Source organism: Marmota monax, unplaced genomic scaffold (assembly GCF_021218885.2).
Source record: "Marmota monax isolate L192 unplaced genomic scaffold, Marmota_monax_Labrador192_F-V1.1 WCK01_AAM20220418_F8-fsc00130, whole genome shotgun sequence".
Taxonomy (NCBI): domain Eukaryota; kingdom Metazoa; phylum Chordata; class Mammalia; order Rodentia; family Sciuridae; genus Marmota; species Marmota monax.
Genome location: NW_026693244.1, coordinates 1,260,491 through 2,413,923, shown reverse-complemented (window position 1 = coordinate 2,413,923; position 1,153,433 = coordinate 1,260,491). Strand labels below are relative to the sequence as shown.

Sequence of the window (1,153,433 nt, the reverse complement as noted above, 5' to 3'; positions counted from 1 at the left end):
TGGGAGAAGATCTTTTGTTTTGCAGGGCTGTTTCTGCTACTAACTTTGACAATCTAATTTATCTTCAATTTTTCCAATGACCCAAGCCAGAACCAAAAATAATACAATCATATGCAACTAACATTTTCTAGATATGAATAATTTGGAACACAGCCTGCCTCCGGAATGACTTACAAATTGTTCTATGTGAAGGGCATCATGTGAGACTTCAAATATCTGCCCAGGTGTTGACAAGTCAGGCTGACATATGCAACTAGAAAGTCCACATTCCAGAAACTTGGCACCCTGAAAGGTCCACGTGGTTCAGCAAGTTGTAAACTTGTGTGAACATAATATACTACACTGGTAAAATCACTCCATGGTGCTCATCCCTGAAATTCTTCTGAGTCCTATTGCCAAGGTGATATGGTTTGGAAAAGTGTCCCCAGTAAGTAGGTCCTTTGGTTAAAAACTTGGTCCCCATGGTGGTACTATTGGGAGATAGTGGAATCTTTAAGAGATGAGAACTACGGCAGGGGGAGGGGGGAGTCCTAGGTCACTGGGAATGTACCTCTGAAGGATGTGCCCCTGTGGGTTCATGGTCTCTTCCTTTTCATTTTTTTTTTCCTGGCTGATGAGGTGAGTGGTTTTGCTCCACCCTGCCATTTGTTCCACCAGTCGTTGCCACAGAGATCCAAAGCAATGGGGCCACTGGATCATGGACAGGAACCTCCAAAACTATAAGCCAAAATAAAATTTTACTTTTATTACTTAATTTTCTCAAGTATTCCATTAACATGAAACTGACTAACACACAGGGGTAACCAAGGGAAATATTAAGATCTGATTGGCTAAGACACCCTTAGCTTATGTCAATTATATAGTAAAGCAGCCATTCTAATTTTTTTCACTAATTGTCTTCCAAACTTCAACTGCTTACAAAGCATAAATGAGACAAAGCCAAAAAAAAAAAAAAGGAAATATCAGGATAGGAAGGAAATTCAGAGTTCACTAAGCCAGTCTCCTACTTCAATTCATAGAGAAGTAGACCAAGTCCCTGCCTTAGGTCATGTTCCCTAAAAACAAAGTCTGAGGCAGGATTTGGGTACATAGTTGTCTGAGGGAGTGATTCTCAGAGAAAACTGAGGGAGTTAGTGGAGTAGTGTAGGAAAGAGGATGTGCCAAGCTAGGATATGACCTCAGGAAAATCTCGTCTTGTCCTAAATGGCTCTGGCTGTAGTGACCCTGTGGTGAGGGAGCTGCTGTCCTATGGACAGTGGGTAGTTCAGAGAAAGGAGTAGTGAGCCCTTAGCAGCCAGGATGGGTCACTGGCCAGTGACGGGGATCAGGGTCACCTATGTGACCTGTATGTGCTGTAGCCCCAGGGAAACCTATGTTCTCTGAGAGTTATTCAATCCTCTGTCCTCTGTACAAAGAAACTATACCACGGCTTTTTATTTGTTTGTTCTTTGGAGTTTTTTCCAGGATTTCAGAAGCTAATTTCATTAACTTATTTCCCTAAGGATCAGATAACTTAGTGAAGTGTTTCAACATAGAAGGATCTGAGGGCACTTTCAAATCCATATGGAATAGCTAGATCCCTTTGATTATCCGTCTGTGTGAATTTCTGGTCATATATAAAGTATGATAACTATGAAGCATGTCGTGGTACCTGCTTCACCCTAAGTCCTTAACCAGGAGACTGTCACACCCACAGCCTCTTTATGGATGGACGACTGTTAGCCAGGCTGATTGGCTCTGGAGAAGACAACTGACCCAAGAATAAGCAATTCATACCATCGCTATCTCCCTTTTTTGTTTTGTTTATTTGTTTGGGGCCTCGTGAGAAAAAAAAATAAACAAATGAGACAAATAAAATTTCTCAGAAATACCATACAGTAAGGCAGTTATTAAGGGAAGCTAAAAAAGTAAACATGCACACATACACATATGAGTGTACATATACATATAGAGAGAGGGAGAATATGCTAACAGGAAGCTAGGAAGAGTCACTTCAAAGCTAAAGTGAGCAGTGGAGACTCTTGGTGGAGAAAAAATATTGGGTAGAGGGTGAGGAATCTAAGCACAGCAGAGAGTGGAACAGAAACTAAGCAAAGGGATCACTGAGTATATTAATGGTAGAGCTAAAAAAAATTACTCATGAATTCTTCCTACTAAGGTAGACTTATAAGCCAGACAATATATTTAGACACTTGGGGAGGATGTTTGTCTGTCTGATTGGGACAGATAATGAGATATTAACACTGCCTCAGGCAGGAGGAGGAGCTCCATCCAGAAGCAGCTGGGCCTGACACTCAGTGGTGAGCCCAGGAATTCCCACCCAGGATAGTGAGTGGAGATCCAGCCATGTGAAGAGCTCTCCCCAGGGACAAGGCAAAAGACCGCATGGTGTCTTGGGATAGCATGACCAAAATCACGGGGCACAATGCCAGTACCAGGAAGCCTTGAAAGGTGCATAGTGCTAACCTGATGGAAGGGGAATGAAGGGACGGGGTTGATAATGAGAGAAGGAAAGAGGAACCTAGGTCCCAGGAAGACTCACAGCAAGATGGCTTTCATGAGGGTCTCTTCTTAGTAAGGACTTCTTGTATCCCTTCTCACTGACTGGTCTCAGAATGAGAAGCAGCTTGAATCTATAGTGGCCAGGTGACGTAGTGTAGGATTTGAAGGGTAGAGAGGGGGGCTGGGGTGATCAATGGATCCTGAGGTCAGAGGCCAGGTCCACGCAGTGATCAGGGATAAGAGGTCTATTTAGGGATCTAAGTTTTGCAGGCTTTGGAAGATGCTGAATGGAAGTTTATGCCTGATTCTCCAGAGGGCCCAGGCAGATCCTTTTGTTATCCAAGCCTATGTTTGCTGAATATGCAAATATTCAGCAAGTGTGGATCTTAAAAATTTATTTAAAAGAGCAGAGCTCCTATGGGGAAAATGCACTATTAATCTTGAAAGTTCTCTTCCACAGTACTTTTATGGCCACTCCCCTCCAAAAAAAACATGGCACTATGGTTTTGTTTATTTTAGCATATTACAGTTTTGATAAAACCCCAAATCCTTATATCAAATATATTCTTCAATGTCAAAAAGGCATGCAAAGAAATGTTTCCTAATGAAAGATTTATCTTTTATCTGACAGTGATGATTTAGCCGGTGCTGATCTCTTCATCCTCTTTTCCATTTAAAAAAAATAATAATAATAAAAAGTTGAACAAAATTACCTTTCTTGGAATAACAGCCCCTTTAAAAACCTGACTGCTTTGTCATTACCTCTGTAATCTCCCTTGGAGATCATGGGCTATTCATTTTCTCCCTGACTCCAATTTGCCTTTTGATATTTTTCTTTGGTCTGTTCAAACAGTTTCCCGATTGCCCGGCTCATCAGAGCAAGGCCTTCGCAAGAACTGGAGCCCACTGACACGGCACGTCACCCTGCTCTCTGCCAGCTCTGCAGCCCCTCTGCGCACTGCGGACGAGCTTTGAAACGGTCTAAGCTCTTCTCGTTAAAGCTTTCTCTAGCTCTTATCCCCGTGACATCTTTTATCTACATATCATGTCAGAGGCTCATGGTCCTCAAAAAAGAGGGTAGCTAACTGAGCTTTTAGAAAAAAAAAAAAAGAAAGAAAGAAAAATCTGAGAAAAGAAATGGCTGGAAATATGAGTGAATTCCATGTGGCCACTCGAGGCACCATGAAGAGCCGGGAAAGGGGGTCCCTGCATAAAGCCTGGCTGAAGGGGAAGGGAGCCCAGAATTCAGCCCACATGGGACCGTATGTGCCTGGAGAGGGTCCTTTTTTTCCCAGTTGGCACCAAAGTGCCATCTGGATTGGCAGCAGTCCTGGGTTCTCAGCAGGCAGTTTCTTCAGGACTTTGAGTTAAGCCAATGATAAATATTTTCTTGCTGCTTTTTCTGATATATCCAGTTGTTGCCATCGTCTTCGCTGGCTATTTCCCTTTCATTCCATCTGGGTGGTTTCATCTCTGTGGCCCCTGTGGCAAGCGTGCCAGCCCATTGCATAGCCAAGCTCCAAAGGAAGCAAGGCACAGACAGACAGCCTGCACACCTCCCTCTTGTCTCTCACTTACACAGCTCCTCCAACAGAAATTTCTCTCTGTGTTTAATCAGTAGTGTGGCTCCAAGCACACTTAGTCCTGACTGGATTTTGAATGCACAACAACATCCCAACTCATTAGGGACAAGAAAGCTGAGCCATCAAGCGTGGCCCACACTCCAGGAGAGGGGTGTGTACTGCAGCGTCGTCCAGGAGCCACACACCAGCTGAGTTGGCTTTTTCTTTTCTTTTGAGCTTTATTGATCACAGGAAGAACTGAAAGTCTGTTGAAAATGTGTGAGAATCAGCTCTACATTCTAATTTATGTATTATTTATGGACTTAAACCTAGACCCCAGCAATAAAAAAAAAAATGAATGAGAGCCATAGGATTGTCACTATATTCGATCCCAGCATTCAGAGCGCCTCACACAGGGACTATGAAGTCTCCCAAGGGGACTGGGATGCAGGAAGCAAGGTGGGATTTGAAGTCCAGCTGCCTGGGTTTGGACCCCTCCCCCACCATGAGACTATAAGACAAGGTCAAGTTGCTATCCTGGTCTAGGCTGCAATTTCCTCACCTCTAAAATGGACAGGACCCTCTATTCTCAGGGTCACCATGAGAATTAAATAGGGAAAGGTTACAAATGCCTGTTGCAGGAATCTTTTGTGAGAAGGGGCACATGTCCACCTTTGAGATTTCTTGTCACAGAAAGGTTACCTTTTCTAAACAAAGGCCCAGCAGGAAAAGGCAATGCTACAACACTAAACTCTGCTGTCTTTAGTCCAGTAAGACACAGAGCCTGGCTGGGGTCGTGGCTTAGTGGTAGAGCACTTGCCTGGCATGTGTGAGGCACTGGGTTCGGTTCTCAGCACCACATATAAATAAATAAAATAAAGATCCAACAACAACTAAAAATATATATATTAAAAAAAAAAGACACAGAGCCAAGGCCTGCTGCTCCAAGTCCCTGCACAGAGGTGTGCTAGCTTCTGCATACACACTCTCTTCTAAACAATAATTTTAAAAACTGGCTCAATCCCCACCTTCCATAACATAGTAAGTCCACTATTTTTCTAGCCCCACAGGAATGGCCAGCCTGCCTACCACACTCAGCAAGTAGAGAGTCCTCTTCTCTAAACAGTGCACTCCCATCCTAGCTTTTTGGGCTACCCAAGTAGCTATTGAAATCTGATTGTCCACAGCTGAAATGGTCCATCCATCCCATGCTGGTCCTGTACCCCGGGTCCTCTGAGGGAGGATGGTGGACTTCAATGTCCAGCTCAAGGATGTCCCTTCCCTAGCTGGCCTTCGAGGACAGCAGTCTTTAGCTGATATTCTCTCTCCCTCTCCAGTCACTCCCTACCCTGGATGTCAGCATTCTGAGGAACTCTCTAGAAGTACTTCAGGTAGCAGGAAACCTCAGACCTTTTCACTTCCTCATAATCTACCCCCACCCTGGAAAACAAGCAGATTTTTCTTTTAAGCCTTTGTAATTCAAGAGATCTCATAACAGTAAAATTATTTCCCAAATGATGGCTACTTTGATTATTACCAGGGAGCCCCATTGCTCACCTACTCTACCAGCTCCCCTGTCCCCCTTCCCACCTCCCTCCCTCACCTGTTCCCCTCCTTGTCCGCTCTCCCCATCCCTTCCCATGCCTACCTCATCTTCTATTCTTCCCACCCTCACCCCAAAAGGACAAAGCTTCCTTCTTGGTTTCACCACTGATTTCATCTCTAATGCAAAACACAAGTTGTCTTCAGTGAGACCTTTTCTACAAATATAACACTTACTGAAATCACAACATGTGTGGCAAACACTGTGCTCCATACTTGACATGCATTATCTCATTTAATGATCACAAATACTCAGTACTGGTATTATAATCTCCATTTTACAAATGAGAAACTGAGACTCTAAGAGGCTAAACAACTCACCCAAAGCCACCTGGCTCATAGGTAGCAGAGTATGAATCTAAGCCCTGATCAATAAGATACTCCCTAAAGCCCCATTCCCTTGTCAATCATTCCACACTACTGTTCTATATGTTTGACCAGCACTTATTATGCCAGGAATTCATATTAATTCTTAATACTTATCATAAGATAACTAATTTCCTCTTCAGATTACCTATGAGGTAGGTACTGTTATCTCCAATTCATAGATGCAAAAACTGAGGCTTATGAGTTTCAGTAACTATCCAAGGTCCCATAACTGGTGAGTGGTTGGGGTACACACTCAGGTAGTCTGAAGCCCTTTAAGCTATATAGAGCCAAGCTCCCTCCAGAAGAGATTTCCTTCCTCCCAGAATCCCACTCTGAGCAGAGGGCTGGTGTCATCCATGGGGTTAGATAGGACTATTGCACCTATGTCATCTGAAAATAGGGTTTCCTAGCATGCTGTGTTAGTCAGCTTTTCATCACTGTGACAAATAGCTGAGAAAAACAACAGGAAGAAAAGCTTATGTTGGCTCATGGTTTCAAAAGTTATAGTCCATGGCTGGCTGGCTCCAAGACAGAAATGACATGGTGGAAAGGCAGGATAGAGAAAAATTTCTCAACTCATGGTAATCGCAAAGCAGAGAGAGCCAGGAAGGGGTGGGGGCACCATATACCATTCTAGGACATACCCAGCAACCTACTTCTTCCAGCCAGTCCCTCTTCCTACAGTTTCCACCACCTCCCAATAGTACTATCAAATTAGGAAACAATAAATGAATCCATTCATAAGGCCAGAACACTCACAATCCAGTCACTTCCTCAAATCTCTACTTCTGAACATTTCTGCATGGGAACCAAGCCTTCAACACCAGTCTTTGGGGGATGCATCACATCCAAACCATAACATGTGCCCTGTTCAAGAAGATGGAGGCTATAAGACCCAGAGCACCTGCTGTATGTATTGTTCTTAAATGGGGATAACAATACCTTCTCCATAAATGCCTCCTACCACATGGACTACCAAAGTATCCAAATCACAGCTCAAAGATTCACCTTTTGAATTCTATAGACATTTTTGGACAGAGAATCACCTATTAAAATACAGATGATGCCACTTCAGCACATCTGCATCATACAGCCTTTCTTCCACTGTTCTTTCAGATACATCAGGTTCCTGAGATCGGGGTAATTAGCCTGACCCCAGGAGCAGAGGGCAGCATAAGGGCTGGCTTCTGACCCACACTGATGTGCTAAGGTCAGTAATTGTTTCCCAGCAGGTGGAATGTGGGCTGGGACCACATTCCCTCCCAGACTTCAGAGGAGCATTTTCTCTCAAGGCAGGACATGCACAGAGCCTGCCCATCCTTCTCAGCTTCACTTCCATGTGACAAGGTAAACACTGCCTACTTGGAACCAAGTGATAGAAAAAGCCTTCTTTTTTGATCTTGGAAACACATTCAGTTGACACATAGGGGAAAGCTGGAAGAGCCACAAGAAGAATCTTGACCCCAGGATGAATAGAGGGAGCATTAGTGAATCACAGTTATCTATACCTTAGAATAACTGTGGAAAGTCCTGCGCTGTCTTCCCACATTATCCTGCAAGCCTGAGCTCTAGTTGCCTTTAGTGGTATCTGGTCCTCACTCACCTTCTTCTGACTCCCTCCCATCTTCCCATCCTCTCCCATCTCCCAACCACCAGGTAGTTCCTGGTGATCTGCTGGATAAACTAGTGGACTCAAACCTTTATTTTGAGGTCTGCCTTGCAGAGCATGACTTTAAATATTGAATTTTCTCTCTGTGTTGTATTTGCTATCTTAACTGGTTTGGAACTGATTGGCCAAATTCCATTCTTAAATGTCATCCCCAGCTTTGTACTTAGTGTGGATGCCTAACAAACCCGTGAGACACAGAAGAACACATAAAAGTCGATTGTGGAGACATAGGAGTAAAGAAACAAAAATAAAACAGAGCTCTTGTCCAAGACATACTGACTATCATCTTTAAAATAAGCTTAACCTGGGATGGAGGAAAGTTGTTCATTGGTAGAACAATTGCCTAGTGTGCACAAGGCCATGGGTTCAATTCCCAGCATCACACTCACGCAGAAAGAAAGAATCCTTTAAAATGAGCTTACCCTGAATGATTTCTATCAGGTTTTATGCTGGCCTCTAGCAATGATGCAACAAATGGTCATTGAGCTCCAACCCACATGTATCTAGCAGAATTCTCTCTGCTAGATACTGTGGGTGATACAAAGCATGGCACAGTTCCTCCCCCTAATGATAATAAGTGAATTGAGGAATTAAAACCTGTTTGCCTAATAATAATTCTTAAAGTAAGGCCATGTATAATAAATACCAAATGGACACTGTGAACTTAAATTCCAAACAACTGTGAAATAAGTTTAATTTCCAGATATGCCATCGAAGAGCTCAGAAAGGATTTCACTTCTTCTGAAACTGCAAAGTGAACAGCTTTCCCTAACACAAGTCCCTGGTCAGTTCTGGACTGCTTGGAGAAGCACCAGTATTAGACCCTTAGACTCAGATATTCATGATTGTCTAGAATGGACTTTTCTCAGAGGCATCCAAAAGGTCTCCACCAACCTGACAAGATATCTGACCTCAGAATCCCCAGCTATGATGTCAGTTCTTTGCATGAAGCATTTATTAGTTGCTCAGAGGCCCCCGATACAAACATGTTTTCTGGTGTTTGACCTGGTTCCAGAGGTTAGCACCAACAGTCCAGAACCTTCGAGTCTCAGCACTAGGACGATCCTAGGCCTTCCTGCCTAATCACAACTCATTGGTTGCCATCCAGACCGACCACTTCCTGAACCTGAAAGTCACTTCTTTAGGCATCCCATTTGGGGGGAGTATCTCTAAGTGGCAGAATATTTTTCTCTCCAATAGTGAAGGTTCTCTTGGAGTCATGGACAAAGGATGAATACACTTTTACAAAGAAAAAAATGAAGGCTGACATAACCCCCAGGAAGGCAAGGAACTCAGCCCAGGTAGATGAAGGTGAAATATGTACCCTCCTCCCAGGCTCAGGGCAGCCATGGCAAGGAGCTGTGTGAATGGGGTGTTCCTCAGTGTTCCCTGGAATTCATGAGATGTTCTTCAGTAAGGCTTGTAAACCCAAAGGACCTCAAAACACGTGAAGTTCAGACATTCTGAGTTGAGCAAAAGAGTTATAATCATGTCAGGGTGCACTGGACAGGAATCTCAGGAGGAGCAGATCAAGAAAGGGAACAGCAGGGAGTCTCAAAAGTGGTCTTGGACTTTCAGAGAAAGATAGTTGTTCATGTGGGTTGGAATTCCCAGGAGAAAGCCATTGAGTGTTCAAACATGAACTTACAACCATTTATCGAGAACCTACTATGAGCTTAACGCAACAGTTAAAATATGTGGTACTTGTTCTCAAGGTGCTCAGTCTATGTGCCTTTCATCCAAGTCTTTGATTATCTCCAGGCTATTGCCCTGAGATTGATCTAAAGTTTCAACCTGTGTTTTTCTTGTTTTAGGAATTTTTTTGAAAATAATGCAAACAATAATATTTATAAGCTCCACACTCCCGCCATGCAGAATGATTTTGTCTGTTGTCTGTGAGCCTCATCCACCTCTTCACTCTCACCCCTCAACCTTCACTCTCAATCGTTACCATGATTTTAGTGCATTATCTTTCAAGAATTTTTTTTCTATAGTTTTATACTCTTGGTCCTCTCTCCTACTCCTGGAATAAATTTTTTACTTTCTATTATTTCAGAAGCTGCTCTTTGGATTTTAAAGTAGATTCTTAACTTTGTGTTCTTGGGAACAAGTATAAAGCTATTTGGAATCTCTATCTACCTCCCAAGCCTTAGCAAGCAGTAACTTCCCTCCCCGACTAACCAGCTCCAAGCCTTTGTTATCTCATGACCAGAAGTTTATTTATACTTTCCTGTAAACATAGACATTATTGTTTGCTTCTTGCGTCCCATACTTTTCTTCCAGGTTTGTTTTATTTCTGCTTTAGCACATTTTACTATTTCTGAGTAGTAAACTCTCCAAGTTCTTTCAGTCTGAAAATATCCTTATTTTTTCCTTTTAAAATATCATTCGGGGCTGGCACTGTGGCTCAGTGGCAGAACACTTGCCTGGCATGTGTGAGGCACTGAGTTTAATCCTTAGCACCACATAAAAAAATAAACAAATAAAATAAAGACATGCTGTCCATCTACAACTATAAATTTTTTTAAATATCATTTGACTGGTGTTATATGGTCTATGAATGGCTTTACAGTATTTGAGCAAATACAGCATGACATTTATCTACTAACATAAGCTAGGTATAATCTATTGTCTGGTTGGTTAAGATTAGAAGTACCCTAGTCAATAATAAACCCTTGAAGGATGGTTAATTAGAATTTGAAAGACTTCATTCAAGTCTCCACCCTCTAGAGGCAACTTCAGCAGACCCTACAAATACTGCTAAAATTACAAAAAGAATTGTCATTAACATAATGATATAGAAATATCTTTTCATTGTTGAAATAATTGGTGGTCAAGCTATGTGGAGTGGTGGAAAATGTCACAGAGACATCTGCATTGTTCCTGCATAAACAGAGTATCTAAAGAGGCCAACCCCAAGGCTTCTATCCCTGCACAGCGATGGGTTCCCTTTGACCTAAGTACTACCACGGACTAGGAGACTCTAGGAGACTCTGTCGCACTAGCTCCAACAGAAAGGTCAAACTGATCCTGCTTCTGGAATATCATCACATCTGCCTCTAGAGAGTATTTTATACAGGTCATCGGTAGAAATTGCTAAAGGATGGAGAATTAGAATTTCATTGACTTTATAAAATCAAATATGACCATTATTTGTGCTTACTTACCAAAAAAAAAAAAAAAAAAAAAAAGATGTGAGGAGGAATTTAGTTTGTGACTTGGTTTCATTATCACATCCTGCCTGGTAGCAAGACTGCGTTGAAGGAAATTTCACATTAATCACTGGAGGCCACTAAAACTTACCAAAAGAATAAAGCAATGTTTAGATGGTCATAGGTTACTTTTTATCAGCTGGAGATGAAATTCTGCTTTCAGAATAGTATCCATTGCCTTCTGGCACCTACTAATGAGAGAAGTCTGCTGTCAGTGTGATTGCTTGTGCCTTATAGTTTTCCTAGAGGATTTTAGGATTTCGTATTCTGCCATTTCACCACAATAGGACCCACTAAAAGATTTTTTTTTCCTTTTTCAGTTCTTGGAATTCTGATGTTCTATTTTTAGAACTTGATGTCTCCATATTTTATAAAATACTCAGTCATCATTTCTTTAAATCTTGGCTTTCCATTATTATCTCTATCCTTTGCTTATAGAATTCCTGTTAGATATAAAAGTTGGAATTTCTCATCCTATTCTCCACACCTCCAAATTTCCATTATAGTTCTACTTCTTTATCTCTCTGTACAACATATAGAACACTCTGCAGTTCTATCTTTCAAATCACTAATTTTCTTCCTATCCATGTCTAAATTATATTATAGACTCTCTGTAGAACTTTGATTCCCATGACTATACTTGGTTCTTTTTAATTTGACTTTTTTTTTTTACTTTTCTGGTATTTATATGGGACTTAGGTATGAATAGAATCTCTTGAAATGACCTTAGAAGTCATCACCTTAATTCTTCAGTCTGAGAACTAGAACTAGAATCAAGACAGCTTTCTTTTAAGAAGATATGATAGTAGAAGCATGAGGAAGCTACCCAGAATCTATTTGTTGTTAGAAAGGCCAGAACCAGGAGAGGGACAATAGCAGAGCAAGAACCTGAGAAATTTCATATGCATAGATAACCCACTTCACAGCTAATCTATAATGCTCTCTAATCATAGGTTTTCAATATCATGGGTTGAGCTTGGCCTTATAACTCCAAACTCCTCAGGAAAAAAAAAAAACTATACCAAAAAGCAGAGGTGTTTGATCCTGTGCAAGACAGTTATTAAGGGACCATTTGATGCAAACAAATCAGCAAACACTAAGCAGCTGGAAACCTGAAAGCAAGACAAGCTTGGAGAGACTCAGAGACCAGCTGTCAGGGAAACTGCTAATTGGAAGTAGACAATCCTGCGGTTCTTAAGAAGACCTGTGACATCATGCTGCTACTTCTTTTTTCTTTCTTTGCTGCTTTGAGATGGAAGTGAGGCAAGAATAAGGGACCTTTTAGTTGGTCAGAAATGCCAGCGAGGTTAAATGGGGCTGACCTGCTCAGCAGCCAATAGCCTATAAAGAAAAAAGTCTATGGTCTGATGGAGACATTGATGGAGAGCTACAAAGCAAGAAGCTTTGCAACTGCAAGAACAAAAGAACAAAAACAAAACTGACCATAAGCTCTAAGATTCACTAATGTCCTCAGGAGGAACAGGTTAATACTAATTGAAAACAGTTAACCTCAGTGCTTACTCTCACCAAAATGCCCTGGAGCAATTGCTGTAATGCATATTTCTGGGCTTCCACCCAAGAGCATTCATGCAGAAGGTCTAGAATGAGGTTCAGGAATCTGCATGCTAACAAACATCTAGGTCATTCTGATATGAATGGTGAAAAGAATGCACCTAGAGAAATGCTGGATTAAATTGTGGTGCAAACTATATCTAGGTGATGGTAGGTGTTCCATTTTAGCCCTAAACTGTGCTTTTTTGTTTAAAAAAAAAAAGAAGAAGTATTGGGGCTGGGGTGGCTCAGTGGTAGAGCACTTGCCTAGCACATGCAAGGCACTGGGTTCAATCCTCAGCACCACATAAAAATAAGTAAGTAAAATAAAGGTATTGTGTCCATCTACAACTAAAACTATATATATAAATAATAATAATTACTGACTAGTGGAAGTTGGCCCTTAAGATATTTGGATCAAATTTCTTTCATTGAAGCCAAATAATAGAATAGAAAACTAGGCTAACTGGAATTCTTGGGTACCCATACCTGTGAGACAGGCATCCTATAATCAGCTCACCAGTGCTTCCCAACACTACACATTTGGTCATCTGGGGCAGTGATTAAAAATACCAGTTCTGGGCTCCACCCCAAACCAATTAAATTGGAACATCCGGAGGTAGAGCCCTGGTATCAGCAATTTTTTAAAGCTCACCAAGCAATTCTCCTGTGCAGCCAAGGTCAAGAACCAGTGGCTCTAATGAGAACTGAGGGGCTAGTCTTGCAAAACCAACCCTGGAAATCGAAGGCAAACATTGCTGCCTCTTTCTCAAATGGCACTCAGGCTAAACCTGAGAAATAATTAGGCATCTGGTGAAAAGACCAGAATTTCAGAAAGTACCTGAAAAATCAAGCTTCTTTGGAATTCACAAATATGAACTTTGCAGGTAAGACCTCTTTCAGAAATAACCCCTGACAGGTGCCTTTAGTTCCAGCAGCCGTGGCTGATAAGTAGCTAATTCACAGTCAAGTATTGGTTGTGGTTGAAAATTAGCCTACTCGTCAACATTGATTAAGCAGTATTTTTTAAAGTCTCTATTCATCAGGAAAGGGGTCCCACTCAACAGACTAACAGATTATTTTAGTGATTAGCTAGTAGTTTTCATAAGGTGGGCAAAATGCTTTATAGATGCAGTTCAGTCAAGCGTAGCTCCTGATATTGACAGAAGATGTCTCCTAGTACCTCCACACCCGCCATGCCTGACCCTCAGAGTCCCAAGAAGACAGTAACCTTATCCTGCCCTGGTATTGTCCCCACTGCCCCAGTCTACCTTCCCACCTCTTTTGACACCCCAAGGAGAGGACACATTCTGTGTTGGACTTGACAACAATATTCAAGTGTTCTTTCTCGTGTTTTCTAAATGAAACAAACACCGTATCTTGAACCCTTTTTCTTCTCAAAGGACCCTGAAATTGTTGAAGTATTTTTATAGGCTTCCTCTGCACTCCCCATGTTTTTTCCACATCTCTTAAATAACAATTTCCTCAAGCCATGCTAACCACCCAGATGATGGTGTGCCTTGGGCGGATGCCTTGGGAAGGTGGGTAGTGGGCAGAAGAGGGACCAGGGATGCCTCTGCTCTTCCCCTGAATATTTTAGCACCAGTTCTTTGCTTCCTTTCCAGCTTAGAAGCAGCAGCCTGGATAGAAGGTCCACTTCTTGTAACCCTTAACAATTGCACGGCAGGAAGCAGCCTGGTGTCACGGGAAAGGGAAGTGCTAAGAGTCCAGCAACCTGAAGATGCAAGTGTCATGACACCTCCATTTATAGCTGGGAGACCTTGGGCAAGCCACTTAACCTCTCTGAGCTTCTATTTCCTCTTCTGCAGAATGGAAACAAAAACATCCATCCTGCCTTCTCTTAATAGATGGTTGTGAGAACAAAATAAAGTGATGAATGTGAAAGGGCTTTGTAAGTGTAAATCCTGATAAAACTCCCAAGTTTGATCATTGGACTGTGTGATCCATATACCCCTCAGTTCCATTCTTCATGACAGAGAAAGCTGTCGACATCAAATGCACAATTGAAGGGTCTCCCTGGAGACACACGACAAGTTCTCCTTCCTACTGTCTGAATTACTGATGGGGATAGATATTCCCAAGGCGTAGAAAATTCTGCTGGCCTTAGTCCCCTGAGAGCTGTCATAGAAAATATGACAAGGAAGCCTGGAGAAAGATAAAGGGATTAAGGAGCTCCAAAGAAAGGGGTTTTGTTCTAGCAACGACCTTCCCCACAGAGGTCTCTCAACGAGTGGGCTTCTATACCCCCCAAAAGGGTTTATATAGTAGCCCTGTCTGAAGGCCCTAGATGGCCAAAGTGACCTCTATGAAAGGGTCAGACATTTAGAGGAGACTAAAATATAAGCAAGGAGATCAAGCTTCCATTGCTAATACATTGGGTCAGCATAAAAAAATTTAAAAAAAAAAAAAAACGGAGTCACGCACCTCTTTGCCAGGATGTTACTAGCAAATGAAATCTGAATTCACTTGCCATGTAAGGAGGAGCCAGGGGAGCCATCCCTACCAAAGAAGAGCTAGCTTAAGTCAAACAGGATGAAGCTGTGTTCCTAGGAATGAATGTCATATGAAATACAAGAGATTCAATGTGGAAAATGTACACAGTACAAATACAGTTTAAAATATTAATAGATGGAGGGGCAGCGGGTAGCCAGTCCTCCAACTAAGAAGCTTGATATTTAGTGACATCTAGTGGATCAGAGATGAAAGCCTTTGTGGGTGTATTTAGGATAGCAAAACAATGGATTCACCAAACTTGCCTATTGGTCCGAGTACAGGTTTTTGCCTGTACTGGTCTTCACTGGTCTATTCCTGATGGGCCAAAACTTGAGAAATTATATCCAGTGGCAGAAAACGGTAACAGCAGAAACAGAAGAAAAGAGACCAACCATCCTCAGGTCTGTTGTATTTTTTCATTTTTGTTTAAATTGGTGCTTACCATAAGCCTGCTTCTTAAAGACACAGTAGATGACTGCAGCTGCAAGAATATCTCGTTTGTGGGCCAATAATCTAAGACATATTGCCTGGTACGGGCCTACCAGAGTAGGCAGTATATGGCACTAGAGAACAACTTCCTTCAAGAAATGAACAGCAAATTTCCTTTTGAAATTAATAAGACTTTTAAAAGTGCTTTTTATCCAAGAAGAGTAGCTGTTCTTTCTTTACCCAGTGAACTCACTAGTTTTTGACATTTCATCATGTCAACCTGGCTAGCATAAACTCCACCTTACTAGGTCAACATACTCACTGACAGCGAGGCTTCATCTTAGCAAGGGTTATTTTTCCAACATATCCTACAAAGCTCAGAGTGCAGGTTACAAGCTTCTGTTCTGAGACACCCTCTCCAATTGTGCCCTTTTTTTAATGAAACAATTAAATAAAATACATTTATTATATTTTTAAATAGGAGGGGAAATAGAATGACCTTCATTTTCTTTTGTTGTTGTTGACCATAGTAATACTTTATGGGGTTTTCTTCTTTTGTAATTGGTGCATCATAATTATGCATGACAGTGAGATTTTTTTATTCTATATTTATACAGGCACTAACATAATTTGACCAGATATATTCCCCAGTTTCTTCCCTCTCCCTCTCTTTATCCCTCCCCCTGGTCTACTCCTCGACTCTACTGGTCTCCTATGAGGCCTTTATTATCAGGAAGCTAGATAACAGCAGTGGCAGGAAAATGCTCAGGTGGAACTTACCTGAGTATTGAAAAACAGCAATGGCTTTACTTATCCGTTTTTTCAAGAATTCTCCTGGGATTTTTCAAAAGTACTTGTTCATTCATTGGTTCAACATAAAGAAAAGAAATGAATTGCCTATGAGATTTCTTATCTTAGCCATTGCGTTTACCAGATGAGGAGGCTTTGGAGCCCAAACTAGAAGTATGATTTGAACTTCAATAAGCTTCAAACCCTGTATCAATTCCTACAAGAAACCACCCTCAGAGGACACCTTTCCCTCCACCTCACCCATCCAGGCTGATTTGGGTTCTCAGGAGAACCCCCTAGTGTTCAGAAGTAATTACTGCACCAAGTGGCGCTCAGGGCTGTAGATCTGGGCTAAGCCATACCTCATGCAGACCTGGAATGCTCTGGTGCCCTATTAATAGGGAATTGGGGGTTGGAGCAGGGAGAAGGAGACATACCTAACTGGATGTTGGGGGATCCTGTAGTCAAAGCACACCTCAACATCAGGGCCAGTAACTTCCCAGGAGTTCACAGGTGGGAGCCTTCAGCATCACAGACCCCAAGAAAGACAGAAGAGGTCTTGCCTTCATGGTCAGTGAACATTTTCCTCTCAATGCTTGACTCCATAGCTCTACAACGTTAGAAACAGTGCCCAGGGGAACCCGCCAGGTGCTGTGTGAAACATTTTCACACCTTGCTCTGTGCTTTCATTCAAGCATCTCTGAATGCTTCCTCCTAGAATGACCTTTCCTGACCTTCTATTTCAAGCATCCCTCCTGCCCTGCTCACCACAAGAACCCCTTCCTCATCTCCAGACTGGTGGCCCTGGTGGCCACTGGAAGGACCACTGAGATGTGCTGCAAGCCTCTCATCCTCATCAGACCAAAACTGAACTTGTCTTCCCCCAAACCTGCTCCTCCTCCTGCTGGACTCCCTGTGTCAATTAATGACATTGTCACCACCCAGACACTCAAGCAGCTACTCTATGCTCATTTCATCTCCAGCCCCTCCTCTATCTCACCTCCCTGCTTCTAGGCAGTTGCCACACCCTGCTGGTTCCTTCTGAGTCTCTGCCTGTTCCAGTCCCTCCATCCCCGCCTCAGTCCAGAGTCTCATTCCTTTATTTCTCACCTGGTTGTGGAAATGACCTCCCTGCCTCCTCCAGTTCATTCTGAGCACAAAGCCACGACATGCTTTTCACACCTGCCCCGTGTCCTCATGTGCAGGATGAAGTCTGGGTCTCCCCATAACCTGGATCCTGGGGCTCACCTCTCACCATCTCCCAGGTGCTCACCACCATGCATCATGCACACCCAGGACTCAGACCTCTTGGAACTTTCCACCCTCTTTCTGTGCCTCTGTGTCCTTGCACATGCTCTTCCCCATGGCTGTGTCCTCCCACATCTCCTCAGGTGTCTACTTGCCCCCTCAGTCTCCTTCCCCATAGATTTTGTTGCTTCTTCCTCTGGGTTTTTATAAAGCTTTGCTTTATCTCTGTTCAACGAATTTGTCATGTATTTCTCTTTGTAATTTTATTTACCTATACATCTCCTCCACTGGACTGTAAAATCCTCAAGGGACAGGACAATATTTTTATTACTGCTTTTCTCTCTAACATTTAGCATCGTATCGAGCACAAGCGTGATGGTTCAATACATGTTTGTTGAATGAGTAAAACTGGCAAGCAATCAGCTACACCTGCATGAAGGTGACATGAAGGGTCCTTCAGAGTCAAGAGCAGTAGAGGGACCTATGATATCCACCCTGCCAGTCCACAACAGTCTAATCACTCGAGTATCCCTTTCCCTCTTCTTTCTCCCCAAATGAACCCTGATCTCCTTCAGGGAAGCACCCACCTTCATGAAGTCCATATGGAAAAGCTGACCTCATTCCCACTTCTAGAATGTTCTAAAGGTAATGCCATTTCTATCCCTTCCCAGTGATTGGTTCCTGAACAGCAAGTGACTGAATTTAGACCTATGAGACATGAGAAAAAGTTTTTATAAGATCTTCTCATTCTCACAGAAGCAACCCTTACTCTCTTGTTCTGGACATTGTCAGATGCAGACTAGAACCAACTCTAATCCCAGAAGCCAGAGACCAGCAGGGCCAAGAGCAGCTAAGGAAAATGGAGCAGGAGCCCCTGGTTTAAGCCAGCACTGACGTCCTAGTCTTCTAGTCACATGAACCCAGTGTGCTCTTTTTGTTTTTTTTCCTTTTGAGGTTTATATGCTGTTATTTACTCATAATCAAAATCATCTCATCTGTACCATATAATCCAAAATAATATACATATATGTGTTTTTAATTTAAATGTGCATTTAATTTAAGTATCATTTAATTACTCGGATTCTGACTCTCTAAAGTAAACCATCTGCCCATCAACCATCCCCCTTTGTCTGTAAGACATAGCATGGATTAAGGAATATCGGTAAAGCAAATAGTGTCAGTTCAAGTTCCTTACACCTCGACTCACAGATTCAGTCACATTTTGACAAAGCTTATCTACTCGATAGCACCTTGATGACTATGAGGATAGGCCAGTCAGAACCGAGTTCAGATACAAATTCCTGTTTCGGTTCCCTGGCCCACACTTCCCTCCCTGGCTTCAATTACTACAGTTTATCGAAACATCCCTGGTTTCTTGATCATTTGTCTTTTAAAACCCCAGCCCTGAAACAATAATGTTAATGGTTCTTAACCATGAAAGTAAGGCTCCACAGAGCTGTAGTGGGGGGATGCACTGGCACAGGGAAACAAAGCCTCTGGGGATGTTATGAAGAGGCAGGATCAAAGCAGGGAATTGGCTTTAGCATTGAGAGGAGAGCTGAAAGAATACAAGTGATGAGGTGTGTGTGCCATTTCTATACCTTCCCAGTGATTGGTTCCTAAACAACAGGTGACTGAATTTAGACCTATGAGAAAGAGTACAAGGAAGAAGGGGTTGTGATCAAAGATCAGAAAGTAGCTCCTCCCACGGATCCTTCTCTAATATAGACCATGTTATGTAAGCTATCACATATGTTGGCATGCAATTGTAATATTACCTTAATATGTTTTTAGCATCTGTAGTGTTATTTTGATAGCTCCCTTTCCATTATTATTAATTTTTGTGTTCTTGCTTTTTATTTTTTTTATCAAATTTTAGCTGTATTATTTTTCTTCTATTTCATATATTTCTGCTCCTACTCTTGTATTTTTCCTTCTGACTACATAATTTGAAAATAATTTGCTTGTTATTCTAAATTCTTTCTGATACAAGTATTTTAAGTTATAAATGTTCATCTCAATACCTGTTTCATCCCATAGATCCTGATATTTTAAGCCTTTATTATCACTTAGTTCAAAGCACTTTTTATTTCCTTTTCTTGTGCTTTCTTCCTTGACATCTGAGATACTTATGTGTGCAGTTTAATTTTGAAGTCATTGACATGTGGGAGTGGGGATCTCTATGTCTTACGGCGATTGATTTCAAATGTAATAAACCATAAAGGAAACACAGTCTGCATGATTTCAAATTTAAAAAAAAATAATGGAAATGCTTTTTGTGTTGATTGTATTGGTTACATACATGTCAAAACTGATCAAATTGCATACTTCAAATACGTGCATTTTATTGTACTTCCATTTTACCTCAATAAAGCTATGAAAAAAGAAAAAGAAAGTAGCTGCTACCTGTGGGCAGAACCTGCACCCCGGCTCTGTTGGTGGCTGAGCTACCTATGCTGCCCATTGGAGCTCATGGGCCTGCTGGTACTGCTGATGCAATCATAACATGGAAGGACACAGCCCCCACAGTCACATGTCCCCACTGACTGCTGCCAGAGACGCCACCGAAACAGACACTGTAGATCCCCACCTGTAGATCCCAAGACACCTGTAGATCCCAAGGGTCAGATTATAAAGAGACTGACTTCAGTCTCTTTCCTATGAGAGTGTTGGCAGACATAACAGGAAGGGAGTGTGGTTTATAAATTTCAATCCCCCATGAAAGAGAAGAGAGCTAGGAAGGGTAAGTGTGGAGCTTTCCTGCCCATACTTCTAAAGTCAAGTAACATTGGAATTGTCTTAGTCCATTTTCTTTTACCATAACGAAATATTTGAGGCTTGGTAATTGACAAAGACAAAAGATTTATTTGGCTAACAATTTTGAATATTTAAGATCATGGTGCCAACTTCAGCTCAGCTCTACTGAGGGCTTCATGTTGGACTACATCCTGGTAGGAGCACATGTGGAAGAGATCCAGGGTGAGACAGGAAGCCAGAGAGAGAGAGATTCAGGTGTCAGGCTGGTTCTTTTATAACAACTCTCAGTAGGAAATAACCAGGGTCCCACAAGAACTACATAAATCCATTCCAAGGACAGTGCCCCCAGTTATCTAACCACCACCCACTCAGCCCCACCTCTTAAGGTTCCAACACCACTTAACATCACCCCACTCAGGGAAGAAGAGTCCAACACATGATCTTTGGGGGGATAAACCACAACTGAACTATAATAAGGGCCATGTGAGGTGTTTGAGAGCCACAGAGGCATCGGATGTTCCAGATGACTTCATGTGTTTGTGCAAAGGGCCTGTAAAATCTAAGTGGGGGACTCAGTGAAGCATAAGGGAGGCAAGGGTCAGATTATAAAGACAAGCCCTGGCTGGAGAAAGCCCCAGTCCATGAGAGTCACATATGCACATGGGACTCAAGGAAGCGCTCACTGGGGCTTGCCACTCCTCCCTTTGCAGGGCCTGGCAGGGAATGTTCTCCTTCCATTTTCTTTGGCCTGCCTTGCACTGTTTCCAGGTTACACCATCCCCATCCTTCTATTCCATCCTGTGATGCCTCCATAGTCTAAATCCTTGAAGCTAGAAGGGCAGGATTGGGTCTTCTCAGCCTCCCCAGTAAACAAGTCAAACAAACCTTCCTCTGGCTGCCATTGCCCATCCTTACAGCAATAGTGTAAGTGTTACTAAGCTCACAGAGCTTCTGTCTTTTCTCCTCATCTTCTTGACACCGCCTTCTAAGGAGCAGAGGAGAAGCCTCCCAGAATTCACCAGACGTGGTTTAGAAGATGTCGAGAGCTAGCTACATCATGCTTCTGAGAGCAGGGCCTTGAGGCTTCCCAAACCTGCCTCCATGGAAGAATCCCACTAATGCCAGGTCCCTGGTAAACAGCCAGTCCCAACCAAAGAATGCCCTCTCTTGCTGATTTCTGTATAAAAGCCTAAGCCATGCTATTGAAGGATTGCCTCTGGGTGTGGATACGAAAAGCCAAAGTGTGGGTAACTGAATTTTCCACTCAACCCCTAAATCTCTCCCAGAGGCCAGCTGTGAGTAAAGACCACAGAAGGCAAGCATGGAATCTTGCCTGTTTACTCCACGTCTGAGAAAAGCCCTGCTAAGCCAGCCTCCCCAGCCCCCAGCCCCAGTGTCCATGCCCAGACCCAATCCATCAGAAAGGAGGGCACAGAGGCCATGAAGCAGGAGACACAGGCATGTGGCCACCCAAGGAGGCGCAGCAGGAATCATGGGCTCAACCTGTCTGCAGATGGGCTTCTGGCACATCCGAACACCTGCTGACCTCCCACATAATGCCTCTTTTAAAGGATTGGGAGAGAGAGAACTGTATACACGGGGGTGGCGTGTTTACCTGGATGGAAGCAGAATAGTCCAGTACCTGTATGACAGCTTTTTAGAAATATTGAAAAGGCCACTTGATGTGATCATCTCTTGCAATAGCCTAGCAGGTTACTGAAATTCCCTCGATTTATGGCCTCACTTGAGGGCCCCAGAATGTTATCACTGGTCTAAAGCATCAAATCCCCAGGAAAAACACTCATGGACACAGTATTTCCACTAAGTCAACCTCAGTGGTCATGGATGAATGGCCATAAACAGGGGTTTCTATTTGGCTCTACTCATCCCCGCCCCCCCGCATCAGGAGAACAGTCTTCCCAAGAGTCCCATGGGTCTCTAGAGCAAAGTCTTAGCAATGGCAAGATGCTATCTAAAAGAACGGCTAAAAGCATGAGTTCTGGAGGCAGAGAGCTTTACTGTCCCACTTACTGTTGTGTGACTTTGAGCTTAACTTTTCTGGTCTGTTTCTTCACTTATAAACTGGAGATGTTAACAATTGATTTGAGGTAGGTAAAATTCTAAGATGTCTCCAAGATCTGTACACACTCTGCATAACCTCCAGGACTGTGAATATGATGAGTGCTACTCCCATGATTAGGTTATATGGTACTGATAACTCTAAGAAGGGGACATTACCCAAAGGAAGCTATCAGAGTGATGCACACCTACCAGCTTCCAAGAAGCAGCACAACTGTGCTGTGAACCACCAATAGGGTCCAAGTGGCAAGGAAAATAGGAGCTCTCAAGGACCAGATGACAGCTGACAACAAAGGGAGACTGTCACCCTGTAACTTCAAGGAACTGAATTCAGCTAATGGCCCAAGTGAGCTTGGAAATGGATTATTCCCCACAGCCTCCAGAAGAAGATGCAGTTCAGTTAACACCTCGATTTTGACCTTGTAAGACCCTGAGCAGAGGACTCAACCAGGCCATACCCATATTTCCAAAATAGAGAACTGTAAGATAATACACAGGGATTGTTTTAAGCCATGTGATTTGTGGGGCTCTGTTATACAGCAAGAGGAAACTGATACAAGTATCAGCTTTGTAAGGTGTTTGGAGAAACAAACATATATATGAATATATATATATAAACATATTCATATATATGTAAACAAATATATACGTTGTTACGGAGTCTCATTGTCAAGGGGTCAACAATAGGTACTGAGAAGACAAAGCTTTGCAGTCTTAAGTTCCTCCTTTGGAAAAATTACTTAACTTCTGAATCTTAGCTTCCTCATTAGTAAAAGAAACAATAGAGCTCAATAAAAGTGTGACCACAAAGCTTTCACAAATAGATGCTTATTCAATGGCTCCCCCAATAATCCAGGAGAGGTAACATGATTTTTACCATCAATTCAGACATGAGGGCACAGATTCAGAGGGTCAAGAGGTCCACCTACAATCACAGGTAAGTATGGCAGACTGAGGCCTCAACCGCTGGCTTCCTGACTCTCTTAACGTTCCTTCCAGCTAGACTTTACGTCTCAAAGAATCTTTGTGTCTCTGCAATGTGTGATTGAACAGTGTTTGCCACCAGTGGTCACTCCCAGTAGCTGAACTTATCAAACTGACTGCGTCTATTCTCGTGATCCAACATCTTCTTGACCATGGTCACTGCCCACTGCATTACAAGTCCCCCTCGGCCTTTGCTTATCTCTCCAGCTAAACCATGGGGTCTCTATCTCACAGTGTGTGAATCCCAACACTCAGGAAGCAGAAATAAGTCTCAGGTTGGAAACCTTGAAGGAGGCAGAACTTGGTCATGGACAAAGACCATTCACATAGGCATGTGGGGCACAGACTCCCAGAGCTCTACATTAACTGGACTTCAGAGGTCACTTTCTAAAAACCCACAAAGTAATCATTAAAATATCTGTCTGGCTGGAAAACTTGGAATCTGCATGTATATTTTAGTTCTTTGTCATTTTCCATTCTGTATTAGTCAGGGTTCTCTAGAGGAACAGTATCAACAGCGAGTATAATTATAAAAAGGGGACTTATTAGGTTGGCTTATATAACCAGAAGATGGATAGTCCACAATAGCCATCTGCAGGCTGGAGAACTGGAAGAATCAGTAGCTGCACAGTCCAAGAAGCCGAAACCCCAGAACAAGAAGGATCATAGGTGCTACCCTAGTCCAAGACTGAAGGCTTCTAGAGAATCCTGGCAGAGTCTGCTTTGGAAGAGTGATGAAGCAAGAGTTGGATATCCTCAGACGATCACAACAATCAAGAACCTTTTCAAGAAGAATCAAGCTTGCATCTGCTGCTGCTTCCTTGTTCTTCCAACTTTTATTCCATTCAAGCCATCATCCTATTAGACAGTGCTGCCCATGCTTAGGGAGGGTCTCCATTTGGCTATCCCACATGCCAATTATTTCTAGACACACCCTCACTGGCACACCCATAAGCCTCGTAATCATCGGTATCTCTTAATCCAATCAAGTTGACAATTCAAATTAACCATTACACATTTCTTCCAAAGTGAAGAAGAAATCAAAGAATAGAAGGAAGTAGGGTGAATAAGGGTAGACTAAAATCATATGGTTAATACTGATTCATTTAGAAACACTATTATCTCTTAAAAATCTTTACATTTCTCATTTAATACAAAATTAACTAATATAATGAACTTCTTCAAGCAGGAACACTTTAATTTAAATGATCACTCAGTAATATGATAGCCACCTGCCATCACACCCATCCCTTCTCCCCATGATGGATCTGAATGAGGTGACTGGCAAGTTCCTTCCATCCAGCTGCCTCTCCACCAACACACACCATGCCCCACTTAGGATCTGGCAAAGTTCTAGGGCTGCCAGGACTAGATCAAGAAAAGATCAGAACAAGGTTCCTGCTCTCAAAAAGCCTCTAATTTAATTTCAAGACACCATCAACATACGTGTGATGGTTGATTTATACGATTTGACTCAGCCACTGTGCCCAGATATTTGATCAGCATCATTCTGGATATTTCTGTGAGGGTGTTTGGGGGACAAAATTAACATTTAAATCAGTAGAATGAGTAAAGCAGATTGTCCTCCATAATGTGGATGGGCCACTTCCAACCAGATAAAAGTCAAAAGAGAACAAAACACCAAACTCCCTGGCAAGTATTTCTCTGATGAACCCACCAAATACAATCCTCAAGATGATTGTTGAATAAACCGTAAAATGTCTAAACAAGTGACAAGGAATTCGGGAGAAGAGGCTGACAGAAAAAAGGGGAAAGTTTTTAGCAATTAAGGACCAAGAACTGGGCCTCAAATAAAAGACATATATTAGCTACTTTTCCATTGCTGAGATAGCTGAATTAATATTATGAAAATTACCATAGCACCAAAAGCACTATATAGATGTAATGCAATTCTGATCAAAATCCCAATGACATTCCTCATAGAAATAGAAAAAGCAGTCATGAAATTCATCTGGAAAAACAAGAGACCCAGAATAGTTAAAACAATCCTTAGCAGGAAGAGTGAAGCATGTGGCATCACTAGACCAGACCTTAAACTATACTACAGAGCAAAAGTAACAAAAACAGCAATGGTATTGGCACCAAAATAGACTGATAGATCAATGGTACAGAGTAGAGGACACGGAGACTAACCCACATAATTAACAGTTATCTTATATCAGACAAAGGTGTCAAAAACATACATTGGAGAAAAGATGGCCTCTTCAACAAATGGTGCTGGGAAAACTGGAAATCTATATGCAACAAAATGAAATTAAACCCCTATCTCTCACCATGCACAAAACTTAACTCGAAGGATCAAGGACCTAGGAATTTAACCAGAGACCCTGCATCTAATAGAAGAAAAAGTAGGCCCTAACCTGTACCATATCAGATTAGGCCCCGACTTCCTTAGAAGACTCCTGTGGTGCAAGAATTAAAATCAAGAATCAATGAATGGGATGGATTCAAACTAAAAAGCTTCTTCTCAGCAAAAGAAACAATCTGTGAGGTGAATAGAGAGCCTATATTTTGGGAGCAAATTTTTACCACATGCACATCAGATAGAGCACTAATCCCCAGGGTATATGAAGAACTCAAAAATCTAAACACCAAAATAAATAAATAAATAAATAACCCAGGGCTGGGGTTTGGCTCAGTGGCAGAACACTCACCTCACACATGTGAGGCCCTGGGTTCGATCCTCAGCACCACATAAAAATAAATAAATAAAATAAAGGTACTGTATCCAACTACAACTAAAAAAATAAATATTAAAAGAAATAATAAACAATAAAAAATTTAAAAAAAAACAATAAAAAATTTTTAAAAAAAAAGAAATAATAAATAACCCAATCAATAAGTGGGCCAAGGAACTGAACAGACACTTCTCAGAAGATGATATACAATCAATAAACAAATATATAAAAAAAGTTCAACATCTCTAGCAATTAGAGAAATGCAAATCAAAGCTACTCAAAAGATTTCATCTCACTCCAGTCAGAATGGCAGCTATCAAGAATACAAATAACAATAAGTGTTGGCAAGAATGTGGGGGAAAAGGCACACTCATACATTGCTGGTGGGACTGCAAATTGGTGCAGCCAATATGGAAAGCAGTATGGAGAATCCTTGGAAAACTGGGAATGGTGGGGCTGGAGTTGTGGCTCAGCGGTAGAGCGCTTGCCTAACACATGTGAGGCACTGGGTTCGATCCTCAGCACCATATAAAAATAAATAAATTAAATAAAGGTATTGTATCCAACTATAACTAAAAACTATTTAAAAAAAAAAACTGGGAATGGAACCACCATTTGACCTGCTATCCCACTCCTGGGTCTATACCCAAAGGACTTAAAAACAGCATACTGTAGGGACATAGCCACATCAATGTTTATAGCAGCAAATTCACAATAATAAACTGTGGAACCAACCTAGATGCCCTTCAGTAGATGAATGGATAAAGAAAATGTGGTGTATATACACAAGGGAATGTTATTCAGCATTAAAACAGAATAAAATTATGTCATGTACAGGTAAATGGATGGAGCTCCATGTGTGGTCAAGAGGATGTAGTTGGGCAGCATTGTTGAGAAGCTCCCCACCAGCTCTGTGAATGTACCCAAAGAGAGAGAGTTTCCCTGCTGTGCGGCACTGGGAGGCTGTAGGTGTCTCTTATCAAGGTCAGGATCTCTTTCCACCTCCCCCTAACTCCAGGTCCTAACCACTGAGAGGGCACTGCTCTGCCTCAGCACCACAAGTCCAGGACTTGAGTGTGAGCCATGGAAGACTTTGTGTGGGGAAACATCTCAGGCTGCTGGGGCTAAAGGCTCTGGACACCTGGAGCAGAGTTTGCTGATTGCTAGGTGCCTGTAAGCCCCACTGGAAGCTTGTTAGGAGATAGGGTCTGTTTTAAGAGTCTGGGAGAAAGCCCAGACTGCATTTATAACACATACTGCTGGTTCTGGGACCACAGGTGCAGTAGGAAGGTCTTAAGGTGGGGTCCACCCGTCAGCAGTAGCAGGAGCCCCTGGGAACTTGCTGAGAATGCAAATTCCTCTGGGTCTAATCCCAGATGTAATTACCAGGAGTTGCAGAGGTGCCCCCCCCCACACCCTCTCAATCTTTCTAAACAAGCTCCCAGGTGATTGTGATGTGTGTGAGCACTGGAGAAAGCTCTGCTGGAGGAGGCAGCAAACCTCAGCCGTTCTCCACCTGATGTGGGTTTCTGAGAGTGGTTGGTTGGGGGCATTTATTTGTTCCTTTTGAGTCTCCACAGTCCCATGCCAGCAGAAGTCCAAATAACTGAGAGAAGTCAAAGTGAGAAGGAAAAAAGAAAAGAAATGAGCCTCCAGGCTCCTGCCCGCTGCTGGCCTCTTTTCGCTGCCATCCACCACACCCTGCCTGGTTTTTGGAGACCCTCTGATGAGAGAATAGAAGGACCTTGGGTTCCTGATGGACCATGCCATGCTTGCTCCCTCCTTTCCGGACCTCGCCAGGGACCTTCCTCAGTCCACCTACCGGGTCCTGAGCTATAACCATGTACGTGCCTCTGCTACAACCTAGAGCCACATGGGACAGGCAGCAGGGCCAGCCTTGCCCACAGGTTTGACATAGTGCCCAGCCCCACATACATGTTTCTTGAAAGAATAGTCAGAAAACAGCCAAGGGAGGAAGTAGCCATGAACCAGGAGAGGAAGGTCGTTGAGTTCGAACTGGACCGTCCAAACCAGACACTTAGCAAATGAGAACATTTACAGAAGGCAGCACTGTCATTGTCATCCCCCATCACCCTACTACAGCTGCCTCCCAGGAGGCCAGGGGCTACAAAAACTGATAAATAGGCTCCAGTTCTTTGGCAAAATCAGGCCAACACCCAGAGCTTCTTGCTGTTAACTTATGCCCAAACTGAAATATGCAGTATGTTGCCTTCCCCCCAGGCATGGAGGCCCTCAGACAATACCCAGGCACCCAAGCCTGAGGACCAACTGCTGCTTCATCCATAGGGGACACTGAGCAGCCACCATGCTCCTCCAAAGAGCTGCTCACACACCTGCTATTTCTAATGCTGTCAATCCCTTCCATACCTGCAAATGTGGGCATCTTCATCCACCACTGACTGCGATAACTCATGCTCCACCTTTCCAAAGCAGAGAATGGTTTATATGATTCTGAAATACTAAATACAAGAAATTAGAAAGCACTTACCAAGGAGATACCTATGAGATCCCACAGATCATGGGGAACATAAAACATGAGGCACGATCCAGCGACCATCATCTTGAGGCCTGGACTCACTTCAGAAGACTTTTCTTGCCTTGACTTCCACATGATTCATCTGTCACCTAATTCTGATGTCCATCCAGGCATTAAATGGATTTCAGGCCTTTTAACCTAAAACCCTTTGCCACCTCATTTGTTATACCTAGCAACCAAACACATAGGGAGCTTCATAAATACTTGTCGTGGGTGATGAGGACTTCAGTCTGGAGACCTGTAGGATGACTGGCATAATCACACACTGTCGGCTCTCGGCAGCCCGTGCCCTTGGTCCTTTCTCTGCTGGGTTTCCCTGCCCCGACCGCACTCTGAACTCTGATATAATGAGAAAAGCTGAAAGGGGTTGGGGGGCAGGCGGCAGCCTGTGCCTGTTAGCAATTATTGTTTGCTGCCCTTCACATCGGGAAATGGTGTGCCTGCCACGGGAGGGAATCAAGAGATCAGGTGTGGCGAGCCTGATCACCACTGGCTCTCTGACAGCCAGCCTTGGGTGGCATCAGGCAAATTTTGCAAATGGTGAGTACTCAGTGTTGGGATATTCTGACGCAACTGTCAAAATAATGGTACTTTCATTTCATCTATTATTAAAACAGAAAATTTTCACTTAAAAAAATCAGAAAGCATAACTTAGAAGCATGAAGCATGTTTGTAACCAAGAGTTTAAAGGAGAATTACCATTTATTGAGTAATCACTATTAGCAGCAGGAGCTATTACAGATGCTTTGTGCATTTTATCTCCTTTAACCTTCACAGTGACCTTATGAGGAAAAAAAATAAGTGCAAAGTAGAAACTGGCCTTCTATAAGTTGGACTACCTCATTCAGGAGCCCAGGAAGCAAGAGACTAAGATAGGACCAGTTGTCTGACTCCCATACCTCAGGCCAGCCCAGCAAGGTCCAGAGTAGTGAGGTCTTGAAATATCAGATTCTTCTAAAAAATAATATATACATATGTATAAATACATGCACATATGTGTTTATATAAACTCTTTAAAATGTAAGCAGAATTATGGTTTATCTATATTAACATATCATTTTTTTTTTGGGGGGGGGGGTACCAGGATGGAACTCAGGGGCCACATCCCCAGCCCTATTTTGTATCTTATTTAGAGACAGGGTCTCACTGAGTTGCTTAGTGCCTTGCTTTTGCTGAGGCTGGCTTTGAACTCAAAATCCTCCTGTCTTTGGGATTACAGGCATGGGCCACCTCACCTGACAACATGTCATTTTAGTACACTGATATGTTGGTGCTGCTAAGGGTTACATCACATACACACACACACACACACACACACACACACACACACAGAGTCCCTCAGTACCCTTGGGGAATTGGTTCCAGTACCTTTCAAGGATATCAAAATCTCTGGAAACTCAAGTTCTTCATGTAAAATGGTACAGTATTTGCATATAACTCCAGTATACTTCAAATCATCTCCAGTATACTTCAAATCATCTCTAGATCACTTATAATACCTAATATAGTATAAATGCCATGTAAATGTAGTTATTGCATTGTTTAGGGAATAATGATAACAAAACCAGGTCTGTACATGTCCACTACAGATGCAATTTCTTTTTCTGATTTTGTTTTGGTTTGTTTTTGTTTTGCTGCACTGGGGGTCAAACCCAGGTCATCACATATTCTAAGCAAATGGTCTACCAGCAAGCTACACTCTTGAATCTAAGTATTTTTAATTAAAGTCTAGTTGAATCCTTTGGTGTGGAACTCATGGATGCAGAGGGTCACGTGTGTGTGTGTGTGTCTGTGTGTGTGTGTATACACTCACACTTGTGTGTCTAAGCAAAGGTCTCAAAAAATATACACCAATGTTATGAGTAATTATCTCTGAGGTGAGAGATAATAAGCAATCTTTGTTTTATTCTTTATGCTTTTCTGAAACTTAAATAATTGATACAATGAGCATAAACTACTTTTTCAATTAAAATAACTAAGTTCAAAAAATGCAAGGTAAAAAAGGCAAATGAGAAAAATAGGACCTAAAGATTTTCCCTTGGTAAATTTATTTCTGTTAATTTTCTTTAAAGGACTGAACATGCAATCTAATCTGTTTTGTAATATTCACTGGTTCACTCATTTATCTATTCATTCTTTCGACAAGTATTTGTTGAACACTTGCTATAAACAAAGTATTGAAATGTCCACCTGCTTGGGGACTCCGCCCTTCTAGATTTCAGAGGGTAATGAAAGAGCTACAGTTACCACACATCATAAATGGAGGGATCAGAACCATGGACCTAGGTGTGGGAGGTGGTAGGCAGCAAGATCAGACAGTGAAAGAAGAACACACCTGCAACAGCTTCGAGCATGGAAAAGCCATTGGATAGTGCGATATCATCACCTCTACATGACAGAATGGGGCTAAAAGCTTTGTGCAGAGCCTCAGCCTGCAGCTCCGCGAGGCAGAAGATAACAGGGCTGGAGAAAAGAGGCAGTCTTGGAAAGAGGCCAACTTGAGGACAGATGCCTAGAACAGAACAGGGCCAGAAATTATCCCAGTAACCCTACCTTCCTTCCCTACCACCTATGCCCAGACCATGCTGCAGAAGCTAGTCTCAGCCTCTATCTACCACGGTTCCCTGGGCAACCAAAAGGTTCTTACTGTTCTAGTCAAGCAGGACACCATGCACCAGTTGTCAATCCCAGAGGAGCAGAATGCCATGCAGCAGTTACCCACCCCAAGAGAGGACTCCCACTACACGGAGGATTGCAAAGATCATCATTATGCCAACCACCAGAAAGAGAAGTCTGAACACTTGTGCCCATCACAGTGTGATACTGGAGTCACCAGAAAATCACAAACACTAAATGAAGCCATGCTTTACTTACCTGCAGAAGAAATAAGCAAGAGCAGTGTCAGTAGTATGCATCTGTCCTCCATGGCCAGCGGGTCTCCCCAGGCAGCCAGCACGTGGCAATTGGCTACACACACCCCTGCACACTAGAATGAGCCAGGTTGCTCCCTGTGAAAGACAGACATAGCAGTGGGGTTGCCCAGTGCCATGTGATGCTCATGCTTAAGCAGAACAAACGAGCATACACCGGGGTTTTGCAACAAGAAAAGATATCCCCAAATAAGGCTGTAAGCCCAGACTGGAAGATAGAAAGGGGCCAGGGTCCCACAATTCCCTTTGACAGTATGTTCACACTAACCTAAGAACCACCAGTGTACACTCCTAAATATTCCACCACCTCCCAATAGCGCCACCTCAGGATCAGGCTTTTAACACAGGAGCTTATGGGAGACCCTTCCCCAACCCATAACAGATACCATTTGCTGCCTTAAAGCTCTGCCAGAAGGAAAGCACACTGAAACCAAGTCCAAAGCACAGATGTAAGGAAGCCTTCCAGGCCCAATCTTCATTCTTATCTGGCCAAGACTGCCTTTCCCTGTGCCCCCTTCCCTGCCCTGTAAGCCACTGAATGGGGCAGGTACAATTACAGGCTATGGGCTTCCAAGGTCATTGCTGATGGCTTTCCAAATAAAACTAAATGTGTCCACTGCAACCTTTTCTAAAAGATTTCTTGAGAAATATTACATGTTTTAAATATGCCTACAATTTTGAAGTTTTTCTTTGAAACTGCTTTGAGTTGGTCCCACATAGTCATGAAGGGTGGTATCACTCACATATATTTTCTCTAACTTTTTTCACATTACCCACACAGAAAATGATAATATTTGTACAAAACACTGAAGTAATATGTAAGGGATGTGGGTATATCTCTTTGGAACATAGTATAAAAAAAACTCATGGCTTTTTTGTTATTGCTGTTTTATATAAAATCATGATTTAAAAAAATAAAAATTAATACTGGGGAATGAGCTTGTCCAAAGTATATTTACATTGTGCACATGCACAAATATGTAACAACAAATCCCACCATTATGTACAAATATAATGTATCAATTAAAAAACGGGAAAATTAAAATTGAAAATATTAGGGAAGATATTAAATAACAAGTTTGAGTAAAACATTTTTATGAGACTCTTGAGCTTGCTTCCATGATAACAAACATAACTATGTTCTATCAGATTTCAACATTGAAATGTCTACATGTAATTCCTGATCAAGAGTTTTTGATCATGGCTCATCAAAACCTGTGAGAGTCACATCAATGAGAGTTTTGCTTATATAATTAGATAACAAATTTTAAAACCATTTTTAAAGCCTTTGAAAATTCACAACAGTTAAAATTAAGTTTTGATACTATCAAACCACTCTTCCTTTCTTTTAATTGACCAATATACTATCAAAATGTCTTTAATAATGGAAACAGATTTCACAGAAAAGATAATGTACTGTCTTGGAGGGTATGGGTGTCCTCCTTCAGAGCCAGTCAGCTGCAAAATAGACAGAGGTAGCCGTCATACATGTGCTAGGATGAAAATGGCCCACCAAACATGTCTACAGTCCCTGAAGCCCGTGAGTATGTTTCTTCATGTGGCAAAAGGGATCCTACAATGTAATTAAATTAAGGATCTTGAAATGGGGAGATGATCTTGATCAATGGTGTGAACCCAACATAATCACAAGGGTTCTTTAAGGGAAAGTAGTAGGCAGGAGAGTAAGAGTCAGAGAAGAAGGTGTGAGAACAGAAATAGCGCAGAGTAAGTGAGAAATTTGAAGATGCTATGCTGTTGGCTCTGCTATGGGGAAAACGGGTCATGAGCTAACAAATGCAAATATTCTCTAGAAGCTAAAAAAGGAATGAGAATAGATTCTTCCCTAGAGCCTCCAGAAGGGATGAACCCAGGACCTAAACCTACATTTTGGTCCATGAAACCCATTTCAGAGTACTCACCTCTAGAACTATAAGATAATAAGTCAGTGTTCTTTTCAGACACTAAATTTGTGGTAGCTTGTTACAGCAGCAATAAAAAAAAGGCACATATGTAATATGTATAAGATATATGCGTGTGTGTGTTCATGTATGAGTGTGTTAAGACTATTTGGACAGGATCTGGAACTAGGCCCATGACGGACCATATACAACCTTAGCTCCTGTTCTATCTTCAACCATCAACTGCTTAGATACTAAAACCACATTCTCCACCAGCTCCAAGGGCCCCTTGTTCACAACAGGCAGCAGTAATGTACTCTGCAGGTGGCTGCCACAGCAGGTCCATAGATAGTGAAGCATCCTGACCTCACATCAATCTAGAGCCACGAGTACTGATGTTGCTTATTGTACTTGCCACCCAAAGGGACAACCGGATAGCCATGAGACCCTGCTACATGCAGAGGTCCTCCAAGGAGCCCTATTTGAGGCTTCTCAGGAGCTCCACCTCTGCAGGCCGTGCCCAACCACCTTAAAGGTACTGTCTTACAACACACATGTGCCCATCTGTGACACTCCATGTATCAGTGACACACAATGGGGATTCTCTGATTTCTATGGCCATCATTACCAAGTCTGGTAGAGAGTAACACACTGTGGTTTGCTCACTGCTACTTTCTCAGACGATCAGCTGGCAGTGTCAGTGCTGCAATCAGCATTGGCACTGTGCATCTTGGCCCATAACAAAATATGAATGACCCTTAATCTGGTTCTCATAGATCTTCCTTCTTTCCTTTGAGATACAGAGAGAGAGAGAGAGAAGACATTCATGTTTCTGGTGGGATGGAGTAATTGGTAAAGACATTCTAAAGTTTCCAAGGTCAGCCCAGGTCTTGTTATCTTCAGGACTGATGCCCGGCCAGCATGTACCCATACAGCTGTGCCAGTTGTGTGCATCTGTATTGGTTCACTGGGACTTTATCTGACTGGTTGGTGCTTGAACTTCCAGTTGTTAAATAGTTTTCACATAACCCCTACTGTACCATTTGCTTGAATATTTGGCTGTGTGCTAACTAACACTGAAGAGCCAATTTTTCAAGGGCTTTGGACATTAGCGTTAAGAAAAAGAAATAACCAAAGAAAATCTGTTGTAGATTTGATTATATCTGCAAGAATATATTGGCTTTAACAAATCATATTCATAATTATCCCCTAAGGCAATGTTCAAAAGCCTTTAGACTCTTTGTCCTTCTGACAATTGGCAATTTCTATACCCCTTGACAGTCCTTTCTGGTCCTTCTACAACTTGTCAAAGTTAATCTTCTGCCAGGTAGAAAATGACTGCTTTCTAAGCCTTCTTTTCCTTTCAAAAGATAAGGAAGGAAACAGTCTGTAAATAGAAAATTGTGGCCTTGTCTATCTCCTTTCTTGGTGGGTTGTTCTCACAGCACTTCTGTTTGAAGATTTCAAAGCCTATTTGAACAATTTGTACAGGTTACACATTTTCAACTGCGCTCAGGTGTCAAATCCCTTACCTAAGGCAAGCATAATAAACCCTGCAGGCAACATTGGCAGGGATAAGCCTGGGCAGTCACCCACTCCCTGCCTTTCTTTGGTGCTGGATTGAGTCTGAGCCACCCTCGTCCATATGGTCTGAGTCTGGGCAACAACAAACAATGTCACTCCTGCTTGCAACACTCTCTTGAATTGTACCACACAAAAGATCCTTGAGTGTTCCAACTTGGTTTCTGATTTATCCTGGGTCCATTTCATCATGAGTTACTGGTTACAGACCAACACAGAGAAGGCTATTGAATTGATAATAAGAAATAGACCTCTCTCTCTCCAGCTTTTCCAGCTACTGGGGAGGCACATCAACCCAATCCTAAAACTCTCACTCTGGTCCTTATGGCAAGAACCCCTTCCCACTGCCCCATCTTAGTTACACGTACCAGTGCCAAAAGGAGTAAAGAGGCACCCCCACCTAGACAGAGGGGGTCATTTTGTTTCTAAAACTGAGTAATGAACTGAAACTTTTCTTGAGAAGATATCACTGAGGCAAATAACTCAAAATGAGGCTAATATGCAGAATATGTTGCATTTTGTAAAAATGCATTTTGTTTATCTTAATTTTCCTAATGAACAGTCAAGAGCTTAACATCTGAAGAAAGCCCATAGACAGTTTACTAATTCATTGACCCTGGAGCAATAAAGTGGGTAGGAACACTGACCCCTGCAGTTTGAAAAATCCATGTAGAATTTTTGATTCCCCCAAAATTAATAGCCTGCTGTTGATTGGAAGTCTTACCAAGAACATAAAGTCAATTAACACATATTTTGTATATTATACATATATCATATACATGAGAAATAAGCAAGAACCATGAGAGATCACTTTACCGGAAATGCAATTTGCTAGAAAGAAATACTTATTTGGAAATGATTAGCATCACTCAGTATTTTAAGCAGATACTTGCAACACTTGAGATTGTGACAAAATTATTAATACAGTATCATGATAGTTACTTTTATGCAGTTATAATTTTTTTTAGTAAAAGGAAAAATCAGGTTTATTGCTTTGCTAGAAAAAGGGAAACACAGGGGATTCCTGTCCCAGATGCTGTGATTTTGCCCATCAGCAGGAACAGGGGGCTTTTAAAGAGGTGATTCAAAGGCTACGTTCCACATGTTCTCTGTTGGATGCAGTTATGATTTAATACTGCATCTTTGTTTGTTCATATTGCTCTTGACTGCAAATAGCATTGGTCCAAACCATGTTGTTCAAGGGCCAACTCTACTTCCATAAAAGGGGCTGTGTTAATCTGCCTTCGAGGAGCTTGCTTTGTAAGCTTCAAAGAAAGTAAGACACCACTGGGTGAACAAGTTTTCAGTTTTCAGACTTCTTCCTGTCTTGAAAGGAGAGAGCACAAAGGAGACAGTGAAGAAATACTGTATCAAAGAGAAAGATAAACATCCCAATCTGATGAAGAAGAACCAGTAAGAAGATACGTGGAATTGGCTGGAAGTCTAATTTAAAGTGGACTAATGCACCCAGACATAAGTCATAGGTCTGCACCATTTTAGGAAAAGATCCATCCAACAAATAGTTACAAAGAGACTAAATGTGGCCCAATGTCAGTTCTGCTAATCACTAGATATAAATGACAGTTTTTCCATAAAACAAATAAGGGTCATATTTACTGCCATTTTTGAAATGTGGGCTTGCAACACTAGCACATGCCAAAATTTTTATTTTTTTCCTAAATCCTCCACCTTAAACTGAGTAACTGAGACTAGGCTAATAAAGGTGATGGCTGATCAATGGTCTGAAGAGAAAGGCAGCTTACCCATGCCATTTATCTAAGCAAGTCACTGGCTGAGCCCCATAGAAATCCAACTCATTATTTTTTAGGCGTATCATATATTTTTCACTGAAAATAAATTTTTATTACAAATGAAGGCTTGCCACTAAATATATTCCAATTTATATGAAATGATACACAATTTTGAAGCATGACTTTAAATAAATCCAAACACCTATTTTAAATACACAAATACTATTTGTATTTAAAATAAATGGTGGAGTGGTCTATCTTAGCAGAAAGGAATATTTTGTCACTGACATTCTTTAGAATTTCCAAGGCTAGTGATAATAAAAAGCAGACTGACTTTTAGTCAGTTTTATTATTGATCTTAAACTCCTTTGCTTGTCCCCAGGGAGAACTGCTCCCCTGCATTGGTATGCCACAGCCTCCTATCTGCCTCAAATCCTTTTTAGAATGAGACAAGTATGAATTAATGAATGCAAATATACCTAAGGACTAAATATATGTAGAAAATACATTTAGAAATCTCAGAATACCATGCCTGTAGGAAATCATATTTAAGCCATTCTAGTAAGTCTACAACTGCTACCAATCATTGCTTAATCTTCTTTCCATCTCTTTATTTTGTTTGGGGGAGAAATGGTGAATTCCTTCTCAATCAAGATAGAACAATGATCCTTCATGAGAGTGTTGTCAGAGCCCTACTTTAGCCATTCCAATAGGGTCTTCATCTGAACTTACTTTACACAGAGAGAGAGAGTGCCCTGCCCTGCCCCCAGCCCACCCAGTGAGTGCAAACTCCTGTGTAAGAACTTGTAACTCAAAAAGAGATAATAAAAATCTTTCTAAGTGCTTAACCCATTTTGTCCATCATCCCAGATGTGGAACACCTCTAAAAATTTAAACTGTGCAAAAAATATGCCATTTATAGTAACTCTGAAATATGTGAATATTTATCATGTTTGCAGAATTGAAAATGTGGGGCTTAGTGGGATTTATTAAACTCAGCCTTTATCCAGGAATGCAAACTCAGATGCAAAAACCCAGGCAGGTCATGTAAATGAGTAAAACAGTCAAGGAGTGGCGGGACCTTGGCACACTGAAACCGTAAAGAGGTTGTGTATTCCAGAACATCTGTGCCCCCTGCCCAGAGCCAGGTCATAAGAATCCTGGAGAAGGAGCTGGTGCTAGTGGTAGTGTCTTTTTTGGGTTATGGTGTTTGTTTAGAGGGTTGGTTAAGTAAATGTTTTGGTGATTTGCTTTTGTTTGGGGGATTACTTTTTATTTTAGTTTGTTTTCACACTGAAAGAGGTAATTTCTTTTCATTAATTGGGGAAGGAGCAAGTTTGCATGCTCATAAAGTTAGCAGATATCCAGAAACCTCAGAACACCCTTTCTTTTCACATAAGATGTCATGAGAGAAAAAAATGTCATAATTTCCTAAATTGAACATTCTAATTAAGGATATAATGAGGCTGGGATGATGCTTATTTACTCCATCTATACTTGTTTTTATTTCTACTTGAACTTAAAATCTCTTTTGGGGGAGGGGGTTTATAATTCTCTAATTGATGGGGTTTTCTGTTTTAGTAATCTGTAGTTTTGAGAAATTTTATTTTGACAAACCTAATTTGTGAAATTGTCAATTCACAAATTAATCACAGAATTGTTAATTCTATAATTGTCTTGATACAACTTTCAAAATAACCCTTATTATTGATGGTTGTTCGGATTCTCTATTTCCAACAGGAATTGCTTAGTATATTTTGAAGCAATATTATTTAGTTTATAAAAGTTAGTGACAGTTATATATTTTTTACAATATTCTTATTTTTATCAACATAAAATGTCCCTTACAGTATCTCATTTTTTTTTAGAGAGAGAGAATTTTTTAATTTTTTTTTTTTTTAGTTTTCGGTGGACACAACATCTTTATTTTATTTTTATGTGGTGCTGAGGATCCAACCCAGCGCCCTGCGCATGCCAGGCGAGCACACTACGGCTTGAGCCACATCCCCAGCCCAACAATATCTCATTTAATTGGTGTTCCTTAAATTCTACTTAATCCTATTTACATTACTCCCTCCTTTTTTCCCCATTCTCATTGCATACTTCAACTTTTAAACATTCACTTCAATTTGCTTTTAGTTGTACTATTTCTCAGCAGCATAAGGCTAGATTCTGGTTTTGACCTAATATAAGAATCAATGTCGTTCTGAATGCTAATCTAGTTACATGTCTTACTTATTTGGAGTCCTTTTTAAAAGTCCTGTGTTTATTTGGTTGGTGTTGACTTATATAGTAGTCCTCCCTTATCTATGGGGGGTATGGTCCAAAACGCCCAATAAATGCCTGAAACCACAGTTAGTACCAAACACTATATATATTATGTTTTTTCCTATCCATACAGGCCCATGATAAACTTTAACCTTTTCACTTAAGTATTTTATGGCTTTCACTTAAGTATTTTATTGCCAGCATCACCACATTTCCATTTGGGACCATTATTAAGTAACATAAAGATTACTTGAACACAAGCACTGTGTTATGGTGACAGTCAATCTAATAACCAGGCATGGATTCCATGTTAACGTTTACTCTTCCCTGAATGAAGCATCTATCTAGAATCAGTGTATGTCAATGGATAGTAAAACACACATCTCTCAGGCTACTTCTCAGTTTTCTGTAGATTTTCATCTAATGACCCTTTGATTTACTGCAGAGATGTCTATTCTATTCTATTCATTCCTTGTTCCATTACTTGAACCAATGGGATATCAGAGAGACTCCCAGCATGCACTGCAGTCAAGGTCTTCATGTCTCTGCTCCTAACCTGGAACTTTATTCATGGGGACCACATCTCCCAAACTAACATAGTGCTATTGTGCCCTCTCCACACAGAAATACTTCATGCTCAGATGAGTTTTGAGATGTTTAGTCTCTGCCTAGATGTAGATAGATTACCAGAGAAGCACCTGGAAAAATAAATATACTTTATTTATATGTACAAAGATGGAGACCTAAGAGATATAACTGATCATTTTCAAGTTACATAGTACCTAACTTCTCTTAGTGAGAGGACAGATAAGGGAGATATCCAATATCTCTTGACTTTTGCTTTTCAGGCAATCTTTTTTAGAAATAAACCTAAAGCTTGAGTAGATTTTCCCTAGTCCAATTCCATCTGCCTTGTAATTATAGTCATTCCTCAGATTCTGTCATTGGGTTGTACAATGGACTAAATATTTATGTTCCCCCAAAATTCGTATGCTGAAATCCTAACCCCTGAGATGATGGTATTATGAGATGGGGCCTTTGTGGGGGGGAAGGGTTAAGTCATGAGGGCAGAGCTTTCATTAGTAGGATTAGTTCCCTGTTAAAACTAGCCCAAGAGAGGAACCCCTGTGCCTTTTACCATGTGGAGACCTAGGGAGAAGTCACCCTCTGGGAAGCAGAAAACAGGCTCTAAGCAGATTCTGAGTCTGCCAGCATTTGATCTTAGAGTTCCCGGCCTCCAGAGCTGTAAAAAATAAATTCCTATTGTTTATAAGCCAACAGAAATTCATATTTTGTTACAGCAGCCTAAATAGCCTAAGACAGATTGTCTAGTTTGGGGAGATAACATAATGTTCATAATATACTGGGTCTTTGCAGATCTTTTAGTAAGAAACAAGCCATAAATCACATCATTTGTAAACTTTTTTTTCCCACCCACTGTTTCCGAAAGGCTGTTGGGTGGGGGAGAGGGGTTCCTTCACTATCAAGATTCAAGGTTCTCATCCCTGACACCCCCACACTCACACACACTATTGCTGACAGGTGTTTTAAGATTCCTTTCCATATACTTTTGACATCAATAATACAAACAAAAATCTTTGGAAATTAAAGAAGCTTCTGCAAAAAAAAAAATTGTTTTTAAAGAAATCAAAGACAGGGGCTGGGGATGTGGCTCAAGTGGTAGCGCACTCACCTGGCATGCGTGCGGCCCAGGTTCGATCCTCAGCACCACATACAAACAAAGATGTTGTGTCTGCCAAAAACTAAAAAATAAATATTAAAAATTCTCTCTCTCTCTCTCTCTCTCTCTCTCTCTCTCTCTCTCTTTAAAAAAAATCAAAGACATCTCTGCCATCAGCATGTTAGATTTATTCATATGTCATAGTGGCCACTCGTGTGTTGGGAAGTTGAGAGGATATTACAGTTTGGATGTGAGGTGTCCCCCAAAAGCTCATGAGTGAGACAATGCAAGAAGATTCAGAGAAGAAATGATTGGGTTACAAGAGCCTTAATCAGTGAATTAATCACCTGATGGGATTAACTGAGTGGTAACTAAAGTGGTAGTGTATGTCTAGAGGAGGTGGAGATTGGGGGCATGGCTTTGGGGTATATATTTTGGATCTGGAGGAGTTTCTCTCTCTCTCTCTCTCTCTCTCTCTCTCTCTCTCTCTCTCTCTCTCTCCCTCTCTCTCTCTCTCTGCTTGCTGATTATCATGTGATCCCCTTCCCTCTGCCACACTCTTCCGTCATGATGTCCTGCCTCATCTGGAGCCCTGAGGAATGGTGCCTGCTGTCTGTGGATTGAGACCTCTGAAACTGTGAGCACCCAAATAAACTTTTCCTCCTTTAAAATTGTTCTGGTCAGGTCTTTTAGTCACAGCATTGAAAAAGCTGACTAAAACAGGGTGATTAAAGGCAGACTCTAAGTCTGCAGGACAAGGAAACACCTGCTAAGCCAGCCTGCTAGGTGCCATGGGGCTCCCTCCCTCCACCTAAGAAATGGGTCCTGGCAGGTGATCTTTCCCACAGACCAAATAATGGTCTGAATATATTAACAACTCATCCCAACCCCTCCCCACCTTGAGAATGGTAGGCTGTCACCAAATGCTGTGTGTTCCAGACCATGGTGCCACATGGTTGCCACCATAGCCGGAGGCTTAGTAAATGCTACTGAAACCCTGACAGTTGAAAAAGATATCTCTGTACTGCCAAGGTCTTAATCTTGGGGAAAAAAAATCATATCTTCCCCTGAAAGACCAGAGAAGGATGGCAAATCCAGTGGGGAGGGGGCACACCAGCAATGTCACCGAACCTCTGACTGCCCAGAGAAAGGGCAGGTCCAAGGAGCCCCTCAGAGTCAAGACCCACCCAAGACATCAATCATGAAGGTCCTATAATCCTGAGGTCTATGTGGGCTGAGGGGGAAATCAAAGCAGGATAAACAAATCTGAACTCAATGTCACCCTTGGGACCTACCTAAGGGTGTCAGGACCCTAGCCAGTGGCTGACTTCCAGGGACAATGTCCCTTCTGCCACTTTCCTCTGGACTCCTCAACTCCTCCCTTCCCAGCACAGCTTCATCCGATGCCTCAAACAGTTTTTGCCACAGACTTAATTAGCCTTTTCTTTCTTCCCACCTTCCCTCCTTTCTTTCTTTCTTTTTTTTTAAAGAAATGTCAAGCTGTTTGGCCAACTGAGCAATCTAGGTTGCTGTAGATCTTTAAATACTGTTAATAAAACAGAATCCAAAAAATTATGGCCTCCATTATGACAGGTATGATTAAACTGCCTGGGTATGATTCATGTCTATCCCATTAGAGCATGAAAAAAAGGGGGAAAAAATTCAACCATTATCCTTATCACCATGGGAAGAAGAAAAACCCTCCCTGTGTGTTGAAGACTGCACCTCAGCTCAGAGATTTAAAATCCACTCACAATTACTGCCAATCGATGAGCTGGCCATGATCAGAGCATTTGGAAGGAGTTGATATTTGTGTCTGAAAAGAAAAGACAATTTACATTAATGTGAACAATGAAGCTAGAAATCTCTACTACCTGAGGAAACTGCTAAGGTGAAGCATGGAGACCAGAATAAAAGATTCTTCCTGGTCACACAGCCCACAGGGACTCAGAGAGGTTAGGAATACATTACAGAGTATTAGAGATGGTGTTAACAGAAGTATTGTAGAAAATGCAAAACATACTCCTGGTCATATTTAAACCAGTGGATTGGTGCATGTGGCAGGGCTGTCCTTGAATTTACAAGAGCAAATTCCATGGCATGTGGCTCATTGTATTGGTATCCAGGATCCTTATGGCTTCAGTCAGTTGCTAGGGGGTGTTGCAATTGTTAATGACATCAATCTCCCCTACGTCCTGACACATTTTTGTGCATGGAAGAGATCAAAATAGCAGAACTGACACTGTGAGAATCTCAATAAATCCTAGGTACTCCCAACAGAGGGTACCCCATGAGTTAGGGAGAAGAAAAGTACTATTAACTTGGAAGTTATTGCTACTCTTTCCCTCCTTTAACATTATCTCAACACATGTGATATATAACCAATCTCTCTCTTATGCACATTCATGATTTGTATTGAAGTATATAATATCAGAGATACTCAGGGCATGTGAAATTTTATATGAGAGGAATTAGAGCACCAAGAAAATGTTTTGGTTTGTGTTGGTTAAGCTGTTTTAATCTGATTTTATTAGTAATTCTTTCTAATTCCTTGGAATATGGATTTAAGAAAACATAATGATTAGTGCTGGGGTTTGGCTCAGCGGTAAAGCACTCACCTAGCACGTGCGAGGCCCTGGGTTCGATCCTCAGCACCACATAAAATAAATGAAATAAAGGTAGTGTGTCCAATTACAACTAAAAAAATAAATAAACATTTTTTAAAAAAAGAAAACATCATGATTAAAATTGGAAACCAAGTGTGTTTCCTTGACATAGCAGAACAAACCTTTTATTGGAAGCCAAAAGACCTAGTTTCTGTTCCTGGTTCTCCCACTAAATCTGTATGTGATCCTGAGTGAGTTACTGTGACTTCTGCAGGCACTGGTTTCTCATCAGTGACTTTTACTTAATTTTTGGTGTCAAGGGCTCCTCCGAGAGTCTGATGAAGACTATAGGCTTTCTTGCCAGACTTACGCACGTAAACACAGAATTGTGCATATAATTTCAAGATTCATGGGCTCCCTACCAGAGTTCACCTAGGACTTGACATGTGAGGGTGAACCACAGGTCAGAGCCCCTAAACAACTACAGCTTCTTCCAGCTCTGATATGCCATTAGCTTTGCAAACCTGGAACAGGATAGAATGTTGAAGATTTATTTTAGAACAAAAAGAAGTAAGAAAAAAGAGGAGAAAAAACAAAGGAAGAGAGAATAAGGAAGAAAGAGAAGTTCTAGTAACTTGAAAAAAATGCTTAAAAATACAGTCTTTAAATGAGCACTTAATTAAATGCACTATAACTGAATTTCATGTTATCAAAGAAAATGAGATGTAATATTTTAACTCATTTTAAAGCAATAACCTCTTGGGAACAATGAAACAATCTATACTCAATAAAATAAAGACAGGAAAATGGAAACAAAAAGCATTTACCATAACTACATGATTATCTCAAAATGTGATTAAATACTTAGAATTCTGTGATAATTGAATTAATCTTTACATCTTTTTAATCATCTGATTTCTGTGGCTCAACTCTTAAATCTTTGAGGGAAATAACCTCAGTCTACAGATTTTTAGTTCTACAACACATCATTATCCTTTTTTTTTTAATGTAGTTTTAGCAACTCAGTGTAGATATTCAAACTAAAAGATTTAATTAGCTTTAGATGAAGTTCTTGAGCCAAGTCTAAGCTGAATGTAACCTCTTAGGAGTGGCTGAGCCATAGAAGCCACGACCTTGCTCAACAGAGGGAGTCTGAGCTCTAGTTGTGGAGGGGTACAGTAAATAAGCCATTTGCCCTGTCTGAGGCTCAGATGTCCCTCTGCAAAATAAAGGTGTTGAGCCTGATTATCACAGGGATCCCCATGAGGCTGTTCTACTTTTTTTTTTTAATAGTTGTAGAGGGATAGCATGCCTTTATTTTATTTATTTTTTTATGTGGTGCTGAGGATCAAACCCAGTGCCTCACACATAGTAGGCAAGTGTTTTGCCACTGAGCCACAGCCGCAACCCAAGGCTGCTCTACTTTTATATCTTGTCTCCCTTCCTCACATTCCCCATGGCACTCTCAGAAATTAACCAAGGGGGTCAATCTGTTTTCCTGCCAAACACAGTTACTTGTGGCTCTAATTATATGAAAGGTCCAAATGGGAATAGGGAAGTACAGGTAAAATAAAATCTTAGCCAGGTACAGTGGCAAATACCTGGAATTCCAGTGGCTCAGGAGTTTAAAGCAAGAAAATCAAAAGTTCAAAGCTAGCCTCAGCAACTTAGCAAGACCCTAAGCAACTTAGCAAAACCCTGTCTCAAAATAAAAAATAAAAAAATGCTGAGGATGTGACAAAGTGGTAAGCACCCCTGGATTCAATCTCTGGTACCAAATAAATAAATAAATAAATAAAATCTGACTTTATAATAATTCCCCAAACATGCTTCCTGTGTTTGTTAGCTTTCCATTACTGTAACAAAATACCTGAGATAATTGACTTTTAAAGAGGAAAGATTTGTTTTGGCTCAGTTTTGGAGGTTCCAGTCCATGATCATCCGACTCCTCCTGGTTTAGGCCTGCAGTAAGGCAGTACATCATGATGGGAGCACATGGTCAAGAAAAACCAGGCCCTCGTGTTAAGAAATAAAGAGAAGAAGGGACTGGGGTCCCCTAATTCCTTCCAAGGGCATGCCCTCAATGACCTAAGAATTTCTCACAAGGCCTACATCCTACGTTTCTGCCAACTCCCAATAGCGCCACCCTGGGTAACAAATCTTTAATACATAGATGGTTGGAGGACATTCAAAGTAAACCTGTAGTACTTTCTACCCAGTGTAAGTTTTCCCAGAGGTTAAAAATAAATGAGTGGATAGAAGAGGGTGTGTGTTAGTACACTTGATTATTTGACTGTATCAACTAGTAATTGTTAATTACTAATTTTCCCTTAATATTCTGCTAAAAGACAATAAATAGCTTCCAAAAATCTAAGAACTTGTAATCTGAAGTGGGCAACAGCAAAGTAGGCAAACTAAATATACTTATTTTAACAAGATTTATACCAGGGATCGCACCCTTTAAGGAGCCAGGCTGGTGATATAAAAGTATGAAGCTAAATCTGAAGCAATAAAGGGTGATGGAGATTGTGGAAAATTAAAATATTTTTAGTCAAAATAAACACATCTACCGGTGAAAGCTAATGCAGAGACGTGATCCATGTTGTGACAGTGACTCAGGGGATCAGAGCAGTGCTTCTTAAAGAAATCCAGATATTTAAGGGCAGGACAAAAATTCAAACTAAGACCTTTTTATTCCCAAGAAATGTTTTCTCTGTTTTATTGCATCCTCATTTGATCAAAAGTCGTAGCAAATTCTCTTCATAATAGATGTTGGTGTCACCCTGCCCCTCAGACATTGCACCACACCACCCTCAGACTCTTTATTTTTTTTTTTTTAATTTTTTATTGTTGGTTGTTCAAAACATTACAAATTTCTTGACATATCATATTCCACACTTTGATTCAAGTGGGTTAGACTCTTTAAAATGACATTTTCATAGCGGCCCTCCCTGCTCAAGAGGTGTGGTCTCTTCCCCCTGATTTTTCATGCCATTGAGGACCTTTCCAACCAGGTCTCACCTTACCCAAATCAAACTGTATTGGGCCAGAGTGGGTAGACTCCTGATCCTCACTCGAATTCATCACTCATACTTTATCCTTTATTTGCCACATTCCTCCCTTCTGGAAAGTTCTCCCCATTCACCATCCATATCTTTTACAAATGAGGAATGAACCCCCTAACAGTCTCAGTTCTCCTCTCTACCATGAGAAACCTGCTTTTGCTGATGAGCATGCTTAGACCCATCCCACCTTCCCTTCTTGGCCTGGAATGATCCTTACCTTCAAGATGGACTGCCTCTCAGGAGCCAGGGGTTCTTACATTTCTAAAGGTGACAGAATAATCAGGGAACCCGAGAGGGCTCAGGCTCTGCTGCAGAGGACCTTTGCTCATAAACAGGGGGAAAGTGGCTCATGCACACACACTACACTTTCCCTTGAGGGGCTGGTATGAACCCATTTCTCCAACTCATGAATCAATGTCCCCTGAAGGACAGTGATATTAGCCACATGTCACCCCCAGAAAGCAAGTAATTTTATTGCTGGTAGAATCATCTTCCCTTCATCCAAATTGGGGCCTTTTTGGTAGGTACAGAGAGCTAGGGGCCAGAAAGAATCCTGGGGTACTGAAAGAGAAGTGACATCCAGTGTCATCTTTAAAAAGCCACTGAGCATGCTTGACATGCTTCGTGCTTTAACATCCACAATGCTACATGGCTGTTAGCGCTCAAGGTTTATTTTCCTTTTTATTGCTTATGTTTTATGGCATTTAATTTCTCCAATTTTCACACTGGCTCAGGTACCATAATGCAATTCTGGGTCAAAGGTGATTTTTACACATGAAGAGAGCCTTTTCAGAAAAGAACTATTCACCTGAAGTAATTAGCCAGCGGTTCTTGTCTCTATTCTCATGACAGCATATCTCCTCCTGCCAAAATGGGACTCTCTCTGGAATGTGGGCCTCCACATGGGCACAGCTCCCATTTGCAGGTCTGGGTGCAAGCAGACGGGCCACCACCTTGTATTTACCATGAATGAGACTCCGAGGATTGTCCCAGGCTTTCAGCAGCAAACCCCACTGGAAACCTTTCAGTGCGGCCAGAGCCTGCCAGACATTCATATCAAAAATCCACAGGCTTTACTTAACTCTCCCTGGAAGGAAGGATAAAGGTTACAAAATAATGAGGAAGAGCTCTGCTGAGCAGGAACCCAAGAGTCACAACCTCTTTGTTAAAACTGACAAAAGAGTTGGAAGATAAACTCTATGAGGAGCAGAATCGGGGCTATTTAACCTGCCGAAGGGGAAGCTGGAAGGGAACAGAATCACAGGATTCATGCATATGAAGGGGTATTATAATAGGGGATGCTGAGCAGCTGCTCCCCAATTCCTCTGAGGACAGGTAAGAAATGGGCTTCAATAGCAGCAGAAGGATTTGCAGGCATTTGAGTACCTTGGAAACGATGAGCATTACGACTTAGAAAAAGCGAGTCCTAATCTCTGCCCCTCCCTTGGCCAGCTGACTAGATTCCTCTGTTTTCTCAGAAATTAGAATGGGATAGCAGTCTCCCACCTGGTGCCATAGGATTGCAGTGAGAATAAAAGCAGTAATAGGCACAAAATCGCATTTTAAAAAGTGAAGGGAGCTGGGGGTGTAGCTCTGTGGTAGAACCCGTGCCTTGCATGTGCTTGAGGTCCTGGGCTCAATCCCCAGTACTGGGGGAAGAAAAAAGCAAAGAGTGTTAGAAAAATTTAAGTAATTATTATTCCAATTTTGGCAAATAATAGATGAGGGGTTGATAATAAGTTTCAGAAATACTGCATAACTTACCCTCTGACCTCATTGTGTAAAATACATTCAGTACATAGGTACATCTATTTCTCAAAAGCCAAACAGATTAAGACAGTCATGAAAATGTCACATTCTCAATTTTTTTTTTTAAGCAAGGATTAAACCCAGGGGAGCTTAACCACTGAGCCACATCCCCAGCTCTTTTTAATTTTCTTATTTTTCAGACTGGAGCTCACTAAGTTATGTAGGGCCTCACTAAGTTTCTGAAGCTGATTTTGAACTTGCAATTTTCTGGCCTCAGCCTACAGAGGAAGGCACCACCATGCTCAGCCTCAATTCAACCATTATGGAAAGCAGTATGGAGATTCCTCAGAAAACTTGGAATGGAACCACATTTGACCCAGCTATCCCACTCCTCAGTTTATATCAAAGGACTTAAATAAGCATACTACAATGTTACAGCCACATCAATGCTTATAGCAGTTCAACTTACACTAGCTAAGCTATGAAACCAACTTAGATGTCCTTCAGCAGATGAATGGATAAAATAAATGTCACACACACACACACACACACACACACAATGGATTATTACTCAGCCTTAAAGAAGAATGAAATTATTGCATTTGCTGGTAAATGGATAGACCTGAAGAATAACATGCTAAGCAAAATAAACCAATCCCAGAAAAACCAAAGACAATGTTTTCTCTGATATACAGATGCCATTTCACAATGTGGTGTGGGATGCGGGGTAGGGAAGAATAGAGGTACTTTATATTAATACAGGGGGTATGGGAGTAGGAAAAATAGTAGAATGAATCAGACATTATTACCCTATGTACATATATGACCACACAACCAGTGTGATTCTTTATCATATACAACCAGAAGAATGAGAAGTTACACTCCATTTATGTATGATGTGTCAAAATGCATTCTACTGTCATATAAAACTAATTAGAACAAATTTAAAAAAATTTTGAAAAAAAATTTTTTTAAACAGGCTGATTTGGGCCTAAAATCTAAGTAACTTGCTAGGAAATGCTGAAGTATGTGTGAGTGTGAACACATGTACCTGAAGACACAGTGTTGATGCTGTGTCCTAAACGTCTGTGTCCCCCAAATTCCATACATTCAACCCCATCACCAGTGTGATGATATTAAGAGGTAGAACCTTTGAGAAGTGACCGATCATGCTGGTAGAGCCCTTGTGAATGGAATTAGTGACAGAATAAAAGAGCCCCTGAGAGCTGCCTTGTCCCTTCCGCTATGTGAGGACACAGCTGGAAAGCACCATGTATAAATCAGAAAGAAGGTCCTCAACAGATGCCTTTGTGTTGGATTTCACAGCCTCCAGAATGGTGAATGATAATGTCTGTCATTCATGGTGTTTTGTTATGGCCGCCCAAACAGAGTCAGATAGTTAGGATAATGTCACGTTTTTCAATTCTCTTTTGAAAAGTCAGCTAGGCCTAAAATCAAAGTCACTTCATAGGAAATGCTGAAGTATATGAGAGAATAACTTAGTTAATGGATCTTACTACTGAATACTAATGTCCAGAATTTAATTACCTTGGGGCTTTCACAGACTTTACCAAAGCACCAAAATATAACATCTAAGCAGCTGACATCAGTTTATATCTAGAAAAAACAAAAGAATCAATGGGAAAACTACCAAAAATATAGCAAAATAGTAAATTAACATGTTTGATGTATACAAATAAGTACTTACAATAGAAGAAAATGCTGCTTTTGTGACATCAAAATGTGAAATAAAATATCAAGGAGCAAACATAATAAGAAAATACCCAAATCCTATGTGAGGAAAACTACAAAGCACTCCCTAAAATCCCAAAAGCACCCTTGAAGAAATACAAAGACTGTTTTAGTCAGCTTTTTCGCTGTTGTGACTAAAGGATCTGACCAGAAAAACTAGAGAAGAGGAAAAGTTTATTTGAGGACTCACAGTCTCAGAAGTCTTAGTCCATAGAAGCCTGGCTCCATTTCCCGGGGCTTGAGGTGAGGCTGAACATCATGGCAGAGTGTGTGGCAGAAGGAAGCAGCTCACATCATGGTGATCAAGATATCATGTACAACCAGAAGAATGAGAAGTCATACTCCATTTATGTATGATGTGTCAAAATGCATTCCACTGTCATATAAAACTAATTAGAACAAATTTTAAAATCTTTAAAAAAAAATTTTTTTAAACAGGCTGATTTGGGCCTAAAATCTAAGTAACTTGCTAGGAAATGCTGAGCGAGACTCCACTCTCTAGATACAAATATATACACCAAAGCCACACCCTAATTTCACCTCCTCCAGACACACCCTACCACTTCAGTTGCCAGTTAATCCTATTGGGGGATTAAATACCTGATTGGGTTAAGAATCTTAAATCCAATCATTCCTCTGAAACTTCTTGCATCTTCTCACACTCGAGCTTTTCCGAGACACCTAACATCCAAACCATAACAAAGACATACCATATGTTGGCATTTCAGTTCTTAGGAAGTAATTTATATTAAAAAAAAAAAAAAACACCTCATGCCTATGTAATTTTTTCTGGCAAAAATCAAGCTTATTACAAGGGACATATAAAAGAACAAAGCAAGAATAACCATTAAAAAAAACTTAAAAAAAAAGAAATATGGGGAGTACAGGAAGCTAGCTGATATATAATAAATCCTCTATAATTAAAAACAGTGTGGTATTGGCACATGAAGAAGGAAACCAAAGGACAAAATAGAAAATTGAGACATAGACCAAATTGCACATGGAAATTTAGTTCATGATAAAGGAGGCTTCACAAGTCATTAAAAAGAGTTGATAAGTGCTGAGAAGATAACTGAAAAGTCAAGTTAAAAGGATAAAATTGGATGCATTCCCCATACTATATGTTCCTAGAATCCAAGTGGATTAGAGATTTAAACATAATTCATAAAGCTATGAAAATATAAGTGGATTATTTTAAAATTAGAGAAGTCATTGTTCCCAGTATGATTCAAAAATCCAGAAACAAGTAAGAGAAAATAGTAATAAAGCAACATCAAATATAAATTTAATAACATGTTTATAGATAAGTCAAACACCATGAGCAAAATAAAACTACAAAACATTATTAATATACTAAAAAAAAATCACTGCAATCTACATTCTTAAGTGATGCAGTGGTAAATCTTAAGTGAATTTTATCTCAATTTTTTTCAAAAAAATTGGCTAACAATATAAACAATTCATCAAAAAAGGAAAGCAAAATAGCTGTAAATATATAGAAAAATGTTCAACTTATAAGAGGAAAGAAAATATGTAGTGAAAGAATTCTAGAAATATTGCAGTAATAGTAGGATTTTTAAAAATTTTTTCCTTAATTGCCCCATGAAAACTTTCCAAGCAACAAGGATAACAATACCAAAAACCTGGGGCTGATAACCAAACCTGGAAAGAGGTTCTGCAAGATATGATTTGCAAGTATGTCTAAGGAGTGCAATATGATATGTAAGGTTTGATGAAATTTAAACAGTCTGGGCTCTGTAAATTCTCAACAAAACAGAATTTCCTTCCAAGATGAAGCCTCACTCTGAGGAGAAACTTATGGAGTAGAATCAAACAAAACAATGGTGAAGAAGCAAAGAGAAAACTTAAAGCAGAGGCAGAACTCAAGCAAGGTTTGTTGTTTTCTTGTTGTTGTTGTATTTCTTGTTTTGTTTGGGGTTGGGGTGTTGGGTTATTTTGTTGTTTGGTTAGTTGGTTTTTTGTTTTTGTTTTTGTTTTTGTTTTCTGTTGGTACCAGGGGCACTTAACCTCTGAGCCACACCCTCAGCCCTTTTTAAATTTTATTTTTAGACAGGATCTTTCTAAATTGCTTAGGACAATTTAGTTGCTAAGGCTGGCTTCAAATTCAAAATCCTCCTGTGTTAGCCTCCTGAGCTACTGGGATTACAGGCATGTGCTACCATGCCCAGTTATTTTGTTGTTTTGTTTTATCATTTCACAGAAACAACACAGGGGACACTCCAAAGCCAAGATTTTAAAAATAATATGCTGGCCAATTCTTCCCTTACAAAAGACGAGAAAAATTATTTCTCTTTTTAAAAATGAACAAAACTACAACCTACTATTTTAAAAGCCAAAATAAATGTAATAGAATATATAAAATAACAACTTAAGTCAGAATTATAAATTAGGTGATTTGAGAAAGAATTTGTGTGTGTGTGTGTGTGTGTTGCTGGGGATTGAACCCAGGGCCTTGTGCATGCAAGGCAAACACTCTACCAACTGAGCTATACCCCAGCTCAAGAAAGATTTTTAAAGGAAGTGATAGTGCTTAGAAACAAAAGAATATTTTACATCAGAAAATAAGTCTAAACTTTAAAAAATAAAAAAGCATCCCTTTAGAAAAAATAGAAAATGAAAACCTGAAAAAAATTTCAAAAAGAAATGAAGAAAGTGCTAAAAGAAGTTTGAGAAAATTTCCAAATCAAAAAACAGATAAAAGCAATCCAAGATTTGTATAAATTTTGAATAAAACCTTAACAATGGAACAAAAACTATAATTCAATAAAAGCTAAAATTAAACACACTCACATATACACATTCTGAAGAATTAGCTCAATGGTAGCTTGTGTGAGATGCTCAATTTGATCCCCAGCATCATAAAAAAAGAGAAAGAAAGAAAGAGAGGAAGGAAGGAAGAAAGGTAGGAAGGAAAGGAGGGAAGGAAGGCGGGAGGGAGGAAGGGAGGGAGGGAGGAAGACAGGCTTGATTCCCTGAAACTGCAACATATTAAGATACATATTGAGACACCACACCACACTACCTTCCTAGGAATATTGGCCCAGAATGACCAAAATCAAAACATAGTCTAGTGAAATTGGAATTTTAAAAAGAAAAATATCTTTAGCATCTAGGCAAAAGAACCAGGTCACTTATAAGGGAAAGAAAAATCAAAATATCACCTGAGTTTTTGACAATAATGCTGTTCATAATGTTTCATTATCAGAAAGTAATTAGGCAACGTTTTTAGGCAACTCAAGAAGAGAAAGGTAATGATTTTATATCCAATCATGGATTTTATTCAGTTAAACTGACATTTAAGTACAAAGGCAACACAAATAAAATTCTAAACATGCAAGAATTCAGGGACTATTGTACCATTAAACCCTTTCTAAAGTATCTGCTAAATATAGGGAGATACGCTGACATAAGAACTGGACAAAAACTAAATGGAGGCTAAAGAAAAAGAAAGCACAGCACATAGGCTCTGACAACATAATAATGTGTATTTCTCAACTGTGGAGGGAAAACAGAGATTATGTACGAAATGTAGAATAAACTCACTTATTATAGGTATGCCCTCGTAGTAAAAGGATTTTACTTTAGAAGTTGGGAGTACATAGGAATGAACAAGGCACTATCTGATTTTAACACCACTTTGAATGGGAAATCAATAGAAAATAGGGTATATAAAAAACTCAAAAAGCTAAGCACCAAAAAAACAAATAACCCAATCAATAAATGGGCCAAGGACCTGAACAGACACTTTTCAGAAGATGATATACAATCAATCAACAAATATATGAAAAAATGTTCATCATCGCTAGCAATTAGAGAAATGCAAATCTCACTCCAGTCAGAATGGCAGCTATTATGAAGACAAACAACAATAAGTGTTGGCAAGGATGTGGGGGAAAAGGTACACTCATACACTGCTGGTGGGACTGCAAATTGGTACAGCCAATATGGAAAGCAGTATGGAGATTTCTTGGAAAATTGGGAATTGAACCACCATTTGACCCAGCTATCCCTCTCCTTGGTCTATACCCAAAGGACTTAAAAACAGCATACTACAGGGACACAGCCACATCAATGTTTATAGCAGCACGATTCACAATAGCTAAATTATGGAATCAACCTAGATGTCCTTCAATAGGTGAATGAATAAAAAAAATGTGGCATATATACACAATAGAATATTACTCAGCAATAAAAGAAAATAAAATCATGGCATTTGCAGGTAAATGGATGGAGTTAGAGAAGATAAAGAATGCTAAGTGAAGTTAGCCAATCATAAAAAACCAAATGCTGAATGTTTTCTCTGATATAAGGAGGATGATTCATAGTGGGATAGGGACAGGGAGCATGGGAGGAATAGACTAACTCTAGATAGGGCAGAGGGATTGGAGGGGAAGGGAAGGGGCATGGGGTTAGAAATGATGGTGGCATATGATGAACATTATTATTCAAAGTACATGTATGAAGACACGAATTGGTGTGGAAATATTTTGTATTCAACCAGAGATGTGAAAAATTATGCTCTATATGTGTAATAAGAATTGTAATGCATTCCCCTGTCATATATAAATTAAAAAAGAAAGGAATGGGGGAAAAAAACCTACATACATATAAAAAGACTTATTGTTTATCAAAAAAAGGAGAATGATAATTTATATTAACTTGCTCATATTATTTAAAAGATATATAAGCCATTAAAAAAAGAAAGGAAAAAAATGTTTCCTACAGAAAAGAGGATAGGATAAGGATAGAGAAAACAAAGACAAAAATTTTACTTCATTGAATGTTTCTTTTTTTTTTTTGAAGATTTCATTTTTAAACCAAATAAATATTTCATATAATTATAAAACAAAATAAAAATTTACTAAATCTGAAAGTAAAAAAAAAATTAAATGAACCTAGATGTGTATCTAGTTGGTGGGAAAATAACAGAGAAGATACCTTCAAAATTTACTTTTAAGCACAGCAATTTGGCTGTTTGTTTCTAACAAGACATATCCTAATGACAAAGCAACTGTAAAAATATCTTAAACTCTTTTTTTCAATCAAATTATTGATTGCTGTGGTGTTGGTAAAGATTTTCTGAGGCTACTGTGTACATATTATGGGAGAAAAAACAGTTGAGCAATTTCGTTGTTGTCATGGAGAAGACAGATTTTTGGCTTAGAAGAAAGGAAATACTGATGTAAAATTGGTTTATAAAGGTCTGTTGTTCTAAATTTTAATTTGAAGTTATCAGTATAATCTATTTTATCTTAAATAAAAATTCCTAGCTGTAGCGTGGATGGTGCATGCCTATAATCCCAGTGATTCAGGAGGCTAAGGCATGAGGATTCCAAGTTACAGGGCAGTCTAAACAACTGAGCAAGACCCTGTCTCAAAATAAAAGAGCTAGAATGCAGCTCCATGGTAGAGCATGCCAGAGTCCAATCCCCAATACAAAAAAAAAAAGACATCCTGACCTCTGTCTATTGACAAGGACTGAAAGCAGTGACTTACCCAGTATACTGAGCACACCTACTGCCTAGATTATGGTTCCTAAATATCTTCTCACTAAAAGAAACCAGAGTTTCTTAAAGATATGGCAGAGTCCAGATTTGGGGCAGGAAATGTATAAGATAAGCCTAAACATTTTGTTACGCCAGAAATCAAGGAAGATACAAAAGATTTATTGGAACTGTGTCAGAAACAAACAAAAACAACAATGAAACCCCTCAGGATTCAACTTGAGGACCCAATTGGCTAAAGACAGGACTATTTGAGTATTAACAGGCTGATATTCCAAATGGATTGAAGCACAACAAATATTATTAAATCCATGAGTTCATATGATTTTTTTAAATCCCATTGATCACCTGGAGAGGACATCACTTAAAATCAAGCAGCAAAATTCAAATTGGAAACTGTAAGATGAAAAATCTAGTTCATTCAGTTTTTTTTAATATTTATTTTTTAGTTGTAGATGGATACAATATCTTTAAAAATATGGAACATTTCACGAATTTGCGTGTCATCCTTGTGCAGGGGCCATGCTAATCTTCTCCGTATCGTTCCAATTTTAGTATGTGTGCTGCCGAAGCGAGCGCGTTTATTCAGTTTTTAAAAATTGCAAGAAAAGAAACAAAACTCAACGTGATATAGATTAAAAGATCTTTAGGACATATATCAAATAATGTGGACAGAAAAGTTTTCAGGAAAACTTGGAAAAAATCTGACAAGATGTCTGACGATATCAAAGACTTATTATTCATATTTTATAGAGATGTTAACATTGTATTGTTTTTTATTTTAATAGTCTTTATCTTTTAGAGGAACATAGAGACATATTTCCAGCTCTGAAAGGGATCTCCCTAAAATTCACATTCTTTTGAATCCTTAGAATGTGTTTTTATTTAAGGTCATTACAGATGCAATTAGTTAAGATGAGGTCATACTAAAGTAGGATGGTTTTTAATCCAATACCATTGCTGTCCTAAAAGAAGAGAAGACACAACACAGAGACACGGGGAAGACACATGAATACGAAAGTTGTACTGCTCTAAAGGGAAGGAAAACCAGCACACAAAGGTCAGAGTGAGCTTTGGAAGACTTTTCCTTAGTGCTGCAAAAAGCAGTCAGAATTTTTCAAGTTTAATTTTTAGAATTAGGAAGATTGGGGGGGGGGGGTGCTCAGTATCAAACCCAGGTTCTCACACGTGCTCAGGGGAGAATAAATTTCTGTGGTGGTAAGCAAACCAATCTGTGGTAGTTTGTTAGGGCAGCTGTAGGACATAAATGTAGATGTGTCTCAGATTTGCTTCCAAGTAACAAGGGGTGACTGGGAATGGATAGGGGTAAAGTAAAATAGGTTGACCCCTGACAATCTTTGTTGAAGCTAGGTGACAAGTATGGATGGCTCATTATACTATCACCCCCACTTCTGAATATGTTTTAAATTTGCTGGAGTGAAAAAAAATGTTGCTGGGCCTGGAGCCACATACCTGTAATCCCAGCAATTTGGGAGGCTGAGGCAGGAGGATCACAAGTTCAAGACCAGGCTGAGCATCTTAGTGAGACCTTGTATCAAATTTCTAACAATTTAAAAAGGGCTGGAAATAATAGCTCAGTGTTGGAGCACCTCTGGGTTCAACTCCCAGTACCACACACACACACACACACACACACACACACACACACAGTGTTAACAAATGATACTTCTTATGTGCTTATGGAGTTTCCACTTCTTAGAATTATTTATTTAATATATTGTGTGTTTATTAAACATTGTATTGTCTCAATGGTCTTTCATTATTGTCCGTAGAGTGTTGGTAGTCACAGGCACAGAGAGGGTGAGCAACTTGCCTTTTGTCACAGAATCGGTTTGTGATGTCATCAAGGCTAAACCTCAGCCTCTGGACTCAGGGTCTAGTTCCATTCTCCACACCATAGGTGTCACTGCTTTGTCATTCCTACATGGGACATGATTCCTACTCCCAGAGAGTATTAAATCTTGTTGAAGAGGTCACATGTACATAAGGAAATCTTCAGAGAAGAAAAAAACATCCTAAGCAGTAAAACAAATCCAATTCTATAGTATAATAAAAGCTGAAATGTATGATACAAAAAACATGTTTGTGTATCTATACATGCTACACAGAAAAAAATGAATTCCAGTTCTAGTTTTCACAATTAAGAGGCTAAAATAAAACACCTAGCCTTTGAGCATCAGGTCTTATCTTAAAACCCAGAAACATAAGCACCTCACTAAGTTGTTTCCAAAATAAAACAGCATAATATATGTGAACAGGCCTCATGATCTGGAAGAGGCTATAAAAGCACTTTGAGAGTCCAAACTGGATGATGGTTCATACCTGAGTTGGAACAGATTGACAAAGCCCCTTCACCCCAAAATCTCTTAGCATCAAACAAGATATTTTTTATTAAATGCTTTTTATCATTGAAGGAGATTAACTGTAACTATTTCTTCATGGGTAGGAAAACTATGGTTAGGAAGACATCAACAAAGAATCACTGCTTTGCAAAAACACAGTGGTGTCTGAGCTTTTCCTTGTAGAGAATAAGTGTAGAATCACTGTCAGTAGCTCGTTAGGCCGCTTCCTTTTGGCATCGTCCTCTGTTCTTGCTAATAGGAAAACTTCTGTCATGCCCCAAACTGCTGTGGAGACAGAGAGGGTTCAGCTCTCTCCACAGCAGTATTCTTAGCTGATCACCAAAGCAGAGTTCAACAGAAGGCAGCCAATCCAGGGCGGCCTCTACAGGACAACAAAACTAATAGCTAAACATGTCAGTCTCGGGACTTCTTTTAATCCCATGAAACCTGGAGCAGGGGTGCACCGTACTGATTTTCTTCTTCTTCTTCTCTAAATTGATAGAGCTGATGGGAGATTTGGTATCGTGTGGCTATAGCCTGACTGTGTATTCATTAATCGTCTCAAACTGTAGGTCATATGATTGAGGTTCCAATGCCCTTTCAGTTCTCAAAAGATCAAAAAGAAACCTGGTGTGGCTTCCCATTCATAAGGCCACCAGAGCGAGCTCAGTGGAGGGGGAGTTCAGCAGACACCACAGGGCCAGAGCAGCTTTGCTGTGTCAAGATCCTCCCTTCTGTGCTTCACACCTTTTTCCAGGGGGAGGAAATTGACTCTGTGTGTCTCTTCTCTATTTTGAAGAGATTCCCTGAGAATTCCTAAGCAATCACAGATCTTCCTGGCCCTGACCATTTCTCCAGGAATGCAGCTGAGGTTTTGCCAGAAGCACTAGAAGACACGTGTAAATTAAGGGCTAACCCTAAAACTGAACATTTTTTCCATTTGAAACGAATGCTTTGTTTGTATTGGTCCTGCCTTTCAATAGTGAGTATCTCTCTAAAGCAAGTAGTCATTCTTTTTAAAATTAAATTATCCCTGGAAAATCCTGGAATTAGGGATCAGGATGTGAAGGATTAGGCAGGTTAGATTTGAATCAGGTTTGAATCACACTGCTCTTGAGTTCCTTCTTTGCACAAGCAATTTCCCTGCATCCTGGGGCAACTACATGAAACAGTAATCGTTCATTCACATGTTTGGACATGAGAACTTGACCTCTCTGTGCCTTGGTTTTCTCATCTGTAAAATGGGGAGGAGAGTAATAGTTTTACCTCATGCTATTGAGAAATGGCACATACTAAACATTCCATAGTAATTGCCATTATTGTTATTACTACTTGACAATGAGCACCTTGCACAGCAGTTCTGGATCCAATTCCTGATGCCATGGTGCCAGGTACATAGTCAGTGCTCAGTGAACATAAGGTGAGTGGCTGAATGAATGTTTCAACCACAGCAAGCAGGTGTGAGAACAAGAATGCAACCCACAGTCTCACTGAAGGTAGGTTAAGAACTTGCTAGATTGCTAGATTTTTCTGAGTTGGGATATTCATTGATGCTTTTCTATCCTGTGCAAAAGAAGTATGTGTGAATAGAAATAGGCACACAGGAGAACTCCATGCTTTATTTGTCGATGTAATTGTTCTCTGTTGGTTTTTTTGTGGTTTTGTTTGATTTCTTGGCCGTTTTGAAGATTGAACCCAGGGCTTCACACTTGCCAGGTTAAGTACTCTACCAATGAGCTACACACCCAGCCCTGTTGATTTGGTTATTTTAAGAACGTACGCATTTATATATTTCAAGCTGAAAGAGTGTTGATGGTTGCCCAGCTACAGAGAGACCCAGCACCTGTTGAAGGAGATGAGAGACACAGAAAGATCCTGGGGGCCCCAAAGAGGGTTTTTAGAAACACAAGCCAGTCAGAGCTGCAGATGCTATGAGTGAGGTTACTGCTGCTGATCGTGTTGCCACAGGAGGACTTTGCTCAGTAAGACATCCAAAGACACTGGTGCAAAGGAAAAAATTGCACTGGGGCTTGCTGTTACTGGAAGAGAATTACCTAGGGCCTCTGTGGGAGCCATGTGCCAGAACACTTGGGGACAGGTAGGGAGAGACAATGTTTCAGGCTCCGGGCCCCTCTGTCTTGCAACCCTTGACTTTCTAATGGAGAGTAGAGATTGGGGCATTTCAGTGTCTTCCTTTCAAGGAAGGAGAATGGGGGACAGTGGAGTCTGGGCCAACCAAGTCAGAGAACTCCAGATTCTGGGCCCTGTCCTCACTTTTGTCCTCCATTGTAAATGAGGAAAATTTCCTTATAGCCAATTGCTATTTAATCACATTCTTGTTCATTTTTTTCCCATTTAGGCATTGAAAGGATGGTCCTATTTTAAAACACAAATCATGAATGTTTTTCATAAGATATTTATCCCATTTTTGCTAGAAGCTCAGTCAGTAAGCATGAGCAAGTTATTGAACTTGGCCTTCTTCTCACTCAGTTTTCCCGTCTATGAACTCCGACTCCCTTTCCATTAAATATGGATAGTGTTGATCTCCACCTGCTGACTCTCCCCTTTGTGCTGGTATTTTATATTCATGGAAGCTCAGCAAGGAACAAAATATAGAATTCAGGGCAGAGCTTCTGTCCATTGGGTTTTCATTCAAAATTCAACAGGTAGACAGAGCTCCCGCATAAGGAAAGGACGAGGTGACTCAGGGGAGGCAAGCAATGCTGAACATTAATGATGCTTGGATGTGGGCTGCCAGGGCTCTGAGAGCCAAAGATGGTCTTTTCAAAGAGAGAGAGCCTGGAGATGTGAACAGCCTATACCAAGGTCATGCTGAGCAAGTTTTGCAGCCCCCAAGTCAGTGGAGTCTGAGCTATGCAAACATAATAAACTTCCTTCTCCTAGAAACAGATTGGTGTCTCTGTGCTCAACTTTATGAGCTGGAGACAAATGAAATTTTACAACTACAGATGAGAAATTTATCCAAAAAACAAATAGATCAACAGCATGATGTTAAGTACCTAACGTGTGAAGATGAGGTCAGAAGGCACAAAGGCAGACAGGCCTGGTTGGGCACAACTGGAGTCCCAGCTACTCAGGAGGCTGAGGTGGGAGGATTCCTGAAGCTCAGGAGTTGAAGACCAACCTGTGCAACAGGAGATGAAAAGAAATTGTGAATGAACAAAGGTTACGAGGCAATTGCTATGTCCCCCAAAGTTCACGTTAGAAGTTTGATTCCCAAATTCATGTGTTGATGGGATTTGGAGGTGTAGTCAATGGGAAGTAATTACAATCAAACAGATCATGGGAGTGGATCCCAAACTGCATCAGTGGCTTTGTAAGTAGAGAAAGGGAAACCTGAGCTACCATTTGCTCTTTCTGACCATGTGATATCCTTCATCATAAGCAGCAAAACACTCTCACCAGATGCCAGCACTATGCTCTCAGATTTCCCAGCCTCCAGAACCATGAGCTAAATAATCTTCTATTCTTTATAAATTACCTGGTCTCAGGTATTTTTATTATCAGCAGCAAAACACTGACTAAGATGCAGACTGACTAAACCAAAAGACCATATTGAGTGAAAATGTAGGTACTAAGGACTGATCGAAGCTAAAAGGGTTGAAGGATTTATGGAAAGCCAGACCTGATGGTGTACTGGGTACATATTCTATCTAGTTGCAGTTATAGCTAGACCCTGAAGATTGGGTAGAATCGGGGTCAGTAGAGAGGAAGCACAATATAGCAGTGTGCCAGAGCCAATTTGTGCTCCAGAGAGCTGGTTGCTCCATCTTCAGGAATGTTGTAAGCCATTTGTTAAAGATGGTGACTATTAAAAATTAATTTGTAAAAACTCAAAGAGAAATAAATTATATTTTAAAAGGTAATAAATACTCAGATCTCATCACTTCCTAATTCTTCTACCATAGTTTACTGTTATCTATTCTTAACATTATTTTTAACTATTGAATCTCTATGGTGAAATACTATATAAGAGTGTGTTATTGCCCATCTCTCCTTGACTTCATGATAGGACTATTTATACAACAAAATTCTGCTGACACTACAAGGCAGAGACTGATTAAATGTTCAATTGACTGAGGACTATTAAGACTTAAGAAAGTAATGTAAAAATAGTAATAATACAGCCTAAACTTAAAAATACATGGGTCAGGGCTGGGGATATAGCTCAGTGATGAGCATTTGCCTGGCATGTGTAGGACCCCAAGTTGAATCCCTAGCACCAGAACAGCAAGGGGAGATAGATAGATAGATAGATAGACAAATGGATAGATACATACATACATACAAATATACATTGTGAATTATACCAAAGCACTGAGGAAATTTTCTTCTACAACTTGAAAATTATTATCTGATTCAGCAAAAAGTCCCTCACATCACTGATAAACAGTGAAGTTTGACATGCTCATTGATGTAAATAAAAATGTCAACCAATATTCATGTTAGAACTACAATGAGAAAGCCAGTTATTAAACATTTATCAGCACACCCCTGGGGGAGAGCCATATCATAAATAAATGACAATATATGCAAATTGGCAAAGCTGAAAGGCATAGTATCATATGGTGAAAGTGACATGGGCTATAGTCAAGGGTTCAAATTCCATCTCTAAATTCTGCAGTTTACTAGCTGTGAAAACTGAAGCAAAGTATATTACATGACTGAGCCTAAACTTTTGCATATTTAGACAGTGAAGGCAACCACACTGTATGATTGTGAGCACTAGAAAGACCATAGCATTAAATGCCTAGAACAGCATCAGGTGCATATTACACACCCAATATTGATACTAATTATTACAGTGAAATGTTCTAAAACCCACAGAAAATTGATTGAGCAGTGGGTTTATTTAGGGGATGGGTAGAAACATTAAGTCCAGAACTCCAGGCAAGAAATATGGAAATTATTATGTAAATAGCGGTGGTTCATTAAAGGTTTCTGATGGGGACATTATTGTAGGTTAAAATGATATCATAGAAAGTAGGGGATGGCATTAGCTTGGTACATAAACTACTGTCTTCTACACATGGACATCTAGGAAAATGTTTAATAACAAACCTCATTGTGGCAGATCCCAAAAATGTCTTCTGAATCAAAGAAAGATTTAGTTTTATTTAATATAATTTTGTTGTTAGTGTACCTCAGCATATTCTAATTCTTTAGAAATTTAAAAATATATACTGAGTAGCTACAGTAATGCCCCATGAAGCAATACACCAGACTCAAGGCTTTTCTTTTTCTACCCAACTCTTTCATCAAATAAATCTCCAAGACCTGTGGTTCTGCCTCCTTAATATCTCTTGACCCTATCTGCCACTGACCTTCCCGTTGCCTTATTTGAAATCAGTGAATCACAACCTTGGTCCCACACAGGAGTCACCTAGAGAACCTTTAATTTAAAATGTGCCAGGGTCTGGCTCCTGCCTCCATAGACCTAATTGATCTAATTGGTATGAGGTAGGGCTTGAACATTGAGGTATTTTTTTTAAGCTCCCAAGGGTTCTACCTTGCAGACAAGCCTCAGACACCCTCTCAGGTTGCTTCCCTGTATAAATGCCATGAGTCATCTGCCTGGTCCCAGCCTCTAGGTTTGATTTCTTTAATTCTCTTCTTTACCCTGATTTCAGAATAATCTTTGAAAAAAAAACACTAATTTATCAGGTTACTTTTGCTTTTAAACCCTTTAGTAAGTAGCTCTCCTGTACCTAATATGACCCAATCTTATTAATACTAGTGCCTTCTTAACCACACACACACATCCTCTCTCTCTCTCTCTCTCTCTCTCTCTCTCTCTCTCTCTCCCCCCCCCCCCCCAAAAAAAAATTCCAATAATAAAGAGGCTAATGGCAAATTCAAGGAAAAAAATTGAATCAGAGTGATCTGGCCTTGGAAATTGTGGTAAACTCAAATATTTAACAAAAGTTTCTAAAAACTCTGGTCAAAAAAAATATTCCCAAGGTACCTGCTCTGCCACATTGAAGGCGCAGGGGAGCTTCGCTAGAGAAATGAGCCCAGGTGTAAGAAACAGCACTCCTTAGAAAAGGGGGAAATGTGAAAACAGACACACACCCCAGGAGAAGGCCATGTGAAATCAAAGGCCTTGGTGACCTGCCACAGCCAAGGAAGGCCGAAGGTGGACAGAACTGCCAGAAACTGGGGAGAGGTGGGAACAGATGTCCCTGGCAGCTCTCAGAAGGAGCAGCCCTGCCCACACTCTGATCTTGGACTTGTATCCTTCAGACCGTGAGACAATACATTTCTGTGGTTCAAGCCACCCATCGCGTGGTACCTTGTTTGAGCAGTCCTGGATACCTAATCCACCTCCAAGATGGCTTCTTGGTCTAAGAGCTGCTTATCTCTCCACCCATCCACCCCCAAATCCCTCCTGAGCTTTAATCTTCAGCCGGCAAGTCCCCTCATGTGCTCCCTCTACCTGCAGTGCCCATTCCCAGCCCCTCTACCAGAGGGAGCCAAGGAGTCCTTAAAGCCCAGCCCTGGTGGCCATCCTTTCCCTTGTCACTACGCCCTACTCCCTCCCAGCCAAATGTCCACAGAATTCACCATTCCTCCTTAGACACACCACGGCTGTCATTTATACCCAACATCGCTCCATATCCTCCCAGCCCATCCCTGACTCCAGTTTTCTGCAGCCACAACCAGTGTCAGGCCCCCTGCCTCCAGCTTCATGCAGCTGTCATCTGGCTGCTCCTGAGTCCGGCCGCTCTGTTTACCTCTCACTTCCTGCGCCTGGGCTTCTCTGATGCCCAGACTGGAACACCCATAGAAACCCACTGGATACATACCTGGGCCACCCAGAAGAACTGCAGGGGAGGTAACACCTCTGGGGCCACTCGTGTCCCCCCTTCCCCCTGTGCAACATGTTCTCAGTCACACTTCATAAAGCTCCTCAGCAGCACCAGAGATTGGATGCCAATGGCTGAGCAGTGGCCAGCTCCAAAAACATCCCCTTGTATTGGTTTTCCCACCTTCGATTCTCACCCTCAGCGCCTCCCTGACAACTGCTCTGCACAATCATCTCCAAATAAACTACCCACGTGTGTGTGTTTTCTACAGCTCCCTATTTAGAAAAAGACAGCCTAAGGCTGTGTTTAAACCACGTGAAGTTGCCAATATTTAACTATTCCTGACCTTTGTAGGTGACAATTTCATGTGATCTAAACTAACTGATGATTATTTGTTTGTACTTATGTCTTTTTCTTTCTTTTTTTTTTTTTTTGCCATGCTGGGGATTGAACCCAGGGGTGCTCAACCACCAAGCTACATCTCCAGCCCTTTTTATTTTTTATTTTGAGACAGTATGTTACTAAGTTCCCTGGGCTGGCCTTGAACTTGTGATCCTCCTGTCTCAACCTGCCAAGTCACTGTGATTAAATTTGTGCAACACAGCATCCAGCTTACTGATGTCTTTTCAAACAGAATTTAGGCTTCTTTGAAATGAGGAATGAGGGCTAGGGTTGTGGCTCAGTGGTAGAGTGCTTGCCTCGCACACGTAAGGCCTTGGGTTTGAACCTCAGGGCCACATACAAATAAACAAATAAAAATGAAGATATTGTGTACATCTACAACTAAAAAAATATTTTTTAAAAAAATGAGGAATGATGTCTTTTTCATTTCTGCATCTCCAGGATCATCAAGCCACGCAGTGCCTCAATACACATTGAATGAGTGTGTTGTGATCTTGTCAGTGCAGCTAACGAAAAGTTTAAGGTAGGGATCCTTCTGTAGATAATGTCAGGATAATAAAGTTAAATCCCTACCTCACACTTTACATCAAATAAAGATGAATTAAGTGTTAAATGCCAAATAGAAGCAATTTTTAAAAGGATGATGAAAACAGTGTATAGCCTGGTAGGAGAGGTAAGTACAAACCAAAGCTCCACTATGGACTGAGCTCCTCTAAGCAAAAGCACCAAAGTCAGGCTGAGCTCAGAGAGTGCCCAAGGGAGGTGAGCTCTAGGCTAAGTTCTGGAAGACACAGAGAAAGGAGCCAGAGGGCTGGGAGGAAGTCATTCCAGGCAGAGGGAGGAGCCTGGACAAGGCATGGAGGTGAGAGGGTCTGATTGGAACAAACAAAAACAGTTGTCTTGAAGCTCTCTGTAGAGATACTAAGGAATCCATGGGGGTTATGATATTCTGACTCTGGGGGAAAGAATGTCAAATATCACACAAATAAGAGCGATTGCTCTGAGGTACACTTGGAGTCCTTGTTTTCTTCTTCTGAGCTATGTGATTGCTGCTTCCCTGGGTTACTACAGCCCTAGTCCGCACATGCACCAGGTTTTACAAGGACATCAAAACTAGCCTGGCCCACTCCTGAAGGGCATCCAGATTCTAGGATTGGAGGCTGCACCAAATGTGCAAGTAGAAACATTGTCCCTTCTCTTTGATGGCTTGTGAGAAAGCTATTTCATAGGTCCTGGGAGCTCTTTGAATCGCCAGGAACCAGCATAGATGACCGATCAGGTCAGAGAAATAGGACCCAATGAAGAGCCAGAGAATAGGGAATAAACTAGACTTGCCCATTGATTTTCAATGTAGGTTAATTGTAGACTATGGCACTTCACTTTATAGTTTGTGACAATTGAAATATTTTCCCTACACAAAGTTCAATGCTTATGTCCCCTTTACCCTAATGAATTGCTCTACATAATAATACTCAATGGAATATTACTCAGCTTTAAAGAAGAGTGAAATTATGACATTTGCCAGTAAATGACTGGAGTTGGAGAATATCTACTAGCGAAATAAGCCAACCCCACAAAACCAAAGGCCAAATGTTTTCTCTAATATGCGATGCTAATTCCCAATAAGGTGGGGGATGCAAGGGAGGGATGCAGGGGGGGCGTGGGGGGCTGCACTAGGGAAGAATAGCATTACCTTAGATTAGGTAAAGAGAAGTGATGACAGGAGAGGGAAGGGGATGTGGGGAGAGGAAAGATAGTAGAATGAAACAGACATTATTACTGTATGTGTACATGTGATTGCATGACCAATATGATTTTGCAATATGTACACTCAGAAAAATGAGAAATTATATCCCATCTATGTATAAAATATCAAAGTGCATGAATGCATTCTACTGTCATGTATAACTAATTAAAACAAATATTTTTTTTAAAAAAATTACAGCAGAGTTAAAAACAAATAAAAAAAATGTAACACTGTTCTTTTCAATTCAAACTGATAACTTAAGATAACTTTTTGTAATGTCCTGGTCCAAGAATCAGGCAAATTGAATCAAAATACTTCATAACAACCATGCAATATTTTAGTGTGCATCTTTAAAATACACTTAATGTAATAAAGTATATATTGTGCCATGAAATCCTTTAAAACCAGAGGGAATGAAGTAAAAGAACACCATGATAGTCTAAGAGGACCAACTAATATATTCCATGCTCTCTTCAACAGCAATAGCAATTGAACAAGAGTGCTGATAAGACATAATTGTAGGCTTGTCATTTATCACAAAAATGAGGAAAACTCACTTAGCTTCAGGAACTTCTATCACTAAAAGGTAAATATAAAAATATCAACTTTTTAAAATCATCTATTATAACACACCTGTCCTCAGTCACCTGTCTATTGTCTGATAGGATAAATGGGAGGATGCTGACTACATCACGTCATCACTAACACACTCAAAGAATTGTGACTGTCACATATTTTCTGACTTACGACTGTGTTTTATTTATGATTCATGTCAAAAAAATGCCTTGGGGTTTTTGCTGTTCAATTCTCTAGCAGTTTATTTCTTCCAAATTGTATCCATGTTTTACAGCAAGATCCACAGCAATAAAGCAAGAAATCAGAAAAAAAAAAAATCAGCATTGGATATCAACAGTTTAACATTCTCTGCTCCCTAGGACAATCCAGAGACAATCAAAGAAAGGGTCTCCATGACCTTGCAGTAGCTGCAAATCACTGTGATCTGAATTAGAATAGTCTCCTCTTCAATAATACATTACAGACTCGGTACTTTTAGGCATCCTTAGGGTTTCTCAGTGGGAACTAAGATTATTCCAGCACAAACCTCATTTTTCTTATCACACAGCTTCCATCAATACATTTATGATCTCTTTAAAGCACACAATAGAGGCTACACCTATGTATCAGGCCCACATTTATCCACAAGCCCTCAGATAGATACATAAGCCAATAAATTCTAAGTAACTAAATGAAAGTGCGAACTAAAATTCTTGTCCAGAGGGTGAATGCATCGCTGCTCACATCCAAGATCTGTCCTGTTAGAGATTAAGCAAGAAATCAGACAAAAGTCAGCTAGCCAAGGTCAACTGTAAAGGCCAGGGAGGCAGAAGGGTTGCCACAGCAGATGATGCCCAAAGGCCAACCAAGACCCTTGGCATTAGCTGAGAATGAGTCACAAACCATCAGGGGTCCCCATATTCAAGAAAGTTTCTATAGGAGAATTGTCCCAATAAAAGCAATAAAAAAACAAATAGAAATGCAAGGTGGCCCCTTCAGAGCCAAGTACAGAACTTCAAAGCCACATTGAAATGTCAGCATTCATTGCTCAGAGTCCTGCTGGGGACCTTGCCAGAACCCAGTGCCCTCATCCTGCCCAGCATGCACACACATGCACACACGCACACGGGCACACACATACACACACACACACACACACACACCCTGTCTCCAGTTTCCTTCTGAGCTGAATGATTCACACAAATCTATCGCTCCATAAGACGACAAAGTATCAGATCTCATGATTATAAAAATAAGGGCTAACACGTATGCAAGTGACAACTGGATACCAGCCACTATACTCAAAGTGGTCTGAATGTTACCTCATGTCATTGTCACCTCAACTGAATGAGATGAGTATATCATTAACCCCCATTTTATTGAATAGAAGCTCAAGTTTAATGAATTAGACGCTATGGCGAGCGTCCACGCAATTCACAATTATTCTCCCATCTCTTTGAAATCCCCCACCTTTGCCCCACGATCCAGATTGATGATTCCTCAGGAAACACGTGTGTACCACCAACTCTGTCAGCCAGTCCATTCAAAAGCCCATATCTGAACTGAGAGCAAGAGAGATGGAAAGTTGATTGGTGCAACTTAGCAACAGAAACTGAAAAGAGAAGCCATAAACTTCTACTGCTACTCCAGCAGCTCCGGCAGCCCACAAGAGATCTTCCAGAAAGCTTTGCTCTTCCAAAGCTATGTTTCTGTGCCTTTCTGTGGTCCCTGTGCTTCTGTTGGCAGAAGTCAAGAGGAATCATCGTCCACTCCAAGAGCTGAGATGGAGCTCTATATACCACAAGAAAGACCTTGCACCCTCTACCCTTGGCACGTTTGTTAGCAGGAGCCGGGGTGGGCAGAATTCGGCATGCTCCAACAAGACCACCTCACCCTCCCTTCTCCCATAACTCTGGCTACCACCCTTTACCTTGCGATCACCAGATCCTTTATCCCTGCTACCTCAGCTGCCACACAAGCCAAGACTTCCAAGCATCCTTATATTCCCTTTTCTGACCCCTGTCTTCTACCATCACTCATTGCAAGCTTCTAAAATCCTTCCACGGTGCCTGCTCAGTCACACAACCCATCCTTAGCAAATTGCCTCTATTCACTGTCTCCTCTGGGCCCATTTCCTTCACCTCTTCCTCCAATGAAAACCTAAGGGCACTGCTTCTCCTGCAATCCATTTAAGATGAACTTTAATTTTCAGGATATATAAAGAACCAAAAAACTTAACACCAAAAAAGACAAATGACCCAATCAATAAATGGACAGCAAAACTGAACATACACTTCTCAGAAGAAGAAATATGAATGGTCAACAAATATATTTTAAAATGTCCAACATCTCTAACAATTAGAGAAATGCAAAAATCAACATACTACAGTGACACAGCCACATCAGGTTTATAGCAACTCAATTTACAATAGCTAAGCTATGGAACCAACCTAGATGCCCTTTAACAGATAAATGGATAAAGATATATATATTATATCATTATATATATAAAATATCATTATATATAATGGAATATTACTCAGCCTTAAAGAAGAGTGAAATTAGGACATTTGCCAGTAAATGGATGGAGCTGGAGAATATCATGCTAAGCTGAATAAGCCAATCCCAAAGAAACAAAGGCCAAATGTTTTTCTGATATGTGGATGCTAATTCACAATGGTGGGGGACTAGGGAAGAATACAGGTACTTGTATTAGACAATGGAGAATGAGGGGAAGGGAGGATGGATAGGAAAAGGAAAGACAGTGGAATTAATCCAAAATAATTTTCCCATGTACATATATGAATACACAAAAGTGAATCTCACCATCATGTACATCCACAAGAATGGGGTCCTAATTAGAATAAGATCTATTCCATGCTTGTTTAATTATATCAAAATGAATTCTATTGTCATGTATAACTAAAAAGAACAAATAAAAAAATAAGATGAAGGGCTGGGGATATAGCTCCATTGGTAGAGAGCTTGCCTCGAATGCACCAGGCCCTGGGTTCAATCCCCAACACCACAAAAATAATAATAATTATAAGATGGACATTTTCTTCCTCATATCTCTTAAGCCACTGGACTGGAGATGGGTTAGCTGTCTTCTGCTCCTCACTGCCATTTCTAGACATTTCCTCTTCCCTAAACTTCCTCTCCCCAGCTTGGTATCTTGTCATCAAGTTGCTCTCACCCAGTAGCCTTCTTTGTGACAGCAACTACTGAGCCCCCTACCCAACATCTCTTCCCTCTTTTCTCTAAGAATTTTCCTCCTGATTCATTGCCCATTTCTCCAACAGGATTCTCATCAAAATGCTTGGTGATTTTAATATCCACATGGGTGATCTTTCTCCCGTCCTCAGGCTCCCATCCTCCACCCTACTTCAGCCACTCACTCCCTTCCTTGGTCACAGCCAGACTGAGCCATCCATTGCCAGAACTAGCATCCCTCCATAGCCTCAATAGCAAGCATTCCAACTGACACATCCAGCTACCTGTTCCACATCCTCACTCACCCAACAGTCATCTCAAACTTAGCACATCTAAAATCAAAGTCTTCATCTTTCCCCAAAATCTGTTCCAACTGCTATCTTCCCATCTCAGGCAAGGACAACCTCATTCTTCCAGATGCATCCACAAAAATCTTGTATTTTCCTCATACCCCACATGCAGTCATCAAGAAATCCTGTTGAGTATACCTTCAAAATATGTGCAGTCTCAGGCGGGGGTTGTGGCTCAGTGGCAGAGCGCTCGCCTAGTATGCATGAGGCACTGGGTTCTATCCTCAGTACCACATAAGTATAAAATAAAGATATTGTGTCCACCTAAAACTATAAAATAAATATTTAAAAAAAAATATGTGCAGTCTCCAACCATATCTTACCAACTTACCACAACCACCTGCTGTAAACCACCAAAGGCCAAGGCTCTTTTCAACACAGTACCAAGTGGACCATTGAATATATAAGTCCAGGTCTGGGGCTGTGGCTCAGTGGCAGAGCACATGCCCATCATGTGTGAGGCACTGGGTTCGGTCCTCAGCACCACATAAAAATAAATAAATAAATAAATATTAAAATATCATACATCATGTGCATCTATAACTAAAAATATTTTTAAAAAAGAAAAGAAAAGACAAGTCCAGTTATGTCCTTCTTTCTTCAAAAGCTCTCCCTTAGCTTTATAATAACTCATAGAACCTCATATTTGCTGGCCTCCCAGCACTCCTTGGACCTGCCTCCCATTAGATCTTCTGTGCTTCTTCTGCCCCAAATCCCTCTGGCCTCCTTGCTGCTCCCCACCATGCCAGACATATATTTTGCCTCAGGGTCTTGTTCTTTCTTACATCTCAACTGGAAAGTTCTTCCTTCCAAATTTCCACTTCCTCTTTTTTCTTCCTTTCAGTCTTTACTCAAATATCACCTTTTCCTTGAGGCTTCTGTAAGCACCTTAGTTAAAATTGAAGAACCCCTCACACACCATCTCCCCCTGCCTGGAAATGTCCTGTGCCTCTTTCTTGTTTTCTATCTCATCATGACACTTACTGTCATCTTCATTTTATAAACTTTTACTCTGTGTCTACCTCCATCTGGTGAAAGGTCTCACTGAGTTCTTAGCACCTCACTTTTGTTGAGACTGGCTTTGAACTTGGGATCCTCCTGCCTCAGCCTCCTGAGCCACTGGGATTACAGGCATACACCATGGCACTCGGCTCGATAAATAGTTTTAATTAGCTGGGTGCGATAGCGCTCACCTGTAATCCCAGGCAGGAGGATTACAAATTAAGGGCAGCCTGGGCAACTTATCCAGACCCTGTGTCAAAATAAACATAAAAATAAAAAGGGCTGGGAGCTGGGCATGATGGCACACACCTGTAATCCTAGAAATTTTGGAGGCTGAGGCAAGAGAATCACAAGTTCAAAGCCAGCCTTAGCAATTTAGCAAGGTCCTAAGCAACTTAGTGAGACCCTGTCCCAAAATTTTTTAAAAAGGTGGGCAGGGGCTGGAGATGTGGCTCAGTGGTTAAACTCCCCTGGGTTAAATCCCCAGAACCAAATAAATAAATAAACAAACAAAGGGTGGAGGTTATAGCTCAATGTTAGAGCACCCTGGGTTTGATCCCCAGTACCAGAAAGGAAAAAAAAAGTTTTAATTAATGACTGAATAAATAAGAACAAATAGAAATAGGCAGATGAAGCAATTTCTCCAAGGTCACAGAGCTTGTCCTTAGCACACATTTACCAGAGATGCTCTTTGCACTGAAGACTTCCCTGCTTCATATAATCACATGCTTGGGATAACTTACAAACACACAATGAAATGGTAAATCCTCTAATGATGAGTTTGTTATGCCTTTACTGGAAAGATGAAGAGATGAAGAGAAGCCCATTTGAAATTGCTTATATCAGAGCAAACTCTGTAAAAAGCCAGCTGGTGAGTCTGTCATGGTTTGCAGGCCATTTGGTCTCAACGACTCAGCCTTGTCTATGGAGCACAAAAGCAGCCATAGACATAGACACATAGAAAAGCAGGCACAGCTATCTGCATTCCATGCAACTTCAAAAACACAGATGACAGACTGGATTTGACCCACATTCCATAATTTGCCAATCTCTGATTTAAATCTGTAAAAATGTAGTTAGGCTGATGGGTAATTGTGTCTTAAATCTTAGGCAATTACAGAAAACAACGAAATAAAAAGAATCAACATTGAATTTGTCCAATTCCAGGTTCAAATTCTAGCCCTGCCATGTGCTATTTGTGACAATGGGCAAGTTACCAACTCTTTAAAATTCAGATTGCTAAATGGTGCAGTGGTGCATGCCTATAATCCCAGTGGCTCAGGAGGCTGAGGCAGGAGGATAGAAGGTTCAAACCCAGGCTCAGCAACTTAGTGAGGCCCTAAGCAACTAAGGGAGACTCTGTCTCTAAATAAAATACAAAAAAAAAAAAGGTTAGGGATGTGGCTCAGTGGTTAAGTGCCCTGGGGTTCAATCCCCAGTACCAAAAACATAATGATAAAAAAAAAATAAAATTCAGATTGCTCACCTGTGAAAAGGATAAATAATCCTTATTTGGCAAAATTGTTTTGAGGCACAAATGAGATGATACATACAGAGTTGTCACTAAATTGTACATAACAGTTGCTCAGTAGTGATGGTTACTATTATCCGGCAGCTCCTGTGAATCCCAAGTAGACTGTAGGTCACTTAGAGTGGAAGGCTATTTTTTTATTTTCAAGGTTGAAGTTTGAACATTAGAGAAGCATGCCGTGGCAAGCATATGAAGCAGGGCTTATTTTAAAAGGGGTAACACAGACTTTTCCCGCAAGGGAGAAGGGGGCATAGCTGGTATCCTGGTATCCCAAGAAGCCAGGTATTCTGCCCTTTTTATATGTCCTAGGCTTTCTTTGCTCTCCTGCTTTCCTCCTTATCTTTCTCCTTCCTGTGGACATGACTAGGCCCAGGAATGCTTGGTGGGATGGCCAAAAGGTGAGAAACAGGTGGGCTGAAGGGCAGGGTGGAGTAGACCAGGACACATTAACAACCTTATAGCTCCTTGTAGGAAGGGGAAATTCCTGGGACTGGTTATTTTGGCAACAGGTTGGAGCAGGGGCAGGTTCTTGATAAGATCCCTTAGGGGATAGTCTCCAGCTTCCCAGACTCACTCAAAATGGGCCTCCTAGATCCGACCTGACTCGATTTACCTATCTACACTGACTGCCTGTCTCATCTGGCTTCAGTGTCTAGTTCTGGCCAGGAGATGTCCCTACTGAGCTTTTTGTGAAGGACAAACAAAAGGACACGTCCCTTTACACAAAGCCTGGTAAACTTCTGAACTCAAGAAGTAACACAGATGTGTTTAAACACCAAGTTTTAGAAGCATTTAAATACAACAGGCCTAAGAAGACTGTGGCTGTGGAATTATGATAAAACTATTGAGGACTATTTAGCCAATATAGTTTCATCCCTGTTTTCTCTGTTGCTCTGGGGTAGACAGAGCCGACCCCCTGGAAACCATGCTGCACCCTCTGGAGGATGTTGGCAGGACAACATCTCCCTGACCCCCTTAGAATTCAGACTCTGCCTATGACCTGGATTCACCAGACACAATACACAACTCTGCAAGTCCAGGAGAGGTGGCTTTCCTGTGGGCACGTGTTGCTGGCTTGACTGTTGCAGGTGGCCCTACAGCTGATGTGTCCTTTAGTTTGTCCTTCACAAAAGGCTCAGTAGGAACATCTTCTGGCCAGAACTAGATACCAAAGTGACCTTGAAATTAAAAAATAGCCTTCCACCCTAAGGGACCTTCCACCCTGGGCTTTCCTGTGCCCCCAATAGGGCGGCAGCCCCTGATGGTCTAATTCTGCAGTGTGGTTCTGGGTGGGGCTGGAAACTTCTTCTCTGGCCTGCCCAACAAAGTGTATTCAAGCCTGTATGTTCAAGTTAGAGCAATCTCTGCGATCTGGACCTGAACCTGGACTGTCATGGCTCCTTGATTAGGTGCCTCACTGGCCAACTCACATCATCAGTTTCATGACCTGGAAAAGATAAGAAATGACCACTGACTGGTTCCCTCACACAGAAAAAGGAGGAAACAGCTTGCCTTTTCCCAAATGGAATGCAGGGACAAGCTAGAGGTTGAAACAGGTTTGAACAGAAGCAGGGGGAGACACCCATGCTTCGCAAGAGTCACCCTTCTGCCCGAGAGGCTTGGTGGAGGGATTGAGCCCCACTAATACAGCAGGGCGGGCTTGGTTCCGTCCCTGCTGGGAGCACACTGTGGAGAATGGCCCTGCCAGGTACGCCACACGAACACAGGGAGAACACAGAGCTAGGTCCCCAAGGAGGGTTTCAAAAATGTCCACATACCCGTGGAGGAGGGTAAAGCCCAATTGTCAGATGGGAGGATGGTATTGAAAAGGAAGACCTCGCTTTTCTTTACTCTCACTTTACTTCTGATTCCAAGAGTTTTCCCCACACTAACCCATTCTCCTACTCTCTACATGCCAACCAGGCAGCCATCATTCAATCATAATACCAACTACTTGGAGTTAGTGCAGATCCCGCAAGCTCAGTCCTGTAAGATTCCTCCACTCCAGGCCACGATCAAGAGCAGTGGGTCCCGAGGTTACCCATACGTCTGTCTAACTTGGCTACAAATTGGGAGTCCCCCTGACTCCTCCTCATGATCAGTATTTTGCCATGATAATTCACAGAAGCCAGGAAAACACATTTATTGGTTTATCATAAAGGATATGATTCAGCATACAGCCGCACAGTCAGAAGAAGAGGTGCATGGGGAGAAGTCAGAAGAAGAGGTGCATGGGGAGAAGTCAGGAGCTTCCCAGAAGCTCCTGCCCCTAGGGAGCTGGGTGCACCACCCTCTAGCTTGTGGATGTACTCACCAACATGGAAGCTTTCTGAACCCTGTACTTTAGGGATTGTGCCAGAGGCCCCTTCACATAGACATGATCAATTATTAACTCAGTCTCCAGCTCTCTTCCCTTCCCAGAGGCTGGAGGATAAGTCTGAAATATTCAGGCTTCAAACCATGGCTTGATCTTTCTGCGGACCAACCCCCATTAAGGAACCCACCAAGAATCACCTCAATAAAACAAAAGATGCTTCTGTGACCCAGAAAATTCTCAGGGATTGGGGGCTTCCGTTTCAGGAGGGGGACAAAGACCCAATATTAGAATATAAGATGTTCATAACATGCAGGAGATTGTAAAGGTTCTATGAGTTCTGTTAGGGCAGATGGATGGGATGTCGATGGATGGATGGATATCTTAGTATATTACAAATAATGTAAGGCAATATGATTTTTATTTTTTAAAATGGATTCCATACAGTATACTTATCTAAACTCTTAATTGTTCAAAGAAAATCTCTGATATTACATGTCAAATCATAAGCAATGGTTACTTCCCACAGGAAATGGGGAGAGAAGGAGGGAGGGGGAAACTTCACTGTTTCTTACTTCAGGATATTCAGTCTTGTGTGAATTTTTAAACATGAACTTCTTTTGTAATTTAAAAAAAAATTTTTTTTGTGGCCTCTTCTTTTATCACAGCTGTTCACCAAGTGAAAACAGCCAGGTGTGAACAGCTGATGTCAAAATGTGCTACACTGTGATTTGCTCCAGGAACCTTCTATTCAAATACAAATACATGAATATTCTACAGATTTCCCTCTGTCATTTCTGAGAAAGAGTACGTGGGTGACATCTGGATGGTAAATTAGGCCTGTTCCTCAGACCAGCTGTTCTTAAACCTGAATAAACATCAGAATCATGGGGTGGGAAAAACTTGTTGAAATACAGATTTGCTGGGCCCACCTCTGCAGCTCCTGTCAAATTACATCTGGTATTAGACCCAAGAATTTGCATTCCGAGCCAGTTCCCAGGAGCTGATGGTGATGATGATGGGTGGACTACGCCTTGGGACCCTCTGCCCTAGACTCTCCTATTGCACCTGTGGCCTGGGACCAGCAACATGGAACCATCCAGGAGCTTGGATCCTGAAGCAGACCCTGCCTCCTAACAAGCTTCCCAGGAGGCTCACAGCCACATGGCAATCAGCAAACACTGCTCTAGAAGACCAGAGCCTTCAGCCCCAGCAGCCTGAGATGTTTCCCCACACACAAAGCCTTCCATGGCTCCCACTCAAGTCCTGGGTCTGCAGTGCTGAGACAGAGCACAGCCCTGTCAGTGGTTAGGACCTGGAGTTATGGGGAGGAGGAAGGAGAACCTGACCTTGACAAGAGAGACAAGCAGGGAAATACCTTCTTCCTTTATGCACATTCTCGTAGCCCATGTGGAGCCATGTTTTCATCATAGCTGCTGATCTATGTCCTTCTGACCACACACAGAAGTAGAAGGCTGGACTCCATACTGGATGGAGCCCCTTACCGACACCAGGCTAGATACCCCATGTGTGTGTGCACGCACACACACTCAGGTCTTGCACCTCTGTTAGGTCCTCTCAGAGTTGAGCAGTCTATAAAGACAAGCAGAATAAAAGCCAGCCAATCTGAAGACTCTCTGAACACTTCAGAGACAAAAGCATGATTTCCACCAAGTAATTTCATCCCAGAGCCCAAACACTGAGGTCTATTGTGCAGGCCACAGGCCATCCCAGTTTCACTGCATCATAATGATCAGTGTGGCTTGTGACAAGATCCACACCACCATTTGATTAGGTCACCCAGCAGACTCAGAGAAGACTAAGTACTTTCCTCCCACCCACCAACCAGACCTGCCCCGAAGCTCTCTCCTTCCATAAATTGCTTTTATTGGGGTTTAGAAAAAAAATTCTTAACCCTTCTCAATATATCACTTGTATTTATACAAGTATTTGAGTATTAATAAAAATTGTACAGGACCACCACATTCACTTCACAGCCACCCTCTGTGGTGCTATGGTTCACTTTTTTTTAACATTGATAGGAAAAAAACTGAAGCTCAGAGATGTTAGCTCACACAAGGCCCTACAGCTAGTCACCTCCGTAGGCTGATTTCAGCCAGTAGGCTTAATCTGTAGTCTACACCACCTTCCAGTCCTCTAGCCTAATGGACATTTCACTTGAGGAAGAAACAGAAAGCACAGGGAGGGGAAGAAGAAAGATCCCAGTGCCTCTGGAAATATTGGAGGGACAGGCTGCCTTTGTGTAAAGGTAAGAATCACTGTGTCTTCCTCCTGTGCGCCATGTTGGGGGGAGGGGTTAAGGAGCTCCAGATGGCTCATGTATGGTTTTGGTACATGGAGAGGAGTCGCTCCCTGTGAAAGCAAAAACAGAGTCATGCCTCAACTCCAGACCAGCTCATCGTTGCTGCCGGCTGCAGAAACACTTCACTGGGTCATGACCCCAGTGTCAGCGCTGACTGTTTTGACGTGTGAGGGAGCCCCAGGTCATCAGCCCAGAATGACAGCACAAGGAGACTTTCTGCTTCTCAATCTTGCTGTCTATGAGACTCATTCTTCATTGCCAGGATGACAGATTGCCTTGTGTCACGCTTGGGAAAAACACGCGCATGCGCATACACACAAACAGGTAATGTCTCAAAACTCAGCTTTGCTTGAAAAGCATGAGGTGATGTGAACTAAAGAACTCTGCTCACGTATATAATTCCACATGGGAAAGGGAGGCTGGTTTTATTGTTAAAACAATGATGACTTAAAACATGGTGGAGAGACGGCCACCTCTCCATGGGCAGAATCGTCCACCTGTAAATACCAACCCTGAAAACTTGAAGTCAGACACAGCTCACTGGGAGAGTCAATGTCACTCACATATGAAGTGCAGCAGCACCCAAATCCATAAGAGAAATAGAAATAGTGGGCTGAGGAAAGACAAGCCCAAGTGTGATTGAAAAAATTAGCTCAGTGCTCAAAACTGGCTTCAAAGCAAATAATATAAACATAATAATCACAAATTGACCCAAATGTAGGGAAATATAAAGCTAAGGAAATTGGAATTATCCACTGATTTATCTATTATTATTCTAATGAGAAATAAGTGTTAATTTATTGAAGATCTACTAGGTACCAAGTAAGATGTTATTCCCATTTTATGTATGAGGAAACTGAAATTTGAAGAGTTAAAAAACCTGAAACAAATGCACAGATGATGAATAGCATGGTCTGGAATCCAAAGCCCATCAATGATTTTGACTGGGAAATGGCTATAATTTCTTAATATCACAAATTGGAAAATGGCATCCAATGCAAGGTATACATAGAAGGGCCCAGAGCAAACACTGGTGGTGATCTGTCCAATATCCATTCCCCCTATTCTCTTTCCCCTTTCCGAACCTCAATTATGTTAGATATTTAGTTATCCAGTTTCTGATTCCCAGATGGAGTTCTGATTGATCTAAGGTAACCTTCAACTGGTATTCTCTCAGCCACTGTTTCCCGTGTAAGGGTGAGCACATGACCTTACATGACTGACTCATACTGAAGGGAGGAGCATAGGTACAATGCTTGGGAACAGCTCTTTTCTTTCTGGTACACAGAACAAGGATTTATCTCTGGCCACTAGCAGCCCCATACTGTGACCATGAAGAGACCCACCTGAAGACAAAACCAGCACCCCAAGGATGGCATTGTGGTAAGATGGAAAAAAGCTGGGTCTGTGGGGAAAAGCCCTTTGAGCCAATGGCTTAACCAATTTTGGAAACTGTGGCATTTGTGAATTTCTTGTTATGTGAAATAAAATGTGTCTTTATTTTTAACTAATTTGTTTCTGTCACTGACATATAAAAGTATCCTATTTGATTTTGGCTCCATATCCAAATTATTTTCTAATAACCTACTAAGTTCCATATTTCACAATTAGAGACTTATGCCTTTGAATATTTATGTTTCCCAATAGGTAATAGGTTTTTTAAGAAGTATATAATCTTGAGATAATTTTTTCCTTAATATTGCATCAAAGAAAATGATTAATTAAAGAAAATACTAACATATTTAATTGCATAAAATGCTAAAACTTTTGGATCTATAAATTCCATAAAATCTACAGGGAAGTAATAAACTGGAGAAAAATTTTTCCACATATAATGCTATATGAAAAAGCTCTGCAAATAGATGGAGTCTCCAAGAGAAAACTATACAAAGGTTATGAACAAGCAATGGAATACTAAACAGATTTTGAAATGCTCAATTTTACTAGGAATCAAAGGAACACAAGTTAAAATATGTTCATTTACTAAGCTTGCACTTTTTTCCTTATTAAGGACATGTTGGCTATCAGCCAGGCATTTCCACTCCCCTCATTCTTCATCAGGTGAACCTCAGCTAGTAGCCATGGCAGAGGCGTAGAAAGGAGGCCTGGCTCAGAACTGGCATACTGTCACCTCCACTGCAGCGCACGGGCAGAACAAGTCAAAGGCCAGCAAAGCTTGGTGGGAAATCAGTTCTGCCTCCTGGTGAGAGGATTTGCAAAGTCAAATTGCAAAGACTGTGGTTACAGGAAAGGTGTTGTGCAAGCATGTACAACTGAATCCCAATTACATTTTAAAAATTTTTATTCAGTGAGACCCTGTCACTAAATAAAATACAAAATGAGGCTAGGGATGTGGCTCTGTGGTTGAGTGCCCCTGAGTTCAATCCCTGGTACCTCCCAATTTTTTTTTGTTGTTTATCTATCTATATGATAGATATATAGACAGAACTACACAGTCTCACACACAGAGATACATAGATGTAGTGTGTGTGTGTGTGTGTTGTGTGTGTAGGTACATAGACCATCCACTGAAATCTATTCCCAGTTGAACAAGTATTATGCAAAAGAGCTCCGGCTCCGTCCAGGACGAGAGCTTCAACAGTCAGGATTCGGTGACGACCAATCTCTGCAGCTTGAACCTGCCACTAAAGCACTCCTGATTTTTGGCTCTAGCGGAGACGCCCCTTTTGCCAATAAATCAGTTTCCTCCTCCTCTCTTATACTATCTTTGTGTCTCCTTCCTTCTCCCCTATACTATGTTTGTGTCCTCTTCCCTCCTCCTTATACTATGTTTGCGACATGGGTAATGTGTCCTCTCTGCCAGTTGACTCTCCCCTACAATGCCTCTTGGATAACCTCAAAACCCTCTCCTTGACACCAGACATCAAACCCCAAAAATTGATCAAATATAGCACCCAGGCCTGGCCCACTTATCCCTTAGACAACCAAAGCAGATGGCCTGCTTTTGGGTCCCTGGATCCCTCCATTCTAAGGGATCTCTACAATTACTTTGAGCTTTCGAAAAAAATGGGTAAAGATCACTTTCTTCTTGCTCTGATCCAATCCTGCTCTCTGCACCTCTTGCAAACCTCTACAAATTCTTCTATCTTGCAAACAACCCCCACAACCACTGATCCTCAATCTTTTCCTCCTTTGGACTCATCCACTACTTTTGACCCTGCTGATGAACCTCCACCCTATAACCTGGCTCCAATAGATCCTCACCCTCAGCCTTCTTCCCCAGCCCCTCCACTGTCTCCCCTACCTGAACAACCTGCTTTCTCCCCTCCAATTACTAGATCAAAAACATACACCACCACCCTTCCTCAAACTGTGGCCCCCTTGCTGAGGTAGCAGGTACTGAGGTATCCCTCTACTCACTCACTCCTCTCTTCTCCTGTCAGTGCCCACACCTCTTCTCACCGTGTCCTCTTACCAGTTAACCCAAAGCTCAAACTAGCTGAGGAGAATCCTCAGACCCCTATCCAAGATCTGGTGAAAATGGCCTTTAAAGTTGCTTTGTCATCACTGAAAACAGGTTACTAGGGATTAAAGTCCCTTATAGGCTTTTGGGGATATTCACTCAGTCTTCCCCTCTGCTCTACCTGTTCTGCTGCTCAAGTTTTCCTTGCTAGGGAAAATCCTATTCTTTTACATCTCCTTCCTCATTCTCAGATCCACCGGAGCTGCTCTCAGCCCCACCTTCCTGTCTTCCCCCTCCCTACCCAGGCCCACAGAAAAGTCTTAATTGACCTTCTGCAGAAATCTTCACCATGGCTGATTTTAGGACTTTCAGCAAAAGAATCCCTACAAAAAATTCTATCATTCATCACCTTCCTAAGTGACTTCTTGATTCTGCTTTTCTAGGATGTCCGATAAACTCTTTTCAGTATTTCCTGGGTATTTCCTTATGGTTTTCATTTTGTTTACCTAGTTTTTAAGTGAGAAACAACTAATTAAAGAATACAAGAGATTAAAACAATTAGATTCTCTTCAGTTTCCTCACAAAATTGGTTGACTAAACTTTTACCTTTCATTGAAGCAATTAAGTTGCCTAATAAGAATGCATTTAGCAACAAATTTAACAGCTCATAAACAAATGAAAAAAATCAACAAATTGCTGGGTCTAAAAATAACATAATTTAGCTGTATTCCTAGTCTTTTTAAATGACAGAGCAAAGACTGCAATGTCCAATTCTAGTGAGTCACTGGAAGCATGTCATGAGAAATGACAGCGAGTTTAAAGGGACTCAGATGAACCCAGCTGAAAGAGCTGGTTCTCATAGCTCTCTCTGTCTTTCCTCTCCTCTTTTCTCCTGCTTCCTCTGCCCAATCCCTCATGTCAGTCCACTTAGGATCTTCTCATTGATAAAAATAAGATCCATGCTCCCTTGGCTTGGCATTGCCTACTTGATATTTGGGACAAGCTGCTACAAGGAAGGACATAAATAAAAAGATGGAACTCATTCTGGGGCACTCTGCCATCAAGCAGATTGTTAATATAAATCACTGCATTTCCATAACACAGGGGAAATTAATCATTTCATTCATGCAGACTTTGACCAAGAATTTTTTAAATGTGCGACTGTCACAATGGCAAAAAGTGCAACTCATGCAGTCGAGGGGGAGAAATAAAGTATGTCCACACACTTCTGTCTTTGTCAATGCTTTTTACACTCAAATCACTCAATACAATTTCACTCTATAGGTTCTTAATCAAGAAAATGACAATCCTTAATGTTAGGCACTGCAATAGACATAATCAATTCACAGCAAACAATTCTAGATTAATTTTAAGCACTGCAAACACACTTAATCATGACAGGCTCATGACAGACATTCCCTCTGTGTGCTAAACTCAAGTGTCAGATCAAAAGTCTCAAGTCTTAGGCTTTGAGTCCAGCAGATGCACATTCCTCAGACTATGGTGATCAGATCAAGAAACCAAGGCAGGATTCTACTGGGGTGGAGCTGATGGCCAGTTGAGGAGAGGGTCATATGGAGAAGTTGTGGCTCTCACCAGGGTCGAGATGTGGCTGTAGAGAGCAGTGAGGAAGATTCAGAGGATCAGGCAAATAATGAGAAGAGTTGGGATGTCAGTCCAGGTCCTCATCAGGCTCTCCAGCAGGAGGGCATCAGTTTGGGCTGGCTGAATATCTGTTCATTTGCTTCCTCATTTATACTAAAATCTGAGGCTTTTGACCACCATTTCAATTCCTATCAGCTGCCACCGGGTCTCACAGTAACGTCATTTACCCTGGGGTTAAAGCATCTGGTCTGGTGGTCCCCACCCTGATTTTCTCACCTTTCCCCTTATTGGGGCAAGGACAACATGCCAGAGACTTTGGCATGTTGGCAAAGTGAGTAGCACTCACTCTGAGTTTGTCAGGGGTGGGAAAAAGTGACTTATTTGTGCTTGAGCCCTCCACACTGGAGGGCTCGTTTAGGCATGCCTGGTGAGACTGCAGGTTTCAAACTGGAGTTTTAAAATGGAGATGCTTAGGTTCAGGTCTAAGGCCATCCTTACAGCCACAATTTGTCTAAGAAGAGTTTCAAGACACATATGATTTTAACCAGCATAATGTTCAAGTGTGTATGGACCCTAACAAGGTTGATAATAAATTTAATTTGCTAAAATATAGCAAAGTAGCTCACTGAGGCCTGAAAACATAGCTCACCATAATCAAAGGAATAGCTAAAAATGATGGGAAAGTAACTTTTGAGATGAAAAAAATCAGGTAGTGTAAGCTTTTCTGGAGAGAGAAAACCCACCTACAACATTGGTTTGCTTTACAGTCCCAGGACCTCTTCTTGCAGCCCTGTATGACTAAATCCTGGGGCAAGGAGACTCTTGGGAGATGTGTCCCATGCCATGTAAACCAACCAACCACCCAGTTAAAACCTAACCCAAACAGATAGAGGATTACACGTGGGGTTTTTGTTTTGTTTTGTTAATTGACCAAAGTCAGAGGAACTTCCAAGTACCTCCCTGGCTGCTGGCTGTCCTTCCCACAATGTCATGACTACCCACATAAAAAAAGGAAGGATGATTCCCAGCTACTTTCCCCTATAATCCTGAGATATCTGGCTCAAAACAAACAGCACCCGCTACCTTCTTAGCACCTCAAAGCTAACCTCAAAGACACTAAATTTTAGGTTTTACAGACCACATAAGGGAAAATCTATGTTCTTCCTCTATCCAATCATAGCTGTGTTTTGTTGATGAGGGTGTTCTAATGCAACAACAAGACATGGAAAGAATCAAAAGGCAGATGCTGAGGAACCCAGTCCTGTTTTCATTTTCATGATAGTATGAAGTCCCAATAGCCCATGGCAGTTAGAAAGTCTGCTTCCTAAATTTTCATTCATTCACCCCATGGGTGTGTCCTGACAATTAGCATAAGCTGGAAACTATGTTGGGTGGGGAAAACATGTATCATTAATAAGATATGATTCCTGGTTGTGAGAAGCTTGAGAATTGGGAAGCCCTGTATTTGTACGCATGCTCAAAAATAGGTCATTACAACAAGGTATCCAAGTGTTATGGCAGGGGAGGGGGGGAGGGGTTGTGAGGGTCTCTAACAAGGCTAGTAGTGAGACAGGGCAAAGGACTGGTAGCTGATGGTCAAAGAAAAGGAAATGAGTTGCTAACCTGCCCCTAGCACTTCCCTGCTCAACCAGTTGTTAACTCCCCTCAGGGGAGGGGAAGGATCACACTTTCCAACCCAAGAGATTACCCTCTTTCCTGACTTTTAGGCATGTAGGCAGGAAAGAAAGAGAGGGTGAGGGGTCTACTATACACCCCCACTCCCATGGGTCCCAGCTCTGGGCTGCTCTCCAGAGAACTCTATCTCTGTCTCTCTGTTCTGGCTCTTAAATAAAACTTGCTTTCTATGCTTGCCTCAGCATTTCTGGGGTTTCTGAAGATCTAATCTGGATTTACAAGATTGGTATCAGAAGACAGACTTACATCCACCCACAGATAGCAGGTCCAGCCCTGGGGCTGCTAAGTGTTAGCTTATGAAGAAGAAGAGTCTTTTTGACGGATGTGATTAAATTAGGGATCTTGACTTGGGGAGATTATTTTGGATTATCTTGGATTATCCTGCTGAGCCCTAAATCCAATCACAATTGTCCTTATAGAGAAAGAGGCTGGGAGTGGAATGACACAGTCCAGGTGAAAGAATGCCAGCAGCCACCAGGAGCTGGCAGTCAGAGACGCATTTTCCCCCAGAAACTTCAGAGGAAATGAGGCCCTGCCTCTGCCTTGATTTCAGACACTGTCCTATGGAACCGCAACAGAATAAAGTTCTGTTCTTCCAAACTACCAAGCTTGTGGTCATCTGTAACAGCACCCACAAGAAACTAATATATCATAAATTGGGAGAGACTGTCAGGAAAATAATGCCTGGGCTGAGTCGCGGTGGGAGTGGAGTAACAGGTGAGAAGTCTGCGGTTGATTGTGGCTGGTGTGTAAAATTCAAGAGGGTGAGAGACAAGACTAGTTGTGGGCTAGCCGACCAGAAGCCCAGTGTTTTTGTTAGTTCTGTTTTGTTCGATGTTTATTCATGGTGAGTGAGGGGCAGCCACTGCAAGGTGTTAAGCCATTTCCTGTCTAAAGTTAACATTCTAGAAAGGTCTCTCTCTGAGCACCAAGACTTTACACCACCACACCCACATTCAGTCTATGAGGATATGCTCTGAGTGCTCTATTCCAAATACACCCAAATTCCCACTTCTTTCCCTAGAGCCACAGCTACTATTCAGATCCAAGACACATTCATTGCTTCTAGATTTTGAAAGAGGTCCCCATGTGATCCTATGATTTTCTTCTTATCGGTCCACAGGTCTCCCCCAACACAGCAGTTATCGTGCTCCTTACAACACAAGTCACATTGTGTCCTTCCCATTTCACTCACAGTGAGATCCCAACCCCAAAGAATGCTCCCTTGTGTTCTTTTCTACACCCTTAGCCTGGCCTCCCTTGCCCACCTGCTGCAGCCCAGTGTCTCCTTGCTGCCTGGGGGCTTTTTACAGACTCTTCCCTTTGTCAGGAAAGATTTATCCCACAGCTCTCCATTACCTCCTCTGAAATCTTTGCCTAAATGCCACCATCTCTATGAGGCCTACCCTAATATACTGTTTTTGTTTTTGTTGTTGTTGTTTTCTTTTTCGTGTTGTTTTGGTTTTGGGTTTGGGGTACTGAAAATTGAGCCCAGGAGCATTCTATCCCTGAACTACATCCCCATACCTTTTTACTTTTTGAGACAGGATCTAGCAAAGTAGTCCAGGCTGACCTCAAACTTGTGATCCTTCTGCCTCAGCCTCTGGAGTTGCTGGGATTACAAGCACGGAGCCACTGAAACCAGCACACCCTGTATTTTAAATTGCAACCCCCCTCCAAGACACTTCCTAGTCCCCTTACTCTGCTTTTCTTCTCTCTTTTGCTTATCTTCTGACTTATCTATAATTCATTAATGTCTATTCTCTAAAACGTAATAAGCTCCTTGGGGAAACTTTTTCATGTTCACTGTCATAACCCAAATACCCAGCACATAGTAGGTGCTGACACATAGTAGATGCTGAATAAATATTTGATGAGTGACTAAGTAAACAGAAGAATGGGACTGGGTAGGGGAGAGGGTTAGGAAGCCAGACGAACTCAGAGAGCTAGAGAGGTCTGACTGCAAAACTATGTGATCAATGTCCAAGATAACTTGAAAGGGTGGGGAATAGAGTCTAGTCCTGAACATGAACAAACCAGCCCAGGAAGAATTTTTGGGCCTAGACTGTGTCCATGTTCAAATGAATTTTAGTAAATATTCTGAACATTGGGCTATTTGTTATCCAACAAATATTTATTAGGCTTTTTTGGTGTTCAAGGATATTGAAACATCAAATCTCAAAAACTTTAGTTTGATAAATGAGATAAAAGAGTCACATGTCCCAGAGGAATATTTTGTTTCGTTTCCAGAGGAATTTTTTTAAGTATATATTTATTTTAGTTGAAAATGGACCTTTACTTTATTGATTCATATGTGGTGCTGAGAATCAAACCCAGTGCCTCACACAGGCTAGGCAAGTGCTCTATCATTGAGCCACAGCCCCAGCCCCGAGCAGAGGAATTTTTTAAGTGGGCATTCATAAGAATATAGCAACTATAAATGAACAATGCTGAGAAATCCACTATCATATATTGCTTGCTGAAGTATAAACTATAGCAACATTTCTGAAAATCATTTTGGTAATACATGCCAACATCCTTGAAAAATAAAGTATTGATAGGCATGGTGGTGCATACCTGTAATCCTAGTCACTCAGGAGGCTGAGGCAGGAGGATAAGTTTGAAACTAGTCTGGGCAATTTAGCAAGACCCAGTAAATAAAAATAAAAATTCAAAGGTCTGAGGAAGCAGCTCAAAGATAGAGTGCCACTGGGTTCAATCCTAGTACAAAGTTAATCATAATTTTTTTGAGAAAATTGTGACTAAAAACTTCCCAAAATTAGTGAAAGATGCAAAGCTACTGATTAAAGAAGCTTAGCAACCTCTGCAGGATAAGACCAAAGAAATCCACACCCAAACACGTTATAATCAAACTATTGAAAACTAAAGACAGAAAAAAGTCTTGAAAGTGGTAAGAGAAAAATCATGCACTAGTTATAGGTAACAATTTGAACAATTGCGAATTTCCCCTTAGAAATACTGAAGTTTAGAAAGAAAAGGAGTAAAATTACTTAAATGCCAAAATTTAAAACTATCAGAATTCCTGTATCCAGGATAATTTTCCCATAGGACTGAAGATAAATCCATTCCCAGATGGAGGCAAACTAAGATATTTCACCAACAGACACTCTGAAAGAACTGTTAAAAGAGGTTTTTCAGACAGTAGGGAAATGGTACTGGAAAGAAATTTGGATGTTTAAGAATAAGGAAGAGAAATGAAAAATGATAAATATATGGTAAATATAATAGATCATGGTTCTCTTGAGTTCTTTAAAATCTGCATGACAATTGAAAACAAAAGTGATCACATTGTCTAGGGGGGTGTCATATGTAGATGTAATCTATGAGACAACTAAAGTGTGAAGGAGGGTAAAGGACCTGCCTTGGTGATGCTGGAATAATAACTTAATTAATGGGAAAGACATTCATGCTCTGGATATGAGTTGGGAGCAGGCAGACCAGAGCAAGTCCTGGTGACCAAAAGATCTCACCCCATCCTCACCTCCCAAACCCAACTTTTTCCATCCTTCCTTCCAAATAGAAAGCCTTTTCCACCCTTTATTCATGGTATACCCTCAATCATTGGTTTACAGCTATCTGGTGGTCTTCAAAAAAAATAATAACTGATTCTATTAATAACAACATCAACCATTTATTAATGGTTGATGTTGTTATTAATTTAGATTCTGCTTTCTGTCAGATACTAAACCAAGTACTTTACAAGTGCTATCTCTAATTCTTACAAAACAGTGAAGTATGTAATATTGTTCCCACTTGGCAAAAGAGGATATGTGTTAGTCATTTTTATACTTGTTTTGTCTACAATAACTAGACTTACTAGGCTCTGCTAAGGTGAACCTTCCCTGGAACATTTTGTAGGTTCATAAAACCCAAGTAGGAATGACCTTACTAATGTGCTTCAACTTTAACTCTTGATTTCTACAGCTGACAAAATCGGGCTGGTTGGGTTTATTTTAAAATCAAGTTAGCACAGGGGCTGGGGATATAGCTCAGTTGGTAGAGTGCTTGCCTCGAATGCACAAGGCCCTGGGTGCAATCCTCAGCAACACACACACACACACACACACACACACACACACATATCAAGTTAGCACATAGACCTAAAAGAAATACAGGGCAATAAAATGTTTGGAAGCTGGTAGGTCTTGGCTCTAGCTCCTAAGGCACCTCTTGGATCCTAGATAGCATGTAAGAAAAGGCTGAGATAGTTGGGAAGTATTTTGTGCAAACCACAGAGACTTTCTTGATTCCCAATGAGATCAGAATGAAACAATTTATGTTTCCAAGCATGGATACCTTGGCTTGACTTTGCTGCTGAATACTTATGTGATTTCTTGTGCTGCAGCACATCCCAAGTTCAAAGTCAGATGGATATATCTTAGCCATACATGTTGGAGAAAATCAATTTCTATGACAAATGGTGTGATTCTTGTCTTGGGGCAGTGCTGGCAGCCGCGTCTGAGCACAGCCAGTCTGTTCTTGAAAGGCAATGCTCTCTGTGTACTGTAAGTGCTAGTTACCACGGAATGTTTTAGACTGAGCTGCTATGTGCAGGGAAAGAACCCATATTTAATCATTTCATTAAAATATCTGAAGAAGGGCTGGGGTTGTGGCTCAGCGATAGAGCGCTCGCCTCACACATGTGAGACCATGGGTTCGATCTTCAGCACCACATAAAAATAAATAAACAAAATAAAGATTTTTTTAAAAAAAGCATATGGGCATAAAAAAATAAATAAATTTTAAAAAACTGAGGGAACTTTCCATGGAGGAGGCCCACGGCATTGGGCCTTTTAGGAGAAGTAGAATTTGGACATGTACAACTAGGACTGGGTGAGATGGATGGTGTTCCAAGTTGGGAAGGCAAGAACTGGAAAGGGGCCACAAGGTGGGAACCAAGTTTGGAGCTCACAGTACATAATTAAAGGAGGGAAAAGGAATGTGGTTGGGAAGATTGATGGAGACTGCATAAGGCAGGACTCTTTCAATGGAAGTAACTAAAACCCAGTTTAAATTAGGTGAATTTAAGAAGGTTGAGAACTCAATGTCTGTCATAAGCGGGATATCCAGGGATGCAGAAGGCCTCAGGCATTTTAGAACCAAGTGCTAAAAATGTCCCCAATTTCGCTCTCTTCCCTTTCTTCTGCTGTGCTCACCAACAGAGGTTGGCCTCACTGCCTCTGACTCTGTCCCTCTGCAGACCAACTTTCTCCAGGTAACCTTGTAGGTCTGGAGGCCTGAGAGGCAGGGAATACACTCAATCATCCCCCTGGGCATGCCACATCCCAGGGAGGGGCTTTGCTTAGAGGATGATGAAAAGCTACTGAAAGATCTTATTCAGGGCTGTGGTGTGAGCAGCCTTGAGCTTAGCAAGACCACGGTGCATAGTGGTGAGACATAGGAGGAGGCCGGTGGGAGGGCCGTGGAATAATCAGAATGAGAAGTAATGAGGACATGAAGCCAGGCAGTAGCAGGGAGGGTGGAGAAAACCTCTCCCATGTTAGGAATGCTCACAACAGCAGGACCTGGTGGAAGAAGAGCACAAACCAGGCTACTGGCCACAGTTTTCCCATCTGAGCCGCCACTGCATGGTGAGATTGTTCACAGAGAGGTGGGCTATGGGGAAGGAGAGCTTTCTCAGGGTCAGGTCTAAAGTTCTAGGTCTTTTTTGCCATAAAGCAGCATTGACTTTCCCCCTTCCATGTTAAGCTAATCATGTCCACTTTGTGTCTGCCATTCAGTGATATATATATATATATATATATATATATATATATATATATATATTATATATATATATATATATTATATATAATATATATATATATATATATATATATATATATATATAATATTTAGTTGTAGATGGACACAATACCTTTATTTTATTTATTTATGTGGTGCTGAGGATCGAACCCAGTGCCTCACACATGCTAGGCAAATGCTCTACCACTGAGCTACAGCCTCAGCCCTCAGAGATTCTCCTTTGATAGGAGGGAAAATAAGGACCCATGGAGAGTCCTACTGAGAACATATCGCGGCAGAAGTTGGGCTTGTGGAGCCAGAGAGCACATTCAGTCATTTTAAAAGCTTGTTATTTTTGAGGCCCCAAGCTCCAGAAATGAATTCAGAAAGAAAATGAAAAAAAAAAAAAAAAAAAAACACTAAGAAGACAGATAGCAGGAGCACAGGCTCCACTAACAAAGGCTGTCAGCTGAAACCAATTTGGACAGCTCAGCTCAGTCTCGGCTCATGAACTTCACTTTACCTCAGAAGAGCCCTTCAGCTCAGCCTTGGCATGCACTCAGGAACACACGCACTTGCGTGCACGTACACACACACATGCACAGAAGGCAGCACTGGGTTTCACAGCTACTCAGCACCAAAGAGGAGGAAACTTGCTTCATTTTTTTAAGTGATAATCTCTGTGTTTCTGACCTCACTAATTGTGATTTATAATGAGAAATATATCAGTAAGGTCTTTGTCCAGTTTTATGGCACAAAGCTCCTAAAACCTTGGAAATATCTTGAACCATCAATGTCTCTGGGGACGTTAATGAGAAAACTGTGGCTGGGGGCTCCTGGATAGCCTCAGGATGCCAGGGGAACCAACCATGTAATCAGAGAGTCCCCCATCCTCCACCCTTCTTCAGAGAAAGGAGAGGTGCTGAGGGTTGAGTTGATCACTGTGTTCATCAGCTTCCTACCACTGTGACAAAATTTCTGAGATAAACAACTTATAAGGAGAAAAGCTTTATTTTGGCTTTTAGTTTCAGAAGTTTAAATCCATGGTCAACTGACTGTTGCTTTTGGGCCTGTGGCAAGACAGAACATCATGAAGGCATGGTAGAGCACACTGCTCACCTCAAGGCAGTAAGGAAGCAAAGGTGAGAGTAAAAGGCCAGGGTCCCCATATCCCCTTCAAGGCCACGCCCCCAGTGACCCAACTTCCTCCCAATAGGGCCTCCTTCTGAAAAGTTGCACCACCTCCCAACAGTGCCACAGGCTAGAGAGCAACCTGCACTTTGGGGGAACACCTGTACAAACCATAGCCATCACCAGTGACCTATGATTTCATCAGTCATGGCTGTGTAATGAACCCCCATACAAACTCAAAAGGATTCAGAGAGCTGCTGGGTTGCTGAACACGTGGAATGCATATGAACACCCAGAGAGTGCACAAAAGCTCCAAGACTTTCTCACACATCTTGCCCTGCATGTTTCCAAATCAGCTGTTCATCTGTAGCTTGTATAACATCCTTTATAATAAACCAGTAAATGTAAGTAAAGCACTTTCATGAGTTCTGTGAAATGTTCCAGGAGAGGACTGAACCTGAGGAGGGGGTTGTAGGAACCCCCAATTTACACTTGGTTGATCAGAAGCATAGGTCATAACCTGGAATTGGGGATTGGCATCTGAAATGTAGAGCAGCCTTGTGGGACGGAGCCCTTATTTACCTGTGCTTGAGGCTATCTGACTCAATTTCAGGTAGATAATGTCAGAATTGAATTGAATTAGATACCCAGGCGGTTTCTGATGGAGAATTGGCTGTTGGGGGAAATCCCCTGACATATTTTGGCAACCAAAGCTGAAGTATTCTATGTTGAGTGTTAGAATATAGTAGAAGAAAACAGTCATTTGTTTTTCTGCTACAGTACTATAGAGATGTTTTTCAACTTAATGTCAAATGAGGAATTATTATTAACAGCCTCTCCCTCCCTAACAAAACCTTTCTCTTGCCTCAGGCTTTGCCATTTCACTTAATGACACCACCCTTGACCCAATTGCTCAAGCCCAAATGCTAAACATCATCCTGAATTCTTTCACCCTCCCACCCGTGATCCATCAATATTAGCATCCTGACATGCTACCTCAAAAGGGAACTAAAAATCTACTCACTATCCTCCCTTTTATTATCCAGTCATATATATTGGCATCTATGTATCAGGGGGTTATACAAGGTATTTTGTAGCTGTACTTATGTCAAAAATGTTTGAAAGTCACTCATTGCCCATTAGGTTATAGCTCCTGACTACTTCTTCATCGGGTCTTCTACCATCTCCCCATCTTTCTTCCTTCAGTCCCTGGAAAATGTTGTGCTCTTTTACACCTTGGACCTCAGTTCTTGCTGTTAACTCCAACTGGAACATTCTTCTCCCTATCTTTCCCATGGCTAGTTCATTATCATCCTTTAATTCTCAGTTTAAATAGCATTATCTCAGAGAGACCTCCCCTGCAAACCCCTGTAAACCTTGTTTTCTAAAGTTTTCTATCACAGTATGCTATGGTCTGAATGTTTGTACTGCCCCCAAATATTCATGTTTAAAACTAATTCCCAATGCAATAGGACTAAGAAGTAGAGTCTTTAGGAGGTTACCAGGTCTTGAGGACAGAGTCCTTACAAATGGGATTAATTCCATTATAAAAGAGGCCCGAGGGAGCTTGTTGGCCCCTTCCACCATGTGAGGACTCATGGAAGGCACAATGAATGAGGAAGTGGACCTTTAGCAAACTCTGAAACTGCTGAGGACTTCCTCACATGATCTTGGACTTCCCGGTCTCAGATCTCCTAGTCTGAGGTATTTTGTTATAGCAGCTCAAACAGACTAAGATACTAAACACAAGGCCCTGGGTTCAATCCCCAGCACACACACATAAAGGAGCCCCACAGAAAATGATAATATATGGGTGCTTGCAGCATTTTTTCATAGTAGCAATATATTTATTTATAAAATATATAGTTTCACAGAAACAGCTCTCTTTATACACATAAACTTTATAATTACACAGAACCATGTAAATGATATTAAGTGTTTGGCCTAGCCAAAGCCCATGAGGGGCCTATTTTGGAGGTAACATCTTTCCCTCTCCTCACTTCATTAGTGATCACCCAGAAGTCCCTAGATGGGTCATGCCTAATTTACAAAAAGAAGCTGGTAGCAGCTGCCTAGCTCAATCTATCCCCAAAACTAAGGTGTGTTCCTCTCATCTCAGACAGCTCCCACAGGAATAGATCTGTTAAAAGAACATAAACAAAATCAAGGAAATAGAAATTGAAATGAGTACCAAACATGTTCCAGAAGCATCAAATCTTCTAACACACATGAACCATCACCAATATAAAACCACACATATTCTTAATTGCACTTTAAAAAAACCTTGTGGAGCTTTTTTTAAAAAAAGAAACACACTTTGGAACTTTGGTTATTCTCATGGTGAAGACAGTGGACAGGCATCATTATGGGGCAGATCTCTGGCAAATTCCTCCCCAACTTGTCCTGGATGTTTGCCCCCGAGCCTGCAGACAGGCTGTTTCTCAACAAGCTCTTTCTCTGCAGCAGAACTCTCCCTTGGGATCTCCACAGTAAACTGAGTTTCAGAAGCTATTTCTCTCTACTTTCATACTTCGATATAAGCAACAGGACTTTTAAAAACTAAGACAATTGACTAGACAAGTGTGAAGGATATTAGTATAAAAAAATAATGGGCTCTGGCTAGCAAAATTACACTTCAGCCCCTTGGTGCTTCAGTAAGAGGACACCAGAAATGGCTGGTGGCCTGGGTACAAAAGTGCTACAGGTAGACTGCAGGGCCCGTTCTGCTTCAAATAATATGCAAATAAATATGACTAACATTCTTCCCCTTTCATGCCTTACAAGAAACAATGCTTATGAGACCATACCTACCACTTTACAAAACATTCTTGAGAACATGTACTTGACCTGAAGAATAAGGTAAATTTCAGAGAAACCTGAGGCCTCCTCTCCCCTTGAGCGCCAGAACCACCAATGTACTGAGTACACTGCCTTTGAGCGGAATCTACCTGCAGCATTTCTATATTCACAGAGATAGTAAGGCTGCATGCTACAGGATAGAATTGTGTCCTCCAGAAGAAGATGTGTAAGCCCTAACCCAATTATGTGTCCATGTGGAAACAGGGTCTTCGCATGTAACTAGTTAAGATGAGGTCATACTGGAATAGGATGGGTCTGGTGTCCTTAAAAGGGGGAGAGATCTAGGGACACAAACACTGGGAGAATGTCATGTGATAACAAAGGCAGAGATTGGAGTGCTACGTTTATAGGCCAAAGAATGCCAAGGACTGCTGGCAACATCAGAAGCTGAGGCATGGACCAGAACCCCTCTCCTGGGGGGTCTTCAGAGAGAGCGCAGCCCTGCTGACATCTTGGTTCCAGCCTTCAGCCAGAACCGCAGGAGAATAAATTTCTGTTGCTTTAAGCCCCATTTGTGGTGCTTATACAGACAGCCTTGAGTCAAATGATGCAGAGAAAACAAAATATTTCTAAAATGAAAGCTAGCCCCATGGCTTGTGGATTTTAAGAATAGCAATTAGTAAGAGACTTGGAGGACCTGAAACACCTCAAGCAGGTCCTATTCCTTGCAGGGAAATATTCTGACAAAACTCTATTTCTTCTGAACCAATGTCAATCCAACTCTCAGAACAAAAAATAAAACCTATCTTATTTGAGCAATTAAATTGTTTATTAAATTTGCCACCTGATCTGGAGAACAGAAAAATCACATTAGAGTGATGTTAGAAGATGTTCTCATTTTGTATTTTTGTACCTGTATTTTCAAAAGTCATGTACTGATAATGAAGTTACATCAGCCTTTTAGGACATCTTCGAACATAAATTACATTAACTTGGATATCTCAGTTGGTTCGCCAGGAGTAATGAAATTATCACAGCCAGAAGCCACGACTTCCTTGGAAATGAAGATTGTATTTTTCCAAATGCCATAAAATAATGATGTTTAGAAGCTCTGTAATCATTGAATTAGAGAGCTTCAATTTTCATCTGTATTTTTGAGATGGCTTATAGTAGGAACAACATTTTGAAAAAAAATCTATCCATAATTTAATTTATAAAGATGATAGTTAAATATTGGAAAGGAAATTGCTGATGGTTCAGTACTGGGTCACGGATGGAACACAGCCTAGAATCACCACATCCAGGTCCTACCAAGACTCCATGACTTAACTGGTGGTGAGAACTTGGTCCCCTCACTTCCCCCATGAGCTTTAGAATTGCTCACCTTTAAAGTTAAGAGTAGAAAGAGAAGAACTAGGATCCTTTCAAACTCCTCAATAATGTTGTCTGTGGACAATGTATTCTTATTCATCTGCAGCATACAGACTCAGGATTTCATAGATTTTCACATTTTAAACCCAATACAGATATGCTGACTTCCGTGCTTCTACTTGCCAAACAAGCCATCCAGAGGCTGGGACTGAAGGAAGGAGACTTATTGAAAGAGCTTCCTGCCTCTGGTGCCTCAAATGATTTGTGAAGTCTGTTTTTGCACAATGATGCCCAGTGCAGCATTCCACACTGGGCTGCACTCACCAAGCCCTGTGCCATGAGGTGGCATCAACAAGAGGCAACAGCATTTCCTAGCTGCACAAGGCACCCAGAGAGGCTAGCAGAAGCCTTGCTGCCTCTACACTCAATTTCATTTTCTTTGAGAAGCTGCCAGATTCCTCTGTTTCGGAGAAGATAATTTAAATAATATACTTATTGTTAATTATTGCTATTAATTTATTACTGTTTTTACTATCACTGTTCTTAAGAACTGATGGAAAGCTGCATGCACATGAAACTAGCAAACTCTCGGGCCAAAAAGATTAGTTATAGAATCTCAAAATTCTAGCTGTGGCCACTGCAGTACGTTGACCTCTATAAATACAGCATGGGGACAAGTGAGAGCCAGACAGGCACTAGGTGACTATCCCTTACTGAGGAAAACAACTAAATCTAAGCAACCAGAGCTTCTAAGAGGCCAAGAGTAGCACATCATCATATGCATTTTTTTTGTGCAGACCTGACAGGAGGAACACAAGAAGCACCCAGATGCTTCAGGCAACTTTGCATTTTCTAAGGATTCTGCTAAAGGAAATTTATCAAAGAGAAATAAAAACCCATATCCCTCCTAAAACAGGGGTAAAAAGTTCAAGGATTCCAATGCACCCAAGAGACCTCCATCAGTCTTTCTGTTCTGTTCTGAGCATCATCCCCAAATTAAAGAACAAGTGGCCTATCATTAAGTGATGTTGTCAAGAAGTAAGGAGAGATGTGGAACAACACTGCTGCATATGACAAGCAGCCTCATGAAAATAAAAATGCTAATATTGATAAAATTCTCAAATGAATGACTCCAGCTCACACTTAAACTAGAATTAAAGAATTAAACCAAAACTAAGCAGAAAATAAATACTAAAGGGCAAAAATCAGTGAAATAATAGTATGGCAATATGTAAATCAATGGATGTGTAACTGATGTGATTCTGCAATCTGTATATGGGGTAAAAATGGAAGCTCATAACCCACTTGAATCAAATTGTGAAATATGATATATCAAGAACTATGTAATGTTTTGAACAGCCAACAATAAAAATTTTTTAAAAAATAAATAAATAAATAAATATTAAAAAAATAGATATAAGCAAAAATCTGAGAAAATCTCTTGCTAAACTAATCTAGATAAAAAGAATAATATGTTAACAGTGTTAAGAATGAGAGACATCCTACAGATCTTACATGTTACAAGGGGATATTATTAACTTCACACCAATGCAGCAATTTAGACAAAACAAATCCTTTAAAAACATGCAACACCAAAGCTCATTTAAGAATAATACAACCATGTATCTATTCTTAATATTGAATTTGTAATATTAAAAGCAAAAGCATATTCTAGGTTAAAGTTGGCTTTAGATTGGTTCAGGTTGAGGAATTCTACATAATGACAAATTCATTCAGAAAATTTAAGATTAGGTAACACTTTCCCACTAAAGCTGCTATGTATGACTCTCATATAAAAGTAAGAAAAACTGCAAACCAATTTAAAAAGTTTAAGTGAATATGAAAAAGGCCTGAGGTTGGAAGACCAATTAGTAGACTACATATATAGATGAAAAAGACTGAATTTAATACTATAAACAGTGATTCTGTCCCATGTAACCAATCACAATTGAGACAAGGGCACATTTATTGCAGAGGAAATACAGAATTTGTGGTTGAGGGTAGGGTCAAATCAGAAATTAATGGTGGTAATGAGGAAGTAGGAAGAGTGGTGCATTCACTTAGCATTGTAAACTGAATGTTTTGTTTGGAGCAGGAGTTTTTGGTTCTGACACGTCTCCAGTATTATGAGTTCTTTGTCAGAAAATTGGAAATGTTAAGACTTTAGCTTCAGCTCAGGAAAGGGTAATGCACTACCAGAGGTCATGCCTCTATAACTGATCCATTTTCCACCTCAGTCATATGGTGGCTAATGCATTACAAGAGTATGATTTTTTAAAAAAACATTACTACTCTTTCCATGAGCCTTTTCATAATGTAAGAAAATGATAATTATAAAAAACTAAATGTAATATAATTATACAACTTAATTATAACCCAGTGACCTTTCAAAACTAATGCAGTGACTGGTCATGGTGGCACACACCTGTGTGCAAGGGGATTGCCAAGTTCAAAGCCAGCCTCAGCAATTTAGTCAGGCCCTACGCAACTTAAGAACTGGGCATGTCACTCAGTGGTTAAGCAACCTGGGTTCAATCCCTGGTACCAAAGAGTGCAATGTAAAATTTCAGAAGTCTACTGTAGAAGTCTACCGTCAAAAGCAGCTGCTACAACCTGTAATCCCTAGAACTCCTGTGGAGAAGGTCACACACAAAAAAGTGCAAACCCACTACTGGCAAGTACAGTTTAAAGGTCTCTTCTTTCCACCCTTGCACAAACAGTTTAACATATTTGGAAACTAAAACAGTTCATGTCCTTTAACCATAATTAAGATAGCTCATCATCTCTGGGCCAACTAAGCCATGAAGTCTTCTTACAGAATTCTAAATCTACACATTCAACAGGTAGCTTGTTTTTAAACTTTCAACTAATACGCTGTTTTAAATGACCATCCTGAGGTCTTACAGCACATTTACCAGAGAGCTATACTTCTGATAAAGGGGAGAAAGCATTCCGCTTGCTGTTAAACCCAAAAACGTCAATTAGGGTGGTAATTTTTAACCCTGGAAAAGCCTATAACCATCTCTCAGTTATTAAAAACAAGTTGCGACTCTGGAAATAAATGTCCCAGAAATAGGCGAAATTACTACTCAACAATGGCAAGATTTTAAGATTTTCATTTTATTAAAAATATAGTGACATAATAGCAGCAGCAGCAGCATCTGATAAATCTTTACTAGTACCTTTTAAAAGTAATCCTACGCACATAAATATACACCACCTATGCAGAATCTTAATGTAACATTTTAAACTCTTCCCTTGAAAATCTATAGCACTGTTCTATTAAACTAATCAAGGTTAGGAGGATAATTATTTAACTATTAAATTGATTTATATAGCTACACAGTATATTCAAATTTAACCTTTTGTGGAAATCACGAATTCTCTAGGTTATTCCCTGACAATGTGTTACCTATACCAATACCCCTAAACTGGTGGAAATCACTCTCTTCTTTCAGTATGATTTTCATGAATCTGAATTTACAGTTATGAAGTTACCTGACTAGTAAATAAAAATTAATCAAGATTAGAAGAAACTAAACATTCATGCTAATCCTGGGAAAATAAAATTTAGAGGCAAAATATGTGACATGCTAATCCTGGGAAAATAAAATTTAGAGGCAAAATATGTGAAGTCTTCTCAAAATTGACAATTTTCCAAATTAAAATGTTAACTAGACATAAATTTAAAAATCAGGCAACATATTAAAACCTACTTAAAAATACTAAGACATGTTAACATTTGGGGCTGGAAGGGAAGCCCAGTGGTAGAACACTTGCTTAAATCTGATCCCCAGTAACCCCCAAAAGGAAATGTTGTATTACATATAAACAGAAAATTTTGACAAATTATAATTATAAAGGTACCTTAACACATTAATTCCCCAATTTTTAATTTTCTATTAATGAAATTGACATAGGTGCATTAAAATAGTTTGGAAATCATAGTCTAGAGCTTATATGTCCTTTACATATTTTCAAACATTCTAATTAATCACCTTTTTTCTCAAAAGAATAGACCTCTGAAAACAATTATTTCAAAGTTACTATAAGTGATATACTTGTTGCTTCATTTATGGTTTTATAGTTAGTCATTCCACATCACAGATGATTGGAAAAAATGGGTTAAACTGGAATGAAAAGATCCACATTAGGTACTGTAGCTAACCTGATCAAATATGGACCAAATACCATAAACAGCTTTAGCTTTTATTTCTAAAATATCACTCTCTTCATGCAAAAATCACCAATAAAAGTATCCTAAAAAACAACAAAAATTTCACCCATAAACCCAAGATGAAGTAGGAAAGTCAGTTTTATTTTTAAAAGATTATTTTATTATATTTATACTAGACTCCTGCTTCCAGAAATAAGTTAGCCCTTAAAAGCACTAACTTTTGAATTATGAAAATAATTCAAAGTGACTATGACATCAGTAAATGAACATGAGAATACTAAACATGTAGGAAGTAAAAATAAAAAAAAAATATTTAAACACAAAGAGCACATGATCACTGTACTTTTACTTTGTAGGAACGGTTCAACTTCAATAACCCACTCAATTAAAATCAAATACTACCTTTTACCATGAAAATATAAGAAATGACATTACTGAAATGTTGTTATTCAATTCAATGCATCCCTCCAAAAAGACTTGATTTTAATTGCTAATTCAACTAAAGTTAAATGAAAATAATCTGCACTTATAATACAGTACAGATCAAAAAAATTTGTTTTAAAAGCCTATTACTATACTTAAAATCCTTAAAATTTGAACAATCTCTTCAGTTGTGAGATTTGAATCAGTTTTTTGTTTTCTCAACTTTTAAAATAAAGATAGTAACATACACACACATAGAAATGACTGAGGATCCTGAAAATGATTTATATCAAATTATTTTCTTGACAAAATAATCTTTTGGTTATAAATACCAGCTTTATTGTTAAGTGAGCATGTCAAAATTTAAGCTTCTAACAGTGAAGATCAAGGTAGGTATTTCTTCAAAAGAAGAATTCTAAACGTGGGCAAAGTCACAAGATGACTTGATTATAAGCTAATTAGATTAGATGGAAAATAGAAGCTAAGAAGACAACTGTGTAAGTTAAGGATTTACAAGTTTTTGCACGTGAAACTGTCTGGCTAGTCAGTTATGAAGGACCATCTTTTGTTACAGTTCAACAAGCACTGCTGAAAAACAAGTATGATTTAAGAAAAACAGAGTGCCTTCTCTGTAATCAAGCTTAAAAAGAATCACAGAAGATATGAAGTGTAAAAGGGCTGCCTTCTTGGCCTTACCTCAAGTTTTCCTGACATCTACCGAGGAGATGAAAAAAATAATTTTAAAGGAAAAAACACAGTACCCTTAAAGAAAATAATAAACAAATGGAAACATGTCAACTCTTAAGTGAACAAAAAGAAAACTCATCTGTCTGTCTCACACACACATATACATACTCACACACACACACATCTAGACCCTAGTAGGCTTTGCTTCCATGTAAAAAAATGTCAAATCTTACATTCCTAGATTCTCAGCTTTTTAAAAGAATTTTTTTTGTAGTTGTAGATGGACAACATGCCTTTCTTTTATTTGTTTATTGTTATGTGGTGCTGAGGATCGAACCCAGTGACTCACACACGTACTCTGCCACTGAGCTACAACCCCAGCCTGATTCTCAGTTTTTGAAAAAAAATCACTCAAAATTAATATTACTTTACAGCTGAATAAATATCCTCAGCAATAAAATTAGTGGTAGGAATAAAATTAAATATTAATTTCCAATATGAAAAAAACACTTAAAGAGTCCAGAGTACAAGAAAATATTTAAACTTGAAATGACTAATTTGTAGACAGATACCACACAAACATACACTCGCCAAGTCAAAACAATCTCTGTGCTAACTAAATCAAGAACAGGATGAAAACTAAGATCTTATTTTGAAATGTATAAACAACTACTTTCCTCTAAAATACTTAGCTTTATTAGAGAAATGGTACTAAAAATAACAGATTCAAACAACATTTGCTCTATTCTACTTACATATCATAAATAAGACAGCTGTTGATGCAAGACACACACTCCTTCACAATCTTTCCATATGCACCCAAGCATTCTTGTATCAGAATAAGCTGTTTACCAGCCAACCTTACGTGGTTGAATGATTACAATGACCACCTATACTTTACATAGTAAAGCATTTTCCAAAATTTTAATGTACACAGTGACAAAAAAGGAGAAAAAAAAAAAAAAAAAACACCACAGTAATTCTGAACACATGAAGATGATTAAGCAGCTTCAAAATCAAACCAGGCTTCATAACTTGCAAAAAGAACAACTCTTTCCATTCTCCATCAAATACTTAAGTTTCAACAGTATTAACATTTAAAAAGAAGACTCAAGTTGAAACCAAGTAACTAACATGCTACTCAGCTTTTTAAATCTATAAAAAGTAACTTGTCCCATGAGGTAAGGCAACTGAGTAATTTGATTGTATTAGATTGCATTAAAATAATTATACTTGATTTTTAATAAAATGCTAATTAAAAGTACTTTTGGAAATATAACAATAATGAAAAGAGTTCAGAAACTACAAGTTATAGTTTTGGGGGAAAATATTAGATATGTTGTCATTTTACTACTTGTATACTTTCTGTAAAAAGTGAATGATGGATGACCTGTATCTTAAACTCAAGTAAACATAGTCTTAAACAAAACAAATAACCTCCCATATATTCCTTGTCCTCCCTTTATGTATAATTTCTGCACATTGTTTATGGGAAAATGATTGAGAGGTAAAAATTAAGGCCATCCAATGTAGTCAACTAAATGGTTTCCTTTGATTTGAGGAAAATAGAGCATGTTTCATTTTCAGTTATCACAGTTATATATAAAACTGATGGTCCCAAAACTGCACTGTTGTTTTAAACTCTAAAGTCGGTCTTGAAAACAGGATTTCCTTTCATATGAAGTGAACTAAGTTAAGCTCTTCTGACATATCACTTGCATACTTCTCTATGGGGTGAATAGATTCCATATGAATTGAGAATGACTAGCACATATAAAATTCTAGAAAACAGTATACCACATTGTAGAAGGCACTAAAGCTTCAGCTTGTGCTCCCGTAGCCCATTTTGAAAACCAGTTTCCTTTTTATGAGGGCATTCTTACCACCTACAGCTGACAAGACACACTGCAATATTATTCATAATAAAACTTGGAAATGTCAAGAAAGTTCAAAAAGAAATGCTTACTTTGTTTGTGGGTAGACCCAATGATTCTAAACACTGAATACTAATACATTAGTATTAGTATTCAACACAGTTGCTCTTCCTTTTGAAAGAGAACAGTAGCATGCATTGTCAGTTGTTTTTTAATCCACTTATTTAAGCAATTTTAATTGTAAAACTATTTTAAAGAAAAACTGCTGTCCTAAACAGTGAGCAAAAGAAAACACAATAGTGAGAATTTAACACAATCACTGTAAATCATGTGAAATAAATGTTAAAACTTCTTACATACTTTGCACTTACAACGGTGTGTATATATTTGCACCAATTTCAAGCACATCATCAAACTGTATATATCGAAATTTTTTTTAAAAAAAGTAAAACAATACAAAATTCAGTAACTAGCATTTTTTTTTTTTTAAGAGCCTCCAATGTTTACCTCCAGTCTCTAGGGAAAGTATAAATTTGGATCAATGATGTTCAATTTATTTGCAATGGTTCTTGGCAAACACTAACAATCACATGACAAGTGTGTCAGCCACCATGGAAACACAGTTTTTAGAAGATGAGGGGTTTGGGTAACATCTGGTATTTTCATGATGTCCATGCTTTATTTTCTTACTCAGTAACAAGATGTCCATAACATCACTTAACAATTAGAAAAGCTGTTAGCTTCTAACTTCATATTCGGCTAGATTTCTTCCCTGTTTACATCTTGTTGAGAGAATTAAAAGCTTTGGATTTTATTCCACCTTTGAGTGCAGAGGTGCATAAGTCTGTCCTATACTGCTTCTGTTTTGGTAGAGAGGTTTTCTTCATTTGGTTGACAATTCCCATTTTGCTGTACTTTGTTTTCCTCAGTCCTTGGTACATCCTTATCATCTACTTCTTTGCCGACAGTTGAATCTGGTTCTTTATTGTGCTCCTTCTCCTACAATAAATACAAAGGTAAACATTTACTATTCCCCTCAAGAGTTACCACTACTATGGTTAAATGACATCTTAGTGAATTAATAAAACTGGATTATTTACTTTCATTATTTTTTCATTAAAAAGAACATGCAAAATGTATCAATTTGACCACTGCATTTCTCATAAAACATGGGAACTAAGTTAGAACAGGTGAACAGAAATTCTAAAGAAGCACAAATACTGTGGATACGACTTGAAAAAGTGAGATCAACCTGCTGAAAGCATGAAATAACTTCCAAAAATGCCATCAGAAGCAAAAATAAAGGAAGTAAATATTCCTCTTAGAAAAGACTGTTAAAACAATTCAAAGGCTGAGACAGGAGGACTGCGAGTTCAAAGCTAGCCTTAGCAAAAGCAAGGTGCTAAGCAACTCAGTGAGACCCTGTCTCTAAATAAAATGCAATAGGGTTGGAGGATGTGGCTCAGTGGTCAAGTGCCCTTGAGTTCAATCCCTGGTACCAAAACACACACACATACACACACACACACACACACACGGTCAAATTTTATCCTTAGCTTAAAGGAAAATTAAATGAGATCCAAGAGTGGCACACAGTAAATGATCAATAATTACTATCAACGACAATCCTAACCCTCTACCACTAGGAAATTACATAATGAAAGTCCCAGAACTCAATTTCTAATACAAACATATTTTACGAGGATGGACAAGGGAATTGACATAATTCACAAACACTTAAAATATTTGTTCAAGAAAAAGCTTATTTGGTGGAATTCGGTTTTCCATTACATAATTCAACAAACCTAATTTGTAATATATTATTAAAAAGCCAATGACTAAAGACATTCTTGTCAAATTTGCTAAAACAGAGGAAAATGGCACCAGGCAGAAATTTTAACAGTATAAATGTGTCAAATACATTTGATGCCCACAGATTTTCTAATTATATGCCATTTTCTGATTCTCTAAAATAAGGAACATAATATTTTAAATCTTAATTGTCTCTCATGTTTTCAAAATTTAATGTAAAAATTTACCAATTTAATAACTATTTTAAAATGCCAACAATGTAAAAACTGTTGCCCTCAAGAAGCATTCAATTGATAAAGAACAATCTCAATTAATTATTCAATGCCAAATACTGTTATCTACTGCTTACTTTAACTGAAGTACTATTCTTCTCCAACTTCTCCTTTCCATCTCTGTCATTAGAACTCTTTCTTGTAGAAGTTGAACGCTCTCTCTCTCTCCTTTCACTGATGTGATCCCTTTCTTTTTCTCTCTTTTTATCTTTCTTATTTCTGCTGTAAGAATATTCATAAAATGTCAACTTTTAAGAAATCAGAAACATACCATATTCTTTATCCTTATCTAACACAGGGTATCGAAAATAATATATTTTAAATAAACTTGTAGTAAGTTGGGATGATAAAGTAACAAAAATAGGTTCTATAACCTGACCAATTCCACCCCTTGCCCTAATGAGTTTTTTAAAAAGACACTAATCATTTATGCAGCAGCCATCCAGTGTTTACATAAAACATAATTTGGTACTACAAATATATTACTTTAATAATATTCAGGATTTATTTATCTACTGGAATAAGAAAAAATAAAACCAAATACAGTCAGCTCATTTGAACCAATAAGTTCCTTATCCATGAATTCAACCCATCACAGATTTAAAATATGTGGGGCAGCAACTCAGGATGCTCAATCAGAAGGATTACAAGATCAAGTCCAGCCTGGGCAACTTAGCAAAACCCAATCTCAAAATTATTTACAAAAAAAATTTTCTAAAAAGGGAGAAAAAACTGCATCTGTACTAACATTTAGACTTTTTTTGGGGGGGGGGGTGCTGGGGACATGTGTTCTACCACTAATCTACACACAGGCCCCTACAGAATTTTCTTGTCATTGTTACCTAAAAAATACAGTATAACAACTATTTACATATTATATTCTATATTATATATACACACGTATACATTCTATAAGTAATTTAGAGATAGTTTACAAGAGGATGTGCAGATTATGTGCAAACGCTATACTGTTAGGGTTCAGCATTCATGCATTTTGGGATCTACAAGGGGTCCTGGATGCAATACCCCAAGAATACTAAGAGACAGTGTTTGTTTATGAATCTTTTCAAAGCAATACCTGAATACGCAGGAAATAAAAAACAAGAGATAAAGATGTTGGGGCTGGGGTTGTGGCTCAGCAGCATAGCATGCTCAAGGCCCTGGGCTTGATCCTCAGCACCACATAAAAATAAATAAAATAGAGGTATTGTATCCAACTGCAACTAATTAGATGTGGCTCCCAGGCAGGGCTAAGTAACCATTAGCATTAGTATCACCTTGGAAAGTGATAAAACTGGATCCACGGCTCATTTCACATAATAGAAATAAGTTTAACTGGATTAAATACTTTTTTTTTGGTAGTTGTAGATGGACAGAATGCCTTTATTTTATTTATTTTTATGTGTGCTAAGGACTGAATACATGACAGGCAAGCACTCTGCCACTGAGCTAGAACCCCAACCCTAAAGACTTATTTTTTAAAAACAAAAATAAACATGGGTGAATTCCTTTACAATCTGAGGGAAATATTTTCTAAGTATTTCTCCTAAAAATTTCTTTTAAAACTCCAGGTATAAACTGGGTGCAGTGGTGCATGCCTATAATTCTAGTGGCTCAGGAGGCTGAGGCAAAAAAAGGGCTTGGGGGTGTTGCTCAGTAGTTAAGCACACCTAGGTTCAAACTCCAATATGAAAAAAAAAAAAAAAAAACCCTTCAGCTATATTCAAAAGAAAAAGTAAAAAAAAAAAAAAGATTATTAGCAACATATATGTATTTATTTTTAAACCTAATTCTTAAAAATCAAGGGAACAATAACTTCAAGAATAAAATACTTAGGATTATAAATTTATTCATAAATTTACAGCAACAAACTTAACTATATATCACATATCCCATAACCCATCCGATACCATTTCTGGAAATTCTTCCTACACAACAGAACCCTTTAAACAACATTAAAGTCCAAAGTTGTTCATTATAACATTACATAGTATGAAACAAGAAAATTTCAGAAAAACCATTCTACTGTAGGCTGGTAAAATAAAACAAGGAACTAGAATATAAATCTAAGTTCATGCAATTATAAAAAGGAATGAATTCTCTCTGACCAATTTATGGAAAAACTTCCTAATAGTTAAGTGAAGTAAAATCAAGTGTACAACAATGTATATTTGTTACTTAATATGAGAAAAATAAAATATATATTTTCATATCCTTGGAAGGGCATAGAGAAAAACTATTTCATTATTTATGGTGACAGGTGAGCACATGGAAGAAAGTAAGTTTTCTCATCACATAAATTTTTACATTTATTTCTGAAGGATACAAATGTATTACTCATTCAAAATATAAAATTTTAAAAACATTAAAAAGAGAGAAACATAAATCTTTTTAAAAATTTTCCCACTTCCTTTTCTTTAGTTTTGGTACTTGTTTTCAACCTACCTCCTAGGGGATGGAGACCTAGAAGACTTCCTTTTTATGTTTTTTGATGTTCTTGGTGATCTGGAAGAACTCCTGCTCCTTCTCCTCCGCCTTTCCCTAAAAGCCAAAAATGTCATTTTAAAACACAATTGAAATAAAGAGAAATTAAAAAATACAAAAGCAAAAGGGTCCTTGGTTGAACTCTCAATTGAGTAGTAGTCCTCATAAGCCATTTTGTTTATTACAGTTTACTACTCTTCAGCCCCTTTAAAGGCCAGTTTAAACTCACATACTTTATAAACATGTTCTACCACATAATTTTAGGGTAAGTCAAATTATGAGCCATAAATTTTATAGAGGACAAAAACTTTACCCCTAAGATTTAATATCAGAAACGATGGAGAGCCTCCATAACCATGTGGTATATCTGAACAATAATTTCTTGAGTAGAAAAAATATTGATGGTTCAGTCTCTCAAATGTCTTTCTCGGAATCTAAAACACATTTTGCCTACTAGATTCTTTATCATGCATCTAGCTCCTTGCTGCCCCACTGTGGATTATTTTGTAACAAAATAACAGGTTCTTCAAGAACTGAAGGATAAATTAGTCTGCAAAATGTAAACAAATTAGTCTCAAGCATTAGAATGTCTCCAAAAAAGTATTTAAATCACTATAAAGAAATTGCTTTTCCTCTCCAACCTCCATTTATTATTGCTGTTTTATTAATTTAAAACTGAGTACACAGGTTGCTTAAATATAGGAAAAATAGTTAAAATCTGGGATTTAAATATGGTCAACTAAGAAATACACATATTAAGTATTTATTATTAAAATTATTTTGCTTAACATATTAGTAAATGATGTATACATAAAATTACTTTTTATGAGTGATCCACTTAGAAACAAAGAACTTCACCATGTCCATGATCCAAGGGAAAAAAAAATGTATTTATTAAATGTCAATGAATCTAATGATACCCTTTCTTAAGGAGCATTGATAATCAGAAACCACAGAGATGAAATAAATCAATCCTCTGGATTTCAATTTCTCTTTACCATCTTATATTTTTCATTTGTAAAATTAATGCTTACATTATTAGTGGTACATACGGCAGATATTTTAGACAACCAAAAAAGCTCAAGAGCTTTGAGAACATTAAGTATCATTCAACCCAAGTCTGGTTTGATTGGTTTTGTTGTTTTGGTACTGGGACTGAACCAAGAGGTGCTCTACCACTGAGCTACATCCTCAGCCTTTTATTTTTTTATTTTAAGACAGGGTCTCAATAAAAGCTGCTGAGGCTGACCTCGAACTTGCAATCCTCCTGCCTCAGCTTTTCAAGTCGCTTAAGGAATTATAGGCATTAGCCACCATTCCCAGTCCAAGTCTGGTTTTATTCAACTAGAAATAAAAACAAATAACTCACACCTTACACAGTTGCTATGAGGATATAGAATAATACCTATAAAGTTCATAGATTCTGACACATAGTAGGTACTCAATAAATATCTTCTTCCTTTTTAAAAAATGTCTTTAGGTGCTAGGGATTAAGCCCAGGGTCTCACACATGCTAGGCAAGCTCTCTAACACTGAATTACACCCTCAGCCCTCTTCTTTCTTTTCTTGGTTTCATCTTTATTGACAATAACTTTAAAGCATTAAAAGTTTTAAAAGTCAAATTTTTCTGGAAAAAAAATATATACAGATTAGGAGACATTCGAAAGTCTTTTAACAATTGGTTCAATGTGCTGGAAATGTAACAATATTTCTTTTCATTTTGATCCCCATTTTAATACATATACAATTGCTTTCAACTTTATGGTTCTGAGGTACATTTTAAAAGCAGGTAATAAATTACAGAATTCTCAAATTTGCCAAGCACAATAGAGTAATTCCAACTACTCATGAATGTGAGGCAGGAGGATCACAAATTCAAGGCCAGCCTAGGCAATTTAGGTGCTGTTTAAAAAAATAAAAACTAAAAAAGGAGTGGTAAAGCACTCCTGGATACCACCCCAGTACCACCCCCCCCCCGCCCACACACACACACAATAAAATGCTACAACAATCTCTACAAAGGAGGAAAAGAGTTAAAAGATACTAAAAAACACAGAAGACGGCTAATTTCCTATAGTTTCCCAGTTCCTCATATTTTACAACAATGATAATAGTTTTCTCATGAGCCTACTCTAAGGACTAAGTAAAGAAAGACAAAAAAGTGAGACATAATACATAGCATACCCAATAAATGCCTACAATTATCTCTAAATATTAGTCAAAGGCTAATATTAAGACAAAACTACAAAAACATTTTAAAAATAGGAAATAATATTCTTTAATCTCTAATTGTTTTCTATGAAAACCATCTTTAAAATTTGCTAAAAAAAAAAATATATATATATATATATATATATATATATATATATATATGTATTTAAGAGACAGGTTAACACAAATCAGAAACTTCCAGTTATTCACAATTACGGTATTATTTAAAATAATGGATGTGGGTTTAAATAACCTTGAGGAAGGTTCTCATTTTGCAGCTGTTTCTATGGCAACCTGCTGCCGCCTGGTGGCAGTGTACTTATTTATAAATTGAGAACTTTTTTTTTGGACAGTGCTAAGGGGAAAAAAACTAACCCTTAAAATTAACAAATAAAGAATTCAAATTTAAATGTCATGCACTCAACATGAGAGGTAAAACTTAACTCACATGATGGAAAGAACTAACAATCATTTTGCATATTAAAATTTCCCATGACATTCTTAAGAAAGGCACCTAAGAGGTCAATCTTCTATTTCTTTTTTCTTTTCTTTTTTTTTTTAATATTTTTTAAATTGTAGATGGACATGATATCTTTATTTTGATTTATTTTTATGTGGTGCTGAGGATCGAATCCAGTGCCTCATGTGTGTTAGGCAAGTGCTCTACCACTGAGGCACAACTCCAACTCCTCTATTTCTTAATACCTTCCCTGATATTCTACCTTCTAAGAAAATAACAACACTGATAATAATTAGCTGGGCTAAAAATAGTATACTTCAAAGTTTAGCTAAAACTAAATAATCTTGCAGAATATCATCTCTTCCTCCTCACAGGCTCAACACTGTGGCAATTCACAGAGAAAACATTTACTTTCCAATTACAAGAAAACGTTCTGCCCTTACTGTACTGGTTCTACTTGTATACAATAACCTTTCCCCCTCAGTTAAACACTTATGTTTTAATTTGTTATCAGTAAACCCTTGACCAAAAAATTTAGACATTATCAAACCTGCTGGAACTACGAGATCTTCTTGATGCATTATAACTTCTGGGTGGTGTTCGGGATTTTTTATCCTTCTTTCTTTTTTCATCTATTTCTTTGGATCTGTCCTTTTCTCGTTCTTTCTCTTTGTCCTGGTCCTTTTCTTTCTCTTTGTCTCGCTCCTTCTCATGCTCTTTTTCTCTGTCTCTCTCTTTTTCCTTTTCTTTGTCCTTTTCCCGGTCCTTTTCTCGGTCTTTGTCCCGGTCTTTGTTTTTCCCCCGTTCCTTTTCTTTTTCACGCTCTTTTTCCCTTTCTCTCTCTTTTTCCCTTTCCTTTTCTCTATCCTTCTCTTTCACTCTTTCCTTTTCCTTGATCTTTTCTCGAGTATCTTTTCTCTTGTCCCTTGAAAAATAAGCAAAAATAAATAAATGTATAACTAAAAAAATTCTACCCCCCCCAAAAAAGACATCCCTCCCTCTTTCCTCAACAATTACCAACATAAAACAATTTACAATGGCTCAAGACATTATATATGCATTTCTATATAATCCAGTGTACATGAAGCTGCAAAATGAAGTGATTACCAGGCTGAGTTGAGTAGTTTGGAAACCTCATGAGTCATACTGACCATCAGATTCAAATCAGTGGCAATCAATATTAATCCTAGATTACTAAAACAATCAGAAAAAGAGTTTTATTTCTCATCAAAGCCTAAACCACAGCAGAAAAGCCAATAATAAAACCAATGAAAAGATTATCCCTAATTTTCTAAAACTCACCGAGAACGCGAACGACTCCTTGACTTCCGTCTTTCCCTTGATTTAGAGCGTTTTTTATGTGGGCTCTTAGATCTACGTCTATCTTTCTGTCTTGAACGGGATCTGTTATGGGATCTACTCCTGAAGAAATAAATTATTAAAAATCAAAACTTATTCTTAGAATTTCATTTTTTTAAAAAAGTCTTTGAAAATAAGAGAATTTAAAAATCCATCTTAACTGTATTTATCAACTTTTAAAAATTCTTTCTTATATAATGCTTTCGTTACATTACCAGAAAGAGTTTACTTATTTGAAACTTTACCAGATATTTCACTGTCTAGAACACAAGTTGATATTTTCCGGTATGGCTTTCTTTTGCAACAAATTATTACATGCCATGCCACAAATTAACAAAGAAGATTTTTCCCATCGTCCAAGTTTTCACACCAAAAACTGTCTTTCACTTGACTGTTACCTGGTTATGACACCTTGATGGGGAGTAGTGGTTATATGGTTCACTTCTAGAAACTGTTGTGTACTGTTTATCATAATAAACATTAAGAAAATATGTATAAGGAAACAAACTGGAGAGTGGATGTGACAGGAAAACAAAAATCATTTTGCATGAGGTAAAACTACATAAAATCAAAATATTAGATTTGTGTTGCCTCTGTGTTAAAGCTGTAAACTATGACCACAGCTATTAAAAGAACCATTTATTAATGGAATTCTTCCAAGGAAAAATACCTGTTACTTCAATTTTGATTAGTCCCTCTTTCCCCACTGAAATAACTGTATTTTCAAATACTTTTTTTCCCACAATGAGCTAATTCAGGCACTATTTATTAAAATACAACAAAATAGATGCACACAACTTAAAATAACAAAGTGATAAGACTCACCAGCTTTGGAGTCTGACAATCTGGCTCTAAAGCACAACTCTGCCACACACTAGCTGGCCGAGCACTAGCAAGTCACTAACCTCTCTAACTCTGCATTTCTTCTTCTATAAAGTGGAATCAGAATCACATCTATTTATCTATCATGAGGATTAATTAGATGATGTATGTAAAACTGGCTTGCAGTCTCTGGCACAGAGTAAACACTTATCTCAATTCTTGGTATTATTATAGCCATCATAAAAAATAACACAGTTTAACATAAATGTAAACTTTAAATCTTTATTTATTCCAAGGAGGTCAAATGAACTTCCACAAGTACACTGTACATAATATACACAAATATCTATAAGAGAAATATATAGTTAAATGGTCATGCTTGGGGCATGCTATAAAACCAGAAACACCTCCAGTTCCGTTACTAATATATTTTTCAGTTAGTCCAATTGTTTTGGATTTTTTTCCCCTCAGCACTGGGGATTGAGCCCAGTGGTACTCTACTACCAAGCTACCTCCACAGCCCATTTTGTGTTTGAGATGTGGTCTTGCCAAAAAATGTTGAGTCAGCCTCAAGCTCACAATCCTCCTGCCTCAGCCTCCTAGGTAGCTGGGATTATAGGTATGCACCACCCTCACCATGCTCTTACAGCTAATTTTCATCTATTATACAGCTGTAAAGATAATGCACTTGAGGAAAGAAAATAATTTTTAAAAATGCATCTGTCTTTGTAACATTTTTTTAATACAATAAGATAATTCTGAGTTTGCTGAAGTATTTACCACTAAAAACCTAAGAGACATGAAGGTCAAGTAGCAGGTATTAAGGCAGATTTAAAAGTTAGAGCATTCTTAGTCCATTTACAGATGTTCACATTGTTTCTATGTACTCAATAAAAAAGCTTAAGACTATTCTAGTTAACCTTGCTAAAAATATAAATAATTCTTTTGTTTCCTCAAAGCAGTGTTTTTCAACAATAATTAAGCAAGGAAACTTCTTTTAAAAAATTAAGGGTAGCCCTAATAAATTTAGTTAATAATAAAGAACTGATCACTTGGTTTCTTATCCTGTAGGTTCTGAGAGTTCACGTCACTGCTGAGGAGTAATTATTATACTTTAATTTTGACATTAAATCTTTTCAGGTCTATCCCACCCTCTAGTATGTTTTTTAATTAAGAACACTAAAACATTCACGAGCAGGTCTAATCCAACCAAAGACAAATACTTATTAGCAGTTTAATTTTTAAAATAATTTACAAAATTATATTTTAAAATTAAATTGTAAATAAATAGCAACTTACCCTCACGCTGTATCAAAGTTCCTTTGTAAATCAGTTGTTTTCCATTAAAACATTACAAAATGTCTTATAGTTCCTATGCTGGTCTGTAAAGGTTACTTAACTTAAAAACATAACAATTCTTGGGCTGGGTTGTGACTCAACAGTTGAGTACTTGCCTCGTATGTGTGAGGCACTGGGTTCAATCCTCAACACCACATAAAAATAAATAAACAAAATAAAGGTATTTGTTCATCTACAACTAAAAAAAACAATTCTAGTACTACCTATGTTTTCTAATGTTATCTATATAAATAAAAAATGTAAAAAGGTATACTCATACGTTTGCTGGTGGGACTGCAAACTGGTGCAACCACTATGGAAAGCAGTATGGAGATTCCTCAGAAAACTTGGTTGGAACCCGCGTTTCACACATCTATCCCACTCCTCGGTTTATACCCAAAGCAGCATAATGCAGTGACACAGCAACATCAATGTTTATAACAGCTCAATTCACAATAGCAAAACTATGGAACCAACCCAGGTGCCCTTTAATAGATGAATGGATAAAGAAAATGTGGTATATATACACAATGGACTATGACTCAGCCTTAAAGAAGAATGAAATTAAGGCATTTGCCTGTAAATGGATGGATCTGGAGAATATCATGTTAAGCAAAATAAGCCAATCCCAAAGAACCAAAGGCGGAATGCTTTCTCTAATATACAAATGCCAATTCACAATAAGAGGGGTAGGGTGGGGGGGTTAGGGAAGAATAGAGGCACTTTGGATTAGACAGAGGGGAGTGAGGGGAGGGGAAGGGATATGAAAGATAATAGAATGAATCAGACATTATTACCCTACGTACATATGTAACTACACAACCAGTATGATTCTACATGATATACAACCAGAAAAATAAGAAATCATACTCTATTTATGTATGATGTGTCAAAATGCATTCTATTGTCATGTATAACTAATTAGAATTTTTTTTAAAGTATCAAAACTTGGACAAAGTAGAAACACTTTTCCCAAGTCCTAGCTTAGGGATACAATGACAAGAAACCCATTCCTCCTGTTTACAATAATACAGGGAAGGAACAGAGAAAGGAGAGATATTGGGGGTTAAGCACAACTCCCACTTAAGTTGATACATCATACTTGTACATATCTGTGGGGTACTGTGTGACAATTCAATACATGTATAAAATGTGCAGTGATCAAATCAGCTTAATTTAGCATTTCCATCTCCTTAAACATTAATCATTTATTTATGCTAGGAATGTATAAACTCCTCTCTTCTAGTTCTTTGTAAAATATGTACTGAACTGTTAGGAACTACAATCATTCTACCATGTTACAGAACATGAGCAGTATTTTGGCACCTATTATCCAACTTCCTCCCATATCCCTCCACCATTTAATAACCAGATGTCTGCTTTTATGAAAGCAAATTTAAGCTCTTTAATGTGAGTAGTATTTGTCTTTCTATGCCTCGGAAAGCATGGTTCTAGAAGCATCTGAAGATGGTGGAAAAGAACAGGTGGGCCCATAAGCAAAACCTGAGGATACCAGCTCCCACTGGCAGAGGAGGGAAAGCCAAAAAAACCCCTCTCTTGACTCCTGGGGATTAAGGGGACTTCTTCCAACTTCCAAGTCAACATCCTAAAGTCATATGTTTTTCAGTAAGATGTTTTCCATTCCTTTAAAAAGAATAGAGAATTTGTCCTCTTTTGTATGTTTATGAGCTTTGTCAAAGCTGTGCGTGTGTCTACATGAACATGTGAAAGTAGGATATGCTGACCACACACACAAAACACACACACACACACACATTTCCACTGCTACACAGACAGATCTACAAGAAAATAACTCTCATGAATATCAAGAATTCACAAACTTTATAGACTGGATGATACCCTTGGAGGGGGCACTAATTAAATACATAGTACTTAAAATTAAAACCTTACAGTGAACAATGGATAAAGTGGATTGCTCAATTATTTGCCCAATTTCAAAAAGCACATATAGCTTCACATAGATTATCAAGGAAGCCACACGATGTTAATCATGGAGGTTAGCTTGCTCTCATATCAACCTCTCAAAATAAGATTCTCTTTTTCCTCAGTATAGTTATTAATTTTCACACAATTTTATATTTCCTTGCTATTCTTTATCCTCACCCGATCCTGTCAACACACAGGAATGTCCACTCTAGCACCACTGCTACTCCAACTCCACCTTCTGCTGCACTGCCTTATTTCTTACACATGAAAACAACTCTATTTACTTGATTCTGAATTTGCCTAACTACATCATCTCGTTGACACTAAAACAATATTTCAAAGAGATTTTGCAAACTGATTTAATAGAGACCTACATAACACTAAAAGGGCTAGCAGTATGAGTACTAGAAACAAAAAAAGAATAGTCTACTTTCCTTTATCATTCACTGAATCTCTGTGATCATCATAGAAAAATTCAACTGGGCATGCTGGTGAGACTCAACACACTGGTTTCTTTCCTTTCTTCCCCTCAATCTCTCTGCCTTCTCTAATACTGCCACATCATACACACACACTTTCCCTCCTTCCTGAAGACATAAACATCATGACATGCAATTAGGATCGAATATATATATATTTTGAAATGTTTTTAAGGTGTGGAGGGGACTTTTTGACACTTTCCCATTTCAAAAAGTTCCCTCCATATGTATATATAATATATATATATATATATATATATATATATATTCAGAAACATATATACATATGTGTGTGTATATGTGTATATATATATACACTTTCCCATTTCAAAAAGTCCCCTCCACACCTTAAAAACAATAAAATGTATCACTTTAGAGATGATTGTTAAGGTACTTGCAGTCAAGATGGTATTCCAAGTTTATATTTTGAGATCTCCTTTCCAAACACAAAGCAATAACAGACAAGGGAAAACAAAATGCCAAAAGTATAATCAAAAACAGGGAAAAAACAAACAGTGCTTCAGGACAAGACAACTTCCAAAATGAGACTGCAAGTTACTCTGGGGTTTCAGCTCCAAAAGTGGTCAGAGGAGGGCTCTTATCACCACGAGTACCAAAAACTTAAGGTGCTCCATTTGAAACATGGTACTTGGGGACAGGAAATTGCTTGAAACCAAGATCTGGGGTGTTGTTCCCCAGACCTGGAGTGGACTGGGAAAAGAAAACAAAAAGCCGCAACTTGAACAATATTTTCAGCATAACTACTAAATATGTTCCCTTTTTTCAAAAGAACGAAAAGTTTCTGCCACTTCTGTGTAAAGAATACGCTTAGCAATCTATCAAATTAGCATCTTTAGATAGAAAACCAACTTCTAAAATGGAAAATTAGCTTAACTATTAAAACTTAACTACAGTCTTATAAGCAGAGCAATATTTATTAATAACCACTAACGAACTTTCTAAATTCTGGCATTTTGATAAAAATCCATAAAATCTTAACTATTTTAAATAAGAAACTGAAAAAAATAAAATATGAAAGTAGAAATTCTCACCTGTGTTTTGACTGTGATCTTTTCCTTCTAGAATGGGATTTTGAGCTAGACCTGGACTTTGAGCGAGTGTGGGAACGAGATCGACCGCCTTTTCTTTCATTGCTCTTTCCAGACTCTGGGAGGAAAAAACCACTTTGCAGTGTAAGCTCAGAACAATTAAAGATCCCAGTTAATAATTAGGCACAAGTGGAATGTACCACATATAGTGCAAAGGGCCTACTCTCTGTACATCCTCCTCCTGTGCAATTATCCTTCAGAAACATCCAAGAAAGTCATTGCATAAACTCGTTGAGTGCAGCCACCCTGCAGCAGTACATATAAACCAGATGATTATAAACAGCTGTTCGTAATATTTTGTTGCTGCCATAACGTACGATTAAAACATGTCTGTAATTCCTATGACAGTGATTTTAAGTCCTTTCTGTTTATTTTGCTAGAATCGAAGTTTAAATTCCAAGTGTTAATTTAGAACATCCACTCAAAGGTTAAACACCTAGACGTTTTTAGACTGGATTTTAAAATCATTTTATTAAGCAACACAAAGTTTGAATAAGTGTTCCTTTACCCTGCTAAAACAGTTTTCTGTATTTTTTCTAAATCATGGGCTCTCTTTTCTAGGTTTTAAATTAGAACTTTATAGCAAACCCTGCTTAACATTTTGAATATATTTACTCTTTTCTTTTTAGCTCCATAATAACACTTATACTTTCCTTCAGGAAATCATTTTGAACACTGGTTTTCCTATTAAAAAAATAAAGAGCTAATAAACTCAGGCTAATGTGCCTTGATTCAGCAATTTTGGAAAAAAGACAAAATTTGTGTTGTTCTTTGAGTAAGCCACTTACTATTTTTTGAGTTTCAGTCTTCTTATTGGTAAAAATGAAGGGACTGAACAATGTAATTATTTCTAAAATTCCTTCAGGTTCTAAGATTCTATGATCTTTAAGCGATGACCTATGTAACAATGCTATGGCCTTACCTGGTTCAATAGCTGCTGAGATAAATGACTGAGCCTCTCGTACCCGCTTCATTACTTCTTCTAACTCCTTAGCTGCAGCCTGAGGTGTCATCTCAGGGGGTTTTACTATTGCATTGTTGGAGTGATTTATTCTAAATTAAAAATATTAGCATATCACAAATACACACCATATTTTATAAAACATTAAACAAATGTTTATATGATACACTTACTGATGAGTCTAAGGACTTCTAAGAAGCACATTAAAATGATATAGCTAAATACAAAATAAACAAAAACAACCTCAAAAGCACGATTCATATCTCATCCCCACCTTCAGTCACCTCTTGCCAAAAAAGCTATAAGCAAGGAAAAACAAAAATACTAAACCCTAGCTGACTTCTTTTAATACAGAATAAATATTTTCCATATGGTTTAGAATTATAAACACTGATACCAATGTTAAATCATTTCTATTCTTACATTAGGAGATTTTGTTGATAAACTGTGCTCCCTGGTAGGATAAAGGGAAAGCTGTATATAATGTGCACCATTTTAGTCAACCCTATTCCTTCCTTGGTTGAGTCACTCTGACACCTTTGAATGTGGGAGGTATCTGATAAAACTTTCCCTATTAGGTGAGAATGGCTTCTCTGATGCACACAATGAATGGGATTTGTCTGCCTCCATTTATCCCTTTTCCACAGAGATAATTAGATCCCACATAAAAACCCTTATTTATCCTTCAACAGTTAAACCCTGATCAAATTGTATAACTAGAACAATCACCTATTAAATCAGACAAAACTATGTTTGACTTAATAATCTAACTGAAACAGAATTTCTGACCTTAAGTGTCTGAAAGGCTACATCAATTTTTTACAAACAAGGATATGAGCAAACCTTAAAAGTCCAATGTCTCATTTAAAACATTTCTGGGTACTTGATATTACTTTCTTCCTGGGATTTAGAATTTACTGAAATTCATATTACCAGAAGTAGAGTAGTACAGCCCACACGTTAAATTGCCCATTAGTCATATTATAAAACCAATAAAATAATTTTAAAACTGATAAAGATTTAGAACTTTTATGTGGGGTATATAAATAATGTTAAGTAAACTAGACCTTAAAAATAGAAAATGAGAAATATGATTCCAAAAACAACTTTAGGATTTTAAAGGCTAAAATGGCATGTATTTCATTTATACTTAACACAGTCTTCCTTTCCACAAATTGCCAATTACTATTAAAAAGAAAAAAAAAAAAACCTTAATTACATCAAATATACTTTAAATTTTTTTAAATCATTAAAATTTCTTGTTTAGGATTTCTTACTTCAGTGGCCTGTCTCCAAACATAACTCCATTAAAAGCAAGGGCCCTTGGTACAGAATTTTGGTCTGCAAATTCCACAAAAGCAAACCGAGTTGGCTGAGTCTCATCACCTGCCATCCGCACAAACTTCACTTCTCCAACTTGTTTAAAAAATTCAAGTAGTTGATCAGCTGTTGTTGTCTGAGGAAACAAAGTGACAGTTTTAACAGAGCTATTATTTTATGATTTTTTATTTATATGTGGTGCTGAGAATCAAACCCAGTGCCTCACACACGCTAGGCAAGTGCTCTACCACTGAGTCACAATCCCAGCCCAAACAATATGATTTTTAAGAGGGGAAAAAAAGAACTATTGCCCTCTGTTTCTTCTTAAATTAGTTACCTGGGAATTCAAATTTCCAACATAGACTGTTCTCCTAATTTCATCAATTTTAGAAGGATCTACATTTCCCATAAGTGGTGGCTGTGGTATCTCTCCAAGTGTTGCAATATTGGGGTCTAGTGCTGCTGCTGGTATAGCTCCCAAACTGCTAAGTGAAACACCAAGCTGTAAGAAGACAAAACAAACAAAAAAAAACAAGAGAACATATTTTGTATTAGTATTCCAAATTACCATTCTCTAATCTTGACAAAAATGGATCAACTCAAAAAGACTAGAAGGAGACTAAAGACTCCGAACTTTCTGAATTATTAAGACATGGAAATCACATTAATTTTGAACCTAACTGAAATATAACCAATTTCTTAACTATCTGGGAATTTTAACTACCTTTAAACTTAATACTAAAAATGAATAGTTGGTTCTCAATAGTCAAAGTAGTTATACCCTATAAAGTTTCTATAAATAATGAATTATTACTGGATTATTGAACCACGTTCCTAAGGAAAATAAAAGATTAAGTTCCTAGAAGCCTCTGACCATAACACACTCATCATCACTAATAAATATATAATTTTGTTTTATGTTTGTTTGAAGGCACCTGAGTTAATGTGTTGATTCATTAAGACTGAACTCATGGGGCTGGGGATGTAGCTCAGTGGTAGAGCGCTTGTCTCACACATATGAGACACTGGATTCGATCCTCAGCACCACAAGTAAATAGATATTGTGTCCGTAAAAATATATATATTTTAAGAGAGAGAGAGAGAGAGAAAGAGAGAGAGACTAAACTCATGATTAGCAACTCAACAAATCAAAAACTTATCTAACACACATTTTCTTCATAAGGTACACCACAATTTACCTAAGCATTTACTATTTAGGACTTGGCTTGGGGACCTATCTAAATAGCAAAATCAACAACAAAAGGCACACAAAATTTTAAAATGTGGCACTAAAAGATTGCAAAAGTATGCTTGTTTATAGCATGAGTGCCAAAACAAAAAGGCAGTGTCACCTTGCTTGACATAATCTGGGAATATGTACATCAGGCAACTCATATTTCTCATCACCTTGTATATCTGAAAATGACCACAAAAGCACTGCAAATATGATTTTGAGGTTTCAAAAAAACTACTTAGTAAGTGAATTCACAAATAATAAGGATTAACTGTATGCTGGTCATTAAAAAACACTGTGTAAGTCCTAATCATCAACAATTATCATAGCATCGCATTTTGCTAAGTTATTAACTTAATTCTCATACCAACCTTGAGAGGTAGGCATTACTATTATGTCAATTTCACAGGTCTTTAAAAAAAAACAAAAACTTGGAAAAATTAATTTGCCAAAAATTTCTAGGCTAACAAGTGGTAAAGGCAGGGTCCCAGTATGGATATCCTCAAATTGAAACAGAAAAATTTACCTAAGCAAAAATCTAAAATAGTAAGTTCTCACTTATCCTATGGTTAAAGCAAAAACAAAAACATTTTGTTCTTGGGGGGGGGGTACGGGGCAGTAGTAATGGGGACTAAAACCAAGGGTGCTCTAGCTCTACCATTGCCCTACCTCGCCAGTCCATTTTGAATTTCATTTTGAAACAGAATTTCACTAATTGCTAAGGCTGGCCTCAAACTTGTGACATACTCCTGGCTTCACACTCCTCAGTGGCTAGGAATACAAATAATTGTCTAATCTCTTTACCCAACAGATTATACAGTTCAATATTCACTCCTTTCATAAGAAGGTACTTACTTATGTATAGTACAATACTTACAGTAGTCAAGGGATTAGGAGTTGGTATGGGAAGCAATCCTGCACCAGGCATCAGACTTGTCATAGTTGGAGCAGGAGCCAATAAAGAGAGTGCTTTCGATTCCTCTGGGATTTTACCTGCAGAGGCAAGTTCCAAACATTACCGAGAGCAGAAACACCACACCAACTTTACACTATGATTTTACAATTACCCTTGCACTTAAAAAATAATAATAATAAATGAATCTATCTATCAGATCCGTATAAAGAAATAAATAAGAACTTAAGTCTTTCCTTTTATCCTGGCTCTACTAGGAAAAATAAAAGTGAGCAAAACTTCAAAGACTAACAATCTCATTAATGGAATATTATTTTAAAAATTGAATAATGTAGACAATTATTTAACACTTTGAGCTATGGGTCACCTGTACTGGAAACTTAATGTTCATGAACCAAACGATATCAAGCATGGACGCTTTCCCAGGACGGTGTTTTCGCGGTGATCGAAAGTTGTGTTACACATGACAACCGTTCGTGTTGGCTGCATCACTAATAGCACACAGAACATCAGATACAGAAAAGAAGAACATTTTTTAAAGTTTAATCCCCAGAAATGGCAAATAACCAAATTAGTCAAAAAAAAGAAAAAGAAAAAACAAATATGTGCGAATTGAAATTTGTTCCTTAATGAGTGCCCCTATTCTGTTACTGAAACTATCTTCTTGTGATGCAAACAATTGTGATAACCCTCCAACAGATTCAAGTTCAAATAAACAGAAGAAAACATAAACCTACTTCATGTAATCAGCTTCAATTTAAAAGGAAGCCTATACCCATTCTGTTAATAAGGCTTCTCATCAACAACGATCAATGATGCCTAAAAAGAATCCAGTTTCAAAGAATATGCCTTGGAAAAAATAATAATAATCACTAAAACTTTGTGGGAATTAATGACAAAAAAATTTTTTTCCCTAGTCTCAGGAAACTTCTTAAAATGTAACTTTTAGAACCAATTTACATATATACTTATCTGAAGAGAAATGATTAATGCTTAAATGTCTTGCTTATAAACATTTTAAATGGTTAATAACAATAGTAACACTAAAATAATCTTAAAAACTAAAAAAATGCCTACAACCTAAAAAAAATGAAAAAAAATTAAAGTACATCATTTGCCATGTAACTGCTGATTTTAATCAAATAATTTTTATTAAGATCGCAACTTTCACACATTTTTATCTTAGCAAAAAAAAAATTCTGTAAAAGTTGACTAAGTGTAGATACATTTAGAACTAGTCATACTGTAGTTGGCTAAGCATTTCCGTTAAGAACTTGTCAAAAATGTTTTAAAATAGTGTACAAAATCATACTAAGCTGAAATATAATATTATGTAGTAAATTTTCCTGGTTGCAGTGGTAAAAATCCTATTTAAAACAACCACGTATAGAGATCAATCTCTGAACGTTATTATCTGAATATATCTCTAAACATGGATGGAATTCAAGATGAAACTTAAAACTTGCTTTAAATATTAATTATGTCTTATCTACAGGAACAGAATAAAAGGTACATTGTAGTAGCTTTAAGAACTCTGCAGCATCTAAATTTATATTACTTTGCCTAATTTCAAAAAGTTACTTTTATTATTTCAATGTAAATTCTGACAGAATAGATTGTTTAACATGCATAAAGATAAACAAAAGGTAGGTCTTACTGAAGACATTAAATAACAACCTATTTTTGTATGTGTTAGTTACTAAATACTTATTAACACATGTATTTTTGTACACCCACATTGATACTATACTATTTACACTGATATCACACTCACTTTATCTGTTACGTAGACTTTTTTAAAAAAAGGTTTATAAAATCTGAATATCCTTAATAAAACTGGGGTCCTGAGGTGAAAACTCTATGCTTCAGTACCCTAAAATTTATACACCTAAAAAAAAAAGATGATTTCCAAGTTTAATATTACTTGTCATAAGCCAAACTATCCATAAAAACAGTGTAGAAAAATTATACAAACAAAAAGGGGATTAAATGGGCCAAAAGTTGATCACTTAGTATTAGAAAGTCTCTTTTGGCTTCAATACCAGTAGTCTGTCAGATTATCATTGCCTTTCATGAGAGTAATCTAGAACTCTAAGCTCAATTAAACCTGTCTTATTCTATTAAAGGTATTTTAAGAAAAAGTTCCATTGCTCAATTTCCAAAATAAAATCCTATCAAATTTATCCTCTAAATAATATCAGAGTATATAAAAGTATTTAAACAATCAGATTTAGCATTTTCCCCAAACTATATTCCTTAGTAATGGAGAGAAAAATAGTATCTCTCATATTACTTGAGTCCTAACCTCGGAAGCTATTTAGAAACTGGTAACCTCTGAAGAATTTTCAACAAAAAATTCAAGCAAACAGAAAAACACGCACACAAATTTATAATCAATATTTTCTCAAATATCCTTTCCCCACATAGGCAACAAAGTCTTCATAAGACAAGGAAATAAAATGTATAATGAACAATCATAAAATGAAAGACCTTCCCCATACCAATGCACTGTAAGAAATTTGCTTATTTTCCTTGATGATTTTGTATGCCTAGAATTCTAGGGGGACGGATGAAAATTAAAAGCCATCCATTAATTTTTATGAGATAAAGTCTTGGAGTGGGGAGGGAAACTACAAAAATGTTACACTAAGATCAGGAAGTGTTCCTAAGATCCTTATAAGTGTTTTAATGTTAAGTATAAAATGTACCTGATCAATCTACAAACACCAATTAAGACTCACACTAGCTTCTCAACACTATATTTTAATTTACTGCATGAAAAATTTATTCTGTCTTAAGGTTGAGCTGTGTTAATTATCTCCCAATATAATTTGCAACACGTTATGAACCTTAATGGAATACCATTTACAAAGAACTGGAAAACCAGCTCACAAGTTAAAGTGAGAGAGATTTAACAAAACAAAAACAAAAACAAAAACAAAAAAAAAGGGACAAAATAAAGAAAAAGAAATGAAATTAAAGTAAAACAATAAAAAAACAGAGACAGGGCGTCCATCTTCTGCGGTTCAGACTCCGATCTCATTTCCCCAATGAAGGTTTCACTTGACGGCAGGTTTAGTGGCATGGCAAACAATGCCTAACTCAGGCAAGTGTAACAGGTCTGCCTTGGCCAGTCTAGTCATCTAATAATGCACAAATATCACATAGAGAAAACATACAAAACCAAATTAATAGTCAAAATCCATCTACCAGAAAATGTGGACATAAAGTTATGACTGATGATTAGGCTGACACCTTTGTTAATGTTTGACCTTATCTTTCGTAAGTGTTAACATTTATAAAAAGAAATCTGAAATGCACGCAACAACAAAAAGAGATCATATTTAGACAAGTATAATGAAAGTATATTTTATTTTGAAATGGCATGTTTTATTAACAATAGTTAATGCTTAGTAAGTATGTACCTGTTACACATCAAACATTACTTTTACAGATTAGGATTTCTCATGTCACTGTCTGAACTAAAAAAACAGCAAATTAAAAAACTTTTAAAAAAAATTTTTCTATGATTCCTCTCATTTACATCATGACTATTTCTAGGACATCAAGGAAAGAATGCACTCGGTGATGTGCAGAGCAGACTGCTCGCCACACCACAGCACATCTATTCTTAATAGAACTTCCTCCACTGTAATGCTTTCCTTGGGTTTATTTCAAACCCACTATGCTATCTTTTTTAGTACAATAATGCATTATTTCTTTCCTGGCAGTGCATGATCAGACTTTTAGCAGCTCAATATGAAATTCTTCAGGTTCCATAAATTCATCTCTGTTGTATTTAATATAACTAATGAAAAATGATATCTAAAGGTTTTTCTAATATGTTCCGAAATATTTACTTACACATAACTAAATTACTATGAAAGTATGCTTAAATTTTCATGTGTGAAATAGCAAAGCTTTGTCTCTAAATGGTAATATTAAAAATACTTAGAAATTATTAAAAAAAAAACTGTGCATTTATTCATCTCTATGAAGTAAAACAAACAGTAAAAGGGATATCTACATGCCCATAACCTTGACCATTTACGACAAGTCAGGGCTTATCTGATACATGAAACATTCTATGGAAATATAGCCAGGTTCCAACAAAGCAACACTGCTAAAAAATTCTATCCAATTCAATGGGATCTGATATAATAAAAGACCCTTTGCTGTTGGTGGTTTAATTTTCAGTTATTATATTCCAGTTTAGTAAACTTTCTACTTGATTTTTCTTTTAATGAGGTTTCTTGGTATGAAATTTCAATATAAACTATATAGTATTAAACCATTAATCAGCTTCATTCCTAATTCATTTTCCAATTTGGGGCTCACTGTACTTCTACAGAACTCCAGATAAAGACATATATAAATAGATAATTAACTTTAATCAATTTTTATTTCCCTTACACCCAAACATGATGAAGACCCTTTCAAATTTATCCGAAAAAAAGCCAGAATGTCCTATTCTGGAACTTCAAAAATACCAGCCTGGTACTCACTGTATTTGACTAAAATGTTTTTGACTTTCCAGAACAGACATTCTGAAATAGGAATAAAATCCTGAAAATGCAGCAAACTGCTTATATACATTAAATTGTTTTAATATTAACCTGGTTACTATAAGAGGTGTTAAAATTACACATGAAAGCCCATTAAATTGTGTCTTGGAAACTTTAATGTTGTAAAATATGTTATCATCATCCACCAGGAATTATCTACTTGTAAGGGCATTTAAATTTATAATAACCCAATTCTAAAATCCATGTACACATGCCATAGTGCTCAAGTTAATTATACACCAAAATTCAACGTAGTCTATTATATATGAATGGTTCTGTAAAAAAGTAAGTTACTTAAAAATATTAGTAATAATTAGCTTTTAAAGCAGTCATAAAAATTTAACAAATACATGTAAGACCCTTGGGTCCTATTCCTATTATTTCCTTGACGGATGCTTTGAAAAATTGCTTACCATGATTTTTTCTTCAATTACCCTCCAAAAAGAACCAATTTAAACAAGTAAATTCCAGTTGCATAGCACACTATACATTGAAGATGAAACAATCATCTCACAGTAAAAATAAAGTTATCTTAAAAGAATACTTGAAGATACTAATTAAGAATATTTTTCCTATAAAGATCACTTAACCTCAATTGTGCAAAATGTATACATTTCTTATTTGTAATATTATTAGTACTGTATACACAGGTAGATGTTTACTTTGTACATTTAAAGTCCAAAAAATTTCCCATACCCATTTCTATTTTTTAAATATAAGAAGCTCTCTTCACAATCTGTAAATTTCCTAAAGAAAACTAAAGCAAACAAGAAGCCAAATACTTTATGCAGTTGTAAAATCTTAAACATACATGTGTAATAAATTAACCGCTTTAATTTACCATTAGGTAAAAATTCTTTTCTTCTCCAAATTTCATTCTTGCTTTCTCACACACACACACATCAGAGTACTGTCTGCTTGCTAATTTGTAGGAAGCCAAAAGGCTACAGAAACAGAACAGAAATTAAAATAATAGAAAAAAATGTGAGATACTAACCTTCTGCACAAGGAACAACTATCAGAGCTCTGTCAATAAAAACCGTGTTAGTTAGATGCTGGGCCACACCAACACTTGATGGGTCACGAAACTTAACATAACATACTTTGGAGGAAAAAGCAAGAGGAGCGTTGCTGCAAGATAAAAACAAAAACAATTGGACTAATAAATATTTGCTTAGTTTTGTCATTTTCACTTAAAATCTTTCTTACATGTTTTCGTACTCTTACCTAATCAAGACTTGGGAAATTTTTGTTGCAAGTGATCATTAAAACACTAAATGGTGGTATGTCTCACCAGAAAGAGGCAATCTAGGCAGATCTATAGCCTTATATATAAAACTTAAAACTCAATCAGTCCTGAATCTCAGTGAAATGTAAAATCAATTGATGCAATCCAAAAATGTTCAACCACTGTGTCATCCTAAATAGGCAAAAATCCCTTTATGAAAGCTCCACTTCTTAAAAATTCAAATTTTCTAACCATCCCAACCCTTTTTAAATGTGATTCCCCAGCATTTACATCACTAAAAACATGGTTGGGGTGTATAGCTCAGTGGTAGAGAACTTGCCAAGTGCAAGTCCCTGGGTTCATCCTCAACACAAAAAGAAAAAGTCATTAAAACTTGATGGTAGTCTTAGAAACAACCAGGTAATATGAAATTAAATTAAGGTTTTTATGTATATACCAGCTAGTTTCAGGATAGATGGCAATGTGATTTTCTAGACCTCCCCCCAAAAAAATTATAAACAAAATTTTACACATTTTGCTGTTATAGTAAATAGCATAGACTCTAATTCACTGATTCAATTCCATCTAGGGCAGACCTATAGTAAAAAGGAACCAGACACAGCACAAATAAAAGGAATTTTTCCATATATGAATCTATCTTGTTAGATTCTAAAAGTTACTACCCTTGTGGACATTTTGTCAACATATCCATAATTATTTTTCATCAAAATCTACAATTGTCTGTAGCAGGAAAAAAGTACCTAAATATATACCTAATCTATAATATAAATACACACTCATTTGAAAGCTTTTTACACTAAAAAGAAAAGATATCATGTGAAAAACATCATTTATAACTGGAATAATAACAGTAATTTACTGTGGGTTACTAAACAGTTCTAATAAGTTAGCCACATCTCTGAACTAGAAAATGGCAAAGTCAAGATTTAAAGTCTAATCATGTAAATCCAAATCTCATGAAATCTTAATCATTCAACCAATCAAGAATTTTAAAATTCTGGGGATCTAAAGGTATAGCTCAGTGGCAGAGTCAGAACATACCCAGCATACACAAGGCCCTGGTTTCAATCCCCAGTATACATCTCCCCACAAAAACACCCCATCATTTTCAGTTACTATTTAGTCATTCCACAAATACTAGTCATTTTAAAATTCAAAAATCTTTCTCTGTAATCCCTCACAAAAAGCAACAAATCCATCTTTAAACAATGTAGAATAACCACATTAATAACGGTTAAATTTACATACATGCTATTAAGCCAAACAGATAAAATGTATTTGCATTTAAAACTATATTTATCATTAACATACTGCTAAGGCTAATTTAGTTTAAAAAAAAAAAACTACCTCTTTTCTAATCAACTCAATTTATTTCCTCTGCCTAAGATCATCCAAATCCAGGATTCATACCAATCCTCACCAAAAATCCCCCTTTACCCACTATCTTAGTCAAAGCATTTCATATATTGCCTTAGAGGTAAATATGTCCATATTCATGCTTACCCACCATGTTACCAAATCTCCAATTTAAGCTTCTTCTGAGCTCTAGACACCCAGATCCAAGGGCTGACAATACATTTTCATCCACCCCTAAGTCATTAAATCCAAATACATTACCCATTCTCTTTTTCTTACAAAGCCTGCCCTGGGTCTGTATTTCATATCTCAATTAAAAATGTCTTCACATTTCTTCCCAAGTCTGTAATTTGGAAGTCACAGTTATTAGTGCTATTTACCAAATATTTCCAAAGCTCCCTCTGAGTATGTGGTAAATTCCATTTCTCTATTCCTTGAACAAAGGTGTGGCCCTGTAACTTGTTTTGATCAATTAAACATGAGCAGAACTAATGTTGTCTAACTTGTAAAAGTTTTAAAAGAGCCAACCACTGGTTGTCTCTTTTTCTCTGACACAGTGACTAGTTATGTTCAAGAGATGGATGGAGGGTGGATTCATCAGCTTCATCCCACAATGCCACCAATGAGTACAATTTCAACCCCACCAATTTAGCATAAGAAATAATCTGAGATTTGGTTTGTTTCTAAAACCCTGCCTATCCTGACTGACAAATTGCCCTTGATCTTCATCTTCTCATCCAATAAATTCTGCTGAGTCTACCTTCCAACTATTGTCACATTAATTCTTTCATAATTCTCATTACCAAGCCTTAATTCAGCACTTATCACCTAAATTACTATAATGGTTCCTAACCAACCACACTGCATCCAATTTCAATCCCTTATTGCTGTTTTTCCACAAAAACAGACCCTTCTATACCCTAAATTGCATTGTGTCACTCCACAGATTACATTTCCTCAAAGGCACCCTTCTGTTCTCACTTCATCATCTAAGTATATCCAAAACTCCAGGCACAGAAATACCTGTGGTTCTAAGAAAACATCCTAAACATCTGGGTCTTTGTACCTGCTGTTCCGTCAACTACAATGTCCCAACTTGGCTCAAGTGTCATGTCTTCTGGTAAGTCATCTTAAAATACCTCCTGTCTGTGCTATCAATGCAGCTTCAGCACAGACACCATCACAATTTCCTTATTTGAAAACCCTTAGAAGAGCCTATTGGCTTATCTAGCCACAACTGATCAAAACCCTCACAAAAGCCCATTTCACTTGCTGACCAACAACCTATAATTTGGGTAGTCAGGCTTGACTAAATGAACTTGAAACACTTAGATCTTTCTGTTAGGCTGAAAAGTGACAGCCAGATGATGAAGGAATACAGAATAGATCTGCAAAGAAACTGAGTAGATATACAGAAACATACCTGTCAATAAAGCCTCTTCAGAGAAAGAGGCAATCACCTTGATTGTTGAACTACCTTTCTGGTTCCCAGGCCCTTTTCCCAAGAGGCCTCTCTGTTTTATAGTCATTATCAACTCTCTTGTCTGTTCTTAAGGTAGATTGTTGGGTAACACTGTTTCTGTCCTTTGCAACCAAAAAATAAAATCTATGATTACAATGACCTACTAAAAATACCCTAGCAATTGCAACAGGAATACTCTTTTAGTTCTGAAATCTTCACAAACCTGACAAACCATCACTTTAATTTCATTACCTAAACTGAAAGACCTTTTGTAAAGAATGAAAACCAAATTACCATCATTGAAAATTAAAAACACACTGCCAACTATCCCTAGTTGAAACCCACTTCATTTTAAATATCCAAAGAAACAGGAAATCTGAGACTGATTTGCACAACTACTACATGTGAAGACATGACACCAAGATCTGAGAAACCTAGGAATTGGTTAAAAATATTTTGTCTATTTTGTTCTAAAAACCATTATTAAGCATGAAAGTGAGGTATGGTTGCGTTGCAGCTTTAAGCATTTTCTTAATCTTCACCTCCAGCTACCTCTTTGAAATACAGTAAAGCCCAACTTACATTGTTTTGTAAAAATGTAAATACCTAAGATTTTCAAGAGAGGCAGTAACACTTTATTTTAAATATAATACTAATATATGATGGTGGCAAGCCTCCACAGAGATGACAAATCTCAGCAAGCAAATGTGTATGTATTTACAAATCAGCATGTTTCCAAACCTTGTATTTAGATCTTTCTCTCTAATGTATCTAAAACCAATAAATTCACTTTTTCTTTTTTCTGTGCTGGGCAATCAAGCCCAGGGCCTCATAACGTGCTAGACAAGCACCCTACCATTGAGCCACATCTCCAGTCCCTAGAAATACTTAAACAGGATTGTCATTTTTAATTTTGACAGTTTTAATTATAAAAGCAGGTTCATAATTCAACTAGTCTAAACATAAGACTCCACGGGAAGTAGCAATACCCAAAATTAGTAGAGCTTGATTTGAACATTAGTTTTCTCTTCTTTCATTCAACATGATGATGGCACATTTTCAAAAGCCAAGATTGTATATATCCTACATTTTACATCAATGTACCCTGGACATTAGTATCATCCTTTAGATAAAATATAAAAAAGAATATAATAAACATGGGCAAAATCGAGTTTTATGTATGGAAATATTAATTGATGCATCATTTTATCATAGGGCTTCTCCACAGGGCTCCAATGATACTTTACACAGCACAATTTCTCCTTATAGAAGGCTTTCTTGTGAACTACTAACACTGCCAGTAAGACCACTAATAATCACTGCTGACAATCAAAAACACCACTAAATGATGCAGCTAAAATATACCAATATATTTCATGATAGAATTTCCAAACACATATCAGTCTTTAAAAATTACTATAAACAAAGTATGGGGATATGAAAAATGCTATTACAGCTGAAGTGAAAAAAGTTTATAGAACTGTATCAATCCTTTGATAATACATTATAATAAACACATATTAAAAAACTGGAGGGTAATATATGCAAATGGAAGGGTTGTAATGGATGGTAGGATCATAGGTATTGTTTCTTTTTCTATATTTTCAACAAAATAATTATACTGATAATATTAATTTTTTAACTAAATAAGCTTAAATAAGTAGTTGATAGATATTACCTTTCATTCTTGGAACTTTTGAAGACCAGAGAAGTGAAGGAAACCAGCAAGCAAAAAAACAACACAGGTAAAATCTCCAGTGTCAGAAATCAGGACAGGATTACCCTTTGGGGGTTAGTCACTTGAAGAAGGGCACAGGGGACCTGCTAGGGGCTTACACTCCTGATTGTATGCTAGTTACCTGGGCATGTTTACTCTGTGACACTTTATCAAGCTGTACAATCACAATCTGTTCATTTTTTCTGTCTGCACATTACAACTCAATAAAAAGTTTGCTGAAAAAACAAAAATGCCTTACGTGTATAAATAGTTTTAATAAGCTATGAGATTCACTTACTGTGCAAAAATTAAAATAGTAACTGGATATTTAACCACCTAACAGCACACAAAAAATGACAAGTTACAAATAAAAGTAATATTTATAATAAACTTATAAAAATTTCATTATTTAAACATTTAAATGAAATTGAATCACTGGCTTATGCCAAAAGAACTAAATTTTAAAATCCAAGTTTTCATTTTAGCAACTAAAATCATATGTTTTATGTGTATGTATGGTGCTGTGGACTGAAACAACAACTATACACATAATACACAAGCAATCTACCACTGAGCTACGTCCCCAGTCCCATGAAATTTTAGTAAAAAAAACATTTTCACATACAACACAAAACCAAATTTATTTCCAATTTCAAAACAAACAAATGTCTACTCAGGTTCCAAAGACAAAATTTTAAAAATACTGTTTTTAGGATGGTACAAAACAATTCTGTATCTTCAATACAACTACTACTGCTGTACTTTTGTCCAGTCCAGGACAAATTTGCAAAAACATCTTTAATATAAAAACTAGGTAATAACTGCATGATGAAACAGAAAACCTGTTAATAAAGCGTGTCTCTAACAAAACAAGAATGAGAAGAATGTGGGATCTTATATTGCACTTACAGAAAAACTAAGAAATCACTTGATTTAGATGTATTTTCTTGGCGTGAGTGGTTTATGTTCCTGGGATTGAACCTGGGGCACTCTACCACTAACTACATCCCCAGTACTTTTTATTTTTATTTGTTTATTAACTTATTTTGAGACAGAGTCTTACTAATTTGCCCAGGCTGGCTGAGAACTTGGGATATTTAACCACCTGACAGCACCAAAAAAAAAAAAAAAAAAAAAAGACAAGTTACAAATAAAAATAATGTTTATATAAACACAAAAATTTCATTATTTAAAAAATTAAAATGAAACTGAATCACTGGCTTATGCCAAAAGAACTAAATTTTAAAACCTGAGTTTTCAATAGGCCTGGCTTATGTGTATTATATTTATGCTACAATTTTACCAATAATTTGTGACATACTAACTCTATTGTAAAGCAACATCTTTGACTTTTAAACTCCAAGTAATGACATTCATTTTTTTTAAATGCCATTACTAGTATCAGATAATAACTGGAGTGTATTACCACTGTAACCCTGGATTCAATCATATAAATTGTATTAGGCTGGCCATGCTCTGTGATATATTTTCTCTACCTATGAGAGATACCACAAGGTTAACTCCCAGGGTTTCATGTTTAGACTATTTTAATGACTGACTCCAATTCTTCCAGGATACAGCCTTTCTCCAAACACTTCTCAATTATGAAACACTGAGTGCTTAAGAGATGGCTCAAAGCATCTGCAAAAGTTAAATCATATATTCAAAGCTATACTGCCATAGCTAATCAAACAAAATTCATGTGTGTGCACATACACATTAGTCTAGTCAAAAATATATTACTTGAATGAAGAAACAACCTCTGTAAAATCAGATTATGGCCTGTTCCACAAGACAGAAAGGAAATATAACAAAGTGTTAATGTCATGAAGGATTTTTTAAAAGGTGAGGGAAGAGCAGCCTGTTCTAGTAACTAAGTGCCATAGCTGGTCTCTGGGGATACACTAGATCAAAAAAGGAAGGGGGAAAAAGCAGTATTAGAACGGAAAAATTTTAATAATCAATTGTAGCAAAAAATTAGTAAGTACACTTGAAAGGAACATGGGACTTGACGGTATTATTTCAACTTTTCTGCATGCACGAAACATTTCAAAACAAAAAACAAAACGTATGCATCATTATGAAATAAGCCAAATTAAATGCAAATTCTTTAAAGGAAAGAAATCTTGGGCAATTACTTCCTCTTTCTTCAAAGGAGTTTGATATAACGAACAAAAACCTGTGGTTCTTAATAAGATCTACCTCTAAAAAGAGAAAAAAAAATGTTCATGCATGCAAGAAGGTAAGGAGCCCGCAAACCCCGTACAACTTCCAAGTTTTCCGATTAGATAATATTGTAGAAGGGAAATTTACCCTTCAAATACACTACTTGGGAAGTGGCTGCGGCCTGTGAATGCGAGTCAAAATCCAGACTTTAAAAGTATATATACAGTAGAGATAATCCTCCACCGATTTACACGTTTTTGAAAAGTCTGGGACAGTGTAACCATCCAGCAGGAAATTTTAATCTATAACCAAAAGATCGAAAAGACACTATCTTTAATAACACGGCTGGGCTGAGTTAGATAAACCAAAAAGATGCTAAGTTTCTGAGTTCGCCTTTGGTAAAAAAAAAAAAAAAAACAACCAGAATTTCGTCTTGTCATCAGCCACAGGCTTCTTAATCTGCACTAACAGCCTGGCACCAAGATCTAAAGAACTGGGCAGCTGCTCGGGCGCAGGCTCCTCGATTTTCATAATGCAAAAACGTTATCAGGCGTTTGCCATGAGGGCTATTCCGGGCCCACCTGCGGCCATCTTAAATAGGGGAGAGAAAAAAAGGATGGGGCATTGAATTCAAAGACCAGGCAGATAACACAAGTTCCGGAGGCATGGGAAAGGAAACTACTGCAAATCCTTTGTAAGGGCTTGATACGGAGGCTAAGCCTCAAAACCTGACTAACACGGACAGCAGCAACGTGGGGCAGCGGGGCCCGGTGCCCTAATCAAATATGGGCACCAAGGTAAGCCCAGGCGATCACATGACGGCGCCGCGCGCCCGCGCTCTCCCCCACGCCTAGGTTCCCGAGGTCTCTATGGCGCCGCGCCCCTCCCCCAGCCGAGCTCCTGCACTTACTCCGGGGGGTAGAGCCGCAGCTCCTCGATTTCTCCTAGGAAGGAAAAAAGCGTCCGCATCTGCTCGCTAGTCACCGCCGACGATAGATTCGTCACCTGAATTACCGCCGTAGGGGTAAGGCCGAAGCCTAAGCCCAAACCGAAGCCTGCGCCGCTGTTCATCCCGATCCCGCTGCCTTCCCGCTCCCCAACGTCTACGACGCGTCAGCGACGGAGCCGGGAAAGCTAAGGACGCGCGGCCGCGAGCGCGCTCCCGCTGGTGAATTCACGACGCCGGGCAGGTCTAGCCGACCATTTCACAACTCCCCTGCTCCCTGGGCTGCGCGCGCCAGCCGGAAGCGTCGCCCCGGCAACCCGGCGGGTCTCCGGAGACTGCGCCCTCCGGCCCCTGGGGTCTCTGGAGCACTAGGTGCTGCTTTTCTCTCCGCCAGGATTTTGATTGGTGTTTGGGGGGCTTTTGTTTGCTTATTTTTTTCCCTAAAACTCGATCCAGTTCTGGTGCTCCTGTGGGCGTGGAAGACCCAGGTCTTTCCAGTCTTTAGGTCGGACTGGGAAATCAAGCGGCCTGGCCTGCTGATGCCAACCGGGTATCATCGACAAATTCAGGCCCAAACTGCACCGCAGCATTCAGTACAGGAGACTACCGCCCCCCGGCGCCCCGCCCGTCAACTGTCTTAAGAAGACAGCCATCTAACTGTGAAAAATCTTGGAAATTTTCACAAAACGTGGAGTTTCCAATTGAATTAAGGAAGGAAGCAGTAAACCAGAGGTTCTGCGATGTTTTCATTCGTTCTGCAGATATTAGTATTTATTGTTATATGTTAGACTCTCTTAGACAAGGACACATAAGGGACACAGACGGTCCACTTAGAACTCGCAGCCTAATGGGAGACAAAAGTATGTGAGTCCAGAGCAGCTTTTCCCAAATTGCCGTTAGCCACAAAATCCTAAGGGTCTTGAGACCCTTGCAGTGGGTCCTCAAGGTCAAGACAATTTTCATACTAATACTGAGGTTTTGTTAACTTTTTTCACTATATTGACATTTGCACTGATGGTCTAAAAGCAATGGTAGACACCTTACCAGGAACCAAGACAGTGTCACCAAAGTGTACTAGTAGTTTATATGTTGTATTCTTCTCCATACACCCAGTCACACTACACGAAATTTAAGATTTTTTTTAAATATTTCTTTTTAGTTGTAGATGGACACAATACCTTTATTTATTTTTTATGTGGTGCTGAGGATAGAACTCACACGTGCTAGGCAAGCACTCTACCAGTATACTACAAACCCTGGCTGGCCCCAAAATTTTTAAATATTTTCTCTTAAAGAATATTCTTGACAAAGGAGTAAAAAATAACTGATTTTATCAAACCTGCATTTTTGAATACAGGTCTTTTAAATAAGTGTGAAGAAATGAAAAGTACTTCTGCTATTTGCCCAGGTAGGAATAATCTCCAATAAAAGCATTTATTTGAATTTTCATACAAAGATACAAGTTTTACTGAACGTGTATCTGCCTCCTTGAGCTTAAAAGGTTGCCAGTACTTTACTGCTAAAATCACCAATGATAAGGGATGCCACTGTGGTGCATGCCTGTGATCCCAGTAATTTGGGAGGCTGAAGCAGGAGGATTATGAGTTCAAACCCAGCCTCAGCAACTTTTCGAGGCCCTGAGCAACTCAACAAGACACTGTGTCTAATAAAATTTAAAAGATAGGGCTGGGGTTGTGGCTCAGTGGTAGAGCGCTTGCTTAGAATGCGTGAGACACTGGGTTCGATGCTTGGCACCACATAAAAATGAAGGTATTGTGTTCACCTATAACTAAAAATGTATAAGAAGGGCTGGGGATGTGGTGTAGCGATTAAGTGGCCCTGGGTTCAATTCCTGGTACAAAAAAAGAAAAACTCACCAATGATATCAAAAAATATATCTTTTTGCATTATGTATACATAATGAAATATGTAAACATTTGGACATTCTGTACAGCTTAATAAACAACTAACCAATGTGTGCCATTACCAAAAAAAGAAAAAAAGATTTTTTGCATGTGCAAAATAAGACAGTGTACCAGAATATATAAAAGTTTGATTTATAAGATTTCAAACATTGCAATTATATTCTAAGAATCTACCACATGTCAAGTTTGGTGTATCAAAGAATAGATTCTGGGCTGGGGATGTGGCTCAAGCGGTAGCGCGCTCGCCTGGCATTTGTGCGGCCCGGGTTCGATCCTCAGCACCACATACAAACAAGGATGTTGTGTCCGCCGAAAACTGAAAAATAAAATATTAAAAAAAAAATAGATTTATCCAAAAAGGGTGTGAACATAGTTTTTGTTTGTTTGTTTGTTTGTTTTTAACTCTTTATCTGTGTGAGGTCAGGTTCTTTTCATTTATTTCAAACAAGACATACCACCACAGATTTAATACACAGATACGCGAATCAAGCTTCTTCTAGTAAGCCAAATATTAAAGAGGTTTGAAAAATAAAGCAATACCACTCTTCTCACAAACTTTCCTTGGAAAATATTTTGTCATAAAGATGCATCATTTAGCCAGTCATGGTGGCGCACACCTGTGATCCTAATGACTCGGGAGACTGACACAGGAAGATCACCAAGTTCTGGGCCAGCCTTAGCAACTTAAGGAGATCTTGTCTCAAATTTTTTTTCCATTTTTTTAAAATTTGTTTTAATTAGTTACACATGACAGTACAATGATCTTGACATATCATACATTTGAATCAGATGGGATATAATTTCTCATTTTTTTGAATGTACAGGTTGTACTGTCTCAAAATTTTAAAAAAGACTGGGGATGTAGTTCAATGGTAAACTGCCCCTGGATTCAATTCCTCATGCCCCTGCCACATAACTTTAATGCAAAGAGTTTTTTAAATATCAAATTTCCTAGGTTTAATTTCTAATGTGGTAAATATGAATAGCTGTCCCATACATCAAAGTTGTTTAGGATTCCTAATAATTTCTTATAGTGTGTTATACTTTGGATGTGAAGTGTCCCCCAAAAGCTCACATTTGAGACAATTCAAGAAAGTTTGGAGAAGAAATGATTGGGTTATAGCTTTAGCCTGATCTGTGAGTTAATTCCTGATGGGATTAACTGAAGTGGAAGGGTGTGGCTGGAGGGGTGGGAACTTAGGTGTGGCTTTGGGTATATATTTGTACCTGAAGAGTAGAGTTTCTCTCTGCTTACTGATGTGAGCTGCTTCCCTCCACCACCCTCTCCCGCCATGATGTTCAGCTTCACCTCGAGCCCTGAGGAATGGAGTTGGCCTTCTAGGGACTAACCTCTGAAACTGTGAACCTTCAAATGAACTCTTCCTCCTTAGAGTTGTCCTGGTCAGATCCTTTAGTCACAACAGTGCAATTACTGACTAAAACAGAGTGTAAAGGGGTCTTAAGACCAAAATGGGATTAGCACAGGGGGAATTGGGAACATAGGAGGGCCACTTAAGCCTAGTCTTGAAGAGCTATTGGGATTCAATGAATCCTGAACAAAGAAGAAAAAAAAATATATATATATATATTTCTTCTTTGTTCAAGATATATATATATATATGGAGGGAGGAACAGTGCCGCAGTCTGGCTGGGCACAAAATCACGAGCCACTCACAGCCTTGTGGATTCAAACAGCAATTCTTTATTCCCGAACTCTCTCCAGCACTCTACATGCACATTCTGGGGAAAAAAATACACCTCCACCGGGCTCTGCGTACCAAATACCCTCTGAATCCCGCGAGAACTCAACGGGAACTCAAGGAGTGGGTGCCTGAGGCAGCAGGATACGCCCTATTCCCAGCAGGATCCACCCTAAACCCGGATCCACCCTAATCCCTGAGCAGGGTCACCTTTCAACCAAAACTCTCAAACATTCATGCAATGTCACTGCAAATGACCTGGGTCCAAGGCAAGCCCATTTCCACAATGGAGAGTCCTCCCTCTAAGCAACATTGGGTAGGCTGACAAGGAAATTGCCATGCATCATTCCTACTTGGCTATGGCTCTCAGCAGAACAGTAAAGGGTAATCTAGACTGAGCATGTGAAATATACAAAGGCATGAAAGTATATGAGAGCCCAAGTGAAGGCCTAGAATATTCAAAGCTTATTATTACTAGACCAAAAACTGAAAATGACTAGAGATACAAGTAAAAGAATAAACCTTATTAAAGGATGTAGTCATGCTAAAAAAGTTACTTGATCATAAACCAATGCAAGCTATTGAAAACCTTGGAGCAAGAGTGGCTGTGACCAGATTCACATCTTAAAAAGAGCACTATCACCGCATTGTGGAGTTAAAGTGGAAAAGGTGGAGACTAGAAACAAAGGGTCTGAATTACTGTCATTGCAATGAAGTCCTGAACCAAAGCAAGTAGTGGTAATAATGGTGAACCACAAATAGTTCCAAATTTGGGGATGATTAAACCCAATTGAAGATTTTAAAAAAAATAGATAAAAAGGATAGAATAAAAATAGATTAAAAAGATACAAAGGATAATAGCTATCCACTCAGAAAAATATATGTACATACACTCAGTTTTATCTACAATTACTATGCTTTTTCATCCTCCAAAGCCATCGATCTATTGGTTTGACAACTAGAACAGCAATTTTCAGACTTTAGTGTGCATAGAAAATCACCTACATGGTGGGACATGTTGGTCCACACCTGTAATCCTGGGAGACTAAGGCAGGTGGATTGCAAGTTTGAGTCCAACCTTTGCAACTTAGCAATACCCTGTCTCAAAACATATAAAGAGGCCTGGGGTTGTTGTTCAGTGGTAGAGCCCCCCTGGGCCTGATACCCAGTATGGTATTGGGGGGTAAAGATCCCCTAGAGGGTATGTCACTGCCTATTACTGGCCTGACTCCCAGAGTGTCTAGTTCAGTAGGTTTGGAGTGGAGCCTGAATTTTTTAATTCTAATTAGTTATACATGACAGTGGAATGCATTTTGACATAGCATATATAAATGGAGTATAACTTCTCATTCTTCTGGTTGTACATGATGTAGAATTATACCAGTCATGTAATCATGTATGTACATAAGGTAATAATGGCTGATTCATTCCACTGCCTTTGCATACCTATACCCCCTCCCCTCCCATCACTCCCCTCTGTCTAATCCGAAGTACCTCTATTCCTCCCTAACCCCTCCCCACTTATTGTAAATTAGAATCCATATATCAGAGAAAACATTTGGCTTTTGGTTCTTTGGGTTTAGCTTATTTTGATTAGGATGATATTCTCCAGTTCCATCCATTTACTGGCAAATTACATCATTTCATTCTTCTTTAAGGCTGAGTAATAGTCCATTGTGTATATATACCACATTTTTTTAACCGTTCACCTGTTGAAAGATACCTAGGTTGGGTTGGTTCCATAGCTTGTGTATTTTGAATTGAGCTGCCACAAACATTGATGTGGCTGGGTCACTGTAGTATGCTGATTTTATGTTCTTTGGGTATAATCCAAGGAGTTGGATAGCTGGGTCAAATGGTGGTTCCATTTCAGGTTTTCTAAGGAATCTACATACCGCTTTCCATAGTGGTTGCATCAATTTGCAGCCCCACCAGCAATATATGAGTGTACCTTTTCCTTCACATCCTCACCAATATTTATTGTTGCTTTTATTCTTGATAATTGCCATTCTGATTGGAGTGTGATGAAATCCATTTTTGTAGTTTTGATTTGCATTTCTCTAATTTCTAGAGATGTTGAAAATTTTTTATATATTTGTTGATCAATTGTATTTCTTCTTCAGTGAAATGTCTGTTCAGATCCTTAGTACATTTATTGGTTGGATTATTTGGGTTTTTTTCATGTTAAGTTTTTTGAGCTTTATATATTCTGGTGATCCATGCTCTGTGGTAAAGATGTTCTCCTATTCTGTAGGCTCTGTCTTCACATTATTGATTGTTTCTTTTGCTTAGAAGAAGCTTTTTAGTTTGATTCCATCCCATTTATTGATTCTTAACTTTACTTCTTGTGCTTTAGGGGTCTTGTCAAGGAAGTCAGTTTCTAATCCACTTTGAGTTGAGTTTTGTGCATGGTGAAAGACAATAGTTTAATTTAATTTTGCTGCATATGAATTTCCAGTTTTCCCAGCACCATTTGTTGAAGAGACCATCTTTTCACCAACGTATGTTTTCAGTGTCTTTGTCTAGTATGAGATAACTGTATTTTTGTGGGTTTATCTATGTGTCTTCTATTATGTACCTTGGTCTACATGTCTATTTTGGTGCCATATCATGCCATTTTTGTTACTATGGCCCTGAAGTATAATTTAATGTCTGGTATTGTGATGACTCCTGCTTTACTTTTCTTGCTAAGGATTGCTTTGGGTATTCTGAGTCTCTTATTTTTCCAAATGAATTTCATGATTGCTTTTTCTACTTCTATAAAGAATGTCATTGGGATTTTAATAGGAATTGCATTAAATCTGTATAACGCACTTGGTAGTATGGCCAAATGTTATGACAACGTTAATTCTGCCTTTTCAAGAGCATAGGAGATCTTTTCCATCTTCTAAGGTCTTCTTCAATTTCTTTCTTTAGCATTCTGTAATTTTTATTGTAGAGGTCTTTCTCCTCTTTAATTAGATATATTCCCCCACCTCAATTTTTTTGAGGCTATTGTAATGGGGTAGTATTCTTATTTCTTTTTCAGAGGATTCATTACGTATTAGTTCTAGAAGTTTTCTGGTGGAATTTTTGGATCTTCTAAATATAGAATCATATCATCAGCAAATAATGACAGTTTAAGTTCTTCTTTTCCTATTCATATCCCCTTAATTTCTTTCTTCTGTTTAATTGCTCTGGCTAGAGTTTCAAGGATGATGTTGAATAAAAGTGGTGAAAAAGGGCATCCTTGTCTTGTTCCAGTTTTTAGAGGGAATGCTTTCAATTTTTCTCCATTTAGTATGATATTGTAGAGCCTGAAATTTTAATAAATTCCCAGGTGATCCACCTGCTGGTGGTCTCAAACCTGGGTTCCAGAACCAAAAGATCACAAAACCATTTTACTTAGTCAACCTGGTACTCTACTGTTGATAGTAAAGCAAAGGGAGAAGTTTGGGTTTCTGATTTGAAGGAACGAGTAAACAATGATATAATATAAGTAGAAAAATACCAAGGAAGAGTAACTTTGTGAGGAAAGAGCAGAAATATTGAGATGTGTTATGAATAAGGTTTTGAAATGAAATTTAGAAAAAATGTCTAGAACTAAGATATAGCTTATGATTTAGGACTTCCAGTAGACACACTTATGCCAGTGACACTTGTAGCAGAAGTGCCGTGGGTGATACTAAAAGGATAAAAACAACAAACAGCCAGGAACAAAACCAAGGCCAGGAAGAGTCAGGAAAGAGGATGGTCACATGAATTAAAGGAGGCAAAAGCTTTCATAAGGAAAAAGTAAGAAACAGGAAAGAATGGTGTAAAATATCAAATTCTGCAAAAATGACAAATCAGAGGACAATATGCCCATCAGTAGATACAGTGTATTGATCAGCTGAAGATATGCCCATCAGTGCATACAGTTTATCAGCAGATACAAAATGACTAAAGAGACCAAAACTCCAGGAACCAGTTTAGAGAAGCAAACAGTCTCACTTCCCCAGTTCCCTTCATGAATCCCTTGATGAAGATTCTCAACCCTGAGCTTGTCCAAGCCCTGTCTCCCTTGCCCATCACAAACTGCTCCCTCTGGACGTCTAAGATACATTTTAGAATTTCAACCTCTATGCCATGTTTTTTAAACTCTGATCCATTCTCGTGGTTCTGATATGCAGGTATTTCTTCATCACCAGGACTCTAGGTTTTAGCTTTCAGCTTCCAGAAAGGTCAGTATACTGATCCAACACCTTCTAAAATAAAATAAGACAGGCAGTGTCAATGTTTCAGGGAAGAGAGGGCATATCATAAGGAGGGCCAGGCCCATGAGAGCCACACAGAAAGCAAAAATGAAAAAGATAAATGGTAAAAAAAATATAGAAATATATACATTAATTGTTTAATGTTTTTGTTAGACTGAGAATCATGAGATGACTTTGGAGACAGCAGTTTCAGGGAGTATAGAGACAGGAAGAGAATGTTTAAATGGGAAAGGTACATGGACTATACCTATAAGAAGAGGCTTAGTGACTTTGTTTAGTGTGCTTGTTTTGCTTCCAAACTATATGTCTTATAAATCTATTCTATGGAGTTTGAAAGGACATTATGACAATCGGTAATAATTTAGAAGAAATTTCAAGTAAAGGAAGGGTCAATATTTTTGAAAGAGGAGTGCCAAATGTAGACATAAGATAGCAAAAGAGAAGGATTCATAGTTTGTACTTGTACTACAAAGAGTTAGAAAAGGAGTGAGAATTGTGCCTACAGAAGTGTGCCTCTGTATGTGTGTGTGTGATGTATGTGTCTAATGTATGTGAACCCACACATTTGTAGTGTGTTTTAGAATGGAACTCTACCAGAAATGAAGCAGAAACTCATGTTCTTCTGTGCTAACCCACTTGGCCTTTTTCTTTCAGGATCCAGAATTCTCAGTTCATGATGTCTTTTGTGGGCTAGTTCTGGAACTTTATCATTGGCATTACTCTGACTAACTAACAGGAAAATGTAGACACCAATGGTGTTTCATGGAGAGGAGGAAATAACTGCACAACCAAATCCTGAGAAGGATGTGACCAGAACATGTTTAGAAATCTTAACAGACTTTGGCCACTCTAAGCAAGACAGAAAATATACAAGATGAGCAAACTACTTCCTACATTTTGAATGTATCTCTCAAAGTTCATATGTTGGAAACTTAACCCCAGGGCAAATGTTGAGAGAGAGGACATTTTTAAAATTTATTTTTTATTTATTTTTTTTTTAAAGAGAGAGAGGGGGGGGAGAGAGAGAGAGAGAGAGAGAGAGAATTTTTTTAATATTTATTTTTTAGTTTTCAGCGGACACAACATCTTTGTTTGTATGTGGTGCTGAGGATCGAACCCGGGCCGCAAGCATGCCAGATGAGCGCGCTACTGCTTGAGCCACATCCCCAGCCCTATTTTTTATTTTTATTCTCATTTGTTATATATGACAGCAGAATGCATTATAATTCATATTACATATATAGAGCACAATTTTTCATATCTCTAGTTGTATAGAAAATATATTCGCACCATTCATATCTTTATAAGTGTACTTAGGGTAATGATGTCCATCTCATTCCACCATCTTTTCTAACCCCATGCCCCCTCCCTTCCTCTCTCACCCTTAGCTCTATCTAGAGTTCGTCTAATCCTCCCATCCCCATATAACAAGTCCCATTGTTCAGTTCTCTCTTGCTCTCTCATGTGTTCATAGGAACACACATAAGTGCTCTTTTGGTTTACTCTTGATCCTCCTGCCTCAGCCTCCTGAGCTGCTGGGATTACAGGTGTGTACCATTTTTTTTTTTAATATTTATTTTTTAGGTGTAAATGGACCTAGCACAGGCGGGGCCATCTTTGTTTTTAAAGACTCTAACAGTGAGGAAATTCCTTTCCAGTACTAGATTGTTGAGAGTTTTTACCATGAATAAATGCTGGATTTTTTTTTTTTTTTGCATCTACTAGGATAAATGCCACACAGTCGTGGTGTACAATCTTTATTATATGTATAAATACGTATAATATAACATTATCATAATGCAACTATGTAGTTTTATAATTTATAATTTGTTGGCAAAAAAAAAGTGTTCAAATTATACCCTCCCCTTCCAATTTCTGTAAGATCAGTAGTAATGTTTGTGAGTAGTAATGCTTGTCAAGGCGGGCAGCAACCAAAGAAGGCAGATTTAAAAGGACCACCAAACAAGGCTTTAATTTGAGATATCATTCCCAGGCGGAACTCGAACAGACCAATAGAGTGGACATGAGAAGGGTCTGAGGAGAAACCGCATGGGAGCTTGACCCGACTGGACTTTTATGGGGCCTAAGCAGAAAGGGAAGAGCTTGGAACAGGAAAAGGTATTTTTAGAGTCCCTTGTCCCTCTGCAGTTGGTCGGGGAAGCTGGCTGAACTCCAGGATTGGCCAGGGAGTCCTGCTGATTGACAGGTGTTTCCGACAGCACTTGATTGATGTTTCTTTTTTTTTTTTAATTTTTTATTGTTGGTTGTTCAATTTCTTGACATATCATATTCCACACTTTGATTCAAGTGGGTTATGAACTCCCACCTTCACCCCATACACAGATTGCAGAATCACTTCAGTTACACATCCATTCATTTACATATTGCCATACTAGTGTCTGTTGTGCTCCGCTGCCTTTCCCATCCTCCACCATCCCCCCTCCCCACCTCTCCCCTCCCCTCCCCTCCTCTCTCTCTACCCCCTCCACTGTATAACCCTGAGGGTCTCCTTCCATTTCCATGCAATTTCCCTTCTCTCTCCCTTTCCCTCCCACCTCTCATCCCTGTTAAATGTTAATCTTCTTCTCATGCTCTTCGACCCTACTCTGTTCTTAGTTACTCTCCTTATATCAAAGAAGACATTTGGCATTTGTTTTTTAGGGATTGGCTAGCTTCACTTAGCATAATCTGCTCTAATGCCATCCATTTCCCTGCAAATTCTATGATTTTGTCATTTTTTAATGCAGAGTAATACTCCATTGTGTATAAATGCCACATTTTTTTTATCCATTCGTCTATTGAAGGGCATCTAGGTTGGTTCCACAGTCTTGCTATTGTGAACTGTGCTGCTATGAACATCGATGTAGCAGTGTCCCTGTAGCATGCTCTTTTTAGGTCTTTAGGGAATAGACCGAGAAGGGGAATAGCTGGGTCAAATGGTGGCTCCATTCCCAGCTTTCCAAGAAATCTCCATACTGCTTTCCAAATTGGCTGCACCAATCTGCAGTCCCACCAGCAATGTATAAGTGTACCCTTTTCCCCACATCCTCGCCAGCACTTGTTGTTGTTTGACTTCCTAATGGCTGCCAATCTTACTGGAGTGAGATGGTATCTTAGGGTGGTTTTGATTTGCATTTCTCTGACAGCTAGAGATGGTGATGTTTCTTTCCCGTGCAGGCTGCTTTGTTTTAAGTCACTGCCACTGATCTGACAATGTTCCCTCTTTCATTTCTGATATTGACAATTGGCCTTCTCTTTTTCTTGGATGGTCTAGCTAGTGGTTTATAAATTCTCTTGATCTTTTCAAATAAGCAACTTTTATATTTTTCTCTATTGTTTTTCTGCTTCCTATTATATTGATTTCCATTCTGTTTTTATTATTTCCTTGCTTCTGCTTGCTTTGTGTTTAATTCGCTCTTCTAGTTTTTTAAGGTAGAAGCTTACATTGTTGGTTTGAGACTTTGTTTTCTAATATTATCACTTAATGCCACATGTTTTCCTTTAAGTAATGGGAAATACTCCCATTAAGGTATTGGGCAAGGCTGGCTATTCAGCAGCAGGTGTCTCACCAGAAACACTACCAAAAAAAAAAAGGTTCCTTTTTTATTGATTTACAATTTGTTTTGATTAGAAAACATACTATGAATAATTTTAAATTTACCAAAATTTGTTTTATGGCCTAGCATATGTTCTATCCTGGAGATTACTCTCTGTGCACTTGAAAAGAATGTGTATTCTGCTGTTGGTGGAGTGTTCCGTAAGTGTCACTTAGGTCATTTTGGTGGATAATGCTGCTCAAGACTTTTGTTTCCCCTGGGTGCAGTAGTGGTAGCACATACTTGTAATTCCAGGGACTCAGAAGGCTGGGTCAGGAAGATATCAATTTTGAGGCAAGTCTTGGCAACTCAGTGAGACCCTGTCTTAAAAGAAACAAAGCTGGGCATGGTGGAGCATGCCTGCAATCCCAGCAACTCAGGAGGCTGAGACAAGAGTATATCGAGTTCAAACCCTGTCTCTAATAAAATTTTAAAAAGGGCTGAGGATGTGGCTCAGTGGTTAAGTGCCCCTGGGTTCAATACCTGGGGCAAAAATAATAACAATAAACAAATAAAGAGGTCTGGGGTATGGATCAGTGGAAAAGCACTCCTGGGTTCAATCTCCAGTATTTCCTTGTATGATATGCCATAGAGGATCCTAACACTGGAGAAGCTGCCCACGCTATAGAAACAGCGTGGTGGACCACCGTGAACACTGCGGGAGCTGGACTCTGGTGAAACCATGCATTTTACAGGAGTTGCCCAGTGAAAGCACACCATAACCAGGAAGAAATTCCTTTCATGCTGCAATGAGGTTTCAGATCCCTCTTTTGAAAAGACAGATTTGATTTTATGCCATCTGGCAAAATATATGAAGGGCCCAGAATTATTTTCACAGAAATGAAAATCAAGTGTATATTTGAAGGTCAGAAACAAGCAAATTTGTCTCCTCTGTCGTGTGTGGTCATTAATGTCCCTGCTTTGATTTTTAAAATTCTTACTTATATGTTTTAGCTTGTTTCCTAGATGTTGTCCCTCTCTACATAGTCTGATAGATTGGTCTGAGAATGTGCTAAAACTCAAACCAGTAAGGTTTCCGTTCCTTCCCTGTGGATGTGGATGTGGGTTTTTGAGTGCATTCAAAATTCAGGCCGTTTTCTAGTCTGTCCCATGTGTTACTTCCTAGCAGGCCTTCTCAGGTGTCCCAACACATGCACATAGACTACCACTTAGCCAGAGATGTGCAGAAAGCCTGTCCAGCCTCCCTCTGGCTCTCTTATTGCCTGCAATATTTCTTACTAGTCAGAAGATCTGCCACTCATCCCAACCAGAACCATGACCTGTGAACATTCCCCTTTCATTTCCTGTCCAGTTTGCTACTTTTACTGCAAGTATGAGGTGGTATTTTCTGCTGTTTGCTCTATATACAGTCAACCTCCTTAGGCAGTGAAGCTGCTAGATTGCACGGCCAGCTGCATATTGGTAGACTTCCATGCCATTAGAGCATGAGGAGGGAGGGGAACAGGAGCAGCCCCAGGCAAGGACCCCACGGACTCCCACTGCCCTTATTCAAGGTTTAGCCATTTACTCAAGGTTAAGCACCTCTCAACTTGTTTGCTTTTAGTCCACTTACTAGAGTCCTTAAACAACTAGTTCTGACAATGTTGCCTAGTTGTTTATGGGGAGATCATCTTGCAACCTCTTTACTTCATCATGGTCAGAAGTTCCTACCAATGGACTTTAAAATGGACATTTATTCACCTCTCGGTAAAGGTTCCTAACACTTGGCATTTATGTGAGGCTCCTAGGAGGCACAGCCATATGACCAAATCTTGAGGAAGCATAAATTGAAGGTTTAAATAATACAAATTTCTCTCCTTACGTGATTTTTAAATGCAGAAACTAAAGCAGAGAGTTACACCCAATGAACACCTGCTGAGACTGACTGTCAGGCACTATCCGAGGTGCTAGGGTCACAGCATGAACTAAGAATCCTCTGCCCTCATAGTAGTGTTCCAGAGAATTCAATTCCAGAGGCTAAGAAATGTCCAAGATCCCATGACCAGTGAGTGAGGGCTCCTGCCTGTTTGACTCCCCAGCCCTTTCTACATTGCCCCTCAACAATAACTTATATGTGAATAATGTTTTTCAATGTACAGTGAATTTCAAACAATTTTACCTTGTTTCATCCTCTTAAGAAATCTGTGAAATAGCTGGAAGTAGTGGCTCATGCCTGTAATCTTAGATACCTGGGAGGCTGAGGCAGGAGAATCACAATTTTGAGGACAACCTGGTCAATTTAGGGAGATCCTCCTGCCTCAGCCTCTTGAGTATCTGGGATTACGGGCCTGCATCACTACAACTAGTTTATTTTTTACATTCAGGGAAAACATTCTTGATTAAGTAACACATGCACAGAATTAAAAATTCAAAAGATACGAAAGGATAGAGTCTCTCTCGCTTATGTTTCCCTTTTTACCAGTTTACCAATTATTAACATCCTTCTTGGCCAGCACTTAACTGGGTACCTATATGTATTAACCAAATATTTAAAAAAAAAAAAAAAATATATATATATATATATATATATATATATATATTTGCTTACACACACAAACACACACACACACACACATCACACATACATACTACGGTGTTAAGGCCAATATATAGATAGTTGGATATTTAAAGTCTTTCTTGATCTTTTTTCCATAGGAAATTGCATTGATCATATGAGCCAAGTTAATCACTTTTCCTCCCCCTTCCTGACTTCCCTGGGTTTTAAATATGGAGAAAGAATTACAAGCAAGAATTACTATAAACTAGGTCTAAAAGAACAAAGTGACTTAGTCCTACAATTAAAATTAAGTGTAATGACAAATTTGTAAAATGGCGAAAAGAATACAGATGTTCATATTACTAGTTTTTCAAATTTCTTGTAAGTTTAAATTTTCCAAAGTAAAGGTTTTGGGTGTATCTCAGTGCTAGAGGACTTGCCTAGCATGAGAGGTCCTGGGTTCAATCCCTAGCACCACTAAATAAATAAATAAATAAATAAATAAATCATAAATAAGGCAATGACAAGAGGATATCTAATCTTAAAACATTTAAATTTAATTCAAGTATGATGTGATGATGTGTTTTCCCCAAAAAGCAAAGGAGCACATTAAAATTATAATTTTAAAACGAGATAAATTTTAAATGATTTGTTTCTTGCTGTGCTGGAGATCAAACCCAGGGCCTGTCAAGTACTATATCACCCCCAACCCCAATACAATTTTTAATTTACAAGAGGGATCTTAAATTTACAATATGATTTCTTTAAAAATCAAGCTTCCAGGGCTGGGGATATAGTTCAGTTGGTAGAGTGCTTGCCTCGCATGCATAAGGCCCAGGGTTCAATCCCCAGCAACACACACATACAAAAAAAAAAAATCAAGCTTCCTTTGTGCACATATATTGATTTATATAGCACACAAACACACATGCTGGCTTTGGTGAGGGATACCTAAAATACAAAGTGAAGTGGGCCTCCCAGGATATATGTGAGTAACTAGGTCTGGAATTAGAAAACTGAATTAAAAATAATTTGCAAAATTTAGTTATATGCATGTCCCAATATGCTGCAATGAACCCCACCATTCTGTATAACTAATATACACCAATAAGTTTTAAAAAATGTTACCAATGGAGGAAACTTATTAAAGGGAAATATATATACTTATATGTATATATGTAAAAAATATATAACCTATATATACAATATATAATAATATAGAATATAGAGTACGGAATAATATATTATCATTATATATTATAACATATTATATATGAATATATATTATATATATTCATATACAACAATGCTATATTTAGTTATTACATTTGCCTTTTTATCTGTAGAATTCTTTTGGATGTTTCATGTACACAATTCTGTATAATCATATGGTAATCATATTTCTTTTCATTTCTTATACCTCTTATTTTATTATATTCATAAAGATATTTTTAAATGTTAATTAGAGGTGCTCATATCATACTTTTGGAGGAATTATTTCATCATTAAATGAAATCAAGTGGGTTTTGCATTTTTTTGTTTTGTTTTTGGCTATTATCATATAATTAAAGATGTCTCTATTTGTTTCACCATAGGTTTATCACTGGCAATAAATTTATTAAATGATTTTATGCATCCAAAACATTTGCTAAATAAATTTCTTCTGTACTTTTCCCTTTATACCATAAAGGGAGATAAACTATTTCACAAATATGACTTAATTTTTCTACCTCTAGAGGCAAGAATGTGTTTCTTCAACACAAAGAAAACCAATTTACTGACAGTGAGATTTTTAGACCTGAGTTTAATTAAGACCCATTTATTTTTAGCATTGAATTAACTAAGAGTTGTTATATAAGGAATTGAGTGGAGAAACAGGAAAATAGCAGGAGTTACATTTCTTCTCTAAAAGTAGCATTTATAAAATCTGATTACAAAATGGAATTTGCATCTTCAATGTTTTGAAAATATACAGAAGTATAAAATAATCCATTTACTACCAGACCATTCTGAAGACTATTAAAACTATGGTGTATATGCATTTAGTATTTTTATATAAATATACACATATTTTTACAAAATGATCCTGTACTAGCCTCCTCGTTTGGGTTCTGTGTTTCCTGAATCCTGTTTTTCTTGGTTTTCTTCTTCAGTGTGCTAGTGTATAGCCCTAAGTGATTTCCTAAAAGGGTGTTACATCACTAAGATTTCTCAGATCTTATGTATCCAAAAATGCTTTCCTCAGTTGACAGTTTGATTATCTGCCTTAGCGGGAATAGATAATTATTCAAAGTGATTTTCAATCATTGCTCATCTTCTAGTATCCAGCATTGCTAACAAAATATTATCAGATATCCATCCACAGAATTTTCAGTGGCCAGTTCTTCCTCTTTATAAACTTCCAGAATTCACTAGAAAAGTCATCTGAAGCATCTTAGAGGGGCAGGGAGAAAAGAAAGTTTTAAAGTACAAATTATTTAATAGTTTAATCATTATGTATGAACTCAGATTTTATGTCTTCTGCAGCCAGTATGCTAAGTTGTGTGTATGTGTATGCATTCATATTTTATAAATTTTAACATTTATTAAGTTTTGAAAATTTGTTGGCATAAAGTCATTTCAAATTTTACTTTATGGTCTTTTTAATGAATGAAAGATCTGTTATGGTGTCCCTGTCTTCATTTCTCTCCTTTTTCTAAGGTCTCACAAAGAATTCTGTTAGTTTTTAAAAATATGTTTTCTATTTCATGACTTTCTTTTCTTTATATCCTTTCTCTTTTGAGGGGTTTAATTTTCTATTCTTTTTCTAATTTCTTTTGATGGAAGCCTAAATAATCAGTTTTGAGTTCTTTTTTTCTTTTCAGTGATGTAAATTCTTGAAACATCCTCCGAGAATTAGATACAAAATATATTTAACACAAAAAAACTATATCATGCCCCTACTAATCAATAATTCCCCAAAAGTAACCTTTATTTTTATCTCAATTACAACAGATCAGTTTTACTTGTTTTTGATTATTCATGTAAATAAGGTCATATTCTTATGTATATCTTCTTATGCTTAATTTTCTGGTTTTGAGATTGATATTTTGTTGTGTGTATTATAAGATATATGTATATATATACATATATATATATGTATATATGTGTATATATATATATATATATATATATATATGTATATATGTATATATATATATATATATATCTTTGGAAGAAACTACCAAAGGGTTTTCCAATTGGTTATATCATGTAAAACCTAGCCAACAATATTTGAGAGCATTCATGGATGAAAGGTCTCATGTGGAAATGTTTTTATTTTTCTTGGGTAAATGCCTAGGAGCAGAATTTCCAGTTCATATAATTAATTATTTAATTTTATGAGAAAGCATAAAAGGTGGACATGAAGATGTGACAATGTTTCTGTATCTTTCCATCGTTTCTATTTACAAGCATGATTGTGGAGGTGTAGGGCTATTCGTTTTTGCAGCTGCATGGAAGATCCCAAGGTCTAAGCTTCAAGTTTGCAAGGGAACAGGACATAGTTCATCCATTTTTATCAGTGCAGATGTAGCAGGTGCAGAATGGTTCCATAAATGTTCTGGCACAAGATTCCTAATCCCTGGATTATAGTAGTTTGTTCCTGGATATAACAGTTTTTGTGGCAGCTCCAATTCTTGGATCACAGATAGTCAGTATATTTATAGAGCCAAGAGCTGCAGGAACAACTTTCAAATCCAAGAGCTTATTACCAATTGTGGCAGAAACAACACCTCCCTAACTAGGCTAGTTTTGTAATGTTGTTCTTAGAGTTGTTTATTTCTGTAGCCTTTATAGAGATCTTATAAGCATCAAGTTTTTCATACTGAATTCGTTTCTGTTGAAAATAGCTATAGTAATGTCTTAGTCTATTTTGTATTGCTACAACAAAATGCTTGAGACTGAATAGTTTATAAAGAAAATAGGTTTATTTAGCTCTCAGTTCTGGAGGTTCTAGATGATACCAGCATCTACTCAGCTCTGGTGAGGCTCTCATGGGAATGGCATCAGGGACCAAGCATGTCTGAGAGGTAGAGAAATCACATGGTGAAACAGGAAGCAAGAGAAGATGCTAAGACAGTCGGCTTGCTTTATTCTCCTGAGAACTAATCCAGCCCTCAAGGCTAGCATTAATCCCTGGGGACACTAGTGCTCTCATGACCTAATTAATTACCTTTTGCACCCCATCTCTTACAGCTTCCACCACTTCAACACCATCACACTAGGGACCAGGCTTCTAGCATCTGAAATTTGGGGACATACTCAAACCACAACCAAATGACACCAAGTAGTTTCAGGTATCTGAAAGATACATTATACACTGAATATAAACTAAAGTGACCCAAAATGTCTAAAAATAAGTCTAGAGATATCTGAGGGATTAAACACTTGCCTAGCATACACAAGGCCCTGGTTCTATCCACAGCACTGCTAAAAGGAAAAAAAAAGTCTAAACTCAATAATGGTTGGCTAAAGAAAAGCAGAGGTTATGATCTTTTTGTAAATTAAGGTTGAATTCAGAGTGAGAATCAGTAACTGTGAAATTAAAATTATTCTGTATCCCAAGTACATAAAATCAGTTTTGCTCAAAGTTATACTTAAAACCACAGACCACAATTTCTTTGGTCCCTAACAAGATTAATTTTTATTTTATTTTATTTATTTTGAGATAGGGTCTCTTTATGTTGCTCCTGGGCGAGTTCCTCATGTGATCCTCATGCCTCAGTTTCCTGAGTAGCTAAGACTATAATCACGTACCACCTCACCCACGGCCATGCCTACTAACGAGATTCTTTTAGTGAAGAAGTTTTTGACCCAAGGATCTTTGAAAACCTCAAACACTGAGTTTGCCTTCAAGTTTTAGGGATTAATGTCGAAAAAATATTTAATTATGTTTACCATACATTTTAAGTTAAACCTTACTTATTCTGTATTTGGCGTTCTAGACTTGTTTATAAACAATTTTACTTAAAATAAGCATGAAGAACTTTTCTGCAACATTCAAAGGTTTGTGCCAGTGATGTTTTCCAGGCACTGACCTGTCCTTGGAATTATGTGGATTTGTTATAGATAAATACATTCACTTGTATAGTGAATTGTTTTGTTGATATACAGCTCTAAATTTATTGGCATAAAGTTGTTCATAACATTTTATGATGTCTTTAATATTTTAATATGTGTAAAGAAGTTTCATTTTCCATTTCCAATGTTATGCTTCTCAAGCCCAAAATGAAAGAAAACAAGACCTGGTCACATCATAGTCAGATTACAGAAGTACAATAAGGGAAAAAAAATAAATGCAGTTAAAGACAAATGACTTCTTACATACAAGAGAATACTCATAAGAATGGTGGCTAATTCCTCATCTGAATTAATGCAAATTAGAAGGGGATGGGAAAAAAATTATAGTATTAAAAGAACAAATGACAACTTGGAATCATATATCCTATGATATATGATTATAAAAAAAGTGAAATAAGGCCTTTTTGTAGAACTGGAAGCTGAATGAAATTGCAGTTAGTTCACCTCATGGTGGCATGTGCCTGGAAGCTGGGTTACTCAGAACAATAGGCAGAAGGATCACGAGTTTGAAGCCAGCCTAAGTGACATAGTAAGACTCCATCTTTAATAATAATAATAATAATAATAATAATAATAATAATAATAATAATAATAATAATTTCCCTGAATATAGAATTCCACTCATTATGCTACTTTTTGGTCTTCCAATTTTGCTGTTGAAAAATAAGCTGCTACTCTATTTATTAATTACTTGTCTTGATGATAATCTGTTGCTGTAGGGTTTTTTTTTTCCTGATTTCTTTTAAGATCATCCCTTTAATTTCTGTTTTCTAAAGTTTTATTATAACATGTTATTTTTCCTGCTTGGACTTCATTTGGCTTCTGAATCTATAGATTTGTGCCCAATTGGTTTATTTCTCTTGAATGCTTATGCTTACTTGGTTTTGGTCTGAGACTTCCATTCCTCCTTACCAATTCATAGATATGTTTTAAGATTTTATTTAAAGGGCTTTATTCAGAATTGTTTTCATTGTGAAAGTTAGCCCAGGATCTAATCTACTGTGTTATTCAAATGAAAGGATGTCTCTTTTGAATATGCCATTTCAGCAACAATATTTGAAATCTTTAAATATGCTTTCTTATTCTCTGTTATTATAGCATCTCATTCTTTATGGATATACAATCTTCAAAAATCTTTGAAGAAAGAACTTTGAGCCAGGAATGGTGGTGCACAACTGGAATCCCAGCTGGTCTGGAGGCAGGTGGATCACAAGTTTGAGGCCAACCTCAGCAACTTAATGAGACCCTGTCTCAAGATAAAATAAAATGAAAAGATTTTTTAAAAGGCTGGGGCTGTAGCTAAGTGGTAAAGTGCCCCTGGTTCAATTCATGGTACTATAAAAAATAGGTAAAATACAATAGAGAGAAAACTTAGAATTTTAAAATTTTATTTATTTTCCTTTTATCGTTCTTTTTTAATTTAATTTACTCTTTTAAGGTTCTAGCACATATGTTGTGATTCTTTGTTGTCAATTTATACATATGAAAAAAGGACTAGGGGCAAGTGTGTAAGTAGTCCTGTTTGTTCGTGGGTCTCTCCCCAACTTAGAAAGTCTTCTTGGAAATCTTGTTTGTGCCAGAAATTGTCGTCCTGCAAGTTTCACTAATATGTAAAAGCAATAATCCAACAATCAGCAAATTCCAGAAAGAAAAAAAACGTTTTGCCTGGAGCAACTTTGGGGCCACTGGCACTTGTAACCCAAGAAGGGAACAGGGTGAGATCAATTATTCATGTATAGACCTTGGGTTAATTGAGACCATGATGAGAAAGTCTGATAGTGTGTTATCGCCATGGCAATCCTGCTCAGTACTGCAGGTTCAAACATTTGGTGTGTGTGCATGGCTGAGGAGCCAATGGAGTGGAGCTGCCATCTGTGAAATTATAACTGAGTGCCTCCGAGTCAGAATCCTGCCCAAGTGGAAAAATAGTTTCTTCACTGACCAGATGAGGCAGGGAATTGAGTAATAAGGGAATCTCACTAAGTGCCTGGTTACAGCAGCTGGGCAGCACCTATTCCACAGAAGGGAATGGGAAAAAATCCATACACATACCGGATGGGGATTTTGACTGGCATGCACACCTATAAAACAGAAATGGAGGGAGAGGAGACAGAAACCTCTCTTGTTTCTATCATGAAAGGGTGTTGCATTTTGTCAAATGATTTTTTCTGGATCAATTGAAAAAATCATGTGGATTTCTCCCTTTTCTCTACTAAAATTATGTATCTCATTGATTGATTTTTGCATCTTGAACCACCCTTGCATTCCTGGGGTAAATCTCACTGAGCAATGGTATAGTATCCTCTTACTATGCTGCTGGATTTAATTTGCTAGTGTTTTGTGAGGATTTTTGCATCAATATTCATAATGATACTGGTCTGTGCTTTTCTTGTGATGTCTTTGTTTGACTGTTATCAAGGTAATACTAGCCTCTAGGACAAGGTCTTAAGTGTTTCCTCCTCCTGGGGTTTTCAGAAAGGTTTGAGAAGGACTACTGTTAATTAATTTTTAATTTTTATATTTTTGGTACTGGAGATTGAACCCAGGGGCACTTAACTATCAACCCATATCCCCAACTCTTTTTTATATTTTATTTAGAGACAGGGTCTCACTAAGTTGCTTTGGGCCTCACTAAATTGTTGAGGCTGGCTTTGAACTTGCAATCTTCCTGCCATAGTCTCCTGAGCTGCTGGGATTATGGGGTGCACCACTGCACACAGCTTCTTCTTTAATCATTTGATATAACTCATTAATGAAGCTATCCGGTCCCAGGCTTTTCTTTTTTGGAAGTTTTTTTGATTATTCATTCAATCTCTTTATTTATTGTAGATATCTTCTGATTTTCTAGTGATTTTTTTTTTGGTATAATAACCTTCTACCTTGCAACCTACAGATATAATCAGTATGAGGATGATTTCTTTCTTAATTCTTAGGGATTTTCTACATGGACAATTATGTTAACTATGAACAAAGAGTTTTATTTTTTCATTTCCAATCTATTTACCTTTTCTTTTTCATTTATTACTGCATTAGTAAAATGTCCTCTATTTCCATTCTGAGGTGGCTCTTTGTTACTCAAGTTGGCCTCAACCCCAGGAATCAAGCAATCCTCCTACTCCAACCTCCAAAGTATCTAGAACTAAGGCTACTAGGAATTCCAGTACAACGTTGTATAGCAATGGTGAGACAGGGCATCCTTTCCTTGTTCTTGATCTTAATAGGAAAAGCACCTAATCTCTCACCATAAGTCTGTTTGCTGTAGCTCTTTTGTAGTTGTTCTTTTAACTGGGTGTGGTGGCACACATCTACAATTACAGCAACTTGGGAAGTTGAGGCAGGAGGAACATAAGTTCAAGGCCAGCCTGGGCAACTTAACAAGCCCCTGTCTCAAAATAAAAAGGGATGGGGATATAGCTCAGTGTTAAAGCACACCTGGTTTAGTCCCCAATACTGTTAAAAAAGGGGGGGTGCAAAAAATCCCATTTTATTTCAGAAAGTTTCAGATATATACAAAGTGAACAATACTCTCATTGCCCTCCATGTCTAATCATCATATCTAACAATTATCCATACACTGATGTTTTTGTTTCAGCTATATCTCCATTCATAAGACTAACTTATAACATAAGTCATAACTCATATGACTTATCAAAAATTATAATTTATTTTTATTATATATATCATGAAAAATTACTTTTTGGGGAATAGAGATTATGAGATTTGATAAATGAAGAAAGTCATGTTACCACACAAAAAATGATGTAAAATAGTTTCATTGCCAAATTTTTTTTCTCATGCTGTCCCTTTGTATTCAAACCCTCCTCCCCTACGCAATCCTTGACATCCACTCACATTCTCCATCTCTGTAGTTTTGCCTTCCATATAAATGAAATCATACATTACACAGAACTTTGAGACTGGCTATTAAAGTTTGGTAGGATGGCTAGGAACAGTGACGCATGTCTATAATTCCATGATGGGGGTTGGGTGGAGGCAGTGAGACAGGAGGATTGCAAGTTCAAGGTCAGCCTCAGCAACTTAGCAAGACCCTCTCTGAAAGCAAATAATAAAAAAGGCTGGGATGTAGCTTATTGGTAGAGTGCCACTGGGCTTAATCCCCAGTACTGAAAATTAAAAAACAAACAAATTTATTTGCTATAATGCATTTTAGATTTACCTATGTTGCTGTGTGTAAGATTAGTTTGTTTCTTTTTATTTCTGAGTAATATTCCACTGTGTGGATGTACAAGTTTGTTCATGGTTCCATCAGCTATCATATGAGTAGTTTCTTGTTCTGATGATTATGAGTAAAGCCATTAAAAACATTTGCATCAGTGTTTTATGTGAATGAAACCTTTTGATGAGGGCCACAACCAAGTTAAGATGGTGCCTGGCAGTATGCTAAGAGGAGTGGTTTGTGAAGTAACGCCAGCAAGCCATTAAGATAATGGAGATTCCTTAATGACTGACTGCTGAATCTAATGATGTTAATTAAGCTGTGTATAATCATTAAGATGATGAGGATTCTTTATTGGTTGACTGCTGTATCTAGTTTATGTTAATTAAGTTAAGCTGTGTGTAATTAGTTGGGTATATATACTTCTCTGTCCTGTAATAAAGCGGCTCCCGCTGTATCAACCTTCACAAGTTGCTTGTCACTCCCCCCGGTTATTTTGCCCAGCCAGTGGGGCTGCAGCAACCTTTCAGATCTCTTACATTGATTTTCAAATGATAGTGTTGCATTTCTGGGATAAGCTTCCCTTGGCCATGATGTATCATCCTTTTTATACATTGCTGGATTTTTTTATTCCTTAAAAATTTGGGGATATTTATTGAGTTCTTTGTTAAATTTATTTCATTTTGTGTGGGTGGTACTAGGGATTGAACCTAGGGGTGTTCTACCGCTGAGCTACATCCCCAGTCCTTTTTATTTTTTATTTTGACGCAGGATCTCACTAAGACACTCAAGCTGGCCTCAAACTTGCAATCCTCCTGCCTCAGTCTCCCCAATTGTTGGGATTGCAGGTATGTGCCACTGCACCTGGCTCAAGTAATTTTGGATTACACGAGGGTACTTGGGATGTCATGTTGTGAGCTTGAGTCTCTGAGTTCTGTGTTAAAATGCTCTGGAGAACGTGTGTATGTTAGGTCTGGACCGCAAGCTCTATCCCACTTCCTGTGAATTCTGGTTCTAATGAGACTTCAGTTTTCAAAGCCTCTGCTCTGCTATTTAGGATATGTCCCATGCTTGTTCTTCTCAGGGAACTTGAGTGGCTGTTTTGTTGCTGTTGCTTGTTTGTCTGTTTTTATCATAGTTTTTATAGCCTTTGCTGTCTCACTTTATCTTGCCTGGGCATAACTTGAGAATGGGACCTTCTGTTTTTTCATTCATAGAGTTATGAAAAGTTCTCTGCTTTTCTTGATTCTCCCCGCCTTCTCCACTCCCCAGGGCCCCACTTTCCTGATCCTCTTATAAAAAATGTAAGCTTTCTCCTGGTGTTTTAGCTGCCTACACTACTATGCAATTCTGCAGGACTGAAGCTACCCTCTGAGAAAAGTGGCAAGAAAAAATTTTAGTAATTCTCATAACACTTTTCGAACATGTGATCCCCTTCCTTCAGTTTCTCTGGCCATAAAGATGGGTTTTCTCTTGATATTTAAAGCATCTGAACCCCCACTGTGACTGGGCCACGCCTGGGAAAAGCTAGGAGGAAAAAAAAAAACAGATTTAGTGAGTTAGTGTTTGTTAACCAGCTTTTCAAATTTTAATTACCCTCTCATTCTGCTGCGATTTTTGACTTTCCACGGCAATCTCATAGCCACTTTTTAAATTTTGTCCAAAGATTTTAGTTGTCATCTGTATGGGGAGATGTTAGAAGAGCTTACTTATCACAACATAATTATTCATGTGATTATTTTTTTATTGCATTCAACACTCAGGATAGAGATACTTTGTCATAGTTTTTCTGGGCTGTGGGGCAGTTTTTCTAGTTCAGAAGATTAGCATTTGGAAGCACCAGGCTCTGTGTCAGGGTGTGGTTCCAACTCCCTCAGCTTCCTGGGCACCACACTTACCTTGTAAAGCTGTTGAGATCCTCCCCCTGACAGACTCAGGACCCTGTAGTTATCACTCTATGGGAAGCCATGATGTCTGGCTACCTGGACCAGCCTCCCCCCCCCCCCCGCTTTTTTTGTTTCTGGAAGATTTCTCTTCTTTCTTTTCTGTTCCTCATTCCTTTCTGCATCTTTGACCATCCATTTGGGATCATTTTCCTTCCACTTGAAAAATAATTTTCAGAATTTCCAGTCCTCTGGTGGTGAGTTTTCTTAATTTTTGTTTGTTTCACATCTTTCTTTAGGCTATTTCCACCAATTACAGGATTGTGTAAGCAGTTTTTTTCTTTTATCTCATTGAAATTATTGTTCCACTGTCTTATTGTTTTGATTAAAAAGCCAGTAGTATATCAAATTATGGCTCCTATGAAGGGAACTTTTTTTTCCCTAGCTGATTTTAGGATTTTCATCTTCATCTTCAGTTTTCTACAGTTTTACTACAATGTTTAGCTCTGAATTTCTTATTACTTATCCTCCCTGGGATTTGTTGATTTTCTGAATCTGGATGTTGGAGTCTTACATAATTTTTGAAACATCTTAGCCTACTCTATTAGCCAAAATTTCTAACTGGTTTTCAGTTCATTCTTCTGTTTCTGAAATCAGTTGATTATTTTGTGTGTGTGTGTGAGTGAAAGATTGTCTATGCATTCATAGTTTTAATTTTTTTTAAATAGAGAATTTCTAAATGCTGTGGCAGGTACTTTTCAACTTTGCCATAGTTTGCAGTACTTCCAGAATTCGTAAACCTATTACATTTGGTCCTCAGCTCCCACTATATCATAAAATAAATTCTCAATTTCCTACTCTAAATAGCTCTTTTCAGATATTTTAAGACAATTTTGCAAGATTTGATGCTGTGATTGCTCCCTTCTTGAATTTTTCTCCTCTCACGGAGTCAAGAGACACTACCCAAACATAATTCTTCTTCTTTCTTTTTTTTTTTTTTTAGTGCTGGAGATCAAATCCAGGGCCTTGTGCTTTCAAGAAAAGCAACTGAGCTATATCCCCAGCCCTAAATAATTATTCTCATATTCGCTTCTCTTCCTCCTCTTAAGTCCTCCTTTCCCTTTCTTTTTTCTTTTTCTTTCTTTCTCTTACCCTTCTCTTTTTCTATCTCCCTGTCTTTGCTTATACAAATTTCTACTTAGGGTAGGGGTCTTGGATGAAGGTCTAATTAGAGTAGGGCTTGATAGGGAGATCAGTATGAATGTCAAATATCAAAGACAAATACGTGCAAGTATCAGGGGCTCTGAATCCAAGAGTTGGCATCGATTTGTTTTTTTCATTTTTTCTGCCCTTATCTATCCTTCATTTTGACATTCATACTGAGATTTCCCGACGGTATCTTCAGCCATGATCTTTACCCTAAGCTAGAGATTTGTATATCTGCCTCCTGTTCATTTCTCTTTGATGTCTTGTAAGTTGTTCAAACTCAAAATGCCCCAAAGCGATCCATTATTATTTCCTGGCCTACATATCAAATTCCTGCTACCCTTTGCCCTTGTCAACCTCCCCAATTATACATACCCCTGCAGATGCTCCCCTGCCATGCATGCTATGCTGTAGCCTTCTTAGACTGCACTATTTCTCTAAGGAGCCATACTGTTTACTATTCATGTTTATTGCAGAATGACTATTGTGCTACATAAGTGAATTAATGACATCCACAGTTCATTGTCCTTAACTTATTCCTGCGAGTCAGCTAATGTCTAGCACTAACTGCTCCATGGACACAAAAAGATGGATGACACCAAATACCCAGCCCCATCCCATTCATCTCATTCCTGAGTCCTGGATAGAGGGCTATTTGGGCTCTGACAATTCTTCATTCTCAAGGGATGTGGCTTTCAGGAGTTATAATGTCCTTGCTGCTTCCTGGACCCTGACTTTGCCCCTCTAGTGCTAATCTCTCCTGTCTCAGCAGTAATTAAAGGAGTGAGGTTGGACCCCAGGGTGCTATCCTACCAGGAGGAATGAACATAGTTCCCAGTGTATGACTCCTACCCCCACTCCTGCTCAGGAACCCTCTCCCACAAAGTTGATACATAAGAATTAGACAATGGACCTCTCATATGTATATTTCATCATATGATTATATAGGAAATGGGAGTCATATTAGTCATTGGTTTAACTACTTTATTATGGGGAGACAAGTTTTTTGGGTTTTTTCTTGCAGTGCTAGGGATTGAAACCAAGGCCTCATTCATGCTAGGCAAGTGTTCTACCATTGAGCTGCATGCCCAGGCGTTTTTTAGTTTTTATCTTGAGATATGGTTTTACTAAGTTCCTGAGACTGGCCTCAAACTTGCAATACTCCTGCTTTAGCCTCCCAAGTGGCTGGGACTACATGTGTGTAACAACACACCTAATAGTAGGTAAATTTAATAAATAAAAATTTTTATCTAATTGGTTTATGATTACCTTTATTTATTTTTGATTCCTGATACATTATATCTAGCAGAAAAGTAATTTTCCCCTTAACATTATTAGGAATTTAGCTTTTATTTTAAGTCTAGAAGTATATATATATAATTTGCTTGCTCAGACTGATGCTTACTTTATATTTTTCTTTTTAAAATTCATGGGTTAGATAATCACAAAACAGATCTTCAAGAAATATCTTCCATGGGTTTTTGCCTTGCTTTCACAACATTTCTTCCTTGACCTGAAATGTAGTTTGCAGGGGTTTCTGTGACAAAGTATCACAAATGAAGCAACTGGAGCCACACATATTTGTTGTCTCACAGTGCTGGGCGCCAGAAGTCTGAGATCAAGGTGTGTTGGCAGGCCCTGCTCTCTAAAGGCACTGAAGAAGCGTTCTGTACGTGTGTGCATGCATGTGTCCAAATTTCTCTCATTTTTTTTTTTTGAGAATTTTAATATTTATTTTTTAGTTTTCGGCGGGCACAACATCTTTGTTTGTATGTGGTGCTGAGGATTGAACCGGGCCGCACACATGCCAGGCGAGCGCGCTACCGCTTGAGCCACATCCCCAGCCCCAATTTCTCTCATTTTAAAAGGACACTAGTCACATTGGATATGAGATCAATCTTACTGTAGTATGATCTCATCTTAACTAATTACATGTAATGACTTTACTTTCAAATAAGTTTCCTTCCTAAGGTAATGAAGGTTAGGACTCCTACATATGAATTTAGGGAGTACATAATTTAATCCATAACAAACAACTTTCCTCATTTTATTCATATAGAAATGTCTGCTCATTTTTCATGGGTCATGGCACCCTCTGAGATCCTCCAGGAATCACCAATGATTTTTTTTCCTTTGTAGCCATCCTGGGCACTGCAATACCTCTGATGCATTTATTTATTTACTAGCTTTTCTTTCCCTATGAGAGCATAATTTGCTGTGGAAGAGAACTGTTGTGCTCATTTCTGCATCCCTAGCCCAGCAGAGCACATAGCAATAATTAATGATAAATAAATATTTGTAGGTTGGATGAATGAATTGAGTGTAGGCCTATTTAAATATAAGCTAAATTCCAAGTATTTGTTAAAAAAAAAAAAAGGAAGAATAGAGAGATCTCATCCAATCAAATTCAGCATTTGAGAGAAACTTGCTGTTCCTCAACACAAATAGAATTTTAAAAAAAAAACTTTTTTTAGTTGTACATGAACACAATACCTTTATTTATTTATTCATTTTTCTGTGGTGATGAGGATTGAGCTCAGTGCTAGGCAAGTTCTCTACCACTGAGCCCCAACCCCAGCCCAACACATATGGAATTCTGTGGATCTACATCTGTACCATCCAATACGGTCACCACTAGACACATGTGACTATTTAGAGTCAACTTAATTAACATTAAATGTATTAATGTTACACTAGCCATATTTCAACGTTCAATAACCACATGTGGATATTAGCTGCAACACTGAACAGCACACAGAGAACACGTCCATCATTTAAGTAAGTCTTATTGGATGGTACCAGTCTAGACAGTAACATACTTTCATGGAGATAATCTTTTCTCAAGAGACATACTTCAACTTAACCATGTTATTTAATCTTTTCATATAAGACAGATATCATGTTTAGTGTTGGTAAGAAATAACATATGAGTAAATTAACTCTAATCACTTAATTAGATTAAGTGATCTTAAGTAACTTACCATTTATTACTTTCGTAAATTTGTTTGAAAATACTTTGCTAAGGAAAATTCTGTTACATTTGAAATATCTCCTATTGAAGCAAATGAAAGTAAGGAAAACTGGGAAAACATCTCAGTGATGACATTCCAGAAAGTAGTAGTCACTGTCTCTATTGGATTATTAAATGGACACAGGAATAGGAGTGGAAATAGGTTCAATTTATCCCATACACCTGCAAATGTCATGCTATTAAGCACACATGCTGATCCCAGTGTCAAAGATGAACAGGGCCACATTTTTACCTTGACACACAAGTTCCTAAACTGAGTCTTAGAATCACACAGTTTAGCATTTAGATGTGTTATAGACTCTTGTGAAACACTTATTAAATTGAACTAAATTACATTTCTCTTAGTTTAGAAACTGCTTTGGTAACATTTTTACTACGAACAATGAGCAGACAGGATGTGGATTTAGTGGAAAGAGAACAACTTTTCAGTGACATATGGCAAAGCTCCCTCAGGCTTATAATTAAACCATAAGGAACCAAAGGTCACCTTATGTGTCACAGAGGGTGTTTGTGCAAATATTCAAGTAAATCAAGTTGAATTACAGAATGGATATATTGATCAACTTACAGACAAATTAAAAATATAAAGAATATTACTGGAGCAACAAAGAGAAGCCGCTCAGTATGGAAAATAACTGTCTTCAATGCATAGTTAAGTTCAAAAGCAAATTTATGGAAATATTTTAATCCTTTTCAAACATATTACTTTAAACATCATATTTGGTTTTGAATTATAAGCAATGAATGCTTTCAAAGTTTTTTTGCTAGTTGATTGTGTCCAAATACTATCATTTTGATAACAACTGATTCAAGATTGCTTATTTTCCTTAAAATTTAGAAAGCCTTCGTAAAGGTTTTAATAATAAGGGAAGAACTTGCTATAAACCTCTCACTCCAGTCTTTACATCACTTTTCTGTGGTGGCAATTACCAGGTAAGTGTGTTTTTATAGATTGCCTTTTCCCTTTAACCTGTGTTTATCATAGCATTTTTCTATATTGCCTTTCTACCTTCCTAGTTATCTTTTTAAAATTTTATACAATAGACCAAGTACCTGGTTTATTTAACTATTCTCATATAATTACCTACTTGTAGTATTACCATTTTTTTTCTTTTATATATAGTACCACCATGGACATCAAAGTAACTGTCAGATGCAGCAACACCAAAAATCATAATTTTATCTGATGACAATTATTTCAAAAGACAATATTATGGATTGGGGATGTAACTCAGTGGTTATCGTTTGCTAGCATGCACAGGCTTGTAGGATTGATTCCGAGCACATGAAAAAAATTTTAAAAGGTCAATATTTAAGGGCTGGGGTTGTGGCTCAGTGGTAGAGCACTTGCCTGGCACATGTGGGGCACTGGGTTCAATCCTCAGCACCACATAAAAATAAATAAATAAAATGAAGATATTGTGTCCATCTACAACTAAAAAATTATTTTTAAAAAGTCAATATTTAACATGTACCCTGTCTTTTTATATCTAGCAGAGTGTAAACAAACTAGACAATAAAGGTCTAAAAAATTATGTCAGATTAAATATATAGATTAATTCTTATTACAGAAGGCATTGTTTTTAAGATTTTTAGAATTATATAAATATTTTGTAGAATTTTTTGTTATGAACAAAAAAATAAGATGACCAGTCACTATGAATTACAAACAAATGAACATTTGAATTTTCCTAATTACTAATCCAGTGGAATCCTTCCCTCTTTTTAAGGTTTCAACACTTGACTTTCACTAATGTATTTTATAATTAATGTTTGATAAAATAAATTCATAGCTTATTAGTAGCATCTCCAAAGCAGTAGCATAAATAACGATGTTGTAAATGGGAAGAATATACATATAGCTATACGCCATTTTCTCAATAGAGTAGCAAGATTTGAAAAAATACTTAGGTAGAAAAGTTGATGTGCTATACCCAGATTGTCAGTAGTTTCCTGATTGGCCAGTAAATAATATTTGAAAAATTTAACCAGTTAAACCAAATTCATTTTGAAATAAAAAATACAATGATTTTATCTTTGTTCCTAAAGATAATGAACATACAATTGAGTCGAGAAGAAGCTGAGGATAGAGAGCAGATGGGATTTTTGGCAAACAGTAGGCACGTCTGAGAGCTGGCAGCAGGAATTGGCTGCTGCTGAAGCATACGGTGCTCATAATACCTCAGTCAATTAAAAAAAGGTGCTGTCCAGAGTTTGCCAGTCAGAAGACATCTTAACTAGTTTTTCTTAAACCCGAGAGCGCTCCTTTCTAACGTCTTGTGGGGCCAAGCAGCCAATTTAGGATTCACTCTGGACAGCTTGCAGATATCAATTTCCCAGTGAATGCATAGAAATATTGTTAATGTAAAGTGTTTCTGTTTTGTATGGTAGTACTATGGTTTTTCATAGATGGGCAGATAAGGCACAGAGGCACCAGAGAACTTACCTAAAGTCACATAATGTGGGTCTCAGAAAAGAGGTCATGGAGAATAATGTTGTCAGCTGGATTTTCCTCTGTGACTAAATCTCCTCTGAATCTACCATCCAAACAGGATCCCCATCACAGAGATTATGAGATTCAATCTACTATTAGACTCTTATTTAAATGGAGGGCCTATGAAGTATTACCCTTTGGAATGAAAGAGGGAAAAAATGAAGTACAAAACTTAACACATTTTCCAGTGACCCAAATGAAAAAGAGAATGTGTGCTTATCATTATTTGTGTTACAAGGTGTTATAAACAACAATAACCTCATCAATCCAATAAGGATTTGGAAAGATCTCAATCAGCAGAAATGATAAATCCTACCTTACTAAGATAAATTTAGTAGTAACAAATAATAAGGCTTTGCCTTTGGATTTGACAATCATTTTTTAAATTATGGTAAATAACATATGATATTAGAGGCTGGGGTTGTGGCTCAGCAGTAGAGCACTCACCTAGCGGTGAAAGTCCCTGGGTTCGATTCTCAGCACCACATAAAAATAAATAAATAAAAACAAAGGTATTGTGTCCAACTACAACTAAAAATATGTATGTATTTCAAAAAATAACATATTAATTTATCTTTTCCATGTTTAAGTATATGATTTCAGTAGAGTACCTTCACATCAATGTACAAGAGATCTCTAGAACATGTTTATCTTGCAACACTCAGTTTCCCTTCCCACTGATGAACCCAGCCTAATTCCATCTTAAGATTGGGAGCCATCTCGTCACAAAGTCATGAAAAGTTAATTTGTGTTTTACTATAAATTACTGCGATTTCTAAACTTGCTTGGAATGCCTTCCCATGCCTGGTTTTCCCTGACGAGATAACAACCCTCTCTGAAACCTCAGCAGCGCCTCATAAATTCTGGTGTTGGGATCTAAATTTACTCCCTAATTTGAAATGTTGAACCATTTAGATCATTAACCTATTATCTGCCTTTGTATTATTCTTGTCAAAATCCTGTTATCTGTAAGTTCTCAAGACCACACCCCTCCCTTTGCAACTTTTTGTGCTTTAAAACTGTGCTCCTTGGGGCTGGGGATGTGGCTCAAGTGGTAGCGCGCTTGCCTGGATCCTCAGCACCACATAAAACAAAACAAAGATGTTGTGTCCACCGAAAGCTGAAAAATAAATATTAAAAAATTCTCTCTCTCTCTCTCCATTAAAAAAAAAAAAGAGCTGGGGACTGTTCTCTAGCCCAGTGTTTTGGGGTGAGACAGTCCTGACCAGAATTACAAGCTTGCTTTAATTTGATTTAAAATTGGAGTTGGTGGTCTTTTCTTTGTGTTGTGGTTTAACACCCACCTCCCCCCAGACCTTGCTAAAAATCTTTCTACATTGTTTATATTATTTTTTATTTCATTAAGTACTTTTTATGAGTGGAATCATACAGTATTTGTCTTCCTGTGAGGGGATTATTTAGCACAGTGTCCATGAAGTTCATCTACATTGTGGCATGTGCCAGCATTTCCTTGTGTTTTAAAGCTGAATAATATTCATGTGTGTGTATCATGTTTTCTTTATTTATTCATCTGTCCATGGACATTTGGGCTGCTTACTCCTCTTAGCTACTGGGAATAGGCTATAATGAAGTTGGATGTGTAACTACTTCCTTGAGATCCTGTTTGAATTATTTTTAATATACATCCTGAAGTAGAAATGCTGGATCAGATGGTAATTCTATTTTTAATTTTTTGAGGAGGAGACTTCATACTGTTTTCTAAAATGGCTGCACCATTTTATATTCCCATCACTGTACACCAGAGCTCTAACATCTCTGAATCCTCTATAACATGTTAGTTTCTGTTCTTTTGATAGAGGCTATCAGGATATGTGTGTGAGGTGGTGGTTTTGATTTGTATTTCCCTAATGATTAATGCTGTTGAGTATCTTTTCATGTGCCCATTGGCCATTTGTATATGAACTTTGGAGAAATGTTTATTTGCCCATTTAAAAAACTGGTTTTTGTTTTGTTATTAAGTTATAAAAGTTTCTTATATATTCTGGATGTTGATTCCTTATATGATTTGCATTTATTTCCTATTTCATAGATTGTATTCACTCTGTTGATATTTTCTTTAACCAACAGAAGTTTTTAAGTTTAACATAATCCCTTTTGTCTGTTTTTATTTTTTATTTTTATTTTGTTGCCTATATTTTGGTGTTATATCCAAGAAATCATTGTCAAATCCAATCTCCTAAAGTTTTTTCCTTTGAGTTAACTTTTGTATATGGTACAAGAAACTTGTTCAACTTCATTCTCTTGTTGGACTTCATTCCAATTTTCGAAGCACCATTTATTGAAGAGAATGTCCTTTCACTTTTGTATAGTCTTAGCACTTTGCCAAAAATCATTTGGCCATTATTTGGTTTAGATATGTGGTGTCCCTGAAAAGCTCATGTGTGAGATAATGCAAGAAGATTTAGAGGTGAAATGATTGGGTTATGAGAGTCTTAACCCAGTGGTAACTGAAAGCAGGTAGGGTGTGGCTGGAGTAGGTGGGTCATTGGGGGAATGTCTTTGGTGTATATATAGTACTCATAGTAAGGTCTTGCTCTCTCTGCTTCCTGGCACCATGTTCCCAGCTGCTCTTGTCCAACATACCCTTCCACCATGATGTCCTGCCTCACTTTGTGCCCAGAGCAAAGTGAATTGGTGAACTGAAGTTGGTGATTTATAGAGTAAGATCTCTGAAACTGTGAGCCCCCAAATAAACTTTTCTTCCTCTAATATTGTTCTTCTTGGGTCTTTTGGTTGCAGTAGTGAAAAATATGTCTAAAACATATATGCAAAGTTTACTTCTGGACTCCCTATACTGTTCCATTGGTCTATATATTTATCTTTATGCCAGGACCACAACATCTTATTTATTCTTTCTTTGTAATGTGTTTTGAAATCCAGAAGTGTGCATTCTGCAACTTTGCTTTTATTTTTTAAGATTGTTTTGGCTATTTTAGTCACTTAAAGATTACCTAATTTAAAAAATTATATATAATATATGTTTATACATATATATGTGTGTGTGTATATATACTATATATATATATATATATATATATATATATATATATATCCCAAGATTACCTAATTCTTTTTAATATTACAGTAAATGGTATTGTTTCTTTAATTTCCTTTTCAGATTGGTCTTTGTTATTGCTCAGAAGCACAACTGATTTTTCAGTTGACTTTATATCCAGCAACTTGGCTGATATTATTAGTTGTAAGAGTCATGTGTGTGTTGGTCTGGAGATACAGCTCAGTTGGTAGAGTGCTTGCCTTGTATGCACAAAGCCCTGAGTTCAATCCCCAGCACCACATACACACACACAAAAAAAAGAGTTGTGTGTGTATACATGTGTACATAATTTTTAGGGATATATATATATATATATATATATATATATATATATATATATATATAATGTTTTCTGCTCACACAATTTCACTTCTTTTCCACTGTGGAAAAGAAGAATTTCTTTTTCTTGTCCAATTGTTCTGGCTTGAAATTCCAGTACTATGTTGAATAGTAGTGGCAAAATTAGTATACTTACTTTGTTTCTGATCTTAAAGGAAAAGCTTTAGTCTTTTTTTTTTTTAACCATTGAATATGATGTTAGCTGTGAGCTTTCCACATATAGTTTTTATTGTGTTGATGTAGTTTTCTTCTATTCTTTGTTGAATGGTTTTATCAGGAAAGGGTCTTGAATTGTTAGTTTTTTCTGTATCAATTTCAATGATCATGCGTTTTTGTTCTTCATTTTATTAATGTACTTTATTGTGTAGATTATTTTTTAAACTTTTTTAGTTGTAGATGGAAAAATACCTTTATTTTATATATTTATTTATTTTTATGTGGTGCTGAGGATGGAACCCAGTGCTTCACACATGTTAGGCAAGTGCTCTACCATTGACCTACAATCCCAGCCCTATAGATTGATTTTTATATTGTGGTACACCATCCATGATGCTACTTGAGTGGTCTTTTGCTTGGTACTGAGCCATTGAGGACTTAGGTCTCTCTTTGGGAATAATCCCGGCATTCCTGTGTGCAGACTGCCCAAGGCGTGAGATCTCTGCCCTTTCTCTACCAATGGGACTGCTTTTGTAGCTCCGGAGTTGAGTGTAACCTATTGGGAACTAACAGTTCACCCCTACCTTATTTGGCGAAGAAAATTCTGTAGAAAACCTTTTGATGTCTCCTCCATATATATATATATATATATATATATATATATATATAAACCAAATATGGGCGCTCTCTTTCCATTGTGGAAGATGGACCCCTAAGGTAGTAGAGCTGTCCCACCCTGGCTTTTCAAGATTACTTCCAGTGTAGTGTGGTTTCTTTGTCACCTTTTCTTTTCTTAGCTTTATTTCAAAGGCAGTCTACATCCCGCAGAGGAAACCCAAATTCCGTCAGCCGCCTGGGATGTGAGCAAGATTATATGTTGAACTATCCTTGAATTCCAGTTATAAATACTCCTTGGTTATTGTGTATAATCCTTTTAATGTGGTATTTAATTTGGTTTGCTACTATTATGTTTAGAATTTTTGCATTAAAGATATATGTTTATACTTTGTGTTTTTGTCTAATTTTGGCATCAGGGTAATATTGACCTCATGACTGGGTGTGGAAATTAACTGTACTCTTAATTAACTTCTTATTCTTTAACTGATTAAAGTTTGAGGGGAGTTTGGTATTAATTATTCTTTAAATGTTGATGGAATTATCCAGTGAAACCATGTGTACCTGGGCTTTCCTGTGATGGGAGGTTTTTGGTTACTGATTCAATCTCCTTACTAATTCTAAGTCTGTTAAGATTTTTTATTTCTTTTTTTTAAAGGTTTATTTATTTCTGCTATCAAACAACAGAATTATGACAGTGTAATTTAACAATCCTAATTGGCTTCATTTTTAACTTTAAAATCAGGTAACACTTCATTCCATAAAACAGAATCAGTTTTCCTATGAGCCAAGCACTCATCAAAAATAATTTGATGAGTTAACATCAGATTATTTATTTTGCTTACACAAAATAAGGACAAGGGAACTTCACTATTTCGCCAGTTGAGAATGGCTCTTCTCCCTCCAATCCAGATTTCTCTTGGAGGACCAGATGTGTCAGCTTGGTTTGATTGACTCCATGTTTTGTTTTGTTTTTACCCTGGAATATTGTTTCTGTTGAAAAACTGCTTCACAAAGAAGGTGGCAGCAGGAAAATTTCAGAATCCAAAGCTTAAAAATAAGTCTTGGGCTTATTTTCTGTCTCTGGAGGGGACCATCTGGTGTCTGAGGCCTGGGGACAGAGGCAAAGTCCCCAGCCACCCATCCAGGAGATGTCACTCTCAGTAGCATCTGGTGTCCTGACCTTTGCTCACCCAGGATACTGTGGGTAAGGAGCAGCAGGTCACAGGGGGCCCCTGACCCTCTGGGAGATAGAGCTCTCCCTGGGCAGACCCCAGGGCTGAGAGTCAGCGGCCAGGGGAGAATCAACGATTGTCCCTGCCTGTGGTCCCTGAGGTCCTGGGGCAGGGATGTAGGAGGCAGCCAGTGTTACAAGATGTCCCCGTCCCCAGCCAGGCCAGGTGCCTGGCTAAGCGAGGAGAGAGATGGTGTCCCTACTCAGGGCCTGGCCCCTGCGCCTGGTCTCACTTCCTCCCCGGCACCACCTGGAAGGGAAGTGACACCCAGGGGAAGGCCGGGAAGTGAGGCCACTGTCACATTCAAGTTCAGGGTGTGACAGCTCAGTCTGCCCCCCAACAGCCCCATATTCGGCTCCCCTTCATGGGCCACATCCCTTCTGAGAGTCATGCCCTGCCCTTTATAGGCACAAGGACCCAGAAGTTCCAGGGACACGTCTATGTTTAGGCCCCCAGATAGGGAAGTTCCTCAGACATCCATGTTTAGGCCCCTGGATCCAGATCCCGAAGTTTCAAAGGTGCACGTCCATGTTTAGGAGCCTGGATCCGGAAGTTCCTCAGGTGTCCATGTTTAGGCCCCCAGATCCAGAAGTTCCTCAGGCGTCCATATTTAGGCCCACAGATCCAGAGGTTCCTTAGGTACACGTTCATGTTTAAGCCCCCAGGTCCGGAAGTTCCTCAGCATCCATGTTTAGGCTCTAGGATCCGGAAGTGCCTCAGGCATCCATGTTTAGGCCCCCGGATCCAGAAGTTCCAGAGGTGCACATCCATATTTAGGCCCCCAGATCCGGAAGTTCCTCAGGTGCATGTCCATGTTTAAGCCCCCGGATCCGGAAGTTCATCAATCCTCCATGTTTAGGCCATAGCAACCGGAAGTTCCTCAGGCACACATCCATGTTTAGGCCCCCAGATACGGAAGTTCCTCAGACATCCATGCTTAGGCCCCCGGATCCAGATCCAGAAGTTTCAAATGTGCACGTCCATGTTTAGGCCCCTGGATCCAGAAGTTCCTCAGGCATCATATTTAGGCCCACGGATCTGGAGATTCCTCAGGTGCACGTCCATGTTTAAGCCCCCAGGTCCAGAAGTGAGATTTTTAATTTCTTGTTCCTGGTTCTCCTATCCTCTTCTGTTCCCTCTCCTCCCCCATTTCCTGGCTGCCATAAGCTGAGCAGTTTTCTTTTGCCATTGCCCTTCCACCATGACATTTCTACATTGCAAGAGCATGGACAGAACCTCTGAAACTGAGCAAAATAAAGCTTTCCTCCTCTCAATTGTTCTTGTAGGTATTTTGGTCACCACAACAAAAGGCTACCACAAATCTGTTTACATTTTGTTAGTTGTAGTTTTTTCGGTTCCTTACTTCTTCCCTTGATATGTTCTTTTGTGTTTCATTGGTGGGTTTGTTTGTTTTTGGTTGTTTGTTTTCAGATTTTAGGACAGTCTGGGAAGTCTTAATTAGAAAACAAAAACAAACAAAAAAAACCCACATTGGATATTCTTTGCTTTAAGATGACTGGTTTGAAATTGTTTTGACAGGGATGCTCTATATATTCTTTCTTATGTACTATCTCACTTATATTCTTCAGTACTTTTTTGAGTAGTTTTTTGAATGTAAATCATTAAAATTTCTATTACATACTTTTGGGTTTTCACTCTGTTCTTCAGTTTGCCTTAGATGTTCCATTAACTCTTCTTTTTTGCCTTCTAGTCTTTCTTTTTTTCTGTTTTCTTATTTTCATTCTTTAATTGTGCCATTTATAACTGTTTTTAATATTTCTCCCCCCTAACCTGAGCCCTCATCTCTTACACTTCGATAGTATCAGCTTTTCTTCACTGCATGTATAGTTCATGGTTTCCCACACATAGGGCCGAAATCTATACACCAATTCTCAGACAAGGAACCTGAAAAACAAAATTGGGTGCCTTTTTGTAGATTGGCTTTATGACTTTTTTCCCCCCATATCTTTGGTGGTCCTGGAACCTCTCTTCTGTAGATATAGAAGAAAAACTATATAGGGAATATATCCAATTTTTAAAAATTTTAATTTGTTCTTTTTAGGTATATGTGACAGAGTATATTTTGAGATATTATACATACATGGCATATAACTTCCCATTCTTGTGGTTGTACATGATGTGGAGTTTCACTGGTTGTGTATTTATATCTGAACAAAGGAAAGTTATGTCCAATTCATTCTACTGTCTTTCCTAATACAATCCCCCCTCTCTTCCCTTCATTCCCTTTGTCTAATCCAATGAACTTCTATTCTTCCCTCACCCCTCCTCATTGTGCATGAGCATCTGCATATCAGAGAGAACATCCAGCCTTTGGTCTTGGGGACTGGCTTATTTCACTTAACAAGATAGTCTCCAGTTCCAGCCATTTACTGGCAAATGCCATAATTTCATACTTCCTTATGGCTGAGTAATATTCCATTATGTATATATACCACATTTTCCTTGTGTATTCATCTGTTGAAGGGCATCTAGTTTGGTTCCATAGCTTGGCTATTGTGAATTGAGCTGCTATAAACAATGATGTGGCTGTGTCTCTGTAGTATGCTGATTTTTAAGTCCTTTGGGTATAAACCAAGGAGTGGGATAGCTATGTCAAATCGTGGTTCCATCCCAAGTTTTCTGAGGAATCTCCATACTGCTTTCCACAATGGTTGTACCAATTTGCAGTCTCACCAGCAATGTATAACTGTACCTTTCCCCCCACATCCTCACCAACATTCATTGTTATTTGTATTCTTTATAATTGCCATTCTGACTGGAGTGAGATGGAATCTCAGTGTAGTTTTAATTTGCAATTCTCTAATTGCTAAAAATGTTGAACTTTTTTTCATGTGTTTGTTGACTGATTGTAAATATAAAATGAATGTAGGTGTTGAGGCTTTGGTTCTGCATATTTATGAGCATGATGACAAGTTAACACCTAAAATTGGCTTTCCCTTGAGTGAAATAAAAAATATTTAATGGCAAAATTCTTTGTCATACAAACCCACATATATACAGTTATCTCTTACTAGACAAAGGTACCATAAACATACATTTGAGAAAAGATAGCCTGTACAACAATTGGTGCTGAGAAAACTGGAAATCCACATGTAGTAGAATGAAATTGAACCCCTATCTCTCAGCTCAAAGTGGATCAAGGACCTAGGCATTAGACCTTGCATCTACTAGAAAAAAATGTAGGCCCAATTCTTCATCATGTTGGCTTAGGAACCAGCTTCCTTAACAGGATAACTAAAGTGCAAAAAGTAAAATCAATACTAAATGGGATGATATCAAACTAAAAAGCTTCACAGCAAAGGAAGTAATCAAGAATGTGAAGAGAGAGCCTACAGAATGGGAAAAAATCTTTGCCACCTGCACCTCAGATAGAGTATTAATCTCCAGGATATACGAAGAACTCAAAAACTTAACACACACACACACACACAAAATAATAATAATAATAATAACCTAATTAATAAATGGGAAAGGAACTGAATAGGCACTTCACACTTCACTTCCTTTGCTGTGAAGCTTTTTAGTTTGGATCTGTTTTTCATTTTAGTCAAATTTGGAAAATATTCATCTATTATTCCTTTTTGTTTTCTCTCGTTTCCTTCAGAAACAGTAATTATATATATTGCTGATATTGTCCCATAGTTTACTGTCATTCTGTAGACTTCTGTAAAGTTATGAACCTCACTTTAGAGTTCCTATTTTCTGTCTCCAAAATCAATAATATTCTTTTCTACATTGTGAGATCTGTTAATTTTATTTGTTACATTGAATATCTCACACATTTCTAGTATAGTCAGCTCTTCATCACTGTAACCAAAATACCTGACAGGAACAACTTTAGAAGAGGATAAGTTTATTTTGGCTCATGGTTTTGGAGTTTCAATCCATGGTTGGTTGACTTCATTGCTCTGGCCCTGAGGCAGAACATCATGACAGTAGGGTATGGCAGAAAGAAGTTTCTCAGCACATAGCAGCCAGGAAGTGGGGTGGAGAGAGCAGGCTGCAAGGATACATTCAAGATATGCCCCAGTGACCGCTACCTTCTCTAGTCACACCACACCTTGCCTACAGTTGCCACCCAGTTAGAGACTATTCAAACTAGGATGGATTGATTAGGTTATGGCTCTCATAACCTACTTATTTTACCTTTGAATATTCCTGCATAGACACGGCAGGTTTTGGGAGACACCTCATATTCAAAGCAAACATAGGTCAGATTGGAACAGCCTTTAACGAAAGGCTAATTATTCTCCACTGAGGCAAGACCCTTCTGTGTACCCTACCCTGTGTCAGTGAACCATGAAGTTTTCCAGTCCTGTTGATGGGAAAAGGCATTATAACCTATTTTGTGTGAGCACAGGGCACTGTTAACTGCAAGTGCAGGTTATTGTTACCATCCTTTCGAATAGTCCTTCCCTAGTCTTGGGGACTTTCCTCACACAAACTGATCAGTACTCAGCTGAATTCACAAAGACGCCCCTATGCAGAGTCCTTTGTTGCAGCTCTCTTTATTATTTTGCCCTGTGAACTGTAACTCCTTTGTTTTTTCTGGACTCCTAGCCTCACTTCCTTATCATGGAGAGTCTACCAGACTGCCTGGATTCCCCTTTCCTGCTTCATGGCTTAGAAATTTTCTCAAGGTAGTAATCTAGGGACAATCACAGGGTTTATCTCTTTCCCCTCCGCTTTCCTTCAGTATCATTGTCCTTCACTCTCAGACTTGAATAAATCCTACTCATACTCACTCATCCTTGTCTATGGATTTAATTCTTTGAATTCATGAGAAGAGAACACAGAAAGAATTTGGTGATGAGCTGCAGGGATCTGCTGAAAAACTAGACAGCATAGCCTGCCATTAAGAAGGACAACACGTTTCTTGACTTCAGAGCCCTGCAACTTATGCAGACCTCACTTGCCAGCATAAGTGGAGAAACTTTGGTTTTACTATGCTAGAAATGTAAACTGCAGAGCCCTAAACTTGACTTGCTGAATTAAAAGCCCTATGGGTGGGGCAGGTGACTGCTGTATGCTAAAGCCTGAGAATCATTGCTATATTAAGATACATAAAAGCTTTAGTTATAAAAGTAATGATACATAAAAGGAAATATAGAAAATAAACATTAGTGGAGGAACCTAGATGGGTGTTCACTATGAAATTTATAACTTTTCTGGGGGAAAAAAGGTACAGATGCAAGAACAGAAAACAGACTGAAAGAACATGAGAGCTCAGAAATGGTCCTGTCTATGCATAGGTTCTTGATTATATCATAAAATTTGCACCACAGATTAATAGGAAAAAGCAGACTTGTGTAGAGAAAACATGGAGCTGGATCCATGCCTTGTACAATATACAATGGTAAACTTGAGATGAACTAATCTAAAAAATCTAGTTTGTAGTTGTCAATGGCTCTTTTATTTATTTACTTATATGTGGTGCTGAGGATGAAACCCAGGGCCTCACATGCCAGGCAAGTGCTACACCACTGAGCCACAACTCCTGCCCGACCAAAGATCTAAATCTTAACAGAAAATCTATGTAGCTAACAGAAGTAAATGTGGTAGAAAACCTTTGTGACTCAGGAATGGAAGACTTCCTTAATTGAAAAATAAGGAAGCATAAATGACAGATTTGTTCATATACACATTAAAAAGAATGGTAAACCTTAAGGGATATCAAGTATAGATACTTGTCACTCTCTTTCTTGTGATCAGAGGAATGATATACAAATACCAAAATGTAATAGGGACTTAGATTCCTCACTTTTGCCTAGAGATGTCTGATGGGTGGCTAAAAGCAAGAATAAAGACTTGGCATCCTGCCTCCATTTTTCATTTATCCTCTTTACTAAATCACCTTGGATTCTAGGAACAAAGTCTGATCTGATAACATAGTTACCCCAAGGCAAAAGCAACTTTTCATTCTGGGACGAGGCCCTACTTGACCAGTCCTAAGATAAAGGTCAGACCATTCTGATCACAGTCACCTCTCTGGCAATCTGAAGAGCCTCCAGCTTTGCAGACTCCCAACCCTTGCCCTCATTCCCCTTTTTATAAAACCTCAAAGTTACTGTCAATCCTTGGAAGATAGGGCTAAGGATGTGGATCCCATCTTCCTGGTGTAACTACACTGATTAAAGTTCCTTTCATGATTTTCACCATTACCTTTCTGTTAGGTTTTGGGACGAGTGCCTAGAACTGATTTCTTGGATCCCCAGAGTATACCTGCAGCCCATTTTATTTGAGACAAGGTCTCACCAAATTGATGAGGCTGGCCTCAAATTTGCCTTAGCCTCCCAAGTCACTGTGATTACAGGTGTGTGTCACCATGCTCATTTAAAAATACAATGTTATATCCATCAAACATACAATAGAGTCACATAATATTAAGTGTTTGCAAATATGTGGGAAAATGAGAATCTTCACTTCTGGCTGATGAGAGTACAAACTGACTCAGATGTTCAGCAAAATGATTTAGCAGATTTGGTGGGATTAAGTACCTGTGATCTAACAATTACACCCTTAAGTAGGTATACTGAGGAACTGAGGAATTTTTACACATGCCCATAACATGACATGAAGGAGGATATTCACCACTGCATTATGTATCGCAGGGGATTGGTAGATGAAGTAGAACATTGTAGGTGTTCAGTTCTAGAAAAATGGATAAGATGCAGTGGAATCAAACTACAAGTATATACATCATTGTGCGGGGGAGGGAGAATCTATAACCCATTGCATTTATTTATCTAAATAAAACCCACACATAATACTACTTATTCTTTCTGTATTATTATTCACCCATAAATTCCAATTTGGATTTTCCTGTAAGCAGTTAAAATTAACCAATATGTGTAGTTTTTTCTTAAAGGAAAAAAACCCCAATTCTCACTTGAAGAGATCATCTGTTTTATATTCATTCATATTTACTATCAATTTTGATTACAATTATTTCTGCTCTACTCTATGTAGTTTTGGTAAATATTGTTCCTTGTATCTTGAATCTCCTTTTGAGATTTATTTTTTTGTCTTGTTTCATAGGTCCCCTGGGTACTTCTTATGGGGAGGTAAACTTTAGAGTCTTTTAATTCCTGAAACAAATGCCTTCCCACTTGTATGACTTTCAAGTTCGGACATACTGCTTTGCCGTCTCCTTACATCCAAAGTTGCCGGTGAAAGTTCTGATATCTGATTCATTTGGAATTTTTTAGAACATTCTTCATATCTGATCTAACATTTGATGAAGATACTGTATATTTACAAGTTTGGTACATGTTTGTGGTTTTCGCTTGTTACCTAATCGGTCCATTCAGTCTGAGGATATATGTTGTGCTTCAACTGCAGGAAATTTTCTCATCCTTTCCCTTCATTCAGTTTCCACTCTCCCTTCTTCCTTTGAAGGAAGATTTGTTGGAATATGAAGACTTCCCTTACACATCTCATTTCACTTAATATTTTTTGTTCCATTTTCATTACATTCCATGAGATCTAAATCTAAAGAATTTGATTTGCTCTTTAGGTGTCTCCTTCACGTTCTTTAGACCAACAATTGAATCTGACAATTCTACATTATACAGTTGAATCTAACAATTCTATTTGACATTATAAAGAAATATGGGGGGTGGGGCTGGGGTTGTGGCTCAGTGGTAAAGCCTACCATGAGTGAGGCACTGTGTTTTATCCACAGCACCACAAAAAAATATAATAAAGGTATTGTATTCACCTGCAACTAAAAAAAAAAGAAAGAAAGAAAAGAAAAAGAAAGTATGTAGGGGCTGGTGATATGGCTCAATGGTAGAGCATTTGCCTAGCATCTGAGGCCTTTGAAACAAAAACACAACCCCACCTCCACACACCTTTACATAACATTTTAACAAACTGATTACCCTAGATCTCAGAAGATACACTTTTTAATACTGATATCTTTAGATATTGATGCTTCTGTTTGGTAACCCTCATTATGATTACTTTTCTCCAATGTTTCATCATTTTGTTGTGGTCACCTTAGTATGAGCCTGAAATATTTGTTACTTGATTACTGCAAACTATATGTACTAAGAGTGGACAAAGGAGAGAACATGCCACTTGGCTGACTATGCTCTTAATAGGGCTGCATTCATTTTTCCTTCTTACTCTAAGCATCTATGCTCATTGTTTCTCCCTTGAACCAGACCATTCTTCTACCCAGTTTGGTGGTTAATGACAAAACTTTCTTGAACCTTTATTCTGTCCACCTTTCAGACAGCCCTGAAGCCAAATCCACCTTTAGTGGTACAACTCTTATCCCATATGCCCCACACCTTCAAAAAGTTATAGCACACTTCCTTCTTGTTTTCTAAAACTACTGAGAGTAAATAATACTTTTACCTATATCAACATTATATAATAAACATTTTGTTCTTTCTAGGTTGTAGACAGAGGGAAGCTTGAAGAATGAAGAATGTTATCTTGAACAATCCATGTTGTAACAGTTAAGACTGCAAATGATTCTTCCTCTTCTTGGGAAACTGAATGTTCCTTTGAGGGATGCTGTAGTAAAGAATGATCCAAATGTGAAAGATGTTTAATATCTTTAATTAAGTTCATTTAATGTTCTGGTAAGGCATTAGTTCTCAAAGGCATTGAAGATGAGCTGGGTACAATGGCACATGCCTATAATCCCAGCAACTGGAGAGGCTGAGGCATGAGGATCTCAAGTTTGAGGCCAGCCTCAGCAACTTATTGAGATCCTGTTTCAAAATAAAAAAGGGCTGTGAATGTACTTTAATGACAAAGCACCCCTGGGGGGAGGATGTCCAATCTTTAGTACTAGTAGTAATATTAGTACTACTACTACTAATAATAATACTGAAGATGATGAAACTTCAAATCATTTATCCTGAAATTTAATGCTTCCTGCTTATGCATATTTCCCCCCAGTTTTTTTTTTTAACTTTTAAAAGTTTCCTGACAAGAAGAAAATAGAATACATGATAAAAAGATCCTTCTAAAGCCATGAATTGGAGTAGTTTGATGGCTTTAAGGAAGTGAAGTTAGGAAATACATAGGCTTATTTTCATTCAAAATAAAAGCTTTGTTGTATTGGGAATGGGGAGAGAATAATATCATGGCTTAGATTTCTCCCTTTACCAAGATATGAGTTTTCTCAAATTTTATCCTAAAATTAAGGACTGACTGATCAGCTAGATGGACCATACACATTAGTTCCATGGGAGATAACCACTGTCCCTAGTTACATTTGAAAAAAGGAAGATCCTTTTTCCAACTTCTTTCCCAACAATCTATAGAAAGGTTCACAGGCTTGTTTTTTTTTTTTTTTTTTTTAAAGAGAGAGAGAGAGAATTTTTTAATATTTATTTTTTATTTTCGGCAGACAAAACATCTTTGTTTGTATGTGGTGCTGAGGATCGAACCCGGGCCGCATGCATGCCAGGCGAGCGCGCTACCACTTGAGCCACATCCCCAGCCCAGGCTTGTTTTTTTGATTTTTTTTTTTTTTTTTTTTGGTACCAGGGTTTGAACTCAGGGACACTATGCCACTGAGTCCCAGCCCTATTTTGTATTTTATTTAGAGACAAGGTTTTCACTGAGCTGTTTAGCACCTCACTTTTGCTGAGGCTGGCTTTGAACTCACCATCCTCCTGCCTCAGCCTCCCAAGCTGCTAGGATTATAGGAATGTGCCACCGCGCCTAGCCACAGATATTTTTGATTGTTGTCTATAATAAAACCTAAGGATCAAACTCAGGATCTTGCACATGCTAGGTAAGTGCTCTGCTAATGAGCTATATCCCCAGCCCAATACTGGACTTAAAAACATTTTTAGGTGTTTTCTCTAAAATAAGTTTCCTCAGCTTAGAATGGGAGCTTCTCTGGTGCATGAATGTTAGAACTTTACATTACTGGCGATGAAAATTCTTGATTTAAAAAATTCCTTTATGAAGAGACTGCAGCATCCTGAAAAGAAGACAGCATTCTCAAGAATTTTCCCAAACTTGAGTGACTATACTTATAAACCCCCTAGGATTACAAATTGTGTGAAGAATTCACTGCTGGAGCTGGGACTGGGGCTGTAGCTCAGTGGTAGAGTACTTGCCTTTGCATGTGTGAGGCACTGGGTGCTCATCCTCAGCACCACATATAAATAAATAAAGCTATTGTGTCCATCTACAACTTAAAAAAAATTAAAAAAAAAAGAATTCGTAGCTGAAGATATAAGATTGTCAACCTTTATGGAAGGCTCTAATTAGAAAGAAGGGAATACCTGGAGGCCTATATTTGGCTGCCTATCTAATACAGATGACCACTGAGCCACATCCCCAGCCCTATTTTGTATTTTATTTAGAGACAGGGTCTCACTCAGTTGCTTAGTGCCTCACTAAGTTACTGAGGCTGGCTTTGAACTTGCAATCCTCCTGCCTCAGCCTCTGGAGACACTGAGATTATAGGCGTGCACCATCGAGCCTGGCTAGATTACTTTTATTTAAGAGGCATCTTGTTCCCTTGTTCATCATCAATTGTGTATTCATGAATGCTCTTGATAAATCAAAAATATTTTTATTTAGTGTCTCTTTCATGGCAAACCTATTTACTAAAGTATATTAACAAAAATGCAACAGAATAAAAAAAAATACCTTTCCAAAAAGATGTTACTTAACATTAGTCCGTAACGGAAACAAATTTCCTATGTTAATGGCTATCTTTAGATATAAAAAAGCAATAATTTGAGATAAACTATATTTTTCCATTCTCAGAAATTGAGCTATAAGGCTCAAAAATAGCTGTATTATCTTTCATGAGAATTCCACTAATTCTGAATTTCATAAAGTAAACCACACAACTTTAAACAGCATTACTTTATTATCTATCCTCTGTTTACCTCAGACAATCTAGATATATACAAAAATTTGGAATGTGGAATAAATGCTGATTGATAAAAATGGAAATTTTTTTAAGTACAGCAAATTAACAATTAATAGTTCTGTTTGTGTTCAAAAGAATTTTGAACATCTTGTATATATACATCTTTAAGACCAGTCTAAATAGGTCGGGAAAATATTTACAAAATAAACATTAGGAATTTTAGAATTTTATTGATTCAGATGAACTGATTTCTAAATGAATAAGCATTCATTAAATTTTTTGTCAATAATTCTATACTGAATATATTACTCTTATCTATATAATTTTTATTGGTATAATTTTTTTTTTTTTTTTTTTTTTTTTTTTTTTTGTGTGTGTGTGGTGCTGGAAATTGAACCCAGGGCCTAGTGCATGCAAGGCAAGCACTCTATCAACTGAGCTATATCCCAAGCCCCTATTGTATAATTAATTGTTTTACTGGCTGGGGTAAGATATTTTAAACACTGTTATTAAAAATAAGGAAGCTTTTTTTTTTTTTTTTTTTTTTTTAATCTGCCATGGTGCTGGGGAGTGAACCTAGGGTCTTATGCATAGGAGGCAAGCATTCTACCACTGAGCCACACCCCTGTCCAAGAATTCTGCTACATAATACTTGTTATGAATACAGGTCTTACCTACAATTTACTCAACAGAATATAAACTCAAAATACCTTCTCCATTTCTGCAAAAGATTTCAATTATTATTGTTCTATTCAAACTGAAACTTTATTACTACTTTAACAAAAATTCTAATGAAGAGCCCTTGTCACTTAAATTTTTTAAATATTATGTAAGAAAATTTTGGCTACTAAGTGCAAAACTTTTTGTTACTTCTTTGAAAAAAGAAGTATCATGTGTTACTCCTATTGGTAACAAACTGCCCAACTCAACTTTATGTGTTGCAAGAATGTTACAAAAATTTTAAATTAACTAAAGTAGTACAAAATGCTAGTACATGTAACATCTGTTGTACTTGGAAATATTTCAATATAACATGCAGATAATAAATTTAAACTTCTCATAAACTGAAAAACCAATTGTCATATGAGGCTTAATTCCTTTTCCAATATTGCAGTTTTATATAATTGGTTCAAGGGAAAGTAGTAGTTTGCAATTTTGCAATTTTACCTATCTTATGCATTCCTGATTTAAAGTGGAAAGTGACTGTGTAAATTTGAAATCAATAAAAGGAGAACATGACTATTTTACAATGCCAAAATTAGTATTTTTAAATCAACTAAGAATAAAGGAACACCGAGACTTGTCTTAAAGAAGCCATTTGTCATTCTTTTTTTAGAGATTACAACACACATACAAGTGAATTTTATCAAAATACAGCACATTTCTTCTACTATATCCATAAAAATCAATTCCTATGTAAAGAGTACTGAAAATCAACTAAAATGAGTTAAAATTTACAAAGAGTTGTTAAAGGGTTTCAATAAAATTATTAAAACTATACAGTACAATAATCAATTGTAACATCTTGAAAGAAGTGCAATATTTGAGTCACATATTTTTAAAAGTGCTGCCTACTTGACTAGAAAGAATGGAAGATGAGTTCAACTCACTTTTGCAAAAATAATGTAGGTTGGTGTTTTAGCTAGTTCTATAAGTCTTCATTAAATCAAGGTTGAAGAAAAAAAGCATAATACATTAAAAATTCCCAAATTACATTTCTTCGACATTAAAAATGACTGCAAGAAACCGAATATTGCTTAATAAAAGGTTTGAGACTAGCCTCAACGAAAAACAGTTATTGGTCTTCTATGGCACTTTTTTCTGGTCCAAATAACCATGCATTAATTCTTACCACTGCATGTTATTCAAATTTTATTTGATTACATAGAACAAAACAAAAAAATAATGGTTTCAATAAACAAAAATTAATAAACCTCTATGATCAAATACGTGTTACAGTAACTAGGAACGAAGGCAGTTGGTGGTAAAACACTATTACACTGATGTACTTAGAAACCCTTTAAAGACTCTGAAGCAATGAGTTCACATTTAATGTTACCTGTAGGAACAGCCCTTTATTTGAACACCTTTACACACTGGTAGGCCTCAAGGACCAATCCCTTTGCTCTACAACTCTCCACAGCAATTCTCTATCACTGTGCCAGTTTCACAAACTTGCTTTGGTTTCCTAGCTCCATGCGTACTCCATGTTTCCTTTTACTTTACCAAGGCAATGCAAGGCCAAACAAAAATCAAGAGGCTTTCCTAAACTGTCTTACATTTTGTAGTGTTACAGGCAACACAATTTTAAAACTGGCCACTTTAGTTTCATTTGCTGCTTAAAATAACAATTATAAATTAGATTAAAATGGAGTACTAATTATAAAACAGACTGCAAGTACCACCATTTGCAAAAAAATAAAATGGGATTTCCATAGCACAGAAAATGCATGGACATGCATCTATAGTAGAGTTAAAAATTTCCTGTGACTAAAAAATTAAAAATTCAATCACCAGTAGCAAATGTATAGTTAATGGCTATGACAAGAACAGATCTTGTAGAGCTCATAAAATGCAATTATTGTCTTTTCACTTCTTTAAAAAGACATTACATATTTTATTGCATTATTCTATTAATAAAAACACATTAACAGAGTTTTTTTTTTTTCATTCTTTGCTTCCAGATTTTTATATGAAATAACTGTTTTAATCTGGCCTCGGAAAGAGAACCCATCAGCACCACCTTCACCTACTCACTCTTCAACTCAATATGCACATAGCAAAAGCCAACACTTCAAATCTCTTGCCCACATCAAAAAAAGTAGTTTCAGCAGAAAAACATTAATACCAGTTGAATAAAAATAAGGGCATAAAAGCTGAGATAGATAGCTCTGCCATCTGTCTCTGGGCTACAATCAAGGCTAACTATTGCCTTGTACACAGTTCAGTCATGGGTATGAAATCCAAAAATAAACCTACAATCTATACAAAAACAACATAAGCTTGTTTCTGTAGCCTGATTGCTATGTTTAAAAACCTAACAACAAATTTTATATGGTATGAATTCAACAGTCTCCTTTATATTCTGTACAGTGGTTCTTTCCCTCTAACCACAAGCTCCATTATTTCATTAATGTACAAATTTGAACATAATTGAGTTCTTCTTTATATATAAAAATAGTCAAAATATTAATCTCCCCTGCAAGTATCTTCCAATAAATCTTGTCATCCTTCCCCCCATTTTGTTTTGTCCACAGTGCTTATGAGGAAACTTCTCGTACAATGATGAGTTCTACTGTATTCTGGAAAGTTTTTAGCAAGGACACTGCTTGTCCATGTTCAATATTGATAAAACTGTAGCCATTAGCCTACAAAGAACAAAGAGAAAAAAATTATTTTAGGAAAAACTTTTCATAGTAATGTATTTGTATTTTTTAACTTGTATTTCTTCCAAGTACTTTGTAAACCTGGCAGAAAAAAAAGAATCACTTTGGCAATTTAAAACAACATATAGACTAATGGGACTGCCCCACAGGTATGGGAAATAAATCTCTGAAGATGGTGCCCAGAAACCTATATTTTTTTCAAGTTTTCAGACAATTCTGATTTAACAACCTAGTATCAGGAACCACTTATCTAATATAGTGTCAGATAAGATGTTGTGTATGTGCTGATATGCACTTGAGGAGACCAAACTCCAAGGGTAGCAAAGAACAAAGTCTACTCTTCCCATTGCCTTAGATCAGACCAAGACCACCACACTTTATAATGAAGTCTAACACTTAACTCTGTACCAGATACTCAGAAGGACTTAATAAGAATGAAATTCTGATTCTCATAATAACACTCAAAGAATCTTATTGAATGAGAACAGAAAATCCAGACATGGATAGAAAAAGTAACTTCTGTAGTCACAAACTAAAACCAAAGGGCTGGGGATGTATATAGATCAGAGAGAGGCAAGGCTCTGGGTTCAATCTCCACTAATGAAGAAATTCTGAAACCACAGATTCCCCAAATGATTTGAAAAAATAAATGTCTCTGTGTGTGTGTGTGTGTGTAGAGAGAAAGAGAGAGAGAGCGAGCGAGGGGGGGGGGCACAGAAACAATGAATAATAAAGATAATGTGGCAATATATTAGCAACTGGTGACCTAATAAAGTATATACAGATGTTTGTTACACCATTTTTGCAGATTTTCTCTAGGCCTGAAATGATGTAAAAATTAATTTAAAAATATTTTTTGATTATTATTATTTTTTTAAGTGTTGGGGTCAGGATTCAAACTCAAGCAGTTTGGCTCCAATCTATACTTTCAGCTACTCAACTCTAATATCTCTATTATCATTTTTTGCTTTGAGAGTTATTTCTCATTGTCACCTGAACTGACAACAGTGAAGGCAGAGATAGGAAGGACAGTTGTACTGTCTCTGAGGTTTGTTTTCCTCCTGGAGTGCACTATACATGTGTTTAGGTAAAATAAGTTGCTGAAGAAACAGAGAAAAGGAGGGACGTGGGAAAATAAAATGGTTTCTCAAATTTTCCTCTTCATTTTGATATGATGAACAGCTTACTTCCAAGAAGTGGTATTTTGGGGGGCTGGGGTTGTGTCTTAGTGGTAGAATTCTTACCTAGCATGTGTGAGGCACGGGTTCGATTCTCAGCACCACATATAAATAAATAAATAAAATAAATGTCTATCAACATCTAAAAAAATATTTTTTTAAAAAAAGAAGTGGTACTCTGATAAACAAAATTAGTAAAAATTAACATCCTGGAACTTAAAATACTATGATATAGCAAACAGATAAGCATGATTTTCAAGGTATAAAGTGGAAATATTTAAAATTATGAAAACATTTGAGTATGTTGTAAAATGAAAGAAATAAGAAAGTTTATCTTTATTACCTGAATTATTTTATCACCTGGTTGCAGTAATTTTGATGCTGGTCCTTCAGGCTGTACCCTTGTTACAAATATACCCTTTAGTAGCAACAACAAAAAAGATAATTATTTTAACTAAAAACTATATGCATAAATAACAAAGTAACAAGAAATAATTCTTTTTCCACACTATGCACATATTTGAATCATGATATAAGTTTTTGCTCTGATTTCTCTGAGTAGTACTATGAAAACCACAAGTTATTATTGCTTCTAGTAATTCTGTTAATGTTATGAAATTACTTCCACAGATTTATGAAAAATTAAAAATCACCTGACAGTATCAAGAATATTCAAAATTTCTGGCTTTTATCTTCAAAAATTAATTTGAATTGAACAAATTACACAACAGCTGAGCATGGTGATACACAGCTATAATCCCAGCTCCTTGGGAGGCTAAGACAAGAGGATCATAGATTCAAGGTCAACCTGGGCAACTCAGTGAGACCCTGTATCCAAATTTTTTAAAAAGTAGCTCAGTGGTACATATTCCTGGCATTCCATCCCCAGTACCACAAAGACAAAAACTAAACATAAAAATCAAAACAGAAAGTTGAACAATCTGAAAAAAGTATAATACAAGAGTTATCTATCTAGATTTACATAAATATCAATTAGATTTACATATAAGAGGTACTGCATTAATAAAAGAAATGCTATGGGTGTTCAAGGCTATATAAAACTTACATCATCATCAGGTCTGAATGGGTTTCCTCTACCCCCAACACCTCCTGATATGCTAAATCCAAGTTCTGGATCCTTTTCAACCCTCACACGCATCTGATTTAATATGAAAATAAAACATTACTAATTCTGAAAAATTCACAACTTAACAACACCACATTTAAATATTGGTAAATTAAGTTGGAGCAAAAAAAATATATAAGAATTCATCAAAAAAAAATATTTTGGCAGATGAAGTGAAACTAAAACATAGACCATTATGTTAATGAGTTAGTGAGTTATTAAAGGCACAGTGGGATTATAAAGCATAGCTCCTAATTTTACTGTTTATGAAAAGTGGAATCAATTAATTTTAATGATACAGTGCATAAAAACAGAACATGTATATTATCAGTTTTCACTTGTGAAATTACACAGTACAGTATCTCCGCCTAATGCATTGTATCATAAGATACCTAAAAGAACCATTGATGATTTTAGGTTATTAACTTTTCATTTCCTGAATTTGTTTGTTTATATGCTCCAAAGGAGTGGCATTTTAAAAGTCTTATCAATTGACAATATCTTTTATAACCTAGCTTTAAAAAAAAAAAAAGCAAAAATTAGCTTTTTGCTATAGAACACTCCCTTTTGCCAGAGATTCAACCAAAATAAAGCATCTGATCTACACCTAAGTTTTTAATATTATTGATCATCTTATCAATAAGCTACCAAGACATGAATATATGGCCCATAACTTTTCTAAGATTAAAAACACTCAAAGTAGTATGGAGATATGGTCAAATGAAGACTGTCACAGAACAACATGCCATTTCAGTTTAATGTTCTACTATTTATATTCCTGGAAAAGGTCTAACTATTGGAGTACCATCAACCAGTTTTGAAAACTCGAATTTTAAGCAAAATGGTAAAAACTGTTATATGAATTTACTGCTAATAATTAAAAAATAATCTCTAAGAATACGTGAAAAGCTTAGTGTCATATTTTAAACAGTCTTGATTATTCTTACCTCTTGTTTTGCCAGTTCATGGCCTTGTCTAGGAGAACAATGGGGTTGTGTATATGGAGGCTGGTGGGCCACTTTCAGCATCAAGTAATCAATTAGTTGTTCTCTAGAGGGATGCCTTGCCACAGATGCCTGAGGGGGGTGATGTATTTGACTATAATTTGCCTGAGGCCTGAGAGGCTGGCCCATCTGTCCATTACTCAAAGGCATCTAAGAAAAACATGAAGTATCTTAAAATGACCGATAATAATGTCTTGAACAAATATTTGGATTTTTTTTTTCATGGAGCATTATAAAAGGACTAGAATTTTAACATTCTAAATCACACAATTCCATTTCATTTACTATTTCCATCAATTTAAAACCTTAAAAGAAAAAAGCTATTAATGTCTTAGTTCTAAATTTGCTTGAGTGCTTTCTGATAGTGAATTACTCTTTTAAGCTTTGAAATTAAAGTATCATACCTATGTATTAAATTATTTGCTTTTTTGTTAGATATAAATATATCTCCTTCCTATAGTAACCCAATGCTAGGTAAATAGTTTACTGAATCTTAAAATTTAAGTAAGTCTATTTGAAAGGTATTCATTTCCCATACTAAAACAGAGCACACATACAAAAGGTGCATTTGCTGATGTTCTTCTTCTGGAAAAAAGGTAACCAATTCTGCGTTATAATTTTTTCCTAATTTATTGTATTTTTCTACCTTTACTCCTTTTCTTCCAGGATTAACTAATTATAGGTATCCACATGGTAGAAAATTGATTTATTCCCTTCACATGTAGAAAACTGACTTATTCCTTTCAAACACAGTGTGTGTATATGTATGAAGGTGGCAATTTTATAACTCTTAATATTAATTCCATAGACTAACCCCAAAATTAAACATTGATATTCAACTTTGATTTTCATACACTAAACAAAAGAGTTGAGATTAGCTGTTTGCTATTAAAGGACTACATTTTTTAGAGGATAAACCTGAATTTTGGACTTAAAATTACCTTTGTGAAAATGTCACTTAAGCTAGCTTATTCTGTTAGTGTGAGGAATCTAGCTGGAAAATAAGCTGTTACATTCTTATGTTTGCATAAAAAAAAATGTGTAGAAAAAGAGTAAATGTTTAAGCTACTCAATCTCTTAAAACTTCCTTGTTGGTTAATAGAAAGGTAACCTTGTCCACAAGGAAATAACCAGAAATTTTTGTGGGAGATAGTCACGCCCCATTTCCCTAAAATTATCCAAAAGCTGAAAAGTTTGGAGAACAATTTAGCACGAGGTTTAAGTACTTCACATTATTCTGATTATGAACTTGTTTTTGATGAAGAAATTATACTTAAAAAGAATACTTTTTTCCACTATTATACTCCATTTTATTTGAGTACTTAATTAATTCTGAAGTCTAGAAAATGCTGGTTTTAATGACAGGGCACAGGATGATGTTACTCTGTGGCAAATCTTACACTGGTGAGGAGTCCAAAAGGAAAAAGAGATGTTATATTATTCCTGGTCTTTTTTTTTTTTTTTTGGTTGTTTATTACTTGATCACTACAGATTTAAAGCAACTAAGCTGACCAGGAGTAATTAACTGGTTGTGCTATGGCTTATTTGCACAATTCTGTAGATAGCCCTTGCTTTTCTCTATATTTATTCATGCCATTTTATTCCTATGTGCTTTTCTTGGGGGGTGGGGTGCGCTATGGTTTGAACCCAGAGTCTCATACATGCTAGGCAAGCACTCTACCAGTGAGCTATAACCGCTACTCCTGACCTACTCTTAAAGACTCCCTGACACCTAGATACTTGGTCTTGTTTACATCAATGTTAAATATACACAAAAAATGTATCATGGCCCAAGAGATTTAAAGATCAGAAAACAAATCAATAACCTAAACCACAAAGTATATATTCAAAAAACAAAACAAAAAACCCTGGAAGATAGCACTCAATTAAAAGAAAATGGGATTTAAAAATATATGAACTTAATATTAGATAGCTGGGTTCCTCTCTCAAAAGTAACATAAAAGTTTTCTATAATAATGCTTCATAATTATATCTTATTATATTAGAGGCAAGTTTAAAAAATGAGAAAGAACAGCTGAGAGAGAAATGGAAAAGAATTATCATTTGGCAAAAAAAAAAAAAAAAAAGAATTATCATTTGGCATTGGCCACAAATAATCTCTCTAAATGAGTGGCACTTTTTTTTTTTTTGCTATAGAAATACTAAGAATACAACCATCATTTCTATATACAAGTCTTTCAAGGTCATTTATAATTACATTTGAAGAATTTTAAAATGTTTTAGTAACAGTTACTAAGATCCTAAAACGAAGAATTTAAGACAAGTTCATGTTCCACTCTCCAAACAGGTTTACTATCAGGAATGCCAAAAATCCTCGATTAAAAAGTTAAAATGCATACTATAAAAATCAAATTGCAACAATAAAGTGATTCTTCAGTGTGGAAAAAATCATAGAATAAACAGAAATAGCAGATAGTCAAGCTCTATCTTGTATTTATAAATTATTTTAAATTAATACTTACTAGTTTAGGTGGGAAAGCCCTTATGAAAGTATTTTCAGTTATATATGTATGAGATTTCTAGTTCAAAAGCTGCAAAACACAGTAAGCTCACAGATTCTACTTCATTTATTTCCTAAGCACCTACTTTCATCAAGCTGTCTGGAAGAACATCTTTGTGACTAAGTGTAGCTGATGAGTAGTTCTGCAGTCCTGAAATGAATGTGTCATCCTGGCAAGGATCTCCTGGATTGGATGTCTGGGGAAGCTTCAAATGAGGGGGAAATAAAAAGTAAACAAATAATAACCTTTGAGATGTAAAACCAAAATGATGATGACACTTGATAACAGGAAAAAATACTGCTAGAGAACAGAAAGATGAAGAGCCAAATCAAATATCACAATCATCACTGCCATCAATTAGTACCTTCAGCTTCTTCCAAAGGCATATGGCAAGATGTTTGTTCTTATTATGTATGAAAATATTGTATGATATACATTGGTAATCTTTCTTTAGAAGACATACATGTGAAAGACAAATTCTATGTGATCTTTTTCCTTTTAGTTTTATTTACAGTAATACCTAGCTTTTAACCATCTGAGCTACCTATCCATCCATCCATCAAGTGATTGATTGGTAGTACTAGGAATGGAACCTAGGGATACACTACCACTAAGTTACATCCCCAGTCCTTTTAATTTTATTTATTTATTAAAAATTTATTTTTTGTAGTTATAAAAAAATTTATATGGGCAGCATGCCTTTATTTGTTTATATTTATGTGGTGCTAAGGATAGAATCCAGTGCCTCACACATGCTAGGCAAGTGCTTTGCCGCTAAGCCACAGCCTCAGCCTCTATATATTTTTTTATTTTTTAAATATTTTTTAGTTATTAATGGACCTTTTTTAAAAAAAATTATTTATATGCAGTGCTGAGAATCAAACCCAGTGCATCCCAGATGCTAGGAAAGCACTCTACCACTGAGCCACATCCCCAGCACCCCTTTTTTATTATTTTGTTATTATTTTATTTTGAGACAGGATCTCACTAAATTGCCCAGGCTAGCCTCAAACTTATAATCCTCCTGCCTCAGACTCCCAGGTCACTGGGATTACAGGCATGCACCACCAAATGCAGTTAAATTTAGTTATTAATGAAAATAGTCTCAATTTTATGAGCAACTGAAATATACTGAGCACTAAAGAAATGATAAAAAAAAAATAACTATTGTTCTTTTAACAGCACAGAACCACAGAGGATTTTTTTCCCTAAATTATCATAATAAGCAGAATCAATAAACAGTCTGATAAAACCTGATTATCTTAATACTGCCACATATTCATGGCAATATTTTAAAAGTACTGATTTAGAGAAATGCTTTAAAAATCAATCAACTAGTTCTTATCTTCATATGCCAAAATAATGTTCATATTATAGTTTACTTGAGATAATTTTTAGAGAAAACTAGACCAAAATGACAATATCCTGAATATTTTTTATTATAAACATGTTGAAAAACAAGACATCTATATTTAAATTAATTCTAAACACAAGATATATTTTAGAAAACAAAAAAGATTGTGATAAACCACACTATTGTTAATTTCAAAATAGTATATTCCTAGCAACATAGAAATGTAAACTAACTATATTATGCTGAAAAATAATCTGAAATTTGCTTCATTATGATTTACTACAGAAAACATAAAATTAAGACTAAAATTTAGTCTTAAAACTATATCTGCCACAAATCTATCACATGCAGTTAGTTGCTAGTTCAAACCATGGCTTAGCATTTTTGGATGTGGTCTGATCTTATTTTGTGTACTTACACAGTACATACTTCATTTTCCTTCTCCATTCTTGTGACATTCTTTTATAATATATAATAACCAACTTAGCTAAAAGCATAAAGTTTAAACTGAAGTCTGAATGTACTATGCTTATCTACTCTTTATAATGACAAGCATATCATGAATGAAAAAGTAAATTCAACAGATTTGAAGGTTCTAAAAATAAGAAAAATAAGCACAAAATGTTATTGTGAAAGAATGTGAAAAGAATAATGTTTCAGATGACTATGAATAGCAAAGTATACCCCTGAGTTAATGAAAGTCACTGGTTTTTACCATCTGGACTCTGTTGGAATAAGATCAACAGTGATCACTCTTCTCTCACCCTTTCAAATTAGGAAATTTCAAAAAGACTGCTACTATCTTGATAGTATTGAAATCAAATGATGGCAGATGACAGAGGACAGGATAAGACTAGGTCAAGTGTAGCTACAGCAAAATGAGTTCAGGAAACTGCTCCTACTCTAGAACACGATAAAGCAAAGTCACAGATAATGTTTAAGTGGGGAGGGTATACATAGGGAACGCTCAAGAAAAAGTGAAAAACACAGAAGTAAGCAGGGTTAACATGAAAACAAAACTATGGGAATAGTCTAAGTAAGTGAAGAAAAACTTTTCTGGATAGAAGGAAACATTTATTCAGAGGCCCCACTTAATACTGAGTCATGAGAGTTGTCTTGTCCTTCTCTTTCTCTTCCATTTTTATGTCTTATACCTAACTTTAATAATAAACTTTCTTTTTCACTACTAAGGACTATAATGGGTGATAAAGGATTTGAATTTTGCCTTTTCAATGGAACTTATATATTCTCCAGCTTCACATTTAATCATTTTATGAGTTAACTTTGTGCACATACTTAGTAGCCAATTCTTAATTACAGGAGTTAAAATTATTCCTTTTATAAAAATAATCAAGAGCAGACTACATCATCAGTACATAACCAAAAATACTGAAGAGATAAAGACCAAAACAACTTTGGAAAGTTTTAGAACCAAGCCATGGAAGAACTCAAAGGATATCAAGACTTCTAACCCACATTAAGCTTTTTACTTTCCTAGAAACATTAAAAAATTTAAAACTTTTTATTTCTCTTCTACGTGCTACAAGTACTGGTCTACTGTAGGTACTCACTCGAAAAATGTGCCCACCAGAACCTCTTCCGTCTGCAATACTCAAGGCAAGACTGCCTTGGCTGCCATGCAGATCCCTAGAGCTGCCATAGTGAGAACTGCTTACAGCAGTAAAATTGGAATTAAAGGACCTTGACAGCATGCTCTGAATAAAGAGGGGATAGATTTAACAGAGATTAGTACAGCATGCAAAATCCACAAGACATGTTATGTACATAGATTTATTTACAAGTATCCCCACTGATACCACAAAGAAATATCATGCAACACTGATTTTTTTCAGAGGCACTAAAAGAAATGGAGACTATTTACCACACATTTACATGACACCATACACACATAAAAGTAAATTACATGTAAATACAACCATTCACATTTTAAGCACTAAGGAAGAAAACAAACATATGGCTGCTTTTATTTAATAAAAGCTATTATTTCCTTTACTCATGACATATTATATATTTCAGAAAATAGAAGCTGATGACATACCCAGATGTATGTGTATCTATATGGTCCTTTCAGAAAATAGAAGCTGATGACATACCCAGATGTATGTGTATTTATACAGTCATTCATTAAATTTCTCTGTATAAGATTAATTTTATCAACATCCAATAATTTTAAGTCAAATACAGTCAATGGACTGCATTTTACAGTCCATTTCATTCTACAGAAATAATATAGGATTCCAGAAAGAAACAGATGTATTAAATTACCACATATATCTTTTTAGTTGTTTTGTGGATTCTAAAATAATGCTAGGAAAAAAACTAAATTTAATAGTCCAGACATGCATTTTCCCAAACCATTTCACCAAGGATAGAGATTTAGGCAGGCATTTTAGAGGTTCTATGAACATGTGATTAGAATGTGAATGCAAACTTCAAAGCACTGATTCAAAGTGTTGGAGGGTGAGAGAGGACCTCTATTCATTTATTTCCTGTGTGTGTGCACACGCGTGTGCGCGCATACACACATACACTTATAAAGGCAGAGTGGGTGATAAAACAAAGAAATAATTCATACATATACACATACATAAATAACACACTCTATTTGTTATGCACAGAGTTTTACTGTGTTCACTTGAGTGTCCTAACTGACCCTTTTAATGATATACAGATCTTGGAACAAAGTTTTTTATGTCATATCTCAACATGGACAACTGTAAATATTTCACATACTAATAAGGCTAACTGTAAATATTTCACATACTAATAAGGCTGGTTTTGAAGTCAGGCTTGTGCCCAACTACATCCTGTCTCAACACATTGTACGGAGCCCAATTAAATGCTAGGCACAAACTTCTGGGCAATGTTGCTCATTATATGCTGATAGTTTTGAATGGAGGTAGGGGTATGGTTCAGTGGCAGCAAAGCCGTGAGTTTAATCCTTAGCCTCCCAAAAAACATAAACAAGTGAACATGGCATTTATCAAGTTGTGTTAACCATATCATGGTCTGGAGTGTATGCTTCATATCTAAAGTTTTTATGTAGGATGAATTATTAGCAAATGCTGACATCTATAATAATTCAACTTTGAAATAAAAAATTTTATTTCTTTTCAAATTAATTCAGTTTTGAGATTTCTACGGTGATATATATTTTATGTTTGGATTCCAGGTAAACAGAAAAAGGGATAACTATTAAAAGGTTTAAAACCCAGTTAAAACTTCAATAAATCACTTATTATTGCTAAACTCCCAACTGTGCAAAATAGTAAACTTTAATTTGGGGATTTACAAGGTACAGCCGGCATTGTGAAATACCCTGGGGAAAAATTTTAAACACTGGCTCTGCCTTTAGAAGTAAGTGTGTGTGTGTGTGTGTGTGTGTGTGTGTGCGCGCGCGCGCGCAGGAAATGAATGAATAGAGGTCCTCTCTCTCCTTCCAACACTTTGAATCAATGCTTTGAAGTTTGCAGTTCACATCCTGCTGCTATACAAGTAGCTAATTAGTAATATATTATGTAGTAGTTCCAATATGCTTATGCTGCCCATACATTACACGTATGATTACATGTATGGTACATTATATGTATGTGTATACATTATATAATGGTAACATTAATGATTTTCACATTTAATGAATGAGAACAGTCATTTCCATTCAAGCCTGAATTCAAAACCAGACATATTTTGAGCGTTAGCCTTATTAGTATGTGAAATATTTACAGTTGTCCATGTTGAGATATGGCATAAAAAACTTTGTTCCAAGATCTGTATATCATTAAAAGGGTCAATTATGTCACTCAATGAGAATAATGAATGAGAACAAGAAAGAGGAAAATTACAGAATAATTTTTTACAATGTTTTTGAACATATGAAAAGAAACCATGTCTAATCTAAAATAATTTTTTTCACTATATGTATTATTTAAATTATGCTTCAGTTTTAAGAATTCTAGATTATTCTTATTGAGTAAAATGATTTTTGAAAGGATGATGGCAGAACAAAAGCAAATAACTCAGATAAATAAAAAGAACATAAGAACATCACAAAGTGGTCAAAATTAATCTGAAATCCTTCATAACTTATAAGATACATGGTTTTATTTATAGAACCCATATATTAAAGTTTGAGAACCACTGATATAAATTAAAGGAGGAACAAAGATAAAAGCTATATATAAATATTTGGCTATATACCACTCTGCCCTTAAAATGATAAAAATTCCTGCCAGCTAACAACAGGGAAAGATGTTGGAGAAGTCTTGTGGGTGTACATATCATAAAATTCAGATGGACTGTTTCCAGAATAATAAAAGTGCCCAGCATCATTAGCAATTTAAACTTACTTAAAATAATATATTTATCTTTTCAGTATCTCTTAGAGAAAAACTCACATGAGAATATGCTTTGTATCTCAAATTTGCATCACTTAACCTAATTTCATACTGTGTTCCAAGCTTAGATACACAACCATCACATCAAATACAAAATATTCAAAAGCAAGAAAATTACTTTTTGCCATATTTTCATACTACACCACACTGCACTAAGAATACCTATCTCCTAATTTCCAGAGTTTTTAAAAAAATAAATATTTTTCAGTTGTAGATGGACATGATACCTTTATTTTATTTAGTTTTTTTTTTTTTTAATGTGGTGCTGGGAATCAAACCCAGTGCCTCACATGTGTTAGGCGAGCACTCTGCGGATAAGCCACAATTCCGGCCTATAATTTCCAGTATTTTAAAAAAATGTTGACAACCAAATATACCAAACCAGAAACTTGGCTACTTCTTGAATCCTATCTCTCATCCAATCCCTAAAACAAAATAACTGTTGTCAAAGTGTTAGATTCATCTCCATTTCAGTCACAATCCTAGCCCAGGTTTTAATCATTTAGCTGCTTTATTATTGAAACTGTTTTCCAAAACAGTTTCAATAATATCCATTCATCCTGAACATTTTTGTCTGAGATATCCTAAAATAACTCTTTTATTATTATCAGTCTTTAGTTTAGAACATTAAGTAGTTCTCCTGGACTTTCAAAATTGTTTTACTTTCCTCCATATAACACATATCATTTTGAAAAAATTACTTAAATATTCTGTGCTTCAATTTCTTTACTACAAAATGTGATAATAAAGATACCTCAGGGCCAGGGTTGTGGCTCAGTGGTGGAGTGCTTGCCTAGCAAGCATGAGGCACTGGGTTCAATCTCTGGCACCACATAAAAATAAACAAATAAAATAAAGGTATTGTGGTGGGGGTGGGGGGAAGATACCTCGTAGGTCTTGTATGAAAATTTAGAAATATTTGTGCAGAAGGATAATTATACAATGGTGCTTCCTGGCATTTTGGAAGTCCTAAATAAATTTAACTGTTATAAGGACCATCTACATCCATAATCTGACCTAAATTTTATTATCAAAATTTCTCAAAATAAATCATTAATTCAACCAGGTTAAAGATCTGTTTTTCCCTGCTATCAGCATTCCTTCCTGATAAATCCTTAGCCCTAACCTATTAATCTTACTCCAAAGTATCAATTTTTTACCTGTGTTTCAAAAAATAGAGTTTTCCTTGAATAGGCCTATATTCTATGATTACTCTGACATGCATCGTTTATATTTATATTTATCCTTAGATTTAGTTTATATTTCTCCTTAGATTTAAAATTAAAACCAAAATTAAAAAAAAAATTTTAGTTGTAGACAGATACAATACCTTTATTTTATTCATTTATTTTTATATGGTATTGAGGATCGAACCCAGTGCCTCACATGTGCCAGACCACTGAGCCACAACCCCAGCCCTAAAATTAAAACAAAACTTAAAATTACTTTTAAAATTTAAAATCTCCACATTGGGCACAGTAGCATACATACATAGTTTCAGCTACTTGGGAGGATAAGGCAGAAGAATTGGCTGAGCCCAGGAGCTCAGGTCCAGCCTGTGCAAGGTAGTGAGACCTCCATCTCAAAACAAAAAAGCTGCTACATTGTGTACAGAGAAATGAAAAGTTGTGCTGTAATTGTGTACAATGAATCAAAATGCATTCTGCTGTCATATATACTTAATTATAATTAATTAATTAAAAAAAAATCCGGATGAGGTGGCACAGTCTGTAATCCCAGTGGCTCAGGAGGCTGAGGAAGGAGGAATCCAAATTCAAGGCCAGCTTTAGCAATTTAGCAAGGCTTACAGTAACTTAGTTAGACTCTGTCTTAAAATATAAAAAGGACTGAGGATGTAGTTCAGTGGCTAAGTGCCCCTGGGTTCAATCCCTAGTACCAAAAAAAAAAAAAAAAAGAGTCCACAAATCTCATCATTGATAATTACCATTAATACATTAGCATTTCACTTTATGAACTATATTTCCTATAAAATATTTTTTTCTGAACAAGATATAACTAATAATAAAGTTAGGAAAAAACATTGAATTTCTTTAAAAAATTCTATTTTTGCTAGAGTCTTATATATGTGTATATGAATAAATATATAGCTTCACAAAGTATCACTATTGATGTTTTATTATTGTTTTCCTGTCATATAAGTATGTGACAGAAATATTTTTCAAGATTGTCATCCTTGACAGATGGGTTAAATTTACAAGCTAAATACATATAGATACCAATTTTTGGAAAAGGCCTTTATCTTTGATATAAGAAATCTATTCATATTAAATTAGGAACTATCTTTAAAAATTTTTTTAAAATAATTGTTTAACACCATAAAATAACTTATTTTACTATAAAGTATTTTGATGTTTAATAAAAATATTAATTTTAAGTTGTCTAATCTTTATATTTTAGATGATTGGTGAGGATGAGGATGACAGTAATAAATACTATCACTTATATATACACTTATTGTTTTTGAGTGGTTTTATGTATTAACTTTTGGTGGGGGCAGTGCAGGGAATTGAACCCAGGGCCTTGTGCATGCTAAGGATGTGCTCTATAACAGTGCTACACTTCTAGCCCTCATTTAATGTTTAAACAATCCTAGCATAGCTCTGTTTGTTGTGCCTATTTTATAGATGAAGCAACTGAGGAAGGAAAATCAAAGTTACTTGTACAATGAACATACTATACATCAGAGATAAGTTTCTGAACAGTTAAGTTATTCTGTCAAAATGCTATATCATATAGTAGTTCTTATTATTTTTTACTTAAAAAGTCAGAGTGGTCACACATTTATTTTCTGGTAAATTCTTTAAAAATATGGTTTATTAAATATAAGAATACTTTTTTATAATATATCTGAAGACAAAACTTTCATACATGTTAAAGTAAAAACAGACTCTCATTTGAATAATTTTTAAAATCAGAAAGAAACAAAGAAAACATTTAAGAAAGACATGGAGGGGCTGAGATTATGGCTCAGCGGTAGAGCGCTCGCCTCACACCTGCAAGGCCCTGGGTTTGACCCTCAGCACCACATATAAATAAATAAAATAAAGTTATTGTGTCCAACTACAACTACAAAAAATAAATATTAAAAAAAAAAGACATGGAGAGGGCTGGGCAAAAACTCGGTGGCAGAGTGCTTGCCTTGCATGCATGAGGCCCTGCGTTTTATCCTTAGCACCGCAAAAAAGAAAAAACAAACAAAACACAAAGACACCTAGAAAGAACACACACCCTAGAAAGAATGCAGCTGAACTACAACAGTACTAGCAGCAACATACTTTTGGTATATGCTGGAAAAGAATCCCAACCCATGAGCTAGAATATACCACTCACTAGTCAACTGGTAGTCTGGAAGGTGGGTGTCCAGGTAAGTATATAAGGGGAAGAATACTCCTCTTATCTTCCAAGTATGATCTATGCATCCTTAGAAGTGGAGTTAGAATGTCAGGTGTGGATTTATATTCAGTCTGCCCTGTTTCTTTTCTCACAAGTCTTATCTTAGTTTCACCGATTTTTATGTCTAAGGACACAACTAGAAAACTACTGTCATTCACTCTCCAAGAAACTGCACAGCAAATTTCTAAATATGTATTTTATGCAATGGAAAAAAAAAAGCTAAGAGGCACAATGAACTTGCTTCCTATTTATTGAAGACCAGACACATCAGTCAGACAGGAAAGTGGGAGAATAAGCCCTCTAGAAGTAAACTACACAGAATATAATAACCAAATTCCTTTCTTCCTCCAAGTCCACTCCTCATCTTTGTCTAATAATAGTGCCATTCCCCCAAAAATAGTTATTTAAGACATATATTTGAAGCTATATCCCTTTTCTTCAATCACTGATTATAGAAACAGTAAATGAGAAGTAAACTTCTTAAAGTCAATTTCAGAGCCATCTCTTGAATTTGTTCCCTTGTCTCAATTCAATTGATAACAGTTCACATTTCATTTCTTAAGTGGATCACCAAATGGCCTTTATAACTGAACCTGGCTATAGCCTTCTTCCTCCTAAAATCTATTTCCACACTGCCACCAGAAGATTATTTATAAAACAGAGTTATATTACTCCTATCCTTTTGTTAAGAAAATTCCAAATTCCAAAAAAGCGCACAAGTTCAAACAGCCTCAATAATATATGTAGACTTACAGCTGAAACAAAACTGGCAGGTGACAATGAAGTCACTACAGCTTATAGTTGTTCAGCTATTCAAAGTTGAGAAAACCTTACTGCAAAGAGTTAAAAATTATATTCTGTGACTTAATATGAACTGATATAAAGTACTAACCATATTCTAGGCATTTATTTCTCAAAACATTTAAGGATTTTAAAAATATAATGGCTGAGACTATATAGTTCAGTTATATTTAAAAACATTATATATTTAATAAACAGAGGAAATATAATTCTTGGATAAAATCCAATGAGATATAGAAACCTAAATCTTTTTTTTTTTTAAAGTAATTTTAGTGTAGATGGCCACAGTACCTTTAATTAATTAATTAATTTATTTTGTGGTGCTGGGGATCAAACCCAGAGCTTCATGCACACTACACAAGCGCTCTACCACACAACCCCAGCCCATAAACCTAAATCTTAAGAAATATGCCTTATGCAGTTGGGCCACATACCATGGCACTTATAATGATTTTATAGAATAATTTTATTTCTTTAATTTTTAACTGTTTTCAAAAGGCAAAGATCTACATATAAAAGTCTAAACTGAACAAGAGCATTATTTTATCAACTATTTCCAAGGCACACTGGAGCCATAGAAAGACTCAAACTAAGTTTAAGAAGGTCAGAAATGCAGTTGAGAAAAGTCAAGACTAAATGCCATGCCATAAGTCATCTGTGTCAATGACAATGTTAGATGAAATATTTATATTTGCAAATGCATCTCCTGTTATTTTGTTAACTATATAGTGAACTGATATTTTTTCAAAACATTTACATAATCAACACTTATTAGTAATGAGCAGGAGGTCAGAAAATGCTAAAGAGAAATACACATGTATTATTTCTAATAAATGTGTACAATCTGAAAGAGATAAACACATATATAAAGTAATATATGGACATTAGAATCACTGGGGAGTAAGAGATAAGAAAAAAGCTTACACTATCATCTCAACTGTCCTAAGTTTAAACTTGAAACTCTGTTCTCAGTATCAGGGAAAAATTCCTAGAATGTAAGTAGATAATCAGTAATTCAGAGTATTTTGTTTCACTTTGACTAAAAGACAAAGAATACCAAGCATTTTTAAGGAAAATAAGTTCATAAAGAGAATAAAAAACCCAAGTTCAATTACCTTTTCTAACTTTTTGGCCTCAATGTGTCGAAGTACTTGTTCTCGCCAATCATGAGGAACTTTACTTTTTCCTGGAGGATCTAATAAAGAATGCTCAGAACTGACCCTTGCATTTGGTCTTTTTGAAGGACTAGTCCGTGAATAATTGAAATCACTGACAGACATAGTTCTTTCTGGTATTTCATTAATAGAGGGTCGAGCACTCTGAGGTCTTGATGCATTTGGACCATCGATGCTGTATGTTCGTGCAGAAAGAGGTCTCTGTGACCCTGACATCATTGGAGGAGTTCTTCCTGCTGAATGTAACTCTCTGTATGATAAATAATCTCCTTCAGGAATTTGGCCACGTCTTGTGGAACCTGGATCACCAAGATTTACAGAGGCTGTTGAAGACACACTACTTTGTCGCTGAATTGTAGTTCGAGTTACTGAAGGAACAAGTCGGTCATTTGATGAGATGGCCCACATTTCTCCATGTCTTGTTGGGCCAAGTCTCTGATGTAAATGGTATGCAGTATTAGCTCTAACATTGTTATGGTTAGAGAAATTCATATTAGCAGAATGTCTAGCATAGCTGTGATTTTCTGTGCTCTCTGATCTTGGAAGGCGCTGAGAAGGAAAACTGACAGTGTCTATTTGGGGACTTTGTTTGGAGTGCCACAAAGTGTCTTTGACTGGAGCATTACTACTGTATTGAATATTATATTGTGGAGGACCATATATCTGAGGTGTAGATTGTGGGTCACTTGTGGGGGCTCTAATTATATCTGGTTCCTCAGGATTATGATTTGAATCAAACTTGAAAAGTGCCTTTGTCCCTGATATTAAATCAGAAGATGAAGAAGAACCAGTAAATACTTGCAATGGTTGATCATACAATAATGTAGCAGACTTGCTTCTGACTATATTTTTTCCATCAATACCAGATGTGATTTTAACTGTTGCACTTGGCTGCTGAGGCCCATTATCACTAAGAATGTCATAAATTTTTAAACCTCCAGTGTCCATATTAGTTATACTGTGAGATTTTACAACAGATCCTATTGAACCTCTTCTCTGAGGGGAGAGATCTTCAGTGCTTTTGGAAACACCAGTGTCTACAGAAGAACTGGTATCTTGTGGTTCAGTCCTACTAGGAGACTGTGGAGTTTCTTCAGAATGTCCATTTACCTTATTTATGGATTCCAGATTAGGATACTTGTTTCCATTTTCTAAATGTTCAGCTTCTCTTTTAGAATTAATGCTTAAAAAGCTTGATCCAAGTACTATATCCTGTGTCTTTGATCTTTCCATAATCTCTGGTTGAAATGTATCATTAGTCACAAGTTTATTAAGATTCATGTTGATATGGTCTAATTTGTGAGATTCATCAGATGTAGCTGTTGAATCAACACTTTTCTCAATTAGAACTAATCGCTCTTCAATATTCAAATCATATTCAGGTAAGTTAAAATCTTTTTTATCATGAACCTTGAATTTTTCCCCTGGTGAATTGTTTAAAAGATCTCCATTTTGCAAAAGGCTGTTAAAGTTTTCATCTTCTTGCCTAAAATATAGTTTTTTGAAAAAAAAAAAAATAATAAAATCAAGTTTTCTTGGTCATGAGGGAACCACTAATAACTATTTTATGTATAGGTAACACAAGTTAAAATAAGTTGATAGAGTCATAAATGAAAAGCATTTATTATTAAGCTTGTAATTTTGAAATATTACCTTAACTATATGATATATACATGTATCAAAACATCACTTAACCCCTTGACTTGGACAATTTTCAGGTTTTTATAAATTAGTTAAAATTAAATTTAAATGAAAAATATTAGCTTAAGTGATATAGATTTATTTTAAATTGGAGACAAGTAAAATATCACTAAAACTCTAATATCAAGATTAATTTTCATCAATATGCTCAAATTTTCCACAAAATAGTTTAATGTACCCAAACTATGAACAAAAGTGGAATTATGTATCCCATTCTGATCCTCATTGTAATATGAAATGCTTGAGGATGGGCAGAATATGGAAAAAGACAATAACCTTAGTAGTGATGTAAAGAATACAGGATATTTTTATGGGTAATTCTGAAGCCTTACATTATTAATCATACTTATTAACTAAGTAGCTATTATTAAATTTAAATATACAAATAAGGAAATTATACAAAGTAAAGAACTAAAGTCACTCAAAGATCTGCATTAAAAATAAGCAAAAAGGATCAAAAGAGAAACTAAATCTAATCACTATTCTAAGTGACTACATTGGGCTGGGGATACAGCTCATTTGGTAGAGTGCTTGCCTCACATGCACAAGGCCCTGGGTTCAATCTCCAGCACCACACACACACACACACACACACACACACACACACACATAAAAACAAAACAAAACAAAACAAAAAAACTGGCAAATCTTACTGTATGTTAATTGTACCTCTAAGTGACTATGTTGTACCTGTCAAATATTTTACAAAAGTGCCATCCAGAATTATGGAAAACATGTTATTTCTACTTGGTGGTACACAAACACATTGGTGTATTCAAGTTATGTTTCTACAAATTTTTCTCCAGTAAACAAAAGATAACATTTAGTATTAGAAATACAGTACAAATAGAAATACAGTACAAATAGTTATCGGTATATTCCTTGCTTAAACCTTACTTCATTACATAAAAAATATGATTAGTAAAATTTTTATTAAAAAATTAATCATTATCTCTTAAAAAAATTTTTTAGTTGTAGGTACACACAATAAATTTATTTTATTTATTTATTTTTATGTGGTGCTGGGGATCAAACCCAGTGCCTCACATGTGCTAGGCAAGTGTTCTACCACTGAGCTACAGCCCCAGCGCCTTCCATCATTACCATCTAAGAGATTATAAAATTGTTTTTTTAAAACATGAGGTCATAACCTAAAATTCAGAGAACACATTCAAATGATAATAATTATAATTACAAAATATCTAAATTCAGAAAATTTGTCTTCTTTTTAAAATAGACATAAATTTTACTTAAATATGCCTAGAATTTAAGAACAATTTAATTCTAAATGATCATTGAAAATATCTGTACAACCAGCTTTTGTTTCACCTACTGCCCAAATCTTTCTCTCAAGCAAACTCCACCTGCAAGACTGACACTGAGATCAAAAGACATGTTTTTATTTTTCTGTTTTTGTTTGTTTTTAAAATTTTTTTAAATTAGAGTTTTATGGTAATACATAGTAGTTGGGTTCATGACAACAAACTCATACATGCATGAAAATCAATTTCAGTTTTTGTTTTGAAGACAAATTTCTTAAGAGCTTAAATAATAAAATTAGTTTTAAACTTGTGTCAAATTCCAGGATACCAGAATTAAATTAATGTTTATATTTCTCAGAGGGTATGCTGTGCAAAAATTAAGTCTAGACCAAATACACAGCACCAATCAAGAGGATCTAAATGAACCCTTCAATAGCATCTCCCTGCATTTCTAAGTACAAAAATAACGCTTTGAGCTTGAATGATTCCAAATAGGCTGTTTAGGCTATAATATCTAAAAATACTGTAGAAATGTTAAAAGAAGAGATAGAGAATCTATCTTGTTTTTGTTCCCCACTTAAAATACTGCTTTCAAATTGAAATGTATAAAAATGATATAGATAATAAGCTATAAAATGGAGGAAGAAAACATACTGCTAGAATCACTTCTATAATATTTGTGAAACTCTTTGTTTTAGTCATGTATTTATTTATTGTATAAATAAATAAATAAACAAATTTGTAAATGTTCACAAACCTGATTTTGGAACTAATATCAATATGAGTTTGTTTCACTGGAGAGCACAGTGAAGTGTCTTGACTACTATCAGTATTAAGAGAAACTGAATCAGACATCCGAGATGGAGAAGAACAATTGCTGTTATTTTGATTGCTATTGTGTGTAACTTCATCTGATAAAGAATCTGTATCCTTCGTATCATCTGAAACAAACAAAAAATTTAAGATCACTGATAAATTCACCAAGATTTTGTGGGAAATGCTTTTCAGTGATGACAAATGGTAATTACATTGTCCTGCTTCCACAGATGAGGTAATATATAATACAGATAAGAAGATAACCAGAGGCACCCCTGAAAATTCAGTCCTAAATACACAGAAAGATTAAAGAATTTCAAGATCATGATACTTTTTTTTTGGTACTGAGGACTGAACCCAGAAGTTCTTTATCACTGAACTATATCCAGCTATCTCCCAGCCCTTTTTAGTTTTTATTTTGAGACAGGGCCTTGCTAAATTGCTGAGGCTGGTCTCCAATTTACAATCCACCTGACTTGGTCTCTCCCAAGTTGCTGGGATTACAGGAGATGCCACCTCGCCTGGCTCATGATACTGTTTTTAATGTAATCAAAGTAAGGGCTTCCCAAAATTTGATTTAGTTTACTGACACAATGTATGGTTTTTAAAGATCTCAATTAATTATAGTGAATACACCTTCTAGCCATTTATAATTCTGAAAATCCAAAACCAAAGATAGTTTTTAGTTTACATTTCTAACCTTAATTGGATAAGAAATTATCTCATAAATATGTGATTTTTTTTCTATATATGGTGATAATAGAAAGGAATAATGTAAGCAAGCCACAAACACACAACAAGCAAATCAAAGAATTTTCAAAGGTCAACTCTCTTATTTCTAATTGTTTTTACAGCATTTCACGGAATTGTTTATGAATGACAATCTGTCAATGTTAGATAATTCTTTACCAATTATATTAAACAGAATGTATCTGTTCATTCTCTTATTATAGACACGTAGTACAAAGTAGAGCTTTTAAAAAGTAATTGAAAAAAGATATTTTAAAACTACCTCAATTTTAGCCAAGTCATGGAAAAAGTGTTTGTAGACATATTCATAGATGATCATTTGAAATTAAGAGTATTTTTGCTGTTCTCAGATCTGAGAAACGTAGCTCAAGTAGTCTTATAATCTCAACCTCAAAGTTTTTGAGTACTGGATTCTTAATTTCTAAAATACTATTAAAGTAGATGGTTTTTAAAGTACTTTCCTAGATATACAGCTATTATTTTTCTTTCTTATGGGGTTATCATGATTCTTAGATAATATTATGTAAAATATTTAGCCTAATACTTAAACAACTAGTAAGTGAAGTGCTCAAGAAATACTAGGAATCACCACCACAATCATTATAAACCCAAGGTATACCTTGATAATAAGTATCACAAAAACAAAATGCTGGACAAACATTTGGTAAATAGCTTAAAGATAATAAGACAGTGGTGGCAATGGATGAGTGAAGAAAGAGAGATATCCATTAAGATCCATTTCATTTCTAAGACTCTGAAATTCAGTTACATAAACAAATCGATGGCAGGATTGGGGGGAGGAATTTAAAAATTTTTCTAGATATATAACATTAATAATGAGCATCTACTATGTATCAAGTACTGTGCTACATATGAATACGTTATATAATCCAGGCATTTGACACAAAATCCTTCATCAGTCCCACTGCATATCAAAACAGATATATACATATGGATAAAATTAAATAACCCAAGGATCATCTAGCAGGTTAAGTAGTAGAGATGGAATTATAACTTAGGTTTCTCTGCCTGTAGAGTCCATGTCCTTGTAAGTATATTTGCATGAAAAGAGAGAAAAAAATCTATTAAGAAAAAACTTGGTAGATTTTTTTCAGGAGGAGAACTTTTTAGAAGGCATGTTTAAAAATGTGTTTCTAAAATATGCTTTAAATAAGAGAACATTAAGGGAAATCTATCTTTAAAAATCCATAAATTTTATTCAGGTCATTTCTAAGTGCTTTCCTTCAGTATCTAACCTTTTTTGTTATTACTAAGTGCTACGACTTTTGGCTGGTTAATAGAGGTTTCAATTAATGGTGGTCGCATCTCTGCCATTTTCATCTCTTCATCAGAAGACAGTTCTTCAGATTCCTAGTTTAAAGAAAAAAAGGGAAATATTTATGAAAGTTATGTTTTGAATTCTTTAAGTGAAATGTTATATCATAAAAACATCAGAAGGAAAACAAAGAATATTAAGAATATGCATGAGAACATTTTTTTTTTTTTTTTGTACTGGGGATTGAATCCAGGGGCACTTAACTACTGAGCCGCATCCCCAGCTCTTTTTTGTATTTTATTAGAGTCAGGGTCTCACTGAGTTGCTTAGTTGTCTCCCTAAGTTGTTGAAGCTGGATTTGAACTCATGATCCTCTAGCCTCAGCCTCCCAAGCCTCCGGGGAAAACTTTTTATTGTAATAGTTAAAATTAGTATACAATTTGACTTTTTCAAGATATGGCCATAAACTATGCTAACTATTAACAACATGCCAAAATACCTATGGGAGAAATTTCTGTGGCAGGCCTTATTCAATTATATTAATGATTACTATGTACCTGGTACTACATCAAAAAGTAAGACAGACAAAAATGAATAAAACACAATCCCTGCCTCTGAAAAACTCAAGTGTAATGACAGTGCCTCAAGAGAATCTCTCCCTCACCATATGATGGCACATACCTATAATCCCAGTGACTCAGGAGGCTGAGACAAGAGGACCAAAAGTTCAAGGCCAGCCTCATAAACTTTAACAAAACCCTATTTTAAAATAAAAATAAAAAGGGGTGGGGATGCAGCTAAGTGGTACAGTACCCATGGGTTCAATTCCTAGTTCTGGGGGAAAAAAATTATTAAAAAACAATCTCTCTCTAGTTCTCAAATTTATTCTTTTATTGATCACTGGATTCAGACAGTCTACTGTCAAAACAAATTTATGGCAATTTTTACCCAATTTGTAGACAGAATTTTTAATATTCTCAGTATTTTCCCCCTGATATTTGGTAACCATCCCAGGTACCTACAACGGAGTGCTATCATATAGCAAAGAAAATGACTTGTTAGAAAACAAATATTAATAGAAAAATTTTAATATTATATATCTTGTAGATGAAATCAGCTTTTCTGCAGGCTAAATACTCTTAGTTAATATGATGAAACAAAGTCCTTAAAAAAGGTACTCTAAGTACTAACACATTTTGGGTGTTGCAGGCCACAGAGTCTCTGTTTCAAATATTCAAAAATATGTAAAAAAAATGAGTGTTTGTTTACAATTAAACTTTATTAATATATACCATAATTTGAATTTGTGAAATTTTCATGTCATAAAATAGTATTATTATACTGAATTTTAAATTAACTTGTAAATAAGATGAACCTATTCTTAGCTTGCAAGCCATACAAAAATAGGCAGAGGGCAAGATTTAGGCCAGAAGTCTTAGTTTGCCAACCCTGGTCCAGACTGTATATAATGAAAGCTAGTATAGTAGGCAGAGGAGGTAAATTCATTTTAGTGTTTAAGGAGAATTACATTTTTAATTTTTTTTTAATTGTAGATGGACACAATACCTTTATTTATTTATTTTTTATGTGGTGCTGAGAATCAAACCCAGTGCTACGTACATGCTAGGCAAGTTCTCTACCACTAAGCTATAGACCCAGACCAAGAATTACATTTTGAGTAGAGAGATGCATGGAAATAAAAGGTATGTCAAGTCATACAGCTAGAATTCAGGATAAACTAAGAATAATTGTTAAGAGACAAAAATGACAGACTGAATTGCCTAGAGAATTGGTGCTTTCTGAGTACACACTCAATTTATGTATGTACTGGTCATTATTAGAAGTTGCCAAACCAGGAAGAAACAAGAATAAAAATTATACTTTAAAACAGTAACTCTGGCTGAGGATGGTGGCACAGCTGCTTGGGGGGAGGCTGAGACAGAAAGATCCTAAGTTTGAGGCCCACTTGGGCAACTTAGGAAAAGCCTGTCTCAAAATAAAAAGTGCTTGGCATATAGTTCTGATAAGAAGAATGTACAGGAAGTAAAAGACAAGTAGAAAGGAATCTACCTGTCATCAGTCCTTAAAAAAAAGAGATTATACCTGTTTTTAGGCAATGGCAATGGTGACTGGTAAAGAGGAAAAGAATTTCAAAGAAATTTTGAAATTATCAGGACTTAATGACAGAGTGAATGTGAATAAGAGAAAAGGACAAGGGCAAATGATTTACTTTAATCTTTGAGGTCTACAGCATCTAGACTGCTGGACACACTTTTCCCTTCATAAAATTAAACTACACATGGGCTTTTTATTTTTCCTAAATCTCTTGCCACCTTTCTGTCTCCCTTGCTCATATCAATCAATCTTTGTTACTTGAACATTCCACCACTATCACTCCATACACATTTCTCCCTGCTTTCTTAGGCTGTCCACAAAGATACTACATTTTCTTCAAAAACTGTTTATTATAAACAATTCTGTAATTTATAATTTAGCTTTGATTTTTCTTCTGGCCTGAAGATCCATACTTCTGTTGGAAATATCTAACTGGTCTTGCCAATTGCTCAGATTCCACATATCCAAAAGCAAACCTGTTCTTCCAAGCCTGTATATTCTCTTTAAAACCCTATTCTGTTAATGGCATTGTCAACTTAATTAGTCATGGTTATGTCACTATTTTCTCTTCTCCTTTCTTTATAGCCAGAGTTTCACATGCTGTATCTCCTATAATATTCTCACAACTAACTTGCAGCCTGTATTTTCTGCTATCCTCATTCAAGATGCCATCAAGCTTAGAGAATTCAATAGCTACTGTAATATAACTATGACACATCATAGCTCTATCACAGTAGCATTCAGGACCCAATGATTTAACTTCATAATAGTAACCCTGACATATTCGATCAGATGGAACAATTCTTTTTCATATCTTCCAAATGCCATTCTTTTGCTCTCATTATCCCCTCCAAACTTCATTCAGTTTTCCTATTTCTTTCAATAAAAATGTTTCAAAAATATAGGTCCAATGCTTCCTTCTCCTTAAAAAGATCCATGGATCTTCATAGCTAGAAAAATATTTTTCTCAATTTTGGTAACACTTAATACTTTTCTTAAACCCTTAGCACAGCATGAGGTTAGTTATTTTTATACTCCAAACATAGTACCTTAAACATAGAGACTCACTAAGTGAGTACTAAGTTTGCTGGGATAAGCATAACTTTTTCTATGTTATATTGGCTTTAATGCATACAATAGTACATTAGAGATGTAATCCTTCTGTAATACGTTCAAAAACTTTCGAGTTTTCTTTTTACCCCCATAGTAAATGCAAGCTCATAGGATAAATGTGAAAATAAATGATGTGCTTTGAATCTTAAGAAATAAAGATGACACTGGATGGGGGCAGTGGTGCACGCTGTAATTGGGAGGCTGAGACAGAAGGATCACAAGTTCAAAGCCAGCCTCACCAACAGCGAGGCACTAAGCAACTCAGTGAGACTCTGTTGCTAAATAAAATACAAAATAGGGCTGGGGATGTAATGCCCCTGAGTTCAATTCCTGGTACCCCACTACCCAAAAGAGAAAGATGTTATTATAACCCAAAACATCACTATTTCTAGATACCAATGCTGTCTAACAGAACTTTCTAAAGTGATGGAAATACTCTATTTCTATGCTAATACAGGTTAGTGATAGCCAGTAACCAGGCAGATATGGTTACTGACCATTAAATATATGACCAGTGTGACTGAGAAGCTCAACTTTTAAGTTTTATCTAATTGAAATAGCCATTTGTAGCTATTACAGAGTGGACAGTGCAGCTATAAATAAAAAATACTTCAAATAGTTTTATTAATAAAATGATACAATGTTACCACCTCACAATACCACTAACACTGTATAAAGGGAATATAAAATGCTACACTATTTGGCAGTTCCTCAAACTGTTGAATAAAGAGTTGTTATATGTTCCTACAATTCTACTCCTATACACAAGAGAAATGAAAATACATATCCATACAAAACCTGTGCACAAATATTCACAGCAGCCTTATTCATTACAGCCAAAAAAGAAATAACCCACGTGTCCATCAATTGAAGAATAAACATGTGGTATACAATGGAATAGCACTGATATATGCTACAATATGAATTTGAAGACAATATACTCAGCCAAAGAAATTAGTTACAAAGGACTACATATTGTATGGTTCTATTTATACAAAATGTCAAGAATAGACAAATCCCCTTCTAGGTCTATTCCCTAAAGACCTAAAAAGAGCATGCTACAGGGACACTGCTACATCGATGTTCATAGCAGCACAATTCACAATAGCAAGACTGTGGAACCAACCTAGATGCCCTTCAATAGACGAATGGATAAAAAAAATGTGGCATTTATACACAATGGAGTATTACTCTGCATTAAAAAATGACAAAATCATAGAATTTGCAGGGAAATGGATGGTATTAGAGCAGATTATGCTAAGTGAAGCTAGCCAATCCCTAAAAAACAAATGCCAATGTCTTCTTTGATATAAGGAGAGTAACTAAGAACAGAGTAGGGACGAAGAGCAGGAGAAGAAGATTAACATTAAACTGGGATGAGAGGTGGGAGGGGAAGGGAGAGAGAAGGGAAATTGCATGGAAATGGAAGGAGACCCTCAGGGTTATACAAAGTTTCATACAAGAGGAAGTGAGGGGAAAGGGGAAAATAATACAAGGGGGAGAAATGAATGACAGTAGAGGGGGTAGAGAGAGAAGAGGGGAGGGGAGGGGAGGGAAGGGGGGATAGTAGAGGATAGGAAAGGCAGCAGAATACAACAGACACTAGTATGGCAATATGTAAATCAATGGATGTGTAACTGATGTGATTCTGCAATCTGTATACGGGGTAAAAATGGGAGTTCATAACCCACTTGAATCAAAGTGTGAAATATGATATATCAAGAACTATGTAATGTTTTGAACAACAATAAAAAAATTAAAAAAAAAAAAGAATAGACAAATCTATAGAGGCAGATAAAGTATATTTGTGGTTGCTGAAGACTGAGGAGGATGGAGAGATTGAGCAGTAATAGGGTATACAGGATTTCTTTCTGGGGTAATAAAAATGTTCACGAAGTGACTGTGGTGATGGCTGCAAAAATATATATATTTATGTATACATACATACACACTAAAAGCCACTGAACTGTACACCTTAAATTAGTGACTATTATAGGATATGAGTTATATCTCAATAAAATTGTTTTTAAGTTAGAGCTTTTGTTGATTCACTAGAAGAAACTCTACATCAAAAAAATAGTCAAGATTTTTTTTTTAACTTTATTTTAATGTAGTGCTGAGGATCAAACCCAGGGCCTTGTACATGCAAGGCAAGCATTCTACCACTGAGCCACAACCCCAGGCCCTTAAGATATTTTTAACCAAAAAAACACTCACATTAAAAAATAAAAGCTTAGTCAAATAATAGACTTATGCCTATATAGCCTTTTCATTTTTGAGTTACAGAAATAAAAGAATTATAATTATGTATTTTATAGTAGAACAAACTATTATGTAATAAAACTGCCTAAATATTGTACTTTAAAGTAGTAAATAAGTGATATTTTAGTAAATGTGAAATTTCCCAATGATGAATTCATTAGCCTATTTTCTGCAATCATAATATTGGTTTTCTATCTTTAGTTAGCAGTAATGAAAAATTAAATTGAAGATTCTTATAATTTTTCCAGAATAATCATAAAGTCATATACCTCAAAAACATCATCATGGTTAATAATATGCTTCACGTTTTCAGGGGCTTTCATATTTGCAGTCACTGGTAAATTTCCAGGACTGATCTCAGCTTCAGGTTCAGTGATCTTCTGTATAGAGTTTCCTATCATATACTTTTCTCTGTCGTCCACTTTGTTTTTTACTGGAGTAGTACTTTCGGAAGTCTAAGTAAAATAAGAAAACAAAAATCTCATATTCTTTAAGTTTTATACTTATTTTTGTATTGAAGTTTGGAAAAAATTTACAAGTAACATATCAACTTCCAATTCTAGATAAAACTTTTTTTAAAATATTTATTTTTTGGTTGTAGTTGGGCACAATATCTTTATTTATTTATTTTTATGTGGTGCTGAGAATTGAACCCAGGGCCTCACACGTGCTAGGCAAGAGCTCTACAGCTGAGCCACAACCCCAGCCCCTCTAGATAAATCTTAAAAGAAATTGCAAGTATGGAAACTGTAGCACCCACAGATAAAATGCCCACTTCAGGAAGAGTGGCCTATATAAATTCATGAGCTAAGTTAAAATTCATAATTTATCACAAATAGTCTTCCTTGTAGAAGTTTTAAGATTGATGTGGCTGAGTGAGTCACTTGGCTCAGCATGCTCAAAAAAGGAGAGTTAAGATGTCTTTCTGCTTATGTGGAATGCAAAGTAACTATGACAAGATAAAACTTTTGTTACCGTGACACAATGTGTACGCAGAAACTCACTAAAAGAATATACAATTTAGAGATTTGTGAAAGTTTCTGCAACATTCCAAGGAAATGTCAAAAGTTCATACAGCAAATACATTTAAAATTAGAACTAAGTAAAGTAGAACAATATCAAAATGAGGAAAATGAATATTTCCATAATAATGAATGATAATAATGACCTTATTTGTATTTACTCAACAATTTTTAAAAGGCAATGCTGACATCACCCTGCCAATGTGGACATTCTATAGCCAGAGAATGGGGAGAAAGAACGATTAAGGAAGCTCATTTCCAAGTTCATGTAATTGAGAACAATTTAGATTACACTTACCATACAAAAAGGATCATTTTGTCAATTATCTTAAACATTTTAAAGAATTTGAAATAGACTTTAGTCAATTATTTTGAATTGAGCTTTCTAACCTTCACACCCATATCTTTATTTACAACTTGCTGATCATCATGTGGTTTCAAATCTCTTCCAGGGTCTTCAGTAGTCTCTTCATCTTTTAATCTATGTACAATGGTTTGAACAGTTTTAACCATGTTCTTAAGTTCATCTGGGTATGGTGTTGGGTATCTCTTTAAATTTCCCTCCTAAAGAAAAAGTGAAATACAAATTATAAATATTTCTAATGTCAGTCACAGAGAATCTATAATCCTTTGAACAATTGGATAATTACCTTATAGGGATGGCTATGATGATACACAATAGGTTTTGAAAGCATTTTACGTTAAATGTAAGTAAGGTTTTATCACAAAATAGTCAAAGATCTCACAGTAAACTTCAGGGTTTTAAAAGCTTTTTTGGTACATTTAAATATTTTCCATTTGTAGATATATGATATGGAAACTGCCAAAACCTGTTGTCAATTGTCTTTGAAACAGATACATGCTTGCCAACACATTTAAAATTCAGACATTCATATATTCATGTTTCATGTGCCAGAAACCAAACTCTTACCAAGATAGACTGTCATTCTTCTGAGATTCAGCTAGTTTATATAAAAAGCAAATCATCACATCCTTAAGTTATGGGAAAACATGCTCTTTGCTACTCATTCCACTGCAACACATATTCTTAATCCCATAAAGAATCAAAGTGTTCATAACAAATACTTCTTTATCTCTACGATTTATATAAACAAATCATTAAAGAAAATGAAAGGGGAAAAAGTAATCACTAAAAATGAGCAAGGGAAGAAAATGATTACCTCTAGTGATATTTAGAAAGTACCAATTCAAAGATAAAAGTTCTGATTAATTTCTCTAGCTATAATAATTTGTTTTTTCTCACATGTACATATACTTGATAATTAGCTTTTAATGATATAGCTTTACAATGCTCTCAAATTCCTTTCTGTGTGAAATATTTTGGATCAATAAATACCTTAGAGACAAGGAATGAATATAACCCTTCTTCCACAAAACAGTAGTAGTATAGACATAGAGTATCCATTTAAATATCAGCAGACCTGTTTCAAACTTGAAAGAAAACCTAACAAACTCACCCTGGGAGGTGCCTCTCTTTCATCTTTGTCTTCATCACATTCAAATGCCACCTGGGCCCGCTGTTTCCTCTGTTCTTCCCACAATGAAGGATTAAAACTTTCATTATCTGATATGAACATAACTAGAAAAAAGTAAAAAAAAAAAAAATGACTACATACTATAATTATAATGCTATAATTATGAAAAATCATTGTGTGTTCACAGTTTTCATTACAACTCATATTTGTTACAATAAGTCTAAGACAGTTAAGGTTGATCAATGCCAGCTTTAAAATCCTAGGATAACAACTAGACTTTAAGATTTCTTTCTTTTTAGTATTGGGTAACAAACCCAGGGGCACTTTAATCACTGTGCAACATCCCCAGTCCTTTTTATTTTTTCTTTTGAGACAGTATCTCGCTAAGTTGCTTAAGGCTTCCCTAAATTGCTGAGGATGGCTTTGAATTTACAATCCTCCTGCCTCAGCCTCTAAGTCTCTGGGATTACAGACATGAACCACCATGTACAGCTGATTTTAAGTTTTCTTTTCAACGTCATGATCACAATTTTTTCTTCCCTGAAGCTGACTTTTTTGTTTTGCAACCAAAAGGATTATTAATGAGAATCCACCAACTAAAACACTATAAATACACTGAACATTTTCACCTAAATTTTGCATTTATGCATCTTTTTAATTTCAAGATTCATTGTGTGCACAGAAAAAGGGGACAAGTTTGATGATAAAGTGAGCATTTTGGCTAAAAAAAAAAGAGAGAGGGAGAGAGAGAAAGATTGCTCTGATGGTATATAATGACATCGATACTAAGTAAATAAAGTACTCCAAATATAATTTTTATTTCAAAATATAAAGAATAATAAAATTTATTGTAAAACCAATACTTATTCTACTTCAGATATAAAGATTTAACAACTCTCATTTTTCTTGCTACCTATTATTAGGCACCTAAGAAAAATCTAAAACTCAAAATAATCAATTCATCTGACTGTTAGACATCACTCTATAAAAATTTTGCATACAAAATAAAATCACAACGTTTGCCCTCTAAAAGAAAATGCCTATACCTACTCAAAATAAAAAGATATTAAAAGCATTCAACATTGGCAAATACAAAAACTGAAATTCCTAGATGTGGTCAACCTGAATATTTAGCAAAAATAAAATAATACCAAGAAAGGGGAAAAGAGGAGGGAAGGAAAAGGTACTCAGGACTGAAATGGAGCAAATTATATTCCCTGCATGTTCAATTTGTCAAAATGATTGCCACTATTACGTATAGCTGTACTGCACTAATAAAAATAATAATACCAAACTCTTGAAGTTATCATTTATATTAAGCCCTTATAAATAATTTGGACTTCTTAAACTTTTCAAGTCTCATGTTCAGAATAAGGATGACATTTAAGAATATGAACAATGGACTCTTATCTTTTTCTTTGTTTTCATTACTCAGCTCAAGATTTTTATTGTAATTGCTTTACTGAACTGCTTAACATTAATTTAATGAATTAGACTATTTTTGTTCAAACCAAATGTGGGCTATGATTCAAATGCCTATTACCTTTGTGATATCATTAAAAGGCAAGCAAAGCTAAGCAGTTGCCAACAGACTTTTTGTAGAATCCATATAATTTCTCCACCTATCTTCAGTGGGGGAATTAATCTCAATTAATCCCTAGTCAGCCCAGAGATGACTGTTAGATTACATCAAAGCAACTTTACACCAGTGTTCATTCAGGGCGGTGTAAGCAATTTTGACCATGCCTCTCATTCTTGTCAATTTCTGGTTACCTACACTTCTTACTCTTTTGTATAAATCTCTTATCTTTGAAGATTAAGGACCTCAAATAGTATTTTCTACCCAATGTATTGGCTAGTTGGCCAAATCCTGATTACCCTGGCATGTTCACTGTGTAGTCTAGTAAATTGGCAATAGGCCCTTTCCCAAAATCTGCCAATATTTTAATGATACCAGTGTGTGACAATCCTCCCAATACTGCATTTTATTGTTTTGTGATGTTTTCAACCCCAGCGTCCACCTGCACATCAGCTAAGTGATTCACAACCACAGTCATTTTCAAAACCTGGGCTTCCCATAACAATTAGAAAACTCGATAAGCTAATTACTTCTTGTTCTTTTTTAAAATATTTTTTTAGTTGTAGTTGAACACAATATCTTTATTATTTTTTTATGTGGTGCTGAGGATGGAACCCAGTGCCTCACACATGGAAGGCGAACGCTCTACCACTGAGCTACAGCCCAAGCCCCTATTTCTTGTTCTTTGTAAGAAATAATAAAAAAGAGTTGTTTTGATAAGTTATTGTTTCATGGGTATGTTTAATGATTGTTGTTAACTTTTAAATTGAATTTAAAGTTAAAATTTGTGAGATGATAACAAATTGCTCCACTAAAAGGTCTATAATTAAATCTTTTATTAGGTTTGCAAATAAGATCTCTTTTCCATGTATTTAAATGCACCTCTAATCTCCATATTTAGCAATACAATGGAATACAGAAATGTGTCATAATAAAATATGCTTAATTTTAAACTGTCAGTATTGATGTATTGTTAGATGAAAGTAATAATTCTACACATTAGAAATCAAGAAGTTAAAACAGATGTGAAAATTCTGCTTATGGCACAAATAGTGCTGTATGGGAAATCATAGCAAATACTTGGATATATCAATAGAAAATTTGTCTTATTCACTGGGACTCAGGTCTCAATTTTCATTTTATCTCTAAAGATTTCTGGATAACAGGAAATAGGAAGAAATAGTGAATGTCTTGTAAATAATATTGTGATCAGCTATACAATATATTCAAATAACCAGTCTTGTATATGGAAGAATAGAATATTAATACTTAAAGTATCTGTGAGAAAAGGAATGGAATAATTTCTTAAAGAAGAGATTTTGATATCCTATTATACAATCTGGCAAACTATTTTAGTAAAGGATCAAATAATAAAATATTTCAGAATTTTGTAGACCATAAGAGTTTCTGTTGCTACTACTCAACTCTGTAGTTTGGAAGAAGCAATACACAATATGTAAATATATAAATGGTGACTGTGTTCAAATGGAACTGCTATTGTCATTTCCTATAAGGAAACTGAAGCTTAAGAATTTACTTTACTTGCTCACAATTTTTTTTATAAATGGAAATAAATGATTAATTTACATTTTCTTCTTTAATGTTATGTATTAAGAGTTAACTTATAAACAACTTCAGAACATAGATGTTTTTACTGGTTACAGAAATACGTACATATAAAAAATCATGTATTTTTAGTATAATTTAATAAGTGTTACACATACACAAAGTAAAATATATTAGAAACAATTTGCTACTTAGTCTTCACAACGTAATTCATAAAAAATGTTTTGGCCAATTACAAAAAGTACATTTTCTCTCGTTGGAAAAAGTGTAGAAAATAATTTAGCAGTAACATTTATAGTCAGCATTCCATAGATCATTCTGTTCTAATGGACCAATTTGTAAGGATATAAATTTGCAACAGTAGATTGTTCAAAACAGAAGTGAATAAAATGTTTCCGTTTAATACTTTTAATCACATAAAACTTAATATGATTTCCTAACACTGAGGTAAATGTGATTTTAAATAGGGAGAATTACAATTGATGAAGTTAGCAATTTAATTTAAAGGCATTTCAAAGAAGCACGATACAACCATACCTCCAAATTCAAGTGTCTGCTACCCTTGAGATGTTACTTTATTTTCTCATTATTTTGACAGAAATTTTTTGATCAACACTCCATCATTCATCCAACCAGTATAAAATCTTTGAGACCTAAAATTCACTTTGCACCTTTACTTTGATTAGTCTGTATTTGTTTTAAAGAGAAAAGAAATTCTTAAATTCCTACCATCCTCAGTTCTTGGCTGCTGAGGGAACATGTAGTTAGTGAGCACCATTTTCTGAGTCTCTGTATCAGTTTCTTTTTGAAGAGGTATCAAGGGTTTAGACTAGGGAAAAAAATAAATGTTCTATTTTCAATAACCTTACAGAAAATACATATCCAGCAATTCTTTTTTGTTTTTAAAGTATCAAGGTATAGGTTACAAAAACAAATTTAAATATATATCATAACACTTTAGGCAATGATTTGAGACAATATAAAAATATTTTCAAAAATTAGGCATCAGTATAAGGTAAATTCAATGTATTTAGATAATCACTGAAATATCACTAGTGAAAAAAGATTGCATACACCAAGTATATTTATAGTTCAATAATTAGTTATTACAAGTAATTTATTTAATCAAGTTAAAAAATAAATCTTTCCATTTAATGTTATTTTGTCCTCTCTAGTATTTACTTTTGCAAAGAAGGTTCAGTCTAGTTACCTAAAAGTTATTCTAATTAACAGTTAAAAAGAGAGTCCTTAAAACAACTATTAAGTTGTAAACTGCCTCTCTCCTGCCCTCCTGTTTCCATTAATGGTCCCAACAAGTTGCTCAGTGATAAAGTTCCCAGGTAAGATTTTTTGCCTAACTGGTTAACAAATATCAAATTACTACTAGTACTTCTTATAAGAAACCTAAATTTTTTCCATATTTTTGTTTCATTATAGTTGTATATAACAGTGGGATTCGTTGTTATACATTCATACAGGGACACAATATAATTTGGCTAATATCATTCCCCCGTATTTTCACTTTCTCTCCCCTCCTGCTCCCTGGGTCCCTTTATTTTATTCTACTGATCTCTCTTCAGTTTTCATGGAATCTCCCCTACCTTTCTTTTCCTTTTTCCTCTCTAGCTTCCAAATACGAGAAAAAACATTCAACCCCCGATTTTCTGAATTTGGCTTATTTTTCTTAACATAATGTTATCAAGTTCCATCCATTTTTCTGCAAATGAAATAATTTCATTTTTTAATGACTGAATAAAACTCCTGTGTGTGTGTTTCTACACACACACACATTTTCTTTATCCCTTTATTAACTGATGGACACTTAAGGCTGGTTCCATAGTTTGGCGATTTTGAATTGAGCTGCTATAAAGATGGGTATGCATGTATCACTACAGTATGCTAACATTAATTCTTTAGGATAAATACCAAGGATCAGTATAGCTGGGTCATGTAGTGGTTCCATTCCTTGTCTTCTCAGGAAACTCTGTTCTGATTTCTACAGTGGTTGTACTACTTTTCAATCCCATCAACAGTGCGAAAGTGTTCCTTTTTCTCCACATCCTCTCCAGCATTAATTATTGGTTGCATTCTTTTTTCTTTTCTTTTCTTTTTTTCTTTTTTTTTTTTTTTTTGGTACTGGGGATTGACCCAAGGCTGCTTTATGCTTTATCACTGAACACATCCCCAGTCCTTTTTATTTTGAGACAGTCTCACTAAGTTGCTGAAGCTGGTCTTCAACTTGAAACCCTCCTGTTTCAAGTCTCCCCAGTCACCAGGATTACAGGCGTGTGTCATTGTGCCTGGCATTATTTGTAGTCTTGATGGCTGCCATTCTTAACTTGAATGAGATGAAATTTCAGAGTAGTTTTTGTTTGCATTTCCCTAATCAACGAACTTCTTAAGGGGTGTGTGTGTGTGTGTAGTGCTGGGTCCTCCTCCATGCTAGGCAAGAGCTCTACCCCTGAGATATACCCCCAATCTTTAATTCACTTCTTAATGTAACTAATTCTTTTTTCCGATGCATTCACCTAACATCCTATCAATAGAAACCCTGGCTGACTCCAGGTAAACAGGCAACTACCCCAATCCTCTCCTCTCATGACCCATCAGTTTATCCTGTGGATTACTCTTTTTATGAAAACATAACATAGAGTTAATTCCATCATATAATCTTATTCCCAAACGTTTCAAAACTTAGCGTTCTATCCTCATTTTGCAATTAAAAAAAAATGGCCTACATCTTGAACTTCTGAAATTTTCCTTGACTTCCTCATAGAACAAAAGTGGTAGTACTACTTGTTTCTGCACAACAGTGCTTTTTCCTGAAGCCTCAAATACAGTGGCCTTATTCCTCCACACCTCATCTATCCTAACTCAGGAGATGGAGGTAGCACTTACAATGCCATGAGATTATTACTTCTCTATCCTCAAATTTAAATTCCTGCTTTTTTGAGGAATATAACCCTTGCCTCTATATTCAAGTCCTTTTCTGTTATCCAGTGACCGCTACAGGTGGAACATTCCTAATACAAAAATTTGAAATGTTTCAAAATCTGAAACACTTCTGAGTGCAAGATGATGCCACAAGTGAAAACTTCACACCCAATCTCATTTGACTGACAGACTATAGTCAAGATATACTGCTGGGCATGGTGGTGCATTCCTGTAACCCCAGAGGCTTGGGAGGCTGAGGCAGGAGAATTACAAGTCCAAAGTCAGCTCCAGCAATTGAGAGATGCCCCAAACAACTTAATGAGAACCACTCTCAAAATAAAACATTACAAAAAAGGCCTGGGGATGTGGCTCAATGGTTAAGCACCCCTGGGTTCAATCCCTGCTACCACAAAAAGAAGAAGAAAAGATGAACAAAATTATATTAAAATACTGTATACAATAACTTTCCAGAGTCTATGTGTATGTGAAACATTAAAGAATTTTGTGTTTAGACTTGGGTCACCAACTTGGGTCACCATTTTGCACTTAAGTATTCTAAAATCCTAAAACAAAAGCTTTAATAAGATCTTAACAAGACTCTTAAACCTCCAGAAATAAAACAAAGAATCAATAAGTGGGACAGTGTCAAAACAGTTTCTGCACAGCAAAGGAAATGATTTAAGAACATGAAGAGAGTGCCTACAGAATGAGAAATATTCAGAATGGCAAATCTTTGCTGGCTGCTCTTCTGACAAGGGAAAATATAAAAAACTTTAAAAATTACCCAATGAATAAATGGACCAAAAAACTAAACAGAAACTTCTCAAAAGACATACAAATGGCCAACAAATATTTGAAATATGTTTAATATCCCTAGCAATCAGAGAAATGGAAATCAAAACAACACTGGGATTTTCTTTCATTCCATTTAGAAAGGCAATAATCAAGAATACAAGTAATAATAAATGCTGGCAAGGATGTAGGGAAAAGGTACACTCATGCATCGCTGGTAGGTCAACAAATTAGTACAACCACTGTGTCAAACAGTATAGAAATTCCTCAAAAAGACAAGTAAAGGAACAACATTATGACCCAACTATCCCACTCCCTGGTGTTTGTCCAAAAGAACTAAAATCAGCACAGTATAGTGATAGATGTGTACCTATGTTTATTGCAACAAAACTCATAATTCCTAAGTTATGGAACCCGCTCATGTGTCCATCAAGTGGAAAAAGAAAATGCATTACATATATACACACAGTGAAGGTTTTACTCAGCCATAAAGAATAATGAAATTATGTCATTTGCTGGTAAATGGATAAAACTAGAGAACATCATACTAAGTGAAATAATCCAGACTCAGAAAGTCAAAGGTCATATGAAGAAACCAGAAACAAATAAGGAATTAAAAAAAGAGTAGATCCCATGAAAATAGAAGGGAGAACAGTGGAGTAAAGGAAGGAAATCAAGGGAGAGAGAAGAGGATGGGATAGGGGATGAACTGCAAAAAAATTTTTTTGATCAAATTATGCTAATGTACATGTATGAATATATCACAAGAGTTCTACTTTTATGTATATCTATAAAGCACTAATTAAAAAGAAAACAATAAATAGAAGGAAAACCAACAGAGTAGAGGTAGGACAGCAGGAAGAGGGGAAGGAAAGCAGAAGTACTGGGGATTGAAAGGGAGCAAATAATATTACGCACATGTATGTATGAATGTGTCAAAATAACCTCCACTATTATGCATAACTATAAGGAACTAATAAAAACAGCAATTTTTTCTAAAATCTGGAAAAAAAAATCCGGAGTCTATTAACATTTCTGGTCCCAAGCATTTTAGATAAGGAATACTCAACCTGAATTCCTGCCATTTTATCCCAAATCTTTCCAGAATACCAGGTAATTCAACAGATGTAAAACATAGATGCCATAGCTAAACTCTTGGCCCAGTGGTTTATTAGTGGATGTTTGTGGGAAGGAGGGGGAAAAGTCCTCTTACATGGGAATATCAGAATTATCCGGAAGGCTTTTTTTTTTTAAATATATTTTTAGTTGCAGATGAATATAATATCTTTATTTATTTTTATATGGTGCTAAGAATCAAATCTGGTGCCTCACATGTACAAGAAAAGCACTCTATCACTAAGCCACAAACTCAGCTCTCTGGTAGGCCTTTACAAACCAATATTACCTTGAAAATGTTTAACTGTCATCACTGCAAGACTCTGAGAACATACTAAGTACTATTTAATTACATATTTTAAAATGGGTGAACTATGTGGTATATGAACTGTACTTCAATACAGCTGTTATGAGAAAACTAATTAACTGTTACTTATGAAGTCCAAGGACAGAAAAATAGGTTAAAAACTATTTATGAAGCTTTGGTTCCCTGAACACTCAACCCTTGATCTTTTATTGGGGTCGGGAGGACAAGGGATTGAACCCAGGGGCACTCAGCCACAGAGCCACATCCCAAGCCCTATTTTGTATTTTATTTAGAGACAGGGTCTCACTGAGTTGCTTAGTGCCTTACTTTTGCTGAGGCTGGTTTTGAACTTGCAATCTTTCTGCACAGCTGGAATTATGCCTGCTCCAACCCTTGGTATTTCATCCTACTTCATTTCAGCTACTTATTCCATTTCATTGCCATAATTAGGATCCTAGAATATTGCCTGTATATATCCTTCTTCTGAAATCTCAAAATCACTCATTTAACAAATACTTATTATAAACTGTTTATATTGAAGCGCTAGATGACAGGCACTGGATTATAGAGATGTAAGCAAAATAACTATACTGACTTTGTAAAATTTACAGTATATGAATAGGAGGAAACAAGTAATAAAATATCAAATTGCAACACAATGTAATTACAGCATGGACAAGGTACAGAGTGCTAACAGAACGGGGGAGCTATGAGTACGACAGCATTTCTGCAAGTCTAAAGTGAGGAAAATAAGAAGGCAGAAAGTGAAAAATTAGAACGAAGATGTAAGGGGTAGAGATGCAGTCACAGGATGTAAAGGATTTTGAAAATGTGTGATATTAAGAAAAAAGGTATCACAAAAAAAGGTTTTAAATAGGTTAGTTATAGGATCAGATTAAAAAAATCACTTGAAGCCAAGTGTTGAGTATACGCCTATAATACCTGCAGCTCGGGAGGCTGAGGCAGGAGAATCATAAGTTCAAAGCCAGCCTCAGCAACTTAGTGAAGCTCTAAGCTATTTAACGAGACCCTGTCTCTAAGTAAAATATTTTAAAAAGGACTGGGAATGTGGCTCAGTGGTTAAGTGCCCCTGGGTTCAATCCCCAGTACCAAAAAAAAAAAAAAAAAAAAAAACCCACTTGAGTTACCATGTGGGTCAGAAAGGACTCAGGGTGATGAGGAGGTGGAAGCAATGGTAATAATGAAGGCAGAGTTCTATTAGGAAACTATCTTAATAGCCTAAGTCAGCAATGTCCAATAGAACTACAATATGAGACAAACATGGGAATCAAATAATTTATCATTCTACTAGCTACACTTTTAAAAAGGCGAAAATAGATTAATTTTAATAATACATTCAATTGAACTTTATATAAAATATAATAATTTAACACATAATCTCAAATAAAAATTATAAATGGAATAATGTATATTTTCTGTTTGTACTAAGGCTATAAAATCCAGTGTGCATTTTATTTATACCACATCTCTAGCAATTAGAAAAATGCAAATTAAAACTACATTGAGATTCCATGTCCAGTCAGAATGGCAATTATCAAGAATATAAGTAACAATTTGGCAAGGATGTGGGGGAAAAGGTACTTATACTGCAAATTGGTGCAATCTTTATAGAAAACAGTATGGAGATTCCTCAGAAAACTTGGAATGGAACCATCATTTTACCCAGTTATCCACTCCTAAGTATATACCCAAAGGACTTAAAATCTTTGCCATCCTTGAACTGTAACACAGGTTCTTTTGCATGGATAAAAGTCTCTCCAAGAACTGGTCTCTGTCTACCTCATTTCCTATGTCTTTCATCTTAAGAGTCATGTGCTAGTCACAATGACCCACTTGTAGAGTTATCAAATATACTAGGATGCTTTGCATCTAAGTCCTCATGGTTCATGATAAACCTTCTAATAAGAACACTATTAATCCTTTCTTTGGTAAAATAAAAATTCTACTCCTCTTTTGAGTGGTAATTCAGGTACTGCAGACATTCCCTCCTCTGGGAAACATGACATTAAATCCCCAAATTATCCTCTCCATTTGTAATCCTAAAGTAGTCCTACTCATACCAGTTTGTATTACAATGATTTTCTAAATATCACTGTTTTCCCTATCTTACACAGCCTGACAAAGCAACTAGTCAATAAATGGTTCATCAGAATCATAAAACAAATGAGGGAATAAATTAATAAATAATTGTTCTTCTCCATGCTTTCAGAGACTCATGAAAAATATTAATCATGTACTATCTATGTAGTAATTTTAATAAATATTAAATAGCAGAGCAATTTGTTTTCAAAATTCACAATCAGACTATTTCCATTATACTTAGTTTTTTTACAACATAATATTTGTTTCATACCACAAGGGAAATTTTCAAGCCAGATCTGATATTATTTTACTAGATATTTTGTCAAACTATGAGGAATAAAGACCCTGCCATACAATTTTTGTTTTTAAACAATAGTGGGTAATGGGGAGAAAATGATAGGACACTGTAAACATGAAGAAATTGTAGTAGTTGATAATTTCATGAAAGGGAAAATCTGGGCTAGGGCTGTAGCTAAGTGGTAAAGCACTTGCCTCGCAGGTGTAAGACCCTGGGTTCGATCCTCAGCACCACATAAAAATAAGTAAGTAAATAAATAAAGATATTTTTAAAAATGGAAAATCTGCCATAATTTGCTGGCATTAATTTATCCACATAAGTGCTTATGTACTAATAAATTTAGTCTGATATCAGGAACTATGCCTTGTCCCTATTTTAGTTAGTATCTGGCATAAGTCAGAGCCCCATAAATGTTTTCTGACTCCAGGTACAAAGCTTCAAATAATCAAGTTCCAATAACCAACTGAGAAGATTTTCACATATATGTAGTATTCAAGCTCTAAAAAAGCAAATGTATTATCATTTTAATTCATTTATTTAATATCATTTCTTTCCAGATCTGTAAAGCAGTTAAATACTACAGTCTAATTAAGACCCATGGATTAACATCAACTTAGGGCATTTTAGAATATTAGTAAGAGGTAGGAAAAGGGTCCATAGTTAAAACGATTAGAGAATCCTGGAATACAAATAAGTGGATTTATTTTTTCCCCCTTGGTAGTTGTAGATGAACATCAGGCCTTTAGTTTATTTGTTTATTTTTATGTGGTGCTAGGATCACACCCAGTGCCTGATGTCTGCTAGGCAAGTACTCTGCCAGAGAGCTACAGTCCCAGCCCCAAATGGCTTTTTTTCCTATAGCAACATCTCAAGGCTGGTAACATAACTCAAAAGAGGGATATAAGTTTTCTCAAGCAAATTTGGCTATGTATGAAACTTATGAGAATAATCTGAGACCAGTGTATACAAACCTGGGGGGGGGGGAAGGTACTGCTCAAAGTTAAATAGTAAGCTTTAATTCTTTTAATTAAAAAGATCAACAAATTATATATTCTATTTTGTAAAAAAAAAAAAAAAAATTTACCAGGAACCCTTGCATACTATTGGTGGGAATGTTAACTAGTCCAGTTATCATGGAAAACAGTCTAGATGGGGTCCTCCAAAAAAGTTAAAAAGAACTATATGATTCATTAATACCACTACTGATTTTATAAATATGTATGTATGTGAGGGTGTGTGTGTGTGTGTGTGTGTGTGTACATACATACATATGCACAGAGAGAGAAAATAAATTCAGTATTTCAAGGAGATATCTGTACTCCCATGTGCACTGCAGCAGTACTCACAATTGCTAAGAAATCAATCTAAATATCTATCAACAGATAAATGCATACAAAAATGTGGTGTATGTATATGTATAAACAATTAAATACTATTCAGCTTTAGAAAAAAAAGGAAATCCTGTCATTTGCAACTACATGGATGAACCTGGAGCACATTATGCTAAGTGAAATAAGCCAAAGGTAAAGACAAATATCACATGATGTCATTTCATGTGGAATCTAAAATAGGAGAACTCACAGAAATAGAATAAAGGCTGAGTGAGAGATATATGAGGATATATTGGTCAAAGGGTACAAAATTTCAATTAGACTGGAGCAATAAATTCAAGAGCTCTGTTGTTCACCATGAGGACTTTAGTTAAAAACAATGCATTGTTTTCTTGAAAACTGCTCAAAGAATAGATTTAAGCATATTCAGAAAAACTGATAAGCATATGGTGCCATTACTGATTAAGATAGGAAGTACTAAATCTGATTTCCTAATCTCTACTCTTACGGGCTTAAAAATTTGGCAAGTTCAATAGGCCTTATTTATTTATTACAACTGTGCTACAAAAATTATGTTTCTAAATATTTTAAATATTTTTATTTATATACAAATACATTTTTATATATGTATCACAGTGTATAAGTGCTCTTAAATGGCCCTATGTAAACTAGAATGCATAACTATATAACAATTGGAATTCCAGTAATTAACAGAATCAGAATACCTACCTGATTATCTGAAAGCCACATAGCAGTCAATTGCTGTAGCTTTGTAAAGCTAAAAGGCAAATTCTTTAATCTGTAGGAAAAAATACAGACAAAAATTAAACTTTAAAATAACAATATTTAAAATGAATGAGAGTTGGGGCTAGAGGTAAATGAATCAAAGCCAAATCTGATGGTCTTCTGAACAATGTAATAAAATGACATATGCAAACAGGACAAAAAAAGAGAGAGAAAAGCCCAATATAGGTCTTCGTATACAAAAAAAAAAAAAAAGATCTAGTTTTAATAATATAATTCTTCAACCAAATCACTCAGTAAGTAAGAAAATGGGTAATCAACAACTTCAAAAAAATGTCTTATATACAAGTCAAAATTGTCCTTGCCTTAGAGGAAAAAAACAAGGAAACATTAAGTACTATCTTATAAAATTGCTTTGGCTTTTTATTTGTATTTAGGAAGTACTCTTAGAGATAGCTAGTTGTAAAAACTGCACTGCTCTCTGTATTTTTTGTGAGCCATTACTTATACAATCAAGAACACTATTTTAAGATGATAATGAGTAAAAACAAAGTAGTATAAGCATTTATTAGAATGTGAAAATAAAATAGTACCCTGTTTAAAACAGAATGTCTACTTCAACCTTGCTATCTTAGGCCTAACTAGTCTTCTGTGCCCCCTTTTAAGGCAATTTGTTAAAAACTAAGTCTTCTAGTTTGGGAAGAGGAAATACAGGCCAAAACAACGAGTTAATAAGAAAGCAGTAGTTCTGTTTAAATAAAATGGAATTGTCAGAATATCATTAACTGGGCTGGGGATGTGGCTCAAGTGGTAGCGTGCTCGCCTGGCATGCGTGCGGCCCGGGTTCGATCCTCAGCACCACATACAAACAAAGATGTTGTGTCCGCCGAAAATTAAAAAATAAATATTAAAATTCTCTCTCTCTCTTAAAAAAAAAAAAGAATATCATTAACTATTCAGAAAACTGAGTTTAAATTAAAGCTCTACCTTACAAGCAATGTAAGTCACCTTAAATATGAGTCTTAAATTTCTCTTAAATAAAATGGGGAAACCTGTTGAACTATTCCACAGAAGATTTCACAAGATATTATGAAAATAAGATGTATACAACACTCTACAAGTGGTGTTCTAATCATCCTCATCAGTATTTTTACTTCAGGAAAAGGTTTGAATACTTTATTTTTAACTTAAATATTGTTCCAATATAGTGATCACAGTGATCAATTTGCTCTGCACTTTGACTTTGTGGTCCAAGCAGTATAAATGAGTGTACCTCTGCCCAGAAAAATATAAACAACAGATTACATTGAAATATTGATTTGTTCAACAATATTATTAAGGAAAAGATCTGACTTTAGGAAGAAAACGTTATTATAAGAATAAAGGTTGTATTCCAAAATGACAACCACAGTATAATTTACATCAGAAATAAATTAGATCAATCTCTTTAAACAAATTTTAAAATATATATGAAAAGAGGAACAAGCATTAGCTATGCTATCATATTTTATAAAACTTTAATTTCATTCATTCAGTCTTCTAAAAACCAATTGATGAATGTAATATTACAAACCTATTGTCACTTAAATTAATGACTTTTAATTTTTGCATATCACCCATTTCCTCTGGAAGTGTCTCAAGTTTATTAGAATGGAGAAACAGCACAGTTATATTTTTCCAGTTTCCAATCTGAAAGAGAAACATTTGGCCTACAGGTTAATGAACATATTAATAACATTGTATTTGAAAATTATGAAAATGATTCTTTGCATTTATAAGGAGTAAATTTATTCCTTTTTTAGTCATTAGTTTTCATGAACAATGGAAAGTATTTAGGTACATATTCTAAATTAACATAGCTAGTTATTATTCAGAACATAACAAATTGTTTTACAAAGAAAATAAATGAAACAATACTGGTAGCTATAATACAGATAATTAGAAAAAAATGAGAAAAAAGCTAAAACAAATTTAAAATATAGTACCTCTGGGGGTAATTGTTGTAAGTAATTGTGATCTGCAGCAAAGGTTCTAATGTTAGTTAGCTGTCCAATAGATGAAGGCAAAGCTTCAACTTCATTGAAACTGCAATCTAGTTCTTCTATTGATATTAACCTTTAATTATAAATGGAAATACACATTATTAAATATATATACACACATATAAAATTCAAAATTTAATAACATGAACAGTTGAACTTGACTATGAACCCAGTGAAACTTCATATAAGTAAACTTAATTAAACAAATTAATAGGTCTGTCAATTTACTCAAACTACATACCAATTATTTAATTAAATATTTGTAGAAATTCTTTTAGTTGTTATTTATGCAATTATCTGAAGATATATATGGCATGCTGAACTAAAAGTAAAAATTTCAAGGATCTACACATTTACCAAAACACATACCCTCCTACAGAGTCTGGTAGATACATTAATTGGTTTTCATCTATTTTTAAAGTTGTGACATTCTTCAATGAACCTATTAAAAGAAGAAATAACAATTTTTCAACACTTACTAGAAGTCCACATTCAATGTGAGACATTACATTTGGCAAGAATTAAGAAGAACTTTGTATCAAGAGATACCACTCCCAATTCCGCTCATTCTGTTCTCTTAACCTATTACAAGTCTAACCCACAACCCGTTTAATACAGTGTATATATCTTTACTAACCCCCAATGAAACGTAAACTTCATAAGAGAAGGGACTTTCTGTCTGCACTATTTACTGCTATAACTCCATTCCTAAAAACAATGTCATGGTTGACAAGAAACCAACATCCCTACCCCCCAAAAAAACCTTTATTGAATTAACAGAAGAAAAGGCAGAGGTCTATAACAAACTATTCTATGTATAAAAATATTAAAAATTAAAAGTGTTGATTAGAGTATAATGCTAGTGAATTTGCAAAAGGTACATTATCTAAAACAACTAATTCAACTGAGAAATATGTAAAATTTATTTTTAAGTTTTTTTATTAACATCTTTGTTTATAGTTATTTTATTAATAATTGCACAAACTTGGAGCAACCAAGATGTTCTCCACTAGATGAATAGATCAATAAACAGCAGCAGATCCACACAGTTAAATACAATTTAGCGCTTAAAAATAAATGAGCTATCAAGCCATGAAAAGACATGGAGAAACCTTAAATGAATATAACAAAGTCAATTTGAAAGGCTACATGTTGTATGACTCTGTAGTAACATCTTAGAAAAGGCAACTAACAGAAACAGTTATGGATCTATAGTTTCCAGGGGTTTCAAGGAAGGAGGGATGAAGATACAGAGCATAAAGGATTTTTAGAGCAGTGAAACTATTCTGTATGAAGTTATAATGACAGATAACAGGTCATTAAACATTTGTCAAGGGCTAAATTTGTGGCTCAGTGGCAGAGTGTTTGCCTAGCATGTGGGAGGCACTGGGTTTGATTCTCAGGACCATATATAAATAAATAAAATAAAGGTCCATCAACGACTTAAAAAAAAAATTGTCAAAACCCACAGAATTTGCAGTACCAAAAATGAACTCCAATGTAAAATGTGGAGTTGGGTTGCTAACACATCTCAAAGATAACAATATTTAGGATTTAGTGCTTCCATTAAAATAATTCAATTCCTTTGAAATTTCATTTTATAAGAAACTGAATAAATACAGATTTTTATTTTTTAATTTATTTTCAGTGCTGGGGATTGAACCTGGGGCCCTGTGCATTCCAGGCAAGCGCTCTATCACTGAGTCATGTCTCCAACTCTTAGAAATACAGATTCAGTAATCGCAGATCTCTCACAAGATTTGTTCAACAAGTCTGTTTTCTTGTATGCTCTATAATGAAGTAGGCCTGGAAAAAAGTTACTAAATAAGGGCTATGATTAAGGGTTAAAAACCAGTTATACAGATTCTATATAAGATTTCTTTAGTGTAAATAAAGCCATAGTACCATTAACAACAAGTAAATTATATAACTGATCTTATCAGGAAAGCTTCAAATAATATTAGTTATGTGGCAATACAGTAAAGCTATGTGGTAACAAATAAAAATTTCATGGAAGCCTTTGGTTTAATAAAAATTACATGTATTTGAAAGCAATACAAACCAATAGTCTCAGGCAGCTGTTGAAGTGAATTGCTTGATAACAGGAGGTCTTGGAGATTTTCACAAGCCGAAATTCCTTCTTCCACCATTTCAATATTATTTTTGGAAACATCTAAATATGTGAGCTGTTTCAAACTACCAATAAACTATAAGTAAAATAAAAATAATAATAATAATAAAATAAATATAATTACTGTATCAAATAATTTATAAGAAATTCAGGTAATAAAAAAATGCCAATTTTAATAAATAATTAAATGTTAACATGAGAAAGATGACTCAAAATAGTAAGCTAAGAATTCCTATTAACTTTAACCCAATGGAGTGACAAAGGATATGTATTTTCTTTAGAAACTTAGCTGTTAATCACCTCCCTAGGGAGATACATATATGGGGATTCTTATGGCTTCTTTAGATTATGGGAGTATATAATTTATCCGTAAGAAATCATCCTAGCTTTACAATTCCACAGGCAAACTAAATTAGGAAAAAAATTCAATTGCTACTACTGGAAAGGATATACTCTATAATGCTAAAAAAAGACTAAGTTATTAGCCTGTTACGAGAATTTCCAGATTTTAATCAAGAATGTCTCAAATATAGTAAGAAAAGCGTGATTTGTTTCTGTTTAATAAAAAAAGTAAAAAATAATCCATTTTTAACTAATTAAAAGTAATTTTAAAATGCACAGTTCAACTACTGCAAAGAAGAGACAGAAATTAGTGAAGCTGTCCAAAATTCCATATACATACCCCTGGAATAAAAGTAAGTCTATTACCATCCATCCAAAATTCTTTCAATCCACTTAGTTGCTCAAGTACTTCAGGCTATTTGGATAGAAAAGGGAAAAAAATCAAATTAATTCACAGAAATGTCTTTATCTGGCAAAAGAAGCCCTGAGAATGTACAATATAACCTTTAGTTTTAAAACATTAAATAAAAGGGGGAAAAAGAAAAAGCTGGGTGCAGGGGAGAAACACAGCCAAGACATGAGCCATTCCACTGCATTATAGTTACTACAATAGCATTATTAAAGGGAAATTCCAATATACACTCCATACAAGTAGATTACATAAAACTCATTTAAGTTTTGGATTATACAACAGAGTCAACTATCTATACAATTAATAAAGAAATAAAAGTAGGGGGCCTGGGAGTACAGCTCAGCAGTAGAGCACTTGCTTAGCGTGTGAGGCTGAGGCCCTGAGATCAAACACAGCACCTAAAAAAAAAGAGGAAAAAAAAAGAGGGGAAGGGGGATCCACTGCCTGGAAGTATATAATAAAAAGAATTTCTCATTCATTATCAATAAAAAGATACAGCCTTTTAGAAAATTTTAGGAAAATCACAAAGATGTTGTTTCTCATGACATTAATAGAGAGAAAAGTCACTATACATACTAAAATTTTCAATAACAGGAAAGATAAATAAGCAAAAGCATAACCATATGACAAAAATAGAAAATTCTGTCATTTAAGCTCCTAATGGAAAATTCTAATGACTTGGTAAAAAAACTGTTTATAATATAGTGTTAAATACCTAAAACTAATTTTAAGTGTTGTTGTGGACCTTTGTATTCAGGTAAAATTTGCTTTTGGGCATTGGAGCTTAAGACTGGAATGTTTCTGTCACCCCACAAAGCCAGGTGCAATAAATGACCAAGTGACAGCAAAGAGTACCATCATATCTAATCAATGAAATAATGTGAGTCTTGCATAAAAAGTCACATCATTCAGATTTATTGACAAAACATAGAAAGAATTCTAGGGGCTGGGATTGTGGCTCAGCGGTGGAGCACTCGCCTACCACGGGCGGGGCCCAGGTTTGATCCTCAGCACCACATAAAAATAAAGGCATTTTGTTGTGTCCATCTACACCTAAAACATAAATATTAAAAAAAAAAAGAATTGTAGATATATTTTGGATTAAACAAAATTTCCTTTTGTGCTTCACTGTTGTAATTCTAAATATGTGAGCTGTTTCAAACTACCAATAAACTATAAGTAAAATAAAAATAATAATAATAATAAAATAAATATAATTACTGTATCAAATAATTTATAAGAAATTCAGGTAATAAAAAAATGCCAATTTTAATAAATAATTAAATGTTAAAAAAATATGTATATATTAAAAAATATGTATATAATGTTGAAAGATCAAAATAGTACAAAAATGAATGACAATTTTGAAAGCTTACTGGATTCATAAAATTAACAATTGAGAATTTTTATGTAGTTAATATGGAAATTAATTAATACACTGAAAACAATAAGAGTACAGTAAATAATTCAGGAAACAGTATATTTTTCCTCCCACAGGGAATAAAAACTCCACATAGTGAAATCCATAAGGAATCACTTCTAGTTAGAACATAATAAAAAATAAAGTAAGTATTTTTTAAAGAAACTGGAAGGTATCTCAAACCAACATGGTCCTTCACTGGACAAAGGTGAAATGCACAACTAGCTATCTAAACTACTCATAGGGCACACAACACAGTCCTGAGAAATTTTTGTTCTTAAAGACTATCATGTGAAAGCCAACACAATTTTGAACAACAAACTCATGAACATAATTTTAAAGTTTTAACAATGATATTGAGTTTGATGAATTCCTTTTTTAAAGAAATCTACTTTATTTTTTGAGTTACTTTTGAACACTAAAGACACACTCCTTTTAGATTCAGCATCACAGTGTACTATAGCATACAAAGGACAAACACAATTGACAGGTCTCAATACAAACTCAAAAATAACAACTATTTCATTCAATGACTTTCCCTTTAAAGCCTTTATGTAAAACTCCAGAGAAGTATCTTATCACTAAACAAACTCATAAGCAACACCCCCAGAGGAATTATTTTTGACTCAAAACTACACTACCAATTGCTGTATTTGAGAATGATGTTTTTTTCCTTATAATCTCTCAAACTTTCTGTTTCCTATGCTAAAAACTTCTGGCTATCTCTTCCATGGACCTCTCATTAATTTCATATTTTAGCCTTACTTTTGTCAGACTTTTCTATGGCTGGTTAATTTTTCCATCTGTCTGGAAAGTTCAGGTTAAGAACTTTCATATCTGTCCTTCCTATCCCCCATCCCTCCCTGTACTGTAGATTTAAACTAGAGTCCTGTGTATGCTAGGTAAGCCCTACCACTGAGCTATATCCCCAGCCCTTTCATTTTTTTGAGACAAGAGTCTTGCTAACTGATCGTCCTGCCTCGGCCTCAAGTCACTGGTATTACAGATCATGCCACATACATACCCAGCAGAACTTTCATATCTTATATCTCAAAAAATGTATACCTTTATTCAATTTTTAAGAGAAATACTTGAATTTTCACATTTTGCCCTTGATCACATGTAAGGCTTATAGAGAATGAGACTAATGGGAACTTACCACTTCTGTGAATTCATTACTTCCCAAATCCAGTCTTTCCAGCTGGGTCAATCTATTCATGGTTCTATTCACAATGGAGTTACAAAGAATTAACTATACGAAAATATCAATTACATGGAAGCTTTCAAATTTCACAGTCAATGTATACTTATGTAACGAAGCATAGGCTTTTCATATGTTGGCCAAAATGTTAATTTTCTAAAACAATAAGCCAATATTTATTTTTCTAGATAGAATGAATTTAATCACTGATTATTCTCTAATTTTGGCTTCTCATCAGTCTTATTTTCTATTCTTAAGAAGAAATTGCAATGAATTTAAAGTCATAGGTCAGAAAATGAATAAAAGTTTTTCATTTTGTAACAGAATAAATTTTCATATAGTATATACACATATATATCAGTGAATTAAGACTATTTGGCAAATACATATTCATTTACTAAGTAATTTCAGCAAGTTTTTTTTTCAAGACTGGTCATATATTTCTAAGATTTTAAAATAACTATAATTCTCATAGTTTTCAAAATGTTAACATGTTCTTTACATGTTCAAGCCAATAAAATATAGGTTTTGAATTTTAAAACTGGTAGATTATTTTAAAGCAATAATATATTATTTTAAACTTCCCACTTAACAACATTTCTCACCAACTAAAGGCTAGAAAAATGTACAAACTGGTTTGTGATGAAATAAACAGTTTATTTTTATATTTCTTTCCACAAAGGTATCTTTTGAAACTAATTACAAATTAATTCAAATGTGTATTTATGGTCTTCAATTGCTATTTTTAGAAAAACTCATTACTTAATATATTGAGATGCCCTAAACTACCCATAAGCAGCTCCACATTAGTGACTTTATAGGGAATGATAAAATAACAACTATATTTCTGCTATCATTAGATTATTCATTCATATGTTAATATTTCAGAAATAAACTTCATTTAAAGCACAAAGGCATCTTAAATTATGACAAAAAATACCTAATATTTCTTTCTTCTCTCAAAACTTAACAAAAATTAATGTTAAAAATTAGTTTAAATATTTTTTCAGGTTTTTAACTAAAAAATATAAGAATCCACATCATAATTTATGTTATGGCCTAAACTGAAGCTAATTTTCTCCAACCTTTAAATTTTAAACATGCCGTTCCATCACTGCCCCTTTAATTCAATTCGTCCCACAATGCCAAATTTTCTCAAAGCTCCTTTAACTTAGATTTATTGAGTGCCTATTCTCAGGCACTATAATCCTATCTCCTTATTCATCTCTCTCTTTTTCCAAAAAAGCTAGAAGCAAGCTATAGCAAAAGGAAAAACATAAAAAAAGCAAAAGGAATTTCCAGGAATTTTTTCCAGATGTATAAAATCACATGCTATGACATTAAGCTTGAATGTTCAAACTACTTTACCAGGTGAAGTTTTGAGAAAAGTAAAAAGGGCTGTGAAGAGGGAGGAATATTGAAAGAAGAAAACAAAATCATCTTGTTTTGACATTATTATAATGACAAGAGAAAATTCATGTGTAGCTATTGAATACATAACAACAACGGAGGCAATTTATGAAAACAAATAGTTTCAGGGGTATAAAAATGAAAAGTTAGTACATTGGAACAACTGAATTACAGAAAACATTTAAGGAAAAAAATAAGTTTCAGAACGTTTAGGAAAATATGAATGAAACAGACATGTAATAATAAAGAGAAATATACTACAACAACACAAAATTATCTATCTCTACCTCAACCCTCTGTAGATAATACTGGTAACCTGCGATCCATTTACACACCTATCCTGAGTGTGTAAATAAACTGGGTGTCATAGCACATGCTTGTAATCCCAGTTACTTGGGAGGCTGAGGCAGGCAATCACAAGTTCAAGGTTGGCCTGAGCAACACAGTGAGAACTTGCTTGACTCAAACAAATAGCAATACCATTACCAGCAATGAAAACAGAGGGTCAGGGGCTGGGGATAAGGCTCAATAGTAAGTAAAGTGCTTGCATACCATGCACGAGGCCCTGGGTTCAATTCCCAGCAACACCAAAAACCAAACAAAAAAATAGAGCGTCAGTTACAGCTCAATGGTATTGTTTGCTTAGTCTGTGCAAGGTCTTGGGCTCAATCCATTCTATGTATGAATGAACATAAGAATGAATGAATAAATGAATCTGTCTATCTATCTCAGAAATAAAATTTTATCTTAGAATAAGGTCCGGCTTACTAATTCAAGGAGAAGAAAGAAATAGTATCCCTCAAATTTCCTGTCATCACCAGGCTCGGTGGCTCACGCCTATGATCCCAGCAGCTCCGGAGGGCGAGACAGGAAAATTGCAAGTTCAAAGCCAGCCTCAACAAAAAGCGAGGAGGCACTAAGAAACTCAGTGAGACCCTATCTCTAAATAAAATGCAAAATAGGGCTGGGGATGTGGCTCAGTGGTTGAGTACTCAGGAGTTCAATCCCCGGTACCAAAAAAAAAAAAAAATTTCTGTCATCTACCTCTAAAAGTCATTGTATTTATCTCATTTTACCTTCTCTCCTGTTTCATAGGAAGGACATAACATTTTTTTGTGTTCCTGACAGAATACTCTGCAAACTCTTTAAGCAGTATTAAGTTGTGCTTAACAACATATGTAAAATTATAGGTCTTCCTTTTGTTAGAATCTCTAATCATAAAAATATCCAGACATATAAATCTGAATGTGACTTTCCTAATATTTAAAACTATGGCTTTCTTTATATTTTTGGAGGTCTCAAAGTTTTTAATCATATCTTAGAAAGGAATAAAGAATGATATTATCAAATTTATTGATAGAGCCTGATCTGAATATCTAAAAGGAGTTAAAAATCAGTGAATTACCTATGGTATCAGACCATAAGCATTTGGATCTAAAATGTCCCCCAAAAGCCCATATGTTGAAGGCTTGGTCCTTAGCCTGCGGCACAACTGGGAGGTAGGTAATGGAATCTTTAGGAGGTGGGGCCTGGTAGAAGGAAGCCAGGTTATGGGTGGCATGCCTGTCGGACATACAGTACATTGAACTCAGGGCTTTGAACATGCTATGCAAGCACTAGCACTTAGCTGTACCTGGCCCTGTTTTTTGTTGTTTGTTTTGAGACAAGCAAGGTCTCGCTAAAATGCCTAGGCTAGACTTGAACTTGTGATCGCATATCTCAGCTTCCCAAGTACCTGGGATTAAGGGCATGTGCCACAAGGGGACATTGGAACCCTGGCCTCTTACAGTTTTCTCTTTGCTTCCCAGACACCCAGAGGTGAGCAGCTTTGTTCCACCATGCACTCTCACCACAATGTGTTACTTCATTACAGGCCCAAAAGCCATAAGGCCAATCATGGATAGAAACCTCTGAAACCTGAGCAAAAATAAACCTTTTCTCTTTGTAAGCTGTTTATCTCAGGTATTTTGTCACAGTGACAGAAAGCTGACTAATGCACCACATTAATTATAGGCTTACTTATTATAATAAACAATTTATATATTGTTATTCAGGTATCTTAGAAACCAGTAAAGTTTTGAGCTACGCCAGTACTAAATTGACGAAATATTTAGACCTTTTAAATTTTTAATATGGTAATTCTTACTTTTAAGTTATACTCACAACCATCATTAGAAACTTCATTCATGCACTGGATAAATACTTGGCTAAAACAAACTATCATTTGAGGGGGAAAAAAACAAACTAGACATGTACTCTGTCCTCAACTTATAATCATGTGGGACAGAGGAAAAGACATACATGTGCATGTATACATGTTGGTCAGGCAAGAAGAAAGTGACATATAAAAACAGATACATTACTTGATGTGGCAAACACAGTAAAAGATATAAATGTGACGCCACTGAAGCTGAGTAAACAAAACAACTAACTCCTGGGGTAACTGAAGATGTTTGCTCCTCAAAAAGTAACAATTAAGTCTTAATGATTCTATTTTAATACTAGTTAAGAATTTTTTTTCTATAAAAGACCAGATAGTAAATATTTTAGGTTCTGTGATCAAAAGGTCTTTGTCACAATTACTGAACTCTACTTTACAGAATAAAATCGGCCAGAAGTAATAAGTAAATTAAGGAATGTGGCTATGTTCCAATGAAACTTTATTCACAATTATAGACAATGGGCAATAATTAATCATAGACTGTAGTTTGTCAAGCCCTACATAATATATAGCAATGTATTCAAGGTATTTTAAGATGTTTTTAAAATAAATCATCAAAGAATACAGTGCATTTTGAGTTTGTAGACCTGTTTTTTTTTTCAATAGTTTTATCTCCTCATTTGCTCTTAAACTACCATCTCTTCTTGATGTTAGATTACAATATGAGAACCAATCACCCAATTTCTAATTTACAACAGATGAGAAAGCCAAGCAGTCAAGTTTTAGTTAGCAGCTTCACATGAAGACTATACAGATCTCTCTAATAAATGATATGTATGGGTTCTAACATTAAGAATTTGAATCTCTATTTAGAACTCAGGTTGGCTTTACAAACTTAATTTTTCTTTTCTCACAAACGTATTGTCTAATTTTTGTATTACACAAAAGATTATGCCTCAGAGAGCTATGAAATCACCAATAGGAAAAAAAAAAAAAAAAGAAATCACCAATAGACACATTTTTAAATTTAACACCAGGAATCATATAATATAAGCACCACAAATTTAAGTCTTTATAAAAATCTAACTCTTTTTAGGGAAATATGGATTAAAAATTCTAAATTGAATTTTTAAAAGGATAACACCTTTACTTACTTAGGCAACATTTTTAACTGGTTTTCTCTAAGTTCTAATATCTGAAGTTTAGTTAATCTGCAAAACAAAGAACAAGTCAAGTGTCTACAACAAAGGATTTAATAATAATGCCATATTTTAAGGTTTTAAAACAACCAATACTAATTACATAATTACTTTATGCAGAGTAATATAAAATATTACAAAGGAATAAAAACCACAAAGGAAGAAAAGACTATTTCTGCTGTTCAGAATTAACAGGAAGGAAAAATGCTTTTAGATATTTTCAAAGGGACAAAGTGATTGTTCCTAAGTAACAATCCTAAAGCATATCCCATGCCTTCCACTACAAATAACCACAAAACTGTTCCTTAAAGAACAATAATGCAACTCTAGAGAATAGCTACAAAAAGAGATAAATAAATCTGCTGACAATTCAGCAATATACATTTCACTATAAAATAGGGGAAATGAACAAATTAAATGATGCAAATGCCAGATACAGAAGATGAATCTAAAAAGTATAATAACTGCTTTAGACAAATGATAACTACAAAATTAAAGTTTAGTTTGCTAACACTTTCTATAATAATTAATTTAAATTCAATAACTTGATACCTATTATTCATTAATTCATCTGTTTAAAAAATTACTCAGAGACTTAATGGGGATGGTGATGAAGAGAGATGAAGTAAACACATACTGGTAAACCAGAAACATACTGTTTTCTCAAGAATTTTGATTCAGTGGGGAAATAGCTAAATAGATTGTTAAAATATTTTAATAAATACTAAGAATATAGCATTTGGTATCTCAAATATACAGATATTATCCCTAGGAAAACCTTCTATTTTTTTGCCACCTTAAAAACTGGTGGTCTTTTTTTAAAAAAAACTCTCACTGAAAATAAATTTGGAATGAAAGTAACTAGATTCAAAGAAACTATAAAAATCACTAACTGCATACTAATTAGTATTAGTATTTGGTACTCATGGTGTTAAAACAAGAGGATTGCCTGTTCTAGACCAGTCTTGACAACTTACTGAGACTCTCTCTCAAATTAGAAATAAAAAGGGCTGGGGATATAGCTCAGTGGTAGACACCCTTGGGTTTAATCCCCAGTACTGCAAAAAGAAGAAAAAAAATCACAATACTTGGAAATAGTTACAAAAGAAGAGCCTATGAAACTATAACATGGTATTACTAAAGTAACTTATAGTTTTGTAAACTACAAAAGCTAACAATAAATGTTTTTAGGAGAAACTATAATTTACCTGCCAAAATTAGCTGGCAAAAATTCAAGGAAAGCATCATTCAGATATAACTGGGTTAGGTTTAACAGCTGAGAAAATCCATCAGGGAGCCTATATAAAATATATCAGAATTTAAATTAATTTCATATATACAATTTCAGCCTCACAAGAATCTGTGTAATCAAGACATTTTCTCAACAGAAAATAGTCACCTCTTTACAAATTAAGGTTAGTATTTTGTAATAATTTGCCTGCTTCAATGTTTGTAACTTCATCTCTTTGGTAAGAGAAAGTCAGGTAATATTTGTCTCTGTAACATTAAATTTGCACAAATAGTTAACCAAGAATGAGCCACAACACACAGAAATACATTTAGGACATAACCATGAAAATGACAGGCACCCTTCAAATTCACCTTATCTAACATCAAGTGAAGGGACTAAAGAGTTTCTAAACCTAGGCAGAGACAATTTGAGAATAATTCTTTGTTGTGAGAAAGCTGCCTTGTCACTGTAGGATGTTTAACTGTGGCCCTGGATTCTACCAACTAGATGCCAATAGTGTGCATGTATGTATACACTCCAACTCCCTGACAGTGAAAATAAAAAAATTATCTCTAAAAATTGCCAAGTGTCCCTGGGGTAAAAACAGGCTCCAGTGGAAAACACTGGTTTAGATTATTTTGATAATCAACATTTAGCCCCTAAATAATTAAGGTTTAGAATTCTTCAAGCAAATAACATAAAAAGCTGAGTATTTTAAATCCAAGTAAGAATCTACATGTATTAGTTTCTATTTCTTCTTGCTTATGAAACAGGTTCTACAGATGTAGAACTTAACGACAGAGTATTATTTTCAAATGAAAAGTATATACATCATTCTTTATGTGTTTGCCATGGATTTTAACAAGCATAAAATCCTTGTGCATTAAGACATAGCAGGCTTAGCATAGTGGCACACGCCTGGATCCCAGAGGCTGAGAAGGGAGGATTGAGAATTCAAAGCCAACCTCAGCAAGCAACTCAGTGAGACCCTCTCTCTAAATAAAACACAAAATAGGGCTGGGAATGTGGCTCAGTGGTCAAATGCCCCTGAGTTCAATCCCTATACCCCCCCCCCCAAATCTATTCCTAGGCCAACCATCCAGGTGCTGACTCCAGTGTTCATTAAACAATTTATTCAAACTAGACTCTCAGTTCCTTGTTCACTTCAACTTGTTTATATCAACCATCTACTTCCAGGAAAATACTCTGGATATTACCATATTGCTGGCAATATCCAGAATATTATGATACATTCAAATATCTCACATTTTGGCACTGTACAAATAGTGAGGAAACCCAGCAGATTCTAGTCTCATTTCTGACATTAACTATCGGTGAGATCTGCATTAAAAATACTTGTATTGTCTTTTTTAGATCTCAAATTTACATCCATAATATGTGAACGTAGGAAGATTAAGATTTCATTTTTTATTCTAAAACCGAACCTTTGTATAGCTTTAAAATTGATAGAAAATTTTCACTAAAATACGTAAAATAATATTCTGTAATATTCTACTAGTGCTTCAAAATTGTTTGTTTTTTAAAAAAAAAACAACTTATAATTCAATTGAGAATAACTTACTTAGAAATTGGGTTTACACTGGCCTCCACAATAGTCAAAACTTTACAATTTTTTATATTTTCTGGAAACTCTTGTATTCCTAAAAAAAAAAATAATAATAATCAAATTAAAAGAATGTCTTATAGAGACCAAAACAATAATAATTAACATGTACCCCGCAGATTCTGAGAATAATTTGCCAACTAAGCAGGAGCTAGACAAACTGACACCACCAATGAGAACCAAATAGAACCACCTCCACAATTTCTCTTTCTGTGCATCTTTCCTTTTTTGCCTCTCTATAACTGTTAATTACTTGAGTTGATTTTCCTTCCTTTCCTTCTCTTAGCTCTACTGAAAATTACAACCTTCTCAATGTGATAAGGACAGAAAATGCACAACATTTAACATTCTGTTTTTCTCACATAAATGATTGCTTTTTAAACACTGGGATCCAGATTGAGCTGGCCCCTTATATACATAAACAAGCAAAGCTGAAACAAAGCTGTAGGTGAAAGGGTTGGAAAATCTATCTCACATATGCCCACAGATATACCTGAAGGTGATAATACTAACATAATAACACATTTTCTCTTTCCTGCATCTATCTTCTCTTTTTCCTTATCTTTTTTTACATTCCTCTTAAGAGTTTTTCCTTCACATAATCCAGTAGCATACTCAATATAAGTGGTTAAGGAATGTATTGATTTCTGCACACCATGATGTGTATATTCAAGAGATCTACTAAACATTTCAACTTTTCAGTGGGCTCCTACTTATGATTTGGGGGAATGAGTGGTAGTAATGGGAATTGGACTCAGAGCCTCATGCATGCTAGAAAACACTCTGCTACTGAGCTACATCCCTAACCCTTGGAGTATCCTTTTAGACCAAGTGTTTCACAAACCTGAGGTAAATAAATTTTTAAAAATTTCCAATCTGTTACAGACCAATACATTTGCAAAATACAATATAAGTACTGTGAAGTTAAATTTTGGTAAAATATTCTAAGCACCTACTCATCTCCTAAAATTATCACAGCAAAAATACAGCAACAAATAACTGGTAAACTAGCACTAGTCCACAGACAACTTTAAATAGCACTCATTGTTCTAATCTTGATCAAAGAAATGCTAATTTAATTTTTTTTCAAAAATGAATTTTATATAGTCTGTTTATTAAAAAAGATCCATCCCTCCATTAACATAATGATTGATTATCCAACAGGGTTGTCAACCTTTTAAGTTGTCACCCTTTGAAGTTTATTCCAACTTTATCATCACTAGATGATGAAGTAAGCTTACCATAATGCCATGTATAGCGTTTCAGGTGATGAAAAATGGTGCAAAATCACCACCTAGCAAATACCACAACAATAACTGCTTCAGTCAAAACTCATCAATAGACTGGGTGTTTAGGTCAGTGACAGTGTGTGTGTGCTTAGCATGCGGTGCAAGGCTCTGGGTTTAACTGACAACAGTAGCACACACAAACTGGGAAAAGGACAAGAAAAAGAACAAATCAAAACCCCTAATAACAATGGATGCCAAAATTACTGCATAAAAAGTAATAATAAATAGGACATTAATTTGGTCTCAAAGATTCTTTCTACAAGATATTTATCAATTACAAAAGGAAAAGTTGACTGAATCTGACAGGCACCATCTTAACAAAATTCTTCAAAGTTAAGCATTACCAGTTAACATCAATAGCACATGGCAACTTGTCTGAGATGCCCTGAGAAACAATGTATACTTGCCAAAAACATAAAAGCTACATTTAAATATAAGCAAGCATCAAACAAACCCAAATTAAGAAAACTTTTATTAAAGGCCAGTAATCTTCAAAAGAAACAAAGGAGGTCTTAAGAGCCACTCAGAAGAGAGAAGGCCTAATAGACCCGACAACTGAATGCAGTTGTGTGAAATTAACAAATACTGATGAAGATATGGAAAAATTGGAAACTACATATATACACTGCTGACTGGAACAGAAAATGGCTGTGGACAATGGTTTGGAGGCTCCTCAAAATGTTAAACACAGAATTACCCTATAACCCAGAAATTCTACTCCTGTGTAGACTTGAGAAAATTAAAAATGTATGTTCCAACAAAAACTTGTACATGAATGCTCATAGAAGAATTATTTACAACAGCCAAATATAGAAATAATCCAATACCTATCAACAAATGGATAAAGAAAATAAATGAAATGTGGTATATCCACATTATGGGAATATCAATATATGGTACAACATGGATGCATCTGGAAAACACTATCTGAAGAGAAAGCAGCCATACATATATTATATATGATAAATTATATAAGATTCTATTAATATGAAATATCCAGAAAGAACAAATCCTGACAGACACCAAAAAGATAAATGGTTGCAAGGTACTGAGAAAAACTAGAATGGGGAGTGACTAGTTAGTGGGTCCAGGGTTTCCTTTTAAGATGACAACAACATTCTAGAACTACACAGTGGTGCCGGTGAAACAAAAGTACACCAAAATGCATAAATTTAAAAATGCTAAAATGGTAAATGTTAAAACATGTGAATGGTCCCACGATAAATATGAAAAAATTTAACCAGAAACAATTGTTATGTTAATATTATTTATTTATTTGAGTTCAATACACAATCACAATTTTATACATAGGATACAAGTTTTTAAGGAAAAAGTCACAAAGTCCTTTTGTTGATTCTCAAAAGGAGCACGACAATCATGCTAATGGTTTTTCTTGTGTTTGGACAAACAAAACATATATAATTTGAGGTAGTATTAAAAATCAAGAATTTCAATCTCTCAAAAACAGAAAGTTGTAAATGCAGTGGTCCCTTTTATCTTGTTCACCTCTGTATCTCCAACATCTAAGACAGAACCTGTCAGAATAAGTATAAGCTGAGCACCCCTTATCTGAAATGGTTGGAACCAAAAATACTTAGGATTTCAGGGTGATTGTTGTTGTTTTTCCCAGATTTTGAAATATTTGCATGTACATAATGAGATGTTTTGGGGAGAGAACCAGAGTCTAAATATGGAATTCATTTATGCTACATATGTATCTTGTACTTACATTACAGCCTGAAGGTAATTCATGTAACATTTTTAATAATTTTGTATGCTTTGGCTGCAATCCATCACAGGAGGTCAGGAGTGGAATTTTACACTTGTGTCATTATGTTGGCACTCAAAAAAAAAGGCCAGATCTTGGAACACTTCAATTTCAAATTTGAGAGTACAGATGCTCAACCTGTATTACAAATAGTATATTTATTTGCTAAAAAATGTATTTATTAGTTTAGTATTATATAATGAAAATTAATGTTTATATCATCTTCCTCATATACAAATGAATACTTCATGTTTTAAAGTACTTCATTCCATAACACGTAGTTTACAAAAAGTAATTAGGGGTTAGGGTTATAGCTAAGTGGTACAGTACTTGCCTAACACATATGAGGCAATGGGTTCAATTCTCAGCACCACATATAAATAAATAAAATAAAGGTATTGTGTCCATTTATAAATTTAAAAAATTATTTTAAAAGTAATCAACTGATGTCTATGAAATTAACTAAATCATCACTAGCTTTTAGATACATAGTATCTGTTTTCTCCTAAATCAATAGCTTTGAGATACTTATGCAAATTGCTAGCTTAATGTTTATTTTGACTTCAATTTCTACCATATACACTTCTAGATTCTAAATCTATCTCAAATTTGCTCCCATTTTTAATTCCACTTAAGAATTTTTAAGTTCCCATTAGATTTTGTTTAGGTACCTCAAACTGAAATTATCTTTCCTCTATTATTCAGAAAATATGTATCAAACATACAAAATATCAGACACTATGATATGAATTATAAGTCCCCTTTATGAAAAATTAAAATACAGTAAGGAAAACAAACATTTTCTTTCTCCTACAGTAGTATTTTTCCTCAATTTTTTTGTTGTACCTTTCTTCTGTTCTTCAGTTCTCTTAATGTTGGAGAAAAACAAAGGTTCACTCTTTGGGCTTTTCTTTCCACATTCATGCCCCTGTTCCCAATCATCAGATTTCCTCAGGTTCAAACAATTATTTTCTGCTTTGCCTAAAAACTTACAATTCACTCTTTTAGACTCAATTAAAAAGAAAGGCCTTGGTTAACCTCTCCAGAATTCCCACATCAGAAAGACAGATCTTGTTTCTCAATCTTACAATTCCTGTCATTTTATTCAGTGTGTTCACAAGAGAATTAACAACTACATAGTCTTAAATTTTGTCTCCCTTTCCCACCAACTTTCTCTATTGATACTTTAACAGTATGTTATAATCATCAGACCTATTAAATTCTCTATAACACAGGCCATTTGGACACAACAAAATATAATTTTTCTAACAATCTGGCAATCGTGACAATATTACAGAATAACAGAGACTTAGATTAATTCCCCAATATTAAAATAGGACCAATAAACAGAAGCAAAGAACAAAGAACATTTTTTTTTATTCCTAGGTGAGTGTTTTAATCATAAACCATACTACCTGGCCAATTGAAAAACACAAGAAGAACTATATAAAAGATCAGAAACCATGATAATCTAAATGCCAAAATTCAAATGCAAGTGTTTAAAATACAGCTTGCTGAAACTTTTTTTTTTTTTTGTACCAGTGATTGAACTCAGGGGCACTAGACCACTGAGCCACATCCCCAGCCCTATTTAGTATTTTATTTAGTGACAGGGTCTCACTGAATTGCTTAGCATTTTGCTTTTGCTGAGGCTGACTTTGAACTCTTGAACCTCCTCAGTTTCCGGAGCCATTGTGATTACAGGTGCGTGCCACCACACCCAGCTGAAACTATTATTAATAAAGTAAACCACCATGCTTCCTGGCTCTTTCCAAACAGGGCATATCAGCTAATGAATCTCAAAACTGTACCTGATATATTAAGACATATTTAAATATTATTAGACTAAAACTGATATAAACACCTAAAAGCGGAAAACAACAAAAATTAGATATAAGATTATATATCCAATTTAAGATTCAATATGATCAAATGTTATAATAGGGAAAAAATGGATAGTATCTTAATGTTCTTACTCAGAATATAAGAAACACTTATTCATCCATATCAATAGTGATCATGTGAATACTAAATAAATTTTAATAACTTCAAACTACGGAGAACACTATGATCACTTAACATAACTAACCTTTCTTTTAAACAATTTATTATCTAACTGAAAATCCAACACCCAGACATAGTGACACACACCTGTAACCTATATATTCCAGAGGCTGAGGCAGGAAGATTCCAAGTTCTGTACCAGGCAGGAGGATTGAAAGTTCCAGACCAGCCTCAGAAAATTAGCAAGAATACCCTGTCTCAAAATAAAATAAAAAGGGCTAGGAATGTGTATTAGTAGTAGAGGGCTTGTCAACTATAAGGGAGGTCCTGGTTCAACTCCCAGTACGGGGGGGGAAAAAAAAACTAAAAAATTCACATTCCTTACAACCAATCACATCAACCTAAAATGCATACTATATCCTTGTTTTTCAATAAAGAAGACTTACAAAGGCATATATACTACAGCTAAATAATATAGGTTGATTAAATTCGTTCTCTAAAAGTAAAATGAGTTAATTCTTGTCTCTTCTCATCTACCTTTGTTCACTAACAATGAAGTGTAGTTTCATTTAGGCCTTAATTAAAGACAAAAAGAAGAAAAATTACAAAGAAAAGGCAAGGCATTATAAGCAATCATACGGAAAGAATAATAAATCCATTTAATTTTTAGTAAAAATGAATTGTAAAATTATTGGCAGCAAATAGTAATGTCATTCTTTAGGCAGAATACTTAAGTATTTTAAATAATTATTTTTTAGTTGTAGGTGAACACAATACCTTTATTTTATTTTTATGTGGTGCTAAGAATTGAACCCAGTGCCTCACGCATGCTAGGCAAGCACTCTTCCTCTGAGCCACAACCCCAGCCCCTTATTCTGAATCTTTTGATCATATAAAAAGTATTCCCAGGGCTGGGGTTGTGGCTCAGTGGTAGAGCACTCACCTAGCATGTGTAAGGCCCTAGGTTCAATCCTCAGCACCACATAAAAATAAATAAATAAAGGTATTGTGTCCAACTACAACTAAAAAATAAATGTTGAAAAAAAAAGTATTTCCAACTACTCAAAAAACACTAATGGGCTGAGCAAATCATTTAAAGTAGGCTTTTAGTTTTAGCAACAAGGACAAGCTAAAACTAGGAAGCTAAGATTTTACACTGTGGCCAAATAAAAGTCACCATAATTGTAAAAATGAAATTCTTTACAAAGTTGTATGGAAGTCTAGGATATTAATTTAATAGTGCTACAAGTCCACTATGTAGCCATAATTCCACTATTCTTGTTTAGAATAATAAACCTGGAGTTTGTACAAGTATTTTTATTATTGAGTCAAGAAATATTTCCATAGTATTAAGACTGGTAACAAAGTTTACTAGGTATGTACACTTACAGATGCATACAATTTAATATCCTGATTATCTAGAGTTTCTTTCCTTATGCTTTAACATCTATTTAAAAAAATGGAAATGCTTAAAGATAATCTTTTGTGATAGAAGAGTAGACTTAATGACTTCTAAAGTCACAATAATTCTTATATTCTCTAATGCTTTAGCTTGAATTACCTACTAATGTATGCAGAGACATAATTTTAATAGATTAAGTTTATTTACTTTGAGATTTATCAAACAAGCAATGCTTGGCATTATATTAAGCACCAGGGATTGAAACAAAAATTTTTCACACTATCCATAAGAAGTTTCAAATGGTAGTTAGCCTAAATAAAATTATGAGGGGGAAATATCACACTCTCACACATACACATAATCCAACTGGCCTGAGTTTTTAAAAAGTATCAATGTCATGAAAAAAATGAACAAATTTTCCTGATTTTAAAGACCAAAAGAACACAACAACTAAATGCTACATGTGATATTTAACTTGAAAGGGAGAAAAAGAGGCAAAAGAGCTAAGGAGGGCAACAAGAAAAACGGGATATCAAATTTCTTGAGAGTGAGAATAATACTAAGGTTATGTATAAGGAATTACTTTTTGTTGGGAGATGCATACTTCTATGGATAAAGTTTGTGGTACCTGCAATTTACATAAGTTTAGTAAAAAAGAAATATTACATTAGCAGCAACATGTGTATCTGTTTCCTGAACATATTTTAAAAACACACAAAAAAGGAGAAATAAAGCAAATGTGGCAAAATACAAACAATTGATAAATTCATGAGTATTTTTCCAATTTTTATAGAGGCATTTTAGTTGAATATGAAATTTTTTAAGTAGAGTAGAAAAAGACAAGTACATCACTATGAATGAATGGAATATAAATAAAATTATAAATTAAAAACACAAAATTTCCCGGCTGGGATTGTAGCTCAGTGGTAGCTAGCATGCGTGAGGCACTGGGTTTGATTCTCAGCACCGTATATAAATAAATGAATAAAATAAAGGTCCATCAACAACAAAAAAATATATATTTTTAAAAAACCACAAAATTTCCATATGAAACAGAAAAAATTTAGTCCTAAAATTAAATGACTCAATAACAAAAGCTGAAATAAAATAATACCGTTAAAGTTAAAAAAAACTATTGGCTATTGAGAACTGAAAACCTGTTGGGTACTAACCACTATAAACTTCACGTAAACCTATGATTAATGAATAAATCATAAACCCGTAAAATGGATTTATTTCTTAAAATGGATGTGCCAATATGATAATTTTTCTATAAGATATACAATTTAATTGCTTCATATGAACTAGGATTTAGCAAATGAATGCATGCAATACTTTATTTTTTTTTACTTTAACTGTGTATGTGTATATGTGTGTGTGTTGACAGACTTCTGGTTAACTGACTTGCCAAAGTTAATTGTTAACTGTAAAACTAGAATGACTTGACTATTTTAATCAGTACAAAATGATTTGCAATAAGTCATGAAATTTAATTAAAATGACACAGGAAGGATTACTTTCAGACATTATTTAGGAGAAAAGGTGACTTGGCAACTAAGGGCTATGGAATACAATTACCACATATTTGCTGGTACTATTGTACTAACTTGAGGAACTTGTTTATAAAGATTTTCTACAAAGGTTAAAAATTATTTGAATATGTCTTAGCATTTAGTATTTATTGCATGTCATATCTTTGGGCACAACATTTAAAATCTACCCTCATGTGATTCTTTCACTTTTTAATTATAAAAGAAATACACGTTTATTTTTTAAATTTTTTTAAGAGCTAACATCTATCTTCCATATATTCTTCAATGTATTATCAAATGACACATGATGGTCTGCTCTTAATAATAATTTCAACATTTGCAAATCTATAAATGTGACATACACCACATTAATGGATGAAGGGGAAAAAAACTTCAATAGATGCAGAAAAAGCAGTTGACAAAATTAAGCATCCTTTCATAATAAAAACTCTCAACAAATTAAGTATAGAAAGAATGTTTGTCAACACAGTAAAAGCCATATAGGTTCAACTCACAGCTAACATATATTCAATTGTGAAAGCTAAAAGAATTTTTTTTAAATTTTGATTTGTTATACATGACAACAGAATGTATTACAATTCATATTACACATATAGAGCGTAATTTTTCATATCTCTGGTTGTACACAAAGAAGAGTCACAACCTTTCTTGTCTTCTTACATGTACTTAGGGTAATGATGACCATCACATTCCACCATCTATCCTATCCTTATTCCCCCTAAGCCTCCCTTCCCTTTTCCCCTTTGCCCTAGAGTTCCTTTGATCCTTTCATTCCCCCCACCCCATAGCATATGTTTTTTCTAAGATCAGCAACTAGACAAAGCTTTCCATTGTTGCCACTACTCCTCAACATATTATAGTCACACATCTCAAAATATTTGGTCAACAATGGACTACAAAAACAACAGTGATTCCAAAAGATTATAAACACTCCATCCTACTTACTGAAAAATAAAGTTCACTGTATTGATATTCAGGCAGCAGCCTCTCCGACATCTCATGTTTGTTACGTCTTTTTTTTTTTTTTTTTTTTTAGTTCTGATTGGACATAATACCTTTATTTTATTTATTTATTTTTATGTGATGCTGAGGATAAAACCCAGCATCTCACAAGTGTTAGGCAAGAGCTGTACCACTAAGCCACAACGCCAGCCTCTACTACGTCTCTTAACCACATCAAGAGACCACATCAAGCTAATGATCTATATATCATTTAAGTCTGTGTTAAGTATACTCTATGATGTTTACACATTGACAAAGTCACCTAATGACTTATTTCTCGACACATATTCCTGTCATCAAGCAACACATGACTACACTGAAAGGTCCATTCAGGGCATGAATGCAAGAAAAGAAAATAAAAGCCATCTAAATTGAAGTGGAAAAAGTTTAGTTGTCCTTTTTTGAAGATGACACACATGGATCTTATACATAGAAAAACCTAACAACTCCACAATAAAACTGTTAGAACTAACAAATTCAGTAAAGTTGCAGGATACAAAGTCAACATACAAAAATCAGTAGTAATTCTATGTATTAACAACATACAAAAATCAATAGTAATTATATGTATTAACAATAATCTATCCAAACAAAAAAAAATTTTAACAATCCCATTTATAATAGCTAGTGTCATGATTTGGATCTTTAATTTTCCCTGAAAAGCTCATGTGTCAGGCAATGCATGAATGTTCAGAGAAGAAATGATTTAATTAAGACAGCTGTAACCTCCTTAGTGGATTAATCCATTTGATGAATTAACAATTTGAATGAATTATACTAGGTGATAACTGTAAACAGGTGGGGCATAGCCAGAGGAAGGAGGTCACCAGATGTGCAGCTGAGGATTATATCCTGTCCCTAGCTCCTAAAACAGTCTCTTGCTCAAACGCCTGTGTGTTCACATGCTCATACACTCCCTTTCTCCCTCTCAGTCCCTCCTTTTCTTCTTCTCTCTGTGCTTCCCAACTTCCATGAGCACCTTTCCTCCACCATGCCCTTCTGCCATAATGTTCTGCCTCACCTTGAGCTCAGAGTAATGAAGTTGGCTAACCATAGATGGAACCACTGAAACCATGAGCCCCAAATAAGCTTTTTCTCCTCTAAGTTGTTTTTGTCAGGTATTTTGATCACAATAAAGAACAAAAAAATTCACTAATACAGCTACCATTAAAAAAAAAAAAAAAAAACCTAAGGAATAATTCCATCAAAGAGATGAACTACCCATACACTGAAAACCATAGAACACTAAGAAAACTGTAAAACACAATGAAAAAAAATTAAGGAAGCAGTAGAAGACATCCCAAGTTGCTAGAAAAATATATTCCCAAGTACAAAATTCAGGGAAAAAAGACCTTACCAATTTTGCTGATATCTAGTTCCCTGAGATTAATAAAATCTGCAATGGATGCTGATAATGTTGTTAAATCATTGACTGGCAAATTCAGTTTGTGTAGAGACTGACAGTTAAATTCAAGCTCAACATTCTTTTGAATTAAGATCATCTATACTATCCACATTGTTCTACAGATTCAATGCAATCACTACTAAACTTCCAACAACATTTTTTTTCACAAAAAAACATGCTAATGCAAAAAAAAAAAAAAAAGTTAATGCAATGTTGAATTAAAAAAAAAAAACAAGGCTTCAGGTATCACATTCCCTAACTTAAATATATACCATAAAACTGCAGGAATTAAAGCAGTAGTACTAGCACAAGAACAGACACAGACTAATGGAACAAAATAAAGAGTTCAGAAATAAATTCATGCTTTTATGTTCAACTCAATTTTTCCAAAGGTGCCAAAAGAAACAATGGGGAAAGGACAATCTCTTCAAAACTGTTAGGACATTAAATATCCCCATGCAGAAGAAGGAAATTAGGTTCTTATTTTACAAAATATGTAAAATTCAACTCAAAATGGATTAGTGGCTTAAATGTTAAACCTCAAACTATAGAATTACAAAAACAGGACCTAAGGGGAAAGCCTCATTATGCTCTGGAGTATGGCAATGGTCTGAACAATGATTTTTTTTCTTTCTTAAGTAAGAGGTTAATATGCAAAATATGTAAAGAGTTCAAACAACTCAATATCAAGAGAACAACCAACTTGATTTTTAAAATGGCAAAGAACTTAAATAGATATTTCTCAAAAGAAGACATAGAATTGGCCAACAGGAATATGAAACAATGTTCAACATTATTAATCATCAAAAAATGCAAATTAAATCCCCAGTGACATATACTTTACACATGTTAGAATGGCTATTATCAAAAAGACAACAGAGAGTTAAAGGTATAACTCAGTGGCAGAGCACTAACCTAGCACTTGCTCAATCCCCAACAATGGAAAGAGAAGACAAAAGGGTTGATGAGGATTTGAAAAAAATTGAAATGGAACCCCCACTGTTGGTGGGACCATAATTTAGTATAGCCATTATAGAAAAGAGTATAGAGTCTCCTCAAAAATAATATTTTTTTTATAAAGGACTACCAATAGCTAGTACTGGGTATATATCCAAAGAAAATTAAATTAGTATGTCCAAGAGGTATTTGAGGGGGCAGCTCAGTGGTAGCACTTGCATAGTATATATGGATGAGTGGAGAGAAAGAGAGAAACATCTGCAGAACATCTATGTTCTATACCTAAGATACAGAATTCACCTAAGTGTCCATCAACAGATGAGTGAATAAAGAAAATGTGGCATATATACACAATAAAGTACTATTCAAACTTGAAAAAGAAGGAAATCCTATTATTTGGGACAACTTGGATAAACCTAAAGGACATTTCATTAAATGAAGTAAGGAAAAAAGTCAAAACTACTTAATCTTATTTTCATATATAATCTTAAAAAGACAAAATCATAGAAGCATAGAGTAAGTAAAATGGTGGTTATCAGTGGCTGGAGAGGGGCAGGGTTTTGAGTATTAGGCTATATAGATAAAAGGATATAAACTTTAGACAGGAGAAACAAGTTCAAGAGGTCTATTACACAACCCGGTTACTACAGTTAATAACAACATTAAAAAAACCCACCATTTTCCACCTGTTTTAAGTTATCATAGTTTTTATACTTATAAAACAAATGCCAAGCCAAGAGTATAACAATAAATTTTACTGATTTATATAAAACAGGTTGCAAAATCTTTAAAATGGAAAAATAAAATTTTTATATTTTATTTGTTAAAACAACAGAAATCTGAATAATGATTTCATTATTCCCAAGTACAAAAATTAAGGGAAAGAAAGACCTTACCATTTTTGCTGACATCTAGTTCCCTGAGATTAATAAGATTTGCAATGGATGCTGGTAACGTTGTTAAATCATTGTCTGGCAAACTCAGTTTGTGTAGAGATTGACAGTTAAAAAGTTGCTAGTGAAAAAAGAGAAAAAAGGATTTTGAATATCTTTTAAATTTCTTTAAATATTTCATCTATTACCTTTTACAAATAATTAGTAGTAGTAGTCATTAAAATAGAGTTTTACCCATACTAATATCAGAAAGATTTCTCATTATTCTGTTCATGTACCTGAATACATCTGTACCACTTAGAATGATTTATATCCTCATACTTCTAATCTAAGTGAAAAGTGAAACACACTTTAGAGTAAGAATAAGGTTATATACTCTACTGAAGTAGTCAAAAAGGTGGGAGGGGCTGTTACATTTAATAAAATGTAGAGATTCTCTTTCAAACGAGTTTATTTCAAAATGAAAACCATAATAAAACTATTACCTATCAGATACACAAAAGACTCAGCTATTCAAACTGCTTCAGCAAGCAACACAACTTGCTGAAAAACACATTATAAGGAAGAATACTGAATTTCAAGGCACAATTCCACAATTTAAGTATTTAATTCTTAAACATGTAACTGAAAATCCTTAATATTTTACCCACAGCCATTAGATTTCTCTTTAAAATTACCAAGGGTACCAATGAGTTTCTAAGTGTTATTACTACTGGTCACCAGGAAAGAAAGTCTTTTGCACACGTTCATTCAGTAGGTTTACACACATATGAAAATCTAATACAAATACTTCATGAAACAACTGCCATATACAACACACTTTATTTTCTAATATATTATAGTTAGGAATGCTAGATTCCAACAGGATGCCCAAATAAATAATGAATAATTTTTAGTACAAATGCATCCCATTGCACAGAATGTACACTTACAAAAATTTCTTCTTCATCTGAAAATCCTTCTTTAAGTGTCTTAGCTTTTTATTCTCTAATTATCATAGTCTATATTACACAGTTCATTTTTCTAAATGCTGACCATGTGTACTAATCAGCTTTGTAAGCCACCAATGGGTCTCTGGTCCACAGTTTCATAAACACTGCTGTTTGGATGGCTAAAGATCTTAACAAAAGTATAAGCTGTTTGCCTTTTTTTAAAATAAAACACAGGAAACTGAGTACAGGATAAGAAGAAAAGAGAAAAATACACTAAAAAATTCTAGCAAACAAACAAGGTGATAATTTGATAGTGTTTCATGACACTAAATTTCTCCTTCCAGTTATTGCTACATTTCAGAATGAGTCCTCCAAAAACTTTCCAACCAAACTGCAAATGAACAAAATACTACCTCTAAAAAGATGTTTTAACAATAAAATCATGATAAAATAACAATCATCCCCAAATGCACATCAATGTTTTATGAAAACTAGAAAAAGACAGCATTACGGCCAGGCGCGGTGATACACGCCTTGTAATCCCAGTGGCTCCAGAGGTGGAGGCAAGAGGATCGCTAGTTCAAAGCCAGCCTCAGCAATTTAGCGAGGCGCTAAATAACTCAGTGAGACCCTGTCTCTAATAAAATACAAAATAGGGCTAGGGATATGGCTCAGTGGTCAAGTATTCCAGAGTTAAATCCCTGGTACCCAAAAACAAAAATTTTTTTAAAAAAAAAAAGAAAGAAAAAGATAGTATTGATTTCAGTTCTTTGTCCAGTTAAATCTATTGGCTCTACCAATTGTATAGTCTCATTATCTACCTCAGCAGTTATAATATGCTACAAAAGTAAATACAAATATTTTATCTTTGCAAAATTTTACATTGGTGCATTACAGTTACACATAATGGTGGAACTTGTTGATACATATTCATATATATGAATATAACAATATAATTTAGCAAATATCACTCCCCAATATTTTCCTTTTTCTTCCCCTGGTCCCTTTCATCTATTCTACTGATGTCCCTTCAATTTTCACATCCCACCCACCTTTATTTTCCTTTTTTCTCTGTAGTTTTTGCATATGAGAGACAGTATTTAATAACCCTTGACCTTCTGAGTTTGGCTTGTTTTGCATTAATAAGGGTCTGATGTTTCACTTATTTTCCTATAAATGACTTAATTTCACTTTTAATGGTTGAATAAAAAATACTTCTATTGTGTAAATGTACCACATTTTCTTTATCCATTCACCACCTGTTGATGGACATCTACACTGGTTCCATAGTTTGGTTACTGTGAATTGTGCTACTATAAACACAGGTATGAATGTAGCGCCATAGTATGCTGACTTTCTTTTTTTGATTTGTATTTCCCTAATTATTAGTGACTGAATGTTTTTTTCTTATAGTTAGCCATTTGTAAATCTTCTTTTGAAAAGTGTGTGTTTAGTTCATTTGCCCATTTACTTATTTTGGTTATTTATCTTTTTGGTGTTTTTTTTTTTTTTTTTTAGTTCTTTGTATATTCTGGATATTAATGATCTGTCAGAAGAGTAGCTAGTGATGATTTTCTCCACTTCTGAAGGTTCTCTCTTCACATTCTTGATTGTTTCCTTTGCTGTGCTGAGGCTTTTTAATTTGATGCCATCCCACTTATTAACTCTTGACATTATTTCCTGAGTTTTAGGGGCCCTACTGAGAAAGTCCTTGCCTGTGCCTTAGATGTAATTCCTGCCTAGGTATTTAATTCATTTTGGGTTGACTTTTGTGCAGCATGAGAGATAAAGTTCTAGTCTCATTATTCTATATATGCACAACCAGTGTTCCTAGCACCATTTGTTTAAAAGGCTGTTTTCTCTCCAGTGTATATTTTTGGCACCTTTGTCAAGGATAAGGTGACTTACCTGAGTGGGTTTGTCTCTGTGTTTCCTATTCCATACCATTGGTCTATGTATATTTTTAATTTTTTAATTTGTTTTAATTAGTAATACATGACAGTAGAATGCATTTACCATCATGTAGTTTTTGTTACTGTATCCCTGTAGTACAATTTGTAGTCAGGGATTGTGATGCTTCCAGCATTGCTTTTTTGGCTTAGAATTGCTTTGAGTATTCTGGGTCTTTAATTCTTTCAAATCAATTTTAGTACTGTTCTATTTTTTTTAGTTCTGTGGAAAATGTCATTGGCATTTTGATGGGAATGGTAGTGATTCTGTACACTGCTTTTGGTAGTATGGTCACTTAAAACCATATTAATTCTGCCTATCCATGAACACAGGAGGTCTTTCCATCTTCTTGCATCTTCTTTAGTTTCTTTCTTCAGTGTTACATGGTTTTTATTGTAGAGGTCTTCTTTTCCTTAGTTAGATTTATTACTAGGTAGTTTTGCTTTCAGGAATGGGATTGTTTTCCTGATTTCTTTCTCAGCAGATACATTTTTGGTGTTTAGGAAAGCTATTGATTTTTATATGTTGAGTTTGTAACCTGTTAATTTGCTGAATTTATTAGTTCTGGCAGTCTTTTTTTAAAATATTTTTTTAGTTGTAGTTGAACACAATACCTTTATTTTATATATTTATTTTTATGTGGTGCTGAGGATCGAACCCAGTGCCTTGCACATGCTAGGCAAGTGCTCTACCACTAAGCCACAACCCCAGCCCTCTGACAGTCTTTTGGTGAATCTTCTAAGTATAAGATTACACCATCTGCAAACAGTGATAATTTTTACTTCTTCCTTTTCTGTTTTTATATCTTTTATTTCCTTCTCTCAAATAAGAGTACTGACAATGAACATCCTAGTCTTGTTCCAGATTTTAAAGGAAATACTTTCAGTTTTTCTCCATTCACTCTGATTTTGGCTTTGGATTTTTCATATATACCCTTTATGATGTTGAGATGAGGTTTCATCCATAGTTTCTTCAGTTCTTTTATCATGAATGGGTGTTGAATTCTGTTGAAAGCTTTCTCTGCATCTATTGAGATGACTAAGTGATTTCTGTTCTTAATTCTATTTATGAATTACATTTATTGATTTGCATGTTAAATCATCCTTGCATTCCTGGGATAAAACCTACTTGATCATAATGTACAATCTTCTTAAAATGTTGTTGAATATGAGTTTATAAGGTTTTATTAAGGATTTCTGCATCTAAGTTCAACAGGAATATTAGTTTGTAGTTTTCTTTCCTTGATATGTCCTTATCTGGTTTGGGTATAAGCATGATACTGGCTTCACAGAATGAATTTGGAAGCCAAATTCTTTCTATTTCATGGAATAACTTGACAAGCATTGTCATTAGTGCTGTAAAGGTCTGGTAGAATTCAGGTGAGAATTCATCTGGTTCTGGGCTTTTCTTTGGTAGAAGGTTTTTTTATTACTGCTTCTGTTTCACTTCCAGTTATTGGTCTCTTTAAGTTTTTTAAGTTTTCTTAATTCAATTTTGGCAGGTCATAAGTATCTAAAAATGTATCCATTTCTTATATGTTTTCCAAATTATTGTAGTATAAAGGTTTTCAAAAAAGTCCCTAATGATCCTCTGGATTTTGGTGGTGTCTGTTATAATTTCTCCTTTTTCATCTCTAATTTTATTCATTTGGGCTTTCTCTTTCTTTTGGTTAGTTTGACTATAGGCTTATCAATATTATTTATCTTTTCAAAGAACCAACTATTTGTTTCATTGATCCTTTGTATTTTTTTATTTTCAATTTAATTGGTCTCAGCTCTGATCTTAATTATTTCCTTCCTTCTACTGGTTTTGGAATTGGTTGTTCTCCTTTTTCAAGGCCTTGAGATGCATCATTAGATTGTTTTGGAGGGATCTTTCTGAATTTCTCATGTAAACATCAGAAACTTTCCTTTTAGAACTGTCTTCAGAAATTTTTATTTTCTCCCTTAATTTCTTTTTTTTTTAATTTTTTTATTGTTGGTTGTTCAAAACATTACATAGTTCTTGATATATCATATTTCACACTTTGATTCTCCCTTAATTTCTTTTATCACGCCTTCATAATTCCAAAATGTACTGTTCAATTTCCATGTGTTTATATAGTTTCTGTAGGGATTTTTGGTGCTGACTTCTAATTTTATTCCAATGAAATCCAATAAGATTCAAAGAGTTGTTTTGTGGCATAAATATGGTGAATGGTTCTGTGAACTGCTAAGAAGAAAGTGTGTTTGGCTGAGGTTGGATGAAATATTCTATAGATGTCTGTCAAGTCCATCTGATTTACAATATTTTTCAATTCCAAAGAGTTTTTACTCGGTTTGTGTCTAATGGATTACCTATCTAATGGTGAGAGAGGTGTGTTGAAATCACCCAGTATTATCATAATTGGGTCTATCTGAGGCTTCAATTCAAGCAGTATTTCTTTTATGTAATTAGGTGCACCAACATTTGGGGCACAAATATTTACTATCATTATATTTTCCTGTTGGACTGTTTCCTTTTCCACTATAAAGTGACCTTGTTTGTCTCTCCTGATTGATTCTGGCTTTAACACTACTTTATCAGATATCAGAGAATCTACTACTCCTGCTTATTTCCCAGCTCCTTTCACATGGTATATCAATTTCCACTGTTTCACCTATCAGTGGATTTTCTTCACACAACATACAGTTGGGTCTTGTTTTTTAATCCATTCTGCTAGTCTGTATCTTTTACTTGGAGAGATGAGATCATTTACATTGTTATTACAGAGATATTTTCATTATTTCCTGCCATTCTGATTTATTTCTAATGTTTAATTTGGTTCTGTTTCTCATTTGCTTAGCTACTCTTCAAAGCAGATTTGTTTATTTGTCAGCTCTGGGGCTTATTTTTTATTTCTTCTGTATGGAGTATTTCTTTAAGTAAGATCTTAAGTGACAGTTTAATAGTCATGAATTCTTTTAGTTTCTGCATACCTTAGAAGGTTTTTTTTTCCCTTCAATTCTAAGGATAGTTTCATGGGATATAGCAATCTTGCTGACAGTTATTTTATTTCAGAGCTCAACACACATAATTCCAAGACTTCCTGGCTTTTAGAGTCTGTACTGAGAAAACAGAATTCCAAATGACTTGCCTCTCTAAATGTGACCTGATGTTTTTCTCTTGAGGCTTTTAAAATTTTTAACTTTATTATGTATTTAATTATAATGTGTCATGGAGAGATTCTTTTTTGATCTTGTCTATTTGGGATTCTGAGTGCCTTCTGCACCTGGATATCCATCTCATTCTCAAGGCTTAGAAAATTTTCTGATACTCTGAATAGATATCTATTCTATTAGCTTGCATCTCAAAATCCTCAATTTCAGTGATTCTTAAACTTGGTCTTTTAATGTTGTCCCAGAGTTTCTGTATATTCTGATCATAATTAATTATTATCTTTTCTTTAATACTGTCTGAATGTTTAAGAATGGCCACTCTGTCTTTGAACTCTGAGATTCTGTCTTCAGCAATGTCTACTCTATTAGGAAGACTTTCAACTGAACATTTTATTTGTTGTGTCTTTCATTTCCAAGATTTCTGTTTCGGTCTTTCTCAATACCTTTGTCCCTTTATTGAATTACTCATTCATATCTTGTACTGACTTCCTTAATTCATTCAGTTTTTTTCTGTGTTTTCTTTAAATTCATTGATCATTTTTATAATCATTCTCTTGAATTTTTTATGTGCTATTTCAGCCACTTTGATATCTTTGGAGTAAGTTGCTAATAAATCACAAACTGTAGGAGGTATCATTTTATCTTGTTTTTTTCCTATTTCTTATATTCCTGTGTTGGGTTTTATGCATCTTCTGGGATGGATTTCTCTTCTACTCTTATATGTTGGCCTTCTGAGGACACAGCTTTCTCTTACCAAAAGTGTTCTAGAGTGATCTAGACTGAGATTCCTCACAGGTGTGGTTATCTACAGTTTTCATGTTAACTGTTTTTGCTGTGGGAGCAGATGTCTATGAGTGAGATTTGAGGGCCCACCGAGGGCCCACCCCATCTGTTCCTACTTGGGGCCTGGTTGGTAGTTTGGGTTTTATCTCTTCTATTCTTTAAGTATAGCAAAAGCTTGAATGTCGTTAACTTGTGTGTGGAGCAAGATGCGCTGTCTTTTGACTGAGTTTAGTTCAGCAGTCGAGTATCTACCCTGTGAACTTGCAGTATCCCAGTAGTAAGTACTGCTGTTTATATCCTGAGCCATAGAGCAAATGGAAATGTAGCCTTTCTCTAATCTGCCATGTTGGCATTAACCATTTCCTGGCTTTCAAGGTGTCCAGTGTATTCTCTATAGATTTTCCAGTATATCTGTACAGCAGAGCAAACTGGGCATATGAAAGGGAGCTACCCAAGAATAGTCAGTGCAAATTTTTAAGTTATTTGGCACTAGTATTTAAGCAATTAATTTGAAGTTTTAAAATCTATTTTGAAAATTTTATTATGCAGCATGACTTAGTGTAAATTAAACTAAAAAAAGGGAAACACATACATATATATGGACAGCATTATGGCAATATTAGGAATATCAAACTTCTAAGACAAAGAAATCTCCAAAGATAATTCTTGAAAAATTGTGTTACCATACCTTTGGAAGCTCTTCAATCTGATTAGCGTCTAAATAGAGCTCCTCCAAAGTTTTTTCAAAAGTAAAAATCTCTTTGGGAACCTGTTCCAAACTGCAATGGGAATAATCCAGAGTAGTGACAGTCTCCTCTTCCCCTCGTAAACAGCGACATGGTACCAACCGCACAAATAAACTTCGTTTTGTAGTCATTTTTAAATACTGTAATATTCAAATAAAAATAAATTTGATTAAAACATACATAACTAACAAGTTTTCTTATTTACTTATTATAATTCTTATGTCACAGATAATTTCCCACTACTACATACTCAGTGGAGTCCATTTGACATTGCTTTGGTATCCACATTTATATCTACTGGATTACAAATTAGACTCAAGTACTTTAGCACTCTCTAAAACAATCCATGAAGCACCAAATTATATGCTTCTACAAAATGCTTTATGAGTGCTTCTTAATTCTCTAAAAGAAATACTCTAATACAACAAGATTTTTCTTTAATTACTGGCTTTAAAAATTCTGTGTTCCATCCTAATATTATAGAATAAGTTATACTCCAGACATGTATAATATGTCAAAACACACTCTGGCATGTGTGTTTTAAAAAGTAAAAAGAACAAATTGAAAAATAAAATAAGAATTCTGTATGTTTCTTAGTTAAGCACTTGATTATGTGTACTTTTGAATAGAAAGCAGAAATGTAAAAACATTTTCAGTTTTCCTAACCATCAGAGATTAATCACCATTTAACTTCCCTATGATTCTCCCATATGAAAATTCCCATTTACCCCAAAAATACGTTGTTCTAATCAAATATTAGCCTTACAGTCTTTCTACAAAGCTTACAGGTCTCAAATGTACTTAAGATCATACACTGAACCATAAATTTGCTTAAATAAAGCACAAACTTCAAATCAAATGAGAGAAAAAGCTACTTTTGAATTAGTGGAAATTCTAGTGAAGGCCAGTTTCGCAAAGTATACAATGTATGTGCATAGGTTATTCCAACTAGGTTAAGATTATATTAGCAAAGAAAGACCTACTCTAATAAATAGGAATGACTGATAATCAGTGTTGTCATTTGTGTTAAATGACAAATTCTTACCCTACTTAGTATTAGATTACTTCTAACCAGGGCCAACCCTAAGACAAAGCCAGTGTGGTCTCAGGCACAAAATGTAAGGAGGTGTCAAAAAACAGTAATCAAGATAAATATTTTTAATACATTTTTAAAAAATATCCATTTATTATCAAAATGAAAAATGTTTAAATAAATACAAGATCAGTATTACTGATTTGCCCTTATGCTTCAGGTTTTAATATGGCTCTATATGGCATGGCACAAAACTCTTCTTCAAATTATGTGTGATAGGGCTGGGGCTATAGCTCAGTGGCACAGAGCTTGTCTGGCACACGTGAGACACTGGATTCGATCCTTAGCACCCCATAAAATAAAATAAAAACATGCTGTTCATCTATAACTACAAAATTTTTTAAAATTATGTATGATACTCGAGTGTTTAATACAGGTAGAATAAGTATTTCTCTTGCAATCTTCTTTAAAATCTGACTTTACTCAGTCACCAAATGCCTGGCATTGTGCTAAAATCTTTAGGTAAACTATAGGCATATTCTCATTTCATCCTCACTACAACTTTCTAAGACATGTATTATTATCTCCATTTTCCCACTGAGGCCTTATTGGAGTCAAGTCCTCAAAACTATTCAAGTATTAATAGGTATTTGCTATACACTTCAGGATTTACAAAAAGAAACTATGATGCCAAACATTAGGTGGTTCCATCTAGGGTTGGGAACACTTGCCTGTTACATGCAAGACCTTGATTCCATCCCCAGAACCATGGGGGGAAAAAAAGAAAGGTTTCCATTAAAACCCTTGTCAGAAAATAAATATCCAGAAAAGTTTACTGAACACTTACTATAAACAATCCATGTTGTACAAAGGCATGTTTTACCAATAGGAATAAACAGTTCATTTTTAAAATTCTGAAAATGAGCATGAAATTTCTAATTCTATACATTTTAAGAATATCACTAATATTGAGTTAGGAGAATACTTAAGAACAATAGGAAGAATTCTATCTGTACTGTCCAATATGTCACTAAACACATGTAACTATTTAAGCTTAATATTACAGTTAATCAAATAAAATTTCTCAATTACCCTAACTACATTTTAAATGCTCAGCAGTTACACATGGCTAGTAGCTACCAGAGTAGACTAACCAAATACAGAACATGTCCATCATTGCAGAAAGTTCTATTGAGTAGAGCTATTTTAATGTTTCAAACTATGACTCTAGCACATCATAACTACTGCATGTGTGTATATTTTTTATATTGTTTATTTTTTTATTTTTGGTACAAGGGATTGAACCCAGAGGCACTTAACCACTGAGCCACATCCCCAGCACCCCCGCCCCTTTTTAATATTTTATTTATTGACAGGGTCTTGCTGTGTTATTTAGGACCTCACTAAATTGCTGAGGCTGGCTTTGAACTTGCAATATTCCTGTCTCCGTCTCCCAAGCTTCGGGGATTACAGGTGTGCTCCACTATACCTGGCTATAATTTGATAGTATCCAGGAACTTGGAAGATAAGGCCTAGAAAATCCTTAATTTCAGAATATAATTCCTAAGAATAAAGGCTATCAAATGTTATTATATGTGATTTAAAAGAATGCATACTTATTTTAGTTGTGATATAGACACTTGAGGTATAAGGCAATTTACAGGGTAAAGCAATTATAACAATAATGAAAAACTTCCAAGATTTTTCTGTAGAGCTAATCATGTTGCAAGTTGTAGAACTTAGAAAGCACAATGAATTCAGAAAGGGAAGATCAGATGAATACTTGGCTCTAGAAAGCTGCATAGAGTTTACAATCTCAAAAGAAAATTTCTGTGGATAAAGGTTATGAAAAGAACACTTTAGACCTCAGATTAAATTCAGTTTTGTTTTCAGACAGGGTCTCACTACACTGGTCCAGGTTGGCCTTGAACTGTTACACTTAGGTGACCTTCCTATCTCAATCTCCTCTATAGCTGGCACTACAAACATGTGCCACCATACTTTGAGACCACAGATTAAATTCAGTAGGTCTAGAGACAATAGAAAAATAGACCCCAATTCTATACACACCTGCAGATGGAAGTGATGCAGGATAAAAATGGATTTAAAAAAAAAAGTACTCTACTTTCATGTATATCTAAAAATAACAAATTTTTTAAAAGGTAAAGAAAACCTTAATTCTTGAGGCCAAAGGGGCAAGTATCATATTTTTAAAGAGTAAATGAGTAAAAATGCCCAGAAATCGTACCTGACACAATAATTCATTGTATTATTCCCTACACAATAATAATACATTGTATTATCCCTTACACAACAATATAAGGAAGTAATCCACAGAGAGACGGCCTAGCCTGAACAGCAACTGATCAACATGGCAACTGCTAATTTGACTTTTAAGAAAAGAAGAGTTCTTTTATAAAGCAGAAGTAACATTGTAGAGGTTAAGAATTGTCTAACAACATGAAGGAAAAAGAAGCAAACCAGAGAAGGGTCATAATATGTGTAAAACTTTCTAACAAAAGAAATTAAAGCTACTTACCACTGGGTTGAATTTATCTCCCTGATGTTTCTTAATTGAACCAACATTCTACGGAAAGCAAAAGAGAATAAAAATTAACAATAAAGAAAAAGAGAATCAAAATTGATAATAAAAATGAATCTTTATAACTGTAAGGAAAATCTCTTCTAATTCCCAAATTACATCAAAAGTAAAATTGATATTTTAAAAACTGACCATTATAAACTGAAAACAGGACCAAGTAATTAAACCAAACTACTAGCTTAAAAAAAAAAAATGGCCACATCTGCTCAAATTTGCTAACTTTTAAATAAATGACTAAATGACTATACGCAGGATGTATGAGGTCCTGGGTTCCAGAGCCACAAAAAATAAATGAAGAACGTCTTAACAAATTGTTTTTCACATATTTGTAATTATTGAAAGCCTTCAAAAAACAAATATCCTTTCACCCATTATTAAAATGCCATTTATTTGAACTTATTGACAAATAATAAAATTTTCCCATGTAAAAAAAAAAACTCTCATCACCAACTATATTTAAATTTAGTAGTTTATGGAGGTTCTGTGTGGCATTCACTGTATAATGCTTATCAGATTTATTCCCTCCCCCTTTTTATGTGATAAAAGATTTATTTTTATGTAAATTTTTTATTTATATATGATAGCACAATGCATAACAATTCTTATTACACACATAGAGCACAATTTTTCATATTTCTGATTGTATATATAGTACATTCAAACCAACTCGTGTCTTCATACCTGTACTTTGGATAATAATGATCATCATATTCCACCATCATTTCTAACCCCATGCCCTCTCCCTTCCCCTCCAACCCCTCTGCCCTATCTAGAGTTCATCTATTCCTCCCATGCTGCAGCTCCCTATCCTACTATGAATCAGCCTCCTTATATCAAATAAAACATTCGGCATTTGGTTTTCTTGGGATTGGCTAACTTCATTTAGCAATATCTTCTCTAACTCCACTATTTACCTGCAAATGCCATGATTTTATTCTCCTTTATTGCTGAGTAATATTCCATTGTGTATGCCACATTTTTTAATCCATTCATATTGAAGGGCATCTAGGTTGGTTCCACAGTTTAGCTATTGTGAATTATGCTTATTCCCCCTTTTTAAGAAGCTTGATTATTCAGAGTAATAATGGGCCTGGGGAAAATACCCACTTTTGAGCTTTCCAGGCCAGGAGGAAGGGAGAGGAAATAGGTAACTAAGATCAAAGATCAAAGATCAAGAGTCTGCTTTGGAGGTGGAAGGTCAGTTGGTTCTAGGAAAACATATACTTTCTTAACATATGGGAACAAAAGTGTCTGAAACCACCAGTCTTCCATTTTTCTAGCCTTGAATCTGGAATATGATGCCTAGATCTATAACAAGCATGAGGATTAAAAACCTGCCAATAAATAAGGCTAAGAGAGTGGAAAGACAAAACTAGCCAATCTCTAACTGCACTGCTGAGTAGCTAAACCAATTATAACTACTGCCTACTTCTGGATTTGTGAGTTATGTGACAAAACTAAATCCCTTATTTGCTTAAAGCATTGTCATACTCTGTTTCTGAAACCAATACATTTCAAAGAGAGACAGCTTGAACCATAAAAGATCTTAATAAAAAGTATACGCAGGGCTGGGCTTCTGGCTCAGTGGTAGAGCGCTTGCCTAGAATGTGTGAATCACTGGGTTCGATTCTCAGCACCACATACAAATAAATAAATAAAATTTAAAAATTTCATCAACAATAAAAATATTTTTAAAAAAGTATACGCAGCTTGCACACACACAGAAATGTGTTTACGCATATATGCGTATGTACATAAAACCAACAATCTGTTTCGTGAAAATTCAGTGATATCCATGAATATTTCAGAGTTTTACAGTCACCCTGAATATAAAAACCTATTAATCGGGCTGGGGATGTGACTCAAGTCGTAGTGCGCTTGCCTAGCATGAGTGAGGCACTAAATGATTTAAGACTACTGAGTTATTTAGCCTTCTCCACAAATTCTTATATACTGCACACCACACAAAATTATTTTTTGTGTATACGAAGCACAGATGGTCACTAAATCTTTTGCCATTCAATATATTCACATATGATGTGATAAGTTTGGTAGAATGGAGCTGAAAATAAACTAAAATGGAATAAGATAATAGGAAAAGGCTGGAAGTAAGAGTTATAAGATGTTTATGTCAGAAACTTTAGTTTGAAATACATGAAAAATACCTTAGTGAATCCTAAGTAGGCAGTTGAACAGGGCATGCAAAAACATAAGGAAAGATCCACACTCTTTCAATTCCCAGTACCGACACGGGGAGTGTCGGTAAATTTGAAAATAAATTTGAAAATCATCTGCTTACAGATTCTATTTTAAGCAATAAAATTAGATGAAATCATCAGGAATATGAGGATAGGAAAAAAAAAAAACAGACCCAATGAATGAGCCCTAAGACATTATGAACTTAGGGGTCAGAAAGAGAGAGGACCAGCAAAAGACACTGAAGAGAAGAGAACCCACCCACACTGCACCCATACACACACACACACAGGTGATTCCTAAAGTCAAATGAAAAAACTGTTTCAAGGAAGAAGGAATTGACAAATTCTGTTAATAAGGACTTATTTATTGCTGCTGTGTGTTAATGTAAGGTCACTGATTATCTTGACAAGACCATTTCTAGTGGACAAGAAAAACACTGGAAGGCATTCAAAGAAGAACAGAAACTGAGGAGCCACCTCTGTAGTGGAGGAACTGCTCAGCATGCACTGAACCTGGGTTCAATCCTTAGTACCACAACAAGAAGGGAGGAAATGAAAGAAGAGGGGAGGGAGGACTGGATACAACAAGGAGATAACTCAGGTAGTTTTGCTACAGATACAACGGTGGGTTTGTAGGCACATAGGGAATAATCTGATAGAAAAATTCACTGATCCCCACCACTCCCCGTGTCGGTACTGGGAATTGAACTCAGGGCCTCACGCAGCTAGGTAAGCAGTATGCTACTGAGTAACATCCCCAACCCTTTTTATTTTGAGACAGGGTCTCACTAAGTGGTCTAGACTAGCCTCAAACTTGTGATCTTCCTGCCTCAGCTTCCCCAGCAGCTAGGATTGCATCACCACACATGGCTGATAATTTTATGAACAGGATTTGGGCAGCCACTTATAGGCCCATATAAAATCTCCCACCACTGGAAAAAAAAAAGTTACTAAAACAAGGAAGAAAACAGCAAAATGAAACTCAGGGATAACTGCGCAATTAGTTGAATAAAATTCACTCAGTATTTTTCAAAAGTACAAAATTACGACATCTTTTTTCTAGAGGTTCTGACCTAATGTTAGGTATAAAACTCAATACTCTTTATCTTAAAATGTTCATGTGGTTCCTTTTTTTGAACACAGTGTCAACAATAACCAATAAAAATGAAACCTCAGAATAATTATGATTTGCATTTCTCTACTAAAGAAATGCAAATCATGATTATTATTATTATTGTGTTAAACATTTTTTCATATATTTGTTGATTAGTTGTATCTGTTCAGCACCTTAGCCCATTTATTGATTGGACTGCTTGTTGTTTTGGTGTTAAGTTTTTTGAGTTCTGTTTATATTCTGGAGATTAGTGCTCTGATGTGCGTGTGGCAAAAATTGGCTCCCAAAATGTAGGTCTCTGTTCACCTCATTGTTTCTTTTGCTGAGAAGAAGCTTTTCAGTTTGAGTCCATCCCATTTGTTTATCCTTAATTTTATTTCTTGCACTTTAGGAGTCTTGTTAAGGAGTCAGGGCCTAATCCAACGTGATGAAGATCTGGACCTACTTTTTCCTCTATAAGCCGCAGGGTCTCTAGTCTAATTCCTAGGTCCTTGATCCACTTTTGAGTTTTGTGCATGGTGAGAGACAGAGGTTTAGTTTCATTTTGATACATATGGATTTCCAGTTTTCCCAGCACCATTTGTTGAAGAGACTATCTTTTCTCCACTGTATATTTTTGGCGCCTTTGCCTAGTATGAGATAACTGTATTTATGTGGATTTGTCTCTGTGTCTTCCATTCTGTACCATTGGTCTACATGTCTATTTTGGTGCCAATAATAGGCCATTTTTGTTACTATAGCTTTGTAGTATAGTTTAACATCTGTTATTGTGATGTGATGTTATTGTGATGCTTCGGGCTTCACTCTTCTTGCTAAGGATTGCTTTGGCTATTCTGGGTCTCTTAGTTTTCCAAATGAATTTCATGATTGCTTTTTTCATTTCTATAAGGAAAGACAATGGGATTTTAATTGGAATCACACTGAATTTGTATAGCACTTTGGGTAGTATGCCATTTTGACAATATTAATTTTGCCTACCCAAGAGCATGGGAGATCTTTCCATCTTCTAAGGTCTTCTTTGATTTCTTTTTCTAGTGTTCTGTAGCTTTCATTGTAGAGATATTTCACCTCTTTTGTTAAGTCGATTCCCGAGTTTTGTTTTGTTTTGGAGGCTATTGTGAATGCGTTAGTTTTCTTGATTTCTCTTTCAGAGGATTCATCACAGACGTATAGAAATGCATTTGATTTATGGGTATTGATTTTTTTTAATTCCTTTTTTTAATTGGTTGTTCAAAACATTACAAAACTCTTGACATATCATATTCCATACATTAGATTCAAGTGGGTTATGAACTCCCATTTTTACCCCAAATACAGATTGCAGAATCACATCGGTTACACATCCACATTTTTACATAATGCCAAATTAGTAACTGTTGTATTCTACTACCTTTCCTATCCTCTACTATCCCCCCTCCCCTCCCCTCCCATCTTCTCTCTCTACCCCACCTATTGTAATTCATTTCTCTCCTTGTTTTTTTTCCCCCATTTCCCTCTTATATGTAATTTTGTATAACAATGAGGGGTCTCCTTCCATTTCCATGCAATTTCCCTTTTCTCTGTCTTTCCCTCCCACCTCATGTCTCTGTTTAATGTTAATCTTTTCCTCCTGCTCTTCCTCCCTGCTTTGTTCTTAGTTGCTCTCATTATATCAAAGAAGACATTTGGCATTTGTTTTTTAGGGATTGGCTAGCTTCACTTAGCATAATCTGCTCTAGTGCCATCCAATTCCCTGCAAATTCCATGATTTTGTCATTTTTTAGTGCTGTGTAATACTACATTGTGTATAAATGCCACGTTTTTTTTTTATCCATTCATCTATTGAAGGGCATCTGGGTTGGTTCCACAGTCTAGCTATTGTGAATTGTGCTGCTATGAACATCGATGTGGCAGTATCCCTGTAGTACGCTCTTTTAAGGTCTTCAGGGAATAGTCCGAGAAGGGCAATAGCTGGGTCAAATGGTGGTTCCATTCCCAGCTTTCCCAGGAATCTCCATACTGCTTTCCAAACTGGCCGCACCAATTTGCAGTCCCACCAGCAATGTACAAGAGTATCCTTTTCCCCACATCCTCGCCAGCACTTGTTGTTTGACTTCATAATGGCTGCCAATCTTACTGGATTGAGATGGTATCTTAGGGTGGTTTTGATTTGCATTTCTCTGACTGCTAGAGATGGTGAGCATTTTTTCATGTACTTGTTGATTGATTGTATGTCCTCCTCTGAGAAGTGTCTGTTCAGGTCCTTGGCCCATTTGTTGATTGGGTTGTTATCTTATTGTTTAATTTTTTGAGTTCTTTGTATACTCTGGATATTAAGGGTCTATCTGAAGTGTGAGGAGTAAAAATTTGTTCCCATGATGTAGGCTCCCTATTTACCTCTCTTATTGTTTCTTTTGCTGAGAAAAAACTTTTTAGTTTAAGTAAGTCCCATTTGTTGATACTTGTTATTAACTCTTGTGCTATGGGTGTCCTATTAAGGAATTTGGAGCCTGACCCCACAATATGTAGATCGGAGCCAACTTTTTCTTCTATCAGACACAGAGTCTCTGATTTGATATCAAGCTCCTTGATCCATTTTGAGTTAACTTTTGTGCATGGCGAGAGGAGGGGAATCAGTTTCATTTTGTTGCATATGGATTTCCAGTTTTCCCAGCACCATTTGTTGAAGATGCTATCCTTCCTCCATTGCATGCTTTTAGCCCCTTTATCAAATATAAGATAGTTGTAGCTTTGTGGATTAGTCTCTGTGTCCTCTATTCTGTACCATTGGTCCACCCGCCTGTTTTGGTACCAGTACCATGCTGTTTTTGTTACTATTGCTCTGTAATATAGTTTGAAATCTGGTATCGCTATACCGCCTGATTCACACTTCCTGCTTCGAGTTGCTTTTGCTATTCTGGGTCTTTTATTTTTCCATATGAATTTCATGATTGCTTTATCTATTTCTACAAGAAATGCCGTTGGGATTTTGATTGGCATTGCATTAAACCTATAGAGAACTTTGGGTAATATCACCATTTTGATGATGTTAGTTCTGCCTATCCATTAACAGGGTATATTTTTCCATCTTCTAAGATCTTCTTCTATTTCTCTCTTTAGGGTTCTGTAGTTTTCATTGTATAAATCTTTCACCTCTTTTGTTAGGTTGATTCCCAAGTATTGTTTTTTTTTTTTTTTTTTTTGAGGATATTGTGAATGGGGTGTTTTTCCTCATTTCCGTTTCAGAAGTTTTGTTGCTGATAAACAGAAATGCCTTTGATTTATGCGTGTTGATTTTATATCCTGCCACTTTGCTGAATTCATTTATTAGTTCTAGTAGTTTTTTTGTAGACCCTTTTGGGTCTTCTAGGTATAGAATCATGTGGTCCGCAAATAGTAATAATTTAAGTTCTTCTTTTCCTTTTTTATGCCTTTAATTTCTTTCGTCTGTCTAATTGCTCTGGCCAATGTTTTGAGAACTATATTGAATAGAAGTGGTGATAGAGGGCATCCCTGTCTTGTTCCAGATTTTAGAGGGAATGCCCTCAATTTTTCTCCATTCAGAATGATGCTAGCCTGAGGCTTAGCATAGATAGCTTTTACAATGTTGAGGTAAGTTCCTGTTATCCCTAGTTTTTCTAATGTTTTGAACATAAAGGGATGCTGTACTTTGTTGAATGCTTTTTCTGCATCTATCAAGATGATCATATGGTTCTTATCTTTAAGTCTATTGATGTGGTGAATAACATTTATTGATTTCCGTATATTGAACCATCCTTGCATCCCAGGGATGAATCCTACTTGATCATGGTGCACAATTTTTTTGATGTGCCTTTGTATCCGATTCGCCAGAATTTTATTGAGGATTTTTGCATCTAGGTTCATTAGAGATATTGGTCTGTAGTTTTCTTTCTTTGAGGTGTCTTTGTCCGGTTTCGGAATCAGGGTGATGTTGGCCTCATAGAATGAATTTGGAAGAGCTCCCTCTTTTTCTATTTCCTGAAATAACTTGAAAAGTATTGGTATTAATTCTTCTTTAAATGTTTTGTAAAACTTGCTGTATACCCATCCAGTCCTGGGCTTTTCTTGGTTGGTAGTCTTTTGATTGCTTCTTCTATTTCATCCATTGATATTGGTCTGTTCAAATTGTGTGTATCCTCCTGACTCAGTCTGGGCAAATCATATGACTTAAGAAATTTATCGATGTCTTCACTATCTTCTACTTTATTGGAATATAGGTTTTCAAAATAATTCCAAATTATCTTCTGTATTTCTGTAGTATCGGTTGTGATGTTGCCTTTTTCATCCCGTATGTTAGTAATTTGAGTTCTCTCTCTTCTTCTCTTCGTTAGCATGGCTAAAGGTCTGTCAATCTTATTTATTTTTTCGAAGAACCAACTTTTAGTTTTGTCAATTTTTTCAATAGTTTGTTTCCATTTCGTTGATTTCTGCTCTGATTTTGATTATTTCTTGCCTTCTGCTACATTTGCTGTTGTTTTGCTCTTCCCTTTCTAGGGCTTTGAGATGAAGTGTGAGCTCATTTATTTGTTGGTTTTTTGTTTTTTTGAGGAATGACCTCCAGGCGATGAATTTCCCTCTTACAACTGCTTTCATTGTGTCCCATAGATTCTGATATGTTGTGTCTGTATTTTCATTTATCTCTAAGAATTTTTTTATTTCCTCCTTTATGTCTTCTGTAACCCATTGATCATTCAGTAACATATTGTTCATTTTCCATGTGATGTAGGATTTTTCCTTCCTTCTTTTATCATTGATTTCCAGTTTCATTCCATTATGATCAGATAAAATGCATGGTATTATCTCCACCCCTTTATATTTACTGAGGGTTGCCCTATGGCATAATATATGGTCTATTTTTGAGAACGATCCATGTGCTGCTGAGAAAAAAGTATATCCACTTGATGATGGTTGATATATTCTATATATGTCAGTTAAGTCTAGGTTATTGATTGTGATATTGAGTTCTATAGTTTGTTTATTCAACTTTTGTTTGGAGGATCTGTCCAATGGTGAGAGAGGTGTGTTGAAGTCACCCATAATTATTGTGTTGTGGTCTATTTGATTCTTGAACTTGAGGAGAATTTGTTTTATTAACGTCGCAGCACCATTATTTGGTGCATAAATATTGATAATTGTTATGTCTTGTTGGTGAATGGTTCCTTTTAACAGTATATAATGTCCTTCCTTATCCCTTTTGATTAACTTAGTCTTGAAGTCGATTTTATTCGATATGAGGATGGCCACCCCTGCTTACTTACGAGGACCGTGTGCGTGGTATATTTTTTCCCAACCTTTCACCTTCAGCCTGTGTATGTCTTTTCCAATCAGTTGGGTCTCCTAGAGGCAGCATATTATTGGATTTGCTTTTTTAATCCATGTTACCAGCCTATGTCGCTTTATTGGAGAGTTTAGGCCATTAACGGTTAGAGTTACTATTGATAGATCGTTTGTACTTCCAGCCATGTTTGATCTTTTTTTTTTTTAAATTTAGTTTGTTTCTCCATGATTAGCTTTCCCCCCGCCCTCTGTCTTTACTGAGGCACTTCCCACTGATGGTTTTGGTTATTGTTTTTCATTTCTTCCTCGTGTAGTGTTTTGCTCAAGATGCTTTGCAATGCTGGTTTTCTGGCTACAAATTCTTTTAACTTTTGTTTATCATGAAAGATTTTTATTTCATTGTCATACCTGAAGCTTAATTTTGCTGGATACAAAATTCTTGGTTGGCATCCATTGTCTTTCAGTGTTTGAAATACGTTGTTCCAGGATCTTCTCGCTTTCAGCGTCTGTGATGAAAAATCCGTTGTTAACCTTATTGGTTTAGCCCTGAATGTAATCTGCCTCCTTTCTCTTGTAGCTTTTAATATTTTCTCTTTGTTCTGTATATTGGATATCTTCATAACAATGTGTCTTGGTGTTGGTCTACTGTGATTTTGTATGCTCGGTGTCCTGTATGCATCGACAATTTGTACATCCGTTTCCTTTTTTATTTCTGGAAAGTTTTCTATAATTATTTCATTCGGCAGATTGCTCATTCCCTTGGTTTGAACCTCTATACCTTCCTCTATCCCGATGACTCTTAAGTTTGGTTTTTTATGTTATCCCATATCTCTTGGATGTTTTTCTCGTGATTTTTTACCAGCCTTTCTGAGTTGTCTAGACTCTTTTCAAGATGATATATTTTGTCTTCATTATCTGACGTTCTGGCTTCTACTTGCTCCACTCTTGTTAGTGATACTCTCATTTGAGTTTTTAATTTGGTTTATAGTTTCCTTCATTTCTAGAATTATTGTTTGATTTTTTTTATAATCTCTATCTCCTGATAAAGATGCTTAATTTCTTCTTTTATGTTTATGTAATTCATTTTTAATGTGTTCTTTCACTGTTTGAATTTGCTGTCTCATATCCTCTTTAAGGTTCCATTCCATCTGTCTAAGGTAATCCTTGAGTTCTTTATTTGACCATTTTTCTGATGCCTCTAGGTCCTCCTGAATATTTAGGCTGTCCTGCATTATTTGTACTCCTTTTCTTCCTTGCTTTTTCATGCTGCTCATGTTACTTCTTGTTCTGTTTGACTGCTGGGTTACTGTTTACTCCTATAAATTTATTTGATGCTTGGGAGGAAAGGTATTAGAAGGGAAGGGAAGTCACTAAAGAGAATGAGAGTAAGCAGGTAGAATTCAAGGAAGGTGGAATAAGAAAATTGAAAAGACAAAAGAAAAAAATAGAAAATGAAAAAAGAAAAAAAATTTAAAAAATTAAAATTAAAAAAATAATTTAAAAAAATTTAAAAAACAACAAAAAAATTAAAATGAAAAAAAACCCAAATTAAAAAAGAAATTAATAAATGCAATCTTAGAGTTTGATTAATTTCTCTTCCAGTAGGTGGAGCTGTTCCCACCAGGCCAAGCTTCTCCTCAATACGCGGGAACCAATCACTGTGCAGCAGCTCCTCCTCCCAGACTGGGCGGGTCTCCAATCCTGAGTGCCTAGGTCCTTCTCTTGTGTCTAGTCACTTCCCCACTTTTCCTCAAGCCAGGCCCTGCTCACCAGTGACGCTCACCACAATACTGGCTACACGGCAGGTCTGCTGCTCTCAGGAGCCCTATTTTCATGAATGACTGGGCACACTCTCCCTGTCTGCCATTCCCTCAGACCCTAAGTTTGTAGAGCTTGGGGCTGAGAACCCTCAGCGAATTTTGCTTGCCCTCCGGTAGCCACGCCCCCGGTAGCTGGTGCAAGAGACCTCAGTTGTCAGCACTGGTGTGAGCGGTAGCCGGGAGTTCCGCACCACGGGTCCCGCGCCACTCCTGATTCCCTCGGTCTGGCTATCGTGCTCATGGGAGAGCTTGGAGGGGCCCTTACGGGAGAGCTGGGAGGAGCCCTTAAGGTTTCCCCGCTGTGTGGAGAGGGAAGGCTAGGGGGTTACACACCTGTCGCTGCTGGTTTCAATGGAGTTATCTCCTCCGCCGCATTCTGGTGACGTCAGTTCTCTGCCATGGCGGCATCCCATGCAAATGGCGACAGTTCGTTCCCTTTGCTAGGTGACCAATGCAACAGGTGGGTCCTGACTGGCTCTTCCAAGCCCCGTTTCAATCCTGTGGCCACTGCCTATGAAGGCTCGGTTGGCATTAACCTCCATAGGGTCAGAAGGGCCTGGGTATTGATTTTATATCCTGTTACTTTGCTGAATTCATTAATTATTCTAGAAGCTTTCTGATAAGAGTTTTTTAGATCCTCTAAGTATAGAATCATGTCATCAGTAAATAATGATAGTTTGAGTTCTTCTTTTCCTTTTGTACACCTTTAATTTCTTTTGTCTAATTGCTCTGGCTAGAGTTTCAAGGACTATGTTGAATAGAAGTGGTGAAAGAGGGCATCCCCGTCTTGCTCCAGTTTTTAGAGGGAATGCTTCCAATTTTTCTCCATTTACAATGATGTTGGCCTTGCGTTTAGCATCAATAGCTTTTAAAATTTTGAGGTATATTCCCACTATCCTTAGTTTTTCTAGTGTTTTGAACATGAAAAGGTGCTGTATTTTGTCAAATGCTTTCTCTGCATCAATTGGTATAAACACATGATTTAAGTCTATTGGTGTGATGAATTATACTTATTGATTTCCATATGTTGAACCAATGGTGCAGCCCTGGAATAAACCCCACTTGATCTTGGTGCACTATTTTTAAAATATGTTTCTGTATGCGATTTGCCAGAATTTTATTGATAATTTTTGCATCAATGTTCATCAGGGATATTGGCCTGAAGTTTCTTTCCTTGATGTGTCTCTGCCTGGTTTTGGGTATCAGGATGATACTTGCTTCGTAGAATGAGTTTGGAAGGGTCCCTTCCTTTTCTATTTCATGGAATAACTTGAAGAGTATTGGTATTAATTCTTCTTTGTAGGTCTTGTAGAATTCAGTGGTAAATCCGTCTGGTCCTGGGCTTTTCTTGGTTGGTAGGCTTTTGATGGCATCTTCTATTTCCTTGTTTGAAATTGATCTGTTTAAATTGTGTATGTCCTCTTGTCTCCGTTTGGGTTGATCATATACCTCTCACACCAGTCAGAATGGCAGTTACCAAGAATACAGACAACAATAAATGTTGGTAAGGATGGGGGGGGGGAGCACACTCATAGATTGCTAGTGAGACTGCAAATTAGTGCAAACAATCTGTAAAGCAGTACAGATTCCTTAGAAAACTTAGAATGGAACCACCATTTGACCCAGCTATCCCACTCCCTGGTCTATACCCAAAGGACTTAAAATCAGCATACTATAGTAACTCAGCCACATCAATGTTTATAGCAGTTCAATTTACAATAGCTAAACTGTGGAACCAACCTACATGCCTTTCAATATATGAATGGATAAAGAAACTGTGGTATATATACACAATGGAATATTACTCAACATTAAAAGATAATAAAATTATGGCATTTGCAGGTAAATGAATGGAGGTAGAGAATATCATGCTATGTGAAGTAAGCCAATCCCCAAAATCCAAAGGCCAAATGTTCTCTCTGACAAGTAAATGCTGATCCATAATGGGGGAGGGGGAGAGATGAGGAAAAATGGAGGAACACTGGGAAAAGAGGAGGGAGAGATGGGGAGGGAGGATGGGGGCAGGAAAGATGGTGGAATGAAGTGGACATCATTACCCTAAATAAATGTATGACTACGCATATGGTGCAATGCTACATTGTGTACAACCAGAGAAATGAAAAGTTGTGCTGCAATTGTGTACAATGAATCAAAATGCATTTTGCTGTGTACCTAAATAAATAAATGAATTTTAAAACTTCTAAGAAAAAAGAAACAATACTCATAGAAAATGAGTTAAGAACTGAATGAATCAATAAATAGTCTACATTTTTTGTCTAATAAGTTGAATGAAAACAGTGCTAATTGTGATGAACATATATCATTTCACTTCAAATTTCTGACTTTGTGTAATCGTTACATTATGGTGTGCCTCATTGTTTTGTTTTGTATTCCTTTTCTGAATATTCTGTTGTTTTTCCTCCAATATAACCCACTGAAAGTAATTAGCAAAAAATAAACAAATAACCAATAAATACATAGACATTTTCTTTTTAAAAATATTTATTTTTTAGTTGTACCAATACCTGTATTTTGTTTATTTATTTTTATGTGGTGCTGAGGATTGAACCCAGGGCCTCACACATGCTAGGTGAACACTCTACCGCTGAGCCACAACCCCAGCCCCTACATAGTCATTCTTATTTGATCTATACCAAAGACACCATCCTTTCTTTAACTCTCTCCATTCTCTACTGAGGATTATTTTGACTAGTCTCAGTTTGAAAATCACTACAAAAATTGAAAAGCAGCTGGGCATGGTGATGCACACCTATAATCCCAGTGACTTGGGAGACTGAGGCAGGAGGACTGCCAAGTTCAAGTTCAGCCTCAGCAACTTATCAAGACTGTCTCAAAAATAAAAACAAAAGTACTTGAGATGTAGCTCAGTAGTAAAGGGCCACTGAGTTCAATTTCCAGTTTGGAAATGAAAAGTAAAATCACTATAAAGTGTTTTTTATTTTGTTGTTTTTAGATATAGATGATAGTAGGATATTTTTGACATATATACAAGGGGTGCAACCCATTCCAATTTAGATCCCATTCTCGTGGGTGAACATATGTGGGGTTACACTGGTCATGTATTCATATATGACCACAGGAAAGTTACTGTAAAGGTTTTTAAAATTTTGTAAATTATATTTTCACATTTACTAAAGGAGACACAACTTACATTTGGCTAGAATTAAGAGAAATTTTGCATAGGGACAATCTTTCTAAACAAGTTCTTAAGTAAAAATGCTGAATAAGGGCTATTGCTATTCACATAGGCCCATGACTATTAGGTGGTATTCAGTAATTGTACAAGATCGATTAGTTGAATCATGGTTATCAGTGTTTACTGATTTGTATCTGGTATATTTGTGCTTAGTTTTCTGTGGCATTTTATGAATGTTATTAACTCATTATTGGTAAGTATATGAATATGACAGTTTCTCTACACTTTTCAACTCCCTGCTATACTGCTGCTTCTTGGCAAAATCCAAGGAGGGAAGATAATGGAATGATTAGGCTTAATTATTTCATTTTGACTTTGGGGCTCTGTTGGGTTCTCATCCCTCCCCTAAAGCCCACAAGGTCATTCAAGCATCAGATAACTTATTTTTGTCCGTTCAATGTCTTCCCATTTATATCATTCCTACTTCTCCATCTACCTGTACTACCAGGTACCTCTCTCCAGGAAGGGAAAATGCTATAGTCACCTATACAGGGCTTATGTATCTCTGGAATTCAGATCACTAACTCTTCCTTACATCCACCCATTTTTGCTAGCCATGTTTTTGTGCGGTTTTTACTCTTTTCAGATTTTTGTTGTTACCAGATACAAAGGTCTCATTTCCTCCTTTATTCTAATCAGAAGTAGGAATTTCAGTAGATTCCCAGTATAGATTAAGCCATTCAATTTACAGAAAAAGTGTAAGATACCCAGTCTCACCCCTTTGTGGAAGAAAGTTGATCAAGATAGAAGAATCACCTATAGAATTCTCCTCCACCTCAGTTTAAGAGGACCAACATAACAGGAGTTCCTCAGATTATTTTTATAGAGAAAGTCTTTCATTCCACAATTAGATAAGACTACAAATATAAATATCGCAAACTAAATTAACTCTTTAAGAGTGGCACTGATTCATTCTATAATCTGAAGGAAGCGTTGGGAGGGAATGAGAAAATAAACAGCTGAAAACAGTTTACTGGAGAAGGTGAAACAATGCAAAAAAGAAAAATCTGTGAGCAAATTTCATCCTAGAATGGAATTGTGTCTGGGTTTAATTTCAGTAAGTCAACTAAAAGTGTATATAGAGGCAAATATGTGGCAATGTGTAACACAAACATGTATATTCACAATATTGCTTAATGTAGGAGAGATATTAAATCATGACATTAATTCAAATCTACAGCTTTCTCAGTCTTGAGTGGATTCTAAACTCTTCCCCACTACAAACAATACTATGGCAGGAGTAACTTCCTTACATGCATTCCCTCACTTCTTTACTTAGTAGTGTTTTTATCTATGCTAGAATAATTCCCAATCTCCTGTATTTTGTTAGGAGCTTGTAAAAACTTCCTTTTCATCACAAAATCATTAAGTACAATCTAGGAAACCTTGATAGGAACATGATGATTGAATTAATATCTTATCAAGGGAAAGGTTAAGTCTATCTCTATAAAGAAAGTCTTAGGTGGGGCTAGGTATATAGTTTAGCAGTAAAGCATGTGCTTTAGCATTTGGAAGACCGTGTTTTAATCTTTAGCACCATGAAAAAAAAAAAAAAAAAAAACTCTAAGTAACAACTGATTTTCACCATAAGCTATACCAAGCATGTAAGTATTACTCTTCTATCTTAAAAAGAACTTCTCCAGAAAACACCTGTTTTTCCAGCTACCAACCTTAACTCTATTCTTTGTGACAAAATTTCTCAAAAAGTTGTCCACATTACTGTCTTCAATTATTCCACTAATTATTCTTAAATCCACTCCAATCACATTTTTGTTACATTGTTTCAATGGAAACTATGCCTCAAAGGTCACCAATGGCTTGTATATTACTAAATCCAATAGATGATCTAAGCTCACATCTCATTTTATAAAATTTTCTCAAAAAATAAAAATCATGGCCAGGTACAATCCCATGTGTGGGATTGCATGTCTATAATTCCAGCTACTCTAGAGGTGGAAGCAACCTGGGCAAACTTAGTGAGACCATGCCTCAAATTTTTAAAAAATAATAATAAAGAGGGTGGAATATAGCTCATTGGTTGAGCCCCCAGGTTCAATTCCCAGTATCACAAAAATAAAATAAATTTAAAAGGGCTAGGAATGTAGCTCAGTGATAGTGCACCCCTGGGTTCAATCCCCAGTATGGGAAGGGGAGAAAAAAAAAAAAAAAAGAAAGGCAAGCAGGCAGTCATTCAGTCATGAATGAAGTACATCAAAAATCCTTCTCTAAAAGACAATATGCACCTAAGTGTTTGCAAAATTCCAAGTATTGTAATTTGATCACAAGGTTTAAGACTCACAAGAAACAAAACTTTCCAATTCACATTATAAATTCAATATAATTCTGATATCAACATCTTTCAAAATAAAGGAATCATGTAACCTTTGGACTCAAGAAAACACCCTAAATTAGAGTTAGGCCTGGTTGTGCACTCTGTAGTCCCAGGTACCTGGGGAGCAGAGATGGGAGAATCACTTGAGCCAGAAGTTTGAGGCCAGCCTGGACAACACAGCAAAACTTGTCTCAGAAAAAAAGGAAAAAAATCCTAAATGATAAAGCAACTTACTATATGCAGCAGTATTAAACATAATAGCAGAACTGATTCTAAATGCCATGATAAATAAAAATGAGGAAAATCCAATAACAATGTATCACATAAAAAGATGCAAAAGGAGACAAAATGGATCCTCTCAACAAATACCCAAAGATCATCTAAATAATTATCCACATCCATTCTTGATTAAAAATCCTTGATAAAAATCCTAGTTAGGGTTGTGGCTCAACGGTAGAGCGCTCGCCTAGCACGAGCGAGGCCCTGGGTTCCATCCTCAACACCACGTAAAAATAAATAAATAAAAGGTATTGTGTCCAACTACAATTGAAAAATATTTTTTAAAAACCTAGTTAACTAGAAACAAAATATTTCTTCAATTAAGAAGCTGTTTCATGTTCAAGAATAAAACAAATATACAAACATTCTCTCTCACTAAAATTAAAAAGAACAGCAACATAAGAAAAAGTAAAGACAACCCATAGAATGGGAGAAAATATTTTAAACCATATAGTTGATAATGGGCTTGTATCCTTAAGATGTAAAGAACTCTCATAACTCAAATATAAGAAAGCAAAACAAAAACTCAAAAATGGGCAAAGGAGTCAGGCATGGTGACACATGTCTATAATCCCAGCAACTCAGGAGGCTGGGGCAGGAGGATCATAAGTTCAAACCTAGCCTCAGCAACTTAGCGAGGCCCTGAGCAATTCAGCGAGACCCTGTCTCTAATAAAATATGAAAGGGGGCTGGGGAAGTGCTCGGCGTTTAAGCACTCGGGTTTAATCGCTGGTACCAAAAGATAGTCAACAATTTCAATCCTAGATATATAAATAAGCAGACTGAAAATGCATATTTTCAGAAAAACTTGCAACTAACATTCCCAGCAGCATTATTCACAGTGAACAAAATGTATAAATAACCCAAAGGTTCATGGATTAACAAACAGATAAACAAAATGTCATGCAAAATATGTGAAATATCATTTAGCTATATAAAAGGATAAAATAGGGCTGGGGTTGTGGCTCAGTGGTAGATTGCTCGCCTAGCACGTGTGAGATGCTAGGTTCAATCTTCAGCACCACATAAAAATAAATAAAGGTATTGTGTCCAACTACAACTAAATATGTGTGTGTGTATATTTTTTTAAATAGATATAAAATACCAAGAAAGCAGACACAAAGGCTACATGTTATATTAATTCATTTTTATGAAATACCTTGAATAGGCAAATTCATAAGATAGAAAGTAGACTAGTTGTTGGCAAGATCTGACTGAGGTCAGGGAAGAAGGAGGAATTACTTCTAATGAATATATAGGTTTTTTTGAGGGACTGATAAAACTGCTTTGGAATTAGTGATGATGGTTGCATAACTTCATAAATACTTGAAAAACAAAAACTACTAAACTGTAAACTTTACAAGAGAGAATTGTATGATGCATGAATTATGCCTGAATTAAGAAAAAATCTTTCAATGAAAAATATTAGGATGCCAGTTAATGCCACTTTTATGAATTAACACAAGAGATTCCAATCCAATTTTGAATCCAATGCAGTCAGCACCTGATCACTGGCACCTGATCTTTTCTTTAAAATTCCTTTCCCCCATTACAATTTTAAAATTGCTCACTCCCCAAAACCTTTACAATTTCTTCCCAATTTACCCTTACCTTTACTACTCAAATAAATTCTGCCTACTTCAACATACTAATTACTTCTTTGGTTCTTTTAAGTGGCATTTTAAATAAAGTTGATTATAAATGAAATGTTTTTATGCAGTGTGTCCATCATCCTGGAAACTGAGCTAGACCTTCTGAAAATCATGTTCTGATTTCAGCATCCTGGATGTGGGTGCCATAAACGCATGAAATCCCACTACTAGTTATTTCTTCTGGGCCCTCTTCAAACAAACTCCATTAAAACACAAATTCACCTGGAAAAGACAAGGCCCTAATTTTTTAAGGTGAATTTCTTTATAAGTCTATTTTCCCTTCAATTCGAAAGAACAGGATAGGGGAAAAAATCAGGAACCAAGAGGAAACAACTGAAAAAAGGTAAGAATTAGCAGAACAGTTAGAAATACTCATTTTTCTGTAATCTGTTGTTTGTTTAGGGGTTAAATTACACTGGGAATTATTATAAACATTACAAACTTTCCAAAGAAACGTAGATCACTCTCCATACCATGTTCTTAAAGAAAGGCTTTTTTTTGGGGGTGGGGGGGTGGGAATAAAGATCAAACCCAGGGCCCCATGCTTACAATTTATAACTGAGCTACATGGCCAGCCCCTCAAGAATTTCTAAAGGTTAACTATTAACACTTTTTGGTAAAGCTTAAAAAATATTACCAACTGTGGCTGGAGTTGTGGCTCAGTGATACAGTGCTTGCCTGACATGTGTGAGGCCTGGGTTTGATCCTCAGCACTGCATGCTTATAAAGGAAGGAAGGAAGGAAAAGATCCATTGACAACTTAGGAAAAAAAAAAAAAATCACCAACTTGCTTAGCTTTTTTTTTTTTTTTTTTTTTTTTGGTACCAGGGATTGAACCCAGGCCACTGAGCTACATCCCTATATTTTTTACTTACAGACAAGATCTTGATGAGTTGCTCAGGGTCTCGCTAAATTTGCTAAGGCTGGCTCTGAACTTTCAATCCTCTTGCCTCAGCCTGTGAGCCTCGGGATTACAGGCATATGCATGGTGCACAGCAATTAAAGTCTTATTTTTAAAAAACCTTCACCTTTAGGAGGATTCAGATCTACATTAGGCATAACAGCCATAATTCTATTAAACCATCCAAAACATTTCTTAGGGCCAAATATTCATTTATTTTGTAGTAAACTAGTGTCACAGATGTAGACAGGAAGGAAAAAAAATTCTCAGCTTCTTCCACTAATCAAACATGATTTTGATCCGGGAAGGAGTCATGGCACAAGCCTGTTATCCCATTTACACAGGAGGCTAAGGCAGGAAATTCACTAGAGCCCAGGAGTTCAAGGCCAGCCTGGAGAACACAACAAAATCCCATCTCAAAAAAAGAAAAAGAAAAGTTTTAAAAAAGAAAAGGCAGCATTATATTTAGAGTACTTTTAAGTAACAAATATTCTTTAATAAGAGTCTTTGTGCTTACTGTCAAGTTCATTCACATGCATTAAACTCTGATGCAGGCTGAAACACAAAAAGGTCACAGAATAAGAGAGAGATCTTTGATACCAAGTCTTTTAAGATTTGATGTATAACAGCCTTTCCATAACATTAATGGTTCTCAAACTAGTGTAAGGTCATCTTCAAAATGTCCAAAAATTTCAAGGACCACATAGTAATTCCTTTTTCAATATTCCTGGTGAGAAAACACTGATATGCATATGGATTTTTGTTTTTCTTCAATAAAACTCCAAGGCCCAAATTTAGAACCATTCTAAATTTTCAAAACTGAGATAGATTTTGGCTATGCCAAGAGAGAAAAAAGGACATATCAGACACTATTAAAACAGACTCTTTTTTTTTTTTTTTAAGAGAGAGCGAGATTTTTTTTTTAATATTTATTTTTTAGTTTTCGGCGGACACAACATCTTTGTTTGTATATGGTGCTGGGGATCGAACCCGGGCCACACGCATGCCAGGCAAGCGCACTACCGCTTGAGCCACATCCCCAGCCCTAAAACAGACTCTTAAGTCACTATGATTCCTTTCTCTGAAAAAAAGGTCACCACAAACCCATAAAATACTGTTGTACAATTTTAAAACTACAGCCCTATGAGTATACAGCTTGGCAAGCAGACACATGCAAATAAATAACCTGCCCAATACAGCAGCCCTGCTCCAAAGACTCTTCTTCCATTTGAAAGGAGTGACCACCTAACATCTATTTTAGTGCCAGGTTAACAGTGTCCACCTGGTTCTGGCAGATTGGAAAAGAGACAGGTACCTGACTCAAGATAGTCAATCATTTTTTCTCTCCTCAGGATGTGTGAGACTGAAAAATAGCAGGTCTGTTTCTGCAGTTAGTGAACTGTGATATCTGAAGCCAGAATCTGTAGAGGTGGTGCCTTCTACCATATGGACATAGAAACAGAATGTTCATCTGAAGAGAGAAAAATATAAAAGATGAATGGTACTGTGTTTCTGATGACTTTATATATAGTTATTTGTTCTAACTTCTTTCTGAGGTCAACTGCATTCTAGTCTTTCAGTGTCACTAAGACACCACCACACCCTTCATATTACCCTATTTTTATTGATTCCTATTACTTTTATCCAAGGAGTCCTACTGATACATTTTACTTCTACCAACACTTCTGAATTGAAAATCTGGAAAACAATTTTTTTCAAATAAATAAAAAATGCAATATAAATATTATCACCCATTACTTTGCAAATCACTCTATCTCCGATTTTTCACCCATCCCAAAAAGCTCAAAATCTATTCTAAAAAGGGAATTTTGCATTTCTAAGTTAAGAGAGCTACACCTGAAGACTTGACCCAATATAAACTTAAACACTGAAAAAAGTCACATAAACATAATATCTATAATTGTCATAGCCACTGCTATACACCTGTTCTACCTTTTTTGTTGCTGTTGTTACACCTCAACCACTTTAGAACTACTGCCAAACTACTAGACTGTGCATAAAAAGGACAAAACCAAACAAATAGAATATCTCTGTAAGGAAGTATAAAATGTACAAATGATAATTCTAATGAAAAATGATAAATACTAAAATCAGCCTCACATTATAGTTCAGTGTAGGTCAGATTTTACCCAAAAAGTGATTTAGGAAAAAGAAGTTCAGTATTTAGAACTTTCTGAATCCAAAATTACACAAGGGATTGTGCAGCTGAAGTTCAGATGTTTCATTAGATGTTTAAAATTTCCCGTTTTAGCATAAAATTAAACACAATCCAGATAGCAATGTGCAAAGAAGTCAGTCCAATAGTGACTTTCAAAAGGGTCATTATTGAAATACATGGAGAAATTTTCAGTTGTCACAGTAAATGGATCTGCCACAGATCAGGGAAGGTTAATGTAATGGAGAGAGTTAGTCTTATACAACTTTAAAACATCCTTCATTCATGAAGCTAGAAAAAGCCCAAAGGTGTGTTTTTGTTGTTGTTTTGTTATTTACATACTGTTTTTAGAGACTATAAATATTCAGTAAATGAAGGGAAGATTCAACTTTGTTTTGTTTGAAATTTTACCAAGAGTTGTTTCTCCGTCTCATAAAATCTTATATAACAAATGGCAAAGCCTCTCTTAATTACAATTTAGTTGCCAATATTGTATACCTGTATCAGTCTGCATATGTAGCAAATGCATTCATGATGGGTCTACATCCAAGGGCAAGAATCTAAGAATTCTGGCTACACATAAGAAGCCAACACCGTAAAACAATAAAATCAGAATCTCTGGAATGTACAACCTGGACAGCAGTATTTTTGCTTTGGTTCCTGTTTCTTGAGGCAAAATTTAAGTATAGTGAAATTCACAGTCTTAAATATACAAATTATACTGAAGTAAAGCATAACCCAATCAAGGGCTGGGGTTGTGGCTCAGCGGTAGAGTGCTCACCTAGCAAGTGCAAGGCGCTGGGTTCGATCCTCAGCACCACATAAAAATAAACAAATAAAATAAAGGTATTGTGTCCAACTATAACTAAATGAATATATATATATATATATATATATATATATATATATAGAGAGAGAGAGAGAGAGAGAGAGAGAGAGAGAGAGAGATACCCCAATCAAAATACAGGACACTTTCATTATACATACATATCCTCCATCCATTTAATACCTCTATTCTCCAGATCCTATTTCTAATGTGATGTTTTCATTTGGGGTCTATAAAGTTGTCACAAATCTCCCAATTCATTTTGTAGACATGGTTTCATGTCTATTGGCTATACACTTAGGGGAGGAAATTATGTACATACATGTTTAATTTTAAAATAGGCATCAAATTTTTTATATATTTATGTTTTAGGTGTAGATGGAATAACACAATGCCTTTATTTTTATGTGGTGCTGAGGATCAAACCTGGACCCCGCCCTTGCTAGGCAAGCTGTCTACCGCTGAGCCACAATCCCAGCTTGGCATCAAATTTTTTTAAGTTCTTCAGATAATACCAACATGCAGCCTGAAACTACTTAGCACCATTTTCTAATGAGATTATGACAAAAATATTCTATTACAATAATTTTCTGTTTTATATTCTTTGTTCCTATTAGTAAGAAATTACATTGCTTTTTTCTCTTTTCAATTCCTATATGGGAATTGGAAGATCACACTACCTACGAATGTCAAATGATGAAGAAGGGCATTAAAAATATATGTGATGTTTATTAGTACATTTTCCATTGCTATAATAAAAATATCTGGCACTGAGTACTTTGTAAAGAAAAAAGATTTATTTAGCTCACAGTTTTGGAGGCTGAACGTCTAAATCCAGGTATCCCCAACTATTCAGCCCCTGGTAAGGGTCAGCTGCAGATGAGTTACAGAAAGGAAAAGCCAGAGAGACCAGGGAGGGGCCAGATTGCTTTTATAACAACTCTCTTATGAGGACTAACTAGAGCCCCATAAGTACTATGTTGATTTTCTCTTAGGGTAGAGCCCTTCAATGACCCAACAACCTCCCTCTAGGCCCGACTACCTCTTAAAGTTTGCCAATGAAGACCGAGCCTCCAACACAAAAACCCTTGGGGGATACACTTCAATTATATTCAAATCATTAGCACTGACTGTATAATCCAAGGGGGCATACAGACATGAGTCACATGAACCTCTTTGAGAACCAGATGAACTTGATTGAACCTATTACTAAAAAAAATAAAACCATACACATAATTTCCAATTTTGTTGTTAATCTGTATTTATGGACAATAAATCCATCCTCAGAATATTTACAAGCCTATAGAGCCCAAGTTAAAAACTGCTACTCTTACATTATAATTAATTAATACATTTGTATTGAGTCTTAACTTTATTTTTTGTAAAAACAACTAAACTTAGAAATCATGAAAGACTGGCATATTAAACCACATAAAATATATGACAAAGGATATCATCAACAATGTTTTTAGAAGTTAAGACTTCTTCCAAATATTACTCAGCAATAAAAGAGAATAAAATCATGGCATTTACAGGTAAACGGATGGAGTTAGAGAAGATAATGCTAAGTGAAGTTAGCTAATCCCATAAAACCAAATGCTGAATGTTTTCTTGGATATAAGGAGGCTGATTCATAGTGGTATAGAGAGCGGGAGTATGGGAAGAATAGACTAACTCTAGATAGGGCAGAGAGGTTGGAGGGGAAGGGGGTAGGGCATGGGGTTATTAATGATGGTGGAATATGATGACCATTATTATCCAAAGTACAGGTATGAAGACATGAATTGGTGTGAATATACTATGTATACAACCAGAGATATGAAAAATTGTGCTCTATGTGTGTAATATGAATTGTAATGCATTCTGCTGTCATATACAAATAAAACTAACTAAATAAATAAATAAATAAGACTTCTTCCAAATCAAGATGGCCTCTACAGAAAACAAAATAAAGCACAATAAACATATAACTCCTAAAATGAAATAAAACAGAATTTAAAATGGTCACCTCATTAAATCAAATATAAAGAACTTAAAAGATCAAATTGTTATTATTTATAACAGATTGGCAAACATTTTTAAAACTGATAATATAAGCATTAGCAAGCATATGTAGATAAACCCACTATCCTATGTAATTATATAACCTTCCTAGATGACAATTTTGACGACATATATAAATAATGTTAACTGTATACCCAACATATTACTTTTAAAAATGTATTCTTAGGAAATAAGAAAAAGTACACCTACACATATTACAAGAGTTTCATTAAAAGGTTAAATTATACTAGTAAAAAATGATGGGGGGATTAATATACCTTAATAGTGCTTGTTAAATATTCTCTGATTAATCCAAACAACTGAATGTTATTAAGCAGCCAAAAGAGGCAAGAAATACATGTAAAAAATACATTTAAATGATATATGCCTTCAATAAATATTGAGTAAAAAAAGGATAACTTTAAATAGTACATAGAATACTGAAAACATTTTTGTAAATCATATTCATGCACAGAAGAATCTGGAAGGACATTCTGAAAGTTTTAAACATTAACTTTTGGAGAGTAGAAGTAAATTAAGAAAAAATTTTACATCTACAATTCAATACTGTGTACAAATTATTTTAAACTTTGGGCACTTCACACTTTGTTAAATATTCAAAAAACAGCAAAGTATTTCTATTTTGACAAAGAACCATCATAGAATCAATATAATTTCTTTATAGATCTCTTTGGGGTGTTTTTTTTTTTTTTTTTTTTTTACCTATAAGATGCAAAAATCAGGGCTGAGAGGTGTAGCTCAATATTAGAGCATTTGTCTAGTAGGCACGAGACCCTGGATTATATCACCAGCACTACAAGCAAAAAAAAGGTGGGGGGAGGGTGGAAGGAGGAAGAAAGAAAGAGAAAAACCTCAGGGTTTTTTTTTTTTCTTTCTCTAAGGTACAAATGAATAGTTCATTTAAGTTTACTTTGCATCTAAGCTATTTAAATATTTTTTTGAAATCACATCTTTTTGATCATTCAACCACAATAATGGGATCCTAATTAGAATAAGTTTTACTTATATATATGTATAATATGTCAAAATACATTCTACTGTCATGTATATCTAAAAAGAACAAAGAAAAAAATCTTGTTGATCTATGATCAATCAGAGATTAAGCTTCCAAATAATAAACTAATACAAATATACTTTTTATTAATATGGCAATGTCTATTGCCCCTAATGACCCAGATTATAGTTTAGTACTGTACTGTTTAAAATTAATGTAACAATTAAAATCAACGTGGTGTTCAAAGACTGGAAAATATTTCTTCAAGCCCTAAAAGAAAATAACCATAGAATCTCTATAGATTTACTGGGCAGGTACTAAAATTGATAACTATTCAAAGCCACTGAGGACTACACCTAAGTTGCTTGTACTACACCACCATACATAAAGAGCAGCATGGTTAAATACTTAACAACAGCCATATTCCAAATATAAATATACAACACATGAAACATACATGAACTCTTCTATTTACTCTTTCATAGTTGTCTCCGGAATTTTTTTTCTATTCTACATTTTTTTTTAAATTTTCTTTATTTTGTTTTTGTTGCTGGTACTGGTGTGGGACGCCACCCCTGAATTATTTGAGCTTATTTGAGCATCTTCACTGGGCCTTGAGCCAGGGAGATTCAGGTTTGGCATTACAAACTATTTTGTGGCTCCTCCCACTCAATGGATTATGCAATGCTTATGTCCTCTGTCTTTGCTGGACTAGGGAGAGGGCTCTGGTAGCTCTGGAGTTGGGAGTGATCCTTTGAAAACTGGACAGCCCACCACCTCCTACCTTATTTGGCAAAGAACAGTTCATGGAAAACCTCTGACACTTTTCCCATATAAATAAAGCAAGCACAGGCTCTCTGGCTCTCTTTCCAGTGTGGAAGCTTGATCTTTAAGATCAGAGAGCCATGGTCCCCCCACTTTCTAAAATTACTTTCTGTGTCCTGTGGGTTCTTGGCCATTTTCTCTTTCTTAACTTTATTTCACAGCCAGCCCCTAACCCGCAAAGGAAACCCAAATTCCTACCCCTGCACACGACGTGGGTGACAGGTACTGGGAATTCCACTCCAGGCCTCAAGCAAGCCTGGTAAGTGCTCTACCACTGAGTTCTACCCCTTTCCCTTTTAAAATTTTATTTAGACACAGGGTCTAAGTTGTACAGCCTGGCTTTGAGTTTGGGATTCTCCTGTCTCACCTTCCCAAGTACCTGAAATTATAGGTGCACGTCACCACCCCCAACTAGCTGTCACTGAATTATAACAATTGACCAAAAACTATTTCCTGTTCTATAGCCTAAATTACTTGGGACAAGAGAAATTTTTCCTCAAAACATTTTACATTTAGCCCATATTTTGAATCACTATACATTTTTCAGAATTTTCTTTCTCAGAAATGCAAAAACTGAAAATTTAAGATGTTTTTAATTCAGCATATACTTTATAGACAAAAATTCCTAAATATTTCTAAAAATATAGAGCTATAGTTCTTTTCACTTCTGAAAAACCTCATTCTCTAAGCAAGGATTCACGTTGAATTTTTAAACTTTTATCTTCTACAAGTGCCAATGTCAATAAATAATTACTTCTGCAGTATCTTTACCAATATGAGTGTCCTGTTTGTCTATAAATCCGAATTTACACAAAAAACAAACACAATATGAAACAGTATAGCAGGACTATGAAAATATTATGAAACTAAACTTTAATAATGTTTATTATTTCCATTAAAGAATCCTTAAATTTGTTGTACCCAGATTCATGTGTAATCACAGCTGAGCCAATAAGATTTAAAGGCTGAAATCTAACAAAGGAATGCCTCATTAACACAGTATTCTCATCTGCTATAGAACCAGACTTTGCCAGAGTCAATGCACAAACTAAAAAAAGACTAATTTTCACCAATTTCTTCATGTTATCCAAGCACTGGACATACCTCCATGACAGAAGCTGTAGGCTGGCTCCCTTTTATTTTCCTTTCCCTCCTCCCCCGCTGATTATTTTCAAAATTTACTTCTCTCCAAACTAATATGAATTAAAAGGGGAAATTATCTATGCCTTCACTATATTGTCTTAATTCAAGAAAAGCTTTCCTTCCCTCAGGCCCATTACTAGCAAACTGCCAGTCAGATGATGGGGGTAGGTAAGCCAACATTCTGAAAACGATAAATTTCACATTTTTAAAAAACAATGCAGAGATTAATGCTTTAACAGAGGTGTATGTAGTAAAGATTTCTCCCAGTCTGTAGGCTCTCTCCTCACATTACTGATTGTTTCCTTTGTTGAGAAGAAGCTTTTTAATTTGAATCCATCCTATTTATTGATTCTTGATTTTCCTCAAAAAACTTACCAAAAAAAAAAAAAAAACTAAATAACCCAATCAACAAATGGGCTAAAGAACTGAACAGACACTACATAGAAGAAGAAATACAATCAATCAATCAATCAACAAATATATGAAAAAGTGTTCAACATCTCTAGTAATTAGAGAAATGCAAATCAAAACTACACTAAGATTTCATCTCACTCCAGTCAGAATGGCAATAATCAAGAATCAGGCAACAATAAATGTTGGCAAGGATGTGGAGGAAAAGGTACACTCATACATTGCTAGTGGGACTGCAATTTGGTACAACCACTATGGAAGGCAAAACAGAGATTCCTCAGAAAACTTAGAATGGAAACACCATTTGACCCAGCTATCCCCCTCCTTAGTTTATACCCAAAGGACTTAAAATCAGAATCAGTGATGCAGCCACGTCAATGTTTATAGCAGCTCAATTCACAATAGCTCAACTATAGAAACAACCTAGGTGTCCTTCAATAGATGATTGGATAAAGAGAGTGTGGTGGGGCTGAGATTGTAGCTCAGTGGTAGAGTGCTTGCCTTGCACTCATGAGGTCCTGGGTTCAATCCTCAGCACCACATAAAAATAAATAAATAAAAATAAAGATATGATATCCACCTACAACTAAAAAGAATTAAAAAAAAAAAAGAGAGGGTGTGGTGTATGTGTGTGTGTATGTGTATGTGTGTGTGTGTGTGTATGTGTGTATGTGTGTATATATATATAATTTTCAATGGAATATTACTCAGCTTTAAAGAAGAATGAAATTATGGTATTTGCCAGTAAGTGGGTGGAGTTGGAGAATATCATGCTAAGCAAAATAAGCCAATCCCAAAAAACCAAAGGGTGAATGCTTTCTCTAATAGGCAGATTCTCATTCATAATAAGAGGTGGGGTGCTAGAGAAGAAAAGAGTTACCTTAGATTAGGTAGAAGGAAATGAAAAGAGAGAAGGGAAGGAAATGTGGAGATAGAAAGGATAGTAGAATGAAACAGACATTATTACTTTATGTATATAAATGACTGAATAACCAATGTGATTCTTTAACATGTACATTCAGAAAAGGAATTATATCCCATCTATGTATGATACAAAGTACATGAATGCATTCTACCATCTTGTATTACTAATTAAAACAAAACAAAAAAAGCAATGCAAGGCTTCAGTACAACCAGAAGTGAACAATTGTGCTCCATTTGTGTACAATGAATTGAAGAACATTCTGCTGTCATATATAACTGATTAGAACAAATTTTAAATAAGGAAAAGAAAAAAAAATGCAGGGGCTGAGTTGTGGCTCAGTGGTAGAGCACTCGCTTAGCACATGTGAGGCACTGGGTTCAATCCTTAGCACCACATAAAAATAAAATAAAGGTATTGTGTCCACCCACAATTAAAAAAAATATGTGTGTGTGTGTGTGTATGTATATATATATATATATATATATATATATATATATGCATGCATATATATGTATTTAATGTATATATGCACACATATGTGTGTATATATGTGTATGTACACACACAAAAAAAAAAACCACATATATATATATTTATATATATATATATATATTTTTTTTTTTTAAACACAGATCTCTAACTTCTAGAGGGATTGGGGGTTGGATCTAATTTTCAGTACAGCCACAAAAGAATGGCAAATAAGTACTCTACAATCTCTGCTTTTATAATGGAATGACAACCAAACACTATTCCGATCTAACCAATGCCTTAACATATGTACATGTCATCCTTACTACTTCTAGTTTAAAAACAACTGAAAAAGATCACTTGGTCAAATTACATAAAGTAGCACCGCCAAAAACAACTTAGAAAATTGTTGTATGACTTGGATGACTGTAGTAAAGTTACAGGGAAAAGAAACTATACCAACATTCATCCCTTGGACCTAAACAACAGTGACTCTATCTTGCACTCTTTGCTTTGGAGGGTCCCATGATGGCAGTACAGCCCTCCCATAAAGCAAGGAGTCCCTAGGACAAAGGAAACTTGTCCTTCTAAAGCACTTGCTTCCTACTCCCCTAATTCTAGACTTAGTACTGTGGGCATAAAGGACCCTAGAATTTCCTGCCCAAACAGCCCAGAGCCAAATTCCAAAACTTCTTTAACTAGACCAGTCTTGTAGTTAAAGGATGACACTATTAGAATCTGTACCCTTAGGCCTAAAAGCTGAGCAAAAGTCAACTTTATGTAGAAGATGTAAAAACAACTTGATATATTGATATAGGTGTGCCTACATCCCCTCAATTATGGTAAAGAGCTATGAAAAAAAGGGTCTCTGTGCCACCATAATCTTACACAAGATATTCGGGAATCTGAGAATACCAAATTCTAGCCCGGCTTCTTGGGTCATTATTAAGGTATACTTTTGAAGGTAGCAGGATAAAACATTTCATTAGGCAGGTTCAAGCTTGACTTATAATTCTAAAATTAGATAAACGGTATGTGAAGCTCCATTTACATTTCAGTCCCTTGACCCACAAAAATAAAAGGCAAGCAAGCATTCCTAGAAGGCTTATTTCTCCAAAAGTTTTCAATCTAAGATCCTTTAAGTCAGTATTCAAATTGTAAACCACAAGTTCTATGATTTTGAAATAAAAACAAATTAATACACAGGGTTTTTGTAAAGGTAGGAAATAGGAAATTATACATATATATACATATATTAGTTATACATTCAAATAATAAGCTCTTTATGTTTTTCTATCTCCTTATAAATTTTCAGGGGACATATCTCTAAGTTTAAATAACTTCAATAGTAAAGAGAAGACTATAATAAATACAGTATTTAATCTTCTTTCCAGACTTATTAGAGTCTGCAGTATAATTTTTATGCCCCCCCCCAGATTAATAATAGAATATAAAGGCACCTCAAAAAGGCATCTGGAAGTTGGAGAAAATCATGATTCTTTTTATTATATACAAATTCTTTATTTTATATAAAATACTTAGTATTTGCCAGGCACGGTGGCATGCGCCTGTAATCCCAGAAGCTCAGGAGGCTGAGGCAGGAAGATTAAAGTTCAAAGCCAGCCTCAGCAACAGCAAGGCACTAAGCAACTCAGTGAGACTCTGTCTCAAAATAAAATACAATAGAACGGGTGCAGGCTGGGGTTGTGGCTTAGCGGTAGAGAGCTCACCTAGCATGCACAAGGCTCTGCGTTCAATCCCCAGCACCACATAAAAATAAATAAATAAAGGTTTGGTGTCCAACTACAACTAAAAAATAAATATTTTTTTAAAAAAAGGTGGCAGGGGAGCACTGCTGGGGATGTGGCTCAGTGGTTAAATGCCCTGAATTCAATCCCTGGTACCAAAAAAAAAAAAAAAAAAACACAAAAAGGTATACATAAAAAACCCAAAGCCAAAATCATAGTGAATGGGGAAAAACTGAAAGCATTCCCTTTAAAATCTGGAACAAGGCCAGGCACAAAGGAGCATGCCTGCATCCTAGTGGCTTGGGAAACTGAAGGAGGAGGATTGTAAATTCAAAGCCAGCTTCAGCAACTTGGTGAAGACCTAAGCAACTTAGTGAGACCCTGTCTCTAAATAAAAAATTTAAAAGGGGGTAGGGATGTGGCTCAGTGGTTACAATTATTTTTTTCTTCCACTTACTTATTTATTGAGCACTTTTTACATATCATACAATGTTCAAGGCCGTGAAGTAAAGAATAAATCCTTGCCTTCCTGAAATTTATATTCCAACACAAGAGAGACACAGTAGGCAAGATAAAATAGTTACACAATGTCAGGTAAGGTACCATAGAGAGAAATAGGATAAAAACACAGAGGTGAGCCACCTTTAGAAACAGCATTCTCCTAACTATCCCAACTTTATTTTCACATGACTAATCTGGGAGGAAGGTTAAACTGAAGGTTTCCACTGGCCTGTCATTAGCATTTAGTCTGTATATAAAATCAAGTCATAACCCAGCACACGCTTGACTTTAATCATTGCCCTCACAAAATCTACATTCTAATATATTGGGATAAGCAAAACTTGGGACCCAGAACCATCACATAGATCAAATGAATTCCAAATGTAAGAAGTGACTGAATTTGCCCCATTTTTATTTATGTACTCTTTACTGGTATTTGTATTAACTAGATAAGCTTTCCCACTATGCCATATTCCCTTTTATTCGCCAATTAACATATACCATAAGACAACTGGTTCTAAAGGAAAATATTAAAAATGAATGCTAAGGTCTGAGGTTGTGGTTCAGTGGTAGAGCACTTGGCTAGCATGTGTGAGGTACTGGGTTAGATTCTCAGCACCACATAAAAAATAAATAAAGACATTGTGTCCATCTATATCTAATAAAAATATATTTTAAAAATGAATGCTAAAGTTATTAGGAAAACCTTTAAGAAGAAATAATATAACTATGTGTGTCCCCAAAAATAACTATGTGGTAGTTTAAACACTATGCCTTAATATTAATAGTTTCTTTCTGAAGGAAGTAGAGCTTAAACTTCCCTTCCCCTGAAAGCTAGATTTCTAACAAATGAACTATATGGAAAGATAAAAACAGTAACTCTATAGTGGGGAAACATGATAGATACTACCCAGTCAAGTAATCAAGTTCACATTTCCAACTAAAAAAAAAAAAAAAATGTTCAGGCCACACATGGTGGTGCACACCTATTAATTCCAGCTACTGGGGAGGTTGAAGCAGGAAAACTATACCTACCACAAGGTTAAGACCAGCCTGGGCAACTTAGCAAGAACCTCTTCCAAAAATAAAATTAAAAAGGGCTTGGAATATAGTTCAGTGGTAGAGCATCCCTGGGTAAAATCCTCAGTAGTGGCGTGGGGGAGATATCACTCTAAGATTATACATTCTTCCTAACTGCTATGGTTTAAATATTAGATGTTCCCCCAAAATTCATGTGTAAGACAATAAGAGAAGGTTTAGTGGTGAAATGATTGGGTAAGAGAGCTTTAACCCAATCAGTAAATTAATCTCCTCATAGGAATTCACAGTGATAAGGCAGGTAGGGTGTAGCCGGAGGAGGTAGATCCCTTGAGGCATGCCTTTGGGGTATATATTTTGTCCTTATAGAGTAAAGCACTCTCTCTGCTCTCTGGTGATATCCCCTACAGCTTTCCTCTGCCACATACTTCTGCCATGCATGATGTTGTTTCTACCTTACCTCAAGCTCTGAGGAAGAGTCAGCTGTTTATGGACTGAGAACTCTGAAACAGTAAGCCCCCAAATAAACTTTTTCTCCTCAACTTGTTCAGATCTGTTGGTCATAGCAGCAAAAAAAAAAAAAAAAAAAAAAGCTGACTAAAGCATTAATACAGTAAGAAAAGCACTTTCCTTGAGTGGTATTCTTCCTAAAATACCATTAACCCAGTCTAATAATGAAAAGCAAAAAATAAAGACAAATCTAAAATTAGGAAAATTCTACAAAATACCTAAATAGAACTCTTCACAAATCAAGATCATGAATACCAAGAAAAAACTGAGAAATTGTCAGATTGAAGGACAGACACTAAGACATGAAAACTAAATGTTACATCTTGGATTGAATTCTACAACAGTAAAATGAAATTAGTTGAAAAACTGGTAAAATTAAAATATAGCCTATAGACTAATTAATACTAATGCACCAAGGCTAATTTCTTGGTTTTGATAAATGTGCTATGGTTACATAAGATGTTGAGATAGACAGATATTTTATATATGTATGATAGATAGATATATATATCATACATATATAACATACACTCCCTCTGAACTATCTTAGCAAATTTGAGGGGAGGGGGTTAGAGACTGAACTCACGCATGCTAGGTAAGTGTTGTGTTTTACCACTAAGCTACATCCCAGCTCCCACAATTCTTTTTTAATTACAAAATTACTTCAAAATAAAATTTTAAAAAAATAATAATAATTCTGGTGTTTAACTTTTTGTGAAAAAAGGAGTGGTTAAGCATGAACTAGAGGAAATACAATCTGCCAGTGGTACTAATATTCCAACATTCAATCATAAAGAGTTTTAAACAACACTTCACTGAAAGTCACCCCTTTGATTACATGAAAGTGTGTTTTTTCATTTGTTTACTTTTTTATCTAATTCTATCAAGCAAAACAGAATACTGTGCAGCTCAAAATTAAGGATTTCCTAGGATCATGACTGAGAATTTCTTTAATGCCACAAATATGTGATTGGTAATGCAATTTGAAAGCCTAAAGATTTCCTAAGCCAAAATCATCTGTATTATATACTTTGCTATTTTCAATGGTCTCAGGAAAGCACTTATATTAAGTGTCAAAAGCAAATATGAACCTGACTTTTGAAGAAAACACAAGCTTCACAGTAATTTAAGCAAAACTTTTTAAGGAAAAAAAATGGACTTCTACTTAGATATAAAGAGTTCTCTTTTTTTTTTCCTGGGTACCAGAGACTGAACCCAGAAGGACTTAACAAGCCACATCCCTGGTCCCCGCCCCCCCCCCTTTTTTTTTTTATAATTTTGAGACAGGGTCTTACTAAGTTGCTTAGGGTCTCCATAAATTGCTGAGGCTCTTTGAACTTGCAATCCTCCTGCCTCAGCCTCCCTAGTCACTGGGATTATAGGTATGCACCAAGCACCTGGCTCAACTTTAATATGATTAACACACCAGTTCCTCACTTCATTTCAAGAGCATCAATAAGCAAAACAAACTCCAGTATGTCATCTTTTCATTAGGAAGTAAAATCCTAAAAGTAGCTAGCAAAAGTCCAAATATAAACAATGTCTAGAGGAGTGTAAGAAATAACTGTATCCATTCGTGTCTATTTTATCCTTAGATCAACTTAAGAATACAACAAAACCGACACTTATTAGCCTATCCTCATAATCTACCTTTCCCATTTTTTTTATATATTTCATCCTTTTCTTATCAGTAAGAAAAAGGCCTGATATAGAATATGTGCCAAAAAAATCACTGTCAGTAACACTGTCCATTCATTACTTAATAGCCCTTTCTTAAGGGAATTCACATTTTAGAAACTGTAAAAGACAATGCAAGGAAAATCTTTATCTCCTTTGAAGAATTTGTGATATGATTATTTAGTGTAATAAGAACCTTGGCTCCAAGTAAGCTTAGCTAGCTCTCAAGTTCTATCACAACTATGCTAAATTACTTACATAACTTTAAAAATTATATTATTTCCATGTTCCTTCTCTTGGATCTCATTTTCTATTTCTATTAATTATGTATCCACATGCTACTAAAAGCCATTTCAAATCTTCAATCAATTCCCCCCCAAAAAGTAATAACCAAGTTGAATGTATGAGGATACTAATATATGAATAAAGAAAAAGAGAAAAACAATCCAAAAAATAATAATAATGTCCTTGCTGGGCACAGTGGCACATACCTGTAATCCCAGGGGGCTGTGGGAGGAAGATAGCAAGTTCAAAGCCAGCCTCAGCAACTTAGCAAGGACCTAAGCAACTCAGTGAGACCCTGTCTCTAAATTAAATACAAAAAGGGTGGAGATGTGATGCAGTGGTTGAGTGTCCCTGAGTCCAATCCCTGGTACCAAAAAAAAAAAAAAAAAAGGATGTCCTTGACAGGTGTGCACCTATAATCCCAGCAACTCAGGAGGCTGACACGGGAGAATCACAAGTTTGAGGTCAGCTTGCGTAACTTTGCAAGACCCTTTCTCAATTTTTTTTTTAAAGTGGGGAGAGGGAACTGAGGAAGTAGCTCAATGGTAAGGTGTCCCCTGAATTCAATCCCCAGTAAAGAATGGGGGTAGGAGGGTCCTTGATATATCATTTGAAAAGATCTCCAAACAGAAAGTTAACACAGCAAATTAACTGCATAAATAAAAAGACAGAATGGAATAGCAGATCCTAACACAAAAAGGAAAAACCTATGTGCCTTCATCACCAAGATGTCCTTCAATGTGAAATTGTAAACTGGTAGTATATCCAATCCATATCACAGAATAGTAATCAAAAATAAAAATGGACAAACTGGGCATAGGGGCTCTCACCTGTAACCCCAGTACTCGGGAGTCTTGAGACAGAAGGAGCCCCAATTCAAGGTCAGCCTTGGCAACTTATCAAGAAAGACCCTGTCTCAAAAAATTAAAAAGGGATAGGGATATAGCTCAGTCATAGGGTGTCCCCAGGTTCAAACCCCAGTACTTTAAAAAAAAAAGAAAAAGAAAAAAGACAAACTATGGTTCTACATACACAGCAACTTTAATGAATCTCCATAGTATGAAAGCAAATTCCATTTATTTGAAAAGACAAAATGGAGAGAAAAGGGCGTTTGGGAGGGAGGCAAATCCCAGTAATAAAAAGACAAAAAAAACAGGAATACTTGTGATGATGGAACTATTCTGTCTTGACAATTTTAATGATACTATAATTCTATGCAATATTACCATTAGAGGAAATTGAATAAAAGGTACACAAAACCTCACTGTAAATTTTTTTTTTTTTGTATTGGGGATTGAACTCAGGGGCACTGGACCACTGAGTCACATCCCCAGCCCTTTTTGTATTTTATTTAGAGACAGGGTCTCGCTGAGTTGTTTAGCACCTTGCTTTTGCTGAGGCTGGCTTTGAACTCACAATCCTCCTGCCTCAGCCTCCTGAGCCTATGGGATTATAGGTGAGCACCACTGAGCCCATCTCACTGGAATAATTCTTAAAATTGCATGTGAATCTATAATTATCTCAGAATAGAAAACGTAATTCACAAGAGAAATCTGAAGTTAAACATTTGTAAACTGGAGGAGGAAATATTCGAATTTTTACTTCACTTTCAAAAAAAAAAAAAGTCTAAAGAACAATGTCCAAGAACAATTTAAAAACAATATAAAAAAGTTTGTATATTTAAATTTTAAATTGAATGGCTACTCACTTTTTAAATTATAAAATCAAACTATAAGCTTTCCAAAATAGAATCTGGCTTTTTAAAATTTTCTTTTTGAGCCCAGGGTCTCACCTAAGGAAGGCATGAGCTCTACCACTGAGACACATCCCCAATCCTCACAATGATTTTTTTGATATGACACCAAAGGCACAGGCCACAAAAATAAACAACCAAAAACCAATTCGATTTTTTGAAATTTTAAAAATTTTGTACAATCAAGACAGTATCATTCATATATGAATACACAACCAGTGTAACTTCACATCATGTACAAACACAAGAATGGGAAGTTAAACTCTATGTAAGTATAATATGTCAAAAACTCTACTGTCAGGTAAATCTAAAAATTATTTATAGCAAAAAAAAAAAAAAAGTATCAGCCAGGCACAGTGGGACACACCTATAATTCCAGCTACTCCAGGAAGTTGATGGAGGTGGTGGATCCCAAGTTCAAGGCCAACCTTGGTAGAATTTAGCAAGCCTGTCTTCAAATAAAAAGGAACAATAAATGTTTAAAAGAAGGGTAGAGATGTAGCTCAGTGACAATTCTTATCAAACATGTGTGAGGCCTTAGGTTCAAACCTTTGTACTACCAAAAAAAAAAAAAAAAAAAAAGACAGTATAAACAAATAGCATACAATGGGAAAAAAATATTTGATATTTATTATCAAGAACTCCTACAATGGCTGGGATTGTGACTCTAGAGTGCTTGCCTAGCACGTGTGAGGCACTAGGTTTGATCCTCAGCACCACATAAAAAAATTGAATAAATAAATAAAGGTATTGTGTCCATCTACATATATATGTATGTATGTGTGTGTGTGTATGTATATATATATATATATATACACACACACACACACACTTTTTTTTTTAAAAGAACTCCTACAACTGAAAAAAACAAAACACCTTGGGTTTAAAACCAGGCAAAGAACTTTCTGAATAGACATTTTTCCATTAATAGCCAATAGGCACATAAAAGAAGTTCAATATCACTAATCATTAGGGTAATATAAATCAAAAAGTACAATAAGATTCCACCTCACACCCAAATAGTATCACTACTCTCAAAGAAACAAAACAGAAATGTAAGAATGTGAAGAAACTGAATTCTTATGCACTGACAGAAATATTAAAAAGTACAGTTGCTATAGAAAATAATAGTGCAATCATTCAAAAAATTAAACACAAAATTAGCAAATTTTGATCCAGCATTCTACTTCCAGATATATTACAAAAGTACTGAAAGTAGTATCTCAAAGAAATATTCATATACCCATGTTCAAAATAGCTAAAATGTGAAATCAACCCAAGTGTCCATACACAGATGAATGGATAAGCAAAATATGACATATATCCATATAATGGAATATTATTCAGTCTTTTTTTTAAAAAAAGGAAATACTGACTTATGTATGCTACATCACAGGTGAACCTTGAGAACACATGCCGAGTTACTTAAAAAAGAAACAGTGGCTGCCAGTGACTAGGGGAAAGGGATCATTATTTAATATGATGTTTCAGTTTTGCCCGATGAAAAAGAGTTCTAGAGATGGTGGTGGTGAGGGCTGTACAACAATATTAACGTACTTAATGCCACTGAAGCAGTACACTTAAAAATGATCAAGAAGGTAAATTTTTTATCTTTTATCACTATAAGTAAATGGGAGGGAATTATAAATCCAAATAAGGAAATACATAAGTATTGAGGGAAGCTTCAGCGGAAACAATGATACTTGAACTTGATAGATAAGCAGAATTGTATAAAAACGGTCAACCAGCAATTGTATTGACAAAATTTTAGTGATGAGAGTGTTTCCGTTTTCATCTTTAATCACTTGCTTATTTCTCAGAAATTAAACAGGCCAATATTCAAATTTTAATTTTCCATAAACTGCCAAATATGATTTCTTTAAAGGTATGTGATATGTCATTTCAACATTAATACATTAGTCCCACATATGTCCCAGTAAAAAATAATCTGATTTCAAATAATGCAAGCGCCTTAAAACAATATTCTCAATTCCTTGCTCCCATCCCTTAAGACATTGCTGTCACTCACCTCATGTATTCCACATCACTGAATATACTGTTGCTATTCTTAGCAACAATGATGGATGTCATTATATATTTGTCAAAATCCATAGAATGTATACCGCAGAGTGAACTTTATTATATAGAGTGGACTTTAGTTAATAATAATCTATCACTATTAGCTCATCAATTGTAACAAAAGTACCACAAGAATATAGACGTTAATAGAGGAGATGGAGAGGAAGAGGCATGGGAACTTCCTATACTTTCTACTCAATTTTTTTGTAAACCTGAAACTACTCAAAAAACTTAAGTTCATGTGGAAAAAAATCTGAGCTCATGTTACAGAATTATGTACAGCTTTAAGATAAACCTTCCTGTGAAACTTTTTGGCTCAAATATTAATACCACGGGCTGGGGTTGTGGCTCAGAGGAAGAGCGCTCGCCTAGCATGCATGAAGCACTGGGTTCAATCCTCAGCACCACATAAAAATAAAAAGTAAAGGTATTGTTTCTACCTACAACTAAAAAAATAAATGTTTTTTTTAAAAATATGAATACCACCATTTCTTGTAAACTGAGCTAGTTTATTCCAGTTATTTCTAAAATTAAAAACAATCATCTTTATGGATCCACCATTTTACCCAGCTATCCCACTCCTCAGTTTATACCCAAAAGACTTAAAATCAGCATACTACCATGATGCAGTCACATCAATGTTTACAGCAGCTCAATTCACAATAGTTAAACTATGGAACCTAGATGCCCTTCAACAGAAGAACAGATTAAGAAAATGTGGTACATATACACAATGGAATATTACTCAGCCATAAAAAAATAAAATTATGGCATTTGAAGGTAAATGGATGAGTTGGAGAATATCATGCTAAGTGAAATAAGCCAATCCCCCAAAAACAAAAAATAAATGTTTTGAAAAAATATGAATACCACCATTTTTCTCTGATAAGTGGATGCTGATCCATAGTAGGGCAGGGGATAGGAAAGAATGAAGAAACTTTGTTTTGTGAGGGGTGGGTTATGAGGACAGTAAGGACAGTAGAAAGAGAAGATACTATTACCCTATATACACATATGATTACACTAGTGTAGTGACTCTGAACCATGTACAGCCAGAGGAATGAGAAGTTGTGCTCCATTTGTGTATTACAGTCAAAATGCATTCTACTGTAAAATAAATTAATTAATTTAAAATAAAATCATCTTTGACAAACTGGCACCTTCCAAAAAGAAAAAAAAAAAAAAACAAGGCACAGTGTTAGAGCACTTGCCTAGCTCTACCTAGTGAGGCACTGGGTTCAATCCTCAGCACCACGTAAAAATGAATAAATTAAAGTTATTGTGTTCATCTACAACTTAAAAAATAAATTTTTAAATAATAAGAAAAATGTACAAACCCAAAATTTCCTTACTTATGTGAACCCAGAAAGAACTCTTCTTCTCTAATACTTATTTTAAAATCTTTAGAAAATACTACTGTTCTAAAAATATTCTTCAAAATTTTTTAAACGCTAATATAAGGGGAAAACTAATAAAGTTGGGAAACTGGAATCCACTTTTTTAATTTCACTCAGGACACTAATAAATTATCTCCAGTATTTCACTTCCCTCACTGTGCTAATAGTTTCCTTTTCTGCTAATTAAAAAGAAAAGGAAAAAGGTTTATCCAAACGAGATTACTTCTAAGTCAATTACAACAATACAGTGAATATGAGGAAAATATCAACATTTTGGGGAACATGCATTTCATGTACACCTAATTATCTACTACATATACTATAAGAAGGTTAAAATCTTGATCAATGAAACACGTAAATTGACAGAAATTAACCTTAAGGCATAAGCAGTGACAAATATTCTTTGTGAAACATTTATGTACATAAATTAGTTTATTATAACTGTAAACTCTACTTACATAAAGAACCCAAATATACATCACTTGATGTATATAATCACATATGTACATAAAGTCATTACTAAGGCATCATCCTAAATATTAAGATCAATGAAAATATTTATAATTGATTTTTTTAGAGATAAAGCAAAAAGTAAAGGAACAACAAGGTTCAAGAAGTGCTTCTCAGATGACTGAAGACACCTTCAGGGTGTAGTTAATGGGCAGAAGAAAAACAGAAGTCGTTCTTAAAGAATCTATCCAAGGACTGGGGTCGTAGCTCATTGGTAGAGTGCTTGCCTCACACGTGTGAAGCCCTGGGTTGGATCCTCAGCACCACACAAAAATAAATAAATAAATAAAAATAAAGATATTGTGTCCATCTACAACTAAACAAAATTTTTTTAAAGAATCTACCCAAGAATTTTTGCTTTTCTAACAAATATTCAGAGTTTAACAAATTTCCTTTTTCTTCTTCCCATTTCAATGGGTACACAATGCTAGAGAAAGTAAGTACAGTCCTGCCCCCTAATGAAAGCATAGAAATAAAATACTATCCCAGTTCTCAAGGGGTTTATAGTAATATAAGGGGAAACACTTGGTCAAATAAAAGGATAAGGAGATAAAAAAGGGGAAAAAAAGAATGACTTAATCAAACTTCTATAGTGTTGGGGACTATATCAAGCAATGGGAGAAAGTTAAAGGGAAATTTTTGTAGTTAAAAACATGGGTTATAAAATAACAACTGTTCTTGGGCTGGAGTTGTGGCTCAGTGATACAGCACTTACCTGACATGTGTGAGGCCCTGGATTTGATCCTCAGCACCAGATCCTCAGGCTTAATTTTTTTTTTTTTTTTTTAGTTGTCGATGGATCTTTTATTTTACTATAAATAAATAAAATAAAAGATCCATAGACAACTAAAAAAGAAATTTAAAAAAAACTGTTCTTAAAAGTACTTGTTAATTTGTATATTAAATTACAAAATATTAGAATATACCATTTAATTAATATATTTATGATTCAATTACAAATAAAAGGGTACTATTAAAATCTTGATCAATGTTACAAATGTGTTAGAAATGTGTTACAAATGGTTAGAAATCTACAGAAAATAAAGTTACCTGAGTATATCCTTAAGCCAAATGTATAATATTAAGTTACTTTTATAATTGGCATAAATTATTTCCAATAGGATTAAATTCAAAATGCAAAATGACTGATCAATCTAATTACATTAGAATTTAAATTTCTATATAGCAAACACCATAACCAAGCCATAAAGCAACAAACCAACATCAATTAGAACACAAAAAGCATATAAAACATACTACACTAAAAGAATTATTTATTTTAAACTTGTCAATATCATAATTAATAAGCAGATTTAAATCCAAGCACTGACTCCGAGTCTATATTCTTACATACTATACTACATATTATAGTACAGAGGTACAAATAGTACTATGGCTTAGATGTGATTTGTCCCCCAAGCACTCAAGTAGTATAAGTTTGGTCCCCAGGGTGAAAGTGTGGAACCTTTAAGAGGTTAAGGCCTAGGGCTAGAGATGGAACTTAGTGTTAGAATACTTATGGAGAATATAGATAAGGCCCTAGGTTCTATTCCCAGCAAAGCAAAAGGAGTGGGGGTGCTTAGTGGGAGGTCTCTGTGTCAATTGAGGGCATTCCCTAGGAATGCACTGTGGGAGTTCAGAGTCTCTCCATGGCTTCCAGTCTTGCCCAGTGTTCTCACCCTCTTTCACACTCTCCTTCCATTGTGGTGCCATCAGCCATAAGGTGATGCAGCCAAGAAGGTCCCAGAAAGAATCGGCACCCTACTGTTCAGACTTTACTTAGCCCCCAAAACTTGGAGCTAAATAAACCTCTTTTCTTTTTAAGTCCATAGCCTGAGGTATTTTATCATGGAACAAAAAAAAATGTACTAATACAGAAATCCATTCCAAAATGTACACAAAGTACTCTTACACAGTTTTGGTGGAAATGCAAACAGATAAGTCTTTGAAGGGAATTTCACTCTATAATTTTAAACTAAACACACAAGGAGTATCTCTGGGAGACAGGATTATGGAAAATTTTTATTTTCCATGTTATATATTAACATTTATATTTGTATAGGAAGATTAATTTTATAATCATTTTTAAAAAATAAGGTAATTGTTTCAACCCTTTGCCTACAAAATGCTCTTCTCTGCTTTTCCCACTTTCCTATCCTACCCTAATGCACCTCACTCTACAGATACTTAAAAGACAGAACTGGTAAGAATGGTTCTGATTTCAGTAACTGAGGAAGATGACTCAGGGTCTCTCTGGTTTGGGAATGGCTTTCAAAAAAAAAAAAAAGAGTAGACAGTACACTATGTTGATATCATATATTCATGACAAATAGCACCTACTATCTATAGTCCCTACAATCCTAGAGTTAGCACCAAAACAATTAACTATATCTTTTGAAGACCACAGAGATTAAAAAGGGCACCCAAATTATCTCTAGTCACCAAAGGCTATCTCAGTATGTCTCTTAAATCACTTCCAAAATCTCCAGGGATAGGGGAAGTGAAATCAATTTATTCTAGGCTAGGTGACAGCCTTAGCCAGAAGATGATTTATTTTAGCTTATAGGTTTTGTATAGGGTCCTAATACAAAACATTCTTTACTCAGAGTCTAGAATTAACTTAAGTTTAAAATTCCAAGGACATCATTAGCATAGAAATATGTTCCAAACTTTGGGATGATGCAAACAATAGAACTTCCATATAGAAAAACACAGTTGTATCAAAATCACTGCCTTCATACTGAAACAGAACAATTATTCCCACAAGAAACTTGCTTTTTGTTTTTATATTTATTTTTTAGTTGTAGGTAGCACACAATCTTTATTTCATTTTTATATGGTGCTGAGGATCGAACCCAGCCAGCGCCTCACGTGTGCTAGGCGAGCACACTACCTCTGAGCCACACTCCCAGCCCAAGGAACTTATTCAAAGCACATAATAAAAGTACTGAACTTGGACTAGGGATTAGCTCAATGGTAGGGCACTTGCCTAGGATGTGCAAGGCCCTGGGTTAGAGCCCTGGCAACACGTACCCTCCCACCACCAAAATTCTTTCAATACCCACTTTTCAGAGTAACCTGGAATTACTGAGGAATGAAATATTTCACCTAAGTATACTTTATTATAAAATTAAAGCTTGCCATTTTTACACTTTAGAATTTTATTCCTTTAGAAATACATCAGGAATGTATTGTACTATAAGAGCTTCTGGCTCAAAATGTCTGAACAAATATTTACCTCAATACCTTCACAAAAAGGAAAACTAGTTTCTACTAATCAGATAAATTACAAAGACAGAAAGGAAAAAAAAAAAACATAGAATGAATACTATGGTGCTCGATTAAAATTAGGGTTATTTGGCTGGGGTTGTGGCTCAGTGGTAGAGCGCTTGCCTAGCATGCATGAGGCACTGGGTTTGATCCTCAGCACCACATAAAAATAAAACAAAGATATTTTGTCCACCTAAAAACTAAAAAAGATAATTTTTTTAAATTAGGGTTATTGTAGTCTCCTAGTTTTCTCATATACATAAATAAATATGAAAGTATGTGTATACACAAATGTCTCCTAGCTCTATACACTGAGAGGACTTGGGGCCTCTAAATACATTTCCACTAAAAATAACAAAGGAAAGTACAAGGTATACTTAAAACATCTCATTGTACTAAAAAGGATGAAGGTTCTCAGAGACAGAGAGAGAGAGATAAGAGAGTAAGCCAGCTGGAAAGGATTTTCATTGGCCAAATCAAGAACTATTTAAGCATTAAAATAAATGATAAAGGATTACAACACTTTGAATAGGAAACCATGAGTCTAGGAGATGTAAATAAATTAAAATCTGATGAGGAACAAAACATTTACATAGTTTCAAAGTTATTTATCCCACCCTCCCAACAAAATACTCATACACTACAAATAGGGAAAGGACAAGTCTGGCAGTCACAACTTTTATCAACTAACTGAATTGCCACCACCTCCCAAGATGCAAAGAGGAGAAAGCTGCATCACATCTATGACAACCTTGCCAAAGATCTAATCATAAAAATTTAACCATGAAATCTAATCCAAGACCAATTCATGAAAAGTATTAGACAAATGAAAATTGAGGAGTATTCTACAAAATAACTAGGCTTGTAATTTTTAAGTGTCAATAAAACCATAGTAGAGTATGCATGATGTAAGCCTCTAGTAAAGTTCTCTGTAAAGGCAGAAATTGTTCCAGATTGAAGGAGAATAAAGAGATAACTAAATGTAATACATGGGGACAACTGGTGGAGTTCAGACGTTAGTCATGTATTCATGCTAACTTTCTGATTTTGATGGTCATAATACATAGGGAAATGTCCTTGTTCACAGGAAATGAACACAAAAGTATTTCAGTGTGAAAGGTCATCAGGTGGACAACTTACTGTCAAATGATTCAGGAACAAATAGTTCCAACTTTTCTGCATGTCCGTCTTTGTCTCAAAAACTAAAATATAAAAAAAGTTTCATAAAATCTGTAATAGTACTGAAAATATAGAAAGGGTATGTCTACAGACAAGAAAAGAAAGTAATTTGAGAATACCATGTGGATTGGAAGAGGAAGAGATGACAACAAAATACAATACCCCCTATTCCCTATTTCACATTCTACCATTTCAGCTACCTATGGTCAACCATGTTCAGTTACCTATGATCAACTCCAGAAACAAACAATTTGTAAGTTTTCACTTGTGCACCATTCTGAGTAACATAATGGAAGTTCACATGATCCCTCTGTCCAGAGTATAGACACTGATACACTGCTTTCAGGTTACTTATTAGTCACCTAGGTTATCAGATCCATTACAGAGGTATTGTAGTACTTATGTTTTACTTAATAATAACCCCCAAAACAAGTTATGCTGGCAATTATATATGCCCCAAAACAGCCATAAAGTGCTTTCTTCTCAATTAATAAGGAGAGAAAAAATTGCATCCCGAAGGTGCTAAGATCTTCATTAAGAATGTGTTCTACATAGGAAAATGTAAAGAAGGAAAAAGAATTTCATGTTAGTTTTGTTACTGCACCTCAAACTGCAAAAGATACAATCATTCTGCTGCGAATGCAGCTCAGTAGTAGAAGGCTTGCGTGAGGCTGGGTTCCACCTCTAGCACAGAAAGAAACAGAAGTCATAGTGGGTGGCAAGTGCTTACTCAAGACAGAAAAGGCATCAAATTATAGAGTTTGAGACTATCCATAGTTTTAAGCATCAACTGGAGGTCTTGGAATTTATCCCAAGAAGATAAGAAGATAATACTACACATTTGAGGGTACACATTTGAGTACCCAAAACAAGCATCAAATGCAATCTCTAAAAATGTTGAATTTCCTTAGCAAGGAGGATTGGAAGATGTATATCCTGGTCAGTTAGCCAAGTAATAAAACCATAGTAGAACATGCATGATTTAAGTGTCTAATACAGCTCTCTGTAATTGGGAGAGCTGCCCGATAGTATGTGAAAATAACAAGAGTATCTGCTGAGGGACAGGAAGAAGTCAAGCTATTCACACACCCTAAAGGAGAAACCCATTTGTTATATATTCCTCTCTCTCCTCTTCTAAGCAATAACCAAAGCAAGAAGACCTCGAGCTGGAAAAACAAAGTACAATTAAGAGAGCAGTACAATTAAAGTTGGGCCATAATATAAAACTTTTTGACCTCCATGAAAAATCTAACATTTGGAGGCTGAAAAAGGAGGAACGCAAATTCAAAGCCAACCTCAGCAAAAAGTGAGGCACTAAGCAATTCAGTGAGATTCTATCTCTAAATAAAATACAAAACTGGGCTGGGGAGGTGGTTCAGTGGTTGAGTGCCCCTTAGTTCAATTCCCGGTAACGGCCCTCACCCTGGTTCCCACCCTGTCCCACCTACTCCCCCCCCCCAAAAAAAAACCCTGAAAACCAAATGAGCTAAAAAATCAAGCCACTTGATTCTCCCAAAATAGGAGGGGGGTGGAATTCTCCCAAAATGCAATACCAAAGGATCAAAAAAAAAAAAGAATCAAAGGAAGTAATGAAAGCTCCACAAATCCCAACCCATTAATAATGTCTTCAAAGTGTGGTCCACAGGTCCTGAAAATCCACAGCCCCTAGTCCTGACACTCTTCAAGAAATCTTTAAGGTCAAAATTATTTCTTCATAACAATACTCTAAAGTTATTTTTCCCTTTTCCATTATACTGACATTTTACACTGATGATATGAAAGCAATAGTGGGCAAAACTACTAGCATCTTGGCAGGTACATGTATCTTTACTACAAATTCCCAGATTTTTAAATGCCACAATGCTCAAAGATATTTTTAGTAAAACAAAATAAGTGAAGTAAAAAGTAACAAAAATTCAAAATAAACCAAGTATATCTATTAAGAAACAAAAATAACTTAAAATCTTGTGTTTGCTACTGCATAATTAGACCTGTCAATATTTGGAAAATACATATAATTCAATGAACCAATATTTTACAAGTCACCGATGTAGGATGTTACAAAAATCATGAAAAAGGTAAAAGATTTATCCAAAGTACAAGGAAAAAAGATACAAAGTACAAGATAATGATACGAAATGAAATTTTCAGTGATATGATTTCAGATTCAACATTTCAACTAACCTGTAGAAAACCACTACTTGTCAAATTCTGGTTTATCAAATACTTATCAAATTTTGATAGCAAAGAGTATATACACAATTATCTTAAAAGGCCAGGAAAAAATTCCTCCCTTTTCTAACTACATCATCCATATAAGGCTGTATTTTCTACATATACTTTAACCAAAACAACATATTACAACAGATGGAATGAAGAAATTGATAAAGAATTAGGCTGTTTTCTTTTAAACCACACATAGAAACTTGCAAAAATACAAAACTGCCACTCCTTTTGCTCAATTACAGACAGCCCTCTATATCCATGAGTTCATTTCACAATCATTCATTCACTGAAAATATTAGGAAGAAAAAAATTGCATCTGTTCTGAACACATAGAGACTTTTAGCACTTACACTGTATTAGGTATTTAAGTAATAGATATATACATACATATATAATTTAAAGTACATAGGGAGGACTATGTATGTTATATGAAAATACTATACCATTTTATATAAGAGACTTTAGCATCCACAGATTTGGGTACGAAAGGTTAGGCCCTGGAACAATCTTCCACGGATACCAAGACACAAATTGTTATTTGTTTTGGAAAGTAGTTATATTTTTATTAGAACAATATTTAGTATTTTAAGTTTGTTTTAGCTTATAATACAGGAAATACAGTAAATAGACCACATAAGCCAAAAATTCTGGGTTCTCAGCAATTTGTAAGATTAAAGGATTCTAAGACCAAAAAGTTTGAGAACGGAGGACTTAGGGCTATGACTATTTCTTATAATTATCCATCTTATAATAAAATGACTTCTGACAGGCAAATGAAATGTATAAGGCACTCTGCCCCAAAGTAAGTAGTCCCAAACTACTCTAGATATGATCCCTGACTTGATGGTTCACCTTAAAATTTTTCCTCTTTACAATAATGCAAAAGTGATATGCATCTGGAAAGCAGTGTGGAGGTTCCTCAGAAAACTTGGAATGGAACCACTATTTGACTCGCTGTTTCATTCCTCACTGTATACCCAAAAGACTTAAAATCAGCATCCTACAGTGATGCAGCCATATCAAGTTTATAGCTAAACTATGGAACCAACCTAGATGCCCTTCAACAGAGGAACAGATTAAGAAAATGTGGTATATATACACAAAGGAATATTACTCAGCCATAAAGAAAAATGAAATTATGGCATATGCAGGTAAATGGATGGAGTTGGAGAATATCATGCTAAGCAAAGTAAGCTAATCCCCAAAAAACCAAAGGCCAAATGTTTTCTCTGATAAGCGGATGTTGATCCATAATTCGGGGGGCGGGGGGGTGGAGATGAAGGAAGTTTCGGTAGGGCAGAGGGAAGTGAGGAGAAAGGAGGGAGTGGGAAGGACAATGGAATGAGAGGGACATTATTAACCTACATACATGTATGATTATATGACTGGTGTGACTCTGCACCGCTTACAGCCAAAGGAATGAGAAGCTGTGCTCCATTTGGGTACAATGTGTCAAAACGCATTCTATTGTCATATACAGCTAATTAGAACAAATTTTTTTTAAAAGTGATATGCGTTTGGTAGAAACTATAATTTAATGGGTTCAATCCCCAGTACCACACACACACAAAAAAAAAAAAAAAAAAAAGGGAAAAAAAAACCATACTTCAAATTTTGATCTTTTCCCCAGCTAGCAAAGCATATACAACATATACAATATGCTCTCACAAACCATGGAACAAGATTGAGAGTAAACTATCAATACTCTACTGGGTTGCAGGGGTTTTGTTGTTTGTTGTTGTTGTTTCTTTGAATTCAGGTATTCAATAAATTACATGAGATTTTTTTCTACCCCTTATTATAAAATGAGCTTTGTGTTAGACAATTTTGCCCAGTTGTAGACTAATGGAAGTATTCTGAGCACATTTAAGATAGGGTAGGCTGCCTAAATTCCCAACAATTTGGGAGACTGAGGCAGGAAGACTGCGACTTCAAAGTCAGCCTCAGCAACTTAGCAAGGTCCTAAAGCAACTCAGCAAGACCCCATCTCTAAATAAAATATATATATAAAAAAAAATAGTTAAGCATCACTGGGTTCAATCCTGGTACCAAAAAAAAAAAAAATGGTGAGACTAAGCCATTATGTTCAGGTTAGGTACATTCTATGCATTCTTCTTCTTCTTCTTTTTTTTTTTTTAATTGTCAATGAACCTTTATTTTATTTATTTAAATGCAGTGCTGAGAATCAACCCAGTGCCTCACTCATGCTAGGCAAGTGCTCTACCACTGAGCTACAGCCCTAGCCTCTTAAATGCTTTCTTGACTTACAATATTTTCCTGTTATGATAGGTTTATCTTAGACGATATAAGTGCTTCTCATCTTAAGTTGAGAAGCACTTATATCTTCTAAGTTATTCAGTCTTCTTTCCATTTTTCTATTCCCTCACTGTAATACCACAGGTCATAACTACATGATGTTGTCAATGTGCATTTCTTACCCCCTTCTTACACACCAAAAAGCCAAGAGCTCACTATGTACAAAAGTAAATGGACTTTGAATAAGGATGTCCTTAAAATTGAAGCCCAAAAACTTTATTTTACATATTTGATTACATAATATCATCTTTTTATCTTCTCGTTTTTCTATATATTCTCTATATCTGAATTTATTAATGTATAAATGACTTCCAAACAGTAATAGAGTTTATTAAGCTAATTTTTAGATATTCTTCTTTTCTACTGTCTCACATGCCATCATTTATAAAGACTGGCAAGACCTTCACCTAATGTGGCCTGGAACAAAATTTGAAGTGTGAATAGAGTGCCCATGTGCTTATCTCACAGGAGAAAAAAATAGGCAACTTCAAAATTTTAGGAACATTTAAAAAAGCAAAGAAAGAAACAAAAAAGAGAAGGAAGATACCCATAAACACATGTACATTTAGAGAGGCTAAACACACACACACACACACACACACACACACCAAAAACAACAACAACAGTCAGGTAGGGAGGTTGCAGAGTGTCAAGACATGAGAATGTTTAACAATCTAATATGATTTCAACAGTTAATCCTAAGGACATTAAAGAGAAAGAAGGAAACTGAGGAAACAAACTAAATAAAAACAAATCAGTATATTAATGCATATCAAAACAAAATACTGACATGTATACCAAGATGGAATACAAAAGGAATATTCAAAATTAAATGGGGCTGATCAAATTTTTTTCTACTGCATGTTTTGAACAGTTTTTTGAGATAATAAGCAGACTAATAAAGTTTGAAAAAGAAGGGAAAGGCAAAACATAATTAATAAACAACTGGTAGACATGGACAAGTAGGGGAAATAAATGAAGCTAACTATAAAAATAGGAACCTAAAGGAATTAGAAGAGAAAGCTGAACAATAATTAGATTTCTTTTTTACAGGTAGGAAACCAAAGACTGGAGAAAACTAAACAGTAAATCTGAAAAATGGAAGTAGCATAGTTCAGGAGTTAGTGTTGACAGGAACCCAGAAAGAGAAAACGAAAATTTTTAAAAAGTACAAGGCAGAAATTAACAAATTTCTTGAGATAATTCAAAAGCAGATATCATAGAGCATAATTCACATATAGATTTACCATGGAAATAACAGTATATATTCAAAAGTTGCATAATCTATCATGAACAGTTCAGAAAAGGAAAAAAAGACACCTTCAGAGGTTTATAACATAAATAGTCCAAAAAGCATGTACCAAAAAAAGAGTGAATGAGCAAGACAAAAGGGTCAAAATGATAATACAAAAAACAAAGTATGAGTATTTAAAGAGAATGTGGAAAATAGCAGCAATTACAAAAAAAAAAAATTAATTCTGCTATCCAACATCACTAAAATTCATCAAAACCCCAAATACTCTGTAAATACTTCCATAATCTATTTCTTTAAAAAAAAGCCTTAAAATCTAAATCATATTATCCATAGGCAATTATTTCAAACAAATGCCTAAATATGCACCAAATTTTCTGAAATTTTAAAGTATTTCTTAGAAGATACTGTTTACTACCAATAGCTCAATACCAATAATGTCTAAAATAATAACTTTAGAGATTTACCAATGACACAAAGTAGCACATAACAAAAATTTGGTTTCCACATCTGAACCTCTATAGGCTTTTTATACATGAAGTTCACAATAGATTGATCCCAAGTGGCAAGGAGACTTCATAACTCAATACCTACTAGATGATGATCTGAAAATTCATGATTACTTTCAATACAGAGACTTTATATGTGCATTTTGTGCAATATAAGCAAAAGCTCTGGAAGTACTCTATATTTGCCAGTTTAAGAAAACACACACAATACTAATACACAAACTTTTAAATCATTTTGAAATATTTTAACTGTCCTTTCTAAGCCTCTTTGTAAACCTGTCACATTTATAAACAAGGCTTTGAAAATATTTATAGTTTGACAACAGTATAAAACCTAAAACTCATTCAGTGCTAAGCTAACAAAATTTAATTTGAAGTAAACTACAAAGTAAATTATGCCTTACTGAAGGGGGAAAGGAACTAAAGATAATTACAAAGTGAACACCTCACTTTTAAAACTATGTTATCAGAACTTAAAACATCCTACTTATTTTTCCCTAAATTGGAGGGGGGGGGGGCAACTATTCTCTAAAAACAGGAGTTTAAACAATCATTTTTAAACAATCATTTTTAAGCGTGATGAAACTTTTTTAATATAAAAGTTACAAACATGGAAAAACATCTTCACTAAGTGCTAAGTCTCTGTAAAAAAAAAAAAAAAAAAAAAAAGACTTGCTCTATTAAGGCTTTGTTGCTCTGGGGCCAAGTATAAGCCTTATAAGGAAACTGAAGTTCAATGTCATTTATTTTGTTCCCCACTTTTAAATGCCCAAGAATAATCTCCTTTGCTGCCTAAAATCATCCAAAATCATAAAGCAGATCAGTTATGCACTTTAAAATCCTCGATAAAGCTACTCAGACTTACAGGAATTACTGGATGGTTCACAAATTTTACCAAAAATTGAAAGGAAAAAAAAAACTTCAGACACCGGGCTCTAGGAACAAAACAATACATAGTAATAGTTAAAAGATTCTCTTTTTGAAATATACTTAAAGATGAAGTAGCCAAGAACAAGTTGTGGAATAACTAGATCCTGATCTTTAAAACCTACCTTTTTTCTTTGAACTAAAGAAAGCCAACCCTTTTCCCTCAGTTTCCGGTAATAACTTTGGTAGCATATGATTAACTAAACATCAGTTTACATTTAAGATATACCGACCAAGAGAATCTCTTATTTAATATTTGTTCAAAAGCACATTATTATCTTTGACCTCTCTTTTCCACAACAGCACTGGAATAAAACTAAAAAAGACACACACTAAAACAACATTTCGGGTTTGCTGCAACCAAAACTAGTTTGATCTATGAAGCCTACCCATTGGCTCAGAAATGCTCATAACTCTGACTGGTGGAATGTCTGCCACGCTTGACAAATTCCCACCCACTCAGTAGGTACCTAACACTTATCAGACAGAACCAAACAAAATCAGGAGAACACAAAAATCTGAAGATCGGACAGTTCATAAAGCACATTTTATCACCATCAACGTGACTGCCATGAAAATCATTTTAAGCGTTTTACTTCCCTTCCTATATAGGCTCTTCTGAAGTAGAGAAGTCCTAACAAATCAACTACTTCCAAGTGTGTGTTGTTTTTTTAATCATACCTCTCTCTCTCTCTGTAACCCTTACAACGTCCTTTTTCTTCGTAATGGATCTGTTACATTTCTAGCAGACATATGCTTTCAATTAACCAAACAAGCATTACAGGGTAAAAAACGTTTGAAAAGAACAAATAAAGAAATCTATTACCTCGCCCTGAAAAACAACTAAAGTCCAAGCAAATACATTTATAAGGGTTTGAACAAAAGTGTCTCCATAAACGATTATCGCAGAAACCAAAACAATCGGCATCAACATAAACAAATGCGGCAGCCATCTCAATAACAGCAAATCACTCGCTCCAGCGACCTTTCTTCCAAAACAAAAGTTGCCAGTTTCAGCAACTTAATATACAATGTATATGTTCCGAAAACCTAAAACTTCGGGACCTGTGCTGAACAAAGGCACTCTTTCTTCCGATTGCGGAAAACTTTTCGTCCCACCGCATTCTTACAACCCCTTATAAAAAGAGAAAAGAAAAGAGTCCAGATGGTAGGAGGAGGAGACAAATCAGGTCTACTATTTAGCTCCTAAAATGCTACCCACTCAACTTGAAAAAAGAATGCACGTCGACTCGAGCAAAGTAAAAATACTATCGCCTGTTTTCCGGCCCACGAACTTCGCGACTTCTAGACACTTTCGTGAAAATTACCTTTCGGTCGGACAGTGTCTCAGGGCAGCTTTCTCAAGGCTCCGCTTGACATGATTTCCTTCCCTTCATTAGTCACTTAGGATCCAGCCGAATTTCTCTCTCGGGTGAGAGCGGATGTGCAGTGGCCTCCCGAAGAAGAGTGGGTTGCTTTGGTGGGGGTTGGGATGCGGGCTGGCTTCCTGGCCTCAAGTTTTGCAGGAGTTTCCCAGCCCCAACTAGGATCTCCGCCGAAAGGAGAAAAAAAAAAAACTTTTCACTCGTGACACCGCCCGGAATTGCCGTGCGAAACTCACTTCCTGCCTTGGCGAAAAGCAGGATCCAGCTCGGTCCAGGGGAACCCGGAAAACCAGCTCCGCGCGCGCCGCCGAGGGGGAGGGGAGGGGGCGTCCGCCGCGAGCCTCCGGCTCCGGGCGCCCGGCGCGCCGCGCACACCCGACGGCGGCGGAGCACCGCCAGCGGGGACGAAGACGCGGCCCGGACGCTGGGCTAGCTTTGGCCGCGCTAGGCCGCCGCCTCCGCCGCCTCCTCCTCCTCCTCGCCGCCGCCCCCAGAGCCGTGCGGTGGGGTTATTGTCTCGATAGCGCCTGCCGCGCCCTTCGTCCGCGCCGCCACTGTCGCCGCCGCCCTGAGCCCGAGCCGAGGGGCCGCAGGCTGGATGGCGGCCCCCTCCCCGGGCCGTCCGTCGGGCCGTCCGTCCTTCCGTCCGTCCCTCCCCGCCTTCTCCTCTGGCCCTCGGACCCTCTTCCTCTCCCGTTTTCCCGCCGCCGTTCCTCCTCGGCCCTCCTAGTTCTTCTCCCGCAGCGGTGGAGGATTCCCCAGGAAGCGCAGGAGGTGGCGCGGGCTGCAGCCGGGTCTCCTCAGGAGCTCGCGGGGCCGCGGCAGGGACCGAGGCTGCGTCCCGCGCCGCCGCGCCACATTCACTCGAGCGAGAGACAGCGAGGGGAGGAGAAGGGAGGGAGAGAGAGAGGAGAGAAAGGAGGAGGAACGGGGTTGGGGCGGAGGGGAGACACTGCTCACAGGCCGCGGCGGCAACAGCGCCACCGCCCCGGTGGCGGCGGGGGGCGGGTAGGCTGCGCGCGGCGGGGGCGGGGCGGCCTCCTGCCGGCTGCGCCCCAACCGCCAACAGCCCGGCTGAAGGCCGGCGCGAGCCAGTCAGCGCGCGGGGGCGGCGCGGGCCGACGTCCGCGGCGGCGGGGGGCCGCGGGCCTGGTCGGGACCCTGGCCGGGGGGGAGGGGCCGCGGGTTCGCGTGCGAGGCGCGCCTGGAGGCCTCAGCGCCAGGAGGTCCTCAGCCGGCTGCTCAGCCCGCCGAGTGGGGAACACTGAAGACGCTGACCCGGGGTTGGCTCCTCGCTATCCTGCGCCCAACCCAGTAGACCGAAAGTCCACCAGGCCTCCGCCGCCTTGGCTTCTCGAGTTTCTTTGTACGACAGTAATCGGTGCAGAGGTTGTTCAAGTCCAGCCCCGATTTAAAGGCAGCAGGTATCTCTTTCAGCTACAGCACTCCAACTTCCTCTCATGGCACTCTCAGGTTGCAGGAAACCACCGCGACAGCTCTGTGAACCTTCCCACGCCGGCCCTGACACCGAGCTTGCTCGCACAGCCACGCAGCTGGGGCTCCTCCAAGTCTCAGCCTCACACGGGTGGGGAGACAAAGCTGGCGCTGGGAGGGGAAAAAATGGCCAGCGAAATTGCCTCAAGATAGTCCCTTTGTTAGAGGAACAGTGGATACACTGCGAATGCGACAAGGGCTTCCAACCCCAGCGGGTTCTGTGGTGCAGTCGTTGAATTGCGCTGGCCCTGATAGTTCAGCCTGGCAGGGTTTGCGATTATTGCGGAGAGAGACTCAAGCATTCTGTCAACACATATGGCATAGAAAGCTTCAACCATAACATTGCACAGTTTTTGCAGTTACTGCTTTAAATATATTAACAAGACGTCCTTGTTTTACCCAGAGAAGAAACGGAATAGATACGCAGCAAACCATCAAACACCCCCAACTCCCTGCTGTACTTAACTGTGTACAGTGATGATAATTAGACTCTGGGTCCCTGAAGTCACTAGTTCAGTTCTTCCATCTGTATTCCAGAGATAATTATTTATTACCAAGTTTGAGTAAAGAGTTATATGCAGAATATTTTTGGCTTGCACCCAAAGGAAGGAGTATGTGAAGTCCACCAAAGAATTGTTTACTGAAGTGAGTTCTATGCTGGTGACAAACATTTGAAGTAACTCAAGAGATATTCAAGTCATTCTGAATAGATATGGGATCGTGTTAACTACATCCAGAACTGATGAAATTAACACCGTCTTAGTTCCTTAGAGCAGAAATTGAACATTTACAATAGTACCAAAGCATTTAGTGCTGAATTAAAAGTAAGAGCGTTAGCCAGAAGCTAGAAAATGGCAGATATACTGGTGATACCAAGTTGGTGTTTTATATGAATATGAATCTTAACTGCATAAAAAGCCAAAGAGTTGGATAAGCTGTCTTTCATAGTCACTAGAAAGATATCTTTGAAAAACTGGTTAGAGTCTGATCAGAACTCGGTGGCATAGCTTGAGCTGAAAGGGCCCCTTTCCTAAAGCATCCCAGAGTGGAATATCTCCCATATCAATGGGAAATCAGCTAGATTCTAGGATTCTAGTGAAGTACCATAAATTCAAGTAAACCTAATCCATCTCTCCAAACTTAAATAAGTAGGACCGATCAAGTCTCTAGGATAAGACTTGACCCAGCCTTGATTTTAACTCATTCTGAGAATTCATCTGGGTAAGAATCATTCAGGCTAGAAGGCTGTAGCACCAAAATCCTTTCTCCCGATCACCTGAAATTCTGCTATTAGAGTTTTATCCCTCTGAGTAGTTACTCTAGTATAAAACCATAATCCAAAAACCCTAATATTTTAAGCTTCAAAAGCCACTTATATCTAATTCATCAGATTGTTTCTCTAAAGCAGATTTTGATGGAAGAGAAAAAAATAACATGCTGATGCTGAGAAGATAGAACAGGGAAAGGGGCCTTTCATTCCTCTGTGCAATAGAGGGAGCATAGAGGAGTACATGAAAAAAAAATTACTCCTACTTAATGGCCAAGTAGGTTCTGCTTACTCAAACTATAACAATGAACCCTAAAACACTGGCCTTAAAAGAATAGAACATCTGTAAACCCAGGTAACTTTAAAGGTTAAGGCAGGAGGATCCCAAATTCAAGGCCAACCTCAGCAATTTAGTGAGACCCTGACTCAAAAATTGAAAGGTAGGTTTAGGGGTGTAGCTTAGTGGTAGAGTGTTTCCCTGGCATACACAGGGTCTTGGGTTTGATCCCTAGCACCACAAAAGAGAGAGAGAATGGAAGCAAGGATACACTTGTCAATAATTATCTATTTTGTAAAATATTTCTTTAATTATCCCTTTATAAAGTACTTTCCCAGGAATCTGTATCCGTGAAATGAAAACATACAATCAGGGTAATCAATATTCAGAAATAATGATTTATCTTCATTATTCATCACTGACTACTTAGTTCTAACTCATATGAGCAATGCAGACAAATATAGTCAAATCTTCATTTGTTCTTTTATATGAGACATTCCTATTCCATGCTTTACAGATTGGTTTCCTTTGAAAGTCCTCCCACAGGACCTTGGACTAAAGATGGACTGAACTTTTTATTTATGATTAAACAGAGAACTTAAACCCCACCTTAAGCTAAGCTGCCTAGCTGTGATTCTGTAATGATTAACTGAATCCCAACACCACCTTAGAGAGTAAGTTAATGTGTGTTGATAATAAAGCTTCATCTTCTCCATTATGATTTCTCTAAATGATTCTCTGTGAAAGTGGGGGAATCTTTTCTTTGGGATTTACCCTCACCAAAGCCTGAGCTCAGGAAAAGAATACTTTCTGCTAGTGATAAGCCACTTTATCTGAAGGACAGCCTTAAGGCCATAAGCATTCCAGGGAATGTACACAGCATCCATAAGAAAAAAAAATGAGAAAAAAGTGTCCTAAGAGAGCATGTCCACTGTTTTCAAAAGGGACCCCATCATTTCCCCATGCCAGACAAGCAACTGTACACAAGTATTAGGGAGACTGAAGTAGCAGAGGGCAAGGAAAGTTTTGAAATAGTCATTCTTTTCTCCTTTTCTCAACTCCTAGCAAATAATTAGTTACCGAAAGACAAAGCTGTATCCCAGTAGTTTTGAGAAAAATGAATCTTCAAGCTGGCATAGGATTAGTTTCAAAGGAAGTCTAGACATATTAGATCCATTAAATCAAAATATACTATAATGACCTAGTGGCTTGGGATGCTGAGACAGGAAAATCACAAGTTCAAAGTCAGCCTCAGCAACGGCTAGGCGCCAAGCAACTCATTGAGACCCTAAATAAAATACAAAATAGGGCTGGGGATGTGGCTCAGTGGTCGGGTGCCTCTGAGTTCAATCCCCAGTACCAAAATTACATATATATATATTATGTATTTTTAATAGGACTTCCAATTTTCACTTCCATCTTAGTCCCTTGATACAAGGAGCAGGAGGTCAGGGTGGCAGGTCTATGAGAAAGGGATGCTTAGACTTGAAAGAGGCATACATGTAGGAACCAATATTAGGAGTTATATAATACTTTGGGAATGAAATAATTCCTCCTATAACATGTTTCTACCTTTCAAGTATATTTTCAGTGATACTTTGTGAATCAAAATGAAAGTCTACCTCTATTTGTGAAAATCTTTCTGAAAAGTTTTGAAGTCTTTTTTCCCCTAGTACATTAGTCCCCCTTTATTCACAGGGGACACATTCTGAGACCCCCCCTCCCAGTGGACACCTGAAACTGCAGATAGTACCAAACCCTGTATATACTGTTTCTCCCGTACATACATACCTTTGAGAAAGTTAAATTTATAAATTAGGCACAATAAGACTAGCATCAATAAAAAAACAATTATAACAATATACTGTAATAAAAGGCATGGAATGTGGTCTTGCTTTCAAAATGTCCTACTGTACTATATTCACCCTTTTTGTGATGATGTGAGATGATACAATGCCTACATGATGAGATGAAGTCAGATAAATGACGTAGGCATTGTGACATAGGGTTAGTCTATTTCATAAGAGTTCCTTAAGCACAACCCATGACAGTCAATCTGATAACTGGGCCAGCAGCCAAGTGACTAAGGGGTGGGTAACATATACAACATGAATATACTAGATAAAGGGATGATTCATTAGAGAAGAACATCATGAGATTTTATTGTACTGCTCAGAACAGCATGCAATTAAAAACTTATGGATTGTTCATTTCTAGAATTGTCTACTTAATATTTCTGGACCATGGTTGGCCATAGGTAACTGAAACCATGGAAAGTGAAACCGTGAATAAGGGGGAACTACCGTATATGCTTGATAATCATTTTTTCTCACCTGTCCATTTTGTAAACTATTGTAAACACCAATAGTCTATTATTTAAACTAGAAAATTTTGAGAGTGAAAGGAGACATTATTAGGGCGGGGGTTGTGGTTCAGCGGTAGAGCGCTCCTCTAGCATGTGAGAGGCCCTGGGTTTGATCCTCAGCACCACATTAAAAAAAATTAAATTAATTAAAGGTATCGTGTTCAACTACTTCTAAAAAATAAATATTAAAACAAAAGGAGACATTATTAGTACTCACATAGATATAACAAATGTAAAACCAGGACTGTCCTGGACCAGCTGGGGCAGATGATCACCCTAACAATTACCAACTTCATTGCCTTCTTCTGATCCACTTGCTCTCCCCAAACTTCCTCAGTATGAATCATGATCTATTTCTATCATATTACAATATGCATCCCTTTCCAGCTCATGGCAATATTAAATCAACAAAAGAAGTTTAAACACCAGGATGCTTATTGTCCTTCAGTACAAGCTTTCACTTAAGAATATTATTTTTCTTTGGGTAACAAAGTTACTCTTTTACTACCCACTTAAAACCACACTTAATGAATTAAAAAAAAATTCTACAGCACTTTATTTTTTAAAATGGATTAGCTTTAAATGGGATAGAATCAAAGTGAAAAGCTTCTTTACAGCAAAGGAAAGAATCAAGAATATGAACAGAGATCCAATAGAATGGGAGAAAACCTTTACCACCTGCACTTCAGATAGAGCATTAATCTCCTGGTTATACAAATAATTCAAAAAACTTTACACCAAAAAAAGTATGATAATAACCCAATCAATAAATGGGCAAAGGAACTGATCAACCACTTCACAGAAGAAGTACAAATGGTCAAAAACTATATAAGCCAGGCGCAGTGGCGCACCCCTGTAATCCCAGCAGCTGGCCGGGTGGGGTGGGGATGAAGCAGGATGATCACAAGTTCAAAGCCAGCCTCAGCAAAGGCAAGGTGCTAAGTAACTGAGTGAGACCCTGTCTCTAAATAAAATAGTAAACAGAGCTGGGGATGCAGCTCAGTAATTGAGTGCCCCTGAGTTCAATCCCTGGTGCCTACCCACCCACCCCCAAATATATATATATATTTAAAAAGTCCAACTCTCTAGCAATTAGAGAAATTCAAATTAAAGCTATACTGAGGTTCCATCTCACTCCAGTCAGGATGGCAGTTACAAAGAATACAAGTGGGCTGGGGTGTGTGGCTCAGTGGTAGAACTCTTTCCTAGATCGTATGAGGCATTGGGTTCCATCCCCAGCACCACATAAAAAAAACTAAATAAACAAAATAAAGGTATTGTGTCCATCTACAACTAAAAATATTTTTTAAAAAAGAATACAAATGGGCTGGGGATGTGGCTCAAGTGGTAGCGCGCTCGCCTGGCATCTTCGGGGCACTGGATTCGATCCTCAGCACCACGTAAAAATAAAAAAATAAAGATGTTTTGTCCACCGAAAACTAAAAAATAAATATTAAAAAAATTCTCTCTCTCTCTCTTAAAAAAAAAGAATACAAGTAACAATAAATGTTGGTGAGGATATAGGGAGAAATGTACTCTCATATATTGTTGGTGGGACTGCAACTTTGTGCAACCACCATGGAAAATAGTATGGAGGTTCCTTAGAAAACTTGGAATGGAGCCACCTTTGACCCAGTTATCCCACTCCTCAGTTTATACCCAAAGGACTTAAAATCAGCATACTACAATGACGCAGCTACATCAATGTTTCTAGCAGCTCAACTTACAATAGCCAAGCTATGGAAACAATCTAGGTATCCTTTAGTGGATGAATGGATAAAGAAAATGTGAGATACACACACACACACACACACACATATACACAATGGAATATTACTCAGCCTTAAAGAAGAATGAAATTATGGCATTTGCTGATAAATTGATGAAATTGGAGAATATCATGTTAAGTGAAATAAGCCAATCCTAAAAACCAAAGGCTGAATGTTCTCTCTGATATATGGATGCTAACCCGCTTATTGCGGGTGGAGAGGGCAAAAATAGAAGCCCATTGAATTTGACAAAGGGGAATGAAGGGAAGGGAGTGGGGAGGGGAATAGGAAGGACAGTAGAATTAATCCTAGCCTTGTATTTGAATACGTGACCAAGATAACTTTGCATCATGTACAACCACAAGAATAGTATCCTAATTAAAATAAGTTATACTCTATGTAGGTATAATTTGTGAAAATACATTCTATGGTCATATATAACTAAAGAGAACAAATTTTAAAAATTAAATGGCTTAGCATTTAAAATGTCATGAAAATAGTCAATATATGACTATGAAACATAATTTGAGGTGTAGTAAGAGACAAAATGCTCTGCTCTAAAATGCCAGTTATATTACAAAGAAAGAAAAGAAACCTTTCTTTTTTTATTTAAGCATCATGTCATTCATATTTCAGAGTAAAAATCCTCTCCATATTGTCAAGGACTACCATTTCATAACCATAATACTGGATAAATATCACCGATATGTCAATAAGTATTTGGAAAATTATATTCCTCAATTGGGTCTTATAAAATAATTCTGAATATGCTTTAACATATATACTTTCTGCCCTTGGAAAGAAATGTATTGCTTGGAATTGTCTGCAAATTTCCTTCAAAAATACTAATCTAAATAGTAATATAGTATTTATTTATTTATTTATTGTGTAACTGGGGATTTAATTCAGAGTTTCTCTACTGCTGAGATACACCTCCAGCCCTTTTTTATTTTTATTTTGAGATATGGTCTCAAACTTGAGATCTTCCTGTATCAGCCTCCTGAGTCCCTTGTATTATAGTAGCATGCACCACCATGCCTGGCTAATAGTAAAATAATTTTAAATGTCTCTCAGTCCTGTTTTCCCTTAGTCCAATCCCTTTATTTTTAAGCCATTAAATTAATGTCAACCATCAATCAACCATATAATATTTTAGCTTTCTTGGTTTTTAATTGCTTTTAATTTCCTTTTATTCCAGTTTTCCTCTATGATGTACACTTCATTTTTTTTCTTGATACCTCTCGAAACTCCCCCTGAGGCTTTTTTTCTTATGCTAAACTTTATATAATATGTCATTCAAATTTCCAGCATACCAAATCATTAATAGACATACTGCCTTCTCTGCAAAGGATATTTATTAATACTTTTGTTTGTAGAAGTAAACAGGAGAGAAGAAATAGTTTTCATAGATTGCAAATCTTTCATTTTATAATTTCAACAATTTTTCTATCTCTTTCTTTTTTAAAAAAATTAAAATATATATACATAAATATATATTTTAATATATATGTATATATACATATATATATGTTTTAGTTATTGATGGACCTTTATTTTTTATTTATTTATATGTGGTGCTGAGAATTGAACCCCGTGCCTCACACATGCTAAACAAGTGCTCTACCACTGAGCCACAATCACATCCCCTCTATTTCATTCTTTTTTTTTATTTGTAGTTGGACACAATACCTTTATTTAATTTATTTGTTTTTATGTGGTGCTAAGGATCAAACCTAGGGCCTCGCACATGCTAGGCAAGCGCTCTACCACTAAGCCATGACCCCAGGCCTTCATTCTTGATATTATATTTCATTTATTTGATTTCTGGCCACCCTACCTCATAAATAACTGATACTTCTACTTTGTGTTCTATTGTAATGAAACCTAACCAATAATTCTTTCTCATCAATGTGGTCATCATTAAGAAAAATTAAGGCACTGCAATCTTAACATGTACTAGCTGATGGCCTTGGATAAATCATTTAATTCCTCCATGCAATAATTTACAATCTATGAAGTGGAAAAATAAACTCTATCTTATTTATCTTGTAGGATGAGTATGAGTTACAAACAACATGATGAACATTGAAGCACACTATAAACATTACAGAAATGAAAGTCATCCTTTTCCCTCTTTAATCAGTAAGAAAACAATTCATTTTTATCATTAATAAAATATCATAAGCCATTGACATAGTATCTCCATAGTATGCATATTTTAGTGTTGAGAGCCACAGCCGAAGGGGCCCCAGCAAACTTTCAGACTGCCAGCTGATGATTGGCTCACAGCGCCCCAGCAACATCTTGCTGATTGGCTCCTCTGCAGTGAGGCTCATTGGGCTGTTTCCCTGCCTTTCAGACCACGGAGCTGCTCATTGGGGGACTTTTTTGGCTCCGCCCACATGACCCAGCCAATCGGCCTCAAGAGCAAGAGGATTGTGGGAGGTGGAGAGGCTTGTGGTTGGGAGAGAGGCTTGTGGGAAGCCGGTGGTGGCAGTTGGGCTCTGAGGGTTTTTCCTGAGGAGCGGTTTTGTTTGGTGTGTGTGGTTCTAAAAATAAAGTTCGTTTCTTTTGACAAGTGGCTCCTGAATTGTGCCCAGCCAGACTGCGGCATTTTAGATTACATGTTAAATGCAGTGTCTATCCTTAAAAAGTCTATGACCCATAAGGGATGTTGTGCATAAACTTAAAACATTTCATGTAGAAATTCAAGTTATTTGTCCAGAGGCTGAAAATTCTCAAGTTTTAATAATTCAGACACTACCTTGATTTTACACTATAAAAACATTGGTAAGCAAAATGAGAAGTATTTGTTTCAGAGTCAATGTTTGGGTCTACTTAAAGCAAATAAGCTTTTAAACCCTAGAATCTGGGAATTTTCAGTAAAGGTTAAATAAGCAGGAAAGAACCTTAGAGATACTGCTTCAAGTTCCATTCTATAGGTGAGAGAATTTAGGTTTGAAGAATTGCCTGAAGTCACACTCCTAGATGCTGGGAAAACTATAATTAGAACCCAGTTCTTTTCCACGTTAGTATGTGTCTGACTCTACCACATGCCACCACATAACAATAAAAACATAAGACAAAGCCAGGCCAGTGCACATGCCCATAATCCCAGCAGCTCAGGAGGCTGAGACTGGATGGTTGTGAATTCAAAGCCAGCCTCAGCAACTTAATGAGGCCCTAAGCAACTCGGTGGGACCCTGTCTCTAAATAAAATACAAAAAAGGGCTGGGGATGTAGCTCAGTGGTTGAGTGCCCCAGGGTTCCATCCCCAGTACCAAAAAGTTTGGCAGATAAAACTACTTAAATATTTTAAACTTCTGTTGGCAAAAGACTCTGTAAACAAAGTTAAAAGATAAATGTCAGGTTAAAAGAAAAGAAAAAATAGTTAATATCCATAATATATAAAAAGCTCTTATAAGTCCAAAAGAGAATAACAACAGTCCAATTGAACTATTTATAAAAGACATAAACAAGGCTGCAGATATAGTTCAGTGGCAGGGCGCTTGCTGGCCTAGTGTGTGTGAGGCCTGGGTTTAATCCCCAGTAGACACAAACCAGTAGTTCTCAAAAAGAAACAAAAAGAGCCAATATATACTTGAAAACATGTAAGGGCTTTAAAAATCTGGGTGGCATAACCCCATTTAAAACCCAGGATAATTAAAACTGCAGCCAGCTTTTGTTGTGATTACTGGTGATCTTTTCAATTTTTCAAGCAGAATGAACTACACTGAGCTACAGTCAAAGGGTGCTCCTATGACCTGGACAGAAAAGGAAATGAACCAATTCGATGACATGTAAGGTGGAGTCAAACTCATTTACATGTGGTCTTAAAAACTAGACATGGAGTCTTTCTGGTGCCAGTCTGCATGAATGCCTATAAGGAAGTTCTACAGCATCACCCCAAGAGGATTAGGCTTGGGCATGTATTAGTGAGCCCCTTTGGGGGAATGTTCCTCTAAGATAGATGACCAGACTTCTGGGTATGGATTTGCCACAGTTTACACAAATACCGATGGTTATGTATTTTGGAAACTTTGCATTTTAAGATACAGTTGGCCCTCAATATCTGTAGGTGTGGAGAACAGACTGAGCCCTGCTCTGAGTTACTCCATGATTTATAGAGGAGTAGTTTCAGGCTGCGCCTAGCTGTGAGTTACTCCTTTTTTTTTTTTTAAAGCAGCAATTTGTCCTGAGCTCTTCATTTTGAGTGCAAGTGCTAAAGCACAGAACTTATCCAAAAGGATAATCCCCAGCTGCACAGCACAGTCATAAGGTACAAACAGATAAATTAATTGTGTTAATAAAAATTACCACCTGTGAACTTATCAAATTAAATCAGGGGCACATGGATGCATGGGCATATCAAATCCATATCTGAGAAACCAGGCCTACAAACTTAAATACATCAGACCACTAAGTGAGGCAACCTTGAAAAATATAAAAGGAGAGGAACCTAAGACCATGGTCCAGGGGGCATACACTGACCCATCATCTTGTGGGACCATTTGGTGGACAAGTCAGAGGTTGACAGGAAATGAACTTGCAACTCTGTCCTCTGGACTTCCACTCAGCTAGATCTCCCTGCTTGATGCAGCCCACTTTGAAACTACTGACTGTCCAGACCTTGAATAAATTCTGCACCCTGAGCTGTTCTGCACTGGTTCCTAATCTTATCTGACTATCTGCAGTGATTCTTTTGCATTTGTATCTGCTCTCTGCCTCTTCTCTTGACATGGCCTCTTGAAACCTTGTGGCAGCCTTAACTCTTTCTTAGCTGTTCTACAACCTATATATCATTTTTATAAAGTGTGATATGTGACTTGAGTGTTATGGATATTAGCAATTAAGATCAGAATGGAATAAAAGAACCTGAGATTGCTACCAAGTGAACTATGATTATTTAGTAAATTAAAGCTGCTGAAAGTGATGTGGCTTGTGAATTTATTGTTATCCAAAAAATTCTGACATTGTAGAAAGACACAAAATACCCAGCTGTGTCAATATCATAGCTTGCTCAGGACAGTGGGTTTCAAATCTGTGGATTCAACCAACCATGGATTGAAAACATGTGGAGGAAAAACTTCCATCAGTACTGAAAATGTACAGACATTTTTCTTGTCATTGTTCCTTTTAAAAGAATACCACATAATCACCATGTACCTATATAACAAGTACACTTTGTTAAATCATCTAGATATAATTTAATTTATACAGGAAGATGTAATCAAATTACAACCAAAGTTGTAATCAAATACTGTGTCATTTTAATCATGTGTGTATGTGTGAGTGTGTGTGTGTGTGTGTGTGTGTGTGTTGGGGATTGAACCCAGGACCTTATGCATGCTAGACCAGCGCCTACCAGTGAGCCACACCCACCAGCCCAATACTCTGTATTTTATGTAAAGGACTTGAACATCCTCCAATTTGGGTATCTGCAGAAAGGCTGGAATCCATGCCCATGGATACCAAAGACATCTATCTGTACTAGGTTCCTCAGAATAAGAGTTGAACAGGATGAGATGGTAGCAAATTGTTCTAGCAAATCAAAAGTGCTGGTGTGTAATGAGTTTAAGGCCTTGAAGTGAATTAACTACCTAATTCCCCCAGGTTAATTGATTAAGTTTCCAATAGGACTGGAAAAGCCTGTGGAAGGATCCAAGGAAGCAAGCACAGGAGTTGCTGCAGAGTGGGGAAGGTAACAAAGAAAGCCTCTTTCTTCTGTTTAAAACATGAACTTTCTTCATACATCCTTGGATTTGCTTCTGGTCAATTATTAAAAAGAAAAGTAAGGGGCTGAAGTTGTGGCTAGGTTGTGTTCATTCTCAGCACCACATATAAATAAATGAATAAAATAAAGATCCATTCTCAGCACCACATATAAATAAATGAATAAAATAAAGATCCATCAATATCTTTAAATTAAAAAAAAAAAAAGACAAGTGCTGGGGCTGGGGATGTGGCATGCGCGCGGCCCTGGGTTGGATCCTCAGCACCACGTACAAATAAAGATGTTGTGTCTGCTGAAAAATAAATAAATAAATAAATATTAAAAAAAATTCTCTCTTTCTCTCTCTCTCTCTCTCTATAAAAAAAAAAAAGACAAGTACTAGAGAAAACTATGGGATCATATAGAAGAAGAGAAAAAATAGGCTTAACATCATTTTTTAAAAAAGACCCAAAACTAACTAAGAATTGAAATAAAATATTTTGATTGAAATAAGTCTTTAGAAGAAAACATGTGACCAGAGACAAGGAGAGTTAAAAATCACACAAAAAAGCGCAAGCAAAGGGAAAAAAACTTGTAGGAGTGGGGGGAGCGGTGAACTTTCCTAAAACCCAGAAAATTAGAATGATTTTAATATGCTATATATACGAGAGGGGGAAATAAAGTTGAAAAAAAGAAATGAAGTGGGAGGCTGGGGGTTTATCTCAGTGGTAAAGCATTTGTCTAGCATATGCAAGGCCCTTGGTTTGATGCCCAGCATTTCAACAACAAAATAAAAGAAAGGAAGGCATTTATTAACAGAAATATGGATAATTTTTAAAAATCTGCAATATAAAAAATAATAAAACAGGGCTAAATTTAGGCATGGTGGTACATGCCTACAATATCAGCTACTATGGAGGCTAAGTCAGGAGGATGGCAAGTTAGAGGCCAGCCCTGACAATTTCGTGAGACCCTGTCTAAAAAAGAAGAAGAAAGAAAAGGAAAGAATGAGAGAAATAGGAAAAGAAAGAAAAACAGGGCTGGAAAGTTAACTCAATAGAAGAGCTTGCCTATCATGCGCAGGGCCCTCAGATCCATCCCCAGCATTGCAAAAGAAATTAATTAATTAATTTTAAAAACAGTAAAAGCTCTGAATTAGTTAAAAAAAAAAAAACTGCTTAAGGCCATTAGGTTCCTGAGTGAATTTACTTTCCCCAGGAAACAGAGTCTGCTGTACCAGGAGCCTTCTGGGTAAAGAATGAATGAAACAGAAGGCCATTATGAATCTTTAGGCTCATGGCTCCCAAGTGTCCTCAGCTACTTATGGAAGCAATTATCAGACTTCTGAGAGCCCAGACTTCTAAACTAATCCAAGCCTCACAGCCTGACCTGTGTACAGCCCTTTATTCCCTTCTCTCCTTCAGTTCAACCTTTATCAGAATATAAATTGTGATGCCAGTTAATAGATAACCTGCCTGAACAAGATCATGTAACTAGGAAGCTGCAGAGCTGGAATATGAACCCAGCCACCTGAAATCAGAGTGTAGTACCAGCTTTCGAATGATATGTAATCCCATAACTACTTTTAATATCTGAACCAGAGGTTTTCAACTCTATACATAAGCCAACATTTTCACTTTCTATCCTTGGAGGATTTTTTCATAATTCATACTCTTCTGTCAAATAAAAATAAGAGTTCTGCTGGGGATATGGCTCAGTTGGTAGAGTGCTTGCCTTGCATGCACAAGGCCCTGGGTTCAATCCCCAGTAACACCAAAAAAATTTAAAAAGTCAAAAAATAAATGAATAAAAACAAGAGTTCTAATTTCATATTGAAGTATATCCTGTTTCTTCATCTTCTTCATTTCCTTAAAACAAAAGCTGTTCTCTCTTCTTTCTTTCTTTCTTTCATAATGGTAATATATTTGTATTGTAGAAAATAAAAGGTTTATAACATATAAAAGAAAACAAAATTCCACCAAGTGCAACAAGCTAAAATTAGGAACTTAGTAATAGTGTTAAATACCTTAGCACAACTATACAGAATAGAGGATTTCAAGGCCTTTTCTCCAGAATATAATGTTCCCTTGTGGACTGCAACAATAAGAGATTGTGTTCGATCCATACTAGAGTCAAATCTTCTTTATTCATAGATTCAATTAAAAAAAAAAGCCATTCCAATTTGGTTCTATAGTAGCTTACCTTGAGATAAATATACACATTTTATTTTTCTTTCTTTTTAATATACACATTTTCTCTTAACTTCATTTAGAGTAATTAAATTTTATTTTACAAAAAATAATTTGCATTGAAATATTGCTAGTAGCCATTCTTTACATATATGTGATAGAATATAACAAAAAAGGAGTAAGCACATTCACTCAATATTCATCTTCAAAACTGGTACATCAAGTGGTCTCAAAGATCTTGATGTTCTGTTCTCTTTCTTTAATGAATATAGAATTAATTAATGCTTCTCAGCCACTAGTGGAGACGATGGTTTAAATCATTACCAACATAAATTTCTGTTCACAGACTCAACCTTTCACTTTCTTACACCACCTCATTTAAGACCTTCTTATTTAAAAGTATGTAATGGCCCTAAAAGAAGGTATTATATGTCTCATCTGTTATTCCAAAAGAAGGGAAAAACTAGACTGTTAACCCGCTGTGTAATCCCTGAACAGACTACAAGGCCTTTCAGTGGGAAGCCAGGCTCTGCCAAGAGCAGGAAGGATTGCAGTTTAAACATTACAGGGTCAAGTTCAACATTTGTTCCATTCACTAACATCAATGGGAGTCTTGTGCAGAGTAGAATTTCTTCCTTAGTTAAATGATGTCTGCAAAGCCTTCTGTTTTGCTGGAACATATTCCACAAAGAATGTAATAAAGAAATATACATAGAATTATTCTTGATTTCAAAAATGCATTTTTCTTCTAGGACACAATTGAGAAGGTAAATAAGCCATTTTGCAGAGAATGTGAAGCGACTTCTACATCATTTCAGACACATTTGTTTGTAATTTTGAGATGCTATTTTTTTTTTACCTGTGATAAAAAGCACATTTGAATTCAGTCAACAGCCTTTGAACCTCTGCAGATTTAGTCCCTATTATATAACATAATTGACTGATTGGGACCATGGGGTTATTAAGCTTATTAGATCAAGATATGTGGATATTAACACCAATTCCACAAATATTCCTAGGTAAATAAAAGTAGCTAAATAGGAAAAGCGAAGACACTGAAATTTATATAATTGTTAGAAAGATAGGCAACCAATACTAGTGAAGCTCTGGAACACCATGATATAGTTTTTTTGTTTTTGTTTTTGTTTTTTAGTGGTACATGGGGATTGAACCCAGGGCCTTGTGCATATGAGACAAGCACCCTATTGACTGAGCTATATCCCCAGCCCCTATGATATAGTTTTATTGCTGTTAAGTAATATAGTAGCATCAAGTAAAATTAATAATTTAATAAAGTATTTATAATTTATAACTAGCTCATTGTTTACATGACTAATACATTTTAGAAAACTTTTAGTTTGGTGTAATATTAGAGTTTCTTTCTATGAATAGCTGTATTACCTGATTAACATTATTGCTTTGGGAAATTACAAATAAATTTACATTCAAATTAGTTAGTGTTTAACACCATAATTGAAAGTCATCATTTTTTGTTGTTGTTGTTGTTGTTTTGTGTACTGGGGACTGAACCCAGGAGTACTTTACCACTGAGCTATATACCCAGAACTTTTTTATTTTTTTATTTTGAGACAGGGTCTTGCTAAGATGCTGGGGCAAGAAAAGGTTTGAAATAATCATTTTTTTTCTCTATTTCTCAACTCCCAGCAAAGAATTAGTTACCCAAAGGCAAAGTTGTATCCCAGTAGTGTTGAGAAAAATGAATCTTCAAGCTGGCATAGGATTAGTTTCAAAGGAAATTTAGACATATTAGATCAATTAAATAAAAATAAACTATACTGTGTATCAGAATTAGACTTCCTATTTTCACTTCCATCTTAATCCCTTGATAGAGGGCAGGAGGTCAGGGTGGCAGGTCTGAGACTACCTTTAATATCTGTACCAGAAGGTGTTCAGCACCACATGTAAGTCAACATTTTCCTGCCTCAGCCTCCAGAGTTGCTGGGAGTACAGACAAATACCACTGCAGCTGGCACATCTTTGATTTTTAAGATTTCAAAAGAAAATCTAATGTTTTTCATAGGCCAAGGAAATACTCCAGATTTAAAAATCTGGTGAATGTTTTGCTTAATCTCCAGAAATATTTTAAAACAGATTGGATTCCAAACTTCATTAGTTTTCTCTAAAAAGCTTTGGCATTGATGCATTCATACTTCATAGAAGGATATGCTCCCATTTTTCTGTTGCTCAGGAAATTTTTTGAAAAGGAAATCTAAGGAAGAAGAAAGCCAACCGAAGTAAAAACAAAATGGAAAATAAAATCAGGAAATAAATACTCTGGCAGATACATCAGCTCACTCCCCGTTATCACTACACATTGCCAACTGCAACATTTTATAATAAATTTTAGATTTCTAGAGCAGTTCTAATCTTCTTTCAAATTGTAGCTATATTCTTTTAGAGAATCATGAAATCACACCAACTACTATTTTTTTTAATGATATGCTCAATCAGTAAAGATTTCTGAAGAATTCACGCAGGTATCAGATATCACTAATATTTATGGAGTGTCTATTATCAACTTACTCTCAAATTACTCTATGAGATATTACATATGAAGTATCCAGTGAAGGCTGGATACTTCACATACAATTCTCATAGAGTAATTTGAGAGATACAAAATTAAGCAGTTTTGATAAATCTATAAGATATATGGCCATTAGAGGAGGAATCAGTTGTTCCATGGTTTAGGCCTGGGAATCAGAAAAGTCACCACTTTTGAGTAAATCCGAGAGACTGTCAAGTCTTTGGTGGCCTTTTGAGTTGGGTACTGATCACCAGATATGTGAGGTTATTAAGAATGATGTGGCAGTTTTAAAATAGGTCCACAAATTCTTTGTCACTACTCTCACCAACAGGCATAATCAATGAATCTTCTTGAAAAAATAGACTTAGCTTTGGATTCTTCATCTATACACGCAGAGTAAGGATACTGTGTGACTTCCCAAGCGAGGACATAAAAGGCAACACAGCTTTCTCTTTGCTCACTGAAATCCTTGCTGTTGAAAACATCGGTTGCCACAAGAGCATTCTGCCTGCGCTGAGGACCACTGTGTGTGAGAAAAGCTGAAGTAGTCCTCATGGAAAGAGCATGTGAAAGGCCCCTGCAACTACACTCAGGACAGAGTGGACAGCCCAGTCAGAGTCCCACAGCTCCAACCTGTCCTCCTATTCCACTCTCCCTTCCTTGGATCCAGTCACAATCACACAGAAACTCCAAGATCCAGAACTGCCTAGTCAAGTCCAAGTTTCTGACCTGGATAAAATATGAGATATAATGAAATGATTATTGCAGTTTAATCCAGTAAGTTATGAGGTGATTTGTCATACAGTAACCGAACAGGTATGAATTACTTAGTTTTTAAACTTTTATATTAAAACATTTCAAATATCCTAGAGAGACTATACAATGAACTGTCATGTACACAACCCAGATCTAACAAATTTGCTCTTTCACATTTGTTTATCTATTCCCTTTTATTCTTTGTTGAAATATTTAAAACTGAATCCTAGACACTGTCATGTTATTATATGATACTTTGCTATGAATGTCTAAAAATAAGCATTTTTTTACATAACCAAAATTTTATTATCACATGTAACAAACTTACTAGTTCTCTGGCATTATCTAATCTCTAGGTCTGATTGTCTCAAAAAAATGTGTTTCTAGGGTTCTTAGAATCAGGACCCTAAGAGCATCCCACACAGCCTTTGGCTGTGCCTCTTAGCCTCTCTTAGTCTAAAACAGTCACACAGCCCTCCTCCTCTTTATCAGCTGCCATTATCTAGTCGCAGAAATCAAATAAGTTTCTTGAGGAATGTTTGTTTTCTTGTGGTGTCATTTAACTGGCTCCTTCATCCCCTGTAATTCCTGTAAATGAAAGTTGGCTCTAAAGAATTGATTAGATGCAGAGTCAACCTTTTTCCCTCAAAGATACTTGATACCTGTTCTGTGCCTCATTATGCATCACATCAGGAAGCACATAATATCTGGTGGCTGTGCTTCTAGAGATATGAAGATTGGTTAGTCATGGGTTGATAACCTTCTCCTTCCTGGTAAACTTCTCATCATCAGCCTTTCAACCAACAGTGTCATCCAGTGGTAATCATTATCTGATTCTAATATTTCATCATTACTTCTGGGTAATCATTGCTTCCAAGCCCTTTTGGCCCAAAATGCGTTTAACACACTTAACCTACTGAACATTATAATTTGGCCTCACCTACTTTTTAAAAAAATATTTTTTTAGATGTTGATAGACCTTTATTTTATTCACTAATTTATATGGGTGCTGAGAATCGAACCCAGTGCCTCACACATGCTGGGCAACTGCTCTACCACTCCACAACTCCAGCCTCTAGCCTTGCCTACTTTTAAACATGCTCAGGGGCTGGGTTTGTGGCTAAGCATTAGAGTGCTCGCCTAGCAGTGCAAGGTGTTGGGTTCAATCCTCAGCACCACATAAAAATAAATAAATAAAATAGAGGTATTGTGTCCAATTACAACAACAACAACAACAACAACAAAATATATATAATATACAATATATATATATATATATATATATATATATATATAACAAAAAATAAATAAACATGCTCAGAACACTTAAGCTTAGAGTTGGGCAAAGTCATCTAACACAAAGCCTACTTATAACAAAGTGCTGAATATCTCATGTAATTTTTTGAATATTTGTATCCCAAAACACACTCGCTGTAGAGATCTGTTGCTTCTCTGGTGATTCCGTGCATGACTGGGAGCTGAGGCTTGCTGCTGCTACCCAGCATCATGTGAGGGGATTGTACATCATACCACCCACCCAGGAAAAGACCAGAATTCAAAATTCCAAGTAAGGTTTTACACTAGTTATACCACTTTCATAGCATCATGACGTTTAAAAAAAATCATTAAATCAAATTATCTTAAGTCAGAGATCATCTACCTGTATTCAAAAGAAAGAAATGATGACAATAATGATATTTCTAGTTCATATTTTACACTATAACAATGTAACTGTGTAATCTTTTAGGAATTTTCTACTTACATTCTTTGACTTTTCTACTTGTTTCTCTTTTGCTGAAAATCGTTTTTAATGTCAATATAATTACATATTTTCACTAAACTACAGTATATTTAAATAGTTTTGAAATAATAATGAGAATGTTACCTATAACAATTAGGTTTCAGGAAACAGATTATGATTTCTTTATACCTCAATTTGTTCTTAGAAAATATTCCATTAAAGGCTGGATTGTGGCTCAGTGATAAAGTGCTCACTTAGCATGCAGGAGGCCCTGGATTCAATACTCAGCATATAAAAATAAATAAATAAATAAAATAAAGGTATTGTGTCCAACTACAACTAAAAAATAAATATTAAAAAAGTATATTTCACTAAGTAGTACCCTTAAAATAATTCCTTTCTTTGTGTATTTTTAGTGCTTTTGATGACAGTTAAGCTTATTCATTTCAGTTCTTTTACTGCAGTTCTAGTTAGCTTCAGTTTGTTTAAATTTTTTATAGATTTTTAGAAGTTTCTTTTTACATGTAAAACATTTATTTACTTTACATGGCCAAAGTATATAAAAACACATATTCAGAGAAGTCTCATTTAATTCCTTTTCCCAACATCCTGGTCTATTCCTTTAGAGATAGTCATTTTTATTAGTTTTGGTTTGAGTGTTATATTTTTTTAAAAAATTTATTTATGTATGTTCACTTTGAGACACCAGGAGGGATAACTATTTAGACCAAATTACCACAGTGATTCTTAGGATTGTGACAGTTGTGGATTGAGGAAGAATTGGTCTTCAGATGAGGTAATCCTCATAAACTAGTCATTTTGGATTTCCTCCCTCACCACTCCCCTATGAAAGCCTTTTTAAAATGGAGAAGTAGTTTTCTGTTTCTCTTCTTCATGGTTATTTACCATCTTTACTGAACCATGGTTGTCTAACTAAAAGATCCTTTAAATGGTGTGTTAGTCAGCTTTCCATCTCTTTCCATCAAGATACCTTACAAGAACAACTTAGAGGAGAAATGGTTGGCTTTGGCTCATGGTTTCAGAGGTCACTTCATGACTGGTTGGCTCCAACGGAGAAACATCATGGAGGAAGGACATGGCTGAGGCAAGCTGCTCCACTCATAGCAGCTGGAAAGCAGAGAGAGAGAGAGAGAGAGAGAGACTTGAAGGGGCTAGGGGCAATCCTAGTCCCCCAAGGACACACCCCCAGTGACCAATTTCCTCCTCCAGCATAACCCACCTGCCTACAGTTACCACCCAGTCATCCATTCTATTAACCCATCGAAACGATTAATCCATTAATGAGGTTACAGCCCTCACAATCCAATAATTTCTTAAGGGCTGGAGATGTAGCTCAGTGGTAGAGTTCTAGCCCAGCATGATGAGGATCTAGGTTCAATTTCCAGCACCATAGTAAACAAAAGCAAAGCAAATAATAACTTCCTAAAAGCCCCACCTCTGAATCTTCCTACACTGGGGACTATGCTTTCAACACATTATCTTTTTTTTTAAATATTTTTTAGACATTGATGGTTAGAAAAAATAGAATTTATATTACAGGTATATTTACACATATGTACACATGCAGAATTTACAAAGCTATGTTTATAGGAGGAAAATAATTGACAAATATATACAAAAATATTGATGCTATTTATTGTGGGAAATAAAATTTCAGATGATTTAATTTTTATTTATGTTTTTAAATTTTATTTATTATTTTTTATTTTTGGAACTGTGTGTTGAACCCAGAGCACTCTACCTTTGAGCTACATCCCCAGCCCTTTTAACTTTTTAAAAATTTTGAGACAGGGTCTCACTAAGTTGCCCAGATGAGCCTTCAACTTGCAATCCTTCGGCCTAAGACTCCTGAGCAGCTGGTTGTATTTTCTAACTTTCTAAGTGATTATATACTATGTGCTTTCCTTTATATAAAAAGATATATAGGACTAGTGGTATATCCCAGTGGTAGAGTACTTGCCTGTGTGAATGAAGCCCTGGGCTCAATCCCAGAACTACAAAAAGAAAATGAAAAAGAAAAATGATAAAATAATAATTTAAAAATGAATACATGGATATAGAATTATTGTTTAACATGTGAAAAGCATCTGTTTGGGATGATTAAAAATTCTAAAAGTGGGCAGCAATGATAATTTTATAATGCTATAAATATAATTAACGCCACTGAATTGCATACTTAAAAATTATTAAAATGGTGATAAATGTATGTGTATTTTGCCACAATTAGAAAATAGATAAGTGAGTACCTAAGGTTGGATAAGTGTTCTCCAAAGCTCCATGTGTGCTTGGTCACCAACCTGGGGACTATTGGGAGTTGGGGAACATTTACGAGGTGGGGCCCAGAAAAAGGGAGTTAGGTCATTGGAAGTTTGCCCATGAATAGGATATTGGGACCTGCCTTCCCTCACTTTTTCACTTCCTGTTAACTCTCAGCAGCTTTCTCTGCTATAGTTTCCCACCATGATACACAGTCTCACCATAAGCCTAAAAGCAATGGATCAACCAACCATTATGAGCCAAAATAATTCTTTCCTCTTTATAAGTTGATTTATCTAACATATTTCATCACAGTAAAAACTAACACAAAGAGGTTTAAAAAATTACTACAGATTATCCCTAGTATTAAATGAAACTTGTTTAAGTACCATGACCTTGTCATGCTTCAGGTATATTCTTTAGCTAAATATCCAAAATATTACTACTTACTCAGTGTATAAGAATAATTAATATAAGTTAATATTTGAGGAGCTTGCTATTCTTCTGTAAATATTAGATGACCAGTAGGTCATCTAATATTTACAGAAGTCCATGAGATTAAAAACTTTTATTATCTCCACTTCAAATACGAAGAAACTAAGGCTAAGAAAGTTTAAGTAATATGTCAAAGACCACTTAGCTAGTAAGTGGCAAAATCAGGGCTTGACCTAAGGTCTATTTGACACCAAATCATTACTCTTTACCCCCTAGGTCACAGCAGTTTGATTGCATAGGCTCTTTTTTGCCATATAGGGACTTGCTATATAGCAACTCTGTGTCTTATAAAAAATTCTTTCATAACTTTCCAGCTATGAGTTTACTTAAAAGTCTGTCATGTTTACTTTTAAACTTTTGAGTTTCTGCTATGTTTACAAAATGGATTAGTAGAGCTTTCATGGAAATTATTCCCATGATGTGATTAGTATTATAGTCATGTGAAATAGTGATAATTATGGTCCTTTTACTCTATTTTGGTTAGAAACCAAGTCAACAAGAAGATGCAGTGTCTGATGCATTTTGAGCATATTTTTCTGAGGTGAAGTCAGCAGCTTTCTGAAAATGCTGGATAAAAGTCACCCAACCATCTTTCCAAACCCAGCAGTTTCAGAGTCTGCAGGGTCTGGGGAAAGGTAGTTAGGCCAGAGTTTAAGAAATATAATTCATGTATTTTTCTGCTACTTGGGAAGCTTTGAGTGTATGTTTTGTAGTATATGTGAAGATCAGTGCACAGGTTCTGTGACCCACTCTTACTGGTCTTCATACTGCATATTTCTCAGGAATGAGTGCTGGTTAAACATAGATAGAATTTAAACCCTCTGGGATCTTTTGGCCTGGTTTAAATCTCCTGCAAAAATCCTGGGACCAGCTCACTCTGTCAGATGCCATTATGAGTTTGAATTCTGAACCAGATGTGACCACAATCCTAGATGGATAATTACTGGGAGTATGCTTCTTTGAGCCCCTTAGACTGAATCTTCAGACACTGCAGGTTCAATCAAGCTGGAGATGCAGGAAGCTATGTAAGGTTTGAAGTACTGATGAGCTGCCACCACATGAAAATGTGTCAGTACAGGAATCCTCATTATAACTTCACAATGCATTGACTTAATCTTCCCAAATAAAATATGACAAATCCATTTAAATTGAAGAATATTGGCCAGATGTGGTAGTGCACTGCTGTAATTCCAGTGACTTAGGAGGTTAAAGTGAGAGATGTCAAATTGGAGGCTGGTCTGTGCAACTTAGTAAGATCTGTCTCAAAATGAAAAAATTAAAAGGGCTGAGGATGTGGTTAAGTTCCCTTGAGTTTAATTACCAGTACCAAAACAGACAAAAATAAGTAAGTAAATAAATAAATAAGGAATGTTGTTTTGAGAGCTGTTAAGACAACTCTTAAATTTGTGAGTATTGTAAGCTCACTCCTGAAAGAAGTGTGAAAAACAATTTAAAAAATATCAGTATTAACCACACTTTTAGTATGAGGATGAGAAAGTAAAGTCATGCCAAGAATTTGTTCAGTCTTGTAGAACTGAGATTGCAAGTAATTCAGTTAATTAGAGTCAAATGAGGATAATGAAATAGGCCTTTGAGAGACATAATATATAAAAATTGGATGAATATACAGAAACCCAAAACCCAGAGGCTTGACCCTCTTAGAGTCCCAAAATTTTACATTGAGAAATTTTTTCACACCCCTAGTTAAGGCTCTTATGAGAAGGTCATACAAACCATTGAGCATTTGGCATTCCCACTGAAAAGAGAGCATGCCTATCATACTAATTTGAAGACTGCAAACCCTTAAATAACTATTAAAAGGCATGCACAGGGAATAATAAATGCATATTCAATGTCTATTCTTGTTGTTCATGGAGGGAAGCTGTGAAATAGGGAATCCAAAACAGTGAATAATTCCCATGTAATTCATACACTAATTTAAAATATATTTATTAATTATAAATTGCTTCTCTAGCTTATCTTTCTTTTTTTTGTCCTATTTTTCTTTTTTTTTTTTTAGCTTATCTTTCTTTAGGCCAGGGTTTCTCAACGTCAACACTACTGATTCTTTGGACTGACTGAACAATTCTTTGTCATAGTACCAATCTGTGCATTTTAAGATGTTACCAGCAGATGCCCAAAACAACCCCCAGTTTTGACAACCAAACATGTCTACAGACAACAATCACTCCTAGTTGAGAATCATCAATTTACACCAATTTCAAAATTAGTTTTCCTTTTCTGCTGCACACACACCAACTGAACAGTAACAAAGGTAGCCTAAGAAGAATACAAGAAGAAACTGGCCTAGGACAAAGAAAATTCATTAAAGATAATCTGCAGTGTGGATAATCAACAAGTAATTCATGGGAATCAAATATAGGGCTTGGAACATCTTGTTAGAGCCAATTGGTAGACAGTGAGTGATTGAGGTTGATATAAATACTGGACATAGTTATAATCACCTTCCGGGCACCAGATCCTGGCCACTGAAGATCAAATCAAGTATTCCTTTTACAGAACTGCATGACTTGATACACGTTGTGCAATCTAGAGCTGGCTTGTTTTTCAGTCATTGACAGCTGGGCTAGCAGACAGGCTGCCAGACGTTTGATTCATGAAACCAATCTCAAAAAATATACGGGGCTAGAGAAGATATAAGGTGGTGACTAAGCCTTTTAAAAAGAAATAATCACTTCTTTAAAAAAAAAAAAACACATTTATTTTTTAGTTGTAGGTGGACACAATACCTTTATTTTTATTTTTATGTGGTGCTGAGGATGGAACCCAGTGCCTCACGCATGCTAGGTGAGCACTCTTTCCTCTGAGCCACAACCCCAGCCCGAAATAATCACTTCTAACAAACAACAATTTGATAATGCTTCTGCTATTTTTAAAGTATGTTTTAGCTCCCTTTCTGTGTTTGTATATATTTTATGGGCCAAAAAAATCTCATTTCTATGAGAAAGTCTAAAATGGTGACAACAGGATAATTCATAAATTGGTAGTCTGAAGGCCAGTAGTACAAAATACAGGTTAAAGTTCTTCATGTCCCTTTTAGCAACCACCTTCCCCAGAGATAATTGCTAGACCAACTCTAACAGTGCAGGTAGCTTTGGGTTGTAGAATAATACAATGTGTGCTATTTTATGTCTGGCTTTATTCACTTGACTTTGTTCTATAAAATTTATCCAAATTGTTGCATGTAAGTGTAATTGTTTTTTTTTTTTCATTGCTATATGCTATTCCAAAAAGTTAACATACCACAGCTAATTTCTCTACTGTTGGGTTGTTTCCGTTTGGCCAACATATTAAAGCAGAAAAACTCCTATTAATCCAGCCCAGAACTTTTCACTTTTCTCTCCCTAAAATGTCTTGGATAGGGTGTTGTAAGAAGATTCAGCTCCTTGTGTTTGTGCCCCTGTGTTTTACTAACACTGGAAATATTTAGGCTTCACCTAATATCAAAAAGTATTCCAGATCATATTAGGACACTTCGATTTTTTAATGTTTATTTTTTAGTTATAATTGGACACAAAATAGCCCTATTTTATTTATTTATTTTTATGTGGTGCTGAGGATGGAACCCAGGGACTCTCATGTGCTAGGTGAGCATTCCACTGTTAGCCACAACCCCAACCCCAGGACACTTCGATTTTAACCATTCTGATTACTAACCCTTTGCTTTAGGTCCAATTCCTGCCCTTTTCTTTGTTCTCCTTATTTGGCATTCTGGTTGATTCCTTCTAGTCTACCCTTACTTGGGAAGTGGCCACCAACTGTCATTGTTTTATACTCCAAAGATCCAAGCAAGTTTCACTCTTAGAACCATCCTAAAAATTCTGGATCAATCCAGGGCCTCAGAAATTTGGACAATCCTCAATTAACTCTATAACAGAACATTGTATCAGATTATGGGAGTCTCATTAAGACAGACATTGACAACTAAAGGCAACCAACATGATGAAATATCCAGAAAACCTAACCATATAGGTACATGTGATCTTAGTCAAACAACTGAGAAACAACATGTTGTACAACCTATTGGGGTAAAGATACAACAAAGGTCAGAAACCCATAACATTCTTGAGTCATTCTAAATTATATTCAAAGGTTGAATTGTTTTAGTGTTGATCTTTCGGAAGAGGTTTGTTTTTAAAATTTTTGAAGGATAGAATGGAGATTTTCCAAAAAACAATGAAAGATTATTCTGAACAATACAGCTGTGGCTGAGAAAAGAGAATAATGGGTATAGTGAGAGGCTTTCTGTTTGATTCAACTATGACAAGAAGTGGGCAGAGGAGAGAAAGGATAGAAAACTTGAGATAGTAATAGAACAATTGATGAGTATATCTTATTGTAGCTCTTATGGAACTTATGAAATACTTTAGGTCACAGATGCTGAAAAGTTCTATATATATCATTGAATAGTATATATAGTGTATATACCCAAAGGAAATGAAATCAGTTAATAAAAAATATATATACATTCCTATTTTATTGTAGCTCTATTCACAATAGCCAAGATACAAAATTAGCCAGTGTGTCTAATGAATGGAAATGTGGGAGATATATAGGTATATAGATATTTAGGTACATATACATATATATTTCCCACATTTATATAGCTATAAATTATACCTATATTATCTATCTATAATTTCAGCCTTATTAAAGACCCAAGCCCACCATTTACAACAGCACAGTAGAACCTAGAGAACATTAATGTTAGGTGAAATAAACCAGACACAGAAAGATAAATGTCACATGATCTCACTTATATGTGGAATCTTTTATTTTATTTTTTATTTGGGAGTATACTGGGGATTGCACTAAGGGTGTCAACATGTTAGACAAGTGCTCTACCCCTGAGCTTATTCCCAACCCTATATGTTGAATCTTAAAAAAAAAAAGGAAGAAGAAGAAGAAGAAGAAGAAGAAGAAGAAGAAGAAGAAGAAGAAGAAGAAGAAGAAGAAGAATTATTGTACCTATCAGAGGCTGGGGGCGGGGGAGGGTAAAGAGGAGGAAAAATGGGGAGAAGACAGTCAACAGGCACAAAAGTTACAGTTATATAGGAGGAATAGGTTCTGATGTTCTGCTGCATGGTAGGTTATGGTTAACCATAACCATAACATACTGTGTGTTTTGAAATAGCTGGAAGAGAGGACTCTGTTTGTCACACAAAAAAAGTGAATGTTTAAGGTTATGGACATGCTAATCATCCTGATTTAATAATTATACAATGTGTACATTCATCAAAACAACTCATCATACCCCATACATTTGTACAATTATTATATGTCCATTAAAAATAAAATTTTAGAAAATGAAAATTCTGTAATGTTAGTATACATGGGCATGTCATTTTTTTAAAAAAAAATTTTGTAGTTGTAGATGGATAGAATGCCTTTATTTTGTTTATTTTCATGTGGTGTTGAGGATCAAACCCAGTGCCTCACACATACTAGGCAAGTGCTCTACCACTGAGCTACATCCCCAGCTCTGGGCATTGTCATTTTTTAAAATTAGGACTTTATTAAGTATTCCTGCAAGTTGCCTTTTGCTTGCCCCACTCTCTCTTAAAGCTGTACCTCTACACAAAATACTCCTAAATAACCTCTTTCCAGTTTATACTACTTTATCCTAGTATGAGCACATTTCCTTTACATCTGAATAAAATGGTATGATATTAAATTTTTAGAAAGTCATATATTGTAGTTCTTCAATTCTAAGACACCACTATTCTTCCTTGCTTCAGTCACTACAAAAATGTCCTAAATTACTTTTTTGACTTCAGTCTCTGTCTTCAAATATCCAATCTATATACATTGCAGCTAGAGTGTTTTAAAAGACAACATAGGATTGGGGATGTAGCTTAGTGATATAGCTCTCACCTAGCATGTGTGTGGTCCTGGATTGAATCCCCAGCACTGCAAAATAATAAAAATTAAACACACACAACAACTTAATCATGTCACTCTCCTTCTGCAAAAGAAAAAAGAAAACGAAAAAAAAATTATATATATATATAATTTCTTTATATATATATATATATATATATAATTTCTGTGTGTGTATATATATATATATATATATATATATATATATATCATAAATACACACACGCACACACACATACTTGGGATTAAGTCCAAATTTCTCAAACTGGCTTATAAGAGTTTCATGATCTGGTCCTTACCTGGTTTTACAGCTTCACTCTCTCCCACCTCCCCTTCCTCCAAACTTTGCTGTAGCCACAATGAGCTTCTTTCTGTGTGCTCCATTATTTCCTGGTCTTTGTATACTGTACCACATTCACTGCTTGGAACACCCTGGCTTCTCTGCATTACCCGATACTGGTTATCAACTACACTCAGTTTCAGACCTCATTGAAAATGCCACATCCCTCTAGGAAGCCTTCCTAGCCCTGGTGCCACTCTAGACTTAGAAAGATTCCCTCTCTATACATATTTCCATAACACCTCACACCAACTCTTGTCAGACTTTATTGCACACTGCATTTTCATTTTTCAATTTATTTTTCTATCTGCCCTTAGTAGATTGCTAGCTTCCTAGCAATCTAATATTGTATTGTCCTAGGGACAAATACAATATCTTGTTTACTTTCATATGTCTTGTAAAGTGATATTGCAAACTCTTGTAAAGGACCTAGTAAGGTCCTGGAACCAGTAAGCTTTCAGTTCCCATTGGCTAAATTAATGAATGAAGTTATAGAAGTGACAGGCTCCCTGGCTGTTAGAACATTTACAAATAAAGCTCGAGTTACTCTGACAGGATTAACTAGATTCTAGGACCTTCAGACCTAGGCCAAATTGGGGAAAACTAAGACTCTGACTTCTGGTGAAGATCTTCACCTGGAGGAGCCAACTCCACAGCCAGCTGTTTTCCCCTTATCACTCTAAGGCACTCTTAATCCCTAAATCCAATCAAAGCAATTCATCCTCAAAATGGTTATAAACTAGGCAAAGTGAATTTTCTCTATTATTTTCTTTGTTGGAGAATTCATCTCTGAATTCTCCAACAAAGAAAATAATTGAAGATTGAAGAGTTGAAATATTTTTATGGGAATATGCCAGAAGCAGAGGTGGACAAGGAATAATAACTTTGCTGTGTAGAAGGGAAGAGTTGGACAACAAACAAACGAAGAAATAACTGCTAATGATGTCAAAACAGGGTGGTGTGGTAGAGGGTGGGATGGAGAGGTGGTCACTTACAATGGTGGGTCAGGGAAGATGTTTGAGCTGAGACCTGAACAACGAAAAAGAGACACATGCCAGAGACAGTGGCTCAGGCCTGTTAATTCCAGTCACTCCAGAGGCTAAGGCAGGAGGATTGCAAGTTGGAGGTCAGCCTCAGCAATTTAGTGAGACTCTTGGCAACTTAGCAAGAATCTGTCTCAAAATTTAAAAAAATAAAATAAAATAAAAATTTAAAAAGGGCTGGGGAAATGTGGCTAAGTGCTCCTGGGTTCAATCCCTGGATCCCTAGTATGAGAGGTTGGGACAGGCATGTAAGGAATAGTAAGTGCAAAGAATAAATTTGCAAATTCAAGGAGCAGAAAAAAGAGCAATGTGAACAAGGGCTGCACAGTTACAGATGGAGGTGGGTTTGTGTGCTGGAGAGTTGGGGTTTAACACTGGGAAGCCACTGGAAGGGTGTTTCTGGAAGGTTGTAAGCAAGCAATAAACTTAAATATCTTTGAATTTATGGGTTGAAAAGGTAGGAACTAGATGTGAAAAAAAAATTTTTTTTTAACCTCTCCTACTTAAACTAAAACCACGTGTTTGGCTTTTCCATGTTTCAGTACTCAGAATGAATTGTTGACATATTAAAATGCATTTATGTTACACTGTATTTCCTAAATTGAAGGAGAACTTAGAAATAACACTGCCATTTAGTGACTCTAGGTGAAGAATGAACATTCCCTGCACATTTCATTTTTTTAAGTTTTTTTTTTTTTTTTTTTTTTTTTGCCGTTCCTACCCAATGGGAGATTAGAAAGTAATTTTGTTTAAGAACTAAAATTAAAGCAATTACTAATTTTAACCTATTCTCTTCCCAGGTGGTTATTGCAATTAAAATCAGAACTTCTAAGAGTCATATCCAATCAGAATTCGAGGTTTTAAAAATCTTTCATGCTAGACCTTCAGGCAAATAGCTGAAATTTTGCAAATCTCTTCAGTTTAATTGCAATTTACATAGACTTTCTAGTGAAACTGTGAGGCTTAAAGGTGAATTGAATCTGAGTGTAAATAAAAAGTTATATGGACAACATTCCTTGCTAGGAAATGTTATCTACATAGTATTTGTTAATGATATAAAAGCTTGGTTTGCTATCTACATTTCAAAAACTTTGTGGGCTTCTCTGTCAAAATAAAAACCATAGTGCTGAAAAATATTTTTTTTCCTGAGGACCTCAAAGCATTCACTGATGTTTTCTCATTTGTCCTCATCATTTACCCAAGGTAAGTAGATGGAAAATATTATGCACATTCAGTAGATGGGGGAACAAGGCCAAGAGAAATGAATGAACATGCTCAAGGTCATATAATACGTCAGTGGCAGGAAGGGATGAATCTCAGGTCTTTCAATTCCCAGGGAGCTGGCACTTTATAATGTTGGGCAGGTACCAAACCAGTTCTTGTTTGGTCTGGTACATTTGAGTCCCCATGTATACAATTACATGAACTAATAAGACATCTATTCTAAGGTATATCGCTATGCCTCATGTTTACATTGGCAATGATTCTTAACTGTTACTTTTAGTTTCTTGGTTTTCTTTAATTGTGGTTTATAAATGCTAACATTTGTTGGGTTTTAAAAAAGTATAGTAAAATTAAAATATTTATCTCATATATTGCATGGGGGTTGTCTGACTAGGAACCTCAACTAGCTATAGAAACTTTTTTATTCTGCTAAAGTCTAGATTTATTTTTTATTCTGCTAAAATCTAGATTTATTGTTTAAGGAATTGGGAACACACACACACACACATACACACACACACCCTTCATTGTCTCATTGTCTCACTGAATGCTTTTCCTCCATAGTAAGATATTTGAAGGATATTGAAACCTGTGAGTTCCTATAAAAAGTAGAAGTCCTTTGAGCTTTGGTTCTTAGCTTTTTTGATGTTTGCATGTCCTTTCACATTAGTATGTGTTCTTGTCTTTATCTTCTCCTCTCTCCCCATGCCTAGATATTTATTGTAAAAAAAAAAAAAATTCCAAACACATAGAGCGAGAATAGTACAATAAATCTCCATACATTTGTCACCCTGGTGGTAATTACACATAAGGTTAATTATATAACTACAAAGATCTTGCCACGCTTGTCCTTTTTTTGAGAGAGAGAGAGAGAGAGAGAGAGAGAGAGAGAGAGAGAGAATTTTTTAATATTTGTTTTTTAGTTCTCAGTGGACACAACATCTTTGTTGTCATCTTTGAGGATCGAACAAGGGCCGCACGCATGCCAGGCGAGCGCGCTACCGCTTGAGCCACATCCCCAGCCCACTTGTCCCTCTTTTGCCTTTGTCAAAATTTTAAAAAGTCAATTCCAGACATCAAGTCATCTCACCCTTGCAGTACCTTATCTATGAATCTGTAAAAATAAGAACTTTTAACTCATAGTCATAATGCCATCATCACATTTAAAAATCGACATTAGGGCTGGAATTGTGGCTGAGCAGTAAAACGCTCACCTAGCACTTGCAAGGCACTGAGTACAATACTCAACACCACATAAAAATAAATAAAACAAAAGTATTGTGTCCAACTACAACTAGAAAAAAATTTTAAAAATCAACAATAAAGTCTTTGTGTATGATGTAAAATTCCTTCCTTAATAAAAGTTCTCAGGGGTTTGAAAACCCAACCCTTTTTAATTGTCATGCTCAAATCAGGATTCCAACATGGCATTGGAGGGGGGGTGAGTCACTCATCCTCTAGAGAAGATCTCTCCTTTTTTCTTTCCATATCTTGCTATTGACACTGTTGCACCAACCAGGCCTGAAGAATTTCCCACATTTCAAAATTATCTCTGCTTTTTTGTGGTATCATTTAACTTGTTACTCTATTTTCTATGCATGGGAATTAGCTTAAGAGGCTTGATTAGATTCAAGTTGAATCTTTTTTAATTGTTGCTGCAAGAACACCTCACAGGAGGTGCCTGAGTCTTCTATCACATCAAGTGAAGGAGCCCACAGTGTCCAGTTGTTCTATTCTTTGTAATGCTAAAGCACTGATCAGAGGGTTCATATGGGGACACCCTGACCCTTCCATTGTGAAGTTTCCCATCAGCCTTTCAACGAATGGTTGAAAGATATCTTTCAACGAAATCAGCCATTGATGATCTTTGCCTGAATCAGCTATTGCAAAGCTTTCAAATCATTCTTTTAACAGCCTATCATTCCTTCCATCTTTATTAGCTGAAATTCTTCTGTCAAGAGAATCTTTATCGTTCACTAAACCCATTTAGTTAAAGAGAGAATAAATGCTTAATTCTTTCTTTTTCAGTGGAAAAGAAATTGATATTCTAGTTACATGAAACAGTTGAACAGTATTCATTCTGGTAGGTTTCAATCAATCTGAGTCTTCTTGAGACTCAAATTCTTGCACTAAATTTTTACTTCTAATGATGGCACATAGTGGAAGAATATCAAACAGATGGAAAATTTGCTGTGCATTGGTTTTTGAGGAAAGCACAAAGACTCCTGTCTCTTGTACCAGGTGCTTCCCTATTTCCACCGAGATCTTTCCGTCTATTTCCTTTGTTACTCCTCTGCCTAATGTCTATGAATGTGAAGTGAAGTCAAAGAGGATGAAAAAGAGATCAAAAGTCCAGGTAGAAACCAAGGGGAGGGAGAGGATTGTGACTTATTTTCTGAAGCCAAGCATGCCGGGAAAAAACAAAAAGAAAAGAAAAAGAAAATTAAACACTTGTTAAAGGAGCCAAAAAATACTGCTAGAGCTGGGAGTATAGCAGAGATAGAGTATTTGTGTGAAATTCTGGGTTTTATTCCTAGCACCACAAAAAGCAAACAAGATCCCCCAAATACTTCTATACCATCTCCAGCCCTGAAGGGAAGGAATAAATACAGAAAGTTCCTTATACCTCTGTTTAAGGAAAAGAACACCAAGTTTATCAGTCTGTTATCTTAATAATTGTGTAATTGAATTCTGAGGGTAGATAGAATGGTGTGACACACTGATGAGCAGGACTTTGTGTAATGCAAACATTTTCCATGTTGTACATTGGAACAAAGTCACCATCGAGAAACACTCTTCAGAAGTCAAGGTGGATTGTACTTATAGCTTACCTGTGAGTCCACAGGATCTGTGAGATACTAACATTAACAGGGAATGTGGACCTGTTTATGCAACTACCACAGGCCTAACTGGTTGGATAACTTCTTTCTAATAACAGCCCTTTATTCAAGAATATATTTTTTACTGTAGATGTCAGATATAAGTTTATTGTTTACTTATTTACAAAATGAGGATGAAATGCCAACTTTCAGCTATGAATTTTTTTTAAAGAGAGAGAGAGAGAATTTTAATATTTATTTTTTAGTTTTCGGCAACCACAACATCTTTGTTTGTATGTGGTGCTGAGGATCGAACAAGGGCCGCACACATGCCAGGCGAGCGCACTACCGCTTGAGCCACATCCACAGCCCCTCAGGTATGAAATTTTTAACAAAATTTTATTTTTTTAAATATTAGAACAGAAGGATCATTACTAAAGAATGACAGTGGTTTTCCAAAGTCCTGTTTTGTTTAGAAAAAAAAATTAAAAAGTAAAATTAATCAATAACAATAGTTTTTGAATGGTCCAAACATTCATGTGAAAAACAATATCTCACAATAGGAAGGCTTTGCTTTTTATTCACATTCCTACAATGGATACTAATCCCTTAAAGTGCAAAATTTTCTTTATCTGACCAAGTTATATATTCTTGTAAGTACTGTGTGCTAATAGATTGCGACACTGGAACTCCCCAAGTTATATATTCTAAAAATAAAACTTTATAATATGGCCTCATAGTCTTTAAAGATAAACAATATTAGGGATAAAGTTTTAGAATATTTGAAGACGAGGTAAGAGTAAATTATTGGCTTTTGATAAAAAACATTTTGTCTTTTAACTAAAAATAATTGGAAAGAATCTTGACAGTTCCATTACAAGATAATGGCAGTCTTTATGGGGAGAAGCCCTCCAAAGGTTAGATTGGTAAAGTTTGAATAATAAGTGCCCAGGGTTTAAAGAAATGATGAATTTGGGTATCTTGGCAATGTTTCTCATTAAGTAGCACATATGTTTGTGTATGGACACATAATAGTGGCCATAAAGCATGAAGATCTTTTTATTATATATTAATACCCACCAAGAATAATCCACCATGACAGATGCACTACAAAACCAAATGACTCAGCTGGCTGATGTAAGCCAATGTCATTGCCCACCCTAATACTGACATGTTGGGCACATGAATGGAACCATGAGGAAAGATGGAGGTTGTGCATTAGCCCAACTGCATGGGCTACCTCTTACAAAATCTGATCCAGCCAATGCCATTGCCAAATACATCCAACATGTCAGCAACAGAGACTAATGTTGAGCCACCACTGCAACACCATCCCCTAAAGAGACCAAACAGCTACTTGGTGAGCAGTTGAATACATATACTGGGCCCCTCCACTCAGTATTTTTCTGACAGTAACAGACATATATTCTGGTTATATGTTAGCTTGTCCTGCCTACAGAGACTCTGCCAGCACTCCCATGAAGAGCTTTTGAAATATTTGATACACCAACATGGAATCCCATACAATATCCATCAGACCAGAGAACTCACTTTAGAGCAAAAGGAGATGTGAGAGTAGACCGATAACCATGGAATTCCCATGGTTTTATCATATACAACACCAATCAGAACTTCTGGCCAGACAGAAAATTAGAATAGTTCACTGAAAACATCCTTAAGCATAGTTCAGAGACAATGCTTTATAGGTATGGGACATCATTCTCCAGGATGCAATGTCCCCCGTAGGAAGAGTTCATGACACTGAAACCATGTGATCAAGCAGGAATGAATCCACTTACCATCACTCCCAACCACCCACCTAGAAAATTTCTGCTGCCCATCCCTATTATATTAGGCAATATACTGTTAGAGATTCAGATCCCCAAAGGAGGAATACTTGCCCTAGGAAATGCAATAAGATTTCCATTGAACCATAAGCAGGCTTCTCCTGAGTATTCTACCTCCTTGTGTTAAGGGACCAGCAGACAAGAAGAGAAGTTATTTCTAGGTAGGAAGAATCATCCCAAATCATCAGGAGGAGGTAGAGATGCTAGTGTACAATGGGGACATGGAGAAATCTATTGTGGGACTCAGGTGATATACTTTGGCATCTATTATCATACTTTTGCCAAATTATGATGGAAATAGATAAAAGATGTATCCATAACCTGATAAGTACACAAATACTAAAAGCTCATTTCCCCTTAGAAATGACAGTCTTGTCATGTCATCTGGTAAATCATCCAAACCAGTATAGAAGCTAGCTGAGGGCCCAGGGATTCTAGAATGATTAGTGCAGAAGAGGTAGATTGAGTATTAGTGGCCGTCCCCAAGATCAATCTCAGCAACAAGGAGTGTGGTATTTTCCATTAGCATTTTCTATGGAAAAGAGGCTAGATATAGCCAGGCGCGGTGGCACGTGCCGGTAATTCCAGTGGCTCAGGAGGCTGAGACTGGAGGACTGCAAGTTCAAAGCCAGCCTCAGCAATGGTGAGGTGCTGAGCAACTCAGTGAGACCCTGTCTGTAAATAAAATACAAAATAGGGCTGGGGATGTGTCTCAGTGACCAAGTGCCCCTGAGTTGATCACTTGTTTGATACCAAGTGATCCCTGGTATGAGAGAGAGAGAGAGAGAGAGAGAGAGAGAGAGAGAGAGAGAGAGAGAGAGGCTGGATATACATAAATTAGTGAATCCAAGAAGCACATCGGAGGGTCTATGCTTAACTTGGAGATGAGCTGACCAGATGCTCATAGCAGGAAAAATTTGTTGTCTGCTGCTGAGAATGCAGTTGACAGACAGCCTTCCACTGTCAGGGTTTGTGGGAAGTGCCTCGGCTGCAGAGATCCACCCTATCCAAGCCCACATTCCCATGGAGGTGACTCATATCCATGGACTGGCTGAAGTGAAAACATAAAAGGTCTGGCTACGTTGACCCCATTTGGGACATGCTACCCGGAAGGCATCACAGCTGGACTTTGCCCTCTACCTGATTTTTTTCTCTCCTTCATTAATAAATAGCCCAACCACTAATCTCTGTCTCAGAGTTCACTTTCCAGAGCACCTAAACTGTGAGTATTGGTTACAGAAAATTCAGCTTTGGGGAATTTCCCTCAGTTTGCCAATCCGTTAGTGACATTCATGTGGGGTATATAGGTTTCTGGGCAGAGTTGTTTCCTCATCATAAATCTGTGCCACAATGGTGCTAAGTTCTTCTTCTTCTTCTTCTCCTTCTCCTTCTCCTTCTCCTTCTCCTTCTCCTTCTCCTCCTCCTCTTCCTCCTCCTCCTCCTCCTCCTCCTCCTCCTCCTCCTCCTCCTCCTTCCTGTGGGAGTATACCTGGGATTGAACCCAGGGATGTTCAACCACTGAACCACATCCCCACCTTGTTTTTTTTTAAAAAAAAATAAATTTTATTTTGAGAGAGGGTGGCTTTGAACTTGTGATCCTCCTACCTTGGTTTCCTGAGTCACTGGGATTACAGACATGCACCACAGCACCCTGCTCACAGTTATTCTCTTCAATATAGCATTGACCACATCATGTTGGGTTGTACTTTATGTTAATGAGTCAGTCTGATTCTCTGAGCTATTAGTCTCACTCTCCAAACCAAGAATATTTCTCTTACTAACCTTTGTGTTTTCAGCTCCTAGTGCATAGTTGGTGCTCAAACCATGTTGTTGAATAGTATGAATGATGGAAGCAGCCTTAGCTTTAAACAAAGCTTTTTGTTTTTCTCATTCTTGGAGTTCTTTATGAAAAACAAAAATGAAGGTCTTTATTAGACCATTTGCTATATTTGGCTCTTTGTCAAGAAAGTCATACAGATCACATGAGAATTAACTTTCCCTTTGTTTTCTGGTATGAACTAAGTGGTGAGTAGCTATCAGAAGCAGAGCAGCACTAGATTCTCTAAACAAAGGGGACAGGGTGAATGAGTCCTGTCAACTTCTCCAGTCAATATCCTGGAATTCGGTGCTTTCCTGCTGACAGTGTTTTGTCATTTACTGAGAAGCTGCTGTGCACCAGGCACACGGTGCTAGGCCCACAAGTCAGTGAGCAAGAAAACACCATCCTACCTTAGGAAAGCTAATCTAATGAAGATGGATGAGTAAATGAAACCTGGATATAGGTAAGTTGTATTCTTCCTAAAACATCTGTGACAACCTCAGTGCCAAGACAAGAGTGAAATGTGAAGCAGCAGGAGGATCCCTTGAAATGAAATCACAAAATCCAACAATAACTCAAGTTTCACTGGGGAAGCACACACACACATCCATTTTATCTCTAGTTAAGTGATTAAAGAGTTACAGATCTTTCCAGCAGAAGATAGTTCAAAGAGGAGCAGGTTGGGAAAAGAAATAAAGTAATTAGGTGAAAATGAAGGAGCTCAGGAAGATCATGCTTGAGATGAGCTCAGAGGCTCAGGATGTAGCTCAGTGGAAGAGTGTTTGCCTAGCATGAACAAGGGCTCTGCGTTCCATCCCCAGGCCTGAACAAACAAACAGCAAACACCTCAGGAAGTCAGGGATCATTAAGAAATACCTGAAGACTTGTAAGTTATTTCTCTCTTAATTCCACATTGAGGGGGTTGTGGATTCAGAGGTCAGGAAGGGAAAGAGTGAACTCAGTTCTTTTTCTTTTTTTTTATTTTTAATTTTTTTAATTAGTTATACATGACAATAGAATGCCTTTTGGTACATTGTACACAAATGGAGTCAGTTCTTTTTTATAAAATGAGAAACTACAAAATCATATTATCCATCAGTGTTTATTTTTTTTTTCAGTCTCTTTCTTTCTTTATATATTTATTTATCTATTTATTGGTGATTTTTTCTTTTTTCTTTTTTTTCCACCAAGATTTAAATGAGTAGTATGAGATGGATTAAAAACTTTGTACCAGGATACAATTTAAATACTTACACAGGGAAGGAAGATGGCGGCGAGGGGAGTGCATTGCCCCCGTGTGCTGCTTCACTGTGTGGGAGTATGACAAGTCAGGACGGCTAAAGGATATCTTGTTAGGAATTTCCAGCAATAGTGGGGTGCTCCGGAACCTGGAGGAAGGATTTCCATCGCACGAGGATCGGCTACGGGGACTCAAACGCGAGAGGTTTGTCGCACGGAGGGTAACACTGCTTATTCAGCAAATCGCCCCGCGGCTAGAGTCTGCAGCGCGCGCTGAGATAGAGACGCAGGGATACAGCGCTGCAGTTTCTGCCAACCACGCAAGCACCGTACTCAGGGCTGAATTCTGGGTTCGAGACGGGGGAAGGAAGCGGTCCATCTCGGTTCTCCACACCGGTCAGACCACAGAGGAGGCCAGCAGCCACCATGTTGGTAATCTGACGTCACCTTCCCTGTTTTCGACTGACCGCAGCTCATTCAGCCATAGATCAGGTAATTTCAGGCTGCAATTCGCCTGCGGCTTGCAGACAGATTGCTAGGGTTCAGCACCTGGGTGCTTCTTAGAACCTGATCTTATCGGAGCGAACACCGAGCGCGGGGCGGCCGAGTTCCGGCTCCCGGAACCGTCCCGGAACCGCCCTGGCCCAGGGCTGCGGAGCCTGCGGAGGCTGCTTCTTGGACCCTGCTCCTATCAGAGCATACACCAAGCACTAAGCGGCCGAATTCCGGCTCCCGGAACTGAGCCCGCGGGGACTGCTTCTTGGAGCTTACACTTATAGGAGTTTACACCGAGCACGGAGCGGCCGAGTTCCGGCTCCCGGAACTTCCGTGGACCGGGGCTAGGAGCCCGCGGAAACTGCTTCTCGGTCCGGGTCCTGCTGAGGGCTGGTCAGAACTCGCCCGTTGCTTTGGTTGCCCGGCAAGGGGAACAAAATGCTGCCATTCGCATAGGATACCAACATGGCAGAGATCTGATATCAGCAGAAAGCGGCGGAGGAGAGAACTTCATCAATACCAGCGGTGACATAAGCAGTTGGTCTCCTGGTAGGGGGGGTGAGGCACAGTCACCCGAGTCTCCTCAATTTGTCGTCGAGCCAGAGGGGAGGAGCCGGGCCGCCGCCAGCGCCCGGAGCAGGCCCAGGGGCTTGCCAGCGTGGTGACCGCGTGACCCCAATTGGAGAGGGGGCGGAGCGGAGCCGCCACCCGCACCCGCAAGGTGGGCAGACCCGCGACCCAGGGGTACACGGGCGTGGTAGGAGGGGCAGGGCAGAGCCGCTGCCCGCGCTTGCAAGGTAAACAGACCTGTCACAGACTGGCGGGTCAGGCCCAGTGGCCTGCCAGTGTGGTACACATGTCACTCCAACTGGAGTAGGGGCAGAGCAGATCCTTCTCCCACGCCCGGATCAGGCCCTGCCGGTGTGGTGGTCACGTGACCCCAATTGGAGTGGGGGCGGAGCGGAACCGCCACCCGTGCCCGCAGGGTGAGCAGACCAGTGATCAACCTGCAGATCAGGCCCAGGGGTCCGCAGCAGTGGTAGGAGGGGCAGGGCAGATCCGCCGCCCGCGCCTCCAAGGTAGGCAGACCTACAACAGACCGGCGGATTAGGCCCAGGAGCCTGCCGGCGTGGTACAAACACCACCCTAATTGGAGTAGTGGCAGAGCAGAGTCGCCGCCCGTGCAAGGAACAGGCCCAGCGTCCTGCAGGCGGGGTAGTCACGACACCCCAATTGGAGTAGGGGCAGAGCAGAGCCTCCACCTGTGCCCGAAAGGTGGGCAGATCTGCGACCGACCAGCGGGACAGGCCCAGTGGCCTGCCGGTACGACAGACACGTCACCCCATTTGGAGAAGGGGCAGAGTAGAGCCGCCGCCCGTGCCTGCAGGGTAGGCAAACCTGCAACCGACCGGCGGATCAGGCCCGGTGGCCTGCCGGCGTGGTACACTCGTCACCCCAATTGGAGTAGGGGCAGAACAGAGCCGCCGCCAGCGCCCAGAACAGGCCCAGTGACCTGCCGGCGTGGTAGCCACGACACCCCAATTGGAATAAGGAGAGAGCAGAGCCGCCGCCCGCACCTGCAGGAAAGATACGCAAGCAGTATGAAAAGACAAGGAAAGAAAGGACCACAAGCAATGCAGGTCAACGCAACTTTAGAAGAGGTAACAGCTGCAGCAGATGGAATGTCAGATAAAGAATTCAGGATATACATGCTTCAGATGATCTGGAGTATCAAGGAAGACATTAAACAGCAAAATCAGACAATGAAAGATCACTTCGACAACAAATTACGCAAACAAATCCAGGAAGCAAAGGATCAACTATACAGGGAGATAGAGGTTATAAAAAACAAACAATCAGAAATCCTAGAAATGCAGGAAGCAATAAACCAACTTAAAAACTCAATGGAGAATACTACCAGCAGAGTAGAACACTTAGAAGATAGAACATCAGACAATGAAGACAAAGTATTTCAACTGGAAAAGAACATAGACAGCTCAGCAAGACTGTTAAGAAACCATGCGCAGAACATCCAAGAAATATGGGATAACATTAAGAGACCAAACTTAAGAGTCATTGGGATACAGGAAGGTACAGAGCTCCAAACCAAAGGAATGAGCAGTCTATTCAATGAAATAATACAAGAAAACTTCCCAGACTTGAAGAATGAGACAGAATCCCAAATCCTAGAAGCCTACAGGACGCCGAATGTGCAAAATCATAAGAGATCCACACCTAGACACATTATAATGAAGATGCCCAACATACAGAATAAGGAGAGAATTTTAAAAGCTACAAGAGAAAGGAAGCAGATTACATTTAGGGGTAAGCCAATCAGGATAACAGCTGATCTTTCAACACAGACTCTGAAAGCTAGAAGATCCTGGAATAACATATTTCAAACACTGAAAGATAATGGGTTCCAACCAAGAATTGTGTATCCAGCGAAATTAAGCTTCAGGATGGAGGATGAAATTAAAACCTTCCACGATAAACAAAAGTTTAAAGAATTCGCAGCTAGAAAACCATCTCTTCAAAACATCCTCGCCAAAGCATTACAGGAAGAGGAAATAGAAAATAACAATGAAAACCAACAGTGGGAGGTAGGACAGTAAAGGGGGGGGGAATAATCAAAGAGGAAAACAAACCATGTTTAGTAACAGAAATAAACAAATATGGCTGGAAGAACAACCCATATCTCAATAATAACCCTAAATGTTAATGGCTTAAACTCACCAATTAAGAGACACAGGCTAGTAGAATGGATCACAAAACAAGACCCAACAATATGCTGCCTACAGGAGACGCATTTGATAGGAAAAGACATACATAGGCTGAAGGTGAAAGGTTGGAAAAATCATATCACTCATATGGACTTCGGAAACAAGCAGGAGTGTCCATACTCATATCAAATAAAATAGATTTCAAGCCAAAGTTAATCAAAAGGGATAAAGAGGGACACTACATACTGCTTAAGGGAACCATACACCAACAAGACATAACAATCATAAATATTTATGCCCCAAACAATGGTGCAGCTATGTTCGTCAAACAAACTCTTCTCAAGTTCAAGAGTCTAATAGACCACCATACCATAATCATGGGAGACTTCAACACACCTCTCTCGCCACTGGACAGATCTTCCAAACAAAAGTTGAATAAGGAAACTATAGAACTCAATAACACCATTAATAACCTAGACCTAATTGACATAGATAGAGTATACCACCCAACATCAAGCAGTTACACTTTTTTCTCAGCAGCACATGGATCCTTCTCAAAAATAGATCATATATTATGTCACAGGGCAACTCTTAGACAATATAAAGGAGTAGAGATAATACCATGCATCTTATCTGATCATAATGGAATGAAACTGAAAATCAACGATAAAAGAAGGAAGGAAAAAGCATACATCACTTGGAGAAAGAACAATAGGTTACTGAATGATCAATGGGTTATAGAAGACATCAAGAAGGAAATTAAAAAATTCTTAGAGATAAATGGAAACACAGACACAACATATCGGAATCTATGGGACACATTGAAAGCAGTTCTAAGAGGAAAATTCATTGCTTGGAGTTCATTCCTTAAAAAAAGAAAAAACCAACAAATAAATAATCTCATACTTCATCTCAAAATCCTTGAAAAAGAAGAGCAAAACAACAGCAAAAGAAGTAGAAGGCAAGAAATAATTAAAATCAGAGCTGAAATTAATGAAATCGAAACAAAAGAAACAATTGAAAAAATTGACAAAACTAAAAGTTGGTTCTTTGAAAAAATAAACAAAATCGACAGACCCTTAGCGATGCTATCGAAGAGAAGAAGAGAGAGAACTCAAATTACTAGCATACGGAATGAAAAAGGCAATATCACAACAGACACTTCAGAAATACAGAAGATAATCAAAAACTATTTTGAATCCTTATACTCCAATAAATTAGAAGATAGTGAAGGCATAGATAAATTTCTTAAGTCATATGATCTGCCCAGATTGAGTCAGGAGGATATAGAAAACCTAAACAGACCAATATCAATTGAGGAAATAGAAGAAACCATAAAAAGACTACCAACTAAGAAAAGCCCAGGTCCGGATGGGTATACAGCAGAATTTTACAAAACCTTTAAAGAAGAACTAATACCAATACTTTTCAAGCTACTTCAGGAAATAGAAAAGGAGGGAGAACTTCCAAATTCATTCTATGAGGCCAACATCACCCTGATACCTAAACCAGACAAAGACACTTCAAAGAAAGAAAACTACAGACCAATATCTCTAATGAACCTAGATGCAAAAATCCTCAATAAAATTCTGGCGAATCGGATACAAAAACATATCAAAAAAATTGTACACCATGATCAAGTAGGATTCATCCCTGGGATGCAAGGCTGGTTCAATATACGGAAATCAATAAATGTTATTCACCACATCAATAGACTTAAAAATAAGAACCATATGATCATCTCGATAGATGCGGAAAAAGCATTCGACAAAGTACAGCATTCCTTTATGTTCAAAACTCTAGAAAAACTAGGGATACCAGGAACATACCTCAATATTGTAAAAGCAATCTATGCTAAGCCTCAGGCTAGCATCATTCTGAATGGAGAAAAACTGAAGGCATTCCCTCTAAAATCTGGAACAAGACAGGGATGCCCTCTCTCACCACTTCTGTTCAACATAGTTCTCGAAACACTGGCCAGAGCAATTAGACAGACGAAAGAAATTAAAGGCATAAAAATAGGAAAAGAAGAACTTAAATTATCACTATTTGCAGATGATATGATTCTATACCTAGCAGACCCAAAAGGCTCTACAAAGAAACTATTAGAGCTAATAAATGAATTCAGCAAAGTGGCAGGATATAAAATCAACAGGCATAAATCAAAGGCATTCCTGTATATCAGCGACAAATCCTCTGAAATGGAAATGAGGACAACCACTCCATTCAAAATATCTTCAAAAAAAATAAAATACTTGGGAATCAACCTAACAAAAGAGGTGAAAGACTTATACAATGAAAACTACAGAACCCTAAAGAGAGAAATAGAAGAAGATCTTAGAAGATGGAAAAATATACCCTGTTCATGGATAGGCAGAACTAACATCATCAAAATGGCGATATTACCAAAAGTTCTCTATAGGTTTAATGCAATGCCAATCAAAATCCCAACGGCATTTCTTGTAGAAATAGAGAAAGCAATCATGAAATTCATATGGAAAAATAAAAGACCCAGAATAGCAAAAACAATGCTAAGCAGGAAGTGTGAATCAGGCGGTATAGCGATACCAGACTTCAAACTATACTACAGAGCAATAGTAACAAAAACAGCATGGTACTGGTACCAAAACAGGCGGGTGGACCAATGGTACAGAATAGAGGACACAGAAACCAATCCACAAAACTACAACTATCTTATATTTGATAAAGGGGCTAAAAGCATGCAATGGAGGAAGGATAGCATCTTCAACAAATGGTGCTGGGAAAACTGGAAATCCATATGCAACAAAATGAAACTGAATCCCTTTCTCTCCCCATGCACAAAAGTGAATTCAAAATGGATCAAGGAGCTTGATATCAAATCAGAGACGCGCCGTCTGATAGAAGAAAAAGTTGGCTATGATCTACAGTCGGTGGGGTCGGGCTCCAAATTCCTCAATAGGACACCCATAGCACAAAAGTTAATAACTAGAATCAACAAATGGGACTTACTCAAACTAAAAAGTTTTTTCTCAGCAAAAGAAACAATAAGAGAGGTAAATAGGGAGCCTACACCCTGGGAACAAATCTTTACTCCTCACACTTCAGATAGAGCCCTAATATCCAGAGTATACAAAGAACTCAAAAAATTAGACAATAAGAGAACAAACAACCCAATCAACAAATGGGCCAAGGACCTGAACAGACACTTCTCAGAGGAGGACATACAGTCAATCAACAAGTACATGAAAAAATGCTCACCATCTCTAGCTGTCAGAGAAATGCAAATCAAAACCACCCTAAGATACCATCTCACTCCAGTAAGATTGGCAGCCATTATGAAGTCAAACAACAACAAGTGCTGGCGAGGATGTGGGGAAAAGGGTACAATTGAACATTGCTGGTGGGACTGCAGATTGGTGCAGCCAATTTGGAAAGCAGTATGGAGATTTCTTGGAAAGCTGGGAATGGAGCCACCATTTGACCCAGCTATTCCTCTTCTTGGTCTATTCCCTAAAGACCTAAAAAGAGCATGCTACAGGGACACTGCTACATCGATGTTCATAGCAGCACAGTTCACAATAGCAAGACTGTGGAACCAACCTAGATGCCCTTCAATGGATGAATGGATAAAAAAAATGTGGCATTTATACACAATGGAGTATTACTCTGCATTAAAAAATGACAAAATCATAGAATTTACAGGGAAATGGATGGCATTAGAGCAGATTATGCTAAGTGAAGCTAGCCAATCCCTAAAAAACAAATGCCAAATGTCTTCTTTGATATAAGGAGAGTAACTAAGAACAGATTAGGGACGAAGAGCAGGAGAAGAAGATTAACATTTAACAGGGATGAGAGGTGGGAGGGAAAGGGAGAGAGAAGGGAATTTGCATGGTAATGGAAGGAGACCCTCAGGGTTATACAGTGGAGGAGGTAGAGAGAGAGGAGGGGAGGGGAGGGGAGAGGTGGGGAGGGGGGAGGGTGGAGGATGGGAAAGGCAGCGGAGTACAACAGACACTAGTATGTCAATTTGTAAATCAATGGATGTGTAACTGATGTGATTCTGCAATCTGTGTATGGGGTGAAGGTGGGAGTTCATAACCCACTTGAATCAAAGTGTGGAATATGATATGTCAAGAACTATGTAATGTTTTGAACAGCCAACAATAAAAAATTTAAAAAAAAAATCATTTCATCTGTTTCATCTTCTGTGGTGTGTCACAGTCTTACACCATTAGTTGTCCAATGTCTGAAAACCACTCATTCGCCTATGTTGTCCAAGCTTCTAGTTGTTTCCATTGGGAGGGCAAGTTCATATCTATTTACTATAACAAGGAAAGTGAGGGAAATCATTGTATTCTAACTAGAGACTTTTTTTTCAGGTTCTTTCCAGAAGAATTTGGATTACCTAAGATTAATTACTAATTGTATCATAATGAGTAAATTTCTTAATGTTTCTATTTTCCAAAATCAATGTGAGTTTTATAAGAATGTCTGTATCCTTTCTTTTTATATTAGCAAAGATGTTCAATTTTGTCTCAATATTTGCCATTAAATTCATTTATAAAAAAAAAAAGAAATTTGTAATGTTTTGAACAACCCACAATAAAAAATTAAAAAATAAAAAAATAAAAAAAATAAAAAATAAATAAAATAAATAAATAAATACTTACACAGGGAAAAATAGTCTATCACTGGAACTGACATCAAGAAGATAAATTCTATACTAAATTAGTGTACTGCCTTTATCCACAATAAGGATGGTATTATACCTCCATCAATAGGACTTGCTCTTTGAACAATAATTATGGATTTGCTCTGAGCCAGCAGTACTCTTTTACTCTTTGGTCAAAAGCAAGAGCAGTGAATAGATTAGGAATTAGCAGCATCTACAGTTAGATTTTCGAGAAGATCAATGAGGAAGGCAGGATGTGCCCTGTTCTGAGTTACTCTATGTTGTGTAGAATAGTGGCTTTCAGTCTGTATCTAGCCCTGAGTCATTCCATTTTTTTTTTAAAGAGAGAGAGAGAGAGAATTTTAATATTTATTTTTTAGTTTTCGGCGGACACAACATCTTTGTTTGTATGTGGTGCTGAGGATTGAACCCGGGCCGCACGCATGCCAGGCGAGTGCACTACCACTTGAGCCACATCCCCAGCCCATCACTCCATTTTTTTTGAAGCAGCAGTTTGCCCTTAGATGCTTCATTTTGAGTGCAAGGGATAAAGCAGAATGACTTTGTAACTTGTCTGGGCAAATAGATAATCACCAGATGTTGAACATTCAGGACTTATCCAAAAGAATAACCCCCAGAGGGGCTGGGGTTGTGGCTCAGTGGTTAGAGCACTTGCCTAGAATGTGCAAGGCCCTGGGTTCTATCCTCAGTACCACATAAAAGTAAATAAATAAAATAAAGGTATTGTGTCCAACTATAACTTATCAGCCCTAAGCGACTTATCAAGACCCTATCTCAAAATAAAAAATAAATATTTTAAAAAAGAATAACCTCCAGACACACAGCACAATCATAAGGCATAAACTAATAAATCAATCAATTATTTATGTTCATTAAAATTGCCACCTGTGAACTTACCAAATTAAATCAGAGAAACATGGATGCATGGACATATGGAACCCCAATAAGAAACCAGCCCATTACCTTATCAAACACACTAGACTGAAAAAGATGTGACCCCCCCTCACCTGAAACAAAAGAAGAGGCTCTGAAGAGACACAGGGACACACAGACCTACCATCTTGTTCGAATGACTGGTGAATGCATCACAAGGTTGACTGGCAATGAACGCATGATTCACCTGGTTTCAGACCAGCTCAGCTCTCTGATTGATGAGGCCCACTTTTAAATTACTTGTCCAGGTACCCTCACCTTGAACAAGTTCCACACACCTCCAAGTTCTTGGGCTGGATTCTCTTTATCTGACCACCTGCAGTGACTGTCTTGCATCTGTATCAGCCCACTGCCTTTACTTTCAATTCTGCCTCTTTAAACCTTGTGACAGTTCTATAAAGTATATACATTGTGTAAAGTGTGACATGTGTTATAGATATTAGCAATTAAGACTGGAATGAACTAAAATAATTTGTGATTGCCCTACTTGTGGCTACCAAGGGAACCATGAGACTCAGAGAATTGAAGCCAATAAAATTTATGTAACTTGTGAATTTATTGTTATTAAATAAATTATAACATTTTGTAGAAAGACAAACATGTGTCAGCTCTATGTTACTGGCATAGCTCACTCATATAACAATCGTGTAATTGGAGGAGAACCTTGTCTAGGCCAGTGTCCTGTTCAGAAGAATACAATAAGGGATGTTACCAGAAGATATTGAGGTAAAATGGAAAGTTCAGCGCTCATCTGGATGCCTACTACAATAATCCAAGGAAAGTTCCTATTAAGCTTTGGTCCTAAAGCCAATGTGTACCTTTAACTCTTGCAGTGGGCTAGATTGTATGGGAGCCATACAATCAATGGCTGCTCTTCTTGACCTAAGACTTACCCTGAAAGCATGAACCAAGAAGAGGTTCTGGGCTGGAGATTAAATCTTGATTTCACCATTTTAATGATAAAATAGGCTAAGGAGAGATAAACCCAAATAAAATCAATTAAAAGACCATAGGCTTAACAACATGAATGAATCTAATATACATGATAGTGAGCAGAAAAAGAAAGCCACAAAAAACATACTGTAAACTGGGAACAGAGGCACATGCCTATAATCCCAGTAGCTCAGGAGGCTGAGGCAGGAGAATTGCAAGTTCAAAGACAGCCTCAGCAACTTAGTTCAGCCCTAAGCAACTTATCAAAACCCTATCTCAAAATAAAATATAAAAAGGGCTGGGAATATGGCTCAGTGGTTAAGTGTCCCTGGGTCAAACAATCCTGGTACAAAAAAAAACCAAAAAAACGAAACAAAACAAAAAAAACCCTTTTGTTTTAAACTGTATTATTCCATTTATATCAGTTCAAGAAGAGCAAAACATGTTCAATGATAAAGGTCAGAATAAGTTATCTCTGGGGCTAGGCTGATAGTGGTGTTAGACTCTTCCTGGGAAGGGAGTCAAGAGATGTTTCTAGGGTGATAGAAGAGGTCTACACTTTGTTCTGTGTAAGAGTCTGGATTTATGCAATATGTTAAAAAGTATAAAAATTTCATCAAACTATACATTTAAATTTTTTAAATTTTTTTTAGTTGTAGATAGACACAATACCTTTATTTTATTTATTTTTATGTGGTGCTGAGGATCGAACTCAGTGCCTCATGCATGCCAGATGAATGCACTACCCATGAGCCACAACCCCAGCTCCTACATTTAAAATTTGTATACTTTTCGCACGCTATGCCTCAAAAAGTAAGAAAAAAAAAAGCCACTAGCTGTCTTCCTTCCAAAACACACCATAAACACACACACACACACACACACACACACTTTATATAGGCCAACTGTCTTGCCAGTTTATATTCGAGCTCCTCTTCCTCAGGAAATGAAGTCTAGGGAAGGGTGACCTTACATTTCCCCTAGTGCTGAACATGCCGCCAAGGTAGCATCACATATAAAGTCACCATCAAGGGAGCTTGGTTCAAGGGCAGAGCTTCATTTCCTGAAATTTAGGAGTAGAATGGGCAAGTCTAGATCCCTAAAAAAATGGGAGATTTGTAGATCTGAGACAGGGTACTTACAGAAACTAAAGACTCGAACACAAAAAGCAAAGCCAGACTCCCTTTCCATCTGGAAGGTGCAGAAAGAGAAAAGCAATTATGAAAAGTACTGTCTGAGGCCTTAGAAGCCAAGTGAAAGCAAGTCTCATTAAGGGATTAATCTGAAACCTTAGATTCACTCATTTATATGGTGTTTTAATCAAGTCTCCTGCAAAGATGTAATGGGCACTTCAAACAAAAGCAATATTAAACCAGTTCAGGAGACCTTGTTTGTTACCTGCATGGGCTTTTAGCTTTGAGATAAATATAAGGGGTCACTAGCATAGTACACAGAACAGAATGGCAGAATTAGATCTCTAATTGCAATCTGTAGATCCATGAATATAACTGTGGCTTGTCTAAGATCAGATATAGATGCTATTGTAATCAGAAGGACAGAGTGGCTCTCCGTGCAGTCATTTAAGGACAACATTAACCATTTTCACATGCAAAGACAACAATGCTGTCAGAAACAACAGCTGCATCTGAGAATACACTGCAGTCATCAGAGACCAGCTCCAAACTGGGCAATCAAATAGAAGTCCAGTAATTAAATTTAGAGATTGTTCCAAGCTAGCTGATCCTTTTTTCCAAAGCCATTTATTAAAAGCAATTTTTTTTTTATCGGTGTGAGAGTACATGTTTACAAAGGTGAAAATGTTTTTCCCAGCTCAGTAATCCTGTAATCCCAGCAACTTCATAGGTTGAAGCAAGAGGATTGCAAATTCAAGGCCAATTTTGGCAATTTAGCAAGACTCTGTCTCAAAATAAAACAAATAAACAACAACAACAACAAAAAGATGGGAACAAATTAGAATAAAAAAATTAAAACACAAACAAACAAACAAGAGATGGGAATGTAGCTCAGAGGTAAAGTGCTCAGTACTACAATAAAGGGATAGGAACTGTTGCTAGATTCACCTTCCTGAACATCTCTTCTAAGATGTTCTTCCTACAGGTGGAATTATTCATGGCTCTTCCTCCCATTGTATCAGACATGCATCATTTTCATCAGCTTTTGAAACCCTCTATTATCTTGCCTCATTCTATGTAGCAAAACCTTCCTTCTGGACTATTTGCATAACTCCTTGAGCTCTGGCCAGTCCAGAAAGGCTCTCTGGTGCTCTTCCCCTTATTTGAACCACTCTCTCAGAATCTTCCCTCCCATTCAAACCCTGAGCAGGCTTCAGAGCCCACTTCTAGATTCCCTTTACAGACATACAACTGTACATCCAATCAACCTTTAGTGAGCTCACCCTCAGCCCCTCAGCACTTAGACTTCTCAGAGGAATTAGCTTCTCATTTTACAGAAGCAATCTATTGGGTTTTGTTCCCATTTGAGTTAATGTAGTCTTTTCCATACCTTTGAAGCCCTGATATCCCTATATCCTGGTGACAACTTCATCCCTCCCCTTGTCAGGAATATTGTGTGAGAATTTCTCTAGAATGACTACTCAGGAGCAGGACTGTGAGTTAGAAGGTATATGCATCTTCAACTTTACCAGGTAATTTCAAACCTTTTGATAAAGTGCTTGTATCAATTTATATTCCCAAAGCAGTGCCTGTGTTGTCATCAGGGTTCAACCAGGGAAGTCAACTCTGAGACAGAGATTAGTGGGAAGAAAGTTTATTAGGGAATAGTCTTGAGATCAACAGCTGTGGAGAGGGAGGGAATGGAACAGAAGTGAACAGAGGGATCAGTGAAACTGTGATGCAGTCGCTAGGGCAGCCTCAGCTCTCTCGCAGGGAGATCTGGAGCTGAAGTATTCCTTTAGATTAACCCTATTAGGGACAAAAGCGAGGCCTATATAACCCTATGTGGCCAATCATTGGAGAAGGCTGCTTCCAGATGGGTGGAATAACTTTGGCAAGGCAATTGTCTTCATCCGATTTATGACATTTATCATAAATCTAGTTTCTCTGTGTGTGGTTTTTGTTTCTGAACTCTCTATTATGTTCCGCTGATCTATTTGTTTATCCTTCTACTGACGCCACACTGTCATTATCACCATACTGGCAGTGTACCTAAGGATCAATTTTGTGAAAAAAAGTTATTTTTTCTATCTAAGAAAATAGATTATTTCTCCAGATACCGAAGTCTTCTCTTTTTTTCCTAATTTTTTATTGGTATATTTTAGTTATACACAGGTGTGATTTGTTGTTACATATTCTTACATGCACACAATCACTCCCCAGAATTTCCCCCCTGCCTCCCTTGGTCCCTTTCCTCTACTAATCTCCCTTTGATTTTTAGGAGATCCACCCTGCCACCTTTGTTTTCCTTTTCCCTCTCCAGATTCTGCATATGAGAGAAAAATATAGCCCTTAATCTGATACTGAAGTCTTCTTTAATGACATTCAATAAAGTTTAATAGCCATCTCCATATAGATCTTTCTCACTTTTTGTTAGATTTATTCTCAGATAGTCCATAATTTCCTTCCTTCCTTCCTTCCTTCCTTCCTTCCTTCCTTCCTTCCTTCCTTCCTTCCTCCCTCCCTCCCTCCCTCCCTCCCTCCCTCCCTCCCTCTCTCTCTCTCTCTCTTTCTTTCTTTCTTTCTTTCTTTCTTTCTTTCTTTCTTTCTTTCTTTCTTTCTTTCTTTCTTTCTTTCTTCAGTACTGAGGATTAAAGCCAGACCCTTACAGATGCTGGACACACACTCTACCACTGAGCTATATCCCCAGACCTCACTCATGTTTTTTGTTGCCATTGTAAATGGTATTTCCAATAGCTCCTTGCTGCTATTTAGAAATACAATGAATTTGGGGTTTTATCCAGCAATCTTGCTACATTCTTATGTTAATCCAAATACTTTTTCTGCAGATTCTGTTTGCCAATAACCTCCCACTTCCCCAGCCACATTCCAAATTCTATGTCTTAGTCCTGCCGTGGTTACTCATGGCTCACAGCCTTCCACGCTTTCTCTGGTTCAAGTGGTATAGATACCAATAAGCAGGGGTGTTGCTTTGTTTGTTTTTCCTGAAACAAGACCATACCAAACACATTATTCTACAACCTACTTTTTTCACTTGCTTATTATCATGACGTTCCCTGATTTCATCTTTTTTCTAATATTTTATACACTTTACATAATTGAATCTATATATGCTCATTGGTTTTTTTAGTTGGTCAGTTTTAGCATCTTTCTGTTTTAAAAAGAAATGTGGGGCCGGGACTGTGGCTCAGTGGCAGAGCGTTTGCCTAGCATGCATGAGGCACTGGATTTGATTCCTGGCACCACATACAATAAACAAGTAAATAAAAGATGTACTTTGTTAAAAAAAAAAAAAAAAGAAAAAGAAAAAGAAATGAGGGGCTGGGGTTGTGGCTCAGCCATAAAGCGCTCACCCAGCAAATGTGAGGCACTGGGTTCGATCCTCAGCACCACATAAAAATAAGTAAATAAAATAAAGGTATACAAAACGAAATGAAAAGCTGTGGATAATCAGGAGAACAATCTTTCCGTGCAAAGATTGCTGAATCAGGACTGAGGGTATAGCTAAATGGTGGAGCATGTGCAAGGCGCGCGCGCACACACACACACACACACACAGATTACTGAACCAGTCCCATTAATGCTTTGGAAATTTTATGGTATCTGTGTATCTTTTTAAATGATTTACACTTTGAACAACTTTTTTTTCATAAATTTAAGAGGTATTGGCTCTAAAACAGACACCGTTAGAGTTGACACACAGTGCTAAGGGACAAAGTCAAATGATAAAATATCAGATGGACACATAAACCAAAAAAGAAGCCATGCTCAGCCGAATGTTTGTTATGCCTCTAAATATAAAATAACAATTTGACTTTCTTTATCCTAGGGTAATAGACTGTATCAGGTGACTCCAGTTGTCTCAATGGCTAGGGGCCATGCTGCACAGATCATGTCTGTCCGGTGAGATTAAGTGAGAACAGAAACTGTTCCAATTGGGCTGCCAATAACTGTACTGAGATTTTTTTCCCTGTACTAGGGATTGAACTCAGGGGTGTTTTTCCACTGAGCTACATCCCCAGCTCATTTTAGGTTTTATTTATTTTTTAATATTTTTTTTAGTTGTCAATGAATCTTTTATTTTTATTTATCTATTTGTTTATATGCGGTGCTGAGGATCAAACCCAGGGCCTCACACATGCCAGGCAAGTGCTCTACCACTGAGTCACAACCCCAGTCCTTCGGTTTTATTTTGAGACAGAGTCTCATCAAATTGCTGAGGCTGGCCTTAAATTTGCCATCCCCCAGACTCAGCCTCCCCAGTCACTGTGATTATAGGCATGCGTCCAGCTGTACTGAGATTTTTAAACCTGTGATCTGGTGGTGTTTATAAACTGGAATAAGGTGAGGAATTAAACATATCAAGATTTGGTCATTCTTACTGCGGGTCTTCAAGGCAGAGCATCCCATTTTCTTTGGCAGCATATAAAGCCCCATATGTCAAAACTCGAGAACACATGGAGCCTTCTATGAAAGCATGGTGTGTTATATGCCAAAAAGATATTAAATCAACCAAATTCATCTGGTGTTTTCTGTAAATATCTCACTATTCTTGTCTAGCATCTTGTAAGTATTGACTGTGTTTGTAAAAATAGAATCCTAGGGAAGATTTACCCTATTTCTGTGATTTCACTAAAGAAAGAGCATATTGTTTTATTTGTATAGTTCATGTCAGAAATGTTTTGATATTATAATTCCATATTAATATTTTATTCTTGGCACCATAAAGCCATAATAACACCCAAACTAAATAATTTATCATTTCTTTGAAAGTTACTGGTATGGATATTTCATAATCTATCATCAACAACAAATATTAGGGGCTGGGGATGTGGCTCAAGCGGTAGCGCGCTCCCCTGGCATGGATGCGGCCCGGGTTCGATCCTCAGCACCACATACAAACAAAGATGTTGTGTCTGCCGAAGACTAAAATGTAAATAAAATATTTTTAAAAAAGTAATATTAGCATGTATCATGTAGAAGGCACAGTGTATGGGGAAGGAGACTAGAATATATGATACACAGTATCTGCTGTTCATGGGTTGACTCTGTAAGTGGAGAGATGGTGTCAACAGGTTTAAAAAGATAATTGTAGTTCTAGCCTTTTTACTATGCTCTAGTATTGTGCTTTTCATAATTCTCATTCAATCCTCACATGGCCCATTGTGATAGGTGGTATGTCCCCATTGTAAATGAGAACACTAAACTTAACATGGGCTGGGGATGTGGCTCAAGTGGTAGCGCGCTCGCCTAGCATGCACGAGGCCCTGGGTTCAATTCTCAGCACCACATAAAAATAAAATATAGATAGTGTCCACCTAAAAAACTAATAAATAAATATTTAAAAAAAAACTTAACAGGACCTTGAGCTTTACTTGAGGCCATGTCCCTTCATTTGATGATTGTTTCTTGAATATTGAATATTACATAATGTAAGAATTTAAGGGAAGGAGAGTGTGACTTAGCAGCACTCAGTCTGGGCTTCAGAGCTCAGTTGGATTTTAATGAGTGGGAAGGAAGAGGATGAGTATCCTAGGCCAAGGAAAGGGCATCCACAAGGTGGGACACGTGAAAACGAGTGTGGTGAGAAGAGCTGGCCCATGCGACTGTGCACAGGAGGAAGGAAGCAAAAATCCCACCCGCGACATTTCTAAGACTGGCAAAAAAGTGTTTGGGGGACAAATTGTTGGATGTTTTCAGTATAAAGCTAAGGAATTTAGACTTTGTTCTGTAGAAAGTGATGAGTGAAAACTACTCAACACATGTTTAGATTATGTAAATTATAACAACAATATTCATTTAAGAATTCAAATATATGTGTACAGAAAGAATAAGACAGCTTCATCCTGCCATTATTTTTATTCCTCCTGGTAGTTTGGTAACACCTTCTAACTTTTAAAAGCCCACAAGAATATAGGACTACTTTTAAACATAAGTGGAATTATACCAGACATCCTTTCTTTAGTCAAAATGCTTTTTGACTCAGTAATCTACTATAAATGTCTTTGCCTGTCATTACTTATTATGAAAGCTTTGGAGTAACTTGAAGCTGTTCAAAGCTTGGATGTACTAAAAGATTTTTTTTTTTAATCTAGAAAACACATATTAATATTTTATGTGGCATCTTTGCATACTGTCCAATTATTTCTTTAGGCTGAATTCTTAAAAGTGGATTTGCTGGTTACATACATATTAGAATTTGACATGTACTTTCAAATTGCTTTCTGGAAGATTTGTATCAATTTATATCCTTCATGAAGATGTTCAAATTTTTTTTTCTGCATATTCACCAACGTTAGATTTTTCTCAACAAAAATGCTTTTTGAACAAGGCTGTGACATGATCCCAGCTATGGTATGTCAGGTAGCTAGCCTATTCCAGATCATTGTTTTTAATGCATGATTCACTGTCTATTTAAAGTCTTAAAATCAACAACTGTGTAATCGGACACTAAGGAAAAGAGATTTCTAATACATTAGGAAGAGTGACTAAAACAAAATAAATCTTACCTGGAAGAAAACTAAATTTATTGCACTAAGTCAATGGTTCTCCAACTTTGGTGCACATTGAAACCTCCCAAATTTTCAATTAATTAGTCTGTGGTTTGACCTTAGATTTTTTGTTTTTTGAAATTGTTTTTAAAGTCCCAATGTGAGCCACGACTGAGAATTTCTGGTTTAGATGTTAATTATTTTTATTTATATATGACAGCAGAATGCTTACAATTCTTATTACATATATAGAGCACCATTTTTCATATCTCTGGTTGTACACAAAGTATATTCACATCAATTTGTGTCTTCACACATGTACTTGAATCATGTGTCCATCACATTCCACCATCATTTCTAACCCCATGCCCCCTTCCTTCCCCTCCAACCCCTCTATCCTATCTAGAGTTCGTCTATTCCTCCCAAGCTCCCTCTCCCTACCCCACTATGAATCAGCCTCCTTATATCAAAGAAAACATTTCATTTCTACATTTGGTTTTTTGGGATTGGCTAACTTCACTTAGCATTATCTTCTCTAACTCCATCCATTTACCTGCAAATGCCATGATTTTATTCTCTTTTATTGCTGAGTAATATTTCATTGTGTATATATGCCACATTTTTTTTTATCCATTCATCTATTGAGGGCATCTAGGTTGGTTCCACAGTTTAGCTATTGTGCTTCTATAAACATTGATGTACCTGTGTTCCTGTAGTATGCTGTTTTTAAGTCCTTTGGGTATAGACTGAGGAGAGGGATAGCTAGGTCAAATGGTGGTTCCATTCCCAATTTTCCAAGAAATCTCCATACTGCTTTCCACACTGGCTGCACCAATTTGCAGTCCCACCAGCAGTGTATGAGTGTATCTTTTTCCCCACATCCTCACCAACATTTATTGTTGTTTGTCTTCATAATAGCTGCCATTCTGACTGGAGTGAGATGAAATAAAATACTTGGGAATCAACTTAATGAAAGAGGTGAAAAATCTATATAATGAAAACTACAGACCCTAAAGAAAGAAGTCAAAGAAGACCTTAGACGATAGAAAGATCTATCTTGCTCTTGGATAGGCAGAATTAATATTATCAAAATGACCATACTTCCAAAATCACTATACAGATTTAATGCAATCCCGATCAAACTCCCAATGACATTCCTCATAGAAATAGAAAAATCAGTCATGAAATTCATCTGGAAAAATAAGAGACCCAGAATAGCTAAAGCAATCCTTAGCAGGAAGAGTGAAACAGGTGGCATCACTACACCAGACCTTAAACTACACTACAGAGCAAATCTAACTTCTCCCACATTTTGTTGCTCTATAATCCTTGAACATATTCACCATGATTAATGATATGGGAGTTAAAAGTGAATTTCTGGAGCTGGGGTTGTAGCTCAGTGGTAGAGGCTTGTCTACCATGTGTGAGGCACTGGGTTTGATTCTCAGCACTACGTATAAATAAATAAAATAAAAGTCCATCAACAACTAAAACAATATTTTTTTTAAAAAGTGAATTTCTGGGGCTGGGGCTGGGTCTCAGTGGTAGTACACTTGCCTAGCATGTGTGAGGCACTGGGTTCAATTCTCAGCACCACATATAAATAAATAAATAAACGTCTATCAACAACTAAAAAAAATGCTAAAAAAAAGTGAATTTCTGACCTTCAGAGATGAAAAGTGAGTTCTGAACCTTGATATTCTTAGTTTCATATTTGCCTAATTTGGTGACCAAGGTTGTAAGGACTACCGTTTCTAGGCATGATGAGAAGGAGGTTGCTGAGCATTGGTCTGGGATTCATTTTCTGACAGTTGTTGGAAATGGGCTGGTTCTTCCACCAGTATGCTAATAAACCAGCTTTCAGGGCAGGCGGAGGAGACAGATAGGAAGGACTTGAGGTAGAGGGGACAGAGAGCCTGATTTATAGCATTTGACATTTTCTGTGATATAAATAATCCCATTGTGTTTGATTTTAAGCTACCGAGATTTAACAAATAGCTCACACAATTCCTGAACATTTAATTATCAACTCTCTCCAGCCTGTAGGAGCTGGCTCCAGTACATTACTGGCTCTACATTATTAAGAATCAACAATCTTGGTTTTCTGGTGGGTAATTATAAATCAACAGCCAAGATACAGTGTAATTATTAAAGCTAAAGTAATTTTTGTTGCTCAAAATTCAGTCTGAGTGAGCAGCAAACGCCAGTTTACACCTAGACCACAAGTTTCTCAACACCTACTTTCAAAGACTCTTAAGGGTCTAATAACAGAAAATCTCAGCTTTAACACTTCAGAGAGGCTTAATTAAGTGAAATAATTATTTTGAGCCAGGACCATGGGATAGACTGACATTTAAAAATTGTTTAATCTAATAACTCAATCAATTTATCCACCATAATGGCTATAAGCTTGACCATAATCCTCTTTTTTTCATAAGATCTAAATGGGTTTTCAGGAATGAGAAGCCATTCCAAATCTCATGTTCTTGACCCAAGCATGAGTTGCAATCTCTTTAAAAGAAAGAACATCCCTTTTTCCTTCCAAATTCTGTATACATCAAGTGATGCTTCTAGAACAAAACAGGCACTGATTAATATGGCTCCTATTTTAAAATGAAACCAGTCTACCTCTTTCTAATAAATTATTATTTTTTATACATGTTTGTAGGAGGTAGTCATTTTTTAAAAAAATTAAATTGGTTTTGCATTCTTTTTTAAAAACTTTATTTATTTAATTTTATGTAGTGCTGAGGATTGAACCCAGTGTCTCACATGTGCTAGGCAAGAACTCTACCTCTGAGCTACAGCCCCAGCCCAGAGGTAGTCATTTTTATTTAGGATTGTTCCCTTAAAAATGTCAGAAGGGCTGAGGCTGTGGCTCAGCAATAGCACACTTGCCTGGAATGTGGGAAGCACTGGGTTCGATCCTCAGAACCACATTTAAGTAATGCCACAGTCTGGCTGGGCACAAATGCCGCAGTCTGGCTGGGCACACAATCACGAGCCACCACACAGCTTGTAGATTCAAACAGCAACTCTTTATTCCCGAACTCACACCAGCCGTCTACAATCACGTTCTGGGGAAATCCACGTTCTCTTCCCAAATCCACCTTCTCTCCCAAATTCACCTCCACTGGGCTTCTATCTCCAAAATATACTGTCTGAATCCCGTGAGAACTCAAGGGGAACTCAGGCAGCAGGATACGCCCTATTCCCAGCAGGAATAATCTTAAACCTTAAACCTGGAACCTAATCTGGGAACACCCTAAACAAGATTATCTTAAAACCGGGAACACCCTAATCTGCCTTGGTCCTTGAGCAAGGTCACTTACATTCAATGTCACTGCAACATGTCAGCAACATGGGGTACGCTGGCAAGGAAATTGTCATACCTACTTGGCTAATGGCTCCCAGCATCTCCCCCCTTCTGATTAATTAAACAACAAGCAATGTGGCTTAAGGACCGTGCCTGGTAGGTTGTCCAATTCAACATATGGTTCTTACCCGTCATCGGAAAACTGACCTTTAGGCGTCAGCCTCCTGTCTTAGGTTGATACCACTGCAATTGAATCATACCCGTCACTGACTACCGGTCCAGCATACAGCCATACTTGTGGATAGGTCTATGCACCAGTGGGGGGGTGAGGTTCTTTGCCTCACCTCTGTTGGCCCCCAAATTTGGCCTTGGTGCCAGTGGGGGAGTGAGGTTAATGTGGCTTATGGACCGTGCCTGGTAGGTTGTCCAATTCAACATATGGTTCTTACCCGTCATCGGAAAACTGACCTTTAGGCGTCAGCCTCCTGTCTTAGGTTGATACCACTGCAATTGGATCACACCCGTCACTGACTACCGGTCCAGCATAAGCCATTGGCCCCCAAATTTTAGACCATCACTAGCAGAAGGGAGGAGGATACAGAAATGCCACGACACCAAGCCAATTGACGGCTCCTTGGGAAAAATTGCATCACTGGTGACACCATCAGCAAAGATATGCCACCATTACCACAATTCGCTGCACCAAACGATAGTTACATAGTCCAGGCAAGTTCTGCAAGCAGTTCAAAGCAGAGGAATCTATCAATATGTCCATTTCCTCCCAAAATCCGTTTCCTCCCAAAGTAAGTTGACTCTTTGATTGAGCATTACTTGTTGAGTTCTTCACTGGCACTGGGATGGAGATAGGAATTCTGGCAATGATGCTAAAGAGACATTATCCTGAAAAGAATTATTAAATATAATGAAAAGGAAAGGTGAAAGTAAACAAACAGATCTGTTAACCTACTTTAAAAACAATGCTTAACAGCCTTTTACCTAATTTAAACTAGTAAACAAACAGATCTGTTAACCACCTTTAAAAACAATCCTTAACAGCTGTTTACATAATTTAAATTAAACCATTTAAATCACGTGAATAAAAAAATAATAATAATTCGGATCCATTTTTTCATGAGCGCTCCTCATATAAGAAATATGGACATACGCACATACAGACATACAACACAAAACACAAGAGTGTACACAAACGTACAACACATAAGAAAATAGTAAAGGCCTTGTAGCTTTACCTGGGTGAAATCTCCATTGCAATGTTTAAAAACTCCACAGTCAAAAAATAAAACTGATCAGAAAAACATTAACCTAGGTTTGTATGAGCTCAAAAAATAAAAATAGAACCTTATGATGTGGAAAAATGCAATAATAAAATAGCTATTGAAAAAAGCATCCTGGTTAATCACTGTCGCAGATGTAAGAATGGCCAAGCTGGAGTTCTGGATATCAGCTGTTATGGATTTGAGTCAAATCATCTTCTTTTCGATCTGTAGAAACTGTTTTAGTTAATCTCTCTGGAATCCAAATGGGCTGCTGTTCTCCCTGTGGAAAAACACAAACAGACCCCCGACTCCAGACAATCACTGGGTCAGGACCTTTCCATTGTCCTGTTAGAATATCTTTCCAAAGTACTTTAGGCTTATGTACATTTTTTGGATACATATGCCTTTCCGCAGCACTAAGTCCTGAAGAATCCAAATTTAAAAAGTTTAGAGTAAAAAGCGTTATTTTAAGTTTATCTTTGGGGGATATATACCCCCTTCCAATTCCCTCTTTTTGCTTTAATAAGTATGTTTTAATAGTTTGATGAGCTCTTTCAACTATGCCTTGTCCCTGTGGATTGTATGGGATTCCTGTTACATGAGTAATACCAAATGATGAGCAAAATTGTTTAAAAGAGGTAGAGGTATAGCCAGGACCATTATCGGTTTTTAACTGTTTAGGAACGCCCACAGTGGCAAAATTTTGTAAGCAATGAGCTATAACATCTTTAGTTTTTTCTCCGGCATGAAGGGAGCCCATCAAAAATCCAGAAGAAGTATCGACTGTAACATGTAAATATTTTAATTTTCCAAATTCTGGCAAGTGTGTGACGTCCATCTGCCAAATATGGTTAGGTATCAGTCCTCTAGGATTGACTCCAAGATTAACTTGTGGTAAAAATGTCACACAATTTTGACATTGTTTTATTATATGTCTGGCTTGTTCCTTAGTTATTTTAAAACGCTTTTGTAAAGTATTAGCATTAACATGAAACCTTTTATGAAAATTTGTAGCTTCTTCAAATGTAGAGAAAATATGTATGTCATGTGTAGTTTTATCTGCTAAATCATTGCCTAAACTAAGGGCTCCAGGCAATCCTGTATGTGCCCTAATATGTCCTATAAAGAATGGATCTTTTCTGTCCCAGATTAGACTTTGTATAGTGGAAAACAAAGAGAAAACAGTAGAAGAAGGGGAAATCCTACCAGCATCTTCAAGAGATACTATAGCATTAACTACATACTGACTATCAGAAAATAAATTAAATACAGAATCTTTAAACATCAAAAAAGCTTGTAAAACTGCATTAAGCTCTACCTTTTGAGCTGATTGTTTGGGTACTAAAAATGTAAAAGTTTGATCAGGGGTAACTACTGCTGCTGTACCATTATTTGACCCATCAGTGAATATATTTGGAGCATTCATGATAGGTGTTTTTCTTGTCATTTTAGGAAAAACTACAGGATGCTTAGACCAAAAAGACAACAAAGGATTAGATGGTAAATGATTATCAAATGAAACATTAGATTTACACATGATTATTGCCCAAGTATTTAACTCATTAGCTAACTCATCAATTTGATCCATAGTATATGGAGTAATAATTTTATTGGGAGAAATTCCAAACACTCCCTTCGCTGCTTTTATTCCTTTGAGTATTAATTGTCCTACAGCCTCAGGATACCTAGTAAGAATAGTGTTAGGAGAATAAGATAAATGTATCCACAATAATGGACCTTCTTGCCAAAATACTCCTGTAGGAATATTTTTTGTTGGTAGTACAATAAATAATAAAGGCAAACTTATATCAATTCTATCCAAATGTATGTTTTCCATATATGTTTCAATAATTTTTAATGCCTTTCTTGCTTTAGGAGTTAACATGCGGGGTGAATTTGGATCTGATGGACCTTTTAGAATATCAAATAAAGGTCCCAATTCTCCTGTTGGTATACCTAGATAAGGCCTTATCCAATTTATGTCTCCCAATAACTTTTGAAAGTCGTTAAGTGATTTGAGTTGATCTACTCGTATTTGAATTTTTGGTGGACGGACCATGGTTGAGGATAATAGAACTCCTAAATAATTAATTGGAAAATTTAATTGTACTTTATCTATTGCTATCTCTAGATTATAATTTTTTAATAAGTTTGTAAGTGTGGCATAACATTCCAGCAATATGTTTTTATCTTTATGTGCCAATAATACATCATCCATATAGTGAAATATTTGTAGTTCAGGATTTTGATTTCTAAGTGGCTGGATTGCTTTGTTAACATATATTTGACACATAGTTGGACTGTTAGCCATCCCTTGAGGGAGTACTTTCCATTCATATCTCTGATCAGGACCTTCATGATTTAATGCAGGGATAGTAAATGCAAAACGTGGACTATCCTCGGGATGAATTGGAATTGAAAAAAAAACAATCTTTAATATCTATAGCTAAAACATGCCAGGTTTTTGGCAAAGCAGACAATTGAGGAATCCCTGATTGAGCAGGTCCCATAACAACCATCTCATTATTAATGGCTCTTAAATCTTGCAATAATCTCCATTTACCAGATTTCTTTTTGATGACAAAAATGGGAGTATTATGGGGAGATATGGAAGGTTGTATATGTCCTTCCGTTAATTGTTGTTTGACCAGATCATGGGCTACTTGTATCTTTTCTTTAGTCAGGGGCCACTGAGGAACCCACACTGGTCTTTCTGATTTCCAAGTAATTTTGATTGTCTCAGTGGCCCTTTCTGAAAATCCAACCCATGTCTGTCTGTTCCTTGATCTATTTGTACTGGTGCTGCTATACCTTGCCCTTGTTTTCCTAATCTTTTTTCTTTCCTAAAGCCTTGTCTAGCCCTAGTAGTGGGCGCATTAGGATTGATATTATTTGTTAACGTCAAACCTAATTGATCTAGGACATCTCGTCCCCATAAATTTATAGGAAGATGATCCAATACATATGGCTGTATAGTTCCTTCACATCCTTCAGGATCCTTCCAATCTAATATCATAGAACTTCTATGGGGATTAGTCGCCACTCCTAGGCCTCGAAGCGTTTGAGTGGCTTGTTGTAATGGCCAATGTTTTGGCCATTCTTGACGAGATATGATGCTAAGGTCAGCTCCTGTGTCCAGTAGCCCATTAAACTCATGACCTTGAATATTTAGTTTTAGCATTGGGCGAGAATCTAAATTTAAAGACAACATAGCCCAATCTACACCTGTGGAGCCTAATCCCCTGGAACCTCTTTCTACACTATGACTAGGAAATTTATTATGTAGGCTGGGTATTATTAACAACTGTGCTATTCTATCTCCAGGTGAAATTACTGATATACCTCTTGGAGAACTAGCTATAATTTTTATTTCACCTACATAATCGGGATCAATTACCCCAGGACTTATCATAAGTCCTTTTAATGTAGATGAACTACGTCCCAATAATAAGCCTACTGTTCCTTGGGGAAGAGGTCCTTTTACTCCTGTGGGAATGATTTGAACTCCCATCTCTGGAGTTAATACTGCTCTGGCAGAGGCACAGATGTCCAACCCTGCGCTCCCTCGGGTTTGTCTGATGAGGGATTTAATGGACAATGTGTCCTGGGCACTACCCTGATGGTGTTGCTGGGATCCTCCACTGCCCCGTATATTTGTGGTTGTGGGCCCCGGAGCATTGGGCCCCCCTGTCCGTTTTTTGGCAATGGAGCCTGATGCCTTTCTCCACGATATCTTGGATAAATACCTGGTCTTTGTCCGTTTTTTGATAAGGGAGTACCTTCTATGGTGGTTTGAGAACGGCATTCATTAGCCCAATGTCTCCCTCTACGGCATCGTGGGCAAATACCCGGTATTCTATTCCTTTGATACCTACTTTTGTTAAACCCTCCTCCTATGGGGCAATTCCTTTTAAAATGTCCTGTTTGTTCACAATCATAGCATGTTTTTGGCCTGGCATCTAAAGCCTGTTGTACTGCAGCTGCCAAGACTTGCCCTTGTTCATTAATATCTCTACATAATTTAATATATGTGTTTAAATCTTCATGTCTCCATGGTCTAATAACCTCTCTGCAGCAACGATTTGCTTGGTCATAAGCCAGTTGTTTTATTAATGGCATTGCTTGTTCTGTATCCCCAAAAATTTTGGCAGCCGTTTGAATTAGCCTATCTACAAAGTCAGCGTAAGGTTCATTAGCTCTCTGTATTACCTTAGATAGCTGACCTTGTAAATCTCCATGTCCTTGTAAAGTCTTCCATGCCCTAACTGCGTCTGCAGCAATTTGTGCATATATAGCAGGATCATATTCAATTTGTTGCCGTTGACCCTCATAAGGTCCTTTTCCTAACAACATATCTAGATTTCTTTGAGGGTAACCGGCTGCTGCATTTCGCCTAGCTGTCTCCGTGCAAAATTCCTCATTGGCAACCTTCCATAACAAATATTGTCCTCCATTTAGTACAGATTTACACATGCTAGCCCAATCTGCTGGCGTCATGTCCAAGTTAGTAATGGACTCGACCATGCTTACCGTGAAGGGAGCTTGTGGCCCGTAGGTTGTTACAGCCTCCTTTAACTGCTTCACTGTTTTAAAATCTAAAGCACGGTGAATTCGCTGCCCTCCTGCCTGTTCAAGTACAGGGCATGCTAATCTTTGAGGTCCTGTCTCAGGATCCCATTTATCAACTACGGGGTTTGAGGGCCACTCAGCTGTCTCCATCGGTGGGGCTGTTGGTTGAATTATGCCCTCTTGTGATAAAATGGAGTTAGTAACAGCCTCCTGTTGTGGCCTTTTTCCTAACAACCCCTTTTCCTTTAAATTTTCTTCCTCTGTCTGACTAGCTCGAGAGACCTTCTCTTTTGCTTGATCTAAAATGTCTTTCTCCATGGTCTGAACCTCTAACAATTTACTTAACATCTTTTCGGTTTGTTTTTTACTAATTTCTAATCTACTATAAAGATAACGCAACCCAATAAGATAGCACAAAACAAAGCCGAAACTGAATGAAACAAAAACGGAATAAAAAATCGTTGTATCAATTTTCTCTTCCTCAGGGCCGACAAACTTCAAACCTTTAGTCAACCATTTTTTTCCAGTTTGCCTGAGAAATTTCTAGGGATAGGCAGCTTGAAACAAAAACAAGATAAATCAAAACAATAACACATTGTTTTTTGAGTTGGTCACCCATTCTTTCGCTCTTCCTCAGGGGCGAGCAATTTCACTTACCTCTAAGCTTCAGAAGTTCCCCGTACGAGCCGCCAAATGCCAATGTCTGGCTGGGCACAAATGCCGCAGTCTGGCTGGGCACACAATCACGAGCCACCACACAGCTTGTAGATTCAAACAGCAACTCTTTATTCCCGAACTCACACCAGCCGTCTACAATCACGTTCTGGGGAAATCCACGTTCTCTTCCCAAATCCACCTTCTCTCCCAAATTCACCTCCACTGGGCTTCTATCTCCAAAATATACTGTCTGAATCCCGTGAGAACTCAAGGGGAACTCAGGCAGCAGGATACGCCCTATTCCCAGCAGGAATAATCTTAAACCTTAAACCTGGAACCTAAACTGGGAACGCCCTAAACAAGATTATCTTAAAACCGGGAACACCCTAATCTGCCTTGGTCCTTGAGCAAGGTCACTTACATTCAATGTCACTGCAACATGTCAGCAACATGGGGTACGCTGGCAAGGAAATTGTCATACCTACTTGGCTAATGGCTCCCAGCAAAGTAAATGAAAAAATAAAGATCCATTGACAACTAAAAAAAATGTTTTTAAATGTCTGTAATAGCCTAGCATGGTGGCACATGCCTGTGATATAGGAGGCTGAGGCAGGAAAATAGCAAGTTCAAGGCCAACCTTAGCAACTTAGTGAGGCTCTAAGTAACTAAGCAAAACCCTGTCTCAAAATAAAACAAAAGGGGCTGGGGATGTGGTTAAGCACCCCTGGGTTCAATCCCCAGTACCCCCCCCCCCAAAAAAAGTCAGAAATATGAGTAAAAACATGTTAGGGGATATAGCTCAGTTGGTAGAGTGCTTGCCTAGCATGCACAAGGTTCTGGGTTCAATCCCCACTCCCCCCACAATAATAAATAAATAAAATAAATAATAATAATAATAACATGTTAACAAATAACTACTTGAAATAGTCATGTGTTTGTTCTTTCCATACTACTAGGTCATAAAGACTACTTATTGTTATTATACAAAAATAATAACAATTTGCATTTGTATAGTAGAGAGGTTAAGAGCAGTCTGGAGTCTGAACAAATATAGTTTGCACATTTAATGTGCAATGTGACTTTGAGCAAGTTGTATATCATCTTTAAGACTTAGGATCCTCATTTGTAAAATGGATATAAAAATAGCACTATTTCATGAGGCCACTGTGAGAATTAAACCAGATAATGTAAACTTAGCACTTGGCATAGGCTTGCAATTGAATAGATACACAACAAATCTGAAAGTATTATTATATTGCTATACTTTTGATCCTTGACAGAGTTCTTTAATCAACTCAATCTCATATGATTTTTATTATAATCATGGGAAATATATAAAATAAATATTAGTATAGCCCTTTAAATATGGGAATATGAAGGTTTAGAAGAAATTAAAAGATGGGATAGTTGATAGATAGCACAGCTGGGACTTGCTTTTTACTACAATATGTTTTGTGTGTAATTATCCATAACACTACTTTGCTGACTTAAAATAGGGTTAAACCATTATGTAGCAGTAAGACTGGCATTTTAATAAGAGGATATTTTTTATTCATGAGTAAGGGAAATCTTGCTTGCAAGGATTTTGTAAATACTAATACTTAAAAATAACCACAAGTTTCTTTTATCAAGTGCATTTTCAAATGTCTCCTGTGTATCAAGCATGATTTTATATATTTCATATGCTTTTACTTGTAAAATGTAAAAACACACATATAAACTTTATATGTAAAATCATATAGCCTTTATATGTGTATATGTATATATATATGTGTGTGTTTTATAAATATGTTAAATACTTTATATCTCTTTTGAGCCTCAGAACAACTGTCAGAGGTATGTATCCTCTTTATAGATAATAATAATAATAATAATAATAATAATAATAATAATAATATTTAACTTTTATGACCATTTAGTCTGGGCCAAATATTGAGCCAAGTATTTAACATTCATTATCTCATTTTAGTCAGTCCAATAATTCTGAGATAGGGAGTTGCTATTATTATCCCAATTTAATAATGGAGATAATATATAGACAAATTTGCTATTAATATTGTAGAACAGGAAACTTGTTTTAGACATTATCTCACCTGTTTTATTATTTAATTTAAAAGTCCTGCCAGGATTATCTTGCCAGAGTCAGTCCTATTAAAAATAATCATTGTTATTGACATAGGCTTGGCATTTAATAGGGGCACACCAGATCATGCAATTCTGGTTTTTTTATATATATATATATATATATATATATATATATATATATATATATATTTTTTTTTTTTTTTTTTTTTGTAGAGAGGGAGAGAAAACAGTTGAAATTGTGCTCAAATTATGTTTATACATTCCTTTGAAGCCACCCCCTCCTCCAGAGCTGTAGAATAAGAAGATATGTGGTAAAATAAAAACTTGAATTTGGGAGAATTTATTAGCCAGCTCCTATCCAGTTTGAATGAAAATAAATTCAGTTTGGCAACTGTACAGTAAAGAGTAAACTACTCTTAACACTCCGTAACACATCATAGTCTTTCCAAAGATAAAAACAGTGATGGGGTCAAAGAAGTATGTTGTTTAAGAGCATATGTTGCTATTAATAAAACAGTCTCTCTGCAGGAAGTATATACAGACAGCTCACAAAAACAGGAAAGTCACTCAGGAACCTGCTCTAAAACTCTTAGTCCAAACTCATGGAACTACAGTCATAAGGAGTGGATATCACAAATTAGAAGTCAAAGGAAGACCACAGTTTTTCTCACACTTTAATTCAGACCAGTGCTTTAATTTTGATCCTGGGAACACTGATTTATGTAGACTAAACCTAGAACTTTCTATAGCAACCCTTTTATTTTACAAATAAAGAAGCTAAGATCAAATTTGAATATAGTGAACATCTTGTGTGTTTGTGTGCCTGTGCATGCGTGCATATGTGCATTTCTGAGACCATGTCTCACTAAGTTGCACAGGCTGGCCTCAAACTTGGGATCCTCCTTCCTTATTCTCCCTAGTAACTAAAATTATGGGCATTCACTACCACACCTGGCACATCTAGTGTTTTTGCCTGCTCAGAATCTATTTCCCCTTCTGGTAACAGCTCATCCCATGGAAGTTTCTTTGAGGACCCCTTCATGACTCATGGTCTTTTTAGTTTGGATAGAGCTCCAGGGGAGGTGTGGATCAGGCATGGACAAACAGGGTGACATTAAAACTTCCACTGACAGACTTGTGGCAGAATCTGAATTCAATTATACAGAAGTAAAAGTAAGTCCAAGACCACAAGCCTCCTATCTCTCAGCATACTGCTCTTTTCATACTGCCATGTCACAGGCATTCCTAAGTTAAAAATTGTTCTCATTAGTTCAAAAAGTAGCTATAATGTTCCATTTCAGCACTAATGAGCCAGTCTGTCTCAAGGTCTATGAGTTTTTCTGTTTGTACTACGTTAAGTAGCAAAGTGTAACAAAAGCCAGCATTTTCATCTATGTCCTTAAAGAGAGTAACAATTTACATCAAGGTAATGAGGGAACAATGGGCCGGGCACAGTGGCTTATGCCTGTAATCCCAGCGGCTCAGGAGCCCGAGGCAGGAAGATCGTGAGTTCAAAGCCAGCCTCAGCAAAAGCAAGGTATTAAGCATTTCAGTGAGACCCTGTCTCTAAATAAAATACAAAATAGGGTCGGGGATGTGGCTCAGTGGTCGAGTGCCTCTGAGTTCAATCTCTGTTACTCCCCCCCCCCCAAAAAAAGAGGGGATAATGGTAATTTATATTCAATGTTTCTCTAAGCCCATTTAAAAATTATTTTATGCCATTAGGATACCACTATATATTTTAGACAATCAGTGGCCATGTTATGATTCACAGCCATGGGAAGAGGGAACTAGGAAAGAAAGTAGAAAGAACAGTAAAGTTGATCCTTGGTATGCATTGGGAATGTTTTAGGACCTACCTCAGTTACCAAAACCCATGGATGCTCCAGTTTATTATATAACATTGTGTAGTATTTGCTTATAAACTGTGCATATCTTCCCATATATTTAAAATCATCTCTAAATTGCTTATAATACTTAATAAATCACACATCATATCATTTGCATTGGTTCAGCACAACACTTTAACATGCAGTAAATTCAAATTTTGCTTTTTGGAACATTTGGGAATTTTTTTCCCAAATACTTTTGATCCATAGTAGGTTGAATCCATGGATGCAGAGCCCACAGATATGGAGGGTTGGCTATGTTTCATATTCTTGGAATTATCATTTTGGAGTGACTAGATTTTAGGTGATTCCCCATCATTCATTTATTCTCCCAGTTTCGGGGTAATATGGCATTTTAAAGATAAATAAGTGTATACTTTTCTAAAAACTGGATTATTTAAAAGTACAACACTTTTCATCTCCTTTGCTGCTCTCTCCCAGCTCCCTCCTGCTCTTTATATTTTGGCCTTTAATCTCCTCCTCAATTCTGCCTGGGAGAAAAAGTCATGACATTCAAACGAGATGTTATTCTGCCTATTCCAGTATAAGATTTTCATCAGTGTACCTGTAGGAGAGTGTGGCTGGGTCAGGGAAAGTACATCCAGTTTCCTCAAAAAGCAGCTAACAACCAGGAAAACAATGAGCAACAAAGAGGCAGAGGTTTAGAAAGAGTTCTTAATTAAAACTTTAAGAATAAAGATGAGCCAGGTGTTGTGGTGCATGCCTACAATCCCAGTTAGAAAACCACAGAATTGAGAGATGGGATGGAAGAAAGACATTGACTCTATTCTCTTTTGTGCCTTCTGAATTTTGTCACATGTAAATGTGTTAACAATGTGACCAAAGCTAAAGGTATGTCTACTCTGTGATCCAGCAACTGCACTTGTTGGTATATACTCAAGAGAAATGAGTGCCTATGTTCACTAAGACATGTACAGAATATTTGCAGTAGCTTTTCTCAAAATAGAGAAACACTGAAAATAACCCAAATGTTCATCAACAGAATAGTTCTATAAATAGAAATATTTTTAGTGTACTACAACACAGGGAAAAAAAGAACAAACTATGATAGGAGGCTAGTACAAGCTAGAATCATTGCTCAGGGGTAGAGCATGTGCTTAACAAGTCCTGTGTTTCTATTTCCAGTATGAGGGGTGGGATTGCAAAGGAGTAAATATTGGATGATTCTTTGTATTTAAAGTTCAAGTGCAGATGAAAATTTATAAATGGTAAAAGAAGTCCAAATAGTATTTTTCTCAGGCAAGGATAGGGTTGGAAGGCAAGGAGGCTAGTGCCAGAGGATGTTGACATAGAAGAAGTAAGGGAAATTTTGTGGTTGAACCCAGGGGATATTAACCCTTGGCCACATCCCCAGCACCCCACCTCCTTTTTTTTTTTTGGTACCAGGGATTGAACTCAGAGGCACTCAACCACTGACCCACATCCCCAGTCCTATTTTGTATTTTATTTAGAGGCAGGGTCTCACTGAATTGCTTAACACTTCACCATTGCTGAGGCTGGCTTTGAACTCACAATCTATAGGCATGCACCACCACGCTCAGTGCTGGGCATCTTCTATATCATAAACTGGTGGTGTATAAATTGGTACATACCTGTGTAAAATATGAATTTAAAAACTGAGGTTTACACTAAAGATTAGTGCATTTTACTGCATGTTATATACCTCAATAAAAAAGTTTATAGTAGGGGGTTGGGGTCCTGGCTCAGTGGTAGAGCACTTGCCTAGCACATGTGAGGCACTGGATTCAATCCTCAGCACCACATAAAAATAAATAAATAAAATAAAGGTATTGTGTCCATATATAACTAAAAATATATTTTTTTAAAAGTTTACAGCTGGGCTGGGGCTGCGGCTCAGCAGTAACGCACTTGCCTGGCATGTGTGAGGCACGGGTTCGATTCTCAGCACCTCGTATAAATACATAAATAAAATAAAGATCTATCAACAACTAAAAAAATTTTTTAAAAAGTTTACAGCTGAGTGGTATTAAAAAATTGTTATGTTTTGTTTTTTTCTTTTGGAGATCAAACCCAGGGCCTCACAGATATTAGGTAAGCTCTCTACCACTGAACTACACTCCCAATCATGTGTTGGAAAACATTTTTTTTTTTAAGCATGGAATCCATATAGTACCACTCTGATTTGGATGTGGTTTGTCCCTGAAAGGAGGTGGTTAGGTCACTGGGGACATCACCCTTAGAAGGGTTTAATGTAGCTCTCATGGAACCCCTAGTTAGTTTCTACAAGAGTGAGTTGTTATAAAAAGAGAAAACCTTGCCTCTGACTCCAAGTGGCTCCTGTCTTGCCATGTGGTTTCTGCACACTCTCCCACCATTTTGCTGCCATCTGCCATCAGGCCCTCGCCAGAGGCTGAATTGATTAGGTCACCCAATCTTGGACTTTTAGCTTCCAAAACTGTGAGCTAAATAAACCTGTTTTTAAAATAAAGTACCTAGTCTCAGATATTTTGGTATAGCAACAGCAAATAGACTAATACAATTACTATTTTTTTAAAAATGATAAAATTATATTTAAAAAAATTACTCAAATAGCAAGCGATTTCTTCCTTTACATTGATAAAAGTCAATGCAACCTCTATACTAAGAATCAATAAGGAAACAAAGCAATAGATTAAAATAGTAAGAATTTATTTAAAGAGAGAAAAGTAAAACAACTATTGATTGTTAAGAATTCTGAGTAAACCAATTATAAAAAAAAAGAAATGATTTTCTATCATGATACTAAGTCTTCAAAGACTATAACATAATACTTCAGCCCATCAGAGGCAGGAAAAATTCTTTCATAACTTTGTTAAACAATTTTTAGAAATGTAAGTGAATTGGGGGGAGGTTTTGGCTGACATTTTATCAGGGGATACCATGGTAACCAAGAAAGAGTTCAGTTTGTGGACAAGTGGCAGATAGAAATAGAAGGCCTAAGGGCAATGTTGGGTAAATAAGGTGTATCTGGTCCACAGAGAGGTAGAACAATGGTGATCTTTGTAGGTAAAAGGACAGAAGAACCAGTAGTCAGGAGGAAGAGAAGGCTCTCGGCACCCAGAGTATTTAAGAGTGAAGAAAAACAGGTATGTGGAACTGTAAAATAAGCTGCTTTAGGATATATCAGAAGAGCTCAGAACAAGAGAAGGGAGGGAGAGAGAGAGAGTGAGTTACTCAGAGTGAGAGCAACACATGCTGCTTTCTAAAAAGACTCTGTTCACAGGAGAGGCAGGAAGGTGCCAACAGCAGGTGTCTGGGTCAGCCTTCCACAACGAGGGACTGGAACTTCTTGACACTGAGCATTTTGTACTTCTGGTTTTTCAGGTTTTCTTTTCTTAATATGTTCTTTTCCTGATTGCAAAATAATAGAGGCTCATTGTAGAATATTTGGAAAATACAGTTTTAAGGAGAAAACAAAACTCACACAGAGAGGACCACTGCAGCATTTTGATGTAAAGTGATTCTAACAGTAAAACAGTGAGCAGGTCAGAGGCTCTCTTGCTCTCAGAACCCAGATGTTCTTTATTATTGGAGGTTTCTCATTTTGATTTTATTGGTGCATTTTTCTACTAAAAGCTCCATGGGGTACAACTTTTTGTCTGTGTTGTTCACTGCTTTAATCCTTGGTGCCCAGCACATAACAGACGCTCCAAAAATATTTTTTTTGAGTTAGCTTCTTTCCTCCACAATTACTTTAGAAGATTCACTGTTACAGGGATTGGGTTGTGGCAAGTGGTAGAGCACTTGCCTTGCATGTGTGAGACACTGGGTTTGATTCTCAGCACCACATATAAATAAATGAATAAAATAAAAATTCATCAAAATTAAAAATAAATTAAAAAAAGATTCACTGTTATAGTATTCCTGATTCAAGATACATATATATTTATTTATTTACATGTATATGTGTGTATATATATATATATGCATATATATATAATGCTTTTCCTTTATATACTATATTAGTGTTAGCTCTCTCTCTCTCTCTCTCTCTCTCTCTATATATATATATATATATATCTATATATATATATATATATATATAGAGAGAGAGAGGTTCTCTAGAGGTTCTCTAGAGACACAGAACAAATATAGTGTATATATAATTACAAGAGGAGATTTAATAGGCTGGATAGTCCCACAAAGGACTATCTGAATGCTGGAGAGCCAGAAAAACCAGGAGCTGCTCTGTCCAAGAAGCTGGAAACCTCAGAACAAGAGAGATGCAGTCAGTCTGAGGCTGCAGGCCTGAAAGCCTCCTGGAGGGTCACTGGTGTGAGTCCATGTGCAAAGACTGAAGAATCTATGGTCTGATGTCCATCATCCCTTCAGTAAGAGTTGAGCTTGTGTGCATGAGCACTGTCTTTGGCTTTTTGTTTCATCCAGGTCCCCAGTCTATTGGATGGTGCCACACACATTCAGGGCAAGTCTACCCTTCTCAGTTCACTAACTCACATTCTGTAATCTCTGCAAAAAGTTTCAGAGTCATACCCAGAAGTGTACCTTACCATTTTTCTCAGCTTCTCTTAATTCCATCAAGTTGACAACCAAGATTAACCTTTACACATACATACCTATGATAAACTTTAATTTATAAATAAGGCAAATAAGAAATTAACAACAATTAACTTAATGACAAAGTTGAATATTGTAGTGAGTTGCTGTGCCCTGATCGGAGTTATTCCACAGTATATAGAACAGTTTTCAGGTTGTGCCTAGCCCTGAGTTAATCAATTTTATAAAGCACCAATTTACCAGTTTTAGTACAAGGGCCAAGGTAAAATGACTCTATACCTCATTTGTACAAATAAACAGCCACCATCTGCCAAGCACAACCATAAGGTACAAATTGATAAATAATTTATTTGTGCCAATAAAAATTATCTAATCAAATTAAATCAGGAGTACATGAACACTTGGACATATCAAATCCTATCAGAAACACCAGACAAAAAAGCTGGTCAGTCTCACCAGATATAGCCCACTCGTCATGAGCCTTGCCCAGGAAAATTGCCACAGTGATGAACTTCCAACTCTCTGTACACAGGCTTCAGTTCCACACAGTTTCTCCTGTTCATGACCTGCTTGAAGCTGACACTTTGAAACTGCCTGCTGTCAGGACCTTCATCTTAACTCTGCAAATTGGTTTGTTAAAATTGTTATCTGACCACCTGCAGTGACTTTCTTGCATTTGTGTCTGCTCTCTGCCTTTGCTCTTGACATTGCATCTTGAAACCATGTTGTGCATTTCCTTAACACTTTCTTAGCCTTTCTGTTGTGCATTACCTTAACACTTTCTTAGCCTTTCTATATATTTTATCAATGATATATATCATTACATATATATCATTTATGTGTGACTTGAGTGCTATAGATATTAGTAATTAAGATTGGAGTGGAATAAAAGAATTTGTGATTGCCACAGTCCCAATATGAAGTGAACCATGAATAATCCATGAATAAAAGCTATGAAAGTGATGTAGCTTGCAAATTTATTGTTATTCAATAAATAAATTGATAACAATATTCAATTGTTATTCAATTAAATTCTGACATGTGGAAAGATACAAATGTTCCTGATCTTTGTTGATGGATAGTTCCCTCTTGCTCAAAATACTCTACTGTACTCACCTTTCTTTTTCTTGTGATGATGTGAGATGAGGTAATGCCTACATGATGAGAAGTGAGGTGAATGCCACAGGGATCATGTCACAGTGTTGAACTATCACATAAGGGTCACTTGAAAGCAAGCTCTGCGATATGTGGACAGCAGAGCTGACAATCAAGATAGCTACTAAGTGACTAACAGGGGAGGGTAGCTTAGCAGGGATATGCTGGACAAAGGGATGATTCATGTCCCGGACAGATGGATCTGGATGACGTGAGATTTCATCATGCTTCCCAGAATGATGTGCAATTGAAAAGTTAGGAATTGTTCATTTCTGGGAATTTTCTATTTAATATTTTTAGATGATGGTTGATCACAGGTAACTGAAACTACAGAAAATGAAAGCCCAGATAAGGAGAGGGGCTACTTATTTTTTTTTCTCCTTTCCATACTTACAATACTTTAAATCATTTTCATGTTCCATTTCATGACTCTTTTGGTGGGGGTTGGTGTTGGGGTTTGAACCTAGGGCTACATCCCCAGTTATCATTACTGTTCTTATTTATCACATCAACCTGCTAGTTAAGTGAACATGTGTATTGAAGTTAGGAAAATGTTAAATGTAAACAAAGCCTTCAGCATTTGTATTGTATCCCATTGTATTTCTTCTGTGATGTCTTTTCATGCATACCTCTTGAATATTCATAGAAACAATTCCTTGTTTTTTTTGTTTTTTTTTAAGGTACTGGGGATTGAACCCAGGGGCAGGCTGAGGCTGGCTTTGAACTTGTGATCCTCCTGCCACAGCCTCCCAAGGCACTGGGATTATAGATGTGCTCCACCTGTATGTTCATTTATTGTTCATACACATTGTCAAATAGACTTTAAAATCAACTTAACATCTAGGGCGCTGTAGCTCATTTTAAAAATAAAAGAGACTGGGCATGGGTGTTGGACATCTGTAATCCCAACTACTGGGGAAGCTGAGGCAGGAGGATGGCAAGGTGGACTAAACCTGGGCAATTTCACAAGATCCTGTCTCAAAATAAAAACTGAAAAAGAGCTGAGGATGTAGTTCAGTGGTAGAGCACATGCCCAGCGTGCATGAGGCCCTGGGTTTAATACTCAATGCTATACCCTCCCCCCTGAAAATAAAACAGGATTTCTTTTTAAATTTTATATTTGGATCTTAATTTTTTCTTCCAAATCAGAATTTGCCTTTAAATAGTGAAAAATGACCAGGGAAATTCCATGCTGTTTAGAAGTCTAGTGAAGAAAGTTAAGAATTTTTTTTTCTTCTCTGTGTATGTGTGTGTGTAGTACTTGGGATTGAACTCAAGGGTGTTCTGTGACTGAGCTATATCCCCAGTCCTTTTTATATTTGTATTTTAAGATAGGGTCTCAGTTAATTACTGAGGCTGGCCTCAAATTTGCTAGCCTCCTGCTTCAGCGTTCTAGTAGCTGGGCAAAAGTTAAGAATATTGAATATTTCCTGGGCCTGCAAAGTATTCAAGAATACTGAATATTCTTGAAATGACAGTTTTCAAGGAGGGCAGATGGAATTACTTGAACTTGAAATATGGCCAACATTCTGAAGTGAATATTCTCATGCTTGGAACTAAAGCACCCTTGGACTCATTTATAATCAGAGGTAGCTGGGGCTCAACAAACATCCCAAACCAGGAAGGCTTCAGGAGCACAAAATAGTTATTTGGGGTAAATAAAATGGTCACACAGTTAAGCAAAGGAAACTTTTATTGGTTCACATAACTGGGAAGTGTAGAGGTGAAACTAAACTGGGCATGACTGGTTTTACATCAGTGTTCTCTTTCCCCGTATCTCAGGACTCACTGGTGCTACTTGGATCATCCACCAGTTCTTTTCTGCCTGAGCTTTGAGATGTCTAGACCTAATGATCTATTATCCAAATATTTTCCCTATTTTATATAATAGCCCTGTCCCCTTATTACAATAGTAATCCTTTTTGAATAAACTTTCTCCTTAACTTGGTTCAGGATTTTCTTTTTCTTGTTTTTTTTTTTTTTTTTTTTTTTAAATTTAGTCCTGGCTAGACAATTTATGGAACCCTTAATATTAATCAGAGAACAAGAAGTTTGAATTGGCAAGACCTCGGCCAATTCACATGAGTATCCACATGAGTAGGAAAATGGGATCCAACTCATCCAAAATGTGTGGGGCAGATTTTCTACAAAAAAGAGAGGGGTTCAATCACCATATGGAATGACAAAGAGTGTGGAGATAAAGTTGAATTCCACCTGATCCTTGTGCTTCTGGACAACGATGGAAATCAAAAAAGTCACACTCTTTTGTGTTCCAGGAAATGGTTTACCTTTCTTCACATGACTACATAAGACTTGCAGGGACTCTGTTTTCCACCTGTGACAAAGGCATATTAGACTGTCCAATAGAATTTCCATTCTGTCTTATAAATGGTTAGCTGTCTAATCTGAGCAAAATGCCTGCTAACTTAACTTGTCAGGCTCCTCTCTTTCCTGCAGGTACCTAAAGGCAGCCCACCCACCTTCAAGCATTAGAACTAGGAACAAGCCCTCCTTAATGGCCCCTGTTGAGACCTGGTGGACCTCAGGGGGAAACATTCCCTGATCAGCTGCCTGATAATTCCACACACTCATCCCAGCCCCCCTTGCCTGTTTCTAGCCTGGTTTACCTCTCACTATAAAAGAAAAGTCTTTTGCTGCTTGACTTTTGAGGTGTCTGCAGATCTAATGGTCTATTATCAGAACATTCTCCCTGCTCCCTTTATTGGAATAGTAATCCTTATTGAATAAAGTCTCTCCTTATCTTGGTTCAGGTTTGTTTTTCCTTTAACCCTGGCGAGACAAGACAATAGAAGTCTACTACTACAGCACACTGCCTTTACTCAGTCTGATGGGGCTTAAAGGATGAAAATTAATTATACCCTCTATCCCATTCTCAGTTTTGAATCAATTGAGAAGCAGAAGCAGGAATCAAATAGAGTTCAAAATGTCAGCTTCATCAATCTTGAAAAGGACATTTCTGACACACGGAAAAACATGGATGAACTGTGAGCACATTATGCTAAGTGAAATAAGCCAGACACAAAAGGATAAATATGGCATGATTCTACTTTTCATAAGGGATCTAGAGTGGTCACATTCATAAAAACAGAAAGTAGATTGCTGGTTGCCAAAGACTAGAGGGAGAAGAAAATGGGGAATTGTTGAATAATGGGTACAGAGTTGCATTTTGCAAGACAAACAAGTTCTGAAGATTGGTTGCACAACAGTGTGAATGTATTTAACACTACTAAGCTGTACACTTAGAAAAGGTAAGATGGTAGGCTGGAGTTGTAGCTCAGTGGTAGAGTACTTGCCTGGCACATGTGATGCACTGGGTTTGATCCTCAGCACCACATAAAAATAAACACATAAAAATAAAGGTATTGTGTCCGTCTACAGCTAAAAATATTATTAAAAAAAGAAAGAAATGGTAAGATGGTAAATTTCATGTTATGCATTTTCTTACCACAATAAAAACTATATTTTGAAACGTTAGCTCCATTACTAATAAAGTTGATTGGAGAATGTGACATCTTCTCTGGACAAATGGACTTATTAATACTGTATTCACTTCTCTTAATTAAAATAAACCTCTTCAAACTTCAACCCTTCCTGTAGGCAGGGTTACTCTAGTAAGCTTATCACAAGGACAGGTCATTTTGAAAGAAAGTAAGGCTGAGTCTTAATGGAGCAATATCTTCCCTCCATTTTACAAAGATGGTGCCCTTTTCCAAGTAAAGAGTGAGAGAAGGGAAGAGGCCTGAGCCCTGTGGCTGTCCCTTCTGGGAGTTGAGAGTGAGTTGGGCTGGAGTTGTGGCTCAGTGGTAGAATGCTCACTTAATGTTGGTGAGGCCCTGGGTTTGATCCTCAGCACAACATAAAAATAAGTAAATAAAAATAAGGGCATCATGTCCACCTACAACTAAAAAATATTTTTTAAAAACCATGTAATTCAATTCACTATAGGACTAGGAACCTCCCTGTCTTTCCAATATCTCAATGGAGAAGGTAGGGTAGATTTCATTTCGCTAGGTTATCAGATGAGAAAAAAATAAGTATATATTTTTTTAAAATATTTTTTTAATATTTATTTTTTAGTTTTCGGCGGACACAACATCTTTGTTTGTATGTGGTGCTGAGGATCAAACCCGGGCCGCACGCATGCCAGGCGAGCGCGCTACTGCTTGAGCCACATCCCCAGCCCAAAAAATAAGTATATTGTGTTAAATGATGTGCTCTGGGTCACGTATTTAGAGTGAAATAGCTGAATTTAAAACTTCATTTGATTTTCCTTGTGCTTTCCAAAGAGATGGTGTTTAATTATATGCTTTTCTTTTCTCTCATCTAATTTTCAATGAAAAATTTATTTTTAAAAAATTGTAGTTCTTGGGGCTAGGGTTGTGGCTCAGTGTTAGAGTGCTTGCCTAGCACATGTGAGGCCCTGGGTTCGATCCTCAGCACCACATATAAGTAAATAAAATAAAGATATTGTGTAAAAAAATTGCAGTTCTTCACAATCAGATTATAAGGGAAAAACTTAAATTGAAGGTAAATTGTGTGTGTGTGTGTGTGTGTGTGTGTGTGTTTTACAGTAATGAGAATAGAACTTAAGTAGCTGGGAGTTCCTGGTTCTCTTTTCTTTTTGACAGGGTTTGGCCCTGAACTCCTACGCTCAAGTGATCTTCCTGCCTCAGCCTCCTGAGTAGCTGGGACTCTTGGCATATACCACTACACCCAGCTATACTTCAATTAAATTTTCTTTCTTTCTTCCTTCCTTCCTTCCTTCCTTCCTTCCTTCCTTCCTTCCTTCCTTCCTTTCTTTGGATTGAACTCAGGGGCACTTGTCCACTGAGCCACATCTCCAGCCCTGTTTTATATTTTATTAAGAGACAGGGTCTCACTGAGTTGCTTAGCACCTCGCTTTTGCTGAGACTGGCTTTGAACTCATGATCATCCTGCCTCAACCTCCTGAGCCACTGGGATTACAGGCATGCGCCACCACACCTGGCCTCTTTTTTTTTTTTTTAAACTATCTACTTGGGTGGTTGAGGCAAGAGAATCACAAATTCAAGGCTAGGCTGGACAACTTAGTAAGACCCTGTCTCAAAATAAAAAGGATTGGGTATGTGACTCAGGGTAGAGCACTTGCCTAATATGTGGGAGACCCTGGGATCAGTCTCTAGTACTGCAAAGAAAAGGTTGGAGAAAAAAAAATCCTCTTTATGAACTTCATACATATAAACGAGTCCATTCTGAATATGCTATAGTGTGGTTGTGTACACTTTGGACAGTGTGGAACAAAATACTTTGCTTCTTTAAAAAAGAAGTCAAGGCCAGGCTTGGTCTAGCGGCTGGGGAGGCAGAGGCAGGAGGATTGCCAGTTCAGAGCCAGCCTCAGCAATTTAGCAAGGCACTGTGCAGCTCAGTGAGACCCTGTCTCTAATAAAATACAAAATAGGGCTGGAGATGTGGCTAAGTGGTGGAGTGCCCTGAGGTCAATCCCCAGTACCCTCTCCCCTTGCCCCCAAAAAAGTCAAGGGCTGGAATCGTGGCTCAGTGGTAGAGCACTTGTCTCACATATGTGAGGCACTGGGTTCAATTCTCAGCACCACATATAAATAATTGAATAAAATAAAGGTCTATCAACACTAAAACAAACAAATAAATAAATAAAAATTTAAAAAAAGAAGTCAAATGTACCCTATATACAGGTATGATTGCACGAATGGTGTGACTCTACATCATGTACCACCAGACAAATGAAAAATTGTGCTCCATTTGTGTAAAAAATAAAATTAAAGAAAAATAAAGAAAAAAGTAAAAAAAAAATCAATAAGGGCTGGGGTTGTGGCTCAGTGGTAGAGTGCTTGCCTGGTATGTGTGAGGCACTGGGTTCGATCCTCAGCACCACTTAAAGATAAATAAATAAAGGTATTGTGTCCATCTACAGCTAAAAAAAAAAACATATTAGAAAAACAGTAAAAGGTTACAGTCAATGTAAAAAAAAAGTCAAATGGAAAGTATAGTGTCAAAAAAATGTATGTCCTTTATCAGTCCAAAATACAGCTGATTTGAATAATTTTTACATCCTTAGAGACCTTCATATTCTCTTTAAGGAATCAATTCATTTAGGAAATTACTTTCTAGAACTTATACTAAAAAATAAGAAAAGGCCTTATCTATCACATTTGCTGCAAGAGGAAAATGGTGTGCTTCAGATAAAACATTACAGTGACCAAAATACCTCTCATCTGTCAACTTTATATTCCTCTCATTTAGTCTCACATCATGCACTTTGGCAGGATTCATAAGAGAAAAGCAGACAAGAACTTATTTTTACCATTGTTGGAAGCATGCCAATTTGGCAAAGGTTTAGGGTAATGGGCACTCTCAGACATGGTAAGAGTACAAATTGGTTCAGCCTTTCTGGAAGGTAATTTGGCAACATACTGACTATCCAATTTTTAAATATGCATATACTTTGGCCCAGAAATTCAACTTCTGGGAATTCATCCCAGTGAATGAATCGGACAAACATGAAAAGATACATAAAGCATTGTTTCATGAAGCAATGTTTACAATAAGAGTAAGTTAGAAACCACCTAAATTCCTATTACTAAGGGGACCATTTGGATACATTACATCTGTACATTGAAGGACTTTGTAGTGCATTAAAACAATCATGTATACTTTTCTATTTGCCAAAAAAGTTGTAAAATAGCATCTATAGTTTGGGTTGTAAAAAAAGCTTCTACGTGTACAGGAAAAAGCATGGAAAGACATTCACCAAAATCATGTGATTATCTGTGAATTGTGGGGTTTCAGGTGAGTTTTGCTCCTGATATCCCTGATTTTTGTAACTATCCTATGAGCATGTATTTCTTATTTAATCATAAAAATATATGTTGTTGTCAGCTTGCATTGCCATAACAAAATACCATAGTCTGGGTGATGTAAACAACAGACATTTATTTCTCATATTACTGAAGACTGGGACATTTAAGATCAAAACACCAGCTGAATTGAATCTCGGAGAGGATTTTCTTCCTTGCTTGCAGATGGCCTCCTTCTCATTATGCTCTCACCTGGTGAAGAGAGTGAGCTCTGGTGTCTCTGCCTTTTTCTATAAGGGCATCAGTCCTTGTGTTTGTCACTGTTTCATCACTGTGACCAAAATACCTGACAAGAACAACTTAGAGGAGGAAAACTTTATTTTGGTTCATGGTTTCAGTTCATGGTCCGTTGACTCCTTTGTTTTGGGCCTGAAGTGAGGTAAAACATCATGGTGGAAGGGCATGGTGGAGGAAAGCAGCTCAATTCTTGGCAGCCAGGGAGTATATGTGTTTGGCAGGGGTTGTGGAGTGGGAGAGAGAGGAAAGGAGAGGGAGAGACAGGAGAACCCATGAAGAAGATATAGTCCCCAAGGACATGCCCCCAGTGACCTGCCTATAGTTACCATTCAATAGTCCAATCCTAGCACCTTAAAAATAAAAATGAAAATAAATGGAAAATAAGTTTCGGTAAGAATGTGAAGAAATTGGAACCCTTGTGCATTGGCTGGGGTAAATGTAAAAGTGGTACAGCTGCTGTAGAAAATAATATAGCAGTTTCTCAAAAAATTAAACATATGCCAGGCACTGTACTGCACGCCTATAATCCCAGTGGCTCAGGAAGCTGGGGCAGGAGGATCATAAGCTCAAAGCCAGCCTCAGCAACTTAGCTAGAGCAACTCAGTGAGACCCTGTCTCTAAATCAAATACAAAGTAGAGCTGGGAATGTGGCTCAGTAGTGGAGTGCCCTGAGTTCAATCCCCAGTAACCCCACTCCCCAAAAAAAGAGTTGTGGAGATGGATGATGAATAGTGGTTATACAACACTGTAAATATATTTCAACCATATATTTAAGTGTATAAAATGGGAAATGTAAATCTATTATTATAATTGACATTAATTCTTAGAGTAAATTCTATAATGTCACAGATACATAAGTTTTTTGGGGCATCATTTTGTATTATCAACTTAAACAAATCTATAGATGAAAAAGATGTAATGAATCAATACAGTGACTAGTAAAATGGGGAATCTTATGATTTAACAATATAACACATCTGAATAGAAAGTGATAATAATATTCTAAACAATGTTAATTGATTTTTACTTTGACCTACATATTGTTTGCCTAAGTTATAGAACTATTTTTAGTAATGAAAGCATTAAAAACACCTTTTTAAAGAAAAAGTGTGTAAAATGGTAAATATTTTTTTAAACATTATTTATCTCAATTTAAAAAACAATGTTTTCTACATAAACATCTAATTTCTACCGTGACTAAGGGAAATATAGCTTTTTTTTTTTTTTTGGTCAGAAAACTCTCTGTAGAATTCAGAAAATAGAAAACTTATATTATCTCCATATTCTCCCATCCAAGTACTAACCAGGCCTGACCCTGCTTAGCTTCCGAGATCAGACGAGATCGGGCGCGTTCAGGGTGGTATGGCAGTAGACTCTCCATATTCTCCTAACAAGGTCTGGACTGCGTTGGATGGTATTAGCGACCTTAATCCAAATTCGAGGGAATTAATTCCAGTCCTCTTAATTCCTCTCAATCCACTTAGGTTTATTTGTATGTGACCCTTATTTCTCCAGATCATACTGATACCTGATAAGACAGGGTGAGATTATGGGGTCATGACAGGCAGATGTTTTCTCCTGGCACTTCAGCTCTTTCAGCCCACCTGGAATAGTCTGGTCCCTAAGTGACTGATTGCAAATTCTACAGGTTCTCAGAAACAGGCTGACTCTTGCCAGTTTTTATCTTCATTAAATTATGGGCCAGTGGAGGTCACTATCACTGTGACCCTAGTCTGTGCCACTCTCTTAGGCATGTTCAACAACCTGGACTGATACCTTCAAAAGAGCTGTCTTCCATCTGTTGCAAAGTTTCTGTGCATTCAGGGAACTTTCTCCCCAGGAGTGGGAGTAGCTCTATGCTCTCCCAAGAGGAAACTATTCTCAGTCCCAAAGTCTCTCTTGTATTTGCAGTGACTATGGTGGAACCCAGGTATACAGATGGTGTTTGGCAGGGGGCTGGATGAGGACAAAAGTGGAACTCACATCAAAGAGGTCTGGGTCCCTACAGCCTGGGCCGGTGCTGGTGGGCAGGATGGGCTTTGTCAGACCAGGCAGTTCAGCAGTTGCCCAATTCTCTGTATAAGTCTCTCTGACATGGCCCAGTACTTGGGAATCTACTGTATAGCATCTTCATTCTTTGCAGTTTCCTTTCCACCACCACAAGAAAAATAAAACAAAAGAAACACTGTTGCACTTCCTTTTCATTATCTAAAGCCTCACTCTTGCTTAGTTAAAACCACTTTCTCTTCTGGAAAGAGAAAAAGGGAGCTCTTTCTGTTGTTATATGCAAGGGTTCTCCCTCCATATTGGCTGCATCTTTACCACTTAACCAACTTAATTTGGGGCATAGGGGAACCTTAAATAGGACTTTGAGGCTAGGAGTATGGCTCAATAGTAGAGCAAATGCGTGAGGCTCTGGGTTCAACCTGTGTTGAGCAAATCAAAACAAACAACGAAAAGAACCCCAAGGGCTGGGGTTGTGGTTCAGTGGTAAAGCACTTGCCTAGCTTATGTGAGGCACTGGGTTCAATCTCAGCACCACATAAAAATAAATAAGTAAAATAAAGGTATTGTGTCCAACTACAACTAAAAGAAAGAAAGAAAGAAAGAAAGAAAGAAAGAAAGAAAGAAAGAAAGAAAGAAAGAAAGAAAGAAAGAAAAAATTAAAAGAAAAGGTCCATCTAAATAAATATAGGAACCCTGAGTGGACTTCTGATTGCCTCCCCACCATTTCCTCCTTCTTGAGAGGGCTGGGCAAATCAACTCTACTTTGATTCTCAATGTTGGGGCCCCCACGTTCATGAGACTAAAGGAGGACTCTAAAAAAAATAATCTAATTGTTTCCATTTTTGGATGAAGTTCAAGGACTTTTAAATGAAACAATCACTACTGGTAGTATTTGACACTAAGTGTAGGGATAATTGGGGCCTCTTCCTTTGTGTGGTTTGTTTTTACTACGTTAAGTACCATTATCAGGGGAGAAGTGAGAAAAGGAATCTCAAATTAGTCACTCTTGGTAGTTGTTCACATCTTGAATATACGTTTTTGTGGTAAAGGAAGTGGAAGTTTGTGACTGAAAAAAATTTTTTTTTTAAACTCTGTATCTGCTAAACACATTTCCATTCTCATGGATGTATAAGAATTTATAGAATTTAGCATATGCTATGATTAGCTGCACAAACTGGTCAAGAACTATAGATAATGCAACAGCAAAACAGCTACTTGCAAAGTGAATTTGATTTCTGAAAATACTCAGAGTCACAAAGTTAGGGAGGTACACATACACAGTCTTTTTTTCAAGCTCAGCTATGAAAATGGTCCAAAGCCCCGTTCTCTATGGCACATCACTCCTGGTTAACTGGAATAGGTATTTCTCACCACTCTAGTTTATGTCATGATTGGAAAGCATGATGCTCTGTTGGTGTCTGCATGGAGTTGGTGAGCTGGGGTAGGTTTAAGATCTGCCTAAACTTGGACAGTACACAATGGATGTGCTACAACATAAAGTTGCCAAGGTCTATTGATTCAAAAGTTTAGCTGGATGGGATAGGTAGAGACATCAAGGAAATGCCCAAAAGACACATTTCTTTCTTTCTTTTTAAAGAGAGAGAGAGAGAGAATTTTTTTAATATTTATTTTTTAGTTTTTCGGCAGACACAACTTCTTTGTTTGTATGTGGTGCTGAGGATCGAACCCGGGCCGAACGCATGCCAGGTGAGCACGCTACCACTTGAGCCACATCCCCAGCCCACACACATTTATTTCAATTCCAGAAATGGTAACCACCTGGTTTTCAATGAAGCATCTTGGGCACAGCAGTGGAAAATCAACTGGTACTCACCACATGGAACGGAAACTATAGGGTGAGGTATGGAGCAGGGATTAGCCAGGTCATAGCTTGGATCTGGAATAATTTGGGCATGGAGATCAACACAAAGCCTAAACTATCATAGGCAGGGAGAAAGAAGAGACAGTAACACATCCATTATCATTCTTGGTTCATCCCTGCAGGCATCCTAAGTCCAATTAACAATACAAGTATTCTGGGGACTAATTAGCCTCCAGGGTTATCATCAGAACATTAGTAAGTGGAAGAACTCATGTTTGTTCAGAACCCCTAAGTGCTATTCATAACACATAAAAACACTTACAAACACATGTATACATGTACAGAAATAGAGGCGAGAGATTTATTGAAAGGAATTAGTTTGTGTGATTGTGGTGGCTAGATAGACAAGTCTGAAATCTATGGGACAGGCCATCAGGAAAGACAGGCTAGAAACCCTCAGCAGGTGTTGACATGTAAGTCCACAGGAACAATTTCTTCTTCCTCGAGGAAATCTCAGTTCAATTAAGGCTTTTCAACTGATTGGATCTGGCTCACCCGGGTTGTAGGCAATAATCTCCTTTCCTTAAACTGGATGTAAGTGTGTATCACATCTACTATATGCCTTTGCATCAACACCTTGACTAGTGTTTGAATGAATGACTAGGTACTATATAACCTAGCCAAGCTGACAAATACAACCAACCATCATGCCAGTGAAATATCACGGGGACCAGTTGAGAATCTGAATTTAGATTTGGAAACCCAAGTCTCTGAGAGGTAATGACTCTTGTTCTAGGAATCAGACTGTGTTTATCTGCATTATATAGGCCTCCCAGAGGAGAAAAATGCATTCCAGTGGTCTCTATAATTTAATGTTCTCAAATCTTGAAAATGGGAGAGAGACATAACCCAAAATGTATTGTCTGTCCCAGAGAAGTATAAATCTGAAAACAGATTTAGAGATTAGGAGAAGCCATAAAGCTTTATACAAAGACAATAAACTTGGGAATCAGACACACCTGGGCTTGAATTATAGCTTTGTCCCCTTGCAGAATGTGGGGACTTTAGGCAGAATTACTAAAGTTTTTTTTTTTAACCTCTCTTATTTTGGTTATGATTTACATACAATGTAATGTGCTTATTTAAATGTATGTATCCACCAGAGTGGGGTGTGGCACATGTCGCTGTTTTTGAGTAGGACAGAAGGGATCACCTCACCAGTAAGGTGATATTTGAGTAAAGATCTGATGAAAGCGAGGGCATGCACAGTGGTGACAGTAGGACAAAAACGCTGCAAGTGGAGACAATAGCAAGCAAGATGGCCCTGTGGAGGCTGCTTCTGGAACATTTGAGAAATGACAAAGAATCCAGTATGACTGGAGTGAAGGCACAGAGATGGAAAAGAGAAAAAGGTAAGAGAGGGAACAGGAAGGAGGTCCAGATACAAAGAGGCCTTTGGGTCTATTGTGAAAACATTGACTTTCAACCCAAATATAATAGGGAGTCATTGCTGGGTTTTGAGGAGAGCAGGGATATCACTGCAAGTGTTTAAAAAGATCCTTCTGGCTCCTGTGCTGGGAATTAACTGTGGACATCAAGTGCAGGGTTTATATAAAGTGTCTGGTACATAGTAAATATTTAACAAATTCCAGTTATTTGGAGGATACTCATTCCTTAGTACAAATGAGGCTGTGACCTGTTTTTGTTTATTTGTTTGTGTTTAGCTCAAATACAGATTCATACATGCATTTGACAAATATTTATGGAACATGATTATCCCGGATACTGGGGAATATAAGTTCTCTTTAAAAAGATAAGACCGCTACAAATGCACAGAAACAAAAAGTAGAATATTGGTTACTAGGGACTGCAGGGAGGAGGAAAAAGGAAGTTGTTTAATTGGTATAAATATATAGTTTCAGTTTTGCAAAATGAAAAAGTTCTGAGGTTGGTTGTAAAATAATACTTAGAACCACTGAACTGCACATGTAAAAATGGTTAAAATGGTAAATTTCATACTATGTGTTGATTTTTTAATCAAAATTTAAAATACTTTAGTACATAAAGAAAAAAAAGACAGCTGTTGGGATAGTAAACAAACAAGCAAGCTATTAGGTAGGAATAAGTATTTAATATAAAAAAATCAAGGTAACAACGTGTTATGAAACTGAAGAGCTACTTTAATACTTTTCAAAAATATTGAGACCATTGAAAACCATGACCTGGGCTGGGATTGTGGCTCAGTGGTACAGTGCTTGCCTAGCATGTGTGAGGCACTGGGTTTGAGTCTCAGCACCGCATACAAATAAATAAAATAAAAGTTCATTAACAACCAATAAAAATATTTTTAAAAAAGAAAGCATGACTCTGGGATAGCTCAGTGGTAGAGTGCTTGCCCAGGATGTGTGAGACCCTGAGATCCTTAGCACCAGGGGGGAAACATTGATCCCGTTTATGTAAAGATGCAACTAGACTCTGTCCCCTAACAGGTACTATTTTCCAATAATAAGAAAAATCTTACTTCTTTTATCTCCTAAGATGTAAAATCAATTATAGTTTAAAAAATAATGCTATTTTTCTTTATGTCCTACTAAAAACACTTGTATATAAACATATATGTAATTTGGGCTGGGGATGTGGCTTAAGCGGTAGCGCGCTCGCCTGGCATGCGTGCGGCCCAGGTTCGATCCTCAGCACCACATACAAACAAAGATGCTGTGTCCGCTGAAAACTAAAAAATAAATATTAAAAAATTCTCTCTCTCTCTCTAAAATATATATATATGTAATTTATATATCTATGTACATATGAGTATGGTATATAAATACGTGTGTTTGTATATATATATATATATTGGGTGAATCTGTACCTGCCATATTAAACAAGTCTGGTTGTTTATCTAACATCTAGGTAATAACATGGAATTTGGGGTGGTTTTCATTGATTTTTCACATTTTTAAAAAATTTTCTAAGTAATGAGAATGTGACATTTTCCCCTAAAACAATAAAGCTATTTTTAAAACATATAAGAAAACACAAGAATATAATTGTGCCATATGAGCTGATAAATGTGCAGGGCTTAAAGCATGTCCAGAATGTAGTAAATGCTAAATAAGGGTTAGCCGTTAGTCTTCCCTTACAGTGCAGGTCCTGCTCCGTGTACTTCACATGGAGTTTTTCCTGTAATCCTTATGAAAACCCTCTTTGTAAATGTTAACTAAGACCATAGATATTATGACAAATATCATACAACAAATAAGAAGACCATATTTTATGAGCAAACATCTTTTAACTCCTTTAACATAATGCCTATTCAAAAAGCTTGTTCGTATACTTGTATAAAAACTCATTACTGATGATATACTCAACTAATACTATAAACATATAACTGCTTTATATAGTTTTAAAAAATAAACTATAAATTCTCATAAGGTTTCTGGGAATTATTAGCTTAAAATAAATGAGTTAAATGTACTTTCTAAAACATATAATTCATATAGTATACTAAAATTCGTACCTTAGACTTAGTAGCAAAATTATTAATAATAGTACTAACTTGTCCTTGAATAGAATTTATAGCTTACAAAGCACATTCACATACATTGGCTCATTTGATTTCCAAAACCACTCAGCCAACTAACAGAACACACATTAATATCCTTCCTTACAGTTGAGGCAGCTGAAGCATATGATATACATCAGTTAGAATGTCTTTGGCCAAGGACAACAAAAACCCACCTCTAACTGGTTTTAACAATACAGAAATATAGTGGCTCACTTCTGTGAAAATGTCCAGAAGTGAGGCTCACAGGGTTGATGTTATCTAGCTACACTGACTTTTCCCCTTTATCCCTCCCTTCCTTTCTTCTTTCCCAGTGTTGGGGACCTCGTGTGTGCATGCTAGGCAAAAGCTAAACCACTGAGCTACACCCCCAACCCTCTCTGCAATTCTTTTGGCTCTTCCTTTAAGCAAGTGTTGGCTTCATCTGAAGCCTGATAGTTAAATGGCTGCTACATTTGTGGGCCTCCAATCAACATACAGTAATGCCAGAGAAAGAGACTGTTTCCATAGCTTTATCTTGAAAACTAGGAAGCTCTCCTCAGAAGTCCTTAGTAAACTTCTCACTGATCACTGCCCTTTTCTGAATTAACAATTGGCAAGGGGCATGGGATTACCCTTAGGTGAATCAGGATACGTGATGAAAATTGGAACTCTATCAGGAAGGAGGAAAAGTGAATGCTGGCTGAATACCACTGGCTCAAAGAGTCAAGTCAGGAGTTTAACCCAACTATTGAAGCTAAGCCTGGGGATCTACCTGTGCTCCAGGCACTGTGATGCCAAGAGGTGGGACACATGGTTCAGACAGCCAGGTATCACTGAAGCCAAGCTGGGGGACTCAGGCCATCTAACTTCTATGCTTTTTAACCATGATCTCAACTATTTCAGATTTGCAGTAGATGAGGACTCATTTTTGGCTCTTATGGGAATATCCAAGGGCTATTTTTTTCTTCTGGTACTGGGGGATTGAACCCAGAGGTGCTTACTACTGAGCCACATTCCCAGCCCTTTTTATTCTGAGACAGGGCCTCACTAAGTTGCCCAGGCTGGCCTCAAACTTATGATCTTCCTGCCTCAGCTTCCTGAGTCCCTGGTATTATAGGTATGTGCCACTGCACCTGGTTCCAAGGCGTATTCTCAAATAAAAAGTGTGGATGTGATGGGAATTCCATTATGCATGAGTTTTGTATGATTGAAATTACATGTACTTGGTAAAGTTTGCTCTTAAAGCCACAAATCTGACAAATCCTTCAGAAACACTTTTAAAAATTAAAAAATATTTCAAAAAGTAAAAAATGAGCCAGGTATGGTGGCTCATGCCTGTACTATCCCAGAAGCTTGGGATGCTGAGGTAGGAGGATGGCAAGTTCAAGGACAGTCTCAGCAACTTAGAGAGGCTCTAAGCAACTTAGCAAGATCCTGTGTCCAAATAAAAAATAAAAAGGGCTGGGGATGTGGCTCAGTGGTGAAACAACCCTTGGTTCAATCCCTGGCACCCAATGAACAAACTAACAAATAAATAAAAATATTGTAGCTATTTCCTTTCTCCCTCACCAGAGGAAACCATGGTCTTGAATTCATGGCCGATTTTCTTGTATTTTTATGCTCCTATGTATAGATCCATAAAAGATATATAGTATTGTTTTGAATACACACACATATTTACCTTTAGATAAAGGTTGATCTGCACATCCTTGTGCAATGGCACTTTTTTGCTCAATATTGCTCTTGAGTTATATTTATTTTGATATTTGTAGCTTTAGTTCTGTCATCCTAACTGCATTATAGCCCATTGTTCAATATATTCCAATACGTTATTCACTCTTCTCAAGGTAGATGCTTTGATGGTTTTAATGTTTTTCATTATAAACATAACTAATATGAATACTCCAGTAGATATTTCATAGTGCACAGGTAGACGTTTAATGGTTCATATCTTGAGGTGGAGTTACTGGGGTGTGTCATCTTCAACTTCAATAGACAGATTGCTACCAATCTAACAGGTGTGAGCTGGAATTGCCTGTTGATTTCAGAATTATAACAAGTTTTTGCTCTTTACATTTCCTATGAATCAGAAACTCTCTGATCTCTTGACTGTATTTTATTTTAGTGGACTGGAAAGCTATTTTCTTTCCTTTGTCATGGAAAATAATAGTAACTATTATGAATTTGTTTATCTTGCTCTATCTCAAGGTAGCCTATTTTGTCCTTTGACATATATTTTATTATGTATTGAGCATAGAGAAATGATAAGAGAAAAGAAATAAATGCACATATACAGATACTTGTCTTCTCTTCAAACTGCTGCAGACGAGGACATGTTTTCTTATAATTTCTTGCTAAGTTTATTATGTGATCAGATTTTTGCATTTTTGTATGAGGAATGAAGCATATCTCCTCTTCTCACCAGAGAAACCCCAAGATCAGAAGATTTAAGAATAGCATAGATCACCAATTAGTTTAATTAGTATTTGGCAACCCTGTCTTGTAGAATCCTTGAACTTGCACCTGGAGTGCAGAGATGACACTATTGAGTGATGCCACTTTTGCATCTCAAAACACCACTCTATTTTTATATGGTGCCTACCTATGAGATTCAACAGCACTTGGTTACGCTTACAGCAAGATCCCTGGGGAGTTTTCCTGTGTTTGGAGGAAGAGGTTATGTTACTAAATGAAAATTTACACCCTATTGACATAGGAAATGCAAAGACAACACAGTTAACAAACATGAGATCATATTTCCATTTTGGTTGCAAACAAGTGAAACATTTAATCCTGAGCAGAGTGAGAGAGACAGGACAAAATACAATGTGTGCTGAGACTGTACTTTCTCTTGCATTTTGCTTTGCAAAATCCAGATGGGAAAGGATTAAGCATTTATTTCTTTCACTTTCCACACTTTTAAGTGTCTTGGCATCAAAAGATGTGTTTAAAACAGCGAGAGTAGAGAGTTAGCTTTGTGGGCACATACACACACACACAAAAAAAAAATTAAGATAAAAATTATGATAAAAATTATAATTTACAAAACTGAGATAGAAACCTCTGATTGACAAGGGTTATTTAGGTTGGTTATAGCTAGTTAGAGGGTTGAGCCACTTACTTTGTTCTTTTGATTATTGGTTAATTATGCTGTTTAGATAATGTTACAAACTTGTCAAGTTGGCCAAACATCTCCTCCTACTTCTTCCTCTAGGGTCTCATGGTGGCAGCTAGATATTTTTGGCATGCACAGTAAAGATCAGAGTTTTTAAAATTTTTTTTTAGTTGTAGATGGACAGAATGCCTTTGTTTTATTTGTTAATTTTTACATGGTGCTGGGGGTTGAACCCAGTGCCTCACACAAGCTAAGCAAGTTCTCTGCCACTAAGTTATGGAATATTTGATAATATTCCATTAAAACATGACTACAAAGCTTTTTACACATAAAAGGTAATCAGCCAAGCGTGGTGGCACAAGACTGTAATCCCAGCAGCTCGGGAGGCTGAGGCAGGAGGATTGCAACTTTAAGCTGGCTTCAGCAAATTAGCAAGGCTGTAAGCAACCTAGTGAGACCCTGTCTCAAAATTAAAAAAAAAAAAAAAAGGGCTGGGGATGTGGCTCAGTGGCTCAATTCCCCTGGGTTCAGTCCTTGATACCAAAAATAAATAAATTAATTAAAAAAAAATAAAAAAGTGATCATAATTTTCTTTTAACTCACAGCTTTTATTACATATGGTTCAAACAAAGTTCTGAGTATTCTTTGAAAGCAGTTAGACATTCCCTTACAGTAATTTTGAAAAGTTAAACTTTCCCATTAACTTGACTTAATAATTGCTAATTGAGGGGCTGGGGTTGTGGCTCAGCAGTAGAGCGCTCACCTCGCACGTACGAGACCCTGGGTTCAATCTACAGCACCACATACAAAAATAAACAAGTGAAATAAAGGTGTTGTGTCCAACTACAACTAAAAAAAAAAAAATTGCTAATTGAGCAGACCCTTGAAACTGAACACTTTCTTCTCTGAAATATTCGTGCCCTCCTCAGATTTTTGCAACTATCTTTGTTCACAGCTACTTGACCTCTACTAAGTTCTCAGCCCTCCCTTCCAATGTTTCCTTCCTGTGTTTACCTTCTGATAGACGCATCTGTACTTCAGACTCCACGCCAACCCATCATCACCATTTCAAATATCATAAGATTTTGAATGTGTTCCAAGAAAGCCAGAGTATTGCCTGGCTACACCTACTGAAGTTCAAATTAAGGTGTGTGTGGGGGGGGGGCGGGAGGGTGGGGAGTTAATTAAAGCCAGCTTGTTTTTACAAGTGTGGTGTGTATTTGTTTTAAAGCCTACAAAGTGCTGATGAGTTCCTCTGTCGTCCTAGAAAATGGCTCTTCTATGTCACTCTCTTGTGGCTACTAGTACAGTTGCCAGATCAGTGACCTTAACCTGGGAGAGTCCGTGTGTTCAGGGTGAGGGAAGTGTACCCTGGGCACATGATTCAGTTTCTAATGTAATGACTTCATTTCTATTACCCCAGAGGAATGCAGCAAGCATATTGACATTTTGTCTACTGGCACCAGAGAAAAACAGTGCATTGCTATAGCTGTAACACGCCCTATCTGAATTCTGATAGGGTACTCAGAAATGTACTAGGTGGCCAGAGGAACTTATGAGGTCTTCATAACCTTTTACACAAATACACACTACATTTATAAAACAAGTTGGCTTTAACTAGGACAACTCCCCTTAACTTGAACTTCAGTAGATACAGCCAGGTAGCAATCTGGCTTTCTTGGAACAAGTTCATTATCTTACTTAAAATTAGTTGGTGAGTTATGAAAGGAGTCAGGAGTTCTTCTGTATTCTGTACAAACTGTTTTTCACAGGGCTTCAGGTGTTACTACTGAGCTGCACCCTAGCCCCTTGACATATATTTTAAAAAGAAATTTACTTTAGAAATGGTCAAATAGAATTTATTCTTATCCTGATCCTTCCAAGCCCTTCATTTAGCCCACAGAGATTAGAACACTGACTGTCATCTTGAACTGGAGTTTTGGGTAGAAAAGCCCCCTAAGACACCACTCCCAAATTAAAACACACCTACATCTTTTGTCCAGGACCTTGCTGGACCACACTTTCTGCCTTAGATTTCTGTCTTGTTCCTGCTGGGATTTGGAGAGAATTGCCCCTTCATCTATTGGGACTTTTTGGGAAAAGGAAGAAGAGGAGCAAGAGATTCTTCCTCTGGCTGGTTAGACCATAGGACTTAGCTTAGTGCCATGCCAAGACTGAAACAAAAGGATGGAATTCTGTGAATGCAGAACTTCTGCCTTAGTTTTGAGAAAGACACTATTAGGCTACTTCTATTCCCCTACTCTGAACCAGGAAGTAAAAGCAAATTTGGTCTCCTTCCCAAATGACTTCAGGAAAATATTCCTGATCAGAGTTCATAGGAGAGAGTGTACTGGGGTCTAAGTGAGCAGTTCCTCTCATTCCACCTGATCCCAGTTGGAAATTCACTGGCTAACTGTGCTGTTGACTGAACAAAACAGAGGATAATAGCCTCTGGCTGAAGATTTTATAATTGAAGCTGAGACAGAGTGGGCCATGTGCATGTTTGAAACAGTGATTGCATTGTGAATCATAACAGAAGTCCCACTTGTCAGCCACACAAACGTTTAAGACCACAGAAAGGCATCTGATTTGGGACAGGGATGACAAAATGGATCTTTTGGTTTTCCCCATTTTGTCCTGAACACAAAAGGACTGACTCCTGCTTTGTTCAGGGATGAAGTCTTGCATTCCTTTTAAGACCTATCCAATCATTACAAGAGAAAGAAAATTCCTGTCTGGAATCACTCCTACCACTTTCTGAAAAAGCAAGTTTTATTCCCTATCGCCCAATGGAAAAAAGAAAGCAGTATAAAGTCTAGTACGCCAGAGATTTTGCTTTATTTGCTTACCATCACTTTCTCATTTATTTGTACTGACTTTCTTAATCCTGATAAGCACTATTAAAAAATATGGCTCTTATTTGACAACATCTGTTGATATTTAAAATGCCTCCATTCTTTGAGCTAGGAACCACATTTTTAAGAATTTGTTTAGCAGATAAACTGGCAGATGTGGAAAACAACATATTTATGAGGATTATATTGGCAGCATGGTTTGTAATGTTCAAAGAGTGAAAAGAAGGACTGGGAATATAGCTCAGTGGTAGTGTTGCCTAGCATGTGTGAGGTCCTGGGTTTGATCTGCAGTACCACACACACAAAAGTAAAAACAGGCTGGGGATATAGCTCAGTTGGTAGAGTGCTTGCCTCACATGCACAAGGCCCTGGGTTCGATACACAGCGCCCAACACACACACACACACACACACACACACACAGAGTGAAAACAATTTAAGTGTTCATCAATAGGGGATTGATTAAATAAATTACTATACATTTATACAATAGAACACTAGGCAATCATTAAAATGCAGACCTCCAAATATTGATTACTGATTAAGAAGGTGTAGAACACTGTGGTTAAAGATGCTAATCTGGGAGTGTGGGGGACTGATATGTACAATGTCTCTGGATATGTAAGAAACTGGTGAGAGTGGCTGCCCATGGGGAGGAGGATCAGGTATGTAGCAAACAAGCATAAACAGAAACTTTTCATCATCACCCTTTTTCCTACCCTTTGAATTATGTAGTGTATGTAATATCTCACCAAAAATTTAAATTATTCCTCAAATAAGTAAAATACAAGAAAATACATAAGACAAAAATAAGTTTTTCTATGAAGCATATGATTGTTTAAAGAAACAGAGGGAAATGGGGTATAAACTTAAAGTCCAGTTCTCTGTCTTTATCATGAATTCTGAAGTTTCCATCACTGTCACTGATCTGCCTAATTAGTTTCTCTACTAAGGAAGTCACAAGCACTCTGCAGAAAGGGAGCAAAGTGTTGAGGTGCTTTTCCTTTGGTTTTTTATTAGTAGTAATGGAAATTATTTACACTCATGAGAGTAAAAAGTAAGGAATCTTGACTAATCCTGAATCATCTTTAAACCACGAAATAGTCATCTTAACCACCTGTTTTCTGGATTTGTAGGATGGATGGATGACTCTTGGGAACAATACTTATCAGGTCAGGAGGGGTCTGGCAATTTTCCTTTAATGGCTGTCTATTTATAACCCTTTGATCATAAAAATGGTTAAAGTGAACATTTTCACCTCTTGTTTGCGGTTATAACAGAGATGGAATAGCACCATTTAGTTCCACTGCTGAAATGCTGCAAAGGAAAAAAAGCAATCATTTTGAAAAGTCTGTAGTGGCAGGTGGCACAGTAACCATATAAATTTTGTGGCACTGTGATAGACGTTTTATAGTCTTAGGGTTTTTTCTCCTCCTCCCCCTCCTCCTCCTTCTCTTCCTCCTCCTCCTCCTTTTCCTCCTCCTCAGCATTAAACCAGGATTTTGTGCACGTTTGGAAAGTGTTCTAAACTGGGCTATACCTTCAGTCCACTTTACAGTGTTTGAACTGGATTAAAAAACAAAAGTTTAAAAGCAAAGTCTTTAAGACGATTTTAATTTTTTCTGATTAAAGATAGGGACTTTTTGCCCAGAAAAATGCAAATATTCAGTCTGGGGTTTTGGCTCAGTGGTAGAGCACTTGCCTAGCATGTGTGAGGTGCTGGGTTCAGTTCCCAGCACCACATAAAAATAAATAAATAAAATAAAGGTATTGTGTCCAACTACAAAAAAAAAAAAAAAAAAAACCCAAAATGCACATATTCTTGCACCAAATTAATATAATTTCAGTGTAGTCATGGGACATTTGCCCTCTCTGTCCCTTAAACCCTTAAGTGAAGCAGAGATTCTAGATTAAAAAATTCCTGAGTTTGGGAGATGGTCATATATATCTCAGTGATAAGTGCTTGCCTTACATGTGCGAGGCTCTGGGTTCAATCCCCAGCACTGGGAAAAAACAGAATACATAATCACAGAAAGAAATGGACAAATCCTTAGAAACATTTTTCATTACTCAATTTTTCTTTTATAAAAATCATGTTTCCTTCATCTGCCTGATGCTGAAACTTTCAGATACTAAGAAAAAGTGCCCTTTCATGCAGAAATCTGCCATTGGAAGGTATAAAAACAACTTATTTATATAGTCTTATTTATTTTTGTGGTGTTAGGGATCAAACTCAGGGCCTGATTCATGCCAAGCAAAACTCTACCACTGAATTTCATCCTCATTCCTATATAGTTTTAGATTCATTTATAAGTTAAGATGATATTTTGCAGTTATTATAAAAATGCATCTTTATACAAAAGGTAATTTTAAAGAAGTTATGTTTCTTAAACACTTGTTACCTATTCACTAACAGTCGAGGACTGTGGAAGACAGTGGACACAAACAGTGACACAAGAAGTCACAATATGGTGAGCGCAGAAATGATAACCTAGGTGTCTGAATCGGATATTTGACTCTGTATGTGATGAGGACAGCAGCAAGTGGAATGAGTAGAGAGCTACTCTATAGAAAAAGAAACTCTGTAGAGAAAGAAAAGGAACCTTTATTCATCCTAGAAGAGCTTTTGGCTTTATTATGCTCATATACAACTGTCAGTCTCCCACCTTAATTCCCAGCTCTTCTGCAAGACTGAAAGCCTCAGGTAAGCCCTAGCTGACTGCAGATGAGAAGTAAGAATGCTCACACTGTCAGTGGTCTCCCAGCAGCATGAGGAGCTGCAACCATCTAAATGCCATTTCTAAGCCCCTGCTTGTGAACACTTCACTGAAGGATGTTTTTCTGATAATCGTCATCATTAACGTTCAAAGCTGATCTTGCATAAATAGCTTACTTAAGGGAGAAACCTTCTCTGTAACACTCCTGGCAGTTATAGGATATTTATGAATGCTTATTAAGAGCAGCAGAATATATTTTAATTAACAATAATTATTAGAAAATGCTTCTTCTAATACCTCTTATTTTCCAACCACATTCCTAAGCTCTTAGCTGAGTATGGTGGGGCATACCTATAATCCCAGCTACTTGAAAGGGTGAGGCAGGAGGATTCTAAATTTGAGACCAGCCTTAGCAACTTATCAAGACCTTATCTCACCATAAAGAATAAAAAGAGCTGGGAATGTAGCTCAGTGGTAAAGTACCTCTGGGTTCAATCCCCAGTGGGGGTAAGGTGTTGGTAGGAGGACCCATACCTCTAAAACTCTGACTTCTGAAGCCATGAAGGATTAGTCAAATCTCTCCCATGTTTTGCAAGTATATGAAGATATTTTTTAAAAATTATGGATTTATCCTCCAAATTGAACTTCCATAATTCTTCTTCTACATATTTATCTTGAGAACTATCTTCAAAGTCATCACCATCTTATTTCTGCTCTTCCAAACACCAAATCCGCTTAAAATGTGACATCTAGAATGGAGCACAACATTCCAGCTCTGATTGATCTTACTACCCTAGAGTTCACAGGGGTCCGGTATTGCTCTGGACATAAACTTGGACTAGGCCTTCTAGTTCCCTCTTGTTCCCCTCTAAGTGCCACTATCCATAACTATCCAATCAGATTTTATCTCCTTCCACCTGGCATTTGGCTATTTGCATTGTAAGTTTGTCTCAGGACTGAAATAATTTAAAAATTATTTTGTTTTTGTTTCCTTCTTGAGATGGGTCTCTGAATGTTGCCCAGCCTGATCTGGACTCAGGATACCATTCTGCTTCAGGTCCTAAGAAGCTGGGACTACTGGTATGTACCACCATGACCCAGCTATAATTTAAATCATTTTTTTCCTTTGTGGTGCTGGGGATTGAGCCAGGGTCTCATATATGCTAGGCAAACACTCTACCACTGAGCTATATAACAGCTCTAATTTTAAATCTTAATAACACTAACATGTGTGACCATTCCAGATCAGTTACTGTAATTTGGTACTGTGGATTGAACTCAGGGGCACTAGACCACTGAGCCACATCCCCAGCTCTATTTTGTATTTTATTTAGAGACAGGGTCTCAATGAGTTGCTTAGCATCTCACATTTGCTGAGCCTGGCTTTGGACCTGTGATCTTCCTGCCTTTGTCTCCAGAGTCTCTGGGATTACAGGTGTATGCCACTGTGCCCAGCAGTTACTGTAACTTTGATAATACCATTTTATAGAATTTCTTGTGATTTCAGTTAAAGGACATGAAATTTACCTGAATTTATGAGAATAATTATTCAACTCCATTCAACAGCTAAAATCTAGTCACATTCTCCATCTCAGCAACAAAAAAGTCACAATGTCAGTTGAGATGTCTTGGTGAACAGTTTCTTTAAATTGTTCTTAGCTGTATGGTTTCTTTGATAACAAATGATACAGACAGCAAATGCCTATAATCCCTGCGACTCAGGGGGCTCAGGTAGAAGGTCACAAGTTCAAGGACAACTTCAGCAACTTAGTGAGCTCTGTCTCAAAATAAAAAACAGGGCTGGGGATGTAGCTCAGAGGGAGAGAACCCCTGGGTTCAATCCCTAGTTACCCCCACCTTCTCCCACATACACACAAGTCACAATTGCTATAAACATTTTATCATGGGGGTAAAATTCTAGGTGAGCTTTTTTTTTTTAAATAGGACACAAGTTTGTGTTTATTTCTTCCCAAATACATCATAATCTGGCACAAGAAACCACATGCTCTCAGAAAATGCAGAAAGTGATTCTTGTCACAAATTGGGTCAGATTTGGAAAGGTATGAAAGAGAAAGGATCACAGGCATTCTGGATGAAGGTAACAGCTTGAGTAGAAGCACAGATATTCCAACTCTAGGCCATTGACATGGCTCTCCCTGCCTCATCTGAACTCTGTCCCTCAGGAAAATATAAATTTAAAACCACAAACAACCCCACAGTCACATGGGCCAAGGACACAAATAATCATCTTGCAGTGAAGGTAACCAGGAAAACCAATAGACCTAAGGGAAGGTGTGTGCAGCATTCCCAGAGTCAGGGATGGCTGTCTAGGTGAGCCTTTGAGCTCTAGGAGATAGGCAGGTAGAAAAGGTATCAGCTTGTGAGATTATAAGAAGCCTGTTTCATAATCATTCCTCCCCTTTCTTGTGCATACAGAGTGTACCAGCTGTGCTGTATCTGAATTTTATCAGGAAAGGGAATTACCAGGCAAATTCAACCAAATAACTCAAGAATCACTAATTGATGGGTAGGTGTTCATTACCCTAATTTTCAAGTCTTCATTTTTACCTTTTAGAAAATCAAGTCTCTATTTTTGTTGTTGTGGTGGTGGTACTGGGGACGGTACCCAGGTCCTTAGGCATGCCACAGAAGGGCTCACCACTGAGCAACACCTCAGCCCCTCTAAAATCTCTATTCATATCATTATTGTATCTATGTTGAAAAAGGGTCTTTTAGGGCTAGTGTTCAGAATTTATAGCTTTACCTTCATACACTTGTAGTAATCACTTCCATTGTTTTCACTGGGAATTTCTTCATTAAAGTTGACTGAAAAAAAAATTTTAGACACTGTTTTTCAAAGAAAATGAAATTATATATGCTTTTTAATTTTTACTATTATTATTTTTTGGCTTTTATTCTTACCAAGCTGTTCTAAGGGAAGTCATATTCAATTTTAAGGGGCTATCCAGTTTCAGATGGGAGTCATGTAACTGTAATAATGTGCTTAGGGAAGGAAGCAGCTTTGGTCACCAAATCTACTCAGATAAGGCAGGATTTTTCTTTTAACATTCTTTGGGGCTCAGTTAACTATGCTTAAATCCAATTTGCAGGACTAGCATTAGTTATGAAATGAATATTTGTAGGCTGCTATCCCCACACCCCGCCCCCAAGGAACAATCCATGTGTTGAAGCCCTAACCGTCATTGCTGGTTAGAGGAGGAGGACTTTTGGGAGGTGATCGGGTTTAGATGAAGTTGTGAGGGTTGAGTCCTAGTCTGTGGGACTTCCCAACTTACAGTATTGTGAGAAATAATTTTATCTTTTTTTTCTGTTTGCTTCTTTTTGAGATGGGGGTCTCAGTATGTTACCCAGGCTGGTCTCAAACTCCTGGGCTCAAGTGATTTTCCCACCTGAGTAGCAGGCACTACAGGTATGTGCTACCAAGCCCAGCTTTTAAATATCTGTTTTAGTTTGTGGTGGTTTGTTATTGCAAGCCAAATGAAAACAGCATTTTGATGCAATTTTAAATGCAATTTTCTTGGAGCATGGCAAATTACACTTGTGTACGACAGAGAAAGAAAAAATTCCTATATAAACCCACTGATCCAGTGGGGAGCCATCACCTCCACAAACCTTGAATTCATACACAAAGGTTAAAGGCAAAAATGGTAAAGTAGAAAATTAAGAATTTCCCTATTAGTTAAGGCGTTTACAAATACAAAGATCACATCAGTAATTTTTCTTAAAGAGCTATTTTCTCAGTTTTGGCTTCCTGCATAATGCAATTTCTTGTCTACAGAGCAATGAGTATCCATCTTTCTTCCTATTAGCTTTAGAAAAGCAAAACCTGGGCATAAGTAGCTCAGGTGGTAACTCTTTAAGATAATTTTTAGCTATTTAGGTAACACTTAATATTTACAATAGGGGAGAAAAACCTATTTCAGATGGCATCACATTAAGACTCTTCTTTCTCTGTAGCATCTTAGAATCAAACCTTAGGAATCATGACTACTATACATTAGCATAAGCTGTTTTAAGAACTTGCCTCTTAGCTTGGAAAAATCCCCCAAACAGGCCCTAATCTTCTGGATCAATAACCAAGAAAGACTTTATTATATGTGGCTCAGATCATAAATATGAATTGTAAGTTTGCCCAATTGCAGCTTTTATAGGTATTCTCCATTCAGAACATCTCATTGACTCCCTGAACTCAAGGGAGAAAAAGAACAAGTTGATGGATAGACATATTTAAGAAGGCTTTAAAAAGTAAGTCCTTATCTTTTCATTATGTTAGTGAATATTTTTAATGAATATTTGATTTTGCTCTGTACTTTGGTAGACTTAAAATATTAGAGGTAGACCTAAACAAGAACACTTTCGTGCTTTTGCTCTGTCATGCATTTTAGTTTTAACATTAAAGTATGAAAGAAATGTGAGTTCATTTTCGTGGACAATAATGTAACTTTATTGTGTGCAATCTTTTCCACAACAATTAGTTTTTCCATGTGAAATAAGTGAAGGTTTAAAATGCCAAAGTCATTGTGAAAAAGACATTGGGCAAGAGAAAAAACTGAAGAGAGTTTTTGGTTTTTGTCTGAAAGTGGAAAACAGAATCTGAGTCTAGGAGAGAAAAATACCACAAAAACAGCTTTGGTGACCAGAGACAGTGACGCAGAGTGAGGGCCAGGGAACTAATCTTGGAAAGGAAGGTAGGATTTCATGTGGATGTTTTAAGGTATTTGCTTGGCAATATTAGTCTCAAAATTTCCTTCTGTGTTGCTGCTACAGCTTTTGGTTTACCCTGCTGTCTTAAATTTTATTATGTAACATAATAATTGTTTAACTTAACACAAAGTCCACTTGGATAAGAGCAAAGAAAGGTTCTATGCAGAGCATAAAGTTTATTTGGGGTCTGGGTTGTGCCTTGGAGGTACAGCACTTGCCTTGCAATTGATTCCCAGCAGCACCTCCACTCCAATGACAACAAACACAAAACAAGTTTACTGAAAAAAAAAAAAATCCTGTCTTGGTTTTTTTAGTGAGTGGATTCCTATAGGAAAAATCAGTACTATGAGTTTATTGCTCTGCTGCAGAATTGGAATTTAGGCCCACAGTAAACTGAGTTAAAGAGAAATCTAAAGGTTCACTTAAAAAGAAAAAATCACCAGATGAAACAGGCTATGGAGGAGCCTCTTCCCCAAGGCCGAATTTAAGTACCTCATAGCACCAGAGCAGAGCAGCTGTCCTCAAACGCTCTGCCTGAACTGACTCCTCTTCTGCAGTTTCTTTATGGCCACATTAGCACCAGCTCTCTTCCCTACTGAACTCTAAATAGCCACTGTGACATGTCTATTTGTCATCTGCAGAAAGGTGATCAATAAAAGAGGCAACATCACTACCCCTTATTAGAAACATGAGAATCAAAAAGATGCCTGGCTAGGCCAGATGCGGTGGCACACACCTCTAATCCCAGTGGCTCAGGAGGCTGAGGCAGGAGGATTGTGGTTCAAAGCCAGCCTCGGCAAAAGCAAGGTGCTAAGCAACTCAGTGAGACCCTGTCTCTAAATAAAATAAAAATAGGGCTGGGGATGTGGCTCAGTGGTCGAGTGCCCCTGAGTTCCCGCCCCTAAAAAAGATGCCTAGCTGGGCAGGAAGCACTTGACATTAAATTCAGTTTCTTAGGAGGCTGAGGCAGGAGGACTACAAGTTTGAGTCCAGCCTCTGTGATTTAAGAAGTCCCTGTCTCACAGCAAAAAATAAAAAGATTTGTTCAGTTGTAGAGTGCCCCTGGGTTTAATGCCAGTCTGCGTACATGTGTGCATTCGTGCACATATATACACACACACACACACACACACACAGAGTCTGAACTCACTTTATGTTCTAATTGGCAACTATACCAAAATAGTTGTGTGCTGAAATGGAATTTAGACTCTAATTAATACAAGATACAAAAACTTGCAATAAACCAGGCTGGCGGCAGATGCTTATAATCCCAGCCAATAGGGGAGGCTGAGACAGGAGAATGGTGAGTTCAAAGCCAGCCTCAGCAATTTAGTGAGGCCCAAAGTAACTCAGGGAGATTCTGTCTCTCTATAAAACATAAAAAGGGCTGGGGATGTGGCTCAGTCATCAAGTGCCCCTGGTTTAATCCCCAGTACCAAACAAACAAAAACAACTTGTAATATACATTAGACCAGTGCAGTCACACTGAAAATTTTTTTTGGTACTCTGTAACTGAAGATTAGAAAGGAAAACAAACCCAAATGGGGGAATATAACATAAAGAGGCAGAAAGCTGGGAACTTTGAGGCCTGGTATACAAAGATAAAGGAATTACTGTGTCGTATTTCCTTGGCCTTGAGGCATGCAGGCAAAGGCAAGGTCACACCTTACAGGGAGGCAGAGGATCAAAGTTGACTCAGGGCTCCAGGAAAATATTTACCAGAGGAATTTGATGATTCATTTATCAGTTCAGAAATCCCAAGTACAAAATTTTAAGATATAAGAAGGATCAAATTATATCATGTATATGATTCAATTTAAAAATTCTTGGCCCTCTTACATTATATTATCTAGATTATAATAGTAAAAAAATCAAATTACATTCATATGAAACTTTTATCAAAAGAAATCAAATCCATTTTTATGAAATTTTATAGTACAATTATTTTCAATTAGGTCTTTTTAGGTCACAGTATTTATAATTCCATTTACATAAGTATAAGTTTTAAAATAAAAAAAAAAAAAGAAGTCAATAGAAATCTAATTTTTCATCTGCAAACTCCCTTCAGTTTCCAGGCCAGTAACACATGGCGACGTCGACTTGTCCTCCAGACATGGACTGCTACCAAAGATCCTGTTTATGGAGCACACAGGCCTCGACTCATTAGGAACGCTTTTTGGTTTGGCTCACGTTTCAAGAAATTCTGGAGCATGTCCATGCCGTCCAGAGATCCCCCGGGTTTCAGGATTAGGTTTCTATATTTCATTCCAACCTAGTAAAATAAAACATCATGCCTAATAATTCATGGTCATAGCAATTTTCCAAATCTCTAGAAGCAAAAGACAAAGGGGTAAGGGTAAAGAGAAAGGGGATTCAGCTTTACTCACTCTACACCATCTCTTCTGCCAATGCTACAACTCTACAGTATTTGTTCTTTTATTTATTTTGGTAGCTAAAAGATTTGGAGCTTCAACCTCAGGTCTTCTACGCTATCCTCTACTTTTGTCTTATTTCCTTAGATTCTCAGTAGTGAGCTGACACCATGGGCAAGCAGACAACAAAAAATACACAACGCAATGCATAGCATGGTCCTATTTGTTACCCTGACTCAAACTGTTAGCAGAGTATCAGGAGCAGTGGTCAGGCTTGTAATCACAGCAACTTGGGAGGCTGAGGCAGGAGTATTGCAAGTGCCTTGCCAGCCTTAGCAACTTGGTGAGACCTTGTTTCACAGTAAAAATAAAAAGAGCTGGGGATATAACTTAGTTGTTGAGGGTCCCTAGGTTCAATCCCCAGTATTGTACCAAAAAAGGGAGGGGTAGTTAGCAAAGCAAGTGTTCCAGAAAGCTACAAATAGTTTTGCCTACCTGGAAATAGTAACACATCTACTATCAAATGGCTTCAGGTTTTTTTTTTTTTTTTTTTTTTAAGAGGATCTCATAAAAGATCACAAACAAAACATGCAAGCCTCTTCCTTAGACAATGTGGTACAGAGAACAATAGATCACATTGTCCACAGTAAGGCAATTCTGGGGGTCAGCACTGGTATGAGGACCTTTGCAAAGTTTTCTTTAGGGATGGAATTTAAAAACATATTACAGTTCCTTTGCCTTTATTTACATAAACATATGAGCAGATAATGTAAAAAGAAAACAGTTGTTACTCAGTATCAGTATTTTCAGTTCCCGAAACTGTGATTTTAGGGAAGCAAAGCAAGACAATTCAATGAAACTTAATTCCAGATACACACATAAATAGTTCACAGAGCAACACTTCAGTTTACATTGATTGTATCATTTGATCAATAGGACTAATTTTTTTTTTTTTTTTTTTTTTTTTTTGGTACTGAGCCACATCTCCAGCACTTTTTATATTTTATTTTGAGATAGGCCCTCACTAAATTGCTGAGGCTGGCCTTGAACTTGTGATTCTCCTGCCTCAGTCTTCTGAATTGCTAGGATTACAGGTATGAGCCACCATGCCTGGGGTAGGACTAATCATTCTTTCTAGTATAAGCTAGAAAATTGGGAAAGACTAAAATAATCAAAGTTTTGACTTGTAACAAAATTCTTCTTGGTACAACCATCAGATAATTTAGTTAAATTGTTAAGAAAAATAAAACATGAATGATATCTACCAAGTTAGATGCAAAACTATTTAATACCTACGCAGCCATACAATCAGAACTCTTGGGGTTGCCTTTAGTTATGAATAGAAATTACTTGTGACTTATTAGTCGTCTACAGGCTAACATCTAACTTGAGCCTGGACCTTAGTCAGGAATAAATAGTCAGATAAAGTTTCCTTCTCATAAACTCTAGGATAGTACTGTCTAATAGAAATATGAGATATATGTATATAACTTTAATTTTCTACTAACTACATTTTAAAAACTTTAAAAAAATAAGTGAAGTCATTTTAAGAATCTTTTTTATTAGTTGTTGATGAACCTTTTTGTTTTATTTATTTATTTATCTATTTATTTATTTATATGTGGTGCTGAAAACTGAACCCACTGCCTCAAACATGCTAGGCAAGAGCTCTACCATGAGCCACGACCCTAGCCTGGAAGTCAGTTTCAATAAAACATTTCATTCAAACCACTGTTAGGGTGAGCATGATGACCTGTGCCTATAGTCCCAGCTACTTCAGAGACAGAGGCAGAATGATCACTTGAGCCTACAAGTTCAAGACTAGCCTGGGCAACACAGACTGTATCAAAAAAAAAAAACTAAACCAAAACCAAAACAAACAACAAACCAAAAAACAAACCCACAAAAAACTTCATTGTATATACAACATTGTAATTTGTAAAATATAAAAATTGAGATTTTGTTTGTTGTAGTTAGTTAAGTTCTCAGTATTTTTAACACTTTTTTTAACCTTTTTTTAAAACCTTTATTTTATTTTATTTATTTTTATGTGGTGCTGAGGATGGAACCCAGTGCCTCACACATGCTAGGTGAGTGCTCCATGGCTGAGCCACAACCCAAGCCCAATATATATATATATATATAAATTCAATTCAGTTCTTCAGTTGTACCAGCCTCATATCAAGGGCTCAATAGCCACTACTTGTGGCTATCATACTGTCTAGGGCCTGGAGCACAAAGATTTTTAGGAGATCTTATAAATGTTCCAATACAGAATATAGAAAGGCACATGGCAAACTTGTTGCCTCAATTACAAGTTTTGGATAGATTTTCTTAAAAAGAGAGTATTTATAAACAGTGATATGGCACTTACTGAAAACTCTGGGGATGAGGCTCTGGAGTTAGATTTAGTTTGCTTTAGGAAAACAAAAACAAAAACGATGTGCTTTTCTTGCGTGGTCCAAAGCAGTATTTACTATTTCAACAGCAGTCTAGAATCTTAAGTGTGATTGTGGCTATTTTGTCAGACACTTTATTATTCTAAGGAGCAGCATAATGGAGCTTTTAAGTTCAACTGCACTTTACTTCCTGCCTTTTTTTTTTTCAGTCCTAAATGTGTTCAATTTGACTAGTGTTTTAAATAGGTACTCTCAGAGAGGAGCAGTACAGAAAGAACAGAGAAAATGTGAGTTAATTTTATCTGCACAATTATAAAAATTTTTATTTTTGTAGCCTTTATTAAGAAAAAAATATATATCAGTAGTAGGCACAACAACATTAATGAACCCTCATGTACCCATTGCCCTGCTTTAATAATTAATATTTATTTGAATAAATACACCTATATATGAAATTCTTCATGCTCAAGACACACATTTTTTGGAGTGTGTATTTTTGGTGGTGATGGGGTGGGGTAGTGCTAGGGCTCTAACCCTAACCCTCATGCAGCCAGATGAGCTAGAGCTCTACCACTGAGCTATCCCTGGTCCCCTCAAAATCTGGATGTTATATATCCTTTATTTATTAAAGAGATATTTCACTCTACAAATACTACAGGAAGAGTAATGAAAATCTAAATAAATGATTAAAAAATCACCCAAAGTGCTAATATCTCACAAAGTGTTCTTTCTGTGTAGAAAACTGAAATTTCAGGTAGCAAAGGAAAGCAAGCGTTTGAAGAGATGCATGATTGTGCTGAGACAGCTCATGACTCCTCTGCATGGCGGAATCATTTCAGACCAGGGCACTGTTTAGTCTCATAATATGTGGCTCAGTACAGCTCAAGTCTTCCTCTGCTTATGGCTCCAAACAAGTTGATTCAATTTCCTGAATTACAGTGCAATGGGCTTTTAATAGTTTCATTTCCTTTGCAATGAAGTTTTGAGAAGAGTTTAAGAGTCATTTTGGTAACAGGCTCTTGCTTTTGTTAAAAAAAAAAAAAAAAGTAGTTAAGTGAATTTTTGTCTTAGGAAGGTGCCAGGCTCCTTGGGTAAGAGAATGTGGTCTGGGAGACATCTGCCACAGGTGAAAGGAGGCTTTGCCCTCAGTTGTTCAACTTTGTTCACCCAATAAAGAAACCAGACTGCAAGGAAAGCAGGACAGGAAGCTCTGAAACACTAACATTTTTCATGTCACAAACATCCTCCAGAAGGATCTGCACGTGGTAAGAACCCCTGTTAGCTCTCCTGTGAAGGAAGTTTAGTGTCACCTCTGCAGCTTTTATTTTTATTTTTTTATTTATTTATTTTTTTTTAAAGAGAGAGGGAGAGAGAGAGAGAGAATTTTTTTAATATTTATTTTTTAGTTTTTCGGCGGACACAACATCTTTGTTTGTATGTGGTGCTGAGGATCGAACCTGGGCCGCACGCATGCCAGGCGAGTGCGCTACCGCTTGAGCCACATCCCCAGCCCCTGCAGCTTTTATTTTTATTTTTATTTTTTTTAGGGGGAGAGGGTAGGACAAAACAACACAATGGTGATGGGTCATGGGGAACAGTGGGGGAGAGGTAGGCAGGAAAAGAAGAGACTGTCAGAGAAAGGGAGTGCAAGAAAGGAGGGTGCTGAGCAATGGCAAGGAAAAGTGGGGAGAGAACATGGGAAATGAAGGAGAGGAGAAGGGAAAGAGGGAGAGAGAAAGGGAAAAGGGAGACAGTGGCAAGAAGAAAAACAGCTCTGTAGTTCTGAATCCTGGAAGGTTAGCACAGATCCCTGGCACTTGTGCAAGTCTTCTCTAACACTGATGATTTCTTTTTCTGTTTCAAAGAATACAAGACCTAGTTCATTTTGTTTTCTAGAAATGGAATGTAACAGTGATGATTTCTAAAGCAAAACCAGGAATTCTGGAATCAGGCCCAGGTTTTTGAATCTTGGCTCCATCCCTCAGCTATGTAATTTTGGGCCTTGGTGTCTTACCTGTAAAATGGGAAAAGGTCTATCTCACTGTTTCCAGAGATTAGACGATTTCAGCACTTTGCCTATTCCCTGGATATGGACCTGGCATTCGATAAATTTTATCCCTCCTCTCATTTCCTTTCTTCTCTCATTGCCCCAGAGTGCAGTTACTCATCAACAGTTCAGGGAAATAAATGCATTCATGGTTTGACATTTCTTTAAAATTAGTTCTGTCTCCTAATAAAGCTAGAGAGAAGCACAAGAGATTTCACTTCTACTATTAGCAAGAAACAGAATGCATAATTCAACAAGAATATTAAGGAGGAGAGACAAGGCACTCATTTTACCCAAGAATATGAACCTTTTGAGGTAATACTTTAGTAGCAATCATAATTATCCAAATGAAGGATGCTTATAATTTATTAGTAATGAAAACATAAAGGGGGAACAGCTTGGGTCCCCTGCTACCTCTGGCATCTCTGAGGCAGCACATACAAGCTCCCATGGCCTTTCAACCTTCCAACTCTGGGAAGCAGGGCCGGAGACATCTCCTTCTAACATTGAGTAACAGTCATGCGGGCAGAGAGCACCCGGCCAACAGGGGATGATGACCATGCACCTAACAAGCTCAGCGGCCTGCTTTAAAGCTGGACTCTGAAAACTTTCCTTCCATGGCCTGCAGCACACTCTTTGTTTTCTATGAGAGTGAGGAGATGGCGGGTGGAAAAAAATAAAAATGAAAATAAAATGGAACAAAACAAAACAAAAAACCCCCCAACCTTTGATGACAACAAAGGAGGGAGAGGATGGAAGACCAGTAGTCAGGGACATTGAAACAAAAATAGCAGTAGGAATTGTCTGAGTAGAGAAGGCCTTCAGGAAACCTTAAACAGAATCCCTTAGGACAAACTTTTATTTATGGTGGGGAGAGATTAGGAAAAAAAAGTAGCCTGGGTAGAATCACACATTAGGCTCGAGGGGCAGGGGCAGGGGCAGAGTGGAAGCAACCACTACTTAGGCTCAAAGAGGTACACATGTGTGAAACTCATAATCAAATTACACAGTTCGGAAGAGAGGAGGGGAAACAAAGTTTAATAAAATAGTTCCTTTTATAAGGATCTTCTGACTAAAGGAGATATAAAGAAATACATAATTAACAAGCCAGATTATAAGGGCTTGAAGAGAAATACAAGGAAGAGCTGTAGCACACAAAGAAGAAAAACAGGGGGTTAATTTTAGACGGAGCAGGTCAGGCGTTTAAAATATTAAAGAAGAAGAGCCAGGTGTGGTGGTTGCACACTTGTAATCTCAGCAACTCGGAGACTGAGGCAGAGATCACAAATTCAAGGCCAGCCTCAGCATGTAGTGAGGCCCTCAGAAACTTAGTGAGACCCTGTCTCAAAATAAAATGCAAAACAGGGCTGGGGATGTGGCTCAGTGGATAAGCCCCCTGGGGTTAGGTCCCTGGTACCAAAAGAAAAAAAAAAAAAGAAAATATTCAAGAAGAAACCAATCCCATCTTCTTTTGTTCCTTAAATCAGGCAAAACCCAAGGCTGTTAGAAAAAGGTAAGGTAAAAGACAAAAGTGAGCTGTTGGGTGATAAATCAGAAGAGCAGAAGCAGACATAAAATTTGGATGGCAGACTTTTAAGAATCTCCAAGAGAGAGAAAGTGCCATATTCTTTCTTGGTGACACATTATAGCAGGAAGTGGGCCTAGGATTCTGTTTGAAAAGGACTGGCACACTTAGCTTGATAATATACATTCTCTGCAGGCAATTTTTCCATGTTTAACTAAAATTCTTCAGGTTTCTGGATATGTTATTGCATGTAATCTAGGTACTTTCTTTTGATGTTGCAGACTAAAATATAATAGTTCCACCTAACTATCTTGGTCTTTCTGAAGTGACACTTGGTTATACTTCCCTTCACTGATGGAAGGAACAAAGCTTAGCAATTTCTCTAAATGCAAAAGAGTAGGAAGAAAATTCTGGCTCAACAATAAAATTGCCTTTGAATCCACAATGTCTATTATACCTCTTAGGAAATTTTCCCACAATGAAGTTGCCTTATAAAAAGAAATAGCCCTAGTTAAAATGCACCCCCATTTTTTTCAACCCTGTGATTAGCTGCTGAATTTTGAAATTATATTTGGTGACCTTAAAGATATCCTTGAAGGGCTGAGGTTGTAGATCAGTGGTAGAGCTCTTGCCTAGCATGTGTGAGGCACTGGGTTTGATTCTCAGTACCACATATAAATAAATAAAGTTCCAACAACAACTAAAAAAAGATATCCTTACACAGTGTCAAGTGCTTGCTGGAAAAGTGTTAATCACAAATAGTTCTTCCACAGTTATTTAAGAGAACAGTTGAGGAAGTAAAAGTTATATTTGATAATGAGACAACTTCTCCATTACTTTAGGTAATATTTAGTAAATTAACCAGTTAAAATGTGATAGCTACATATAATTAAGAATTATGTAAAAACTACAGATAAAAACACAGATAATTGTTAGGCTATGATAGATAAGTGGCCAGTTATAATACTCTGATTCAGGCCTTCAAAGCAGAATAAAAACAACTGTACCATAAAATATTCTACAGCTACTATTTGGTATTCAGAATGTTGTGGGTTTCTATTTGATCCTCCTGTTAGTGTTTTCTCAATGATTAGCTTGATAGGATTGGAAACAGTTCTCAGAGCAGATCCTGGCATCTGTCTACAGAATAGCAAGAGGTTATAAGAGCAGGCCTGCAGCTGGGTGCAGTGGTGCATACTTGTAATCCCAGTGACTCTGGAGTCTGAGATAATGGATCCCAAGTTCAAAGTTAGCTTCAGCAATGGCTGAGACCCTGTCTCAAAATAAAAAAATAAAAAGGACTAAAACACCTCTGGGTTCAATCCCCAGTTCAAAAGCCAAACAAAACGAAAAGAGAAGGCCTGCAGATACACTTCTGTATTGTGTAACCAATGATTTCTACTAGCCCTAATAGCACTGACTAACTCCTTGAAGGGGACCCTGCTATCTTTCCAAAATGATCCAAATACTCATTAGGGAGGGTGAGACCCTGAGACAAGAAAATCGGCATAATGTACTATGATTGCTCTAATTTCTATGACTTCAGACCAACTGAGCATTACTTTACACCATAAAAGTTTCCTTTTTTTTTCTGGTACTGGAGATTAAACTCAGAGGTGCTCTACCATTGAGCTACACTCCCAGCCCTTTTTATTTTTTCTTTTGAGGTAGGGTCTTGCAAAGTTTCTGAGGCTTGCCAGGAACTTGCAATTCTGCTGCTTCACTCTCCTGAGTCCCTAAGATTACATGTGTGTGCTACCATGTGTGGCTATTTAGTTTTCAATTTCTAAAACAACTAGGCACAACGTAAAACTGAGAAAACGTTCCATTAAAAAGTATTGAAAAAAAGTTAACAATTGCTGATAAACTTACCACCCAAAGATAGCTACTACCAACATTTTGATAAGCATTTTTCTTTTTCTTTCTTTCTTTTTTTAGAACTGGGGACTGAACCCAGGAGACCTTTACTACTGAGCTACATCCCCAAGCCCTTTTAATTTTTTTCTTTTGAGACAGGATCTTACTAAGTTGCTGAGGCTGGCCTTGAACTTGTAATTTTCTTGCCTCAGCCTCCTGAGTTGCTGTGATTACATGCATGAGCTACCACGCCCAGCTGATGTACTTTTTTCTAATCATATTTTATTTATTTATTTATTTTTGGTACCAGGGATTGAACCCAGGGGTGCTTAACCACTGAGCCACATCCCTACCCCTTTTTTAAAAAATGTTTACTTTTTAGTTGTAAGTAGACATAATACCTTTATTTTATTTTTATGTGATGCTGAGGATTGAACCTAGTGCTTCATGCATGGTAGGCAAGCACTCTACTCAGCCACAACCCCCAGTCTCCCTAACCCTTTTTATATTTTATTTTGACACAGGGTCTTCCTAAGTTGTTGAGGCTAGCTTTGAACTTATGATCCTCTTCCTGCCTCAGCCTCTCGAACCACTGGGATTACCTGCCTGCACTGCTGCACCCATCTCTAATCATATTTTAAAATTAAAAATTTCAATCTATGTAATAGTTAATATTAAATATTTAAGAATGTTTAATATTTAGTATTTGAGACCCTTCCTCTATGCCAAAGCTACTCTCATGTTATGAGGATGGAAAAATCACTTTTGGTTTTTGGTTTAGATGATCTGGAAGATTTCATAAATGAGTGATTTTTGGAGTGGAGCTTTTAACAATGGTAGGAATTTTGAAAGGTAAAGACAAAGAAGGCAATGCTTTAGGTGTAAACAGAATAAACAAATGTGCTATGGGAGCACAAAGCTGTGTGACACAGGGAGTACTGGGAGGTGAGGCAGGGGTTGACTGCATTACTAAGAGCTGTGAGCAAAGAGGGATAACCAGAAGCAGGGGGCAAGGAAAAAGGGGCTGAGGCCCTTGTAGTTGGTGGGAAGGCAGGTAACTTTCCAGTTCAGGTGGTGGGGGTAAAGCCAGGAAACTGAGGTCTTCAAAGATTGTTTCTCACATCAAGAAATTAGGCTGTAAAAAGAACAATGGAACAGTAGCACTGACTGAAGTGACCAGAGTTGGCAACAAGTTTTTTCCCCAAGATGACAAACCAGTAAGGCTTGGAGTTAAGACAGGAGGAGGGAGATAAGTATTTTTGAAGTATAGGATGAGTTTCCCTAACCTAGAAATCCTTAATCCAAAATGCTCCCACATCCAAAACTTCTTGAGTGATGACATGACTTTTGAAGTTTTGGATTGAGGAGCATTTTGAATTTTAGATTTTCAAATTAGGGATGTTCCATCACTAAAGTCTATGCAAATATCCCAAATTTGGAAAAACTTCAAAACTGAAACACTTCTGATGCCAAGCATTTTCGATAAGGGACACTCAGCCTGTAAAAAGAAAGAAAGACTAAGGTATTCACTTTCAATGATCTTAATTTTCTTTTCTTTTCTTTTTTTTAAATCAGTGCTGGCCTAACAAACTGAGGGCCTCACAAATGCTATACAAGTGCTCTACCACTGAGTTTTACCCCAGCCCAACTTTCTTAATACAGAGGATCTCCTCTATTGACAGAGAAGTAAGCTGATGGGGACTTGGAGGAAATTACTGAGGTGGAAAGGAGTAGGACCACAGAAAATCACTGAGTGATCAGTTCAGATCGGAGAGTATAACTTTTGTAGTAGTGCAGGTTAATGAAGTCATACAATCTTCTAGGATGCTGAATTCCAAAGGCACCATCTTTTCATGAGATGCAGATTAATGAAAGGCTAGGTACTGGCTGATGATCATGCAGAAGTGAGAATGCCTGAGAACAACAGTTAGAAACTGACCTTTGTAAATGGACTGGCTACTAAATGGAAGGAGACTTAAAGGGATCTATCAGACTGGTGGGGTGGAATGGGAGGTAAAGTGCTTGGAAAGAATAGTGAGTATATAGGATGTGGGTTCCATACAGGTTTTTTTTTCCTTTAGGACAAAAAGCACTGAGGGAATAGTGATGTAAATTACACCAATGTATTTAATATGTGTATGTGTGTGTGTGTGTGTGTGTGTGTGTGTGAGAGAGAGAGAGAGAGAGAGATACTTTGCAATTCAGAAACAAAAGAGATCAGAGCACAAATCAGTTAATTGAAATACAGAGAGTCTGATTTTGAGTTTGTTCTTCTGATTTATGAATAAACAGAATTTAAAAACATACTGGAAAATATTTCAGCCTTAGAAATAATCTGACAGCTGAGTCTTCAGTAAGCATGAGGCCAGGGGGCTGTAACACAGGAAGGTTTGGCTGGCAGCCACCTGGCAGTCAACTCACTAAGCATAGGATGGAACAGCTCAGGCTAATGAAGCAGCTTCAGTTACCTAAAGGCATTTAGGTCACAAACTGTGTAGTAGGTGGAGTACGCCAGCCACAGAAAAAGGGTGCCTCCCACAGAAAATGTACAAAGAAAGTTTGTAAAGAATATCAAAACAAAGGGAGACCATTTACATTACCAAGAAGTTTACCTTTCTTTCCCAACCTTCTATAAAACAAAAATACTGTAAAGCACATGTCAAAACTAGCAGCTATAAATTCTCAGATGCATAAACAAGGCTTTGAGTTTTTAATTATGCAATATATTGGAATGTTAATAAGCAAGAAAATGCAGTAGGTTTTTTTTTAAAACCTATAGAATTAGAGTTAATCACTTGTACACTGTAACTTAATGATGTATGATGATTTGGGAAGATGCAAGACCTTAAAGTTAAAAGCTGTTACCATACCTCTTGCTGTAAAGTCTAGATGTCATAAACATTTTGTACTAGAATTTAAAGAAGCAAGGGCAACTAAAAAATTACAAAACGAAAAAGAAAAACACAATACCTCTGGATTCATTATCCCTTCTTTTTTAAAACAGCTGTAAAACATGTCCATGGAAAACACTTCACTCCAGAGATATCCATAATATTGGCCATCATATCCCCCGGCCAAATGTCCAAAAGTAGCTGGCATATTTGTGCCTTTAAAAAAAGAAGATACATTTCAATCAATGTGATAAAAGGGTTAATTACCAGGTTTCAGCCAGCTCAAGTTTCCCTTTGGGGAGTCCAGCTGTGGGAGGAGAGAGTGAATGATAAGATCTCACCTCTAGTACTCCTGGGTTTAAGTGTGCCCTTGGCCAAGATGTTTACAAACTTCTCTCCTATCAATGGATCAACCTTAGAGCTGGTTTCACCCAAGCTCTGGAATGCCTAACAATAGTTTCAGGGGCTTTGTCCACACCCACCTCTTGCTCAACCCTTTCTTATTCCTTAGATATAGAAACCTATGTGTCTTAAAAATACTCTAATGTTAATGCTACTTTTTACATTTGTGTGTGTGTGTGTGTGTGTGTGTGTGGTGGGGGGATGGAACCCAGGGCCTTGCACACGCAATAAGCTCTCTATTCACTGACCTATACCTGTCGCCCTTTGCCACACCTTTTTTTTTTTTTTTTTGGGTATTGGGAATTGAACTAAGGGCCATTGGACCTCTGAGCAACCTCCCCAGCCCTATTGTATTTTATTTAGAGACAGGGTCTCACTGAGTTGCTTAGTGCCTTGCTTTTTGCTGAGTCTGGCTTTAAATTCATGATCCTCCTACCTCAACCTCCTTAACTGCTGGGATTACAGGCACCCGGTTGCCATGCCATACCTTTTAATGTCTAAAATGTCTCAGAATAAAATGGTACTTGTTTTAAGTTGTCTGAAAAAGAACTCTTATAAAGTGAAAAAAGCTTTACCGAGTCAGTCTATCTTAAGGACTACTTTAAGAAGGATTTTGTTAAAGTGTCTGGAGGCACAAAGTTGCTCTATGGTTTACTCTAAACAGATCACCACAGGAAGTGAGGAGGCTAGAATGACTCAAATGACTGTTCTTATCTTTATTATCTCCATAAATGTGGCTGATTCATTTTAGTAACAATTTCCTAGGTGAAAAAAAGTCATCTTACTACATATCAAAGTACATCTATATACTGGCTTAAAACATAAACACATAGGGACTAGGTACTCACCTAGCATGCATGAGGCCCTGGGTTCAATCCCCAGCACCACAAAAACAAAACCAACACACAGACACATAGACACACAAACTCACATATCCTCTAACAAATCCCATGTTTCACGTTAGAAACTATCAGTGAGTCCAGTGCCTTAATTGAACTCAGAATCAGAAACAAAGCAGAAATTCAAGTTTCTCTCTAAAAACACCCCTCTGCCAATTTCTTACTGAAAATCAGAGGGAAGTCAGGGTACATACAGGGAAGGAGAAGCCAGACTGGTGCTGCCAAATGCGAATGGCTCTCTCAGCTCCTGGGTGGAGGCCAATTGCTCATGCCTGATTACACTAAAATGCTGTGAATCTGGAGCCACCTTTCCTTTGAGCACATCTGGACAGGGTAACTCACAGGGACACAGTATGCTCATCTGAAAGTCATGGCCTGATTATTATAGAAATAAATAAATTTAGCTTTTTTTGAATAACTTCACCTCCCCTGCAGTGTGAGGAGTATGCCCTACACTTCCTTCACAAGCAAAATAAACTCAAGTTACAGGATTTACATACCTGGAGTAGCTGCAACACCTAGAATTTCTGTGCAATATTTGGCATATTCGCTTGCGGCGTCCAGCGATGTATTGGTATGGAGGGACTGATCAACTTTGCTCAAAACAATTTGGCGGAGGGTCAGAAGACCTACATGTAAGAATGTTTAACCATATTTTGGAAAAGAGAGAACTATGTGTTCTAACATTACAAGATCTGAGATTTCAAACACTGATTCCAGTAGTACATATCATCAAATGGACCAAGATATCTTAATGAATTTAAGATTTAAAAGGAGATTGTTTCCCCCGCCCCAGATAATCCCATGATTTCCTCTTCCAATATATTTAGAGTTCTCTCTCTGCATATTAGCACCCTCAGGATACCATCAATATAAAAGGGAACATAAGTCCTACAGAAGAAGAGGCCAAGAATTCTACATTAAGCTATTCTCATTTATTTTCCTTTTCTAAAATAACAACTCATACCTGTGTTGACCAGTCTAGAAGCAACAAGCTTTTCAAGCAGATCATCTGTAATAGGGCTTCCGTCTTTATAATGTTTTGACAATCTTCGGAGGGAATCAATGTCCCACACCCAATTTTCAAGCATTTGTGATGGTACCTCTACAAAGTCAGTTTCCACATTTGTTCCACTAAATCGTGCAAACTCAGTCTAGAATGCAAACAGAGGTACTTTTTAAAGCCTAGCATAAAAACTACATATGCAATGAATTATAATTAAGGAACACTAAAACTTAAGGTAAAATCAGAGCCAACTGTGTTTGTGAATGAAGTGTTGAAATAACCTCAAACTGAAGTAAAAATACAGTAGCCAAACAACATGAAAAACAGCCTCTGAATACTCCATATTAAAGTATTATTCCATTCGTTTCAACTATAGACAAACTTGGAACAATCACTAGGAAATCCTAAGCAGGAAAAAAAAAATAGGTCTAAGTTAAAAGCAAACGTTAAATTTTGAAAATAAAAATATAGTTTCAAAGAATTTTCCATTAAAAATAAAGATATCATAAGACAAGTAATCTCCTTAGCTCCTTGTGTAAACATAAGTTGCTTACTTGTGTTTACTCAATACATGCCTTTCTGGGGAACTCATCACTCTACTGTTAGCTAACTCAAGCTTAAGTCATTAAAGAGTTAAGTTACAACATTCTCGACTGACACTGTGTGTGTGTGTGTATGTGTGTGTGTGTGTGTGATGCTTTGTGTCCTACCCTTGAAATCAGTGGTTCTAAGATAATCATGTTGTGGACAGCCTGACTGGGACCTCTCAGGATGGGCAGAAGATGATACCTCAAAATAAGAAGTTACTTCAGTGGGAGATAGTATATAAATTAGTTGGCAGTGGGGTGAGTTAAATGCTGTTAAGAAAACAGAAAGAATATATTCAAAAGTCAAAGTACCCATTGTAAAAATATAAGGCCTGGGCTAAGAGCTTAAAAATAAAAATGTTTAAAAGAGTTTTAAAAAGCTTAGTTTAATAAATACTTGAATCAGAGGTCAGAAAAGCTCTCAAGCACAAAGATGGAGCTGTACTGGAACAGGCTAGCCCCCCCCCCCCTTTGTTTTTATTTATTTTTTCAGGCTAGCGTGTCCTTCACACTGTCTACAGCACACTTGTAAAACTGTCACTGGCAGAGAAAGACAGCATTGCCATGAGTGGGTCATCGGTAGAGTGGGGGTCTGTCATTCTGCGCATCTTCTCCCAAACCTCTATCTCACTTTCCTTTTCATGTCTTATATTTCAACCTTCTTTTCCAGACTTCATCATCCCTGGGCTCTACATGGGGGGACAAGAAGAGGGACCTAAGCACTGAGAAGGCAGCAGATGGGATTCCAAATCAGCAGCAAACAACCATTCTGCTTTTGGCCCAGGGCAGAAGCACAGATGTCAGAACGCCATCACACATTCTGCCTTCCCCTCTTTATGCAAAAACACGTTTTGCTTGACTTCCTATTATAATTGTGCTGATTCTAGATATGAAGAGCTGCAAATACTGGAGGGCTAAGGGAAACCAAATTCACTAGGCTCTGGAACTAGGCCACCTCTGTTGAGGACATTCCAATAAAAAATGCTTACAGGGACAGAGGCAAGGGTCCCTAGAAATGGAGTACTTTGCCTCATTCTGGTATTCTAAGATTATACCCTATATTACAGATAAAATGATGTTATACAATAATTATTACAACCAACATGCATTGAGACTTTACTAAGTCGGGCATTAGGTTAGGCTCTTTACATGGATTATCTGATGTAAATCCCCAAACAACTGTATGAAGCAGTACCATTATCTTCATTTTTGAGATAAGGCAACTGAGGTACATAGAGATTAACAGCAGAACAAGGCTTTGAAATAGGTGATTTGACTCTATAACCTATAATATTTACCACAAATGCTACAGTGCATCTCTCTCTTAGGGAAAAGTGGAAAGAGAAGTGTTAAATTAAAATATGCAAAATGACTAAGTCCCCTTAGAAGAGATCTAAAACAGAAAAGTCTAACATCAAACTTCCCCCTTATATGAAGAATTAAAGTGAAGTTTCAGTGGGCTTCTTTCGAACACTGGAAGACTTCTGAAAGATCAAACATAAGACTGAGACATAGAAGCCAGCCTTCATACCCCAGGCATATACCCTGAGAGCTGGGATTCTGCACTACTAACTGCATAATTTTATACATTTATTAATATAGGTACTAACAGAGCAAATAATGGTAAATCACACCATAGGTTATCACCATACAGTATGACAAAACCATAAACTTTATATACCCTGCTTGTGGGAATATTTTTCAGTCAAATCAACCCCAAATAACAACAAAAGTGTGTGTCTGTGTGGTGTATTGGGGGGATGCTATTCAGTATCCAGAAAAATGCAAACAAATGAGTAACTTATGAGTTAGAGTCAAAATTGGATAAAATAGGAATCAATACAGTTATGCTGCACAGAGTAGAGAGGGCTTATTCTACCCTGAAGTCTTGTTGTTATGTGTGTGTGTTTGGGGGGGGGGCACAGCTGATGAATGAATAGATCAACAATGTCTTCTAAAGAACAAAAGGAAATGTTTGCAAGGAGTAAGAGCTAAAAATAGCCCTACTGCTTACTAATTTCCCAAAAGTCAGTCATGCTGTTTCTCTCTGAGCCCTTTGGGCAACATCATCTGAATAGTTTTCAAATGAGGAGGGCAAAGAACCTAAAGAATTCAAAGGCTCAATTTGTAGCAAACAACTAAATTCTCAAGACAAAGACATCCACAGTCAGACACTGTGTATGTCCACACAGAAAGCAAGATTTGGGATCTAGTAGTCTGATGGGGCCTGAAGTCAAAACAGCTAAAAACCAGTTTTTAAATTATAATTTAAATAACTTTAACAGCTACTTTATATAGGCGGGATGTGGTGACATACTCCTGTAATCCCAATGATTTGAGAGGCTGAGGCCCAAGGATTGCAAATTTGAGGGCAGCCTCAGCAACATAGTGAGATTCTGTTTTAAAATAAAAAGAGCTGTGGATGTAGGTCAGTGGTAAAGCTCCCCTGGGTACAATTCTCCATACCTCCCTGTACCCCACCCCCCAAAAAGGTACTTTTCAGTAGGATCAATTTGAAGGTGTTGAAAATAGTTTATGGGCCATGATAGCTATTGATACTAAAATACCTCCTAGATAAAACTGAATAATTTATAAAGAAAAAACAAAACAACAACAAACCCCTCTCCCAAAGTAACCCAACTACAAATGATTTTGCAGATGATACTTCAACAAGTTTTAGAACACATCTGGTGCAGGAAATGCCTTCAAAATTAAAGCCTAGAATTTTCCCCCTATATATTTATATTGGTCTTGTATGGTTGCAAAGTCTCCCTCGCAGGCGCGGAGTATTACTCTGCATTAAAAAATGACAAAATCATAGAATTTACAGGGAAATGGATGGCATTAGAGCAGATTATGCTAAGTGAAGCTAGCCAATCCCTAAAAAACAAATGCCAAATGTCTTCTTTGATATAAGGAGAGTAACTAAGAACAGAGTAGGGTCGAAGAGCATGAGAAGAAGATTAACATTAAACAGGGATGAGAGGTGGGAGGGAAAGGGAGAGAGAAGGGAAAATGCATGGAAATGGAAGGAGACCCTCAGAGTTATACAAAAGTACATACAAGAGGAAGTGAGGGGAAGGGGAAAAATAATATAAGGGGGACAAACGAATGTCAGTAGAGGGGGCAGAGAGAGAAGAGGGGAGGGGAGGGGAGGGGGGATAGTAGAGGATAGGAAAGGCAGCAGAATACAACAGACACTAGTATGGCAATATGTAAATCAATGGATGTGTAACTGATGTGATTCTGCAATCTGTATATGGGGTAAAAATGGGAGCTCATAACCCACTTGAATCAAATTGTGAAATATGATATATCAAGAACTATGTAATGTTTTGAACAGCCAACAATAAAAAATTAAAAAAAAAATTAAAGCCTAGAAAACAAAGTAAACTTAGATTCCTGTTTGGTTAGAAGTTTTTTTTTTTTTTCCTTCCCCTAATATTTTTAGTTGTAGATGGATACAATAACCTGTGTTTTGTTTATTTAGTTTTTTATGTGGTGCTGGGGATTCAATCCAATGCCCCTCCATGTGCTTGGCAAGCACTCTACCATTGAGCCACAATCCCAGCCCTGGACAGAAGTTCCTAAGAGGAAGAAAATTGTCTAGGCATGAGATTTTTCTTTATTATCTTTTAAATGGACAATAAGATGCCAAAAATATATTCCACTTCAGACTTTTAAACAGATGACTTGAGGCCACAGATTAACCTGTCAATTTATACTCTGCACTGAGAGCTGGAGCAAAATGACAGAAACTGAACTAAAATAAAAAGTCACGTGAACTTTTACTGTATTTAAAGGCCAAAGTATTGCAAGTTATTGTCCCAATAAAGTGACTGGTTGCTTTTAGTGGCTCCAACTAAGTATTATTTTCATGATAGCAAATCCCAACTCAAAGAAAAGGCGACTGCTGAAATCAGTAAGTGTACTGTGTTCAGGAAAAAGGACAGGCCTCAAAAGAACTGACTGTGGCTGTCTGATCCACTACTGATTTAGTAGCAGTCATTCCATATCCTCATCTGTTTGATCTACCCCTAAAATTCAGGCATAATGGAGAAATTAATGTAAGAGAGCAAGAACTGGGGGGGGGGGGAGGCTACTATCTACTAGACTTTGCCATAAATAGATGGTTAAAAAATCAGTTACAGTTGGGTGCATTGGTGCAAACGTATAATCCCAGTGGTTTGGGAGGCTGACAGAAGGTTGCAAGTTCAAGGCCAGTCTCTGCAATTTAGCAATGCCCTAGCAACTTAGTGAGACTCTGTCTCAAAATAAAAAATAAAAAGGGCTGGGAATGTGGCTCAGTAGTAAATTGCCCCTAGGTTAAATCTCCAATACCATCTCCTCCCACAAAAATCACAATTTTAACTTCATACATATCTAGCAATCACTGAAAGTAATAGTAGTAATAAAGAGTTTATGAGGGCTGAGGTTGTGGCTCAGTGGTAGAGCGCTTGCCTAGCATGTGTGAGGCACTGGGTTCAAGTCTCAGCACCACATATAGATTAATAAATAAATAAAGGTCCATCAACAACTAAAAAATATTTTTAAAAAAGAGGATATGAATAACACTTTAGCTTTATTATTACTCTTCACAACAGCCCTGCTGTTCAACAGGTCAGTTTCCCACCACCATTTAAAGGATATATGAACAGATAATTTGGAGAAATCTTGAATACTACAAATTAAATTCACAGGCTTGTCTCCAAACTAGTTATACCTTCCTAACTAAGCACTTCTTATTTAAATTGCTCCTTTTTAAAGATAATGCTAAGTGAAGTTAGCCAATCCCAAAAAACCAAATGCCAAATGTTTTCTTTGATATAAGGAGGCTGATTCATAGTGGGATAGGGAGAGGGAGCATAGGGTTGGAGGAGAAGGAAGGGGGCATGGGGTTAGAAATGATGGTGGAAAGTGATGATCATTATTATCCAAAGTACATGTATAAAAAAAAAAAAACAAAGTACATGTATGAAGACACGAATTGGTGTGAAAATACTTTCTATACAACCAGAGATATGAAAAATGGTGCTCTATATGTGTAATAAGAATTGTAATGCATTCCGCTGTCATATATAAATAAAAGAAAAAAATAAATTGCTTCTTTTTAGATGAAAATCAATAAAAGTACTTTTTCCAATTCAAATGCTAAGAAGGTTAGGGAGTGTACCTTTTCCTAGCACATACACAAAAAATAGGAGGAGCTCAATAAACACTTGTGAAGTGAATGAAACTATGGGAAAAATGCTTCCCAAACTGAAACAACTCTCAGATAGTTTCTCTTACTCTCATGACCTGCCCTCAGCCTCCAGCCTAAAATCACCTCTCTACTACTCAGTCTTCTTTGAATACTTAACATTTAATCTTTGTCATTTTACTTAACAATATCATGCTTTTCATTTTTAAAATTTTTGCATTTTATGGCCTCAAGCTAAACTCGAAACATTCCAGATACAGTAACTTTTCTTTTTTTTTGAACTCTAGCCTACAATACAGTCACAGTAGTTAATCAATGATTCTGCTTTACCCCAAGGGATAGTAGCTAGAACCTTACTCTTGCTAGGCAAGTGCTCTACCACTGAGCTACATTCTCAGCCCTTTTCAATTTTTTAAAATTTTTTATTTTGAGACAGAGTCTTGTTAAGTTGCTGAGACTGGCCTTGAACTTGTGATCCTCCTGCCTCAGTCTCCGAGTAGCTGGGATTACAGGTGTGTGCCACTACATCTGGCAACTGAACAACTGAGCATTTTTCTAAAATATACTTTTCTAATTATTTAAAAAACAATACACGTAGAAAATGCAATAAGCAAATAATAGAAATAAGCATATTCCCAAATAGAAATAAATATTATGTAGATTCACATTTTGGTTTCTAATGTTAGTTATTAGCATTTATTCTATGTATACATAAATGTTGTGCTTGTATATATATAAAATAACAAATAAAATTGAGGAAAAGATTCTGAAAGAAAGCATGTCTGACGTTAAAAAGTCATAAACTGTGACTGTGTGAAGGAGCTGGACCTAGGGTGGTAAGGCCACTGCAGATGCCACAAGATTGCTGATAAGCAGCTTACTTTACCTCAACTTCTATGTCAACCTACACAGTGAGAAAACTAGATAAAACAATTCTTTGCATATTATTATTAGAATACCATTTAATAATGAAGGAGAAAGAAGACCAAACCAACAGGAGTATATACACAGGAGACTCAATTCAGACCATGTGCAACAGTGCTGCCTCTAGTGCACAGAATGAGAATGACAAGAACAGGAAAATGGAGAAAATAATAGTACTTGCTTCAGAAAGTACCGCGAGGATAAAATGAATGAATGGATTCAAAGCACTGTGCACACTGCCTGGCACACAGTCCATGCTCGGTATTCTTGGCTTTCATTCTTGGCCTCTCAGTCTGCCTGTTCAGGTATGACCATGCTTGTCTTTGGCTTCTTCCAAGTATTTACTCCTTAGTGTTAATGTTAATGTATTTCTCTACATCTAATCCTAATCCTTCACCATTCCCAATACTCTAAACTGCTCATTTCTGATCTTGCTTCAGGAATCAGACTTCTAAGTAGGGAGTAATCATCAAGACAAACCAAACACAGCTACAGCCCTGACGGTTTCCAATCACCTTCCTCAGGTCTTCTTTGGACACCCACTGAACTGCTTCATAGAACTGCCTCATGAAATTTTTCCCCCAATTTTAATCCCCAAAGGATTGAATTATACATAAGCATGATTATAAGAATACTTCAAAATAAAATTTTTTAAGAGAATACTTCAAATACTTATGCTTTTCTAAGTACTTTTCCACATATTTATTTAATTTCCCCCAAAATGAAGTAAGTAGATAAGAAAATCACTGTTGTTCCATTTTATGAATAAGAAAAATAAGATGGTCAAAGTGGTCAGATAACTTGCCAAAAGTTATACAGGTAGACCCACAAAGTACAGATGCTTTTAAATCTAGTATTCTTTCTTTCTTCTCTTCTTTTTTTTTTTTGCACTGAGAATTGGGTACTGTACTACTGAGCTACATCCCCAGTCCTTTTTATTTTTTATTTTGAGACAGGATCTTGCTAAATTGCTCAGGTGACCTTGAACTTGTGATCCTCCTGCCTCAACCTCCAGAGTAGTGGGACTACTGGTACGTGACACCATGGGAGGCTAATCCAGTGTTCTTGTCATAACACCAGTGTGCCCCTCTGAAGAATACCATTTAAGCTCGCCTCACATGTGCGAAGCCCTGGGTTCGATCCTCAGCACCACATAAAAATAAATAAAATAAAGGTATTGTGTCCAACTACAACTAAAACAAACAAACAAAAAACCACCAAGATGCACTATTAGTCTTTTGATCAAGCTTATAGATTATTTCAAATCACATAATTCCAAGTTTTTCTGATGGTTTGTCCCTCTCATGTTTAGTTAAGAAGCCTAATGTTTCCTTAAAAAAATTATCTTTATAGTTCAAAACTCATTATGTTGTTTTTCAAAAAACATAGTACTGGGGATTGAACCCACAGCCTTTATTCATGCTAGGAAAACACTCTATGACTGAACTATATCCCCAACGCTTTTTTTTTTTTTCCTTTTAATTCTATTCCAAGACAGGGTCTACCTAAATTGCCCAGGCTGACCTTGAATTTGTAATCCTCTTTCCTCAGCCTATCTCAGCCTCCTGAATTCCTGGGATTACAGGCATGCTCATTACTGCTCTTAATGCACAACCTAACAAAGGCACCACAATGGACATTAGTAAAGGCATTTTCTTCTATTCTACAGAAGTTCCAAAGGCCAGTGATTACTGAGAGCCCAAACCACAATAAAATCAGGAAATAGGAACAGATACCTGTGATATCTCCTCTTGGTTGTTATCTTCAAAATTACCCACCTTGCAGTGTAAACTCAAGAAAATATGAATGAAACTCAACTCCTGAAAAATGAGCTAGCAGACACATTGAACTAGCGTATCTGCATGTTTGAAAACTGGACGTTCCTGCTAACATATTTAAATATTGCTGTGACAAACTCAAATGATTTCTTCTGGTCATTACATCTGTCACAGTGGAGAACTCAGATGGTGAACTACCATGTCCTAAAACTGATGTACTGAATACATATGGCAAATTTATTATTCACTATACATTTATCAGATGTCAGCAGTATTACTGAACATAAAAATTATGGTTTTTCTTATTCATTACCATCCATTTTGTCAGAACAAAAGGTTTTAAACTTATTATTTAAGCTGTCAATATATGGATCTGTGCCTACAAAAAACCAAAGTAGTGATCATTGACTCTAAATAAGATTACTAAAAAGTTCTTAAAATATTACATGACATTTAAAAGAATGAATAGACAAAAAGATTTTTCAAAGATAATCTCATGAAGAGATGACCAAGCAAAGGATTGTACCAAACACTATTCATCATATGACACAAACTGTGCTCATGGATGAGATTCGGCAAAACTTCCAGAATTGAATACAGTCTACTGTTTCAAGTGAAAGACACCAAACTGGTGAACATGATGTATATTATGACATTTGGGCTATTTGACACATGAGTGAACATAATAATGTCATAATATCAAATTAAAAATATTTTCCAGCATTAAAGTAGGTATCTCAAAGGATCAAAATAATGTAAGAAGCTGGTCGCAGTGGTAACCTGTAATCCCAGCAACTTGAGAGACTAAGGCAGGAAGATGCAAGTTCAAGGCTAGCCTTACTAAGACCCTGTCTAAAAATAAAAAAATAAATAAAGAAAGATGGATGGGAGTATAGCTCAGTGGTAGAGCACTTCTGAGGTAAATCCCCAGCATCCCCCCACACACCATACACACAAAAGAGGGAAAAAATAATGTAAGAAATAATGAGAATTGTGGAGAACTGTACCATGAATACCTGGTAAGCATATGATACTAAGATAAGAGAACTATGCCTGCAAAAAGAACAATCATCAAAAGCAATAAAAAATCCTGTTTGAAGAATACTATATATTTTAATGAATGTGATTAAGACACCAAATTACTTCCTTGTGAAACTTCTAGCCAATAATCAATATCCAGAAGGAGATTGTTATATGTCAGGAGTTCTTAACTTTGGAGTCATTATAGTCTGGATATCAAGGGGTCCATGAGCCTTTAGAACACCGTGTATAATTCTGGGTACTTGAGGGTGTTTGCATTTTTGTAGAAGGGGTACTCATGGCTTAAATCAGATTTTCATAGGGTCTTCAAATCCAAAAAAAGGAGGATCCATCTTTTTAAAAGCACACCATTATATGTGTACTAATAAATAATTGGATCTTAGCTAATCTAGCTAATATACCATGAGTCTAAAATTTAGAAGTTTTGATGTTTCATAAAAGTATTTTAGACAATGAAACCTGGAGTTATCAGAATTAAAGGAAATGTCAAGCCACACAATGGACACTGATAGAAGTTCCATATGATAACTATTTCTGAAACTCCAGTGCCATGATAATAGACTTTAAAATTATCTATGCAAGAAGGTTTAGATTATACTGAAAGTTTTCCTGGGTTAAAGAGAGGGTAAAATTGGCTATATCAGGACTTATTTTTCTGGATAGACCTCTATCCTATTCTCTTCCACTTATTTAAATTATAATATTGTTGTTTGTTTGCTTGGTGCTGGGGATGAGTGGTAAGCACATAGTCTACCACTGTACTATACCTCAGCCCTGCTTTTTAAATAAAAGATGAAAGCACTAATATATAAAGATAAGATGTTGAGAGAACTAAATCATTTCAAATAGAAGTGATGGTATTTGGGAAATGATGAATACTTGATTATTACAATACATGGGGGTTGTTCTGTGGGCTAAGGATACAGAATGCCCAAAGCTGATCCCACACAGGCCAGGAGAACAAAACAAACTTAAGATATTCCATTTTCTGCTTGTTATTCAAGTTTCCCTGCCAGTGATTCATAAAAACAAAAAACTGTTAACTAGGCAAGCCTCAAAACTAACTCTACTGTACACATTAAAATACATACATATATATATATCTGTAGTTGGGCACAATACCTTTATTTTATTTATTTTTATGTGGTGCTGAGGATCGAACCCAGTGCCTCACACGTGCTAGGTGAGCGCTCTACCACTGAGCCACAATCCCAGCCCCTCCACTGTACACATTTTGAAAAGCATTTTTTACACAATTTAAATTTCCAAGAGTACAAATACTAGGATCCACCGTGTAAATCCAAGTTATATTACTTTCTTTCTTAGGAGTTTCCAAGGAGGTGTTTGTCATAGAAAACTATGTCATGTTACCATAGGCAACATCATTCTTGGACTTATGCAGATAACACAAAATACTTCTGTCTATAGTTGTTGCTGCTCCATTCAGGGTTTATTTACATGAGTCTTCCAATACTTTAGTATGTTTTACTGCATAGTCACACCCAAGCATTAACTGTTGGAAAACAAAAATATTATTATTTTTTGTGTTCATGAGGAGGACATTGTACTATGATTTAGGAAGACTCCCTGTATAGAGAATGATTATTAGAGAAAATCTAGTAAAATTCCAATAAAACATGGTATTAGGAATACTGTGACAATACTGTCTTCTTAGTTGTGATAGATGTACTGCAGTAAGGCAACATGTTTAAGGGGAAACAGGAAGAAGTACATAGACAATTTTTGTAACGTTTTTGTAAATTTAGAACTATTATAAGCTGGGTGTGGTGGTATGCTCCTGTAATCCCAGCAACTGGTGAGGCTAAGGCAGGAGGTTTGCAAGATCAAGGCCAGTCTCAGCAATTTACTGAGGCTCTAAGCAATAAAATAAAAATAAAAAGGGCTGGGGATGTGGCTCAGTGGTTAGCACCCATGGGTTCAATTTCCAGTACCAATAAATAATAAATAAATAAATAAATAAATGATTGTAGTAAAAAAGTTATCTTAAAAAGTTTATTTTTATAGACACAGATTCCAATTTAGACAACTGTCCCTCCATTTCTGTTACTATCAGTGTATTTAAACTATTAGGCTAAATATCTGACCAAAGATTTTTCATGTTAATAATAGTTAAACATTCGCAAGTTCTGAAGGCTCTAACCAGAATAGCTTGAGCTTAGTTAAATGGACTGTATTGCAAAGTTGATCATAAGTATACTTTATTATTATTATAATTATTATTGCTAGAGATGAAACCCAGGCCTAGAGATAAATGTACTTTTCTTTTTTGAAATAAATGTACTTTTCATTTTCAGCAGTAAAGAAATTAGTTTTAATCCATTGCACATACACAAATGTTTCCTGGAAAATTCTCTGCATGGTTTTAGTATATTGTCTATGATTCAAATTTGAGGCTAATAAGGGAGCTGTTACAAACATTTATTATTAGGAGAGGAGTAAAGGGGCCTGAGAGGACTAAAAGCCATCAAACTGAAAAAACTGTTAATAAGCAGAAGGGACAGATTATAGCACAATTTATCTGTGAGGTTTACAGCAAATTCCTACAGAGAAGAAAAAACTTAAAAGAAAAGAGCACAGTATTTGTAACACTTCCTAATGATGGTCGTCTTTCTTTCTCCACAGTGGGTATTCACAAAGCTCTTTCATTGGTGGATTAACCTCTGAGAAAAATTAGGTTGTGAAAGAGGGCGTGATAAGGGAAACTGTGTTTTTGCAGGCCTACGAAATTCTTGCACATGTTTATATTATTACAGCAACTAATTGACTAGAAAAAAGAAATTGGTAAAGAAATTACTCACCTGTGCACAGATCTGATGCATGACATGACCAAATTCATGGAAGTAAGTCCTCACCTCATCATGCCTCAGGAGAGAGGGGCGACCTGCTACTGGCTGTGAGAAGTTTACCACAAGGGCAGCCACAGACATCATCCGGTTCCCATCAGGGAGAAGGCAGCCAGGTTGAAGACCAAAGCATGCTGCATGATTGTATTTTCCTTCCCTGGGAACCACAGACACACAGAGGTGAGGAATCAAAGCTTCTCTAGCAACAGTATTGGTGTGGCCTCCTCCAGTCATTAAGCCATATTCAACAGAAGAAAACACTTGCAAACCCTGAATTCACTTTTTAGAAAGCAGGCTGTTTTGCTAAAATGAAAAAAATGAAAACCAAGCAAACAATAACCCCATTATCACTTTGGGTGATTATATTACTAAGATTTCTTTTGTTGAAAAATCTCATATACGAAGAATGTAAACTACACCTAGTAGGCAGTAAATGTCTTCCCCCTCCCCCCCAATACTAGGGATTGAACCAATGTTAGTCAAGTGCTCTATTACTGAGCGATATCTACTGTCCTGTCCAAGTTATTTTAATAAGCCCCTACTTTTCTTCTTCAGATACAGACACTAAACATTACATAATATTGAAGCAAATTTAAAATAAAAGATACAATTTGACTGACTAGGTAGTTTTCTTCCTTCTAACTAAAATTGCTAAAATATTAACCTCCAGAAAAGAAGGTTTTTCCTTTTGTTTGAGGAGGGAAGACTCAGTAGTCACAATTAAATGAGCTTCTTTTATAAACAAGATAGGGCTTTTTGGAAATAGAGTGCTTTTAATTAGCCTGGGAAAAAGTATAAATTATACTATGAGGTCATTTATTCTTGGAGTGATGATGGTCTCTCCCAAAGCTAAATGCCATTAAACCACAGTCTAAGCGTAGGTTTTTTTCTTTTTTGCTGGTGGGAAAGTGAGAAGAATAGCATTCAGGATTGGAGAGCTTTTTTGTTTTTATTTTTTAGTTGTTGTCATCCATCTCTCTATCTATCTATCTATCTATCTATCTATCTATCTATCTATCTATCTATCTATGGTTCTGAGAATCAAACCCAGTGCCTCACACATGCCAGGCAAGCGCTCTACCACTGAGCCATACATGACTCCAGCCCAGTTTTATTTTTTTATTTGTATTTTTTTCTCTGTACTATATTTTCTTAGTGACTCTTATTTCCTTTCCCCCCACCCTGTACCCACTGCTGATGCCATGCAAATTAAAACAAACAACAACAAAAAAGTTTCCCAGCTTCCTAGTTAGACATACAGCTGGAAAGGACTGTTGTTTGTACAACAACAATGACAGGCTGGACAATCTGCAAATCCCAGCTTTTCTTGAACCCTTCAGAGAAATGAGGTTGAAGGGCAACCAACTAACCCACAATCTAGGACTGGTGCCTCCAAGGAGAGAGGAAGACAGCAAACTTTTTTTTTTTTTTTTAACCTAGGATAGACACTGAAGATATTAGTAAGAGGAAGTTTTAGCAAATTGCCAAAGGTTGATGGTAGGTCAGCCTCAATAGGGAACTACTAGAGACAAGGGAAATTTTGCATCCATTTGCAAGACTTCTCCAAGACCTCAATGAGTGCACACAGAAGAGGCAAGGGGCAGGGTGATAGCCCTGAGAAAGCAAAGGCTGCTGTGATAAGGGCAGAAGGTTCTCTTTGGGTCCTCTTCACCTCTCCTACAGAACGAAAGCCTCCAAGCTCTAGGAGAAGGGCAATGAATCCTATTGCTTTTAGAGCTGTGGTGAAAATCCACTGCCAGCTAGAAAAGGGAACAGAAAAAAAGCCTCCACCCCTGGAGAAAGGGCAGAAATACATCATGGGTGCAGACCTACAGCCAAGGGTGAAGCAACTCCTAAGACTCACGGACACAGAGCTCACTTTGTGATTAAGACTGAGCACGAAGGGAAACCTTAATATTGAGGTTAAAACAGACACTGAGAAAACCCTGGTAAATCAATCCCCATCCTAAACACAAGACAGAGGAAACTGAAGCTGTAGCTTATCAAGGTTAATCATGGCAGCATTTAGTAGTCAAACCTAGTTTGATTATTAAATGAATCAAACCCTCATATTAAAAGTCTCACAGAAGAAAATATGTGGCTATTTTTAGACATACAGCTATTTCCCTGAACCTTTACTATCCTATACAAATGTCTGGCTTTCAAAAAATAGTAATGCAGTACAAAGATGCAAAGGAAAAAAGAATATACTATCAGGAGGCAAAGCAAACAAGAGAACCAGATTCAGAAATGACAAAGATGTTGGAGCAATTGGAGTGTTTAACTCAGACCAGTATGTTAAAAGGAGGAAACAGTGGATACTATATATCAGCAGATGGAGATACATATATACATATATATATTTAGTACTGGGGATTGAACCTAGGGTGCTTAACCACTGAGCCACATCCTGGCCATTTTTACTTTTCATTTTGAGACAGGGTCTTGCTAAATTGCTTAGGATCTTGCTAAAATTGTTGGGATTACAGGCATGTACCACCATGCCCAGCTTAGATGAATAATTTTTGCAGAAAGCTGAAAATTTTAAGAAAGAATCAAGTACAAATGCTAGAAATGGAAAATACAGTAACAGAGATGAAGAATGCCTTTGACAAACTCATTAAGCAGGCTTGACACAGTCAAGGAAATAATCACTGAACCAAAAAATAAATTACCCTAACATAAAAAATTTTTTTAAAAGGATGATGAAAACAAAACAGAACACAACATCAAGAGTCACAGGGTAATGTCAAATGATATTCTATATGTGTAACTGGGATCTTAAAAGGAGAAAGAGAGAAAAGAAGAAACGTTTGAAGAAATAATACTCAAGAGTTTTCTAAAATTAACACCAAACCACAGGTAGAAGAAACTCAAAGAAGGATAAAGCACACCACCATAAATATATTGAAGCTGCCCAAAATGAGTGGTAAACAGAGGCTCTTACCTGCTGTACCCCTGGTGTTAGGGATTGAAACCCAGGCCTCATGCATGCAAGGCAAACACTCTACCACAGAGCCACATCTCCAGCCATAACAGGGGATCTTGAAGGCAGTCAAAAGAAAAAAGCATAGTATGTACAGAGGGACAAGAATCACAACAGACTTCTTATTTGAAACTATACAAGCCATAAGACAGCAGAATAACGTCTTTAAAGGACTGAAAGAAAACACCTGTATAAGGGGCTCGGTTGTGGCTCAGTGGTAAAGCACTTGCCTCACACCTGTGAAGCACTGGGTTCAATGCTCAGCACCACATAAAAATAAATAAACAAAATAAAGGTATTGTGTCCAACTAAAAAAAAAAACTGTATAAAAAATCTTCTAGAAAAATAAAGACTTTTCAGACAGACAAAAATTTAAAACACTACAGTGTCAATATGCTTGAATGATTAGACCTTTTTTTAAATTTTTTTCTAATAGTTTCTTTTCCTTTTTTTATACCTCTATTTTATTTATTATTTTTATGTGGTACTGAGGATCGAACCCCAGTGCCTCACATGTGCTAGGCGAGCACTCTATTGCTGAGCCCCAGCCCCCCCCCCCTTTTTAAAAGAAGGATAAAAGGTTTATTTTGGGTCATAGTTTCAGACCATGGTTGCTTGATAAGGCTTTATAAACATTATTTTATTTATTTATTTATTTATTTATTTTTGTTACTGAGGATTGAATTATTTTACTAATGAGCACATCCCCAGAACTTTTAAAATATTGAGATAGGGTCTTGCTAAGTTGCTGAGTTGGACTTGAACTTGCAATCTTCCTACCTCTGTTTTCTGAGTTACTGGGATTAAGGCATGCACTGCCATGCTCAGCTCTGAACTGGAAGACATTTTAAAGGAAGTTCTTCAGACAGAGGGGATAAGTTACTAGTCCAAAACTTGGATCTACAAAGAAATGAAGTGTTAAAATGGAATAGATGAAGATACATGTAAAATGTATTTATTTTTAGTTTCTCTGAATAAAAAATGACTACATAAAGCAATAACATTAGGAATGTGTTGGGTGTTTATGTGAAAGTACCAACAATGGCATAAATGAGAAGAAGGAGAAATTGGGAATGTATCCTTAAGTTCCTTGTATTCCATGTCAGGTGTAGTACAATGTTACTTGAAGACAATTCCTAATTAATCAAAGATGTATATTATAAACCCTACGGTAGCCATTAACAAAAATTTTAAAAGAGATATAAATAATATACCAATTGTGTAAATAAAACTAAACCATAAAAAATCCTTAACTTGGGCTGTGGCTGTGACTCAGTGTTAGCACCCTTGCCTGGCATGTGTGAAGCACGGGGTTTGATTCTTAGCACCACATATAAATAAATAAAATAAAGGTCTATCAACATCTAAAAAATATTAAAATAAAAGTCCTTAACTAACCCCCAAAAGGCAGAAAAGTGAGGAAAAACTACAGATGGAGGCTGGAAATACCATTTAGATAGCACTCAAGAAGCCCTGGGTTTAATCCCTCTCCGACCACACAATGGTAAAATAAAGTACTGATGGAACATGTAAAAGTTGGGCGACATGGTACACACCTGTAATCCCAGTGACTTGGGAGGCTGAGGCAGGAGAGCACAAGTTTACAACAAGCCTCAACAACTTAGCGAGGCCCTCTCTCAAAATAAAAAGGGATGGGGATGTAGTTTATAGCTCAGAGGCAGAGTACCCCTGTGTTCAATCTTTAGTACCACACACACACAAATAGGGCATAATATTATCATATCAATAATTATATTAAATGTGAATATTCTAAGCATGCAACATAAATGCAATTAGTATAAGCACTAATTAAAAGAGATGATCCAAGAGGATTAAAACCCAGCAAGCTCAGGGAGCATGGTGGTGCAGACCTGTAATCCGAACTACTTGGGAGACTGTGGCAGAAGCATCTCAAGTTTGAGGCTAGGCTGGGCAAACTTAAGTTTATCTCAAAATTTAAAAAGATCATGTAAATTGAAGGGAAATCGGTAGCGTAGAGGAAAGGGAACAAAGGGGTGGGGAAAGAGGGAAAGGAGAAATGCTGGAGAATTATACTGGCCAAATTATATTGTTATACAGTGTGCATATACAAACATGTAACAACAAATCCCACCATTATATATAACTATAATGAACCAATTAAAAAATATGGAAAAAAGGAAGGATGGGGGTATATCTCAGTGGTAGAGAGCTTACCTCGCATGAGAAAGGTTCTGGATTCAATCCTCAGTGCCACACATCCACACACACACAAAACAAGCTCCAACTACATATTATCTATATGAGAGGCCTACTTTAAGTAAAAAGTAGACATTTGAACAAGGAATATTAGTCAAGATAACAAGGGACAATATGTAATGATAAAGGAATAAAATCCTAAAAAGTTATAACAATCCTAAAAAAATGTTTTAAAATACATGAAGCAAAAACTGATAGAACTGAAGAAGAAATAGACAAATCTGCAAATATAGAGACTTCCTCTTTCTCTCAGTAATAGAACAGGCAGACCAAATTAAAAAAAAAATCAGTGAGGATGCAGATCTTAACAACACTATTGATAAATTTTATCTAGTTGATATTTATAGATCACTCCACCAACAAATACCAAAATAAACATTCTTTTCAAGTGCACATGAAACATTCACCAAGGTTGGTCATAAGATAAATCATAGGAGTTTAAAAGAACTGAATAGATACAAAGTATATCTTCCAATCAAAAAACAAAACAAAACAAAAAACAAACCCTAGCTAGAAATAATGGGGAAGATCTTTAGAAAAATCTCCAATACTTAGAACTTAAAGCATACATGTTTATGTTAATGCATGGGTCAAAGAGAAAAATCACAAGAGATTGTAGAACATACTTATTTTTTGGAATGAAAACAAGAGTACAATACACCAAATTGTGTGGGATACAACTTAAAAGTATTGTTGGAACAGACTTCATTACTTATATTAAATGCTTATATAAAAATAGAACTCTGTCAAGGCTGAGCTAGGAGCAAACAGGACACCAGAAGAGAAGGAAGGCAGAGGGAGACAGAACCTATGGACATATACACCAGAAACTGTGCATTGAATTTGTTAAAATTTTCAGCCAGCTCAGCCTCTGTGTATTCAGTAGCCCGATCAGTGTTCCTGCAAAGATTTTATGTCATGATTTAGAAGTGTATAAATAGGCAAATAGAATTTAAAAATCTTTTATTAAATGGGAAAATTACAGAATAGGGGAATCCTTATTCTGCTAGTTTTATACCTCCTGCTGTATTGTGAAACAATGTATATACCTGGTTTGAGAATGAAACGGGTATTACTGCAATGGAGAGATAATAGGTGAGTAATTTTTCCCAAAAATATTTGAAGAATTTTTAAAACTTTAGCTTGAAATCAAAGACTAGTAATTTTAAAATCAGTGATATTTTGAGGAATTTTAATCTTTCTTTTAAAAAAATATGGATTTATTTAATTTCAAAGGTTTCCTTATTCCAAGATAAGGCCTTTCCTAATTTTATTTATAAAATTATGCTGACTAATAAAAGTCTTTACCTGGTGATCTTATGTTGAAATAACCATCAGGTTTTTTTGTGTTTGTTTTGTTTGAGAATCTCAGTATTGATGAATAAAAACAGAAATGTGATTTAAAGAAAGAAACAAACAGTCTTTTAAAAACTTATTCCCACTATCTTTTTTTTTGGTCTGACAAATGAAACAAGTTAATTTCTCTCACTGTTATTAAGGGAGAATGTAAGGGGACAGGAAATAAATATTAATATGGTCACTACCCTCACCAAAGATTACTCTCTGGTATCGATACCAAAGTGCTGGTAGCAATGACCAGATTTCTCAGAACAAAAGAAACCAATTCTGTCTCAGAGAGACAGCAGGATGAGATAGCAAGAATTATTATACTGACACTGGAGAGATTATTGGGATAGTGATAGGAGATACCAATGTTGGAGGTTTACCACTCAAAGAATTCTTCACTTAAAACTGTATTTGGACACTTTTTAATTAAAAGTAGACCCATCTACAGTTGACATGGTTTTATTTTTAGGTCACATCATGAGTGAAAGTAAATCCATAAAGCTCTGGGATAATCTAGATGCCTAAGGACACCTGTGCTTGTCAACTGGATGGCACAGGTACCCAGCCCCATTCAGTCAGTGGACTACAAATTTATATGTTAGTGAACTAGAGGGATGCTACAATTTCCTTTGGTTTATTTAGTAAAACGAATTAGTAATTATGACAGGTTGGCTTTGTTTTATAAATTCATCTAGGGAGAAAGAGATCTAAAACCTTTGTGTGTGACAGAAGATCATGGAGTCCATTTGCCATATGTTAAAAAAAATGATGATAATGTTTTACATTCTTATCACAGATTGACAGCTGGGCTGGGCAATTTGCATATGTAGTCTTTAATGCACAAACAACTCTCTAAAGGGATTATCAGTTCTCTACTAGAAGCAAAGTGTCAATGAGTTTATGTCATTCAAGCATTCAAACTCAAGTTTAATTGACTACAAAGATTTTGCTATTCCTACTATTTTTGTGCTGCCTCCCAGCCAGACTGAAGGGAGTGGTCATAGATTTAAGAGGACTGGTAGACAGATTACCCAAACATCTTTAGAGTCAATTTTAAATTCAACAAATGCAGTGCACACAATAGATGATGATAGCCCCCAGTATATGTAAAAGCTCTTGTTATATGCTGGGAAGTCTTCCAAATGCTTTGGAGGTAACTAATCAACTTGATTTTTACAATAACCCTACAAAGCAGATGCCACAAGGATTCTCATTTTATCAGATTCTATAATATAGGTAAGAAAACTAAAGCACAGAAAAATTAAGTTACTTGCCCAGTAAGTGATGAAAACCCACATTTTTAACACCTCCACTAAGAATCACTCATGGGAAATGTGGAAGGAGGAATCTTAAACTGATTAGTAGCTGAATCCCTAAATTCCAGCAATATGATCCTCAGTACCTTGGATACAGGTCCAAGTAGAACTGTCCCAACACTTCTCCAGTAGCTTTATCCTTCACAGTGTAAAGTGTAACACTTTTATTCCAAACATGCGCATCTGTCACTTGCTCAAAGGAAAGTCCCAACAACTCCTGGTAGATGTTCAGCAAGCCTTCAGTGACCACCTCGATGGGGAAGTACTCCTTGAGGGACTCTTGGTCTATGGAGTATTTGAGTTCTTCTGTCTGAGTCATGTAATAGTGTAGATCCCAGGCATTGATTTTTCCATCGTATTCAAAACCTCTCTCGTTACATTCTTTTTTCTTCAAATTCAAAATAAACTCTCTTTCTGCCTCACCCAAGGGTTTTAATTTATGGCTTAAGTCATCTGTGAAGAAATGGGAAAAGTTAGTGGTCTACTGCTCTCTGGAGCAAGCCCATTCATCCAAACTGCCAATGTGTTAACATGGTGCTAAACATGAGAAATCAGCAAGGAAGGAAGAAGGAAAGCTCTATTATGACAGCAGATTTTACTCCTGAGGGTGATTAACGACTCTCCCTTTTTCCTTGAGCACCACCAAAACCTGACCATGACTTCCTGAGAGCACCAACAAAGGTGAGGTTTACCTCAAAGAACTCTAACTCAAGGATGTAATTAGGGTGCAAAGTAATAGTGAAACTAAACTCGTGTGCACAATTATTTTTCAGTGAGCTTAAGTTTTTAAGAAAGCCAAGGGAAACAAACCAGATGTGACCTGTGGTCAGTATTATCTAGAAATTGCTCAACATATCTGACAGCCACGGGTTTAGTTTCTCATTGCCCATTCCTATGAAGGAGGACGATTTGGATAGAGCAATTCTACATTTTAGATGGAGAAACTTCTGGGCACCATGCTTTATTTACTATCTTCAACTGTTAACTACTTGTTTTTTATTTGGCTAAATGAGTATGTGCTTCTGTATTTATTTGTCACAGTTTGTTACATATGTTAAGATAAAAGTATGCTTGGGTTTGCGAGGGACATGGGAGTTTAGAGGTTGCCCCACGCTGTGAGATGGAGGCAGTAGTCTGAGAAATGCCGTGAAGAAAGAGGAGGACACTCAGAGAAGATACAAAGAGATATAGTTTTGATTAGGCCTGTTAAGTTTTAGATCTGAAATGTTGCCCAAAGGCTATGTGCTAAAGGCTTGTTTGCCAGCCTATGGTCCTATAAGGAGGTGGCACAACCTTTAGGGAGTGGGGCCTAATTGGAGGAAGTAGGTAATGGGGGAAGGCTTTTAAAGGATATATTTTGTACCTATCCCCTCCCTCTTATGTGTTCTCTTATGTGCTCATTCTCCCTGCCCCCCAACCCTTCCTTTCTTTCTGGCTGCCATAAGGTAAGCAGCTTTGTGCCATCTTTCACCATGGTGCTCTTCACCACAGGTCCAGAAAGAACATATAGACCTTTCCTTCCTTAAGTTGATTTTCTCAGGTATTTTGTCACAGTGACAGAAAGCTAACTAACACAGCTTGTGAGAGAATATATAAATGTAGGCAGCAACAGGACAATTCATTTGAGAATAAGCCAATTTCAAATTAGAGGGAAAACAACCTTAAAGGAATTAAGTTAATCAGATGTGTGAAGGAGAAATTTCAGAATATGTAGTCACCACTAAAGGAAACTTCAACAAACCTGTTAAGTCCTTGAACCATCCTCTTGTATAACATGCATTGGACTGTATGGCAATTACCTGCTCACATCCCTGTTACATTCACTAGGTAGAAAAACCATTGAAGCAACGACTTGTCATATGCCTTTCTATAATCCTACCACTTAGTATGATAATAATCTGTCATGCCTAATACTATGTAATTATTTCATAAATGTCTCCCCAATTAATAAACTATATAATAATAAATATCATTTGTGGAATACATAATCCATATATGATGGATTTTAACACATATATGGCTGATTTAACACATCATTCTCCAACCTAATTAAGTTACTAAAAGGATTTCAAAACAACAGATGAAATAATTTGGAATGTTATTGAAGGTGAATAAAGTTTGAAGGGGTTAGTGGGGAAAGTACAAAAGAAATCATATTATGGTTAATTCAGATTAGAGATATAATAATAAAAAATAATAATATCTTTATTGTGTCTGAATTATTCAACCATTTTCACTAAGATGAAAGAGAAAATAATGATGGTTGGAATGGGGACACTAGGACTGAGAGGATAAGTAAGTGAGAGAGTTCCAGAGACTAAATGTCATGGACATAAGAGCCATGATTTGTATAAGCTTTATGAAAAAATGACATAAAATGAATGTGAATATAGCTATTTTATATTACCTTCATACATTGACAAATGGTTTCTGGAGCATAAAATGTTTACTTTTTAAAATATATGTTGTTTTGGGGCTGGGGATTGTGGCTCAGTGGTAGAGCGCTCGCCTAGCACGTTCGAGGCCCTGGATTCGATCCTCAACACCACATAAAAAATAAAAGATATTGTGTCCAACTACAACTAAAAAATAAATATTTAACAAAAATATGTGTTGTTTCCATTTATATCATATCTGTCAGCTTATGTCATGCAAATTCATAAATAGCCAAACTGTAACTACTAAATACCTAGTGGCAGTGAATAAATGCAATGGGCTAACACTGTTTAGATGTCATGTGAGGAATCAGTATAAAAATCTCAAACAACATGCAAGATAGAATGAAGAATAATAGTAATGTCATAATAATAATAGTAATGTCATAGTAACCACGAGAAGCCGCTAGAATAAGTACACTATCTAATAGAAGAGGTGTTCAACGAATTTCTCTTGATTGAATGAAAACCTGGATATCCTCAAAGAAATATTTGATTTGAGACCTTAAATTGACATGATATAGCAAAAAATCAGGGGAAAAAAAAAAGAAATGGAAACCATATAACTTTTTTTTTTTTTTTTAAGAAGAAAAAGAACTGACCGAGAAAGGTTGTCACACGGCTTGTACTCTTGGCAGTATTCATTTCAAGGACAAAGTCAGCATGTGTATTGTAGCCAAGTAGCTTGGCCACTTGGGCCCTCAGTGGCAGTAGCTGCTGCAGAATGATGGTGTTTTCCTAGGAATAAACAACAGCAAAACCAAAAGATAATAAGTGAACCCAAAGCACTAAAAGAAGAGTTGTTATATTTTGAGGTTTGCAAAACTGTCAAATGTTTTTAAACCATTACTGTGGTAAAATATAAAAAGCATAAAAATTTGCCATTTTAACTACAGATGCATTAGTATGACTACTGTATGTATAGCAGGTGGCATTAAAGTATAGATATATGAGTATACATGTATATGTATATATGTATATATATATGTATATCTATGTTCAAGGATGTAAAGAAATTGGAACCCTTGTGCATTGCTGATGAGGACATAAACTGGTACAGCTGCTGTGGAAAATTATATTCTTCATAAAATCAAGCAAAATTACCATATGATCCACAATTTCACTTCTGAATATATATTATACAAAAGAATTGAAAGCAGAGACTCAAAGAGATATTTCTACACACATTTATAGCAGCATCATTTACAATAGCCAAAAATGGAAGCAATTCAAGTGTCCACTGACAAATGAATACAAGAACAAAATATGGCATTTAACACAATGGAATACAATTCAGTCTTAGGAGGACACACTACAACATGGATGAACCTTTAAGATATTATGGTAAGTGAAATATGCCACTCACAAAAAGATACATGATATCATTTATATGAGGTTCCAGAGCAAATTCATAGACACCGAAAGCAGAATGGTTGTTGTCAGCATCCAGGGTCAGAGGAGAATGGGGAGGAGTGTTTAATGAACACAGAGTTTCAGTTAGGGAGCACAGAAAAGTTCTGTGGATGGATGATGGTGATGGCTGCAGAATAATGTAAACACAGTTAATGTAACATGCTATGATCTGAATGTTCCCCTAAAATTTATATGTTGAAAATCTGTGTTGTGATATGAAGAGGTGGGGTCATTTTGGAAGTGACCAAAGACACGAGGGCACTATACTTGTGAATGGATTAGTGCCAAATAAAGAGCTGAAGGAACAGGTGTAGGCCATTTTTGCCCTTCTATCATTTGAAGAACAGCATTCTTCCCCCTTCTCATGTGAGCAGGTGGCAAGAAGCACCCTTCCAGACACTGAAGTCAACATCTTGATCTTGGACTTGTCAGCCTCAAGAACTATGAAAATAAATTTCTTTGTTTTTTTAAATTACCCAATTTGTGGTATTTTGTCATAGCAGTACAAACAGACTAACACACCATAGAACTCAATATTTAAAAATGTTTCAGGGATTTTTTTCCCCAAGTAGATATTACAAATACTTTCTATATTTGAATTCTCTTAGAAATGTATTGATTTTTTAATAATAAAAGGAAAAGTAAATTCTCCTAGAAGTAAATAAATTTCATAAGAAAACCAATTCTAATAATCAAATCAGCAAATTATTTATGGACTAATTTCTAGGAAGACCTGAATTCAAAATTTGGCTCCACCACTTACTAGCTGTTTGACCTTGCACAAATCCTTTGACCTTTCTGAGGCTCAGCTCTCTCATCTTTCACTTTTTTTGTCTCATTATAGGGTGAACGTGAAGATTCAAATAAGAATAATGTAAAGTACTTAGAAAAATGTCTGACATAAGAGCAAATCCTACATAATTACCTGTTAATAGTATTTTAGAATCTGGAAGCATGGATAAGAGATGTATACATACTATAATTCTAGTTTGAATTATACTAGTTTGAATTCTTCTTTCATCTTTTTCATTTCCCCAGATCTTTTCTTCAGATTGCCAAATTTCTTCCAACACCTATTCTCTCATTCTTCCTTTTATTAACAGTTTTTGATAAACACATGGTTACCCAGCTACCCATCCTAAATCTACTTGTGGCCATGCAAAACTTAATGGGACAATGGAATGTAAATGAGATGATGAGTGAAATTTCTAGGTTATCTTTCTCTCTTGTTTTTTTAGTACCGAGGAGTGAACCCAGGGGTACTTAATCACTGAGCCACATCCCCAGCCCTTTTTATTTTTTATTTTGAGACAGGATCTTGCTAAGTTGCTGAGGGCTTCACTAAGTTGCTGAGGCTGGCTTTGAACTTGCCATCCTCCTGCCTCAGCCTTTTGAGTCACTGGGTTTATAGGCACGTACCATCATGCCCAGGTGGGTCATCTCTTTATAGATGCTTGCCTTGCTAGTTGTGAAAGGAAGGTAACAACAATGACTTCAGAAGTCACATACTGAGGATGGCATTGCGTTACAAAGAAATAAACCTTTAAAAAATTGTGGCAAATATATAACGTAAAACATACTATATGTAGGATGTATACTCTATATATTACATATGTTATGTTATATATAAATATATATGTGTATTTCCAGTACTGGGAATTGAACCCAGAATTGCTTTACAACTTAGCTACATTCCCAACCCTTCTTATTTTTTTATTTTGAAATAGGTCTCACTAAGTTGTCAAGGCTGGCCTTGAACTCGTTTTTAAACCATTACTGTGGTAAAATATAAAAAGCATACAAATTTGCCATTTTAACTACAGATGCATTGTAGTTAAAAACATTCCTGCTTCCCTAGCTACTGGTATTACAGGCATGCACCACTACTCCTGGCTGTACTTTAACCATTTTTTAAGTGTCCAATTTCCAATTTAGTGGCATTAATTATATATTCATTTATCTTAAACAGAAATGCTATAACCATTAACAAAAACTGCTCAGGGTTGCTTCTATATTCCCTGGTAACCTCTAATCTACTTTCTGAAAAGAAATAACTTTGATCTTATTTGGGTCACTATGATTTTGATTGACCTCTGTAAAGTTGCTCAGCCTGCACCTTGACATACAGAGACTAGTGGCAGAAACAAGATGCTGCTATAACAAAATGAAAAAATGTACCAGAATGGAAGTGAGGCTTCTGCATTCACCAGGTTGGGAAGCTAGTGGTCCTTATTATATCACAAAGAATATTTGTTAAAACTGTTGTTTGCTATAACGTAGAAGCAAGCCATGCACCTACTAAGTCTTAGCTTCAAATAAACTGTTTGGGAAAACTAACAATGTTGGCCTGTTTGTTGGTATACGTTGCTTTTGAAAGGATCAAATGAGAGAGGTGAGCTCATGTGAGTATTGACCAATTTACAAAAATAAAAGGAAAAGAATTTTGCTAAGGAAGGTTCTGCTGTGGTCTATAATATGGGTTTCAGATGGCTAGAAAAGCCACTTGCTCTGTTTCTAACATCAGGAGGAAAGAATGTCACTTGGAGTGACTGAATTGCAGAGATTAATTTGAGAATACTGCCTTCCTTCTTAAGCCTGCTTTTCGAAAGGCTCCAAAGCAGACTCCATTAAATTGAAGAAGAGAAGGATGGACAAAATACACAAGTCAGCATGTAAGATCTGGCAGGAATTATGGTCAAAAGCAATATTTGGTATAGTTATTATGGAAGAAAACAGATGAGAAACTTAAGTTTCTGAAGGAATTTTATTACCAGGATGATATAAGGCCTGGCCTAGTCGTGTGGTTATTTGACTAATAAAGCAATCCTAACTCTTCAAACTGGCACTAGCATACATTTCATACTGGAACTAGCAGTACTCTAAGATATGGTCACGAAAGAACACCCTGCAGGCAAAATCTAAGACCACGGAGTACCACTGATAAAGGAATACTCGGAGAAGGCAGACCCAAATAAATCCAAGGAACTTCACCAGAGCTGGAATCCTAATTTCTGCCAGTTGTTGAAAACTGCTGTGTCTGCTGTTTCTCATTCTTTCCTTTTCCAAATGGGAGGGCTATTTATTTCTATTTATTTATTTATTTATAGCAGGGTGAAGTAGATGATAAAATGTCTTACTTTCATAGACTGCTAGATCATGAGAAGCTATCACTACGAAGAACTGTGTGTCCCACAGAGATCTTGATCTTCGAGCTCAAGGCAATAACTGGATGGGAACTGACAAATGGTTCTATGAAAAAAAGGGTGTTCATGGTTACCCAAGTAGCTAGAGAAACAGACAATGGTGGAATACGCTAGTTGGCTAAGAATCCATTTCTACTTCCTTTTAATAATAAAACCCTCTAAGCTGAGCAACTGTTTGTCAACAAAAGATTACATGTCAGCTTCCTTTGGATCTAGATACAGCTACAGGATGAAATGTGAATTAATGGGATGTGAATGGAGTTGATGTCAGTTGCTTCTAGGTCCTGGCCTGTACTGTCTTTCTCCCACCTTCTCAACAGGCTGGGGAAAAATCATTTTCAGGAATGATGTTGGAAGTCAATTGTTACAGAAAGAGAGATACCTTACCAGCCTTGTACTGCTGACTTGGGAAAGGAATACAACTTCTAATTTATGACACCCATTCTATTTTTATCAGAACAGTTTAGTCTATGGCCATACAAAGCAGGTTCCACTGAGCCAAACCTAAAGGTCTTATAGTCCTGGGGAATTAGAAGGTGCGATGCATACACAAATAGGAATATTGCCGCTGAGATGAATTCAATATTGGTAAACAAAGCAAACCTCTTCCTTAAAATCTTCTATTAAAAACAAAAGAAAGACAAATGTATGTATTACCTCTTTGCATCTTGTATTAAAAGCCATTTCCATCTTCCTTCTGGTTTCGGGGACACAACATTTCTTCATGACAGGAAAATAGTGTGGATATTTTAAGGTAATTTTATACTTGTCATCACCTGTCTTTTCTAAACTGTCAATGAAATCATCAGGAAGAGCACCTGCAAAAAATCATTTTCTTATACATCACTTTTTCCACTCATTACTAGTTTATTTAGCATTGGCATGGTGCCTCTAAGTAGCTCTAGGAATTTGGTGGAGTAATTGAAATTCAAGTAAAATATGACAATCCCTATAATTTTGATTTTGTTGGAATAGGAGTGGTGGTGAGAGGCCAGGTGGCTCAGGAGATGGTAATTCAAACTATGAATAGGCTTCCGTGCACCTGAACAGATGGCATTTTCATGAAGAGTAGAAAAAATTAAGCCAAGGAAGACCCAGAACAGAGTAAGAGATTAGTTTAAGTGACAATGCAGGGGACACTGCAAGGTAGAAAAAAAGTTCAGGGCCCTGAAGGCTATTAAATACCAGCATAAATTACTAAAAAAGATTATGGGGAAAAATTATGAAATCTCCTCTGGACTGTCTCTAGAAATAGTTTACATTCTTATTAGCCTAAAGCCTAATTTTGGCTGCTTCAGTTGTTGTTTCTGTAGGAGGAGTGATGGGTATAGGAATTGCATGATTTTTTAAAAGAATATTTTGAATTCTGATTTAAGTTTTCTGTCTGGAAAGCACGGCAATCTATGAGGTGACATTATTTGCCTAAATTATATACTTTGGTTTTTTTTTTTTTTTTTTAGAGAGAGAATTTTAATATTTTTTTTTTTAGTTTTCGGTGGACACAACATTTTGTTTGTGTGTGGTGCTGAGGATCGAACCCGGGCTGCACGTGTGCCAGGCGAGCGCACTACCGCTTGAACCACATCCCCAGCCCTAAATTATATACTTTGATCTAGAAAAATAACAGAATTTTACCAAGTTCAGCCTTGGAAAATACCAGGAAGGTATCATCCTCATTGAGATTTTTGTTAAAGTCAATACATAGCTCACTCATTTTTTCCTTCATCGATTTGATTTCCTGAAATGTAGAAAAATATATATAACATTAGCAGTAAAAAGAAACTTTCATTTTTTATCTTCATTGGTTAAATAAGTTTCACTCTTATATGCAGACTGGATTTGGTACCCAACCCTCAGGAAGTACTTTGAGATGTGCTTGGGAAAGCAGGTGCTGGCAGTCTTCTCCGTTATGCCTGTGGATGCAAGAAAGGCAAGTTTCGTGGTGCATTACAAATTAATTGTAAATTTGAAGAACTAAACAGATTAATAATTATAATAAGAGTATGTAAAAGTTATAATAAATGTAGTATCTGGTACACTGTGCACACACAATAAATAGATGTTTGATAAATTAATAAATCTAGTAGCCCATCACCAATAAGCATATTTCTAATCTTTTCCAATTCCAATCTTTTAATTAAGTAATCTGGATCTGGTGCTGAAGCAAACCAAGAGAAAAGTACTAAGTAATTAATTCTAAGGTTGTTTTGGAAAAAAGGTAATATCTTAGTTTTACAAAGCATTTGCTAACAAAGGTGATTTATGAACCTTAACATTTGCATCAAAAGTATTAGGTGGGAGATCAATAAGCAAGAAAACACAAGGAAAACTGTATTAATCTGTCCCATTCTTCTAACAATGCTACATCAACTGGGAACCTGTTAGAAATGAAGTTTCCTGAGAACCTACGTTAAACCTACTGAAATGCCAACTCTTGAGAGTGGGGTGCTATAACCAGACTTTCAACAAGCCCCACAAGTAATTTCAGTGCACTTTAACTTTGAGACTACTGCCTTAACACATATTGTTCACTGCTTTTCTTAGGATACTTTGTCTTTCCAATTTCCCTTCCATCACTCCTCCTTTGATCCTATCTGAAGTTCTAGGGGTGTATCCTCTACAAAGTTGAAGAAATTACTCTATCTTCCTTGTGGTGACTTGTTCAAATAACCCAAGCCTGGCATTCCTCTGACTAACATTTGCAGAAAAGTATTAGGTTGGAGATGCAAGGAAGTAATAAGCAATCTATAACAAAAAAATTTGATTAATGTGTCCCATTCTTTTGACAATGCTAGATAATGAAATTTACTTAAACTACACTAGTTCTCAAACTGTGGTGTTGATAAGAAGCATCAGTGTCTGATGGGGGATTGAGGATTAGGTCCAAGATCCACTGTGGGTCACAAAGACACAAAGGGAGGTTTGATAGGAGCTTCCCAAAGTCCTTCTGGATGGGGGAGTTTTCAGCTACTTTAGTAATAAAAGGAAGTCAGCCTTTGGATAACACTAATACTAAAGAAGACAGAATAGAGGCAAGAAAAATCAGGAGGCACCACTGGTCATCTAGATTCAAATAAACCATAAAGCCCATTTACCTCTGCATCTTCCAGTTACACAAATGACTAAATATCATCTATTTTTTTTTAAAGGGAATTTTGTTAGCTACAACTAAACACATTGTACCCTTATAGTTTTCATACTATAGAACTGAAGGATTGGCCAGGAAGGCAAAGGGTCAGACAAGCAGATCAAGTGCCTTTCTCCTCTAATGAGGATGAAGATGACATAAGGTGATCACAGGGCATTGAGGTGGCAGAAGGGTACATGTCTCAGTGGTGCCTTTATTTATATCTATCATGATGACATTTGGGCTGGATTTCTTTCAAACTTATTTCCGGGTCTGCTCTCTAGAAGACTGATCTGGAAATAAATATGAATTATATTTCCTGTCTAAGAAGAATGAGGTTAATTCTGCAGCCAAGTTTAGTTCTGAACCTAGAAGGATTGGCCTTAGACAAAATAAAATTTTGAGAAGCACTTTCCAGCAGCTAATCTCTCTTTATAAAAGAAGCATATATCAATCATAGTATGCTCCATTCCAAAGTGCTGGTTTTAAAATTCTCCATCAATAAAGAGTTTATTACCAGTGCTCTATCTCTGTATGTCCAAGAGAAAGAACATACAAGCCAACTATTAAGATCTCGAACCAACAAAGAATATAAAATAGATCAGGGGAAATAACCCAACACACATAAAACAAATAAAACCTGGACAGAATTTAAAAACAATTATTAGTTGTTTGTCAGTACCATGAGGTTAACAGGAGTTATAGGATTTAAAACATAGAATACCAAACACATTGTAAATGCATCTTTATTATGGGTTATTTTATTACACTCCAACTGCTTCCCTATTTCCTTATTTCTGTTGTATTTTATTTATTCATTTTGTCCCCAGTAAGAAAAAGAAACATAAACTCACATTTTGTACTTGTTCTGGAAGATGGAGTCCGTTCCTTTTTCCCATTTTAACTGACTTTTCCAAGTATCGTCTGGCTTCAGGCTTTATCTTTTCCAAATCACAAGTTTCCTGAAATTAATAAGTGTGACAACCATTTCTGTTGCAAGTGCATGCGTAAATTATAAACTATGATGCCAAAGCAAATTTATTCATCATCTCTGTTGAGCTGTGAAGCACCTAGGTGATTATAAGGCAGGCTCTTTTAAAAACATAATTTCTTTTATGCTTCAGTGAGCTTCTGCTCATTTAAAACAGAAAAATTAAATAAATATAAAGCTAACCAGAATTTTGTTGCCTTGCCTCAGAATCAAGAATGCCCTTACCACTGGAAGGTGTGATAATAGAAGTATTTGCATAATCTCATTCTGAGCATTCTTTATGACTGAGTAGTCCTATTTTTTTTTTAAACACTTCTTATCACAAATCATCTGGATTTAATTTTCTGTCATTTGCTAACCTGGTTCTACTTGAAAGGCAGGAATAGAAATAATGGAACAAATGCAGAGTAGAACTCTTTTGCCAAAATACCAAACAAGGACAGCTGGATAAAACCCCAGTAATAGGCTTCCAATACCTCACAAATGCTTTCCCATCACTTGGCAAGAGAGATCAAGGGACCACAGCAAGCTGCATATGAACAAGTGTCTAGGGAAAATGAGTCAGCACTGCAGAGAGAGGGGGAAAGCTGCTGGTGAATTTAAATCTCTATGCAACAACACAACACTCACCCAAAGAACAAAGGGCCCTGGAGGAGAATGGAAAATTCCCCCAGCTATAGACAGGTAATAAAAAGATCATGTTTCTCCAAAATAGGTGGCAGAACACTCATAGCACATCTGGATGACTGGTCAGTTAGTGGTCCCTAGTAGGAAATGGACTCCAGACAGATTCAGCAGGTGTAATGGATTCAGTCTGGTTGACAGCCAAAGAGTGCCTTCTGTCACTGGAGCTTTACCGACTTCCCATTGGCTGGATACTCTTTCCATGAAAGACCTGGATTGTTCATCCTTGAGCATTCCTAATTTTCCAGCTAATTAGTCTTTAAAAAGACTGCATTTAGCTTTAGAGGCTGCATTTTAGATGCTGATGTTATTAGGGTCCTGCTGCAATAATTACATAATTTTTAAAACATTTTGTTGCAGCAGGTAAATACCGTTGTATTTTAACTGAGGGTACTATTTGAGAGAGCAAACTGTATTTCACTTTGTCCACTAATAAATAATTTATGTCATAGTACTAAAGCACTTACTGTTCATACATTACTCAAAGTTTCCTCTGAGTTTACCCTCAATGAAGGCAAAGAATAGTTAAGACTTCTTTTTTCCATAATAACCTCCTTTTGTGTCCCTTTAGAATTTGTGACCATGCTGGCATGATTGAAGTTGGAACCCTCCCTAGGTAGTACTGGCATCTACTGAAATCCTAGCAGCAGGTGTCCGCAATGGGAAGAAACCCAGAATGTCCAGGGAGATACTGGGTTATGGGCTGGCTCCCTCAGGGATGGCCAGCAGTTCAAATCACAGTGTTCATGCGGATGTGATTAACTTGGATTCATCTGGGCTGGCTTTAATAGCGTCAGGAAGTCTGTTCTCAAGTGTGAGGCATGGCAACAGGAGTCTCTAGACCGTATAATACTGTAAGTTGTACATCTGGGAGAATCCAGGCAGTAGCAATGTGTGTGGAATCCCCAGTGAGAAAGGCCTGGCAAGAGCTAGGCAGGTTGTTAAGAAGGACCCAGGTGAGTAGGTAGAGATGCAGAGCAGAGGGTCAGCCTGTGAGAAGCTGAGGCATGCAGCTGGACACCTACATAGACATTTGGGCTCCTGGGCCACATTTCACTCTGAGCTTGGAACAAAGGCTCATCACAAAGCCTCACTAGTTGACATAAGCAGACTTCCAACTACACAACTGTGCTTGATCATGAGGGGCCCTCATAGTGAGTAGGACTAAACTTGCCTATCTACAGGTAGCGAGGCAGCTATTTCAGGAAGCCTGGAAGTATGCTTAGGATACTCAAAATTCATTGTCTGGATTAAAAGTAAAACTACTTATACTCAAAACAGGTGATTCAGGTACAAACAGGTAGAAGGATATTCTGAGAAAAATCAGCCATGAATTAGGTCCAATTAAAATATGACTAATTAGGGGTTGTGGCTCAGTGGTAGAACCCTTGCCTAGCTGTGTGAGACACTGGGTTTGATTCTCAGCATGCATATAAATAAATAAATAAAGGTTCAGTAACGACTACAAAACATTTAAAAAATTCAACTGACTAAAATACTCAAATAAAAATTCAACTTACCACAGAAATCATGCTTAACAAAAATCTGACTCAATTATAACCAGACACAGCTTGCTAGTCATAGTGAGGTCTCAGGCAATCTCTGGAGGTTTCTGGAAGGAGTGAGGCAGTTCTAAAATGCACTTCTTAAGCACATTCCTGTTCCAGAGCCCATCATGATAACACTCTCCTTTATGATCTCCAGGCAAGATCAGAATCCCCCTCCAGGGATCTTTTAAGAGGGAACTGAAAACACTTCCAGACTGCTTTGCTGTCATACTTTCCTTCCTGAACAAGGCTTTCTCCCCTTGAACCTGAACTGGGCCATAGGCTCATGTAGGAGGTTTGTCCAGGGAAGGGTAAAGTTCTCTGCAATACTTTTTAAATTTAAACGATCTGACAGTAAACACCCTTATTTTAACTTCTGTGGTGACAAGATTTATTTTCCTTTTAACTTCCTCCCGTTATAAAGAGCTTTTATGTAAATGTGTTAATATGTTCTGCCTGTCCCCCACCTCATAGGTATGCTTACGTGCTCATTTTATAGGCAAGAAAATGAGGTTAAATGATCTTCCCAAGATCACACAGCTTTCGCATGGTAAAAACTGAAGAAAGTAAATTGTTTAAACTCTCAGTTTACTACTTTTCCCAGTGTATCACAGGAATTCATGACCATCCTTGAAGCTTTATCACTTGTTAAAACTCCATAAGAAAAAAATGAGAATTTCCTTCATTTTCCCCAAATCCTTCCTACCTTTGTCTCCCTGACATTGTTCCTCCCCCACTCTTTTTTTTTTTTTGCAAGATCTTCATATTTCCAGTTTCTAATATACACAGGTAAAGACATTATTTTGGTGGGATTTGTCATACTGTGCTTACTTTGTATGCAAAGTAGAAATTATAAAGTTGTTGAAGGAACTCTGAAGATTGAGACTGCACCTTCCTCTATCATTTAAAAATGAATTCACAAACTTTAAAATCACTAAGGAAATATAAAGATATTGGAATGGGCTATTGGAGCCTATTTCAAAAGATAAAATAGGGAAATAAATTGTTTACTTGTTTTATTTGCAGTTCAGTTTCCTTTTTCTTCTATCCACCCCCCAACCCAATCCATGATATTTACTGTTAGATTTTTATCCTACCACTACATTCCTGGACTAGAGGGATGCAGAAAAAGATCCTCCTCCTGACTACTGACTCAATATGTCATCCAGGATTCATGGCTTGCGTGACAGCTATAGTCTGAGGACACTGATGTAGGACACCACACTGCAAGAAGACACATTTTATTGGGGGCTAGTTGGATTTTATTCAGCATACATTTACTAAGCTCCTATTGATGTCAGACACTAGGGAAATAAAGCCAAATATTCTTTTTTTTTTTTTTTTTAATGTGTGTGTGTATGTGTGTTGGGGATTGAACTCAGGGCGCTTGATCACTGAGCCACATCCCCAGCCCTGTTTTGTATTTTATTTAGAGACAGGGTCTCACTGACTGTTTAGTGCCTTTCTTTTGCTGAGGCTGGCTTTGAACTCGCACTCCTCCTGCCTCAGTCTCCTGAGCTGCTGGAATTACAGGCATGGATCACCACGCCAAATATTCTTGAGGTGCTTTACGTCATATGAAGGGGTAAAAAAGATCTATTAGGAGATGATGTTAATATCATGTAGGGTAAGAAAAAAAAAGATATTAAGTATGTAGACAAAATTGAGGCACAAAATGGGGGAACTGGGCCAATGGAGAAACCCATGGTGGTTGATGCTTACATCTGGATCCCTAGGCTTTTAAAGGCCTGACAAAATTACAAGTTTTAGTATATTGATTATGAAGAATGACTACACGTACATATTTCAAAACCAAGAAAGTAGGTGGGGAGGAAAGAGGAAAGTGCTGGGGAGTGATATTGGCCAAATTATATTGTTATACTGTGTGCATGTATGAATATGTAACAACAAATCCCATCAGTAATGTTCAACTATAATGTACCAACAAAAAAACACGGAAGAAAAAAGAAAGAACAAGAAAAGCATGGTAGATAAAAGGAATTAAATTACAAATAAATTTTAGACAGTTTTTCATTTTTTTGGACATAGTTTTAAGGTACTGGCTCTTGTATTTTAATTTGGGACACTGGCCCTCCAGAGTTGGTGGAGTAGGAGAGATCACATTCATGCCCCAAGTTGGCCTGGGGGCATAGTTTAGTGGCAGCACATTCTGAGCACAGCTGCTCAGAATGCCAGAGGCCCTGGGTTTAATCCCCAGCACCATAAAAACAAAACAAAACAATAAAAAACAAAGAAATCAAGCATCTATACTTAATCCCATGACCTATACATCAGCACTAACATTAAAACTTCCCCCTTTAAATCTCTAGTTGGCCCACAACTCTGAAAAAATATAAACAATATTACAAAAGTCATTCTATTTTGCTTGCATAATTCAGCCTTTATTTTACCAAAGAATTCCTCTTATGCATTTATTATTTAGTAGTAATAAAATATGCCTGGATTGTTTTATCTGAAGACATGTACATTTTCTCACTAATATAGCTAGAAATTCCATGTATGAAACCTTCTTTGCTTTTTACTTTTTTAACTTAATGATTGAAAAATCTTTTTGAGATCTGGAAAAATACTAAGACCTATGGCCATAACTGCTGGTTTGACATTTGGCCATTTTCAAGCTAATAGGATAAAGAAATCCTTTTTTTCTTTTTCTTTTGGTGGAATTACATATTCATTTAGTATGTTAATTGTAATGAAACATTTGATATTCACAAATGAATAAACCTATGTATATGGAAGATATAAGAACAAATTAAATCCATACTTCCCTTAAGATACAGGATATTAACAATGTTGTTGCATTTACTAATACAACTGGGAATCTAAAAAAGATAAATGTCCTGAATTTTATGATAAACAATTTTCCTGTTTTACCACTTATCTATATATTGTTTAGTTTTGAGCTTTATAAAATGACATCATGCTGGTGGAGTAGAAGAAGGAGAATCAGGGAGGGAGGAAGGATGGGAAAGGGGAGGAAATATGGAATGAATTGAACAAAATCATGTTATATGCATATATAAATGTACCAAAGGAATTTCTTTATGTATATAATCAAAAAATAAATAAATGAGCAAAATAAAAATCAGAGAATAGAGGAAGAAAAATATGGGGAGAGAGGAAGGGATGGAAAGAAGGGGGAACAGGGAATGAAATCAAATTTCTTGCACGTATGATTTTGTACACACAATGTAACCCACTACTGTATATGACTATGATGCTCTTAAAAATATACACACACACACACATATATGTGTATATATGTATATACACATATATGCATGCTACATGCAGCACATTGCAATTTTTTCTTTCATTGTTACTTAGATTGAGACATATTTATTGTTCCATGGTTGCTAGTTTCTTAATTTCAATGCTATAAAATATTCCACTGCATAAATGTACCACATTTGGTGTTTTTTTTGATGGACCTTTATTTTATTTGTTTATTAATATGTGGTGCTAAGGATTGAACCCAAGGCCACACCTGCGAGGCAAGCGCTCTACCACTGAACTATGGCCCCAGCCCCATGTACCACATTTGATTGATCCATTTTGTTGCTGATGGAAATCTGGGATATTTCAGTGTTTTACTGTTATAATGTTGCTATGAACATTTGTCTAATTTCATCTATGAACACATATCGCCAGCTAGCCGGACTGGCGACCTGAGCTGGCTTCACAAGAGCTGACCACGTCAGTAACTAAGAAAACAGCAAAGAAAGCACACAACACACAGAAATACGTTTTGCTTGCAGGAATCAGGGATGGCTCTCAACCTTAAAGGTCCATTGGAAAAGAGAGAGAAAGCACACTTGAGACCCTATTTATTGAAGGGAAGACACTTGAGAAAGTTCCACCCAAATGAGGCAAGGGATTGGGTTTCAGCGGGGTGTAGCCCAGGAATGCCCACTCCCAGAGCTGTAATTCTTTGTGGAGCAAAGGTGAGGTCCGCCTGCTTTGAAGCCAGTTTCACACATCCATTACTCAAGGCTCAGCTCCTACGTGCTCAGCTCCTGTTTATGGCAACCCCCAAGAAACACACACAAAAGTACCTCTAGGTAAATATTGAGGCAGAGGTGGGGAGGTTACAATAGGTTGTAGAGAGTTTAAGATCAGCTTTATAATACTAAGGTTTTCTCCAAATTAGTTACTGCAATTTTTTAACTAATTACATTTGTACTAGCAGCGAATGAACATTCCCACTGATCAACATCCACAAAACACTTTGGCATTGTCAGACTTCTTAATTTTTGCCAATTTCATGAGTGAAAAATAGTAACTTATTGAGGTAATTTGCATTTCCCTGATTATTAATCAGGTTGAACATCTTTTCACACGTTTAATTGCCATTTGTGCTTCTCCTGAATTATCTCTTCATGTCATCTGTCCATCTTTCTACTGGGATGTCTCTGTTTCTAATTATAGTAGTTCTTTATATATTGTAGAATGATTTACTAGTGCAATGTTTCACAATATTTCTTTTTCCAGTATTTGTCTTTTCATATTATGATCAGAAGTTCTTTATTTTAAGGTAATCAAGCATATTAGTCTTGTATGTCACAGTACTTCTCATGTCTTATTTAAGAAATACATTCCTGCCCAAATATCATAAAAAAATCCTATATAAACTTCTAAAAGCTTTAAACTTTAGAATTCTAAGATCTTTTTGGGGGGGGAGGGGCGGTGAGTAACCAGGGATTGAACTCAGGGGCACTTGACCACTGAGCCCATCCCCAGCCCTATTTTGTATTTTAGTTAGAGGCAGGGTCCCACTGAGTTGCTTAGCACCTCGCTTTTGCTGAGGCTAGCTTTGAGCTGGCGGTCCTCTTGCCTCAGCCTCCCAAACTGCTGGGACTACAGTCATGCACTACCTTGCCTGGCTTAGAATTCTAAGATCTTAATGCATTAGGAATTCTTTTTCACTTTATCATAAGGAAGAGATCCAAGAGCTCATGTTCCAGCCCCAATTACTGAAGGCCTGTTTTCCAAACCTTCCACCATCTTGTTTCTTACTTTCATTCTATGAACATTTATTAAATCCATCCTTTGTATCAGGCTTTCTGCTGGAGGTTCAAAATAGAATCAAACAGAATTGGGTATAAAGGTGAAATCAGACAGCTCTATTGCTATACAGATGTAGGTAGTATTACTAGTCACGCACTGGTGGGGAGGGGAGGAAGACCACAGCACACTGCTTAGTCTTGTGTTCCACTATGATTTCTTATGTCCACTGAGTCAACAAGTTACTTATTTTGAAAGTTTTAAATCATGACTACAAATTAATTGATATTCCCCAGACTGTGATGTAGTATCCCTTAAATCTGGGCCCCTCACAGTGACTGGTCTTCTATGCTAGCTTTCCATTGCTAAGTCAAAATTTAATCAGCTTATGAGTAGGTAAAATTTATTCTGACCTGTAGTTTCAGAGGTTTCAGTCCATGGTTGCTTGTTCTATTGTTTTTCTGGGCCTGTGGCAAAGCAGTTTATCATGGTGTCTGGGAGGTAAAGACGGAGAACGCAAGGGACTACGATATTAATATTCCATTCAAGGGCATGCCCCCAATGACCTAACTTCATTCCATGAGGCCCCATTTTTTAAGGCTCTACTACTTCTCAATATTGCCACAGGCTGGGGACGAAGCTTTCAACATATGAGACTTTGGAGATCCAAACTGTAGCATCATCTAATATAACATGCAGTATACGGCAGAAGTGAAGCTATGTAATTCCAAAGACAGGTCAAAGCAGTTCCTATGTGGTTTCCTGGCACACTGATGTTGGGGCCCTGATTCTCCAGTACAGAAGTCCTTCTACCCTAATGCAGTCATGTGGAAGGAAGCCCAATTAACCCACATAAAGAGATTACTTGAGTATGTCCCCGTGTAATGGACTGAACTTTGTCCTTTCAAAATTAATTTGTTGAAGCCCTAACCCCCAGTGACTCTCTTTGGAGATGGGCTTTTGGGAAGTAATTTAGGTTAAATAAGGTCAAAGGGTGGGTTCTAATTTGAAAAGACTGGTGAAATTACAACAACAAGAGGAGCAGATACTCATCCCCACACCCCAAGCATGCACTGAGGAAAGGCTGTGAGCACACAATGGAAAGGGGCAGTCAGAGAGTTCTCATAAAAACCTGATTATCTGGCATTTCTTATCTCAAGACTTCTGGCCTTTAGAACTGTGAAAAAACTAATTTCTGTTGTTTAAGTCACTCAGTTTATGGTACTTTGTTACAACAGCCCCAGCTGATCAAGCTACCCAGAGACTACACAAAGAAAAAGATCCTTGATCAGCTCCTTCCTGTCCACTTCAAAACTAGCCATCAATATTGGAAACTACATATGTGACCCCAAATCAGAACTGCTCAAATGACTCCTTCCTGAATTTCTGATCCACGGAAACTCTCAGAGAAAATAAAATGACTGCTCCTATTTCTGGCTGCTAAGTTTTGGGGTAACATGTATCTGTGGATGACGGGAATGTTCAGTGGGCAAGATTTGTACAAAGAACTGTGAAATGTAATTTCACATTTCTGTTTATTAACCCTAAGTGAAGAATATAGCGCTAGAAAGAAAATATAGAGCTAGAAAGAAAATTAGATTATTTGGAAATGAAATAAAACTAGGAGAATATAAAGGCCATCACTCATAATTATCCAATTTGGATAAGATTATATTTGATTATTATCTGTTTTGGTGGTATCTTGGGAACTCAGTATTATTATAGTAGAACATGCCTGAAGTTGCTGACTTCATATTAATTTAAGATCTGATTTATCCAGCTTAATGAAGGCTTTGTATAGTATATCATGGTTATCTTATTTTTCTTACACTATTAGCACAGAAAAAGAAACAGATTATTTGGATTATATCTAAGTGTCCTTTAGGTACAAATGGGATGAGACTTACTGCTTATTAAAGTATCCAACCCTAGCAGAAACCTGATACTGATTATTCTACATTATAAAAAATATCGTCTAAATAATTGCCTGTTAAGGAAGGTGTTTTAAAGTAAATAAATTCAAGTAATAACTTTCACTGAAAAAGGAAACACAATAGTTAATATTTATTATTCTGATATAGCTTTCACAGAAACTTTAGAGGATTCTGAGAACATTCTGAGAATGTTCACCCAATAATCCACATGTAAGAGAGCAATTGCTCTGTTGGAAAGAGGAGAAATTATGGAACCAAATTTGAAACTGCTTTAAATCATTACAATAAAGTCCTGAAATGAACCAGCCTACCCCTTGATGAGCACACTGGTGTCTATCAGGTCACTAGGGTATGCTAGTCTACTCTATATGTAGCATTTATCCCCAAATTCAGTGGGATCAGTTCCAAATGTACACAAAATTTAAAAGTATGACAAGGAAATCTAAAGTAACAGGCTTCCATATCTAATATTCATATGACTCAGAGAAGGTGGAATAGTAACAAAAAAATTATTCCAAATGAGAATTTAGAAGTCATGATATGGTAGTTAAACTGATCTAAGCAATTTAGCGAGACCCTGCCTCTGCAATAAAAGACAACAAAATCATGGCATTTGCAGGGAAATGGATGGCATTGGAGAAGATAATGCTAAGTGAAGTTAGCCAATCCCCAAAAAACAAATGCCAAATGTTTTCTCTGATATAAGGTGACTGACTCATAGTGCGCTAGGGAGGGGGAGCATGGGAGGAATAGATGAACTCTAGATAGGGCAGAGGGGTAGGAGGGGGTTAGAGAGGGGGCAGGGGGTTAGCAAGGATAGTGAAATGTGATGGACATCATTATCCAAAGTACATGTATGAAGACACAAATTGGTATGAATATACTTTATATAAAGCCAGAGATAGGAAAAATTGTGTTCTACATGTGTAATAAGAATTGTAATGCATTCTGCTGTCATTTATTTAAAAAAATCAATAAAAAATAAAAATTAAAATTAAAAAATGGGCTGGGAATGTGGTTCACTGGTTAAGCACCTCTGGATTTATTCCCTGGCACCAAAAAAAAAAAAAAAAAAAAAAAAAAGGAAGGTTAATTGAAGGAAATTGGAAATTCTAGGGAGAAATTCTGAAATACAGTATTTTGAAAATTTAAAGGGGTTTTTACGTAGAACTATCAAGTTCATAATGATTGAAAAGCCTTAGACTTATAGCTGTGCACACTTCTACCCTTGGCCTCTAATTCTTAAGTCAATGGAATTAGCAATTCAATATAAACCTATATGATATAACAATACATATTACTATGTAATGACCATTATTATAATCACTGGAAACAAAATAAAGGAAAATTCAAACTCTATGTATGCTAGGTCAAAGGTTCTTACTTTCTTAATTTTTTGTTTTTGGTGGTGGGCGGGATTGAACTCAGGCCCTCACGTGTGCAAGGCTCTTATTTTACTACTGAGCTACATCTCCAGCCCCCAGGTTCTTAATTTTTTTGTTGTAGGTTTTCTTTCCCTTTAAAGGAATTTATAACACCATTTACCTGTAAATGAACAATTCTCTTAAATATATCTTCTCTCATACTCATCTCAATATCAAAACGAGAAAGTCTTTTGTCAGCTTCAGTACTTGCTGCCCGTACTTCTTTGTCAGAGGACACATGCTGAGGGAAGTCTAGCATGGTTCTTTCCACTGTTGATAGAGAAAAAACACAATGCATACACTGGACCTGCCAAATCAATATTAAAGCCAAATACCTCCTGCCTAGATGAATGATTATGCCGATGTAAGTCTTTCATTTTATAGTTTCTGCAAATATTTCTAAGGCTGTCAAGAAACAACTAATGCAGGACTTGGCTGTTCCACTTGGCATCAACATGAACAGGAAGATGCACTGTGCACTTATCAAAATATTTTTAGGGTATAATTTATTAACTGGAAATGTATCAAGATAAAGTCATGTTTCCTATGCTGAGGCATCTTACGTTCCCTCCTTGGGAAGAGGGAACAGGATACATAAAAAGAGAACAATAGAGGACAGAACCTACTGGTTGTCAAAGGAATGGATACTAAATCAGAGGCAGCAGCTCTTGAAGGCTGGGCACCAGGTAATATGCTACAGAGAAGGCTGAACCTTGGAGAAAGACCGGCTCAGGGTTGGAAAAGTAGAGACTGCAACCTGGGGTCTGGCAGAGACAAAGCATGTTCAAGAAACAAGCAGATCAATTTAGCAGGATGTGGTTTTCTCAAAATAGAACTTACCACTTTTTTTTTTTCTTTACTATAGTCTTCTTAGAGAATCTAATAAAAGTTATGAACCTTATGCCAAATGTATACAGCATATAAATATTAAAATACTCTTATAATTTTAGAGAATTCTCTGAAATCTAAACAGACAATAAGGCTGAAAACCATCAAGTTAGCAGCTAGATACTGGGAGATGTTCCTATTAAACAATGATAGTTTGGTGGGGCAGTTAGCATCATGTTGAAATTGGTTGTTGGGTTTATCATATATTTACATTTTGACTTTAACTGGGAAAAACTCTGATTATCAATAAAATAATCAATACTATAGAACAAAACTGAGTAGGTTATAGTGATGTTTGTGGCTATGCTGTGACAATGAACACATTTTGATTATCTTCACTAATTTGCAGATGCTATGAAGAGGTAAAATTTACACATGTGATATAGATAGTAGAGCTATCCTTTACACACAAAGAAATAGTACAAACAAGCTACCTCACTCGTATCTGTCTTCTTAGAACACTGTTAAAATAAAGCTGTTAAAAATACCTGCCAGAAATATCGAATAAATCCACAGTATATATTTTTAAAAATCAAACTGTGAAATTTTATTTTATTCATCTTTTTTTTTTTTTTTTGGTACTGGGGATTGAACCCAGGGGCACTCAACCACTGAGCCACTACCCCTGCCCTATTTTGTATTTTATTTAGAGATGGAGTCTCACTGAGTTTCTTAGGACCTTGCTAAGTGGCTAAGGCCAGCTTTGAACTCACAATCCTCCTCTCTCATCCTCTCAAGCAGCTGGGATAACAGGCATGTACCACCATACTACTAAGAAATAGTACAAACAAGCTGCTTCAATCATATCCCGTCCTCTTATAACACTGTTACAAATAAAGCTGTTAAAAAATAACTGCCAGAAATATCAGAATAAATCCATAGTGTATATTTAAAAAAAATCAAACTATACAACTATGCAATCATATTTTAGCGTTTGGTTTAATATGCAATTTTATGTCTGTTGGCTAAGGAAAAAATGGAACAGAAGACTTAACTTTTAAAACAGACAGTATTTGTTTAAGTGATACAGTTCACTAAACAGTTGCCACTTTGGTTTGCTTTTAAAAATTAGCTCAAAAAGATATTAAGAAGGAATCAAAATTGTCCAAGAACTTAATTGAATAACATAAAATGTAGGTACCTAAAACCAGAAACATATTCTTAAACAAACAATAAAGCTGAAAACCATTTCCTTCCTTCCTTTGTCACAAAGACCTGGAACAAGACTTATGTTCTCCTTGCCAGACTATAAACAATGCAGATGCCCAGTCCCTGGCACTAGACTAATGAGATTTTAATGGCTACTGTGAGGTTAATGAACTCTCAGAAAATACATGGACAAGAAAAGGTTGTTTTTTAAAAAAAGTCTACCCTCAAACTGAAAAATTCTGATAATTAATCCACAAGACTTTTTGTTTTCCCTGTTGGTTTTATACCAGTCAAATGCATTACTAGGCAGGCACACCATCCTGGCTACAAATGATTGAAGACTGTAGTAGGCACCTGGACCAATGACAAGGACAAACCACATAAAGGTAGAAGACACACATGAAATTACCTGCTGGAAAAGCTCTGCTGAATAGGGACCAACTCCATCCCTTTGACTTTGACTAAGAAGACCAAGCAGATCCTTTCATTCAGAAGTTTAAACTCAAGACTTATAAGATGTAGTGGCCATTACTGAGAGTAGAATAGTTGGTAGTGGTGGTAGATATGGAAACAAATGCAAGAGAAGAGAAAATAGCCAAGATCTTATTACAGTGGGACACAGGGTAGAGAACTCTAGGTGATGAAGAGTTAGTAGGGGCAAAGAAATGATGAGGTCACTAGGACTGTGCTGGATTCTGAATCTTTATGATATCCACATCTGCAGCTTTTTTATATTCTCTTATGACTCCTCAATAGACAGTCAAGTTGTTTCACATTATCCTACAAAATATGTCCAATTCTTAAAAGTAACCAAAGTGCACCTTCATTCCTTATAGCCCAAAGGCTTTCATACATTATTAAAATAATATATGTTCAGTGCAGAGAAAAAATAAAGAAATGCATAAAGAAGAATGCTAAAATCAACAGTAAATCTCTCACCCAAAACATTAATCACTGTGATAGTTGATTTGACTTTATTTTTTGGCATCAGGGATTGATTTTATGTGTTATTTGATGATGTGACTTTTGATGAGACAAACATTTAATTGGTGAAGTTGAAAGTAGACTGCCCTCCAGAATGTGGGGAATCTTGTCCATTCTGTTGCGGGCCTGAACAGAACAAAAAGGTTGACTTCTCTAGCAAGGGAGAACTCTTCAGCAGACTGCCTCAGATTTCATCTGCACAACTGGCTCTCCTGGGTCTTGGGCTTGCTGGTTCATTCTCCAAGTTTCAGACTTGCCACCCTCCCAAGTCATGTTGAGTCAATTCCTTATAATAATCTCTGTTTCTATACACACATACACACACACACACACACACACACACACACACACACCCTACAAACGCACACAGGAACACACATCCTTTTGGTTCTGTTTCTCTGGACAGTGCTCACTAATAAAACTATCATTAAATTTTGCTTATTTCTCTTTTAATTTTCCTTCTGTGTGCTTTTCTCCTGTCTTTAAACACTGCTTCTAACTGTAATTGTAATTTCTACAGAAAGTTATAGAGGATGGATGGGTCATAATTTATATAGCCATCAAATTGTGACTATAAACCCACAATTCTATTGGTTGACACTTTGGGTTTTTTTGAGCTTTTGCTATAAAAGTGCCTATTTATACATTAATTTATACAAAAATTTTGTCTGTATTTGATTATTTTCTTAGAAAACAATTCCTAGTTGTGGCACTGCTGGGCTAGAGTATAAAATTCTTTTTCTTTCTTTCTTTTCCTTTGTTTTGGTACTGAGAATTGAACCTAGGGGAACTTTACCACTAAGCTACATTCCCAGTCCTTTATATTTTTTATTTTGAGACAGAGTCTTGCTAAATTGCTAAGGCTGGCCTTAAGCTTACAATCCTCCTTTCCTCAGCCACTCAAGTTGCTCAGATTATAAGCATGTTCTACCATGGCTGGCTTAAGGTATGGAACTTAAAAGTTTTGATATTTATTGTCAAAATGGTGTCCAGAAAACAGTGTAATAAGAGTGCACAGTTTATAGCATTTTTGCCAACATAATAAAATGTATAAATCTTAGGCAATTTAATTTTTGTTTGTTTTTTTAATTTTAAAATTTTATTTATTTTGCGTTTTGTATATTTTCTTAGGCAATTTAATTCTAAGCAACCAACCATTCTATACAACCAATCTCTCATAAAACTAGAAATCTGACTGCCAAAACTGAAAGCATAAAATGGTTTTAGATGTACACAAAAAGGAAATACAGATATGTTTGTTCATCCTACCCACCTATGTACTTCACTTCTACGTCCGCCAGCACCTGTAAACAGTTCTCATAAGTTACTTCTTCCACGTTGAGCATTCCAACAGCATCATACACCTGTTTGGTCTGTACAATGAGTTCCTCAGTTCTTGTTTTAATTTGCTCTGGTGAAAGATCCCATCTTAAGACATTTCTGCCAGCTGCAGTATAGGAAGACACTGTCTGAAGGGAAGATGTCACTTCTCTTCCTAATGTCATTCTGAGTAAAATCCTGGAACCACCAACTCTAAAAAGAACAGAGATAAGTTATTTCAAATGTGTACTATAAAATTAAAGTTAAATCAGAGATATTTTTTAGAAAACAGATCACATTCTCTGAGATGAACACATATGCATGAAACTAAATGCTCTGGTGTTTTTATTTTTTGCATAATTATAGTTTTAATGGAATTCACACTGTCAAAACACTGAATTGCTTATGCAATGAAATTATAGAAAAATAAAATTAGGTATCAGGGACATGATAACTGTCCTCTATAAATTAAGCTAAGTCTTAACTTTGCTAATTTCTACCTACTATATGTATAGACTCAAAAAAATTCTGCAGGTTTAGCAAGTAATCATTTGAGAAATTCTGTTTTTTATACTGAATACCAAATTTTTCTCAAAATTTTACATAAATAATTATTTGAATTTACATTATTTTATGTAATTAATTATTAATTTACATTAATAATGATTTGAATTTATTTGTGGAAAATAATCTCTGGTATAGCTATTAATTATAAAAGAAAAATCTATTATTAAGAATAATGATACTTTAAAACACTATAATATTAACATTAAACAACAATAATAATATTGGTGCTGTGAGTTTATCTTTCTCACCACCCCCTTTCTCTCCATTACCCCTGCAATCCCCGCTTACTTCAGAGCTTATAAATACACAACTAAAAATATAAGTGTGTATTTAGGTACTGTTTGAAATGCTTTTCAGGTAGGTCCTACTCAGTCACTCAGTCCTTCAACAGCCTCATGAGTTTTATACTGTAATTATTCTTGTTTTACTGAAGAGAAAATAGTCGTCAACCTAAGACCACACAGCTAGTGAGTGGTAGGGTGGGAGCTAGGATTAAAACCGAGCAGTACAGATCTGGAACCCACACTCTTACCATACTAAACTTCATTCCTCCTATTTTGTAAGACGGAACAACAACTTTATGGGGGTAAGAAGAGCATTATTCCCTTTCTAACAGATGAGGCAGTTGAGACTCAGAGAAGCTAAGTAACTTTTTAAAGGTCATTTGCCCAAAGACTATTTCTGAATATGTACTATACGTTGTCACTGTGACAAGCACTGAAGATAAAATGACAAACTGACTGAGACGCTGCTACTTTAATTCAGCAGAAGAGACAAATGGATTAATATGCTCTTTTGAGATAAGTGCTATGATGGGGTAAGTAGAGGGAACTCTGAAAGTTCACAGCAGGCATCCATTCTGGTCTTGGGATGGGGAGAGGGTGTTAAGGAAGATTTTCTAGAAGGAGCAATGAATGAGATCTGAACACTTGTAGGAACGATCCAAAGGGCAAAGGCTGTAAGGAGACAGAAGGCTGAAAAGGTAAATAGGGGTTAGCAAATGAGGAGCTTTAGGAATCACTGAATCATTTATCCTTGTTTTCTGATTTTGGTTTGTTTTTATTTTCTTGCAGTGCTGGGGACTGAACCCAGGGCTTCACACATGCTAGGCAAGCAGTCTAGCACTGAGCTACATTCCCAGCTAAATCTCCAGCCTTTTCTTATTCTGAAAGCCAGGACTGGGACAGGAGAGCCATTTCAAGGTTTTAATCAGGTGAGAGATAATAATAAGGTTTGCCTTTTAGAGAAGTAACTCAAATTATAATGAACTAAAAGATGTGTAAAAGGTCATTCCAGAGAAAAGTTGTCAATGTATTTGGGGCATATGATTAAGGGATACTAAACTAGGAAATAGGGGGATCTGGAGTAATTAAAAAGATATTCAGAAGGCAAAGTAAATATGACTTGGTAAACATCCATTACAGATGTAAGCGGGCAGAGAGAGAGAGTAAAGGATAATGTCCAGGTTTCTGTCCAGCTTAATGGATGGGCTGGTGGTACTGCTTACTGGTATAGGGAACACAGAAGGAAGAGGCAGATTTTCTTTTTCTTTTTTGGTACTAGGAATTAAATCCAGGTTGCTTAACTACTGATGCACATCCCCAGCCCTTTTTTAAATGTTTTATTTTGAGACAGGGTCTTGCTAAGTCTTTAGGGCCTTGCTAAATTCCTGAGGTTGGTTTCGAATTTGCAATCTTCCTACCTCAGTCTTCCAAGTCGCTGGGACTATTGGCAGGAAGAGGTGCCTTTAAAGGGGAAAAAGGATAAAATCAGTTTTGAATATGAAAAGTCCGAAGTGTTTATAGCCCGTGTAAATGGAATTCACTAATTGTATATGGTAATTGTACCTACAGAGGCGGTTGAACAGACCTGAGGGAACTGGCAGAAGGAGAAGAGAAAAACATCTGGGGTCTTAGTATAATCAATGAGGCAGGCAGAAGGGAGACTGGTTAAGATGTGTTCTAGGAAGTTGTGAAAAGGAAGCAGTGAAGAAAGGGAGGACATACACTCAGCACCTGACACTGTGCAGGTGGGAGGAGGACCCCATTCTCAGCGAAGACAGCAACAGGGAAGTCCCTGGTGACTCTGGTCAGAGCATCATCAGTAGAGTGGCAGGAACACAAGTCAGATTACCACTGAGGACTGGGAAGGTGGCAAGAGCTGAAGAGAGTGGTCGTAAGCAATAATCTCCAGATGTGGCTGTGAAAATAAGGAGAGCTAAAGCAGCATAGCTGGAAGGGGCTGGAGGCACAAAAGGAGGGTGTCTTTCCTGTCTTAAAACAGGAAATACTATCTTCAGCTGTCTCTTTTATGCGAAACATTACTGGTTGATGCTTGAAGACTATTTTCTCACTATGTTTTCATCTCTTCAATCATCAGTTGAGTTATATACTAACTAAGGATGAAGTTAGGTACTAACTAAGGATGTATTAACTAATTAAATGTGTGAAAAATAGGGATCTGTTGTTTCTGGGATGGATAAAAAGTTTTAGAAATACTTTTAAAAATGTATTTACTGGGGCTGGGATTGTGGCTCAGAAGTAGAGCACTCACCTAGCATGCATGAGGCACTGGGTTCGATCCCCAGCACCATATAAAAATAAAATAAAGGTATTGTGTTTACCTACAACTGAAAAATAATGTTAAATTTTTTTTTGGGGGGGGGACTGGGATTGGGGCTCAGCAGTAGAGTGCTCGCCTTGCACGGGCAGGACCTGGGTTTGATCCTCAGCACCACATAAAAATAAAGGCATTGTGTTGTGTCCATCTACACCTAAAAAATAAACATTAAAAAAAATTTTTAAATGTAGTTACAAAAAGTCAATTAAAAAAATTGCCATTATAGCTGGGTGCAGTGGCACATGCCTGTAATACTAGCAGTTTGGGAGGCTGAGGCAGGAGGATCATGAGTTGAAAGCCAGCCTCAGCAACAACGAGGTGCTAAGCAACTCAGTGAGACCCTGTCTCTAGATAAAATACAAAACAGGGTTGGGGATATGGCTCAGTGGTCAAGTGCCCCTGAGTTCAATCCCTGGTACCAAAAAACCAAAAGGAACAACAATAACAACAACAACAAAACAAACAAACAAAAAGCCCTTTGCCGTTGTAAAAAACTGGGAAAAACTCATGAAGACTCAGAAGGCTTCTAAACTCAGGTTACTTCTGTGCACCTTTAAAATTCTTGTTCTACACTTAAGAAATTGAACCTGGAAATTAAGGATGATGCATTTTAGGTGTAGTTTTTGCAAGGACAGTGAAATGTCAATTCAAGTCATGCATATGTAACAAAAAGACCTTGGTCTTAGATCAAAACATCCAGGAACATACACTTGTGTTTTAAGTTTGAATATAATATTTAAGGAAATTATTTTTTCTATTATTCTACTTAAAACCATTTTTTTCAATTAATTATTAAAAGACATATGGAGAGCCAAGATTCCCACAGAGGCAGGAAGAAATGGGATATAAAAATAGGCAGAGTCAGGCATGGTGGCATATGCCTATAATCCTAGAGACTTGGGAGGTTGAGGCAGGAGGATCACAAGTTTGAGGTAAGCCTGGACAATTTAGATACTGTCTCAAAAAAATGAAAAGAACTAGATGTGTAGCTCAGTGGTAAAGTACCTCAGTGTCACCAAAGAGAGAGAGAGAGAGAGAGAGAGAGAAAGAAAAAAGAAACCACACAGACACACAGGCAGAGCAATTTGTGTTAGGAAGATTCTCATCTCAATAACATTAATGAAATGGGTCAAACAGGAATAGTTAGATGATAATAAAAATGTGAGATATTTAAAAATCTCATAATATTTTGGATATTTCCAGCAATAAGGTAATATCCAGAGTATTTTCTTGGAAGTAGATGGTTGATATAAACAAGTTGAAGTGTACAAGGAACTGAGAGTCTACTTTGAACAAATTGTCTAATGAACACTGGAGTCAGCAAATGATGGTTGGCCTGCCTGGGAATAGATTTTTTTTTTGGGGGGGGGGGGGAGGATAAGGGGATTGAACTCAGGGGCACTTGGCCACTGAGCCACATTCTCAGCTCTATTTTGTATTTTATTTAGAGACACTGTCTCACTGAGTTGCTTAGCACCTTGCTTTTGCTCAGCCTGGCTTTGAACTTGCGATCCTCCTCCCTCAACCTCCCGAGCTGCTGGGATTACAGGTGGTGCCCAGCTGGCCGGGGAATAGAAAGGAAGACTGAACCAGGAACTAAAGTTTTTGAAGGGAGAGGAACCAAACCATAGTTGGAAGAGGTTATCATGTGTGATACATAGAATGGTGAAACCAGACTGACTCAAAGGTGTTCTGTTTTTTGTGATGCTGGGGACTGAACCCAGGGCCTTGCATGTGCACTCTACCACAGAGCTACATCTCCAGCCCACACAAAGGTGTTTTATACAGTGGTGGAGGTACTGATCTAGGAGCACCACTGAAGGTGGAGGTGTCAGCTAGGGAGCAGAGATGTTGATGGTTCCTCCTAATTTTGTGGTATAGGGTATAGAGAACAGATGGATGTAGTGGAAACATTTTCTTTATGGTTGAGTGGATTTTACCAAAGGTCAGGAGGGGAAAGGAAGATCTAGGGCAGAACATAAAAAAGTAGATTTTATCTATCCTGGGAAAGGGCTCCAGAAAAAAAAAAACAATGGAGAAGTGTAGATTGTAGGAGATGGTTAGATATACACTGTTGTCTAGCCATTCATCTCTTTTCCCTATCTAATTACACTTTCCTCCCAATACTAATGCACCCTCCCCACCACCACATGGTCCATGTTCTTTGAAGGAGGCTGTCTTTAAATCTCTTGCTTGGAATGCTATGAGGGAGGACTCAGTCCCTCTGATAGCAGTTGAGTAAGCTTGTGTCCTGGGTTGCGGTTGGCAGCCATCCTAAAGGAAGAAGTGGAATCTGATTTACGATGATATAAACACTGTGAATAGTAGAATAAAGGAAGGAAACTAAATATTTAATGACATCACTGAGTCCCTGGATCAACTCACTCTGAAGCCTGACCTAGAGCCAGACTTTCCAGTTGTGTGAGTCAATAAATCCCCTCTATTGTTTAAGTCAGTGTGAATGTGGTTTTATATTTTTGAATTTATATAGAATCCTAACTAATAAAGGAATAAAAAGTAATAGAGGAATAAGCATGGAGGGGAAAACCCTACTGCAGATATCAGAGTACAGAAATGAAGGATAACTGGGTCTTACATTCTTTTTTTTTAAAAAAATTTTTTTAGTTGTAAATGGATCTTTTATTTATTTATGTATGTATGTATGTATGTATGTATGTATGTATGTGGTGCTGAGGATTAAACACAGGGCCTCACATGTGCCAGGCAAGTGCTCTACCACGAGCCACAACTCCAGCCTCAGGGTCTTACATTCTTGAGCTAACCAAAAACTTAAAGTTCAGGGTATGAAGTTGACTGAAAATTTCTAAAATAATCATTCCTTCAACTTCTCCTAGATATACAGAACCAAGGCCTCTAAGACAGTGTCAACTATGACCATGACTAACTGTGTATCCAAAGAAGTTCTAGCATAGATGATAAAGTTGGCCCTTGGGTTATGGGGTTGTATGAACACCAAGTGGAAGAATAGTATCTAAAATACAGGACTTCTGCTCTCTTTGTCAATTCTCTTAGAACAGAACAATGACTATAGACAAAATTTGATTATTGCTCAATAGCTTTGAAATGAAATTACTTCAACACAGGTTGTGTGAGTGGTGCTGGGGTGTGGCAGTGGGCAGCTGGGCTTTTGAGGGCTCAGCAACCAAGTGGCTCAGAGCCCAGAGTCTGAATGTCCCTGCCCAAAAGGCAGAGTGGCCCCCTGTCTGTGCAGGAAGTGGTAGACAGTCCTGCCATTCTGCCTCATGTCCTGGAGCTCCAGCATGGAGCTATCTCCCTGTGCTTGACTGCCCCTCCCCCAACACAGGAGAAACTCAACACTTGCAGCTGGTAGCCTTTACTGGTATATGGTGAGGACAGAAATGGAACTAACAGTAGCACTTCAGCAGAAAGACATAAGGTTGTTTTTACTGGTAAATTTGCATCTGCTCAAACTATAAACTCTGCAAATTTTGCTTTCAAATAAAGTGATGAGAACCTCATGTTTGTCCCTGGACAAGCTACACCCACTAGGCAAATCCTGAGAAATATCCTGATTAAAAAATGAGCCTGGAGCTGGGGTTGTAGCTCAGGGGTGGAGCACTCACCTAACACGTGCGGGGCTCCAGGATCGATCCTCAGCATCAAATAAAAATAAATAAATAAAATGAAAGTATTGTGTCCAACTACAACTAAAAAATAAACATTAAAAAAAAATGAGCCTGCTACAAAAACACACAAAATAAAAAACAAAAACAAAACAAACTGCGTCAAGCATTTTGCTAGTACGATGACCTCCATAGGTTTTCAGTTATTTCCTGACATTGAGCGAAAGGTTGAGTGTTTGGTCCTAGCAAGTCTGATTTTTAACTCAGTTAAGCAGAAAGATGTCAGTACCTCAACTAGCCGAGCAGACATGTCCCTACAGAGTGTCCATGCAACTAATGAAAAATGACCACTTCCTTAATGTATTATTCTTTCCCGAAGGTAGAAGGCCAAAGAGAAACAAACAAAATAGTGAAATCATGATGTCACAGGTTGACAGAACACATTAAAATTTCTTTCTTAATAATCTCTTACCTTCTGGTTTTCTATCTTAATTTCTTTCAGAATTTATAATTCTTGTTACAAAAGGCAGGAAATGGAGTCAGGAGGATTCCTGTACTTCTAACTAAATATCTGAGCTATTGAGTATTTTCTCTCTGCATTATCTCTGCTTTTCATCTTTTATCTTCACTTAATTGAGTATCCCTGCTCTTCTCCTTTGTTATGTTTCCAATGCTTTCAGTGCTGGTACATAGATCTCTTTTCCTTAGGTGCCTTTGCAGGTCTAGAGACCTGCAGCCAGTTGGGGGGCAGTGCATCTGTAGCCATTCTGTCAACTGTGCTTGTATTTTTGAGAATCTCAAGAAGACTTTTCATTGATTTTTCTTTTCAACTGAGAGCCTCAAAAGTTGAAGGCAAGCAACACAGCATGACCTTGTCTTTCTTACAGGAGTTATTATGCACAATTATTTGAAAACGAAAATCCAGATGAATCACAGATTCTTACTGCCTAATTAAACACTAGTGCTTTTTCTTTTACAAATTTTAGGCTCTTTTATGTCTGTCTGGGCAACATCTTCTTCATTGTCTTCTGTATATTTAAAGCACTTTAAAAAATATAACCCTGTGAAATTTCTAACCAAGAAATAATATTGTACTGGACTTGGCGGGTGGGGGCATTTGTGAGGACTGTAATCTAAATCCAAAAAACAAATAAAGTGCTTTTGGTAAAGGAAGAAAGCTGTATAGAATTTGACAGAGATCACCAGGTTGCAGAATTTCATTTGGACCAACTAGATTGCCACAGTTATTCTGAGTTAATTATTGTCTTGAAACTTTTGAAAAACATTTTGTGGAAATGTACTTTCGGAAATGTTTTGACTTACTGGATTCATTTTATTTTGAAGTATAGGTTAAAGCCTTCGTCTTCATCCCACTAAGGCTTCTGAGCCACTGTAGTTCACCCAGAATTAAGCTTCTATCATTTTACATCTGTGCCATTCATCTTGGATATTTAAATTATTGTCATCTATCTGTTAAGTTAGTTTGTCTTGTACTTTAAATGAAAACCGGATTTTCTCAAGCACTATTGCTACTGCATATTTCTTTTTCTCAAAGATCCCCACTCCATTACAGCGAGCAGACAACTGATGGTCATTATATATGTGAAGCAAGATAGAATTGATTTAGCTAAAATATCACAGCAATAGCATCTTTCTTCACCCTCAAAAATAAACATTCATACAAGAAACTGTGCTTTACCAGAGCCAGGAGGACACCAAAACCCTATTATGTAAAATGTCACAACTTCCATGTCCTTACGATTTACTTTTTTCCTGTTCCTTTCTGATAGTGTTGCTGTGTTATACTACATGGTTTATGTGTTACTTCCTGAAATTTGTCCCAATTCTTTGGAATACTTGGCAAATATTCCTAGTATTTGCTTTGGAACTAATGTTTTTCTCCAGGCTGCCACTGAGGTCTGCATTCATTTGTACCCTCCCGCAGTCTGGAATTCTTGTACATATCTATTTTCAATGATTTCTTTTCTTTTTTTTTTTTTTTAAAGAGAGAGTGAGAGAGAGGTAGAGAGAGAGAGAATTTCAACATTTATTCCTTAGTATTTGGCGGACACAACATCCCTGTTTGTACGTGGTGCTGAGAATCGAACCCGGGCCGCACGCATGCCAGGTGAGCGCGCTACCGCTTGAGCCACATCCCCAGCCCATCAATGATTTCTTTTCAATGATTTCTTTTTCATCAGAAATATTCCCCTCTAATCTTGATTCTTACTGTTTACCAGGTTGTCTTATAACCTTACAGGGCTTACAGGGCTCCTTTATTTGATTTCTCCAGTACGGAAGCTCAGCCCTGCACCTGAGGCTGACCTGTTCCTTAGGCACTTAGCACATGTTTTGCTTGAAGCCTTGAGCCACACAGTGCCTTGTCCATTGATCTGTGCTGTCCAATACAATAGCCTCATGTGGTTATTTAAATCTAAATAAAGAGTAAATAAAATGAAAACTTAATTCCTCAGTTACATTGGGCACATTTCAAATTTTCCACAGCCTCTTGTGGTAAGTGGCTACCATACTGAACAGCATTCACTAGAACACCTCACTCCTGTAATCCCACCTGATGGTGCATGTGTGCCAAGCAGCCTTTCCTGTGCTATCCCAGGTGCCCTTTCTCCTTCCAACTATAAAACATATCCCTAAGTGCCTTCTTTGGAAGGAAGAAGGGCAGGGAAAGAGAACTCATTTGCTGAGGTGCCCTCTGTGTCAGGTGGTGTGGAAACCTTTGCTTAATCCTTATCACACTGAAAAGATAGTATGAATAAGCATTGTTTTCAGGACCACAAAGTGGTAGAAACAACTTTCAGGAGTGGGGTCAAAGGTGACATGATTAGAAAATAAAAATGAGGTTTTTTCTATGAAGTCATTTAAATTTTATGCCCTTAATTTTACAAATTAATCTTATGTACGAATTAATTGTGCCTAACAAGATAGAGAATCAAGTTAGAAAATTTTACTTAAAAAGTCCTTGTACTAGGTCTTCAGCATAACAAATACACGTGAATTTACTGCTTTCTCTTTGCTCTTAAAATCCTTTCAAGCCATGCTTCCTGTCCCTGTCCCAAGTGTACAGTGTTGCCTGCTGGTGAGCCTCTATTTCACAGTCCCAGTCTCTTAGGCAAATGTTCCTACATCCTCCACCTCCTCACAAGGCACTGCATTCTCCACTTTGTCTAAATTGAAAGCTGGTGCTATAGTTTGGATCTTAAAGTCTTCCAAAGAACCATTTGCTAGACTTAGTCCCTGGTCCATGTTGCTCTTGGAAGGTGAGGCCTTGTAGAAAGAAATTAGGTCACTGGGGAGTGCCGCAGTCTGGCTGGGCACAATCAGGAGCCACTTGTCAAAAGAAACGAACTTTATTTTTAGAACCACACATGCCAAACAAAACAGCTCCTCAGGAAAAACCCTCAGAGCCCCTACTGCCACCACCGGCTTCCCACAAGCCTCTCCCTCAACCACAAGCCTCTCCACCTCCCCCCATCCTCCTGCTCTTGAGGCCGATTGGCTGGGTCGCATGGGCGGAGCCAAAAAAGTCCCCCAATGAGCAGCTCCGTGGTCTGAAAGGGCAGGGAAACAGCCCAATGAGCATCACCGCAGAGGAGCCAATCAGATAGATGTTGCTGGGGCCGCTGTGAGCCAATCATCAGCCGGCAGCTGGAAGTTTGCTGGCAGCTGGAAGTTTGCTGGGGCCCCTTCGGCTGTGGCTCTCAACAGGGGAGTATGCCCTCAGAAGGGTACTTGGACCCTAACTCTTCCCACCCACCTCTCTCTCTTTTTTTTTTTTTTTTTGCTTTCAGGTGGCCATGAGAGGAGCAGATCTCTTCTGCCATGCATTGCTGCCATAGACCCAAAGCAACAGGGGCCAAGGGATTATGGAATAAAATGTCTGAAACTACAAGTCAAAAATAAACCATCCCCCCTACAAGAGTGCTTATCTCAGGTATTTTGTCACAGTAACAGAAGCTGACTAAAACACTTAGGTTCCTAAAGAATGCACTGCTACCCCCTACCCTGGGAAGTGTGCACATTCCTCCAAGCTCTTCATGAGACCAGGCTTTGACATGGGATAAACCTTCTCCTAAATCCTCAAGAGGATATCTAGATTATTACTGCACTACATTCTAATCTTATGAGGCTGCTGCCTTCCTACTTGAGTGTCCTCTCTCTCTGTTGCTGTCATTATCTGACCTCTTTGACCTTTTCTCAAATTTCTTAAAGACTTACCCATACAGCCTTCTCCATCTTAAGCTCCAGAGTCATCCTGGCAAATTCTCCAGGTAGATAATGAGTCACACCATTTCCTTAACTTCTGTTTCTTGACCTGCTTCACTCTAGGAACCTTCAGTTTATTCTTCTTACCACCACTTGGAAAATGCCCCTCACAGACACCAGACTGCCCACAACTGCTGAGACCCACAGCCGAGTTGGAATGGCCCCTGGCATTTTGCCAGAAGTAATGGTTGAGAGGCAAGCCATTAAGATGATGCTGGATTGATTCAATTGTATATTAGACCTTTACTGTCCGGTAATAGGATGGCTCTTGCTGCATTGGGCGCCCGCTACTTTGGAGTTCCCGTAGGGTTCCGAGAGTGAGTGCGCACGCAGCTCGGGGGGAGGGAGTTCCGGTTGGTGTGGTGTGTTCCTGGAGGAGCCACGTGGGTGGCGTTGGAGAGAGGTTCCCGGGGAGCGTGTGTGGAGTGTGCTGGTAGAGTTTGGAAATAAAGTTTGTTCCTGCTTGAGTGGCTCGTGATTTGTGCCCAGCCAGACTGTGGCATTTGGGATGCTGAGAGCCACAGGCAAGTCGGAATGGCCCCTGGCATTTTGCCAGAAGTAATGGTTGAGAGGCGAGCCATTAAGATGATGCTAAGGTCTGCACCTGTGTCCAGTAGCCCATTAAATTCATGTCCTTGAATATTTAGTTTTAGCATGGGGCGAGAATCTAAATTTAAAGAAAGCATAGCCCAATCTACACCTGTGGAGCCTAATCCCCTGGAACCTCTTTCTATACTACGGCTGGAAAATTTATCATGTAGGCTGGGTATTATTAATAACTGTGCTATTCTATCTCCTGGTGAAATTATTGATATACCCCTTGGAGAACTGGCTATAATTTTTATTTCACCTTCATAATTGGGATCAATTACCCCAGGACTTATCATAAGTCCTTTTAGAGTAGAAGAACTCTGTCCCAATAATAAGCCTACTATTCCTTGGGGAAGAGGCCCTTTTACCCCTGTGGGAATGATTTGAACTCCCATCTCTGGAGTTAGTACTGCTCTGGCGGAGGCACAGATGTCCAACCCTGTGCTCCCTCTGGTTTGTCTGATGAGGGATCTAATGGATAATGTGTCCTGGGGACTACCCTGATGGTGTTGCTGGGTTCCTCCACTGCCCCGTATATTTGTGGTTGTGGGCCCCGGAGCATTGGGCCCCCCATCCGTTTTTTGGCAATGGAGCCCGATGCTTTTCTCCACGATATCGTGGGTAAACACCTGTTCCTTGTCCATTTTTTGATAACGGAGAACCCTCTATGGTGGTTTAAGAACGGCATTCATTAGCCCAATGTCTCCCTCTACGGCATCGTGGGCAAATAACCGGTATTCTACTCCTTTGATACCTAGCTTTGTTAAACCCTCCTCCTATGGGGCAACTCCTTTTAAAATGTCCTGTTTGTTCACAATTGTAGTATGTTTTTGGCCTTGCATCTAAAGCCTGTTGTACTGCAGCTGCCAAGACTTGCCCTTGTTCATTAATGTCTCTACATAATTTAATATATGTGTTTAAATCTCCATGTTTCCATGGTCTAATGGCCTCCTTGAACCATCTGTTCGCTTGCTCAAAGGCTAGCTGCTTAATTAATGGCATTGCTTGCTCTGTATCCCCAAAAACTCTGGTAGCTGTTTGAATAAGCCTATCTACAAATTCAGCGTAAGGTTCATTAGCTCCTTGTATTACCTTAGATAAATGACTTTGTAAATCTCCATGTCCTTGTAAAGTCTTCCATACCCTAACTGCATCTGCAGCAATTTGTGAGTATATAGCAGGATCATATGCAATTTGTTGCAGCTGACCCTCATAAGGTCCTTTTCCTAACAACATATCTAGATTTCTCTGAGGATAACCAGCTTCTGCATTTCGCCTGGCTGTCTCCGTGCAAAATTCCTCATTGGCAACCTTCCATAACAGGTATTGACCTCCATTTAGCACAGCTTTACACATACTAGTCCAATCTGCTGGCGTCATGTTCAAGTTGGTAATGGATTCGACCAAGCTTACAGTGAAGGGTGCTTGAGGACTATAGGTTGTTACAGCCTCTTTTAGCTGCTTCACTGTTTTGAAATCTAAAACATGGTGATTTCGCTGCCCTCCTGACGTCTAAAATACAGGGCATGCTAATCTTTGAGGTCCTGTCTCAGGATCCCATCTATCAACTACAGGGGTTGAGGGCCACTCAGCATATGTTGTCTCCATAGGTGGAGCTGTTGGTTGGACACTTACGCCCTCTGGTGATAGAAAGGTGTTAGTAGCAACCTTCTGTTGTAACTTCTCTCTGGATAGCCCCTCCTTCTCTAAACTTTTTTTCCCTGTCTAACTCGAGAGACTTCCTCTTTTACTTCATTTAAAATGTCTTCTCCTAGACTTAGCAAACAAGATTGTACCAACGTCCATAATGGTATTGTGCCAATTGGCAGAGTTCCTGGGCTTTCCTTTTGTATCTTTTTAAAATCTTCACCATGATGGTTCCATTGTGATATATTTAACAACCCCTCTTTAATGAACCATGGGCTATACGTTTGTATCGTCTTAACGTATGCCCTAACTGTTCTTGATTTTACTGAGATGCCTCCTTCCTCTAGCACTTTACTTAATGCCCCTTTGGTTTGGTTCTTATTAATTTTTAATTCCATATTTCCGTAACAAAGATACCACCCACTAAGATAATGCAAAACAAAACCGAGACAAAATGAAACAAAAATGGAACAAAAATTCATTATATCAGCCTTTCTATCCTCCTGAAATGTCCATTCATCCTTTCTCCCTATCTGTTCCTCAGATGCAAATAGTTTTTCCTCAGATGTGAGTGGTTTTTCTTCCGTCCCACCCATCTCCAGGGACTGGCAACTTAAAACAAAAGCGAAACAAAACGAAAGAAGAATCTTTAAATGGTCACCCATCCTCTTGCACTGCCCTCAGGAGCGAGCAGTTAACCTTATCACTTACCCTCAGGCGTTCCCCGCATGGGCCACCAAATGCCGCAGTCTGGCTGGGCACAAATCATGAGCCACTCAAGCAGGAACAAACTTTATTTCCGAATTCCACCAGCACACTCCACACAAGCTCCCGGGAACCTCTCTCCAACGCCACCCACGTGGCTCCTCCAGGAACACACCACACCAACCGGAACTCCCTCCCCCCCGGGCTGCGTGCGCACTCACTCTCGGAACCCTGCGAGAACTCAACGGGAACTCCAAAGTAGCGGGCGCCCGATGCAGCAAGAGCCATCCTATTACCGGACAGTAAAGGTCTAATATATACAATTGAATCAATCCAGCATCATCTTAATGGCTCACCTCTTAACCATTACTTCTGGCAAAATGCCAGGGGCCATTCCGACTCGGCTGTGGCTCTCAGCACACAACCTTCTATCTTTTCAGCACGCACTAATGTACTGCCATGATTTTTATGTCTATTTCCCTTAGACCTTCAGTTGTTTTATCCTTCAACTTTATCACCTTAACAGGCTTTTCCTATAACACTGCCCTTGGACCTGGGTGACTGTTACACTTTAATGGGCTCCACTTGGATGCTCCTGCGTCTGCACTCAACTCAAGAAAGCTAAAGGGACAAGCCCATGCAAATCCTGCCACCCGCATCAAGCAACTATGCTTCGTGTACCCAGGACTTGCTTGAATGGCTCCTAGAATCTGTGTGAACCTCTTCCCTGGGTTTGTTCTCCTAGAGTGAACTGCATCATTGGTGTGTACACATCTTGGATTGAGGGGTCATTAGTATGAAAGAGTGTGGCTGAAACCTGAACATACACATGGTGGCATGGGTATGCATGTGAGGTCCCCAAGGTAGAAGAGGAGGTGAAGGGACAAGGGATGGGCTTCCAATCATACTCTCTCCCCAGGTTGCACGAATGTTAGAAATAAGCCTCAGTTATCACCTGGACCGTCTTTCACTAAAACACCAATTGCTCTGTCTCTACTGATTCTGCTATTTCACCTTAAAACCCTGCCCACAACCATTTTAACTAGCCACCTTCTCTATTCTTACATCTAGGTTACTAAACAGAGCTATAAGAGCTTTTATCATCGTGTCTAATTTGAGTTGAAGTCTAAAGGTGTATTCATTCATAAAGATCTGCATCTCATTCCTCATACTAGTTACTTTCAACCATAGCCAGCCTCCCAAAATTTCTCCTCTTGAGTTGCTAACCCTGTTGCCTGTATTACCAAGGCCATCAGATAAAATTCCCCCACATGCCACCGTGAACACTGCTGGATCTGTTTCATCCCTTTCTTTTTACTCCTCATTAGTATAAGAAGCACCTATCAAGTCTAAAGCCAGTTTCCTGTTCTGTGTTTGGGTCCCATCTGATCTCTTCCAGGATTTATCACTCCATGAAATATCACCTCTCTATGCAAAAACCTCAAAGTCTCATTTGTACTACAGGTACTTAACTTTCATCATTTAAATAAAACAAAACAAAATCTCCTCTGATCCTGGGTACCCCTCTAGACACCACTCCCTATTTCTCCCTTTCCCTTCATCTCGGTGATTTTTTTACAGTAGTCCATCTGTATGTCCTTCACTCCTCAATCTGACCTCATAAAAGGTACCCACTCTACTACAGAAAACTGACACTCTTTAGTCTATACTTGTCTTGACTTTTTGTGATTTGACTCCACTTATAATTTTAGGTCTCTTGACTCTTCCTTCATAATTTCCACCATCTGCTGGCTTTGTTGCTATTTGTTTTAGCCCCTTCCTTGGGATCCCTTAGCATTCCTCAGGATTTGGTCAGATGGCTTGTTGTCTTTTTTTCACTTTGCACACTTCCTGTTTTACTTGTTGCTATTCATGGCTAAAGGTTTCCACATCTCTACCTCCAGTACAAATCTTCTGAGTTCCAGATCCACAGATCCACCTGCTGGATAGCTCTACTTTGTCACCTCAAATTCAGTATGTTTAAAATTAAAGACAACTTGCTTTTCACCCAAACCAAAACCATCCTCTTTCTTTATTCCTTGTCTCAGTGAAGATCACCAGTATGTACTCTTTTGTCCAAGCCAGAAACCTAGGAAACCTTCTTTCTGGACACCTTCCAATCTATAGTCCATACTGCCTGCACAGTAATTTTCCTAAAATGTAGGTCTGATTGTGGTACTCCCTTTCAATGGCATGCTTCCTTAAGCTTGGCTTAACCTACAAGGTCCATCTCAATTTGTCCCTAACTATGTACCTCATTGGCTTTCTCAAGCCAGACTTCAAGTCTATGCCCTCAAGTCTATGCTCCACTTATGGTGACTTACATTACACCTCCCTCAAACTTTTAATCTCTCTTCAGGTCTTTGCATATTATCCCCTCCACCTGGACCACTGGTCTTTTTTTTCCCTCACTTGAAGATCAACATCTCTTGTCTCTTATCTTTTAGATCTCTGTTGGGACTTCACATTCTCCAGGAAGCCTTATTGGATCATCTCAGGTTGTTTTTGGAGTTCTTCCCTTGTGCTACTATGATACTACCTACAGTTCCTTATACACAATGACCAAAGCACATGCAATGCTGAACAGTATTCACCTATTTACTTGTTGGTGTTGCAGACAGATCTTAAGCAGAGACCAGGTCTTAGTGCTATTTACAGACCCTGAACCTGGCATCATTTGTGACATATGTATATTTTAACTGTGATGAATATACAAAAAAAAATGTACTTCAGCTTATTAGTTTAGTACTTTTCTTCTATTATTTACATCTCCAATATGAAAATAGTTCCATCTGAGAGTATTCAGCTTCCACAGGGCATTATATAAAGCCCTGATCTGTAGTTAGTGAGGATGATGCAAGTTACAGATGATGGCATACACTGGACACTTCAGCATCCTGAATTTTGTTCACGACTTCACTTCTGAGTAGACTGCTGCAATGCAGATTCCAATTCAGGAGCAGTGCTCAACAGTTACTGAGTCCTCCAGTGTGGTTAATTATAGCCCCCAGTAAGGGTAAGCATCTGGTACTTGAGTCACTAGTGTTACAACAATGGACCTTTTCATTTAAGAACCTTTTAATCTGGTTCAGGACTGAACTATTTGATAAACAGAATGTTCTAGAATTAAATGCCTTCGCATAAATCAACTTTTACTGGTAAACACACTCATATCTTTAGCCAAAATTCTTACTTTTTTAAAATTGGTTCTTTTTAGTTACACATGACAGTGGCAAAATTGTAACTTTTGATATTCTTTATAGACTGTGAAGAATTAATATCCAGAGAAGACTTTTAGTTTGGTGTTGTAGTCAGCATTACATTGCCGTAACCAAAAGATCTGACAAGAACAACAGGAGGAAAAGCTTATTTTGGCTCATAGTTTCAGAAGTTCAATCTGAGCTGCTCAGAACATGGCAACCAGGAAGTAGAGAGAGCTCTGCTCACCAGGAACTAAATTACAAACCCCAAAGGCACACCCCCAGTGACCTACTTCCTCCAGCCACATCCTACCTGCCTATAGTTACCATCCAGTTAATCCATGTAGTGGATCAATACACTGATTAGGTTATGACTCTTATTTCAGCTCTAATCTTTTTTGTATTGTCTAACATATGAGCTTTTAGGGAACACCTCACATCTATACCACAACACTTTGTTTCTAAGTTAATAGGAAATGTAATTAGGTATGATAAATGTACCCATGCTCACCACCTTTCTAGTAGTTTTAAAGAAAGATGCATATACCCCAATCTATGGCATTTGACTTTCATACCCTCCAAATTCACTGTCTCCACTTCTTGCATGTTACCAATTCTTCCACACTTTTCCACTAAAGTGTTCTGAACAAATCCACTTTCCTCTTTCCTGATTCTACTTTCACCTTTCCTTTCTTTAAAACTTATTAATTTATTTTTCTCATGCTAGGGATCAAAGCCAGGGCCCTGCACATGTTGGCAAAGTACTCTACCACTGAGCTCCACCTCCAGCCCCTCTTCCACTTTTTGAACATCTCTTCTTAGTCTCCTCTGCTTGCTTCTCTTCCTGTATTCACCTGTAAAAGTTGGTGTCTGCCATGATTCTGCACTTGGTTTCTCTTTCCATTTTACTTGTTCATCCTTAGAGACATCTTCTCCTCCCAAGGCTTCAATGACCACCTATGATCATCTATAAAAAACTATGGCCTCCACCCAGATCTCTAGATGGAGTTAACAGACCCATAGACATCTCAAATGCAAATGTTCCAAGTTTGATCCTTCTCATGAATTTCTAAATTCAGTTTGCCACTCTCCAGCAAACTCTCCAGTTAAGGTTGGAGTGACCTACTTCCTCAGTAGGAATGATATACTCATGTGTGATCAGTTTCTAGCTGATCACACATGAGTATATCATTATCAACTTTAACATTTTAAAGAGGTTATGAATGGGCCAGACACTATGCTAAGACCTTACGTGCATTTTATTTAATCCTGCCAATAAGCCAAAAGATAGGTATGATTGACCCAATTTTACTGGGCATAGAGAAATAAAGTAACTTGCTTAAGGTCCAAAGCAGGTGTGGAGCTAAGATTCAAACTCAGCCCTACTCTGGAGTCCACATCCTTGTCTATGCTCTATTGATGTTACAAGTGCATCTCAGAAAAGGAAAACATCAAAATTCTTGCCAATTGCTCCTCCCTCATTTTCCAGCTTGCTTTTAAATGGGGGAGAGAATAAGGCAAGTTAAAGCATACATATTTAATATCACTTGTCTGATTTGTTATTTATACCACTCCCTAAGGGATTGCTGCAAAGGTTGTGGAGGAGTGGTGCTCCACCTTAGCCTTCACCCTGCTCTGAAAAACAGGCTGTGTAGGCTTGGGCAGCTTTTAGTCACCCAAAGAGTAAAACAACTCAAACTGGGACTACTTGGATGGTTGCCCTATGCACTAAGATCTCATTCTTTTCCAGAGCCCTTTAATTAATTGCTCTTAGGTAATCAATAAACCATTTGAAAACGTATACTCCCAGAAAGCAGCAAACTCTTAAAGTATTCAAGCAAACAAATAATCCATATTTCTTACTGATGAAATTCAGCAGAGGCACTCTAAGGAAATTTTGTAGGCATAAATGCTGGTCCTTTATTTCCTTGTGATTCCTCAGGTAAAAGATATTGACTTGCTCTCATCATCTGGAATTATGCCAACAATGTACACTATATTACTAAAATAAAATTTAAAAGCTCATTATACAAGGATTTCCCATGAACTAAATCAGAAACCCATCATTCCTTCAACAACTATTTATTGAGATAATAAAGATGAACAGGACACAGTTACTGTCTTTTAGAAGCTTATAGGCTTGAGAAAAAGAAATCCAGAAAGAGACCTTTTAGAATAACAGGTAATAAATTCTATCCAAATAAAGTGATGGCAATGTAGTATCTCTTTTTGGAGAATCCAAGAAAGACTTCAGTGAGGATGTGACTTCCAAGCTGGCTGAGTCTTTCAGGACAGCTGTGTGAGGGATGGTGAGGGATATGTGGATTTAAAGGGGTGTGAAGGCTAAAATAGGTTAGAATTTGTGTATATTCTCAGTTATTTTCACAATGAAGCTGATGATGGAAACTAAAATCCTTTAATAGGGTTGGACATTTCTGTAACACAATGGATTAAGATGATGGACAGCTTGGGGCTTAAAGATGGTACTTACTATTGGTAGGGGCTAAATCTTGCAAGAAATTCTGAAGCCATTCTTATCCACAATTATGAGGTTTTTCTCTTTCATTTTACATACACACCCTCAGAACTTGGTTTGCCTTTTTTTGGGGGGGTGGGATGGGGGAGGTGGGTTTCCTGGGGATTAAACCCAGGACTATACCCTCAGTTCTTTTCTTTTCAAACAGGCCTAGTCAGAGGTTTATTTAGGAAGGTAGATACATTCAAGGGATTATGCAGGCTTTCTTGAGACTGAGAAGCAGCCCTGACTTGGGCTGAGGGTCCAATATGTATAGAAGGGCTGTATCAGGGGCCTGACTGGAGTTGGATCAGGGTGGATCTGCACAATTTTGCACCAGTCTCAGTCCTTTTTAAATTTTATCTTGATACAGGGTCTTACTAAGTTCCTCAGGCTGGACTCAAACTTGCAATCCTCCTGACTCAGGCTCCTAAGTACTAGGATTACAGGCACTGGCATTGTACTTTTAGTTCAACCAGCATTTGTGGAAGGGTTTCTAAGTATATTCTAGGAAATGTTACATTGGCTGCTTCTAACTGAAAATTCCTTAAGATTGATGTTTTAGGATCTACATGTCAAATCAGCTACTATACATAATCCACACTAAAAGATTTAAAAAAATAAATGAATCTTTCTTAAAAATCATTTTGGCCTTCTTATCTATAAGGGAAAAAACATGCTTATGAATTAAGCCCCAATACAGTGCCTGGTACTCAGTATTTGTTGAATGAATTAACTCTGTGTGAATGCTGAACTTGTTATCAGGACTCAGGCAAGTCAAGGCTTGGTTGGAGATATTTTAGCACGACTGACTGATCTGCTCCCGAGGGTGGAGGAAGAATGGTGACATTTTCCTTCTAATTCTACTAGAATGTAAGCTCCCATGTATTAGCCATCTTTGTATTTCTTGGTAAATGCAGAAGAGTGTGTTTCAGCACACAGCATATGTATTGACTGCTGGCTCAGTGAGTACAGAAGAGAAATGAAAAATATATTTGTCTGTCCTAGAATGACTACTGAGTTCAGTCCAAGACACTAGAAATCAGGCAAATGATGAAGCAATCAAAAGAAGGTACTGAAACACAAGGGTTGCTGAAGAAAAGCAATTACGTGAGGAATGTACATAAGGATGCTTTGAGTCACAAATAATCTACAGAAATCTAGTGCATGTGGCAAAGCCCTACGATTCTGCTGTTCTTGCTTCCACCTGCTGGTATAGTTAAGTAATTTTTTAGATTGGGCAAAAATTGTTCAGCAGTACTAGGAAAAAACAAAACTGTGAAACACTGCGCTTTCAAAGTCCTCTTGCCACAGTGACATAGTACATTTCTAAAACAGCATTCACAAAAAAAGTACACCATGAAATCAGCTACAAATATTTTGAGCACAGAGAAGAATTAACCTAAATGGGGAGACGTTCTGACCTTTACTGTGAGTAATCTCTAGTGTCTGATAAAGTAAAAAAAATTACTGATTTTCTTTCCTTTCAGTCTCTTGTATTAATGAAAATAGTTTGTAAATTTGATGACTATAATTGACCATTGCAACTTGTAGTCCAATCTTAATCTTTGTTAGTGAAATAAACCATTTATTTTGAAAATGGTGCCACACACACTCTTTGATGCCCACAGCTTCCTCTATCATGTATACTACATGTACATTTGAAGACATGTATGTACATGAGACACAATACACAAAGGCTCCCCTAGGAATGAACAATGGTTTATTTATTTATTTTTTAATTTTATTTTTTAGTTGTAGTTGGACAGAATACCTTTGTTTTATTCATTTATTTTTATGTGGTTTTATGTGGTGCTGAGGATCTAACCCAGGGTCTTGCACGTGCAAGGCGAGCGCTCTACTGCTGAGCCACAACCCCAGCCCAAACAATGGTTTATTTTTAACCCTTTCTAAAAACGTGATCCATTTTAAAAAGAAAGTAATTTTATTTTTAGATTTTCTAATGTAACAGAAAAGTTCTTGTTTCCAAATTTCAATGAAAAACAAAATGAAAAGGGACTTTTCAAAATGTCTTTTCCAAGAAATATGAATAAAAACAAAAAAAACCTGAGAAACTGCGTAAGGTCTTCTGAAGTACCACGTGACACTAAAAATATGACAATTACTTGTCTCTTAACAAAGAGAACTTTTAGAAAATGTTCACAATACAAAGTTAGAAAGAATGAAACAGAAAACCTCAGGTTCTAAAAAATAAGTAACAGAAAGTGATATTCTAACGTTCTCCTAATTATGTAGATGACACAATTGACTTAACAATTACAGGTTCTAGATACATTATTACAAATAACCATGAAAAGATTTCTGTTCTCAAATCCTATAAGTAGCTTTCCCCACAGAGTGAGGAAAATCTGCTTCACAAATGAAGACCTCCTCAATAATTCATCAGTAAAGGGCTGCCCACACACATGAAAAACCACAACTCCAAAAGGCATTCCACTTTTATTTTTCTCTAGAAGCATGAATAAATTGCTTTGGTACATTTAATTGGTGTTTGGGGCATACTTTTCAGAATTAAAATCCTTAGTAAATTACTCAGAAGAGACTCTCCTCTTTCAGTACATTATTTAATACTTTGGCTTTTTTTTTTTTTTTTTTGTCTTCCATGTATACATATTTTGTTGTGTGAATGATGATGCCTAAATCCTCCTCTGGAGCCTGGCTAACAACTATGTGCTTTTCTTTTTAAGATTGGTTCAACTGCTAATACATGTACATACATGTGTAATGATATTATGATTGTTTTTTGAAAAAATACTTTATCACTTACAGCTATATACTGAAGTACTTATGAGTACACTAATAAAGTGGTAGATATATATTTCACAATAATTGAGAGGAAGCAGTGTAAGAAAAAAGATTTGCCATGAATTGACAACTGTGAAGCATGGTGATAGGAAGATTTATTAGTAAATTGTGTTTATGATTGAAAATTTACATAATAAAGTTTTAGAAATGTATTTAATAACTGTTCATGTATCAATCTCTAGTTGCTCAATTCAGAACTGTGGTCTGAAAAACATATGAACTCTAAATTAAAACTCCCATGTTGACAAGCACCTTAAAAGGGATAATACATGGGGAAAACCCCAAGGGGAAAGTAGAGCACAAGAAAAAACATATTTGACAAGCAAATGAGGACTCATAAATTCACGACTGGAAGGCGTCTTAGCAACCTTCTAGTTCAAATCTGTTACCTAGGATAAGTCCAGTGATGTTAAGTTACTTAACACAGGCCAGACTTAAGCATTTTACTTAACTGCAGGTATAGCCAACATTATATAAGAAGTAAATTGTTACAGAACATTCAGTTTCTAGTGTATCTAAAATTTGAGGTTGGCAATCCAAGTGTGGTAATCAAATGGCTGGCGGCTAGTTCATTTTGTTGCTACATAAGCCTGTTTCACTGCTGCTTGGCCACTGACAATCATATTACCACTGCCATTAACAAAAACAACAAGCCAGGGGCGGTGGTGCACCCCTGCAATCCCAGTGGCTCAGGAGGCTGAACAGGAAGATCATGAGTTCAAAGCCAGCCTTAGCAATAGCAAGGTGCTAAGCAAATCAGTGAGGCTCTGCCTCTAAATAAATACAAAACAGGGCTGGGGATGTGGCTCAATGGTGGAGTGCCCCTGAGTTCAATTCCCAACACCCCCCGATAACAATAACAATGTTAAACATTTATGTAGCAGGTACTATTCTAGATGCTTTATATATAATGACTCATTTAATCTCTCCAACGACATTAACACAGATCCTATTATTATCCCCATTTTTGGAGATGATAAAACTGAGGCACAGAGGTTAAATAACTTACTCAAGGTCATACAGCTAGAAATGACCAGTATCCCAGGCAGTCTTGTTTCCAAGTTAGTGTTGTTAAATACTGTACTATATGTCCATTTACACTATCACTTTTGCAATTCTATCATTCCTTTAAACTGTCCATAGCTATTAACCTTACACATAATCAGTGGCTGCTTCATTTCTTTATTCTTTCTTGTCCTTGAGAGACAGGCAGAGATATAATCAGAGATCTCAACCTTTGTGTTGTTATGGTAAGCCCTGCCATGTCCTGATTCTCCGGCTGATCTGGCACAGAAAACCTCAGAAGCTACTCTCATTACTATGTGAATATACAATCAATAATCAACATGAGAAATGAAAATAATGATGACAATTTGTATACCTATAGTATGTGTAGACACTGGCAAATTTTACTTTAACATGATAACAATGACCTAAAATTCTTTGACAGCTTATATCAAAAGCCTACTCTTTAAAGCCTGAAAGAGCTCCCTCACTAATAAAAGATAAAAGGTAGCCTTTAAAACATTTTCTAACAAGGATGAAAGATGACTAATTACCAACCTTAGCTCCTTTAGATTTAGAAAACACACTGAAACCAAAGTAAAGTGCCTACATACATATAATACAAAACCATTTACTTATGAAGTGCATATTATGTCCGTGCACTGTGCTAAGTAATTTCTATCCATTATCTTATTTACTTTTCACCCTACAAAGAAACTGAGGTAGAGAAAGGCTGAGTTAATCATCCTGAAGTCACACTGCTAAGTAAGCAGGAGATGTGGGCTGCGAACTAGGCAATCTCATCTCTGAGTGTCAAATTTTATCTATTTACTAAGCTGCCTCCTTCAACCTAAAAATGTTGTTATTTTGTATAAACCAAGCTTTTGGTTCCCAAGAGAATAACAGAATTGTTGGATTGCAGATCTATTCTGATCATACTTCCTACAGCAGCCCCAATATGACTTGGTGGAAGAGTGAGGGTGGGAAGAGAGGGAGAGTCTAAGATGACAACCAAGTTTCTGCTTTGCAATGACCTAAGCAATAATGCCAATCACCAACTGGGAGGATTCAAGACTGCAGGACAGAATGTTTCCTTCTTTTTCTTTTTTTTGGGGGGGCGGGGCAGGGGAGGTGAGAGGCCCAGGGAAAGGAGAAGTTTTACATGCATTCAATTTGAGATGCATTTAGTTGTGATGCCAATGAGATATTCAAGTAGAGATTTGCAGCACACACCTGGAGCTCAGAAGAAAACAGCAAGCACAGATCAAGTTGCTAAAGATGATAAAGAAGTCAAGGAACCTACCAGTTAGGACAGCAGAGAAGCTCATTAGAACTCATTTAGCAAATACTTATCAATCCTTTATGCATAGCAGACACAGATGATAACAATATACTGTTGTAGATGCAACAAAGGAGTTAAATACGAGATGTTATGTTGAATAAAGGAAAAGAAACTCAGGCTGGGGACTCAGACAAAGCTTTGGAGAGGGTGTGAACAGGAATTCTCCTGGAAAGGATGGGGTAGAGTGGTGGAGAAACAGGAGAGCAAACCTGGAAGAGTGAATACCATTGGTAAGAATCTATCTCCAATCAGTGGGCATATCAATGTTCTGGATATTACAACCAATTTGGAATTTAGGAGTGCGAATTGAAGAGAGATGAGGCTAGGGATGCTGATAGGTAAGATTCTGTGGGGTCTTTAAATGTCATGGACAGTTTGCACTTCATTATGTAGGCAAAAGGAAGCCTTTGGTGAGAGGCCAAGGACTATAGTTTACCAAGGTGCTCTGGTAGTAGCAGGCATTGTGAAAGGTTGATTTTGGGGGGCAAAGGAGACTGGATAGGAGGTTATAGTGATCCAGATGAACAGCAAAAATTTAAAAAGTGGTAGCAGGAGTCAAAAAGAAAATAAGAGATTTGAGAAATATTCAAGAGGCAAAACTGGCAGAACTTTGTGAAAGACAGGACGTCACAGGTGGTGGCAAATTCACAGCAAATTCACAACTGGGTAATAGAATATGTGGGAGCAAGCAAAATCAGGTTTGGGAAAATACTGCTAGGTAACCTTTAGATAGGATGATTTTTCAGTGCCTGTAAGATGTGCCAGGTGTTATGGTTTAGATCTGAGGCATCCCCCAAAAGCTCATATGTGAGACAATGTAAGAATGAGCAGGAGTAAAATGATCAGATTATGAGGCGGGGTAACCTAATCAGTGGATGAATCCACTGATACATATTAACTAGGTGGTAATTAGGTAGGTATAATGTGACTGGAGGAGGTAGGTCACTGGAGGCACATCCTTGGAGTAAGTATTTTGTCCCTGGTGTGCAGAACTCTCTCTGCTTCCTTACTGCCACATCCTGAGCTGCCTTCCTCCAGTATGTCCTTCTGCCATGATGATCTGCCTCACCTCAGACCTAGAGCCATGGAGTTGGCCGACCATGGACTGAATCTCTGAAAAGGTGAGCTAAAATAAACTTTCCCTAGTCTATGTTGTTCTTCTCAAGTCTTTTGGTCACAATGATACAAAAGTTGATTAAAACACCAGGGTTTAGACAGGTGGTGATTTGGCCACTGGATATATGAACCTGACTGGGAAACATAGATACAGATGTCTTCAGATGCACAATTCCTTGAATGGACTGGGACACCTAAGAAGAGCCTGTAGTAGCAGTGGAGAAGTATGGAAAAGTAGAGGAGGGAAATGACTGCACAGTAGCTGGGCTGAGGGAAGGTTTCAGACCGGACAGTGTGCAGAAGAGATTCAGTATAAGCTAAAGGAAAGGAGACTAAAAAGACACCTAGAGAAGAGGTTGAGAATAGCCATTTGAGAAAAACCAGCACTTCAGGAGCAGGTCTTAATGAAAAGGAAGCTTACAAGAAATTTGAAGAATGTTCAGAGGAAAGGAAAGTTAGGAATTTATCACTCTGAAAGTCAATAAAGAAGGTGGGGTCAGCCGTGTAAATGTTACATGGAGACAGGTAGAGTTGGAACTGGAAAGCGTCCACTGGATTTGGCTACTGAAACCGAAACGCAGTGTCATCTTATCACTGACTCTTTCCTCTCTTGTTTTCTGGCAGCCACTAATTCATACTGTTCATACTGAATTTGGAAACAACCCAAGATTTGAAGTTTTTTCCTATATACTACTGTTATGTTATACTGCTCCTATATAGTGATTTGTTTAGCATAAATAAAACTTCAATTTTAATACTCTCCAGATTAGACTGATATTCTAGTTGAGTACATATCCTTGGGAACTATAATTTTTCATCTTTATTTGGACTTAGAGTCACCTGAAAGTGTTATTAGTAGATCATCTTTATCCTCCTCCTAGTCAACTGACAAAGCATCTGTAACCTTCTTTTTGTTGTTCTTGCTGTTGTTTTGATTTGGGGACTGAATGCAGAGCCTCATGCATGCTCCATTTGTGACTTTCAATATTATATGTAGTTAGTTGCTAATTATCCAGCGCTACTGTTTTAGTACTACCTTGAATGGAAGAGAGAAAATGATCAATTACAACATAGTTACTTAATATCAAGCACTGTGTTGAGTTTTTTCAAACATGAATTCCTATAGTGTTAAAAAAATTATAGGAGATATTTAATGTTAACTCTATGTTAGGAGAGAAGAAACTGAGGCTTAACAATCCTATAAAGCATTTGAACCTGCCTTTGAAGTCCACGTGATTTGTAGTATAGCACATTCCCCTTCTTATGGTTGTTTTCCTTAGTTTTCAGAACCTTTGCCTTGGGCGTTCAGCTTACTCAATGTGCTGTATTTAAGTTCTGGTAACCCAGATTAAAAAACACCTTCCCCTGATATTTACATGTCCAAATTCTTCCATCTTTCATGGCTCAGGTACAACACATAAATTATGTCCTTGACCCTCTTTTATATCCTAGAAGTATTCTCTCTCCCCTGAACCTCACATCAATTTCTCTATTACCCTCTTTGGAATTTTTTAACTTTCTACCTTGTACTTGAATTATTTAAATATGTGCCTAATTATCCTTACTATGCTGTATTGCCTTTTAACAAAATAAGAGCAAAATAATAATTAGCACCACACAGTCTATTTCTGTATTTATTATTCTTTATGTAATAATTCATTATGATATTCAATTTATACCATGATCAGCAGCATATGCTTATCTTACAAATAGTACTAAGAAAAACTCTTGTCCCTGATAAACCTTAACAATGTTTTTCCTTTGTCCTTATTACCAGAAAGCTCATAGTAAAATTCTGGACCCAATTAAAACAATTAGACTCAATGCTCCCTCAAATATTTTGTTTAATATTCTTTTTCCTTTTAAATTATTTTATTAATGCTAATGTTTAATATTAGTATTTTCAGGTAAGCAATCACAAATATGTTTTGATAAAGAGGGGACTATACAATAAATTTCAACAAGCAGGCTGGGAGTATACTGGTGGTGCACTCCTGTAATCCTACCTATTCAGGTGGCTGAGGTCAGTCTGAGCAACTGAGCAACTTAGTAAGAAACTGTCTTAAAAAAAAAAGCAAATAATAACAACTTAAGTGAATAGCAAATAGGATCTAAATTTTCTTTACTATCTATCTTTGTGATATTTAGCACAGTCCCTTCAATACAGTAACTGCAAAAGGTTAATGTTTGTGGCATGAGTGAATGAAGTTTTAGAGGTTATATATAGGTTTCAATCAGGCATCATCTACTATCCACCGTTTCTGTAGTTAATATAGCTGGCATGAGATGTATTTTAGAATACGAATTCAATATACTGGTTTCTTTGGGTTGGGTACTCTTTCCAAAAGTCTGGGTCAGCTGCATGTCATTACTTCCTTAATCTGACAAAGTATATCTGCTTCTCTCAGGATACACTCTGCTCAGTGGCATGTATCTCCTCAGTTCCAAGTAACTCCCAAATTCTAAGAACCTGGCTTCCTTGCCCTGAGCCGACCTCAGGTCTACTTATGAGAAGTTTACTTTCTGTTTTCTTTCAGCTTGATTGGTTCTGACCCAGTAGTTCACACATTGGCACCTCCTTCAATTGCCTTCATATCCACACTGATATATTTAGAAGACCCTTGCTTCTGAAGTATTCATTAGATTATTATTCTACAGAACTACCAACTGGGTCTGTAAGTGATGACTTAATGCCCCAGTGATGACAAAGTTCACACCTTTTAATATATGGCTTCTCCTCCAACTCATGCTCACCCCAGCACATACTCAAAATTCCTTTGTACCTGTTAAGTACCGCCCTGACAGTTAGCTTCCTACTGCATATTACTCTACTTAGTATTTTTTTTTATTACACAACTAGATCTAAGTTGGCTCACTAATACTTAGATGTAGTAATTTCCCCTAGCAACTGGCATTTGCTTTTCTTTTTTTTATTATAAGTTGTTCAAAACATTACAAAGCTCTTGACATATTTCATACATTTGATTCAAGTGGGTTATGAAGTCCCATTTTTACCCCGTATACAGATTGCAGAATCACCTCGGTTACGCATCCACATTTTTACATACTGCAACTGGCATTTTTCTTTTTTTTTCTTTTTTTAAAGAGAGAGAGAGAGAATTTTAATATTTATTTTTTAGTTATCGGCGGATACAACATCTTTGTTTTTTTTGTATGTGGTGCTGAGGATCGAACCCGGGCAGCACGCATGCCAGGCGAGCGCGCTACCGCTTGAGCCACATCCCCAGCCCCTGGCATTTTTCTTAAAGAAATTTTCAACCAGCCATTTCATATAGGGCTTGATATGTCTACTTTCTACTAAAGTTATACATATTCTTCAATAACAAAATGCCAAATCTAGGTCTGTACTACTTCCATATTAGCAATGAACACTGAATTTTTAGTTACTATTACTGATGACATATTTTAATCTACCAATTCAATAAATATATTTATCAAGCATCTACTGTGTAATGACACCATACTAACTTCTAGAGGTGCAGAAATGAACAAACATAAAACAGGCTCCTGATTTCAAGAAATCTAGCAGCTAGCAAGGAAGACAAATATTATTAATGATAATGTATGTGCTATGAAAATATAGGATTAGAAAGATTAAATTTAGTAGGGGTCAGGCAAATTCTCCTGAGGAAGTAAGTACAAGCTAAGCTGATATTGACAGCAGCGCTCACAATCCAACTATTACAGAGATTTGTTTATTTTGACTCCCTGACTAGAGTGAGGGCATAAACCCAGGAGGACAGGAATAGTTCGTCTTGTCCACAGTTGTTTCCCCAAAGTTTAGCTCAGTGAGATGCACAGATCAAATACTTTACAAATACATTTTTTTTGAATATTAGAAAACAAGTGAAAGGTACCTAGAAAACACATGTACCGCTTAAATTCAATAATGAAAATAGTAATCCAATAGGAAAAGGAGCAAAAGATATAAACGGGCATAAAATACAAATGATAAGAAAATAAACTCATCAGTAAACTTGACATCATATATATAAGCCACATTCTTCAATCATCGGATTGGCAAAAGGCTTGGCAACACCAAGAGTTGCTAAGGATGGAGGATTAATGGCTACTCACAAAACTTAAACGGGGAGAGAGAGTAAATTAGTATCACCACTTCAGAAAAGAGTTTTTTTTGCGCATCTTTTGGTAATGTTGATACGTATACGTCCAACAACCATTTTCTCTCAGGTTTATATCCTTGCACATATGTATCAAGATATTTTATAAGAATATTCACAGCAATATTGCTTGTACTAGGAAAACAAAATAATAAAACTCCAAATACTCATGGACAAGAAAATGGATAGTAAGTTTTGAAATAGTCACCAATGAAATATCTTACAACAGTAAAAAAAAAAAAAAAAATGAACCACTGCCATGTGAAAGTAATTTCCTTGTGTGAAACTAAATCATATGTCATTCAGAAAAACAAGCACTTGTAATAACATTTATAAAGATAAGCAAGAGGATGAATGCAAAGTTCAACCCTGAGGTTATCTCTCAGATAAGAAAACGTGATATGGATGGAGAGGGGCACAGAGAGACTTCAGAGGTAGTAGACTTATAATTGTAGATATATAGATGCTGCTTTTCATTTGTTAGCCATATCTATATATGTACATGCATTATACTTTTTTGTGTATATTTTTTAACATTAAAGCTAAGTGAATAAGTACTATGTTCAGAAAAGGCAAGAAAAGAGAAAAATTTGTTCCCAATAAGATGCAGACATGAACTCTGGCTGAAGAACTGAGTTCCTTGAGTGAGAGGGAAATCTGGGAGAGCTAAGAAGGGGTTAGACTGTAAACCATACTAAATGTTTTTGATTTTATTTTAGGTTAATGGTAGACTAAAGAATTTTAATCTCAAGTATGATATGTCACATTTGCATTTCTTAAACGTCTGTTTTCATTAGAAAATTGTATTAGTGGCAAACAAAAACTGAGGCTGGTTTCATGATGAGGGTCTAATTATGGTGGTGGTACCAGGAATAGAGAAAAGAGAAAGAAGGTAAAGACTATTTAGGATTTGGTAGCTGGTGGAAAAGGTAAAGGAGATAGAAAAAACCAAGAAATGTCTCCCAGATTTTTGACCTGCATACATAGTGACATCATGACAAAGAACAATGGCATAAGAGAAACAGGCAGGTTTATAGGGGAATGTTGTTGTAAGCTTAGTTTTAAGGTAAGGTGATACTGACATTAAACAATGTAATAGGTGGTGGATAAATATCTGTAAAGTGAAAAAGTGACTGAGATTTCCAAAAAGCATTGTCTAACTGGTAGTGGCAACCTGTTTTAAAAAATTATTTGTTTCTCTTTTTGTACCTAAATTGATGTGTGTGTTAGCTTTTTGTAGATGTGATCAAAATACCTGGGAACAACAATTGATCGGAGGAAAAGTTTATTTTGGATTGACAGTTTTAGAGGTTTAGTTCATGGTCATACAATTCCACTGTTCCCAGAGGAAGGTGAGGCAGAACATCATGGCAGTAGAGCACAGTGGAGGAAAGCTGCTCAGCTTGTGGCAGAGAGAGACCATTTCTCATAATCTGGTCATTGTACCTTGAATTTTCTTGCATTAACACAGGAGCTTTTGGGGAACATCTCATATCTCAAACATAACAACAGAGAAATAGGCTACAGGATCTTATAAAGAATTTCTGTGAGACTCTAGAAGATGCGCAGATGTACAAACTTCAGTTTAGAATAAGATCTAACTATGTAGCCCTTATATTATGGATATTATATATTGCAGCAAGAAGAATTTGTCAGAGAGCTCCGTTTATTTTAGTCACTGCAACTCTGCCTAAGATATGAGGCAGAAATAGAATTTTCCTCTTGATCTTGACCACAAATGGATTAGACATCAAAGATACCAGCTAATTGTGGCTGGGAAGTATGAGGGCTTCCTTCTGAATGCCAAGCAGGAGGTATAGATTATCTCAGAGTGGGTAGAATGGAACATGGTCTTCCAGAGCAAGCTATGGTAAATCAGAAGCCCATATTTCATAAGCTGGATTTTCTTTAATACCCCTTCCAATTTCTGTTTTGAATTCCTTTAAGGACTAGAAATTATTTACTTATTTATTTTTAATTTAAACTTAATGATGGATAAAGGTCTAAATGTGAAAAATGAAACACAAAAGTACTAGAAGAAATGTAATGTAAGTGATTTGAGAAATTTAGGCAAAGGCTTGAGAGACCAAAGGCAGAAGTTACAAAATAAAAGATTGATATACCCAATTGTGTTAAAAACTTAAGCTTTTGTAGGACAAAAGTAAAAAGGCAAAAGACAACAATAATGTATCCCAAAGTTCAAAGGCGGGAAAAAAAAAATTGCAACATCTATCATAGGGTCTCAATGATCCTAATTTAAAAACCTTCAAAACAAAACTCACAATTTGTGTTTCAATCCACAAAGGTAAAAATAGTTGATATTTACTGAGACCGTATTATGTGACCATGTGGTAGACCAATTGCTAACATGTCAATTCTTCATACCTGGATGTATCTATGCCTTTCACAATGTGAATTTTTCGATCCTTCCATCAAGAGATAGAGTCTATTTCGCCACTTCTGAAATCTGGGATGGTGTTGTCACTTGCTTTGGCTAGCAGAATGTGGCAGACAGAGCTGATGGTACTCCAGTTTCAAGTGTAGGCCTTTAGAGAATTTACGCACTTCCTCGTCTCTCACGGAACTCTGTCACTTCCACAAGAACACAGCAGCAGTAGCCTCCTTAATGATGAAAGATCACATAAAAGAGGACCAGAATGCTCTCAGCTTTGGCCATCCTACATCCTTAAAATGCAAAAGTGACCAGCATAAGAAGAGCTGACCACATAACCCATGGATGACCATAGGTGTATGGTTAAGATTAGAAAAATTCTTCCAGCCAACATTTAGATTGGTCAGCAAAAATAAATATTTATCATTTATCACTGAAATGTAATTTGTTATAAATCATTACTGTGGCAATAGGAATATACTCAGGTAATATACAAAGCATTTTAGATTTATCATCTCTCAATCTTAAAATGAGTACAATGTTCCCGTCTTATTTTCTACTTGTCAGCCTCATATTTACTCTATCCTAGTTAGAATGGCCTCTTCACTTTCCCAAACAAACCAGACATACTGTCTTTGGCATCTGCTATTTCTCCTGCTTAGAATGCCCTGTTTCAGGTATTACATGGCATAGTCCCTCGTTTCTCCTGGATCATTACTCTATCATCTTCTGAGTGAGCCTTTCCTGTTAACTATCTACAATTTCATTTCCATCAATCCTGAGTATCCCCCTTCCTGCTTTACTCTTGCTCCTTAGCACATTTGCCCATTTAACATACCACATACTTTCTTTAGTTGTCTCTTCCACTACAATGTAAATTCCGTCAACACAAGGATTTTTGTCTGCTTTGTTCATTGCTACATCCCAGGATGTAGAAGGCCCTCAGAAACATAATAAATACTCAAATATCTGATCAGTGAAGAAAGTTGCCAGTAAATTCTCAATTTACTGATGAGGAAAAAAGATATAGATAAGTAACTTTGCCTAAGATCACAGTGCTAGTCAGTGGCAAAACCAGCATTCAAACTCAGGCAGGCTGGTTCTACATTCCTATAGCCTAGACTACTATGCTACATATCCTGTGCAGTGCAGAACTTGACATACACACAGGTACTCAATAAACATCAACTTGCTTGGTTCTTTGCATCTTCAGTCTAGGTATTTCTCCCCAGGAAGTGCTGTGCTTTGTCTTTTTTTTAAATTTTTTTTTTTTAGTTTTTTGGCGGACACAACATCTTTGTTTGTATGTGGTGCTGAGGATCGAACCCGGGCTGCACGCATGCCAGGCGAGCGCGCTACCGCTTGAGCCACATCCCCAGCCCCTGTGCTTTGCTTTAACCAAAGGGAAGATAATATTTAAATTTGAGTAAGTATCAGGATGTTTCTGACCAAAATCAGTGGCAAAAAAATCAACCAAAAACAAAAAACAAAATTTCCATCTTTGTTTTATCCGTTTTTTTACAAATAATCACAGTCTAGCTTTTGATATTTGTAACTTAAAACCCTTTCTTTATTAGACTATTTTTTTAGCACCATTGTCCTAAAATTTGGAGTTTACGCCCATTGAATTTAGGGGAACTGTCTCAATTTTATTTAATTACAGTCAGACATACAAATAGTATTAAACTTATGAATAACTGAAGTTTGTCTTACTTTCTAAGATTTTTCTTTTTTTAATATTCTTTTAGTTGTAGATAGACATGATACCTTTATTTTATTTTATTCTTTTATGTGGTGCTAAGGATCGAACCCAGTGCCTCACATGTGCAAGGCAAGCGCTCTGTCACTGAGCCACAACCACAGCCCTAAGATTTTCTATATGAATAAATTTTTGCATTAGAAAACAACTTTTTTAGTTTCTAGATCACATTCCCAAATTTTTCTTAAGGAATTATACCCATTGAATAAACCATCAAAAAAATGGAAGGAAATGAACATTAAGAGAAGTTTCTATTTATAAAACTGGTAAGGATAAAAAATACTGAAATGCTTAGAAACTATGTATCAAATATGCAAACTACTACACTTACATGTTCTGCTGTTTCAGTATAATTTGTGTGAGATTTTAGGAGAAGAATATGATAAAAAGTACCAAAGACCTACAAGATTTATATGCCCTGTAATATACCAATACCACTCATAAGGAATTTTTATTAAGAAAATAAGTAAGGACTTGGAAAAGCATAATAAGAATGTTTATCTAAGTACTATTACCCATAGCAAGGAGTTGGAAATAGTTGACGTGTCCAAAGATAGAGATTAATCAAATGTCATATAACAACATATGGACTGTGTAGTCTTTTATATTATGGAAGGATATTTATATTATATTAACTTTATTTTTGGCTCCGCCCACGTGACCCAGCCAATCGTCCTCAAGAGCAGGAGGATTGTGGGAGGTGGAGAGAAGCTGGTGTTGGAGAGAGAGGCTTGTGGGAAGCCGGTGGTGGCAGTTGAGGCTCTGAGGGTTTTTCCTGAGAGGCTGTTTTGTTTGGCGTGTGTGGTTCTAAAAATAAAGTTAGTTTCTTTTGACAAGTGGCTCCTGATTGTGCCCAGCCAGGCATTTGGTGGCCCGTACAGATAGGGCGAGAGGAAAAATGGCCATTTTAAGATTTTGCCCAGCCAGCCGGCCTTCGACAATAAGTATGGCCATTTCATTTGTTTTTTAAAAAGTTGTAGACAGGGGCTGGGGCTGTAGCTCAGTGGCAGAGTGCTTGCCTAGCATGCGTGAGGCACTGGGTTCGATCCTTAGCACCACATAAAAAAATAAATAAAATAAAAGGATTCTGTCCATCTACAACCAGAAAAAAAAAGAAAAGAAAAAATAAGCTGTAGACAGAAGATATTTTGGAAGCTATTAGTAACTGATTTTTCTGGTTGGGTAGACTGTATATCTTTTTAATATTTTCTTTTGTTTGTGATTATTTCTAACTTCCTATTAAAACATATATTGCTGTCACAATTTTAAAACCAAACCAAGCTATTTTTTTTTAATGAAAGAGAAAACTAGGGTTATTACATCTATAATTTGGGCTTAATGTTGTTGAATAGCCCTTCTCATTTTTTTCTCTGACCATGCCATCCATCCTTCATCCTGTGATATACATTAAATTTTGCTGAGCTCACATGCTGTGCAATCAGGCCGAGGGTGGAAGGCAAATTCTCCTGGTTTAATTGCTATGGCAACATAGAATTAGGAAGGAAAAAAAGCTTAGATGTAATTTAGTTTAGTTCTTTTCATTTTACAAAATAAAGAACCAGAGAGAGGTACAATGAAGTGAATGATTAAGGTCAAAAAGTTAGCTGAACAGCAACTACAACCAATCCTCAGATCCTGAGTCTATTTATTCTCAAGAAATTTGGCTTAATACCCCCATCAATGATCCTGGCTACCAAGATGACCTTGGGAAGGGTGTATAGCAGCTCTGCCAACAGGAACACCCAAGGGAAAGCCTAAGTCAGTTAAACAAAAGTCTAGTTAATGCCTAGTTCATTTTCATGCTCAAATGAACTCCCCAGTGTCAGAACAGGAAAAACATGAGAACAGAGAGGCCATGTTGTCCAATATTAACCCTTTTTGGAGGATACGAACTTTGAAACAAAGAGTAGATTCTGTGATTAAGTCACCTAAGCCCTAAATCATGGACTACCGTATATGGTGATTAACTGCAATAAATACCCTGAAATAACAATATAGTCAGTTTAACATGGTAGATCACCAGCTTCTAACAACAGCTTCTGTGCTTTTTACATATTTTCTTAAAGAAAGAATTTGGGGGCTGCAGTTGTGGTCAGTTGTAGAGCGCTTGCCTAGCATGTGTGATTCTCAGCACTACATATAAAATAAAGAACCACTGACAACTAAAAAAACATATAAAGATATATACACACAAACACACACACACACACACATATACATATATATGAAAGAAAGAGGGGCCAGGGTTGTGGCATAGTGGTAGAGCACTTACCTAGCATGCATGAGGTGCTGGGTTCAATCCTCGGCACCACATTAAAAAAAATAATAATAAAATGAAATAAAGGTATTGTGTCCATGTACAATTAAAAATATATTAAGAAAGAAAGAAAGAAAAGAAAAGAAAATGGATAGCACATTCCAGCAGTTTTCAAAAAGTAGTCCACAAATCTTGGGAGTGAAGGTATGGGATAGATCCCTGAGGCCTTTTCAAGAAGTCAGAAGTTAAAAATATTTGGTATAAAGGCATTTTGAGAGAGAGAGAGAGAGAGAGAGAGAGAGAGAGAGAGAGAGAGAGAGAGAGAGAATTTTTTTAATATTTATTTTTTTAGTTTTTGGGCGACACAACATCTTTATTTATTTATTTATTTATTTTTTATGTGGCGCTGAGGATCAAACCCAGCGCCTCCGCATGCCAGGCGAGCGCGCTACCGCTCGAGCCACATCCCCAGCCCCAATAAAGGCATCTTTTTAAAAAACTTTTTAAAAAACTGTATTGACATTGTACTGATGATGAAAAGGAATGATGGAAAAAAACTATTGGCTCCTTAGCACAAATCAAAGCAGTGGCACCAAACTGTATTAGTAGTTGTATTTTTTTACCACCTCACTCTCATGCTAAAAATAATGTCAGTTTCACTTAGAATGTCTTTGATAAAATAGCAAAAATTATGAATTTTATGAGATCTCAGCTCTTAATGTATAGGAATACAAGTACATGCAAAGCATTTCTATTGTACACCTGAGTACAACAGTTGTCCAAATAAAATGCACTTGTGCAACTGAATGAATTGTGAACTAAAACTGCCTTTCTTTTTCTTCCTTTCTTTTTTTTTTTAACGGAGCACCACTTTTACTTGATCAAACTACTTTCAGACAAACCAGGATTATTCTGACTTAAATATTTGGCAGAAGTTCTGTCAAAAATGTAACAAAGTGATTTAAATTAAAAAAAAAATGTAACAAAGTGAGATTGTCACTTCAAGGGAAAAAACTTGACAGTTTGTGTTGCTAATGATGAAATTCTAGCTTTCAAATGAACATTAGAAGTTTGGAAATTTCTTTCTGCAATGAGAGGTTGACAGCTTTCCAACACTTAAAAACATTTCTAAGATTGATAAGGACATTAGGAATTTGACTCTTCGATATTATATAATGGAATATGCCAACATTAGGAAGATCTATAGAACAAGGCAACCACTAATTTCCAAATGACTCATGTTTGATGTTATAAAATCATAGAAGGGTAGAAAATTCATTAAAAGATTTAGGATACCCCGGTGAATTTTAATGTAACAGTCAGAAAAACACATTGACATAGTTTCAGATTCCATTTTGCAACTAAACTTTTTCAAACTACCATTTGTTGAAAATTGATGTGATAAAAAGCTATTAAACAATTCCTCTTTCCAACTGAATGAGTATGGGTGGGATTTTCCTCATCTTCTTAAATCGAAACAAAAAAGTAAAATAAATTTAATGCAGGAGTAAATGTAAAAATCCAGCTATCTTGTATTGCCACACATTAGTTTTGCAAAAATTCAAAATGATCACATTCCTAGAATGATTATCATTAAACATAGCATTACCATATGATCCAGCATTTTCCACATACATTTTCCAGGTATATATCCCAAAGAACTGAAAGCAGACTCAAACATAGTTACATACCAATGATCACAAAGCATTATCCAACAGTCAAAAGGCAGAAGCAATCCAAGTGTGCACTGACAGATGAATGGCTAAACAAAATATTTATGCATGTAATACACTTATTACTGTTTATAAACTAATAAATACTGAAAAAAATGTTACAGCTTTAATTTATCATATGGTAAATAGGGCAGATATAACCCAAATCAATCTTAGGTTCTTAACAATTTTTGAGAGCTCAAGGGATCTTGAGATATAAAAAGGTTAAGAACAAGTGTCTTAAATGACAATTTATTCTCTCCTTACACCTGCATTATGTAAAGATCTTCATTTGTTGGTATAACTTTATTTGCCAGCAATACCACTTCCAGTGTGGAGATTAGCCCAAAGAAAAAAAAAAGGGGGACAACCTAAAATATGTTCACAATCATCACATTAACTCTTTATAATTACTATTGTCCCCTGGATGCATAATAACTCCACAAGACTGAGCAACACAAAGCTCCACACAATTGAGTGGCAATGGACAATAGAAAACTGTACAAAGCTTAAATGATGATGACATGTTCCAAAGTAGTTTTGTAGACAACGAGGACAAACACACACCTTCCTTTTTTTAAATTGAAACTTCATTTGGCTTTACAGTTCTGGTCAGATTTGGGTATGGGGGTGGTGGCTGCATTGTTTCCGAAAACCAGTGCATCCATGCAAAGAATTTAATTCTTTTACCATCTTGCTACTGGTCTGTTGTGAGGGGTGTGGTTAGGAAGCAATTCAAAACAGCTTTAATTTTGGGGCCAAGTCAATAGGTTCTGACAAGAGGCAGAATGTTTGTTTTATGGCGAGGAGGAAAATAAAAAGGAAATTAAAAACCACGGACGGAAATAGGCGGCAAAATCAAAGCGGTTTCATGTGTATATGTTAAACGACTGGAATGCTAATGATGTGAATGAGGGGCAAATGAGAATTGTTATTCCTAAGTCTACAACTGCAGCACTTTCAATGCCAGGTCTGCAGTTCTGGGTAAGGGAGAAAATGAAAGCATTTCGTAACTAGCCCAGCTCTCTGCATTCATTTTCGGCTGGGTCTGTGACCTGTCTAGCTGACTGCGGCAAAGGCAGTCCCAAACAAAGGGGAATGGATGTCCTCTCGAGGGAATCGAGGAGGGAAAAGTGGCCCCAGGTAGTCAAGTCAGGTGTCCCTAAGGGGTCTCCCAGGCAGGTTGTGAGGAGTGGGGTTCCCAGGTGCGTGGGAGGGGAAAGCTTGCTCCAGGGCGCCTGGCATTAACCGGGCAGAAGATCCCGCCCTGCCCATGGTCAAGGTTAACCAGCGCACGGAAAGTACCTGTGGAGGCCTCGCACAGCCGAAAGGCACCGGGCAATCATGGGCACGCCGAGAGGCCGGCAGCAGCGAGTGCGTGGTCTTGGGGTCTGGGGGCGACCGCCTCGGGCGCCCGGCAGCGGAGAGTGGGCCTAGCGCTGAAGGCCACAGCGGAACCGCGGCGACGGCTGGCCTGCCAGCGCCCTCCCACGTGCTGCAGCCCCACGCCGGCGCCCACGGAGGCCCGCCCCGCGCCGCGCCCCGCCCCGGCCCGCCCTGCGCCCCGCCCCTCCCCGCCCCACGCGTCCTGCACCGCCCCCGGGGCGGAACCGGCGAGACCCAGCAGCTCTGAGCCAAGCGCGCAGCCGGGTGGGTTGAGGGGGCGGCGGCGGCGGCGCGGGAGTCGGGAAGTTTGGGCGACTCCGGCTAGTGCTGTGATCCCGAGCCAAGCTCCAGCCTTGAGGACCAGGCACCAGCGGCCTGGCTTACGAACGCCCCGGGGCCCGCAGCCGTCGTCTCGCGTCCTCTTGCCTGGTAAGGGGCTTCTGTCTGGAAAGGGTGCGTCTCCCGCAGCTCCAGTCGGAGGCCTGCATCGCGCACCCGCTGCAAACCTCGTCTGAGCCGAGGCGAGGCCCGGTAACCGGAGGGAAGGAGGATTGCAGTGGGAGGTGGATGTGCCCTGAGGAGAGGTAGGAGGAGAAGCCTGGAGGGGGTTACACATCTCTTTTCCTTTTGGTGCCCCCTCTCTCCGATCTGTTTTCACCTTCGGCCCTGGGGCCTTATTTAGAATTTGTAATAGCCCATGGCCTAGAGGCTGAGTTCGCCTTTAAAATAAGCACCCAAATAATAAACATCCTAGCTGCGTTACCACACCCTGGCTTTGAATTAGGGAACCTGGGGAGCAGATGGATGATGCGATTTAGTGGAAATAAGCCATTAATGCTGGCTGGCCCTGCGCCACTGTTTGAATGCAATAGTATTCCATGTGAATGAACAGGACCGGGGGCTTCCAGCTACTGCAGACAGCGCTGATGGGTTTGTAGTAACTATCGGTTTAGGCAATAATTGTTTGACTTGGACGTGGATTATAGAAATGCCCTTTATCAAGAATGACACTCAATGGTTGAACAACCGTTCTTAAGTGTATTTCCTCAGCAAATGACTCTCAACCTATGAAAGTAGCTGGAGCATAAATTATTAGTACTTTTTAAAAACTCATGATCCAGAGGAAGATGCTCAACAAGGAGCATCTTCTGAGTCAGCAGGATGAAATGCCCCTCAACTTAGTACTGAGGCCTTTAGGGGGATTTCTACATCTATATTTGTATTCCTTTCCTGTATCTATACCATATAGATAACAGTGAAAGTTTATGCTTATGTTATACGTATTTTGAAAAAAAATTACTGATGGAAAATTTAACGAAGTCTAATATTACTGGGTTTAAATTAGAATATGTAATAAATTACCATAATAATACTTTGTGCTCTCTTGACTCAAAAAAAAAAAAAAAAGAGCTCAAGGTAGTGCAGGGAAAGGTGATTTATAACTTTCTTGATTCTTTAAAATAATTGAGCTCAGTGTTTTCATTTATCTTATCAGCAGGATGAAATGCCCCTCAACTTAGTACTAAGGCCTTTTAGGGGGATTTCTACATGAAGGGAAAGGTGATTCATTATCTAAAGAAAATGTTTGTTATGTTTACTCTGTAGCAAACAGGTAAATGCAATCATTTAGTAAAAGATGATGTTTTTCTAATCAAAGGCAATATAATATTTTTAAGGGCTGGAAAGAAAACTGAAAGTATTTTAAAAACCAAGATGTTACATTCCTATTTTTAGGCTGTTTTTTACTTTTAATGTAATATGTAACCCTTCCTTTATTATTTATAACTTTCCTGAATGATTCTTTAAAATAATTTAGCTCAATGTTTTCATTTTTCTTATCAAGGAAGTGTTTAAGGTCCTAAAATGTCATCTATCAAGCACCTAGTTTATGCAGTTATTCGTTTCTTACGGGAACAAAGTCAGATGGATGCTTATACTTCTGATGAACAAGAAAGTTTGGAAGGTAGGCTCCCCGTCTTTGTTTTATTTGTCTTATAATTATAAATAAATAATAAAATAGCTATAAGCCAACTTTTTTTTTTTTTGGTACTGGGGATTAAACTCAGGGGCACTTAACCAATGAGCCGCATCCCCAGCCCTATTTTGTATTTATTTAGAGACAGGGTCTCACTGAGTCGCTTAGCACCTCACAGTTGCTGAGGCTGGCTTTGAACTCGTGATTCTACTGTCTCAACCTCCCAAGCTACTGGGATTACAGGCATGCACAATCATGCCTGGCCCCAACTTTTATGTTATTAAAAAATCAGAATGTTTTGTTGATCTTTCAAGTGGAGAAGCTTATCTGGAAGAGTATCTTATTTCCATTCTCTGAAGTTTGTTTTAATTAACAACAAAATAAAAGCGCTGTTGTTCATTTATTGAACAATTATTGTTTTGGAACTATGCTATTCATATTATAGGGAATGTTTTCTTCACATTGACTAAATTAGTATAATTCCCATTTAACAGATGAGACAATTAAACCAGATGCTTTAAGTAGCATTACAGCTGATATGTGACAAAATTGAGGTTTTAATTCCAGTTCTTATGCTGAAGATTTTGTTTTCTTCTTTTTCTAATAGCAAAGTATTCAGTTTAGAAATAACTCATAAAAATACCTTAGTTGTTGTAATCATACTACATAAAAGTCTAAATAATTATACCATTGGTGAGCTCTGACATGTGCCTATTTTGGGACTTGAAGTGAGAAGATTTCATCCTTGTCTTGTGTTAGCTTTAAATATTCGATTCAGGAATCTATACAGTTGAGCAGGACTTAGATGATAACATCATATGGTTCCTTGACACCATCTTCATGCTTCATGTTTATGCATTATAAAATTTTAAATTCAGTATTAAATATAACAAGATGGAATTCTGCATATGGGCTTGTGGAAGTTCAGTGAACCTGGCTTTTTTGTGGCCTAAAGATTTAATTATTGCAGTGAGAGTATTCTGGGGGAGCTTAATATATAAGAGTATAGTTTGAATTTCCAATCTTGAAGCTGCTGCTTCTGTATAAGGGACACATCTATTAATTTTGAGTACTTCCCTTATAAATATCCTTTAAGGAGGTGGGGATGAAAATTGGGCGTTTGCTATAAATCTGCTTGCAGTCTGGTGGGATGATGTCTTTCCAGGTGGCAGTGAGAGGAGCAGGTGATGCACAGTTGGAGAACACTGCAAATCAGTCCATGTAATATTAAGGTCTTTTTGTTCTCCTTCATGGTCAGACTGTATGAAGGGAAAGGTGATTGGTTATCTAAGGAAAATGTTGTTATGTTTACTCTATAGCAAATAGGTAAATGCAATCATTTAGTAAAAGATGATGTTTTTCTAATAAAAGGCAGTATAATATTTTTAAGGGCTGGAAAGAAAACTGAAAGTATTTTAAAAACCAAGATGTTACATTCCTATTTTTAGACTGGTATTCAGCCAAAAATATGTGCCTTCAGCTGTTTGTTATATATGGCAGTCAGAAATAGTGCCAATTTTTGTGACTGACCCCTATTTTTGACTGTGAGTCTAATTTAATTGAACACAAAATCATGTGAAGGTGTCTGCCCACCTTCTAGACATTTAAAAAAGCCCTAGGAAAGGAGGCTCCATTCTAGTGCCAACTTTACCACTATTGAGAAACTGGTGATATCATCAGCTTTGTCTTATTAGATTGTCAGGCATTCCTCTTAATTGTTGTCATCTACTGATAATCTGCTTCATTTTTATTTTTATTTTTGGTACCAGGGATTGAACCCTGGGGTGCTTAACCACATTCCAGCCCTACTTATTTTTATTTTGAGACAGGGCCTTTCTGAGTTGCTTAGGGCCTTGCTAAGTTGCTGAGGCTGGCTTTGAATTTGCTATCCTCCTGCCTCAGCCTCCTGAGGATTACAGGTGTGTACCACTGTACCTAGTTATTTTTATTTATTTTTTGAAATGAGGTCTTGGTGTATTGCCCAGGCTGATGTCAGACAACTGGCCCAAGTGATCTTCCTGCCTTGACCTTTAGCTGAGACTACAGGCACACTCAATTGTGTTCAGCTCCATCTGCTTTCTTCTTTTTGTTTGCTTGTTTTTTGTTTTTGATACTAGGGATTGAACTCTGTGCACTTAACTACTGAGCCACATCACCAGCCTTTTTTTGTATTTTATTTAGAGACAGGGTCTCACTGCTTAGGGTCTTGCTAAGTTGCTGAGGCTGGCTTTGAACTTGAGATCCTCCTGTCTCAGCCTCTCAAGTGGCTAGGATTACGGCTATGAACCACTTCATCCAGCCATCTGCTTCCTTTTTAACTGTTGTGGTTCCTGTACCTTGTCACTCTCTCAAGTACTACTGCTCTCTGAACTCTTGGCAATTCTGCTAGATTCATACATGATTCTTTCAGTTCCCTCAATTCTCAGTTCTTAACTTTTTCTCCTTCAGTGATCTCAACCACATAGTTATAATCCAAGCCAGTGGTTCTGAACTTGAGTGATTTTGCAAAGTCCGAAGGCATTTTTGGTTATCACAACCTCAGGGCCTGATATTACTGGCATATACTATTAGAGACCATGGATGGTAGTAAACACTATAAAGCCTGGGACAGCCCCTGTGAATCAGGAATTATCTGTTCTAAAATGTCAGTATGAGATTGAGAAACCCTTCTCTAAATCTATCCTCCTGTCTCAGCCTCCTGAGGATAATGGGTGTGTTCCACTGTACCTGGCTATTTTTAGATAAATAAATCCTGAAAATCCCTAAATCTTACTATTTCCAAAAATTGCATTCCTTTCATAATCTCTATCTTAAACACTTCACTTTCACATCTGCCAGTCTTTCAAGCTCATGCCTTCTAGAATCCCTATCCCCCAAATTCTTTGAATCCACTTGTATTAGTTAGCTTTTCATTGTTGTGACAAATACCAGAGAAAAACAACTTAGGGGAGCAAAGGTTTATTTTGATTCAGGGTTTCAGAGATTTCAGTTGGTTGGCTAGCTCCATTGCTTTAGGACCTGAGGTAAGGTAGGACATTATGGCAGAAGGGTGTGATATGCTCGTGGCAGCCAGGAAGCAAAGAGACACCAGAGACAGAGAGAGGAAAAAGGGAGTCCCACATATTCTTAGTACTTGCCTGTCTGACCAACTATAACCTAGATGGACCATCCATGTTCCTTTCTCAGTATAACCCCTCTACTGCCATGTTAGATCCCATCCTATCTCAATCAATCCAGCACATCACTGTAGTTATGCTACCATCTTTGTTTTATAACCTCAGGTTCTCACTTTTTACTCTCATTTTCATCAGAACATAAATTTACCATTATTTTTTTTTCTTTAAACAATAAAAACAAGCCGACGCAGTGGCACATGCATTTAATCCCAGTGGCAGGGAGGCTGAGAAAGAAGGATTGTAGTTCAAAGCCAGCCTCAGCAAAAGTGAGGTGCTAAGCAACTCAGTGAGATCCTGTCTCTAAATAAAATACAAAATAGGGTTGAGGATGTGGCTCAGTGGACAAGTGCTCCTCAGTTGTTTAATCCTCAGTACCAAAAAAAAAAAAAAAAAAAAAAAAAGAAAAGAAAAGGTAAAACAAACAATAGATATTCTTGTCATACTGCCTCCTCCTAAAATAGTTGCCTAGTTTTATCTCCCTTTGCAACAAAACCATTTGAGAGAGTTGTCTGTACCAGCTTTCTTTAATTCTTCTGTTCTTTCTGAAGCCCACTCCAGGTAGGCCTTTACTTCTTTCTTTCCACACTGCTGTCATCAAGGTCATTAATGATTTTTATGTTGTTTGGTTCCGTGGGCAGTTCTGTCATTATCTGATTTGCTTGCTGACATTAATAAGGATGATGATCACTGTCTTCTCCCTTGCCCCCAAATACTTTGTTCCCTTAACTTCCAGGATAGTGCATAATATCTTGTCTGTCTTATTGTTTATCTTTTCCTTTCCTGATTCTCTTCCTGCTTGATTTTCTTTTCATTATTTACACTCATTTCTTCAGTGATATTATTAGCTCATTGGCCTGAAATATCCTGAATTTATATGCTGAAATGTCTCAAACTTGTACCTTTAATCCAGACCTTTCTTCTGAACCCCCAATTTTTATATCCAACTGCTCTACTAGATATCTCCACTTATAAGTCTAATAGACTTCTTAAAGTTGACTTTGCCAAAATGGATCCTCCCACCTAAAATCTGTTCTATTCACAACTTCCCTATTTCAGTGATGGCAGCTACAGTTTTTCCTTTGCTCAGGCCCAAAATTGGGTTCTATTCTGTACACTTCTCTTCCTTATACACTTATCTAATAATCAATAAGTCTTGTTGGCTATACCTTCAAAATATGTCTAAATTCTGTCCACTTCTTACTATCTCCACTGATGTCACCCCTAGTTAGAATGAAGTCTTTTTTGCCTATTGTATTATGATCACCCCTCGTTTGTCTGCCTGCTGCAGTCTGGCTGGGCACAAATACCGCAGTCTGGCTGGGCACACAATCACGAGCCACCACACAGCTTGTAGATTCAAACAGCAACTCTTTATTCCCGAACTCACACCAGCCGTCTACAATCACGTTCTGGGGAAATCCATGTTCTCTGCCCAAATCCACCTCCACTGGGCTTCTGTCTCCCAAAAAATACTGTCTGAATCCCGTGAGAACTCAAGGGGAACTCAGGCAGCAGGATACGCCCTATTCCCAGCAGGAATAATCTTAAACCTGGAACACCCTAATCCGCCCTGGTCCTTGAGCAAGGTCACCTACATGCAATGTCACTGCAAAATGTCCTATTTCCACGAGTCCTTCCACTAAGCAACATGGGGTACGCTGGCAAGGAAATTGTCATACCTACTTGGCTAATGGCTCCCAGCATCTGCCTTCTTCTATTCTTGCTTCTTAGAATATTTAAACATAACTACTAGTGATCTTTTAAGACTATATCAGATTTGCTGGGCATGATGGTGCACGCCTTGTTGTGGTTTGGATAGGAGGTATCCTCCAAAAGACAATGTGAGACAATGCAAGAAGGTTTGGATGATAAATGATTGGGTTACAGCCTTAACCAAATCAGTGAATTATTCCCTGATGGAATTATCTGAGTGGTGACTGAGGGCAGGTGGGGTGTGGGTTGAGGGTGTGGCTATGGGGTCTATATTTTGTATCTGGAGAGTAGAGTTTCTCTCTCTCTGCTGCTTGATCATCATGTGAGCTGGTTCACTCTTCCACACTCTTCTGCCATGATGTCCTGCCTCTCGAACCCCAAGGAATGCTGTCTATGGACTGAGACCTCTGAAACTGTTAGCCTCTAAATAACTTTCTTCCCTAAAATTGTTCTTTTAGTTACAATAGTGAGAAAGAGACTAAAACATGCCTCTAATCCCAGTGGCTCAGGAGGCTGAGGCAAGAGTATTGCAAGTTCAAAGCCAGCCTCAGCAAATTAATGAGGTCCAAAGCAAGCTAGTATAGAATCCCTCTCAGATAAAAAATAAAAAGGGCTAGGGATGTGGTTCAGTGGTTAAGTGCCCCTGAGTTCAATCCCTGGTACATGCCCTGCCTCTAAAAAAAAAAAAAAAAAAAAAAAAAGTATGTCAGATTTGATCATTTCTGTACTTAAAATTTTACAATGTTGCAATTACTCCTCATGTTACTTAGTCATTGTTTAAAGGATCTATATAATTTGGACTTCTGTGATGTATTGTTCATTTACTGTTTCTCATTTGTTTTCTGCTAAATTAGCTTCCTTATTGTGAATGCACCAAATTCTTTTGCTTTTCTAACATCATCTCTCACCATGTCTTAGCACCTACTGTGTTCCAACGAGTTCTCTTGTCCTACACCAAAAATAAATGAGGCACCTGCCTCCATTCAACAGGCTGTACATTTTACTTAATGTGTTTATTCCCTATTAACTATTCATCATGTGGACAGTGATTTTTTTTCTGTTAAGTTTGCTTCTGTTAAGTTTCCCTACCACCTTAGAATAACATCTTACACATAGTAGGCACTTGGTAAATTTGCATGTATGAATGGATTTTTAAAACTGACCTATCTTCATGTACATATACTAGGATTAATATTTAATTATTATGTGTCAGGGACTATTTCTTTTACAATTTTAAATCAGATTGATAATTCTATTTCTTGTATTTTAAAAACTGATCATTTTTTTTGTTCAAGGAATTAAGACACAAATGGCTAATTAGATATTAGTAGTGGAGAGCTAGTTGTTGCTGACTTGCTCTTTTTTCTGATAGCCTTCAACAAGATTTGAGGTAATATGTATATTCAGAAATTATATTCTAGATAACGTCTATCTTTTAGTGAGATATAAGAAATCAAGTTTTGTTCCCCTCAATAGCTGGTCTATAAACAGAAATTTGTATGCAGCCGAACCAATTAGTTTTCCATATATTCTGTGATCATAAATACTGATTACCACAGAGTGCAGTGCTATCATCATTTCTTTCTTTAAGTTGCTAATTTTTTTCACTATTAAAATTTGTTTCAAGTTGCAATTCAGTGCTTGGAGACAGTTTTTAAGATCAGCTCAGAAGATACACATCTAGCAGTTTCACAGCCTTTGACAGAAATGTTCACAAATTCCTTCTGTAAGGTATGTTGTCATTGTTTTCTCATTAGTAACTGATGTAAGTGTGACTATAATTTGATGTTGGATTGTTTATCAATGAGGGGGCAGGTCTATAAGTAACAAACTGATAGTTTTAACAGATTTAATATGGTTTAGATTTTTTTATATTAGTAGCTATTCTCATCCTCTTCTTTTACTTAATGATATATCTTGGCTGACTTTTAAAAATCTTTTACAGTATGAGTATTTTTAGATTTCTGATATCTGAACTGACATTCCCCTAAAACATGGACTATAAATTAAAAGTTTTAAGGTCTGGAAAGCAACTATGCAGAAATAGATTAATCTGAAATTAAATCATCATTTCTAAAGCAAGTTTCACTAAATTTGATCATTGATGGGACTCTTATAATAAACAGAGAAAGGTTCAGGGTTACTGTGCAAAACTGAGACTGAAACCCAAGTTTGATGTCTGAAATGTCCAAATTTTCAGGAAACATAGGCCATAGCATTGTTTGAGAAATTTCAGGTTAGAGAGTATAGGGCCTCAGAGTGACCTCCCATGTTGTTTTTCATTCTATTTCAGTGCCTCGTGAACTCCTGCTATTTTTCTAACTCTTTCTAGTACATAATGAAGAATTCAGGAGTGAGGCTGACACCAGTAGTATAGGTTTAGCTTGGAACAGACACTGCTGACAGTATCACATTTAGCTAGATTTTCCAGGCTCTGTTTCTAGCATTTGTTGGGAAGAGGAGTTCTTAGAATTGCGGTGAAGATGTTAATTTGACAGTAAGCTATATCCTCCTTTTATACTTGGCAAAAGAGTATTGCAGTCATAGATTTATTCATCCAACAGATGAATTTTATTTATATGACATGGTGTTAGGAGATGGTGGCATGTCTCTGTGTTCCTCACAGGGAACTCCCTTTTTTTCCCCTTTGGTTAAGGTTCTTTATTATCTGGGCTCTGGCCTCCTGAGGGAACCCTGTGTTAGTGACTTGGATGTGACTGTGACTGAAGTAGACCTCTTTTATTCCCAGGTGCCTGAGGCCTATGCTTGAGACAGCACTTGAATTTGCTCACACTTTAGCTACAGTCACCATTGACTTCATGCTGAAGAAATCTGAACTTCTTTTTTTAACCTTTCCCAAAGCTCCAATTGACTTTTACATTCTGTTTGAATAAAGCTCTCTTTCTCTCTTTTGCTCTCTCTCTCAGATTGCATTTTATCATGAGAAATTTGTTATATAATATTTTAAAAACATATTTATTAAAACTAACTCCTGGGACTGGGGTTATGTGGTAGAGCTCTTGCCTAGCATGCATGAGGCACTGGGTTTGATCCTCAGCACCACATTAATATAAACAAATAAAATAAAGGTATAAAAAATATAATAACATTTAAAAAACCCAACTAGCTCCTTAGTCTCTCTGCAGTAATAATGTGATATTAGCACCTTTTAGGAGTCCTATTTTATAGCTGTGACTTTATTCTGTATTTGTTAACAGGACATTGTAGAAAAGTTTAAAACTTAGCTGAAGCAGCATCATCACTGTTATAATTAAAGAAATTATTATAATTAAAGAATAATTTCACTGCAATTCACTGCAATTATACATCTTTCTAGTCTGTCATTTTAATTTTAGGATATTGCTTTTCTGTTCCACCAGCCCCCCACCACCATAAAATTTATACATATCCTAAGTAAATTCATTACCTTTACTTAAAATATGTGACATTTGCCCCTACCTCATGAGCTTCTCAGGCTCATTCAATGAATATGAGAATTATAAATTATGAAACTATGGTAATTTTACTAAAATTGTTGAGAAGCATCTGGAAGATAGAATAGATTAAAATTTTTAAAAATGCCTTTTTTAAACCCCAAACATTTACTTTTTAGAAAAATTTACAAACTGCCTAGACTTGTGGGAGATTTTAAATGGAAGGAACCCTAAAAGCAAATGCTATTGGTCAACAGTGTGTCTTTTAACTAGTTTTAAATAGTGATCTTTACTTATAAAATGTTTCCATTTTGTTTCTGTGCTATTTTTCCAATATTTTATGCTTTGGAAAACTGATTACTAAAGAAAAATTTTTTAAAACATAAGGACAAGATCATATTCTTTGTCAGTAATTTTGCAAAGTATATTTCCAGTGTTAGAGCTATCAGTTTTATTGAAATTTTAGTCTAAAGACAAAGGTAATAGTAGGTATATTTTAAATGTAGTAAATAGTTATAGTAACTCCATATTATGCCTTTTTGAAAATTATAGACTTATTTTGAACTTTAGAGTCATGTTTGAAAATAATGCAATTTTAAAAAGTCTTTCAAAAATGAAAAAAAATTGTGTTCCCAGTACTACTGAAGATATTTCTGAGTTTTGTTTTTAATAAGCACCTACAGTTTGAACCTTACTAATGCAAAAGAAATTTGAAGATGATAGTAGGTGCGAAACAAAAATTTTATGTTGTTTTTAACTTATGGAATTAATATATGCTTGTAGTTTTAAAAATTTAGACAAGATGGAAAGATGAAAGTTTCATCTTTATTACCACTGTGAAACTTTTGTTATACATCTTTCTAGTCTTTGCTTTTAATACATGCATGTATATACATGCATGAATTAGCATGTACACAGATAATGTTTGTATCTTAAATGCTGTTTTTCTTTTTTGGTAAACTGATTTTTGACTTGGTATATCTCTTTGGTAGGATATTGACCATTTTGCTTCAAAAGTTTCACTACTATAAAGAGTCCTGTGCTTATATTTCTATTCTCATTCTTTATGTACAAATTCAATTTCTTGCTCATGAAGTGGTGGGATTACCGGGGGTATAGGGAAAGCAGAATTTTAAAAATTTGATTTATAGTTGTTTTATCATTTAGAAAAACTCAACAGATTCATATTCTTTTTTCTTTTTTGGTACCAGGGATTAAACTCAGGGGCACTTAACCACTGAGCTACATCCTCATCCTTTTTTTGTATTTTATTTAGAGACAGGGGCTCACTGAGTTGCTTAGGGACTCACTAAGTTTCTGAGGCTGGCTTTGAACTCACAATCCTCTTGTCTCAGCCTCCCGAGCTGGTGGGAGTACAGGCATGTACCACTGCTCCTGGCTCATAATTCTAATATAAGTATTTGAGAGGAATTTTCCCTAGTTTTTATATTAATGCTTTTATTTTGATGTTAGAGTTCATGAAATGGAATTACAGGAGAATTACTAAAATGTGGGTATTTTATTATTAGATTACTTATAATACTTTGTGATGACTAAAGAGAAGTACATTGATTTTTTATTTAATTTCAGAATGACATTCTACCCCTTTCAAACTCAGTGCCTGAAGATGTGGGAAAAGCTGACCAATTAAAAGATGAAGGTAAGTATTTCATAAAGAAATTGTTTATTTAGTAAAGCTTTGTAAACTGTGGAGAAAGTAACTGTGAGTTGATGAGATTCTGGTTTACACTGCCAAGACTGAATTATCCACACAGCATTTATGAAGCAGAAATGAATGTGACAGATGTGAAGCCTGGAAATACAAAATGGCATGTGGGCAGTATAGGTGTGGCTTGTATGAAAAGAGGCAGAGATCTTGTAAAACTTCCAGAACAAATGTAAGGTCTGTTCACTTGTAACTTCATTTGCTACTTGAACCCTAGGATCTTATATTTCTCTATATTAAACCAAAAAGAGGAAAATAATTTTTAGTATTATTTTAACTTTCGTATATTTAGTATTCTTGAGTTCTTTGAAATTTGTTAATGCATGTATATGGTGCTTGAATTATTAAGTAACTAGCACACTTGATTTGTACATTACAGAATTTTCTAATAGCTGACTATTGAAGCATTTTTAAAAATTTTAATCAATAAATGATTTTGAAGATCTGTGTTCAATTTTTCCATCATGTCTTTATCACTCTTAAAAGAAACAGTATATCCAATATATCTTTATATTTATTGACGATTCCTAATTTATAGTAACTTTTGTATGATTTTGGATGCTTTTATCTACCTGCCTTTCCTTTAGTCTTCCTTCTTATTCCCTGCAAGTTCCCATCCTACCACCTCTATTAAATATCTAATGATCTATTAAGAAAAAACCTTGCTGGGCATGGTGATACATGCCGGCAATCCTAGTATCGTGGGAGGCTGAGACATGAGGATCGCAAGTTCAAAGCCAGCCTCAGCAACAGTGAGATGTTAAGCAACTCAGTGACACCCTGTCTATAAATAAAATACAAAAAATGGGGTAGGGATGTGGCTTAGTGGTTGAGTGCCCCTGAGTTCAATCCCTGGTACCCCACCCCCCAAACTAAAGAAAAAGGCTGATAGGAGAAGCTCTGGTTTACAGAAAGCTGGAAGCAGTCATAGAGGCCTCTGAGCTGGGAATTGTTCCTCCTAATCCCAACTGTTGTAATATTTTCAATTTTGAACATTGGTTCTTATAAATACACAGGATACTTCCCCCTCCCCCTCACTTAACAGAATATAAGAGATACTCTCTTACATATTTTGCTGACCAGTTGTTAAATTAGCTGTTATTGCCAGATGTGTCTGCCCTTTCTGAAAATCAGCTCTCTGTAGAGTAGCTATCATATCTGAAATTCTATCTTTCTAGAAATTAATCTCCTAAAATCTCCTTTTAGTAAGATTATATCTCTGGAAGGAATAGCACATAAAAATATTATCTGCTAATAACATATTAGTACGATTAGTTTCACCAGCTTATCCACATCAGCATTAGAGCTTGGCTGCTCAGCAGTGTGTTGACAGGGAGGGGTAGAAAATCAGGCTCAGACTGAGACGGCTATCAGAGAGGAACCAGCAAGGCAGCTCTAAAAGGGAACAGAGAGAAGAAGATAAGGTGAGAAGAGATTCATTTTCATCATGAGATAATCATGATGGTTGCATTAACTCACAGAAGCCTGGATTTTATAAAGTATACAAACATTAATTTCTAAGATGCCACATTGTTAAAATGATTCGATCCCACTGAAACTAAGGAATACAGTATGTCTCTGGTGTGACTGAAAAATTGTGTAGCTGACCTTCATATTCTTGTAGTTTCTGTGCATTAAATATATCTGTTAGACTTTGTATTTTTTATTATGTTTTAGGCAATAACCACATGAAAGAAGAGAATTATGCTGCTGCAGTAGATTGTTACACACAGGCAATAGAATTGGATCCCAATAATGCAGTTTATTATTGCAACAGGTAAGTTGGCTCTATTGTGGCAGGTTTACAAGTACTTAGATTAATAGCTCTGAGGGAAAACTGCAAGATTGATTTATTTAGAGAATGTTGGAAGTTCAAACAATATAAACAATATAAAGGAGATGAAAATAAACTCATAAACTTACCACTCAAAGGCAATCACTTTTAATGAACTTTTGGCATATTTCATTTTACATAAATGCATTCAATTTTAGATTGAGCTTGTTTACAGGACATACCATAAATGTGTCCTAATTTTGTTGAAATCATTCATAAATACTATGGTTAAAAATCACTTTATTGCTACCTTTTGGTCTTTTTTTTTTTTATATCTTCAGCACTTGTCATTATGGCTGGCAAATAAGTGTTCTGTGTTATTTTTGAATAGTGGGTAGCTACACCTTAATTTACTTAATTTTTGATTTACTGGCAGACATTAAGGTTGTTTTTATTTTTTAAATATTATATAAAGCTGCAATGAACATTCATGTTTCTAGAATTTTTTTCATGATTCAGATTTTATGAACTTTGAATTTATCCCTAGAAATACATTTAGTTGGTCTAATAATATAAATATTTAAAAATTTAATTCAAATTGCAAAATTGTTTTAATTTCTTTGAAAATATTTTGAAAATTTCCTCCCCCAGGAGTGTATATCTATTTTTGCCATGTTCTTTATCAGCACCATGTCCTCAAATTATTAATTATTATTAATACAATATTTTAAAAAATATTTTTTAGTTATACATGGACACAATAACTTTATTTTGTTTACCTATTTTTTTATGTGGTGCTAAGATTAAACCCAGTGCCTCACATGTGTGAGGCAAGCGTTCTACCACTGAGCCACAACCCCAGCCCTTAGTATAATATTTTATTTCCATACCCATTATCCTAATTTATACTTAATTACTTTGAGGTTGGATGTTTTTCCAATGTTGGTTATTTGTGGATTGTTTTCTCCTAATTTTAAAAATTTTTACTGTATGTACACTGAATGTGACAAATTCACATCAGACCCTAAACCCCAATGTGGTGTGTTTGGAGGTGAGACCTTTGGGAGGCAATTGGATCATAAGTATGAGCTCTTATGAATGGGATTAATGCCCTTATAAAAGAGAATTCTCTGCCTCTCCTGTCACCCGAGGACATGGTGAGGCAAGTACCTGTACCAGGCCTTACCCTGATGACATCAGATTGTTTCTCTTTCTTGGTTCTGTCCATGTAAGAGGGATCAGACCCCCATAGGCTGTATTTCCAAGGCTTTTTGTGTCCTCTGTGTTCAACCATATGAAGAGCTAGCAAGAGATTGGAGGGTAGAAGGAAGAGAGAAGTCTGACTATTTCTCCCCCTCCTGTTTTTATATCATGGTGGTATTCAGGAGGGTTTTTTCTTATCCTTGTTGCCTCCTTTCACCCAAGACACCTGCTGTGGTCCCTGCTTCATCCAGGTGACCTTGGGTTTTGGATTCTGTACTTTGTGCTTCTGTCTTAGGGATGGTAATGGATTCCTGCTCTTGCTAATCTTTGGATTGCTATAACATTCCATTTGGCCTCTCAACTCTTCTATTATCTTATGTAATGACTTCCCTGCATTAAATTATTATTAATTATTCTGTTTAATCTAAACAGAATTTCCAGAGAACTTTCTGCAGTGATGGTAATGTTCCATATTTGCACTGTCCAGCGCAGTAGCTGCTAGCCAAAAGTGAACTATTAAGACTTGAATTATGACTAGTGCAATTGAGGAAGTAAATTTTTGATGTTTAACTTAATTTAAAATCAATTTAAATTAATTAATTTAAATTTAAGTAGTCACCTCTAACTTAGGGCTATATATTGCCGTATATTAAAGATAAGATAAAGTTTTTCTCCTAGTTTCAAAGCTTAAATTTGCATCTAATTCTTTGTATTTAAAAGTTTAAAATATTTATGTAGTCAGAATTCTTTTCTTTGAATTTTTTTCCAGAGCTTTTAGGCTTCAAGCTCTCCCCGTTTATAGACTTGACAAATGACTTCTATTTTCTAATTTTTCTTTACATTTAAATTTTGTCATCTCAAGTGTATTTTGGTGACAAGTATGACTGTTTTAAACTCGTGTAAAACTTCCTATGACAGCCTTATAAAAACTACCATTTATTTTACAGTAGTTTCATAGATTTGAAAGGGATAAAAGTTAATGTGGTCTAACCTTTCATTGAGTTTTATTGACATATTTAGGGTAGTCACACCCCTCTGAGAGAGCCCACACTTTCCCAATTTTTTTTTTTTTTTGTGGGTGTATTTGTTAGAAAAGTCTGCCTTATTTTGATACAGGATTTGTTTTTCTGCAACTTGTATCAATTGGCTTTATTTAATTCTTAAGATTAATTACAGAATAAATATGATTCTTCTTTCTCATGACAGTACTTTACCTTTGAAAGTTTGCTACCATGTTCCTTGAAGTTCTTTTTTCCATGTTAAATGTTCAAAATTTCTTTCATTGTGCTTTAGGTAGTACAGACCTAAGTCCCATACCTTCTCTGCAAACTTGTCCCAGTTCACCTGTGTCTGTTAGGTAGTTCCCAGAGGCTAATTTTGCATGACATTTGTCTGGTAGAGCTCTCATTTAACCAGCTTTTATATAACATAAATATCTTTTAGAACGTTGTAGGATATCCTGTAGGATTTCCTAAATTCATATTTCCTTTTGTTTGATTAAAGCACCCCCCAAGTTCTCCCTAGCTTATCATTTAATCACAATTCATTTGACAAGTTCTTACCAAATATGTACTAGTGTTGTCATTAGAGGTAGAGTTGGTTGCTTGGACTCAAACGCAGGATGTTATATTCTACCCCTATAGAATTATTATCTTGTTGCGGCCTCTATCTGTCCCTTCATCTTTTTGGATAATGAATCTGTAAAGTAATATATTTGCTGTTGTTCCCAGTTTCATGACATCCAAAAACTTGAGAAAAATACCATCTCTCACATTATTGTCAGTTACAAGTCAACTAATGGAGCAATCATAGGGAAGTAGTTCAGAGCAGAAAGTGAACCCTGATTTTTTCGATTTTAATTTCTGGCTCAAGTGATTTTTGGCAAATTACCTAATGATCTATGCCTTACATTCCCTATCTGTAAAATATGAACAATAATAGAATTTACCTCATTGGGCTGTTGTGGAGATCAAAAATTTAATTTATGTAAAGTACTAAGAAAGAATCAAGCAAAGAATGTTGGATTAAAGTAATAACTTATCATTATTATTTTTTGTAGCCTATTTTTCTGCTTTGATCATAATGTGAAGAGAGAACCAAATTTATCAGGTTCCAAATATGTTCTCAGTCATCTTTCTCTGATTACCAGTCTACTACTAATACTATTAAGATAAAAAGGAAACAATGTTCATCTGATAGAACTTGTTCCAAATTAATCCAATGTCATTTTCTTTTCTTTTTTTAATATCACATATTTTATTGTGAAAATTTTCAAGGTTGAAGGAATTTTATTGCAAATAATTATACCACACCAAGATTTTGCCATTAGTATTTTTTTCGGGGGTGGGTACTGGGGATTGAACTCAGAGGCCCTTGACCACTGAGCCACATACCCAGCCCTATTTTATATTTTATTTAGAGACAGAGTCTCACTGAGTTGCTTAGTGTCTCGCCATTGCTGAGGCTGGCTTTGAACTCATGATTCTCCTGTCTCAGCCTCATGAGCCACAGGGATTACAGGCATATGCCACCATGCCTGGCCCATTAGTATTTTTATATATTTGCTTTATCACATATTTATCCATCTATATGTACCTCTATTCATTCATTATTCCTGCTCTTTTTTTTTTGTGGTGCTGGGGATTGAACCCAGGGCCTTGTGCATGCAAGGCAAGTGCTCTACCAACTGAGCTATATCCCTAGCCCCCATCTTATTTTTAATGCATTTCAAAGCAAATTTCAGTGATCAGTACACTTCTATCCTAAATACATAGCATACATATCATTGATTAGAGTTCAGTATTTGTTTATTTTTTTTCTTTTGAGGTAAAATGTATATACAACAAAATATATAAATGTTAATGTACTTTCAGTTTTGACAAATAAATCACCTGTGTAAGTTAAGCACGTCTTCAAGATATTGAAAATCATCATCAGATGTCCAGGAAGTTCTTTATGCCCATTCACAGTCAGTTGCTTATAATGCTCACCAGGGATGATCACTGGTGCTATTTTTCTCTCCTACCATAGATTGGATTTGTCTCCTCTAGAATTTCATAGGAAAGAAATTATACATACTTTTCTATATAATTTTTTTTTGAACTGAGGATTGAGCCCAGGGAAACTTTACCACTGAGCTATACCTCCAGTCCGTTTTTTTTTTTTTTTTTTATTTTGAGACAGGACCTCAATGAATTGCCCAAGCTGGCCTTGAACTCACACTCCTCCTGCTTCAGCATCCCAAGTTGCTGGGATTACAAGCAGGTGCCACTGCCTAGCTACATAAAAATTTGTTGTTTTTGTTAAGCATGTTTTTGTGATTCAGCCATGTCATTGTGTGTAGTTTATTCTTTTTTATTGCTCGGTAGTATTTTGTTGTTTGAATATATCACAGTTTGCTTAGCCATTTTTCTACTTAGGGTTATTTGGTATCTCAGTGTGTTTCTGTTTTTGCATTTTGTCAAAAAATTAAAGTTATCTATGTAAGGACTGGATCCATAAGGAATTTAGTTTGTCATACTGGAAATCTAAATTTTTTTTAAAATCAGTTTTTTAATTTATATATGACAGCGGAATGCATTTCTTATTACACATTAGAGCACAATTTTTCATATCTCTGGTTGTATACAAAGTATATTCACACCATAACATGTACTTTGGATAATAATGTCCATCACATTCCACCATCATTTCTTACCCCATACCCCCTTCCTTCCCCTCCCACTCCTCTGCCCTATCTAGAGTTCATCTATTCCTCCCATGCTCCCTCTCCCTACCCCACTATGAAGCCACCTCCATATATCAGAGAAAACATTTGGCCTTTGGTTTTTTGGGATTGGCTAACTTCACTTAGAGTTATCTTCTCTAACTCCATCCATTTACCTGCAAATGTCATGATTTTATTCTCTTTTATTGCTGAGTAATATTCCATTGTGTATATGTGCCACACTTTTTTAATCTATTCATCTATTGAAGGGCATCTAGATTGGTTCCACAGTTGAGCTATTGTGAATTGTACTGCTATAAACATTGATGTGGCTGTGTCCCTGTAGTATGCTGTTTTATTAAGTCCTTTGGGTATAGACCGAGGAGAGGGATAGCTGGGTCAAATGGTGGTTCCATTCCCAATTTTCCAAGAAATCTCCATACTGCTTTCTATACGTTTTTCCCCACATCCTCACCAACACGTATTGTTGTTTGTCTTCATAATAGCTGCCATTCTGACTAAAGTGAGATGAAATCTTAAGAGTGGTTTTGATTTGCATTTCTTTAATTGCTAGTGATGATGAACATTTTTTCATGTGTTTGTTGATTGATTGTTCATCATCTTCTGAGAAGTGTCTCTTCAGGTCCTTGGCCTATTTATTGATTGGGTTATTTGTATTTTTGGTGTTTAGCTTTTTGAATTCTTTATGTACTCTAGTGATTAGTGCTTTATCTGATGTGAGGGGTAAAGATTTGCTCCCAAGATGTAGGCTCTCTATTCACCTCACAGATTGTTTCTTTTGCTGAGAGGAAACTTTTTAGTTTGAGTCCATCTCATTTATTGATTCTTGATTTTAATTCTTGTGCCACAGGAGTTTTATTAAGGAAGTTGGGGCCTAATCCCACATGATGAAGATTAGGGCCTACTTTTTCTTCTATTAGACGCAGGGTCTCTGGTTGTATTCCTAAGTCCTTGATCCATTTTGAGTTCAGTTTTGTGCGTGGTGAGAGATAGGGGTTTAATTTCATTTTGTTGCATATGGATTTCCAGTTTTCCCAGCACCGTTTGTTGAAGAGGCTATCTTTTCTCCAATGCATGTTCTTGGCACCTTTGTCTAATATAAGATAATTGTAGTTTTGTGTGTTAGTCTCTGTGTCCTCTAGTCTGTACCATTGGTATATGAGTCTGTTTTGGTGCCAGTACCATGCTGGTTTTGTTACTATTGCTCTGTAGTATAGTTGAAGGTCTGATAGAACACAGATACAACATATCGAAATCTCTGGGACAATGTGAAAGCAGTTCTAAGAGGAAAGTTCATTGCATGGAGTTCATTCCTTAAAAGAAGAAAAAGTCAATAAGTGACTTAACATTACATCTCAAAGCCATACAAAAAGAAGAACAAATCAACACCAAAAGCAATAGGAGACAGGAAATAATTAAAATCAGACCTGAAATCAATGAAATTGAAACAAAAGAAACAATTGGAAAAATTGACAGAACAAAAAGTTGGTTCTTTGAAAAAATAAAAAAATTGAGAGACCCTTAGCCATGTTAACAAAGAGAAGGAGAGAGAAAACTCAAATAACTAACTTACGTAGTGAAAAAGGAAATATCACAACAGACACTCCAGAAATACAGAAGATAATTAGAAATTATTTTGAGAATTTGTGCTCCATTAAAATAGAATATATCAAAGACATCGACAAATTTCTAGAGTCATATAATTTGCCAAATTGAATCAGGACGATATACACAATTTAAACAAATCAATTTCAAGTGATGATATAGAAGAGCCATCAAAAGTCTACCAACCAAGAAAATCCCAGGGCTGGATGGATACACAGCTGAGTTCTACAAGATCTTTAAAGAAGAACTGAGGGCTGGGGATGTGGCTCAAGCGGTAGCACACTCACCTGGCATGCGTGTGGCCCGGGTTCGATCCTCAGCACCACATACAAACAAAGATGCTGTGTCCGCCAAATACTAAAAAATAAATATTAAAATTCCCTCTCTCTCTCCCTCTCTCTCACTCTTTCTTTAAAAAAAAATAAAGAAGAACTGATACCAATATTCTTCAATTTATTTAAGGAAATAGAAAAAGAGAGAGCACTTCCAAACTCATTCTATCAGGCCAATATCACCCTGATCCCAAAGCCAGGCAAAGACACATCAAAAAAATGGAAATCTTAATTTTATTTGTTCGAAAAAATTACCTTTGTTAATTTTTCTAGCCCAGAAAAATAGGAAGTCCAAATAAGTTGTGGAAATGAAGTCCCCAAGCTGTGGCTTAATGTTTGATTTCTATCTCTGTAATCAGATATGTGTGTGTGTGTGTGTGTGTGTGTGTGTGTATATATATATATATATATATATATATATATATATATATATACACATATATATATATAATGTTTTAATTTAGCATATGAAACTGAAATGAATACATTTAAGAGTATCTTGAAATGTTATGACCACATATAAATGTTATCAGAAAATTTCTCATTTATAGAGTACAGCAAGTCATATACTTTTAACTGTGAACATGAAACATCTAAGCCTAAACAAATAATTTATTTTAATGAGATTAGAGTTCACAAATAGTCTTAGTCTACTAACTCTGTATTGGAAGAGATTCTTGGCAGTATTTCTCTTTGCTTTTTATTTAATTATTGTTAAACTGGAATCCATAATTATGCTCCTTTTTTGCATTTAAATAGTATCTTTTCCTCTGAGGAATACAGTAATAGAGCATGCTAATTAATATTAAATAATTAGAAAAACTTATTTGTATATCTCATATACATGCTAAGTAGAACTTCAGTATCCTTTTGAGGTTTTTTTTTTTTTTTTTTGAGCCTCTTGTAGCTATAAATATTTCACTAGCCTGTAGCCTTGCCAATTATCCCCTTGCCATTTTTCCTGGCCAGATGCATGCTGAGAATTGGAAGCTCAGAAAGCAGATCTAAATCTTGTTTTTAATTTTAATTTTTCCCAGTTATATTTCTAATTAAAATATTTTCCACATTTTAAGCTCACTAGGATGAACTACAGTTTACTTTATATAGAAGTGACTTTTTTATGTGTTAGAAAATGATCATTTGGCACAGTTCTTTTGCACAACTGTTTATTTTCTAGTATGTATCTTCTGTTTTGGCCTTTAAGGATCTTACTGATGCTTCAGAATACTTAAACACTTCTTAAGAACCAATTATGTATTTTGCCTTTTTTTCTAGACATTAAGTATTTATAATGTGTAACACTTATATAGGTTTTTGATATATTCTGCCTTATTTTATATGCATATTTGTTCTTTTTCTTCAGGGAAGGGAAAAGACTAGAGCTTGTATTTGTTTATATCCCCTAAAACACCTAGCACTGTGCCTTAATGGAATTCAGCCAATTTTTTGTTGGATGAATGAAGTGTATAAAAGGAATATAAGAAATTTTCAGTGATGTTGAATCAACCAGATATCCACATTAAGACTTACCTACATAAAGTAACAAATAACTAAAGTATTTTCAATTACCTCATAGTGTGAAATGAACAGCAATTTTCTATGTCTTCTGTTCCCATACAAACTTGGTGTTTTATTTCTTTTCTACAACCTCAGTGCTGAGTATATTACTTCAACCACAGTAGAATTGTGCTTCTAGGATGAATGAATTCAATGACCTAAGCAATAAATGGAATAAAAGATACACAAGAAAGAAACTGAGTATAGTGGTGCAATGCCTATAATCCCAGCAATTCAGGATGCTGAGGCAGGAGGATTGCAAGTTCAAGGCCATCCTCAGCAACTTATTGAGGCCCTAAACAACTTAGTGGACCCTGCCCCAAAATAAGAACTTCAAAAGGGTAGGGATGTAATTCAGTGGTAAAGTGCCTTTGGTTCAATTCCAGTTTTTTTAAAAAAAATACACAAGAAAGAGAACATGATGGGGGGAATTTGTTTAGAAGGCCTCTCAGGTGATATGGAACTAGAGATGGACCTGTTTTGAAGAGCAGGTAGAACTTGGATAGGTAGAAAAGATGGGAAGACATTAAAGATTGGAGAGTATAACATATGGCCTTCTTAGCTCTGAGAAAGAAGGGAGTAGAGATCTCATGATTTTGCATTTTGTTTTCCTACTTCTGTGTGAGCAGTCCGGTCAGTCATTTCATGGGTTTTAAACTTTATTTGTTGAACTTGGATTGGATCTTAGTTCTGCTGCCTACTAGCTGTGTGCTCTTGGGCACTCAATGTTTTTAAACCTGAATTTATTCACTTGTAAAACAAGGGTAATAGTATTTCAGAGGATGTTATAAGGAGTGATAAAGGCCATAGCATAGTCCCAGACGTCCAATATTTGTTTCATTCAAAAACAGTATAACCTTTTTTTCAGTTGTAGGAATGTGTTTTTGTTACAGTTTATTTATGGGTGATAGGGCACATGTGAGGTAACTGTAACTTTTCTTCCACCTAATTTTGTTTAAAAATAGAAGACTATTCATGCTTTTGTTTTAATAAAATAGAGAAAGCAAGGGTGCCTGAAAATACAGAGCTTCTGACTGTGTTGTTCTATTGGAATTTCATTAGTTATGCCCTGATAACCAGAGAGCAAAGGCAGAGGACAGACTACATTGTTATTCAGTTCAGACCTCGGCATGTTCGGCTTCATCTCACAAGAGACTCAAATCTAGCTTGTATTCTCTTTGCTTTCCAGGCCTCCCTCCAAGTCTCAGCCACCTCTCCCCTTCCTTTCGTGAGCTGCATAAATCTGCTTTCACCATAGCTTGCCATTTGTGATCTAAAGCTGTCAAGATTGAAACTCAGTCATCCTCTTTCTTCCCACCCACCCTCTTTCTGAATCGGATCCTCCTGGTTTTATTTCTCTCTTGTTGTGAGTATCTGAAGACAGAGATCAGGGCGTCTTCCTTTATGCTTCCCTTGTTCATCTACCTCTCAAATAGCTCATTTGTTTCCTTCTCCTTTAGTTCAGGTTCTTTTGCTAACTGAGTGCAACAGAGACTTAAAGTAGCCTCACATTTCTATTAACCAAATGTAAGCTAATTCTCTCTCTCTCTCTCTCTCTCACACACACACACACACACACACACACACACACACACATCTAGCCTTTTTCTTTTCTGTTAAATTTGTTATCTTCACTTTTTCTCCTACACCATTCCTCTTCTACTACCTATGCACATGTAGCATCAAACTTCCTGATTTCTTAAGAATACTATGGTGCGACATTCTCCATGCTTTATGTGCTTTCCCTTCTGCCTTCAGTATTTTACAGCTAATCTAATTGGTTGTACTGCTAGTCATCCTTCAAAACCTGTTAGGTATTGCTTTTCCAGGGAAGATGTTCTTAATTTCTCCTCTTCCAGCCTCCTGACCATGCCCCTACAGCTTTCATATCCTATGGTGTGGTGCTGTCCAATATGGTAGTCCCTAGACACATGTAGCTATTTAAATTTAAATCAATTAACATGTAATAAAATTTAAATAAATTAAAATGTAATAAAAGGAAACTGTTCCTCGGTTGCACTAGCACATTTCAGGTACTCATTAATCACTTGTGGTAGGGAATGCTGTGTTGGATAGTATGGTTTAAGAACTTCTCTGTCACAGAAATTCCTGTTGGATGGCTCTACATAGGGCTGACCATACCTTTCTCTGCGCTGGTTTTCCTTTGATACTTTCTTGGTTGTATTTCCTATACTGTTATTTACTTATCTTGTTTCTGTGTTAGACTATGGAAGGTTGGAGGGCAGAGGATATTCTTTTCATCTCTTTATAGTGGGTTTGGGCTCAGAGCCTAGCATATCAAAGGTATTCAACAAAAATTTGAGTTGCACTGGTTCAGTGAAGTTTAAAAGGGAGATTGGTCTCTAATGATGAAATAGTCACATGGCAGCATGTTTGTGTGTTTTTTTTTAAAACCAGTTTACACCTATTAAAAATCTATTTGAATTATTGAGACAAATATTCATATACATTTACCTAATAACCAACAACAGGTGATATTTTGTCACTTTTACTTCCTCTTTCTGTTTTTCTCTCTGTTGGGGAATGTGAGTATATGTTTGAACATGTATACATATGTGTATATATATATATATATATATATATATAGTGTGTGTGTGTGTGTATATATATATATATATACACACACATATATATAATTTTCTTGCTAAAATGTGTGTGTATATACCTATATATACATAATTACATACGTACATATTCACATTTAAAAAAATATTTTTTAATTGTCAATGGACCTGTATTTCATTTATTTATATGCTGTGCTGAGAACTGAACCCAGTGCCTAACACATGCTAGGCAAGCACTCTACCACTGAGCCACAACCCCGTTCACATTTTTTAAAAACACTTTCTTGCTTTGTGAGACAACAGGGTATTTTACATTTGCCTTGTATTTTCCTTGCCTTAGACCTGAGCTCAGTTATTTCTCTAATGACCCTGTGTTCCTTTCAGTGGAGAATAGCATTTATATACTAATATCTGGTAGTGAGACATGATAATTGGTACTGAGATATTATTGCTTCTAGGTTTTTTTTTTTTTCGGTGGACTGACGTAGGCAATATATTTTTTGAAAAGTCATCAGTTTAGACAGATAACTTTAATTCACATTCCATTGTCATTATATTTCTGTTGTCCTTCTCCCGGATTGAAACCCTGCTGTCCAACAACACCAGAATACTCATTTGCTCTGTCATTCAGTATCCTTCAACTGATATCATAATACCAGTACTACACCACTAACAAGCCTACTATACTAGGTGAAGTTGAGAATTTCTTTGTAATTTTTCTTTTTGTTCTTAGAATACATTTCAGGATATATATTCAGAATACTATACTCGAAAGTTGCTTGAGTTCTTTCTTTTAAAATTAGGATTACTTGTTTCTGTTTTACTCAATTTGAAGGTTTTCTTTTCCTTCTTTTTGAAGTCTTGTTCCCATTTCTATCCAACCCATTGCATTTGCACCCATTTCCTAGAAGTTGAGAGTGAGACCTTTAACATAGTTTTGACTTCTGAACCATGGAAATGTTTCACATAAAGTTAAAGGATGATCAGTACTGACTCTATATTTAGCAAGGTTCTTTGCCTTTTGTCTGATGTTAATGTTCTATACTGGCTGGGTTTCTTTGGTTGTTGTTGTTTGTTGGTTTTGCTTTGGCTTTCATTTCATCTGATTGTCTTTTTCTGTTACTTTAATTTTAACCTGTACATGATTATATTTTGGGTGATATCTTGTATCCAAGCTGAGAATTTCCATTTCCCATAGGCAACTTCGTGATTACTGATAAATTTGAATTGTTTTTTGCTTTCTTATGTTTTTAAAGCATGCTCCCCTCACCCCACTTGGCTTCTCCTTCTCCTGCCTTTTTTTTGGTTGGAAAGAATCTTCATTTCTTTCATTTTAATTATTTGGGAGTTTTACATTCCATATCTGTTCTTTTAATAATCATCCTTGTCATGCATTACTTTGCGTTGTATATTCAGTCAAATAGACCCATTCCTCTTTTCACATGAACTACCAAAACAGGTTTGTTAAATATTTTATCTTTGTAATTGAATTTCTTTAACTGAACCAAAGGACTGTACAGTTATCTTTTAATAAGCATTAAAAAAGCTTGTAACATCAGTTAGAAAAGTAAGCCCCTCAGACCTGCATATGAAGAAAGATTGACAGAAAACTATACTCAAAACCACCTTTTCTTTGTAGTTTTTCAACCTTTTCTCTCTCCCTAAACCCTGCCTCTTGCTCCCAATGGGCCATAAGCACTCTTCAGGACAGAAGTGTTATTTTGCTTATTGCCATATCTATTATTAAAAGTGTGCATTAGGAAATCAATGATAGATATACTAATTGAATGAATAAAGAAGAAATATTTCATCTGGAGAAGAATTAGTGGAATGGTAATGGGATGGAGAACAGGAGACATGGAGAATTTCAGTTGCATGCCAACAGTAATTATACTTGTTTGGTATTGTCTTGACGATGGAGGTGAGCCCTACCAGAGGGAGACAGCACTATCTGCTCTAAGGTTGTGTAGATAGTTCTAAGTGGCTTCATTATGTTGTAAGTTTCCAGTCATTCCCACAAAGGTTTCCTTCCTCCCTCCCTCCCTTCCTTCTTTCCTCCTTCCTTCCTTCCCCAGGGGGATGAATTCAGGGGTACTTAACCACTGAGCCACATCCCCAGCCCTTTTTTATATTTTATTTAGAGACAGGGTCTCAATCCGTTGCTTAGGGCCTCTCTAAATTGCTGAGGCTGTCTTTGAGCTCTCCATTCTCCTGCCTCAGCCTCCTGAGCTGCTGGGATTACAGAGTTTTGAGGTAGAGGTGATACAGCAGGCATTAACAGATCAGATAAATGGTCCCCAGTTGCTCTGAGATTCTGTGCAAAGTGGGTCGAACACATTGCCATCCTTAATTTATACCTGGATTTAGGTACATAGTTAAGATGTTTTTTGTTTTGTTTTGTTTTGTTTTCATGATACTAGGGATTGGACAGGGGCACTCAACCACTGAACCACAACCCAAGCCCACCCACACTTTTTTGTATGTTTTATTTAGAGCAAGGCCTTGCTAAATTGCTGAGGCTGGCTTTGAGCTCAAGATCTTTCTGCCTCAGCGTCCCAAACGGCTGGGATTACAGGTGCACCACTGCACCTGGCACAGTTAACGTTTTATTTTTCATCTTAGACTTGATAAATCATTTTAGATTTTATTTATTTGTTCCTAGATAGTCTTATATATGCTAATGATGTGTGTGAGAATGCTAGAATGAGGATTAGTGTATTAGGGCGTGAATATACATTTATTAACGATACAATTTAATTAAGCAGGGCTGGGGGTGTAACTCAGTTGTAGAGTACTTACTTGCTTAGCATGTTCAAGGCCCTGAATTTGATCCCCAGCACTGAAAAAAAAAATTAAGCAAAGAAATACAATAGAAATACATAAAGTCAACATTAAATTCAGAATATATTTATACATTAATGGCTTAAAATACAATCCACATGGTATTATTGTTTCCTTTGAAAACTTTTGCTATATAACATTGAGAGTATGCTAAGTTGTATGTATTAGAATTTGATTTCTGATTACATTTTTAAAAATCAAATTCAGTTATCAAGATATAAGTAATTCCTTTTAGTTTCCTGAAGGCATTTAGTACATATTTAGTTAGAAATTTGTTGTTGTTGTTATTTTTTAAAGCCATGTCATTGTTTCTCTGTGTACCCTTTTCAGAATGTCCCTACCTCCATCCTTTTTTTTGATACCTTTACCCTTCATACCTTTTATATGCATGTGTATAGCCACATACACTGATTGGAATAGAAGATCCTTAGCAGAAAGAAATGAGACTGGGCATTTGCTGTTCTACACAATCACCTTTTGAAGATATACAGAATGAGATGTCCATGATATATCAGATTCAAGGCCTGTGAATAAGGACTCAGAATTGCCTTTCCTATAGGATCTGGACTTCATATAGATTGCATACTTAGCTGTACAAGTCCCTCTCCCAGGGTCTGTACTTAGGTATAATAAAATCATTTTAAAAAAACTGTCTTAAAGCTTAGGCCATTAACTCCTCCTTTCTTCCCAGTAATGTTGTTACTTCATAGGAGAAATTTGGTTTGGTATGTTTGTAATCACAGATTCAACTTCCTGAGTTGGCAAGATTTAAGACATTATCTACTTTCAGAAATGTTCCTTAGGCAACTCAAAACAGCAGGTGGAATAGCCAAGTAGATTTGAAAGCTTCCAGGACATGTTCCTTGCTCTCTGGACCAAAATATAAAATCATCCAAGGAAGAGATGTTGGTCTTGAGCCAACACCTCATTCCTCTCCTATTGTTGCTATGATACACAGTTTTGGTTCTGAATGTATTGTAATTTAGAAAGCCGAATTGGGCGTAAGTATGATTCATGGCTTTTTTTTTTCCCCCTAATGCTGGGGATTGAACTCAGGATCCCTGCATGCTGGGCAAGTGCTCTACCTTTCAGTTACACTCCCAGGCCAGTGTGAGTTCTTTTGAAATCTATTTTTTGGGAGTTTGTATGCGTGTGTCAGCCATTGACATGTCTATAATCTGGTGAAGGCTGGATTTGAAAATTTTCCCAGAGTTAAACTACTCTAAAAGGAAAACCTCAACTTGTCTGGAAGCTTGTTAATTTTACACAATATAACTTTAATAAATGCATATAGGCCTGGAGTACTTGCATTAGATGGGGAATATAAGTGACCCAGACTCATGTGTTGTTAATCTGCTCTGCGGAGGCCTGCCTCTATGGGAATTCCTCAGTGTTATGGCCCACAGATGGTTATTCATTTTCCCAAACCAGATGGTGAGGGGATTGTAAAAAAGAGAGACACATACAAAAGTACAAAAAAAGTGGGACCCGGTGGATCAGCCAAACTTCTGATGGAAGAAGACTGACTATAAGCAGACTCAGAACATTTATTATATAGGTTTAAACATCAAAAGGATTTATTGTGAGAAACCTTCTTTAAGATAAACAAAACTAAAGTTGTGGGTAAAACAGCCCCATTAGAGCTTATCAGCTTATGCCTGTAACTCTCTACCTCAGGGCAGCATTTGAACCCGAGCCTATGAACTAATGAATTTCGTGGCTGGCATAGAATCTCCCTTGAGCAGGGTGTCACCTTATCTATTGGGCGATCTTTGATTGGCACCCTTGCACTGAGAAATTCCCAAGGAACCATCCTGTTGATCAGAACTAACTATCTGTTCCCCTTTCTTTTGTTTTTAAATATTTATTATTTAGTTGTAGTTGGACACAGTACCTTAATTTAATTTATTTATTTATGTGGTGCTGAGGATCAAACCCAGGGCCTTGCAAGTGCTAGGCGAGCACTATGCCGCTGAGCCACAACTCCAGCCCCTGTTCCCCTTTCTTTTTCTTCCTATTATATGGTTAATTCTTTAAGAATTTTTGGTGGATTTATAGTTCCAGGTTCAACTTCCAGGACTGGCAATCTTACTTTTACCACTTCTCTCCAGGATTCATTTTACATAATGCATTCTGTTCATGGAGATCTAATAAATAATTAATCTATTTTCATGTCCTTTCAGTAGTTATGAAGCATAATAATAAGCTTGATGTGATATAGAAAACAGTATTAAATAATGCGAAGTCTATAATTTAAAGGATAGGAGATTAGAAAATACTTACGGAATGCTGATGATCAGCAAGTGTTAAAACTTGGAGATAAATTACATTTTAGTCAGTTTCATTGTTTTCATGTGAGCTTACTAGAGTTCAGGTAAGTCCCTGAAAGAAGTTACCTTTGGCTAATTTCAAGGAAGCAGATCTTAGGGCAGTTAAACAAAACTTTTTTTTTTTTTTTAACGTAGTTAAAACAACAAATGAAATTATAGGAGAAGAAGAAAGGTAAACAAAAGTAAAAATGAGAGTAGTGCTTCTCAGCATGCAGTGGGAGGGGACAGTGATGTCAGAGAGTTTGGGATAGTGTGGGGTATTTTCAGAGGCCTTTTGTCTGCAGACTCAACATAAAGGAAAGTCAGTTTCTAAGCTTACAAGCACAAGTTTTCAGAAAATGCTTCCTTAGCCTTTATTAATAGAAGTGACCTAGGCCTTGGAGTTCCTGTATGAGGCAGTGGGGCTACAGCACTGTGCTTTGTGGGGGTATTATAAGAAGTAATTATGACACATGGCCCTGGCACCTGATCACTGTTGCTCATACATCTACTGATTTTTAGCTGCTGGCATTCCCCTTGTTTCCTGAGAATTTTTCTTCTTGCCACATTAATTTTTTTTTTTTAGTTGTCAATGGATGTTTATTTTATTTAGTTATATGCAGTGCTGAGAATCGAACCCAGTTCTCACACATGCTAGGCAAGTGCTCTACCACTGAGCCACAACCCCAGCCCTTGCCACATTTTTTATTGGTGCACAATGATGAGATTTGTTGTTACATATTCATACATTCACAAAATATAATTTGCCAGTATCACTCTCCAGTACTTCCCCCTCTTCTCTCTCTGTTCCCTTTCTTTTACTATCTCCCTTTGATTTTCATTAGATTCTGACCTCCCATCTTTCTCTTTTTCCTCTGTAGCTTCCACATAGGAGAGTAAACATAAGACCCTTCATCTTCTGATTTTGACTTATTTTGCTTAACATAATGACAATTTCATTTTTCTTTATGTCTGAATAAAACACCATGTGGCACATATACCACATTTTCTTTATCTTTTCATCTGTTGATAGATTGGTTCCATAGTTTGGCTATTGTGAATTGTGCTGCTATAAACATGGGCAGGCATGTATCACTGTAGCAAGATGACTTTAATTCTTCAGGATAAATACCAAGGAGTGATATAGATGAGTCATATGATGGTTCCATGCCTAGTCTTTTGAGGAATCTCTGAACTGATGCCCTTAGTGATTGTACTAATTTACAGTCCCACCAACAGTATAAAGTGTTCCTTTTTCTCTACATCCTCTTCAGCATTTATTTTTATTTGTATTCTTTTTTTTTCTTATTTTTTTATTGGTTGTTCAAAACATTACAAAGCTCATGACATATCATCTTTCATACATTTGATTCAAGTGGGTTATGAACTCCCATTTTTGCCCCAAATACAAGTTGCAGAATCACATCGGTTACACATCCACATTTTTACATAATACCATATTAATGACTGTTGTATTCTGCTACCTTTCCTATCCCCTACTGTCCCCCCTCCCCTTCCCTCTCATCTTCCCTCTCTACCCCATCTGCTGTTGTTTAATTCTCTCCCTTGTTTTTTTTTTCCCTTTCCCCTCACAAACTCTTATATGTAATTTTGTGTAACAATGAGGGTCTCCTTCCATTTCTTATTTGTATTCTTGATGAATGCCTTTCTGACTAGCTGAGCATCCTTCTTAGAGTTCCTGTTTTTCTTCCTTGTTTCTCTTGTGAGTCACTTATTCCTACTTGGGAATATTACTGGGGGGATTTCACAAGCACAAGGATTTTATTCTATGGAAATATTCTTATTCCAAACTTGACATTTTAAACCTTTTCTTGAGGGACAAGATTATAAGAACTTCTGGGAGACTGAAAGAAGTTTAGTCTGCTTCAGAAGTGAATAAATGGAAGGATCTGTCTGACTGTCAGTGGACTGGGGTATTGCTTTTATTTGTACTTGAACCCTACTATGAAAATGATCAGTTGACTGCACAGTGTGATCTCTGCAGCCCTTCACAGCATGCACTCACTCTGTGTGCTTAATAGTCCGGGTGCCCTGTTTGTCTCAATTTTCTGTTTGGGAAAATTAGAAAAATAGTAAGTAGGTAGATAGATAGAGTGTATGACTTATATAGTTTATCTTTTCTGTAGCAAAGAGTGAAAAGAAGCTTGCATATTTGTTTTCTGAAAAGAATTTTCTGAGCTTTTAAAAAAATTTGATCATATAATTATCTTAGTATAACTGAGAAATTTAGTAGGAGTGAGTAACCATTTGGAATAAGGAAAATGTAGCTTTTTTAGTACCTGAATATCTAAATTAGTGTCTCGGTAGCTACTTACAATAAATCTCTCTCTTTTTTTTTCTTTTAGGGCTGCTGCTCAAAGCAAATTAAGTCACTACACAGATGCAATAAAGGATTGTGAAAAAGCAATAGCAATTGATTCAAAGTACAGTAAGGCCTATGGGAGGATGGGGTAAGTTCTGGGAGAATGTTCAAAGTTGTACCAAGTAGTATCAGAGACACTGTTCTTAATGGTTTGATTATGAATTTCCTGTTTAGTATTACCCTCTCTGAATTAATAAGAAGATAAATATAAGGGAGGAATTGACTACAAATTTTGTGACTTGAGAGTAAGGTGACTAGTTATCTTATGACTGATTGGTTATTGAAGAAGATGGTATAACCACACAAGCAGAGTCATTTCTTGTCCATAACCACAAATCTAGATGAGTACCCAACACTGGTAGACAGTCCTATTTTTCTTACATCAAAATTCACCTTTTCATTCTCTCATGCAACTATTTTGCACCCACCCTTCACATTTCCACTGCTCCCCTTCCATGGTGACTCTCAGTTGATACTGCTTTACACTTAATTAAGAAAATAGACCTATTTTGAAGAGTAACAACTCATCTTCCTATTTCTGAGTCCACCAATCTACTTGCATTTGCATCTACAAAGATTGCCTTTTTTCTATAGATTGCCTTTTAAAATGGAAGGGTTCTTAAGAACATCACTTCCCTCCATATTTTAAGATCTCATTCTTTTGTACTTTTGACGTCATACTTGTAATTATCCCCTTTATCTTCTACAACACTAGTTTTCCATCTCTAATAGATAATCGCTGGCATGTGCAAACATCATAGACTGGAATCATCCCGTGTTCCTCTCCAGCTGTTGTCTCACATCCCAGTTCTTTTCTCTGTAAAGCCCCTGATGATTATCTGTACCTCCTGTCTCATCTGCATCATCTCTTGTTCCTTATTCATCTCATCCAGCAGGCCTTTTGTCTATGTGATAGCTTATTTTGTCAACTTGACTGGGTAGAGGATCCCCTTTGTAAAACATTTCTGGGTATATCTATGTGAATATTTCTGGAAGGAATTAGCATTTGAATCTGTAGATTGAATAAAGATCATCCTCCCCAATGTGGGAGGGCAGCATGCAATCCTTTAATGGACTAAATACAACCAAAAGGCAGAGGAAGGGTCCATTCACTCTCTCCTCCAGCTGGGCATCCATCTTCTCCTGCCCTTGGACCTCAGTATTCCTGGATCTCAAACCATCGGCTCTTCTGGTTCTCAAATCTTCTGGGTTGGACTCTACTACACCACTAATTTTCCTGTACCTCTGGTTTACAGATGGCAAATAGTGGCACTTCCTACCTTCCATAATGAGCTAATGCTTCCTAATAAATCTTTCCATATATCTCTCTTTATACTATTGGTTTCTGTATTAGTCTGGATAACCCTAATACAGTCACTCTGTTGGTGAGATCACCAGTTTTTGGTATTTTATTGGAGCTAGTATTCAGTTCTGTATCTTCACCCTACCACATTTATATTATTTGGTGCAATTATCATAAGTTTGACAGATTTCATCCTCTATGATTTATCACACTTGCCTTGTTTTCCTTCTACTTCACTGTGTGCTCTTTTCTAGTCTTCTTCTTCTTCCTTTTTCACCTCTGAAAATGATGTTTTTTTCAGGGCTTTATCCTCTTCTACTGCTGTTTCTCTTCTGATTGCATCCTACCTGAGACTTTTTTTGGGGGTACTTGGGATTGAACTCAGGGGCACTCAACCACTGAGCCACATCCCCAGCCCTAGTTTGTATTTTATTTAGAGACAGGGTCTCACTGAGCTGCTTAGCACCTCGTAGTTGCTAAGCCTGGCTTTAAACTTGCATTCCTCCTGTCTCAGCCTCCCGAGCTGCTGGGATTATAGGTGTGCACCACCATACCTGGCCTGCCTTGCCTCAGACTTTTAAAGTCCATTTGTAGTTGTTACTCATTATTTGTAGGTTCTGTATGTATGATTTGCCTTTTTGATAAAATTTATGTGTAATCCACAATTCAATATTGATTTATGGTCATTGATTCTGTGGTCACTTATGAACATTCACAAGTAGTGAAAATTTCGAGTTTTCTGATGTGTGTTACTGTCTGAGGTAGATAACATGATAGTCTTCTTTTTTATTTTAGCTCACGCTGAAACAGTCTATTTGGTGGTACATTGTTTTTGTATTTTTAAATCTTTTGTGATTTTGCTGCTTATGGTAGTCCAAAGTGTAGGCCGAAGTGTTCCTAAGTGCAAAAAGATTGTAATGTGTCTTATGGAGAAAATGCATGTGTGAGATAAGTTTTTGTTTAGGCATGAGTTAGACTTGTGGCAGTGATTTCAGTGCTAATTAATAAAAAATGTATATTAAATAAGGTTTATTTAAACAGAAACACATATACAACAAAGTTATGTATTGATCAGGTGATGAAAATGTTCACAGAGTTTCACAGGAACCTAACCCTATACTTTCACTAGGAACAATTTAGTATTTGCTAATTCATGGAGGCTTTATAGAACATAACTCTGTGAATGAGAATCAACTATATATGTTGTTGGATCTCTTAAATTATATGTCTGAACTTCAAACTCATATATTCAACCACTTCTCATTATGTTCAGATATTTAATAGGCATTTTGTTTTAAACAGAGCTCTTGTTCCATTCTTAAATCTTCCCATCTCAGTAAATTATACCATCATTCATCTACCTAGTGTTCAGGTTAAAAGCTGAGGAGTCAGTCTTTATTCATATTACACCTGGCACATCTAATATATTAGCAAGTCCTGTCTATTCTAGTTTCTGAGTGTATCTTAGACACAGATATTGAGCACTCTCTTGCTTACAGGCCTAGTTCAAACTGCATTCTCTTACCTAGACTACTGCAGTCACTTCCTAACTCGTCTCCCTGCCTCCATTCTGCCTCTCACTCTGGCTGATCCTCTAGAGAAGGCAGAGTGAGCTTTCTAGAATACATAATTTAGATCATGTCACTCCACTACAACTAGAATAGAGTCTGAGCTCCGATGATCCTATATAGCACCTGACTGCTCTGACAGCATCTATTTCTTTTTTTTAAATTTATTTTTATTTATATATAACAGCAGAATGCATTACAATTCTTATTACATATATAGAGCTCAATTTTTCATCTCTGGTTGTATACACAGTATATTCACACCAATTTGTGTTTTCATACATGTACTTTGGATAATAATGATCATCACATTCAATCATCATTAATTATCCCATGCCCCCTCCATTCCCCTCCCACTCCTCTGCCCTGTCTAGAGTTCTTCTGTTCCTCCCATGCTCCCTCTCCCTATCTCACTATGAATCAGCCTCCTTATATCAGAGAAAACATTTGGCATTTGTTTTTTTGGGATTGGCTAACTTTATCTTCTCTAACTCCATCCATTTATCTGCAAATGCCATGATTTTATTCTCTTTTATTGCTGAGTAATATTCCATTGTGTATATATGCCACATTTTAAAAATCCATTCATCTGTTGAAGGGCATTTAGGTTGGTTCCACAATTTAGCTATTGTGAATTGTGCTGCTATAAACATTGATGTGGCTGTGTTCTTGTAGTGTGCTGTTTTTAAGTCCTTTGGGATAGACCGAGGAGGGGGATAGCTGGGTCAAATGGTGGTTCCATTTCCAACTTTCCAAGAAATCTCCATACTGCTTTCCATATTGGCTGCACCAATTTGCAGTCCCACCAGCAGTGTATGAGTGTACCTTTTCCCCACATCCTCATCAACAATTATTGTTGTTTGTCTTCATAGCTGCCATTCTGACTGTAGTGAGATGAAATCTTAGAATAGTTTTGATTTGCATTTCTCTAATTGCTAGTGATGATGAACATTTTTTCATGTGTTTGTTGATTGATTGTACATCTTTTGAGAAGTGTCTCTTCAGGTCCTTGGCCCATTTATTGATAGGGTTATTTGTTTTTTTGGTGTCTAGTTTTTTGAGTTCTTTATATACCCTAGAGATTAGTGCTCTATTTGATGTGAGAAGTAAAAATTTGCTCCCAATATGTAAGTTCTTTGTTCACCTCACAGATTGTTTCTTTTGCTGAGAAGAAACTTTTTAGCTTGAGTCCATCTCATTTATTGATTCTTGATTTTAATTCTTGTGCCACAGGAGTCTTATTAAGGAAGTTGGGGCCTAATCCCATATGATGAAGATTAGGGCCTACTTTTTCTTCTATTAGACGTAGGGTCTCTGGTTATATACCTAAGTCCTTGATCCATTTTGAGTTGAGTTTTGTGCATGGTGAGAGATAGGAATTTAATTTCATTTTGTTGCATATAGGTTTCCAGTTTCCCAGCACCATTTGTTGAAGAGGGCTATGTTTTCTCCAATGCATGTTCTTGGCACCTTTGTCTAATATAAGATAATTGTTGTTTTGTGTGTCAGTCTCTGTGTCCTCTAGTCTGTACCATTGGTATTTGCTAATTCATGGAGGCTTTATAGAACATAACTACCTAGTGTTCAGGTTAAAAGCTGAGGAGGCAGGAGGATCTTATGTTTTGGTGCCAATACCATGATGGTTTTGTTACTGTTGCTCTGTAGTATAGTTTAAGGTCTGGTATAGTGATGCCACCTGCTAAGGATTGTTTTGAACTATTCTGGGTCTCTGATTTTTCCAGATGAGTTTCATGATTGCTTTTTCTATTTCTATGAGGAATGTCATTGGAATTTTTATCAGAATTGCATTAAATCCGTACAGTGCTTTTGGAAGTATGGTCATTTTGATAATATTAATTCTGCCTATCCAAGAGCAAGGTAGATCTTTCCATCTTCTAAGGTTTTCTTTGATTTCTTTCTTTTAGTGTTCTGTAATTTTCATTATATAGATCCTTCACCTCTTTAATTAAGTTGATTCCCAAGTATTTTATTTTTTGACATCATCTCTTTCTACATTATTTTCTGTGCTTCTTCCTCTTCAGTCTTTGTCCTATACTTTAAGCATACCAAGCTTTCATCTTTTTTAGGGAATTTGTGTTTACTGCTATTTCTATTTAGAATATGCCTCCCCTGATTTCCTGGTAACCGCTTTCTTCATGTCATATAGGTCATCTCAGTGTGGCATTTTTGAGCAGCTCTTTCTTTATTCTCTTTAGTATCTATTCTTTTTGATTGCATATTTCATGCCTGTCCTCCCCAAGTAGAATGAGCTTTTCTTAACGTGAGAAAATTTATCTTTTTCATTGTGGAATCCTGAGTATTCACAATAGTCCTGGTATATAATAAGACTTTAATAAATATTTATTGACTGTTTATTAAGGTTGGGTACTCTGATTAAGTATCTTTCAGGGTTGATGGGTGGAAAATTAATTTGGTTGTGAGAATTTCTCTGTGGTTGATTAATCAAAAGTCTGTGAGGTAAGTCAGAATAAGAAAAAAAAATTGGATTAATATGTTAAAAACAATCTCAGCACAAACAAAACTCCCCAATACTATCTTTCTATATATAGCATTATTGTTTCATTCTGAAGTAATTTTCCAATAAATAAATTATAACTAGGTGGAGACAAACATTAACATTTAATAACTAATTTTTATTTGTGCCTGGGTAATAATTTGTTATTTGAGTTGTAAAGAATGCTAATTTTCTCTATTTAACAAAAATGTCTTGTTCAGGATAGTCATCTGATACCCCGCAGCCTACTTTTTAAATAGAAAACTCATATTTATGGTTGCTGAAAGACACTATTAGGAAGAAAGAATGTGGGATGTTTTGAAGCATAGATATATTTTAGAGTTTTTAAAAATAGAACTAGCATCATGGATTTACATGACCACAGGGTTGTCAGCACAAATCTTTGCAGAGTTCACTCCAGGCATTCATAAAGCAAATTACCTCAATATTAGGCTTAAAAAAGGGAAAGGCAGATAAAGGTCATCTCTAAAGCATTTGTTCACAATCCGTATAGTATAACCAAACTTTTCAGCAAGCAGAATAGAGAGAAATACGATTTATAGAATCTTGGAATTAGAGGGAATTTTAGTGATACTCTTGTGAACCACAGTACAATATTAATAAGTTAAGTATAATATGAATTTGAATTATTAAGATTTGACTTTGTGATTTCCTGATGTTCTTTAGCATAACTCTTATACTCTATATTTACCCTGTATTTTTTTCAGGCTGGCCCTCACTGCTATGAATAAATTTGAAGAAGCAGTTACAAGTTATCAAAAGGCATTAGATCTTGACCCTGAAAATGATTCCTATAAGTCAAATCTGAAAATAGCAGAACAGAAGTTAAGAGAGGTATCTAGTCCTGTAAGTTGTTAATGCAGAATGAGTGAAATATTTTCTGTCATTCATAATTTATTGAAATTAATTTTTAGTGGTTGGAATGATTCTTAGATATAACTCTTCCACAGACAGGAACTGGATTGAGTTTCGACATGGCTAGCTTGATAAATAATCCAGCTTTCATTAGTATGGTGAGTATATCTCCTTTTACTGACTGTTTTACCTAGAGCTATATTTCCAAACTTTCATTTTTTCCATAGTCTTTTAAGAGATGGGGGTCTTGCCATGTTGCCCAAGCTGTCCCCGACTCTTTAGTTCAAGTGATCCTCCTGCCTTTGAGTAGCTGGAATTTCTGGCTCAGGACTTTTTAGAAGGGAGCTTCTGTGATGGTGGTAGTGAAATACCGGGGGCAGAGGCTAAGACAGGGATGCTTCACCAGTCTACTGCCTCTGAAAGAAGACAGGCATGGATGTCACAAAGCCCCTAAATTCCCCACAGTGGAATGAATATAAAACTCTGTGAACATGTGTGCTTTTCTAGGAGAAAACCATGTTTTTCATCAGATTGGCAAAGGAATCTGCAATTACACTGAAGGTTAAATTTCTTACGTGAAACTGGTCCTAGGAAGATATATCTAAGAATTTAAGTCTGAGAATTGAGGCTATAGTGGTTCTTTAAGCTTGTCGCTCAGCATTCAGCTTAAGCAATTATTTGGGGTTGCTTGAGCTATATAGTTCAGTGATAAAGTGTTTGTCTAGCCTGTGTAAAGCTCTTGTTAACCAGCACCACAAGGAAAAAAAAAGTGTATCTGAACTTTTCATGTCAGACTCTCATATATAAATTCTATTATACAAACCAACAAAATAATTTAGGAATCTTTTGGAAAACATACATGCTTTGATCCATTGTGTGGTAAATTTGATTTAGTGGGTATAGGCTGTTACCTGGGCATACAAAGCTCCCTAGAGAACTGTATACTTTGGATGAGGAAATATTCTGTCATACCTGTGCCCCTGGAAGGCAGGAAATCAGTTCTTATTTATCTTTGGTTTCTTCAAATAAATGTCATGGATCCATCCAAAGCAGTTGAAATGCAGATGACTCACTTCCAGTGAGATTAGGAAGTCTTTTGAGCGTTGGTAGTACCTCCACCCTACCATCAAATTTATTACCAACTTGCTGGCAAAGAAGTCTTTAATGTTTGTGACATTTTTTAAACCCACTACCCACTTTCAGGATTCAGGTTATGCTATTGTCTTTATGTAAGACATAAAAATGAAATTCTTTTTAGATTTGACTTAGGCTCCAAAGTGCTATGTGCCAAAATAGGGCATGACACCACCATGCAGGAGTTAAATAAGGCAATGATTAAAAACGTATTTTTGACTCTTAAAAATTGAGTCAGGGCTACTGAAAGAGGTAGTGCACACCTGTAATTCCAGCTTCTTGGGAGGCTGAGGCAGGAGGATCTTATGTTCAAGGCTTGCTCAGGCAACTTAGCAAGACCCTGTCTCAAACAAACAAACAAAAAAAAAACACTGGGAATATATAGGTCAGTGGTAAAATGACCCTGGGTTTAATCCCCAGTACTTGGGTCAGGGCTGATGATATAACACATGCTTAGCATGTGTGATGCCAAGGAATTGAGTAGCTGGAATTTCCGGCTCAGGACTTTTTAGAAGGGAGCTTCTAAAAGCTCCCTTCTAAATTCCCTGCTAAAAGTCAGCTTGATAGATAAGAAATGGGGTTTTGGAGAGTTATTAAGAGTTTCAGAGCCCTGCTTCATGCATGAAGTGGGAATCCTGCTTTCATCTCAGTCCTACTGAGCAAGGGCTTTTCTGGTCCATTCTGAAAGCCACACAGAGCAGTCACATCCAAAGGGTCTTTTGGGATGGACCCTTTCAAGTGTAGGAGATTTTTTTTTATACCTTTTTAAAAAATATATATTTTTAGTTGTAGATGGACACAATACCTTTATTTATTTTTATGTGGTGCTGAGGATGGAACCCAGTGCCTCACATGTGCAAGGTGCGCGCTCTACCACTGAGCCACAAACCCAGCCCCAGATTCTTTATACTTTTAAAGTTTCTATTTTTCCTTTTGGGTTAATTGATCTGATCAGCAATAGTAAGTGAACTGCTATCAATAGCCTTAGTTTATAGTGCTATTTATAGTATTGAATCTCATTAGCCTTGTAATATTTTTAATGTCAGTTTTCCCAATATCTCCTATTTTTACCTTCCCATTTACTTTGTGTAGCACTGAGTCTCTACAGGATGCTAGTACTTACATGGTTTAGCTTTCATACCTTTAAAAAAATCTTTGTTAAAGATCCCTATTAACTACCTTTAATGGGAGGTACTATTTTTCAATTCCAGGCAGCAAGTTTAATGCAGAACCCTCAAGTTCAACAGCTGTAAGTACACAGAAGGAGCTTGTTACATTTTCCTCTTCTACTTGCCAGTCTTTTAAGTTGAGCACAGTAGCTAAAATATGATAATACTTCCCTGAATGCCAGTCATTTAGAATTTGAAACTACAATTTGATCTAACCTCTTACATAATGTAGCCTTAGCTTTTTTTTTTTTTTTTTTTTGGTCCAGTTACCCTATTTGTTAAGAATATATCCTAATCTCAGTGATACATCTTTTGCATACCATAGAATGTCAGGGATGATGACAAATGCCATTGGAGGACCTGCTGCTGGAGTTGGAGGCCTAACTGACCTGTCTAGCCTCATCCAAGCGTAAGTCTCACTTAAAACAGAAGTAATGAAAATTTATTTTCTAAGGTGAGGGGCAAGGGCTTGCTGCTGTTGCTGCTTTTTAAATCTTTTACTGTTAATATCATTGGTCTCCTTAAAGTTATTAAAACTGAAAACAGTTCATAAGTAGGAGTTACTTTTCAGATTGAAAGGCAGGAATCCAAAAAACATGATGAGTCATCTATCTAGCTCTGTCTTTTAAGAAGAGCAATCACAGGTGTTCAGTATACATTTTTCCCTTCCCAATGGATCTTAAAGTATCAGAAAAATCTTGAAGGACAGAAATTAGAAGTAGGCAATTTACATCTCTATTCAATAGGTAGAAAAACTGAGGTATAAGTTAGTGATTTACTCAGGAGTTCAGAGCATCAATGGCAGGGTTTGGTGTATATTTATTCTTTTGATTTGCAGCCTAATTTTTTGTTACTTACTTTGTTGTCAGTATGAAATTAGGGTCCTCAGTTTCTTACTTGGGGTTATTAGTACTATCATCTTCATATATAGAGGGGCCTAAGGATTGGTGACCTGCTACTTGTAAGGGCATAGAAACAGTAAGAATCTTAAATCCAAATATATTATAATCTCATATGTAAAGTAGTTAATCTTCCATTTTTACCAATGAAGACCCAAGAAAAAGTTTTTTTGACAGACTTGAGTAACTACTCAGGGATATAAAAGTCAAATATCCACCTAAAATATATTTTTATATTGTGTTTAGTTCAGTGGTAGAATATTTGGTAAGCATTTCCAAGGCCCTGGGTTTGATCCCCAACACTGCAAAAATAAGTGAAAATAAATAAATGAAATCATGTTACATGTATTAATGTTCACACCTTTACTCAAATTTTTCAGTGTCTGTTATCACTAGAGAAATTTGTTATATCTTCTCATTTGAGCCCATTTCTTTTACTTGTATCCAGATTGCTTAAGATAGTTTGCTTTTTGAATATGTGTCTGATGTGGTCAACTGGAAGTTTTATATGATGCCACAAGTACCGTTTGCTGTTTTTGATCATGATTATAATCTCTTAGAATACTGTATTTTTAGAGTGATCTTTAACATGATTATTATGATTCTGACACATATAACTGGGGTCACAAATTTAGGAAACTTCTTTGCCTTTTTAAAAATCTGTTGTTAGGTAACGTCTGTAAGTATCTCAAACTGTCACACCTTGTCCTATAAGAAAGTAATAAGACTTTAAAAGAGTAGAGTATATTACCATAAATGCATTTCCTGAGCCCTTTGCTTATTGTGGATTCACCCAATCCAGGCACTCATTTTTTAGCTTGGGTATTTTGTTTTCTTCATTTGATCTTAGAAGGTTGAGAGTCAGTGTGTACACTATTAATAATACTATATGTATAATGCTATTGGGAAAGTCATGATTCTAAAACTTGTTTTATAGGAAAAGTTTCTTTTAGGTAGTCTCACATCTTCTGAACTTATTTTTGCATGGATATTATATGACTGGAAATTCCCTAATTTATTTTGCTTCTTTACTACAGGGGACAGCAGTTTGCTCAGCAAATACAACAACAGAATCCTGAACTTATAGAGCAACTGAGAAATCACATCCGGAGCAGATCCTTCAGCAGCAGCACTGAAGAACATTCCTGATTTGATCAGAATATGGCCCAGAATATAAATGTTTTATGGCTCCAAAGTATTCACTGTAGATAGTAGCCAAAAACAAAAACAAAAGCACCATATCTGATGTGTGAGAATAATGAAGGAAAACCTCTTGTGTATATTCTTAAAGAATAATTCTGTTTAGATAATAGGTTTATCACAAACAGAGGTGAACATAACAGACTCCTTTGGAAGCAAATGATTAGTAGCCTTGTTAAGTGTCAGTATGGCACTGGAACAAGGTTCCATCCATTTTGAAACTTTTATCATATTTGTATATTAGACTTACTAGCAGAGTATATTTATTGAACAGTAGGACTGTTTATTGGTGAGTTCTTTAGCTTTTAATTCCCTTCAGGAAGGTTTTTTTTAGCAGGAAGATAGGACTAAGTGGAAAAGTATCCTATGCAGGTTGAAAAGAAATATATTTGTCACTTGACAAGCGTGTCAGGAAAAGAAACTTATTACATAGGTTTAGCTTTGATAAGCGCTGTCAATATATGTCATAGGTGTCAGTACTGTTTTTGATGCTGCTGTCTTGATGAGTGACAGGGAGTCTTTAAGAGCTTGTGGAAAGCAGTTATTTGGTACAAGGGATGCTATGAAGAGAAAAAATAATGTGAATTTATATGTAAAGTAAAGGTAGGATGCTCAGGTTTTTTGCATAGTTCTTAAATAATCTTGTCTGCAGTTTAATATCAATAACATTAGCATGGCCAGTTATGATAAGTATATAATAAAATAACACTTAGAAATCCTTATTTATACTGATTAGGTTAGTGATATGTAACTGTTCAACTTAATTACCACAATTTCCCTGGTGGTAAACTTAGGTTTGAAAATTATCAAATATACCTATATTTAAATAAGCCAATGGCTTGACCCTAAGTTAAGGATTTTCTAAGTGAAATTTAATTATATACTCATAAACATTGATTTTTTTTTAAAAAAAAGTAATAATTATTTGATGGATTAAAAAATGCATCTATTAGTAACATTGCTTGTTCATGCAATCCTCTGCTATAATTTGGCTTGGCATGCCAATCTTATGCTTAACCTTAATTTGAGGCAATTTAAATATAACAGGAGACATAAAATTTTTTATTATAAATTAGATGCCATATTGGTTGGTAGGGGAAATGCCATTAGGTACTAATGGCATGGTTTTAAATACAGGGGAAAACAAGACAAGTCTAATTCCAACTGGGATTTTGTTGTTAATCTTGAAATTGGTGAAGTGGGCTAACCTGTAATGAGTTTATAAGTGTTATGAGGGAAAACTGAAAAAGAAGGTAATTTAAAAAATTTGTAAAATTGATGCAATAAGGACCTTACTATAACAGTTCCAAAAAGACTATTTGATACACTGAAGTTTCTCCTTTTTTTCCCCCCTTTGTGAGATAAGAACCATGAACCATGGTTTTGTAATTTCAGTGTAATCATCTCCTAGGGGAATTCATTATATATGCAGAATTGCCGCAGTCCAGCTGCAGCAAAATAACGGGGGGGGGGGGGGGGGGGGGTGACGAACAACTTGTGAACGTTGATACAGCAGGAGTAGGAGCCGTTTATTGCAGGACAGGAGCAGTATTTATACATTCCACACAGCTTATCTAATTAGCATAAACTAGATACATCAGTCAACCAATAAGGAATCTCCACACTTAATGGCTCGCTTTTGTTACTTCTCAAACCACTCCCTCTGGCATTTTGCCAGGTACCATCCAGACTTGTTTACGAACTCTAACATTCCCCTGGCAAAATGCCAGGTGTTATTTTTGACTTGTTTACAGACTCTAACACAGAATGAGGGCCACACTATCAATTTTTACTTAGTAAATACTGTATTAAGACGTAGGAATCAGCATTTTAAGTAGTGTACCGGTTTAGAGGTAGGTCCAAGGACTCAAATTTACAGCAATATTAGATTTCTCCCCAACTAGACCAACAAATACTTATCCACTTGGACTTGGGCCAAAATGAAAGAACTGTGTGAACCTATAGTTAAGGCCAGAGAATAACAGGCCCTCTGAAATTAAATTTCCTATATTGCATCTAATCCATCTTAATTTTTTACGAAGTTACACACAGCTCCTAGTGTTTAAGTGTTATAAAAGAATGAAGTACTAATCAAACAGGAGTTACAGTTGTGATTAAAAAGAACAAAGCTGATCCTTAAAACTAGTCATTTTTATTCAGTGTTTAATAAATTAATGTATTCAGCATTCCTATTTTGAGTGCATTAAATATTCTTTTAGATCAATAAAATTTGATAAGCCTGTAGCTGACTATGAAAATAGAATATACAAATTAATAGTCTATTATCAGAAATTAAAGAGGAGGGCTGGGGATGTAGCTTAGTGGCAGAGAGATTATGGGAAATGGTGGGTTTATACATCTCTAGCACAAAGAGCAAAAAAAAAAAAAAAGCAGATATACCCGAGACCCTGTAGACATAAAAGGGTAATTATAAACACTATGACTAACTCTAGATCTATATATTTTACAACTTAGATGAAACAGACATTCTTTCTAAGGTAAAAACTACCCAAGCTCACTGGAGAAACAGCTTGAATAGACCTATATTTTACAAAGTTGAGTTTATAGATAAAAACCTTCCAAGAAAGAAAACTATGGGCCAGATGACTTTAATGGTGAACTCTACTGAACACATAGGGGAGAAATTAACATCAAATCTACTCATTGTGTTCTAGGAAACAGAAGAGGAAGAAACACTTTCCATCTCTTTTTTTTTTTATTTTGGCCAGTGGTACCTGGATAACAGAATCAAAGAGAATAGTAAGAAAACACTTTAAAACACTGCCTTCATGTGCTAGCATCTGTAGTTAAAGGGAGCCATTCTTTTAACATGAAATTATGGGAACTGGTGTGTTCCATTTCATGCTGTTTCTTTGAGAATATATCACCCAAAACAAAATATTGTCAATCTAGATGACACCTGTCCACTTATGTGGATTCCATTCAAGGCAAGCCAGCTTTACTCTTCAGGTCCCTTCATCACTTTGGAATCATTGCATTAGAAGCCATTTCAAGAAAGTTTTGTGTGATTTGATTGTACTAGATATTTTTAAAATTATAGAGAATATTATTATTCCTTGTCTGGAAAATATAGTCACTTCTCAGAGAAAAAAAGAGGGCATTAAAATAAATCTTTATATACAGACATTCTAATAAGGAATGCTTGACTTTCATTACACACATTTCATTGTAGTAGCTGTAACCATGCTATAGAAAACAGAACATGTCCTTTTTATGCAAGTGACATTTTCATTTAATGTACCAAATTGTTAATTTGATTTTTATAAGTTGAATACAGATCCTTTCTAAAATGGCATTATCTAATCATTACTTAAATAATGTTACTTATAAATAGAAGAGACTGTACTTAAGTCAATGTATACAGCAGATTTAAATTGACTATTATGTTAAAGTTTGAAAGAATGAAACAGGTTCCAGTCATGAGAAGATGCTTGAAAAACAATCAAAGTACCCAGTGCAGTGGCTATAGTCTTATTTCATCATTTGATTAATCTTAAGTCATTTTGGAAGAATGAATACTTCAGTTTTACACTGCTTGCACTTTATTTTGCATAGATATCTCATTAACTCTTATTTGAGGGGCAACTCTTCTGAATATAGCTTTCATTTTGAGCAAAATTTGTCATGGCAATAAATAAATTATGCATTCAAGAAAAACCAATTTTTGTATTTGACTTAATGTACTCTTACATTTAAGAAACTACACATTCTTGAATTTCAGCTTACGAAATAGGATGATTTTATTTAGGAGTATAACCTTTTTTTCCCCTGGCAAAACAGTGAAACATTTTGTTAAATTTATGTTGCAAAGTGTTTAGAGCCTTATTTCTCTCACTGTTTTTGTTCATGGCATAAATGTGATTACATGCAGAGATAGTTTTATAATATTAATACATGATTTAGAGTTTAAAATCAAATATTAGAAGGTAGGACTCCTTTAAATATGTGTAATGGAAACAGTTCATTTTTCAATGGGAAAAATCTAGGAGTTTGTAGCTTAGAATTAGGTCATTATTAGGCATTTTAGTGAAAAGTTAAATCAACAACCAACTAAGAAATAAATGAATTTTGATCTGCTGTTCAGTATCTGAAAGTTAGATTTATTTTTATGTATACACAAACACAACACATACCAATACAATGATTTTGAGAATAACTAGAAAAGTTCATACTGTGTTAGCAAATTATCAGGTTACAGGGGACTACCCCATTTGTTTTAAACAATCCTTTCTGTATTGTGAGAATTCTAAAATTCAAATAAACAACTTTATCTTCCAGATTGAGATCAGCAAACGGTCACCCACAGGTCAGATCCAGTAAGCTGCCTATTTTCGTAAATACCACTGTGCTTTTTTTTTTTTTTTTTTTTTGCCTACAGCTGCTCTTGCACTATATTTGGTATTTTGCCCTTTATAAAAAAAGTTTGCTGACTACTGTTCTAGGTACTTGCTAAGGACAAATGGCCTCAAATATAGAACTTTTGTAGAACAAAGTCCAAAGGTCACCTAAAATGAAGCAAAGTACAGAAAACATAAAAATGTCCACTTAAGAATATAACTCACAAGATAAAATTGATTCTTCTCAAAACAAATATTTAATATTTTAACTTACAGGAAAGAAAAACAATATATACTTATTTTTGATTTGAACATTTCACAAAGGTGAAAAAAATACAGAAAGCAGTTCTGTGAAAACAAATGAAAAAAGCATAACACTGGGAATTTCCTTTAGCTTTCCACTTTAACGGCTGAAGATACCACACAGACTTGTGCGATGTCATCATATTCATATGTTCTCTTTAAGAATGTGTCTGTTATTCTTAAGCCGGAAACACTCTATTGAGAGAAAGATGAAGGCCTCAGTTTTTAATCACTGATAATTATTAGAGAAAATATGGCTATAATAAATGACTATAAATTAGCCCCCATACACTTGAAATCATTGAAAAGAGAACATACTTGTAGTCCCTGTACCGAAGACAGCAGAGTAAGGGCAAGGCAGAGAGAAGAACTTGGATGCAGCTTTCCAAGCTGTCTTCCTGAAATACCACACCAATGAATAGAACTGGTATTACACATTTCCAAAACCAGATCCATCGTCCTTTCACTGCTGGGGGAATCAGAAAAACAGGAATAAATCTTGTTCATTTCCCATGGAGATATTAGTATTTCTCCTTTATTTATTTATTTTTCCTTTTTAGTAAATTTGCTTTCTGGGTATGCTGGAGAACAAAACAAAGAGAAATGAAAAGCTATTTATCATTTTTATATTAAGAGAGTCAGGAAAATGAAAGGAGATGGCATATTCTGAGGCTTAAAATGGCTTTAACCTAATCTGCCTGCTGGAAATCAGTTTTCTGATTCTATTGTTGAACACTGGTTCCCTAGTGCTAATTTGTTAATGACTGCCATTTCTCTGGGAAACTTCTGTGCCTCCTGTTGTTTCATTGTACTCTTACTATTTCTATTACAGGAAAGAAAATGAGAAACAGAGTCTGGTCTAGTGCTTTTGAAAACCGATCTGTCCCTTTAGCATGCATACAACTTAGAAAAATGACAAGATTCATAAGAAGTAAATACTATTCATGCTTGCTTATGGTTTTATTTACTATGAAAAGACTTGTCACTAGGTCATCCAGCAAAAGTATGACAAAAAGCTCACAATGAAAGACAGTCTCCTATACCACCATTCAAATACTTATTTAAATTTTAGTTTATTCATTTTTTAGACATATTGACTTGATGACATTAACTTTTATAGTCTCTATTCCCTAACATTTTAAATACTATATGTCAGAAACTAGGTTCGATGTACTACATAAATTTCCTCATTAAATTCCATAAGCACCCAGTAAAGTTTGTACATACTGTATGTATGTTCTCTGTGTGTATTGTGTGTATGTGGGGGAGGGGATCATATTTTTATAGATGAGGCAGCTGAAGATCTAAGTGCCTTTAGAAAACTTATTTGAATCATGAAAAGTTAAAAGTGAAGGTCAAAAAATAAATTAACTTTCAAACTTTTACACTGCCAGTTATAAACTGATTTGCTTACACCTTGAAAAAACAAAAAAATTCCCTAACATACCTGTTGAGCACAGTTTATTTGCCTTGGGTGCCTTGCTATTTACTGAGCTCTTATGATGTGGCATAAACTGCATTTATAAAGTGAGTAAGACAGCTTTTCTTAACTCACAAATCATTAAGGAAGAAACTAAGTTATTTGTAAGAGTTCCTAAAAAACTAAAGTAGAATTTACAATGGCAGAGAAACATGATTAACTATGCTTCGGAAAATCTAGGTAACTTCATAGAGGAAATAGGTATTTCTGAATTTAATCCATAACATATTCTTTTCTCATTCTTATTTCACGTATTTGTTGAATATATGAATATTTTCCATTTCACTAATAGCAAAAGGCTGGAACAGATATGGAATTAAAGGATTATATATTCAAACTATAGAGGATGGGATTCAACATTTGCAATACTATCAAATTACCCCAACAAATCAGACACATCAAATAGTAATATGAGTACTTGCAAAAGTGAAAGGATTGGGATTTAAATTATTATTATTATTTTCACTTCAAAGCCCTGTTTCTTTGCCTCTCAATAGCTACATTTTCTTCTCTCTTTATTATCAAAACTGTTTTCCAACCTATGATTATCCCTTATATTATATTCATAACCAAGTTTTGGTTTCTTAATACTAAAGATATAGCTCAAGTATATGCTTCAGAAAACCCTACCTTAATATTTTGTATCTGTAAAATTCCATGAGAACCCATAGTTCATGCTTTAGTAATCTGAAGTGTGAAGAAAATTTAAACAGTGAAAAGAACATGGACTTTGAAGTCAAATACACCTGGTTTCAAACCCTGGTCCCATGTATTCTAACTCTGAACTTGAAAAATTCAACCTCTGAGTTGGCTTTCTTTTCTGTGCACAAAGGGTATGTTAGCGATTTTTTTTTTCAAGGTGTAAATGTAAACAATATCCACCCACCTAGTGTATGATGAATGAATGAAAAATACGGGAAATGCATAATACAATAGGATCTCAAAGATATGTAATATACTGCTAAAAGATGAAGATCTTCACAGTATTTGACATAAACATCAGAAAATCTACATGTCAAGAGGAAACTTAAAAAGGAGATGATGAATATTTAAGAGATCAAAAATTTTCTTTTAGATAGGGGAGAAGGAAAGGACACCCAACTACAAACATAGGCATTACCTGCAGTTAGTTATTTTACAGGTAATATGAAAAGGTTCTTCTAGGTTTACGGTATCTGGGATTGCCTCCAAAGACAACCGAACATCTCCGTAACCTGGAGCCTTAACAGAACAAGCAACACAGTTAAAATATATCTATTACAAAGCTTTTCAGTTTTCACAAAGTATCATACCAGCACATTTACTCTGGACAGAGGTTGGGACTCTAAGCTGATGTTCAGAGAAAACACTTCTAATTCATTCTATTGTTCCCTTACTTTAACTTCTTTTGGTGCTGTGGAACAGCTCTGCAGAACTGGACTGTTCTTGTCATAATTAATCCAGGTTCATCAGAGTTAAGATGAATCTTAAAGGTAAATAATCAGTAAAGAAATTTCAGGACACCTGACTTCAAAGGAATGTTTTTCAATGTTTATGTAGTTTCAGCCTACATAACTCTAAATAGGCAAGGTTACCACCTGAAAAAATACATGAGAAATCACTTTGAAATAAGCCAGGTAGAAAATCACATCTTTTCCCAAAACACCTGAGCAAGAAAGGGGTATAAAAACATCAAGGCTTGAAACATGTGATGTCAAGATGGAAACTAATTGCTACAGCTTAAAATAGGCTCAGTGACCATAATCATCATTTAAAAAATTATTGCCTCAAACGATGAAATAAAAGTAAATTTTAGGTAATGTCAGACTAGGAAATAGCATAAAGGAAGGCTCCTGTGGCAAATTCTCACTAGCAAAAAAAAAAAAAAAAAGAAAAAAAGAAAAAAAAAATTACCAGACTGGTAACTATCTGTATTCTCGGATAGAACTTAGATAAAACATCCAACCAACACTTACAAGATGACTTTAATGTGACTCACCTGAGTTTCTGATGCCTCTGATTTTTAACATCTTAAAAAAGAGGTATAGACTAAGTAGGTGTATGCAGAAAGTGCAAGAATTTCAGGACATTACAAAAAAAATAATAATAAAGTCAAAAACAAATGGTGAGCATGAATTACCAAAGGAAGGAACAATTGATAAGCAGTTATTTTAATGTTTGGTAAAGTTAAAAAAAAAAAAGGTCATGTGTTAAAGATAAATTAACATGCACATATCACTCATCTCCATACTAGTTTTCTCCTTAAAAATAAATTAAACTATTATATTAGTCTTTTCTTTAGTAATATTAGTACCTCTTATAGTACTCTGACTTCTAGTGATAGACCTAAGTAAACTTAAATTGTTCTAACTTCTTGTTGCCCCTGCCTCTCCCCAAAACCCCCACTGAAATTATTTCCAGACTCACCATTCTCTGAAGTTGGCTGGTTTGTAACCTTCCCCTTTCACCAAGGTTTGTTTTCCATACAATATCCAATTTTCCAATTACTGTAACTCCCTTAATGATACCCGCTTTTTCTGCAAACTCCTTCTTGGGCTTTAGGCAGTATAAGTACTGGCGTGTATCCATTGGCTGCAAATATGCTCTTGACCCAAATGTTGATACACTGAGAGGGGTAGAGATAAAGATGGAGAAAATTCTGTAACATCTTTTAAAAGAAAAGCCACTGCTGTGATTGTTCTTTTGTTTTATGATAGGAACTGGATGATTTACCACTCAAAGATTTAGAATAGAAGAGGTCAGTGGTTTCAACACAAAAAGTATACATACATTTATTTTTCTTTATACATTTATTTTAATATTTTTAAATCAACATGGAAAATCTTGAGATTGTTTACAATGAAATGAATCTATTACCTAAAATACTGGACCTGTAGCCAGGCGCAGTGGTGCACACCTATAATCCTAGTGGCTCAGGAGGCTGAGGCAGGAGGATGGCAAGTTTAAAGCCAGCCTCAGCAATTTAGCAAGGCCCTAGGCAACTCAGTGAGATCCTGCCTCTAAATAAAATACAAAATAGGGCTGGGGATGTGGCTCAGTGGTTGAATGCCCCTGAGTTCAATGCTGAGTACCAAAATAAAACAACAACAAAAAACCTGGACATGTATCAACTGACTGAAAAAAAAATGCAATAGAATTAAGAGTATCCCTTTTTTCTAAAATTATCAAAGAAAATAGTTTAGAAACTTTCCCCTCCCCGCTCTTGATGGGATTGAACCCAGGGTTTTGCACATGTTAGACAAGCACTCTACCACAGAGCTATTTCCACAGCCCTGAGTCCTAAGACATACTACCTTCCCACTTTTTTGGTACCAGGGATTAAACCAAGAATGCTTTGCCTCTGAGCTGCAGCCCCAGCCTTTTTCATTTTGAGCCTTGCTAAGCTGGCCTTGAACTTGCGATTCTCCTGCGGTAGCGTCCCAAGTTGCTAGGATTATAGCTGTGCACCACTGTACCTGGCTGAGACATACCATTCTAAACTAGGTAATCATTTTCAAAATGAATTAAAAGATCTGGAAAAGATTGGGAAAATTACTGTTTTCCTCAGGCAAAGGAGGCTATGAATTTTTCTATGTGTAACCACCACAACTGTATAAAGTAGGAAAATCACATACTTTCCCCACCTACTTAACTCCTTGTCTGTATCAATATCAATCCTACATTTGTTTCTTTCTCTTCTACATTAGCTGTAGAAGGATATATGTATTTCTTTTTCACAAAATAATTAAAATCATTTATTCCTATATCCACCTTATTATGTTCAGAGTGTTTTCTTTTTCAAACTCATAATCACACTAATTTTTGCTTTCTAACTACTTCTCCACCATTCCTTCCCATGTATTAGTTTTATGACTTGCAGGATAACAATGACAGGTTTCAGGATTACCTTGTTGAATTGAGAATTAAAAAGTGCTTTGAACAAAAATGCAAAAGGACTAGGATCTTTATTTTTATGTGGAGGGAGGGATGAATAGATACAGCATAGGATAGTTTTAGGAAAGTCAAACTGTTTTTTATAATACAGTAGTGGTAGATACATGCCATATATATATTTGCCAAAACCAATATCATGTATAGTACATGGAATGAATTCTTATGTAAACTATGGACTTTAGTTACTGCTAGGTATCTGTACTGGTCCACATTACTTATATTAATGTGTCACAGGGAGAGCCCTGCACAATGGTTTATGTCTGTAGATACAGCTACTTAAAATGCTGCAGCAGGAGGATGGCTTAAGTCCAGAGATATGAGGCCAGAATGAGCAACATAGCAAGATCCTATTTCTTAAATAAATAGAAAAGAAAAGGGCAGGGTGGGTGGGACAATATGTGTGAACTCTCCTATTAATTATTTTTGTGTACCTAAAAAACTCCAAAAATAAAGTGTATTAATTATTTAAAAAACAATTCAAGAGTAATAGATGTTAAAAAAAGCATGAATCTTTCAAGACAAGAATGAACATTTCATAATTCATATTTACCATTCTCCAGCTTGGTTGACAGAATTTAATTCTGTTACATTATACATTATAGATGGCTCCAATGAAACTTTCTCCATAAACATGGGTGAGGTTGTAATATTCTGAATCTGAGCTTCAAGAAATACTTCATCAGTCTGAGGATATGAAAGAAAATATCCACCAAAATGTGATGCTATTTAAAATATTTACCAACAAAAATATCTTATGTATATGAAGAAAATATAAACCACAAATGTGATTAGTTCATGCCTGCAAATTAAAGTTATCATAATTAATACAAGAAACCTTCATCCTAACATAATTAACAGGGGCGAAGTCAAGTGTTAGTCAACTGATACCTTGTCAAACAATGGATATGGGATAATTAGGAAATATTTTATATTACCATCCAAAAATATTTATTTAACTGGAATTTCATTCACAAAAATTCTCAATCTGCTAGTAAGGTATTTAAATGTTAAAATGAATGTTAGTATGATGAATGTGACTATATAGTAAGATAACTAGGCTTCATTATAATATTCCAGCATAATATAATTTCAATTATATTACATCAGTTTAGATAGTCTAGTGACCACTATTACCAGGAATAATCCATTTTATAATATTATAGGATTTAACTTTATAAAATTAAGAAATTTGTAGGTGGTCATTAGTGATTTCTTAATTCATTAAAAATGTATATTTAGGGGGAAAAAGAAAGAAATATGTGAATTATGCCTAATAATCTTAGAGCTTTTAAATCTGGCAAAAGTATTTTATAGCCTTAGTGGCAGATTTGAAAACTAATGTTATTCAGTAATATTGCAGTCAATAGGCAATTTAAATACTTAATTTTACACATATTTTAATTCCCTAATTTATGGAAAAATGCTTACTTTTATGTCATTTGGTTATTTTTCTCTGTGTAATTGAAAAATAAGAGACTAATTTGGTTTATCTTTGAAACAGACTAATATGATAAATTATATACTAAGGGTATTCAAGAATTATTTTTTTCAAAAATTTCATAATAATATGTATACACACACAGAAAAATAACATGTGAATTCTGATCAAAATAATTTTGCACTTCTGAAGTTTTTTTTTAACACTAAAGCCAGGAAAATGGAAATCATTTGCAAAAATATCATGATGAAGTTATAAATAAAACAAATTCTTTAGTCTGTGGGAATTATACTCAAATAAAAATATAAATACAATGATTTATCAAAACAATGCACCACTTAAGGGCATTATCTGTTACTTTTTGAAAAAAAAAAAAAATTAAATATATCCCATAAATCCATTGCTTTTTAAAAATAACCACAGACCCATATTTCAATTTAAAAAATGCAATTTTTGCATGAATTTAGGAAGAGTTTAGGTAAAATTAAAGAAAAACAAGCAGCATAATGGAAAATCAAGTTAGTTTGAACAGTTAGTATAAAGTAATTTGACATTTGAAAAATTAATAAAGTGCTAAGGCTGTTGATGTTACTACATATAGAATGTGATATAAGCAAATGCTGCTTATTATGAATAGGAAATTGAAAAAATTATTTTATCCAACTTGGAAAAATTTACTTTTCTTCTGCTTAAAGGCCATTTTTACCTGACCCAGACTTAAAACAAAAAACACTGTACATCAGAAAATGAATTTCAATTGTATAAGTCTACTTAAAGGATTGAGAATAGTAAGGTATTCTAATGTATTGAAAATCCCAGAATTATTTTAAACAAGGTTAACATGCCTTTAAAAAAATAATAAAACCTGAACAAGAAACATTAAAAATGCAAATGTTTCAATATAACAATTTAACCTCTTATATTTTCCTGCAAAATAAGACAATTGATATAAAAAGTACATTCAAAATATGTCTTTCTGAAATGACACAGGTGTTGTTCACAACTAACTGTTTTTCCACTATGTTTTGTAAAGAGGGATTAATTAGGCAGAGTCAAAAGGTGGTGAGTAAGAAAAGCATAAGTTTATAATAAAAAATCAAATTACCACAGAACTGAGGTCACTCTAATGGAAAAATAAAAAAGAAAAATTAGAGTTAAATGTTAAAGAAAAAGAATAACTTTAAAATAGAATGCATCTTTGCATTTTTTAACTTACTAAACAAGACAGCATTAGTAAACAAGAAAGTAAACAGGAAGCAACATAAATATGACAAACTTCTAAAAAGATGAAACTGCTAAGGTTACATGACAATAGAATAGAGAAGAACACTATGACTCAATATTAAACAGAAGCAAATATAGTTAAGGGCACATTTGGGGGCAGAGAGGTACATCCCCATGCTTTTCTAGTTCTATAAATTCTTACATACTTTTTATGTAATTTTTAGTAGACACTTAGGATAAGTAAATACTGAACTCTGTATTCAGCATAGATTTACAATGTACAGCTTCTCCTAAATTTATCTGATAATGGAATCCTTCTTAAAATAAATATCTTGGGTGATTAGAGCCCAGTGAATCACATTTCAGGAAATGATGGCAGCTTACACCACTCCAGACAAGTGGGAGTTTGTTCTCCTCTTGCTTACAGATTTCAGTCTTTTAAAAATCTGTATTTTTAAGCTACTTATTCATCAAATGTCATGTCCCTTCATTAAATGTGTAGCCAGCAATCATTCTTCATCTACCTCTATGTTCCCAGAGCATAAGCATACTTCATGAATGGAGTGGGGTATGTGGGAGAGGTGTTTATATTGTAAACATGTCAGTGTCCTCCATGAGATGCAAGTTCTCTGAGAATTGGGAAGATGTTCAGTTTGTATTTTTTTCTCTTTTGTACCTAGTATGGGGCTCCTTGTAACCAGCAGGTGACCAAATGTTTAAATCCTAGCTTTTAATCTCACCAATATTCTTTCAAGGTTTTCCTATCTTAGAGACTACAACAAAATTTTTCATATGACTTGTTTTCCTTTAGGTGATTCACATATTAGCATTATCAGAAACAGCTTTAAAAGAATGCTTGATACACACACGTGGAGCTAATAATAGTCAATGCACAAAGACTAGAGCACAGAGTAATAAGCATCACCTATTGATAATGGTATGGTTTACTAACTCCAAAGTCAGGGTCAGCAGAATCTGCCTCATTCTATTGACTGAACAGTATTTGTTTCCCTAACAAGTAATACCGAAAATTTTAAGAGACCCTAAATGATATTTATTCATTCTTGGTTGTTAAAAAAATATCTATTTTCAAAAGTTCAAAATTTCACTAAATATTTTTTAGCTTAAGTTTGTTGGCAAAATTTAAAGATTATGCTTATATATATATATGTAAACTGAAAAAGGCAGCAAATAAATTACTGTGATTATCAAAACAGCATAGATTAAAAGAGAATGTAAGTTAATGAAAAAAAAAACATTACTTGGTGTGGTAAAATATGGATTGTTTTCCTTTATGGGGAGCATTAACTTCTATAATATTTACACAATAACTAGCTATTGGAAAAATTACTTGCAAATCACTGAATATTAGTGTCAAAAGACTACTTGACAGGGCTGGGGATATAGATCAGTAGAGTGCTTGCCTCACATGCACAAGGCTCTGGGTTTAATCCCCAACACCTCACACACACACAAAGACAAATATTTTAAAGTAAAACATTAAAAAAAAATTTTTTATAGTTGTAGATGGACAGCATGCGTTTATTTTATTTATTTTTGTATGTGGTGCTAAGATCGAACCCAGTGTCTCACACATACCAGGCAAGTGCTCTGCCACTGAGTCACAGCCTCACCCCATGTAAAACGTTTTTAACAAAGAAAACCTAAAATATGTTTAATATGTTCTTCCTAGTGGCCAATCAAAAAAAAAAAAGTACCTCCTACAACCCCATTTGTTTTTTAAATTTTCTAACATATCTATTCTAGCAAATCCCTCATACTATGAAAACTTTTCCAGCAAAATGATAAGAGTATTTAAAATTCACCAAACTGAATAGCTATGCTCAATAGTATGCTACTGATAACAACAACAACAACAACAACAAAAAACATGGAATAAATATGTAATATCCCAATTTGCTAATCTCCAAAGAGAAATGTTAACTGGTAATCACCTTGATGAGGTTAATCCTTTTCCATTAAATACGTACCCTCTTTACCATGTACTTAACATCCTATGTCCATTGGTAACTGCTTGGAATCCCTTCACTGCTTTGACATATGTCTGTGCCCAACAACCATTTCTTCCAGACTTTAGTTCCCCTTTTCTTCCATAAAGCTTCTTTTCAGACTATTCCAAGTTCTCAATTTGTAGCACACGTGCTTATATTGTAGCACGTTTATACAATTCTCATTTTAGATTTACTATGTACTATTCTAGGAAGATTGGTTATTACGTGTATTTTTCTTCTTCTTTTCTCCTAATAGGCCTTTGCAGCAGGTTAGGGTCCTTAACTTTGACAGGAAAGCAATTGAAATGCTATATTGAGTAATTCAAATGCTGTACTGAGTAAAATCTCCAGTGCTTCTGGTAAAAATACATATCAAACTTAACATGACTGCAAATGTCTAATCATCATCTGGTTTTAAAGTAATTAATAAACATAATCTGCATTTTAAACTACTGTATTTAGATATATATTTATCTTTTTCTTTTTGGTACTGGGGATTGAACCCAGGGGTATTTTATCACTGAGCTACATTCCCAGCCCTTTTTATTTTGAGACAAAATCTATCTAAGTTGCTTAGAACCTAAGTTGCTGGGCTGGCTTTAAGCTAGGGATCCTCCTGTTTTCTGAGTTACTAAGAATACGTGTTTTTGCCACCAGACCCTGGCTGGATATTTTTGAATTTATCACTGATAAATTCAGTGAGGTAAAAGGGCTGTCAAGAGACTTTTGTATAGCTCTAGAAGCTACAGTAGAATTCTTTGGGGGAAAAATCCACACAATAAATCCTTTCACATATGGCAAAGTCTATTTTCTCTCTTTTGTTAGGCTACAACGTAGATTATTTTCTATTCTAAGTTTTAACTACTTTCTCTATTTTTGCCAAACTCGGTTCTCCCAAGGAGCTTTTAAAGCCATCCAGCAGACTCAGCAACCCAACTCTGGCTGGCACACTGACTTTCCAGGGAAGAATTTAATGTGCTGTGTTTTACTTGTCAATATTTTCCCACAGAAATATTAAATCTAGATCTACTATTTCAATTTTTGTAATGTCCAGAACCACACTATTAAGTATTCTACAGATTGTTAGCGTTTTTAAGCAATAGCAATACCATTAAATGGAATTATATAGCAGTCACTTAATGAAGGGGTAAAGGTCTTACAGAATTAATTATGAGATTAGAAATCAAGAAACATTGCTTACATGCAGGCTGAAACAGCAAATTAAGAGACCTATCATTGAAATTTAAATTTTAATTGAAATTTATGCTCATTTTTCACAAATAATTTAGTCTTACCAACAATTTAATGTAAAAAGAAATGCAATAACCTCATGTTTCCAATGTTATTTTAATGATTAACTTGAAATCTCATTAGGTGTCCAACACTTACCTCTGCATTGTAAAATTTGGTTTTCACATCCAATGGTTTGAGAACCTGGTTACATAAAGCATATTAATTAGGAAATTCTTATCATTTGAGTATTTTTGTTTGTTTTAAATTACAGGGTTTACACTTGTCAAAGCCATTTCCCATCTGAATTGTTAAAAAGACTTCTTAGTAGGTAAGCAATATTCTTGGGAAAAAAAAAATCCCCAATGTATTTTTTTGAAAGGCTACCATTATTTCTTGACTGGGTGATAATGATATGGCTGTTTACTTCAAAACATTTTGTTAAATCAAAAATATATTTTAGGGCTGAGGTTGTGGTTCAGCAGTAGGGCGCTCGGCTAGCACATGTGAAGCCCTGGGTTTGAACTTCAGCACCACATAACAATTAATAAAATAAAGGTATTAAAAAAAAATAAATTGCTTTAAAAAAACATATCTTAAGGGCTGGGATTTTGGCCTAGTGGCAGAGCGCTTGCCTCTTACATGTGAGGCATAAAAATAAATAAATAAAAAATATTGTGTCCATCTACAACTAAAAAAAAAAAATAAAAAAACGATTTTATGTACTGTACATTTTAATATTATATATAACAAAAACTATAAAAAAGTAACTGAAACTTTTAATTTTCTTTTAAAAGGCATGTAAATTACTGATGCAGTAAAACAATGACAAAATAGTTTTTCTAGCAATAGTACTTTTTCTTGCAATTATAGAGGAATAAAAAAATACAAACCATCATATCTACACCTGCACTTAAATATCTATTAGTGATATTTTCATTTCACCATCCGCACATATGTGTTAAACTGTAGTTTTTATCTATTTTTGGAGGTCGTTGAAAGTTTTGTCTTAATACAATATTGTACTTAAAATTCCAGTGATTCATGAACCCCTTGAAGGAAGGTTGATCCACTCACCTCAAGTGAATAATCTCTCATTTAAATATTCCTTTAGAAATTTAACACTACTCACACTCATCGTATGTGGACTTGACTCTTAACTTATCCCTCTTTTAGATTCTTCTGTGTTTTTCCAAGACATGAAAACAAGCTATTTTTCTTTGGAAAAAATCTCTTTCATTATAATAACTCTACACTGGCAACACTAATTTCTCTGCCTTTATTCAACTTAATTTGGTCTGACTTCAGATTAGTAGTAACACCACAAACCCAAGAAGTGAAATATTTGATTTATTTGAAGCTTATTTTCTCTCCAGATAAGTAGAATTACTACACTTCTAGGAAGATAAAAAGTACCTAAAAAGTAATTTATCATTGTCATACTCAATACCTGAAATTTGAAGAATTTTCTAAAGTACATTTTTTCTCCACCCTGAGTTGTGTAACTCACAGCACACACCAGGCTGAAAAAAAAACAAAACGTTTTAATGGTATAGAAAATTTTATCTTATTTCTTAATAGTAAATCTAACACACCTCAATTCTACTTTACAAATATGAAAAACATTTATATCTGTGGTGTGAAACTGTAGCCAAATGAAATTAGAGCAGGAAAATAAAAAAGTTCTAGCAGATGTGGATATAAACATATGAGCAAGATAGCTCTGATTAGTAAAGGGAAACAGCATTTTTGGAGTAGGAAGTCAAACACTTTTTCTTGGAAACGTGAAATATATTCTAAAACAAATCTCAGAATAGTCCTCCTACACTTGAAAGTAAAAGATTAAATTCATATAAACTAGAAACAAAAGAATTTTAAAAGAAATTCTAGGATAGACATTTTAACATAAATGGTTTTAAATGAAATAAATCAAAAATGCTAAAACAAACACAATAAAGAGAGGGAGGGAAGAATAGAAGTTTACCGTATTAGACAAAGGGGAATGAAGGGAAGGGAGGGGAGATGGGAATAGGAAAGGACAGTAGAATGAACTGGACATAATTTTCTTATGTTCACATATGAATACAGGACCTGTGTAACCCCACATCATGTACAACCACAAGAATGGGAAGTTACACTCCATGTATTTATGTCAAAATACACTCCACTCTGAGTTGTGTAACTCACAGAACATACCAGGCTGAAAAAAAAATTTTTTTTAATGGTATAGAAAAATTTCTCATGTATATATAAATGAACAAATGAAAACAACCAAACAAAAACCATTAAAACAATGAAAGAAGAGACAACAACTTGGGATAAAATATTTATAAAAATATATGAAGATGATTAGAATGTTAATACACAAAGGGTTGTTTTAAGTGAATAAGCAAAACACTATCTCACTCAGAATATAAGAAAAGGCACACAGATATATTGGCTAACAAAAATATAAAAAATGTTTAAAATGTAAAAATAGTTAAGCAAAACAATGATATATATTTTTTAACTATCACGATTTAGCAAGAATTCTTTATAAGTGATATCAAGTCTGGTGAGGGTTTATAGAAACTGAATCTTTACATTGTTCGTGGTTGTAAAGAACTTATTTTTTAAGGTTTTTAAAAATTGGTGCATTAAAATTATATATAATGATGGGATTCACCATTACATATCCATACATGCACACAATATTATAATTTGGCTAAAAAAAGTAACAAAAAAAATTTGGCTGATATCATTCCCCACGTATTTCCTTTCCTTCTCTTCTTCCCTCCTCCTGCTTCCTTTCTTAACTCTACTGGTCTTCCTTCCATTTTCATGAGACTATCGTATTTTTCTCTATAGCTTCTCTGTAGAGAAAAATATGACCTTTTACTTTCTCAATTTGGCTAATTTTTGAGTAACAAAAAGTTCCGTCCATTTTTCCTGAATAATTTCATTCTTACTGGCTGAATTGTATGTGTGTGTGTGTGTATATATATATATATATATATATATACACATATATATATGTACATATACACATGTTTATACATACATGCATACCATATTTTCTTTATCCACTCAGTGACAGAAACATGCTGGTTCCATATTTGGACATTGTGAATTGTGCTGCTATAAACATGGACATGCATGTATTGTCATAGTATGCTGTCTTTAATTCCTTAGGATAAATATTGAGGAAAGGTATTTCTGGGTCATATAGTGTTTCTAGACTTTGGAGGAACCTCCATATGATTTCCTCCTTAGTGGTTGTATTAATTTACAGTTCCAACAACAGTGTAAGTGTTCCTTTTCCTCCATATTCTCTCCAGTATTTGTTATTGTTTGGGCTTTTGATGGGTGCCATTCTTTTTTTTTAATATTTATTTTTTAGTTATAGTTAGACACAATACCTTTACTTTATTTATTTACATGTGGTGCTGAGATCGAACCCAGGACCTTGCACGTGCCAGGCAAGCACTTTACCACTGAGCCACAACCCCAGCCCCTTGATAAGTGCCATTCTAAGTGGAGTGAGATAAAATTGCTAGTTTTGCTATGCACTTCTCTAATTGCTAATAATGTTGAACATTTTTCATGTATGTGTTGGTTATTTGTATTTCTTCTTTTGGGAAGTGTCTGTTTAGTTCATTGGCCCATTGATTAACTAGGCTATTTGTTTTTAGTGTTTTTTGAGTTCTCTATATATTCTGGATATTAATCGTCTGCTAGAAGAACATCTAACAAAGATCTCCATTTTGTGGACTTTCCTCACATTTTAATTCTTTTTGCTGTGCAGAGGCTTTTTAATTTGATACCATCACATTTATTAATTCTTGGTTTTATTTCCTGAGGTTTAGGAGTCCTATTGATGAAGTTGTTGCCTGTACCTATATGTTAATGTTGACCCAATACTATCTTCTAGGAGTTTGATAGTTTTTGGTGTAAGTCCCAGGTCTTTGATTCATTTTGAGTGACTTTTGTACAGGAGGAGAGACAAGAATCTAGTTTCATTCTTTTACATATGGATAACCAGTTTTCCCAGTAATATTTGTTGAAAAAAGCTGTCTTTTCTCCAATGTATGTTTCTGGCACCTTTGTCAAGAATCAAATGACTGTATCTATGTAGGTTTGTCCCTGTGTCTTCTCTTCCACTGTCTGTGTGTCTATTTTTTATTCCAGAATTATGCAGTTTTTGTTACTATAGATCTGAAGCATATTAGAATTGTATTGGCTATCTTTTATTCTTCCAAATAAATTTAGGACTGTTTTTCTAGTTCTGTGAAGAATGTATTGGTAATTTTGATGGAGACTGCATTGAATATGTATATTGCTTTTGGTAATATATGGTCATTTTAACAATATTAATTCTGCCTATCCATAAACACAGGAAGTCTCTCCATCTTTTTGTGTCTCCTTCAATTTCTTTCTTCAGTGTTCGGTAGTTTTCATTGTAGAAGTCTTTTATCTCCTTGGTTAGATTTTGTTCATAGTTTTTTTTTTTTTTTAGGCTGAGAATGGGATTGCTTTTTTCCCACATTTCTTTCTCAGCAGAGTCATTGCTGATGTATAGGAAAGCTACTGATTTTCGTACACTGATTTTGTAACCTGCTACTTTGCTGTATTTGTTTATTAGTTCTAGCAGTCTTATGGTGGTTGTAAGGAACTTAGAAAACAATCTATGCGTAAAGAGCCTTAAAAATGCTTATATGTTCCAACAGAAACACACCTCGGGTAATCATAAGGAAATATTAAAGTACTAAATACTATGTTATTCATCAGTGAAAAACTGATAACAATTTAAATGACCAACATTAGGGTAAACAAAGCATAGCATTCCAATGCAGTCATTAAAAGAGTATGTTTTGGGGGTGTGACTATAGCTCAGTGGTAGAGCACTTGCCTAGATGTGAGGCACTGGGTTTGATCCTCAATACCACATTAAATAAATAAATAAATAAATAAATAAAGGTATTGTGTCCATCTACAACTAAAAAAAAACAAAAAAACTTTTTAGAAGGCATGTTTTCAAAGAACACTGACTGATGTGGAAAAATGTTCACAGTGAATTGAAAAGAATAAAATCCTGAATAATATAAAAATTTTGTAAAATATTATTTAAATTACTTACATGTATTTGTTTATACACATATGAAAAGACTGAAAAGAAATATTAATATTTTAATAATTCTTGTATTAAGTGAAAAATTATTAGATAATTTGATTTCTAAATTAGGACTATGCCAGGGGCTAGGGAGCAAATTGATCGAAACACAACACCTAACCTTAAATACTTACAGTGGGAAGTACTGTAGCAGGGACAGGTTTTGAAACTAGATTCAGATTTGAGTTCTGTTTTCTAAACTAGCTGTTTAATTTTACAAGAGTCTCATTTTCTGTAAAATGGGGATTTAAACATTTATCATCATTTTCATAAATTCAATTTTACAAATATTGACCACTGTTTTCTTCCAGATCCTGGAAATATAGAAGATTTCATGGACTTCATATTTTAATAGGAAAAGTAATACTCAAGTATGTATGAAATACTGTAAGTATGAAAGATGTTAAAAATTTATTAGTTATATATAAAGGTCATAAATGTCAGGAAAGTCTCTTTTAGGAAATCATGTTGCTGAGATAGGAAAAAAAATTAAATATAAATTATACAAAATGTCATTGGCATTCCTTTATAAGGGAATACATTTCAAGACATGGATTTGGAGGTGAAAGATGTCCACATGATTGCAATGCAGAGAAAGTGAGAAGGGTGACAAAAGGTTGGTAAGGATTAGGTTGTGAAGCTTTCTGAAAAACATACAAAGTTAGAATTTCCAAAAAGCAACAAGAGGTCATTAAAAATGTAAATGATGACATAATTAATAAATGATGGCTCAGAAATTTGAACTTCAGGAAATTTGACTCCAAATTTTATACTAATCACAGACTCTATAGTAAAAAGTGCCTACCACAGAGCTTGTCATCAAAATTAACTGACCTAATAGCTATTATACATATTTAATATTAGCTGTATTATGTGTTTTAATGAGCATTGAGAAGGAAAAGGAATAATGAAATAGAGAAGAAATGAAGCAGATAAATGAGAAATATTTAGAAGTAATAGGAATGCATGAATTCACTGGATATGGGAGTGCTAAAGGAGACAGAGAACTCTAAAATTACTTCATATGGCTGAAATATTCCTATTTGTCTTTTAGACTGAAAGAAAAAGAACATTCACATTCAAATATATTCACAGGTCAACAATACAAACTTTGAGATAATTTTTCACGGCTTTGTCTCACTTTGGTTCTATATTTCTGAATTCTCAGGGGAGAGTATGCATACCCAGTTAAATATAGAAATGAAAAATGTGAATTTAAAAATAAACACCATGCTAACATTTTTAAAAGATTACAAATGTAAGTTTAAACGTGCTAACTAGGTTTTAAATATGAACTTGGCTTTTCTTTTTTTAAGATTGTAGATGCAAAAATGAAGCCAGAGATAAATGATAAACTAGATTTTCCCCCTACAAATATTTTGTTTAAAGTTAGTTTTGGTAAGTATGCAAATATGAAACATAAAATTCCTTTGGAAGTGGGTTCTTAGAAGGTTAAACAGAAAGCAAAAATCTCAAATAAAGGCATAAGTAAAAGCCAAATGGTAAAATATCCTTACATGTGTGTTCCAATTTCCTTAACTTCATGGTGTATGACATCATCAATACAACAATCAGGTTTAAGTTCAGCCACTGCAGCATTGGAAGCTGAAAGATTTAAACGCTGAGAACTTGTCTGAAGGTCAGCCTTGGAAGAAAGAGGTATAAAAAATATCCAGATGAGACTGGTTACCTTTTGTGTGGATGGATCTGGATGGATATGAGTGGAAAGAAAAGTGGGGGAGTAAGAACAAAGAAGTGGGGATGAAGAGCAAGCAATATTTTTCTCTGTAAACCTTTCTGCACAGTTCTGATGCTTATAACTAAGGCAAGTGTATGTACTTACACACACAGAGAAAGCCCAAAAATACAAAACAAAACAAAACAAAACAAAAAAAACAACAACCAGGAATTAGGGAAAATCCAAATGAAATACAAATAGTAACATGTGAGCCTACCTGTTTTAAAATTGTACAATGTAAACACACGAAAATGAAGAGGAGAAAAAAGAACTAATGAAAGTAAGTTTGGAAAACAAAATCTTAACTATAGTCAAGATAAAAGGAAAATGATACGTCAATGTTGTACTTGGCCAGCACATTTTTTTTTCCCCCATAGGGATATGAGGTAACAATATGCAACTTTTTATGTATATACTAGAACTAAAAAAAAAAAAGTATACATATTATGGATAACAAGAGACAGATTTCTTATCTTTAGAGAAAAACGGTAGAAATAAGGAAAGGGGGAAGGCTACAATGAAACCTTTTGTATTAGATTAGAATTTGAAGCATCAACATGAACTTAGGGTTTTTAAACATATATACAAATGAACTTAGCCAAAATAAATATATTGTGTTTATATATGAATATATAATACTAAAAATAATTCAAAACAATATTTGATATGAGAGACCAATTAAGTTAAAGGAGAACTGAGTGACATTAAAGTCATCAACTAAGGAAGTACTGCCTTCTCTAAAGTAGCACTTTACTTCCATCCAGTTACTTTCTATGATATTCTCCCCTTTTCTTTTCTTTCTTTTTTTTTTTTTTTTTTTAGTTGTTGATGGATCTTTATTTATTTGTTTACATGCAGTGCTGAGAATTGAACACAGTGCCTCACACGTATTAGGCAAGTGCTCTACCACTGAGCCACCCTAGCACTATCCCCTTTTCTTAACTTTTGGACATGTAGCACTCTAATTGTCTTAAATAGCAGCCTCCCTTAATCTCAGTTACTGCCTGTCACTTTCAACTTTTATTTCTTTTTAACAGTTATCACAACATCTAATTACTTTATTTAGGATTTTGTTTATCTCTTTCTGTCTCACCTACCAGAAATGTCTTTGGAACCTTTTGTCTTTTCTTGCTCAGAACTATAGCATAGGCAATTAATAAATATTTGTTGACTACCAAATGCATAAATTAAGTTGTGATAAAACTTCAAGGCAAATATCAAGAAAATTCAGAGGATGTAAAGATCACATTAGGTTATAGAGATTCGTGTAGGCTTTTACATAAGAGTTAGGAATTTTTTAATGATTTTGTTTCTTTAAGAAAACAGTTGTTGCAGTTAATTCTAATTTAAAATTCTTAATGTTAGTCATTTTGGAGTAGGATATTTACTAATGCTGTCTCTTATTATGTTCAATTATAAAATAGTAGTAGCTCTATTTATCAGGCACTTACTAGGTACAAGGCCCTATTCTAAGCACATTACTTAAGTAACCCTCACAATCCTGAAGTAAGTAGTATCATTCCTATTTTATAGACAATGAAAAAGAGGGCAGAGAAAAGTAACAACTTTCCCAAGATTATACAACTAGTCAACAATGAAGCTGAGATTCAAAATTTCTTAAAATGTTTTCAAAATTAGAGGGGGGAAAAAAGAGAGAAATACTTAAAACCAACTGGCTGGCTACCCAATGTTTTCCTATGAGTTCTCCCAATACACATTTTCCTATGCCATTTTTTGTTAACCATAACTACAGTTATGTTATGTATGTTATTTATGACTGAACACTTTTGTCTTTCTCCTTTGTTACTATTATAAATAATGCTGTACTGAATATTTATGTTAGAGAGCCAGTTCTAGGAGTTGGAGATATATCAGTGGACACCCTGACCCTATTTGTATTCTTTGGAAAGGAGGTAAAGAGGACAACTAACAATATACAACTGAGTACATTATTATAGTATATTAGAAGTACAAGTCTGGGGAGAAAAGAAGTAGGGTAAAGAGTAAAGGGCTGGCTTGGGGTAGAAAAATGCAATTTAAATTGCAGGGTAGTTTTCATGCTGCAAATTGGTTTTTTGATGGATAGGATTTGAATAGGCAAGAAAAAAGGGGGAAGGGAGTAAGATGAACAGAGTTAGCAAAACACAGGCATGAAAGCATAAGATATCTTCAGAAGTCATCAAGATTTTGGTTAAGGGAATATAGAATGTTCAGGAACAGAAAAGACTACTTTAAAACATCTTGAATAAGCTTCAAGACAACAGAGAAGTCTTCTCTTTTTTGTTTCCTACTGTAACTGTAGTATCTAAAATTATGCTAAGCATATCTATTTGTTGAATGAATGTGTGAATGAGAAGTAGTTCTCTAAGTCTGGTTCCCAGACCAATAGAATCAGTATCACTTGAAAATAAGTTACAAAAATAAACTCTTGGGCACCATTCCAAATCAAATGAATAAAAAAATTTAGGAATGGGGCACAGAGGGTTTTAACAAACTCTCCAGATGATTATGATGCCTTCTAAAATTTGAGAACCAAGAGAGAGAACCTAAGAGCTACTTACTATTTTTTATTTATAATACACTAATTACCCTGTTTTTTGAACACCTTTTTGGTAGTGCATTAAGGCTTTCAGATTTATACTAAGATATTTTAGAAAATAAAAATGAACTAATGGTTTCCAGTGATATCACAGATAGCATACGCATTTGTATTCTCAAAATATGAGATGACAGCAAAGGAATAAAAAATGCAGTCTCAATCTTTTATTCATAATTACAAAATTCAAGGAGCTATACAAAATTAAATTGTTGAGGGCAATTCGTATTTACCTCAAGTGTAAATATGAATCTCCCAAGATATCCTCAGAAAAATAAAAAAGAATAAAACTATAAAAAGCTTATATTAAGCTGGGCATGGTGGTGCATGCCTATAATCCCAGCGGCTCGGGAGGCTGAGGCAGGAGAATAGCAAGTTCAAAGCCACCTTCAGCAACTGTGAGGCGCTAAGTAACTCAGTGATACCCTGTCTCTAAATGAAATGCAAAATAGGGCTGGGGATGTGGCTCAGTGGTCGAGTGCCCCTGAGTCCAATCCCTAGTACCAAAAAAATAAATAAAGTATTGTGTTCATCTAAACTGAAAAAAAAAAAAAAAAAAGAAAACTTATATTAGTGTAACTAGAAGGCAGCAAATGTCTCAAATTCATTTTCTGGGTAAGCAGAAAAATATCAAATCCTTATGGTCTTGTAGTGAGCAATATACAAACAAGATGAGAACTTAAAAACCCGGGGGTGTAATATGGAGAAGAGAAAGAGAAAAGTAGCATAACCAACAGGTAAGAGTTAAAGGACATTATTAAAAACTAAAAGCCCTATAGTGAGAAGCTAAGTAAGAAAACAGAATCGGGGAGGCAGGCATTGAGCGTTATAAATACTAAGATTAAAAACTAGAACAAAACCATAAAACTTCATAACACCAAAAGATATTAAAAACAATAAATACACAATAGAAATGAGAAAAATTAATATAACATACTTAATATTTACAATATAAAATAATACAACACAATTGAAATCAAGCACATCAAACTTATCAATACATATGAATGGGCTTAAGTCATCTATTAATAAAATTTGTCACTCAACTATATGTTATACACAAGAGACACAATTCAAAATTATTTGAAATAAATAAAAATAAAAGAAGATGGGCAAAAGGCATACCACACAAATGGAAACAGTGAAAAAGCAAGGGTAAAGATATAGTTATCACAAGATTCAAGCCAAAAAGCATGAAATATGGCCAAAGAGGATATAACCCAGGGGTGCTTTAACACTGAGCTACATTTCCAGACCTCTTTATTTTTTATTTTAAGAGAGGGTCTCACTAAATTACTTAAGGCATTGCTAAATTACTGAAGCTTTCCTTGAACTTGTAATCCTCCTGCCTCAGCCTCCCCAGTCTCTGGAATTACAGGTGCGTGCCATTGCACCCAGCCAACATAGCCTTTTTAAAGCAAACTACATGAAATTTAAGGAGATATAAATAGAAATGCTATTTCTATTTATATTATATACTAACAATATGAGATAAATGTCACTTTTACTGGCAAGATAGATCAGGATGACAAAAAAGAAAAGATATAAATGATCTAAACAACACAATCAATAAAACAGGTCTTATGAATATATGTATCTAGCTTTACAACCAATAATAAAGAAGGAAACTTCTCAAATACACATGGAAAAATTCATTTAAAAAAATAAATATTCAGTCAAAGAAAGCATCAGCCAATTCCATGAATATAAATATTACAAGAATGACACTGATTACAATGTAATAAAACTAGAAATTATTAATAAGAATTAAAATAGGAAAACGTAGGCTTTTTCTCTGAAAACCCTTCCAATAAACAACTCTTAGGTAAAAGAGGAAGGACAGGGCTGGGGCAATAACTCAGCCCTACCTTGCGTGTGTGAGCCACTGGGTTCAATACTCAGTTCCACATAAAGATGAAGAACAAAAGTAATCATAATGAAAATACTTTGTAACAGAATCTGTACGATATATCTAAAACAGTGAACCAGAAAAAAATTCATTTTATCAACAAAAATAAATGGGTTAAATCTCCAGTGAAAGAAGGAAAAAAAGAAGAAAATAAATAAGCAGAAACATAAGAAAGAAAATAAAGTCAAAAGCAAAAATTACTGAAGTAGAGAACAGAAAAACATTTGATGTAATTTAAGTATTTTTTTTTTAAATATACAAACCTAAAGCTATCTGACTTGGGGACAAAAAACCAACAAAAATAGGAAATGATCAGGGGCAAGTAACATTTAAATAGAAGAAATTTTTAAGAGATGATTTTTCACACTTCTATGTCAATAAATTTGAAAATCTACATTAATATTTTTTTCTAGAAAAATGGCTTCACAAAATTTACACTATTAGAAATAGAAAACTTTTAAAGAGACTAGGGAAAAAAAGAAAATGTTACAAAGGCGTTTCCCCACAAAACAGCAACAACTCACATGATTCTGCTGTTGCATTCCGTAAATCCTTTAAAGAGCAGATACTATAAATGATCCCCATATTGCTACTAAACACTGAAATAAAGTAAAATTTCCTAAATGTTTTACTAAGCAACCATAATACTGATATCTAAAATCTTATAAAAACATAAGAAAAATGCAGACCAACATCATGCTGTGTGTCCTGACATACATTCTCCTATGAATTTAAATGGCTTATGCATATATGAATTGAATCTAAGCAGACCTCTGGTTGATACTGCATTGCTCAATAAATAGCTATTCTTTTTTTTTTGAATTTTTAGTTTTATGTTTCAGTTGTTGATAGACGATTATTTTATTTATTTATATGCAGGGCTAAGAATTAAACCCAAAGGGCTAAAATCTTAAGCTGGCTTTCAAAATGGTATACTGTATAGCTAGTAAACATCTCTACCACATTATCTCCTCTTACAAGTGAATTTTGCTTGCTGCTAAAAGGAAACATTATGTATCCCCCTATGCCTCTGCCTCTGATAAACATGTCTTCTACTTTTTCCTCTAAATGCTACTATTCTTTCAACATCCTTTTGCTTTCCCTTTCTTCTAATAAGCCTTCCTGATTGAAACAATACCCAGTGATCTTTCTTCCTTGTTCAAATATTATGTTAATCAGATATAGTAACAAAAACTTGAAACCATTATTTACCTTTGACTAGTTATTTTCTTATCCAAGACATCACAAACTTTGAGGATGAGAAAATATGTGTGTGTGGCATAATGTCATTTTAGTGTAGAGCATAATGTCATTAGATATCCATCAATACTTGATAATGACAACTAAAAATTCTAATATCAAACCTACATTTTAATGAAGTCTAAAAATCACAGGAGAGAAGCCGGGCATGGTGGTGCACACCTGTAATCCCAGCAACTCGGGAGACTGAGGCAGGAGGATGGTAAGTTCAAGACCAGCATCAGCAATTTAGCGAGACCCTGTCACTAAGACCCTGTCAAAATAAAAGAAAAAAGGGCTAGGAATATGGCTCAGTGGTTAAGTGCCCCTGGGTAAAATCACATTATCAAAAAGAAGACTTTTTTAAAACAATAAAATATAACCCAAGCAAGAATGTTCAAGAATATTACTTACTTTTACCAATATGTCTTTTACAATTTGATTGCTATCGTTATGAACGCTGATATAACTGGAAAAGGTCTCTCCCAAGAATATATTTCTGTGAAATGAAATACAATTTTAAGCAGAAATTCATTCAGGTTTTATTATAAATTTCAAGATTTTAGTCAATAACCACATTCTATTTTGAGTATCACAAGAAACCTCAGATGGAAAAAATTTACTAATGGATACAGAAATCAGGTGAACTATTGCTTCAACATTCCTTTATTTTTATTAGATTACTCATTCATTACCTAGTCTATTTCAAAATAAAACATGGTATGCTGGGTGCAGTGGCACATGCCTAGAATCTGGAGTATTTTTGTGAAATTATTTCACTATTCTAATAAAAGTGACCAGTGGCTTTACTCTATATAGTTTTATATTTTTACATGAATATATTCTCAAGTTTTCAAGATATTAGTCAATAACCACATTCTATAAGTCTTAAAAAATAAAGACAAAATGCTCCTTTTGTCTTAAAATTTCTAGTTGCAAATTACTACCCCATCAGTAATCCAGGATAAGAAAATACTTAAGAACAAGAAAATAAACAAAAAATTCAGAGTTCCTAATTAGGTGACAAGTCTAATAACTTCTGTTGGGAGAGGGCTATAGGGTGAAAAAGACATTCAGATCAAATTAGTTAAAAATGAAAGAAATATATCGTCATTATAAAATACAATTAGGATTTTCTTTCCTTTCTTTTTGGCAGCACTAGTGATTGAACCCAGGACTTTGTGCACGTCAGGGAAGCAGTATACATCCTGGGCCCTAAAATACAGTAAGAGCTAAAGAAGAAAGTTAAAATGCTAACATCCTAAGAAAAACTAGTAACATATTTTAATATGTACCTCTTTTTTTAAAAAAAGAAAAAAAAGAGAAAGAAAACTAGAATCACATAATATAATTTTTATCACTTTTTCCCACTAAATGTACTTTAAACATTTTTCTATTGCATAGTTATATTTGAAAACATGATTTGTAACGTTCTTTAAGGTATTGTTGCATGTTTCATGTGAATGTATCATTTTTACCCGAAATTTTGAGGTAAAGTCAACATTTCTCCCAACATTAAAATTTCTGCACCACGTACAGTTGAAGGATCATCTCTCATCAGTTGGTTGAAGAGATCTCCTGTAGCAAGAGAAAAAACAGAAAGTTCTAACATCTTATTTATTTATTTATTTATTTATTTTTTAGGTGTAGATGGACATAACACAACCTTTATTCTTATGTGGTGCTGAGGATCGAACCCGGGTCCCACCTATGCTGGGTGAGCGCTCTACCACTGAGCCACAATCCCAGCCCTAACATCTTTTAAATAAGTTTTACCTATATAAAGAAACAGTTGGAGGCCTGGGTACAGCTTAGTGTAGACTGCTTGCTTAACATGTGTGAGGCCCTGAGTTTAATCCCAGCTCTGTAAAAAGACAAAAAGAAGAAGTAGTTGGAAGAAACATTTAAAATAAACAATTCTGCCAGACATGGTGGTGCATGCCTGTAATCCCAGCTATTTGGGAGGTTAAGAAAGAATGATCATAAGTTCAAGGTCAGCCTCAGAAACTTAGTGAGACCCTGTCTCAAAAAATAAAAAGGATCAGGAAAGTGTGCCTGGGTTCAATCCCTAGTACCGAAAAATAAATAAAAAAATAAAAATAAATAGAGGGCTGGGAATGCAGCTCAGAAGTAGAGCACCCCTGGGTTAATCCTCAGTACTAAAAGAAAAAAGAAGAAATTATATATTAAAAATCTGATTTTTAATCTTTTAAAAATGACACAATATTTATACTTATTTATGAGGTACTGTGTTGTAATTCAATATGTATATAATGTGTAATGTCATTTCTAATCTTTAATAAAGCATAGCATGTAAAATATCTGATCTTACAGAATGAACACTTAGAAACAAAGGAAAATATAGGTCATAAATTATGATATGCTATATAAAGCACCAATAATTCTTTATAAAAAGAATCCGACACTGATAGAAAACCTGAGGGTAAAGGCAATATTTTAATAATGTTATGAATATGGATGTATCTTTGTTTAAACTAAAATAAAAGTGTCTTGTTATCATAGGTTACCAATAGTACCTTGACTTGTAGATCATACATGAGGCCTGTTTCTCAGAAGGCCACCATTGGTCACATGGTACAAAACAGGCAACAAAGAATCCTTTGAAGGATTAACACAAGACTGCCAAGGCTACTCTTACTGCAAGATAATGTAGGCAACCCAGGCTCAACTTCTCCTTAGGTGCAAACAGGTTAAGCACATGCTATACATACCAGGTAAGTCTTTCTCTTCACATGTTACTGGAATATTGGTGAATAAAGTAGGCTTAGTTAACCGCATCACTGTGAATTAAGAAAGTAAACAAAACATTAATATTGTTTTGGGCTAATATTCTCAAATCTAATGTATAATACTCATTAATTTTATGCTAACATAAAATATAATTTCAATATACTTCCTAAGATTACCAATCATTTTAAAAAACATTAAAATGAAATAAAAATTTTACATAAAAGAGTAATTTTTATTTGCAAATTATGCATTCAAGATTGTGAATCCTGGATTAATTTTTGGCATTTAAGTTAAAGTGAATCACTACATAGGAACTCATCTTGGAAATTTTCAAAATATTATATGAATTGACAAGTTGGCAAATGAAATTAGTTAGGATCAGGACAGAAGTAAAAAACAATAGTAAAATGTGCACAACTTGGATGCCCTCCACATTATCTTTTTCCTTTGAATTTGACCTAATATTTATTTGAAAGTAAAGACAGGTAAAGAGGGAAACACAAAATTATGGTACTACTGCCACTCTCCTAGAGAGTAAATGCTAATCCCTAATATATTTCCATGTCTATGGCTTAGGAGTGGAAACCAGAAATAGTACTGGGCCCTATGTTAGTGCTAGAATCACTAGTGACAATCTAAATATTCTAAAAAGGTTTCAAAGAAATAATGGGCTCTAAATTCTTAGGCCTTAATTACTTAAGTATTGTCCATGTAAATGAGAAGTTAATCATTTTTTAATATCACTGTACTATTTGAGCTAAAACTCATCTTTAATTTCCCAGTTTTGAATTTTATTGTTTTTCTGAGGGGCAGAAAGCAATTTACCTAGAAAAAATTAGAAAAATTTAAATTTCTACATATGAAGATGTTCTTTTTTTTTTTTTAAGAGAGAGAGAGAGAGAGAATTTTAGTTTTTGTGTTTTTTTTAGTTTCTTCAGCGGACACAACATCTTTGTTTGTATGTGGTGCTGAGGATCGAACCCGGGCCGCACGCATGCCAGGCGAACACGCTACCGCTTGAGCCACATCCCCAGCCCCTGAAGACGTTCTTTTAAATGTGTGATTCTTAGATTAAAAAACTGTTCATAAGAATCGCATGATTGTACATTTTTAGTTCTATGTATAATCAAAAACTGAATCAAAAAAGTGTCATGATTACCTAACTTTTAACACTTAATTAGCAACCCTGTGCATTAAAAAAAAAACAAAAACAAACAAACAAACAAAAAACCTGAAGAACAGAAATCAAATGCTCAATATCAACCAACTTTTATTTCAAGCTCATTGGCGATTCTAAACTTCTAGGAAGTTTCTCTGGGAATTTCAATGAAGAGAAAGATGATGAAATGAAAGAGGAAGAAATCACAGAAGTTGTCTTGAAGACATCTTTTTTCAATTAATGACTTTTGGAGGCATTCATTCACACGATGCTTATTTTCTAAACAAGGGTCTCATTTGAGACAGTAAAAAGGAAAATAAAAACAAAACAGTATTTAGACAGAATGAAATCTATCAAGAAAAGTTTGTCTCTTTAGTTAAAAATTAGTGGACTTCTTGTGTTTTAAACATTATTGTATCATAATTCAGGCTATTAACAGTCCCTCCAAAAGGCACGTTTACCATGCATTATCAAGTTCCTACCATGCTGGACACGTACTATAAAGCAAAAGCAAACACATTCATCTTTCTAGTCTTACTAGTTATTCTCACGGAGATGGTTTGACAGAATGGTAACTCAGTACAAGCTCTTTGAGGGATGGTCCATAATTGTCTTCCTTACTATATCTAACAACCTAGCCCAAGGTAGGCATTTGCATTTCTAAATACATATTTATATGCTTCTGTAGAATTTTTATTCTATTCATCACTTTGGATATTTTCATGAGGTGATATATAAACTCAATAACATTCTGCTTATAGAAAACTTAAAATAACTCTAAAAACTAGCGAAATAAGGGGCTGGGGTTGTAGCTCAGTGGTAGAGTGCTAGCCTAGCACATGTGAAACACTGGGTTTGATCCTCGGTACCACATGAAAATATATAAAATGAAGGCATTGTGTCCATCTACAACTAAAAAAATTTGTTAAGAAATTATATTAAAAAATAGCCAACTAATACGTCAGCATTAATAGTAAGACTTAATTACTGAGGTTGTGTTTATAGCTTAATTATAAAGAGCTTGTGCAGGATGTATGAGGTATGGGGTTTTATCTCTGGCAAAACAAACACACACACACACACACACACACACCTGTATTAGTTTAAATAAATAACGTGATCTTCTTTAATAAATAAAGAAGTTTAAATAAATAACTTGATCTACGTTCCTTTAAATGACATTATAATGTTCAAGATACTTTATGGATTTGGACAAATTATATTTTGTCTCTTTCTTTTAAATCAACACATCAGCTGTTATATACTATCATTGGAAACATCATTAAGAATCTGGGCTGGTCTCTGACTTGGAACTACATTCATGCCATTTGCATAGCATGTCCAATTGAACTATTTTTAGTTTTATTTTAAAAAAAGTCATTACTCTTAGGTGGATAAAGAAAAAAAACAGTAAAATTTAGATTTCAGGGATTCATCAAAATTCATACTATTCACGTTAATTCATAACTATATCTAATTTAATCACTGCAAAAGCAACAGAATAAAAAGAAAACATTTTACCTTCAAATTTAGAATGAACAATGCTTTATTACAATTCATTTAAAAGAATACTGCTAATAATCCATAAATTTCCTGACATAATTAACAAGTTGAGGAATTCACCTTTACACCTATTCATTTCTGGGACACAAATTGTACATATATTACCACACAATTATTTCTCCACAATATTAAGACTAATAGGCTATATAGGAAAACATCAATTTTTTAAAAGCAATTAAAATGTAAAAACCAGTAAAAAAAAAATTTATTCATTTTACTGTATTAGTCCATACTCAGATCATTCAAAATATTCTTTTTGACAATCAGTAGAATTCATTACATACTATAAATAACACCACATTTATGCACAAATAATTTAATTTTTCCGTTAAGAGCTAATCTTCTTTTAAGAATATTTCCCACATATTCACAGTACTTAACATCACAGAACACCCATATTTGGCCTAAATGTCTCTGAATTGTAGCATTACAAGATGGAAGTTCATTATGCCTAATAATTCGATTGAGTTTTACCCAAATGTCTTCCAGAGTTTGATTGTTACAAACATTGTGTTCTATTGTCCATCTTGCTCTATAAAATGAGTGCAAATTTAGTAGTTCTAAAATATCTTGCAATTTCTTAGACAAAGGAAAAATGTTTTCAGTACAATTATTGTTGGCAAGTGAAACACTCCAAGACCTCCTCTTATGTTGTTTTCCTTTTTCTGATTTCTTGTCCAGATTTCCAGAATCAGGGTGTTCATTCAGGGTATCTGACTGGATTAAGTGCTGCTTTTTCAAACTAGGTTGAAACTCCAAAAGATCTACCGTGCAATCATAACTCTGTGATTTAATGTCATGTTTTGAAATGGTTAAGTACTGTTTCACATCTTCAGCTGCCTCTCCAGAAATTATAGGTGGTGATCCTTTAGGTTTGAGTGGAAGCTTGGACCCATCATGTGGAAACCAAGGAATAAATCTTGATAATGGACGAGTAGGAAAGTCTTGCATTGCCTTTTCTGCAATTTTTGGCAGTTGTGTGGGATCACTCTCATAAGGTCGATAATGTATTATTACTTCTGTAGTCATTCTGCAATAATCCATTTACTCTTACTGAAGAGAAAATTTCTTAGCTGAACTCTTCAGAGCTAGAATGTTAATTTACTATTACAAGACTTTCTCTCTTGTCAAACCAGAAGGAACAGGACCTAAGGTGGAAGTATTGCAAAGAATAAGATATGGTAGGGATAGCCTGCGTACAAATAGGCAGGAAGAAAAGGAAAAAGGAAACCAATTCCCATATGCTATTTTAACAAAGTGCTATTGATAAGTGTGAATGCATTTCACAAACTTGAAAATCCTTTCTCACCAAAATAAGGGATTTGAATTAAAGTTCACTAAGATCACTTCCAGGCTAATAATGCTAATAGTTAGCATGTTTAACTCAACAGGTATAAAGGACTTGGAAGCATTAATATTAATATATTAATAAAAGTCCTTCTCAAAACTATTGCAGAAACAGAGTAAATTAGTGATTCTTAAAGTACCAGATACATATAATGTAATATTTTAAAATTTGAGATGTCTGAACTAAATGAAATCTCTGTAATTTTTTTATCTATCTGGGAGAAAATCACTTTCTGCTTTAAAACTTTATGAATTTTACCAAACAAATATACAGACTACTTAAAGACTATATCTCATTTTCAGTAGTAAACAGTAAAAACATGAATATGACTATACTTTGCATTTTAACCAGGATAGGATGCTATAATCTTCTTTGGATTGAGACTAGTACAGTATTGAGATCCTAGTACCAAGGCTCCTGAATTCCAATTTGAAGGAAGAACAAGTTCTAGACTTATTTTTTTTCTCTTAGAACAAAGAAGTCCTCAGGTGGCCCCAAAGTAAGTCACTGATAATAAGTTACAATATATAGAACTTCCAATACATAGGTTCAACAAGGGATTTGTGAGGCTTCCCAACGAGGCCCAAAGCTATAAGACTGTACTACAGGCTCTTTCATAGTCCAACTGCTGTAGAAGAGAATAAAATAAGAAGTTGAATTTCTTTCCCCTCCAAATTAGAGAACCACTTGATGAGGGTTCTCCAACTGGTAGGATGATCTGGAGTGGGGATTTTCAGTCTTGATGTCACAATAGAATTACTGATTCTAAGAGTTAACAAGTAACTAATCTCATAACCCCTCTGACTATAATATATAGTCCACATACTTGATGTGAGATTGAGACAACATGAATATGACAATTAGTATCTTTTCTCCACAAATAATCTATTTGTCTAGATCATCTGCTCAGGCTAAGTTTACAGGTACTGCTGCTATATTATTTAATCTTGAAAGTTTCTTAGTTCTAGGTACAGAGACAATCTTGTTAACTTCAGCCACCAGTGTTACAAATTAAATATTACAAATAGAATTGGTGAGCTTCTGGAATGTCTAATGCCTACATCATAGGCGTAGGTAGAAATGAACAGTCTCTCAAAATGGAAGCCATAAAGAAGGTAAGTGCAATTCAATTGAATTCAAACATCGAATGAGCATTTCCCTAGCTTATTCCGAGGCATTGTTAACTTATATATTAGAGCATTTAGAAATAAAAAGTTCATTTGTGGTACAATACATGTTATAAAGCTAAAAACATTTGAAATAAAGGGTTTCAGAAAAATCTTACTGTTGGTTTTTCCTAAGCAATGATCTAATTCAACCATCAAATTTACTAAAAATTGTCATGTATAGAAAATCAAAGTTGACACGGTTCCCACATACATAATACTCTGAGGTAAACTTCAGAAAGTTTTAATACATATAAGCTATATATAGTGATACCAAATATTGGTAAATCTCTGCCACTATCATGCAACACTAATTTCACATTTAAGGTGAAGCCTGGTAACCTCCTAAGTGCATATGGCTGACCTCAAACAGAAGGAAAAACCTTTGAACGTCAGTTGTAAGTGATTTCAGTTCACAGGGACCTCTTCAGTAGGGTCGAGACGTCAACTTTTGCTCGCAGCACAGATCAGAAAGAGTTATCTATCAGCTACTATTTCATTCTAGAAAACGGCTCCGGACCCTAAAAAGCAAGGAAATGACATCGCTTCCTCCCGCTTGGCCTAAGGCATAGGGCAGGAATGCTAGGGCGAACGGTGCTTAAAGAAAGAAGGAGGCCTACAGCCCAGACACGAGATCCGTGTGGCAAAGGCTTCGAAACAGAGGAGAGAAAACAGGATAAGGGAAGTAAGGCTCACAAAAGTTTACCTTTCAGCGCCAGCAGGTGCTCTTGTTTGGGGGGATTCACTTCCATTTTGCCCGGCACTGATCCACTGCCTACGGTGTCTGAAGAGGTTCAACCTGGCCCGGAAGAAAACAGAGAAACGCGCGACAGGGAAGATCTGTCGTCAAACGCACTTCCAACAGCTTCTTTTGGAGGTGGTACCTTAAATTCTCTTTTTGCTACGTTCTTTACGGCCCTCACAGCTTCTTTTCATCAGTCATCCGTTCTGTCTTACAGATCTATACATATTATGGTCCATCTACAATCACACATCGTGACTTCAAGAAACCTCTTGTCGATACCAACACGCAGCCTCCTAGACGTCTACGGTGCAGGAATTTAAAAAAAAAAAAAGGAGAGTGGCATGCTGGGATTTGTAGCTTATACAAAAATTGGATTGCCTGCGGGGAGATGTAATACCTTTCCCCCACTCAACCCCCATCTGGTTTGCAATTGGAGAGGCGTTATTACAGGATGGAAAATTTCATACTTGAACTTTTTCTGATTTTCCCTTTTTTTTGGTTTGTATTTACTTACCTTCGTCCATCAGCTGCAGATTCCTCAATTAAAAAAAAAAAAAAAAAGAAAGAAAGAAAGAAAGAAAGAAAGAAAAAAGAAAAATTGCCGGTGAGCCAGATCGGGCTGCCAAGCAGCCAATGATTGACAGAAGGAGGAGGGCGGGGCCGGCGGGAGGCTCCCCCCCCCCCGCGTCGTACTGCGCCTGTGCGCAGCGGCGTGCGCCGAGGCCTGTGGGTAGATGGTTCAGCCCCGCCTCCCAGTTGCTGGCTCAGGCCGCTGTCTTTGCTTTGCGGCGCTGCTCCTCCCAGGATGGCTACCCTGGTTGTAAACAAGCCTGGAGCGGGACTAGACAGTGGCCGGCAGGGCAGCCGGGGAGCTGCTGTGGTGAAGGTGAGGGACCTTGCGTGCGCTCTTCTCCACAGTCGGCCTCCCTTGGGTTCATCCTGGAGACCCTACTGCGTCGGTGCGGCCCTGGCTTTGATGGTTGGGATGCGCGGCCTCTGGGCGGCTCTTGGCTCTACGTCTTGCCTCCCCTCCTCCCCCAGCGATCCAGTAACCCCCTCTGGCCCCATGTTGCGTGGTCAGCTCATGTCAGATGTCAGCATCTGCACCCGGTGCATTTGTGAAAAGGACCGTGTCGGCCTGTGAGAGTGACCTGGACTGGTCTTTACTGCTTTAGTTAAGTTCAACAGGCATCAGTTAGTTTGTTTTTATTAAATCGAGCTGTTATGGCCAAGTACTATATTAGGTGTTTTAGCTCCTCAGTATCTACTTATGAGGTAGATATTAAATCTCACTTTACAAGGAAAGAAACCCATATTTAGGTTAACACAGTAAATGTCAAAAGCCCGTGGTTGAGTGACTCTAAAGTATGCTTTTCACTCTTGCGCTACTTCTATAATTATACATCTATTATTGGTTGAGCTGCTGCCTTCCTTTGTAATACAGCATCAAAACTTCTGAGAATTCTCTAGCTGCAGCAAAACTGAGCATCAACGCTGGTATTTATGAGTTGCCCTGTGCAATTCCTGTGAAATCTGAAATTTAACCACGTGTAAATGTACAAAATGCATTCGCTACCAAATCAAATGAATATATGTGGAACTCATTTTTCCCTTTCATTGTAGTATGAAAGACCCGAAAGGGATAACTGACCACATGGTCTATAGAGTAACCTTGAGGCTCATCTGTAATGTAAGAGATCGATAATTCTCATTTCTGGCTGTAACTAAGGACTTCAAAAAAAACTATTGATGCGCTCCTTCAAGTCTGATTACGTTGACATCAGTATATTTTTTAAGTTCCTAGAAGTGATTTTAATGTGCAAACAGGATTGAGAATCACTGAGCCAGATAATTTCTGAAGGTTTTTTTGAATAATGGGTACCTAATGATTTTTCTTCTAATGTTAGTGTTATATGATTTCAAATGAGATATTTATGCTATAACTTAGTATCAGTCAATATTAGTGGCTGTTGATTCAGTTGACCTTTGTGAGTGAAGGTATTTTGTAAGTATATAGTACATCTGAGATACAGGAGAGCCCTCATTATTTACACATATTGTATGGTTGCGATTTAAATTTTTGAATTGTGTTTTACTAAGTAGAGAATTCCTGCAGATTCCTGAACTTGTAAGTTCACAAATGGGTATCATTGCCATTTCTATTTTTGTTACCTTGTCTGCCTTGTACTTTCAAAAGTGTACCAAATGAAACTCTCCTTTGTTACAGCATGGAATTTGATTCATAAGAGGTATCCCTTGTTCATTTTCATCTTAACATGTAAAATGTTCCTGAACTCTCAATAAGAATCCTTTTTCAGAAAGCAGGAAGTATTTATTGGAAGGTAAAGGTTGAAATTCATAATGCTAATACTGTGTAAAATGGCCTTTTGTTAAATGAACAAGTTTATAAAACAAAAATCTGATATATTGTAAAATAATTAACATTTAAAAATGAATAAGAAAGGTTTTTTGTTTTGTTTGCCGAACATTCTTAGTCCTTTTAAAAGTATGACCTCGTTTATAAAAATTTGATTTACATTGTTTGAAATAATTTTGAAGCTTTTGAATATTTGTGAAATGTAAAATTAAGTTGATTTTCCCCTATTCTGGACTTAATTTTTTCATACTGTTTAGCTACATTTCCTATTCATAGATCCTGAGGGAAGAGTTTCTTGCTCTATTATTTAACAAGTTGATACATGAGTTATTTTTGTATGGATGTTTGGTTTACTAATGAATAGAATTTTACTAGTGATTCTTTTGTGGTAGGGGGCAGGAAGTGAGCCCAGAGCCTCCCATGTGCTGGGCAAATGCTCTATGACTAAACCTCATTCCCAGTCTTTTTGAAAATTGTATTTTTGAAACCAGATCTCATAAAATTGCTCAGGCTAACCCAAGGCTAATCCTCCTGTTTTAGCCTTCTGAGTAGCTGGGATTACAGGTGTGTGCCACTGTGTCCAGCTTTTACTAGTGTTTCCTCCCCTCCCCTCTCCTTCTCCATCCCTTTACTGGTACGTTTTTTTTGGGTGGGGGTGAACTGGTGTATTATCTAGCATAGTGATGGGGTCAGAGATATAATATGTGAATGAATTAGACAAAACTTTAGTTCGATTCCTTTGTTTATTGTCATAAATAAGTTTAATTATTGTAGTATCACAATGTGAGCATTTATAAAAATATTGCATTTATTTATTTTTATTATTTTTTTAGTTGTAGTTGGACACAGTACCTTTATTTTATTTATTTATTTATTTATTTTCTCTGGTAGGTGCCAGACATTTCATTTTTGTTTAATTTTAATTTTTTTTATTATTAGTTGTTCAAAACATTACAAAGCTCTTGACATATCATATTTCATACGTTTGATTCAAGTGGGTTATGAACTATTTTTACCCCATATACAGATTGCAGAATCACATCAGTTACACATCCACGTTTTTACATACTGCCATACTAGTGTCCATTGTATTTTGCTGCCTTTCCTATCCTCTACTATCCCCCCTCCCCTCCCCTCCCCTCCCATCTTCTCTCTCTACCCCATCTACTGTAATTCATTTCTCTCCCTTGTTGTTTTTTTTCCCTTTCCCCTCACTTCCTCTTATATGTAATTTTGTATAACAATGAGGGTCTCCTTCCATTTCCATGCAATTTCCCTTCTCTCTCCCTTTCCCTTCCACCTCTCGTCTCTGTTTAATGTTAATCTTCTTCTCATGCTCTTCCTCCCTGCTCTGTTCTTAGTTGTTCTCCTTATATCAAAGAAGACATTTGGCATTTGTTTTTTGGGGATTGGCTAGCCTCACTTAGCATAATCTGCTCTAATGCCATCCATTTCCCTGCAAATGCCATGATTTTGTCATTTTTTAGTGCTGAGTAATACTCCATTGTGTATAAATGCCACATTTTTTTAATCCATTCATCTATTGAAGGGCATCTAGGTTGGTTCCACAGTCTAGCTATTGTGAATTGTGCTGCTGTTTATTTTTTTATGTGGTGCTGAGGATCAAACCCATGGCCTTGAATGTGCTCTACTGCTAAGCCACAACCTCATTCCCACATTTATTTTTATAATATATAATTGTATTGCTAATCTTTCTGTGTTTAGTTAAATTTGATAAAGTGAAACACAAAGATGGTTCAACATAAACAAATCAATAAACAATTCAACACATAAAGAGAATCAAGGATAAAAACTACCCGATTATCTTAATAGATGCAGAAATATCCTCTGACAAAATTCAACATCCCTTCCTGACAAAAGTCTTGAAGAAACTAGGTATGAAAGAATCAAACCTCAACATAATAAAGGTTATGTACAACAAATCTGTAGTCAACTTCATAGTGAATGGGAAAAAATCTAAAAGCATTTTCTTTAAAATCAGGAATGAGACAAGGTATCTACTCTTATTCCATATAATACTTAAAATTTTAGCCAGTGCAATCAGTCAAAACAAAGTTACAAAAGGGATAAAAATAGGGTAGAGGAAAGTCAAATTATCCCTGTGCGTATACATGTGTAATTTATGGGTGTTTTTTCCCTGACTGCTTCCCTTTTTCCCTTTTTCGTAGAAAACCAATATTCCTATGTTATTGGTTTCCTATGTATCCTTCCAGAGATAGTATACTTATGTAGTAATACATAAAATATTTGCACCCTTTTTTTCCCACCTTTACACAAAATGAATATATTCTATTTATCATTTTTCACTCTGCTTTATTCATATGAAATCATTTTCAGTGTATACACAAGAAAACCTCCTAAATCCCTTCTTACTACTCTGCTCAAGTTTTATAGCATAAGAGTACACTAGCATTTATTTTCCAGTTTGGTAATGGTATATATTTACTTTGCTTCTAATTGTTTTTAAACAAAGTTTGTTATAATGACTTAATCTCATTAATTATACAAATTAATGGATTTATCTGTGACATTTCCTTACATGCACACATTATATTGTGATTTTTTTTTAACCCTCCCTGTCCACTTTTTCCCTGTCCTCTCTATTTCCTCATTCTGGTCCTCTTTCCCTTCCCTAATAAATTCTCTCTCTTATTTTCAGGTCATCTTTTTTTTTCCCCCTGAGTTTTTAGATGTGAGAGAAAATATGCAATAATTATCTTTCTCTCTCTGCCGTATTTTGCTTAACATGAAAACTTCTAGTTCCAACCATTTCCCTGCAAATGACTGAATTTTATCCTTTTTTATGGCTGAATAAAATTCCATGTGTTTATATCCCATATATTTTTTATTTGCTCACCTGTTGATGGGCACTTAGGCTGATTCTACATCTTTACCAATGTGAATAGTGCTGCAGTAAACATAGGTATCTCATTTGTATACTGACTTGATTTCCTGTGGTAATATATGCAAGAGTTGTATAGCTGAATCATATGTAGATCTATTTTGAGTGTTTTGAGAAACTCCTATACTTTTTTCCATAGTGGCTATACTAATTGACATTCCCACCAATGTTGTATTAAGATTTTCTTTTTCTCCACATCCTCAACAGCATTTGTCTTTGTTGTTGTTGTTTGTTTTGAAAATATCTGTTCTGACTGGTGTGAGATGGATTTGCATTTACCTGATGGCTATAGATCTTGAAGATTTTTTCATATATTTTGACCATTTGCATTTCTTCTTTTGAGAAATGTTTATTCAGAACTACCCCCAAACCTCCTACTCTCCCTGCACTCCTCTCTGCCTAATCCAGAGATTAGTGCCCCCAACTCCATTGTGAATTAGCGTGCGCATATCAGAGAAAACATTAGGCCTTTGGGTTTTGGGGATTTGCTTATTTCACTTAGCTTGATATTCTCTATGTCCATCCATTTACCTGCAAATGCCATAATTTTATTCTTCTTTAAGGATGAGTAATATTCCATCGCGTGTGTATTACCACATTTTATTTACCATTCATCTGTTGAAGGGCACCTAGGTGAGTTCCATAGTTTGAAGAACATGCCAATTCTGATAGCCTGTCTTTTGATTGTATGTTATTTTGCAAGTCATTTACCTGTAATTAGAAGTATATAGATAAAATATTTTCTAAAGTGTCAGTTGATTGCTTTTTTGCCTTTACGTTATCTGATGTAAATAAGCACTAAAATGTACTTGAAAATTACTTGTAGTCTTTTCTTGTAAGTTCTTTATCATTTAGAAAGGTAATTGTTATCCTGCCATATATTTTAGATTATATTTATTGAACTTAATGATGGTTTATTGGAGTAAGGTAGAACTTAATGATGGTTTATTGCAGAAAAATTGCTTGAAAACCCAACTTCAGTAATGTTATACATTGCTGTTACAGATTCAGTTTTCAAAAGATAAAGATGATGTAATTTACATTATTATGGTCCCTAACCTTTAGTATTTTCAGGGAGATTTTTCTATATAATAGTAATTTGGCAAAGTCAGTCAAATAAATGATTAAAAATGATTCAGTATTTTACCAACTATACAGTTTTATTCATGGAAAAGCAAAGTAACAAGGTGAATTCAGTATATTAGGTCAGCTTTTTAAAAAACCCTAAAATACATGTGTTTTTAATACTGCTTAAAGTGTATATGTTTTCATTCCAAACATTAGGTTCTGGAGTGTGGAGTTTGTGAAGATGTCTTTTCTTTGCAAGGAGACAAAGTTCCTCGCCTTCTTCTTTGTGGCCACACAGTCTGTCATGACTGTCTTACTCGCCTGCCTCTTCATGGAAGAGCAATACGTTGCCCATTTGACCGACAAGTAACAGACCTAGGTATGAAAGTTATTTATATGATTTAAGATTGAAAATTATAAGTTGAATGCTTATATTTTAGGATACTAAGGCAGGAGGATTACAATTTTGAGGACAGCCTGGGCAACTTAGACTCTGTCTCAAAATAGAAATAAAAAATCAAAACGATTGGGGATGTAGATTAGAGGTAAAGTGCCCCTGGATTTCCCAGTACCAAAAAAAGAAAAAAATCATGTAACACAAGTCACATATAAAACAATTTCTTTATTATACTTCATGTTTTCAAATTATAAATTTGCAAAGGGGTTAAAAAAATCTGAGTTTCTAGTAAGTAGTCTTTTAAATATAAACAAGCTCACTCTTAATTGTAATTTTTTTATCTTCTGAAATGTTTATATTCAATACTTATATTTAAAGAACTTTAAGACACCTGAGAAATATGTACTACATTTATTCAAAGAAATGAGAACTTTGTATTTGTCACAGATTAAATTATGTGCCTGAATCTGTTAATCCAATAAAACAAGTGTTTTCTTTACAAGTAAATGAACCAGTAATGAAAATACAGATACATCACTTGAGTCTCAGCATGTTTTTATTAGTATCAGAGAGAGAGGTGTTTGTAACTTGTGATAAGTAGTTGCTTATTTTTGGTTAAAATGAGTTTAAAGGTCTTATATATTTTTTTTTCAGTTTCTTTCTCACTTTTAAAATTTTGCTTTATGTATTTCCAAGTAAGTTATTGCTTTGGGATGCTGGATTTGGATATAACAACATTTATTGACATTTAAATTTTTTTTTTTAAAAATGTAATGTAAGTTTTATAGTTTACTCTTTTTGATAACAGAATTTTCTCCAAAAATAATTTAAGGCTGCCATTTTTTTTTTTTTTTTTTAGGGAAGTAGCACTGTTTACAACTGCTGTAATGTAGTCCTATATAGAGATAGAGTTCGTAATTATCGTATGTTAGTTTTTTACTGTGTTTCAATTCTGTGGCATATGTGTTGGTGATTCTTGATGTGGTTGGATATCATTCTTTTAAAAACCTTTAAAAATTGTGATATAGAAATAATGTATATACACATTGTAGATAATTTGAAAAGTATAAAAATGAAAAAGAAAGATGATTTGTTATTCCTTTTTCTAGAAGAATACTACCATTAATGTTAAAGGTCATAATCAGAATTCTCTAGTCCAAGGATAATATCAGTTACTAGTACTTATCAGAAATATTTCTGATTCTCCTCTTCTGTCCACATGGTAAATTTACACTTCCCTGCCTTCTTATATTTAAGTATGGCTGTACAGTTATTTAACAAGTGAAATGTAAGTGGAAGCAAATTGTTAACTTCCAGGTAGAAGTCATGAAGAGGAGGTTAATGATGATGCAACGTAAGTTCTTTTCCCTGCTACAGTGAGGTGGTCCAGGTGATTGGAGACAGTGGCATGGATAGAGACCATGGACAATGACGAACAAGCTAGCTTTTCTTAGCTTCCCTAACCCCTAAGATGTTGCATGTGTAAAAAAATAAATTTTTGTTGTTTTAACCCGTCATGATTATAGAGTTGTTTTGAAGTTACAGAATTATTAAGTGATATATTAGGCATATATGTTGGTAGCTTATGTATATATTATATGTGTTCATTATATAATAACTGAATATTCGGATTATTATCAGAATATTTTTGTTTTATTTCATTTTATAATTTTTATTGGTATATTATAATTATACATAATAGTATGAATTCATTGTGACACATTCATCCATGCATCCTGGTGTGGTGGCATATGCCTGTAATCCAAATTACTTAGGATGCTGAAGCAGGAGGATGGCAAATTCAAGGCCAGCCTGGGCAACTTTAAGACCCTTCTCCAGATGAAAAATAATTAGGGCTGAGGGTATAGTTCCGTGGTAAAGTGCCCCTGGGCTCAACCCTCCAGTACCACTAAAAAAAAGAGGACATGTCTGTATGCACATAATGTAATATAATTTGGTCATTTTCATTCCTCAGTACCGCTGTTTTCCTCCCCTCCTGGTCCTCTTCTACTTTACCGAAGATGATATTTTTAAATGGTCATTTGTATACTACTACTACTGTTTTTTTTTTTTGGAGAACCACATCAAGAAGTGTATTTTTCTTCCTTCCTTCCTTCCTTCCTTCCTTCCTTCCTTCCTTCCTTCCTTCCTTCCTTCCTTCCTTCTCCTTTCTTTCCTTTTCTTTCCTATTGTTTCCTATTCTTTTCTTTTTTTTTTTAAGGGAAAGAAGAGCCAAGAGAGAGGAGAGACTGCAGGCAATGGTTTCATTATCCTTTTACATATTTATTCATTTAGTGAACATGTATTAGGTAGCAGCAATGTCAAATGGTATTTTTTGTATAAAAGTTCACCATGGACAGATGTTCCTTTTAACTGCTGAAGGATCTGTCTTATTTATAGGCTCCGGAAGAGTGTGTGTTTACATATGCTTGTTTATCGGCCTTATGTGGCTGCTATGGGGGAAAAGAAGTGTTAGTTCTTATTCAGATATGCCTGGAGTTTTCTTTTTAGTTATCAATGGACCTTTATTTTATTTATTTGTATGTGGTGTTATGAGAATCGAACCCAGTGCCTCACACATGCTAGGTAAGCGCCAGCACTCTACTACTGAGCCACAACCCCAGCCCCAGCCTAGAGTCTTATCCGAAAAGGATTATTGTCTTGCTTTAGAGTGAGGCTCTGTTTCTTTTTGTGAGAAGAGGTTAGTCATTGACTGCTGTGACTAAAAGAAGGAGTGAGAGAAAAATCTTAACCTTTAGCTATTCTACTTCCATTGTACTTAGAGTTGGATTTTTTTTTAAATTGGGTGTATCTTTCACACAGTGATTTACAAACATTACTCATAGCTTGTTTGTGGTCATGAAATAAATTTGTTGTGAATAACTCCCTCACCTCCCGCTAGGAATTGATCCCAGAATCAGAATTTTGCTCATGCTAAGTATGTGCTTTACTTCTGATCTACTCCCCAGTTCCTACAGCATTTTAAAAAAAGAAATAGAATAAAAAATAGCAGTGTGTTGCACATTGCTGTAAATATTAGTTTGCAGAAACTTTGGGTTGCGATATAAACAGTATTTCTTTTCTTTTCTTTTTTTTGGTACTGGAGATTGAATCCAGGGGTGCTTTACCACCAAGCTACATCCCAGCCCTTTGTATTTTTTAATTTTGGGGATAGGGTCTCACTAAGTTGCTTAGGACTTACTAATTTGCTGAGGCTGTCCTTGAACTCCTCCTACTTCAACCTCCTGAGTTGCTGTTATTACAGGTGTACACCATCACACCTGGCTCTAGAATGTATTTCTTATTTTAGATTGCTGTAAAAAATGTTTGAAAGCACTTATTTTGCTATATGTAGTAAAAGTCAGTGATAAAATAGTATCTGTGAGGGGCTGGGGTTGTAGCTCAGCGATAGAGTGCTTACCTAGCACGTGTGAGGCCCTGAGTTCGATCCTCAACACCACATAAAAATAAATAAATAAACAAATAAAGATATTGTGTCCAATTACAACTAAAAAATAAATATTTAAGAAAAAATAGTATCTGTGAAAATAAATGATAGAAACAGAATTTTAAAATTTTTCTACTTGGAATGTTGAAAGATTCTTCTGTTTTCTAAAGAAAATGCTAACAAAAAAGTTGTTCTGGCATAAAAAGAAAATAGGAAATTTTAAAATTTTTAGAATTTAGATACTATTTTTTAAAAAAATTTGTAGTTGTAGATGGACAGAATGCCTTTGTTTATTTTTATGTGGTATTAAGGATTAAACCCAGTGCCTCACACATGCTAGGCAAGGGCTCTGCCACTGAGCTAACAGCCTCAGCCCCAGAATATAGGTACTATTGACTAAGTACATATTAGTACATATGACTAAACCATATGACTTAGAAATTAATATTGAAGTATGGGTAAAATGATTAATATTCCATTTTGTTAACATTTAGTTTTGCTTTTTATGTTTATTCTAGGAGATTCAGGTGTCTGGGGGTTGAAAAAAAATTTTGCCTTATTGGAGCTTTTAGAACGACTGCAAAATGGACATATTGGTCAATATGGAGCTGCAGAAGAAGCCATTGGAGTATCTGGAGAGGTATTGATTGAACTTGGTGAAATATTTGTTAAAAAATGAAACTTTAATTTAAAATATTTACCATTAATAGCATAATATTACCTCATTTATTTTAGCAACTTTCTAGAAACACAACTTTACATTACAGTTCTGAAGGCAACACTATTTCCAACAGAATAAAACTGAAGCTTGAGTTCCTTGAAAATATTAAAGTAAGATTACTATAGAAGAGTAAGAAAGATGTGTAAGCTACATTAGAGCAAAGGATGCAAAAATCAATCAACAGTAAAGTAGAACAAAAGAAAGAGAAACTACATGAAAGAGGCCATTCATTTATTATAAGGCAAAATATCTTAAAAATAGCTTCTGCTGTCTTTTTAAAATTACATGTAGATAAAGGCTGGGATTGTGGCTCAGTGGTAGAGTGCTTGCCTAGCACGTGGGAGGCCCTGGGTTCGATCTTCAGTACCACATAAAAATAAAATAAAGATATTGTGTCCAACTACAACTAAAAATTTAATAAAAAATAAATTGTATGTAGATACACTTTCTTAATCCAGACAGGCAGATGTCTGGTAATTATTGGGTAAAAGTCTATTAACCATATTAAAATACATTTTTAGCACTTCAACAGTTGTCTGCATAGCTTATTTAACCCTGGATGTGACTTTCTCAGACTGTTCTAGATACTAGAATATTTGTAGTAGATAATTGTAAACGATTTCAGCGATGAATTTTATCTTTTTCTTTTTTTGTACTGGCAATTGAACCCAGGGGCACTTAACCACTGAGTCACATCCCCAGCCATTTTTATTTTGAGACAGAGTCTTGCTGAGTTGCTTAGAGCCTGACTGTGATGCTGAGGCTGGCTTTGACTTGTGATCCTTGTGCCTCAGCTTCCAAGCTGCTGAAATTACAGATGTGCAGCATCACATCTGGCAGTGATGAACTTTAAAAGCACGTATTTTGTATCATGAAAAAAAAAATCAGATTGATTTCCACTTCGCTTTTATTGTATGATTTCTTTGTTTTCTTTTTCATTTTTGGTGGTGCTGGAGATCAAACCCAGGGCTTTGTGCATGTGAGGCAAGCACTCTACTAATTGAGCTATATCCCTAGCCCCAGAGATGATTTCTTTATATTAAAGTGAATCAGTGAAATGAATTTCAAACTGAACCACTGTTTTCTAAAGTCTTTGCTGATCTTTCACATGCTGTATCTCTTATTTTTATTTCAAAGGACATTAGAATATTATCTAATGTTGACCTTGTAAATTATTTGTCAGGTCTAGAAAACAGAATTCATGAGTATTTTATGGTGCATATACAAATTTCTTATAATTGGAAACAAAACTATTCAACTTTGGGTTTGTTATTAATTGTTGTAAGGAATGACACCATTGATGTATTTTCTAATTTTAATTTCTGGAAAAATTTACTCAATCTCTCTCCTTCCAATTATGTGTGGCCTATTACTACTATTCTTCAAAAGATTCCAAGGCATTTTTTATTATAACACGTTATTTTTCATCCACTTGAAATGCTTTTTAGTAATTCATGGAAAATTAGAAATATTTAGAAGTTTATATATTATGTAGATTTTATTATTTTTTAACTTAAGCTGGTGGTTTCTATCCATGATTGTGTAATAGATTTGCTTGTGGAGCTAAGTCTATTGTATAATAGACTTTAATCAATATAATATAAGCTATTATAAGGTATTTGTGTATGTTTAGGAAAAAATTCACAAATTCCAGGCCTCACTTACAACCTAATGAAATAAGTTTCTCAGGTTGAGTCTGAGTGTCTGTGTTTTCAAAAGTTCACAGCTAGCACCAGGCGTGGTGGCGCATGCCTGTAATCCCATGGGCTCAGGAAGCTGAGATAAGAGAATTGGGAGTTCACAGCCATTCTCAGCAATGGCAAAGTGCTAATAAGCAACTCAGTGAGACCCTGTCTCTAAATAAAATACAAAATAGGTCTGGGGAATGTGGCTCAGTGGCCAAGTGCCCCTGACTTCAGTCCTCAGTATCCCCCTGCTGCCAAAACAAAATAGCTATTCTGCTTCACACTCCCAGGTTACCTAAATAGCATTGTGTTGCCAGCCTTCTTATACATGATCATGACAAATAATATTGAAAGCAGTGGGGTCATATTTAGTGTCAGACTTTTTTTGTATTTAAAGACTCGTAATTTTTTATGTTTCAGTTTCTTGTGTATAAATTTAATGGAAGAAATCATTGGACCTATGAGAGGGTTAATGGTATAGCTTCATTGTAGAGCATTTACCTAGTATGCATGAGATCCTGGGTTCTACCTCTGACACCAGAGTTGGGGAAAAAGAGTGTATCCATGACAAGTTTTATTTTTGGCCTCTAAATCTTAACATTTTTTGGTAATTAGTCTTGGAAGTAGCTTCTCACCCACTGAAATGAATACTTTCTCAGAAGAATAACAAATAACCTTTGTAATCAATTACCAGCATATTTTCATTGTAAATAAGATTTGTGGGAGGCTGTGGATTTGGACTGAGCACCTGAACTGGGCTTAACAGACCAAACCAATATGAGTTTAATCACAGTTTAGTTAATCATAGTAAATAACACTTTGGTTGCAGGAGGTCATATAATCATTTTAAGGTATACTGTGTATAAAGACTGGTGAGTTAAAAATAAAAGTTAGGGTTTTATATTTCAAAATTTGTCATGTTATAATGAGTTGGGTTTAGTTTTAAGACATTAATTTTTTTGTTTATCAGAGCATCATTCGTTGTGATGAAGATGAAGCTCATGTTGCATCTGTATATTGCACTGTGTGTGCAACTCACTTGTGCTCAGAGTGCTCTCAAGTTACTCATTCTACGAAGACATTAGCAAAGCACAGGCGAGTGCCTCTGGCTGATAAACCTCATGAGAAAACCATGTGCTCTCAACACCAGGTGCATGCCATTGAGTTTGTTTGCTTGGAAGAAGGTTGTCAAACTAGCCCCCTTATGTGTTGTGTCTGCAAAGAATATGGAAAACACCAAGGTCATAAGGTATGACCTTATTTTTTATGATCTGGGTTTTTTTTTTTTTTTTAAATGATCTGGTTCTTTATGCTAAAAAGGAGAAGTAAAGAAAAGTTATGTGATGGATGAGTTGGACTGGGTAACGTGAAAAAAAATGAAAGATTTAATCCTGAATGCCATAAATATTTCAGAGACACCTCATTATTCTTTCTTTACTGAGAAATATCTTAGATTCAAGAAACAAAACTTCTTTGTGTTTTCATAATATATTGGATTTTAAGGTATTATTTATGTTTGTTAATGAACTGTTGTTTATGATATAATTTTAGAGATAGTCTTGTCTAGCAATAAATGGACTTACAAATTTTGAATTATTTCTTTGTAGTATATTTATTTTATGAAGGAATGAAAAATGAAAGTGAAAAAATTTTTTTTTGTTTTTTTACCTTATGCTATACTTTGTCCTGTGTTTAAAAGCACCTATGGCTGATGGGTTTTTATTTTTTTAAAAGAGGGAGTTAATTAGTTTTTTATGTAATTAGTCAAAACTGAATTCTCTTCTGTAATTATGTTGTATTATAGCATTCAGTATTGGAACCAGAAGCTAACCAGATCCGAGCATCAATTTTAGATATGGCTCACTGCATACGGACCTTCACTGAAGAAATCTCAGATTATTCCAGAAAATTAGTTGGAATTGTTCAGCACATTGAAGGCGGTGAACAAATAGTGGAAGATGGAATTGGAATGGCTCACACAGAACATGTATGGATTTTTTTTTTCTTCTTCTTACTCTTTTTCATTCTCACTTTATAACCTTCTAAGAAGTATTCCAGAATTAAAATGTGCCAATATCACACTAGTCATTGGAAGTACAGTTTTAAAAAAGTCTTTATCTTCATGAAACTTGAAATTCATCATGGGAGAGAGACAGTTTGTAGTATGGCAATTATTTTGTATGGGTGGTTGAGGAAGTATAGGGTGCGTTGGCAGCTTATAAGAGGGACAACAATTCATATAGGTCAGGGATGCCTTCCTCAAAGAAGTGATGTCTAAGCTGAAATTTGGAAGATTTCAATAAGGGAGAAGAGCAGGGTGGGGAGTGAGTTGTCCCAGAGAGGGAAGAGTTTGATGAGATGCATGAAGTGAGGATTAGACATATTTAGAAATTTTAAGTTCTAACAGATTAGAGAGATAAAGAACAAGTCATGTGAAGTCTCCTAAACCATCTTAAGTTTGAAACTTAGCTTAAGAGCTGTGATAAACTATTGGCAGGAGGATCTTGAGTTCAAAGCCAGCTTTAGCAACTTAGCAAGGCCTTAAACAACTTAGCGAGATTCTGTCTCTAATAAAATACAAAAACGGGCTGGGGATGTGGCTCAGTGGTTAAGTGCCCATGGGTTCAATTCTGAATACAAAATAAAAACAAACAAAAAAGATTGCTCTTAAATGTAGAAAATGAATTGTGAGAAGAACAAGAAGATTGGAAGCAGGAAGACCTGATAGGACATTGTTGAAATTGAGTTCAGGGATGTTTATGGCCTATAATAATATGATATTAAGAATGGAAAAGGAGAGAGATTTTATATTTTAAAGATGTAGAGTAGATAGTCTTAGTGATTATTAGTGTTGATTGGATAAGTAACTTGGAGAGTCAGGCAATTAGACCAATTTGAATGTTACCATAATAATCAGATGGGAGGTGATAATGCTTAGGCCTGGCTGTTGAAGTGGAGGCATGATCAAATTCTGGATGTAGGACTTTGTGCAGAGGTCAGAGGTCAGAGGTCAGGGTGAGCATCTTGCTGGTGGAAGGAGGAAAATGGCAGTGGAGTCAAATTATTAAAAAAAAAAAAAATTAGGAAAGTGCTTGAGAAGCCATTTGATCACAAGAAAACATGCCTGCTGCCCCTGGTCTTGACGAGCAGTGATAGCCACCACTGCAGAATGGAGTTCTCCAGCACAAACATATGGCTGCAGATACACTTTGATGGATGCAACCTTGAAAGGACTGACTAGTAAAAGAAGTCTACTCAGAGCTAGGAAGAAGAGCTTCAGTTTCTTAGTTGTTTTTATGAAACTTAAAAGACCTGGCATCTAGGAAATGGGGAGATTGGTAGCATCATATCTTACAGAAAGATTCCACATAGAAGTTCCAAGGAGGTGATTACTTGGACATAGTGATTACCCCTCCAAATCCAATATTTCCTCCTTCAGGGTATATGAGATTGTTATTAAATTGTATTTATTGTATTTTGAATTTATTTTTCAGCTAATTATGTAAGAAAAACTTACATACTCTTTTTTTCCCTCCCCTGAATTTTGCCATTTAGCCTTTAAATTCTAAGCAAATTGTAATACATCTATTTAGAAGTTTGATTTGAATGTACTATGGTATGAATATTAATAGAAAGTGTATAAAACTGTATTGTTAAATATTTATGTTCAGTCAGTAGAGGCATGGGAATAGGGTTTCGTCTCATCTTTCACATGACTTCACATGACTTGTTCTTTATCTCTCTAATCTGTTTTCTTGCCATTCCCCTCTCATAGCTCCAAAAATAAGAAACTTAAAATTTCTAAATAAATTTGTAGTAGAAGTAGTAGAAGAGGGTGCTTTGAGCTCCAAAGGAACAGAATAAGAAAACCTTCAGATTGTAAGAAATCTAACGCAAGTTTGTAGTGTAGACTATAGTATACAGTTAGAAAAAGGGCCTGTGAGAATGAGGCAGCAGATGCTTCTTGGACTGGTAGGAGTCTAGGCAAGTTAAAGAAGCTCTCTGGGGGCTGGGGATGTGGCTCAAGCGGTAGCGCGGTCGCCTGGCATGCGTGCGGCCCGGGTTCGATCCTCAGCACCACATACAAACAAAGATGTTGTGTCTGCCGAAAACTAAAAAATAAATATTAAAAAAAAAAAAAAAAAAAAAAAAAAAAGAAGCTCTCTGTGTTGGAAGAGATTGGCCTTCCTTGGTCTGGGTACAATGATCCATGATCAGAGAAGAGAAAAGTGTCATCATGAGGGCTTTTTTTATGCTTTAAAATGAGGGTTTTTTGAAGGTGGGAACCAGGGCAAAGGAAACAGGGTGAGAATTTAGGGTAAGGGTGGGAAGGTTTATCTTAAAGATATGAAAAATGGAGGAAGGGATAAAAGAGAAAACTTACATAACAGTCTGGACTTTTATACTCCCATCTTTTTTTTTGTCTGTTACTGGCCCTTTTAACACATGGGCCATGCTGCATTGATGTTACTGGTAGTCTCTTGTGCAAAGAGATCTTGGCTTATAGGCATAAGCTTTTGAGTGGTTTTTCTGGATTACTATACAATCTTGACATTGAATTTGGTCTGTTAGAGATAAAGTACGTGAAAGAGATTCTGTATGTACAGGCATTTATGCAGTTGCATGATAAGGGGTATGACCATCAGGAACTAAGTTAAATGTGCCCAAAGGCACTGCCTCTTGAGTGCAAGGATAGCAGAAACACCAGAAGACAGGGTTAAAAATATTTAAATCTTTTAAACCCAGTGCTGGCATACCCCATACTGTTTCTCAGCCTGGCCCCAGGCAGCCATAAATTATCTCACTGTGGTCAAGGATACTAGCCCTAAACTGGGGGGAAAAAATTTTAGAAAAGCTGCCTGGGATGTAGAATAATGGCCAAAGAAAACCTGCCTTCTGCCTTTCCTTTCAGCCCCTTTTGCCCATGGAAGGTGGGCTGCTGGTCACAAAGAATGTGGCTATAGGTTTTAGCATTATCAGTTTATGACTTGGGGGCAGGAATAGTCTCTCCTTTAAAGATCTTACAGGACACTCATTTGGCCAGGGTATATTCATGCCGGAGGTAGAGCAATTCTTGCTATAACAGTATCCCATCACACTAAATGCCTAGGAGACTAGCAAAATAAATAACTATACACAAAAAAAGAAAAAGACAGAAACTAAGGCCAACCCGAGTTTTGTAGGCAGCCACTACAAAGGGATCTTCAAGGAAGCCTAAAGAAAATGATGGAAAGGGCCTCCTCCATTGCTCATTAATAGGACTAGTATAAGAAAAATGCACAAAAGGTGCCTCTGGGTACAATTTACAGTGGGGAACTTGCTTAAAGTTGATGGCATTGTGATAATGATAATGGAGACAGGCTCAAAAATATCCTGTGTTCCAAACCCTTGAATGCAACCTGGGAGGAAAAAAATTAAGGCACAGTTTTTGTAGATGCTGCATTGTCCAGCCCTCTCCTGAGGTGAAATTTGTTGTGTAAATCAGATACACAGATAATATTCATAAGCTCTGTTTCAGATATGAATTTAAGAAGGGGTCCAAAACTAGAAAAGATAAAAGAAAGTTGTAGGTATGGAAATATTTCAGTATGGAAAATTAGAAGATAAAAGAAATGTTTCTGGATGAGAAAATATATTGTCCTGTAAAGTAATATTCTTGTACTAAAGTCCAAGATGAAAGAGGGCAAAACTAAGGATGTGAAGAAGTTGTAAATGTTTAAGTAATGTTACAGAAGGTTTGTGGAAGGTCAGTCTCAACTAGTTTGTGTTTGTGATTAAATTGACTATTAATTAGCACAGTTAAAGTTATTTGAACTTTTATGTACTGATATGAAGCAAAGTTTGAAACGTTGATCTGCTCTTATCCATCAGGATAATTTTCTTGTATATGTTAGGTTTCATTACTTGGGGAAATAGTCTTAAATGAATTAGGGCTTGTACCTGTTTTAAAGTCTTAAATGATTACTTTGTATCTGGTTAAAAAAAACAACTGTTATTTAGAGTATAACAATATAGTTGACACCCTAAATATATCTGACTAGGTGTTTTAGTCAGCTTTTTCACTGCTGTAACTAAAGGACCTGATCAGAACAATTGTAGAGGAAGAAATTTATTTGAGGGCTCATGGATCCAGAGGTCTTAGTCCATAGAAGGCCAGCTCCATTCCTTGGGGCTTGAGGTGAGGCAGAATGTCATGTTGGAAGAGTGTGGCAGAGTGAAGCAGCTCACATCAACAGGAAGCAAAAAGAAAGGGTCCACTAGTCAGATACAAATATGTACTCAAAGCCATGCCCCCAACCCCACCTCCTCCAACCACATCCTACCACTTCAGTTACTACTCAGTTAATCCCTATCAGGGGAATAATTTGCTGATTAGGTTAAGACTCTCATGACTTGGTCATTTCTCCTCTGAATCTTCTTGCATTGACTCATACATGAGCTTTTGGAAGGACACCTAACATTCAATCCATAACACTAGGTATATGTATGCATCTGAGAATTATACCAGTCTAAGCCTTGCCTAAATGTTATGTAAAAGTTTATAAAATGAAAGTTTATGTAAGTTTATTGGCAAGATAACCAGTAAGTGTTCTCTTTTATACATTGTGTCTGATATAGAAGGGCCCCATTGTCATTTGAAGACCTATCTTATATCTCTTTGCTTTGACTTAAGTCAGTTTCTGATCATTAACACTGTTTCCTAAATGTATAAGAGATTTAAGGCTGTCTTTGGTTTTTGTTAACTCATGCAGACCTGTGATTATTGTTATTGTATGCTTTGTATTCTATTTCAAAAGTTAAACTTAGTTAAACATAAAGCTTGGGAGAGCACTTTACCAAGTTGGTGTTCTCCAAACTAAAATGATCTGTAGCAATAGTCTTGGATTTGTATAAAAATAACAAATTTGATTGGTATTTATTCATGTCATTTGATGTTTTATGGCTGGATAAAGTAACCTGTTGTCAATAAGTTGCTCTTCACAGTGAAATAGGAATTTAAATTTAATTTTGGAAGGTAATAAGAAGAGCTTGATTTGTTTAAAGATGACATTGTAAAACATGGAAGTATTCTGCTTCTTTTTTACACAAAAACAAAGTTAAAAGCTCTCTTAGCCATTTTCTGTTTTGGTACCTGGAATTGAATTTAGGGGCACTTGACCACTGACCCATATCCACAGCCCTATTTTGTATTTTATTTAGAGACAGGGTCTCACTGAGTTGCTTAGCACTTCACTTTTGCTGAGGCTGACTTTGAACCTCGCAATCCTCCTGCCTCAGCCCTCCTGAGCTGCTGGGATTACAGGCATGTGCCACCTCACCTGACTTCTTTTAGCCTTTCTTTGATTCATGTTTCAGATGTAATGTTGCATTGTGTTGTTTGTGAAGAGCCCATTTTACCTGAGATAAGTCTCTGCTTCCCACCTTACTCCATGTTAAAATGGCTCTGAGGTAGTCTAAACTTTAGCTCATTTAAAGTTGTGTTCAAAATATTGATTTTTAAAAATATATTTATTTTTTACTTTTTTAAGTAGACACAATATCTTTATTTTGCATTTATGTGGTGCTGAGGATCGAACTCAGTGCCTCAAGCATGCTAGGCGAGCGCTCTACCCCTGAGCCACAACCCCAGCCCCAATATTGATTTTTTTTTGTAAAGATTTCTGTAGTCTCAAACAGGCGCTATAATATATAACTAAATAAAGGTTCAAGATGATTAAAATCATTTTTCTTGGTTCATAGCTATTACACAAACTGAATATATTTTTGCCCTGTTACTTTCATTTTGTATTTTCCATATAAACTTTATAACTGTTGCCTGTTAGTGTTTTACAGAGGTACTGCCTCTACAAAAAATCTGGGTGAATTTGAGATAAGCCATCACCTTCAGGACAGATAGTACTAATACTAACCCCTGTTAAATGAAAGGGTAAATGTAAAGTTATAGATATTGAAGTTATAACCTGTTACTCCTGAATTAATAAAGACCAGTATTTGGGTAAAAATTCTGGATGGATTTTGAAGACAGCAGAATTTATTGAGGGACACGAAAGAGGGATGTTAAGGACGATTCCTATTTTCTTTTTTTCGGCTTAACAACCTGGAGGATGGAATTACCATTTTCTTAGATGGAGGTAACTAGGTTTGGGGTTGGAGGAGACTAGAGATTAGGTATTCTATTTTGCTTGAGATATCATTTATAAAAAGTTGGATATTCAAAGTCTTATATTTGAGAGGAAAAAAGTCTAATGTGGAAACTTAAATTTTGGAATTTATGGGACTTAAATGGTATTTAAAATTTTAATATATTTGTGAAGGTTACATTAGTTTAAAACTCATTTCCTGCCCCCCCCCCCCCCATAGGTACCAGGTACTGCAGAGAATGCCCGATCATGTGTCCGAGCTTATTTTTCTGATCTACATGAAACTCTGTGTCGTCAAGAAGAAATGGCTCTAAGTGTGGTCGATGCTCATGTTCGTGAAAAACTGATATGGCTCAGGCAGCAACAAGAAGATATGACTATTCTCTTGTCCCAGGTTTCAACTGCCTGTCTCCATTGTGAAAAGACTTTGCAGCAGGTAGGTGGTTTAATGTGGTCAGAACTGTAGTAATAAGATTAACTAGGTAACTGTCAAAGGTACATACTAGTCTATTATATTTATTTAATGGATATTTGGTGCTGCATGCATTAACATTGTGCTTAGAATGTGATCCAACTTCAAATTGCTCCACCAACCATATCATGAGCCTTCTCCATCATAGAGCTATAGGAACTCTCTAACCTGTCTTTATTCAGTCATGCCAACTCTTTCCTCTTCTCTGTGAAGCATATGCTATTCTTTCTGCTGGGAATGCCTGTATCTTTCTTTCTGCTAGTGAAATTCTCCTCCTTCTAGGTCCAGCTCAAATATTTATTTTTTGAAGTTTTCTCTTCCTTGGTCTTTTTTTGGTGCCTCTCTAGTATATACTCGCTACCTTAATTCAGTGGTTCTTAACTTCAATGTCATAGCAAATATGTTTTGTGATGGTTGAGATATCATAAGCAATTTGTTTCCTAGTTTGCAGATTTTTTACTTTTTAATAAATGAGATTCACTGTTCTAATAAAAACGTCAGTCTTACACATTTTTGTTTTGGATCTGCTTTCATAAGTGGGAAATATAATGATACCTATTACCTACAGAATTTCAGAAAGGCTGCAGTCTTTCTTGTCTTTATTGATGTGCTTCCAATAATTATGTTGTTTTTTAAGTTATGATAAATTAAACCTTTTGCTATTGTAGAGATTTTTCTCTTAAATTTCTGATCACACGTACATGAGTGTAGCCAGCTTGTAACCTGATCAGTCTAGAGTTGTTTATGTTTAATTCTTATCACATTGAATTGTAATAGTTAATGTGTATGCCATATATTTTCTTTCAGCTCCAATTCTACTCTTTTTGCCATTTGCTTTGTGAGGCTGGTGTTAGAACTCTAAACTGCATCTGTTGCCAACTGGTTCCATGTTAGGTGCTGCCAGTACAGGGCCCTAGAGTGAAGCTGGAAGGCAGGAAGCAGTTTCCTGTGGCTTCTCATTGATTGGGGTTCCTGTAAATATCAGTCCTTATATGAGGAGGCTGAGTTTCTTAGATTTCTGTTGCCTTCTTTGAGTGTCTTAAGTTTTCATGATTCTATCATCTTCCTTTTATTTCCCTAGCCCTTTTCCTAGAGTTGCTACCTTCATCCTGCCTACTCTTTCACTTATCTAGTTAATAACTACATCTAGTTCACAGTTCTTCATATTAAGTTCTTTGTGTTCAAATAAGTGTGAGATGTAGCTTCTGATTTGACCTTGAATGATAGTGCATGCATATTCATCCTAGATGCTGTCTGGGTGTATTTTTTCATCTTTGTATCTCTATAGTTTTTATTTATAGGTAGAGCTTAATAAATACTTGTTCAGTTCATGATGGGTGATTAAATAGCAAATTTAGAATGGAATCATGTCCTAAATTGTGTTTACTTGAGTACTGAAAAGTATTTTTATATTTATTTTATGAAAAAGTATGTTCATAGGTTGGGGCTGTAGCTCAGTGGATGCCTGAGGCACTGGGTTTGATCCTCAGCACCACATCAAAATAAACAAATAAAATAAAGGCATTCTGTCCACCTACAACTACAAAAAAATTTTTTTAAAAAGAAAAATTACCTTCATAGTTATTGAAATATTTAACAGCATTCTTTTTGTTAAGCATTGTGGCAATATGGCTGGCAAGTGTTAATGACATGGTATTATCTCATTATGTTAATGTAAGTGAAATTGAGGTTTTAGGTTCATTTTTTCAGATGAATTTGTTAATTTTTTATGTTTTTTAAATACTTAATTGACACATAATAATTGTACATATTTATAGGTTACAGTGTGCTGTTTTGATGTATACATTGTATAGTTATCACTTAAGGGAAGTTAGCACATCTATCACCTTAAAATTCTCTCTTCTAGCTGTTTTGAAATATACAGTAGAGGATGAGCATCACTAATCCACAAATCCAAAATTCCAAATGCTCTGAAATCCGAATCTTTTTGAGTGATAACACACAGTGAAAAAGTTTTGATTTCAGATTTTAGATTTTTGAATTAGGCATGTTCAGCTGGTAAAATACATGTAAATATGTCAAAATCCCATAAACTTCAAAACCTGAAATAATTCTTATCCTAAGCATTTGGGAAAAGTAGTGTTCAATATGTACATTGTTGCCTCCGTACTGTGTAGTGGAATACCAGAAGTTAATTTCTTCTAATTACAACTTTGTACCTATTAACCAACTTCTCATCCCTTTCCCCACTACCCTCTGAGCCTTTTTGTAAGTAACATTCTGTTCTCTACTTCCATGAGAACAATGCTTTTATATTCCACATGAGTAAATATGGTATTTGGCTTTCTGTCCTTCATATAATGTCCTTCAGGTTCATCCATCTTGCTGAAAATGACAGAATTTTTTCCTTTGAATTGCTGAATAGTATCCATGTGTATATAGACATCACATTTTCTTTATGCATTCGTGAAGAAAATGTGATAGATACTATGGTTGATTCTATGTCTTGGTGAATGTGAATAATGCTGTAATAAATACGGGAGTTCAGGGCTGGGATTGTGGTTTAGTGGTAGAGCGCTCGCTTAGCACATGTGAGGCCCTGGGTTCGATCCTCATCACCACATAAAAATAATAAATAAAATAAATATTGTGTCCAACTACAACTAAAAAATAAATATTAAAAATTTTTTTTTTTTTAAATATGGGAGTTCAGATATCAGTTTAACATACTGATTTCATTTCCTTTAGATATATACCCAGTAGTGGAAATGTTGGATTGTATGGTAGTTCTAATTAAAAAAAAAATATTTATTTTTAGTTGTAGTTGGACACAATACCTTTATTTTTATTTATTTATTTTTATGTGGTGCTGAGGATCCAACCCAGTGCCTTACATGTGCTCGGCAAGTGCTGTACTGCTGAGCCACAACCCCAGTCTCCTATTTTTATATTTTGAGAAACCTTCATGCTTTTTTTTCATAATGGCTATAAAATTTGCATTCTCATCAATAACTGGCTGTGGTGGCACATGTGTGTAGTTCCAGCATTCAGGAGGCTGAAAATAGGACAGTCACTTGAGCCTCGGCGTTCAACACCAGCCTGGGCAACATAATGAGACATTGTCTGGAAAAAAAAAACCCATAAAACAAAACCCACAAAAATACATTTCACCAGCAGTTCATAAGGGTTTCCTTTTCTTTACATCATTTCCAACACTTGTTATCTTTTGTCTGAGGTATTAGCCATTTGTATTGGAATAAGGTGGTAGCTTATTGTCTTGATTTACCTTTCCCTAGTGATTAGTGATGTTGAGCATTTTTTCATGTGCCTTTTGATTATTTGTATGTCTTCTGAAGAATGTCTGTTTAAGCTCTTTTGCCCTTTGAATAATAGGATTATTTGGAGGGTTTTTTTTTTCCTTTTTTTGCTATTGATTTGAGTTCCTGTTAGATGTATAGTTTACAGACATTTTTGTATTCTATATATTATTTCTTCATTCTGTTGTTTGCTTTGCTTTGTGGAAACTTTTTAGCTTGAGGTAATACCATTTGTATTTTTTTTTAAGAGAGAGAGAGAGAATTTTAATATTTATTTTTTTAGTTTTTGGCGGACACAACATTTGTATGTGGTGCTGAGGATCAAACCCGGGCCGCACGCATGCCAGGCGAGCGCGCTACTGATTGAGCCACATCTCCAGCCCAACCATTTGTATTTTTTGTTGTTGCTTTTGCTTTGGGGGTATTACTTAAAAACTGCCCAGTCCATTGTTCTGAAATGTTTCCCCTAAATGTTTTCTTCTCATAGTTTCATGTTTTGAGTCCTACATTTAAATGTTTGATTCATCTTGAATAATTTTTGTGTGTTATGAGAAATCATTCGTTTTTATAGCCACAGTCCCATAACTCTAGCCAATATTCTTAACATTTCCTGCAGTAGAGAAAATTGAACAGAGGAATGAATGGAACATCACAAATTTATCTTCACTTTTGTGGAAAAAACCTAAATAATTTCTTTCCTTACAAAGAAATCATGTTTCATTTAAATTCTAGATGATAATAGATGCTGAATATTGTACATTTATATATTGAGCTTAGATGTGGACTGCCTACTATATATGCCATCCATATTTTACATACTTAGGAAATATTAGTAACATAATAAACAGACCATAATCTTGTGGAATTATCATTCTAGCAGTAAGAAGATAATAAACAGAAACTATATCTAAATGAGTAAACACTATGTTAGAAAATGATAAGAGGAAGGAAAAAAACTCTGCAAGCTTTTTTTTTCTTTTGGTACACCAGGCTGCATCATTAGTCACAGTTAAGCATTATTGAGAGAAGGTAAGAGTTGAGAAAAGACTCAAAGAAGAAGGTGAAGGAATTAGGTCATTCCTTAATAGGAGGATGACATTCTAGTTGAGGAGGTTATAAAAACCCTAGGGCTACATGAATTCTGAGCTCAAGGAAGAGCAAAAGAGGCTAGAATAGAGTAAGGAGAGAGTGATAAAAGTTGAAATTAGAGATTGTAGAAAATTACATGAAAGGAAGGCCCTTGGGCCGCTGTAAGGACTTCAGTTTTAATGATTGAGATAGGGCAACCATTGTGGTGTTTTGAGCACAAGAGTGACTTGATCATACTTGTTAAAAGAATCCCTCAGGCAGATGTGTGTAAAAAAAAATAGATTGAAGGAAGATGAAGGTATAAAGTTAGGAAGCTCTTATAGAATTTCAGGTGAGACATAATAGTGGTTTAAATCAAGGGTAAAGTGCCTACATTCTGGATATTTAATAGAATTTATTGACAGATTTTATGTGGGGTATGAGGAAGAAAGAAAACAAGCATGACTTCCATGTTTTTGTTTTAAGGAACCAGAATAGCAGAATTGCTGTGAACTAATAATAATATTCCAATGGTGAGCTAAACAGATAATTACCACTGCTCTAATGGAATTAAATCTCCCCATATTTTGGGGAGATTTTTATATTATGAAGACTATATTGGTATATATATAGAATATTCTGGAATAATAGGAAATTGGACAGTGCTTTATTTTGAGTGGAGGGCCTAGGGATCTGGAGTGAAAGGGACAATTTCACAGTTTGACCTTTAGCCCCCTCCCCCATTTTTTAAAATCAATACATGTATATCTTATTTTTAAAATTTTTATAGATGTTCAGTGTACATACAGAAATGTGTGCATATATGTTCAGTTGGCTGAGTTTGCAGGCTAATCACTGATGTGTAACCAGCACCCAGATCAAGTAATAGAACAGTGTTAGTACCTCAGAAGTCCCCTCATCCTTCCTTCTGATCATTCTCTGTCCTCACTTACAAGGTTAAACCAGCTTTTCTGATTTCTAATGTATATTTTATTTTTATTTGTTTTGGTAGTTAATATAGTAGAATCATACTGTATGAACTTTCTATGCCATGTCTTCTGTTACTCCGTATTTGTGAAATTCATATCACATGTAGTTGTTTTATTCTCATTGTAATGTAGTCTTCTGTTTGTGAGTATACTACAATTTATTCATTTATCTGTTGATATGCCCTTAAGTTATTATTAATGCCCCGTTATTATTGTCTTTTTGAAATTTACTTTTAAATTAACTTTGAATACTATATGTTAAATGAATTTCTATTGCAAATTGATGATGGTAAGTTTCTATTTCTTTAAGAAAAAGTTTATGAGAAATACTCTCTTCCCCTTTCTAGGATGATTGTAGAGTTGTCTTGGCAAAACAGGAAATTAAAAGGTTATTAGAAACCTTGCAGAAACAGCAGCAGCAATTTACAGAGGTTGCAGATCATATTCAGTTGGATGCCAGCATTCCTGTCACTTTTACAAAGGTAATTACTATACTTTGTTTTTAGGGATATTTTCTGGAAAATTACAATTGATTTACATTTCATGATAATCAGCTTGAGGAGAGAACTGGGAAATTTATGAGTTAAAAGATTTTTAAGAACTCCCCTCCAGCTTTCAAGTAGAATTGTTTTTCTTTTTAAACAGTGTTTAATTTTTGAAAATTTGTACATCTTCATGAAGTACATTTTGGTAATTCAATACATATATACAATGTGTATTAATGTGGGTAGCAAGCATTTCTAAGAAAAATTTTTTATCAGTAGAAAAATAGGAAAAATAAGATATAATGAATCTTCCTGTACCCATCACTCAGTTTAACAAGTATAAACTTATTATTCCTTCTCTCTATGAAGTCATCTGTTATTTTGAAGCAAATCCTAACATTTTATTATTTCATCCTTATATTATATCTTACATATACTAAATATTTTAATGTGTATCTCTAAACTCTTTTTAAGAAATTAACCAAAATCTCACCCAGCAGTTTAAAAATAAATTTCTAATATTTTCACTGTTATCAACTATACATTTAGTATTCAGATTTCCTAGATATTTTCCAAATTATTAAGTTTTTTTCTTTTTTCTTCCCTACTGGGGATTGAACCCACAGCCTTATGCATGCTAGGCAAGTGCTGCAACACTGGGCTAGTACCCTTGTCTTGTGTTAACAGTTTTTTTGAGAAAGAATCCAGAATTCAAACAAGGTCCAGATTTGGCATTTTGTTGATATATTTGTTGTTTTTTTTTTAAATAGTGGGCTCGCCTTGATTAGAAAAGGTTCATGAGCTCCATTTTGTTTTCTATTTTTAGGAAGAGTTTTTTTAAAACAATAATTTTCTACTATAATTATATGAAAATTTACATGGTTTAGAGTCAAAACAGGGTAATTCAGAGAAGTCTGGCTTCTAACCTTGTCCTTTCCACCCATTTTTGGTTGTTGTTTGTTTCCTTTTTTAGTACTGGGGGTTGAACCTAGAGGTACTTTACCACTTAATCCCTGAGTTGCATCCCCAGTCCTTTTTTTGTTTGTTTCTTTCCTTGAGATGGTATCCAAATTGCTGAGGTGATCCTCCTGCCTCAGCCTCCCGAGTCACTGGAATTACAGGCGAGTGCCACCATGCCCAGTTCATTAGACTGTTTTCAATATTACAATCTTACCTTCAGTGGACAAGAGTTGGAATTTCTCAACATTTTCATCAGCATCTGTTATTCTCCATTTGTTTCTGGATAGTAGCTATCATGATTGGTGTGAGGTTTTATCTTATTTTGGTTTTGATTTACATTACTCTGATGATTAGTAATTTACTTGTTTTCATATTTTTGTTGGTCATTTTTATATTGTTTTGAATGTGTCTATTCAAATAATATACCCATTTTTGATCGAGTTATTTGATTTTTGTTGTTGAATTGTAGGAGTACTATATATGATACCAATCCCCTGTCAAATCTTCGGTTTACAAATACTTTCTTCCATTCTGTAGATTGCTTTTTTTGCTTTTTCACTCAGTTGATTCTGTCCTTTTATGCAGTTTTAAGTTTGATATAAGCCCATTTGTTCACTTTTGCTTTTGTGTCCTATGCTTTTGTTGTCATGTTCCATAAGATTATTGTCAAATTCAGTGTCATGAATCTTGGTTTCTTTGAGGTGTTTTATAATTTGAATTAATTTCTGTGCATATGGATATCGTTTCCCCTAGCACATTTATTGAAGAGACTATATTTTCTCCACTAAGTGATCTTTGACAACCTTGTTGGGCTTTCTATTCTTTTGTCTGTGTTTGCCTTAATGTCTGTACCACAGGGTTTTCATTACTATAATTTTGTAAAATATTTTAAATTCAGGAAGTATGAGTCTTCCAACCATGTTCTTTTTGAAATTTGTTTTAGCTATTCAGTGTTTTTTGAGAATCCTTAGGATGATTGATTTTTTTTCCCTGCAAAAACATATCATTGGGAATTTTATTTTTACTTTTTTTTTTTTTTTTTTTGCAGTACTAGGGATTGAATCCAAGACCATTGCATGTGTTAAACAAGCTACCACTTAGCTGTACTCCAGCCTGTGTCATTGTAATTTTGATAGAGATTACACTGAGTCTGTAGATCACTTTGGGTAGTATTGACACCTTAACAATATTAATTTTCCCAGTCTGTGAACTCAGAATGTTCTTTTATGATGTCTTTAATTTCCTATAGCTGTGTTTTGTAGTGTACAAATCTTTTACCCCCTTTGCTAAGTTTATTCTTAAGTATTCTTTCTGATACTGTTGTTAGTGTATAAAAATGTAACTGATTTTTGCATGTTGATTTTGCATCCTTGCTGAATTCATTGTAATAGATTTTTGTGGAATCTTAAAAAAGAGTTTTCTACATGTTAGATCATGTCATCTGTGAAGAGAATTTTATGTCCTTGTTTTTTATTTGGATGCCTTTTCTTTTGCTTGCTTAATTGCTCTGGTTAGGATAATCAATCCAAAACTATGTTGAATACAAGTTACAATAGTGGGCATCCTTGCTTTATTCCTTGACTTAGAAGAAAAGCTTTCAGCTTTTCATCATTGAATATGATGTTAACTATGGACTTTCTGTGAGAGAGAGAGAGAGAGAGAGAGAGAGAGAGAGAGAGAGAGAGAGAGAGAGAGAGAGAGAGAGAGTGTGTGTGTGTGTGTGTGTATGTGTGTATACATATATACACACATGCATATATGTATATATAGAGAAGAGGACACATGAGCAGGAGAGAGTGAGCATGCCTATTTTTTGTTTTCTTCTATTCCTAGTTTGTTGTTTTATTATGAAATGGTATTGAATCTTGTCAAATACTTTATCTACATCAGTTAAGATCATCATGTTTTTCTTGTCTTTCATTCTGCTAATTACATTGATTGATGTTGAGTAGTCCTTGCCTTTCAGATATAAATCCTATGCATTCATGTTGTATAGTCCTTTTAATGTGTTGTCCAATTTAGCATACTAGTGTTTTGTAGTTTCCTCCTGTTTACACCTTATTAAGGGAATGGGCAAGGTTCAGAGTGTCCCTTTCACTGGAATGCCTTCTCGACTGTATGTATGTATGTATGCTATGTATGCTATGAATTTATGTATATATTTTCAGTGCTGGGGATCCAGCCTAGGACTTTGTGTTTGCCAGCCAGGTTCTCTACCATTGAGCTACGTAGCTAGCTTCCTTCTTGGTTTTTTATTGACCGGAGTGCTGTAGCTTCTCAGTTGTTCTCTAGAGTTATCACAGTGATAATCTGGTTTATATATTATTTTATTTTTGAGGCTTAGTGCTGAACTGAGTGTAGATTTGGGATCACATATTCCATAATTGAAGCTCATGGAATAAAATAGAGTACAAAGAATAAAAAAGGAAGTCTCATATAAAATGTCAAAATGCCAATATTTAAGAAGCAAATGAAAGAAAAATAAGAAGAGTCTGAAAAGCATGTAAAAACCAAGAAAATTTTCTATCATAAAAGCCAAGAAAAGAAAAACCCAAAGAGGAACCAAAATAATTTCTGACACATAATTTCTGATACTTACATGCCAGGAACTATGGTAAAGAATAATTTAAAAAATTAATCCCGGCAACAGTCCTGTGTAAATTTGATACCATTTTGTTGTTATTTTATAAATGAGAGAACTGAGAGAGGTTCTGCAGCTAGAAACATATACACGTATGTTCATTATAGCATTCTTTGTAAATAACAAAAAATCAGAAATCATCCATAATCTAACAGTTGGAAATTGGTTAAATTGTGGGTTCAAGGAATATAGTGAAATCATTAAGAGAGTAACTTTTGTCTGTATATATTGAAATGAAAGGACTCCAGCTGTGCATGGTGGTACACACTTGTAATCCTAGAGACTTGGGGGGCTGAGGCAGGAGGATCACCAGTTCTAGGTTACTCTCAACAACTTAGCAAGGCCCTAAGCAACTTAATGAGAGCCTCTCAAAATAAAAAATAAAAATAAAAAAAGGACTGGGGATGTTAGCTCAGGGATAAAGCATCCCTGGATTCAATTCCTAGGAAACTGCACACACACACATACACACACACACACACCCAAAACCCCAAGGATTCCATAATATGCTTTTGAGTGAAAAATGTTAGTTGCACTGTATAAAGTTTGTTCTTAATACCTGTATTTGTTTTATTTGTATATGTTAGCCAGTGTGTGTATAGGAAAATACTAACAATAGGTATTTTTGGAAATTAAGTAGCAGTTTCATTTTTAATAGTTTGGTTTGAATTTGAATTGTTTAGTATAGCATAGAAACATGTTATTGAAAGAAGATTTAGTTGAACTAGAAATTCTGGGAAAATTAATAGATATGTGTATTTTTAAAAAAAATTATACAAAAACAGAGTGGTCAGTTTTACTATGGACAGATTTAGCCATTAGGAGAAATTCATGTCCTTGAGAAAATTAGATTTAGGGGATTTTTGAGGAATATAACTCAGATCGCATTTGGTTGAGGAATGCATAAGAGAGATGAAAATAATAAACAAAGGTACTGTATAAGTAAGGAAAAAAGTGCAAATGCTGTTACTTTCTAACTTATCAAAATTAAAAGATTTAAATTTTTTTAAATTAAAGGACAATAGAGTTCACATTGGACCGAAAATGGAAATTCGAGTTGTCACATTAGGATTAGATGGTGCTGGAAAAACTACTATTTTGTTTAAGTTAAAACAGGATGAGTTCATGCAGCCCATTCCAACAATTGGTAAGTATAAAGTTGCCTTTTTTTTTTTTTTTAAACCTTACTAAACATTTTATAGTCAAATCCTGATTACAGCTGAGTTCTCTGGGTTTCTTTGATTTTTGTACAGTTGGGCTCTTTTCTGCCTTGAAACCACCAACATTTTGGAGAAAAAAAAAAACAGTGCAAGATTCAGTTGCTATGGGTTGAAATGTGGATGTTGCTGTAGTAAGAAGTAACAGAGAATTGGAGGGACAGAAGAAATAGAGGATTGGTTACCCTGGCTGAGGGTTAGGGATAAAGTATTGGTGCAGAGCTGGCAGGTACATGTATTCCAGGGTCTTAAGGAACCTCGTACAGGCTAGCAGCTATTTAAGGTTTACATTCCCCATGCAGGACTAGGTATGGAGATGGTTGGGCTTCAGTAGTTATTGCTATATGCAGAATTCCTGTTGCCTATATTTGATATGTCATTCATTATAAACTCTAAAGAAAATTTTTAATAGAAGTACTGTATAAAAGTACCATATTAAAGTAACTTTTTTTTTTAAACAGGATTTAATGTGGAAACTGTAGAATATAAAAATTTAAAATTCACTATTTGGGATGTAGGTGGAAAACACAAGTTAAGACCATTGTGGAAACACTATTACCTCAATACTCAAGGTAAGAATTAGAAATGAAATCTTCATTTAAAAATAGTTTAGGATTGATGGGTTATAGCACCCTAATTTAATTACCAAAACTGATACGTACATGTTGGTTAAATACTTTGCTATATATCAGTGTCCAGCATCTTATTTTTTAAAAAGTTATGGTGGTAAGGCTGCAATATATATTTTTGACTTACACATGATAAAACGCTATTGTTGAATAAAAATCATACTTGGTTTAGATGTTTAGGCAATTAAAGAATGCTTAACTTAGGCTGTTCTTTTTTTGTGTGTGTGGTGCTGGGGATTGAATCCAGGGACTTATGCATGCTAGGCAAGCCCTCTACCAACTGAGCTATATCCCCAGCCCCTTTGGCTGCACTTAATAGTTAACAAACATATGTTTGTATTCTTGTGGATGTGGTCACTGGCAATATGGTGGTATAAAGTTGAATTTATGATGTATGATTCTGCTTATCAATTCAGCACGTAGTCCATTATAATCTCTTATAGCACCACTTTTTCATTTATACTTAGTTCTTATCTGTGGAGGAACCCACAAGGGCTTGCTCTTGACCAAACTATATTATTCCACCTACTTTTTATTCACATTTGGATTCACACCCCAAGATGAGTTTATGCTTCTCATCCTACATTCCACCTTAGGTGGGAGACTAGATAATTATTTTTACTAAATTTTTGACATTACATTTAGTATGAAGCCATAGTTAATTGAAAAAAGGAATTTGGATGTGAGGAATGGTTGAAAGTCTGGAGATGTTTAGCCTACAGAGAGTAATACTTTGGAGAGAGAAAGATGGTGATATATTCAATTTTTTAAGACTCTTTTTGTAAAAGAAATAATATTCAGAGAACAAGTAGCATCAATACGTAGATCATGAGAAGCATATTTTTACTCATTAAAAGTATTAAAAGGAGTTTGTGTTTGATAGAACAAGTATAATAAATCCTGTCATAGATGGAGAAACTAGACCTGTGAAATTATGTTAATTTCTTGAGATCATACCATTAATTTATTAGTAGGTGTTCCTGTCATTAAATAGGCAGCCTTTATATGAAGACAGTGATGGTCAATAAACTGTTGCCTTAATATAATAATATATATAAATGTAATATATAATATTTGGTTCATATATAATATTTGGTTCATTTACTGAAGCTTAAGTAACTTATTGAATATTTTGTGGGTTTCTTTTTTTTTCCCTCCCTCCCTCCTTCCTCATTTCCCTGTGCTCCCTATCCTCTCTCCCTCTGTTCTACCCCCCTTGCTGTTCTTCCTTCCTTTCTGTAGCTGTTGTATTCGTTGTTGATAGCAGTCATCGAGACAGAATTAGTGAAGCACACAGTGAACTTGCAAAGTTGTTAACAGAAAAAGAACTCCGGGATGCTTTGCTCCTGATTTTTGCTAATAAACAGGTAATATATTTTTTTTTATAAAAATGCTTATTTTAATAGTTTTGTGTATTACTTGGCATAAGGCAGCTGGAAACATTTCAAAGAGAGTCCACGCAGGAGATATTTATAAAATTTCTGCTGTGTTTTTTGAATACAGTCTACATGGAAAGTGCTGTACTGGGTATTTTGGAGTATATAAAAAAGAAATAAGGTAGTAGATCCTCACCAGATAATCTTGTGTATATATGCAAAAACATGAAATTCCAATAAAACAAAACTGATAAGTAGCTTCAGTAATATTAACAAAGGGTTATGGAGAGCAAGGAGAGAGAGTAGTTCTAAAGGTGATATCTTATAAAATTTGTAAAAAGTAGGATTTGAGTTGAAATTATGATAGTAGTTGAAATTATGGATAAGACTTTGTGTCTCCATGTGAAGGAAAGACCATTACAGACGAAGAAAATAATAGCATGAGTATTTTTAGGGAGCATCAAATAGACTATATGTGAGGTACAGGCAGAGGATTAAGAAAATCTAGAATAATAGATGAGGTCACATTGCAAAAGCCTGACAGGGTGAGATCAAGAAATTTAGATTTAATGCTTTAGAAAAGGAGAATCATTAAAAATTTGATTGTAATTCTGGGATTATGTGGAGTGAGTCAGGGCAAGGGAATAGACAGGGAGACATAGTAAACTGAAATAATTAAAGTTAACAGTACTGAATTAGAGGAAGACACAGGTAGAAGCAGACTAGAGAGATTTTATAGAGGAAGAATTGGTGAGTAAAAGGGGAGGATGAAAGATTGAAAGCAGCTGAAGATTCCTAGATCATGAGCCTAAGCTTCTAAGAGAGTGAAGAATACTTTTTAAGTATAGGTAGAAGAAGAGGAGTACAAGTGAAGTTAAAGAATGTCACAGAAGGGGAAGTGTTAGATGAATAAAAAAGAATTTTCCCCATAAGAACTGATATATTTACCCTTACTTATAATGGAAGATACATAATTAGGGCACTTACCCTATTCTACTGCATAACAGTTACCACATTAATGTTATTCACAAGTGTTCCATGCATCCTAATCTTCAACCAGTTTAGTAATAAATGATTTTTTTTTTTTAATCTTTGGTAGTACTGGGGATGAAACCCGGGGCCTTGCATGTGCTAGGCAAGTGCTCTGCCACTGAGCTATGTCTCCAGTCTGTAATAAATGATTTTTAAGTAATACTGGCACAAGTTTTATTAAAGCCTCACATGTGAAAAGCTGAGGCAAGATAATCACAAATTTAAGGCCAGCCCAGCAACTTAGCGAGACAGTGTCTCAAAATTAATTTTTTTAAAAAAATTTAAAATGGACTGGAATGTAGCTTTGTGGTAAACCACTGCTGAATTCAATTCCCAGTACAAAACAAAAACAAAAACAGCTTCACATAATGGTCACACCCCAGTGTTTTGCATGTATATACACACACACACACACACAAAAACAAATTGGCATAAAATCTGCAACAATTATATAGTGAAAAACAGTATCAGGTTGTTAAAGATGACATTGTTTCATAATTCTCAGAGATTAATACACTATTGGTATGATTAATTAAACTGAGTCGTTTTCTTAGAGAATAATTTCAAAGTTTTAAATGCATATACCCTTTTACTCTGAAATTCTAAAGTAATGCATCTAATAGACAAATATCCAAATATAATTCTACAGATAATTTTATAAGTATATATAAACTTATATATGTATATATATCAATGTATATATGTATACATTTGTCCCCCAGTATCTGTGGGGTATTGGCTCCAGCGCACCCCTTGCAGATACCCAGATCTTCAGATGCTCAAGTCTGTTTTATATGTCATAGTATCTCCATATAACTGCATACATCTTCCTGAATATTTAAATCATCTGTAGATTACTTATAATTACAAATATCTTTGGTAGTACTGGGGATGAAACCTAATACAATGTAATTGCTATGCTAATAGTTTTTAAACTTGTTTGTTTAGGTAATAATAAGTAGTCTCTACTTGTTCAGTGCAGACAATTTTTTTTCCCGATTATTTTCTTTTTATTTATTTAGTTTTTTTCTGATTTGTTTATCTACGACAACAGAATGTATTACAATTCGTATTACATATATAGAGCACAATTTTTCATATCTCTGGTTGTATACAAAGTATATTTACACCATTCTTGTCTTCATACATGTACTTTGGATAATGATATCCATCACATTCCACCATCATTTCTCACCCCATGCCCCCTCCCTTCCCCTCCCAGTCCTCTAAATATTTTCAATCCATTGTTGATTGAATCCATAGATGCAGAGTCCATGATACAGAGGGCCAACTTGTGTATGTGGATTTTTAATACACATAAGCACACATCATTAAATATTCAGTATAGGATTGCTTAATTGAATTATGTTGCATCCTATATGTGTTAATTTCTTTTACTGACTTGGGCAATATCCTTCATTCAGATTAGACCTTCACTGATTACACTATAAGGTTATTCTTGCAAAATACACACACACACACAAATCATTTTTACCAAAACTCTAAATACTTTTTCTGTTGTTTATTTCAGAATTAATTATTGAAAGATGATTCTAGGTTTCAACTTTTGTTTCGGCTTCTGTTAGAATACAATCAGTAGATTTCTATACAAATAGTAATTAGAAAAAATGATAAATTGTATGGACTGATAAAAATATTATACTGTGTATGTGTTTCAGGATGTTGCTGGAGCTCTGTCAGTAGAAGAAATCACTGAACTTCTCAGTCTCCATAAACTATGCTGTGGTCGTAGTTGGTTTATTCAGGGCTGTGATGCTCGAAGTGGTATGGGGCTGTATGAAGGGTTGGACTGGCTTTCAAGGCAACTTGTAGCTGCTGGAGTATTGGATGTTGCTTGATTTTAAATGCAGTGGTTGTTTAAAAGTTTTGTGGTGAAGTTATTTTGCACATAATACATTGCAGGAAATTCTACATCTCAAATATGATAATATGTGTATGTAAAAGAATTTGGGACTGGGAACTAAGTATGTTACTGCTTTAAAAACAAATTCTGTGGCGAAGTTTGAATATATGAGGTTAGAGCAGATTAAAAAGAAATTTCTTGGATATACATTCTTTTAAAAAGTACATTTGTTATTTAAGTTTTTTAGATTATATGCAACCCATATATTGGGAAAGAAGTAGGCACAGAGAAAGGGTAAATGAAGTTTTTTTCTTTCAGTGATAAATAGCTAGCTAACTGAGTGCCTAATGGAATTTCTGTGGAGCAATGGAAGTATAGTTTCTTTAACTTGCCTTTCACGGAATTTTGGGAGTACTTATTTGTAGGTATGGAAGTTGCTTAATGAAATAGAATCTAAACTACATCTTAGGGTAATAAGATTACTTTGATCTTCAGTATAATACCACCTTTCATGCAAACTATAAGCTTTAAAAATTAATATTTTATACAGCTTTATTAAAACTTTCTCCTAAAATATTTTGTATAAAACACAGTAAAAATGAATGAAATGTTATCTAACTAGGCCTAATTGTCAGATTAGTACTAACTGAAAAGTACTAAAACTGTGAAAGTCATTTGGTCTTCATTTATAAAAGACCCATTTCCAGGACTGAACCTAGACTTATTTCCTAGGTCAGAGATCTAAATTGGTCCTTCTATTTTTCAACATATTTACATAGTGTTTCTTTCTAAAATAATATTGCATCCTTTATAGGGGCAACTATAGGTAAAATGTAGTAAGTCACATAAAGAACCAGGGTCAGCTTTTCATAAAAGAGACCTAAATAAAACACATACTACTTTTACATTAAGAGAAGTTGTTGAAGTGGTGGGGAATGCCTATTATTTATTTTAAATACTTTCCATAATAAGTGCATTTACTTGACAATATAAAAGGCTCTACATGACAAGGCCTCAGTTATTTAAGAGGAAAAAATGTGTCTAAAGAAATACTAAAAAAGTTTACATTTATTAAGCAGTATTGTGAGTTAAAGTTAAAAAATTTTGTGCTCTTTACTGTTTCTCATTTTTAAAGGATACTCTTACTATGGAAGCACGATTTATTATATTTACATAGCTAGTTTTTTGTTTTCTTTTAATGCTTTTCATACTTCAGGATAAAGTAGAATCTTGAATCTTGGTTAAATTGTCAGAAGGACAATGGTATCTGATGATGTGACTTAGGCGGCACAGTTTGGGTTCAGTCTTTTCAAGGGTATTTTTGTTTTTTTAAAAAACAAAAAGTTTTAGAAAAGCATTAAAAAAAAAGCTCATCAGTGTTATGGGCAATATGTAAATAAGTAAAATATAATATTCACCCTTTATTTTTCAAGTAAAAAGTCATGCTGTTACAAATAGTTTGTGTGCGTAAATAATTCCTTTGAATTAAATTATTTAATATTTGAATGATTTCAGTAACTGTGAAAATAAAACTGGTGTTGCATTTGCCTGTGAGCCCTTGAACTGTTTTCTCCACTTGGTAGTTGGAAAAAAAAAAATAACACTAATATGTGAACTTGCTTTCCTTGTAAATTATTACTTCACTAATTTTGCTAAACTTTGTAATTCACATCCTGAACATATAACTGAACAGAGTTTTTAAATTGTGCTTAGGCCTGACCATTATGTACATGTAATGTGTGATTTTTCTTAAATATTTTTCTCGGGCTCTTATTACTGTTTGTGGTTGTATTCTTTCATTAGTCATTTAAAATTATGCTAAGCTTCCCCAGGGAAATGTCAAATTTAAAATGACAGATGTTTTAAATATAGTATGTTGGGATTTGCCTCCTTGCTCTGAATTTCTGTACTAAAATCTAAACATTATTGTATGGATTATGTAAAGCAGGTTTGTGAAGTGTATAGCCTTGGTCTATATTTCAGGAATGCTTTATAACCACCAGAAGCCATTATTTGCACTATATATATGATCAGTATAGACAGCAATAAAATGTTAAAAATCATTATACAGTAGAAGTTCTATCATTATTCTAAAGTTCAGTTTCTTCAACCATGTATCTATTATCTTTGCTAGTAACCAACTTAAAAAAGTCATTATTCTGGTTGGTGGTGTATCTCAGTGGTAGAAGTGCTTACTCAGCATGCAAGAGGCCTTGGGTTCTATCCCCAGCACAGCAATAAATAAATAGTATTTGTGCTGTGGTTAAGAGAAACAAATCAAAACAGGATGGGATTGATTTGTCCATCACCTTGAGATATTGTTTGATAAAGCAAAGATTTAGAAATAACTTTCCCTATAATTGTAATGTAGATCATATTTAAGAAAACTGCAGTGTTTTGAAGGGGAAGCTAAAATTCTGCAACGAATAAAAATAAAGTTTTTAGTTTTTAAATTTTAATTTTAACCTTGTTTCATGTGACAACACAGCATTTTTAATATTAATTTATTTTTGATATTGGGATCAATCAATCCCAGGAGCACTTTACTACTGAGCTAAATCCCCAGCCTCTTTATTTTTTGAGACAGTCTCGGTAAGTTGCTTAGGACCTCACTAAATTGCTAAGACTGGCCTAGAACTTGTGATCCTCCTGCCTCAGCCTCCTGAGTTACTGGGATTACAGATCTTGGTACCTGGCAAGAACATAACATTTTTAATGATTATTTTAAAAAATATGGCACACACCTGTAATCCTGGCACTTTAAGAAGCTGAAGCAGGAAGATGGCAAGTTCAAAGCCATCCTCAGCAACGCAACGAGGCTCTAAGTAACTTAATGAAAAATGGCTAGGGATGTGGGTCAGTGGTTGAATACCCCTGGGTTCAATCCCCTGGATCTTCCTGCAAAAAAGTCTTTGCCAGGCAGCAGATGTAGCTCAGTGGTAGAGTGTAAACTTAAAATACGTAAGATCCTCCCTCGGTTCAGTATTTTTAAAAAAGACTTGAAAAACCTGATTTAGTCTATGAACAGTATTGCTAAGAGAAAAATTTTATATAACATTGGGATAGATTTCAATTTACAAAGTGATAAAGGGGGGGAAAGAAAGAGATGTGAATTTCCCTAAAAGGAATGAAAAGGATTAATAAGTACCTTGAGACATATCCCTAGCCGTTTTTCTTTCTTATTTTGAGCCTCACTGAGTTGCTGAGGCTGGCTTTGAACTTGCCATCTTCCTGCTTCAGCCTCCCAGAGTGCTTGGATTACGGGTGTGTTCTGTATTTTTTAAAAGAATCATTAAAAATGTTATGTTCTTGCCAGGTACCACGGCACATTTGTAATCCCAGATACCTTATCAAGGTTAACAATTCAAACATGCTTTAAGAAAGTCATAGCACTGTATGTTTTTACATTACCAATCAGGTTAAGTTTTTGATATGGAATGGAAAAATTCTTTTATCAAGTAAGATTTTTCAAAGCAAAACACTTATATTTTGTGGGGAATTAGGCATCATCACCACTTGGTGGCAGTATTACAAAAATTTAGATTAAGGTTTTAGGAATGAATAAAAAGCTAGGTAGTTAAGCCTAACACCAAAAGTAAGGAAGAAAAGGTTAAAGTCACTGTTAAAAGTCACTTTAGGTCCAAGTTTTAAGTTCTACTTCTAATAAAGAGGGCACAATATTCTTTTATTACAATCATAATTTACTATATAATCATAATTTACTATATTCTTCCCTTTATAAGTTTGTGGTACATAATAAATATAGGAAATAATCTTGCTGATTAATTATAGGAACATGAATTCTTATAATAAGTAATTAAGTAGCTTATTAAGTAAGGGTAAGTGAAGATAAAAATGAGTCAACATAAAAATTTGAACTCATTTTATTGCTCTTTTCTAGTAATCTATTATTAGATATTAACATTTTTACTCCTATGTATATTTCTTGGTGGTATATTTATTGAAGTAAGATATAACTTGAGGACAAAAAGATTATTTAGTTACATTAGAAAAATACCAATGTAGTAAATAAATCTGCGTAAAATAACCAAGTGTTCATGTAATAATTTATTCTGATTCTTGTGTTTGAATGGATATTTGATAACAAAGTAATATAATACCAAGGGGGCTTTGTATTGATTTACTGATGGTTTGTTTACCAGTACTTCTTAACAACGATCAAAAGAAAAAATATGTGATATGAAACAAAGATTTTGTAAAAGAAAGGGAATGGCATATAATATGATACCCTGGTATTTTTTTGTAGAGGGGTCTACCCTTCTTTGTATTTATAAGGGTAGATTTCATGACGTGTATTTAAAAAGTTAAGGAAATATGTACCATTCTCGTTACTTTATAATTTCATATTTAATTTGAGTCTCATGAGAACGTATAAAGAAGGCTATATGCCCAATTTAGTTCATTTTAATTGATTAACTCTTAAGATTAGAAATATTGCAAGAAAAGTTAAAGGCAGCTTTTACAAAATGGCCTTTAATGACAAATATAAAAATACAGTATTGCATCTTTTAAAACATGATTTGTATATTCAGCAAGTGTTAAGTTTCTTAATTAAAAAAATCTTTTAACATATGTACATTTTTATTTGCAAATGAAACAAATTTATTTTACTTGACAGTGATATTTATGATGCTGACATCCTCATAAGGCTTATCGGTTTTGGGATTGACTTTCACATTTGAGATTCTCTGCACAACTTCCATTCCTTTAGTTACTCGTCCAAATACTGTGTGCTTATTATCAAGCCAAGGCTGTGTTGGAAACAAATGGAAAATCTTAGTAAACATGAATGTCTTAAGTCACACCCTCTGGGTGACCAAATTAAAGTGACTTTAAATTTATGCTTCATTTTATAATATATTTTAAAAGAAGTAGAATAATATATTAATAAAAAAACTTAAACACTTTTAAAATTTATTACTAGTTTTATAAGAAAAAAATATAAAAGCATGTCATCCCTGGGTATCCATGGGAGAGTGATCCATTCCTGTCTCCCACAGATGCCAACTCTATAGATGCTAAAACCTCTTATATAAAATGGTGTAGTATTTATAATCTTGCAAATCCTCTTATATATTTTAAATCATCGCGAGATGATTTCTAGATTATAATACCTAGTGCAATGTAAATGCTATATAAACATTTGTTAAACTGTATTGTGTAGGGGTTAGTGACAAGAAAAAAAAGAGATGCAATTTCTCTTCCTGAATATTTTCAGCCTGCAGTTGGTCAAAGTTGGATAAGGAATCCAATGATACAGAAGGCCAACTGTATAAAATAGTTTAATTAAATATCTACATCCTTCAGACCAAAGAAGCTGGAAGGTGTTTGCTAAAGGTAAGTTACTTTGCATGGATTAAAAAAGTATGACTAAAGTTTTACAGGTTCTTTGCAGGAATCTTACCTGAAAAGTAAGAGGCAGTTTGGAATAGTTTAAGCATTAGGTACCTATTGTATTAGATGACAGTTCAGATGATCACACTGCCACTTGCTGGAACTTGGACAATTCAATCATATCTCACCATTTGTTTCCTCATCCATTATGAAAACTAAGGAAAGTGGCACTATAAATACTGTGAATAGTACATGAGATTGACTGCGTGGCAGATAACAGTTATATTTTTCCTTTCTTCACTGATAATTAAGTATATACCTTTTATAATTTTGTGGCACTGCATAGCAATAGAATTAGATGTATTTCATCAAATAAAATGCCATTGATTGTAATTATATTCTTTTATAAGCGATAAAATTGTGAAAATTTTAGCCTTAAAATTGGGAATTCATATACCATAGTTCCTTTATTCTAAAGATGAGGAAAAAGGCTCAGAGAAGTGAAATATTTTTAAACTGCACAAATAGTAGTGGCAGAGTTGAGACTTAAAACTCATTAACTTATCTTAAATTGGAATGTAATTCTAATGGGAGTACCACCCACTGTACTTATTACATGACAGTATTATTTTACCAAGTTAAAAATCATGTCACATAACTTCACATTTTCTTCTCTAAATTGTTTTCATTTTTATATCTTGGCAGATATAAATAATGCAGAATTAGAGAATAATGCAGTTCTCCCATTTAGTTTACTCTTAAATCATAACTTATGAACCTATGATTTATAGACATTTATGTACTCACCGTTGGTACTACTGTTATGAAAAACTGGGATCCATTAGTATTGGATCCAGCATTGGCCATGCTGAGCGTGTATGGTCTGTCATGTCGCAATGTGGAATGAAATTCATCTTCAAATTCTCCTCCCCATATGCTTTCTCCTCCCATACCTGTACCTGTTGGATCTCCTGTCTGAATCATGAAACCCTTAACACAAAGTACACAAAAGCATATTACATTATTCCTTTTTTATATATCTAGTACATATACATACAAACACAAACACACATACATATATATATTTTATATATTTCTGTCAAGAGTGCCCTGAATTCAATGAATCCTTCCAAGTTCCTTAAAAGTAACTCTACAAATTGGTTAGATTAAACCTTTTTAGAAAGTGATGTTCTCAGTTACAGACATACACTGTCTTTCCTAATAATCTGAAGAAAACCAGATTTCCTTTCTTTTCACTAATTCGTTCTGAACCCTGACATCTGATTCTTCCTGTTGCTATTTCTGACCTGCCAATAACCAAGAACCACACCACTACCCGATACGTTCTATGGAATGCTATTCAAAATTCTGGGGCTGAGCTTAATTTCTTTCTCAGGTGTAATAGTTCTCACAAATCAGATGGCACTGTGGCTTTTACATGGCTTAAAATCTTATCCTCTATATCTAGACCTTAGCTAGCTACAAGGAACAAGTTAACTTGGTGTTAATTGGTTTTATCTCAAAATGACCTTTTATTCATTGTTATCACCCTTTCTTCTAGTTACTGACCAAATAATATTGCTTCACTATGTCTAAAAAGTTAAGCCACTATTCCTGCCCTTGAGTCTAATATATATACACACATATTTTTTATTATTTATTTATTTTTTATGTTTTTAGTTGTAGATGGACATGTTATCTTTATTTTTTTACATGATGCTGGGGATCGAACCCAGTGCTTCATATGTGTTAGGCAAGCACTGTACAACTGAGCCACAACCCCCAGCCTGAATCTATATATTCTTGACTATCCGTTTTTTTAATGGCTTCCGTTGTCCATTTTCCTGTTCCGTTCTAATAAACTTATACATGTGAGAGGTGAATTCCGTAGGTTTAAATCTCTTGTTATTATGCAACAAGATGCTATTTTTTATGGTTTGGATGTGAGGTGACCCCACGTATGAGAGAATGCAAGAAGGCTCAGAGAAGAAATGGTTGGATTCTAAGAGCCTTAACCCAAGGGATTAATTGATTGGTGACTGAAGGCAGTTGGGGTGTGGCTGGAGGGAGTGGGGCATCAGCCGCATAGCTTTGGGGTATATATTTTGTATCTGGCGAGTGTTTCCTGATCATGTGAGCTACTTCCCTCTGCTACTCTTCTACCATGTTGTTCAGCCTCACCTCAAGCCCTTGAGGAATGGAGCCATGCTGTACATGGATTGAGACTTCTGAACCTTTGAGCTCCCAAATAAACTTTTCTTCCTCTACAATTGCTCCGGTCAGATTTTTTAGTCATAGGAACAAAAAAGCTGATGAAAATACTATTCCTCAAAACTCATGAAATCTGTATACTTACCTTGATTATACGGTGAAATGTATGCCCATTATAATAACCATTTCTGCTGTGAACACAGAAGTTTTCCACTGTTTTAGGACACCTATATAAGACATATATGAAAAATATGAAGCCTGTTCAGAACATTTTAAGACAATTTTCTTTGCAGTTCTGCTTCCTAATGATGTTCTTAATGTCTTGAATATTTTAGGACAGTCTTTTATCCATAACATCATTTAATCTCAGGACAAATGAGTTGAAAAGGCATATAAGTACTAGTATATTTTCATTGTTTAATTAGTATCTTTAGATTATGAATGCTTATTAATCTTTGACAGTATTTTTTAGCAGTTAAAAAAATATGATAGCATCTTAACATATAACACACACACACAACTGCCAAATTTAAACAATTTTAAATGACAATTATACATTAAGAATATGAAGCTTTTTCAATATTATCTAACCTCATTAAATGATTTCACATGATATATTATTAAAAATAATGCTGAAAGCTAGGAATAGAAGGGGGAATATCAAGAGCATCTTGAATTAAGTACAAGGTTACATGGTACTAAGCAATTGAAAAGACTGTTTTAAGTTAAGGTGCTTTAAGAAATAGCCTCTTTTAGATAAAAAATGGTCATATATATCTATTGCTTTTGGTACTTTGTATTCATTTTACAAACTTAAACTGTCCAGAATACTTTTTCAACTTTTTAAAAATTAAAGCTTTTTGTTTTTTGTTAGAATTCATTTTGAAAGTGTACAACTACTGTGACTAAAGAGGGAGTACATGTTCAGCAAATGTCAGGAAAGAAAAATAATTATCCTTCCCTTAAATACTTGTTTTGAGACAAAAAAAAAAAAAAGTGCCAATTATAACAAGTAAGTCATAAAACCTTGAGTTTAGATGTGCAATTAAATATAACACTGGTATACATTTGTATATTGTTACAGTTTATATTTGGCATGTTCTGTTACAGTTTATAATTGGCACATTGGGCACTTTCGTTTTTGCAGTGCTGGCTGTTGAACTCCAGGCCTTGTGTTTGCTAGGCAAGTACATTACCATGGAGTGACATCCCCAGCCCCTCATTCAGCACTTTCATAGCCAATGTATTTTGTCCTCACAATAAGCCTGTGAATATATGTATAAAGTTCTTCCCAGTGTCTAGTAGAAAGCAATTTTTAGAAAGTTTGAAAACAGATAGATGCTCTATCAAACACTTCAATTCTTCAGAATTCCATAAGTAACAATTTTAAGTTGCATAGTTTCAAATGTACACATTTACATTGGTATTTATGTAAGACAACAAAAACAATACATACTCAACAGGAAAAAGTTTGATGTGAATGTCTCCCATACTTGTGTGGATAATGGCACTATCTGAAACTCGTTTAGGTCCTTCAGCTTGAGTAGCTGCCATGACTTCTTCTTTAGAAGGCTTCTCATTAAAAACATCCCGGTCAGAATCTGCACTTTTTGTATCTTCTGGTTCTCGTTTGGTAAACTTGGGAAGGAAAATAAAATGTGGCTGAATGAATTTTTCATCTGATGAACTTTTCATCTGATAAATTTATAAATAAACAACTTTTATTTTTAATGAAGTATTTGAGGAAAATAAGTTAAATTCCCATCAGAATAAAGCTTTGTATCAGGAATCATTTTCCATCAAAAAACGTGTAAGGAAATCAAATTACTTTTATATTTGTCTAATATAAAGACACTGCCTATAATAATGAACATGTATGATTTCAAATTGCATTTAATTTTGAGTAGAAATACTCTTGGGCACACACTTTTTTGTGGGGGGGAGCATTCACCCCAGGGGCACTTTACCACTGAGCCACATCCGCAGCCCTTTTTTATATTTTATTTAGATAAAGGGTCTCACTGAGTTGCTTAGGGCTTTGCTATGTTGCTGAGGCTGGCTTTGAACTCATGATCCTCTTGCCTCAGTCTCCTTAGCTGCTAGGATTACAGGCATGCTCTACTGTGCCCAGCCTCTTAGGTACACATTTAACAGGATAACTTATTTGTGATAGTATTTCACTTACGCCTTCTAGTATTTCACTATGACTAGCCTGCCACCTCTTCTTTACTTTTTATTGTTAGATTGCTTGGGTTTCAAGTCTATTTCTGCCATTTACTAATTATATGACTTTCGGGAAGTGAATAAATTTTCTCCATTTCTTCATTCATAAAAGAGGATAATAGTATATACCTCCCAATGAAGGTAGTTGTGAATATTTTAAGAATGGATATAAAGTACTTAGAGAAAAGTGCCTAACATTTAGATGTTAATAATATACACATTAACTGTTTGTACTACTGTGAGCAGAAGAATCCAGTACTAGAAAGGATGGATCTTGGCTCCCCACCCCCATCCCAGAGTCTCACGTGATCTAAATCCTCAAGTTTGGGAGACTGAAAGTAAATTTTAAATGAAGTTGTAGAAATCTCAGGGTACAAGGAAAAGTGATAACAATCTTTCAGTTGTAAAAACTATGGACTTCTCTAAGTCATTTCTTTTACTTGACTCAGTAATTGGAAATCCTCTCTTCTATGCCAGCTCTACCTGATGCCAACTGAGTTCTAGGAAGGAAAAGCTAGTGCACCAGTTCTTATTTTGCCTAATGACATTCCCTGATCCCCTTGGATTGATTTCAAATTAAGAAACAGCAAAGCTATGATGTATTCTCCAAATTCAAAGGAATAAAATGGCTTATTGTACTATGTATTCATAAAATTTTTTTAAAAGTTAGCTTGACTTAGCCCACATGTCAATTTATGAAATTCTACTTTTGTTTGATGATGTTGGCATTAAAACAATGAATATAAAATTCATATATATGTATACCATCTCAGTTTTGCTCAAGGATATGTACCTTTATAACACTGAAAGAAAATACATAACAATGTTAGCTAGATAAGGAAGCAGATTTTTATCTTTTATTTCTCAAGCCTTAAAATGAATATGTATACTTTAATCAACTAACAGTAAACTCAGGGAAAACAAAAAGAATAATAACTTGTTATTTAAAGTTTTTTAATAATGTGGATGGAAAATTAGTTTTTGTGTTCTTAGTATATATCAAGAATTCTCTGATAATTTTTGCTTCATAATTACAGGTGAAAATTTTCATTTTATATGTATGAATACATTTTTAGCAATGATTTTAAGAGTCATAAGCAAAATTGCCATTAAAGACTGAAGTATGGGTGCTGTGGTTGAAGCTCAGTGGTAAAGCACTTGGCTAGCATGTGTGAGGCATTGGGTTCGATCCTCAGCACTGGATAAAAATAAATAAATAAACTAAAGGTACTGTGTCCATCTATACCTACAAAAAAACAAAAACAAAAACAAAAACAAAAAACCCAAGTATGGAGCACAAGTTGGGATGAGGCGTGTGATTGGCAGAAGACCATGAGCAAAGGCCCAGAGTTAATAAAGAAAAATCAAATATTATGAATGGGGTAAGTCTGACTGACTTGGTCAATATAGCAAATGAACTAAAAGAAAGATAAAGCTATAAAAGTGAGAAGACCTAGTTATCCTAGATAACTGGGGACTTAGTAAGGGTTTTAGGCAGAGAAAGAACAGTCACATTTGGGTCTTGGTTCTGTGACTACAGTGTGAAGGACAAAATACAAAAGCAGTGGTATTTCTATGCTGTACATTTTTCTGTTTGAATGAACAATTCAGATAGTCCTACTCCTAGGTAGCATAGTAGTATGGCTTTTAGCATAATTTTAGTACTTTTTTGTTGGTGCAGTACAGTGGTTAGAACCCGGGGCCTTATGCATGCTAGGTAAGCACTCTACCAGTGAGCTACACCCCCAGAACTCTAATCTTAGTACTTTTTGTTCTTCAGAGCAGGGAATAAATTCATTGGGGATATATAATTTCAAGACAGCACCATTACAATGAAGTCAAAAGGTAGAAAAGGAAACGGATTTAAAGAAGGAAGTTGTGCAAGTTCAGAGGAGATAAATTATCTTTAAAAGTAAAAGCTGAAAAACAATAAAAAATTTAAAATTCCATAGTAAAAACTTTAGGGATAAGATTATAACTTCCTCTGACTTCCTATCATGATAGCATAAATAGCTGTAAAAACCAGGGTGAAAATTTTTCAAAATGTGAAAATAGTACATAAATACTTAATATCTCCTAGTTAAATATTCTACAGTATAAATGTAATAAGATGGTAATCTGGTTGTTTAGAAAGTCTGCTGTTGCTGCTTAACATTCTCTTTGGTTGCAGACACAAACCAAGAAAACAACTCCCAACCAAGCTGGAAGAAACATTAAGGGCTTTCTCCTAGTACTTCCACATACCATATAAAATCTGTTCTTCTTGAAAGATGTACAGACTATTGTTGGGTCAGCTTGAATATTCTGGAGAACAGGGTTTTCAGAAGCTTTCATCTCTATAGTAGTGGCAGCACGATGCTTTTTGGCTATTCCTTGAAACAAAGCTAATTGCATCACTCTAATATTTTCTTGCTTGCCTAAGATCCGAACACACCTGGAAAAGATAACAGTGTTTTATTCAGTAAAATCACCAGAATGAATTCTAAACACAGAAATTTTATGGATGAAAAAATCAACTATCTGCTATCAATCTACAAAATAACTGGTGAAAAGTTTTTGAAAGTATTTCTCTATCCACTCAAAAGGTAATTTGGTAGATAAGTTAAAAAAATCCCATCAAGGGACTGTAGTTGTGGCTCATGGTAGAGTGCTTGCCTGGCATGTGTGAGGCACTGGGTTCAATCCCCAACACCACATAAAAATAAATAAAATAAAGGTATTGTATCCTTCTACAACTTAAAAAAAAAATTCCATCATTTAAGAGACTGGAAAACTACAGACCAGGGGAAAAATATTTGCAAAAGATATAGCCGGTAAAGGACTGTTATGCACCATATACAAAGAACTCTTAAAGCTTAACAATAAGAACAACGAATTTAAAAAATGGGCTAAAAACCTTAACACCTCACCAAAGATATACAGATGGCAAATAAGCATATTAAAAGATGCTCCATACCCTGTTATCAGAAAAATGCAAACTAAAACAAGATAGCACGTCACATTTATTAGAATAGCCCACATCCAGAACACTGACAATACTGAATGTTGGTGAGAATGTGGAGCATCAGGAACTCTCATTCACTGCTGGTGGGAATACTAAAGGGTACAGCCACTTTGGAAGAGTTTGGTGAAATCTTATAAAAATATACTGTTACTGGATGATTCAGCAACTGGGCCTCCTTTTATTCAAAGGAACTGAGAACTTGTGTCCCCACAAAAACCTGTACATGACCCTTTTTTTTTTTTTTCAGACTTCTCTTGCAAGGGAGAAATCGAGGTGTTCTGCCCCCCCCCTTTTTTTGGGGGGGGGGAGAGAGAGAGAGAGAGAGAATTTTAATCTTTATTTTTTAGTTTTCGGCGGACACAACATCTTTCTTTGTATGTGGTACTAAGGATCGAACCCAGGCCACATGCATGCCAGGCGAGAGCTCTACCGCTTGAGCCATATCCCCAGTCCTGTACATGACCTTTTACAACAGCTTTATTTATATACTTGGAGTAATGTCCTTCAACAATTGTGGGTACATACAATATTATTGAGTACTATAAAGAAATGAGCTGGGCACAATGCTACACACCTGTAATCCCTCGAACTAAAATTTGAGGCAGGCCTAGGTGAATTTTGCAAGACCCTGTCTCAAAAAAATGGGTTGCTAGATTCAATCCCCAGTGCGTGCACACACACACACAAAGTACATGAAGACATGGAAGAAACTTCAGTGCATACTACTAATTGAAAGAAGCCAATCTGAAAAGGCTACACAGTATATGATTGCAATTATATGACATTCTGGAAAAGGCAAAATTATGGAGAATAAAAATAGTGTTTTTTTAATTCACTATTAAGCATCCCTGGGTTCAATCCATAGTGCCAAAAAAAAAAAAAAAAAAGATTAGTAGCTGACAGGGATTGTGGGGTATAGAGGTATGATCAGTTTAAGGACAGAGGATTTCTAGGACGATGGAATTATTGTTTGATACTATATTTGTCCAAATCCATGGAACGTATAACACCCAAGAGTGAATCCTAATATAACTATGGACTCTGGGTGATAATGATGTCTCAATGCAAGTTCATTAGTTCTAACAAATGTACCACTCTGGTGGTAGATATTAATGGGGGAGGCTTCGCTTGTGTTGCGACAGAGAGTATATGGGAAAACTATATTTCTCTCCATTTTTGGAGAGACCCTAAAACTGTTCTGCACCACATTAAAAAGAAAAATAAATTTAAAGAAAGGTATTGTGTTCATCTAAAACTTAAAACAACAAGAAAAAATGTAATCATTTATATAATCTGCACTCAGTTCTACGTTCATGGACTCAAACAACCTTAGACCAAAAATGTTTGGGGAAAAAAATTGTGTCTGTGTCAAGATGTATACTTTTATCCTTGTCATTATTCCCTAAATGATACAATTTAACAACTATAATTATAAGGTTTTGTTAGTAATCTAGAGATTAAAGTATATGGGAGGATATACATAGGTTATGTGAAATGTTACATCAGGAATTTGGTATGTGCAAGGAGTCCTGGAACATCCCCTAGGGACATCAAGGGGTGACTATATAATTTTAATCCATTCCTATTATTTTAATGTTTTTACAAGCTTTCAAAAATCTTATATTGCCAAGAAATATAAATGTTTATATGTGGGAATGTACAGCACAAATTTTTCTTCCTAAAATATTCTTTCCTTTCATTTACATTCAGCAATAGTTATCTGATTGTAGATATTTTCTACTAAGACCAAATGGACGGTTTCACAAAAGACTTACTGCGGTTTCATGCATTTTAACTTCTGATTTTATGTCTAGTAGGATGTAATGCTGAATTCTGTGGTTAAAATATTTGGCAACATTTAACATGAACCAGACTAATTCAAATCAATAAGCAAGACAGACTGAAACTTGTTAAAAAAAAACAAACTTGAAACTATGCATATCTTCTTTCCACTTCTTTTACAAACATGAGTGGAAACTTTTTACATAAGATTATAAACAACCAAGAGACCACAGAAAAATCCAGTCAAAACATTTGGTTAAGTTTAGACATTTGGGGCCATTCCACTTGTCTTGGAACAAACAAAACTTTCATTGTTTCCCTGATGAGGAAATGGCCCCCTATTTCTAAAAAAAATACTCATTATACTAAGCTTACCGGTTTGTCTCTACATTTATAACTTTAATGCCCAGCATTGTTCCATACAGCACGAAGTGTCCAGTTTCATCAAAAACTATATTAATTAATCTTACAGCATCCACCTTTTCCAACTCACGTTCTACAGCCATTCGTCGGCCAAATTCCATGTCTGGTAGCTGTTGCCTCATCTGTTGTAGTTCAGTAAACATCTAGGAAATGAACCATTTATTAACAAAAATGATACACACATATACATACACATACTTTTTTTTTTTTTTGGCAGTACTGGGGATTGAGCCCACTGGGCTCTACCACTTTACCACTAAGCTACATTTCCCAGCTCATTTTTAAATTCTAAGACAGGGTCTTGCTAAATTGTGAAGGTTGGCATGGAACCTGCCTCTTGCCTCAGCCTCCAGAATAGCTGGGATTAGCCCAGTACATGGTCACACCTATGTAAATAAAGGCAATGAGAACCGAATAGAAGCATAACACATTAAGAGCCAATAACAATTTTTATACTTATACAGCTTCTCAAGGGACTCTAAACCCTATAAGCAGGAAATAAAGGGACATTAGTAAGTTCAAGCATAAAAAAAAAAATTCTAGGACATGGGGTATAGCTTACTATTAGAGTGAGTGCATAGCTTGTGTGAAGCCTGGGTTCCATCCCCAATACGGGGGCCAGGGAGGAAGTGGGAGGAGGGGAGTATTTTACTCTAAATGATAATTGTTTTTTCTAATTAAAAAACCATTTGGTTAATATAACTAGTTCTTTTTCCACAAAGATAATAGTACATCTGCTGCCTTTTAAATGCCCCAGATTAGCATTTCCCAATGAAATGTAGTGCAAGCCTCTAATTTAAAATTTTCTTATAGCTACATTAAACAAAATAAAAACAGAGGAGAAATTCATGTAATATTTTATTCAACCTCATATATCTAAAATATTATTACTTCTACATTATGTTTTTTTCCTTGTCATTATCCCATAAATGAGATAAAATAACTATTTATATACCATTTATATTTATTAGGTTTCATAAGTAATCTAGAGATGATTTAAAGTACACGGGAGACTATGCATAGATTATATGCAAATATTACACCATTTTATATGAAAGACTTGCACATCCTGGGAATTTGGTATCTGTAAATATATCAAGTGCTCAATAGCCACATGTGACCACAGGCTACTTATTTTGTTTTGTTCTTATTAGATATATATGACAGTAGAGTGTATTTTGACATACTGTACATACAAGGAGTATAACTTATTCTAATCAGGATCCCATTCTTGTGGTTGTACAGGATGTGGCATTACACTGGTCATGTATTCATATATAAGAATAGGAAAGTTATATCTGATTCATTCTATTGTCTTTCCTATTCTTATCTCTCCTACCTTTCCTTCAATCCCCTTTGTCCAATCCAATGAATTTCTAATCTGTTTTTGTGGGTTAGCATCAACATATCAGAGAGAACATTTGGCTTTTGGTTTTTGGGATTGGCTTATTTCCCTTAGCATGATATTCTCCAGTTCTATCCATTCACCAGCAAATGCCATTATTTAATTCTTCTTTATGGCTAAGTAATATTCCATTGGCCTGACACAACTTATATTGGACAACACAGCTATAGCCATTGAGATCCTTGTGCAAGTGTCTGCAAATAGATACCAATTTTTGTTGAATGAATGAACTCTTATTATCTCATTAATTTATAACATTCAAGTTTCAGAAAATGTTTCAGAAAATATTTTGACATGGAGCAGTTATATTAGATTACTAGTAAGTAAATATGATTTAGGGAAAAAGTGTTTTTTTTTTTTTTTTTCTTTTTATGGTACCAACTAAGGGTACTTAACTACTGAGCTATATTCCCAGCCCTTTTTTATATTTTATGTAGAGACAGGGTCTTACTGAGTTGCTTAAGGCCTTACTAAGTTGCTGAGGCTGGCTTTGAACTTACAATCCTCCTGCCTCATCTTCCCAAGCCTTTGGGATTACAGGCATGCACCACTGAGCCTGGCTTTCTGTTTTCTGGAAAGAATGTACAAAGCTCCAAAAATTAAAAGGAAATGTGTGTTAGGGTATAAGTGTCCAAGATCTTACAGAAGAGCTTAAAGGTCTAATTAAGATTTCTTGTCTCCATGTCTCTAGAGAGCATGATACACATTAAATTATATTGCTTATTTTTGTACCAAGAATAGCTTAGAATGTAGGACTACATTTTTGGGATGAGGGAGCCATGATCATTTCTGCTGGAGAAAAAACTCTGTTTTTAATATGTAAGGTCTACTGGTAACCATCTGTCTTTATACATGTATTCAATAAGTGTTTATCCAATCTGATCAGCACCTGATCAGAATCTTCTAATGTACTCTAGCAGGACATAAGACCATAATGTGTGACACTTCATTTTAGTCAAAACTAAAAGGTAAAACTTGAACACCATCCCATTCAATTTCTTGTCAAACTGGGACTCAACTGGTTAGAAGATCCCCACTCCTTCAATACGGAACTATGAGATTCCAGTCATTTGTAGTCATCAGCATTGTAAGTAACTCTTTTGATCTATATTTGGATTTTTTACCACACTCTCATTCTGAATCTCTAGTTTGGTCATGTCTTTACCCTTGGTCTACTCTTGTCATCTCAGTGCTAGCACTTCAACAAATGAAGACAACGATGTCAAGAAACATGGGGCTGGGGATGTGGCTCAAGCGGTAGCGCGCTCTCCTGGCATGTGTGGGGCGCTAGGTTCGATCCTCAGCACCACATAAAAATAAAATAAAGATGTTGTGTCCACCGAAAAACTAAAAAATAAATATTAAAAAATTCTCTTTTTCTCTCTGTCTCTTAAAAAAAAAAGAGAGGGGCTAGGGATGTGGCTCAAGCGGTAGCACGCTCGCCTGGCATGCGTGCGGCTGGCCCGGGTTCGATCCTCAGCACCACATACAAACAAAAAAATGTTGTGTCTGCCGAAAACTAAAAAATAAATAAATATTAAAAATTAAAAAAAAAAAAGAGAAACAGGGTAGATTGAGCAGTTCTGAAGACATTTTTGGAAAAGTAAATCTGATTTAAATTAATTTAAATTGTACTTACACTTAATGATTCATCAAAGACTCTCATGAGTTTTCCAGTTAAAAACCTGAAAATTCTAACTTTTCTATCAGAACCAATAGTTGCAATTTTCTTTCCATCAGGTGAAAAACATATGCTGGTTGGATAAGCCTTACACTTGGCAAATTCATATAAGTCTGTGTCAGTTTTATATTCCCAGTTCACATTTTTGGGAAATTTATATTCATGAGGAGGCCCAGTCCAGTACTCAATCATTCCAGATTTATCAGAAGACACGACTGCTTTATAAATTGGGTTTAGCCTTATCTGAGTAAGAGGTGATGTATGAAGTTTGTCAAAAATATGAAGTGGCTTGTTATCTCCTCGACCATCATAAATGAAAATTTTTCCTGTACTCTTCTCAGAAGCAGCAACTGAAGATATGGCATCCCCTGGGCAGTAGATCCATTCACACTGTCCAGGAAAATAGCTAAAGCAGTAATGAATTAAGAGAAGGGAAAAAAAATAAGAAAGATCAGTATAAGTAAGCTCCTTCCCTAGCCCATCACCAAAAAATATACTGGCCAGTGACTTAGAATTTGGATTCTTTGCTCAAAAATAAGAGGTACAGAATGGAGAGGAGCAGCTAAGTACAGTTACTAAATTTTCTCTTTGACCTTGTTACTGTAATGATAATTACTTCTGAGGACCTACCAAACCACAAGAAGAGAATTACATATAAAAGCTCCTTTTTTTCTTTTTGGTAGATAATAAAACTTAATCAGATACGTGCCTTAAGGTATTCTGGGGCACTGTCTTTTAGATGTTTGCTTAAAAGTATATGTATAACTTAATTTTAAATAGGTTAGCATTTAATAGTATATAAATACATCTTTGAAACATTTATAATCAAAATATTTGGCCAGGCAAGTAAAGTTTGCCTGTAGTCCCAGGTGCTCAAGAGCTTGAGCCTAGGATTTCAACAAATACCAATCTGGGTTACACAGAAAGACTCCATCTAAAAAAAAAAAAAAAAAAAAAAAAAAAAAGGGAAACACTGTCCTGTCATAATCTCATTATTACTAATCAATCTTGATATTAAACTATAAACTTTGGACATGCTGCCTGATGAACAAAGTGTAAAAGAAATGGGACAGATATAATCCATTTACCAAACTTATACTTTCAAATGTAGAAAGTAGAAGTCATTCTGAGAAGTTAAACCATTATACCAACCATGGTGCTGATACTAAAAATCTTTTTGGAATTCTTCATATAAAATTTCTATCAATCCTGAAATACATCCTTTTTTGAATCCTCAAAGAGAATTTGTGAATGGATTTTATTTTTTAAAAATATTTTTTAGTTATAGATGGATACAATATCTTCATTTATTTATTTTTATGTGGTGCCGAGGATCAAACCCAGTGCTTCACATGTGTGAGACAAGTACTCTACCACTGAGCTACAGGCCCAGCCCAGATCTGATTTTTTAAAATAGCTACTATCTGGGGAAACTGAAACAGATCAAGTTAGGTAATTTAGTATTCTAACCATAAATAATGAAGTTAGTTTTCTTTAGTAGCTCATAAAATTATAACTGATTTTGAAGAGAATTCCAAACTTTGGGATTTTTGAATTACAGACAGAATTCAATTCATAGCAGGATTTTTTGGAGACAGAACTTTTAGGAGGTAATTAAGTATAAATGAGGTCGGAAGGGTGGGGCTCTAATCTGACAGCCTGGGTCTTCACATTCTCCTTCCTTCCCCCAACTATGTGAGGACACCATGAGAAGCCAGGAAGAAAGCCCTCATCAGAAATGAAACTCTGTTGGAAACTTGAGCTTGGATTTTTCAACCTCCAGCAATGTGAGAAATAACTTTCTGTTGTTCATGTTACATAGTCTATAGTCTTTTGTTATGCCATTCAAGCAGATTAATATAAGTCCCAGAAATTCCTGACAGTACTATATTAAAGCTGACATTTGTTTAGATATATAAATTTAGCTGGACATGATAATGCACACCTATGATCCCCACCCTTGGGAAGCTGAAGCAGGAGGATCATAAATTCAAAGCCAGCCTCAGAAGCTTAGATATGTATCAATATAGTACGTTTTCTTAAAAAAAATGCTTAAAATATGTTTTATTACTACATTATCCATATACTCCAAACTTGTACAACAAGAAAGCGAATTCTAAGTATCAGTAATTAAACACAATGAATCCTCATTAATTTACTAATAGTATTAGTTGGATATAATAAATCTGTGTTATAATGCTCTTTGGAAATTTCTATGATAAATGATAAAAACCAGAACAGAAACCTCCAAATATCTCAAGCATTCACTCCACCTAATTTTCCCAAGCAAAACCCCAAAGCAGTTTTTTAATTGAATGATAATATAATCTGTTTGGAAATAACCTATGAAATGGTATAGTGTGGGTTTAAAAATTATTTCACCAAGTCAAAAAATATATTCTTTAAAAAAGACTCACCCAAGCTTCAGCATATTGATCATGTCAAAGTTCACAACATCAAACACCTTCATTGCTTTATCATCACCCACAGAACAGAACAATGCTCCCTCAGAGCTAACTGCGATACTCTCAATAACTCCTATTTAAATAAATCAAATTAAAACATTCTGGTAAATACAAATGAAATCAATTTGCATGATTCAAAGACAAAATACAATATTTTTTTTTTAAAAAACTTTAATTAGTACTGTTTACAAGAGCCACATACATAGACACAGACACACATACACAAAAAACTCACAAAATTCTTACCAAGGTGACTACGAAAATGTTTAACAAACTCAATTCCTTCTTCTATTTTTTTCCAGAACTTAACATGTCCATCATGACTGGCAGTAATAATAAAATCTGTCCTGCATATATAAGATTTTAAAAATTAATTTCTGAAACACACCCATGAATCAGTGCATTAAAAGCAAAAATTCATTGACAATCTATGACTTTTTCAATAATAGATTTTGATTTTGTTTAAATCTTCCTTTATGCAGACCAGTCTATGAGAGATCAGGAACATTGCAACTAATTTTATCCCAAGAGCTAGAATCAGAATTGAAATAGAATTTGACATTAAAGAAAGAAAAGGAAGAAAAAAAAAATCTCTCCAGCAATCACTAGATTTATTTTTGCTAAAATTACCTACAGGCAATCTTTTTATGGGAAAATATAATATTTTCAGTAGATAAAGAAACTACTTTCATATACAGCAAAATTAAACATAAATTTGTTTCATATCCTATACAAGGAATTTTGGTAATTTAAGAATCAAAAAGATTCTGAACAAAAGTTGCTCCTTAGGTATATTAAGAATAGAGACTTATTGAGCTGGGCATGGTGGTGTACGCCCATAACCCCAGCGGCATGGGAGGCTGATGCAAGAGGATGACAAGTTAAGCTAGCCTCAGCAACTTAGCAAGACCCTGTCTCAAAACAAAAATTAAAAATAAGCTGAGATGTGGCTCAATGGTTGAGCACACCTGGGTTCAATTTCCAGTATCCTCTCGTCAAAAATACTTATTGAAACCTAGTGTCAGATACATTATACACATTGCCATAATTAACCTTCACAGCAACTCTATTAGATGGATATTTTTATCATTATTCTACAAATCAGGAAATAGTTTAAAAATGTTAAATTTACTTGCTCCAGATACATAGCTACTGAGTAGTTTTCAGATCTAACTATAAAACTTGTAACTTTTTGTTATATTCCAATGGCCTTGGGTTAAAATAAAAAACAAACAAAACAAATCTGAGAGTAAAAGCAATGCTAGCATCTACAAGCTGCTTTATACACTGTCAACTCTGGATTAGGAAAGATGCTAACATTTTCTTAGAAGTATCCTATATACAAACTGGGTGCAATGGCACACACCTAGTCCCAGGTGTTTGGGAGGCTGAGGCAGAAGGATCACACATTCAAGATCAGGCTTGGCAATTTAGCAAGATCCTTTCTCTAAAAAAAAGAGAAAGGATGCAGCTCAGAGGTAGAGTACCCTGGGTTTTATCCTTAGTACCAAAAAAAAAAAAAAAAAAAAAAAAAAAGGAGGAAAAAAAAAGATCCTATACTATGAAGGTATTTGAAGATATTTATATTTGTATCTGAAATGCAATTTGTCTCCAAGAGATCAAGAATAGACTGATCCAAAAAAGACTAATCCATCTACTTTCCATACTAACTGCCAATATCATCCAAGCCACTACCATATTTCGTTCAGATTGTTATACCAGTGTCTTAACTGTTCTTTCTGTACATACTTTGCCCTATTTGAATCCATTTATCTAAAAATACAGTGGCCCTTTAAAAAAATAAATCTGACGTTATTCTCCTGCTCTGCGGTTCAAAATCCTTGTATGCAATATAAATCCTCTTTGGACTTAGCCCTCAGCTTTTTTCTTTGGCCTTCTCAGACATTTAATCTCTCTAAACTTTGGTTTCCTCATTTATAAAATGAAGCTCATATATCTACCTCACAATTGTTATCAAGATGAGTAAGATAATTTATGAAGAATCCTTAGCACATAACCTGGGCATACTATGAGCTCAATAAATAGTGGAACATTATTGCCATTATTATCCTCCAAATCCTCCATTCATCCATTTGGAAGGTCCTTTGAGATAGTTCCAAGATGTCTTGGTTAACTTATTAGAGCTAAAGAGGCCAGCTATCAAATTTTCCTGTTAAATAATATACACTCTTCTTCAGAGAAGCTCAGACACTACCTGGTTCATTCCCCTCTTGACATTTATTTCCAAAAAACATACACACATAACAGGGAATTCTGTCTTAGAGAATGCATTCTTTGTGTGATATAGGAAAGAATATGTAGACCTTTACTTAACTTAAACTATTACAGAACTTTAGGAATTTAAATAGAAGCCTGTAAAATCCTAGAGTTACTTCTATAAATCCATCTCAAAATTGAAGATTTGTTTTAAAAACATAAACTTTTTAAAAAAATGTTTTTAAAATTGTCAATGGACCTTTATTTTATTTATTAATTTATTTATACATGATGCTAAGAATCAAACCCAGTGCCTCACACATGCTAGGTAAGCACTCTGCCACTGAGCTACCATCCCAGTCCCTAAAAACATAAACTTTTAAGAAAAATATTTTAAAAGATGACTTACTTGGTGCATACCACATGGGTAATAACATCTCTATGCATGTAACTGCGCTCATACATGGATGCACTGGGGAGATTATCAAGATACACTCTTTCAAACTCTAGAACTGGAAAAAAAAAGTAAAAAAGTGACTTAACAAAAGTAAACTAAACATTTTTTTCTTTTTATTTAGAATTTTCTAAATTCTATTTTATACCAAATTCTATGTTTTAATTTCTGTCAATTCACATGTAAGAATAAAACAATCCAAAGTCTGTTATGTCATATATGACTTTTATTATTTTGGAGCACTGGCATAGAACCCTTATTTTAACATTTATTTGGTTAATCATAACCGACTCCCAGGGATTATACAGATGCTTAACTGTTCCAAAGATTAGAAAACTTAAACAACTTAAAATGCTTCTTGAAAATATCACAACCATCTTTGTAACTATGTAGATCCCAGTTATAGATGCTAATTTAAATAAGAGACTAATGGCTATCTGTAAGATGTCTCAGTTCATTTTTAAGGCACATATTCTCTTTGAAGTCATTAATACTGAATTTGAAACATGTAAAAACAATAAAATGCTTAGATTTTTAGAACTGAGAAAATCCCAGAAAATGTCCACTTGAGTGTTTCTCAGATTTTTGCCAGGGGCAAAACACTCATAACAGTGGTAAATTGAGTCATGGCAAGAAATCTTTATTATGAGCTACAAACAATTTTGCTAGTTCCCGCCCAAATTGACATAATATGTATGCCAAATAAAATAATCCAATGATGGCCAAACATGCCTATGTAAAGTTGCTAAATTGAATATATGTTAGTTTTTCATTCCTGTTATATATAAAGTTGTCTAACTAACTACTTTCCCCTTCATTTTTAGTAACAGATTCCATATTTTTAGATGGGCCTCCTGATATCTAGCTACAAAGATGATTGCTATTATTGCTATAGCAATATAGTAATATATTATTGCTATTACTGTCCTCCAAATCCTCCATTCATCCATTTGGATGGTCCTTTGATAGTTCCAAGATGTCTTAGTTAACTTATTAGAGCTAAAGAGGCCAGCTATCAAATTTTCCTATATTAAATAATATACCCTCTTTCTTACCTTCCCTTGGAGTAACAGGTAACCCTATGCTAATGAGATAAAATGGGAGTGGTTTTGGAGTGACAGGTGGCTCTATGCTAATGAGATAAAATGGGAGTGTTTTGTGATAGTCAGGAAGTCTTGAAGTGTGCCCTTCTTCCCTTCCTCAGTTCTACAATATAGAACCAGGATATTACTGCTGTAATTCTAAGAACAACTCATGACAGTGAAGATGAGGCCAGAGATAGCCTAGTTATTTTAGGGCAGAAAGCTAGAAAAGAGTCTAGCAGTCTTTGTAGCTTCCATAGCAATTCTGGACTACTAACCTTGGGACTTATACACATAAAAGAAGTACACCTCATTGTTATATCATTGTTATTTGGCATAGAATTTAATTGTATCTGATTCATATTTTGTTGTTGTTTGTACCCTTTGGAAGAAATATTGAGAACAAAATAGGTTCCTGAATATGGACTTGAAGAGTTAAGACACAGTTCCTGTCCTTAAGAAAGTTTAATTAAAGGTAGTATTATGTAATCATATCTCATGTTTTTTTCAATAGTGTATATATACAAGTCCAATGTCTGAGGAACATTTTAAAGGAGATGGCTTCAATTATAGACAGCAAATATTAAACACCTGTTCTTTTACATAAAATTTTCAACAATACTTTTCTAACATTTCTAACATGCTTTTTAGTTTAAATTTTTTATTCAAATTGAATGCAGTATTGCTAGCTTAAAAACAACATGCAGGGCTGGGTTTGTGGCTCAGTGGTATAGGTTTGCCTAGCATGTGTGAGGCACTGGGTTCGATTCTCAGCACTACATATAAATAAATAAAGTCCATTGGCAACTAAAAAAATATTTAATAAAAAACAATATGCATCTGATTAAGGGTAAAGATTTTCACACCTAATAATTTCCATCTCTGTTTCGAATATTAAGATTGTAAGATATTTATTTCCTAACAGTAATACCAGCATTTCAGCCAGGTGTATCAGCACACACCTGTAATCCCAGGGGCTTGGGAAGCTGAGGCAGGAGGATCACGAATTCAAAGCCAGCCTCAACAACTTAGCAAGGCCATAAACAACTCAGTGAGATCCTGTCTCAAAATTTTAAAAAAACCCCAAAATTTAAAAAAGGGGTTTGGGCATGTGACTCAATGGTTAAGTTCCCCTGAGTTCAATCCATGGTACAAAACAAAGCAAAACATCAACAAACAAACAAAAAATTCCCAGCATTTCAATATTTTTGGATTTTTCCATTTATCCCCATTCCTTTCCTTAAAAAAGAACATGCAAAAAACATTAAAATGAAGTAAAATAATTAAACAGCATAGCATTACAATATTCATTTACTAAATATATTTATGGAACACATATGCAAAGCACTGTACCCAGCACAGGAGTAAAAGAGGTATGGTCCTTATTCTTTTTTTTTTTTTCTTTCTTGGTACCAGGGATTGAACCCAGGGGTGCTTAACCACTGAGCCACAACCCAGCCCTTTTTATTTTTCATTTAGAGATAGGGTCTCCTATGTTGCTTAGGGCCTTGCTAAATTGCTGAGGCTGAATTTGACTTGTGATCTTACTACCTCAGCCTCCCTAGCCACTGAGTCACTGCGCCTAGCTTGATCCTTGTTCTTTACATGTTTAGTTTTAACAGTGGAGAGAAACATTAATCAGAAAGTTACATGAACAAATATATAATTACAAATTGTAGCAAGAAACAGTGAAGGAAATGGTTGCTATAGTAATATTTATCAGAGGACCAGGCATTAAAAAAAGAATGCACTTTGTTTCAAAAAAGTGGCTGCTTCGGAATTTCAATGTGTTAAATTTGAAGACTACCTGTAAACTCAGTTCCATAAACATTACCTCCGAGTTATGATCAATGTGCTTTAGAAACCTTTAAGACTGGAAAAGTCACAGGCTTCCCAGGAGGTAATATCCAAATGCTAAACATGAAACATAATTTTGCCCAGTAAAAGAAGTAAAAGCAATTATTTCAGGTAAAGACCCTAATGATAATCTAGACCAGCATCCAGAACAGATATAGAATAGTGTCCCATTCTCTAGTGGTGCACAAAGTAAGAGATTGTGAGAGCAAAGTAATGGGAGATGTAGGTGGCAGGAAAGAGAGATCATATCATAAAGGGCCTTATGTGTCATGTTAGGGAGTTTGGATTTTGTTTTGAAAATAAAATTCCTGAAAAGTTTTAAGTAGTGTAGAGTGAAAAAAATAAGATTTGACCTTAGACCACATTTCCATTGTATTAAATGTTTAAGGAAACATTTCACAGAAAAACTTGAAGCGCAAGAAAATTTAATCTATCCCTTTCTCCACTATTTCATTTGATTTTAAAAAATTTGTTATTATTCTGTGTTACTGTCAAAATACTCCAGTCTATGGCATCTCAAGAGTATGATTTGAAAACCACAGACCTCACATTTTGGATGAAAAAATACTGTGATCCAGAAAGTTTAAGTAACTTTCCCTAGGTTTGAAAATTCATTAATAGAAAACTTAAGGTTGAAATTCTCTTTCCTTACTCTTTATTACTCTATAAACAGGCACCGCTTTCTTCCCTGACCCCCAGCCCCTACCAACAAGACCTAACTAAAGACTTCAGGAGAATCACACATTTGCTATTCAGAATTAGAATTCTGACCTTATATAGCTGCTATGGGGATTAAATGAGAGGTGCCAAGTACATAACAAGTTCAGGGAAATGTTAGCTTTATCATCTATCATAAAAAATATCAGAGATCAAATAGTATCCCAAATTATCAAAAAGGGAATACTAAGCCCATATCAGTGTTCTAGGAGGATGTTCAAGTACCGAGTGGCCAGAAATGAGATATTCTGCGGGTACAATACCCCACAATCACACTCCATCCCTCTTAGAATCTTGGTGGAACTCAACCCTCCCACTCAGCAGAGGCAGCATTCCAATTCTCCCTCGGTCTGTCTCTGCAGCTACCTTTCCGCTTTTTAGCCAATGTTGCTTCCACAGGTAATGGCCCAACCCAGCGCTCTTCATTCTCCTCATCGCTTTCTTGGGCCACCGTCACTGCCACTGCCAACTCTCTAGCGCTCAATTCCGTTTTTTCCGGCTCTTCTGGGTCCCGGCGCCTTCTTCTTCTAAGTTGCGAATCGCTCCCACTTTCCGCCGCCATGTTGTGCGAAACGTCAGAAAAAGTGCGACACACAATTCCGGCACCAATTCCAAAGTCTCGGCGCAACCCTCTCGTCAGCATCCGAGCGAGTTTCGGGATTGGCTGAGGTGGCTAGGAGCAGATCCAATCAGCCAGCAGCGCGCGCATAGAACTCTGCTCCGTAGCTGACGCTAAGCAAAGCTGAGAACCAAAGCCTATGGCTCTGTGAAGGTAAGAAATGGGAAAAGATCAAGCCGTAACCACTTAAGTTTGTCTCGGGGCTGGCAGCTCACTGGATTTGGAGCTCCAGCGCAGAAGGTGAGTTCTTTACCGCTCCGGAACTGGAGCTGGTCGTCCAGCTGGGCCTTCAGTCAGCGGTTCTTCAGTGGCGTCAACGCCTGCGCCACCACCCCGCGGGTTAGCAGAAAAAGACGGAGGGGCGGGGTTGCCAGGAACTGATGAACTTTCACTTCTTCTCACACTCAGTGAAGAAGTTGTCGAGTATTAGTAGTTGCTTCCAGGACGGAATGGGTGGGTGGAGGAGAGAACCTGCTACCTAAGTTAACCCTGAGTGGCCCAAGAATGGAGCTGTCACCTGCTTTCTGCCCTGACATGGACATTGACCTCTTAGCGGTCTTTTGAACTTCAGCCTTGCTGGCCTTCTCTTTCTCTTTCTGGCTTGTGCTGGGGACTAAACCCAGGGCTGCCCTATTTATTTATTTAGTAAAACAACAACAGCAGCAGCAACAACAACAACAACAACAAAAAAAAAAGAGCACAATTTAAAATCTACTCTCTTAATCTCTTTGTTTATCCATTAAATACAATCTGTCAAAACGACTTCCCCTTTTCTTCAAAAATGAAAGGAATTTTCACACTTATTTCCAAAGCCTTGTGGTTGCCCATTTCAAATCAGATGAATGTCTTTTTTACTTGTTCTTTCAGGTAGAAACCAAAGGTAGATTTCTTTAAGGAAGGGAACTGCTCATGGTAAGCAGTGTTGAAAAGCTTCTATTAATTTCAAGGACTCCCATTATTTGACCCATCCTATCTCAAAAGATCATTTATTCTCTGCTTTCTCCTCTAATCAGATAACTTTCATTTATGTCTCAAAAATATGCCTTGCCCATTTTTGCCCCCGTCTTATGTTTTTAAACCTTGAAAGCCTCTCCACAGCAATCTGGCCTTTACCTTTCCAGCTTCTCATCTTTCAGAGCCCATTACAATAATAATGAGGGTGAAGATTGTAATGATAATGGTGGAGAGCTGGTTAACATTTATTCGGTGGTTTTATGTACTAATTTCTTTATTCTTCTAGGTAGGTCTATCCAACCTTCACTATCCTGAATTCTGAAAGCATTTGCAGCCTGTGTTGTATAATTTGCCACTTCATGGCACTTCTTTTGGGTGCTGGGATTGAACTCAGGGCCTCATGCATGCTAGGCAAGCACTTTACCCTGAGCTACATCCCCACCCCCACTTCATGGCATTTCTAACTACCTGAAGTTATATCTTGTATTTAATCATTTATGAGAATATAAGCTCCACAAAGAGATTTTTCTCACCTACACAGCTATGGTTACAGTGTCTAACCAATGGTACACATTAAGAGCATTTTGTTAAATAAATGAATACATCTTTGAATTATATGAGCACTTACATTTATTTCATATATATTAATCTTTTCCCCATTAGTGGTACAAATTTAAGTTGGTATGACATAATATTATTCCTAAATACAGTGATGTTCTTCAATAAATTAGGTGCTTTAATCCTAACTGCGGATCCCGAAAAGTTGACTTGTTCTATTCTTAGATAGGTTGAGGGATACAAAATGTGTAAAAAGGATAAAGTTAAACCCTTAATGTGTTTGTGTGTGTGTATTTTTAAAAATAGACAACAAATTCATTTCTCACAATTCTGAAGGCTGGAGGTCTGAAATCAGCATCAGTGTGCCAGTGTTTTCTGGTTTGGGTGAGGGCGGTCTTCCAGGTTGCATCCAACTGACTTTTCCTTGTATCCTTCCAATGCAGAAAGAGCAAACTCATGAATAAATGTTTTTATTTATTTGTATTCTAATACTATGTTTAATTTCTAAGCCCTCTAATTTGTTGAATATCTACCCACTTACATACACACACATGTACACACACAGTTTTGCATTACTTTTGCATACTGATAATGTATTTTAATTATCAGTATTCCACAAAGTGTGGAGAAATCAATTTGCACTTGATTTCTGAGTTAAGGTATGTTTTAGACAAATATTTATATAATATTTGACTTTTTGATTAAATATTTTAAATTGTTAATGACTGGTTTTTTGAGCTTAAATTGTATGTTAAGTAGAGCAGGTAGGGTATTTAGTGTAAACATTTTTGGATATAACAAGTTATTTAAATGATTTCTACGATCTTCGAATACTGATATAGCTCTTTGTATGCTAGCTACAGATCTAAGAGATTTATGTACATTTAGTTATTTAATTGTTCATAATAACCCTATGGGGTATGTAATATTTATTATCTTAATTTTACAGATAAGAAACTGAGGCATAGAAAGCTTAAGTGACTTGTCAAAGGTCCCACAGCTTGTAAGTATCAAAACTGGGATTTAAACTTAGAGTCTGGTTGTAGAATTTACCTTTATAGTGTTTTGTTTTGTTTTTTAAACAAATAATGTTATAGGCATACTTGTGTAGACTTATACAAACATAACTATCTGTAGGATTATTCCTAGGAACAGAATTTCTGGGTCAGAAGATAAATTCATACCAACACACTGTAGTGCCTGCTGCTTTTCCTTTTGGCTGTCATCTAGCAAGGTTGTGTCATTCCTCATTCCTTGAATGTTATTAGCTCCTGGCTTACTGTCATCGTTTGCTGTACACTATCATATTTCTTAGTGATTTGAATATCCTTATAGATGATCCTTCCAGAAACTTGACTCTCTTTCTTGACCTCCTCTCCTCTAGTGATTATAATCTCCAGCTTGTCTTAGTTACTCACTCTCATGGCCATTCTTTGAATTGTCTCTGTCTGTACCTGTGTTGCCTCACTGTGAAGGAAAACACACAGCCCAGTGGCCTTTAACACTTAGCCAGTAATTCTACTATCTTATCCTCACACATTCTCTCATATCTATTTTATACATTTCTTTTCCTTTCCTTATATCTGTAATCCTTTCTCCCCATCCTTATTCACTGCTAGTAACCTTAGTTATGATTTTACTAAGAAACAATTTAGACAGAGCTTCCATAAACTCCTACCAGCATATCTGCTCACCTACCTGCATCTATGCTCTTGATACTCTGCTGACTCTCCCGTTAAAATAAATGAATTTTGAGCCAGGTGTGTTGCCACACACCTGTAATCCCAGTGATTCAGGAAGCTAAGGCAGGAGGATTGCATGTCAGAGGCCAGCCTCAGCAATTTGGCAAGGCCTTGAGCATCTCAGCAAGGCACTGTCTCAAATTTTAAAAAAGGTTTGAAGTTATAGTTATAGCTGGGCTCAATTCGTAGTACTGCCTTCCCCTCAAAAAGAGTATCATGTACTTTTATCTTTTTTTTAATATTTTTTTTAGTTGTAGGTGGACACAATCACCTTTATTTAATTTTTATGTGGTGCCAAGGATCAAACCTAGTGCCTCACGCGTGCTAGGCAAGCGCTCTACTGCTAAGCCACAACCCCAGCCCCTTGTACTTTTATCTTAAGCTGACTTTCCCTATTCTTTTTTCTGCCTTGCTTTTCTCCATGACACTTGAAATAATTTCATATTCTATACTGTATATTTTTTAATTTATTGTCTGCTTTCCTTAATAGAATTAAGCTCCATGTGGGAGGGACTTTTTTTAGTTCATAGTAACTTTGTTCCCTACCAGTTTAAATGGTAATGGTTTTTTTCTTTTTTTTGGTCTTTTTAAAATTTTTAATTGACATGATAATTGTTTATGTTTATAGGGTATGATGTGATATTTCAATACATGTATTGGGGGTGTAGCTCAGTGGCAGAGTCCTTAGCAGTATGAGACCATGAGTTTAACCCTAGCAACCCACTCCCACAAACAAAACTCTTAACTTTAGTACCTGTATACAGTGTACGTATATAATATTAGTACCCTAATTGTAATTGGCATATTCATCACCTCAAACATTATCATCTCTTTGTGTTGGAATGTTCATAATTCTTCTAGCTATTTTGAAATATGCAATTAATTGTTATCTGTATACTTATTGTGCTCTGTGCTATAGAACATTAAAAAATATCCCTCTTATGCAACTGTACCCATGTGCCCATTAAACATCCTCTCTCTATCCCCTTCTTACCCTCCCAAACCCTGAAAATCACTATTCTGCTCTACTTCTAGGAAATCAACATTTTTAGTTTCCACATGTAAGCAAGATCATGTGATATTTGTCTTTCTTTATGTGACTTATTTCATATAACATAGTGTCCTTATTCCTGCTTCCATAAATGAGAGAATTTTATTCTTTTTTATTTTATTTTTGTTTTTTGCAGTACTGAGGATTGAATCCAAGGATCATTCTTTTTTATATATGAATAATATTCTGTTGTGAATATGCACTACATTTTCTTTTTCCATTTATCTGTTGGTGGACACCTAGGTTGACTCCATTATCTTCACTACTGTAACTAATGCTGTAGATATCTACTTAAAATACTGATTTTCTATCCTTTGAATATATATTCACTAGTGGAATTGCTGTTCTAGTTCTAGTTTTTTGAGTATTGTTCATACTGTTTTTCATAATGGTTGTACTAATTTATATTCCCTCGAACAGTATTGTATTAGTGTTTCCCTTTTAGTAGGAAGGGTTTTGTCTGTTCAAGTCTATGCTAAATTTTTAGCACTAGATGAGTATTTGTCAGGTAACAAATATTCAAATATTTGTTGAATGAATAAATATATTTTATTTTAGTTTTTCTTATAAGGCTAAGAAAAATCACAATCCACATGTCAGTGAGTCAGCAAGATCTAGATCCCGATAGTACTACAGATGTGGAAGTTGTTACAGATACTGAAGAAGAACTTATTAAAGAATGTGAAGAAATATGGAAAGACATGGAAGAAGTAAGTTTCAAGAGATAAAGGTGATATATATGTTAATATAAGAGTTAAATCAATTTCAATAACAATTAGACTTTGGAAAGATAGAATTTTGCTAGTTTCTCGGAACTATTATATATGGTAATATTTATATAGTTTTTAGACCTATAAGCATTCATTCATGAAGCTTTATGATAGATAAGCTATAGAAAGAGAAAAATTATGACAACTCCTAATCTTAGGTTTATTATCTTGGAATAGCTATACATAATATTGAAGTACAAAACTATACTTAGAAGGAATACTCAACCTAGGCTGAAGGAGTCATGGATAATTTTTATAAGAAGTAATCATGAATTTCATTTCTAAAGGATAGGTAAGACTTGGCCAGTGAAAGTAGGACAGGCATAGAATGCAGAAAGATAAAAATGTATAAAATTTGAAGAGTTAAGAGTACTCTAAGGAGAATATAATGAAAAATGCAAATAAGAACAAAGAAAGATTTGTGGACTGAGACTGGAACTGGGAACAAGAACATGAAGAATTTTGTTGAGTGTGTACTATGGGAAGCCAGGATTATAAACACTGAAGTGACATGATCAGATATGCAGAGTAAGAAAATTATTATGAGGGCTGGGCGTGATGGGTTATGCCTGTAATCCCAATGACTCGGGAGGCTGAGGAAGGAGGATCCTGAGTTCAAAGCCAGCCTCGGCAAAAAGTAAGGCTCTAAGCAACTCAGTGAGACCCTGTCTCTAAATAAAAAATACAAAATAGGGCTGGGGACTTGATTAAATGGTTGAATGCCCCTGAGTTCAATCCCTCCTACCAAAAAAAAAAAAAAAAAAGCATTTAGGAGGTTCTAGTCCTATTCAGAAGTGAAGACCTAAATAGTGTTACTACAAATAGAATAGGTTCAAGAAATATTAAGGAGGTTAATCACTGTGAAATTGGAGAGAATTATCTTGGATGGTTTCAGATTCATGGTTTGGGCCTTTGGCTGGTTTTGAGGTTATTCCTTAAAACAGAGTATAGAAATGGGAAGAATACATAATTATGAGTGAAAGTGTGAATTCATTTAGAAATTGTTGAGTTTGAAGCATCTATACATTTTCTGTTTTAGTGAGGGAATTGCTTTTGGTATACTACAGTATCTTGGTAAAAATACTGTTCTACTTAAAATAATATATTGTATGTTAGAGGCCACAGAATTTTAGCATCCTTTTCCCAGTAAAGGTTCAGAGTAGGGTGAATTACTAGTAGTGTCTGTCTCTCTCTCTCTCTCTCTCTTTTTTTTTTTTTTTTTTTTGGTACCAGGGATTGAACCCAAGAGCTCTGAGCTGCTGAGCCTCATCCCTAGATCTTTTTTATATTTTATTTAGAGAGAGGGTCTTGCTAAGTTGCTTAGGGCCTCATTAATTTGCAGAGGCCGGTTTTGACCTAGTGATTATCCTGCCTCAGCCTCCCATTATAGGCATGTGCCACTCTGCCTGGCTCTGTGGGGTCTCTCTTCTTATTTCTTTTTTAAAAAGTAATTTTTAAACATAAATTCTTGGAACTCTTATATCATTAATGTATCTACTACATAATTTGTATAAAAAATTTTTAAAATTTTTTTTCAGTGTATAAATTTAGACTTAAAAATAATTGTAGGCAAGGCCTGGTGGTGCAGGCTTGTAATCCCAGCTACTCAGGAGGCTGAGGCAGAAGGATTCTAAGTTTGAGGCCAACCTCAGCTATTTAGTGAGACTCTGTCTCAAAATAAATAAATAAAAAAGAATAAGGATGTAGCTCAGTGGTAAAGTGCCCCTGGGTTCTATTCCCAGTACAAACAAAACAAAACAAAATAAAAATACTTTCTATAGAAAAATATTGCAACTAGAAATAAGCAAAAATAAAATTTTAAATTTAAATTACTCATTTTTAATTCTCAGATTTATTATTATTATTAATAGTTTGAGATTTTTAAAAATATTTTTTGTAGTTGTACACAATAACTTTATTTTATTTATTTATTTATTTTTATGTGGTGCTGAGGATCAAACCCAGGGCTTTGCACATGTGAGGCGAGCGTTTTTCTGCTGAGCCATAACCCTAGCCCCTGAATTTTTTTTTTTTTTTAATGGCACAAGAACAGTGTCTCCTGAAGTCTTTGTTTTATGATCTTAACTAACTTCTTACCTACTTTGTTATTTTCTACTGTATTTTCTCTTATTCTCCCCACCTCCCTACCTTTTCCACTTTGTAGTTTATAAGTCACCACAGCTATTGGTTTCTGTTCTTTTTCTTTTGTCTGGTATCCCCTTTTCCTTTTGATATATTTACTTTGGAACCTATTTGGCTGCCTCCTTCACTGTTTTGCTTAAAAAGTGAGGAATGAAAACTCTGATGTTAGACATCTGTATGTTGTTTTAAAGGAGTATTATATTGGACTGATTAAAAAAGGGGAGGAGAAGGAAATTATCTATGGATTATATTATCTGACTTGTTTCTCTTTTTTAATCAAGTGTCAGAATAAATTATCACTTACTGGAACTGAGACACTTACTAATTCAAATGCTCAGGTATGAACTTTTTTTTTTTTCCCTGAAAATAGGTAAGTACAATTCATTGTATTTTGGAAAAGAAGTATATATGTTTATATTTACTTCAAACATAATTACTTTATTAATACCTGTATTCTTAATCAATAAAATAAAATAGCAAGATTCCATCAAAAATTTAAAAAAAGGAGCCAGGTGCTGTGGCGCACACCTGTAATCCCAGTGACATGGGAAGAAGACTGCAAGTTTGCGGTCAGCCTTGGCAGTTTAGAGAGACCCTGTCTTAAAATGAAAAAGGCTGAGGATATAGCTTAACTCAGTGGTAAAACACTCCTGGATCTGATCACACACACACACATACACACAAAAAAACCAAACACTGAATCAAGCTATTATAAATAAGAAAGCATTTTCTTTATTATTTGTCTTTTAAATACATTCATTTAGCAGTTGAGCAAATTGCTTGTTCATTGCTATTGTGATACCCTGTTAAAAATTAAAACAATAAAAAAAAAAAATAGAACAAAGACAGTCCTACTCCGTGTTAGGTAAAATAGCCAAATATATTTTTCTATCTATATGTAACCTTTATTGATTTTACCGTAGGCTTTAGAAGATGATTTAGATCTGTTGAAATAATCAAAGAATTGTGGAATTGGTTTAGGAATAGATCAGTGGATCAGGTAAGGAATTTAAAATGTGACAAAAATATAGTAGTTCAAATCTGTCATAAAAGAATGAATTAGTTAATGAGTTATAGTGATACAACTAGATATCCATGTGGAGGAAAATAAAATGGGACCTCTGTTTTCCCTTCTATACCATATAAACTCCTGATGGATTAGCAAAAAAAAAAAAAAAAAATCTGTAAAAAAAACTAGGAGAATATTTTTGCAAACCAGGAATGGGGGAAAACTTCTTGGCTAATACTATAAGTCTGTTTTGTATAAAAGAAAAAACAGATGTATTTTACCATATAAGAAATTAAAAACATTTTAATGATAAAAATTCTAAGGATAGAATCAAATGTACAGATGATTCCAATGAAAGTTCCCCCAAACTGGTAGAGAAATGTCAAAAGACAAAAGAACTCATTTGAGGGTGCTCCTGCTATCCAAATTTGATATTATAATGAATAATAACTTTAATTGAATATAATAATATAAAAAATAAAAGTCCATGATTATAATGATACTTAATTAAAAATAAAAAAGAAATAAAGGGAAAAATTAATTTGTCACTTTTGAAAGTACTTGTTAGATTCTTAATGTCAGAATTAGTGATAAACAACCGGGTTCCTCTTTGTGTTCATGAAACTTTTTGAGTTGGCCTGGAGTAATGGCTCAGTGACGGAGCACTTGCTTAGCAAGTGTGAGGCACTGGGTTTGATCTTCAGCACCACATAAAAATAAATAAAGTTATTATGTCCATCTACAACTTAAAAAAATTTTTTTAACTATAAGTATGCAGCTGTGTTGCATAGGATAAATAAACTGAATATTGCATTTGAAAAAGCACTACGTAATAAGGAAACCATCATCTTCCTTGGAAAATGTGGTTCCTAGGTTGTAGAAATTGAGATACACTAAATCAGAATCATTAGAGATAGGACCTACAAGCTTATAAATAATTTTCATGCAGTGAGCCAAACACTGGGTCTGAGGGGGGTACTTGTGTAGCTGTAAATGTGTAGTGTCGGAATATACAATATGTGTTATCCTGTTGTGTTGAGCACCCCCAAGCCCACTCATAAGCTTGATGATTCTCTTGGAGGACCCCCACAGGACTCAGTATATAGTGAACTTGTTCTATTACAGTGAAAGGATACAGAGTAAAATCAACAATGGGAAAAGGTACATGAGGTGAGATCCACAGGAAACCAGGCACAATTCAGGAGTCCTTTCCTTGTAGAGTCACACAGGACCTGTTCAATTCTTCCGTCTAATTGTGACAATATGTCTATCTGAGGACCTCATTAGAAACTCTTCCCAAAGTTTTCAGTGGAAGCTGGTCACATAGGCATATCCTATCTGGCAGGTAACAAAAATACCAGACTAACAGAAGGAAAGCAGGTGTTCAGCATAAACCACATTGTTTTTTCTTTTTTCTTTTTTTTTTTTTAATTTATATATGACAGCGGAATACATTACAATTCTTATTACATATATAGAGCACAATTTTTCAGATCTCTGGTTGTATATATAGTATATTCACACCAATTTGTGTCTTCATACCTGTACTTTGGATAATAATGATCATCACATTCCACTATCATTAATTACCCCATGCCCTTCCCCTTCCCCTCCCACCCCTCTGCCCTATCTAGAGTTTATCTATTTCTCCCATGCTCCCTCTCCCTATCCCACTATGAATCAGCCTCCTTATATCAAAGAAAACATTCGGCATTTGGTTTTTTGGAATTGGCTAACTTCACTTAGCATTATCTTCTCTAACTCCATCCATTTACCTGCAAATGCCATGATTTTAATCTGTTTTATTGCTGAGTAATATTCCATTGTGTATATATGCCACATTTTTTTTTATATCCATTCATCTATTGAAGGGCATCTAGGTTGGTTCCACAGTTTAGCTATTGTGAATTATGCTGCTATAAACATTGATCGTGGCTGTGTCCCTGTAGTATGCTGGTTTTAAGTCCTTTGGGTATAGACTGAGCAGAGGAATCACTGGGTCAAATGGTGGCACCATTCCCAATTTTCCAAGAAATCTCCATACTGCTTTCCATATTGGCCTCACCAATTTGCAGTCCCACCAGCAGTCTATGAGTGTACCTTTTTCCCCACGTCCTTGCCAACACTTATTGTTGTTTGTATGCATAATAGCTGCCATTCTGACTGGAGTGAGATGAAATCTTAGAGTGGTTTTGATTTGCATTTCTCTAATTGCTAGTGATGATGAACATTTTTTCATGTATTTGTTGATTGATTGTACATCAAGGACTTGGGAATACAATCAGAGACCCTGCCCCAATTTCCTTAATAAGACTCCTGTGGCACAAGAATTAAAATCAAGAATCAATAAATGGGATGGACTCAAACTAAAAAATTTCTTCTCAGCAAAAGATACAATCTGTGAAGTGAATAGAGAGCCTACATCTTGGGAGCAAATCTTTACCCCTCACCCATCAGAGCACTAATCACTAGAGTATATAAAGAACTCAAAAAGCCAAACACCAAAAAACAAATAACCCAATGAATAAATGGGCCAAGGACCTGAAGAGACAACTTCTCATAAACCACATTCTTTAGATAAACAGATTAGGTATGTTAAGCCTCTCTTAGGAATGTTTTGGGTGGTAGGAACTATTTTCTTGAAGCCTAACCAAGTTCTCATTGCCAGCCAAAGGACAATGTTATAAGGAGATCTTTCTAAAAATAGTTTTAATCCTGCTTTGTTAATTCTTTTCTGCATACCTTTCATCTTCAAAATTTTATTAGAAGCCCATTTTCTAAAGTAGGAAGTTAGATACTTTAAGAAAATTTTAGTAATTAAATTACTTTAGAAATATTACTATTATTTTTAGAAAAAGTTGTTCAGTTTTATAGCAAGTTGAGAAATTATTTGTATGCTTGCCTGCTGGGCTTTGGTACACTAAAACATATGCTTCATCAATATAGTATCATCAATGTGTATGGGTTTAACTACATGAAATTACGGTTTATTATGAGTTAAAAATAAATTTTAATAATTTCACATATTTCAACTTAAGCTGAACAGAAGTGATATGGATTCCTTATCATCATATAATAGTTTTACCTAACTTAATGCTGCTTTTTAAAAATTTATTATCTCTTACTAATATTAAACTACATTTATACACTTGATACTTCACAAAAATTTTTTTCACATTCCTAATTGATTATCTATAAGGAAAATATTAAACTCTGCTTTGTTAAAGATTTAAAATAGGCTATTTATATCCCTTTAAGGGGAGTAAAGGGAGGAAAGGGGCGGGGATAAAGGGGTAGGAAAAATAGCAGAATGAAACAGATATTATTACCTATGTACATATATGACAGCATAACCAATGTGATTCCACAACATGTAAAATCAGAAAAATTAGAAATTATACCCCATCTATGTATGATATATCAAGGAGCATAAGTATATTCTGTCATGTATAACTAATAAAACAAATTTAAATTTTTTTTAAAACCATTAAAACACACACAAAAGATTTAAAATTTTGTTAATGCTCTCTCTCTTTTTTAAAAACTCCTCTTCTGATGTATTTTGACAGGCAATATTATGATACAGAGCAGGGTTTTTGAGCTACTGTAGGTTATAAAAGATAGTAGTTGGTACCTTTGTGATGTAAATACTTTAGTAAAATCCATTTTATTTTTGAAATGTGAATTTTTAATCTGTCCGGGTACCAATAGGAATTACAAATAGAAGATTAAAAACGCTCTGAGATCTAACTTTAAGCATACATGGACTTTAAAATATTAAAGTCTAACCAGTCAACAGATTTTCACATAGATTATCAAATTGGAATGACGGGGATCACCTACTACCAAAACCACATTAGCCCTGATTTATATTTGGCTAAGAAATACACAGTTTGCAAGCTGCAAACTTGTGGAGTAAAGCTGGTATTTATGTGTGGCTTGTGGGACCAATCTTATTTTATAATTATTTTGATTTATGTATTTAAATTGTATTTAAATATGTATTTAGCTATCAGCTAAAAGTAGTTGTAGTTTTTCTAAGAAGAAAAAAAAATTTAAGGCAAATTTATCTAAAAATGTTGACAATAAATAACTTTTTTTAAAATTGTGGTACTAGGGCTGGGAATAGTACCCAGGGTGCCAGGCATGGTATACATGTGCTCTACCACTGATTTACATTCCTACCCCTTTTAATTTTTTATTTTGAGACAGAGTCTCTTTGCTAAGGCACTGAGGTTGCCCATGCTGGCCTTGAACTTGGGATCCTCCTGCCTTATACTTCAAATATTTGGGATTAGAGGTAGACATCACTGTGCCTGGACCATTTTTTTATTTTAAGTTTTTATTTTTTTTTTTTAAGGAAATTATCTTAATGCACTTAGATTCTTTTAGTTTAAATGGTGAAGCAGAATTTATCATTTTTAATACTATATTATTCATATAAGATGCTGTAATTAGCATGGTTTAAAGCAGAATTATGTTTATAGTGTTAAATGTTCATAGTTTAGTTTTACTTTTGTTAGCTATTTATGTTAGGAACTAATATTTAAGTATTAAAATGGTCTACATTTTTATCTATGAATAGCTATGATATCTATTAAATATCTTTTTTTTTTTTTTAGCTATCATTATTGATTATGCAAGTGAAATGTTTAACTGCTGAACTCAGTCAGTGGCACAAAGAAACACCTGAAAGTAAGATTTTAATTTTTAGATTTGTATTTTTGTAGACAATTTAATGATCACAAGAAGAATTACAAGCTCCATTTGGCTTTCTTGAAATTTCCTGAATTCTCCTGATACTAGGAAGATGGAAAGAAAGCCAAGAATAGCATTTAAACATATATTCAAAGAATCATTTCAACAAGTACAGTATGACAGATTCTAAGAATATAACATTTTTTAAAAACTCTTCCAATGTGGCAGCCTATGGGACTGGTAATTCTGGGTATGAGGCCAACAGAGCAGCCTGTGCATTCAGTAGTACCTGGATAGGGTGTGTGTGTTAAGGGATAATGATAACAAAAAAAATAAAAATAAAAAATCACCTAATATGCAGCATCAAAAGGAATAGAATAAGAATACTAAACCTGAGAGTCAAAGGACTTGAAAATGTCTTTATTCCTTCATTCTTGAAGGATACTTGCATTGAATATGCAATTCAGAGCTATTGTTTATACTTGAAAAATATGCTCCCTAGTTATTGGTAAGAAATAACTAGATACCTTTGAAAGTTTTCAGTAGCGTATCATTTGAAAAATTTCAAATAACACTTGATTAGGAAAGGTAGACTTTTCTAATGTATGAATTTAACACAAATTTTACAGAATTAATATCCATTGCTATTTCATTTGACTGGCAAAATTTATGGAAGAGTTTGTCTTTTGCTGGTTTGTTTTTATTGTTTTGGGTGTATTTTTTGGGGGGGTGGCAGTACCGTAAGGATTGAAACTAGGGCTGCATACATGATAGGCAAATCCTCTGACACTGAGCTATATCCCCAGCTCTCTTTTGCCGTTTTCAATTCATTACTTGTAGATATGTTTTAAGAAAGGAGTCTGATATTCTCTACCAAAAATGAAATTGAACATTTCATTCTGTGAAATTCCATTTCTGGGAATATGTTCTATAGAAATGAAAGCACCAATACCTAAAAAATGTGTTTGCTGTATTCTTGTTATTGTAGCTAAAATTTAAGTGCAAAGTTCATGCTTAGTCAACAGAATCACCCAGTATGTTATGGTATATTCTTGCTGTGGAATATTATACAGTCAGTAAAAGGATGAATTAGACCTGCAACATATGAATGGAAGGGGTTTTCATGGGAGTTTTGTTGAGTGAATTCAAGATGGAGTGAATGTGTGTAATACGATATTATTCTTGTGCGGTTTTACTTGTTTTGTTTTGTTGGTACTGGGGATTGAACCCAGGGGCATTTTCCCTCTGAGCTGCATCCTCAGCCTTTTTTATTTTTTATTTTGAGACAGGGTCTCTTTAAGTTGTTTAGGGCGTTGCTAAGTTGCTGAGGCTGACCTTAAACTTGTGGTCCTCTTGCCTCAGCTTCCTGAGTTGCTCAGATTACAGGTGTGTACCACCATGTGTAGCTGATATTATTCTTGTAAAATCAGCAGTGATAAAAAAATAATAAACCTTTTAATATATGTGTGCCTAAATTTGTGTGTGTGTGCGTGTGTGTATCTAGGATTATATGCCTACATATAGGAACACACTATAGATTATTAAACTTGCTTTTGAGGGTTGGGGGAAAAACACTAAAAACAAAATTCCACATTTATCTAAAAGTATATATAATTGGTTATATGTACAAAGATGGGAAACAAAAATAATTTCACAAATGCTTCACATATTTCATAAAGCATTCTGTAATATACAGAAGGAATGGGTTATCTTGAACACCAAAAAACCAATTCTTGAGAGTTAACTAAATATATGTATAATTTTGTTTTGGTTTTGTAGTAACTCCCCTGACAGAGGATGTTCTGATAACATTAGGAACAGAAGAGGTAAGTAATTTATCAATTTGTAGTAAACTTAAATAATTTATAACCAGAATATTTTAGATTAGTTCATGACATAAGAAAAATGGTATGAAATTACCCTAAAACCATATTTTTATTTGATTATATTTTATTGAACTAAATAGTTTTTAAAATTTGAATTTGAAGTCAATTTTTATATCAGAACTATTGCAAATATTAGTGATTAATATGTAAACCTTAATTGTATATCTCATTTTTAGGTGTTTAAACTCGATTAATAAAAATAAAAGGTTAAACATAATTAATTGATTTCACACATGCATCTGTTCTTCTACTATGGATTAAAAATTTGTGACATCCCGGTTCATATGTTAAAATCTAATTCCCAATGTAATGGTACTAGGAGGTGAGAACTTTGGGAAGTATTTAGGTCTTGAAGGTTGAGCCTCATAAATAAGATTAATGCTCTTTTGTGTGGCTGAAGGAACCACATTTCTTTTCACCATGTGAGCAAGAAGTCAGTCTTTTGTCAGACACCAGATCTGCTGGCATTTTTTTTTTTTTTGGTGCCAGAGACTGAACCCAGGAGTGCTTAACCACTGAGCCACATCCCCAACCCTTTTTTAATTTTTTTTATTTTGAGACAGGGTCTTGCTGAGTTTCTTAGGGCCTCGCTAAATTGCCAAGGCTAGCTTTGAACTCACGGTCCTCCTGCCTCAGCTTTCCAAGCCACTGGGATTACAGGTGTGCACCATTGCACCCAGCTATGGCATTTTAATCTTGTATTTACAGCCTTTAGAACTGTGAGAAATAAATTTCTTTCTTTCTTTTTTTTTTTTAGCTTCCCTATCTATAGTATTTTGTTATAGCAGCCCAAAAGTACTACGGAAAATTGGTACTGAGAAGTGGGGTGGTACTCTAATAAATATCAAAAATGTGGAATTTGCTTTGAAATTGGGTTAGGGGTAAAGGCTGAGGAATTTTTAAGTGTATTCTAGAAAAAGCCTACGCCACCATGAGGAAACCTTTATAGATAATTTTGGTGATAATTCAGAAAGAAAAGAGGGAAGCTATAGAGAAAGACTCAGTTTTCTTAGTGCCTGAGTAATCCTAAACAGAATACTGGTGGAAGTATGCACAGTATAGATTCTTCTGATATTTCCAATGGAAATGAGAAGCATCATTTCTAAGGGTAGAGAGGAGAAACTGGTGTTTTTTGTTTTTTTTCTTTCTCATTATGCAGTACAACACAGCATCACTGGTCACCAAAATATATGGAGATTTCTCCATACCAGAAACCACTTTTCTGGCAGATTTTGCAGCACATGGGAAGGGACATGAAGCTTCCATACCCTCTTTATGCCTCCCTCCTTGAACCTTCACGTACTCAGACATTCAGAAGCTCCTGAACCCATCACAATATGCAAAGCAGCAATTTAAAACTTAAGGGCTATTCATTTTTGTAATTTTCCATTTAATATTTTCAAACCACAGTTGATCCCACGTAACTGATACCAAAGAAAAGGAAAGCTGTATAAGGAGGAATTACTGTAGAAATGTGTATACCTATTTCTGACACTTCATTTGTTCTTCATCCTGTACTGTGGATATTTCTGTTCCTTTGTTCCATATTTCTGTATTTAAACCAATACCACTTTATCTTGGCTACCTACTGAAGCCTAATAAAGACATCACAAAAAAAACAATATTTCACATTAAGTAGTATGAGTGTTCTAAGTTTGTTGTTGTTTTCAAAATTGTTTAATTTAAACAAATCTAAATTTTAGAGGTGGCTTTTTATTCTATCCCATAAAAACCTTGCCGAAATTTTAATTAAACTTCCCCCTTCATTATAAATTAAGTTGGGGGAGAATTGACATCTTTAACATATTTAGTCAGAATGCAGATCTCCATTTATGTGATATTTAAAATAAGCATCTCAGCAATATTTTTGTAGTTTTCAACAAATAGGTCTTACATATCTTTTGTCAAATTCATCACTTAGTATATTTTAAAATCTTTTTTCCCATTCCCCATCCCTTCCCTTCATTCCCCTTTGTCTAATCCAAAATATTTCTATTCTTTCCTAACCACCCCCACCTTATTGTGAATTAGCATCTGCATATCAGAGAAAATATATGGCGTTTGGTATTTTGGGGAATGGCTGATTTCACTTAACATAATATTCTCCAGTTCCATCCATTTACCAGTAAATGTCATAATTTCATTCACTTTATGGCTGTGTAATATTCCATTGTGTATATGTACCACATTTTCTTTATCCGTTCATCTATTGAAGGGCACCTTGGGTTCCAAGCTGAACTGTATGCTTAGTATTTTTGATGCTCTTTAAATGGTTCTTTCAAATGTCAGTTTTTTATTACTACTAAGTACTAAGATCAATCTTGATCTTACATTGATCTTACATCCTGTGAGCTTGAGAAATCTTTTTATTCTAGTAGCTTTTTATAGTTCTGTAAGATTTTCTAAATTGACATGTCATTTGAAATCAGATTTCTACATGGATTATCTGAGATTTATTATCCTTTCCATTCTAGATGCTTTTCATAACTTTTTATTGTCATATTTTACTGTCATAGAACTACTTCAGTAAAATATTAAATGTAGTCAGTAAGAATGGACATCTTTGTCTTGCTTCTGGTCTTATCCGAAAGCATTTGCTTTTTCATCATTAAATTAAGTCCCCTACTTAATCAACTGAACATAGGATAAATCCCACTTATCATAACATTAATCTTTTTTATTTATTGCTGATTTTAATTTGTTGAAGTTTTACATATCTTTTTATATCTATGTTCATGTGAAATATTGGTTTTTTTGTGATGTCTTTATTAGGCTTTGATATAAGAGTGATGATAACAACCTCATAGAATGAATTGAGAAGGATCCTCTCCTCTTCAAAAGAGCTTGTATATAATTGGTATTGTTTTTTCTTCAAGCATTGGAACCCATAGGTGAAGCCATCTGGGCTAGCATTTCCTTACAAACTAAATAAAAATTCTGAGGTGAATAAAACTTTTAATCCAGGAACGTTTTTAACTACAAATTCATTTTCTTTAGGGCTAGTTAGGTTTTGTTCTTCTCTGAATGAGCTTTGATAGTATGTCTTTCAAAGCATTGTTTCATTCTAATTTGTCAAATCTATTGATATAAAATTATTTGTAACATTTCATTTGCCCATTTTCTTTCTTTCTTTTCTTTTAATAGCTTTATTACTGAGCTATATCCCCAACCCTTTCTATTTTGAGATTAATTTGAATTATTTTGTTCTAGTTCCAAAAATTAAGACATGATCTTGAAATGGTACTATCTACTATTCAGTCAAAGAATGAAAAATTAAAGGAAGACTTAGAAAGGTATGTTTATATTATAATTACTATTAATCATTGATATGTATTGAATTGGCACTTAAAATCCATAATCTGTGTTTTCATGTTTGAAGGGAGCAACAATGGTTGGATGAACAGCAACAAATAATGGAATCTCTTAATGCACTTTACAGTGAATTGAAAAATCAGTTTGTGACATTTTCTGAAACAAGGTAATTTTGTGGTTCTAAGTTTTTTAAATAGGAGAAAGTATTTTCTTTTTCATGTTACCTTAACTATAGATGAAAAGAAGACAAATCTCACCAGGAATTGTGGGTCTTACCTTAACTTTTGCCGATTATTAGTTACATGATTTTTTATGAATGACTTGACTGGGTTGTACTATTAGTTTCCCTACATGTTATAAAGAAAATATATCTTTCATAAAACTAGTTATGTTGTTGGAGCAATGAAGTTTCAGCATTTTTGAAGTTTTAGACGGATACAATACTTTTATTTATTTATTTTTTGTGGTGCTGAGTGCTGAGTGCCTCACATGTTTGAGGCAATCACTCCACCACTGAGTTACAACCCTAGCTCTCAGCAAAGTTTTTTATTAACTTTATGAAGAACCAGGTACATATATATATACATTTTACCAGTTAATTGTTTCTCTTAATTTTCTTTTTATCTATTAGAATCTTTAGTGAGCTGAAAACTAAAATGCTTAATATAAAAGCATTCAAGGAGAAACTCTTGAGTACCTTGGGTGAGTTTCTAGAAGACCATTTTCCTCTGCCTGATGGGAATGTTAAAAAGAAAAAGGTAAGTTTTAGAGAAGATATGCATGTAGATTTTAAATTGTTTTAGGTAGGTCCAAAGGCAAGTTTTCTTATATAGTGAGAAGATATACACACGGATAAATGTACTGAAATATGCCATCATCACGTATTTACTGAAAAATTAGAAGCCACCTACTTGTTCAATAAAATGGGACTGATTAAGCTGGTGTGTGGTGGTGCCTGCCTGTAATCCCAGGAACTCCGAAGGCTGAGACAGGAGGACCAAGAGTTCAAAATCAGCCTTAGCAACATCAAAGCACTAAGCAACTCAACGAGACCCTGTCTCTACATAAAATACAAAATAGGGCTGAGAATGCTCAGTGGTCAAATGCCCCTGAGTTCAATCCTTGGTACCTCCCTGTGGGGGGGAAAAAAATGGGATTGATTAAATTTTTTTATATTATATCCATATGATATGAAAAGTTCAGCTTTTAAAAATGATTTGTTGAACACCATTAGAGTTCATGAAATGCTCATATTTTTAAATGAATAAAACAGATGACTAGATTTTATGACTTGAATATAATTTATACCATAAATGTAAGGTCTGGTAGGTGAGTTTTGTTTTTGTTGTTGATGATGTTGTTTGCTTTTTTACTATTTGTCATGAATGTATACCTCTTTTTAAATCAGAAGAATGTTTGAAAATTGTTAGTTTAATCTAGGTTAATAATTATTTGAATAGAATTTATGATAAAATAAACTTTTTCCAAAAACACAAGTAAATCATTGAGTGACAGAAGATTGTGAATGACTACTCTAATTCCTTTTCTTTAATACATTATATAGCATAAATAAACAAAACTTTGAAATTGGAATTGGTATTAAAACTGGTACCAGAATAGTTTCTCTAAAATGTAAATATAGTTTAATCATTTTTTATTATAAAACTTTTGGCTCCCTATAGGATGAAGTCTATAAATTACTTAGAATAATGGATTTATACTTTGGAGTGTATCTGTCTGTTCAGCCTCATCATGAATTGTTCTTTTTTTTTTTAGTTGTCAGTGGACCTTTATTTTATTTATTTATATATGGTGCCAAGAATTGAACCCAGTGCCCCACACATACTAGGCAAGCACTCTACCGAGATGAGCCATAACCCCAGCCCCCATGAATCATTCTTTATTTATCTCTTATGTGAATCCATTCAATCTTACTACTATAGCCAAACAAGTTATGCAGTGACCTCTCACTTTTTTGGGCCTTATATTGCTATATTTGCTTTGCTTAGAAAACCTGTATATCTCTGTCTACATATCTTCTGAGTTAATTTCTTTTTATTTTTCTTTTTGTTTGGTGCTGGGGATTAAACCCAAACCTGTCATATCCTAAGCATGCACTCTACCACTGAGCTATATTCCAGGATGAGTTCACATTTATTAAAGGGCTGGAGACATAGTTCAGTGGTATTGTGCTTGCCAGCAGTTGTACTGAAAAAAAAAAAAAGGCAGAATTATATTTATTGAATGAATTTGAGAATATCAGGAAAAAAAGAAAAAGTTCTTATAATTGCAATCTGTGTTCATTTTATTTTTCGCATTCTTCTTTGAAATCATCTCTGGGCATTATATTTGTTATGGACTATGTCTTCCATTCTAGCCATTATTATTTATATTTATTTATTTTGGAAATTATTGAAAGACCATTCTGTGAAGGTCATGATTCTTTTGATCTTAATCTTGTAACAGTTCACTGATTTTCTAATTTCAGTCTCCCCATTTGTTTCAACTTTAGTTTTTAAAAATTATTAAACTATTAAACTTCTTCAATAATAAAACCACATGTGTGAGGCATCCTGAAATGCAAAAAATTGATTACTAGAAGCCATTAAGGGTTTTTAATGACATAAGAACTATTGATACATGTTGTAAAATGATAGATTACTATCTGTCTACCATCTGTGCCTCTGTTTTCCCTGCCCTCCTCTCTTTCTATGTCTCTCTTTCTGGCCTGCAGTAATACTATATTTATTATTACTGCCATAATAAAATATCACAGACTTCTTGGCTTAAGCAACAAATTAATTTTTGCAGTTTAGAGGTGGAAGCCCAAGATCAGAGTTCTGTCAGGGTTGGTTCCTGGTAAGGTCTCTCTTCCTGACCTGTAGATTATACCTTCTCATTGTGTTCTCACATTCGTTTCTTCTCTGTATACAAGGAGAAAAGAGAATTCTTAGTGTTTCTTCCTCTTAGAAAGGAAGGAGCCATGAACTGGGATGTGACTCAGCAGTAAGGGGCTTGCCTAGCATAGGCAAGGCTCTGGTTTTGATCCCCAGTACCACAAAACAAGCAAAAAACCCAGTTATTTCAGAGTAAGGTCCCATTCTATGACCTCATTTTCATATTAATTACCTCTTTAAGACTCTGTTCCCAAATATAGTTGCATTAGGGATTTGACACATGAATTTCTAGAGACATACTCATTCTACAACATTGGACTTGATAATTCAAAAATGGACATGAAAAAGAAAGCTAAAAACATTCTCCATCAGTTCAGTTCTTTAACATGAGGTGAACACCATCATTAGCATTAGGTAAATATAATTTGAGACATCTTTCTAAACATAGGCTTATAAAAATATAAATTGATGGATGATTGAATCAGTGGAATTTTGTACTTGCTAATATGAAATAAATGCTAAATGTAATTTTAATGTAGATTTGATAGAAGAGTGAAAAATAGTTAAGTGTTGAATTGTTGAACTCAAAAATTTTTTTGCCTCGAATAGTCTGAGTTCTGGAAAGATCTTTCTAATGCAAGGAAAATAAATCATGAAAAACAACATAATATAAGAGTTTTTTTAAGGGCTAGGGTTGTAGCTCAGTGGTAGAGCACTTTCCTTGCATGTGTGAAGTACTCGGTTCAATCCTCAGCACCACATAAAAATAAATAAATAAAATAAAAATATTGTGTCCATCTACAACTAAAAAAAAATTGAACAAAAAAGAGTTTATTTAACTCCATTTCTCAATTTTAGGTAGAATTAAAGATGAGGAAATTAGGGCTGGGGTTGTGGCTCAGTAGTAGAGCACTTGCCTAGCACATGTGAGACACGGGTTTCGATTCTCTGTACCACATATAAGTAAATAAATGAAATAAAGGTCTCTCAACAACTAAAATATTTTTAAAAAATCATTCTTTAAAAAAAAAAGAAAGAAAATTAACATTCTTTCTCTATTCCAATTTTGCGTTGTTTTTACTTTGGTGGGTTTATAGTATTTATGTTGTGCTAAGAAATCATCATTCATGTCTATGGTTAGCTTTCATTCTGTTTTGTATTGGATTCAGTACCTATCTAGTACCACTGATTTTTTTAGTTCTTACTTTTGATCCATTGCTTTCTTTCATGGTTTTGTTAATGGTTGGTTTATTTGTTTTCTTCCCAAATAATTTGTTTAAGAAAAATTTCTGAATGTTTTATTCTTTGTCTTCTTAAAAATATTTTGTTGTCTTTATACTCAATGTTTCACACATTTTTTAATTGAAACTCAAGATTTGGCATTGCTCCATATCTTCTAAGATGAATGGACTATGTAGAAATCTGAGGCCAGACTCTAGATGATTTGCTGCTTCTGACTATAAAGCTGACTAATTCTTCAAGCTTCAGTAACTTAAAAGTATATGTCACAGTGCTGATCATTCAATATCAGTTTTTATTTGAAGATGATATGTTCTTTCTTTAGACAGATTTAGCTCATATTTCATGAAAAATTTCTATAATTATATCTATTGTTTATCCTCTTATGTTGAAACATTCACTTCTTTTGTTGCTCTGCTTCTTTTAAAGAATTTTTTTGGCTTCCTTCTTATTTATTAATCAATTCTGTAATTGTGTTGCCTTCACCACTGCTTACTCATATACTGATTTTTATGACTCTTTTTCATTTAGCAAGATATAAGGAGATTTTTAAATGCAAATTTACTCTGATGTCTTTACTAGAAATCTTATTTATTTTTGTTAGTATTATTTTATTATTTCTTTAACATATTTATATTTTCACAAGGCCTTATAAACATTCCATGATAATCTTTGGTATCTTTTATTTATTTATTTTTTGTAGTGGGTATTGAACCCAGGGCCACTTACTGAGCCACATCCCAGTCCTTTTGATGTTTTAATTTGAGTCAGGATCTCACTAAATTGCTTAGTGCCTGGATTACCAGTGTGTATCACCATGCCCTGCAATCTCTGGTATCTGTAAAGTATTGGCAGTATAGTTGGTGACTTGTAATTAATAGAATGTCTGAACTCAGTTCTTCTGATTGGGTTTATTGGAAGATTTCTAGCAGTTTCCTTTAGAGATTTGTCCTATTGAACATTTTAAACAATTTGGATGAAGAGGTAGAATACATGGCTATCAAGGTTTGCAAATGGTATGAAACAAGAGGATTAGATGGTAAATATATTGGATGGCAAAATTGGGCTTTGGGTGTCCAGGACCTTGGGCCAAGTTTAATAAGAAGATGTTTAGGAGAAATATACAACATATTGTTCTTGGGTTTAAATCACTAAATAATGAGTGCTGGGGGTGTAACTCAGTGGCAGAGTGCTTGCCTAGCATGCACAAGGCTCTGAATTCAATTCCCAGTACTGTTTCAAAACACAACATCATCAAAGAATGAGGGAGACATATCTTTGTTAAACGTGTGAAAGCACTTTGGCATTTTCAATGATAGTATGTTCAGAAGTTAGCAGGGTGAAATAAATGTCTGAAAGCAAACCTACAATAAAAGTTTGTTTCAGAATTCTTCTTAAGTCATCCAATCATGAGTTTGATTTCAGTTACCATGTACCATTGTAACTAAGAAACAATAATTTTTAAAAACCTCATATTATAGTTTAGCATTCTGCCACTAGCAAAATGAAAATGTTAATTGTTTGTTATTCACATTTCTCTAAAAGAAAAACATTCAAGAATCAACCAAACAGCTGATAACACTGCATGAAATACTAGAGGTAAGCATATTGTATAGTTTTTTTTGTTGTTGTTTTAATGCTATCTTTTAATATACTCAGGCTTCAAAAAGAGAAAATACTACTTTAATTCTTTAGGTATATGTCAATCTCTTTTTAAATTTTTTTAGTTATACATAGACACAATATCTTTATTTTGTTTATTTATTTTTTATGTGGTGCTGAGGATTGAACCCAGTACCTCATATGTGTGAGGCAAGGGCTCCACCACTGAGCTACAACCCCAGCCCCTATATCAATCTTTATTAAATATATTCATAATAATTTATCTTTGCTGAAAAATTAGTTTCTTCCATATAGTATTAAGGAAAATATTACCATTTTTTAAGAATGTGAAATTTAAGTCTTAACTTTAGTCACATTCCCAAGTTTTATCACAGTTAAAGACTTTAAAAATTATATCATGTTATTTGGCATATACATTGAAAAGTCCTGTGCTGCTACAATGTTAGAATTTAAATTGACACCTCTATAACTCAAAAATATGTGAAGTGAGCTTAAAGATTCTTTCCACAGAGTCATAAAAAGTTTTGTACAATTTTCCTTAAATAGCATCAATCTCTTGTCATAATGTAAAGACTGAGTAATTTCAACCTTTTCCGTATGACATTTATTTTGTTTTATAAATACCTTTGATCTTTTTTAAAAAAATGTTTCTCTTAGGGCTGGGGATGTGGCTCAATCGGTAACGTGCTCATGTGGCATGCGCCGAGCGCTGGGTTCGATCCTCAGCACCACATAAAAATAAAAATAAAAATATGTTGTGTCCACCGAAAACTAGAAAATAAATATTAAAAACTGCTCTCTCTCTCTCTCTCTCTCTTTAAAAAAAAATGTTTCTGAACTTAGCCAAATTCTTAAATATATTAAATTCCTTAGAAAATCTAGATTTGACAATGCACAGCAATTGAGCAGAGAGGAAAATAAAATAGTTATGAATAGTGTATTTACCAATTGGTAAAGTGTGCCTTTTTTTTTTTTTTAACACTAGTAAGTTTTTTGAAGAATGTTTTCAGAAAACATGTTTCATTGTGATTTAATGAATTGGGTGCTAAAGTCCCTATCTTTATCTAAATAAATAGTTGCCTCAATAGATCTTTCTTTTTTTTTTTAGATATTTTTTTTTAGATTTTTCTTAATAAACAATATCATTGCTTTGAAAACCAAAATGCAAATATTTATTGGATTTATAATTGTAGTCTTTTAACTTATTTCTAGCTATTCCAGTTCATACCAAAACTATTACATATTGTTAGCGTGGTTGTTTTAAAATTTTTAAATAAAAATTGTGACTTCATGCAGCAAATATTGACAAGTATTAACTGTGAAGTACAAGTGTAAAATTTTCAAACTGTACTGTGAGATACAGTGTAAAACTTAGAAAACTAAGTATGTTCCTGAGATTTATATTATTAGTGATAACAGTAACCAATATTTAAAACTGTTATTCAGTGCAAAACAAAATTTAATGTACATATTCATTTTAAATTTGAATTTTTAACAGCCATTTCTAGTGTCTACTAAAATTTTAGTTAATACAATTTAAATTAAAAATGAAAAATAAGAAAACTTTTATTTTTGTAGTGATGGGGATCAAACCCAGGGCCTCACATATGCTAGTAAGCACACTACCAATGAGTCACACTTACAACTCACAAAGCTTTCAAAGTGCTTTAATGGGAATATGTTTAATTCTTTATCAAGATTCCTAAAAGTAATGAGGCCACAAGCTTTTTTCCCTAGAATATGACTTGAAATAGACAAATTAATGCTAGTTGAAATTTTTATTTTAAGAATCAAGATATTGCTATTATAAAATATGAAATTAGAGTTTGGCAGGTTAATTTTATTCACTCTTCTAGCACTTTATTTGTTAAAATTATGCTTTTTCTTTTCCATGTTCCTTAAAGTAATAGCATCTTTCCCTTGAAGCTTTGGTGTAGCAATTCAGAGATTAAGCCTAACTCATGATCTGCCACTGATTGTGTGCCCCCATAGAATCCTTTAATCTTTCTGAGTTGTGATTTCATAATTTGTGAAGGCACCAGGGGGTAGATGAGGAGGCAAAATTACAATTAATTTCCATTTTGAAATTTTCACTGTGTTTTTTTGTTAGTTGGTTTGTTACCGCTGATCTACGTCCCCGGTCCTTTTTATTTTTTATTTTGAGGCAAGGTCTGTCTAAATTGCTGAAGCTGGCCTTGAAATTTGAAAGCCTCAGGCTTTTAGCCTGGTGTGTCACTGGGATTACAGTCCTGCACTATCACAAGCCCAGCTATTTTTGACCATGCTTTATAAAACATTAGTATTTAAAGTATTATAAATTTTTGCTTCCTGAAAAAACTTTCCAAATGAGAAATCATATCCCATCTATATTTATCAAAGTGTATAAATGCATTCTACTGTCGTGTATAACTAATTAAAACAAATTAAAAATTAATTTAAAAGTTTTAGACTACATAATTAATACAAAAACTTGAACCTTCTCAATTTTGGTTGTAATCGCTTAGCATCCTTGATAAAGAAATCAAAGACAAAGGAAATGATGATAAAATCAACTATTCTGAAGATTTATCAGAAGTGTAGATGTTTGGAGGGTGTAGAAACTGGCAATTTCTTTTACCCACTCACAAATACTAACACTCTCATTTAAACTTTCTGTATATTTTGTGTGGGGGGTATGTGTGTCTGCGTGCACATGCGCTTTGCTTATTAGGATCAAGCCCAGGGCTGTGCACATGCTAGTCTAGTAGTCTAGTGCTTTACCATTGAGTAATAATTTGAATTTTTAAGATTCTTCTCTTATTCTAAATAAATTATTAATCCTAAAAGAGGGAGAATTGTACCAGCTTTCTAAAGCATTTTTGGGGAATGTTTTAAAAAATTAAGATAGAAAGATTTATTTTAAAAACTTTTTTCATTCACTGATATTTATAGTCATTTAAAAAATCAAATCATTTATTTAAGCTAGTACATAAAAGTTATGCTATAAACAGTTGTTCAGGGAGAAAAGAGGTCAGCATCCCTTGGTGGAAAACTTTGTTTTATTATAGCTGTGTAGATTTTTTCCCCAGTAAAGTATATTTTGGATGATATTTTTTTTCTAGATTCTTATAAATAGATTATTTGATGTTCCACATGATCCATATGTCAAAATCAGTGATTCCTTTTGGCCACCTTATATTGAGCTGCTGCTGCGTAATGGAATTGCTTTGAGACATCCAGAAGATCCAACCAGATTGAGATTAGAAGCCTTCCATCAATAAGAGGATGTTCTTTTTTCATAACAGGAAAGAATCTTGTCATCTAAGGATAATGGAAACAGGACTATTTGAATAAAAGAATATTATTTGCAAATCGAAATAATAATCCATCTTTCTTTTATCCTTAAGTGACATGTATTGCCATTTCTTCATTTTAAAAATGGCCCTTTCTTATTCATTCAGTGCTATGGTGTTTTAAACTGTACAAAGAAAGCAAGTAAAAAATATTGTAGATTTATAAAGCATTAATGTACTTTGCCTCATTCGTTGTTCTTTGGAAAATTCTTTGTTAATTTAGGATATTCCTAATGTAATAATAATAATTTTCTTTTCAATTTTATGGCAGTATATTTTATGCATTTTAAGTTTCATTTGTATTTAAAAATTATATTTAGGAATTATAATGGAAAGATCATTTATTTTGCCGATGTTTATAAAATTGAAGTAATATCCCAAGGAGAAAGTGACATAATTAAAAATACCTAGCAAATCTATTTCATGTGTATTGCCTTATTTCTAGATTTATTAAAAATCGGAATATGAAAATACAAATGGCAAAAGCTGGTATATGAAAACTATATTTTAATATGTATTAAATACCAAGGGACATTATATACTAATCTGCTCTTGATTCTGCTACAAAATTATGTTCATAACACTCTAATTTTTTTGTAAATAAAATTCTCTATAAAAATCTCTAGCTTTTGGTAATATGGAATATTTTTATAGATAGACTTTTTCACAGGTAAATTAAGATATAGGACTCAAGCTAAACTAAAGAATTATAAACCTATTTAGCATCAGTTTTTCTAAGAGAAATTTATGTGTGCTTTTATATTTTTATACTGTATAGTATTGAAGTTTTTTGCTTACCTTAATTACTTCATTTTTTAAAAATGAGCAAATAGTATTCTATATATTCTGTGTCCTGTAAAAAATATAAGTACTTTTGTATTTTAGAGAATATAACTTCGTTTTAGAGAAGCATTACCTATAAAATACCTTTCTAGAACACTCCTGTTGTGTGGGGAAGGAATGAGCAACTTTTTATTTCTCCAAGTTACTGGACAGAGGAAAATAATGGTTCTTGCAGTGTAGGCCTGACAACAATTCTTCAAAGTGGTACTATTGTCTGTGAAGTCCTTTGTGTTGCAAATTACAGACTAGAGTAGATAAACACAATAAACAACTTGGTTATTTATCTGGCAAGTCTTGTTTTACATCCTACTTTATTAGCCCAGGCTTCTTACATAACAAGATTACTTGCCTACTTTTAATTTCAACTACAAAGTAAATTATACTAGAATTAGTCTTGATTTATAATCCATCTGAATTTACAGCCTTTTAAGCTTTTTATGGTTTTGAATGTGTTGTAAAACATGTTTCAAATGCAGAGAACCTTATCTCTATTTTGACTTTTCAGTGATTTAAGAAAATTTACATCTTAGAATTTGTTATTTCATTGACTCTTAAGTATGATACTGATTGAGTAGCCTTATTTGGGATAAGGGCTATGTTTCAGACTACAAAGTATTTTTTGGAATATTTTTATAGACTTTTACTGGCTGAACATCTCTAATTCAAAATCTAAAATCTGAAGCATTTCAAATGCTAGAGCATTTCAAGTTTTGGATTTTTGGATTCAGGATGCCTAGCCTGTAATATCTTTTTTTAAATTAATTTTTTTTTTAGTTGTAGACAGACACAATACCTTTATTTTTATTTATTAGTTTTTATGTAGTGCTGAGGATTGGACACAGTGCCTCATGCATGCTAGGCAAACACTCTACCGCTGAGCCACAATCCCAGCCCAAGCCTGTAATATCTTTTTTTAAAACTTAATTAATTAATTAATTTTAATTAGGTATATATGACAGCAGAATGCATTTTGATTCATCGTACATAATTGCAGCACAACTTTTCATTTCTCTGGTTGTACACAATGTACACGATGTAGCATCGCATGATATGTGCATGTACCTCTGGTAATGATGTCCATCTCATTCCACCATCTTTCCTGCCCCTGTGTCCACTTCCCATTCCCTCCCTCCTCTTTGCCCAATGAAACTTCCTCCATTTTTCCCATGCCCCCTCGCGCCCCTATGGATCAGCATCCATTTATCAGAGAGAACATTGGCCTTTGGTTTTTTTGGGATTGGCTTACTTGATTAGCATGATATTCTCCAACTCCATCCATTTACCTGCAAACGCCATAATTTTATTCTCTTTTAATGTTAAATAATGTACTATTATGTATATATACCACAGTTTCTTTATCCATTTATCTATTGAAAGGGCATCTCGGTTGGTTCCACAGTTTAGCTATTGTGAATAAGCTCAAGCCTGTAGTATCTTAAAGTAGTACCTCATTCTAATTTTCTCATTCCAAATACTGATGTTGGCATAACTTAAAAATAAAAATTGGTTTTAGTCTACCATGGAATTACTTTGCTGTTGGTTAGTGTGTTGGCCTAGATTGATGTGGGAGATATCATGTCACTCTTTGGTTGGAAATTCAATATGGTGGCATAAGAGCCTATTTAATATTATGCTGTATTTTATTTCATTATACCTTTGTATTAATATTTCCTACTCTTTTGTTTTTCCCTTGGTTTACTTTTTGGTTATTTAGTTTACTTTACTTTTAGTTTACTTCTCTGCTGCCTTTACCAAGAATTTTATTTTTCAGTATACAACTTCTTCTCCCAACTTATTTTCTGATAACTGCTAATAAGTGATTAATAATAACTGTATTAGGAATGATAAATTAAATGGAACTTTTGGTGTTTGTTAGTGAAAACATTAAAAATGTGGAATTTTTCTTTTCTTTGGTAGGGTGAATGTGCTGGCAATTGAAGCCAAGGGCTCAAGCATGTTAAGCACATGCTCTGACATTGAGCTACAGCCCCAGCCTAAAAATTATGTAATGCTTATGCTTGCAATGTCTGTATAGACATTATTTTTTTTCTAAAAGTTTATATGAGTATGCCAGTATACTGACAACTGCCAAATGCAGCATGCCAAATACTCTGTGATCATTGTTAGATTTTTTTTACATGGTATCTCAGAAACTTCAATTAGTAAAGTAAAAATTGAATGTTATTAGCTTATCTTTAATATTTTTAGAGTTTTGTCTAGTTTGTCTCCTTGTTTTGGTTACCCCCCTATACACACACACACACACACACACACACACACCTTTTAGCTTGTAGAGATAAAATTTTAACTTACTTTCTGTTATATAAAAAATAAATGTAGACATTACCAAAAAAGCTGAAATTTCCTCTGATCACATTTCCTATGTAGGTTCCCTATACTATGAAGTAACACTTTTTGATACATGCTATTATTTTTCATATTTTATGATGATGATTCTGTCCTACCATTTGACTGTATCAAGAATGTTATAACATCCATGTTAATAAGTCTTGCTTTGTAATAATCAAAGGGCCAATTTGCATAATTCTGGATTGTTATAAATCTGTTCACTCCTGGTAAGAGAGAAGATAAAACAGAATCATGTAAAATGTTTGGTTAGCAGGCAGAAAAAATGAGAAATGCAAATAAGGAAGAAAGAAATAATAGCAAGGCAATGAATAGAAAACAATAAATATAGCAGATAGTTATCTATATTAATCACTTTAAATGTGGGTGGTCTAAATACACAGAGATAGAGTAAATTAAAAAAAAAGAATCAACTGTATGTTTTGTACAAGACAGCCACTTTAAAAATACATATAAAGATACAGATAGATTAAAAGTAAAGCAATAGAGAAAGATGTACCAAATATTTGGGACTGAACGTTTGTGCCTTCCTCAAATTCATATGTCGAAGCCTTAATATCCAGTGTGGATACTATTGGAAGATGGCACATTTGGAATGTAAATGAGGTTAAATGAGGTCATGTCAATGGAGCATTCATTTAATGTCATTATAAGAGCAGAGATTTGCTCTCTCTGCCATGTGAGGAAACAAGAAGGTAGCTATCTACAAATCAGGAAGAGAACACTCATCAAAAACCAACTATGTTGGCACCTTGATCTCAGATTTCTGCTCTTTAAAAATGTGAGAAAATAAATTTTTGCAGTTTGAGTCATGCTGTGTATCATATTTTGTTAAGGAAGCAAAGGCAGATAGATACATCCTGCTAACACTAATCAAAAGAAAGCTGGTGCCCAGTGCAGTGGTGCATGCCTGTAATCCCAGTGGCTGGGAGGCTGAGATAGGATTGCCAGTTTAAAGCCAGCCTCAGCAATTTAGCAAGGCCTTAAACAACTCAGTGAGACCCTGTCTCTAAATAAAATACAAAAAAATGGTCTGGGGATGTTGTTCAGTGCTTGAGTGCCCCTGAGTTTAATCCCCATTACCAAAACAAAAAACAAAAAGAGAAAGCTGGAATAGCTATATTAATTTCATACAACGTCAAGCAATGAAAATTATTAGGGAATTACAAGAGGCATTGCATGATTGATAAAGAGGTCCTTAACAATTTTTAAAATAGATACACAAAGTATGTCTCAGTCTACAGTGGAATCAAATCAATAATGAAGATAACTGGAAAATGTCAATATCTGAAGATTAAACAGGACACTTCTAAATAATACATGGTTCAAAGAAGTCTCAAAATATACTTTCGATTAAATGAAAATGAAATACAACTTATCAAAATTTGTAAGATGCAGCAAAAGAGGGAAATTTATAGTACTGGATGCAGATACTAGAAAACATGAAAGATCTACAATTGATAATCCAAACATCCACCTTGGAAAGTTAGAAATAGAAGACTAGATTAAGTCCAAAGCAAAAAAATGAAAGTAGAAATCAATGAAGTTGAAAACAGGAAAATAATAGGGAAATTCGATGAAAAGATAAATTCATAAACCTCTTGCCATTTAAACAAGGAGAAAAAAGAAGAAAAAGATTATTAATATCAGAAATGAAAAGAGGGACCATCACTGCTGATATGAACATTATTAACGAAGATTAAAGAAATATTATACTCTATGCCCATCAACTTGATAATATAGACAAAGCAAGCCAATTCTATGAAAGAGAATCTACTAAAACTCAAAGATAATACTCTGCATAATCCTATGTAAAGGAAATTGAATTGATATTAATTGAGCTTCCAGAACAAAGCATTTATCCAGATGGTTTTACTAGTGAATTCTACTAAGTATTTAAGGAGGAGGTACCAATTTTGTGCAATCTGTTCCAGAAAACAGAAGCAAAGGAAATGCTTTCTAACTCATTCTGTGAGGCCAGCGTTACACTGATACCAAAACCAGAGGATGAGAGTGTAGCTTAGTAGTAGAACACGTGCCTAGCCTGCAGGAGGCCCTGGAGTTGATCCCCAGCAGCACTAGTAAATAAATAAAACTAGATAACAATATAAGTAATAACAAGTACAGACCAAATTCTCTTCATGAACATAGATGCAGATATCCTCAAGACAATATTAGCAAATTGACCCCAAATGTAAAACAACGAAATTATACACCATGGCCAAGCAAACATTTATTCCAAGTTTGCAAGGCAGGTTCAACAGTCAAAAATCCATTAATGTAATTCAGATAAACTAAAGAAGAAAAATCACTTGATCACACCAATAGATACAGAAAAGCCACTTACTAAAATCCAACACCCGCTTGTGATTAAAAAAAAAAAAAAAGAACATAGGCATCTTTCTCCACTTGATGACGAATATGTACAAAACTCTACACACTTAATGGTGGGAAACTAGATGCTTTTTCTGAGACCAAGACTAAGGCAAGATAACCTCTCCCACCATTTCTGTTCACTGTCATACTGGAAGTTCTTACAAATGCAAATAAATGAAATCCCAGGAATCAACACAAAAATCTATTGGAACCTATATCCAATTATAGCAAGTTTGCAGAGGGTATGTTTCTAATATATTTAATTGTTGTGCTTATATATTTTAATATATATGTCAGCAGTGAATATTTAGAATTCAAAATTTAAAACTTCATTTACCTTACCATCAAAACGAAAAAAATGAATATGCAAGTGTATAAATTTGAAAATATGAATAATATATATATGTATATATATATGTATATATATATATATATATATATATATATATATATATATAAGAAAAACTACAAAAGTCTCATGAATGATCTAAATCAATGGAAAGATATTCTATCTCCATGGATATGAAATTTTTTAGCAAGTTATATCTTTACTTGATTTATAGATTGAATGCTATCTCAAAAAAAAAAAGAGGATATTGATACACTCATTCTAAAGATCCAGAATAGCAAAAGATCTAGAATGGCTGTCAAAATATTAAAGAACAAAGTTGGAGGACTGATAATTACTTTGACAGTGACTTTTTAGCTACAACACCAAGTTTGATCCATGAAAAAAAATTGCTATTGCACTTTATTAAAAACTTCTCTGTCAAAACCATTATTAGAATTCAAAAGAAAAAAAAGACTGGGAGAAAATATTTGAAAAACAGTTTTTTTAATCCAAAATATGTAAAGAATTTCAAACTCAGAAATAAGAAAACAAACCAATTAAAATATTCAAGATCACCAAAGCAGATATATAGATGGTAAATAAGCATGGAAAAGATCCTGAATATCATATGTCATTAGTGAACTATGATTAAGATAATTAGTTACAACTACATACCTATTACAATGGCTAAAATCCAAAACACCAAATGCATAAGAGATGTGGAGCAACAGGAATTCTTCATAGCTGATCGAAATGCAAATAGTAAAGCTAATTTGTATAAGGTTGGCAGTTTTTTACCAAGCTGAACATTCTCAGTATATGATCCATAACACTGGATAAATGAGTTGAAAACATATCTATATAAAATCCTTCATAGTAATGTTTACAGCAGCTTTATTTGTAATTGCCAAAAACTGGGAGTAACAGATGTTCTTTAATAGGTAAATGGTAAGAAAACTGTTATATATCTGTACAATGAATACTATTCATCAATGAAAAGAAATGAGCTAGTAAGCTACAAAAACACATGGAAGAAATATAATGTATATTGCTAAGTAAAAGAAGCCAGTCTAAAAAGCTATATCCTGTATGACTACAAATATGTGATATTTTGGATAAAGATAAACTAAGTAGACAATAAAAAGATCAGTGGCTGCCAGAGATTGTGTACAAGAGAAGGGAAAGTAAAGTATAGAAATTTTTAGAGCAATATAATTGTTTTTATAAAGTTACCATAATGGTAGATGGCTAACGTTCTTCATTTGTCAAAAGCCAGAGAACTATACAAAACAAACAATCTCAATTTAAACCATGATTATATTAAAGTATCAATATTGATTCATCAGTGAATATCTCCTGGAAGTGCTCTCTGTATGAGGCTCTGGACAAGCCTTATAGTTGTTAGTCAGAACTTGCAGGGGGCTACTTAGTGCTCAATGAGGATTGCCTCTCCTAATATAGAAATAAGACCAAACATATTAGTCATAATAATGAGAACCTGCTGATTTACAAATTAAAACCTAACTGCAGTTAGGAGACATACCTGAAACAATGATTCAGAAAGGCTCAATAGAGGGATGGGAAAAAGTAAATCAAGCAAATGGAAATCTTTTGCCTATTTTTAAATTGAGTTGATGTCTTTTTTTTCTTTTTAATTTTTTTATTAGTTGCTCAAAACATTACAATGATCTTGACATATCATACATTTGATTCAAATGGGGTTGATGTCTTATTGAGTTTAGGGACTTTTTGTGTATTCTGAATACAAGTCCTTTTATTAAGTATATGATTTACAAACATCACTCCTAGTCTCTAGTATATTCTCATTCTCTCTCTCTCTCTCTCTCTCTCTCTCTCTCTCTCTCTCTCTCTCTCTCTCTCGTGTGTGTGTGTGGGGGGGGTACTGGGGATTGAACTAAGGGATATTCTTCCACTAAGCTAATCTTCAGCCCTTGTTGTTGCTTTTTTATTTTGAGATAGGGTCTTTCTAAATTGCCCAGGCTGGTCTTGAACTTGGGATCCTCCTGACTCTGACTCCCTAGTAGCTGGAATTATAGGCAGGCACTTCTGTGGGGGGGATGGGGGGTACCATGGATAGAACTCAGGGGCACTCAACCACTGAGCCACATCCCCAGCCCTATTTTGTATTTTATTTAGAGACAGAGTCTCACTGAGTTACTTAGCACCTCGCTGTTGCTGAGGCTGATTTTGAACTTGTGATCCTCCTGCCTTAGCCTCTAGAGCTGCTGAGATTACAGGTGTACACCTCCATGCCCAGCTCTTTATTTTATTAATGATGTCTTTAAAATAAAAAATTGGAATTCTATGATATCCCACTTATTTTTCTTTTATAGATTGTGATTTTGGTGTCATATCTAAGAAGTTTGCCAAAACAAGATATGAGACAACATACAGTTTTCTTCTAGAGCTTTATAGTTTTCAGGGTTTTTTTGTTTGTTTGTTTGTTTTTGGTCATATGGTGCTGGAGATCAAACTCAGAGCCTTAAGTTTTTTAGGCAAGCTCTCTATCTCTGAGCTACATTCCCAACTATAGTTATAGCTTTTATATTTCGGTATAGGAACTATTTTGAGTTATCAATCTGTGTAAGATGTGATGTAATGAGATAGTTTTAGATTAATCCATAGAATAAAATAAATAGCCATAGTAGTATGATCAAACAAACTAGAGATAATGGATACTTCTTCCTCCATAGTATTACAAGGAATACATGCTGATGGAAAGTTGTATTTAGGAAAGCATCCCAATAATAATCTTGTAGATATGCAATAATAATTTAGCATCCTCTAAAGATGCTAAAATTAGTGGGTGAAGAATCTACAAAGGGAAATATAGTGGCAAAACCTAACAGGTACCATTAAGAAATCAAGGTTAACATAACTGATAGTAAGACATTAATAATATTAGTTCCTTGGCATGATGCACTGAGGAATACACAATGTAATTTCTGTGATATTTTATGATCACACTTTACACACACACACACACACACACACACACACACTTTTGAGGGTGAGTATTGGGGATTAAACCCAGGGCCTCACCCATGCTAGGCAAATGCTTTACCATTGATCAATATTCCCAGCCCTTTATAAACTTATTTTGAGACAAGGTTTGACTATATTGCCAAGACTGGCCTCAAACTTTTGATTCTCCTGCCTCAACCTCCCCAGCACCTGGGGTTACAAGCTTGTGGCATCACACCTGGCTTTGTGATTTTCTTGCCAAAAATGCAAAAATCTTCTAATTATGAGCAAATATCAGATAAATCTAAATGTACATCATCCTATCAAATAACTGACCAGTACTCTTCATATGTGTCAAGATCATGAAATACAAGGAAAACCTAAGTAACTGTCACAAATTGGAGGAAACTAAAAGAAATAACAACTAATTACAAGTAGAATTCTACAAAATTCTGGAACAGAAAAAGCAGCATTGGAAAAATTGGTGGACTTTGAATAAGGTCTACAGTTTAATAACATACTAATGTTGGTTACTAGTTTTAATAATTATAGTTATAAGATGTAAGATACGTATAACAACTTGCTCTGGGCTTGGAGACAGAGTGGACTGAGCAGTTTTGAAACTTTTAGTTGGGGAGGGGATCAAAATGGGGAATAAGAGAATAAAAATGACAACATAAACATAACATTTTTCCCGTGATATATCCATGCAAACTGAAAAGTTAAAGAAGTGAAGGAATCTAATGCTTTCTGCTGATACAACTGATTTTTGTTTGGTTAATCCACTGTTGTCTACAGAGCCATGCATCATGCATTTAAAATGTGGTTATCCAAATCTCTTTCTTAGTGATTTACTAAAGGTTAAATTTGATGCAATATAAGGTATATGTCTAATGAGGAACTTTTCACAAAGGTTTTTTTTTTTTCCCTGACTAAAATCATGCACAGGAGGAGATGGCTTCTTTTGTTCTGGTAGATATTATTGGGTCTGCATGGGACATCTGGAACTGTTTAGCCATTTTGTAACCATAAGGGGAACTTTCTATGAACAAATCTGGCATGTTTAGTATGGCAGAACCACAAAAGAGAGAGAACAAATTCTGATCATGTTATTGAAGTAGTGAATTAATTGACCCTACTGGGAAATAACATACATGAAAATAAATAAATTTTCTTTCTGGTTTATGTCAATGAGATGAGATTTTTATGTTACTTGAAGCAGAAACTAACACCCAACAAAATCATTTATGGAACATTTAATTACTCTGGATAAAATTAATTTTGTGTGTACAGTCTGACAGGCTTAAAAATGTACACGTTGAGGATGTTCAAAGAAATATATTTCTTCCATTTAAAAAGACCAAAGACCTCTAAGACAAAAATAATGAAATAATATTTGCATATGAAAAGACTTGGAAGCTGGATGCAATATATCATGCCTGTAATCCCAGCTACTCAGTAGGCTGAGATGGAAGGGTCATAAGTCCATGAGTTTGAGCAACAAAGCGAGACCACATCTCAAAAAATAAAAAAATCAAACATTTTTTAAAAAAGGAATTATGATGCCATATCTGGATAAATATAAGAATTTCAATAAAAATCCTTTAAGTGGTATAAACTCTTGACTGTATAAGAATCAGAACAAGGGCTAGGATTATACCTCAGTGGTTGAGCGCTTGCCTCACATGCATGAGGCACTGGGTTCAATCCTCAGCACCACATAAATAAATAAATAAAATAAAGATATTGTGTCCATCTACAACTAAAACAAAAATATTTTAAAAAGAAGAGAGAGCAAATAAATGAATGGAAAGACAGTTCAAAGAATTTACCTAGAGCCAGGCATGAGGATGCACATCCCCAGTTTCTAGGGAGGCTGAGGCAAGAGGATCAAAAGTTCAAAGCCAGCCTCAGCAACTTGGTGAGACCGTGTCTCAAAAAATAAACAGGGATAGGGATGTGGCTCAATAATTAAGTGCCCCTGTTTCAATCCCCCAGTACTAAAAAAAAAAAAAAAATCACCTAGAAAAATTACAAAGATAAGAACTAAAGCAGGTGAATTGAAGGACTTTGACCGTATGTTACATAGATGTTTCTGATGAAAATTGGGAATGATGGGTGGTAATAGCTGAAAAAATTTAAGAATAATTAACTGAATTCCTTAGAAAACCATTTACACTGGATGCTGTAAAAGACAAAGTTAAATTCACAGTACAAAGTACTTTCATGAAACTATAATACATTAAGGAGAAAGAATTTTCAGATACCAAAGAGAAAAAAGAGTTCAGTATATAGGAATGGCAGTGATATCTCTCATCAGCAGTAATAGCTGTTGGTACTGAGAGAGAAAAAAGTTTTGTAACCAGCTAAACTATTATTTTGAGTTTTGTAACCAGCTAAACTATTATTCAAGATTAGGGACAAAATACATTTTCTAAAATGTAAACGCAAAAAAAAAAAAAAAAAATCTTTCTCACTCACACACACTACCTAAAAGAATTGTTAATGGATATACTTCAATCACAAGAAAAATTAATCCTGAGGAGGATGGGGTTAATGAAACAGCCATGAGCACTGATTTGAAATCTATTTTAAATTTACTTAAAATCAGTTATGAAAGGAAGAAAGCAGAAAGAAAACAATTTTAGAAAACAATTTTTTGAAACTATGCTGCAAGGGTATACTACTTCTGAACAACTTGATATTCAAAAATACAATTATGTTTAAAGGAAAAATTTACACTAGATTATCAAGTCTGTATTAGCTTATTCATAGTAGACAAATAGCAAAAATTTCACATTAATATCATATGCACAAATGTTGCAATGTATCTTTCAACATCAGTGTTGTAAAAGTAAGCAATACACATTTGATAGGAAGTTAACTTATGGGGAACACTGAAGATTTTTTGAAGATGAGACAGAGTTTCCATATTCTTTTTGGCTCATCTATGTATTAAAGTGTTTTTTGGTTGGTTCGTTCTTTGGCTGTGAAACATTATATTCATACTTCTGTATAATGGCAGTAGGGAAGAGTTGTTTTTGCTTCAGGACAGTTGCATGAAACATCCTGCATTTTTGCACTCCCCTTTTATTTTCTCTAGGAAAAAAAAAGCATAACAGATAGGCCAAAAAAATTCTCTTAAAAAGAATACAAAGATCCCTAATCATGTTTTTTAAAAGTTAAAACAGACTATTTTAGGGCTGCAGTTGTAACTCAGTGGTAAAGCACTTAACTAGCATGTGCAAGGCACTGGGATCGATTCTCAGCACCATCTGCAACTAAATTTTTTTTAAATGGACTATATTAAAATTGAAAATTTCTGTCTATAAAAAAAGAAATTCCCTTTAAAGTTAGAAGGCAAATCATTGAAGGGGAGAAAGTATTTATGGTACCTATATCCAACAAAGAAATCAAATCCGAAACGTATAAAGAGCAATCCCCAAAGTCAATAAATAGAAGATAGTCATACTAGTTAAAAATTATGTCAGTAGGGGCTGGGGTTGTGACTCAGAGGTAGAGCACTTGTCTAGCATGCATGAAGCACTGGGTTCGATCCTCAGTACCGCATAAAAAAATAAAATGAAATAAAGATATTGTATCCACCTATAACTAAAAATAAATATTTAAAAAAAACTTATGTCAGTAAAAGGCCTCAAACACTTTGTAATAGAGAACAAATATCTTGAAATGTCTTAAAAATAAAGGGGAGAGAACCAGACATGGTGGTGTACACCTATAATCCCAGGAGGCAGGAAGATGTCAAGTTTGAGGCCAGCCTCAGCTATTTAACAAGACCCCTAGTAAATTAGTGAGATCATGTCTCAAAACAAAATAAAAAGCCATGGGGATGTAGGTCAGAGATAAAACACCCCTAGTTTCAATCTCCTGTATCAAATAAATTTATACATTTAAATAAATAAATATGTTTTTTAAAAGGGAAGAGAGGACTTCTAATTTTGCTCCAAGAGGAAATAGTCACATTTCTCCATATTCTTCCTTCTAAGAGCAGCTAAAAACTTTGCATCTAATATGTAAAATACATGTTAGGGAAAAAAATCTGAGAGGTGGATAGCTGATGGCAGACTGGCTTTGGGACTTAGGACCCCAAAATGATACCATAATTTTTTTTTTTTTTGCTTTATGTATACCAGACTTGTTGCTGCATAAGCATGCAACCCAGAAAATACCAACTGGAGAAGAAAAAAGTCTCCCCCAAATCTTGCTTAATCAAAAGGATGAGGAAAAAGGGCTGGGAATGTGGCTCAGTAGTAGAGTGCTTGCCTAGTGTGCTAAAGGCCCTGGGTTCAAACCCCAGTAATGCCATTTAAAAAACAACAACAACAACATATATTGTACTTACTTCTACTCCTGTCAGAAAGGACCAAATGGCGAACCTCAACTTCTACCCTAGTCTAGCTCTAATGTGATGTCTGTTCCTGAGATGATAAGAGAAGACTGAATAGTGTTGAGACTTTAATTCCTGCTGGCAGTAAGAAAGCCTATGGTGATCCTGAACTTACAAACCTGCCCAATGGCCCTGAGGCAACCCCCACCTTCCACTTCATGAGAGGAGGCTAAGTGGGAAATCAGAAATTTCATCTACCATCCAGTGATAAGAAGGTGTCCCATTCTTGACTGCAGCATCAACAGAAGCTACCCGGGGAGTAGGAACAAGGCACCCTTACCTTTCCTAGCTAGAATGGTATCAATGGAGGCCTTTTAAAGAGACTGAAATTCTACCAGGCATTTCTTTTTCCCTACCCCTGAGTATCAAAGAAGGCCAAGTGGAGAATCAGGACTTTCACACCTATCTATTATTAGTAAAGCTCCATTTTCCCTGAATAATGTCTACAGAGGCCTAATAAAATAAAAGATTTAAATAAGATCCAGAGTATTATGTCCAGAGTTTCATAATATACCACCCTAATATCCAGGATAAATTTTACAAATCTCTTAGCATGCCAAGAACCAGAAAAATCTGAACTTGAATAGGAAAAGATGATGAAAAGACACTGACATCAAGATGTCACAGAAGTCATATTTATCTGATAATGATTTTAAAACATCATAAAAATGCTTCAATGAGCAATTATAAACATACTTGAAGCAAATTAAAAACAGAAAATCTCAGCAAAGAACAGAAGATACAAAAAAAGAACCCAATAGAAAATTTAAACTGAAAAGTACAATAATCAAGTGAAAGACTCAATGAGCTTAAAGGCAAAATGAAGAGGAAAGAATCAGTGAACTCAAAGATACAACTATAGAAAAACTATCGCATGAGATCTGGACATAGTATCTCACACCTATAGTTTGAGCACTTAGGAGGCATAGGCAGAAGGATCAATTGAGTCCTGGAGTTCTAGACCAGTGTGGGCTACACAGCAAAACTTCGTGTCAAAAGCCCCCAAAAAGAAAAAGAAGTGACTTGATCTGATCAACAGAGAAAATATGATTAGTTCAAGTGAACAGAACCTCACAGACATGAGGCAACATAATACAAGATCTAACAATTGTGCTATCAAAGTCTCAGAAGGCAAGGAGAAACTTAGTGAGGCTTGAAACAATGGCTGAACATTTCCCACATTTTGTAAAAAAAGCATAAATCAAGATATGCAAAAAACTGAGTGAATACTGGCTCTGAATAGGATGAGAATCAGACTAGATGACCAGAGAGAAGTGACCCAACATTTTTTAATTGCTCAAAGAACTGTCAGACCTGAATCGTATATCTAGCAAAATTACCCTATAGGACTCATAGGGAAATAATACCATTCTGGATGAAGGAAAAGAGACTTACTCTAAAAGAATGACTGAAGAATGTTATGGAAACATGAAATCATAAAAGATGAAGATCAGGAAAGAAGAAAAAATGACAGAAAAAAACAAAAATATGACCAAATACAATAGATGTTTCTTGAAGTTTCTAAGTTATGTGTGAATGGTTGAGTCAAAAAGTATAACAGTGAGATTGGAAGAATTGTCCATGACAAAGCATCTACTTATTATGCCAAGACCCTGAATTCAAACCTCAGGACAAATACACACACACACACACACACACACACGATGTTTTTTTTTTTTGTTGTTGTTCTTTTAGACATACATGACAGTGGAGTGTATTTTGACATACTATACATACATGGAGTATGACTTATTATAATTACGATCCTATTCTTGTGGTTGTACATGATATGGAGTTATCCTGGTCGTGTATTCATATATAAGGATAGGAAAGTTATATCTTATTCATGTTAGTATCTTTCCTATTCCCCTCCAACCTCCCTTCCCTTCATTCCCCTTTGTTGAATCTGATGGATTTCTATTCTCCCCCTCCCCACCCTCCTTTGTTGTGGGTTAGCATCCATATATCAGAGAGAACATTTGGTCTTTGGTTTTTTGGGATTGGCTTATTTCACTTATGATATTCTCCAGTCCCATCCATTTACCAGCAAATGCCATAATTCCATTCTTCTTTATGGGTAATATTCCATTGTGTATATAAACCACATTTTATCAATTCATCTGTTGAAGGGTATATATGTTGGTTCCAAAGCTTAGCTATTGTGAATTAAGCTTCTATAAATGTTGAGGTGGCTGCATCTTTGTAATATGATGATTTTAAGTTCTTTGGGTCTTAACCAAGGAAGGCAATAACGGGATCAAATGGTGCTTCTATTCCAAGTTTTCTATGGAATCTCTGTACTGCTTTCCAGAGTGGTTGCATCAGTTTGCAGTCCCACCAGCAATTTATGAGTGAACCTTCTTCACATCCTCACCAACATTTATTGTTACATATATTCTTGATAAAAGCACTCCATTCTGACTATAGAGATATGAAAGTTCAGTGTAGTTTAATTTGCATTCCTCTAATTGCTAGGGATATTGAACATTTTTCATGTATTTGTTAACCATTCATATTTTTTCTTTTGTGATGTGCTTGTCCAATTCCTTTGCCCATTTATTGATTGGGTTATTTATTTTTTGATGTTAAGTATTTTTGAGTTTTTTATATGTCCTGGAGATAAATGCTCTGAGGTGCAGGTGGCAAAGATTTTCTTCCATTCAGTAGGATCTCTGTTCATATTCTTGACTGTTTCCTTTGTTGCAAAGAGCTTTTTAGTTTGATACCATCCCATTTATTGATTCTTGATTTTACTCCTGTTCTTTAGCAATCTCATTGAGAAAGTCAATTCCTAAACCAACATGATGGAGATTTGGACCTACTTCTTCTTCTAGTAGGAGTAGGATCTATGGTCTAATGCCTGGGTTCTTGATCCACTTTTCCACTTGGAGTTGAATTTTGTGCAGGGTGAGAGATAGGAGTGCAATCACTCCTATGTCATTTTTTAATGATGTAGAAGAAATATTTAAGACAATTCCACTCATAGGGAAGGGCAAATAAAAAAGGGAAGTAAAATTTTACTTCAAAGTGGTGAAATATGATAACCTATAGACTATGATAAGTTATGTGTTTACATTATATGTTATGTAAGTGTCATTAATAAAGCAACCAACCTCTCTATATAAGGATTGTATAGAGGTTTTATATATATATAAATAAAATGTACTGAGAAACCCCTAGGTAAAAACTGAATTGAAATTCTAAAAAAATGCTTAACCGGTTCACAGCAAAGGAGAAAAAAATACACATACATACGTAGAGAAGTAAAAAATGGAGAAGAAAAATAAATAAAATGGTAGACTTACATCTTAAACAATCAATAATTACATTAAATGTAAATAGTCTAGGGGCTATGACTGTGGCTCAGTTGTAGAGCACTTGCCTAGCACGTGTGAGGCACTGGATTTTATCCTCAGTACCACATAAAAATAAATAAAATAAAGGCACATCAACAATTTAAAAAATGGTTTAGATATATCAATTAAAAGACAGAAATGGTAAAGTAGATTGGAAAAAAAATGACCCAACTATATGCAATAGCCTTATGTTGAATTTTAAAAGGCCAATCTTAAAAGGTTACTATGATAGTCAATTTAAGTGTCAACTTGACTGGACTGGGAGCTGCCTAGAGAATTGGTAAAGCCTTCCTGCTAGATGTGTCTGTAAGGTTGTTTTCAGAAAATATTGGTGGTGCATGAGCAAACTTGAGTGGGTAACACTAGGCCTCAATGTGGGCAGGCATGGGGTGGGCAAAGCAGTGTATGTTTCTCCTGCTTCTACTCTTGGACATAAGATTCCAGGTTCTTTGACTTATGGGCTCTGGGACTTGCAGCATTGGTCCTCCATGGGTTCTTGGCCTTTTTGACTTGAAGTGGGGGCATCTTGGTCTCCCTGGTTCTGAGGCTACTAGCTTCTTTGATGTTCCAGTTTGCAGAAGACATGTTTTGGAACTTTTCAGCTTCTGTGATTGTGTGAAGCCAATAATCTCCTAATAAATCCCCTCTTAAATATATACATTCCCTTGGTTCTGTTTTTTGGAAAACTCTGATCGTTACAATCACATGCTGTATAATTCCATTTGTATAATAGTCTGTAAATGATAAAATTATAGGGATGGAAAATAGATTAGTCATTACCAGATTTAAAGATGGTATGATGGAAAGAAGTATGATTAAAGAGGTAGCATGGGGGAGTTTGCTGATGATAGACTGCTCTTTGCCTTAATTACAATGTTGTTTACATGTGATAAAACTACATAGAAATATACATACATTGTATCAATGTTAATTTTTTGGGTTTTATATTGCATTGTAGTTACCTAAGATGTAACCACTGGGGGGAACTGAGTGGAGGAGGTACTTGTAACTTTCTCTGTACTAACTTTGCAATTTCTTGTTAATCTATCATTTACTTAAAGATTTTAAAAAGTCTAAAAAGGAGTGACTTTAAAGCATTAGAATAAAAAGAGACTATAAAATAGGCAAATTTCAAGAAGAAGCACAAAGATCTTCAAGAAATGAAAAGTTTAATCCTAAAATTAAAAACTCAATGAATGAATTAAAGAATAGACTAGACAGATGAAAAGATAATGAGGGAAATGGAAGATCTGATACAAATATAAAGGAGCATATATAGATGAAGATGAAAACATGAAATATTTTAAGAGATATGGGAAATAGAATAAAAGGGTCATATACATATAAAAATAAATGTCCTATCTGGGAAGAGGGCAAGAATGAAAAAAAGGCTATATTCAAAGAGTTGGTAGCTGAGAAATTCATAGACCTGATGAAGAAATTAAATACTCAGATTTAGGAAGCATAGGGAGTCACAAAAAAGAGTTTTAAAAAATCTACATTCAGGCTGGGCGTGGTGGCCTATACCTGTAATCCCAGCGGCTTGGGAGGTGGAGGCAGGAGGATCGCAAGTTCAAAGTCGAGCCTCAACAATTTAGGGAGGAGTCAAGCAACTCAGTGAGACCCTGTCTTATTAAAATACAAAATATGGCTAGGGACATGGCTCAGTGGTGTTCAATCCCCGGTATCCAAAAAAAAAAAAAATTGCATTTAAAAGATTCACATCCAAATATATCATAGTAAAAATTTAGAACACTAGCTAGGCTCAGTGGTACATGCCCATAATCCCAGCAACTCAGAAGGCTGAGGCATACACTAGTATGGCAGTATGTAAAAAAGTGGATGTGTAACCGATGTGATTCTGCAATCTGTATACGGGGTAAAAATGGGAGTTCATAATCCGCTTGAATCAAATGTATGAAATATGATATGTCAAGAGCTTTGTAATGTTTTGAACAACTAATAATAAAAAATAAATAAATAAATAAATAAATAAATAAAAGAAGGCTGAGGCAGAAGAATTGCAAATTTAAAGCCAGCCTCAGCAATTCAGTAAGGTCCTATGCAACTTAAAAATAAAAAAGGGCTGGAGATGTGGTTCAGTGGATAAGCACTCCTGGGTTCAATCCTCAGTAAAAAAATAAATAAATAAAACAAAACAAAAACAAACAACAACAACAAAACAGGGTAGAAACAAGAAAGAAAAAAATATCCTACAAATTAGACTGACATCAGATTTAAGAACCACAAAACTAGCTAGTGGAATGATATTTTCATAGTGCATATTAGCTATTTTATCATTTAAAAACAAAGGCAAAATAAAACATTTTAGATAAATAAAAACAACTGAAGTTCTTAACAGCATCTGAAAGAATTAAGTATGCTTTATTGAAGGAAGAAAGTGAACATGAAAGGGAGATAGGTCTAAGTTAAAAAAAGAAATAGTGAATTCAAAAGAGCTAAATGTATTTCAATTCTATAAATATTTATAAAATATAATTTGGGATTTTATTGAGCTGTGCTGTGTGACCTCTGCAGAATCATACACAACAGCTTGGTAGAGGTGGGATGGATTGGGAAATAAGAATGAAATTCCCAGGAGGCAATTATATGTGCATAAAAGCATTTTAAAATGTGTACTGTTTACTAGGAAATTTGAGATACTGATAAACTTAGAGTTCAATTAATTATACTTGTGAAGATTTAAGAAAAATAATTAAAAGAAAATAGAGTGAACAACTTTAAAACTAATAGTGGGAAAAGTGAATTTTAAAAATACCAAGATCCTTTAATCAAAGGAGAATAGAAAAGAAAGAAATAAAAATTAAGTTAGAGAAAGCAGAACAAATAGCACAAAATAATTTGATAAAACTTAATACCAAATCTTACTTTGAATGTAGATGCAAAATCCAAAATAAAGTAACAAAAAAATAATTCATACTTGTAGTAACTATAATTTCATTCCTTTCCTCTTGGTATTAGTGCTTTTATTGTCAGATCTTTCTATTGTGGAAATCTTTTTTCTTCAGTACTGTGGATTGAACTTAGGCTCTTCACATGCTAGACAAGCACTGAACCACTCAACTGCATTACTGGCTCTTTTTATGTTGAGACAGAATCTCACTAAGTTTCCCAGATTGTCTTTTAACTTGCCATCCTCTTGCCTCAGTCTCCCAACTAGCTAGGAATAGGGGTGTGTGCCACCATTCCTGGCTAGCTTGACTTGAAAAGAGATTATTATAATAAAAAAAAAACTGACACGGGTTAATTTTAGTAAATATTTTATTCATATTTGAAGCAAAAGGACAATATTCCTGGTTGTTCCAGAATAGTCCCAGTTTATACTTGTGTACATATAATTATTAATATTGCTGTCTATAAATATTCAAGCATATATATGTTTCTGAAAGAGTTATGTTAAAATCTCCTACTATCCTCTACTTTTTTAGATTTATCTGTTTCTGCCATTAATGCTGTTAAATTTTGCTTTATAAAATTTTGGATTATGTAGGTGGAAACAATACTTTTATTTTATTTATTTATATGTGGTGCTGAGGATCCAACCCAGTGCCTCACACGTGTTAGGTGAGCTCTGTACCGCAGAGCCACAATGCCAGCCCCGGTTTATGTTTTTATGTACACAAAAATGTAGACTTGCTATACTTTCCTGGCAAATTGAATCCTGAATTAATATTAGGTATCCATCATTTTATTAATACTGTTTGGGCTTAAAAATAACTTTTTCTATATCAATATATCTATAGCAGCTTGATTTTTTTTTCTTTTTACTGGCACATTTCCTTTATTTGTATTTATGGTAAGCAAACATCTTCTACCCCCAATGATTCCTTCTTTTGATATGGATGGTTTTGTGTTTTCCCCTTTCCATTGAGTGTAGGCTGAAGTTTATGACTTGCTTGTAATGAATAAATACAGCAAAGGGATGGTACAACACTTCTGAGATAAGTTACAGAAGGCAGTAAATTCTGTCTCGCTGGCACTCTTATTCTTACTTTTTGCTTTCTTTAATGAAGCCAACATACATATTATGATCTTCCACATGTAGAGGTCCAACTAAAGGTGGCTGGCTACTGAAAAACAATTGCTGAGGAAGTAAATGTTGCCAATAATGACTGAGAACTTGGAAGTGGACCCTGACCCAGCTGAACCTTGAGATGCCTACAGCCCTGGCCAACAATTTGATTATAACCTGTGAGAGGCCTTAGCTCAGATAACTCATCCAAGCTGCATCCCAACCCCATAGAAACTATGAAGTAATAAATGTGTTTTGCTTTAAGTTGCTAAGTTTTAGGATATTTTGTTATGGAGCAATATATTAGTCTAGCATTTATGTAATTATTGATATATTTAGGATTGAATCTGCAATCAGTCAGATGTAAATATGTTTTCTATTTGTCTGACTGGTTTTATGTTCCCTTATCTTCTTTTGAATATTTTTTATGTATTTTTGCCATCTACTAACTTTGTTGGTACACATTCTTTTGCTGTTCTACTTAATGATTTCTTTAGAGATTAAAGCATGAATCTGTAACAGCAATATATCAATCCTAGGACACTTTACCACATTTTTCTCCCTCCCAACTGCTGTACTATGCCATAATTCATTTTAATTGCTTATATATTTAAAACTTCAGAAGTGATTGTTATTATTATTATTATTTTATATTATCAGTAGTCATTTAAATTTACCCATGTACTTATCAATTTGTTAGTCTTTACTCCTTCCTAAAGATCTGGTCTTCCAACTAGGATCATTTCCCTTAGTCTGAGAAATAATCCCTTTAGTATTTCTTATAGTTTGAATATGCTGCCAACAAATTGTTCCAGATTTAGATTTTCTCAAAATATTTTTAGTTGATGTTCATTTTTGTTGGATATTTTAATTGGAAATTTTAGCTTGACATTTTCAAGGTACCATTAAATTGATGAGAAGTCAGTTGTGCTGTTTCCCCCCCTTTTAATGTAATATTTCTAGCTTCTTTTTAGATTTTCTCAATGGAAATTTTTAGCCATTATCTCTGCAGATATTTTTCTGCCCTAATCCCTCTTCCTCATGGAAAAGCCAATTGCATTTTAGACCTTTTTTCTATATTTCCCACTCATACATCTCTTATAATCTTTTCTATATTTTACATTCATTTTTTATCTTCAAGCTTCTTTTTAAATATTTTATTCTGAGCCCTCTTCCAGTTTGTTCTCTTTTCATTTGTCTAATCTATTATTACATTTATACTTTGAGTTTTAATGCTAGTTAATAATTTTTTTTTTGATTCTAGAATCTGTTTTTTCTTTAGCTTATATTTTTCTGTTGAAATTCTTGGTCTTATCTTTGAAACATAGTTATTTTAAGTCTATGTTTGATAACTACTTTATCTAGACTTCCTGTATATTTCCATTACATGTGATTTGTTGTTGTTTTCCATGCTGGGGAGTGAACCTGGGCCTTACATATGCCAGGCAAATGCTCTACTACTGACCTACATTCCCTGCATTTGCTGTTTTTAATCTTATAAATTTATCTCTTCAGATTTTATTTATATATTGAGTTCTATTATTATATGTAGTAACTTGTGAGTATTGAGACTTGGTGTGATAAACAAGAAAAATACCACCTACTTATAATTGCTACCAGAATGTGCAGTGAGACAGTATACAATTGAATTCTTGGGGGACTACTTTAGTTTGTATGGTTTACAGAATGCCTTCAATGGCAAATAATAAAACAGCAGACCCAATTGTATGTAAATAACAGGTTTTTTTTTTTTTTTTGGTCATATCACTTCCTTAGTTGATTTAATGGCTTAATAATATTGATGCTCTGAGTGGTTTCTCTGATTCTGTTAGTCTTTCTTTCATTGTAGCAACATGGCTGCAGAAGTTCTAAGCACTTTTTATGACAATTACTAATGCTGAAAAAAAAGTAGAGGATATTTACACAAGAGTTCTTCTTTTATTCTGCTTTCTTTCTTTTCAGTATTAAAATATTTCCAGAAATTTTATAGCAAAGTTCCCCTTAATTCTCTCTTATACTTTTCATTCTTTAATAATTTGTTAAATTTCATTAAATAATGTGAAAACAACAATCTTTTCCTTTATGCTTTGCAAATTTGTATTTATTTAAGATATCCTACAATAGTCTTTTAAAATATTAGAAAATGTTTCATTTTTTTTTAGTTAGTTTCTTGTTTCTTTCTTTTTTTTTTTTTTGAAAATGTTTCTTTTCACTGTATCAAATTGAAATCCACTTTAATGAAAGAATAAAAGTATAGGAAGTGTATGGAATTTTTTTTAAATGTGTTGATTTAAATTTTTTTTAAATGTGTTGAAAACTACAGACCAATATCTCTAATGAACCTAGATGCAAAAATCCTCAATAAAATTCTGGCCACTCGGATACAAAAACATATCAAAAAAATTGTACACCATGATCAAGTAGGATTCATCCCTGGGATGCAAGGCTGGTTCAATATACGGAAATCAATAAATGTTATTCACCACATCAATAGACTTAAAAATAAGAACCATATGATCATCTCGATAGATGCGGAAAAAGCATTCGACAAAGTACAGCATCCCTTTATGTTCAAAACTCTAGAAAAACTAGGGATACCAGGAACATACCTCAATATTGTAAAAGCAATCTATGCTAAGCCTCAGGCTAGCATCATTCTGAATGGAGAAAAACTGAAGGCATTCCCTCTAAAATCTGGAACAAGACAGGGATGCCCTCTCTCTCCACTTCTGTTCAACATAGTTCTCGAAACACTGGCCAGAGCAATTAGACAGACGAAAGAAATTAAAGGCATAAAAATAGGAAAAGAAGAACTTAAATTATCACTATTTGCAGATGATATGATTCTATACCTAGCAGACCCAAAAGGCTCTACAAAGAAACTATTAGAGCTAATAAATGAATTCAGCAAAGTGGCAGGATATAAAATCAACACGCATAAATCAAAGGCATTCCTGTATATCAGCGACAAATCCTCTGAAATGGAAATGAGGACAACCACTCCATTCAAAATATCTTCAAAAAAAATAAAATACTTGGGAATCAACCTAACAAAAGAGGTGAAAGACTTATACAATGAAAACTACAGAACCCTAAAGAGAGAAATAGAAGAAGATCTTAGAAGATAGAAAAATATACCCTGTTCATGGATAGGCAGAACTAACATCATCAAAATGGCGATATTACCAAAAGTTCTCTATAGGTTTAATGCAATGCCAATCAAAATCCCAACGGCATTTCTTGTAGAAATAGAGAAAGCAATCATGAAATTCATATGGAAAAATAAAAGACCCAGAATAGCAAAAACAATGCTAAGCAGGAAGTGTGAATCAGGCGGTATAGCGATACCAGACTTCAAACTATACTACAGAGCAATAGTAACAAAAACAGCATGGTACTGGTACCAAAACAGGCGGGTGGACCAATGGTACAGAATAGAGGACACAGAAACCGATCCACAAAACTACAACTATCTTATATTTGATAAAGGGGCTAAAAGCATGCAATGGAGGAAGGATACCATCTTCAACAAATGGTGGTGCTGGGAAAACTGGAAATCCATATGCAACAAAATGAAACTGAATCCCTTTCTCTCGCCATGCACAAAAGTGAATTCAAAATGGATCAAGGAGCTTGATATCAAATCAGAGACGCGCCGTCTGATAGAAGAAAAAGTTGGCTACGATCTACATACGGTGGGGTCGGGCTCCAAATTCCTCAATAGGACACCCATAGCACAAAAGTTAATAACTAGAATCAACAAATGGGACTTACTCAAACTAAAAAGTTTTTTCTCAGCAAAAGAAACAATAAGAGAGGTAAATAGGGAGCCTACACCCTGGGAACAAATCTTTATTCCTCACACTTCAGATAGAGCCCTAATATCCAGAGTATACAAAGAACTCAAAAAATTAGACAATAAGAGAACAAACAACCCAATCAACAAATGGGCCAAGGACCTGAACAGACACTTCTCAGAGGAGGACATATAGTCAATCAACAAGTACATGAAAAAATGCTCACCATCTCTAGCAGTCAGAGAAATGCAAATCAAAACCACCCTAAGATACCATCTCACTCCAGTTAAGATTGGCAGCCATTATGAAGTCAAACAACAACAAGTGCTGGCGAGGATGTGGGGAAAAGGGTACACTTGTACATTGCTGGTGGGACTGCAGATTGGTGCAGCCAATTTGGAAAACAGTATGGAGATTTCTTGGAAAGCTGGGAATGGAGCCACCATTTGACCCAGCTATTCCCCTTCTTGGTCTTTTCCCTAAAGACCTAAAAAGAGCATGCTACAGGGACACTGCTACATCGATGTTCATAGCAGCACAATTCACAATAGCAAGACTGTGGAACCAACCTAGATGCCCTTCAATAGATGAATGGATAAGAAAAATGTGGCATTTATACACAATGGAGTATTACTCTGCATTAAAAAATGACAAAATCATAGAATTTACAGGGAAATGGATGGCATTAGAGCAGATTATGCTAAGTGAAGCTAGCCAATCCCTAAAAAACAAATGCCAAATGTCTTCTTTGATATAAGGAGAGTAACTAAGATCAGAGTAGGGATGAAGAGCAGGAGAAGAAGATTAACATTTAACAGGGATGAGAGGTGGGAGGGAAAGGGAGAGAGAAGGGAAATTGCATGGTAATGGAAGGAGACCCTCAGAGTTATACAGTGGAGGGGGTAGAGAGAGAGGAGGGGAGGGGAGGGGAGAGGTGGGGAGGGGGGAGGGGGAGGATGGGAAAGGCAGCAGAGCACAACAGACACTAGTATGGCAATATGTAAATCAATGGATGTGTAACTGATGTGATTCTGCAATCTGTGTATGAGGTGAAGGTGGGAGTTCATAACCCACTTGAATCAAAGTGTGGAATATGATGTCAAGAAATGTGTAATGTTTTGAACAACCCACAATAAAAAATTAAAAATAAAAACTAAAAAAAAAAAAAAAGAAAATGTTTCTTTTCACTGTATCAAATTGAAATCCACTTTAATGAAAGAATAAAAGTATAGCAAGTGTATGGAATTTTTTTTTAAATGTGTTGATTCTGGTTTTCATGTCTCAGAGGTAGAATAAATAATTCATCACCTTAGAGATGGTTACTTGCTGCAATTTAATAATTCTAAGCAAGCATAAGATGAGAATTATCCCATTTTCTTCTGAAAATACAACCAGTTTAATTTTAAGAAATACTGTGGCTTTTAACTTAAATTTTTAAATTTAATTTACATGTTAATGTTTTAAAAATTCAGAGTCTCTGTTCTTTGTCTCTACAAGTTCTTCAGTCCCTGGCTCTCAAATTTTTCTGCCTTTTCTTCTATGTTTCAGTCTTTGAAATATATATATATATATATTTATATATATATATATATATATATATATATAAGAAATATATATATATATATATATATATAAATATATAAATATATAAATATATAAATATATATATATATATATATATATATATATTTCTTCCTCTCCCAACTTATATTCATTTATCTTTAGTTTTCTAAATGGCCTCTGTTTATTAAGTTTATAAGGTATCTAAAGACTGTCAGCAAAGCTTTTTTTTTTTTTTTTTTTTTTAGGTGTATCTAGGGTGTTTGTTCTTAACTGTATTCTCCTCATAATCTTCTATCTTGCAATTAAATAAAATCAGAAAAGGAAAGGTAGAAAAAAATATTTGAAAGAAGAAGATCACTAAAAATTTTAAAGCATTTTAGATTTTAAAAAATTTCTACTGGGCTGGAATTGTGGCTCAGAGGTAGAGCGTTTACCTAGCATGCGTGAGGCACTGGGTTCGATCCTCAGCACCACATACAAATAAAATAAAGATATGTGTACACCTATAACTAAACAACTAATAAATATTTTTTAAAAATTTAAAAAAAGAATTTCTAGTGCAATTATAATTCAGAGTTTAATTAAAGTTTGTTTCATCTATTTCATTTAAAAAATGATATATGGTTCTATTACGAAAACATTTTCTTGCTCTTAGAAGTGCTAAATATAGTATTAATATGGCAAGATATTAATAAAGGATGTATAAAGCAAGAGAAAACATGAGGGGGATCCAATAGATTAAAAAAAAACATTTTAGGGGATGTAGGGGGATTGAGGAGATGTTGGTTAAAGAATATGAAATTTCACTTAAGAGAATTAAGTTCAAGAGATCTATTGTACATCAGGGTTATTATAGATAATAACAACATACTGAACACTTGAAAATTGCAAAATAGATTTTTAGTGTTCTCACCACACAAAAAACGATATGTGAGGTGATACATACGCTAAATAGCTTGTTTTAGTCATTCCACCATGTATGTATACATATATATCATGTTGTACACCATAAATATATGTAATTTTTAGTAGTTGGTTAAAATAAAATGAAAAATATAAAGAGACTAAAAATATGATGGATACATGGTCAAGTTCACCTTGTGAAATGTCATTCGAATTCTCGCTTATCATCAAGCTATGTACTTATTTATCCATTTTTTTCTAAATGAATATTCTACACCAATCAAAAGTTTACTTGAAAAACAGATAAAAGATTATAGGCAGGAAGCTGAGGCAGGAGGATTGCAAGTTTAAAGACAGCCTCAGCAACTTAGCAATACTGATTACATTGGTGATCATTATACTTTTCCTACTTTTGTATATCTTTGAAGTTTTCTATAATACAATTAAAGTGTTCACATACACACATATATATAAAACTGACATTATCATCATTACTCACACCAATAATTTTTTATCCTTATAGTTCTTAATCATGTAGAGACAAGGAATCTGTTGGAAATTTTTCATTACTCTGTTTAGACGCAGGATGGCACTCTTTGAATAAGTAATTAGCCAAAGTTCCTTTCTCTGAATATGCTCCTTTACAATTGTTGCCACTTCCTAGGGCAGTTTATCTTATATGAAAGTAAAAACTTTTCAGGTAGCTTATATAGATGATTACTACTGACACCCTAACTTCATTTTTCTGTGCTGGCTGCACTATCTACTGCCAGTTCTTGGAAATTTAAGGAAAGTTTAGTTTGTCTGTTTAACAGGTGATTCTATGCAAAACCAGCTCTGTGCTCACTCTTATGATTTTTGCTATTTAAAATTATTATGAGACTTAGCCACCTCATATTTTACACACACACACACACACACACACACACACACACACACCAATGAACCATTTTTATATTAAATTGTTGATTTCAACCACAGAACAAATTCCTATGTTTTATGTGGCATTTAGCCAGATACTACTGATTAAGGTCAAGATGAGACTATTAGCTGTGTGGACAGATGCTTTCCCCTTTCAACCCTCAAAGAAGGTTGACTGTTTGTTATTGGATATTCAGTCTGATTCATGCCTTCTTTTAGCCAACTATTCATGGATTCACCAAAAGAATTACACCTACTACCTCCGGCGTAGGAAGAGGAAAAAAAAAAAATCAAATGGGCAATAATGTTAGCAGGAGCTAGAAATTTAAGAGCCAGTATTTAGAAAGGTCCTCCTCCCTCTCCCCTTCCCTCCGGTCCAATTCCCCTTGCTGGTTCTGGCCATCGGAAATTGACTTGGCGTTAACTAAAGACTGGAATTTCAAGGCGTCAATTTTCCCCTCCCCCCAGCCTCGGAAACTCTTAAAACAGCTCCCTACCCTGCACTCCACTGTAGAGAGGATAAATGATGCAGCAGATCACACCACTGAAAGGCAACATTTGTTCTGAGCTATTTTCACGTTTTTTTTTTTTTTCCCTCTTTCTGATTTGTGTGCCAGACTGTTTGCTTCCTTAGGACATGAAAAATACATTGGGCATTTTCTTCCCCAGTTTAAAGCCTGGGTTTTTCTCCTAGCAAATGAAAGTGAAAGTGCTACATTGTAGTGGTATTTTATCTTTAAAGGCTGGACTGGCAGCTGGTGTGTATGGGGGTGGGGGTAGGAGGGAGAGATCTGAAAGCTTGAAGAACCAGTTCTGAGGTTTTGTTTGTTTATCTTGAGATCTCAGCAGGGTCTCTCCCCGCCTTACCTTTTTTTTTGGGGGGGGGGGTGGAGGGAGTCTGATTTCGTGTTTATTTTCATTTGGGCAGTCATTGAAGTTTCATTCATTTTAGTACTGACCTAAAAAAAAAAAAAAAGACACTTGTAGCTTTCCCTGGTTGCACTTTAAAACACCATCCAGTCTCACCCTCATCTGGAAATAATGCAAGCTTCTTTCTTCCCCCGCTCCCTCCTCCCTGCCTTTTTTTTTTTTTTTCTTTTAAAGCCCTACATAACCTGAAGTCGATAATCAGATGGAAAATGTGCAGGTCTTAGTTTACTTTCTTTTTTGGTGGTAACCTTACTTGTTTTAGTATATATAAAACACAGGCGTTTTGAACACATGTAGCTACCGAGTCTTGAAATCTGTCTGCTCTACGGATCTAAAGTTTGCTGTGTTTCCTCAAAGGCAATGTTTATGTGTAACTTTTATCATTTTTTTACTGTAGGAATTTTTTTTTAAATAGTAAATAACACCGAAGATCTTTACAGTGACATTAGTTCATCTAAAATCACTCATCCTCTGCCTCCCCCTTTCCTTTTTCCAAGAAACACTAGGTTAGAATTTCTAAAAGAGGTTAGAGGAGGAGGAAAAGAGGCGGAGTGGGTTAGGGGAGAGAGGTTAGAGGGGCCAGAATTTCTCTCATTCACAGGGTGGAAAAGTTGACATTGTCTAAGCCCTTCTGAATGGCTGGTAGTTTGTTACCCCGATTGTACCTCTACTTCCCCTCCCCCTCCACGTGACGACCCAGGACACATGCGCACCCGACGCAGCCCAGGCACATCTGCAGACTGACGTCAGTGTGCTCTGCCTCTGAGGAAAAAGCTGCCAAAATTTTCTTCTCCAATTCAAGTTGGCTGGGGGCCGGTAGTGAGATCTAGGGCTACTTCAACAAAACTTTGCTGCCCTTCCTGCTCCTCTTGTCTTCTTTTCTCCTGATACCTTTTGATGCTCTGCACATGTTATTTGCATAGCAAAGGCACTAAGCTGTCCAGGAAGAGAAGGCACCACTTCCACCCCCAATAAGTCTTTTCCCCCTTTCTTTCTTTTGCCTTTCTTTTTTTGGGGGGCTGGGGGCGGTGAGGAAGAGAAAGGGGGTTTGCAAAGGCATATCTCAGGTTGATAGCCTGGATGTATTGAAGGCATCTCTTTTTCTGCCAAATCGGAAAGTCCGTTCTCTAAAGCCCGGGTTAGCCAGACTATAAGGTTTTATTCTGGCTGCAGAATAACTGGCTGGTGTGGCTTTGCAAAGGAGGGGGGAGGCAAAAAAAAAAAAAAAAAGTTAGTAGAGGAGAGGGAGTACGTGAGTCGTCCAGTGCAAATGTCTATTGTTTGAAACTTACTTTTTATCAGAATTTGAAGATGAAAACGGTAAGGAAGACTTCACAATATTCAATGAAACCTTTTTTTTTTTTAAACTTGTGCTTTGCTTGTCTTCGGAATAACGCTTAGAAAACCTCTCCCTCTCTCTCTCTCTCTCTCTCTCTCTCTCTCTCTCTCTGTGTGTGTGTGTGTGTGTGTGTGTGTGTGTTATGGCAAGGAGTGAGCTTGACTGAACTCATTTTACAGATAGAAATCTTTTTAACTCTAGACTAGTGTCTGGGGGCGTTGTAGAATTCTGGGACTTGCAAGTATTTTGTCATGCAAAATACGTTTACTATATGAATATACATGTTTTGTCAAGTAGACTTGATTATAATTATTGTGGTCCTTTAACTATTCACCAAATAGTGATGGAGAAAGTAATAATGATGTGTGTGTTTTAAATTGATTTCCAGTTTTCCTAAAGAAAAGCCTTTTCATTTTATAGTTTCATGTCAGTGTCTTAAGTGTTCAGACAAGTGCATATTTTATGCCTGGGCTCAGAGGGTAGCAATAATGTGCTAGCTGTAGCCCTGATGCTTTAGGATATGTTAAGCTCTTAATAGGCTAATCAAAGAGATGGAAGCGTGTGTTTTTGATTTACTTTTGGCCACTTGGGACGTGCTAGACTCAACCCTCTGGAGCCTTGTTTATCGGGGTATGTCTGTATACATGTGTATGGGACCAAAGTTCAGGGATTGCAGAGAGAGAGAGAGAGCAACAGTACTGGAGGGAGTACTGGAAAGCCTCTTTCTGATAATCAGTGCTACAATTTCTGTCTTTGATAATTTCTTCCCTAGTTAGAAGAGAGCAAAGTAGAGGCAAAGAGAGCAAGAGGGTGAGAAAGCGCACTGAGAGGGAACAAGAGAGTGAGTTTCTTACTCTTGTTTTTATTTGAGCTGCCGGTGCAACGCGTTTGGGCCAAATGCCAACTGTCTGGGTCACACGCGTTTTATCCAAATAGATTTAGCGCTGCTGTCTGGAAATGGGCTGCTGAATGTTAACTTTAGGATCAACTCAACCAGGGCAGCTCAGACTGTTACCCTCTGTCTGGATGAAGTGGAATGGGGGTGGGGGGTACAGAGCAGGGAAAGGAAAAAAGGAAACTGAACCATTGCTTGGAACTTTAAAAAAGACACTGAATATAATTTTCAAAATATTCTTTTATTTTCAGATTTTTTGGACACTCTCTCTTTTTAGCTTATGTTGATTAGACTGAAACTTCAAGACGTGGGAATGGTAGTCCTTTGAATTCATGACAGGGAAAGAAATGTAGTATAAAACTGGTGTCATTGACGGAAAATTAGACAATTAATTTTGTTTTTCTGTGTTTCACCAAATTGTTAGCTGCAGTCCAGTTTATATTAATTTTGCACTTAAAACATGATCATTGGTGTTTGACATTTTTGAAGAACGACAAATAAATTGAGTTCAAACAAATCAAATTCATTTGTTACAAATGGCAGCAAATGAAATCTGTGCAGTTATATTAATATTTTTGTGATTCCCAAGAGGAAAACCTTCCAACTGTAAGACCTGAAATACTGTAAATACTTCCCTTGTACCTATAAGATTAATTTCTACACATATCTAGTCTTACCACTTCCTTTTCATTTCCTTATCACCCACTAGTAGCTACTAGTAATTGAAGATGGGCCTCTCTGTCAAATCTTGTCCTGTTTGTGATGTTAGTGACACAATGAAGAGAGTTAACATATTAAGGAGAGTTAATAGCATATTTGGAATATTTGGTGGTGATGGGGATGCAAGGAGGAAGGGGTAAATGTGGACAACTGTCTTAGTTCTACCAAAGGACAAAGTTGATTCTCAACATTTTGAGCTAACCTCAAGAGAAAAAGCCTTGTTTCTGTTTTTTAGGGAAAACATTATAATGTAGATAACATATATTTACCTTGTTATCTGGGAAAAAAGTTTGAGACTATATGTAATTTAGGGCTTGATTTTGGTAAATTTTGTTTTGTGTTTTTCTTTTGGTTTATTTGCTTTTCTTACTAGATAAAATTTTGAGTAATTCATGTGGTTAATAACACCATTTTTTGGAGATTGTTCTCACAAAGTTTATACATTTTCTGAAAACCTTTATACTTTAGAACATAATGGTATCCTTAGCATATAGAAGGTGATAAATATTTGTTGAAAGAATAAATGGAAAGTGAATGAGAGGTTGATTTTCACTATGAAAATTAAATACCTGAAAGTTGCATGGTATTGTTGCTTCTTCCAGAATAAAATAACCAGAGTTAAGATGAATGAAAGAAGTCAAGAAGGATGTCACACATGTTCATTAGCTCCATAATAATAGTTCATGAGAGGAAATTATTACCTTGGCTAATCCCAGATCACTTGAATGGGAAGTAAAGATAATAGAGGAAAAAGTCAAGTAATATCCTTCAAGCAGGTCAGACTACTGAGGCAATCACTGTAGAGCAAGTTATTTGATCTTATTTCTGGTTTGGTAGTGTAGATTTAATCCATGGAAGCAGGTAAAAGATTCCTTAGCTTTACTGGTTGGTGCATTTGAATGATGTAAAAGAGTATATATGAATCAAAGTAAAATAAAGTTTTGATAGTGTTTTCAAAATTAAAATAGTTATGAGTACAGTTATCATGACCTAAGTTTTTTACTGTTTTCTTTCTTTAAAAGACAATTCATCCTAGTTGATTGACTTTATCATGATATCCAATTATTTCACATTTTTTAGGGGAAAGAGGAACATGAAACTTTTTGAGGATGGCCTTTGAAAAATGATGCTATATAATGAGAGCTAAAGCTTATTTAGCCATTAAAGTGAAGTATGCACTTTACATCAGCTGTAACCTAATTCATTCTCTCAACAAGCCTTTGTAAAGTAGATATCATTATCATGATTTTACAGATGTGAAGACAAATCCACAGAGGTCTGTAATTTGGAGTCAAGCCAGGACTCAAAGCCTTTGTACTTTCTACAACCTAATAATGCTTCTGCATTATTAGGGTTAATGTATTATGATTTCTGGACGATTGTCTAGTGTTTTGTGTTAGTCTGAACATTGGAAACCATATCCAGAAAGTCAGAGCTTGTACATATTTGTTTATGATGTGTAGATTAACCTCCCCAGCAGGTGTTAGAAAGTAGGTTAACTCATTTAAGACTGGTTAGATATGTTAGTTTTGATTTTAGGTCAGTTATAGCTAAGTAATAGTGTTAAGGTCATTCACTGAGCATTGAAGGCTTGCAAGAAAGTAAGGAGGGAGAAAGTGAGAAGGAGAAAAATCCCCCAAATTTATTGAGTGCCCATGTACCAGATGCTGTAGCTAGCCATGGAACCAAGACCTTATCTCGTTTGCTTAATTACAGAGCTCCTATTCGTTCTGTGCACCAATATCCTTTTTACTAAAATCTTAAATCATGTTAGTCTACTTCTGGCAAAATAGTTACACATTATTTTTTGTTTCCCTCTCTCTTAATGCTACTGGCTTAATTACCTTGTGTGTTTACAGTACAGTTTTAGGAAGGGTAAGGGTGACCCCCTTGCAGCTGAAAAGAGCAGGAATTTCACAAAGGGAAAAATAGTTGTTCCCTTAATCTAGCCAACTAGATTATAAGTTTGTTATTAGTTTCAATGTCCAGGGAAACAGGAGAAAAGGGATGAGTGATTCAGAACAAATCTGTAACCTCTACTAGAAAATCAATTCACATATACCAATTATACATACCTCTTTAAAGGAAGATAATACTTTAAAGTATATGAAGTGTTCATTTAATGTCAGATATTATGACATTCTAGTGATTTGAAAACAACTGAAATACTAAGAGTGAATATTTTAATGAAGTAATTATATCTTAATATCTCATGGTTATGGTTAGAGGATAGATACTGTATGTAAGTAGATTGGAAACCAAGGTAAATAGATTCTTTTCACTATTGTTATTGAATAATAATGTGACTTAGACTTAATCTCTTTATAAATGAAAAACTTTAAAAAGTATGATTTAGTCATTGTAGAAGTAAATTTGAGATGAAAAATTGTATGTAAAGTTGCTAAAAACTACTCACATTAACTAACCTATACCATTTATGACTATCTTATATGACATTGGTTGTATACAACTACTATTGAATGTTTAAGCTAGAGTACCTCAAACTGGAAGTGTGGGACAATACAGAAAATCGGGCTTTAGAGCCAGATAGACTTGTGTGAGAATCTGGACTCTCCTGTTTTCTGGCAATCTGATCTCTGTGAATTTCAACTTCCTTATCTGTAAATTGGTGCCTGTATTAGTTATCATTTACAGTATAACAAATTAACCGCAAACTAAGTGACTTAATGCCTTCTGCTTCAGGGTTTCTCATGAGGTTGCAATCAAAGCGTTGGCAAAGATTGGAGTTTCCACAGGAGGCTTGACTGGGGAAGAATCTCTTTCTAAGCTCACATAACAGTGGGCAGGGTTCAGTCTCTTGCATACTATTGGACTGTGGGCCTTGGTTCCTTACTGATATCTGGAAGCTGCTCTCAATTCCTTTCTTCTAGGTCTTCATACAGCAGCTTCCTTTAAACTAACAAAAACAGAGTTGGCTAGCAAAATGGAAGCAAGAATCTTTTGTAATCTAACCGAAGAAATGATATCCCCTCAATGTGAATATATTCTCTTGGTTAGAATTAAATTATTCAAAGTGGTGGTGTAGGGGATTCCACGGGGGTATGGATATCATAAGTCAGCATTGAGGACATCAGAGTCTGCCCTACCATGGTACAATATCTATGTCACAAAATTGTTGTGAGTTAAGATTGAAAGAAGTTAATATGTGTTTTAAATTTCTTATTTTTGATCTGACCTTTAACTTCCTTACCTGATATTACCTATTAGTCTTCTGCACAGAAACCAGATTTACTACTTATATTATTATTAATACCATTTGCTATTTCCATTTTTTTCTCTTGCCACCTGGACTTTCCTGAATATATTTCTTCTATTTGTAATGATTACCTCCAATAATCTGACTTGTGAAATTTAGTTCATTTTTAGGACCTATTTCAAATACTACTTTTTTCACAAGCTTTTTTTTTTTTTTTTTAATCTATTATTCTCTGTCTTAAAAGTCATCTCCTTCATCTGATCGCCTATAACAACTTTTTATAATGTCATTATGGCATTTATCAGTCTGCTTTGAGCTCTTCTGTTATTTTAGATTATGAGCTCCTCAAGGGCAAGGATTGTATCTTAATCTTCTCCGTATCCCTTAATCCTTTCTGTATTCTGATGTTGTTATAACATCATCTTTTAAATATAGTAAGACAATATTTGTTGATTAATAAATTAGTTTCCCCAAGGCTTAGCAGTTTAATAACTTGTAGAGACAGATGTCAGGAATTTTATATAGTTGTGATTGTTTTATATGTTAAAGAACCAATATTTCTAGCAACATAGAGAATAAAGTGTTCCACATAAGTTAATTTTCCAGTTAACTATAGATATTTTTAGATACCTAAAATGATTTTATTTTAACCACTACTCATTTAATTATTAATTCATTTACTTTTCTGTTTTCAAATGAGAAATTATATAATAAGAAGTAAGCATTAATTACTATCCCATATATTAGGGATTTGGGATAAAAAATCTTCCTAGCATCTTTTGTGTTCTTCCCTATCTTATTAATAATAGTTTGTCTTATTACAATAATAATTCAACATTTTATTTCTGATTGTTTTATACACAATGGAAACTATTAAACTATGTTCAGAATGATTTGCCTCTACCCCAAACTGAATTACTTTGGGATTTTATAACTGCTTTGTAGTCTTCTGTCCTATTTTGTCACTGTTTTGGTGTTAGTGAGGTAGGTTTTAGTTCCTTGATTATTTTCTTCTTCTTCTTCTTCTTCTTTTTAAATGGCACCAGGGATTAAACCCAGGAGTGTTTAACCACTGAGTCACATTCCTAGCCTTTTTTATATTTTATTTTGAGAAATGGTCTTGCTAAGTTGTGTAGGGCCTCCTAAGTTGCTGAGGCTGGCTTTGAACTCAAGATCTTTCTGCCTCAGCCTCCCTGAGATGCTGGGATTATAGGTGGGTGCCATGTGCCCGGTTTATTTTCTCCTAAATTTTATTTTCTCTGCTGTGTGCTAGAAAATCAGGGACCCAAATGTGTTAGTATTCTGAGTAAAATGTGAATACATGGATTCTAAGTGAGTTTTTAGTCAAAAGTAAAATATATGAGATAGAACTTCAAATCTGTTGTGATTCCTGAAGTGAAGTTTTAAAATTTCTTTTCTTTTCAGTTACATTTTAGAGAGTTGGAATTGCCTTATTTGAATTGCCTTATAAGTCATATAAGACTGCAAATAAAGTCAAGAGTTACAGTAAGTTTGGTTCACCTTTTTAGAAGTTGAGTTTGTGTTCACACACAGCTGATAAATGTCACTGTATTTGTAGATCTGCTTTGTCAGAATAAATGATAAGTGCCTTATAAAGCAACACAGCAGTCTCTGGATAGGAATGGGCTTAAAAAGCCTGTTAAGGAATGGAATCACAAACTATTTGTCAGATACATATAATGAATTAGAATATGAAGTCAGTCTATTTTTTATTTTATGAAAAGGAGGTTATCTCACTGTACCCATTCATTGTGATCTTCGAAGTTTAAAAAAAAATATAATTCTTCTTCAGTTTCATTCTTTGATTGTTGGGTAGCTGTGACATTATCCTGCTAACCATTTAGATCTCCAATTCAGCATTTAATCTTGTGAATGCTTATTTAGACTATAAAGAATAACAATGGTCTAATTTGACTATATTAAAATACTTTCCAGTTATGTCTTTGGCAAGCATTAAATAATGTATAAGGTCTCTCCATTCAGAATATTTTTCAGTTAACTTAATTTTTTTTTGTTTTTCTAGGTTAAAAAATGGCCATACTTTAGTAACTAATCAGCCTAATGCTTTGCTTATGAAAATCTTTACTATCATTATTTTTTTCATTTCGGATTGAGAAAATGAATCCAGATATAGAAGAAAGTGCAGGATGTTGGAAAAAAGAACCTGTTAAACAGTGGAACATCTAAAAACTAACTTGAAAGAAGTTTTAAAGAAATAAAATTGTTATGCTTCGATTTTGGTATGGTGTTGACTCTTTAGCACATAGGTAGCCCTCCAAAAATCATCCAGTTTTCTAAATTATGGAAATTGTGTGGAAGACGTTGACCTGGATTTTGAGCCTTGTCATGGCTTCATCGGAATTTCATAGCGACCACAGACTTTCATACAGTTCTCAAGGTAGGACTCATGCTTTTGCAACTTGACAAAAACTTGACAAAAAAATATTGCTAATAATTTGATAAGAAAAAATTCTGAATATTTAGTTGGAGTGAACACTTTCTCAGGGACTCTAATGATAGGAACAGAGGCCTACTGTGTCATTTAGGTGCTGGTTTTAGAAACATTAAGAGCTCTAAAGTTCTAAGTTGTCCTACTAAGAGTCTGTTTAATTTTCTGTGAATTTTAGAGTTGACTAGTCTTTCTTGGTAAATGATAGACCTCCAAGCTGCTGCTTCTGAATCCTAAGTTTTAATAGGCTCATTCATTGCTAAGGTTTGTAGTCAAGATCATTTTCAAAGAGAATCCAAGGAAGATGAAGAAAGCAGATAAATTCTGATAGAGAACCCTTTTAATTCATGAAAAAATACTTTTCCAAAGTGAAGAATTCTGATCTAAGGTCTAAGATGTGGGCAAAAGTGTTAGAATTATAAATTCAAATTTTTAAAATTCTAATCCTTAAGTTTTTAATCTATGGGATTGAACTTTATGTCATAGAAATGATCTTAACAAAAATGGTCCCAAAGTAAATGTCATTTTGCTTTCCATGGACCAGTCTATTCCTTATAGAATTATTGAAAGGTACACATTTCAGATTTTCCTCCTATGAATCCTTAGCAACAAATCATTTTTTGGTGCTATTGAATTAGATTTTCAAGATTTACAAATTGCACATGTCTAAAAGTCCACATGTAAACACTGTGGATCTCAAAGTAGATCAGCAGAGCCATAGCATTTACTATAAACTCTTATTTGTAAAAGTGAAATAGGCAGTGTCTTTCAATTTATTTCCATTTGGTTATAGTTTCATGGGAGTTTGTATTTGTGGGATGAACTCCATATATAGGCAGTAAGGCAATAGATAGACATTTGTGTTCCCTTAATGGTAAACCTACCTGAAGGAAGGTGTTAAAAAGAAGGTAGAGGCCTGGGGTTTGGCTTAGTGATAAAGCATTCAACTATATTGGGTTGGTAATTAGATACTATAATTTTAAATTTCTGATAAAGCACCAGTTTCTATACTTAGTTCCATATTAGAAAAAAAAATTTGTTAAAAATTAAAAGAAGGTAGATAAATAATGTTTAGTACATCCCATGCGAAAAATGTTTAATAGTCCTTCAAATTAAAAAAAAATAGTTTTATTGAAATGTAATACACATATATAATCTACCCTAAGTATACAATTTAATGGTTTTTAGTATTTTCAGGGTTGTACCACCATCATTCAAATCAGTTTTAGAATATTCCATTACTCTAAAAATAAAATCTATACTCATTAGCAGTCACTCCCAAATTTGCTGCAAACAATCCCTATCCCTGTCCCAGACAACCTCTAATTCTGAACTTCTCTTTCTAGAGATTTGCCTATTCTGGATGTGCCATATAGATGGATCACATAATATACAGTTTTTTGTGATTGGCTCCTTTTACTTAGCATAATGTTTTTATAATGTGAGAAAAGAAATTTTTATTATGAAGACAGTTATTATGTGTTATAACTTGTATCAATACTGCTTTCCTTTTATTATAAAATGATATTTCATTATGTGGATATACCATATTCTGTGTATCTATTCATCAATGATAGAAAACTGGGTTATTTCCCCTTCTGGCTATTATGAATAATGTTGCTATGAACATTCACATATAGGTTTTTATGTGGATATGTGTTTTCATTTCTCTTGTGTATGTACCTAGGAGTAGAATTGCTAGATCATGTTGTGATTCCATGTTTAACATTTTGAGGAACTATCAAAGTGTTTTCCAAAGTGGCTACAGCATTGTACATTCCCACTGATTCTACAAGGCTATAGAGATTCTATATAAATTTTTTAGAATAACTTTCAAATACAGATTTTGTCTGAGCGAAACTCTTTTTTTTTTACATAGGTGTACTTTTCATTGCTTTTTATTTCCATGGAAAACGTTCATACTTCTTATAGAATTTAGTTCTTAGAATCCATGTTTTAAAAAATTAAATTTAAAAATGAAATTTAAAAAAGAGAACTAGTCCTTCACAAATAATTTCAAAATAATATTGTTTTGAAGAATTAAATAGTTAAAACTTAATATTTAGATTTTAAACTTTAACTCTTTCATTTTTATTTAATATAACATTTTTGGGTCCATACCTCACATATAATAATGATGCATAGTTTTAACTGACATAGTTGTGTATATTGCTGCTTCTTTGTTCTGTTAAATTTTCTTTTCTTCCATGTGTTTTTTCTGGATTCTCTGCCTTGTGATTACAAAGAGGAATTCCTGACTTATCTTGAACACTACCAGCTAACTATTCCAATAAGGGTTGATCAAAATGGAGCTTTTCTCAGCTTTACTGTGAAAAATGATAAACACTCAAGGAGAAGACGGAGTATGGACCCTATTGATCCACAGCAGGCAGTATCTAAGTTATTTTTTAAACTTTCAGCCTATGGCAAGCACTTTCACCTAAACTTGACTCTCAATACAAATTTTGTGTCCAAACATTTTACAGTAGAATATTGGGGGAAAGATGGACCCCAGTGGAAACATGATTTTTTAGACAACTGTCATTACACAGGATACTTGCAAGATCAACGTAGTACAACTAAAGTGGCTTTAAGCAACTGTATTGGGTTGGTAAGTAGATACTATAATTTTAAATTTCTGATGGGAAAACAAGTTCACAATGTAAATGTCTTTCCTTAGATTAAAACAATATATATTATTGGTTTAAGTAGAAAGATAACATTCTAAAATTGTACATTATTTCTGATGCCTTTAGTTTTGATCATCCTTTTAATAATGTTTGTATTGACTTTTCAAAGGACAGCTTTTAAAACTCTTTATTAATAGTAGAGGAATGAATGAGAACTCAGATTTCCTTTTAAACTTAAGTTTTTCTATTTAAATGAGATGTTTTTAAATGCATAAGCAAAACCCAGTTATTGATAATGAGTTCAGGGTATGTTTGTATATAAGTTGATTATGACAGGAAACCATAACACTGTTGCCTCTTTAGAGTCTTTTCTATATCTTTCTCTTATAGGTTACATATCTTAAAATTATTATGACCTAATTTTGGTTATTATTCTTAAAGCAAAATGTTTTATGCCAATGTCTATGAAGTAATTTCACCCAACATTTATATGGAGATTGGTATGATTTTATTTTACAAGACAATGGATTCAAGAGTATAGATTTTATGCCAGGCATTTGAGTCCATTCTAGTCTAATGGTAAATACATGGCTTATAGCTGCACATAGTAATGGCTGCAAGTCAGAATGTGCTCCCCTGGTTCTACTTCTGTTTTTGCCATTTTCAGGCAAATGTAGATATTCCATTAAAGATTTATTTGTGGAAAAGGTATAAATATTTTTATGCCTACATCGTATTTTCAGAAATTCTTTTTCTTCCTTGCTATCTCATATCCATGTTGTTACATACACTTCAATATAAAATAACTCTATAATTAGAGTTGAGTTTAAATAAGTTTTAAAGTTGAAAGAACTATCAAGAACTATACAATGAAAAAAAAAATTCACTATAGATAGATATATACATATATACATGGGAACTTGCTTAGATAGTCCATTTTCTATAACTGTTAAGTAAAATGAGCCAATGTAAATATTTACATTTTTAAATTTGGTTTAATTCCTACAAAAACATGTATTGAGCATATTTATTTCTAGTTTCTTTTCTCCATAAGCAATATTAGGACTTTATACATAAAAAAAACTGATTTTTAATAAATGTGCTCTAAAACTTGCTATTAATTATCAGATAAATACTGTTCCTAGTCATTAACTAAGTCCTTTATATTTGGCATTAATATTGACTATGCAATAGCTATTTTTAACTGGGTGATGGAAAAATCTGAGATTTAGAAAAAAACAGAACTATTTCCATTGGGGATTTGAGGGAAGTGACTGCAGATAGATGAGTTAGAATATGGAGAATATAATGAATGAGGGTCTATTCAAAGACTATGGCCTCGGGAATGGGAAGATTGAATGAATTTGAACCACATTTTGGAAAGAAAATTTAGAGGATTTGTATCTTATTAATATTTTATTCCTAGGCACATAATGAAGCACATAGTGAATAGCAGATATTTAATAAGAATTTTAAAAATTGAAATAGAATTGAACTGAAAGGGGGATGAATGAGAGAAAGTAATTGAAGATGGCTGAAAGGGTCAAGGTGTATACAAATGTTACTCATTGAGAAAGAGGGCTAGGGGAGTGTCGGATTGGAGAGAGAGATGAAGAGAATAACATTGATAGAGTAAATGTGAGGAATTAGCAGAAATACAGGCTAAAGATTTCTAGTGGCATTTGGCAAATAATAACTGAAGTTTAGAAAAGAGTCAATTCTAGAAACAAGTAACTTGAGAGTCATTAGTATAGGTGACTGTGTATAAAACTATGAAAGATGCTGTTTGATGAATCAAAATCGATAATAAGATTGAAAATGAGACCTCTTTTTTACAGTTAAGGAGACTGCAGGGTATCACCCGTCTTTCCTTAATCCCCATGAAGACTTTCTGTCTCTTGTTTTCTTTCCCATTTTTAATACCCTTTTGTTTCACTTTGTTTCTCATTGTGATCTGCCAGGTTTGTCCACTAACTTGACTGTTTTCTTCCTGAGATTAATAAGGAATTTGTAAGCAGATATTTTGAGACTATGTGAATATTCTATTTTACATTATATGTTTACCCACTGGTTTTAGTAGCCTTCCCCTTCATTCTTATTTTGAATCATGATGCATTTTTAATCAAGTAGAATATGTTAACAAGTTTTTAGAAAATCTTACTTTTTCAAAGGCTATCATTGTTAGTCAACTCTTTTTAAATTATAAATTTTTGTAATGCAGTGATCACACTAGTGTTTTCTGATAATGTTTTCTCATCCATAATTTCAGTGTTACAACCATTTCACCATTCAAAGGACAAAGTTTCTAACATTAAAGTTTATTACTTGTTCTAAATAATGTCACATTTTAGTTTGCTTTCTATCTGGACTATGGGTATCCAGATGTTGTTTTCCTGAAGTTTATAATTACTTTTATTTTTTTCTTATTGAGGAAAAAAATATGATTTCCTTATTGGGTGACCAAATTTTGTAGTTCCTTAGTCTCTTCATCTACTGCTTGGTATACATTTGTATCTTATTGGAAGCATTTTTCTTGGTTCCCTCTGGTTAATGAATTTCTTGAGCTATTGCACATGTCCTATCTTGGGATTTCATCCTTCCTAAATTAGTTCCACATCTTCTTTTCTCTGAGTTTATATCCTGATTTTGCTGAGGAACACCTTCAAATAATTATCTCAAAATAGGTACCTAGGAAGTAAAATTCCTGAGTCCTTGACTATTTGAAAGTAACTTCATGTTTGGTTGATAATTAGCTGAACATGGAATTCTAGGTTAAAAAGTCACTTTCCTTAAGAGCTATGGTGGGTAGAATTGGGAAAGGTAATTTAGAGGGTAACAAATATATCTTTATGGTTTTATGTCTTTCAAAAAGAAAAACATTTAAGATCTAAAAAAATTGCATTGATTACTTTGGGCAGCAGGTACAAGTTTGCTGCTTGTCTGATTATTGTCCCTTTGTTCTTTTAAAATTTTTTAAATAAAAAATATTTCCCTCAGTGAAAGTGTATGTGTTCTTCTCTTTATCCTTCCTGTCTTAGGAATTTTGTCATGTGGCTAGATGTGGGTTTTCTTTCCACTTCTTTGCTTGATATTGAATTTAAAGAACCTCCTTTAAAATAAGAAAGTTAAAAAGAATTCCTTAATAATTTTCTCTCCTTATTTCTTTCTTCCCTTTCTCTTTCTGGGACTGGTTTTCTGCTTCTCTTTGTCTCACTCTCTTTCCATCTTTTCCTTTTTGTTTTTTAGTGGTGGTGCTGGGGATTGAACTCAGGGCCTTGTGAATGCTAGGAAAGCACTCTACCAAATAAGCTATATCCCCAGCCCCCATCTTTTCCTTTTTTATTCTAGGTTCTATGAGATTTTTCAGTTTTGCTTTTTTCCCCCTTCAATTGATTTAAAAGTTAGAGTGGTTATACTTCTAATTTTCAAGAAAACTTTCTTTTCATTATATTCTAACATCATGAAAAGTTATTTTCTCTCAATTGCTGTGAATATAATAAAGACCATTTAGGTAGTTAGAAAAGCCCAGTGACTTCTTAGACTTTCTGTTCATTTAATTATGTCTGCAGTTGCTTTTTCTCCCTTTTCCATCATTCATTCATTCATTCACCAAATACCTATAATCACCTACCATCTGATAGGCACAGTTCCTTTTGCTAGGAGTATAACAGTGAACAAAAACCAAATCATTGTTATAATATGGCTCACATTTCAGTGGAGGAGACTCAAATAAGATAAACAAATAAAAACCATAGCATGTTGGTAGTGATAAGTACTAAGGAGAACAAGTATTGAACAAAGACTTTAAGGAAAATGAAAAAGGAAATGCTGGTATCTGAGGAATGAGATTTCCAGGTGGAAATATCTTAATTACAGAGGTTTGATCTAAGTGTTTGAGGAACAGTAAGTAGGCCACTGTGGCTACAGCTAAGTGAAAAAGATATAACAGATGAAGTCAAAGGGAATTGGTGGTCAGATGTCAGGTTTTAAAACAGGACAAAATAAATGTTAATTCCAAGCTTGAGTTCTGAGCAACTAGAAGAATGTAGTAACTATCAACTGAGATGAGAAAGACTTGGGTATTAACAAAGATTGAAAGTTACTGGTGAGGGATAAGTTGTGGGTATACATCATGAATTCAATTGGACATGCTAAATTTTGGATGTTGTATAGGGTGTTGGATATACTTGTCTGGTGTTCAGGGAAAGATATGAATTATAATGTTAAAATATTTTTAGTCAAAACATTTGAAATATATATATATATATATATATTTATTTATATATATATAATTAAAACAGGAGATTATATAAAATTGCTTAGGAAGGAATATAGGTAGGACAGAGGAGAGGTCTAAGGACTTAGCCTTTGGGTATTCCAAGAGGTCAGGGAGGTCAGAGAATGGTGGCAGAAACAGCAAAGAACAGAGTAGCTAAAAATTTGAAGGAAGACCAGGCAAATGTTCTGGAAAGCAAGAGAATGAAGTATTTCAAAAGGAAAATGCTGCTAGTGAGTCAAAGTATGTGTAACACTAAAACCTGATTTTTTAAATGAGGAGGTCATTGGAAATCTTGACAAAAGTAGTCTTGGTAAAGTCATGGTGGAGTTTGGAAGAGAGGAAAAGACCTGACTGGAGTAGATTTAAGAGGGAGTGGGAGAAAAGATGATATAGGCAGTTATTTCAAGGATTTTTGAAAAGCAAGAAATGGTTAGTAACTGCATGCAGAAGTGGGGTCAGACAAAGTTTTGTTTTGATAGAGATGGAAATGAGTGTGTAGAGAAATGGCAAATTGCTGGACTGAAGTTCTTGGTGGGTAAGAAGGGATGGAATCATCTGCACAAAGGGAATAATTATTCTTAGCCAGGAGAATAGAAAGTTCATGCACAATAACAGGAAAAAAAACAGAGTATATGGACAGTGGATGCAAGTAAGTAGATACTTGTGTTTGGGGGAGTTTGTAGGAGGTAGTACAGTATTGTCTGTTGGAAGGGAAGTTGGAAGGACAAGGTTGTAAAGGGAGAGAGGGCGGGGAGGAGAGAGAGAGGAGGAGAAGAAAGCATGAAATATTTATCCAGGAAAGTGTAGAATACTGGATGAACTAGAGTTCATACTAGAACTAGTATTGTTGCCTTGGAGTGTTAGAGTAGAGCTGAAATGAGGAATGGTGATATTAAAGTGAAACCATTCACTAGTTGGTATGTTTTCACTGGCTAAGTGCAGCTATTAAGATGCAGGCCTAGCATAGTTTAATTTAATTAGGGTTGTGGTTTAATGAATTGAGAAAGGGATTCAATGAATTGAGAAAGGGGCACAGGAATTGGAAATAATTGGAAATGATCTGAAGCTGGTTTAGGAGGGAAATGAGACTATGAGGTGAAGTACTGTGAAAAGCATGAAGATCAATTAATTGAGGCTCTTGATTGGGATAAAAGAACTGTTTCTTGGAGTTGGGATATTAGAAGGGCAGTGCTGGAAAGATAGAAAATGGGTGACTTGAAATAGAGATTATTGAAGGTTGTAAATATGACAATGATGAAGTCTAGGTTTTGACCATAGGCATGAGTGTCTGAGGTAAGGTGAAGAATAAGATATTTGAAGGAGAGGAGGTCAAGGAGTTGGGAGGGGAGGGATTAAAGATACCATCATGTTAATAGTCTGTAACTTGAGTCCATAAATGAAATTCAAGGAGTTTGTGAACTGGAATGGGGAAATTTTACATCTTTTTTTTTTTTTTTTACTAATTTTTAACTGAAATTTAACATTTCCTTCAATTATAAAATATAGGTACAAATCAATATAGTAATGGCAGTACCTGTGACTTTATCCCCAATAAAAATCACACTCATGTCATGTTGCAGGTTTTGCATATTTTTAAATCATTATTTATATTCATCTGCATTATGAGATAATTTTTATTAGATCCATTAAAGAACTTCTTAAAGTGTTAGTAACCATATATATTATATTTAAAAAATATTTTGATAGCTGTATTTCACTAAAGTTGCTTTTATTTGTAATTCTGTATTTTTTTCTGCTTTTAATATTTTATTCATAGAAGGAGTCCTTATGTTTCACTCCTGGACTTTTTTTTCTTTTTGATACCAAGAATTGAACCCAGGCATGCTTAACCACTGAGCCACATCCCTAACTCTTTTTATATTTTATTTAGAGACAGGGTCTCACTCAGTTGCTCAGGGCCTCACTAAGTTGCTAAGGCTGGCTTTTAATTTGAGATTTCTCCTGCCTCAGCCTTCCAAGTCACTGGGATTACAGGTGTGCACCACCCTGCCTGGTTTACTCCTTGACTTCTGGAGGGATTGAGGGCACATGTGCACACACATCACAAATTTTAAGGATTTTTGATATAAGAAGATATTGAAATCAGCAATTATTCCAGGAATGATATCGCAGGCCTTGACTCCAGAAGTTAAAATCTTTACGGAATGAGGGGAGTGAGGTCAGTAGATAAAGCAACTAGGAGAAGGGGAGAAGATTATGGCATGAGGTTTGAAGCTGGTGTTTTGTTTTGAGGAAGGAGAGTGAATTGTTCAGAAATGGCAACAAATCTCAAGAACCTTGCTTACAGGTCCAGTAAGAGACATGTAGAAGAGAAAGCAGCTACTATAACAGGACTACAAGGAAGGAATGTCATTTAGGGAGATTCATATTTTTGTTAGAGCAAGATGATAAACATTCACAGATGAGGCTGAGGGTATAGGAAATTGTGTTGATGATTGAACTTGAGAGGGCACAGAAGTGTTTTAGATGATGGGGAGTAGAAGGAGTTGGGATCTGAAAACATGATATATATAACCATATGACTCGTAGAATTCAGTGGATGCAGCTTGGGCTTCTTGTAGGAACTAATAGGCAGGGAGTGGGGACACTTGTGAAATTAGTTCTGATGATTCTGAGGCAAATAGCTGAATGCGATGCTGAAGGAAGCAACAGCAGGGCTTTTGCAGGCATGCAGAAATTCCTGGGACTTTACCTTAACTCAGGTCCTCCAGCCCCTTTCTAATCCTGTAATCTTTCTCCTCTTCTCTTTCTGCAGCCTGTGTAACTCCTTGCTGTTTCTTGAATACACAAGGATGTTCCTACCTAATTCCCTTTTCATTTGCTTTCCCAGTCTCTCTGCCCCTCCCAAGACATTTATTTGGGTGGCTTTATGCAGGTTTCTGTTCAAATATCACCTTTTTAGAGAGAATTTCCCCCATCTATTCTAAAATATTTGTATAATGCCCTCATTTCTGATTATCATCTGTCTTTTAAAACAGCCTTTCCCTCCTTTTTCATTTATCACTATCTGGTATATAATTTATTTATCAAATTAATTAATTTTTTCTAACTCCTCCCACTAGGCAGGAGGCATTCTGATAAGAATTGACACTTTGGTTCACTGTTGTAGATATCCAAAGCCCATTTGATGAATGGATAAATAAAATCTTAAACAGTCTTTAGAGGAAAAGCTAATAAAACTATAGTGGTTAGGAGAGTAGTTTCCAAAGTCAATCAATTGAATTTGTTATTTAACTTTGCTCCATCTAGTTTCTCATCTGTAAAGTTGTGCTGATGTAAGCACTTACGTCAAAGAAAAGATGGGTAAATGATTTACAGAATACCTAACACGAACTTTCTGGATTTCCCTTTCAGAAGTTTTTCCATTCTTTAAATTACAGATTTTGTTTACTTACTGCCTTCTGATTCCATTTACTTGCTGTAACATGACTTTCTTATCTGGGCCCTTTCAACTCTCTGCTGCCCAGAGACCACTGTGATTTTAGGAGTAGAGGAGATGGGATCTGAAAATCTGACAAACATAACCATATGACTCATAGAATTCAGTGGATGCAGCTTGGGCTTCTTGTGGGGATTAATAGGCAAGAGTGGGGCATTTGTGAAATTAGTTCTGATTATTCTACCCTTTCTGCAGAGTACCTTAGACTCTTCTTTCTATACTTCCTTCTAATCAAAACTCATATTGAAACTTGCCTTTCTGGAGGTACTGTGCTCAGTTTTCTAGTACATTGTTAACCTGCCAGGTAAAATAATTCATGCTTAGGCATTAGAGTTTACTAATGGCATATTATGTGATTTCTGTCAGTATTTGCATTTAATATAGAGGGACTGTTACCCGTAAATAAATCAAACAATGGTGAAAATAATATGAATTAACTAAGGGTTGCTTTATTTTTTGCATTCCTCTAGTCATTCTTGTGGGTTGTAGGTGACTCCAACTTTATCTGTAAGTTAGAACATTTCCAATTATGTCTTCTCTTTTTTTCAAGCATGTTGTACTTAACATGCATTTCTCTAAATAGGATCTTAGAGAATTAGAATTCAAAGGGATCTTAGAGATTATCTGGACCAGAGGTTTTCAACTATTTTTTCTTTCTTAAAGCAGCAAAATGCTTTTCTCATATGAAATGTTATGTGGAAACTTAATATACAGATTAATAAAAGCACAGCTGATTCTAAAGCCCAGAATCCAAGCCCTGTAGGTCTTCCTTTGTTGTCTGGGACAATCCCCTGAGGGCACTTTCATGGAACCCTTAGGGCTCCCCAGAGTGCTGTTTTAAAACCACTAATTTAGACCAATCCTTTCATTTTTCCAGCTGAGGAAATAAGCCCATAGAGTTTGTGTTTTATCCAGTGTTACAGGGTAAATTAGTTGGATTAAGAGCGATCCTCACATGTGCCATTCTTAGGAAAACACTGTTAGACAAGTGTGGAAGTTATTATTTTTTGGAAGTTCTTATTTTTGATGCAGGTCAATTTTACCATCTTATTTTTTTTGTTAATAAAATTCTATTTGAAACCTATTACATATGAGATATTTTCTATGGCTCTGATGCAAAGAAACGGGACATAACATGTTGCCTGTATAAAGCAAGTTGTCTAGTTGGGAAGATAAAACATGCAGTTATAAGTTATATAAAATTTAAATAAAACTTTAGGGTTTGAGATATAGTAAAACAATGTGGCATAAATTGAGAAAAAAATGATATCTAAACTCTAGTGGAGCTCAGAGGAGAGTGAAGGTACTTCATTTGGGCTAGAGAAATTTTTAAATGGGAGGTATGATAACTGAGTAGTACTTGGCTTAGAAAATAGGTATAAGGCAATGGAACATTATGAATAATAGCAGATCTTTGTTTACCAGCTCCTTTTCCTTCTTCTGTCTAGAATTGGGCAAGTTCTTGACCTCTGAGCCTGTTACTTCATCTGCAAAATGAGAATGCAAGGAATGTATGTTAACTAAGGACATATAAGTTGATTTAACTTCCACCTTAAAATGTCAGTGGTTATCACAATAAAAGTTTATTTCTTCCTTATATCAGTGTTTATATTAAACAGATTTCTAAGAGGTCACTCAGGGACCAGGTTCCTTCTTTTTTTTTTTTTTTTTAGCTTCAACTTCTCCTAGATCTTAGGAGCACTCTCCATTCAGTTGGCAGTAAAGAGAGAGTGAATTCCACTGATAAGGCATTTGAAGGCTGATATACAGCCCTCTGTAAATTTTTTTAATTGGCTAAAACTTAATCACATAGCTGTATTTAAACACAGAAGATATAGCTAAATTATATACACAATTTCAAAAGTAAATAAATTTTAAACCTTTACATGGAGGTCTGTCACCTTGAGCAGAGTTGTTGGGAAAGTTGTAGTAGACAATGTATATGATATGCTTAGTAGAGTGCATAGCACATAAAGGTATTTAAATATCCTTTTTAAAGATTTAGGGACATTTTATACGTTATGGAGTTCAATAATACATGATACTTTTTATTAATATGTTTTAAACCAGGTACAGTGGCATATGCCTTAATCCCAGCTACTTGGGAGGCTGAGGAGGGAGAATCCCAAGTTTGAGGCTGGCCTTGGCAATTTAGCAAGACCCTGTCTCAAAAAATGAAAAGGGTGAGGGATATAGCTCAGAGGTAGAATACCTCTGGGCTCAAACCCCAGTACCATTGAAAAAAAAAATTTAGGAGAAGTATCAATTCATTTTTGACTCTGGGTAATAATGATAACAAATGTTTAAAATGATTGTTCTTCTTGGTAATCTTTGTTTCTTTTTCTTTTAGCATGGTATTATTGCTACAGAAGATGAAGAATATTTTATTGAGCCTTTAAAGAACACCACAGAAGATTCCAAGCATTTTAGTTATGAAAATGGCCATCCTCATGTTATTTACAAAAAATCTACCCTTCAACAACGACATCTCTATGATCACTCTCATTGTGGGGTTTTGGGTGAGTGTGTAGGTTTTGGAAATAATATTGTATTGTATTGTCCCTTTCTCTTTCTTCTGGAAAATATAATAAGGAAATAATTACTTAATAATAAAAGTAAATAGGAATTTGAGTAATTAGACATATGTACAAGGCCCTCTTAAAAGTTGTCATATACCAGTAATTTAATTAATTAATTAATTAATTAAAAATATTTTTAGCTGTAGATAGACACAATACCTTTACTTTTGTTTTTATTTAGTTTTTTTTATGTGGCGCTGGGGATCGAACCCAGTGCCTCATACATGCTAGGCAAGCACTCTACCACTGAGCCCCAACCCCAGTCCCAAGTAATTTTAAATCAATCTGGAAGCTCTTTAAGAAGTCCTTAAATGTAATTCTGTATAAAATTTGACACTTTTTTTTTGTTTGAAGGAAAAAAGACATCATCTTATTTTATTCAGGTAATGGTTACAACTTGCACGAAGAAGTGTTCCATTGTACTCTGTATTATTTAGTTAGTTTGCTAGTTTCCTGCTAGTAGCAGGAATCTAGACACTTGAATAAGACTTGAAGAGTCATAAGGTAGTTTTCAAAGATAGCGATGGCACTGAATTAGGGAACTATGTGATACATGACAGAGACAACAAACCTACACTTTATTGATCAAGGAAATCTTCATGGAAGATGTGACTTCTCAGCTAAGATATGAGGTTTACCATATCCTTAGAAGGTAGTTGGGCAAATGTAGAATGATCGGTGACTAGACTGTTCCACATAGAGGAAACTGCATTTTCCAAGGTCCTAAGCAAAAGAGAGAATGTCACATTCCAGAAACTGACAGTACATGTACTTGGATATTAGAATGTGGACTGGAGAGATGGAGATGAAGTTCATGGTGGTTGAGGGGTGTTGTTGTAAGAGATGAGACATGAGAGATAAGGTCAACATGAAGGGCTTATAAACCATATGAAGTAATTTGTTTACCCTGATATGCTGGAAACACACTAATAGGTTTTAAGTAGGAGGAATGACATAATCAGATTTATTTAAAAAAAAAAGAGTATAAGTAGCTGTGTGGAGACTGAATTAGAGGAGAGCAAGACTAGAGGCAGGAAGTTAGGAGGATGTTAACATAGTGATAGGAAAACTTAAGAGACAAAGGCCACTTAAACTGAATCCACTTAAAACATGAAACAAAATTCCTTATAATAAGTAAAAGGTTTGATTTAGTATTTATATTGACTTTTATTAGTCATTATGGAAATAAGTTTATTCATTATGGAAATTAGTTTATTTTGTCTTCTATTTAATAAAACTTAGGCCATAAGTACAACTGTATATAAATAAATTCCTTAAAAACTAGGATTCAAATATTTAGTTGTTTGTTTGAAGATAACTTCTCACACAAAAAAAATTTCAATATTTTATCTTATTCTGAAAGGCATCTCTTAATTTTGATATTCAAATTATTCTCTTTCATGGTGCCAATACATTATTTGAACTCTAGCAGACTTCATTTTTCAGTGGTTTAGGCATGAGTCAGACACTTACAAATTTTTATTGTTATAAAATTCTTCCATTTTGGGGGAAGATTTTCTTCTTTTCTTCCCATCTCTCCTCTGCACTATTGAGATGATTTCCTAAACAACCCTCCTCTCAATCCATTTCATGTATGAGCCCTAACACCAGTTTAATTAGTTCAGATCCTCATTATCTCTTGCCTGGACTACTGTTCTAACTTTCTAATGGGGCTTCCTGTCTCCAGGTTCATAGTCCTGTTTTTAGTCAACTCTGTCTCCTAGATCTGACCTGTCACACTTTTAGACACTTCACTGGCCTTCCCATTAGTGGTAATATGGTTGTAGTTCCCTGAGTTCCAGGAATTGTAACTAGATGCCATTGGAGAGAAAACTATTTTATGTTTAGTTACTTGTCTGGTCAAGAACTTGATTGTGATACTATCTCAACAGCATAGGTCAAGCAAGAGATAGGAATTTGTAGACATATATTGCCAATTAGCTTGTTATGAGTAATCAAGTTTATACCAAAATATAGGATATAAAAGCACTGTTGACACTAGATTCAATGATCTCATATCCAGATACGAATTTTTCCATTATAATTAGATTCAATAGATGTGTTTTAAATGATTTTTATGGAAGTAATATCTGTTCTCTTTGGAATATTTAGAGAATAGAGGAAAAAAGAAAAAAAAACATTAAAATGAAAATTATTGTTATTCTTGCATCCAGAGATAACTGAATTTTCTTTTAGTCCATCGACATAGATAACATTATGTCTCTATACCTGCATTATTTACTTATGTATCTACTAAATAAACATTCATTTAGCACTATGTGCAAAGCTATTCTAGGTGCTGAGGATGCATAAATAAATAAAGCAGAAAAGATTTTTACTGTCATAGAGCTTATATTCTAGTGAGGAAGGACAGTTAACTAAATAGGTAAATGAACTTTAATAAATACATGACCAACTATCAATAAATAATAAATGCCATGAACAAAAAATAAAGCAGGTTAATTAAATAATTGTGAATGGCTATATATATTCAAACATTTTGATATTGATCAAAATGTTAAAATCTTGTTTCAGATGTCAGTGACATCCATATGTTGGTTTTGAGAAAAAGTTACTGGTATATATGGTTATGGAGCAATTTCTTAACACCTCTGATCTATCTGAAATTAAATTGAGCAAAGCAAATGTATCATTTTTTTGTAAATTTTATTTAGCTGTAGATGGACACAATATCTTTATTTATTTATATATTTTATGTGGTCCTGAGGATCAAATCCAGTGTCCAGATGTATTTTTTAAAATATTTTTTTTAGTTGCAGATGGACACAGCTTTATTTTATTTGTTTGGTTTTTTTATGCAGTGCTGTGTATTGAACCTAGTGTCTCACACATGCTAGGCAAGTGTTCTACCATTGAGCCACAACCCCAACCCCCAAATGTCTTTTTTTTTCTTTACTTGTAGATGGACACAATACTTTTATTTTACTTATTTATATGTGGTGCTGAGGATCAAACCCAGTGCCTCACACATACTAGGCAAGTGCTCTACCACTGAGCTACAACCCCAGTCCAGCAAATGTATCTTTACTAATCTTTATGTTGGAGCAAAACAGATCAATCTTTTATTCTCATGTGCAGCTAAAAATATATTAGTTACAGATCATTAAGCTTAACATTAAGCAGTCAATTAACTATTTATAAAATGTAGATATAGTTTCATAATGAGCTAACCATTCTGTATTAATTCGGTTTTTAAAATGCAACTGAGCTCTCTTGATTTTAGTCATTCCATATGTCTGTATAAATAATATCAAATATATAATAATATTTGGTATATACAATGTGTCATTGATGGACAATCATAAACACAAAGATGTAGAATTTATCTTTAAAGAATTTGTAGTCTGATAGAGTGATAGCCAAGCAAACTACCAATTTAAAAAAATAAAAAGTTTTAAAATTATGACAATGAGAATGGTGATGTTGATAATAGCAGTGCCTTATACTGAATAGTTATCAAATGAGAACTAACATTGCTACCTGTTTAGTACCCAATCATGCTAAATTCTTCTTTTAGTACTTAAGATAAAGAGAAATTGAATACATTGGAGTAATGTTCAAAGGTTGGAAATTAAACTCATATTTAAACACTTAATCTGTTTAGCCAGAGAAAGAGAAAACTGGGCATGACTTGAATACATGAATGATTATATGATCACAGAGGACTAGGCAGGAGGAATTGGAGTTTTACTGATACAGGAAAGATTTGGCAGTTTCACAACAATATTGCCACAAACATTGTGGTTTAAGCAACAAATCTTTATCCTCTTATAGGTTTTGTAGGTCAGGAACCTATGTGGATGAACCATCTACTCAGCCTTAGACAGGCTGGATTCTCATCTGGAGAAGAATTTTTATTTCTTCTTTCCCATGGATCTTTGTAGTATTCAATTCTTTCTGGTTTGGGTAGCTTTAGTTTTTGGCTTGTTTGCCAGAGGCAACCTGCAGTTTTTTGCCAATGGTTCACCAATATGGTTGGTTGCTTTCACCAAGCCAGCAAGGGAGAGACACTAGACTGGTGCTACAGTATTATTTAACATAATTATGTAACATACATTAATTTAATTTTTCCTAACTATCTTTTTCAATAAGAAAGGTTAGAAGGATTTTCAGATCAAATATGATAATATGGAAGCTCTGAGTATGCAGGCAACCTCTATCTGCTCAAGTTTTTCAAATGAAGATGAATATACACAAGGCAGTGTTTGCAAATGCCATGGAACTAAAAGGTTTCTTTGTACTGAAGGATGTGTCATAATAGACACCAAATGTGGTTTAAAGCAAATTGTGTTGGAATCTTTCAACTCTTGTTTTAATGCTCCTTATCTCTAGACTTTGGAAAAGGAATACTTTGTGTACTCTGTTAGCATAAATAGTTACTGCAAAATTATGTAGAACAACTAATTCATAGTCATTTCAATTGTGATTTCTAAAATAATAGAATTGGTTTTAATTAAGATAGTTTAATAAAAGCATTTTACTTTAAAATAAATGCTCAGAAATAACTTAGGAGTAGATTTTTGCTGTATCATTGTTGTTTTTTTTTTTTACCAGAACTACTTTAGTCTGTTTCTAAAGTTTATGCCTTAGTTGCTTTTAAAATAAGTGATTCTTTAGAGTATGTATTTTAAGTTTAAAAGTATTATGATATAATTACTCACTGGAATAATAGGAAATGATTATTTGAAAAATGTTTTATTATTAATTCATTTACAGATTTATTTTTATGAGTATTTGAATGTTATTCTTAAATTTTTAAAGATACTACTGCATTTCTTCATTCCCTTTCTTAATTTTGAAAAATCATAATACATTAGAAAATTTATGAGAAATTTATCTAAATGAAAGATCTATAAATAAGTATGTTTAATTAGTGATTTTATCTGAATTGGTTAATTGTTCTTATTGTAGACCTCACAAGAAGTGGCAAACCTTGGTGGCAGAATGAAACATCATCTGCTTTTCCTTCTTTACTGCCAACTAATGACACACATATTCACCACAGACAGAAAAGATCAGTGAGCATTGAGCGGTTTGTGGAAACATTAGTAGTGGCAGACAAAATGATGGTGGGCTACCATGGCCGCAAAGATATTGAACATTACATTTTGAGTGTGATGAATATTGTAAGTTTGAACTTTCTATATACTGTTTTACTTAGTAGTTTGTTGTACTTTGTACTAAGGTCATAGATTTTTACTAGGAAATAAATGATTATAAGAATTCATCTGTCTAAAATTGTAGAGAGATTTTTTGGTGCTTGAGATTCAATTCAGGGCCTCATGCATGCTAAGCATGTGCTCTTATCACTGAGATACAGCCCAAGAATTGGCCTATTAATGTTCAAGTTCCATAGAAAATAAACTTAAAGATAATCTTATTGTTATTTTTTAGATGATATATTTTTAATGGGTTATTAAATCTTGTTTAAAATGTTTTCTATAACTTGAAATATCAGCTTACCCTTTAATTACTGTGTTATAGTTCATCTCTAGGAAAAAATATTCCTTGAGGTAGACTTGTAAAATCTTTTACCAAGGCATCTTGAATTTTAAACAACATAGCATTAAAAATATCTTTTCATATATACAATGGGCATACTTTTTTTAATCAGATAGAATCAAACTATGATCCTATGATTTTTGTCTGACTTTGTGTCTTTTCTTATTTTCTGGAGGTCAGGTTGCCAAACTTTATCGTGATTCCAGCCTAGGAAACGTTGTGAACATTATAGTGGCCCGCTTAATTGTTCTCACAGAAGATCAGGTAAGAAAGAATTAGATTTTAAACCTGAACCTCGTAGGCTATGGAGTTATTTATTATTAAATAATATATTTCCTTATTTGTCCTCTTAAGAAGTCATACTTGATTATGATTTTTAGCTCTAAACATTTAATGTTTTAAGCAAATTTTAAATACCTCTTAAGTCTTGTTAAAACTATGTATATATATGTGTGTGTGTGTATATACATACACACACACATATGTATATATGTGTATTAGCTATGTTTTAGTATAAGGATGAGCATTTGCATGGTATACTTTATAACAATGTTTTTTTTGGTTTTGTATGCTGATAGCCTCACATATGTTCACATTATAATTAAAGCTGTAACTGGAAAGAATGTTCAATAATAAACTAAATGAACTCTAGGTCAGATATTATAGAGATCAAAATTGGCATGAGATTATTCCTAGAAACCACTGCTTCTAATTATAGTCCCACTTTAGTCTTCAAAAGTTTTAACAACTGACCTTAGTAATTTGTTTGGAACATTTCTGGTATGCATGTTGTATTGCAGCCAAACTTGGAGATAAACCACCATGCAGACAAGTCCCTCGATAGCTTCTGTAAATGGCAGAAATCCATTCTCTCCCACCAAAGTGATGGAAACACCATTCCAGAAAATGGGATTGCCCACCACGATAATGCAGTTCTTATTACTAGGTATGGTTTATTGCAAGTATTTTTCCTTTGATTATTGTTTGTTTGATATTATAACTATATTTAGCTCTATCTGAAGCCTCATTCAGGTAATGAGGATAGAAAAAGCAAAATGGCTATTTATTTTTTACTACTGAGAAAGAATGTATTCTTAATATGTTGACATTAAATGAACCAAATAAGAAACAAGAAGAGATTAAGGTTTGACCTAGAAATTTAATAAATAACTTTCCTTCTACTGATTAAGTCCTACTCATAATGTTTAATTAGAAGCACATTTATGATTGATTAATTGAACAAAATACTTACTAAAAGCAACATTTAAAAGTATAAAAAATATGTATTTTAAAAATAAAGCTGTGACTCTAGGTTATAAAATATATTAAATATTCTTACCTTCAAGTTGTGTTAGTTTATGTAAATTTATTAAAGGGGAGGAGAATAATGGTAGTTATACAATTTACTTATATGATTATCTATTTAAATTTTAATTAAGGTATATAAAGAAGATTTATTATATTATGTGTTAAACAGCTTTGCTCTCAAGCAAAATTATTAACTGGACAATAACTGAAGGAATTCATATATTGATTTCTAGTTTTAAAAAACTACATTCAAATGTTTTCTTATTCTTAAAGCAACAACTCTGTGAATTAGATAGTATTATCTTCCTTATGTTAGAAAAGAGAAAACATTCAAAATAGTTAAGCATGTTTCTCAAGGTCACTCAGCTAAGTGAAAGAGGACTCAACTCTGATGATCTTGTCTTCCTTGACTATCCTATCTTAGTTTATTTGTTTACTTAAGTTTTAGAGAAACTGTTTATGTTGCCCAGGCTGGTCTCAGACTTCTGGGTGGAAGCCTCATCTTCCTGAGTAGCTGTAACTTCAGATGTGCATTACCATGACAGGCTTTGTTTTAGTTTTTTTATATTCTAATTGTGGTTGGTCAGAAACGTTATGCTTAAATAATTTTAAGTCTATCTTTTGACCTTTTTCCAGTATTTAAAAATAAAAGACAAAATAAAGTAACAGTAGCAAGCAAGCAAAGTGAAAACACTATTCTGCCTTGGCTGAGTGAAATAGCTTTTGTTACTTTAATTATTTCTCATAATTTTGCAAGGCAGTATTTACCAGATGCATTATCTGTGGTGTGCTCATTGACTCTATGTTAAGTTCTATGGATGGAGTATAAAGTACATGGGATCAGAATCTTAAACTGAGTAATATAAGTTACTTCAGTGTAATTTTTAGAATAAATTCTCTGTTTAATGAACTGCAGAATTTAAGTTTCTGAATCTGTTTGTTTGTTTCATTGACTTCCTCTACTTGGCATTATAAACCAGAAAATTTTGTTTATGACAAGTTTGCTGAAAAAAACAACATTATATGGTTTTATGTTCATACGTATTGACACATTAGTCTGATTAATTCTGCAGTTGCTGTGAGTCTTGTAGTCTGGAATGTTCCTAATATATACTTAAGGAGTTAAAAATCTAGGACTTGTGCTAATGAAAAGCTTTGTGTTTAAAAAAAAAGTTAGATATGATTAGTGTTAATGAAATTACTAGAGGAAAACATCTAATATATATAGTTTACAAAATTTCACATGGCTTTTTTGTTTATATTGTAAAACACTTCTTCCCCCAAAATGAGACTTCACATTTTTATTTTGTATCTATATTGGATTTTTATCTTTTGCATCAAATGGCAGCAGTTATACCAAGGGTGCATATTTGTAAGTATTCAAGTAGTGAGCTAGATCTGGGCAGTTAGCCACCCTTTCTTTGCCCTGACAACATTCAGCTGTACACTTTGTTACTCTGAATTGGCCCAGATATTTTTCTAATTTTTTTACAGAGCTCTTCCTTGCTTTTGTAAGCTACTTTGAGTGCCTTTTTTGATGTTTGGGATTTTAACATAACATTTTCTCCTTAATTTGTCTATAATGGTTAGACAAGTACTAGAAATGATGTTAGGATTAAATAGGACAGTTTAGAATTTGGATCTCGTATCATTTTAGATTGGCTAATGTAGTAGAGATAAGAAAAATGCCTCTTTTGTGACAATATAGAGTATTTAATTTAATTGTTACTAATGTCTCAAAGTAATTTTTAGCCTATTTAATAGTTTATAACAGGGCTACAGAGTGACTATTCGAAAGAGATGACTATCATCTTTGTTATTTAGATAGTTATTTTTCAGAGAATGGAAGGAAGTTATCAATGTTCAACTCTCCCTTATATATTTTTATTTGTAAAACTGAGTATGTTTAAATCATAGTGCTACTTTTAATAAAAATAATTCTGAGAATTCTATAGATGATTTTTATATTAATGTTGAAAACTGCTTCATATGACTCACTTATCAATATTCAGTGTTGTGACCCCTCCTTTTATAGTTATTATAGATAATAATTTATTTTTGCTCAAAATATCAGCTCACTAGGAAGAATAATATGTTATTATATAGGAAGTATAAAGGTTCATTAGGAATTCCAGGAGAAAACTGATAGTTTATCTCCCAAGGCCAAATTTTATCCCAAGGCCTTAAATGTTATCTCCCTTTAGCAAATGATATCTTATTATCTTTTTTTATTGATTTAAATTTGAAACTGTGCTCTGCACAGTTATCAGATAATTCTTACTAGACAGAAAGAAAATAAATTTATTTTTGCTTTTTTCTGTTATTAATAGTATTTAAGCAACATCAAAGAACATATTACAATTATTTGTGTATACATATACTTTTTTATGCACATATATTTCATATGTCCACATACATATATGTCTATGTATATACATACATATACTATATGGATACACTATTTTACATATAGCTAACAGAGATTAATGATATAAAATATAGTGAAAAGTCTGTTTTTACCACCCAGATTTAGCAAATATGAACATTATGTAGCTTTGTGTCACTTCCTAAAATGGTATTCAGTTACCTCTCTGTGGTGTAGTAACTGCCTCAAATCTTAGTTCTGAATACCAGGGTTAGTGCTATAATATAACTGTGGAAATATGGCAATGCTTCCATATATTGTTATATTCCACAAATTACATTATATTTTAAATAAACATGAATAGTAGAATAATGAAACTGGTCTTTCATTTTTTTGTTGATTTTTAATGTAAGATATCAGTATTAATAACTTGTATTGTTTACTTCCATAGAATAGATTTATTGAATGACTTAACAGTTGATAGTATTTACCTAAATCAGCTTGATGTTTGGTAACTCTTTTTTAAACAATGCAATATAACAATATATAACTACTGGGCTGGGGATGTGGCTCAAGCGGTAGTGCGCTCTCCTGGCATGCGTGCGGCATGAGTTCGATCCTCAGCACCACATACAAACAAAGATGTTGTGTCCGCCGAAAACTAAAAAATAAATATTAAAAAAATTCTCTCTCTCTCTCTTTAAAAAAAAATATATATAACTAGATCAAGAAATAATAATACTTTGTACTTCAAACTCTAGAAACATAATTTAAGAGGGCAAAGTAGGACAGTATTTATACAGTTAAGAAGTTACTTGTTTCAAAACTTTCAAGTTATGTTTATTAATATTTGTATTTTGTTGCTTTTATAAATTGTTTTTAATTGACAAAAATGTGTATATTTATTGTGTAGGGCATGGTATTTTGACACATGCATACATTGTGAAATGTCTAAATCAAACATTAGATTGGCATGCATTATCTCACATACTTCATTAAGCTTTGTACTGACAAGCTGCAAACTAACAGATGCTTAGGAATAAATACTGGCAATTTGACATATTATTTAAGTTATTTTTATTTCCCTATAAAGTCAGGAAATAAGCTTAAAATCACCATAAGTTTAAAGTCAAGCCAATTTCTAAATTTATTTTGTTCAAGAAATCCATACACAGTCTGAAATTCATTAGGAATTTAGAGACAGTTTGTACTAGTATTTATGATTAGTAATTCATGTGAACAGACTAGTGCATACATTTCTTAGCGTTCTGTTCTATGAAGTATGAGAAACATTATTTTTCCATTTTTTAAGATATTAATACATAGTCATTTATATTCTTAGGGTAGGAATTGGAGCCTCAATCCTGTTTTTGGGCAAAAACTTTATTGAAATCTAATTCATAGACCACATGTTTACCCATTTAAAGTACAATTCACTGTTTTTTAGTATATTCACAAGGTTCTGGAACCACCACTATAATTAATTTTAGAATGTTCTCTCTGTCCTAAAGGTTTCCCTTTATTCCTAGCCCTTCCTTTGCTCCAGTGTAGGCTACTTCTGATCTAACTTTCTGTCTGTATAGTTTTGTCTGTTCTGGACCTTTCATATAAACAGAATTATATAATATATGAATATTTTTGTGTGATTTACTTCTTTTACTTAGCAAAATGTTTTAAAGGTTCATCAGTGTCTGGAATGTAGTAGTATTGCTTTTCTCTTTTTAATTTTCATTTTTGCAGTGCTGGGAATTGAACCCAGGCCTTCATACATGCTAGGCAGGAGCTCTACCCCTGAACTACATCCTTAGCCCTGCTTTCCTCTTACTAGCCTAAATTTTCAAAAACTCAAGGTACCTAACTTTTAAGAATGCCTTTGTTTATAGGCTTTTTCAGTTATTATACTTGAATGATCTTTCATTAGTGAAATCACAGGACTTTTAAATATATCTTAAAATCTGATGCAAAAATTGCACACAAAGTCAAAATAATTTGGTCTTTAATTAAAGTGGGCATATTTATCCTCTTAAGGGGTCATGACTGTTTACTTGGGTATTGCTGGATTATAAAGGAATTAGAATTTTCAATGTCAGTCAACCAATGTTTTTAGATAGGCATTTAAAAATAGCTATAAATATGGTTTCTTGGCATGTAATGATTTGATTTAAACAAGTTTTCTTAGTTTTTAAAGATAGTGTCTATTGGAATTATGTATTGGCTTCATAATTATATATGAGAACATATGGAAGAAAGGGAGATTAAATGTAGTACATTAACATTTATTTGGTATTCACTAAGAATTTTTTTAATCCTCAAGGAAATGCCAGTTAAATAAATATTTTATGACCTATTAATAAGCATTTAAGAGTGTGTTAAGTTACCCAGTACTGAAAAAAAAAAAAAAACCTCTTAGGTTTATAGACAGCATAGAAAATATTAATGCAGAGTGTGGACAAGTTGATTGTGGTATTTGGACATTTTAAAGCATTTGTTATTACCACCAGGTTCCCATCATTCCTACCCATCTCCACTGCTCAAAACCCTCTTCTTATTTCTTCAGTTTCTTTTCCTTTTTCCCCTGCCTTGTTGGTTTCTTATTCAAAAGTGTTTATCTAGATTCACTTTCCATTCCAGTCTAGGTCTATGACAAACTGGAGTGACTGTAAATTGGGACATTTTTGTTGTTGTGTATTTTACAGTGCTGGGGATTGAACCCTGGCCTTGTGTAAGCGATGCAAATGCTGTATCACAGAGCCATAATCCTACCCCATAATTGGGACAATTTTAAGAGTGAAAGTGGGGCAGACTTGGAGAACAGGCACAAACTAAGACCTGGTAAAACAGGATTATGTTTTTATTATTATCCCAGGCATTACCTATGTTCCTGAAACTTTAACTAAAGATGGAAATAAGATTCTTTTCTATCAGTGCCTGAGGTTGACTAAGTACATTGCAATTTAGTGAGTTATTTTTGTTCATACCCTGACAAAAACACTGTGGCTTACTTGCAGTGGTTGTCTGAAAGTGAAGAAGGATGTATTGTAATCAACAGTTAGAGAAATAGAAACTTTAGTACTTATGTTGGTTTTATGGATGTAATGATATAGGCATATAAACAAGTGCTTATTATGTGCCATATACTTATGAGCTTTACAGATACTTAATCATTTAATTCTTAAATAACTGCATGAAATATGTACTGTTATTGTCTTCTTTTCATAGATGAGGAAGTTAAGGCACAGGAAAGTTAAATGATTGGCAAGGATATATAGTAATTAGTAAAACCAAGATTTAAGCCAAACCAGGTATTATGGCTACAGAGTCCTTTTAGGAGGAAGCATAAAATTATTCAACAAAAAAATTGTGTGGGGAACCTTTAGTAATATTTGGACCTGTAGTAGGCCAACTTCTAAGATCTCCACCTCCTGGTGTTTGTGACCTTATATAATCACCTCTCCTTGAGTGTGGGCTACACCCACATTTTCAGTAGTCTTCCTGCTCAAGTACAAGGTCTATCTCTTCATTTATTAATGTTTTCTTTAATTTCTTATAGTAGGGTTCTGTGGTTTTCAGTGTTTTTACATGTTTGATCATATTTTTTTATGTTATTGGGCATGATATTACTTCTAAAATTTCATTTAAAATTGTCACTGGTATATAAAATAGAGTTGATTTTTATATATTGATTTTACATCCATAATCTTGCTAAATTAATTTATTAGTTTTAGTAGTTTTTAAAATCATTTCCATTGGATTTTCTATAAAGATGATCATGTTGTCTGAAATTAAAAACAGAATCACTCTTCATGAATGAATTTTATATCTTTTTCCTGTCTTATTGTTCTAGCTAGAATATCTACTATGATGTTTAATGAAGTGAGAATTGACATCCTTATCTTGTTCCTGATCTTAGTGGGGAAAGAATTCTCTTTCATCATTAGCTGTGAATTTTGTTTAATGTCTTTTATAAAGTTGAGTAAATTTAATTCTAATCCTACTTTGTTGAGTTTATCAAAAGTGGATGTTGGATTATATCAAATGCCTTTTTTATATCATTTAACATGGATGATCTTCTTTTTAAAAGTTTATTAATGCAGTGAATTACATTGATTGCTTTAGAATGGTAAACCAACCCTGCATTCCTGGAATAAACCCAATTTGGTCATGATATTTTATTCTTTTAATATATTTAGATTTGATTTGACATTTTTTTATATTTGTGTTTATGAGAGGTGGTGTTATGTGGTTTGCTTATATCTTTGATTTTGTATTAGATATTATTGACAATGCAAACTTAGGGAATATTTTCAACTTTTCAGTTTTATGGAAGTTTGTGTATGGTTGGTTATTTCTTCCTCAAATGGTTTATAGAATTCATCAGTGAAACTATCTGGTTTGGGAATTTTCTTTGTGGGATGAATTTTAAAGTATCAATTAACGTTGTTTAATAGATACAGGGCTATTTAGTTTTTTTTTTTAATTGTTGTTATTGGTTTGTTTCTTCTCATGGTGCTAGAGCTCTATAGACCTTGGGCTTGTTAAACTGCTAATAAGCAAGTGTTCTTCTACGGCTGAGCTATACCCCCAGCTCTAGGTTATATTCTTCAATGAGCTTTGATAGTTTGAGTCTTTCAAGGATGTATTTATTCCTTCTAAAAGGTGGTTATATTGGCATAATTGTTCTTACTATCTATGGAATGTATAATAATGTCAACTTTCTTTCTGACATTGATAAGTTTTGTCTTGTCTATTCTCCTCCCAGTGACTCTAACAGATTTAATGATCGTATCAAATTTTGTCTATAACTTTTTGTCTTGGTTTTCTATTTTCTATTTCATTGATTTTTGCTATGATTTCTACTTGATTCAGACTTAATTTGTTCTTATTTTGTGGTTTCTTCTAGTGGGAGCTGTGGTTATTAATTTGAGACCTTCCTGTTTTTCTTACATAGGTCTTTCTAACACAGATGTTTAGTGTTATAAAAATTTCCCATAAACATATCTTAATTTCATCTTATGAATTTGGTTATGTTGTATTTTCACTTCAGTTCAAAAATACTTTCTAATTTCCTTAGATTATGTTTTTTTTTTACCTATAGCTACTTAGAATTATGTTATTTACTTTCAGATATTTGAGACTTTCTCCCCAGAACTCATTTTTATTTCTAATTTATTTCCACTGTGATTAGAGAATGGACTTTGTATGACAAATGCTTTTCAGTTTATTTAGACTTGTTTTATGGCCTAGAATATGTTCTTTCTTGTTAAATGTTTCAGATATACTTGAAAAGAATGTGCATTCTGCTATTGTTGGATGGAATGATATGTATATGTCAGTTTAATTTGGGTGACCATGTTGATTAATCCTTCTTTTGCTTTATTAATTTGAACAATTTGATTATGATGTATGATTAGAATAATTTCTTCAAGTTTAGGATTGTTGAGTTTCTAAAATTTGATTTAATCAAACTCTGAAATTTCAGCCCATTAATTTTTCAGTATTTTTTTTTGTTCAGCCCCCTCCCCTTCCTTTGGTGATTCCAAATGCACATATGTTTGGCTGCTTAAAGGCAGCTCACTGATGCTCTGTTTATTATTTTTTACATTTCCTCTATGTCTTTCATTTGGGACAGTTTCTATTTTTGTGTCTTCAAGTTTATTTCTTTTCTGTAATACCAATCTATCCTGATTCTGATTTATTTTTTCAATTAATTTTTCATCTCTAGTAGTAGGATAATTTTTTGCATCTCTGGCAATTTAATTTTTTTGCATCCACATCTTTATGTAGGCTTTACAAAACATGCATATGTATTTTAAAATACTTATCTGATAAATGTATTATCTGCATCAATTATAAGTTGGTTTTGATTAATTTAAGTTATTGCTTTATTATGTACTGTATTCTCTTGCTTATTTGAATAGTTGGTAATTTTTGATTGAATGCTAGACATTGTCTTCTTCTACCCTCTTGTATTTCTATAAATATTCTTGAGCTTTGCTTCTGGTATATACTTTTGTATCTTTCTTTTAAAATTTGTTATATGGAACAGGAGCAGTGCTCACTCAGCATAGGGTTGATTTTTCTACCAAACTTAGGCAAATTCATGAAATTTTCCAGTTCAGCTGGTGGTCTCATATATAATGTTATGTATGTTCTATAATGTTATGTATGTTCTGGGCATTGTTACAGTTCCTTCTTTGGGAGATCCTTTTTCTTGCCTTCCATACTTCTCTCACATTCATGAGCTGATAGGTACTCAGGTGAATCGTCAAGGGAACCCTCTGTAAATCACCAGAATTATCTCTTTCTGTAGCTTTTCTGTTCCTGTACTCAGTCCTGTAAATTCTAGTTACCTTGGTTTTTCATATTTTCTGCTTTCTCTTCAACTCAAAGTCCATTTTTTTTTCATTATTTAGAGAATACTTTATTAGTTTCTGTAATCAAACCCACGTAGATAAGACCTTACATATTTAATACAGTGCGTTACCCCTGTACAAATGGAAAAAAATTAAGTTTAACATTTCTAGACCAATATGGCTGTTAATTTCTGTACAATGCCAACTCAACACGGTAAACTGGGATACTTTTCCAAAGTTGACAGCACAGCTAAAGTTTCCAAAAATTCAAATTATCTATATATGTATATATATATATATATTTATATTTATATTTATATAAAAAGACCAATAATAGCAGTATGTTCTGCATCAGCAGCAGCAACAGTGTTTCCAGGTTCTGCAGTCATATGAACAGAATCATAGACACACCCAGCACACTCCATTTAAAAAAGGGGGGAAAGTAAAAAAACAAAAACAAAACAAAACCCGAGAAAACAGCAAAGTTCTGTTACTGTTGTGATACCTGGCACCATTTTTTTTTTTATTAGCTTCTCAATCATCATCTGAAAAGAAAACATTCTAGAGTAACATCATTAAAAACAGCTCTGATAAAGCACGGTCACTACCACATATCATAAAGCAGGTACGAGAGGTTTAACACTCACAGCGTATGATACAGTACTGTCCTACATCTACAATACTAGAGGGTACGATTACAAAGGCAATTATTTGAGACTTGATTCTACTTTTCCAGCAGAGGGCCAAAAGGATGGTGTGACACAGTTCTGTAAAGAAATGTACTTCCTTAGGATTTCCTTTCATTGGCGGCACAGTTCCAAGTACTCACTCTCTTCATGAACGTCAGCTAAAAACCGTTAAGGGGGAGGGGGAACAAAAAGCAAAACAAATCAGCCATTGGATCCATACAAAGGTGACCAAGTGGAGGCAAGCAAGACTCAACCTAACTAGCACTTGACCAAATCTGTCATGTTTGAATGGTGAGCGCTCCATGGAAGAAAGGAGATACCCAGTAGCGCTCCAAGCTTCAGACCACAACCAAACACAGCATCATTTCAAACAGAGGCAGTTGCCAAACACTGCTCATTCAGATATGCTCAAGGATGCTGATGTCAATATTGAACCATCTGCTCACTCATTCAGGAAGAAGGGGAGATCAGTTATGACTGTACTTTGATTGTGTTCAACTCAATCATCATATTACAAAAATAGCAAGCTGCCATAATAAAAAATAAGGCTCCTCTCTCTCTGCCTTATTGTCCTCTCTGTGCCTTGGCTTCAAAATTCTCAAGGTAGTAAGCTGGGACAATCATAGGACTCACTATGGTTACTTTCCCTTTTCTCAGGGATCATTGTCCTTTCTTGTGAGGCCGGGCAGGTACTTGGGATTGAACTCAGGGGCACTTGACCACTAAGCCACATCCCCAGCTCTATTTTGTATTTTATTTAGAGACAGGGTCTCACTGAGTTGCTTAGCGCCTCACCATTGCTGAAGCTGGCTTTGAACTCGCCATCCTCCTGTCTCAGCCTCCTGAGCCACTGGGATTACAGGTGTGTGCCACCGTGCCCATCCATTGTCCTTTCTTTTTTCCCCCCATTAAGTCTAGTATATTGTGTACTGATGTTTCATATAGTTTGTCTATTTTTAAAATGGTTTTAAGAAGGAGGGTAAATTTGATCCTTGTTACTCCATCTTGGCTGGAAGCAGATGACCCAGGCAGCATTTAAAAAATTCTTCCTACTATTTGAGAATAATTATCAATATCATTCCCTTTTACCCCTAAATACTTCAGTTTGTATTTTCCAAAAACAAGGACATTATCTTATATAACTGTAATACAGTTGTCAATATCAAGACACTAAGTATTGATATATATTATACTAGTATTTAATCTACAGTTCATCTTAGAATTTTTTAAATTGTCTTAACAGTATCCTTGGTAGATATTTCCTCCACAGGCAAATGATCTAGGATCACACATTGTATTTATTTGTCTTGTTCAAAAGTCTTTTTAACTTTTACTTTTTTATAGGTTCCTTTTATATGACAATAGGATTCATTTTGACATAATTATAAAAGCATGGAATACAATTTGTTCTAAGTTAGTCTTTCCCTACCTCCCTCCCCTTGTTACTTTCCCTCTACTCTACTGATCTTCCTGATATTTACTTATAGTTTTTTAAAAATTAGTGTTTTGTGGATATACATGATGGTGAGATACACTCTAGTATATTCATATATATATACATATATCTCAGATTCATTCTGCTTTCTTTACCCCATTCCTCTTCCCTTCCCTCATTCCCCTTTGTCTAATGTACTATCTTTCTTATATTCTTTTTACCTACCCCTTATTTTGTATTAGCTTCCACATAGCAGAGAAAACATTTGACCTTTGATCAATCAAAAGTCTTTTTTTTCCAAATCTGAAATAGTTCCTCAGTCTTTTTTTTTTAGTTTGCTTTTGACATTTTAAGGGAGTACATAACAATATTTTATGAATGTTACTTAATTTGGGTTTTTCTGATATTTCTTCAGTATCAGATTCAGTTTATATATATTTTGCAGGGATAACACTGAAGTGATATTATTTTAAATGCATTGTATCATGACACATATGATATTGGTTTCTCCAAATATTGGTGATGTTAATTTTGATCACTTGGTTACAATAATGTGTGACATTTTCCTTCCTTATATTTTTAATTTTCAAATTCTTATGTAATTTTTTGGAAAGTTATGTTGAGACTGTAGGAGTTGGTTTTAATCAAACTTCTACCCCCTAGTTTTGACATCCCATTGATGATTCTCCTAACTCTCATTCCTTCAGTATTGTTAGTTGTCATTCTATGTCATGAAAAGATTTACTCTCTCTCCCTTTTTTTAAATAGAGACTCACCTTTTTTAAAATGCTGATTTGGGGATTTCCTTTTGGTAAATCTTTACTTTCTAGGATTTCTTTGGACTTTTCAGCAACTCTATCATCTCTGAAAGTACCCCATCCTATAACTCTTCAAACCTGTAATACTGCAGAATTCTCAGTTATACAAATTCTATAAAATCTTTTAAAATGAAAATATTATTAATTAGAAAGTTTATTCATTTCTTGTGTTTGCCTTATCTTCCTCTATAATATTTTCTAAATCAGTTTGGTATATTTTCAGAAATGCTTGAGTTACAATAAAAAATAATAAAAAATTTTCCCTTAACTTTACATTCCCTAGAGGACATGGGGATAGGCCTTTAACTCCTAATAATATTTAAATTTAAGATTTTCTTTTGTAGTTAAAAGGAATCAGATATGAGAATTTAAAGAGTTCACATAAGTCAATCCATAAGCAAAAATATGATACTAAAAAGTTGTACATTACATGACAAATTTCAACTAGTGAATGCTTTGTTCCTATTTAACAAGAGTATTATGTAGGTGAGATAGTTCTCAAGAATTTGATAACTACATTTGTTGCTCAGCTTTATTTTAATAACATTTTTGGTATTAGAGCTTACATTTTATCTTAACTATAAAAAAGATTAAATCCATTAAGCCCAGTTGTTTAGTAAAAATTGAATAATTAATAACATAAAAATTACTGTTTTATTATTTAAAAATTTTTACTAGTAAAATTGTTTATAATATTTAAAGTAGAAAGAATTAATAAAGGAACACTGAAATATTATAAGCAAGAAGAAAAATAGGATGTTTGTAGTAATAATATATTGTTTCATAATATATTTATTGTATTCTTAGTATGTAGAAGACCCTTCTTAGATGTGAGTATGTGCATGAACTAGATGGGTGAATTACCCATTTTTTGGAACATTTGGAGGTAGGAATGGATAAGCAAACAAACTAGATAATTTCATAGTCAATGAGTTACTAAAGTTAGAGAAACTTCCTGTTTCCATCATTTTGTACTTGTTCAGTGTAGAGAAGAAAACAAGAAAGATCTTTCTTTCCTTTAGTTTTGGTTAGTGAAGGCAATTTCTAGGAGTGGTTTAGTGGTACATATTTTTTCCTTCACCCATCTCCAACCTATGTCAGGTGGCCTGCAAATCTATGCCAAATAAGCCTACAACCTAAGTGAAACAGGGTCAGTGCTATGAAAACAAAACCTCATGTTTTAGGGTAGGAAGGAGATGAAGGAGGGAGTGAAATGAAGCATATTGCCACTCCCAAATCTTGGACTGAAATTCCAGAATTGCCATCTTAATTGGAACCTTGTAGTTTTGTTTATTTAATAATTTATTTCTGTTGAATTCCTATGACTAATAAGTGATATTAAAATGTTTTCAAATATGTTTATGTTCTGAATAGAAAAATGTATTAAGTGAAGGAAAGTAGTTAACATGAAGGTTAATTAACTGGATTCCAAAGTACATACTGTATTTGCAAGACTGTCTGAGCAACAAGATGACCTCATCAGCAAACACAAGTATTTAAAAATATTATAACAGATATTTCTTGTGTGGGAAATGGATACACCTATAGTCTTGTAATGCTGTCCATTAAAATATGTAAGTATGATATGATAATCATTCTTAAACATTGGTGAGGACTTTAATGAAATATTTTATTTCATGTTGAAAATTGGCTTGAGGTAAACAACAAAATCAATAAAGCCTGGAGAAATAGGTTTTATTTTGAGGGGCTAATCCAGCTAGGCTTATTTAGCTTTGGAGAAAAAACTATTTATAAATAGTATTAAAATTGCCCACTTTTTTTTTTTTTTTTTGTAGTTCTGGGGACTGTGCCCATGTGGTAGTCAGGACAGGGGATGGGGATATACCACTGGGCTATATCCTCTACCCAAGGTATGTTTTTTGAATATTGAGTAAATATCCTTTTTTTTTTTTTTTTTTCTGGTAGCAGGGATTGAATCCAGAGTGACAGCAAAGCCACATCCTCAGCCCTTTTATTTTATTTAGAGATAATGTCTTGCAGAGTTCCTTAGGGACTCACTAAGTTGCTGAAGATGACTTTCAACTCTGGATTCTCCTGCCTCAGCCTCCAGAGCTCTTGGATTATAGGCATATATTGAGTAAATATTCTTTCCCTTTAATAACATCACTCTACCAAAGGGATAATGTTTAAATTATAGTAAGGAAATCGTAACTTGAATATTGAAAATGTTTTCTTGATTGGGAAGTTTGGAATACATTGCTAATAAAGATAGTACTGTTTCAATTTGGAAAAAATTTTTAGATAAAGGGAATATAGCTCTTTCTCAAGGGATTTGAATGAAGGCCTGCATTGAAATGGGGCCATTTACACATTTCAAGATTTCTTCCAACTATAGAATTTCATCCTAAGGTAAAATAAGGTTCCTCTGGAAGTAATGTCACTAATTATACTTTAAAACATTCCAAAAAGATGAAAATATAGAAAAAAATATGATACCCCTATAGATTTAGTAAGTATAAAGTTTTTACTATCTTTATTTTGAATTTTTTGAAAAAAAGAAGATTATTCATAAAGCTGAAGGCTTTCTTGGGATAACCACTATCCTGAAATTTTTATTCATCTTTGACATCTATGATTTTATTCTTTTGCTTTATTAGCATACATACCCAAATTTTATAGATAAAACAAAACAGAAAATCTTTTTATTTTGTGTTTTATGGGCTGGGTCTGTAGCTGATTGGCAGAGCACTTGCTTGGCATATATGAGGCACTGTGTTCGATCCTTAGCACCGCATAAAAATAAAAAAGTAAAATAAAGGCATGCTGTCCATCTATAAATACAAAAAAAATTTTGAAAAAAATTAATCTTGTGTTTTAATTATAGTCTATAAAACTGCAGTTATCTTTTTCTAATTTTTTAAATTATATTTCTTTTTTTTAGGTTTGTATGCTTGGCATATATAGGTCTATTTAACTCCTTTTACCTTCTGTATAGTATAAATATACAAACCTTTAATGATGAGCATTTAGATTATATTCATTTTCCCCATTATTATAAACAATGCTGAAATCATTATCTTTGTATCTATCTCTTTAAGTATACATGAGCAATTTTCCTAGGGCAAATACTTAGAAGTAGAATTGCCAAATCATAAGGGCAGAACATTGTTAATTCAATATTAAGAACTGCCTAAGTGCTTTGCAATGTAGTTTTACTAATTCACACACTCTAAAGTAATATAGAAGAGTTTCAGTTTATCCCAATGTACTTTATAATACTTAATACCTTGTTAAGTAGTCAACAAATGTTACTAATTAGTCTGTGTTGTTATTAGACCCTAGTTGATGTTGTTTTATTATTTAAAAATTTTTACTAGTAAACAATAAGATTTAGAGAAGTAATTTGTGCATTTTTCTGTTATGAACTTAGCTTGTCATTTGCTTCTAGCTTTAGTTAATGGCTTATTGTAATGTCCTGTTTCCTTCCACGTCATCAATGTATAAAGAATAAAATCAAAGATAGGTCCAATTCTCTTATTTTTCTATCACAGTTTCATCTAGATACAGTTTGCATACCATACAGTTCATCCATTTAACATGTACAAATCAATAGTTTTCAGTATATTCAGAGAATTGTGCAACCCTCACCACTATGAATTATATAGCATTTTAATTACCCCAAAATGAAATACTGTACCCACTTACAGTTGCCCTCTATTCCTCTATTTAGGAAATCAACAACAGTCTATCTGCTGAGATTTGCCTATTATGAACATATATAAACTGAATCATAAAATATTGTGGTCTTTTGTGACTAGCTTCTTTTAACTTGAAATGTCTTCATAGTTCATCCATTTTATAGCATGCATCAATACTTCATTACTTTTATGGCCAAATGACATTACACTTTATGGGTCTACCACATTTGATGGACATATGGTGTTTCCGTTTTTTTTGGATATTTTGAAAAATATGACTGTGAACATTGATGTGTAAGTTATTGGGTGGATATGATGTATTTTCATTCCTCTTGAGTATATACCTAGGAGTGGAATTAGTGGGTCACATAGTAACTAATGAAAAATTGCTCAATGTATGTAAATATCAATGACCTGCCAATCAAAACCATAATTAGAGCCAGGAGTGGTGGTGTACTCAGTGCCTGTAATCCCAGTGGCTCAGGAGACTGATGCAGGAGGATCCCAAGTTCAAAATCAACTTTGGCAACTTAGTGAGGCCCTAAGCAACTTTGTGGGACCCTATCACAAAATAAAAAATAAAAAGGGTTGGGGGTGTGGCTCAGTGTTAAGCCATCTTGGGTTCAATCCCCAGTGCCAAAGAAGGAAGGAAGAAGGAAAGAAGGAAGGAAATGAAAAACTAGAGGCTGAGTAATTTTAGAGTGGAAAGTGTTAGTAAGAAGTTATAGGAGATGAGGTTGGGTAGGTAGAAATTCTTTGATTGATTCACTAATTCATCCTACATTTATTGAAAACATAGTATTGCCTATTGCTGTGAGCTTTTTTGAAGAAACATGAAATGTGATAGGGGAAAATAAGGGAAGAATGATATACAATTCTGGTAGAGAAGTTGTAGGGGCCAGAGAATGATATGATGTAAAGTAAAATGAGCCAACAAAGTTACAAAACAAATCTTAAAACATTATTTTCTGGCCAGGCACAGTGACACTTGTAATCCCCACAGTTTGGAGGCTGATGTAGGAGTATCTCAAATTCGAGGCCAGCCTCAGCAATTTAGCAAGTTCCTCAGAGACTTTGCAAGACTGTCTCAAAATAAAAAATTAAGAATAAAAGGACTTGGATATAGTTCAGTGGTCAGACTTCCCTAGGATCAGTCCCTAACATAAAAAGACAAACAACAACAATGAAACAAACAACCAAAACCATATTTTTTCCTTTATGTGAAAAAGATTCAACAAAACCAATAAAAAAGAAATTTAACTTTTAATTATTTTGCATAATGGAGACATTGCAGAAATTTTAACAGAAAAGTGACATGATCAGATTGAAAAAAATGTTTCTGATGGGTGTGGAGGATAGATTGTGTTTGTGTTATTTGGTGCTGATGTATGCAAAGCAATGAAAAATGGGTGGAAAAAATTCAATGCCTCTTTTATCTCTATTTTAGGCAGGCTTTTTAGAACCATTTGAATTAACACTTCTCTTCCCCCTCCGCATTATATCAAGGAACTGAATGTCAGGCAGTAATCTTGAGTTTTGATGTTGGGAGATGGGGACCTTTTAATAAGTGAGGTGGAAGAGTGCAGGGAGAGAGGGGGGGGGGGGGAGGGAGAGAGAGGATGGAGATTTGGGGAATAATGAGGGTGAAAACTTTATTTAGAGACTGAATAACTAGAAATTCTTTCAATTTTTTGATTAAAAATTTACACTGGATTATTTGGAGACAATATCTATTAAATTAGCTATATATTTCCTTTCCAACTCCAATAAAAATTTATCAAAAGCTATCATCCTTACAAGTGGAATTCTTTCTCATTTTATAAATTCTCAGCACCTTAGTCAACATTTAACAAATATTGATAAAAATAATTCTAAGAGGTATTTCAGGACTAAGAAAAAATAATGTGTAAATATTTTACCACTTCTCTCATAATCTTTTCTCTACTGACATTTGCTATTAGTGATCTCATTCATTATCATGGTTTTAAGAACTAAAACATATAATTTTAAGAATCATCTGTATCCATATATGTATTTGCAGTCATGATCCCTTCCTTGAATTGTCTATTTACTCTTTCTGTAACTTTCTCATTTCAGATTCTCCCTATATGGCAATTGCAATGTTTGCCTGTTATACAAAAGCAAAACTAATTTCAATTAGAAAACTAGGAAATGGATTTTGGGAAATTAATATATACTAGGCTCAGCTCTCATAGAGGAGCTCAATGATTTCCTGTTTCCTTGCTTTGTTTTGATATTTTTTATTTTTTTTGTTCACCTTTCATGTCATTGGTCTCATCTTATGATTAGTTTACATATGTCATGTGCCAAATTAATAAAATTTACATACTTAAAAACACAAGAGTGTCTTTCTCTCTACTATCTGGTGGCCATGTCCTGAGCTGATTTCCTCCCCCATACCTTTCTATCTTGATGTTCTGCCTCATCTCAGACCCAGAGCAATGGAGTCAGCCACCTAGGACTGAGACCTCTAAAACCATGAGCCCCAGATAAACTTTTCTTCCTCTAAAACAAAACAAAACAAAACGGAAGAAGATGAATTGTGGGTTTTTTTAAAGAATTTTTTATAACTTTATGTTATGTTATTTATTTATTTTTATGTGGTACTGAAGTTCAAACCCAGTGCCTCACACATGCTAGGCAAGTGTTGTACCACTGAGCCACAACCCCAGCCCTGAATTGTGGTTTTTGCAAAGGTATATGAAAAGAAGCATTTTAGGGATCCTGCCTAATCAACCTATTACTCTGGAGTACTCAATACAATTTTTCAAATAGTTTGGAAGACCTGAAAGAAATACTTAAATTGGAACAATAACTTTTCCAAAGTTTCTTAAAAAAATAAACAAGTGTTTCTCTGTTTTGTTGATGATAAGGGATACTGAGAAGGCTTAGTTGGGTGGGAGATTTACATAATGTTTGCAGGACTGCAATGGCAAAACTGGAGAAGGAATAGTGAAAAGTTTAAAAGTAAGTTTGAGGTTTATTTAAATAGCTATTTCTTTCACAAATATGTTAAAGTTGCATTTATTTACTGAGTTTGTTGAAAGTCAACAAACATTTATTGAATTATTTTTATTTTTTGAAATTCTTTAAAAAATTTTATATCTTCTTTTTATTAATTATTCTTATCTTTTATTCTTATTAGTTATACATGACAGAATGCTTTTTGATGTATCATACCTAAATGGAGTATAACTTCTCATTCTTTTGGTTGTATATGACTGGTTGTGTAACCATATATGCACATAAGGTGATAATGTCCGATTCATTCTACTATCATTCCTACCCCCATATCCTTTCCTCTCCCTTCACTCCCCTCTGTATAATCCAAACAGCCTCTATTCCCCCCCTCTCTTATTGTGAATTAGCATCTGCATATCAGAGAAAACATTTGGTCTTTGATTTTTGGGGATTGGCTTATTTCACTTAGCATGATATTCTCCAGTTCCATCAATTTCCTGGCAAATGCCATCATTTTATTCTCCTTTAAGTCTGAGTAATATTCCATTGTGTATACATGCCACAGTTTCTTTATCTATTCATCTGTTGAGGGGCACCTAGTTTGGTTTCATAGTTTAGCTATTGTGAATTGAGCTGCTATAAACCTTGATGTGCTGCGTCACTGTAGTATGCTGATTTTAAATCCTTTGGGTATGAAGCACCAAATATAGTATGAGTAACTATATTTATGTGGGTTTGTCTCTATGTCTTCTATTCAGTACCATTGGTCTTCATGTCTGTTTTGGTGTCAATACCATGCCATGTTTGTTTTTATGGCTCTGGAGTATAATTTAAGGTCTGGTATTATGATGTCTCCTGCTTCATTCCTCTTGCTAAGGATTGCTTTGGCTATTATTGTCTCTTTTATAAATGAATGTCATGATTTCTTTTTCTGTTTCTATGAAGAATATCACTGGAATTTTAATAGGAATTGCATTAAATCCGTATAACACTTTTGGTAGTATGGACATTTTGATAATATTAATTTTACCTGTCCAAGAGCAGGGAAGATCCTTCCATCTTCTACAGTCTTCTTTGAGTTCTTTAGTGTTCTGTATTTTTTATTGTAGAGTTCTTTCACCTCTTCAGTTAGATTGATTCCCAAGTATTTTTTTTGAAGCTGTTGTGAATGAGGTAGTTTTCCTAATTTCTCTTTCAGTTGATTCATCACTGATGTATAGGAATGAATTTGATTTATGGGTGTTAATTTTATATTCTGCCACTTTTCTGAATTCATTTATTAGTTCTAGGAGTTTTCTGGTGGAATTTTTTGGATCTTCTAAATATAGAATCATGTCATCAGCAAATAATGATTCTTCTTTTCCTACTTGTATCCCTTTAATTTCTTTTTTTTTTTAAGAAAGTTCTTTACTTTCTCTTTCTTACATGTTTTAGTTCATGTCAGTACTTAGAAGAAAAGAACTAAATATTTTGGCCTCTTTTTAAAAACTGTTTTATTTTGTGATGCCAGGGATCGAATCCAGTGCCTCACGCATGCTAGGCAAGCATTCTACCACTACCCACAACCCCAGCCCTATTTTTTTTTAATTTTTTATTGATGGTTGTTCAAAACATTACATAGTTCTTGATATATCATATTTCACACTTTGATTCAAGTGGGTTATGAACTCCCATTTTTACCCCATATACAGATTGCAGAATCACATCAGTTACACATCCATTGATTTACATATTGCCATACTAGTGTCTGTTGTGTTCTGCTGCCTTTCCTATCCTCTACTATCCCCCCTCCCCTCCCCTCCCCTCCCCTCTTCTCTCTCTACCCCCTCTACTGTCATTCATTTCTCCCCCTTGTATTATTTTTCCCTTTCCCCTCACTTCTTCTTGTATGTACTTTTGAATAACCCTGAGGGTCTCCTACCATTTCCATGCAATTTCCCTTCTCTCTCCCTTTCCCTCCCACCTCTCATCCCTGTTTAATGTTAATCTTCTTCTCCTGCTCTTCATCCCTACTCTGTTCTTAGTTACTCTCCTTATATCAAAGAAGACATTTGACATTTGTTTTTTAGGGATTGGCTAGCTTCACTTAGCATAATCTGCTCTAATGCCATCCATTTCCCTGCAAATTCTATGATTTTGTCATTTTTTAATGCAGAGTAATACTCCATTGTGTATAAATGCCACATTTTTTTTTTTATCCATTCGTCTATTGAAGGGCATCTAGGTTGGTTCCACAGTCTTGCTATTGTGAATTGTGCTGCTATGAACATCGATGTAGCAGTGTCCCTGTAGCATGCTCTTTTTAGGTCTTTAGGGAATAGACCAAGAAGGGGAATAGCTGGGTCAAATGGTGGCTCCATTCCCAGCTTTCCAAGAAATCTCCATACTGCTTTCCAAATTGGCTGCACCAATTTGCAGTCCCACCAGCAATGTACAAGTGTACCCTTTTCCCCACATCCTCGCCAGCACTTGTTGTTTGACTTCATAATGGCTGCCAATCTTAACTGGAGTGAGATGGTATCTTAGGGTGGTTTTGATTTGCATTTCTCTGACTGCTAGAGATGGTGAGCATTTTTTCATGTACTTGTTGATTGACTATATGTCCTCCTCTGAGAAGTGTCTGTTCAGGTCCTTGGCCCATTTGTTGATTGGGTTGTTTGTTCTCTTATTGTCTAATTTTTTGAGTTCTTTGTATACTCTGGATATTAGGGCTCTATCTAAAGTGTGAGGAGTAAAGATTTGTTCCCAGGATGTAGGCTCCCTATTTACCTTTCTTATTGTTTCTTTTGCTGAGAAAAAACTTTTTAGTTTGAGTAAGTCCCATTTGTTGATTCTAGTTATTAACTTTTGTGCTATGGGTGTCTTATTGAGGAATTTGGAGCCCGACCCCACAATATGTAGATCGTAGCCAACTTTTTCTTCTATCAGACAGCGCGTCTCTGATTTGATATCAAGTTCCTTGATCCATTTTGAATTCACTTTTGTGCATGGCGAGAGAAAGGGATTCAGTTTCATTTTGTTGCATATGGATTTCCAGTTTTCCCAGCACCATTTGTTGAAGATGCTATCCTTCCTCCATTGCATGCTTTTAGCCCCTTTATCAAATATAAGATAGTTGTAGTTTTGTGGATTGGTTTCTGTGTCCTCTATTCTGTACCATTGGTCCACCCACCTGTTTTGGTACTAGTACCATGCTGTTTTTGTTACTATTGCTCTGTCATATAGTTTGAAGTCTGGTATCGTTATACCGCCTGATTCATACTTCCTGCTTAGCATTGTTTTTGCTATTCTGGGTCTTTTATTTTTCCATATGAATTTCATGATTGCTTTCTCTATTTCTACAAGAAATGCCGTTGGGATTTTGATTGGCATTGCATTAAACCTATAGAGAACTTTTGGTAATATCGCCATTTTGATGATGTTAGTTCTGCCTATCCATGAACAGGGTATATTTTTCCATCTTCTAAGATCTTCTTCTATTTCTCTCTTTAGGGTTCTGTAGTTTTCATTGTATAAGTCTTTCACCTCTTTTGTTAGGTTGATTCCCAAGTATTTTATTTTTTTTGAAGATATTTTGAATGGAGTGGTTGTCCTCATTTCCATTTCAGAGGCTTTGTCGCTGATATACAGGAATGCCTTTGATTTATGTGTGTTGATTTTATATCCTGCCACTTTGCTGAATTCATTTATTAGCTCTAATAGTTTCTTTGTAGACCCTTTTGGGTCTGCTAGGTATAGAATCATGTCATCTGCAAATAGTGATAATTTCAGTTCTTCTTTTCCTATTTTGATGCCTTTAATTTCTTTCGTCTGTCTAATTGCTCTGGCCAGTGTTTCGAGAACTATGTTGAACAGAAGTGGTGAGAGAGGGCATCCCTGTCTTGTTCCAGATTTTAGAGGGAATGCCTTCAATTTTTCTCCATTCAGAATGATGCTAGCCTGAGGCTTAGCATAGATTGCTTTTACAATATTGAGGTATGTTCCTGTTATCCCTAGTTTTTCTAGAGTTTTGAACATAAAGGGATGCTGTACTTTGTCAAATGCTTTTTCCGCATCTATCGAGATGATCATATGGTTTTTATTTTTAAGTCTGTTGATGTGGTGAATAACATTTATTGATTTTCGTATATTGAACCAGCCTTGCATCCCAGGGATGAATCCTACTTGATCATGATGCACAATTTTTTTGATATGTTTTTGTATCCGATTCGCCAAAATTTTATTGAGGATTTTTGCATCTAGGTTCATTAGAGATATTGGTCTGTAGTTTTCTTTCTTTGAAGTGTCTTTGTCTGGTTTAGGTATCAGGGTGATGTTGGCCTCGTAGAATGAATTTGGAAGTTCTCCCTCTTTTTCTATTTCCTGAAGTAGCTTGAAAAGTATTGGTATTAGTTCCTCTTTAAAGGTTTTGTAAAACTCTGCTGTATACCCATCCGGTTCTGTGCTTTTCTTAGTTGGTAGTCTTTTGATGGTTTCTTCTATTTCCTCAATTGATATTGGTCTGTTTAGGTTTTCTATATCCTCCTGACTCAATCTGGGCAGATCATATGACTTAAGAAATTTATCTATGCCTTCACTATCTTCTAATGTATTGGAGTATAAGGATTCAAAATAATTTTTGATTATCTTCTGTATTTCTGAAGTGTCTGTTGTGATATTGCCTTTTTCATCCCGTATGCTAGTAATTTGAGTTCTCTCTCTTCTTCTCTTCGCTAGCATGGCTAAGGGTCTGTCGATTTTATTTATTTTTTCAAAGAACCAACTTTTAGTTTTGTCAATTTTTTCAATTGTTTCTTTTGTTTCGATTTCATTAATTTCAGCTCTGATTTTAATTATTTCTTGCCTTCTACTTCTTTTGCTGTTGTTTTGCTCTTCTTTTTCTAGGAATTTGAGTTGAAGTATGAGATCATTTATTTGTTGGTTTTTTCTTTTTTTAAGGAATGAACTCCAAGCAATGAATTTTCCTCTTAGAACTGCTTTCAATGTGTCCCATAGATTCCGATATGTTGTGTCTGTGTTTTCATTTATCTCTAAGATTTTTTTAATTTCCTCCTTGTTGTCTTCTATAACCCATTGATCATTCAGTAACCTATTGTTCATTCTCCAAGTGATGTATGCTTTTTTCTTCCTTCTTTTATTGTTGATTTTCAGTTTCATTCCATTATGATCAGATAAGATGCATGGTATTATCTCTACTCCTTTATATTGTCTAAGAGTTGCCCTGTGACATAATATATGATCTATTTTTGAGAAGGATCCATGTGCTGCTGAGAAAAAAGTGTAACTGCTTGATGTTGGGTGGTATATTATATATATGTCAATTAAGTCTAGGTTATTAATAGTGTTATTGAGTTCTATAGTTTCCTTATTCAACTTTTGTTTGGAAGATCTGTCCAGTGGCGAGAGAGGTGTGTTGAAGTCTCCCATGATTATTGTATGGTGGTCTATTAGACTCTTGAACTTGAGAAGAGTTTGTTTGATGAACATAGCTGCACCATTGTTTGGGGCATATATATTTATGATTGTTATGTCTTGTTGGTGTATGGTTCCCTTAAGCAGTATGTAGTGTCCCTCTTTATCCCTTTTGATTAACTTTGGCTTGAAATCTATTTTATTTGATATGAGTATGGACACTCCTGCTTGTTTCCGAAGTCCATATGAGTGATATGATTTTTCCCCACCTTTCACCTTCAGCCTATGTATGTCTTTTCCTATCAAATGTGTCTCCTGTAGGCAGCATATTGTTGGGTCTTGTTTTGTGATCCATTCTACTAGCCTGTGTCTCTTAATGGGTGAGTTTAAGCCATTAACATTTAGGGTTATTATTGAGATATGGGTTGTTCTTCCAGCCATATTTGTTTATTTCTGTTACTAAACATGGTTTGTTTTCCTCTTTGATTATTTTCCCCCACTTTACTGTCCTACCTCCCACTGTTGGTTTTCATTCTTATTTTCCATTTCCTCTTCCTGTAATGTTTTGCCAAGGATGTTTTGAAGAGATGGTTTTCTAGCTGCAAATTCTTTTAACTTTTGTTTATCGTGGAAGGTTTTAATTTCATCTTCCATCCTGAAGGTTAATTTCGCTGGATACACAATTCTTGGTTGGAACCCATTTTCTTTCAGTGTTTGAAATATGTTATTCCAGGATCTACTAGCTTTCAGAGTCTGTGTTGAAAGATCAGCTGTTATCCTGATTGGCTTACCCCTAAATGTAATCTGCTTTCTTTCTCTTGTAGCTTTTAAAATTCTGTCCTTATTCTGTACGTTGGGCATCTTCATTATAATGTGTCTAGTTGTGGATCTCTTATGATTTTGCACATTCAGCGTCCTGTAGGCTTCTAGGATTTGGGATTCTGTCTCATTCTTCAAGTCTGGGAAGTTTTCTCGTATTATTTCATTGAATAGATTTCTCATTCCTTTGGTTTGGAGTTCTATACCTTCCTGTATCCCAATGACTCTTAAGTTTGGTCTCTTAATGTTGTCCCATATTTCTTGGACGTTCTGCTCATGGTTTCTTAACAGTCTTGCTGAGCTGTCTATGTTCTTTTCAAGTTGAAATACTTTATCTTCATTGTCTGATGTTCTATCTTCTAAGTGTTCTACTCTGCTGGTAGTATTCTCCATTGAGTTTTTAAGTTGGTTTATTGCTTCCTGCATTTCTAGGATTTCTGTTTGTTTGTTTTTTATAACCTCTATCTCCCTGTATAGTTGATCCTTTGCTTCCTGGATTTGGTTGTGTAATTCATTGTCGAAGTGATCTTTCATTGTCTGATTTTGCTGTCTAATGTCTTCCTTGATACTCCAGATCATCTGAAGCATGTATATCCTGAATTCTTTATCTGACATTCCATCTGCTGCAGCTGTTACCTCTTCTAAAGTTGCGTTGACCTGCATTGCTTGTGGTCCTTCCTTTCCTTGTCTTTTCATACGGCTTGCATTTCTTTCTGCTTGGTGAAACTGTTGTGTTTTTGAAAAATTTTTCTCCCTATATATTTATATTGCTCTTGTATAGTTGAAAAGTCTCCCTTGCAGGGTCGGGTGGCGGTCTGCCTACCTTGCAGGCGTGGGCGGCAGCTCTGCTCTGCCCTTACTCCAATTGGGGTGACGTGTCTACCACGCTGGTGGGTCACTGGGCTTATTCCGGGCGCGGGAGGCAGCTCTGCTCTGCCCTTACTCCAACTGGGGTGTCGTGACTACCATGCCGGCAGGTCACTGGGCCTGTTCCGGGCGTGGGCAGCGGCTCCGCTCCGCCCCCTCTCCAATTGGGGTCACGCAACCACCACCCCGGCGAGCCGCTGGGCCTGCTCCAGGCGTGGGTGGCGGCCCCGCTTCTCCCCTCTGGCTGGACGACAAAGCGAGAGAGACTCGGGTGTCTGTGACTCACCCTCCCTACCAGGAGACAAACTGTTTCTGTCACCACTGGTATTGATGAAGTTCTCTCCTCCGCCGCTTTCTGATGACATCAGGTCTCTGCCATGTTGGTATCCTATGGAATGGCAGCATTTCGTTCCCTTTGCCGGGTGACCAAAGCAACGGGTGAGTCCTGACCGGCCCTCACAGGCCCCGTCTCAGTCCTGTTGCCACTGCCCACGAAGGCTCGGTTGGTATTTACCTCCACGGTACTCAGCAGGACCCGGACCGAGAAGCAATTTCCGCGGGCTCCTTAGCCCTGGGCCAGAGCAGTTCCTGGAGCCGGAACTCGGCCGCTCCGTGCTCGGTGTATGCTCTGATAAGAGCAGGCTCCAAGAAGCAGTTTCCGCGGGTTATTTAGCACTGAGCCTGAGTAATTTGTCTGCAAGCCGCAGGTGAATGGCAGCCTGAAATTACCTGTTCTATGGCTGAATGAGCTGCGATCAGTCGAAAACAGGGATGGTGACGTCAGCTCTCCAAGATGGTGGCCGCTGGCCTCCTCTGTGGTCTGACCGGTGTGGAGAACCGAATTGGACCGCTTCTTTCCCCCGTCTCGAACCCAGAATTCAGCACTGAGTATGGTGCTTGCACGGCTGGCAGAAACTGCAGCTCTGTATCCCTGCGTCGCTATCTCCTCGTTTCCCAGCGTGCGCCGCAGACTCTAGCCACGGGGCGATTTGCTGAATAAGCAGTGTGACCCTCCCTGCGACAAATCTCTCACGTTTGAGCTCCCATAGCCGATCCTCGTGCGATGGAAATCCTTCCTCCAGGTTCCGGAGCACCCCACTGTTGCTGGAGATTCCTAACAAGACAGCCTTTAGCCGTCCTGACTCGTCATTCTCCCACACAGTGACGCGGCACACGGGGGCAATGCACTCCCCTCGCGGCCATCTTCACAAGTCTCTAATTTCTTTCTTCTAATTGCTCTAGCTAGAGTTTCAAGAATGATGTTGAATAAAAGTAGTGAAAGAGGATAGCCTTGTCCTGTTCCAGTTCTTAGAGGGAATGCATTCAATTTTTCTCCATTTAAATTGATATTTGCTTTGGGTTTAGCATATATATCTTTTACAATGTTGAGGTATATTCCTACTATCCCTAGTTTTTCTAGTGTTTTGAACATGAAGGGTACTGAATTTTGTCAAATGACTTTTCTACATCTATTGAGATAATCACGTGATTCTTGTCTGTAATGTATTGAAGTGATGAATTACATTTATTGATTTCTGTATGTTGAAGCAACCTTGTATCCCTGGGGTTAACGCTGCTAGTGTGCACTACCCTTTTAATATATTTTTATATGCGACTTGCCAGAATTATATTGAGAATTTTTTGCATCTATGTTCATCAGGGATATTGGTCTGAAGTTTTCTTTCCTTGATGTGTCTGTGCTTTTGGTATCAGGTAGATTTTATTTTCATAGAATGAATTTGGAAGGATTCCCTCCTTTTCTATTTCATGGAGTAATTTGAGGAATATTGGTGTTAATTCTTTGAAGGTCTTGTAGAACTCGGCTGAAAATTCATGTGTTCCTGGGCTTTTCTTATTTGGATATTTTTGATGGTGTTTTCTAATTCATTGCTTAAAATTGACCTGTTTAAATAGTGTATGTCCTCCTGATTCAGTTTGGATAGGTTATATGTGTCTAGAAATTTGATGATGTCTTCAAGATTTTCTATTTTATTGCCGTATAAATTTTCAAAATAGTTTCAGATTATCTTCTGTATTTCAGTAGTGTCCATTGTGATATTTCTTTTCTCATGATGGTTTTAGTAATTTGAGTTTTCTGTCTCTTTCTCTCTATTAGCATGGCTAAGGGTTTATCAATTTGATTTATTTTTTCAGAGAACCAACTGTTTGTTTTGTTTTTTGAATTGCTTCTTTTGTTTGAATTTCATTGATTTCAGCTCTGATTTTAATTATTTTCTGTCTTCTACTTCTTTTGGTGTTGATTTGTTCTTCTTTTTCTAGGGCTTTGAGGTGACTTTCTCTAAATTATTGATTGTATTAATTAGTTCTGTATTTTCTTTGTTTAGTTTTTGTTTGGAGGAGATCTATTCAGTAGTAAGAGAGGTTTGGTAAAGTCACCCACTATTATTGCATTGTGATTTATTTGATTCTTGAAATTGAGAAGGGTTTGTTTGATATATTTATATGCTCCATTGTTTGGTGCATAAATATTTAAAATTTGTTACATCTTGTTGATATATAATTCTCTTAAGCAATCCGAAGTGTCTTTCTTTGTTCCTTCTTATTAGCTTTGCCTTGAAATCCACTTCATCTGATAAGAGGATTAAAAACCCCTGCTTGTTTACTCAGTCCATGTGAGTGATATGTTTTTTTCCCATCCTTTCCTTCAGTTTTTGGATGTCTTTACCTATGAGGTGAGTCTCTTATGTTTTTTAGTTTAATCTGCCAGTCTGTGTCTTTTGATTGATGAATTTAGTCCATTCATGTTCAAGGTTATTATTGAGGTATGACTTGTATTCCTGGTCAATTTGGTTTATTTCTAGTTTTTAATTTGAATTAGTTTCTCCTTTGATTAACCATTCCTTTAATGTAGTTCCCCCCTTTACTGGTTTTCACTTTTTCTTTTTTCATTTCATCTTCATGAAATATCTTATTGAGTATGTTTTGTAGTGCAGGCTTTCTAATTGTGAATTCTCTTAACTTTTGTTTATCATGGAAAGTTTTTATTTCATCATCAATTCTGAAGCTCAATTGTGCTGGATATAGGATTTTTAGTTGACATCCATTTTCTGTTGGAGCTTGGTATATGTTATTCTAGGATCTCCTATCTTGAGGGTCTGAGTTGAGAAGTCAGCTGAGATCTGTATTGATTTTCTCCATATAATATCTGGAATTTTTCTGTCGCAGCCTTTAAATGCTATCCTTATTCTGTATGCTAGGCATTTTCATTATAATGTGCCTTGTTATAATTTTGTACATATTGATTCCTGTAAGCCTCTTGTATTTAATTTGCCATTTCATTCTTTAGACTTGGGGAATTTTCTGATATTATTTTATTGAAAAATTGTGCATTTCTACCGGGTATGGTGGCTCACGCCTGTAATCCTAGTGGCTCAAGAGGCAGAGGCAGGAGGACCACGAATTCAAAGCCAGCCTCAGCAATTTAGCAAGTTGCTACACAACTCAGTGAGACCCTGTATCTAAATAAAATACAAAATAGGGCTGGGGATGTGGCTCAGTGATCAAATGCCCTGAGTTCAATCCCCAATACCAAAAAAAAAAAAAAAAAAAAAAGAATATTTGGTTTCATTTTCCTAGTGTCTGACATCAATAGGAGCTTAGTAAATGTATGTTGAATAAAATAAAACTAGCCCCCCAATAAAATGTGTCTTCTTGCAGTGTGGTGTCCTACATCAGTGTCCTCAGACTATGCCTCTCACATAAGCTATGAATCCTGGATGGCATATTGAGTCAGTAGTCAGGAGGAGGACCTTTTTCTGCAATAAGTTGATTTTTTTCTTAGAGAAGCAAAATGTTTTGGGGGATTTTCTGTGAAACTATTCCAGAAAATAATCCAACAGTGTCTTGCCCAGTTTTAAATATTATAAAAACAAGATGGGAGAAGGAAGGGGAGGTTTTTAAGAAGGCACACTAAAATTTTTTTCAACCTTGGTCTTCTGCTTTGCCTTCTGCTGCATAAAGTTTCTTTGGAACTGAGCCTCTTTAATTTCATTTCTTCAAAGAATAAAACTAGGAATCCTGGGGTATGTGGGAGGGCTATTGTCTAGGCTTGCAGACTTTGAACTAATCCTTCTTTTTAGCTTTGTATTTCAGTTCTTCAAAAAGGTGATTAATTATTGATTTTTCCATTTCCTTTTAGCAAAGATAATTTTACTAAATTATCTAAATTAACTTTGCCTTAAAATAAGGTTGTTAGTAATATGCTGAAATTATCAGCCATTATAAAGATAATTGAAGTTATGTGCTGACAGTGGTGAAGTTATTGGAGTAGAAAAAGTTTTATTAAATTTAAGATAAATTAGTAAATATAATTGTATTGACTTCATGGAATACATTTTGGTAATAACCTTTGTTGAGTAATGGTTCTTTAGAATATCTACTTTCTGAGACCCTCAGGGTTATACAAAATTACATACAAGAGGAAGTGAGGGGTAAGGGAAAAAAAAACAAGGGGGAGAAATGAATGACAGGAGATGGGGTAGAGAGAGAAGAGGGGAGGGGAGGGGAGGGGAGGGGGGATAGTAGAGGATAGGAAAGGCAGCAGAATACAACAGACACTAGTATGGCAATATGTAAATCAATGGATGTGTAACTGATGTGATTCTGCAATCTATATATGGGGTAAAAATGGGAGTTCATAACCCACTTGAATCAAAGTGTGAAATTTGATATATCAAGAACTATGTAATGTTTTGAACAATCAACAATAAAAATTTTAAAAAAAGAGAAAAAAAAAAGAATATCTACTTTCTTAAAGTACTACCTATATAATCAGAAAGAATTGATGTACATTGCTGGGAGCCATTAGCCAAGTAGGTATGACAATTTCCTTGCCAGCGTACCCCATGTTGCTGACATGTTGCAGTGACATTGAATGTAGGTGACCTTGCTCAAGGACCAAGGCAGATTAGGGTGTTCCCGGTTTTAAGATAATCGTGTTTAGGGCGTTCCCAGTTTAGGTTCCAGGTTTAAGGTTTAAGATTATTCCTGCTGGGAATAGGGCGTATCCTGCTGCCTGAGTTCCCCTTGAGTTCTCAAGGGATTCAGACAGTATATTTTGGAGATAGAAGCCCAGTGGAGGGGGATTTGGGCAGAGAACGTGGATTTCCCCAGAACGTGATTGTAGACGGCTGGGGTGAGTTCGGGAATAAAGAGTTGCTGTTTGAATCTACAAGCTGTGTGGTGGCTCTTGATTGTGTGCCCAGCCAGACTGCGGCATTTGTGCCCAGCCAGACTGTGGCAGTACATAATATGTAGTAGTTTATAATTTTGTTTATGAACTCATGATTATTCAAATAGAATTATTGTGCATATTTTTTACATTAAATGTATTACTAAGTTTGCATTTTTTGAGTTTTCATAACAGTTGTCCAATTAATGATTTAATTTTAATTTTGTCCTGTTACTTTCATTTATCCTGATTAATCACTTTATATTATGATGATAAATAATATGTATATAGTAAAGGAGAGAAAAGATTTCTCTTCTTGACCATCAAAAGGTTCACAGCTATCACAAAAGACAGATGAACAAGAAAAAGGCACACAAAGTCATTTAAGTTTTATGACACGGGAACCTTCACAATAAAGACTCAAAGAAACAGAAAACTTGATATATTTTATGCCAGGTCTGATGCAGAGGTGGATAATTGTGGAGAGATATGATTGCACAAAACCGTTATGATCTGTTGGTACTAAATTGTGGGTAGCTCAGCAAGGCTGTTTGTTCAGATTCTTTTTTGTTTCTCCATCTTCAGAGATAAAGACATTCTTTTACTCTGGGCATGGAGAGGACTGCTCTGGAATGATGGTCTTAAGGTCTATTTTTAGGGGCAAGGTTAGTTAGGGTTTGTGGCATGCTTCAGGAGAGAAGGACAAGGGGAATTTTTTCTAATTTCTATGGCCTGTTTCAGGGGAGAGGAAAGTAGGAGAAGGTCAGAGAGATCATCTTTTTGTTCTTTTCTAAATTTCCTTCAATTTAAAATATTCAGTGTGCCTAAACATTATTTTTTGGGGTAGTATATACTGACTCTCATTAATAATAAACTTATTTTAAATCTCAGGGTTTTTGTTTGTTTATTTTTGCTTTCTCTTTTCTCACTGATCCTATTCCTCCCAAAGGCAATTCCTCATTTCCTCAAGTTAACTGTTTCTTCAGTTATCTTTCCTCGGATCCATAGTTGAGTTAGGAAGAAAAGTTTGATTTCCTAATTTTACACAAGGATTGCTTAATATAGAGCAGACATGTCTTTTGGATTTCACCCAGGTAAACTCTCTGGGAAGTCAATAGGTTTGCCATTTTCCAAGGTACTTTCCTGGATCCCCAGGAAAATTCAAATATGTAAGAAAAAAAGTTTAAATGATTTGCAGATAGAAAGAAAAAGGAAACATATTATCTGCCCAACTTGTGTGTAGAATATAAATTGAGTACTCTAATTTTAGTACTTAGCAGGTAGATAAGTACTCCTTGAGTTCCTTTGGCATGTAGGTACTTTTACTTTTTAATAGTGTTGTAAAAATATAATGATTATATTTATGACTCTGTTGATTAAATGAAAATGACTAAAAATAGTAACACTTCTTAGTATGTGCTTAGTGAACCTTTCTAGTGGGAACAGAGGCAGGAATTGAATCTACTTAAGTAATGATTTTTACTTTTGGAAGTGAGCCTGTTGGAATTACTTCACCCCCACAAATGATTTCTTAAAACAAGGGGATATAAATTTCTTTTTTTTTAAACCAAATGAACAAAAAGTCAAGATTTTATTTTAATATTGGCTGGAAATACATTACAGTCATAAAAGGCAGTGACATTAAAAAGATCCTCTGTGTTTTTTAATCTCCAAATATATTTCTTCCAGGAGTTGACCTGGTATGACCTCAAGAGTCCACTCTAACTCCTTTCCTATAATTTACCTTTTCTTTGCTGTAATCTTGCATGAGCCATGAAGAGTTTGCCTATTTTGGGCAGTGAGTTCTTAGATGTTCTGGTTGTAAGTGTTAATTTGGTCTGCAGTGAGAATCAAATCCATCATGGAAGAGGCCTGGATGGCTTGAAGAGTTTGGACAGGACTTTGGGGGAGCTGGTTTCTCCTGTCTCTGGTGCTACATATTCTCTGGCTGGTGACCTTGGTGATATTGATGTTTCTGTTGCTACTGTTTGCTAGCATTCCTTGTGTGCATATTATATTTAACTATGTCTTGACTTATTTCATTTCCTTTGTCCTTTAGCAATTGTAATTCTTCCCCAAATGTTTGCTGCTAGCAAGGCTGAGCAATTCCTATTTATCTGCTACAACAAACTTCTCAAGCTCCCAAATTAGGACACTGATCAGATATAAATTTTTTGTTAAAATTGGCACTTCTTCAAACATGTGCTCAAAGGATGCTATCTTCCTTTTTAAAAATATTTCAGGGGGAAAATTCTTCATTGCCAAAACTTCCATCAGTTTAGGAGTCAGTTTACCTTTAGTGAGAGAGAGACCCTTTGGCAGTTTTTGTGGTATTGTAAAGGAGAACAACAGCTTCTTCTACAGCATGTTGGTGACTCAATTTGAGAATCTAGAAGCACCCAGGTGATGAAGGAGCCATGGTATGTGTGCTGGCATTAGCCCACAGAGAGATAATCAGTGTTTACATGGGAAAAGCTTGCATCATTTTCATCTGATATTGGTCTTCATCAATGTCAGCATCATTCTCTATATTGAGGGCAAGGAAAGCAGTTGGTAATTTCAGGCTGATCTATACCCAGGCACAGAAGAACTCCTTGAACAACTTCTGTTGCTTATCTTTCTTATTGACAGTGTTTAATTATCTTTTGGGGGGGTTGGAAGGTACCAGATATTGAACTCAGGGGCACTCAACCACTGAGCCCCATCCCCATCCCCATCCCTTTTTTGTATTTGATTTAGAGACAGGGTCTCACTGAGTTGCTTAGCACCTTGCTTTTGCTAATGCTGGTACTGAACTCATGATCCCCCTGCCTCAGCCTCCTGAGCCACTGGGATTACAGGTGTGCATCACCACATGTGGCATGTTTGATTATCTTTAATACTACCAAGCCACCTATCTGCACTCACTTCACAGCCAAATGTCCAAGGCCACCTTTACCTTGGCCTTACTCTACCACACCAATGGTGGAAGTAGAAGAGATTGTGATAGAGCTGGGGCTTTCTTTGTTAGACACCATCTTTCCAGACAGAAAAAAAAATATTTTTTTCTTTGCTGAATTATTTGTGATTATAAGTTTTAGATGCTGTTTTTTTAAATTTACCTTCAAAATTTAAATTTTTAACAAAAATTTACCTCTTTGTGTGCCCCCACACATGTAATTTTAAATAAAAGGGGAGAATGTTCAATTGTTGTTTTGAGTCATACTGACATTTTAATCCATACCTGCAGTTAGCTGAATTTGGTTATTTTGTCTTCTCAACCAAATATATTTTTGTACTTTCTGTAAGCTCTCCTTTTACCACTGTTGTTCCTGTGCTTTTTGTGAGCTTGTTATGTTTGCTATTGTTGTAATCAGTTCTAGTTTCTGAGATTGCTGCATTTATAGAAGAAACCGTAATAGTTGTCTGATGGAATGTCTTAGTGAATCCTACACCATATATAAAATTGATTCAGTCCCGGGATAAAGAGAGTGACTGGTTCAACTTCTTAGATTGACAGGAAGTGAAGTGATTGGTTCAGCTTCTTAGATTGACAGGAAGTGAAGTGATAAGATAAAAATAAAATGGGTAATGTATTCAATTATGTTGCTATCCAGTATAGCTATATAACCATGACAAGTTGCTAATGTTTTGAAGTAGCATTTTCATGTGCTATGGTTATCTTAAATATACTGACCTCCCTTTGAAGATAATTACAGAATATATAATTCCAGGATTGACAAGAGTTAAAATTTGGCAACTGTAGTGGAAGTAGTGTTTTATTTTTTATTGCTAACAATGATAAGGTTTTATTTTGGGGTCCAAGTTTTCCTATGAACAATTAAAAATTATCCTATTTTAGACTAAAATTTTCTTGAAGACAATGACCATTCTTTATCCAGAAAAGCCTGATACTTCTGAAAGTAAATGTTTGAATGAATGTAGGAACTATGAGTATGTATGAATACATGTATGATGGATGAATGACCCTATGCAGATTATATCTGTATATTGAATGAATGACTAGGAATGTGTGTTTTGGCTAATTATAATATTAGAGTCATTCAAATAGCTTGCATGACCATGTTTAAACAGTGACTGATAATTAAAATTTCTTTTAGTACCAATAGAAAGAAGCTATTAAATTTCTGGATCTTTAAGCAAATGGGGGGAGGGTTTCAATATAGAATGAAAATTAATGTGAAATATAAATGTGTACTAATTAAGTATAACAGATAACTAATTACAATTAAATAGTCCATAATTGAATTATATGGCAGGTACATATTTTAGTAGGCACATCTGTGTTGTGTGAGTCATTATTCTTTTACTTATTTTCTTTTACATTATTCTATAAGTCAAAACTTTTAACTTCTCTTTACCTCTAGATAGCATTCATGTTGTTGAAATGCTCTTTAATGGTATATTCTGAGACTAGTAAAATAGTATTTGTGAGTAGGCTCCCTTTATCTTGAATTTGGCCTATAACTTGCTTTGAACAATGGAATATTGAGGAAAATTCACATAGGCAGAAGTTCGAACACTGTGGCCTTTGAAAGGCATATGAGTGAAGTACTTCATATAATGACTTCTGCAGCCTCAGTACCCTAATGGGAAGGCACATGGAGCAGGACTGTAGCCTAGAGCACAGCCACAGTCAACCAGTACCCTCCATGTATTATTTCAAGTCCCTGAGACTTTGGAGTTTGGTACTCATATATACAAAAAGTTTTAAAATAGAAAAGTGGCAATAAAGATTGCTTATGAAGGAGAAGTAATCCACAAATTACATTTTACACAAAATTAAAACTAATTTTTGGGGCTGAGGTTGTAGCTCAGAGATAGAGTACTTACTTAGCTTGTGCAAGGCACTGGGTTTGATCCTCAGCACCAAATAAAAATAATTAAAATAAAGGCATGTGTCTAATAACAACTTAAAAATATTTTTTTTAAAAAAGGAATTTTAGGGCTAGAAGGAAGCAAAGAAAATGTTACCAAGAAAATGTGGGCATTGGGGGCTGGGGATATGGCTCAAGCAGTAGCATGCTCGTCTGGCATGCGTGTGGCCCGGGTTCAATCCTCAGCACCACATACAAACAAAGATGTTGTGTCCGCCGAAAACTTAAAAAATAAATATTAAAATTAAAAAAAAAAAAGGGAAAAAAAAAAGAAAATGTGGGCATTGGGATATCTACTGTTTTTTTTTTTTTTAGTCACATTTTTAAAATTAGTTAATTAATTAATTAATTTAAAAATTTTGATTTGTTATATATGACAACAGAATGCATTACAATTTGTATTACATACTTTTTCATATCTCTGGTTGTACACAAATTAGAGTCACATCCTTTGTGTCTTCTTACATGTATTTAGGGTAATGATGACCATCACATTCTACCATCTTTCCTACCCCTCTTCCTCCTGCCTTCCCCTTCCTCCTTTTTTTCCCCTTTGCCCTATCTATTACTAGCCTTTGTGTATTCTTCCAGAATTTATTTGTGTATATGAAAGCTAATATATTTTCTTCTGTGGGAAAATTTTAAAGTACTAATTCAATTTCAATAGTTACAGAGCTACTCTATTTCTTTTTATTTCAGTTTTAGTAAAATTGTATTTTTTTCTAGGAAATTGGAAAGTTTTCAAATCTGTTGACATTAAGATTTTTGTTTTATTTTGGTACCAGGGATTGAACCCCAGGGCACTTAACCACTGAGCCACAGCCCCTGGTCCATTTTTAATATTTTATTTAGAGACAGAGTCTTGCTGAGTTGCTCAGGACCTCACTAAGTTCCTGAGGCTGGCTTTGAACTTGTAATCTTCTTGCCTCAACTTCCTGAGCCACTGGGGTTATAGATGTACATCAGGGCACCTGGATTGGCATAAAGTTTTAAAAATAAGCTTTATATTCTTATCTTTTTAATCTTTAAGCCATCCATAGTTACATCTCTTTTTTTAATTAATTAATTAAATTTTTTATGTGGTGCTGAGGATTGAACCCAGAGCCTCACATATGCTAGACAAGTGCACTGAGCCACAACCCTAGCTCTACATCTCCTTTTTTATTTCTAATATTGATGATCTGTACTTTTACTGTTGAAACTTTGATTATTTTTTTTGATGGTGTTTATCTTTTATGTTTTTAAGTCCATGGTTTTGACTTTGTTTATCCTGCCTATTTAAAATCTTGGTTATGTATTTTACTGATCTCTCTCCTTATCGTTATTATTTTCCTTAGTCTCATTCTTCATTTTGCTTCCATATTTCTCATACTTTTAATTGAATGCCTAGCTCACTCACATTCTTTCCTATGCCACTCCCCGAGTATCACCACATTTGCCACAGAACAATGTAAGTTTTGATACGTAGTATTTTGGGTATTGTCTATTTCTGATTATTTTCAATTTTAGTCATATCTTGTATCTGGAGTTATTTTAAAGTGAATTTCAAAATTGTAAACATAATGAGGGGTTTTTGTTTGTTTGTTTGTTTACCTTGTTACTAATTTTGCTTGTAGTCAGAGAAGGTGGTCTGTATGATGGTATTGACTTTTAGAAATTTGTTGAGGTTTGCTATTTAGCCTAGGGTGTCATCAATTTTGTGTGTTTGAGAATCATGTATATTCTTCCAATTTTTATATGTAGTGTAATATTTATATTCATTGAATTGAATTTGTTAATTATATTTGTTTGACTCTATTTTTACTGAAATGTGACATGTTGATTTGGATTTGTCAATTTACTCCTTTCTGTTGCTCTGTCAATTGTTCCCTTATGAAGTTCCTTTTAACTATTTAAATACTAGTTTGGGCTGGGAACAGCGGTGCATGCCTGTAATCCCAGTGGCTTGGGAGGCTGAGGCAGGAGGATCATCAGTTGAAAGCCAGCCTTAGCAAAAGTAAGACACTAAGCAACTCAGTGAGACCCTGTCTCTAAATAAAATACAAAATAGGGTTGGCTCAGTGATTGAGTGCCCCTGAGTTCAATCCCCAGTACCCCAATAAATAAATAAGTGCATATATACTAGTTTGGAATTATCATCTATTCCTAGTGCATTGAGCCTTTTCACATAATATAATGACTCTATAATAATTCTTTTTAATTTTATAGTCTGGTTTTCTTTTAGGTGGTATTTTCCTGGTGTATTTTTTCTAACTCTTTCTTTTTTTTGATACCAGGGATTGAACCTAGGGGTGCTTAACTACTAAGCCACATCCCTAACCCTTTTTACTTTTTATTCTAAATAGGGTCTCACTAAGTTGCTTAGTACCTCGCTAAATTGCTGGGGCTGCCTTTGTTTGAATTTTGCAATTTTCCTGTTTCAGCCTCCTGAGTCACTGGGATTATCTAACCCTTTCTTATTATTTATTGTAGATCTACCTCTATAAATAGAAAATAGCTGGGGCATAGTTCTTTAACCTTTTTCACAACTTCTATCTTTCAGCTGTAGTGTTTGTTCTATTTACATTTGTGAATTTTTATGGTTTTGGAAGGACTTCAAGTATCTTACTTATATTTAACTCTTTATCTTCTTTAAGATGTACCTTATGTATCTTTGGATTTATATTGTTCACTAGTGATGGATATTTCACAGCCATTAGATTTGCAAATATGTCTTCTCAAATATTTCTCCTGGGTCTCTTTTGACATCTGTTTAAACTTTTCATTTAGTTTTCAGTTCTCTTAATCCTTTTCCCTATATAATCTATAAATTATAATTCTCTTTTACTGTGATTAATCTGTTATTTAACCTATTCACTAAATTTTTGCTTTAAAATTATATCTAGTTTCTTTTTTATAGGTTCTGTTTTCTCTGAATTCTTCCTGTTCCTCTTGGCAACTTTCCCCTTGCTTTTAAAATAGTTTATTCCATTTTAATACTCTAACATTTTACTTCCACTTTCATTTTCTTCTTGTGACTGAGTTCCCCTATATAAAATAAAAAGTGGATTAATCTAGAATCACTAATTGGACTAATTTAGGAAGTATGCCTTATTTTAAGTTCAGGGTCTTTTTTTTCTTAATAATAAGATAATAATGTTTTGAGACTATATACCTAATAATGGCTAAATCGGATTAGGGATAGAAAGACCAGTTAGGAGACAAATACCATATTGTAGAATTGTAGATTGGGAAATATATGTTATTAAATAGACATATCACAAAGACACATTTGTTCTGTGTGAAAACCAAAGAGTAGTTTATGTCAAATTTCAACTTGTGGGATGAGAATGAGTTTTGCATTCATAAGTATGGAATAATTGAGTTTATTGACTTTAGAATGTGAGAGAAATAGAAGAACATTTAGGATACAAAGATACATTAGGTAAGAGAAAATACAGTCTAGCATACAACAAGTAAATGCCAATCTAGCATATAAAAAGTAAATGTTTAGCCTGGTATTGGTACATACCTATAATCCCAGGGACTTGGAGGCTGAGGGAGGAGGATCACGAGTTAAGAGTCCAGCCTCTGCAATTTATGGAGCCCTAAGCAAGTTAGTGAGACCCTGTCTCAATATAAAAAAAGAAAAGGACTGGGAATGTAGCTCAGTGGTAAAGCATCCTGGGCTCAATTACCAATACCAAAAAAAAAAAAAAAAGTAAATGTATATCAGCAGGGAAAGAGTTAAAACCAAAGGAGTGGACAGACTTCCAAAGGAATTAAGGGAAAAGACAAAATGCGATGGGCTGATACTGAGATATAATCAGTATTAAGTCCTAGAAATAGATGTAGAATCCATTGGTCAAGACAATATATATAGTTAAGTGGATGGGCTCACAGCTCAGTGGCAAAGTACTTGCCTAGCACATGTGAGGCACTAGTTTTGATCCTCAGCATGACATAAAAATAAATAAATAAAGTAAAGGCTAAAAAAAGGAATAATGAAAAAAAGACAGTATAGTTGAAAAGTCAGGATAAATACTCAGTGAAACTATTGATAAATTCATTGAAATAAGTTAACTGTTTTTCCCTATAGAACTTACTTGAGGTTCTTGTGCATGAATGTACCATTTTGTGGCTTAAAGATGCAACTTTAATATTTATTTGATTACTGTGTTTCAAAATATATTGTAATAGGATCATTTGTGAAAATGTTCTCAGAGGTCTAATCTGAAATGCAGCAATAGAGGAAATAACCTCCCTACCCCCCAACGTTCAATGTACAATCCATTAATGATATGTATATCATTCATTTGCATTTTCAGAACTTTGTTATCCTAAGAACAAGAGATTTTGTTAACTTTATTCACCTATTTTCCAGAATCTACAGTCAGTATGATAAGATAGTTTTTAAAATTCCCAGCTCACAAATAATACTTTTGGTTCATAAGTGAATGAGGTTGAGTACACTTAAGTCTTTAAGAACTTGATTTTCCAACTGAAACTGCCCACTTAATTGCCTAGTTCAGGAGTTCTATAGTAGATCTTCGGGGAACAGAAGCTTTCAGAGGAAAGCTTTGATTTATTCTCTTTTCATGATCTGTGCTTCAAAGAGGAATTTTCCTTGCTTGATTACACTTAGGAGAAGAGAAGTAGTGATGAAGGGGGAAATCAAAGTAAGCTATGCTTTAAAAAGAAAAGAAAAAGTGGTCACTGCCTGAAAAACAACTTTGGCCTCTTTAGTTGTATATTGTTTCAGCTGAACCCTGTGATGAGCTCACTGCTAGTCAACTACTGATTTCTTATAAAGGATGCTGCTTTTAAAAATTTTGTTATTTACGAAAAAACAAATTAAGATGAACGGTCAATATAGATTTGTTTATTATTGGTATTGCTTCCTATATGTAAAACGTGAAAGGATTCTGAATAATGGGCTTTTACATTCTTTTTGTTGTTGTTGTTGTAAATGAGCACAATACCTTTATTTTATTTATTTATTTTTATGTGGTATTGAGGATCAAACCCAGTGCTTCACATGTGGGAAGCAAACGCTCCACCACTGAGTTACAACCTCAGCCCCAATGGGCTTTTAAATTCTATTTTAAGTGTCAGCTATTAGAATCTAAGTAGTAGGTAAGATTATATTAATAATTTACCTTCAATATTTTGTGATTAAAATTGGGTAGGTAGCATCCAAAAAGATACATAACCTCTAGTGCATTAGTGTTGTCTTTTTATTCATTCTTTAATGATTTTTTTCCTAATGTAAACTTAGGATTAGTTTTATTTGAATTAAAAATACCCAAGAGAAATATTTTATCTTAAAGAAGAGTTTATGCAAGCCCTTGCTTCTAATTCTTATTGATTTTCAGCTGAGGTTTTCAAAGATTTAAATTTAAAATGCCAAATTACAGATATATTAAAAGGGAGTAGGATAATTATTTTTTAATATTAAAGAAGTTACCAATTAATGTATTAAGGGGAGTTTATCCAAATTATGTTACTTTATTACTCTATTAATTGGGGAACCTAAACAGAATTTTATTCTTTGTCCAGCAAATCAACCGATTTAATTGATACTTAGAGGAAGATTTAAAATAGCTTATTTACTTTTTCTTCCAATAGCTGTGCCTCCTTATTATTATTGTCTTCTGTAGCACCCTTTTGCCTTTTAAATAATGGTTAAACTTTAGGCTAGAATTAAAAATTACTTTACCATCTGTCTCTAGTCTCCCTTTCTAACTTAACTCCCCATTACATCTAATAAATTATATTTCTCTCCAAAGGCATTACTTTTTTCTTTCTTTTCTTTTTTTTTAAATTGAGATATAATTCATATATCATGTAAAATTTACCTCTCCAAATGGCCTTAGTATATTCACAAAGATGTGCAACCATCACCATTGAATTAGTCAGGATTCTCCAGAAAGACAAAGGCAGTAGGAAATATATGAGAGGGAATTTATTAGGAGAATTAGCTCAGACTTTGAGGAAGATGAGAAATCCCAGGGCAAGCTCGAACTGGGATATGAGCAGCCTGGCCCAGGCCAAGTCCAAAGGCCTCAGATCCAGGGAACCTGATCCTAGCACCAGGAGAGAGAGGAAATCAATATTCCTTTGAGACTCCCTCTGATTGGGTAGTTCCTGCTGGCATTGAGAGCAGATTTACCTGCTTAGATCCACTGACTCTGGAAATATCCTCACAGACATACGCAGAAATAATCCCACACCAGTTCTCTAAAGCTATTCCTTAATCTAGACAAGTTGCCACATAAAATTAACCATCAGGATGGCTAATGTTTGAACATTTCCATCATCAGCTCATTCTTTCTTCCCCCTGCACTTAGGTAACCACTAATCCACATTTTTTGTTCTATAGATTTGTTTATTCTGGATATTTCATATAAAGAGAACCACACAATAGGACTTTTGGTCTGATCTATTTCTTATAATTTTTTCAAAGTTCATCCATGAACTTCATGAGCGTGAAGCAACACTTCATTCATTTTTATGGCTGAATAATATTCCATTGTATGAATATATTACATTTTAGTTATACATTTCACTTGATGGACTTTTAAGTTGTTTCCCCATTTTGGCTGTTATGAACATTGCTGTTATTTATATTCAACTACAAGTTTTTGGGTTGACACCCTTTTAATTCTCTTGGGTATATTCCAAAGAATGGAATTGTGGGGTCATTGATACTTTTTGAAGAACTCTTGATTTATTTTCCAAAGTGACTGCACTGTTTTATGTTCCTATCAGCAGTGTTTTAGGGCTCCAATTTCTCCGCATCCTCATTGATACTTGTTATCATCTTTTTTAAAAAAATATTTTTTTAATTGTAGTTGGACACAATGCCTTTATTTTATTTATTTTTATGTAGTGTTGAGGATTGAACCCAGTGCGTCGCATGTGCAAGCACTCTACTGCTGAGCCAAAACCCCAGCCCAATGTTATCATCTTTTTTATTATAACCATGCTAGTGGGTGTGGAGTGGTATCTTACTTTTTTAAAAAAATATTTTTTAGTTGTCAATGGACCTTTATTTTGCTTATTTATATTCGGAGCTAAAATTGCACCTGGTGCCTCACTCATGCTAGGCAAGTGCTCTCACTGAGCCACAGCCCCAACCTTTATCTTATTTTTGTTTCCATTTTCCCTAATGATGGATTATTTTGATCATCTTTTCATATGCTTATTGATAATTGTTTGTCTTCTTTGGAGAAATATCTATTCACATCTTTCATCATTTTTTAATTGGGTTATTTGTCTTTATTGTTTCTTAATTTATACTAGTTGTTTAAAATTCTGTAGCCTGTGCTCTTATCAAATACATGATTTGCAAATATTTTTCCAATTCTATTTTTCTTTTGATTTTCTCATTAGTGTATTTTGAAGCACAAATATTTTTTTTATTTTCAATGGATTCCAGTTTGTCTAATTTTTCTTTTGTGCTTTTAATGCCATATCTAAGAAATTATTGCTTAATACAAGGCTTTAAAGATTTAATTATATGTTTTTTGTAGGATTTAAAAAAAATAGTTTTTTGGCTGGTCACAGTGGCGCATGTCTGTAATCCCAGAGGCTTGTGAGGCTGAGGCAGGAGAATCGCACGTTCAGTTCTAGCCTCAGCAAAAGTGAGGTGCTAAGAAACTCAGTGAGACCCTATTTCTAAATAAAATACAAAAAAGGGCTGGGGATGTGGCTGAGTGGTTGAGTGCCCAAGTTCAATTCCCAGTACCCACCCCCCACCAAATAAATAAATAAATAAATAATAGTTTTAGCTCTTACATTTAGATCTTTGATCCATCTTCAGTTGATTTTTGATATGAGGTAAGATAGGGATGAAGGATACTTTATTGTAAAAAACACATTTTCACAATTTTTGCTTTACTTAAAATAATCTTATACTTGAGCTATTTTTTGCCTATTCTGAAACATCACAAAATTCTATCTAACCTTTTTGATCCAACTCAAATCACCCTTAAGAAACCAAGAGTAATCTTAACTTCTATATGACTTTATATTCTTTTTGCAACACCTTTCCATCTAGTATTATATAAATGAATTTTATCCCTAAAGAAAAGTTTGTAAATGAATTTTATCCCTAAAGAAAAGCTCATAGTTTGGCTTATTTTTCATAGTTCATTGTCGTGCAGGAAAAACCTTCTTTTGACCTTTTTAGAGTCCTGGCTGAGTCTAAAAATTAAACTAAAAAAGACAGATTAACAGAAGAAAAGGATATAGATTTATTTAATGTAATTTTTATGTTACATGTGTCTTTATTAGAAAATACAAATTCGAAGAAATGGCTAAACTTGACAGTTTTTACATTAGGTCTGATGAAGAAGAAAGTTGTGGGAAAATATAATGGGACAAAGGGTATGAGTTAAGGGTGGGGTGCAGGGAAGGTTAGCAGGGTCTGTTCACTCAGATTCCTCTCAGTATTCCTTATCCCTTCATCTTTAGAGAAAAGGATGCTCTTTTCCTCAGGTATATGGCACTTCAGGGTCTTACGACTTGTTTCTGAAGAGAAGGAGGTGATCAATAAGTCCTTCCTATATCAGCCATTTCTCAAATTCCTTAAGTTTAACATTCTCAGTATGCAAGTCACATATCTTGGGGAATTGTGTTCTGAAACCATCTTTAGCATTTAACATTTATCATATGAATGAATTATAATAATAGACTTCTGGTCTGGTAGAGGCAAAAGGAAATTGTAATTGTATTTGTTTAGACAGGAAATAAACAGTCTAAAACACCAATAGAATAGCAGTCTTTTATGACAACTGTGAACATACAGACTATGTATTTTATCAGCCCTTTATTATCATTAATTTAATTGTTCTTGTGTAAAAATAAGATATAGTTTTATTGTAAAATAGCTTTAACATTATGGTATCAAAATATAAATGCAGTTTTTTATGAGATTAGAAATGGCAGATAGTAGATAAAAACATTTTGGGGGGATAGTAAAAAATTCTGCATTTATGTAATTTAACTGGACAATTAGGAGTTATTAATAATATTGTTTATATTTTATCTTATTTTAAATATTAAACTTCTTTTACAGTTAGATGCTGATAGATAATATTGAACAAAGTTTACTTTAAAAATTCATGTTGTGCTTGTTATTGGAAATATTCTGTAAAACCTGAGTAATGCATTATCCTACTAAAGAAAATTGCCTGGGAAAAGCTGTGATTGACAGTTTATGTTAAGGCTTGCAATCTTGTATGGGTATCATGCCAAGCTTTCATTTATTTACTTTCTCAAAAGTGGAAAGAGATTTAGAAAAATATAGGCTTACCACAGAGTTCCTTTTGAAAAACTATTGTCTTGTGAGAAAATGTCCAGCTGAGCTTGCCTATAGTTTTAGCCAGTGATTCTTTAAGATATGGATGCCTGTTGCTAGGTCTTTAAGGTCATTCTAAGAGGCTAGAAATTGATCAAAAGAGAAGTTCTTCTTTTGGTGCTATAGATAAGCAAATGCAGTTCCATGAACATTAACTTTTGATATGGAGGTTACTGCTGTTTATTAAAGAACTACTAAGGAAGTTATATTTTACTAAAACTTGATATTCATGAAATAAAGTTGTAAAGAGTACCGTGGTACACATAAGACAATTGTAAAAAGCTATATGTTTGGGGCTGGGGTTATGTCTCAGTGGTAGAGTATTTGCCTCACATGCATGAGGCACTAAGTTTGAACCTCAGCATGACATAAAAATAAATAAATAAAATAAAGATATTGTGTTCATCTACAACTAAAAAGATATTTTAAAAAACAGTTATATTTTCATAAAAGCACTGTTATCAGTGTTGTTTTGAATTAAAGATATGATTTTCAATTATTTAAATTATTTATTTTCAATCATATTAATTGAATTTCAGCATTTATTTTGTTTTTAGTTGTTCCATGATATAAAATCTATATTTTTCATAGCAATGTTTTTGTTTTTGACCAAAATTTTCTTGTAACAAAGCATTATATATTGTATCTTCAATATGAATCATCCATAACCTTTTTGCTAAAGCAGATATATACAAAACACCTTCTTTTCCAAATTTGCTTGTGTAGGAACATATTATTGGTGTGTGTGCTTATAAATGTATAATGTGTAAATACTTTGCAATACCTAGTCAAGATAAGCATAATAAAATTACTTCTTTAAAATTATTTCTAGGGCATTGTTTTGTGATATTAAACCACGTGTATTTGGTCAAATACTGTGTATATATGCACATGTGCACTCATTGTATATGTGTACATGTGTCAGTGTATTTATGCTTGTGTTTGTGTGTGTGTTTTCACACAGAAGTACTTATATATGAATCTATAATTCTAATCCATTTATCCAAGAACTACCTTTATGAACAGCTGAGACTTCATTAATGTTTGTCTTTCCTCTGTTACAATTTAATTTTTTCTGATTCTAAAAGTTTCCATTTTATTTTAATTCTATATTCTTCCCAAAGTATCATATATTAAGCATTTATTACAGTAAAGATTTTTCTTCTTTTATTACCTTCCTAATGGTATGGTATAGGTAATTTTATTTTTTCTTTGTGCTTAAAATTTTTCACCTATAAAATAAAGATTATAATAATAATGTACTTTCCTCAGTGAGTGCTTTTGAGAATTAAGTAATTCGTGTACATTTTTTTAGAATAATTCTGGCTTAAGTTAATACTCTACAAGTGATAGATATTGTTAATATTTTCACCGTTGTGGGACTGATTGTCTTAGTAAAAGACTTAATGGGATACATAGTAAGGCATCTTAAGTTCTCTCATTCCTCATACTTAAGAGCACAGTAATATGAACTACAGAGGAATCTAGAAGTTTAGCTTGTGACAATCTTACATTAATTCACATTTATTTTAATATAAATATTTTTAATTACTGGTTATTTTTCTATCTTTTCCTTTTCCATTATACCTCTATTTTTTTAAACAAAATTGATTCAGCACCAAAATGCATCATATTTATCTTATTGTTTTCTTACCTTGTGATGACCTGCTAAACTCTCCTAGTCACTTAAAGTTCAATTTGAAAACTAGCAGGACCAGCTAGCTTACAGGAAAGATTGACATCATAAGATGAGAAACAGCTGGTATAGGAAGAAAATGCTGTTGAAAAAGAATAGGATTCTATTAGATTAGAGTCACTTATAGAAATCGGGGTTTTAAACACTTCCCTTCTAACTGGAAACTTCTTATTCAAAAATAAGGAAAAGGAAGCTGTATAGCCATTATGGAAAACTATGTAGTAGTTCCTTAGAAACAATTAAAAATAGTACTGTTATAGGATCCAGCAATTCCAGTACTGGATATTTATCCAAAAAAATGTGAATTCAGTATGTTGAAGAGATGTCAGAATTCCCATATTCATTGTAGCATGTGGAATTAACCTAAGAGTTCATTGACAAATGAATCGATTAAAAAATAGCATATACACATAATGAAATACTGTTCACCCTTAAGAAAGGAAAGAAATCTTGTCATTTGTGACAACACAGTGTTTGACATTTATGCTAAGTGAAATAAGCCATCACAGAAAGACAAATCCACATGATTTCACTTACATAAGGACCATAAGAGTTGAAAAAGAAGTTGTCTAAATGATATCCCAGAGACGAATTAAGTCAAACTTTAAAAAGAGAGTGAAATATTGGTTGCTAGAGCTTGGGGGATAGAGATTTGGAAACAGTGAAAGGACACAAAATTTGAGTTGGATGGGAGAAATAAGCTCAAAAGATCTATTGTACATCATGGTAACTGCAGTTAATAACAATATGTTATGTACTTAAAAACTGCTAAGAGGGTGAATATTAAGTTGTCTTTTCACAGAAAAATAAGTATGTGAGGTAATATATATGTTAAATAGCTTGATTTAGCCATTCTACAATATATACTTACATCAAAATTCCACATCGTGCATCATATATGTATTTGGGGGAGTACCAGGAATGAACTCAGGCGCACTCGGCCCACTGAGCCATATCCCCAGCCCTATTTTATATTTTATTTAGAGACGGGGTCTCACTGAGTTGCTTAGCACCTCGCTTTTGCTGAGGCTGGTTTTGAATTTACTATCCTCCTGTCTCAGCCTCCCAAGCTGTTGGGATTATAGGCAGGAGCCACCACGCCCGGCCATATATATAATTTTTACTTCTCAACAGAGAAGGAAAGTTAACAACTATTAGTTGTAACTTCTATACATAATTTATTCAAATAGCTCAGTATACACTGTGAGTATAATGTGATTGATTTTATATGTCAAAATAATCTGTATAGGAAGAGATGTTATTTTTATAACACAGGTGCATATATTGCATTGTTGATTATCTACAAAGTCTGGGACTTGAGAGTTTGTGACATGGGCCAAGTTTGTTTTGGGGACTACCAACTCTTCTTTTTTTATGCCATTTCTCCTTTTCACCTGCCAGTATTATGTATTTTCTTTTCCTTCAAGCACAAATAGGTGTTTTTTTAAGAGAGAGAGAGAGAAAACTTTTTAATATTTATTTTTTTAGTTTTCGGTGGACACAACATCTTTATTTAATTTATTTTTTTAATGTGGTGCTGAGGATCGAACCCAGCGCCGCTGCCGCGCCCATGCCAGGCGAGCGTGCTACCGCATGAGCCACATCCCCAACCCCACAAATAGTTTTTTAAGAAAAAAATATGATGAGTGAAGTTTTATAATTTTATAAGTTTTATAATTTTCTGAAACCACAAATGGTATATTGTGTTTTCCTTTCTAGAGTATGTGATTTTAACAGAAAAGAAATCCTTTAAGTAACTTAGACTGCATATATTGAAAAACTATGTTAAATATATTTTCTTAATTACAACTCATGTGAAGAATCTTACATAGTGAATTAAAATTGGGAGAATGTGTTATATGAATGAAATTATTTATTTTTATTGAGCACTCATTATGAATTGCATTCTAAGTGCTGAAGCACAGCAATGCACAAATGAAATTCCAACTCTCTTTTGAAGAACTTATGTTTTAGTAAATGACAAAGATGAAAAGCAAGATAAAAATAAGGTAGGTATTGATAAATGCAAGAAAATAATAGAGTCTGGGTAGTCATATAAAGTGTTTACATATGAGTGTGGAAATTGCCATTTCATATAGGATGGTCAAGAAGGCATTTCTTAAAGGTGGCATTTAGTTAGAGACTAATCTGAAGTGATGGAGTAACTAAACCGTGTGGATATGGGGGGAAGGCATTCTGATTAAAGGAAACAGGAAGAGGAAAAGTTTGGAATCAGAAGCAAGTTAAACATATTCCAGGAATAATTAATAGACCAATGTGGCAGTAGCTAAATGATGGGGAACAAGACCAAAGCTAAGATCATATAGGTTCATGTAGGTTCATAGACCAAGTCATTTATGACATTGGAAACCATGATAAAGATTGTCATTTTTACTCTGAGCTAGAAAAAAAAAAAGGCTTCTGGATGGATAATACATTATAGAGGAGCCAGGATAAAAGAATTACCCCTTAAAAGTTACTGAATATTTCCACTCACACACAATAGGAACTTGGGCCAAAGTAGCAGCAGTGGAGGTGGTGAATAGTCCCATTCTAAATATATACTTAGAAGGTAGAGTCAACAGATTTTCATAATTTCATGGAGGTATGGGAGAAAGAGGTTAATGAAAATATCACTTTCAGACTGATTATTTGAATGGAGTTGCTTTTTACAAAGGAAAATATGCTCTGAAGAGCAGGTTTATAAAGGAAGATCAAGAGCTTATTTTAATTTTGCTGATTTTAAGATGCTTATTATATAGCCAAGAAGAAATATTAAATAGCCAACTGGATAAATGGATTTCAGTAAGGAGAATGACATTGGAATTAACAATTTGTGAGACATCAATATACAGATGTAATTTAAAGCCATTGAGTTAGATGAGATAACCCAGGAAGTGAAGTGTATGTAGAGAAAAGGAGAGTTCCAAAGATTTAATCTGGATTGCTTCAGTGTTTAAAGGTTAGAGAGAAAGGAAAACTCAATAAAAGAGACTGCGAAAAAGAAGCCAGTGAGATAGGAGAACTAAGAGAATGATATTCTGAGGCATGATGAAGTATATCAGATGATCCTGATAGTTGGACTAAAATGAGGTGAGGCCCCGGAAATTACAATTATATTAAGAGATAGGCTATTGGTGGCCTTGAAATCATGTATTTAATAGAAGGGTGAGATGAAAAACATACTGGAATGGGTTCACGAAAAAAAGTGGAAGAAAACGAAGTGGAGTCAGTGAATACATAGAACTTTTTCAGTGAGTTTTGCTATGAAGCAGATCAGAGAATCAGGCTGAAGGAGTCATGGAACCCATGTGAGTTTTAAAAATTTCATCTTGTTTTGATCTTTAGGATGGGTAAATATACATATTATCTGATAATAAGAATAACCCAAAGGAGGTAAAAATTTATAGTGTAGGAAAGAAGGGAAAACTATAGTAACAATGTCCTTGAGAAGGCTGAAAGGGATGGGATTCAGTACTGAATATGAAGCAATGTCCTTGAACGGAAACCTTGAAAATGTATTAATTGTAATAGGAGGGAGTAAAAAATATGTGTGTCAGAATGTAGTTATTCAAATTTGATGTAGGAGAATCTGGAAGTTTTGTTCTGCTTGCTTTTATTCTCTTATGGAGCAGTCATCAGTTGAAAGTAAATAAGGAAGTTTTAGAGAAGTATGAAATAATCATTGATTAAAATATGAGAGTAATGAAATATAGTATCATTGTTGAATATAACTGAGGGCCTAGTTAGAGTTACTGGTTGAATATTAAATGATATCAGTTGGTATGCTGTGTTTTTTCATCAGTCACATTTACCTGGTTGGGTGCAGATGTAGGACAGGTGGATTTTCCTAGAATAAGAGTTTTGCAAGCCAATACCTTGGAGGGAAAGAAAAGTAAAAGACATAAGGGTATATGAAAAAAAGGAGATGTTAATAATTGGCTATGGATTAAAGCAGAAAGAAATTACATGAAGGCAGTGATGAATATAAAAAATGATAAGAACCTGGGAAGATAGATAGTAGTCAGAGAGTGAAATGCATAACAGGAGTAATTACAAAATCTTGGATGGAACTATGGAAGTGGTTGGCTGAGATGGAGGGAGGACAGTGCCTTTGGAAATAATGTCAAATGAAAGTACAGAGTATTAGAATGACTTAAGTTGGAAATTAAATCATGAGAACTTCACAAGTGATAGTGAAGATAAAGGTAAAGAGAGTGAAGGATATAGGTGAGATGGGAGAAAAAGAGAGGGGGAAGTTAAAAAAATTAAAGAATTGCAGTTTTTGCATATAAGGAGTTTGGAATTTGCCATCCTAACAATGAGTAAAAAGCTGAACAAATTGAAAAATCAACAACTTTTCTTAGATTTGCAAAAGAATTGGAGTCAAAGAGCAGACCACTGTTCCTTAAATTGGAGAGATAGATGATTGTGTGGAGAATCACAGTACACCAGATCAGAAACCTCCATGAGAACCAGTGCTGGAGTAGGAAAAGCTGACCTGTAATTGATAAATTTCTGGAGTCTGTGTGGACAACTCTGAGAGTTAAAAACTCTAGGAGGTTCCAGTCACAGGGGGTTCCCAACAATTTTGTGAGCTTAACTATGTTCTCACAATTAATCACTGGAGAAAATTCCCTCATGTTTCTAGCAGGTATCAGAGAATGGAGGAAGGGAAAATTCATTTTGAAATATGCCAGTGCAGTCCATTTTTCTTAAGAAGGTCTGTTCTGAGAAGAAACTAGTTAACCAGAGTTTATCTTGGTGGGGTTTGATCGAAGCCTACCTGATCTAGAGGAAGGGAATTACCCAACTCTGGCCAACTTTAACCATCCTACTCCACCTAAAGGGGTTGGGGAGAATACTGAAAAATACTTGTGAAATTCAGTCTACAGGCTAGACAAATTAAAAGACTGAGACCTAATCACAGGACCATAGAACATCTCCTCTCCTTGCTCACCTTACTACCATATTAATAATGGCCTATTTATAGAAATTTCTTTTACCTGTACATCATATTTAGATATATATTTTTTTAAAAAAATATTTATTTTTTAGTTTTAGGTGGACACAATATCTTTATTTTACTTTTATGTGGTGTTGAGGATCGAACCCAGGGCCCCGCACATGCCAGGCGAGCGTGCTACCGCTTGAGCCACATCCCCAGCCCTAGTTATATATTTTTTAAAAAAAATAAAAGGTATGCTGAAAAGCAAAGAACCCAGTTATAGAGACACAACTAGCATCAGAACCAGACATGGCAGAGACAGTGGAATTCTCAGATAGAATTCAAAATAACAGATTAACATGCTAATGGCTCTAATGTCAAATGCAAACAGGATGCAATTGCAGATGAGCAATAAAAACAAAGAGATGGAAATCCTATGGAAAAAAAAAAGAATAATAGGGCTCAAAAACACTGTAATAGAAATTAAGAATGCTTTTCATGGTCTTATAAGTAAAGTGGAAGTGGCTGGAGGAAAAAATCTCTGAGGTTGATGATATACTAATATACGCTTCCAAACCTGAAAGCAAAGAGAGCAAAGATTGGGAGAAAAAGAGTACAAAATATCCAAGAACTATGAGACAATTTAAAAAAGTATAACATGTAATAGGAATACCAGAAGGAAATGAGAGAGAAAGGAACAGAAGACTTGAAATAACAGAAGATTTGAAATAATGACTGAGAATTTCTCCAAATTAATGTTGGTTACGAAACCATAGATCCAGGAAGCACAAAGACCACTAAGCAAAATAAATACCAACAAAACAAAAATAAACAAACAACAACAAAAACAAAAAATAACCCCCCACAAAACTATACCTAGGCATATCATTTCCAAACTATAGAAAATCAAAGAATAAGAAAAAATCCTGAAAAAAGCCAGAGGAAAAAGACACCTAACCTATAGTGGAGCAAAACTATATTTGCTTCTCTCCGGAAATCATGCAAGTAAGAAGCCAAAGGTGTGAAATATACATATAAAGAAATCACTAACCTACAATTCTATATCCCATAAAATTATCCTTTAAAAATGAATAGGAAACAAAGATCTCAGACAAAAATTGAATAGATCTAGCTTGCAACAAATGTGAAAGAAAGTTCTTTAGGGAGAAGTAAAATAATAGAAGTTAGAGACTTGGATCTTGTATAAAGAATGGAAGAGAATTGACAATGGAATAAGTGAAGGTAAAATTTAAACTTCTATTTTTTATTCTTAATTGATCTGACAGATAAGTTTGCTTAGAATCATAGTAGCAACATTTGATTATGTATGCTTATGTATATGTCATATGTGTATAGAGATGTCTGGTTATATATGTGTGCAATATATGTGTGTATATTTATATGTATGAAATGAATGACAGGAATAATACAAGAAATAGGAGAAATAAATCAGGGTTATTTTATTGTTATAAGGAATTCATCATCTCTGTGAGATGAGATAGCATTATCTGAAAGTGGACTTAGATTAATTGTAAACATATGTGGCAAACACTATGTGGACTGCTAAAAATAGGGGGGAAAAGAAGTATAAATGATATGCTAAGAAAGGAGAAAAACTGTAATCTTGCACTGTGCTTAGTTAAAACCACAAAAGGCAGGAAAAGAGTGGAAGATAAAATATGAACAAAGGACCCCTGGGTTCAACCCCCAAGTCCCCAGAACCAGGAAAAAAAAAAGGACACAAATTACTAACATCAGAAATTAAAGAGGGGCATATCACTAAAGATCTCATAGACATTTTGCTAGGAATCCAAGTTAATGCAGTTAAAAAAGAAGGGCATTGGGCTGGGGTTGTAGCTCAGTGGTAGAGTGTTTGCCTAACATGTATGAGGCACTGGGTTCAATTCTCAGCATCACATATAAATAAATAAAATAAAGGTCCATTGACAAATATATATATATATATATATATATATATATATATATATATAGAAGGACATTGAAAAGGTAATGGGAATATTGTGAATACTGTGAACAACTCTAGGCCCTCATATTTGATAACATAAATAAAATATACTGATTTTTAAAAATGTTTTTTAGTGGTAGTTGGGCTCAATACCTTTATTTATTTATTTATTTATCTATCTATCTATTTATTTATTTATTTATTTGTGTTTATGTGGTGCTGAGGATTGAACCCAGTGCTTCACACGTGCTAGGCGAACGCTCTACCAATGAGCCATAAACCCAGCCCCAAAATATACTGATTTGAAAGACACAATTTGTGGAAACTCATATAAAATTTAGACAATTTGAGAAGAACTATATTTATTAAATAAATTAAATCAGCAATGAATAACCTTCCAAACCAGAAGGCACCAGGCCCAGATATATTCTACCAAATGTTTAAAGAAGAAATTATGGCAAATCTGTACAATTGCTCAGAAGATAGAAGCAGTAGGAATGCTTCCTAACATTATATGAAGCAGTATTACCCTAATGCCTAAACTGACAAAGATATAAGAAAACTATAGAATTGTATCTCTCATGAGCATAGATTTAAAAAGCCTTAACAAAATATAAGCAAATAGAATTTCACAATCTATGGAAAGTATTATATATCATGACCAGTTGGGGTTATCTCAGTTATGCAAGGCTGGTACCACATTCAGAAATCAATTAATGTAACTCATCACATCAAAAGGTTAAAGAAATATCACATGATCATATCAATAGATGCATAAAAAGGTAAAATCTAATCGATTTCTTGATAAAAAAACTTACTATGAAATGAGAATAGAGGAAAATTTCCTGAACATGATAAATAACATCCACATTACAGCTATTACAGCTAACATCACACTTGATGGTAATAGAAACTTTCCCACTAAGATCAGGAATGAGGCAAGATATTTCTTTTCACTACTTTTTTTTTTTCAGCATTATACTAGAAGTCTTAGCTAATGCAGTAAAACAAAAAAGGAAATAAAAGTTATCTATGTTGGGAAAGAAGAAATAATGGACTTTGTTTACAGATGACAGTTGTCTATGTAGAAAATCCAAAGGAATAACAAAACAAGCAAACATACAAAAAACTTCTGGGACTAATGATTGATTTTAGCAAATTTTCAGAATACAAGGTTAATGTACCAAAGTCAATTGCTTTCTGATATATCAGCAATGAACAAGTTAAATTTGAAATTAAACATAATATCATTTACATTAGTATCCCCCAAATAAAATACTTAGGTATAAATGCAACAAAATATGTTCAAGATCTAGAGGAGAACCTCAAAACTGATGAAATAAATCAAAGAACTAAGGAATGTTCCATGTTTGTGAATAAGAGGATTCAATTTGTCAAGCTATCAGTTCTTTCTAACTTGATCCATAGATTCAGTGCAATATCAGTCAAAATCCCAATAAATTATTTTGTGAGTACTGACAAACATTCTAAGGCTTATGTTAGAGATGAAAGATACAGAATGGCTAACATACTATTGAAGGGGAAGAACAAAATAGTAGGATTCACACTGCTGTATTTCAAGACTTATCATAATGCTACAGGAACCAAGATGGCACAGTATTGATGAAAGAATAGAGAAATGGTTCAATGGACCAATGCAATTTCATTAGTGGTAACAAATGTACTACTCTGGTGGTAGATTTGATAATGGGGTAGAGAGTATATGGAAAAATACTCTACCGTTCTCTGAATTTTACTGTGGATCTAAAATTGCTCTTAAGAAACAAAGTCTAACATATATGATTATACCACCAATGTAATTCTACATCATGTACAATCAGAAGAAAGAGAACTTATACTCCATATATGTGTAATATGTCAAAATACATTCTACTATCATGTTTAACCAATAGGAACAAAAAAAATTCTAAAAAAAATATCCCCAAATAATAAAATGTTTAAGAAAATTATAGCATGAGGAGGAACGACTAAGAAAAGGTGGTATCCTCTCTGTGCCAATCATTTTGTTATGTATTGTAGTAATGTCAGAAAAATATAGTATTTAGGAATCTGGGCAATGAGTTCTCACATTAAAAAAAAAGATGAAGATTTGGGCTTATCTTAGAGAAAATAGAATGACATGTTAATTGTAATTAAATAGCCAAATGATATTTTAATGTAGGATGTTGTACAGTTATTTTGTTTCTACAGAGTATTGAATATGGGTTTATGATGTCTGATTACAATAACTTTGCTGTAGTGTACACATATGGTAACTTTAAGGAAGTAGTGAAATTCCATATATTTTTATTTGTTTACATCCCATGGAAAGAGCATATAAGCTAGTTGCTGTTAAATATTTTTTCCATAAGAGGAAAATAAATTCTATAGATAGAGATTTAGAGTTATTTTATGCAAAGAAGATATTCTTCCCATGTAAACATATTAGTGACATTCCCTAGGAAATTAGTCAAGACTGGAATTTTGGGTGAAGAAAAGTTGAGAATTTGATGTGTTTGAAATGCCTTCAAAACTAATTTTGAAATTATTAATGGAGAACATTTTTGAGAAGAGATCACAACATGCAAGAAAGGGTTCCTATTAGCTCTGAGGTTACATTAGGTGAGTGGGTTTTCTCCAAGGTATACATGAATTCATAGTTTGATAGTCCTGGAAATCTTCCTTCATCCTGCAGTTGACCCACGCAGGCTATACTGGCAACATTACTGAAAAACTTGTACAAATTTGATTCATGATGAACCTAGGACTTTGAAGGTTTAGGGTATTCATATGCCCTAGACTTTTCTTCTTTGGAAGTACTGCCTTCATTATTTTTTTTTCATATATGAAATCTTTTTTTTAAATTTTTTTTATTGGTTGTTCAAAACATTACATAGCTCTTGACATATCATATTTCATACTTTAGATTCAAGTGGGTTATGAACTCCCATTTTTACCCCGTATACAGATTGCAGAAAAACATCGGTTACACATCCACATTTTTACATAATGCCATATTAGTAACTGTTGTATTCTGCTACCTTTCCTATCCTCTACTATCCCCCCTTCCCTCCCCTCCCATCTTCTCTCTCTATCCCATCAGCTGTAATTTAATTCTCTCCCTTGTTTTTTTTTTCTTCCCTTTCCCCTCACAACCTCTTATGTGTAATTTTGTATAACAATGAGGGTCTCCTTCCATTTCCATGCAATTTCCCTTTTCTCTCCTTTTCCCTCCCACCTCAATGAGTCTCTGTTCAATGTTAATCTTTTCCTCCTGCTCTTCCTCCCTGCTCTGTTCTTAGTTGCTCTCATTATATGAAAGAAGACATTTGGCATTTGTTCTTTAGGGATTGGCTAGCTTCACTTAGCATAACTGCTCTAATGCCATCCATTTCCCTGCAGATTCCATGATTTTGTCATTTTTTAGTGCTGCGTAATACTCCATTGTGTGTAAATGCCACTTTTTTTTTTATCCATTCATCTATTGAAAGGCATCTGGGTTGGTTCCACAGTCTAGCTATTGTGAACTGTGCTGCTATGAACATCGATGTAGCAGTGTCCCTGTAGCATGCTCTTTTTAGGTCTTTAGGGAATAGACCAAGAAGGGGAATAGCTGGGTCAAATGGTGGCTCCATTCCCAGCTTTCCAAGAAATCTCCATACTGCTTTCCAAATTGGCTGCACCAATTTGCAGTCCCACCAGCAATGTACAAGTGTACCCTTTTCCCCACATCCTCGCCAGCACTTGTTGTTTGACTTCATAATGGCTGCCAATCTTAACTGGAGTGAGATGGTATCTTAGGGTGGTTTTGATTTGCATTTCTGTGACTGCTAGAGATGGTGAGCATTTTTTCATGTACTTGTTGATTGATTGTATGTCCTCCTCTGTGAAGTGTCTGTTCAGGTCTTTGGCCCATTTGTTGATTGGGTTATTTGTTATCTTATTGTTTAATTTTTTCAGTTCTTTGTATACTCTGGATATTAGGGCTCTATCTGAAGTGTGAGGAGTAAAAATTTGTTCCCAGGATGTAGGCTCCCTATTTACCTCTCTTATTGTTTCTCTTGCTGAGAAAAAACTTTTTAGTTTGAGTAAGTCCCATTTGTTGATTCTAGTTATTAACTCTTGTGCTATGGGTGTCCTATTAAGGAATTTGGAGCCCGACCCCACAATATGTAGATCGGAGCCAACTTTTTCTTCTATCAGGCACAGAGTCTCTGATTTGATATCAAGCTCTTTGATCCATTTTGAGTTAACTTTTGTGCATGGCGAGAGAAAGGGATTCAGTTTCATTTTGTTGCATATGGATTTCCAGTTTTCCCAGCGCCATTTGTTGAAGATGCTATCCTTCCTCCATTGCATGCTTTTAGCCCCTTTATCAAATATAAGAAAGTTGTAGTTTTGTGGATTGGTCTCTGTGTCCTCTATTCTGTACCATTGGTCCACCCGCCTATTTTGGTACCAGTACCATGCTGTTTTTGTTACTATTGCTCTGTCATATAGTTTGAAATCTGGTATTGCTATACCGCCTGATTCACACTTCCTGCTTAGAATTGTTTTTGCTATTCTGGGTCTTTTGTTTTTCCATATGAATTTCATCGTTGCTTTATCTATTTCTACAAGAAATGCTGTTGGGATTTTGATTGGCATTGCATTAAACCTATGGAGAACTTTTGGTAATATCGCCATTTTGATGATGTTAGTTCTTCCTATCCATGAACAGGGTATATTTTTCCATCTTCTAAGATCTTCTATTTCTCTCTTTAGAGTTCTGTAGTTTTCATTATATAAATCTTTCACCTCTTTTGTTAGGTTGATTCCCAAGTATTTTATTTTTTTCGAGGATATTGTGAATTGGGCGGTTGTCCTCATTTCCATTTCAGAAGATTTGTCGCTGATATACAGGAATGCCTTTGATTTATGCATGTTGATTTTATATCCTGCCACTTTGCTGAATTCATTTATTAGCTCTAGTAGTTTCTTTGTAGACCCTTTTGGGTCTGTTAGATATAGTATCATATCATCCGCAAATAGTGATAATTTAAGTTCTTCTTTTCCTATTTTTATGCCTTTAATTTCTTTTGTCTGTCTAATTGCTCTGGCTAGTATTTCGAGAACTAAATTGAATAGAAGTGGTGAGAGAGGGCATCCCTGTCTTGTTCCAGTTTTTAGAGGGAATGCCTTCAGTTTTTCTCCATTCAGGATGATGCTAGCCTGAGGCTTAGCATATATAGCTTTTACAATGTTGAGGTAAGTTCCTGTTATCCCTTGTTTTTCTAGCGTTTTGAACATAAAGGGATGCTGTACTTTGTGGAATGCTTTTTCTGCATCTATCGAGCTGATCATGTGGTTCTTATCTTTAAGTCTATTGATGTGGTGAATAACATTTATTGATTTCCGTATATTGAACCAGCCTTGCATCCCAGGGATACATCCTACCTGATCATGGTGCACAATTTTTTTGATATGCTTTTGCATTTGATTCGCCAGGATTTTATTGAGGATTTTTGCATCTAAGTTCATTAGAGATATTGGTCTGTAGTTTTCTTTCTTTGAAGTGTCTTTGTCTGGTTTCGGGATCAGGGTGATGCTGGCCTCATAGAATGAATTTGGAAGAGCTCCTTCTTTTTCTATTTCTTGAAATAACTTGAAAAGTATTGGTATTAATTCTTCTTTGAAGGTTTTGTAAAACTCCGCTGTATATCCATCCGGTCCAGGGCTTTTCTTGGTTGGTAGTCTTTTGATGGCTTCTTCTATTTCCTCCTTTGTTATTGGTTCTTTTTAAATTGTGTGTATCTTCCTGACTCGATCTGGGCAAATCATATGACTTAAGAAATTTATCGATATCTTCACTATCTTCTATTTTATTGGAATATAGGGTTTCAAAATAATTCCTAATTATCTTCTGTATTTCTGTAGTGTCCGTTGTGATATTGCCTTTTTCATCCCGTATGTTAATAATTTGAGTTCTCTCTCTTCTTCTCTTCATTAGCATGGCTAAGGGTCTGTCGATCTTATTTATTTTTTCAAAGAACCAACTTTTAGTTTTATCAATTTTTTCAATGTTTTTTTTGTTGTTGTTTCGATTTCATTGATTTCCGCTCTGATTTTAATTATTTCTTGCCTTCTACTACCTTTGCTGTTGTTTTGCTCTTCCTCTTCTAGGGTTTTGAGATGAAGTATGAGTTCATTTATTTGTTGGCTGCCTTCATTATTAAAGGCATTTTTTTATGGGAGTTTATTTTTAGAAGGATTCTTAGATTTTTCCTTGCTCGGCTTTTAATTTTATTGCTGAGTAATTCGGGGGAAAAAGGTTCTATTCTCATGCTAATACAAGCAAGTGGAATATTACTGAAATATTTAGACATTATAAAGTAAAGTGGTATATTTGAGCTGTGGAATCAAAATCATCATTTTGAGTTCCTACAAAGGGCCTCTGAAAAAGGAATTGTCCAAATGATTGTCTAGAGATGAATTATGTAAGAAGAGAGTATGTACATCAAGTGTACAAGGAAACACTGTTCCCACCTGAAATTTGTGGTACCCTGAAGAGTGTCTCTGTTTCTGTCTCTCTCTCTCTCTCTCTCTCTCTCTCTCTCTCTCTCTCTCCATATATATATATGGAGAAGAAGAAAAAGCAAATGTTGTAAATCTTGGATAGACCTGACAGAGTAAAAGAATAAGTAAAACAATCCAGGGATTAAAAAAAAACTGCAGTTAATATCAAGAGTGATTATAGAACAACAACAACAAAAACTGTAGGGATTGAAGGTGAGTGGGGATATCAATAGCTAGCAGTACCTTGAAATCTGAAAGCTTACATTGAAGTATGTCGTGAAACTGAAACTCAAGAACTAGCAATTTGGTGGCAAAGAGAGCAAAACAAATTGTTTTCTGAGCTTGTAAGAGGCACAGCCACAGAGCTAGGAAAGAACAAGACTGCGGTTGAAAGGCTAAGAGTTAGGTGGAAGCTGGGTGACTATACAGAGTGATGGAACTATGCAAATGAGACAAAAACATTGCAAATGAGACCAAATTTTTTATCAGCTTGCTGACAAGGAGGATAAATTGGTGTAATTTATTGAGTAAGAATTTAGGACTAGGCTGGGTACGGTGGTGCATGCCTATAATCCCAGTGATTTGGGAGGCTGAGGCAGGAGGATCATGAGTTTAAAGCCAACCTCAACAACTTAGTGAGTCCTTGAGCAACTTAATGAGACCCTGTCTCTAAATAAAACATAAAGAGGCCTGAAGATGTGGCTCAGTGGTTAAGCGCCCCTGGGTTCAATCCCTGGTACCCCCCCCCCCAAAAAAAAAATTAGGATTAGATTGATGAAAATTCTGACTACTGCCACTGTTCAGCTTTTTGTACAAAGAAACACAATCTAGGTCATTAGGGAAAGTATTTTAAGTATATTTTAGTGTTTCTTAAAGACAGAGTCATTGAAGTCTGTATTTTCTGAGTACTTATCTGATGGGCAACAGAACACTTCATGCTGTGAAATCTCTAATTGTTAGAGAGGTGTCTGGTGGTTGGGAAAGGAAAGAGGGGAGTGATTGACAGCAAGGATGTTTGGGGTAGGTGAGGAATGATCAGGGAAAAACTAGACTGCAGGTAGGAAATATCTGTTTGAATCAGATAGTGTAGTTTTCTTTCTCATGGTTAAGACATTTATCTCCTGGTTAAGACATTTTAAGCCCTGTCAAGTTTTATCTTAACATTTATTTTTCTGGAATTAAATATTTTATATGTATAAAGACTGTTATTCCATTCTAATTCTTGGCAAGAATTATTAAAATGGTTGTATACATGCATAAAAACCGATAGAAACTAAAAATTATCTGATCTGGGCTATTTACATTCCCCCAAAATGTGAGGTGTACAAAATGCTTTTGGAGTTCTAGTTTGCTTTCCTTTGAGATAATTAACTAATTTACCTAATCATTGTTTTTGTCTGCATGAATTTCCTAAAGTGAGATAAATAAACAATCAGATTAAATTATCTTGACATATTACCTTACTTTTATTTATTTATTTTTAAGCACTGATGTTAGTGATTAAGCAAGTGCATCGTGGCCTATGCTGGGCTAATGTGACAAGCATGTGGCTTGAAGCCAGCGAAATGTCTGCATGTTTCCAGCCATACTTAATGTTTTCAGATATAAAGCTGTCATAATTTCTATGCCTGCTATACTCTTATGATTCTGTCTATTGTAATGGTACAACTTATTGTTCATATGTTAAAAGGCAAGTTATGTGGGTTTCTTTGTATCATCAACTGGGAAAAAATTTTTTTGGTATATCTTTTCAATGTTGCAAAAGGGACCAGGGATTTACAGTAGAACTACAGAAGCTTTAAAATATTAACAGCCCATTAAGTACAGGATATGGTTCATGAGGTTTAATGGGAAGTTGTTAAAAGGAGATGGAACTATTCCAATAGTTGGGGAGGTGTGGTTAGTAGCAAAGCACTAAAAGAGAGTTTTAAAAAGCTTGTTTTTCTTATAAATAATATTCACTTTGTGTATACTAAACAACAATAATAGCAACAAACCTCTTCTGTCCTTCTGTCCTTGGAACTCTTTGAAAATTACATTTGGTGCATATGTTAACTTTTCTTTTTAGAAGATATCCAGTAGCGTTATGTTAAAAAAAAAAAATCCTGTGGATTTGAGATGCTTGACATTCATTAAATCAAACCTTAGAGGACTTTGAAATAGCACCTATTTGTTTAACATTTAAAAAATTATTAGACTCCTGGGACTAGTCCCTGGAATGGCCTTTAGTGATGATTCAGAGTATAATAAAAACACAAGATTTTCAGAGGAGGGTATTTAAAAAGCAAAATAGTGTAACACTTAAGAGCACAATATTTAATATATACCTGACTCTTGGTTCCTTGGAGAGTGGCACACTATACTGAGTATCCCACGACTAGTGACAATTAGAGTGTAATATATCATCTGAATTCCATGCACATTCTTAGATCTTGACTCCCAGATCAGGGTCAAGATCTTCTACTTGGTTGAATTAAATTTATTCTCCCCTAATCTTCAATCCTTTCTTTAATTCAGTTTTCTGTTTATCAGGCCCTGCTTCTTCATAGGATTGTAAGATCAAATGAAATCATTTATGTGAAAACATTTTTAATTATATGAGTGATAAACTTGGCATGTGTAATATAATTATTGGTTTTGAATAAGCAAGTAATAAACAAAGACTCTGGAACTTTGTAGATATGCTCACATATTGACAGCATTCTTCTATTTAATGCTGCTGCTAATTCTTTTCAGTAGACAAAATTAGTTTCACCACATATTCTTCATGAATTTTTTTGCTTCTGGATTTTAATATCAATATAATTAAATAGAATTAGAAGAAAGACACTCTTGTGGAAAGGTGAGTAAGAATTATATAACTTATACACCTTTAATTCTTCTAATTCATTTCATTATTCACAAATCACTATCTGAAATACTGCCATGTTCCATTTATCTTTGTCTTATAACAAAACACCCCAAACCAGTGACTTAAAACAACAATAATAATTTTTATTTTTGCACTCAGTTTCTTTCAGTGAGGAATTTGGGAAGTGCTCAGCTGGACAGTTCTAGTGAGATCTATAATGTCATTGCAGTTAGACTGTACTGTGGCTGGAGCTGGAATGCCAATGGACTGCAGGAACTGGGGGCTGACTGGGCATGTTTTTCTCCTAATGTGGTTTATCTGTGTGGGCTAGTTTAGGCTTTCTCTAAACATCCTGACCTCAGAGCAATCAGCCTGCTTACAAGAATGCTCCAAAGGACAGTGACCCAAGAGAAACAACTGGACCTATTCTCTAATGCAGGATTTACTTAGACTTTGATTTCACAAGCCTTTAAGGGGAAAAAATTTAGACCTACCTTTTGATGATGGGAGTGTCAAAATCACGTTGTATTTGGACCCATGTTATTGTGACCATTTTTGGCAAAGCTATCTGCTACATGAATTATGATTAATCCCAGCACTTCACAGTATAGCTCTTGCTGCTCCCTGTTAACCTGATTTCTTTAGGGTCGTAATAGAGAATGGTTTACTTTCCCCTTTCTTTTGAAATTACACAATTTTCCTGCTGCATATGAACAAGGAAGAAATACAGGCTAACTAAAAATAATAAGACTATTCTTTTCATATCCTCTTAAGTCTAAAATTAATTTCTTTTTGAAAAAGGCTATTTGACATATATAGTGAAAGAAAGTCTCAGTTTTGCTTGGAGTCATACTTCAAAAGATATGCTCTTTAACACAATTTGAAAACCTCATATTTTAAGAAAAATGCCTTGCCACCAACTTGCATTAAAGCTCCAGAACCATTTGTCCTCTGCCAGATAGTGAAGATATTTGTTGTTATTTCCAGTGGCACTGTTTTTTTTTTTTTTTTAAATAAAGTGAGTCTTTGTGTAAGAGAAATTTTAAAAATTGTGTAGATCTGCCTAGATAATGAAATGTGTTAATATGTCTTAGGGAATTAATAAGTTTTCAGCTGATAATTCAACCAGTGGAGAAGTGATGAGATAGGTCACAGTGTTAAAATTATGGTCATAAGCAATTATCTTTTGAATAACAAGTATATACATAAACATGAGTTAATGTATTTAAGATGTTCACAGAAGGATTATATTCCAGTGATAAGACTGAGCTAAAACAGATTAAGGGGTACATATTTTAAGAGGAGTTTGAATTGACATATAATTTCTGAAAACTTCTTTAACCAGTCTTACAAATTGTCAACTAAACATATATTCAGTAAGTGTAATATTTTAAACAAAAGAAGACCATCTTTGTAGCTTGTACCTATGTGTTCTCTAGGGAAGGAATAGTTTGTTAAATAATCCTTTTGGCTTTCATGTCTGAACTAATTTTCAAAGTTGGCTTAAAATAAATGACTGTAAAATGAGATACACTGTGCATACTTTTTGAAAATCAGTTTTTAATAGGAAAAAATAAAAGAAAATAATTGTCAATTTGAAATGTTGAGAAAACCTGGCAGATTTGGCATAGAATATTTGAAGTATATCACTCATATTTTGAAGTTCTAGATAAGTTAGAAAGAAATATAAAATATAATATTTTAATATTTACAGATTTTCATGTCTTGGGTGACTATGTTTGTTTATTAATATTAATATATTTAAAATCTTAAAAATTAGAGTTTTAAACTTTAAACTGACAATTTGCTTTGTAATGTTGACTGAAAGTTTCAGAACCTATGGAAAGTGACTTTTAAATTCTAAGATTTGAAAACATTTTAACTTTGCAAAGGAAAGGGAGACCTAGAGGCTCCACAGAAAAATGATGGATTTAGGAGAAGGTTGAAGTCAGTGATCCAAAAAAAAAGATGAGATTATCTAACAAGGCCACAGGAACCCAAAGGTGTTTCCACTTGCCAACTTGGACCAGTTGAGCACCAAAATAAAGTACAATAATAAATTATAAACCATTGAAAAACTAGAAATTGATGAGTCCATAAGTAAGGCAGAAAATGGAGTTCTTCCTTATACTAGAACGCTGAGAACTGACAGGTCAATATAAAGATCTGAAGTTGGGAAATCATCATGATAAATATTAGATCAGGCAAGAATTTTGATAAGGAGGAAGATATTTGATTATCTTTGAGTGTCAGACTGCTTATTAAATTACAATAGAGAAAAAGCTATACTAGTTATGTAGTGGAGAAATCAAGCATCAGCTTTACCAGATTGTTCCAGAGAGTGAATAAAAGGCAGATGCACCTGGTATGTCTCCAGATTTGACATTCTGGTCAAGAACACCTAACCTCAACTAATCACATCAGGCAGTAGCAAAATGAGGAATGTTTTATTAAAAGAAAGGAGAGAGCACTGTGTCCTTTAAAAATGTCAATGTCATAAAAGACAAAGAGAGGCTATGGAACTGTTCCACAATAAAAACACTAAAGACACATTACAACTAAATACATACCTAACTCTGGATCCTATGATAGAGCAGGGGAAAAAAATATAAAAGACACTCTTGGGTCAACTGATAAAAGCTGACAAAATTTGATTATAAATGGTAGATTCAGTAAAAGTATTATAGTATAAATTTATGCAGTGCTATTCTTTGTGGTCATATAAGAGAATATCCCTAAATGGACTTACTAGGAAATACATATGCAAATATTTAGGGGCAAAGGGCCATGATGTAAAGTTTCAGAAAAAAAAAGTGTGTGTGTGTGTGTGTGCACATATAGAAGTATGGCTGCAAATAATAAAGCAAATAGGGTAAAATATTGGCAGTGGCAGTAGTTGAGTTTTGGTAGGAAAGTATATGGATGTTCTATGTGCATTTTTTGCAACGTTCTGTAAATTTAAAATTATTTTCACATAAGCCAGAATTTGAAAAAAGGGGCTTGAAAATAACTAGTTTTTGGAATTTGGAAAAATAAACAAAACAAACAAACAAAATCTTCTCGAGGTGTAATTCCATAATTTAGTAAGCTAGTAGAAGGTCTGTTTGGGATATATGAAACTATAGTATATCACATAAAGGCATGATGAAGATTCTTTCTGGGCATCAAAATGAACAACATGATATATTTACCCTTGGTGTATTTGCCAATGATTCTCTTTGTGATTTTTGCAGCTGATATAATGAAAGATTTATGGAAAAGACAGGGTGTTGTAGTAAAGGTAAATAAAAAACAGCAGTTTATTGATATTATTGATTTTATTGATAATATCCTAATTTATTGGTTCTGTTATTTTGGAGTATTCAGATGTTTGAGTAAGAAAAAAAATAACTCACAATTTTCTTTCCTTTTAGAATGTATGTAGAATTAGAAAAGAAACAGCATACATCTTAGTTAATGACCGGAATGCCTATGAATTTCTACTGTTACTCATGAAAGCAGTTGCCTGACCTCTGCTGGTATATTAACTGTTCCTTTGTTTGTATCTTTCTTTGAGAGTCCCTTTACTTCTGTCCTACAGTTTTGTAATTAGATTTATTAACTCTCTAATTTATTTTAACTTTTGCTAACTCATTTGAAATCTCTGGCAGCCTATTTTATCAATGCCTTTCTTATTTTTCTCTTTGATCCTGTAATAGAGTTCCTCCTATGAATTGGTTGGGAGGAATCTTGAGCAATTCAAACAATTTAAAACACGTGACTAAGCAAGTCACAACACCAGGTGAAATCTCACACTGCAGTCAACCTGGTTTATACTGAAACTCATCATATTTTTATGGCCTTGTTAATATTAATAAGCTTGTATCAAATTCTTTGTGGAAAGAGGTCATAAATAAGTGAATAAAACTAAATGGCTTTTTTTCAATGACTTCCTATTTCTATTTTCAAAATTGTTTAAAGAGGGTTAGAATTACTATGTAATCTATTAGGTCCTAATTACTGATGCAACTAAGAAAATTTATGATTCCAAGCTCGAAAGTTCTCATGAACACCTTAAATTCTATCCTGTTCTCTTCATTAAATCAAGGGAAATGCTTCTAATCACAAATTCTACAAATGGCTACTAAAAGCTTTCTACATATTGTCATTCCAGTGACACTGAATAAGTTACTGAATCTGCCAGTCTATAACTATTGAATAATTTCTGTTGTATAAAGCTTAAAAATTGAAATCATAATCATGTCCATCAGACTTTCCAGTTATTGTCATTGACTGGAAAAAACAGGTCCATCCAAATGCCAGATACTTATGTAATAATAAATATATACAGGGAAAGGGATGGATACTAAATTTTGCCAAGATCTATTTTGGATTTGGTGCTATGTATATAGAAACACATTTCAAAAAGAGAAATGTACCAGACTCCTTTTTTAAAAAAATGCTGTCTCAGATCCTCCAATTTAAATAAAATTATTATTTAAGTATATGCCAGTTAGAATTGAAATATGTTCCTTATGCTTATAGTTATTTCAGAAGTATAAAACCAAAAATAAGTTATAGATTTATTAACAGGAAAAGTAAAATAAGAACAATAAAAGTTATATTTTACTAGGAAGCAAAAATCATTATTAGAACTAATTTTTTTTCTCAGTATTTCTCTGATTTTAACATGTCCATACCTGTGTTATGACTGTCCTCCTATCATTTTTCTTTATTTGAACTGTTGGAGACCTTCATTTACATAGTATTGTGATCCTATTTGGCTTTCATGTGGCACAAAACTTTTTATAATGTAAGTATTCCTCTGTTCCTCATTAGGCAATTTTATGACAATTTTAGTAGTACTATTTGAAGACAGTGTGATCCATGACACAAATGCTAAAGTAGGCATTGACACTGTACAGCAGTATTTTGTTTTATCATATTGTTACCTTATATATTTATGTTATCAGTCTGTACTTTCATTCATTAAAAAAATTGACATCAAAATGAAAATCTAACCTTAAAAAAAGTCAGAAACCCCTAAATAAAAGGATTCTGTAAGTTCCCAAGATGAGAGACACTGTATTATCACATCTAATCCATATAACAACTTTAATAGTTGGATATTATTTACCATTTTGCAGATGAGGACATTGAGTCTCAGAAATATTTAGTAACTTGTCTTGACTGATAGAGAGAAAGTAGATTTTATCCTGTTTCACTAGCTCCCAAAGCCATGCTCTTTCTATTACAAACATGTTGCCTAAAAGTTTAGCAGTTAAGTTGGTTGGGTTGTAGGCTGAGGTTTCCAGATCACAATTTATTCCTTGGACTTCATTAGAACCCTCAGATGCAGTGTGTTACAAGAAGGATGGGAGTTGGATGAATGATAAGGGTCAGACTGTGTGATGTATTTAATGTAACAGTCTTACAAGATGTATTATGCAGATTCTATCATTTGTTTACCTTTGGTATCCCAAAGCATGGGCATACTAAGGTATTTAAGTTCACTGTTGTTCTAGTTCACTGAATAATAGTTTTTTGTATATGGTGGTATTTAGTAATCTATACCTCTTTTTTTTCTTTTGTGGTGGGTTGGAAAATGTAACCAAGCTCACTGTGGAAAATTCCAGGGTGATCTATTCGTTTAATCCAGATGATGTACACATCAAATGAGTTATTGATGCTCTTCTTCATCACTTTTGAGGCTATAAATGTTCAGTATACAGCTTCTGATTATTACCTAGTTGGAAAGTAAGAAATTTATTCATGTAATCAGTGCCCAGTTCCGTTACTCAGACACCAGGTTGGCTTGACCTAACCATGAATCTAAAGTTTACAATGACCTTACTGTCAACTTGTCAGACATTTTAAACTTTTGATTTAAAAGGCACACTATACCCATGTGTAGTCATGTGATAGGTATGTATTTATAAAAATTAAAATATGTGACATTAAGTACCTAATTATGATAGTTAATGAAAAAGAATGAAGTAATAGTAATCCATGTGGTACATCCTCTCTCTTTTTTTTTCTTTTTTGTGGTGGTAGGGATTGAACCAAGGTTCTTGCACGTGCTAAGCAAGTACTCTGCCACTGAGGTATACCTCTAGCCCCTCTTTTATTTTGAATATGTTTTGTTTTATCTATCTATCTATCTATCTATTTATTTATTTTTTGTTTTTGAGTACCAGGGATTGAACTCAGGGGCACTTGACCAATGAGCCACATCCCCAGCCCTATTTTGTATTTTATTTAAAGATAGGATCTCACTAAATTGCTTAGTGCCTCACTTTTGCTGAGGCTGGCTTTGAACTTGTGATCCTTTTCTCTCAGTCTCCCGAGTCACTGGGATTACAAGCATGCGCTGCCATGCCCAGCTTTATTTTGAATGTTTTAATGAAGTGAATATGGATATATTTTTGCTCTTAAAGGCAATTGTATAAATAAAGTTCCCACTAAATGTTTTCATTAAAATAGACTACCCTTGCTTGATTATCAATGACTATTGATTATCACAGTATTTCCCTTATTTTGAGCCAAGGAATCATTATCTACTGATGTAATTTTAGATAATATTAAATGTAAGTACGAGGTAATTTTGAAATTTTACAATTTCCAAATAACTAAAATATACACTGGCTTGCATTATTGTCCTTCCTTCTATAACAAATCTGGTGACGTAATCTATTTTCCATAAACCAGATTGTAGTCACCATGGCCAGAGTTAATAGTTAAGGTTTGTTAAAATGTTGATTAAAAGCTGAGCACAGAAGTGCACACCTGTAATCCTAGAGGATCAGGAGGCTAAAATAGGAGGATTTCAAGTTCATGGCCAGCCTCAGCAACTTATCAAGGCCCTAAGCAAAAAACTAGCAAGACCCTGTCTCAAATAAAGAAAATAAAATAAAATGGGCTGGGAATGTGGCTCAGTAATTAAGTGCCCCTGGATTCAATTCCTGGTACAGGGAGTAGGAGTGAGGAGAGTAGGGATGTTGATTAAAGAAGTTAATAGCCATGTTTGTTTAGGTATTGTGTCATAGAGTCTCATATCCCCTGTGTTTAGTAACATAAACAGACATGATGTTTCGTAGGATTATTTTTTCAGTGAGAATGAATAGTTTTAAACATTTATTTACCTTTGTTTGATCAGGGACATTTCTTTTTTAAAAAATATTTATATTTGTATATGGACACAATTCCTTTATTTTTACATGGTGCTGAGGATTGAACCCAGTGCTTCACACCTGCAAGGCAAGTGCTCTACCACTGAGCCACAAGCCCAGCCTCCCATCAGGTACATTTCTAGGAGTTCCTTTTAGGGAACAAACAGATGTATCATCAAAGATTTGTGTATAATGATATTCATTGCCAAATTATTTATTTTAGAGAAAAATTAGATTCAACTTAAAAATCCAGGAAAGAAGAGTATGTTAATATAAAATTTCAAATCTATACAAAAGTAGACTACATATATTCATTAGCCAACTTTAACAAGGAACATTTCTTAATAAGAAAAAAAGTAATATATTTTCAGTATCAGACATGATGAAATAATATATGGGTGGGGATTGAATTAAAAGAAAAACATATTTAAGATATAACTGAAACCATTGGTATAATTCTTCATGGAGGACTCATGTTACTGGTAGAATTACAGCTTAATTAGTAAATTACATTGCTTATTTTGTTAAAATGTTCAATATCAGGCTGGAGAAGCCCTGATTACCAAATTTAGTTGCCATTAAACAGCTTATTTTTTCTCTGACCATAGAACTACATCTTAAGTCTTAGCCCTTTCTCCAAAGCTCACTCCAAATTAGTAGTGGTAAATCATAATAATTGCACTGAACTTTATATGTGGGCAGTGCTTATACTTTATGAGGTACTTCACATAGTACATTTTTCCTTCTAGTAACTTTTAATTTTTTATAAATGTTTCTTCTCAAGTTTTAGAAAACTACCTGCATGTGCCCCGTTCTTTTGTATTCAGTGATCTGATTCAAGTTCATGCTATAGCAAATGAGTAGCAAGCATCCTTCTATGCTGATGTTTTAAAAATTTATTGGGAATCAGAATTGGTTGATTTTTATATAGAAAGAATTACTCACAATACGAATCAGATAAGAAATAAACATTTAAATAAACATCATAATAAAATAATAGTTTTTGACTGAGTGATATGATGAACCTGTCTTCTGCTGAGCACTTTGTACATAATAATTAATTTAAACTTCATAGCAGTTTTATAGTTTATGCTATTATCACATAATCCCACTTCATAGTTGAGAATGTCATGCCACAGAGGAGAATCATTTATGTTTACTCAGCTAAAAAGTGGCAGAGCAGAGCAGAGAAACTTAGGTCTGCCTGACTTTAGTTTGTAGGTATTGTTGTTGGTATTTATTTTATGCTAGACACCATGTAAAGAGCTTAGTCTACATTCATATATTTTTCCTGGTAGTCTGTACTACTGGAGTTCATATTTTAAGAGGAAAAGATAGGCAACGAGGTAAATAAATACTTTTTAAAATTATGATAATTTTTAAAATTATCTTATTTATCTCATTAAAAAATAAGATACATTGCACTATGATCTGGATGTATGTGTTCCTGCCCACTTTGAGTTTGTATGTTGAAACATGATCTCCCAAGTGATGGTATTAAGAGCAGGGCCTTTAGGAAGTGATGAAGGATGGCAAATCCTTCTCGAATAGGATTAGTGCCCCTGTAAAAGAACCCTGAAGGAAGATGTTAGTACCTTTAACCTTTCTGTCAACTAAGTAGCCAATGAGAAAGTGCTGGCTACAAAGTAACAATCTCACCAGATACAGAATCTGTTGATGCTTTGTTCTTGGTCTTTTCAGCCTCCAGAACTGTGAGCGATCAATATATGTTGTTTATAAATTACTCAGTCTAAGGTATTTTGTTAAATAACAGCCTGAATGGGGTATTTCTTTAAAAATAACCAAAAATATGGAAGCAGCTTTAGCAATTAGTAATGAGGAGAGGCTGGAAAATGTTGTGGTACCTTGCCATGAAAAGAAGTTAAAGGACTGTTTTGGTAAGGATGTTAGGAGAAAAGGAGACCTGACGAGAAATCCTCAATCTTCAAAGATATCATCTATGTGGTCATGAACACAACATTTTTAGAAACATGAATGATAAAGGCCTTTCTGATGAGTTCTCAGGTGGCCATTAAAAATATGTTATTGCAAACTGGAGGAAAGATGATCCGTATACAGTGGCAAAGAATTTGGCTGAATCATGTTTATGTCCTAGCACTAAATAGAAGGTAGAACTTTTGAGCAATGAAATAGGGTGTTTGATGGAAGGAATGTCTAAGCCAAGTGTTGAGAGTTCAACATGGCTTCTCTTGATTGCTTATAGTAAACTGTGAGAGAAATAAATTAAGGGTAGAACTTATAATCAAAAGAGAATCAGAACTTAAAGATATGGAACATTCTCAATATGTCTTTATTGTAACAAATGAAAAAATGTATTTGAGAGATAACACTAAGAATGTGGCAAGCAAACATTTGATAAGGATGTTAATGTGGATAGAAGGAAGAGAGATGTTGTTCATCAAGACTTAGAGAAAAAAAAAAAGACCCCTGAGGCATTATTTTGATCATCTTTAAGGTTGCTGTGCTCATCACAGGTCCAAAATGCTAGCGCTTAGAGGAAGAAGACTTTGAAGACCCCTTTGCTGCGTTTCAGTGCAGCATTTCTTGGCAACCCCAGTTGCAGCTGAGTTCACTTCTCTGAAAATCACAAGTCATAAACCACAGCAGTGTCCATGTGGTGCAATTTCCATGGATTCACAAAATACATGAGCTATGGGAGCATAATTATCCCCACTTGGATTTTAAAGCATGGACCCCCAAAACAGTGGGTTCCAGATAAAAATTGCCCCTTGGTCCACCTAAGAGAGTCCTCAGTAGGGCCATGCACATCAGAGTTTGAGTGTGGGTTTATCCCAGAGACCCCAGAAGAGTAGAGCCACTGGAGTGCAATTCCAACCTGGGAGAGCCAAAGGCACTTTACTTCGACTTATGAGAGCTGCAGTGTGGGCTTAGTCCTGCAAAACCAATTTAAGTGAGATAACTCAGAGCCTTTGGGGCTGAACTTCTGCCCCATTATGTTAATACATGGAGTCAAAGAGGATTATTCTCCAGCCTTAAAATTTTATATTGTTTTTCCTGTTGGATTTTGTATTTACTTATAACTAGTTACCTCTTTCTTCCTTCTTATTTCTCCCTTTTGGAATGAAAACATCTATGTTATGCCTGTCCCACCATTGTACTTTGGAAACATGTTAACTTTTTTGATTTTACTGGTTCATAGATGAAGAGAAGTTTGCCTCAGGATGAATCAGACTATGATTCCCACCTGACTTAGATGATATTTAGATGAGGTTCTAGATTTTAGACTTTTGAATTAATACTGGAATGAATGAAGACTTTTAGAGCAACTGGGATGAAATAAATGTATTTTGTATGTGGCAAGGACATGGATTTTTGGGAGTTTGGGGCAGAATGCTTTGGTCTAAATGTATGTGTCCTCCTGAACTAAGGAGGCTCTTTGAAGAAACTGACAAGGAACCAGCCAAGGTCACCAAGATACTCTCATTCCTTTAGGTGGCGGAGTAAACTTTGTTCATTGTAACACTGAGTTCTCTGTCCAGAAGCATAGGTGTCTGCCATCTTCCTATTTGAACATGTGATTTATGACCCCAAATTGAGCACTCTCAGGAATGTGTGCACCTCTATATGTAATAGTACATCTCTTGTATATGAATATGTGTATTTCCCCAAAAAAGCCCCTCAAAGGAGAACACTGCTTTGCAAATTAACTCCATTGCTCTCCTTAATTACTCTAAGTAATAAAACTCTCTCCACTCCTTTATCTCTTTTTTGTGATTATCAGTTTTGTACTCAAGAGGCAAACTCATTGCATTCTTCCCACTCTACAAAGAAGGAAATTTCTTTCTAGGAGCTTCTACCAAACATTTCATTGTCCAGAATTGTTACATGTACATGCCCAAAAGTACTTCAGTTGAATATTTTAGTTTTTTTTTCTTTTTTTCTCTCTCTCTCTTTTTTTTAACCAGGGATCTAACCCACCGGTGCCTAACCACTGAGGCATATCCCTAATCCCCACCTTTTTTTTTTTTTTTGACACAGGGTCTTTCCAAGTTGCTCAGGTCCTCAGTAAGTTGCTAAGGTTGGCTTTGAACTTGAAATCCTCCCTCCTGAGCCTCTTAAACTGCTTGGATTACCGGCATGCACCACCGCTCCTAGCAATATTTTAATTTTCTATGTAGTCTCTATAGTAGAGGAAGGCAAGGGAGACATTTAAGTGGGCTTTGAGTAATACTGTGAAGCAGCAAATGGTAAACTACTCAAAACTAATAACTTCTTGGCCAGTTGAGTTGTTTTTTTACATACTAAAAGCTGGTGTGCTTTGAATAGCATCATAATCAAAAAGAAATGTTTTTATCAGTGAAACAATAATTTATATAATAATTTTGCTTTTTATAAGCAAAATAAAATTTTATTCTTAAGCACAGACAAATTGATTTCTGATAACTATGCTTGCTACAGGGAAATGTGAAATTAGAATAAGAGAGCTAAACAGTTATATTAGAACCAAATTGATTTCCATGTATGTATGAATTTATTGGGATGAATCCAAGTACTATGTAAAATCACAAAGTTCTAATAATAAAAAAGGTTAGTGATCTTAAGTCCTTTTTTTTTTTTTTTTGGTATCAGGGATTGATCCCAGGGGTGCCTAACCTCTGAGTCACATTCTGAATCACATCCCCTTTTACTTGTTATTTTGACAAGTTGCTTCAGGCCTGACTAAGTTGGAGAGAGCTGGCTTTGAATTTAGGATCCTCCTGCTTCAGCCTTCCAGGCTGCCAAGATTATAGGCATGTGTCATCATGCCTTGCTGTTAAGTCTTATCTTTATTGCATATTTCCTTTCAAACTATGGTCATCTAGCTAGGCATAAAGTTGTGCATGCCTATAATTCCAGTGACTCAGGAGGCTGAGGCAAGAGAATCACAATTTCGTGGCCAACCTTAGCAATTTAGTGAAACCCTGTATCAAAATTAAAAATTAAAAAAGATTGAAGATGTAGCTCAATGGCAAAGTCCGTGGGTTCAATTCCCAGTATATTAAAAATGACATATATATATGGTATATACATCTCATCATATATTTATATATAGATAAATATATATATATAATTTTTAATATACTGGAACACACACATACACATCATTCTAAATCTTTTGAGTATCATGACTTTAGTGAAGATACACTTTCATTTCAGCCTTTGATTATTTTTTAAAATAGAAATAAAGCCTGAATTTAAAAAAGAGTGTTTAGTAATAGGATATAAAATAAAGTTTGAGCATTCCTAATCTGAAAATCCCAAATCTGCAATGCTCTAGAATCCAAAAATTTTGGAGCCCTGGCATGATGCCCCAAGTATATATAAAACATAAATGAGTTTCATGTTTAGATTTGGTTCTCATCCCCAAGACATCTCATTTTGTACATGCAAATATTCCAAAATCTAAAAACTAGAAATCCAAAATGCTTCTGGTCCAAAGCAGTTCAGATAAAGGATCTTAACCTGCACTTCAATCTTTAAATAATTTTATGTATAGTTTATGTATTTCAATCTTTAAATAGTTTTATGTATTTGGGCTCTGAGGCATTCAGAACAAAGGCCTCAGTCAACCACAAAATGTTTCTTTGGCATTGTTGCAGGTAGAAATAAGGAATTTGGATCTTTGTACCCTCACATTGACCAATCCTCTGATGCACGTTGCCCCTAGGAGCTGGTTTGATCTTGGACAAGATGTTTTATACAATTGAAGGTAGTTTCTGGAGAGGACTGACATGTGAGGGCTGACAGCAGTTGGAGAATAAATCCAAACCTAATTGTATCTATGGAAAAATCAGATTTAATTTATAAATTTTATTTTATTTTATTATTTTTTAAATGTTTATTTTTTAGTCATAGTTGGACACAATATCTTTATTTAATTTATTTTTTACATGCGGTGCTGAGGATAGAACCCAGGGCCTCTCACGTGCTAGGTGAGCATTCTACCACTGAGCCACAACCCCACCCTTATAAATTTTATTTTTATATCACACTTTTTAGACTATTACCCATGGTAAATGCAGAATCCACATGTGTGTTCTCAATTCAGTCTCTGGGGTTCTACTGTTAAAGGTGACTTATTATAACTCAAAATAAAGAATGCATTTTAAAAATAATTGTGTAAACTTCACCTAAGACTTTCCCTGACTCCATGAATATTGTTAATTATGTTTAAGTCACTTGTTTGAAACAGCATCCTGTATATGCTGAATATATAAATAAGAACAGTGAATTGTCATTATATTTTAAAGTTTTTAATTCAACCTGCCCATGGGAATATTCGTTTTATTACGGTTTCATGGTTATCTCTGTGATATTTTGAAGAATTCTGATATAACCCATAATATTCTATTTGCTGTTCTGTCTTCTAAAATAATTGGCCTATATTAAAGAGTTTCTCTCCCATTCTTTTTCTTGGAATGGGAGCTTAGAAAGGAGAGAATCTGTCTTGGTTGTTGTCCATTTCTTCTTGGATTGACTGCTGTAATGTATTTTATTTTGGCTTTTCCTTGAAAGTCATCCAGAATCAGCAGTGTTTATAGAACAGGGCAGCTCTACTACTGAATATAGCAAGGGATGGGGGGTAGGAGAGTGTCCTCTGGAGCATGTATTGACTACATACTCCACTTAGATGGATTGAATTTAGACTTTACTGACTTAATAATTAGCATAATTTGGAAATTTAAATCTATGGCCAGTTTATGACAATATTGGGTCAGTGAGATAAAACTTTAGGAATATTTTAATTTTCTTGAAACTGGACTATAATGGACACACTAGTTATGTGAGAGTCATATGCGTCTTGTATTGCAGAGTTTAGAATTTTTGAAGTATAAACCAACAAGGCTAAAAACCTCAGAAGTGCTAGAAGCATCATTGTATTCAGCTGCCAGGACATTGTGACTAGCTTCTTGGTAATATATTTCTGTTCTTTGTTGGATTCAAATAACATTGGTAGATTTTGCTAGAATTTCTATTTTAAATATTTTCTTTCCTTCTTGCTCTTTCTTTTTTATTTGGGCTATTTTAAGACACAATCAGAATGGAAATAATAGAGTCCTTTTATAAGATCTGCCAACATTTTTACCATTACTATTAGCAAATATCTTAAAATAATTGATGTAGTGTTCACTGAACAAAACTTTTCACTTCTGTCTTGATATAACACTAAAGGTCAAATTTGCCGAATTAATTGCATTTTCTTCAGGTTAGTTTTAAAAACAAGTTTTCCTGAGATCTTATGAAATGGTCTGATTTACGTACAAAACAAATGGATATTTGTTTATTGAGTTTATTCAGTTAATTTGTGCCTATGGCCAAAAAGGAATTTTTTTAAAAAAATTTCATTTGCTGGCTCTGTTGTGACTTTGGAAGCTGAAACAGAAGGACCTCCACTTTGAGGTCAGCCTCAGTCAACAATTTAGTGAGTCCCTAACCAATTTAGTGAGACTCTGTCTCAACATAAAAATTAGAAGGGACTTGGGATGTAGTTTACTTGTAAAGTATCCCTGGGTTTAATCCCCAGTACCGAACAAACAAAGGCAAAATTTTAAAAAATTCATTTAATGACTGTAAGGTTCAAAAAAAAAGACCTAGAAACTTATCAGTTAGTATTTAATTATGTAAGAATGATCATTCCCTGAAACTATAGTGTTATGGTTTAGATGTGTGAGACACTCAAAAGCTCACGTGTGAGACAATGCCAGAAGTTTGGAGGAGAATGATTGGGTCATAATGTTGAACCTAATCAGTGAATTAATTCCCTGATAGATTAACTGAATGATAGTTGAAGTAGGAGGGTGTGGCTGGAGGAGTTGGGAATTGGGATATGGCTTTGGGTAGATTTTTGTATCTGGCCAGTGGAGTCTGTCTCTCTGCTTTCTGATCATCATGTGAGCCTCTTTCTTCTGTCACACTTTTCCACCATGATGTTTTGCCTCACTTTGAGCCCTGAGGAATGGAGTCTGCTGTCTATGGATTGAGACCTCTGAAACTGAACCCCTAAATAAACCTTTCCTCCTCTACAGTTGTTCTGGTTGGGTCTTTAAATTGCAGCAGCAAGAAAGCTGACTAAAACATATAGATATATGTATTAAATCTTTTAAATTATCAAACTGCCTGTACTCAAGTAAAGCATTTAACAGGAAGAGATACTGATGTGCACTGTAATGTCATAGTCTTTCTTTACCTTAGCGAAGGAAGTAATATTGGATGATGCTGTACTTCACAGTACATGAAAAATATGATCCATGTATAAAAGATATGCTAAATAGTGTCACTATGCTAAATACTGTCATTAGAACAGGGTTCTTAGACCCTTAGAAATTGTGTTCAAAATATTTTCTTTAGCATTGCTTTGTGAGTTGATATTAAGAGGACTTTTCTATTAAAATTTTACTCATTTACAAAATAACATTTGCTTAGCATGTTTTAGCTTATTAGCACTTTGCATATTTATTGATTGATATCACAATATTTCTACAGACTAGTCAATATAGTAATATTATTGTTTCTAATATGTAGATAAGTGATCTGAGATATATAATTAATAAATAGTAAATCTCTTGATTCCAGAGGTCTTTCTCCCACATCATACTACTTCCCATAGTTGATCAGTTGTTTTGGTTTCAGCACAAGTAAACAGAATTTCTTTCTGTTGGCAGGGATTTTGTAAATTTTTCCAAAGATAGTCTATGCACATATAAGCCAATCAAATACATGTCAAGCACACACACACACACACACACAAACACACACAGAGTCTCCAGGCAGAAACATATGATACATAGAGAAAAAAAAAGAATTTCTGTCTGCCTTGATCAAACATAACTTCATTTACAAGGGCAGGAACAGGTGTTATAGGTTATAAGAGATACAGGTCTTTCAGGCTGGCAAGAGTCATAATTTGAAAAGTTGATCTGATTTGGGCCACATATCTACAGTAAGTATGATATCAAAATGAGTCAGGATTTCATAGTCAAGACTTAACAGGGCATTGTTTGTCAATGTTGAAGGTACCACACAGTCTGATTTGCAAACTCCAAGGTGCATATTCATTTTGTATTCTCTATGGTATCCTCTGGAGTAGTGTGGTGTGGAAATGCTTCATGATATATTAAGAATAGTGAAAGAGAGCAGTTGTTCAGTGATGAAGCTCTGAAGACTGAGGCCTTTTATTCTGGCTGACTCTGATAATCAGTAAGTCATTTTCCCAGACAGAATCTTTTCGTCTTCAAAGGCTGAGGTCAACTGTCACAGCTGCAGCTTCTCCAGAGAAAAACAGTCTTATAATAGGGAAAAGCCTTTCACATCAATATTTGAAGAAAGAGAGCCATATTTTGTAGTCAAATCAAGGATATTTATGTCCCTTTCAAAAACAGGTGAACAAATTATGCTTAGTAAGATGACAGGAGTTGAGGACCCCTGAGTTCTTATTGTACCTTTATGTTATTTTTGTGCTTCAGTCTTTCTAAATTTAAATTTAAAATACATTGTGAAGGTAACTTTCATTTGAGGATTTTAAGTTGTGGCCTATATAAAATAAAATATCCTACAAAGGTCTTTAAATGATTCATAGTACAAACTTTTCAAGATGTTAACATTTCTGTTTGACACAGGAAATTGTTTTTTTCAATAGTTGATGATTTATTTTGATTTGAAATTCTAAATCCCAGTGATAATTTTTTTACCATGAGTACTATGTTGTTTGGCAGGTAGCTTTCCCTAAAGCTTATTTTAAAATTTCTTATTAATTGAACATGTTACCTAGCATGGAACTCCACTAAGCAATGCTTCCAAAAATGTTTTGCATTAGTGGATTATGCATAACCCTACTTTCGAGCCGATGAAAGGAGTCAATAATAGTAAAATAAGCTCAAATGCATTTTCAAGATCTTGAAATGTTCATAGCCAAAGGAAAGAATAAGTATTAGGCTAAAGTGAATTCACAATAAACTTTGTGTATTGTACCAGAAAACATCATATTGGGAAGAAAAGGTAAGGATTTTAAAAAGTCAAGTTAGTGCTAAAATTTTCTTTCACTTTTCTAATGTTAACTTTAAGATTTGCCAAAATAACCCTATTTTCACTATACACACATAGTATGTATAGTTTTTCTAGAATAAAAGAAGTTGAAGCTTTTGTTACAACCTTGGTGGTCATATATAAAATCTTGTGTTTTATTATGTTTCCTTGAAGGTAGAAAAATAGGAATAGCCAACATTTGAAGGAGTTTATGTTGAAATTATATCAATATATATAGTGTACATATCAGTAGTATTTTCTAATATTATGCTATAATGTTTTCTAATAATTTCCCCCAAAAGGTAGGGGTTTGGTATTGTTTTCCAGAAGAATTATTATTGTTTTACACATGAATTCTTATATATTTACAGAATTAGACTACATAAATACAAACTACAAAAGTTACTTTGAATATAATTTAATATATCATGAATCGGAAGCCATGAGAGTCTCCTGTGGTGTCTGATATTTATCTTTATGAATTATAGATATTACATAATGTTATGGAAAATGCTTATTGTTTTAATTTCCCTTTTTTGATTTTTGACAAACTAATATTGTTATATATTCCTCCTATATTCTTTGATGGCACACTTTAAGGAACCAACTATTTTTGTTTAATGATGTTTAAAAGCCTTCTATTTATTTATTTATTTATTTATTTTTTAAAAAGAAAGAACACTTTATTTGCTTAATGTACTATTATAGGTTATGTTCATCAACTTTATTTTCCTTTCAAATTCTTTTTTTTTTAATTTTTTATTGTTGGCTGTTCAAAACATTACATAGTTCTTGATATATCATATTTCACACTCTGATTCAAGTGGGTTATGAGCTCCCATTTTTACCCCATGTACAGATTGCAGAATCACATCAGTTACACATCCATTGATTTACATATTGCCATACTAATGTCTGTTGTGTTCTGCTGCCTTTCCTATCCTCTACTATCCCCCCTCCCCTCCCCTCCCCTCTAAAAGCCTTCTATTTAAAAAACAAAAACAAAAAACTTCTTGACTGAAATAGGATAGCTCTACTTCGTTTCTAAATTGCTTTTATTAATGGCTCCTCCACTAGAATGAGAATTGTAGACTGAATTCCAATTGTCTCTCACCCAGCTGAAGGCAGAAATCTCTTCAGAAGTCAATAAAATGTTAGTGAAAGAAGGAAAAATAAATGATGGAAAGAATTGAATACCCAGCAATTCCTGCTGTTGCAGTAGCTTTAATCTCTTCAAGCTCTACTTTTCACTGTTGAATTAATGTAACAAGTACCTACCTATAGAATATGACTCTGAGCATTGTTTACTTATCTAAATTTATAATTTGACTTTTAGGAAATAGTCTTAGAGAAATACTTGCCTTTGTCAGGAGGATCTCACGTTTGAAGCTAGCCTCGGCAATTTAGGGAGGTCCTAGCATTGTAGATGCTGTCTCAAAATGAAAAAAAAAAAAAAAGAGGGTCCTGGGGATGTAGATCAGTGTGTAAAGCACCCCTAGATTCAATCCAAAGTACCAAAGAAAAAAGAGGAATACTTGACCTTGAATAATTGTTTGGATGAAAAATAATATCATTGACCGGATTCCCTCTGGTTAAAACAGCAATAATATAATTACATTATTTTACTAATTTTAATTGATTAGTTTGCTAAGTTTAAGTACTTTTCTATTCACATAAAATATTTTATCTGTCTTCTTTCAATGCCATGAAGTTGAGAGTCAGTATGGGAAAACTGTTACATAGTAAGATGATTTGCCAAAGAGTCTATAACTAGTTTTTTGTTGCACAAAGACTAGAACTCAGATCTTCTGACAGGCTAATTTTCTGTTCTCTTCAGCCATCCATAGTCTCATTTTATGACCTGCTGATCACTATACAGTCAAAGTTTTAACATTATAGAGATTGTCATCTTTCAAAAATTTATCAGATGATTCCTTCAGGTATGCTACCACTATTTCATCCAAAACAGTTTTTGTTCTTTTTTTCTTTTTGTGTGATAAGTTTAAAAATTACCCTGGTTAAAAATTATTTTTACTCAAAAAGGTAGAGAATTGAAATAAGGTGATGTGTTGTGTTAAGACACCAATTTGTAGCTCAGCCAATTTAGATCTTTATCCTGGCATGAATTTGGTGGCACCTCCTTGTCCCTCATGGACTTTTTTCCACATCAGACAAAACCACTGAATGGTTTTGTGTAGTCTGGCAGGATTGTTAGTTGCAGTGGTGTAGAAACGGAAACAATTTGGGAGTTTTAGGTTGAAACCGAGGTGCCGATTCTATGAAGTGGTATTGGTACTGACCTTTTAGAACCAGATTTATGTATATATTTAAGACAAGAAAAAGCTTTTAAGGTGGATGGTAGTGGTGGCTATTTGTCTTTGAAATACTGAGACATTCAGCGTAATTGTACATCTCATAAAGAAGAATTTGGAGCATGATGGGTTGTAAATTCACTACAAATTTAGAATCCAAACAAAACTCATTTTGTGTTTGTATAAAACTATTTTAAGCCATCTTGATCTTACTAAAATTTTTTTGTATAACTTGTAGTTTTTTTGTTTAAGGCCAGTTTTCTCTTTATCACTGCAGGATTCATATTGAGTGGGCTTGCAAAATAATTTCTACCTGATCCAAAGAGAGGTTCATGTATTAAGTTAAATCCATTGTAATCTTCACTTAACAAATAATTGCTGAGGAACCACAGAATTCACTTAAGTTCCTAGGAGAGCTGGCATAATAGAAGGAAGATATAATCAGGACCTTCCAAAAACTCATGTTAGAGTGGCAATAGATAAGCATGGTCTTGCTTTTCATGTTTTAAAAATAAGAAAAAAATTATAAAAGAGTTACAGCATTAAGATTGCACTTTTAGCAACTTCCATGAAGTAGGTGATTTTGGGGTTGCTTTGAAGACATATTCTGCTTTCTTACTGAACTCTAGTAACATTCAGTCTCTTAAATTTCTGAATTTAAAAAAACTTGGTGTATCTCAAATTTGTAATGGTTAACTCTCAATGTGTGCATAAATTAAGGAAAAAGTGTTTGAATTTTGAATTATAAAACAATATTGCCTTTAATATACAAATTCATTAAGTTTTAGTGCAGTTATTTTGTTGTCTTGCTTTACAAAATAACTATAACACATTGAACTGTTTTTGGTTTTTTGTTTTTATATAAAAGTTTTATTAAGATATAATTGACAAAATTGTTAATATGTACAGTGTACAATGTGATATTTTGATATGTCTATTTTGTGAAATAATGAAATCAAGTTAATTCACATAGATTACCTCATGTACTTATCAGTTGTTTGTGGTAAGGAACACATACAATCTACCAATTTTTTTAAAAAAATATTTTTTAGTTGTTGATGGACCTTTATTTTATTTATTTGTATGTGATGCTGAGAATTGAACCCAGTGCCTCACACATGCTAGGCAAGTACTTTACCACTGAGCCACAACCCCAGCCCAAAGAAGACAATGCATCATTATTAATTATAGCCATTGTACTGGATTCATCCTAACTGAAATCATGTACCCTCCAACCAATATTTCGTCGTTCTCTGATATCCTTCCCCTAAGAACCACTAATTGTACTATACATTTTTATGAGTTTGACTTCTTCAGATTCCACATGTAAGTGAGATCATGAAATATCTGTCTCCCTTTATCTTGCTTATTTCACTGAGCATAGTGTCCTCCTGTTTCATACATGTTGTGTCAAATGGCAGGATTTCAGTCATTTTAGGGAAGAATAGTGTTTCATTGTGTACATAGACCATTTTTGAGGTATACCCTGGATAGATTGAGGCCATCCTGGGTAATTTAGGGAGTCTCTGTCTCAAAAGAAAATTTAAAAGGGTCTGGGAATGTAACTCATTCATAGAGTGCTTGCCTATCATGCATGAGGCCCTGGGTTCAATCCTCAATTCTGCAAAAACAAACAAACAAACACATCCAGAATAGATAATTCAATGTTTTTGATAATAGTTATAAAGTTCAAGACAAATTTCCTGAAATAATCTCATTCCCAAACACTGTGTATTATCAGTTTTGTAAAACATGTTCCTACTCCTATATTAATACCAATACAACCTTAATAATTAATTAAAATGAGATTTATACATCACTTCTTGGTGTTTGTTTAACTAAGATAAAGTATAAAATGAAGCTGATAATGTTAGTAGAATTAAAGTAGTTTTCATTTTATACTACAGTTCTTGGCTATACTTTAGGTAATGTGTTTTATTTCCCTGTTTAATATTTCCCATGGGTAGACTAAATCTAATTCTATTTATCCAAGTTGGCTATGTGTTTTCTCTCTCAAGTGGTCACTGTTTTGAAACCTAAGTGACTTAGTGTTATGGTACGCTAAACCTGGATTTCAAGAAGGAATTTGTTTTGAATGAGATAAAGGCCATCTTTACTTTGTTCAAACTTTTTTTTTTTTTTCCAGTAATGCCACTCATGGTTGTCATAGTTCAGTTTTCCTTTGGCTATGATTCTTTGGTGAAAGAACCATGTTCTACGTAGCATAGGAATTGCATAAGCTAACAATGGAAGTGGAAGCCTCAGGTGAAGATGTATTTTTCAACTATTTTGGTATTTAAGCATCGTTCTGAACTCTTGATTCTTGCCCTTGTCTAAAAAAAGTTACTGCCTTGGATTATTGCCTTGTCTTTGTACAATTTTAATGTATGTTATTATCATATTTTTAACTATACACACAGTGATTCCTTTTTATATTCTGTTCATCTTGGTTAATATGATGATGGTATACAAGTAAAACATTAGCCAAACAATATAGCCTAGCTGTGACAGAACATCTCCACATCAGTTTGCTAAATACCTTGGAATTACAATTAATCCAGAAGAGTGGCCATCTGAACTTTCACTGAGAAACATTTTTAGCCTTGGTAATGTAAATGTCAAGGAACTTGAAGTAAAAATTAGAAGACATACTAATTTTTAGCCAATAAACATCAGGAGCAATTCAGGGATTTCAAATTTGATTTATATAAACTTTTTTTTTTAAAGTTGACTACTTATTCTCATGACACTAAAAGAATAGTGTTTTTGGAAGGAGGTTGAGGACTATTTAAATTGGCAGATGGATCAAATATATGAGCCAAATATATTTTTGTAGTACCATAATACATTTTTATCTTAACCATATTAGGGTTAATAATTTTTTAGGTTGGCAACTCCAAGTAAACCCTTGATGATTCAACATAAATTGTGTGGCAGTTCACAGCTTCATATTAGTACTACAAATAACATCTTTCAGTATCTGTTTTTTTTTTGTTGTTGTTGTTTGGTACCAGGAATTGAACTCAGGGTCACTTGGCCACTGAGCCACACTCCCAGCCCTATTTTGTATTTTATTTAGATACAGGATCTCACTGAATTGCTTAACACCTCTTGGTTAGTGAGGCTGGCTTTGAACTCACGATCCTCCTGAGTCTCAGTCTCCAGAGCCCCTGGGATTATAGGCATTTTCCATGGCACCTGGCTTCAGTATCTGTTTTGTGACTCTAGTAAAATGCAAATCTATAGGAACCAGAATATTGTTAATTGTTGCATAATCTTTAGTGAAAGGGTAATTATTTTTAACTAGGCATTTACTGGTGTTAAATTTAGAATTTGTGACTAGGGATTTTTTTCCTAGGGTGGGGTGGTATTGGGGATTTAATCCATGGGTACAGTACCACTGAACTACACCCCCAGCCTCTTAACAATTTTTATTTTGAGACAGGGTCTTGCTAAGTTGCCAAGACTGACCTCAAACTTGGGATCCTTCAGCTTCAGCCTCCTGAGTCATTGGGATTCCAGACTTGTGCCACCATGCCTGACTGTGACTAGGTGTTAATAAAGATTAAAGGAAAAGAAATTACTAGTATTATAAAATGTAATTTCAAAAGACCAATGCATATTAAATACATAATTAGACTAAACTAATAAACTAGTTTATAAATATTTATTCATGTTTATCAATTTAATAATTATTAAAATATCAATGACACATTAACCATTTATATGCTAAAATGCACAGTATATATACATTGTCTAAGTTTACCCACAAAACAATCTTAGGAATCATGGTTACTATTATTTTCCTTATATAACAAATGAGAAGATGAAGTTACTTGGATCAGTGATGGTTAGGGTGGTTCTAGAACTAGAACTCACAATGAAACCCTGTTATAGAGGATATAGAAATAGTATAGATCTTTATTTCTGCTCTCAAGAGGCTTACAAACTAGTTAGATCAAATAAAGTAAAAAAAGAACAATGAAAAATATGAAATAATATATAATTAACACATAATTTAAATGCAATTGGAGCTTAAAGGAGAGATCACAGAAGAGTTAACAGAAAATAATTCATGGATGAGGCGAGTCTTGGATCCTCTTTTGGTTCCAATTTTAACTTCAAGCAGTGAATTAACCTTTCTTGTTTTATCACTACAAACATCTTTTTCATGTGTACTTTGTAGAGGATGACATCAGTGGCCAGTAGATTTTGTGTGTGTTTGGTGCTGAGAATAGATTTCAGGGTTTCAGGCATGTTAGACAGGTGCTGTACCACTGAGCTACATCCTCAACCCCTACTAGATATTTTTTTGGGGGGGGTACTGGGGATTGAACTCAGGGGCACTTGGCCACTGAGCCACATCCCCAGCCCTATTTTGTATTTTGTTTTAGAGACAGGGTCTCACTGAGTTGCTTAGCCCCTCACTTTCGCTGAGGCTGGCTTTGAACTTGTGATTCTCATGTGTCAGCCTCCTGAGCTGCTGGGATTAACAGGTGTGCGCCACTGCATCTGACTTAGATATTTTTTTTTAATGTCTGCTAGAACAACTTTGTTCAGATGGATCATAGAATAACATGATTTTTTTTTCTCCTTGGCAAGTTAAGTGTGCTAATCCTTATCTTCCATATTTTAAATGCATTTATTTTTAAACTATTTTGTCTTATATAATTCATATCTGTAGGATGACAATAGATAACTTGGTATATTTTGTCTGGCTTTCCATACTTCCATATTAGTGAGTCATTTAAATATATAAGATTTCTACCCAGTGGGAACCAGATCAGTTTAATTTTCTTGGCATTTTATATTTTACAGCTCAAAATATAATAAAGTTATCATGAAAGTTTTTTTCCAGACATTTGTCAGTAAACTTATTAAAACAGATCTAATTCAGTTAATGACAGAATAGAATGTTTCACAGAGCAAGGTAGCCCAGATAGTTATATTTTGATCTTCCATGCTTTTCATTGTTGTCTGCTAAAGAAGTTAATTAGCATACGGGGAAATTTTTAATCTAGCTCTTAAAACTTTATGAGATTTTACAAGCATTTTTGTTTTTTTATACTTTCACCTTCCAGGTCTTCAAACAGAATTAGGTTGGAATTTGAAGGCAATGGATCAAATTTAACAAGGGTTTCATAATCATTCTTTTTCAAAAGACTCTGAATTCTGGCATTGAGTCTTTTTAAAAACAAACACCTCTTATAGACGTCACAGTTAGGATCCCAATATTCTCAATAAATTTTGACATTTGTAATTGAAGAGAAATATGCTTTATGTAGAGAGCAGCGTTAGAGTAAAATTATTGAGCAAGTTGGAAAATTGATTACAAACTCAATTAGGTCATATAGCTGATTACAAACCATAAAGCAGTATGGTTAGAAAGGCTATCATGATAGCATGAAGTCCTGAGGAGGATTAACTGACTATATTTAAATGAAGTTGGAAATTCTTTGGGTAGTAAGGAAATAATAAGATTAGCATGAGTTACAATATAATATTCTGATTAAAGCAAACACTGTACTTGGTTACATAAATAGGAATCCAGAACATGGGAAAGTTGAGATTATTTCACCATTATGCTCGCAGCTGGTCAGGCCCTTACAAGAGCATTGTTTCCAGTTCTGGGTTCTATTGCTAAAGAAGGACATAGAAAACTTGGATAAAGTTCAGAGGAGGACCACAGAGATGATTAAAGGGTTGAAATAGAAACTGAAAAGAAAAATTTTAAAGTAACAGGGATTATTATCCCAGAGAAGATTTAGAGGTATTTAATTTGTACATAAAGGACAGAAAGGCCAGATGCTCTCAATCTTCACTGAAGATCCAGCAAAAGAGAGACGAATTTAAAGTAGCAGCATGAAGAATTTAGGTTGCATATGAGGAACATTTTGCACTTAGAAGATTAGAATAGGTGACTATGGAACATATAGTATATTCTGTGATACTGCATTTACTTATATTGGTAACATCAAGCAGCTCAAAGAGCATTTGAGGCATTTATCATTCTTGTGCCTGATTTAAGTAATTTGCATTTTGACCTTTCTCTGAATGAGGAAGATTAACAATTGATTCGTAAATTTTCACTTATGATCAGTCATTATGGAAAATGTATCTGGTTGAATAAGTGTCACAAAATTTGAGTTACAATGCAATTCTATTTATAAAACAATGTAGTATGATATTCCTTGTCTCTTTTAACTCACCTTCTTTTAACCAGACTGTACTTTGGAAGACAAATGACAGTTTTTGTTTATTCTGGTTTGATGGTAAATATCAATAAAAAGAGAAATAATTACATTGAAATTTTAAATATATTTTATTATAGATTAAACTTTTATGTAACATTGAAATTAAAACATTGCACTGCTTTTTTCCCCATGTATCCTTTTCATATACATGTTTTTTGGGGTAGGGGGTTACCAGGAATTGAACTCAGGGGCACTCCACTACTGAGCCACATCCTATTTTGTATTTTATTAGAGACAGGGTCTCACTGAGTTGTTTAGCGCCTGCTGAGGCTGGCTTTGAACTCAAGGGATCCTCCTGCTGCTGCCTCTGGGCTGGGATTACAGGCATAGGCCACTGCACTGGCCTTTCATATACATTTTTAAATGAAGTCAGGGATTCAAAGTCAATGTTGTTAAATAGTTTGCCTGACTGTAATTAAGAAATTGTTTATTTTTGCAAATCAACTGCCAAAGTACTGCTTAACAGAATATTGGTTGGTTGTGGCTAGATTTAAAAGACCCATTTACTAACAATAGTAAAATTCTTCCCCTTATTGTGCAATGCTTAACATGTATATTATGTTTTTTCTTTTTTGATTTAAATAGCTTCTTTGGTTTTGAGGTTTTTGAGGAAGAAGACAGAATCATCTGTGTACTTTATTTTAAGGCAAAGAGCTGTTGTGGTCTACCATGTTCTGTAAAGCTAGAAAGATGCTGTAATATAAATATTAGAAAGAAAAAAAAATAGTTGTAGTATAGTATGTAAATATATTTATATAAACTCTTTGTATTAGAGATAATATAAAATGAACAGATCAATTTTTATTGATTATAAAGAATTTCCATTATATGTTGATATCAAATATAATCTTATACTAGAGAATGTTTTAAAATTTTATTTTTAATTGAAAATATTTATATATATTTAAGGGGTACAGAGCAATTTTTTGATATATTATGGAAAGATTAAATCAAACTAATAAATGTGCCATCACCTTACATCCTTATCATATCTTTTTGCAGTTAAAAACATTTAAGATCTCTTTTCTTAGCTATTTTGAAATTACATTACAGGATATTAACTTTTACTGTACTGTGCAATAGATCTCAAAAACTTATATCTCCTAACAAACTATGCCTTTGATCAACATTTCCCCGTTCTATTAGAAATTCTTCTTGTTGTTTTATACTTTCAGGTCCTATGTTTAAATCTTTAATTCCTGTTGATTTGGTCCTTGCACATGAGTTTTTTTGTTTGTTTTGTTTATTGTTTCACCAACACCATTTATTAAACAGACTGTTCTTTCCTGTGGTATATTTTTGGCACCTTATCACAAATTAGTTGACTACATATGTGTGGGTTTATTTCTGAGGTTTCTAATCTGTTTCTTTGAACTCTTTCTATGCCAGTACCTTGTGGGTTTTTTTTTTCTTTGTTTTTGTTTTGGATACTGGTGATTGAATTCAGGGAAACTTTACCACTGAGTTACATCTTCAGCCCTTTTTATTTATTTATTTTTATTTTGAGACAGGGCCTCATTAAGTTGCTGAGGTGGCCTCAAATTTGTGATCCTCTGGCCTTATCCATCCAGGTCCCTGGGATTTTAGGCATATGCCGCTGTGCCTGGTCTATGCAATTTTGATTACTATGGCTGTGTAGTAAATTTTGAAATCCATTATTGCATTGCCTTCAGTTTTGTTCTTCTTGCTCAAGATTGCTATGATTATTTGGGGTTCTTTTGTGGTTCCATATGGATTTTAGGATTTTTTTTTCTATTTCTATGAAAAATGCCATTGGTGTTTTGATAGTAATTGTATTGATGACTTTGGAAGTATAGACATTTTGACAATCACTCATGAACACGTGATTTCTTTCCATTTATTTGTGTATTTTTAAATTTCTCTCTTTTGTGTTTTATAATTTCCACCATCATATTTATCTTTCACCTTCCTGAATAAATGTAGTCCTAAGTATTTAATTAATTATTTTTATGCTATTAGAAGTGGAATTATTTTTCTTGATTTCTAGAAAAGTGATTGTTGGTATACAGAAGGGCTACTGATTTTTGTATGCTGCTTTTTGTATTCTTAAGTTACTAAATTTGTTTATTAGTTCTAACAGTGTAGTCTTTAGGATTTTTTTTATCTATAAGATCATGTCAGTAGAGATGGTTTTACTTTTTCGTTTCCAGTTTGGATGCCCTTTATTTCTTTACCTTTCCCAGTTGCTCTGGCTAGGACTTCCAAAGCTATGCTGAATAGAAGTGGTAAGAATGAGCATCCTTGTCTTGTTCTTGGTCTTAGAGGAAAAACCTTCCACTTTTCCCCCAATGAGTATGATATGATATAAGGACTTGTCGTATATGAATATTATTGTATTGTTATATATTCCTTCCATACCTAATTTGTTGGGATTTTTTTTTACTGAGAAGGATTTTGAATTTTGTCAAATGCTTTTTCTGCCTATGTTGTGATGATCATATGGTTTGGGGCCTCGTTCTCAGTGTTTGGTGTATACATCCTTGAGTGCTGGAATGAAATCTCACTTGATCATTGTGTATCATCCTTTTACCATGCTGTTTGAATTCAGTTTGCTAGTATTTTGTTGAGGATTTTTGCATCTACTTTCATTTGTGAAATTGCTTTGTAATTTTCTTGTCTGTCTTTTTCTAGGTGTCATGGTAATGTTGGGCGTATAAAATGCGTAGAAATGTTTTCTATTCCTCTAGTGTTTAGAAGAGTTTGAGAAGGATTAGTGTCAATTCTTTTTAAGATACCTGATAGAATTAATCTGTGAAGCTATCATGTCCTGAGCTTTTCATTTTGGGGAATTTCTTTCAACCTTTTATTTGCTGTGGGTGTCTTCATATTTTCTGTTTCTTCATGATGCGGTCATGATAGGTTTACATTTTTAGGAATTTATCCATTTTTTCTTGGTCATCCAATTTATTGGCATACAGCTGTTGACAGCAGTCCGTTATGATTCTTTGAACTTCTGTGGTATTAGAAATTCCCTAATGAAGGTTTTATATATATATATATATATATGTATATATATGGACAATTTGTATACTAAATAGAGAGAAACATGTCAATTTATTTTCTAGAAAATCATCCTTTTTCAAATAAAAATTTATATCAATTTTTATGTGCTGTGATGGTTATACATTTTTAAATATTAAAAAAGTGTATTTGTAAAGCTATAAAAGGATTTTAGGATTATGATTATTTACTCCCTGTAGATGACAATATGTTTACCTTTCAGGGTGGCATTTAGTAACTAGGTAATTTAGAATATTCTATAATCTATTTAAAAACTTGGTTTTTATTAGCGTCCAAGTCCAAGTTTTGTATATTCTCACAAGTACTTGAAAACAATCTGTATGAAATCAGTGTGTCAACCGATACTTGATTTATAATGGAAAATATTGCTGACAATGGAACAAAATATACAAATTAGAAAATGAACACTTTTCATTCCTGTATCTAAGCCACATGTAAAGATTAATCATAATCTGAAGAAATGTAAACATCCTAGGGATCAGATACCCATAAAACTCTCATAGTCATTGTTTTTGTTTTATTTTGTTATGACGGTGACTTCCGTCTCCTCCTCCTCCTTGTCCTTCTCCTCCTCTTTCTTGTTGAATGGGCATATTTTATTATATCCTTTAAATACAGTATTTGAGAGGAAGATGAGGCTTATATAATTAACTGTGGCATAAGAAATAAAATTTGTAACACATGAATATGTAACAATTAGAGAAGGGATATATCACTTTTTTCATGAAAGATAATGTTTTTAGACCAAGCTTAAAGAATGTCTAGAATTTCACAAAAGAAATGGAAGAAAATTATTGCATGAACAAGTTTTGGATGCAGGAAAGATCAAGACCTGTTTATATGGTGATCTTTGGCATTAGGTATAGAAGAAATATTTGAAGAAGCAAAAGGCAATTCTCAAAAGGTAAATTGAAGCTAGATTATGAGGATCTTTAATACCAAGCTAAATTGCTTAGATTTTTGGAGGTAGTTTGGATTTTTTAGTAGGAGAATGGCATGAGCAGAACTATTTTAGGAATGGTAAGCTATGTATAAGATAGTTTCAGATAAAAATGTTTGCATTGATCCCAGTGTGAGATAAGTAGGGTAAAAATTAGGGAATTATAACTAGGGTTAGAACTGAAAGAACAGATATGGTTAAACCAAGGAAAGATTATTCATTTCATGTAGAAGAAGAAAGGAGAATGAAGACACTAAAATGATTCCAAAATGACCAAAGTTCAGTCTAAAAAATTGTACTCCAGTGGCATAAAAGAATAAAATTACTTTCTTTTTTCTGCTTATGTCTAATTAAACTTTTACTGATTTTAGAAAAGTTTCTGAGCTTCTAAAGATGAGGAATTATGACTGTCTTGTTTATGTTTTTCTTCCTCTCGTACTTGGTAAGCTTTTAATAAATATTTGTTAAAACACGGCTTAAATTTTTGATTTGTTAATATGAAAGAATCTTTTCATAAATGTTTCTTGAATCAAACCTATTCCACATGTACTGACCTTCTTGCCAAACACACAAGAACTTTATAATCCAACTATGTTGATACCTTAAAATTAATTTTCTTTCTATTAATGGTTTTTGAGAAATGGAAATTGGGGTTGAAAATTAGAGTGGTTGTCAGGTAATTGAAATTAAGGGTATTGGGAAATGGATTTGTTCAAGTATAAATTGATATAACCTTTCTAGAAGATTTTAATTTTATAAACATTAAACAATTCCTGTGCTCCAGGTATTTTGCTAGATGCTGGGATACAACAATGCGCAAAACAGGGAGGGATTTTAAAGTCTGATAGTAATACTTGAATTCATGTGGTAATTGAAAGCCTGGACAGTCTCTGACATATTATAGGAATCAGTAGTTAGAAATATCTGATATTTACTAACCCTGACATATCTTTGAGAACTAGTGGTTCACATGATCATAATAAATATATCTACGTATTAGATAGTATAACATTTGTTTGGTCTTAGGTTTTAGGCATTCAAAAGTGTCAGAAAGAAAGAGGAAACACTGGGGGGATGATATTGGCTAAATCGTATTACTGTGTTGTGTGCATGTACGAGTATGTAACAATAAATCCCGCATTTGTGTACACCTATGATGCAGCAGTATAAAATATGAAAAAAAGCATCAACAAATAAGTTCACTCGAATAGATGTTATTTAGATAGAGATCAATATTATCAAAGATGTTGACATGTAAAATGAGTCATATAAACTAAATCAAATTATTATTTATTTCAAGTCATCTTTTCCTTTTATTATTAAAAGTGGTAAGCATTCTTCCTCATTGAGTTAAAATAATCTTTCTTCTCTCCATATTACAGTTATCTTTAAAATTTTGAAGTCTTTTTATAATGCTGCTCCATTGGTACACATAAAGAAAGCTTCTGAATAGAGTTTTGTCTCTATAACTTGACTCACCACTGCAGAGTAGGAGGAATTCTTTTCTTCTACCCATGCTAGCTTCATAGCTGAGGCCCATATGACAAAAGATATATTAAGAAGAGAAAAAGCAAATTTATTCAATATAAGTTTTATACAACATGAGAGACTTCATAAGGAAATGAAGCTCAAGGAAGCAGTTAAACCTGAGTTATTTTTAGCATAGGTTTGATGAAGAGTAGATAGTTGTGGAGAAAAATGACACTTGAGGAGAAATTTATTATAAATATGATAGAGGAGATGTGGGAAAATATGATATTATAAATATGAAAAAAGGGTATGAGCAACAGAAGGAAAAATTTATCATGGCCTGTTTTTTCAGATCCTTGTCTGTGGCCCTTTATCTTTAAAGATAAAGGTATTTTTCCCCTGGTATGAGAACATACTTCTTATACGAGCGTCATAAGACATGCTTCAGGGGAGGACAGAAGATTCTTCCCAGGTTTTATGATTTGCTTTAGGGGAAAACGTCAAAGTGAGCCTTTTGCTTCTGCTGTTCTCTCAAATTCTTTCAACTTTAAATATTCAGTATGTGAGATACCATATTTTGGGGTAGCATGTCATGAACCCCCTTCACCACCACACCTGAGAGAAACAACTGAGACAATATAGTACCTAGAACATATTGGCTGGAAGTAATCAACATGACTCAGTATGGCTCAGGGTTAAATAATGAAACTTGAAGTTTAGATTTTGAGTTGTTCCCTTTTCAAATTGAAACATTGAAAAGAACTATTTTTTACAGTGACTGTTTCCTTATCTAAGGATGGAATGTTGTTTTGGGGAAAGGTTTTAAGAACTATCTAGGTGTTTCATCATTTTAAGGTAGTTCTGTGTTTTGCAGACTTTGAAATTTGACCACATGTTTTTGTCAGTTGCTTATGATCGTCATGCCTACGCAAAAGTGTTAAGAAATTAAGAGTTGAAAGTATCCACAGTAAAAAAGTATACCATTGTTACAGCCATAGAAAGCCAACTAAATTCTCTGGTTTTGGTTTTGCTTCATCAATCCAACTTCTTTGTTAATTTAGGGTAAAGGAATGACCACATTTACTCATCTAAAAGTAGAATGTTGATTTTCTTTAAGCACCAGGCTTTATGTAGATTCCCTAAAATCATGTTCTTAATTCTTTTTCATTTGCTTTTAAGCCTTTATTTTCTTTTAGGAAAAGAAAACAAACCAAAAGAGTAGCACAGTGATAAGATGTTGCTTTCTCTCCAGATTCAGAATCAGAATCCAGATAATCTTTTCTCATTATATTTCAGCTGTTACTTTGTAGAATTTCAGTGTAAATTTTTTTTTTTTTTGGTACCAGGGGTGCCAGAGATTCAACCCAGGGGCACTTACTCACTGAGCCATATCCCCCACCCTTTTTATTTTGAAAAAGAGTCTCCCTAAATCCTTAGGTTCTCACTAAGTTGCTGAGGTTAGTCTCAAATTTGCAATCCTCCTGCCTCAGCCTCCCAAGTTGCTGGGGTTGCAGGTGTGCACCACCATTCCCTGCTCCAGTGTACTTCTTAGCTTAGCTTGAAGTTTAAATTACAGCTCTGTATTTAGAGGCTCCTGCCACATCAAGTTAGTCAAGATTTAGTAGTGACTTATTTGTGTATAGGGACCTGAGAGGGGGCAATAGAAATTCCTTTACTTCAGTCTCCCCTTTATTCAATTTATACCACAGTAGGATACGTCCTAAAAACACACCAATTATATCTTTGGGATCCCTTGCATTATCTATCTTTGCATTTTCTTCTGATTGGCTTAAGTTTGAAGGAAGAGAAGGGTTGATGGCACAGGAAATGAGTATGATACAAGGTAAAAATGAGAAGGTCAAAATAAAGAAAGAACTGAAATAAGCTAGTTTGTCATTGGTCTATTGAGACAATGGCTTAAATGTAGTACAGCTTGAATTAAGTGCCTTCTCAAGGTTCTTTATGTTTGTAGCAATTGGGGCTGATAGAAAAGAGAATATTTGTAGGAGAGGAAAGAATCAGTAACCTACACATGAAAAAGAAAGAAAAATAGGAATAAGAAAATGGATAGAATAAGAAATAACTCACAAAAGGTAAAACATGGAGGAGTAATAAGTTTATAAAATATAAAAATAATATAATTAAAAGTAATTTTTAAATTATCAAAATTTCTCAAGTGATTACTTTGCAAACATTGAACATTTTATTATGTGTACATAACACAATAGCAAGCAAGCATACACAGTAAAATATAGGAAAATATTTGTATTCAATTCTATATCAAAGTGAAAATTCAATAAAAAGTTCAATTTTTAAGATTTACCACTCTCAATTTATAATATCAATACCTCTTGATTCTACATTATTTAATTCATGGATAAAATGGTCTAAAGTTTTTATCTACGACTGAAGTCTTCCTTTTGTTCACAGAGTATTTTTCTTAATCTGTGAAATATATTTCGAAAAGACAATTGTAAGAATAGCCTAAAGAAGATAAATCTATAGAAGTAGGTATCATTGTTGATAAAACCATATATAAATTACTTTTCTTATTTTCCTGTCATGTCTTTTTTCCATCAATCAGGTGTTTTTATTGCTGCAAACTGACCTAAGCTAATATGATTAGGCAGAGTCTTAGTGAGTAAGGATTGTTATTAGTTACAATGAAGGAAAGTTTGAGGTCCAATTCCAATTACACATACAACTATTTATCAAATAAACAAGAAAGCACAAAATGGTTCATACTCGTTAAAAGCTCTGTTATTTATGTGCTCTGAAAAAACTGCATGAAAAATTCACTCAGTATATCCATGGACAAATTTTGAGGACAGAATTTTTTACCCTCCTATTTGTCATCAGACACAATAATGTTACAAACCAGTGAATGAGCATACAGGACAAATCTTAGATTCTTAAGTGCATAGCTTGCAAAGCTTGCTGGATTCTAGTGTGTTCATGGAAAGTGGGGCAGTGCCTTTAGTATTTTGCCCATCTAGAGATCTAGAATATCACTAAATTTTTCAATACAAAATACATTTTAAACATTTGTTAAACACTTATTAGGCTAATTATCAAATTTATCTTGTGTTGATCATCAGAGACAGGCATAGCTAAAACACTTTATGATTATGTTGGCTATACAGAAACATACATAACAAAATCATTACGTTCCTCCTACTCTCCCATTTCTCCCTCAGATATCTGCTTTTGTATTCTCCTTATACAACACACACCACACACACACACACACACATACACACACACACTCAATCTCTCTACATATAGTTACATAAATATACTTTAAAAACTTCCCTACAATACAAACTATTTTCTGAGTTGCTTTTGCCTATGGAAAAAAAAATCTGGCTAGTCAAGATAGTTATCCGTCCCACCCCCACCTCTCTAAACTCATTTTTTGATATTCATTCTAAACATTCAAGGTTTAAGCCTCTCTGAACTTCTTATAGTTCCCTGATTATGCCATACCGTTTCTAGACTGTTCCTTTGAGTATTCTATTTTTGCCTGGAAACATTTTTGTGTTTTATGTGGCTAAACAATTTAAAATGGTTTCAGATGTTATGACCTATAGTTGTGTGTTTCTGCATTTTCTAGGTAGCATCATTTTTTCCTCTATATTTTGTGTAAAACTTGATTATGGCAATAATCATTGTAATTGCTTGCAAATACTACTTATATTCTGTAAATTTATATATATTGCATTTTATCTTCTTTCCAGTTATCTTGCAGCTTATGTACTTGTGTCTTTTCCCAAATAGAGTACAGCTAACTTACTTAGGTTCCTAGTATATGATAGTATGCCTGGGTATATAAATGCTCAGAAAATCCCATGGATGGAGGAATGAAAGTAAAAATGTTGCTCTTTAGAACTTGGTTATTAAAGATAGTACATAGATTGTAATTATTTTCTGTGAACATAGAAGAATACAGTGTAAATAGAATACAAAAGCCATGAGGAGGTTACACTTTTTTTCTACATAGTATGTTATAGAGAATTTTATAGTCCTTTCAGAGGATTAGGGAAACCTGAAGAAAATGCAACTGAAATCATCTTAATCTAAGGTATTTTAGTTTACATTATTGGTTGATAGCTTTAGCCTTTATAGCATTATTTTAGGGCAGTATTACAAAATGAAATAATACTCATCATAATATTCAATATAAAATAAGAATAATAACATTCAGCATAAAAGATAGAATTAAAATAACATGAGAAAGGACTGCTCTGCTCTGGGAATATAAATTGTTCTTAGTTGTCTCTAATATTTTTTGTTTTGTTGACCTTCTAAATGAATATTTTAAATGATGTATCACTTTGCACATTTTAAATTTGTTATCTAAAATGCTTTTAACCATACTTTAAAGTAGCTGCTGAGACTATAGTAAATATATTACATATTGTTATATGCTTTAAGTGAATTGTGTCAAATCTTTGGATCTGCATATTTAGCTCACCCGATCATGAAAAATGTTCACTATATACTCTGATTGTCTGACTCAGTTCTCAGTGCCAAACTACTTGCTTTGTCAGACTTATTGTCTGTCAATAACAAATCTGACTTCATTTTTTAGATTAAATGCACATGTGAATATACTCCATGATAACCATTCCATTTCTGAATTATAATTGTAATATAGATGTATAGATTAATTTATAAATAGGGGGACTGGCAGAAAGGCAGAGACTTGCCAGGATGAAATAACCATCTTTCCCTTCAATTTTTCCTTGCCTTACTCCTAAGCTATTATTTCCCAGGGTCAGTGCTTCCTTGAGTTATCCCTTTGCTTTATATTCTGGAGACTTCTAACTTGGGATAATGTACCATAACAAGATTTAGGATGCATGAGATGTCTACTTTTTCTTTTTCTTTTTAAAAGTAGAAACAGTGTAATTATGAAAGGAGAAAGACAACTTGAAAACTGGTGGATTGCAAGTGCATTCTCAGATCAATTTTAGAAAAGGCACATGTGGAATTTGAAGATTTGGAAATAGATTCTACTTAAACATTTATATCTGCATTACACATGAAAAGTGTTTGTTCACATTTTGTTTTGAAGATTTCTGGAATGAGTTGTGCCTATACAATGTGTCTATATAATGCAACAGGCATAACACACTATAATCACAAGATAAATTGTGACACCCAGAAGATACTCTTGAGAGTATACTGATGCCCTCTTTCTATCTTACATTCATGATTGTTCCTAACTCTGTGATCCTATGGCTTACCAATTGTAAGAGAAGTCAAGGGATAAATATGTGAATGTTCAAAAGAAAGGTTCTTCAAGAGGAAAAGAAAAACTCTTTCTTCAAATGTAAAATGAACAGGATGAAGAGTTTGAAATTCTAAATATAGGCAGAGGGGATTTCCAGGGATTTCAGTGGGTTCAGTAATACTGCTGATATGTCTGGATGTTATATTTGTTTCTCCAAAGTACTTTTTGGCCTGTTGATTGATGAATAAGAGTATAATTCACTACTAGTTCTTGCCCAATTAATATTGATTAGCCATTCTTTATATACAATAAAAGAGAACTTTTACAATTTGGATTTCCCTCTAGTTTCTGAAAATTTTTTACCTGGAAAAATTTTCTCCTCTAGCATAAAACATAGGAAATAAAAGTTATCAGTCTTTTAAATTAGGAACTCTAAATACTTTTGGATTTAAAGATTAATTTATTAGGATATGATTATGAAAACACTTAAAATGTACAACAACATTGATTTAGCATTCTAAATGTAATATATTTTAAAATATGCAATATTACTTTATGGACTCATTTTTTTTTTTTAGTATTGAGTTATAATGCAGCATTAGAGTAAGTCTGACCGCATTAGGAAGGCTTTCTATTGAGCATTTCATTAATCTGTTTGTAAAATCACTTTAAAATATTTGTATTTTAAGCATGCTTAATTGCTGGTATACAACTAGGGGAAATATGTAGTATCAATTTAATTTCCTTTGCTGTATTACATTGTCTTTTTTAAAAAACAAGAATCTGTGTTTGAGTTGAAGGAACTCCAAAGAGTGCTTGCTTATGGCTCAGTAACATCAAATACAGTCTCTGGATATAATAAGAAAAAATTCAGCAGTTTCAAAAGAGCTTGGGAATAAAAAGCCACCCATTTACTTTTTTTTGTAGAAGCAGTAGCAGTCTACAGAAAAGCCAGAATAGCTTCAAAACAGTATGGTAGATAATTTTATGGAACTTTCAATTACAAAAATCCAGTTTAACCTTCTTTCCTACTGGCAGGTGTCCTATTGGCTTGCAGCCAGAGGCTGGGAGTGCTGTGCAGCCTGCTGTGTCCCCCAGAGTGCTGACAATGCTAACACTCCAGCTGGCTGCTCATAATTGCATTGATTGTGGTCTGACAACCAGAGCGCCAAGAAAGAAATGTGATGAATACACAAAAATATTTTACAAATTCGATCAGATTACAAATTTCACCTCTTTTTTTCTCCTCCATAGATATGATATCTGCACTTATAAAAATAAGCCCTGTGGAACACTGGGTAAGTGTTTATATATATATATATATATAAAAAGACAGAATAGTTCAGATTATCTTTCTGGACCAATGAATACTCTTTATTATTAACTTGGTCATTTTCTTTCCTGGTACATCTGAAATTATTCCTAAAAATTGTTAAACTTGACCTTTGTGGCCAAGGACCTTTTCATTGAGTAGGAAACAAATATTTACTCTCATAATAAAGATTATATAAATTTCATTAGCTTTTCCCCCCTCTGATAAATGGAATGATGATTTAAAAACAATTTACAAGATGATTCAAAATCATTAACTAATAATTACAAATCAAAGTTAGCACTCATTTTCATATAATCTGTCTCTGTAATGTATTTTCTTAAAATGCCAAGAGGTTTGAGAGCATTGAGCATCTTGAAATTCAAGTCTATTAAAGGAAAGGGATAAAAATCTGAGATACTTAAAGGGAAGGGCTCAAGAATAATACTTCTTTTGGTACCATTTTATGGAAAGAGTATATTCCCATAAATTAAAATATTATTGGAAAATTTTAGTACCCTGACAAAAAAATAAAAAGACAATTTTGTAAAACAGTATAGCCAGAGGCAAAGAGAGAATATAGGATTATCTTTTTGTGTTCCTTAAATATCATTTGCTATTTAAAAGGCATTTTTTAATACTCTAGATTTTCTTCTTTTTTAAAGTATTTTTTAGTACGCTAGAATTTTTTAAATTTTTTTTAGTTATAGATGGACACAATATTTATTTATTTATTTTTATGTGGTGGTGAGGATTGAACCCGGTGCTTCACACCACTGAGCTACTGCCCCAACCCCAGTATTCTAGATTTTTTAAAATAACATTTTATTGCAGAACATAATTTCATATAGGTTAATTGCAAAAAAAAAATGGTGGGAGAGTAGCTTCACATTGTATTAAATAACTAAGCAACTAACGTTATTTTATGGAGTAGGAGCTTTTATTGTACGATGACTTTTTTAATGTCAGAGACTTTTTATAGACTCATTCATAAGTTAAGCAGCTAAAGGTTAATACTCTGGTTTCTGTATGACAAGCCTCAGTTTTCTTATCTGTAAAGGAATAATTTATGAAATTGATTGTTTTGCACAACCTAGTTATTTTGGGAAGATATAATTAAAGTCAATGTAGGAGAAAGAGTGCTATCCAACTTCCTGGGCAGTTCATTAAAACATCTTCTCAAAGGTTGGAATTTCTCTTGATGATTTTACCTACCTTTCCAGGCATCTCCTACCCTACTTCTTCAAGATTTATGGCTAAAGAAGAAATCCCAATTAGCCAGTGCTAATGATTTAAATGATTAAAAGCTTGCTAGTCAAAATGCATATCACAAGAAGAGATCTTTTTGCTGAGAAAGTTCACATCAGAAATATTTTTTTTGTAGTGTTTTAGGTTAACAAGACCATTGAAGGGAACCCTGAACTGGAAACTAACTGGCTTTTACATTTTTAATGCGTTACCTTTTACAGTTTATTTAAGCTCTATGGTTCTCAATTTTGTTAGCAATTTCTTAACAGATTTTAACAATATTCTTAACCTTTTATTATAAGAATATTGTTAAAATCACTTTGGGAAGAAAACATGAAGGTATTTAGTAAAGAAGTACTATAAAAGTGAACAGGTCTTATTTAATGTAGAAATTGTCTATATGGTTTCACTTAACTACCTGCCTGTGTGTGTGTGTGTGTGTGCACACGCGCACACTTATGTATATATGTGATATTTTTTAGTAACTTTCATGTTGGTTTTTATACTGATTTTGCATACATATTACATATATTTAGTATATGAATGAAATGTGTGTATATGTGTTCATACATCTCTATATAATACACACACACACACACACATTTTATTCTGCCTGCTTTTTAAAGGTATTTACATTGAGATACATTCTTCATGTGACAATAGTAATACTACTATGTAGTATTTTTATTGTCATTATTGCCCAAAACTTGAGGCATTTTTCTATTCTCTTTTTAGAGTTTTTAATAATGTGTTCAAAATGCAATAGACTATTTTTCTTTAGAATCAATATATTAATCAGTATATGACAATGATTTTCAAACTCAATATAAATTATTTTCAAATTATAGACCATTATATATTATTTTTTGTGCTATCTCTCATAGTGAAAACTGAATGAACAGCATATATATATATATATATATATATATGTGTGTGTGTGTGTGTGTGTGTGTGTGTGTGTTTTGACCTTCATCTGTGGAAAATATATTTTCAGTATAGATTCAAACAAGTTATTACTTTTTAATAATTTAATTTACTTTAAATTATCATTACTTTTGTAGTAACTTTCGTGTTGATTTTCATACTGATTTTTGCATATTTTCTTGCTTAATAACTTTGATGATCAATTCTAATATGGCTAAGTAAGGTTTAAGGGTGTAAACTGTGGCCATCAAACTAAGGAAATCTAAATGACCCAAATAATAATCAAACCCCTATTAACACAATCACACATAAGAACTTTGACAGCTTCAATTTTATAGGAAGCCAGAAAATGGTGGGAGCTTGTGAAAATATATTAGTGTTTAAAATGTTCTCATTTTAATTAGGACTTACCTTTATGTTTCAACAAGTAATAGTTATTTTCCAAATATATTTTTTCTTAAGTTGTTCTTTTACCAAAGTTAACTATTTTATATAAGATATCAGAAGTAAATCTGTGCTTATAAATATACCCTGGAGAGTCATAGAGAATTCTTAATTTGAAAATAGAGCTGCATGACCTGTACCAAAAAAAAAACAATCCAGCAGAAACAACAACTAAGTCAAAAAAAAATAGCCTGTGGAATAATATAGGAAAACATAAGAACTGTTCATTTAGCAATAATTGTTTTTAACAATTCTTATTTATTTATTATTATTATTATTTTTTTGCCTCAGAACAGGAATATTGCTCATCATGACTTTGTCTTCCCTAAGACAGGTCAAATTGAAACTGATAGCTTAAAGCCAGATAATGTGTTACAAATTTTTTAAATTCTTCCTCTGTGTGCATGTGTGTGCGCCTATATATGTGTCTTTCAGTGGAGATTTGGAGTGACATTTACTAAATATTTTTGATTAGCCAAGAAAATTGATTCATTTTGCCCAATCCTTCCTTTTTTAAAAAAAAAAAAATCCTCTTTTTCAGGCCCAAGACCTCAAGGGAATGGAAGGGCAGCACAAGAGTGTCATCTGTTTTATAACAACTCTGAGGCAGAAATCAACCATTCCCTAACTCTTGCCAAGCCCATATAAAACAGGGAAGGCAAACTATTAGTACATCCAACACTGTCCTCAATTCTGTTCCACTGTAATGGTTATTTTGATGTTTATATTAGAAAATACAGAGAAACACAATTTTCAGAACTTTCTTGTCAGTAAAAAATATCAACTGAATAGCATTCATTGTTTGTAATTAGTGCAATGGGGAAATTGTACTAATACAAAACATTAATAATGATACTCATTGAATTTAATTAACTTTTGGTGGGAGGTAATTCTTAATATTTGAGTGACAATAATATACAAAATTTTTTTCTTCTTTTCCTTAAACGTCTATTAAATAACTTTTCATCTCTGTGATAGTATATTAAGTATGATTTGGCATATATTTCCTAATAACGAATTACATCTTTTGCATAAAAATTCTGTTTTCTTGGAACTGTTTTAAAGTTCTATACTTATTCACAGAGCATGATATTCATTTGAAAGTAAATATTAAAGCTTTTACATACTGAAATTCCCAAAGGGAGAATACCTTGAGTAACATAACATTTCACTAGAATCAGCAAGTTAACACCACAGTTTTTGCTTTATTAGTAAAACTCTAATGCATTGAAGCGGGTCGGGGAGAGGAAAACTACCTTGAATGTATGAATGACTTTCCTCCCATTAAAAGTACTAAAAGAAATTGTTGTATCACTATCAGGACTAATTTCAGAAGATTAAAAATATGCAAAAAACTTCCCATCTTTCAATTATTTTTTCTCCTTTGAATCATTCATTTTGTTTTTATAAAAATGTCATTAAAAAATACGAATTCCCCCCTCCCTTTTTTGTAACTAAAAAGTTGCTTGTATATTTTTATGAACCCACTAAACTTAAACAGATCTCTTTAGAAAAATAATGTGGATATATTTTGCTTTCTACAGCCTGAAGAATGTTAAAATAGAAATGCTTTCTTGAATTCCCTCTTCTGGCTCAAGTTACTAGGTGGTCCCAAGTTACCAGAAGTAAAATTTATAAATCTAACCCCTCGTCTAGACATTTTCCAGCACTGACTGCAGTTCAAAAAATATTAATGTCTAGCCGGCAAAGTGAAATTCCCCCCAGTGATTTTGCAAATGACTAGAAAGTTAACCTTTTGCCAACTGCTCCTTCTGTGCATGGAGGTTATTAAAAAGAATCCAGGCATTTATAAGTATGGGCTTTTTTAAGACTGAAACACCTTGGCTTGACCCTTTGTGTCTCTTTCTGTTTATTCAGGCTTGGCCTCTGTGGCTGGAATGTGTGAGCCTGAAAGGAGCTGCAGCATTAATGAAGACATTGGCCTGGGTTCAGCTTTTACCATTGCACATGAGATTGGTCACAAGTGAGTGAGTTTAAGAAAATCAAAATAAATTTTAGCACTCTACTCTTGAGCAACTTGTAACTACTGTGTGGAAAGCCTGTGCTCAACTACATTTTACAGCCTTTTTGCCTGATTTCAATAGAGAATATTATCATTTTGGGTATTGGGATAAATCATCTTAAGACTTGGAAACTAGTTAAATAACTTAGTAATTCAGTGCTATCTTAGTGATAAATGCTTAAATATTGTCATATACTTTTTTTTAAGAGAGAGAGAAGATAGAATTTTTTTAAGATTTATTTTTCAGTTTTCAGTGGACACAACAACTTTATTTAATTTATGTGGTCCTGAGGATCGAACCCAGCACCCCGTGCATGCCAGGCGAGCGTGTTACCTCTTGAGCCACATCCCCAGAGTGTTACCTCTTGAGCCACATCCCCATTATATACTTTTTAAATACTTTAGCTGTCTCTCCAACACCTAGATCTTCATAAAGCCCAATTATTTAAGTGATTGTTCTTTCCCTCAAGTGACAATATATACATGTTTTTAAATCTTTGGCACCACTACCATAAAATGTACTTTTAGTTTCCACTGTTCCTACTCTGTGAGTACACTTTTTCTAGGTATAAAGTGTGTACATTGACTGCTGTGTAACCTGTATTTTCAGCGTCACTTGTATGTCATTGCAAGAAAAATAAAAAGAACTGAAAAAGAACTGTTACAAATGTAGTGAGATAATCATCCTCACTTCTTTTTAAGAGGATTTGCAATTTTTAATATTTATTTTACATCAATCTGTGCCAATGAAAAATCCATCCTGTGACTTTCTCCAACCAACAAATGGCAGTAAAACCTTTTCTTTGTTCCAGACAAATGGCAATAGTAAATATAAAAACCTATTCATATGAAGGGAAAGATATCTGGCAGCATCTTCCCTTACTTCAAACATTGTGTTCCTAAGACTGAAAGATGACTTGTCCTTAATTAGTTGATCTTTAATGTGTTTCTTATACAGGTAAAAATTAAACAAAAGCACCTTTAAGCTGGGTGTGTTGGCACATACCTATAGTCCCAGTGGCTTGGGAGGCTGAGGCAGGAGGCTTGGGAGTTCAAAGCTAGCCTCAGCAACTTAGCGAGATTCTGTCTCTAAATAAAATATAAAAAGGGGCTGGGGATGTGACTCAGTGATTAAGTATTCCTGAATTTACTGGTTCAATTTCCTGGTACCAAGAAAATAAAAAACAAAACAAAGCCCAAAAGCACCTCCAGTTCATTCACAGATTACTATTTTTTTTTTCCAGGAAATTTCTTTTCTACTATAGAGACTGTTAACGTTTAGCAAAATAGACAGTCATATCTGTTAACAAGAAAATAGGGGGTTGGGATTGTGGGTCAGTGGCAGAGTGCTCGCCTAGCACGTGCGAGGTCCTGGGTTGGATCCTCAGCACCACATAAAAATAAAATAGATACTGTGTCCAACTACAACTAAAAAATAAATATTAAAAAATTAATTATATCTGCTTTAAAAAAAAAGAAAATAGGAAAGAACTTTAAAGGATAGTGATTGTTTTTAGCTAAAACAGCAGCTATTTGCAACAACTTCTAACATTTGTAAGATTTAGGTTTTATGTATTTTTTTGGGGGTGGTGAAGTTGATGGGAAAAAAAGAACAAATAAAAATATTCACTATAAAATTGCCTCAGAGGTTGTTCTTAGGATAAATTTATAGTTTGGCTTTTTATTTTTTAAGTACACAGTAAAAGTGGGTAAATTAGCTGTATTATTTAAAATTTTTTATTAAATGGTATTGGTTAAGTTCTCTTTAACTCACTAAGATATCTGGCTCCCTAATGACTGTCATACTCTTAAACAACCATACTTGATTTAATGGTTTCTGTTAGATTCAATTATATCTACAGGTTCGGACACATAATGAATGAATAATGCATGTGTGAAAGCACTGTTACCTTATAGAGTCACAAGTTAGTTGGTATCTGTACATACATCTTAGTTGTTATTCTTTTTATACTTAAATAGGTCAGCTGAGGAGTTATGTGTCTTTGTATCATTTAGTAAGATTCAAACTGGGCTATCTCTCAGGCTTCCTGGTTTTGTTTTGAGGTTTTGTTTTTTGGCCTGTGAATAAATCCTTTGGGCTGTTTCTAAGGTGGATGGTTTAGACCTCATGTAGAAGAGTTGTGAAGTAAACTATGCAACCCAAGTTTTATGTGCCTTGGAGTAACTTTCTTTCACAGTTAATTCTTATTTAAAAGTGAGAGTACTAAAAACAGGCAAGGAAAGCTCACAAAATCCTTTAGACTGAGAGCCTGAAGAATCCTTCCATTCAAAAATGTTATTTGACAGAGGGGAAAAAAAAACAAAACACTTTTTTTTTCTCCTCATTTCCAATTGATTACTCTGTTGCTATCTTCTTATGCCTTTTTCCATAGACAGGGAGGTAAGATATATTTAATATCTTATCTTTTCTAGTATGTCAAATTACTGTTTGACCAGTCAGTGAAAAATCTGTTGGATGGAAGAAGGTCCCTTTATTTGCTTTTAAGATCTTAGTGTTTAGCTTTCAGAAACTCAACAGCTCAACTCTGGCACAACTGATACACAGTGATAGCTGCATTTTAATGATGTAATGAATCATTAATGATGGCATACTCTTTTGTTTTTTCCTAAAACAAAGCAGTAGCCATAGGAAACATATTTATTTTCCAGATCCAGTATACTGATTTTTTTGTGATTTTTTTGTCAGTTAGTAGAGTGGATAGTGATATGATATCTGTAGATTTGTTACAGTGAAAGAATGTTTGATCATGAATTACTGAGAAAAGCTCTTACTGATTCACTTGCTTGAATATTTTCTAACTTTTAAGAAATTATATAAATGTTTTTGTACTCAATATGTACTTGTGTAGGTATATAATATCCATTTTAAATAGTTCTGGATAATTTTTTCTTTGGCTAGGCCTTTGTAACCAGTTTTATTTCCTTCTATCATTTTGTGAAACCCAGAAATGAGTTTCCTTGACAAGTGAAAAATTGAGGCTTATGCTATATTTAAATGACATGTCGAGCTTTAAGGTAGGCTATAAGCCAGAGGCACTTAATGAAACCCTATAGGAAAGAATGTTCTTTAAAAGATTTTTAAAATTAATTATATAGTTGCTGTGGGTTTTAGAAGTTGAAAAATTACAATGTCAAAGAAGGGTGCCAAGAATTCAACCAGACATCTAGCATATCAAGAAAGCAACCTAATGTATCCAGCTCTACAAAAACAATATTAAAAAGAAGTCTTAAATATTCATTTTTAAAGGGATACATATTGAGGTGTATATCACTGAAGAGACAGGATGTCTAAGATTTGCTTTTAAAAGAAAGAAAAAAAGAGAAAGCAAGAATAGAAACATCTTGAATTTTATAATCTTGATAATGATGAATGGCAGTTTGTAACAGTAATCTCTCTACTATGGTATATGTCTGATTTTTTTTTCACACAAAAAGTGAATAGGCCCTAAGATCATAATTTTTTTTCTTCTTTTTAGTTATATATGACAGTAAAATCTATTTTGACATATTTATACAAACATGGAATATATCTTATTCTACTTAGGATTCCTGGTCTTATGGATGTACATGATAAGGTCATAAATTTTTAAGATGTGATTTAACTTATGTATTGTGATTGAGTGAACTTTAACCCTGATTTTGACAGAATTTTGAAAAATATTAAAAGTATTGAAAACTGTAGGGATCATGCTTTTGAAAACAAATATTAGTATTTTTGTCTTAACAATAAGGATGTATTTTGATAGAAAATTGGTTAGCAGATGCAGTTTTTTAAAAAGAGATAAATATGGCAAGGGTTCAGGAAAATAAAAAATTAGATTGCATGTATTAGGATTCTCTTGCTACAGTTATCTGTCATCCAAACTTCCCTTTTCCTACTGTAAGTACTGATGTGTCTTTAAATGTTTAATCAGTGTGTTTTCATAATAGAAGGCTAATAATAACGTACAAAACGTTCTGTGGGACTTTTATGTCATTCTATGGTTTTAGTATTAAAATAATGTTAGTCTTATGAGTTAGGAAGTATTCTGTTTTTTAGAAGAGTTTGTATTCTGTGAGTACATTTTAAAACATTATGGAAATATAATTTACGTGCAATAAAAATGCACCCATTTTGTGTACAGGTTGATGAGTATTCACAAAGGTAAATAACAATGTGACTAAAATCACAATCAAGATATCAACATCTCTATTACATAAAAAAAGTCCCCTCTTCCCCTTTACTGTTTGATAATCTCTACCCACCTTCCCTCCCCCTGTCCCAAACAAACATGGATCTACTTCTTGTCACTATAGACTAGTTTTGTCTTCTCTGTAGTTTCTTTCCTTTTCTTTTCTGCAGACTCTGTATTGAACCCAGAGATGCACTACCACTGAGCTACATCCCTGGTCCTTTTTTATTTTTTTGAGATAGGATGTTGCTAAGTTACAGGCCTCAAACTGGCAATTCTCCTGTCTCAGCCTTCTGAGTAGCTGGGACTACAAATGTATGTCACAGTGCCCAGCTCTGAAGTTTCACTTAAGTGGATTTATACGTGGGTACTTTAATGTCTAGCTTCTTTTCTTCAGCTTAATGTTTTTGATATTCATCCATGTTGTTGCATGTATAAGAAGTTCATATGTTTTCTAAATAGCATTCTATATCATATCACATGTTGTTTTTTAAAATTATTTGTTCTTTTTAGTTAAATACATTCAAAATATATGTAATTATATATTTTGAATATATTTTTATATATCATATATGCATGGAGTATAATTCTCATTTTTGTGGTTGTACATGATGTGGAATTATACTGGTTGTATATTCATATATGAACATAGGAAAGTTATGTCTGATTAATTCTACAGTCTTTTCCATTCCCATTCCCCTTCACTTCCTCCCATTCCCAGTTGTCTAATCCTGTGAACCTCCATTCCTCCCTCCCCCTGCCTTTTGTGAGTCAGCATTCACATATCAGAGAGAACATTTAGTCTTTGGTTTGAGGGGACTGGCTTATTTCACTTAGCATGAAAGCCTTCAGTTCCATCCATTTATCAGCAAATGACATAACTTCACTCTTCTTTAAGGCTGAGCAATATTCTGTTGTGTATATGTACCACATTTTCTTTATTTATCTGTTAAAGGGCACCTAGGTTGTTTCCATAGTTTGGCTATTTTGAGTTGAGCTGTCTAAACATTGATATGACTGCATTAATATAGTATGCTGATTTTAAGGCCTTTGGATGTAAACCTAGGAGTGGGATAACTGGGTCAAATGGTGGTTCCATTCCAAGTTTTCTGAGGAATCTTCATACTGCTTTCCATAATGGTTGCACCAATTTGCAGTCCCACCAGCATGTATGAGTGTACCTTTTTCCTCGAATCCTCACCAACATTTATTGTTGCTTGTATTCTTGATAGTTGCTATTCTGACTAAAGTGAGATGAAATCTCAATGTAGTTTTAATTTGCATTTCTCTAATTGCTAGAAATGTTGAGCATTTTTTCATGTATTTGTTGATGGATCGTATTTCTTCTGTAAAGTATATGTTTGGTTCCTTAGCCCATTTATTGATCGGGTTATTATTATTTTTCTTTTTCATATTGAGTTTCTTGAATTCTTTATATATCCTGGAGGTGCAGATGGCAAAAATTTTCTCCCATTCTGTAGGCTCTTTCTTCATGTTCTTGGTTGTTTCCTTTGCTCTGAAGAAGCTTTTTAGTTTGATACAATCGCATATATTGATTTTTTTTTATTTTACTTGTTGTACTTTAGGAGTCTTGTTGAGGAATTTGGTTCCTAAGCCAAGAGATTTGGGCCTACTTTATCTTCTAGCAGGCACGAAGTCTCTAGTTTAATGCCTAGGTCCTTGTTATGGTTTGGATGTGATGTGTCTCCCAAAAGCTCACATGTGAGATAATATAAGAAGGTTTGGAGGAGAAATGATTGGGTCATACCCTTAACCTAATCATTGCATTAATTCCTGATGGGATTAACTTGGTGGTGACTAGAGGCAAGGAGGGTGTGGCTAGAGGAAGTGGTTTATTGGGGACGTGGCTATGGGTATATATTTTCTATCTGGAGAGTGGAGTCTCTCTCTCTCTCTCTCTCTCTCTCTCTGCTTTCTGATCATCATGTAAGCTGGTTCCTTCAGCCACACTTTCTGCCATGATGTCCTCCCTCATTTTGAGCCCCAAAGAATGGAGCCTGCTGCCTACAGATTGAGACATCTGAAACTCTGAGCCCCTAAATAAACCTTTCCTCCTCTACAGTGGTTTTGGTTCCTTTCATCGCAGCAGCAAAAAAGCTGACTAAAACAGTCCTTGGTCCACTTAGAGTTAAGTTTTGTGCAGAGTGAGAGATAGGGGTCTAATTTCATTTTATGACATATGGATTGCCAGTTTTACCAGCACCATTGTGGAAGAGGCAATCTTTTCTCCAATGTATGTTTATGACACCATTGTCCTGTATGAGATAACCATATTTATGTGGGTTTGTCTCCATGTCTTCTATTCTGTACCATAGGTCTTCATGTCTTTCTTGGTGCTAATACCATGCCATTTTTGTTATCGAAGCTCTGTAGTATAATTCAAGGTCTGGTATTGTGGTGCCTCCTGCTTTACTTTTCCTGCTGAGGATTACTTTGGCTATTCTGGTCCTTTTATTTTTCCAAATGAATTTCATGACTGCTTTTTTCTATTTCTATGAAGAAGCTTATAGGAATTGCATTAAATCTATATAGTGCTTTTGATAGTATAGCCATTTTGACAATATTGATTCTGCCTATCCAAGGACATGGGAGCTCTTTCCATCTTCTAAGGTCTTTTTAAATTTCTTTCCTTAGTGTTCTGTAGTTTTCATTGTAGATGTCTTTTACCTCTTTTGTTAGACTGATTCCCAAATATTTTATTTTCTTTGAGGTATAGTTTTCCTAATTTCTCTTTCAGTTGATTGATCATTGATGAATGAAATTGATTTATGGGTATTAATTTTATACCCTGCTACTGTGCTGAATTTATTTATGAGTTCTAGAAGTTTTCTGCTGGAGTTTTTTTTTTTTTTTTTTTTTTTGGTGGGTGGGGGGTCTTCCAAATAAAGAATCATGTCATCATCAAATAGTTATAGTTTTAGTTCTTCTTTTCCCATTGATATTTCTTAATTCTGTCTAATTGCTCTGGCTAGAGTTTCAAGGACTATGTTGAATAAAAATGGTGAAAGAGGGCATTCCTGTCTTGCTCCAGTTTTTAGAGGGAATGTTTTCAACTTTTCTCAATTTAGAATGATGCGGGCCTTGGTATTAACGTATATAGCTTTTACAATGTTGAAGTATGTTGCTACTATCTCTAGTTTTTCTAGAGTTTTGAACATGAATGGATTCTATGTTTTGTCAAATGCCTTTTCTGCATCTATTCAGATAATCATGTGATTCTTGTCTTTAAGTCTGTTGATGTGATGAATTACATTTATTGATTTCCATGTGTTGAAACAACTTTGTATCCCTGGGATGAACCCCACTTGACCATGGTGAACTATCTGCTTAATGTTTTTTTATATGTGATTTGCCAGAATTAAGAATTTTTGTATCTATGTTCATCAGGGATACCGATCTGAAATTTTGATCGGTTTCCTTGATGTGTCTTTGTCTGGTTTTGGTATGAGCGTGATACATAGAATGACTTTGGAACGGTACAATCCTTTTCTATTTCACAGACTAATTTGAGTGGGATTGTTGTTAGTTCTTCTTTGAGGGTCTGATAAAACTCAGCTGAGAATCCATCTAGTCCTGTGATTTTCTTTGTTGGTAAGCTTTTGATGGTGTCTTCAATTTCATTGATTGAAATTGATCTGTTTAAATTTTCTCTGTCCTTTCTATTTCTAATTTCATTCAATTTGTGTAGGGCATGTCTCCAGAAATTTGTTGATGTCCTCAGGTTTTTTATTTTATTAGAGTATAAATTTTCAAAATGGTTTCTGAGCATTGTCTTTATTTCAGTAGTGTCCATTGTGATATTTCCCTTTTCATCCTGGGTTTTAGTAATTTGAGTTTTCTCTCTCTTTCTTTTTATTAGCTTGGCTAAGGATTTATCAATTTTATGGATTTTTTGAAAGAACCAACTTTATATTTCATCCATTTTTGGATTTTTTTCTTCAATTCCATTCTGAGTTAAATTATGTTCTCTATTCTACTGCTTTTGGTGTTGGTTTAATGTTTTTTTTTCTAGGGCGATGAAATGTAATGTTACATTATTTATTTGGTGATTTTTATATCCTTTTATGAATAAGCTCAATGCAGTGAACTTTCCTTAGTCCTGCCTTGATAGTGTCCCAGAGATTTTGATGTGTTTTATCAATATTCTCATTTATCTCTAAGTATTCTTTAATTTCATGCCTGATTTCTCCTGCTATCCATGTGTCATTCAATAGCATATTATTTAGTCTCTAGGTTTTAGAGTAGCTTCTGTTTTTTATTTTGTCATTGATTTCTAATTTCCTTTCATTATGATCTGATAGGATACAAAGTATTATTATTATTATTATTATTTGCTAAGAGGTGCTTTGTGGCATAAGATATTATATTCATTCATTGATGAATGAAGTATTCTGTATAAGTCTGTTAAGTCTGAATTATTTATTGTATTTTTAAATTCTGTAGCTGCTTTATTTAGTTTTTGTTTGGAGGATCTATCAGTGGTGAGAGAGTTGTGTTAAACTTACCCAATATTATTTGTATTGTGGTCTATTTGCTTCTTGAAATTGAGAAGGGTTTCTTTGATGTTCATAGATGCTCCATTGTTTGGAGCATAAATATTTGCCATTGCTATATCTTATTGATGTATAACTCCCTTAATCAGTATGAAATGTTTTTCTTTATCCCTTCTGATTATCTTTGGCTTGAAGTCCACTTTATCTGATATGAAGATCGAAACCCCTGCTTGTTTACAAGACCATGTAAACATGTTTTTTCCCATCCTTTTACCTTTAGTCTGTGGATGTCTTTGCCTATGAGGTGAGTCTCTTAGAGACTGCATATTGTTGGCTGTTGTTTTTAATCCAATCTGCCAGTCTATGTCTTTTGATTGATGAGTTTAGGCTATTTCCATTCAATGTTATTATTGAGAAATGATTTTTATTCCTGTCATTTTGATTTATTTATGCTTTTTATTTGAATTAGTTTCTTCTTTGATTGACTATTCCTTTAATGTAGTTCACCCTTTGCTGGTTTTCACTTTTATTTTTTTTTCATGAGTGTGTTTCATAGGGCAGGCTTTCTAGTTCTGAATTCTTTTAACTTCTGTTATTGTGGAACGTTTTTATTTAGTCAATTCTGAAGCTTACTTTTGATAGATATAGAATTCTTGGCTGGCATCAATTTTCCTGCAGAGTTTGATATATATTATTTTAAGACTTCTTAGCTTTGAGGGTTTGGGTTGAGAAATCAGGTGATATCCAGATTGGTGTACCTCTAAATGTGACCTGTCCTTTTTCTGACAGACTTTAAAATTCTATTTGTATTTTGTGTAGTACACATTTTCATAATAGTGTGCCTCACTGTGGGTATAATTTTGTATATTTGAGGTCCTGTATCCCTCCAGAATTTGATTTTTCATTTCATTCTTTAAGTTTGGGGAATTTTCTGATATTATTTTATTGAAAAGTTTATACAGTCTTTTTGTTTGTATCTCCAAGCTTTCATCTATCCCAATAAATCTTAAGTTTGATCTTTTTGGGTTATCTCATACTGGAAGTTCTGTTCATGGTTTCTTCACATCTTTTCTCCATGGTCAACTTTATTTTCAAGATTGCATATTTTGTCTTCATTGCCTGAAACTGTATCTTCCAAATGGTCTAGTGTGTTGGCGATGCTTTCTTTTTTTTTTTTTTTAATATCAAAGAAGTTTAATACGCTGCAGTAAAATAAGCACCTTAAAAAGCTGATGGAATAGGTGTCAATGTTAGAGAAATCCCTCCCACACATCCTTTAGCTCCATACCCCTTCCCTCAAAACCAAACAAGAAAATCTGAAACAACACAGGAAATCCTTCCAAGCCTGAATTTCAGTGTGGGCCCTGTCACCAATAACAATATAATTTCCTATTATATCCTACATGATATAATAGGAAAGTAAAACACAGAAGCACAAAAAGCCTACAAAATTTCAATATTTAAGAGACTTGATACATATTCAAAGTTAAAATAACTCCCACTTTTATACCTATGTTGTTTTAAAGCAACTTAATATATTTTAAAATTTCCATATATACACTCTCAAAGGTTCTTCAGGTGAGGTATGTAAACATTGTCTAATGAAAAATTTTCAATGTTTCAAACCAACAAATTCATAGCATACATTGAATTTTTATCCATTAAAGATACAGTATCTTCCTACACTCACTAACATAGTGGAAATCCAGGCCCAAGGGACACACACTTATCTTCCAGGTTACCATTTGCAGAATTTCTTATTTCACTGCTTTTGGAAGGACTACCTTCACACAGGCTGGGAGTACACACCTGGTACCAGGAAGGGGCTGGGCCCTCCATAGGCCCTGACCTTGGGCATCTGGAACACTGGCTAAGTCTCACAAGACACCAAAAAGGAGCACATCTGAACAACTACAAGATTGACCTTGACAATGACATCACTGGGAGGAACCAGAAAGACCTTTAAAGGAATGGTAGAGATTCATTTTAGAGCTTCCTGAATCCACAGCCGGATCAGCAGCCCCTGCCCTCACGCGTTCTGAAGGGTCATGGCCTAAAAATAAAAATCCACACAGCACCTGAGCTTCAGTTAAATTGTATGGGACTCCTATGACCCCTTGGCCCTGCAAAGGCATTGATTTAGCCTCAATTAGGACCCTGGGCTGTGCTTTTAACACAGCTTAGGGTTGAATTTATTAATATCATAATGCATATGGGAAAATAATGCCATTGAGTTCACAAAGACAACCAATGCTCACAGGCACTGGCCAATGACCTTGAAGGAGCTCAATTTTGAAAACTACTTGTTCCCTGTGGGTAAACAGCAGGCTTCTATTGAGATTAAGTGAGGCTAATAAGGGGATGGTGATGCTTTCTATTGCATGTTCAATTTGGTTTATTCTCTTCAAGGATTTTTGCTTGATTTTTTTTTCAGAATCTCTATATCTTTATGGAAGTTATCTTTCACTTCCTATATTTTCTCTCTGATTTCACACCTTACATCATCCTTTACCTAGCAGTACAGTTTAACTATGTATATTATAAACTGCTTCTCTGACATTTTTTCCACTGTGGTGTTGATGGGTTTCTTTACTGAAGAATCTTGGTTTGTTTGGGTTGATTTGTTCTCTTGCTTTTTCATGTTATTGAGTGCCTACCATCTTACAGTATGGATCTAAAGCAGTAGAGTTTCTATCCTGTAGACTTATTGTGTTCCTGAAGGTTTCCAGTAGCTCACCATTTATAGAGAGACAAACAATAACAAAAACCAATCCAAACAATATATAGCATTAAACAAAGTAGTCCCTGTCATAATGTATATAATGTTAATTGTCACAATATGCAGAAATGATATGATCAGTTATTGATTGCATAAAAATAGTAAATTTGCAAAAGGTTTACAATTTTGAATGGTGGGCAGGGAGAGAAGAAAGGTGATATAGGAGGTGATGATTCTGAGGGAGGAGGAGAGAAGATAGAAGTAAAAAAGGAAGAGTGAAATAGAGAATAATAGACATTGGCTATTAGCAGAAGAAAGAGAAAAAGAATAGAAGGAAAGACATAAGTGAGAGATAAACATATATGTAAAGTAAAAATTTTATTTATTTATTTTTTAATTTTTATTGTTGGTTGTTCGAAACATTACATAGTTCTTGATATATATTATTTCACACTTTGATTCAAGTGGGTTATGAACTCCCATTTTTACCCCGTATACAGATTGCAGAATCACATCAGTTACACATCCATTGATTTACATATTGCCATACTAGTGTCTGTTGTATTCTGCTGCCTTTCCTATCCTCTACTATCCCCCTTCCCTCCCCTCCCCTCCCCTCTTCTCTCTCTACCCCCTCTACTGTCATTCATTTCTCCCCCTTGTATTATTTTTCCCTTTCCCCTCACTTCCTCTTGTATGTAATTTTGTATAACCCTGAGGGTCTCCTTCCATTTCCATGCAATTTCCCTTCTCTCTCCCTTTCCCTCCCACCTCTCATCCCTGTTTAATGTTAATCTTCTTCTCATGCTCTTCGTCCCTACTCTGTTCTTAGTTACTTTCCTTATATCAAAGAAGACATTTGACATTTGTTTTTTAGGGATTGGCTAACTTCACTTAGCATAATCTGCTCTAATGCCATCCATTTCCCTGCAAATTCTATGATTTTGTCATTTTTTAATGCAGAGTAATACTCCATTGTGTATAAATGCCACATTTTTTTTTTATCCATTCGTCTATTGAAGGGCATCTGGGTTGGTTCCACAGTCTTGCTATTGTGAATTGTGCTGCTATGAACATTGATGTACAAAATTGAAACACACCAATCATACATCCTAGTTCCAAAAAAAAAAAAAAAAAAACTGGTCCATTAACCATAACTGGTTTCAAAAATGCTAGAAATGTAGGAATGAGAACTTAAATATATATATTTATTTCCTGGTAATACATATATATATGTATATATATATATATATATATATATATATATATACACACACACACACACACACACACACACACACTCACTCTTAAGGTCACAATTAAACATAGAAAAGAAAAAACACGATAATTTAATGTATTGTTTCCATTGGAGTTCAACAGATTCTCAGCTTCCCTTCTCAGCTGTATTAGGTTGCTTCGTCTGGAGTATGATGTTTGTTCCACTCTCAGGTGGGGTTACTAGAGTGAGAGAGGTAATCCAGTAGGCAGAACTCCTGGAGGCAGGGGTTAGTCTCAGGTAGACTCCAGGCTTTTGTCTGAATGCTGATTGATTTGTAGATTTTTAATCAGCACACCTCCAGAGCCTAGCAATTGCCAGTATCTGCTGGAAGACTGCACCCCGGGTATATCCCCTGGGTTCCATTCATCTGGTGGAGGAGCCAATTGTTAGTCCACTGTGTCACCTGTGGACCCCACATTTTCTGGTCTCAGGTTCAATCTTCAAACTCAATCTCTTCTGCCTGCCCTTTTGAATTCCCAGCCAGGTGCATCTCTCCCAACCAGTCCTGCAAGCAGCCTATTGGCAGGGGAGAGCCAGGTGGGTTTCCAGGACCAGTAGGCCCCTGTGTAAACTTCTCTCCATGCTTGATTTTCTTCTGTCATTTAGGCACACTCTATATCATGCAGTTTGTGTTTGCCAAGCCTGTATTTGGGGCCAAACTCTGGTTTGCCAAGAATCGGCTCCCCGAGCTGCCAGCCCCTGTGCCATGGCTGCACAATGGTTCCTTTCTCTGTCTCTGCATGCAGCAGGTAGAAATGGTACTTCTTTGTAGCACAAGGATATTGTGCAGCATGCCTTCCAGTTTAGTTGGATAGTGTCTTTGAACTCAAAACTGTACCCAGACATGTCTCAGGCCTCTTAAAAATGAGGTTCCTTTAATTCCCTTATCCCTCCACTGTGCTTGAGGAGGGATCACTCTGGCTGGTGTCTGCAGCCACGGTAGCAGTTGTAGTGCTGCAGATTTCTTCCTTACTTTATTACATCCAACCTCCTAAGTCTCTGATCTGCTTTGAATGTTCATTATTAAATTCCAGTAAACTCCCCCGCCCCCTCCTTTTTTTTTTTTTTTTTTTTTTTACTCACTTTGCTGAGAAGCTGTCTATCTGCTTACTTGATTTCATCCATGGATAAGCCAGGAAAGTGACCTCTCTATTATATCATCTTGAAAAACTTCAGTTTCTATTAATTCTATCATGAAACTCACTGATTCTTTCCTTAGTGTGTCTTGTCTACTAAAGAATTCCTCAAAAGCATTCTTTATTTCTGATATGGTGTTTCTAAAATCTAGCACTTCCTTTTGATTCTTTTTCAGAGTTTCCACCTCTTTGATAATATTACTGTATTTTCTAACAGGTTATCTGTCTTCTCCATTAGAGCTCTTAGGATATTAATCATAATTATTTTAAATTCCCTGTCTACTAATTATAAAATCTGTGCCATATCTAGTCTGGTTCTGATGGTTGTTTATCTTTTTTGAGTGTATTTCAATATATTTCATCATGCCACATGAAGTATTAGGTAATAGAAGCTGAGATAAATAGTGTTTTAATGTGAGGTAGTAGACATTCTGTCAATAATTGTTAATGAAAGAATAATTGGTATTTTTTTTGAGACATGGTCTAGCTATGTTGCAATGTTGTCCAAGTTGCTTTGAACTCCTAGATTCAGATGATCCTCCTGCCTCAGCCTCTTAACTAGCTTGGAGCCACCACTCCCATCTCTAAATGGTGAATGTTTTTATTGTAAAGTTTAAAATGAATAATGAATTTTGTGGCTCCTTTAAAGCCTTATACCATTTGGGAGAAGAAAGTAAATTTACTTTTTCTGTGGTATGGATACATTTTCAGTTAATGTAGCATGATTGAAATATTTTGCTCTCTCAGTCAATTAAGCTTCAAAGCTATATCATGCTATTTTTTAAATCCAAACTATTAAAACCATTCCTGATAATATTATTTTGTTCTGTCTCTCACTTGAATTTTTAAAACGTTCTAAAATCGGTACATGTTATTAAAATAGTGCCTTGTTATCTTTTAATAAATATTAAATTTTGGTTAGGTTAGGACCAATAAGAGACCAAAATTATGTGTGCATGCTTTCTCTCTCTTTTTCCACACATACATATACATATATCTTTATTATATATATGTATATATATATACACACACATATATATATATATTATATATAACATTATGTATACAATATACATACATATTTTCATAGATAAACATTCACATATATAGATATGTCCCCCAGAAGCTAAAGTAATAATAGTAATATAAGGACAAACTGTAGAAAAATTATTATAATAAAGTCTAACAACTAAATTATTTCAATAATTAAGACTTAACCATGATATGCATTAATGATGAAAAAATAGATAAGACCAGTCTGCATTTAGTGTCTGAGATTTCAGAATAAAATGTGTGTATAGACATGAATGTGTGTGTTACAGAAATAATAGACTCCTTAAAGCAGAATTTTATTACTGTCAACTTTAGGATCTTTGATAAGGCATTGCCTTTATTTTATTGAAAAAGCAGATGAATATGTAGGCAGACACCATTAACCTAATTGACTAAGAATTTTAGCTGCCTTGAACCCAATTAGCAACATTTTCTCCACAGTACCAAAGGAAGATTATAATGGCAAACAATTCCTTTCACAGCTAACCTTCCCTGTCTTTGCAATGAATGTTACATACACCCACATGTATAAACCACCTAACATCTTAGTATATTTCTAATAACCTGTTTCCTATGGTCTTTAGCATTTTTATATTTAGATAGAAGAAAAACTGTAAAGTAGTGGTAGAAGAAATGTAAATATATTATAGCGATTTTATTGGCTTTTGGAAATCTAACTTTCAACTCACAAGTGCTTACACTACATGTGAACATTGTTTTGTACAGATACAGAAAGAGCTTAGGTATCAGATTCTGCTGGGAACCACCCTCCTTAAATATCTTCTTATGTAAGTTCAGTATTGTGAGTTCATTTGTTTTAGTAAATTATATTTAAAGTACAAAAGTAGAATTGAACTCCAAACTCTGTTTTAGAAAACACATGAGCAAACTGTAATAATTATCTTGAGTAACTACTAAATCTAAACATGTTTGCCAGATGTGAATATAGAAGGCTCTAAATATGTCCCTAAAATTCTGTGTTTGCTTTATTATAACAAGTGATTTATAGCCAAGATCATTATGAATAAGGACAGGTTACCAATGAAAACTAGTTCTAAACAATATCTCTTTATTCTTTTGTGTTTTCCTGCCACAATGGGAAGGTCTAACTTTCAGATCTGATAGTTGTCACAATTTAGACAATATTTTTTTGTCATTTACAAAAGTTATTTAAGAAAAATTATATTAGGAAACTGTTCTATAATCTTGAAATTGTATATGTGTTAGATCTCTATAAAAACAGGCCATATCTATTTAATCTTTCCTTTTGTAGCAGAAAAAGTACATGTTCTCTGTACTAGTGTTTCTTTAACAGAATGCTTGGCAGTTAAAAGTATCATTATTGTCTTAACAAATGCAATGTTGTTGATATATTAGCAATATGACTATCTTCATTTGTGTTTTAACAAGAATCTATAGATGAAATGAATAGTAAATTTATTCTCAGTAGTCTACAGATAACCTTTTCAATCCTAAAAATCTACTCTCCCAAACCAATTAAGAACTATATACCAAACTCAAGAGTAAGCTATTACTTTGTGTTAGAGAATGCATTATATTACATTCACAATGCTAAGTGTTTATATGTATAATGAAATGAGATAAAACATAAATCACAAATGAGCTTATGTATCTTAAAAAGTAAAAATAGATAATTAACTCTTTTATAATTAAATGCTTACCATAGCTAAGGAAATTTTTGTGTTAAATATGGATTCAAAGGAAAATATCATTTTCAAGTAAATTTATCTAATTTATATATAAACTATTTGAGTAAAGTATGTATCAATAGATTGATGTATGTGACAGATTTTCAGTGAGTTATAGAAACTTAATTTAATGAATAAATCTCTCTAATAGACAGCTACCCCTTTGTCTTTGATTGATGATGCCATTTATTTTGATCCAAACTCTCCTCTTTTCCCCTTTTATTACTCATTATATGATATTGTATATTTTATTACATTGTTCACCATCAAGGAAGATATATACATATGATACTTCTCAAAATCTCTCAATGTAGAGTTTTTTTTTTTAATCTAAAGATTTACTGAGTACCCAATTCCAGAGATTTACAGAGTAAATTCCAGAGATTTACTGAGATGAATATAGTGCATTTTGGATACAGTGATGATGAAAACAGATTCTAGCCTGGAAACATGTGCCTGCCCCTCTCTCTCTCTCTCTCTCTCTCTCTCTCTCTCTCTCTCTCTCTCTCTCTCTCTCTCATTTTTCTCTATTCCTTTCTTCAAACTCTTGATCAATTATTTCAAAAATATTTCTTCAAGCTCACTCTCACTCATGTGTCAAAACAAAACAAAATTGTAAGGCCAGGTAACCAAACTTCAGAACCAAATCTGTTGGGGAGGGTCATGCACTCAGAGGAGACAAATACTGCTAATTAGGGCAGATGATGAGATCAGGGTAAATGAAGAATCCTCTAATGGTATAGTTGCAATCCTTAAGATCCTATGTTACTTAAAATACTGTTTAAGAATTTTGCTTTGCATATGAAAAAAAAATACACTAGCCACCAGTTTCAAACCTCACAATTTCCTACAGAAAAATACATATTTTTTCTCAGACTGGACAAAACAAATCTAATTGCATCATCTTTTCCCTCTTAAGCCACACTTTGAAGCCACTGTCTTCTCTATTCCTTTGGTTTTGGTCTTGTGTTTTTAACTTGTGCACAATGCATAAGAATCAATGGTTCTTAGTAAATGCCCACAAAACCATGGATGGAATAACAACTTGATAAAATAACTTGAATAAAAGAGTTCTATGTTATACCATGCTACAGACATAATAGGTTTTCTTCTGAAATTAGTCTACTTCTCAATATTTTCTGCTATATAACCAATAGGGGATTTATTTAAGGCAAATTATATTAATGAATTAATTAAGCACATTGTATCCAATTTACATTGTGAGAACTTTACTAGTTTATTTTGGCATCAGATTTTAGATCAAGATTCACTCAGGACATTGTCATTATCATGGAAGTCCTGTGAATAGCTTTAAGTGTTATGTCCCAGAAGGTGGAATATAGTGAAGTGGGGTTACTACCCAGGACTTTGATACAGTCCCCAAGACCAAATGAAATCACTTTTCCAAAAGAAGTATAGTACTGACCTGCTTCTTGAATCTCAAGAGGAAGAGCAATAAACAGGGGATTTAGTTACTGAGTATAAGGTAGTGTTTTTTTTTTTTCCCTAGGAGAAATAGAACCAGAGCACCAGTCCTTAACATTAACTCAAAAGATAGAATACAGCTGGACAAATAATATGCTATATTTTAATGCTTCTCAATAAACCTAGTAGCCCTTGATCTCTAAATTCTCCTTAACAATGAGCAGAATGGTGCATTATTGTCTAAGTGAATTATATAATTCTAGTGTGGTAACTGCATGAACAAGGGAAGCAGAAAAAGGCGAAGTACATCATGGTGAATACGGAACTCACTTCAGATTCTGTAGATCCCATGTTTTACAAGAGAATATTTATTAGTCCTACATTTTAAACATGTGTGTCTCCTCAATTTATTCAAATTAAATCTCAGTTGATAGATTTTTTAAATCCATTTCACTATGCCTTTATGTCTACTTAGAGGCTATTAGATAATTGGTTTAATAATCACCAGTTATTAAACTCTGACTGTATGCTTGGTCTTGAAAATAAAGCAAAATACAAAACATACTTTCTAATTTGTACTAGGTAAAATGGAATTCATTGTCAAGCTATACACAGGCTTAAAATTTATTGTTAACAGTAACTTTGAAAGACAGTTTGGCAGTTACTTATAAAACTAAGCATACTTTTACCGTAGGATCCAGCAATCCCTAAATGTGGAAATCAAATTACTAAAGGTTTCAGAAGAAAAATATAGAACTAAATTCCCATGATCTTAGGATAAAGAAGGGCTTAAAAAATTAAACAAAACAAAGAACTTGATATTTATGATTAATTACAATTTAAGAATTTACTGAAATTACAATTAAATGTTATCAAAAGACTATAAAAGAAAAAGGACAGTGTAGGAAAAGATATGTGCAACATAATTAACTAACATAGTCCTGCTTCAAGACTACATAAAAAACTACAAATTAACAAACAACCCAATAAAAAATATACAAAGTACTTAAGCAAGATGTGTGACACATGCCTGTAAGCTCAGCTCTTCAGAGACTGAGGCAGGAGTATTGCAAATTAAAGACCAGTCTTGCAACTCAATAAAATTCTGTCTCAAAATAAAATAAAAAATACAGCTGGTGCTGTAGCTCAGTGGTAGAATGAATGCTTACTTAGCACTTGGTTCAATCTTGGTTAGTTCCCAGTAAAATACACACACACACAAACACACACACACACAGTAGTTACACACTTTATGAAAGAAGACATCCAAAACATCCAAATGATGAATGAGCATGTACAAAAGATAGTCATTTTAACTAATTTTTGGGGAGTGCAAATTTTATTCTCCATGATTGGCATAAATTAAGAAATCTGACTATACAATAAATACTGGTGAAAAAGTGCTGAAACCAGAGTTTTTATCTACTACCTATGAGCATGTAAATCTGTGCTATCATTTTTGAAAAGTTTGGTTTCATCTAGTAAAGTTGAAATTTTACATAACTTGTGATCCAACAATTTATTTTCCATATATATTCTAGAATAGTGGTTCTTAAGTTGTGAATCTTGGGATCTATAAGGGACTTTCAGATCAGAACTCTTTTCATAAGATTAAGATTTAATGTGCCTTTTAAAAAGCCTATGTTGATGTTCATACTAGTTGTGCAAAAGCAATGAAGGATATAAACACTGGCACCTTAATGAATTAGTGCAGTCATCCTAGTAGTCATTGTATTTGTTGCTACCATATGCTCACAGTAAAACCATGCTAGTTTCACTTAAGAATATCCTTGAGGAGACAGCAAAATTTTTAATTTTGTTAAGTCACAATCTTCAATGCAAGCATTTTGAATGCTTGTGTTAAACTAAATGGTAAGTAAATAAAGCAGTTTTTGCTCTATACCTGTCTGTTGGCTGTCACAAGAAAAAGCACTTGGGTAATTAATAGTTTGAAATGAGTTACCTGCTTTTTTCCTAGAACAGAATTTTTATTTGAAAGAACAACTTTGAAACCATGGATAGTTGACAGAAAATTTATTTGAAAATGAATGAATGAAACTGTTATCAAGAAAAACAATTAGCATTATTTGTTGCCAAAGATAAAATTTGAACTTCTGAGCAAAAATTAGAATTTAGGTAAACTTTTTCTGACACTGCGGACTTGACAGCTTCCTAATTCTTAAAAATTTCTCTAGGGGCTGAGGATGTAGCTCAGTGGCAGAGTGCTTGCCTAGCATGAGTGAGGCACTGGTTTGATCCTCAGCATGACATAAAAAATAAATTAATAAACAAAGATATTGTGTGTCCATCTATAACTAAAAACTTTTGAAAAATATTTCTCAATATTTCTCAATATTGGTGATATTAATGAAATAATATGAAAAATTATTGATTTTTGATTGATTGCAAGTAACCTTAAAAAAGTATTAGTTGCCAAGTATTATTATAGTATCAAAAATTCTACAGTTATCTGAAAATGTTATGAAAATACTTCTCCTTTTCCAACTACAGATAACTGTGAGACCAGATTTTCATCATATACTTCATCCAGAACAAAATACAATAGATATTGAATTAAAGAAGCAGGCATGAGGGCTGGGGATGTGGCTCAAGCGGTAGCACACTCGCCTGGCATGCGTGTGGCCTGGGTTCGATCCTCAGCACCACATACAAACAAAGATGTTATGTCTGCTGAGAACTAAAAAAATAAATATTAAAAAAAAATTAAAAAAAAAAGAAGCAGGCATGAGTATCTAGATGTCTTGGAATCAAATACTAAAGAGATTAGCAAAAATATAATAAAATAATGCTACTTGTCTTTCTGGATTATTTTTACTTTGAAAAAGCTAGATATTTTTAATTTAAATGATAATTTATATAACATTGGGATTATTATTTTAAATTAATTATTTTTAAGTATGTGCTAATGTTTAATATGATAGAATTACTAGCTAAAACCTCATAAACAAAAGATTTCTGGAGTCTTCAATATTTTTAAAAGTGTAAAGGGTCCCTGGACCAAACTAAGAAGTTGTTCTGGAGATATCTTACAGGTACTACCAGGAGATATAATCATCTGGGTGCAGTGGCACTTGCCTGTAATCCTAGTAGCTCAAGAGGTTGATGCAGGAGGATCGTGGGTTCAAAGTCAGCCTCAGCAATTTAGCAAGGCCCCAAGTAACTTAGCAAGACCTTGTCTCAAAATTTTAAAAAGTATAAAAAAAAGGTCTGGGCATGTGGCTCAGTGGTTGAAAACCTTGGGGTCCAACCCCTGGTACTAAAACAAAACAAAAAAAGTAGTTGGCAGAATTGTTTATAGTAGCTCCATACCGGGAGTCATTCCAAATCCTCATTTAAAAAAATAGATAAATAAATGGTATATTTACAATGGAATTCTATCTGACAGTGAAAGTGAATGATATGTAGCTGGAAAGCTTAGTAACAAATTGTTGAATGAAAGAAAAAAGTATAAAAGAATGCCTACAGTTTGATTCAACTTCTATAAATTTCAAATTCTAGTTGATAAGCGTAAAAGTAAGAGTATTGAATCTCAGGAAAAGAAAAGGAATATGATTGCAAAGGTCAACATGAGAGACTATGATTTATCATTTTGAAATGTTTTTTTTTAAATTTTTTTTGTAGTTGTAGATGGACAGAATACCTTTATTTTATTTGTTTATTTTTATGTGGTGCTGAGGATAGAACCCAGTGCCTATGCATGCTAGGCAAGCACTCTACCACTGAGCTACAGCTACAGCCCTGAAATATTTTATTTTTAAAATTTGTCAGAAATTGCATACATGTTTACTGTATAATCTTTAAAATATAGATGTTTTATTCTCTCTTAAGTATGTGTAGGATATAAAATATTTCATGAGACTGTTGTACTTGGCCAGCTTTCCATATATGTTTTAGTAATCTTTTTCACTGGTGTAACTAGAAGATCTAACCAGCACAATTGTATAGGAGGAAAAGTTTATTTAAGAGCTCACGGTTTCAGAGGTCTCAATTCACAGAAGGCTGGCTCCATTCCTCAGGGTTCCAGGGAGGCAGAACATCACAGTTGAAAAGTGTGGCGAGGGAAGCAGCTCACATGATGATCAGGAAGCAGAGTGGGAGAGTGAGAGAGAGAGAGAGAGAGAGAGATCATCATTTGCCAGATACAAATATATACCCCAAAGCCATGCTCCCAATTACCACCTCCTCTAGTCACACCCTACCACTTCAGTTACCACTCAGTTAGTCTCTATCAGGGGATTAATTCACTGGTTGGGTTAAGACTCTCACAACTCAATCATTTCTCCTCTGAACCTTCTTGCACTATCTCACATGTGAGCTTTTGTGGAGCACCTCACATCCAGACCATAACAATATTCATTTGGGTATTGCTACTTATAGTTTTAAAAGTTTTCTAACTTCTCATTAAAAATAGAGTTTGTGCTTCTTTTTCTTATAAATCTTATGGATTTGGGGGGTGATATGTTACAGGAAAAGTGGGGAAAGTTTTTATTCAAAAATTTAGAAATAATAAAATATCCCTTCAATTTCTGAGATATGAAGAGAAATACCAAGATATGAGAAGGAATTTCTGGTCTTTTACTTAAATCTGCTTGAACCCACCCAGAGATTTTGTCAAAAGTTTTCTACATACAATTTATTGCCTGGGAAGGAAGCAAAACAAAAAGCCTACTTTGTTTTAGTAAATATTGTTGATAATTTGAGCTTCATTTTATAAAAAATTAAGATTAATTTGGGGAACTTTGCTTTCAGGAACTTAGCTTTCCATGATGATTGATTAGTTACCTTAATCAACTACAATTTTTTTCTCTCTTCCTCCCCACCCCCCCGTGTGTTTGTGTGTGTGTGTGTGTGTGTGCATGTGAGTGCATGCGTGTGTGTGTGTGTTTGTGTGTGTGTGTGTGAGAGAGAGAGAGAGAGAGAGAGAGAGAGACTGGATTTGAGATTTGATTTCACTCCACATATAATCTGATGAGTTTCCTATTAATATTGCATGGAGTGATGCAAAAGACATGATATTCCTGTCAGAGACAAAGAATTTTATTTCTCACAGCACAGCAAGAAACATAGCCATCAGCATATTACACTGGTTCTCATTGGCCCCTTATTCTACAAAGGCAACACAATATGACCCATATAAATGATATACATGTAGAGAGAATTTGCATCACAACTTAGAAACATTGAGCTTGAGAAATCTGCTATTTCTCTAGCAAATAGTAAGTTGACCTGTTCTTTGTCAAAGGGGACATGTTACCTCATTTCTCAAAGTTACTTTGAAATGTGACCTGAGAAAAGAGCAAGTGATTAGGGTCTTGTGCTCTTGACACAGCTAGGAAGATATGGAGAATCACCCCCAAAATACTGTCTCTTCCAACTCTGTCCCCCAATCTTTCGTGTGTGTGCGCGCATGCTCTCACGTGTGTGTTCCTGAAACCTTCCACAAATGAGAATCACTAGCTTTATGTAAATCGTTAGCTTTATTTAATAAGAAATATTTTATTCACCACATAAAACCAACCATAAAGATGTTCCCATCACCACTCTTCACCCACTGGGGTTGTCCTCAGTTTGCCAAACTCTCTTTTATTCTTATTTTTCTTCTGCTCTTTTTTAATTATAATTTTTTTGAAACTCAAAAGCTGAGAGTTTGAGCTAGTTTTGTCTATCCATCCATCCATCCATCCATCCGTCCTTAGGTCATGCCATAGCAACATTGTCTCAGTCTCAGCAAGGACCCTACTTGTTTAATAACTGTGTGTGTGTGTGTGTGTGTGTGTGTGTGTATCTCCACATCCACATTTCTCCCCTCCTCTCTAAAGAATTTGATACATATATTAGAATTGTAAAATATTATGGGTTGTTTTATGTATATGTGTTTACTTTTGAACGGTTTAAATTTGAAATTATTTCAAACTTACAGAAAAGTTGTGATTAAAGAAAGATTTCCCATGTATCCTTCACCCCATTAAAAAATTGTTAATTTGTTGCAACATTTGCTTTTGCTTTCTCTTTCTGTAAATGAACACATGTACTTTTTCTGTACTCTGAGAGTAAGTTGTACAACTTACTGTTTCTTATCCCTAAATATTTCAACATGTGTATCTTAAGGAGAAGAATATTCTCTTATATTACGGTACAATTATCAAATTAGAAAATTTGTCATTGATATACCACTGTTACCTAATATGTAGTTTATATTCAAAGTTCATCTATTGTCCCATCTGCATTCTTGATAGCATTTTTTTCTCCCTAATCCAGTTTTCACTGTGTTTAGTCAGATTTTGTGTCATTGTGACCAAAATACCCAACAATAATAAGTTTATTTGGGGCTCACAATTTCAGAGGTCTCAGTTGCTAGATGGCTAACCTCACTGCTCTGAGCCTAAGGTGAGGCAGCACATCATAGTGGAAGGGCCCAGCAGAATAAAGTTGCTCAGCTCGTGGTGGAATCAGGAAGGAGGAGGAATGGGGAAGGGGTTACAGAGAAGGTACATCCTTTTAGGATATGCCCCCAGGGACTTACCTCTTCAATAATGCCACATCTGCATACAATTACTACTTAGTTAGTCCATTCAAACTAGGATGGGCTAATTGGGTTACAAATCTCATAATATCACCTCTGAACATTCATTCATTAACAGGAACTTTAGGGGACACTTCATATCCAAACCATAACACATTGTATTTAGTTGGATCTCTTTAGTCTTCAATCTGGAACAATTTCTCAGCCATTGTTATTCAAAAGCATGTATGTAATATTTGTTTAACTATATAGTATAGTTCTTAAGACCTTGTTCTCTTCTTAATTTTTTCACATCCACCCATATTTATGTGTAGAAATCTATCTTGTTTGTTGTTTCTAACTTTAGCTGAGTATTCTATAATAAACATCTGCTAAAGTTTACTTACCCATTCACTAGGGACAGACATAAGTTATTTACAACCCCTTGTGGTCATAAATAATTCTGTCATAAACATTCTCAAAATATTCCTTTTGAGAATATTTCTGAGATATGTATCAAAAAATTGGATTGCTGAATCTTAATGCTTCTGCCTATTTGACTAAGTACTGCTGGCTTGCTCTCCAGAAGAGCTTCTCTGTTCCCAATACAGTGGTTATGCATCAAGATCCCTGTTTCTCTACACCAGTGCCAACACTTAATCTTAGATAACATGCTAATTTTTGCCAATGTGATAGTTTTCAAGTGACATTTTCTCTTATTGTCTCCAATCACTAATGAGTTTTATTTCTTTTGCCAAACTCTTCAGTTATAGAATTTTCTCAGGAGGGAACTTTTTAAAATAAATGAAAATGATTTTTTTTCAATTACTGTATGTGTGTGTGTGTGTGTGTGTGTGTATGTGTGTGTGTATTGAGATGATCTCACAAATGGCAATTATAAACTTCCATTCACCTTGTGTGGTGATAAGTGAACTGTTCAACACTGGCAAATCATTTCCAGAATTTCTTATGTTTGACATACAGACTACAAAATATATAATCTCTTATACAGCTGAAACATAAATCCCTAAGACAACTATCTGCAACTGACACATAAACTATAAAGACCATTAATAGAACTAGAACTAAGGATTTGGGGCTTTGGTTACTTGAATTCATTAGTTTTAAAATCATTTTGCATATATACCATGAAGGAATTTTTAAAAGACCATGTGCCATATTGTGTAGCTTTGGTGGATGTCTAAAATTTTTTCTTCTATATTTAAATTATTGCAAAGTGAGAACTTCTAAAGTATTTCAACTTTTGATATTTGAAAATAAAATTAGTATAGTCCTCTTTTAAATATATTCAGTTTAATTAAATAGGAAAGGCTTTATGGCATGTAGAAATACTGTCAAGAGATGGATGAGTGCTTTTTTTTAATTTTAAAGACCTAGGTTAAAGGATTAAGAGCATTGCATAGTTATTTATAGTATGCAGTTCTGAACCTCAGAAATAACTTGTTATCCAACTAAAATAAATTTAAAAATTCAAAAATATATCCAGTTTAATCTAAATGCCATAGTAATTAGTAACTACCATTATGCATTTAAAAAGTACACAAGCAGGTTCTTCTATAGTCAAATTAGCTGGGCACAGTGGCACACTCTTGCAGTTCTAACTACTTGAGAGGGTGAGGTAGAAGAATTGCTTGAGCCCAGGAGTTTGAGGCCACTGGGAATTATTATGAGAACCCATTAAAAAAACCCAAAAACCACACTCCCCCCCTTTTTTAATGCAATATGCCTATTCCTTTCTAGAATTTTGTTTTGGTGGATATTCTAATGTAGCCTAGTATATTTAATAGATGTTTTATACTCGAAGAATTTTTGAACTATGAATTTCTACAATAAAACATATAAATTAAAATTACATTAAAAATTTTCCTGTGATCATAAAGAAAATAAAAATTTTCTTCTGGGCTGACTGAAAGTGTAAGGGACCGGCGAAGCGTCGGAGGAAGAGAGCACCAAGAGACTGACTCATGCAATTGCAGAAGGGGATTTCTTTATTGGGGATCCATTCCAGCGCGCTGGGGCTCCGTGCTCACTCAAGAAGGGAGAGCAGCCCAGAGCCCAGAGCAGGGGTTGAACAATGCTTAAGTACACTTTTTGGGGAGGGCGGGGTCTTTGCATACATCACAGTCTCCTTTAACAAATCACCTTACACCGCGGGAAAATCAAACAACAACTCCTAGACTTGATTAGTACATTCATTGGCGGGAACAGGGCTGGCTGGAGTGATAGGTCATTCCTAAGGAGGGGGTTACATTTAAACTGATTGGTTAGGGCCCTGAATGTCTACATGACAAGCTGCACAGGATCTTAGGCTATAAATCAACTAAATGGCCAGTAGGGCATTGTCTTAACTGCCTCAGGAATTTAACCCATGCTTTGCAGTTTAGAAGCAGGTTTACAATGCCTGGTCCTTTACATTTTAACTCAGGCTTTGCAGCTTAGAAACTTTACCCTTTCAAAAGAAGCCTCCATACAAGACAATTCGCCGGGGAGAGTTCCACTTTATTGCAAAAGGCTGTGTGCTTATATAGATCTAAGGAGAGATGGCAGGGCTTAGATAAATGGCAGGCCACCCTATTATTCTTCCAGATATCAGTTCCGGAGCCCAAAGAATTAGTTCTTATTGGGGCTAAGGTTCCCTGCCATCGAGATTTGAAATATTGGCGCTGGCAGGAGAATTCACACCAGAGGGAACTTTTCACGCCAGTGGAAAAAGGGGAAAGTAAGAAGAGAAGGTCCTTAGGCACCATGTTGGGGTTTTTTTTCTGGGGTGCGGCTGCCATTATACTTTTCCCAACATTGACTATTCATCATACATAATTTTTAGTGATTGAAAGAATATACTATACACTTTGATGATTAATTAATTATGAAAGTATTTATTAGAAGATGTATCTTTAGATGATTTTTAAAAATTACTGCATATATCTAATGAAGCAGAATTTCATCATCAATTCAATTCTTATATTTGTTTCTATAAATATGAATGCTGAGAAAACTCATTCACATAGTTAAGTGGACAGATTTAAAAGGAATTTATTACAAAAACATTGCTAAACTCTTTGAACTCCTTTTAAATTATTTGTCAAAATATAACCATAGGAATCCATCATCAAAAAGTAGTGTTAACAATGTGTCAACTATTAATTTGATTATATCCTCCTGCTAAGTTGATAAATGTAAAGAATTTGAAACTAATTGATATGGTTTAATGAAAGCCAATTACTACAATTCACACTTTTTTCCTAAAACTGATACCAAATGTGTCCAGTGCTTTCTTTTCTTGGCACTCAGGTTTTATACAAGGCAATGCACTATTGTAATGTTATGGATGATAAAAAGGTATGCTGTTATTTTGTAAGGTGAAAGAAATACGATTTTGAAAGTAGCAGCTTCACTTTTGTTTTTAGAAGAGCTCATAAGAAGGTTGAGGATCTCTAAATGGATTATCTTAAATCTTTATATGCCTTCTTGCACCTGTCTTAACATGGCATCGTGGTTTGTATAAGACTGCTGCTAAAAAGAAATAGTATATTTAAAACTGTAGGCCATTCGCATAGGATACCAACATGGCAGAGATCTGATGTCATCAGAAAGCGGCGGAGGAGAGATCTTCATCAATACCAGCGGTGACATAAGCAGTTGGTCTCCTGGTGGGGGGGTGAGGCACAGTCACCCGAGTCTCCTCAATTTGTCCTCGAGCCAGAGGGGAGGAGCCGGGCCGCCGCCAGCGCCCGGAGCAGGCCCAGCGGCTCGCCAGCGTGGTGACCACGTGACCCCAATTGGAGAGGGGGCGGAGCGGAGCCACCACCCACACCCACAAGGTGGGCAGACCCGCGACCCAGTGGTACATGGGCGTGGTAGGAGGGACAGGGCAGAGCCGCTGTTCGCGCTTACAAGGTAAACAGACCTGTGACAGCCTGGCGGGTCAGGCACAGTGGCCTGCCAGTGTGGTACACACGTCACCCCAACTGGAGTAGGGGCAGAGCAGATCCTTCTCCCACGCCCGGATCAGGCCCTGCCGGTGTGGTGGTCACGTGACCCCAATTGGAGTGGGGGCGGAGCGGAACCGCCACCCGTGCCCGCAGGGTGAGCAGACCTGTGACCAACCTGCAGATCAGGCCCAGGGGTCCGCAGGCGTGGTAGGAGGGGCAGGGCAGATCCGCCGCCCGCGCCTCCAAGGTAGGCAGTCCTACAACAGACCGGCGGATCAGGCCCAGGAGCCTGCCGGCGTGGTACAAACACCACCCTAATTGGAGTAGTGACAGAGCAGAGTCGCCGCCCGTGCCAGGAAGAGGCCCAGCGTCCTGCAGGCGGGGTAGTCACGACACCCCAATTGGAGTAGGGGCAGAGCAGAGCCTCCACCCGTGCCCGAAAGGTGGGCAGATCTGCGACCGACCAGCGGGACAGGCCCAGTGGCCTGCCGGTACGACAGACACGTCACCCCATTTGGAGTAGGGGCAGAGTAGAGCCGCCGCCTGCGCCTGCAGGGTAGGCAAACCTGCAATCGACCGGCGGATCAGGCCCGGTGGCCTGCCGGCGTGGTACACTCGTCACCCCAATTGGAGTAGGGGCAGAACAGAGCCACTGCCAGCTCCCAGAACAGGCCCAGTGACCTGCCGGCGTGGTAGCCACGACACCCCAATTGGAATAAGGAGAGAGCAGAGCCGCCGCCCGCACCTGCAGGAAAGATACGCAAGCAGTATGAAAAGACAAGGAAAGAAAGGACCACAAGCAATGCAGGTCAACGCAACTTTAGAAGAGATAACAGCTGCAGCAGATGGAATGTCAGATAAAGAATTCAGGATATACATGCTTCAGATGATCTGGAGTATCAAGGAAGACATTAAACAGCAAAATCAGACAATGAAAGATCACTTCGACAACGAATTACACAAACAAATCCAGGAAGCAAAGGATCAACTATACAGGGAGATAGAGGTTATAAAAAACAAGCAATCAGAAATCCTAGAAATGCAGGAAGCAATAAACCAACTTAAAAACTCAATGGAGAATACTACCAGCAGAGTAGAACACGTAGAAGATAGAACATCAGACAATGAAGACAAAGTATTTCAACTGGAAAAGAACATAGACAGCTCAGCAAGACTGTTAAGAAACCATGAGCAGAACATCCAAGAAATATGGGATAACATTAAGAGACCAAACTTAAGAGTCATTGGGATACAGGAAGGTACAGAGCTCCAAACCAAAGGAATGAGCAGTCTATTCAATGAAATAATACAAGAAAACTTCCCAGACTTGAAGAATGAGACAGAATCCCAAATCCTAGAAGCCTACAGGACGCCGAATGTGCAAAATCATAAGAGATCCACACCTAGACACATTATAATGAAGATGCCCAACATACAGAATAAGGAGAGAATTTTAAAAGCTACAAGAGAAAGGAAGCAGATTACATTTAGGGGTAAGCCAATCAGGATAACAGCTGATCTTTCAACACAGACTCTGAAAGCTAGAAGATCCTGGAATAACATATTTCAAACACTGAAAGAAAATGGGTTCCAACCAAGAATTGTGTATCCAGCAAAATTAAGCTTCAGGATGGAGGATGAAATTAAAACCTTCCACGATAAACAAAAGTTTAAAGAATTCGCAGCTAGAAAACCATCTCTTCAAAATATCCTCGCCAAAGCATTACAGGAAGAGGAAATGGAAAATAACAATGAAAACCAACAGTGGGAGGTAGGACAGTAAAGAGCGGGGGGGGAAATAATCAAAGAGGAAAACAAACCATGTTTAGTAACAGAAATAAACAAATATGGCTGGAAGAACAACCCATATCTCAATAATAACCCTAAATGTTAATGGCTTAAACTCACCAATTAAGAGACACAGGCTAGTAGAATGGATCACAAAACAAGACCCAACAATATGCTGCCTACAGGAGACGCATTTGATAGGAAAAGACATACATAGGCTGAAGGTGAAAGGTTGGGAAAAATCATATCACTCATATGTACTTCGGAAACAAGCAGGCGTGTCCATACTCATATCAAATAAAATAGATTTCAAGCCAAAGTTAATCAAAAGAGATAAAGAGGGACACTACATACTGCTTAAGGGAACCATACACCAACAAGACATAACAATCATAAATATTTATGCCCCAAACAATGGTGCAGCTATGTTTGTCAAACAAACTCTTCTCAAGTTCAAGAGTCTAATAGACCACCACACCATAATCATGGGAGACTTCAACACACCTCTCTCGCCACTGGACAGATCTTCCAAACAAAAGTTGAATAAGGAAACTATAGAACTCAATAACACTATTAATAACCTAGACCTAATTGACATATATAGAGTATACCACCCAACATCAAGCAGTTACACTTTTTTCTCAGCAGCACATGGATCCTTCTCAAAAATAGATCATATATTATGTCACAGGGCAACTCTTAGACAATATAAAGGAGTAGAGATAATACCATGCATCTTATCTGATCATAATGGAATGAAACTGAAAATCAATGATAAAAGAAGGAAGGAAAAAGCATACATCACTTGGAGAATGAACAATAGGTTACTGAATGATCAATGGGTTATAGAAGACATCAAGAAGGAAATTAAAAAATTCTTAGAGATAAATGAAAACACAGACACAACATATCGGAATCTATGGGACACATTGAAAGCAGTTCTAAGAGGAAAATTCATTGCTTGGAGTTCATTCCTTAAAAAAAGAAAAAACCAACAAATAAATGATCTCATACTCCATCTCAAAATCCTTGAAAAAGAAGAGCAAAACAACAGCAAAAGAAGTAGAAGGCAAGAAATAATTAAAATCAGAGCTGAAATTAATGAAATCGAAACAAAAGAAACAATTGAAAAAATTGACAAAACTAAAAGTTGGTTCTTTGAAAAAATAAACAAAATCGACAGACCCTTAGCCATGCTAGCGAAGAGAAGAAGAGAGAGAACTCAAATTACTAGCATACGGGATGAAAAAGGCAATATCACAACAGACACTTCAGAAATACAGAAGATAATCAAAAACTATTTTGAATCCTTATACTCCAATAAATTAGAAGATAGTGAAGGCATAGATAAATTTCTTAAGTCATATGATCTGCCCAGATTGAGTCAGGAGGATATAGAAAACCTAAACAGACCAATATCAATTGAGGAAATAGAAGAAACCATAAAAAGACTACCAACTAAGAAAAGCCCAGGACCGGATGGGTATACAGCAGAATTTTACAAAACCTTTAAAGAAGAACTAATACCAATACTTTTCAAGCTACTTCAGGAAATAGAAAAGGAGGGAGAACTTCCAAATTCATTCTATGAGGCCAACATCACCCTGATACCTAAACCAGACAAAGACACTTCAAAGAAAGAAAACTACAGACCAATATCTCTAATGAACCTAGATGCAAAAATCCTCAATAAAATTCTGGCGAATCGGATACAAAAACATATCAAAAAAATTGTACACCATGATCAAGTAGGATTCATCCCTGGGATGCAAGGCTGGTTCAATATACGGAAATCAATAAATGTTATTCACCACATCAATAGACTTAAAAATAAGAACCATATGATCATCTCAATAGATGCGGAAAAAGCATTCGACAAAGTACAGCATCCCTTTATGTTCAAAACTCTAGAAAAACTAGGGATAACAGGAACATACCTCAATATTGTAAAAGCAATCTATGCTAAGCCTCAGGCTAGCATCATTCTGAATGGAGAAAAACTGAAGGCATTCCCTCTAAAATCTGGAACAAGACAGGGATGCCCTCTCTCTCCACTTCTCTTCAACATAGTTCTCGAAACACTGGCCAGAGCAATTAGACAGACGAAAGAAATTAAAGGAATCAAAATAGGAAAAGAAGAACTTAAATTATCACTATTTGCAGATGATATGATTCTATACCTAGCAGACCCAAAAGGCTCTACAAAGAAACTATTAGAGCTAATAAATGAATTCAGCAAAGTGGCAGGATTTAAAATCAACACGCATAAATCAAAGGCATTCCTGTATATCAGCGACAAATCCTCTGAAATGGAAATGAGGACAACCACTCCATTCAAAATATCTTCAAAAAAAATAAAATACTTGGGAATCAACCTAACAAAAGAGGTGAAAGACTTATACAATGAAAACTACAGAACCCTCAAGAGAGAAATAGAAGAAGATCTTAGAAGATGGAAAAATATACCCTGTTCATGGATAGGCAGAACTAACATCATCAAAATGGCGATATTACCAAAAGTTCTCTATAGGTTTAATGCAATGCCAATCAAAATCCCAACGGCATTTCTTGTAGAAATAGAGAAAGCAATCATGAAATTCATATGGAAAAATAAAAGACCCAGAATAGCAAAAACAATGCTAAGCAAGAAGTGTGAATCAGGCGGTATAGCGATACCAGACTTCAAACTATACTACAGAGCAATAGTAACAAAAACAGCATGGTACTGGTACCAAAACAGGCGGGTGGACCAATGGTACAGAATAGAGGACACAGAAACCGATCCACAAAACTACAACTATCTTATATTTGATAAAGGGGCTAAAAGCATGCAATGGAGGAAGGACAGCATCTTCAACAAATGGTGCTGGGAAAACTGGAAATCCATATGCAACAAAATGAAACTGAATCCCTTTCTCTCGCCATGCACAAAAGTGAATTCAAAATGGATCAAGGAGCTCGATATCAAATCAGAGACACGCCGTCTGATAGAAGAAAAAGTTGGCTACGATCTACAGTCGGTGGGGTCGGGCTCCAAATTCCTCAATAGGACACCCATAGCACAAAAGTTAATTACTAGAATCAACAAATGGGACTTACTCAAACTAAAAAGTTTTTTCTCAGCAAAAGAAACAATAAGAGAGGTAAATAGGGAGCCTACACCCTGGGAACAAATCTTTACTCCTCACACTTCAGATAGAGCCCTAATATCCAGAGTATACAAAGAACTCAAAAAATTAGACAATAAGAGAACAAACAACCCAATCAACAAATGGGCCAAGGACCTGAACAGACACTTCTCAGAGGAGGACATACAGTCAATCAACAAGTACATGAAAAAATGCTCACCATCTCTAGCTGTCAGAGAAATGCAAATCAAAACCACCCTAAGATACCATCTCACTCCAGTAAGATTGGCAGCCATTAGGAAGTCAAACAACAACAAGTGCTGGCGAGGATGTGGGGAAAAGGGTACACTTGTACATTGCTGGTGGGACTGCAGATTGGTGCAGCCAATTTGGAAAGCAGTATGGAGATTTCTTGGAAAGCTGGGAATGGAGCCACCATTTTACCCAGCTATTCCCCTTCTTGGTCTATTCCCTAAAGACCTAAAAAGAGCATGCTACAGGGACACTGCTACATCGATGTTCATAGCAGCACAGTTCACAATAGCAAGACTGTGGAACCAACCTAGATGCCCTTCAATAGACGAATGGATAAAAAAAATGTGGCATTTATACACAATGGAGTATTACTCTGCATTAAAAAATGACAAAATCATAGAATTTACAGGGAAATGGATGGCATTAGAGCAGATTATGCTAAGTGAAGCTAGCCAATCCCTAAAAAACAAATGCCAAATGTCTTCTTTGATATAAAGAGAGTAACTAAGAACAGAGTAGGGACGAAGAGCAGGAGAAGAAGATTAACATTTAACAGGGATGAGAGGTGGGAGGGAAAGGGAGAGAGAAGGGAAATTGCATGGTAATGGAAGGAGACCCTCAGGGTTATACAGTGGAGGAGGTAGAGAGAGAGGAGGGGAGGGGAGGGGAGAGGTGGGGAGGGGGGAGGGGGGAGGATGTGAAAGGCAGCGAAGCACAACAGACACTAGTATGGCAATTTGTAAATCAATGGATGTGTAACTGATGTGATTCTGCAATCTGTGTATGGGGTGAAGGTGGGAGTTCATAACCCACTTGAATCAAAGTGTGGAATATGATATGTCAAGAAATTTGTAATGTTTTGAACAACCCACAATAAAAAATTTAAAAAGAAAAAAAAAATAAAACTGTCACAACTTAAAAAGAATCATAGTAGTATTAGTAACATCAACTTTTAAGAGCAATGGGGAATATTATTTTTTTGCATATTTACACTATTGAGCTCACTATGTAAATCTGTAGTAGGTGAGTGCTTTTTTTGAGAGAATATTGTTTTTTGAGAGAAATTGTTTTGAAAGAGTATAGTTTAATTCAATCCACTTTAAACTTCACCTTCACATTCCTGGAAGACCTTTGAAGGAGGTTGATTCCAGTGTGTTGCTGTTAAACTAGAATACTAATTAGTGTTCTTGAAAGATTATTGGGTATTTTACTTTAGGGTACTAGATAATCTCATACATGTCTTTGCTTATTGTTGGGTTGTCATCCTCCCTGTCCCACACTGTGAATATATTATGTGTCATCAATTAACTTTTTCATAGTACAACCCATTCTGTTCCTGAACAAGTCTCAAATCTAATCCCACTTATCTGAACTAGTGCCCTAGTTCAGACCAACATCATTTCTCAATTGGTAATTATCTTACAACTGTTCTCCTCAGCTCCATTCTCTTCCTACTTCACTAATTCCCTTGTAGTTCCAACAGTAACCTGTATAAAACACAGGTCAATGCTATATTTTCAGTTTTTCTTACACACCTTCAGTGTGTCTGCACTGCCAAGATGATAACTATTAATATTTGCTTTCACTAATGATCTCATCTACTACTTACTTTAAAAAAAGGTTAAACTGTTTGGGCTGGGGTTGTGACTCAGCAGTAGAGTGCTCACCTAGCATGTGTGAGGCCCTGGGTTCGATCCTCAGCACCACATGAAAATAAATAAATAAAATAAAAGGTATTGTGTTCAACTACAACTAAAAAATAAATACTTTTTTTGAAAAAAGTTAAACTGTGTTCATATGTAGTGAGCATATATTCTACTCAGAAAATTATTTTTATGATTGAAGTGTGTTTCAAGATCACACTGATAGCATTAAGCATGGATATAAGACATAGGGAAAAGATGACAAAGAAAATCTTTGAAAAATGGAGGCCTGGGCAAAGAAAAACCCTAACCCTAAAATGTATCGAGGTTTTTCAAATGATTTAAAAACACACTAAACTCACATAGACATAAGTTATATGTTTATGTAATTCTTCTTTATCAGTGTTAAGGAACAGGACTTTTGTGTTTGCTCTACAACCTAGAATTCAATGAATCATAGCCGTCTTTTTATAATTCCCTATGGATTCATCATAGTGAGGTAGGATGAACACTACTAGCATGTTAAAAGACAGGTTCTATTAGCAATTTCAGGCCTTACTGTGTGACTTTAATAAGTCATTTATCTTTGCTAAATCTGAGTTTTATCCTCTATAAAGTGAGGTTATATATATATTCCTTTTTCTGTTTAATAAGTGATGGTATCATATGAGAGAATGTGAGAATATAATAAGTATAAAGAGAATTAGATATCATTGTATCACTGAATTATTCCTAAGTCTCTTTAACATTAATCCTACATTTCTTTAGAGGATCTGGTCTATCTTGATAGATGGCATATACTGATAAGGCTAATAAGTGGTCAGATAAGGAAATTAAGGTGTATAGGGGGTTGTTGTTTTGTTTTGTTCATATTTCTTTCTTTCATGTTTCCTATGTTTCTTCCTAATTAAAACAGTTTTGGTATGAACCATGATGGAATTGGAAATTCTTGTGGGACAAAAGGTCATGAAGCAGCAAAACTTATGGCAGCTCACATTACTGCAAATACCAATCCTTTTTCCTGGTCTGCCTGCAGTCGAGACTATATCACCAGCTTTCTTGAGTAAGTAATCTCTGGAGAGTATGATTAATTGCTCCAAAAGTAAGTCATTGGTAGAAGCCTAACATGTAGTGCTTCAAATTTTGCATAATGAGTCTGTTTTATAGGGCCCAGTTATATTTCTGGCTGATACCCACAGGCTTTAATATAAGATTGTGGCAAATTTTTCAGTTCATGTGCAAACAAAACTTACTGAATAAACTAGAGGAAGGGGAACAAGGATATAAATGGGATTAATAATATGAGCGATTAGAATTGTTCAATAAGCGAGAAAAAAATTTCAGAAAGAATTTACATTTATATACCTTTAATAGAATAAACCAAACTTTAATTTAGTGATTTTATATTTTATTATGTTGGTAAATAAACTGAACATGTAGGAGTGCCAAACTATCTAATAGTAACAAACAACAACAACAAAAAATCAAACAGCCAGGAAATGAACACTTTGAGAAAATGATTTATTCAGTAACCCATCTTCTGCAGTTTGGGAACTTCTTTTCTGATCTTTCAATGTATATTACCAGAGTCTGATTATCTAAATATGAAGAGAAAGGAGATGTTTATGAAAAGAGATTGTTTTCCACATCTTCCTGCACAGGGCTTCCAGATTCAATTTGAGGAAATGATAGACTTAGGTCTTACTTTCTACCTGTGTTAGTTTGGGCATGTTACTTAAACTTTCTAATATTCAGTGTCCTAATTTTTTTTAATGAGTTTAAATCATAATGCTTGTATCATTAGGTGTTATATATAATTATGTATAATGCTATAATATGTGTAAAACACTTAATAAACAATCATTAGATGATAAATATTACTATTTTAAATAATATTAAGGTTTCAGTGCTTTATTGCTCTACCATTGCCTATATCTGGTTAATGCTATTTTTCCCTTGGGGAGGAGATAATAAATATTGTGTGAAAAAAGAGGCATACATAAAGCACAAACAACAGAAATGCGTTTTAAAATACCGTTTATATTAAAATGTGCTTATATTACAATGATTGCATTGTAAAATTTCAGATAGTTTGTACAGGTTAAAAGTACTCACTAGACATTTTCTTTCTATCCACTACTAGCCAGATTATATATTCTGAAAACTTACATTTCATATTTGTATAAGGCCTCAAATATGAGATTTTTAAATTACCTAACACAGTGCTTTACTCAAAAATCTAAAGATAGGACTGGAAGTATAGCTGTATGGTAGAGCACTTGCCTAGCATGAGAGAGGCCTTGAGTTCAAGCCCCAGGACTGCAAAAAAGGAAAAAAGAAAAAGAGGAATAGTTAAAAACGGGCTCTTTACAATTAATTAAGGTAATAATAAAATTGAAGAAGTTGGAAATTCATTTCAGAAGGCAGTTCTTCTGAATAACTATATTATACTCCAACAATTTTTAATCTTATAATAGAAAATTATAGCACTGTACTTTCCTTGGTCCAAACTAACTGAAAAACTATAAAGATAGACCACAGAGAATTTGACATTTTTTGGTAGTTTTAAATACAAAACACTAGTTATATACTTTTCTAGTGATACAATTTACCTAAATTTTAAACATTACTGAAGGTCAGCTTTCCCTAGAAATAAAGCCAGATCTGGATTTTTGTTTTGACTTGGCTCATTTTTTATAATAGAATCTTAATCTCTATCATCAGAAAGATAAACTATGTAATACACTCAGGATTCCAGTGTATATTTTATGGTGGCCCTTCTTTTGTTTTCAAGGGGACCATTTTCTTTTTTCCTTCCTACTGTTTCCATCCCATTGGCTTTTACACAACTCATTATGTAGTACCATTTCTGTATTCTAAATAAAAGGACCAGAGTCTAATACTTTCATGCCTTAGGCATGTAATAAGTTTGTGTGTTCTTTTCCCTTATTAAAATACATATATACGTACATGAATCAGTTTTGATCTCCTGCCAGATCTTATTTAGTTTGTAATGTTAAGATACTACCAAAGAGAATCCATAAATTGCTGGTAAAATACAGTTAAGAAATCAACACTGGTTTGGTGAGAGATGTAGAATTACTACCAGATGCTATAAAGTGGTCCACTGAATTAATTAAAATAATTAATCTATAAGGCATTCTTAAATCCTCATTGCTTCTTTGCATTTTGTACATATAAACCCAATGAGTGTTGACAGGATTCTAATGGGCTTATTTATCCTGTATTTTATTAAAATATTTCTCTTGTGCATCCTCATGGGAATGCTCACAAAGTTAAAACCATCAATAAAAGATAGATGTGAAAGAAAATGGGTAGCGACTTGGAGAAAAGTTGGTTTTCCCCACCTTCTTTATTAATAAACTCAACAAATCTGATTATAATCTGTCCAACCAATAGAAGATTTTTAAACACAAGGGCCTGTAAAAAGGTCCATTCACTGGAGCACAAAGATATAGTAGTAACTTTCTTTACTCCTTTTTATTAATGCAGTGAATGTAATTGCTTTTACAGCTATGCATGATATTTTTAAAAATCCAGTGATATTTTGATCAAGGATTGAAATTACATTTATGTATTATAGTTGGCTCAAAAGGATTCATAACACTTTATTTTAGGTTCTCTTCTCAAGAAAAAGAAATCTTGAAAGATGAATTGTTTAGTAACTGCAGCCCAGCCAACAAAATGCATACCTTTTTCTATTTAGTGATTGTACAGGCCAAAGATGATGGTGGATTTAACAATGAGCTTTCTATGATTTGTAGAACTTCACTATTCACAATGTTCAACTGAAAACAATTCTATGGCCTTTAAATGCCAGTAGAATACAAAGTCATGTCATTTTGAAACACTAGGTGCAATTTATCAATCAGGAGATGGTGTTTACCAACTCCCAATATTTTTTTTCAGATTTCTTAAACTCGGTGATTCAATAAGTGGTTCATGAATCGCCCAGAAGCCGTCCTGATTAAATAATAAAGAACCCATTTCCGTTAAAATGGACGTGTTATGCCAGCTTCTGATGTTTTCGTCGACGGCTTTGCAGGTAGTGTTCTTCCTATCTGCCTGCGGGACTTATTTATTTATTAATTTAGAAAGTAGAGAAAGATGAACCTGGTATCATGGCTCACACTCATTGATGACTATGGGCTAATCTACCAGGCAGTGGAAGGCAGTCAGCAGTAATTTAGGCCAGTTTTCATACATTCTCCACCACTTAGCAATAGTACAGATTAACTTCATATTGTATTTAAAAATTATGGGGGCTCTGTAAATGAACTCTTGCACTTTTAAAATTAAAGTCTGTTAAATTATTTGAACTATCAAAGATCCATACCAACATTTCCTGCAGTTCTCAGTTAAATACAGATTAGCCATTTTCACAGAAAGGATGGAGGCTGAATGCCTTCAGATGCACTGGTTGAAAGTGAACTAGGAAGAAAGGTGAGAATAGAGCTACAAGAGAAGTGCTATAAAGTGAGCAAGATGGCCAAAGCACTTTTTTCCTCTTTAGCAACTACTTTTGAAGGTCAATATCAATGTATGAGATGGAAAACAATATTTATAGGTAGGACCTTTATAAAAACTGTAGTATCTAAAAAGCAGCAAAACAGGTTTCTCCTCCTCTGTTTATCTGACATGTTTTGGGAACCTTGCTCTAACCATATATCTTTGATAAGTCATGATTACATATGTAGGGGAAGATAGAGTAAAAGGGCAGTATAGTATTTGTATCTTGACAGCCTCAAGTTCAATTATATTTAGATATCCCAGTCATATAGAGGGTGACAGTAAAAATATTTGACTTTAGATAATACATTTAGATTTACATTTACTGAAATATATTATCACATTTGTTACACTTAGTTAATACAGTTGTTTCATGAAGATTGATAAAGCAGTTTATGAGCCCATAGTAGGCAAAGACACTTGGCTTAGTCTGGTGCAGTGGTGCATGTCTGTAATCCCAGCAACTCAGGAAGCTGAGGCAGGAGAATTATGTTTGAGGCCAGCCTCTACAATTTAGAGAGATCCTGTCTCAAAATAAAATTTTATGAAATGGCTGGGAATGTAGCTCAGAGGGAGAGCACTCTCGGTTCAATCCCCAGTACTGAAAAAGTTAAAAAACAAAACCCCTAAAAACCAGACCTAACTTGCTATAGCTGATATCAACCTAATTGAGTTTTGCTTAATTTAAGTGTATTAGCATAACGGTTGAGAAAAAAGAAAAATGTTAAATTTTTGTTGTTGTTGTTAAGGGACTGTTAAGATATGTACAGAATTATATAGACAGATTCCTTTTGCAAATTGATCATATTTTAGAGCAAAGATCTATACTTTATATAATCATTTTGGTCAAAATAAATCTAAAATCCCAATTAGGAGTATGTCATCATGTTTTCTGGAAACAAAGCCGGGGGACATATTTTACCTGGGGATCTGTAAATTTTAGTTGAAGACTGAACTCTGGCTCAAAATCCTATTTTCAAGGCTAATTTTTGGACTATGTAAATAAAAGATCTCTAAATTAGAATACAAAAAAATATGGTACTGTAAGGATTTCTATAAATGTAAATATACTTTGAATTACAATGAATTTCATAATCAAGGAAGAAGCACATTCTTTAACTAATACATATTTTTGCCTTGTCTTAGAAGCATTATCAAACTTAGAGTAAAAATTAAATAATTTCCATATTTCTATAGATATTAATTAGGATTAAATTTCTTTGTTGATATGATGTTAACTAGGGAAATAATGACATATTTCCCTAGCATACTTTTTATGTATTCACTTTTTACTGGACAAGTATATCTATAATAACAATAGTAACTTATAACATTTCATAGATGAAGACTAATAGTACTTGACATTTAATTTATAATATGTGAGCCTTATGTGGAGAATTTGCATTTATGATGTCAAGTCACAAACCACTTATTTTAAAGTGCTATTTTGAGAAAATTTGTATGTAATATTACTAGTACTATTATTTTGATAGCATAAATAACAATAGACTCAATATAGTAAGAATTGTATGGTTATATCTCAATCAGTTGTAACTCTAGATTAAATAAAAATTTCCCAAAACTTCTATTTTGGGGAAAAATGAGAAAATTTTCTCATTTTTAAAATGAGAAAATTACAGAATATAAGATTAAAAACTCCTAAGTAATAATTTTATGAAATAAAAAGCATTCACACATTTGCACCAGGAGACATTTATAAAAAAATAATCATATCAGCATTATGTGCAATTGCCAGAAATTATAAATATCTCAAAATTTACTAATAGAAAAATGGAGAAATAATGGTGGCATAGTCTTAAGTGAAATATTAAAGAACAATAAAAATGAATAGACTACAGTTACATATATCATATACTTTATATCCACAATATTGAGCAAAAAAAACAAAGTTACTAAAGAAAATCTATGGTATAACTCCTTTTGTATAGAGGTCCAAAACAGGCAGGTGAATAATTGAGAAATGAAATTATTAAGAAAAACAAGGAAATTATTATAAAAAATTATTATAAAAAATTATTACCTGTAAGGGGAAAATTATTGGAGTTGAGCCTTGGAAGTTTTCTTAAGAAAAAAATGAGGAAAAGCATTTCCTGGCTTAAATCCACATCTCTCAGATCCATGTTCTCTACCTTTTGTATCTATATATGTAACATTTCATGATAATTGATAAATTGAAGGCATGATAATATCCAGAATTTTTATTTTCTAAAAGTTGATAAATAGTAATTGTTATCTGTAGAATTCACTAACTTAAAAGGAGCAGGAAAATAGCAAATTTGATAATTTTATGCAAAAAAGCATTTTTGTTGATTAACCCTCAGTTAAGAATTAAGATATGAAAAATATCCCATTCCTCAGATATATTAATCAAGGTTTACTATATTACCAGATATGATTACTAGGAAGAAAATGTACTACACGTGCATGTATAGGAATGTAAAAACAATTGGAATCAGCTGTGCAGATATCCCCACATTTATTTGATTAGAAGACACTTGTTTGGAAAGCAGTATGGAGATTTCTTGGAAAGCTGGGAATGGAGCCACCATTTGACCCAGCTATTCCCCTTCTTGGTCTATTCCCTAAAGACCTAAAAAGAGCATGCTACAGGGACACTGCTACATCGATATTCATAGCAGCACAGTTCACAATAGCAAGACTGTGGAACCAACCTAGATGCCCTTCAATAGATGAATGGATAAAAAAAAATGTGGCATTTATACACAATGGAGTATTACTCTGCATTAAAAAATGACAAAATCATAGAATTTGCAGGGAAATGGATGGCATTAGAGCAGATTATGCTAAGTGAAGCTAGCCAATCCCTAAAAAACAAATGCCAAATGTCTTCTTTGATATAAGGAAAGTAACTAAGAACAGAGTAGGGATGAAGAGCAGGAGAAGAAGATTAACATTTAACAGGGATGAGAGGTGGGAGGGAAAGGGAGAGAGAAGGGAAGTTGCACGGTAATGGAAGGAGACCCTCAGGGTTATACAGTGGAGGGGGTAGAGAGACAGGAGGGGAGGGGAGGGGAGAGGTGGGGAGGGGGGAGGGTGGAGGATGGGAAAGGCAGCGGAGCACAACAGACACTAGTATGGCAATTTGTAAATCAATGGATGTATGTGATTCTGCAATCTGTGTATGGGGTGAAGGTGGGAGTTCATAACCCACTTGAATCAAAGTGTGGAATATGATATGTCAAGAAATTTGTAATGTTTTGAACAACCCACAATAAAAAATTTAAAAAATAAAAATAAAAATAAATAAATAAATAAATAAAAAAGAAGACACTTGACTTAGCAAACCTTGCTAATTTGTACAAAATGTAAACAAACATTTCAAAAGACCTTCATTGATATGATATTCCTAAATATAGTTCATTTTTAAAAGATACATATAGTTTTCTTCTATATTTTATTTTACATGGTGTTTTATTCTTCTGTAAAAATATACTGGAAAAGGAGAACAAGACTTGTCTAGATATTTAACCAGACAACATTAAAACAAAAGCACTAGGTACTTCAGAAAAAGTGAAACAAAGATACATTTTTGGGATATTCTTTCTCAGAAAAGTTTGACTCCAGGTGCTCACAGTGCATATCATTCTTATCTGTCTGAAGGCCCTTGACAATGGTCATCTGATTTGTTTTTTATCTTTTTTTTAATTAAGAATGTGAACCATGATTAGAAGACAATCAATACCTTGAAACAAGAACATTAAATAAAATGATTAGTCTTGATTCTTCCTGAGCTAAACCAATTTTGCCATCAGGAAAGAATTTTTTTCTTCAGTGTATCTATTTTTAAATTCTTCTTTAGGGTCCACATAGTTCTTCCTTTAAGTATTTAAGTCTAATTTTTGGTATCCCTAAAAGTAATTATGTATAATTGTTTCTAATATATTCTTAGCTGGTGCCATTTAGGTGACTATATCCTACATTTATTCCTGCTAATAGTAAATATGTGTTTTCTATAGGATCCTGTACATAAGTCCTTAAGTACACAATTTTTAATTTTTCTGTTGATTTTTAGTAGTATTTGGTTTATTCTATTTTTCATTCATTTTGTTCTTTTCATAAAGATGTTTATAATTTTATTATAAATGGGAATGAAATGGGCATTTTGGAAGTAAAATTTGGAAATTAAACTACTAATTTAGTCATCCTACAAATGTTCCATATTATCAAAATCATCTTTTTCCATTATAGTATTCAAATATTACCTCTTTGCCATTAACCCTGATATGTAATTTCAAATTTACTAGTAGAATTACATATATCTAAAATTTATACACAATTTATAAAAAGCTCTGGCTATTTTAAAATATACCTATAAACTATAAATAGTTTGTCTTACTGAGGTACATGTCTGTTTGTAAAGGTACAATAAAAAGGAAATAACAAGTGCTCTGTCATGAAAACTGGATAGCTGGGTGAAAAAAAAAAGGTTCTCTTAGAAATATTAAACAGAGACTACTGAAATGATTGTAACAGCCAATAGTATATTAGTAACATATTTAATATTCCATCTGGATATATTTATTTATTAAAAGAATTATGAAAGGAGGTATAATTGAAAAGAAAGGGATGTAAAGAACATAGTATTCTCACTATTTGGAGCTCTTACTTGAATCTGTATCACCTAGGAATAGTTTAATTTTTAAAAGGTATTAATTTACTGCTGTGAAAATATACATTTTTATATAAACAAGTAACATTTGAGAATGTGAGAAACTTTTAAGTGAATATGAGACTAATAGTGAACTCCAGTTCTTTCTTACCTATCTGTAAATGAAAATTTGTACTGTCCTAAATAACAGTTGAGGAACTCCTACTTGTGAAGTTATTTTCCTTTGGCAAAGTGGATGGAAAAAAATTGGAAAAAAAACACAAGTGCTGGCACAATGGACAAGAATGTTGGAAAAAATTTTTAAATGTTGGCATAGGAATTCTTTAAAAATTCTAACTTACTCACATGTGAAATGAAAGTAAAAAAGCATCTGTCCTATTTTATGCACACTGACTAAATAAAAATGAACAATTACATTTAGCAAAGTCTAAAGCTTTTTAAGGTATTCTGTCTGGTTTTTGGCAATCTTTATGTTATTTGTTCCACTGAATTAAAATATTATGTTTGAGTGCAGGCATACTTCATAAAGCAGAAATTATATATAGAGGAGAACATTCTCTTTTCCAATTCTGATGACCCTAGATGAAATTTGAAAGACTAAACATTTCTAATATACTATGAATATTAGCTTCATCTGTCATTCAGCCCATCTATTAGGGAAATATTTCAAGAACCTATGGACATATCTAACCAAAGCATCCATTGTCTTCCCAAGGTGAAAGTATATAAATTAGGTCTTTCAAAATTACAACTACAATATTTTTAATTTTCCACATTTCATGTTTTTAATTCTACTACCAGATGTGGCTATATTTTCAATGAAAACAAACAAGAATCTTAGAGCAATATGAAATTCTGTTTTAAATCTTTCTGAAATTAGTTTAAATCAAAGTTTTTCGTCCAAAATGAAATTTTCAGATTGTTGTCTAAGATGCTTTTATTGTGTTTTAGGGCTGGAAAAAAAAAACTATTTGGAGCTCTTAAGTTTTAGTAAAGCAATTCTATTTTACCATGTGATTATTTATTGGTAGAGTGATGCTTTTCATGCCTCAAATTATTAAAACAAAGAGCTCAACACATGGTTTCATAATTGTGACTGAAATAGTCCACAGAGTACCTAATTTCCTTTGATCCTTTATGTTGAACAGTTCAGGCCGTGGTACTTGCCTTGATAATGAGCCTCCCAAGCGTGACTTTCTTTATCCAGCTGTGGCCCCAGGTCAGGTGTACGATGCTGATGAGCAATGTCGTTTCCAGTATGGAGCAACTTCCCGCCAATGTAAATACGGGGTAAGAGGTCTTAATCCTTATGTTTAGTCATTTATATATGTTCTTTTATGACACAGATGTTTGGATAGCATTATGATGAACATAGTTTGCCTTCAGTAGCATTATTAATTTAAATATGGCTCTTGACACTGTACTTTTTCTGATATCATTTGTATGACATCTGTTTCTAAATTTCATATGAGGGATGTAGGTAGAATTTTTAATAACCTCTAATGTACTTGTTCTTTAAATTTACATTGCTAACTTTGTCTTTTGAAATGCTATGATTTTTAAAAGCCCTCCCTACTCCCTTTTTCTGGTACTGTTATGATTGGGCTAAAGGGCATTTTTTCATTGGCTGTGTGCCTTTACTTTAATTCATACTTGCTAGTACTGAGTCATTTCAAGTTGCTTCATCCACTGCCCACATTCCAACACAACAACGGAGCAGGAACAAGATGACATGAGCGCAAATAGTGAAACAAGGAAAATTGCTGTGGAAAAAAATGTAGGCATCATAATTTATTCTTCAAAGTCACACTGTCTATATTACAAAATATATTTAAACATCTTTTTAGATTTCATAGAGAAAGGCTGCAGTGATGAATATAAGGACATGTTCATAGGAAGAACATAGTACAAGCATGTTGAATTAAAAAAAGAGAGAGAGAGAGCAAAAGAAAAATAAAAAGGACTTTAAAATGTCAAATTTTTTTTGCCAGAAAATATTCATAATAAAAAATAAGTTAAAAAATGTGGTTCTTATTTCTATGCCTCTTTTTGATTCCTCTTAAAAATAATAACTACAAAAGGAATTAAGTTTTAAAGCAGGTAATACTAAATGAAAAATAATATGGCTATTGTACTGTATCAATTATTCCTCTGGGAATAATTGTATAAAGGAATAATAGTACAAATGAAAGTGATTACTCTAGATTTTGGCAGCACCTTTGTGTTCTAGGTTTTTTTTGTTTTGTTTTGTTTTCAGTGCTGGTGATTGAACCCAGGGCCCCTTGCATTTTAGGCAAGCACTTTACCGCTGACCCACATCTTCATCTTTTTTGTTTTTTTATTTTGAGTCAGGTTGCCAGGTTGGCCTTGAACTTGTGATCCTCCTGCCTCAGCCTTTTGAGTGACTAATATTACCCGTGTGTGCCACCATACCAGGCTGTGCTCTAGATTTTTAAAGATTATCTATCTGCTTGTGTAGAAACTTGGGTAAAATTCTGATCTTTCCTGTCTCTTTGACTCTCACTTCTTTGTTAGCAAGTAAAATAGTTAATCTACATTTTAATTTTTCAATTGGAATTTAGGTTTTAACTCTACCTATAACTTTCCACATTAGGAAATGTACAACATCTGTGTATGTAATTTTTCTTTCTTAAATAAATTAATCTATAAATTGACTTGAGGGACTGAGGGTAAAGCTCAGTGGTACTGTGCTTGCATAGCATGAGTGAGGCCCTAGGTTCTATCTCTGGTACTGCCAACAGCCGCACCCCCCCCCCAATAAATAAATTTAAAAATTGTTTGGTTTCCTCACTTAAAAATTGTTTGGTTTATCTCATTCATTTCAGTCTGATTTAAAATGAGATAAACAGTACTAATAAAATTGTGTTTTCCTCTTATTGAACTTTCAGATTTTTGTGTGTTTATAAAGACTTCTGTAATAGATATAATAAAATTGGAAAATTTGGTAAAAGACATTAGCATCTTAAAAACCTATACAATTTATTGTATTTTATTATGACCCTTTTCACTTTGATTTGCATCAAAATGAGGATTTCCCTAGTTTCAAATAGGAAAATACTTTTGCCATTTAAAAAAAAAAGTGCTGTGTATTACCAGTGTGGTTTCTGGAGTAATAATAGATTCTTTACAATCACTTATACCTCTTGAACTTGTACCTAAAATAATTGGTTTTACACATTTGATAGCATACAAACTCACACAGGGTTTTATCTGGTGAATCCCTAAGGTTTTAAATAATTCTAAATACTAAATATTGCTTTAAAAATAATAGTAGCTTTGAAAATTGGAGTCCAGTCAAATAGGAAAATCATTCTTCAGATAATAGCTGAAGGGAACAATAAAGCTGACTTGATTTCAATAACTCTGAGTGTAGCATGTTGAGATAAATACTAAACATAATTGCTGTAGACCTGGATGGACACTGTAGCCTTTTCAAGAGGGAGTGGAAGAATCATGAATTCATTCTCTTTCAAAAAGCAGACCTCTAATGATGTAAAGGAAGATTTTAAACAATTATAAAATGGTCCATAACTGCAGCAGTGCCCAACTTCTTATCTCTTCCATTTTGGTCATCAGGAAGTCATTGCTGGCTAGCTGTTGATTACATCTGTAGTTATGAAAATTCTTATCTGGAGTTTGGTGAATTCTTAGTGGGTTGGATACATTTTTACACATATTAGTTATACTTACAAGTTTACATGAATTTTTTTCTATTTTACTTTACTTGGGGAAATATTTTCCATGGTTATCCTTGCATATCATCTTTTTTTTTCCCAAGTGCTCTTAAATTCCATAGAATAATGATGAAATTGTAATGGCTATAAACACAAAGAACAAAACAGTACAGTACAATATACAGAGTAATATAGTTGTATGTGTAGTAATCTAGAAATGATATGTAGTTTCTTATAATCACATAGTTCCTTTTTCTGAGCTACTTCAGACTTCATTGGTAGAAATCATTATTATCTGATAATATTTTGTAGATGGGGAAACTAATCCACGTTAATTACTGAATCCAAGATTTTTTAAAAATGGTCTAAATCTGGCAGTTCTTTTACTACTAGTTTTAATATTTCTGATAAAAAGAAAAGGTTACAGATGTATTTTGTTTCGGAAGACACTTGTTTAATTTTTGTCTTTTACTGAAAGTCTTCTCATGCTCCTCATCTTGTCCCAGTCTCTTTTGGGAGAGAAGAGATCAGGACACCTTCTCTTAACTTATTCTTTAGGATCATAAATTCTCAGGTGTCTGAAACTCTAAGTCTTGTATTTGAGAGAATTTATTTTCTTTTTTTCTTACATAAAAAGTTAGGGCTAGGGCTGAGATATAGCTCAGTAGGTACAGTGCTTGCCTCTCATGGACAAGGCCCTAGGTTCTATCCCAAGAACCATCAAAAAAAAAAAAAAAAATTAGGACTAGCCAGGTGCAGTGGCACAAATCTGTAATCCCAGCAGTTAGAGAAGCTGAGACAGGAGGATGGAGAGTTGAAAGCCAGCCTCAGCAAAAGCGAGGCACTAAGCAACTCAGTGAGACCCTGTCTTTAAATATAATACAAAATAGGGCTGGGGATGTGGCTCAGTGGTCAAGTGCACCTGAGTTCAATCCCTGATAGGCCCCCCACCTAAAAAGCCAATGAAGTTAGGACTTCTTCAAAGCAAGATGCAAGTACAGACAAGCAGCATGAAAAGCTCAGCGACCTACTAAATTATCCAGAAATATCTCCTGGCTATGTTAGCAGGTTTCTAAGGGGCCTTGGATGCTTCCTGGAAGAAAATATGCTGCAAATAAAACAGCAGTATTGATATGTGCAGGAAATGATTTTTTTTTGGCCTATTAGGAACAACCAGCTCTTTCCTATAAAACTCTATTATAGAATCTGTCGTCTCATTTCTCTTCTACTTTCTGTTAGTTTCCTCTTTTTATTAGAAAATGATTATAAAAACTGAATTACCAGAAAAAAGCATGTTGCAGTTATAACAAAAAGTTTAAACTTAGAAATTCAATCATTAGCCTATAAAAAATAGGGACTTTGGGTGATCTTTTGATTGCTTTCCAAAAAGTACAGATTCTTTCAGAGCTGTCCCAGACTTAGCTCTTTATTTCTTTATTCTGTCACTTTAAATCATTTCCAAAACATTGTTTTCAAATACACTTAATGATTTAGTATAAGCTAAGAATATTGAGTACATAATTTACTATTAACCAGCAAGAGATGATTGTTCATCTATATATGGGTTGGAAACAGATAAATTTTATGGACTTTATAGCTTTGTTTAATTTATGGGAATTTTTATTATATGTGAGGTTTATCATTGTTTACAGGGACTTGAGTTAGCCCACAATGCATAGCGTGTTGTACAATATTATAACTTACTTTAATGTAGAACTGAATTGTGTTTTATCAATTGACCATATATTCTGAATCATAAATGGGAATACGTTATCTAATATATGCTTTCACAGTGGAACAGACTCCTTTCTAACAGAATATTTTAAGTAAAAAAAAAAATCTGGAGCTGGGGATGTGGCTCAAGCAGTAGCGGGGCTCTGGGTTTGATCCTCAGCACCACATAAAAATAAAATAAAGATGTTGTGTCCACCGAAAACTAAAACATAAATATTAAAAAATTCTCTCTCTCTCTCTCTCTTTAAAAAAAAAATCTGTTCACACTATTCACTATTACTTTTGACCTCAGGTTGGCCATTAGTAGACTTTATTCAGTTTTCTTCACTTTTTCAAGTGAGTAGCAGCCTAGGTGTTCTTGTAAACTTCATATAGCAAGAAGGTATGACGAGCATGCAAAGTGCCTTTTCTTTTTCTCCACATGGCTGCATACAGTGTTTCTGTTTCCTCTGTACATCTCTGTCATCCATGATATCATTCTTTTATAACTGGTACTGCTTTAGGAGGATCTGAGTCTTCTGTACTTATGGGAGCATGTTAAGATATTCCAGTATCATCCTACACTTTCAACTTCAAATGCAGTTTCTTTTCAGACAGGCCTTCTTTCTTTTTTATTGGTTCTTTTTAGTTAAACATGACAGTAGAATCCATTTTGTTATATTATACAAGCATGGAATATGTTATTTTAATTAGGACCCCATTTTTGTGGGTGTACATGATGATGGAATTTGTGTAGGTATTTACATACATGTACATAGGAAAATTATGTTAGATTTATTCTACTGTCTTTACTATCCCTATCCCCCCTTCCTTCCCATAATTCCCTTTTGTCTAATCTATTCAACTTCTCTCCTCTCCCCCCCTCCCACATTGTGGTTTAGCTTCCACATATCAGCAAAAACATTCAACCGTTGATTTGGGGGGGATAGGCTTATTTCTCTTAGCATGATAGGTTACAGATCCATCCATTTACTGGCAAATGTCATAAAGTCATTTTTCTTTATGTCTGAGTAATATTCCATTGTGTATATATACCATACTTTCTTTATCCATTCATGTGTTGAAGGACACCTAGGTTGGCTCCATAGCTTAGCTATTGTGAATTGTGCTGCTATATATTCTTTCTTATCATTCTGTATAAAAAGCTTCTCCCAGTTACTCTTTTATATTATACTATTTATTTTGTATGTAGCACTTATTAAAATCTGTATTCATTTTGCTTATTTGATTATTTGTTTGTCTTTTTTGCAGTGCTGGATATTTATTGTTAATTACTTAAATGTGATGTTCTAGATGAAGCCTTCCCTGACATCCTAACCTAAAACAGTTAAATTTGTACACATACATACACAACCCCTATGATTTTCCTTACTTTAGTTTTTATATCAACATTTATCTCTTTCTAACATATATTTTCCCAACTACAATCTATTTTCTTTGAGAGCAGAGAAAAGTTTGTTACATTTACTGATGAATTCGCCAGCACCAGAACAGTTTCCTGGTTCATGATAGGGGCTCAGTAAATATTTGAATGAGTGAACTGATAATTGCAATGAAGATACAGTTTCCTTGAGGAAAGGGATTCCACCTGACTTGTTCATGCTATTTGTATAGTGAGTAGCTCAATGCCTGGCTTATACAGGAGCTCAGTAAATGTTTGTTGAATAGATGAGTGAGAAGAGTTATCTGACTAAGAGACAGTGGAGAGAAGATCTTTGTGAAGAGCCTGAGGCTGTGTTTGAAAAGCTCAGAGAAGGCTAAAAGGTTAATGCTCTTAATCAAACACCCCATAAACGAGTAAAGAAGTAGGAGCCAAATCTGATTGCCCCTTATAGGCCATGTGAAGAATTCTTGATTTAGGGCAGAGCTGTACCTGGGTGGTAGAGTGCTTGCCTAACACACATACATACACACACACACACACACACACACACGTATATTTTATATATCTATATCTATCTCTATGTATGTTTTTGAATTCTAGCTTTTTATCTGAAGGAGGAATGAGAAACTATTGGAGTGTTTTTAATGAAATAGAACAGAAAAGATTATTGATATGCAGAAAATTATAGGATTATTAGGATACGTTTTATTTTAGAAACAAATATAATGCTGTAATTTGGAAAAACATTAGAAAATTAAAAGCTTTTGTAAAATTATCAATATCCTCCTCCCTTCCTCCCCTCCCCCACAGGGCTGGGAATTGAACCTAGGCCTTGTGCATGCTGGCAAGTGTCCTATCACTGAGCTACATCCTCAGTCTCCTCCCTTTATTTTCTCTCCATCCCAACACACCCTATACAGAGAACTACAGTAGCTCTGCTACAGATAATACCCTGTGTAGCAATGCCCTTATGTTTCTAGGTAAATACAAATTCCTTCTTTTTAAGCTAGAGTGTTCTGCTTCATAACTCTGAGATGAGGTGAATTGGAGTTTGTGTGTAAAGCTTTGTGGGCTCCATAATTTTGACTTTGGAATTGCAAAATCCCAGTGTATTAGAAACATAAAAGAACATATAAAGGGAAAGTACGATATAACTTTGGAAACTTTAAGACTTCTGATTAATTTTGAATCTTTCAAGGAGAAATATATTTGTGGCAAGTATTTTTTTCTTTAATAATCTCCAAAGGATTTGGTACCATATTTGTTCCATACTTTAAGTGATGAGAGATTTTTTTTTAGAACCTAATCTTGGAAATGAAAGATCAAAGAAATATATTTGGATTTATTTATTGTAATAAATATAGCTATCTAGTTTGTATTTAGTCAAATCTACTGAAATCTGCACATTTTTTTCACCTATAGAAATCTATCAAGTAGACCAATTTCTTATAAAACAATTATCAGATAATCATAAAATTAAAATATAGGATAGTATGGATTATTTTATCACATTAATAACTATAATGATGTTGCCACCAGGCCATGTCCACCTAATTGTAGCTCAGGGTAGTGAGTTCTCTGTTTGGGGTTTTCTTCCTCTGGACAGTACTTCATAAAGACTGATACATTTTGCCTTTCAGACTCTCGTTTTTATGTTTCCATGATTATTCACTTTTATTATTCTATCACCACCAGTTGACTAAATTTTAAGTCATCATTGCTTTATCATTAGGAATTATTCATATAATTGTATGTTGGCTTCATTAATCTTGTTAGGATATTGTTGGCTACCTACACAATTTTTAAAAGAGATACAGATAATTTGGAGGATGCCATTAGTGAAATACTAAATAGTATATAAAGGGAAGTTTGAGGAAGGCAAGTTTGAATAGTCTGTAAAAACAAACATATACACACAAAATTAAATGCTAGCCTCAAACCCATTTTCAGGTTTTGAAATACTTGTTATAGTTTGAATGCTGGTAACATGTTATCCTTCTTCCCTACAAAGAGCATTTAAAACCCCTAAATAATCTTTAATTTTTACAACTAGATGATTGTAGATTAGTTATTAGAAAGAATTTCAAGTTACTAAATATTGGAGTGTTGAACTTAGATTGTAGAATCACTTTTCTTGAGGATTTTAAGGTATGCAGTGTGGTTTGATTTGGACTTAGGGAACAGAAGATACAGAACCACAATATTCTTTTGAAATCGAAACATATATGTTTATTAGGCATGTATATGACAAGAACTGGTTGCATTTCATTTTTCCTAAATTCCGAACCAAAGTAATAGTTCTAGAATCACTTATATGCTTAAAGATCAGTAGTTTTTATCCTGGGTTTGCTTCTTAAAGGTTTTATTTCTTTTTTTAACCATTTAATAATCTTTTTAATTCTTTCAAATTTGTGATGTATTTATTTAATCAGAATTTTTAAATTGAGTGTTTTGGTGTTTTGTTTTGTTTTGTTTTGTTTTGGGTTGGTAATTTTCCTTTTTCGAATCTCTTACATTTAAATCATCTACATAATATTTAAGGCAGAAATAAGGGTACAATTACCCTCTTTCTTTAGATGGCAGCTAAGCACCTGGAACCAGCCCATAGGGTCACCATGTGTTCTTTTTTAGTTTTCCTTTGTGTGATCAATGATAAGTAACCTTTCTAATCACTGACAGTCCTTTGTAACCTCTTTAGGACTCTGTTCTACCCCTTGACCATTAGGATCCTTTATTGCAAACAGCTGTTAGAGATGTTCCTGATAGGGTAATGAAGACAAAGAGAAAGTTTTATACTCACAGTCAAGGATCCAAGGTGGCATAGGGATTGAGTTTCCCAAGGACAAAAGGTTTATACATTTTTCTTTTACAGATTTTACAGTTGTTTAAAATTAAAGACAAAAACATAGACAAAAGCCATCTTGCAGTAAATATACTATTTTCTGTTTACATGTTGCTTTACTTAATGATATAATCGTTGTAAAACGATTTTTATTCTTTTATGATGTTTCTCCCCTCTTGTGTAAACTGCTAATTTTAATTTTCCCTAGGTAAATCATAGGGGTTCTTGTCTCGTTTTTTAGAGTTTGTTTTAACACATATAATTACTTGAAATGTATGGAGACATTGGAAAAATCAATCCTAATTTCTTTGATTGTACTAAAATGGTCTTTGTAAAATAATCAATCATTCAATATTGATCAAAGTGACCCTAGTTCAGAGGAGTTATTTCTGTATACCAGATACATTATTTTATATTAGATCATCATTATAAACTCCATTCTCTAAACTTATTATTATTTATATTGGTATTTTAATTATTGTCGATGTTTGCAAATATTGTCATTCACCTAAAAAATCAGACTAGAAACTCTGGGAGTTGTTATTAAAATGTTGAATAGGTAGAAAATATGTTAAATTTTTTGTTTCTTGGTTAGCCACAGAATATTTTTGTGGATTATGTTAACAGTACCTTTTTAAAATCCAAAGACAAGTGATGATATTACATTCAAAAGTTCAAATATAATGTTAAAGTTGATGCCTAACCTCATGTAATATGCAAATAAGTGATGAATTATAAGTAATCATCATAATTTGAAGCTATAATCCTTTAAAATAAAGGAAAAGGACAGGAGATATTATAAATATTTAGTGATTGTTTTATATTATATTAGAATACAAGTAAAGCTTTATTAATCAGTTTTGACCAGTAATTTTATTCAATCTAATATGTATAAAAGGCATGGGAAAGGAGCTTAGTTGCGAGGAGAATCTTACCCGAGCTCATATCAAAGCTGGGTCAAATCTAGTTTTAGTTGAAATTGAAGCAAATTGTTAATTTTTCCTGAAACTATGTTAGTTTCTCATAATTTCCAAGTTTTGTAAAGTGAACCTCTTGAATGGAGGAGTCATCTTCTGTTGGAAACCATAACATGGGGGCGGTGATGATTAAATGAGACAAAAATATGAATACACCTTGTATAGTAGTTAATAGCATACCCTGAAAAAGTATTACTTCCTTTATTTTCTTCCTGCCTACAAAATCCCTGCCAGGTGGTCATGAAGTGCTAGAAAATCTCCATCGATAAGGATTCCGCATTAGTTCATCATTGTTCATCTCTGACTTTTGGAAGATTATTTTGAGTATTGAACTGAAATCTGCTCCCCTGACTTCTAGGCTGATGTGTACGTTTTTACAATCATGTATAAAATTGACTTTCTTAAAGTCTGAGGAAAGAGTTCCAGTTTCAAAAACATGACAAATAGTAAACCCAATCATTCCTTCAGGCACAAAAACAAATATGCTAGATAAAATAACACTAACAAACATATTTAAATTCAGTCCATTTAACCACAGCATTAGAAGAAACGCATGAACAATTGACAAATTGACAAAATGAAGCCAAGATACATAAGTCTCACTTTTTTTGTATGTGGTTATTTTCTAGTACATTAATGATTTGAAATTATCAAACAAGCATTCTCACAACTTAAGAGAAAGACCATAGCAATATATAGACTCAGAAGATAATCTAAATTTTTTTGTTTGTTTGTTTTCTCCTTTCTTTATTGAACAAAGTAGATGGCTTAATGGTGTCATTTCTAAAATGCCCAGCTCTCTGTCAGAGACATGAGGACAGGTGCAGACACTGTGAAAAGACATCACTTTTGTGTCATTTTTTAAAAGTTGATTGAACTGTGCAGATACATTAATGGGGAAAAATGACTCCCATAAGAAATGGAGCCCTAGGATTGTGCCTCACATAAGAACAAAAGAAAAGACTCTGTACAGACAACATAGTGCTGACCAAATAAGTCAACATGAAAACCTTGGGATATATGATATAAGCAAATGTATGTGACTATACTTCTACAGAAGATGCTGAAGTAATAATAAAAAATTTTTCACTGAAGATAAGCTGGAATAAAAAATAATAAATGAGGAAACAATCTACCATGAAATTGACAATTAATGCCCAAGATTTAAAAAAAAATTTGAAAAAGAGAATAAGAGCCAAGGTGGCTAAAATGAGAAGGTAAAAAAGGTCCAAAATTAGCTGAATAGGAGCTTCAAAATAAAAACAAAAACAAACAAAGAATGGAAAGTCTAGGAAAGAGACACATTTTAAAAAATCAGAGTCAAAGGAAAATACAAATCTTCATAGCATGAGTCCAAGTAGATTAAAACAAAATACTTAGATATGTGGCAAAACAGCACAAAAGGAATTCTTGAAAGCACCTGGAAAGACTCCTACAAAAGACAGCTGGTAGACTAACAGGTCTGGCCCCTGTGGAGGTCAGATGACAATGGACTTAATACTTTTAAAGGCTGAGGTATTGGATATTCAATTAAAATATTGTCCAAATGAAGATAAATAAATGTACTTTCAGAAAAATAAGAAAAAAATATCCCTTGCTAAAATATTATAAAGAATGTATGTCAAGAAGAAATTGTTTTCAAAAGATAATTAATTGTAGGCATTAAAAAACAATTTTCATTAAAAGCATTGGTAGACACAGATGTATCTAAATAAACATTGGCTAACAAGTCTTGTACAAGTGGATGGTTCACCAACTTTTAGGTTTTTATAGACAAGGAAAATTTCTCTTAAAATACTGGCACACCAAAATGGGGATGCCAACTTTTAATTTTGCCAAAAAGGAACATTTTATAAAGGCTGTCCTAAGGAAACAGACCCTGTCCTCAGCAATCTTACTTACAATCTACTGTAATATCTAAAGACTAAAAGGAATAAAACTTCATTAAAGCCCATTAGAATAAAAAATTTAGTGTCATGAAATATAAGGATTATATTCTAATTTTGTCATAGAAATTAAAAAGTTGTCATAAAGCAAACCAATCCATGGTTACATATCTGACTATACCCTCCCTAACTTTTCTCTCTGGTTCCTATGAATTTTAAGTGGTAGTATTTTTTCATAACATTAATGTAGCGATGGGTGCATAGTAGATTCTCAATAAATATTCTTAAATGAAAGGGGCAAATTGCTATTACTTTTGCATTATCAGGCAACCCTCCTAAGTGGTTAGAAGTTGATTCCATGAAATTAGATTCCATTTCAAATTTCCACTGCCACATAAAAAAAATGACTCTTAGTGGAGCTGATGATAACTTCTCTGTCCTTCCTTAACCCATCATCATGCCCCATAGAATTGAAAATTTGTAACAATGTGTTAAACTCAAAGCACAGCACCAAATTTCCCCTAGAGAGTCTTCCCAAAAGACAGTTTAGAATCATAAAGGGGAACCTAACACACAATGATTTTTTAGTTCATAAAGGTCATGAAATTACTCTTAATCTTATCTCTTTCTGTCAGGAATCACAAATATGTGAAAGAAAACTATGTTTTAAAGCTAAACCGAAGGCGGTGAGTAAAAAAAAAAAAAAAAAAAAAAAAGAAAATATCATTACTTCCTACTATCTATCCTCACCTCTGCATTTTATTTAGGGAAATTGATCTACCTGCGACTTTGGTTTTTATAAATATTTTCCAAGAGGCAAAAAATTTCAACTTGCATTTAACTATTAGAACTTGGAACTTGTATCAGGGTGCTTATTCAGCAACTTATATGCAAGTGAAAAGAAATTGATCTATCTATGTAAATATATCATGTACATTCCAGAATTCAGCAGTTTAGAGGAAGAAGGACATTCTGAAAGTGATGAAGTTGTTCTTAATGAAATGAATGAATTTATCTTGCTTTTTATTGTTCAAGAGAGCATCATTTGTTGCTTTTCTTTTTTCTAAACGTGGAAATCTTCCTAAATTGAATATCAAAATCTTTCTTACTGAAGCTGAGATTCCAGTTGTGAGATCTATTTGAAAACTCTTTAGCTCCTTCTCTGTGACTAGTTTAACATCTTGAGTTAGACTTCCAGTGCCATGCTTTATTTAGTGATCTATAAGAAGTTAATGCTCTAGCAAAATTCCAGCCTTCAGGAACTCACAAAGGTAACAAACTTCTGTTGGACTACTTCAAAAGGCATCATTCTCTTAGCATTAAGAGGGCTTTTTCCTGAATCTCGAAATTTAGGTTTTGAAAAAAATTTCTAAAGCACTTGCCATTTTGGGTAGAGATTTCCAAGATACTTTTGAAAAATAAATTGTATGTTTTTTGAGAGATGCTGTGAGTATAGTCCTTTTCAATAAAGAATTTTCATTGCCTAATTCTGTGTAAAATAAACTTTAGATTTCTTTTACTTTGTCAAAGTAAGATTTAGGCCAGATAAGGATCATAAGAGATCAGAAGTCTTGTTTAGAAACAAATTTATGGATGAAACAATTTCATGATTTCTATATGTATTCTGTTCTATTAATGCTTCTCTGTTTTTGTGAATTCATTGTTTTTTGAATTTGGATAAACTTTTGCTACATGGGGCAGTATTTTAAAGCCACTTAAATATTACTCCTATTGCTTTTTAAATATTAACTAAATATATTTAGGAGCTTAAAACTGTGTTCTTAAAATTGTGTTTTGAGAGTTAAAAAGAGTTAAAAATGAGCAAAAAGATTACGTATTCCTTATTAGTTTATCTCTGTATCCAGATTATCATATTTTTATTGCAAACACACATTATACTACATAGTTCTAGTTTAAATTAAAAACTTGTTATATCAGCAGTGATGCTACTTGATGATTATATATAAAAGAAACTGAAATTTTTTAGTATTTTCTTCCAAAACAATCTGGTTTGAGCTGTTAAAACTCTTACTCAGGGATAATGTTTATATGCTTATTTTAGAATCTGATAAATCAACATAGCACAAGCAAAATGAAGTATTTTTTAAATGTATGAGGACACAATGCCTTTATTTTTATTTATTTATTTTTATGTGGTACATAGGATCAAACCCAGTGCCTCATCTGCACTAAGCGAGTACTCTATTACTAAGCCACAACCCCAGCCCCCAAATGAAGTATTTTATATTGATAATGTTAGAACAGGTATTGTAAATCTATACTGAGGTAATGAGAAGATAAATCATAATAAATTAGATCTGATAGCATCAAGGGGAAACCTGTATACTTCAAGGGAGTTTTCTGAAAAAGATTACGAGTTCGATTTTAATGAGACTTTGGGGGAATTGACCTTCTTAGCAGGCCCAATTGGTTCCTAAAACTTAAGCACCAAGGTACAAATGCTCTCGTCATAGAAAATTCTGACAGCTTCAAGTAGCATCTGAAACATGCTATAAATGGCAGCATTTGTTCAAAACCAGGTATTCTTTTCATGGAGGTAGACGACATTGACAGACTGAAAATAACATTTCTAAATTGCTCTTATCTGAACTTTAGAAATTATTCCAACATACATCATATTACTTCACATATATTAAATTTGTATCCATCTCATGATATATGTGTGTCCCTTTGTCATTTTAAAGTTGTCTTTGTTTGCCTATTACAGTAAGTCTAGGAAGTCATTTCCCTTGCAATACTTTATTAGTAATTGGTAAGTTTGTGTTATTTTATGTTCTTGTATGAATGTAATAAACATGGATTTCCTCTCTTTATTATTATGTGTCTTCTGTATTAATGAAATTGTTGTGCATGTTGTGAAAAGATCCTAATCAGTGTTAAAAGCTAAGACATAATTTATCCACTAAAATGAGAATTATAAAGACAAATGTTTAAGTGATTCTGTGAAAAGGGTAACCCGTCTTACATAAGATCCTATCTCTGATGCTTCGACAACAGCATGAGACCTAGGTTCTCTTTTCTATAATACTGAATGTGAGTGTGTTTTATGGAACAATTGGCCACAATTTTAATTTCTATTTCTGATCAACTTGCTTTGCCTTCTTTCCTAGGAAGTGTGTAGAGAGCTCTGGTGCCTCAGCAAAAGCAACCGCTGTGTCACCAACAGTATTCCAGCAGCTGAGGGGACGCTCTGTCAAACGGGGAATATTGAAAAGGGGGTAAGCTTAAGTGATTTTCTAACTGTTTCATATGTAGATTATTAGCTGATAAATTTTGATGATAATAATCAATCATTAGAAAATCTTGTAATTTAAAATGCACTTTAAAATATTAAATTCCTAGTTCAGTAGTTAATTGATATCAGCAAATATGCATCCTTTGGGAATTGCAATGCGTAACTATTTTCTGTGTCAGTTTTACCTTTTTGTATGAGTTTTATTTGTGTCAAAAAAAATCTTACATAATTTTTTCTGGTAAATAATTCCTAGGAAAAAATTACATGACCTCAAAATAGACTTCATAGACTAATTAAAGTCACTTTTACATTGCAGTATAAGCAAAGGGACTTAGTCAAATAATTTATTGAGCACAGAAATCAGAGCTAAATAATTTTAGTTCCATCAGTTTAATTTTTTAAATGTCATTAAGAATTGTTCAAATAGACAAGAATAGTTGTATGCTACTCCTGAAATGCTTAGAAATAGTTATGTATGTAAATTCTAGAATTTATTGCTATGGACTGAATTTACAATAATAACTACTACTTGTCATCTGTTCTCAGTTCTGAATTCTTGCATGTTAGCTGGGCTACTTTCAACAAAGGTTACACTGAATTTCAGCTTGCAATGGGATGTTTAAATAAAAAGAATGAAAGCTTTTGGGCAGCTGTCACAGTGTATTAATTCTTGTTGATGGCTTCATTCTGGACCATGACCTAGTGCCATGGTGATGGCTTTTCCATTGCTGGGTTTGGAAATGTTGGTAAATTATGCTAAATATATGAATTGATAGGGTCATTTAAAAAGGATTATGGGTTTTTTTTTTCAGAATTTGTAAGTAGCCAATAAAAATACAGAGACCTTCTCACACTACCAAAAATTTCTTCTTCTTCTTTTTTTTTTTTCGCTGAAGTAATAGAAAATATTAGGAACTGCTTTCTTAAAACAGCAGTCTAGATTTATTTTGGAACCAACAATTCTTGTCAACGACAAGTAGCAATTTATATCAATTTGTACTTAGAAGAAATACTCAATTGTAAAGGGGCAATCACACATTGAGAATCTATTTATCTGTCATTGATAATTATTCTAATGACTAGTCCCTGGGTTATAGTTTCTATTCACCTAGAATGATACTATCACTATCATTATCTGCTTCCAATTTTGATGTATATTTTTAACCCAAAGCATAAATAATTTTTGCTTTTAAATACCTCAAAGCACTTCTAGAAGCATTCTATATATTATATAATCACTTCAGTAATTAAACCATAAATAGTGGCTATTTGGAAGGGCCCTTAAATCTCAGACCTTACAGCTATCTGCATATATATGAAAAAGTTGGCGTATTTCTTAGAAATTATGATTTTGAGGAATACTTACCTCAACTAATATTAAAGCTAACAGTATTGAATTTAAATTTAGAAAATCAAATAGAGGGGAAATTTAATTTACCCTGTCTCTGCCTCTAATTTTACTTTATCTTCCAGTGAGAAATTTTGCATAGGAAAAAGTTATTTTTTGTTGTCACAGGAATAAAGTGGTTCACTAAGCCTGAGATAGCTGGTGACGTGTTTATTGTTGCTGAATGCAGAAATTTAATTTACCCTGTCACTCCTAACATACCTCCAAAGAACAACTTGGGCTCCCTAAAAAACTACTTGAGGGCCTTGTAGGTTTGTGTGTCAAAGCATCTTTTTTTTTTTTTTTGTATAAGATTTTGATCGAGGGGCACTTAACCACTGAACCACATCCCTAGCCCTTTTTTTATATTTTATTTAGAGACAGGATCTTGCTAAACTGCTCAGAGCAATGCGCCATTTTTACTCACAGTCCAACACTGTACTATTATAAGGTCAATACATTGGACATCACCATCTAAAATTAATCTACAAGACAAATCCGGGTCATTCTTCCCAAAACATGCAGGTAGGCAGTTTTAGGAATGATAGGAACAAGTCTTAGAATAAACGAACCTATGGAAAAAAAAATACAAACATAGATTCCTAGAAAGAATAGAGGAAAAAGAAGACTCTCAAAGCATCCATAAAAACTGAATTTATGCAGGACATATGCCTGTGACCTCAGCAGCTCCGGAAGCTGAGACAGCAGGTACGGGGTTCAAAGCCAACTTCAGCAAAAACGAGGTGCTAAGCAACTCAGTAGACCCTGTCTCTAAATAAAATACAAAATAGGGCTGGGATGGGGCTCCATGGTTGAGTGCCCCTGAGTTCAATCCCTGGTACAAAAATAAAACAAAAGAGAACAAAACATTGAAAAATTAAATTTATGAAGGGCTTTCAGAGAACTGAATCTATCTATATTAATAAAAAGAACTAGACACATGAGCTGAACTTTTATTTTTATTAACTGAATTTACTGTTATTTTCTATATGAATTTTTATTGTTTAGTTCTTATTATATCTTTTCTTAAGAGAAAGAAGCATGTTTATTGTTGCTGAATGCAGATTTTATACTTATTACTATGAAGTTAAACCAGAATTTAGAATTTTGACTTAAACACATGAGAAGAGTTAGTGACACGATCAAACTGGAATTTTCAATTGATTTGATCAACTCTGTGTGGTTAATCTGTGAACCTGTCATCTAAAAATAGTTGGCATTCCCAGTAACAATAATGACAATGGTAATAAATATTTTTAAAGTACTTACACTATGCCAGACACATATCACTAGGTGCTTCACAACCATTTATCTGTTTAAGGTTAACAAAAATCCTATAAGTTAGGTACTGTTTTAACTCTGTTTTACAGATGAGAAAAGTAAGACTTGAGAGTCCAAATTATACTACTATTTACCAGCATAGCTGAGATTCCAGCCCAGGTTTTCTGATTTGGGAGTTAAAATCTTTCTCCCTCTATACTGCCTCTAATTTTACTTTATCTTCCAGTGAGAAATTTTGCATAGGAAAAAGTTAATTTTTGTTGTTACAGGAATAAAGTGGTTCACTAAGACTGAGATAGGTGGTGACAGTATATTTTTATCCTTTAATACTAAATGGATTTTTAATTTTTCTACTGGTAACAGTTTCTTAACTGAGTAGGCACGATAAAACGGCAGTATGGGTAAAACATTGAGCTAAAAATATATGATTGTGTGACAATTGGAAAAATAGTGGAATCTTTAAAATAAGAGAAAACTGATTTCAACATATTTTATAGTGATATTGTGAAGATGGATTGAGATAATATATCAATGAGCTTTTTGTGATTTTCCTTTGAGGGAAGATGGTATCTATTGCTAAATTATCATCATACTTTTCATTATAATTTTCTAACCTTAAATGATGATGGGCAGACAATTCTGTGCCAGACCCTCTCAACTAGTAGCAATGAGCATCAGAGTACAAGGATTAGTTTATCTCTCAGAGACATAAATGGAATATCTACAGCCTCTGATCTTAACTGAGTTTCGAAACTGCTTTCTTTAGAAGAGACGAGAAAGAACCTACACCCTGTCTAGCCAGAAGAATAAAACCAAAGTTGCTCATAGTTTTCTGAATAAATCTTCTTAAAAAGGGAGGGGGTAGAAATATTGCTTGAGTGATAGCATAGACATATCCAGAGGAGTGGATGCATGATGATCTCGTCAAATTCTGGCTGCAAAAATATGGGATCCCTGCCCGGGGGCGCAGTTCCACAAATGTTCCATGTAAGTATGGGAACTGTTCCATGCACATTTAGCAGATGGAGTAAGAAATATGGCCAAAAAATTAAAAACTGATCTTTGCGTGAGTCCTGGGGGGTCTGACATCGCTATTACAGCCATTGGATGTTTGCCTGAATAAGCCATTCAAGGATTGAATAAGAACCATATGGTCTGAATGGATGTGCTCAGGGACAGTAGCATTAACCAAAGGAGGAAATTTGATGAGCCCAGACAGTGCGCTGGTACTGTGTGTCCATGGGTCAGTCTCCTACAAATCAATCAATATAACTTTCAGCCAGAGAACTTTCCTTGGGTATAGCATCAGTAATAGCCCTTGGACAGGAATCAGAGGGATGCCATAATTGATGAAATAGTAAATAAGGATTTAGATTGTAAAAACTTCAGTAGTAGTGTTGGCATTGTTACCAAACAGGATATTAAGGATAATCAAAGCCCAATCCTTGTAATCCCTGCTGGTGACCACAAAGAAGATTTCAAATACTTGGTTTATTGCCAAAAGATAGATTTAATGATTCTATAAGACGCAATTAGAGATATAGTCCAGCATTTGGGCTTACATATAAGTGACATTGATTCCTAATATCTTTGCATGGGTAACATAGGGGTGGATTAGAATGGGATTATTACATGGGCTTCTAAAGCGCTAGATATAAAATAGCACATTTGTAGTCTTAGACCTTAATTCACTTAGAGTAGAATATAATATGTTTTGACTGGACGCCTAACTATAAACACAGGAAGTGAAGAAAGAGTAGCTCTTCCATTTGCTTTATAAATTTAAATAGTATGGGATGACAAGTTCTGATTTAGAACTTGGGCTGAATTGTAGCTTGAACATTCCCACACCTGCATAATGGAAAGATAAGGCTTTTAATAGTGTAGTGCTCCAGCCCTCAGCACTCTGACTTGGAAAGAATGTTCTGAATTGAATCACCAATATCATTTCCTTTAAAACCTTAGGATTTCCTTAGAGGTCTCTCATTCCAGATGCTGACTGGACCCAGTTCTGGCTATTATAAGATATACCTTTATCACCTCCTAAAATGGTTCTAGTTTTAAAAAGTTATTTAAAAATACTATATATACCTTAAATTTCTTTTGTAAAATTCTGACCAATTCTCAAAGGTAGATGGTTAAATTTATAATATATCTTGCTTAAAGTCAGTTTTTTTGTATAGCTCATGAAATTTAGTAACCCAATAGCAAGAGATGTTGTTTAGTAATGAAAGGTGTTTCTTAAGAAGCTTTTCAAAGCTTCAGTGGAATGTGCTACTTTTCTAGATAATGTTTAAAACACATTTATTTAATTTAGATGGAATGTGAAAAGTAAGGATAAACAACATGAGATTTTATTCTTGGAATGCATTAGTTTCATTTCTTTCACCTTTGTGAATTTGGTTAAACACACCTGAATTAGCAAAAGGAAGGCCAAATTTATCCAATTTGTCTGCATAATTTAGACTGAAGTGATAAGACTGTTATTTAGAACAGTCCAAAATTACTAGATTAGATATTACCTTTGAGAATAAAGATTAGAAACTGGTTTGCATCTGCATATTTAACTTTCCTAGTTAAAAAAATGAAATAAGACTATGCTTTTGGAAATAGAGCTTTTACAGGTATGGCAACTCCATGTAAAAGAAAGAATAAAAATAGATGATAGGACTCAAAAATTTTACCTTTCCGTACTTAATAGGATTTATATACTTCAGTTGATTCGTTGATATAATCTAATTATTGTATTCATGATTTACATACATTAAAATTTTTATATCTATATTGATTAATGAAACATCTAGTAAAGTAGCTCAAATCTTATGTGAGAATTCCAAGAAGATTTTGTTCCCATAAATAGAAAGAGGGAAAACAAAACAAAATTCAAAAGCATACTTCTGCCAGAGATCAAAATTAAACAAGTTGTTTGATTGATTTTAACTTATTTGAATGTATATCTGCATTGAACTAATTTTTAAGGTTCTTCTAATTTAAATCACATTGGAATCAAATACTAAAACTAGTTTCCATTATATATTTATGGAAACAAAGGAAAAGAAAGCCAGTGATTTGCTTTGGACCCTAAAATATGGCTTGAATGAGAACTGAGATTCATAATATAAAGTTTCCTACACAGACTGAAGTTGTTAGTTTGTAAACTAGTTAACAATTTTAACTAGTTATTCAAGTGAGATGTGTCTTTTATCAACTGCTTAATAACTGATTTTACATTATTACTGTGATTTTTATCCATTAATATTTGTTGTTTAACTTTCTGGTATGTCTAATATGTCCATGAAATATATATAATTAAAGCATGAATTTATGCAGTTAAAGTTCTAGCAAATCATTTATTAAATACTATGACTGTGTAGATACTAATTAACCATGAGAACTGAGCAGCATTTAAGAAACTGAATAGTGTATTTATCTTTTATCTTAAGAGTAAGCTTTATTTTATTTAAAAAAAAAATTGGTGCTGGGGCTTGTGCATGCTAGGTGCCAACCCTACCTCTAAGCTATACTCCCTTGCCCAAGAATTAGATTTAAAAGGAAAACAAGAAGATTTATGTGACTTTTCTCACTTCCCTGCATTTTGCAAGCATACTAAGAACATATGGAACCTACAACTTTTGGAACCTACGATTTTCAATATTATTGCAGCCCTCATAATTCCTTTCTTCCCTAAAAATTGAAAAAACTGGAAATTTTCTCTATTTATCATGGATTTCTTCAAGGAGATCTGAAAAAAGATGTGGGTGTATGACTGAGCTTTTTTTTTAATGCACAGCATTTTTAAGATCTTATGTTTTTTTCTTTTTATTCTAATTTGTTATACATGACAGAAGACTGTATTTCAATTCAAATTACACATATAAAGCACAGTTTTTCATGTCTCTGGTTGTACATAAAGTAGAGTCACATCATTCATGTCTTCATACATGTATTTAGGGTAATGATGTCCATCTCATTCCACCATTTTTCCAACCCCCATCCCTCCTCTCTCCCCCTTCATCCCCTTTGCCCTATCTACAGTTCCTCCTTTCCTCCCATGCTCCCTCCCCATCCCCATTATGGATCAGCATCCTCATATCAGAGAAAACATTCAGCATTTGTTTTTTTTAGGATTGGCTTACTTCGCTTAGCATAATATTCTCCAACTCTATCCATTTGCCTGCCTTTGGAAATAGAGCTTTTACACCTGCTACCAGGGAAATACATATGAATTTGACTTTATTTTTTTTAATTCAAATAAGAAGTTTATTAAATTATGAAATGGATGGAAAAGATTCTGAATATTACTAAAAGTCAAACTTTTAAATAATATAAAGATTAGTTAAGACAAGATGTCATAGTACAGTTAAATGGAGGTCAAGTCAAGAGATCCCTCCTTCTCTTCCTGGTGCATTTGCCAGCTCATACCAAAGCACTTGGCATCTCCCTGTGCTACTTGTCAAAGGCTGAGCCTTCCTGAGGCTGGGGAATTGGAACAGAACCTATGGCCCTCTGCCCTTTGCAGGGACCCACCATGACTCTTTGGCCCTAGGCACACTTGTAGCTTCAGGGACTCATTCCTGCACTGAAAACCCAATCAATACATTAAATTAAAAATCATATTCTTTCACTATAGTTTTTTTTGCCTATTTATTTATTTTATAGATGACAGCAGAATGCATTACAATTCTTATTACACATATAGAGCACAATTTTTCATATCTCTGGTTGTATACATAGTATATTCACACCAATTCGTGTCTTCATACCTATACTTTGGATAATAATGATCATCACATTCCACCATCATTAATAACCCCATTCCCCCTCCCTTCCCCTCCAGCCCCTCTGCCCTATCTAGAGTTCGTCTATTCTTCCCATGCTCCCGCTCCCTATCCCACTATGAATCAGCCTCCTTATATCAAAGAAAACAAGGTATCTCTAGTTTTCTTTCCGACATGCAACCAAAATGTGACACAGAATTCTATAATTTAACTTATGACTTATTCATTTAAGAAAATTTTATCGCATGCCTGTTAGTTGCCAAGCTCTATTTTAGGCATTCATCATTACCAATAAAACCTTCTGTAATGATGGAAATGTATATGCTGTGTCCAACATAGTCACCACTAGGCACACATGACTATACTACTCTTGAAATGTGGCTAATGGAGCTGAAGAACTGAATTATTTCTTTTAATTAATTTAAATGGCCATATGTCCCTATCAAGCCTCTTACTTTCTAAGGAGAGGAAGAAAACAAAGTAGTAATTTGAAAGATAGCTAGTTTGAAGTAGTGTTAAAAGGTAAAAAAGAACTAAAATGGGAGGATCACTATTGCATTCTGGCACTGGAGGGCATAGGGCAGGATGTGGCAGAAATAAAGGTGGTCAAGGAGAGAGAGCTCTCTGTTGAAATCACACTTGACCTAAGACTGAATGAAAAGAAGACAGCAATACAAGAAATGTAGAGGAGAGCATTACCAAGACCAGCAAATGCAGATGCACTAAAGAAAGAATAAGATTTGTTTATTAAGAAAAAGACAATCAGCTGGGCGCGATGGCGCACGCCTGTAATCCCAGCAGCTTGGGAGGCTGAGGCAGAGGATATTAAGTTCAAAGCCAGCCATAGCAACTTAGCCAGGCCCTAAGCAACTCAGTGAGACCGTGTCTCTAAATAAACTATGAAAAAGGGCTGAGGATGTGGCTCAGTGGTTAAGTGCCCCTGAGTTCAATCCCCAGTACCAAAAGGAAAAAAAAGAAGAAAAGAAAAAGAAAAAGTCAACATGTTCTGGAGCAATTAGTGCACAGGACAGATGGAGACCAAAGAAAAAGGAAGGGCCAGATCACTAAGTCCACTGTTGTCCAATGTTAAGGAAAGTAGGAAAACATTGAAGTATTTTAAGCGCCCCCCCCCACCCTGACAACATGATGTGATAATGTGGTTTTAAAAGGTATCTTTGAATGGTTTCTGGAAAATAATTCTAGTAAGAAAAAATGGAGTTAAAGTGACCAGTTAAGAGGCTACTTCATTTGCCACTTGATCTAGGGTGTTAGCAGTGAAGGTGAAAAGTTAATAAACTCTAGATATTTCTTGGAGGTAAAACAACAAACTTGGTGATGGAATTAGCATAATGAACTAATGGCTTTTTAAGCATCACGTGTCATATAGTCCCTTTATAAGGGACTTTATAAGGTTGAATTTTTGTTTAAACCTTCCAACATTGTTGACATTTATTCTACTCTAATAACCATTTTCCTTCTTGTTATTCATAAAAATAAATAACTTTCATAGCATCAGTTTGATTTGTCAAAGTTTGATAATTCAGAAAAATGGACCAATAAAAGCTACAAAAGCTTGGTTTACAAAAAAAAGACTTTTATTTTGCCATGTTCTTCAAATAAGATTTATCATGCTAGAGTTATGAGCTGATTATGTGATGTCTGTGTCTCGATAAATTATTTCTGGCTTTCTACTTAGGTGCAGTGTGTGTGGTTTATTGCAGAGAGTAAAGCTGAACAGAATTCTAGTACACATGTTCATGCAGGGGCCATGCACATGGCTAGTGAGTGTATATAAGGGTTTTTTTGTACCCAGTCCCTAGTGTCTTGGCATTACTTTTATTATGTCTGCAGTACTCATGTAGATGAAATGCCACAACACATTCTTTTACTATTGTAGCCTCAACTCATTTAAAAAAAATTTTTTTTTTAAGGAAAGAGCAATTACTATCATAAAAATTCCTTACTGGGGAACTTTCCACATTGCGTTATCATTCCATGAGTCTAATAATAGTGGAATATAAAGAAAAAATTTTTAGAAAATACTAAAATATCTAAAAAAGACTTTGAGGTCTGTAGCTAGCTAGGTCCATAATGAGAAACACTAAAAGTCTGGAGGAGGAGAAACAAGGAAAAAAGGCAAAGTCAGGTTTTTTTAGAACTCCTGGTACTTGTTAGAGATTTATAAATCATGGCATAGCTAAAGATAATTTTCAAATCACATGCACCTTTACTAAGTCTAAACAAGTTAAAGAACTATTTATGTGTTATCTGTTTTGAGAATGCTAATGCCTAAAATTGGTCATTACCTGATCCTTTTGTATTTCTGTCCTGATAGTTCTATCTGCCTAAAAGCTAATTATGTGTTTTCTGTGAAATCTTACAGTGGTGTTATCAGGGAGATTGTGTTCCTTTTGGCACTTGGCCCCAGAGCATAGATGGGGGCTGGGGTCCCTGGTCACTGTGGGGAGAGTGCAGCAGAACCTGCGGGGGAGGCGTCTCCTCATCCCTAAGACACTGTGACAGTCCAGCGTAAGTAGCTAAAGTAAGCCAGAGCCAACAAAAAGACACAGTTGGAAATGATTCAAAGCTGTGGTTTCACATGTTATCTGTAAAAACGTTTCTCTAGTGAGCCAAATGCTTGTCTTCAGAACAAGCAATAGGCACAGGAAAGTGGAGGAGCTTTGTTAAATAGACTTTCTTTTTCTTCTTTTCCTCTTATTGTATAACTAAAAATAAAAATTTTTAAAATAGAAAAGCATTGTGTATCTGTCCTAGATAAGCCAGACTTTTAATCTAGTAATAATCAGATAGATTTCCTCCTACAAAAACTACTGAATTATGGATGAATCCAGGTCTGGTTTTTGCTACATTACCATTATTCCCAGGAAACCTAAGGTCTTTTCACATGTCACATAAAATTATTACTGCTACATTAGTATTAAAAGGACCAATGAGAGCACTTCAAGGGTTGAAATGCCTTGATTCGCACCACAAATCACAATGAAAAGAATACTGCCCATGTGTTAAAATAGTTTCCATTCACATGCCCCCATTAATCATCTTCTAGAGCTGCCACAACTTTTCTCCCCATGACTGTTTTATGCAGGTCAACCTGCTCCTCTCCCACTACTCTTTTCTCCAGCCAGAGTTGCCCTGGCACAAGGCCAGCCTTGTTAGTATTATTTTCTAGCTCTATTGCGTCTCCCTCCCACCAATGCCCATTACAGGTGAACTGTTCCTTTAGTTGTACTTTCCTGTCCTCCCCCAGACTAAACCACTCCTTAGCTGCTGCATGTCAAGTGCCCATTTTTGTCTAGAACTGAGGCTGAATGCCTTCTTTCCTGGCTAGTAAAATTTGATGTAGGAAATTATGATAACTTTTTTTTACCCCTCTGGGATAAAAGCTTATCTATTTTTATTTTCTATTTGTTCTCACTTTAACTCACGATATTTCTCTTTGGAATCTCTCTCCAAATGTGTCTTTTCTTCTTTTTAGCTTGAATTTTTTTCCCTTCATGTTAGTTCTGTGTTTTCATTCTCCCACTTTCTATCAATAATTACCTTCCCGCTAAGTAGAGCTTCCTGTTATGCATTCATAAACCAGTTCTTACTACCATTATCCCCACTACCTTGTTTTTGTCTGACCAGCCAACCTCTCTCAAGCTTGATTCAAGCTGAGCAATTTCCTTTGTTTCATTAGAGTCAGTATTCACTGGCATTCAAAATATATTAAAAATATAGATTTGATTATCCCATATATCCTAAGATAGTACAGAATAATTAACCTAAATTAAACAGTAAGCTGCTATAAATTAATAACCCAAAAAGTAAAATAATACAACAAATAATATAGCCAGATATGTAAGGGAATACCTGGACCTCTTTTAAAAGAAAAAGTTGTTTCCCCTCAATAATAGAATTCTCAAACAATAGCATATGGCTTTCCCTAATATAAACTATTTAAGATTAACTTACGTAAATGAAATATTTAACATTCTACTCTTTCTTTAATTTGAATATATATAAAAATTTATATAATGCAAAGCCATCTGATTTAGGGGTTTGATTTTTAACTTCATATAATATTTGAAATGAGATGGAATTAATTTCTGCATTATTTATTTTGAATTGGTGCTATTTCCAGAAAGTTATTTAGTGTCCTCTCTTTGCTTTCCATATGGAAGGAAAAAAAAAACTTTTCTCTCCTACCTGGTAAGCATATAGCATCAGATTATGAGTTTTGTTGAATATGACTTAACTGGCTTTTAATTACAAATAAATTATTTTTAAATTCATTATATTGTACTAGATACTATACTATAATTAGAAAATATATTAATTATATTTTCTTAAGTATGTAAGTCATGACAATTAAATCTTATACATTACTCATAGTAAACTAACTTAATTTTTATGTTCAACCATAATTTTGCTAATAACTACTAGCGTGTTATTTTAATAATAAAATAATCACATTGGCATTTTAAAGTAAATTTTAATATTTTCAATAATCAATATATGTATTCTTTATTGGAGAGATATATTCACATGCTAAAATGTTTTTTCAGACCTTCAGGAGGTGGAAAATATTGCCTTGGGGAAAGGAAACGGTATCGCTCCTGTAACACAGATGTAAGTAAAACCAAACTCTGCTATGAAAAATTAGCTTACTTTTCCCCTAGAGCAAGGAAATATTTTAAATTGTAAGCTGTTTGATCAGAAATTCATGTGCATGAGGGTCACATGAATTTCCTAAATGGTTAATCATGAATGGAGCTGGCCTAAATTCCATCAATACTGTCAACAAGTGTCAAAGGGGAGCTCTAGCAGTAGGAGCAAATACATTCTTCCCCAGTAGGCATGGAAAGAGAGCTACACACAGCCTGAGCTGCCCAGCCCCACAACACTCAAAACTTGACTGCCACTATCTTTCTTTAGTCCACCAGGATCAATCTTATTATGTTCTTCAACCCAGTTTATGTTTGTCACCCCAAGAGGCTCCCACATCATTCCTCATCTCTTGCCATTGAATCCCATAAGACTCTACATATTACCTCTTATGTTCCTTTTCCTATCCCTGCCAAACTACTAAAACTTTTCTGTACCCTGCAGATTTATCACCAGCAAAATCTCTTATACCCTGACTTTTCTGGTTTTTCTTTCCTTCACCTTCTTGCTGCAATAAAAAACCACTCTCCTTTGAATCTGCTGCTTCTATTATAGATTCCAAACTGAAAGCTTCTGTTTTCTTCCTTTTCTCTGATGACTGGGCTTAAAAATGGACTGAATATCTTTGACATGTAAATGGATCAAATATTTTACCATTCCTTCAAGATCATGTTTCTTCCTATAGCTTTGAATTTCATGATATCAGACTATTAACCTACTGTCTCTTACTCTCATGCCCTCTAGTCCTACTTCTGTCTTATTTTCTAGGTGATTTCACATCAATGAATGTTCCAGTATCTTCTCTTTAGGATGTTTCCATAAGCATACAGACATGCTTTCTATCTAAAAACAAACCACAAAGCCTATAGTTGTTTTCTCATTTCTTTGCTCTTCTTTGAAACATATTTCTCGAAAGTCTTATCTGTACGTATGGAATCCAGTCCGTCTCTTCTAATTTTTTTTCTAAAATTGCCCTTATCAGGTTCCTGTCTTCATCATTCTGTTGAGTGCTTTTGTCAAGTCACAGATGACTTCTGTGTTTCCCCTTGGAGTTTTCATTGTCCTCGACTTTCATTAGGTTTCCATCACTACAAGTTTTTTGTTGTTCTTTCACATTGCTGCTTACTTCTCATTCTCTTTACTCCTTCTTACTCTTTTCTTTTTCTCTTACTCTTAGAGTACCCAGGGGTTAGTGCTTGGCTGCCTTCTCTGCTCTATCAATACTCATTTCCTTAATGATCTCATCCAGTTTCAGTGCTTTTGATACAATTTATATGCCATTTGACCCCCAAATTTTTATCTTCAGCCTAAATTTCTTCCATGGATTCCAGGCTCATATGTAACTATCTGATTAGAGACTTTTTAAAAAACTTTTGTTTATTTATATATGACAGCAGAATGTATTGCAATTCTTATTACACATATAGGGCACAATTTTTCATTTCTGTGGTTGTAAACAAGGTATATTCACACCAATTTGTGTCTTCGTACATGTACTTTGAATAATGATGATCATCATATTCCACCATCATTTATTGATTAGAGACTTTTAATAGACATCTAGTATTTAGTGGATGCAAGCATTATTTACAGTTCCATAAACCTGTTTCTCCAGCAGTGTTCCCCATCTAAAGATGTCAAACTCCATTTAAACAAAAAACCTCCAAGAGTCTCTTTTGACCCTTTTCTCTGTCTCACAGCCCATATACAATCCCTCAGGAAAATCTGTTGATTTTGCCTACAAAATATGACACAGATCTGACCACTTGTCACTACCTTTGCTGCTACCACTGGGGCCTGAGTTACCACTGTCTTTCATTGATTCCTTTAGTAGCTTCTTAGGAGGATTTCCTATCACTACTCTTGTCTCCTCTAGTTCTTAACATAGGACACAGAGTGAGCCAAGTCATCCTTTACTCTTCAATGCCTTCTTCATTTTACTCAGATCCAGAGTCCTTACATAGCCCTGCAAGGTCTACACCAGCTGGCCTCACTGCTTCTCTGAACTCATCTCTCACCACTTTCCTCCTCACCTTCCTTAACCACTCCCACCTTAGGGGCTTTTACATTGGCTGTTGCCTTTGCCTTATATCCTCTTCTCCTAAAATACCTACATGGCTGAGTATTTCATTTTATCTTTACTCACTCTCTCTTCAATTAGGCCTAGCCAGAACAATGTACTTACAATTTTAATCCTCCTTGCTCCTTATAACCCTGGGACTTCCAATCCTACTTACCTGGCTCTGTTTTCCTCGACTTCTAACATGCTCTAGTTTATCATACTTCATTCTGTTAAATATGGATCTCAGAGTAATTACATGTAGCTTCAATTATAATGATCTTTTCAAATTATCAGCATTATTTGTTCATTTTCTCAAGTGAAAAATTATTCAATAATTAAATGCCTAGTTTATGTTAGACTTTCTAGGGGGAGAAAGATAACTTGTACCCTCAAGGATCTTATAATGACCTGAGAAATTATTTAATTTTAGAAAATAACATTATAATGAGTGATATGGTAGAGTACATGAGGCACCATAAAAGAACATATATTTGCACTTAGGTTAATTAGAATTTTAGGAATTTTCTCTTTTTCTCATAGAAAGCTAGAAATCTGAAAGACATATTGAAGCTGATCAGAGAAGGAGAAGGTAGTGATGAAAATATTCTAGACAGAGGAAATATTCATTTGGAGATATTAATAAACTACTGAAAGATCCTTTGATTCATGTTTTAGGTGAGGATGGATTGGAGAAAGACAAGAGTACAATATTACAATAATAAGCAAATCAAGAAGAATTGATGAGAATGATAGAAGTGTCGAGCCATAGGCTTGAACTAGGAATGACAGTGAAATCTAAAGAGGGCTAACAGAGAAAATTAAGGACCTATGCCTTCAAAAAGTCACAAAAATTAAAGAAACAGTATATAATAAAATAAAACAGGGTGAAGGGAAATAGAAGTTGAGGAGACCAGAGAAGATATGACAAGTGAGAATATTCTCAATGACGACAAAAAGAGAGGGTGGCCATGGAAGTACCTACTTACCCTTGAGTGGAGGTGAAGGAGCCCAAAGAACTTTAAAGCTATTGAGTTCGGAGGGTCTTCCGTGTAGGTGTTGCAGTCACTCAGAATGATGTTAGAACATAGAGTATATATACAGTGAGACTGTGAACTAGATATAAAAGTCCTTAATAAGTGAGGAAGAGTGACCCTCTTTCATTAAGCTAGATAGAGGTTTGGATGAATGGCATAAATCTCAGAAGAATGGAGATTTTATACATGGATAGAAAATGTGGACACTGATATACTGTTAGGTAGGAGGGAGAAACTCAGACACAACTCTCAACTCCCAGTTGTTTTCATTAAAATATAATTGTAGGAGTGTGCACACATTTAGGCCCTAGTAATATAGGTGTTGTGTAACATGAATAATGTATGATAGATAACAGAAAAAGAAAAAAAAAAGTCAGACATTTTGGGCTTATTTCATATTACCCAGGAGTTGTAGTAGTTGCTCAAATTGTGGAGGTTATTACTGGTAGGTTGGCATTACTACATTTGTCTTCTGTTTCAGCTTTTAACAAATTATAAGGAGATACAGTCAAGGTAACTGAATAATGAATATATAAGTAATTAATGATGTTTTCCTCATTAATCTCAACTCTACTAATTTAGAACTTGAAGCAGTTCAGTTACCATACTGTCCAAGTTAATAAAGTTATCTGAGTATAATTTGTGTAAAGCTATGGCCTGCTTTAATATAATGTAATATATGACAATTTAAATTTTCCAGAACAACTAATCTAATCCAATGCTGACCAATGAACTTTCTTCCATGATGGAAGTATTCTACGTGCATTGTTCAGCCTGGCAGTCACCAGCCCTAATGTAATTGAAGAACAGAATTTTTAAATTTAATTAATTAAAATTTGGAAAGCCACATGTGGCTAGTGGTGACCATATTGGATAGTATAGAACTAGACAGTTTAGCTGAGCAATAGAAAAATAAACATTATAATTATAAAGTGAGTTGTAAATTTTACATATAAAATTCTCAGAACAAATCAATCTATTTTTTTTTTTTGATACTGGGGATTGAGCTCAGGGGCACTTGACCACTGAGCCACATCTTCAGCCTTTTTTTGTATTTTATTTAGAGACTGGGTCTCTCTGAGTTGCTTAGTGCCTCACTGTTGCTTAGGCTGGCTTTGAACTGGCAATCCTCCTGCCTCAACCTCCAGAGCTGCTGGGTTTACAGGCATGCACCACTGTGCCCAGTTCTAATTCATTTTTAAAATACAGTCAGCCTTTGGGCTGGGGTTGTGGCTCAGTGGTAGAGTGTTTGTCTAGACATGTGAGGCACTGAGTTTGATCCTTAGCACCACATAAAAATAAAATATTGTGTCCACTTAAAACTAAAAGATAAATATTAAAATATATATTATATATATTAATATATATTATATATATTATATATATATATATATTGTCAGCCCTCTATATCCACAGGTTCCATGCTGGCAAATCCAACTTACTTCATATTGAAAATATTCTTTTAAAATAGCTTCTGGCCAGGAGTGGTAGCACACACCTATAATCCCTGACTCAGGAGACTGAGTCAGGAGGATTGCAAATTCAAGGCCAGTCTCAGCAAAAAAATAAGGTTTTAAGCAACTTAGCAAGATCATGTCTCAAAAAATAAAAAAAGGGCTGGAGGTGTAACTTAGTGACAGAATGGCCCAGTACCAAAAAAAAAAAAAAAAATTGAGTCTATACTGAGAATGTACAAAATTTTTTCTTGTCATTCTTCTCTAGACAATAGAACAACTATTTACATTGTACTCTGCCTTATAAGTAATCTAGAGATGATTTAAGTATACAGAGGATGCATATAATCTATGCAGATACTGTGCCATTTTATAAAAGGGATGTGAGCATCCATATATTTTAGCCTTTGCAATGGGAAGGAAACACAAAAAGGCAAGTGGAACATTAGAGCACCTAAAGTACTTTTGCCCTGACAATATTCAGAGGAAGAGAAGTGATGAAATGCTCCTATGTTTCTTAGGTATGAGAAAACTGTTGGCAGATCTCCTCCCTGTTCCCTCAGCAGATTTCCTTCGTGGTTTTCTTCCTTCCTTCCTTCCTTCCTTCCTTCCTTCCTTCCTTCCTTCCTTCCTTCCTTCCTTCCTTCCTTCCTTCCTTCCTTCCTTCCTTCCTTCCTTCCTTCCTCCCTCCCTCCCTCCCTCCCTCCCTCCCTCCCTCCTTCCTTCCTTCCTTCCTTTCTTTCTTTCTTTTTTTTTTTTTTGCCAGGGGACCACATGCCCTTAAACCCTCAAACCAGTCATTAGCAAAAGGAGTACAATTACTATTATTGGTTTAGACTAATCCTGATTTACCCCTAAAATGGGCTTAAGGTCACCTTTCCTGAGCAAAAAATGTCAAAGTTGTATTAGCAAGAAATCATGGAGTAGACATTGTGTAAGCCATAGTGTCTGCCTCAGAGCTCTTTTAATTTCCACAGAAGTAGTAGAAGTAGCTGCTGATAAAATTTGGTGAGCACATAATTATGTACCATAGCTATGATTGTAACCATCTTCCCTTCCTATGTGGAGAGAAGTTCTCTCCCTTCTTCTCACTAATGAGTTGGCTTGGTGGAATCTTTAAAATTCCTATTCTTTCAATCTAAATCTAGAAAAACATGATACTTGTAAAGTTTTGGTGTAATCTGTTCTGTTACAACATTGTTTCTGTAGCACATATTAGCCCATAACTAATTGTGTTGTTTTGTGCCACTAAGTAAGGGAAATTGTATGTGATGACCATTCACCTTTGTCTGACATTCATTTTGCTCATTTTAACCAGATACTGTCATAGAAGTCCTTATTGTGTGTTTATCCCTTCCTTTGAGCCTATTTCAGCTTTTTGTAAGATAAAGGACTATATTTACTCTAGTATTTGTTTGGAATTTGCCATATATTTTTAAAATTGTGCAAGTATTTTTTTTTTAGAATTGTTATTGTTTTTGTTGGGCATCTGTGTTTGAGTTGTCTGCCTGCAACCCAATTTTTTCCATATGCCTGTTATTTTTAGTGTGCAATTTTGTGGAAAGAGATTTTTCTGGAATGTATGTGTCATATTAGAGGAGAAACTCCTTTATTTAAAAAATCTATTCTAAGAGTTTCTAATATATAGACTATATCGTAGAACAGGGAATAAATAATGAAGATTGCGTTGATTGGAGATAAGATTGAGTAAAGTAAGCAAGAGTATTTTCTCCTTAGCAAAGAATAAGTATCAGTATATACTCATTATAGAGAGATTATGTCTGTGTTCTTTAACTTTTGCATTCTTTCTAAACGTAGAATGGCTTCAATGTTCTTTTTTCTCTATAATGCCCAGGTGTCTGTTATTTGTGATCTGCTCTCACTTAAAAGATTCAAAAGAGTGCACTTTTCTAAGTCCAACCTCCTTCCTTAGTGCACGTTTTACATAATCTAATACTATGCATGTCATACTTAATGAACCTGTAAAGTAAGATCTGAGGGAAAACTTTCCAACTAGTTAAAATCAGTTTGACGGTTAAGAACTAGAAAAGAATTCGTACGCATTTTTTATTTGTGATCCAAGACTTTTTCTTGAGACTTAAATAGGGATAATACAGGGGATAAATTCAAACAATCTTGGAGGAATTTTCAAATCAGTGCCCAGAATGAGATGTCAGGTGGTAGGGTGGCAGGAGAACCAGCATACTGTATATAGTGTCATGAATCCTTGAGGCTTGTTCTGTGCCTTTTTAAACTTTTGCCCAGTTCAAGTTACAATGGAAAATCTAGGAGCTATTAGGCCAGTTCATGTATATTTGAGAGAACCTACTTGAATTCCTTTTAGAACCATGCAACCCCTTCCATATAACCTGTCAATTTCCCAAATAATATTAAAATCTTGATCTCATTTCTGTGTTTTCCTAGTTGGTACTATGGATTACCACTTAGTTCTCATATATTTTTACTTATAATAATAATTATTATTAGTTATAGATCTATGATTAGAGTTGTTGGCTTATAGCACTATATTAAAATCACAACTGAAAAACAGAATAAATCAGAAAATCAGAAGAAAAGGAAAGCAATGTAAAATAGGGATAGAATCAGTACCTTGGATATCTACCTCAAAGTCCTTCCACTTATTAAAAGTGGGTTGCAAACTTTACCCTGAGCTTACTAGTGAAATGACCCAAGTAAAGAGGCAAACATCAGTTCCAAGTTTTATAATGTCTTGTGGCAAGATAAAAAGAGATATACCCACAATAGACCTGTTCACTATTTGAAGCTTTGATATTCCTCCTATGTGGATCCCTGCACTGGTGAATTGAATTGAACTATATAAAGCTAAGAATACTCTTTTTAATCCAAGTTAAAGGAAAAATTAAAACCTAGAACCGTTGTGGGTTAAATAGTCTTTAAAAGTTGTAAGCATAGAAAGAGTATTTCACATTTTCTCCCTAATTCTTACTATAGACATTTGAAGGGTATAGGAGTGGTTGAAGAAAAGAGCTTTCCAGTAGAAAGGGCAGAGTGTTTGATTAACTATTATCCTTGTTTCATAAATAAATAAATAAGTCATAGGAATAGAGGAGTCAATTTATAAAGATAAAATCTTCGATCCTTAAAAGTTTCATAAAAGGATGGGCTGGGGTTGTGGCTCAGTGGTAGAGTGCTCGCCTAGTACATGCGAGGCACTGGGTTTGATATTCAGTGCCACATAAAAATAAATAAATAAAATAAAGATATTGTGTCCAACCAGAACTAAAATGTATGTGTGTGTGTATATATATATTTTATATTATATAATATATATAAGTATATATTTTATATATGTAATATATATACACATATAATATATATACACACACATATATAAATAAAAAAAATTTTCATAAAAGGGTATCCAACTACAAAATTGCCCTGCCACCTTAATAGCAATATAACCAGGCTATCCAGATGCTAGACTTTAAGACTGATTATCTGCATCAGGATGTATTGGACTGGACAATTTGTTTCTTACTTCACCATGAGTCACACTAGGAAGTTTTCAAAAGCAGCTAGACAAGAATCCTTTCTTTGATATGCACATAATGATCTCCATGGCAGAACTGTAGGTAAAGAAAAGATCTGTAGCAGGAACAAACTAATGTTCTTTTCACCTTGAAGCTACAGAGATAATGAGAAACCAGGAGCACTTATTAAAGACATTTAGGAGAACTGGGTAAAGTTTGGTCTAACCAGTAAATCAAGAACTAAAACTGAGTTTTTGATATTGTGAGTTAATCTAAAAAGACCTGGCCTTCTTGGTCTTAGAGGGCTGAATTTTATGGAAGCCATAATGCTAAGGGTTCATGGATTCAGAAAACAGTTCTCTTTGGACATAGAGATAAATTAGGCCCTGATAGGTTTTATACACGGGCAAAGGTAAAAACTAAGATGATTTTCTGGTAGGGATATAATGAGAAGTAAATATCTGGGTTTGGTGTTGAAGCTTTTGAAAAATGTTTGTTCATGAACTGCTCAAAAATAGGCTTTTGATTACTATCTGAATAGAATCTCCTTTTATACTGGCATATGAGAATATTGACAAAAATCAGACATTTTGTTTTTCTGAACTATTTTTTTTATCCCAATAGCTTAAAACTACCATGCAGAATGTCCTAAAAAGGTAAAAATTGGTACATATATTGTAACTATTGTAAGTAGTAGAATTTAAAGGTCAATTATGTAAATACCTTACTTTTATTCTTTGTAAAGAATAAAAATATGGCTGTATTAAGGTTAAGGACCAAATTTTATATCAAAGCTTCCTAAAGGGTATTAGGAACTATGAAGTAAACTCTTTTACATTCCTAAATTCTTAAAAAGAATTTCCTGGTGCTGTTGTTTTCCAAAACCAAGGGGGCAGGTGAAACAAAGATTAATGAGGCTGGAATAGAATTTCTGATGAAATAACTAAGTTCCACTTTGGGTAGAAAGTCACATTATTCCTTTACCTTCAAATATCTATTTTGCCTCTTTTACTTTATGCATCAAGCGTATAAAAAATGTTTGGAATATAAGGATTTTCCAGATCATGTGCAATCTGTTCTAAAATTTAAGTCTAAATTGTATAATACTTTGGTGTGTTCTCAGTCTTCTTTGCTAGAAGGGCATGCTATTCAGTTTTTTTTTCCCCTTAGTCCATTTGCGTACATCATTCAGAGTGTTAGTGCCTTGGTTGTGTAGATGGGAAAATTATAGTATATATTTGGAGATAGAATTGTGGTGAAAGAACATGTACTTGGAAATTAAATTGACTCAAGTTCGAGTTCTGCCTGTGATACTTATTGCTGCTTAATCTTGGGAAGTCATCTAACCTTACCAAACTTCTGTGAATTTCTAAATAAATAGGATCTATATCAAACTTGCATGGTTGTTTGATAATTAGAAGAAAAGTTAGAATTATATATTTAAAATAGCTGTGGCTATTGCTAGCATTTATTTGTACTCAATTGAGTGTTTCTGTTATTATAGATATTTGTGCCTTATGGGTTCTAATGTACTTTCATAAATACAAATGTGTTGCTTTTCTGGAAAGGAAGAAGAAAATTAAATGTTGGGAGTGTTGGAGGCAGATCTAATGTAATAAGTTAAAGCAAAAGTGTATTCACTATGAACACAGAAAGGAAAAAGCAGCAGAAAGTGGGGAAAAGGAAGTTGAAATTTTATGCATTTCGCAGTTTTCCCTGAGGCTGTAGAGTCATTGTTTCTTCCCAGCCTGCCCATTTCCTTTAGGAACTGGAGAGAAAAAGGGAAAAGGAAAGGGGAAGGCATTTTTATTTTCATCCCTTTTCATACTGTTTATTACACTCGGACATTATACAGTATTTTCAAAATTTTCCACATTTGTGGGACATCTTAGGATATATTTTTCCTCGAGATCAGGGCATTTGGGGGCATATTTCACAAATAAAAGAAAGAAGGTACAAAGGAATTTTGGACTTGCATATTCTTTGGAATTAAACTCTGATTAGAACCCCAGCAATAGAAATATCACTGGAAAGTTTGTCAGCAGAAACTCAGACTTCTTTATGTAGCAACTTTATGCCTCAATGAGTTATTATTATTTTAAAAAATTTATTTATCTAAAATAAAATGTATTGGGCTGGGAGTGTAGCTCAGTGGTAAAGTGCTTGCCTGGCATGCAAGAGGTCTGAGGTTCAATCCCAAGCACTGAAAATAAAAATAAATAAGTAAGTAAGTAAGTAAATAAATAAATAAATAAATAAATAAAATGTTAAATTTAGTGAAAAGGAGGTGTTCCTAAACTATCAAAATAATTGAAAGCACAAAACGATTTGTTTATAGAATGTGCTAATTTACATAGATCTCTGAAAAACAATGGTCATAAAGACGTTAATATTAATTTAAAAAAATTTCTTTGCATTAAGACGACCAAAAGTTGCTGACACCTACAGCTTTGCTCTTTGAATTTATGGGTGGGGGGCCATTCCTGGTTGGTTTTTCGGATAGAATGCTTGGTTAGCATTTGCTCTAGGAGACTGAAAACCTGTCAGGCTTTAAATAAAACCTTTGTTGCTTATGCCTGCTGTTGTATGTTTTGCTTTCTGGATAGTGTCACCATTATTATCGTTAAGTAATTACAAAGCATTACTCCTTAAGCTTCATTATTCCGAAACTAAACAAAAATGGATTTACCTCATTTTTATTTCAGAAAATACTCTTTCCTTTGATTACTCTTATTCTTTTGAACCAGCATATAATACTCCTACTGAGCCTATTTTAATCAAACAGATTCAGAGCATTCATGATGGGAACAATGACATTAGAACAGAATTCTAGAGGATGTATTCAAGGATCAAAATGACATGGGATCAAGTCCCTGAGTCCACTTTAATTCTCTCAAGCCATTCTATTCTCTCTACTTTTTCTGCAAACAGCCTGAACACACTCCAACTCAGGGCTTTTGCATTCAGTTTCCTGAAACACTTTTCACAGATGTGTACATAAGTCATTTCCTCGTTTTTTAAAAACTCTATTCAAATGCCGCCTTAGAAAAAATTTCTCTAACCTTATTATATAAAACAACTTCCCTCCCACCTCACTATCAATCTCCTTACCCTGCTTTTTGTTTGTTTTCTTATCTCCAACTAGAGTAAGCTCCATGAAAGCAGAGACAGAGCATATTTAGTTTTCTGCTGTAACCCCAGAGCCTAGATTATATCTGATACATAATAAATGATCTATAAATACTTTCTAGATGAAAGAAAGATACTTAAGGCCAGTTCTTGGTGCCTTATTTCAAGAAAACTAATGCTAAATCATGATGTGTTCATAGGAACGCCATCAAGGCCTAGATACCTTTCAGTTAAGCAGTTAGAGCTATTCAGTGTGAATCCAGAACAAAGGAAAACCACTTGGTTATAGGAAGGTAGGTTTGTAATGGAAGTAGGGAAGAACCTGCTACTTATTGCAGCTTTGTCTTTGATCTATCCTTATATAGGTGTTTATATAGATTGTATGGCCATGTAAGGATGATTGTAGAGGTTATCTAAGCATCTTATGCAAATTAGATTATATCACCTTTAATACCACTTCTTGAAAGGTATGATTCTGTATTGGCTCAAAAATTAATAATTGATTTTGATTTTTCTGTGAAATGCTACAAGATAAATGTATCTATTATGGAACATTCTAAATCAGGGTTTGGCAAATGGTACCACCTAGGACAAATCTGATCTGTCATCTCTATAAACATTGGAACACAGACATGACCATTTGTTTAAATGTGGAAACTTCTGCTATTATTGTGGTATTTAGAATGTCCAGAGCATGCTCCCATTCAGATGAAGGAGGTGTCCTCACACCCTGAAATTATTACTAAGCAATCTTTCTGTATCTCAGTTTACTTCATTATGAAATTAATTATAACTACCTCATAAGAGTGTGGTGAAAGGAATCAAATAGATAATGCATGTAAAGATCTCTGATCAGTATGCCACAAATTAGTGCTTAGCAAATACTAGTAGCTATTGTTATTTTTAATATTTTTATTATAATGACCCTGGGAGTGACTATCAGAGGAAGAATAGAACAGAAATTCTATGAAGTATTGTGGAAGTGCTTTAATTAAATAATAATATCCTCCATTTGACTCTTTATTTCTTTTCAAAGAAATCACTAGCAGATAGTGAAAAACAGCATTTTTTGTTTGCTTTTAGCACATGGCCCTTATGATGCCTTAATTTGTTAATTCAGGGATTTATTATGCATTAGTATTTATATATGAAATATCATTTATTCTTAGGCTTCTATGAAGTCCCCCCCCTTTCATCTAGAATACCTTTTTTCAACTATTCTTCTTTCTCTTTTTTTTTTTTTTTTTTTTTTGGTATTGGGTATTGAACCAGGGGTACTTTGAGAAAGGTTCTCACTAAGTTGCTTAGGACTTTGTTAAGTTGTTAAGGCTGGTCTTGAACGTGCAATCCTCCTGTCAGCAACCAGAGCCATTGGGATTACAGACATGTGTCACCACACCTGGTCCCTACTCTCCCCAAATCCTTAATGTTTCCTAACTGGCTCAATACCTGGTATGCTTTGAAACATACCCAAGATTTTCTTTTTCAACCAGTGTGTCCCTAACTAACCATATGACACATTGATCTTTCACCAATAAACAGCACCTGTAGATAACCTGTAGAATTTGTTCTCTGCTATGAATATTGCCTGAAATAATTCTGTAGCTTTACCCTTATGGCTTGATTTTCTAGCTACATTGAAAACTGGGCTTGGATGAACTTTTGGGTGGTTGGTGCTTTATAAGTATTTAAAGATTACATGAAAACTTGTACCTATAGTTCAAATTACTTGTATTTTTTAAAATTGATATTCTTTAAAAGTAGACTTGCTGCATGGCAAAGCCACTGACAATTTTTATTCCTTAAAAATAGTTAGAAAAGAAAAGCACTCCTGTAATCTCAGTATTCCAAAAATCTAAAGATTAGCAGTCCATGAAATAAAAGATCCTGCAAACATGTCCTTCCAGCATGGTACACTATATAGTTTATGGTAAATAGTTATTTTTCATTTTTATTAAAAGGCGATCAAGAAGAGTAATTTAACAAAAAGAATCATTAGGTTTGGCATTGAGAGTATTATATTTTAATGTGCTAAAATATTTTAAAGTTCAGGGCACTTCACAGAGTATAGGTCTGCTACCTCAACTAAAAGGACTTTCGGTTTTAGTTTTTTCATCTAGTTTTTGCGTACGTTTTTAAGGAGATACATGATGGATTGATTACGAAATAGACTATGACATGTGTCCCAGGGTAAATTTATATTGAAACTCCTTAACACTTAACTGTTTAAATGACTTCAGTTATATCTTCTATAGCTAAGATTACAATTTAGATACTTGAATCTGAATACTGATTATCAAACAGTAAATCAAATGCCAAAATTATAGCCAGAATAAGGTAGTGAGCTAATATGATAAGATTCAGGTAATTTTAATTTTTAGGGACGTTGTCCCTTGGTTTTGGTATTTTACAACAATGGTACCATTTATTATTTTATTTTATTTTAGCCATGCCCTTTGGGTTCCCGAGATTTTCGAGAGAAACAGTGTGCAGACTTTGACAATATGCCTTTCCGAGGAAAGTATTATAACTGGAAACCCTATACTGGAGGTAATGTATAACCTGGCAGAGTATTCATGCTTGAGAACTTTCAAATATAAAAGAGTATTTAACACATACAAACACACCACACAGTCGTGCAAGTACTAGTTAAATTAGTATCTGCAAATTGAGGCAGAAAGTGCTTGTCTTGTTACAAGGTTTTAGTTTCCCTATGATAAAATTTATATTGCTACAAAGTATTGGAAATTATTTTTAAAACCTAGTTCTAAATAACAATTAGAAAGATACATACACATCAAAACCATATAATATTTGTTCTGCTTGAGACTTCCTTGGAATAGAGGTGAATCACATTATAATCATTGGATGTTTGTAGTCACCACCCAGAAAACAAAGTATACCAATAAAAATCAACTTAGAAAAAGGAAATTAGTTCTTTTTTAGTAAAAGGCCAATCTTTACATAAGAGGTTATTCTTTTTGAGGAATTAAGAGATATTTTGCTCCTTAATTTGGGCGTGTTTCAAGTACTAATTATTCAGTAAGCAGAAGATTTTCTTTGCTCCCAAAATACAAATTAGATTTTGTTGAAATTTTCTTTTAGAAAAATTGAACGTACTTTAAAAAAAACTTTTACTGTTTGTTTTTCTAATATCTTACTTTAAAAATTATCTGGCTTAGAATAGTATCTGATTTTATGGTGACAACTGTATATCTACCACAGATGTTCTACCACTAACATTTTACTATACTTTATAAATGTCGGTTGATTTCTTTATCCATTTATTAACCCATCGTATTTTTTATATATTTCAAAGTCAACCAAAGTAATTAATATACTTTGTTTTAAATACTTTAACATGTATACCGTTAACCATAGAGCAATTATTTGTTTACTTTTTTCTTTTAAAGTAAGGGGATGTAGGGCTGGGATTTTGGCTTAACGGTAGAGTGCTCACTTAGCATGGGCGGGACCCGGGTTCGATTCTCAGCACCACATAAAAATAAAGGCGTTGTGTTGTGTCCATCTACAAAAAAGATCCTCTCTCTCTCCCAAAAAAAAAAAAAAGTAAGGGGATGTACAATACAATGCATGAATCTTAACTATACTTCAACTGAATTTTGACAAATGCACACACCTGTAATATTTTGCTGAGATATAGAACTTTACCATTATCTTCAAAATTATTATGGTCATTGTCAGATCATGGTCAGTTCAGGTCATTATCAATTATCATGGACTGAGGGCTTTAAATAACAAAAATTATTTCTCACAGTTCTGGAGATTAGACCAAGATCAGGTGCCAGCATACTACCATCTTCTCATTTTATCCTCACACAGCAGAAAAAAGGGGGAGAGGTCTTTGGATTCCCTATTATGAGGGCACTAATTCCATTCATAAGGGTTCTGCCCTCATGACCCAGTTACCTTTCCATGGCGCCAACATCTAATACCAACCATCACATTAGAGGTTAGGATTTCAAAATATGAATATGAGAGGACACAAGCATTCAGTCCCTAACTCCTCATGGTTCACTACTGTCAATAACTGCCTCTACCAGCTCCAAGAGGCAACAATTGTTCTGACTTTTTTCCTCAACATAATTATCCTGTTTCAGAACTTAATATAAACAAAATTATGCCATATTCACTCTTTTGTGTAGGGCTTCTTTAAACCTAATGCTGCGAGATTTATACACATTTTTGTATGTAGTAGTCCTTTTTGTTTTATTGCTAAGCAGTGTTCCGTGGTAGTTTTTCCATTCTGCCATTCTGGGTTGTTTCTAATTTTTAGCTGTTCTGAATAAGCTGTTATGAATATTTGTATGTACAGGGTTTTTTGTGAGCATGTTTCCATTTGTCTTGGGTAAATACTTAGGAGCAAAATTGCCAGGCAATAGGGTAGGTGTGGGGCTGGGGTTGTGGCTCAGCAGTAGAGCGCTTGCCTAGCATGTGCAAGGCACTGGGTTCAATCCTCAGCACCACATAAAAACAAATAAATAAAATAAAGGTATTGTGTCCGACTACAACTAAAAAATATTTTTAAAAAATAGGATAGGTGTGAATTTACTTTCAAAAGAAACTGCCAGATTTTTTTTTTTCAAAATGATTGTACCATATTATATTCTCAACAATAACTTATGGGACTCTGTTTACTCCATATCCGTACTAATATTTGGTATTTTCAGTCTTTCTCTGGAAGGGGTTGAGTAGTGTCTCAATAAAGATTTAATTTTTGTTTTAGGATGATTATGTTGAACATGTTTGCGTTTACTTAGTAGCCATTTATATATTTCCTTTTAAACTTTGTGTTCAAATTGTTTGCCTTTTTAAGCAAAGTTTTAATTTATTTTTATTTTAATTGACAAATTTATGAGGTACAGTATGATATATGTATATGAGGTAATTAGCATTTCCATCTGCTCAAATATCATTTCTCTGTACTGGGAAACTTCAAACTCTTCTCTATTTTGAAATATATATATATATATATAATAAATTGTTGTAGATTACGGGATGTTAGAACTAATTTGTCCTATCTAGCTATATTTGGGGTCTATTTCCAGCCTCCATTTCCCTTCCTCCCCATCTTTCCTAGCTTCTAGTAACCACTGTTCTTCAATGTGATCAACGTTTTTCTCTTTAACAAATGAATGAGAATGTGCAGCATTTGTCTTTCTGTGCCTGGCTGATTTCACTAAACATAATATCCTCTTTATGTTACCCCAAATGACATAATTTTATCACTTTTTATGGCTGGATAATATTCCACTGTGGTTATAATCCTATAGACCTAGACCATTTGTGTGTGTGGGGGGGGGGGGACGGGGGCGGGGCACTGGGGATTGAACCCAGGGCCTCCCAATGAATGCTAGGCAGGTGTTCTGTCACTGAGCTAGAGCCCCAGCCCCTAGACAACATTTTAAAAATCCATTTATCCATTGATGTATATCTTGATTGATTCTGTATATTGGCAATTATGAATAGTACTACAATAAAAGGGTGTGCAGGTATTATATCTGTCTGGTATAATGATTTCTTTCCCATTCAATAGTGGGGTTTTGTCTTATATGGTAGTTCTATTTCTTTTTTTTTTTTTTTTTTTAGAAGTAACCTCAAAATTTTTAGTTTTAGAAGTCTGTTGTCACCAGAAGACATACATGTTAAGGGTTCATATTAGTCTTAACACTTTACATAAAGAAAATTTTAATTAAAAATTGGCCCATCATTAGTTTTTTTTTTTTTAATTTTTTATTGTTGGCTGTTCAAAACATTACATAGTTCTTGGGGTTTTGTCTTATATGGTAGTTCTATTTCTTCTTGAGGAATCTCCTTACTTTTACTGTAATCATTGTAATAATGTATGGTCCCACCAAGACTGTATGAGTTCCTTTTTTCCACATCAATAATCACCATTTGTTACTTCTTGCTTCTTTCTAACTCGGATATCTCAGTATGGTTTGGACTTGGGTTTCCCCGATGATCGGTAATGTTGAACATTATTTCATATACTTGTTTGTTTGTATGTCTTCTTTTGAGAAATAACGATTCAAGTCATTTGACCACTTAAAAATTAGATGATTTTTATTAGTATTTTGCTTTTGAGTTGAGTTATTTATATATTCTGAATATTAATCCTTTATCATATGGATGAATTGTAAATATTTTCTCTCATTATGGAGGTTGTCTCTTCTCTCTGTTGATTCTTTCCTTTGTTATGCAGAAGCTTCCTAGTTTGATATACCATCATTTGTCCTATTTTGCTTTTGTTACCTGAATTTGGGAGGATATTTTTTAAAAATCTTGACCTATAGCAATGTCCTGAAGTATTTCCCCTATGTCCTCTCTTAGTTGTTTCATAGTGTTTTACTTTTTGTTGCTGTGACCAAAAGACCTGAAAAACGCAATTTTGGAGAAGGAAAATCTTATTTGGTGCGCCCAGTTTCACAGGTCTCAATCCATAGATGGCCAACTCCATTGCTCTAGGCTCAGAGTGAGGCAGAACATCAAAGCAAAGGGGCATGACTGAAGAAAACTGCTCAGGATATGACAATCAGGAAGCAGAGAGAGATAAGTTTGGCTCACTAGGGACAAAATGTATCCATACCCCAAAGGCTTATCTCCAGTCACCCACCCAGCCACACCCTCCCTGCCTACAGTTACCACCCAGTTAATTCCTATCAGCAGATTAATGCAGTGATTAGGTTTAAGCTCTTGAACCCAATCATTTCCCCTCTAAACTTTCTTGCACTGATTGTCACATGAGTTTTTGGGGAACACCTCATATCTAAAGCATAACACATAGTTCCAGGTCTTACATTTAGGCCCTTGATCCATTTTGAGTTGATTTTTTTTAATATGGTAAATCTTTTGCCCATATAGTAAGAAGTACAGTCTAATTTCATTCTTCTGCATATGTATATCTTGTTTTCCCAGCACTGTTTATTTAAAAAACTGTCCTTTCTTAATGTCTTTGTTGAGAATCAGTTGGCTATAAGTACATGAATAAATTTCTTGATTTTTCTATTCTGTTCTCTTGTATGTGTGTCTGTTTTTATGCCAGTATCATGCTGATTTGATTACTACATCTTTATAGTATGTTTCAAAGTCAAGTATTGTGATGCCTCTAGCTTTTCTTTTTTCCCTTTCAGGATTATTTTGACTATTCTGGGTCTTTTATGGTCTATAATAATTTGTGAAGAATATCACTGATATTTTGATATGGATTACCTTACACTTATAGATTCCTTTAGAATGTACCAGTGTTGGGCTGGGGTTGTGGCTCAGCAGTAGAGCGCTCACCTACCACATGTGAGGCCCTGGGTTCGATCCTCAGCACCACATAAAAAGAAATAAATAAAATCAGGGTATTGTGTCCAACTACAACTAAAAGATAAATATATTTAAAAAAGAGAAAGCATCAGTGTTTTAATAATATTAATTCTTCCAATCCATAAACATGGATGTCTTTGTGTGTGTGTGTGTGTGTATGTATGTATGTATGTGTATGTTCTTCAAATTCTTTATTAGCATTTTATAATTTTCATCGTGGAAATATTTAACTTTCTTTGTTAAATTTATTCCTAGGCATTTTAATTTTTGTGATCATTGTGAATGTTATTGCATTTAAAATTTTTTTATCAAGAATGTTATGTGTACAAAAATGCTACTATTTTCTGTATGCTGATTTTATATCCTGCAATTTTACTGAATTTATCAGTTTTTGGTTTTATACATATCCACACAATTATGTCTTCTGCAAACAGGAAAAATTTAACTTTCTTCTTTCCAATTTGAATGCCCTTTAATTTCTTTCCTTATCTAATTGTTGTGCCTAACACTTCTAGTACTATGTTATATAGAAGAGGTGAAAGTGTTTTATTACAGAACTTGGAAGAAACATTTTCAATTGTTCTCTATTTAGTATGGTCTTATGATGGGTTTGTCACATATAACCTTTATTATGTTGAGGTATGTTTCTTCCATATCTAATATGTTGAAGGTTTTTGTCATGAAGAGAGGTTGAATTTTATTGAATGCTTTTTCTGTGTTTATTGAGATTATCATATGTTCTTTCCTTCAGTCTGTTTTTATGTTGTATTACATTTATTGGTTTATGTATGTTGAACCATTCTTGTTATCCCTAAGATAAATTCTACTTGATCATGCTGTGTAATCTTTTTATGTGCTGTTGTGTCTTGCTTTCTAGAAGTTTGTTGAGATTTTCTATATCTGCCTTCATTAGTGATCTTCATCTGTAGTTTTCTTTTTGTTATGATGTTTTTGTCTGGTTTTGTATCAGAATAATGCAGAGTTGCCTCCTTTTCTGTTTTTGGAACAGCTTGAGTAGAATTGGTGTTAATTCTTCTTTATATGTTTTGTAGAATTTAGCAGTGAAGCCATCTGGTCCTGGACTTTTCTTTGTTAGGAGATGTTATTTTTGATTCAACATCTTTACTAACTACTGGTCTGTTCAATTTTTCCATGTCATCATGGTTTAAATTTGGTACATTACCTACGTTCAGAAGTAGAAACTAAACAACATGCTCTTGATCAACCAATGGTCAAATAAAAATTCGAAAGGGAAATTATTAAAAAAATATTTTGAGACAAATGAAAATGGAAATACAACATACCAAATCCTATGGAATGCAGCAAAAGCAGTATTAAAAGGAAAATGTATCCACTTCTAGGTTTTCAATTTTATTTTTGGTTTATAGTTGTTCATGATAATCCTTAATTGTCCTTTGTATTACTGTGGAATCAGGTGTACTAGCTCCCTTTTCACCTCTGATTTTTTTGTTGCTATTGTTTGGGTCTTTTTCTTTGTTTCTTGGTTAGTCTAGCTAACAGTTTGTAAATTTAATATTTCTTATCAAAAAAACAAACTCTTCATTTATTTAATCTTTTATGTGATATTCCTTTTTTCCATTATAATTTCTGTTCTAACCTTTGTTATTTCCTTCCATCTATTAATTTTGAGTTCTATTTGTTCTTATAGCCTTGGAGTTGCATTGTTCCAATGTTTGTTTGGAATATTTTTCTCTCTTTACTGCACACCTCCCCATCTCTGTGTATGTCTCTCTCTCTCTCTCTCTCTCTCTCTCTCTCCCCCCCCCTTTCTTCCCTCCATCCCTCTCTCTTTTTATTTTTAATGTAGGGGCTTATTGCTATAAATATCCTTCTTAGTACTGCTTCTCCTGCTTTCCCTAGGTTTTGGTATGTTGTGTTTCCATTTTCATTAGTCTCAAAATATTTTTAAATTTTCTTTTTTATTTTTTAAATTGACCTATTGTTCATTCAAGAACATTTTGTTTAGTTTCCATACATTTATACAATTTCCAAAGCATCTTTTACTTAATTAATTTGCATTTATTCACAGTACTGAGCATTGAGCCCAAGGGTACTCTACCATTGAGTTACATCCCCATCCCTTTTTATTTTTTATTTTGAGACAGAGTCCCACTAAGTTTTTGAGGCCAGTCTTGAACTTGCAATCCCAGTAGTTACTGTCTACAGAAAAACCTACTAGACCTATTTATGAGGGAGAACTGAGATTTTAGCAAGACTGAATTTTCCAATGCATATGGAAAATATTTCTGTTTATTTATGTCTGCTGTTATTTCTCTAGTATGTTTTGTAGTTTTGGAATACAAGCTCCTGCACATCTTTTATTAAATATGTTTCTGAGTAATTTATGGTTTTTGTACTGTTGTTAATAAAACTTTTGAAATTTGCATTTTAATTGCATGTTCTAGCATATAAAAATAAATTAATTTTTGTATATAACTTCTTATGTTGTGGCCTTTCCGTATTTCCATATTTTAAAGTTGTATGTTGCTTAATATTTTCATGATGAATAGTCTTGTTATCTGGAAGCTGAGATAATCTATTTCTATCTTCATGCCTTTTATTTTTTGTTTTAATGCAATAGATTGGTTCTCCAGTATAATTTGTATTGATTTTATTTTTTTCTGTTAATATGCTGATTGTCTTGACAGATGTTACCATATGGAACCAATCTTCTATTCCCAGGATAAACCTCATGTGATAATAATATGTTTACTTTTATATATATTTGGATTTAATTTGTCATGTTTTATTAAAAATATTTGCATATACTTTATAAGGAATAGTGATTCATAAATTTTTTTCTTGTTGCATTTTTGGCAAGTTTTGGTAATCAGAGATACTCTTGCCTACAGAAGTAGAATCCATATTTTGAAAGACTTTGAAGGATTGATATTATTTCTTACTTACAATAAATTTCACTGGTAAATTTACCCAAGCTTGTATTTCCTTTGTAAAACTAATTATTACAAATTGTATTTCTATGCCTCTAATCCCAGTGGCTTGAGAGGCTGAGGCAGGAGGATGGTGAATTCAAAGCCAGCCTCAGGAACTTAATGAGGTCCTAAGTAACTTAGTGAGACCCTGTCTCAAAATAAAATATAAAAATGTTGGGAATGTGGCTCAGAGGTTAGGCATCCCTCAGTTTATTTCCTAGTACCAAAGAGGCAAAAAAAAAAAAAAAAGGCTATTCAGATTTTTTTAAACTTCCTTCTGTTTCAGTTTAAGAAATTCATGTTACATCCTTGCTGTCCAGTTTAGTAACATGAATTGATGATAACTTTCTTATCTTGTTTAATATTTATAGGCTCTGTAGTGATACGTGCTCTTTCATTTCTAATACTGATAATTTATGTCTTCTGTATTTTTCTTACTCAGTCTTGCTTTGGGTTTATTGATTTTTTAATCTTTTTGGACATCCAAGTTTTGGCATTAGTGCTATTTTTTGTTGCTTATCTTTTTCTAAGGCTTTAATTTTTCTTTTATATTTATAATGTTATTTATTTTCAGTTATTTTGCTCTCCTACATTCCCAAATTTGATGTGTTCTAACTTTGTTTCTTTCAGTGCAAAATATTTTATTTACATTGTGCTTTCTTCTTTGACCTTTGGGTCACTCAAAACTGAATTGTTTTAGTATTTAAGATTTTCTAGATATTTTTGTTTAGTTGCATTATGATTTAATTTTCATTAGATACATATTCAGAAGTAGGATTGTAGAAGCATATGGCAGTTCTGTTTTTAACGATTTGAGGAACATCCATATTTGTTTTCCACTATGGCAGTACCAATTTTCATTCCTATTAAAGAACACATAAGGACTCTGTTTTCTTAACATTCTTGCCACCAGTTTTTATCTTTTGACTTTTAGCTAATAGACATTCTAGTAGGTGTGAGATGATATCTCATTTTGATTTACATTTCTCTGATGATCAGGGAAAGGTTTTACACTTGATGTACCTACTTAGCATATGCATGTCTTCCTTGGAAAAATGTCTGCTCAGGCTCTTTACCAATTGTGTCATTTCTTCTTTTACTATTATTGTTTTATTGTTGAGTTGTATCAGTTCCTTATATGTTTTGGATATTGGACTCTCATTCTATTTTGAGATAGTTTTTGTGTAAGGTGTATAATAAGGATCAAATCTGACTTTTTTGCATGTGAACATCTCTTAGGAAAGAGACTATGCTTTCCTCATTGTTTTCAGGCAATATCTTTTCCCATCTCTTCACTTTTATTATATGTGTATGTGTATATGTGTATACTTAAATGTGAGGTCTATCACTTGTAGGCAGTGTGAAGTTGGGTCTTGATTTTTATCCTTTCAGACACTCTATGTCTTGATTGCAGAATTTAATGTTCATATTTAAAATTAATATTGGTAGGTAAGGACTTACTATTGCCATTTTGTCAATAGTAAGTTTTGTTTTTTAGGGGGCTATTTTATAGGTCCTTTAGATCTTTTTTCTTCTCTTGCTATCTTTATTGAATTGATGTGTTGTATGGATTGATAAGTTGTATGCTTTGATGCTTTCTGTTTCTCTTTTGTGTACCTACTAAGATTTTAGCTTCATTGTGGTTACCATGAGATTTACATGAAGCCTCTTATAGTTATAACCATATATAAAATTATACTTTTACTTGTTTTATGGTTTTGATGTCACATTTTAAAACTTTTTATGTTGTGTATCCTTTAACAAATTATTGTAGCTATAGTTATTTTTAGTATTTTTTGTGTTTTAGCCTTCATACTAGAGTTGTGATTTACTTACCACCATGAGAATATTTAGAATATTCTGAATTTTACTATATACTTACATTTACCAGTGAATTTTATTCTTTCATGTGTTTTTATGTTACTAATTAGCATCCTTTCATTTCAGCTTGAAGAACTCCCTTTAGCATTTCTTGTATAGCAGGTCTATTGGTGATGAACTCCTTCAGCTTTTGTTTGTCTGGAAAAATCTTTATCTCTCCTTCATTTCTGAAGGACAGCTTTGTCAGGTAAAGTATTCTTGGTTGGCAGTTTTTTCTTTCAGCCGAATGAACGTACCATCCTATTCTCTGCTGGCCTGCAAGGATTGCAGAGAAATCTTTTAGTAGACCTTTGGAGTTCCTTTGTATGTGGTGAACTTTTTTTTTTTCTTGTTTCTTTCAACATTTCTTTTCTTTATTTACTTGGTACTGGGGAATTGAACCCATTGGCACTTTACCATTGAGCTCCATTCCCAGTCCTTTTTATTTTATACTTTGAGACAGTGTCTCACTAAGTTGCTGAGGCTGACCTTGAACTTACAGTCCTCCTGATTCAGCCTCCAGAGTCACAAGGATTACAGTTGTGTACCATCATGCCTGACATTTTCCTTGATTTTTGATAGTTTGATTTTATCTTTGTGAAATCTTTGGTTGAACCTTATTGGGAAACTTTATACTTCAGGTACCTGGATGTCCATTTCTCTTCTTATATTTGGGGATTTTCAGCTATTATTTCTTTACATAATCTTTCTTTTTTCTTTTCTCTCTTTTCTCCTATCAGGATTCCCATAATGTGAATGTTACTGTTGTTTAAACTTCTCATTGTTTTCATGTATTGCTTATTTTCTAATTTCAGTGAATTGTCCATCTGCTGTCTTGTAGCTTCTTTAAACTCCCCCCCACCACCACCACCACCATGCTGCTGGGAATTGAACCCAAGGCCTCATGCACTCTAAGTTCATGCTCTACTAACCGAGTACACTTCCAACCCAAACAATTATCTTTAATTCTTTGACAAACCATTTACAAATCTCCATTTCTTTATGGTTAGTTACTGGACTATTATTGTGTTCCTTTGGTGGTATCATATTTTTTGCATTTACTTGTTTTTTGAAGTCTTGTGTCTTCACATCTGAAGAACTTACCTCCTGTAGTCTTTACTGACTGGATCCTGGAATGATGCATCTTTTCCAAATAGCCCAGTTAGGAATTCTGAGCTCCATCAGGACTTGACTATCATCATATCTACTCTACAGCTCTTTTTTCCTCTTGAGGAAAAATTTTTAAGATGGTATGCTCGCTCTGGATCCCACAAAGCTAATGCTAAAGAGCCTCTTGTTTATTTTCTCTAGGGTGGTGCCCATTAAAATGCCTAAGTTGTGTGCCTTTGTTGAGTCCCATAAAGCTGAGCCAGACGTCCTTGTTAGGCCCTTGCACTCACCGTCTATGAGGTCATGCTTTGACTGCTGGCCTCAGGGAATGGGCAGTAGATAGGCAGAGTTTTGGGGGTGCCCAAAGGCCATTTGTGGAAGAGTTTATAGGTATGCATGGACTTTCTGATAGAGTCAATGGAGTAGTTAGTTATGCCTCTCTTCTCTGCTTCCAGTTCATCCATGCCTATCACCTCAGTATTCTGGGTGGAATGAGAAGGAAGTGGGACTCCTGGAAGTATCCCACAGAGCAGGGGAACCTAGTGATCACTCTTTTGTCTTTTTCCTGTGGGAGAAATCATGAGCTGAGTGGTCTCTCTTTTCACTGAGCCATGCTACTTTGAGGGAGGTGAGATGCAATCAGGGTGAAACTATTCTTAAACCCCTTCGGTGTACCTGTTTTTGGAATTTTTGTTCTAATGGTATGCTGGAACTTCTCCACTGTATTCTTAGACTCCCACAAAGGTACTCTCATCTACAGGTAGTTATAAAAATCAATGCTTCTGTAAAAGATGTTAGAGTGTTCCTGTTTGTCCATCTTACTGTTGTCACCCAGCAGCATCTCTTCTAAAAGCTCATTATGTCAGAACAAAGGTGAACACATCAAAAGCAATAAGCAAAGAAGAAATTTATTCTTATTTTATGACGTAGTTGGCTAAGGGATACAACCAGAATATTTATATGTCCTTCCTGTCAAATATGTTAAAGTTGAGTAAACAAAAATGCCAAGTTCTCTTTTTAAAGTTTGACATATAAAATGCTGCAGTAAATTCCAAATTATAATAATTAACAATGATAAAAGAACTATATCAGTTAGTAATGAACATTCATGAAAATGCAGAGAAATTTTATTGATAAGAATCTTATAAAATAAATATATATAGTTTGACTATCATTTCAGGAAGAAATTATTGTATTTACTGTTTGTTGTTTCTGTGACCAGTATAGCAAAATGTATAATTAACCTAAGCCTAAAAATAACATTATAAGTTATGTAGAAGCTTCCACTGGAGATGAAAGAAAACATGGACTCAGATCAGAGGTTATAAACTGATAGTTTAAGAGCCAGTTTTGCCAACAGTTAAAATTCAGAAGAGTTTACATTGAAAAGATCTAGGGTTTCATCTTCTCTTGAAGAAACAGTGTCTGATAACACTGGGACATCTTTTTGCTTGGCATTTTAATTGTAAGAGCTATCTCCTAGTGGAATGTATGCTCTGTTTTATTCTTGACTGCACCACTCAGTCTCCTCCCTTAGTTTACATGCTTCCACCTGGGAGCAACCTGGTTTCTAAGAAATTCACTGAGACCTGTGCTTAAGATTTCATTTCTGCTGTTATTATTTTATTAGAAGTAGTCTTTTTTATTTCAAAGAGAATTTGTCATTCTACCTATAATAAGGCCAAAATGTTTTAAATTTCATGAAGTAAAGATTTTAAAGAAAATATTCTTACATTATAATTTCTGGCAATAATTACACATTTGTAAATACTAGCATTACCATGTGCTGTTTTCATTACAATAAGTCCACATCTGTTTCTATTTTCTGATATACTGTAAAGCCATAATATGTACTGTTTGTTAATTGCTATTATTTTGCCTATTTTTAACTTCACCATTAAAAAATACAAATTTCTATGTTAAAATGAAAATGCTCAAGTTATTAAATGTATTTGTTCACCAAATAGCATTAGATATTGTTTTACTGTTATTTCAGATTTGTCTAATTATTTATCACATAATAATTATTCAAATTTAATTCTATAGTTACTTTTTAAAAAAAGTATCTTTGTTTTGTTTGTTTATTTTTACATGGTGCTGAGGATCAAACCCAGTGCCTCACATATATGAAGCAAGTGCTCTGCCACTGAGCCACAACCCCAGCCCTATAATTACTTTTATCTTTGAATTGCTAATCTCACAAACATTTATCTCTATGCTAAAGCCAAGCTCATTAAGTGTGATAAAATAAGACAGGTACAAACTTAGTTTTGTTTTATAACTACCATATCCTGGCAGTGTTTTTGTATTAGCTTCAGAAGCATATGTAACCGAAATTCTTATTTGTTATACAAATTCTTATTTGTTCTTTGCTTCAAGATTCTCTCTCTCTTTTTTAAGAATTTCTTTTTTAGTTGTAGATGGACACGATACCTTTATTTTGTTTTTCTGTATTTTTATGTGGTGCTGAGGATCGAACCCAGTGCCTCACACATGCTAGGCGAGAGCTCTACCACTGAGCCACAACCCTAGCCCCTGTTTCAAGACTTTTTACACTTTATTTATTTAGTATTTTCACATTGTTTTTCTTCTATACATGTTTTAGACATTCAAGTACTTCCACTGTGATTCTTTTTTGACCGAAAATATATTGTAAAAATATAATGAAAGTACCTGAAAATGTTAAACCTTCTCAGCAAGTCGTCCTTTAAGTTGCATAATCAATGAAAATAAACATGAATTTTTTATAAAAGAAGAAATAATGCTTGCCTGGCATGTGCAATACATTATATTTGATTCCCAGAACTGAGAGAGAGAGAGAGAGAGAGAGAGAGAGAGAGAGAGAGAGAGAGAGAGAGAGAGAGAGAGAGAGAGAGAGAGAGAGAGAGAGAGAGAGAGACTTTCATATCTAGGTGTATAGTCAGGGAATAGTGCTTATGTGAACTATGAATTTGCAATTGATAATACTGAATCACCATTCATTGGGAGATCCACTCCATTTTTTTCTCCTTTATTTATTTCTCCAGGTGGGGTAAAACCTTGTGCATTAAACTGCTTGGCTGAAGGTTACAATTTCTACACTGAGCGTGCCCCTGCAGTGATTGATGGGACCCAATGCAATGCGGACTCACTGGATATCTGTATCAATGGAGAGTGCAAGGTTGCTCAGATTTTACTCTTCTTTGTTGGGATTTTTGATACCTTTCTTTTTCTTAGTTAGTAGCTCCTATTTAATTCTATGTTCCATTTAAAAAAGCACATTTTAGGGAAATTCAATTTCCAATAAAGGATGACAACATATTTAGCTTGTAGAATGACCCATTCATATTTAAGTACCATGAAAGTGAAATTTATTCTGGTATTCTAGTTATGTTTATAGCAATTGCCAGGGGTCTGAAATGTTTTGAACTTTAATTTCCATTATTCTTCTGTTCTGTTTACAAACAAAATGACAGAAAAAGAGAGGTAACAAAAATTCAACTCATTCATATGGCTACCATATGTTCTCATTGGAAGATTTTATATATTTTGTATCATAATTCTTCTTCAAAGTGAGAAATAGCCATGCTCCTCCTACTTTATCTCCTTTTGAAGCATTTACAATGGTTTTCATTATAGTGTTAGTGTTTATATTATTAAAGCATTTACTTAAGAATATCAGTCAAACTACTTGGAAACTGTAGAAGTAAATCCAAACTATGTTTCTTAAACTTGTGTGTGAATCTTGTCATAATAACAAAAGCCACAAAACCTACTGTTCTCATACTTTTTAAAATTCTTGTTTGGTTTTGTTTTACTTTAAAGAGAAACACATAACTAAGTGATACAAACTGAGAAGAGATAAAAGTATTGTCTATTTTGCTTAATCTCATAATTTCTTGGAAAAGCTCCTATCCTTCTGGTTACTTGCCTCCAAATGTATTCAATGATTCATTGTGTGTGTGTGTGTGTGTGTGTGTGTGTATACTTATCTGTGTGTGCAAGGGTACTTTATTTCCTTGAAGAAGAAAGTTGGTTTTGTGACAATACAAACTTCAGGAATTACATGTATGATATCAATGGCTGATGGCAAATGTACAAATTTAAGCACCTAAATATATACCAAATATATATTTTAAATCCACATTTTTATAAATAAATGCAAAATTTAAATGTGGTATTTCAGCTTCTTAAATTGTATGCTACATCTTCTTTTTGTTTATGGCAATTTCATTCACCAATACTTATTTTTAAAGATTTACCCAAATGTGACTTCCACAACAAATCTTCAACACTAATAATTGGATTAAGTAGAACAAAACATATTCTCAGTCAGGACTCTTGCTGTTATAACCCTATAGAGGATCATAGTCATTTTTTCTTAGTTTTTAGATTTCTTGGTTGAGAGTACAAGACCCTGTTGCTAATAAATTATAATAATATTTTAAGAATTAAAGCATGATATCTACAAGTGAAGGAGAGATCTAAGTTAGAAATATAGGCATACATTTTTAGGGAATCAAATTTTTTTTCCTTAAACCTAGATGTTGAGAAATGTTAGTTGGTAATTATTGGTGAGTAAAAGTAAATGGAAAAGTATTTCCTATTTGATTTTCTTTACTGGAAAAACTAGTAAATCAGTCAGTTATATATATATATTAGTTATGGTTCCAAGAATTTCTATTTTTTTATGCACTAAATATTCTTCTCTATTTTCAGCATGTAGGTTGTGATAATATTTTGGGATCTGATGCTAGGGAAGATAGATGTCGTGTTTGTGGAGGGGATGGAAGCACATGTGATGCCATTGAAGGGTTCTTCAATGACTCCTTGCCCAGAGGAGGTGAGTGTATAGAGATAGAATTCCTCCTCTGGTATACTTGGAACAGCCCGAACACTTGGTTTTTCCTCCCACTTAATTTTTAATTTTCTTTATTTAGGCAGATAGTGTTTTTAGTCACTTAAGTATTAAATGTGACTTCATGTAAAACAGAAGAGAGACCAGTGGAGTGGAGGAAAGGGATCCAAAGGGAGGGAGGAGGAGAGGGAAAGAAAGGAGAGATACTGGGTAACAATATTGATTCCATCATGTTGTTACATTGTGTACATATATGAATATGTAATAATCCCACTATTATGTATAATTATAATGCACCAATAAACATGTGAGATATTTTAAAAATAAAAATAAGTAAAAATGATATTCATATATTTATATAAGATGTTTTAAGGAAATGTTATTTTCTATATGACTCCATTTAGCCATATTTCTTTCTTTTCTTTTTTTGTGGTGCTGGGGGTTGAATGAAAGGCAAGCACTCCACCATTGATTGATGCCCAGACCTAGAATTAATATTTTTGTTGTTATTATTGTTATTTTGAGATGGAGTCTCACTGTTACCCAGGCTGGCCTCAAACTCCTGGGCTCAAGCAATCCTCCTACCTCTTGAGTAGCTGGAACCACAGGAATGTGCCACTGTGACAGTTTACCATGTTTCTTTCTTTCTTTTTTTAAATATTTTTAGTTGTAGATAGACACGATACCTTTATTTTATGTATTTATTTTTATGTGGTGCTGAGGATTGAACTCAGTGCCTCACACATGCGAGGCAAGCACTCTACCACTGAGCTACAATCCCAGGCCTACCATATTTCTTTAAAGTGTGAAAACCCACAGAGTATTGATGAAAGTCATGTGTTGAGAAAAAAAAGATATTATACTTGTTGAGACTTTAAAAAATCTCTAATTTTGAGAAAAATCAATACTTTTTCTATAAAATTTATTTATGAATTTGTGAACCCAAAGGAAATTTGCCAATATTTCATAATTTATAAAGTACAGAGTCAAAGAAATAATAATGGAAAAATTAAGAACTGTTATTATTGAATGTTACTAACATTCATTTTCTGGCTGCAGGTACTTATAATTGGCTATCTTCTATGTTCCAGGTTACATGGAAGTGGTGCAAATACCAAGAGGGTCTGTTCACATTGAAGTCAGGGAGGTTGCTGTGTCAAAGAATTATATTGGTAAGCTAGTTTGCTAGATTTTAAAAATTAATGCGGAAAAGCAGCACAAATCAAGAAGCAAGAAACATACTGCTTCAAGGTAAAACACTCATGCTAAAATGAAGGAAATTCCAAGTTTTATAAGACTACATGTAAAGTTGCTAAGCAGAAAAATTAGTGTTTTATTAAGTCTTACTCTTTGTGTGTGTATATGGTGCTAAGGATCCAACCTAGGGCCTTGTGCATGCTGAGGCAAACACTCTACCAACTGAGCTACATCCCCAGCCCCTAAATCTTACTCTTAACTGGGTTAATTATTTAATTTTTAACTCAATTTTATTGAGTTATAATTTACATATACTGAACCATTATAAGTGTAAGTTCATATAATATTAACAATTATATGTGTATGTGTGTATACACCTATTTATTTATCTTTATAAAAACTATGGCTAAGGGGGCTGGGGTTGTGGCTCAGTGGTAGAGTGCTTGCCATAGCATGCATGAGGCACTGGGTTCAATCCTCAGCACCACATAAAAATAAAGATATTATGTCCACCTAAAACTAATATATATATTCAAAAATTAAAAAAAAAAACATGACTAAGATAATGGAACATTTCTGTGATTCTAAAACTCTTTGATTCCACTTTGCAGTCAAATTCCTTCAGGCAAACATTGATCTACTCTTTGACATTGTATATATTATTTTTATTTATTCTAGCATTTCACATAAATGAGATCATAGAGTAAACTGGCTTTTTTCACTCAACATGGTTTTGAGATTCTTTTATATTGTTGTTTCCATTGTTCATTTCTTTTTATTGTCAAATAGTATTCTGTTGTGTGAATATACTGTAATTTGTGCATTCACTTATTGATGTATACTTAATTCATATTACTAGTTTTTGACCATTATAAATTGGACATTCATAGGCCAGCTTTATGTGGACCTGTATTTTTATTTCCCCTGGAAAAGTTTCTGGGAGTAAAATATCTGAGTCATATGATTTTTAATCTAATATGCAATTACTTCATTATAGGAAACAGTATGGAGGTTCCTTAAGAAATTAAATAGATTACACAGCACTAAAAAAGAAAAAAATCATGGCATTTGCAGGTAAATGGATGGCGTTGGAGAAGATAATGCTAAGTGAAGTTAGCCAATCCCCCCCAAAAAAATGCCAAATATTTTCTCTGATATAAGGGGGGGTGGCTCATAGTGGGGTAAGAGGGAGAGCATGGGAGGATTAAATTAATTCTAGATAGGGAAGAGGGGTGGGAGGGAAAGGGAGGAGGAAGGGGATTAACAAGGGTGGTGGAATGTGATGTCATCCTTATACAAAATACATGTATGAAGATTTGAATTTGGGGCCAACATACCTTATATACAAACAGAGATATTAAAAATTGTGGTATATATGTGTATTAAGAATTGTAATGCAAAAAAAAAGAGTACATGTGTAATGGCATAAGTTGGTGTGAACATACTGTATGTACAGAGATACGAAAAATAGTGCTCTATATGTGTAATAAGGATTGTAATGAAATAAATAAATAAATAAAATGCATTATAAAATGAAATTGTGAAAGTGAGGTGGTAGGGGCTGGGGATGTGGCTCAAGTGGTAGCACGTTGGCCTGGCATGCGTGAGGCACTGGGTTATATGGCACCACATAAAAATAAATAAAGATATTGTGTCTACCTAAAAAAACAAAAAATAAATAAATATTGAAAAAAAGAAAGTGAGGTGGTAGCAAAGTAAGTCAACAAATAAGTGAACAGAAGAGACTTCTTGAAAGCACCGAGGCATTTATGAAACAACAGCATTGTTCGTAAAAAGTGACCAGCCCCATAGGAAAGGATGCGTGATTCAACAAACCTTTTGAGGATAGAGCTACATGGGAGACAAAAACACCAGAGCAAGACCCTTGTCTTGCACCACGATCCCAAATAAACTCCAAATGGACTGACAAATTATAAGCAAAACTTAAAATTAAATAAAATTATAAAGTCCATAAAAATATAAAAATGAATATAAAATTCCTTCCTACTTGTGAGAGTTCTGCTATCTGAAAACCCCTGTGGTAAAAGAAATTCACAACTGACTAGCAAGAAGAACTTGTGAGATGTGGTTTTAGGACATCAAGGTTAAAATTAACTCTGATGGGAGAGAGACAGAGACGGGTAGAGGGACAATGAGCCAGGATGGTAAAATATTCATGGTTCCACCTCTTAGTGAGTGTGTGGGCCTCCATTGTAACAAAACTCCCAAACTTTTCATAATAAATGTTTTAGAAAAAGCGAAAAAAGATTAGATAGAAATACCATATAATCCAGTAATCATTTAATTACTTTGAATATATATTAAAAGAAAATACAATCACTAACTCAAAGGGATATTTGCATTTCTATGTTCATTGCAGCATTATCCACAATAGCCAAAGCATAGAAATAACTAAGTTTGTGTTGACAGTTGAGTGGATTAAAAAAAATGTGTTATATTTACACAGTGGAATATTATTCTACCTTTAAAAACAAGGAAATCCTGCCATTTGTGATAACATGGATGAACTGGGAGGACATTATACTAATGACATAAGCCAGATGCATAAAGAAAAATACCACAATCTCTTTTATATGTACAATCTAAAAAAGTTAAACTCATAGAAACAGAAAGTACAGATTAGGTACCTTAAATTTATTCAATTTTATTTTTCAGTTATATTTTAAAGCTGGAAAAAAAAGAAAGAAATCACTAAACTATTTTCCAAAATGGATGTATAATTTTATATTCCCACCAGTAATATATATATTAGAGTTCATGTTGTTCTACATCCTATCAATACTTGGTATTGACAGTTTTTAAAATTTTAGCCATATGAATATCTTTTTGTGTGAAGTGACTAAACAAATGTTTTACCTATTTAAAAATTTTTTGAATTATGAATTATTTATTTATTCTATTCATTTATACATGACAGCAGAATGCTCTTTTATTCATTAGACACAAATGGAGCACAATTTTTTTTATTTGTTCTACTTAGTTGTACATGTTAGCAGACTGCATTACAATTCATTGTACACAAATGGAGCACAACATTTCAATTCTCTGGTTGTACACAGTGTAGAGACGCACCATTTGTGCAATCATACATGTACCTAGGGTAATGATGTCCATCTCATTCCATCATCTTTCCTACCCTCATAATCGCTCCCCTCCCTCCCCTTTGCCCAATCCAAAGTTCCTCCATTCTTCCCATGCACCCCCATCATAGATCAGCATCCACTAATCAGAGAAAACATTTAGCCTTCGGTTTTTCGGGATTGACTTTCTTCACTTAGCGTAATATTCTCCAACTTCATCCATTTACCTGCAAGTGCTGTAATTTATTCTCTTTTAATGATGAGTAATATTCCATTGTGTAATATATATCACAGTTTCTGTATTCATTCATCCATTGATGGGCATCTTGGTTGATTCCACAGTTTGGCTCTTGTGTGTTGTGCTGCTATGAACATTTTTGTGGCGGCATTACTGTAGTATGCTGTTTTTTAAGTCCTTTGGGTATAGACCAAGGAATGGGATAGCTGGGTCAAATGATGGTTCCATTCCAAATTTTCTAAGGACTCTCCATACTGCTTTCCAGATTGGCTACACTAATTTGCAGTCCCACCAGCAATGTATGACTATGCCTTTTCCCCCACATTCTCCCCAACACTTATTGTTGGAATTATGAATTCTTTGTATAGATCTATCTCCCAGAGGTCTGGGAGTAGGGTAACAGAAAGATGATTGCCAAAGAGAACAAGCTTTCAGTTATGAGATGAATACATTTAGGAGATTTAATATACCATAATTAATAATAATGTGTTGTATACTGGAAGTTTGCTAGAACAAATTTGCTAGGACAGTATTATTCTTACACATCAAAAGAGGCTACTATGTGAGGTAATATGTTATTTAGCTTGATTGTGGTAATCATTTCACAGTACATATCAGATTATCAGATTATGTACCTTAAGTTTATTCAATTTTACTTTTTAGTTATATTTTAAATCTGGGGGAAAAAGAAAGAAATCACTAAACTACTTTCCAAAATGGATGTATCATTTTATATTCCCACCAGTAATGTAGTAGTAATGTAATGTTGTTCTACATTCTATCAATACTTGGTATTGTCAATTTTTAAAGTTTTAGCCATATGAATATCTTTTTGTGTGAAGTGACTAAACAAATGTTTTACCTATTTAAAAATTTTTTGAGTTATGAATTTTTTATATATTCTGTATACAACTCTCTGTCAAATGTATATTTCATTAATATTTTCTCCTAGTTTGTGGCTTATTTCTTTCCTTCCTTCCTTCCTTCCTTCCCTCCCTCCCTCCTTCCTTCCTTCCTTCCTTCCTTCCTTCCTTCCTTTCTTTTACTGGGGGTTCAACCCAGGTGTTCAAGCATGTTGAGCAACAGTTGCATCCCTGGCCCTTGCTTACTTATTTTTAAGTGATGTCTTTTAATTCTGATGAAATGTAGTTTATTAAACTTTTTATGATTTGTGCTTTCATGTCCTATCTTAGAGATTTTGCCTATTCCAAGGTGGCAAATGTTGTCTTCAGTGTTTCTTCATGAAACTATACCAACTGGAGGTATAGTTTCATGGTAGAGTGCATGCTTAGCATGTGCAAGGCCCTGGGCTTAGTCACCAGCATCCCTTCTGTCCCCACAAGAAAGTTATAGTTTTAGTTTTTACATGAAGATGTGGTCCACTTTTAGTTGATTTTCATATAAGGTATAAAGTAAGACTTGGGATTCCAGTTTTACCATATGAATATGTGATTGCTATAGCACCATTTGTTGAAAATATCATCATTTCTCCATTAAATTACCTTGACACATTTGTTAGAGATCAACTGAACACGTGTATATGGATATATTTTTGGTCCTACCTACTGATCTCTGTGTCTATCCTTAAGCAAAAAAATACACTATATTGAGTAATGGAGCTTTTAATGGATCTTGAAATTCAAAAGCATTAGATCCTAAAATTCGTATTTCTTTTTCAAAATTAGTCTTTTACATGTTTGTATACATTGTAGAATCCACTTGTCAATCTCTACAAAAAGATTTATGGAATCTATATATTAGTTTGTATATAATTAACATCCTAAAAATACTGAATTTTCAAGTACACAAAAAGATACACCTGTGTGTTTATTTCAGTCTTTAGATTTTTTTCCACCAGTTTTATTTTTATTGTGTAGGTCTTTCACTTGTTAAATCTATCACTATTTTCTGCTTTTTGACACTATTGCAAATGATAGTGGTATGTTAATTTCTTTTCTTTTATATTGCCCTCATTTCCTAAGACCTAATTATATTCACTTACTACCTCTTATATTTATTTTGTAAATTCATGGATTTTCTATATAAAGTTATGAGCAAAGACTGTTTTCTATATTTATAATTTTCATGCTTTTTATTTCTTTTCTCTTACCTTGTAATAATGTTCAGGACCTATAACACAATACAATTATAATAGAAGTGAGGAAACTAAATATCCTTTTGTTATTGAGCTTAAAAGGAAAACTTTTTTTTTTTTCCCATTATATAGCTTGAAGATTTATGGCTCTTTATTGGTCTTTTTCAAGATTTTATTCATGAATGGGTATTTAATTTTTCTGAATATATTGATATGATTATTATTTTCCTCCTTTCTCTGATAAGGTTGTAAGGGCAGGGGTGAGGCTGTAGCTCACTGGCAGAATGCTTGACTAGCACATGTGAGGCACTGGGTTCAATCCTTAGCGCCACATACAAATAAACAAATAAAATAAAGGAATGCTATATCCATCTATAACTACACAAAAAATTTTTTTAAAGTGCATTGATTGATTTTCAGTTGCTGAATCCAGTATTTTTTGGATAAAAATTATTTTCTCATGATGTGTTATCCTAATATATTCTGAAATTTATTTGCTAATATTTTGTTAAAAAAATTTGATCTACATCCATGAGGGAAATTTGTCTCTAGTCTTGGGATGTTGTTGTTGATGTTGGTATAAACATGGTAAGTGTGGCTTTATAGAAGGAGTTGAGAAGTGTTTCTCTATTTTCTGAAAGCATCTGGGTAAATTGATATTTTTTCTTGATTTTTGATAGAATTCAACATAAAGCCATTTGGATTGGAGTTTTCTTTGTGGGAAGTTGTAATTCAAAAATTCAGTTTCTGTAATATTTTTCTAATTTATTGGCATCAGGTTGTATACAGTATTCCCTTATTATTCTTTTTATGTCTATAGGATATATAGCAATCATTCTTCTTTTCATTACTCTTATTGATAACTTAAGTCTTCTTTATCTTTCTTGATCATTCTAATTGGGGCTTATTCATTTTATTGATGTTTTCAAAGAGCAAGCTTATGGTTTAAATGCTTTTCTCTGTTATTTGTCCATTTTCCATTACTTTAATTTCCACTCTTTATTTCATCATTTCTATTTTTTCAGTTCATTTTTTTTAGTTTCTCAAGATGAAACTTTTATTATTGATTTTTAATTTTTTCTACTATAAAGTCAGCATTTTCACTTTAAATTTCCCTCTAAACACCACTACTTCACATATATTTTGATGTTGTATTTTCATTATCACTCAATTTAAAATATTTTCTTATTTATTTTATGAACCATATTTTAGAAAATATGATTTAATTTCTAATATCTAAGGGTTTCCTTGATTCTTTTCTTTTATTGATCTCTAGTTTAATTCTATTGTAGGCAGAAAATATGCTTTGTATGATTTTAGTGTTTTTGTTCTTGTTGAATTTTGTTTTATGTCCCAGCACACTTTAGAAGGTTATATATTCTGGTGTTACTGAGTTTTCCATAAAATTAGTCAGATAGTTTACATCGATTGAACAGTTTTGTGGAGTATTCTATACTCTTATGTATTTTCAGCCTTCATATTTTAAGCAGTTACTGAAAAAATCCTATTGAAGAATTGTGGATTTGTTTATTTTTCCTGTTAGTTTGTAAGATTTTCCCTCATTTATTTTGAAACTTTGCTGTATGTGCATACACACTTAAGACTGTTAAATCTTCTTGATATGCTGAACATTCTATCATCATTATTAAATTTTTCTCTTTATTCCTGTTTATATTAAGTGTCCCAAAGCCCATTCTCTCTAATACTAATGTAGCCACTTCAGCTCTCTTCTGATCAATGTTTGCACAGTAAATTTCTTTCTATCACTTTTTACATCTAGGCACCTCTGTATTTAAAACGTTTCTTATAGACTGCATGTAGTTTGATATTTATTTCTTACTGTATCTAATAGCATTTTTTAACAGCAATCCCTAGATAGGAGAAGGGATTGTCAAATTTTTTTGGTAAAGAACCAGATAGCAGGCTGCGGTTGTGGCTCAATGGTAGAGCGCTCGCCTAGCATGTGCGAGGCCCTGGGTTCGATCCTCAGCACCACATAAAATTAAATAAATAAAATGAAAGTATTGTGTCCAACTACAGTCAAAAAATAAATATATATTTTTTTAAACGAACCAGATAGCAAATATATTCAGCTTTGCAGGACATACAATCTCTGGCACAACTTTCAGTTCTACCAATGTGAAAGCAGACATAGATGATATGTAAATGAATGGTGTGACTGCATTCCAGTAAAACTTTATATACAAAAACAGATGATGAGCCATAGTTTGTCAACTCCTTGTTTAGGTCACTTATATTTAATGTAATTATCAATATTATTGAATATAAGCCTACAACCTTGCTATTTTTCCATTTGTTCTGGGTGTTTTTCTATTTTATTCTCCTTTCATATATTTTTTCAGCTTAATCAAGTGTTTTTTAGTATTCCATTTGATCTCTACCAATGGTTTGAGGCTTATTAGCTTTACTTCTTTGTTCTATTTGATTAGTGGTTACTCTAGGATTTACAAAATGCATCTTTATCATAGTACACCTTCAAATAATGTTACACCATCTTGTTTGTAATCTAAGACTCTTAAAACATTTTCTTCCATTGTTCCCTTTCATCTGTTGTGCTATTTTTCACTTTTCCTTGTGTTACAAATTCTATCATACATTGTTATTGTTTTCGTTTAAAAGAGTCAATTATTAGACAGGGGGTTTAGCTTAGAGGCCTGGAACCACAAGAAAAAAAAAGTCAGTTATCTTTTTAAAAAAGTTAAAAATTAAGAAAAATTATTTTAGAGCAATCCATATATTTACCATCATCTGGCATTCTTCTTTTGTATAGATCTGAGTTTATATTTGATGTGTGTATGTGTGTGTGTGTGTGTTTATAATATCTTCTAGTTTCTTATTGTATTTATATTTTTCTTATAAATTATTGAATATACTTATAATAACTGCTTGATAATTATTTCCTCCTAATTTCATAAGTTTTCCCATTTCCAAGTCTGTTTCTTTTGCTCAGAATTTTTCCTGGCTTCATTCACATTTTCCTGCTTTTTGCATTGCTAGTCATTTTTCATCTGATGTTGTTCATGGTATATCTGTGTTGAGATTTTGTTTTATATCTTTAAAGCGTGTTAAGTAACTTTTAGGTCAGTTTTGAGCTTTGTTTAGGTGAATCCAAAACAGCCCTTAACCTATAATTTTGTTAGTTCTACTATGTAAAAGGCATGATTCTTCTTAGGTCTCTGCTGAATGCCCTGGTGGTTCAAGTGCAGTGTTTCTGCTTATAGTTCCCTAGTAGTTTGCTTGATTTTTTGTTTGTTTCCTGGCATCCTGAAATTTTATCATACACACATGCAGACTAGCGACATATTCCCTCCCTCTATTCTGTTTCTCTGGTCCTACAAATTCCTGTCTTCTTGACCTTCCCAATTTCTTTTCTGTCTTCGTAACTTGGTGAGACCACCATGCCCTGCTTGGATTCTCCAATTCTACACTGACAGAATGGCTCCAGGCAGAAGCTGGGGAGATCACAGCCTGTGCACAACCTTTCCAGTGTCTAAGAATAGCAGATGCATTTATTTTATGAGTTTTATAGCTGTATATGGGGCAGCAAGTCCATATACAGCTATAATGTGAGAATAGTGAAAGTGCTATTTGTTTGATGTTTAATCCTTGCACTCAGGTTTAATCTCTCTAAGAAACCCCTAGTGAGACCTAAATGAATTATTATTCCATTTAGAATATCATTACCTTTCCCATAAAGCTTTTTAAAATTAAGAATATATCCAGAGCACATCTTGAAACAGGATACCAGTAATATCAGACTTTTCTGTTATTTAAGAAGACTCCTTTATTTTTACACCCCTTGTGTGTAGGGATGAAACCCAGGGCCTAATGCATACTAGGCAAGTGTTCTACCTCTGAGTTACACACCCAGCCTCCTTCCTTTATAGTTTCTGAGTTTCTTTTCATGCTTAGAAAATTTTCTTATACCCTAATGTTATAAGGAATAAAAGGTCTCCCATATTTTCTTCTTGCATTTTATGATTTAACTACATTTACATTTAAATATTTATTCATTTGACATTTATTATTTCTCTTTTTTGCTTTCTTTTTATTGAGGTAGAATTCATATTACATAAAGTTAATCATTGAAAGTGAATAATTCCATGGCCTTTAGAATACAACAAAACATTTTTATCACCCCAAAGAAAACCCTGTGTGTTTGTTAAGCAGTTATGTACATTCTCGCTATCCTATATGCCTATCCTATATGCCTGGAAACCACCAATGTGCTTTCTGTCTCTGGATTTTTACCTATTCTGAATATTTTATGTAAATGGAAACATACAATATGTAACTATTTTCTGTCTGGCTTCTTCCACTTAGCATAATATTTTTGAGGTTCATCCCATTATAGCGTGTATCAATCAATACTTCATTCTTTTTCATGGCTGAGTATTACTCTGTTGTATTGTATACACCATAATTTCTTTATCTTTTCATTCATTGATGGATTTGGGGTTGTTTCCATCTTTTCCCATTGGGAATAGTATTACTATGAATATATATACAAATATTTGAGTACCTGTTTTTAATTCTTTCAGATATCTACCTAGGAGTAGAATTGTGACATTTATTTATTTATAAAGAATGAGATATAGATTCAATTTTTTCCCCAAAAACCTAGTCCTTTGTCTTAGCCCCATTTCTTGTTATCTTTCCTTTACCAATTTAAAGTATATTCTTTACCATATACTAAATTTTCGTGTACTTGGATCTATTTCTTAGCTCTGGTGCCCTCATCCTATCAGTCTGTGTGCCAATATCACAGGTTGTTCCTACCTCATAATCATATAATTGCTGTTTTAATGTTTGGAAAGGAAAATCTGTTCCCTGCCTCTACCCCCATTTCTAGTTAATTTTTGTTGTAATTTTCTTTGCTAGTTCCATGTTATTTCTCCAAATAAACCTTTTATTCTTTTCTATCAGTGATATTGTAAATACTTAAGTAGTATCTTCTCCACATTCACATGACAAATTACTGTTTGAACTTGTCAGGCATCATCTCTCTGGATGAAAATGGGTATTCACTGTATGTACTTCAATGCATTAATTAATCTGTGCTATTTGGGTAGATGAAGTTCCACATTTTTAGATGGATTTTAATTTTTCTTCCAGCTCTAAAATCTGAAGGGGATGATTACTATATTAATGGTGCCTGGACTATTGACTGGCCCAGGAAGTTTGATGTTGCTGGGACAGCTTTTCACTATAAGAGACCAACTGATGAACCTGAATCCTTAGAAGCTCTGGGTCCCACCTCTGAAAATCTTATTATAATGGTAAATGTCATTTTTATATCTACTGTTCATAATTCCCCTTTATGAGGTAGGTGGTAAAATTAAGATAAATAACATAAATGATTTGCCCAAGGACATAGAATCTGTGCAGAATTAAAGCCATAGTGCTCTTTCATATAACTGTTTTGTCTTTTCAATGCTTTCTTGAATTATATATTTATAACCTAGCAAGTCAGAAGAAAGAAATGGCTCCAAAGTAACCATGAAAATGGAAAAATTTTTATATAAATGCATGTATTTGAAGAGTTGCCTTAAATTTCTCATAAGACTTACTTTATGACATTTTCTTCTTCAGAAGAAATAATAAATATCTGAATGAAAGCTCATTGTATTTTAATTATCTTCACCAGTTGTTTTCAATGGCAGGTTCTGCTCCAGGAACAAAATTTGGGAATTAGGTATAAGTTCAACGTTCCCATCACTCGCACTGGCAGTGGAGATAATGAAGTTGGCTTCACGTGGAATCATCAGCCTTGGTCAGAATGCTCAGCTACTTGTGCTGGAGGTAAGACACCCACTAGGCAGTCAACCCAGTCGTCAGAATGCAAAGCAAAACATACTTTGAGCTATGCTTTTTGTTTGCTGAAGAAGCTAATTGGAAACATTTTTTGCAGGTTTACTTCAAGCTGTAATTTAGCAAGAGTAACTTTGTTTTAATTATATTATACTCCATTTGTTTTCAACCTCATGCAATTTATACAGATTTGTTGGTAAAATACATCTTGGCACAGTGAGTGTCTCTGCTGGTGCTTCTCCCAAGACTATCTTGAAGGTGGGCTGTTTGCTTTTCACGAACACATTCTTGGTAAATAACATCAAGAGTTTTAAATAATAAAATGAGTAAGAATCAGACGTCACAGATGCAACTTCTTGTAATGGGGGCTGAGAATGTATGTCTGTGTGTTTGTGTGCTTGTGTTTGTATGCTTGTGTGTTTCCCACCTTCCTATTCAAAACTCCCTTCTCCAGCCATCAAGTTAAGGGACTGTGTGCTGGGATGCTACAGTCATCCTGGTGTCTGGGTCTCTGGGTTAATGGTGAATGCTGACCTCACGGTAGTCCCTTAGAGAGGTAGAGGTAGCTGCCAGGCAGTGGTTGGTGATGTGTTGGTTGTCCCATGTGCGTTTTTCATGGGTGCCTTTTCCCCACAATTTACTCTATTCCTAATCCTCCTCCCTCTAGTGGCCACCAATGCAATTCTTTACCTCTGGCTGGGAGAGCAGGACAGTTGGCTTCCTTCAAAGCCAACACCCTTGCTGCTGCATGGACTGGTGAGTAGAAGTGCTGTGCAAGCAGCATCTTCCTTCTCTCTGGAGACTAAATGCATCGCCTCCACCATACACCTTGATCCCAATAGGCAAGGAAACAGAACCTATCCCTTAGGGCAGGCCGGGCTATAGCACCTCACCACTCCAAAAGCAAAAATTACATTTTGAATCATGATTTTAGAATAAATAGATATAAATATATAAATCATTCAATATATCCCCTATCTGTGCAGAAGTACATGTTCTCACATGGACTTTATCCTGTCTTGTCTTTTATTTGCTGAATCTCTAAACACCTCTGATTTTCAAGGCTTGATTTGGAGAAATTATTTTCAGAGAAATAGTTATCATATACCAAATTCAGTATTTTTACTTTTTTTTTTTTTTTTTTAGTGCTGGGATTCAAACCCAGGGCCTTTGATCATGACTAGGCAAGCACTCTACTACTGAACTCTACCCTCAGCAGTGTTTTTAGACACAGAAGAATTAAATCATCCATCAACTACAACTCTAATTTCAATAGAAAAATACAACTATACCACATGAAAAAAAATTTAAAAACCAACTGAATAATAATAATGTTCTCTCCTGGGTTAAATATCATGAAACAAGCTTATGAATAATTTGTAGCATATTTTAAAAGTTCTCTAATTCCCAATCCACTTTTTTGTGTGAAATGGCTGGAAGTTTATAATGTAGAGTTTTAAAAACTATAATGCATTACCATTTCTCTTAATGAAATAAAAAGATATTTGCAACTAATGTCACTGCTGATGATCCTCAATGAATTCACTATTTGTTCAAGTGAGTGCCGCCACTGCATTATATCATTATATTTTAGTGGCATTTATTATTTCTTTGTTCCAATTAAATTCCTTTTAATCAATCTGTACATTAACCTTCCCCTTTCCACCTACCAACAAAAACTACTTGTACAATATGCATACATATGACCCTGAGGCAAAGTGAGACAAACTAATTAGAGTCCAAATAATTTAAAGTTCAGGAAATTGAATAAGGAAGGTTTAAAATTAAGGTTTTTCAACTAAGAGAAGAGAAGGCTGAAGGAAAGCATGTTCGTATCTTCAAGTATGTGACAGAATGTTGAATGGGGAATTCTCTGTGCCTGTTCTTCTTTTGCTGAAATTGCTATATTTGGGGATGGTTTAGACACAGTCTTGTCTGAGGCCAAGGAGGGATTAAGTGAATTCTCAATGTTCCTTCAACCCTATGATTCTATTTGTTCAGAGACGAGATAGTCCAACAAAAAAGGGGAGGAAAAGGTCATGAGAACCTAATTTGGAATAAAAACTATAATTTTATTGAAGTAAAAATGAATGAAAAATCTAAATGAGTGTTTTTCTTTTCCATAACACTTGTATTGAGAAATAGAGATGATTTCTTGTGATAAAACAAAGAAGCAGAAAGGAAGAAAAGCCCCTAGAAGGAGAGTTCTCCCTTCCTTATTATACTTTTTTTTCTTTGATTTTGGAGCTACTGATCTTAGATATTTTAGGTAGTCCTGGGAATCCAGATTTTGCTTGGTTATAAGTGATTATGGGCATTCATGAGCTGGTCCCTTCTTTGAGAGGTACAGTGTTTGAAAATTGGTAGGCGTGGTGTGAAGAGCTATCATTTGTCTTGGTAAGTGGTTCTCAAAGTATGGTCACTGGACCAGCAGCATCAACATCAATTGAGAAGTTGTTAGAAATGCTAATTCGGAGAACCCATTTCAGTCCTACTGAATAGAAACTCTTGGAATGGGGCCCAGCTATGTTTTAACAAGCTGGCCAGATAATTCTTTTTTGTTGTTGTTGTTCTTTTTAGATTCACATGACAGTAGAGTGTATTTTGACATATTATACATACATAGAATATAACTTCCCATTCATGTGGATATAAATGATATAGATTTGATGTAGGACATAAGATGCTGGACACCCATTAGGAAGCAGGTTTATTAATCTGCAGCAGTCCAGAGGAGCTGAGGCCTAAAAACTCTCTGGACCCAAAGTCTAGAAATTCTTTTAGATTTATACTCAGTGGCATGTTTACATGATAGTGGGTGGGAACCTTACTCTTTGTCCCATATTCTTAGGCTAGACAGAGGTTTTACACATTTGTCTGCAAAACTAGCATTTAAAAGAAAGATGAAGCTTCAAACCACATTGAGCTCTCTGCAGAACTTCTATGAAATCCTGTTGACACTCTTTGTAAAAATCTTTCTGCCACGAAGAGAAGCTTAATTATGGTGGGGAATGGATTTGGGGTGGGAGTACCTGGTCTGCTTCAGTTTCACTGGTCATGTATTTATATGTGAACATAGGAAAGTAATGTCGCATTCATTCTACTGTTTTTCCTATTCCCATCCCCCGTCACTTCCCTTCATTCCCCTTTGTCTAATCCAGTGAACTTCTATTCTTCCCTTTCTTCCTCTGGCTTATAGTATGTTAGCATCTGCATATCAGAAAGAACATTCAGCCTTTGGTTTTTTGGAATTCGCTTATTTCACTTAGCATGATAGTCTCTAGTTCCATCCATTTACTAGCAAATGCCATAATTTCATTCTTCTTTATGGCCAAGAAATATTCCATTGTACATGTACCTCATTTTCTTTATCCAGTTATCTGTTGAAGGGCACCTAGGTTGGTTCCATGCACACTGATGTGGCTGAGTCATTATAGTATGCTGATTATGAGTTATTTGGGTATATACCAACAAGTGGGATAACTGGGTCAAATGGTGGTTCCATTCAAAGTTTTCTGAGGAATCTCCATACTACTTTCCAGAGTGGTTGCACCAATTTGCAGTCCCACCAGCAATGTATGAGTGTACCTTTTATCCCCATATCCTTGCCCAACATTTATTGTTACCTGTATTCTTGATAATTGCCATTCTTACTGAAGTGAGATGAAATCTCATTGTAGTTTAATTTGCATTTCTAATTGCTTGAGATGTTGAACATTTTTCATATATTTATTGACCAGTCATATTTCTTCTTCTGTGAAGTGTCTGTTCAGTTCATTTGCCCATTTATTGATTGGGTGGTGGTGGTGGTTGTTGTTGTTGTTATTATTATTATTTTGGTAGCCACTTTTTGAGTTCTTTTTTTAATATTTATTTTTTAGTTATAGGTGAACACAATATCTTTATTTTATATTTATGTGGTGCTGAGGATCAAACCCAGTGCCTCACACTTGCCAGGCAAGCGCTCTACCTCTGAGCCACAACCCCAGCCCCAGTTTTTGAGTTCTTTATGTGTTCTGGAGATTAATGTTCTATTTGAGGTGCAGGTGGCAAAGATATTCTCCCATTCTGTAGGCTCTCTCTTCATGTTTTTGTTTCCTTTGCTGTGAAGAAGCTTTTTAGTTTAATACCATCCCATTTGTTGATTCTTGATTTTACTTCTTGTGTTTTAGGAGTCTTTTTGAGAAATTTGGTTCTTAAGCCAACATGATAGAGAGCGGAGCCTACTTTTTTTCAATTCATTCTGCTACATATGGATTTCTAGTTTTCCCAGCACCATTTGTTAAAGAGTCTATCTTTTCTCCAATGTATAATTATGGTGCCTTTGTCCAGTATGAGATAAGTGTATTTATGTGGGTTTGTCTCTGTGTCTTCTATTCTACACCATTGATCTTCATGTCTGTTTTGGTGTCAGTACCATGCTATTTTTGTTACTATGGTTCTGTAGTACAACTTAAGGTCTGGTATTATGATGCCTCCTGCTTCACTTTTCTCACTAAGGATTGCTTTGGCTATTCTTTGGCTATTCCTCTTATTCTTTGGCTATCCTCTTATTCCTTTGGCTATTCCTCATATTTTTCCAAATGAATTTCATGACTGCCTTTTCTGTTTCTATGAAGAACACCATTGGGAACTTAATAGAAATTTCAATAAGTCTGAGTAGTGCTTTTGGTAGTATGGCCATTTTGACAATATTAATTCTGCCTATCCAAGAACATCAGAGATCTTTCCATCTTCTAAGGCCTTCTTTAATTCCTTTCTTTAGTGTTCTGTAGTTTTATTATATAGGTCTTTCACCTATTTTGTTAGGTTGATTCATCACTGATGTATAGAAATGCTATTGATTTATGGGTTTTAATTTTATACCCTGCTACCCTGGTAAATTCATTTTGAGTTCTAGAAGTTTCCTAGTACAGTTTTATTTGGGGGGTCTTCTAAATATAGAATTATGTCATCTAGCCAGATGATTCTGATATTCACTTATATTTATGTACCACTGTTCTTAGTTTTCAGAAAAACTGAAACCTAGCACTCTGAACATAGACTATCTTTGTAAACTAATTTTGTACCTAGAACAATATCTGGAACATACGAGGACTCAACAAATATTTAATTTAATGGGAGAAAAGGATTAATGTTTATGTGTTTTTGTTCTTTCTAGGATATGAAATGAGAGGTTAGAATAGCCAATTTTATTATGGGATAGGACAAAGCAACTGCCAAGGAGAGACAATAAAATTTTAGGATGAGTAAGTAAAACCAAGTTCTCCACTTTTGCTTCCTAAACTTTGAATAGGTAGAAGCTCTGGGAGTAGGGCAGGGTATAGAATATCCTAGGATATAGAGTGCGGGTTTTAATTATTGAAGTTACTCTTCTTATACACACCCCTACTTTTAATCCCAGATTCTTTAAATATAATAAGCTAATGTTTGAGGTATGTAAAGTTCCATAAGGCTCAGGAATGCTGATCAGAGAGCCCAAGTCTTAAACTTAGTAATGGTGAATGATATACTTTATCTACAGTTAGAAGATGTCATTTCAAAAGAAAAGTCATTTCTACCTATTTTCACTTATAAACCAAGGATGAATACAAAAGTCAGTTCTTAATGTGGTATAAACCAAGGATGAATACAAAAGTCAGTTCTTAATTGTGGTACTCCACTTTCATTTCCCCAGGTAGGTGCTAGATAGCTTGAGGCTATGAGAATTTTTTAAACTGTTAAAATAGAGAGCAAGAAATGCCAAAGAACTTTCAATTGTATCCTCCCAAGATTCTTCAATGTGCTTACCTCTTATTGGCCTACATGTGTTTTACCAATGTCAAGAACCTTGACTTTGATCGAATTTGGGAATAACAATAATATTTGCTTAAGAGATCTTTTAAGGTAAGTTTCAAGGCTGTTTTTCTGTTGCTTAGCAGACCTAATGACATCTAACATGCAGGAAAGATTGGTAGTGATTCAGTAAAAGTAATGGTCTTTTCTCTGAGTCATTGAAGAAACACTTCCTTAGCCTAACTGGGAACATTGAGATAGATGCCTTGGGGTGTATTGTCTTCAGGATAAATGTGATTTTTTTTTTTATCTTTTATTGATTTTATTTTTTTAATGCATGATAGCAGTGGAATGCATTACAATTCTTATTACACATATATACCACAATTTTTCATATCTCTGTATATAAAGTATGTTGACACCCAGTTCAAGTCTTTTTTTTTTTTTTGGTAGTGGGGATTGAACCCAGGGACACTCGACCTCTGAACCACATCCCAGTCCTATTTTGTATTTTATTTAGAAAGATGGTCTCACTGAGTTGCTTAGCACCTCACAGTTGCTGAGGCTGGCTTTGAACTCGGGATTCTCCTGTCTCAGCCTCCCAAGCTGCTGGGATCACAGGAATGCACCACTGTGCCTAGCTGATTATTGTCTTAATAATGTGTTATTTGATAAAGCTTGGCTCAACAATGAAAGTTGTTTGTTTTAAAGTACAAAACTTTAGGTTGCTGGGTTGGTTTTTTGTTTTTTTTTTTTTGTTTTTTTTTTTTGAGTAGTAATTTATGCCAGTGTACTTTTGCACTGTGACTTTTAAAGATTGAAATATCAAATATTATATATGCATTCTTTTATTTTAGTCATACATTCTGTCTTTTCACTAGTGTTTGCTAGATGTGTGATTCTCAAAATTTAGGATGCTTTAGAATCACTTGGAGGGTTTATGAAACACGAATTTGTAGGTTCTCCCTCTAGTTTCTGACTCAGTAGGCCTGGTGTAGGGTCCAAGAACTTAAATTTCTAATAAGTTTCTAGGTAATGCTGGTGCTGTGGGTTCAGGAACCATACTTCCTGAAACTCTGACTAGGCTCTGAGAAGTCCTAAAGTAAACGCCTCATAAATCAAAGTGACTAGTCTTTTAGGTAATTACCTGTGTCACAGTTGTAGTGAACATTGCCATTAGTCTTTTTAATTACAGGTGGTTCTTCTGCTCAGCTATGTAATAATAAATAAAAATGTTTATAGTTTATAGTTTATAAAAATTTTCTGCTGCAGTGATTCATTTGTTCATCCTCAGGGGCCACATAAGATGGGTATTGCTACTACTATTCCTATTTTATAGGTAGAATTCAAATGAAGAAACTCGCTGGAATCAAGACCTAAAAATTGAGTCTCTACAGTGATATTTTTAATGTAGCATTTATCTAATAAAAACAATGGTCTATTACCTTGAATAGAACTTTTTCACTAGGTAGCAGTTTCTCTAGAGAAATGTGCTATATTATCACTCAAAAATATCTTCTTCACTAGCGTGAAAGTTTGCATTTTCAAATACTTACCCTGGTGCAATGGTTTTTAACTTTGATGCACATTGGAAACACCATGACTACTTTAAATGTTTTTTTTTTAAAGATTCGATACTTGGGCTCTGCCTCTCAAAGCTTTATTTAATTGGTTAGGGTGTAGCCAGAACCTCAGATTTTAAAAAGATCCCTATGTAATTCTAATGTGCAGCCAAAGTTGAAAAGTATTGCCTTTAAGATGAATTGGAAGTTTTGTCTCAAAAAATTAACATTCAGATGCAAATACCTCTCATAGCATTACTAACACCCATCTCTTATTAATTGGCTATTAGTTGAATGTAGAGGTTAATGAGATTTAGTAATGAATATCTGAAGTAGGAAAATAAAGATTGGAATTAAAGAAGAGAATGAACATGGTAGAATGCCAATTAACTTCATGGTTGTATTTATTATGTCCACTGGCCTTGGACATGCCTGTACAAAGTATTTTTGTAGTTCAGTTTATTTGCATGCTTTCTTCTTTACCTGATGGATCACTTATATGCATCTAATTAATGTTTTTTAAATTGACTAAAATTGTGCTGAACAATTTTTTCAAAGATCTTTATTTTAATTCAAAATTTCTTTGATACTTAGGGATCTAAAATGGATTCAGGTTAAGCATTCCTAATATGAAAATACAAGAATATACAAAAAGTTTTAGATTTTGGATTTTTGAATTAGAAATGATTGACTGGTCAAGTCTATACAAATATTCTGAAATCTGAAAAACTCTGAAATCTGAAACACCTCTGCTTCCAAGCATTTCAGATAAGCAATATTCAACCTGTAAATGGCTATACCCTCAGCCAACTTTTATTTAGACTCACAAGTCAGAATATAAGAGATATGGTCCTTGTTTTAACATGTTATTTGTGAAAACTGATGAACACTTTTTTTGTGTGTCTTATAAACAGAGAAGGCCTTCTACTTAGGAAATTGCTGCTGCTTTAGGGAATGAATCTTGCAGAATGCAGCAATATTCATATTCATAACTTTTACCCTGGTCTTTCTGGATATATTCTAATTTCCCACTGTTCAAACTATGCCATTTCTACCTTCACAAAATCCCTAAGCTGTTTGCTGATTTCACACAACCCTTATGTTTTTAAAGTAAAACTTTTCAAAGCCAATCACTAAAGACTTAAGGCTGTAGCATTGTATTGAACTTTGCATCTGTTTTATAACAAAAAAAAAAAAAACTTTAAGTATATTTAATTTGTACTGAAAAGAACAGTCATGAATACATACATTTTATATTTGTTACAGTTTTTAATTTATACTCTAAATATATAGTCTTTGTCTTTTCATTGATCCTACTGGCAAGCCTGATGCTTTGTCCAAATTGAATTTTTTTTTTTTTTTAGGATTTCCTTTCTTCCTCTTTATGTAAAAGAAAAAAAAAAGTATGCCAAAAACTCAATTTGATTAGATTTCTTATTAAATCAAGGTATTTCTCTGTTAAACATTGTTTTGCAGCACAGAGGGGAAAAGATAAGTTAAAACTATGCTTATACTGAAGAGGAGGAGGGGAAAAAGAGACTGGTTTATATTTTACATATACTATTTGGTAACTGGGTGTTTCTGATCAGTTGTCATTGACTATTTAAAATGCTATCATTACTTTTTCTTTTCTGCTTATGTGGTCTGTTTAATTTTTCTTATATGTTCGATATTCCTTTTTTTAAAATTATTTTCCCTGGATGTAATTTTAAGCCTGATCTCTCTCTCTCTCTCTCTCTCTCTCTCTCTCTCTCTCTCTCTCTCTGTGTGTGTATATGTGTGTGTGTGTGTGTGTGTGTGTGTGTAAGAAAGAGAAAATGAATAGTATATTAGCATAGAAGTCATGCTATATATTTCTTCTTTCTAGCTAGGACAAATTCTTTTTATCTTAATTTATGTATCTTTACCTGATTCATCTGGAATTATACACATATTGGAGCTGCTTTCTACTCTTTGAGATTTTTAAGATGTCTTTTAAGTGGTTTCCAACTAGTATCTTGGATTTTTCTGATTTAGTATCATGTTTTCCTAAAGGCACCAAGGTGCCCAGGGTCACTGCTGTAGACTTACAAATGATACAGAATATTGTCTTTTTTCAAGGGAAACACAGTGACACTGGTGATATGTAACACAAATTATTATAACAAAGTCATTTGTACCTAACAATTTAATAATAAAAACTCTTTAGACAAGCCAAGCATGGTGGTGCACACCTGTAATTCCAGTACTTGGGAGGCTAAGGCAGGAAGATGGAAAGTTCAAAGTCAGCCTCAGAAGTTCAGTGAGGCCCTAAGCAAGAACCTGTCTCAAAATTTAAAAAATTAAAAGGGTTGTGGATGCGGCTCAGTGTTTAAGTATCCCTGGTTTCAATCCCTGTACAGAAAACAACAACAACAAAAAAAACCACAAACAAACAAAAACCTCTTTAGACATTTTTTTTCCTACCTAGGAAGTGCTATAAAAAGATCATTGAGATACTGAAGGTGCCATGTATCAAAAAAGTTAGAGAAGTGCTGATTTAGTGTAAAATTAAGATTGCAAAAATAGATACTGAATTTTATTTTATGAAAGGAAAAATGATGTATATAAGCTCACTATTAAGGGCCTAGTGATACTCATAAATTAAAAATGGAGATTCTTTGTATGTCCAGAAAAGGAACTAGAGTCTCAAATAATTTGTAAATTTCTCTTTCATATCTGTAGCAAGTATTCCTTCTGAATATGTTTCCTTCCTTTGCCTCTGTTAAGCATAAGATTGTTGAGTGATTAAACAAAACAGGAAGGAGGTAAAGATACAGGCATATTTAAAAGAGCTTGTGATAGCATTCTTCTTTGTGACTGACAAGTTTATATAATAATCTACACCATTCCATGTATAATAACATAATTTTAAAATTATTTTAATGAATTGACATGCAGATTGCACTGATCTCTTTAAAATGTTAGACATTTCTACATTGTTTCTATTACTGTATGTTCATGATAAATTTTATTTTCAAGAATGGTACAATATAAGCCTAATGTGCACTTAAAAATATAGTAAGTGTATCCTAAAATAATAATTTCTAAGTTGTTTTTAAAAGTATTAGTAAATATAACAAAAAAATAATTATTAGACCAAATATAAGATCATCTTTAAGCTAGTACTAATACCTGACAAAAGGAAACAGCTTTCAATGTACCAGATAAGACAGAGGCAAATGCTTTATATTTTCACAAATGTTCTTTTAATTTGTTTTTTTAATTCTAAAATGTCTGCCTGACACATTTAACATCACTAAGAAGACAATTTATGTTATTGGTGAATAACAGAATGTGCTTCAACCAAGTAAGGGTTTTGACACTTCATTTTTATAGACACAACAACAAAAATAATGACTAACACTTGTATGGCAGCTTAAAAGATACTTATGCTGTAACTTTCCCAGAAAGTCAAAGCACAGGAGTCCCAGACTAGAGCAGACAGAGGAAAACAAAATCCAACTGTTTTTTTCAAGATTCAAAGTAGTCTTAATTAAAATTAAATGTGAAAGACATAAAAAGACTGAATCTTATAACTAAATCTGCTTATCTTTGCTTAGACATTATTATCTGAAAATTTCTTTCAGAGTTAAATAAAGATTACCGATGGAAACTTTAGTTTAAATAGTTAAAAACATTTTACTCATTGCCATTTATTTTTCTTTGAAGAAACATAGCTAACATAATTAGTTCTTAAGAAAAATTCCCTATGAAAGGTATTTTGAGTGTGAGGTTGTACAATATAATAATGTTGTTTGAAACTATAGGGGTTCTTTAACTTTTATTCCTGCAAATATCAGACATGAAACAGATCATTGTGATGTTTTTAGTAATACAGACTCCCTGAAAAAAAGTGACTTGAGTTTAGAAAGAATAAAGGTTTACATTCAGTTTTGTTTATTAGTCCCTAATTTTCTCCTTGCTCTTCAAAAAATAAGATATTTAGAAGATTAGAAGGTGTCTATCACTGCACTGACCATGGCATCACCCTATTCGCTCTCTCCCACCATCCTCTTCTTTTAGGTCATTTTCAATGTTGAGAAGGAAGAATATCCTTTAACATACAAGTTCAGTTGTATCAGACCTCTTAGCAGGCACAAATGTACATCAAAGCTCTTGAAATCCTTGGTTTAGTAGCCACCAACTTCACCTGACTTCTATAAAGTCTTGTATAACATGATCCTTGAGGAAGAAGAGCAACTCCTTTATGCAAACTCATGCTAGTGGCTGATTCATACATCTGGAAGTTAATGTATTTGTTCATTCATTTGTCCATAATAATTTTTGTATTCATCTTTTTCGTTAAGCATATGACTTCTCCTATACAAACTACTTTTTAAAAAATTCTTTGAGTTCTCCTATGTATTTTCAATACACCTTAAGCTATCTAACCTCTTGTTAAAAATGTTACATATAAAAGTTTAGTTTGATGATCTTTATACTTTTTATAGCTTAAGTCTGCATATTGGCTTGGATTTTCTCTAACCTTAAGATTTATAGTTGAAGGGAAGTAATCTCTGTAAACCCAAAACATTTTCCCTAGTGCTGATTTTCTTCCTTTTTTTTATCATTTCTATTGCTTTAGCAATTTTGTTCTTTCATAACATGAACAGCAGAGTTTGGGTAAATATTCACTTACTGAAAAACTTGGGTAATGCTGAAACCACAGTCTAAGTACATTTTCTATTAAGGATCAGTGTGACACAGGTCATGTTTTACTTCACAAAAATTCTGTCCAAAATACCATTTTTTTTTAATTTTTTATTGTTGGCTGTTCAAAACATTACATAGTTCTTGATATATCATATTTCACACTTTGATTCAAGTGGGTTATGAGCTCCCATTTTTACCCCATATACAGATTGCAGAATCACATCAGTTACACATCCATTGATTTACATATTGTCATACTAGTGTCTGTTGTGTTCTGCTGCCTTTCCTATCCTCTACTACCCCCCCTCCCCTCCCCTCCCCTCCCCTCTTCTCTCTCTGCCCCCTCTACTGACATTCATTTGTCCCCCTTGTATTATTTTTCCCTTTCCCCTCACTTCCTCTTGTATGTACTTTTGTATAACTCTGAGGGTCTCCTTCCATTTCCATGCAATTGCCCTTCTCTCTCCCTTTCCCTCCCACCTCTCATCCCTGTTTAATGTTAATCTTCTTCTCATGCTCTTCGACCCTACTCTGTTCTTAGTTACTCTCCTTATATCAAAGAAGACATTTGGCATTTGTTTTTTAGGGATTGGCTAGCTTCACTTAGCATAATCTGCTCTAATGCCATCCATTTCCCTGTAAATTCTATGATCCAAAATACCATTTTTAACTATCATGACATTATCCATCTTTACAAGATACAATATATAAAATTTTGGAAAAAAAAATAAAGTTTTCCATAATGGTAAGTATTATCACCCCAATTTTGACAGAACCTTGTAGTATAATTATATTCTTTTTTCAATTGAAGAAAATAAAGATTTTAGTTTAAAATGTATTTAGTGACAAATATGTCATAGTATATGAAAGAAGCTTGGGACTTGTATTCTCAACATCATTTCTCTAAGATTTTAAATAAATATCAGAAAAGATGAAGTCATTCTAAAGATTATGAAGATTACTTTTTAGTACTATGGATTAATATATTAGGAAAAGTGCCTTTCAAAAGTCCCTGTTTCTAGTTAGTATTCTGCCTCTTGACATATCTCTTTTAACATGTCAAAAGAACTAGTATCAACTCAGGCTCTGAAATAAGTCTATAAAACCAAATGGAAAATAACAAACACCTGCTTTCTACATTTGTTGTTCTATAGAGTATAGAGGAAAAGCAGACATAGAGGGAGAAAGAGGTGGAGAAAACAATGGTGAAATATTGAAATGTGGAGGAAGAGAAGAAACAACTTTATAGAATTTTGGCTTTGAAGAAACATTAGAAATCATCTGATTTGATTATCTCATTTTACTAAGGGTAATGAAAGTTTGCCTTAGGTTTAATGCTTAGAACTCATAAAGAAGTAACTAAACATGGCAGAAGTTGGAGTGAAAAGTAAAAAAAAACAAACAAAAAAAAAAAACCACACACACAACAAGAAAAAGTGAAAGGGAATGCCATCATAGTCATTTAGCCATGAAAAGTGTTCTTAAAACTAACAATGATAGATAAAAAGAAATGAGACAATTTAACAAAATTGGAGGGCTGTAAAATTAAAAATATCAGGCCTGAAAATTCAATACTTTATTGGATAAAATATCTTCCATTATGTGATATAATTATAATGGTTCTTGCCTTATCCCACCCCATTTTAATGTAATCTCATTGAGGTCAAAATTGTCTTACTTTTTTTCCTACTTTTATGGTAATGAAAATGATTCTTAGACATAGTAGGAACTCAAATAGATTGTTAGGCACTTTTCATGAAAGTGATTACTGTTAATATCTAATGGGTAGTAGGAATCTCCATCTTACTATCACTAAATACAGTTTCTCTAGAAAAATGCAGTATTTTTAGAGCTGTGTTTTCCTTTTGATCACCCTGTTTCCTCAGGATATCTACTTTTACTTGGGACAAAAGGGAAGACACAGAAAGAGAAGGGAAGTCTTTGAAAGATAAAAACTAGCAAAAGGCTCTTCAAAAGAAGGAAGCCATATGGATGGAGTTGATTGGTACGCTGGATGCCAGCTGTTACATCTAAGGCAGATGGGCTTTGCTCTGCCCTACAAGTGCTTGTGTCTGGCCAACAATCACATGGCACAACAGCCAGATTCCAACAGCGAAAGCAGAGCAGGGAGACTTTTTTTTTTCCTGGCACTTGTCACTCTTTGGATGCTATCTTCACTGAAGATTTAGATTAAATTGATACTGCTGGCCATATGCTCTGTATACTGTGGTTATCTGGTGTTTTCTTCGTTGCTAGCTACTTTGGATGCTGTGGTTAAGCAAATTATTGCCTTAACCACCGGCCACATTTTTAGTATGAGCTCTTTCTTTTTGACTTTTTTTCTCCCTCTTCATTCTCAGAAAACTATTTCTTGGGCAGATGAAATGTGCTATGCTGCTAGGTTCAATGATCTAGAGGTTGGTTAATCCATCAATCCCAAGGATACATTAATCCTCTCTTTCTTTTCATTATTGACTTGCTCATATGTGGTTTTAGAGTGCCTATTTATCAAACATATTGTCTAAGTCTGAAGTGTTGGGTCTCATGAGTAGCTCTGAAAAGACCTAGAAGGTCTTTCTCCTGCCCTTAACTACTTCCACCCTGTCCTTCTTGGACATATCATCCTTTAAAGTTAAATTTTCTTTTTTTTTTTAATTTTTTATTGTTGGTTGTTCAAAACATTACATAGTTCTTGATATATCATATTTCACACTTTGATTCAAGTGGGTTATGAACTCCCATTTTTACCCCATATACAGATTGCATAATCACATCAGTTACACATCCATTGATTTACATATTGCCTTACTAGTGTCTGTTGTGTTCTGCTGCCTTTCCTATCCTCTACTATCCCCCTCCCCTCTTCTCTCTCTACCCCCTCTACTGTCATTCATTTCTCCCCCTTGTATTATTTTTCCCTTTCCCCTCACTTCCTCTTGTATGTACTTTTGTATAACCCTGAGGGTCTCCTTCCATTTCCATGCAATTTCCCTTCTCTCTCCCTTTCCCTCCCACCTCATATCCCTGTTTAATGTTAATCTTCTTCTCATGCTCTTCGTCCCTACTCTGTTCTTAGTTACTCTCCTTATATCAAAGAAGACATTTGGCATTTGTTTTTTAGGGATTGGCTAGCTTCACTTAGCATAATCTGCTCTAATGCCATCCATTTCCCTGCAAATTCTATGATTTTGTCATTTTTTAATGCAGAGTAATACTCCATTGTGTATAAATGCCACATTTTTTTTTATCCATTCGTCTATTGAAGGGCATCTAGGTTGGTTCCAAAGTCTTGCTATTGTGAATTGAGCTGCTATGAACATCGATGTAGCAGTGTCCCTGTAGCATGCTCTTTTTAGGTCTTTAGGGAATAGACCAAGAAGGGGAATATCTGGGTCAAATGGTGGCTCCATTCCCAGCTTTCCAAGAAATCTCCATACTGCTTTCCAAATTGGCTGCACCAATTTGCAGTCCCACCAGCAATGTACAAGTGTACCCTTTTCCCCACATCCTCGCCAGCACTTGTTGTTGTTTGACTTCATAATGGCTGCCAATCTTACTGGAGTGAGATGGTATCTTAGGGTGGTTTTGATTTGCATTTCTCTGACTGCTAGAGATGGTGAGCATTTTTTCATGTACTTGTTGATTGATTGTATGTCCTCCTCTGAGAAGTGTCTGTTCAGGTCCTTGGCCCATTTGTTGATTGGGTTGTTTGTTCTCTTATTGTCTAATTTTTTGAGTTCTTTGTATACTCTGGATATTAGGGCTCTATCTGAAGTGTGAGGAGTAAAGATTTGTTCCCAGGATGTAGGCTCTCTATTTACCTCTCTTATTGTTTCTTTTGCTGAGAAAAAACTTTTTAGTTTGAGTAAGTCCCATTTGTTGATTCTAGTTATTAACTTTTGTGCTATGGGTGTCCTATTGAGGAATTTGGAGCCTGACCCCACAGTATGTAGATCGTAGCCAACTTTTTCTTCTATCAGACGGCGTGTCTCTGATTTGATATCAAGCTCCTTGATCCATTTTGAATTAACTTTTGTGCATGGCGAGAGAAAGGGATTCAGTTTCATTTTGTTGCATATGGATTTCCAGTTTTCCCAGCACCATTTGTTGAAGATGCTGTCCTTCCTCCATTGCATGCTTTTAGCCCATTTACCAAATATAAGATAGTTGTAGTTTTGTGGATCGGTTTCTGTGTCCTCTATTCTGTACCATTGGTCCACCCGCCTATTTTGGTACCAGTACCATGCTGTTTTTGTTACTATTGCTCTGTAGTATAGTTTGAAGTCTGGTATCGCTATACCGCCTGATTCACACTTCCTGCTTAGCATTGTTTTTGCTATTCTGGGTCTTTTATTTTTCCATATGAATTTCATGATTGCTTTCTCTATTTCTACAAGAAATGCCATTGGGATTTTGATTGGCATTGCATTAAACCTATAGAGAACTTTTGGTAATATCGCCATTTTGATGATGTTAGTTCTGCCTATCCGTCAACAGGGTATATTTTTCCATCTTCTAAGATCTTCTTCTATTTCTCTCTTTAGGGTTCTGTAGTTTTCATACCTCAATATTGTAAAAGCAATCTATGCTAAGCCTCAGGCTAGCATCATTCTGAATGGAGAAAAATTGAAGGCATTCCCTCTAAAATCTGGAACAAGACAGGGATGCCCTCTCTCTCCACTTCTGTTCAACATAGTTCTCGAAACACTGGCCAGAGCAATTAGACAGACGAAAGAAATTAAAGGCATAAAAATAGGAAAAGAAGAACTTAAATTATCACTATTTGCAGATGATATGATTCTATACCTAGCAGACCCAAAAGGGTCTACAAAGAAATTATTAGAGCTAATAAATGAATTCAGCACAGTGGCAGGATATAAAATCAACATGCATAAATCAAAGGCATTCCTGTATATCAGCGACAAATCCTCTGAAATGGAAATGAGGACAACCACTCCATTCACAATATCTTCAAAAAAAAATAAAATACTTGGGAATCAACCTAACAAAAGAGGTGAAAGACTTATACAATAAAGTTAAATTTTCAAGTGCTAATTTCTCCAATTTTTCTATGTTTAAAGTGGTGAACTGCTCTGAAAAAAACAGTATATTGCTGAATATTGTGTTACAAATGAGCCTATAAAATTATTTAACTCTCTGAAAAAAAGAGAAGGTGGGACCACATGAGAACCTTGGGCAGTTCATAAGGGGAGTGGAGAAGAACTGGGAAGGAGGCAAGAAGTCAAGAAGAACCATATATGGTCTCTGAGTCTTCATTTAGGATCCACCCTGGGACTACAAAGTTCTCTTACCTGAACCACCCTTCACCATTCCCTAGAGTAAGAATATTAAATTGAAGATGCCATCCAGGGTTCAGTGTCATTTCCTGTATTATATGCTGTTTGAAAATGCCATTTAAAGCCATTTCTCGATGTGTAGCTTGAGCAGTGATTCAAGCTGGATCCGCCCATTGTACAAGAGAACGTTTGGTGGGTAAATAGACCTTAATTTTTAACTATTATCAGAAAATTAAATATAGGATCTGAAAAGTTTAAACTAAATACAAAAAGTAAGTGTTACATTTCTTTACTTTTTTCTCAGTGCTAAGGATTGAACCACGTGTTTTGCACATGCTAGGCAGGCACTCTGCCACTGACCTACATCCCTGGCCCTAGAGTTACATTTCTTTGTTAAGAACCACTATACCATCATATTTTGTTCTTTAATATCAAAAATTCAAAAGATAAACAGACTAAAAGGCTTTAAATTTTAGAGTATTTAAAATAAAGTTTGTACTTAACTTTTATAATATGAAATCATTGATTTTTAAGCATGGAAGAAGGATTGCATTTATAAAAAAAAGATATACAATTTTCATGCCTGCAAAATTAGGTGTTTAAAAATATAATTAGTGCAGCTTTAAATCTGGCCAATTAAATTCTGCAGAACATCTGCCTATCTCCAGGGGACAGGCACTTGAATTGTTTTTGATTAGATATACATTGACTGCCCATGTGGATATTTAATTTTATATGTATATTATATATATAAATAAAATACATATTATATATATATGTGTGTATCTATATATATATATATATATATATATATATACATACATACATACATACACACATACACACACACATTTTTTTTGTTGTTATAAGCTATAAATCTTTAGATTTGAAAGCATAGTGGTTTTGTGTAACTGGATGTAATTATTCCCAATAGGGTTTAAAATCAACTTAGCAATATTTTATAGACTACTTTAAAAGAAGCTATGTTCAAGAGATTTGATCATATAAAAAGATTCTAAAATGTATTTCTCTTGTTGACTTAGAGTATTTCCAGTTGATCTTTATTTTCTACTTCCTGGAGTTAAAAGCTGCCTTTGCTTTAATTTAAAGGTGTGTGTTTTTAAAAATCCATCCATTTAGTGCATTGGTTTATAGAGTTATCCTGTTGCTACTGACTCAAAATCAAAGCAGGAAAAAAAAAAAAAGTCTGTAAACCTACCAAGTGCAGGGGTAAAAGTTGGAAGGAAATTTGTATACTGTTAGAGGAAAATAGCATAGTGTCATAGGAAGGTTTGGAATAGGCTACTAGAATAGGCAGTTGTTGAGTGTGAAATACCACACTGTCTACTATAACATTTTAGAAGAAAATTAGTAAAAGATGAATGCAAGAAAAAATGCAGGCTCATAAAATAGCAACTTTAGCTGTCTTCAAGGACTTTCATTTTCACTTCATAAAAAAATATCAATCTGAAATTATGAAGCTAAAATGAACCCAGAAAACCTGTAATTCCTGGTTTTTAAGATGACTGGAAGGCCTGGTCAAAATTAAGTCAATTTGTATTCTTTGTTCAATATCTCATAAGAAGCAGAGTGCCTTATATTTAGTACCTATTACCTACTTAATGAATGAATGAAATGGGTGAGTGAATGAATGAAGGAACTGCCAACCACATTTAGTTGGCAGTTTTAGTTTGTGTAAGTATGTAATTTTTAAACAAATCATTCAGCAAAATAACCCAAAAGGATAAAGTTCTAGAATAAAGATGTGGGATATATAGATATATCAGTAATTTTTATTTTGTTTCTTATGGTTTTGTATATTTTCCTTTTTTTTTTCTTTTTAGGTACCAGGGATTGAACTCAGGGGCACTTAACTACTGAACCATATCTCCAGCCATTTGTATTTTATTTAGAGACAGATTCTCACTGAGTTGCTTAGGGCCTTGCTAAGTTGCTGAGTTGCTAAGGCTTGGAACTTGCGATCCTCTTGTCTCAACCTCCTGAGCTGCTAGGATTACAAGCGTGTGCCACCGTGCCTGGCTATTTTCCAAATTTTTAACAATAAATGTTATAGAGGAAAATTTCTTCAAGATACATAAGTGCCTAGAATTTTTTAAAAATGAAATCTTAATATAAATCTCTGCTAATTATCTCTACTAACATTTCATCTGTGATTCAAATTGAAGTAGCACTACTTTCACCTTAAAGGCTACTTGTGAACAAATGTTATTGTAGGAAAAACATTTCTAAGGTTATATATTTTAAAAGTAAAATTTTATTTTAACCTGTAGAAACTGACTGAACATTTCTGCCACTGAAACAAAGCAACATCAGTTCCATTTTGTAGAGCTGAAAATGTTTTATCGTTTTTTTGAGAAAAAAACCAAGATACTGTACTGGTGCCAGCATTCTTGTTTCAAATATAGTCACATTTGAATGAAAAATAAATAAATAATCATGCTAACCTATAAAAGCACTGTTCTGCTTTTCCTGACAGAAGCAAAACATTGAACCAGAATGAATGGATAGTCAGCCATTGTTGCAGTTGGTAGCTGAGTCCCTTGACTCACAGTTGAAATATCTGTTTAGGTGGACCACATGGTCTTAGTTATCTGCCCACTGGAATGACACAATGGGAAGGTAATCTGATGAATATCATGGGACATCTGTGAACAGATCATAGCTATGCTTGATATAAATCATTCTTCCCTCAAAAATCTAAAGTTTAATAGTTAAAAATTTTAAATTGTTGTCATTGCATAAATGGAGTCATCTGGCCTATTACAGGGGTTAGGAGGGAATGAATACAATACATACTTTCAGATATTTTGCCAGTAAATTGTTTGACTAATTGTTAGATCTCTAAATTTAAGAAAGCCTAAAAACATGTTGCTTAAGGTGATCAATAAGAGTCTTGCATCTCTGCAAGCAATAAAAAAATACCTTCTTTCACTACTCACCAGTGTCATGTAGGATATAAGATCTAAGTCTTATAAGCTTAGAAGACTTGTTCCTGTGTCAATCTTTAAATACAAAGGGCTGAGTTAAAGATGTGCATATGTCACAACTGAAGTACTCCTGCCCATTGGATTTTTATGACTCTTAAGAAGGATCTTGGAGAAAGCATTTGGTGCCCAGGTTTTTAGGTTAAACTTTCCTTCACTGAATGACCCTATTCTCACATGGATTTCCCTAATTTGTGATCATACTTTGTTTTTAAGGCGCTACTATTTTAAAATGACTGAAAACAAAAGGAAAAACAAATGAAGTATTGGGTAAGGCATGACGCTGTGGCTTGCTGGTTACTGTTAATGCTGCTCTTAGACACTTTCTGAGTAATTTAGATTACCTGTTTGGAGGGAAGGGTTTGGTGATTGGAGGGACGGTTTAGTTTGTATTCTCATTTCCACTTGCAGGAGTAACCTATTGCCCCTGTATGATCTGAAACATGATACATGGTCTTGTAGTTTGACTTGTTTCTCTTTGATATTTTGACATACCTATCTTGGATTTTTTTGATTGATTGACACTAAAGAAAGTATACCTAAAGCTTATTGACCAGGGGTGTTTACAAATAAGAGTATGTGTTGTGTGTGTCTTTGTGTTTTATGAAATGTGAACAAGTTGTGATGGATATCTTTGCCAATAAATAATAAACACATATTTAAAATTTTACAAACTTATAATGAGGATATTTTTAGTTGTGGTAAACAGATCACTCAAGACTAATTTTTTATGAACAAGATAAGTATTTTGAAAATTAACATTTGAATGAGTTATGTATGTATTTCTTTGACATATAATCAACGGGTCCAACTCTTTAGAGCAAACAGACTAATTGGTTACAGTCTAAAAGGTCCACTGCAATCTTTAAATTCTGTACTTCCTGGGCTTTTAGAGTGATACGTATGTAAATGTAAAAATAAAAATGAAATGTGTGGATGTGATGTATGCCTAACAAAGATTAAACTGGTGGGATTTTTCCTATAAAATATCAAAAAGTAAATTGATCCCTATTGTTTTTTAAAAAAATATACAATTATTGATTTTCATTGAAATGTATATAAATACATTTTATCTGAGGATAATTTGGGAAATTTAAGGGATTTTTTTTTTTTTTTTTTTTTTAAGGAAAGCACGAAGAAGAACATACAGATGGAAATACTAATTGCTTTAAGTTACCAGTAGTTTCTTTTCTGGATTTGAAAACAGTTATATTTCTAAATATGAGAACAATGATTTTGCCTAAAATTTCAGTATAATGACCAGGACTTCTCTCCTTTTTAGAGAAGCAGTCAAGTGTTTCTGGAACAGATAAGACAGCAGCGATCCAGTGAGGTTGATCCCCCAAGGAAGAAAGCTATGCATACTCACCTTTTTGGAAGGTGAACTGCTCCTCAATTAATGATGTCCTCCTTTCCTCAAGGTGTCCAAAGACAGGAGGTGGTCTGTAAAAGGCTGGATGACAACTCCATTGTCCAGAATAATTACTGTGATCCTGACAGTAAGCCACCTGAAAATCAAAGAGCCTGCAACACTGAGCCCTGCCCACCTGAGTAAGTAAGAGAAAGAAGTAAGAACTGGTTCTTCGGGTACAAAGAGAAAAACATCATGAATTCATATTTGGAAAATTACTGACATGAAAAAATAAATGAGGCTGAGAAAAAGGGAGGAAACAACAAAGAGGGTGATATTTTGATATCCTTTTCCCTAAGCAAAGATTCCTATTTATTCATAGACTTCGATTATTAATTCTTTGAAAGCAGAAATTTCAATGAATTTGGTCCTGACACAGTGCTGGAATTGATCATATTATATCAATTCTAAGGTACATCTTTTCACATTTTAAGAACTATGAAATCAGGATTCATTTTGTTACTGATGGCATCTTACAGCAGTATTTGGGATTTTCCCCCTTTCTTAAAGTTACATAAAATATTGGCGACTTAAATTTAACAGCAACAAAATGATTTCTTTCCACTCCTTTTTTCTAGATATTTATCCTTTTAAAATGGTTTAAAAATACTCTGGAATGGAATATCAATGCTTTAACTTACTGACCCAGTTTTAAGTTCCATTGTTGCAAACCATCCTGTCTTCTGAATGCTGGATCCAGGCACAGAGGCTTCCTTCAGTCTCTTTCTGTTCATCAATGTAGCAGTTACAATTCACTGTAAAGAGAAGCACAGGAAAGAGCTATTCTTTTTAATGATGGCTCTAAAATGAGATTTGCTGTCAGTAAGCTACACTTTATAATCTGTAAAACAGAAAGGTTTCTTGATTAAGCAAAAGGCAATAATTATGTGGAAAAAGACAAGGATGCTGATTTGATCATGATGATACTGATTTTTTTTTTTTAGGGATTTTACCAGACTGCCAACTGCAAGAAAAAAAACATGTGAATGGCATTTTATTCTTGTTTGAATAATCAAGACTAACCATTAACCCCTTGGTTAGCTAAGTGTCCTAAAAAGAAATTGATAAGGAAAAAGAGTAAACAGGACATATATGTCCTAAACTGTAAAGAAAAGCTTCAAAACGAAGTTAATCTCCTTTTCCAAAAATGACCACAGTGGAATCACAAAAACTTGGGGCTTACAATGGATAAAAATCCAGGTTCCTAAGATGGATAAAGAAAGGTGCATTTCTTCATATTTATTCCAAAACAGTGATGCCTTATGAACACATTATCCAAAGCCAGTGCCTGCCTGCACATTTGATCTTAATTTTTCACTTCTAGTCTGTTGAAAAGGCTTAGGATAGTAACTATCAAGTAAGTAGTGCAAAGTATCTAGAATGATAGAAAATTTTTATTTTAAGATTTTATACTTTATGTCTATTGTTTTCAAAAAGTGATCACTATGTAACTAATTCTTTAAAACTAAGTCATAGAAAAATATGGAAATGTGACCTATTATATGTATCATGAAATCAAGTTATTTATTTTTAATTTTGTTCTTTTCTCTGCCAGTTTTTTTTATAAATTCATCTCAAGATAAATTGAAAAAATTATATACATCAAAGTGGTGCTCAAAATCCATGGGCTAATTTTGTCCCCTTCTAGGTTTCTAATAACTACAGCATGTTTTCATGTAATTTTGAGTCTTAATCCTTCAAGTTAATTCCCTGACCCTCAGGATTTTAAGTATCATGTTTGGAATTTAATCAGCCATTTAAAGCATTTGAATGTTACTGGTTACACTTGCTTTATCTTGGCCTAGACTTTTTATTTGTTTGAAATTATGTACTCAAATGTTCACTGTCCTTGGAGAGTTCAATCAGTGGTCATTCCATCTCACATATTATGGATCTGAGTATTGCATTTGAGGATTTTCTTTAATGGTTTAAGTATAATTGACACAATAACATGTGATTACAATTTGATTTCCTATCTTCTTTCCTTTTGTAGTTCTGAAATGAAGTTACTTAAGTTTGAAGTAAGTAATGGATGGAATTCAAAAGAGAAAAATAAAGGAATATGCGAAGCATAGACAAATTTAGTTTCAGAGTTTTCTTTTTTGGAAAGACCTCAAGGAACCTATTTTAAATATTGTTTGCTATTAGTCCAATTTTTTCTTAATTTCTTTTTAATGTTTTTTATTTTTTTGAATTTGGATTATGGAAGAGGAAATATTAATTTTTCAGGATGTTTGTCATATATATTAAGATTCCCATCAGATACTAGCACTATAGGGATAAAAATCTTAGAAAGACTACTATGATTCAATAAGATTTTTAGTTAGTGTGAAGAAAGGAGATAGATTTTTTGTTTTCGGGTGATTATGTGATAGGCAAATAAAAAGAAAATAGGGGCTGGGTTATGGCTCAGTGGTAGAGTGCTTGCCTGGCATGTGTGAGGCACTGGGTTCTATCTTTAGCACCACATAAAAATAAATAAATAAAATAAAGGTATTGTGTCCATCTACAACTAAAAAATATTTTTAAAAAAGAAAATAAAAACATTTATAATAGCACTATTAATAATTTGATGTATTTGCAATATATTATATATACATATTATATAATATGTATTATATATATATGCTTTGTAGTCAGTTTTCTACATATTTTGAAAATTAAATATCTTTGACAGCACATAGTAGATCATCATAGCTGTCTTACAGCTTTTGATTTCCTGTGCTACCACAGCACTAACCATTTTTGTCACTAAAACTTAATTTTCCTTAATTATGCCCTTATGCTTAATAAATAGGAATAGAATTTCTGAAACAAATGGAAACAAATTTTAGTCTTTGAAACATATTGTCAAATTGCTCTCCAGAAAGATTTTATGAATGTATACTCCTACTAGCAAGATATAAGAATGCCATTTCCCTGAACTGAAAACACTTGGGTATTATAATTTTTAAACAGTTTTGGTTATTTTATGGGGGGAGAAGTGTTGATATCTAATTACTATTTTATATTAAATTTCTTGGATTGCTGATGAGGCCAAATATCTTTATTTTTAGAAGTCTTTTTTTGTGTGTGTGGTGCTGGGGATTGAACCCAGGGCCTTGTGCATGTGAGGCAGGCATTATACCAACTGAGCTATATCCCCAGCTCTGAACTCTTAATATATAAAGAATATTAACTTCTGGGGCTGGGATCGTGGCTCAGTGGTAGAGCACTTACCTGACATGTGTGAGGCACTGGGTTCGATTCTCAGTATTACATATAAACAAATGAATAAAATAAAGGTCTATAAACAACTAAAAAAAATTTAAAAGAAAAGAATATTAACTCTTTTACTTGTGTTCCAAATGTTTTTTCCTAAAACGTTCATATTCTTTATGATGTTTTGATTTATGTTTACTTATAAAATTCAATATATGATTTAGGAAAGCTATGGGAAATTGAACTCAGGGGCACTCAACCACTGAGCCACATCCCCAGCCCTATTTTGTATCTTTTTTAGAGACAGGGTCTCACTGAGTTGTTTAGTGCCTCAGCTAAGTTGCTGAGGCTGACTTTGAACTCTCAGTCCTCCTGGGTCAGCCTCCCAAGCCACTGGGATTTCAGGCATATGCCACTGCACCTGGCTAAAATTTCTATTTCTTTCATTGGTATAATGTTTAGTAATGTCTTATTCACTCTAAAATTGGCCCATTATATTTTCAAAGTTTCTTTTCTTATTTTAATGTGAAGTATAATCTATCTGATGTCTATTTGCCTAATTTGAAGAAAGAATCTGTACTTTCAAATATTATTTCTTCTCATAGCATTAGTTTAAAACTCCAAGTTGTGTTTTTTTCTTAGAAAGTATCTTTTTAAATAATGAAATATTTGAAAATGTCTTAAATGTGTTTATTTAGCATTATATTCTCCAGCTCCATCCATTTACCTGATAATGCCATGATTTTATTATCTTTTAATGCTGAGTGATTTTCCACTGTGTATATATATCAAAGTTTCCCTATCCATTCATCTACTAAAGGGCATCTGGGTTGGTTCTACAATTTAGCTATTGTGAATTGTGCTGCTGTAAACATTGGGGCTGTGTCCCTGTAGTATGCTGTTTTTAAGATTTGGGTATAAATCGAGGAGTAGGATAGCTTGGTCAAATAGTGGTTCCATTCCAAGTTTTCCAAGGAATCTCCATACTGCTTTCCATATTGGCTGCACCAATTTGCAGTTCCACCAGCAATGTATGAGTGTGCCTTTTTCCCCACATCCTCACCAACACTTATTGTTATTTGCATTCTTGATAGCTGCCATTCTGACTGGAGTGAAATGAAATCTTAGAGTAGTTTTGATTTGCATTTTTCTAATTGCTAAAGATGTTGAACATTTTTTTCATACATTTTTTTGATTGATTGTATATTCTCTTCTGAGAAGTGTCTGTTCAGATCCTTGGCCCATTTATCGATTGGGTAATTTGGTTGTTTTGTTTCTGTTTTTTGTTTTTTGTTTTTGTTTTGTGGTTTGTTTTTTTTTTTTTTTTTTTTTTTGGTGCTTAGCTTTGTGAGTTCTTTATGTATCCTAGAGATGAGTGCTCTATCTGATGTGCAAGTGGTAAAAATTTGCTGCCAAGCTGTAGGCTCTCTATTCACCTCACTGATTATTTCTTTTGCTGAGAAGAAGCTTTTTAGTTTGAATCCATCCCATTTATAGATTCTTGGTTTTAATTCTTGTGCTATAGGAGTCTTATTAAGAAAGTTGGAGAATATAATATTAAGTGAAGCAAGCCAATCCCAAAAAACCAAAGGCTGAATGTTTTCTTTGATATGAGGATGCTGACTCATAATGGCGCTGGTGGCGGCAGGGTGTAACATGGGAGGGATGGAGGAACTTTAGATAGGGCAAAGGCGGGAGAGGGGAAGGGAGGGGGCAAAGGGGTGGGAATGATGGTGGAATGAGTTAGACATCATTACCTTAAGTACATGTATGAAGACATGAATGGTGTGAAAAAACTTTGTATACAATCAGTGACTTGAAAAATTGTGCTCTATATGTGTAATATGAAATGAATTGCATTCTGCCATCATGTATCACAAATTAGAATAAATAAATAATTTAATTTTTAAAAGTATTTACTATACTTACAAATGTCTATTTATATTGAAACCATTTGTAAGTACAGTATAGAAAAATAGAGGACAGTAAGATTTGTCAATCCAATGTATTAGGAAAATGATAGGAAACTTGGAAGAACAAACAAAAAAGATATTGGTAGGGAAACAATAAAAGGGCTTATTTGGAAATCTTTGATGGGCCAGCAGAGACCTTTCTGGGAAACAGGACTTTCATAGAGGCAACTTTTTAATGAGAAAGAGTATAGTAGTCAAGGTGGTGAATTGACTGTGAGTAAAAATAGTGGAATCCTTGACGTAGGCTTAAATAATTGGAAAAAAGGAAAGGGAGGAGTTGATATTAAAGGATATGACTGATAGGAAACTAGTATACTTCCATAAGAAAAGGAAGCAATGCTGAGTTAGAATCTAGAGAAAGGTCAAGTTCAGGTTTTTTTTGCCATGTTTGTGTTTTGAGAGCAAGAATATTTCTACATATTACCTCATATGACGAATCCCTACACTGATATTACATATTCTCTATGATATTGTGGTTTTTCTATTTGTGAAAAAAAGAGAGATAAAAACAACAAACCACACATTATAATAATACTGTGACCAAGAGTTAAAAAAAATTGATTAATGAGATGTGGAACACACTGTACTTTGGACTCATAAGGCCCAACTAACTGGGTAAAAACATATAAAAATCGTGATAGTACAAGAGAAAATATTGTAAGTACAGTAAGAGAGTTATAAGCAGAAGTGCTAAAGGAAGCCAAAGTGGCAAGAATTAATTTTTATCCAGAGGCTAGGTTTTGTTTAATGGTATTTTTATTGTATAATAGTTAACAATTATTGAGTCATTGAACCTCACCCATGGACAAGTATAATTTGTTATTTCAAGTTTAGAAAAAGATTCATCAGAGTCCTCTATAAAACTCCAAAACTTAAAACCTGGAGAGAATCACAGAAGTCATCTCAGCCAACTCCCATCATTTTATAGACCGAGGGTATTCTAAACTCTGGTGATGTTTTTCCCATTACACCAGATGTCACTAACATTGTAACTTACAAAGCAACTGTCTGATAGCCTTTTAATACATCTAATTTTGCTTGCCTCATTGATATATTCTCAATTTCCACAACTTCAGAAATGTTTATGATTACATTGATTTTTTTTTTAATTTAGGAAAACCTCAACTATAGAAAGTTTAGGTCCTAGAGAGTTCTGCTTAACGTTAGTTTCACTTTCCAGTCTAATAAATAATTTATTTTTTTAACCTTTGTTTTGAAAATATTTCTTAGGTTTATCTTTAAACTCTGTGTCTTCTTATTTTAGTTTTCTTTTGTTTGTTTTATTTTCTTTTGCAGTGCTAGGGATCAAATCCTGGGCTTTGCTCATGCTAATGAATGTTCTACCACTGAGCTATAACAACTCTAGTGTGCATTCACACACGCACACACACACTCTCTCTCTCAATCCAAATATTTAATATCAGTTTTTTTCATATGTTCTGCCATTCTCCTTTGAATTATAAAGCAAAAATAATATTCTGGTTTTAAGGTGGGTTCTTTCTTCAAAAATATTCTGCTTAACCAAAGTTGGGACAAAATTTTGGGATAGTGTCTCCCATATTTGTTCCTCCAAATAATATTATTGTTAATGTAGATTGTAGAGGATACAGCAAACCTATCTAAAAAATTTCAGACTCTCAAATGTGAATCCCACTGACTGTTAGCCTCTAATGGATATGAGGGCATTGTGAGGATGAAGACAATTTGATCATTGGGTATGAGGAAGAGCACAGAAAGGACCAGCCTTGGGAATGTTCAGACTATGACAGAATTTCTGTGTTCATGCTTTTACCACTAAATCTAAAGGAAGACAAGGAAAATGACAGAAAACTAGGTAGAATGCCAGCAGAGGATCAAATATGCAGAGAAGGAAGATGAAAAAAGCAGTACATCTTAAACTATACAGGATAATAGAGAAACTGAGACAAGCAGATGCAGTGGTATAATTGCAAGACTATATTAAATAACTAGGGTGTGATTTAATCCTTCAGAGAAACATGGGGAGGGATAATATGATGAGCAATAAAGATGCAACAGGGACTGAATAGTGACGTCTGAAATTAAAGTCAGAAAGGAAATTGTGAGGGTGGTTAATACTTTTACTTTCATATATTCCAAGTTGAAGGGTAGAATGATATATCTAGGCTAAGTTTCTGAGAAGAGATGATTGGTAATAAAAGAAGGGACAAAGAGTAAAAAGGCAGAGGTGGCCCTGACCCTGTGCACCAAAGAACACTAACACTGCCTGAATCACTGTTGTTACCTCAGGCACCTGTGTTTAATTTGAAGGTCTCCATCCCTCTTACATTATGAGACCTAATGAGATCATGGCTGGAGGTGGTATGACTGAGCTTTTTGTGGCTGAGTTATACACATTTCTGTTTTATCCCCTAATCTTGGTGATGAAATCACTGTTACAAATTGAATCAGAGTTTCACTATGGCTGGCATGCAAGTTATTATTCTCAGTTCACAGTTTCCTCCTTAACCAAAAATGGTACTAAGAACTTGGGATCATGTTCATCTGTAGAAAACATACAGGAAAGAATATGAAAATCACTTTAAATCTCCTTTGGAAAATGACTTAACAAACAACAACAAAAAATTAATTTCAGATTTTTAAAATTCAGGATTATCATTCTTTAAATGAATTTTAGGTTGCAAATTTTTAGATTTTAACAGCTTTTTAATTGAAAAACTGGTTAGCTATGGTATTTCTGAATATTGATTTTCCTCTATAAATAATAATACAAATAATATGAAACCAATACCATTGTTATTAGTTTGCTAAATATAGTTTCAAATATAGGCTACTAGTACTATAACTTCACTGAAATAGTACCTTCCATATACAAAACTGACATAATGCAGTGCTACTTAGAGAAATAATAAGGATTTTTTTTTCTTAAGCTTTATGTGTTCTATCTGGGTAGTCTCCCACTCAAGAGCATCAGCATATTCATTGATGATAGTTGCATAACTTATAACAATGTATTGAAGAAAATATCTTTTTATCTACATTCTGTATTCAACAATGTTAAAATGAAATTCAGTTTAAAGGCAATTGATGGGGGTCATTGCTCTGAAATTATGTATATATATATATATATATATATATATATATATATATATATATATATATATATATATATTCATTGATGACTTTAAGGAAAGGAATGGATATACCTACAAATGTGAGATGTGTTCATTTAAGACATTTGAGTTTTTCCCCCACATTAGCCATACAAAAGCTGGTTTTTTAGGATTAAAGGAGTTAGAACAAGGTATCTGTACATCTTCATAGAGCTGGCTTAGGGTTTTACTTTTGCCAAAAGTGTTTTAAGGCACCTATGTCCTCACTGTAGATACCTGGGCCTCTCTGCCCCAATAAGTACCATAAAGGCCTACTATCTTCATGAAGTTCATTTCTGGAAATTAGAAAGCAAATCCTCAATTCCTTTAGGATGACTTGAGCATATTATCTTCAATTATGGGAGAATCAGCCTCAATATAATACTATTAAAATTAATAACTATTTCTTATTGGTGATGTGCCAGTATGTACTAAAGCTGGCTAGTACTTATTCTCGAGACCCTATTATTAGCTTATCTTCTCCTGTTCATATTATGTCAAATAGGTAGCTTGAAATCAGCCATAGTAAGGCATTATACCACAAAAATTGGCAAATGCCCCAATTCAGAACTCCCTTTCCACATGGAGAGCCAGTTGTCAAACATTTACTAGCATGGCACTGGAAACTTTAAATATTTATCTCTAACTGACACCAAATAATCTTCATTAGGGGGCTCTTCCATTTGCCACTTGTTATTTTAACCAACATGAACTGTTAGTTTTTCTAGGAAAAGGATAGAGTCCATTCATGCAAGTGCCTTCACTCGCCTGGAAATCTCCGGATGTACTGAGGAAATGCTTTTCTGTGTTTCTTCCACTTCTTGCTGCAGGTGGTTCATTGGGGATTGGTTGGAGTGCAGCAAGACTTGTGATGGTGGGATGCGCACAAGGGCAGTGCTCTGCATCAGGAAGATCGGACCTTCAGAGGAGGAGACACTGGACTATAGTGGTTGTTTAACACACCGGCCTATCGAAAAAGAGCCCTGCAACAACCAGTCATGTCCACCTCAGTGGGTGGCTTTGGACTGGTCAGAAGTAAGGAAATCTGAGGCTGTATGTTTTCAGATGTCTTAACTATCAATACCAAAGCATTTAATATTAAGGACACCTGAGCATGTGAGCGCCTTAGAACTTAACAAGTAAGAACTGCATGACAGTGAATTCGGCCATGTTTTATTTTATTGCTGCTTATCAAGAAGTAGGGGGTTTTTTGAGTCAGGGAAGTCAATGAGAAATTATGCATCAATCTGATTGAAAAAAAGTCTACAGTAAATCTGAAATAACATTGTAGTGGGTACAAATATGATTTTTTTTTCTTTTCTTACTATACAAGCAGCATCACAAACTCAGAATTAGGACTATGTTATTAAAAACTGAAGTTCAAAAGGACAATTGGAAGTTTTCTTACCCCATCTAGGCCTAGTGGCACATGACTATAATCCCAGTTGCTCTGGATGTTGGGGCAGAAGGATCACAAGTTCAAGGCCAGCCTGGGCAACTTGGTGAGACCCTGTCTTAAGATAAGAAATAAAAAGGGCTAGGGATAGAACTCAGTGGTAGAGCACCCCTGGGTTCAATGCCCAGTACCAAAAAGCAAATAAATAAAATAAAATTTTATTATCCCAAATTTTTGAAGACCTTAGAGTGACCTTTTCTAGGATCTGAGTTGGAAGGCACAAAGTTTTAAAAATCTGTTTTTCAAGTAATGTAACAGCCTAATCACATAATTTTTAGATATGAGCCTTTATCAATTTATTATAATTTGTGATATATCTGTATGTTTTAATTGCTTCTATTTGCATCTGGAAAAGAGACGTGGAGCTGAGGGATATACCAAAAAGTCAAGTTCAGAATTTATCATTATCTTATATATATGATTAGTATATAAGATGGGACTAAGATGCTTTAGGGGCATGAATTTGTACAAAATAATCTAATATAATCCAGAGGAACTTGGAAAAGTGATCTTGTGGAAAACAAAAAAAGAAGTATATAATTTTTGTTCCCTCAGTATGCACAAGACATGTACATACACACACTTACAGCATTTTCCACATTTCACAAAGAAAAGCTGAATCTTCTGTAGCAGTGGTTAGTGTTAAAAAGAATGAGTACCTGGCTAGAGATAATTCTTTCAAATTAGCAAAACAGGATGCATTACAGACTCTATTCTAATATATCCTGCTGGAAATATTGTGGAACTTACTTTGGGTATTTCCTGTAGACCTCATGAGTTTGTCAAAAACAAATGAAAAAGTTAAACTGTTATTTAGGAACCTCTAGATGTAACTATTCCCCCTGTGAACCTTACTGCTTGGGTGGCCTTATTTTGCTAGAGAAACAGGCCAGAAGAACTATGTTTAAGATGGTACATGGTAGCAATGTTTCTGACCACTCATGATTATCCATGGACTCTGGCAGGAACTGGGAGTGTTCTCCTAAGTTTCCTGGCCATACTCCAGCTTTAGTAATTACATTCTACCTACTTTTTATTTGAAGTTTCAATCAAATATATAGTCATTGGTATTATCCAGTCCATGGTACTAGAAAACAGTATAGACTTTTCCCTAATAGTAGGTGCATTAACTTCTAAATTCATCTGAAAGATGAAATTCAATGATTAAAAAATAGATATTCTGCAGGATTAGACATTTATTAGTGCCCAGGATACTTATATAAATCCATAAATATTAATCAATAATGATGATAATTTATTATGGGAAAATCACAGTGGGAGACTTTATATTACAATTTGGCTGCAAGAGGAGCATTACAAGTTCAGAGCCAGCTTCAACAACAGCAGGGCACTAAGCAACTCAGTGAGACCCTATTTCTAAATAAAATACAAAATAGGGCTGGGGATGTGGCTTAGTGGTTGAGTGCCCCTGAATTTAATCCTCAGTACCAAAAAAAACTAAAACAAAACAAAAACTAAATAACTGGGTACAAAAGTCTTAGAGTTTCAAGTCAAGTTGGTTAAGTATGATTGTGTTTACTGGGATAGGCACTATGGAAAATATGAAAGAATCTTGTTAAAAAAGAAAATATTCATGAAGCAACTAGACATTAATATGACAGTGTTTAATAAACAGTGGATTGTGATATATAAATGTATAACTCATAGAAATTCAGGGCTAAGCAGATAAAGGTAGCCTGGAAAAGTATACTAGTTTTTTCAGTTGATGGGAGTTGCACTGAATATTGAGAACAGAATCTGAAGAGAATAGGGAAGCTGGAGAAGGTATTCCTGATAAGAGAATCAACTAAACAGAAACAAACATTTTAAGATAAAAGCAGGATGGGGAAAAAGTTTGTTTTAAAGATTAAGTAATAAAGTAGTACTAAGTAATAGGCTTGAAAGCAAAACTCTATGCCAAATCATCCTTCATAAGCAGAAATTAGAAGAAAGTTTTGCCAACCACTAAACTACCAAAACTTCCTTATATCAGACTTATTTCACATTGGTCTCCTGACCTACACTTCTCAGTATCATTGTGTTGTTTTTTTTTAAATAAATCCTGTGTCTTTCTTTTTTAAATATCTTTATTTTATTTTTATGTGGTGTTGAGGATCAAACCCAGCACCCCACGCATGCCAGGCGAGCGCGCTACCACTTGAGCCACATCCCCAGCCCTATCATTGTGTTTTTAAAATTTTTTATAGTTGTATATGGACAGAATGCCTTTATTTTATTTGTTTATTTTTATGTGGTGCTGAGAATTGAACCCAGTGCCTCACATGTGCAAGGCAAGTGATCTGCCACTGAAATACAGCTCCAGCTCCTCACTGTATTTTTGTTTTAAAATAAAACCACCAAAATAGAATCACCTGAAAAAATAGCTAATATATATTACCAATATGCTTCCATTTCAAATACCATTTTAAGGGTTTCTATTGAATTCAATTTCACATAGACTATATTTACCCCACTTTTAAAATTCTCATTCTAATCTATCCAATATTTGCAGTGACTTGCTCAAATGGTTCTTATAGGCAGGCATTTCTGGGAGCTGCCTGAAGAAATACATGTAAGCTGAGGGTACATTCAATCATAGTTCTGCTATCTTTAAAATAGCTGAGTCAAAGACTTAAGCAAAAGAAGATGGACTGGGCAGGTGGAGTGTACATGTTGTGACCACTACCTCAGATAAATCTTCACTAGTTGCTATTGTTTCTCTATAGATGACCCAGGAAACTATCATGGTGTAAGCATAGCTTCTGAAATGCTGCCAATAATGTCTAGTTGAACATCAGCTTTACCTCCTTCATCATCCTTTGTTCAATAGGAAAGATGGGTTTTGCCCAATGTGATCTCTCCTGTTTATATTGCAAAGGGTGGGTTTCATTCTTGGGCTTCCGTTTTGTTACTTTACCAGGAAGCCCATCTCTTCCCTAGATGGGTTAAAAAATAAATTGGAATAAAGAGCAGTAATTGAAATAAATGTCTGAGTAACTAGGTAGACGAAAGTGAGAACAAGAGCCTGTTCTTCTCAGAGAAGTAGAACACCTTCCCCTAATGACAGCCAGAGTCTGTGCAGAGGAGCAGGCAATGTTCAGTCTTTCACTTAACATTTTACAAATATTTTACACAATTTTATTTTGACACACCCATGAAAACTTCCCTCTTCTTTCTGCTCCCTCCTCATTTTTAACCATCAGCCCTTTGAGCTTTGTTAATCACAGGGTGAGGTTCACTTGGTGAAAATATGTTGTAGTAAGAGGAATTTACCTTTTGACCCTTTACTTTTCTTTGCTGGCTACTCTAATACAGTATAAAATTTCCATTGTTGTAAAGCCAGCAACCATTTTCCCCAACATTTAAGCCCACCCAGCGCTTATGGCAACAGGGAAAAAAAAAAAAAAGCCAAATTTGAGTGCAGGGATATGGTTCATCAGCGGCTTTTTGTGAAAATAATGAAGTCACACCTTTCTCATTTTCTCCAATCTGTCCTCAATCTTGGGACCACCCTTGCTATGTTGGACTTTAAATGGTTTTCTTCCTTTGCCATCATTTGACAAGTAGCTCTTGAAAGCATTGCTTCTACTATGGATGGGCTTCAGCAGTTCTAATCCATTCTTCTGATGTATCAGAGTGGGTTCTTTGACTACTGCAGAGTACCCTTTGGAAAGGGTCTATTTCTTGTACTTCTTTTGGACAAGTGAATAATGGACATCATATTCAGCTGACTTTGTAGGTAGCATTACACTGAGGTAGCATTATGTAAGGACTCGGGGTAGTGGTAGATCTACCTACAACCTACTTACACACTTGTTTGAGAAAAAATAATTGTGATATCATCATGCCTACACTTAGGTTCTCCACTGGCCCTGTAATTAAGTAAATTAAACCCCTCCTGCAAGAACTCAGTCTAACCCCAAAATTCTTCTCTAGTAATTTTTTCTAGTACATTTTTTCTATAAAATATGCTCTTGCATATTTTTAATCAAAGAATATTAAACAAAAGCATGAATGTGTCTCCTAAGAACAACCTCCTATATCCTGCTGCAATAAAAAGATAAAACAGATGGTCTGGTCAGGTTTTAAATAATTGTGAGATTCTAATTTTTGAATAAAAGAAGAAAGAAAATGTTATTTACCTGCAAGAAGGAGAAACAAATACTTTTATTAAAGAATTACTTATCCACTAAAATATTATCTTCTACTCTACTCCACTAAATGGTCTATTCTGAGAGGTTTTTATAACTATTCTTTAACTTAAAAATGAATTTTGGGTGTGGGGGTTGTAGCTCAGAGGTAGAGTGGTTGCCTGGCACATGTGAGGCACTGGGTTTCTTCCTCTGCACCACATAAAAATAAATAAATAAATGAAGGTATTGTGTCCAACTACAGATAAAAAAAATATTTTAAAAAATGAATTTTTATTACTGAACTACATATTTAAATTTTAATGATTACTAGTGGATTTATTGCATACTCAAAAGAATGTGCAAAAACATACACTTTGCATGGGTATAGACAAGTGATTACTTCTGTAGAATATTCTGAAGCATTCACACGTAGGCAAATGCCTGTTAATCACATATGTAACCATCACTATATCATGCTTTTCTAGAATTTCTTAATTTTTTAGGCAGCTTAATAAACTGACATTGTTAGATGGAAACCACATTTTCTCTTTATCAGCAGGCTAAAGAAAGGCAATAGTGAAATTTAGGCTAAAGAAAGGAGAGGGAAGAAGTAAAAATAAAAACAAACTAAGGATATTTCCTCTTGACCATCTCTGGTGTTAGCTCAAAGGATTTGCTGGATCAAGTTCTACTGAGAATGAACCTATTCTAAATAACATTCCTGTACCTTTACTATGTTTTAGAAACAATTTTTAAACACTTAGTTTTATAATCACCCTTAAGAAGTCCAATATTTGCAAAGACCAGAGTTGAGAGTCTGGCTACAGACATGTAATATTTGTGACGATATCTGTAAGACTCAGGCCTGATGTATTCATTAAGTAAGAATGTGATAAAAATGTATAGTAGTCTCCCCTTTATCCACAGAGACCTCCACTGGATGCCTAAAACTGTGGATAGTATTTCCTATGATAGAGTTTAATTTATAAAGAAGGCACAATAAGAGATTCACAACAGTAACTAACAATGAAATAAACAATTGTAATATAAAGTATGTATGGGCTGGGAGTGAGTGTAGCTCAGTGGTAGAGTGATTGCCTAGTGTGTGAGGCTTGTTGGACTCCCAGTACTAAAAAAAAATAATTATATGAAAGTCATCTCTCTCAAAGTATGGTTTTTGTTTTTGAGAGCACATGGTTCTTCGTTCTGTATACTATACCTGGCTTTATCATATGCCCTGTAGCACTGCCACATAATACTAAAATTATTCTGTCATTCCATGTGTTTGTGCCCCACTGCCTCTTTTGTACTTTTCTGAATGCAGGTTCTATAGAGTATCTTCTTCCAGAAGAGCCTGATTTCCTCATAATTTAAGACTTGTTATAGATAGTATACTTACTCCTTAATCAATGTCTTTAACTCTGCTGGAGGTGTGGCAACAACTTCTTCATTGGTAGTTGTAACCTCTCCAGTAATTTTTGTACTTTTCAATACAAACTTGAAAGTCTTCAATCTATAACCATCCCTTACTTGTAGTAAATGGCTTGGTCTCATTCATTTCGGAGGATCTCTTGATTAAGTCTTCATATAGCTGACTGCATTTGAACCATATTTTATGTTCATCCTCAGATACAATGCCTTTTTCATCTTAACTAAGAACTTTGTCACACACTGTGGCCAAGTTTTGTAATTTGAAGTGCAACAGCAAAACTTGCACAAATTTCTTTTTCTTCACAGTTTTACAGATTCTGAACTCTAAGTTTTTCTTGGATGTTAGACCCTATGCTGTGTACTTCACAGATATTGTCTAATTTAATCTTCATGATTAACTATCACTTTATATTTCAAATAATGAAGACATGCACTCAGAAGGTGCACTCAGAAGATTCATTCTTCTGTAAATTGTAGCAAGCTCAGTATATGATATTTTTTCTTTCCTTATATTTAAAGTATTCATCTTTTCAATTAAAGGAAGCACTTCACTGCTGCCCTTTGGCATATTCAAATTGCCTGTAACACTACTCTTGCACTTTGGGGCCATTCAGAAAAATAAAAGTCACTTGAACAGAAGCACTTGTGTTATGGTGACAATCAATATGAAAACCAAGGTGGCTACTAAGCGGGGATGGAGTGTAGCATATACAGTGTGGATACACTGAACAAAGGGATGATTCATGTTCCTGGCAGAACTGCACAAAATAATACTCATCACAATACTCAAAATGATGTGCAATTTAAAACTTATAAATTGTTTATTTCTGGAATTTTCCATTTAATATTTTTATACTATGAAACCACAGAAAGCAAAACTGCAGATAAAGGGGAAATTACTGCAGTTTTCAGCCATTCACTATTTTGAGAATGCAGTTGATTATTTCTCTACTTCTGCTGCTATAGGATGTGAATAGCCTTGGCTTATTAAGTCAATTTTTGCATATAATTTTGTATTCTTGCCTGAGTAAAATATATCATTATATGATTAGTTTTACACATAACTGCACATTTCCTACAGATGGTTTGTGTCTTTTGACATTTGTATTTGGAGCTTTATTCTATTAGGAAATTGCCATCTGGATAGATCCATATTTCTCAGTGCTTCAGTTTTCTCACCTTTAACATAATAGGCATGATAACAGTACTTACTTCCTGAGGTTTCTGTGAGGATTAACTAGACCATTACCTGAAAAGGGCTTAATAAATATTAGTGCTACTTTCTCTTCTTATTATCAGTCTTATTTGTTTTGTTTTGGTTTTGGTTTCCTGGGGACTTCTCAAACAAAGATGAATGAATTGCCTGTCTGCATTGTCTGCCCCCCTTAATTGTAAACAGAACTTGGCATATGCTCATAGGAAAGACTGCTAGGTATTATTACATTCTTAAAACAATAGCAGAAGATTCTTGCTACCAGAAAAAAAAAATAGAGTAAGCAAAAGACGTATGTCTCAGCCTTCAATATGCATACATATAATTTTCAGATGTGGAGGGGGCAGGGAGAGTGGCACAAGTGCAGTTTTCAATGCATATTCCCAAGTTAGAAACTAATTACAGCCTCACAGTTTAAAAAAAGACTGAGTCTCTATACATTCTTTGTGTTTTCTGCCTATCTCCTTAAGGAATGAAGGGTCTTTCTATCCATTTATACTTCACCTCAATTTTTATTTATTTATTTATTTATTTTTAGTTTTAATTGGAAACAATACTTATATTTTATTGATTTATTTTTATGTAGTGCTGAGGATCAAAACCAGTGCCTCACACTAGCTAGGTGAGTGCTCTACCACTGAGCCACAACCCTAGCCCCTCAATTTATTTTTCATATAAATGAACTAATATATGTTATGTGTTCTCCTGAATTTATTTCTGCCAGTACTAGAAGCAGCTTATGCATACAATAAAAACAGAAGAATGCATAATATATAGGCCCTAAGGGAAAAGTCAGAAGGCCTAGCAGTTAGTTCTAGCTCTACCATTTGTAATCTGTTGATTCCTTCATTATATTACATAAGCTTTCCTTATCTGTGATAATTCTAAAAAACTTGTTTAATGAAGTATTAGACAGTATTTTGTGAGCTGTGAAGCTCTAATGGCATATAAGGTAGTAGATTTATTATTTCCAATGATTATTTTATACATTAATAAAGTAGCAGAAATTTTCTAAGGCTTTGGCTTGGATGATGGAGGAATTGTGGCATAAAGTAAAGAGTACTAGATATGAATGGGGCAAACTGAAGACTTGGATCGGGGCTTTATTCACTCCATAGAAATTATTGAATGTTTTCATTACTTGAAATATAAAGTGATAGTTAATCATGAAGATTAAATTAGACAATATATGTGAAGTACATAGCATAGGGCCTAACATCCAAGAAAAACTTAGAGTAAGAAATAGCATTAGAATAATTTTGCCACTTACTATCTGTTCAATTTTCTATCAGTCAATTACTCTTAAGTTTGTTTCCTTATCTGACAAATATAATCATAATTGCCATCTCATAGTTTTGTAAGTATCACTCAGCACAACACTTGGTACATACAGTGTTTATTAAAGGATAGGGGCTGTTAGTAGTAAGTAGCAGCTGTCATAGCTGCTATAGCAGCAACAGTATTAGCTTTGTGCCTGGCCCTGGTTTAACACTAGTGAAGACTGCAGATATCAATAGAAGGCATTGAATAATTTTTAGAATCAAAAGACAGTATTATCAGAGTTGTGCTTTAGAAAGGTCCCTCTGATATTCAGAAAGTGAATTGGAGTGAGGCAAGAGCAAGAAATAGAAGAACTATTAGAAAGTAGTTGCAAATTTTCATGTGGGAAATTAATATTTGAAGTAAGATTAGTGGCAGTGGAGATCAAGGAAATCAGCAGATGTGAGAGATTTAGGATGGGTCAATAAAACTTCATGACTGATTATATGAATAGTGTGAGGCTGCAGCAGCCTGTGAGCATGTTGATTTTGCTGTGAAAAGCAATGACAGGGATCAGGAATTTCTCTCTTGAGAAATTTCCCTAACTATCACTTCTTCTGGAGCTATACGTTAGAAATAACTGTATGTTATCATCCTTCAAAAGGTATCCTAGCAGGGGCTGGGGATGTAGTTCAGTGGAAGAACTCTTGTCTAGCATGCACAAGGTCCTGGGTTCAGTACCCATTACAAAAAAAAAAATTAAAAACCTTAATGATTTTTTTTTCTTTTTCTGTGTTAAGGAAATGCATTCTCTTACTGCATTCATTGTGGTAAAAAGATTGTATAGGATCCTTAATTTTCACCTGAAAAACAAGAATATTTTCCCCCTTTCTATGATACATACCAGGTTCAAAGATTACCACTAATAAAACTGCTCCAAAGTGTGTACAGTGTTCACTAAGACATTAAAACTAATGTCTAAAACTATCATCTCTCCAGATAAAGGACAGTGTTTCTTTATTGGGTGCTTACTGAAAGCCTTCAGCCAGATCCTAGGGTCAGGTGTGTGAGTGTGTGTATAAAGATAAAACAGAAGTGCAGTAATTTTTCAGGAGCTTATAGTATGGTAGAGATAAGAAGACATGTAAATAAATAATTATGAAACAGGCCAGTGGTGATGAGGTACACAAGAATGCTCTACATCTACTGTTACAGTACTTAACATTAGCCTTGTGTTCATGTGTCCCTCTCCCAACTATGACTCTGAGCTCCTTAAAGGTAGAGACTGTCTCATACATTTTTATCTCCTCCCCTTCTTTTATAGTTCATGTAAGAGATTAGGAAATGCATTTTGAAGGAAACATGCATAACCAGTGCTTCCAAGTATTGTGGATAAGGCCCTCACTTGACTGAGAGGAAATACAGATTTCAAGAAAGCATCCAGACATGTGGCAGTGAAAGCTGGATGACTTCAGTCAGCCACCACATTAAATAGGTGGTCCACAAAAGCACCTGGAGATAAGGCAAATAATAGGATGTATGCCATAGAGAGAAGCATCCTTTCCTCAATATGGAAAACAAACAAACCCAATTCTGAAGAACAGTCTAATATGCTATGTTTGTAACAGATGAACAGGGAAATTCCAAAGATTTTCTGTGCAATAAACCTTCACCTGTGACCTGTATTCTTAGCAGTCACATGATAACTGTAGTTGATCTACACCAGCCCCAACTAGCTTCACAGAGACAAGTCTTGTGGTCTATTAATAACATAAAAATTCTTTTTAGAAGACTACACCCAGCAAATAGGAAATCAAGAACTCTACATTCCAAAAATTAACAGAATCTTATCTCAGCTCAATGAGGCTGGGGATAGGGAGGAATGGAGAAAATAACCTATCACTAAGCAAAGAAGAAAATAAGTTAGCCAAGAAAAGCAAACATTGGATTTATCTCTTAAAGACCTTAGGGAAAAACTAAAAAAGTACTTTTGCTTAAACAGCTTTTAAGGAATTTCGTTTCTGAGAGATTTTTGCCTAGAATCAGTGGGTATACATATTGTAAAATATACGCATTTACTTCAAGAAAGACTTTCCTCAAATTCTCCTGTCTTTAATCTATTGCTATTCATTAATATTTATTTTATTTCTAGTGTACTCCAAAATGTGGTCCAGGATTCAAGCATCGGATTGTTCTGTGTAAGAGCAGTGACCTTTCTAAAACATTCCCAGCTGCACAATGTCCAGAGGAAAGCAAACCTCCTGTCCGCATCCGCTGCAGTTTGGGCCGCTGCCCTCCTCCTCGCTGGGTGACAGGAGACTGGGGCCAGGTAAGGCAGTTGGAGTATGGGCTCCTGCTGAAGCAGCACCTTGAGACACAAACCCAAGATCCTTGTTTTAGTCATTAAAAACACTTGAGAGATGAGTAGCAACACAGTAATCAAAGTATGAGCCAAGTGCAGTGGTACATGCCAACAATCCCAGTGACCCAAAGCATCAAGTTGAACATGAGAAATACATCCAATTAACTTTGTTTAATTAAAAAATACCAAGTTGGTATATTTGGATAGAATGAAAATTAAGTATTATTCTTCTAAATATCAGAGAGAAAATTTATTGTTACATTAAAACATGATATCATAGAAAGTAAATTTCTTAGCCAGTCAATTCCTTTATCCTATGGTATCATAATTGGCCTTATAGCTAGTTATCTTCTAATATCTGAGACTCAAATGAATCATAATAGCATAAAACTATATCAGTATGCTTTTGTTTGTGCTCTGAGTCTGCCCTCAGTTATTAAAAATAGCATTTTAGGACTGTGGATATAGCTCAGTGGTAGAGCACTTGCCTAGCATGTGTAAAACCCTGGGTTTGATCCCAGTTTCACAGTAGTAGTTCTGAAAATTCTTCTCCAAATTCCACATTACTGGAGCACAGCAGTACCTATACACTTTTTTATATCAATTGAGAAAAGGTAAAGATTTTTAGTACCCATTAAGGTAACTAATGACACTTATTCTGTGCTCAGCCCTAAGGGAAAAAACATGATTGGAAAATAAATAAAACTTTGCATATCTGTAGAGATATTTGGTTTAATTTACGAAATGCTCAGATGGAATGCATCTGATGAGTTTAAACATTATATGCAATTTAGTGTTAAAATATGTTTCACTGTAGGTGCATGAAAACTTCACAATACCTAATTGATATTAAATAATCTTTGTAGACATGTACTCATGATTTTTATTTTAAATTAGGTAGGCATTTCCTTCTTTATATATTTTTTGTTGTAATGCATGGTTGTACAAAGGACATTTGAAAGTTTTCTCTGCTCTACTGATCTTCCTTGGCTTATCAAGAGATTTCCCCTTCACCTTTCTTTTATTTTTCCCTCACTAGCTTCCACATATGAGAGAAAATATGACCGTTTACTTTCTGAATTTGGCTTGTTTCACTTAACAGTATGTTCTCAAGTTCCATCCATTTTCCTACAAATGACATAATTTCATTCTTCTTTATGACTGAATAAAACTCTGTAGTACATATTTATCACTTTTAATCATCCATTCATCCATTGATAGACACCTAGACTGGTCCCATAGTTTGGCTATTGTGAATTGTGCTTCTATAAGCATGGGTGTATATGTATCACTACAGTATAATGATTTTAATCCTTTAGGATCAATGCCAAGAGTGGTATAGCTGAGTCAAATGGTGGTTCCATGCCTAGTCTTTTGAGGAACTTCCATACTGATTCCTTAGTGATTGTATTGATTTACAATCCCACCAACAGTATAAAAAGAAAAAAAAAGAGTTCTTTTTTTTCTCCACATCCTCTCCAGCATTTATTGTTGATGATATTTTTTCTTTCTTTCTTTTTTTCTTTTTTTTTTTTGTACCATAGATTTAACTCAGGAGCACTTAACCACTGAACCACATCCCCAGCCCTTTTTTTGTGTGTGTGTATTTTATTTAGAGACAGGGTCTAAATAAAGGTTGAGGCCCTAAGCAACTGAGGCTGGCTTTGAACTCATGATCCTCCTGTCTCAGCCTCCCAAGCTTCTGGGATTGATGGTATTCTCGATGGCTGCCATTCTAACTGGAGTAAGATGAAATATCAGTGTGGTTTATATATATATATATATATATATATATATATATATATATATATATGGATTGAACGCAGTGCCTCATACTTGTGAGATAAGCACTCCACAACTGAGCTACAGCCCCAGCCCTCAGTTTACTCACGAGTAGTAACTCTCAGAAGATCATTGTCAGGATTATATAAGATAATATTCTCTCTCTCTCTCTCTGACTCTCTCTCTCTCTCTCTCTCTCTCTCTCTCACACACACACACACACACACACACACACACACGTGTGGTTTTGATATTTGAAAATAGAGTCTTTTATACCTCCTGAAATTTGTTGAAATCAATATTTTTTTGTTTCTCTGTGTCTTTGAATTTAGTGTTCTGCTCAGTGTGGCCTTGGACAGCAAATGCGAACTGTGCAGTGTCTCTCCTATACTGGACAGGCATCTAGTGACTGTTCGGAAACTGTTCGGCCTCCATCAATGCAGCAGTGTGAAAGCAAATGTGACAGTACTCCCATCTCCAATACTGAAGGTAAATTCCCATAGAAAAGGGGCCTGGGGTCTTTAAGAACTCACCTGGGCTGTTCCCAGGGGTTGAAGAGCCCCATAAACCCATAATTAAGGGATAGTATATAGAGAGTACTTGTGGAAGCTGTATATGCAGTAGATTATATACAGGAAATGTAAGTTTTTACTTGGCTGCTTCACAACTATTTGACCTTGTTAAGTCACTTAACTTCTCTGGTGCTCAGTTTACCTATCTATAAAATGAAAGATTAGAGTAGATAATATCTAAGGTATGTACAACAAACAGTCTATGTTTGATTTATCCCAGAATTCTATAGATGTTAATGAGTCATTTTTAAAAGTGAAAACTTTGGTTTCTTTTGGTATATGACAGTGAATCTTTATCATCATGAAGATTCAATTCATGCTTGTTACTAGTTTTTTTATGTATAATGAAAGCATATATTTGCTAATTTTCTCAGCGTATAAACATGAAAAAAAAATGTTTACAATAGAGGATAAAGGTCTTTGAGCGCTGAAATTTTTCTTTCTTTTCTTATATATTGGAATTTCCCTTTATAAATGGCAGGTACCAGCCAAACTCCTTAATTTTCTTATCTTTTTTTAAAAATAAATTTTTCTTTATTCATTTAGAAACTCATTCAAAATTTCTTGAATGCTGCTATATATAAAGCACTGTCATAAATTATCAGGAATATGAAGTCAAATGTGGCATAGTCAAAAAATTTTAGACTGCCTCCTCATATAAAAAGAGAGGCATGAAGTCTTATCCTGTATTAATTAAAAATTATAACTTTAATTTGCAATAACTCTGACTCTAATGCCATCTACTTAATTTGTTTTTGTTGGTTCCTGTAATAAGGGACATTCTAGAAACCTAGCTTTCCCTCTCTTGAAAAGAGCTTAAAATCCATGATAAATAAAAGTAGTTTTCTTGGGAAAATTATGTCTTAACCAATCTAGCAGGGCGCAGTGGTGCAGGCCTGTGGCTCCGGACACTGAGCCAGGAGGATTGCAAGTTCAAAGCCAGCCTCAGCAATTTAGTGAGGCCCTAATACTAAAAAAACAAAGGGCTAGGGATGTGGCTTAGTGATTGAGCCCCCAGGGTTCAATCCCCACTACAAAAAAAAAAAAAAAAAATCTACACAAAGATATCCCTTTTCCATGTGACTAAGTATTAACTGTCAATCACATGGTTTGAGGTGTGTCTCCTTATTTTTAAGAATCAAAAGATACAAGGTTAAGTGGGAGAAAAGATATGACTATCTTATTAAACTAGTCTACTATGGATATCATATTACACCCTGTATATATGTGAATATATGTATTATCTTAGTTATCTATCCTATTTATCTCACATACATAAATGGAACTCTGTATGTATATGTGTGCATGTGTGTGTGTTGGAGAGAGAGAGAGAGAGAGAGAGAGAGAGAGAGAGAGAGAGAGAGAGAATATTATCTTATATAATCCTGACAATGATCTTCTGAGAGTTACTACTCATGAGAAAACTGAGGCACAGAGAAGGATAGTGACTTGCCCATATTACAAGAGACAGGATTTGAACCCAGATTTGGCATAGCCCAAGGGCCTGTTAGTCTCACTACAGTTACATTCTATCTCAGTTTACTCTTTAAAATAGAATAGTTTGAGCTGAGGTGTAGTTCAGTAATAGAGTGCTTGCCTACCATGTGCAAGACTCTGGGTTTGGATACTTTGACATGAAAATATTTTTTGGTTTTAAAGTAGACCAAGTTCTGGCATGGGCATCAGCCTAATTCAATAGATTAAGCCTTAGCGATTGCTGAAAACCATGGCTTTTGACATGCCTACAGGAATATATAAGTTGAAGATATATTTATAATTTCACTTTAGGCAATTTTAGTAATTTATCCAAAAGAGTCTCTATTGTGAGTAATTATAAGCTTTCTAACTAAAGATACAATACTGTTTTCAGAGTGGGCAGAATATCATTTGCAACTACACTTATTTCTGCCATGAAGAAATTCTCTTAAAATTGGTAGGTGTTAATCTGAAGTTTCTTAGATTCTTTGGAGAAACACCAAGTAGTCACTTCATCTGTCGGGCTAAATCATTTTTTATTAACATTAATCTGAAGTAAGCAGTTAAGACAATATTTTCAGACTTCTCAGTAAAGGAGGAAATTTTTAGGAAATTATTAATCCTGCAAAGTATGACTAATGCTAGAACTGTTATTACCTAAAGTGTTGACTCATTTAAAAGAAAGAGGATCCATCTCTTTCATAAAATTAGATTTAGGGTAAAAACAATATTTCTGTCATGACTTGTTTTGTGTTCTTTTTAACTTCCCAAAAGCATATGTGGAATGCTTTAAATACATAAAACTATTTCTTCATTTAATCAGCAGCTAATTATTGAATGTTTTCTGTGGCCAGACTCTGCTATTCCTTATGGAAAATTTAAATACATTTGTAAATGTATAGTCATTAAGGGCAAATGTTTAAGTTAAAAAAAATGTTTAATTTTAAAAAAAAAATTTTAAAAGGGGCTGGTGATAAATTTTGGTGGTAGAGCATTTGCCCAGGGTACATATCCCTGACTCTGGGTTCTATCTCTAATACTGCAAACACACACACACACACACACACACACACACACACACAAAACACATTTTAATGGAAGTCAGAATGTGTTATATGAAGCAGTTTTCACAAGTGCTAAAGGATGCTCAAATGGAGGACCATGACTTTAACCTTTTGTACCAAGATAAGCTTCATAGACTAAGGGGTCTGTGGGCCAGCTGTAACATGTAGTTGGAGAAACCCAGGGCATACCCCAGGAAAAGTGGATAAAACATTTGAGCTGAATCCCAAGTTGTAATCCACTGAGAAATGGAATTGGCAGATACCATGGATCTCAAAAGAGCAGAGGCTCTTGCATGAAAATAATGTAGGAGTGGTCTGGTATGGTTTGTGGGGATCAGATCAGAGAGAGAAGAAATGCCTCTTAATAAGAGAAAGTTGGAGAGAACATCTTCTAGTGGAGGAAATTTGGTGCATGAGAACGGGAAAGGACCCTTCACCCAGCCAAGTCAGGTTCCTAGGGTGCTCAGTGGGAGGCTGCTAAATGGCCAGTTTAGCTCCACCTCAAGATGGTGCTGTAAAATCTAGGGGAGATTGCTTGGGATCCCAAATACAGTCTTTCGATGGGTTTCTGTGGATCAAATGAGCCACAGATCGAATTGTGAGAATTGATTGAACTACCAAGGTTTAGATAATGCCCCCCATGCTCATTATTTTTATGAAAATAATTTTAAAAATTCAAATATATAGCCAAGTTGAAAGAATTTTACAATGAACACTCACCATCTAGGTTTGAATATTAACATTTCACTAAACTTACTTTATCACAGGTATATTCATCTCTCAAGATGATAGTTTTTAAGTAATATGCTCCATTTACCCAACCACTGGTTAATTTACTTAGCAAACATACTTACTGTGTGCCAGGCCCTGAAATTTTTGAAAGGAATACAACAAACAATGTCTCAGTCCTAGGGAGTATAGCTTAGTAAGGGTGGGAATGTGCAGACAAATAATTATAACAGTATAAGCAGTATTTTTAATAGAGGTAGAGAGAAGCTCCCCTGAGTGAATGCACGGAGGAGGGTGTATTCAACAGGAGGATCACTGAGAAGAGGAGTTGAGCTGGGCACTGGAAGGTACAAAGGTACAAAACAGTTCACCAAGGAGCCTCTGGGATGAGGGGCATTCCTGAGGACAGGTATGTGCAGATGTTTAAAATAATAAAATACATGGAGAGAGAGATTGAAGAAAGGGAAAGAAGTTAACACAACCAAAGATAGTAGAGAGAATCGGCAGTAGGGCATCTAGAAATTAAAATAGTGAGAGGCAAATTGTAGGAGAAAGAAGGGAGACACAGGTCACTGTGTTCAACATCTATTTTAGTGTTTTGTTTCTGTAAGCTTTTGGTGAAAGGTTAGAGCATTATAGGCACAATCTTGACAGACTGCCACTGAGGAGGGTAACACTACACTACTGCTCAGAGTGAATTGTAGACACACTGGGTATCACTGTATTTGAAATGCTAAGAATAATCTTTTTTAAAAAGTACTTAGAGCAGCTGGGACTAGCCTACTCAAGCTCATCTGAAATTCACCAAAATGCCATTTTATTCATTGTTCATGCAGTTTCAAGTTTCCTTGTAGTTTATATGTGCTTCTCAATAGCACAAGGCACTCTGTCATCTAGTATTTATTGCTGCCAGGTCATGATTCACGGTGTGCCATGAGCTGGTAACCAACCCAGGAAAGGAGTGGTTTCTGTACATTGGTTTACCAGCCTGAGATGTCTAACAGTGATGGATCTTGATCTCCCTCAAGTAAACATCTCTGGGAAAGCCTAGACAACTCACAAATCTCCTAACAAGATCCCTGAACAAAATAGCTACTGAATTTAGGTTTTTATGTGGAAGCTGATTGATGTATTAAAATCAGTGGAAGGAATGGTAAAGTTCACTTGGAAGACTTTGATTTCGAGGAGGTGAGGAAGGCCAATTTATTTTTTTGCCACTTCAAAGCACTCATAATCCACTTAGCATTTAGGTTCACATTCCTGGCTGTCTGACTTGGAGGGAACCTGGATCTGGGCTGGGATTATACCACCCAGAATGTGGGTGGCATCCAGGGAATAAGACTGGTTTTTAGAAAACTAAAAAAGCGAAGGTAGAAGGAATGGTTTAATCTGTGGTAACATGAAATCAGAATAAAATTCAATAGTTGTTGTCACCTTTCTTCAAGGACAAAAAGAAGTAGGTGGCCTGCTCCCATTGTAATGAATATGTCCCAGGAGAGATTTGTTATGTCCTCCTTTTCTATTCTGAATATATAAAATGTCAAGGACTGAAGTATATTTTATCGGGAGGAGCACACTGAGTACACATCTCCTAGACCAACTCCCACACAGCACGAGCACATCTTCTACCTTCTCATTTCTCACCAGGCTCTACATTACCAAGGGCAGTTTGTAAAATGCATGGCTGTTTGCACTTTTTTTTAATCCAAAGATGGACCTTATATGTTTAATTCACAACTCCACCTACTATGTTCTTCTGGATCTCATACATGTTTACAGGCACAGAGTGTATGCATTCTACAAAGAGAGATGCTGAATGGTCCAACATGGTCATGGAGGAATCTGTCTCTGGGTATCCCAACTCACTCGAATGATACAATTAGGCAAGCTTTGCAAAGTTTGATGAAATAAATGTAAGATCATTCCATTTTAGGAGTTGGACCAAATCAAGCCTTCAAAGTCACAATGAATCTGAATCTAATTGCATCCTAAATTCTTAAGCCTCTGTTTAGCGAGTCTTTTAGGTCAGTGTTTTGAAAGATTAATGCAAATCACATGGGGAGAAGCTCATTGGAACATCAGTGATAAGTAGACTCATGTGTTGCCTGTGCAACAGTTTGTCTAATTTTATCATTCAACTCTACCCATACCCAGATCACCAACAAGAACCTCTCCAGCATGTGTGCCAAGTTACCTAAGGTTATAATAATGAATCTAGTTCACATTGCAGAGCAGAGGGGTTAGCTTTAAATCCTTGATGTGTTCCCAAGTTTCCCTAAGAGAGAATTTGGGAATACTTCATAAATTGCCATTTAACATTCTCACCAGAATTCTCTGGCCTTGGATAAAGTGGTACTTTTTTCAGGGGTGGGGTGGAGTGTAAAAAGAGAAGAGACTAGTTAGCTCTACAAAATGTTTCCAGAAACACACAATGAGGACCTCTCATTCTTCCAACATCCTAAAGACAAAATAGGTAGAAAGAGTGTCGTTATCATTCTCCTCCCAGGAGAGTACTTAGCTGGTACATGATGATAGTAGAAGAGAAAAGCAGATTCCTTCATCTTAGAATCTGTGACTCTGCAGGCTCAGATTCTACTATTTAAAAAGCAATAGAGGACTGGGGTTGTAGTGAATGTGCAGCTCTTGCCCAGCATGTGTGAAGCCCTCACAACTACAGAGGATACTACCAGTTTTAAAGTTTTTTAAAAATTCTTAAATTAAAAAATTATTCCTAATATATTTTCTAACATTATCTGTTTGCAGATTATGTACTTGGGAATAGAGAAACTTTAAATTTTAAGATCTTTTAAGTATTAGAAGTCAATGCCAACTGAAGATCATTAAAACAGAACATTTCTGTTGTTTTAATGTCAATAAAAAATGTGATTTAATTTATGTACAACTTTTTCAGAATGATTTTTTTCATAAAAGTAGGTTGTATTGGGTATTGGCTCAAGAGAAGAAGAAAAAGATTATTTCATAATTTTAATGAGTTTGGGGATAAGGCAGACGAATGAATTAATTCAGGCCCCACGGCTGCATCAGCAACCTGTCAGTGAGTTGTCCCAACAAATCCATCCTTTCTAGCTAAGCTAAAAGTAGCCATAGGTTGGTTGTACCAATATAATTTAAACCTGGTAAACTGGACACTTTGCCATACACCTAAAATCCCAGTGATTTTGGAGGCTGGGGCAGGAGGATGGCAAGTTGGAGGCCAGCTTCACCAACTCAGAGAAACCCTGTCTCAAAATAAATAATCAAAAGGGGGAGACATAGCTCAGTTCATTCCCCAGTATGATGATGATGATGATGATATGATATGATGATGATGATGATGATAATAATAACTTAAGTCTGGGACTAATATTTTGAAGATAACATTCAGTTTTCTATAATAATGGGATTTTTAAATATCTAAAGTCATTTTTTTTTACTCAAATTTTACAAAATTTGAAGAGAAAGATATAGTGAAGAAGAATAGGAAGAGCTAATTCAGATTCTAAATGATTGTAACCTAGAAAGCTTTTTAAAAAACATTTCTTTCCCTTCTCTAAGGAGACAGAGCAAACTCTCCAAAAACAAAAGACTGAGGAAGCCCCAGACATCAACTCACCAGTGGTGTCAGTCAAGGGTCTATAGTCATTGTCAGTCAAGGGTCTGTGGTCATAAACACAGAGACATTTTGCACTTGTATGTCAAGAATGCTGCCAAAATAAGAGTGGCTTGGCAATTAAACAAATCTGAATTCTTATCCCATGTCTTAAACTGTTCTCAGCTGTGTGACACAGCTTGAGTTTCATAACCTTGAGCCTAAGTTTTGCTGTCTATGTAAATCTGACATTTTATATACTTAAAAGGATTAAATATAAAACTACATAAAATTGCTTGATAAATTCTAAGTTTTAGTGCTGTTTTTACCAAATCACGCTCTTGTGACATTGAAAGACTGAGAAAATCAAACACTAGTCATGGCTAACTAGATTTCCATCAAACCAAAGTTTTGTAATGAACTCATTTTTCTAGTCAGGACTATTCCTAGAAGGCAAAACCAAGAAGGAGAACTGAGTCTTCAACACAGCCCTTCTTGGGAGTCCCTGCACCCACCAAGGCTGAATGTCTTCATATAGCACAGGTGTCTCCACATTAATGTGTCATCAGGGCTCTTTGTCTGAGTCTTGGCAGAAACCTGGCTCTTCCCCAGGTCTTTACTCCTGCCCCTGTGAGGATTTACCTGCTCCCTGTTTAATAGCTTTCTGTTAATTTGCTTCTGTGTATGCCTTCCTGGGAGCCTGTATTCATTTGGACAGGGATCATAGAGAAATAATACATGAGTGCTGTTTTCAGCAGCAGGCGTTCTGGCATTGGGAGTGAACTGAGCACTCCCTCTGAGCCAGGTGGCATGGCATGTGCTTTTTATCGTGTGCATTACCTGGTACAAGCCTTACAGCACCCTTGAGCAGGCCTTATCGAGATCTTCATTTTAGAGATTGGATATCTGAGATTTAGAGTGGTGAAATAATTGGGTGAAGAACAAACATTATAAAAGGGCAGTGCTGGAATCCATCCCTGGGCCCACCTGTCAGTAGACCTCTTGGCTCTCACTGCTGTGTTGTGCTGCTGCCAAAGGCCAATCAGGAGATGCACGTAAGCAGCCCCTGGCTTCCTGAGCTTGATCCTGCAGCCAGGACCCAAATGCCTTCCTGCTTCCAAACAAATTATTTGGGAACTAATTTAATCCATTAAGTCCCATTGTCCAATGTAGAGTTGAAAACTTATGGGTTTTCAAGGGAGTTGGGGAGTTTAGAGAGGGACACCCTGGCCTAGCCCCAGCCCACTCCATGCTAGATAGCTCCTGATTTAAAGGACTATTCTCTGGGCTTCTTCTGCACACAGAGTAGCCTAACTTCCAGCACTCACCTATGGAAGAAATAATCTACTGTTTATATTTGTAATAGACTGAATGAGTGAGTGGATGTGTAGGTAGAGGGAAAAGCAATTTACAAATATTCTATTGGGCCTGAGGTTGTGGCTCAAGTGGTAGGATGCTTACTTAGCATGTGTGAGGCACTGAGTTCGATCCTCAGCACCACATATAAATAAATAAGTAAAATAAAGATATTATGTTCATTTACAACTAAACAATGTTTAAAAAACAAATATTCTATTTTACTTATTATGCATTATTTTATCAGTTACCAAAGTCTAAATCTAAAAGAAAATATGTGAATTTGCTTGTATTTTACTTAACCCAGAATTTTCCTGATGCAGCAACTCTTCCAAAAATGGAGTTATGAATGTCCCAGTAAAGTTGTAACCCAGGAAATACTCCTTTTTGTTTTGTTTTTAAACTGAACTGTGTTTTAGAACAGACAGAATTTTCTCAGAAGTGAAGCAGATATTACATTCTCACTGAGTTAGAGTGTAGCTCTGTGCTTTTTCCCCTTTATCAGACAAGAAGAGACACTAATGACTAATAATGATAGTAGGAGCAACTCAGTACCTAACGAGTACTTCCCTCACACCAGCCATGGCTCTGGTGGATGTAGGTAAGGATATTTATGTCACTGCACATGTTATAGTGAGTACTCATGTCATTCCTCTGGTATAGATGAGAAAACTTAGGCACAGAGAGGTTAAGTGATTTCCTCAGAGTCATAAAGTTTGTAAACGGTAAAGCTAGGATTAAATCCAGGCAGTTTGGCTTCTCATTTTATTTCCTTGTACTATTAAAACAACCAGTCCTCTTCTATCTGTTTATCAACTAAATCATTTTTATATTTTGGCAAAGAAGGTCAAAGCTAAAGTTTATTTTGTATGTTAAGCAGCAATCCCTGCTTCAAAATGGGAGAGGGGCTGCCCCAGTAGGACTATGATTTGGATTTCAAGATGAGTGACTTGTGTCAACAGGAATACACTCAGCTTTTCTTACATTTTAGTAATTATCTTACCTTAACAATGTGTTACTCCTGAAAACAGTGAAAAATGAAATTTTCCATACAAAAATATTAGTCTAAACTTTTTTGGTCGCTTTTTTCTGGTCATCACTAGTTTGAGAAGAAAATAAAAACAAACAAAAAAATACCAAGTGACTTCCATATTAAAACATGTGGAAGTCTTTTCACCTCAAATTCACAAATGATTCACCAAATATCATGAGATTTCTTCCCCCCACCTCTTAAGTGCAAAGTTTAAACAAGTTGTTTATGCCCCTTCTACTTTCTTTCAGCCGAAAGTTAAATTTACTGAGAATCCTAGTATGAAAAGTTTCTGTTCAAATTTCTAAATATTATTCTCTTTGTAAACCAAATCTTGAGTATAAGGGAATTTGTTGGTGGCAGAGCTTATGTTTTTAGAGGATTTGGGGGTTCCAGTTTTGAATGTTAATGCTTTCACTGAAAGAGGGTTTAAAGTGAGAGCAGTAAGATTATTTCCTTAGTTTTCTTTATAATAATTGGAAATGGTCCAATTTCTTTGCATTTTATTTCTCATGTTGATCATGTGATTCTCATGTACCAGGTATTAGATCTCTTAGAATTTTTAGTGGATTTCTGGAGTAGGAACAACAACAAGAACCAACAGAACGGTTCTGTCGCCCTGAACTTCACCCAGTGCCCTATCTGAGCTCTAATAACCTTAAGCGCTTTTACCCAGAACATTTCAGTATAACCACCTGGAAAAATGAGAGTGGAACTTTGGTTCTGGGTGGCATATGAAAATTTAATTACTAGATTGACAAAGCACTTTAAAATCCCCAGGTAAAAGTGATCAGAATACTGGAGGAGAATATCATATTGGCAGCGATGGGGTCATATTGGTGGTAGGGGTCAGGAGGCAGCTGCTGATAATCAAAGGCCTGTGTCCCTTTCTCTGCACTGGCCCCCTAGTTCCTCCTTTGCAACCAGCCTCAAGGGGAGATAGGGAAAGAATCATTTATTCACCTTCTGGCTGCAAGAACTGCAGACTGCAACTGTGGCAATTCTAGCACTGAGGCGAAAACACACATAGGAAAAAAGAAGGCCATGTCTCACTTCCAAATTAAAAAAAGACATTTCTCCATGTTTCCATAACCCGCAGACTGCTGCCATTTGAGGCCAACCTCTCAAAGCTTTCCTCTTTGTCTAGTGTAGTTGCTGAATCTAGGCCACTGTCAGCAATCCTTTTCATTCACTCAAGCCCGTCCCCATGCCCCACAGATGCAGAGATTCTTTTGAGACATGTGTACTCTGGTATCAAACAATGCAACTCATGTTTGATTTTGGATAACCTCGCACTGTTGAATAAAATAACCCTTGAGAAAGAAGCAATAAAAGCGCTGTAAGAAAAATGACTCATGTTTCCAAGCTGTCTAAAGTGATCACTTATCCCAACAAATGGTAATTCTTTCAAGACACAGTGGGCATGCACCATACTTATAAAAGTCTGGAAGAAAAGCCTTGCAAACATTTTTTTTTCAAATTGTGTTAAAATATATCAAAAGAATGTTTCTGGTAGGCTGTACCAGACAGAGTACACTTAAAAACAAAAACAAAAGCCACATGGATGTGGAAGCCACGGTGGATTGGCCCAGAGGGGTCCTTGCTGAACATTCAGGCGCATTGGCTTGTTTATGTACTTGTTTATGTGCCTCTAATTGTTTTCCATTTTCTGCCCCCATTTGTTAGAGTGCAAAGATGTGAACAAAGTGGCTTATTGCCCACTGGTGCTGAAGTTCAAGTTCTGCAGTCGAGCATACTTCAGACAGATGTGTTGTAAGACCTGCCAAGGACACTGACCCATGGAAAGCCAGAGAGAGAGAGAGAGCCTTGTCATTTCATCTTGGAAATGCATCCATCAAAGAGAGCCACCCAGAGGAAGAGGATTGATGTCCTTGCAAAAGCATTACCCTGTGGAAAACGTAACCACTGGTCAGCCCTAGCTGACAGGATTTCAATATTATTTTAACTTCTGTGAAGTGGGATTTATTGATCCAAAGTGCTGGACATGGTGTTAGGAGGGAATGCCAGATTGGAGAGATCCAAACAACACAGGGAGACTTGCTTACTGTGGAACGTTTGTGTTCTTTCGAGTAAATCCAATAGCCTGTTTACCTCCTTGGACCATTAAGATAATTTTTATTATGGACTTAGCAATGACACTGAATCCATTTGTATTTAAAACTGTTTAAAATGTAGCTGTTATGACTTGGTCAACTACAGAAGTAAAGAAGATTCAGAATTCTTAAGTCATACCTTAAAAATATGTACTATACTTTATCTCACTACAACAGCACCACAATTTAAATTATAAAATGGGCTTTGAACTGTAATTTAAGGAGCAATTATAAATCAAAAGTAATGAAAGTTTGTATTATTATTCTTCATTCCACTTAATTTCCTTAGGAATAATCCCCCATTCTGAACACTGCTGTGAGCCATATATAAAACTATATTAAACTGAACAATGAGGGACTTAGTTTAAAGCAGTGCATCAGTTACTGCAGCTGTGCAAGTCTATAAATTCAGTGCTAAAGACTGTGGCCAACTTGCCCTTGTGCGAGTGAAGCTGAGATTTCCATTAAAACTTTAAGAGAAAAACATTTCAGTTTTGTGCAGAAGCCAGACCTGGGGTATGGTGGAGACCAGTCCCTTTGCTGCCATCTCGCAGGATGCCTTACTTCTTATCTAAGTCACCCCAACTCACTGTGTTTACATCCTTACCAGCCACAGAACAGCTTCTGGCCCTGTTGGACTGTTGCGCGCATGTTGAGCTTACTGAGATGATGCCATGCAAGAGATAGACTGGCTCGGTCACAACCAGGCAGACCCTTTTGCAATTAGCTGACAATTACGATGGGTTCCAGATGTCCCTTCTGTGATATGGTAGAAGGGCATTTATTTATATGAGAGCAAGCGTGTGCATATATACATGTGTGTGTGTGTATGTGTATGGGTACTTTTGAGTGTGTGAATAGATACGTGTGGTGCACATAAATGTGCTATTTCTGTGAGTTTTAAAGTAAGCAAAGGATAACAACCAAAGAAGAAAAACTCATGAAGGCTAGCGATCGTAAAGCATAATTTTAACAGTCACTCAATCAAGTATTTTATATTTTTATGAATACTCTGAATGGCAATTAAATGTGAAACCCAGTTTCTGGGCAAGTCAAATTCTAGAATCACATTCAACTAAATTAAAATGACTAGCTCATATCTTACCTATCTTCAAGTTTCACATCCTGCTCATCAAAAGACTCAATAGCTAGATTTTTTTTTAAAAGGGTACTTGTTTATATTATTATTTTGTACTTGAACCCTCGTAGCTTGTAGCAGGTTCTTGATGAATGTGCTTTGTGTCCAGCACACTCCTTTGTTTTACACGTGTGGACACCCTGCAAACACCAGTACCTAAAACTCAACACTTAATGGTTACTTTGTAAAGATATTTGCAGTGGAAGAACATGCTTCACTTATGTCTGTCACTGTGCTCTGAAACTACACATTGGCTTACCATGTATACCATGACCTAAGGGAAATGGTTCTTTTTTTTTTTTTTTCTGAAAGAGAAACTCAGACACCATCCTAAGCTTCCTAAGCCATCCTAAGCTTCTGGGTTTGCTGTGGACAGTTGGCACGGAATGTTTTTTCATGCTTAGTCATAACCATCATATCTTGTTACCTGCTTCTCTCTCAATAATCAGTTCCCATCCTCTGAGTTTTCCAGAGAGAGAACTATTTGTGATATAAGACAAATTACCAAGGCCCTATCTATGCTGCCTTTAGAGGACCAGCCCAAGTGCCATCTTAGCCAATGATGAAGGGAAAGCAGCCCCTGGACAGGGTGCTCCTAGCACTGAATTAATCCCTTGGCGCCTTTCAAAGAACAGTTAACTTGGTGCTAATGTGCCCTGGTGAAATAAGGAAAATAGAGTACATGGTTTCTGTGGCAGTTTAGGCACAGTTTTATTATTCACATCTGATTTTCACCAACACACAAATAGCAGCTCACAGTTTTGTTTCAAAAGGCTAACTTACATTACTGAGTGAACGCTATATTTTTACCTCACCTGGAAACGAGCACTGTGCAGCACCATGACTGGAGCTAGAAGAGGAGGGCAGCCTCATTCCCTCTTGGGTGTACTACAGCTCTAAGGTCAAGATGCTCCCCGGGGCATTATCACGTCGCCCTCAAGAGGAACCTAGCAGAGATACAATAGGGTTAAACATTTTCAGATAGGCCCTGAATTTAAACCTGAGCAAGTGTTAAAAAGAAAATCATGTTCCACAGCACATTAGAATATCGCTGCTACTCTGGAGCCACCCATGTGGCTATATGAAGCTCTATTCCTAAATAATAGCAATGGGATTGTCAGTGGTGAAGGCTGGGCCACCATGGCAGATTCCAAAAGTAGTGTAGATATAGACTACTTAAGGAACCCCATGGAAACTGGTACTCCACAGGTGGGGGCAGTGTCTGCCACTGGTATGAAGGCCTACCAATAAAGGAAAGGTAAATGTACCCCCCAAAATTAAAGCCCTGGAAATATGTATGACTTTCAAATAGTCCATTTCATTAGGAACTTTTTTATTTGAGTGAATGTCACATAGGTATCCTTAATAATACAGAATGAAATTACCTTTGTATTATTGTGATTAGTTGTTGCTTATTATTTTATACTCAGTATTAATGTGGTACACTGTTACTTTTTTTGCTTTTGTAAATTATATTCTAATTTATTGCCATGTTTCCTAACACTTGTCCTTCATTCATTCTCCTGCTTGTAATGAAAATGAAAGTCATTGTAACCCTTGATGGAGTGAATTCCACACCAGGCACAGATTTTTTTTTTAACATAGATAATTTAGAAAAAATAAAAATTCAGCTTGTAAGAATGATTCAGATGGAAGTTGTCTGTTCCCTGAAAAGCTCATGTTAAACTGGGAGTAGAAAGAGTCTATCCCTTGGGATGTCACACCCCCATCATCTGGATTATCCAGGTGTGTCCTGGATTGAGATGATTTGCTGTATCTTATTACCCTTCCCAAGGATTGCACCTATATAAGCTCATTTCAGTGCTATCTGAAGGCAATGGGTTCAGGATTTCTGGTGGAGCTACATCCCCCGCCCCCACTCCATAGCCAGCTATTCTGGGGCTAGAAGAGGAAGTCCAGAGTGTCCTCTGCCACACACCTCCATTCACTGGGTGCAAAACTCTGTCCTCCCTCCTTTGCCTTCCATGTAAATTCTTCAGTGATAGAGAAAATACAAGACATTTCATTGTGGAAAGGGTGATGAACAATGAATCCACATGTGAAGTTTTTTTATTCAGATTCATGGGAAGCATAGAAATACGAAGGGCACCTTTTTCTGCCTTCAGACATTTCCTCTTAGGTGGAAGATGAACCAATGGCTTAGTTTTTGCTGAGTCAAGAGACACTATATTATGCAAAACTGTATTATAATTCAGAAAAACTTTGTAACGTGAAAGTGACCTTCCTGCACGCTTAGCTATTTGAGTACTTTTATAGTGACAACTTCATCAGTAAGAAGATATAGAATGTCTAAGCATGATGGGTGCTTTAGTCTACTCCCCCCTTATTTATACAATAAAGTAAATGAGGTGAAGCCAAATGAGATGATTAGATAGTCTTGGAAAGGTTTCCCCCAGGTCATCCTGGGAGCCGCAAGTAGCTAAAGTATTTTTAAATACTCAGTTAATGAGATCAAAGTTAACAACCATTTAAACCACCCACTGCCTTCAAAAAAGGTAGATCTGCTGGAGGTTTGGGAGGGGTAATACTAATAAAAATGGGTTGCTAGAACCTAGAACCCCCAGATTGGAGTCTACCTTTTCATCTACCATTGCTTTCAAGCTTCCAATTAAATGCCTGTTTCCAATATCTAAAGGATACTATTCTGTTTAGGGTGCAGATCCAAAGACAATCTGCACTCCATGGAGATTCCACCACTCCCCAGGGAGCATCCTTAAACCTTTATGCTCCAAAAGTCCAGGTGTTTTTCCTAGCAAATTAGGAAAAAGATGAGGTGTTGAGCTTAGTAACAGAAATATATGAATTTGCATGATTGGGATAAAATTGAAAGAAGGGGAAAAGAAATATTATTCAAGGGGAAAAGAATAAAAGTCTTAGCCCAGGAAAATTGGAAAATTCTAAATAAGAGGTCACAGGAAGAAGAAAAAGATCAGTCACTGGATAAAAAGTGATAGATAAGCTGTGTTTGAAATTCTGTCTCATTCCTATTATCAGAATGTGTGGACTAAACTAACATGATTAAAAGAATAGCTGTTGGGCTGGGATTGTGGCTCAGTGGTACAGCGCTTACCTTGCACGTACGAGGCACTAGGTTCAATACTCAGCACCACATAAAAATAAATAAAGAAAATAAAGGTATTGTGTTCATCTACAACTAAAAAATATTTTTTAAAAAAAGAACAGCTGTTTACAATAGTTTTGTACTTCAGACGTCAAAACCTCAAGCCTAAAAGGAAAATGGCCTTTTCTCTATCTCAGAAGTTTATTTTGAGATTCTTACCCCTCATTTCATTCACAGACAATGTCTGAGGACAGAAATGGAACTGTGGTTTGAGAGCTGGCTCCCCTCCGTAGGGGAAGCCACCATCATGCTTGTGGTCTTGTGGGGGATGGATACCAGCTCCTCCGTAACCCGCTGAAAGGTTTGAACTGCATGGATGGTGAGGCTAATTTCCATGACAATGTCATGCCTTCATCATAAGGACACCTTGTGTTACACAAGGCCAGTTAGTCCCTGATAGATAGGTACTACCTGATATACCTGGCTCCAGGAATTGTGTATCCTGAATATTCCATTTACCTCAGGCACAGAACATCATGCCTAACAGTGAAATTCCATTGCCCATACTTTAAAAGTTCTGAAAATCCATCAAGAGGTCTCTTCTGAAATCTTGGCTTGGATACCATACCTTGCAGAGAGTTTTCACATAGAAGGGGGCAAGTTATCCTGCATCTGTAAGCCTCCCGGAAGTCAGAGCACCTCAGGTCAACATGAGGTGGCTTCTACCCACTAAAAGCTGATGTGATTCTGGGAGAGGCCTGGTCTGTGCCCCAGCAAGGGCAGTAATGGGTAGCAGGTTACTTTATGGGCCCACAGTGCTGTGCTCATTTCAGAATTGCTTCTGGCAGTATAGCACTTGTGAGATGGGGCCCCTGAAATCACAAACAAAGGTAGCAACAGGAAGTCCCAGTCTAGAGCCACTCCAGGACAGTTGTGGGGCTCTGTATCTGGAAAGTGACATCAGACATGGTCATTCCTTAATAGGACTAATGTTTGCTGAGTTCCCAGGTCCTGCACTAGGTGCTTACTATATGTTCTCATTGGATGGGTTTCAATAAAGCCAGGAGAATGATACCATCAATCCCATTTACAAGGATCTAAACCAAGGCTCGGAGAAGGTGAGTCAGTTACTAAGTGTCCCAGAGACAGTGAGAGGAAAGTCACCTCTTTGGTACACAGAGAGGAAGTTTCCTGATCTGCATTTGAGTCAGGAAATGGGAAAGGACGCTCCTCTGTCAGAGAGAAGCTAACTCACCTGGCCAGAAGAAATGAGTTACTCCTTCCTGGGAAACAATGGGCCCAAGGTCCTGTATGGGCCTCAGGGATCAGGGAAGGGTGCACTTTCGGTGCCTGCCTTGGTAAGTGGTGGTGCTTAGTTTGGAAATTCCAGTGTCTGAGGACAAAATTACAAGTGAAGACCCAAAGTGGTTTCTAAGCATGTAGTTACGAGTTTGTGGGAAGAGAAAGAAAGGAAGGTCAGAGCCAATCTAGGATGAAGGATGTCTGCAAAGCCATCAACAGCCAAGCACTTACAGCTGGGGGCATCTGGCCTCCCCTGCACCACCCTGTGGTAAATCCTAGAGCCCTTCCCTGTCCTACAGTCCCCCACACCATTGCCATTGACATAGGCCTAACTGACCTATTTCAACATAACTGGAGCAGAATGATTCCCAGGTTGGCTTCAGGATAAGCTGTGAGGAAGGAGGTGGGTTTCTCTCTGTTTCAGTCTCAGCAGGGCCACTGGGACTTGAAAACTTGGGCCATCAGGTTGCCGCTAGCAAGTACATTCTCTGACCTTCTGTGGTGGGTCCACAGAGTAGAACCAGGTGTTCTTTTAGCCTATGCCAGAATGTACTGGCCGCCCATCTGGCCTCCTGCCTCCACGCAAGGATGGGACTTTGGCTGGCCCTGGACCAAACAGCTGTTCTGGGAGCCACAGGTGGCCGCCCACTCTCATGCCCAGACTAGCAGCTGCATTGGCTGGACTCAGCCTGGCAAGATGTGTGCCTCTGCCCTCTGCCCCATCTCTTCCCTGAGCCAGGTCACTCAAAAGACTGGGAAGAAGGAAAGACAAAGCCTGAAGACACACAGTGTTTTAAATACACTCATAAGCCAGTTTTGTGGCTCCCAAATCGAAGCATATATTAGGCTCTTCCCCCTTCTTCAATATCATTGATTTTGGTATTTTTTTGAAATTTTTGAAATCATTTAAATTAATTTGATATCAATGAATAGCACTTTAGTTCCTGTTTACCATGTGTGTTATTATTAGAATAAAAACCATTTCCTGGTACTCTGTATTTATAATTAATATGAAAGTAAAGAAGAATGATATCCCAACTTTTAAAAAAAATGGTATCCAAGGAGACTATTCTAGGTGTCTAAATAATGGCATGCCAAAGCATCATTGGACATACTAAATAAACAACCACACAAGTGACCAATGGCAAGAAATAATTTGATTTGTGGTTTTAAACTTCAGAACAGAAAAAACACAAAATTGAGAAATCAAATATCTTGAAACTGAAAAGGCATATGTTGAAAACATATGAAAGCATATGAAGAAAACAACCTGGTACCACATTCAGATTTGAAGTTGTGAACGCAGATTGGATCAGGAAGATGTAATAACATCTTACATCCCCAACAATGTGGGAGGCTTCCGCTGAAGGAAAATGATGATACCCATTGTTTTAATCCCATACTTAATTGCGTTGAGAGATTATTTGTACAAATGATTCCCTATGTCTGGCTTTTAAAAGCAACACGTTAGAATTTAACTATTCAAATAAATGTTGCCTCCTTCATGTAACTACCAGAGTTCAACCTGCACTCATTCTCATAATAAAATCATTACTCCAAAGAGTTTTAAAATTGCTTATTGAGGCTCTCTCCCAGGGTCGGGTGGATTTGACTTTTGATTTTTGAAAAAGCCCAAACTCTCAAAACCACAACTGGAAAGTAATTAGCATATAATAATTTTAGGGGCTGGGGCTGTAGCTCAGTGGCAGAGTGCTCGCCTAGCATGTATGAAGCACTGGGTTTGATCCTTAGCACCACATAAAAATAAACAAATAAAATAAAGGCATCCTGTCCATACACAACTACAAAACAAATAAATAATTTTGGCCCCAAAAAGCTTATGTAATATACAAATTGATAACAGGAACTTTGAATATGCTTTGGGAAAATGACTACTTTGAAGGCTTTCACTCATTTGAATACAAAACGTGCCAAGGTTTAGTCTAAAAATTACTGGCATTGCTTCATAACTTCAATGTAAAATTCATATAGTACAACATTTTACTAAATGCTTTGCTATTTCCAATTCTAAAATTAGTGGGAACCCGCACCACCTAAATAGCATGTTATCTGTCAGGGTGAAAAAAGATTCTCAGGACCTCACAAGGACTGAATAACCCCTGAGCCCAGGAAGCCAATCCACTTTCCCAGACCTTAGAAACTAGCAAGCAGCTAATTCCACCCTCACCTTCCCAGAGTCTCCGGAGAAAACACCCTTCTTCTAGAAGGGCTAATTAGCCAAGGTCTGTCAGCAACATTAATAAAACCACTGCCAAGGGTCAATGCTCAGAGCTGGGCTGGCTCCATCCTGTGTCAGAGGGACCCCTACCTTGCAGATGTGCCCCACTCTGCACAAGTGTATGTGGGTTCCATTTCTGCAGCTTGAATCATGTCCCATTTACTTACATGATAATTCCAAAATAAGCCTGTCATTTGATCCTTAACTAGCTCAAAGTACCAACTGACCCTCTAACAGTGTCTCTTCAGCGGCCTGCTTTCCTCCAAGAGGTTTTCAGGAAGTGGTTAATGATATGTAAACAAGTACTTAAGCCTATGGGGAGAATGCCAGCATTGTAAGGAATTCTAAAAGTGGATCTTTGAATAGGATAAGTACTCCCTAATTTATCTAACTTTGAAGTTTAAAACTTTCCTCAGTGGTTTTAAATAAGAGATACGTGTATAGATACCAAGATACAAATTAAACATTATCTCCCAACATTTTTTGCAGGAATTTACCTTAAAATTCAAAATTTTTATGTTTTTCAAACATTTAAAAAATTTTTTCTTAAAATCTGTTTCCCCGAAAGATCCAAATCATTTTAAATTTATACCCTCTCTTCCTAAAAAGCTTTTGATTTGCTCTGTGGGTGGCCAGGAATTCCTCTTACCCAAAGTTAGCAGTAACAGCTATGATCATGGACACTGTTGGAGTTGATTTTATATCAGGATTGAGAAGAAAACTTCCATTTAAAAGTAATGTCTAACACCACCAGCATCACCACCACCACAAATATTCTAACCAGATTGATCTTTTCCATCAGCTTCATAACTCAATGATGACTGATTAGGAGAAGAGGGCAGATAAGACAGACCAAATCCTTTCAGGGAGTCTTGATGAAGAAAGGGGTGAGAAATTATGTATTTAGTTAAGACAATATCCTTTATAAAGGTGAGGGATACTTTAAAAGAATGAATCAGAAAAACTGTGACCTTGGCTGGCTCTTTGTAAGTTTCTCCAGAAAGTTTTAGTTGAGACAAAAAGAAAGGACACAGAAGGTATATTAACATAGGAGTTTACCCCTAAAGACTCCTGTCTCCCTTGTAGCTAAACAGTTCAATCACTCCTTCTCATTCTTCACTCAGCTTCCACAGATATCAACACATGATCAGTTCTGTTTCTACTGATACACCTCAATTTAAGCAGACATTGTGTATCATTAAATACTTTGGAATGTATTCCTAAAAGGTAAGGACTTAGAAAAGTACTACACTTCTATTAATAAAATATTCATGTTTTCATTGTAAAACTCTTTGTTCTCTACTGTCACCAAACGTGGGTAAGACTTTAGTAATTGTATATATCAGCTAATGAGCACTTGTTATGTGCTCTATTGCAGGTGGGTTAGTAGGTGCTTTTTGCCCATTATCTTAACAGCTATTATTGATTTTACAGAAGAGGAAACAGGCTGCTAGGTGGGAAGACTGGCCCACAAGCAGGTTTGAGCCTAGCAGGCCTAGGATTTACAGGAAAACAACCATCTGCCACCATTGCCTGGCTGGTTCCTCCCTTAAAGTCACACTTACGTAGCCAGACATCCAGCATCACCCTCTGCTTGCAGAGCTCAGAAGAATGCTATAAACAAGTAACTCATGGAGAAAATAAATCTTCCCTCTTTGGCCCCTGTGGATCCTGGCTGCTTTGAGCCTCAGCCACACATGTCAACATTGACTCAGTGCAACTGCCTTGTTCATGCTGATGATTTCAGCCCTTCTTTGCTTTGCAATCAGCATGAAAAGCTACAACGGTTAGAGAAACTTCTCTCAAATTTCCCCTTCAGTCCCTAACTCCATTGCAAAATCCCCAGCCTTAACCATTAGTAATTAATAGTTCACTGTCACTAGGCTCAATGTGGACTAGAATGTGTAATTAAATGTTCTCTCTGTAGCGAAGTGTCCTGAGGTCTGCAAAGAGCTTTTAAACAGTTGATTTTTTTTTTATGTTAACAGAGCAGTTAGAGATCAAGAAAGCAATAAAATTAATGTGGTAGACTGGGGGTATAGTTCAGTGGTAGAGCATGTACCGCCCTGGGTTCAATCCTGAAACTATCCACCCCCCTGCAGCTAAAAAAGTGGCAAAAGCATATGATTAGTGAATATAGGTGATGAACACATAGGAAGTAAGAACTCATGCCTGAAAAACGTGTTTGTGTGTGGAGAGAGAAAGAGAAAATGTGCACAAATGTGTGCTAATAATTCAGTCCAAAGTTTAAAGCAGGAAACCAAAGGAAAGGTGGAAGTCAAGAGGCATAAGTCTTTCATGTAGAAAGGTGGCCAGGGAGGAGAGCAACTGGCCTAAAAACCAATTCTGAACAGTAGTCCTAGCACAAGTTTTTCTCAAGTTAGAGCAGTGCTTTCCAGACTTTCAGATTTCATGGACCAGTGAAATTTCAAAAATACTTTGAAGATTGAGATAAGGTGGCTAACATTTTACTTGCCAAGTAAGGACAAATTTTTAAAAAGAGTCTAGTTTGCTATTACCATAAAAGTCATCTTTCTGTAAGAAACTACATTTTAGCACTAAGGAAATTAATACATTTTGCTTTAGTAGAAGTAACTGCATCACCTTTATTTTTCTACTTCATATTTTTTTCAGACTTAGCTGCAAAGATAGAAAACTGAACAGGAGACTTAAACAAACAAACAAACACTGAAGGCTGGGCAGTTTCCAAGTGAAGTCGGAGGTTCCACAGGTCCCAGGTCCTCTTCCATCTTCCCCCAGGTCTACCTCCATGCATCCATGACTCCCTTCATAAAAAGATGGTGGCAGTAGTACCAGGAACACTTGCAGAAAAGACTGAATAGTAAATAGGAGAGGCTGTTTCTGCTGGTGTGTCACTTTCTGTCAGGGAGAAAGAGTGTTCTCCACACCTCTAGAAAGCTTCCCCCTGGGGACACAGGAACCAAGACTCAGTCACATGCCCATGCCCTAGCATCAGGGAGAGGAGAGAGACAATTTGCAATATTTTTGCCTCTGTCCTACAAGCTGCTTCTGCCACAGTGGAGCAGGCTGGCTGTTAGTAGAGACTAAGAGACCTATCAGGTCTCAGAGAGCCTCATCTGTGGCTGAGTCTGGATTCCAGTGCTTGGGAGTGAATTGATGAGTATTTCTCATACTGAGGTCTGTGGAGCTACAGAGCCTGTCTCTACAGTCTAAGAAACGCTTTGTGTAGCTCCATCCAAGTTTAGAGCAAAGACTTGTGTAAATAACTATCAAAGTCTTCCTGCATTGCAAGGGAACTTGAAGAATCCTGGCCAAATGATATCATAGCTCTGTTGAGAAAAGCTTGAATAATCACCCATAATTTTACCCCCATTGCATATTAACAATCACTTATCTTTATTAACTGCCTTATTGAATTATTCATGAAAGCAAAGGTATTCAAACCCACAGAATTGGCCTTCTTTGCTACATAAAGGGAATTGTAGCAACTCCTAGTGAGAGTTGTTAGTATAATTAAAATGAACTTTTTACTACTTGGAAGCTATGGAAAATGTCATAACCCACAAGTAATTTTAAAACAACATTTTAGACTATAGCAGCCATCTCTTCTGTGGCACGTACCATGACTGTATAGAAGACAAATGAAACTTTTAGGCAAAAACTGAAGAAACAGATTGGTAGGATAAGATGACAGAATGGAACAATACAATAGACTCAGTCTTCCCTCAATCTAACAATCTTGAAAAATCCCAAAATTTCTCACTTACACTTCCAAACATTGATAGAAGCAAATTGAGAGGCACAATGACCCTGAGAAAAATGGGGAAAAATCATCGAGAGCAGGAGTCCTTGCCTGAGAGATGAAGAAGTCCATGATCTGTGAAAAAGTTCTTCAAAATAATGATCATCTGTTTTAGCAATTCCACTTCCACGTGTACACCCACAAGAAGAGACTGAAGAGAGATGTTTACTCCCATGTTCATGGTAGCACTATTCACAGTAGTCAAAAAGTAGAAGGAACCCAAGCAGCCATCAGCAGGTGGTGGATATATAAAACGTGGTATACATATACATGGACTATAATTTGGCCCTTGAAAGGAAGGAAATTTTGACATATTCTACAACATGGATGAACCTTAACAACATCATACTAAGTGAAATAAGCCAGACACAAAGGACAAATTACTACATTATTCCACTTTTATGAGCTCTCTAGAGCAGTCAAATAAATGGAGACAAGAAAGTAGAATGGTATTTGCCAGGAAAAGAGGGAAAGAGGAAGTGAATGTTCAATGGGCATAGAGTCTCAGTTTGAGAATCTGAAAAAGTTCTGGGGATAGATGGTGGTAGTGTTTATACAACAGTGCGAATATACCTAATTCTACTGGACTATATGCTAAAAATGATGAAAATGACAAATTTTATATCACATATATTACATCACCATGAAAGGAAGAAAGAGAAAAAGAGAAAGAAAGACCTTAAATTTCTGTCACTGTGACAAAATACCTGAGAGAATCAACTTACAGAAGAAAGACTTATTCTGGCTAATTGTTTCAGAGGTTTCAATCTATGGTCACTTAGTTCTGTTGCTTCTGGACCAGTGGTGAGGCAGAACATCATGGTGGCCAGAGAGAGAGACAGAGAGAGAGAAAGGGGATAGAGATAAAATATACCCTTCTAGGGCACACCCCCGATGACTGACTTTCTGTGAACAGACCCCACCTCCTAAAGTCTCTACCACTTCCCAACAGCCCCTTAGGTTATGAATCCATACATGGATTAGTCCATTCATGAATTCAGGATCCTTGTGATCCAATCACCTGCCAACAGCTCTACCTCTGAACACTGCTGCATTGTGGACCAAGCCTTCAACATGTGAGCTTTTGAGGGATATTATGATTTGGATGTGAGGTGTCCCTCCAAAGTTCCCGTATTAATGTAGGAATGTTCAGTGGTAAAGAGATAGGACTGTGAGAGTTGTAGCCTAATCAGTCTATCCTAGTTGGAATGGACTAACTGGGTGGTAACTGTAGGCAGGTGGGACATGGTTAGAGGAAGAGGGTTACTAGGGATGTCCCCTGGAAGGGCACTCCTTCCCTGTGGCCCTTCCTCTGGCCCTTGCTTCCTGACTGCCCCAGGAGCTAAGCAGCTTTTCTCCACTACAAAAGTGGGTCACCGCACAAGGCAGCGGTAGAATTTACTGTCAGTTCCGCTGTCTCTTCTTTCCTCAGATTTGCCCACTGCCACGTGACTTTCAGTGGCCCCTGCTATGGAAGAGTTTACTTCCTGGGGCTGGGGTTGAGGCTCAGTGGCGGAATGCTTGCCTCGCACATGTGAGGCACTGGGTTTGATCCTCAGTGCCACATAAAGATAGATAAACAAAATAAAGATATATTAAAAAGAGAGAGAGAAATCACTTCCTGCCCCATTCACTTCAGACCTAGCTTTGACTTCACTGTGTGTAGCCAATGGTATGTGAGCAAATGTGGCCAGCTGTCCTCCTCCTGGCCATTGGTGTTGAGCCCTTTCTTCTTCCAACCCATGAGATTGGCTTGGTCTCAGTAGATTCTGCTCAGAGGAGTTCCCCTTTGGATGCTCATTTCCATGCACTAGAGGACACATTTACACTAAGAACAAAAAGAGGACAGTTAACATTATGTCCTTGGAATGCTCATATTCCAGTTGACAAGTGATCCTCTTCTGCCTTCTCCTCTCTCTAGAACCCTTTCCTGTACTTCCCCCAGTAGGGTGATGCCTTCTGAAAGCATTACCCTGGGTAGAGGGGTTTTTCCCTGTCACACCCCAGGTTTCCCAGTCTGGTAAGTAGGTCCTAGCTGAGGGTAACTGGTCTGAGATTGTGTTGGGAAATTCTCTATTTATTTACTTATTTGTCTTTTAGTTATACATGACATGAATGTGTTTTGACATATTATACACACATGGAGTATAACTTCACATCCCTGTGATCGAACATGATATGGAGTTACACTGGTTGTGTATTCATCTATGAACATAGGAAAATTATGTCCAATTCATTCTTCTGTCTTTTCTATTCCCATCTGGGAAATTCTTTTCTCCCAAATTTATCTAGAGAAGTGAAAAGAGGCCACCATCATGAGCTTATGGCTCTTGTCAGAGCATTGAGGGGAAAGGCCATTGCTTCAGACAGACTAGATACTCAAACTGGGAGTGGAAGAACACTTCACCTTAGCCCGATCCCTGAACGTTGTGTCCTTAGCCTGTATAAATACACCCTTCCTTGTTTTTGGTTTTCTTTCCAATTCTGTTATTTAGAATTTTTCTACACTTCCCATTTGAGATGTGTAATTGCTAAATCTGGGGCAGATCTTTCCATTCCCAGTGTAACTCTATAGGAATTCTTGCCTGTTCCCTCAGTATCTGACCAAAATAGGTACAGTCATGAGAGTTGCTGCTGCCCACAAAATGCAGGCTGCTGTCCCCTGTGTTTGTTATGGAGCCGACAAATGGAATGAGAAAAGGTTTTTACAAAAAGGCCTGTGGCAAAGGCCTGGATTCACATACTCGCCAGACAGAAAATTGCCTAAGATGATGATCTCAACTCATTCTCTTGATTGCTAATTTCTAGTTACCATACTGAACGCAGAGGTAGAAATGGGGAGGCCAGTGGCCTGCCAGATGCACTGGGCTGCTCAATAAATATCATTTGATGATCTGTCCGACTGTTAGGAGAGATGGACAATTGACTCCCTGAGTAGTTCACTCAAGTGCTCAGTCCAAGAAGAGAGAAATGGGATTCAGCCAACAGTCCACTTCTGGCCAGGTTGAAAAGTTGTAACAAAATGATAAATAATCAGCTCAGCCCCCTTTCTGAGAATGATCACAAGGCTTAAAAGTCCCGCAAGCCAGGTTCTATAATCCCAGCAGCTAGGGAGACTGAGGCAAGAGGATCTCAAGTTCAAAGCCAGCCTCAGCAATTGAGCAAGGGCCTAAGCAAATTAGCAAAAACTTGTCTCAAAAAAAAAAAAAAAAAATACAGAGGGCTGGGCTCAGTGTTTAAGCGCCCCCTGGGTTCAAGCTCTGGGACAAAACAAACAATCCTGTAAGTGTCCCCAGAACCTGGTTGATGAGCATGGAGCTTTATCTACCATAGAATTCCCAAGACTCAGAAAGCTGTTCTTCTGTTTGCAGTGCTGGGGATCAAACCCAGGGCCTTTTGCATGCTAGGCAAGCGCTCTACCACTGAGCTACATGACTGGCCCCTCAGAAAGCTTTGACTGACAGGATTATCCCTGTTTTCGAGATGGGGAAGTTGTGTTGTACAGATGTGCGTCAGCTTTTCCGTGGTCATATGGCACAAATAGTCCCAGGGTTAGGTTTCCTGCCTCCCAGCCAAGGGAGGCATTTTTCAGACCTCTTGTCTTTTTCACAGCACTCTTCTGATACGAGTGTCACCCACCAAACATCCAAAAAATTCTAAGGCCCAGCACGGCTTTGGCTTTGAATTCAAGTTGGCACAAACTTGGTGACGTTGAAATGGAGACCTTCCCAAAAGTGGGCAGGAAAGCAACCAAACAGGAGGTGAATATGGCTCTAACCCTCAGTGTCCTCTGCTGGAGGGAAGCAGACAGACTCCAGATACCTTGCTGTCCCTGCAGTGCAGCCCCCATGGGCAGAGCCTGGCAAGTGGGAGAGACTCGCCCCTCTGTGCTCCTTCGACATCTGAGACGCTGGCTGACCCAGCGCAGCCCCATCTCTGAAAATGATCACATGGCTCAAAACGCCCTCAAGTGCCCCCAGGACCTGCTGCCTCCTTTCAACGAGTCTGGTCAGTTTGAAATGCCTAGATTGACTTAAAACAACCAGAAAACTAAACGGCTTCCCCACAGACATGGCTGCCAAGGAGCTTATCGGCAAAGGGAAAAGTCAATACACTGAAGTATTCTAAAAAAAGAAAGAAGAGGGAGTCAGAGGCAGGGTTGGGATGGGGAGGGGGAGAGAAACCAACTTGTTTAATCATAGAGGCAAGATACTCTGTTTTTAAAAAATTCACTAGACGCCACCAAAGAGGGTAAAACACAAAGCTCCGAGAAGTTGCCAGTCCTGAGAGACATGGCATGTTGAATATAATGGACCAGCTGTCCAAGATGACACGATTGTTGTTGATGGGTACAGGCCTCCAGGGAGATGGGCTTTGGATGGTGTTGCCATGGCCTGATCACAGTTGTTTACATCTGTTCCTTGGAATACTAAAACAGCATTGTATTCCAAGCCCCATGCCTCACAAACCTAGCTGCAGTCCCCCCAGGAAGCAGGGGCAGAGGAGAGAAGAATCCCCCAGCACAGGTCAACAAGAGGGCACAAGGTGATCCTGTGCAAGAAAGAGCCCTAAAGGAGGGGTCAGAAGAGCTGTTTTCTACCCCTGCCTTTGACACCTGTCTATTTGTTCCCAGCTTCAGCTCCCTCTCAGTAAAGTAGAGCTCGTTCTTAACTCTCCCACTTGTTGATGTGAGGCTTCAATAACATTCTAGGTGTAAAACGTGAGTTCTCCTGGTTTGGGCGTCCTACAGCTATCTACCATGGCCCTGGCTTATGGTTCCATCACCTTAGTCCCATGTAGGACCCTGGCTTTCCATTCTTGAGGCCTCATAAGTGCTGCTTCCTTGGATATTCCCATAGGTTGGTCATTGCTTCTGTTGGGTGACTGTCAACTAGTGACTGCATTGATACCCCAGTGGGTGTGCCTATGCCCGCGGCATGTTTGCTGAAATCCAATGTTTGCTGCCCTCCAAGCAAATATACTAAAGATTCTGGCAAGGCTTTGAGTGTTTCCCAACCCTGTCCCAAAGAATCAGTCCTAAAGAAGATCATTTGACAAATCCTGAAAATCAGCACTATTATCTCCTAACTAGAGGAGAGATGTGGATTGAACAAGTAAATGAGGAAAGTCCATCTTAGCAGAAGCTGATGGATTTCAGGCTCCATGATGAAATGCATCAACAACCACAGCCAACATCGTCTGTTACAGGGAAGATGGAATGAACTCTTGTACGATTTTTTTTTCCTTTTTAATCTTCAAAGGGTGCCTAGCATTACAAGGTCCTGAGTTCCATGCCCAGCACTGCCAATAAATAAATCTTCAAAGGATACCACAGCCCATGTCCTTCAACTGAAGATTCACACAGTTAATTTCCTACCTACCACCCTAACTCCATCACAGAAAAGCAAACATAACAACATCCAATCCTACTGGATCTGTAACGTTGAAGGGAAGACAGGCCACAGATGCAGTAGGAAGAGATCAAGTAGAATTCATGTGGGTACAGGTACATATAGTTGCATATCTATATGCAGAGCAGTTCAAAGGTCCCATGAAGCAACCAGTGTAAAGAATCAGCAAGATGAAAAGAATGTCATGGAAATTATGCAAATCATAGGAAAGGCCCTGGATGAAGGATAACACAGCATGACAAAGACAGATAAAGAATCCACAGTGAGGGGAAACAATTCATGGAATAGAAGAAAATTCTCCGTGGATGCTTTCTTCCCTATCAGAGCTTAATAAAGACAGTCAATAGAGAAGAGTTCAACTATAAGATAATAAAAATGGGGAGACAGAAAAGCTGGGGAGACAGAAAAGCCAGGGAAACAGTATGAAACATCACTACAGAAGGAAGGATTATCTGATGAGACAAAAGTCGAGGTGATTGCAGTGAATACATGAACACAGAAACATGCCGACATTGTAAGGTGAAGTCAGACTGAGAAGGACACTTGCACTTGGGATGATAGCTCAGCCTCTCTTCCCTGAGAACGGCTTTCCCATTCCTGGTGAGAGCCTTACCCCAGCTTTGTTCCTTGTGGACCTGCTTCCTTGATGATAGCTGATCAAGTAGGACTTTGGTGTGGATGGGCCAGTGGAACTTCCCTGGGAATGTCGGACTGGAATCCAACGAGGCAGCCAGTCTCTTTGGGTCTGACCGGACCTGCAGGACTTGTAAACTTGTGTTCCACAGGGAGAGCATCTTCGGCCACTTGTGTCAAGATGCAGAAAAGGCTTATCTAAATACAGAGGAGGAAAAAAAAACCAAAAAACAAAAAAACAGGCATACAGAGACAGTCAGAGAAAAAGGGCCTGTCTAGCCTCGCAGAGAAAAAGGCTCAACTACTTTAGCTCCACACAATACTGTGGAGGCCAATTCTTGCTCCTTGTGAAATTCAGCTCATTCACTGGTATACTCTGAAATCCTCCTGAATTCTATATTACCTCATCTTTTTCTTTCTTTTTTTGTTTTCATTTCACTAGGCCCAGTTGATTTCTATTTGCAATTCTAATAATCTTAACTAATCAACCTTGCACTGGTACATGCCTGAAATGCCAGCAACTCAGGAGGCTGAAGCAGAAGGAAGTTTGAGGCCAGCCTGGGCAAGTGAGATCTTGTCTCCAAAAATACATAAAATAAAATAAAAAGGGCTGGGTATGTTAGCTCAGTGGTAAATTGCCACTGGGTTTAAGTCCCAGTACAAAAAAATAAACAAAACAAAAAAACTTGCAGGTCAAGTGAACAAAGCCACACGCCATTCCATGAGGAATGGGGATTGTACATAGAGTAAAGCAGCAGCTCCTTAAACTACCATTTAAAGAACATGTCAAGGGCCAGGGATAGGACTCAGTGATAGAGTGCTTGCCTAGCATGCACAACACCCTGGGTTCATTCCCTACTACTGCAAAAACAAAACAAAACAAACAAACAAACAAATGTTGACATGTATCTGAGGTAACATCTTGCTCATCTTCTCAATAGATGGTGGTTTTGTTTTGTTGATGCAGGGTCTTGCTAAGTTGCTCAGGCTGGCCTTGAATTCCTGGGCTCAAGCCACCTGCCCACCTCAGCTTCCCAAATAACTGGGACAAGTGCATGTCACAGTACCCAGCTAACAGATGGCTCCTGGATTTAAAAGTCAAGCTAGGATGGAAGTCATGTGTAGGACACCACAGTGTAGTTAAGCAAAGGAGAGTGGAGTCATGAGAAGAAACTCCTGATACCTGTCCTACTCTTCCTGACCATCGAATGATTATTTAGGAAATGTTCCCTGGGGTCAGCGATATCTTATAAATTACAAGTAGAATATTTTTCAGAATATGTCTATATATTGTGATATCTAACAGTGTTTAGATGGTATAAGAAAGGCAACATCAGTGGGGTCTTTTTTATGCATGATAATTTAAGACAGATATATGCTTACTTCCAAATACCTCAAGGACAGATACATATAAATATTAGAAAAATTCTGGGGATTTGTGGGGGTTGGACACCTATACATTTCCTTTTCAGTAACATGGCATGTCTCAGCCCTTCTCTCATGATGCTGTATTTGGAGACTGTGTTAGGGACTATGGAGTAGTGGACACAGTTAAACTAGACAATAAACACATAAAAACACCATGACAAGGAGACAAAATTAAAGAATGAGGTCTTGGATCAAAGAATATTTGGCACAGAGATGACTTTGCTATGACCTGAATGTTGGGCTGCCCACCCCAAATTTATATATTGAAACCTAATTCTTAATGTGATGGTATCTGCATAAAGGGCCTCTGGGAGGCAATTAAGTCATGAGGATGGAGCTGTCATGAATGGGATCAGTTCCATTCTGTAAGACCCCTTCCTCCATGTGAGGACATGGGGAAAACGTCTGTCATTAAGGAATTAAGGCCTCAGCAGACACAGAATATGCTGGTATATTGGTTTTGGACTTTCCAGCCTCTGGAACCACAGAAGTAAAATTTCTGTTGCTTATAAGATACCTGGTTTACAGTATTTTAATTTCTTTGTGTTTGTCTAGATATTTCATTATTTTTAGGATTTCTTGTGTGTGTGTGTGTGTGTGTGTGTGTGTGGTAGTACTAGGGATTGAGCTCAAGAGTGCTTTACCACAGAGCTACATCATTAGCCCTTTTTCTTTTATTTGAAGTTGCCCAGGCTGGCTTCAAATTTGTGATCCTCCTGCCTCAGGCTCACAAGTAGCTGGTATTATAGGCATGAGCCACCCTGCCTGGCTTATCTAAATATTTTAAAGAATTTCAAGTTGGAGAGAAATTAAACTTGCCAGGGTTTGATCTAGAGAGGTAAGTTATAGGGACAGAATTATCATCTAAGACAAGAAACATTGCTTTTGTCCCAAAATTACAGTATGGTTTTTCTACCTCTTTGTCTGGTATGGGGTAGACCAAGAAGCTTGGTCTGTCATGGAACTTGTGCTCTGGCCTTTCCCATTGTTTGCTACAGGTTGAGTATGCCTTGTCTGAAATGCTTGGGGCCAGAAGCATTTCAAATTTTGGAATTTTTCAGATTTTGGTATATTTGCATAGCCTTTACCAGTTGAATATCCTTAATCTAAAAAATTCCAAATCTGAAATTCTCCAAGGTCTAAAACTTTCTGAGTTTCATATTGACATTGAAAAAGTTTTAGATTTTGGAGCATTTTTGATTTGGGATTTTCAGATTAAGGATGCTCAACCTGTACTTGGATTGTGAATTTCCATTTTTGTCAAAGAAGAGCTGGATTCATGTTGCAAGCAACTGAAAATGTCCTACCCAGACCTATAAGAGCTGCATGACAAGAGGCAGGCAGTCACTAAGCAACGTATCCCCATCATGGGGCATGTTCTCAGAGGGTCAAGAAGAAGCTTAATGGGGACATTGGGTAGTGAAAAATCAAGATGTCCTTTGGACCAGATATATTCTCTGCTGCTTCCCAATCCCTGAAAAACAGTGATATTCTTCCTTCACAGTTTAGTCATTGGTAAGCTGAAAATAATGCATGGTTCATGCCACATACAAAATAAAAAGATAGCAAAATGATATAAATAAATTAATATTATATTCAGTTACAGTGTAAATTTATTTCTCAGCTCTTCTTTGTTTGATATCTACTCCCCTCATAAGCCATATGTTCCTTGACTTAGGGTCTGTGTCTTTCTGATATTTGTATTGTATCCCAGGACCTGGTACAAATGTTTATTAATGAATTGGAATATGGGTGGATTTTTGTTTGTTTTAATAATTTGCAGCATTTGAAGGAAATTGCTTTGTAGGGTGGTGCATGCCTGTAATCCCAGCAACTCAGCAGGCTGAGACAAGAGGATCACAAGTTTGAGAATTATAATATAGTAAGATCCTGTCTCAAAATAAAAAGGACGAGGGTATGCTTCTTTGGCAGAGGACCCCTCCTGGATCCAGCACCACTAAATAAATAAATAAAGAAAGAAAGAAAGAAAGAAACAAATAAATAAATAAATAAGGAAATGACTTACTTTTGAGGGATTTACCTAAAATGGCAAGTTTACTCATTAGACAAAGAAACTGTCCTGACTCACCCTGGGTTCTTCCCAGTAGGGCAGCATTGTGTTCTAATTTCCCATTTCACATGTCAGTATCCAAAGAAGGATCTTTCATATCCTGAGTAAGAGCTGGCCCTTCTGGCAGGCAGTCCTGAGGCTGTGGGATTTTATTACTATTGCATTTCTTATCTCAGCCCTGACTCCAGCAAGACTCAGAAGCCTCCCCACATTAGTCCCACAAACCCCCAAACAGCAGGCATCACAACCCTCCACAGGTTGGCCCAGGGCAGCAGACACTGCTCAAACATTTCAATGACATTTCTCGAAGCTTTGGTCCCTATGGCAGCCATCGCTGTTGGTCTGTGACCCGGACAAGTTGAAGATGACAGCAGGTACCGCCACAGGCTTCCCTTCCTGAACCCTTGTCAGAGTTTCCACTCCACAGCATTCACCCCATGCTGTAATTACTAAACCAATGGAAGTGATGGTGTGTATGTGTGGGGGGGGGTGGATTTGAGGGTTGGTAATCTTATTCTTAAAGAGTAGGAACCTTTATTATAGGGTGAGAGTGAACAGTCGGAACTGTGATCTCTATTCCTGGAGAGAGAGAAAACTTTAAAATCATTTAATTATGACATTTGGGCTTAATATTAACAAGCTCAAAAGTTTTCCAACACCCTTCAACAAAGCCTCTCAGCCTCCAAATGACTTCAACTGCTTCGAGACAACCCTCTCCGAGTCTGGGGCATCAGTTTGATTTACAGAGCATTTCAAAATATTTATATATTTTTTAGGGTTTCCATCACAGCCTCAGCCAATAACCTGCTGTGTTTGAAAATGTCTGGGCTGTAATTGTCATTGTTTGCAACAGCTATTTTGGACTCCAGTGAGCGCCGTGGCATTTTGGAGAACCTAGGAATGCAATTACCAACGTTGTATACATAATCCAAGTGACCTCCTGGCTTCAGAAGCTCAACCCCTAGGAAAAAGAAGGATAACAACAGCAAAACGTTTGTTTAATTTTTCTTCTGTAGTTGGTCAGTGGTAGGTGGATTATATTATGGCCAAAAGATGATTAGTGTAACAATTCCTTATAAGTACAAAACAATGTTGAATTGAACATAGAAGAAAGAATATAACTGGGACGCTGGGCTCCTTTGAGCCATTGTCATACCTAAGTGTTTGTGGAGGAAATTAGATACTGAGGGGACGTCTGGGTCCTGCAGTGAGTCATCCTTCATGATGCAAGGGATTGTTTTAGACCAATTAAAAAGGGCACTCTAATGTCATTTAAAAATAAGTTGTTAACAGTTAAGGGCTTTGTGTTTAAAAAAAGAAAAAGACAAAAACCTACTCAGTAGGAAAGAGAGCACTTAGGAGTCAGTAAGTTGAATGTACAAGTTGCCCCACATGTCATTATAGATTTAGATTTCTTAGATCTTATCCATTTCTGAAGGGATCAGATTACTCCGAATTAGTTTCTTCTGTAATTTTTTTCTTTCTTTCTTTCAGATACTATCTGGAAACTGCACTGTTTAAGCCTGCTCTCTGGTAGTGTAAAATGGAATTGTTAGACTAAAATAAAGAGTAAATAAACAGAATTCTAACCCCTACCTGCCACTTCAGCCCCTGTGTTGGAGATGGAACCCAGAACCTCATGACTGCTAGGCTCTTACTGCTGAGCTACATCCCCAGCACTGATTAACATAATCCCTCAATTTCCAAGCAGACAAGAGGTTTGGGTAACTCTGGTGCTACAAATAGGGAATCGTCAGGAACAATCTCAAAACTAAACAAAACACAATACTTTGTCAAATAGAAATACTCATGATTGGAGTCGGGGGTGTAGTTCAGGGGTAGCATGTGCTTAGCATGTGCAAGGCCTTGGATTCCATCCCTGGCATCCCTGCCTTCTCCCAAACAAAAGAAAGGAAAAAGAAATGCCCATGATCATTTTGCAAGTGCCTTCCAGGTTGAATGTACCAGCTCCCGTCTTCTACCCAACTATACCTGTGTTAAGGTGCCTGTGGATCCGAAACTCACCATGACCAGTGGCCACACGTCTCCTCATATTTAAAACTCTGTGACTGAAAGTGCTCCACTTGCTACCCAGGCCCTTCCTTTGATGGATATCTTTGTTTTCCAGCTGTTTTTCAGACTATCAAGAGGCCCCTGTAAGTTACATTGAAGCTGGGACTTCTTTATTCTATTATTTTTACTTTTTATTTGTTCTTTTTGGTGATTCACGACAGTAGAATCCGTTTTGATATATTTACACAAAACACGGAATATATCTTATTCTAACTAGAATCCCAGTCTTACGGATGTACATGAGGATGGTGATTTCAATGGGTCTTCTGAAGCTTGTGAGGTCATGAATCTGCCTGAAGTGACTCCAGGCCAAGGAAGTGGGGCCAAGGCACTCCCTGGGCTCTCTCACTACTTGAGATCCATTTTTACCAACCCTTTCACTTCTCCTATTTTCTCACCCCTGGGTAGAATTATGCTAAGTATAGACAACCCCCTACCCCCACTCCCAAGAAACCACCCGCTTGTTCTGAAGCACTGCTGTAAACCTCCTGCCAGACTCCCCAGACGGCTATGACAGCAGCAAACGCCGGGCCAGGAGCACACACAGGGCTGTCGCCAAAGGAGAGCCTTGCCAGGGAGTCTCAGTGGGGGAAGAGCTTCATCAAGGCCCGCTAATCAGTCCCAGTCAAGCTGGATGCAGAGTGGCTGCGTGAGTGCAGCTGAGGCCATGGCTGGAGAGGTGGGGGAGGAGCCCCCCACCAGACTCCAGTGGTGCCCAGGTGGTGGTCGTAATCATTCCATCTAAGGTATCCAGCACCTGAAGAGGTGACCTCATATCCAGCCTCTTGATTAATCATCCAGAAAGCTCCAGCAGGAAGTTGTCCTCAGGGAGGACCTCAAGGTCGTACTTTTCTTTTTTGACCAAGATACAATATCTTTCTGACTACCGTTTCCATAAATTATATGGCTCTGAAATGCCAATTTTGTATCCAGACAGGCCTATCTTTCAGCCAAAGGGGCTTTTATCATGTAGGCTTTACTGGGTACTTCCTCCCTCTTTCATGTATACTCAGTTACTCTGGGTTGTCTTTTATTACTGTAAGCAATCTTTTGATTCAAGGAAATGAAAGCACTGACATTTTGGTTCATTCATTCATTCATTTTAAAAGGAGACGGATGCTTTTGTGATGTAAAGATGTTCCCTGGGAAGCAATGACAGGCTTTGCAGGAAGAGCGGATTTAACAACAAATACTTTATTCTTGCAGAAGTTTCCCTGTGCCAGGAAAGCAAAGTGAGCCCAGCCTTACAGGGGAAAGAAAGCTGCTATGCCCATGGGAATTGAAGCAGCCGGAAAGGACTCCAGACCCTCCCGCATTCAGTCCAACCAGAGCTAAAATGCCTCACACCACCAGCTAGCAAATTAACTCTTTCTTATGTCCTTAATTCTGTTCAAGTGTAGCTCCCAGGAGGATGGAGAGGCTACATGATTATCAACAGTCATTTTTGCCTGAGTCTGAAATGAAAGATTTTAACAGAAGAAATCATATAATATTAGAGTTGAGAAAGTCCATAGCGACTGTTAAATTCCTCCTTCCCAAATTTCACTGTGTCTTGCTACATGGCCACTCCTTGACACCAGTTAGTCTGTAACAAAGTTTTGTGGCATGGTTGGTTTTTTTTTTTGGCGGGGGGGATTTTTATGGGAAAAAGAGTAAACTTTTCCTTAATCATTGCAAGGTTCATGACAGACAAGAAGAGTAGTAAGAGAAAAACATAAGAAATCTATGCTTTTACAGGATACAAGAGCCTTCAGAAATAAACTCAAAGATCTGTCACTGGAAGAGGTCTGAGGAGATCCTGGAGAGGTAAACTTCAACGCAGGACAAGTGGGGTCCTTGACAAAGATAACAGAAGAGAATTTGAGCACATGTCAGACAGAGACACAGAGATTTATTTAGGAAAGCAGAGACATGTTCAAGGGACAATGTAGGCTACCTGGAGGGTAAGAGAGACACTTTTGCATGTCCCACCCCCACCACCTCCCTTTGGTAAAGGCAACTTGGTGAAGGGTGGGTATGGGAAGGTAGGTAGGAATGATATCAGCCTGGTGACCACAAGATGGCTTAAGGTATCTGGATGTTCTCAGAATCCTTAGACTGACCTGGTCTCCATTATCTATCTGATAAATATATAATGCTGGAAAGTCCCCTAAATTATAAATTTCTTAAAATATCATATCTCTTTTTGCTTAATCAGGTTGTTGGTGGGCCAATTAATAGTGCATAAGGTAATTATGATACATGTATGAATCTACTATGACTCTAAGATTACAGATTTCCCAGAAATTTGGTAGTGACAGGCTAGGAGAGAGACTGGATTGGGGAGTGAAAGTCCTGAAACTTTAAAATTAGAATTCCCTGACCTTCCTTTTGTCTTCTTTTTATCTGCTTAGGTTTGATGAAAAATGGAATCACGTAGAAGTTTGATGAGACAAGACGAAGACATGACCTAATGGTGACAAACTGGGGGAATGTTGCAAGGCCCATTAGTTGAGATTCTTCTTGGCTTCTCTGTGTAGCCTCCTCCCCTCTGGATATAGGGCCAGACACCTGTCACATGAGAGGCTGCAGAAGAGATGTGGGAGAGAAGTTCAGAGAGAACTTTCCACTTCTTCATTTTTCTTAGTGTCCTTCAACTTAAAACTCTCAGCCTGCCATGGGGTAATATTTCCTGAACTCCATGAATATCTATCACCAAGTGATTATAGTTCTCATTCTGTTGTTTGTACCCAAATACAGGTTATTGTCTTTTTTTATTTTTTATTTTTTGTAGTTGTAGATGGGCAGAATGCCTTTATTTTATTTGTTTATTTTTATGTGGTGCTGAGGATCAAACCCAGTGCCTCACTCATGCTAGGCAAGTGCTCTGCCGCTGAGCTACAGCCCTACCCAGGTTATTGTCTTTTTAATTCTCAAATATTTGAGGATAACTACTATGTTCCTCCTCTGTCTTCTACTCCCTGGGTTCTAATTTCTGTTCCCTCAAGCTCTTCCTAGCATGTATGATTTCCAGGTCCCTCATGTCCTAGCTACAAGCTTCTGACCCCATGTGTAGGTAGACTTTCCTCAGCAGTGGACACCAGCTGTTGCCCTCAGATTCAACAGTTCTGACACTGTGTACCCAGCAATTGCCTCCGATCCCACTGGTTGAGTCCCCAAGACACTGTCCCCACAACTTCAGATGCCAATCACAAGCAACCAGTTTTTTTTTTTTTTACTTGTGCTTTTGACTGACAGGTCAAAAACTGGGGTTCCCACAACCCTCTTCTCAGATTTAATTAATTTGCTGGAGTGGGTCACAGAACTCGGTGAAACGTTTATTTTGATCAGTTAACTCTCCTAACCCAGTATTTGTTTTATGGAGGTTCATTACACAAGCATCCTTAATTAAATTGTTGGCCACTGGTAAGTAATTTAACCTTTAGCCCCTCACCCCTCCCTGAAAGTTGGGAGGTGGGGCTGAAAGACCCATTCCTCTAATTCTGCCTTGGTCTTTCCAGTGACCAGTCCCTATCCTAAAGCTACCTAGAGGCTGCCAGCCACTAGTCAACCCATCAGCATACAAAAAGACACTATCACTTCAGAAAGGCCAGGGATTTTAGGAGTTGTATGACAGGAAACCAGGACAAAACACGACCATACACATATCTCACAAGATAGGAAATACAAAATACATCAAAATCAAGACGCAACCAAGAGATTGAAAGACTCACAGAGAAATTTAATACAGATATGTATAAATTTTACATTACAAATAAGTACAGGACGGGGTTACATGGCTTGATACCAGTTCATGAGAAAGAAGGCTGACCCCCAAGCTCAACATGAGAGCTAACTCTGAGAAGGGAATGGTACTGTTTGGATCCCAGAATATGGAGATCCCTCTGTGCTCCATGAAACACCTGGAATATCATGTTCAGTTCTGGGCATGACATTTTAAAAACAATGATCCACTGGACTCTCCTGGCTTCCACCTGTTGGTTTCAAGACCCTTGTATTCACCCTCCTGGGGCACAGAGATACATAAAGAAGCTTGATTACAGCAAATATTGCCTCATGAAGAATGGTGCCAAGCTGCTCCAACCTACTCAATAAGCTCTCTTGGTGTTTTGTCAGGCTGGGAGCATCTGAGTGGCTTGGTAGGCCATCTTGCCAGTAGATTTCATAGTTAAGGACCAATGCTTGCACCTTCTTTGCCATAAAATGGGCCCCCTGTCTAATGTTTATGTGGATCTCATGTCAGTAGAGTGAATGTTTCAACAGATCTTTGATAGTAGGACTGAGTAACCCTCCGTGGACAGAAAATGTAAAACCACATCCAGACGATGTGTTTATTCTTTTCAGAATGGATCATCAGCTCTTCTGAAGTGGAGGGGGCTCAATGCAGTTGACCAAATGAATCACTGATCTCCTTGAGGGGTAGGACCTTTTCAATGACTAAATAAATATTGATCCCTCTTGCTGGTAGGTTGGACATCCGCAGCAGCAGTGGCAATTAGATCAGCTTTCATAAGTAGTTGCCCATGTTGTGAGTTCCATTCACACTCCCTATCTCTGCCACCAAGGTTATTTTGTTCATTTGCTCACTGGCGCAGTGACAGCTGTTGACAGGCATTGGGTCTACTTATTTTTAGCGCCTATTCTGTAGAAGATGTCCTCTGAGGAGCATAGACAAACTCTGTAAGCATCTTCCCATTTGCACTTGCTCCTATCTATCTAACCATATGCCTGGAACTCATTGCCTCCTACATTCCAATCTTTCTTCCTTCAGGCTCCTGACAAACTGGCCAGGCCATTCACCACACTGCCCGTGAGTCAGATTATATTCTAACGTGAGGCTACTTCTCTGTCAACACAAAGTTGATCAGGCACACCACTCAAAGCCCTGCCTATTCGGAGGATTTGTCTTCACTACTATCTCTCAAGGCCACTCTGATTGAGATCGTAGTACAATTTCATCTATTTGTAGCTTTCACCCACCCAAAATATAAGTTGATCCATTTGGGAAACAAGATTTTTTCTCCTCCAAGAGCTAGGTAAGAGGACTGTTGCATACAACCATAGGTGTGAGGGAAGGACGGGAGCGAATGCAACAGTGGATGCCACACAGGTCTGGCCTACCTTCTCATCCACTGTGCTTGTGTTCTCTGATCCTATTGGTGCATAATTCTGGGATGATAGCTATTGTGCCCTCTTGATAGCTCAGCTGTTCTGTACACCTGATGTCTAATGGTCAGACATTCCATCTAGGCCCAATAGCATACTAGAAATTATTTTTCAATGGGGATTAAATGCTGCACTGGAGATGGGATAGTCTTGTTCCAGAATCCCAGGGATCTGCATTGTGATTCTCCTGGCAGAGCTTACCATACATTCCATGGCATCATCTTCTGCCACTGATGCCACCTGGTCTGCTGAGTCATATGACTTGAGCATCAGAACTACATGCACTGCAATAAAAGGAGGGCCCATCACTGACTGAATCAACTCTATTTTGCCCCTCTGACTCTATTTGTCTTTTAAATCTTATTTTTTTCCAACTACTTTCTTTTGCAGTTACTTTGAATTCCAGAACAACAGTCCTGGTTGATATGCAACTTTATGACATGGGACTAAAATTACTCCCAAGGAATGGTGAGCCTCATGGAACATCAACCTACCAATCAAAGCTGTCCTCCTAAGCAGGAGCAATCATCTCATAATGGGAATTAATTGCCCCCTCAAACCTGATGACCTTTCTAGAGATTCATGAAACTAGTCCTGGGAAATTGATCAACCAGACCATGGCTTGACCAGAATGACTTATTCTGCCAACCATGCAGTTCCCATCCCCACCCCTGTGTCACGCAACCCCATGATCCTTGCCTTTTCATTCCCCTTTTCTACAAAACCTCCAAGTGTCTCTCAGTCCCTTGAAGGCAGATCTTTGGTCACTGTACCCCATGTGCGTTCTTCCAGGCATGACCACACTGATGAAAGCTTCTTTTCCGCCCTTCACCACTGTTCATCTCTTTGATATATTGGAAAGGTGGGGGTCAAGTCTGATCTGTTGGGACCACCAGGGCTGGGGCTTTAGCCCAAGAACTCCAATAGTACAACTTTGACCTTTTCTCCCCTACAGACTGAGCATTATCCTGAGGCGTGGAATATGCCTGTAAACCTAAACAGATCAACCAGGTATCCTGCTTCCTTTTTCATGGTACAAAATGAGAAAATTTGTCCACTTTTTAGATTGGATGTCTTACTTTGTCCCTAAAAGTTAACAATGTGTAATCTCCTAAATCACTGTAGGATTTATCTCTCACTCTTCGAAGTGCTGGTATTTGGTCACTTCTTTCTTGGGCATGATTAGCATGGTGTCATTGATGTAGTAGAACAATATGATGTTGGGCAGGATATCCAGATGGTCGAAAAAACTTCAGACAACATTATGAGAGAAAGTGGAGAGTGAATGCGGCCCTGGGGAAATGCTGTAAATATCTCTATTATTCTTTATATATGACTGCAAACTGTTTCTGATACTCTTTTGTTATGGCGGTAAGAAATAACACATTTTCCCAACTATCAGTCAAACATCATATACTTGAGACCACCTTCATCTGCCCTAGCAAGTTTACCACATCTGCCATGGTGGTTACAATTGAGAGCTACTCCTTGGTTGAGTTTGCTATAGTTTACTGTCTCTTTTCTAAGATTGTTTCTACAGGGGCCAAACTGGAGAATCAAATGATGATATGACAGGGAAAATAACTCCTGAAGTTATATCTCAGCACACAATTTTGTTTATTCTCTTGGGATATAGGATTGACTTCAATTCTCTATTTTGGGGGCAATTTACCAAGATTTTTATTTTGCCTTCCCCATAATGATCTAGACTTCATCCCACAGGCTAATTTGAGGTTGCACTAACCATCAAGTTTATCTTTTTAAATTATATATCTGGTAACAGAGGAAATATCCATGGACACTGAGACCCCCTATCCATTTATGATTTTTCTCTACTGTTATGGTCTGAATGTGTGCCTCCCAAATTCATATGTTGAAACCTAATTCCCAAAGTGGTGTTACTAAAAGCTGGACCCTTTACAAGGTGATCAGGTCATGAATGCAAAGTCCTAATGAATGGGATTATTGCTGTTATAAAAGAGGCTGAGGGAACTTGTTTGTCCCTCTGTCATATGAGGACCTAACAAAGAGGAAACATATGGGAATCAAAATGTGGAGTCTCACCAGACACCAAACCTTCCAATACCTTAATCTTGAACTTCTCAGCCTCCAGAACTGTAAAAAATAAATCTTTATTGTTTATAATGTACCCAACTTATGATATTTTATAGTGGTACAAATGGGCTGACATCTTTATATTCCTACACCAATAAAAGGCTCTGATGATGTTTTGGGACTCTGTCATCAATATCAACTCAGACCTGTGTCAAACAGTTCTCAAAATTTTGGGCATTCTCCTCTCCCAGTGTCATTCACCCAATTACATGTCTGTAAGTCCCTTTGGGGAAGTATTTATGGAATTATTGCCATGTCCATTTGCTGAGGTGTTGTGGAGCCCTTCTCTTCTCACTTTAAAGATTCCAGGTCTGACAACTAGAAACTGGGTGAGGTCGTGACTTCTTAGAATAACTTTCCTCAGGTTCCTGATGCTCTTTTGGTTCAGATAGAACAAGTAGAACACTGCTCTACTTTGTCCCCCTGTGATGGTTAATTTTATGTGTCAACTTGGGTGGGACTCAGTGTTCAGATATGTGGTTAAACAGTATGTTTCTGTGAATGTGTTCTGTGGATGAGATTACATTGAAATCAATGAACATTGAGTAAAACAGATTGCCCTCCAAATTGTGGGCCTTATCCAATCAATTGAAGACCTTAAAAGGCCAAAGACTGACCTCTTCAGAGCAGGAAAGAATTCTGCCTTTGGAATGAAACTACAACTCTTCTTGGGGTCTCTGAACTACTGGCCTATCCTTGCGTATTCTAGACATAACCAAGACTCTCTAATCATGTGAACTGATTACTTAATATGAATCTCTTTTTCTCTCCCTATACACATCTTGCTGATTCTGTTTCTCTGGAGATCCCTCACTAAAACACCAATGTTCTTATTTATTTCCATAACTTTTTGAGAGTCAGAGTCCCTTAGCAGACACTGAGACTTATCATGCAGTACAGTAATTGTGTTCACATTTATTGTGTGGCTTCTGAGAACCCTCTCTCAACTATATTATTTCAGTGATATATCATCTTCATTGCTATCAGTCAATCTGGTTCTAAAATGGGCTCTCTACCATCATACCTGGGCAGAGACCAACCATTATTGAACTTCTTAGTGATATCAGTGGCTTTCTCATGAGTACATTGGTGCTGGATTTAGTAAATGACTGTCTCAGTCCATTTGTGCTGCTAGAACAAAATACCATAAACCAGGTGGCTTATAAACAACAGAAATTTATTTTTCACAGTTCTATAGGCTGGGAAATCCAAGATCAGTGCTCTGGCAGATTCTGTGTGTGTTGAGGGCTCACACCCTAGAACAGTCTTTTCACTGTGTCATCACATGGAGGAAGGGGTGAACAAGCTCTTTTGAGCCTCTTGTAAGGGCACTAATCTCATTCATTAGGGATTCACCCTCGTGACATAATCACCTCCTAAAGAACCCAGCCCCTAACCTTGGGGGTTAGAAATTCAACATATGAATTTTGGAGGACACAAACCTTCAGACCATAACAATGATGAATCCTCTGGATTATCCCATGAACATTATCACTTGGTAGGTTTTACCACCTTACACAATTATGTCTACTTCATTTAGCATGCCCACCTTCCAGAGTCTATTAATCCCTCCTGCACCATCTGATAAAATAATTCTAACATCTCAATCTCACTTAGGATGGCCATCATTTTTTCCATGCTTCCAGGAGCCATTCTATAGTGAACATACATCATCTCTTACTGTCCTTGCCAAGGTATTAAATTCTGTACTTAATCAATAAATTCTCTTCTATTCAATCAACAAACTCTCATTTACCCAATCTTACATTCTAGTCTCCTTAATCAAGCACCTTTACAATTCAGACCCATGTACTTCCTGGCTCCTGCTGGTACATGCTAGCTCAATCATGTACCTGTTTTGGGGTAGACATTCCTTCCTCTCAGGCCTAGCATGTTCTCTATAGACCAGGTAGAATGTAAGGGCATTGAAAAAAGACCCTAAGGAAAGTACATATAGTCTGGTGAGAGGCATCTTCATTATCTTGAAGAAAGGGAGGGGATGCTACCTTTTAATAGAACAGAGAAGAGTGGGCCACTCCGAAGTGTTCAGATGGTGTCAAGGAATTTGGGAATCTAAAATTTTTAGGAGCATCAATCTATTGTCCTCAGTCATGTGTCAGGGTCCCATTCTTTCCTAACTAGGGCCTGGACCCTGCTACATAGTTGGAACTTAACCTTCTTTGGAGTTTGGCTACTCTATAGATAAGCCCTGGTCCTCATCCCTGCCACCATGCAGTAGCTGAGAATCTCTTTATCAAATACCTGGGAAGCACTTTATTTTCCACTTCACTTTCAATTGCCTGTTATTTGCAGTCAGCCTTTTCTTTCTTTTCCTAGTGTCTATGGAGCTTTGCGATAGTTATCTGATTTCATTTGCTTTATAGTTACTATTTGCCACACATGCTTCGGAAGACTGATATTTTTCTTTGACCCTTGTATTCTCCTCTACTGATATAATACCCTAAATGTGTAAACAGCCTACTTAGTTTTTAAGAACTTCTCAGAACTTTTATGCATAGTCCTCTTTGATCTTACCCATGAAATTTTTGCCCCTCACCTTTTTGAAACTTTCTTTAACACTGTAGACTAAATTAAGATGGGCTAGAACCCTCCCACTATATAAAGTAATATGGAACAAAATACAATAACCGAAAGTTGACACAATATCAGAACAATAATTAAACATTGATATGTGAGCAGTGAAAGGAGATGAAGGTCCAAGGTACCAGTGACTGTATGGGAACAGGATATTTGACCTTGTTATGCAAAATACTAAAGCTAAAATTGATTATTTCATATAATTCTCAAAGCTTAAAGGCCACTTTAATAGATCAAGAAACATGAGAATTTAACATAACACTTCCCGACTCATTGTATGATACTGAATCCCAAAAGACATAACCACAAAACTAAGACCAGTATGCTTCATAGGCATGGAAGCCAAAATGATGATGAAAAAATGTAGCCAATATAACCCAGCTATATATAAAAGAAATATCATGACCAAAGAAGCTTATCCCAGAATTGCAAAATTGGTTTAATATTTAAAAATCCATCACATTAGTAAAACAAAAAGAAAAAAAAACATATGATCATTTCAGCAGATATAGAAAAAGCATTTCACAAAAGTGTATATCAATCCATGATAAAACTCTCAGTAAACGAGGCATAGAAGGGATTGGCTTAATGCTTATCCTATCATTTTATCATAGTCCAATAAAATTAGAAACCAATAATTAATTAAACTTTATTTACAAAACTCTAGGAGAAACACTTAACTTTTTTCAGCATTATTATTTCACAGATTATTTTATGACTTTTTTTCCTGAAGGTTTCTCTGATTTATTTCCCCAATAAATTTTTCTTGGCCAAAATGAAGTCCAGAATAGCAGTTTCCCTATTGTTTACTCATTCTTTTAAGAGATGAAATTGTAGGTAAAGGAAGGCCAAAATTTTATCAAATGTTCTGATTTCAGTTGAATAATACTTCTAACACATGCTACATGGTTAAAATATTTCATTGCTATTACATCAGTTTATTAATCTGTATTAAGAAAAGACTATTTAAAAATAAAATATTTTTCACATGCTCAGTCTGGTCTGGCCATCTGCAATACACTCTTATAATATTATTGCCTCCATTTCTGAATTCTTTTATTTTTCATCCAGATGTTCGTTGCCTTCTGCCCTCAGTTTTCCAAGTTCCCCTGGAGGTATGTATCTTCATGACTCTTCCCCTATTCCTGTTGCTATATGAATCTCCTCTTTCAAGTTATCTTAATTCATTACAACATTCCATTTCTTCCTTTAAACCCATCATATGCAGTAATTCCTGCATATACTTATGTTTCTGAGATTTTTATTTAATGTTTTACTGGTTCACCATGTTAGTTCCACCTTCAGTCGGTTAATACACTAATCACAAAGCCAACAGTTGGTTCTTAGCCATCTTTAATTTTCTTTTCAACAGGGAATTCTGGGGGACCTTCCTTACTATGTTCCTTCCTCCTGGGAACCATAGTATTTTCCTAGAGGGTATATTTTGCTAACTTTTTATTTAGTTGCTTTTAATTTCCATTTATCATCTTGACTCCACTACCTAAGAGTCTTATTTTCTTGACCAAGTACTTAACCTTTCTGTGCTTCAGTTTCCTCATCTGTAACAGGGAAATAATAGTATGTACTTCGTAAAGTTCTTGTAAGAATTAGATGAGTGAGCACGTTCAAAATGCTGAGGTCAGTGTACACAGTCAGAACTTAATAAGAATTAGCTGTTATTAAAATGATTTGCTCTTAAAATTTGATTTATAACCCTCTTGATTTCTTTGGCAAGTCTTCTGCCAAATACATTCTTGCAGGACATTTTATGGCATCATCTGTCCCATGCTTTGTGGTTCACAGTCCAGGAAACTGAACTACTTCTTGACACCATTGGCAAAACCATTTGCTTACTTTGCATTGTTAGAATCATAAAATAGCAGAGAAGATTTTTAAAAGAATTTGTTCCTCCTTCCATCTTCTACCCAGTATCTCTGTCAGTAAAAATACATTTCACACTTTTTCTGACTCTATCTAGTTCTCTCTATGTGAATCAGCAGACAAGGATGGGCTCAAGTGCAAGTTCCAGAGCTCACAGTTAAGGAACTTCCATATCCTGAGTGCAGAGACTCAACAGCCAATTTAGCTGTGTGTGCTGGGCAATAGCCAGAAGCCTTTTGACAGGATAATATTTGGGAAGCTCTTAGTGGCTAGTGTTCCAGGCTTCAAAATAAAATTGAAACAAAGGCCATTAATGACTATGAAAGCACAGTTTCTTTTTCTCATGGTTTTCTACCAGATCACATTATTTTACTCACTTTACATTGATTTACTCCTCTCCGTTTTCTCACCTCTTTTTCTTTTCTTTATTTATTTACCTTCATTTTCTATACAATTTCTTTTATTCTGCTAAGGATAGTATGGAAGAGAATAGGCCTATGTTGTGGTTTAGATGTGAGGTGTGCCCCAAAAGCTCACGAGTGAGATAATGCAAGAAGGTTTCAAGGAGAAATGATTGGGCTATATTCTTAACCTAACCAGTGAATTAATCCCTGATGGGATTAACTGAGTGGTAACCGGAGGCAGGGGGTATGGCTGGAGGAAGTGGTTCACTATTGGGTATATATTTCATATCTGGGAGAGTGGAGTCTCTCTCTGCTTCCTGATATCAGATAAGCTGCTTCTCTCTGCCACACTCTTCTACCATAATGTTCTGTCTCACCTCAAATCCTAAGGAATGGAGCCAGCCTTCTATGGACTAAGAACTCTGAAACAGTGAGCCCTCTAAAATTGTTCTGGTCAGATCCTTTTAATTATAGCAGTGCAAAAACTGACTAAAACAGCCTATATTTCTCCAGCCTTTTGGCCTGCAGGGAGAAGAGTCTGCATCTGTAATGTATGAGCTTAGGGATGATCCTGAGGAGGAGTCAGAGTTCTTAAATTTAAGATCCCTGGAGAAGTTCCCTTGATACAAGCAAGTAGATCTTACTTCTCCCTTCTTCATATAGTTCTTGGCAATGTCTACACAATCTGCCCTTGTAAATCTCCCAGCTATCTCATGTAGCTGTTACCTGACTGCTCTGCCATAGTTTGTTAACTGTTATGCCATTATTATCCGCCCCTTAGACACTTTCAAAGAAGGCTTGATGCACACTTTCCTCTTTCTTTTTGAAAAGCATTTCATTTGCTGCAGCCAGATCATCTTGCATCTCATTCCCATGAATTTAGTTATGGAAAGGTCAGATGAGAAAGTAATATAAGTAAAGGTGGTTGAATAGAAAATGCCAAGGTTCTGTAACTCAGTGATCAAGGACTTGCTTAGCATGTGCAAGGCCCACTACCACAAAAAGAAAAAGAGAGAGAGAGAGAGGAAGAAGAAGAAGGAGGAGGAGGAGGAGGAGGAGGAGGAAGGAGGAAGAGGAGGAGGAGGAGGAGAAGAAGAAGAAGAAGGTTTTGAAGGGGAAGAAGGGGAGGGGATGGGGCATGGGTCAGGAAAGATGGTGGAATGCGAAGGTCATCATTACCCTGGTACATGTATGACTGTACATATGGTGCAACGCTACATCATGTATAACCAGAGGAATGTAAAGTTGTGCTTTAATTGTGCATAATGAATCAAAATGCATTCTGCTGTCATATATACCTAATTAAAGTAAATAAGTAAATTTTTTAAAAGAGGAATTTTTTTTTCTCCTCAACAACATCAAATAAATTTTAAAAGACATCAAAAAAGCATCAGAATTAATTTTATTGGGACTCAGAAAATGAATTAAGAGTTTACAAATTTCTTCATTTAATACTTAGTAAAGAAAACACACACACACACACACATACACACACACACACCTGAATCTTGATAAGAGAGCTTTGTGGTATTGAGTTTAGCCCTGACACCATTCCTCAGCTAGGCGACATTGAGGACAATAGTCCCAGTATAGTTCCTACTACCAAAGGGCACGAAACTTTCAAAGATTTGTGGTTGTTCGTTTTTACTTCTCTGGAGAGCTTGCTTTTATGGTCGCCAAAAGGGAAACTCTCCTAAGGCTGAGATGGTTACACAATGGCATTTTTCAAAAAACTTTAAAGGCAAATGTATTACCCACTATACCCAAGGGACAATCATTGGTAGCAAAACAAGAAGCTTGGAAGGAAAGGCTGAAGAGTAACATGCTTTGAGGAATAAGAGCTTTGCAAAGCTCCCATATGTTCTTAGGTATCTCGAAGGCCATGTACATTGCAGGGCTTGGTGAATTCTTAGACTTGAGAAGGTCTTAAACTATCATCTCTGATTCACCTTCAGATTCTGTTGCTTGCAGGAAGCGAAGCCTAAGACAGAGTTGTAAACTGTCCCATGAATACACAGAGCCCATGTGCAAAGACTGGGAGTTCTTATTTTATTCTAGGCATTTAAAAAACAAAATCTTCAAAGCACTAGATACTCAATAAGCTAAAGAAATGAAATTTCTGTTGCTATACACAGCAAAGAATACAAACCTTACAAAATTAAAAATAATAATAATAATAATAATAAAGACCAACCACAACAGCAGAAATAAACCCTGGGGAAGAAAGAAAAAAAAACTTTTCCAGAGTTGTAACATTAAAATATTTAAAATCTTTAAGATGTCCAATTTTCAGCAAAAAAAAATTATGAGTCATAAAAATAAATAAGAAGTTATAGCCCATACACAAGAGGGGAAAAAATCTAACAAAATTATGCCCAGACATTGGATTTACTAGTCAAAGACTTTAAATCAACTACTTTCAATGTGGTCAAAAGCAAAGTCATATACACAGAACTAAAAGAAAGTATGAGAATCAAATAAGGATTATCAATAAATACACAGAAATGATTTTTTTTTTTAAAAAGAAACACACAAACAGAAATTCTGGAGTTGAAAAGTACAATAACCAAAATTTTAGAATTCACTATAGGAATTGAGTAAAAGGGTTGTACAGGTAGAAGACAGACTAAGGAACCTTTGTTACTTGCACACAGGACTGATAGAAATTATAATACTGTGTGTGGTAAGAAGAAAAATAAGACGTGGGAATGCAATGACAGAGATCCATGAAGCAGCATGGTGTGCCAGAGTTGAGCACAGACCTTGGTGCCTTGTGGCCTGGGTTTAGATCCTGAAAGGGGTTAAGTCTGGAAATTTGAGCAAGTCATGTAATCTCCATCTCAATTCCTAATTCTTCCTTTCTCTTTTTTCTTGTTTTGTGGTACTGAAGATTGAACCAGAGGTATGGTACTACTAAGCTACATATTCAGCCATTTTTATTTTTTATTTGAGATGGAGTTTTGCTAAGTCATCCAGGCTAGCCTTGAACTTGTGATCCTCCTGCCTCAGTCTCCCAAGTGCTGGGATTACAGATGCACATCACCACGTGCATCCCTAATTTCATTTTATAGATTATAATTCATATAGATTAATGCCTGGTAGCAGAGGAACTAGACTATGATACATATGCAATATATTTTTTATCATTATCACATCATTATTCCTGTAGATTTACCATTATTGGCTAGCAAGAGGAAGTTATGGCAAGTTTCCCGCATCTTAATTGTCTTATGCTGGCCAGGTTGACAAGAGGGAAAAGAACATTCAATGCAGAGGGAATTCCATTCACAAAGAGACAGAGGCATAAAAGACAATGACAAGTCTCAGGAGCAAAATATTGAGGTAATCAGGGCAGCACATGTCCAGAAGAGGCAAAGAATGAGATGGGAAATATCATTTGGAGCCACATCATTGTAGAAAGAGATTATATCTCAAGTATTTCATTCGAGAACTTTGAGGACCAACACAATCAATTTTGCATCTCTATAATGATAACTCTGGCTGCAATGGGGGAGAATTGGCTGTGACCAGTTAGGAGACTACTACTTCTACCAAGGAACAGGGGGCAGAAACAGAGAGTAGAAGTAATAATGGACAAGTTTCATTGATTGAATAGGGTATTGGAGAAGAAAGAAAGTAACAAAAAGAGACTCCTGTGTTCCTACCCTAAGAGGATAAGAACCATAGGAAGAGGAGGAAAATGAGGTATAGTTTGATACACACCCAAGGGAGATATTCCAGAAATACACACTTGAGAACAATATGAATAGGTGCTATCTCCTATATTACTAAGTACTGGAGATGCTACAACACAAACTTGCTCTCAGGGGTTAACAGACTATTGGAAAAAAGGGTAGGCTATTTATTAAGTCTTATAACTGATTTCTGCACACAGCCTCACTCCCTTCTGTGTCATTCTCTTAATGCAGCCACCATGATTTTTCTAGAACTCAATCTTATCCAGACAGCCCCAACCAATATGCCCGAATTCCTTCCCAAATCTTAGAAGGCCCTTAACATCTTTGGTATTATAATAAGACACGTGATGATTAGTTGTTTTAGTCAACTTTTTCATAACTGTGACCAAAAGGCCTGATAAGAGCAACATAAAAGAGGAAAAGTTTATTTGGGGCTCACAGTTTCAGAGGTCTCAGTCCATTTTTGGCTGACATCATAGCTCTGGGCCCAAGGTGAGGCAGAACATCAGGGTGGAAGGGCATGGAGGAGGAAAGCAGCTTATGACATGGAAACCAGGAAGTAGAAAGCTCTGCTCACCAGGGACAAAATATATACCCCAAAGGCACACCCCCAGTGACCTACCTCCTCCAGCCACAACCAACCTGTCTTCAGTTACTGCCCAGTTAATCCATTCAAGTGGATGTATCACCAATCAGGGTTAGGGTCCCATAACCCAATCACCTCACCTCTGAACTTTCTTGCATTGTCATCTCTCATGAGCTTTTGAGGTATACATCATTTCTAAGCCGTAACATTAGTCTTATGATTAAGGAAATTCAGAACAGCTAACCCAGAGTAGGTTTCAAAAGACACCTCCTTGACAATGTGAATTTTCCACTTTGACTTTAACCATGTGCTTCAATTATTCAGAGAAGAATGACACAGGCAGAATGAATACTATGTAGAAAGTCTGAGAGGTAGGAAGGCACTGATCACTGAGGACATGGAGGGAATTCAAGAATACTAGAAACAGGAGTGAGACGCAAGCAGGAACAAAGATGTCCAGAGCCTTCTAAGATTTGGGAAGGAATTCAGACATATTTGTTGGGACTGTCTGGATAAGATTGAGTTCTAGAAAAATCATGGTGGCTGCATTAAGAGAATGACACAGAAGGGAGTGAGGCTGTTTGCAGAAATCAGTTACAAGACTAAGGGTGGTAAGTGCAGAGTAAATAGAACAGATTTGATTTATTGTATTAATCAAGATTCTTTCAAGGAGACAGAAACCACCTCAGAAGGCTCAATTAAAAGTGAGGAACTTCTTGGCTTCGGTAACTGAATCATGTAAAGGCAAGGGAGATGCTGACCCTCTAGTGGCTGGCTCGGGAGAACACAGTGCTGCCAGAACTCCTCTTCTATTTTTGCAGTCATCTCTGCTTATCTTAAAGTTAGCTGTTTAATCTTTCATGCCTGATAGGGTATGTGACCTGTTGGTGGCTCTCGATTCATGTCTTTATAGCTTCTGACTAAAGAAGGAGAACTTTTCTCTCAAATTCAGAATAGATTCAAGATATAGGCTCACAGAAAAAGCATAGGCCAGGCTTGGGTTCTATCTCACAACTGGGCTCAGCTCTGTGACCAAGGGGAGGGATTCTTTGACCAAGAGACATGCTCATACTGATGGTTAAAGAGGTCAGGTCTGTTGCCAGATCAGGGGCAGGAAGGTGCTGGCAGTCCTGGGAAGACATGAAGCACCTACAGGTGGTAGAATTAATGTTATGAATGGCTGGACATGTGGAGCCGCATCCCACTGCTCTCCCCCTCCCCACATTGCACCCTGGCCTCAGTAAATTCCTTATCTCCACAGGTTATCTCCCCATTTCCAGGTGGCCTCTCCCAAAGCTTGGAACCTGTGTTCACCACATGTTCTTCCCCAGGCATCCATCCCAGGAGGTCTTCTAGAGGGGAAGGTGGCCCAGGACCAGGCTGTGTATCTGTGGGAAATTGCAGCTAAGCTTGCATAAGTCAAGCTTGGAATAGGAGAGGCTGAGAAGTGCCCAGAATTAAAGGATGCTACAAGGAGCTCCCAGTCTGCAGGCAGTGACAGCAGTGACTGATTGGCTGTGGTGGAGGGATAGGGACATACCAATGATGACAGTTAGATATCTAGCTTGGGCAACTGAAGAGAAGTGGGGGCCAGTCTCTGAGACAAGAAAACACAGGAATAGAAGCAGGTTTGAAAGACAAGATAATAAGTTCAGATTTGTACTGGGGAGTCTTGAAGAGCACATGGGCTGTCCAACTTGAGAAGTTCCATAAGGGTGTGGAATGCAGAAAACAGCTGAGCTGGACAGAGAGGTGAGAATCATCGGTGTTGACAGTTCCTTGCAGCCTGGGATTGAATGCGATCTTCCAGAAGAATGCAGTTGAGGTGGAACTCTGGCGAGCATCAATATCAAAAAGAGGGATAAAGAAAACTAAGAAGCAACAGGAGAAAGGAAGAAACCAGGAAAGAATCATGTTTTTATGTGAATTATTGTTCACAATAGTTGGGAGGCCTGGCACAGGAAAGTGGATGAAGGAGAGAAAGTGAGAAAGTAGAAGAGGGAAACCCATATAAGATGAAATAAGAACATACCAGCTAACAAAACAAATAGTGGGACATACTAAAATAAGTTCTAAGAGGAAGAAAGAAAGAGTACTGTAAATTGGAATACCAAGAAGAAGTAGGATTTAAATAGATCCTTAAAGATTTGAATAAGTAAGATTTGAATAGTTGGGTAGTGGGGATATGGGGAGGAACCGCAGGTTGGAGGATTTCATGCACAAAGGATGACCTCTACTAGAATCAATTAGGACACATGCTTATGCTACGGAGATCATTTTAGGAGGGTAAATTCAGGACAAACAAAAAAGCCCTTGAATGCCGAGCTAAAATAATTAATAATCGACTTCAGTTAGTAGGGAGCCTTAGTTTAAATATTTCCTAAAATAAATTGTCCTGAGTTATTTTTCCCTCAAAGTATCCTTGTGGAACCAGTCTCTGTTATCTAAACTTATTTTTATCCTATTATGTTGAGTCTGTCTGTTAACTTTGTTTTAGAAAACATTAGGTGTGACTCCGACACTTCTGGTGTCTGGGCCTGTTCAGAAGCCTTCTCCAAAAGGTAGTTGTTTTCTTTTCTTCCATCCTATGACTTCCAGTTACATCCCTCGGGGACCATGTGAAACAATTCCACTTCTCCTCTGTTTATATTCTGAGGATGCTTATAGACTTTCCACATTCCCTCTGCTTTGAGCTTAGCCAAGGTATACACGCTTAATTCTTTTAATCTCTCCCCCTAAGTCACTCCCTCTGGCCCCTTAATCATCTTAATTGCTCTTCTCTGAACGGCAGCCAGCTCATTATGTGCATCTTCCTTGGGAGGCGATGAGGAACATAGTATTCCCCGTGTGGTCTCACTAGACTCATATATTACCTCCCAGTTTCATCATCCCATGGCTGGACATGTGGAGCCGCACCCCACTGCTCTCCCCCTCCCCACATTGCACCCTGGCCTCAGTAAATTCCTTATCTCCACAGGTTATCTCCCCATTTCCAGGTGGCCTCTCCCAAAGCTTGGAACCTGTGTTCACCACATGTTCTTCCTCAAGCATCCATCCCAGGAGGTCTTCTAGTGGGGAAGGTGGCCCAGGACCAGGCTGTGTATCTGTGGGAAATTGCAGCTAAGCTTGCATAAGTCAAGCTTGGAATAGGAGAGGCTGAGAAGTGCCCAGAATTAGAGGATGCTGTAAGGAGCTCCCGGTCTGCAGGCAGTGACAGCATTCGTTGAGGTGCAACCAGAGGTTGCTTCTCTGTTTTCAATTATCATTTTATCTCTACTCTAGCCCCTCTCCTTACCTAAGTGTTTTCATAGCTCTCAGCCATTACCGTTTAGCTATGTGAGGATAAACGTGAAACCAAACAAATTATAAAGATCCTGTTTCAAGATGTGTTATCACCCTGTGAAGAGAAATCCCCAGAAGCCTGGCTCTTTGGGAAACCTCTAGTCTTTTCTTCTTCTTCTTTTTTTTTTTCCTTTAGCTTTGGGGGAAAAAAAATCTCCTGCCACTCCAAGGATGTGATGGCAGAGGTTAAACTGCCTTTGAAAAAGCCAAATGTTTGGATTTCACTGAAGGTTGACATGGAAACCCACCTGAGGTTTCCTCGGGTGTCTGGGGAGGAAATAAAACCCGAGATGGACGTTCCTGAGGCAAGGGGAAGGGCAGTTAACGGGGTGGCAGGTAGGGCCAGCCTGGTTTGAGGAGGGGGAAATTACCCAGAGGTGCAGAAAAGGGATGTGTAAAGAGAGGAAGCCGAGGCAGAAAGGGCATGGCTGCTGCGTGTGTCCCAGAGCTTTACAGGGCCAGTGGGCCTGTGCCGCCCGGAGGAGCCCTTGGTGCAAACAGTTTAATTAACAGCAATGCAGGCCCTGGGCTGGGCAGGCAGCAAGCATCACAGCCCTCGGTTGCTGTGTATCCCAGTTTGCCCACCATTCGCCCCTTAGGGTTAATGGCTTTGCCCACGTCTTTGATCAGGCACATTAAAACCACCATGAGAAGAGTTTTCTGTTGTGTTGGCTGGGGAATGTGGGGATAAGAAGGGGGAGCTTACTTTCCATGGAGGAAAGGGAGTTGGTGGAAAGATAGGGAACCTGTGAGAAGAAGAAGCAGGACCTTACCAGTCTGCATTCATGGGGATTCCTTCCCAAGGTAGCCAGGCTTGTGGGATAGAGGAGCCCTTGCCCTCCAGGCATACATGCTTAAGGGGAAGACTAGCCCTTACTCTCCAGGCCCTTACTCCCTCTTCACTATTTCTATGGGTATTTGAGGAAGCCCTAGATAAGAAATCTTGAGAACCCCTCTTTGGGATTTTGAGGGACTCCATCTTCCACAGACATTGTTTCTTTCAAGTCGGGGTTATCCATTCACTATGGGGTTGCCAGAAAAAATACAGCACACCCAGTTCAATTTGAATATCAGATAAACAGCAACTAACTTTGAGTATGTCCTTGCATTATTTTTTGTTTGTTTTGCTAAATCTGGCAACCCCGATTTAGTATTTCTGATTCTCCTAATTCCTGTCCAGACAGCAACACTTTAAAACAGGAAAGGGGTGTGCCGTCATGGCAGAATGACCAGGCCCAATTTCCTGCTTCCTGCTTTGTCCCCTCTAAAACTGGTACATGTTCAGCTTCAAGCTAAGTCCTCAGGTGTTTTCTGGGGGAAGTCTGACACTCTCCGAAGAGTATAAAGGAGGAGGTGGACCAAGGGTGCAGCAATTTAAGATCACCTAAACAAGCAATTGGTATTTCCGATGTGAGATATTATTACTGGTAAGAACTGTATTCCCCTTTATTGGAGAAATTTATAAGATGCACTGTGAACATAAGAGTTAAATAGTAATCGCCTTTTGTAAGCGGCAACTCTAAGTGGGGTTTACATTTGGGATTAATAGTAAACTCCCCAGGCCTTACTGACAGAAGAATGTAGTTGCCCAAATAAACAATGTTTCAACCGAGACTCAGAACCAACCCTCGGAGTCCTCAGCTTCTTCCTAGCGAGGAGCATTTCCCAACTCTGAAGTAATTTGTAATGTGCTGGGAAAACATTTTCAAAAAATGGATATCTTAGATACCATAAAAGGGAAAACAATTCTCTCTTTTGAAGTAATAAATACCATTTGTAGCTGAATTCCTTCAGTTTGCATTTCTGAATTATTTCCTGATAATGCTGGGCTTATAGTGCCTGAGTGGTGCCTACTGCCTAGTAAGGAAGAGTCTCATGAACAATGTGGGTGTGGGGTTTACTCTGCGCTAAAGGTTACACATTCTTTTTGCTACATAAAACCAAGACTACTTCCCACTGATTGGATTACTGTAGGCCACATGGGGCTGGCTTTTCAGGCAGAGTGGAAGGCCCTTCACACGGTGAAATTGTGTCACATTGTCTCCCAGCAGCCATTATTCCTTCAGTCTTACCAATGAAAAGGGGTTCAAAAAGTTTCCATTTCCTTGTAGCCTTCAGACTAGAGACACAAATGTGCTGAAAAGTACAGAAAAAAAATGTTTTACTGGGAGGTCTCAAGTGTCTCCTGGAGGACTCCCTCAGAAAGGAGCTGGCTGTAGGTCACCCAAAAGTGCTACTTGCTCTGCCCCCTGGTGCAAGCCTGCACACTGCTCATCCAATGAGATTAGCTTTCAGGTGATGCTGTGAAGAGCTTTAAAGAAACAGTTAGCGACTGTTTCTCACTCTGAGTATCATGTGCTTCGGGTTTGAGGAAGCTGAAGAATTGGATTCCCTTCCAATTCATTCCCTCAACCCATGTTTGTTGATTACCTACGATGCCCACATCACTCTTCACCAAACTGTCAAGGGAGGTAGACTGGGGATGAATGTGTGATTCTGAGTCCTGGGTGGGGAGAGATTGAGGTCTGGATGGCAAGGCGTTTCAGTCAGCATTTTTTGGTCACTGTGATCAAAAGACCTGACAAGAACAATATAGAGGAGGAAAAGTTTATTTGGGGCTCACAGTTTCAGAGGTCTCAGTCCATAGGCATCCAACCTCATTGCTCTGAGCCTGAGGTGAGGCAGAACATCAGGGAGAAGGGTGTGGAGGAAGAAAGCAGCTCAGACATGGAAACCAGGAAACAGAAAGCTCTGCTCACCAGGGACAAAATATATACCCCAAAGGCACACCCCCAGAGACCTATCTCCTCCAGCCATACCCAACCTGCCTTCAGTTACCACCTAGTGGTTTAATGCACTGATTAGCTTAAGACTCTCTCAACCCAATCATTTCACCCCTGAACTTTCTTGCATTGTCTCATAAATGACCTTTTGAGGGACATTTCATATAAAAACCATAACACAAGGAAAGAAGAAAGGCCTACAGGAGTTAGAGGAGTTCGCAAACGTAGACCTACCATGTGCCACATGTCTCTAGCTGTGGCTGGCACAAAGCAGATGCTCATAAAATTTGTTGAATATTTTTGAGAATGAAATATTCTGGTGATGAGTATCTTTTATTATCCTTAAGATAACTCCTTTTCAATTCATCAAATATCTCTATCAGTATGTCTTTAGTAATGTTGTGTACTGAGCAAAGTTGGTGTTTTGTTTTTTTTTTTTGGCATGGTTATAAACCTTGAAATGTGTCAGGCTCATCATTCTAATCTTGGCCTGTGACTGCCTAGGAGTGAGTCTGATAGCCAGAGTTGTACAAGGTAGGTGTGAGTATGCACTGGACTCAGGATGGTTTGGCTTTTCTGAAGAAATCTCCTTCCCTTGTTGAGATGCTATATCTCACTGAAATCTAGCATGTAATGTTTGGATTTAGGATGAGAAGATGAGGGAAACAGCTAGAAAATTGGTATTCCTCAGGAGCCCTGCTAATTAATTAATATCTATCCTCTAGCAACTGTGGGTTGCTCAGGTTTTCTTGAATAAGGTGAGTGGGCCTTTCCCCATGTTTGTCTGCCAAGTAGACATATCTGGGAGACCCCACCAAACCCACATGGATGACTGCTCCCTGTGCAAGAGTATTTATGAAAAATTTTTCGGGAGTTGCCATAAAGAAACAACGCCACTGACTATTCAAACAGTTAGGTATTTATTGCATCCAGACTGTGAGACATTCCATGGTGCTCTGTGTGGCGGTTGAAGATTTGAAATTAATGCACAAGACAATCAGGCACATTAGGAAACTAGGAATGTCAAGAAGTGTAAGGGTCTGAAGAGCAGAGAGTTGGAAAGTGAGGAGGGACCTGAGTGATGATAATGATAATGGGCAAGCACTGAGCTAAGCGGTTCCAGGTCATTTCTGTTCATCTTCACACCCAGCCCTATGATCTTTGTGCTGTCATTTCCTCCATTTCATATTTGAGGAAATTGAGCCTTAAGAAAGTGAAGTAACCTGCTTGAGGTCACCCTGCAAATCAAAGGCAGAGCTGAGACAAAAAGCATCTGTGTAGGGGAAGGTAAGAAGAAGGTGGGTGGAAATAGTAATTTAGTGGGAAAACATCGCTCCTCCCCCCTCCATTCTCTGTAAAGTGCAGATTAAAATACTTACCTTTCAGGATTGTTCAGCGGGATAAATGAGAGTGTCTAGGAACATTTCAGATGCTGCCTGGGGCTCAGTGAGAAGGCAGACCACATTGGGGGAAAGGGAGTGGGGACAGACATCTCACAGAGGGAACTCGGACATGACTAATGCCGACCATTGGGAAATAAATTTGGAAGGGTAAAGGGACCCAGTTTATAGAGGACCTTAAAACCTAAACCAGAGTGTGGGGACTGATGTGGTATTGACACTTAAACAAATTCATTGTTCTTTTCTGATGTTAGAAGTGAAAAATGCTCATGAATATTTTGAAAACAACACATGAAAGTATGAAGATGAAAATAAAATAATCTCATCACCCAGAGATAACCACTTCTAATCTTTTTTTTTGTTTGATATAACTTTGATTCTGTGACATGGGTTATAAAATATGAAATTACGATCCCAGTTTTATGAAATAGGTTGCTTAAATATTCATAATATATAATACTAATAAAGTTGGGTTTGTTTTTGATTTTGCAGTGCTGGGGATTGAATTCAGGAGTACTCTACCATTGAGCTACACGTCAAGCTCTTTTTATTTTTTATTTTGAGACAGCGTCTCAACAAATTACCCACACTGGTCTAGAATTTGTTAGCCTCCTGCCTCAACCTCCTGAATCACTGGAACTACAAGTATGTGCCATCATGTCCAGCTACTTGTAGTATTCTTTATGATTTTATTGTATAATAAGCTATTCTTTTTCACTTTTGTTTTATTCATCACTAGATAACATTAGAGAAATATTTAAGGCTGTAGAATATTAACAAAATAGAAGTATGATAGTATGTTTAACAATTTCTCTATTATTGGCTATTGAGTTTGTTTCAAATCTTTCACAATTAGAAGTAGCACTATGATGGATATCTTTACACATAAAATTTTAACTGCATTTAAAAAAATATTTCTTTGGTCCGAATTCCTAGAAAGAGAGACAATAGGTCAACCACTATAAGTATTTATAAGGCTCTGGATTCATATTGCCAAAGAGCTTTCCAGAAAGGTTGAATCAATTTATACTCCGACCAGCAGTGTATGAGAGTGCCCATTTTAAAGAACGCTGGCAAACAATGAATTTTTTTTTTTAGTTTCTTTTTAACTTTGTCAGTTTGATAGAGAAAAAATGTATCTTGTTTTAATTTGTATTTCTTGGATGATAAGTGAGGCAGAACATTTTTTTGTCATAGCTTATTGGCCAATTGTATTTCTTTTGTGAATTTTCTCTTTGTTTCCTTGATTATTCTTCTAGAATAGACCTGTCCAATAGAGACCTAATGCAAACCATGTTTGTAATTTTAAATTTGCTCACGACCACATTAAACAAGTAAAAAGAAACAGGTAAAATAAATTTTAAAATTAGGAATACAAACCTTAATAATAGAATTTATGTAGCCAAATATATTTCAAATATTATCATTTTACTACTGTTACCAGACACATTTCAAGTGCTCTTGTGGCTTCTTATTCAGAACATTCCCATTATAGCAGAAAAATTCAGTTGAACAGTACCAATATAGAACATTAGCATGTTTTCATAAAAAATTAGCATTTTAATCTTTATTTACAAGAGGAATTTATGCTATTAGCCTTTTGTCTGTCCTACTTGTTGTAATGTCTCCTAAAACATGTTGGGCTTTTAATTATATTAGCAAATCTATCATTCCTTCCATTTGATGTTTTTCCATTATTTTTAGATGTACCTATTCCCAGATTAATTAATTTTGCTACCTATATTTCCCCTAGGTTTTTTATTTTTTATTTATTTATTTATTTATTTATTTTTTAAATTTTTTATTGTGGGTTGTCCCCTAGGTTTTTTAAATAGTTTCATTTTTAATGTAATTATCTAACCCTAGAATTTGTCTTATTTATTTTTAAACTGTACCTGCTTTATCAAAAATAACACTATTGTTGTATGTCTATTAATTTCTGTGTAGTTTAATAGTCTTTATCTTATGTATTTTGATGCTTTGTTATTCAGTGCCTAACAGTTTATGATTATTGATATTGTAAAGGAGCATGACTCTTCTTGTCCTTTATGATGTTTTTTGTTTTAATTATATTTTACCTAAAATTAATATTGTTCCCTTGTGTTTGGGGTCAACGTTTGCCTAAGAAATCATTACTCAAAGCTTCAAGTTTTAACCTCTCAATTTTATTTTGCAGAGTTTTGTAATAATTTTTACTACTCTCATTTAATCTTGACTCTGTTAAGTTGATCTTGGTTCTTATTACTTGTCCTATTATATGACATTTCTCTCCATTTTTAAGTTCTTAATTTGTTCTATCACTTAGCTGGTATATGCCTTTAAGTATTTTTGAATGTCTATCTTATAGTAAGTACTCAATAAATATTTATGAATAAAGAAATAAATGAATGAGGGATGTTAAGCCTATGCATATCATACATAGAATGTCTTTCTGTTATTGTCATTCAAAAATGACAATTTAATTGAAAATTAATTATCATCTAGTAGAATAGCAGAGATTGAAGATCAGCATGATTTTTTTTTGTTCCATGATAAGTCTATATTTTAACCCCTAGATAATGGTTTCATGTTTCTTTCTCTCCTTTTTCAAACACAATTTTAATTTTTTAGGCTTCATTGTTTATTTTTTACATTTAAACGTTTTTATCAGAATATTTATGTTTTTATTTCTTTTCAAAGGAATCAAAGTAATATATAAAAATGTATGTATATAGATACATATATGAACTAAGACTATAAATGGGAATTATACATACATTTATGTATATGTATGTGTATATATATATATATATATATATATGTGTGTGTGTGTGTGTCTGTTTTGCACAGTTGTTTTGGACCTATTTTCAGGAACATGACTAATTTAGAGATTGTCTTTCAGGCTCTATCTAGCTCTCATAGCTATCATTAATTTTTATCTGCTTGATTATTTTAAGTACATTTAAAAGAAATGTTGGGAAATGCAATAAAGAATTAAGTTGTCCTTTTTCTAACTAGTTTGCTCTCTCAATATGGCAAAACCAAATGCAAGTTTATTTTCTATGTCTCTCTTGTTCTGCTTTCAGCAAGGTCACCTGGGCACTTTTCAGCTGCATATTTCACTTCTACCACTACAGCTTTTCCTTTTTTGAAATCTCCAGCAGCTTCCTTGTTAACCTAGCCTATTTGCTACTCATAGTTTTCTGCTCTTGTTTCATCAAGTACACATGTTCTTTTGTCTTATCAATGATGCCAGCTTTATTAAATATTTAAATGTGAATATATAAATGATCAGTCTGATGATGTCATTATTTTGCCTCTCTCTCTCTCTCTCTCTCTCTCTCTCTTTCTCTTTCTCCCTTTCTCCCCCACCCCCTCCTGGGGATTGAACCCAGATGTACTCTAGCACTGAACTACCTTTCCATCCCCAGCCCTTTCTGTATTTTAAGACAGGAGTTTTGCTAAGTTCATAGGCTGGTCTCAAACTTGTGATCCTCCTGCCTCAGTCTCCCTAGTCACTGGGATTACAGGCATGTGCCAAGGGGCTGGCATTTTTTCTTTTATATTTATTTCTTTTTATAAATATTTTGGTGATTAATGACTTACCTACAAGCACATAACTTATAAATGGACTGTTTTATGAATTTTCTTAAAATGTAACCAGCACCCAAATCAAGAAAGAGAAAAGCATCAGCATCAGAGAAATACCTCTGGTGCCATCCCCTAAGGTAACCACTATCCCAACTGCTGTTGCCATCTATTAGTTTCGTCTGGCTTAAAAGTTTCTGAAAATTGATGTAATAATTATTTTTTTTTAATTTCACTTTCTGTTTTGTTTTATTTTACTTTTTCTGTTATCCTAAACCAGAAAGAGATCCCTATCTGGTGTTGGCTAACATACTGAATGGTAGTTCCCTGTTCCTTTTGCTATCTTGGTAGGTCGATAGATTCCCTTTCTCAGATTCACAGTGGAGTGAAGATGGCTAGATATACTTTCTCTAGTATATCTGGTTCCAAGAAATCTGAACTGCTACATTCTTCTTTCCCTATTCTCTGATTCCTTGACACTCAGAACGTATGGTTCATGGAAAATATAGTTTCCAACACATATTATGAATTAATTAGGATTGTGTTCAATGTATGAAATGGAAGCAATTACCACAGTAGCTTATAAACATTTATTTCACTCTCATAATAAGAGTCAAAGACATGGTTCAAGGCTGACATAAACGTTTCTCCAAAGTGGCCACTGGAATGCTGGGCAGCAGATTGGGAAAAGAGATGAAGAGAAGGGGCAAAGGGAATACACCAGTGGTTCTGTAAAAAGACTTGTGACCTCTTCTTGTATTCTGCTGGTTAGAACTTACTTTATGGGGTTACCTATGTGAAGGGGAAGCTGGGTAGTGCAGTGTGTACTCTGGGGAACCATTATCTAGCTAGACACTCTTTCTGTACAAGGCCAGACTGGATGTTGGAAGGGCAACCAGAAGTCTCTGCCTTATTAAGAGCAGAATTCTCTCTGCCTCCACATGGTTCATGGCACACTGTGTCATGGCAGGGTTGGATTTAACACTTCCTTAAGTCCCCATTCTATTGTGTTCTCAGAGTCACAGACCTAAAAGGATACTGAAACGGAAGTGCTTAAGAGGACATGAGCGGGGACTGTAATGTACCACACGTGAAAGCAGCAGTCCTGCAGTACAGTGAGAACCGCCCAATTTTTTTAAATACCTGAATGTCTGACAAGGAGCAGGAAGTAGGGAAGAAATAATAATCTTTTAGGTTTGTTCAATTTTAAGTGGCAAAAATTTGTACTTTATGGAATTTCTCAGTTCAGTTCCATGTGTTTTGTTTTTAGTAGAATTTCCTCCCAGGTTTTGGAAGTTGGTTGGCTGTCAATCTTGGTTTTTTTGTTTTGTTCTATTCACGGCTATTTTAGCTCATAGAAGAGAGTATATTAGAAATTTTTAATCATATCTCTATGTTAATAATTAATTTTTTTGTGGCAGTCAAGGCCACAAGAATCATCTTTGAGAAAGATGTCTGACTTTACAGGACATGTTTTGGAGGCATTTAGCCTAGGGGACAGTTGAAGCAATCTGAGCAGGAAGCAGTGAGACACTTGATAGTCTAGGGACACTAGGGATAGAGTGGAAAGTGTGTATCCACAAACCAGTTTCTTTCAAAGAAAACATTGGGTCTATGTAAAAAATTAGACATGGCAGATGAAATAGGAAAGAGTTGGCTTGAAACGATTTGTTCTGGGAGACTGAAAGAATGGTATTGCCTCTGCAAAAAAATGAGATGGCAGAAAAATCTAACTTATAGAAAAACATTTTCATTTGGAATAGGCTGCACTGGAGAGAAAAGCAATCTATTTATGGAGGAAGACTGACTTATACAACATCTATTTAATTTCACTACCCACTTGCTTTCTCTAAGGTAGGTACTAGAAAACCAACCCCCAAACCTATTTTTCTCAATCTCCAGCAGACAGGCTGTAAGCATGTGATGTAGACCTTGCCATTAGTTGCATCTTATGAATTTAACTGCAGAATTGGGTGAACAGGCCCATGGAAGAGGCAACACTGACCGTAACGGAGTTGGGGGAGATGGCTCTTGAAACAACAGTAAATGAAGAGTGGTAGAGCTGGATGGTACTGAGTCAGGAGATTTGGAAAGAGAGGATGTCTAGGTCTGAGAGCAGCACTGGAGAGTAAAGAGAAGTCTGAGTCCAACACTTCACCTGATGACCCTAAAATGATGTTGACACTAGGACAAGGTAGGAGGATGAGAATCCACAGGGAGCTCAGTGGATGTGATATCTATAATTGGGGCAAGAAGATTCAGGTAATATGAGAAATAGCTTTAAAATAATAGAAAATTTTCCATAGTGGACTAAGTATTTTTTTCTTTTTTTTTTTGGTATCAGGGATTGAACCCAGGGGTGCACTACCAGTAAGCTACATCCCCAGCCCTTTCTTTATTTTACTTTGAGACAAGGTCTTGCTAATTTAATAAAATCCTGAGTCATAGGGATTATAAACATGTCATACCATGTCAGGCATCTGCAAAGTTTTTAAGACTCCTGCTAATCCAACACCCTCTCCTTGCTTTGTTTATAATCTGTTCATTTTAATGTGTCAATATGGGAGTTAGAGAAAATAAATTCATTGTGAAAAATCTCAAAAATTTATTTTGTTTATGAATTGATTCAGACACCATCTAATATCATCAGGGTCCTCCTAGTTAGTTGTACCTCCTTGAGTGGGGTATTCTCACTGGTTGGCTTTTCTAATTATGCTCCAAACTTAGGCCTAGAAGATGGTCTTTCCTGAATGCGTACACTAAGAGTGCATTCCTGAAGAAGTACAAGTCTGAGGGCAGAGCTGAGAATTGCTTAAGCAATGGAACTAAGCTACTTCAGAAATGTGTTTGTATTGTTCTTGAAGACCTTCCAAGGCAGATTGCTTACACAGCCATTTCAGCTCTGAACTTTTTTGATTTTGAATGTTGGGTAGCTAAGAAGGTGGTACTTAGCTTACTCTTAGTTAAGTGCTGCCTTAACTATTGGCTGTGACTTTGTTACTACTTTTAATAGCATGACCTTGAGCAAGTTGCCTAAGTCTCATCTTCCTCATCTGTAAAACTGAGATTCATTTTACCTATCTTACAGAGCTCTTGCCAGAATTGAAGTGCCCTTCAAGTTAACTGTTCATAGAAATTCCCTGTCCCTCTGTGCTGGGAAATTAAGACACTGGGCTTATTAAACAATTTCTTTGCCCTCAAGAAGCTCACATTCTAATGGGGGAAATGAACAGTAATTACAGTACAAATAAGGGTTATAATCAAGGTATATACAAGGTGCATCTCTGCTTGGGCAGACAGGGAGTGAAAGTGGGGAGCTGCAGAGGAAATCAGGGAAGGATTCTCAGAGGTTAGATTTGCCTTGAATCAGAAGAGTGAATATAAGGGTTCTGACAAGGAAGCAAGTAAAGTCATTTCTAGCTGATTGAGCAGCGTAAGAAGTGACATAGAGAAGGGAGCCTTCTGGGTCAGCCTGAAGAAGGACCAGCAGTGCCTCTAGCTGCACAGAGAAGAGGGGTAGCCTGATGAGGGTAGCTCGACCAGGAACAACCTGATCTGAACCTCCTATTACCCCTGGAACCTTGCTTTATCAGCTGTCTCCTTTCTTTCTAGTATCATAATCAGTTCTCTCCCTTGATTGCTTTTTCTTGGTCCAAACCTATAAACTCAATTCCCTAGTCCTAAAGTCATTATTCTTCTTTGATTGTCCCTCAATCTAGTGTCTTGGCTCTTTCCTTCCCCCTTTGTTCTTATCTTCTGTTTCTTCCCTTCCCAATTCATTCCTCAGTCATTCCTGTGCGCTGGGGTCTCCATTCATACTTTTCCTAAAATGTTCTTTGCACCAATTCTGGCTACCAATCCCTTGTGGTGGCCAGATTCCATTGCCCTGTTTTCTCTTCTTTCGTTGATCTCTGTAATACTTTTACCATTTTTTCCTGTGGCTATTCTCTGTCATCCTCTTGAGTCTTCTGTGACCTTTGGCAATTCTCTTCTTCTGCCCATCCATAAAGTTTAATGTTTTATAGCATTCTTTTCTGAGCTCCTTTCTTAAAATCAACAATGTTCTCTGAGTAAGGTCAGTCACTCTTGAATTTTCAACTTCTCCTAATTATTCTAGTGGTTGCAAGCCGTTATCTGTGGCCTCTGCCTCTTTCCTGGGATCCCAACACATATTTTCCATCTCCTACCCAAACTCCACTTCTCTGTTTCTTAGACACCTCCAAGTGAACAGATTCTAAATCAAATTGATTATCATCTCCAACAGTCCTATTTCTTACTTATACTATTTCCGTTCCTATTTCACAGTTCAAAGTTGAAACTTGGAGTGCTCCTAATTCACTCCTTCTTCTCCCTCCTCCTATCCATTTTCCCCTCCTCTGAATCCATTTTTTTCACAACTCCTTTTATTTTTACCTTCTACCTACCTTCTGGGTTGAATCCTTCCTCTCTCCCCTTTACCATCAGAGCTTCTAATCAGTGTTCACCTTGATCAGTTTTCTAGCTAATGTCCTTGTTTGTCCTTTCATTTCCCTCAAATCCATCCGCCAATATCTGTTTAGAACCATCCTTCTAAAATACCAATCTGATCGTCCTACATTGCTGTTTTAAAATGTATACCTTTTTGCTGTTGCCTCAAATCATGGCTCCCTGTTCTTTTTGCATAGAGCCTTTTTCATATCTCAAACATTGTGGATGTCCACATATCTGTTGATTGAGAAATTATACAAACCGCAAGCTAGGGGCTGGGGTTGTGGCTCAGTGGCAGAGCACTTGCCTAGCATGTTTGAGGCACTGGGTTCAATCCTTAGCACCACATAAAAATAAATAAATAAAGTTATTTAAAAGAAAGCCAGTCTCAGCAACTCAGACCCTGTCTCTAAATAAAATAAATAAATAAAGAATAAATCAGCCAAAAGCTAATCTTCAGAGAACTTTAGATTTCTTTTGTAACTGATAAACATATCATATCATTGATGTACATTTAACTTATGATAATACAGATTCAGAATCATAAGATATATTCAATCTGCAGATAATGATTGGTGGATACTTGGATGCCTTGTAATGACTATTTATCATCAGCCAACTCCCACATTTTTGAAGATGACATCCAAATTAACCAGTGCGCTATATGATTCTTTAAATTCCGGAAATGAGTGTTTCCAGTCTCTTCAGTCACTTAGCTCTCCTCGCCTTATCTCTCATCCCATGTCAACCCTATAATCTGCTCCTGTTCCTGTTGCTCCTTCTCACTTTTCCAGGGAATACTTTTCCCTCCTTTTCTTTGCCTAGAACACCCTGATTTCTTTCTTCAAGACCTGACTAAACTGTCAGGAGAAGCCTTTCCAGATTTCCCTTCAAGTTGGTTGCCCTTTTGGGCCACTCACAGCACTTTGTATATCAACTCTAGCAAGCACCATAACATGATCCTGGGACAGTTTTCCCATATGTCATTGTGAGTTAGTATGTAGCAGGGACTGGGTCTTATTCATCTTCGTATCCTGGGCTGATAAAACAGCACCAGGAACATCCTAGGTACTCACATTAGAGAGATTGATGGATTCATAGTGACTCTTAGGATATCTTTGGCAACTTGAGAAAGGACAGTTTCCTGGATGAATAGGAAAAGCAAGCTAACCCTGCCCTTGACATCAGGATCTTTCCTTGTACCACTTCATACCAGAACAAGTAACAATCAGTCATATATATATATATATATATATATATATATATATATATATACATATGACTGCCTTTTAAGTTTCAGAAAAGAGTACATCTCTGAATCAGTCTTATATTGAGCCATAAAATTGTAGAAAGCAATAGCTGGAAAAGAGCTGCAGCTGCTATCCAACAAGACTCCTTCATTTTACAGATCAAGAAACAGTCAATATTGAGCTTTTCCTTTTTCAGATTCAGTGACACAGTGTTTTAAACTTCCTCCATATTTTGGTTCTTGGTTCATTTCCTTTGGATCCTGATTCTTTTGACATTCCTCCTAGGATGCAGGACCAAGTTGCTCATTTCCCAAAAATATAAAAAAGTGTTCTTGTCACCAACAGGAATGCCTGCAATCCATAGATAATTTATATTTTAAAATGAGTTTGACATGGCAGCAAACTTCACGGCCAAGTCCTTCACCAGGCAGTTAACAAGAAGGTACAAAATTGGCCGATCTGAATTCTAACCTCATTGGCTTCCCATGCCCAGGCTCTGGTGGAGGTGTGAATGGGTAGTACAGTGCCAAAAGGCAAATAGCCAGGGGAAGAGCCGCAGGGAAGATAAGAATCCACGGGAGTCCACAAGTGTCCCAGAGATTAGGATCTTCCTGGCTTCATTACTTCTGAATGTGAGCCTCCAGTACCAGGTGTGAAATATGGGATGAACCAGGTTGTGGCAAATGGATGAATTTGTGTGGGGAACAGTTCAAATGGAACTGTGAAGTAAGCAGCTTGGGAGAGAAGATGGAGATTTGTCTTTGGCAAGAATCTGTGTCACTGTATAATACGGAAAAAAATTAAAATTTCTTTTGTTACATCCAACCAACTCCATGGTCACTGTGAGAACTACGAAGTGATAGTCAGTTCAAACACATAGAAGAAAATTTAGCAAAAGTTAAAATCTATGACTTTGAAGAGCCTGCTCAAGGTATAAGCTAGTCATTGTCTCTGCATGAAGAGAAGGCCTGGACAGCTCTCTGAATTTAAATTAAGAATTACTGCTGGCCATTAAACATGAAAATCCTCCTACACTCAGTAGCCTCTGCATGTGAAAGCATCTTTACCAATCTGTGTTCCATATTTTGGCAAGCAAATGCAATCTGAACTCATCTGTCTATTTATATTTTATTCAAAAGTCCTAACACCATGGGATAAAAATTGTCAGGCTCTCCAATTCAAGTACAGAGAAGTTAAAATCCTGATTGTTTACAAAGCTCGTCCATCAAGTGGAGCTGGTGTTAATTAACTCTGACACCCCTAAATTCACTTTGCATATTCAGTGCCTGCTATGAAAAGCTGGGTCTGAAATAACAAATGTACAGACAGCACCATTAAGCAGAGTGCAGGCGATACATATTTTTCCTTGGATTGCTTCTGTTACCAATCAAACTTGCAGACGTGAGACTAGAGCGTTTTTGACAGTAAGTCCCACAAAAAGATGCTGTTCATTTATTTTGGCAGTGGGCTCTACTATTCTAAAAAGGCAGATGTGCGTAGCAGAGCCCAGTGTAATAACTCATAATCTGTCCTGTCTTAGCATTTGTAAGGCCTTGGGTTATGGCATTTTAGAAGAAGATGGAACAGATAGAAGAATGCATTGAAAAATAGCAATTAAAATGCTATAGCTTGTAAAATCCTTCATGTGCAGTACAATGATTTCAATTATTAAAATGAAGGTCATTTAGAGGGCAATTTACTTTTCATCTTTTATCCTATTATATAGGTCTACTATATTGGTCAGTTTCATTTCTTTATAGGTGTTTTTTTTCAGCCTGAGCAGTTCAATAGTAGCTCATGAGTCTGTTTAAATTTCAAGCCAAACAGGTTTACACTGATAATATAGAAATTCTAATGAGAATTTTTCATGTTATACTAAGTTCTACAAATGTCCCACTTAAATACAAATTCTGGACATAAATCAAGCCAACAATACAATAACTGAAAAATAAGCTTTTATTTTTTTACCTGATACCCCTCCAGATAACACAAGTATGAGCTCACTTTGTGGGGATTTCAAGGTATGCAGAAAAACACCATGAATATGGCCAGGAACAGCCTTGTCCATCAAAAAGATAATGGTTTTCTTCTGGGCTCATGTTACAAAAAAAGTTCACACTCAAGTGACATATACATCATTTTCTTTCTGGTTATTGGAACGATGTCCACTATAAGCTGACAACAGCCTGAGTGCTAAGCAGAGCTGAAGGATGAGAAGGAAAGGAGAAACTGACAGAGTGGCCCAAGCAATTTTTTCTCTTTTCCAGTAGCGCAAAGAGTGTGCACTGAGTGTTTGTTTCCTCTAGGTCACTAGGAAAATGTCCAACTATCCCCATGTACATGCCAATCAACTTCTTGGGCAATAATTCTAGAGTAAAACATTTCCACCATTTGGGTCATAAATACACATCTTTGCATGGACTATGGTAGAGCCTAATTTATTCCATTGTGTCAATATATAAGTACCCAGTCATATCTGTGTTTTATAATGTTGGAATAGAGACTTGGATTTGGAATTGAGAACCGCCTATATAGATTTTTTTATTCTTCTTTAAAAATTTCCACCTGGCTTTAGACTGGACACTCCTAAAAGAGTCTGTACCTTGAACAGAGTGGGCATTGTTGGTGGTATGTGCTACAGTTCCATGGAAACTGTGCCCATGAGTCAGAAAGCAAACACCAGGCCTGTTGTATTGGTGTTGTGATGTGTGCTTCTAATATAACACCTGACATGTGTGAACTGGCCAGAAGACTCCCCCAAGAGCTGCTGCACAGGGGGATGTGAGGGATGGAGCTAATTGGAAGTACAACCCTGGACTGTTTGGGGAAGGCAAAGTCAAACCATCCTAGCAGCAGGCCCATCCCTTCTGCTTCTCAGTGGGGATCCTGTTTCCTATATAGTGCTGATGGTTTTATTGCAGCCCATGGAAGACAAGAGGCCATTTGCTTCCTGCACATCAATCACTTCTGGCCCTGAAACCTCAGGCTATGCTTGTGTGAGACAGGCCACACAAGCCTCACTCCTGAATTATTGGAGAGCGCTCAAACAAGTCTGCTAACTGCAAGAGTCCAATCAATCAGATTCTGTGGTAGGAGGAGGCGTGAAGAATAACACCCCAACCTTCAAATGAATAAACAAACAGATTGCTTATCTGATGTTGTCTAAGGCATCATGGCCCGCTCCAAGCCAGAGGTTTGCTAACTGAGGGCCTTTGGCTTTTTGCAGGGCCCACAAACTAAAAATAACTTTAAAGAATTATTATTATTATTTTAAATCCCAAAGCAAAGAATTTGGGATAGGGACTGTATGTGGCCCACAAAATTATCACCTGACCCTTTTCAGAAAAAAAAAAAAAAAACAGAAACAAAAACGAAAACTATGAGGGTGCAATGATAAATAAGTTTCTCATTTCAGGCTGCCATGCTGCTTCTTTTCCCCTTCAAAATCCATGTGCATTGGTCAGTGGGCCTGGGAGATGAATTTGGCTTTGACTTAAGGAACTCTATGAGAACTGTGTGTAATTTTGGGGTGTCCTACACCACTTTCCGATAGCACCCCCTCCAACCAAGCCTCCTGTATATTATGTTCACTGGGTGATTGGGTGGAGAACCAAGACTTACAAAAAGTTAGAATGAACACAAACTAGAAGATCCCCTCTAACTTTCCAGCCATGGCAGGGCTTCCAGTGTGCCTGCCTTTGAGCAAGCATGCATATTTATCAGATCTTTTGAGCCATTTGATAGCTCAGTATTTTTCTTCCAATACCTTTCTTTGAGAATTGGCCCAACTCCAAGGTGAGTTGGGGAGATAAGATTCTAAATTAATTCCTAAACTTTCTAGTCTGATAGAGATTGCCTTTCAATCCAGATTCTTCCTCTTTGTTCTTTGATCTGAATCCCAGGAGAGACATGAATGTTTCTGGGCTGCAGCTTTGTCTGAACACTAGGGTGTCTTGAATCTCTTTGGTCTGCTGGTGTCCTCTAGGCTGATTACAGGCAGATGCTAAGGGGAAGAGGGTGGAAAGGAGAATATCTATTGTCTTGCTTTCTCTTGAGGCCAAACATTCTCTTTCTGAAGGAACACAAATCCCAAGGCTAAGGTGGATAGAGTAATTCCTTGTCCACACCCACAGAGTCAAAACCTAAGATTTAAACAAGCTCCAGTGTTGGTGTCCATCACCATTTCTTTCAGACTCTCATTTCATCCTCTTTGATGGTCCCCTGGCTTGGGGTCCTCATCATTTCTGAGACCATAGCAGTGGCCTCGTCACTGATGGCTCCAATCCCAAAAGCAAATGCAGTCTTTCTTATAGCCTATTTCCAAGGAGTCAACAAAGGGTAGAATCTCTCTTTTGACTCCCCATTGCTTACAGAATAAAAGATCAACTCTGCCACAGCATTTTGAGATCTGCCTGTTTCCTGATTTTACCTCCATCTGTACCTACCCTTCAACCATGGCTACTGAGAGGTATGCAGTTCCTTAAGCAGACTCTCTCACCCCTGCCCTTACTCTTGCAGTTCCACCACCTGAAGTGTCCTTCTCTGCTCCTCCCCAGTTTGCTTCACTAACACCTAATCATTTTCCAAGTTGGGGTCAAAGGTCATGTTAAGGATAAATTATATCCCCTCAAAAGATGGGGAAGTCCTAACCCCAGTACTTGTGAATATGATTTTATTTGGAAACAGGGTATTTGCAGGCTCTGGGAAATCTATTAACATCTCCATCTTCTTTCCCTGTTCCCTTGTCTTCTGATTTTGTAATTTCCAACTTGGAAGGAAACGATGCAGGAATTGTAGTTACAGGCAGACACAACTTATCTGCTCCCTGGTGGAATGCAGGTTTCTCTCCCATAGTTCAAAACAGTCTAGATCCTTCTGGGGACATGAAATGATCACCTCTCAGATGGGACAATGAAATCATTAGAGTGGGCCCTGATCAGAAATTTGGACACAGAGGCAGACACACAGAGAGGGAAGACAATGTGATGATGCAGGGAGAAGACAGCCATCTACATGTCAAGGAATAACTGAGGCCCTTGGCAGCTAGGACACCATCATGGAACTCATTCTTCCTCACAACCCTCAGAAGAATCAATCCTGCTGACACCAATATTTAAAATTTCCTGCCTCCAGAAAGGTGAGACTGTGAATTTCTGTTGTTAAAGCCACCAAGTTTGCGGTCCGTTTTAATGGCGGTCCTACCAAACTAAAACAAATCACTTTTAGTGTACAGTCTTTCTTGAGCCACACAAAATTCAAATAAATGTGCCCTACCTTGTCCCAGATGTATCCCACAATCCCATCAGCTGTTTTAAAAATAAAACAGTGTTTTCTGAATTATAATGTGCACATAAACCATCTGGTAATTTTATGAAAGTGCAGATTCTGATTTTTTAGGCCCAAGAGCCTTGAATTTCCGGTAAGCTCCTAGGTGATGCTGATGCTGCTGGTCCGTAAACCACACCTTCAGTGCCAAGGCTCTGGCCACTTGTGTGTCTACCAGGCCGTGACAGGCCTGAGTTCAGAAGCTTTGCCTTTGAGCCAGTGTCTGGTGCAGTTCTGGGAAGGTGATGTTCTCATAATAAATGCTGCTTGAATGGTTGGTGAATTAATGGATGGATCCAGGCCACTAGGAGCATACGTTTGGTATTGAATGGTTTATGATCAACACTGAGACATTATATGTTGGGCATATAGTAATTGCCCTGCCTAATGGCTCCTACTTTTCCCACCCTTCAATATTTCTATTCATTTGAAACTCTTCTTGGAGACGAAAGGGAGCATCACCTCATGCACTTGAAGAAAGACGTTCTGAAATACACAGTGAAGGTAGGGAGGTGAAGGGACTCAATATTTCCACTGTATTTGAGTCAGTTCTTTAACACCATCTGGCAAAAGCCACCTCTTGGCTCTGTCCCTCCTCTACTTCTACTCCTCACCAAGGGTAAAAGGACAAACAAGAACTGCATGTGATTAATCTCAGCATGGAAATCCTGCACTGTCCACTTCAACAGCTCACTGAAGTCAGGTATTATCATCCCTCTTTACAGATAGAAAAGTGAGGTCTGAAGTAGTGGGTTCAAAGCTATCGAGCTAGTGGGTGGCAGAGTCAGGGGTGAAAGACATTTAACTTCAAAAGCTGTGCTTTTGCCATCAAAAGCAGAGAATGCTGTTAAAGAGCCCATGGTCTGACTGGCCACACTGTTTGGGTATCTATGCGACTTCTTCTCTACTTTTCCAAGAGAAAATAAAAAGCAATGGACACTATTCTATAGCTCAGAGGCAATTTACTCAGCTACTTTCTAAAGTTTTCCAATCTTGACAGTCACAGAGGTTTCATTTTTCTGGCATCTTCAAGGAGTATGATGGTTGATATGAACAGATTTTCCAGATAACTATGATTCTTGCCTCTGAAGTTTAAAAATTCCATTAATAATTTTAGATAGACTAATTCTGAAATACAGTACATCTAATTTGCCTTCTTAAATACGTTACTCAAGGGCCAGTGTCAAGGACATTCAGTCCTAGCATGATGCTGAATTCATTTGTCTTGTTGGGTACTACTGAAATATGTTGAACTGTGGAGTGCCCACTCTAAACTGTCTTAGATATTCTGAGGTGATATTCAGCATTTATAGAGTTTAGTCTGAAGTCTATCAGTCATTCTTTTTTTGCTGCTGTCAATGAATCGGCTTCTAACATTGCTTTGTTTAATTTGTTAATTCATTTCTCAAGGGGGTGAGAGACTGTTACGCAAGTTTGTTAGAAATATAAAAAAATCAAACTGAGTAGAACATGAGTTGAGCATCTAAGAGATTTCCTTCTGGGTTAATGCAAGAGATTCAGTGTGTTTTAAGAGTCATTTTTCACTACTCAGAGATTTCTGTTCAATTTCTCATACAAAATATATTTTGACACTAAGGTCACCTGAAAAATGACCTTTATAAAGGGATTATATTGCTATTCCATGTTAGGTCTCTTTCCAGAAATCAGTGGAAGACACAGAATCACCTCCTCATAAGAGACCCTGTTGCTGGTAGGGCAGCTAATGATAGTCAAACTTCATTAACAACCCAAAGGGGAAGATATTCTGAATTAATGTTTTAAAATATGATTTAGGGATTGGGGGTGCAGGTCAGTGGTACAGCACTTACTAAGCAGGTGCAAGTTCCTGGATTTGATTTCCAGCATATCTCTCTCTCTCTCTCTCTCTCTCTCTCTCTCACACACACACACACACACACACAGATTTGATTTAAAGGCATATTTTAAAGTTTTATTGGTGTCTTTCTTTCAAAATACGACAGTAATTTCAATTAGCTGATAAGAAAATGTCATCGAGACTTCTTATTGAATGTATCTTGTTGAGTAGATAATAATATCCTTTTGGCTCTAACCAAAGTATCCAAACACTTTCAACTAAGCCTAATGCTATAATTTTTTTTTCTTCTTAATCTTCTTTTTCTTTTCTTTTTTTTTTAGTACTAGGGATAAAACCCAGATATTCATGCAGCTACATCCCCAGCCCTTTTTATATATTTTTTATTTTGAGAGAGGGTCTTGCTGAGTTGTCCAGGCTATCCTGGAACTTGGGATCTTGTGACCTCAGCCTCTGGAGTAGCTGATAATACAGGTGTATACCACCATGCCTGGCCTCAATGCTATTCATACTATAATATTACTTTCCTACAAAATCATTTCTAAATAGTAAGAAAATAAGTTCTAGTCTTAACCAGATCAAATTATCAAAACTTCCTAATTAATAGGGTTTCTCTCTATATATAATATAAATCAATATTTCATATAGAATATAAGAATATATTTTATATAACACAAAATTATAAAATATATTAATATACTCATATATAACATATGAATATATGTTATATATCTAATATATATAAAAATTAGACCCTACCAATTAATTTATCTATATATACTTACATAGGTAGATGGTTAGGTAGGTAAGGTAGGTAGGTAGATTTAGCTGCTATAAAGTTATCTCAATGATCTTGTGTCAGTTCACAATTTGAGATCTTCCTATACCTTTGGAAGCAGTGTTAAAACCAAAAGGTTATTTTATTTATACCTACATATTATATCTTGAAAAAATGGGAAGAGAACAAAGGAAGAACAAGCAAAGATGAAGAGGAGGAAAGGGGTAATTGGCCAAATTTCAGGTTGGGGGCCAGAGTGCAGGTCCTGCTCTGACTGATCAGAATGCTTTGGTGAGTAATGAATGGAAGGCCTGGCCTCGAAGCAGCCTCTCCCCTATTAAAGAAATGTCCCTTGGGTTCACCTGAAAAAAAAACAAAACAGCACTTGAAAAGTCAGTGTGATTTGTCCTAGAAAAAAGTTTAATACTGGCAAATCAATTCTTTCAAACATAGAAACAAACCAAAGGGTTATTTTCTAGACTGGACTTTCATTCCTAATAGCTTTGAGTGAAGAGATTCACTACAAACTAAAAGCACATTGACCTCAGATAATCCAACAAGTTTCTGAGTTCTAACAGGATTTCCTGGTTTAGCAGAAGTTTTCCATAACAAAATCATTGTCGACTAGCAAAAACATGGAAACTATGCTTTAAAGGTCTCTTTTCTTACTTGTTATCATCTTTCAATAGCACAGGGTTTTTTTCTTATTTCAAAAAAGTCTTTATAATTAATGAAATAGGCTAATATGTTGGAGTTCAGAGCTAAACATACAAGACAAACACGTAGTTTAAAGACATTTATAGCCGAACATCCAAAACCACATTGCTGGACAAAAGCCTTCATAAAATAATTGTGAATATAAATAGTTAACTTTGGCTTCTATTGGTTATGCAGAAAAGTTAAGGACCATTCCTTTGGCGATATCCCTATCAAAAAAAAAAAAAGGATGTTTTAAAGATGTATGTTCACATAATCTAAACAAATTCTTAAAGAAATAAACCCCCTAGGAGCAAATTAAATACTTTCATACACTTAATCCTTTATAACCACTTTTTACTAACTTTGTTTTCTCTTAGCTTAGTTTGAGAAAAGCCGATTTCCACACAGTGCTTCAAAGAGCAGGAAATTCTCTATTGATAATCTCCTTTATGCCTGCTGCTCATAGACATCAAAGGCTTTGACTATCGATTTGTTTCCCATTGGAGAGATGATCTTTTCATGCCCCCAAAAGGAGAGAAACCTGCATTTCGCCAGGGAAAATGTAAGTTGTATTTGCTTATTCCTACAATTATTGCATTTTCCTTGCCAAGTGGGAAATTACTAAATCAGAAAAACAAGAATGGTGGGTGGTGGGGGTAGTTCAAGATATCACTAGGTTTCCTATAGCCTCTAATAACTCCATGATGATTTCTTTCTAACCAGAAAAGACTTTTCAGGAAAAGATATCCAATTTTTTTAAAACTCTCTCTTCATAGCACTGAAGTCCAACTTTGTATAAAAGTTAATTTGCATCGAATTACTAAGCTTCTAGCTGATTTCAACACTGTTTCTCAGAGACTCTTAGACCTTTTTCTAAGCATTTGAAAATAGATTTGAATATCAGTTTTAACAAAAAGCCAGCATAGAGAAAAGCCAATAAAATCACAGAGTTAATTTTTGCGTTACTAGTGATTCTAAAATCCAGCTCTGAGACTGCCCCTTTCCAAGTCCTCATGTCGCTCAGGGGATTACCTTTGACCTCCCCTCTATCTCTGATTCTGGAAAATTAATCTGCAATAGGCATTGATGTTCCATGCTCTGGTTACCTATTTTTGCAACTATTTTTAAAAATAAACATTGCATGTATGTGTTAAACTCTTCCTCAGTCTTGTGTTTTATCATGAGAGATGAACTTTAAATGCTTTTTGGCCAAGATACAATATGTTTGGTTTCAGTATTATGCCATTTTTTTTAAGTTTGTAAGAATTTAGTGGGCCTCTGCTTCTTGGAATTTAGGGTCGTGTGTGTGTGTGTGTGTGTGTGTGTGTGTGTGTATGTGTTGTTGTTTTAAGTAAATGCTGAGACATGTAAGTAAACGGTGTTTTTAAGAAGTATTGATTATTTTAAGCAATCTGAATTCCCCTCTATCACTGTGGTTAGGGTGGGAAACTCATGGTCTGATTACCCCCAAGGATTCCCCTTCCCAATTGCTCAGGGATTGCATCCCCAGAGAGTCTTGAAATCCTTCCTCAGTAGAGGCTGGTACAGCAAATTTAAGGTCCTCACTGATCTTGCTTCATCAGCAACTCCCTGTTCTGTGCAGTGCCTAAGGGGACAACCTCCTTCTCCTTCATCCCCGAATACCTCATCCACGTTCCTTTCTTTAGGCTTTGCCTCTCTGTGAGAATCCAGTTCATTTGAGTCGGGTGTTCTGTGAGCTTTCTGTGGTAAGGAAATGCATTCCAGCAATCCCCTACCCTTCCACTGGAAAGGCGCCTCATCCCTGGTCTGTTATCTTTTTGAACAGAATGAGGTAAAGAAATGATTTATCCTCTCCCCTGCACGCTCAGCACTGTCCTGCTGACTTCCCTTCCAGGCTCTCCGTGGGATTTGAAATTTTATATTTCCTTACTTTTGTTTGCTGATTGTATAAAGGATTTTTATCTTCTTGTTTTAAGTGAAGTCTCACAAGCTAGGGTTTCCTTTCTTTAGCAACACTTTGTCCCCTAAGCACTTTTGTTTTTTAAGCTTTCCCTTGAGTTAGTTCACACTTCATTTCACTTATTTTGTTTGTTTGTTTCTTTCTATATATATATACATATGAAGGTATTGCTTTTTGGCTTTATTGTCTTCTTTTATTTCCTTGGAATAGCAATCTATTGCTTCTCTCCCTTTCTCTCTCCTTTGTCTTTCACTGCTATTTAAAGTGAACTAAATGCCTAAATGGCAAAGTCCAACATCCATCCCAAAGTTTCCTGATTTTTGTTTGTTTCTAAAAGCTCCACTGCTCTGAACTTCCACCCATATTAGACAGCTATTCTCAAATTAGAATCTCCTATTGTCACCCACCTAGTGTCATTTGTCCTTTGGGGTGTAAGTTTAGCTCTGTTCAGGTGAAATAGAATATACATCTGGGGAACAAAAGAACAAAGAATCCTTATTCTTTGGGTCCCCACCTATTATCACCAGCAGAGGACACAGCACAACAAACACATCAGGCCTAGAACCTAAGTGTTTCTTACCACTGCATGTGTATCTACCTATCTATTGATATAAATATATAATTTGTATATGAACAATGAAAACTCAATATACATCATAGGCCACAATATAACATTGCACTTTAATTTTAATAAAATGTAACAGAAACTATATTTGCAAGATATTTTTTAAGTTGCAGTTGATGATTCAAAATTCTAAATATAATACTTAATGTAATAACATTCCAAGTCAATAAAGAATTGAAATGGTGGGAAGTATTATAAACAATTTAGTTTGCACTTGGTTAATTCAGTTGTTGTTTTAAGGTTTTTCTCTTAAATAATAACTTTTTCTTTAAAAAAAATCGATGGATTTAAAAATTGTTTGGCAATAATAGGAGAAAACTGTATTGTCCAAAGACATATGGGGCATTGTCTTATGAGATGATAGTATGTGATAAGGAGAAAAAGTAAGAAAGAGCTACCTTAAAAGAAAGAGTTTTTAAAAGGATAGCAAAGGTTTACCTAAATTTTCCTTGTTTCAGAATTTCTAGCTTTCTTATTTTTGTCAAGTATTTCCTATGCCTACACTGTTGAGGCCTTATACAGCAATCTAAATGTACCCTTAAAAAAGAATGTGCATGCCAGATGGCCTCTTCCCTCCTCACACCCTCCCTCAGGAGGACAGTTCAACTTGTTTTGGAGTAACAGAGAAAAAAACACAAGCAGCCACCAGACATGGTCTATACCTAATAGGACCACACAGTGCATCAACTGAGGTACTTTTGGTAGGGAGGCGGTTGTGTCATATACACCTTTGCATGTTGCTAGTCTTCAGAATGATTTTAACATTTATCTCAATATCATTAGGAGATGATGTCCCTAGGATTTATTTGGTCATGTCTTACCAGTGTCTGATTTTGTTGTTGTTGTTGTTGTTTAGTTTTAAGCTTCATACAAATTCTTGCTACTCAAAATATGACCTGCAGACCAGTGGCATGGATATCACCTGGGAGTTTGTTACAAATGCAAAATCTTGAGTCCCACCCCAGACCTACTGAGTCTGCCTTTGAAGAAGATCTCCAAGTAATGCACTTCAAATTTTGAGAAGCCCTGAGTTAGTCCACTTGTAAATAATACTGCTGTGAACATCTTCATGAACATATTCTCTTCTGCTTGTGAATGGCTTAGTTTGTTTATTCAATTTCCAGAGGGGAGATTATGTGTTTAAAGGACTTGCAGATTTTTATACTTGCCAGAAGTTCAGGAGAGTGCTTTAAGAACCAAAGGGGTTGGTGTGGCCTAATGCACTAACCTGAGGGTTGGTCCAGTTAGTGCCCTCTGTTGGCTGGTGGGTTGGTTGGCAGTTGGGGTTCTCTGCCTTTAAAGTTCTATAACTTAAAGAACATGCCTCACATTCCCATCTGGAGGCCGACCTAGAAAGGAAAATAACTTTCTGTTCCATCTTCCTGCCCCATAGACTCACGGCGCTTCTTGCAGTGCCCATCAGATTGCAAGGCTGACAGCTCCTAAATATTCCAGATACAGGCCAGAGACCTCCTTAAATTTCACGTCTAGGGAATTCATTCCTGACTTTCTCTGAGTCATGAAGAGAAAGAAATGCTTCTTTCGGGTGCCTTTAGATTCATCTTCCAAGCCACAGTAATTCTAGCTTTGTTCTGGCATCCATAACCCAAAGGATCATTGTGCTGCTTCCTTGATGGTTCTTTAACTCTCTTTCCTTCCCCAAGAGCTGCAGATATTTTCTTTTACAGATAATCTCAGCCCTTTAGGGGTCTTTAATTCCAGGGCTTATGCCATGCTCATTGGGTTCCAACATGTTATCCAGACTTCTCTCTGCTTTTCTCCCCCACATCTCCAGTTTTTTAGCTGGCCTCTCAGTTGCTGTTTTTCTTGGGACTATGTCACATTCTGAGGTTTATGATATGCTTTCCTGATAGTGATGTTGTCCAGACCCTCAGTTTGTTTCTCAACATTCTTAAGCCTGCCCATCAAAACTGCCACACATCAGGCCTGCTTATCTGCGTGGCTGTCTGAAACACAGTCTGGCAACTTCATCCTGTTGGGTTTGCCTTCATTCAGGGATGATTGCAAATGGACATCTGGGTTTGTCTTAAGAATACTGTAATATCAATGTCCATCCTGACAGACTTGACTAGATCTCTAACATGCCTTTATAATTTCTTCTGAAGTGATTTTCCCCAATTACATTGCTCTCCTTTGTCTGTCAATGACAGACCTTACAGAGAAATTGAAAAGTCCTTTTGGTCATCAACTTTTATTCTTTATGAGATAGACTCAACCTGCAAGTCCCATTTCATGTTAGGTAAGCAGCTTTTACAGTTAAGTGTGATACTATAATGAGAACCATTTGTAATGGTTTGTGTTAAAATGTGTGTGTGTTTGTATGTGTGTATGCATGTGTGTGTGAGAGAGAGAGCTCTAGTAGAGAGAAAGAGACACTAACTCCTTTACCTATAGTTCCTTTTGCTCAGAGATAGGCCAAATAGAGTAACTGATCTTCAAGATGGATGCCATCAATTCCCTCCCTTCTTGTATGCACAAGTCCTTCTCCATCAAGGAGTAGAATATATGCCTGCTTTCCTTTGAGTCTGGTCTAGCCTCTGAAAGCTATAACCAATAGAATAAAGCAGAAGTAAAGCTAGGATGTGGTTTGTTGTGCTGCAAAAAAGGCTCACAGCTCCTTTGTGGCCTCTCTTGAAAGGCTTACTCTGGGGGAATCCAGCCATGACATAAGAGATAGGACATTCTGAGACCACTATACCACAAAGAAGTTCAAGGTAGCTATATGGAGAAGTCATGTTGATGGGCTGGGGATATAGCCCAGTTGGTAGAGTGCTTGCCTTGCATTCACAAGGCCCCGGGTTCAATTCCCAGTACAAAAAAAAAAAAAAAAAGAAGTCATGTTGACCAAAATATAATCAACAATTCCTCATCCCAGATAGACACCTTTAAGGACTCTTTGGCTGGGGCACAGTGCTTGTCTAGCATGCGTAAGGCCCTGGATTCCATTCCAGCACTGTACAACAAAACAAAACTCCAGCTTCTGCCTCCATCCAGCTACAATTATGTGAAGGACTTCAGAAGAGAACTACTCAACTGAACGCTTTATCCCCCAGAACCATGAAAGTCAATATTAACTTGTTGTAGACCACTAAATTTTGGGTGTAGTTTGTTGTGCTGCAATAGATTATTGAAATACCATCTATCTCTTTTTTGTAGGAAAACCTCTTAGATCCAAAGTAGTAAAACAACTGAATCTGTGGTTGTGCAACAGGGCTTAAGTCCTGCTTCAACATCTGCCTTTAAAAGGTATAACATGCTCAATTAGTCTAGAAAGGTGAGGCAGCTGCTCTAACTTGCTACACTAAGGTGGCTTGAATGTGTCACTCTCCACAGCTGGGTAGTGATGCACATCAATTCAATACCAATAGACTAGTTATGTGCTAGTAATTTATTCTTGGAGAGTCTAACTTATTATTGACTAGGTATAAAAGTAGGCAATAGGGCTGGGGTTGTAGCTCAGTGGTAGAGCACTTGCTTTGCAAGTGTGAGGCACTGGGTTTGATTCTCAGCACCACATAAAAATAAATAAATAAAAATAAAGATATTGTGTCCATCTACAATTAAAAAAATGGAAATTTAAAAAAATAGGCAATAGCCATAGAAAATTATAGGAAGAGTCCACCCAGCAATAAATAAATGTGTGTGTGTGTGTATGTGTAGAAGCACACTCAGAGGTAAACTGTCTTTTTTTGGTCCAGACCACAAAAGTGCATGCATGGTGGACAGGATAAGAATCTAAGTCTCTTGGCTCAGGGACGGTTCCTTTCACCATGCCACTCTGGCTCATGGATTTCAGGAAAGTCAATATGTTATCTGGCTTTGTTTTTCTTTTTTATTGCATATTTCCTATGTGCTAGTGATCTGTCTAATGGGGCAAATACAGTAGTCCCCCCTTATCAACAGTTTCACTTTCCAGTTTCAGTTGCCTGCAGTTAACTAAATGGAAAATTCCAGAAAGGCACAATTCATAAGTTTTTAATTACTTTTATTATAGCATATTTTTATAATTGTTCTATTTTATATTACTTGTTGTTAACCTTCTACTGTGTCTATTTGTAAGTTAAACTTTGTCGTACGTTTGTATGTATAGAAAGAACTGTATGGATAGGGTTTGGTGCTGTCCACAGTTTCAGGCATCCATTGGGGGTTGTCAAATGTATACCCTGTGGACAAGTGAAACTAATATGCCTATTTATATGATTCCCTGGAGGGTTATTGGAGATAGCTTATGGAAATTATTTGGCACTTGCTGTATACTCAATAAAGGGTAAGTATCTTCTTCAAGAGCCCAGTAAAACAAATTCTTTGGATAGCCACCTCCAGGGGCTTTCAATTCAAAGAATTTCTCCACAAACCATTATTCTAGGTATGAGAAACCCATCACAGGGAAGACTACAGAAGGGAATTCAACATCCACCCAAGTTCTAACCCAGACAATAGACATTTAAACGACCTGTGAGGAAAGGAAGGAGGGGTTGTAGATAATTAGCAGGAGCACATGGAATAACTCACTCTCCTGCAAAAGGAAGCAGACAGGGCTGAGTCAGCTCTGGACAAGAGAATTAGAAGAGAGCAGGCCTGGATGTCTGGAGTTTGTTCTGTCAATTTTTTATAAAAATAAGTACCTCTAGCTGTCTGTCTGTCTGCTGAGGAGACGATCCATCACCCAAGTCTGTGAAAGTAGCTTTCCTTGCGCCTGTCTCTCCAGACTTCTGTTGTGGTTACGTGTCTCACTGTGGTTATCCCCACGTCTGCTTCTCTGTCTCCCTTGTATTATATGTGCTGTGTGTGTAAAACTCTTTATGTGGAGTCTGGGAATGGTTTTTAATACATTTGGAGCAATAAGCCAGAAGAACCTCCACCTTTAATACCTGCTTCTGCCATTTCTCATCATTGGGGCTGCAAGCACATGTGGGAAGCAGCCGTCCATGACGGTCAGCGCCCCACTGAGCAAGGAGAAGCAGATGGGGAAAAAAGGGCTATTGTACAGAACACCTGTCCGTCCAGGCATTCGGAGCACAAGATGAGGGTTTCAGGGGTTGTGAGGTACAATGGACAGGGCCTTAGTTGTGGACACAGTAAACAAGGGTCATCGCAGGTGGAACTATCAATGATTTTAGGTGATCAACAGAAAAATAATTTTCATTAGTTTTTATGAACTTTGAATTTTAAAGTAAAAGTGTTGTTTGAAAGCTGTTGGGAGATGCCTTTGGAGGCAGGTTGGTGGGTTTAAATTCCAGGTCTCCCCTGATTGGCTTTAAAATTCTAGGTAAGCTATTTAGCTTTGAATTACAATTTCCTTACCCTAAGAATGGGCATGATAACAATACCTTTTTTATAGGTAGGTTGTAAATAAGATTGTAAATTGCCTGTCCTTGCCCTAGAATATTGTAGCTACTCCATAGATTATGGAAAAATTAGGTTAATAATGGTTTTCAAAATAAAGGAAAATTGTTTCTGAATGAATGAATTTTTTTTTCTCATTTGGACTAAACATTCAATCCAACACTTATAATGTCAGAATTACCTTGGACCTATTAAGTGAAGATCATTTTCACAAACCTGAAGAGTCTTAGCTTTAGGTCTGACAGACATTCATCTTCCCTGAGACCTCTAGCTCCAAAAGATGTGAAGGACTTCAAGACTTAAGTCTGAATCTATTCATAAAACAAATTCAGAAATCCAGGGTTGAATATTTTTATTTTGGTTGTTTTTGCTCTTTACTTGATGGAATGTTTGAGCTGTTCCTCAAAGGGACATGTTATAAACATCTGCTACTATTGTTTGTGTTTTAAACATGTTATTGTTCTGTTTAAAGAGTAAAAAGGAACTTCTAGTCCTGTGTTTAACTAACAGTTTTTGTAATAATAGTGATTTGTGTATAGAGATTCAACTAACAATAAAAAAGAGGAGCAACCATATATTGAGGGCCAATTAGGTGCTGGGCACTTGATGCTCCTCCTCTGAAGTGGGTCTTGCTATCCCCATTTTACAGAGAAGAAATCTGAAGCTCTAAGAGGATAAGTATCTCGCTGGGGCTCCTGCTGTTGATTGGTAGAGTCAGCATTTGGATGCAAATCTGTCTGGTTCCAAAGCCTTCTCTCTGTCCAGTCCACTTTATAGCTTCCAGGCTCAGCTCCACTGGCCAGGCTTTCATCAGGACCCAATAGGAACTCTGCCACACAGTGTTCCTGGCTGTTGAGATCCTCTGAACTGTCCTTGCTTCTTGTCTTTGGAGTGACCCCACTGTTTCACCCTGGGCCCGGACGATTGAAGCTCTCTGCATGTCAGTTATTACAAGATGCTGAGTGTGAAACTTTTAATCAAGTGTTTCAGGGAAAGGCCACATCTGGAAACTGTTATGCAGATGTTATAAACCACTTTTGGCCAGTAGTTGCCAGACTGCTGTCCAGGTGATGAGTACAGGACACCTCCCTCCATATGTGCAAGATGATCTGGAGGGACTGAGAGCTGGGAAATTTGGAACTACTGTGCTGCATTCTTCCCTGAAAAGGACATCAGGGACCTGTGTCACACATCTCCAATACCAAGTATGTCCTGATGACTCAAGATTCTCCAGGCTGAAGAACAAGTGGCTTATTTTCCTTAGGATCCCTAGCACTGTACCAGAAAGAGGGATGGGGCAGGGTGAGGCTATGCACCAACCATAACCTGGGCACCCTCCCTGACAACTCAGATTTAAGTGTTTGTCTACAGGTTGCTTTCTTTTCCCCTAAGACTTTATAGATAGAAAGAGTGCTCTGAATCTCAGAATCACTGAAATCACATACGGGATGCTACTGGGAAATAAAGAATCGGTGGTGGCTGGGCCTTAGCCATGAGGCCCAGATTTTGTAAGAACTACGCACCATCCAGAAGTGGTAGGGCTTCCAGTGATTCACACAACTCTAATGAGCTGATTGCTAATAAAACTTTGTGCTAATTTATTTTATTTTGGGGGTACTGGGGCTTAAATCCAGGGACTCATGTGTGCTAGACAAACACTCTGCCCCTGTGCTCTATCCCCAGCATAAAACTTTATGATTCGATCCAGGTCACACAGCCTTTGGGGTTTGGTCCCAGTATGCTTTGTTACTATTGGCTGTTGAACAAGGCCAGCCTGCTAACAAGAGAGCAAAATGGCATCAGGCATAAAGTCTTAAAAATATAGATGTGCAATGTGAACTATTTGCATTCAAATCTATTGTTTTCTTCCTGTGTGGCCCGGATGCGTTAACCTTGACTGACTTTAAACCTTAGTTGTCTCCTTTAAAAAATGGAAATAATGGTAATACCAAATTTCAAGGAGAGGCTGTGAGGAGGCTGAGTGGTACTGGGGAGATGGTGTATGCAAAGTGCTCAGCACCTTGTAAGGGTGTCACTGTAGTGATGGGGGCTGCTCTTGTCCAAAACTCCATTCTATTCATGGGAGCCTCATGGTCTTCCTGTTAGCTGAAAGGCCACTTGCTCCACTTGGGGAATGGAAGGGGTTGAAATCACTTGTGCTGAAACTCAGAACAATTGGTTAGTGATTTGGTCCAGAGAAGGGAAAGGCTGACTAGGAAGGGCTGAAAGCTGGCTAGTGCTATTCATGCTCACACTAGCAGACTCCACTTGTCATCTGGTTCAGCTTGATTCCAAAAAACCAGCCTCTCCACAGGAATTTCACACATGCAAATGAGGATTTTGATGGTCCTTGTAAAATAACCTCTAGTTTAGTCTGAACAGTCCCTGCCATTTGAAAGCCAAGGTTCCCAAGAGGGGCCAAATTGACTGCACAATTGCTCTAGTCTGAACCCAGCCTCAGGAACCACAGAGGCAACAGTTTTCAGCCTTCCAGTCCTGGAGGCCCCTCCCAGCCTTGCTGCCCAGTGAGTGAGCCCTTTGGTTATTTCAGTGCAGAGTGAGCCAGACAGCACTTAGAACTAGGAAACAAAAGGGAACCCACATTATCTCCCATTTTTTAATACTATAGTCAAACAAAAAGGTCAATGTAACTCTTAAGAATGAGAGTCCTTGGTCTATAAAGCCAGTAAAACCAGCCTTTTGAGGTGTACCCTTTTGTATGTTTTTCTTGATATATTCAAAGTATTGGATCTTCTTTACATGTCTGTAATTATTGACTTGCTTCCCTAAGAAGCACTTTCTTATAAAAAAAAATCTTTTTTGGGGGGTGGGGGCAGTGAAATATTTGAGTTCTTGGAATTATTTAAGCACAGTTTTGCTTTGTTTTATCCAGTACATCTGGATTACTTTTGCCCTAGGCAATGATCCATTAGCATCACATGAAACAAAACTATGTTGTCTTCAAACTATATTTTTGACTGAAATTTCTACCTTAAGGCAAATGATATTTGTATGGTTTGATGCAGAAAAGACTCATTCATACTCCTACTTGTTGGATGGTTCTTTTGTATTGACTTTTTTCTTTCCTCCCCTCCCATCAAATGTGGGACTATCCCCAGAGTATTCTTGGTATTCTTCCCCAGTCTCAGTGCTCCTGACCACAGAGATCTTAGTCTTCCCTATTGCTTTACCTGTTACCTCTAGCCAGGTGCCATCCAGAATGATGCCAAGAAAAATAGGAGAATAATCCCTGTGTCCAAAACTTCGAGCTTGGGGAGTCCGGCAGGATGTCCAAAGAGAAGAGTCCAGCAGGTCCATGTCTCCTAGTACACACAGAGACAGTCTTCAGCAAAAATTCCATTCATCTTTTCTTGTCTGTAATCATGCCTTGAAAAAAGCTCCTGTTTTAATAAATCACAGGTCATATATGCTTGCCAAAGAGGCTGATGAAGCAGATCTATTTTTCTGACTTTTTTTTTTTAACCTGTGGGGTCTCCCATTTCATGCTTCTGTTTTTCCAAGTATATTTTTACAGTATCCTAATAAATCTCTGTGCTATAGGACCATATGGACATGAAGATGGTTTCAAGGTTACTGTGAGTACTGTAATGTATGGAGCATATGGCAATGCTTCACTGTCAAGGACACAGGGAACTGACTGTGTGAGATTCAAGCCAGGCTTCTTCTTGACTTAAGAGATTCCGGTGGAGTGTCAGGAGCATGGAGTCTTACACGGCCTCTGTCCAAGCTGCCACTGAGCTAGGAGCAGCAAAAAATTCCCATGCCATTCCATCTTCATTTGGATAATGACACCTGGGAAGCACATCACTTCTAAAATAAAAGTGCAAGGAAAAATTCCCAGGGTTCTTATATTCATAAGTCTCACTTGTCTGCAGATATAAACAAATCTCATTGATACGAACTCCTCAGCTTCTCTCTGTTTTTTTTTTTTTTCAGTACCAGAGATTGAACCTCGAGGTATTTAACCACTGAGCCACATCCCCAGCACTTTTTATTTTTCATTTTGAAACAAGTTCTTGTTAAGCGGCCCGGTTGGCCTTGAACTTGTGATCCTCCTGCCTTAGCCTGCTGAGCTGCTGGGATTACAGGCATAAACCACTATACCTGGTGCTCAGCCTCCTTTTTAAAGCCCATCCATATCATTCTGGGAACCCATATCCTGCATGGGTTAATATGATATCATTTCTTCCAGACATTCATTCTGTGTATATTGCTTTTTCATCTTCTTTTTCACTTTAAAATGTACTATGAACTTTCATCAATGGGCAAGATATTTTTCTGTAGCATAATTTTTTAATGGTTATATGGGATTCCATCATGGGGGTTTGTTTAACCAGTCCCCTATTGTTGTAAATTATTCCTCAAAATGAACAATTCCATGGTGAATGCCTTTGTATTCATTTCTAATTATTGTCCTGAAATAAATAAATGCTAGAGGAGGTATTTACTGTAAATTGTCTGTTATTATTATAAATAAGTAATGATAATAAAATTGTGTACTATTAAACATTATTCCATTGAGTGGCAACTCCTTTGGAGAAAATGTTCGAGAGCAAAAATGATAACATTTAAGCCTTGAAAAAATGTGTTTTAAGAAATAAGATCCATTCCAAGTTTGTCAATATGAAGAAACAATTTTGAATTTCCAGTCAGAAAGGTTTACTTTCTAAAATTTAAATTAGATAGAGTATTCTTGTGTGGAAATTGTAAACATCTATTTAAGGGACAATAATATATGAATTGTTTATTAGTGGTATATATAAGAAGTTGTGCAAGGTCAGACAGACATTCTGTACTTTATTTGAAAGCTCAGCAATCTAAAGTTTGCTAATTCCCTGCCAGAGATATTTTAAAGTCCTAGTGGTCCGTAAAGGACTAAGTGGAATGTATGACTTGTATCCTTCACTAGCTTTTAAGAGGAAGGAGTTGTCACCGATATATTTTGACCAAATGCCTTATTAAAGACACCACCAAGAATGGAGCTTGGAAGCCAGGGCAGAGCAGACACCCTGGCAGCTCCATCATCTGTGCTTTAATAACTCACTGGCGACATGATGAAGTAGTTTATGTTCCAGACTTTGCCTCCTGGTATCTAGATTTTTATAGGTGTTTTGACTGAGGTGTAGAGGAGGCATTTTTTTGGCCGCTGATTTCTATTCCAGATTGTGGGATGTGAATAATTTGGTAAATTAACATCAATGGGTTAGACTGTTCTTTGTTACCAAAAGCCCCTGGGCTGCCTGTTCCACTGGATGGTCACATTAACTTGCAACCACAGAAGGATGGCTGCTGGGCACATACGCCCAAGTTAAATTTCCTTTTGCAGGTTTCCCCCCTATTTTGGATATTCAGGTAGCCACTAAATTCCGAGGCAGCTCTCTCTTGTGCATTCATAATTCTGGCCAAATCTAGGGCTTCCAAAACTAATATCGGAGAGGAAAGATCCAAACCTTAGTGCTTTTGTGGCTTTTTTTTTTTCCTTGGGGCCAGTTTTCGGCCATGTTTCCAATGATCAGTCTGTACTGCTAGTTATATACCAAATACATAAACTGTGTGTGCTACAAATGATGTTTTTCTAGCCTGTCCACATAGCCTATTAAACCAGAGTTGGCAGTTTTCCATCCTTGAGGAGAAGCATTTGGCATAAATAATATTGTCATTTGGGAAGGCTAGACATAGTTTGAAGAAGTGACCTTGTATAAATATTGTCTGAGGTATGACTGAAGCTAAATTATATGACAGGGAGCTAGTATAGTCTGGGCTCTGGGCCCTCCTGGTAATGAAGTTGCTTCTTGTAGTAATGGAACCATCTGAATTGAGAATGTAATCAAATACATCAGAGGCTGTTAAAAACACAGGAACCAGTTTTTTTTTTTTTTTTATGAGCCCCTAAGGTCCAGAGGATGGCAAAACAGTGCTGGGATTTCTTTGTTGTTTAAATGACTTTGTCTTTTTTAAGAGACAAGATGTCCTAGAAAGTGTCTCTGTCCTTGCCACAGAACTTCCCTCAGTGTTGAGACTGCTACCCAAGCCAAGAGTTTGTTGATTTCCCCACCCACATGTGGGGTGAGAAGCTGGCACTGAGCACAGTCTTGGGTATTTCTGGGCTATTTGTGGTTGACCTGTTATATCAGTAGCACAATACAGTCCCCCCAAAAAAAACAGTTACTTTTCATTCCCTCTTTCAACACCCTAATTTAAGATTTCATTTCCTCTTTCCTGTCCTGTGTTGCTCTACCGGTCTCTTAATTATTCAGAACTCCTTCTCTTTACTTTCTCTTCCTTCTATTAATTGATTTGCCAGGCTTCTCTTTAGAAAGCATGATTTTACTTTCATCAGTCTATTTATCCTTTAATTTAACAAATATTTATTGAGTGCCAACTGTGGGTCAAGCATTTTGCTCTCTGCTATAATAAGGTTTACAGCATAGTGAGAGAGTCAGATATTTGACAGATAACCATTAGATGTATAATAAGCTAGCATGAGCACTCTGTGGGCAAGAAACAAGATTCTTTGGTGATATGAAACAAAGGGACTTCCCTAATGAGTGAGAAGAGGCTCTCCTAAGGATCTGATCAGCATGTTTCCCTGTGAAGCATGTGTAGGTATTAACTAGATGAAGGAGGGGTTGGGCACGAGCATCAAGAGAGGGTGGGTAGAGCATATTCCAAACAGAGGAAGGAGAAAGTCAGGGGTAAGTATGATCCCACCTGAGCGGCCAGTGCTGCTAGCTTAGAGAACAGGGCCTTACTGGGAAGGCTGTGTAGACCATGTTAAGAATAGTTGTCTGTAATCCTCCAGCAGAGAGGAGTCATCAAAGTGTGTTTAAGCAGGGCCAAAGTTGGCTCAGATCTGTATTTTGAAAAGATGTCTTGGGCTGCAGTGGGCAGAACTGATGGGCAGTGGTCAGAGATCAGATAGGAGAGATCATGGTCAACCAGATGTTAGCAGTGAAGATATGAAGTGAATAGATTTGAGCATTATCTCTATGGGGAAACACAGAAACTGAAGATGAACTGGAGATACGGAATAAGTGGGAGGCAACTGTTAAAGATGATTGAGAGATTTCAATTTTGTGATTGGCTTTGTTGCACATTTACTGTATGGGGGAATAGTGAAAAGAAGGTCTAAATTATGGGGGGGAAATCCTGAGAAAAGACCTTGAAGCAGGAGTCACAGTCAAAACGCAGGTGCACTAAAAATGTCATATAAGATTACTCTCAGGCTCTATATATGAGGTGTACATGCAACTAAATGATTTTGGTGTTTAGACTTGGGTCTCATCTTCAAGATATGTTATTATGTATATGCAAATATCCCAAAATCTGAAAAAAAATAAGAAATCCATAGCATTTCTGATCTCAAGCATTTTTCAGATAAGGGATACTCAACCTCTAATGGAAGATAAAGTCATAGAAGTATGATTGGAGAGAGAGGTAGATTAGATCTGGTAGGGCCTTATTGGCCACTGGAAAAAAAAATTTAGTTTTTAACTGGGTACTATGGGTAGTTGTTGGAGGGTTTCATGCAGAGGAATCATATGATCTGAATTACATTTTTGAAAGATTACTGTGGCTGCTGTATACAGAAAAGACTCCAAGGGGACAAGGCCAAAATCAAGGAGACCAGTTGGGTGTTGTTTTCCATAATCCAGATGAAAGATGGTGGTGGACTTAGATCAGGGTGCTAATTAGAAGATGGTTGCATCCTAGATAGATTTTGAATATCAGATTAGCAGCACTTTCTGATGGATTGGAGATAGTGAGAAAGAAAGGGAAGAATGACTCCAAGATTTTGGATTTAGTACTGGAAAGATGGTTGTCATTTACTAAAATGTAGAAGACATCCAGAAAATCAGGAGTTTGATTTTGGATGTTAGGTTTGAGATTCTTAGTAGATATCTCAGTCTAAAGTATGAGTAAGCTGTTGAAATTCAAAGGAACAATCTGGAGTAAAAATATAAATGTGGGAATATTTGAGGTGAAGGTAAAAAATATTCAAACTCATGGGCAAGTTTACCAAGTGAATTAGGACAACTATAGAAGAGGAACAAATGCTGATAACTAAGCATAAGAAAGGTATTTCTAGTCAGTAATGTTCAAAGTTAACATCACTAGTAGTAATGGTGACATCATGTATGCCCCCAAATGACATACCAAGAGGGTACAACATCATTTTTGTGATATTCTTGCTAAAAAAAAAGCAAGATCTTAATTTAACCAAGAGAAAGGATCAGACATAATCATTCTACAAAATAACTGACCAGAGCTCTTCTAAAGAGTCAAGGTCATGAAAGATAATGAATGATTATGAAACTCACAGATTTTGGAGGAAACTAAAAAGACAACAAAGTACAATTTGGTAATCCAGACCGTATCCTGGAACAGAAAAAGGACTGTTTAAATTCAAATGAAGACTGTAGTTCAATTAATAATAATAGACCAATGTTATTTTCCTGGTTTGGATCATTGTACTAGGGCTATATAAAATGTTAACATAAAGGGAAGCTACACTCTGTTTTATTTTTGTAACTTGTCTGTAAGACTAAAATCATCCTGAGAGAAAAAGTTAAAGAGAATTAAGTTTGTGATTTTTTGGCATGTAACCCAAGGAGGTGGCTGCCCTCAGTCAGCTTAACACAGAGATGCTGGAGAAGTAGCAAGCTCACCCTATAAGGATTTCAGACCATGTTAAAGACTTTGAACTTTAAGAAACAGTGAAGGATTATGGAGGGTACGTGCAGGAAGATGGGAAAATAGACATGTTTGTTTTAGGCAAACACAGACAAGAAAACAGAATAAATGCTGGGTTAGGCCCCAATTCAGGCAAACACCCAGTGACTTTCAATTATTCATCTTGTTCTCCAAACAGAATTGACCATGAGTTAGCTCATGACTCACAAGGGTGTTAGCACATTGTAACGTCTGGCTGGGAAGATTGCTCAAATCCCAGATGATTATCCTGAGGAGCCTGGCAGTGTCCTGTTTTCCCCTAAAGTTCAGACACACTCTCGGAGGGGATTTTTAAGCTCATAGGCCTGAAAGGTAAATTATAGTGCATTATGTATATCTGACCATCCCTGTCTGGGATGATTCCAGAACAAAGATGACAGCTGGACTTCAGCACCAACCTGCCATGCCTGAGGAAATGCCTGGAATGGACCTACAAGGAATGAGGGAGGGACTCCCCTGCACCTGCCTCCTCAGCCAACTGTAACGAGGGGAAGTATTAAAGCCTGGTCACAGCTAATTCCCCAGGCTATTGGAGATAGCACCTGGGAAATGCTAACTGTAAAATTACATTTTAAATATTAGCTTTGGAGAAATTGCATAAGAGATTCATAAAGAGGACAGAAGAGTTTCTTAAGTTGGAGAGTGTCTGTGCCCTGACCAGAGAAGGGGTGAATCATTGAAAAAAATTTACCCTTTAACTTCCTGGCTGTCTCCTGGGAAACAGGCCAGGAATCAGGGAGAGTCTTAGTCCCCAGAGTACAGGTTATGATCACTTCCCTACACAACCTACTCATTGCCTAGCGTGTCAGGAAACTGCCTGTCCATGTTCTGCCCTCGGAAACTCTGAAATCATGCAGTCCATTACCCTAAGGTTCAAATCCTACCAAATGCTATTATTAACTGTAGTCGTCAGTTTCTGAATGCTTACCTCATACTAGGCTCTTTATATAATTGTTTCTAATCCACTCAACAACTCTCCAAAGTAGTTATTATCATCCCCATCTGTACAGGACATTTTATGGGTGAAGAAATAAAGGATTAGCTCTTCTGAGGTCACACAGTTGATGTAGCTGAATTAGGATTTGAACCCAGATCTAGCTTTCCTACTCCCAGCTGCCTCCCCAGTCCTGAAGGAACCTGTGGCTCCAAGAGGACCTAATCTACTTGGGGAGGTTAGCTGTTCTGGAAAGTGCTGTGAAGACCATTGATCTTCATTCCTGAAAAACTACTGTGTGCACACACACCAAATGTGGGCTTTCTGGAAATTTCTCTGGGGATGGGGAGTCAGCAACTGAATTGGGGGGAAGGCTGCCTAATGGGACCCTGCAGGTGGTTCACAGTGTGTCTGTAAAGAGGGAGGGAGAAGGCATGAAGAGTCATGACCAGCGCACCTGGGCTCCTCATGTTGGAAAATCATGAGGATGTTCTGTCAACGCTGGCCTGCAGCTACATTTCTCGCTGAAAATTTGGGTGGCTTTACCAAGCCTCAAAGGCGGAAAAAACAAATCATGTTGAGAGAGGCAGGCGCTCTGATGAGTGAGCAAGACCTGAGTGCTGGCTGGCTCTTTGCCATAGACTTGACACATGAAGAGGAGCAGAGAAGCTTCCTTGTTACCGTCAAACTCTTATTCTCTCTGGGGATCCCATGGAGAGAAAGGTATGGCAAGGCTATACCCCTGGAGCAAGCCTCTTTGATGCAGAATTACAGAGGAGTCCAGAGCCACAAAAGACAATGTGTAAAAACCCACCGTACTGATAAAATAGACCTGCTAGGTCTATTTTATCATAATAGACTGTTTTCATTAAGTGCAAGCAATGGGTCAAGGGCATTGGTGTATTGGAGACATTTTAAGAAGCTAGAATTTTCTAGAAAAGGTAAATGAGAAAAAAAGGAAAGAAAAGTCAACTTCAGGTTGTAGTGGTGGAAAAAACAAAGTAAAGCCTGAATTCTGTTGATCAGAGCTCCCTGCCTGCTCTTAGTTTCTTCTAGCTTTTCTCTCTCCTTCGTCTTTGTTCCAACCATATTATCCTCCCGCTGTTCTGCTCTTGCACATTTGTTCCTGCTCCCAGCTCCCTCAGAACAGCCCTCTTCCTCCTCCTGCTCCCCATCAGCTGTCCTTCACAGCTCAGCTCAGTCTTTCCCCACCCACCTGAGCTTAGGCATCCCAAGTGCACTCCGGCCTCTCCTGTCAAACACTTCCCACTCTGATCAGTGAGTTCCTCAAAGGCAGAGGCTGAATCCTATTGCCATTGTTCCCCAGCTGTTAGTGTCCTTTGCTTCAGAGGCACTTGGGGAACAAGAAAGGAAAGACTCCCGAGTGTGACTAGACACCTCTCTGGACATCCCCCAAGCTTGTCAGACTGAATTAACCTGTGTTTCCACCTGGGATCTTTATCATTCACCCCCACACCTCTTGACCATTTTGACCCTTTTCTCTGCCTCACCTCCTTTATTCCACCACCCATTGAATCCTGTCCATTTAAATGACGGTAAGATTAAGCACTTCTTGTATGTCAGGCTTGTTGACTCATCTGAACCTCCCAGGAGCTCTGTAAGGCAGAGTGTGTCACAATGTACAGAAGAGGAGACTGAGGCAATAGTGACTTGCGTAAAGTCACATAGCTCAGAAGTGATGGAGCCAAGGTTGGAACCCAAGCACTGTGACTGTAAAACCCTACCATGTAAATATTGATCATTCCCTGCAGTCCACCTTTATCTTATGTCCCCCTTTAACTCATCCCCCATAATGTACCACAGCAATTTTTCTAAATGAACTCTCTTTAAAGCCGTCTATGTATCTATTACTCTCTACTCAGTGTCCAAACTTATTAAGGCAACTGATAAGCCCTTTCCCTGGTGCCATTACCTACCTTCCAGCCTGCTTTTTTTGACTCCTCACTTCAAATCCCAGGCTTTCTGCAGGTGGTTTCTGTGTATGGAACACTGCAGCCCCTTCCTTTTTTTCCAGGCCAATCTGTCTCATCTTTGATGTCGCTTCTTTCAGGAAGCACCCATTGCCACCCCCACCCTCAGTGCTGCCATACCAGCTGCTGCCTGGCCCTTTGCAACAGCTATCCTCCCCTTACAAAATGCTCCATTTTGTCTGCTTTGCCAGCTGAGTTCCATGAGGGCAATACTGGGTCTCATTTCCAATGAGTCCCCCAGGATCTGGAATAGTGTTCCACAAACATCTGTAAAATGAAGTGATAAAGGGATTACCTCTAGGTCAAAATTCTGACCTTGGCTGACTATAGAAAGGTCCCTTTTCCTATCTCTTCGTACCTTATAAAACACACAAAATTGCAAGATTCATGAGTAAAGATGGTATTTTAAAAGTCAGATGACATAGGAAAAGGGGGGTAGCCACTTTACAGGATCTTCCACTTTCCAAGAGATAGAGGATCCTGTCTGGGACCCTTCGCTTGAGAGTCTCTGGCTTTAAATTAAACTTCCTGCCCCTGTCCACTGCCCAGAGCGCTGTGTGCCAGGCTAGACTGCCTGTGCCCTTCCAGGTGTCAGCATTGCTGGCTGGCTTCTGGACTCAGATATAACTTTACTAAGTCTTGTTTTACTCATCTGGGAAAGACCACCTGAGTTTCAGTTTCTGAAAGTAAAACAAATTAAATAAATGAATGACCCTTTCAAGCAAAGCAACTAAAATAAAGAAAGAAAAAGAAAAAAACACAGTTGGGACTTAAAGTACACGTTGTCGAGCTGTCTTCAAACTAACGAATCTTCAAATCTCCAAAGTGAAGTGACAGTCGAAACCCAGAGGTAACTGAGCACCAAGGTGATTCTCACCTGGAGGCTTTTTTTGCCTAGACCAAGAAACTTAAACGCTTTTGATGGATGTAAAGGACTCAACAAGTAGGAGACTAAACCTGGAGCGTGCTGGATGTGGGGACTGAATATGGTACCCTGGCACAGACTGGGGTCCTAAAGGCATGAACAAGAACAACAAAAAAAACCTGCCACACAGAAAGGAGAGCAAGGAGACCTGTGTATGTTGACCTGGTTTCTGGGTGGAGGAAAAAAAAAACCCTTTCCAAAGATGACATAATCATAACAAAGCCCTCATAGGATTTATCAGTCTGAATTCATGCCACCTATGTGCTTAAAAACTACAGAGTGAAGAATTTGACTTCAGGTAGTTAATAGGGTAGTGTCCCCAGGACAAGAGCAGAAAGGATTTGAAACTTTTTGAGAGGAACTCAGATTCAGCCCAGGCCTCAAAGAATTTTGCAGATAAAGTTACAAGGAATATGAGCAACTCTTAAGAAAATAAAACTCAAGAAACAGACTAGGAAAACAAGTCATTGTAAGAATGAGAAAAAGGTGACAGCAAGAGCATAACCAGTTTTCAGCTATCAGAACAATCAGACATAGACCATTTGACAAGGATGCTTAATGGATTCAAGAAACAAAAGAATATCCTAGCGTGGTGGCACATGTACACTTGTCATCTCAGTGATTCCAGTGGCTGAGGCAGGAGGATTACAAGTTCAAGGCCAACCTTAGCAACTAAGCAAGGCACTAAGCAACTTAATGAGATTCTGTCTCAAAATAAAAAATAAAAAGGGCTGGGAACGTGGCTTAGTGGTTAAGCTCACCTGGGTTCAATCTCTAGTACAAAAGACAAACAAACAAACAAACAAAAACCCCAAAACATTAGGGAACACAAGTGAATTTGAAAAAACAATAATAAAAGAACTTCTGGAAAAAAAAACCCTATTAATTCAAAATTCAATGGACGAACGTTTTTAAAAAAGGCATTTAAGCTAAGAGAAAATTGACGACTTGGATGTTAGAAGTGAAGAAATTAGGATTGTGATTATGGCTCAGTGGTAGAGCACTTGCCTTAGTATGTGAAATGCTGGGTTTGATCCCAGCACTTCAAAATAATGACCCTCCCCCCCAAAAAGTTAATTTACTCACAATGCAACACCAAAAATAAAAGTAGATGGAGAACTTGAATGAGATTAAATGGAAATATATTGAAAAGATAGAGTATACTTTTTAAAGCATAAGGAAATAACAGAAGGAACATAGAGGTGAAGCATTAGTAGTTGAGTATTTTTCAGAACAATCTCAAGGCTACAATCGTCAGGTCCAGGAATCCCAATGATACCCAGAAGTATTAGAGGAGAAATCCACACATAAACATTTGCGAGTAAAACTGTTGAAAACAAATAATGATGATAATGATAAAATGATGAGGATGAGGATATGAAAAGCTAGCAGAGAGAATTGTGCAGCCACTTTGGGAAACAGTTTGACAGGTCCTCAAAGTGTTAAACATTGAATTATTATATGAGCCAGAAATTCCACTGCCAGGTATGTAGTCAACAGAACTGAAAACATATGTTCATATAAAACTTGTAAATTAACATTCATGTAGAATTACTCATAATAACTCAAAGTGGAAATAACCTAAATGTCCATCAACTGATGCATGAATAAGTAAAATATGGCATAGCTACATAATGGGGAATGTTGCTCAGCCATAGAAGTGTGACCGATGCCTGCTGTAACACGGATGAACCTGAAAAACATTATGCTTAAGTGTAAAAAGCCAGTCACAAAAGGTCACACACACTATGTGATTCCATCAATATGAGATGTCCACAACAGACAAATACACAGACACAGAAGGTAGGTGCTAGCTTGCCAGGGGTGAGGGAAATGTTCTTAAAGATAGTGATCCTGCATAACTTCGAATGTACTAAAAACACACTGAATTATATACCTTAAAAATTAAATCTATAAATTATTTGTTTATTTGTTCTTCTAATTAGTTATACATGACAGCAGAATAAACTTGGATTCATAGTACACAAATGGAGCACAATGTTTCACTTCTCTGATTGTACACAAAGTAGAGTCATACCATTTGTGCAATCGTACATGTACCTAGGGTAATAATGTCCATCTCATTCCACCATCTTTCCTACTCCATGTCCTCTCCCCTCTCCTCCCTCCCCTTTGCCCAATCCGAAATTTCTCCGTTCAGCCTATGCCCCTCCTCCTATTAGAGAAAACATCTGGCCTTTGTTTTTTGGGGATTGGTTTACTTCACTTAGCATGATATTCTCCAACTCCATCTATTTACCTGCAAATGTCAAAATTTTATTTTCTTTTTAAATAAAAAAAAATTGTAGTTGTAAATGAACAGAATGCTTTTATTTATTTATTTTTATGTGGTGCTGAGAATCCAACCCAGTGCCTCTCACATGCTAGGCAAGTGTCCTGCCACTGAGCTACAGTCCAAATCCAATTTTATTCTCTTTTAATGCTGAGTAATATTTCATTGTGTATATATACCACAGTTTCTTTATACATTCATTTATTAAAGGGCATCTAGGTTGGTTCCACAGTTTAGCTATTGTGAATTGTGCTGCTATAAAAATTGATGTGGCTGCCTCACTGTAGTATGCTGCTTTTAAGTCCATCAGGTATAGACAGAGGAGTGGGATAATTGGGTCAAATGGTGGTTCTATTCCATGTTTTCTATGGCATGTGAATTATATCTCAATAAAGTTGTTTCAAAAAAAAAAAAAACAGAGACAAGGCAGATTGCCATCAGAGGACCAATAGTTACAATGACAATTAACTCTTCTCAGCAGCAACAGTGACAGCCAGAATATAGTAGAACACTATTTCCAATGTTCTGTTAACTTAGGACTCTATATTATAAAGCAAATATCATGTTACCAATGCATAGGAATGCCCATTAGGCAACAGGAAAATGATTCACCACATGGAAGATCTGAGATGCAGAGAAGGAATTTTTATAGGAAAATTATTAAGTATGTGGGTAAAGTTAAGCAAATTTTTAAAATGTAATTGTTATGGTTGTTTATTTTTTCTGTGGTGATGGGGATTGAACTCAGGGCCTCATGTTAGGCAGGTGCTTTACCACTTACCTATTTCCCCAGCCCCAAGTTAAACAAATCATAAATACCATAAAAAACAATGTCCAAATTGTGGGGGAATATGTTTTAGACAAGAAAAAAAATAAATAAAAAGAAAAATCAATCCAAAAGAAGGCTAAAGCAGAGTGAGGAGAAGTGGGAGAAAAAGGGAAACAAAAAGCATATAATGCAGTGGCAGAAATTCAATTGCAATACGTTTCAATGACCTATATCCTCAAGCAAAAAGACAAAACCACAGGCTGAATAAAATTCAATTTCCTCTGTATACTGTTTAGAAGAGACAAACCTAAAACAAGGAGACACAAAGATTGTCAAAAAATGAGATGGTACATAGTAACCAGCAGAAGGCTGAAGCAAACATTAATATTAGGAAAGAGACTTCAAGGCAAAAAGTGCTACTAGAGCTAAAGTGTATCACTATGTAATAAAAAAGGATCTAGAACAAGATGGAGAAAAAGTTCCTGTCTTCATCCCCTCACATAAACATGAATTTGAAAGACCATTCACTCTCTAAAATTCCTCCACAATGGCTAAGGAATCCAGGTGAGAGATTACACCACATGGGTGGAGTACAGAAATAAGAAAAGATGCTTTGAATATGGTAGGAAAAACAGCTTCACATAACCTATGCTATGGCCTCCCCAAAGCGCACACTGCACAGTCTGGGAGAGATATACACCTCACAAGGAGAGCAAAGTAAGCATTTTTCATAGGAATAGAAAAGAACAATATTAAAATTCATAAGGAACCACAAAAAAATCCTTTAATAGACAAAGCAATCTTGAGGGGGTAAAAAGAAAAAAAAACAAAAATAAAACCCCAAACCCCTTAAAGTCATCATACTACCTGATTTTAAAATTTACTACAAAGTTGTAGTAACCAAAACAGTATGGTACTGGTATAAAAAGCAAACACACAGACCAGTGAACAGAAGAGAGAGCACAGAAATAAATGCACACATTATTCTAGGCTCTAAAGCCAGCCTCCACACAAATGTAAAAGACTACTCACAGACCATCATCCTTGATAAAAGTGCAATTAAGGATGAAACACAGCAATTAAAGTATCAAATGAAAAGAGAGATGCTCACATACTAGAAAAAAATTTTAAATTTCCTTATAACCTGAAATTCAAGGAGATCTAATAATGAAAGTGAGAAAAATATTTAAAACCAAATAACAGCAGAAATACTACATATTTAAACTAGTGGGTTACAATTAAAGCTATACTTAGAAGGAAAGTTAAAATTTAAAGACTGTAATTACATTATGAAAAAGGGAAAATTTCAAATTACTAAGTTGACCATCCAAGTTAAGAAATTAGGAAAGTAAAGGCAAAATAAAACCAAAGGAAGTAGTTGGAAGGAATTAGGAAAGTTAATGGGGAAAATGAAGTACATTAAATCAATAGTACCTCAAATATGTTCTTTGAAAAAAATTAATGAAATACACAAATTTCTGACAAGATAGACACTTCTGACATCAGAATTGAAAAGAGAGGCATAATTAGAATTTATGAAAACTAAAATTATGAAAAATTTAACAGATGAAAAGAAGACATTATGCACAACTTGGTGGCAATAAATTTAAATATTTAACAGAAATACATTGATTCCTACAACTATGTAATTCATAAAAATTGATTAAAAGTAGAAAATCTGAAGAGTCCTAGAATAATTTTTAAGTTGGGTTAGCATTTTAAAATCTTTCTATACATACATACCCTCCCCACAAAGGCAAAACAAAACAAGAACCAGCAGAAACAGCATGACTTGGGAAAAGCCTTTGGTAAAATTTAACATCTATTTGTGAAAAAAAGAAAAGAAAAAGTTAGAAGGGATGTAACTTGGTATAAATTACAGATCTTTATTGAAGAGATTAAAGAGGACCTAAGTTGATGGAGCTATTGTATCAGGTTTTGCAATATAGATTGATTTAATAGTTTAAGTTAAATATAAAATGATTCAAAGGAATTCCAGTCAATATTCTTTTGGAGATCTTCTTAGAATTTGAAAAATTAATTCTAAAATTTTGATCGAAGAGCAGAGGCCTAGAATAGCCAATACTCTTTGGTAGAAGAAAAACTGGGGATATTTGCTCTACCAGACGTCAAAACACAACAAAGCTACAGGAAATAATGTGGTATGGATGCAGGAATAGTTAAATAGACCAATGAAATAGACTAAAGGGTACTAAACAAAAATTTTGAAGTACACATGAAAACTCTGATTAAGACAGAGTAGCCATTGTAGGTCAATATGAAGAAAACAAACTGGTGTTCAGACAATTGGTTATATTTATGGAAAAATCTAAAATTAAAACCTTCCTTATACCATATACAAACATCAAGTTCAAGTGGAATAAAGACAAATATGAAAGGAAAAGATAGAAAAACTATTAGAAGACAAATTAGGTGAGTACTCTTATGATATTCTAATGGTTAAAAAAAATTAAGCTAGATAGAAGAACATAAACCATAGAAGAAAAATTAGAAAATTCAGTTCTATCATAAGATATATGCATAGAGTGAAAAGAGAAATCATAAAGACAATATTTCAACACATGAAATATAAAACCAGTATCCAGAACATATGAAAAATTTCTATGAATCTGTAAGAAAAAGACATACAATTCAATAGAAAAATGAGACACTTTGTGAGAGAGGACTTTAGCTCATCTTTTTTAGTAATCAGAGAAAATTACAATTTCATGCAAACTGGGTGGGAAAAATTTAATTCTGATAAGTCCAAATGTTAGCAAGGACATGGAGCTATGAGACCTCTAATTCTTTGGTAGTAGGAACATAACTTGGTATAAGGATTTGTAAACACACTTCAGCATTACCTGTTCCCTTGTTTCTCTAAGTATGTGGGCAAACATGTAGAAGAAAGTCACCAGCAGCCTGTACATGCTGCTCTGATTGGTATCGCCTCAAATGCCCAGGAAGAGTAGAAGAGATAAATTGTGGTATCTTTATACAAAGGAATATTTGCACAGCAGAAGAAAATGAATGAACTGCTATTACACTTATCAACATGAGTGAATCTCAAAACCCAATTTTGATAAAAATAAGAGCTACTCAGACTATAGACATTGTAATCCCATTTATGTAAAGAATAAAAGTTGGCAAAACTAAGCATTATACTTTAAGAGGTGATAAACTATAAAGGAGAGCAAGGAATGAATAATAGAAAATTCACATGCTGCTTCCCAGGCAGGAAGGAGGGTGTGATATGATGGGAGAGATGTGCTCAGAAGTCTCTATAACTCTGATAATGCTCTGTTTCTTATCCTGGGTGGGTCACACATTTCATTATTATTCTTAAACTCTATGGATACCCTTGATTCATTTTTGTATATGATATATTTGCCAATTAGATGAAAACTCATCTAATATTGTGGCAAAGATTGAATGACACAAGACACATAAAATGCCAGACATCTAAGGAGTTCTCAATTTGATATATGTCTAAATCTAAAACACAGAATGAAACAGTTCTTCCATGAGACAGGAGGGTGCAGAGGGGTGGGCTGTGGGCAGCAGGACATGTTCTCATGGGCCCACATGTGGGAGGCAGAGACTCAGATGTTGGCTGGAGCTTGTCCAACCCTTGAGGAATCTGCCAAGTGAACAGAGCAGATGCATTCCAGAGGATGGCATGTCTACAGCCTCCTAGTCTGACACCACTGCTGTAAAAGCAGCCAGCCCCAAACCCTTTCTTCTTATGTATAAATCAGCTCCGGGACATTATACCCTTGGCAGGACTGCCATAATACCAACTGCTCAGAAGAAGATGCCTCACCATGTGCTGCTCCAGCCCACCAGCTCTTTAGAGATTCAGCAGGGAGTGATGTGACCACCAGATAGAGCATGTCCACCTCACCTCTGCTCAAAGGCTGGCTGAAGACCATGTCTCATAGATGGCTTCGATGTCTTTTTTTTTAAAATACATTTTTTTAGACATTGATGGACCTTTATTTTATTCATTTATTTATATGTGGTGCTGAGACTCAAACCCAGTACCTCACACATGCTAGGCCTGTGCTCTACCACTGAGCCACAACCCCAGCCAGGCTTCAGTGTCTTTTTTTTTTTTAAGAGAGAGGGGGGGGGGGAGAGAGAGAGAGAGAATTTTTTAATATTTATTTATTTATTTATCTTAGTTTTCAGTGGACACAACATCTTTATTTTTATTTTTATGTAGTGCTGAGGATTGAACCCAGCGCCCCGTGCTTGCCAGGCAAGCGCGCTACCGCTTGAGCCACATCCCTAGTTCCTAATGTCTTTTAAGAGAACTTGTTGGAGCATCTCATAAGTGCAAGACACTTTGCTAGGCACGTGGTACTATCGATCGAATTGTGAATGTGACCTTATTTGGAAATAAGATCATTGTAGGTGATAAGTTAAAAAGAGGTTATGAGGGTGGACCCTAATTTAGTATGAATGGTGTTATAAAAAGGGGAAATTTGGAAACAGAGACATGAAACAGGGAGAACACCACGTGAAGACAAGAGTTCTGTTGCCACAAGCCAAGGAGTTTTCAGAAGCTAGGAGAGGGGTTGCTATAGACTGAATGTGTCCCCCCCAAATTCACATACTAAAATTCTAACCACCAATATGAGGGTACAAAGAAGTGGGATTTGGGGGAGGTGTTTAGTTTATGATGTCAGAGCTATCATGAATGGAATTAATTCCCTCATAAGAGATCCCAGAGGAACTGGACAGTGGCACACACCTGTAATCCTATCTACTGAGGAAGCTGAGGCAGGAGGATTGCAAGTTCAAGGACAGCCTGAGTGACTCAGTGAGGCTTTATCTCAAAATAAGACCCTTGTACGCATCATGAAAGGGCACAGCAAGAAGACTGCTGCCTGTGAATGAGGAAGTGGGTCTCCACCGGACACTGACTCTGCTAACTTCCTAGTCTTGGACTTCTCAACCTTCAGAAAGACAAGAGATAAGTTTCTGTTGTTTAGAAACCACCCAGTCTATGGTATTTTGTTATAGTAACCTGAGCAGACTAAGAAGCAGGCCTGAAGCAGGTCCTCCTGCAGAAGGTTCTGAGGGAACAGGGCTCTCCCCAAACCTTGAGCTTGAATTTCCAGCCTCTAGAACTATGACACATTTCTGTTGTTTAAGACAACCAGCATATTTCAGCAACTCTAGGAAATGAATCCAAATGGACAGACATTGAAATGAAAAAGGTATGACTTCCTGCCCTCTAGGAGCTTAATGTCTTCTAAGGTGGAGGGGGGGGCATGAACAGATGTTATTTAAAGGAGAATGAATTAAGATAATAAAAAATAAAGATGTGTTCTAGGTACAGGCTATGGAGTGAGCACTTGTAACTGTAGAGTACAACATAAAGCTGCACATTTTATTTATTCTTTCTTTCTTTCACATATTGTTTCATTTATTCACAAGGGACTGTAGAATATGTTCATTAAGTGTATAGACTTTGGAGTCAAATGAACCCAAGTTCAAATTTCAGCTCTGATTGTTTCTTGTCATGTGATATAGGAAAGTTATATATTTTCATTAAGATTCATTTCCCCATCTATAAAAAGAGGATAATCATTCCTATTCACAAGGTCATTATATGGATTATAAAACACACATGCATAGTATATATAATGTGTATATACACAATATGCATATATATAATATATAATGTGTATATGCACTATATTTGTGTGTATATATGCACACACACATATTTATATATATATATATATATATATATATATATATATACACAGTTGGTCTTTTATATCCATAGGCTCCAAATCCATGGATTTGATCAATTACAGACTAAGAATATTTGAAAAATTCTATCTGTAGTGAACATATGTGGGCAATACAGTATAATAATCCTTTACATTATATTTACATTGTATTAAATTTTATAAATATCTAGAGATTATTTTTTAAAAAAACATAGGAGGATGTGCATAGGTCACATGCAAATACCACACCATTTTATAAAAGGACTTTGACCTTCCACAGATTTTGGTATTAGTGGGGTGGCCCTAGAGCCAATCCCCTGCAGATAAACCAAGGGTGACTGAACGTATGGATGCACATTTATAAACCTGTGTGTATGTGTGTGTCTTTTTACCTAACACAGAAGAAGGCACTGTAAGTGTTCCATCAATGGGTGCAACTATCACCTGCAGAGGCAGCAGCAGCACCATTGCCGTTCACTCCAACAAAAGTCTGTGTCTGCTTCTGAGCCAGAAGCCATGTTAGGAACACAAAAATAAGGCAATGATAAGGATTTCTACTTTCAAGGCACTCACAGTCTAGTTCCTTCCTGTCCTGAGGACAGATGTGGAAGTAAACAATTATAAAACAGTAGAATAAATAGTGACAGAGATAGGTGTCAAAGGAGAGCAAAATTGGGAGTATCTCATACTGAATGAGGGATTGGGATAGATGCAGAAAGGAGGTGACATGTGAGATACGTTTTGAAGGTTAAGTAAGAGTTTGTCAGGGAGGGAGTTATTCCAAGGGGCATAAACAAGTAGGTACAAGAGAAAATAAGTAGGAGAGAATGGGTGACATTTGGAGAGGGGCAAAGCACAGGTTCCTGAGCCAGGAGAGAATCCTCAAAATATGAGAATCACAGTACAAAAAGTTTCCTATGCCATTCCAAGGAGTTTGGACATCATCTATTGGCAATGCAGAGGTTTTGAGGGACATTTTGCTTTTGTATTGCAAATAAGTGAGTGGTAAGACTTGCTTTGTGCCTTTAGCATTAGTGTGGAGGATGGAAGAGTGGAAGGGAACCAGTTAGAGGTGGATACCACATTAGTCAAGACCACAAACTGAAGATTAGAGCTGAGTCAGTGGTGGGGGAGGAGACTCCGGATGTAGAAAGTAGTGTCAGTTGACATCTGGGATACTTTGTGGCTGCCAGGCATTTCTCAAACACTCTTCCTATGTTGGGGAAGTTCCAAAGTCCTGAGTTCATCTTCCTCAAGGAGAAAGCCAGATACCATCTTTCCCAGTTTTCCTGGCTGATGGGTATAAGCCAGCAAAATAGCCCTGCCCATCAAATGCCTCAAGAGCTTTTTGGAAGATATGCATATGAAGAAGGAGATATCACATGGAATTCATTCTGTCAAGGATAGTGGTGGGACATTGAGTTTTGACAGACAGCAGTCCTAACCAGCTATTTTTCACCATAAAGTTGGTGTGTAATCTGTGGCTCTAGCAGGGTTTCCACTGGACAGCCTGGAAGGGTGATTTGGACTTTGTTCTTACTTGTAAAGCTTTTGACTTAGGCCAGTGGGCCCTCCTGAATATCCTGTGCGCAACCTAATAATAATTAATCCTTCCCCCCCCATTAAAGTAGAGCAGTTTTGTTATTTACAATTAAAACACAATCTGAGAGGAGTAGGAATGACAAGATTCTTTTGTGGTTGTTGTTGGTACCAGGGATTGAACCCTGGGCACTTTATCACTGAATACATTATCAGTGCTTTGTATTTTTATTTTAAAATAGGGTCTTGCTAAGTTCATGAGGGTCTCACTAAGTTGCTGAGGCTAGCCTTGAACTTGTGATCCTTCTGTTTCACCCCACCCCCACCCCCCAGTAGCAAGGATAACAGGTGTGCACCACCGAGCCTGGCTTAAAATGACAAGATTCAAAAATAGATTGGTGGGGCTAGGGTTGTGGCTCAGTGATAGCGTGCTTGCCTAGCATGTGTGAGGCACTGAGTTTGATTCTCAGGACTGGATATGAATAAATGAATAAATAAATGTCCATCAACCTCTATAAAAATATTTAAAAAAATAGATTGGGGATGGGCAGAATTTAGAATGACACCAGATCTCTCCCATGGGTGCTTAGGTGAATGATAATGCAATTTTTTTTTTAATGATAGGGCTATTAACTAAGCTTGATGATGATGAGGGGAAGGGCAGTTCATGGAAGAGAATGGGAAGTAAAAATGAGTTTAGTTTCCAACATTCTGAGTTTGAGTTTCCTTTGAGACTTCTGGATCAAAGACAGTAAGAATATGAATCTCAATATCAGCAAAAAAAGGCTAAATCCAGATTTAGGACTTGTCAGATACACTTACTAAGTTAGTAGTAACTAAGCACATACAATGTGCCAGACACTGAAGAAACAATTGTGAATAAGACAAAACCCCTGCTCTCATAAAACTTATAATCTAGTGGAATAAACCAGGAATAATTAAACAAGCCGCAGTGAAATATAATCTCAGGAGTGACAGATGTTACAAGAAAACAGAGCATAACAAAGACACAAATGGTGATGTTTGGAGATGGGGCTGAACAGCTATCTTTGAATGGGTGCCCAGGGCAATTCTCTCTGAGCAGGCAACATTTGGGGAGAATCAGCCACCGAGGCCTACAAATGTTTGGGGAGAAGGGAAAAGCAATTTAAGTAAAGGGAACAGCAATTGTGAAGAGAAAAATAAGATTTGGGTATTTAAGAAACACAGAGAAGGATAATGTGGCTTGAGTAAAGTGAGCAAGAGGAGAAGAGTACAAGATGATAGAGGGAAGCAGGGACCAGATCACACAGAGTCTATAGTATTGACCACAATGAGAGATCTCTCTCTCATTCTGTTGGTTGAGAAGCCATTCGAGGGTTTTGTGCAGGGGCAGAAATGCTTGCAAGATCACAGCTGCCATGCTGAATCTCTAGGGGTTCAAAGAGTAGAAGGCAAATGAGTTGGGAGATTGGTGCTGAAACTCCTGCTACAAGTGATGGTGAATTAAAGAGGCATTGAGCACAGTGGAGGAGGAGTTGAATACTGGATATCTTTAGAAGGTACAAGGTGGACTTGCTATGGGATTTTTAGGCAGAAAGAAATCTAGGATAATTCTTTTGTTTTTAGGCTGGGGAATCAGGTGACAGCTGATAGGTTTTACTGAGGTAGAAGTGTGGGGAATGGTGGTGGAAATCAAATATTTGTGTTTGGATCTCAGTTGGAGATGGTAATAATAATAATAATAATAATAATAATAATAATAAATGGAAAAGTTGCGTCTAGATTTATCAATTTACAAATCATCATCTCAGTATTTAGCGCTGCAGAACTGGATGAGGTCACCAGCGTGAGTGCACCTAGAGAAGGGGATTTAAGATTGAGCCTTTTGTTCAGGCCCAAACTCTACTTCAGTAGAGTTTAAGTAGGTGAAAATGAAAACCAGGAGGCTGTTCTCTTTCAAATATCAAGAAAGGAAAAGAGTAGATTCAAGATGGAGTAATCAATATTTTTAATTTTGTTAAAAGTTTAAGTAAAGAAAAGTCAAAGAACTGACCATTGGATTTGGTGGCATGGAAATTACTGGTTGAACCTTCACAAGTACAATTTAAGTGGAGAGCTGGGGGAGATCAGCTATGTAGGGAGGCTCAAGAGCAAGTAGAAAGCAAAAAGTGGGGTCAATCAACAGTGATTGTGGACAAGTGTTTAAGTGCACAGTTGGTAGCTGAAGTCGTAGGCACAGCTGATATTTCTCAGAGAAACTGTATAAATTGATATGAGAAGTTGAGGATGGAAACTTAGGCAACACCAGCAAACAGAGACAACTTCCTCAGAAAATAGATTGAGATGGATTTGTAGGCACAAGAAGAAGCAGGAGAGAATCAGGACCCAGAAACCTTGAAAGACAGGAGAGGTTGTGAGGAAAAGATGATCATCCATTAATCTCCAGGATATATAAAGAACTCAAAAAACTTAACACCAAAAAGCAAGTAACCCAATCAATAAATGGCAAAAGAACTGAACAGGCACTTCACAGAAGAAATATGATTGGTCAACAAATATATGAAAAGATATTCAACATCTCTAGCAATTAAAGAAATGCAAATTAAAACTACACTGAGATTTCATCTCCCTCCAGTTAGAATGGCAATTATCAAGAATACAAGCAACAATAAATGTTGGTAAGAATATGGGGGAAAAGGTACACTCATACATTGCTGGTGGGACTGCAAATTGGTGTAACTCTTCTTGAAAGCAATATGAAGATTCTTCAGAAAACTTGGAATGGAACCACCATTTGACCCAGTTATCCCACTCCTTGGTATATACCCAAAGGACTTAGCATCAGCATACTACAGTGACATGGCCACCTCAATGGTTACAGCAGCTCAATTCACAATAGCTAAGCTATGGAACCAACCTAGGTGCCCTTCAACAGAGGAATGGATAAAGAAAATGTGTATATATACACACTGGAATATTACTCAGCTATAAAGAGGAATGAAATTATGGCATTTGCTGGTAAATGGATGGAACAGGAGAATATCATACTGAGTGAAATAAGCTAATCCCCAAAATATGCAGATCTGCAAATCTCTGATATGCAGATGCTGATACACAATAGGGGGTGGGGGAAGGGAAGAATAGAAGTTCTTTGGATTAGACAAGGGGAAATGAAGGGACTAGGGGGAAGATGGGAATGAGAAAGACAGTAGAATGAATTGGACATAACTTTCCTATGTTCATGTATTCATATAGGAACATATGTACTCCACATCATGTACAACTACAAGAATGGGAAGTTATACTGCATATATGTATGATATGTCAAAATACATTCTACTGTCATGTATAACTAAAAAGAACTAAAGAAGAAAAAGAAAAAGCAGGTGGGCCAGACACAAAGACCCTCTGGAGTCAGCTGTCAGGACATTTCAATGGCAGAGAAGGCGGAGGCGGAGGTGAGGCTGTGTCCTGCAGAGGAGGAGGTGAGGAATGGAAGGGATAAATTCAGACCTGTGTTCGAGAAGGAAGGAGAGAAAACTTCTACAAGGAGGCATGATTGAGGGAAATTTTTAGTTTTTAGGAAAAAGAATTTCAGTATAAACCTATCCTGAGAGGAAGAGGTCAATGGAAGTACAGAAGTATCAGTAGATGACAGATGGAGGAAGGAGGAAATGGAGGTTAAAGCACAGTGTGAAGGACTCATCTCTAATGGGGGCAACTTTTCCTCTGAGATGGAAGGAAGGAGGCAAGAATGGAAAGATGCAGGTAGCAGCACAAGTAGGAGGTGGGGGGGATCTTACATGATGGCCTCTATGTTCTCCCTGAAGAAGGAGGCAAGGGTCAATATGGTGGTGGGCATCAGTAATGAGAAGAATGTGGCGAGGAGACCTTTAAGGGCTCTCTGCCAGTATGTTCACAAATAACATAATCTCCCTAACATTTTGCTGTTCATATGCCTCAGCAAACCTCACAACACCCATCCAATAGGCTGTTGCCCTCCTCTCTCCTTCCCCTATAAATCCCTTTTCAAATCCCACCTGCAGCCTTGGAGAGGGCCCCTGTCCAGAGTGAGTTATGGATGGAATCTTTATCTTTCCTCTCTGGCACAAGTGTTTCCCCAGGAGGTCTGTGCTGAGCCCTCAATAAGTAAAATATAGAAAATAGGAAAAGCAGAAAACCAAGGCCAGAAAATTTAAAGACAAGAGCACTGCAATGTGTAATAAATTTTTTTAAAAAGTTAAGTTATAATAGATGGGTGATACTTATTTTAGGATTTAAACTTCTGTAAGGCAGCACTTGTTTTTGTTTTGTGTCTCCTTAGGAGGCAGTTTAGAGAAACAGGATTACTAGCCTTGGAACCCTACTTATTTTTTTAATGTAAATTTTCTTATTTATATATGACAGCAGAATACATTACAATTCTTATTACATATATAGAGCACAATTTTTCATATACCTCTGGTTGTATACATAGTATATTCACACCAATTCGTGTCTTCATACATGTACTTTGGATAATAATGGCCATCACATTCCACCATCATTAATAACCCCATGCGCCCTCCCTTCCCCTCCAACCCCTTTGCCCTATCTATTCCTCCCATACTCCCCCTCCCTACCCCACTATGAATCGGCCTCCTTATATCAAAGAAAACATTCAACATTTGGTTTTTTGGGATTGGCTAACTTCACTTAGCATTATCTTCTCTAACTCCATCCGTTTATCTGCAAATGCCATGATTTTATTCTCTTTTATTACTGAGTAATATTCCATTGTGTATATATGCCACATTTTTTTTATCCATTCATCTATGAAATGGCATCTAGGTTGGAGGAATCCTACTTCTTGGTTCCAAATTAGAAATGAGTTGTATTGGCTGTGTTATTAAATCTCCCAGTGCCTCAGAGTCCTCATCTGGGAAATGAGAATTATACTAGCACTACTACCTTGGAACTGTTATGGAGATTAAATGATTGAACATGTGAAAAGACTTTAGGATGGTGCTTGTGTTGAAAGTAGTTGCTCACTGCTAGCTATTAGTGTTATGTGCTCTGTGTGAATGAAGGTATATTGTGGACCCCACACAGTAAATGCTCATGAAGAGACTAAAACACCACTATATAAACGTTGTAGGTGGATATTGTACTGGGTGGGAAGGTGAGGCCCTGGATCTAACATCTTATAATAGTAGATTCCTTTTCTTTCTACCAAGCAACTTCTCTGCTGCCTAGGCATACACTGTATTGACCTTAGGACAAAATGTGTGGCTTGTGAATGGGAACTTCTTGGCCCTCCTGCAATGCTGCATCCTTTCATGAGTTGCTTATTCTTGCCCTAAATGCCAATGATCTGCTGTGTTTCCTGCTCATCTGGGTTCCCTCTGTGTATCCAGTCCTCCACTGGATAAGTTCGTATGCCAATACCATATCCCTTGTACCAGCTTGACAAGGACCCTATCCTGAGTTCTGACTCTTCAAGAGTCTTTGCCAGCCAGCTGACTGGAAGAACTAATCTACAATCCTTCCTTCTGGGCAATATTTGCCCTTCATGGAGGCCCCTGTGAAGAAGCAGCAGGTTCTGAAGTACGAGCATGCTAACTGAGGGCAGGGAAAGCAGAGCCTACACTGGTCAGATCAGAGAAATTTGGGCAATTGTAGGTCCCCGGGGCCCATCCTAAGGGCTTGGAGCCCTTGGGAGGGTTAATCTAGAGGGGATTAAATTGATCTGAACTCTAAACCCTGGAAAACAGGAAATGACACTTGAAGAGATGGTGGATGTGCACTGTGCTTGTGTGTGGTATTGAACTCTAATATCTTTGAAGAGAAAATATAAGATCTTTTAAGTCTGGGAACAAGAACAGAACAACGACTTTGAAGCTGTGTTTGAATGTGCTGCTATTCAGAAGCGGCACAATATCCCTCCTGGTAAATGTGTGTGGTTTTCATAAACAAAAAACACAATAGTGCCTAGCCATTGCCACTTTCAATAGCTTCTGACATTGACTGCTCACTGCTAGCTATTAGTGTTACATGCTCTGTGAGAATGAAGGCATATTGTGGACCCCACACAGTAAATGCTCATGGAGAGACTAAAACACCACTATATAAATGTTGTAGGTGGATATTGTACTGGGTGGGAAGTGCATTCTTCCTGAAGTCACTATATAAGATACCTCTCTTCTTGGTCCCTTTCTTACTTCAACTGTCATGAGTGTGGTTCTTGCCCAGGTATTTGGTTGGGGAAGGGAGTGTCTTGCAAAGGAAAATCCCAACATTTCACTGGATCTCTGTGTAACTAAGAGATCAGCCAATAAATCGTTCACATCCTCCACCCAAAGAGACACAACAGGAAATGTAATGCACGATTTCCACCTGGATACCGAGTGGGGAAAAACTAAGGGCTATAAAAGATATTTTGGGACAACTGAAGAAAGTTAAATATAGATTATATGCTAGATTGCTACCCAGTGTGGGCTGTGGATCAGAGGCAGTGGTAGCATTGCCTGAGTTTGTCTGAAGTCTTCCAAGTAGAATTCAGAAGCATGTTATAATCCAGACTCTTGGATGGCACCATGGATTGTCCTTGAGCCGTTAGAATCTTCTAGGCTGGATAGGCCAGGCATGAAGACATGTGCTACACTGGAAAAGGAAATTACTAGAATCAGACCAAGCCCCAAGGGAGGGGGTCTCTGAGTTCCAAAGGTACATAGGGATTCCTTCCCACTATGGAACAACAAGTCATCAAGGCTAGGAGTTCGGGAGTGTTCCCTAAACTCAATGGGAAATTTCCCCCCCTTCTTGGATGACAGTTTAAAATTCCTTCCTTCAGATGTTGTAATTCCCTTTGGTATCCCCAGCCCTTTATCAAAGCCAGACACACCCCTACAATTTTGTCTGTTGGATACAAGAGAGAAGTGAGACTCGCCCAGTGTATGCAGCCCTTTGCAGAAGTAGCAGCATTTTTCAGAATAGGTGAGCTGTCACCAGCTCCTGGGTCTCACTTGAAGTGCCTGTCCCCTCAGACAAGCTGAGTGCCATATTCAGGGTTATTAACCATTGCTGGGACTTTTCTCTAACTGCCAAATCACATAAAGGGAAGTGGTGAGGATGAACCTTCCCCAGTGCCTGTATTTCTGTAGCTCTAAAGGATATTGACTCATGGTAGGGCATTTATTTCAAATAAAACCCAGCACAAACCAAAAAGACTGGAGGAAGTATCTCCACCCACTCATATTTCCAAATTCCATTCAGGTTTGGAACTTATTTGAACAATTTTCATTTTGAAAACATGAAAGGATGGAAGAATCCAGCCTCTTTCTGCTAACAGTAGACAAAGATAAGCATCTCTCCACAAAGGTACAGGATTATGTTACCCTTCTGGAATCCTGGTAGCCGATTCAAGTTGTTTTTGAAGCACAATGCTACCCATGAGGCCTAAACCAAAGGAACCAGACATTCCAGATTGACTCAAATAATTCCATTTTTTAAATGTAATGTTCTGGCACCTCTGTGATTTCCATATTTGTTCCAGTTTTCATTACACCCTCTGATACTAAATGGTAAGATCAAGAACAAACTGCTTCATTGTTAACTCAGCTACCTTCCTACCTTGTGACTATCAGGTGTAGGATATAGTTTGTTGGGAATTAAAAGAAAGCAAAATTTCCATTCAAGAGTTTCATTCTTTTCCAACCAATATAAACGGGGGGGGGGGGGGGGGGGGTATGTTTTGTGGCTTATTATGGAGAAAGGGGAAGTCTTAGAAAAAAGCCAAAGGAAGAAAATTCTCAATGGAAAATGAATCTTTGAAGAAATTTTTATTTCTGTATGATTAGAGAGTTACTAAAAGCCAAAATAAAACCTACTTTTTATTTCTCACTGTGTCATATCCAAGGGGGGAAAAATGACATCACTAACTATTGAGCCTTATGACTCTCAAAACACAGTGACTTGACTTTAAAGGCACATCAAGAGCTCAGAGAAACCCCAAGATAGGGAAAGTTAAGTCTTCCTGATTTTCTTCAGATCGATTTGGAAACATTCACAGCTCAGAGCTGAGAAGTCATCCCATTATCCATGTAATATAGCTGTATTGTCTCTGACTCCACAAAACAAGTCTTTCCAACCCAACTGGGAAAAAGCCCTCCTGTCCCATGTCTAGTCTGAGCAAGCCAGACTTTATCAGTTTTTGGTACTCTGTGATAATTACCCCTTGCCAAACATGCTTGTCTGAATTATTCCATAAAACACACTTGATAAATGGGCTTATCAAGACCATTATGTCTTGAGGAACTTAAATTAGTCCCAGATGATTTTCTTTTCAGTGAAAAAATAAATTTAAATAAAATGTAAATGTAAGCCTATTTCCAACTCGGAATCCCATTTCTACCACTGAAGCACATTCTGGCACAGTGCTATATTTATTTTTGACATTTATGACTTTTGTGCTTGTTGGAAACAAACAAGATCTCAGGTGGCTGTATCTGGTTTTTATATTTATGACTCTTCTGTATTTGTTGGAAACAAACAAGTTCTCGATATTCTATCTGTAAAATAAGAACAGCTGCTTCATGAGGATATTAGGGTAATTAAATAATAGACATAAAAGGTACATAGTGGGTGCTCCATAAATATTATGTCTTAATTCCTTTAGCTTTGCTGTAGATAAACACAGATATGAGGAGTTGATCTAACTACATTAATTTCTATCTATTTTCAAATGAACATTTTTCATTGTAAAACAATGAATTTCAGCAGCAATTCAGAACAAACTTTTTGTATACTAACTTTTAAAATTTGGACTGGGGGTCTGGGAATGTAGCTCAGGGGCAGAGCACTGGCCCAGAAGGTGGGAGACACTGGGTTCAATCCCTAGCACTGCAAAATAAAATAAAATTGAAGACTCTTCCGGATTTGTTCATAGGGACTTCTGCTTTTCTAGTCCTACATATTACTCGCTTTGGCTCCCAAACAATTCCCAGGCTGACAGAACCCTATCTAACCCTTTTTTGCACTCTATGCTTTCTTGTGGACAGCTTCCCCTGTCCAGAAACCTTTTCTTCCACTCCCTTTATCATGGTCTCATTCTTCCTGTAAAAGCCCCATGCAAACATCGTTTCAACAGTTACTTTTGATTCCCTTGGTCCCAAAATAATATCTCCCTCACAGTCATTCTCATGACACTGAGTCTTTTTTTAAAAATATACTTGTTTTTTAAAAATGCCATTTTGGGGCTGGGGCTGTGGCTCAGCGGTAGCACACTTTCCTGGCATGTGTGAGGCACTGGGTTTGATTCTCAGCACTGCATATAAATAAATAAAATAAAGGTCTATCAACAACTTAAATATATATATATATATATATATATATATATATATATATATATATATATTTTAAAATACCATTTTAAACTTAGAATAGGGTTAGATTTAGGAAAGGCTGCATAGAGAATTTCCATAGAGAATTTCCACCTACCCCTAAGCTCCCCTAATGTTCATAGCTTACATTACTATGGCACATTTGACACAACTAAGAATTTAATATTGTTATAAATGTTGGGCACTTTTCACTTTGCACTAGCTGCCCGTAAAATGTAGACTCCTTGAAGTCAGGCCCCTTGGCCTCTAACTTATTCATTTCTGTAATATGCAAAAACCTAGACTTACCATGAGCACAGCTGGGCACTAAAACAATGTTTGCTAAATGAAGGAGTAATTACTTTCATTGCTTCAGTTGCCAACCTCAACAAAAGCTCTAGTTTGTTTGCTTTTGTTTGTTTTAGGTAAACATAATGAAGTAGGACACATATAGAGAAAAATGTGACTTTAAATATGGAGCTGAATGAATTTTTACAAAGTGAACACACTCATGTAACTATCACCTGGTTTCTCAAAAAGAATTTGCTTTCCAGAGGCCCACCATGCATCCCTTCCAGTAACCACTACCCTCTATCTTGACTTCTTATAGTGCCCTCATTTTTATTTTAATAATAGAACACAGCATGATGGTCATGCTTAGAATACGAACCACTTTTACCTTGTTATTATGTCCATACAAAGTGGCTTGAATCTATTTTAAAAATTTCTCTGCTTGATTAAAGGAAGTACAATGCTAGTAGATTTTCCAACAACTACACAATGTCCATTGTCTTTGTAGTTTATACAGTATCTGCATTAAGGCTCAGCTTGTGCCTGGGTGTACCCACTTTGGACAGAAGGACAATTCCAGTTCTGACAACATCAGTCAGGCCAAAGTAGGAAGTAGGACATAAACCATTTTTTGTTTCTGTTCCCTTAGAAACGCACGGAACAAAATAAAGTTTGCCAAATGGAAATATACAAAACCACTGAGGAAATAAATGTTATTTTTAAGCTTCTAAGAGGCTATCACAAATAACTGGGAGGAGAGTGGAAAGAATTCAAAAAGTGGACGACCTTTTAACAAGACAACACAGCCGGGTCAATAAGTGTCTAGAGAATGTTGTGACTTGGAGGAAGGGTGCTGAGGGCCCAGGTCTGGAGGGACTGAATTCACTGGACATAGTGAGAACAGAGTTGGATTGCAAACAGGAAACTATTCTTCAGAAACAGGAGCAGTGAGAGTCCCAGGAGATGCAAAGAACCAAGCAGATGTAAAGATCTGGGAGCTAGTGGGTTTGTTGTTGGCAGCCACATCTGAAGGGTTGCCCTCAGAAGTCTGGTCTCCTCTACTTTTTTGTGCAAAGCTCCCCCTGTGGAGACATGGTGACCTACCTTCTAGGCGGAGATCACAGAGGCCAGGCAGGTGGATTAGTGCTGTTCCCAAAAGGCAAAAGGGAGACCAGCAGACACCACTACTGGGTCCAGAGAGAAGAAAAAGCCACCATAACCCATCTCTCCCTTCTGGAATTATATCATTTCTTCACTGCTAATTCTTAGATGGCTCAAGAATTGTCAGCTACTTTGCAAAGTGCATGCCAGTTACACAAATTTGCCTGCTTTATCATGCAAATTAAACCAAGACAGAGAATTCAGCCAGTTGGTCATTCTAGCTTTTCTTATAGATCTATTCAGCATTGAGAAAACTGGTTCAGCTGGAGACAGATTTTTGTGTCACACTTTCTCTCATAAGGGAAAGTCACTCCAGATCAAGGAAAGAGGGAGGTGCTAAGAGTGGCTTTTCCAGCTATAACCTGTGTCATAGATAGTCACAGCTCTGAGCACAGGAGCCCACAATGTTTTGGTATTAATATAAGATTGAGTGTGGCTTTCCCTTTACTAACCAGACTAACTAACAGTAGTGTATAGACCTTCTGGACAAAAGGCCACAGGAGGCAGAATTTATTCTCCAAACCTCAGCCTTTCTTTCACCATCTCCTTTCATTACCACAACTTTCAGTCAAAGTGGTTGGCAGGTGGTAAATAGAAGGAGGCTTATGCAGGACCTCCAAGAGCCTTTAAAAAAAAATTGGTGTATTATAATTATACATAATAGTGGGATTTGTTGTTACATATTTGTACATGCACATAACATAATTTTAGTTAAGAGAGAAGTTTTGAATGGTTCATGGTCTCTACTTATCCTACATATCTGGAATCTTACAGAAACGTCCTATAGCTCTTTCATGAAGTGGGACAGTATATTAGTTTTCTGTTACTGTGACAAAATACCTGAGAAAAATCAACCTAAATGAGAGAAAGATGATAAAGCAGGCAAATTTGTGTAACTGGCATATACTTTGCAAAGTAGCTGACAATTCTTGAGCCATCTAAGAATTAGCAGTGAAGGAGTGATATAATTCCAGAAGGGAGAGATGGGTTATGGTGGCTTTTTCTTCTCTCTGGACCCAGTAGTGGTGTCTGCTGGTCTCCCTTTTGCCTTTTGGGAACAGCACTAATCCACCTGCCTGGCCTCTGTGATCTCCGCCTAGAAGGTAGGTCACCATGTCTCCACAGGGGGAGCTTTGCACAAAAAAACAGAAGAGACCAGACTTCTGAGGGCAACCCTTCAGATGTGGCTGCCAGCAATAAACCCACTAGCTCCCAGATCTCCACGTCTGCTTGGTTCTTTGCATCTCCTGGGACTCTCACTGCTCCTGTTTCTGAAGAATAGTTTCCTGCTTGCAATCCAGCTCATTGTGTTCAATGAAGTCAGCCCCTCCAGGCTGGGCTCTTGCTCTCCCCTTCTGCACCAGCTTCCATCCCCACTGCAAAGCTTTCCACTTGCCACTGAGGCTGGGGCCTTAGGTCAAAAACATGAAAACACTTCTTCAAACAATAAAATTCTACCCTAGTCTACTGTCTACTGTCAAAAATATGGAAAAGCACACAAAGTTCTAGTAACTCTAACATATACTGCATCAAAGACTTTGTTGGGCTTGTGTGCTCCACTAACCTTCAAACCCTACAAATATGGGGAAGGGTGAAAGGGATGGTTCACTCACTCCCTGTGTACACTTTCAAACTGTAAACAGAGAGGCCCGTAAATGGAAATAAGATTTAAATACTTGATGGTACAGCTACTGAGAAGACTCTGAACTTTAAAGCAATGTTTGGAAAAAAAATACATAAAATATCTCTGCTAAAGAAAAACAATTAAGTGAAAAAATTATAAAATGACTGCAAGTAAGTAATGTTAAAGACCTGAAAATTGGTTGCAAAGGAAGGGAGAAAAGACTGGAAAGAAATGCCTCAAAATTAACTAAGATCGAGTCAGGAGGGTGGGGCTTTGGGCAATTGCTTCTTATAATTCTCCATTTTTGTTTGTTTGTGGTGCTGGGGATCAAAACCAGGGCCCTGAACATGCTAGGCAAGAGGCCTATCACTGAGCTACAACTCCAGTTGTAATTTTTCACCTTTTAAAAGAGCATGTGTTGGGCTGGGGTTGTGGCTCAGTGGTAGAGTGCTTGCCTAGCATGCATGAGGCACTGGGTTCAATCCTCAGCACCACATAAAAATTAAAAAAAAGGTTTAAAACAAATAAATCTTAAAAAAGTAAAAATAAAAGATCATGTCTTACATTTATAATTAGGTTAAAAGGGAAGAAAACTATGAGCTTGTATACTTACCAATCAGCTAAAGCCATAAATAGAGGTGCTATAGCTAGAGCACCCTGTTCACTCAAGGTGCATCTGGCTGTCCCAGGGACAGCCTAAGATCCAGGCCTCTGCTTAGGCAACAGCCATCAAAGAGGGACCTGTTTTATCTCTAAGCAGAGATGACGGCACACTAAGAAAACCAAAAAGTGCTGATTAATCATAAAGTCAGGACTAATCCCCGAAAAGAAGTGCACTTGGATGAGACACGAGGGTGCCCCAGAAGAAACTGCCTGCTCGGATGCCTTGCTCCGCCCCACCCCATCTCACCTCACTGGGCTTCTGGCTGGCCCTTGTACTGTGTCAGGCTACAGGCTGACCTGCAGCTCCTTCCCCACAGGCCCTCTGCTCTTGGCCCTAGGCTGGGTGCCTCTCACCCAGGTCTCTGCTGATCTGTGGTTGTGCAGGAATCAGTGGGGCTGGGGAGGTAGCTCAGTGGTAGGGTGCTTGCCTTGCATGTACAAGGCCTTGGGTTCAATTTCTAGCACCACACAAAGAAAGAAGTAGGGCAGGGGGTGGGGGAGGCTATTATTACTGTTGGTGAGATAGTTGTTTGGCCAAATCCTGTGTTGGTACTTGAGCCAAAATGGGCGTATTAGAGCCTAGACTGTTCATTGGAAGACACCTACAGGGAGACATCATGCTTCTTAAAAGTATAGGGTTTTATAGTCACCTGTACCATAGTCACATGTTCTACATAATTTTATTTTTGTTTAAATCATATTTAACTGATTTCATCTTGTTGTCAAAACAGCAGTTGGCAACCTTAAAGAATGACGAGGAGGTTTTCCCAGTACATCATTGGAAGATGTACTATGGTTTGGATGTGAGGTGTCTCCCAAAAGCTTGCGTGTGAGACAATGTAAGAAGGTTCAGAGGAGAAATGATTGGGTTATGGAAGTCTTAACCAGTTAATCCTGATAGGGATTAACTGAGGGTAACTGAAGTGGTAGGTGTGGCTGGAGGAGGTGGGAATTGGGGCGTGGCTTTGGGGTACATATTTGTATCTGACAAGTAGAGACCTCTCTCTCTCTCTGCTTCCTGATCACCATGGGAGCTGCTTCCCTCTGCCACAGTCTCCAGCCATGGTGTTCTGCCTAACCTTGAGCCCCGAGGAATGGAGCTGGGCTTCTATGGACTAAGCCATCTGAAACCATGAGTCCTCAAGTAAACTTTTCCTCCGCTAAAATTGTTCTGGTCAGATCTTTTAGTCACAGCAGTGAAAAAGTTGAGTAAAACAGGAAGGTAGGATTTGAGTCTACAGCCAGGCTGGAGGTCCATGTTCCCCACTTGGTCTAACCATGAGGGTCTACAGGAGAGAGAGAATGGGTGCCATGCAGGGCACCTAACAGTCTTGAGGAACAGATTTGCTGATTCCTGAGGAGGACTTCAGAAAAAATAACAACCTTCCTGTAATCAGTCTTTCCTTGCAGAAAATCCTGAAAAAAATTGCATAAAGAGTATCTTAGAGGAGAAAAGAAAGTGATTAAAGATTGGGACCGGGAGTAAGGAGGGATGCCCATGGGATGCTGCCCTAATCTTGTAGTGCCTAGGCGAACTCGCTAAAATTCTACCTTGCCCTAATCTTGTTTCTTTGAGGACAGGAATCCTGTCCATAAGTTCCTCTTCAGGTGGGCGAGCTGCAACCAGTTGGATCTATGATGGTTGCCAGAGTCACAGCCAGACAACCTCTGACTTCACTATAGTTATACACCTGTATGTTAAAGACACCCCTCACCCTGCACCATGACTGTTGAGAACTGCCATATCAAGATGGGAAAGACCTGCAAAATGAGCAAAAAGGGGTGGCATCTGAACTTCCCCCAAATCTCTGCCCATTTCCGGAAAAGATATGACTATTCCTTCCCTCTACTAGCCTATTTTTTGCTACTCAATGTATGCTCAGTATTCTTATTGGTTCAACAATTGTAAAATAGAAAAAGACCCAGTCTGGGGTCAAAAATTGGTAACATCAGGTGTTCATTTTAGATTTTGCAAAATCTTCTAAGAATTCTGGGTGAGGTTAGATGCTGTTTTTAGCCAGAGTAAATAGGAAGAAGAATTGAAGCATATGAAGTGGGAAAACCACTGGTCCCTGCTCAGGAGAAGACAGAGAACCGCAGATGAGTGAGGGACACCTCCATCTTGCTTCTAGGGCATTTCATCTTGCAGCAGATTGTTAAACTAAATTGGCCATGTGGTCAGTCTTGAAGGAGTTCCCAGTGGAGCTCAGCACCCCAGCTGCCTCATCTTGTGTTTGTTGTCTTGTTGATTAGGCAGATGTGAAAACAGTGAGCCACAGAGGCCTGATGATCCAGTTGGCAGGATGTAGGAAAGGACCTGGAACCCGGGGATGGAGTCTGGTTCCAGGTGAGCAGAACTGGCAACTCTCAAAATCACCACCCCCAAAATCACAGACCACTCTGCTCATTTGTTTTAATCACACCAAGGCTTATCACAATCTTTTTTTTTTCCTTTCCTTTTTCCTTTCTCTTACAAACAAAGGTCTCACTAGGGTTACCAGCACAGTAAGTGATATAGCATGTTAGATTGCCTTGGCAGGGAAAAAGACCTTTTATCTACTTTTGATCACTGTTGGAGTCTCAGACCTTTAAATCTTTTGAACTCACATCCATTGTTCCAGACTAGCTGCTACCGATTCTACAACCCCTGTTCTTTCTTGATTATATTTCTTTGGCTCAAAAATGATGTCCTTGCTTTCTTGTGGGCTCAAGGGGCTGGGTGTAGGGCAAAAGGGTTTTTAAGCCAAAAGCAGCAGCTCAATTCCCTATGATGATTTGGAGCAAAGGATAATCAGCATCAATAACAACTGGGTTTAGGAGAAATAGCAGTAGGTTTCTGTAGCTCAGGAAAGATAATCTAGTTCCAACGCAGGGGAGGAATAGATAGGGATGTTTGGTAGCTTTTCAAATCAGAGCTTCTAAAACTGGGATAATCATCAAAATTTCTCAGGAAACTTTTAAAAAAATACAGAGTCCCAGGGTTGGGAGTAGGGCAGACCTCTGTTTTCAAAGCTCTGGGATGACTGACATCAGCCAAGACAGGACCATTGGCTTATGGCCTTGGCTTCTTTGCGTCAGGGCGCAGCTCTTTACTTAGGCGACACAGTGTTTCCCTGGGGGTGGAGATGCTGATAAGTTTCCCAGGTTCTGGAGATACATTTGGCCCAGTTTTCCAAAATTCTGGATTTGCTATAGGGGTGGCCTTACGATTTGAGTCTCCTGAGTGGCTTAGCGGGTACTGAAAGGCATAGTGAAGATTTTTTAGGCTCAGGTCAGACTCCATGTAGTTGGGAGCAGAGAGCAGAACTTGAACTTAGGGCCATTTGACTCCTAGAGTGCGGGCTTCTTTGATGTCAAGACATCTCATTTCACAGGTCTGTTTAGTCTCAAAAGGGAACTGAATACAAGTTGAGGAGTTGGGGTGGTAGTAATGACAACAGTTTAGGGAATGCATGACAATAATTCTAATGGTGCAGAGGATAGTAATGGGAGAATCCAAGGCAGCTGCTCAGCTCTGTGGGGCATCCAGCTGCTCAGGTAGGCTAAAAAATGGTAAGATAATCTTACAGGAGTCTAGGACTCAGAGTTAGTCAGGTGTTCTCAACTACTCTGGCTTTGACTGAAAGAGGAAATAATCATTAAACAAACTGATGCTATTGTGGTTAGCATTTACTGAACACTGTGCTAACCACTTTACAAATTTTAGCTAATTTTAGCACTCTTTTGAGATTACTATGTGTCTCGTTTATAGATAGGCTCCTGGGGCTCAAAGAGTTTAGGTAAATCATCTAAGAATTTCCGGTTAGTTTGTTGCAGAGACAGAACTTAATCTGAGGGCTGTTTGTAGAGTGTGACCTTCTTTTTTTTGTTAGGTATTTCACTGTTTAGTCACAGAAAGGAAGCAGTTACAAAGTGAAGAGTTGGGGTGGTACTAATGACCACAGCCAAGGGAATGAATGACAATAACACTAAACAATGCAAAGAGCAATTAGTTTTTAAAACCTCAAATATTTGGGGGCTGTTGTTTCATAGTCTGAGAACTGAATAAGCTTATGACATCTAGAATCAACCTGGGGGTTAGGTAGGGCATCATAAGCCAAGCAGTTGTCCTAGAGGATGCTTATGAAAATCATATTTTAATAAATAGCTATGTGTACCTCTCCAGAATCATTTAAAAGGAAACCAGTGTGATTTTGTTGGTATCACTGTTTTTAGCAGTGTCTCTAAAGTGCTCACCAATTTGGTTTGAGAAGATTGACCATGACTTGGAAACCTTGTTGTCCTTGTAATACAGACTTGAGAGTCCACTGAGGGAAGAGTAAAGGAAATGACAAAGCACCCTTTGGAGGATGATGACAGAAATCTATGTCTGAAAATAATCACACCTTGGGGATCTTGGAGGATCTGCAAGCACTGCCCATTACTCACCAGTTGTAAGATCTCCCAGCATTAATCCATCTTGGCAGAGAGAAGACCATTACCAAATGACTACATGGCCTGCGGGCTTCTTCCAAACTCCTGGCTGGAAAAGCAAAGGAGTAAATATTCACTCTGGAAGATGGAACTATTCCCTGTATAGAATCTGCCTCATGGAGGTCCTTCAGGCAAAGTAAATAAGGATTTAAATTTTTATTTTTATTTTTGATCACATGTCAACAAATTCTGGAGCCCCTAAGTTCTGTCTTGGAGGCAGTTCCCCTGTGGTTTAACCAGACACATGTAAGGCCAATGACCACCAGGGCCATTTTCTAGCCTGATAGCAATTTTATAACACTATGTAAATGCCAAAAATTTGCCCCTATTATATTGGCTGAGAAGGGAAAAAATATGGTTTGGTTCTTGAAGGTGCTTTAACATTTTTTGGTTAATAATCACATCATTTCCAGTACTGTACATCGAGTGGTTAGAAAAATGTCCACTTGTGAAAAAGCAAAGTAAAACAAAACATTTCTCCCCCTGTTGGTGGGATAAGATTTTACTCACCAATGGAAAGGAAAACGTAGAATAAAGCACAAAGAAAGAAGACATTTAGATACTGAAGACTTCTTTTGGCCACCACAGATTTTGAACAAGCTGCCTCTTCTTAGGGAGCTCTTCCCCCGATCCCCCTTTTCTTTTTTCTTCATTCTCAATGCTGGAGATTGAACCCAAAGACATGAACATGCCAGGCAAGCGCTCTACCACTAAGTTGCATCCTCAGTCTGTCCAGTGGTTCCAATGAGATTGTTAAGAGATTAAGAAGAAAGCCATGTTATTAAAACTATAAACCTTAGGGGACATTGAATGTTTGGGATATTTAGTGAGTGAGAGAGAGTATGGTAAATGTACCATTCTAAAACATTACCAATCTCATTAATAGGAGATTTTCCTTGGGGAGGAGACAATGAGTAAGTTACCCACATTATGCATACAGAGAGGGTTCACCCAGGAGCTAGAGGCAGGTCATAAACCACATCAGAATGTCATCCAGGAATATGCTGATCCTCACCTCAGCAGCTCGTGGCAACCTATTCTTAAACCTGGGACCATCACCAGCTAATGGAAGAGGTGCATTTACTACTCATATCATGCACAGGGCTAGGAGGAATGGTTTTGCTCCTCTTATAATGGGGTGGCTATTGTATTGCAGGTTTGGTGAAGAACCATCTTCCCCAGAGCACTTCAGATGTTAGGGGCCAGAGGCAGAGGGCTGTGGTCCAGAGCAGTGATTGTACTGAGGGCTCTTCAGTTATATGAAGTCTGAACTCCTAGGACTTTTTCATGTAAAAACCCTGAGCCTCTGCAGGTGATATGAATCATTACTTGGCCGAAGTCACAGACTCTTGTTACTAAATCTTAAGGCCTGTGCCCCAAGTTTGACTGCAAATTTGTGGAGTGTTTGACTGGAATTTTTGTGTGGCCAACTGTGAAGTGGCACAGGCCACGTCACATGGAACAGACATACCTACAGCTTCCACCTGCTAAACTTCTTGGCTCCAAGGCCCATTTTATCTTAGGGAGGATTGACTGGTTCCTTGGAACTGAAGTCTATGAGTGCAGTTCATAGAAAACAGGGGCAGGACAGTAATTGCTGGTGGGGAAAGGAGGAAGATAGGTTGAAGAGAATTCTGGAAAGGTAGACATTGATTTGGTGGGAAATTTTCACAAGTGATCTTCAGAGAGCAGTTTCAGTAGGAGTATGAGGAGCATTTGGCCTGCTAGCAGATGAGGAAGATGAACAGTGAAGAGGGAGGGAAGGAAAAGCTGTGCAGAGGAGTGTTGCACAGGGGTATCCTGTCTAAAAGGACATGCTTCTCATCAGCAGCAATATAAATTTGACATTTATGTTGACAAAATTTTCTGAAAATTCACTAAAGTGTCTTGTTTAAACAAAGTCAGTATATTGCTACACTTTTTTGACATTTGGGAGTAAAGTGTCTTGGGAAATGGGTGCCTTTAACCAGTTCACACAAAGGTACTGTATGGGCTGACAATAACCCTGAGGAAAATGTATTCAAAAGCCATTCCAGGTAATAAATCACATTAGATCAGTAGAACCAATGACATACCCTAAAGAAGAACTTCTTTTTATTTCCTACCCTTATCAATATTATGGTTCAGATGGAGATATTGAAAGTTAATATTTTTATGGGAGATAAGGAAGAGATCAATGGAAATGAATCTGTCTTAACCTGTATCAGAACACAAGTATTTTATGTTCTGAAAATTCCCAAGGATTTTCTTTTGCAATCTGATCTTGTCCAAACTCCCACCCACTAGTGCATGACACCATTTCCTGTGGTTGCAAGCCACTAGAGAATGGATAAGTGAGAAAGAATGACTACTCAAGTCAAATCTACTTGGTTTAGGTATGAAATCCTGTATTTTTTTTTTAAAGAAGCATTCAAAGCAAGTTAAATGCAAATTTGACTTTCATTTATAACACCCTAGATAATGAATGTCCTCTAATAAAGTTCTGCCAATTTCTTATTTTCTTTCCTATATTCTTGAGAAAAAGAAGTTTAGGAACATGAGTTTAGCTTAAGATAAATGAGACCACAGTACTTGGGGGGTTGGGGGCAGGAATCCACTAATCTTTCTTGTAGGTATAGTTTGTGCTGCCAAAAAAGAGGCACCGAAGAGATTATAGGTGGAGAACAAACACTGTAATCTTGATGTCATAATGTAGGGCATTCCATTGATTAGCTTTTTGAATAACTAGTTTGCTATCTACTAGCTTTGAGGTATTTCTTATGAAATGGCAAGGGTATATTCAAACACCTGGATAAATCATTCATTGTTTCAGTGAACTGAACCATTTTATCCTATCTGATAAACAAGTGACTGGCTTAGCCTTGGAGCACTAGAAAGACTTACCACGATCATTAATTATGTTTCCCCACGATGTAATCATCGTGTTCAGGAAGGGGCAGTGCTGGGACTTCAGGATCGACAAGCTCTCTGACTTGGCTGGTAGGCTTCTCAGGATGGCTTCTTAGATGGCCTTGACTTTATGTGGCTTCTGTGAAAAATTCTGCATATCAAAGAATACAATGAACCTGCTCATTTCATAAAGTAACACTGAAGGGAACATGACTCTTGGGTAAGAAAGAGAAAGGTTTATTTTGCCATTTTAGAGTCTCACATTCATTAATGTTTTTCCACTCTTCAGCTTTCTGCAGCTTCTCTCCAAGACTGATATTCAGAAAAATGTCCTCAGAACTAGTTGGGTGAAGTTTATTAAAAAGCGAAATCCGCAGATTTCTGGATCCCAGCGTAGACCAATGGTCTTGTCATTTCTGAGGCTTGGGAAACTGATTTTGACAAGATTTCTGACCGCTTCATCTCCTCCAGGGTGATTCTGAAGCACATTAATAAATTTATAATCTTACATTTTGTGTTGTGTGTGTGTGTGTGTGTGTGTATTAGAGAGAGAGAGAGAGGGAGAGAGAGAGAGAGAGAGAGAGAGAGAGAGAGAGAGAGAGAGAGAGAAAATATCCTCAATTCAGTACCAAACCATGAACAGAGACAGATCAGCCTCTGTTGAAAGTTTTTCTCTGTTGAAATGAGCAAGGAAGTAGTTGGAGAAAACCTGGGTGTATTTATAAAGGGCACACAACTGGTTGTGTGGGCTGATAGACCTTGGGCTAAAAATATTTGAAACTTCAAATTTGCAAAACTGCGAATTGCACGGATATTCAGAATGCCTCTTAATAAAATGGAACATTCCCTGTGTGTTAGTCAGCTTTCCGTCACTGTGACAAATACCTTAGAAAAACAAAGTTTAAGGGAGGCAAAGTTATTTTGGCTCATGGTTTCAGAGGTTTCAGTCCATACTTATTTGGCTATATTGCTTTGGGCCTGTGGTAGCACTGTACACCATGGTGGGAGTGCATGGCAGGAGGAGGCTGCTCACTTCATAGTGGCCAAGAAGCAAACAGGGAGAAAGGAAGGGACTTGGATTCCAGGATCACCTTCAGGAACACACAAACACCTAACTTCCTTCCACTAGGTTCCACCTTCTAAAGGTTCCACCACTTCCTGATAGCACCAAGGCTGGTGACCAAGCCTTTAACACAGGGGCCTTTGAGGGAAATTTAAAATTCAAACCTTAGCACCCTGTCCTACAACTCTTAAAGTTTGAATCCTAATAAATTCAAATTTGTGATTATTTCCAAAGAGATTTGATTTTTATCAAATAATATATTTGAAATTTTAAAAATCTGTGAAATATCTAAACTAAGACTTGTTACATTCCAAAGTTTTATAATTAGGGATTTAAAAGATTTCATAAATGCTTGGATTCAGCCTTTAAATCTTGTCTGTAAAAAGGCGTTTTAAAATGCTAAGTTGGGGGCTGGGGTTGTGGCTCAGTGGTAGAACGCTTGCCTAGTATGCATGAAGCACTGGTTTAGTTCCCCAGCACCACATAAAAAATAAATAAGTAAGTAAGTAAATAAATAAATGAACAAACAAAATAAAGGTATTGTGTCCATCCACAACTAAAAAAAAAATAAGAAAAAAGGAAGAAAAGGAAAAATGCTAAGCTGGACACAGTGGCGCATGCCAGTAATCTCAGGAGGCTGAAGCAGGAGGACTGCTAGTTCAAATCTAGCCTCAGCAAAAGTGAGGCATTAAGCAACTCAGTGAGACCCTGTCTGTAAATAAAATACAAAATAGGGCTGGGGATGTGCCTCAGTGGTTGAGTGCCCCTAAATTCAATCCCTGGTACCCAACCCCACCCAAAAAATGTTAATATGTCAATAATGAAGATATGCTGCAATTCTCATAATTTCATTTCCCCTAATTTATTTATACCCCCATGCATCCTGGTTTACATTATATACTGCATCAAATCAAATGTCATTGACTTTACAGACTTTTCACTGAAGTTATATCTGTTGATAATCTAAATCTAGCATTCTTGATCTTCACTTTAAACTAGATTTAAAGGGAAATTCATTTGGGTAGCTCTAAAATGATTAAGTGATGTGAAGATGAGGCTTTTGTTTGTGGTCTCTGTGTTCCCCCTGCCATAGGCCTGGCAGTGGCCTCTGGATGGAAGGCTTTGGGGAGGCATCTCTTGGGGCTTCCCTCCAGGTCTACTACTGTGGTGAGTCTGCCGGCAGCTGCTTTCCCAGGCCTTCAAGTTCCCAACCTTGGGGTGATGTGCAATTTTACTCCCTTGTCAAGCCCATCATGACTTCCTGTTCTTTTTCTGTAATGTTTTTCAGATCCGCTTCTTCCTGTTGCCTTCCCAAGCCTGATTCTGGTCCAGGCTCTAATTACCTCACACACACCTGCACTCTCCTAATATCCTCTTTCCTGTCTACAACTTTTTCTGTTTTTTTTTTTTTTTTAATCTTCTCAAACAGAATCTTCTTCCTGAGCATCATTTCCATCAGACTCTAAGCCTTTCCAGCAGCTTCCAATTGCATCCAATCCAGGCCTCAGGTCCTCTGCTCCAAAGCTCCCTCTCATTGCCTGGACCATCTATCTCCTTTACAGCTGGACCTCACTCCAGCCAAGCAAACGTCCTGATACTATGTCTATACAATACTACAACATCTGGTTAATCCAGTCAACTCTGTCAAATCTTCAGTTAATCATCTGGATGTTTTGTCTACAAGACGCCAAACATCTGGATTGACTGAAGAAATAACACTATATTGATGGAGGTTGTTTTTTTTTTTTTCCCACTGAATTGACCAGATGTTTTGGCCTTACAAAGACACATTGCTGTCTCTTACATTTGTCTTAATAGCTTGTCTGTACAACCTTCTCTCCACCTGGAACATAATCTGTCTCTTCAATACTATGTTTTTTCCTTCCAAATTATGGTCAGAATTCCCACTGCTACGAAGCAGTTCTAGATTAATCCCACTAACTTCATCTCTTGGACCATTCTAGCATTCACATAGTTTTCGCATATGTAATTCTTTTCAACTGAAATCACTGTTTTGTGTTTTTATTTGGGGGCGTTATCCTCATTATCTACATCATGAGAGTATAAATAGGACAGGTAAATAGAAGGACTACCATAAAGGCAATTTAGCCTTTGTAGTGAGTGCTCAAGGGCAAAAGCTCTGGAGTCAGTCTTGTCCTATACTCTAGCTCCTCTACTTACTGTGTGACTTAGACAAATTGTTTAACTTCCTAAGCCTCAGGTCTCTTCCTCATTTGTAAAATCTAATAAGAATCAAGCCTACTTCACAGAGCTGTTTATAAAGATTAAGTGAGTTAATACTGAGAAAGTGTGTAAAAGAGTGGCTGATGTAAGTCCATTAAATGCTGGCACTTATCATTTCAGGGTCTTTACTTCTGTAAAAGCCTGGTTTTCCTGTCTTTTCTTGACTGTGGCAGCACCTAGCTAGAGGGTAAGGCAGCTGTTACTGACCCTATCTGAGAGGAGGAAACATATCTAGAGGTTTTGTCATCTGCCCGTGCAATTGGTTTCAGGTCTGAAGCCTCAGGGCCTTGCTTTCTCATGACCTTTTTTTTTTTTTTTTTTTTTTTTAATATTAGCAGCTGGCCCTTGCTTCATTCTAGTCTCAGGAATTAGAAAATTGCTTTCTATAAAGAACAGGTATTTCAGGAAATAATATAGGTAGACATGTGTTTTACTACAGACCTGACTCCTCTAGACTGTTTCCTTAAACAACTGCGACAGAGTGTCTTATGTTAAAATGACCAAAGGACACGTGGTGAGGTTTTCCTGCAGCAACATTTATTCAATTGTTAGAGTTGCCCCTGAACTGAGGCAGTATCCGTCCTTCATTTTTACTGTAAGCAAGTCCTGTCTTAATTAAATGTGGTGAAACTCAACCTTAACATATGTAATAACTCCATGTTGGCTCCCCAAGATTTTTTTTTAATGTACTGGTTTATTTACTAATTCAACAAATATTATTTATATTATATAATACATTATATTATATTCTTTATTATATTATTGTTGTCTATTATTTGTAGACATTGGGACAATAGTGAATATAATGCTTGGTTTCATGCAGTGCATTCAAGGGTGAGAGATGAATGAAAAACAAAAATAATTAACCTTTAAGGCTGTTTCCTCATCTGTAAATAGACAACAAGAGTCCCTTTTTCACTGAATTTTTTGTAAAAATTCAATAAGTTAATCAGGCAAAGTGCATAGGAGCTAATAGTACTATTGAATAAAAATGAATAGGCAGTTGTGTGATTGAGCATACATGGAGGAGTGGGTTGCAATTTTAAAATAGAGAGATTACTATAGACCTCATACAGAAGGTCCCATTTGAGCAAAGACCTAAAGGAGTGGAGGGAGAGTTCTAGGTGGAGGAAATGACCAGTACAAAGGCCCTGAGATAAACCACACATAGCTGATTTGATAAACAGCCTGAATGATTGTATGAATGATGCAGAAAAAGAGATGGCAGGGAGTAAGAAAGGAAGTCAGAGGGATTGCGGGGAAGGGGTGGCAATTACACAGAGAGCCTTGTAGCCACTGGAAGGACTTGGGCTTTTACTCTGAATTAAATGGAATTTAATAAGAGAAGTATAATAATATGACTTATATTTTAAAAGGTTTCATTCACTCCTCTGTTGATAACAATTTACAGGGAAACATGGATGAGAATGTGGAGACAATTATGACACTATTCTCATTACCCACATGAAAGCTTGGGCTAGGGTGGGAGCAATGCAGAGGGGTAAATAATGGTGAAGTTCTGGATCTTTTTTGAAGGTAGACCCAACAGAGTGTCATAAGAGATTGGGTGTGTGAGGTAAGGACAGGAATCCAAGCTATTGGCCTGAGCAATTGGAAAGACAGCATTGCCAATAACAGATGGGAAAACTGCCATGTGAAGCAGTTTGGTAGCGCTTGGGCCAGGAAGTTCAGTTTTGAACCTATCAGGTTTGGTAGACATGGGATTTCACTCTGAAATAGACCTCACATGAAGTCATATAGATCTCTTTTATAAATTAATTAAAAAATCAATTGTTGAATTCTTTGGTTGGGAGATAGTATCTATTCTTAATAAGTTTATTTATATCAGTTATTATTATTACAAGGCTTTAGAACGGAGATAAAATGGTCACATTCTTCTTATCCTAAATATTTCCCCAAAGATTGCAAATTAAAGAACAATTTGTACATACCACATGAAAAACTGAAAACCCACAAATTGCAAGATTACTTTATAAGTGTTGAGAACTAACCATATAGCATATATTTTAAAGGATTCATTTATTTTCTAAATGCGATACCCTCCATTTCAAACATATTATTGGTCAAATATTTGAATATCATAATAAATTTCCAACTAGATTAAAGTCAGAAAATAAATGGTAAAGGCACTTAAGAGTTTCCTACTTTCAAAATTATCCTAATTTTTAAAAAAGTGCCAGAACTTTAGCAATGACCATCATTTTTGGCATCATGAAGACAAGAAAATAATCATTTCCTAAAAGACCAAGAACACCTTCTTTTTCACTATTGCTGTAGAAAGCCTCC

General features: G+C 35.9%; 10 protein-coding genes and 4 non-coding genes across 38 annotated transcripts; 5 read left to right on the top strand and 9 right to left on the bottom strand.

Moving 5' to 3' along the window:
• Window positions 1-52,251: 52,251 nt before the first annotated feature.
• Window positions 52,252-52,317, bottom strand: Trnaa-ugc (transfer RNA alanine (anticodon UGC)). The gene has a single exon. It is a non-coding gene; the product is annotated as a tRNA-Ala (tRNA).
• A 3,484-nt stretch (window positions 52,318-55,801) lies between these two features.
• Window positions 55,802-55,908, bottom strand: LOC124100643 (U6 spliceosomal RNA). Its single transcript, XR_006854369.1, has one exon. It is a non-coding gene; the product is annotated as a U6 spliceosomal RNA (small nuclear RNA).
• A 45,799-nt stretch (window positions 55,909-101,707) lies between these two features.
• Srek1 (splicing regulatory glutamic acid and lysine rich protein 1) lies at window positions 101,708-135,345 on the bottom strand. Of its 5 annotated transcripts, XM_058583077.1 has the most exons (13): window positions 124,635-127,185; window positions 123,404-123,517; window positions 121,997-122,120; window positions 121,594-121,709; window positions 119,820-119,984; window positions 119,440-119,618; window positions 118,124-118,254; window positions 117,145-117,259; window positions 111,450-111,569; window positions 110,698-111,072; window positions 107,438-107,533; window positions 105,070-105,214; window positions 101,708-103,907 (listed from the first exon to the last, which is right to left on the bottom strand). In XM_058583077.1, the coding sequence occupies exons 4-13, from the start codon at window positions 121,654-121,656 to the stop codon at window positions 103,758-103,760; spliced, it is 1,539 nt and encodes a 512-aa protein (XP_058439060.1). In that variant the 5' UTR covers window positions 121,657-121,709; window positions 121,997-122,120; window positions 123,404-123,517; window positions 124,635-127,185; the 3' UTR covers window positions 101,708-103,757. The 5 variants fall into 5 exon arrangements, with proteins under 5 accessions (XP_058439060.1, XP_046312072.1, XP_046312071.1 ...); XM_046456116.2 differs by lacking the exons at window positions 121,997-122,120; window positions 123,404-123,517; window positions 124,635-127,185 and adding exons at window positions 127,192-127,325; window positions 135,055-135,345 and having other exon boundaries at window positions 105,070-105,211; XM_046456115.2 differs by lacking the exons at window positions 121,997-122,120; window positions 123,404-123,517; window positions 124,635-127,185 and adding exons at window positions 127,192-127,325; window positions 135,055-135,344.
• Window positions 135,346-184,495: 49,150 nt separating this feature from the next.
• Erbin (erbb2 interacting protein) lies at window positions 184,496-322,256 on the bottom strand. Of its 9 annotated transcripts, XM_046456208.2 has the most exons (28): window positions 321,970-322,256; window positions 288,948-289,103; window positions 268,780-268,827; window positions 265,150-265,347; window positions 257,663-257,780; window positions 245,345-245,423; window positions 243,740-243,829; window positions 242,487-242,543; window positions 237,720-237,783; window positions 235,069-235,143; window positions 234,318-234,462; window positions 232,625-232,697; window positions 232,199-232,328; window positions 231,787-231,902; window positions 230,199-230,268; window positions 221,318-221,417; window positions 217,426-217,547; window positions 216,338-216,511; window positions 215,195-215,380; window positions 209,416-209,530; window positions 207,351-207,534; window positions 203,571-205,116; window positions 195,397-195,540; window positions 192,557-192,676; window positions 189,893-190,099; window positions 188,886-188,978; window positions 188,163-188,237; window positions 184,496-186,623 (listed from the first exon to the last, which is right to left on the bottom strand). In XM_046456208.2, the coding sequence occupies exons 4-28, from the start codon at window positions 265,336-265,338 to the stop codon at window positions 186,516-186,518; spliced, it is 4,380 nt and encodes a 1,459-aa protein (XP_046312164.1). In that variant the 5' UTR covers window positions 265,339-265,347; window positions 268,780-268,827; window positions 288,948-289,103; window positions 321,970-322,256; the 3' UTR covers window positions 184,496-186,515. The 9 variants fall into 9 exon arrangements, with proteins under 9 accessions (XP_046312164.1, XP_046312163.1, XP_046312167.1 ...); XM_046456207.2 differs by lacking the exon at window positions 288,948-289,103; XM_046456211.2 differs by lacking the exons at window positions 189,893-190,099; window positions 288,948-289,103.
• A 14,358-nt stretch (window positions 322,257-336,614) lies between these two features.
• Trnaa-ugc (transfer RNA alanine (anticodon UGC)) lies at window positions 336,615-336,687 on the top strand. The gene has a single exon. It is a non-coding gene; the product is annotated as a tRNA-Ala (tRNA).
• Window positions 336,688-425,667: 88,980 nt separating this feature from the next.
• Nln (neurolysin) lies at window positions 425,668-527,550 on the bottom strand. 4 transcript variants are annotated; one of them, XM_046456142.2, is made up of 13 exons: window positions 527,344-527,549; window positions 487,708-487,967; window positions 483,535-483,683; window positions 472,663-472,770; window positions 470,317-470,419; window positions 469,339-469,499; window positions 464,668-464,803; window positions 461,717-462,083; window positions 453,699-453,900; window positions 441,311-441,497; window positions 440,844-440,972; window positions 439,122-439,258; window positions 425,668-428,223 (listed from the first exon to the last, which is right to left on the bottom strand). In XM_046456142.2, the coding sequence occupies exons 1-13, from the start codon at window positions 527,382-527,384 to the stop codon at window positions 428,089-428,091; spliced, it is 2,115 nt and encodes a 704-aa protein (XP_046312098.1). In that variant the 5' UTR covers window positions 527,385-527,549; the 3' UTR covers window positions 425,668-428,088. The 4 variants fall into 4 exon arrangements, with proteins under 4 accessions (XP_046312098.1, XP_058439055.1, XP_058439054.1 ...); XM_058583072.1 differs by lacking the exon at window positions 527,344-527,549 and adding an exon at window positions 520,304-520,568; XM_058583071.1 differs by lacking the exon at window positions 527,344-527,549 and adding an exon at window positions 490,024-490,046.
• A 110-nt stretch (window positions 527,551-527,660) lies between these two features.
• Window positions 527,661-570,461, top strand: Sgtb (small glutamine rich tetratricopeptide repeat co-chaperone beta). Of its 2 annotated transcripts, none has more exons than XM_046456140.2 (11): window positions 527,661-527,853; window positions 529,268-529,387; window positions 535,916-536,019; window positions 539,313-539,382; window positions 541,126-541,225; window positions 559,748-559,852; window positions 565,879-566,005; window positions 566,122-566,184; window positions 568,372-568,409; window positions 568,655-568,738; window positions 570,266-570,461. In XM_046456140.2, exons 2-11 carry the CDS (start codon window positions 529,288-529,290, stop codon window positions 570,375-570,377), a joined length of 903 nt encoding a protein of 300 aa, XP_046312096.1. In that variant the 5' UTR covers window positions 527,661-527,853; window positions 529,268-529,287; the 3' UTR covers window positions 570,378-570,461. The 2 variants fall into 2 exon arrangements, with proteins under 2 accessions (XP_046312096.1, XP_046312095.1); XM_046456139.2 differs by having other exon boundaries at window positions 527,663-527,853; window positions 565,879-566,017.
• Window positions 570,462-574,528: 4,067 nt separating this feature from the next.
• Window positions 574,529-608,331, bottom strand: Trappc13 (trafficking protein particle complex subunit 13). 4 transcript variants are annotated; one of them, XM_046456169.2, is made up of 14 exons: window positions 608,284-608,331; window positions 607,731-607,823; window positions 601,770-601,838; window positions 600,516-600,615; window positions 599,452-599,536; window positions 593,073-593,200; window positions 587,857-587,929; window positions 586,566-586,610; window positions 583,046-583,063; window positions 581,053-581,186; window positions 578,976-579,174; window positions 577,690-577,790; window positions 575,408-575,558; window positions 574,529-575,284 (listed from the first exon to the last, which is right to left on the bottom strand). In XM_046456169.2, the coding sequence occupies exons 2-14, from the start codon at window positions 607,774-607,776 to the stop codon at window positions 575,177-575,179; spliced, it is 1,257 nt and encodes a 418-aa protein (XP_046312125.1). In that variant the 5' UTR covers window positions 607,777-607,823; window positions 608,284-608,331; the 3' UTR covers window positions 574,529-575,176. The 4 variants fall into 4 exon arrangements, with proteins under 4 accessions (XP_046312125.1, XP_046312126.1, XP_058439051.1 ...); XM_046456170.2 differs by lacking the exon at window positions 608,284-608,331 and having other exon boundaries at window positions 575,408-575,555; window positions 607,731-607,872; XM_058583068.1 differs by lacking the exons at window positions 583,046-583,063; window positions 608,284-608,331 and having other exon boundaries at window positions 607,731-607,872.
• On the bottom strand, window positions 604,476-607,853 carry Shld3 (shieldin complex subunit 3). Of its 2 annotated transcripts, none has more exons than XM_046456176.2 (2): window positions 607,731-607,853; window positions 604,476-605,658 (listed from the first exon to the last, which is right to left on the bottom strand). In XM_046456176.2, the coding sequence occupies exon 2, from the start codon at window positions 605,552-605,554 to the stop codon at window positions 604,787-604,789; it is 768 nt and encodes a 255-aa protein (XP_046312132.1). In that variant the 5' UTR covers window positions 605,555-605,658; window positions 607,731-607,853; the 3' UTR covers window positions 604,476-604,786. The 2 variants fall into 2 exon arrangements, with proteins under 2 accessions (XP_046312132.1, XP_046312133.1); XM_046456177.1 differs by lacking the exon at window positions 607,731-607,853 and adding an exon at window positions 607,389-607,724.
• Window positions 608,332-608,511: 180 nt separating the features above from the next.
• Trim23 (tripartite motif containing 23) lies at window positions 608,512-646,603 on the top strand. The gene is made up of 11 exons (XM_046456168.2): window positions 608,512-608,655; window positions 614,354-614,516; window positions 618,501-618,622; window positions 621,359-621,637; window positions 622,193-622,375; window positions 628,750-628,965; window positions 634,684-634,818; window positions 639,440-639,569; window positions 640,101-640,211; window positions 641,511-641,635; window positions 644,356-646,603. Exons 1-11 carry the CDS (start codon window positions 608,575-608,577, stop codon window positions 644,533-644,535), a joined length of 1,725 nt encoding a protein of 574 aa, XP_046312124.1. The 5' UTR covers window positions 608,512-608,574; the 3' UTR covers window positions 644,536-646,603.
• A 1,987-nt stretch (window positions 646,604-648,590) lies between these two features.
• On the bottom strand, window positions 648,591-672,078 carry Ppwd1 (peptidylprolyl isomerase domain and WD repeat containing 1). Of its 2 annotated transcripts, XM_046456166.2 has the most exons (11): window positions 671,783-672,078; window positions 667,716-667,818; window positions 665,336-665,436; window positions 665,042-665,162; window positions 662,583-663,030; window positions 659,491-659,681; window positions 656,574-656,763; window positions 653,563-653,744; window positions 652,252-652,333; window positions 650,703-650,885; window positions 648,591-649,312 (listed from the first exon to the last, which is right to left on the bottom strand). In XM_046456166.2, the coding sequence occupies exons 1-11, from the start codon at window positions 672,057-672,059 to the stop codon at window positions 649,169-649,171; spliced, it is 2,022 nt and encodes a 673-aa protein (XP_046312122.2). In that variant the 5' UTR covers window positions 672,060-672,078; the 3' UTR covers window positions 648,591-649,168. The 2 variants fall into 2 exon arrangements, with proteins under 2 accessions (XP_046312122.2, XP_046312123.1); XM_046456167.1 differs by lacking the exon at window positions 671,783-672,078 and having other exon boundaries at window positions 665,042-665,064; window positions 665,411-665,436; window positions 667,716-667,767.
• On the top strand, window positions 672,074-736,415 carry Cenpk (centromere protein K). Of its 4 annotated transcripts, XM_058583070.1 has the most exons (12): window positions 672,074-672,188; window positions 674,497-674,550; window positions 676,899-677,050; window positions 679,534-679,590; window positions 684,884-684,956; window positions 686,739-686,785; window positions 690,056-690,138; window positions 690,225-690,323; window positions 690,789-690,915; window positions 695,839-695,892; window positions 735,658-735,738; window positions 736,277-736,415. In XM_058583070.1, the coding sequence occupies exons 3-12, from the start codon at window positions 676,934-676,936 to the stop codon at window positions 736,304-736,306; spliced, it is 768 nt and encodes a 255-aa protein (XP_058439053.1). In that variant the 5' UTR covers window positions 672,074-672,188; window positions 674,497-674,550; window positions 676,899-676,933; the 3' UTR covers window positions 736,307-736,415. The 4 variants fall into 4 exon arrangements, with proteins under 4 accessions (XP_058439053.1, XP_046312130.1, XP_058439052.1 ...); XM_046456174.2 differs by lacking the exons at window positions 735,658-735,738; window positions 736,277-736,415 and adding an exon at window positions 699,018-699,873; XM_046456175.2 differs by lacking the exons at window positions 735,658-735,738; window positions 736,277-736,415 and adding an exon at window positions 699,018-699,873 and having other exon boundaries at window positions 672,130-672,275.
• A 96-nt stretch (window positions 736,416-736,511) lies between these two features.
• On the top strand, window positions 736,512-1,034,219 carry Adamts6 (ADAM metallopeptidase with thrombospondin type 1 motif 6). The gene is made up of 24 exons (XM_046456198.2): window positions 736,512-736,651; window positions 738,949-739,313; window positions 749,422-749,590; window positions 754,583-754,797; window positions 755,354-755,437; window positions 755,974-756,119; window positions 857,008-857,051; window positions 861,560-861,665; window positions 897,939-898,085; window positions 907,352-907,493; window positions 921,853-921,960; window positions 931,807-931,952; window positions 933,992-934,055; window positions 947,730-947,832; window positions 961,568-961,701; window positions 963,240-963,363; window positions 964,470-964,550; window positions 975,146-975,309; window positions 975,694-975,832; window positions 997,576-997,705; window positions 1,006,701-1,006,905; window positions 1,017,516-1,017,692; window positions 1,019,840-1,019,996; window positions 1,031,010-1,034,219. The coding sequence occupies exons 1-24, from the start codon at window positions 736,555-736,557 to the stop codon at window positions 1,031,117-1,031,119; spliced, it is 3,357 nt and encodes a 1,118-aa protein (XP_046312154.1). The 5' UTR covers window positions 736,512-736,554; the 3' UTR covers window positions 1,031,120-1,034,219.
• A 12,125-nt stretch (window positions 1,034,220-1,046,344) lies between these two features.
• On the bottom strand, window positions 1,046,345-1,046,422 carry Trnaa-agc (transfer RNA alanine (anticodon AGC)). Its single transcript has one exon. It is a non-coding gene; the product is annotated as a tRNA-Ala (tRNA).
• Between the last annotated feature and the right edge of the window lie 107,011 nt (window positions 1,046,423-1,153,433).

Coding starts and splice junctions, on each gene's coding strand:
- Srek1 (XM_046456115.2), bottom strand. CDS start 135,215: ATGAACAGCGGCGCAGGCTTCGGTTTGGGCTTAGGCTTCGGCCTTACC. Junction 105,215..107,437: donor AGGTCTCCATCCCCTAGGAG/GTAGGTTGAAAA, acceptor ATATTCTTACAG/CAGAAATAAGAAAGATAAAA. Junction 103,908..105,069: donor AGAATAGTACTTCAGTTAAA/GTAAGCAGTAGA, acceptor TATTTATTGTAG/GAGAAGGAGCACAATAAAGA.
- Erbin (XM_046456208.2), bottom strand. CDS start 265,338: ATGACTACAAAACGAAGTTTATTTGTGCGGTTGGTACCATGTCGCTGT. Junction 243,830..245,344: donor AGTGTAAACCCAATTTCTAA/GTAAGTTATTCT, acceptor TATTTTATATAG/GCTCCCTGATGGATTTTCTC. Junction 192,677..195,396: donor CTGGTGGGCACATTTTTCGA/GTGAGTACCTAC, acceptor CCTCATTTGAAG/CTTCCCCAGACATCCAATCC.
- Nln (XM_046456142.2), bottom strand. CDS start 527,384: ATGATTGCCCGGTGCCTTTCGGCTGTGCGAGGCCTCCACAG. Junction 487,968..527,343: donor GCTGTGCGAGGCCTCCACAG/GTACTTTCCGTG, acceptor TGTTCTTTTTAG/AGTTGGTGGTTCCAGGATTT. Junction 441,498..453,698: donor TGCATCAGATCTGTGCACAG/GTGAGTAATTTC, acceptor TTTGCATTCTAG/ACTGAGTTTGCACGATTTAG.
- Sgtb (XM_046456139.2), top strand. CDS start 529,288: ATGTCATCTATCAAGCACCTAGTTTATGCAGTTATTCGTTTCTTACGG. Junction 536,020..539,312: donor TCACAAATTCCTTCTGTAAG/GTATGTTGTCAT, acceptor ATTTAATTTCAG/AATGACATTCTACCCCTTTC. Junction 566,185..568,371: donor ATCCAGCTTTCATTAGTATG/GTGAGTATATCT, acceptor TTTCAATTCCAG/GCAGCAAGTTTAATGCAGAA.
- Shld3 (XM_046456176.2), bottom strand. CDS start 605,554: ATGGATTATTGCAGAATGACTACAGAAGTAATAATACATTATCGACCT.
- Trappc13 (XM_046456169.2), bottom strand. CDS start 607,776: ATGGAAGTGAATCCCCCCAAACAAGAGCACCTGCTGGCGCTGAAAG. Junction 593,201..599,451: donor TAAAAGACATATTGGTAAAA/GTAAGTAATATT, acceptor CTTTCTTCCAAG/GCTGACCTTCAGACAAGTTC. Junction 587,930..593,072: donor AAGGAAATTGGAACACACAT/GTAAGGATATTT, acceptor TTTTTTTTTCAG/CCTGGTGTGTGCTGTGAGTT.
- Trim23 (XM_046456168.2), top strand. CDS start 608,575: ATGGCTACCCTGGTTGTAAACAAGCCTGGAGCGGGACTAGACAGTGGC. Junction 639,570..640,100: donor GCAGCCCATTCCAACAATTG/GTAAGTATAAAG, acceptor TTTTTTAAACAG/GATTTAATGTGGAAACTGTA. Junction 641,636..644,355: donor TGATTTTTGCTAATAAACAG/GTAATATATTTT, acceptor TATGTGTTTCAG/GATGTTGCTGGAGCTCTGTC.
- Ppwd1 (XM_046456166.2), bottom strand. CDS start 672,059: ATGCTGACGAGAGGGTTGCGCCGAGACTTTGGAATTGGTGCCGGAATT. Junction 656,764..659,490: donor ATAAATGTAGAGACAAACCG/GTAAGCTTAGTA, acceptor TATCTTTTCCAG/GTGTGTTCGGATCTTAGGCA. Junction 650,886..652,251: donor CATTTCACCGTATAATCAAG/GTAAGTATACAG, acceptor CTTTGTGTTAAG/GGTTTCATGATTCAGACAGG.
- Cenpk (XM_046456174.2), top strand. CDS start 676,934: ATGTCAGTGAGTCAGCAAGATCTAGATCCCGATAGTACTACAGATGTG. Junction 679,591..684,883: donor TTACTAATTCAAATGCTCAG/GTATGAACTTTT, acceptor TTTTTTTTTTAG/CTATCATTATTGATTATGCA. Junction 690,139..690,224: donor TTAAAGGAAGACTTAGAAAG/GTATGTTTATAT, acceptor TCATGTTTGAAG/GGAGCAACAATGGTTGGATG.
- Adamts6 (XM_046456198.2), top strand. CDS start 736,555: ATGGAAATTGTGTGGAAGACGTTGACCTGGATTTTGAGCCTTGTCATG. Junction 898,086..907,351: donor TATATCACCAGCTTTCTTGA/GTAAGTAATCTC, acceptor TATGTTGAACAG/TTCAGGCCGTGGTACTTGCC. Junction 963,364..964,469: donor TGACTCCTTGCCCAGAGGAG/GTGAGTGTATAG, acceptor TCTATGTTCCAG/GTTACATGGAAGTGGTGCAA.